Source organism: Phyllobates terribilis, unplaced genomic scaffold (genome assembly GCF_046119375.1).
Source record: "Phyllobates terribilis strain yellow unplaced genomic scaffold, ASM4611937v1 Scaffold_1__5_contigs__length_1240528914, whole genome shotgun sequence".
Taxonomy (NCBI): domain Eukaryota; kingdom Metazoa; phylum Chordata; class Amphibia; order Anura; family Dendrobatidae; genus Phyllobates; species Phyllobates terribilis.
Window position 1 is genome coordinate 321,369,016 of NW_027362761.1, and position 1,153,433 is coordinate 322,522,448.

General features: G+C 43.2%; 3 protein-coding genes and 1 pseudogene across 18 annotated transcripts; 2 read left to right on the forward strand and 2 right to left on the reverse strand.

Annotated features, from left to right (window-relative positions):
• Positions 1 to 9,421: 9,421 nt before the first annotated feature.
• On the reverse strand, positions 9,422 to 50,234 carry CHFR (checkpoint with forkhead and ring finger domains). Of its 3 annotated transcripts, none has more exons than XR_012318443.1 (19): positions 50,004 to 50,222; positions 46,381 to 46,513; positions 41,624 to 41,723; positions 40,745 to 40,854; positions 40,170 to 40,229; positions 37,327 to 37,491; positions 35,962 to 36,120; positions 31,505 to 31,646; positions 30,225 to 30,379; positions 29,967 to 30,129; positions 29,235 to 29,374; positions 28,236 to 28,355; positions 27,892 to 27,975; positions 26,897 to 26,967; positions 21,688 to 21,775; positions 20,265 to 20,372; positions 18,182 to 18,254; positions 14,007 to 14,196; positions 9,422 to 11,851 (listed from the first exon to the last, which is right to left on the reverse strand). XR_012318443.1 is itself a non-coding variant. In XM_073675891.1 (18 exons), the coding sequence occupies exons 2-18, from the start codon at positions 46,499 to 46,501 to the stop codon at positions 11,809 to 11,811; spliced, it is 1,902 nt and encodes a 633-aa protein (XP_073531992.1). In that variant the 5' UTR covers positions 46,502 to 46,513; positions 50,110 to 50,234; the 3' UTR covers positions 9,427 to 11,808. The 3 variants fall into 3 exon arrangements, 1 of the variants encoding a protein (XP_073531992.1); XR_012318442.1 differs by having other exon boundaries at positions 9,423 to 11,851; positions 50,110 to 50,234; XM_073675891.1 differs by lacking the exon at positions 14,007 to 14,196 and having other exon boundaries at positions 9,427 to 11,851; positions 50,110 to 50,234.
• Positions 50,235 to 262,080: 211,846 nt separating this feature from the next.
• FBRSL1 (fibrosin like 1) lies at positions 262,081 to 858,358 on the reverse strand. 14 transcript variants are annotated; one of them, XM_073675948.1, is made up of 20 exons: positions 858,215 to 858,358; positions 756,452 to 757,464; positions 619,319 to 619,519; positions 546,377 to 546,478; positions 526,696 to 526,731; positions 389,234 to 389,263; positions 303,151 to 303,199; positions 292,946 to 293,324; positions 292,486 to 292,745; positions 290,530 to 290,738; positions 289,784 to 289,834; positions 284,451 to 284,546; positions 284,130 to 284,201; positions 281,684 to 281,713; positions 281,262 to 281,333; positions 278,707 to 278,839; positions 272,564 to 272,647; positions 268,955 to 269,038; positions 268,024 to 268,249; positions 262,081 to 264,770 (listed from the first exon to the last, which is right to left on the reverse strand). In XM_073675948.1, the coding sequence occupies exons 2-20, from the start codon at positions 756,737 to 756,739 to the stop codon at positions 263,528 to 263,530; spliced, it is 3,645 nt and encodes a 1,214-aa protein (XP_073532049.1). In that variant the 5' UTR covers positions 756,740 to 757,464; positions 858,215 to 858,358; the 3' UTR covers positions 262,081 to 263,527. The 14 variants fall into 14 exon arrangements, with proteins under 14 accessions (XP_073532049.1, XP_073532031.1, XP_073532041.1 ...); XM_073675930.1 differs by having other exon boundaries at positions 278,707 to 278,836; positions 290,509 to 290,738; XM_073675940.1 differs by having other exon boundaries at positions 272,570 to 272,647; positions 290,509 to 290,738.
• A 226,325-nt stretch (positions 858,359 to 1,084,683) lies between these two features.
• LOC141263036 (uncharacterized) lies at positions 1,084,684 to 1,103,247 on the forward strand (annotated as a pseudogene).
• A 167-nt stretch (positions 1,103,248 to 1,103,414) lies between these two features.
• On the forward strand, positions 1,103,415 to 1,104,794 carry LOC141263194 (uncharacterized). The gene has a single exon (XM_073676359.1). It carries the CDS (start codon positions 1,103,415 to 1,103,417, stop codon positions 1,104,792 to 1,104,794), a length of 1,380 nt encoding a protein of 459 aa, XP_073532460.1.
• Positions 1,104,795 to 1,153,433: the final 48,639 nt, after the last annotated feature.

Consider the following 1,153,433-nt stretch of genomic DNA (forward strand, 5'->3'; position numbering starts at 1 on the left):
GGTGTGATAATATCGTCAGCGTGTGGATGTAGTTTGTTCAAATCTTATCCATTTTGCTGCTACTTTATTTCACCCGAAAATCCTGATGGAAAATTTTCAGCTAATTGTGGAGCTGTTTACACTACAAGAATTGTCTGTTTTTAATTTTTTCTTCTGGTGCAGTGTTCCTGTAAGTTAGGTAATTGTGGAATACCAAAGACTAGCCACAGTAGTGTCCGTGTGTCTGATATTGTCACTAGAGATCTCATACACATGGGTGGGGTGAATTATGGTTCTGTATAACCCACAGGTGTTGTAGTTCTGTACAACTCAAAATATTCACTTTTATAGATTTTGATGGGTATGTACTTTTCTTCAATATGCCTTTTGATTTCATAGGGATGTAGACACAGAAGTTTTCTTGCGATTGCTGCTTAGATAGTATATTATGTACTATAACTATAAATAAACTCCATGGCAGACTTGGACAGAAGCAGTCCAATAGCTCATGATAATGCTCAATTCCACCTGCTTTGGAGGATGAAATGGGTCCCCTGACCTCCCGGGCCTCCTTGCACAGGTTTCACCAATAGTATGTCTGCCCCTGGATAAATTACAGTGGATAAGGGGTGCCTACTCAGCCTCCCTTGTACAGGAACCCTGTGTGCCGAGGACAAATGGTGAGGGAATGGTCTGTGTCTAATGATGCCTCCCCTCACTGTTCTGCATGCCTGCCTGCATATACCGTATGTCTATAGCTACAGAGCTCAGGCTTCTGTGTTCTTAGTATTCCATTTTCAACCGAATATGCTTGCTCAGGTTATGATGTTTTAGAAAATACTGTATACAGCAATTTCTGAAATGTTTCAAGACCTCTGCTTACTATGATTAAAAAAAAATTATATTTAACCCCTTTACCCCCAAAGGTTGTTTGCACCTTAATGACCAGGCCAATTTTTTAAATTTTGACCACTGTCACTTTGAGGTAATAACTCTGGAACGCTTCAACGTATCCTACTGATTCTGAGACTGTTTGTTTTTTTCACCTACTGTACTTCATGATGGTGATAAAATTTATTTGTTTTTTTTGTGAAAAAAAATGAAATTTGGAGAAAATGTTGAACATTTTCAAACTTTGAATTCTTATGCCCTTAAAGCAGAGAGATATGTCAACAAAATATGTAATAAATAACATTTCCCACATGTCTACTTAACATCAGCACAATTTATGAAACAATTTTTTTTTGTTAGGAAGTTATAAGGGTTAAAAGTTGACCAGAGATTTCTCATTTTTCCAACAAAATTTACAAAACCATTTTTTTTAGGGACCACATCACATTTGAAGTGACTTTTACAGGCCTATGTGACAGAAAATACCCAAGAGTGACACCATTCTAAAAACTACACCCCTCAAAGTGCTCAAAACCACATTCAAGAAGTTTATTAATCCTTCAGGTACTTCACTGGAATTTTTGGAATGTGGAAGAAAACAATGAAATTTAACTTTTTTTTCACAAAAATGTTACTTTAGACCCAATTTTTCTTATTTTCGCAAGGGTATCAGGAAAAATGGGCCCCAAAATTTGTTGTGCAATTTCTCCTGAGAAAGTAGATACCCCATATGTGGGGGAAAACTACTATTTGGGCGCAAAGCAGGGCTCAGAAGGGAAGGAGCACCATTTGACTTTTTGAATGCAAAATTTTCTGGAATGATTAGCGGACACAATGTCGCATTTGGAGAGTCCCTGATGTGCCTAAATAGTGTAAAATTCACCACAAGTGACACCATTTTGGAAACTAGACCTCTCAAGGAATTTATCTAGCTGTGTGGTGAGCACCTTGAACCCACAGATGCTTCACAGAATTTTACAATGTTGATCTGTGAAAATTAAGAAAACATATTTTTCCCACAAAAATGTTGTTCTAGCCCCCCAATTTTTTCATTTTCACAAGGATAGCAGGAGAAAGTGGAACCCAAAATTTGTTGTGCATTTTCTTTTGAGTATGCCAATACCCCACATATGGTCAAAAACTACTTTTGAGGCACTGGGGAATGCTCAGAAGGGAAGGAGCGCCATATTGGAGGTCAGATTTTGCTGGACTGGTTTGACGGTGCCATGTCACATTGGCAGAGCCACTGAGGTGAAAGAACAGCAGAACCCCCCCCCCCCCCCCTCCCATATAAGACTCCATTTTCTAAACTACAACTTTCAATGAATTCATCTAGGCGTGTAGTGAGCATATTGACACCACATGTGCCTCACAGAGTTTTATACCATTGGTCGGTGAATAAAGAATAATTACATTTTTATCACCAAAGTTTTATTTTAGCCCCAGATTTTACATTTTCACACTGGGAAATGGGTAAAAATGGCACCAAAATTTGTCCCACAATTTCTGCTGAATGTAGAAATACTCATATGTGGCTGTACAGTACTGCTTAGCCACATGGCGGGACTCTGGAGGGATGGAGCGCTTTTGGTCTCCTGCAGCGCAGATTTTTCTAGAACAGTTTGCAGACTCCATATACAGAGCCCCTAAGTCCCCCGTCCCCCCCTCCCTCAAGTGACCCCATTTTGGAAATTACACTTCTTTGGGAATTTATCTACAGGTGTGGTGAGGATTTTAACTACATATGTGTTTCCCAGAAACGAGCATTAGTGGATGTTGAGGAGTGAAAATTGCAAACTGCCGTTGTACTGAACAGTATCTTGTAGAGACCAGTACATTGTGCCCAGCTCATGCTTCTGGAGACATGTACCTGTAAATAAGGTGGGCTCTCATCGCTACAGAAGTGTCAAACATGTGGATGCTAACTGCTCTTTCGGCACACTGTGGGGCTCAGAAAGAAGGAAGGCATTTGGATTTGGGAGCACAGAATTTTCTGAATTTCTTTTGAGGGGACAAGGGCCATTTTGCTTTTCCAGAGCCTTTGTGCTTCTAGTAACGTGGAAGCCCCCTATATTTCCATTAACAGGTGACGGACCTGAGTGGGGACTTGCTTTTTTGTGGATTGGGTCGAAGCCCTTATTGCAATCCAAAATATTATGTAAAATGTTCCCATTCATCCTGTGCTCTATGCGGAGCACTGATATTGGGGTTTCCATTTAAATCTGAGTGACGTAATTCAGATGAAACCCCTGAGGGATCCATTCACTATAATGAGGCAGCAGAATTACTCTGGACTCAGTCTGACCTCTGTTAAGCATTGTCCTTTTCAAAAGTGCACGAAACTGTGGCCGACAGCACTTTTATGCACCTAAAAAGACACCGCCATATCACAGGGCAAACGGCATCCACAGTGCCTCCATCTGCCTCATTATGGGGAATCTTCCGCCAGGGGTTCAGTCTGAATTGCGTATTTCAGAGATTTACACGGAAAGTTCGGTGTAAGCCTTCAGCATAGAGCGCAGGATAAATGTGAGCCGAGCCTTACTGCAATCTTTGGGAGGCAGAATGAAGAAATCAACAGCAGGTGAAGAATTGTTTTTATTTGTTTTTTATGCCGTTTCTTGTGCGGTATAAGTGATTATATGACTTTATTCTTTGGGTTGGTGTGATTACAGCAATGCCAGATTTATATCGGGTTTTTATGTTTGGCTGCTGTTACACACTAAAAGACGCTTTTTTTTCAAAATAGTGTTTGCATCACCATATTTTGAGAACTGTAATTTTTCTATATTTCTGCCGACAGAGTCATGTGAGGGCTTGTTTTTTTGCGGGACGAGTTGACTTTTTATTGTTACCATTTTTGGACACATGACATTTTTTGAACGCTTTCTATTCCGATTTTTGGGAGGCAGAATAAACAAAAAACAACAATTCAGGAATTGTTTTTTTTTTTTTTTAATGCTGTCCCGTATATGGTGAAATTGATAAGGCAGCTTTATTCTTCGGCTCAGTACGATTACAGCGATACCACAATTATATAGTTTTTTCGCTTCTACACAAACTTTTGTAGAAAAAAATAATTATTTTTGCATCGTTTTATTTTGAGAGCTATAACTTTTTTTTATTTTTCCGCTGACGGAACTGTATGGTGTCTTGTTTTTTTGTGGGACAAGATGAAGTTTTCAGTGATACCATTTTTATCGCGTTTTATTCCACTTTTTGTTCGGCGGTATGATGAAAAAGTATTTTTTTAGCATAGTTTTTTTGCTTTTTTTTTTTTTTAAGGTGTGCACTAGGGGTTAACTAGTGTGGCTGTTTTATAGGTCTGGTCGTTCCAGACGCGGCAATACCAAGTATGTGTACTGTTATTGTTTTGTTTTTTTCATATTTATTTATGAGTACAATATATATATTTATAATAATAATTTTTTTTTATTATTTTGATTTTTTTAAAAATATTTTTATAACTTTTTTTTTTTTGTCCTAATATGGGACTTTCACTTTTTGCAGTCTGATCTCAGTTATAAGGTATAGCAATGCATGATCACTGCTATAAATTATAACCTGTCGGTGCTGCAGATACAAGTTAGTTAGATCATGCACTGGGCATGATCTAACTACCTTGCTAGTGCCTGGTGACCCGGATGTCGTCATGACGACATCTGATCACCATTGCAACGATCAGGACCCCCGCGATGACTTCATGGGGTCTCCGATCCAAGAGCAGAGGGGCTTTTTGTCATTTAGGGAGTTAAAGTGCCGAAAGTCATGCCGGCATCGCTCCTGGCACCGAGAGCTGGGTGTCAGCTGTCAGAATCAATTAACACCCGATGGCGATCGCGTACTCACAGCCTCTGTTCGCGCAAAATCGCTTAGACGTCTCCAAGGTCGGTAAGTACCAGGTCACGTGGACGTATGGATACTTCTAAGGTCAGAGAGGGGTTAATATTCAGTGGATAAAAAAAACATCTTGGTCATGACCTGGACATACAAGCACTCAGCTTAGTAAAGTTATCAGAGCTTTGTTTTATGAGTTAATTACATATGTGTGTCTATTAGTGATGGGCGAGCACTAAAATGCTCGGGTGCTCGATGCTCGGGTCAAGCACATTGGAATACTCGGGTGCTCGACCCAAGCAACGCGCCCAATGTAAGTCTATGGGAAACGCGAGCATTTTTCAGACTGCTCCCCCCGGCGGTCTGTAAAGGGCCTAAAAATTGCCCAAATCGATGGGAACAGTGCTCAAATGACATGGGGACAGCATGGGGAAGACCCCTGGAAGCATTTCTGACTCCCAGGTCACTTCTGTCAACAACGTTGTCGGAGGTATTACGCCACTTTTACGGACTCACAATAAAACATACAAAACCGAAACCAAAATGGATTTTCCTGGGAAATATGTTAAGGAACATCCTTTCTAGGGTAATGACTTGCATATAATGCAAAATAAATAACCAAAAACAAAAATACTCCTCCACACCTTGGGCTATGTTCACACTTAGCGTTTTTGTTCACTTTTGCATTGTTTAACCGTGACAAATGCATTCACCAGGAAATGTCATTTTAACATTTTACAACCTTATCTGGCCATGTGGTCATCAGACACATCGTGTTTCATTTATGAAGGAGGGACTCTGAAAGTCACAGCCTACTTTTATAGGGCCATCAGGCGGCCTTTACTATTCTTAAAGGGCCAGCAGCTGGCCCCCACTATTCTTAGAGAGCCATCAGCCGGCTATGTTTTATTGTTCCCATTACTAAAGAGTGGGTCTCCTATACGGTTATTGCGTTTGCAGTGAGTGGCAGGGCTGCCCAAAATTTGGACCCACCCCAATACCCCTTTGAAGAGACTTAGAGGAGGGCCTCCTGAAAACAATGTTTCCATTATTAGGAAGTAGGTCTCCCATTGTGTTAGCCTATGCAGTGAATGCAAGGGCTGCCAAAATTGGGAGGCACTCCAATGCCCCTTGGAAAATGCCCCATTAGAAAGGAGCAGGTCTCCTATACTTGTAATGCCCAAGCACTAAATGTATGGGCTGACAAACATTTACCACTGGGGGGGTATACATGAACATACTGTATAAAAATATTTTTTTACGGGCATCATAAACACCCTTATGTGGGTGTTGCATCACGGACCACGGTCACCCTGGTGATATGGTGGTTGAGGATGAGGATGAGGAGGACAAGAGCAAATAGCCAAAATCAGGAAGCGTATACCCATGTGTGGGTGTGAAGAGGTGCATGGGAATACACCTCCCAAAAAAAGACACTGGATTTGAGTTTGTTACGCTGCTATCATTCGGTGCTGTTGAGAAGTCTGGCCCAATCCAGCCCTTGTTCATTTTTATAAGAGTCAGCCTGTCAGCATTTTCACTTGACAGGCGGATGCGCTTATCAGTTATAATTCCACCAGCAGCACTAAAAACCCGCTCTGATAAAACGCTGGCAGCAGGGCAGGCCAGGACCTCCAAGGCATAGAGAGCCAGTTCATTCCACATATCCAGCCTGGATACCCAATAATTATAAGGCACAGAGGAATCACGGAGGACGTTGGTATGGTCGGCAAGGTACTCCCTCAGCATCTTCCCAAACTTTGCACTCCTTGTGAGAGTACCCCGTGCCTCAGTGCTTGTGCGATGGGAGGGGCTGAGAAAATTCTCCCAGAACTTTGACAGTGTTCCCCTGCCTCTGCTGTATTGAAGTTGTGTCTCTCTCGCCTGTACTCCTTGGTTGTCCAACGAAGTGTGACCTCTGCCGCCAGCGTTTTCAGATGGGAATTTTTTTAATAGTTCCGCAACAAGGGCCTTCTGGTACAGCCCCATTTTTGTAGACCTATCCGCCTCCGGAATAAGAGATATGAAGTTCTCCTTGTAGCGTGGGTCTAGAAATATCACCAACCAGTAATGCCTGTCACCCAAAATTTTGAGAACGCGAGGGTCAAGGGAAAGGCAACGTAACATAAACTCAGCCATGTGTGCCAGACTGTTAATAGGCAAGACTTCCGTGTCCTCACCAAGAGGATGACTGACCATGCTCTCCTCCTCCTCCTTCTCCTCTGTCCTCTGGCCATGCACGCTGAACAGACGGTATGACAGCTGTGCAGGTAGTACCATCTATAGCGCATGAAACCGCTCCTGTTCTTCCTCCTTCTCTTACTCAGTGTCACCCAATCCACATTGAGATGAGATGAGGCTGGGCTGTGTGTAATCACCCTGTATGATTCCTTGCTCCATCTCATCGTGCTCAGCCTGCAATGCATCCTCTTTGATTGTGAGCAGACAGTGTTTCAGAAGACAGAGAAGCGGGATGGTGACGCTAATTATGGCATCATCGCTAGTGTTGAGCGAGTATGTTCTATTAACCCTTTTGCCGAGTATGCTCGGGCCGAGCTCCGAGTATTTACCGCTGCTCGGTGATATATTTGAATCGCTCCCATATGCATGATTTGCAACTGTTTGACAGCTTTATTACATGTGAGGAATGTCTATTTCTTACACCGAGCAGCTGTAAATACTCTGAGCTCGGCCCGAGGATACTCGGACCAGAACATACTCGCTCAACACTAGTCATCGCCGCTCACCATCTTGGTGGAGTCCTCAAAGTTTTGGAGGATGTTGCATATGTCTGACATCCATGTCCATTCCTGAGGTCTTATGTGTGGAGTCTGAACTGAATACCGACGGCCTTGTTGATGCTGGTACTCAACAACGGCCATCTTCTGCTCACAAATCCTTCCCAACATCTGCAGTGTAGAGTTCCAACATGTGGGGACATCACACACCTGCTGTCCTCGCTCTGCATGTCCTCCTGCCAGGTTGGGTCAGTTACTATATCATCCACCACCTCGTCTTCCACTTCCGCACCCTGATCCTCCTCCTGACTTACTGGCAATTATGTGTCATCATCGTCCACCTCTTGTGACACTTCCCCATTGTCGCCTTCGTGTGACCGTGGCTGCTCAAATATTTGGGCATCGCTACATGCGATTTCCTCTTGCCCCGCTTCAAGTGGACCGGGCGAGAGGCCCGAATCTATAAATGGAAAAGTGAACAGCTCTTCGGAGTGTCCAAGTGTGGGATCAGTTGTCTCTAGGTACTCGGCGTGGTGGGAGGAAGGAGGATCAGGGTGAGGAATATGGACCACATGGTCCAGACTCATGGCTATTGAGACTTGACTGTGTGGAAGACAGGGTGGTAATGGTGGCGGCTAAGTGACAGGAAGCATTATCTGCTATCCAACCAACAACCTTTTGACACTGCTCTGGGTTCAATAGTAGTGTGCTACGGTCCCCTTGGAATTGGGACAGGAAGGTCGGGCGAGAAGATGTGGGTGTTTGTTGTGGCACAATTTCAGCTTCCCCATGGCCTCGGCCTGCACCATCACATCCAGTTCCTTGGCTCTTGCCACGCGCCTTGCCCATTTTAAATGGAGGACAAGATCTTCCACGCTCACTACAAATGGCTGAATTTGGAGCCAAGTTATATGTAATCCGTGTGATGAGAAACCACAGTTTTAAATACCTGGTCTATAGGTAGCCATTTTGAACAGCATACCGGTGCTAAAAACTTTGCTGACACTGAAAAATATTTGAATGGAGGCCAAAAATGGCAGTATTTTCAGCGCAATTATGTGTGATCCATGTGATGGACAAACCACAGTTTTCAATAGCTGGATTTTTAGCACTGTAATATGGAAAGGACCTGGCTGTATTCTGCAGTGCCAACAAGCAAATGGCGCAGAAAAATGGTGTTCTCTGGATTGCTTTTTAAGCAAAAAATGAGGATTAAGATCCCCAAAAAATTATTCCTGGCCCGAGACCTGAGCTTTGTATAGAAATATCTAACAGCAGCAGAAGACAAACTGGAATGGAGCCTCTTGTGCTATATGCACTGCAGTCTGCTATATACAGTGCCTGCCTGATATCGCTGCAGATGGATTAGTCCTCAGAAGGACTGTTTGTTGAGATGGATATGTGTAATGTACTTGTTTTCTCCCTACACTACCTAATACACAACCAAATCTCTCCCTAGCGCAGCAGCACCTCTCCCTACCCTGCCGAGCACAGCGGCTCATTGTATACATTGTAGTGTTTGTTAATATACTCACCTACTGGAGCTTTCACCGCTGTCCAGCACAGTTTTTCTGCTCTTCTCAGTGACTTCAGCGCAAATGAGACCTGCTGGCTCACTCTATGTGTGAGACAGAAGTTGCTTTTACAATGAAAGCCTATAAAGCCTCCTTCTGATGCTCCATAGGCTTACATTGTGTCACTTCTGGGTCACGCAGAGGGCAGCGAGGGTCAGGAGTAGTCTGCAGAGAGGTGACGTCACTGAGAAGAACAGCGCTGGACAACGCAGAGAGCGGGGGTAGGCGAGTATATTAACACACTCACTACATTACATGTACATACACACATTTAAATAATAAAAAATGTTAGTGGGAGAGCTTCTATAATCAGTGCCCAATTTATGTTCTTAGAAGCACCTAACAACGGTGTACCAATCTTTACCTGTGAGCAATATTTCAATACAATACAAGCAACCCCACATATGAATTGTTTCATGTTTTATTCTTTTCTTATATAGTGCCATCATATTCCGCAGTGCTTTACATACACTAGCATCACTCACTCCTCATTAGAAGACATCCTGGTACTTTCTTGGGTACCTACCCCAAAAGCCTTTTTATTCATTGAAACACTCTCTTTGAAGCTTTTGTCTGATAAGTGGTTGATTTAGGGGCAGTCTTACAAGCAGCAAGTGCCTGTGAAGCCCCTTTGATGCAAAGCAATGATGACTGCTCCTGTTTCCTTGGAGCTAAACCATGATCAACAGAAGATGGTAGTGATTTAAAGCTGCAGTCCCCTATTTAAAGCAACCAGTCTGCTCTTATAATTTAATCAACATGAGAGCATGATAGCATCCTTGTCCTCGTTAACACTTTCTCCTAAGCTAACAAGCTGATCACTAAAATTATGATAATTTTGTGGGAAGGTTGAAAATCAGTAGAAATGGGGCTTTTGTGATTAAGTTAATTTTCACAGCCACTGATGATTCTTATGAAGAGTGATCAAATGAATTGCAAGCTAGCGTTAATGCAAATTGGCACTACAAAAACAAGAAGCAAACTGTGTGATAACCGGAATTTGTCAGTCTCAAAACTTTTGGGCATGATTGTACAGGACTTTTCTTGTCCTATCCGCTCTACTCCCCACTCCAATACTCAGCAAAGATGCTTGCACTATATTCAAGCAGGGAATTCTTCTAAGCAGCAGTTATAAGTAGCTTCTAAATATAAAATTGACATTGCATTTGGGAGAGAGGGAAGCAAAATATGGTAATAAAACATATTACAAAAATTCATAACTCTACAGTGCCTTCAGGATAAAGAATAACTAGTCATTTTTTTTATTTAATTAATAACATAAGATGATGTGGCTTGTCACAGGTGGCCAAATTTCTGCCCACCAAAACGGGCAACTGTTGCACAATTTCGTTTCACGAATGTGCGACCATTGGCCCACCATGGGTTGAGCTTTGGCCAATACCCTCTTAGTGCCTAGTCCTTATGGAAACATCCTTTTAAGAACCCAGGAATATAATTTTTTTTTATAATGCTTGGCGGAGTAGCTGGATTGCAGCGGAAGAAGAAGAAGAACAGCAACTACTACTTAGTTCCACTCAACAGCAGAGTAAAGTTTTCAGTCAAGGGTATAAATAAATATAGTGGGTGCACAGGCTGTAGTCATATCTGGGCCCTGGAGCCTGCAGGGGTTCAAGTTGGAATCCAAATTCTATTAAAAAGTCTAGTATGTTAGAAATTTTGCATCAGGGCCTACAGGCTTCAAATTACACCACTGCTGGCAGTATACTATATATTACATCAAATGCTGTTATAGCCAATGAAGACCTTTATAAGATATGAAGAACTATAAGCATTTCCAGCCCATTCACCCAAATGTACATGTAGAGATGCCCAAAAAATGTTAACACTTCCAGAGATCTATACAAACTCAAGTTTACAGAAAAAAAAGTAAAATACATGATTTATCCATTGCACCGACTACAGTAGATAAGCAACATTGTGTAATAGACAGAGAATTCAACTTTTGAGGTATAAACATTTACTAGAATGATTGCTTCAATTTCCCTGTACTATACAGTGTGTTCTTATAACATGTCGATAGTCTGTGTACAAAAAAAAAAAAAATAATATATAGTATCAGAAATGATACAGGGTACTACTATAAGACATAGCTGTTCCAGAAGTGAATATTCAGTGTTGCAGGCGTTTTCCGTCAGCAACATAAATATTCAGTTATGCAGATCACATACACAGGAACCACAGTGCAGAGCAGAATTTTCCAAGACACAATTAGATGTCAGGAAAAATTATTCGCTTCATTCTAGCCCTTATACAGAAAAGAGAAGCAGACTAGTCAAGTGCATAACAAACCAATGGCTGTAATTTTTTAACCAATTTCCCTGAATGGAAAGCACACTAGAATAGCGGGTAACCTGCAATATATTCAGTGTGAATCTTTAAATAAGTATTAAGTGATGAACAAAACAGGCCATTTACAATACTATAATGTTCATCGATAACAGCAATACAGCGATGTGCAGCCACTGACAATAGGCAGATGCTTCAAATGTTAAACCAGTCATTAACCCAAACTGGAAGAAAGGCATTTTGCATTGTATAATCAGTCGATTGACTGTCCTCAAACCATATCGCAACATATTAAACCCAACAGCAACCATCACTGTGTACCAAAATGTCTGGTACAGTGTAAGCGTTTCGACCTTCCAAGCTAGAAACAGGGCGCTGCACTCTAAGGTCACAGAAATCTTCACATCCTCCTGAATGTCTCTCCTTTTGAGAACGTCATAGCAAAGTTCTAGAGGTGGCTGTTCTTCCAGATGCTACCAGACTTAGTTCTTGAAGCGTGTTTGTTCACAGATGTGGTTGAATTTCCTGGAAAGAGAAAGAAGAAATATTTTACCTTTGATCTTTATAACATTATTGGAGCATCCATTACAAAGAAAAAAAAAACAAACATACTAATAGGAAATGCATTTACGAAAAATAACATCACGCATCAATATTATTATTAATTCATAAATTAATCTGTGATCAAGTACATTGAACCAGGCTAACACAAAGACCTATTTAGTTGGCAGATAAACTGCTTAGACTTGATACAACCCACATCCACTTCTCAGATCAAGCAGGACTATGTATGGACTAGTCTTCAGCCTCTGATTATAAACTATAGGGCCCTCATTCTCAGACACAGTTTGAAATAGAAAACCAATATCTTTGAGTTTCAGTCAAAGAACATCAAAACTGATGCTCAGAATTTTAGGTCCAGGCGTGGGAGAGCTGAAACTAAGATGAGCATTAAAGATTAGACCATCATTTTCAGGGTATGGGGGAGGGGGTTAAACACATTGGTTGAGAATGTTATTTGTATATGTGCAACTGTTATAAAATAAAAAATTGCATGATAAAAAAATAATAATAAAAGATTAGACCATTACGGGTGATGGGGGGGTCGCACTGGAGCAGAGCTCCCGATGTCCAGGCATAAAAGCTACATTTAAAACATTATTCCCCGGCTGAAACTTCTCTAAGGAGAGGGGAAGCGGCTGGACTCTGCATGAAGGTGTGGGACTCAGAGGGAAGATCCGGCATGTCTTTGGGCCCCCAGTCAGCTGAAAGTGGTGAAGAGGATGGCAGTCATCTTAAAGCAGGTATCTGGTACCGTGAGGTGAGAAACCGAGAGGAAAAGTAGCCCCAGAAGCATACTCACCTGGGCTCCCTGGTGTTCAATCGCTCCGGTGGTCCCAAGGGCTCTCTGCTCGGCGGTGATTCTTGATCTACTACCTGCTGCATGGCAGAATGGTACGGAAGCCATTGGGTGATCGCGCTGCTACACTTCTGACATTGTAGGTGGTGAAGAGGTGCAGGAGAGGTACTGCGTAGCACTCTGGGTGAAAGATTGAAGCCTGAAGAGGCCCCTGGAGGTGTCCAACACAGGAGCAGAATCTGACATTAGAAAGCAAGAAGGAGGGTGAGCGACAGCTCTTGCCTCTCCCTCCTGGAGATCAGTTTGGTGTAAATTCTCCCCAACACTACACCGCCTGCTTTACTAGAGTATACCCCCAGCAGTTACTCATCATTGGAGGACTGTGTAGTTCTCCCGGTTGCAGGGGATACTGAAAGCAAACAAGCTGGTAGGGAGGAAGGAGGGGCACAGCCAGAAACCCAAGAAGATGTCGGACTATAAGGTGTGAGGAGGCAGAGAGATTTAGGTGGGCAGGTGCCTGCCAGACAGGAGCAATTTTCCCATAAAGCCAGAAATATAACACCCAGGCCCCTAAGGTCAACAGGGAAAATGTAGGGGTTCTCAAAAAGGATCCCCTTAATCTGATCTTGCGGTGGAAACAGAGGAGGATGAAGACTGTGAAAGGACTTCAAGGGAATCCTCTGAGATAGGAGGTCCTTCGGAGGGGGGATGGGGGACGCACAAAGACTGCGAACATGAATACACCGCCTGGTAATTCTCCTTCCCTGTTGGACATCCTAAATACAGTTAATAAGTGCAACTCAACTCTCGATGCACTAACAGGCCAAGTAGGCTACATTCAGGAAACGGTCTCCATAATCCGACTAGGTGTTCAGAAAGGAGCAGAACATACCACAGCCGTTGAGGGCCGGGTAAGCGAGCTGGAAGAAGTACTTCCACCTGTCTGTAGAGATGTCCAAAATCACACACAGGCGGTGGCAGAGCTGTTGGCCAGAGCTGGGGATCTAGAAAATTGCCAGAGACATAACATAAGATTGGTGGGAGTCCCAGAGAAAGTGGAAGGAGGGGATCCCGACATCTTTTTGAAAAATGTCTCCTTGACACCTTTGTCAAAGAAGTCCTTACCTATTTGCAGTGGAAAGAACACACAGGGTCCCTACCAGACTGGGACAATTGGGCAGACCTTCTCAGCCAGTCTTGATTAAAATACTACATTATGACAAGTCTGAAATGCTCAACATATCATTATCCCCTCAGTAGACTCAATCCCTGAAGTGTAATTTTCCCTTTAGATGGCCTACCGATAACTCAATCACTTACCTGGGAGTTGGCTTCCCTTCTGACCTCACCAAACTATTTAATTTAAATTTCCACCCATTTTTGTCGAAATTGGAGAGGGAATTGGCTTCATGGAACCGTGCCGAGCAGGATCAACATTACAAAAATGAAAATCTTTCCTAGGTTGTTGAACCTTTTTCCACAAGAGAGAGGGAATATGGATTGGAATGGTCTGAAAAAGGTATAACATGTATTTAACTGCTTTGTATGGTCCTCAGGTCATCCTAGGATTAAGTTTAACACATTATCTAGATTTAAAGACACAGGTGGCACTGGTTTACCTGACTGCTGTAATTTTTTTTTTTTTTTTAGCAGCTGCTTACACACAGGTCTTGGATTTGATTCAGGGGTCGACCTCCAAGCAATGGGTTACTACTGCCCAGGACTCCTGCCCCCTTTCAAAAGGATGTTTCACTTTCTTCTAGCACAAGTCATACTCTAAAAATTTTACATTCGTCCCACCAGCAAGGTCCTCTGATTGATCCCTCTGGTCCGCTCTTCCCTATTACAGATAACCCCGGATTCCCTCTGAGTAATTCCTCTAGCTTATTTCTAAATAGTTAAAAAAAGAAGCCCCTACGCTTTTTCCAGATTGCTCCTCAGGGTCTGCTCCTACACCTCACATCCATTCTTCATGGAATCTCTGCATCATAGGTTTCAATATACCCAAATACAACACTTCTTTCGATCATTACCTAACAGGTCGGCGATAACACTACCCCTGTCCACAATTGAAAAGCTTTGTATCTCTTCAACAAGTGTGAAACATGCAATTTCAATTTTATATAAATTGCTTTCATCCTTGGACCTAGAGTTTCTTCCCCACTTTTGTGGAGGCTGGGAGTCAAAACTACAACAAGAATTCTCAAGTGACCAGTGGCATAGGTGCCTTTATCTTTCACATAGGACGCTTATTGCAACCAAAGCCCAAGAGACAAATTATAAGAATGTCTCAAGGTGGTAATGGGTCCCATCGGTTCTACACAAGTGGTTTCCAAAAACCTATAACCTATGTTGGCACTGTGAGCTATGCGAAGGCACTCTGGTCCACATCTGATGGTCCTGTGGGGCTTTAGAAACATTTTGGAAAGATGTCCTCAGGTTAATTCGGGAGGTTACTGGCATAACTATTCCTAATAAACCAGAAGCTACTCTTCTATTCATGGTCCCCATGTCGGGATCAAGTTTTAAAAAAATTCCCTCCTGAGACACCTGCTCCAAGCAGCAAAAACAATTATCTCACGACACTGGAAATCCACGGAAATTCTGTCTCTAGAGGAGTGGTTCGCAGAAATTCCAAGAACCCATCACATGGAATTACTAATCTTGAGTGAGGTTCGATAGATGCAAGATATCAGGCTTAGTGGGCAGAAGGTTTCATTTTTTTCCAGATTTTTCAGCGGCTGTCCAGCGAAAGAGAGGTATGTTTATGGACATCAGAAGGAGATTAAGATTACTGGGAGTTCAGTACCCTGTTTATCCTGCCAAATTAAAAGGGGTAGGATTAAGGTACTACGAAATTCCTTGAAACATCTAAGGATGCTCTGTGATGGCTGGACACTGATGAGCATCAGATCCAGCAGGAGAAGGGAGCCGGAAGGGCCTGGGCGGAAAGTAATCTGTGGAAGGAGAACATTGTAAGATTTAAAGATTCCGGGGGGGGGGGAGCTCCAAGTGTGTCGGGGACTGTTGTATAGGAGTCCTGGGTCTCCTTGTTTAAGATTGCACATGGAGGAAATACCGTTTCGTTATGTGAATGTACTTAAAGGGGTTGTTCACTACTTTAGATTACCCCCCAATGTATCCCCCCGGGGCCTCTAAGCCTTTTTGTAAATACCTTCCGTTGCAGCTAATGCCTGTGAGCGGCGCTATCACTGGCCGCTCACAGGCATCACGTGACACCCGGCTGCAGCCGGCTCTGACATCCGCTGATGTTACGACAAGTGCTGGCAGCAGCCGGGGGTCTTTTTCTTCCAGTTCCAGGTGGATGCCAGGCTGTGGGCGGGGTTTCCCCCCCGCGTCACACCCGGCATCCACTGCGCGCTCTGCCTCTCCCCATTCATTGGGAAAGCGCGCGGTGGTAACCCTGCCCACCACCCAGCAGCCACCATGGGGACCCCAGCGCTGAGTCACGCCTCACTTGTCGTGACGTCAGAGCGGGGTCACGTGATGCCTGTGAGCGGCCACCAATAGCACAACTCACAGGCATTACCTGCAAGGGAAGGTATTTACAAAAAGGCTTAGGGGCGCTGGCGGGATATATTGGAGCATTAACCTAAAGTAGTGCACAACTTCTTTAATTCCCTTTTTTTGTTTATCTTGTGATATGGGAGTGGGTTCTTCTCCGCAGTAGTCAGCACTTGTTAAAGTAGTTTTACTGGTAAGGGTAGGTTTAAACTGGTTACGGGGAAGTGGGGAGGGTAAAATTGGGGGTGTGGGGTAGGGGAGGGGAATGTTTTTAATGGTACACACATGTTTATTTTGAGCTCTGGGAGTGGAAAACATCTCAGCAATACACTAAGGTGGGGAGTATTTTGAAAGTTCTTTTGGTTTTTAAAAAATGGGTCCAAGGATAAAATTTGAGTCCTGTAATGTTTGTGGTCTTAAAGATAACGTCAAGAGACAGGCAATCTTTGAACAGATTAGAAGATTTAGCCCCGCTATTCTAGGATTGCAAGAAATGCATTTAACCAAGGATTCTATTTATCTGCTTCATATGTCATGGATAGGGTTTGGCCTTCATTCTGGTTATTCCAACTACGCACGGGGTGTCGGCCTTCTAAGTGCACAGAAACATTTCTTTGATCTGATTAGATTGATTTAGAGATGTGGAGGGGCAGTGCATTGGGGTTCATTGTAAACTGTCTCATTTTGAATGTGTTCTTGTAGTAATATATATTCCTCCTCCTTTTTCAAATATTCCGCTGATATTTCATCCCTCTTTAATATTACATATTCTCCTAGGTTTCTATCATACCACTTTACTCTTCAATTTCAGGTACAGGTGGACCTAACACCAAATAGACATCTTTTGAGCTGGAAGCTTAACCTATTTTGGCTCAAACTTATCAACATAGACGAAATTAGGGGAAAGCTGACAGTTTTTCGAAATAAATGAAAGAAAATATTAGACCATCAGTCATCTCTACCCCTGTGCAGCCTCCACTGGGGTACAGGAACCTTTCTTCATACATGCAGTGTATATACCCACAGTACAGATTTAGGAAAGAGGTTCCATTAAAAAAGTGATCAGATGAGCAGTTTGACATAACAGTTATAATATATATTTTTTTTAAGTAAGGCTTTAATTGTTCTTGTAAAAAAGTGTGAATGTCCTGGCAGCAAACGCCACACTGGTGGCAAGATTGTGTAATGCTATGACATACCCGCTGTTGTGTGTACAATAGTAGTTTAATCTACCAACAGCTGAAAAGCCACGTATAAGTGGGCTTTGGAGCCACATTTGGCCCCTTAAAGGGGTTGCCCCATGAATCAACTGTGATACCATGCCGTCCTGTCTGTGTATTCTCTTTTGCGTCCTCACCTGCCCAGGAGCTGTGGTATGATCAGACCATGTTCCTGCACGGTCAGATACAGCCATTACACAGTACATAGCAGGGGCACATTCATAAGATTATCTCAGCACAGGAACATTTTATTTAAACACATCCAATTGTGGAACTTATTATTATTATTACAAAATCTATTGATTAAAAATCAACTTTAAAATAAAGGGGGTTTCCCACAAAAAAAGTTTAAGTCAATAGTTGAATAACATTACCTTCGCACAATTTAAAAATGAAGGAAAAAAAATCAAAATTTGCCAGCATCAGACTTTTAAACAGCTAAACATTGTCATATTGTCATATTAAAGTCCACCAAAATGTAGAACAGCACAAAAACAATTTTCTCAAAAAGAAAGGTTTCTGTGTTTTCTGCAAAAACAAAAATCGAAACCATAAACTGCCTCACTGATAACAATCGCACTGATGGCATAGTTTACTGAAACAGAAAACAAAACTAAAGTTATGATACCAATGTGAACAGAGCCTGTATATATGTTTGATGGTTACATGAAAGGATAACAAAACTAATTTACAACTGACAAGACAGGATCCTAGAGTCATGACACATTACCAGTGATCTACAATACTCACATGGCATGGTGTGCTTTAACCTGAGTTCTGCAGTTTCTTCCCCAATAACAATTTGGTCTCGATGTCACTGCCACTGAAAGCAACACAGAAATTACTTTTCATTAATACAATATCTGCGGAGTAGCTCCAATAGGGTCATCAACTTCTTAAACTATCTCGACTCCTCTAAACCAGATAATAGTAACATTCCCCTACCTATAGACTAGAATATATACACTGATCAGTCTGCGGCCGCACGGTTTAGTATCAATATCGTGAGACGATTGACGTGGTGGGTGGACTTCCAGCCACACCATAAGGCCTCATTCAGGCATCTGTTTATTTTTTTCACATAAATACAAAAAAAACAAAACAGTTTCATCAGTATTTACATTTCTACCATCATTGTTTCATCAATGTTTTTCCTCACATGCTACCAAAAAACCTAATTAGGCCTCGCTCACGCAACCGTATTTTTGATTAGAGTGCAGTATGTGGAAAAAATGAACAGCATTCGGACCAATGTTATTCAAGGGGGCAGTGCCGATGAATGATTTTTTTTCACTTTCACTGACCAAATCGGTGTATGGGGGGGGGGGGGACAAAAAAAAAAAAAAAAAAACACAGCATGCACTAATTTCTTAATTTATTAACCAATGGAGGCCTGGATTTGGAGTCACCTCCAAAATTAAAGTGGAAAAACACACTACAGGCTGATCCAACTTTGATGTAATGTCCTTAAAACAAGTCAAAATGGCTCAGTATTGTGTGTGGCCTCCACGTGCCTGTATGACTTCCCTACAACGCCTGGACATGCGGCATGCCCCTGATGAGGTTGCGGATGGTCTCCTGTGGGATCTCCTCCCAGACCTGGACTAAAGCATCCGCCAACTCCTGGGCAGTCTGTGGTGCAACGTGACGTTGGTGGATGGAGCGAGACATGATGTCCCAGATGTGCTCAATCGGATTCAGGTCTCGGGAAGGGGCGGGCCAGTCCATAGCTTCAATGCCTTCATCTTGCAGGAACTGCTGACACACTCCAGCCACATGAGGTCTGGCATTTGTCCTGCATTAGGAAGAACCCAAGGCCAACCGCACCAGCATATGGTCTCACAAGGGGTCTGAGGATTTCATCTCAGTACCTAATGGCAGTCAGGCTAACTCTGGTGAGCACATGGAGGGCTGTGCGGCCCTCCAAAGAAATGCCACCCCACCCCATTACTGACCCACTGCCAAACCGGTCATGCTGAAGGATGTTGCAGGCAGCAGATCGCTCTCCACGGCGTCTCCAGACTCTGTCACGTCTGTCACATGTGCTCAGTGTGAACCTGCTTTCATCTGTGAAGAACACAGGGCGCCAGTGGCGACTTTGCCAATCCTGGTGTTCTGTGGCAAATGCCAAGCGTCCTGCACGGTGTTGGGCTGTGAGCACAACCCCCATCTGTGGACATCGGGTCCTCATACCACCCTCATGGAGTCGGTTTCTAACAGTTTGTGCAGACACATGCACATTTGTGGCCTGCTGGAGGTCATTTTGCAGAGCTCTGGCAGTGCTCCTCCTGTTCCTCCTTGCACAAAGGCGGAGGTAGCGGTCCTGCTGCTGGGTTGTTGCCCTCCTACGGCCCCCCTCCACGTCTCCTGGTGTACCTGCCTGTCTCCTGGTAGCGCCTCCAGACACAGCAAACCTTCTTGCCACAGCTCGCATTGATGTGCCATCCTGGATGAGCTGCCCTACCTGAGTAACTTCTGTGGGTTGTAGAGTCCGTCTCATGCTACCACGAGTGTGAAAGCACAGCCAACATTCAAAAGTGATCAAAACATCAGCCAGAAAGCATTAATACTGAGATTTGGTCTGTGGTCCCCACCTGCAGAACCACTCCTTTATTGAGGGTGTCTTGATAATTGCCAATAATTTCCATCTATTGTCTATTCCATTTGCACAACAGCATGTGAAATTGATTGTCAATCAGTGTTGCTTCCTAAGTGGACAGTTTGATTTCACAGAAGTTTGATTTACTTGGAGCTATATTCTGTTGTTTAAGTGTTCCCTTTATTTTTTTGAGCAGTGTATGAAACTATAGTAGAGGAAAAAAACTCAAGGTACCTGGTAACTCAGAAGGTGGAATGTTTTGTCTGTATTGATAGGTGAGATCTCTGAAGTTACGCAGGCCACAGAAGTAGCAAAGCACAGTATTACCGTTAATCCTGTAATCTGAAAAAAATAAATATAAGAAAAAATGAAGGGGAACCAGAACACCAATAACGTTAAGAGTTTTGGCCACTTTCCATAAAAACTGACCATAACTTCTGTCCATCTAATGGCTGCTGGTTGAGGAACAAGTAACTAGACAAGTCCATCAGCCTCTTGTAACAGAAAGGCAGTTTTCTCATGTAAGATGGTTTTACAACTGGTGGAGGCTGATGGACAGGTCTGGTCACATGCTCCTCCACCAGTAGACAATGTACAGACAGAAGTCCTGCTCAGTTTGTGAAGAAACCCACACCAGCAAGATAACGTGGCCAACTCCTTTAAGCTGACCTTTCACCAAATTGAGGGGCAGTACTGCAGAGTTGAGTCTCATTACAAACACTTCTCCCTCTCATAATGCTGCCAGCTCTGTCAATCATAAGCAGGCTTCCATACATAAGGGGAAAAAGAATATACCCCCACTATAACTTGGAACAGGCTCTGTGTGAAACATAATGACACAGTCTGCTCTCCTCACTGCAGAGTGATTACATGTAGCCCAGCAGACAAGAGTATGATTAACAGCTTTCATCTCCAGCAGTCAGTGTGGGGGGAAAGGGCAGCATATCAGAGTTGGCAGCACTACACTTGCTTTTACAATGCTAATGTGTATTTGGTCCTGCCACTAAAGCTCATTTGGAATTTGAGAGGAGTGCTGCTAGAAGTGTTTGTAATGAGACTCAACTTCTGCAGCACTGCCCCTCCCCCCATACTGACTGCTGGAGATGAAAACTGAAAACTATCAGTTAATCACATTCAGCTCTGGACTTCAGCATGTCGGAAAAATGAAGCACTACTAATACTCAAATGGGTTTAAAAGAAGGAAACAAAAAAGAACAAACAAAAAACTACTTAGATCATTAATGTCACCACAATGGAGAGGTGTAATAAAAAAAATATTTTTTACTCCATACTTGGTGAAAAGTCCACTTTAATATGAAGGATATAAAATAGCAAGCTTAGAAATAGCTTGCCTGGTGTTGATGAACAAGCGATGGACAACCCATGAAAGGGACATACCATAGTATAGAAAGCCATTCTAGCAATATTTATTAGTAAAGCAAAGGTAAAAATACAGACCTGCAGATTTAGGCAGAGTTGCAGAGGGACAGCAATATCGCTATCTAGTGGGCATAATGAGTACTGCAGTTATAGGAAGTACGCCTATTGTAATTTTGACTGATTTGAAGAGTCTTTATCATACCAACGCTAAAACATGGATTTACAGGGAAAATAGCTTACAAAAGTAAATAGATAAAATAATCTGCCGTCTACTTACCAGGAAGCATAAAAACACCTCGCTGAACGGCTGCAAGACTTTCATGCAGTAAGTCTTTCCACGTTAAACCCCTGGATGCCAGGTAATTCTAAGGAGATACAGTCCATACAGACGTGTTAACAGTACTGAAATGGCAATACAGGAACATAATCCAACTGAGCATTTCTAATCATAGCAGTTTAGACTTTTTACTATGCAGAGCTGGGTCATAAGCGCAGTTTACATGCGTTGTTTTTTTTGTACCCTTTGAAACTATCATTATAAAGTTAGTAAACAAAAAACAAACAAATTCATTAGTTCAAACTTCTATATTGATCGAGGAAAGGGGGAATTACATTTCACACTCTGGGGAGTATTTGCAGCCACAGATTTCAGATTCACTGCTCCTTTAAAGCAGATTTTTTTTTTTTAAAGCAAAAAAAAAAAAAGTTTTAGATTGCATTAGTTTTCCTACTAACCTCGAAAGGGAAGCTATAAAATTTTTGTGAAAATAATGTGGGCAATATACTATATATTGTGAATGCCAAGTATCAGTCTACCCATGCATGTACGGATGAATTACCTACTGTAAGAGTATATAACGTAAGTCTACCCATGACATTTCAACTAGCAGCTCGGCTGATGAACCAAAGTAGACCATTACCAGCGAGCTGTGGGAAGAGGCCAAAGATTTAGAAGGGGAAATTTCCTAACAAACAAGGCACTACATAAACTCTTGTTTTCGCCATTACGTCAAGTGCTCTGTAGATAATGAGTACATTGCACCATCTAGTGGTTGTACTTGTATTTGCTATGCTAAAAGTCTGAATTTCTAAAAGCCTTGGTCTATGAAAACAACCCCTGTCCATATGGTAGTGCGTATAGACATCATAAAGGAAAGCCCTTGCTCAGGACCCTCCTCCATGAGCCACAATTAACAGCACAAGGAGCTCCTGCTCTGGTGTACTCCAGTACTTATTTGAGGCCAAAATTCCTGCAAGATCAGTTGTTTGCATGGAGTGTTGAAATTAATTAGTTTCCCCCCTACCCTGGCAGCTGCATTTTTAAAAAGTTTGTGCCAGATTAGGTAATTTTTGCCTCCAAAATTATTTAGCAAATATATTACATTTACCAATATACATACAATCAAATTGTCATGAATGGTAGCTGGAATAAATGGCAATACAGTTTAAGGAGTATTTTTGCTATAATCACTGGTTCTAAATTCAGATAGCAGGAAATAGATAACATATAAAGTTGGTTTTACAGCAGCTGACTGGCAGTGTTAAGCGACCGATCGGCAGCATGTTTGCAGATTAACAATTGTTAAATAGCCTGTTAGACAGGAGGCCATGTTTCTGATATGCACAGAACACCAAGCAATAGATAACCAATGCTCACAGGAACGATCATTGCTCTCGGCAGCACAGGTCCTGAGAACACAGTACAATGTGCTGCTGAGAATAATGATTTTTAAAGAGACTGTCAGCACAGGATGACTGTTCACACCAAGTAAAGGTGTTGGGTGCACTAAGGCGGGGCCAATCATTTAACTACACCTTCCCACTTGCTTGTTTTCCCTTATTATCCACCCTCCTCTCCTTTGATTGACAGCTCTGGCTTTATAGGGCCAGAGAAGGGCAGAGATAGAGGGAAATCAAGCAGATGGGAAGGTGTATTTAAAATGATTAGCCCCGCCGTGAAGCACCGAGCGCGTGTAATTGATTTGAATAGTCATCTTGTGCCAACAGAGTTCCTTTAACCAAGCCAAAAGATCATTTTACCTAATGAAGGATCATTTTACCTAATGAAGGAACATTTTACCTAATGAAGGAACATTTTACCTAATGAAGGAACATTTTACCTAATGAAGGAACATTTTGCTCATTTGTCATATGATCAGCAGCCTGTTTAGACAGCAGGGTTATTGGTAAACTAACGTTCCTAAGAACTTATTTATAATCCTGCAGTGTGAATGCACCTTAAAAGGGAATCTATCAGGTTTTTACTAACAAATCTGACAGCAGCATAATACAGGGGCAGAGACCCAGATTCCAGTGATACATTATTTACTTGTCTGCTTAGTATAGTTTTTTTTTAAATCACAGTTTCCGTATTTTTCGGACCTTAAGACGCACTTTTTCCCCCCCAAATGTGGGAGGAAAATGGGGGGTGCGTCTTATGGTCCGAACGTTGCGTACCTGCGGTGGTGGTGGAGCGGGATCTTCCTCCTTCAAGGTGGCGGCGGCAGCAAAGGAGGAGGAGGTGAGATGCTGCGGGTGTCTGGCTGGAGGCCGTGGATGTCTGGTTGGGGGCCAGGGCGGGTTAGACTGGATGCAGGCAGTGTCTGACTGCGGGCCGGGGCGGTGAGCGGCGCAGGTTTCCGGTGTGCGCGGTCCACTTCCTGAAGCTGTGATCCACAGTAAAATGGCCGTCCGAGCCGGCGCATGCGCCGACTTGTAGCTCGGGCGGCCATTTTCCTGTAGACCACAGCTTCAGGAAGATGGCCGCACACACCGGAAACCTGCGCCGCTCACCGCCCCGGCCCGCAGTCAGACACTGCCTGCATCCAGTCTAACCCCAGCCAGACACCCACGGCCCCCAGCCAGTCACCCGCAGCACCTCATCTCCTCCTCCTTTGCTGTTGCCGCCGCCACCACCGGCGGCACGCAGCCGGATCCCGGTCCCTGCCCTCAGGCAGGCAGGCCCCTATCGCCAAACACTGGCCCCGGCCCTCAGCCAGGCCTAGGGCCCGGCCCCCAGCCAGGCACTGTCATCACCACTGAGTGGCAGCTATTTGCATATGCACATTGTACACAGAAAGCGGTCCATCAGTAGTGTGGGTGGGGGAGGGGGAGGGGTATACAGAGCGGATCATTCAGAGAACTGGTAGTTCTGCAGCAGAGAAAACATTTTTTTTTATCAAAACTGCAGCAAGTAGCCTTGCAAGGTATACAGAGCTGGAATCAGTGTCTCTTGTCCAACATCCTGATACTCTGAGATGGGGGTAGCAAAAACCTGATGACAGATTCCCTTTAAGAATGATTTGCCTGTTGCTGTTCTCTATGCCAAAATAAGAAATAAACCTCTTACTTTTAGGATATATATAAGAATAGGTTAAACACACGGTGAATATTTTATTATCAGAAGTTGAAGATCTGTTTGCAAACATAGTGCAGTTAGCACAATGGTCGGAGAATGTATTTTTCACTATGCTGCTACTCCATTATCTCAAATGTCACCAGCTGTAAACTATACATTTGTTGATACAAGACGTACTTTACAGTAGTTGGTGTTTTATAGCCCAGCTGGATCACAGTCTACAGGCCAGCAGTGATCACCTGCCACCTCGTAACTTGCACCTTTAGGCTATGTGCCCACGATGCGGAAATGCTCCGTATTTTTTCCTGAGCGTTTCTGCATCTCCCTGGCAGAAAAAATGCATGCGGATTGTACATGCGGATTGTACATGTGTTTTTCCTGCCAGGGACAAGAGGATGTGAAGTGTTCTTCACTTGCATTTCCTCATGCGGGTTGTCGAGCGCTTTCCAATCGATTTTAGCATCACTTGGAAAGTGCTTGACAACTTGTTCACACTATATAAATCCATGCAACCGGCATGGATTTATATGGTGTGACCGAAAGAATGTTAAAAATAAAAAATATATACTTACCTTCTGATGGCCCCCGGAGTCCTTGCCTCTGCTTGCCGACAGCTCGCGGTAGATTTAAGGACTTGCCGACATCAGCGGTTGCGTGACCCGTCACATGACTAAATGATGTCAGCGCAGGTCCTTGAGTCCACCGCGATCTGCCGGCAAGCCAAGACAAGCACACCGGGGGCCATCAGAAGGTAAGTATAATATTTATTTTATTCCTTTTTTTTTTTTACAGGTTCTATGGTACCCGGGTCCGGAGGAGAGTCTCCTCTTCTCCAGACCCGGGTACCATCCGCACATTGAAACGCATGGATTCCGCATGTACCGATGCAGTGATGCGGATATTATGCGTTCCAATGCAAGTCAACGTCGGCGAAGAAGCAGCGCTTCCGCAAAATAATTGGTAGTGCTGCGTTTTTTTTCCATAATGATAATCCGCAGCGGAAATTTGCACAGCACATGCAGATTATCATTGGGGAACATGGCAGACCTTCTACCAAGCGTTTTTTAAGCGGCAATTCCGCTACGGAAACGCTTAAAAACGCATCGTGGGCACACGGCCTTAGTTAGACTAATCATCATGTCATTACTAAGGTCTAAGGTCAGGTGCACACGGCAATCGATTCTCTCATCAGAAAGAATTGGGCCGATTACGCAAATTACACTCTAATCAGAGGTCGATCAGAGTGTCAGCTTAGGGTGATCCAATTCTGTCAAATTAGAGAAATGGAGCACTGTGGAGAAGGTGGTGAACAAAAGTTCTCAATTGTGTCAGTACGCAGAATTCGGACTGCACTCAGATGTCATCTGAGTGTAGTGCAATGATTTCCACACACTCATTGACTTGCATGGCCAAGTGGGATCCAAATATCGGATCAAACTCGGACATGCTGCAATTTTTTGTCGAACTGACTTGGTCCGAAGAAAAAAAAAAAAAGGAAAAATCAGACAGGTGCATAACATTGGTCCGAGCGTGATCTGATGTTTTGTTGGATCACACTTGGATGGAAAATACGGTGGTGTGCACCTGGCCTAAAACTCATCCCAGAGAAAAACAGACTTAAAAAAAAAATCAAATCTGGTCTATTTTTGTTTCACTCAAAAGGGACAATATGATGTTGAAAATGGTTTCATATGCATACAGAATTTTATAAAACAGGAAGAGCTTCTCAGATTGATGTATATATTTGTTGCAAATGTTTCAGCAAAACATGCATTTTACTCATTGAAATCCCTGGTGTTTGTATGTATGAGTCCAGTGGGCGGTCCTACTCAGTGATTCAGTGTCTTCCCTGTATGACTGTGCATGCAGAAACGAGTAGGGCCACCCATTGGACTCGTATGCATACAAATACCAGGAATTTCAATGAACAAACCAAGTTATACTGAATCTTTTCCAACAAAAAGACTAAACCAGGAGCAGTAAATCAGCAGGTACTGACATTGTAACAGTAGATGTGAGGGTTGTGGGCATGTATCGATTTTTTGCTTTACTAGTCTGAGCCCTGTATAACAGCACGTGTACTGTACGTAGAGTCTTGTGACCTTGTGCATCAGTAGTTAGTTCTTACCTTTAGAATGTCGGACTCATAGTTGTTATTGTTCAGGACAGAGTCCAAACATTTTTCTCCAAGATTTAACTCTGAAAAAAAAAAGAAAAAAGCAACTGTTTTAATTTGGCTAAAAAAACATGAACCAAGTGCTTACGTATTTAATACAAATACATCATTTTGGGAATAATACCGAAGAGAGAATTTATAATCCTTCTATGTGATACACGTACTTCTCTTTTTTCTGCACATATACTCTGCATTATTTGGTTCCTGGGGAAAGCACACTCAGCTTATGTGCAAAGGAAACCAGTTAAGAATGCTGAAATGACTATGGAGCAATACAAATAGAAAAAGTGTCATTAGATCCAGAACTACTCTTAATGTTTTCTTGCTAGAAAATCAATAAAGCTTGACTGGATTAGAGTAATCCATTCATTGATTTCACTTAAAATGTCTGGTCAGAATACACTGATGACCTAACCTATCAAGAGGTTAAGCCATTAATATCAGATTGGTGGGGGAGAGATACCTGGCATCTCCACTGATTCTGATTAACTGGTACGGACTCTAGAGGAAGCCAGATGTAAACACATTGAACAGAGATGTTACTGTGAAGCTTCCATTCAATGTGTAGTGGTTGCTGCCGAGTACTGCATAACAGTTTTCTTTCAAGAAAATAGGAGTTGATCTGCAGTAGCCAACCACTAGACATTGAATGGAGCTGCACACTGCAACTCCACACCATGTGTTTACATCCAGCTGCCACTGAATCTTGTAACAGTTGATCAGTGGGGGTGTCAGGTGACACACCCCCAACAGTCAGATAATGCTGACCTATCCTAAAGATAGGTCATTAATATAATTTAACCTGACCTCCTCTTTCAAATACTTGATATATGATGTATATTACGAGTTCTCATGACATTCAGTTATATTCTATGGTTATGGAACTGCTAGATGGAGCACTAAATGACAAGATAAATGGCAATCTGGCACAGGCGTAAGCATCTTACCACAAAATGGAGCAAGACAGCCTAAGCAGCCCATTCTGGTGCATCCCCAATACATGTGACAGAAAGACTGCAAACATACAGTGCCTGTGAAAGCAAAATAGGGTCAAGGATATGCACACACCTGAAAAAACCTGGAGGAAGTAAACTTGTCACGGGCTACAAAAGCAATTTGGCCTTTTAATTTGCAAAGCGCTTTGTGCTGTTGCCAAGACAATGTGATATTTTTTTTCAGGTAGACTATAAAAAAAATTGTCTAGAGCAATTGTAGAATCGGCTATTAGTAAGTCAAAGCAAACCAGTAAAAGAAAAAAAAAAAAAATCTCAAAACTTGGTACACTACTTACATTGCTGAGGTGCCACGTGTGCGTTCTGCTCTCGCTCGCTCCTTCTGTCTGGCATTGGCTGAAAGCAGCACGTACAGATCACATGACTTCCCTGGGAAGAACATACGTATTCCTGGGCAACTGCCAAGAGAAACAACATTCTACATGATATATGGTGATAATAAAAGACAACATTGTCCGTTGTTCTGTGTATGTACCAGGAGATCAGCCATAGACTTGTCTATCAAATGAGACCCATCTTTGGCTCTTAGGCAACTGCTGCAACACGAGCCCTTCAGCACTCTTATGTCTATAATTGGAGACCAGTATAATAAGGTCTTGCAAAGCCCCCCAGTCAAAGCAGAAAAAAAATCAAAGAGATTAGGAGAAAAACAGCTGTTCTACGCAAGACCACTTCAGGGAACCAAAAAAACAAAGGCTGACAAACACTGTAGGCAACAGTTTTCTTCTGCTTCTGTTATCCATGTAATGATTTATTATTATTTCCATATACACAACCACTCCTCAAATAGATCAATACTAAAAAGGAGCTGGCAAAGTCAATTACCACTTCCAATATAATATGACAACCCCAAAAAAGTAGGCAGCAGATAACGTTTACTATTATTTATTGAGCTGTATTAGTAAATTAATATGATATAAACAGTTAAAAAAGCAGGAGAAGTATGACAGAGACCCCACCAATCCAGGGAAGAGAGAATAGTATAAGTAAACATGCACAATCTTCGTAAAATTTGCAAGACTCCAAATATATAGGATTCAAATACAAATTTCATTGCAAATTTTACGAAGATTGTGCATGTTTACTTATACTCTTCTCTCTTCCCTGGATTGGTGGGGTCTCTGTCATACTTCTCCCGCTTTTTTAACTGTTTATATCATTAATTTACTAATAAAGTTTACTATTATTTTTTTTAGCTGTATTTGCTTCCTTTTTTGGGGTTGTTACTCCTCAAATAGATTGCAAAGAGAAGTCAATGTAGGAATTTGTATACAAACCTGCAGGAAAGTTGGCAGAGGTAGAAGGGGCATCACCTAATGTCCGCATTGCTTCAGTCTCAATTGGAAGTGGATAAGGATTTGGCTGCATATTGGGTCTACCATACCCTGGGCATTGCCGACACACTGTATAGGGCTGACTGAGGGTGAATAAGAATTACATAGAAAACTTAAAAGTATAGCTAGAAAAAATACAATTACTAATAATAAAATATGGCATTGCAATCTCCATCAATGTTATTTTTGTTAAGGCATCACTCCAGCAGTTTTTGTTTTTATCCTGACACTAGTCTTATACTTACCCATCGCCATGTTGACCTTCTACCAGCAGCGCTTTGGTCAGTCTTCAGCAGGATGTGACCTGCGGATTGCTACAGTGCTTGCTGGAGCGAGCCGGAGGTCACTTTTCAATGCAAGTCTATGAGAGCCTCATTCTGGCATCTGTGACCGTTACTTCTGACTTCCAGTCAATCAGAAGTTGCAGTCACAAGTTGGTGCCGAGGGACCGGAGCGGCGCCAATAAAAGGTGAAGTCGGCAGTGGATAAGTATAAAACTAGGGGCAGGGACCTTAGATTAGTTGCACCACTCCAACGCTGAAAAATAAAATGCTGGAGTGGTGCTTTAAGGTTTTTAGGAGAGAAGCATGATCAGAGAAAAAGAAAAATGAAACAAAACAAGTGTAACAAAGAAGACAGTTCTACAATAAATATAATAGTAACATCATGACAAACCTAATGTCTGAAGATTCACTGTCAACATCAGATAGCTCAAGCAGATCCTCAGAACTTCCTTCTTCATCAGAAAATGATCGACGCACCTTGGGCTGCAGCATATCTTGTGTGATTTTATTTCGAGCATCCATACTACGTCTGTCTTCTTCACTTCGACACTTTTCTGGATTTAGCAGGGAAAGATTTATCAGATCGAAGTGTGCGCATTTGAATCGACCTGATAATATTAAAGGACATCACTTATGGAAAGTAACTTGCCTGGGTGCTGGATCAGATACGCTTCCACAAGATTGTTAAGAATGTGGTTTTTACAAATGCGTTCTACAGGACATCTGCAGGTAGGACAAAGGGATGAGCGCTCCATCCAGCCGGAGTAACAGGCAGCACAGAAAGTGTGCATACATGGCTGCAAACTATAAAAGCAAGACGCCATTACACAGAGTAACTGCTTAATACAAACAATTGATAAAAACACTATCAAAACCTTTTACTTGAGAAGAAATTACTGCATCTATATAAAATTTCTTCACATAAGCAACAATTTGATCCAAATAAAATTACTCAATATAGAATGAGCAACTGTACAAACGCATTAAGGCACATTTACATGTTTCAATATTTCATACCTGCCGGTTGTGGACTTCTAGAATATGAGCATAATACAGACATTTGCATCAACTATTGTGCATAGTAGGTGATATTTAAAATGCAACTTCAAGCATACTAGCAGTGCTGCTTAAAAGGAGACTTTGCAGGATGACCAATTACATTGGAAAAAGTTTGATGCAATTTAGCCATGGCCTAATAGGCAGATGCAATAGCAGACCTGGGCATCTTTATCAAAAGGAGCTGTCCAGTACTTTATCTTGATGGCCTAATAGGATAGGTAATCAATATGAGATCAGTGGGTGGTGTGACACCCAGCGCCCCCAATGATCAGCTGTTCCCTATGCAGTCGCCGGCCAGAAGTGATCAGTTGCGGAGCGGTACAACACAGCTCTGTCAACTATATAGTGACTGTGGCCAGGTACCGAACATCTGCCCCTATTTGAATAAATAAAAGTGTATTAGCAGTACCGCACTGTCGGCACTATATAGTTGAAGGAGCTGCGCTGTGCAGCTCCACAACTGATCAAACCCGGCCGCTGCCGGCACCAGGTGCAGCCGATTGGTGGGGGTGCCAGGTCTGTTATTGGTGACCTATCTCAAGGATGCCCCGGCTGCCACAGTAACACACTGCATGGCAGAGAATCTATGAACTGATTGACAGAGGGTGTTTCCGTCTAAGGACTTCAATGCTGCAGTGGCTATTAATTATGCAGCAGTGGCTATTAATTATGCAATCTAGTGGGTTAAACTGCTGGAGACCAGAATTTTTGATCCTGGTAGTCGTGGCAGAAGCCCAGGTTTGTATTACAGCCGCATCCCGTTTCAATTTTTGTGGGTACACTGGACAAGATACCAGAAACTGATAACTTCTTACGGGCAAATGACGGGTTTAAAAAAAGCTAAGGCAAACTGAACATGAGTTAATATACCTAACACAATCGTGCAGCAATTCCTGGCAAATAATGCAGGTCAGGGTCTCTTCCATTTTGTCTGGCTTCACGCTAGCTGATCTAGTGTCTTCAGAAGTGCCTTTTGAGTCACTGGAAAGTGCAGAGCTTGAAGAGTCAATTTCTAAAGTAAAAGACAGAACAGACTGCATATGAGTAAATCGTATAGTTATGCTCAATGACACGCAGGCAAGTGGTGGGTTAAAAATATATAATGCATTGCACAAGTGCTAGAGCACCCTCAGATGCATTGTAGGATCTCATTTCGCTCATGGTTACAAAATGAGCCACCCTCCCTTGAGACTTTTGCAATGAGAAGGAGTTACAGATTATTTATTCTGCAGCACAGGGTGTTTCTCCAGACTTGATCTCCATTCTTCAGTCTAATTTATTTCCTAGACTTTCCTCCATGTGCCCTAGATATGTAAACTAGATTTGGGCAAAGGGGCAGAGGCTGATGTGCATCCTTGAGACGAATGCAACACAGATTAGCATTAATAACAATTTCTTTATTGCCCTTATTACCATGTGCATTGATAAACAAAAGGTCAGTTTACTGGACAAGAATAAAATGCAAGTGGAGAGAATAGTCCATAAAAGTCCACTATCAGACAAAACACATTTTCTGCAGATTTTAGTGCAGCTCCTGCTCAGAAAACTGCAACAAATTATAGTACATTGCTAATACACTGGATTTTCAAATCTCATATACAAAGAGCAAATATATCAGTGAGGATTTTGCTGCTTAATATACATATTATGTTGCCGTTTTGCCACAGCCATCCTTCTCAATACAAAAGGTATATATTTTGGAATAACCACACCACAGCAACACCTGTGTAACATACAGAATTGAAGCAATAATTCTAAACTCCCCATGGTTGTAATTACTTGAAAAATGTTTAATAAAACATTAAAGAAAAATTCTAAACTCATTTCAGACATAGGTAATTTGTTGCAGATATGTGATGTGGATACCTCACAAGAGACACTACAAAGTCCAGTAAATATAGCAGATATTTCTGCTGCAGATTTCCAAATATGATATACAGTTAGGTCCATATATATTTGGACAGACAACATTTTTCTAATTTTGGTTCTAGACATTACCACAATGAATTTTAAACAAAACAATTCAGATGCAGTTGAAGTTCAGACTTTCAGCTTTCATTTGAGGGTATCCACATTAAAATTGGAAGAAGGGTTTAGGAGTTTCAGCTCCTTAACATGTGCCACCCTGTTTTTAAAGGGACCAAAAGTAATTGGACAGATTAAATAATTGTAAATAAAATGTTCATTTCTAGTACTTGGTTGAAAACCCTTTGTTGGCAATGACTGCCTGAAGTCTTGAACTCATGGACATCACCAGACGCTGAGTTTCCTCCTTTTTGATGCTCTGCCAGGCCTTCACTGCGGTGGTTTTCAGCTGCTGTTTGTTTGTGGGCCTTTCTGTCTGAAGTTTAGTCTTTAACAAGTGAAATGCATGCTCAATTGGGTTGAGATCAGGTGACTGACTTGGCCATTCAAGAATATTCCACTTCTTTGCTTTAATAAACTCCTGGGTTGCTTTGGCTTTATGTTTTGGGTCATTGTCCATCTGTAGTATGAAACGACGACCAATCAGTTAGGCTGCATTTGGCTGGATCTGAGCACACAGTATGGCTCTGAGTACATCAGAATTCATTCGGCTGCTTCTGTCCTGTGCCACATCATCAATAAACACTAGTGACCCAGTGCCACTGGCAGCCATGCATGCCCAAGCCATCACACTGCCTCCGCCGTGTTTTACAGATGATGTGGTATACTTTGGATCATGAACTGTACCATGCCTTCGCCATACTTTTCTCTTTCCATCATTCTGGTAGCGGTTGATCTTGGTTTCATCTGTCCAAAGAATGTTCTTCCAGAACTGTGCTGGTTTTTTTTAGATGTTTTTTAGCAAAGTCCAGTCTAGCCTTTTTCTTCTTGATGCTTATGAGTGGCTTGCACCGTGCAGTGAACCCTCTGTATTTACTTTCATGCAGTCTTCTCTTTATGGTAGATTTGGATATTGATACGCCTACCTCCTGGAGAGTGTTGTTCACTTGGTTGGCTGTTGTGAAGGGGTTTCTCTTCACCATGGAGATTATTTTGCGATCATCCACCACTGTTGTCTTCCGTGGGCGCCCAGGTCTTTTTGCATTGATGAGTTCACCAGTGCTTTCTTTCTTTCTCAGTATGTACCAAACTGTAGATTTTGCCACTCCTAATATTGTAGCAATTTCTCGGATGTTTTTTTTCTGTTTTTGCAGCTTAAGGATGGCTTGTTTCACCTGCATGGAGAGCTCCTTTGACCGCATATTTACTTCACAGCAAAACCTTCCAAATGCAAGCACCACACACCTCAAATCAACTCCAGGCCTTTTATCTGCTTAAATGAGAATGACATAACGAAGGGATTGCCCACACCTGTCCATGAAATAGCCTTGGAGTCAATTGTCCAATTACTTTTGGTCCCTTTAAAAACATGGTGGCACATGTTAAGGAGCTGAAACTCCTAAACCCTTCATCCAATTTTAATGTGGATACCCTCAAATGAAAGCTGAAAGACTGAACTTCAACTGCATCTGAATTGTTTTGTTTAAAATTCATTGTGGTAATGTCTAGAACCAAAATTAGAAAAAGGTTGTCTCTGTCCAAATATATATGGACCTAACTGTAGCTTTGGCAAAGTCAAAAGGTAATGCATGAATATATTGCCAAGGATGTGGTGCAGATCTGCCATAGATTTCACCCCTTACACTTAGAGGTTTTCTGGGTACAAAAAATAAATGAATAAAAATAACCAAAATTCCTTTTGTTTAGCTCCCCTTCAACCATCCTTCTGGTCTGTTACTTTCTGATCTTCCTAACAGCTCTCTCTATGTGCCTCTAGACCAGGAGTCGGGAATCTATGGCTCGCGAGCCAGATGTGGCTCCTTTGATGGCTGCATCTGGCTTGCAGACAAATCTTTAATAAAAAAATAATAACGCTTAAAATATAAAATATTCTCATGGGAGCCTGGACCTACATGGCGCAGGATGTATAGTAAATCACCTCCGAGGAGAGAAGAAAACTGCTCACCTAAACCCTCCCTGACTTCCATAAACCATTTTAAAAGACCCCAGATGAGTGACCGCTCATCTAACTGCCACTGACATTACTCTGTGGACACGACCGGAGTAGAAGTGGCAGTGCCTGTCCCTCACGAACGGAAGCAGAATCATTAAGAGGCAAGCTCACCAGCAGGTATAGGGAGTTCCTGCGCTGTCCGCCATCGTTCCCCTCACCCCAGCGTAGCAGCAACTGAACGCCGCTCTAGCTGTCAGTAGAGCAAGCGCCTTATATCCTGGGTGACCGGTTACTGTGGTACGGATCAGAAGCGGCGGCGCCATTTTAAACTCCTCTGGCGGGAATCAGCAGCCACATCAGTCAGAGAGCGCCTAAATACAGGTTAACGCTCTTACTTCATACCACCTACATTTCTGGTAACCAGTCAATTAGGGGGACGCCAGTTACCCCTTATATACACAGTACTGTAACTTATTTTTTAGTTTTAAACATATTTTATGGCTCTCACGGAATTACATTTTAAAATATGTGGCGTTCATTGCTCTCAGCCAAGGTTCCCGACCCCTGCTCTAGACTACATTTCCCTGGATCCAGTGTGCACTGGATTCATGGCAGGACCTTTGTGTGTCCCTCAGCTCACTCCACCTACAAAGCATCATCCTGTGACTCCTATACATGCTCAAAATGGATAAATCACTGCACAGTCAGCCACTAACCCCACTTCACCTAGTCTGTACTAGCCCGAGACACTACTGCAATCAATAATGTTAAAGGTGCCAAAACTGGCAACATGGCTCAGTGTAATGTAGGCGAGCAAAGAGTCATACTGTATTCCTTTATTAAAATGGAATCTAGCAGTCTGGAAAGTCCAGCACCATCTCCTCTGGCCAAACTCACTAGTTGATAACTTTGCTCCCTCCCTGTACACATCACCAGTCACTCACGACTTGCAGATGATCACTGGCCATGCTTCTCCATGAAGTCACCATTTAGCGCTCACTGCTGCTGGCACCTCCTGCATCCAGGGCTGTTCTTGGCGGACAGGCTACATTCCACTCAATGCACAGACAGGAATTCTCTGTACTCAGTGCTACAGTCTGTTCAAAACACCAAGTTTGTTTCAGAACAAGTGGCGGTGCCACCCAAAACTGCTTCCTCATCAAGTTTAAGCTCTTGATAGTAGGGATGATAGCATGGGCTGATAAGACGACTACAAAAGCCTTTTTGTCACCTTGATACTTCTCTGCCTTCTTTTAGCAGGTTGTATTACAAAATGTGTTCTTTGAAGAAATCAGCCAAAAGGTACTAAAAAAAACAAAAAAAAAACAAATAAAAAAACACGACTCACCAACTTTCAGCTTCTTCTTGGGAGGAGGATGATTTTGCTCATCATCAGACTTAGTAGTGGTCTGATCTTGGTCACTTGTCACATCTGTGAAACTGTGACCTTCACAGCTCACCTTAGTTGTCTTGTTCTCTTGTGGTTTAGCTGCTGTAGAAGCAGCATCTATAACAAACAAAAAGAGCTCAGACTGTAGAACAGTATACACACACACACATAATATTAGGATTCATCCTTTTGTGTCCGAGTAGTAAGTTTTTCAGTCACCAACCAGTGGTGAGCATACACTCAACACTGAAACTGTAAGAAGGCAAAGTCATGGAAATATGAAAATGGCAGGATCAATAGATGTGTTAATCATATGTAAATGATGAAGGAATGGAAACAATTTTCAAAACATTTTATTAACATTTATTTAGTATTGAAAATAAGTACCATGTGCAGAAATACATGCACTTAAAGGTCTTGGCATGCCATCAATGAGTGTATTACTGGTTGTCTGAGGAATGTTCTGCCACATGAATCCACTTGGTTACATAAATCATCCACTGCTGGCAGCTCCCTTTTAAGCTGCCAACCAATGATGTCCGAAATGTGCTCGATGGAAGGCAAGTCCAGAGACACTGCAGGCCATGGTAGCGCATTTTGCCCATGTAGGCTGCCCAAAGTAGCACGAGCAACATGGGGCCTGGTGATGTTCTTTTGAAAAACAGCTCCTGTGACACTTTGGTCCAACTCCCGAGATTATTGCGTGGTATAAAGTAAAGTAGGCAGACCCCTCAAATCTCCATTTCAGGTGCACTAACAACTCGGCTTTACATTGATTCGGTGGTGGCATAAGTGGTAGGGTCATTTCTCCAAAGAGACCCAGGAGCCAGTTTTCAACATGACAATGCCAGGCTGCATGTTGCTCATGCATGGTACTGTGAGAAGCCTGCAGTGTCTCAACACTTGTCTCACATTAAGCACATCTGGGACATCTTTGGTTGGCAAATGCAATGGGAGCTGCCAGCAGCAGATCTTGATGATTTACATGTCTAATTACATTCAGCATGGGCGAATATTTATTAGACTACCATTAATAACCTCATTGATACCATGCCAAGGCAAGTAATTGTGTTTATTTCAGCATGTGGAGCGCATACTGAATAAATTGAGAAGTTTTGAAAATTTTGTTTCCAGTTTTTCATCATTTGGAAATCATTAACATGTCTATTGATTCAGTGTTTTTCCTTCTTGGTGCTGCAATTTAAATGTTGAGGTATATGTAAGGTTCAAACTGAACTGCAAAGATTAAATAAGGTGGGAAACAAATAGCTTTCACTTGCATGCTTTTTTTTTTTTTTTTTTATCTATCAAGAGTTCACAAACCTCCTGTGGATGGCTGCATCTGCATGGCAAAAAGTGGCTCTTGGCAGGAGGTAGTGGGTGTGTAGAGGTTAGATGTAGAGGTGGAGGGCTGAGGTTCCTCTGACGTCAGCAAAGTGTCTTGGAAGGGAGACAATGGCTGAGTCACATCTGCTTCACCTGAGGTATCTGTAAAAATCAGTAATAACTTAGATGCTGGACTGGAAAAATTCACACAATTGATACTGGATCATCATGGAAATGATATTGACAGCACATTTGTTTTTGCCTTCATTGAAAAGCAAAACTTTATTTCACACCAAAATCCTGAATGGGTTTTCCCAAGATTAAATATAAGGTTACTTAAAATGTTTACAACTAAAATCATCATAAAAAATGCATGCCAAGTCGTTGTCCACATACGAGGGTCAGTCAAAGAGTAATGCCTCCTATTTTTTTTTTCTCCTTAAATGAGGTAGTTATGTTAAATATTCGAATTTGGCACAATTCCTCAAACCTTCTTCTCCAATCCACAGCAATTGGAACTTCCTGCACCAACAGGTGGCAGGACTGTATCCGTTTGCAAAATGGCTGACATCGATGTTCGTATTAGACAACGTTCTGTGATTGAATTCTTGCATGCAGAAGGTGAAACGCCCATTCGAATTCATGAGAGACTGAAAAATGTGTACGGTGATGCAACAGTGGATGTAAGTACTGTTAGATGATGGGTTCGTCACTGTAACACAGCTGAAGGGTCATCACCGTTGGCTGACAAAATGCGGCGTGGCAGGCCAGTAACCGCAGTGACTCCAAGCAACATTCAGCGAGTCGATGACATCATTCGTGGTGACCGCCAGGTGACTGCAGATGAATTGTGTGGCATTATAAGCCTCAGTAAAGGCAGTGTGATGAAAATTATTGGACAACTGGGATACAGAAAAGTTTGTGCACGGTGGGTCCCAAGAATGCTTTTTACCATGCTGGAATACATGCCCTTGTTAAACGGTGGACCAAGACTGTGGAAATGGATGGAGATTATATTGAAAAGTGACAAATTAATCGTTAATGTTGTGGTTTTCAACCTATGTAATTGCATTTGAATTTCTTGCCAATTAAAAGGAGAAAAAAAATAGGAGGCATTACTTATTGACTGACCCTCGTAAAAATTGATGTGGCAACGAGAGTGAATTACTGAGCATGGGTGACTTCAAGCACTGGACACTTTAGGTTGATGTGCTGAGAGGGGATCACAAGAAAACCAGCGAGTGTCATAACTTACCAAAGCTTAGAATGGTATAATATAACAGACTAAGTTATACTTGCCTTACCAAACCCACATTGCTCCAATGCCGCTGATTACTGGGTCCTCCCGCGATGACATGTGAACAACTAACTAATGGAACAAAATCACTGACTGACACCACCTCTGTGGCCCATGCCAGTGTTGAAACATCAAGCATACAGAGCGGTGGGAGCCCAGTGAAATGAAGACTGGAGCGGTGGGTAATGAAAGGGGTTATCCACTACTTGGACAACCCCTTCTCTTTCCCCATGTTTGCCTATGTTAAAATAAAAACACCTATACTCCCCTCCAGTGCCAGCGCCGTTCCAGCAGTGTCGGCACTCGTGTTCCCAGGGCTCACATGAGGTTGTTAAGCCACATGAGCCCTGTGCCCAATCAGCACCGGCGTCACTGCCTCCACACATATAAGTAATCGAGAGGAAGGGAGAGAGCAGCCGCAGCCCTGACTTCCTCTTGATTACTAAAACATCCGAAGGCAGGGACAGCAACACCAGCGCTGATTTGGTGCAGGGCTCATGTGACGCAACAACTTCACGTGTGCTGTGGGAACACGAGTGCTGACACCGCTGAACTACGCTGGCACTGGAGGCGAGTAGAAGTGTTATTTTAATGGAGGCAAACATGGGGAGTGAGAAGGAGTTGTCTAAGTAGTGGACAACCCTAATAAAGTTAGTATTTGGTCTCATTTAGACATAAATTTTTAGCATATGTGGTTCATCTGTAGTTTTCATGGATAGGACATTTTTTTGAGGACCAGGAACCCAAAAGAAATCATAGAGACCTGTCCATTTTAGATTGGAGTCACAGACAAAAATCACCCATAGAAGCCTATGAATTTGTGAAATCACAGACCGCACATATTGTCCGCCGTGTGCGGTGCATTTTTAACATTGCGATGGGTAAAAAGCTTTGCAAATCTTTTTTTTTTTTTTCAAACGATAAGATTACGGATGGTAAAAATGGACACAAACAAAACAGATAAAAATCGGTCTTTTTGTTTCATAAGAGAAAACTCACTGATAAATTAATGACGCCTGTTTCTTATGTTATACCGTTCTATACGTTTGGTAAAAAACGTCAAATGGCTGGACACAGTTTTAAGGGGAAACCTGTTATTACGCTAGTAGGCTTGCAGATTTCAGTGATCTGTCACTTATGTGCTAACGTGCAAACATTTTGGAGAAATCACAACTAATACATTGTATCACATGGTAAAATCTGTCAACCAGTAGCTCGAGGGCAGTGCTAGAAAGAATACTTTGAACATAGGACACTGATTGCACGGCTGGCCATGCACTGCAGAGATTATGATGTCACTTTTCTAATTCTGCTGTACTTTAAAACATAAAGGAGAAGCTTGTGAAATCAGTGTCTGTCACTACTTTATCCTGTCCTTGGGGTACAACTTAATATTTTACAGGAACCATGATGTGTGCGCAAAACCATTTTGCAAGAGATGTTTGATCTCAACCATTTAATGCATCATTTAGGCTTTTCTAAAGAAAAAGAACAGATTTAAAAAGAGAGTCTAAATGGCAAGTAAAAGCATTAACACACCCACCTGCGGGCTCTTGCATATTGTCTTGTGCTGAATTCAATGATTTGTACAGAAAAGCAACATCTACAAAACAGAAGCAAAAATCATTTTACAGAATGGTAAATTTATTATAGTGTTAAAGGGAATCTGTCAATAGGTTTTTATCACCTAATCTGAGAGCAGCACATTGTAGAGATAGCGTTCCTGATTCCAGCGATGTGTCACTTACTGGGCAGCTTGCTGTAGTTTTGATATGCGGCTATGTTGCTCTCCATATTCATGGGAAAAGTATAATCCCACCCCCAGCACTGATTGTCATCTTTCTGCCTATGCACAGTGATGTGGATGGAGTTATACAGAGCTCAGCATTCAGAACACTGATAGATCTGTAGCAGATAAAGCAATGATTTTATAAATATTACATGTAGCCCATTAAGTGACACATGCAAGGAATCAAGGTCTCTGCCCCTACATTATGCTGTTCTCAGACAGGGTAGCAAAAAACTGATGACAGATTCCCTGTAAGTGCAATTCCCAGCCCCTCCAGGACCCACACTCTTCTGAAAAAAAAGCACATACACACTAGAGTCGCAACTTACTTTGTTCTGGCTCATTCTTCCTATAAACAACATAGATTACATCGCCGTTATTTAAGGTGTAGGACTGCTTCTTTACCACCTTCTGCTGGTTAATCACAGTGCCATTTGTGCTGTAAAAAACATTGTCATATGCAACATCAAACATAACATTTACAACTATAAGGAAAAAGGTTTAGCTAAATCACTAAATAATAAAACACTTAAAATGTGCTAAACTACAGTTTTCCCATGCAGCATATTGGTAAGGTTATCCAACACATACAATCTTTTTACTGTCAGTCCTGCATTTGCACAGACACTATTAAATTGTAAATAATTAATATTTATGACCATCTATAGTACAAAGAAAACCCAGTTAAAGTATAACTGCACCTTTAAAAAAAAAAAAACTGTGGTTTTTAAGGAACCACATCACATTTGAAGTGACTTTGAGGGGCCTTTATGACAGAAAATACCCCAAAATGACAACATTCTAAAACTGCACTCCTCAACGTGCTCAAAACTACATTGAATACGTTTATTAACCCTTCAGGTGCTTCACAGGAATTAAAGCAATGTGGAAGGAAAAAATTAACATTTTTCCTTTTTTCCACAAAAATTTTACTTTAGCCCCAATGGTTTTCAATTTTACAAGGGTAACAGGAGAAAGTGGACCCAAAATTTGTTGTGAAATTTGCTGACTCCCAGAGATAGAGCGCAGTGTTCGTCTAGCCCTTGGCATGCCATTAAGAATGAATGGAATGGAGATGCACATGATCGACCATCACTCCATTCACATAGGGCTTTTCAGAGTCCCAGTTCTCAAGATCAGAGGGGGATCAGAAAGTTATCCGCTAGCCAAATTTGGTACAAGCCCCTCAATAATTCTTTCCAAATTACCTGGTGTCCTCTAAGGAAACAACTCCAGAAACCTCATCCACTGTTATTTTGCAGTGTTCTCCAGACACCAATTTGTTACCAGGAAATGAAAGGTCACAACCTGTGAAGACAAAATGAATAAATAAAAATCAGTCTTCTTTGAATCTTACAGCAAGACCTGTGTCTAAGGCCACAGCCCCACTATCAGTATTCGGTCAGTATTTTTTCTCAGGAGTGGGAGCCAAAACCAGGAGTAGTGGGTGATAAATGCAGAATTGGTGACTTGTTTCTATTCTACCTTTTCTCTGATTGTTCCTCTCCTGGTTTTGGCCCCCACTCCTGAGGAAAAATACTGACCAAATACTGATAGTGGGGCCGTGGCCTAAGAACACTCCCTGCATGTTGCCTTCAGGCTGCAAATATATTAGACAAATTTCAACTTTTGTGTGTCAGATGACAAAGAATATTGCTGAGAAAACAGGATGTCTCCTACATTTTCCATTGATTGCTTACTTTCTTTCTTACAAAGGACAAATTATGGCATTAAATTTGATGAAAATGTATAATTTTAAAATTTTGTGACATGAATTACATATCTGAAGTTACAATATAGAACGCTTGTGGGGGCCTTGTTTGGATGCATTTAACCAACCATTAATGCATGTGCACACAATGTCTTAATTTGATGGTGGAGTTGCCAAGATTTTCTAGATGAAGCTGCTTTAGGCTGTGTGCCCACTAGGTGTTTTTAAAGCGTTTCTGCAGCGGCAATTCCGCCGCAGAAACGCTTAAAAAACGCTTGGTAGAAGGTCGGCCATGCTCCCCAATGATAATCTGCATGTGCTGTGCACATGCTGCGGAAATTTCCGCTGTGGATTATCATTGTGGAAAAATCCACAGCACTACCAATTATTTTGGGTAAACGCGGCGTTTTTGCCGCCATCGACTTGCATTGAATCGCTTAATATCCGCATGACTACATGTACACATGCGGATATTAAGCAATTCAATGTGCGGATGGTACCTGGGTCTGGAGAAGAGGAGAGTCTCCTCCAGATCCGGGTACCATAGTACCTGTAAAAAAAATGAATTTAAAAAAAAAAAAAAAAAAAAAAACAAAAAACTTATACTCACCTTCTGATGGCCCCCGGTCTCCTTAGTGATGCGTCCTGGCTCCCCTGCGGCTCGAGATGGTCTAAAAGGACCTTCCATGACGTCATTTAGTCATGTGACGGGTCACGAGGTCGCTGACGTCGGCGGTCGCGTGACCTGTCACATGACTAAATGACATCATGGAAGGTCATTTTACACCACCGGGGAGACCGGACGCATCGGATAAGGAGACTGGGGGCCATCGGAAGGCGAGTATAATGTTTTTGCTTGTTTTTTTTTACCATTTTTATTCTTTTTTTAACTAACTTGGTCACACTATATAAAATCCATGCTGGATGCATAGATTTATATAGTGTGATCAAGTTGTCAAGCACTTTTCCAAGTGATGCTAAAATCGCTTGGAAAGCACTTGACAACTCGCATGCGAAATCGCATATGCAAAATGAGTGACAAACGCTTGTCCCTGGATGAAAAAACGAATGTAAAATCCGCATGCGTTTTTTTCTGCCAGGGAGATGCAGGAACGCTCAGGAAAAATCCGGAGCATTTCTGCATCGTGGGCACATAGCCTTAGGATAAAGCTTGCGGTCTTATTCCTGAAGTGGCTTTGCCGTAATTTATTTTCCCATGCATTCAACTGTAAAGAGCGGATGGCTTCGCTTGTAAGAAGAGTGAACATGTTACTTTTTTGAACTGCTTCTTAGTTTCTGAAACCTGAAGCAGTTAAAGGAGGTGACAAAAGACAGCAATGTCGTTTTTACTGTGCATTATGTTAATTTTTTGGAGTGGCTTTGCAACGCTTTTTTAGGCAGAATGAAAAAGACGTCGTATGCACATATCCTTAGGGAATGTTCACACTGAGTTTCTTGAGAAGAAACTCTCCAAGGGCACTTAGACGCTGGCACAGCTGCCAAGTTTTTCCAGGTGAAGCTTCTTCAGGAAAACGCCAGCGGTCGTTTTCCTGAGGAGGCATGGACAGGGTTCACTTAGAGATTTCTGCCCTGTAATGTTAAGTATACAATGAGGGTAGCTTCCACTATGAAGCCTCCCAAAGAATGAGCTTTCTTTAACCAATTTAGGATTCAAAACCCTAGAGTGATTGAAAGAAGTGACATAGGATGGAACATGTGCACAGCAATGTCGTTTTGACATTGCTGTGCATATTGTTCGTTTTATGAGGCGCTTTTGCTGTGGTTTTTCAAGTGGATTCTGGGTGGAACCCACCTGAAAAGGCACCATGTGCACATACCTGAACTTTAAAATCAAAACATATGGTTTTTGACCGGCACCTGGTTTATGGAGAGTTTCTACTCCAAAAACTCCAGAAAAAAAATCTTCAGTGTGAACATACCCTTAACATATGCATTCTTCTTTTTCAGACAGCTCTACAAATTGCAGTCATACAGTACAGACCAAAAGTTTGGACACACCTTCTCATTTAAAGAAATTTCTGTATTTTCATGACTATGAAAATTGTACATTCACACTGAAGGAATCAAAACTATGAATTAACACATGTGGAATTATATACTTTACAAAAAAGTGTGAAACAACTGAAAATATGTCTTATATTCTAGGTTCTTCAAAGTAGCCACCTTTTGCTTTGATGACTGCTTTGCACACTCTTGGCATTCTCTTGATGAGCTTCAAGAGATAGTCACCGGAAATGGTTTTCACTTCACAGGTGTGCCCTGTCAGGTTTAATAAGTGGGATTTCTTGCCTTATAAATGGGGTTGGGACCATCAGTTGTGTTGTGCAGAAGTCATGTGGATACACAGCTGATAGTCCTACAGAATAGACTGTTAGAATTCGTATTATGGCAAGAAAAAAGCAGCTAAGTAAAGAAAAACGAGTGGCCATCATTACTTTAAGAAATGAAGTTCAGTCAGTCCGAAAAATTGGGCAAACTTTGAAAGTGTCCCCAAGTGCAGTTGCAAAAACCATCAATCGCTACAAAGAAACTGGCTCACATGAGGACCACCCCAGGAAAGGAAGATCAAGAGTCACCTCTGCTTCTGAGAATAAGTTTATCCGAGTCACCAGCCTCAGAAATCGCAGGTTAACAGCAGCTCAGATAAGAGACCAGGTCAATGCCACATAGAGTTCTAGCAGCAGACACATCTCTACAACAACTGTTAAGAGGAGACTTTGTGCAGCAGGCCTTCATGGTAAAATAGCTGATAGGAAACCAATGCTAAGGACAGGCAACAAGCAGAAGAGACTTGTTTGGGCTAAAGAACACAAGGAATGGACATTAGACCAGTGAAAATCTGTGCTTTGGTCTGATGTGTCCAAAGTTGAGATCTTTGGTTCCAACCACCGTGTCTTTGTGCGACGCAGAAAAGGTGAACGGATGGACTCTACATGCCCGGTTCCCACCGTGAAGCATGGAGGAGGAGGTGTGATGGTGTGGGGGTGCTTTTCTGGTGACACTGTTGGGGATTTATTCAAATTGAAGGCATACTGAACCAGCATGGCTACCACAGCATCTTGCAGCGGCATGCTATTCCATCCGGTTTGCGTTTAGTTGGACCATCATTTATTTTTCAACAGGACAATGACCCCAAACACACCTCCAGGCTGTGTAAGGGCTATTTGACCAAGAAGGAGAGTGATGGGGTGCTACGCCAGATGACCTGGCCTCCACAGTCACCAGACCTGAACCCAATCGAGATGGTTTGGGGTGAGCTGGACCGCAGAGTGAAGGCAAAAGGGCCAACAAGTGCTAAGCATCTTTGGGAACTCCTTCAAGATTGTTGGAAGACCATTTCCGGTGACTACCTCTTGAAGCTCATCAAGAGAATGCCAAGAGTGTGCAAAGAAGTCATCAAAGCAAAAGGTGGCTACTTTGAAGAACCTAGAATATAAGACATATTTTCAGTTGTTTCACACTTTTTTGTTAAGTATATAATTCCACATGTGTTAATTCATAGTTTTGATGCCTTCAGTGTGAATGTACAATTTTCATAGTCATGAAAAGAAGGAAAAATCTTTAAATGAGAAGGTGTGTCCAAACTTTTGGTCTGTACTGTATGTGGTACCATGTATGTGATAACTTTTATAGACCGCATCCCTCACTGGAAACCATTGCAAACTCCAGAAACATATGTAAAGAATTACAATAATAGTTTTATAATGAAATCTGTGAATGTGACAGACGTGTATACCTTTCAATAGGATAAAAAAAATGCAGGTTTTATTTCTAAACTGCTTTAATGTAGCTGTGGAAATTAGTGACATTATATAAGTGAGTAAAATAAATACTATAAATGGATGATGATGGGACAGATCTGTACAAAAGTAAACACTAGCCTCTCTTTTGGTATGTCTAGCAGGACTTGTATTAAAAAGTAATATATATTATAATATATATTTATTAATAAAGGCACTCCGTGTAGACTGGCCATTACATAACTTTAAATGAGCAGCCACTGAGCACTAGTTAGAGGTCAGCTCTGAAGTGGGGGTGGCAGGTACAGATGCTTATAGTGGATGGAGCGGTCCATGAAGCAGCCTCTCGATGGAGTGATAAGAGGTCATTCTGGAAGGAAGTCAGGAGCGCTCACAACTACTAGAAGACGTACACTGCAGAAGCAACTGTGCCAGCTGTTATGGCACTTTCATTCTTAACATGCCAGAACAATACAGCTATGCAGAGAATTACCTTTCTTCCTTCCAATCGTCCATTCCTTTTTGCAGAGAAAAAGCTCAGCGGCAGCCTCTGCCTCCGCTCCTGCCAATCGGCTCAGCTTCCCCCAGGGCTTCTTCTCCCCTAAGCCTTCCATCTCAATTCACATCTGAAACAATCGGTAGAAAACCACAATGAGTTGGGGGCAGGGAGAACCAAACTTATGCATCAGAGAGACAGGAGAGGTCCCCTCCCCGCCAACCAGACACAACAGTAGCAGCAGCTCAGACTGGAGAACAAGCTAGTATAGCACAAGCTAACATCCAAGGAACTGGATGGAGATGGGCGGAACGGCCTTAACCCTTTCACCATGTGCTAAATGTATACAAGCCCAGTATAACAATAGATATAACTTATGATCGCAAAAATGATCCTAATCAAATACAAACAAGACGTGAGAAACATGGCTGAAAGTTGTAGCCCGAATTGGCAATTTGCTTCTAGACGGGGAAAAGCAGTGTTGTAACTAGATCTGTTCTGTATGTCATCAGCAAATGAATGCACAATCCCACTCAGACAAAGGATGCCGCCATGGGGATGAAATATGGAAAAGCAACACAGTAAGCCAATAGACCGACGGCAGAGACTGTCCATGGTGAATTCCTGGTGACATAAGGGATACATTACACAGCAGATATAGAAATATATTATTGCCTGCCGTATTATTCTGGGAGGTTGGACAGCCTGAGCCGGGGAGTGGGGGTTGGAGGCAGCTGTCTGTGAGTGCGGCTTGGTGATTGGGTGATGAGGTGCCATGGAATTTCTGTCTGCTGTGGGAGGTGCGGGGGTTTGTTGTGAAGACTTCATTATGTGTGGGGGAACTGCAAAAAATAAAAGTTTACTTATTGCAGAAAAAGCCTGGGAACAAAGACAGGTACAGATAACAGAGAGGGACTGAAAAAGTGGGTAATGTACCCTCCATTGATTGGGGAGGGTGGCAGGGTTCAGAATAGTGAAAGGGAAACAGAGCCATTAGCCGGGCATGTAACCATTCCTGGTTGACAGTTACAGAAATACAAAGACTGTCACACAGTAGAGAGAATCAAAACGGGTCGTTAATTAGCCAAATAAACCACTCATAGGTTACATCTGACAACCGAACAAACCCAATATGGCAAATCAAAATAGTCACAGGTAGTCCGTTATTAGTCACTTACAAGAACATTATGTTGTGGGGTGACGATCCAGAGACTGCTCCAATGTAACAGATGGCTGCTACGTGTCCGCTCCATTACATAATACCCGCAGACCCTCAGCTTTACTGCAAAAGTGCGCAGTTATCAAAAGAGAGATAGCGTCTGTGCGGGTCCGCAGGTGTGTGTAAGCAGGTGCGACACGGCCCCCCGTGTGTGTAAGCAGGTGCAGTACAGTACAGACCAAAAGTTTGGACGCATCTTCTCATTTAAAGATTTTTCTGTATTTTCTAAACTATGAAAATTGTACATTCACACGGAAGGCATCAAAACTATGAATTAACACATGTGGAATTATATACTTAACAAAAAAGTGTGAAACAACTGAAAATATGTCTTATATTCTAGGTTCTTCAAAGTAGCCACCTTTTGCTTTGATGACTGCTTTGCACACTCTTGGCATTCTCTTGATGAGCTTCAAGAGGTAGTCACCGGAAATGGTCTTCCAACAATCTTGAAGGAGTTTCCAGAGATGCTTAGCACTTGTTGGCCTTTTTGCCTTCACTCTGCGGTCCAGCTCACCCCAAACCATCTCGATTGGGTTCAGGTCTGGTGACTGTGGAGGACAGGTCATCTGGCGTAGCACCCCATCACTCTCCTTCTTGGTCAAATAGCCCTTTCACAGCCTGGAGGTGTGTTTGGGGTCATTGTCCTGTTGAAAAATAAATGATGGTCCAACTAAACGCAAACCGGATGGAATAGCATGCCGCTGCAAGATGCTGTGGTAGCCATGCTGGTTCAGTATGCCTTCAATTTTGAATAAATCCCCAACAGTGTCACCAGATAAGCACCCCCACACCATCACACCTCCTCCTCCATGCTTCACGGTGGGAACCAGGCATGTAGAGTCCATCCGTTCACCTTTTCTGCGTCGTACAAAGACACGGTGATTGGAAACAAAGATCTCAAATTTGGACTCATCAGACCAAAGCACAGATTTCCACTGGTCTAATGTCCATTCCTTGTGTTCTTTAGCCCAAACAAGTCTCTTCTGCTTGTTGCCTGTCCTTAGCAGTGGTTTCCTAGCAGCTATTTTACCATGAAGGCCTGCTGCACAAAGTCTCCTCTTAACAGTTGTTGAAGAGATGTGTCTGCTGCTAGAACTCTGTGTGGCATTGACCTGGTCTCTAATCTGAGCTGCTGTTAACCTGCGATTTCTGAGTCTGGTGACTCGGACAAACTTATCCTCAGAAGCAGAGGTGACTCTTGGTCTTCCTTTCCTGGGGCGGTCCTCATGTGAGCCAGTTTCTTGTAGAACTTGATGGTTTTTGCAACTGCACTTGGGGACACTTTCAAAGTTTGCCCAATTTTTCGCACTGACTGAACTTCATTTCTTAAAGTAATGATGGCCAATCGTTTTTCTTTACTTAGAATTTGTATTATGGCAAGAAAAAAGCAGCTAACAGTCTAATCAGTAGGACTATCAGCTGTGTATCCACCAGACTTCTGCACAACACAACTCATGGTCCCAACCCCATTTATAAGGCAAGAAAGCCCACTTATTAAACCTGACAGGGCACACCTGTGAAGTGAAAACCATTTCCGGTGACTACCTCTTGAAGCTCATCAAGAGAATGCCAAGAGTGTGCAAAGCAGTCATCAAAGCAAAAGGTGGCTACTTTGAAGAGCCTAGAATATAAGACATATTTTCAGTTGTTTCACACTTTTTTGTTAAGTATATAATTCCACATGTGTTAATTCATAGTTTTGATTCCTTCAGTGTGAATGTACACTTTTCAGTCATGAAAATACAGAAAAATCTTTAAATGAGAAGGTGTGTCCAAACTTTTGGTCTGTACTGTATATATATCAGGGGCGACATAGACAGAAGAGGCCCCTGTGCAAGAACAGTATATGGGCCCTTGGCAGTCCAATAGATCATCATAATGCACAATTCCACCTACTTTAGTGGTCCCCTTACCTCTTGGGCCCCAGTACGGCTGCCCAGGTGGCACCAATGATATGTCCGTCCCTGACATACATACAGACATATTAATATACAGTACACAATAGGAACAGTGGTCGTGGATTCCAGCAGAGATAAAGCAAGAAATGTCATCATGAAGGCACCATGTAAACTCCGGAAAGTCGCGGACATGTCAGATGATGGGTGAGGCCGAGGAGCCGCCATCTCCAGCGCATTTCTTGCTTTTTCCTACTTTTCTCAGCTGAGAAGGGGGTGAAGTTTCCTGGCCACTCATGCAGTCTGCACACAGCGAGTCCAGGGCAGGGAAGGCATGTCTGGCTCAGTGGGTAAGAACATCCTGTTAGGTGAGATGTCACCCATCTGCCACTCCCGTGCCCGCCTGCCAGGGAGCCATGTGCAGTTACAGGGGGCATGCTGAGTGCTGGGCACCGGGCCGGGGTGGGGTGGGTGGCTGCAGAGCCAGGCCTGCCAGTGCCTACCTTTCTTTCTCTGCCAGTGCTGACTGGTGAGCAGCTTGTCGGCCTGTGCCTAGCAGTGCCCCCCAGCTGGCCGTACCCGCACACACCCAGCCCCCGGGAGCATTACCGGCTCTCCTGTCTCCGCCGTCTCATCCGCGGCCGCCTCCCTGTCACAACACAAACCAGGCAGCGTCAGCTGATCAGAGGGCGGAGCCTGCGGGGAACGTGGCGTCTCCTATGGAAACCCCCCCCCCCTTTCTGAACTCCGGCAGAGGCGCGGCCATGTGGCACCACAGCAGCCATTCTTAATTTGGGCAAAACTCTGATTCCTACAGGACCTGAGGGCAGAATACAGTGGCAGGTGCAGCTACAGAGACAGCCAATGAGCGCGCACGGCTCATACAGGCAAAACGAAAGCTGTCATCTGATTTGTTATCAGCGACTCTTTCACTTTCCTCAGTGATTTGCTGTGGCTGGGCCCGGTCTTGGGGCCCTTGGGGAGTAGTTATGTGTGGGGCCTCATACAGCGAGTCCTGGCTCAAGGCCTCCAGTACACTGTTCTGTCCTTTCTGCTACACCTACATGATGCTCCGGAAGGCGTGTACCGCCATACTTGTTAACTCTTAAAAGGAGAAAAAACTGGTTGCTATCTTCAGTCAGAGTCCCACTCGTGTCCTCCGTGGATTCTATCTACACTTGCAGCTAAGCTCCATTTAAACGGCAGAGCTGTAATACTTGACACAACCTGTGGGCAGCTGTGGCGCTGTAGTTGGAAAATGCCCATGTTTTCCTAATGCTAGAAATTGTTTCAAGAAGTATTACTGAAAAGGCCGAATAAGATAGATTTATGTTGTATGGAGTTCTAAAGGGCACGTCACAACCTAAGGCTTTTAATGACCAGCAGCGAATATGACCCTTTCACACTCTAAACTTAAAGGTTATGTGCGCACGATCAGGAATTGCAGAAATTTCTGCAGCGGTTTCTCAGGGAAATGCTGGGATAAGGATTACAATGCGTTTTTGGTATATTTCTGCATGGAAAAAAACGCACCTTGTGCACATAGCCGAAAGGGTTGTCCAATCACAAGATATAAGTCTTATAAGGATCTTGCCCCCCCACCAATCAGCTATTGACATGGCGAAAGCCGGATGTAAACATTGAACAATGGTAAACAGCACAGCGCCATTCAATATGAAACAGCTGCTGACAGGTATTACAGAGCCGCCCAACTTTTGAAGAAGAGAAAGAGGGACAGATCCTGGCCACACCCCAGTCCACGCCCATTTACAATTTTTCTCCCCTGGCAGGAGGAGTTGTCATAGGGGCACTGGTAATTAGGGGCATTAAGCAGATACCCGAGACTGCAGGGTGCAGACTCAAATCCAGGACTGTCCGTTGTATCCGGGACAGTTGAGACTAGAGATGAGCGGATGGATTCCTGGGTCTCTGGTCCAGCATCCAGGTCAGTGTTACCTGGCGGGTGGACAGTAGGTCGTGAATCTCTAATATTCCGGCGTCCCTGGCGGCTTTTGATCACCTGGGGCAGGTGATCAAAAGCTCATCTGCTCATCTCTAGTTGGGACCTGTGGATTATTTTTTGTTCCTTCATTCACAGTCTGAGGTGCCAGCACTTTCTCATCTTTATGTAGCTTCACTATACGATATCTTGCTCTTTTGTGTCTGGAAGGTCATGTTCACATGTTCCAATCCTGGTATGCATGGCCCCCTCATCCCCAATCCTGGTATGCATAGTCCCCCCATCACCAATCCTGGTATGCTTGGCCCGCCTCAACCCCAATCCTGTTATGCATGGCCCTCTCATCCCCAATCCTGGTATGCTTGGCCCCCTCATCCTCAATCCTGGTATGCTTGGCCCCCTCATCCTCAATCCTGGTATGCTTGGCCCCCTCATCCTCAATCCTGGTATGCTTGGCCCCCTCATCCTCAATCCTGGTATGCTTGGCCCCCTCATCCTCAATCCTGGTATGCTTGGCCCCCTCATCCTCAATCCTGGTATGCTTGGCCCCCTCATCCCCAATCCTGGTATACTTGGCCCCCTCATCCCCAATCCTGGTATACTTGGCCCCCTCATCCCCAATCCTGGTATGCATGGCCCCCTCATCACCAATCCTGGTATGCACGGACCCCTCATCACCAATCCTGGTATGCTTGGCCCCCTCAACCCCAATCCCGGAGAACTAAAATTAGGAAAAAAATATATTTATACACACACATATTTACAAGATTTGCCATCCACCAGAAAACTCATAAAAAGCTCTTTTAATTGATTTACATACTTTTCACTGCACCCTGTACCTGAGTTTCCCTAGGAGCTGCAGTTACAGGGAGAAGTTACAAGCAGAGCTGAAGTGGGTGTGCAGCTAGGACCCAGCAGCTCTGCGCCCCAGGTAGGTGACCATGTGACACCCGAAGTCTTTTAACAAGATCACTAGGAACACCACAGTAAGGTAATGATAACAGGAACTGAACTATTTCCGATGTATGTACTAAAATGCTGTCTGCAAAAGAGGAGACAATCCATTGTGTATTCTCCTCAGGGTCCCCCCCAGCAGCTACTGCGTGCTCTGTTGTGTGGCTGCTCTCTGAGTCCCTGTGTGTGGCTGCTTCATCAGTGCTGTGTGGCTGCTGCTGGCACATAAGGACTCAGAGAGCAGTCACAACGGAGCACACAGGAGCTGCTGCTGCTGGAGGTGATTGCGGTTTTATGTCACGCAAGGTGTGGGAAAGACTTAGTGCAACACAAAGGGAAGAGGGAAAGGGAGTCCAGACTCTAGGGAAAGGGGGGAGTGGAAACCTCCTTTGCTGATCTAATATCACCCTGTCTCCACTAACGTCCCTATATTGGTTCTTCACCAATTGCAACATGCGAACCTTGCCCTGTCTTTCCCTGGTGTTTGGCCCTGGTAGGGAAAGGGGGGGATGAGCGCTAGTCAATCCCCACTGACAACTAAAGACAACAAACAGGAACAAACAAGGGAAGATAGCTTACCTTTTAGTCAACTTCAGAGAGATGAATACCCGTCCTCATAGCTCCAGAGAGAAAGAAGTAATGCACTTGCTCCGAGCCTTCACAATGGGTAATGTGAGTATCGCCAGCACCTCCCTCTAGCAGACAGCAGGTATTTATACACCCAGGCCAGGGTGTTAATTAGCCAGAGAAAGGTAGCTGCTGGGTCCTAGAGAGACAGCCTCTAAGAAGGTGTCTGTAATGCCAAACAAAGCGATCTCCTGCAACCAACTGCAGGGAGACTGTCTGTCACTTCTGACACACCCGTGACAGTACCCCTCCCTACCCTCTACGAGTGGCCTCAGGACCGAGTTTCTCAGGATAAGAGGTGTGGAATGAACTAACCAACCTGGGAGCGTTCACCTCTGATTCTGAAACACACATCCTCTCCTCAGGACCATAACCCTTCCAGTGCACCAAGTATTGTAGAGAACAACGTTGGAGACGAGAATCTACAATCCTCGAAATCTGGAACTCCAGATTACCATCAACCATTACTGGGGGCGGTGGTAGAGGTGAGGGCTCAAGAGGTTCCACATACTTCTTGAGTAAGGACCTGTGGAACACGTTGTGGACCTTAAGGGCTTGAGGAAGTTCAAGATGAAACGCTGTTGGGTTAATGGCAGCGGTTATTTTATAGGGACCAATAAACCTAGGTCCCAGCTTCCAAGAAGGAACTTTCAATCTTATATTCCTGGTAGACAACCCCACAAAGTCATTCACATTCAGGTCCAGACCTGGCAAGCGTTTTCAGTCAACCATACATTTATACCTGTCTCCCATGATCTTTAAATTACTCTGAACACCCTGCCATACCGAGGAGAGTAACAAAGCAAACTGTTCCTCCTCAGGAACTCCCAACGCTCCTCCTCCACTAAAGGTACCAAACTGTGGGTGATAACTGTATGCACCAAAGAACGGTGACCTGCCACTGGATTCTTGACGATGATTATTAATGGCAAATTCTGCCAGTGGTAAGTAGGATCCCAAATAGGTATCCAAATTCTTATTGACACTGTTAGAACCCTCCTGTTTGTTTTTTTCCATCTTGTGTTTTGCGGTCACGTGACCACCTGCCTTTATATTCCAGCTCCGCCCTTTTGGCTGTGCTGGACTTCAATGTTGTTTGACTGTTTTTCTAGCCTGGTGCTTCTTTGCCTATCTCTGTCAGTTCGCTTGGTCCTTCTGGGACCTCTAGTACCTTTTTGTCAGTTTGTCTTTTTGTGTTCCTCAACAACTTCTCTGTTTAGGAGGTGTCCCATTTTTGTTCCAGTCCTTAGTTCTTTTAGGGACCCCTCCCCTTATGTTATAGGTCTTCGTTCAGACTAGCCGAGGACTAAGGCTGGTCTGTTCGCTAGGAACAGGCAGCCCGCTACATTGTAGGGATTCAGCTTAGTCTTACTGTAGGGACAGTTTTCCCCTTTCTTTCCTTAGTACTTGTTGCAGTTCATAACAGTAAGTCCAGCCCAAGAAACTAAAAGGAAAGAAATTCGGGGATCAGTATGGTCTCCGTCCAGGATTTGGCTCAACGCTTGCAGGGATTGTCTCTGGAGGTGGCCGAGCTCCAGCAACACATGAGTAGCTGTTCTGGAGTCCATTTTGTGGAACCCAAGGTAGGACTGCCTGATGTTTTTTATGGTAAACAGCAAGATTTTTTTTCCTTTAAAAATGCTTGTTTGTTATATTTTCTTTTGAGACCAAGGTCCTCCGGGAATTAATCACAGCGCATTGGTTTTATTATGTCACTTTTGCACAAAGAACCACAGGGGTGGGCCTTTTCTCTCCAACCTAATGATCCATGTTTAAGGTCTGTAGAAGATTTTTTTTCGGCTATTGGTCTATTATATGATGATCCTGATCGAATCTCATCTGCTGAGGCAGAACTCAGGCGTTTGAATCAGGGGTCAGGTGATGTTGAAAATTATTGCACACACTTTAGAAGATGGGCTTCAGAAGTCAAATGGAATGGTCCTGCTTTGAAATGTCTATTTCTTGCTTGTCTGAGTGAAAGGGTTAAGGATTTGCTAATTGCATTCCCCGCTCCTGAGACTCTGCAGGATGCCATGCAATTAGCTGTTTGTGTGGATAGGAGACTGAGATTTAGGGAGAATGAGGTAAAGACTCCTGTAATGCCAGGTCCTAGTCCCCAAAAAATCTGCTCTGATGGCGGAGAACCGATGGAGGTTGGGGCAAAGTCGCTCTCCTCTCAGGAAAGAGACCGGAGGTTCGCCGAGGGATTGTGTCTTTACTGTGGTAAAGCTGACCATTTGATTAAGTATTGTGAGCTTCGTTTAAGTAAAGAAAAAAAAAGGTCAGGTACGCCCGTATAGCTTGTTTACGCTCTGCAGAAGTATTTCTTTCTGGGAGTACTACTTTGCAGGAAAATTTGATTGAATTTCAGGTATTTGTGGATTGTGGGTTAACACTTATTGTGATTGATAAGGGTTTTTTGGAAAAGCTTAAATTGAGATCCAAACCTTTGTCATCACCTATTTCTGTGATTGCAATTGATAACACTCCCTTGAAATGTATTACTCACAATGTTGCTGCATTTCCCCTCACTATTAATGGAGTTCACCAAGAAATTTTGGACTTGGTGGACTTGGTTGTATTAGATCATTTACCCTCTCCGGTCGTTCTAGGTTTGCCTTGGTTAAAACTGCACAATCCTTTGCTGGACTGGTCTACTGATGTGATTAAGTCTTGGAGTCCGAAGTGCTATGATAAATGTTGTAATGGTCGCATTGCGGCTGTGGAAAAAGGGGAATTACCTGTACCTATTCAAGATTTTTGGAGGGTTTTTTCAGAGGAGGAGTGGCAAGTTTTATCTCCTCATAGGGATTATGATTGCGCCATTGAGTTTGTTCCGGGAGCTACTCTTCCCAAGAGTCGCTTGTTTAATCTGACTATCCCTGAAAGAAAGGAGTACATACAGACTAGCCTGGCTGCTGGTCACATTAGACCTTCTAAGTCGCCTGTGGCAGTTGGATTTTTCTTTGTTAAAAAAAATGGACGGTGGTTTACGTCCATGTCTGGATATTCGTGAAATTAATAAGATTACAGTACGCAACTCCTACCCATTGCCGTTAATTCCTGACTGGTTTAACCAGTTGGTGGGGGCCAAGTGGTTCTCTAAAATTGATCTCCGGGGGGCATACAATTTGTTACGAGTGAAGGAGGGTGATGAATGGAAAACTGCTTTTAACACTCCGGTAGGTCATTTTGAGAATCTGGTGATGCCTTTTGGTCTTACCAATGCACCTGCATTTTTTCAGAACCTTATTAATGACATCCTGAGACCTTTGATTGGTAAGAATGTGGTTGTGTATTTGGATGACATTTTGATTTATTCACCAGATCTAGTGTCCCATTGGCAGAGTGTACGTGAAGTTTTGCAGTTGTTGAGTGATAATTCACCCTTTGCTAAGCTGGAGAAATGTTAGTTCGCTGTGCAGAAAATTAGTTTTTTGGCTACATTGTCTCCAGCGAGGGCTTTGAGATGGACCCGGTGAAGGTTCAGGCTGTGCAGGAGTGGCCTAGGCCTATTGGTTTGAAATCTATACAGAGATTTTTGGGTTTTGCCAGTTATTACAGGAAATTCATTAAGAATTTTTCTTTAATTGTTAAGCCTCTAACCGATCTCACCAGGAAAGGTGCGAATACGGTCCAGTGGACTACTGAGGCCATTGAAGCGTTTAAGTATCTCAAAGAGAGGTTCAGTTCTGCTCCTATCCTTATGTAGCCTGATGAGACCAAGCCTTTTTTGTTCAAGGTCGATGCTTCATCGGTGGGGGTCGGAGCAGTTTTGTCTCAGGAGAACAGGGATGGAGTACATCCTTGTGCCTTCTTTTCGAAAAAAAATTTCGGAAACCGAACTTAATTATGATGTTGGAAATCGGGAGTTGCTGGCTATTAAACTTTTTTGTCATTTTTTGGAAGGCGCTAGATTTCCTATTCAGGTTTTCACAGATCATAAGAATTTGATCTATCTGGATGCTGCCAAGCGCTTGGATGCCCGTCAAGCTAGGTGGGCACTTTTTTTTTTCTCGGTTTCATTCTTCTGTTACCTATATCCCTGGTACTAAGAATGTTAAAGCCGATGCTTTATCTCGCAGCTTCTCTCCTACGGTTGGTGCCGAGGAGGAGGAGAGCATTTTACAGAAAGGAGTTGTGGTGGCGGCATTGGACTCCGTTTTGGAGAATGGGATTCTGAAAGCTCAAGATGATGCTCCATCTAACTCTCCCCATGGGAGGTTGTTCGTGCCTAGAACCTTTAGGAGAGATTTGTCTGTGGAGTGTCATGAGTCTTGATTGGCAGGTCATCCAGGAATTTCAGAGACTAAGAGACTTATCAGTCGCAGTTTTTGGTGGCCTGGATGGCAGAAGGAAGTCATCAAGTGGATGCGTCAATGTACGGTGTGTGCTAGGTCAAAGGCTTCACATACTCCTGCTGCGGGGTTGCTTTGCCTTCTGGAGGTTCCTAGTGCACCTTGGACGCATCTCACAATGGATTTTATTACTGATCTTCCTGTGTCCGAGGGTTTTACTGTCATCTGGGTGGTCGTGGACCGTTTTAGTAAGATGTGTCATTTGGTTCCATTCATTAAGTTGCCCTGCGCCAAGACACTCGCTAAGGCGTTTGTTAAGGAGATTGTCAAGCTTCATGGCGTTCCCACGGATATTGTTTCTGATAGAGGACCTCAGTTTGTGGCTCGCTTTTGACGTACTTTTTGTGAGAGGTTGGGAGTCCATTTGTCATTTTCGTCTGGGTATCATCCTGAGTCTAATGGACAGACTGAAAGAAAGAACCAGGATGTTGAACAGTTTTTGCGTTGTTTTGTGGCGGACAATCAAGAGGAGTGGTCTGAGTTTCTGCCTCTTGCTGAATTTGCTCTTAACAATCATACATCCTCCTCTGCTGGGTGTTCTCCTTTTTTTTGTTGTACTGGGAGACATCCGTCTTTTGGTTCGTTCTCCAAATTGGGGTCGGCGGTGCCGGAGGAGGAGAACTTTTCCGGTGATTTGGAGAGAGTTTGGACTAATGTACTTTGCAACCTTCAAGAGGCTAACAAGAAGTCCAAGAAGTATTTTGACAGGAAACTTAAGGAGGTTTTGTTTACTGTGGGTGACATGGTTTGGTTGTCCTCAAAGAACCTGCGGTTGAGGATTCCCTCTAAGAAACTGGGTCCTAAGTTTGTGGGTCCATTTAAAGTGCTTCAGGTTGTTAACCCGTCTGCGGTTAGGTTGGATGTCCCTACTTCCTGGAAGATTAATCCTGTGTTTTATGTTTCCTTGTTGAAAAAGGCTGATGTATCAGATAGGGATTCCACTGTCACAGTTCCTCCTGTGGTGGAAGACGGCGAATATGAAATTTCTCGTATCTTGCATTCTAGATGGCATAGAGGGAGATTACAGTATCTTGTCTCCTTGAAGGGTTTTGGTCCCCAAGATAACTCCTTTGTAAGGGCGGATGATGTCTCTGCTCCTATGCTTGTTAGAGCTTTCCACAGGAGGTTTCTGGATAGGCCTGGGCTTGGAGGATCCGGAGGATCCTCATAAAAGAGGGGGTACTGTTAGAACCCTCCTGTTTGTTTTTTCCATCTTGTGTTTTGCGGTCACGTGACCACCTGCCTTTATATTCCAGCTCCGCCCTTTTGGCTGTGCTGGACTTCAGTGTTGTTTGACTGTTTTTCTAGCCTGGTGCTTCGATGCCTATCTCTGTCAGTTCGCGCTTGGTCCTTCTGGGACCTCTAGTACCTTTTTGTCAGTTTGTGTTTTTGTGTTGTGCAACAACTTCTCTGTTTAGGAGGTGTCCCATTTTTGTTCCAGTCCTTAGTTCTTTTAGGGACCCCTCCCCTTATGCTATAGGTCTTCGTTCAGAGTAGTCGAGGACTAAGGCGGGTCTGTTCGCTAGGAACAGGCAGCCCGCTACATCGTAGGGTTTCAGCTTAGTCTTACTGTAGGGACAGTTTTCCCCTTTCTTTACTTAGTACTTGTTGCAGATCATAACAGACACGCTCTGTCTGTCCATTCGACTGAGGGTAGAAGGCAGAGAAAAAGGACAGCTACACCCCCAGTCGAGAACAGAATGCCTTCCAGAACTTGGAAACAAACTGGGTCCCCCGATCTGACACCATATTAGAAGGAACCCCGTGAAGCTTCACGATCTCATTTATGAACACTTGAGCAAGTGTCTTGGCATTTGGAAATGCAGGTAATGGGACGAAGTGAACCATTTTACTGAACCTATCTGTAACCACCAAAACCACCGTTTTGCCTGCAGAACTGGTAGGTCAGTAATAAAATCCACGGACAAGTGTGTCCATGGCCTACTAGGGATAGGTAGTGGAAGAAGAGTACCAGATGAACGGGTATACGAAACCTTAGAACGCGCTCAAATACTACAAGCAGATATGTGTTCAAGCACATCCCGGTGCAACTGCGGCCACCAAAAACAACCAGAGAGGAGTTCCGCGGTTGCCTTACCACCTGGATGCCCAGCAAGCACAGAGTTATGATGTTCCTTAATTACTTTGCGGCGCAGATTAGATGGTACAAATAACATTCCTGAAGGGCAGGAGGCAGGGACATCCCCCTGAGCCTCCAACACCTCACCCTCCAGTTCAGGATACAGTGCCGAAATGACTACCCCTTTCTGTAATATCAGGGCAGGGTTCTCACCACCACCAGGGAAAGCTCCGGGACAAAGCATCAGCCTTGATATTTTTGACCCCTGGATGAAAAAGTGACAACAAAATTGAACCTAGTACAAAACGGGGACCATCTGGCTTGCCTAAGGTTGAGACGTTTAGCTGACTGGAGATATGACAGGTTCATATGCTCAGTAATAACAGTAATAGGATGGACAGCCCCCTCCAACTACTGTCGCCATTCTTCCAACACCAATTTGATCGCCAAAAGTTCCCTATTACCCACATCATAATTTCTCTCAGCCGAAGACAATGTTTTAGAAAAGGCGCATGGACGCCATTTACCAGGGGACAGACCCTGAGACAACACAACCCCAAACCCGACATCCGACGCATGAACCTCCACAATAAAGGTTTGGCAAACATCGAGTTGACTGAGTATAGGTGCAATGGCAAAATGAATCTTTAAGGAAGAAAAGGCCTGGAGGGAGGCATAAGACCATATGGAAAAATCAGACCCCTTCTTAGTTATGTCAGTAAGAGGTTTCACAATTGCTGAGTAATTTTGGATGAATTTCCCGGAAAAATTAGTAAAGCCCAGAAAACGTTGTAGAGCCTTCAGGTTCTCGGGACGGTCCCAATCAAGGACTGCATGGATCTTCTCCGAGCCATCTGAAAACCCTAAGATGACAAGTACCCAAAAAACTGCACCTCCTGAATAGCGAAAACACATTTTTCCATTTTGGCATAAAGTTTGTTATCCCTTAATATCTGGAGCTGCTTAAATGCCCCCGATGTGTCTCAAAATCAGGTGAGTAAAGCAAAATATCGTCCAAATAGACCACCACAAACCTCCCTACCTAATGATGGAAAATGTAATTTATGAAATGCTGGAATACCGCAGGTGCATTGGTCAAACCGAAAGGCATAACCAGACTCTCGAAATGCCCTTCAAGGGTTTTGAACGCTGTTTTCAATTCGTCCCCTTCTCTGATTCTAACCAGATTGTAGGCTCCCCTTTAATCCAACTTGGAGAATACTTTAGCTCCTACAACATGGCTGAACAAATCAGGAATCAGAGGAAGAGGGTATGGATCACGGATGGTAATTTGATTTAATTCCCGGAAATCTAAACAGGGACGTAGACCGCCATCTTTTTTCTTCACAAAGAAGAACCCTGCCACCACGGGCGAAGATGAAGGTCTGATATGTCCCTTCTCCAGACTTTCCGCAATGAAATCCTTCCTGGCTTGTCTCTCAGGGCCAGAAAGATTATACAGTCTGGACTTCGGTAGCTTAGCTCCAGGGGTCAGGTTAATAGGACAGTCATATGCATGATGAGGAGTCAAATCCTGACACCCCCCTCTCAGAAAAAACTTCCTCAAAACCAGACAGAAAAGCAGGTAATATTTCCGTAGATACAGTAGCAATAATCAATAATCTCCCCGGCTTTTCAATCCACCAACGGATTATGTTTAACAAGCCAAGGAAGACCCAAAACAATAGGTGTGGGAAGACTGTCAAGGACATAGCAAGGGATTATTTCACAATGAACTGACCCCACCCTCAGTTTTACATTATGTACAATCTGAGAAAATGCTTTCTGTGCAAGTGGCGCAGAGTCGATGGCGAAGATGGAAATAGGTTTAGCTAAAGTACAGCAAGCAAGACCATGAGTTTTCACAAACTCCGCATCAACCGTGCTGACTCCGGCTCCACTGTCAACAAACACAGAAATTTTCTTGTTTTTTCTCTCTAGCACCATCTCTGCTGTCAGGACAAACCGGCAACTGCAGTTTGGCAACAAATGCACCCCTTGTTTATCCAACTCCAGACTACCAAGAGTTACTCGAGTCTCATTTTGTTTAGGAATTGAAGGACAGGTCCCAAAAAAATGTCCCTATTTCCCACAAAAAAAATACGCCTTTTATCTTGCAAATCTCCGGGGAAATGTATGATGCATAGACACCCCCTAACTGCATGGGTACATAACCCCTACAAGAAGGCCCCCGAAGAAGGTGGTCTCACCCGTCTATTCTGAAGACTTCTATCAAGACGTATGGCCAACGACATGGCAGCCTCAAAGGACCGAGGGGTTTCCTATACTGCCAAGGCATCTTTCAACCTTTCAGTAAGACCCTCACAAAATTGACTTCTAAGGGCTGACTCATTCCATTTGGAATCCGTTGCCCATCTACGGAATTCAGATCTGTACGTCTCCACTGGCCGATTCTCATGCTGGCCGATTCTCCTACATAACCTAGACTCAGCCAAGGCGACTCGGTCATGGTCATCATAGATGAAGGCCAGAGCCCCGAAAAAACCCTCCACAGACTGGAGACAAACCGAGTCCTGCGATAAAGAAGACGCCCACGACTGAGGATCTCTCTGCAGTAGAGAGATCACAATTCCAGCCGGTTGCTCCTCATTTCCGGAGGAGTAAGGACGAAGTTTAAAATACAGTTTGCACACCTCCTTGAATGCAAAATACTTGTCCCTACCTCCTGAAAACCTGTCCGGGAGCGCACCTTGGGTTCAGACTGGACAGGCGTATCTGCAGAGACCCCCACATTAGCAACCTGAAGCCGCTGATGTTGTTGCTGAACCTCACAGTGGAGGTCATTCACCTGCATAGACAGACTGCACAGCCACTCTGCGAGCTCTGCAACTGAACCCATACCAAGGGAGAAAGGAAAAAAAAAGTCCACTCCCAAAAAACACACACCCAAAAAAAACAGTGTCAGTATTTTATTTATTTATTTTTTTCCGTTTTAAAATGTGCTCGGCCGGCGACAATGTCACGCAAATTGTGGGAAAGACTTAGTGCAACACAAAGGAAAGAGGGAAAGGGGGGGGTTGAGACCTCCTAGGCTGATCTAATATCACCCTGTCTCCACTAACGTCCCTATATTGGTTCTTCACCAATCGCCGCACGAGAACCTCGCCCTGTCTTTCCCTGGCGTTTGGCCATGGCAAGAGAAGGGAGGGGGGCATGAGCGCTAGTCGATCCCCAGTGACAACTAAAGACAACAAAGGGAAACAAACAAGGGAAGATAGCTTAGCTTTTAGTCAACTTCAGAGAGATGAACACCCGTCCTCATAGCTCCAGAGAGAAAGAAGTAATGCACTTGCTCCGAGCCTTCACAAGGGGTAATGTGAGTATTGCCGGCACTTCCCTCTAGCAGACAGCAGGTATTTATACACCCATGCCAGGGTGTTACTTAGCAAGAGGAAGGTAGCTTCTGGGTCCTAGAGAGACAGCCTCTAAGAAGGTGTCTGTAATGCCTAATGAAGAGATCTCCTGCAACCAACTGCAGGGTGACTGTCTGTCACTTCTGACACACCCGTGGCATTTTTCTGCTGAAATTATTACCTCTAGTCCAGGAGAACGCCGGAATCATGATAGCCCTGATTGATGGGGTTGCAGGGTGTCGCACCATCCCCCGTACCAATCGAATATTGATTACCTATCCGACCACTTTAATGCAATTTTCCAGACCCCTAAACAAATACCCAGACCAGTAAGAGTACATGCACGAGACATTTCCCCTTGATTTCATTCACAAAATTTAGCACCCCCTGGTGGCCGGCGGTGAATGGCTCCCCAGCACTGAAATTACGCAGGGACTTCTTAAAAGAAATTGAATTTTATTTACAATCCAATATGGAAGTGTAATATTTAGAGCATTTCAACAGACTAAGCAACTTCAGAACGCTCCCTTCCTTGTGAATAGATTAGTCTCTTTCCCAGTGAAGTGTGGTGTGCCAACTTGTGTCACCGCCTTTACTCTCCCTTGTCGCATTTCCCACATACACTGTATTCTATCTCACAGCCTCCTTCACTCACTCCATGGTTACACGACAGACACTCTGTACAACACAGGTCTACTTCCTTCTTCTACACTAAAAGTCCTGGTAGGTCTACTGCTCCCCTGTCTTGATCGCTGGCTGCCCTATCCTGATTTCCTCCCGTCACGTTCTAGCCTTGTTCTCTTACAGATCCCTGGCAGTTTGACACCATCTCATGGCCCTCACCTGCCAACACTTAGTACAGTATTGCAGGTACTTAGTTCTGCAGATAAAATGACATTCCAGGAGTTTCAGCTGTCACCGATGATGCTTTTGATGTTTCTCTCATATAACTGCTCAACTGTTTTCCTGGGAGAACTGTGGGGTCACTAGTAGAGATGAGCGTTGTTCGACTCGAACTGTTCGCCAATCTCAAATTCGAGCTGTTTTGGGCGGTGTTCGAGCCGTTCGGCGAACACGAACAATTTGAAAAAAATTCGGCTGTTCGAGGTTATGTTCGATAACTGTTCGTGCACCAAAATCATAACTGGATTTTTTCTCAGTAATGCTGAAAATTAATGTTAATACGCAGTTTGAGTGTTCAGGGGGGAGGGGCAGGGGATGGATCTCTGCAGGAATAATGAAGATCTCCATTTTTTTTTGTCTTTCCCGCATTTACATTGGGGAGGTGCAATCTGTCAGCAGAGCACACACGGAGCGAACTGCTTTTTTTCACATAAGCAAAGGCATGTGTCATTGGCAGTGTATGTCACATGTCCTTGCCCTATAAGACCCAGCCATTTTCCCCGTCGCCACCATTTTCTCACTGCTGCAGCTGCGTGTTAGACGGCACCGCTGTTGCTGTGTGCGCTATACCTTGTTAATTTAAAGCCAATTTTCGCACAAATCTACAGATAGCTTGGGAGTAGGGAAGAGTTGTGATTGCTGTCCTTTTAAGGACTAGGTTACAGCATTTCCTATGACTTTTATCAGGCAGGTCTGTGCTCTTAAATAGATAGGTTGGGAGTAAAGACTAATTGTAATTGCAGTCCTTTTCAGGACTAAGTTACATCAGTTCCTATCAGTTTTTGCCAGGCAGGTCTGTGCCAGTGCTGTGCAAGTTTTTTTCACAGCATTTGGCTAAATCTAGCAAAGCTAATCCTTTTTGGCCTATTGCAGAGTGTGTTAGTCAGTGGAGTAGCCTATCTGTGTTGCAAGCTACACCACCTGTGTATAGAATACCAATTTTTTTACTGCACCTAGTGAAGTAAAACCTTTTGGGCATAGCATCATTCTATTAGTCCATCTATACTGACCTCCATAAGGTTGCAAATTGAATATAATTTTTTTCTGCATCTAGCTCTGAAAAAATATTTGGGCTTCTAACAGTGTGTGGGACTTGGTCTATTAGTCCATCTATACTGACCTCCATCAGGTTGCAAATTAAAAATAATTTTTATCTGCATCTAGCTCTGAAAAAATATTTGGGCTTCTAGCAGTGTGTGGGACTTGTTCTATTAGTCCTTCTATACTGACCTCCATCAGGTTGCGAATTCAATATAATTTTTCTCTGCATCTAACTCTGAAAAAATATTTGGGCTTCTAGCAGTGTATGGGACTTGTTCTATTAGTCCATCTATACTGACCTCCATCAGGTTGCAAATTGAATATAATTTTTTTTTGCATCTAGCTCTGAAAAAATATTTGGGCTTCTAGCAGTGTGTGGGACTTGGTCTATTAGTCCATCTATACTGACCTCCATCAGGTTGCAAATTGAATATAATTTTTTTCTGCATCTAACCCAGCCAATAGTTTTGGCCTAATACCACAGTTTGGCCACTCAGCTCTGCTCGGTTCCCATCCATTGTTTTTTTGTGCAAACAACTCCAGAGTTGTGAATTAGTTAACCACCAAAATGAGTGGAAAAAGGCCTGCTGCTGGTGGAAAGGGGAATAGGCGTGTTGGGAAGGGGAAAAAAGGTTGTGTCCGTGGGGTAGGTGTTAAAGCAACAGTAACATCTGCAGAAGAAAGACCATCTTCCAGCCAAACTAAAATGTCTACTTCTTTTAGCGGACAATGTGATAAGATCCCTTTCTTACGGCCACGCCAATCGCTACAAATTCCAGATGAGGCACAAAAACAGCAGGTGCTTCAACGGATATCAAGTGCTCCTTTAAGTGGGCTCTCCTCCACATCAACTTCAACATCACAAATACTCCAGTCCTCAAAGGTGTCACCCCAATCGCACTTGCTTCCTCACAGCTCCCAAATCTCCAGCTGCCCGTCTGAGTATGAGGTAGAACAGATGGTTGAGTCTGCAGAGCTGTTTACTCATACTATAGCCTGGGAATCAGAGGTCGGCTCCAGCGCTTCTGTGAATCCAGACGAGGAAATGATCTGCACTGATGCCCAGAATCTTTATGAGTCGGATCCAGGACCAGACGCTGAAGGTTCTGACCATAATGTAGACCCTCATTCCCAAACTGTAACTCATGTTGGTGGAGACAATGAGGAAGACGATGATGAGACTCAAATACCTGATTGGAGCGACAACTTTAGTTTTTTGTCAGGGCAGGAACAGGTTGGCTCTGAGGACGACGGGTGTGATAACGCACAGGGTGATGATGATGAGGTTGGAGATCCCACTTACTGTCAACCCACAGTCAGCCAAGAGATGAGGTCAGCAGAGGAGGTGGAGGAGAATGCTAGTGACGACGAGGTCAGGTTGCGCCTTCCTGGACAGAGACGTAGTACTGGAAGCACGTCAACAACTGCATCCTCAAACACAACTCTGCCTCTCACCACAAGTCGTGGTGGCTCTTCAGGTCGCATGGGTGCTAAGCCTTGCATAGCCTGGGCATTTTTTCAGATCGATAAAGATGACCCAACTCGTGTTATCTGTAACATTTGTCAGCAAAAGCTAAGTAGAGGCCAAAAAATACATAGTTTGAGTACTTCATGCATGAACCGGCACATGGACATGAAGCATAAGTTGCAGTGGGAAGCTCACTGTGCTACAATGCGGCCTAGCCGGCCGGGCCAACCACCGTCTGCCATATCTTGTGCATCCGCGGCCTCTTCATCCTCTGTGACTGGGGGGACAGCAGTCACACCTGTTTTGGGACACAGACCTGCCACCTCTTTACCCGCAACAGCCAGCGTGATTGGCAGGTCATCATTTTCTTTGGAGGTGGTAACACCAGCTGGTGTTGAGCGCTGTCCGACATCGATAGCACCACCTTTGGATCAAGGCAACCTAACATGTCCGCCTGCATCTTCCTCACAGACCGGCAGTTTGCCGGGGACACCCTTATCAACCCCTTCTAAGCACAATAGCCAGCCCTTGGTCCCTCAGATGTGGACAAGTAAAAGACCATTTCCTCCTAGCCATGAGAAAGCTAAGAGGTTGAATTTCACCATCTGCAAGCTCTTGGCTACAGAAATGCTGCCTTTCCGCCTGGTGGACACAGAGGATTTTCGAGACCTTATGTCCGTCGCAGTGCCCCAGTACCAGATGCCCAGTCGGCACTACTTCTCAAAGAAAGGTGTGCCTGCGCTCCACCAGCATGTCGCACACAACATCACCGCTTCTTTGAGAAACTCTGTGTGTGACAGGGTGCATTTCACCACAGACACTTGGACGAGTAGGCATGGACAGGGGCGTTACATGTCGCTGACTGGGCACTGGGTAACTATGGTGACAGCAGGACAAGGGGCTGCTGTCCAAGTCTTGCCGTCCCCACGAGTTGTGCGTCAATCCTCTTTATCTCAAAGTTCCTCCACTGCTTCTGCCTCCTCAACCTCCTCTCGGTCCTCCACCTGCACCCAAAGCCTGTCTGGTCATGCCACAAGCTTTCTAACTGCGCAGAAGGGATCCTGCACACCTCCTTACTATGCTGGCAGTAGGGCTCAACGTCATCAGGCGGTTTTTACTTTGAAATGTCTGGGAAATGTGAGTCACACAGCTGAGGAGTTGTGGTCAGCTCTGGAGAACCAATTTCATGAATGGTTGTCTCCACTGGACTTGAAACCAGGGAAGGCCGTGTGCGACAATGCTTCAAACCTGGGTGCGGCCCTTCGCCGGGGCAATGTCACACACGTGCCTTGTATGGCTCACGTGTTGAACCTGGTTGTCCAGCAATTTTTAGCCCACTATCCCGGACTAGATGGCCTTCTGCAGAGGGCACGGTCGCTGTGTGCTCACTTCCACCGTTCGCATCCCGCAGCTCGGCGACTTACATCTCTACAGAAGTCGTTGGGCCTGCCACTTCACCGGCTAAAATGCGATGTGCTTACCCGGTGGAATTCAACTCTGCACATGTTGCAGCGACTGTGGCAGCACCGACAAGCCCTGGTGCAATACGTTCTGACGTATAGCCTGGGCCAACGAGATCCAGAGGTGGGGCAAATCACGCTGGAGGCGTGGTCTCAGATCAGGGACCTATGCACCCTTCTGCACAGTTTTGAAATGGCGACGAAGATGTTTAGTGCTGACGATGCCATTATCAGCATGACTATTCCGGTGATTTACATGCTGGAGCACATGTTAAACAGAATTCGGAGTCAGGTGGTGGCACAAGAGGAGGTGGAGGAAGTAGAGGAGGAGGAGTTGTATGTGGAAGGGCTAACATCTGCAAGGTCCAGACGGTCGGCAGCACCAAGGCGGCAGGCATGTGAGGGTGGGGGAGATGGTTTTACCAGGGCGCATGGTAGCAGCCAAACTAGTGAGGAAGGTGCAGGAGCCCAGGAAGAAGTGGAGGATGAACTGATGGAAGACTCATCAGATGAGGGAGACCTTGATCACATTTCTGTTGTGCGAGGTTGGGGGGAGAGGACAGAGGAAGGAAGCATGATTGTTACCTCGCCACCAACACAACAGGGACTTGGTGCTCCTGGATGCGCAAGACACATGAGTGCCTTCTTGCTGCACTACCTGCAACATGACCCTCGAATTGTGAGAATTAGAAATAATCCTGACTACTGGGTTGCCACACTGTTAGATCCCCGGTACAAAAGTAAATTTGCAGAAATTATTCCTGCCATAGAAAGGGATGCACGCATGCAGGAGTATCAGCAGAGACTGTTGCAGAATCTTACATGTGCTTTTACACAAAACACCAGTGGTGCACGTAGTGAATCTCACAGTTCCAACTTGCCAACCGTGGGACCGTCGAGTGTTCAGCACTCAAACCGTAACAGAAACACAGTATCTGCTGGTAACATCAATTTTGCGGAATCATTTCACCACTTTTTTAGCCCATCCTTTGCAAGGCCACAGGAGACAAGAAGTCTGACACATAGTCAACGCCTAGAGACGATGGTACAGGAGTATCTCCAAGTAAACATTGAAGCCATGACTGTGTCACTGGATCCTTGCTCTTTTTGGGCTTCCAATCTGGATAAATGGCCGGAGCTAGCAACTTACGCCTTGGAGATCTTGTCATGCCCCGCAGCCAGCGTTCTGTCTGAACGTGTGTTCAGCGCTGCTGGTGGTGTGCTGACAGATAAGCGCACGCGGCTCTCCACTGATAATGTAGACAGACTCACGTTCATAAAGATGAACAAATCATGGATCCGAAACGACTTTTCTACCCCTGTGTCATCCTGGTGAGAGTAAAAGCTTGATGATTGGTTAAAATCACCTCACCAACAGTTTTAAGCTTTCAAATTACTAATCATGTTTATCTGTATCTTGGCTGGAAAATAATTTGGGCTTTGTAGCAGTGTGCAGTACTGATTCTATTAGGCCATCTATACTAAGCTCCACCAGATTTAAAATTAATAATAATTTTTAGCTGCATCTAGCCCGGAAAATAATTTTGGGGCTCCGAGATGCGCAAGACACATAAGTGCCTTCTTGCTGCACTACCTGCAACATGACCCTCAAATTGTCAGAATTCGAAGTAATCCTGACTACTGGGTTGCCACACTCTTAGATCCCCCACACTCTTCGATCAACCTTTTCATTTTAATAAAGACCAAAAAAATGGTCATTTTTGAAATTATAAGCATTAGCAGGTTATTAGAAACTGAAATCAAACAGTTTTCAACTCAAAATTTTATTCTAGGTGATGTTACATTTGCACATAGGACCCCTTGTTCGAAAGGAGCTTCTGAACTCTCTCGTCCATTGAATTTGTCAGGTTTTGGATGGTTTCTGCTTCAGTTGTTTTGCATGAGGACAGAATACCCTCCCAGAGCTGTTGCTTAGATGTGAACTGCCTCCCGCCATCATAGACACTCCTTTTGATGATGCTCCAGAGGTTCTGAATGGGGTAGAGGTCAGGGGAGCATGGGGGTCACAGCATAAGTTTGTCCCCTTTTATGCCCATATCAGCCAGAGATGCAGATGTGTTATGTGCAGCATGAGACGGTACATTATCATGCATAAAAATGATCTTGCTGTGGAATACACGGTTCTTCTTCTTGAACCATGGGAGGAAGTGCTGTTTGAGAAACTCCACATACATTATGGAGTTCATCTTTACCCCTTCAGGGATCCTAAAGGGGCCGACAATCTCTCTCCCCATGATTCCAGCCCAAAACATTACTCCACCTCCTCCTTGTTGGTGCTGTAGCCGTGTTTGCGTGGGGTGTCCATCAACCAGCCATCCTCCACTCCATCCATCTGGACCATCGAGCGTTGCACGGCACTCATCCGTGAACAAAACAGTATTGAAATCAGTCTTCATGTAATGTTTGGCCCACTGGAGCCGTTTCTGCTTGTGTGAAGTGGATAGAGGAGGTCGACAGGATGGCATACTCACAGCTGCAAACCTCTGAAGGACCCTGCATCTTGTTGTTCGGGGGACGTTGGAGGCACCAGCAGCTTCAAAAACTTGTCTGCTGCTATGACAAGGCTTTTTTGCCGCTGCTCTTTTAACCTGACGTAATTGCCTGTAGGAAAGAGTCCTCAATTTGCCCTTATCAGCACGCACACGTGTGTACTGTGAATCAGCTACATACTTCTTGATTGCCAAGGCACTTCATCCTGATCATTGCACAATGTTGATTGTAGTCATGCCTTGACCTAAACACTCCACAATTTGTTGCTTCTCAGCAGCCGACACATCCTTTTTCTTTCCCATTTTGGCAGAAAATGTAGGCTGCTTAATAATGTGGGACAGCCTTCTTAAGTAGTCTTGCCTTTCATTGGACACACCTGCCAAACTAATTAGCACAGGTGTCTGCAATTGCTTACAGTGATATAAAGAGCCCTGACACACATCACCATCAATGAGTTTAACTGACAAACAAACAAATTCTTCCCTTATCACTCCTAAACACTTTTTGCATAATAATTTGGAACACAGTGTACATGTGCTTTTCCACAAAACACCAGTGGTTCACGTAGTGAATCTTACAGTTCTAACTTGCCAACCGTGGTCTGTATGGAGTTGTTCAATAAAGGGCCCAAAATTAAGATAACATAGACGGGAGAGGTCTCTATGAATAGGAATTCCTAAGTATTTGATACCCTGTGAGGGCCAGGCAAAGGGAAAGTTGGACTGGATGGAATCCTGTATGGATTTTGGGAGGGAGACATCGAGGGCCTCAGACTTCGCTGCATTGATTTTAAAATTTGACCATGTAACAAAGTGATCTATTTCAGCCATAACAGCAGGGATGGATATATGTGATTGAGTGATATATACTAGGACATCATCAGCAAATAGAGAGCACTTGTACTCGGTGCCTCCCACCTCAATCCACCTAATATTGGGGTTATGGCGAATGATGAGAGCAGGTGCTCCATCACTAGGATGTGTAAGAGAGGGGACAGAGAACATCCCTGCCTTGTCCCATTGGTGATTATGAAAGGTGATGAAAATGTTCTGACGCGCCCCCTGGGCCTTGGGACACCCGGAGCCGGACCCTTTTTGGTGGATGCTGGTGGTTGTAGTCTCCGTGGCCGCGACCCGGTTCCGTGGCTCAGGGCGGTCAAACCAGTGGCGGAACTATTTATGTGGTTTTGATGTTTAAGTGTCCGACTACGCCACCCGTGGATTGCGGTCAGAGTGAACCGCCGCTGCAGGGCAGACCGATGAGGCTGGTGTTGTGGGTGCAGCAGAGCGTAGCATAGCTCCCCGCGGGAGGAGCATAGCCTCAGGGCAGTGTATGCGGAGGATGGGGGTGATGGTGCAGGGCAGCAGCAGTAACGACACGGAGTCAGTCATGCAGTCCAGGGCCTTTACTCACAGTTCTTATTATCCAGACCACTTCTGCAGGTAATGGCTGCCCACGTCGTACTGTGCTTACCAGGTGAGGGGCTCAGACAACTCCCAGATAACTTTGGAGCGCTTCACAGGACCCCCTTTGTGTGTCCTTTGTCTGGCCTTTCTTACCAACGCTTCTGTCCGGCTGCCTCGGGCCTCCTCTTGGTAAACTTGGCGCCAGTTTCCCTGACCCTATGTGGTGCCTTCCTAGCGGGTGTAGCGAGGGGCTGCGCCACATAAAATGTCACAGCCTCTGGTTTCTAGCTGAGGGTCGTTTTCTGCTTCCACTAGTTTCGGGGATCGGTCTCCCCCTTTGGCCTGACCCCTCCACGCAGGTGGATTCGGGCGTGCGGTGGCGACTCGCCCGTCCGCACCCCTGAGATCCCTTCTTTCCTCGTTCCTGGAGCCTTCTCCGCTCCTCTTCCTTCCTTCTCCCTCTTCCAGGCCTGGGCCTCTGTTACTAGGCCCGCCTCCGGAGCAGAGCTCATGCAGAGCCCCTGCTCCCTGTCACTTCTGCTCAGACTTCTCTGCACTGAACTAAGATGGTGCCCACCTTTTATACTTCCTTCTCAATGCACCCAGTAACTGCTTCCTCCCTGCTCCTGCACTACAGGGTTCCCCTTCCTTAGTGTTCCCTCCCCCCACTCCAGCCAGGGACAGGGACTGTCGTGCCCATCTCAGAGGCATATTGGTCGCCCTGCCCCACGGCAATGTAGTGTAATGCATGCAGGTGTCGGGGTCCTGATCCACACTCCATCCTTACCTGAGAGTGAGATATCACACCTCTGGGTGAGGTGCAATACCTCTGTAGCAACCAAGCCCTCGGGGTGCTACAGTTCCATTTATCTTCAGCCTAGGTGACGTATTGCGATACAGGGCCGTGATTTTGGCTATAAAAGGGTCCCCTAGACCCCTACCCCAAACTTTTTAAGAGAATAATATATGGCGTGCCAGGAGACTCTATGGAATGCTTTCTCAGCATCCAACGAGAGTATCTAATTACAAATTTTTAACTGCATCTAGCCCAGGAAATACTTTGTGCCTAGTAGCAGTGTCTGCTAGTCAGCGGATTATCCCAGCTGTTAAGCAAGCTACACCACCTGCAGTTTGGACACTTAATTTTTTCAAAGGAAATGCTTCGGGACCCTGGGATACTCAGTGAAGAGCATCAGGAGGTACCCCAAGGCATAGGGGCTGGGACTGGCGGTAGAACGCCTTGCGGTGGACCGCCGAGCTCGATCCTTATAAAAGCTTTTTAACTGCAGCAGCTTTAGTGGACGCTACTGGAGCTGGAATTACGCGGCTGCTGGCATGAGACTTGCCCTCCAATAGATCCTTGTAAAAGGATTTAAAGTGTATTCATTCAAATTAGAGAGACAATTTAAATTAAAAAGCTTAGACCTGCCTCCACCACAGGGGGCTCGCTCGACCCACCAGCGGACAGGCACCAGTATTGGGAGAGGGGGGCTGGCCATCAGGGTCCACCGCGGCTCTGGCACAAACCCGGCGACACGGAGGTGGCACGGGCAGGAACGGACTGGCCGTGTCGGCTTCTCACTTTTTGGATTTTAGAAGGGCATGACATGCCTATATCTTTGTCTCCCCCTCCTTTTACTCCTCCACCTCTTTTCTTTTCGCATGACTATATGTACTTGTCACTTTTCCATGTGTTAGTTATGTCTTCTGAGCAGTTTGTCAGCTTTTGGACACCTTTGAAGGTGTTTTCTATGTGTTTCTATGTGTTTTTGTTTGCCTGCCATTGGTTTTAACGGTGTTCGAAGGTGTTCGTCGAACAGTTCGACGAACAGTTCGGCGAACACAAGGGTGTTCGACGAACCAAACTCGAACACTACGGGGGTGGCTCGACACTAGTCACTAGATCTAGTCTACAGTGGCATGTAAAAGTTTGGGCACCCCCTGGTCAAAATTACTGTTATTGTGAACAGTTAAGCAAGTTGAAGATGAAATGATCTCTAAAAGGACAAAGTTAAAGATGCCACATTTCCTTTGTATTTTAGGCAAACAGATATATATTTTTTACATTTTAAAAATTACAAAAAGGAAAATGTGCCAGTTCAAAAGTTTTGGCACCTTGCATGTATAGTACCCAGCAGCACCCCCTTTTGAAAATATCACAGTTTGTAGACAAGAATTTTTCAGTTCTTGTTTGAGCGATTTTCATCCATTCTTCCTTGGAAAATTCTTTCAGTTCTGTGAAATTCCTGGGTCGTCTTGCATGCACTGCTATTTTGAGGTTTAGCCACAGATTTTCAAAGATGTTCACATCATGGGACTGTGAGGGCCATTGTAAAACATTCAGCTTGCGCCTTTTGAGGTTGTCTAGTTGTAACATCCCTGGCGGCGTGCTTGCATGGCTTACCATCTGCCACCATGCAAGACCGCAATCTTACCTATCAGGCCAGGCTGCACACTTTGCTCCAGTACCTGCTGTTTGTATGTCTCTTGTCTGCTGGCTTAGGGCGGCGGCGCTGTTGCTTCCTGATTCTTAAAGCTACAGTGTGCGCAGTCCTAATGCGTCCCCAGCCTATTGCTGTGAGTCACTGGATACTTAAACCCCCTCCACCCAGTAGGAGGGGCCTGAGCAACAATTTCCATCTGTGTGTTTCTTGCAACTGAGTTGCCAGGTCCTGTCCTGTATCTAGTCTGTTTCTGCCACCCTGGGGGCTGTATACCCAGGCCTGTTACCTGTACCTGTGACTTCTAGTCAGTTTCCACCACCCTGGGGACTGAGTTCCCAGGCTCGTTCCTGTATCTTGTTACTGGTTCAGATCTTGTCTGAACAGTGTCCTAGTCTGTTACCTGTTTGTCTCTATGTCTGTACCTTTCCCTTTTCCTGCAGTATCAGAACCTGCACCTAACTCCAACTCATTGTCTCTGTACTTCTGTTTGTGAGTTTTGTGTCCACTCGCTCCTTCATTTCAAGTACCTTGTGAGTATCTGGTTCTGCTCGTTCTGTTTCCCTGCCTCCGTATCTAACTCCTGTGTTCCAGCTATCTTCTTGTGTTTTCCAGTCTGTTCCATGTGAACAGAGCCCTGTCCTGTCTACCACATCTGCGGGTTTTGCTCTGCTCTGCTTGTCTACCGCATCTCTGGATTTTGCTCTGCTCTGCTTGTTTACCGCATCTGCGGGTTTTGCTCCGCTCTGCTTGTCTACCGCATCTGCGGGTTTTGCTCTGCTCTGCTTGTCTACCGCATCTGCAGGTTTTGCTCTGCTCTGCTTGTCTACCGCATCTGCGGGTTTTGCTCTGCTCTGCTTGTCTACCGCATCTGCAGCTTTTGCTCTGCTCTGTTTTCTACCGCATCTGCGGGTTTTGCTCTGCTCTGCTTGTCTACCGCATCTGCGGGTTTTGCTCTGCTCTGCTTGTTTACCGCATCTGCAGGTTTTGCTCTGCTCTGCTTGTCTACCACATCTGCGGGTTTTGCTCTGCTCGTCTACCGCTTCTGCGGATTTTGCTCTGCTCTGCTTGTCTACCGCATCTGCGGATTTTGCTCGGCTCTGCTTGTCTACCGCATCTGCGGATTTTGCTCGGCTCTGCTTGTCTACCGCATCTGCGGGTTTTGCTCTGCTCTGCTTGTCTACCGCATCTGCGGGTTTTGCTCTGCTCTGCTTGTCTACCGCATCTGCAGCTTTTGCTCTGCTCTGCTTGTCTACCGCATCTGCGGGTTTTGCTCTGCTCTGCTTGTCTACCGCATCTGCGGGTTTTGCTCTGCTCTGCTTGTCTACCGCATCTGCGGGTTTTGCTCTGCTCTGCTTGTCTACCGCATCTGCGGATTTTGCTCTGCTCTGCTTGTCTACCGCATCTGCGGGTTTTGCTCTGCTCTGCTTGTCTACCGCATCTGCGGGTTTTGCTCTGCTCTGCTTGTCTACCGCATCTGCTGATTTTGCTCTGCTCTGCTTGTTTACCCCATCTGCGGGTTTTGCTATGCTCTGCTTGTCTACCGCATTTGCGGGTTTTGCTCTGCTCTGCTGGTCTACCGCATCTGCGGGCTTTGCTCTGCTCTGCTTGTCTACCGCATCTGCGGGTTTTGCTCTGCTCTGCTTGTCTACCGCATCTGCGGGTTTTGCTCTGCTCTGCTTGTCTACCGCACCTGCTTCTCCGTTCCTGTGTTCCAGTCTGTACTTGTCCCTATTTTGCCTGCATTCCTACCTGCCAGTACCCGCCTGTCTGCATGCCACCCGTGCCTGCCAATGTCCACCTGTCTGCATGCCAGCCGTGCCTGCCAGCGCCCACCTGTCTGCATACCAGCCGTGCCTGCCAATACCCACCTGTTTGCATACCAGCCGTGCCTGCCAGTATCCACCTGTCTGTATGCCAGCCTAACCTGCCTGTTCCTGCATTCCCCGGTGTGTGGGTCAACAGCTGTGACCGGGGTCTGTCCTGGAGTAGCACCTGGTCCCTCTGCTCGGTTCCTCCCTGGTTCACGGAGTCGACTGAGCCGCCGTGTGACCTTGGTCAGACCGAGTTGATACTTAGTTACGCCCCTCCAGGCACTCCTCGGTTCATGATACAGTGGGATCACTAATCATGCTCACGCCAGTCAGTCCGGGCGTGTGCGTAACACTAGTGTGGATTTTGACGTGTGTTTAGGTACATTATCAATTTGTAGAAGCCATCCTCTTTTCAAATTCTGCTTTTTTATAGATGGTGTCATGTTTGTATCAAGAATTTGTTGAAATTTCATTCAATCCATTCTTCCCTCTACCCGTGAAATGTTCTTTTGCATACTTCTGACGCTGAATATTATGGGGAGGACGCTGGAGAGGTTTTCTACTGATGACTCTTTCATGAAGGCCATATTTGTGCAGGTGTCTCTGAACAGTGGAACAATGTACCACAACTCTAGAGTCTGCCAAATCTTTCTGACGGTCTTTTACAGTCAAGCGGGGGTTCTGATTTGCCTCTCTAGCAATCCTATGAACAGCTCTCACTGAAATTTTGCTTTGTTATCCAGACCTTATCTTAACCTCCACTGTTTCTGTTAACTGCCATTTCTTAACTACATTTTGAACTTGAAAACGCTTTGCTATATTCTTATAGCCTTCTCCACCATTTTCAGAGTGGTAGGCAGCTGCTTAGAAGAACCAATGGCTGCTGTTTTTTTGCCACACGGTTAGAAGAGGCTGGGTTTTTATAAAGCTGGGAAATTTGCATCACCTGAGCTTTCCTAACTATGATAGTGAACAAGCCATAATCCTAACAGGCTAATTGGTCAAACTTATCTGAGCACACAAATTTCCAAGATTGCCCAAACGTTCTTCAACTTGGTTAACTGTTCACTATAACAGTAATTTTGACCAGGGGTGCCCAAACTTCTACATGCCACTGTATGTGGCAAAGTCTGCCTCAGTGTACTTCACTTGCAGTACATACACTGCCAGCATCAAATCTGAAGTATGCCAGACCTTTCTTTGACACTCCCACAACTTCACACACAAACTGCACAAACATCCCTCAATCAACTCACTTTTACTCCTTAAAGGCACTCTGTCAGCACAGCATGACTGTTCAAACCAAGTACAGGCGCTCGGTGCATGATGGTGGGGCTAAACGTTTAACTACACCTTCCCACCTGCTTGTTTTCCCTCAATCTAACACCCCCTCTTCTTTGATTGACAGCTCTGGCTTCATAGACCCAAAGAGGGCCAGAGAAAGATGAAAACCAAGCAGGTGGGAAGGTGTAGTTAAATGATTGGCCACGTCATGATACACTGAGTGCCTGTAGTTTGTTTGAACAGTTATACTGTGCTGACAGTGTTCTTTTATGTCAAACAGCAGGTATGTTTACAAGATCAATTTGGAACAGCCCCGAACACACAAATATCAACCACATCAAAGTGGCAATAATATTTCCCCACACAGTGGTCCCAGAACATGTCCCTACATCATAGTTCTCATACAGTGGTTCTGTAACCAGCAGTTTATAGATAAATATAAGTCATCATAGCATTATGAATGCGTATGCTCTCCTACTGCCTGGGGTCATGTTACTTTCTTTCTCCATCCATGTTTCATCTGTCCACAGAACATTTTCCCAGAAGGATTGTGATTTGTCAAGGTACTCTTTGGCAAAGATCAGTCATTCTTTTTCATGTCTTTTCTTCAGCAATGGTTTCTTCCTTGGCCTTCGCCCACAAAGCTCTGCTTGGTTTAGTGTGTGGTGTATGGTACTTGTTGAAACCATGACCTCAGACTGTTCCAGGTTGGCCTTCAGGTCTTTGGATGTTTGACGTGGTGGTTTTTCCACCATTTGCACCAACCTTCAAAGACATCTCTTGTCAATTTTCCTCTTTCCCCCACGTCCAGGGAGGTTCTTGATCGTTCCATGCTTGGCAAACTTCTTAATAACATTGTGCATTGTTGAAACTGAAGTATCAAGTTCTTTGGAGATGGCTTTATACCCTTTGGAAGTCTTCTGTTTGCTAATAATAGCAGTTCTGATGTCTTCAGACAGCTCCTTTGTCTTCACCATTGTGACAAAGGAACAAGGCCTACCATGTGGCTTTTTAAAGCACTGAAGTCATCATTCATTGGCTAATTCATGTCACATGGGCACCGACAATTAACTACAGGTGAATTTCTTTTATGATTTACCACAAGTTAGTCAAAGTGTGTTTCCATACTAAATTAATATAAAGGATGGCAATACCAGTGACACAGCAAGCTTTAGGATTTTCAAATTTTTCCTGCATTTGTTTTTTGTTTTAAATTATTGTTTATCATTTGTTCTTTTGTATTTAACACGAGTGCTCAAAAAAAAAAAAACTGTTTCACTTGATTCATTTTTTTCATGAGATATTCCACATTATGTACTTAAACTTCATGAGTGCCAATAATGATGAGTAGGACTGTAACTCTAGTGGATGCAGGGGTTGCATTCGGGCCATGGAGGCATCTATGCAAGATGACCAATACTATTAAAGTTAATCGTTGAAGGTTTTGCCTTAGGGACCACGAGCTTCTAGTTACATCACTGTCACGACACATACACTATATAGTTGTATGAACGTTTTTACAGCATACTTTTGTTTTCTTTTTTATTTAAAGTGTATAGTACAGACCCAAAGTTTGGACACATCTTCTCATTTAAAGATTTTTCTGTATTTTCATGACTGTCTATCCACCTGACTTCTGCACAACACAACTGATGGTCCCAACCCCATTTATAAGGCAAGAAATCCACCTTATTAACCCTGACAGGGCACATCTGTGAAGTGAAAACCATTTCCAGTGACTACCTCTTGAAGCTCATCAAGAGAATGCCAAGAGTGTGCAAAGCAGTCATCAAAGCAAAAGGTGGCTACTTTGAAGAACCTAGAATATAAGACATATTTTCAGTTGTTTCACATTTTTTTGTTAAGTATATAATTCCACATGTGTTAATTCATAGTTTTGATGCCTTCAGTGTGAATGTACAATTTTCAAAGTCATGAAAATACAGAAAAATCTTTAAATGAGAAGGTGTGTCCAAACTTTTGGTCTGTACTGTATATACATATTTCTGTAATGCACAAACATGGTAAAACAGATTCATCTCTACACAGGTAAAAAATAATGCTATTAAGGTTATGTTCACGCATTGCTTTTTTGCTGCGTTTTTTATGCAAATTAAAAGCTGCTTTTTACAGTACCAGCAAAAGCTATGAGATTTCAGAAATCTCATTCACACATATTGTTTTTTCTTCCTGACTGAATTGGAAAACTGCTGCTTTATTTCAAACTGCTAACAAAGAAAATGACGGCACTTCCACTACAGGAAATAGGTGTGAACAGGTGCTTACTGAGAGGAGCTACCTCCATGTACAATAAACACACAAAGTAGCACACTGTAATGCTGAGTATGTAAATATGAAGAAATATGAATAGCATTACTGCTGTAGAAAATAGAAATAAATGAGAAATTTTAGCGCATGTAAATATGAAGTATGAAATATGAATAGCATTACTGCTGTAGAATATAGAAATAAATGAGAAATCTTAGCGCATAAATTGGCCAATTCATGTGTACCTGACAGCCGCGATAAGGCATTTCTCGATCTCAGGACCTAACAATGTGAATACCTCTCTAAGGGACATCCGTCTGCTTATGTGTGGGAAAGTAAGATCCTGATGCAATTAAAACCACCTGCGGCATGGGGGTGGAGTGCTCAGTCAAAGCTTAAATCTAGTAACAAAGAAAATGAGGGCACTTCCACTACAGGAAATAGGTGTGAACAGGTGCTTACTAAGAGGAGCTACCTCCATGTACAATGAACAAACAAAGTAGCACACTGTAACGCTGAGTATGTAAATATGAAGTAAGAAATATGAATAGCATTACTGCTGTAGAAAATAGAAATAAATGAGAAATTTTAGTGCATGTAAATATGAAGTATGAAATATGAATAGCGTTACTGCTGTAGAATATAGAAATAAATGAGAAATCTTAGCGCATAAATTGGCCAATTCATGTGTACCTGACAGCCGCGATAAGGCGTTTCTCGATGTCAGGACCTAACAATGTGAATACCTCTCTAAGGGACATCCGTATCCGTATCAGGTGATGAAGGTGTCCACCGAAACGTGTTGTGTGTATTAATAAATCAGTCCTTTTAATATTTTTGCCCTGTTATTGGCGCTCAGGTACCGCTATTCACATTTACTGATTGTCCCTTTCCCCCTGTTGGGATGCGGTAGAGCTGCCTTTAATTAATTGTTCATTCACCTGTGAGAGGAATTTAATTAGAATTACTACCCTGGTTTTCCAAGCTGCGCTGCCCTAACCCCTCCGGAACGCTGTTCGGGGTGTTTGTGAAGCTGGGCGTCCTTCTCGGCGTTACATGCAACTAACCTGTCACGTGATCCACCACCGTGAGATCAGGATCTGTGAACGCCGCTGGAATTAGATGACAGCCACCAACAGAGCGGAGCTTGTGGAGCTTTACACTGGGGTTGTGCAGAGGTGCACAACTTCATAAGGTTAGTAGCCATTCCCACACCCCTCTAGCAATTGCAATACTGAGTCACCCATTGCGCCTTATTCTCTCTTTTCAATATGTAAAAGTAAACAGTGTCCACCCTACGCCCTATAAAATGCACTGCCAATGTCTACCAATTCAACTTCCCCCCGCTGTTTTACATTTGCAATTGTGTATTTGTTTCATGAAGTCGCAAACTTTTTTGTTCAGAATAGTCACTATTTTTTCAGACATAAAAATCTTTTTCCACTAAATAATTTGATCAAATTTCCCTTTTCTACAAAAATGTTTTATGGTTTATATGTCTTACATTGGTGGCCTAACACCTTGCATTGTTCATGCTTGTATATGGTGGAAGCAAAGCTGAACTTTGGGATCCTGAAAAATGCAGCAAAAAAAGCCAGCAAAACCTGCTTTTTCTCTGTAGCTTTTTTACTGCCAAGAGATCAGGTTTTGGCTGCAGAAAAAGCAGCAAAAAAGCAACGTGTGAACATAGGTTTAGGTAGATTAGCAAGATAAAAGTATGCAGGCTCAGACTACACAGTTTGTAGTCAGGGACCATGGAAATGCATAGTCTGCATAGGAGTTGTAGGAACAAAGTGATCAGACAATTTCATTCAGCTCTATTTTTCCTAAATTTCACTTTTTTCTTCTATTTTTTTTATTATTGAAAATAAAATGGTTGTAAAGATGCACATAGCCTTTAACTATAAAGTACTTGGGACATTACTAGAATAGCCAGGCTTAGTAATAAATGTATGCTTGATGCTCATTAGCACATGCACATCCCGTCAGATTAACATATCAATACCTAATAGTTGCATTATGCATTCATATGGTAATGGTTAGGATGGCAAGGGGTACTAAAGTGTTATTGAGTCAATCAGACCTTCTGCCCATTCACAACAGTTGACTATTAGGCACTTTAAGCAACAAATAGAGACAGGATAGTAGAACTGTGAAAACAGAACTGCAGTAATGAAGACTTGTTACATAATGCTAGGTTGTATAGTTACAGATAATGGCCAGGAAAACAGCAAATGTTAAAACTGAGAAATGTAAAACGTTGCCAAGTCCAGTCAGTGCAGTTGTAGTTCCTTTATTTTGTAGACACCGCTCTCACTGGAGGCTGACAAGATCAAAGATTACTGTAGCTTAATGAGCGTTCCTAGGAATGCTTGCTATACGATAATCTTGCGGTGTAAACAGGCTGAAAAGTGCTTCTTCATTGGGTGAAATTATCTTTTCTGTTGTACAAAAGATCATCGCTCTCAGCAGCACATTGTTCTGTGTACACATGACTTGTGCTGCCGAGAACAATGGCAGCCTATATGCATTGAGTGATCTATTACAAATCGTTCCCTGCGGGAGTACTGTCTTCCTGTGTAAGCGGGCTATTAACCACCGATCAGCAAGCAATTTGCAGATTGGCGATCTAGAGTAAGCGCACCTTGAGTCTGTGTGCCTTCGATGAGTTTTTGATGCTGTGTATTTTTATTGTGCAATAACGCTGCATCTAACAGTTCCAACCAGCAAAGTGGCTGGGATTCATAGAAGACTCATGCACACTGTGCTTTTATTTTACTCAGTGTAAACTCACTTGCTGTGCGTGTTTCAAATCTGCAACGTGTCAATTTCTCTTGCGAGTACGCTGAATGTTATGTATGGATTTTCCCTATAGAATTGAACTAGATACAGAAAATCCGCAAGCAAAAAACACATGCAATCCACACATGACTGTATCAATGACGAAAACTGCAGCATAAAAATTTAGATAAAAACGCACGTAAAAAAAAACGCCCTCAAAAATACAAGTAACTTAATTTACTCAATAGATCAAAAACTCTCCAAAAGCTTATCATGGGAAGGTAGCTTTAAAGAAACCCTCCCATGAAGTTCTTTATTTACTACATGTATGTATATGTGTATGTAATGTAGTGTGTGTATTAATAAACTTACCTCCTTGATCCAGTGCCATTCTGCTCCTCTTCTCAGTGACGTCACCACTATGCAGTCTCTTTGGTCACACTGCACTCTGTGACCCAGAAGTGGCTTTTACAGTGTAAGTGTATGGAGCTTCAGAACAGGGCTCATAGGCTTACGTTGTAAAAGAGACTCCTGGCTCACACATAGAGCATAGAGTGACTCAGAGAGTCTGCAGAGAGGTGACGTCACTGAGAAGAGGAGTGGAACGTCACTGGATCCTGGAGAAGACGGAGGTGAGTATATTAATACACACACAATACGTTACATGCAAATGTATTATTATTATTAATTGATATAGCGCCATTGATTCCATGGCGCTGTACATAAGGAGGGGTTACATACCAAATACAGATATCACTTACAGTAAACAAACAATGATAGAAAAGTACGGAGGGAAGAGGACCCTGCCCTTGCGGGCTTACATTCTGCAGGAATGGGGCGGAGACAGTAGGTTGAGGGGTTGCATTAGCTCCGGTGTTGTTGGTTGAGGTGGCAGCAAGCAAGGTCATGGCAGGCTGTAAGCTTGTTTGAAGAGATGGGTTTTCAGGTTTCGTCTGAAGGATCCAGGTGTGGTGGATAATCGGACGTGTTGAGGCACAGAATTCCATAGGATGGGGGATATACATAGATTTAGTATAAAACAACACTTCATGGGAGTGATCCATTAATGTGCCCAAACACGATATAACACATAGGAACAGAAAAAAATAAAAAACTGACTGGCACATCCAAAACAAGAAATAGGTGTGTACAGGTGCTTACTAGGAGCAGCTACCTCCATATACAAATAAAAAACAATGTAGCACACTGCAAAGCTAAGTATGCGAACATGAAATATATGAAATTTGAATAGCATTACTACTGTAGAAAATAGAAATAAATGAGAAATCTTAGCGCATAAATTGGCCAATTCATGTGTACCTGGTAGCCACTGTTTGGCATCTATGCCACAGGCGGTTTTAATTACAGTAGGATCTTATTATCCTACACACAAGCAGACATATGTCTCTTAGAGAGGAATTCACATTGATAGGGTCCTGGTATTTTGAGAAACGCCTTAATGTGGCTACCACGTACACATGAATTGGCCAATTTATGCGCTAAGATTTCTCATTTATTTCTATTTTCTACAGTAGTAATGCTATTCAAATTTCATATACTTCATGTTCGCATACTTAGCGTTACAGTGTGCTGCTTTGTTTTTTTATTTGGAATGATATAACACAAGCAGACTATTTTATAATTTTATACATGTAGGGTCTTGCTAACAAACAATTTGGGGGAAAACAAAGATTGAACATGTTTGAATACATAAATCCTTTTGTTCTCAGGGGAGATAAGAATGTGCTGCGAAAATGTTCAGGCATTGGTTTCTTCACCTATCCCTATTTAAAATACATGCACAATCACCAAAATGAATATGCATGTGTATGGAAAAGGGTTGAGAAATAGAAAGGAGAAATAGTTGTTAGTCAAATGAGTTTTTGGCCAGCTGTCCACCCCTCACACACCCCACACCACCACATATAAAAAAGCCTGATATTTTTACTCCACCTCTTTGTGCGCAAACTATATCAGTGTTATGTGTTATGTAGCTGAATGGGTTATTTTTAGTTCATATACACATGGAAAGTAAAATACCTAAAAGGCCTAGAGCCCTCAGTTATTGTTGATTGACAGCAAATACTCTTCTAATTGAGACATAATTGTTGTTAGGAAGGGAGCCGCACACTGAGATGTTTGGTACTTTGCTGCCCTCTAGTGGATATTTATTCAAATAACAAGAATTAGCAATTACAAGTTTGTTTCTACAGCAATCGTCTGCAAGATGGCAAACTTTGGGCGGTGAGTATCTCAGTCATTGGATTTGAACTAAAATTTTATTTTTTTGTTCTTCTAAATGATGTAACTAGGAATAGTGTTTGTTAGTACTCTCCATAACACTCATGTAGTCAGAGTAAAAAGAATAATAATGCTGAGAATATTGGGTGAGTGAGTGTCAAAAACAACAAATGAACATGGTCCTAATCTCCAAGCGTGTCCTAAGAGCAGAACCCACAGAAGCAATTTGACAGTGGAATAAAAACTAATTTTCCAATGCTAGCAGTCACTAGGTAGGGCGCTCATTTAGGCCTCGTACAGACGTCAGGTTTTCATGTGTGTGTTCTATTGCCATTTTTCACTGATAGAACATGTACCTATTAAAGTCTATTCGACTGCTCATGTGTCTGTCTTTTTTTTGTGGACCAAGTGTGCACCAAAAAATCACGGAGACGTGTGTCGTTATGATCAACGGATCAAAATCATCCAAAATTTGATAATTTGTGAGATTATTATTTATGCAAAATGCCCACATCAAGTGTACACCATTAAAGAATAACATAAATCAATAAAGTAGGTTAGGGAGATAGCGGTAATGGTGATGTGATAAAATACTTTTATTCTTAACAGTATTATAATATTCCCTTTATAATAACTTGTCGTTTAGTTCATCAGTCTAAATGAAGGCTGTGCTAGAGTAAGATGTGCCTAATTAATTAATTAAGACACTTAATTGAACTAAGTACATCTTACAACTGCCGTGCATCTCTGCCAAAAATGTTACTCTAGTCAAGGACAGAAATACACTTCTGCCATAGTTTCTGCCAAAAAAGTGGCATCAATTTTGATAAACTTGCTGTGCAGACCTAGCCAGGCCCTGTCCAATCTCTGCCCACTTTGGTGGAGCTGGCAGGAACTGGTGTAAAAATACCAATAGTCGCAAAGATTCAGTGCAAAAATGTTGATACATTTCAAGGTGTTTTATGCCAAAATACCACTATGATTCAGGCCCGTTGTGCTTTATATCACACAATGATATTAGTACATTTTACCACACAATTGGTTTGTTTTATTGCTACACAGCTGCATGGTGCCCCAAGATGCTCCAGTAAGGCAGCAGTGGGAGAAACTATGTTTTATCTGTCATTGTCTGGCACAGTATTAAACATATGGCTAGCGAATGCAAAGAAAAACAAAAAAAACCCACTGTGCCCTCGATTTATCAAGACCGACGATTTTCTCGCCGTTCTTCATGAAGAGGCGTGTTGGAGTCAGATGCTCCCGATTCATGAAGAGGCGTGCGCCACACCTTACCCCAGTCCCCCCGATCATAAATTAGATGAGATCTGGTGTCCACCCCAGCTCTGCCTATTATGGTGGAGTGGGAAGAAACAGGTGTTAAAAAGCCAAAAGTCGCTAAATTTTTGCGCAGCTTTCAGATTCTAAGTGTTGATAGTTTATTTTCATCAATTAACAACAAAATGCAAAGTGAATGGACAAAAAAGAAATCTGAATCAAATCAATATTTAGTGCAATCACTCTTTGTTTCTAAACCACTTAAAATTATCAATTCTTCTAGGTACTTGTACACAGTTTTTGAAAGACATCAGTAGGGAGATTGCTACAAAGATCTTGGAGAACTAACCACAGATACTCCAGGGATCCAGGCTTGCGCAAATCCTTCTGTATTTTCATGTAATCCCAGACAAGCTCTATGTGGGGCCATGTCATTACTTCCAGGACTACTTTTTATTCTTCACACTGAAGACAGTTCTTAATTGGTTGTATGTTTGGATTTGGTGTCCTGATGCGGAATACATTTGCAGCCAATCAGAAAAAAAGCCTCCCTGATGGTATTGCATAATGGATAAGTATCTGCCTGTATTTCTCAGCATTGAGTATATCATTAAAGTGAATCAGTCAGCAGGTTTTTGCTATTTAATCATAGAGCAGCATGGTATAGGGGCAGAGACCCTGATTCCAACAATTTGTCACTTATTACCCAACTTGTTAAAGTTTCAATAAAACCAGTATTTTATCAGCAGGGTCTACGTCCATACATCATGGTGCTCTCAGATTGCACAGAAAAACCTGGTGACAGATTCACTTTAATAGTGACCAAATCCCCAACTCCATTTACAAGCAGACCCATGCTTGCAAGGAACCTCCACCATGCTTCACTAGTGCCTAAAGACACTCATTAATGTACCGCTCTGCAGCCCTTCAGCAAACAAATTGTCTTGTATTAATTATACTTAATATTTTTACATTTCGACTGATCAGTCCAAAGCGTCTGTTGTCAGTTTTTTTTCACACCAGTTCCTATGTTTTCAGAATAGTTGAGTCACTTTGCCTTGTTTCCATTTCTAATGTATGGCTTTCTGTCCCCATTTTTTCCATGAAGACCACTTCTGGCCAGACTTCTCCAAACAGAAGATGGGTATAGATGGGTCCCATTGGCTGCTGCCTGTTCCTGAGCTGATAGCACTGCTGGACATCTTCAGATTTTAAAGGGAAAAAAGCATGATTTGTCTTTCATCTGCTGCACTAAGTTTCTTTGGTTAACCACCAAGTCAGCAGTCCTCAGCATTGGCCATTTGTAGGTGTCCTCATTGCTGAGAAATACAGGCAGATATTTATTAATCATACAATACCAGTAGAGAGGCATTTGATTGGCTCCAAAATTATTCTGAAGCAGGGCAATGACCCCAAACAAACAGCTACTGTAATTTAAGGGGTATTCCCATCTCCAAGATCTTGTCCCAATATATAGTAGGTTTAAAAATATTAGCAAATACCTCCATTTAGAAATGTAATATAGTTTTTCTGATTCGCTAAGTCTCTTTCCTCATGTGCTGGCATTGCAGGACCTTAGGTATCCATGGTTACGTCCACTAGCAACTAGATAACTGTCACTATATCAGTGGTCGTAACCATGGATACCTAAGGTCCTGCAATGCCTGCACATGAGGAAAGAGACATAGCAAATCAGAAAAACTATAATGCATTTCTAATTGGAGGTATTTGCTAATACTATTATTACTACACCTACTACATATTGGGATAGGATCTTGGAGATGGGAATACCTCTTTAAGAACTATTTTCAGCATGAAGAATAATAAGGGGTCCTGGGAGTGATGATACGGCTCCCCACATAGCTCTAATCTCAGCATCAAGTCTGTCTGGGATTACATAAAGCGACAGTAGGATTTCTGCAAGCTTTCATGAAGATCAAGATCTTGGGTTAGTTTTCCAATTAGAAAAGCCAGCTTGCCGAGTTCCTTCAAAAACTGTGTGCATGTGTACCTGGAAGAATTTATACTCTTTTGAAGACAAAGGTTGGTCACATCAAATGTCGATATGAGATTTACATTTCTCTTTTCTTCATTCACTTTGCATTTTGTTAATTTATAAAATAAACTATAGAGAGGGACTTTTCACCAAATTTTTCATGATAAACTGGACACACAAAGTAATAGTGGATGCAGAGTGGAATGAAAGGTTTGTTTTTCTTGTTTTGTTTTTTTTTAATTTGGTCCCACTAGTGAGTACCGTCCCTGTTGCACAAAACATGATGGGTTTGGTTAGGAATAAGCACAGGAAAAGGAGCATGTAAACATCCTAAATGGTGATGCCGCAACAAAAATCGGAAGAAGGGAATGATAAAATAAAACAAAAGAACAACAACATTGTGGGGGTCTTTATTTGTTACAATCTAGCATAAATTTTTTTTTTATAAACTAATCTAAGTCAAGGTCTGGAAACACCTTTACTTTAACCCCTTCACGACATTTGATGTAAGTTTACGTCCTGGTGATCATGCGGGCACAGAAGCAGTGCCTGCGTGATCGCTGAGACCCCTTTGTCACTGCTAGGAGAGGTGCCCGCACTGCCTCTGGCAATTTAATCCTCTAAATACCACTATCGATATTGATCGCAACATTTGGGAGGCTGGGTCTCCCTCTCCCGTCGGATCAGAGCTCCCGCAACATCATCTCAAGGGCCCGATCGTTGCCATGGCAATCCGAGGTCATCATGACAATCTCTGGGTCTGCCAGCTACGGTGTCCTTGTTAGGCCATGCCAGGAGCATGGTCTAAGAGGTTTCTGTTAGTGCAGCACTGACAGGTATACTGCATTGCAGTGCTGATCGGAGTAATAAAAGTTAAAGGCTCATAGAGGGACTAAGTAAAGTTTTAAAAAATTGCACATTTTTTTAAAAAAAACACAAAATAAAAAAAAAAATCACAAAATGAAAAAAAATGTTATACCAATAAATACATATATTTAAGTAAAAACAAAAATAAACAAAAAAAGTACACAAATTTGGTATCGCACCGTCCATAATGACCCGAACTATAAAACTGTCACACTAGGTAACCCCTTTAGTGAACATTGTAAAAAAAAAAAAACGTCGCAAAAAAATTATGCTTTTTCATCATACCGCTTTCAGAATATAGTGATGCAAAACCAATTACTTTTTCTAAAAAATAGTTTTTATTGTGTAAAGGCACCATAGCATAAAAAAATTATATAAATGTAGTATAGCTGTAATCGTAATGATCTGAAGAATAAAGCTGCCTTATCAATTTTACCACACAGAGAACAGCATAAAAACAAAATATAATTCCTGAATTGCTGGTTTTTGTTTATTCTGCCTCCCAAAAATCGGAATAGAAAGCGATCAAAAAATGCTATGCGCCCGAAAATGGTACCAATAAAAGCGTCAACTTGTCCAGCAAAGAACAAGCCCTTACATGACTCTGAGCAGAAATATGGAATGGGGTAATGCAAAAACTTTTTTTTTGTAAAAAAAAAGCATATATTTTAGTGTGTGACAACAGCCAAACATAAAAAATAGATATACAGGTGCTTCCCACAAAATTAGAATATCATAAAAAAGTTAATTTCTTTCATTTCTTCAATCCAAAAAGTGAAACTCATATTATATAGAGTCTGTAATGCACACGCCCGGGCTGAGCGGCGTGTGCGTGTGATTCCACTGGACCGTGCCGGAGAGTGAATGCCTGGAGGGGCGTAACTAGGTATTCACCCGATCCGACCAGGGTCGCACGACGCCAGTGCACCAAGGAGGAACCGTGCAGAGGGACCAGGTGCTACTCAAGGACAGACCCCGGACACGGCTGTTGACCCACACAGGGGAATACAGGAACAGGCTGGTTAGGCTGGCGCACAGACTGGTGGGTATAGGCAGGCACGACTGGTATGCAGGCAGGCGGGTATGCAGGCAGGGGGGTACAGGCAAGCACAGCTAGAGTGCAGACAGGGAGGCACTAGCAGGTAGGAACACTGGCGGGATAGGACCCAGTACACACTGGGACTCAGGAACAGAACCACAGATGTGGCGGACAAACACAGCAGAGTGAGGCCGCCCAGAGAGGTGAGCGAGAACAGGGCAGGACAAGACCGCCTAGAGTGGTGAGCAAAAGGATAAGAGCGGAGCAGGCTAGAACCGCCGGAGCGGTGAGCAAAAGGATAAGAGCGGAGCAGGCTAGAACCGCCGGAGCGGTGAGCAAAAGGATAAGAGCAGAGCGGGCTAGAACCGCCGGAGCGGTGAGCAAAAGGATAAGAGCAGAGCGGGCTAGAACCGCCGGAGCGGTGAGCAAAAGGATAAGAGCAGAGCGGGCTAGAACCGCCGGAGCGGTGAGCAAAAGGATAAGAGCAGAGCGGGCTAGAACCGCCGGAGCGGTGAGCAAAAGGATAAGAGCAGAGCGGGCTAGAACCGCCGGAGCGGTGAGCAAAAGGATAAGAGCAGAGCGGGCTAGAACCGCCGGAGCGGTGAGCAAAAGGATAAGAGCAGAGCGGGCTAGAACCGCCGGAGCGGTGAGCAAAAGGATAAGAGCAGAGCGGGCTAGAACCGCCGGAGCGGTGAGCAAAAGGATAAGAGCAGAGCGGGCTAGAACCGCCGGAGCGGTGAGCAAAAGGATAAGAGTCAGAGCGGGCTAGAACCGCCAGAGCGGTGAGCAAAAGGATAAGAGTCAGAGCAGGCTAGAACCGCCGGAGCGGTGAGCAAAGGAGTCAGAGCAGGCTAGAACCGCCGGAGCGGTGAGCAAAGGAGTCAGAGCAGGCTAGAACCGCCGGAGCGGTGAGCAAAGGAGTCAGAGCAGGCTAGAACCGCCGGAGCGGTGAGGAAAGGAGTCAGAGCAGGCTAGAACCGCCGGAGCGGTGAGCAAAGGAGTCAGAGCAGGCTAGAACCGCCGGAGCGGTGAGCAAAGGAGTCAGAGCAGGCTAGAACCGCCGGAGCGGTGAGCAAAGGAGTCAGAGCAGGCTAGAACCGCCGGAGCGGTGAGCAAAGGAGTCAGAGCAGGCTAGAACCGCCGGAGCGGTGAGCAAAGGAGTCAGAGCAGGCTAGAACCGCCGGAGCGGTGAGCAAAGGAGTCAGAGCAGGCTAGAACCGCCGGAGCGGTGAGCAAAGGAGTCAGAGCAGGCTAGAACCGCCGGAGCGGTGAGCAAAGGAGTCAGAGCAGGCTAGAACCGCCGGAGCGGTGAGCAAAGGAGTCAGAGCAGGCTAGAACCGCCGGAGCGGTGAGCAAAGGAGTCAGAGCAGGCTAGAACCGCCGGAGCGGTGAGCAAAGGAGTCAGAGCAGGCTAGAACCGCCGGAGCGGTGAGCAAAGGAGTCAGAGCAGGCTAGAACCGCCGGAGCGGTGAGCAAAGGAGTCAGAGCAGGCTAGAACCGCCGGAGCGGTGAGCAAAAGGATAAGAGCAGAGCGGGCTAGAACCGCCGGAGCGGTGAGCAAAAGGATAAGAGCAGAGCGGGCTAGAACCGCCGGAGCGGTGAGCAAAAGGATAAGAGCAGAGCGGGCTAGAACCGCCGGAGCGGTGAGCAAAAGGATAAGAGCAGAGCGGGCTAGAACCGCCGGAGCGGTGAGCAAAAGGATAAGAGCAGAGCGGGCTAGAACCGCCGGAGCGGTGAGCAAAAGGATAAGAGCAGAGCGGGCTAGAACCGCCGGAGCGGTGAGCAAAAGGATAAGAGTCAGAGCGGGCTAGAACCGCCGGAGCGGTGAGCAAAAGGATAAGAGTCAGAGCAGGCTAGAACCGCCGGAGCGGTGAGCAAAGGAGTCAGAGCAGGCTAGAACCGCCGGAGCGGTGAGCAAAGGAGTCAGAGCAGGCTAGAACCGCCGGAGCGGTGAGCAAAGGAGTCAGAGCAGGCTAGAACCGCCGGAGCGGTGAGCAAAGGAGTCAGAGCAGGCTAGAACCGCCGGAGCGGTGAGGAAAGGAGTCAGAGCAGGCTAGAACCGCCGGAGCGGTGAGCAAAGGAGTCAGAGCAGGCTAGAACCGCCGGAGCGGTGAGCAAAGGAGTCAGAGCAGGCTAGAACCGCCGGAGCGGTGAGGAAAGGAGTCAGAGCAGGCTAGAACCGCCGGAGCGGTGAGCAAAGGAGTCAGAGCAGGCTAGAACCGCCGGAGCGGTGAGCAAAGGAGTCAGAGCAGGCTAGAACCGCCGGAGCGGTGAGCAAAGGAGTCAGAGCAGGCTAGAACCGCCGGAGCGGTGAGCAAAGGAGTCAGAGCAGGCTAGAACCGCCGGAGCGGTGAGCAAAGGAGTCAGAGCAGGCTAGAACCGCCGGAGCGGTGAGCAAAGGAGTCAGAGCAGGCTAGAACCGCCGGAGCGGTGAGCAAAGGAGTCAGAGCAGGCTAGAACCGCCGGAGCGGTGAGCAAAGGAGTCAGAGCAGGCTAGAACCGCCGGAGCGGTGAGCAAAGGAGTCAGAGCAGGCTAGAACCGCCGGAGCGGTGAGCAAAGGAGTCAGAGCAGGCTAGAACCGCCGGAGCGGTGAGCAAAGGAGTCAGAGCAGGCTAGAACCGCCGGAGCGGTGAGCAAAGGAGTCAGAGCAGGCTAGAACCGCCGGAGCGGTGAGCAAAGGAGTCAGAGCAGGCTAGAACCGCCGGAGCGGTGAGCAAAGGAGTCAGAGCAGGCTAGAACCGCCGGAGCGGTGAGCAAAGGAGTCAGAGCAGGCTAGAACCGCCGGAGCGGTGAGCAAAGGAGTCAGAGCAGGCTAGAACCGCCGGAGCGGTGAGCAAAGGAGTCAGAGCAGGCTAGAACCGCCGGAGCGGTGAGCAAAGGAGTCAGAGCAGGCTAGAACCGCCGGAGCGGTGAGCAAAGGAGTCAGAGCAGGCTAGAACCGCCGGAGCGGTGAGCAAAGGAGTCAGAGCAGGCTAGAACCGCCGGAGCGGTGAGCAAAGGAGTCAGAGCAGGCTAGAACCGCCGGAGCGGTGAGCAAAGGAGTCAGAGCAGGCTAGAACCGCCGGAGCGGTGAGCAAAGGAGTCAGAGCAGGCTAGAACCGCCGGAGCGGTGAGCAAAGGAGTCAGAGCAGGCTAGAACCGCCGGAGCGGTGAGCAAAGGAGTCAGAGCAGGCTAGAACCGCCGGAGCGGTGAGCAAAGGAGTCAGAGCAGGCTAGAACCGCCGGAGCGGTGAGCAAAGGAGTCAGAGCAGGCTAGAACCGCCGGAGCGGTGAGCAAAGGAGTCAGAGCAGGCTAGAACCGCCGGAGCGGTGAGCAAAGGAGTCAGAGCAGGCTAGAACCGCCGGAGCGGTGAGCAAAGGAGTCAGAGCAGGCTAGAACCGCCGGAGCGGTGAGCAAAGGAGTCAGAGCAGGCTAGAACCGCCGGAGCGGTGAGCAAAGGAGTCAGAGCAAGCTAGAACCGCCGGAGCGGTGAGCAAAGGAGTCAGAGCAGGCAAGGCTGAGCAGGGGGGACAGGGCTCTGTTCACACAGAACAGACAGGAAGGGAAAGGCAGAGCCAGATGCCCACAGGGTATTTGCAGTGAAGTAGCAAGTGGACCACAAACTCACAAATGGGAGTACAGAGACAACAAGCAGGAGTTAGGTACGAGTTCAGACTCTGCAGAAAAAGGAAGGGAACAGACATAGAGGCAAAACAGGTAAAGGATAGGAGAGAGTTCAGACTGGAACTGAGTGTACGGAGGAGACCGACACTGCAGCAGAATACAGGAGTGGGTCTGGGAATACGGCCCCCAGAGAGGCAGGACGAACAGGCAAGGAGCGAGTTCAGACAAGATACAGGAGCGGGTCTAGGTAATCGGCCCCTAGAAGGCAGGAGGAACAGGCTAGGAGCGTGTTCAGACAGGACAGACAAGATACAGGAGCGGGTCTAGGTAATCGGCCCCTAGAAGGCAGGAGGAACAGGCTAGGAACGTGTTCAGAGAGGCCTGGAAATACAGCCTCCAGGATAGGCAGACAAGAGAACACAGAACGGGACCTGGCACCTTCAGAGTGCAAACACACACTGAATGAAACACTATGCTCAGGCAGGGATTGATTGGAGCAGCTGAGCTATATACCAGGTGACAGACAGCAATAGGCTGAGGACGCACAAGGGGTGTGACCCACAGCAGGTACAAAAAGCAGGAAGAAATCTGGCGCCGCCCTTAAGCAGCAGAAACAGACACAAACAGACAGCATGGAGGGAAGCCAGAGAGACATTCTGGACAGGAGATCAAGTGCGCGCTCTTGCACAGTGGGAGATGGACCACTATGCAAGGACGCCGCCAGGTATGTTACAGAGTCATTACAAACATAGTCATCTATGTCAAGTGTTTATTTCTGTTAATGTTGATGATTATGGCTTACAGCCAATGAAAACACAAAAGTCATTATCTCAGTAAATCAGAATATTTTATAACAACAGCTTGAAAAATAATTTTAAAATCTGAAATGTTGGCCTACTGAAATGTATGTTCAGTAAATGCACTCAATATTTGGTCGGGGCTCCTTTTTCATCAATTACTGCATCAATGCTGTGTGGCATGGAGGCGATCAGCCTGTGGCACTGTTGAGGTGTTATGGAAACCCAGGTTTCTTTGATAGCAGCCTTCAGCTCGTCTGCATTGTTGGGTCTGGTGTCTCTCATCTTCCTCTTGACAATACCCCATAGATTCTCTATGGGGTTAAGGTCAGGCGAGTGAGAAGGGAGTGTTTGTGAGAAGACCCTGTAAATCTGGTGTTGCTGTTATCGCGCCGACCTGAAGAATAAATCTGTCTAATCACTTATACCATACGAGGAACGGAGTAAAAAATAAATAAAAACAATTCTTCACCTGCTGCTTTGTTCATTCTGCTTCCCAAAGATCGCAGTAAGCCTCGGCTCACATTTATCCTGCGCTCTGCGCTGAGCGCTTACACCAGGGTTTCTGTGTAAATCTGTGAAATACGTGATTCAGACAGAATTCCCGGTGGAAGATTCCTTATAATGGGGCAGATGGAGGCACTGTGGACGCCATCTGGCCGCTGATACAGCGGTGTCCGTCTTTTTTAGGTGTGCACAAAAGTGCGGTCGACTGAAGTTTTGTGTACATCTGAAAAGAAGAATGGATCTGTCGGGGGGTTTCATCTGAATCATGTCATTCAGAGATTTAGATGGAAACCCCGATATAAGTGCCCAGCGTAGAGCTCAGGCAGGATAAATGTGATCCAAAATGTTATGTAAAATGTTCCCAATAAAAGCTTCAACTCAATCCACAAAAAAAAGCAAGTCCCCACTCAGGTCTGTCATCTGTCAATGGAAATATAGGGGCTTCCATGTTACTAGTAGCACAAAGGCTCTGGAATAGCAATATAGCTCCTCACCCCCCAAAAGAAATCCAGCGAATTCCACACTCCCATATCCTAATGCCTCCTCCCTTCTGATTACCAGTTAAACCGCAGTTAGCATCCACGTTTGGCATTTCTGTAGTGATGAGAGCCACCTTAATTTATGGGGTCAATGTCTCCAGAAGCACGAGCTGGGCACACAATGTACGGGCACTACAATGGCAGATTTTTCAATTTTCACACAGCAACATCCATTGCTGCTTGTTTCTGGAAAACATGCATGGAGTCAAAATCGTCACTACACTTGTAGATAAAATCCCAGATGGGTGTAATTTCCAAAATGTCTCACTTGGGGGGATTCTGCTCTTCTGACACTTAGGGGCTCTGTATATGGAGTCTGTAAACTATTAGATGAAAATGTGTTCTCCAAGAGTCAAATAGCGCTCCATCACTCTAGAGTCTCACCGTATGGCTAATCAGTACTGTACAGCCACATATGGGATATTTCTACGTTCAGCAGAAATTGTGTGACAAATTTTGGTGCTAGTTTTACCCATTTCCCAATGTGAAAATGTTAAATCTGGGGCTAAAATAAAATTTTTGTGATAAAATTGTAATTATTTTTTCTTCACCGCCCAATGGTATAACATTCTGTGACACACCCGTGGTGTCAATATGATCACTGCACCCCTATATGAATTCATTGAGAGGTGTAGTTTCTAAAATGGGGTCACTTATAGGGGGGTTCTACTGTTCTGGCACCTCAGGGACCTTGCCAATGTGACATGTCACCTGCAAACAATAACAACAAAATCTGCACTAAAATTTGGCACTCCTTCCCTTCTGAGATTTCCACTGTGCCTGAAAAGTAGTTCCCGATTGCATGTAGGGTATTAGCTTACTGAGGAAAAAATTGCACAAGATACTGAGATCCATTTTTTCCTATTAGTTCTTATACAAATTAAAAACTTGGTGCTAAAACAACATTTTAGTGGTAAAAATGTACCGTATTTTTCGCACCAGACCTTAAGACGCACACCAAATTTTGGTGTTCAAAATAGGAAAAAAATATTTTTTATAAGATTGGGGTTCATCTTATAGTCTGAATAGGTCCTGTATCTTTTCTGGGGGGCGGTGGAGCGAAGGTCACAGGAGGCAGGGTCCTTCAGGAAGCCGGCGGAAGTGGAAGAATGCTGCGGACCCTGGATGCAAGAAGCCAGTGCTCCAGCAGCGGGAAGTTGTAGTGGTGGCGGAGCAGAATCGCAGGGCCCTCCGTTCCCTCCCTCAGGAACCCGGTGGCAACAGAAGAGGTGAGATACTGTGTGGCCTATGCCGGAGGCCTGTGCAGGGCAGGGGGCCCTTAGCCTGACCGGATGCATGTGCAGGGCCGGGGGCCTGTGCAGGGTTGAGGGCTCTTAGCCTGGCCAGGGGCCTGTACAGGGCTGGGGCCGGGACCTTTGCCGGACTGGGGCTGGTGTCGGGCTGTGAGCGGTGTCAGGCGGTGAGGCAGAGCGGCGTGTGCGGGTTTCTGGTGGCAACAGCCATCTTCCTAAAGCTGTGATCTACAGGAAAATGGCCGCCAGAGCTCCCAGTCTGCGCATGCGCCAGCTCGGGCAGCCATTTTCCTGTAGATCGCGGCCTCAGTAAGATGGCCACACACATGGGAAAGCCGCTCTGCTTCACCACCCGACGCAGCTCACAGCCCGACACTGGCCCCACCGCTCTGCCTCACTGCTTCACTGCCGACAGAATCTCACTGCTGCTGCTGCTGCCACCACGTTCCTGAAGGAGGGCCGTGCGATCCTGCTCCACCACCACCACAACTCTCCGGTAAAGTAACGTTTGGACCATAAGACGCACCCCCTATTTTCCTCCCAATTTTGGGGGAAAAAAGTGCATCTTATGGTCCAAAAATACGGTAATTATTCTTTCTTCACCACCCAATGGTATAAAATTCTGTGAGGCACATGCGGTGTCAATATGCCCACTGTCCCACCAGATGAATTCATTGTGAAGTGTAGTTTGTAAAATGGGGTCACTTATGGGGGTGTTCTACTGTTCTGGCAATGTGACATGGCACCCGCAAACCATAACAACAAAATCTGCACTACAATTTGGCACTCCTTGCTTTCTGAGCTTTCCACTGTGCCTGAAAAGTAGTTCCTGATTACATGTAGGGCAGGGGTCTCAAACTCGGCTGGGTATATGGGACGCACACAGAAAAAAAATAGAATTTGGGAGCCCGCAATCTTTGCAGGAAAAAAGTGACATTTTTAGTGATACAATTTTTTTTTTCTGTACACCTTTTGAACATTTTTGCCATGTTTTATTTTATTTTTTATAGCTTGGGTCGTTACAGATGTAGCGATAGGAAGGAGACTGTAGGACAGGTGCCTACAATCAGTAACTCCCTGCTGACAGTAGCACCTGCCTTGTGAGCTCCAGGACTTCCAGGAGGAGGCCCATAGTCTGCCTCTCTTCTCCCCAGGGAGAGGCAGGCTTACTGGGAGGCCGGCATGGCTTCCCAGCCTTCTGTCCCCCGGTCTATGCCGGCGGGGGGACAAGGAGCCACAACAACCGGAGGGAGTGAGGAAATCGGGAAGGGTAAGGAAGAACGTACTCACCTACTCCAACCCCGAGACGGTTCATCACCCGCCCAGAGAGGGAGACCAGGGCACCCCAGGCCCCAGGAACAAGAGCCCAGCAAGATCCTGTGGGGAGATGAGCTCCAGCGAGTCCACAAGTTCCTTCTCCTCCTGAGTGGTCACCATGCTGCGAGAATACGAGGATGCCGGCAAAGCACTAACCCAGCTGAAAGAGGAGCTGCGGGAGGCCCGGGTCCTGAACACCCGGGTGTCCAACAAGGAAAGACCCGTGACCTCCCAGAGGTTTAAAGCCCTCAGAGACGAGGTGATCCGGTTAGTGCTCCTCCGGGAGGGGATTGAGAAAAGCGCAGGTCCCTTCCTGGAGAGGTTTAAGAACCAGCGGCAGTTCTCAGAAATGAAGGGGTTAAACACCTCAGGAGAACCGCCAGCCGGCGTCCTTAGTGAAGAGGAGGGGAAGGATGAAGAGGTGACTGGAGCCAAGCGGGAAAGTGAGGGGCAGAGCTGGAGTTCAAGTGGTCCCCCTGCAAGGCAGAGGACTCAGACAGCAGAGGCTGGAGTGTCGGGGGAGGAAGAGGAGGAGAAAGGTGGATTACTGAGGGAGATCTGACTGCTGGAGTCTCCTGTGGACCTGACGAGGTTTTCCTTCGGGGAGGATGAACCAGTGGAGGAGACAAAGAAGAGGAAGAATAAGAAGACCAGAGGAGCTGTACAGGAGGTGGTGAGTTACAAGTATGTACCAATGTCTGATGTTGCGCCTGCCACCTCCTGTGTAAACCCCACCAAACCTAAAGGCACGGGCTCTGCAGTGGGTTCGAGGCAGAGGCAAGGTGGGGAGAGGAGGACATCTGGCGATGCTGCCATCTGTGCAGGGAACAGTGCAGGGAGCGAGGCTGTGGAGGCACTCACGGCGCCGGACATAGGAAGTTCTGTGGAGTTTTCCCCCCTGCCCTCTGCGGCAAAGCCGGTTATCACCGGGGCCTGGGAGGCCGGGAGGGATCTAAAAAAAACCTCTGCGAAGAATACTGGGCGAACTGCTGTGACAGGGGGGCAGTGTGCCCCAGCGCCCAAGAAGAACACTAAGGCCCCAAAGTCTGCGGGTACAGGGCGGGCAGCGGTGCCCAACAAACAGTCTACCCACCACAAGGAGTAAAATGCTGCAGTAGGGGGGCAGGGCGCTCTAGGAGAGGACCTGCACAAAGCCAGCACCAAACAAGGGAAAACGGGTGTGGTGCTGCAGGGAAAGGAGTCTCTGGAAGTGCACCCCTCCCCCGGCCCAGTAGGTGTGAGTGCAGAGACACCAGACACAAGGGAAGAAGGAATGGATGTGACTGTGCAAGGTGCAGAGAACAGCGAAGTAAATGGTGGTAATGGGGTGATAAGTAAAGGGAATGGAAGTAGTGGTTCAGTGAATGATGGGAGTAGTGGTGCAGCAAATGGTGGGAGTAGTGGTGGAGTGAATGATGGGAGTAGTGGGAATGATGGGAGTAGTGGTGCAGCAAATGGTGGGAGTAGTGGTGGAGTGAATGATGGGAGTAGTGGGAATGGTGGGAGTAGTGGTGCAGCAAATGGTGGGAGTAGTAGTGGTGCAGCAAATGGTGGGAGTAGTAGTGGTGCAGCAAATGGTGGGAGTAGTGGTGCAGAAAATGGTGAGAGTAGGAGTGGAGCGAATGATGGGAGTAGTAGTGGAGTGAATGATGGGAGCAGCACTGGTGTTGGTGGGGGGCAAGTAGGCCCTGGTCCCGCTGCCCCCCCATTGGCTGGGGTTTCAGCCCAAAGTTATTCAGGAGCTGTCAGTGCTGGGGGTAGTAGTGCATCCTTGTCTGGTGGCCCTGGGGATGGTGACTTGCAACAGCAACTCCTAGACGCCCTGAGGAGAGGGGAGAGCTCCATCACTGTAGAGGGGAGGAAGGATGATCTGTCTTTCTGGATAGAGAGACATGGTCTTTCAGCCTTCCGAGATAGAGGGGCAGAGACTGTCTGGTCTCTGCTGACAACGGGGCAGAGGAGTAACCGTAGGAATGTGGCCCGTCTCCAGTGGGTAAGCAAGGATGCCTGTCCTGATAGGTCGAAGGTGGTTGAGCTCCTGCTGGTGATGGGCTTTGCTGCATATGACATCTTTGCCTTGATCCATCCCTACGGGACCTCCTACTTCGATGTCAGCTTCGTGAGACCGGAGGGCCTTGAGCTTTTCTGGTCTCGCCATGACCTGGCTCGGAGCTAGTAACGAGTCGCTTTCCTGTATGGACATTACGACCTGGGTAAGTCGATACGGAGAGGTCACTGATATTCCCCAAAAGAATCTCGATGACCATGGTATCTGATCAGGGGCCTGGACCTTCATGGTGAAATTGAGGGTTTCAGGAAACACTGTTTCCCATATCCCCTCCTCAACCTTTTTGGGGAGGGATAGGATCTTGATTTTCTACCGGGGGCAGCCTAAGGTCTGTCACAGGTGCAGTAGCCCCACACACTTCAGTGCGCAGTGTACCACTCAGAAATGCGCACTGTGTGGGGACCTTGGTCATCTTGCTGCTGCCTGTGGCAGGATTAGGTGTAACTTGTGTGGTGACCTCGGTCACCCGTTCAGTCGCTGTCCGCGTTCCTTCGCCAATGCTGTCCTGAAAGCGGCTAGTGCGGGACAGGCGAAAGCCGGGACTAATCTTGCCGATGAAGGGACCAGCAGAGGCGGGGGAGGCAGGGAATCGGTGAGGAGCAAGCTGCCGCCATCCAACATCAGGCAGTAGGAGCAGCGCCGTGGGGACAGGGGGCAGGAAGTAATGTACCTAAACTCTGACCCAGGTACTTCACTTGCAGCTGAGGATCCTAAAGACAGCGAACTGAGTGAGGAAGTCAAGAGACTTGAAAGGGAAGAGCTAGAGGATGCCACGTCTTCCCAGGAACCCTCATCTGGTGACAGTCTTGATGAGGGAGAGGGGGAGTGGTTACAGAAAAAGAAAAAGGGTAACAGGAAAACGGCCAGAGGTAGGAGGGCGACCAGGTCTCGAGCTGCCTCTTTGGAGTGCGACCCCTCTGACTCTCTGGCCGTGATCCAGGCGCCATTGGAGGGTTCGGCCGCCCCCCCCTCTGGTAGATCTCTCCAAAGGGTTCGGGGCCCTCCAGGACCTCCCTCTGGAGGGGGGGATGGGGAACCGGGGCCGGAGGTTGCGGACAAGGTGGTTGGGGCTCAGGAGATGGCTGGGTCTTCCTCTCGGGAAACAAATACAAAGTCCTCGGAGGGGACGACTAACCCAGGACCACCAGACAAGGGCAAGAATGTATGTAAGGAGAGAATGGATGAGTCTGTTTGTCTTAAGCGCACTAAAAACCCGTCATTATCGGAGGAAGAGGTTGGAACTGTCAGTGGTGGGAAGAAAAAGGCTATCTAATCCAATCAATCATGATGGCGGCACCCACACCATTGACGCTGGCAACTATTAATGTTTGCAGCATAAAGTCAGATGCGGCAAGGTACATGGCCTTTCATTTTCTCGGCCAACTTGACGCCGACATTTTATTTTTGCAGGAGACCAGGTGGACCGATATATCAACCTTGCATAGAGCAAGGCGGGAGTGGAGGCATGGGCCCTCCTACTGGTCTCTTGCGGCCGAGCCGTATAGTGGGGTTGCGGTCCTTTTTAAGACCGCAGCGGTTGAATGCAGACGAGTGATCGTATTAGAAATGGGGAGATGCTTGATCCTAGATGTCTCCATGGGGGAACAAGAGCTTTGGCTCATTAACATCTATGGTCCCCAGTCCAAGTGGGACCGCAAATGTCTCTTCCTGAAGATCAAACCTTTTTTATTTTCGAGTCGGCAGGTGGTCTTCGGAGGGGATTTCAACAATGTCACGAGATCCTGTGATAGAGGAGGTTCCGAAGACCAGCTGGCTTATGACTGCGTCGCGTTAAACAGGATAGTAAGTGAGGCTCGCCTGGTGGATGTCCACATCCGGCACAACCCAGGTGACACGGGATTCACCTTTTTTAGAGGTAGTCAGTGCAGGTCTAGGATAGACAGGTTTTATTTGAAGGAGGAGGCCGTCTCTTCACCGTTGTCGGTTGTGGAGGTGGAGTTCTCTGATCACTGTTTGATTATGTTTTCTCTGAATGTTACAGAGATTCCTCGGATGGGAAGAGGTTATTGGAAGCTGAATTCATCACTGCTTGAGGAAGAAGCTGTAAGACGGTCTTTTGAGGAATTCCTTCAGAGCCAGGTACCATTACTGGGCCTAAGTAACACTAAGTCAGAGTGGTGGGAGATGTTCAAACATCGGGTGGCGAGATTCTTCCGGCAGCTCTCGAACCTCAGAAGCCTGAACAGGGATCGCCTGTATCAGAGCCTGAGAAGGAAACTCGAGCATCTTGTCTCGACTGGAGGTAGCCGCGAGATCTCCAGAGTGAAGTCCTTGCTGAAGAGGTGTCAGTACGATAGGCACGCATCTTTGGTTTTCGAGAGGGACTACGGGAAGTACTGCAAGCCCGATCCCTGAGAAGGTCCAGATCAGGGATCTTGGAGGTCATCAGTTCCTACTACTCGCACCTCTTGGGAAGGAGGGAGCTGGATCGTGACGGGATTTCGGCTTTCCTGGCTGAATCTGTTCCTGAGCCAGGGGCTGACCTCTCGCTGGGCGGTTTGGCAGAAGTGATCAAAGAAGAGGAAGTGAGACTGGCGATCGATGGGCTTAGGCCCAAAAAGTCGCCAGGTCCGGATGGCTTAACATCCGAGTTCTTTAGGACCTTTAGGGACTCTTTGGTCCCTCTCTTGACTCAGGTGTTTAACGAGTGTCTCTCCTCGGGCACTCTGCCGAGATCATTAAGGAGGTCAGCTTTGATCATTTTGTCAAAAGGTAAGGATCCGTCACGCATTGAGAACTTACTTCTCAATGTGGACAGGAAGATTTTGGCTAAGATACTTTTCAACAGGCTGGTGAAGTTTGCACCCCGGCTCCTTTCGGAGGTTCAGCACTGTTGCATTCCTGGCCGTAGCACTTTTAGTGCTGTTCTAGGTGTCCGAGAGGCCGTGGAGCAAGGCTTGGCGGGCCTTTGGAAGGGGTTCTTGCTGACCCTGGATCAGGCAAAAGCTTTTGATCGGGTTAACCACGAGTACCTCTGGTCCACTCTTTTGAGGTATGGTCTGCCTGGAGGGTTTGTGGACTGGCTTAAGACCTTGTATGCAGGGGCTGAGACTTTCCCTCTGATAAATGGGTGGATTGGACAACCTTTCGGGGTAGGATCCGGTGTCCGTCAGGGCTGTCCTCTTAGCCCTTTGCTTTACGCGTTTGCAATCGATCCTTCCTCAGAAGGATCGATTATGTACCGTTGGTGGGGGTGCGGATGGGCGGGGCGGCGCCGGAGGCTATCCTGAGGGTGGTGGCCTACGCGGACGATGTCACCGTCTTTGTTTCTTCGCAAGAGGAGGCAGTGGTGGTGATGTCAGAAGTGGAACGCTACTCGGAGGCATCCGGGTCCAAGGTCAACCAGGATAAGTGTGAGAGTCTCTGGCTGGGAGTTGGAGATCCTGGGTTTGATCTTCCGGACACCCTCCCCGAACCCCAAGAACATGCCAAAGTCCTGGGCATCGAATTTGGCCAGGGTGATTACCCCACGAAAAACTGGGAAGGCAGAATTAAAAGTGTCGCCCAAAGAGTGGACCAATGGAGGGGTTGGTCTTTGACCCTGAGGGAAAGGGTTGGCCTGTGCAAAGCTTTCCTGCTCCCTTTGCTAATCTACCTGGGCAGCGTCTGTGTCTTGCCAGAGCCTCTCTGGATACGGGTCTACAGTCTGTTCTTCCAGATGTTATGGGGAACAGACTGAGCCTAGTCAAGCGGGAGGTCACTTACCGCACGAGGAGACTAGGGGGTATGAATATGGTGAACACCGTGGTGTTCCTAGTGAACACCTTCTTGAAAGTGAACGTGGCAAACCTCTGGAAAGAGAGGGCTCCTCCGTGGGTATTCTCCTACAAGGGATGGTTTCAGCCTTTCTTCCAGGAATGGGAGACAGGGGGAAGATTGAAGGATCTTCGCACATCACTCGGGCATCTCCCGGCTTATGTTACCCCGGTTCTGAAAATGATCCGCCGGTAGAATCTGGGAATGTGGGAGGTGAGGTCCCTCCCGAGGAAACTCCTCGATATGAGGGTCTTGCTTTCTCATTTTCAGAGTCCATTGGTCCTCAAAGACTGCCCAAGGTTGGGTTGAGTTTGTTAAATTCTAGCAGGATCCCCAAGAAGTACTGGGACTTGACTTGGCGCTGCTTCCATGGTAAGTGGTATGTGAGGGACAATTTGAAGTACAGGAGCTCCGAGGACAGGAATTGCCCCCGTGAGGCTCGTGCTAACGTGCTGGAAAGCATGGAGCACTTCCTGCTTCATTGTCCCTTTAATACAGAGGTGTACAACAGGGTGGGGGCTTCCATTGGTTGGCTGCGGCAAGCTACTCTGTCCTATGCCGGGTGGGCCTATGGAGCGTTTGGAGACCTTGGGACAAGGGACCGAGCCACTTTATTCATAGTAAGCGCAGTGGTCAGGTATTTCAAGTGAAACGCACGAGTTTTAGTTTCGACGCAGGGTAAAATCCTCCATGTAGATGAAGTTTGTAGGAACATCCTAGGTGACCTGGTGAAGGTATGTTCTCTGGACTATGAAAGACTGGGTGCCCGGAGGGTGGCCCGTCTCTAGAGGGGCTTTTCCTTCAGGGTGCCTTAGTCCGGTAGTACTCCTATATCCTGGTGGTGGGCTGATGTCTTTCCACCCTAGATTTTTGCTTTGTATTTCTGTCTCCTGAATAGAAGGTTTGCAGGCATCGAACTTGAGCCTTGGATGGTGAGTATGTAGGTTGTGTTCTGTGATGTTGGTTTCTGTATATATATTGTATATAATGTATAATAGGGGGTTTTAGTTAGGTTGGGTGGGGGATTTGGGGGGTTTTCATCAGCGGTGATAAGAGGACTGATCTGGCCTGGTCCAGGCCCCGCCTGGGGAAAAACTTTGGGGCCTGATCCTAGCTCGGAGTATCCTGAACTTTGTGGCCAGAGCTGGATCAGGGGTGGTGGGATAGTTAGTGTAGGTGTGTGTTCTATATATATTAAAAAAAAATGAAAAAAAATAATTAGGCTGTGTGCCCACGATGCGTTTTTTAAGCGTTCCCGCAGCAGCAAAAACGCTGCAGAAAGGCTTATAAAACGCATGGTAGAAGGCCTGCCATGTTCCCCAATGATAATCCGCATGTGCTGTGCACATGCTGCGGAAATTTCCGCTGCGGATTATCATTGCGGAAAAAAACGCAGCACTACCAATTATTTTGCGGAAGTGCTGCTTTTTCGCTGCCATTGACTTGCGTAATCCATGAGGTCTAATGCATCACTGCATAAGTAGATGCGCATTCCATGCGTTCTAATGTGCGGATGGTACCCAGGTCTAGAGGAGAGGAGACTCTCCTCCGGACGCGGGTACCATTGAAAACTGTAAAAAAAAAGAATAAAATAAAAAATAAATATTATACTTACCTTCTGGCGGCCCGCGGTGCGCTCCTCCTTGCTTGGCAGCAGTTCGCGATGGAATGAAGGACCTGCGCTGACGTCAGAGTCAAGGGACGGGTCACGCGACGCTGACGTCGGCAGGTCCTTCACTCTACTGCTGCTGGCAGCAGGGACGGAGGAAATCAAGACAGCGCGGGCCATCGGAGGGTAAGTATACATTTATTTTTTTATTTTTTGAAATTCTCTCGGGTCACAGTATATAAATCCATGCCGTTTACATGGATTTATATAGTGTGACCAAGTTGTCAAGCACTTTCCAAGTGATGCTAAAATCGCTTGGAAAGCGCTTGACAACCCACATGTGGAAATGCATGTGAAGAACGCTTCACTTCCGCATGTCCCTGGCAGGAAAAACACATGTCCAATCCGCATGCGTTTTTTTCTGCCAGGGAGATGCAGAAACGCTCAGGAAAAAATCCTGAGCATTTCTGCATCGTGGGCACATAGCCTTAAAAAAAACAACAAATAAATAAAGTCCATGTCACTATTGTGTATATATTGTTATTTTTGGTTTGCTGTGGTGTGAATGAGGTGCAGTAAGGGTTTGTAACTGTAAGGTAAGGCAGTGGGACCAGTAGGTTAGTATTAGTTTCCGGTTGTATATACGTTGTGTGTTAATTATATTTAGGTTTAGTGTTTTGTGTTTATAGTGGTTTTATTTTATATAATATTGTATATAGGACGGCGTGTTTTATGTGTATATAGGACAGTGTGAACGTTGTGTGGGATTGTATATAGTAGTATGAATGAAGCTCGGCCGGTGTTTTTATAGGTTTTGTAATATTTATTTATTGTTTATAAAAAAAAAAAAAAGTCTATGTATATATTCCTGTGGTGATGGTTATTTTGTTCTTTCTCAGTAGGTCGAATCGCCTCCCCTTTCCGTTTGATTTCTTTTGCTTCTATTTTCTGTGATTTGTGTCGGGTTTTTGTCGTCTTGTTCTGCAGTTTTGTTCTTATGTTTTGTGTCATCTAATGTATTATTGTTGTGTCAGGTTTTGTATTCTTTTATAAATAAAAAAAGACCTCCGGTTGTAGCGATAACAAACGTGCACTTTTTTGTTTATATATAAAACGTCATTTTTTCATGCCTTATTTTGACTTTTTTTTATTTTTTACTATTTTGTTTCCCCCAATTGGCCACATATAGTAATATTGTCTTACAATTAGCACTATAAAGTAGTTCTGGCAAACATCTTGTAGTAATGTGTAATGCTTGAGCCTCCAATTCCAAGCTGGAAGCTGTTGTTATCAGCCATCATCAGAATACGGACCATACAGAAACCACAGTACTGATGATATGTAGTCAGGATCACAAATAAACATTTACATCCAGGTACCTTATAGGTGACATTTTCTCTGATTGTAGTCGTTCCCATCCCTTTCATCTCCATGTAGTACAGACGCAATGGTCAGATTTCATGCCCAGAGCTTGTCTCTGCAAACTTCCCTCTTCTCGGTCTTCAGCAGCTCTTCCCGACATGGTGCTCTTAGAAATAAAAGTATCATTATACTGCCCCATAAATAGAAATATCTCCCATGCTGCACCCTTCAATATATAATTGCCCCACACTGTGCTTCCACAAAATATCAATAGCACGTCCACAAAATACCCCCCCACACTGCCCCTTTACATAATGTCCCCTCACACCCTTCTCCGTAACATCCCATGTCCCCTCAACACACTGTCCCTCACCATAATAGCCGCCAAAACTGCCCCATTCCACAATATCTCACCCACACTTGCTCTCTGCACAAAGTCACCCCCATCCCACGCTATACTATGCCCCCTTTCACAATTCCCCCTAATTGCACCATAATGTGCCCCCGTTGCTCAATAATGTCCCCTGGAAAGTCACACCACTCCCGAAGCACATTTCATCTTCAACTCCTCCTGGAGCGCTTACTGGTGTCTCGCCACCTCTGCAACTTGGCGCCAGTAGCAGTGTGATGAGGTCAGTAGCATGCTGACTTCATCACGCTAGTGCACAACAGGGCTAGGGCTGACGAGCACACCTCTGCTCTGCCCCTGTCCCAGCGCCCCAGTGTTCAAGTGTATTGGCGTCTGAAAGACGCCAATACATTTGAATATAGAAACAAAGGAGCATCATCTCCCGGACAGCTCAGTGGACCGCAGCAAATCTCTTGGCGGGCCACATGTTGTGCAGGCCTGCTTTGGCCCATTTATAAAAATCATCCTTAGTCAACAAATAGCTGGGTAGACACTAAAGGATATCACTGGCCATTGGCTACTGATCACTTACTCAAATGTAGAACCATGGGAGAGTGTTCTGATATAACCTCGATTCGCCTTTCCTCGATTCTCCATGTTCTCGATTTTACTCTTCTTTTTTGAAGTATGCTAGGCAATGGGAGGAAATAATTTGTGTTGGACCAGGTTTTTTGAGCATGTAAAAGTGAGTATGGAGTTATATTCCCTCCATACATCTATCAAGTGCACGGGCCTTGAGTGTAGTAATAAAAAGTCTCCTGTTCTTTCCTGTTTTGATATCATCTTAGTCCTTTTTCTACATTCCTTGATCGTATTCCATCATGACCATGTTCGGTTTGCCCTCAAAATATTTTCACATTGATCCTACAAAATAAGAGGTTTCAGAAAAAGTCTCCCTCCATCGTCTGTCATCTGCAATACAACTTTATCATTTTTAGCCTCTTATGGAAAAGTACGAAGACTCTTGCCTTTTTAGCACATGTTGGGGAACCAGCTAACTCTCCAACTCCTAGTTTACACATTCGCTGAATATCACTATAGGGATTTTTTGTAGCATTACTATATCAGCATTCAGTATTTTGGAAACTTAAGCACCATGATTCTTTTGATTGGCTGTTTAAGCCCATTGATGTTCCAACAGGGGCATACATAGAAATCATGGGGCCCCATAGCAGAAGTTCTAATTGGGCTCCCCTCACCCTCAAAAAAAAAGAAAAAGAACAATTAAATATTTGTTGGGGTCACAGAAGAGCATATTTCACAAGTTTCCAGCCTTTTAATTTTCCTCTCGCTGAATTCCTAAATTCCTCTTTCATTGCCCCCATAAAGTATGATGTCAACAAAAGAGCCCCCCAAACACAGTATACCCCCATGGTGAATTCCTCTACATTAGCCTCCACATGCACAGTATAATGACCCTACTGTATCCCACCTCAACTCCCGAGGCAAAGTATGGTGACCCCAACACAATATGATCCCCCAACTGTGATCTCCACACAGCCCTCCATTCAGTATAATGGGCCTACATACAGTATGATGGCCCCACACTGTATAACGGCCTGCACTAGCCCACCAAACAGTAAGATGGATCCCACACAAATTTCACACTGTATAATTGCTTGCATAAAGTATAATGGCCCCACATAGCCTTCCATATAGGATAATGCACCCCCCCATGGTCCTCCATACAATTGAATGCACCCCCATGGTCTTCCATACAATATAATGCACCCCCCATGGTCCTCCACACAATATAATGCACTCCCCATAGTCCTCCATACAGTATAATGTCGCCCCCTTAGAATATAATGCTGCCCCCATAGGGTATACTGCAACCCCATAGAGCATAATGCAGCCCCCATAGAGTATAATACAGCCTCCATAGAGTATAATACAGCCCCCATAGGGTATACTGCAACCCCCATAGGGCATAGTGCAGCCTCCATAGGGTAAAATTCAGCCACAGTCCTCCAATAATATGGGCACCATGTACTCACTGATTCAAAAACATAAATAAATACAATACTCACCACTCCTCGTTCCCCCGCTGCTTCGGTCTCTGCAGCGCGCCTCCTCAGCTCCACTACCTGACCCAGCGTGGCGCGATGAAGTGACATCATAGCGCCCGCTGCGTCAGACGCAAAGGGGGAATGATGGGAGAGGCAGTGTCACATGACACTCCCTCGTCCATCACTGCTTTCCACTGTATCGGCATCTGCCGCCGCTGTCCGGAGGAAGGGGCCCAATGCGGGCACTGACACCGGCTCACGGACCCCATACCATTCGCGTGGCCTGCCGCCATTGGCAGTATTCCACTGTGTTCCAAGAAACAATTATCATGACTCTCAGACCAATGTATTGTTTTAAATTGGCAGCAGGCTTCCAATCATTAGTTTCAAGAGCAGACAAATTGTATTACCCTTCCTCTCCATCCCTCCGTTAAATGTAAAATGTAACCAAATCAAAAATATAAGTAAACATAACTGTCAAGAAAAAAAACCCTAACCAGTGGGATGGTAACACTTCATGCAGCATAAATACATAATGATTGATTGATACAATCTCAGGTCAAGAAGAGTACAGAAGAAGATGATAAAAATATATAATTTTTAATTATTCATATAAAACAGGAAAAATATATAAAATGAGGTGCCTAGTATGACATCCACAAGACAGCGCTGCATCCCTTCACCACGACGCGTGTTTCGCTCTACTTATTCCGGGGGAGGGGGGGTGTCTGGATGAGGGGAGTTGTTACTATTTAACAGACACTGAGCCAATCAAGAGCACGTCTGAATTATCATGGCCTATCATCTTTCAGCATCCATTAGCCAATCATGAGGCGATACGTCACGGTGAGCAGTGCGTATGATTATAGCAGCGCATCCAGCCCCAACGTCACCACATCACAAAGTGACTTCCGGTCGACGGGTGTGGTGGAACGAATGGGTTTAGTGACGCCCAAGTGGGCGGGAACCGAAAACCATCTTCACCAGTTATCAGAAATATGTACAACAATTATATACACAGTTTAGATCATTGGTGTGGTCTAGTCACAGATCCTCTTTTATCACCCACTTTTTTCACATGTGGCATAGCAAAGCTTCCATAATTATCAAGTTATTATTGAAATAAAACTTCTCACCAACTCTGGTTACTCTGGGTACTCCGGTTTCTTCCCACTTACAATCTTAATTCCCTATCAGTAAGCCCCAATGAGAACAGTAATGACAAGGTCAGTAAAGCGCTGTGGAATCAATAGTGCTATATAAGCGAGTAATATAAATAAACTATCCAAGGAAACTTTTTTTTTCTCTGGCCCAAGTGTAAAAGTCAAAGTGAGTCTCTGACTTTCAAAGCTTTCACAAAGCCTGAGCCCCTGTTTTCCGCGAAAACATGTAAAGCTATGCTCACATGTCCAGTAGTTATTTCCATTTTTAGATCTGTTTTGGGAAGATAAAATGTAAATAAAATTGTCAGGTACTGGATGCATTCATTTGAAAGTGGACGGAAATATACTATAATGTCTCTCATTTGACCGCAATCCATTTTTTATCTGAATCATAAAATGTAATCTGCACAACCTTTTTTTCTGGCCAAAAAAAATGGATAGCAATTGGATCTTTTTTTTTAAACTCAGAAGTCAATGGGAAGCTGATCATAACAGATAGTCATTAGTTGTGTTAACTATTAACAGATCTGTTTTTTTTAGTACTGCGCATGCGCAGAACACTAGCAGTGCTCAAATACACCTATAGTAAAAACGGATCTGTTACAAACATAACAACACGCAACAATGATTTTGCTTCCGGGAGAAAAACATGTGATTCATACTAAATTGAACGCACAGATTCCAAATATGAACTCCGAATTTGCCTGACATGTCTAGATTTTCAGTTACACATGCAAAGCCTATTCACTTATAATATTAATACATTATAAATTGGAAATATTTTAACGGACATGCCCAGACCTCTCCAGATGTGCCCAGACAGATCTATCGGCTGGTGTCAGCAGTAAGTATATAAGGCAAGCTTGACAGAATCTTATAAATTGATCTGTTGTAGTGGTATCAGATTTGAAACTTAAGATGGATAGATGCAAATGTGTTAACAATCTCAACAATTTTTTGCTACATATGATCAGCACAGAATCTAACAAAGCGAATGCGTCTTAGGTCAAGAGAAAAGCTGGGCCCCTCATGTATGTTGCACTGTATGTTACTCTAGGCTAGCGCAGTGGTTGAATGGTAAAAGGAAAGGAATGGCTTTTGCAGTGCCGATGGTTTGGCGTGAGCAGAAAAATCACCAGACTGTTATTTTTACATTACTAAAATCGCCAGATATTCAAAGAGAAACCAGTCACAAATTGTGTATCCTGACTGTGAATCTGCTCTTAAACCAGTATCACAAGATGTAGAGAACCCAGTGCCTGTCCCTCCCGCAGCAGGAATGGCAATTGAGACTGACAGGTCTGATCCTGATGAAGAAGATGTTGATTGGCATGATGTTTTTCCTGATCCAGTACAACTGAAGGGTCAGCCGCACTTGCTAAGCCAATCAGATTTAGAGGATCTGGTAAGAGATCTGTCATTATCTAAAGAAAAATCAGAACTGCTAACTTCTAGAATTCGGGAATGGAATTTGCTACAATGAGGTACCACAACTTCACACTTTCGTCATTGACACACTAAATTTACTGCATAGTATGCAATGGAAAGTGATATCTGTTTCTGTACTGATGTAAATGGTCTTATGATGAAGTTAGATGGTATACATGTTTCCGATGAATGGATGCTATTCATAGACTCTAGCTAAATGAGTTTGAAAGCTGTCTTGTTGCACAATGGTAACGAAAAAAACATCTATTCCATTGGCGCATGAGGTTGGAATGAAAGAGACTCGTGCTTCTATGGAGTTAATTTTGAAAATGGTCAAATACTCAAAACATAAATGGAAAATTTGTGCTGACCTGAAAGTGGTGGCACTACTGCTTGGCCTACACGTAGGGTACAAGAAGCCTATTTTTATTTATTTATTTGACTCACTTATATAGCGCCATTAATTCCACAGTGCTTTACAGACATTATCATCACTGTCCCCATTGGGGCTCACAATCTACATAGCATATGTGTTTCTTGTGCCTATGGAACAGTCGTGATGACAGCAATCATTACAAAATGAGACAGTGGCCTCTCAGAGTCGAGCACACAGTTGGTCGGTGCAATGTACAACACAAATCACTAGTCGATCCACTTCAAGTTTATCATCCACCTCTTCACATTAAATTTGGTTTATTAAAAATTTTTGCGGTTGCAGTTGATCGTGATGGAAATGATTTCCAGTATTTGAAGGAGAATTTTAGCACACTGAAAACCGAGGCTAAAATAAAGGCCGAAATTTTTATTGGCCCTGAAATCAACAAACTAATGCATGAAGGCACATTCAGAAAAAAACTCAACCCTCTGGAACTTGAAGCTTGGGATGCATTTGTGCTGGTAGTGCAGAACTTTCTTTGGAACAGACGAGCTGAAAACGATGCTGAACTATTAGAAAACATGCTTAAAGCATATAAACAATTTGACTTCTGAATGTCATTGAAAATGCCTTTCTTAATTTCCTATCTTGATTTTTTTTTCCACCAAATTTGGGACACGTAAGTGACGAACAAGGATAGAGGTTCCATATAGATATTTCTACAATGGAGAACAGACATCAAGGCACCTGGAAACCTAACATGGGGGACTACTGCAGGTTTTTGCAAAGGGCACATATGACCTCTCTCAAGCGCAAAAGCAGATGCCTGAATCACTTAACAGTACTGGGCCTTGCTCAAGTAAGAGTTTCAAACTGAAATACAAGACTTTTTGAAATTTTGTTATTCCATTACATTTTCATATACTGTTTACTATGAAAACTTTGATGTAAATCTGGTAATTGTTGCAAAGCACTGAACTATTTTGTACAGAACGAGTTTTACTCCAAGTGCTTAATTTATTTGGTCAAACTTATGTATAACAAAATTTCCTGACATGTTACAATTCTGACTTCGGATTTGGAATATGTACGCTTGATTTAGTATAGGATACATGTTTTTTGTCCAGTAGCAGACGGAAAATTTTTTTTTTGTTGTACTTTGATCAAACCAGATGCAAAACAGAAACCAAAGTGTGCATCTGTTCATGATCAGGTTGTAGCGGGTCAACGTTTATTTATTTTTTTTAATACTGGATCCATTACAAATGGATGACAACTGGTAATATGAACACAGCCTAAGGCATTCATTCCTGTGTTCTATTCAGTCCCCTTCTGAGCCCAAGGGACCTAAACCTTGCCTTCTGTTCTTTTCCTTAGAAGATGTGATGTGTGGCGATTCTTGTTGCATTGATTTCTGGTACTTTCCTTTGTTGTTTCAAGGGATACTGTAGATCCATTATATCCAAAGATTTTTAAGATAGCTGTATATTGCAGAAATAATTTTATTTTTCTTCACTAGTTCTAAGTATATAGAAAAAGGGAGTTTCTTTGAGACCGCTGCTGAGAAGTCACTGAAGAGTAATAATTTGCTGCCTCTTAACTGAACTGGATTTTCCGCCTTTTTGAATGTCTACAGCAGGTGGGCTTTCTCTGCGTAATTCAAGTACTTCACAATTACAGGCCTTGGTTTTTCTATGGGCGGACCTAGCTTATGAGCCCTCTCCATCTTGTACTCAGCTGTTAAGCTCAATACCGGTTGTTCTATGGCATATATCTGGATAATTGTCCAGCTGGAATGTCTTCAACTTTATCTCTTAAAGGGAACCTAACGGCTCCCTCATGCCCCTCAAACCGCCACCATGTATTTATTCTTATGGTAATATCCTTCCTAACAATCCCTTTGTACTGAAAATTTGATTGCAGTGTGTGGCAAAAAAAAACTGTTTTATAAATCTTAAAATTTGTGATATGCTATCAGACTAGACAACTAAATATTACCTGAAGGTGCAGGTGATGTGGTAAAAAAAAAAGTCCTGACTCCAGAGGAGTCTGGAGTAGTATTGAGCGAATTTGTTCGGCAGTTCAAATTCGGGTTTGTGTTCGGGGTTCCAGCTTGTTCGCGTAAAAAAAATCGGCTCCGCCCATGAACATCCCTAATTTGCCACGCTGTCACGCAGATGTTACCAAAAATCTTTCTTTCTTTATCGCTTCATTGGGGGACACAGACAGGGCCGGTTTTAGACAAAATGGGGCCCTAGGCAAAAGTTTAAAGTGTGGCCCCCAATCCTCACATATTGCACCATCACACAGAAACATTTCGGTTGCATTTACATGCGCTGAGTTCAGTCTGTTAAACCAGCGCGATCGACAGTATTGAATTCATTCGATGCTTGTTTCCCGGCCTCTTTACACCGGCTGAGGAAGAATGATGGGGACAGAACAATCACTAATAGATCAATCTGTCCCCATACATATCATGTTATCAGCAGCAGATCTGCAGTCTACACTGGCGATGTGCTGCTGAGAATAATGATTTATGTTCGGGAATAAATAATCCAATCACTCGATGGATAGGCAGCATTGTGCTCGTTTAGTATAATGCACCCCCATAGTCCTCCATACAGAATAATGGGCCCCACATAGTCCTCCATATAGTATAATGCGCCCTACAGTCCTCCATACAGTATAATGCACTACCCATAGTCCTCCATACAGTATAATTGCAGCCCCCATATAGTACATACAGTATAATACACAGCCTATAGTCCTTGATAGAGTATAGTGCATCCCCCACAGAGTATAGTGCAGCCTCCACAGAGTATAGTGCAGCCTCCACAGAGTATAGTGCAGCCCCCACAGAGTATAGTGCAGCCCCCACAGAGTATAATGCAGCCCCATACAGTATAATGTAGCCCCCATACAGTATAATGCAGCCCCCATATAGTATAATGCAGCTCCATATAATAAAATGTAGCCCCCATATAGTATAATGCATGCCCATATAGTATAATGCAGCCTCCCCATTTATTATAATGCATGCACATATAATGTAGCCCCATATAGTATATTGCAGCCCCCCATCTAGTATAATGCTTGCCCATATAATATAATGTAGCCCCATCTAGTATAATGCATGCTCATATAATATAATGCAGCCCCCCCATACAGTATAATGCAGGCCCATATAATATAATGTAGCCCCCATATAGTATAATGCAGCCACCCCCCATACAGTATTATGTAGCCCCCATATAATATAATGCAGCCGCAGCCCCATACAGTATAATGCAGGCCCATAATATAATGTAGCCCCTATATGGTATAATGCAGGTCCATATACTATAATGTAGCCCCCATATAGTATAATGCAAACACCCCCCATACAGTATAATGTAGCCCCCATATAGTATAATGCTGCCCCATATGTCCCCATACAGTATAATGCAGTCCCATATAATATAATGTAGCCCCCATATAGTATAATGCAACCACCCCCCAGACAGTATAATGTAGCCCCCATATAGTATAATGTAGCCGCAGCCCCATGCAGTATAATGCGAACCCATTTAATATAATGTAGCCCCCATATAGTATAATTCATGCCCATATAATATAATGTAGCTCCCATATAGTATAATTCAGCTTCCCATAAAGTATAATGTAGCCCCCATATAGTATAATGCAGCCCCATATGCCCCCATATGGTATAATTCAGCTCCATATGCCCTCATATAGTATAATGCAGCCCCATATGGCCCTATATGCCCAATATAGTATAATGCAGCTCCATATGCCCCCATATAGTACAATGCAGCCTCATATGCCCCCATATAGTATAATGCAGCCCCATATGCCCTCATATAGTATAATGCAGCCCCATATGCCCCCATATAGTATAATTCAGCCTCATATAGTATAATGGAGCCCCATATGCCCCCACATAGTATAATGCAGCCCCATATGCCCCCATATAGCATAATGCAGCTCCATATGCCCCCATATAGTATAATGCAGCCCCATATGCCTCCATATAGTATAATGCAGCCCCATGTGTCCCCATATAGTATAATGCAGCTCCATATGCCCCCATATAGTATAATGCAGTCCCATATGCCCCATATAGTATAATGCAGCCCTATATAGTATAATGCAGCCGCATATGCCCCCATATAGTATAATGCAGCCCCATATGCCTCCATATAGTATAATGCAGCCCCATGTGCCCCCATATAGTATAATGCAGCTCCATATGCCCCCATATAGTATAATGCAGCCCCATATGCCCCCATATAGTATGATGCAGCTCCATATGCCCCCATGTAGTATAATGACGCCCCATATGCCCCCATATAGTATAATGCAGGCCCACAGTCCTGCAGTATTATGGCCACCATTTACTCACTGATGTAAAAAATAAATAAATACATACAGTACAGACCAAAAATTTGGACACACCTTCTCATTTAAAGATTTTTCTGTATTTTTATGACTATGAAAATTGTACATTCACACTGAAGGCATCAAAACTATGAATTAACACATGTGGAATTATATACTTAACAAAAAAGTGTGAAACAACTGAAAATATGTCATATTCTAGGTTCTTCAAAGTAGCCACCTTTTGCTTTGATGACTGCTTTGCACACTCTTGGCATTCTCTTGATGAGCTTCAAGAGGTAGTCACCGGAAATGGTTTACAGGTTAGGTAAACATTCAAGTACCTGCACCAGGGACTGGGATACCCCAGTTAGATCAGTTAGTGATTTAGAAATGGCAACAGCCCGGTGGAGCGGGCTGCGGGGGGCTCCTGTGACATGATGGAAGGGCTGCAAATTTGGCAGAAGGCCGAGGCCTGGCCTATGGCCACTTCTTTTTGCAGAGGGCACAAGCGTAGTGAATGATAGTGGGAGAGGTCGGGAGGGAGGCTTCCTGGGTCTGGGCACATGTGTAGGCCTGGGGAATACTGCTGAGGAGGGCTAAGCCTAGGAAAAAGAAAATACAGCCTGGACAGAGTCTACCTGTCCTGTGTATCCCCTGGGATGTAAAGAGCCTTGTCGGCGCCGATCTGTCAGAAGCAGGTGCTGTGGACGAAGCAGTTATAGAGCCGCGGCTGGAGCTGCTAATGCCGGAGCCAGAGTGCGGGAGAAGAGAGGGGCGGTCCCAGAGAAGAGGCGCTCAAAGCCATGCTGAGAAGAAAACGGACACTCCTATAGGAGGACAGAGGCGCGCGTGAGACCACGTTCGGTGATTGGGGGGCCGCACCAGAGGGAGAGTGGAGTATTCGGCAGTGCACGGGCTGTCAGAGGAAAGTGCACAAGAGAAACCTCGCGCACTGATAGGCTGGGACGCAATAGAGAGGGCGTGGTCCAGCCAGAGGGAAAAAAGAGACGGTAGCTCTCATAGGGTGAAAAGCACGCGACGAATGGTTGGCGCGCAGGAGAAGGGGGGCATGACAAGGGATGCAGGCCTTAGGAAAGATCAAGAGCTAAATTAATGTCTGCCATGGATGGCGCATTGGAAGTAGATCCTTCTCATTTTTGAGGACGGCATCAGGAGTCCCCAGGTGAGAAGGGGGGTCACCAGCAGAAGAGTGTCCTCCTTCCCGCACCGTCATGGTCCTAGACAGTGTAGAAGATGGTATCGACCCCGGTGGGAGGTCACTATGAAGAGACCACAGTCTTCCTCCCGGCCCACTCCAATGAGAGGGCTGGGGTGGGGAACAGGCGAGGACCGATTGCCACGAAACCACCCTGAAGCACTATGATGTGACAGGGGGTAAAGGTCCTGCCCAGCAGACCACAGAGTGGATGATGTGGATGGTGCCACACTGTTTTCTCGGTGGCTCCTCTGCAGGAAAACAGGGTGAGCAATTACCCTAGTACCCTGTAGAGAAGAACCTGAAAAACAAAGGGAAAAGATTAAAAACACACAACAGGGTGACCTAAAAAGGAAAAGATGGATCTGCGATTAGATCCAGGTCTGCCTCCTACAGACACTAAGCAAAAACTGACGAGCTTTGAGCCAGTCGGTGGGTGTATACTGCTGAGGAGCTAATTCCTTTTTTTGCCTATTGTCAGCCTCCTAGCGACAGGAGCATACACCCATGGTTATCTGTGTTCAGGGCCAGCGTTAGGGGCAGGCAGAATAGGCATCTGCCTAGGGCCCCCACTCTCCCAGGGGCCCCCAGCCAGTGGCGTGCCGCTAATAGCAGGACAACACACGACAGCTACGGGGCCCATGAGTCAGCGGGGGCCGATGCCAACGTTGGCCCCCTCCCCTGCATCGCGTATTCAACTGTATCGGCATCATAGATGCCGGTAAAGTTGAAAGCACTGATGGAAGAGAGAGCGTCATGTGACTCTGAACTTTCCTCAGGATGATTTGCAGGCATCCAGCTGCCACCCTCAGAAAGGCAGATCAAGGATAAGATAAGATCCAAGAAGCAGGCTCATTCTAGTTCTTTTTCCCGTTCCCCGTCCATATCCTCCAGGATGCCCTCAGTATCCTACTCCTCCCCTCCCGTGGTGACCCTGGGGTCTGTCCTGGAGTCCGAATCAGATTCTGATCCAGTCTCGGACCGGACTTCCAAGCTACAGGATATAAAGGCCGTTAATCAGACCCTTAATATTAAGGAGGATGAGTGTGTCCCCCCCCCCCCCTCCCCCCAGGAACAGTCTTGTCTCTTTCAAAAAGGCAAAACGTCCTTACCGGTCATTTTCCAATCATAAGGAATTTGAGGGAATCTTTACTAAGCACTGGAAGCATCCGGAAAAGCAGGTAGAAAACAGTTTGAATATCTTATATCCCTTTGGTCTGGATATCATCAACAAGTGGGCAGAATCACCTGCCGTGGACCCGCCAAGACAGTTCTGTCGCTGCCTCATGGTTCCTCTCTCAAGGACTCCACGAACAGACCGATCGAAGCCTTAGCCAAATCAGCCTTTAAGGCTCCTGGCTCATCCCTCTGCCCTGCCTTTCCTTTTACGTGGATAGCCAAGTTGGTTTCTGCCTGGGCAAAGCTCCTCCGGCAGGGGATATGATCAGCCGCCTCGCCAAACGAGCTGGCTGATCTTGCGGACCAGATTGCCCATGCAGGAAAATACTTGCCGCGTACCTGGACACTGCCAGATGTTCAATCCGTGCCACTAGCAATATTGTAGCCATACGATGGATTCTCTGGCTCAAGGCTTAGAATGCGCACCTGGCTTCCAAGACATCCCTTACTAATCTCCCCTTCCAGGTATCACGGCTCTTTGAATCTAAGCTGGATCAGCTCATCTCAGACACTGCCGATGATAAGAGCACCTTTCTTCCTCAGCATAATCCAAAATGTTCATTCACCAGGAGATGTTCTTTTCAGTTTCGTCCCTTTCATCACTTCTCCTCTCCTGGGACCTGCTCTCAATGGGACCAGTTCCCCGTCCAGTGGGAGAGAAGGAAGCCGTTGTTCAAACCCGCTCCTTCTTGGCGCTGAAGGGGTCACTCTGCCAAATCCTCAGGGTCTCGTTCTAATAGATTCTCTTCTGCATGACGGGTCACCTCCAACTGGGAATCCTCTCTGGGTGGGTGGCTGTCTTCTTTTCCAAGATGCATGGCTTTCCGTAGTCAACAATGCCTGGGTCAGAGAGATCATTACCATCAGCTACAAGATAGAATTTTCTCCCTCCCCCTAAGCAGATGTTTTTTCATCTCCCATCCGCCAAGGAAACCAGCTCATGTTCTGGTTTTTTTTCAAGCCATCTCCTCTCTCCAACGAGCAGGAGTCATCATACCCGTTCCCTCCCAGGAACGCTTTTCAGGATTTTATTCCAGCCTTTTTGTTGTCCCAAAGAAGGACCTTTCCCCTCTGCCCGATCTTGGTCCTCAGACTTCTAAACCGCCGGGTGCGTCTCCGTCATTTCAGAACAGAATCCCTTTGTTCGATAATCGCCTCTATGGAATCCGAGGAGTTCCTCTGCTCGGTGGACATTCAGGATGCCTACTTTCACATTCCGATTTGCATCTCATCAGAGATTTCTCTGATTTACAATCCAGGGAGAACACTATCAGTTCACAGCCCTCCCCTTTGGCCTAGCCTCTGCCCCCGGAGTGTTTACAGAGGTGATGGCAACCATCATGGCCATTCTTCGATCCAAGGAGATAGTGATTATCCCTTATCTGGACAATCTCCTGATCAAGGGTCCGTCATTCCAAGACTGTTGCCAGAGCCTTCAGATCACCCTGGACTCTTTCCCGTCTCGGCTGGATAGTCAACACGGCAAAATCGTCCTTGATTCTAACTCGGCGCTTAGTCTTCTTAGGTATGCTGTACGATACTGCTCGTGCCAGAGTCCTCCTTCCAGAGGAGAAGGTCTCAGCTGTCTGTCTGGGGATTCGTTCTGTAAGACTCCCATCCCCACGCTCTCTTTGGCTCTACATGAGAGTACTGGGGAAGATGATTTCCGCAATGTAAGCCGTTCATTTTGCCCAGTTCCACACCTGTCCCCTCCAGCTGGCGCTCCTTTCAGCTTGGTACAAGAGGATTTCTTCCCTGGACTGTCCCATTCTCCTGCCTCTCCGAGTTGGTGGATTCTGTCCCCCTCCATTCGACTCGGAAGATCATTCTTCCCTCTCCACTGGGAAGTTGTCACGATTTACGCCAGTCTCCTCGGATGGGGAGCGGTCTTCCTTCATCACACAGTTCAGAGTCGCTGGAATTCTTGGGAAGTTTCCCTTCCCATCAATCTACTGGAAATTAGAGCCATCTACTTCTCCCTTCTCCACTGGCAGGACCTTCTAGCCGGCCAACTTGTTGGCGTTCAACCCAACAATGCCACATTCGTGGCATACATAAACCACCAGGGCTGGACTCACAGTGAGTCTGTTCTGTCCGAGGTCTCACAGATTCTGGCTCAGCCCGAACGACACGTGCCAGCAATATTAGTGGTACACATTCTGGGGGTGGGCAATTGGGCCACCGATTTCCTAAGTCCTGGAGTGGTCCCTCCACCCTGCCATGTTCGACCAGATCTGTCAGAGGTGGGGTACTCCCGATGTCAATCTAATGGCATCACGGATGAATTACAAGGTGCCTCACTTTGTAGCCAGGTCTTGCGACCGCCTGGCGGTCGGTTACGATGCCCTGGTCATTACATGGTCTCATTTTCAACTTCCTTACCTCTTTCCACCTCTCCCATTGATTCTGAGACTCGTCAAAAAGATCAAAGCGGAGGGAGTCCCAGTTATCCTGGTGGCTCCAGACTGGCCCAGAAGAACCTGGTATGCAGAGTTAGTCAAGCTGCTCTCAGACGTACCCTGGAAACTCCCAGACCTCCTCTCTAGGGTCCCCTCTTCCACCCAAATTCTAAGTCTCTCAATTTAATGGCAAGGATGTTCAAGCGACGGTTCCAAGAGAGGCAGGCTTTTCTTCCTAGGTCATACAGACCATGATCAACGCAAGAAAACCCTCGTCCGCTCATTTATCATCGGACCTGGAAGGCCTTTTTTTGATGGTGTGAAGACAGCCAATGAGCTCCCATGATTTTTTCCCTTCCATCCATCCTGGCTTTTGTCAAGTCAGACCTTGACTCAGGTTTGTCTCTCAGTACCCTCAAGGGTCAGGTCTCCGCTCTCTCATTCTGTTTCTGTATTCTGTTTCAATACAATTTGGCTTCTTCTCCCCAGGTTAAGACCTTCCTCCAGGGAGTTGCTCGCCTGGTGCCACCGTATCATCTTCCTGTAGAGCCGTGAGACCTTAACCTAGTTTTAAGTGTTATTCAGAAATCCCCCTTCAAACTCATTCAGGGCATATCGTCTTCCCTTATCTCCTGGAAGGTTGCCTTTTTCATGGCCATCACATCCATCAAAAGAGTCTCCGAGCTGGCAGCTCTCTCTTGTCGCTCCCAGTTTCTCATCCTCCATCAGCGACTTGACCACTGAGGGAATGAATGGATCAGTGGTCAAGTCGCACATGAGCTCCAGTCTAATGGGGATAAAAGCTCCACACTCTACCAATCGGTGCGGGTCCCCGCAGTCAGACCCCCACTAATCAATAATTTATCACTTATCATGTGGAGAGGTGATTACTTGTTTTCCCCGGAGAACCCCTATAAGTGCATCTTGTTCCAAGTATTTAATCACTAATGGAAATAAAGAATCTTCTCCTAATTAATATCAGAGAAAACAAATGACCGCCATACACAACAAAATCCACTATACCAATGTTGGGGGGACCTCCAGGGGGTCCTCAAGGTCATCAAAGTGGTTTCCAAATATTTTAGGCTCGAGCAGACAATAAGGAACCAGACAGAGACAGGTAGCAGTTTGGGAGGATTCCATGGAAATCTCTAACCCTTGTATTGCATAGACAGGTTATATAGGTTTACAGACATTCCTTCCTAGTTCCCATCACCCAATCACAACCCAGAGTTCAGTTCTTTGCCCATATTAGGAACAACAATGAAGCAGTTCATCTGGTTCTGGTGTTGTCTTGTCGTTGTCAAGCGTGGACACATTCCTATACGAAGTGGCATTCCTATACGAGGTGGATTCTGTATCTATTAAACCGGTTTAGGCAGAAATATATAATGCTTAAGGGGGGAGGGGGTCCTTCATAGATAAAAATATCATTATCACCATGGAAAGCCAGTCCATACTTCACAGTCCCCCCTTGATAATATATTTTTATCAATTATATTGATTATGTGGGCCCAACATTCCTGGTCAAGGGTTCTGTGGGTACTATCCCATGTTCTAGAGGCACAGGGGAGGTTGGTCTTCATTCAGACTGATTCCATGTTATCAGACTGGAGCTTTCTGCGGCACCTCCATCCCCCTACAGGCCTTGACTAGACATAAGTATGGGCCCACTTTCATATCTGTATCAATTATATCAGCTTTCTCAATTTGAATCTCCAGCTGAGTAGCTAAACCGGTTAATGCATCTCGGGAATAATTAACAAACCTTTGTTGGTTGTAATACAAATAGTTAATCCTAGCTACATTCTTATTAGCTGTAATGATGGGAAGCAGGGATTCAAAACCAGCTTTCACCTCATCCCGGGCATTGAATTCATCAGGCTCCCCCCTTGGGACTCCTATGGCATCTATGTAAACGTGGGGGTCATCAAACAGTTCTGGTTTTATGGCTGCATGTCTGTACCTGTTCCTAACTGAGCTGACTATATCAGTGAGTTCTACTTCATGGTTTACTTGGGCTATCAAAATCGGCATAATTACTTTCATGAGGGCACATTGTCCTTCCCAATTTCCTTCCAATCTGCTCCTTACTCTGAGATCACCACAAACCCAGTATATGTCTGCTAAAGATTTAGTATGGTTTTGTGCCAACCGGGTTATATTCTCATCATTGGTGATATTCTCTGCACAGTAGCCTGGAGGGAACATACCATAATTTCTAAATGTACCAGTAGTATTTTGTATTGTAATACACGTATACTTTCCAGGGTAAACAGTTATTTCTTGGCCAGGTTGGGGTGTCCCGGTTATTATAGGATATTTTTCTTTCTAATTCTGACATTCCGTACTGATATTATTATTGCTGGAGTATAAACTCAAAAAACATTCCAACACTCCGTCTCTCACGTGTAAGGGTACTGATCCTAGATGGGGCCTTGCAGAAGCACATACAAAACAGTCTGATTGATTATTGGTTTTAGCAGTATATTGAGTCCATTGAACCCTGAGATTGGTGTCTGTATACCCTGTCTCTACCAAGAAGGTTTCTGCAGTTGACAAATGAACTGATTGGCCTGGTGGTATTGGTTTACCCAGGGTTTTACTTGGGAGTAGGGGATTTGAGGGCATACCAGGGCTAATGTGGGGCTTCTGAGCGACATCTTTTAGTATCAAATGTCCTAGATACAAATTCCCTGTATTTTCAGACTGCCATAGACCCAGAACATAGGTCCCTAGATCACATTGGGTTGGATTTTCAAGGTTCAGTACTAGCGATGAGCATTTTGTTATTATCATTAGATCGGTAACATTTATTATTGGTCCTGGCCAATTCCGGATTAGTGAGGGTAAGCCGAACATGCAAACTCAGATTTTTGTTATTTCTACACTTTATACTTTCTGTTGGGCGGTATCCCCAATCTTCTCCAGTGTTCCACCCCACATCACTCCATGAATGACAGTTGTGATTATTTTCCCGGGTTACACAGAGATAGTATCTAAACTCAGCCCCCCTCCTGGACCAGGCTGTCCCTGCACAATTAACCACATTACAGTAGTCAAAGAAGAATGTTTGGGTTGGGACGGTAGTATTCACCCATAGTACATAAGGGCTGGTACCAGCATTTTTAACGGGCATCGCCAATCCAGAACTTAATATACATAAGGAAAGGATATGGGAAATCATTTCTTTTCGGGAACCAGTTTGCAGTGTGAAGCGTGTATCCATGTTGGCCGGCCTTCAACCTTCACCGAGGTAGGAGTCACGAGTAGAACTTGGTAAGGGCCGTCAAAGGATGGTTCTAGGCAGCTCTTCTTTACGTGTCTTTTGACCAATACCTGATCTCCAGGTTTTATACGGTGGCAGGCACTGCTGGCTTCAGGATCTGGAATGGAAGAAGAAACTATAGCATGGGTGTTAGTTAATTCATTAGTGAGATTGATTACAAACTGAACAACTCTATCATTGGACTGAGACAATTCTTGTGGACAGTAAGAAGCTATTGGGGGTATAGCTCCAAACAATATCTCATACGGTGACAACCCATGTCTGGACAATGGGGTTGTTCTGACATGGTAAAGAGCAATGGGGAGCAAGTCAGGCCATCCCTCAGTCGACTCCTGCATCATTTTTGTCAGTTTTCTCTTCAGGGTACCATTCATTCTCTCTACCTTGGCGTTGGCTTGTGGATGATATGGAGTATGCAGGGCCACACTTGATCCTATCATTGTCAACAGTTCCTGGTAGACTGAGGCTACGAAGGCAGGGCCCTGATCACTTTCCACTACTTCTGGGACTCCATACCGGCACACAACTTCTGAGATCAACTTCTTAGCCGTAGTCTTTGCCGTCATGTTGGGCACAGGGAATGCTTCGGGCCAATTAGAGAAAACGCCTACCACTACCAGACAGTACTCATATCTTCCTGCTTTGGGCAACTGTATATGATCAACTTGGAGTCTCTGGAAGGGGTAGTCTGGTTTAGCAAGGTGTTTTGATGGCACGACTTCTGTTCTTCCGGGGTTGCAGGTCTGGCAGACGAGACAACTTTTGTTATAGTTGGACAATGTTGTTGATATCCCTGGTGCCCAGTAAAACTTCTGAATAAGTAGCAGTGCCTGATTCTTGTCTCTGTGTGTAGGACCGTGGGCCCAGGCTGCAATGGCTGCATGCATTCTTTTGGGCAAATAGACTAGTCCATTCACTCAACATATATCGTTTTCTTTCTTTGCACCCTCTCTCTTCCATGTTCCTAATTCTTCCTTGGATACCAATCTTTGCTCAGCTATAAGCTTGTCAGTAGGTGTCCAACCAGGGACTAGAGCGTCTTGTGGCCCCCCTGGTTCAACCAGTGTCAGATCATGCAGGGCCTGTCTCCTTTGAGCTCGAGTGGTTATCATGACATACAGTGCCTACAAGTAGTATTCAACCCCCTGCAGATTTAGCTGGTTTGATAAGATGCAAATAAGTTAGAGCCTTCAAACTGCAAACGAGAGTAGGTTTTATGAACAGAAGCATAAATCTTACAAACCAAAGAGTTATGTTGCTCAGTTGAATTTTATTAAATTTTAAACATAAAAGTGTGGGTCAATTATTATACAACCCCTATGTTTAATATTTTGTGGAATAACCCTTGTTTGCAATTACAGCTAATAATCGTCTTTTATAAGACCTGATCAGGCCGGCACAGGTCTGTGGAGTTATCTTGGCCCACTCCTCCATGCAGATCTTCTCCAAGTTATCTAGGTTCTTTGGGTGTCTCATGTGGACTTTATTCTTGAGCTCCTTCCACAAGTTTTCAATTGGGTTAAGGTCAGGAGACTGACTAGGCCCCTCCAACACCTTGACTTTTTCCCTATTGAACCAGGCCTTGGTTTTCTTGGCTGTGTGCTTTGGGTCGTTGTCTTGTTGGAAGATGAAATTACGACCCATTTTAAGATCCTTGATGGTGGAGCGGAGGTTCTTGGCCAAAATCTCCAGGTAGGCCGCGCTATCCATCTTCCCATGGATGCGGACCAGATGGCCAGGCCCCTTGGCAGAGAAACAGCCCCACAGCATGATGCTGCCACCACCATGCTTGACTGTAGGGATGGTATTCTTGGGGTCGTATGCAGTGTCATCCAGTCTCCAAACGTCACGTGTGTGGTTGGCACCAAAGATCTCGATCTTGGTCTCATCAGACCATAGAACCTTGAATCAGTCTGTCTCAGAGTCCTCCAAGTGATCATGAGCAAACTGTAGACGAGCCTTGACATGACGCTTTGAAAGTAAAGGTACCTTACGGGCTCGTCTGGAACGGAGACCATTGCGGTGGAGTACGTTACTTATGGTATTGACTGAAACCAATGTCCCCACTGCCATGAGATCTTCCCGGAGCTCCTTCCTTGTTGTCCTTGGGTTAGCCTTGACTCTTCGGACAAGCCTGGCCTCGGCACGGGAGGACACTTTCAAAGGCTGTCCTGGCCGTGGAAGGCTAACAGTAGTTCCATAAGCCTTCCACTTATGGATGATGCTCCCAACAGTGGAGACAGGTAGGCCCAACTCCTTGGAAAGGGTTTTGTACCCCTTGCCAGCCTTGTGACCCTCCACGATCTTGTCTCTGATGGCCTTGGAATGCTCCTTTGTCTTTCCCATGTTGACCATGTCTGAGTGCTGTTCACAAGTTTGGGGAGGGTCTTAAATAGTCAGAAAAGGCTGGCAAAAGAGATCTTTAATCCACACATGTGAAGCTCATTATTCTTGGTGCCTGAACTACTTCTTAATACTTTAGGGGGACCAAACAGAATTCTTGTGGTTTGAGGGGTTGAATAATAAATGACACTCTGAATTAACTTTTTACGTTTAAAAAAAAAACAAAAAAAAAAAATTTGCTGCAGTGCATTTCCCACTTCCAGGCTGATCTACAGTACAAATGTCACAATGCCAAGTTAATTCCGCATGTGTCAACCAGCTAAATCTGCAGGGGGTTGAATACTACTTGTAGGCACTGTAGGTATACTCAGCTTCTTTCACTTCCACTCCATTTCTTGCATGCAGTCATGTCCAGGTGTCTCTTCACAGGATGGATCGGATCCCCCTTTGGAAGAGGAAGAAGCGTTGCTGGATTGATGGTGGTGCATCGATGGAGAGTGACATTATCTGGAAGGAGGAGGGAGCATTGGAGCCGGAGATGTCGTTGGGTAAACGAATGTTTGGGTTGAGTCAAGGTCAAGATGGCAGAGATATCATGAGGGGCGAAGATTTTGGTCGGGTGCCCAAGGATGATGTCAGCCGTCTTGTCGAGCAGTATGTGTGTGGCATGAACAGCTCTCATGCAGGTGGGGGAAGCTCTGGCTACCGGGTCAAGACGTGCAGAATAATAGCAAACTGGCCGTTGTCGTGTGCCATGACGTTGGGTGAGTACTCCGGAGGCATGTCCTGAATTTTCTGAAACATACAGGTGGAACGGTTTTTGATAGTCTGGGATTCCTAGTGCCGGGGCTGAGGCAATCTGAGACTTGAGTAAATTGAAGGCTTGACGGATGGCTGTGGTTGTTTGAGAGTTATCCTCGGTATATGAGGAGAATCCAGTTTTGAGAGCATCATACAGAGGCTGCATAGTTCTGGAGGCATCTGGAATCCATTGCTGACAGTAGGTACATAATCCGAGAAATCTCTGAAGTTCAGTTGGGTTGCTTGGAAACTTGAGTGTGATGATGGCTGTCTTCCTTTCTTCTGTGAGATGTTTGGCACCCTGAGAGATGCAGTGTCCAAGGAAGACAACTTGACTTTGGCAGAGCTGAACTTTAGAGCGTGAAACTCTACAGTTAAGATCTGCGAGATGCTTGAGGAGGGACATACTGAGGGACAAACAGAACTGCTCATCCTCCGCACAAAGGAGGAGGTCATCAACATACTGCAAGAGAACTGCATCGGTATGTTGCATTCTCCAAGCAACTGGTCATGTTGTGGGTGAATTGGTTCAGGCTGTTCTGGGTTTCTTGGGGCATAACAGTCCACGTTAATTGGGAACCTTTCAACGTAAAAGCAAAAAGATACTGGCAGTCTAGATGTAAGGGAATACTGAAGAAGGCATTTGCCAAGTCAATGACAGTGAAACAACCAGCTTCCTTCGGTACGTTAGACAACAAGGTGTGAGGATTGGGGACTACAGGGGTTTCGAGAACCGTGGCGGCATTGACAGCTCTCAAGTCTTGGACTAAGCGATAGGCTGGAGCTTGTCCTAGTACAGCCTTTTTCTTTACAGGAAACAGGGGTGAATTACATGGAGAAACACAATGTCTGAGGGCTCCGTTTCCAAGAAGGGTATTGACTTGTTGCTGTAGGCCCTGCACCTGGGCAGGTTTTAGGGGGTATTGGGGGACTCTGGGTAGTGGGACACCAGGTTTCAAATGAACCATGACAGGGTCGACTGGGAGACATCCGATATCATCGGGACCCTTGGACCATAAATGGTCTGGTAGCTGATCCAGCAGGGCTTGATATTGGGGTTTGTTAGCAGGTGATGACAGAGCCATCATCATTGTGGGTAGTGCTTTGAGCAGACTGATTTACTCATGCCCCTGTTGAGTATGAGGACAACATGCATATTACCATTATCACTGTAGGTAATTCTGGTTTTAAACTGTGACAGGAGATCGGACCCCATCAAATTAACAGGGCAGGTTTCAGAGATCACAAACTGGGATACCACATCGGGAAAGTGGCCAACAGGAATTGGGACAGTCAAAGTATGGGTGGTTGGCACTAGGGGCGGGTGCACTTTAGGGGAGGGATTTGGGCCATCAACGTCCACTAAGAGATCAGTGGGCGGATCAGTAGTAGGTACGGGCTGGGCAACAAAGCAACCTGCCTGGGGGTCTTTCTGTTCCTTCCCCGTTTCCTGCTGCACGTAGTAGTACATGAATACACCATTTTTGCCTTCTTCCTCAATCTCTACATATCCTTCTCATTTCAATGCGCGTGCTACGGCAAAGAAAGTCTTCGCAAAATCCAACAAACCCTCATCACTTAACTTTCCCTTCTTCTCATTAATGCCATTTTCCCACTCGATAGGTTGTAAGCGGCCACTCTTCGGCATGCCTAATAGTTTGAACAGTTAGTACTGTTCTTCACCGCTTTCTTCCCCTCTCTATTGGCAACTAGAGTAATTACATCCTGTAGATCCTCTCACTCGCTATCCCGCTTCTTACCCCACCTAAACATCCTGTCTATTCCTTGACTAAAATGACGATTTGACAAGAACTAAAGACTATTTTGGCGCACGCTACGATCCGGCCAGTACCGGGCGTTCCACCCCTACTCTAACTCCCTTCACTAGGTAGGCAACCACGGTGGTCCGTGAAAGGAGGAGGAGTTCCTATACAGACATCTCCTCCGGGCGCGGCTAGCTACGCCTTTTACAGCCCTTCTCAATCTTCGATCACAGACACCGCCTTGTCTCAAATACAGACAAGGAGAAACAAATCTCACTGTTGTCAAACCGTCAGCTTCAACCTATTATATTCAGAACCAACAACCACCTTATGATCCTCTGTGACATTGTTTCACGTACACCTCGGGGAGCGTGTTTGTGCTACCGGGCCCCCAGCGGGCACCACCTACCGGGTCACTTCCGGTCACCCCGACTCGGCGAGATACGGTGGGCAGCAGCGTTTCACCACCTCTCTCTAAACCCAACAAACGGCAGTGAATGTAACACTTACCGTAGTTCGGCGGGTTGATCAGTCCCGCTTTGGAGAGAGGAGGCTTCCGCTGCTCGACCGCGAGTTTCGCCGAGCTCTCGGGTTTTGGGGTGCTCCTTTTGGGGGCTCCACGTTGGGTGCCAGGCTGTTGGGGGGACCTCCAGGGGGTCCTTAAGGTCATCAAAGTGGTTTCCAAATATTTTAGGCTCGAGCAGACAATAAGGAACCAGACAGAGACAGGTCTCAGTTTGGGAGGATTCCGTGGAAATCTCTAACCCTTGTATTGCATAGACAGGTTATATAGGTTTACAGACATTCCTTCCTAGTTCACATCACCCAATCACAACCCAGAGTTCAGTCCTTTGCCCATATTAGGAACAACAATGAAGCAGTTCATCTGGTTCTGGTGTTGTCTTGTCGTTGTCAAGCGTGGACACATTCTTGGACACATTCCTATACGAAGTGGCATTCCTATACTAGGTGGATTCTGTATCTGTTATACCGGTTTAGGCAGCAATATATAATGCTTAAGGGGGGAGGGGGTCCTTCATAGATAAAAATATCATTATCACCATGGAAAGCCAGTCCATACTTCACACCAACACCAATAGTACCACATACAAGGGAGAAATACTGCCACATCATGACCAGACCACATATTACCACCACATAGTGACCGAATAATACATACAAGGGAGAAATACCACCACACCATGACCAGACCACATATTACCACCACATAGTGACCGAATACTACTACATACAAGAATAAATACCACCATACCATGACCAGACCACATATTACCACCACATAGGGACTGAATAATACTACATACAAGGGAGAAATACCACCACACCATGACCAGACCAGATATTAACAGCATATAGCGTCCAAATAATTCTCCATCATAGCTCTCCCCCATCCCCATCATTGCTCTCCCCCCACCTCCTCCATCATTGCTTCCTCAAAATCCCCATCATTGCTCTCACCCACCTTCTCCATTATTCTCTCCCCCACCTTCTCCAACGTTGTCATATCTCCCCCACCTCCTCCATCATCATTGCCATATCTCCCCCACCACCTCCTCCATCTTTGCCATATCTCCTCCCACCACCTCCTCCATCATCATTGCCATATCTTCCCCTACCTCCTCCATCATTGCCATATCTCCCCCCACCTGCTCCGTCATCATTGCCATATCTCCCCCACCTGCTCCATCACCATTGCCATATCTCCCCCACCTTCTCCATCACCAGTGCCATGTCATATCTCCCCCCACCTTCCTCCATCACCATGCCATGCATATCTCCCCCACCTCCTCCATCACCATGCATATCTCCCCCCACCTCCTCCATCGCCATGCCATGCATATCTCCTCCACCTCCTTCATCGCCATGCCATGAATATCTCCCTCCACCTCCCCCATTGCCATGCCATATCTTCCCCCACCTCCTCCATCATCATTTCCATGCCATATCTCCCCCCACCTTCTCCATCACCATGCCATATCTCCCCCCACCTTCTCAATCACCATGCCATATCTCCCCCCACCTCCTCCATCACCATTGCCATATCTCCCCCCACCTCCTCCATCACCATGCCATATTCCCCTCACCTCCCCCATTGCCATGTCATATCTCTCCCCACCTCCTCCATCACCATTGCTCTCCCTTATCCTCCCCACCTCCTCCATCACCATTGCTCTCCCACTTCTCCCCCCCGCCCCCTCCATCACCATTGCTCTTCCTCATCTCCCCCACCATCACTCCCCCTCATCTCCCCCCACCATCACCATTGCTCTCCCTCATCTCCCCCCACCATCACCATTGCTCTCCCTCATCTCCCCCCACCGTCACCATTTCTCTCCCTCATCTCCCCCCACCGTCACCATTTCTCTCCCTCATCTCCCCCCCACCGTCATCATTTCTCTCCCTCATGTCCCCCCACCATCACCATTTCTCTCCCTCATCTCCCCCACCATCACCAATGCTCTCCCTCATCTCCACCCACCTCCTCCATCACCATTGCTGTCCCCATTTTCCCCCATTTCCAGTCCAGTGTATTAGTTAAAAAATAATAATTTACCTCTCAGCACGCTCCCCCGCATCATCGTCCTCTGCTTCATGCCCGGCATCTTTCTCCCTGACACAGGTTCGTGCTGCATGATGACATCATTAAGTAGCGCGAGCCTGTGTCAGGGAGGACACGCCGGGCAGGAAGCAGAGGTGAGTACGGATCCCTCCAGCTCCGCTGCCATTTTCCTCCTGTCAGCAGCAGAGCTGGAGGGATCACTCCCAGCCCGCCGCACAGGATAAGGGCAATTTGGCCATGGGCCCTGCGGAGCCTGGGGGTCCTAGAAGCAGGCCAGATGCCCTCATCAGCCACTCCTGACCCTCCGGGCCCTTGCAGTGCAGAGCACCGGCGGCCATGTTAACCAGGGGCCCCATGCGTCCTGCTCGGGTGCCAGCTGAGGACCCGGGCCCATCTGAGAATTCTCTGGTGCCCGGTGCCCCAGTCTGACCCTGCCTGTGTCCTCTAATGAAGGCTCCAAGAAAGAGATTTTTACAGTGAGTACCAAAAATCCTTCTTTTAACCACCGGAAAACAACCAATTTCAACTGGATCCGTTTTTTAACATTGAAGTCTATGGAAAACAGATCCGTTAAATAGCCATCTGTTTTTCTTTGAAAAGGATCATTTTTTTGCTTACTTAATCAGTTTCAAATGAATGATTACTTGAAAGTTCACATGTCCAGTAGTATACAATATGTTAAATATTTATTTTTCCATCTCCAGTAAGTAAAATATGGATCCTTTTCAAATGGGAGAAAAACAGATGGCTATTTAACGGATCTGTTTTCAATATACTTCAATGTTAAAAAAATGGATCCAGCTGAAATCAGTTTTTTTCAAGGGGACAAAAAAGTTCAGTCTACACAACTTTTTTGTCAATGGATTGCTGCAGGATTCGTTTTAACGGATGATAACTGGACATGTTTTTGAGGAGTTTACCTAGGAATACTCATTTCACGATAATCGCGCAGCTAAACAGGCTGATGATCACCCATTTAATGAATAAAACCTCATATCTTGGTTGAAATGATGTTTTAGTTTGCCCAAACGATCATCTCAGCAGGGCATAATCAAATGTAAATAGGACTGCTGTGAACCCATACACACTGAACGATCTATTACAGATTGTTCAGAGCATATATAAATTGTGGTCTGCCTCTGTAATCAGGCTATTCATTTTATTAAATGATAACCGATCAAGTCGGCGGTTGTTTAGTGCTGGTCATTCCCCATAGAGACTGAAAAACACTGAAGAGTAAAGTTGGGGAAAAGCTATTTAACCTATTTGTGTTTGTAGTCCATAACTAGGGCTTGGAGTTAACCTCCTGTAGTGCTGTCAGGGAGGGTCATGAAAAGATTAATTATATGTACCCCAAACTGATTTAATTGAGAAGCACAATTGCAATATAAGTACAGAAAGCAAACCTTCTGCTATACTGATAGAAAAATAAAAAAAAAGCTATTGTTGAAACCGAACGATAAAAAAAGATTTGCAAGATCCTTAAAGGAGAATTATCATTTTATAAACTTCTGACATGTCATGGCGAAATGTTAAAAGTTTAAAAAGCTGCACTACTTTGTTACATTGCTAAGTTGAAGCTATACCACTAAGCAGGAAATCTTGATGAAGCTTTAGACAATGGATTGGGAGCACTGAATTATTGCAGAGAATGGGGTGTCATTTTGTCCCCTGGAGAGCCCAGAAAGATGCAGAAGTTTTGGTATTTCCTGTGATGCCAAGAACCTAATGTATACACAGAACCTTGGTAGGTTGCGTTTGAGGGACCATAAAGAGATAAATAAAAGTCCTCATATGTTAAATGACTCAAGTTCCACTTTTTAGAATAAATTACATTAAATCATGATATAAAATTTAAAGAAGGGTACCAGGCAGGGGACAAAAAAATAACAAAAAGAAAACTTTCCTCAAAAACTATCCATTTTTTTTCTTCAATATTTTTTACAGTTTTAATACTCAAGGTGAGCATTACAAAAACTTTACTAATCACACCTAATAAAAAAATGTAGCTTTCATCTTCGAAACATGTTATCTTTAATGGTTCTGCTGATAGTAATGTCTAATTATGGCTACAATTCTATATTTCCTTAGATAAACCAGATGAGATTAGCACTCTTATCAACTACTTTATAGCTTATTAAATCAAAGTCTATCGATACATAATAAATATGTAAAATGGATTCCAGCCATAAAATCCAGGTTTACTTGGCACGACAATGAACATTGCCTGATAAGTGATCACTTAAAACAAAGCAATGTCTGGGAACATTCAACAGGCAATTGGATTTGTTTGGCAAAGGAACTATTATTTGGAAAGAAACAGAGCATAATTGATTGAATAAGTTAATGACGTTCATGTCCACCAAACCTGGCTTGGCTTACGTTGCAATTTGGTATATGACTAGTTGTTGACCCATAATCATTGTCATTAGTGATTATCATCAAGTGCTGAGTTCTGACGAAAAATATATATATATAAAATTATATATAAACCTGCGCTAGTCTCAAAGTTTGTAACGTATAAGAATAAAAGAGGAGATGTTGGCTGTATAAAATACGAATTTATTTAGAACAATAATCGGATAAAAAATATTTTGATAAGAGCAAAGGATATGAAGCAAATGTTGAGAGTGGAAAGTAAATGGATTTTTATTTTTGACACCCTTAACCCTAAGGGTTTAAACTCCGAAACAGAGCTATATGCCTTTAACAATGACTGAGCACCACTGATTGAACACCTGTCAAGGATAAAGAGAAAGAAGGGAAAAAATAAAAAATAAAAAAAGCCATATAAAAAGGACCCTATACAGCCTAGGAACCAACTCTGAGGAAGGAATCCGTAGAATTCCGAAACGCGTCAGTTCCTGACCCTCCTAGGCTCCCGTACTGGTACCAGACATGTGACGTCACGCAGGTCCTTAACATCTGCCATGTGTACAGCGCAGGTCCTTGCGCACCACAGAACACAGGCGCCCGGAGAAGCGGCACGGAGCAGCGGTTTCCGGCCGGGACCCTGCTCCTCCCCTCTCTCCACCAAGAACATAACTCTGCCACAGGAGTAATCTCTCCTCTCTCTAGACCACGACAATCTGCAGACCTTGACCGCCAAACAGTGAGTTGCCTTACCACCACATTGGTGAAGTACATATCCTGGACTAGGCACAGCTGCGCTTTTGTATGCACCAATGAGCTTTTCTACTCGGCATACCTTATATCTTGCCCAGAGATAAACGGTTTTTAACCTTGGGCGAACCCCTATACCATTTTTATAGGGTTAACCCCGCAGTGCCCTCTAATCACATACTAACATTGGTTTTCTCATTATATATATATATATTTCTTTGGGCGAACTCCTATACTATTATCTGTAGGATTAACCCCTGAATGCCCTTCAGGCACATACTAACATTTACCTTGTATCATCTGTTCTTTCCAAGGAGCTCTATTTTACAACGGTTGATTACCGCTAACCACAACAAGTACAATCCTTTAAAAAAAAATATATAAAAATAAAGGTACCATCCATACAACTGGTATTACCGATATTCAGCCCACAAAATCCTAGCCTGAAGGGACATCTCCCCAGGTAACTACTTTGGTATACCTCAAGCGTCATATATTTACCAGCTACCACAATACAGGTACCGTTACCCCAAAATCTAACCCCCCCCTCATTTTTCATTTTCCCGCAATAATTACTGTATAAAACTCTCTACAGATTGTCTTCAGTCAACTCTATCCAACTGGTACATGCCCTCCTCTCTGCATCTCCCTGCACCCTGAAGAGGACCATAACCACAGAGGTACATCACCTATCCTCCAAGTCTGGAATATTCCTAATTCATCATTTAACCATAGACCCTAAAAAAGCTAATCCAACTATCCACAGCTCCAGGGGAACTCCAACACTAAACTGGACCAAAAACTATCCTACCACCAATTCAGGTAAATATACTCTCCATAAATTCGATAAATAAGAACCTAAATCCTAAACATCTACTTTGATTTTTAGAACAGAATCGTCCCTCAAACTGATCCTCTACTGACCTATCATATCCCTCCAACCCCAATTTTCAGGTAAAAATCTTCTTATAATTTCACCCCCAATTAGGCCACCCACTAGAATACTTTTATTTATTATATTTCTTTCCTCCCATAGGATATTTTCTCCATGTGGAACCAATAACTACAAAACTAAGAAGCACTACGCACTTTTCTTAGGATCCCATCAGGATTTGCCTATAACTCTATTTATCCTTTGCTCTATATTTTTTATCCGATTATTATTGTTCTAAATAAATTCGTATTTTATACAGCCAACATCTCCTCTTTTATTCTTATACATTACAAACTTTGAGACTAGCGCAGGTTTATATATAATTTTATATATATATTTTTCGTCTGTTATTTACCCACTAGACAACTGTGGTAGTTGTCTCCCTTGCAGCAGATCAAAGTTCTACCTATTAACGCCACCACTCCCCTTTTCTCTTTATATTAAGTGCTGAGTTCTGATTGCCATAGCAGAGCAGTTTAGAACTTTTAAACTTTGATACCAACTTGTGCAGATAAGATTACCTGTCTCCAGTATACCAATTTCTTTACCTTTGATAAAATAAAGCCTTTGCTTACCATTGTTTACTTTAATCCAAGTGAGATTACTAATAGGTGAATACCTCTGAGATACCCTGACATGGAATACACAACTCCATAACACTTTAAAATACAATAAAGGAGTTGTTTGGGACTAACGTCGGCTGAACCACCAAAATCGAGTGGTTTAGCAGACTGTCAAATGTGTATTGGGAACAGTATCTCAGGGGTGATAAGAATCTGACATGTCCAATTTTATAGTTCTTTAAGAGATAAGTATCTGCCACAGATGTCTGGCATCGGTTGTCTCATAGAGAACACAGGAGTACTTGGCAGTGTATTGGAGAGTTGGGCGAAATAACTGCTAGTCAAACCATCAATTGTTTGACAGCTATCTAAAGAATATAGTGGGCTTAAAATATTGATAGGTTATCTAGAGGATGGGTCATCAATATCAGATCAATGTGTCTGAAACCTGGCACCCCTACTGATCAGCTGTTATCTACTCCAACGGCATCCGGATGTAAATAATGTACGGAGCCTGAACAGCACAACATTATACAGTAGTCCCTCTCTAGATCACAGTTCACTTATTGCGGCCTCACTGTGTTGCGGGATTATATTTAATTATTTATCGCAGATTTTTCCCTATATCGAGGGATTTTGCGGTACTGTACATGGCACACTATTGGCTGATTGATGGAAGGCGACCAACCAGAGCATTGTCTTGTGTATCCTGGGCGCTGGGTGCATCCTGGGAACGATTAATAAGGGATTGGGAACGGTTTATAAGTGTGTGGGAAGGGTTTATAGAGCCTTAAAACATATATAAATACTAAAATAAATGTAAGGTTCCTACTTTGCGGATTTTCACCTATCACGGGGGGATCTAGAACGTAATACCTGCGACAAGTGAGGGATCACTGTATATCATTTAGTGGCCGCTCAAGGTACTGCATATCAGCTCCAATTCGCTTAAACGGTTGTTCTATTTTCAGGAATGCACAGCTCCCCTCTTTTTCAAAGCAGTACGCTCCTAAAAATTTACAGATCGGATCACCGCATGTTCATGTTGCTGGCCCGAACTGAGCACTCTCCTAGGCTGGTAACAGAGGCGTTTTGCCTCTGCAGCATGGAAGAAGCGCAGGGGGACTGAGGCTGGTTGGATCAAGTGAACTGGCCAGCTTCTGAGCACGGCAAGCAGGCCCTGAAGCATAGAGCCTGTAAGTGCCGTGCGTTCCTTACCTAGGTAATCAGCCACTCAGACTGCAGGTCTGATAACCTAGGCAACTTGTTGTATACTATAAGATTAAAGATCCCTCTATTTAAGATCCTGAGACAACCCCTTTAATTAGGTAGATATGGTGCACTACCCGGGAACACCTACTAATCAATGTAGAATTTACAGTCACCATTGTACTCATCTCCTTCTCCTGTCCTGACTTAAGTTTGTTACATTATAATAAGACATTCAAAAATGCCCTGGTTTGACATTTTTCACTCCCTTTTCAGTCCTAATGTGCAGACCCCCATCACCAACTTCAGTGCTGACAATCTGATCACTTGCAGTATGGTGCAAAAGTTTTAGGCAGCTATGGAAAAATGCTGCAAAATAAGAATGCTTCCAAATGTCGAGTTGTTAATAGTTATTTTTATCAATTAACAAAATACAAAGTGAATGAATAAAAGAGAAATCTAAATCAAATCAACATTTGGTGTTACGGGGATACTGCAACAGAGAAGGGGTAAAAAGATCTCGGCATCTGGTGTCACGAACTCCTGCACTGGTTAGAACACTGCTTGGGCACCATGTAAGCCAGGGTAAAGACCTGGTCTCTGATGGAATACCTGTCTGATTTCGGGGATGTGCTTTCTGATCAGGGATGTCAAGAACGCCCGCCTCATCGTCCTTTTGATTGCGCCGTTAATCTTATTGCTGGGGCCAAGCTACCTAAGAGCAGGTTATATAATATTTCTGGTCTGGAGAGGCAGGCCATGAAGAACTATATCAGGGTAATTCTGGCAAAGGGTCATATTAGACCTTCCTTATCTCCCGTTGCAGTGGTTTTTTTCTTTGTTAAGAAGAAAGATGGGGGTTACACCCCTGCCTAGATTTCCATAAACTCAATGAGATTACGGTCCAGGATCCATATCCTGTCCCTCTGATTCCGGACCTCTTTAACCAGATCGTCGGGCAAAATGGTTTTCTAAACTGGACCTCAGAGGGGCATATAATATCATTCGAATTAAGGAGGTGGATGAGTGGAAGACAGCCTTTAATACACCTGAAGGTCACAATGAAAACCTTGTTATGCCATTTTGGTTGACTAATGCTCCCGCAGTATTTCAGCACTATGTAAATGACATTTTTTGTCACCTGACAGGTAGATTTGTGGTTGCCTATCTTGATAACATATTGATTTATTCGCCTGACCTCAAATCACATCAGGTACATGTCAGGCAGGTCTTAGGCTATGTGCCCATGATGCAGAAATGCTGCATATTTTTTACGCTTCTCCCTGGCAGGAAAAACGCATGCGTTTTTTACATGCGTTTTTCCCGCCAGGTAGAAGCGTTTGTCAAGGGTCTTTGCATGTATTTCTGCATGCGGGTTATCAAGCGCTTTTCCAATTGATTTTAGCATCACTTGGAAAAGTGCTTGACAACTTGTTCACACTATATAAATCCATGCAACTGGCATGGATTTATATAGTGTGACCAAGTAATAGTTAAGAAGAAGAATAAGAATGGTAAAAAATTAAAAACAAAAGATTATACTCACCTTCTGGTGTCTTCCCGGTGTTATCTCTGCTGCGTCCGGTGTCTTGCAATGCTCGCGGCGGTGTGAAGGACCTGCGGTGACGTCATTGAGTCATGTGATGGGTCACATGACTCAGTGACGTCATGGCAGGTCCTTCACAACAGCACGAGCATTGCAAGAGACCAGACGGCGTGGACAAAACACCGGGAAGACACCGGAAGGTGAGTATAAACTTTATTTTTTATTTTAAATTCTTTTTTTTTTTACAGATTCTATGGTACCCAGGTCTGGATGAGAGTCTCCTCTCCTCCAGACTTGGGTACCATCCACACATTAGAACGCGCCAATTACGCAAGTACAGATGCAGTCTTGTGGAATTGGCGCGTTCTAATGCAAGTCAATGGCGGCGATTACGCTGTGTGTCTGCAAAATTAATGGACATGCTGCAGATTTTTGAGCGCAGCATAAACGCTGCGGAAAAATACGCAGCATGGGCATTGACAGTGCGGAATTGCATTGGAGACCATGGGGGAAGATTTACCAAGCGTTTCCCAAGCGTTTACGCTGCGGAAATTCCGAAGCGTAAACGCTTGAAAAACGCATCGTGGGCACACAGCCTTACAGGTACTCAAGAGACAATAAATTATTTGTCAAACCGGAGAAATGTATGCTCTCTGTCAAGGAGATCCCTTTTCTGGGTTATTATTACTTATCTTCCACCGATTTTCGCATGGATCCAGCGAAAGTCCGGGCGGTACTGGATTGGGATCGTCCTGAAGACTTAAAAGCTTTACAGAGGTTTTTGGGTTTCGCCAATTACTACCGTAAGTTCATCAAGAACTTTTCGGTAGTGGACAAACCCCTGACGGATATGACCAGGAAAGGGATGAACTTTTCCAAATGGTCCAGTCTGGCCAGTGAGGCATTCGATACTTTAAAGAAATGTTGCTTCTGTGCCAATTTTGATACAGCCTGGCGTCACACAGCTATTCATTGTAGAGGTTGATTTGTCTGCAGTGGGGGTGGGAGCTGTATTGTCGCAGGGCGAATCTCCAAGTAAATGGCATCCGTAAGCTTACTTTTCAAAGAAACTGTCATCTGCTGAGAAAAATTATGACATTGGTAATGGGGAACTCTTGGCAATAAAGTAGGCTTTTGAAGAGTGGCATCATTTTTTTGGAGGGGGCAGTACATCCGTTCATGTTAATCACCGATCATAAAAACCTTTTAGATTTGGAATCTGCTAAACCTCTGACACCCAGATAGGCAAGATGGTCATTGTTCTTCACCAGATTCAACTTTTTGTGATGTATAGGCAGGGGGGTAAGAACATTAAGGCGGACGCCTTATCTCGCTGTTTTCCTGGGGGTGGAGATAATATTGAACCGGTTCCTATATTACAGAAAGGGGTAGTTATTGCAACTATATGTTCCTATCTGGAGAGGGACCTGTCCTTCAGGTAAACTGTTCGTTCCTATGAATCTCTGTCTCAAAGTTTTAAGCGAACATCATGATTCCGTTTTGGCTGGACATCCTGTTAGTATGGCCACCACAGCTCTATTTACTCATCGTTTTTGGTGGTCTGGGGTGCATCAGTATGTTAAGGAGTATGTAGGGGCCTGCAGTATTTGTGCGCGTTCTAAGACCCCACATACTTGTCCGTCTGGGGCTCTTCAACCTTTGGCAATTTGCTCTTAATAACCATTGGCATGAGTCTACTGGCAAGTCCCCATTCTTCGGTGCATACGTTTTTTTTCCTCAATTCTGCTCTTTCCATAGGAATCTTCCTTCAGGGGTACCAGAGGAGGAACGGTTTTCTTCATCTATTACATCAGTGTGGCAAGATGTTCTTGATAATTTGAAGAAGATGGGGTCCAAATATAAGAGTGTGGTAGATTGGAGACGTTTGTTGGGAAATTGTGAGCCACGTTTATCGGTCCTTATAAGATCGAGGTAGTCGTCAATCAAGTACCATTTTACCTTTCTTTGCCACCCACTTTTAGGATCCATAATGTGTTTCACCGATCTCTACTCAAAAAATACATTCCTTCCTCCGAACCATCTACACCTCCACCTTCCCCAGTCATTTTTGATGGGAATCTGGAGTTTCAGATAGCTAAGATTATCAATTCTCGCTTTGTTCGTCGGTCTCTTGAGTATCTGGTACACTGAAAGGGTTACGGTCCTGAAGAGAGAAGGTGGGTACCAGCATTTGACATTCATGCAATCAGGTTGGTCCAGTCTTTTCACACGGCTCACCCAGATAAACTCATCCCTGAGGATCTGGAGGTCCCTCTTAGAAGGGGGGTACTGACACGGGGATACCATGACAGAGAGGGGCCAGAAGATTGCGACGTCTGGTTTCCCGATCTCCTGCACTGGTTAGAAGTATTTCACCATCTTATTAAACCGTGCAGGTTTTTTTCTTGCTAGCAGTGCAAGGGTAAATCTGTTCAGTTGTAGCTCCTGCTGCTTTCCTATCTGGATTGTTTCAGCTGTTCAGTATTGGCCACTCCCCTCTGCTATATATGCTCACCTCTGGCACTTAGGAGTGGCCAGATTCTTACTGCCTGGTGTAGAGTTGGAGGTGATGTCTGTGGTTGGAGTTGGCATTTGGAGATTTGCTCAGGAGATTGTTGCTTGAAGTTTTGTTTGCATGAACATCCTCTTCCTCTCCTATTTGATTTCTCCTTCCTTTAACTTCCCTGTGTTCCCCTGTGTTTGCTGAGTGTATTTTGTATGGTTGTTGTTTTCATTTATCCCTGTCCTTCTTCCCCTTGTTTGTCTGATTAGTGCATTCCTATACACTTCAGCTTCCACCCTCCCTGGGGGGGTGGAGGGCACAGATTAGGGTTAATTTAGGAGATTAGTAAACCATGTGAACTCAGCATCTCCACCTTCAGAAGTAATCCGGGGGACATGGATAGACCAGGGGCGGCTCTAGTTCTACGGACCTGGTTAGCACCCATAGTCCCTAGGAATTGTGTAATATTTGGTGTGACCACTCTTTTGCCTTTAAAACCGCATCGAAGCTTCAGTTCTTCTAGGTAAACTTGCACAGTTTTTGAAGGAACTTGGCTGGGAGGTTATTCCCAGCATCTTGGAGAATACGGCAAAGACCTACCAGGGGTACAAGGATTCAATCAACGTAACAAAATTCAGCAGGGATCTGATATAGGTAATAAAATGTAATTTTTAATAATAAATGGTTAAAATAAGAGCTATACCCAGAATTAGTCACAGACATACACAAAATATTACTATAAAGTGCTATAGTGAACCAGTGCAGTATTAAAAATAGATTGATCGAGATACACCCTGACATTTTCTTTAAATATTGGAAGCAACAATTGGAAGATGTTGAAATTCCCACTAAGATCAGATTAGACTGGAAGGTATTTAGAAAATACATTATAAATGAAACATGGAGAGAAACTCAATATAAAATAATACATGGGGCCATATACGCCTTTAATATACAGAAAAAAGATCCATTATCAAGTTTCAGATTTGATGAATACTATATGGGGCCCAGAGTACACCCTCTCTCCATACTTAGCCCTACTACATTATTGGAGTAACCCAGAGAATCCATACAAAATAACAAAAAGCCCCCCAAAACTGCTCCATACTCTACTCTTCCTGGCAAAAAAAACAGCTGCTCAAACATTGGCTAGACCCTAACATTCCCCCATAGCAGAGCTGATAATCCAATTGAAACACTTTACGGGAGTAGAACAACTAGATGCCCTCAGTAACATTGAAAACAGGCTGGCAAATTTTTGTTAAAATGGAGACAGTTTATTGTAACGTGTTGCTCTCTGACTGAAAAAAACAAAATTGTCGAACCATTTACTTCTACTGAATGGTATATTCTAGAGGATCTAAATAACAACTTAGGACTATTACGCGTAAACTAAAACATGGGAGATAATTAGTGCGAATTATTTATATTTACTTAATTCATTTTGTTGACAATGATGACTGTAAGTTGTTAATACTTAATCTTTGTTTATTTGTTGTGCCAGCTAATCACAATTTATTGATTATACATTGTGCCTGATCTGCGTGCGGGCTCCTGATTAATGTTCATTTTGGCATTGTTCATATGTCTTTATATGTTTTTTCTTTTCTGAAAATCCTAATAAAAATGATGTTTGAAAAAAAAAAATAGATTGATCGCACCGTTTGTGGTCTTCCGACAAGGCCGTCCATAAGCTCAGGATGGAAGGGGGCAAGTTCAGACAGGTATCATAGTTTCCCTGTCATGCCCTAAGCATGTCTCATGTCCTGACAAGGACAGTACCCAAGTGTGGTCTATCCTACCAATCGTGTCCCTACACAACCCTCGCTACACGTTTCATCCGCCTGTGACGGGGGACTCCTCAGGGAAAATGGGTGTATATGGAAAGCAACAATGAAATCAGGGTCCCAATTTAAGGGCACCCAGACTTAGTTCAAAGGGACAGTTTAAGGGTTACTTGCTCAGCAAATGCCCTTTTTAGCTGACAGAGTGCTGTGCAGCAATCAGGTCAAATAGGTGTAACATCTTGGAGAACAAAGGACAGATCTTCTATGGATATAGGCTTCCACTAATCCTCACTAATTCACTTTCCCCCTTTGATCCAGTCACAAAAGAAGTTACCAGGCTCCTCTCTTCTTCTCTCCATACTACCTACATGAGTGACCCTGTTCCCTTACACCTCAATTGCCTCTCCACATCAGTCACTGTAACGGGTCTGGGAGGTGGAACCTCTGAGCAACTATACAAAGGGGCAGTCCTTGTAAGGAAGCGGGTGGCTCCCAGGGAAGGCGGGCAGGTAGTCACGGCAAGTGACAGGGACAGTCTCTGGGTAGAAGGGGCAGGAAGTCACGGCAAGTGATGGGGACAGTCTCTTGACAGGCGGATGGTCACAGCAAGTGACAGCAGGGTAAGAGTCTCTAGACGGGCAGGTGGTCACGGCAAGTGACAGCAGGGAAAAAGACCCTAGACGGGCAGGTGGTCACGGCAAGTGACAGCAGGGAAGAGTCTCTAGATAGGCTAGCAGGCAGGTAGCAGGTGAGCGCTCCCAGGTGAGCAGGCAAGAGTCTCTGGACAGGCAGGTGGTCACGGCAGGTGGTGACGGCAGGGCCTCCAGGTAGGCTAGCAGGCAGGTAGCAGATGAGCGCTCCCAGGTGAGCGGGCAAGAGTCTCTGGACAGGCAGGTGGTCACGGAAAGTGACAGCAGAGCCTCCAGGTAGGCTAGCAGGCAGGTAGCAGGTGAGCGCTCCCAGGTGAGCGGGCAAGAGTCTCTGGACAGGCAGGTATCTGGCAGGTACTTCCTGGTCCGCAGGCGGACTGATCCATAGACAGACTGGCAGGTGCTGGTAGGCAGACTGTCGGACCACAGGATAGCAAGCAGGTAAGCAGATATCAGGCAGGCATCAGGCAGGTATCAAGCAGGAATCTGGCAGGTGACTGGCAGGTAACTGGTAACGGGACCTGAGGGCTGAAGCAGAGTTGAAAGGCTTTGCAACAACATTGCTCGGGCACCTCCATTTTGGAGGAGGTGCCTTATATATGGTGAGGTCCTCCGGCCATTGGCCGGGGACTCCTTAGGACGGCGCGCGCCCTAAGCACAGAGGCCGGGGAGCAGCGCGCGCTGCCAGCAGAGCGGGAGGAAGACGCCGGGCACGGAGCGGAGAGGTGAGGGGAACGGCGTCCCTGTCTAGCAGGAGGCAGGGATGCCGATGCTACAGTACCCCCCCCCTTTAGGCCCCCCCTTTTTTAGGCCAGACAGAAATTTATCAAGGATGAGCGGGGCATGGATGTTCTCCCGGGGCTCCCATGTTCTCTCCTCAGGACCAAACCCCTTCCAATCCACTAGAAAAAAGGTTCTTCCTCTTACCCTTTTTGTGGCCAGAATGTTCTCTAACTCAAACTCGTTTTCAGCGGAAACCGGAGCAGGAGGCGTACCTGTAGACTTGGAAAAAGAGTTAAGTATCACGGGTTTGAGTAGAGATACATGGAAGTGATGCGCCCCTGGGCCTGAGTCGCGCAGCGTTGCGCACGCGGGAGCCTACCCGGAGCCGGATCTGATAGGGGTAGTAGTCTCGTGGCGGTGACCCGGTCCGTGCCCAGGGAGTCAAGCTGAGTGGCAGAGTTTAGCAGAAGATGGTACGGTGTTCGACTACGCCACCCGTTGAATGCGGCTATGAGGCCGCCGCTGCAGGGCAGACCGCTGAGGCCGGTGGTACGATTGTGCAGCGTAGATGGTATAACCCCCAACGGGAGGGGTATGGCCTCAGGGCAGCCGACGTGTTTGAAGGGGGTAGCAGAATAGCATGCAGGTAGCAGGAACCACTCAGAGACGGTGCGGTGTAGTTCAGGGTCTTTACTGATGACCAAGGTAGACCCTCCCGGAGTACTGGCTAGCGATCGGGGCCTGGTCAGTCCGTGAGCAGATGGGATCTCCCCTGGCCAGGCGGAGTTGTAGGCCTCCCCAACTAATTGTACTCTTCTGGCTACCTTGCTAGAGGCGGGTAAAAGTAGCCCACGTCCCTGAGTGTACCGTGTGGTGCTCACCCGTATGGCCGGTGACTCGGGGCCTTCTGGTAGCTTCCGCTCCACGACGGCGGTGCTGGTCCCTTGCGTGTGACCGTTCCTTCGGGTTTCTTGGCCAGAGGACCTGAAATCCCCTGCCGGTCGGTTTCTGCTGCTGGGTAAGGATTAGTCCCCACAGCCTCGGACTCCGGGTCCGGTGAGAACTCTTCAATCAGGGCGAGCTCTACAGCTTCCAGCCCCTGACTCCTTTTAGCACTGCTCCCACTGAGCTCCTGATCTTTCTTTCCTATAGCTGCTCCTCTCCAGACCAGACTATGTCTCTGTCTGGGACTCCTCTTCTTCTCTTTCTCCTCCCTAACCCTGCCTCAGCCCCAGTTTTATATAGGGGAAGTTCTTCCCCTCCCAGGACTGGGCAGGAGGTGTGGCATGCATAGGATTCCTGACCAGGAGACCTCCCACCTGCTCTCAGACGTAATATTGCTATTACTGTGGAAACCAGACCCCTGGGGTGCCACATTCCCCCCTAGTGAAATTTAGTACTCCGGGACTAAACATACTTTTGTAAACATAACAAGTTATAAACAGAAACAGTACAATAAAGAAAAACACATTAGGATGGTCACGGCGTGTCCGCAACCGGGTGCAGTTTTTGAAGAAAACAAGGGTGTCCATTTCACCAAAGAACAGGGAGCCGTAACCAGGTAGGGGTCTGTCCTACCCCGAGTCTTTAACAGTCTTAGTCCTTTCCTGGGTTACGCTCCAAACATATATACAAAGGATTCCGGATAATCCATAAACGACACCTATAAAATAACTAGAAATACACAATTATTCACAAGCAACAATAAACAGGTAAATGCAAATAAAACAGTTGAGCACTTTAAATCCTCCAACGTACGGGCAACTGGCCTCTAGTGACCCTAGTAGACCTACGGAGCTGACTGACTGGTCCTGAGCTACAGGGTGTAGGGGCTGTCAAAGGTAAACTGGGCAGCTGTCTACGGGCTCTTTGGCTCACTATGGGCACGGCAGGCTCACTATAAGCAGAGGGTTGATCCTCCTGGTCTGCTTGTGTGGGGTCTTCTGCCTCCTGGACCGGCTGCTCTTCCAGCTCTACCTGTTTCTCCGTAGGTACTTGAGATGCTGGTTGGAGGAAGGTGAGGACGGGTACCACAACAGCGCCATTGACTTGAGTCCAAGACCGAGGGAAGTCTCCGAGCACAGTACTGACCATATCTTCCCTTTCCTCTGCGGGTCGAGGGTCTTCTTGTTCTTCTTCAGGGTTCCGTAGCTGTTCGGGACACTTCTTCAGGTGATCTCGGGATACAATGGCTGTGGTTTCTCCTCCATCCTTACTGATTGTTCAGACTTTCGGGTTCTCATGGCTTGAGGGCAGTACGGTGTACGGGTCCTTCTCCCACTGGTCGTCCAACTTGTGGAGGCGTCTCTTCCTCTTCAAGACCTGCTCTCCAGGTACCAGGGGAACAGCGGGAGCATACTGGTTGTAAGTCTTCTCCTGTCTTTCTCTAGCTTGACAGAGACTTCGCTCAACGCTCTCCTGTACTTTCCGGTACTGCTGCTGCCTCTCTGTGTCCCAGTCTGCTTCTGGTGAAGTGTCCTCGGGTGTCAGGACTCCCATATCCAGATCAACAGGCAGCTTACCAGGTCTTGCTCTCATTAGGTAAGCCGGGGTACAGTTGGTAGAACCTACCGGGATGTGGTTGTATAGGTCCACCAGATCAGGCAGTTTCTCAGGCCACAGACTGCGTTCTTCCAGGGGCAATGTTTTCAGAAGGTCTATCACCACCTGGTTCATTTTCTCACAGAGTCCATTGGTTTGTGGATGATAGGGTGTTGTTCTTATCTTCCGACAGCCATACAGAGTGCAGAACTCCTGGAAGACCTCCGCTTCAAAGGCAGGTCCCTGGTCCGTCAGCACCTGCTCTGGGTATCCGTGTGGACGGCAGAAGTGCTGCTGGAAGGCTCTAGCTGCTGTTTGAGCCGTTAAGTCCTTGACGGGGACGACAACCAAGAACCGGGAGTAGTGATCCACGATGGTTAACGCATAGACGTAGCCACTTCTGCTGGGGGTCAGTTTTACATGATCCAAGGCTACCAGTTCCAACGGCTGCTTGGTGACGATGGACTGCAGGGGAGTCTCCTGGCTAGCACGGTCCTTCCTTCTTAGGTTGCATGGGCCACAGTCTCTGCACCACCTCTCGATGGTTCCTCTCATGCCTACCCAATGGAACCGCCCGCGCAGCAGGAACTCCAGCTTCTTCCATCCGAAGTGCCCAGCTCCGTTGTGGTATGCCTCCAGTACCATAGCCGCGTCTCTTCTTGGCACCACTACTTGCCAGATCAGTTCATGCGTCCGGGAGTTAACCATTCTGCGGCACAACTTCCCCTTGTAAAGGAACAGTCGACTCTTCTCAACCCACAGTTGCTTGGCCTCCTCCGGAGCGTCTGGGTCAAGGCGGGCATCTGGCTGAGTCAGCATCTCCTTCACCAGTCGGACGGCGGGGTCACTGTCTTGCGTTTCCGCCCAGTTGTAATGAGGTAAGGGGTTGAACGTAGCAGATTGCTTACCCCTTACACGGTGGGAATACTGGATAGTCCCATGACGGTGGAACGCGGGGAGTTCAACTTCTTCCAGTTCCTCTGGATCTTCCCCTACGTCCGGTAGGTTTGGCATTCTGGACAAGGCATCCGCGTTGGTATTGGAGCGTCCTGCCCGGTATTTGATCGTGAACTCATAGTTGGACAGGCGGGCCATCCATCTCTGCTCCAGGGCACCGAGTCTTGCCGTATCCAGGTGTGTCAACGGGTTGTTATCCGTGTACACGGTGAACCGGGAAGAGGCGAGGTAGTGCCTAAAGCGTTCGGTGACTGCCCACACCACTGCCAGGAACTCTAGCTTGAATGAGCTGTAATTCTCAGGGTTTCTTTCGGTGGGTCGCAGTTTTCGGCTGGCGTAAGCAATTACCCGTTCTTTCCCCTGCTGGATCTGGGACAGTACGGCTCCTAGCCCGATGTTACTTGCGTCGGTGTAGAGGATAAAGGGCTAGCTGTAATCAGGGTACGCCAGGATTTCATCCCCCGTGAGGGCCATCTTCAGCTGGCGGAAGGACTCTTCTTCCAGCTTCTCCCATCTGAAGGGTGGCTTCTGGTTCTTGGCCTTCCTGGACTGGCCTATCAGGAGGTCCTGCATAGGAGCTGCCTTTTTGGTGAAACCGGGAATGAATCTTCGGTAGTAGCCTACCAACCCGAGGAACTGCCGCACTTCCTTTACGCTGGAGGGGCTTGGCCATTCCTTAATTGCGGTGATCTTATCAGGGTCGGGAGCCACTCCGTCAGCACTCACCACGTGTCCCAGGTACTGCACCTTTGGTTTCAGGAGGTGACACTTGGAGGGTTTCACCTTTAGGCCGTAGTTTGCCAGGGCTTCGAACACTTCTGCCAGGTGTTTCAGGTGGTCCTCGTAGGTCTTGGAGTAGACGATGACATCGTCCAGGTATAACAGGACCGTCTCGAAGTTTCGGTGTCCCAGACAGCATTCCATCAACCGTTGGAAGGTTCCTGGTGCGTTGCAGAGTCAGAACGGCATGCAGGTAAACTCGCTAAGTCCCATCGGGGTGGTGAATGCGGTCTTCTCCCGGTCCGCCTCTGCTACAGGAACCTGCCAGTACCCGCTAGTGAGATCCAAAGTAGAGAAGAAGTTAGCAGATTTTAAAGCAGCCAAAGACTCCTCTATCCTTGGTAAGGGGTACGCATCTTTGTGTGTGATACGGTTGATTTTCCGGTAATCTACACACATTCTCATGGTGTTGTCTTTCTTTTTAACCAAAACTAGTGGAGCTGCCCAGGGGCTACAGCTATCCCTGATTACCCCAGCCTCCTTCATGTCTCTAAGCATCCCCTTGGCGTGTTGGTAGTGTGCAGGGGGTACGGGTCGGTATCTCTCCTTTATGGGAGGATGGTCTCCCGTGGGGATGTGGTGTTCTACCCCCTTTACTCGCCCGAAGTCTAACGGGTGTTTACTAAACACTCTCTCGTACTCTTGAACCACCCGATAGACTCCCTGTTTCTGGTGTGAGGGAGTGGAGTCAGTACCCAAATGTAGTTGCTGACACCAGTCCTCTATTGTTTTCTTAGAGCCGTTACCTTCCTCTGGATGAGATGGCGGCAAGGGTTCCACGGACTGTACAGAATTTTGATTGATGGTATACAATTTGGCTAGCGTGGCATACCGGGGCAGGTATACTTCCCTCTTCCCGATATTTATTATGCGAACGGGCACCCTCCCATGGCGTACATCAACCACCCCCCGTGCCGTCAAAATGGTGGGCCTACTGTCTGAGTAGACTGGTTCTACCATTGCCTGGTAATCTCTACCTCTCAGACCAATAGCTGCCCGGCACCAAATCATCATTTCACTTTTCGGGGGCATGGCAATAGGGAAAGGGTCACACATTCTCACGCTTCCTATCTCACCACCGGAGAGTTCCACCTGTTGCCGCCGCATCAGTGCCCGGATCTCTTTTTGGAGCACTCGCTGCTGGCCGGAGCTGGCGTTCTTGGCAACCTGTTGTAAAATGAAAATCACCTCTGCAAGACAATTTTCAATCACATTAGTTCCTAGAGTTATCTTTGGGTGACTCTCGCGCTTGTCAATGTCTACAATGATCAGTCCCTGTGCTGCCAGTTCGACTCTACCGATTGTAATGGTCATCTCTTTAAATCCGATCTGTGGCACGGGCTGACCATTGCTGGCAATGATACTCAAGTCGTCGTCAGGGTAGCGGGTTATATCCGAGTCATTCCAGTACTGCTTGAAGAGCACGTACGGGATGGTGGTGACCTGTGACCCGGTGTCAAGTAGGGCACTCATAGGAATGCCATCCAGTACCACAGGCAAGACTGGACGTCCTCCCACGTATTTGTCACGCCAGTTCGATGGGCCTGGTGATCTTATTCCTAGGGGTTGGCCCTCTACCCCAGGTTGTGCCAGTTTAAAGGACAGTACCTTGCCATATGTCCGGGTTGATTGCAGCGGCGGCAGATGGGTTGTCCGTCCTCGTTGTATCGGTTGCTAGGTCTTCCTCTGGCCGGTGGGGTCCTCCTTGGTCGACGCCACGGGATGTCCTCCGGTCCGGATGCCAGCTGGATCTTCCCTGGAGCAGAAACCTGTAAAGACTGCACAGTTCGGGTTAGCGCAGCAACGCTTTTAGCTAGCTCTTGGACCTGATGGTGCAGGTCTGGAGCCGGGTCATTGTTCAAAGCCTGCGCGTCAGCTCCCACAGGCCCTGCCGACAAGGGCGCCGCCTCCTGGTGGTAAGCGGTAGTAGGGCGCCTGTGGGTCACAACGCCACCCGGTGCCGGTTCTCGGAGCACCCAGATGGCTCTGTCCTTGAACTGTGCAAAGTCCAGATGAGGATCCTGTAAGGCCATTGCCCGCAACTGGGTTCGGTGGGCATTGCAATATAGTCCCTCTATAAATTGTTCGGTCAACAGCCTGTCCTCGTTTCCCACGCCGTCAGGGTCGGTCTGCTTAATGGCTCTCAGGGCCTCTTGTAGGTTTAGTGCATAGTCCCTTATATTCTCATGTGCTCGCTGTTTGCACCCGTAGAATCTAAGCTTAATCTCGGCTGAGGTGCGGGTATCAAAGGTGTCCTTCAGCCGGGTTATTATCCCTGCGACAGTCCTCCTCCCAGGTGGCCAGGACTTTACCTCCCTTTGGGCTGCCCCGGTTAGTTGGGCCACCAGGATGCTCACTTTTTGCTCTTCTGTGAGGGGGTACACCTGGAAGAGGCTATCCAGCTTTTCTCTAAAGTCATTCAGGGTATGTGACTCCCCTGAGTACTGGGGTAGCCAGGCTGCCCCCGGGATATAGGGCATCGTGAAAGGCATGACCGCTGCAGCGGTGGCGCTGGCGGTGGCTGCGGCAGTGAAGCTCTCCTCCGTATCCGACATCCTCCTCCCCCCTAGTGGACCGTGGCCTACCTTGCGATGATCCTCTTCCGTAGGCCGCGGCTCCGCAGTGGATCGTCAGGGTCGAGGACCTTCCGTCGCGCTCCTGTGACGTCGGCGTCTGCTGGGCTCCTTCCAGGACCTTACGCAACGTCCGGACGTGAGGCGGAGCTTCAGTTCTCGCGCGCTTTTCGGAGTCCACGCCCCTCTTCTTCCCGCGCGGCGTCTTCAAGATGGCGTCCAACGGCGGGAAAACTCCACGGATGGCGGGAAGAAGGTAGAAGATGGCGTCGGATGGCGGGAATCTTCACCACAGGTAAGTTTAAAAGTCTCTTTTTCAGGCACGCAGTACCCGGTGGTTGCGGGCACGGAATCCTGCCGAATACGCCAAATTTGACGCGCCCCTGGGCCTGAGTCGCGCAGCGGGAGCCTACCCGGAGCCGGATCTGATAGGGGTAGTAGTCTCGTGGCGGTGACCCGGTCCGTGCCCAGGGAGTCAAGCTGAGTGGCAGGGTTTAGCAGAAGATGGTACGGTGTTCGACTACGCCACCCGTTGAATGCGGCTATGAGGCCGCCGCTGCAGGGCAGACCGCTGAGGCCGGTGGTACGATTGTGCAGCGTAGATGGTATAACCCCCAACGGGAGGGGTATGGCCTCAGGGCAGCCGACGTGTTTGAAGGGGGTAGCAGAATAGCATGCAGGTAGCAGGAACCACTCAGAGACGGTGCGGTGTAGTTCAGGGTCTTTACTGATGACCAAGGTAGACCCTCCCGGAGTACTGGCTAGCGATCGGGGCCTGGTCAGTCCGTGAGCAGATGGGATCTCCCCTGGCCAGGCGGAGTTGTAGGCCTCCCCAACTAATTGTACTCTTCTGGCTACCTTGCTAGAGGCGGGTAAAAGTAGCCCACGTCCCTGAGTGTACCGTGTGGTGCTCACCCGTATGGCCGGTGACTCGGGGCCTTCTGGTAGCTTCCGCTCCACGACGGCGGTGCTGGTCCCTTGCGTGTGACCGTTCCTTCAGGTTTCTTGGCCAGAGGACCTGAAATCCCCTGCCGGTCGGTTTCTGCTGCTGGGTAAGGATTAGTCCCCACAGCCTCGGACTCCGGGTCCGGTGAGAACTCTTCAATCAGGGCGAGCTCTACAGCTTCCAGCCCCTGACTCCTTTTAGCACTGCTCCCACTGAGCTCCTGATCTTTCTTTCCTATAGCTGCTCCTCTCCAGACCAGACTATGTCTCTGTCTGGGACTCCTCTTCTTCTCTTTCTCCTCCCTAACCCTGCCTCAGCCCCAGTTTTATATAGGGGAAGTTCTTCCCCTCCCAGGACTGGGCAGGAGGTGTGGCATGCATAGGATTCCTGACCAGGAGACCTCCCACCTGCTCTCAGACGTAATATTGCTATTACTGTGGAAACCAGACCCCTGGGGTGCCACAGAAGGAGTTAGGAATCCGCAAATTGGCCGGGAGTTTAAATTTATAGGCCACCGGGTTGATTTGTTTGATAACATCCAGTGGGCCGATGAACCGAGGCCCTAACTTGTAGGAAGGAATCTTGAGCCGGACATATTTGGACGAGAGCCAGACCTTATCTCCAGGACGGAATTGTGGTGGATCCAGACGTCTCTTGTCAGCCTGTTTTTTCATCCGCTCGAATGACTGAAGAAGTGCGGATCTGGTACTTTCCCAAATGGAAGAAAATTCGTTAACGAGAGATTCCGCAGCCGGATTGTCCACCGAGGCGGAGACGGGAAACGGGATCCGAGGATGCTGACCGAAGACTACAAAAAACGGGGATTTGGAGGAAGATTTGCTCTCGTGATTATTGTAAGAAAATTCGGCCCACGGTAAAAGGTCCACCCAGTCGGAATGGTGAGCATTAACAAAGTGCTGGAGGTAACTGGTTAAAATTTGGTTGATCCGTTCTACTTGGCCATTGGACTGTGGGTGATAAGCAGAAGAAAAGTCCAAGGTGACCCCCAGCAGTTTACACATGGCTCGCCAAAAACGAGAGGTGAACTGAACCCCTCGGTCGGATACGATGTGGAGAGGAAGACCATGAAGACGGAAGACATGATGGATAAAGTCTTTAGCTAACTCTGATGCAGACGGGAGACCCGGCAGGGGAATAAAGTGAGCCATTTTGGAAAAGCGGTCAGCGACCACCCATATGACCATACAACCGGAAGAGACAGGCAGAGTCTGTTATAAAGTCCATAGCTATATGCTGCCATGGGGCAGCAGGTACAGGAAGAGGAAGGAGACAGCCGGCTGGCAGATGTCTCGGAACCTTGTTGCGGGCGCAGGACACACAGGCTGAAACAAAGTCTATTACGTCCTTGTGCAGGGTAGGCCACCAGTAATGCCGGGAAATAAGCTGGAGGGTCTTTCTCTGACCAGCGTGGCCAGCTAGCTTGGACGAGTGTCCCCAGTGTAGAACCTTCTCATGATCAGGAACAGTTACGAACGTCTTACCGGGTGGAAGACGATTTAGATTCACGGGGGCCACCTGCATTACTTTGGCGGGATCGATGATGTGTTTAGGCTCCTCCTCAAGATCAGAGACCAAAAAGGATCGGGATAAGGCATCAGCTTTGATGTTTTTGTCAGCCGGGCGAAAATGAAGAATGAAATTAAAGCGGGCGAAGAACAAGGACCACCGGGCTTGGCGCGGGTTAAGTCTCTGGGCACTCTGGAGGTAAGCCAAGTTCTTGTGGTCCGTGTAAATTATTACCGGGTGAAGAGCCCCCTCGAGCAGGTAACGCCACTCTTCCAGTGCCAGCTTAATGGCCAACAATTCTCGGTCTCCTATAGAATAATTGCGCTCAGAAGATTAGAAGAGTTTGGAGAATAAGCCGCAAGTTACCATTCTTCCGGAAGACGACTTTCGGCTCCGGAGGAGGAAGCGTCGACTTCTAGAAAGAATTGTTTGTTGCCGTCCGGACGATGCAGCACAGGGGCGGAGGAAAAAGCTTGTTTTAAGGAAAGGAAGGCCTCCTCTGCTTCAAGCGACCATTCTCTGGGATTAGTGCCCTTACGGGTGAGCGCCGAGATAGGGGCAGTCCGGGAAGAGAAGTGCGGAATGAAGAGGCAGTAGTAGTTGGCGAAGCCCAGGAACCGCTGAATAGCCTTCAACCCCTCTGGTCGGGGCCACTTCTCGATGGCAGACAGTTTCTCAGGGTCCATTTGTAGGCCGGTCTGAGAGATTATGTAGCCCAGAAACGGAAGCGAGGTCTGCTCAAAGAGGCACTTCTCATATTTAGCGTAGAGGTGGTTCTGCCTGAGCCTGAGCAGGACCTGACGAACGTCCCTCCGGTGAGTGAGAAGATCCGGAGAGAAGACCAAGATGTCGTCCAGGTACACCACCACACAGGAGTAGAGAAGGTCACGGAAGATGTCATTGACCAACTCTTGAAAGACGGCGGGAGCGTTACAAAGACCGAAGGGCATTACAAGATATTCATAGTGGCCATCCCGGGTGTTGAATGCCGTCTTCCATTCATCCCCCTGACGGATACGGACCAGATTATACGCCCCACGGAGGTCCAGCTTGGTGAAGATTCTAGCCACCCTCAGACGGTCAAATAATTCAGGAATGAGCGGAAGGGGGTATTTATTCTTCACTGTGATCTGGTTAAGGCCTCTATAGTCTATACAGGGACGGAGTGAGCCGTCCTTCTTTTTGACGAAGAAGAAGTCTGCTCCCGCCGGGGAGGTAGATTTCCGGATAAATCCCCGGGCCAGATTCTCCTCAATATATTCAGACATGGACCGGGTCTCAGCAGCGGACAAAGGGTAAATACGTCCACGGGGAGGAGTAGCGCCGGGCATCAGGTCAATTGGGCAGTCGTATGGTCTATGAGGGGGTAATGTCTCTGCTTCTCTTTTATTAAAGACATCCGCAAAAGACCAATAGGGAGCCGGTAGGCCGGGTAGATTGGCTGGGGTAGGAGAAGGACGAGCAGGATGAACGGGAACTAAACAAGTCTTATGGCAGTCCTGTCCCCAGCGAAGAACTTCTCTGGTCTGCCAATCAAGCACGGGTGCTTGTTTCTGGAGCCAAGGTAGGCCTAGCAAGAGGGCGTGAGAGAGTCCAGGCAGAACATGGAAGCAGATGCTCTCAGAGTGCAGCATTCCCACCTGCAGAGTTATGGATTCTGTGATGAGTTGGATGGGATGTGGTAAGAGGCCCCCATCCACGGCGGCGACAGATAAGGGTACAGCCAGAGGTTTGGTGGGAATGCGGTATTTCTCTACCAGGGACTGAGAAATGAGATTTCCGGCAGCTCCAGAGTCAAGTTGAGCCAGTTCAAAATAACGGTTCTTCCCGCAGATGAAAGAGACCGACAGCATTAGAGATGGAGAGGGTTTATTTCTGTCTAGGGTGACCTCTCTGAGCGATCCTAGACACAGGCGTTTCCCGACCTCTCCGGGCAGGAACGGATCCGGTGCTCCTTACTGCCACAGTAGAAGCAGCTCCCCTCGGCACGGCGTAGTTCCTGACAGGTCTTGACCATCTTGGTCTGGTCGACCTGCATAGGCTCGGGTGAGTGCGCCGGAGGAGTAACGGAGGAAGTGACGGATCTCTGAAAGGTAGGGGCAAGGCGTGGAAACCTCCTCTCACGGGTGACCTCTTTGGTGCGCTCCTGGAACCGGATGTCAATCCGGGTGGCAAGTGTAATCAAGTCGTCGAGAGTGGTAGGAATGTCCCGACCGGCGAGTTCATCTTTAATACGGCCGGACAGACCCTCCCAGAAGACGGACACCAGGGTGTCGTTATCCCAGGCAAGCTCCGAAGCAAGGGTACGGAACCGTATGGCATATTGGCCCACGGTGAGACTTCCTTGGCGGAGGCGTAGCAGGGATGAGGCGGATGAGGTCCTCCGTCCTGGTTCGTCGAAGACCTTCCGGAAGGCCGAGAGAAAGGCTGGCAGATTGGACACCAGGGGGTCTCCTCTCTCCCATAGAGGATTTAGCCAAGCCAGCGCCTCCCCCGTGAGATGGGACATGATGAAGGCTACTTTGGCTCGGTCGGTGGAAAACTGGTGTGCCAACAGTTCGAAGTGCAGAGTGCACAGGTTAATGAAGCCCCGTGCCTGACCGGGATCTCCGCCAAAACGAGGCGGGGCGGTGAGGCGGGGACCGGGAAGAGATGCCATGGAATTGATGGGCAGCGGCGCTGCCGGGGTAGGAGTCGTGCGACTGGAAACCGGTCCCGAAGATGTAGTCAGTGTGTCCAGGCGGGAGTTAACACTACGCAGGTGGCTCAGGATGGACTCCTGTTGGGACCTCTGACGGGACAGTTCATGGCATAGGTCCGAGAGCGAGGGAGCTTGGGTGCCACCGGGTTCCATGGCCCCGAGCAAACTGTAACGGGTCTGGGAGGTGGAACCTCTGAGCAACTATACAAAGGGGCAGTCCTTGTAAGGAAGCGGGTGGCTCCCAGGGAAGGCGGGCAGGTAGTCACGGCAAGTGACAGGGACAGTCTCTGGGTAGAAGGGGCAGGAAGTCACGGCAAGTGACGGGGACAGTCTCTTGACAGGCGGATGGTCACAGCAAGTGACAGCAGGGTAAGAGTCTCTAGACGGGCAGGTGGTCACGGCAAGTGACAGCAGGGAAAGAGTCTCTAGACGGGCAGGTGGTCACGGCAAGTGACAGCAGGGAAGAGTCTCTAGATAGGCTAGCAGGCAGGTAGCAGGTGAGCGCTCCCAGGTGAGCAGGCAAGAGTCTCTGGACAGGCAGGTGGTCACGGCAAGTGACGGCAGGGCCTCCAGGTAGGCTAGCAGGCAGGTAGCAGGTGAGCGCTCCCAGGTGAGCGGGCAAGAGTCTCTGGACAGGCAGGTGGTCACAGCGAGTGACGGCTAAGCCTCCAGGTAGGCTAGCAGGTAGGTAGCAGGTAAGCGCTCCTAGGTGAGCGAGTAAGAGTCTCTGGACAGGCAGGTATCTGGCAGGTACTTCCTGGTCCACAGGCGGACTGATCCATAGACAGACTGGCAGGTGCTGGTAGGCAGACTGTCGGACCACAGGATAGCAAGCAGGTAAGCAGATATCAGGCAGGTATCAAGCAGGAATCTGGCAGGTAACTGGTAAAGGGACCTAAGGGCTGAAGCAGAGTTGAAAGGCTTTGCAACAACATTGCTTGGGCACCTCCATTTTGGAGGAGGTGCCTTATATATGGTGAGGTCCTCCGGCCATTGGCCGGGGACTCCTTAGGATGGCGCGCGCGGCCCCTTTAAGAGAGGGGGATATTTTAATTAGGTTGATAGTGACTGTAGCATCGGCGTCCCTGCCTCCTGCTAGGCAGGGACGCCGTTCCCCTCACCTCTCCGCTCAGTGCCCGGCGTCTTCCTCCCACTCTGCTGGCAGCGAGCGCTGCTTCCCGGCCTCTGTGCTTAGGGCGCGCGCTGCCAGCAGAGTGGGAGGAAGACGCCGGGCACTGAGCGGAGAGGTGAGGGGAACGGCGTCCCTGCCTAGCAGGAGGCAGGGACGCCGATGCTACAGTCACTATCAACCTAATTAAAATATTTAACCTCTCTCTTTTTTTTTCTGGTATCTTTCCTTCTTTCAAACATGCCATCAGAACGCTTTTACTAAAAAAAAAATCCTTCAACCAGAACTGCTCTGCTAATTACAGACCTGTCTCTAATATCTCCTTCATCTCTAAATTCCCATCAGTATTTAACACTGGACCACCATCTCCTGCTCACTATGCTCCACTCTATCAGCCTCAAGGATATTGCTTTCTCTTGGTTTGCCTCCTATCTATCTAACCTCTACCCCCTTGTGGGGGCTCCTCAGGTTTCAGTCCTAGGTCCTGTCCTCTTTTCTCTATACAACAGTCATATTGGACAAACCCTCAGCAGATTTGCCTTTCGGTTCAATCTATAATATAAAAACGCCTCTGTACGGACTTAAAGATACCTTCGGATCTGTTACCCGACGTCAGGGAGCTGACATCACTGAGTGACTGACAGGTCTTGGATCCTTTACATCCCTTAAAAATCGGAGTACAAAAATGCTCCCTGTGTCTGGTGATCTAACTTCAATAGACATTTTTTGTCAATATGGTCAGCAGTGAGCTATCGGGGATAGACCTAAATAATTTTAAACCAAACCTGTCTAGGGAACAAATGGAGGCTTTGATGGGTCTGGAAAAGGATGACACAATAATTTTCAAAAAATCTGACAAAGGGGGGAACATAGTGCCATAATGAACTTGCAGGACTACAGAGACATGTGCTGCAAGTTACTTGCAGATAAGGATGTTTATAGGGCGGCAACAAGTAACCCAGTCCCATTGCTTTTGGAAAAATGTAATTTCATTCTGACTGAAGCTAAGAATAATAATCTTATTAGTAAAAACAAATTTGAATTTCTGGTCCCGACACATCAAAGAATGGCAACATTTTATGCATTACCGAAGGTGCATAAAGGCCTGAACCCGATCAGGGGCAGACCAATAGTGTCGGCTATCAGGAGTCTGAGTCAGAACATTGGCATATATCTAGATCAATTGCTGAGACCCTTTGTCCTGCCCCCCCTCCCCTCATACACAAGGGATACGATGGATTTACTGAGGAAACTGGAAGGCATTCAGGTGGATGAGCAGACCTGGCTAGCGAGCATAGATGAGGAGGCACTTTATTCCTCGATACTGCACTAAAAGGGTATTGAGGCAGTGAAATAGTTTCCTTTTATCAAGGGGCACACAGTTTCAAGGTCACAGTGACCTAGTGCTCAGATTACTGGAGTACATATTAACAAGCAACTATTTCCTGTTCGACAAGAAGACCTACCACCAGCTCAGGGGCACGGCCATGGGGAATTCCTGTGCGTCCACTTACGCAAACCTGTTCCTGGGCTGGTGGGAGGAGAGAGAGGTCTTTGTCGACAGGAATGAGGATTTTGTTGCTCACAAAGAGCTTTGAACAAGGTACATCGACGATATACTGGTACTGTGGAAGGGACCCCGGGAAAAATTCCTGACCTTTGTAGAGATGCTTAACATCAATACCCTCAGATTAAAATTCACATGGGAGATGGACCAGAGATGTTTGCCATTCTTGAATGTGTTGATTACTAAATGGGACGAAGCTGTTTTGGGCATTACTGTATATCGGAAGCCAACTGCGACTAATTCCCTTCTTCGATGGGAGAGCCACAATTCTCTTCCTCTGAAGAAGGGAATCCCCAAAGGTTAGTACTTAAGGCTTAGAAGAAATTGCTCAACCCTACCAGAGTCTGTAAAAAAAGCTAGAGAGTTAAGAATTAGATTCCAGAATAGGGGCTACCCGGACTGGGTTTTAAGGAAATCATACCAATATGCATTGAAGCAGAATAGGGATACTTTGCTTGCACCTAGGGATGAAAAATCTGAGAACTCTGATGTCATTAGAATGGTGGCAATATATGACAATGGGGCATCACAAGCGAGAGGAATAATTTAGAAGTCCTGGGATATTCTGACTATGGACAAAGATCTGAAGGATGCTGTTGGACCAAAACCCCAAATTACCATCTGAAAGGATCGGTCAATTGGGGACAGGATAGTACAGAGTCACTTTGCAATAAAGCTTTGAAAAAGAACGCAGATTGGAGCGTTCGAAACGCATAACTAATCCTATGTTGACTGCAGAATCTGTTTTTATGGAGGATCTGTCTGCTGCACTTTAGAACCTGGAATCCTTCTTTTTTTTTTCTTGCAATAGGACATGGCTACCCACAAGACCTTGGGGGTGCTACAGATGCAGTGGATGTGTAGCACGCCCAAATATGACAACTGAAAAGCATTTCACAAGCAATGCGGCAGGGGAATGGTTTGAGATTAAAAGCTTAATTAACTGTAGAAGTAAATTTATAGTGTACAAGGTGACCTGAATCTGTGGCAAGGAGTATGTGGGGAAAACGGTGAGGGAACTGAGGAGGAGAGTCTGCGAGCACTTGAGTGATGTCTCAAACAATAGAGACACACTGCTAGCAAAACACGTGAATCAGGATCATGGAGGTAACCGCAAGGTTATCTCATTTCTCAGTATAGACTGTATTAAATCAAGTAGTAGAGGAGGGACCATTAACCTAACCCTTCTACAAAAAGAAGCAATGTGGATATTCCGCCTGGGGACCACCGCCCCAGGTGGACTAAATGGGCAACTGAATTTTAGCGGCTTTATATAAACTTTACCCAGATATCTAATAAAGTGAGGCTACTGTGGGGTTGAGAAATCTACCCTTTCATTCTTCTTTTCCCTTGCCTCTTAAATACCTCTAGAGGCGATTGAGTAAGGTCAATAAATCTGGTTTGGTTAGAAACACAGATGGGTGTTTCTTTTTGGATATAGACTTTGTGATTGACAACGTGAAGTAAAGGTTGGAATATATGACCTCTTCCTGAAGTGGAAGCATTACTTTCTTCCATAGGAATTAGATATATGTCTGACTTAGCTAGGGATACCTAAATCTTGGATTAATTTCATTAAGGGGGTGCGGGAACAATCTTGATTGTACATATATAAATATCTACTTGGATGCAGAAATGGAAGTTATGTACAGTTGAAACCAGAAGTTTACATACACTATATGTAGAATCTGCTGAGTTTTGGGGTGCCAGTTAATATTAATTAACAAGATCTACTGGATTTTTAAAAGGGGATTTATTACAAATAGGATATTTACAATAACATACATAAGGGAAACCTAACTAAAGGACAAGGGAACAATGTAAGGGAAAGGGTAAAAGGAGAGGATGGTAGAAGATGGGAAGAGGGAAGAAGCAGAAGAAGAATAAGAAGAAGAATACTAATGCCTAACTAGTTTGATGTGCTACCTTTATATCAGTTACACAGTCAGACATGGCCCACACATTGCCCATCCCTGTAACACCTCCAAATAATGGTACCATCCAATCAGGTCACAGTCTTTGAAGTTCTCCAGAAACATGCACATGGCTGCTGATGCAGACACTCTTCTGAAGGTAGCGCTCTTAGGTTTAGAATGGGTAAGAGTATCAGAGGTCATACATAATTGCAGTGGTCTTCATCTTCCTGCTGATGGCGTCTGGTATATAGCCAAAAGGTCTTTGTATCAAGTGGCCCGAGGACAGGTTCAACTGGATTTTGAGATAAGAGGTCAACTTGAAGAACAATGGTTTGTAATCCAAACACCACAGGGGTTATGTACCTTTGAAGAGGCCAGACAAGATGTCCATCTCCCATGTAGGTGCTCTCTTTACTCTATCACTAGAACAAAAGGCACCACACCACAGGACACACAATGTCTTCCTGCCTCACAGGTTTTATGACTCCACAGCACATGGTCAATCTCTTTGATGTCGTCCTTTGATGAACTTTAGTGCTATACAGGGTTTGTGGATCAAATTGTGAGTTCAGTCATTCATATTACACGTACGATAGATATTGTCCATGTTGGGTTCCAACATACGCCCCTTTGTGTCTGAATGACACACAAACTTATGATCATGGCATAATAAAATAGCGCTCTGCTCCAGGATCATCATCCATTTACTCCATCAGGGCACCATAAATGCGAGGTAACTAACAGGGACAAGGCATAAAAATCGCTGGACTCACAACATTCACTCTCATTCACACCTATCTGGATGCATTTTATACTTCAACAATTATACAATTTGTGACAGATGTACAGGAGCACAAATATAAATAAGGTATAGAACAATAATAAAAAATATATATAGCAATATATCAAAATGTCTACATTTAAAATGTGCATCCAAAGAACACATCATAGCTTCAACATCTATACATTTTAAAATAAAATTGGTGCTTTGAGGTAGTTTCAAGCACTCCAAATTGATAATATATTCAAGAAATAATGGTCATGATATTTACTAGTCATACGTTTAGCTAATCCCCTACTCCTTTGAGTATATCCAATAAATTCAGATTATGAATAGTTCACAAATATCACATGCAAATTACATCGCTGCACACGGTACAAGTAGATAACCTGTCCAATGCCCTATTAGAAGCATCTTCTTATTGTTTATCAGAATATATGGAGATCACACTGGCTGATAGAAATATTTGATACCCTATTGCAAAATATTAGCAAGTGCCTATACTCTCCTATAATGGGCACACTCTGTTATAGGTCCTATCATCTTGTATATTTTTCATTTAGCTTGTAAGATACGGTCTTTTCACTAATTTTCAGATACAGGTCAATTCATGTCAAGAAATCCCAAGAAAATGTTCCATAAAGGTAGTTTATCAATCCAATTGCCATCAAATCATGGCTCATCCAGGATTCAAATTTGATAAATTAGAGTATGCTCCATCACAGATCCTGGAAGTAAAGAACAAGAGCAGTATCAGATTCTTAGCAGTTTTAATCTACATATGGTTTCTTTAGAAGACAACATTTTAACTTGAGCATCTGACTTTATTTACAAGTAAAGCACTTGTAGTCAGCAAAAATAACTTGAAGAGGAGAAAGAAAAAAAATAAAAAATAAAATAACAATTACAAAAAAAAATAAAATAATAATAATTACAAAAAAATAAAAACTTTAATCTCCCTAGCTATATATATTGCATGGTAATTCTTACCCTTACGCCCCTTTGGTACTAGGACATTGTACCAAACAAAAACAAGGGGGAAAACAAAATACTGAACGTGAGGTAAAAAAAAAAAAAAAATATATATATATATATATATATAAAAATTAATATTCCTGAATAGTGGGAATATGAAAAGCAAAATATTGTGACTCAATGCATTGCATAGGATGACAAAAAAATACAAAAACAAACAAACCAGACAAACATAAAACAATTAGGGGTAACTCAACTTTATCTGTCTTATGACGAATAAAGATTGGTAAAGTGGTCAAGCGGGTGCTGCAGATCTCCCACAGAAACTACAGCTTTGCATTGGTTGACATTATCATATAAATGATCTATCCAATTCAGGTCCTGATTGAAGACTCTTATCTGTGAAACAAGATTAAGAACATACATACAAAACAAACGAACAACCATTAGGCAAACACAATACCGATTCATCACAATGGGATGATTACTTGTTTAATTGTTTGCAAACAATTATTTAAACCCTTAACTTTGAGCTCATTGTCTAAACCATGTGGATTTTAATTACATATTGGCCGTATCAATGTATACACAGAATTAATAGCTGTAGAGACAAATAACCAGTTTCATCTATGGACACAGTACTGTATATGACCTGTTGATCAAACACATTGGTTAGTCTCCTTGCTCTGATATCACGGGCTAAATGGTCTCCAGTCTAAAAAGAAACACAGACATAATTAGAACACAAATTCAAACCAAACATCATTTTATCCGGTCCATTATCCGTATGCTATTGATTCACATCTACTATGACAGCCAAAGACTCTCCATGTTTACCCAACCATATTGGCGCATTGGGTTGTGCTATTTAGCAACAGGGGTAGGGCAATTTGTGACCAACTCCAAAATAGCCAGAATGGTAGAGTTACCCTTGGATCAATCACAGGGATATTAGCACCTTCCTTTGGTTGTCTATAATACGGCGTATCCTGCTCTCTTCTTGTGTTGTCCTTATTAGCATTTGGGCTCTGCATTGTATGTGCGTCTGGTGCAGGTGTAGCAGGGTCAGCTTCTATATTACCTATCTGCTCACATGTCTCTGTGAACTCTGTGTTATTAGAGGTAGATTCTTCCTCATCAGACTCAATACTATCAATCCCCTGGTGAAACGAATGGATATTTGGTTCTGGGTACATGTAAGGTGTATTACAATACCGTTTAATATGTCCAGGCCTCCCACATCCATAACAATACCCAACATATCCTCTTCTCCTAGTTCTATGTACAGCAGATATATTTGTGGATGTCTCATACTGCTCCTTAGACTCATTACACCAGTCCCTAAGTATATTCACAAAGTTTCCATAGGAGCTGCTATTCCTTAGAGAGACCCTTGTGGTGTAATCTACATTACAATGATTTGCCATTGAATACAGGAAATTAGCATCATCCTGAGACATATCCAGACAGTTATAAACAGTCCTATACAAGGCCAGATAATTATTACAGAAGAGCAGTGGATCATCATGTCTCCTGAATCTGGTCATTGCTAGAGCATTTTCACCCCTAGTGTCCCGTCCACCTATGATGCATTGCAATTCCTTCCTTCTTAACTCTGCACCTTTACAATTATCACTCATATGTGCAGATGATAGCTGTGCTGCAAGTGGCCCTGGAAGCCAAGCTTGGAACAGAGACCAAGCATTCTTATTGTTCAGACTATACTGCTGGACCACAGCCTCAAATCTATTAGACAGAAGGACTGGAGAAATATGTGAGTCAAACTTACCAAGAAGTTGACACAGATGAAATTTTTCAGAAATGGTGAGCAATGGGGCACTATCAATCAATGGAGCACTACACCTGATATCCCTTGTATCCTCATTAGAAAGAGTACAGACATTCACTGTCTCAAGACTGCATTTCTTTGATGTAAGAGACTGTATATGTTGCTCTTTGTTATGCAGTTGACACTTAGCTTCACCCAGTTGTCTCTCCAGTGTTGCAATTAACTTCTCCATTTGACTATTTTTCAGTTCTAAAGAGAAAACCTGATTTACATGTGAAGTGACACTCCGTCTACACTCCTTCAATTGTTCTTCCAACTTCTCATTTCTCACATCTAGTTCATCCACATGTGAACGTAAACCATCCATTTTAATAGTTGTATTATCAGAAATTTCAATAACAGAATCACTAATTTTGTCTATATCCTCCTTGATTTGTAACCTTTGCTTCCACCAACTTGCTTCTTTCATTTCACTCAATTCCTTCATCTTAAGCAACACTGAAATTGCATTGCTTAACTTTTCCTTTTTTAATTTCTTACTGAGAACTTTATTATTTAGCTTATTATTATAGATCTTACATTGTGATACCAAGTCCTTGTATTGGACTTCTAAAGATTTATCTGCACTGACATGGTAAATGGCAGATGCATACTTCTTCACATACTTTTCCACCAATTCCATTTCCAGCAAACTGTAAACACTTACAAACAAAATTAAAACTGGAGCACTAGGCCTTACACTAGGAACTTCCCAAAAGTCTAAATTTTTCACTACTTCCACACTTTCCACACACACAATTCCAATCTGATTCTGATACAAACTATTCTATCAAATACAAATGATATTTCACTTTTACTAAATACATCCAACGACACACTGTTAACAAAACACAATACTTGATACACAGCAACACCAAAATCATTAGGATCAGCATACAAAAAAGTTTACAAGGAAATCCTTAACTCACCAGTGTTTCCTTTTCATCCAAGATCTAGACTCCTTAGTTCTTTGATCTCCACGCTTTTTCCAAATGTAGACTAAAGCAGATTCATTTATTGCAGATTCTCTGTGGAATTTAATCACAGTCCCATCTGGGGTGCCATTATGTAGAATCTGCTGAGTTTTGGGGTGCCAGTTAATATTAATTAACAAGATCTACTGGATTTTTAAAAGGGGATTTATTACAAATAGGATATTTACAATAACATACATAAGGGAAACCTAACTAAAGGACAAGGGAACAATGTAAGGGAAAGGGTAAAAGGAGAGGATGGTAGAAGATGGGAAGAGGGAAGAAGCAGAAGAAGAATAAGAAGAAGAATACTAATGCCTAACTAGTTTGATGTGCTACCTTTATATCAGTTACACAGTCAGACATGGCCCACACATTGCCCATCCCTGTAACACCTCCAAATAATGGTACCATCCAATCAGGTCACAGTCTTTGAAGTTCTCCAGAAACATGCACATGGCTGCTGATGCAGACACTCTTCTGAAGGTAGCGCTCTTAGGTTTAGAATGGGTAAGAGTATCAGAGGTCATACATAATTGCAGTGGTCTTCATCTTCCTGCTGATGGCGTCTGGTATATAGCCAAAAGGTCTTTGTATCAAGTGGCCCGAGGACAGGTTCAACTGGATTTTGAGATAAGAGGTCAACTTGAAGAACAATGGTTTGTAATCCAAACACCACAGGGGTTATGTACCTTTGAAGAGGCCAGACAAGATGTCCATCTCCCATGTAGGTGCTCTCTTTACTCTATCACTAGAACAAAAGGCACCACACCACAGGACACACAATGTCTTCCTGCCTCACAGGTTTTATGACTCCACAGCACATGGTCAATCTCTTTGATGTCGTCCTTTGATGAACTTTAGTGCTATACAGGGTTTGTGGATCAAATTGTGAGTTCAGTCATTCATATTACACGTACGATAGATATTGTCCATGTTGGGTTCCAACATACGCCCCTTTGTGTCTGAATGACACACAAACTTATGATCATGGCATAATAAAATAGCGCTCTGCTCCAGGATCATCATCCATTTACTCCATCAGGGCACCATAAATGCGAGGTAACTAACAGGGACAAGGCATAAAAATCGCTGGACTCACAACATTCACTCTCATTCACACCTATCTGGATGCATTTTATACTTCAACAATTATACAATTTGTGACAGATGTACAGGAGCACAAATATAAATAAGGTATAGAACAATAATAAAAAATATATATAGCAATATATCAAAATGTCTACATTTAAAATGTGCATCCAAAGAACACATCATAGCTTCAACATCTATACATTTTAAAATAAAATTGGTGCTTTGAGGTAGTTTCAAGCACTCCAAATTGATAATATATTCAAGAAATAATGGTCATGATATTTACTAGTCATACGTTTAGCTAATCCCCTACTCCTTTGAGTATATCCAATAAATTCAGATTATGAATAGTTCACAAATATCACATGCAAATTACATCGCTGCACACGGTACAAGTAGATAACCTGTCCAATGCCCTATTAGAAGCATCTTCTTATTGTTTATCAGAATATATGGAGATCACACTGGCTGATAGAAATATTTGATACCCTATTGCAAAATATTAGCAAGTGCCTATACTCTCCTATAATGGGCACACTCTGTTATAGGTCCTATCATCTTGTATATTTTTCATTTAGCTTGTAAGATACGGTCTTTTCACTAATTTTCAGATACAGGTCAATTCATGTCAAGAAATCCCAAGAAAATGTTCCATAAAGGTAGTTTATCAATCCAATTGCCATCAAATCATGGCTCATCCAGGATTCAAATTTGATAAATTAGAGTATGCTCCATCACAGATCCTGGAAGTAAAGAACAAGAGCAGTATCAGATTCTTAGCAGTTTTAATCTACATATGGTTTCTTTAGAAGACAACATTTTAACTTGAGCATCTGACTTTATTTACAAGTAAAGCACTTGTAGTCAGCAAAAATAACTTGAAGAGGAGAAAGAAAAAAAATAAAAAATAAAATAACAATTACAAAAAAAAATAAAATAATAATAATTACAAAAAAATAAAAACTTTAATCTCCCTAGCTATATATATTGCATGGTAATTCTTACCCTTACGCCCCTTTGGTACTAGGACATTGTACCAAACAAAAACAAGGGGGAAAACAAAATACTGAACGTGAGGTAAAAAAAAAAAATATATATATATATATATATAAAAATTAATATTCCTGAATAGTGGGAATATGAAAAGCAAAATATTGTGACTCAATGCATTGCATAGGATGACAAAAAAATACAAAAACAAACAAACCAGACAAACATAAAACAATTAGGGGTAACTCAACTTTATCTGTCTTATGACGAATAAAGATTGGTAAAGTGGTCAAGCGGGTGCTGCAGATCTCCCACAGAAACTACAGCTTTGCATTGGTTGACATTATCATATAAATGATCTATCCAATTCAGGTCCTGATTAGTGTTGAGCGATACCTTCCGATATCGGGAAATATCGGATCGGATTGGATCGGACCGATACCGAAAAAGTATCGGATATCGCCGATTCCGATACCGGAAACCAATGCAAGTCAATGGGACATAAATATCGGAATTAAAATAAACCCTTTCTTTCCTTGTAGGTTATTTCTACATGAAGGAAAACAACTAAGAATAATGTAGAATGTATTGGGGGAGGTGGGGGAGACAATAAAGGCATAGAGGTTTAGCCCAGTCAAATGGAATAGCAGGAATTAATATTTTTTTATTATGTTCTGAGTTACGGAAATATTAACTATGTTAAGTATTTTTATATTTTGTCAGATATTTATGTTTCACTACTTCCATGCTCTTCACCTTCTTTTTTACTTCTCCCACACTTTCTCCTTCATCATCCTCAGCATCTTTTTCATCCACTTCTTCTTCACCTTCTTCTTCTTCACCTTCTTCGTATTATTCTTTTTTTTACATTCTTCATATTCTACTTCTTCATCTTCTTCATATTCTTCTTCTTCATCATATTCTTATTTGTGACAGGCATTCCTGTAGTTGTTATCTATAAAAGGTTGGACATTACACCTTTCGTTCTGCCCGTCACAAAAGATTTACAACAGGATTTGTCCGCGTTCAGTTTGGCCTGCAGCAGCAGGTCTTTTCCAGGGGCACCACGAGGAGGAACGGACTCACCCCCATACACTGCTTAGTCATCTTCTGCTTATAATTTAGATATTATCTTTTGCTCTGATTTTTAGTCTTATGCTTAATGTTCTTCCGCTTTTTGTTCTGCAGCTTCTTGTATTTCTGCTTCTTGGTTTTCTGTCTCTTGTTTTTCTGTATCTTGGTGCTTGTCTTCTCTTCTTTGTCTTCTTGGTCAACTTCTTCAGGGTCATCTTCTTGGTCTTCTTCGGGGTGGTCTTCAGGGTCGTCGTCTTCGGGGGTCCTCGTCTTCGGGGTCCTCGTCTTCTTCGGGTTGGTCTTCTGGGTCCTCGTCTTCGGGGTCCTCGTCTTCTTCGGGGTGGTCTTCAGGGTCCTCGTCTTCTTCGGGGTGGTCTTCAGGGTCCTCGTCTTCTTCGGGGTGGTCTTCAGGGTCCTCGTCTTCAGGGTCATTGTCTTCGGGGTCCTCGTCTTCTTAGGGTTGGTCTTCAGGGTCCTCGTCTTCAGGGTCCTCGTCAGGGAGATCCAGAGTGATTACCAAGAACCATTTCAAAAAGCTTGAACTTGGAAATGTAGCAGAAGGTACAAGAAAGCTGAGGAACTACCGAGGACCAGCTGACGGTACTGGAACCCGGATGGATAGCAGAAGGTACAAGAGCCAATGGAACTACCGAGGACCAGCTGATGTTACTGGAACTCGGTTACTAAGCAGGAGGTACCTGTGCCAGAAAGCACTACCAAGGACCAGCAGACGTTGGTGGAACTTGGATACCGAGAAGGAGGCACCTAATCCAAAGGCACTGCCGAGAACCAGCTGACGGTACTGGAACCCGGATGGGTAGCAGAAGGTACAAGAGCCAATGGAACTACCGAGGACCAGCTGATGTTACTGGAACCCGGATGGGTAGCAGAAGGTACAAGAGCCAATGGAACTACCGAGGACCAGCTGATGTTACTGGAACTCGGTTACTAAGCAGGAGGTACCTGTGCCAGAAAGCACTACCAAGGACCAGCAGACGTTGGTGGAACTTGGATACCGAGAAGGAGGCACCTAATCCAAAGGCACTGCCGAGAACCAGCTGACGGTACTGGAACCCGGATGGGTAGCAGAAGGTACCCATGTAAAAAAAAAGTTCAAGGCCGCGAGCCGGCCGCAGTTACCAAAACCCACAGTCCTACAGAGGGTGCTTGTCCTATTGGCACTATGGAACCAGCCTTCATTGCCAGATCCCGCAGCCCACATAGGAGTCACCTAAACTGCAGGCACCATAGAGTCGGCTAACCCGACCGCAACACGACAGGACAACGCATTGGAGGCAAAGTGACGTTGACACTACCCGGAAACAGCTGGCATGCTGGAACCAGGCTGGGCAGGAGGGAGTACCCGTGCCAAAGACACTGCCGAGAACCAGCTGACGGTACTGGAACCCGGATGGGTAGCAGAAGGTACAAGAGCCAATGGAACTGCCGAGAACCAGCTGGCGGTGCTGGAGCCCAGGGTAAATACTAAAAACAGAAGAGCCAGAGGTGTATTTGGAGGAGGTTTTAAATCCGTACTACAGTGGATGTGGACAAAGCAGGAGAATTTGCCGGACACACAGCTGGGGATCAGCTGACGTTACTGAATCCCAATAACACTGGAGCAAGCGTTGACTGTGCAGACGGCACTTCTGAGCAGCAACTAGCGGTATTGGAGCCCAGGGTAAATACTAAAAACGGAGGAGCCAGAGGTGTAATTGGAGCAAGTTTTAAATAAGTAGCACAGTGAATATGGACAGAGCAGGAGAAATTGCCGTGAACACAGCAGGGGAACAGCTGACGTTACCGAACCCCAATAACACCGCAGCAAGTGTTGACTGTGCAGACGGCACTTCCGAGCGCCAACTGGCGGTGCTGGAGCCCAGGGATAAGAATGAAAACAGAGGAGCCAGAGGTGTAATTCGAGCAACTTTAAAATGTGTAGTACAGTGGATGTGGACAAAGCAGGAGAAATTGCCGTCCGCACAGCAGGAGAACAGCTGACGTTACTGAACCCCAATAACACGGCAGCAAGTGTTGACTGTGCAGACAGCACTTCCGAGCGCCAACTGGCGGTGTTGGAGCCCAGGGTAAATACTAAAAACGGAGGAGCCAGAGGTGTAATTGGAGCAAGTTTTAAATAAGTAGCACAGTGAATATGGACAGAGCAGGAGAAATTGCCGTGAACACAGCAGGGGAACAGCTGACGTTACCGAACCCCAATAACACCGCAGCAAGTGTTGACTGTGCAGACGGCACTTCCGAGCGCCAACTGGCGGTGCTGGAGCCCAGGGATAAGAATGAAAACAGAGGAGCCAGAGGTGTAATTGGAGCAACTTTAAAATCTGTAGTAGTGAGAATGTGGACAGAGCAGGAGAAATTGCCGTCCGCACAGCAGGAGAACAGCTGACGTTACTGAACCCCAATAACACGGCAGCAAGTGTTGACTGTGCAGACGGCACTTCCGAGCGCCAACTGGCGGTGTTGGAGCTCAGGGATTACAGTTCAGGTGGTAGAAACATGAACAGAACAGGAGACCTGGATACTGTTGCCAACCAATTATTTATTCTGGAAGAGGACTGGCAAATTCATGAGAGATCCAGGCCTTGTTCATTTTGAGAAAAGTAAGCCGGTCAACGTTATCGGAGGATAGTCGCATGCGACGGTCTGTTAGTACACCACCTGCGGCACTAAAGACGCGTTCCGATAATACACTAGCAGCAGGGCAAGCTAGCACCTCCAGTGCATACTGACTAAGCTCTGGCCATGTATCCAGCTTACAGACCCAAAACTTGAAGGGAGAAGAGCCGTCTGGGAGTACACTAAGAGGGCAAGACATGTAGTCTGTCACCATCTGACGGAAACGTTGCCTCCTGCTGACTGGAGCTGTCTGTGATGGTGTAGACATTTGTGGCGGCGGGGACACAAAACTTTGCCACATTTCGGCCATACTGGTCTTGCCTTGTGCTGAGGCGCTGCTTCTGCTCCCTCTTTGTGCAGAGCTTCCTCCACTGCCTCGACGCACTGAGCTGCTTTGTAAAGCACTAGCAGCACTGCTCTCGGTTGGAATGGAGAACATGATGGAATGCACCAGTGCGTCTTGGTACTCCCGCATTTTACGCTCCCGGTTCAATGGTGTTATGAGGCTTTGTAAGTTGTCCCGGTAGCGAGGATCTAGGAGGGTGGACACCCAATAATCAGCCGTGTTGAGAATGTGGGCGATGCGGCGGTCGTTTCTGAGGCACTGCAGCATGAAATCAACCATGTGCTGCAGACTGCCAACTGGCCAAGAAACGCTGTCCCCTGCTTGAGGCGTGATCTCTGCCTGCTCTGCATCACCCCACCCTCGCTCTAGATACTGACTACTAGAGCATTGTGTACCTCCCTCCTCTGGACAGATGTCTTCCTCATCCATTGACTCCTCCTCATCCTCCTCACAAAGTGTCCCCTGCCTAGGCCTTTGTGAGGAACCACGTTGCGCAGACTGTAGAGAAGCAGATGGCATTTGTGACTCCTCATCCTCCACCTCTTCCAAAACCTCGTCCCTTAGTGCTTGCAGTGTTTTTTCAAGCAGGCAGATAAGGGGGATAGTCATGCTGACTAGTGCATCATCTGCACTCGCCATCCGCGTGGAATAATCGAAGGCACGCAAAACGTGGCAAATGTCCTTCATAGAGGCCCACTCAGTGGTGGTGAAGTGTGAACGGCGCGCACTGCGACTTGTTTGCGCCTGCTGCAGCTGGTACTCCATTACTGCTGCCTGCTGCTCACACAACCTCTCCAACATATGTAACGTTGAATTCCACCTGGTGGGTAGGTCACATATGATGCGATGTTCCGGAAGACATAATCGGCGCTGCAGAGCTGCAATGCGTGATCTTGCATTGCTGGAACGCCGCAAGTGAGCGCACTCTATGCGGACCTTGTGAAGCAGTGCATCAAGATCCGGATAGTCCCTCAAAAAACTCTGCACGACCAAGTTGAGCACATGTGCCAGACATGGGATGTGAGTGAGGTTGCCTAGGCCCAGAGCTGCCACCAGATTTCGGCCATTGTCACACACTACCATGCCTGGCTGGAGATTCGCTGGCACAAACCACACGTCACTCTGCTGCTTGATGGCATTCCAGAGCTCCTGCGCTGTGTGGCTTCGATTCCCCAAAGAAATTAATTTTAATACGGCCTGTTGACGTTTGGCCACGGCTGTGCTCATATCGGTCATCATAACAGGTAACCGTTCACGGGTCGATGTGGAGGTAGACCGTGACGGCTCCTGCAGCGCTGATTCAGAGGAACTGGAGTATGAGGAGGAGTCAATGTGTACAGACTGGATTCCTGCAATCCTTGGAGTTGGCAGAACACGTACAGCGCCACTCTCAAGATCTGTACCCGGCTCCACAACATTTACCCAATGGGCAGTGAGGGAAAGGTATCGTCCCTGTCCATGCTTACTGGTCCACGCATCAGTGGTCAGGTGGACCTTGCTACTGACGGCGTTTTGTAGCGCATGTTTAATTTTTCCCTCCACATGATGTTGCAGGGCAGGGACGGCTTGCCTGCGGAAATAAAAGCGGCTGGGCACGTTGTATTGTGGGACTGCCAATGCCATAAAGTTACGGAATGTGTCAGTCTCCACCAGCCTGAATGATAGCATTTCAAGGGCCAGTAGTTTAGCAATGCCAGCATTCAGAGCCTGTGCTCGGGGGTGGTTTGCCGAGTATGGGCGCCTTTTCTCCCATGCCTGTGCTAACGATGGCTGTAGACTGGCCTGGGAGTGTGAGGATGACTGGGAAAGTGGTGCTGTGGGTGGAATTACACTGTGTCTCTGTACAACAGTGCCAGAGATTCTTCCATGGCGATCCTGTGAGGAAGCCGAACCAGCTGTGTGTGAGCTGGAGGAAGAGGCTACAACACGAGCTGAAGAGGTGGTAGGTGGCGCTGTAGGTTGGCCTAGGTCTTCAGTGTGTTTGTGTAACTCCACCACGTGCTTGGTCCGCACATGTTTCCACATATTTGTGGTATTGAGGTTGCTGACACTTTTCCCTCTTTTCACCTTCTGATTACACAGCTTGCATTTGACAAAGCAAATGTCATCTGCAACTGTGTCAAAAAAGGACCAGGCACTGCAAGTCTTGGGAGCGCCCGCTTTGGATTTTGGAAGAGCCATGCTCCTAATGGGTGCCGAAGTGGAGGCTACAGGCAACCAAGTCTGCCCCCTCCCTCTCCCTCCTTTTTGGGCCGTTCGGGGAATCTCTTCCTCAGAGCTGCTCCCACCACCTTCCTGTCCCTCACGCCATGATGGGTCAAGGACCTCATCATCTACACCACCCTCTTCAAACAACTGCTTCTCCTGGGTAGTCTCGACAGCACAGTACGCACCAGAAAGTGGCACCTGAGTCTCATCATCAGATGCGTACTGAGGTGTGCTGCTGACCATAGGCACTGGCCCACCCGCCTCTTCAGATTCAGAGAGACAAAACGGTTGCGCATCACTGCATACTACCTCTTCTTCAAATTCTCGAATTCTGCTTGGCTGGCCCCCTCTTTCCAAGCCAAGAGATTCAGAGAACAGAAGTAGAGATGGCTCCTGTCCAGGGCTCTCTGACTGCCTGGGCAATTTGGCAGGTGGTGAAGAGACAGATGGGTGCTCTTCAGTGCTCAGGACCTGAGAGGATCTGGAACTAATTGAAGTCGATGCGTTAGCTGCCATCCATCCGACAACGGCTTCAATTTGGTCCTCGCGCAGCAGTGGGGTACGGCTAGCTCCTACAAAGCTGCGCATAAAGGACTGTTCCCTGGTAAAACTGGGGGATGCTGAGTCACTGGTGCCCGCAGCAGGCACAGAATCCCCACGTCCTCTCCCTGCAGGCACAGAATCCTCACGTCCTCTCCCTGCAGAAACTCCACGCCCACGCCCACGACCACGACCACATGCCTTACTCCCTGCCTTCTTCATCTTGGTAGACTGATAAAGATAGGCAGAAAAGTACTAAGGGCTTAGTGTGCTTATTCCTGAACAGCTGCTAACAGGTATAAGAAACACTAATTTTATAAAGTGTGGACTAGACTTTAATATGAGCTAATGTGGCCTACACAACTGTAAAGTGGAGTGTTTGGTGAACTTTATTTAGGTTTTTTTGTCACAAAAAGACACTGGATGTGCCTAAAGATGTAATAACGATAGTATCACAAACTTTTTGTAGCTATTACAATGTAGGAAGGTAACCTACAATGCAATAGATGAGGCTGCAAAAAATAGGCTAATACTAATCTGGCTGGGGCTGCAGGGCCCAATGCTGCAGAAAGGCTCCTCTATCTACTCCTATATAGTGTGTTTGGAATCAATTTAGCTGAATATGGATGGAACCACCACACTAATAGGAGATATCAGGAAAAATTATGAATTGGCAATAAAGGACAATGTATGAGGCAGTGACACACACTGAGTGCACTACAACCAGACGGGGTTGAAGCACACACTACAGGGTGAGCTGCACTCACACACCAGACCTTGCAGACAGCGGTGAACAGTACAGATGCAGAGCACTGTGCACTAGTGCTGCAAGACGGAAAAAAATTTCTCTATCTACTCCTATATAGTGTGTTTGGAACCAATTTAGCTGAATACAGATGGAACCACCACACTAATAGGAGATATCAGGAAAAATTATGAATTGGCAAAAAAGGACAATGTATGAGGCAGTGACACACACTGAGTGCACTACAACCAGACTTGGCTGAAGCACACACTACAGGGTGAGCTGCACTCACACACACAGACCTTGCAGATAGCGGTGAACAGCACAGGGAACTGTGCACTAGCACTGCAAGGCACAGTGATTTAGAAAGTAGCTTGGGTAAAGCAGTATAGAGCAAATAGGTAGCTAAAACTGTCCCTCAGAACAACAGCGTCCTATCCCTAACTGAATTCACAGCAGAGTGAGCTCAAAATGGCGGCGGTGGCTTTTATAGTGCATCATGACATCATTTCAGCAGCCAATCACAGCCATGCCATTAGTTAAGATGCCTACATGCCTAACAGGATGTGCCCACACTTCTTAGGATCCTCATTGGCTGAATAAAATGAAAATGTCTCATTGCATTATGGGAACTTCCGATTCCGGTATACGATATTGCAATAGTATCGGAATTAAGTATCGGAATTCCGATACCGCGAATATCGGCCGATACCCGATATTTCAGTATCGGAATGCTCAACACTAGTCCTGATTGAAGACTCTTATCTGTGAAACAAGATTAAGAACATACATACAAAACAAACGAACAACCATTAGGCAAACACAATACCGATTCATCACAATGGGATGATTACTTGTTTAATTGTTTGCAAACAATTATTTAAACCCTTAACTTTGAGCTCATTGTCTAAACCATGTGGATTTTAATTACATATTGGCCGTATCAATGTATACACAGAATTAATAGCTGTAGAGACAAATAACCAGTTTCATCTATGGACACAGTACTGTATATGACCTGTTGATCAAACACATTGGTTAGTCTCCTTGCTCTGATATCACGGGCTAAATGGTCTCCAGTCTAAAAAGAAACACAGACATAATTAGAACACAAATTCAAACCAAACATCATTTTATCCGGTCCATTATCCGTATGCTATTGATTCACATCTACTATGACAGCCAAAGACTCTCCATGTTTACCCAACCATATTGGCGCATTGGGTTGTGCTATTTAGCAACAGGGGTAGGGCAATTTGTGACCAACTCCAAAATAGCCAGAATGGTAGAGTTACCCTTGGATCAATCACAGGGATATTAGCACCTTCCTTTGGTTGTCTATAATACGGCGTATCCTGCTCTCTTCTTGTGTTGTCCTTATTAGCATTTGGGCTCTGCATTGTATGTGCGTCTGGTGCAGGTGTAGCAGGGTCAGCTTCTATATTACCTATCTGCTCACATGTCTCTGTGAACTCTGTGTTATTAGAGGTAGATTCTTCCTCATCAGACTCAATACTATCAATCCCCTGGTGAAACGAATGGATATTTGGTTCTGGGTACATGTAAGGTGTATTACAATACCGTTTAATATGTCCAGGCCTCCCACATCCATAACAATACCCAACATATCCTCTTCTCCTAGTTCTATGTACAGCAGATATATTTGTGGATGTCTCATACTGCTCCTTAGACTCATTACACCAGTCCCTAAGTATATTCACAAAGTTTCCATAGGAGCTGCTATTCCTTAGAGAGACCCTTGTGGTGTAATCTACATTACAATGATTTGCCATTGAATACAGGAAATTAGCATCATCCTGAGACATATCCAGACAGTTATAAACAGTCCTATACAAGGCCAGATAATTATTACAGAAGAGCAGTGGATCATCATGTCTCCTGAATCTGGTCATTGCTAGAGCATTTTCACCCCTAGTGTCCCGTCCACCTATGATGCATTGCAATTCCTTCCTTCTTAACTCTGCACCTTTACAATTATCACTCATATGTGCAGATGATAGCTGTGCTGCAAGTGGCCCTGGAAGCCAAGCTTGGAACAGAGACCAAGCATTCTTATTGTTCAGACTATACTGCTGGACCACAGCCTCAAATCTATTAGACAGAAGGACTGGAGAAATATGTGAGTCAAACTTACCAAGAAGTTGACACAGATGAAATTTTTCAGAAATGGTGAGCAATGGGGCACTATCAATCAATGGAGCACTACACCTGATATCCCTTGTATCCTCATTAGAAAGAGTACAGACATTCACTGTCTCAAGACTGCATTTCTTTGATGTAAGAGACTGTATATGTTGCTCTTTGTTATGCAGTTGACACTTAGCTTCACCCAGTTGTCTCTCCAGTGTTGCAATTAACTTCTCCATTTGACTATTTTTCAGTTCTAAAGAGAAAACCTGATTTGCATGTGAAGTGACACTCCGTCTACACTCCTTCAATTGTTCTTCCAACTTCTCATTTCTCACATCTAGTTCATCCACATGTGAACGTAAACCATCCATTTTAATAGTTGTATTATCAGAAATTTCAATAACAGAATCACTAATTTTGTCTATATCCTCCTTGATTTGTAACCTTTGCTTCCACCAACTTGCTTCTTTCATTTCACTCAATTCCTTCATCTTAAGCAACACTGAAATTGCATTGCTTAACTTTTCCTTTTTTAATTTCTTACTGAGAACTTTATTATTTAGCTTATTATTATAGATCTTACATTGTGATACCAAGTCCTTGTATTGGACTTCTAAAGATTTATCTGCACTGACATGGTAAATGGCAGATGCATACTTCTTCACATACTTTTCCACCAATTCCATTTCCAGCAAACTGTAAACACTTACAAACAAAATTAAAACTGGAGCACTAGGCCTTACACTAGGAACTTCCCAAAAGTCTAAATTTTTCACTACTTCCACACTTTCCACACACACAATTCCAATCTGATTCTGATACAAACTATTCTATCAAATACAAATGATATTTCACTTTTACTAAATACATCCAACGACACACTGTTAACAAAACACAATACTTGATACACAGCAACACCAAAATCATTAGGATCAGCATACAAAAAAGTTTACAAGGAAATCCTTAACTCACCAGTGTTTCCTTTTCATCCAAGATCTAGACTCCTTAGTTCTTTGATCTCCACGCTTTTTCCAAATGTAGACTAAAGCAGATTCATTTATTGCAGATTCTCTGTGGAATTTAATCACAGTCCCATCTGGGGTGCCATTATGTAGAATCTGCTGAGTTTTGGGGTGCCAGTTAATATTAATTAACAAGATCTACTGGATTTTTAAAAGGGGATTTATTACAAATAGGATATTTACAATAACATACATAAGGGAAACCTAACTAAAGGACAAGGGAACAATGTAAGGGAAAGGGTAAAAGGAGAGGATGGTAGAAGATGGGAAGAGGGAAGAAGCAGAAGAAGAATAATAAGAAGAATACTAATGCCTAACTAGTTTGATGTGCTACCTTTATATCAGTTACACAGTCAGACATGGCCCACACATTGCCCATCCCTGTAACACCTCCAAATAATGGTACCATCCAATCAGGTCACAGTCTTTGAAGTTCTCCAGAAACATGCACATGGCTGCTGATGCAGACACTCTTCTGAAGGTAGCGCTCTTAGGTTTAGAATGGGTAAGAGTATCAGAGGTCATACATAATTGCAGTGGTCTTCATCTTCCTGCTGATGGCGTCTGGTATATAGCCAAAAGGTCTTTGTATCAAGTGGCCCGAGGACAGGTTCAACTGGATTTTGAGATAAGAGGTCAACTTGAAGAACAATGGTTTGTAATCCAAACACCACAGGGGTTATGTACCTTTGAAGAGGCCAGACAAGATGTCCATCTCCCATGTAGGTGCTCTCTTTACTCTATCACTAGAACAAAAGGCACCACACCACAGGACACACAATGTCTTCCTGCCTCACAGGTTTTATGACTCCACAGCACATGGTCAATCTCTTTGATGTCGTCCTTTGATGAACTTTAGTGCTATACAGGGTTTGTGGATCAAATTGTGAGTTCAGTCATTCATATTACACGTACGATAGATATTGTCCATGTTGGGTTCCAACACTATATAAAAAGACACATATGCATGTTTTTCTCAATATCTGACATGAAATCAGAATAAACATTTCCCTTTTTAGATCAATTAGGATTACCATAATTTTTAATATTTGCCAAATGCCAGAATAATGAGAGAGAGAGAATGTTTTAAGGCATTTTTATTACTTACTGCAAAGTCAAAAGTTTACATACTTTCATTAGTATTTGGTACCATTGCCCTTAGGCCTAAGGCTGAGACTGATAGGAGTGACTGGGTTGTCTATCCTGCCCCCAGATGTGACATGGATAAGGTCCAGGGTGGGCGGAGATGGTGGCACAAGCATGCCGGGGAGGCCGGGCGCTCCACCCCCAGAGATGATACTGTGGGTTTGGTAACGCTGGCAACACTGATGCTTCAGAGGTGTAACCATGTACTCCTCCCCCGGACAATATATGATGGCAAGATAACGGGATCAAAATAAGATCACTCTAGGGCAAATTCTGCCCTCAGGGGTAGACAATACCTGGGTCCAGTTGATAACTTAAAAAAGGGCCATTATAGATACTGAGTGGGCGATTTACCGCACTGAGATTGCTGATATGTGGTTATGATGATCGGGCTTGAGAACCAGAAACGGCATATTTACAGATACGTAACATATACCATGAAAGTGGAATATGAAGGATAGACATAGAAATAGCAAGTGTATAAGAGTTGATCTCACTCAATAAGCAGGATTGTCTGCTACATATTGTCGGTAAAAAAGTGTGTATACTTCACAAGTGGTACCTATAGGTCCTCTTGACCTTGAAGGTTGTGGTCCTAGTAATATTTTTTCTGTTTACTAAGACTAGTCCAGGGTCTGATATAAGTACTGTTTTTAATTAACAATTAAAGGTTATGTATTAAATGAATCTTTCAAAGCTTTAATATAACAGGAATCAGAAAGATAGAATCTGCAGCTACTAGCAGGTGAGCTATACTTTCAGTATAATCTCTATACATTTGTTTACATCAAATTACACACATTTTCTCCTGACATTACACCCGCATTACTAAAAAAATACTACCAATTGTCTGTCCGCTATCTCTAACATCATGCTCTACCTGCATCTCTTTTCTCCCTCTACTTACCTACCTAAACCTGATATTGCCATTTTTCACGTGTGCTTCTGCCATTTCTCTAAAGCAGCACATCTGATATCTTGAAGTTATTTTTGACTCAGATCTTTCCTTTACTCCCTATATCTAGTCAATTACTCGCCTGCACATCAAAAACATCTCCACACTTTTCTTAAAGGGAATCTGTCACCAGGATTTTGCTACCTCATCTGAAAGCAGCCTGATGTAGGGACAGAGAAGCTGAATCCAATGATGTATCACTTAGATTACTGGGTGCAGCCATTCTGACACAATCAAAGCTTTTAAACTTAGCAATGAAGCAGAGCTGAAAAGCTTCCACCGCCCACACCAGGATCTCTATATACAATGTCCATAGACAGTGAGCTGCCTATCACAGGAGGGGGCGTTTTGGACCTAAGTTCACATGACTAGCTAGTCATAGCAATGATAAGCTGCTGGTGCTAAAACAATCATTGTAAGCAAACAAAACCTCAGAGCTTGATAAGAGCGGCATTGCTGAAATCAGTATTTTAACCCCTACGTCATGATACCGATTACATAGCAAAAACCTGCTGAGAGATTCCCTTTAACTTAGAAACTGCAAAATCTCTTACTGGCGCTCTTATTCATTCTGATGTGGACTACTGCAACTCTATATTAATCGGTCTCCCTCTTACTAAACCTCTCCAATCTATATTGAATGCAGCAGCAAGGCTCATATTTCTGTCCAGCTGCTACACCAAAACATCCAACCTGTGCCAGTCATTGCACTGGATGCCCATTCATGACAGAATAAAAAATAAAAGTTATCACTCTTACACACGCTCTCTACAATGCTGCACCACGCTAATTTCCTTTCTCATCTACGTCTACCACTTAACTCATACCCTCTATTCTGCTAATGATTAGGGATGGGCAAACCTGAATGGTAAAGTTTGAGGTCCGTACCGGACACCTATTGTCTGTGCACGGACCTTGAACATGGACTTCTCTCTGAAGCCTGTATTACTGTTAGGGTTCAGAAGCCCAAACATCTGGTGTTTCCCATGCTGTCATCTGTGTGACAGCGCGAGAAACACAGGCTCTGATCGGTGGTAAGTTTGTTACCCCTAGTCAGAGCGCTGCGGTTCCCATGCTGTCATACAGAAAAAAAAAAATGGCATGGTGTCACCCCATTTTTGACAACCAGTCAAGCTAAAGCAGACAGCTTAGGGCTGATGTTATCAGGCTGGGAAGGGGCCAAGTATATTTGCCCTCTCCAGCCTAAAAATAGCAGCCTAAGCCGCCCCAGAAAAGGTGCACCTATTAGATGCACCAATTCTGGCACTTTGCCTGTCTCTTCCCACTTGTCCTGGTTCAAGTCCACAGGTTAGTAATGGAGAGGCATTTATAAGATGCCCCCATTACTAAACCCCATAGTGAAAATTAAATAAAGACACAAACTGAAAAAGTCCTGTTTTATGGCCGCTGACATCAAGCCCACGGGTTAGTAATGGAGAGGCGTCTATAAGACGCGCCCATTACTAACCTCAAATTCAAATGTAATAAAAACACAGCCAGAGTAAAGTCCTTTAATTGAAATAAAAACACAGACGCCTTTATTTGAAAGAAACATTCCCTACCCTCTTTCACCTACAGTCCTGCTCATCTTTATTGGCATCCATGAAGTTTAAGTACATAATGTGGAATATCTCCTGAAAAAAATGAATCAAGTGAAATAGTTTTTTTGTATAGAGAACTCGTGTTAAATACAAAAGAGCAAATGATAAACAATAATTTAAAACAAAAAACAAAGGGAGGGAAAAATAGAAAAACCTAAAGCTTGCTGTGTCACTAGTAGAGATGAGCGGTGTTCGACTCAAACTGTTCGCCAATCTCAAATTCGAGCTGTTTTGGGCGGTGTTCGAGCCGTTCGGCGAACACGAACAATTTGAAAAAAATTCGGCTGTTCGAGGTTATGTTCGAGAACTGTTCGTGCACCAAAATCATAACTGGATTTTTTCTCAGTAATGCTGAAAATTAATGTTAATACGCAGTTTGAGTGTACAGCGGGGTGGGGGGAGGGGCAGGGGATAGATCTCTGCAGGAATAATGAAGATCTCCATTTTTTTTCTCTTTCCCGCATTTGCAGTGGGGAGGTGCAATCTGTCAGCCTATCAGCAGCGCACACATGGAGCGAACTGCTTTTTTTCACACAAGCAAGGGCATGTGTCATTGGCAGTGTATGTCACATGTCCTTGCCCTATAATACCCAGCCAATTTCCCCGTCGCCACCATTTTCTCACTGCTGCAGCTGCGTGTTAGACGGCACCGCTGTTGCTGTGTGCGCTATACCTTGTTAATTTCAAGCCAATTTTCGCACAAATCTACAGATAGCTTGGGAGTAGGGAAGAGTTGTGATTGCAGTCCTTTTAAGGACTAGGTTACATCATTTCCTACGACTTTTATCAGGCAGGTCTGTGCTCTTAAATAGATAGGTTGTGGGAGTAAAGACTAACTGTAATTGCAGTCCTTTTCAGGACTAAGTTACATCAGTTCCTATCAGTTTTTGCCAGGCAGGTCTGTGCCAGTGCTGTGCAAGTTTTTTCACAGCATTAGGCTAAATCTAGCAAAGCAAATCCTTTTTGGCCTATTGCAGTGTGTGTTAGTCAGTGGAGTAGCCTATCTGTGTTGCAAGCTACACCACCTGTGTATAGAATACCAATTTTTTTACTGCACCTAGTGAAGTAAAACCTTTTGGGCATAGCATCATTCTATTAGTCCATCTATACTAACCTCCACCAGGTTGCAAATTCAATATAATATTTTTCTGCATTGAGCTCTGAAAAAATATTTCGGCTTCTAGCAGTGTGTGGGACTTGTTCTATTAGTCCATCTATACTGACCTCCATCAGGTTGCAAATTCAATATAATTTTTTTCTGCATCTAGCTCTGAAAAAATATTTTGGCTTCTAGCAGTGTGTGGGACTTGTTCTATTAGTCCATCTATACTGACCTCCATCAGGTTGCAAATTCAATATAATTTTTTTCTGCATCTAGCTCTGAAAAAATATTTCGGCTTCTAGCAGTGTGTGGGACTTGGTCTATTAGTCCATCTATACTAACCTCCACCAGGTTGCAAATTAAAAATAATTTTTATCTGCATCTAGCTCTGAAAAAATATTGGGCTTCTAGCAGTGTATGGGACTTGTTCTATTAGTCCATCTATACTGACCTCCATCAGGTTGCAAATTCAATATAATTTTTTTCTGTTCTAGCTCTGAAAAAATATTTCGGCTTCTAGCAGTGTGTGGGACTTGTTCTATTAGTCCATCTATACTGACCTCCATCAGGTTGCAAATTCAATATAAATTTTTTCTGCATCTAGCTCTGAAAAAATATTTTGGCTTCTAGCAGTGTGTGGTACTCATTGTATTAGGCCATCTATACCAAGCTCCACCAGCTTTGAAATTAATAATAATTTTTAGCTGCATCTAGCCCTGAAAATAATTTTTCTTCCCAATAGTGGTAGCAATAGAAATATGGGGCGCGCGCCTGGCTAACAAAAATATACGCTTCATAACAAAAAACACCAGCCTAGCGCATTGCATTAATAAGATGGCATCATCGTCTCTCCCAGTGCTAGGCCTACTACGCCGGCTAGCATTCTTGTGCCTAAAACACAATGTATGGGTCCGCGCTAGCCACTATGCTGAGGGGTGTAAAGCTGCTGCTAACGATTTATAACAATTCAATTGGCAGATTTTCACAGAGCTCTTCCCCAACGTCCACCCATCGGGCAGCAGTTGCCCACCCTCCCTATGGGATCTAGTGGCGAATAGTTGATGCCATTAATCAGAGCGTCAGTTGCCCTGTCGACGTGGCAAGCATACGGTAAGGCATGGGAAGAGTGGACATGACTAGTAGCAGGCAGACCGGTTGACCAATGTGAACAAGCCAGATCACAAGTCACCATAGAATTTCTCCACCAGCTAATGATGAGGGGCATATCAGCGGCGTCAGCGCAGCGGTGTCTGACCGGAGTAGCATTTCACTTCCAACTACAGAATTGGGGAGATATGACAAAGATTCATCATCAGACAATCCATAAAAGGGTGGAAAAGGGGTCAGCCAAGTCTGGAGTGTAGACGTCCCGTCCCGTGTCACTAAAACTGATTTCTCACATCATATCCCTAACACCATTAACATGACACTCACAATTTGAAGCAACACTACTGTCTACTGCATTTGTGATCGCCTTCTTCAGGGCGCTATGCATAAGCGAATTAGTCCCTCAATCCAAAATTACCACCAGTGGAGGCTTATTACACCAGGACGTAGTCATAGCCAACAATGCAATACGTCTACGCATACGCCAATCGAAAACGGTTCCAGTGGGCAGGGGCACTTGGGTACTTCTACAACCCACAAACGGTACACTGAGTCGGGTAACAATAGTAAAAACATATATAACCATCAGATCACAAAGTAATTTCTTCCTATCACACATTGATGGAATGCCATTATCAAGATACCAGTTCCAAGCTATATTTAATAAATGCATAACATCGGCAGGGAACCACCCCAAAGATTACGGGACACACTCATTCCGCATAGGCGCGGCCACGGAAGCAGCAAGAGCAGGACTGTCAGAAACGGAAGTTGAGAGGATAGGGAGATGGCGATCCACATGTTTGGCGAGATACATAAGACCGGACTTGTTATCCTAACGTGGTTTGTTTCTTTTACAGGTGACGCTAAGCCAACAGTGTGGGTGATAGGCCACTCGTACATATATTGGGCAGAAAAAAGGGCGAAAGTTCGCCCAGGCGGGAGGAAATTAGAGTTTCATAACACATATTTCAACTGGAGAGGTATTAGAGGCCTGCTATGGCCACAGATACTAATGGAGGTAATCAAGGTAGGGAGAGAGGCAAGAGGTCTGGTCATCTTAGTTATACAGGCCGGGGGAAGCAACCTAGGTCATCACAAGAGCGCATAACTAATGGCAATAATGAAACTAGACACTGAGCGCTTCAGAGAATTTTTCACAAAACTAGCTATAGTATGGTCAGAGATTGTGCCGATAGCGGTATGGCAAGGTGCGCGAGACATCACGGCCATCGAACAGACAAGGCGGGTAATAAATATTCGGATGGCAAAATTTAGAAGAGACAAAGGCGGTGTAGTGATACGACACCGACAACTGGAAGGAGATAAAGCAGGCCTCATACGGCCCGACGATGTTCACTTAATGGATATTGGACTGGACATATTCCTGTCAGGACTCCAGGACGGAGTGGAACAAGCGTTAAGAGTGATGGGTGGGGGTCAGAGTCCTGCATACGAGTACGCAGGATCCTCCGTGGCCTGGAAATAGAAAGGACATGTTGGAGAGTTACACTTGTTGGCCAACTTGCCGGAGTGGAGACCCAGGGCATGCTGCAACAAGCTGAATTATTTTAGAAATAAAATGCCTTTCTAATGGAGTGAGTATAAAGAGTTAATAAAGCTGTGACCGATCCTCACCCATCCAGTTGTAAGAGTTACATTATTGTATTGTCAAGGAAAGGGGGGCGGTAGGGGGGCTGAGCATCTGGGTTTGATTGGGGGTCCCCACAGTCTGCCTAGGCTAGATGCATTTAAAAATTCTTATTAGATACACAAGCGGTGCAGCTTGCTTCGCAGCTGGGCTACTACGCCCAAAGTATTGCCTAGGCTAGATGCAGTTAAAAATTCTACGCTGACTAGCAGACACTGAAGCTTTGGAGCAGACCTCTGAGTAAACAGCTCTTCACACTCAACCATCTGTTTTACCCCAAGCCATAGTGTATGTAGTTTCTTACAGTTAAAAGGGGGGGGGGGGAGTGACGATGCCAACGTCACGTAAGACACAGCAAGGGGACTCCAAAAAGAGTCTCCATTTTTTCCCAAAATTGTGGCACAGACACCACTTAACCCTAGAACGCATACCTGGGGCCTCGCAGGCCAGCCCTGTTAATTGTTTTCTATTTTCTGCAAGATTACTTTAGTTAGAATTTTGAAACTCTAGGTTTTCTTCATGTATATAGTTGTTTGTCATTTGAGTTTGAGTTATTCCATGTTATTTGCACACGGGCCTAAAAGGTCCCAGGTATGTGAAAGTGTAGATTTTTATGGTCATGCGTTCTAGGGTTAAGTGGCATCAATTGCCCCACAGTTGCTTAAAACGGTTGGTGAGGTGATTTTACGAAATCCTCAAGCTTTTAGTCTCCCCAGGATGACACAGGGGTAGAAAAGTCCTTGCGAATCCATGATTTGTTCATCTTTATGAACGTGAGTCTGTCTAAATTCTCAGTGGACAGCCGCGTGCGCTTATCTGTCAGCACACCACCAGCAGCGCTGAACACACGTTCAGAGAGAACGCTGGCTGCAGGGCATGACAAGATCTCCAAGGCGAGAGTGGCGAGCTCCGGCCATTTTTCCAGATTGGAATCCCAAAATGAGCAAGGGTCCAGTGACACAGTCATGGCTTCGATGTTCACTTGGAGATACTCCTGTACCATCCTCTCTAGGCGTTGACTATGTGTCACACTTCTTGTCTCCTGTGGCCTTGCAAAGGATGGTCTAAAAAAGTGGTGAAACGATTCCACAAAATTGCTGTTACGAGCAGATACTGTGTAACTGTTACGGTTTGAGTGATGAAGACTCGACAGTCCGACGGTTGGCAAGTTAGAACTGTGAGATTCACTACGTGCACCACTGGTGTTTTGTGGAGAAGCACATGTAAGATTCTGCAACAGCATCTGCAGATACTCCTGCATGAGTAAATCCCTTTTTATGGCAGGAATTATTTCGGCAAATTTACTTTTGTACCGGGGATCTAAGAGTGTGGCAACCCAGTAGTTGGGATTACTTCGAATTCTGACAATCCGAGGGTCATGTTGCAGGTAGTGCAGCAAGAAGGCACTCATGTGTCTTGCGCATCCAGGAGGACCAAGTGCTTGTTGTGTTGGTACCGTGGTAAGAATCATGCTTCCTTCCTCTGCCCTCTCCCCCCAACCTCGCACAACAGAAATGTGATCAAGGTCTCCCTCATCTAATGAGTCTTCCATGCCCATCGCCAGTTCGTCCTCCACTTCTTCCTCGGCTCCTGCACCTTCCTCAACAGTTTGGCTGCTACCATGCGCCCTGGTTAATCCCTCTCCCCCACCCTCCCATGCCTGCCGCCTTGGTGCTGCCGACCGTCTGGACCTTGGAGATGTTATCCCTTCTGCATACGACTCCTCCTCTACTTCCTCCACCTCCTCTTGTCCCACCACCTGAATCTGAATTCTGTTTAATGTGTGCTCCAGCATGTAAATCACCGGAATAGTTATGCTGATAATGGCATTGTCGTCAGCACTAAACATCTTCGTCACCATTTCAAAACTGTGCAGAAGGGTGTGTGGCGCCCCTGAGGGTTCAGTGGCCACAGAGTTACTGCATCTCACCCAGAGGTGTAGTATCTCACCCTCAGGTAAGGAAGGCGTATGGCTCGGGACCCTAACACCTGCATCCAACACATACCCGCAGTGGGGGTAGGGCGAGATTACTCCTAAGGGAGAGCACAGTCCCAGGTCCCTAGCTGGCGGGAGGGTCCTATGTAGTGGGTGCTTAGGGGAGCAGCTTAGGGGAGCACATGACAGGGAGAGTATAAGTAGGAAGCCATCTTAGAAAGAGCAAGCCAGTCAGAGGAGGAAAAGTGACAGGAGCAGAGGCTCTGCATGAGCCCTGCTCCGGAGGCGGGCCTAGCCTGGGAGGCCCAGGACTGAAGGAGAGAACAGAGGAGTGGGAGCAGGAAGGCTCCAGGAACCGAAGGGACCCTAGGGGTACGGGCCGTGCAGAAGGCCACCCGTACTCCCGCTGCTACCAGGAGGTAGAGGGGTCAGGCCAGATAAGGGGAACCGGTCCCTCAACTAGCGGAGAAACAGCAAGGCTCAACTAGAAACCGGAGACTGCAGCATTTCATGTACTGCAGGCCAAAGTCCACACCAGTCTCACTAAGAAGGTAGCCACATAGGACCCAGGGGACGGAACACACGTCGCCCGCCAAGGCCCGAGGATACCGGATAGAAGTGTCACTGGGTGTGAGGTGCAGGGAGAAGTACTCCAGAGCTATCTGGGGGTGGACTGAGCCCCTCACTGAGTACGCACAGCACGACGGGGGAGATTGCTCTGGTACCTGTAATCTGGACTGCAACAACTGTGAGCAAAGATCTTGGGACTGCATCACACGGACTCTGTGTTCATTACTGACTCCCTGCACTACAACCACCATCATCCACCCACACTGCCCTGAAGCTACACTCTTCCTGTGGGGAGTAATAATACCATTGCTGCAAAACCAACAGCTTCAGAGGACTGTTCCGCAGCGGCGGCCCCTTTTGCCGCACTCCAGAGGTGGCGTAGTCGGACATTATAAAACCCATATATACAAAATTACCCTTGGATTGACCGCCCTGGGTCACGTACCGGGTCACCGCCACAGTGACTACAACCCCCAGCGTCTACCGGCCCGGCTCCGGGTACCCCACGGCCCAGGGGGCGCGTCAACTTCATAGGTCCCTGATCTGAGACCACTCCTGCAGCGTGATTTGCCCCACCTCTGGATCTCGTTGGCCCAGGCTATACGTCAGAACGTATTGCACCAGGGCTTGTCGGTGCTGCCACAGTCGCTGCAATATGTGCAGAGTTGAATTCCACCGTGTCGGCATATCGCATTTCAGCTGGTGAACTGGCAGGCCCAACGACTTCTGTAGAGATGTAAGTCGTTGAGCTGCAGGATGCGAACGACGGAAGTGAGCACACAGCGTCTGCAGAAGGCCATCTAGTCCGGGATAGTGGGCTAAAAATTGATGGACAACCAGGTTCAACACGTGAGCCATACAAGGCACGTGTGTGACATTGCCCCGGTGAAGGGCCGCACCCAGGTTTGCAGCATTGTCGCACACGGCCTTCCCTGGTTGCAGGTCCAGTGGAGACAACCATTCATGAAACTGGGTCTCCAGAGCTGACCACAACTCCTCAGCTGTGTGACTCACATTTCCCAGACATTTCAAAGTAAAAACCGCCTGATGACGTTGAGCCCTGCTGCCAGCATAGTAAGGAGGTGTGCAGGATTCTTTCTGCGCAGTTAGAAAGCAGGTGGCATGACCAGACAGGCTTTGGGTGCAGGTGGAGGACCGAGAGGAGGTTGAGGAGGCAGAAGCAGTGGAGGAACTTCGAGATAAAGAGGATTGACGCACAACTCGTGGGGACGGTAAGACTTGGACAGCAGCCCCTTGTCCTGCTGTCACCATAGTTACCCAGTGCCCAGTCAGCGACATGTAACGCCCCTGTCCATGCCTACTCGTTCAAGTGTCTGTGGTGAAATGCACCCCGTCACACACAGAGTTTCTCAAAGAAGCGGTGATGTTGTGTGCGACATGCTGGTGGAGTGCAGACACACCTTTCTTTGAGAAGTAGTGCCGACTGGGCATCTGGTACTGGGGCACTGCGACGGACATAAGGTCTCGAAAATCCTCGGTGTCCTCCAGGCGGAAAGGCAGCATTTCTGTAGCCAACAGCTTGCAGATGGTGAAATTCAACCTCTTAGCTTTGTCATGGCTAGGAGGAAATGGTCTTTTACTTTTCCACATCTGAGGGACCGAGGGCTGGCTGTTGTGCTTAGACGGGGTTGAGTAGGGTGTCCCCGGCAAACTGCCGGTCTGTGAGGAAGATGCAGGCAGACATGTTAGGTTGCCTTGATCCAAAGGTGGTGCTCTTGATGTCGGAGAGCGCTCAACACCAGCTGGTGTTTCCACTTCCCAATGAACTGACGACCTGCCTGTTGCGGGTAAAGAGGTGGCAGGTCTGCGTCCAAAAACATGTGTGACTGCTGTCCCCCCAGTCACAGAGGATGATGAGGCTGCGGATGCACAAGATGGGGCAGACAGTGGTTGGCCCGGCCTGCTAGGCTGCATTGTAGCACAGTGAGCTTCCCACTGCAACTTATGCTTCATATCCATGTGACGGTACATGCATGAAGTACTCAAACTATGGATTTTTTGGCCTCCACTTAGCTTTTGGTGACAAATATTACAGATAACACGAGTTGGGTCATCCTTATCGATCTGAAAAAATGCCCAGGCTATGCAAGGCTTAGAGCCCATGCGACCTGAAGAGCCACTACGACTTGTGGTCAGAGGCAGAGTTGTAGTTGAGGATGCAGTTGTTGACGTGCTTCCAGTACTCCGTCTCTGTCCAGGAAGGCACAACCTAACCTCATCGTCAATAGCATCTGTGACTCCCCGCTGCGCTTGGTATCACAGATCCTAGAAGAGTGCATTGATGGAACCCTCCACAAGAGGCCCCCATAAACATTCACACATCTCCACCTTCCACCTCAGACCAGCAGAGGGAGCCCGTTAGGGATATAAATAGGGAAAGTGGAGCTAGGCAGTTCAGTTCCTCTGAAGAGTTCCTGCAGTAGAGAAGCCTAAGAGAGGTCAGTCTGCAGTGGAGCTCAGTCTAGTCTAGAGAACTCAGTTAATAGTTCAGCAGTGGAGCACGAGGCTCCTGCTAGCTAGATTCAGGGAGCCCAGTTAGAGCTTAAGGTGTGCCGGCGCCATAAGATCGGTGAAGCGCGGCAAGCTGCCGTTAGTGTGTATAGCCTAGTGAGGGCCCGAGTAGGCCGAAGGCGAGTGGCGAGTTAGTACGTAAGGGGCAGAGGAGCTTAACCAGCTCACCCCGAAGCATTTACCGGACACCGGATCCGAGCTTACCGGGATCTCTATGACCCAGTAAGGCATAACCGGAATCCCTGGAGAACTACAAGTCCCAGGACTGCTAAGGTGCTGATACGTAACAGAGCCAGGAGACGCTTAGGCCCCGCATACTGGTAGCGTGAACTCCAAGAGAAGGCCCTACCACAAGGTCAGCCAGCGCAGGACAGAGACAAAGTTAGGCCTAGCTCCAGGGAGGTCAGAAACTTACTACGCAGAGGCAAGAAACAGGAGGCCCTACACCCGCTCATTGGGGAGGATCCTGATATGCCCTCTTCACCCTACAGTGCTCCGGGATGTGCCTGAATTTCCACCAGTAAAAGGTACTGAAGTGACTACCGTGTCCGTTCCCGTTCTTGCTCTGACCCAGCTGGGTCTTGCCTGTCCTGCATTCCCCCTGCATAAGCTGCCCTGAGACCTAGCTCCACCTGTGGGGAGCTATACCATCGAGCTGCCTTATCACGGGCCTCAGTGGACTGCTGCAGTGCTTGTGCTTCTCACCAGATACCACAGGTGGCGTCACGAACTCTTATAAAATTAACAATTATCCACCCTTTTAAAGAGTGACCCCAGGGTTCCGGGCAAGGGAGCCGACCACCGCGACATCCCCAAGGCCAGGGCAAAGGCCCGGGTACCGAGTCATCCCCATCCCCTGGGCTAGTCACATCCTCCTCCACCTCCTCTGCTGACCTCATCGACTAGCTGACTGTGGGTTGACAGTAAGTGGGATCTCCAACCTCGTCATCATCACCCTGTGTGTTCTCACACCCATCGTCCTCAGAGCCAACCTCTTCCTGCCCTGACCGAAAAGTCAAGTTGTCGCTCCAATCAGGTATTTGAGTCTCATCATCGTCTTCATCATTGTCTCCACCAACAGGAGTTACAGTTTGGGAACGAGGGTCTACTTTATGCTCAGAACCTTCTTCATCTGGTCCTGGATCCGACTTATAAAGATTCTGGGCATCAGTGCAGATCATTTCCTCGTCTGGATTAACAGAAGCTCTGGAGCAGACCTCTGTTTCCCAGGCTATAGTATGAGTAAACAGCTGTGCAGACTCAACCATCTGTGTTACCCCATACTCAGACGGGCAGCTGGAGACTTGGGAGCTGTGAGGAAGCAAGTGCGATTGGGGTGACACCTCTGAGGACTGGAGTATTTGTGATGTTGAAGTTGAGGTGGAGGAGAGCCCACTTGAAAGAGCACTTGATATCCGTTGAAGCACCTGCTGTTTTTGTGCCCCATCTGGAATTTGTAGCGATGGGCGTGTCCGTAAGAAAGGGATCGTATCACATTGTCGACGAAAAGAAGTCGACATCTTAGTTTGGCTGGAAGATGGTCTTTCTTCTGCAGATGTTACTCCTCCCTCCCCCACCGTGGGGGGGCTTGACCCACCAGCGGACAGGCACCAATATTGGGAGAGGGGGGCTGGCCGTCAGGGTCCACCGCGGCTCTGGCACAAACCCGGCGACACGGAGGTGGCACTGGCTGGAACGGACTGGCCGTGTCGGCTTCGCACTTTTTTGGTTTTAGAAGGGCATGACATGCCTATATCTGTGTCTCCCCCTCCTTTTACTCCTCCACCTCTTTTCTTTTCGCATGACTATATGTACTTGTCACTTTTCCATGTGTTAGTTATGTCTTCTGAGCAGTTTGTCAGCTTTTGGACACCTTTGAAGGTGTTTTCTATGTGTTTCTATGTGTTTTTGTTTGCCTGCCATTGGTTTTAACGGTGTTCGAAGGTGTTCGACGAACAGTTTGGCGAACATACGGGTGTTCGACGAACCGAACCGAACTCGAACACTACGGAGGTGGCTCAACACTAGTCACTAGTATTGGCACCCTTTACATTAATTTAATATTGAACCACATTTTGACTCGCCTGAGGTAAATCACAAAAGAGATTCACCTGTGATTAATTGTCGGTGCCCATGTGACTTGAATTAGTCAATGAATGATGACTTCAGTGTTTTAAAAAGCCACATGGTAGGCCCTGTTCCATTGTGACAAAGTGAAGACAAAGGAGCTGTCTGAGGACATCAGAACTGCTATTATTACCAAACACAATATTTCCAAAGGGTATAAGGCCATCTCCAAGGACCTTGGTATCCCAGTTTCAACAGTGCGCAATATTATTAAGAAGTTTGCCAAACATGGAACCATCAAGAACCTCCCTGGATGTGGGGGAAAGAGGAAAATTGACAAGAGAGGTTTGAAGGTTGGTGCGAATGGTGGAAAAAACACCACGTCACATGTCCAAAAACCTGAAGGCCAACCTGGAACAGTCTGGGGTCATGGTTTCAACAAGTACGATACACCATACACTAAACAAAGCAAAGCTTTATGGGCAAAGGCCAAGGAAGAAACAGTTGCTGAAGAAAAGACATAAAAAAGGAGCAAGTGATCTTTGCCAAAGAGTACCTTGACAAACCACAATCGTTCTGGGAAAATGTTCTGTGGACCGATGAAACAAAAATAGAACTTTTTGGCAATGCAAAGCAACAGTTTGTTTACAGATGGCGCAATGAAGCTTATAAGGAAAAGAACACCTTACCAACAGTTACACACGTGGTCAAAATTGTTGGTACCCCTCGTTTAATGAGAGAAAAACCCACAATGGTCACAGAAATAACTTGGATATGACAAAAGTAATAATAAATTAAAAATCTATGAAAATAAACAAATGAAAGTCAGACATTGCTTTTCAACCCTGCTTCCACAGAATAAAAAAAATTAAACTCATGAAATGGGCCTGGACAGAAATTATGGTACCCCTGACAGTAATGTGACAAAAGGGACATGTTAAATCAAGTTGTGTCCACTAATTAGCATCACAGGTGTCTACAATCTTGTAATCAGTCAGTGGTCCCGTGTATAGGGCTACAGAAACTCACTGTGCTAGACCAGAGGAAGCAACATGGACCAGAGGAAGCAAAGGAAAGAGTTGTCTCAGGAGAGAAGAAAGAAAATTAGAGACAAGCATGTTAAAGGTAAAGGTTATCAGACCATCTCCAAGCAGCTTGATGTTCCTGTGACTAGTTGCACATATTATTCAGAAATTTAAGATCCATGAGACTGTATCCAACCTCCCTGGACGTGGCCGCAGGAGGAAAATTGATGACAAATCAAATAGACGGATAATACGAATGGTAACAAAAGAGCTCAGGAAAACTTTTAAAGAGATTAAAGGTGAACTTCAAGCTCAAGGAACATCAGTGTCAGATTGCACCATCCGTCGTTGTTTGATCCAAAGTGGACTTCATGGGAGATGACCAAGGAGAACACCATTGTTGAAAAAAATCATAAAAAAGCAAGACTGGAATTTGCTAAACTACATGCCACAAAGCCTCTGAGAGAATGTCCTATGGACAGATGAGACAAAAATGGAAGTTTTTGGCAAGGCACATCAGCTCTATGTTCACAGATGGAAAAATGAAGCATATCAAGAAAAGAACACTGTCCCTACTGTGAAATATGGAGGAGGCTCTGTTATGTTCTGGGACTGCTTTGCTGCATCTGACGCAGGGTGTCTTGAATCTGTGCAGGGTACAATGAAATCTCAAGACTATCAAGGGATTCTAGAGAGAAATGTGCTGCCCAGTGTCAGAAACCTTAGTCTCAGTCGCAGGTCATGGGTCTTGCAACAGGATAATGACCCAAAACACACAGCTAAAAACATCCAAGAATGGCTAAGAGGAAAACATTGGACTATTCTGAAGTGGCCTTCTATGAGCCCTGACCTAAATCCTATTCTGTCTGGAAAAGGCAATTTTCAAACACGAGACAACTGGAGCAGTTTGCTCATGAGGAGTGGGCCAAAATACCTGTCGAGAGGTGCAGAAGTCTCATTGACAGTTACAGGAATCGTTTGATTGCAGTGATTGCCTCAAAAGGTTGTTCAACAAAATATTAAGTTAAGGGTACCATCATTTCTGTCCAGGCCTATTTCATGAGTTTAATTTTTTTTTTAAATCTGTGGAAGCAGGGTTGAAATTCATTTGTTCATTTTCATAGATTTTTAATTTATTATTACTTTTGTCAGATTCAAGTTATTTCTCTGACCATTGTGGGTTTTTCTTTCATTAAACGAAGGGTACCAACAATTTTGACCACGTGTGTAAGCATGGTGGAGGATCCATAATGCTGTGGGGTTGCTTTGTTGCATCTGGTACTAGAGGCCTTGATCGTCTCACAGGAATCATGAAATTAGAGAATTATCAAGAGATTTTAGAGCGAAATGTCCTACCCAGTATAAAAAAAACTTGGTTTGAGTCAAAGATCATGGGTCCTCCAGCAAGACAATGACCCAAAGCACACATCCAAAAGTACACAGGCATGGTTGAAAAAAAAAAAAAATGGAATGTTTTAATATGGCCAGCAATGAGTCCTGACCTCAATCCCATTGAAAATCTTTGGGGTGTGCGGAAATCTGCCATTGGGAAAAAGGACCGTGAAAAACTCATGATTAAGAGCTAGTGTAGCTCAAAATGCGTCAACCGTTGTGCTATTATGTTTTTTTTTATTTTACTTTTTCATGTTTTAATCTACAAATAAATGTGATGTTTGAATGAATTTTGCGGTTGCTGGATTTTCCTTTTTTTTTTTAAAAAAAAAAATTTTCACTGCTCACTTGCTCAGGAAACCAGCCTGAAACCTCCGTGCATCGCACCCTTATTCCAGGCATTTCTCCATCCGGTGAGCGGATGTTTGCTTCATTGTGTTTTTCTATTGAGAAAAAGAACCCTGCAAACATTCAAGGGGTTGAACAAACTACAAAGGAAGAGTGGGAGAAAATTCCAGCTGAGAAGTGCAAGAAAGAAGCTTATAGATGGCTACAAGAAACATTTGAAGGCTGTCAGCAATGCCAAAGGGTGTGCAACCAAGTATTAATTAGGGGTGCCTATATTACTGCACAAGCTGTTTATTCATTTTTTTCTTTTAAATTGCAAAATGGAAGTTGAAAAACAATGTTTTATTGTTGTATTGCTTTGGACTACTAATTAAAAAGTCCTGAGGATAACACTTTGGTACATTTCCATTTATTTCTGAAGATATTGTACAGTTTCTGAAAAAAATGAAGGGTGCCAATAATGGTGAGTAGCACTGTATTTATTAATGTAAAATAAAAAATAATAAAACACCATATTCCTCATCTTTCCGTTGATAATCCATTAATGGCCATGTCCCATGACGATCTGGATGGTTTGGAGAGTGTCACATCAGTGATGTGACCGCTCTCCAAGCCAGCCGAAACACATTGAGCAGAGCGGGAGACGCGCTGCGTGTGACCAGTGGTAACCTTAATGACATCACCTCCGGTCACAGGCAGGCAGCGCTTCTCACACTCTGTTCAGTGTGAGCCGGCATGTGAGGTCATGGCCCTCCAGGCTCTCCTCGGTCCTCTGCACAGTGGTTCCACTACCACGTACGTTACAGAGAGGAATTTCCAATGGCTGCAGCGGCTTGTGTATTTTCCACAATTGCGTCAGATGGTGGAAGAAGTTTGTCAGAAGTGCAGGCAGTGTGAACTGACTAAGCCCCCAGAACAGAGGGCAAGTGATAAAGACGTTTGAGCCATTGGAAGTGTTAATGGTGGATTACCTCATGATCAGCCTGTCTCATAATGGTTATGAATATTGCCTGGTGATGACGGACCACTTCATGTACAGTACAGATCAAAAGTTTGGACACACCTTCTCATTTAAAGATTTTTCTGTATTTTCATGACTTTGAAAATTGTACATTCACACTGAAAGCATCAAAACTATGAATTAACACATGTGGAATTATATACTTAACAAAAAAGTGTGAAACAGCTGAAAATATGTCTTATATTCTAGGTTCTTCAAAGTAGCCACCTTTTGCTTTGATGACTGCTTTGCACACTCTTGGCATTCTCTTGATGAGCTTCAAGAGGTAGTCACCGGAAATGGTCTTCCAACAATCTTGAAGGAGTTCCCAGAGATGCTTAGCACTTGTTGGCCCTTTTGCCTTCACTTTGCGGTCCAGCTCACCCCAAACCATCTCGATTGGGTTCAGGTCTGGTGACTGTGGAGGCCAGGTCATCTGGCGTAGCACCCGATCACTCTCCTTCTCGGTCAAATAGCCCTTACACAGCCTGAAGGTGTGTTTGGGGTCATTGTCCTGTTGAAAAATAAATGATGGTCCAACTAAACGCAAACCGGATGGAATAGCATGCCGCTGCAAGATGCTGTGGTAGCCATGCTGGTTCAGTATGCCTACAATTTTGAATAAATCCCCAACAATGTCACCAGCAAAGCACCCCCACACCATCACACCTCCTCCTCCTTGCTTCATGGTAGGAACCAGGCATGTAGAGTCCATCCGTTCACCTTTTCTGCGTCGCACAAAGACACGGTGGTTGGAAGCAAAGATCTCAAATTTGGACTCATCAGACCAAAGCACAGATTTTCACTGGTGTAATGTCCATTCCTTGTGTTCTTTAGCCGAAACTTGTCTCTTCTGCTTGTTGCCTGTCCTTAGCAGTGGTTTCCTAGCAGCTATTTTACCATGAAGGCCTGCTGCACAAAGTCTCCTCTTAACAGTTGTTGCAGAGATGTGTTTGATGCTAGAACTCTGTGTGGCATTGACCTGGTCTCTAATCTGAGCTGCTGTTAACCTGCGATTTCTGAGGCTGGTGACTCGGATAAACTTATCCTCAGAAGCAGAGGTGACTCTTGGTCTTCCTTTCCTGGGGCGGTCCTCATCTGAGCCAGTTTCTTTGCAGCGCTTGATGGTTTTTGCAACTGCACTTGGGGACACTTTCAAAGTTTGCCCAATTTTTCGGACTGACTGACCTTCATTTCTTTAAGTAATGATGGCCACTCGTTTTTCTTTACTTAGAATTTGTATTATGGCAAGAAAAAAGCAGCTAACAGTTTATTCAGTAGGACTATCAGCTGTGTATCTACCAGACTTCTGCACAACACAACTGATGGCCCCAACCCCATTTATAAGGCAAGAAATCCCACTTATTAAACCTGACAGGGCACACCTGTGAAGTGAAAACCATTTCCGGTGACTATCTCTTGAAGCTCATCAAGAGAATGCCAAGAGTGTGCAAAGCAGTCATCAAAGCAAAAGGTGGCTACTTTGAAGAACCTAGAATATAAGACATATTTTCAGTTGTTTCACACTTTTTTGTTAATGTGTTAATTCATAGTTTTGATGCCTTCAGTGTGAATGTACAATTTTCAAAGTCATGAAAATACAGAAAAATCTTTAAATGAGAAGGTGTGTCCAAACTTTTGGTCTGTACTGTAGTTCGCAGTTGTGACCCCAACCCGTGATCAGACAGCTGAGTCAGTGGCACGTGCCATCTGCAGAGACCTCATCCAGTTATATGGGTATCTGCTCCGATCAAGGGGCATGCTTCCCGGTGAGAGTCATGGAAGAACTGCACCGACTCAATGGCATCGAGAAGTCCAGGAAAACACCCCATCACCCTCAGGGAAATGAAGCTTGCGAGCACATCAACCGAATGTTGCTGCAGGTGCTAAGAACGTTGGAAGAGGATTGGAAAATGAGGTGGCCTGAATTTGTTCCAGAATTAGTATGGGTGTATATCAATCGAGCTCATGCCACAACAGAGTATACGCCCTACATGTTGCTGTTTAGCTGTAATGACCGTGAACTAGCGGAGCTAGAGCTTGATCCAGAGGAAGATTGCACCAGGATGAACACGTCTAGTTGGGTGTGGGAACATCGACATCGGCTGGCGATGCTGAGACGGCTCGTTGAATAGAAATTCCAGGAGATGAGCCATCCAGACATGGCCCCGATGCAGGAGGCACCACTACAACCCAGATATCGAATGTTGATATGGGCAAAGTGCCCTAGGGGCAAATTGGACTACAGATGGGAGACAACTCCCCACTGGGTCACGAGAAGAGTACACCCTGAGAATTCAGTGTAAAAGGTTCAACCAGAGGGTGAAGAGGGGGCACCAGGAAGAGTGCTACACCGCAACATGCTTCGTCCCTCTGTGTCTGAAGGGAAGAGAGTGCTTAAACCCCTGAAAGAGCAGAAGAACTCTGCATTTTGCAGAGGATGAAGATGAATGGTGGGTGGTACCTGCAGTGCCAACAAAAGCAGTACCCACCACCCCAGGCTGACCCAGAGAACAGGTCACAGACCGAACTTGCAAGAGAAGTGTCAGAAGGCCGAAGTGCTCCTGAAGGGATAAGTTAAAAGGAGCCCCATGCTATCACTGGTGTCCCACCCACGATGTGCGCGGAACATTACTTAATCTGGCAATGCATTGTGTGAGACACGGGAGTGTGCCCAGATATTAGCTACTCTGGGCCCAGGGGTGGATTAAGAGTAGTCAGGGCCCCGGGCAGTTTAGAAGGCGTGCCCCCCCCCCCCCCCAGGTAACCAATGGATCACTTGACATGTCACATGATCCCTTTTTGATAGATCATGTGATAGGTCATGTAAATAACATACAGGTGCTCTGGTGCAGATCTGTAGATGGAAAAAGACAGAGATAGTGGCGTGCATACCACACCGCACAAATTTTTCCATTGTGTATGGCACTATGCAAAATATAGCGCTATATAAAATAGAGCAGGGATGAGAAATTAATTTTCCCACTGGGGCACAAGAGAGACCGTAACTGTTCGGGAGGCCAAACCAATAGGCTGAAATTAATTCTGCTCAATATTAATAATTATAATTATTTTTTTACATTAATTGTATGACTTAATATTGAGCACAATTAAGTACGCTGACATCCCCCTATATACAGTATGAGCCCCCAGATAGCCCCCTAGATACAGTAAGAGGCCCCAGGTAGCCCCCTAGATACAGTAAGAGGCCCCAGGTAGCCCCCTAGATACAGTAAGAGGCCGCAGGTAGCCTCCTAGATACAGTAAGAGGCCGCACGTAGCTCCCTACATACAGTATGAGGCCGCACGTAGCTCCCTACATCCAGAATGAGGCCGCACGTAGCTCCCTAGATACAGTACACACATGCAGTCAGACACCAGCAGGCACACGCACACAGTCATGCACATGCAGTCACACACACACACAAATTCAGCCAAGCACATACACATACATGCAGTCACACACCAGCAGGCATGCACATGCAATCTTGTACACACACATGCAGTCACGCACACGCAGTCATGTATACACATGCAGACTTGCACATATACGGGTCGCAGAAATGTGCACAAACAAACATATAAAGACATATACAAAGACACATACAGGCATAAACACTTGAAGACATGCAGAAAAATACATATAAACAGACATATGACACATACATAGATATACACAATCATACATGCACACAGACACACTGTCACACACGTCGCTCACCATCTCTGAGGGCTGCATCCCCAGACCTGTTATTTCTGACTTCTAGTCTGTTTCCGCCACTCTGGGGGCTGCATACCCAGACCTGTTATCTCTGACTTCTAGTCTGTTTCCGCCACTCTGGGGGCTGTATACCCAGGCTCGTTCTTGTATCTCGTTGCATTAGCAGTTCCTGTCTGAACTGTATTCTAGCTTGTTACCTGTTTGTCTCTATGTCCATACCTTCCCTTTTCCTGCAGTATCTGAACCTGCACCTAACTCCAACTCGTTGTCTCTGTACTTCTGTTTGTGAGTTTTGTGTCCACTCGCTACTTCATAGTAAGTACCTTGTGTGTATCTGGTTCTGCTGGTCCCTTTTCCCTTCCTCCGTATCTACCTCCTGTGTTCTAGCCATCTTCCTGCATTTTCCAGCCTGTTCCATGTGAACAGAGCCCTGTCCTCTCTGCTTGCACCTTCAGCCCTGTTCTGCTCTGCCTTGTCCACCGCACCTGCATTTTCGCTCCGCTCTGCTTGCTCACCGCGTTAGCGGTTTCCCTCTGCCCCGTCTTGCCCACCGCTCCGGCAGTTCCTCTCTGCTCTGCCTTGTCCATCGCACCTGCGGTTTCGCTCCGCTCTGCTTGCTCACCGCGTCAGCAGTCTCCCTCTGCTCTGTCTTGCTCACCGCTCCGGCAGTTCTGCTCTGCTCTGCCTTGTCCTCCGCTCCGGCGGTTTTGCTTTACTCTGCTTGTCTACCGCATCTGCGGCTCTGTTCCTGTCTCCCAGTCTGTACTGGACCCTATCCAGCCTGCGCTCCAACCTGCTAGTACCTCCCTGTTGCACTCCAGCCGTGTTTGCCAGTGCCCACCTGTCTGCATACCAGCTGTGCTTGCCAGTGCCCAACTGTCTGCATACCAGCCGTGCTTGCCAGTGCCCACCTGTCTGCATACCAGCCGTGCTTGCCAGTGCCCACCTGTCTGCATACCAGCCGTACTTGCCAGTACCCACCTGTATGCATACCGGCCGTGCTTACCAGTATCCACCTGTCTGCATACCAGCCGTGCCTGCCAATACCCACCTGCCTGTATGCCAGTCTAACCTGCCTGTTCCTGCATTCCCCGGTGTGGGTCAACAGCTGTGACCGGGGTCTGACCTGGAGTAGCACCTGGTCCCTCTGCTCGGTTCCTCCTTGGTTCACGGAGTCGACTGAGCCGCCGTGCGACCTTGGTCGGATCGGGATGATACTTAGTTACGTCCCTCCAGGCACTCCTCGGTTCATGGTACAGTGGGATCACTAATCACGCTCACGCCAGTCAGTCCGGGCGCGAGCGTAACAAAGTGAAAGCAAAAAGAACTTTATTAGTAGAAACCTAAGGGTGAAGTGTTTGTTCCCACAGAAAGGGTATTAGGAAGACACCTGTGGTGCAGTTAATAATTATAAAACGCAGGAAAGCAATGAAGGGGGTCAGTCAACGCCTGGACCTGTATCAGGATGGACATGCGGTCCACTATTACCATTCACTAGCTGAGAATAATTGAGTCCCCAGCTCCGGAAGAATCGAGTCACCAGATCCAGGTGACCCCAGATCAGGCTGAGGGATTCGAATTGAGTGAGGCCAAAACAGGGCCGAGGAAGACGACCAGGCAGCAGAACAGGACGTCTGTGTGAGCTGTTACTTCCATCATAGAAGTACGGTACAGGGTGGGGGAATGGGCCATGCTATAGGGAATGAAGATGGCAGTGTGAAGAGCACACTGTGTACCAAGTAACTCATCAATTTGGAACTTGCGGCCTAGCGGGAAATACCGATGACTCCCGTTTGTGTCTCCAAACATCACACAGACACTAAGAGAGAGATAATGATGGGCCCAGTAGTGAGTGACGCCCTTTGGGTTGGACACCTAGAACTAACCCGCATCTACGATAGTAGGCCCCAAGCTGTAAATATAAAGCAGAGTGTGTATATAGGTATATCGCTGCATAGATATCCTGTTTAATTGTGTTACTGTGCTCTGTGCCATATTTTACCGCACGATCATTGTTTTTTGTTACCATTTGCCATGCCTGCATATAGAAACTCGTGTTAACAAAAAACTATTTACCTGCATTGCTGCATCATCGTACTTGTTTACAACTGTGCACTATTCTACCCAGTGCATAGTGACAATGTGCTCTCTCACGAGCTTTGATCAGAAGTGACATCATTTATGGGGGAGGCGCTGGTCTCTGCTCGATTGTTCTCTCCTTATAATGTGTCTTGTCCATTCTAATCAGAGCCGGCGAGAGAGTGTATTGTCACTGTGCACTGAAAACAACAGTGTACAGTGACAGGAATCTACTGAGCATCCATTGGAGTTGACCGACGCATGCTCAGTACAGTAGGGAACAGCCCAGCCTCTAAAATGGAGGTCACTGATGATGCTTCTTTTGAGAGAGGGGGATGAGGCTGTAGCAGTGACCTCAGCCTGTGCCCCCTGATGACGCTTTGTTTCAGTATTCCAGCATGCACTGGGGATTCTCAAACGAAGTGTCATCAAACAGGATGTAGAAAACAAAATTAAGCAGTTCGGAAAGGATATGGTATTTTTAATTAAAATAGATTATAAAAAAAAATTAGATTATGAAATTAAATAGAGTTTATAATTTCATCCTAATTACATTTTGGATCACCCCTTTAAACAATACTCACTGAGTGATCTGTCCCTTATTATATAGTACCCCCAGTTGTTATATATTGTGCTGTCCTTTATTGCGTAGCTTTCCTTTTTGTTATATATAGCTCCGTCCCGTATTCTATAGCATCCTCTTGTTATATAAAGCGCCATTTCATATTACATACAATATATCACAGTGAGTACACCCCTCACATTTTTGTAAATATTTTAATATATCTTTTCATGGGACAACACTAAAGATATGACACTTTGATACAATGTAAAGTAGACAGTGTACAGCTTGTATAACAGTGTATTTTTTGTGTGCCCACTAAATAACTCAACACACAGCCATTAATGTCTAAACCGCTGGAAACAAAAGTGAGTACACCCTAAGTGAAAATGGCCAAATTGTGGCCAAAGTGTCAATATTTTTTGTAGCCACCATTATTTTTAAGCACTGCTTTATCTCTCTTGGGCATGGAGTCCACATGTTGCCACTGGAATCCTCTTCCAATCCTCCATAACCGAGCTGGTGGATGTTAGAAACCTTGCGCTCCTCCCTTGTTCCATCTGTGGATACCCCAAAGATGCTCAATAGGGTTTAAGCCTGGAGACATGCTTGGCCAGACCAGCAACCTTTACTCTGAGTTTCTTTAGCAAGGCAGTGGGCGTCTTGGAGGTGTTTGGGGTCGTTCGCTTGTTGGAATACTGCCCTGTAGCCTAGTTTCCAAAGGAAGGGGATCATGTTCTGCTTCAGTATGTCACAGTACATGTTGGCATTTATGGTTCCCTCAATGAACTGTAGCTCTCCACAGCCGGCAGCACTCATGCAGCCCCAAACCATGACGCTCCCACCACCATGCTTGACTGTAGGCAAAACACACTTGTCTTTGTACTTGTCACCTAGTTGCCACCACACGTGCTTGACACCATCTGCACCAAATAAGTTTATTTTGGTCTCATCAGACCACAGGACATGGTGCCAGTAGTCCATGTCCTTAGTCTGCTTTTCTTCAGCAAACTGAAGGCTTTCTTGTGCATCATCTTTAGAAGAGGCTTCCTTCTGGGACAACATGCAAGCAGACCAATTTGATGTGGTGTGTGGCATATGGTCTGAGCACTGAAAGGCTACTTCTTATGGTACCACAGAACAAGGGACTGTCTGTACAGCAGGTTAGTATTTTACAACATGTATATATTTTGCACATTTTAATATAGCCTTGATTTTTACGGTGCTATGAGTGTTTAAATTTTGTGAATGTATATATAATGCATTCCTCTCCCATTTTAAATATACCACTGCATATCGCTGTACTACAACTGTATCAATGCAACCATAAAAACCCCATACACATTAAAGTCATCAGAGTCTGCCAATATCTACCTGCCAACACTCCAACAGATGACGTCAGGAGAGAGAAGGAGCTGCCCTGTTGGAATTCCACAGCGGATCCTTTTGTTCTCCCCTGAGAGAACCTGCTGCTAGAAGAGTGCGCTGATGGCTCTCAGAACTCTGGAGGGCTTGGCTGAGCATTACTGTGCATGGGGGACTTGGGAGAGATAAGTGACAGCCATCTAATGTGCATGGAGTCCAGGTTTTTGGTACCCCATCTGAAATCAGCATGGTATAGGGGTAGAGACCCAAATTCCAGCAATGTGTCACTTTCTGGGCTGTGTGGTGCATTTTTTTAATAAAACCAGTTTTCTCTACAGCAGATTTACGAGTTCTCTGAATGCTGAGCCCTGTACAGCCCCGCCACCATAGGTGGATTATAATGAGGGCAATCTGGGCTACCGCCCGGGGCCCCGGGGCTCCAGGGGACCCGGGGTGTCTATGGCCAGATTGCCCTCATTATATGTGCGGTGCCGCAGCACATACCGGCAGACAGTGGCGGGGGGGCCCCCGGACCGCTCCCCCAGCAGCGGCCCATGGCCGCTACTTCTTCTTTGGCCGGGCCAGCACTGCAGCTGTTAAATTCCCTGTGCTGGCCCGGCCGCGTCACTGCTAGGAGACACGGCCCTGTGCGCTGCACTGTCTCCTAGCTGTGACATCACGCAGTGCGCGCCCGGCCTGCACTGCTGCACCGGAGAGGAGCTGAACGACTGGAGCCGGGGGATGGTGTGTGTGTGAGAGAGTGTGTGTGTGTGCAGGCAGATATCATTGTGTGATGTCTGTTTATATGTATTTTTGTGTTTCAAATGTGTTTATGCGTGTATGTATATGTCTGTATATGTTTGTGTGAGTGTGCGTGACTGCGTGCGGCCTTCCGCTGTCTCTGGGGGGGCGCCGTGCGGCCTCCCGCTGTGTATAGATGGTGCCGTGCAGCCTCCCGCTGTGTATAGATGGTGCCGTGCGGCCTCCCGCCGTGTATAGATGGCGCCGTGCGGCCTCCCGCCGTGTATAGATGGCTACGTGCGGCCTCCCGCCGTGTATAGATGGCTACGTGCGGCCTCCCGCAGTGTATAGATGGCTACGTGCTTCCTCCCGCCGTGTATAGATGGCTACGTGCGGCCTCCCGCCGTGTATAGATGGCTACGTGCGGCCTCCTGCTGTGTATAGATGGCTACGTGTGCTCAATATTGAGTCATACAATTAATGCAAGGCTATGTGCCCACGATGCAGAAATGCTCCGGATTTTTTTTGATCGTTTCTGCATCTCCCTGCAGAAAAAACGCATGCGGATTGTACATGCGTTTTTCCTGCCAGGGACAAGCGGAAGTCAAGCGTTCTTCACTTGCATTTCCGCATGCGGGTTGACAAGCGCTTTCCAAGCAGCGATTTTAGCATCACTTGGAAAGTGCTTGATAACTTCGTCACACTATATAAATCCATGCAACAAGCATGGATTTATATAGTGTGACCGTAAAAGAATGGTAAAAAATAAAAAATAAATATATAATTACCTTCTGATGGCCTGCCGACGTCAGCGGTCGCGTGACCCGTCACATGATTAAATGACGTCACCACAGGTCCTTTTCAGACCACTGCGAGCTGCCGGCAAGCCAGGACGCATCGGATAAAGACACCTGGGGCCATCAGAAGGTAAGTATAATATTTATTTTTTATTTTATTCTTTTTTTTACAGTTTCTATGGTACCCGGGTCCAGAGGAGAGTCTCCTGTTCTCCAAACCCGGGTACCATCCGCACATTGAAACGCATGGATTCCGCATGTACAGATGCAGTGATGCGGATGTCATGCGGTCCAATGCAAGTCAATGGCGGCGAAAACGCCGCGCTTCCGCAAAATAATTGGTAATGCTGCGGATTTTTCTGCAATGATAATCTGCAGCGGAAATTTCCGCAGCATGTGCACAGCACATGCGGATTATCATTGGGGAGCATGGCAGACCTTCTACCAAGCGTTTTTTAAGCGTTTCTGCAGCTTAATTGCCGCTGCGGAAACGCTTAAAAAACGCATAGTGGGCACACAGCCTAAAAAAAAATATAATTAATATTGTGCAAAATTAATTTCACGTGAACTCTCACATGATCTATCACAGGGGATCATGTGACATGTGATACATCAGGTGTGTGTGTGTGTGGGGGGGCTGCCCTTTCTAAACTGCCCGCGGCCCTTGCTACTCTTAATCCACCCCTGCCCGCCACCACAACTGATTGGCAGCATTCTGTGCACAATGTGAATTAGCAGAAAGCTGCTAATAAGTGGGGAAGGCGGGTTATACAGAGCTCATGAATATGGAGGACTTCATGGCAGCAGATTTACTAGTTCTATAGTAATGATCTCTTGCTGATGAATCATTTATTTGATCAAAACTGCAACAAGCAGGCTTGTAAGTGACCCATCGCTGGAATCAAGGTCTCTGTCTCTACATTATGCTGCTCTTAGGTTAGGTGGCAATGTTCTGACAGTCAGTGCTTGGTATTTATTATAAAACTATAATTCTTGAAAAACATTTTATAGTGCTGCGGAGAAACTGACATTAACAAGAAGCAATGCAGTGAAATCTCCCAATTATCATGATTTTTAGCCTCATTTGGTGCAAGCATAATTGGAAAACAAAATGGAAATATGTCATGAGGCAAACCACAAACAAATTGGACCGGTCCTATTTCTGGCGCATAGAAAGGATCCTCACCCTGAGTGCTTGCATTAATTTTCCTACTGGAATCCCAAAATCCCATAATCTCTCTCCTGAATGTTGCAAACACCAAAACCTGCAGAGAGATGATTTGCAAATAACAGAAGCTAAAAACATTTTATTGTTAATGGCCATGTTGTTATGCAGCAAAACATCCATTAAACTGTGCCACTTCCTTTGGAAGTGCATTGAGCTGTAGGTTGGATTGCTGCTAAAAGGGGAAAAAAAAAAAAAACCTCTTTAAATCTTCTTCCTTAGCGAGTGTGAGCGAGCTGAGTGTGTCCGGAGCATAAATGCAAATGGAAGTGTGTGACTTGTTTTTCAGTGACTTTGGATTCAGGGAGTTTGGAAGGGAGGAATTTAGACTGAATTGCTGTCTGTATTTTATTCATTCTTTACATTTCCTTTTACCTAACATTTCCGTCTAGTGAAATCCCCATTAGGAAATGAGCTCCATTATTGACAATGCTATCCAGTGTACATCTTGCCACATGTATGTAATCCTTGAACAGCCGGTCGGGGGTGCATACTGCTGTACGAGATGTGTGCACGTTGTGCGTTTGGAAGCCCAGGTACTGGATCTAAATGAGCAGCTGGCAACACTGAGATCCATTGACAATATGGAAAGGAGTCTGCTGCTCACTGAGGTAGATGTGGGGGAGGGTGGTAGTAGGGAGCTGCAGGACAGTGAGGCAGCTAGCTGGGTGACAGTTAGAAGGGGGGGTAGAGGGAAGACTGCCAGGGAGGCTAGTCCTGATTTGGCACACCCCAATAAGTATGCAAAGTTGGCAGATGAGGGGGGTGTCAGCAAGGCATGTCCTCTGAAAGCCAGAGGAGTTTCAGCTCCAGTAAGGGGGGAAATAGGAGAGCAGGGCAGGCCAGGCAGGTACTGGTAGTGGGGGACTCAATTATTAGGGGAACAGATAGGGCAATCTGTCACAAAGACAGGGATCGTCGAACAGTGTGCTGCCTACCTGGCGCTCGAGTCCGGCACATCGCTGATTAATGGGAGGGGCTGGTGAGGACCCAGCAGTCATGGCGCACATTGGCACAAATGACAAAGTTAGAGGTAGGTGGAAGGTCCTTAAAGATGATTTCAGAGAATAAGGCTGCAAGCTTAAAGCAAGGACCTCCAAGGTGGTATTCTCTGAAATACTACCTGTACCACGTGCCACGTCAGAGAGGTAACGGGAGATTAGAGAAATAAGTGGCTCAGGAACTGGTGTAGGAAGGAGGGGTTTGGGTTCCTGGAGAACTGGGCCGACTTCTCAGTTGGCTACAGATTCTATGCTAGGGACGGGCTGCACCTCAATGGGAAGGGTGCAGCTGTGCTGGGGGAGAAAATGGCTAGAAGGTTGGAGGAGTGTTTAAACTAGGGATTGGAGGGGGAGGGTATTCATTTTATAGGTGGGGAAGATAGTGCAGATAGTGACCTGGGCACAAATAAAAAAATTGGGGGTGGGGTTAGAACGGTCAATATAGTAAGGAATAGAGGTACAGGGAGATACATAAAGTGCATGTACACTAATGCCAGAAGCCTCACCAACAAAATGGAGGAATTAGAATTAATTTTGTTGGAAAATAATTATGACATGGTGGGGATATCTGAGACATGGCTGGACGAGAGCCAGGACTGGGCAGTTAATTTACAGGGCTATAGTCTATTCAGAAATGACCGTATAAACAAGCGAGGGGAGGGGTGTTTATATGTAAAATCATCCTTAAAACCCATCTTGCGTGAGAATATATGTGAATCTAATGAAAATGTAGAGTCCCTGTGGGTGGAGATAAGGGGAGGGGGAAAAAATAATAAATTACTGATAGGGACTTGTTATAAGTCTCCAAAAATAATGGAATCAGCGGAGAATATCCTCATAAAGCAAATAGATGAAGCAGCGACTCAAGGAGAAGTCATTATTATGGGGGACTTCAAGTACCCTGAAATACATTGGGGAACAGAAATCTGTAGTTCAAGCAAAGGTAATAGGCTTTTGACAACTATGAGAGACAATTACCTTTCACAACTGGTTCAGGACTACAGATGAGCGGAGTTCGACTCGAACTGTTCGCCAATCTCAAATTCGAGCTGTTTTGGGCGGTGTTCGAGCTGTTCGGCGAACACGAACGATTTGAAAAAAATTCGGCTGTTCGAGGTTATGTTCGATAACTGTTCATGCACCAAAATCATAACTGGATTTTTTTTAATGTTAATACGCAGTTTGAGTGTACAGCAGGGCGGGGGAGGGGCAGGGGATGGATCTCTGCAGGAATAATGAAGATCTCCATTTTTTTTTTCTCTTTCCCGCATTTACAGTGGGGAGGTGCAGTCTGTTAGCCTATCAGCAGCGCACACACGGAGCGAACTGCTTTTTTTCACACAAGCAAGGGCATGTGTCATTGGCAGTGTATGTCACATGTCCTTGCCCTATAAGACCCAGCCATTTTCCCCGTCGCCACCATTTTCTCACTGCTGCAGCTGCGTGTTATGCGGCACCGCTGTTGCTGTGTGCGCTATACTTTGTTCATTTCAAGCCAATTTTCGCACAAATCTACAGATAGCTTGGGAGTAGGGAAGAGTTGTGATTGCAGTCCTTTTAAGGACTAGGTTACATCATTTCCTACAACTTTTATCAGGCAGGTCTGTGCTCTTAAATAGATAGGTTGTGGGAGTAAAGACTAATTGTAATTGAAGTCCTTTTCAGGGCTAGGTTACATCATTTCCTATCACTTTTTGCCAGGCAGGTCTGTACCAGTGCTGTGCACGTTTTTTTCACAGCATTTGGCTAAATCTAGCAAAGCAAATCCTTTTTGGCCTATTGCAGAGTGTGTTAGTCAGTGGAGTAGCCTATCTGTGTTGCAAGCTACACCACGTGTGTATAGAATACTAATTTTTTTACTGCACCTAGTGAAGTTAAACCTTTTGGGCATAGCATCATTCTATTAGTCCATCTATACAAACCTCCACCAGGTTGCAAATTCAATATAATATTTTTCTGCATCGAGCTCTGAAAAAATATTTAGGCTTCTAGCAGTGTGTGGGACTTGGTCTATTAGTCCATCTATACTAACCTCCACCAGGTTGCAAATTAAAAATAATTTTATCGGCATCTAGCTCTGAAAAAATATTTCAGCTTGTAGCAGTGTGTGGGACTTGTTCTATTAGTCCATCTATACTGACCTCCATCAGGTTGCAAATTCAATATAATTTTTTTCTGCATCTAGCTCTGAAAAAATATTTCAGCTTGTAGCAGTGTGTGGGACTTGTTCTATTAGTCCATCTATACTGACCTCCATCAGGTTGCAAATTCAATCTAATTTTTTTCTGCATCTAGCTCTGAAAAAAATATTTAGGCTTCTAGCAGTGTGTGGGACTTGGTCTATTAGTCCATCTATACTAACCTCCACCAGATTGCAAATTAAAAATAATTTTTTTCTGCATCTAGCTCTGAAAAAATATTTAGGCTTCTAGCAGTGTGTGGGACTTGGTCTATTAGTCCATCTATACTGACCTCCATCAGGTTGCAAATTCAATCTAATTTTTTTCTGCATCTAGCTCTGAAAAAAATATTTAGGCTTCTAGCAGTGTGTGGGACTTGGTCTATTAGTCCATCTATACTAACCTCCACCAGATTGCAAATTAAAAATAATTTTTATCTGCATCTAGCTCTGAAAAAATATTTAGGCTTCTAGCAGTGTGTGGGACTTGGTCTATTAGTCCATCTATACTGACCTCCATCAGGTTGCAAATTCAATCTAATTTTTATCTGCATCTAACCCAGCCAATACTTTTGGCCTAATACCACAGTTTGGCCACTCAGCTCTGCTCGGTTCCCATCCATTGTTTTTTGTGCAAACAACTCCAGAGTTGTGAATCAGTTAACCACCAAAATGAGTGGAAAAAGGCCTACTGCTGGTGGAAAGGGGAATAGGCGTGTTGGGAAGGGGAAAAAAGGTTGTGTCCATGGGGTAGGTGTTAAAGCAACAGTAACATCTGCAGAAGAAAGACCATCTTCCAGCCAAACTAAAATGTCTACTTCTTTTAGCGGACAATGTGATAAGATCCCTTTCTTACGGCCACGCCAATCGCTACAAATTCCAGATGAGGCCCAAAAACAGCAGGTGCTTCAACGGATATCAAGTGCTCCTTTAAGTGGGCTCTCCTCCACCTCAACTTCAACATCACAAATACTCCAGTCCTCAGAGGTGTCTCCCCAATCGCACTTGCTTCTTCACAGCTCCCAAGTCTCCAGCTGCCCGTCTGAGTATGGGGTAGAACAGATGGTTGAGTCTGCAGAGCTGTTTACTCATACTATAGCCTGGGAATCAGAGGTCGGCTCCAGAGCTTCTGTGAATCCAGACGAGGAAATGATCTGCACTGATGCCCAGAATCTTTATGAGTCGGATCCAGGACCAGACGCAGAAGGTTCTGACCATAATGTAGACCCTCGTTCCCAAACTGTAACTCCTGTTGGTGGAGACAATGAGGAAGACGATGATGAGACTCAAATACCTGATTGGAGAGACAACTTTAGTTTTTTGTCAGGGCAGGAACAGGTTGGCTCTGAGGACGACGGGTGTGATAACACACAGGGTGATGATGATGAGGTTGGAGATCCCACTTACTGTCAACCCACTGTCAGCCAAGAGATGAGGTCAGCAGAGGAGGTGGAGGAGGATGCTAGTGACGAAAAGGTCAGGTTGCGCCTTCCTGGACAGAGACGTAGTACTGGAAGCACGTCAACAACTGCATCCTCAAACACAACTCTGCCTCTCACCACAAGTCGTGGTGGCTCTTCAGGTCGCATGGGTGCTAAGCCCTGCATAGCCTGGGCATTTTTTCAGATCGATAAAGATGACCCAACTCGTGTTATCTGTAACATTTGTCAGCAAAAGCTAAGTAGAGGCCAAAAAATACATAGTTTGAGTACTTCATGCATGAACCGGCACATGGACATGAAGCATAAGTTGCAGTGGGAAGCTCACTGTGCTACAATGCGGCCTAGCCGGCCGGGCCAACCGCCGTCTGCCCCATCTTGTGCATCTGCGGCCTCTTCATCCTCTGTGACTGGGGGGACAGCAGTCACACCTCTTTTGGGACGCAGACCTGCCACCTCTTTACCCGCAACAGCCAGCGTGATTGGCAGGTCATCATTTTCTTTGGAGGTGGTAACACCAGCTTGTGTTGAGCGCTGTCCGACATCGATAGCACCACCTTTGGATCAAGGCAACCTAACATGTCCGCCTGCATCTTCCTCACAGACTGGCAGTTTGCCGGGGACACCCTTATCAACCTCGTCTAAGCACAACAGCCAACCCTCAGTCCCTCAGATGTGGACAAGTAAAAGACCATTTCCTCCTAGCCATGAGAAAGCTAAGAGGTTGAATTTCACCATCTGCAAGCTCTTGGCTACAGAAATGCTGCCTTTCCGCCTGGTGGACACAGAGTATTTTCGAGACCTTATGTCCGTCGCAGTGCCCCAGTACCAGATGCCCAGTCGGCACTACTTCTCAAAGAAAGGTGTGCCTGCGCTCCACCAGCATGTCGCACACAACATCACCGCTTCTTTGAAAAACTCTATGTGTGACAGGGTGCATTTCACCACAGACACTTGGACGAGTAGGCATGGACAGGGGCGTTACATGTCGCTGACTGGGCACTGGGTAACTATGGTGACAGCAGGACAAGGGGCTGCTGTCCAAGTCTTGCAGTCCCCACGAGTTGTGCGTCAATCCTCTTTATCTCAAAGTTCCTCCACTGCTTCTGCCTCCTCAACCTCCTCTCGGTCCTCCACCTGCACCCAAAGCCTGTCTGGTCATGCCACAAGCTTTCTAACTGCGCAGAAGGGATCCTGCACACCTCCTTACTATGCTGGCAGCAGGGCTCAACGTCATCAGGCGGTTTTTACTTTGAAATGTCTGGGAAATGTGAGTCACACAGCTGAGGAGTTGTGGTCAGCTCTGGAGAACCTGTTTCATGAATGGCTGTCTCCACTGGAACTGAAACCAGGGAAGGCTGTGTGCGACAATGCTGCAAACCTGGGTGCGGCCCTTCGCCGGGGCAATGTCACACACGTGCCTTGTATGGCTCACGTGTTGAACCTGGGTGTCCAGCAATTTTGAGCCCACTATCCCGGACTAGATGGCCTTCTGCAGAGGGCACGGTCGCTGTGTGCTCACTTCCACCGTTCGCATCCCGCAGCTCAGCGACTTACATCTCTACAGAAGTCGTTGGGCCTGCCACTTCACCGGCTAAAATGTGATGTGCCTACCCGGTGGAATTCAACTCTGCACATGTTGCAGCGACTGTGGCAGCACCGACAAGTCCTGGTGCAATACGTTCTGACGTATAGCCTGGGCCAACGAGATCCAGAGGTGGGGCAAATCATGCTGGAGGAGTGGTCTCAGATCAGGGACCTATGCACCCTTCTGCACAGTTTTGAAATGGCGACGAAGATGTTTAGTGCTGACGATGCCATTATCAGCATGACTATTCTGGTGATTTACATGCTGGAGCACATGTTAAACAGAATTCAGAGTCAGGTGGTAGCACAAGAGGAGGTGGAGGAAGTAGAGGAGGAGGAGTTGTATGCGGAAGGGCTAACATCTGCAAGGTCCAGATGTTCGGCAGCACCAAGGCGGCAGGCATGTGAGGGTGGGGGAGATGGTTTTATCAGGGCGCATGGTAGCAGCCAAACTAGTGAGGAAGGTGCAGTAGCCCAGGAAGAAGTGGAGGACGAACTGATGGAAGACTCATCAGATGAGGGAGACCTTGATCACATTTCTGTTGTGCGAGGTTGGGGGGAGAGGACAGAGGAAGGAAGCATGATTGTTACCTCGCCACCAACACAACAGGGACTTGGTGCTCCTGGATGCGCAAGACACAGGAGTGCCTTCCTTCTGCACTACCTGCAACATGACCCTCAAATTGTGAGAATTAGAAATAATCCTGACTACTGGGTTGCCACACTGTTAGATCCCCGGTACAAAAGTAAATTTGCAGAAATTATTCCTGCCATAGAAAGGGATGCACGCATGCAGGAGTATCAGCAGAGACTGATGCAGAATCTTACATGTGCTTTTCCACAAAACACCAGTGGTGCACGTAGTGAATCTCACAGTTCCAACTTGCCAACCATGGGACCGTCGAGTGTTCAGCACTCAAACCGTAACAGAAACACAGTATCTGCTGGTAACATCAATTTTGCGGAATTATTTCACCACTTTTTTAGCCCATCCTTTGCAAGGCCACAGGAGACAAGAAGTCTGACACATAGTCAACGCCTAGAGACGATGGTACAGGAGTATCTCCAAGTAAACATTGAAGCCATGACTGTGTCACTAGACCCTTGCTCTTTTTGGGCTTCCAATCTGGATAAATGGCCGGAGCTCGCCACTTACGCCTTGGAGATCTTGTCATGCCCCGCAGCCAGCGTTCTGTCTGAACGTGTGTTCAGCGCTGCTGGTGGTGTGCTGACAGATAAGCGCACGCGGCTCTCCACTGATAATGTAGACAGACAAAGATGAACAAATCAAGGATCCGAAACGACTTTTCTACCCATGTGTCATCCTGGGGAGAGTAAAAGCTTGATGATTTGTTAAAATCACCTCACCAACCGTTTTAAGCTTTAAAATTACTAATCATGTTTATCTGTATCTTGGCTGGAAAATAATTTGGGCTTTGTAGCAGTGTGCAGTACTGATTCTATTAGGCCATCTATACTAAGCTCCACCAGATTTAAAATTACTAATCATGTTTATCTGTATCTTGGCTGGAAAATAATTTGGGCTTTGTAGCAGTGTGCAGTACTGATTCTATTAGGCCATCTATACTAAGCTCCACCAGCTTTCAAATTAATAATAATTGTTAGCTGCATCTAGCCCGAAAAATAATTTTGGGTCTCCTAGATGCGCAAGACACATGAGTGACTTCTTGTTGCACTACCTGCAACATGACCCTCAAATTCAAAGTAATCCTGACTACTGGGTTGCCACACTCTTAGATCCCCCACACTCTTCGATCAACCTTTTCATTTTAATAAAGAACAAAAAAATGGTCATTTTTGAAATTATAAGCATTAGCAGGTTATTAGAAACTGAAATTAAACAGTTTTCAACTCAAAACTTTATTCTAGGTGATGTTACATTTGCACATAGGACCCCTTGTTCGAAAGGAGCTTCTGAACTGTCTCGTCCATTGAATTTGTCAGGTTTTGGATGGTTTCTGCTTCAATTGTTTTGCATGAGCACAGAATACCCTCCCCCAGAGCTGTTGCTTAGATGTGAACTGCCTCCCGCCATCATAGACACTCCTTTTGATGATGCTCCAGAGGTTCTGAATGGGGTTGAGGTCAGGGGAGCATGGGGGTCACAGCATAAGTTTGTCCCCTTTTATGCCCATATCAGCCAGAGATGCAGATGTGTTATGTAACCAAGCAATGTGAACTGAGGTCTAAGATGGTAGACATGCAAGAATTAGGAGCATGTTCACACTAGCAAAAAGAAGCAAAACCTGCAAAAGACAAAAAAATATATCTCATACCCTACCATCATTATATATAAATGTAAAGCAAAGTTGCATAATAAATATAGGGTACTTAGTGAACTATTTTTGATCAAAAAAAGTATACAAGCCGTCCCACCAGCGGCAAGGTGACCCTAAATTGGAACGGTACCTATACTGCCTATATTAAAAACCTTACTGTATATCAAAGTTGAAGCAATGCATATAAAAGGGTAGACAGATAGGACCGGGTCCCAACTCCAGACCACCCAGGCCCGTGGTAAGCTACATATATACCAGTCAGCTCAACAAAAGGGAATGCCACACCCTTAAATTGCACAGAATGCAAACAAGATAAAAAACCAAGCAATGTGAACTGAGGTCTAAGATGGTAGACATGCAAGAATTAGGAGCATGTTCACACTAGCAAAAAGAAGCAAAACCTGCAAAAGACAAAAGACAAAAAAATATATCTCATACCCTACCATCATTATATATAAATGTAAAGCAAAGTTGCATAATAAATATAGGGTACTTAGTGAACTATTTTTGATCAAAAAAAGTATACAAGCCGTCCCACCAGCGGCAAGGTGACCCTAAATTGGGACGGTACCTATACTGCCTATATTAAAAACCTTACTGTATATCAAAGTTGAAGCAATGCATATAAAAGGGTAGACAAATAGGACCGGGTCCCAACTCCAGACCACCCAGGCCCGTGGTAAGCTACATATATACCAGTCAGCTCAACAACCCTTGTGGCATTCCCTTTTGTTGAGCTGACTGGTATATATGTAGCTTACCACGGGCCTGGGTGGTCTGGAGTTGGGACCCGGTCCTATTTGTCTACCCTTTTATATGCATTGCTTCAACTTTGATATACAGTAAGGTTTTTAATATAGGCAGTATAGGTACCGTCCCAATTTAGGGTCACCTTGCCGCTGGTGGGACGGCTTGTATACTTTTTTTGATCAAAAATAGTTCACTAAGTACCCTATATTTATTATGCAACTTTGCTTTACATTTATATATAATGATGGTAGGGTATGAGATATATTTTTTTGTCTTTTGTCTTTTGCAGGTTTTGCTTCTTTTTGCTAGTGTGAACATGCTCCTAATTCTTGCATGTCTACCATCTTAGACCTCAGTTCACATTGCTTGGTTTTTTATCTTGTTTGCATTCTGTGCAATTTAAGGGTGTGGCATTCCCTTTTGTTGAGCTGACTGGTATATATGTAGCTTACCACGGGCCTGGGTGGTCTGGAGTTGGGACCCGGTCCTATTTGTCTACCCTTTTATATGCATTGCTTCAACTTTGATATACAGTAAGGTTTTTAATATAGGCAGTATAGGTACCGTCCCAATTTAGGGTCACCTTGCCGCTGGTGGGACGGCTTGTATACTTTTTTTGATCAAAAATAGTTCACTAAGTACCCTATATTTATTATGCAACTTTGCTTTACATTTATATATAATGATGGTAGGGTATGAGATATATTTTTTTGTCTTTTGTCTTTTGCAGATGTGTTATGTGCAGCATGAGACGGTGCATTATCATGCATGAAAATGATCTTGCTGTGGAATACACGGTTCTTCTTCTTGAACCATGGCAGGAAGTGCTGTTTGAGAAACTCCACATATATTATGGAGTTCATCTTTACCCCTTCAGGGATCGACAATCCCTCTCCCCATGATTCCAGCCCAAAACATTACTCCACCTCCTCCTTGTTGGCGCTGTAGCCGTGTTTGCGTGGGGTGTCCATCAACCAGCCATCCTCCACTCCATCCATCTGGACCATCGAGCATTGCACGGCCCTCATCGGTGAACAAAACAGTTTTGAAGTCAGTCTTCATGTATTGTTTGGCCCACTTGAGCCGTTTCTTCTTGTGTGCAGTGGATAGAGGAGGTCGACAGGATGGCTTAGGCACAGCTGCAAACCTCTGAAGGACTCTGCATCTTGTTGTTCGGGGGACGTTGGAGGCACCAGCAGCTTCAAAAACTTGTCTGCTGCTATGACAAGGCTTTTTTGCCGCTGCTCTTTTAACCTGACGTAATTGCCTGTAGGAAAGAGTCCTCAATTTGCCCTTATCAGCACGCACACGTGTGTACTGTGAATCAGCTACATACTTCTTGATTGCCAAGGCACTTCATCCTGATCATTGCACAATGTTGATTGTAGTCATGCCTTGACCTAAACACTCCACAATTTGTTGCTTCTCAGCAGCCGACACATCCTTTTTCTTTCCCATTTTGGCAGAAAATGTAGGCTGCTTAATAATGTGGGACAGCCTTCTTAAGTAGTCTTGCCTTTCATTGGACACACCTGCCAAACTAATTAGCACAGGTGTCTGCAATTGCTTACAGTGATATAAAGAGCCCTGACACACATCACCATCAATGAGTTTAACTGACAAACAAACAAATTCTTCCCTTATCACTCCTAAACACTTTTTGCATAATAATTTGGAACACAGTGTACATGTGCTTTTCCACAAAACACCAGTGGTTCACGTAGTGAATCTTACAGTTCTAACTTGCCAACCGTGGTCTGTATGGAGTTGTTCAATAAAGGGCCCAAAATTAAGATAACATAGACGGGAGAAGTCTCGATGAATAGGAATTCCTAAGTATTTGATACCCTGTGAGGGCCAGGCCAATGGAAAGTTGGACTGGATGGAATCCTGTATGGATTTGGGGAGTGAGACATCGAGGGCCTCAGACTTCGCTGCATTGATTTTAAAATTTGACCATGTAACAAAGTGATCTATTTCAGCCATAACAGCAGGGATGGATATATGTGATTGAGTGATATATACTAGGACATCATCAGCAAATAGAGAGCACTTGTACTCGGTGCCTCCCACCTCAATCCACCTAATATTGGAGTTATGGCGAATTGATGAGAGCAGGTGCTCCGTCACTAGGATGTATAAGAGAGGGGACAGAGGACATCCCTGCCTTGTCCCATTGGTGATTATGAAAGGTGATGAAAATGTTCTGACGCGCCCCCTGGGCCTTGGGACACCCGGACCCTTTTTGGTGGATGCTGGTGGTTGTAGTCTCCGTGGCGGCGACCCGGTTCCGTGGCTCAGGGCGGTCAAACCAGTGGCGGAACTATTTATGTGGTTTTGAGGTTTAAATGTCCGACTACGCCACCCGTGGATTGCAGTCAGAGTGAACCGCCGCTGCAGGGCAGACCGCTGAGGCTGGTGTTGTGGGTGCAGCAGAGCGTAGTATAACTCCCCACGGGAGGAGTATAGCCTCAGGGCAGTGTATGCGGAGGATGGGGGTGATGGTGCAGGGCAGCAGCAGTAACGATAAGGAGTCAGTGATGCAGTCCAGGGCCTTTACTCATAGTTCTTAATATCCAGACCACTTCTGCAGGTAACGGCTGCCCACGTCGTACTGTGCTCACCAGGTGAGGGGCTCAGACAACTCCCAGATAACTTTGGAGCGCTTCACAGGACCCCCTTTGTGTGTCCTTTGACTGGCCTTTCTTACCAATGCTTCTGTCCAGCTGCCTCGGGCCTCCTCTTGGTAAACTTGGCGCCAGTTTCCCTGACCCTATGTGGTGCCTTCCTAGCGGGTGTAGCGAGAGGCTGCGCCACATAAAATGTCACAGCCTCCGGTTTCTAGCTGAGGGTCGTTTCCCACCTCCACTAGTTTCGGGGACCGGTCTTCCCCTTTGGCCTGACCCCTCCACGCAGGTGGATTCGGGCGTGCGGTGGCGACTCGCCCGTCCGCACCCCTGGGATCTCTTCGTTCCTGGAGCCTTCTCCGCTCCTCTTCCTTCCTTCTCCCTCTTCCAGGCCTGGGCCTCTGTTACTAGGCCCGCCTCCGGAGCAGAGCTCATGCAGAGCCCCTGCTCTCTGTCACTTCTGCTCAGACTTCTCTGCACTGAACTAAGATGGTGCCCACCTTTTATACTCCCTTCTCAATGCACCCAGGAACTGCTTCCTCCCTGCTCCTGCACTACAGGGTTCCCCTTCCTCGGTGTTCCCTCCCCCCCACTCCAGCCAGGGACAGGGACTGTCGTGCCCATCTCAGGGGCATATTGGTCGCCCTGCCCCATGGCAATGTGGTGTAATGCATGCAGGTGTCCATCCTTACCTGAGAGTGAGATATCATACCTCTGGGTGAGGTGCAATACCTCTGTAGCAACCGAGCCCTCGGGGTGCTACAGTTCCATTTATTTTCAGCCTAGGTGACGTATTGCGATACAGGGCCGTGATTTTGGCTATAAAAGGGTCCCCTAGACCCCTACCCCAAGCTTTTTAAGAGAATCATATATGGCGTGCCAGGAGACTCTATGGAATGCTTTCTCAGCATCCAACGAGAGTATCTAATTACAAATTTTTAACTGCATCTAGCCCAGGAAATACTTTGTGCCTAGTAGCAGTGTCTGCTAGTCAGCGGATTATCCCAGCTGTTAAGCAAGCTACACCACCTGCAGTTTGGACACTTAATTTTTTCAAAGGAAATGCTTCGGGACCCCGGGATACTCAGTGAAGAGCATCAGGAGGCACCCCAAGGCATAGGGGCTGGGACTGGCGGTAGGACGCCTTGCGGTGAACCGCCAAGCTCGATCCTTATAAAAGCTTTTTAACTGCAGCAGCTTTAGTGGACGCTACTGGAGCTGGAATTACGCGGCTGCTGGCATGAGACTTGCCCTCCAATAGATCCTTGTAAAAGGATTTAAAGTCTATTCATTTAAATTAAAGAGACAATTTAAATTAAAAAGCTTATACCTGCCTCCACCACAGGGGGGGCTCGCTCGACCCACCAGCGGACAGGCACCAGTACTGGGAGAGGGGGGCTGGCCGTCAGGGTCCACCGCAGCTCTGGCACAAAGCCGGCGACACGGAGGTCGCACGGGCAGGAACGGACTGGACCGTGTCGGCTTCGCACTTTTTTGGTTTTAGAAGGGCATGACATGCCTATATCTGTGTCTCCCCCTCCTCTTTTCTTTTCGCATGACTATATGTACTTGTCACTTTTCCATGTGTTAGTTGGGTCTTCTGAGCAGTTTGTCAGGTTTTGGACACCTTTGAAGGTGTTTTCTATGTGTCTCTATGTGTTTTTGTTTGCCTGCCATTGGTTTTAACGGTGTTCGAAGGTGTTCGACGAACAGTTCGGCGAACATACGGGTGTTCGATGAACCGAACCGAACTCGAACACTACAGGGGTGGCTCAACACTATTCAGGACCCAACAAGAAGGGGGGCACTGCTAGACCTAATATTAACCAACATGCCAGACCACATATCAAATATACGAGTTGGGGGTCACTTGGGTAATAGTGATCACAAAATAATAAGTTTTCATGTATCCTTTAATAAGATGTGTAGTAGAGGGGTTACAAGGACACAACTTCAGGAAGGCAAATTTCCAACGGTTGAGAGATGATCTTAGTGCAATAAACTGGGACGATATCCTGAGACATAAAACTACACAAAGTAAATGGGAGACATTTATTAGCATCTTGAATAGGACCTGTGCACAATATATACAGTCCCTGACAGAAGTTATGTCGCTTATCCATGTTATGTAAATAAAAGCTTATAACCTGACGTTAAATTTATCCATTGGTTTTATAAATTACTCTTTGAAAGCTGAAACCCTCCCAAATTTGGTTTGGGTTAAGAAAATAATTTGCCATCAATGCTGAAATATTGATCATTTCATGAACACAGAATGGTCAGATTTTGGCAAGACAAAAGTTTTGTCGCCCACAGAAAGTAATGTGATATTCAAACAAATAATTATCTTAAAATACAAATATATGTTGCATAACATTGGTGAATGAAGTTGTGCTGTTATTAGAGTCCTATTTAATATTTTGTGAGACTTCCATGAGCTTGAAGGACTGCATCCATGCGGTTCAACAATGATTCATACAATTTATTAATGAAGTCATCAGGAATAGAAGAGAATGCCGTCTTACATGCCTCCCAGAGTTCATCTAGATTCTTTGGTTTTGTCTTCCAAGCTTCCTCTTTCATCCTATCCCAAACATGCTGAATGATGTTCATGTCTGGTGACAGGGCTGGACAGTCCTTGAGCACCTTGATCTTTTTTGCCTGGAGGAACTTTGTTGTAGAGATGGATGTATGAGATGGAGCACCATCCTGCTGCAGAATTTGACCCCTTTTATGATTTGGAATGTAAGAGGTAGCTAATACTTCTTGATATTTTAGGCTATGGATATTGCCTTCCACCTTGCAAATGTTTCGCACACCCCCATACTGAATGTAACCCCAGACCATGATCTTTCCACCACCAAATGTAATTGTTTTCTGGGTGTATTTTGGATCCATACGGGCTCCAGTAGGTCTCCTGCAGTATTTGCAGCGGCTGTGGTGTAATTCTACTGAAGATTCATCAGAGAAATCCACCTTCTGCCACTTTTCCAGCGTCCATCTGTTTAGCCGGCTGTGGGACTTTGCAAATGCTTTTTATTTGCCTTTTGTTTAGTGTTGGCTTCTGGGTACTGATTCGACCATGGAGGCCATTTCGAGACAGAATCCTACAAACTGTTCTAGTTGACACAGGGACTTGAGGTGACCAGGCCTGTTGGAGCTCTGCTGCAGTGGAAGAGGGGCTTCCTTTGGATTTTCTAACCAACAAACGTTCCTCCTGAGCAGTTGTCTTGCCGGGTCTGCTGGACCTGGGCTTGTCAAACACATCTCCAGTCTCTTCAAATCTTTTTTTAATTCTTTGTACTTAAAGATAAGACACATTAAAGGTGCCAGCCACCTCTGCAGTGGATCTGGTCTTCAGCCTCTTGATATCAAGGCTTTGGTCACAGGGTGGATTTTTGGCATGTTGTCAGAGCTCAAGTTGCAGTTAAAGTGAACGTCTGGGGTGCTGGGTTTCTTTTTATACACACCCACTAATTAACCGATCATTTACTGAGCACTGGTGAGGATCTAAACTAGGAATTGGGTGCATTATATCACCAGGCGACAAAACTTTTGTCTTGCCAAAATCTGACCATTCTGTGTTCATTAAATGATCAATACTTCAGCATTGATGCCAATTTATATTCTTAACCTAAACCAAATTTGGGAGGGTTTCAGCTTTCAAAAGAGTAATTTATAAAACCAATGGATGAATTTAACGTCAGGTTATAAGCTTTTATTTACATAACATGGATAAGCGACACAACTTCTGTCAGGGAGTGTACCCTATGGGCATAAACATGCTAGAAATAGGAGGAAACCACTATGGCTAAATAGAGCTGTAAGGGGCGCAATAAGTGACAAAAAGAAAGCATTTAGAGAACTAAAGCAAGTAGGTAGTGATGAGGCATTAAATAAATACAAAAAATTAAATAAATTCTGTAAAAAAACAAATCAAGGCAGCAAAGATTGAGACAGAGAGACTCATTGCCAGAGAAAGTAAAAATAATCTCAAAATATTCTTTAACTACATAAATAGTAAAAAACAAAAAAATGATAGTGTTGGCCCCCTTAAGAATAGTCTGGGTGAAATGGTGGATGAGGATGAGGAAAAAGCCAATGCGGTAAATGATTTTTTTTCAACCATATTTAAACAAGAAAATCGCATGACAGAAAACATGATTAGTGATGACAAAAATTCTCCATTAAATGTCACTGGCTTAACCCAGCAGGAAGTACGGCAGCGTCTAAAAATCACTAAAGTTGACAAATCCCTGGGCCCGGATGGGATACACCCGCAAGTACTGCAGGAATTAAGTAATGTCATAAATAGACCATTATTTTTAATCTTTAAAGATTCCATAATAACAGAGTCTGTACCAAGGGACTGGCGTATAGCAAATATGGGGCCAATATTCAAACAGGGGACAAAAACCGAACTTGGAAATTATAGGCCAGTAAGCTTAACCTCTACTGTGGGTAAAATCCTGGTAGGTTTCCTAAGAGATGCTATACTAGACTATCTGAAGAAGAATAACCTCATGACCCAATATCAACATGGGTTTACGAGGGACCGTTCCTGTCAAACTAATCCGATCAGTTATTATGAGGAGGCAAGTTCTGGACTGGACCAAGGAAATGCAGTGGATGTTGTGTATATGGACTTTTCAAAAGCTTTTGATACGGTTCCACACAAAAGGTTGATACATAAAATGAGAACAATGGGGATAGGGGAAAATATATGTATGTGGGTTAAGAATTGGCTCAGTGATAGGAAACAAAGGGTGGTTATTAATAGAACACACTCAGACTGGGTCTCAGTTAACAGTGGGGTACCACAGGGGTCAGTATTGGGCCCGCTTCTTTTTAACATATGTATTAATGACCTTGTAGGGGGCATACAGAGTAATATTTCAATATCTGCAGATGACACTAAACTCTGCAGTGTAATCAATACAGAGGAGGACAATTTTATATTACAGGAGGATCTATGTAAACTAGAAGCTTGGGCTGATAAATGGCAAATGAGCTTTAATGGGGATAAATGTAAGGTAATGCACTTGGGCAGAGGAAATAAAATGTATAATTATATACTTAATTGTAAAACACTGGGCAAAACTGTAACTGAAAAAGACCTGGGTGTATTGGTGGACGACAAGCTCACGTTTGGTGGCCAGTGTCAGGCAGCTGCTGCAAAGGCAAATAAAATAATGGGATGCATTAAAAGAGGCATAGATGCTCATGAGAACATAATTTTACCTCTATACAAGTCACTAGTGCGACCACACTTAGAATACTGTGCACAGTTCTGGTCTCCGGTGTATAAGAAAGACATAGCTAAACTAGAGCGGGTGCAGAGAAGAGCGTCCAAGGTTATTAGAGGACTGGGGGGTCTGCAATACCAAGACAGGTTATTACAGTTGGGGCTATTTACTTTGGAAAAATGAAGGCTTAGGGGTGATCTTATTACTATGTACAAGTATATGAGGGGACAGTACAAAGACCTTTCTACTGATCTTTTTACTCTGAGGCCTGAGACGGGGACAAGGGGGCATCATCTACGTCTGGAGGAAAGAAGGTTTAGGCTATGTGCCCACGATGCAGAAATGCTCCGGATTTTTTCCTGAGCATTTCTACATCTCCCTGGCAGAAAAAATGCATGCGGATTGTACATGCATTTTTCCTGCCAGGGACATGCGGATGTGAAGCGTTCTTCACATGCATTTCCGCATGCGGGTTGACAAGCGCTTTCCAAGCGATTTTAGCATCACTTGGAAAGTGCTTGACAACTTGGTCACGCTATATAAATCCATGCAAGCGGCATGGATTTATATAGTGTGACCGCAAAGAATGTAAAAAAAAAAAAAAATCTATACTTGCCTTCTGATGGCCCCCGGAGTCTTGCTTCGCTCCGTCCTAGCGTGCCGGCAGCTCGTGGTACACTACACTGAAGGACCTGCCATCACATGACTAAATGACGTCAGCGCAGGTCCTTCAGTCCACCGCGAGCTGCCGGCAAGCGAAGACAAGGAGAGCGGGGGCCATCAGAAGGTAAATATAATATTTATTTTTTATTTTATTTATTTTTTTTTTTTTTACAGGTTCTATGGTACCTGGGTCCGGAGGAGTCTCCTGTCCTCCACATCCGGGTACTATCCGCACATTGAAATGCTTGGATTCCGCATGTACAGATGCAGTGATGCGGAATCCAAGCGCTCCAATGCAAGTCAATGGCGGTGAAAACGCAGCGCTTCCGCAAAATAATTGGTAGTGCTGCGTTTTTTTCCGCAATGATAACCCGCAGCAGAAATTTCCGCAGCATGTGCACAGCACATGCGGATTATCATTGGGGAACATGGGAGGCCTTCTACCATGCGTTTTTTAAGCGTTTCTGCAGCGTTTTTGCCAATGCCGAAAAGCTTAAAAAACGCAGCGTCGGCCCACAGCCTTAATCATAATTACAGACGCGGATTCTTTACTGTAAGAGCAGTGAGACTATGGAACTCTTTGTCGCATGATGTTGTAATGAGTGATTCACTACTAAAATTTAAGAAGGGCAAGGATGCCTTTCTTGAAAAGTATAATATTACAGGTTATATATACTAGATTCCTTGATAGGGTGTATAGAGGGGGCGAGAGTATCCTTCTATCCTGACTTCTCTGTGGAGGTTCAAAAGAGACGCGTCCAATTTCAAGATGTCAAGCGAAGATTGAGAACACTTCAAGTACCCTATGCAATGCTATAGCCTGCACGGCTGCGAGTCATAGCACTGGGTGAAACTCATTTTTTTGATTCATCAAAGGAGGCTGTAAAGTGGCTGGACTTAAAAGAGAGACAAATCGGGGCGGGCTGACGCCAATTTTGTGAAGATCCTTGACAGAATATAATATAATAATCCAGGGATTTTGAATTCTAGTGGATAATACTCCTCTGTTGCCTACTGAATTTATGTCCATAAATGTTATGATTGTTATTTTACAGTTATTATATACTGCTCATAACCTGGCTCTCATATATACCTCGGGCAGGCCAATATACTTATATAGTTGTTGAGGTGCTGGTTTCACCTACAATGTATAGGCAGGGTTAAGACACTCTGCCGTTTGAATGTTCTGGGAACGTTGTGTGGGGGGGAAATGAGGGAGTCTCTGATGCAACTCATGTTGCGGCGCCTCGTGTGCTTAAGGCCTACTAGGCTGCATGAGGCTAAACACCAGACTCTACATAGTGCGGCTGTTGGTATTCATTTGATTAAGGGGGGGGGGGGGGGATGTTAAATGAGGTAGTGAGGGGGGGGTAAAAGAACAGAATTTACTTTGTTTGGTGCAGACTGTGTATTAATACAATACTATAATCTTGATGGTCAGACGCACGAGTGGGTGCGGAGGGATGTATGCGACGGTCCATTTTCAATTGTTGAAGCATGGTCAAGCAGATTAATGTAGTATCCTGGAATGTCAGGGGTATGGGAGATCATGGCAAAAGATTTGTGGCACTTAAATATCTTAAGGAATATCGGGACTCGATAATCTGTCTGCAAGAGACTCATTGCAATATGGAGGCCGCTACAGCACTGAGCAAGCTTTGGATGGGGCCAGCATATAATTCTACACATAGTACTTACTCTAGGGGGGTTAGTATATTGATTCATCCGAATTTACCCTTTGAATGTGAAAAAAAGTATCTGTGACAGGGAGGGTAGGTATGTGTGCCTAGTGTGCAGAGTGGCTGGACTTAGAATTTGCCTAATCGCTCTATATATTCCTCCACCTTTCTCTATACAGACTTTGCGCCAAATATTCCCATGGATAACGGAATTTGCTACCATACCCCTGTTAGTCATCGGGGATTTTAATATGTACCTACATGCTGAGCTTGATAAGTATAGGGGTAATGTGAAGGGAGGGGCTGCTCAAGAGACATCATTGGCAAGGGTCCTACAGGAAATTAGCTTGGTGGATGTGTGGCGGGCTCGATTCCCAAATGTTAAGCAGTATTCATGTTATTCAGCATCCTATTCTTCTCTGTCCAGAATTGACCTGGCTCTGGGAAATAGTCATTTAGTCCCTTTAGTTACTAAAGTAGAATACTGCACAAGAATGTTATCCGATCATTCCCCATTATTGGTAGTTTTGGGGGTAGATTCTGGCATTACAAATAAAAGAGTATTGTGGAGATTTAATCCCTACTGGCTGGACGTGTTTGGGGAACAGTTGGATTTAGCAGGTAAATTAGATTATTTCTTTAAAGACAACATAGGCTCTGCTCCTTTAAATATGGTATGGGAAACCATGAAGGCGTTCTTAAGGGGGATCCTGATTAAGGAGATTTCCGTGGTTAAATCCAGAAATAGGGCTCGTACCCAGGAGTTGCGGAGAGAAGTAGACATACTGGAACAGAGGTATGTTGGGTCCCCAATTATAGAGAATAGGGAACACTGGATACGGGCACAGGATACACTGAATGATCATATATTGAAACAAGCAGAATATAAACGATTCTTTCTTAAACAACAGTTTTATGTGGAGGGAGAAAGTGCAGGACACTTGCTGGCCACTATAGCCAAGGCCCAGACTGGGGCTCCTATGATTGCAGCCATCAGGGATACTAGGGGTGCGGTAATTACTGACTCAAAAGCTATAATGGAAGAATTTTTTCAGTTTTACAGACAATTATATGCCTCCAAACAGACTAACGAGCAAAGGGACATAGATCTATACCTTCATAATATGCAAATACCATGCCTAAGAGATAGCCAAAGAGAACAATTAGATGCACCAATTACACTGGAGGAGATGCAGGAAGCTTTAAAAGATTTTCAAAATAACAAGGCCCCTGGTGCGGATGGGATCCCCGCAGAAATTTATAAGGAGGCTGGGGGGGTTTTACTTCCCAGGTTACTGGAAGTCTTTAGGGAAGCAAAGGAGAGGGGGACCTTGCCGACTTCAATGAGGGAGGCTAACATAGTTCTTTTGCTTAAAACTGGAAAGGATGCCCTAAACCCTGAATCATATAGGCCAATATCCTTACTCTCGGTAGATGTAAAAATTCTAGCTAAGATCCTGGCTACCTGATTGGGGGCGGTTATTACGCACCTGATTGCAGAAGACCAGACTGGATTTATACCAGCCAAGTCAACGGCAATTAATTTGCGTCGGCTTTTCCTTAACCTACAAATGCAGCCACACAATGTGGGTGGTAGGGCAGTGCTATCGCTTGATGCCGCTAAGGCTTTTGATAGTGTCGAGTGGGAGTACTTATGGGCTGTTTTGAGAAAGATGGGATTTGGTGCTGAATTTCGAGCCTGGGTGCAACTTCTATATAGCAATCCGGTAGCTCGGATTAGAATTAATGGCAATCTTTCCGGTAACATTGAAATGGGCAGAGGCACGCGTCAAGGCTGCCCGTTGTCCCCGCTACTATTCTCCCTGGCTGTGGAGCCGTTGGCTGTTAAGCTTCGTTCCAGCAGCGAAATACAGGGGTTCTGCTACAAAACACTGGAGGAGCGGGTGGCCTTATATGCCGACGACCTTCTGTTGTTTCTGGGTGACACGGAGCAATCTCTGATGGCGGCTATGAATCTAATAACGGAGTTTGGAGATTATTCTGGCTTGCGGATGAATTGGGACAAATCAGTCCTTATGCCGGTTGATGGTTTGTCTCAGAATACGAAGGTAGGGAGTACCAGCTTGAAGGTTGTGCGGGAATTCAAATATCTCGGAGTTAGAGTGACCGCATCTATCGGAGATTATATTCCTTTAAATTTACTTGAACTGCTTGCCAGGTTTCAACAAAAGGCCAATACTTGGAGTAAACTTCCCTGATCAGTGGTAGGTCGAACTAATCTAATTAAAATGGTGTTAATGCCCCAATTATTATATATCCTTCATAATTCACCTGTTTGGATCCCCATGAGAATATTTTATAAGTTTCAGGCATTGTTTCGGGAGCTGATCTGGAAAAAAGGGGTGGCCAGAATTAGTTTTAATACACTTCAAAGGCCCAAAGATCAGGGGGGACTAGCCGCACCTAATCCATGGATATACTTTCTGGCCTCTCAGACTCAACAGCTCGGGTTGGTTCAGGGGAACCTGGATAAACTGATAAGCCTACTTTCACACAATCTGCCAATTATCTCCTTTTTAGAAACAGGAATCTCGGGGTGGGATGCTAGGCGACACCTCCCGACCCTAACACTTATGGGGAAAACGTGGCAGAAAATCAAACTGTTGTTGGGAATGAAAGGCTTTACCCCGTTTACTCCGTTGTGGCATAATGCGGGCCTTCCAGAGATCCATAAAATGAAAGGATTCGGAATATGGGAAAAATTGGGAATAACAAATGTGGCGCAAATATTAGAGGGGGAAATACTTAAATCGTTCCAACAGATAAAAGACGAATATTGTGTCCCACAAACCAGTTTCTACTTTTATCTCCAATTGAGGCACGCATGGTTTGTACAGGCACGACATATGCAGAGTAAAATCCAACATCATATACTGTTTAATACGCTACTATGCCATAGAGGTGGGAAGGGAATGATATCCAGAATTTACGGGATACTTATGCAGCAATTTCAGTGGGACAGACCCTTAAATGTCAAGGAGAGGTGGGAATGTGACATTGGTACTATATCCTCAGAGGAGTGGGAAGATGTGGTGGAGAGTGTTCCGACATTATCTACATGTGAAGCACATAGACTTTCACAGTTGTATTTATTACATAGAGTATATAGAACCCCCAAATTTCTACTGCGCATTGGGGTAAGGAATGACAGTATGTGTCTGAAATGTGGAGAGGAAGGAGCAGATCTTTTGCATATGATGTGGATGTGTAGGAGGGTCGCTGTATTCTGGAATGAGTGTGTGCAATATATTAATATTGTGTTTGAGTGTAATTTACCCCTACATCCTAAAGTATGTGTATTAGGCCATGTGGAAATAATAGGATGTGAAGAGGATGAAATAATGGCCATTAAGAGGACTCTATACCAGGTCAGAAAGCTTATAGCCGCACATTGGCTGGATCCCTCCCCTCTCAGGTTCCAAGAATTCCTGGATAGAATACGTCTTTTATTAAGATTAGAAGAGGGAGTGTACAAAAAGCGGAAGGCTATACGTAAATTTGACAAAATCTGGGGTAAATGGAGCATGTTTCATGGTCATTATGTCATGTCTAATTTAAATATCACTTGAGATTGAAATGTTGTGGTCTCCCATACTCTGTATAACTAATTGCTGATTGTCGGATACTATGCTATATATCCTTGGATCAATTTATCAATGCCTTAACGGTCAAATAAGCTATATGATAGTACACGGTCTGTAATAACAAAATTTGCTCTTGTCATATGGTTCTTGGGGTTGTAATGGGTGGGGGGAAGGGGAATGGGTGGGTTTTGAGAGGCATTACCAGTTTGGTGATGTCTCACTGTTGTTTATTAGTAATGTTTAAAATTATTTTAATAAAAAATATCTGATTTAAAAAAAAGATTCCTTGATAGGGCATTGATCCAGGGAACTAGTCTGATTGTCGTATGGATTCAGGAAGGAATTTTTCCCCCCAATGTGGAGCTTAGTGTTTGCCACATGGTTTTTTTGCCTTCCTCTCGATCAACATGTTAGGCTATGGGTTGAACTAGATGGACTTAGTCTTCCTTCAACCTTAAAAACTATGTTACTATGTTACTTAGAATGCTGGAAGTCGTTTTTGGTTGCACCTGATTTGGAACCTGTGAACCCAGTCTTGAACAATTATTAGAGGTAAAGGTGCATTTACACTGCAAAATTATTGGGAACTCTTATTCCCGTTAATCGAATAGTGCAAAATGACCGACAGGCACCTGAAAAAAATGGTTGTTCGTAGGGTGAAATGATGGTTACGTTTGCTTAAAATTTTTGGCAGCACATTGTTCTGTGTAAACAGGACCTTTCAATCCGAGACAGCAGCATCTACAGTACACCAGGATAGGGGCATGCCTTCCACACACCCATCACCCCCGCTGCTATGCGATCATGAGGTACGGATTACCATTGCATCCAGGGGTCTACTACTGATGTAATGCTGTATATAGTATAAGCGATCAGACAATCACAGGTTAAGTCCCCTTTTTTGACAAATTACACAGATATTTGTTTTAATGGACGAATGGGGTGATTCAAACTTTTTTCGCAACTTTTTTTTTCATTACCTTTTACTGTATTTTCTAGTTTTCTTAGGGGTCTTGAACCTGCGATCGTCTGATCGCTTGTACTATACAAAGCAGTATCACAGTATTGCTGTGTATAGCAAAACTCAGGTGTGATGAACCTGTAGCCGCCATCTTGGTAATGATAAATCATATCCAGGGATGGCCACACTTCAGCAGCCCCCACCCTTGGGACCTTCTGTTAAAACGTCAACTAGATAGTTTCCCCCCATCCAGGCTCCTGTAAGATAAGAAGCCTACTTAACACTTGAATGCTAGGAGCTTCAAAGACTTCGAGAGGAAACACAGCCAGCAGGGGGGGGTGCTTCGTCTATCTGTACCTGACCATTTGTCCCATAGGACTAGTTTCTTTGTCTGTCACAAGCATGGAGGCATAAGATATAGAAACATGAATAGTACACGCATGTTGCGTGGGATGGGCCAATAAAAAAATATCACGGCGTCCCGGAGCCATTGCGCACACAAGCCTCCGCGGTAGACGTTTGTACGTGCTCTGGAAGCCAAGATATAGCGCGGAGCCATTCCTGAGGACCGTATGGTATCATAATTGATATCAAAAGGTCGGTTACGGCGGCCCGAATCCATGGGAACCCCTGGGGGTATCATGAGACCATCCCAGAAGAAGTTATTGGGTTCCATAGAATTTGGGCTTCTGATCGAAGTTAGACCTGAGGGTGGAGACTGAGCCAGCTGACCTCACCAGCAGTGGGCGGGACGGGGCAGGTAAGATAGCAGGACAGACAAGAGACAAGTCAGTTTTTGACCCAAGAGTGGTGTGCTGAACATCTGAGCACCAGCTGAGGCCACCAAGGGGAGGAGCAGTTTGACCATGCGGTGGTAGGCCTCAGCCTGTAACAAAGAACCGTGCCTGCGACCGCAGAATCCTCTCCCTGCGTCACAAGAAAATCAAGAAACCGGTAACTGATATGCTGTGGTGATTCTGTGTGTTGTATTCCATTGTTGTATAGTTTAGCCTGACCTTATACCTGTGTATATTTAGTTGTATATCGTGTATCTAGTGTATTATTATAATCAATTACCTCAAGTAATTGTGGGCCTGCCTTTTATTCTGCATAACGAACGCACGTCCGTGTGAGCTCGGCTCAAGCCAAAAACGCTACCCAGGGTTGGTTCCTGACCCGATATAGGCCCATTCACGGACTGGGCGTATATCTAAAATAGGGACTGGTGGCAGCATACCAACTGGGGATTGGGGAAGGCTGGTAGTGACGGTCGGAGGTTCAGATATATATATTCCTGGCGCGGCCAAGGAAGATATATATACCACCCTCACTACAGAGGGCCCCGATACCCAGTAGGTTACAGGACAGTCTCTCTGGCGACCGCTTATCCTAGGTGCAGTTCCTTGACTGACCTGAGGCTAAGAGGGCGCTAGCGAGTTGTGCTGTGTAGTGACGTTACGGTTTAGTGACGTTGAAGGGATAACACACTACCGTGTTCCCTGCGCTGGTTGCAGCTTCCTGGCACTACTTTCTCTAGGTGCAGTACCTTGACTGACCTGAGAGGTAAGGGGGCGCCAGAGAGCTGCACCCACCGGCCGGCTTTCATCACATCAGGTTCTCGTGTGAAAGCCAGGATGGGGTGGCTTTCATATGAGCACTGTCATGACAAGCACAGAGGTCTTTAGCCGACCCCTAGATGTCATGGCAAACCATCGACACCACATGCAGACACCTAAAGCGGAGCGCTGTAAATGCAACTGTCAGAATGGCAATGGCATCTAAAAGGTTAATGGCCGCTAAATAACACAGCCATCATCAACCGGCAAGGATGCGGGCTCAGCTAGTGAGCGTGCAACAAAATCAGGGAGCCGACATATGGCATATCATTACGTTATATGTCGATAAGGGGATATAAAATTAACTATGGTTTAAATCAAGTTTTTGTGTTACATGTATTCTTGAAAGAAAACATTTATTTTTCCCCCATAATATGATCTGTATTGAAAACCAAAATGAGTAATGTTGTAATTTTCACACTGGCCACTGGAGCTTTCTTAGGGCCCCGTCACACTTAGCGACGCTGCAACGATCCCGACAACGATATGACCTGTCAGGGATCGTTGCTGCGTCACTATGTGGTCACTGGTGAGCTGTCAAACAGGCAGGCTCACCAACGATCAGGGGAGCAGCGACATCGTGGAAAGAATCTTTCCACGATGTCCTGCTCCTGGTTACCAGCCTGCTGCTGAAGCAGGAGCAGGCTGGTAACCTTGGTAAACATCGGGTTACTAGGGGCACATGCGCACCTAGTAACCCGTTGTTTACCATGGTTACCACTCTGCTACAGTGAGCGGGAGGTTACCGCTCACTTTAGCAGGCTCGTAACCATGATAAACAACTGGTTACTAGGTGCGCGTGTGCCCCTAGTAACCCGATGTTTATCATGGTTACCAGCCTGCTAAAGTGAGCGGTAACCTCCCGCTCACTGTAGCAGAGTGGTAACCATGGTAAACAATGGGTTACTAGGTGCGCGTGTGCCCCTAGTAACCCGATGTTTACCATAGTTACCAGCCTAATCGCTGCTCCCGCTAGTCACACACAGCGATGTGTGCTGACCAGCGGGAGGGCAACGACCAAAAAATGGTCCAGGACACTTTGCAGCGATCAGCGACCTCACAGCAGGGGCCTGATCGCTGCAAAGTGTCACACATAGCGACATCGCTGGTGAGGTCGCTGTTGCGTCACCAAAACCGTGACACAGCAGCGATCTCACTAGCGATCTCGCTATGTGAGACGGGGGCTTTAGTCTCACCTAGACGTCCTTTCAGGAAGTTTTCAGCAAGGCTCATCATCAGGGTTCCAATGAGGGGGCAGGATTACCATGACCGGTAACAACTCTATACACAGCTGATAATATAGCATCTACCAATCACACTGTGATTTCACAGCTGACCCTGCGCCCCCTCCCTTCATAATGACCTTTGTACAGATGAAGATCATTCAGTACAAAAGATAAGGTCAGAGGCTTCATTATTGTGACTAATGTACATGTTTTGTGTCCTGAAACAACAGGAAGTTAGAGTCTAAAAAAGCCCCAGAGGCCAGTGTGAAAATTGCAAGTTGTTTTATTTTTAATATAGATTTTGATCTGAAAAAAAAATTGCCCCAAAAAATGTTTTAAACACAAAAAAACTGTTCAATTGTTGATTGCTTTCCTTAATCAGGAACAAATGTTTTCCAATAATTGTGCAGTGTAAACCGGATGCCAATCACCTGACAAACTAGCAAAATGCTCCTTCTTCAGGTCAATGATTTTTAAGTAAGCTTTAAAATAACAGTTCTCAGCAGCACATCATCCTGTGTAAACAAAGCATAGGATCATAGAATGTTAGAGGTGGAAGAGACCACCAGGGTCATCGTGTCCAACCTCCTGCTCAATGCAGGATTCACTAAACCATCTCAGACTGTTTGAAGACTTCCATTGAAGGAGAACTCACCACCTCTCGTGGCCGCCTGTTCCACTCATTGATCATAGTCACTGTCAAAAAGTTTTTTCTAATATGTAAGCTGTATTTTCTCCCTTTCAGTTTCATTCCATTGCTTCTCATGTTTCCATGTGCATATGGGAATAAAACTGATCCCTCGACACTGTGATATCCTTTCAGATATTTGTAGACAGCAATTAAGTCTCCTCTTAGCCTTCTTTTTTGCAAGCTAAACATTCCCAGATCCTTTAACCGTTTCTCGTAAGACATAGTTTGCAGGCCACTCACCATCCTGGTAGCTCTTCTCTGAACTTTTTCAATGTCTTTTTTAAAATGTGGTGACACAGTATCCAGGTGAGGTCTGACCAAAGAGGAACAGAGGGGGATAATTACTTCACATGATCTAGACTCTGTGCTTCTCTTAATACATCCCAGAACTGTTACCTTTTTTGCTGCTGCATCACACTGTTGCACACGTGCTGCCGAGAACAGTGACATCCTATGTACACAGAATGATCTAGTTAGGATTGTTCTGTGCTAATCGGAAGCACGGTCAGCATCTTTAAACAGGCTATTAAACAACTGCCGCTTGGCAAATATGTAGCAGATTGGTGGTTGTTTTTGGCCACAAGTCGTGCAATGTAACAATCCCTTAATTATTAACATTTCTGTTATTATTTACATAAAACAATACCCTGCTTTATCTTTTACTGATTCAGAAGTGCTACCTCCACTAAAGCTAGATTTAGAATGGCCGATTATTTTGAAGAAGTGTTATTAGCAGTGATCGATATTTGGGCAATGTAAACAGGTTGCCAATCACCTGATTAATAGCATTTTGTATGAAATTACTTAAGCAGGCTTAAATCATTGTACTCAGCAGCACATTGTTCTATGTAAGCAGGAAATAGGCTGTCATTATGCTCGGCAGCACATGTGCACAGGACGATATTACTGATTGTTCTGCGAGCACAAGAAATGCAGTTTCCCTGACTGGGCAGAGCTATTAAATGACCAATGATAAGCAAATGAGTACCTGATCGGCTGTTTAATGTCCAAAGTCAAGTTCACTTTGCTTTAAATGTTATCAATGCAGTTTTTATGCTACATCCTTAGCACTGGAAAAATGGGGTTTGTCTGCAGACAATCCTCTTGTTTGCGATAGCAACCAGCAGAATGCTCTATAGTGCAGCCCCTGGGCAGTTTCCCGGGGACCACGGTGCTCGTGCCGGTGGCCGCGTTTTACGGTCAGTGGGTCCTTTAATTGCTCCTGAGACTGCAAGCCCAATGCATTCATTAGATAAAGCTGCAGCACGTGCACTGAAGACGCAGACGTACCTTGGAGTCAGTGTGCTCTGCACTCCAGTCCCACCAACGACGATGACAGCAGCTGCAGCTCCAGCCGTCCAGTGATGTCTATATGCCCCCAGCCCGTCCTGTGATGTCTATATGCCCCCAGGCCCCCCAGTAAGGTCTATATGACCCCAGCCCCTCTTGTGAGGTCTAAATGCCCCCAGAGTCTCCTATGATGAATATATGCCCCCAGCATCTCCGGTGTTCAGAACTTACTGCTGTGAGAGAACACCTTCATTCTCCATGTAATAAAATCTGAAGTACCTTTACTAAGGAAATTTCCAGAAAGAATAATAAGGCAACTGGGTTTTACCATTCAGTTTGTTTCTATGGTGAAATCATCACCGATTGTAGGTGTGTTTCTGCATACTCTGTACGGATGACAAAGGAATGCTAACGCCCAATTGTCAATTTATTTATTCCAGGAGTATTAACAGAAGAATTGGACAGCTGGAAAGGTTCTCAAGTATAATTATTAATTTGGGAATGCAAGTACTACACTACTAAAACAGACATGTCAGGATAAATGGCAGGTCCTCCATAAGCTGTAATTCTAGTACAGTTTGCATGATTAAGAACACAAGTCTCGTTTCTGAACAATAGTGGAGACAAAAACAGTAAGCATTGCCCACAGAAACCAATTAAGTCCCAGTTTTCCCTTTTCTAATGCAGGTTAGAATACATTCAAGTGGATTTTGGCTGTCTTGTATGGGCCACATTACTATTTTTCTCCAATAGTTTCCATAAATGAGGAATAATATTCTGCCAGCTGAGACACTTTAGAATATTTATACTTTCCCCATCTTCTGTACATAACTGCAAACCGTACAAAACAGTGTAAGCCAAATCTACCACATTATTTTCTATATAATTAAAAATGACTTTTTTTTGCAGTATATATGGAAAACCCTCATTTCTAAAGCGCAAACAGACCACATCAGCATTTAGGCTGTGTGCCCAATGCGTTTCCACAGAGGCAAAAACGCTGCAGAAACGCTTAAAAAACGCTTGGTAGAAGGCCTGACATGTTCCCCAATGATAATCCGCATGTGCTGTGCACATGCTGCAGAAATTTCCGCTGCGGATTATCATTGCGGGAAAAAACGCAGCACTACCAATTATGTTGCGGAAGTGCTGCGTTTTCGCCTCCATTGACTTGCATTGAAACGCATGGATTACGCATCACTGCATCTGTAGATGCGCATTCCACGCGTTTCAATGTGCGGATGGTAACCGGGTGTGGAGGACAGGAGACTCTCCTCTTGACCCGGGTACCATAGAACCTGTGAAAAAAAGAATAAAATAAAAAATAAATGTTATATTTACCTTCTGATGGCCCGCGGTGCGCTCGTCCTCCCATGCTGGCAGATCGCGGTGGACTGGAGGACCTGCGCTGACGTCATAGTCATGTGACGGCAGGTCCTTCAGTGTACCGCGATCTGCCGGCAGCCATGACGGAGCGTATAAAGACTCCAGGGGCCATCGGAAGGTAAGTATAGATTTATTTTTTTTATTTTTAACCATTCTTTACGGTCACACTATATAAATCCATGCCGTTTGCATGGATTTATATAGTGTGACCAAGTTGACTAGCACTTTCCAAGTGATGCTAAAATCGCTTGGAAAGCGCTTGTCAACCCGCATGCAGAAATGCACGTGAAGAACGCTTCACATCCGCTTGTCCCTGGCAGGAAAAACGCATGTACAATCCGCATGTACAATCCACATGCGTTTTTTCTGCCAGGGAGATGCAGAAACGCTCAGGAAAAATCCGGAGCATTTCTGCATTGTGGGCACATAGCCTAAGGCTCTAATTCATCACTGCAGTTTCACTAGTTTTCTGCAGTAATTTGCTCCTTTTTAGTGGCTTTAGTATTTTAGTCATTATTCGCTCAACGTTTTGAGACAGTTTTTAAGTCTATTTCTCCTCGACAACTTTGCTTATCGAGATGTTTTAGACAGATTCATAAAATGCGAGTTACCAAATGTCTCACCTCACTGCAGTCCCTCATGGGCTAACGCTTCTGCAGGAGTTTTCAATTTGGTGCATCTTTTATAGGATTTGTGACTTTTTGGTGCTAAAAAGTTTCAAAAAAAAAAACCTGGTCAAAGACAAAAAAAATAAAGAGATTTTTGATTTTTTACATCAAATTCAAAAACTGTGAGCACTTCTGAATAATTTATACAAAAAATGTAAGCGAATACAAACCAAAAAAATAAGTGACTTCACTAAATCACAAATGAAAAATCAGGCTTAAAGTTTTTTGGTGGGAAATAGGATTGTAGCGTGTTTTTTTTTGTAAATTGTCCCATTTCTCCATTATTAACTACTCCATGAAAATAACTAATGTTTTTATGCATTACATCATAAGGACCACTGCTTCAATTTTTTTTTATCTCATTCCTTTTAACAAAGGGGTATGACCATTACCATTAAAGAGGGCCTTTCACCAAATTTTTCATGTTAAACTGGACACCGGATATAATAATGTGTTAACTATAGTTAAGTCCATGTGTGTTTTACCAGATAGTTTTCACTGGGGTGTGTACTTCTTCCTCCTGTATGACGCTCACCAATCATAAGCAGGCAGCAACATACAAGGGCAGTAGGACCAGTGATAATGTCATCAGGGTTACATGACTAAAGTCCACAGATCTTGCCAGCCAGAGTGTGCAGCCTAAAGAAGCACTCACATATTACACAGTAGAGAATTGTGGAGCTATTAACTGTAGATGAAAAGATCAAAATTTAAACATTGGTGGATATGAAGGTCTATTCAGTGCTCTGCACAAAAATGATTGGTCGAAATTAAATAAAGGAAACAGAATAGTGCAGAGTGCACTGATGTGCAGTGGGTATATTGAGCGAGCATTCATTCAGTGACTTCATTTCGTACTAGACTCTTGGTTACAGGATATTATGAGGTTCTTTATCAGCTAAAATGTATTATGAGTAAAGATGGGTGAACCTGAACTGTAAAGTTCGGGGTTCATGCTGGACACCAAACACAGACTTTTTTTCCCGGAAGTCGTTTGTAGTGTTGGGTTCGGATGCCGAATAAAGTTTGTTGAAAGGCTGAAGTGCAACCAATCAACAAGCTTTTAGGGTGAGAGCACTTCCGGAGCCATGACAGCCATGGTTGTGACTGGCCGGCGCACCACGTGACCTGCACTGTATAAATGCCGGATCACGGGTGTCTCCGTCATTCTATTCTGAGCCTGGTACCCTAACAGAGCTTAGTGCACAGTGCCGTAACAGAGCCTGGTGCAGATTGACCTAATTCAGCCTGGTACAGAGTACCCTAATACAACTAATACAGCCTGGTGCACAGTGACCTAATACAGCCTGGTGCAGAGTACTGTTAATACAGCCTGGTGCACATTGGCCTAACACAGCCTGGTGCACTGTGACCTATACCACCTGGTGCAGAGTACACTAAGAGTGTATTAATAGCATCAAATAGGGGACGTGGCCATGGTGCAGCTGGTTGTAGTGGTGTAGCTGCAGCAGATTGAGTGCAGTGATGCCCAACCACTTGTTCAGTTGGACGATCAGTACGTGGAAGGGCTAGTGCACACGGTCATTGGACTACTGCAGCACATCTCTGATGCTGATGACGAAACACAGGTGCCAACTACTGCATCTTTCTGCAGTATGCAGACCGTCAAGAAGGGCAGGGTTGAGGAGAGGCTGGAAGATGATGCGGAGGATGATGAGGTCCTAGATCCCACATGGAGTGAAGGCCGTCTGTGTGAAATGTGCATTTCTGAGGTCACGCTGCCCCAGCTGCACAGCAAAAGAGGGAGCAGGGTGCAAAAGCACAGCGGCCAGCTCCTAGCCAGTATGCGAGCTGCAACTGCACACCACGCCGACGAACTGAGCACACCAGGGCCAGTTCATAGAAGCTGCCTGGCATGGTATTTCTTCAGGCAATGTACTGACTACAAGACTGATGGTGCCATCAGAGCCTGAAGCAAGGTATATATGTTCTTAACCTAAGCTCCATCTGCATGACAAGGCATCAGAATTCAAAGCATAAGCTTCAGTGAAGTACACACCTGAAAACCAGGAAAGATCCGAGACTCCTCCTGCTCCCTCTTCTGCTGCGGTCTCGGCCTCTTCCTCCCGCTCCCAATCAACAGGTCCACCTGGCTCACCGCATGGAAAGGATGTGACAGCACCACCACCAGCAGTTTCACCGAGCATCTCCACACCGTTACATGTAAACGTTCAGCTATCCATCTCCCAAACACTGGAGAGTGGGAGAAAGTACCCCCCTACCCACCCACAAGCCCTTGCTCTGAATGTCAGACTTTCAAAATTCCTCGCCTTTGAAATGTTGCCATTCTGGCTGGTGGAGACACTTTTAAAAAACTGATGGCAGTGGCTGTCCCACAGTACGTGGTTTCCAGCCACCACTACTTTTCCAGGCGGGCCATCCCTGCCCTGTACAGACACTGTGGACAAAATCAGGTGTGCTCTGTGCAACTGCATCTGCTGCAAGGTTCAAATAACCACCGATACGTGGACCAGTAAGCACGGGGAAGGATGTTACATCTGCCAACTTGATAAATGTAGTGGCGTCTGGGACGGAGGCAGAAGGCGTTCTTGCGCATGTCCTACCACCACCGAGGATTGCTGAACGTTTCTCTGTCCACATTGCCTCCTCCTCCGCTTCTACCACCACCTCATCCGGTCAGCATAAAACCTGCACCACCAACGTCAGCACAGCCAGTGGGGCTGTGCTGAAACAACAGCAGACTGTTCTGAAACTCATCTGTTTTGGGAAAATATCCCATACAGCACAGGAGCTGTGGACAGAGATCAAACAACAGACCCATGATTGGTTGGTGCTGCTGAACCTCAGACCTGGCCTGGTGGTGTGCGATAAGGGGCGAAATCTTGTAGCAGCTCTGGGCCTAGCCGGTTTGACGCACATCCCTTTCCAGGTGCATGTGCTGAATTTGGTAGTGCAGAGCTTCCTTAAAAACTACCCCAATGTCAGAGCTGCTGCTGAAAGCGTGGGCAGTTTGTGCACATTCGGCATTCTTACTCAGCTGCTGCTCGCCCGTCTGCGCTGCAGCGTTACTTTTACCTTCCTGCTCACCACCTCATATGCGACATTCCCACAAGGTGGAACTCCACCTTGCATATGATGGAGAGACTGTGCAAGCAGCAGTGGAGTTTCAAACCTCCTGATACTACCTATATGTGATTTTTCTACATACAAGTGCTTCTCACTAAATAAGAATATAATCAAAAAGTTAATTTTTTCAGTTCTTCAATACAAAAAGTGAAACTCATATTATATAGAGTCATTACAAACAGAGTGATCTATTTCAAGTGTTTATTTCTGTTAATGTTGATGATTATGGCTTACAGCCAATGAAAACACAAGTGTCATTATCTCAGTAAAAACTCAACAAAAAAACACCTGCAAAGGCTTCCTAAGCATTTAAAAAGGTCCCTTAGTCTGTTTCAGTAGGCTCCACAATCATGGGGAAGACTGCTGACTTCACAGATGTCCAGAAGGCAGTCATTGACACTAAGTAAATGCAAAGTAAATTGTGCATTTCATTTGGAAATCAAGGTTCCAGAGTCTGGAGGAGGAGTGGAGAGGCATACAATCCAAGCTGCTTGAGGTCTAGTGTGAAGTTCCCACAATCAGTGATGGTTTGGGGAGCCATGTCATCTGCTGGTGTAGGTCCACTGTGTTTTATCAAGACCAAAGTCAGCGCAGCCGTCTACCAGGAAATTTTACAGCACTTCATGCTTCCCTCTGCCGACAAGGACTAGGCACCTATCCACACTGCCAAAAGTACCAATACCTGGTTTAAAAACAACAGTATCACTGTGCTTGATTGGCCAGCAAACTCGCCTGACCTTAACCACATAAGGAATCTATGGAGTATTGTCAAGAGGAAGATGTGAGACACCAGACCCAACAATGCAGACGAGCTGAAGGCTGCTATCAAAGCAACCTGGGCTTCCATAACACCTCAGCAGTGCCCAGGCTAATCGCCTCCATGGCACGCCGCATTGATGCAGTAATTAATGCAAAAGGAGCCCCGACCAAGTATTGAGTGCATTTACTGAACATACATTTCAGTAGGCCAACATTTTGGATTTTAAAAACATTTTTCAAGCTGTTGTTATAAAGTATTCTAATTTACTGAGATAATGACTTTTGTGTTTTCATTGGCTGTAAGCCATAATCATCAACATTAACAGAAATAAACACTTGAAATAGATCACTCTGTTTGTAATGACTATATAATGAGTTTCACTTTTTGTATTGAAGAACTGAAGAAATTTACTTTTTGATGATATTCTAATTTCGTGAGAAACACTTGTATATACACATATTTAATATTAATGTGGAGGATTTTTCTTTTCTCTCGGTTATGAAACCCAATGTACCTTAGCGCAATTGCTCTATGTATTGTTATTTTCTATTACACTTACCTAGATGAACATACACATGTAATGTGGTTGTATCATATATTTAGACCCTAAAAGAATGTTACAAATATTCATTCCGCTATGGGAGCTCTAATTTGGGATCTCTGGTCTCTTTTGCATGGGGTTTTTCCATATCTTTCTCCATATGGTTTTTAGCTGTTCTTCTCACCTTTCCATGTTTACTGTATGTAATTGATATATATTTATGTAATAAACTTTAGTATATATTCGCATCTCCTTACGGTCTTTTGGGGCTTTTTCCATTCATATGTCCTAGTGATAACTACATAGTGTTATTTCCATATTCGAAGATGCCTATCGTTTTGGTTATACAACAGTAGAGAGTTTCAGCTGCAGCATGCACAGGTGAGTCTCTCTGCGAAACACCACCAACGAGTGGGCCTCCATGTGGGAAGTGTGTGCTGTGTTGCGCTGCTTCGAGTACTCATCCAACATGGCCAGCACTGATTATGCAATCATCAGCATTAATATCCCACTGCTATGCCTGCTTGAAAAAATGCTTTAGGTGATGATAGATGAGGTGATGGCACAGGAGGAACAGGGACCATTCACACCATTATCAGGCCAGTCATCCACATGGAGGGTGGGTTCCTGTACCAACAGTGGCCAGGTACACAACTATCCAGCCAGGGGACAGTTTTGGAAGATGAGGAGAAACCAAGTTCACAGCAGGGTGGCACTCAAAGCAACTCACAGGCATCACCGACACCAGACAGCTTGTTGCTGCCTCTGGGCAGCCTGGCAAACATGAGCCAATACATGCTGCTGTGCCTGTGCAACGATCGCCAAGTTGCCCGAATTATTACCAGTGCTGATTACTGGGTGACCACCCAGCTAGATCCCCGCTACAAGGAAAACGTACCATACTTACTTCAGTCACTGGAGCGGAATCGGAAAACGCAGGAATACAAGCACACGCTGGTAGATGCATTACTGACGACGTTCCCACCTGACAGCGGGGAAAAACAAGGCAGAGGAGGAGGAGGAAGTCGCCAACGCAGCTGGGGCACCGACACCACAACGAAAGGGAGGGTTAGTATAGCCGATATGTGGAAAACCTTAATCAGCATGCCACAACATCCAGCACCACCATCTGATACGGTCCATATTAGCAGGAGGCAGCATTTCAACAACCTGGTGGAAGAGTACGTGTCCACAAATCTCCACGTACTAAGTAATGGGTCTGCCCATTTAACTTCTGGGTCTCCAATTTGGACACATGGCCTGAACTTGCCCTTAATGCCTTGGCAGTGCTGGCCTTGCCCTGCTGCAAGTGTACTGTTGGAACATGTGTTTAGCACGGCAGGGGGGTGTGATCACAGACAGGCGCATCCGTCTATCCACAGCCAATGTAGGCAAGCTCACATTCATTAAAATGAACTAGGCGTGGATCCCACAGGACTTGTCTGCACTTTTGGCTGACTACAGAAGTATACCAAATGCACCCTGTCAGTGTTATAATCCAATGTAGTTTGTTAGTTTTATTTGCCATTCTCAATGTTTTCGGGCGTCCTCAAATTTAAAGAGAACAAAAACAAAAAAATAAAAAACCAAACACAGTGTTGGCTACCTCCTCCTCCACCTACACTGCCACGTCACCTCCATTTGGACCTTCGTCTCCTCATTCAAGATTGAAATTTTTTAATCTGTTATTGTAAGTAATTTTAATATCCACATCAAGATTGTTATTTTTTATGCTGTTATTGTAAGTAATTTGCAGGGCAATTGTCCTGTTCGTCCTCCCATTTGTCTTCCTTTTTCAGCCCCCTAGCCCTTACTACGATCATTTTACAACATAAAAGTTCAGGTCCTCATTGGTTTCTATGGGTTTGGGGTCAAGTTCGGGTACCCGAACTGAACTTTGGACTAAAGTTCGACCAAACACGAACATCCACGGGTCCACTCAACCCTAATAATGAGGTTCAGCAGAATCTCAGGTATGTATTATGAGGCACTGCATCCACTGAGGTATGCATTATGAGGTACTGCAGCCGCTGTTATGAGGTTCTGCAGCAGCTGAAGAGTATATGGTGATATGCAGCAACTGAAATGTCCCATATGAGGTTCTGCAGCTGAGGTGCATTATGAGTTAATGTGGCAGCTGAGGGATGTTATAAGTACAATGTAGTATTTTATGTGGATTTCAAAGTTATCAACAACTTTTTCTTCATACACAGAAAACAGTGGCAAATCTACACCAATATCCATACGACTCAGTGATGATTTGATTTATAGATTCTTTCTTTAAATTGTTGAAAAATTATTCTCTGCAATTCCAGATTGTATAACCCAATGCTTATTAATATAGGGGTTATTCAGGATTGATAGTTGTTTCAAAATCAGCACCACACCAGTCCACAAGTTCTGTATGTGGTGCTGCACTGGAGCTTGTTTGGGTCAGTACCAGGTCTGTCCACAAGTTTTGTACGTGGTGCTGCACTGCTGCCTGTTCAGATCAATACCACATAACACATGAACAGCTGCAAGCTGTTTTTCTGTTTGTGCAACACCTTAAAACATCTGAATTATTTGATGAGCGAGTATAAATAGGTCCGCTCGCTACTTCATGACTTGGGGGGTAAAAGTGGTACCCCCTCTTGTACATCAATGACATTTCCACAGGCTATACTACAAATGTATAGTAAGTGTGGATCCCACAAGAGAGAATGGGGCCCCGACACAGATTAGAACCAAAATATGGTCAGAATGAATGGCAGATTCATTTGTATAGGAATTTTGATGAAAACCAAAAGGAGGGTCCTGTTTTTGAGACGGCTATGGCTACCATTGGTGGGTTACAGACACGTATATGCTGGCCCGTATTTGCCACTAGGAACCAGAGGTCCGGTGCCTAGGGCGGCAGGTTGCAAGGGGTGGCACAAAAAGAGGGAGAATTTTTTTTTCTTCTTTTTACCTCCCCTCTCCTCCATTAGACAATGTGATAAATCCACTGACTTCTCGGAGGAGGGTGGAGAGCGCAACTCCATTCATTCGTATTCGCATCTTTAAGATGCGAATACAAATAAATCATGGGAGCTGATTGACCCCAGAAGCACTTGCGTTGGCATTTCTAGGGTCAGAAGAGCACCAATCAGCTCCCTGATCCGAGGTCCTGCAGCATACAAATGCTGCTGACATATCTGCAGCGCAATGAAGTCATCTCACCATGCTGCAGAAATAACAGCAGTGCATTGCAGAGGAGAACAAACATCGGAGCCTGGAGAACAGACACTAGAGCCCGAAGGAGGACAGGAGCCAGGAGAAAGACAGACACGGGAGCAGGTAACTGCTCAAACAGCTGAAGATTCAGGGAGGTATTACTATAGACTGGGGTTTAGGGGGGCTATTACTATAGATTAGGGTTTAGTGGGGTTATTACTGTAGACTGGGGTTAGGTAGGTCTATTACTGTAGGCTGGGGTTTAGTGGGCCTATTACTGTACACTGGGGTTTTGGGGGTTATTACTGTAGACTGGGGTTTAGGTGGACTAACTGTAGACAGGAGGTTAGGGTGGCTTACAGAGTGAGGGGATAGTGCAAAGGACAAAATGGATGGTGGACAGTGTAAGGGGGGCTCAGGATGGAGAGGGGCAACATGGGGAACTCCGTATGAAAAGAGGGGCAGTGTGATGGGTCTCAGTATGGAGGAGGCAGTATGGGGGTCTCATTGTGGAGAGGGAGCAGTGTGAAGGGTTTCATTATGGAGAAGGGGCAGCATGGTGAGCCCAATATGGAGAAAAGGCAGTACAGCGGGTTCAGTATAGAGAGGGGCAGTGTGAGGGCACAGCATAATGTGGGGACAGTGTGGAGATCATAGTTGGTTATAGAGGAAGGTGTGGTGGGTGGGTATAATTTATAAGGGAGGACAGTGTGGTGTTTTATTTTAAAATGGGGTAGTGTGACGGTCATAGTACACAACTGCGTTGGTCATAGTATATAAGGTGTAATGGGAATATTTTATAGGAGAGGATAGCATGGAGGCCATGTACTGTAAGAGGGACAGTGTGGGGTAATATCTATTTTTTTTTTTGCAAGGACCACAGTGAGTAGTTATTTTTTTCAGGGGCACAGCATAGGGCTTATTTAAGGCACAGCATCTGTGGTTATTTTTATTCGGGAATATTATAATGACAATATTTTTAAAGGTACCATGTCGGGATGTGTGGTAGAACACCAGAGAAGATGGAAGACTAGCTGTGGATGTGAAGTCATCATGGAGTCAAGTACATGAGAAGACTGCTATCGGTGAGTATTTTATCACAAAGACATTACACTACACTAACATTTACACAGGTTTAAGGGGAAAACAATTACAGGAGTTCTTTAATATTTGCAGAAAAATCTTTTATTTAATATGCAAAAGAGGGCGCTCCGATACACCCTTGGCGTGGCCTATGCTTTGGCGCACCGTTACGCCCTCTTATTTGTATATTAAAGCTAGTCTTTTGTTTTTAGTGACAGCACTCTGTTGGTAAAAGGGAGTGTGGTTTAAAAACAGCTTGCAAGGCCGTGCTTGTACATGGACACTGGACGAGCGTAGTGTGGGTGCACACAATGTGGCTGCTGGCTTGTTCTGATGCTTGGTTCTTGTCGGTCTTTGGCTGCCCTTTGAATGGCTTCAGTAAAAAGGAGGGATGTTGATTGAACAGACAGCAGATGCATATCACAAGGCCATTGTAGCGTTCCCCTCACTGCCGCGGTCCCGGTCCGATGTACTCCCTGCTGCTGCTGTTGCGTGCACAGCTTCCCGGGCACTATGCTTAGGGCGCACACGCGCTCCGTCCCTCTTAAAGGGGCCGCACGTGCTGTCCTAAAGAGTCCCCGGCCAATGGCCAGAGGACTACTCCTATATAAAGCACCTCCTCCAAAATGGAGGTGCCTGTGCAAGGTTGTTGTTTGTGTGCTAACACTCTCCCCAGCCCTCAGATTCCATTGCCCGCCAGCCTGTCTGACAGCTGTGCCCGCCAGCCTGTCTACCCGGATCACCTGTCAGGCCCCCTGCTGTGCCCGCCTGTTTGCCGACCCGGATCACCCGTCAGGCTACCTGCCGTGCTCTCCCGCTGTACCTGTCAGCTTCAGCCATCTGACCCGTGGGAGTCGCCTGCTCTCACACAAGGTCGGTCCCAGAGTGGCACCTGGTCCACCTGCCCGGTCCCTCCTTGGTTCACGAAGCCGACTAAGCCGCCATGCGACCAAGGTCGGTCCAAGTAGGCACTTAGTTACGCCCCTCTGGTCCCTTCTTGCATCCCAGCACAGAGGTTCTACCTCCCGGATCCATAACAGTTTGCACAGGCCATGGAACCCGGTGGCTCCCAGGCTACTTCACTCTCTGACCTGTACCAAGAGGTCTCTCGCCAGAGATCCCAACAGGATACTATCCTGTCCTATCTGCGGACAGTCAACTCCCGCCTGGACGCGCTGTCCACCTTGACTGTGTCCGCCTCTAACCGAGCTACACCCGCTCCGGCGGCACCTCAACCCAGTGGCGCTGTGGCACCCGGCTTTGGACCCCGGCTCTCTGCGCCTCCTCGTTTTGGTGGTGACCCCGTCCTATGTCGGGGATTCATAAATCAGTGCACGCTGCAGTTTGAACTTCTGGCACACCAGTTCACCTCCGACCGGGCCAAGGTGGCGTTTATCATGTCTCACCTCACCGGAGAGGCATTGGCGTGGCTTAACCCTCTGTGGGAGAGAGGGTATCCTCTGGTGTCCAATCTTCATGCTTTCCTCGCGGCCTTCCGGAAGGTGTTCGATGAGCCGGGACGAAAATCTTCTACTGCCTCCTCACTTCTCTGACTCCACCAAGGGAGTCTCACTGTGGGCCAGTATGCCGTACGTTTCCGAACCCTCGCATCTGAACTTGCTTGGAACAATGAGGCCCTGGTGTCCACCTTTTGGGAGAGCCTTTCTGGACGGATAAAGGATGAGCTAGCCGGTCGTGACATACCTCTCTGCCTGGAAGACCTGGTGTCATTAGCTACCCGGATTGACATCCGTTTCCTGGAAAGTGCTAAGGAGATGACCCGTGAGAGGAAACGTCCGCGCCTTGCTCCCGTCCTCTAAAGTCCAGTCTCGCAACCTGCACTCACCCGGGTGTCTTCTCCAGAGCCGATGCAAATTGACCAAGTCAAGATGGTCAAGTCTCGCCAGGAGACCCATCGTGCCGAGGGGAGTTGCTTTTATTGTGGCAACATTGAGCATCAGGTCCGCTCTTCACCGGTGAGACCGGGAAACTCCAGTGTCTAGGACCGCTCGGAGAGGTCGTCCTAGGCAAGAGTTCTTCCTCTCCGCCCTTGATTCTGTCCGTTTCCGTTACCAGTGGCGAGACCCGCTTCTTCGAGACTGCCCATCTGGATTCCGGAGCCGCTGGGAATCTCATCCAACAGGCCGCTGTGGAGTGTTTTCAGATTCTTACCATACGTCTGGCGGACCCTTTAGCAGTTTCCTCTGTGGATGGAAAGCTTCTCCCGGAAATCATCTTGTTGGTCACTGAGCCGATAACTCTTCAGGTGGAAATGCTGCACTCGGAGATCTCCTTTTACGTACTGTCCGGTCTCTCTCATCCCATCTTGCTTGGCCTGCCTTGGTTACAGAGACATGAGCCCGTCCTGAATTGGAGCTCGGGAGAGGTGCTCCGTTGGGGGCAGGAATGCCATAAGACCTGTCTGGTTCCAGTTCGTCCTGCTCGACCCCGGTCTACTCAGGCTAACCTACCTGGCCTGCCAGCACCCTACTGGTCCTATGCGGACGTTTTTGATAAAAAAAAGAGGCAGACACACTACGACCTCATAGGCTGTATGATTGCCCCATCGACCTAATACCTGATGCTTCACCTCCTCGCGGGCGAATCTACCCCTTGTCGCTGGCCAAGACCCGTGCCATGTCTGAATACATTGAAGAAAATCTTGCTAGGGGATTTATCCAGTAATCCACCTCTCCAGCTGGAGCAGGATTCTTCTTCGTCAAGAAGAAGGACGGCTCTCTTCGTCCTTGTATCGACTATAGGGGCCTAAACCAGATTACCATCAAGAATAAGTACCCCCTGCCTCTCATCTCGGAGCTGTTTGACCGCCTAAAGGGCGTAAAGGTCTTCACTAAGCTCGACCTGTGTGGGGCGTAAAATCTGGTCTGGATAAGCCAGGGAGACGAGTGTAAGACGGCATTCAACACCAGGGATGGTCACTACGAGTACCGCGTGATGTCCTTCGGTCTCTGTAATGCTCCAGCCGTCTTCCAGGAGTCGGTAAACGATATCTTTCGAGATCTCCAGTGTTCCTGCGTGGTGGTGTACCTGGACGATATCTTGGTGTTCTCCCCTGATCTGCCCTCTCACCGGAGGGATGTTCGTCAGGTACTGCTGAGGCTCCGGAAGAATAGCCTGTATGCCAAGTACGAGAAATGCCTCTTTGAGCAGACCTCCTTGCCGTTTCTGGGGTATATCATCTCTGAGACCGGACTGCGGATGGATCCCGAGAAGGTGTCTGCCGTCTTAAAGCGGCCCCGACCTGAGGGGTTGAAGGCTATTCAGCGGTTTCTGGGATTCGCTAACTATTACCGCCCCTTCATTCCTCATTTCTCCTCCCGGACAGCTCCAATCTCTGCTCTTACCTGTAAGGGAGCAAATCCCAGGGAGTGGTCTCTCGAGGCAGAGAATGCCTTTATCTCTCTTAAACAAGCCTTCTCCTCCGCTCCTGTGCTACACTGTCCGGATTGCAATAATCAGTTCTTCCTGGAGGTTGATGCCTCTTCCTCCGGAGCAGTGCTCACCCAGAAATCCTCATCTGGGCAAATGGTGACCTGCGGCTTCTTCTCCAAACTCTTCTCTCCAGCCGAGCGCAATTACTCCATAGGAGATCGAGAACTGCTGGCCATCAAATTAGCGCTGGAGGAGTGGCGCTACTTGCTTGAGGGGGCTCTGCACCCGGTGGTCATCTACACCGACCATAAAAACCTTGCGTATTTGCAGACCGCCCAGAGACTAAACCCGCGTCAGGCCAGATGGTATTTGTTCTTTGCTCTATTCTGCTTCAATCTATCCCGCTCTTTTCTGTCTTCCGACCTGAAGGAAGAGCCTCTACACATCATTGATCCCTCCAGAATAATGACTGTTGTTCTGTCTCATCTACCTCCTGGTAAGACCTATGTAGCGGCTCAGGATCGGAAGAGGGTCTTACTCTGGGGCCATTCGTCCAAACTGGCTGGCCAGAGGAAGACCCTTCTGCTCATTGCCTGGCACTATTGGCGGCCCACCCTGCGCAAGGACATTGCGGATTTTGTCGCGGCTTGTTCCTCTTGTGCCCGTAACAAGATACCTAGGCACCTTCCAGCCCGTCGTCTCCTTCCTCTTCCCGTGCCTTCCGCTCTGTGGCAACATATTGCAATGGATTTCATCACGGATCTTCCTGTATCGGCCGGTTGTACTGTATTTTGGGTGGTCGCCGACCGCTTCTCCAAGATGGCTCACTTCATTCCTCTGCCTGGTCTTCCGTCTGCACCTGTGCTGGCTAATGACTTTATCTGTCATCTTCCATCTCCACGGCTTACCCCTCCACATTGCCTCGGACCAAGGAGTTCAGTTCACTTCTCGCTTTTGGAGAGTCACATGCAAGCTGCTGGATGTCTCTTTAAATTTCTCTTCTGCCTATCATCCTCGGTCCAATGGTCAAGTGGAACGTATCAATCAGATCCTTACCAGCTTTCTTCGGCACTTTGTCAACGCTCACCATAGCGATTGGGTTGAGCTCCTGCCCTGGGCTGAGTTTTCCTATAACAACCATGTGAGTGAGTCCTCTGCTAAGTCTCCGTTTTTTGTGGTCTACGGTCAACACCCCCGGATTCCGTTTCCAGTCTCCGCTTTGGGAGGACACTAGATCTAAGCTTCTTCAGTCCTTCGAGCGGATGAAGAAGCATGCTGATAAGAGACGTCTGGATCTGCTTCAATTCCGTCTGGGAGACCAGGTCTGGCTTTCCTCCAAATATGTCCGTCTCAAGATACCATCATATAAGTTGGGTCCTAGGTTCATTGGTCTGTTCGAGATTCTGAACCAAATAAATCCAGTGGCTTACAAGCTGAAACTCCCGGCCTCCTTACAGATTCCCAACTCCTTTCACGTGTCTCTCCTCAAACCTGTTGTCCTTAATTCTTTCTCCGACGATCCAGGTACCGCTCCAGCTCCAGTCTCCGCTGAGGACGTCTTTGAGGTAGAGAACATTTTGGCCATCAAGAGGGTAAGAGGAAAGACTTTCTTTCTTGTGATTGGAAGGGGTTTGGTCCTGAGGAGAGATCTTGGGAGCCCAGGGAGAACATTCATGCCCATCGACTTCTTGAAAAATTTCTTGCGGGCCTAAAGAAGAGGGGGTGTAAAGGGGGGGGGGTACTGTAGCGTCGGCGCCTCTGCCTGGCAGAGACGCCGTTCCCCTCACCGCCGTGGTCCCGGTCCGGCGTCCTCCAGCTCCCCTGCTCCTGCGCGCAGCTTACCGGGCACTGTGCTTAGGGGGCGCAGGCGCTCCCTTCCTCTTAAAGGGGCTGAGCGCGCCGTCCTAAAGAGTCCCCGGCCAATGGCCGGAGGACCACTCCTATATAAAGCACCTCCTCCAAAATGGAGGTGCCTGTGCAAGGTTGTGTGCTAACACTCTCCTGAGCCCTCAGGTTCCAGTGCCCGCCAGCCTGTCAGTCAGCCGTGCCCGCCAGCCTGTCTACCCGGATCACCTGTCAGGCCCGCTGCTGTGTCCGCCCGCTTGCCAATCCGGATCACCCGTCTGGCTACCTGCCGTGCTCTCCCGCTGTACCTGTCAGCTTCAGCCATCTGACCCGTGGGAGTCGCCTGCTCTCACACAAGGTCGGTCCCAGAGTGGCACCTGGTCCACCTGCCCGGTGCCTCCTTGGTTCACGGAGTCAACTAAGCCACCATGCGACCAGGGTCGGTCCGAGTAGGCACTTAGTTACGCCCCTCTGGTCCCTCCTTGCATCCAAGCACAGAGGTTCCACAACCCGGATCCGTAACAGCCATCTCCTCCTCACTGAAGCAATTTGCTTGCTACTCTTCTGGGGCATCAAGTGTCTGCCGCAGGCAAGCAAGAAACCGGCATCAGTACGCACCCAAAGTCCCTTTGTGCACACCCGCACTGTTGCTGTGTTTAACCAGTTTAAATTTTTATCGCAAGCGCAGAACATGAAGTGGTTTTAGACAGCTACTGCTCTTTCTGAATGCTGTCAATCAAGCCAAAGGACTGGCTTTCATATGCAAATATAAGAGCATAAGGGTGCACCAAGCTATAGGCCACGCCAAGGGTGCACCGAAGCCCCAATGTTTGTATATTAAAAAAAAAAAAGTATGTTTTTCTGCAAATATTAAAGGGGTTGCCCAGTCTAGAATGACAAGTTTTCTGTCACTCTGTGTCAAACTTGTGCGCTAATATACGCTGCAAGGATTCGGTGTCTGCGACAAGAAGGCAGTGTCTGCGTTCAGTATGCGATATGGAAACTCCCGGCCAGGACCGGTCTAGTAGGCGGCACCCACTTTAAGCTAGGGGGCATAGGATTTTTGTAGGGGCTACATCCCCTATAGAAGTGTTTACGCAGTTTAATTGGCATTTTGGTGGTAACCGACTGCCTTTAGACAAGCTGAAAAATTATTTTCACCCAACAAACGAACATTGCTTGTGCATCGGGAGATTGATAGACCAATAAGGTTTCCAATTATTGGCAGCATTGTAAGTTTTTTTATGTTTTATGCCCAATAATCGTAATAAATCAATCACAGTTGAAAAGACCTTTTAGAACAGTCACACGAAGCAGAGCGAATGCAGTAGAAAGTCATAATCCTGTCTCCTAAGCCGTGCACTTTTTATAGGTCTTTTGAGCAATCAGTAAGGATCTCAGCACCCAGACCCTCACCAATGAACTCAGAATTAATGGACTTAAAACATATCTCCCAAAAGTTAAGGTAATTTTTAAAAAGTTTTATAGTGCTACTGCCTGCACCTCATAAGTTTAGTGGTTTCTGCATGGTCAGCATTCTGATGATGGCTGGTAACAACAACTCCTAGTATCTTCTTATTGTAAAAGACATACTTTGAGCTGCAGTTTCAAGCGATACATTACAATTGATCGCTGTACTAAACTTGTTGATGTTCTGATGGTGGTTCTGGTGATGTAGTTGTGTAGACGTAGCACTATTTAATTTATTAGACTTTATAGTAGATCATTATAGGCTCAGTGTGCCAGACTAAAAATATAGCCGTTTGAATGAGGCCATATATGTCCGTTGAACAAGTAGACTAAAGCCCCCATACACTACAGAGAGCTGTCCCATCATTCGCCTGGCAGCAACCTCACCCGACTCTCACATACACATGAGCGCTCCCTTTATTAAGCGCTCGTCTCCTTTATAAGAGAACTGCTGATAGACATCTCTAGAGGTGTGTTTATCTTTTAGAGAACAAAAGGATCCGCAGTTCGAAATCGGACATGCTGGATCCTTATCTCCCTAGACTGTCGGCTGAACCTGTCTCTCTCCTGGTTCGGCCAACTTTAGTCTAATATGCGAGTGCCTTAACTGCTATCTAAAGGGTATGTGCACATGATGTCTTTTAGACATCTGCGAATCCTCTTAATTTTTCAGGCGGAAGACACTTTAGGACACACTGACTTTTTTTTTGTCCTAAAAAGTCTGTTTATTGCTTCTTTTCCAACATCTTTTGACCACTGTTTTTTTTTTATTGAAATTGTATTTAGTACTAGTGAGTGACTTCCTAGAGATAGCCGCACAAAAAATGGTTACCTATTTTAACCGCTTGAAGTCTTTGAAAACTGAAGCGGTTAAAAGAAGCTCAAAAGACTGAACATATGCGCAGAAAGTGCATGTTCATTCTTTTTTAGCGTTTAGCGCTTTTTCAGGCGGGTTACATAACAGATCTGCCTTAAATAGAGGTCATGTGAACACACTAATAGTTTGACTTATCAGTAGGGGGGGCTGAGACCACTTAAAGTGCCTAGGGCAGCATGAATGGCAAATATGGCCCTGTGAATATCTATGGCGTATCTTGTTGATATGCCATGATTGTAGGAGATGGGAATACCCATTTAATGGAGAGTTCAGAGGTCTATTTGATGTGGTTTGAGGTGCAGATTCCTGACCACAGATTTGCAGTAGTTTATAGTACAATATATGTAAAGCGTGGAAAATAAGTATTTGATACACTGACGATTTTGCAAGTTTTCCCACCTACAAAGAATGCAGAGGTCTCTATTTTTTATTGTAGGTACACCAACTGAGATAGAATCTTAAAAAAAAATCCAGAAAAATCACATTGTATGTTTTTTACAACATTAATTTGCATTTTATTGCATGAAATAAGTATTTGATAATAAAAAAACAGAACTTAATATTTGGTACAGAAACCTTTGTTTGCAATTACAGAGGTCAGACATTTCCTGTAGTTCTTGACCAAGCTTGCACACACTGCAGCAGGGATTTTGGCCCACTCCTCCATACAGTTCTTCTCCAGATCTTTCTGGTTTCAGGGCTGTCGCGGGGCAACACTTAGTTTCAGCTCCCTGCAAAGATTTTCCTATTGGGTTCAGGTCTGGAGACTAGCTAGGCCACTCCAGGACCTTGAAATGCTTCTCATGGAGCCCACTCCTTAGTTGCCCAGGCTGTGTGTTTCGGGTCAGTCATGCTGGATAACCCAGCCACGACCCATCTTCAATGCCCTTACCGAGGGATGAAGGTTGTTGGCCAAAATCTCCCGATACATAACCCGATCCAGCCTCCCTTCAATATGGTGAAGTCGTCCTACCCACTTTTAAGAAAAGCACCCCAAAAGTATTGTTTCCCCCACCATGCTTCACGGTTAGTACGGTGTTCTTGGGGTTGTACTCCTCCTTCTTCCTCCAAACACGACGAGTGGAGTTAATACCAAAAAATTCTATTTTGGCCTCATTTGACCACACGACCTTCTCCCATGCCTCCACTGGATCATCCAGATGGTCACTGGCAAACTTCAAACGGGCCTGGCCATGTGCTGACGTGAGCAGGGGCACCTTGCGTGCCCTGTAGGATTTTAATCCATGACATGTAGTTTGTTACTAACTGTAATGTTTGATACAGTGGTTCCTGCTCTCTTCAGATCAATGACCAGGGGTCTTCCCGCATAGTTCTAGGCAGATTCCTGACCTCTCTCAGAATCATCCTTATCCCACGAGGCAAGATATTGCATGAAGCCCCAGACCGAGGAAGATTGAGTCATCCTGTGTTTCTTCCATTTTCTAATAATTGTGCCAACAATTGTTGCCTTCTCACCGGGCTTCTTGCCTATTGTCCTGTAGCCCATCCCAGCCTTACGCAGGTCTACGATTTTGTCCCTGGTGTCTTAGATAGCTATTTGGTCTTGGCCATGGTGGAGAGGTTGGAGTGTGATTGTGTGGGCAGGTGTCTTTTATACAGGTAGTAAGTTTAAACAGGCACAATTAATACAGGTAATCAGTGCAGAGTAGGAGGGCTTCTTAAAGAACAGGTCTGTGAGAGCCAGAATTCTTGCTGGATGGTAGGGCAATCAAATACTTATTTCATGTAATAAAATGCAATTTAATTATTTAAAAATCATACAATGTGATATTCTAGTTTTTATGTTTAGAATCTGTCTCTCACAGTTGAAGTTTACGTTAAAAATTACAGACCTCTCCATTCTTTGTAGGTGGGAAACCTTGCAAAAATCGGCAGTGTATCAAAGACTTATTTTCCGGTCATTTCGTGGCAGTAAGGACGGATTCACATATCAGTGCTCATAGTTCATACTTGGACCACAATGCATGGATTGGCTGCATAGATGAAGCAGTCGAGTTTGGATCAAAAGACTTGTAGCTAGTCCATGCAATGCAGTTCACATATGAACACCAAAACAGTGATGTGGGAATCAGGCCTAAACCAGTTCTCCTAGAAATAAAAAAAAAAAAAAAGAAGTCTCCTTCCTACCCATGTCTTCTGGGACAGTTTTGCACAGGGATATTCAGCCTATGGGAAGAGTTAGACGGCTGTATAATTTGTACAAGGATCGCAATGCAATGCTCAGACTGGCAGGCGGCTCTCCTGACCCGACCATTACAGCTGCATAGAACTACATGTCACGCTTGGGTTGTGAGAGCAGATGGAAAGTCTGAGCATTGCATTGCAATCTTCATCAGAGTTTTACAGCCGTCTGACTCTTCCCCAAGGCGAGCATGTGTGTGAAATGTAATAATAGAGCCCTGATTTCCTGGTCTAACCTCCTGTATGATTAGAAAGTGCTGGTAGATTAGAACCCCGATTACTAACAACTTTCATAAACACCACAGCTGCTGCACAACATCATAATATCCAGTAACCAGGAGTCTATTACAAAATGATGTCAATAAATGAATGCTCGCTCATATACCCATTGCCCACTTGGCCCAAAACCAGAACCTTTGAGATCTGTCATAACGGACCTGCTGCGTGTTCTGCCCTGTGGTTTATGTATGCCTTGGCCGGGGCGTTGTCTGATTGAATACTAACTGGATGTCCTGCTAGAAGATCCTGCCAGTGGAGAATGGAGAGGAGGATCACTCGGATTTCCAATAGACTGATAGGAAGGGAGACTTCCCGAGAATTCCAATGACCCTTGACTGTGTGATGAAGGAATACCGCTGCCCATTCGAGGAGATTGGCCTCGGTAGTGACAATTTGCCAGTGGAGATGAAAGAATGATCTCCTGAGTCGAATGGAGGGAGAGAACATCTACCATGCCAAGGACTGCCTCACTTGGGAGGGTCAGTAAAGTGGGATGTTCCAGGGAAAAGATCCTCTTGTCCCAAGCTGACAGGAGGGGTCTGCTGAAGGGGGCGGGTATGGAACTGGGCAAAAAGGCATGGCTTACAGGGCGGAAATCGCCTCTCCATGAGTGTACTGGGGAAGATGAAGAGAATGTGGGGATGCGAGCCTTAGAGAACGAATCCCCAGACGGAGGAGAGCTTTTCCTCTGGAAGGACTTTGGAGCGAGCGGTGTCGTACAACATGCCCAAAAATACTAGGCACTGAGCCGGAATCAGGGAAGATTTTGTAGTGTTGACTATCCATCCGCGACGGGCAAGAGTGTCCAAGGTGATCTGAAAGCTCTGGCAACAGTCTTGGAAGTATGGACCTTTTATCAAAGGCCAAAGGGGAGAGCTGTGAACTGATAGTGTTCCCCCAGAACCGCAAATCGGAACGTGAAGGTAAACATCCTGAATATCCACCGAGCAGAGGAACTCCTCGGGTTCCATAGAGGCGATTACAAAGCAAAGAGATTCCATCCAAAAGTGACGGAGATGAATGCGTCGGTTTAGTCATCTGAGGTCCAAAATTGGACTGTGAGAACCGTCCTTTTGTGTGGAACAACAAAAACATTGGTATAGAAGCCTGAAAAGCATTCTTAAGAAGGAACAGGTACAATGACTCCTGTCTGGAGGAGCAGGCATGAAAGAAACCAGGGACTTTAGCTGGGAGCCTTGGTGGGTGGGACACGAAGAAACATTTTCCTGGGAACGGATGAAAATTCTATCTTGTAGCCAGAATTCACGATCTCTCTGGCCTAGGCGTCGTTGAATAAGGATAGCCACGCGTTCCGGAAGAGTAGAAGATGGCCGCCCACCCTGGGAGAATTCCCAGGTGGAGGGACCCGTCATGCAGAAGAATATTAGAGCGGGACCCTGAGGGTTTTAAGAACGACCACTTGCACACCAGTTTGGGACGGGCTTGAATGACGGCTTCCTTCTGTCCCGCTGGGCGGGAGAGTGGTCATGTTGGCAGGAGGTCCCAGGGGAGGAGAAGTGACGAAACTGAAGAGAACATCTCCTGGTTGAAAGGTCTTTAGGCTAAGGCTGAGGAAAGGAGGTACTCTTCCCACCGGTAGCATCTGAAATGATCTAATCCAGCTGAGACCCAAAGAGTCTTGAACCCTGGAAGGGGAGATTAGTAAGGGACTTCTTGGAAGCTGGGTCTGCATTCCAGGTCTTGAGCCAGAGAATTCTTCGCATGGCAACGATATTGCTAGTAACACGGGCTGAACAGCTGGCAGCGTCCAGGGATGCGGAGTGTAAATATTATCCTGTATGGGCGATCTGGTTCGCAAGGTCAGCCAGCTTGTCTGGGGAGGCAGCTGATGAGATGCCCTGCTGGAGGAGTTTTGCCCAGGCGGAAAGTCTCAGTCTGATTTGGCTAGAGATTCAATCTGTCTGTTGGTGGAATCCCTAAGAGAGGTACCATCTGGCAGAGACAGGACCATTTTGGCGGACAGACGGGAGATGGCAGATCGATGACTTTGTCCACTTGTTAAGGAGATCCGGACTAAAGGGATATAAGATATCCAGGGAAGCGTTTTTCCAGATGTTCCCAATGTTTTGTAAAGCTTCCCTCAAACTTTGTGATTGGAAAATGTCCGGGAAGAAAATTTTACCCTTTTGAATGAGACAGAGTGGTCCTGGTGGTTAGGGGGGGGGGCACTCATCCTCCTTAATATTAAGGGTCTGGTCAACGGCCGCTATGAGGCCGTCGACCATATCCTGGAGCTTGGGAGTTTGATCTGTGTCTGGCTCAAAATCTGACTCTGGTTCGGATCCCAGGGCTACTTCAGGGGACAAGGCGTGGGATACTGAAGGTATCCTGGAAGACAGGGATGAAGAGCTGGACCAGGAACTGGAGTGAGCCCGCTTCTTGGATCGAATCCTTGATCTGCCCTTCTGAGAGTGGTGATTCGGTGCCTGTGAATCATCCCGAGGAATGTTTGGAGCACTGGTGGTCGCAGACAAGTTAGGTAAATGTTCTAGGACCTGCACCAGGGACTGAGATACCTTGGTTAGAACAGATACTGATTGAGAAATAGCAACAGCCCACTCCGGGGGCGGTGGGGGGCTCCTGTGATGCTAGTATGGTAAAAGGGCTGCAAGGTGGCAGAAGGCCCAGGAATGGCCCACTTCTTTTTGCAGATGGCGCAGGCATAGTGAATGATAGTGGGGGAGGGGCGGGAGTGAGGCTCCCTAGGTCTGGGCATATGTATAGGCCTGGAACACTGCTGAGGGCTAAAGCGTAGGAAAAAAGACGGAACACCGCCTGGACAGAGCCTACCCGATCCTGGAGGAAGAGAGCCTTGTCAGCGCTGATCTGTCAGGGCAGGTGCTACTGGCAGAATCTGGAGCTATGGCTAGAGCCGTCAATGCTGCTCAGACGGAGCCGGAGTGTGGGAGAAGAGGTGGCGGGTCCAGACAGGGTGCGCTGTGATACCCCACTGTTTGTTCCAGGCGTTCCCATAGGTGGGTGAGAGGCGTGTGCGAGACCTCGCAAGCTGATTGGCAGGCCCATCGAAGAAGTATATGGAAGGAAGGCAGAAAGTAGTGCCGTCATTGGTCAAAAAAGCGTGCGCGAGGGCTCCCGCACGCTTATAGGCTGGCGCTCACTGGAGGGGGTGTGGAGCGGGCATAAGGAGGAGAGACACGATCGCTCTCATAGGCGGAAAAGTGCGCGAGCAGTCAGCCGCGCGCTGAATGGATGACATGCAAGGTCATCCAAAGGTGAAGGCCGTAGGAGAGGCCGGGGACTAAATTAATTGTGTAATGGCGCCTCTTGTTGTAAAGCATCGAGAGTAGCAGTACTACAAACTCCACCGATGCTACCCCGCCTTGAAAAAGGACTGTAGAGAAGGGGGACAATACCTGATTATGAGTCCCGACTCCTTCTCATATTCAAGGACGGCACCAGGAGCCCCCAGGTTAAAATGGGTCACTGGAAACAAACAGCGTCTTCCATCCCGCACTGTCATGGTCCTAGATGGTGCAGAAGACTGTCGACCCCTAAAAAAGGGGGAAGATCACAGAGAAGTGACCACAGTCTTACTCCCGGCCCGCTTCAAGGAGGGGGCTGGGGAACAGGAAGGACCGGCCAATTCGAATCACCCTAAAGCACTGTGAGGTCACAAGGGATAAGGTCCGGCCTAATAGACCGGAGAGTGGACGATATAGTCGACACATTTTTCTCTCGCTCGCTCGTGGGGGGGAAAACTCGGTAAGAACCCTGTGGGGAAGCTGAAAGAGAAAGATGAAAAGACTTTTAAAACACGACAGGGTGACCTGAAAAGGAAAAAGACGGATCTGGGATCAGATACAGGCCTGCCTCCTACTGACACTAAGCTAAAACAGACCAGCTTCGAACCAGTTGGTGGGTGTATACTGATGAAGAGCAGCTAATTATTGTTTTTGCTTAGTGTCAGACTCCTAGTGACAGCAGCATACACCCATGGTAACCTATGTCCCCCAATGAAGCGATAAAGAAATATTTTTTTTCTGATTTGCAGCCACTATTGAATCTTGTTCAACATGAAAAATTTGGTGAACGGTTCTTTAAGAAATGTGAAGGAAATTGAAACTGCTCAGTATTAAGTGCCAGTGTGTTTACCCCTTCAAAACATTAGGGTTTGGTGTATATTTAAATAACCTATGGCAAAAATCAAGGTTCTTCACTGAAAAAAAAAACTACACTTGGTAATACCGTAAATAAATCCTCTTATTACTGTTAGCGTTCATCAGATCTTTCCATCTCATAAAGCAAAATATGAGTAATAAAATGTATGTACGCTGACTGATAGGCTGCCAGGAATGCCTTCATTTAGTATCTCAGCATATCCTCTTGTACGGCGAGATCCTGATAGGAGAAGTTCTGTACTATATAAACATAGGTTAACTAGAGGTGAACCTAAATGTCAAGAATTTATTTGGGGTTGACTAATGGAACACTCAAGTGGACCAGTATCAGCTGTGAAAATCTCTCTACAGTAGAAATAAAATTTGCATATTAGAGTAACGTTATAACATTCGTTTTCTTGCTCTAAGAAGAATAAACAATAAATATATCTTAAAAAAAAAGTGTTAAAACAGAGTGAAACGAGAGACAAAGTATCCAACTGCAGGATCATGTTTGTAGAAAATAAAAAGGGACCAAAAGATTTCTGCTCATGGTTTAACATTTTTCTTTCCACCATTTTATATATATATATAGATATATTTATATATATTTGCTTTTGTGCACTCCTAAGAATCTACCGCTCTTGTATACAGATTTCAATGAAAACACTGCACAGGATTAAAGCACAAAAGGGTTCACAGGAAAATAAATCAGGTCCATTCGCTGGCTCGGCTGAGGCGGCAATTGGAGGTGGAAGCTACCTGCCACCTTTCCAATAATGATGGCAAGGGAAGAAGTTGCGTCAGTCTTTTCATTGCCCTCTCCACCAACTCAACTTGATGCATTTTGGTTCATCCAGTGTTCCAAGTCAACAAGTGCTCTTTATATTTTTTGTTTAGTAGTGGTGGGTATTTGATTGCCTGGAAATGGGGGCAGAAGGTCAAAATTGGAATAGATAATAAAATTCCCTCTTCCAGGACCCGCCTCACACTGATTGCATAGTAACATGGCGAGGTGAAAATGAAGCTGCGAGTGTGATCCTTGAAATCCGTGTATTCTGTTCGCATTTGGATGTCACAAAGTCTGTGGTGGATCCAATTCATATGAGGCGTAGTAACACAATAAATGAATATATACAATCCTGCAACAATCTTTGAATTTTTTTCCAGAAAAAAAAGCAAAAAATAACATTAAAAATTTAAGATAAAATAAGGCAAAAAAAGCAACTGTTTTGTACATTAATCTTATTATTTTAATAATAGATCTGAGTTTTCTGTTCAAAATCATAGCAAGATTGTTGATCTGTTAGCTGTAGAATAAAGAAAAACATAGTAATTTATTATGACCCTTCAGTGCTGGAGGCATCTTCAACATATCATAGGTATAAATATGCATTTCTGTGTTTCAAAGACACCTCCTGTAATGAAGGGGGGGAAAAACCCTTATGTAATTTCATGAAAATGACAGATTCACTTTTTTTTTCTCCCTCACGGGAGGCAAAATGCAACTAATATAAAATTAAAGAATTTTTTTTGTGTGTGTTTTTTTTTTACTTCTCGGAGACTAGGAACACCGTAGCGAAAAACAAAATACTGTAAAAACTACAAAAATCCATTTAAAAAGTCCCTTCCCTCGCTAAATCCTTCCCACAAGCTACTGAGCCTCCCAAGTCAAAAAAGTCACATGACCAGAGACTTTTAGAGTGGAACAGTTGGTTTTCAGGTTGGAACATTTGTCGCCCCTGAAATGTTCCCCCCCCAGCTTAAAAAAAGAAAAGAAAAAAAGTGTGCTTAGCCTACAAATTTACATTTACAAAACAGGAGAAGAAAAAAGAAGGTTTTGAGCAGTGCACTTTTCGTAAAAGATTTTATATACAAGTTTAAAATTCATGGTATTTGATTCCTGTGGGTCCTTTTTTTCTCCTTTCCTAAGGAGCAGACTATCGAGCCTCCACCTCTTTAGGGTTTCTGGAAGGTGAGAAGTCCCGTGTGTCTGAACTTGTGAGGGGATTAGTCCTTCGGGGAGAGGCAGGCCTTGTGTTGCTGGCAGGCACCAAGGGTGGGGGTGCACTTAGTGCTGCTGTGGGAGGGGTCCGGTTAAGGATCCCATTGTGCATGGCGCTTGACGGACTGAGTCTAGGATAGGGTACACTGCTTAAATGTGGCATGAAGGAGGGCATATGTGCCAGATGGCTCTCCAGTGGAGAGGGGTGAATGTGGTGCATACGTGCCCTTTCTATCTCTTCCCTTAGGTGCAGCCGTTCTCGCTCATCCGCATGACGTAACCGTTCTTGTTCTCGCCTTGCCTCTAAGAGCTGTTCATGGCTGTAGTCATGAGGTTCGCGATCTCGGTATGATCTTTCATGATCATAAAAGCTGGCAGCAGCTGTTCCTGGGTATCTGTGCATGCTGTCAGCGCGTAAGTGGAAATCCATTCTCCGCTGCAAGTCCAGGGTGCGGTAAGCATTCTGCAATTGATCTCTTACAGGGTCCCAGGCAAAACCTGCATGTGGAAGCCTTTCTCTGCCAGTAAGGGGACTCATACCCATAAGTGGGGTCATTACTCTACTCCGGTCCATCATATTCAAGTTGTTCATTTGGTGGACACTACTCATTGGGATTGGCATAGAGGCCGCCATTGAATGGTGCAAAGATAACCCATGCAGGGAAGCTGACGGGTGAGGTGGCTGATGTTCTATTGTCCTGATTGGGTGAGGAGGCTCTGAGCCAACTACTAATACATCTGAATCCTCCTTGCGTTCCTCCTTGACCTTGACATCACTTTTTATTTTCTGGAGATCTGCTGGCAGATCAGGCTTCCTTTCAGCGTCCTTCCCCAAGCTGCTCAGTTTTAAACTTTCACTTAGGATTGGTTTACCATAAGGTGATACAGATTGTATGACTGGTTTACTGCCATCTTCTATCGTCCTTTTATCATGAATTGAGGCTTCCTTTACTGGCGAACGACTTTCCTTGATCTTGTGCTCTCCGGATGGAACGTCTCGTAGCCGATCTACACTATCCCGATCAATATCTTTGGATCTGTCCCCTAGACTGCTTTGTCGCAAGGAATCACTGGGTGTCTGGCTATTGCTGCGGATGAGGTTACTTATTTGGTGGCTAACTGGGGCAGAGGCTGGAGAAGATCTGTTAGAATGATGTCTGCTCTTATCCAAGATGTCCCTAAATGAAAGAAGAAAAAATGCTTAATACCAAATAGCATTCATCAAATCAATAGTTGCACCAACTAGTTAGGTGACAATGTATGCATTCAAATAACTGTCAGATGCTCAAATGTGATACATCGCCTATTAATCCTGCTCATAAAATACAGAAAAATGTGTTTTGCTACATGCTTTCCTCTACAAGAGTAGGATATGGACTAGCGTTTGTGTAGGTAGGTCTGTCTTTTGGTACTTCATACTTCTGATAATTAGCAAAAAGAAATACTGAAAGTTAGTATACAGCAGGTGGTGATACATATGGCAATACTGTCCATGCCCCAAGTAGTGATTTACATTTTGCTGTGCAATCTGTGAATTTGTGAATAGAGAATTATTGAAAATTTTTGTTTAAAACAAATACTATGAACCACAACATTTACTAGATTATTTGCATCCTTTGAACATTGAACATGGGAGTTACAAACTGAAATAAATGTCCATGTTACCAGAGGTGGCGCTAAGTGACTTTATAACTCCTTTATGACACATGAGGTACATTTATGTCATATGCCGTGTGCCTGACTTTGATGCGGACTCACACGCCGAGCCCGCATCTTTCCTGGCAGATGATAGCTGATTTTCTCAGCCAACATGAGCCTTTAACAGCCATGGGTGGAGCGCTATCAATCTCTGAACGTGGCATTTAACAAGAGCTGGCAGGGGAAAGAATCATTCCACAATCCCACGAGAGCACCCTTGATGTGATTGCAAGGCGCCAATAGGTTGCCATGACAGCCAGAGGTCTGCTGAAGACCTCCATGCGTGTCATGACGATTCTCCTGTGAAAGACAGCCTGGAGCTGGCGTTCACAGGATATCGTGCTGTTAACTATACACGGCACAACTGATTAGACAATCGTAGCTTCAAGTCCCCGAAGAGGACTATTAAATACAGTAAACAGTTTTAATGTTTTTAAAAATGTGAAACCCCCCCCACAAAAGTTCAAATAACCCCCCTTTTGCCCCATTAAAAATAAAAATTAGATTTTACAGGATTTTGAGAGTATATTTGAAATATGAGCCCTACTCCAAAAATAAGCCATTGTTATGGTCAGGACCGGCATTTGAGGGAGGGAGGGACTGGTCAATTGTCCCCCACTCTCTTAGGGGCCCCCCAGCATTTCTATTTTAAGGTGAACACTGCTTAAGGACCTTTCTTGAAATCATGGTCATGTGACCATGATGTCACTAAAAGTCCTTTAACCGCAAAAGTCTAGAGGAACTAGAGAGGAGACAGTATGCAGGGCCGACATTAGGGGAAATGGGTGGGGAGGCGCTGAGAACTAGGCAATTTCTCAAAGTCAGTCCTCTCTTTAGGGGCCCCCAGCATTTCTATTATGAGGTTAAGACTGCTTAAGGACCTTTGGTGACGTCATTGGACCAGGACTGTAATATACTATGCTTGCTCACTGCAGAAAAGTAGGTGCTCAGAAGAGAAAAAATTGTAATAATCTTCGGCACTCTAAGGTGGTAATTTTCTCAGTCACAGAAATTATAATTAAAAATATATTTCCAAGTCGCAGATATATGCTTGAACGTACTTTATTTTTATTTGCAGAAACTGGTTTTATAAACAACGTTTCGGCCTATTAGGGCCTTTGTCAAGTATGTGGAATGTAGAATAAACGTGTCAGCGTTATGTTCCCATCTCTACATTCCACATGCAGCGCAACTAGATCCGCAACGCTGACGCCTCTATTCTATTTCTACATTACATGTGGAGATAATACTTGACAAAGGCCCTAATAGGCCGAAAAGTTGAACATAAAACCAATATCTTCAAATAAGAAATAAAGTACGATCAAGCATATTTCTGCGACACGTGACCATGATGTCACCAAAGGTCCTTTAACTGCAGGAGGGAGTCTAGAGGAACTGAAAGGGAGACAGGCTGGTATGTACCATCATATGTGCAGTGTGTGTGTGTGCAGTGTGTGTGTAGTGTGTGTGTGTGTGTGTGTGTGTGTGTGTGTGTGTGTGTGTGCAGTGTGTGTGTAGTGTGTGTATATATATGTGTGTGTAGTGTGTGTATATATATGTGTGTGTGTGTGTGTGTGTGTGTGTGTAGTGTGTGTGTGTGTGTGTGTTAATTATATTTGAATAAATGTTGATTTTTTTGTTCAAGAATAAATGTGGATTGTTAACCCATCTTTCAGAGCAAAAAATAATATAAGACATTGTTTATTTTTAGAGAAATACGGTATTTGGTATTGCTGCATTTGTAAAAGTCCGATGTATCAAATTATAAAGTAAATTAATCCGATTGGTATTCGTCGTAACGAGACAGAAATTCAAACGATTAAAACATTTTATCTACTCCAAAATGGTTTTGGTAAAAACGTCAGCTCAGGGCGCAAAGAAATAAGCCATCACTCAGAAATTTAAAGTGTCAGGTTATGTGCCCACGATGCAGAATTGAAGCAGAAAATTTCTGCAGCGTTTCAGCATGTTCTTGGCAGTAAAAAACGCTTGTGGATTTTACACACGTTTTTGCAGAGTTTTTACATGCGGATTTGACTTGCGTTTTTCAAATGCATTGGGACCTCAAATCCGCATGCAGAAATGCATAAATAATGGACATGATGCGGATTTTTCCGCAAGGAAAATCAGCTGTGGAAAATTCCGCAGCATGGGCACAAAACATGCAGATTTTCATTGGGAATCCTGGGGCACGGATTACCAAGCGTTTACGCTGCGGAAATTCCGAAGCAAAAAAACGCTTGAAAAACGCATAGTGGGCACACAGCCTCATGGGTCTCAGAAAAAACGGCGACACAAGCAAAGGTTTTATTTATTTCTTTTTTCAATACAAATTTCCGGAAAAAAAAAAAAAAAAAAAGTATACATGCTTGGTATTGGCGTAATCGTACTGACCTGGAGAATCATACTGCCAGGTCAGCTTTACCGTATACTGAACATGGTAAATCACACTGCTCCCACTCAAAAAAAATAAAATGTGATAATGCATTTTTTTCTTCTCATTTCAACGCACTTGGAAATTATTTTCCGGCTTTCCAGTGCATCACATGATAAAATTAATAATGTTATACAAAAGTACAACTTGTCCTGCAAAAACAAGCCCTCATTCAGCTCTGTGAAAAATAAAAAAATGATGGCTCTTGGAAGAAAAAAAGGGAAAATAAAGCTAAAAAAAATAAAATAAATCACTCGGGGGTGAGGGTGTTGAACAAGAATATAACAAGAGTGTCATACCTTTCTTTGTCTCTTTCATCCTTTGTGAGCGAGATTTCCCTCTTGTCTTCCCTCTCTCTCTCATGGTTATTCACAGATGAACTTCGCTCTGGGTCTCCGACCTTCGACCACTGGGGAGGGGTTGGAAAAGATGGTGGAGTCCGATGTAGTCGGTTCCATGGCTCATGGGGGCTGGTGAAGCTCTGCAGAGTTGGACTCTCTTTGTGAGTGAACAAGCTGTTGTGAGCTGTTAAGAGTATGGAAATATAACCTCCGTTATGATTGAAGAAAGAAAATCACTTTAAACAGCGTGGCCTAAAAGCAGCAGTGCCAGGGAGATTGCTCTGCAGGAAATCATATAAAAGTGCTCAAACGTGTAATCCCAATAATTGTAATAATATGTCTAAAGGCTTTTAAGATCCAGAACAAGGGTACAGTATGAGCAGTGCATGTGTGCTTTCACAGAGCCTACATGAGCTTTTTAAAAGGTATTGTGCTCATGTAGAGAAGAAACAAAAGGAGCTGCAGAGATAAATTTTAGCGGTGGACATAATGCACTCTCCATGAAGATTTTCTTTGTAGACAATGGTGCTAAGTAAAGGCACTGCTGCTTTCAATGTCACACTTTATATCCCCTGCACTGCTTAGCAGGTGATGTTCACAGTTACTTATACCTTGTGTCTTGAAATGCGTACACTATAGATCAGCATCAACACTTCTCTGGCTGCACTACTATGCAAATCACAAGCACAGCACCACTGCCACCAAAGCACATTTAGAATCGCCTTGCAGCACTTCAGCGGATATGCAAATGAAAGGCGCCCCTGTGACCCAGAAATGATTACTACTCATCTACCCTGGGACAGCAGGTGACCAATCAAAATGCAAGGATTTATACTGACGTACCCAGTCTAATTTACAATTGACTGCAAAACTCTGAGCCAGTACTTACTTAGAGCATGACTGGCTAATCCTCCAAAGGCATTGCTGCCTAAGTTCCCAAGGCCGCTGAAGCTGCTTGACCTGCTAAATGGATCTGGAAATGCAAACAGGGATTGAAGAGGCGTTTATCCAAGAGCACTAGAGAATGAAACGCGCTCCTGACCCTCTCACTATACTCTATCAATAGGGTCTGGGCTTAGTATTTCTTGCTTTCGTGATTCCCTTGTCAATGCTGCTTATTAATTTAGCAGCGATTTCTGGACAGCCAAAAAAATATATATATATATATACACATATATACAGTGGTGGCCAAAAGTATTGGCACCCCTGCAATTCTGTCAGATAATACTCAGTTTCTTCCTGAAAATGATTGCAATCACAAATTCTTTGGTATTATTCTCTTCATTTAATTTGTCTTCAATGAAAAAACACAAAAAGAATTGTCCTAAAGCCAAACTGGATACAATTCCACACCAAACCTAAAAAAGGGGGTGGACAAAAGTATTGGCACTGTTTGAAAAATCATGTGATGCTTCTCTAATTCATGTAATTAACAGCACCTGTAACTTACCCGTGGCACCTAACAGGTGTTGTCAATAACTAAATCACACTTGCAGCCAGTTAACATGGATTAAAGTTGACTCAACCTCTGTCCTTGTGTGTACCACATTGAGCATGGAGAAAAGAAAGAAGACCAAAGAACTGTCTGAGGACTTGAGAAACCAAATTGTGAGGAAGCATGAGCAATCTCAAGGCTACAAGTCCATCTCCAAAGACCTGAATGTTCCTGTGTCTTCCGTGCGCAGTGTCATCAAGAAGTTTAAAGCCCATGGCACTGTGGCTAACCTCCCTAGATGTGGACGGAAAAGAAAAATTGACGAGAGATTTCAACGCAAGATTGTGCGGATGGTGGATAAAGAACCTTGACTAACATCCAAACAAGTTCAAGCTGCCCTGCAGTCCGAGGGTACAACAGTGTCAACCCGTACTATCCGTCGGCGTCTGAATGAAAAGGGACTGTATGGTAGGATACCCAGGAAGAACCCACTTCTTACCCCGAGACATAAAAAAGCCAGGCTGGAGCTTGCCAAAACTTACCTGAGAAAGCCTAAAAAGTTTTGGAAGAATGTTCTCTGGTCAGATGAGACAAAAGTAGAGCTTTTTGGGAAAAAGCATCAACATAGAGTGTACAGGAAAAAAAAAAAGAGGCATTCAAAGAAAAGAACACAGTCCCTACAGTCAAACATGGCGGAGGTTCCCTGATGTTTTGGGGTTGCTTTGCTGCCTCTGGCACTGGACTGCTTGACTGTGTGTATGGCATTATGAAGTCTGAAGACTACCAACAAATTTTGCAGCATAATGTAGGGCCCAGTGTGAGAAAGCTGGGTCTCCCTCAGAGGTCATGGGTCTTCCAGCAGGACAATGACTCAAAACACACTTCCAAAAGCACTATAAAATGGTTTGAGAGAAAGCACTGGAGACTTCTAAGGTGGCCAGCAATGAGTCCAGACCTGAATCCCATAGAACACCTGTGGAGAGATCTCAAAATGGCAGTTTGGAGAAGGCACCCTTCAAATATCAGGGACCTGGAGCAGTTTGCCAAAGAAGAATGGTCTACAATTCCAGCAGAGCATTGTAAGAAACTCATTGATGGTTACCGGAAGCGGTTGTTCGCATTTATTTTGGCTAAAGGTTGTGCAGCCAAGTATTAAGCTGAGGGTGCCAATACTTTTGTCTGGCCCATTTTTGGAGTTTTGTGTGAAATGATCAAGGCTTTGATTTTTGCTTCATTCTCTTTTGTGTTTTTTCCTTGCAAGCAAATTAAATGAAGAGAATAATACCAAAGAATTTGTGATTGCAATCATTTTCAGGAAGAAACTGAGTATAATCTGACAGAATTGCAGGGGTGCCAATACTTTTGGCCACCACTGTGTGTGTGTGTATGTATGTATGTATATATATATATGTATATATATATATATATATATATATATATATATATGTATATATATATATATATATATATATATATATATACACACACACACACACACACACACACACACACACACATATATATGAGGCTCACTAAATTAGAATATTATCAAAAAGTTAATTTATTTCAGTTCTTCAATACAAAAAGTGAAACTCATTATATAGAGTCATTACAAACAGTGATCTATTTCAAGTGTTTATTTCTGTTAATGATTATGGCTTACAGCCAATGAAAATAAAAGTCATTTTCAGTAAATTACAATAATTAACAAGAAATACCTGCAAAGGCTTCCTAAGCGTTTAAAATAGTCCCTTAGTCTGTTTCAGTAGGCTCCACAATCATGGGGGAGACTGCTGACTTGGCAGATGTCCAGAAGGCAGTCATTGACACTAAGTAAATACAAAGTAAATTTTGCATTTCGTTTGGAAATCAAGGTCCCAGAGTCTGGAGGAGGAGTGGAGAGGCACACAATCCAAGCTGCTTGAGGTCTAGTGTGAAGTTCCCACAATCAGTGATGGTTTGGGGAGCCATGTCATCTGCTGGTGTAGGTCCACTGTGTTTTATCAAGACCAAAGTCAGCGCAGCAGTCTACCAGGAAATTTTAGAGCACTTCATGCTTCCTTCTGCTGACAAGCTTTTTGGAGATGGAAATTTCATTCTCCAGCAGGACTTGGCACCTATCCACACTGCCAAAAGTACCAATACCTGGTTTAAAAACAACAGCATCACTGTGCTTGGATTGGCCAGCAAACTCGCCTGACCCTAACCCCATAGAGAATCTATGGAGTATTGTCAAGAGGAAGATGAGAGACATCAGATCCAACAATGCAGACTAGCTGAAGGCTGCTATCAAAGCAACCTAGGCTTCCATAACACCTCAGCAGTGTCACAGGCTGATCGCCTCCATGCCACGCCACATTGATGCAGCAATTGATGCAACAGGAGCACCAACCAAGTATTGAGTGCATTTACTGAACATACATTTCAGTAAGCCAACATTTCGGATTTTAAAAACATTTTTCAAGCTGCTGTTATAAAATATTCTAATTTACTGAGATAATGACTTTTGTGTTTTCATTGGCTGTAAGCCATAATCATCAACATTAACAGAAATAAACACTTGAAATAGATCACTCTGTTTGTAATGACTCTATATAATATATGAGTTTCACTTTTTGAATTGAAGAACTGAAATAAATAAATTTTTTGACGATATTCTAATTTAGTGAGATGCACCGATATAAACAAATGGATCTTTATTTAAGGGAGGGGACAGGACAAAAGTAGTAAAGTAGCAGATAACAGCCCTGAGTATAAAATATGAAGTATAAAATGTGTCATTATGGCCAGTACTTCGGGCATCTCTCTATGACGTTATCAGATAATCAGAGTATCACCATACTGAAGATGGACCCAAAATCAATTGCATCTCCCCAACATTGTAATATTGGAAAATAAAATGACTGAAAGTCATGCAGATTTACTACTACACCTGGAAGTGAAGTATGAGATTTCACTTCTTCTAGTGCCCTGCAGTTCTCTCACCTTCCTTCCATCAACTATACCACCATAGTGACAGCACGGGCACCAAGTACGTGAAACTGAGGAGTGGATTTTACTTACACTTACCAGCCAGATGGCTTGTGGGCAGGAAACTGCTATGATGTGGAGAAGGTCCAAATGCTGTGGCTCCAGGGTGTGCTGGACCTGAGAATAAAGAAAATAATCCTCCATCAGCAACCATAAATTAATATTTCTGTGAGCTGGCTATTTCCAGCTATTTTATATCTACAATAGCTGATCAATGTAATGGCAAGTGATTAATTGTACAAGCATCTAACAAAACGTTGATGGGGCACTATTCTAGTATGAGAAGGTAGTCTAGAGAAAGGCATACATTTACCTTTAGTCTTGTGTATGTTAAATGCTATTGTGCACAAATCAGCAGAATCTCAAGATGTTTCCTTACACACATCCAAAGGAATAAATGTCTCTTTTTACAAAGCTATCCTTTTATTATAACATTTATAAAGCACTGCATCTGAATATAGTTCTGCAATATATTAAATTATTATCGGCGATATTTAAAAAGTGCAAGACTGAATGGGGCAAAAACATTCAGCTGTGTATTACTGCAATGCCATGTTGTGAAAAATTGCGTCAAAACCAAAGCATTTTACTGATGTTTCTCTAGGTGTGAACACAGTCTAAGGCAACGTTTATATGTTCAGTATTTTACATTATTATTTGTAAGCCAAAACCAGGAGTGGGTGATAAATACAGAAGTGGTAACGTGTTTCTATTATACTTTTCCTCTGATTGTTCAACTCCTGGTTTTGGCTTATACTGATGTAAAATACTGACCTAATACTGAACGTGTAATCGTGGCCTCATGATGGCTCTTACTTGGCCCACACTTAGTTTTGGCCTGACAGTCATAGGCTTTTTTCCCCCTTAAATTTGGCTTGTCAGTTTTTTGGCACCACATCTTTTCCAGGAAAACAAAAGCTTCCTACAGAAAATAACCCATCCTGTCTACTGCTTTTACCACACTGGCAATCCTTATGTTGTGCTTCACGATCACCAGAGGGAACATCCAGGATCACATGATCAGAAAACAAAATCACTGCGGTTTAACCTTTAAAATACTGCAGTCCTCAGGGAAGGAACTCCCTTTGTTACTCATCTGTGCATGCCAGGACTATCTCAAGTGTTTCCTTTGATTATGGCCTTTTGGGCATACTCTAGGCATGCCATAACAGGCATTTCTGCAGTTTATGCAAACTCTTCTGGTCTTACAGGCTAAATTTAACTTGGCTAAAATAAATTAAACTTTACCAGTGTTGAGCCTGTTCTGGAGCCATAAATGGACTCGTGCATCATGGATGGAAGTATGTCTATGGTTAGGTTCTCAAGGGCAAGGTGGCAAAAAGCAACGAGTCTGATGGGGCACGAAAAGTTTCTGTTTACATCAATTTTATGTTTTAGCCACTCCCCAAAAAAAACAAAAACATATGAAGGGGTTGTTTAGGATTAGTTTAAAATAGAGGGTGTATTTATCCAGAAATTGTATGCATTTGGTGAAGAATCACAATATCAGACATGGGATACAAGTAGGAACACCATCATTTCTGGAACAAATACACAGACCAATTATTCTAGATCTGGAAACCTCCAGATATTTTTGTAGCCATATGCGCCATTATCTTTTATATACAACAGTCAAATATTAGTGTTTGGATTTTGAAGAAAACGGCATTTCATATTTAGATGTTATTCTTTCACTTAGAACAGAAGCAGGAACTGCTCAGCTTTGCCTCAGAAATGATTTCTTCTAGGTCAAGGACAAGCAGCTCTACAAAGTCAAACCAAGCTGGTGAAGGCTTTAAACAACCATTTTCCACTTCAGAGAGCAGTGTTTGCACCAGAACCTGGCTATTCTGCTCCCTGAAGATTTCAGACTGTTAATAATGGGGATTTGCTCAGTGCAAGGAGCGCTTCTAAGCGCTGTTCACTCCAGGCTTGTAAAAAAAAATAAATAAAATAAGCCTTCTCCAAGTGAAGACGGCAGCAGAGCCCTTAGAGCTGTCTTGTGCTTATTAAATGGAACAATTCTCAAGCGGCTGCACATCCATCTTACAGGCGGCGAGTCTGGAGATAGATGGCGCACCCGTGAGTAACAAGGGAGCTCAGCCAGAGCAATGGTTCATGCAGTGACATTCCTGTCTGATAAGGAGAGAAGGATGACACAGATACTGTGCGGAAGGCATTTTATTTATTCTCTGATTGATGCTGCAACGCCTCGGCTCTGCTATCTAAATTGGGAGCCTAGCGTTTACTACCTGTAATCTGCCAATTTTACTTTCAATAGACTTTAAAAATGGTGAACAGCAAATGGTTGTTATGAAACTGATGTCCTTTCCCACAAATGTAGCTGATCTTAATAAAGCAGACATCCATGATATTTTCCCATTAGGGCGCAGTGACCGTATAAGAGTCTCCCTACCCAGTGACAGACTGCTACAAGCGTGACCAGACAAAACCATGCATTTTAACATTAGGCCTCCATTATGCAGCCAGCAGACAGGTGACACACACTGTGAATGTGAATATTTCAGAAGTTGTAATGCTGACATTACGCGCTCTGTGGGCTCTTCCTCATGGCAATGTAGTCTTAATGATAAATCAATCTGCTCCTGCGTTGACACACCATGCCTTCGGCTAGAACTTTATTGCCGTCCCTGATAATTTACAAAGTATTTCCTCTACTGTAGATAAGCACAGAAGTGAAAGTTTGGTACAGTTCAGGCTAGAATTCTTATACGAGATAAATGGCTGCCAATATGCAGGTCAAAGCTGCTCCCTCCAGATGCTGTATACAGGATTTGTTAGTATTGATATACCGGACTCTATGGAATCAAAGTCAAGATGCAACCTTGATTATTCTTTCATCTTTGTAGAATACTTTTATTACTTTATGTTTAATTTCACTTACTTTGTCCATTTTTAATAGATACTTGTAAAGATTTGCCTGCACATCCCAGAGTCACATTTTTCACAGATTTCTACAAATCACCAGTAAGTTGGTGTGAAGTTGCTAAGAGCTCATGATTTGTGTAAGACACAAAACACATTATACTCATTAAATCATGAGCATCCAAAGGCTATGTTCAGACATAGCAGAATTGGAACAAATTTGCTGAGTGGATTTCAGATCAAACTATGGATTTTGCATTTTCTTGGGAAGAACCATTTGCAGATTTTCACTGTCAAATTCACCCTTGCAATGCATACAGTGAAATCTGCTGCAAATCTGCATATAGCTTTATTAAAGTGGCACTTGCATTGGGTATTAATGAGCAGTGTAAGTAGTAGTAAGGTATAGTATGGTAGTACTATAGTTTCAGCATAAAATGCTGAAAAAGTAATCTCCTGAAATAAAAAGGAAGCCCTAACTCCGCTCGGTCAGTGGAAAAATATGGCAATACATAAACTATTTTTCTCTCCAAAATTGCTTTTAGTGTGCAAAAGTAGCAAAGCATATTTAAAAAAACAAAACACCACCACTTATTATATAAATCTGGTATTGCCACAATCGTACTGACCAGAATAATAAAGCTGCCTTATCCCTTTTCTTGCATGAACTGTGTAATAAATAAAAACAGTTTGTGAATTGCTATTTTTCATTCATTTTGTGTCCCAAAAATCAGAGTAGAAAGCGATAAAAAAAATTCAAAATGATCAAAATTTACCCTAATATGGTAGGTACTAAAACTTCAATTAATCACGTAAAAACAACTTATCCCAAGACTGTTAGCAGAAAACTAGAAGAGATATAGCTCTCAAAATATGCTGAAGCAAAAAAAAGTTACGCATTTTTACAGGTAAAATAGCAAATCATAAAAATCCTATAGAAATCTGGCATTGCTGTAATCATACTGACATGAAGAACAAAAGCTTTCTCATTTCTTCAATTACACAGCACAGTGAATGGCGTAAAAGATAGTAAACAAAAAAAACAAACATTTCTTGAGTTGCTGTTGATTTTTTCATTCTGACACCAAATATTGCAGTAAGGCTCCGTTCACATTTATCCTGCGCACTACATTGAGCACTTATGTTGACATTCCATAGAAATCGCCAAATGATAAATTCAACCGAAACCATTCACTATAATGAGGCAGATGGAGACATTTTAGACTCCCATCTGGCTTCTTTCCCAGCTGTGTCCCATATTTTTAGGCATGCACAAAAGTGCAGTCTACCACACTTTCATGTTCCTCTAAATTGACAAACATGTCTACAAAAAGGCCTAAAGGAGTCCAAAGTAACTCCATAAGCCCTATTACAGTGAATGATCCTATCTGAATCATGTATTTCAACACTTTAGACAGAAACCTGACATACCGTATTTTGCGGACTATAAGACGCACCAGACCATAACACACCCCAAATTTTGGGAACAAAAATAGAAATTTTTTAAATAAAATGGTGGTGCGTCTTGTAGTCTGATTTTACGGTAGCTTACTGGGGAAAGACGGCTGCAGTCGAGCGAAGTGGAGGCAGAGTCTTCTAAGTTCTAAATCTGCGCATGCGCCGCCTACGGCAGCCATTTTCCAGAAGCCCACAGCAGGGAAACCAATGGAAAGGGGACTCCGCTCACATCTTATGAAAGCCCAGGGCCCGCAGCCTCGTAAAGCCGGGACACCCCCTCCTCCCAGCCCGGGGCTCGTAGCATAACCCCACTCCTGCCACCACCAGCCTCCTGTCGATACGACCCTGCTCCACTGCAGCTGCCCACCCCAGTAAGCCAATTATAAGACCCACCCCCATTTTCCTCCCAAATTTAAAGGGGCGAAAGGGGGAGAGTGCGTGTTATAATCCAAAAAATATGGCAAGTGCTCAGCGTAAAGCACGGGATAAATGTGAATCTAGCAGTAAAAGCGATCCAAAATATTATGTACAAAAATGGTACAGATAAAAACTTCAACTCAATACAAAAAAACAAGCCACGACACAACTAATTTGCTAATGAAAAATAGGGATTTCCACGTTACTGGTAGCACAAAAACTATGAAAAAGTTACATGATAGAAACGGGCTCTGGTGATGTAACCTAACGTCCAGAAACCATTCCAGCAAAATCTGCACTCCAAAAAAAGAGCTTATTCCCTTATGAACTCCGTCTGTAAGATGCCCAAACAGTAGTTTCTCACCACATATGGAGTATTGGCATATTCAGAATGTACTGCCATAATTTGTTATGCAGTTTCCACTACTATACCACGTGAAAATTAAAATTTGGTGCTAAAACAACTTTTTGTGGAAAAAAAAATGTATTTTTAATTTTCACGGCTTAAGTTTATAAAATTCTGTAATGCACCTGTGTTTAAAACCGTCCTTTAGATTAATTCCATGAGATCTTCAGTTTACAAAATGGGGTCACTTGTGGTTGGTTTCTGCTTTTTTGACACCTCAGGGGCTCTGCAAATGCGACATGGTCTATGCAGTCTATTCCAGCCAAATGTGTGCTCCACGTAAAAAATGGCACTCTTGCTGTGTGCCCAGTTTTGCATCACATGAGGGGTATTGGTGTACTCAGGAGAAAATGGACCAAACTATTTATTGTGCAATTCAGCCTGTTACCATTGTGAAAGTGAAAATTTTGGGGCTAAACCAGTTTTCTGTGTACACTGTATAAAGCAGAAAGCTGCCAATCAGTGGTGTGGATGGCATAATACAGAGCTCAGTATTCAGAGCACTGCTATATCTGCAGCAGAGAAAACAGTCATTGTATCAAAATGACAGCAAGCAGCCTAGTAAGCGACACATTGCTAGAATCAATGTCTCTGTCTCTGCATTATGATGCTCATATAGGGTAGCAAAAAGCTGGCACCAGATTGCCTTTAACTATTTTTCTTTGTGGTGTGATGATTGCTTTAGGAGGATACAAATTCAAAGTTCGAAAAAGTTGTCAAATTTCTGTTATTTTCATAAATAAACGCAAAATGTATAGACCTAAATTTACTCTTAAAGTACAGTGTGTCATGAAACCGCAAACTGACAGTCACTAGGCTATGTAGAAGCGTTCCAGAGTTATCTTCACAAAGTGACACATCAGATTTGAAAAATTTGGTCTGGTCATGAAGGTGAAAACTCTGGCGATAGGATGTTAATCAAAGGTGGAGCTTATCATTTATTCTCACATAGTCCATATACAATCATGGCAGAATATAACAACTCGAGTAATGTGATTTCCTAACTTACCAGTGCTGGAAAACAAAGGTCTGGCTAAGTCATGTGGGTAAGGAAACCCAGGAAACACTCCGGGGGCAGGTGGTCTACTGAACAAATCAAGCTTGCCACAAATGTCCAGCTTATGCGGATCCATCTGCATCTGCTACAGAAAACAGAGACAACATAAGAGCTCAAAATATTATTCACACAAAGGACACTTCTAACGCTCTAAGATATGGCTCTGATTAAAAATCATCAGTGACCCCCACAACGTCTGAACATTAAGGCGACTCGAAGACATTCAACTGTTTTTAACCTTTAGAAGTATCACAGAAAAACTCATTCTGTGGAACAACTTTATTAACTTTGCTTTACTTGCAAAGAGATACGATTAATGAAAAGGCCAAGAACAGTTCAATCACTTTCCACATCCTTGCCTTCTCTTACCTCTTTTAGTCTAAGCTCAAAAACGGTGTTGGACGTGTGCTTTTTATGTTTTGCCATGTGCGCCGGTTGCTGCTCCCAGCATTTTGCTCTATTCAGACGATTTACTATACGGATAACGGCATACTACTATACGGTATACAGGTCTGGAACAATATTCTAAAAATGAGAACTTTTATTTATCTTAAGGTTTTACAAATGCATATGTCCTTGGAAAATCATTTGACCCAGAGATACTTTGATTAACACCTCCGGCACTGTCAGACTCAATTTTCTCTCTGAGCTTGTGAAAAGGTTACTGATCCACGGGAGCGGTATTAAATACTTATGCTTCGTTTCAAGCAGGCCTAGAGCACTGGGGACCCATCCCCCACCAATGCACTGAACTATGCCACGAAGGTCTAAGGCTCTGCTCCCTCATTATTTGGGTTATTCCCTGTAGGCCATCTAGTATAATTAAAATATTGGTACAGTGCTGCAATAATTCTGCACATTACAAGACAATAACTACTTGTCCTAAATTGAACAACAACAAAAAAAAAATAATCGCAGAAGACTTAAATATCTAGTCTATAAATACTGTCATAACTACGGCAAATAGTGGGACTAAAAGCTACCTATACAACAGAAATGGTAAAACTGAAGCAGAAGCACAGCAGAAGCGGAATTCTCCTACTATAAGGAAACCAAGGGTTTTTACCAATTGCTCTCGGAGCATGTTGGCAGGGGACAGCTTATCTCTATATTGTCAAACAATATGGAAGACCTATATGCGCTGGGATGAGGCATATCCAAAGAAATTCAACAATGTGTCTAGCTCATCAAGGGTTTTGTTTCATTAGGTCTAGATACACAGGACCCAAATCTATATTTTCCTGAAATGTCCTCCATTGTTGTACAGCTCCTCCTCCCCATCCAAAAAAATATAATCAAATGCAACTTTATTATTTCTAGTTTGATATGGATACATTTAAAATTCTAAAACATTTTAAAAGTTTCGAACATAAATCGACACTAAAATACATCCCATCTTATATTGTTAGTGTGGGACTATGGCTACGGCTACACATGAGTCACGCAACAGCAATTCTTTGTAAAGTCTCACAAAAAAAACATTTGTGCAACTAAAGTGTGAGCTTTATTGCAGTGCTTTAATATTGCAGTAAATAAGACAGCTAAGTTGCAGATACGTCACAAGTTATCTGCGACTTGTATATACCGTCTTTTGCAAATGTCACATATGACCAGTGACTAATATTCCAACACATTAGAAAACATCTGGAAAGCATTACATGTAATATTGCAGTGTGAGTAACCCTATCCTAACTCCCTCTACATGCAGAAACCGTTTGCTAGTCTCCACTTCTGTACGCAGCATCCCCAGGCCGGCATTCTGGGTGCCTCTGGCGCTTAGTGAGCCTCGTGGCACGGTATGTGAGGCCTCATGAGACCTGCCACCAGTGTTTAGTAAGCAGGCAGAGGCACCCAGGATGCTGGGCTGAGGATGCAGAGTGCACAAGTGAAGACCGGATACAACGGAGGACCAGATGCCAGACCAGGGGAGCGCAAATCGAACTGCTCATCTCTACTGACAGTAGATTACAAATTGCTATGATCAACTTGTAGTTTGTTAAGAGACTCTAGACTGCAGGATATGTGTGCTACATTAGAGCGCATTGCTTTAACCGGACATATATTTTACATATATTCCTCCCAGAGATCTAAGTATAGTCCATGCTGCGCTCCAAGTCTATTTTGAGAAAAGAGCAATACAAATGCTGGTTTCCACAACCACGTGGAATAAGAGCCTACATCCCTTTACATTTGTTTGCAGATTTATAGCTTAACTCAAAAGAAGTTGCCTCAACTGCACCAATCTTATGTCCAGCTCTCACAGCTTTCCTCAAATTGGGCTCTACACAACCGATGCCATTCTCTACACTAACAGTACATCATTTAAAGTTTGGTTTAAAGCTTTCTCCATAAATCCCCGAGGATTTGTTTGAAAAGCATAATACAAAGCAGATATTTGTACCACTTAGTTTGCCTTCAACCATTAGTGTTGAATAGATGAGGGTCTTAAGAAGGGTTCGCCATCAAGAATAACTTCAGAACCACAATTTCTAACACATGGCATTTACCTTCATTTTCTGCTGATGGTGGTAGATTTGCCACGCTATCTGGACATGTACTGCACACCACTTGCCTGGTTTCTGCAAAAGCAAGGAAAACGCAAGTGAGCACGGGAAAGGCTTTGTGCCAAAGATCGTTCACTGGGGCCACAAGACTTGAGTTTATTACATTAGCCTTATAGTATATGTAGCTCTTCCATTATATGCTCGGGTACATTTGGTTATGAATTACTTGATGGATGTGGGTAAGTGGGCTAACACTACCGATGTATATTGCAGAGCTGTTAAAGAACCTCGAGTAAAAGGGATACTCGTCAGGTGTCCTGGTGTATTTCATAGGACAGAGGTAAGAGAAGGAGAGTGCAGTTGTGTGTCTAATATTATAAGTACTATTCAAATAATATGGTCTGTATTAGAATAGACACACTTACTCTTACAGACGTCCTGTATGGGTCTGTTACCTGCAAGAGAAACTGATAGGTTAGTCTTTGTGTGTTTGTTGCAGTGGTTAATAGAACAGTACAAAGGAATACCAGCTAGCCAATATCTCAGTCTATATAAATAGCTGATTCAGAGCATATTCTGATCATTTGGATATGCTATAGTCTGTAAATCTACTAAACAAGAACACACGGCTCACAATCTATACCAGCCCCTTATATAAACACTGACATTTCATATGACTGGATTATGTTGACAGCAAGAAAACTGAATAATCTGTTGAGACATCTCTAAATTATATAATATTCATCAGGTCATCTATAAAATGGACCAAATTTGTGCCATGTAATGACGATGTAGCCTCAGGGGTCTCACAAGGATAGCTGACAGCACACGGGTAAAATATCAGGGCAGATTACATAACTACTTCTATTTTCACATACGTGCAAAATATTGTAATATAGTACAACTTGATGGGTGGAAATAATCATATTGCAGAGCTCTGAAAAAGTGACAATATTCCTCAATTAATCTCATCTTCGCTTTACTCATCTTGTAGTCACTATGAGTTACAAGATGTGTTTTTCACTATATACTTCTAATATGCTCATATCCAACCTGCCTGCCCTCCAACAAAGCAAGGATCAGGCATCTTGGATTTAAATATGTCAGTCAGTCAGCTATCTTATGTGTATGGCCAGCATAAAAGCCAAATTCATGGCTCTCCAGATTTCATGAATGAGAGAATAGTGAATTTTGGGTGAACAATGTCAGAGGGATTAAAAGGGGTATTCCCATTTGAAAGATCCTATCCCAATATGTAGTATGTATAATATTATTAGCAAATATCGTCAATTAGAAATGTAGTATAGTTCTTCTGATTCGCTATGTCGCTTACCCCATGTGCCGGCATTGCAGTAGCTTAGGCATTCATGGTCACAACCACTAACAACTAACTGTCACTATATGAGTGGTTGCAACCATGGATACTGAAATGGTGAAACAGACCTAGCAAATCAGAAGAACTATACTACATTTCTAACTGGAGGTATTTGCTAATATTATTATTACACCTACTACATATTGTGATAGGATATTGGAGATGGGAATACCCCTTTAAAGGGAATCTGTCAACAGGATCAGCCTTCCTAAGCAGTCTATATGGGCGTGAAGGGCATAGAAGTTGGACTAAAATGATACCTTGATATCAGCGATCCGATGTCTTATTCCAGAGATATCCACATTTTTCTTAATATGTAACGAGTTGCTCAGATCTATGGGCTGGACATAGATCTCTTAGAGAGACTGCCTTGAGAGCTTATTTTATATTAAAGGGAGCATTACCAGTGTAAGACATGTACTGGCTGACAGTTGGCTCTCCTTAACTCATTGCAGAGTTGTGTGTAATTGCAAAGTGCCAGGAGGAGAAGACATTAGTGGGATTGAATACACTTCTTTAGCTTTCACCTCAGTAGTGTGAGGCGAGAGGCAGTACAGCACTGTGAGGAGAGCTGCTAGAAGTGTTTGCTCTACTCAGTGAGCTTTGTCTCATAATAGACTGTCTGCCATTGTCTCACAAAGAGTGGGCTCTCTGTAATCTCACTACAAAGCTGTCTGATTACAACTAACACCTTCAGCTTCCATCTCACTGTCAGCCAGTGTGGGGAGAAAACAGCTGAGCTGACCTTTCTAGGAGGAGAGCTACAACTACAAATGTGTTTGTAAAGAGACAAAGTTCTACTGTATTGCTCCCTAGTTGTAGTCAGGCACAAGTCTGAAGAACTGCTGACAACACTCAGAGAGCTGCAGATGTGTTTGTAATGAGAATGTTCAGCTCTGCTGTACTGCGTTAGTTATAATCCCATACAGCTCTGCGGTCAGATCAGGAGAGCACACTGTCAGTTATTACTTGGTTCAAACTGATAACACTTCTTTTCATTTAACATACGCCCTGGAGGTAGATTCTCAGGGAGAACTGCATCTGGCCATAGATCTTAACAGATCATTTTCAGATTAAGACAGATTTCTCTGGAATAAAATATCAGATTACAGACAGAAAGTTGAATTAAAGGGGTTGTGCCATGACACACACTTTGCTGTTAAAATCTTCTAAACAGATATAAAATGTTCACAATTTTTTTTTTTTTTTTTTTTTTTTTTTTTTAACGTGAATAATTCGAATAATAAACACTTTTTTCTATGTTCTATGAGTTCCACTTTGTTGAACACATAAAATGGACTTAACGAAACACAGACCCAGACAAAACAACGGGATCCTCTGCTTCTATCTGCATTAGTAATGTCATGGATCTATTTTGCATGCAATTTCTGTTTGTCTAATGAAACACACAAAGGGAATGTGCAAACATAAATGAGAATGTAGTCTAAGGGGAGGATGGCGCATTTCATACAATGTCTATACAAAGTTGTACAGACCCCAGGAGTCTTCTGTAGGAGGGTGGGATGTACTGCCCCAGGCCTAGTTGTGACATCCATTGCGTTTGAGGTCTGTTGTGGGTAAAGGAAATAAAGATTAGCATCCTTTTGAAAATTTGTCGATCGCGATCCCTAATTTGCACATTGTCATTTTCTATAGGATATAAAAAGTTTGAAAGTCTCACCACCCTAAAAAACAAAAAAAACAAAACACAGACAACAGCACTGAAGACCAAGTATGTACAAATTCATGTAAAAATATGATGAATGTGTAATTTTAACCTTCAGGACTCCTTAAAAAAAGAGATTACATGCACTCACCTTAGGCTGAAAAGCTCCCTGCAGAGAACTAAAAGGACCTGAATGCGGAAGCATTGTAGGCATTCCGGGCATTGGAGAAGTATATGACGGAAAGAACTGGAAGAAGAACAGACAATATTTCTTAGGGACATGTATAAAACTGATACAGGGTATAATATGCATCACTAAAAGCAAACTTCTCAAACCGTATGACCACTAAACTTATTTGTACGTCAAAGTGTATTGGTTATGTATTACAATCAGCCTTCTTACTCCGAATGAGTTAAAAAAACAAACAAAAAAACAGGTTTCCACTCTTATGCTAGCAGATCTTGGACAAAGGCTTATTGAAAGATGTACACCGATTTCCAGTAACAATAAATCTTGAACTATTAAACTTTAATAATTAAAAATTTTGCATTTAAATCTTTGCAGGGACAAAGTAACTGTTACAGGGAGGGTCAGCACAAAATCCAGTTCTAAAGTATAACAACGCCATGCAGGGCAATCTGCCCATAGAAATATCACAACTATACAACCCCTGGCAAAAATTATGGAATCACCGGCCTCAGAGGATGTTCATTCAGTTGTTTAATGTTGAAAAAAATCAGATCCCAGACATGGCACAAAACTAAATGTCATTTCAAATGGCAACTTTAGGGCTTTAAGAAACACTAAAAGAAATCAAGATTAAAAATGTGGTACTCAGTAAGGGTAATTTTTTTCAGACCAAACAGAGGGAAAAAATTATGGAAACACTCAATTCTGAGAAAAAATTATGGAATCATGAAAAACAAACACACAAAAGAACACTCCAATACATCACTAGTATTTTGTTGCACCACCTCTGGCTTTAATAACAGCTTGCAGTCTCTGAGGCATGGACTTAATGAGTGACAAACCGTACTCTAGTCTTCATCAATCTGGCTCCAACTTCCTCTGATTGCTGTTGCCAGAACAGCTTTGCAGGTTGGAGCCTTGTCATGGACCATTTTCTTCAACTTCCACCAAAGATTTTCAATTGGATTGAGATCCGGACTATTTGCAGGCCATGACATTGACCTTATGTGTCTTCTTTCAAGGAATGTTTTCACAGTTTTTGCTCTATGGCAGGATGCATTATCATCTTGAAAAATGATGTCATCATCCCCAAACATCCTTTCAATTGATGGGATAAGAAAACTGTACAAAATATCAATGTAAACTTGGGCATTTATTGAAGATGTAATAACGACCATCTCCCAAGTGCCTTTACCTGACATGCAGCCCCATATCATCAATGACCGTGGAAATTTGCATGTTCTCTTCATGCAGTCATCTTTATAAATCTCATTGGAACGGCACCAAACAAAAGTTCACCTTGCCCAATGCACATCTGCGATTCATCACTGAATATGACTTTCATCCAGTGATCCACAGTCCATGATTGCTTTTCCTTAGCCCATTGTAACCTTGTTTTTTTCTGTTTAGGTGTTAATGATGGCTTATGTTTAGCTTTTCTGTATGTAAATCCCATTTCCTTTAGGTGGTTTCTTACAGTTTTGGTCACAGACATTGACTCCAGTTTCCTCCCATTCGTTCCTCTTTTGTTTTGTTGTGCATTTCCTGTTTTGGAGACATATTACTTTAAGTTTCCGGTCTTGACGCTTTGATGTCTTCCTTGGTCTACCAGTATGTTTGCCTTTAACAACCTTCCCATGTTGTTCGTATTTGGTCCAGATTTTAGACACAGCTGACTGTGAACAACCAACATCTTTCGCAACATTGCTTGATGTTTTACCTTCTTTTAAGAGTTTGATAATCCTCACCTTTGTTTCAATTGACATCTCTCGTGTCGGAGCCATGATTCATGTCAGTCCACTTGGTGCAACAGCTCTCCATGATGTGATCACTCTTTTTTAGATGCAGACTAACGAACAGATCTAATTTGACACAGGTGTTAGTTTTGGAAATGAAAATTTACAGGGTGATTCCATAATTTTTTCCTCAGAATTGAGTGATTCCATAATTTTTTCCATCTGCTTGGTCTGAAAAAAATTACCCTTACTGAGTACCACATTTTTAATCTATTTCTTTTAGTGTTTCTTAAAGCCCTAAAGTTGCCATTTGAAATGACTTTAGTTTTGTGCCATGTCTGTGATCTGCTTTTTTTCAACAACATTAAACAACTGAATGAACATCCTCTGAGGCCGGTGATTCCATAATTTTTGCTAAGGGTTGTAGTTGCCAAATCCGTGGTTGAGATTAGTAGAATTTTTTTTCTTAAAGCTTTATGTAAATTAGGGTAAATTAGGTGCTCGGTGTAACTTGGGCAGCGCTCTGCAGTCAGGTGCCCCGTCACTTTGTCAGTCAGGTCAGCTTGCTCTAACACCAACTTGATTAACAGAGCTGCCTTCATTTGTACAGCGCCATCTCAGCCAAAATCAGTACATATACATGTCCACATAGTAGTAGATTTGGGAACTAAAGGTGTGATGACTACAATTGCCCTAACATGCAATATGGTTACTTTAGATGAGAATTATGCTTTGACAGGCTCTTTTAAAGGCTCAAGATCTACACCTGCACGCTTCTTGACAAGGTAGTGGTCAACATAATGTCAACTACCCTGCTCACATCTCGATGTGGAAGTGAATGGAACAGGTCTAACCCTTTAAGTTTAAATTTGTTTTGTTTTATATATCACCTTTGTAAATGCAGATGTTTGCGCAATCACATGAAATTTCAGCATAAAAAGTGTCAAAAATGAACATGGCTTTGCCAACACCTATTATTAAACAATCAAAGATATATTTATGTAAGGAGATCTATTAGATGCCCCAAAATTTCTTAATGTGTGGTTGCAATAGCACCAACCCATCCTCTTAACTAGGGGTTATTCACACATGGCATTCTGGCAACATCCTTGACATTAAAAAACAAAAAAACCTACACAAATTGAGAACTCTTAGCGAATATTGTAATGCAGCTGTAAGCTAGCACTAGTACAAGTACGTATTGAACTCAGTCTTAACTGAAAACAAATTTTATGGATGTTCGTGTCTAATAAGTGTATCTATAGGAAAGTGGAAAATAGTTAAAGTGGAAAATAGTTAAATATTTTCCATTCTGTTGTTCCAGTATCAAATAAGAGCTTCATAAACTAAAAAGGTTATTCCAAATTTTTCCAAGTAGTCAGTCTTTAACCTCATCACGTACATGTACGTCAAAGGTGGCGTCTCTGCCTTTGATGTGGGCTCGCAGGATGAGCCCACATCTTTCCCGACACTTGATAGACACTTGATAAGCGATTTAATCAGCCATCGGGTGCCTCTAAGGCTACATTCCCACAATGAGCTCTTGGTGCGTTTCTGATGTTGCAGAATTTCTGCATCTATTAGATTACTTTTTTTATTGCGCTTTTTTAGTATCTGATGTGTCATGCTTTAAATAAAGCCGCTTTGTTTCAGATACTTCATGTTTTTTGATTTGACAACACTTTACTGATATACCTAGGTGCAAATCACATGCTTTTTCGAAGCGTTTCCGCCGTGGAGACGCACTAAAAACGTATGTGCGTTTTTTAGCTGCGGAATTTACGCACTTAATGCGAGTCTATGGGGAAGTTCAGCACAGAAAACTCTGCGTACACGCAAGAGAAATGAACATGCTGCGGATTTGAAAAACGCACAGCAGGTCAGTTTACAGTGTTAAAAAGAAGCACAGTGGGCATGAGATTTCTATAAATCCCATCCACTTTGCTAGAACATTAAGATGCTGCGTTTTTGGAGAAGCAAAATTGAAGAAGATGCAGCGTCAAAACTGCACCAAGAGCTCTTTGCGGGAACATAGCCTAACAGCCGTGGGTGGAGTGGGATTTAACAAGCGCCAGCCGAATGCATATCATTCATGCCAACCATCGGCGCCCCTGTCACGTGATCGCCGATGGGTTGTCATGACAGCCGGGGGGGTCTGCTGATGACCCCTGTGCCTGTCAATATGAACATCCTGTGAATGCCAGTCAGTGGCAGGCGTTCATAGAGGATCATGATTTCTGATATACATAGCAGTGCTGAAGCACTGCTATGTAATAGCACAGGTGATCGGACGATCACAGCTTCAAGTCCCCTAAAAATACACACTTGGTATCGTGGTGTTCAGAAATATCCGATCTACCAAAATATAAAAATATTCATCCAATCAGTAAATGACATATCTATCAAAATATAAAATAAGTTAAACCAATTGGTAAATTACGCAATGACAAAAGAAATCAAAACCGCCAGAATTACACTTTTTTGGCCACCACAATACTGCAATAAATGGCGATCAAATCATCTACTCTTCCTCCAAATGGTATCAATAAAAATGTCAGCTTGGTGTGCAAAAAAATAAGCCCTCACACAGCCCCAGATCCCGAAAAATAAAACATTACAAGTCTCAGAAAATGGTGACTTTGTTTTTAATTTACAAATTTTAGATTTTTTTTTCACCACGTGAATAAAAATACATACATGATCTGGGGAATCACACTGCCAGGTCAGTTCTACCATATAGTGAACATGGTAAATAAACCCTCCCCCCTCCAAAAAAAATAATTGTGGAATTGCACTTTTTTTTTTGCAATTTCAATGCACTGGGAATTTTGTTTGCAGTTTTCCAGTCCACTCTATGGAAAAATGAATGGGTCATTCAAAAGTGCAACTCTTCCCACAAAAAACAAGCCCTCATACGGCTATATGGGCAGAAAAATAATAAAAAAAATTATGGCTCTTGGAAGAAGAGGAGGATAAAACGAAAGAAAAAAAAAAAAAAAAAAAAGGGAAAATCGCGGGGTAGTGAAGGCATTAAGAATATCCAGTTAAACGAGAAAGTGCAAACAAATGTCATTGGATTATTCTATAAATGCACTTATGGCGTCACTGTGGGAGTTTGGAGTGGATATGCTCACCATATTTTGCATTACTCCATAAAGGCAGCAGGAAATACTCTTTAGTGAACAGTAGTGTTGAGCGAGTATGTTCTATTAACCCTTTCGCCAAGTATTTACAGCTGCTCGGTGATATGGTTGAATCACTCCCGTGTGCATGATTTGCAACTGTTTGACAGTTTTATTACATGTGAGGAATGTCTATTTCTTACACATTCCTCACATGTAATAAAACTGTCAAACAGTCGCAAATCATGCACACGGGAGCAATTCAACCATGTCACCGAGCAGCTGTAAATACTCGGAGCTCGGCCCGAGCATACTCGGAACAGAACATACTCCCTCAACCCTAGTGAACAGAAATGCTAGAAAATTGCAGATTCACTATAAGAAATAAGCTTTAGGTGCAGGATTGTAGATTTATGTGAAAAGATAATTAACTTACGCTGGTATGACGAAAATATGGGCTGTCTAACTTGGGAGCGTACTTCTCAAACTAAAACGAAAGAGAAAACAACAGCAAGTGAGTACAAGGCAGGAAAACATCGCAGTAGCATTCATGCTCAGTCTATATTCGCTGCCAAGAGTATTAGGTCTATGACATCAAGTTATGCCCACTATTAACTGTAGCCCATAGTGGATAAATCAAAGAATTTAATAAACAAAGCTTTTGAGAAGAATTATTCATTTGAGCCACTATTAAAATATATATTGTTTAAAAAAATACATGGTAGACTACAAAGTTTGACAAAACATTATATTGTATAGTTATTAAAAAAAAATCAATATTAGGCATATACAAGTTCTATAAAGTACCAAGTTGGCTGCATGGATATTATGAAAAGGAAAACAAATGTTTAAACGAAGCAACAGCCTGAAGATTAACCACTATCCTCCAACCATATCTAGTCTAGAAAGGTACTAATGACAATTATTGGGTCTATACATACAAATGTACTTTTCCAGAAATAAATACTTGCGATTTGACAGGCAAATAGATAAGACATTACAAGAATTACAGTAACAACCCTAAAAGTTAGTACACCTGCTGTGAAAAGAAGTGTTAATGTTGTGCCAATGGTAAATGTCTAGAAATAGACTACATTTCCCCAGCAATAAGTAGAGGGGGAGGGAAGGGAATTTGGACTTAGGTGCTCTACTTATCCTCACATTTCGAGCTGGGGTACGCACCATGGGGGGTGCATTTGGCGGCATAAGCTGCGCTGGGGGTAGGCTGGATGTGAAGGGGGAAAATGTGTGCTGGTGCGTGTGTTGGTGCGTGTGTTGGTGCTGGTGAAATTCCGCCCTCAGCAGTGGCACAGAGCTGAGGGGGCCACCGGCCCGGTCCGAGGTCTGAACCAGAAAACGATTATTCAGCTCCTGCCTGAGAAGTTCATGATCTGCAAGAGACAGAAAGACAAAAAAAACACAGAGGCCCATCGGCCCATCAGTTTCCCCAAAATAATAGTAGAAAAAAGCGCAGATATTCACCTGGCATTCCCTGTTTCTGCAGGTCATGCTGTGGTGGTTTTCTACGTGAGGACTCATTGGTGGAGGTAAGAGAGATGCCTGTGACAATGTACCAATCAGAATCCCCGAATGAGGCTGGCAATACATGATTGGTTGGTTGAATGATATCAACAGGCTGGTATCTAAAGACAAGAAAGAACACCATGAGTCATCTCAGGAGAAAACACATTGGGGCTTTTAATAAAGCAGTATAACAAGCCACACCCATCTAATCCCAACCCGCTTCCCAAATACTGGCCTGGACAGTGGCTAGGGAACAGAGGAATTAACCTTAAACTGGACACTGGTGTAAAAAAGATAAAAAAACACCATCTGGCATTTAACATTACATAACTTTAGGGTAATCACTCTATATGGGAAAAGGCTACAAGCTACTAGCCTTAAAACTAATATATATATATATATATATATATATATATATATATATATATATATATATATATATATATATATATATATATATATATATATATATATAAATCAAAAACCCAAAACAAAACATTTAATGAATACAGAAATAAAACATACAAACCATTCATCCAGCCATCACTCAGCCTATGATCTTATAGCGATTGGGAGGTTGTATTCATGTTTTTTTACTGACTAAGTTTGACACAGGTGAGTATCGAATTTTAATGGTCCTCTAAAGAGCCTCTTAAATATAATGTACCAGCGGATTTGAGTTAATGTGAACAGATTTAATATATTTATATTAAAAATATAATGAATTTGAAGTTTATTTTAAAGTTCAAGGCTCTGCACATTGAAATTTACTGTAGTATTACTGGACTGTGTGCAAAGCAGAGATTAATTCACAATTTCTAAGCTACTCAAACTGTACTAGCTTGTACATTAAGACCGAACATACACCCAAAAGTGACTTTTTCTGACACGTCAGAGGTCTTTATGGTGTCCCTTTACAAATGGCCATTCACAGCATTAGATTTCTACTGAAGAAAGGTTTAGAAAAATCCCAAACCCGTTTAGCCAGTCATTAAAAATCTCTGACATGACTTTTTAAAAGGGGTCAAATTAAGAATAAAGGATGATGTGTCAGATATTTACAGTAATAAAGTGGTGTCAAAAGGGTTTTAATGGCTTTGCAATGTGCTGCAACACCTTTATTCTGGAAATGAAGAGTAAATCCAAGCTCACGGACTAATGTAAACTATTACAGTATTAATGTTACATATTGGTAATCAGTTCAGATCCTCAAGTTTGTTTTCAGACATAAGTTGGTACAGTAGTAGAGAAATCCACACAAGTGCGTTCTATGTCATGGAAACATGGTAGCTGTTCAGGCCTGGGTACGCCCAGCCATGAGTAATCCTACTAATTACTGTACTGACTAGTATTTTAGCAGCTGCCATTCTTCACTTATGTATTTCACAGATATGAGAAATGCAAACAACAGGTCTCATGTATCAAAATGGTTGTCAGAGAAAGTGTGGCCTTGTTGCAAAGGATTACATTTTTCACTAGAAAAAGGACACATTTTCTATGAGACTGCTGACACGTGATGACCTAGGAGTCTCGCAGAGAACACACACCATGATAACTTATCCACTCCGTCTCACAGCATACACTACAATCACACAGTAGTACAGCTATACTTACCCGAATATCCTGCTCCAGCAGGGTGGCTGGGAATTACAAGGCCATTAGTAGGTAAAGATGGTGGTGGCAGTGAAGGAGGGGTAGCAAACATGGCCGGATGGTGCTGGGATTGAGATCTAAGAGCAAAGTGTGAGGTAGCAAGGTTGGGTATGGAGAGGGGCAGACCCGGTCCAGCAGGGTGATGAGAAGGGATCTGGGGGGAAGACGGTAGGTGCTTGGGGAGGCCGATACTTGCTGCACTGCTAGCACTACTGCTCCGGCTGCATTGTGGGTGACAAGAAAACAAATAATTCAGCATTTAGAAAAAGTATTTTGAAATATCAACATTAAATGCTATATTCTTCAAAACAAGGGTATTTTTTTCTATGATTTTCATATGTATAGGAAGATATATGAAGAATGCAAACAACAGTACTCTAGCTGTGTGTCATTGTAATTCTTTTCTTCTCCATGTCATTACCTGATGCTGGCGATGCCGTTGTGCTGCGGATGTACAGGGTAACTGAGGTGTGAAGGGATATGATTCTGAGTTCGGAGTTCTGGGGGTAACAACTGCGGTTGAGACAAAGGTCGGGACTGTGGACGAGGTTGGGGTTGTGGTGTAAGTCGTGGTGGAGCCGGAGCTACAAGGGTCGGCTCTTTCTTTACTAGAGGGCTGGCCCGGGTACTAGAGGCTGGCGTGGATGAGGCAGAAGTGACAATAGCAGCAGGAGGTGGTTGTGGACTGTGCACAGGAGGAATATAGAGAACTTCCGTGTTCAGCTCTTGGCTGCGCTCCAGCCCAGATACTTTAGGTAGACAAGTCGTTTGTGACTCCGCTTTGTCATTCAAAAGTGCCCCTAAAAAACATCAATATGGCATAGTTATTAGCATGATTGTCCTTTAAGAGAAAATTATCTATAATGCATATTAGTATCCAAGAGCAAATACAATTTGATATTACAAAGGATAAAAACACTAACTAGAACATAAACTAACAAGTTATTAATTAGTATAGATAGTCAGTCTGTCTTGCATGTACAATAAATCTCATCCCCTCCACAGCTTTTTTGAACGTCAAACTTATAATAGATGATGCTGAGATGCAACGATATAATGATCGCTCTAAAAAAAACAAAAAATACAAAAACTATGAAAAGCATTAAATTCTAGTCACAAATGAATTCCTGTATGGGATGAGGACTACTATATGGGCTACTACAAAAACTGAACATATAAGAAAAGCGTTAATAATTCAGCATGCATCATTCTAATAAAACGGCAGTCAAAACCTTTGGGGGAGGAAAAAAAAAAAAAAAAAAGATACTTTTCAGTAATCAGCTCGGTGGATAGTTTTGCATATATCAGTGAGGCTATGTGCCCACGATGCAGAAATGCTCCGGATTTTTCCTGAGCGTTTCTGCATCTCCCTGGCAGAAAAAAGCGCATGCGGATTGTACATGCGGATTGTACATGCGTTTTTCCTGCCAGGGACAAGCGGAAATGAAGCGTTCTTCACATGCATTTCCGCATGCGGGTTGACGAGAGCTTTCCAAGCGATTTTAGCATCACTTGGAAAGTGCTTGACAACTTGGTCACACTATATAAATCCATGCAACAAGCATGGATTTATATAGTGTGACCCGAGAGAATTGTTAAAAATAAAAAAATAAACCTATACTTACCTTCTGATGGCCCCCGGAGTCTTGCTGCGCTTCTGTGCTGGCTGCCGGCAGATCGCGGTACGCTGTACTGAAAGACTTGCCATCACATGACTGTGACGTCACCGCAGGTCCTTCAGTCCTGCGCGATCTATCGGCAAGCACAGGGAAGGAGACCGGGGGCCGTCGGAAGGTGAATATAATCTTTATTTTATTCTTTTTTTTTTACAGCTTTTAAGGTACCTGGGTGTGGAGGAGGGTCTCCTGTCCTCCACACCCGGGTACCATCCGCACATTAGAACGCGCCAAGTACGCAAGTAGAAACTCTGTATTATCAAATAGTCAGCTGACTATAGAACCCTATAGTGCTACAGGTACTGTTGAGTTGAAACGCAGGAGGTCTGGGCACGGTGGGCCATAAAGCTATGTTCACACATGTTGAGTTTTTCAGTGTTATTTGCTGCAGATTTTTATGCAAATTTTCAGCTGTGTTTTGCAGCACCAACAAAGTCTATGAGAAACCAGAATTCTCTGTTCACACATCATGTTTGTTTTTTTTTTTTTTTGCTTATTTTGTGCCTTGGTTGAGTTTTTGGAAAATAGAGCATGTCGCTTCTTTCAGCATTTTTTCACCCATAGGAAGTAATAGGTGGTGAAAAAAAAGCTGAAAAAACGCATCAAAATTTGAATCAGCGTTTTTCATGGCAAAATAGAATGGGGTTCTTTTTCTTCACAGAGCTTTATGTATTGTACATGCATAAATAGAGACAGAAGGACCGTGAAAAAAAAGCTGAAAAACACAAAAAACGAAGCAAAACCAGCATTTTTGAAGCAGTTGATTTCCTGCCAGAGATTAGGTTTTGCTGCAGATTTGTGATGCTGAAAAACCCAACATGTGTGAATATAGCCTAATACTGATGAGCCAATATTACAGCAGTCTTAAAGTGGCCTTAAACATTAGCTGGTGACAGATGACAAAACAATACTCATGGGGCAGCAGCCTAATGATTCTTTTGTGGCACATGATGATCAGGAATGTTAATTTTATCATGTCAAATTCTTTGGTCCTTCAGGAAGACAAATGCTGCCAAAGGCATCCGAAATTGCCCTTTATCCCTCTACAAGCTAAAATAAACATGCATGCTCTGCTGATCTAAAAGTGCATGTTTATGAGGGAGTTGGGGATGACGACAATAGACATCACCAGGATTAGACTAAAGTATCTAGCATAAAAAAAAAAAAAAAAATAGGCAACGATTCTTCAAAGTTAATACTAGAACTCTAAAATGAAAGAAAAATATAATATTATTATTAATAATAATGTCAAAGAAAATATGTACATTATGCCAGAGAAATAATAGTGTCTGGGAGAGTAAGAAATAACAGCTACTACGCCCTTATAACAGCTGTCAATGTAAATTTCCCCTTAACGGCTACTTTGACTGTCAACTATAGAAGTGAAGCAGACATTTGCCAGTTTTAATAACGTAAACGGGCCTGGTGATGTTAGCTGTAAGGCAGCCACAGGCCCAGCAAGTTCCAGAGAGGAAGTAAGGAGGTCTTTAAGCCTCTAACCCGAGGTTACTCGCTTAGAAATGCAATAGTGCCATAACTTTAACACTAAAAATGGGGTAAACTTGACTCTGCAAAATTTACATCAACACAAGCAAAATATTACAGGAATTGACTTGCATGGAATTATTCACAAATAAAACCAAAAGTACAGCTAAAACCTTTTAGAACAACTTTAGTGGCCCTGTCAGTAAACCACATCTTTAACAGGAATCTGTCAGCAGGATTTTGCTACCTCATCTGAGAACAGCCTGATGTAGGGACAGAGAAGCTGAATCCAAGGATGTATCAGGTCGATTACTGGGTACAGCTCTTCTGATACAATCAGAGCTTTTATATTTGGCATGCAGCCGAGCTGAAAAGCTTCCCCTGCCCACATCAGGCTCTGTATACACAATGTCCATAGACAGTGAGTTGCCTATCACAGGAGGGGGCATGTTGGGCCAAGGCTGACCAGCTAGTCACAGCAATGATAAGCTCCTGGTGCTAAAACAATCATTGTACACAAATAAAATCTTGAAGAGATTATGTTCACAATAGGAGTTTTTTCTGAGTTTTTTTATGCAAATTTTCAGCTGTGTTTTACAGTACCAGCAAAGTCTATGAGATTCCAGAAATCTCATGCACACACCTTGGTTTTTGTTTTATCAGTATTTTGTGCTATGTATGTTTTTTGCAGAATAGAGCATGTCACTTCTTTCTGTGTTTTTCACCTATTGAAAGTAATGGGTAGTGAAAAAAACGCTGAAAAAATGCCTAGTGTGAACATAGCTATCAAGTTTTGCTGTGTTTTTAGTAAAAAAAAAAACAAGTACAACAGTATGTGAAACTCATTTATTTGTGTGATTTTACTATCTTGTCTTGGTCACTTGGCAGCTTGGATTAGTGCAGTCTAATTAAATTAGTGATTTGTACAGTTTAAACTTTGGCTGAGCTAGGTGTGAGATTGAACAATACCTGTGGGCCCAGGGAAGTGTGAAATTGAACAAAGCCTAAGCAACTGAATGGCAGACCATAGTGAGAAAGTGAATAGTGCCCTACAAACTCAATGCGCTGCCAGTGTCTTAGGTAAACTATTGAACAATTCAACTCCCCCACTATCACATTTGTAATTCTGGTTAATATGGTTCCATATATGTCTTTGCCTTGGTGACCTGTGTTCATGCTTCTGTGGTGGAAGCAAAGCTGAACTTTGGGATCCTGAAAAACGTACCAAAAACGCTCCAAAACCTGCATTTTTTACTCAGCTTCTTTCCTGCCAAGAGATCAGGTTTTGCTGCAGAAAATCACTGAAAAAACGCCTAGTGTGAACATAGTTTAAGAGAGGCATTGCTGCAATCTGTGTTTTAACCCCTACTTCATGATGTCTACCGATTATATAGCAAAAACCTGCTGACAGATTCCCTTTAAGTAACTATCTCAGGATCAATGAAGGTCCTAATTGTGAAACCATGTAGATTTAATTGTTTTATTACTGTACATATCTTATATATCCTATAGACCCTTTAAATCATCATTAGCAGCTTGCCCTGGTTCTTAGCACAATAGGACTGACATGCTTCAGAAATAGTCGGTTCCTATCTCAAGGATACCTAACCTCCATACTCCACTAAGCCCTTGAGAAGACCACAGCCACTATTTTTTTTCCCACAGAGACATTGAAGATTCAGCACCTGCGGTGTGAGCCTGATGGCCAGGACAAGCTGCAGCTAGAGATAAATTGATAGAGGCAGCTAAGCAGCACATCAGGGGACAGGAAGGAGATGCTCTGGGGTAGCAGGAACATCTGAGCCTGTGTATATATATCTCCATACTGTGAAAGCCTGTGACAGCTTGAGCCACAGGAGGGCTCAACTGACAGCTACATACAAGGGATTTATCTCTTCCAGGGTGATGGGCATTAGATTAAATGTACTGGTGAAATTTGGCTTCTTCAATCAAATCTGATCCAAAGTAGTAAACAATTCATGAAATAGGTTCCTGCCGCTCTCAGGAGAATAAATCATTAACCTTATTTATAATAGCGGCATCTCAGCGATCCACATTGCTACTGCTAGGGAGGTTAAATGATGTGCCACTATCCACAATTTGTAGCCATCTCTGGACTGCAACCCTGGCAATCCATCCAGAATTGGAGGGGTTACAAGCTGCCTTTACGGCAGACGGGAATCAGAATAACCCACAAAGTGATGTATAGAAAGAGCAGGGCTTTCCGGCTGTCACTTACTATTCATATTGATTGTAATCTAGCCCTCTGAGTGAGTTATTAATCACAGCAATTAAATCATGAACACAGCCCTGCTGCACATATTGAGCTCCTACCAACAAATCGATAGCAGCAAACCTCCTGAAGCAATTACTGTTCACTGTAATGCGGCTGTCTATTATTTAGAGCAGAGCAAGCAGCTGCCTATAGGAATACTATAATTCAGGCCGCTGTTACAATTCATGATTGTCCTGGTAATACTGCTTAGATGCGTGGACCTAGATCTGACCTCAACAGGTGGACAGATCTTTCCAGATCACACCAGAGGAAATGCATCTCATCAGGCTGCTATCAATCAGCGGGGCTGTGTCTCTTCCAACAGATTAGACTTTCTGGGCAAAGTTAGAATGACTAATCCTGGTAAATATATATTATTTTCTACCTTTATATATTTTGTTCTTTGGGGTCAGTGAAACCTCCCCAAAATCTGAACACCAATCACTGAAATTTGATAAATTGTATATAGCTGCATACACATATCACTGTACAAGTCACATGTACCAGGATACCAAGAGGTGATCCATGTAATGTGACATGTTTGGAAACGCAAGTAGGTTGTTAGGCTGGGACAAAATGGAGATATCTAGAGTGGATGGTTTCTGGAAACACCGCATGGTTGTACATAGCCAGAACTCGTCTGAGGTCATTTTAGAAAGTAGAACTTTGAGGTCATTTTTATAATATTTTTTCTATGTGAGCTGTATAAGGTTATAAAAAACATGGCCACTTTCTTCTTCCAGAAACAGCGCTACACCCGTTCATGGCTTGTGTCTGTGTTACTGCAGCTCAACCCCATGATGTGAATGGGACAGAGCTGGACCGCCACACACAAACTGTGGCCACGTGTGGCTCTCATTTTAACCAGGGCAAACTCTTCAGACCAATTACATTTTTTATAAACTATAGATCAAGGACTTGTGGTTCTGAAAAATCACCGTCTGATGAAATTTATGTCACTATAAATATATAAAAACAAATGTAGACTTTGCATGTACGCTACCTGGGAACACCTATAAAACGTCACAGTAGCCAGTAAAAAACTAGAAGGTTGCTAGGTATCCACATTAATAGTTTGTAAGTATACCCAGTTTTCTTGTTTATCTATTGGTGCATTTACACTGGTCAGTTATCGTTACCATTGAATATATTAGAAAGATTATTGTTGTGTGTGAAGTGCCAAAAGCCACAGATTACACTCCGCATTTTATAAACTTGTACAAATGCCCCCTTTTTCTAGTTCTGGACAATCCTTTTAAACTCTTAAGATACCCATGACATACAATTCCATCAGGGACAACTTCATAGCAGGCAGAGGACGGCTGTGATACATAGTTGGCATTGGCCTGTAACTGCAGCAAACAGAGCGTGCTCCAATTTCTGCAGTTTAACCATTTAAATGTCGCTGTCAATCTCCCGCAGCACAAGCTCCCATAAGCCCCCTGCAACGTGATCACAGGGAGCCGATGGTTCACCATGGCAACAGGAGACTTACAGAAGGCTCCCGGAAGCTGACATTTTGGTCTTCTTCTGAAGCTTAGCCACAGACTAAGCTCCAGAAGAGAACAGCAATGCCACAGTACTGCAGTATATAGTACAAGGGATAGAACGATAACCTAACTAAGAAATAAAGTTTTAAAACAAAAATTCAAATCACCATTTTTTCTTAAATTGAAAAAAAAAAATGTTTGCTACTGCAGTGTCCAAAACACTCCCAAACAAAATAAATTACAACAAAATATAAAATTATTGAAAATTCTAGAATTGTCACTTTTCTGTCACTGTACTTCCAACCCCCTTCCCCCCCAAAAAACCTTCAATATAAAGTAAAAAAAAAAAAAAATCAGATCAGTGTGAAAAAAGCAAGCCCTCATCCAGGTACAAAGACTGAAAAATAAAAACGTTGAGTTTAAAAAAATGGAGTCAATTTTTTCAAATTTCTGAATTTTTTTTCACCACTAAAATAACAAAAGAAAACTGGATAAGTCCTTGGTATTGCTGTAAACCAATTTGGAGAATCATGTCAGGTCATTTTACCGAACAATGAAAGAAAAAAAAAAAAAAAAAAAAAAAAAAAAAATTGCGATTGTTTTGCAATTTCATTGCACTTGGATTTTTTTTTCAGTACATTCTATTCGAAAATTTATGTTGATCAAAACTACAACTCATCCAACAAAAATCAAGCCCTCATATGGCCAGGTTGCCTAAAAAAATATATAGATATGGCTCTTGGAATAAGGAAAAAGGAGAGGAAAAAAATTATAAAATCATGGTCGTTAAGGAGTACCGTAAATGTAAATTCAGTCTAGAAACAGTCTGTTCTCTGGAACAATTCCTATATCTATGATCTATCCCCACAATCCTCTCTCTACAAATGATCAGTGGTCTTCCCATGATGCAATAAGCTGGAGAATATGCTGTATATAAAACTGGTAGTGGCGTCTGATAAAACTGAATATCACTGTAGTATTCAAATTTATAGGTTAGAGATAGGAAAATGGCTGATTGGCAATCAATGGGAAAAGCTATATGCTTCCAACTCTGTCCATCAGTCCATACATCCCCCTCCACAATTAGGAATTACTATGACTGTAAGGATCCACAACACGCACTCAGGCACCATGTACTATTCATCTACGGGAATGGGAGGCAATTACTGGTAGTAACCGATCCCCTGACAACAATCCTAAGATCATTCTGTCTATGGGAAATATCCACAAAATACAACCTGAAAACCAAGAGATGAGTTACCAGTTGCTAATTAAGACCCCTGATTTGTATGGCAAGGGTCCCATACATCCTGTTCCCATGGCAACGCTGTCTCGCAGTGCAAGCAGTCAAGATGGTTTAACCTCTTCACTACTATGCTACACTATGTATGCATGTGGATAGCGATTATACAAGCATAAGGACATACACAAGACAGGCTTCATGCTACATGGCATACGTGGTCACCAATTTCTTTTGCGGTTTTACTTTCAAGGCCACAATTATTAATATCATTTTGTGGAGACTTGCACTAGATTGTGTTCATCACAGCACATGTAGCACCGATTTGCTTTCTGTTTGTGGCAACAGTTGCCCTCTGTAAGGGAGGCGGTATAACGGGGTGATTAGTTTTTCCAGTAGAGGTGGGTCTGGAATGGGTCCTGTCTACTGCCAAAATGGATGTCAGTTACCAAATGTCAGTAAATTTGGACATGGCAGAATATTTCAGCCTTCAGCATCCCATTCCTGCACCACCTACATGTAACATGACGCTTTGGCTGTGGATTAACTGCGAATTTCATCCCAACAAAGGCGGACGTCTGCAGGAAAAGACGAAAATCCGTCCCAATTCCAGATTTGATCATTCGCAGCACGCTCTACTTTTCACCAGGAAATGTAACACATCATGTGGATGTTGACCCCACCACTCATACTGTAGTCTGCTGTGGAAACATGGTAGACAACATGAACGTTTTTCCACAAAGACATAATGTGTAAAAACTGGGTGCCTTACGGATGTCAAAAATAGATGTCCAGATGAAAAATCTACAGTTTTTTCTGAATGAAAAACAAGGTTTCATGCAGTTGTGTGAACTTAGCCTTAATAGACACAGCCCAATAGGAACAGTGGTGTAGCCCAACCATTCATTTTTAGCCATTCTATCAATAACCATAATTGGCTTTCATTAGGTCTTGCTTTGTGAACAATAATGTAAGGAACATAGTCATATACTACTATGGCCATCAGAAACATGCAGGGTAATATTTAACTGCTGCAACGTGCTGAACTGAAGGGGCCATTATCTCCTGGGTATAGAAGCAATGTCCTTTCATAAGCAGAGCAAGGTTTGGCACTTCTGAAAACAACACTAATCTGAAAATCAATAAGGTTCCTGCTGCCGGGATACTGCAGAGCGGGATTAGCATCGCTCATCATTCTCCTATTGACTAATTCTTAGAGACAAGGAGGGAGAGGGGCTGTGGGTTTTCTTCAGTGAGGCACAGATTGTAGCGTTCGGGAAGAAGTCGCCATACATCTAAGCAACGGAGAAGAGAGGAACATTCACAACCAGAGCCCTAATAGAAATGACTTCCAATACAACGCAGGCACACATCTTTAGCATTCTGCAACAGTAAGTGGAAGATTATTAGGAGTTAATACAGACTGCCACATTCATGTGCAGTTAGCGCTGTTTTTCGTCATTTACTTGTATCGTTCCTTAGAGCACCGGCGAAGCTTGGTAAATGGTTTGCAAACGCTCGGGTGTCATTTACCAAGTGCTGATGAGCTTCGCTTTTTCATGCCATTGTACACAAGACAGATAGCAGGAACTGTGAGTTGTCTCAGACCCAGGAAGGTAGGCGCACACCGCTTGTCTGGAAATTACCACCACGGGGTTATCATATAGTAATTTACACGTTGGATAACTAGGAGCTTCAAAAAACATTGATGACCTGATTGTTCCTAAACACATTTCATCTTGCTTGATTACATGCAACATGTTATCAGAAATTGCATCACAATGTAAAAGGTAGACCAGCGTTTCCCAAATTCTGGTCCGCACAACCTCCAGCAGACCATGTTTTTTGGGTTTCCTTAGTATTACACAGGTCATTTCCTATGCCTTGATAATAATTCCATCACCTGTCAATACTAAGGAAACACTGAAAACATGATCTATTGGGGATCGTGAGGACTGGGGTTTGGGAAATGTAAAGCATAAAAAGAATCTCGTGCAAGTAATATACTGACAAAACATATGGGCATCCTTTAGTTGGATGACCTGAGGTGCGATTGCACTACCAAAGAGGGTGGATCTGCTCCTCCCATAGGCCCTGCAAGGTCTTCCATGTTTGAACTCAATAAACAGCACTGTCTGACCCCAAGATCAATGCCTGATCTGTCAAGGGAATATAAACATACTACTATCTCCTCCTGTCCGGGCTGACGCTTGCAGGACACGTTTGGTGCATTGATCATATGGACATTTATTTCACAGCTTTCCAGCAACCTTCATATTCTTATTTTATTCTTATATTCTTCGTATCTTTTGTATTTAGTTTTTTTTTTGCATCCCCAATGAGCAACTTGATCTATAACATTGGCCACTGTGCATATTAATAAAAAAAAATAGTAAAAACAAAAAAATCCTAATTTTGCACAAGAGTAATTAAAAGTGAACTGCTTTGAGACATGCTTACCTTGGGACGCAGCAGGGGAGAAGAGGATCTCAGAGCCAACATTGGAGCACTAAAAAAAAAGAAAAGCAAAATGTTACACTCAAGATCACAAACAGTCATTTCATTCAATTCATTTAATTTACAGGTTTCACATGGTTAAATTTAAGATTAGGACAAAGTCTATGCTTCAACTGTTAATGTTTCCTTAGAAAAAAAACAACAAAACAGCCAGCCTGTTCTGCGGTTGTTTTATTGTTGGCCTCAAGGGTGCAACATTGAGCTATCAAACACAAGACAATTAGCAATAGTGAAATATTAAACTGATGGGAGCTGTTTTACAACATTGTATACACTGCGCTACAGCTCCCCAACCACAACACAAGGTAAACAGATCCAGATGAATTATTGTATTCGGTCAGACAGTCCATGACAGCTGAGCATTTGCATCACCGCAATAAGACTAGTTAATAGGTACAAAGAGCACTTGTAGAGAGGTTACTAAAAATGTACTGCAATGGTTACATTGCGGACCAATAGCTACAAGTTGATGAAGTCAACAGACTCCTCAAGGACACCCTTTAGATCTACAGTAAGTGTGGATGACTACTAAAAATCCTAACCTTGCATGTCCGCTGTCTTGGCTGTATACATGATTCAGATCTTTCCTATACTCCCTAAATATCTATCACTTGCATGCTCAAGACACATCTTTTTTTTCTACTTAAATGTATGTATTTTGGGTAAAAAAAAAAAAAAAAATCAATGCAACAGAGTTTCATTACAAATTTAGCATTTTAGTTTTACAGGCTTTGTTTCTCTGCAAATATAATGTAGACTGTGGTCATAAATCAGCAGATAGACGGATTATAAAAAGGACAAATTTTGCTGTTAGGCTGTGTGCCCACGATGCATTTTTTTAATGCGTTTCCGCAGCGGCAATTCCGCTGCAGAAACGCTTAAAAAACGCATGGTAGAAGGCCTGCCATGTTCCCCAATGATAATCCGCATGTGCTGTGCACATGCTGTGGAAATTTCCGCTGCGGGTTATCATTGCGGAAAAAAAAAGCAGCACTACCAATTATTTTGCGGAAGCGCTGCGTTTTCGCCGCATTGGAACGCTTAGATTATGCATTACTGCATATGTACATGCGCATTCCATGCGTTTCAATGTACGGATGGTACCCGGGTGTGGCGGACAGGAGACTCTCCTCCGGACCCGGGTACCATAGAACCTGTAAAAAAAAATAATAAAATAAAAAAAATAAATATCATATTTACATTCTGACAGCCCCCGCTGCCCTTGTCCTCCCTTGCCGGCAGATCGCGGTGGACTGAAGGACCAGCGCTGACGTCCTAGTCATGTGACGGGTCATGCGAAGCTGACGTCGGCAGGTCCTTCAGTGTACCGCGAGCTGCCGACACGCCAGGACGGAGCGAAGCAAGACTCCGGGGGCCATCAGAAGGTAAGTATAGATTTATTTTTTTATTTTTTTCCATTCTTTCGGTCACACTATATGAATCCATGCCGGTTGCATAGATTTATATAGTGTGACCAAGTTGTCAAGCACTTTCCAAGTGATGCTAAAATCGCTTGGAAAGCGCTTGTCAACCCGCATGTGGAAATGCAAGTGAAGAACGCTTCACATACGCTTGTCCCTGGCAGGAAAACGTATGTACAATCCACATGCGTTTTTTTCTGCCAGGGAGATGCAGAAACGCTCAGGAAAAAATCCTGAGCATTTCTGCATCGTGGGCACATAGCCTTAGAGTAATGCGGGTGGAGGAACATGTGACTAGTTCTGTTCTTCAGCCTCCTCCAATTGTAAACCACCTCTCATGGAATAGCTGCTTTTGTATTGGAGGAGGCTGATGGACTGGTCACATTGCTCCTCCACTAGCAGCCATTATATGGACAGTAGTGCTGGTCAGGAAAGCTACACAAACAGGAGAAAGTGGCTAACCTCATCTCCAGAATCCGTCCTTTTCTTGCTAGGGAAACATTTAAGGTACGCGCACAGAGCTTTTTACATGGATTTTGAAATGTATACTCGTCAAAATCCACAAACTTACAAACTGTGTGAACATGTGTCTAGTCCTTATTCACACGGAAGCAATTTGTAGTGTGTTTCAGTAAAATTTGTAACCCAAAATCTGGAGTGGAACGTACAGTGAGAAAATTTATGACTGCTTCTGTATTTCGGATGCACTGACGTTTGGATAAGACTTATTCTCTGATTTATCTCTCGTCTTGATTGCTGTAACTAACGCTTAACCAGTCTTCCCCTTACTAAACCCTACTCTCTCTCATCTAACTTAGATGTCAAACCAGGCTTTAAAGGGATTCTGTCAAGTCGAGTAAGCTTGCAAAAACCACAAGAATCAGAGCTTAGCTGCACGAATACAGCCAGGTACGTTATTCTCTGAAATGCTGGACTATTAAAGTTCCGGGTGGGGAACACAGGAAGACATAAGACTAGTTCAGAGCTGCCCCTCCCCCCCCAAGCACTTCTCCTGCCCCGATCTAGTTCACCGGTCGTTTCAGAGAAAAACATACCTGGCTGGAACTATGCAAGCAGGGTTCGAGTGATGCTGCCTGTGGTATAGGCAGCGTGAATCGACTCACCGGTTCCCTTTAAACTTTCACCAAGCCACTACATCCATGGCTCTCTACTGTGCCAGAGCACTGCACTGGCCTCTCATCCCATACAAAAAAAGTAATCACTCACCCACAAAGCTCTCCACAGTGCTGAACCATGTATATATCTTCCTCATCTATGTCTGCCACCCTACATGTGTTCTCCTTCTTGTCAATGACCCAACACCAATAACATCTATTATCCAAACCTCCCGCACCCAATGCTTTTCTTGTCCTACACCAATTCTCTGGAATATTTTTACGTTTATCCAAAAAAAATAAACAAAAAAACAAAAACAAAAAAAAACAAAACAAAAACACATCTTTGTAGTCAAAAAGTCATGTGGACTATCCATTTAGACTTCATTTTTTGGGCAATTGGCCATGATATACGAATAAATACACTGCTCAAAAAAATAAAGGGAACACTCAAATAACACATCCTAGATCTGAATGAATGAAATATTCTCATTGAATACTTTGTTCTATACAAAGTTGAATGTGCGGACAACAAAATCACAGAAAAATAATCAATGGAAATCAAATTTATTAACCAATGGAGGCGTGGATTTGGGTTAACCCTTAAAATTAAAGTGGAAAAACACACTACAGGCTGATCAAACTTTGATGTAATGTCCTTAAAACAAGTCAAAATGAGGCGCAGTATTGTGTGTGGCCTCCACGTGCCTGTATGACCTCCCCTACAACGCCTGGGCATGCTCCTGATGAGGTTGCGGACGGTCTCCTGTGGGATCTCCTCCCAGACCTGGACTAAAGCATCCGCCAACTCCTGGACAGTCTGTGGTGCAACGTTGGTGGATGGAGCGAGACATGATGTCCCAGATGTGCTCAATCGGATTCAGGTCTGGGGAACGGGCGGGCCAGTCCATAGCTTCAATGCCTTCATCTTGCAGGAACTGCTGACACACTCCAGCCACATGAGGTCTGGCATTGTCCTGCATTAGGAGGAACCCAGGGCCAACCGCACCAGCATATGGTCTCACAAGGGGTCTGAAGATCTCATCTCGGTACCTAATGACAGTCAGGCTACCTCTGGCGAGCACATGGAGGGCTGCGTGGCCCTCCAAAGAAATGCCACCCCACACCATTACTGACCCACTGCCAAACCGGTCATGCTGAAGGATGTTGCAGGCAGCAGATCGCTCTCGACGGCGTCTCCAGACTCTGTTACGTCTGTCACATGTGCTCAGTATGAACCTGCTTTCATCTGTGAAGAGCACAGGGAGCCAGTGGAAACTTTGCCAATCCTGGTGTTCTGTGGCAAATGCCAAGCGTCCTGCAGGGTGTTGGGCTGTGAGCACAACCCCCATCTGTGGATGTCAGACCCTCATACCACCCTCATGGAGTCAGTTTTTAACAGTTTGTGCAGACAAATGCACATTTGTGGCCTGCTGGAGGTCATTTTGCAGGGCTCTGGCAGTGCGCCTCCTGTTCCTCCTTGCACAAAGGCTGAGGTAGAGGTCGTGCTGCTGGGTTGTTGGCCTCCTACGGCCCCCTCCACGTCTCCTGGTAGCGCCTCCAGCCTCTGGACACTACGCTGACAGACACAGCAAACCTTCTTGCCACAGCTCGCATTGATGTGCCATCCTGGATGAGCTGCACTACCTGAGTAATTTCTGTGGGTTGTAGAGTCCGTCTCATGCTACCACGAGTGTGAAAGCACAACCAACATTCAAAAGTGACCAAAACATCAGCCAGAAAGCATTGGTACTGAGAGGTGGTCTGTAGTCCCCACCTGTAGAACCACTCCTTTATTGAGGGTGTCTTGATAATTGCCAATTTCCATCTATTGTCTATTCCATTTGCTCAACAGCATGTGAAATTGATTGTCAATCAGTGTTGCTTCCTAAGTGGACAGTTTGATTTCACAGAAGTTTGATCTACTTGGAGTTATATTCTGTTGTTTAAGTGTTCCCTTTATTTTTTTGAGCAGTGTATATGTTTGCAGTTCGGATGATAGTGACTATCTTTTTAATCATAAATGTCCAAAAAGGTAAAGGCAGTCGCTAGACACTTTAGTGACTACAGAATACATATAATCCTACACCGCATAATTAATACTACAGGATAAAAGACTCTAGCTAGATAAAAACAATAATAAATTTTATTAAATACAAAAAATACATTAAAAAAGGAAATAAACCGGGTGGGACAAAAAACCTCCAATGGAGAGAGGTGATAAATGAAGCTAGGGTACATCAAATGCCTACTCATAACATCAGAATAGTTGCAGAGTTTGCAAATTGCAATAGAAATAGGTCAAGGCACCAATAAATCAGATATTATTTATTCTGAAGTCATATATATTTAGCTAGATGGCTAAATAAGGTGCCAAGAGCAAATCCAAATACAACTGTGCTTAGATAGGACATAAACATCCACTTAGTGATAGAAGCCTATAGTACATATAATATTAGAGTGCCAAGTGCCTATGTAGTAAAACCGCCAAATAGTGGAATGCACATGTCCATCCACAGCCTGGTGATAGAATGCCTATAGTTCAGCCTCAACCACAGCCGTATGTAAACAAAAACTGTGTGTGATGGTAGATTACCTGAAGTCTCAGTATATGAGGGACATGATGTGTCAGGGAGTATAGCTTCACCTCTCTGAACCCCTACGCCGTTTCGCAGTATGCTTCTTCCAGGGGTCTGACTATCTTTTTAGTCAAGTATACATTCCCTGATCTAATTCCTTGCCCACATTTACATTATTCATCAGAACCAGATACCTTCATCCAACAGTCAACGCTGTCCTCTACGCACTTCAGGTCTACATGAAGAGATATGGCTCGATGACTGGCTTATGCATTAGTCCCAAGAATTATTACTGTAAGTATCACTAGTCATCAGTGCAGTCTTATAGCTACCATTACACTTTTTTTGGTTGTCTCGGATTGACCAGTTAAATGTGAAAATCTGGATCGTTAATCCCCATGATCATTCTACCTTCTCTTCTACAAGTCTTTCCACCCATCCTTTGATGTTTAAGTGTAATAATGGTAAGCAAAATAACATTTAAAAAAAAAACTGGGTCTGTTTTTCAACAGCACGCCACTAGTCAAATTATGGTACTGCAACTCAACTGCTTTCACTTTAAGAAGGTCGAGCTATAATAATAAATATGAAGACTCCTAAATAAAATCTAAAAGTTTGTATGCATATTATACGGTGAGCATACCAAACACACTGTTCATATTCAATAGTCAACATCATCAGTGGTAGTAGGAAGCACCTAAATTTTAGGCATGTAAAGCAATGCTAGGAAACATCCACATCAACAGCTGGGCATTGTGCACAGTCATTCACATTTCCCTGAAGATTGTGGTCATTAATTTGCTCTTCAGGGTTTGGCTTCAATCAGCTCAAGTCAATAAGTAAACCCCAGCACAAACTGAGTACCAGACGGGGCTTGGTAAAGGCAAGAAACGTCCCAGTGTAGTCTTGGCAAAGTCTCTTTACTTATCAATCAGGACAAGAATCGAAAATAGAGTGAAAAACAGGAGCAGAAGTAGAAGATGGTGTACAAGATATTCAGCAAAGCATTTAGCTTTGTATTCAATGCTTCATATATAAAAATGTTTTTTGGAAGATCTAATATTTTGGATAGCCCGAAATCAAATCAGGGCAAAATGTTTCATCTGTGATTGACAATATACAGTACAGACCAAAAGTTTGGACACACCTTCTCATTTAAAGATTTTTCTGTATTTTCATGACTATGAAAATTGTACATTCACACTGAAGGCATCAAAACTATGAATTAACACATGTGGAATTATATACTTAACAAAGAAGTGTGAAACAACTGAAAATATGTCTTATATTCTAGGTTCTTCAAAGTAGCCACCTTTTGCTTTGATGACTGCTTTGCACACTCTTGGCATTCTCTTGATGAGCTTCAAGAGGTAGTCACCGGAAATGGTTTTCACTTCACAGGTGTGCCCTGTCAGGTTTAATAAGTGGGATTTCTTGCCTTATAAATGGGGTTGGGACCATCAGTTGTGTTGTGCAGAAGTCTGGTGGATACACAGCTGAAAGTCCTACTGAATAGACTGTTAGCTGCTTTTTTCTTGCCATAATACAAATTCTAAGTAAAGAAAAACGAGTGGCCATCATTACTTTAAGAAATGAAGGTCAGTCAGTGCGAAAAATTCGGCAAACTTTGAAGGTGCCCGCAAGTGCAGTTGAAAAACCATCAAGCGCTACAAAGAAACTGGCTCACATGAGGACCGCCCCAGGAAAGGAAGACCAAGAGTCACCTCTGCTTCTGAGGATAAGTTTATCAGAGTCAAAAGCCTCAGAAATCGCAGGTTAACAGCAGCTGAGATTAGAGAGCAGGTCAATGCCACAGAGTTCTAGCAGCAGACATCTCTTCAACAACTGTTAAGAGGAGACTTTGTGCAGCAGGCCTTCATGGTAAAATAGCTGCTAGGAAACCACTGCTAAGGACAGGCAACAAGCAGAAGAGACAAGTTTCGGCTAAAGAACACAAGGAATGGACATTACACCAGTGGAAATCTGTGCTTTGGTCTGATAAGTCCAAATTTGAGCTCTTTGGTTCCAACCACCGTGTCTTTGTGCGACGCAGAAAAGGTGAACGGATGGACTCTACATGCCTGGTTCCCACCGTGAAGCATGGAGGAGGAGGTATGATGGTGTGGGGGTGCTTTGCTGGTGACACTGTTGGGGATTTATTAAAAATCAAGGCATACTGAACCAGCATGGCTACCACAGCATCTTGGAGCGGCATCCGGTTTGCGTTTAGTTGGACCATCATTTATTTTTCAACAGGACAATGACCCCAAACACACCTCCAGGCTGTGTAAGGGCTATTTGACCAAGAAGGAGAATGATGGGGTGCTATGCCAGATGACCTGGCCTCCACAGTCACCAGACCTGAACCCAATCGAGATGGTTTGGGGTGAGCTGGACCGCAGAGTGAAGGCAAAAGGTCCAACAAGTGCTAAGCATCTCTGGGAACTCCTTCAAGATTGTTGGAAGACCATTTCCGGTGACTACCTCTTGAAGCTCATCAAGAGAATGCCAAGAGTGTGCAAAGCAGTCATCAAAGCAAAAGGTGGCTACTTTGAAGAACCTAGAATATAAGACATATTTTCAGTTGTTTCACACTTTTTTGTTAAGTATATAATTCCACATGTGTTAATTCATAGTTTTGATGCCTTCAGTGTGAATGTACAATTTTCATAGTCATGAAAATACAGAAAAATCTTTAAATGAGAAGGTGTGTCCAAACTTTTGGTCTGTACTGTATATGGATGGCATGATAGAATGAACACTTGAAACTCTGGTCAATCACAATGTACAGTTTATTTCTCAATTAAGTGATGAATCTGCCAGTTTAGTCTAGCATGTTGGCTGTGGGATTGTTCGTACAAACGATCCCACAGTGGCAATGTGGACAATCAATCTTACGTGTAAAGGCAGCACACCCAAGAATCATACTAAACAGAAAAAAAAAAAGAGACATGCACAAAATAAAAAATGCACACAGGTACAACAGTCTAGACCAGTGTTTACCAAACCCCGTTTTCAAGGCCCTCAACACGTCATGCTTTCAGGATCTCATTAGTATTGCACAGGTGAGAACTTGTGGCCATTTCTGATGCCTGTGCAATACTAAGGAAATCCTGAAAACATGACGCTTTGGGGACATTGAGAACGGGGTTTGGAAACACTAGTCTAGACCTTTCAGAGACTTCCCTTTAGTTCTGAGAGATCCATTATGGCAAGACACATATCTGAAAGCGAAGGACTGTGTATAGAAGGCAGCTGCAGAGCCAACAACCTAAGCTCCCAAATAAATTAGCCAATATCCTGATTTACAAAATGTTAATAGCCAAGAACCATCTCACAGGTGGAGGTGGGTTATGGACAAATGTTGTGGTGTCACTGTGGCAAAGCGGCCAAAAGCTCAGCCTACCAGCGATGGGCCAATGATTCAATGTTTCATTCATCTAAAAAGGGATTCCTTGCAGATGAGTAGCATAGTTGCAGAGCTTTCCATGAAACAATTCTGCAGGAAAAAAAAGCACAACTTCCATGCAGATTCTGCCTGGAAAATTGCCATAAGTTTCAACCTATGATTTAAAAGGGTGAAATCCAGTGTGAATGTCTCTAACAGGTTTTAAATCCTTAGTACATACAATAATGTACTTTGCTGCTTATCACTGCAGATTTTCTAAAAATTTGCAGCATATTTGGCCCCATTCGAACACACCCTTTAGGGAACCTGTCACATCCTAGATGCTATGTACACTGCCCCCATTGCTTTGTTAGTGATGCAAAATTAAAATCGGTGGTAGTATAATGATTTTATAACATTATATATATACTTTGTCCTACCTGCTCGTATTGAGTCATAGGAGTGTGATCCTACTATTCTATCATGGGCAAAGTATATATAATGTTATAATTTCATTACACTACCACCGATTTTAATATAAACAGCTAGTTAGTGATGCACATTGCATCACTAACAGAGCAATGGGGGCAGTGTAGATAGCCCCTAGGACGTGACAGGTTCCCTTTAAAAACAACACAAAAAAAATGCAGTAGTATGACGCAGTAATAATTTTTCAGATCATTTGCACCATACAGTGAAAAGGAGAATCCCATTAGCTACATGGAGCAATTATTGCTGCGCAGACATCTCTAGTGACCTTATGGCATAAAGCAGCTGTCATGTTCCATCATGGCTGTCTGTCCCCTGCGTGTACAAATTAACACTAACGGAGCCACATGGGAGCTGATTAATCACAGGGGGTAAGACTTTACTTTCAGCTGGTCCATACAGAACAGTCATGGCGCAGAGACATAGCCAAATAAAATAAGAGTACAGAGGAACAAATAGCTATATGACAAAAAGGATAACATTAGGTTTAGCAGCCTTACATGAAAAAAAAAATCTAAAATATTAGTCATCTTATTTGGTATAAAATAAGAGGATACACTATGCTGTAGTGGTGCTTGAAAGTTAGTGAACCCTTCAGAATTTTTTAGATTTCTGCACAAATTCACACCAATCCTAAAACTAGATAAAGAGAACCATATAAAAAAAAGGAGTCACAACTATTAGACTATCTTTTTTAAATTATGAAAATGATAAAATATGTCTCAATGGCAAAAGTATGAACTATAAAGATTAGCAGATAATTTGAAGGTGAAATTCTAGTGTTAAATCAATGAGATGACAATCAGGTGTGCGTGGGTGACTTGTTATATAAAAGGATAAGGTCATCAAAACCTGATCTTCACAACAGGTGTTAGTGGAAGTGCACCATGGCACAAATAAAGATTTCTCAGACCATTATCCTCCTCACCAGGAGAGGTCGACCAACAAAAATCACATGAAGAGCGCATAACAGTCTGCTAGGTCACAAAGGAACCCAGGGTAACCTCTAAGCAATACAAGACCTTTCTCACATTCGTTAATGATGTTAATGAGTCCACCATCAGGAATACACTGAACAAAAATGGCGTGCATGGCAGGATTGCAAGGAGAAAGCCACTGCTCGCCAAAAACATTGCTGCCTGTCTGCACATTGCTAAAAATCACCTGGACAAGCCAGAAGGCTACTGGAGAAAATGAAAAAAAGTGCCACTGTGCATCCAAGCAAAGAAATGAACATGTTCCAAAGACAGCTACCCTTTGTTTTATTACATCCTTATAATTTTTGGGAACATTCAGGGCTAAAGAGTTGATGAGCCAATGTTTAACTATTTATCTCACATTCCAACCCGGTCTCCTTCATAGCTGGCCATAAATTAGTTGTAACAAATTTACTGTAGTAAAACTGCATCACCACCGTATCACATTTTTTTTTTATTTTATAAATCATGGCCTTAGATTGATAGAATATAAAATATATTCTAACAAAAAATAATTTGCAAAATTCCTATAAACGCTAATTAATAATAAAAACAACAACAAAAAAATCTGGAGTTGGTAAATTTCTACCAACTTTGACTCCATAGCCCTTAAGATATTACAATCATCTACTAGCTTTGTGCCCCGTGTCATGTCAATGCTTTTGCATGGCTTGAGCAATGACCTACAGCATAGATACCTACAGGTGGCACTAAAGATTTTTCTTCTATATGGAGCACAGTACTTTACATACTTTTTACTAATTTAGCATTGCTTGCAAGACTCCATACACCTACTGAATCTCCTAAAAGAGAACCAGTAGATCCAAGAAAGCCAAGCAAGCTTTTACGCCCAAGAAAACAGAAAATCTCTTTTCAGATTTACAGCGGGATACTGTGGCACCTTCTTCTTATGTGGCTATTTAGCAAGGGATAATGCTTTTTTTAGGCTGGCTCATATAGGTCTATGAAGTAGTTAGTTTGGTGAGGACACCAGCAGTCGATTCAGTTCTTCTGATCGGAGCACGATTTGCGTTTCATGGACAAGTGAAACCGACCTAAGTTTTAAGTAAGCTACCCAATCTAAAATATGCAAATTGTGGTGAAACGTTCCCTTTAGAAGAAGTGCGCGTGCGCACACGCACACACACACACACACACACACACACACTACAATGACTAACAAAGCTGCGGAAAATAAATATATAGATGAGAAAAAAAAAAACTCATTTTAAATGGAATGCAAGAATTTTTTTTTTCTGACTGCTCAGTCCCTGGATACTCAATAAAAGGCGTCTTTTGGACGTGCAGAAGATCAGAGTTGGAAGAAAATGTGCAGGATCCATTACAGAAGGATCCAAATCCAGCACTGGCCCTTTTCCCACAGCTCATCTTAAATTCAGTTTAAGCTCTGACATCTTTCCAGCTCTTGCCCTCTGTATTTATATGCATAAGATTATCCCTTTCTTCCTTCTGCAAAATGTCACCAATTTAGTTTAGCCTGGGGGCCTATTGAAAGTTTTACCTCTAATTCGGGGAAAGGCATTTTTCAAGCTGTTACCACTTAACTGTACTGATACAGTCACTCGGGAGACTCAATATTGTTTACACATCCTGCTCAGTGGAATAAAGTAGTGTTGCCAGAACTCTGCCTGAGCTGTGAAGGAGACGTTTGCTCTCTGTTTTATGAGATTTCCTCAATTTGTGGCTGTCTCAACGGTCGTAAAAACAGCTGTAAATCAAAAGAGCTCCACAAAATTGCAATAACAAGCATAGAACTGTGCTGCGTGGAGCATAACTGCAGGCAGCAGGAGGTGGAAGGTACCGGCTGATTTAATACCAGGTGTGAAAAATTGTTGGCAGTGCTGGTCGTTGTGCAGTGTTAGTGATGGATGCCCACGGAGGAATCCTAGCCAGCTAGAAAGGATGGGGCCTTGTCTCCGCATCCAAAACACCATGTCTTTACCCTCCTCCCACCACCCTGTCTCAGTAAGGTCTTGTTTCATCGCCTATGCAAGAGCCAGTCTTAGACAAATAACTGGGAAAGTCATAACACTGTTTAAGGCATTAGCAGGAATTGTGGACTGTACATCAGAACATGATTATTGAGCAGCTCACTTGGCCTCAGACCCAATGGCATTAGCAGATTTCCATCCATGTGGCTTTAGGATTCTGTTAAAGATAAAGATCCTCACATGCTGAAATGAGATCCAGACAATTCATCCTCATTTATTATCCGGCAGCTCCTTTCTACATATCTGTATTATTTCATTAATCATCTAGGAGACAACACTGGAAAGTGCTCCAAGCACTCATTCTATTACCGATCCATGGCAGCATATGTCAGCATGCTATGTTTAACCCTGAAATACTGCAGTGTTCCAGAGAATAACCGTTAAACTGAGCCGCACAGGATATTAGTCAGACAGGCAGTCCCCAGCGGCTTCTCCCCGCCTGTCTCCTTGAGTGACAGGTCTCTCCCTCTACACGCATGCAGAAACCCGTCAGTCACTGGCAGATGAGGGGAGAAGCCGTCAGGGACCCGCCTGTCTGACTAGTTTCCAGTCAGCTTTTAAACAGGGTTGTGGAGTCGGAATCGTGGAGTCAAAATGAACCGACTCCTAAAATATATAATAAATTGGGTACAGTAGTTCAGTGCAGTTTGTGGGGAATATTTTTTCATAAGAATTTGGGAAAGTTCTGAAACGTCCTATAAATGTCTGTCCTGTTCATGATCTAAGGGTCTAGACTTTTAGCTGAGATGAATCTGTGCTACAGTAAATTTATCACTTACACATGAGCCTTGTATGAGGGAGTCGGAGTCATGGAAATTGAGGAGTCGGAGGTTCGGCTTACCGACTCCACAGCCCTGCTTTTAAAGTATGTATTTCTCTGAAATGCCGCAAAATTTCAGAGTTCCAAACATACCTGGATGAAATCATGCATCCAGCATCTGTTACATGCTGCCTGTGTATCAGGCCGCTTGTAACCGGTCAGGTTTCCTTTAATGGTTTCATAATGTAGAAAAATAATTTTAAAGGCTGGATTCACACATCCATTTTTCATGGTTCGAATATGGACCACCATGCTCAGATTGGCTGCAAGTCTTTTGACCCGAAGTCAACAGACTCCTATATGGCATATGAAGCTGTCAAGTTCAGGTCAAGAGACCCACAGCCTGTCCATGCATCAGTCTGTACTCTGCACTCGGACTACAGGCTATAAGCTTGGCTATCCCAGTGGAGCAGTTCTCATAAGTCAGGCTGCCTGGATTGAAGAAAAATATTATGCCACTAAGTAATTGAGTGTAGGGCTACATAGTAATTTATGGATTATTGTGACTTCTGATTTCCCTTCCGAGATCATACACAGGAAAAGAATTGCACACAAATTTCAATAAGTTTAGAATCCCTCTGAACAAAATAAATTGCCTGTGAAGCAAATGACAAGGACACCTTTGGAGGCATTTATTTGTGTTTTCAGCAAAAGTAAATAAAATTGTACAGCCACTGCAAATAGCTGCTGATTGGCGGTGTATGGGCTCAATAATAAGACTAATGGTTCCATACACACTCACACAGTGATGAAAGGCCCACAGACTTATTTTTTATTTATTTATTTTACTCACTTGTATAGCCCCATTAATTCCACAGCGCTTTACAGACATTATGGACACTGTCCCCATTGGGGCTCGCACTCTAAATTCCCTATCAGTATATCTTTAGAGTGTGGGAGGAAACCGGAGAACCCGGAGGAAACCCAAGCAAACACGAAGAGAACATACAAACTCCTTGCAGATGTTGTCCTTGGTGGGATTTGAACCCAGGACCCCAGTGCTGCAAGGCTGCAGTGCTAACCACTGAGCCACCGTGCTGCCCTGAACCCATGCACCGCTGTGTGTGTGCACTGCACTTCAATGTGGTGATTTGTGCGATCGTTGGGGTCTCGGGGGCTTCATTTCCATGTGAGTTTATAACTGCTAGGATATAGCACTGAAATCACTGAATAGTGCTTTTCTGGGAGCAGAGTAGGTGAGGTTTTTTTTAATATAGGGCATTTTAGTATTTTTGTATTATGAAGGGATGTCCAGTAGCGTCCAAACCCTCTAAGCTTTGCACAAGGGAAATACACAGATTTTCAATTGTCACTGTAACCATAGTATAAGAAAAACGAAAAGCAAAGAAAATCAGTGACAAAGTATTCATTTTCATGCTGGTTTTGAAACTAGTGAAACATGTCAAAACAAAAGTGCATTTCCATTCACTTATGTAATTTATGAAATATTAAAAAACTAAGACTAGACAAATCATTCAACCTTAAAGCTTTGGTATTGGGGAACTATATTGCACAAGCAACAATTCTGTTAATATTGTGTGCTTGTCCTGTAGGAGATATCAACTTAGAATTTCAGGGGCAGCTTCGGCAGGACAGTTAGGCTATGTTCACACATCATTGTTTTTTTCAGCGTTTTTTGATGCAAATTTTCAGCTGCGTTTTACAGTACCAGCAAAGTCTATGAGATTCCAGAAATCTCATGCACACCATGTTTTTTTTTTGTTCAGGATTTTGTGCTTTGCATATTTTTTGGCAAAATATAGCATGTCACTTCTTTCAGCTTTTTCTTCACCCATTGGAAGTAATAGGTGGTGGGGGAAAAAAAAAGAACCAAAAACGCAGGTATCAGGTTTTTCAGCGTTTTTTGTACCAAAACCAGAATGAGATTTATTTTTTTTTTCACTGAACTTTATGTACATGCATAAAAGACAAAAAGACAGTGAAAAAAAAAAAGCTGAAAAAAAACGCACCAAAAAAACAAGCAAAAAAGCAAGAAAAATCCTTAACCTCCTGGCAAGAGATCAGGTTTTGCTGCAGAAAACAAAACACTGAAAAAACCATGATGTGTGAATATAGCCTTAAACCTAGCAGGAAATTGTAGTACATGCCTTCTTACATTGTGGGCAGTGTACAACATTTATATGGCAATTTATGCAATTCTCTGATCTAAATCCTAAAGTGCCTTTAACCAGATCAGCCCTAAATCCCCCCCCCCCCCCCAAAAAAAAGACAAAAACGTGCATGCAGCGTGCTTGGAAGTGGTTGGCATTTTTTTGTACAGATGGCTCAGTTCCCCCTTGTTGGGCTGGCTACCTTCCCTTGCAGGAAGTGAATTCTCATCGGTGTGGGTGTCAGTGCCAATGCACCTGTGACAATAGAGCTCTGGACTGCAGGCGGCTCCGGCAATGCAAAATGCCAGCAGCATGCTTTACTCGTTCTGGATCCGTGTCCTCTAGTTTATGTCACACGTGGCTAACAGAGGAGTAAGAGAACTTAGTCACTGCAAAGTCAATTACAACTAATATGCAAAATTGCTATCATATGAGTAAATGATGTAAAACTGAAAACCACATATGGTTGTCGAATTTTCCATTAACATGGCTAAAGATAGCTTGCACAAGTCATACTTAAGCATCAGGAAGGCCTGTACAGTGCAACAGTTAGATTAAAAAGAACCCAGTCTAGACCCAATGAGAAAAGGGTTTGATAACCTTTTCGGGCTATCAGCTGGATGATATCTGGTGGCAAGGAATATAATTCTCCTTGCTACACTTAAATTTGGCAAAATCAACTATTTCCAGTTCTATCACAAACTAATCTTTCTGATGCATTTGTAATATAGCCAGCTACAAGCCAAATACCTATCAAGTATATCATGGCAGTGCCTAGGTTAAAAAAGAAAAAAAGGAGGGATATTCTTAATTTTTCGAGCAAATCTACAGCTGTGATACACAGGATTCCTGTAGGAAGCAGGACAATTGCGGCCTGTATCTCACTATCCAACTACTGAATTTTCAGAGGTCAGAATGGCACAGTATAAAAGCTGGATAATACAGGATACTAAAATCGGTCAAACCACATATTTATCAGATTTATACATCAAGTGTCTCCGCATGATTTTATACACACGTTATAACTAATTTTAGACACTTCATGACGCGCCCAAATCCTATATTTTTATCATGCTGGCGAGACATTGTGACGTACAGGAAAGCATAAAATATTTCACATGGATGAGCCCTCCAATGCAATACATTGATGATACTCAGGAAGAGAACAATTTAGGAATTGGAGTCTGGATGCAGTGTGCAGGAAGAAATCCTGCTGATGCCATGACTATAGGTATTTATACCCATAGAAGGATATATAGGGTTTGTATGGAACATGCTCACAGCTGAGACAAGTTACACATTCATCCGATACACTCTGGGCATAAAAATAGCTGTTGGCCAAAAAGTTTTATTTAGATCCCCTCTCCCTGCTTAAAGTCCTTTTATTGGACACAACCTTTCATCAAAGACCTTATTTATATGTCAGTTTTCGCCACATACGAGAAAAAACTGATAATTATTATCAGTGTTTTTCCCTCCCCAATTTTCATCAGTTTTTGTTTGGTTTCAGGTGTTGATTTTTATGAGGGTATCTGTCACGAGCCGGAGCCGCTGCGGCCCTGACGCTGCCGAACAACCTTGCGACTTCTGCTTTCTTATGCAAATGAGCGGCCATGATTTTTTTTTTTTCACATGCGGACTTTCCTCATAGATGATAGTCTATGGAAAAAGTCCATATGCGGACCCGCAAGAGAAATTGACATGCTGCGGGTCTGAAATATGCACCACATGTCAGTTTCCGCGGGTGATCCGCAGGTGCACAGAGACGCATAGTGGACATGGGATTTCTAGAAATCCCACCCACTCTGCTGTAACATCTGGACCCTGCGAGTTGACGATGCATAAATACTCAGCACCAAACCCGCAGAGGCTCCTGATCGTGGGCACATAGCCTTAAAGCAGTATTTGTTTTTTCATGGGTCCACTGACTTTTATGGGGCAATTTTAATCTAATTTTGAATGCCATAAAGGACATGGACATGTGAATGAGGCCTAACTGTATTTACTGCAGAGAAACAGTATTATGTCTGATTTTTTGACAGGTTAATTATCTCATATCTATGGTTAACTTAATGGTGCATTTTTGATGTTGGAGATTTTTTGCACATACTGGCTTGTGACAACGTTGCAGATGTGACACAGATTTGTCAAAAAACCTGAATGGTTTCCTGATGCCAGCAAAGTGAATAAGAGTCCTGAAGTCTCATGCACACCTTGCTTATTTGTGACTTGCAGATATAAATCTGCTGTATGTCAATTTTTTCTGCGTTTTTGCTGCATTTTTCACCCATACTAATGAATGGGAAAAGATCTGCACCAAAAACGCAAGTAAAAAAACGCAGAAATGGTGCGGAAACTTCTGCACCACCAAATACTTAATGTGTGTAATTAGGTTACTTGTTTCTTTTATTGTGGTTTTGATGCTGTATTTTTCATCTCTTGTTGGTACGTCATGTTTTAAACAAAGCTTTTTTTTTTTTTATACTTCCTGATATTTGGCTTTGACAAAACTTTTTTGATGTAGTCAAGTGCGGACTCCAAGTGTCTTGGCAGCAGAAACGCATTTTAACCAGCGCTTTTTACTTGTGGATTTTCTGCCTCTAATGCAAGATTATGGGAAAAATCTGCACATGAAGAGAAATTGACATGTTGCGGATTTGAAACACGCACCTGAGGTCAGTTTACACTGAGTAAAAAAAAGAATCATATTCGTATAAATTTCTATAAATCTCATCCGCTTTGCTGGAACTGGAAATTACCAAAAACTGATCGTGGGCACACAGCCTGAGGGTGCACTCTCTTATTGCATTTCTGCTGCAGACCAAAATCTACAGCAGTAACTATGACTGCGAGTTTGGTTACAAAAAAGGTACAGCTAAGTAACACACTCCATCATTTGTATTACATACCGACATCCACAGGATAAACTAACACTCAGGATTTGTGTGTGTGCGATTTCTAACAATCTCATACACATTTCTGCTACTATGGAAAGTACATTTCTGTCTGCACTCACATAGTGCTTATCCTTTACAGAACAACATTATTGGCAACTCCCCAATACTTTACTAGGGGGGAGGTATAGCATCTTGACATATTCAGCCCAGAGAGGATCAAGACACTTTACAGCAATAAGAAATGGGTACAGAACTAAACAAAAAACAAAAGCACACATCAGAACCATGGGATGGAAGGGCCTTACATAAGTAGCACTGCTTATAATGGATGGGAATGAAATGCCTTCAAACATTACAGGACAACAAATGGCAACTATTAGCAAATGAAACAGTAAAACAATTACTCCATGTGATACTGTTCACTAATATCTTCTATCTTTACTGCAGAGTATTTTCAACTCCTCTAACATTAGACATTGTGGAAATGTATTAAACATAACATGTTCACACACAGCTGTTTTTATTTTTCTTCCCACAAAAAATGCAGACTATAGTCAGGAAAATGCAATGGAAATTACATCCGTCTTTTTGCTGTTAACCCATTTGATCTCCATGGGTAAAAACTGCAGTAAAAATGCTGAAAGAATTGACATGCCTTTTTTTTTCTTTTTTTAAATGCACCATAGGTCAATAACCACAAGATAAAGGAAAATGCATAGTGGGAATACGATTTTAAATATCATTCATTCTGCTGTTACTGTAAAATGATGCATTTCTGCAGCACCCAAAAATGAATAAATAATCTGAAGTGTGAACAAGCCCTTAAAACTTAAATACACTGGAGTTAAATGCCAAACAAACTTCTTAAGGCCTCTTCACCGGTCAGTGTTTCCAGTATAAGTGGGGACAATTTCCACATGTACTGGAGACACAGACACGCAGACCAGTTCAAATCTATGGGTCTGAACACATGTCAGTGTTTTTCCACGGATCGTGTGCTCCACACGCTGACACGTCCTTTTTTTGCGGATACACTGTCGGCAAAAAGTCCCACACGGATGACATCCATGTGACACGTACCAGCGCATGGGAATCAGTGTACAGTTAGCGCTGTTCCCAAGTGTCAGGTGCTGAACACTGCCCTCATCATGGTTCCCTGCCGGCGCTGCTATCAGCACCAGCAGGGACAATGATGCGGGTAGTAGTAGTCTGCTCCCACAGTGTCCCTGTGTAAAAATAAAAAAATAAAATCCTTATACTCGCATGTCTGGAGATGTCTCCTGCTGTAATACTCTGATTGTTGAAGCCAAGGAGCAGGGGAGAATGAGCCGCTCTGGAGCTGCACTCAGTGCTCATTCTACCCGGCGTCAGCGGTCAGAGGATTACAGCGGTGGACACTTAGGACAGGTGAGTATAAGGATTTCATTATTTTATTCTTATTTTTACAAAGGGACACTGCGGGAGCAGACACTACTACCCTCATCACTGTCCCTGCTGGTGCTGATCGCAGTGCCGGCAGGAAACCACAATGAGGGCAGTGTTCAGCACCCAGCGCTAACTGTACACTGATTCCCAGGCACTGGTACGTGTGATCCTGATGCGGCACACGGTTGCCCCACGGGACATATCCGGTACCTGAAATATATGGACACATGAAACCGGCCTAAGAGGCACATGCATATTTAGAAATTTTTAACCTTTTGGTCTGTCTTTAAATCGCAAGATTAAATTTACAACAGTATTTGGGGTTTGCGACTGGCTTAGATTTACGCTGATTTTAGCACCATTTCCTTAATGAGCATCATTTCTTTGCCTGCTCTTCCTAAACCCACTAATTTTTTGCCATTTCAAGAGCGACAGGAAAGAGGAAATATCACAAATGAAGGTATAAATATGGCATGTGCCATAATTTATTACCTTTTTACGGTACGCAAGGGGCACAAATAGCTGAATACCCTTCTTTATCCTCTTATAATTTTCCCAGTTCTAGTACCATTGCAAAAGCCTTTCTAGTGCTGAATGGGTTAAGTAATGATCTGAACTGAAAACCAAGCCCATAGTGCAGGGAAATCATATCAAGGATTCCAACTGGGCTAGAAAATGAGCTTCTCAATTTTCTTTCAGCTTCAGAAGAAAGGATAAACATTTCACATAATGTAACTGCTTAAGTGCTGGACGCGCCTGGACTGAAGATTTGATATTTTCCCCCCTTATTCTTGTTACTCATACTAAATCTGGATCACCAAGGTTTACAAATGCACAAAATGATATATAGACAGCAATCTGACAGAGAAATAGGATGGAGAACACATTCATGGCTCATGTGAAATGATCATAAAAAAAAAAAAAATGGTACATGTCATTATAACACAACACAGATGACGAAGATGGTTAGCCTAGCCATGACCAGGAACCTGTTCAGCTGCAGCGCCTAATGAGCTGTACTGGATTATAAAAATTTTACTTTTTTTTTTCTCCCTCATAGCGCCACCCCTGTCCATGGATTGAGGCTGGTATTGCAGTTCAGAAATAGGTAAAAGGTAAATAGGCTGCTTCCTACACTTGCCATTCATTTCTACCCTGAAAATAACAAAAAAAGTAAACTGGGCAATTTTCAGAGCTCCTATAGAAATGAATTGACAGTCATGCATGCAAAATCCCTACAAAGCAGTGTGTGACGAGGGGGCCGTAGAAACCACATCTATAGAACATTTATGGTATATTGCATCGATATATCAAAACTGGACAACCCCTTTTACTGTGTTTGGAGAGAGTGTAGGCAATTATATAAGTGATTGCATCCTACACATCCTTCTATACAGAGATCTCGAGGACTATGCAGCAGCACAGTGTTACCTCTGCAATATGGCTCAGAGTAAGAGAATGCACATTTCGTGATGTACCGTAAGGTGTCCGACACTCAACACCAAAGAAAGAATAAGACTGTAACTTACAGTAGATTTCTGAAAAAATAAGTCTTTCACAAGCAGATAACTTGTAGTGAACAGTAAATTTCATGTGCACTATTATCTGCCATTTAAATGTTTCAAATGTATTATCTATATTTCATATGTAGCCAAGGAAGCATCAAAATGTTGGCGGAAACAATGGTGATATAGAAATTAAAAAAAATAGTCATTTCACTTTCGGAAATAACTCATTACCATCCACAGTGCTCTCTTTGAAACATTGATGGTGCTTCCAAAAAAAACACAGTATGCACAATCAATCATTAAAGCAGGATCTGTGTTAGGACTGCTGGAAGCTGCAGATTTGCAGACTGAAGAAAACTCCCTTAGAGATGAAAGAATGGAGGCCTGGGCTAATCTCTCTGATTCTGCACTGCATGGTGGCTTCCTCTGACAGGAGTAGATTGCTGCATGCTGGGAAGGGAGCAATGTCAAATGCCCTCCATCTCCACAGGCAATGGCAACCCTGCTGAAACTTTCAATGGCTGCAGCAGCTCAAGCGTGTAAAGTGGTCCTGAGCCATGCTGGGAACATGGGAATAAGGGAGAGAGGTAGAAGGAGCATCTAGAAGAGCATTACATGGAGGGAGCCATGCAGATAGGAAGAAACTGTCAATACTTCAGCGAGGTTCACAACATACACAGGTGAACAGGATGTGTGGAATAGTGTAAGGGCAGAAGATCTCAAATTCATGAGAATAGTAACCAAATAAAAGCCACAATAGCTTCCACAGCTGTTTGCTACAAGCAGCAAATATCCCTGCAGAGACCTAAACAATCACCGATAATAAGACATGATAGGTCACAGTTTGTGCTGCCCACACATTGCGGCCTTTCTTCAGCAGGCTGCGTTATCTGTCAACACGTGTCCTTTCTATCCTAGTCATTCACACAGGGACTGTTGTAAAACGGAGGAGACCTCGCCCCTGGCAGCACAAAACCGTCTAGAGAGAAGAAAATGTAAAAAGGGAGGAAGATTTGAATAGCAGGATAGGAAGTATTTCTGCGCTCTCCGGAATACATCACAAATATTGGTAATATCTACAATTCTATTACCAATATTTATGGTGTATCCCGGAAAGCGCAGAAATACTTCCTATCCTGCTATTCAAATCTACTGTTTTTTTGGAAGCTGCTGCATCTGGTAATCAGGCTCTATAAGTGTTGTGTCACACACAAACACGCAAGGTGAGCAGTTCTGCTTATAAAGACGAACCCCTTTTTAATGAGGATAAGATCCTATTGCTCTCTTACAGAGGAGCCGGGGAGAAGGACTCCTGCAGCGAGATGGCCCCGGAGCTGCGCTCAGCGAGCGATGTCCTGTCACTCACTGAGCTCAGCGCAGCGCCGGGGCTGCTTGCTGCAGGAGTCATTCTCCCCTGCTCCTCGGCGTGAGCGGTCGCATGGATTACAGCGGGGGACACTTACAACAGGTGAGTATATGGTTTTTTAAATTTTATTTTCACAGGTGGAGACACTAGAAGCAGACTACTACTCTTATCATGGTCCCCTGCAGGTGCTGATCGCAGTGCAGGCAAGGTACAATGATGAGGGCAGCATTCATTATCAGGCGCTCTGGAACAGCGCTAACTGTACCGCTGATTCCCAAACACCAGTACGTGTGCTCCTGATGCGGCACATGTGTGCCACAGAGGTGCACATGGACATCTCCGGTACGGGGTTTTCCTGTACCGGATATTTGGACTTGTGAAACCGGCCTTAGCTGCAGTGCCGATAACCTGATGCATCCACAAGCCCAGAGCAGGCAGTTAGTGGCCTCAGCTATCTCATGCAGTGTATCGCTGGGGTCAGTGATTGGCTGCCACGGTCCTGTGGGTGCAAAGGGGACATCACTGCCAGCAAGTAAAGACACAGAAGACACAACCTAGAGTGACAGCTCTGAAGCGGCAGGTGATATAACAGGCGAGTATAGGTTTGTCTTTTATGCATATATTATATATGCATGGAAATACAATTCATTCCGCTGCCTGGGCAAATTTTTTATGATTTCAGAAAATCCCTTTAAATGATAAAATTCCTAATTTAAATAAACCACTCCCTTTAACAATATATAATGACATGCATGCAGAGAATTCTAGGAGGGGACATTTAACTGAAGTCCACGGTGCAGACGGCGGAAACGAGCATTAACTGATCATGTCGGGGAAGAAAAGGATCCGCCCATTGAAACTTCAACAACTGATCTCAGAACACAGAAGAACTTGCCAAGTTCCTGTGCAGAAAGACAGGAAGGCAATCACTCAATGAATGAGCAAAACGTGCATTTGTCAAATGTGATCATAGATACCAGCAGCATATCGTCCTGTGTAAAGAGATGTGCTTGTAATTCTGTAAATATGCTGCATGCACAGAATAATCGTACTAATCTGGATAGGCCAGGAAACAACCATACATCGACTTGCATGTAGCCGATAGTTTAAAGGGAGCTGTTAGCTACAAGTCAAGCCATTCTAAGCTACTAAAGGGTCCCAGATAAATCAAAAAACACACTTCCCTCACAGACTGGCACTACTTTTTATGTCAAGTGGCCAATGCAGCGAATTAGTGGCCACTGATCGGCTGCTGCCTTCTTTATTCCGAGTGCAGGGGTCACATAACTGCCATCAATGTCATAAGACCAGGAGAGAAAGCAGCGCTATTGTAGAAGGGGTACTGGTCTTGGAGGGGAGAATGTTATTTTTTTATGTTATGTGGTGGTAGTGTACAGACCCCTTTAACGGCCACATTCTATTCATGTAAACTGGCCAATAACTAGTGTGTATGGCGCCTTTAGGGTATGTTAACATGAGGTTTTTTAAAGCCAGATTATGACCGAAATCCGAGGCTGATTGTTGCAATTCTGCTGTGTATTTGCAGCTCGAATTTCCAGGGCTCTATGCTCAGATTATCACAATGATTATTAAAGAAGTTTTGAAACCAGAAATTGAGAAATCTGCAAGTGTATAAATGTTAACACAGATTTCCCAGTGTAAAACAATGGGATTTAATTTCTGGGCTGTTTACAGCACAGAATAGCCACCTAAATCCTTGTGCAAAAAAAAAAAAAAAAAAAAAAAATCACTGAACACACTCGCTAGGTTCAAGCACACATGCAGATTTGGTACACCTAAAAACATATACAGATGTGGATTCTGAAAACCTTGTGATTTTTTTTTTAAATTGGTTACTTTTAATTTTTTGGAGTTTTTATTAGATTAGAAAAATATGGTGATGTTCTGTGTTATAATGGGGGTGCTTCCACATTAAAATCGGATTCACATACGGCAGTTTGTATTCAATTGAAAATCAATTGAATTCATCTGAATGGAGGTCTTTAGGCAGAAAGCCGCTGCTAGCCTATTCAGATGAAATTTTCATAAGAAAAATATCTACATTTAAATTCCACTCCTAGTTTTAGCTCCAAAAATAGCATAAAAAAAACACTAAAAACACGAATAATGGAAAAGCTGCATTACAAATTTAATTCTTCTTCATCAGTACCTGTTATTGCTTAATAAAACAAATCAAACTACTTTTACCACTATAATCATTTTTATTCAGACAAGAAGGAGAGGAAGAGAATCGTTCTTAGTGCTTTTGTGGTGTCTCCTGGCCCCAATTTCCTGTCATCCTCAACCCAATTTTTGCACCAATAAGGTCTTTGATAATGAGAATTCAGTGCTTTTTTGAGTCAGACAGCCCAAACAGATCGTATTTTCTATCCTCTCCTTCCCAGTGCCTCCGTCTCAAGTCACATCCCAAGAGGACAATCTGGCACCAGAATGGGCTTTGGACAATATTTTACACTAATATTACAATACCGTATATATTGAGCACTAAGCATTCAGCGGTTTCGGATATGAAATATACAATATCATCTAGCACTAGTTTGCTGAAGACAAAATATGGAAAGAGAAAATATTTTATACAGGGGGCTAAACCGATGCAAACCAAGAATGCCTGCTCATCAGCCTTCTGTGAAGGCAAACATTTTAGAAAATATGGTGCAATGTCAAATTCCACCAAGTAACTGAAGCAAACAAAAATAGAGCTCTGCTGAGCAAATGTTTTCTCCAAGGTGTAAGTAATTAAATAGCAGTTTCCTAATCTACTGTAATTAGAGAAAATGCACACTTAACAAATGGAACAATGACATATCACATCTCTACCGCCAATCTAAAAAAACGCTCAATTCTCAGTCAACTATATTTGCCGAATTGCAAAGGCATTGTGTATTTGTGCAGCAGGATGAAGTATTCTCTTAGGGTATGTGCACACGGCTTTAGAACAAAACCTTTAAGTTTTCGAGCAGTTTTGACTTTTCAAGTAGAATTTGGGAGTTTCCTCTCAGTTTATGCTCCTAAATAAAAAAAACTACGTGGGCACATGCATACCCTTACATTAAAGGGTTATTCCCCCCACACAAATCACCAAACAAATAAAACAAGTTCTGTCATATCCATGGGACCCCCAGTTATTTCAAGATCAGGTCTTTCATAACAGCGCTGTAGAGCCTTGTTCTCGAGATACTAATGGAGCAGAGGGGCTTATGTGTGACCTCCGCTCCATTCATTCGCCATGGGACTAAGCGAGCGCTGCACTCTGCAGTCCCATCGACAAACTGAATGGAGGTGCAGATGCAGAGTCCCATATCTTAGGATTGCTGGGGGTCCGACACTTAAATCCCCAGCAATTGGCATGTTATCCCCAACTTGAGGATAGCATATAACTTATTTTCTTCAAAATAAGGAGCCCATTTTTGTAGTAGCCAGTCATTAAAGCGTTCCAATAGACTCTTATGGCCTACAGTAAATATTCTACTGAAGTGAATCACAAATCTAAACTATCTAATATTACAAACCTTATTACAGTGGATAACTATTTTTTAGGAATAACCCTTTAAGTCTTGTTCACATGTCAGCAATATAGGCCAAGCTTTCCCATAGGCCTTCATTGGATGGCACACTTATTTTCTGAACAATGCGACCCTATAGGTGATGTATATCACGGTTCCCTTAAACAGGGAAATACATTAATAGGATACATACACTGTAAGGGATACACAGTATATTGTTGGCGTTATACCTCAGTAGCGTGAGACTAAGTTTATAAAAGATGAGAGACTAGAACTTGCTGAATGTCATTGTGCCTACAGCTCCTATGTGTATCCATGGTAACAGACTACAAGGAATCCCCGTGTGTACTTTGATACTGTAGTCACTGTTCCATGTGTGTTGTGTGAGCTAGCAGTATCACACCAACAGGAGTATGACCATCGAAGCAGACAAGCAGACTGTTGTAGTCTGCTACTATAGAGAATAGATTAGTATTAGAGCCGTAGACACAAAATTAGGAAAAAAAAGTAATCAAAGAACTGTATGAACAGTTGCGGCATTTTTTTTCTTCATTTTTTGCAGCATTTGGACAATAAAATCGGTTGCGGGGGTGTTTATATCCTTTACATTTATTTCTACAATGTATTCGCAAGCAAGGCTCCTTCGTCAATCACCATTAAGATGATGTCAATGGGAGATGGACAGCAAACTACAGTAAATATTTCTCAAGGACAGTCAGTTCTTCACTTGTAGTTTGGGAATACGGTCATACATAATTCAAGGGCTTTACTCAACATCACAGCAGATTTAAAATCCAGAAGCAAAAGCAGCACTTTATTCATTTAATGCTAAGCAAGCCGGTCTGTTCCCGAGATGAACAGGTGCAGGAATAATCACAGAACCCTAACATTGCAGTCAGAAGGCCTCGGAGGATCTCTCAGTGCTACATCCACTCTGGCGCTTCACCTCGCTTAATCTGCATGATACAGCCACAAAGATAAAGTACACAGATGTTCAGCAATCTGTACATGTGATAATTGCGCTAATATGGAACAGATAACGGTTATGTGCCAATAGTGAGGAATCTCCGTCACTGGGCAATGATCATTCTTATTAAGTCGCTAGTTTATCTTTTTACACGGTGAGACGAGAATGTGCTTGGATGTCTGTTCCTTGGATAATTAGAGGCACTCGCAACCAGTAGTAATGCCTGAATTTTAAAGAAAAAAAAGACATACCAAAAAAGAAGATTCACCTTAAATTAGCAAATATTTATTAGTTATTTAGGCAAAAAAGACATAACACACAGCACTAAAAACCCCAAATGGGAATCAAAAAAAAATCTTTGACCTGCTCATAATAAAGCTAGTGTCAAAATGGCAAATGCCTGCTATGGATGTGTAATACCACAAATGTCATATACACCCCTATACAAATATATAGTGCATGGCACAAAACACAATCTAAAATAGAAGTGTCCCCATGTTGTTGATATTGAATCAATGAGCACACAATGTGCAGCTAAAGGTAAAAAAGTGGTACATAAATACACAGATCAAATATCAAAACATGACCTGCCTGACCATCCAAAGAAATAAAAGACATGTACTAGAAGTCACCTTGGATAACTGCCAGCACAACATGAGGGACACAAACAGTCCTGGATGATGATCAAAATACAGGGTTATCCATGCAAAGTCCAAACAGGTAGTGGAGGTGGGAAAAATACCTGACGATAGTTAACTCTTTAAAGAGAATCTATTTGACTGACTGCTATAAAAAAACAAAAAACACCCATACACAGGCACACAGCGGTCTTGTTTTCTTTGCGAGAGCCAATCCCAGAGTAGTATTCGATTTTTTTTTCTCTTAAAAAAACATGGAAAGTTTGTGGTCCATATCCTCGCTGCCAGCTTTTGAAAAGGACACCAAAAGTATTAGAAAAATAAAAGAAACCATTATTTTATATGTGCTTCAAAGTGTAACCCACTTCTTCAGGAAATAAAAAAAATATTTGTTTTCTTTTTTTTTTTTTACTCTCCTAACAAGATCTTTGGGGAGGGGAAAGAGTTGGGAGGGCTCCATACATATAGGGTTTGGTCTTCTTTAATGTTTATGGGGCATAAGAGGCCAGCTTTCAGAACAAATCAGGCAAACCATTGGGACATTGTAGGAACAATGCACACTGGAATGTGAGGGAAATATTCCAGCACCTATAGTGCTGGTAGAATGCTAATGAAGATAACTACTCATTAAAAACATTACACTGGTATGCGTAGCAAAACATTTTTTATTCTGCACCCATTACCGAACACAAGAGCAGTGGTCTTATGCTACAGCTTTAATCAAGGCTTATGGCACAGAAATTCAACTTATCCAGACTACAGTCTTGAGGCCACAGGAGTTCTGGCAACTGGCTGTTGTTGCAGATGGTATCCACACAATAGGTAATTTATATAGACGAGACCACCACTTTAATCCTTTTATTTTCATCAAATTTTTCATAAAATCTGCTGGCAAAAAAAGCTTTAGGGTATGTGAACACGTCATCTTTTTCAAGCAGATTCTGCCTTAAAAGAAAAAGTGCTTAACAAACGTTAAAAATAATAAAGGTATACACAGTAACGTCAAAACTACTTGCTGTGTACATCTTTTGTCAGAACCAGTCTTCAAAATACGGGAAACTATTAAAAAAAGTAGTCTGCTCATTCTTTGGATGGCTCACAATGAAAGGTTTAAATAAGTATTAAAAATAAAGCACCAGAGGTTGTGTGCACATACCCTTAAGGGGAATTACCATTCAGTGAGAAGGAATAAAAAGTGTGTGTACTTTCTGCACTAAGAAAATAGCAAACTACTAAACTGTTGATCAAAATGCAACATATAAATGGTGCCTAAACCTATTTAATTTCTCACAGAGAAGCATCTAGGGAAACCTCAGATAAAAGAATAAAACTCCTCTCCGCAAGTCTGTGTCATATTTTGATTTTTAGATGGATAACGCTATACGATTCAATGCTTCTCCCTGGCAGAGAAATCTAACTAAAATAATGACAGGAATAAAAGGCATGTTTTTGTAAAACTGATAAAATCAGATGTGCTTATTTTGGAAAGTATGTCATTCCAGATGCTCCAAGCTGTTTGGATTCCGTCCCGGACTTTAACCCTCCTGGTGCAGCGAGGTGAATGATGTTCCTTTGCGAGATACCCTGGGGCTCTAGCCTGTAACTGGATAATGATCTCCATTCAATTTGAGGATCATTTGTTCCAGTAGATTTGTCCAGGACAAAGGAAGGAGAAGACAAATCAATGCACGCAATTCACTGCTGTCACTGATTTTTCTTGACACTGGAACCCCAACAGAACACAGACACTGGGAAGGCCACGTGGTTTCCTCAGGAAGCTCTTCAAAAACTAGGATTAAGGACCGATTCACACATCAGTGTTTCACAAACCCAGTACAAGCCACAATGCACGACGGACCATCGCGAGTCTTCTGACCTGAACTTGACAGCGTTGTAGGCATATCTATAGCTATTAAGTTCAGGTCAGGAGACCCGTAGTTGGTCTGTGTATCACAGTACGTGAAACACATATGTGCAGCTGGCCTAAGGCTATATTCACACACTCATGTGAAACGTCTGTGTGCTGTCCGTTTTATTTCTCAGCCTGCACGTAGAGCCAGAGTTTCATTTATCCATACACACATTCTTTTTAAAAATGTATCCATATATCTGGGCGGTGACAAACTGCAAACTGTCAAACAAAATGCTGGGGTGTGTGTGCAGTAGCCGCTCTGTGCATGCTCCCACGACTGAAAGCCGGGGGTCCCAGGAGCAAATAAGTTCATTTTCTTTTAGACACACATTCAGTAAGGCGGGAAACATTGTAACACTACTTATCTGCAGATTAAGCTTTGCAACAAGGGAACCTGTTGCATTTTCCAAGGCAACAGGTTCCCTTTTAGCCCGAAATTAGAAGTCTTACTGTTTTAAGTATGGACTGGCCGTGGTTCTCCCAACTGGAACGCAATAGCCTCATATATACTTATGAAGCGGTGAGTTCGGATTGGGAGGCCTGCGGCCAGAGCATGTTTTACAGACATCTTTATTTGGCCTTAGAATGACTTACCAGCAACACTATCGTCATGAGTCATGTCAATTCTATGCCAATGCATTTATAAGGTTCTGAAGATTTCTATTGTTTGCCATGTTACTAGATCCAGCGCCAGTGGCCAATAATTCATGGGGAGGACCCATCTTGGGCTCTCAATAACATCTATTATCAAACTTTAGCCAATAAACATTGGTATTTTCAAAAAATGAAGCCCAAAGCATAAGCTGACAAGATGCAGATTTCAAATCAATCCATAACACCATTTAAGTTACTTTGTAGATTTTCTCTGCAAAGTATGGATGACATTTTAGACAAGAAAAAAAAAGATCCGCAAAGTCGGTACTGGAATAGACATTGGATTTTCAAAGCATAAAATCTGCGTGTACTGAAGTTACATTAAGGTCAAGTGTCCTGGCCCAACCGTGAGTGGTAATAGCAAAATGACAGTATTACAATACCGTAATATGGTCTTGTGAAACTGGACTAACTTTTAGGGTATGTGCACACGATCCGGACAAGCAGCGCTTTGGACGCAGTATACTTCATGCTGTGTCCAAAGCGCTGCGTTCTATTCAACGCAGGTAAATCCGCATGTGTTCATTTAACAATGCGGATTCACCAAATTTAATACATTGTATTGATCGGATTTCACTTGCGGAGACTAGCGACTCCGCAAGAGAAATTGACATGTTGCGGTCTTGAAAGAGGTGCCGCATGTCCGTGGATGATCTGCAGCCACAGGTGCACGCATAGTAGACATGGGATTTTTAGAAATCCCATCCACTATGCTGTAACATCTGGACGCTGCGGGTTTGACGCTGAATAACACGCAGTGTCAAACCTGCAGTGGCTCCTGATCGTGTGCACATAGCCTTAGGGTTTCTATAGCTAAGGCCTAAACCAGTTTGTGAAGCCCAGGAGCGAATGCACTTAAAATGTGCTACTCGTGACTACATTTCTGGCTTGTTCTCTATTGGTTAAGAGTTCTGGTCACTGAAAAGAAAAAACAAAAACCTGGCCTAACTGATATCCACAATAACTTCTAGTCCTATAAGAAAGCTAAGAATCTAAGAATGAATGATGTCAATTTAACAGAAAAAAAAAGAAAAACTACAATGTTTAGCATCAAGCAAAAGTATAATTTTTATTGTGCATCTCATATTCTAAATAGCTAAAGATATACCAGACGACACAAGGTTCATAAATTCAGAGAAAATAAATCTGTTGTGTTTCATGCAAATATCACAAGTTTTACTGTGAATTTGACTATGCAATGCATGGGATGAAATCTGGGGTGCATTGTCAGATTGATTTCACGTACTTTGAGCTTCTGCAGAGCATTATTTCCATGTAGTCTGCAAGACTTTTTTTACGCAGTGTACTTGAGATTCGTTCGTCTCATCTACATTGCTGGTACCAAGTAATATATCTGAACAAATGTGTGCAAATTTCAAAATCTGGAAAAACCTGTATCCACTGGATGTAATGTAAACTTCATACAGCTACTTTTAATGTGTTTGGTATGTAAAAGATGTATGAAAGGATATGGAGTCTGCAGCTGAAAGCTTGTTAATCTGTGTGTCACCATACCCCATGTTTAATGGACAAACCTGTAAATGAACCTTCGGTCTGACTGCCAGAGATCAAAGTGGCATTTGTTGCCTGAACAGTTTGCGTTCTAGCACTGTACAGTACCGGCAATGTAACAGGTGTGAGAAGAATGAGCGCTCCATCCTGCTCTAGAGTTGCAGTGAACAGATTAAATGGATTGTCACCTTGTAGCACATGTGTGACTAACAGACAAAGATAGCCCTCTGGAGGTCTGACCAGATGGTTTTATCGGGAGATCAAGCAACAACACATGCTCTAAGCTACACCAAAAACTAAAAGGCTCCTGCATGTCCGCCATATGAAAACTGCATGCGTTGATCTATACAGTAATACTAATGCTAGATACCGTAATTCTATTGCGACCCATTAGGTGAATACCTGGATTAACCAAAGAAAAGTATCAAGACTACTTTGTGCTTCTGCAGTGGAAATTGATTGTTTGAGATTTTAGTTACTGGATGCTGAATTTTAGGGCACTAAATAACATCACAACAGTCAAAATCTATAGTAGATTGCTGTAATGTCATGAACTGTTCAGTACAGTGAAAGGCTAGGATGTAGAAATGGCCGCCGTACATCAATATTACATAACAGCTACATTGGAACCAATGGAAAATCTCTAGAGAATTGCAAGGTTTTATTCTGGCTGCTGGGATTTCCATTGCCAATGTTCATGTAAAAAGCTTACCAAGAGTATAGTGTAGAAGAATCTGGGCAGCAGGTGGAAGTGTGCCATCTGTGAGAGCGCCCTCTTCCACATACCATGGGGTACACCTTCAACAGGTCAGTAATACAGTGCCATAAATTAGTGAAGATGAGCAAGCTGCCTGGCAGCGCTCCAAAACAGACGGTGATAAATGAAACAAGCATCATGCTGTTGCCTTAAGCACAGCTTTTGCTTGCAAAGACAAAAAGCAGAAAAAAAAACAACCTTTTGTTAACATTTTAGCCTCTTTTTTCCGTCTCAGCAAAGAACACAGCATGAAAATACAATGACACAAATTCCGTGCAGACACTCGGCCATGGCTGGGGATAAAAAGAAGCGTTGTTCTCTAATTGCAAAGAATTCAGCAAAATGCTCTTCAGTCTAAAAAGGTCAACTGATTAAATTGAAACATACTTCACAGCCGCTACCAACACACGCTAGCTGTGCGCTCCACATACCCGGTGACAGCGCAACTGCTCCCGCTGACCAGTAATGTTCACAGCAAAACTGAGCATTCGCATTAAAGGAAAAAAGATACAACCTTCAAAACAAGCTACCGTTACTAAGTGTTCAAAGGGTTGTAGAGAAAGGACAAGAGCAGTGGCATTTACTAAAAACAGCAGTGTTTACTAAAAACTGGAAAAACCTTTATAAAAAAAAATACAGCTGGGACTATGGCTGTAAAAAGGACAAAAGGACACTGTGGATCGTCCATCAGACAATGGATCCAGCAAGGCATCGTGGCTTCTGTTAGAAATGGATGTTAGGACACCACTGAGAAGAACCTAAATGGGATTCATAGAAATCCCCCACATTAAAGATAAAAAACAGTCCATACACTCATGACAAATACATCGGACACTGTCTTCGTGGATATGATGGCGTTCACCATAGGTCACTTTTGTATCAATTGAAAAAAACAAAACCATATGCTGAGAGTTTTCCCTGGTGTGCACTTAGCCAATACAACAAAGGACTGATTGCATTAAAATAATGTGTCACAATTCAATAGAAACACAGTGGCTTGAGGCCATAATATGTACGCTGAAGTGCAGCCATATTATGGTTATCCAAATGCCACCTTCAGCTATGTGGACATCTTTGTCAGAGGCTTGTTAAAGCCTGTGATGGAAATGATAGCATAGCAAGTGGGGCAACACAACAGACCGCAGTGTAAATCAATAGGGCCCATAAGTTGCGGCTGGCGTCCACTGTAATGGATCCAGCTCAGCAGAATGGTTCCTGTGTAAAATAATTTCGGTGTAAAGAGGCAAACTAGTACTTGGCCATAAGTTATACTTGTTCCCATCAATGTGAATATTTCTGAAGACGGATGACATTTTATTCTCATTAGTGTGATTAAATAGAGTGAAGAAATGGGCTGTGCAGGACTGGTAGCAGGAAATGTTACATGGCAGATTTTCAAGTCACACACCACTATATAAGGGCTGTATCTGAGGTTTTCCAGTAGCGCATAACGTATATCTGTGTGGCAAAATGCACCTGGCACATTAATTAAAAGGCCAGCTCCTAGGAATCTACTAGGAAGATTTCATTTTACAGCACATCATTTTTAAGTGACTTTGTGGCTCTCGGAGTCTGCCAGAACACAACACTGCGCTATAAACCTGCTACACCTCAGCTCCCAAGGACATTAAATCCTTGTAAAAGTGCCTGCATTTTAAGCAGCCAATATTTCAGTGTGCCAGGCTCTCCTTCCCCCGGGAGAGGATTTAAATGATGGGAAGAGGTAAAATGCATAAACCAAACATAGTTATCGCATTATATTTTGGGAGGTGATTGGGATGTTTTAAACATGGAATGGAAAATTCAGTAGCATAAAATGTAAACCAGCATGAAGAGCACGGTCTGTCTTTCCTTGTGGCTGGGCTGGCGCACCAACCACTTCAGCATGTGAAGGGCGATAATCAGCCCTTGACAAAAGAAAAAAACATTTATATCTTTACGAATTATGTCTATTGTTCTATTGTCTTGGGCTCACTGACTAGGGGAGCATGCACACAGACTTAATTTGCAGCTTTTAGCAGTATATTTTTTGCCAAAAAGTGGGCCAGAAAAAATACAACAGACTAAAATATGTTTGCTGGATATCTGTTACAGACATCAGACTATGGACCCAGCCACCAGCTCCAGGACAGCAGGTGGTGTGCTGTATTTTGGCAACATGCTGTATTTAAGGGTAGATACATACATTAGATAATAATGAGCGGAAGGATTAGCTCGTTCTCAATGAGATTACATAAGGAGAATTTAGGTATTTAAGCGAGTGTAGGTGAGATGAGCACTGAGCAGAAAAAAATAAAAATAAATTAATATATATATATATATATATATATATATATATATATATATATATATATATATATATATATATATTTGTTCGATTTATGCAAATACCACACCAAAACCCTGTAGTGCTTTTAACAATTTAGAGGTATGACAATGGGATAGACACTAATTTACAATAATAGAAAGATCTATATTCATGAAGGCACAATAGACTTGCAACCCCAATATATATATATTTTTAATATATCAGATTCAAGGCAGACTAAGCATGGCGGCCTAGTCACAAGAGAGCCACATAAAAAAAAGTCAGTGCAAAAATAAGCCATGGTTAGAAATGTTGGGATAGTTGCAAACGATGAATCCACTTTTTTCCATAAGAGAGAACAGAAGATGCATCACAAAGCAGCATTCTTGTAGACCGCAAAATAAGCAGAGCACAACCTCAAACAGCCCTCTACAGATTGCTTACAAAATGGAGCAGTCCTGCCAAAAACGCACTGCTACATGATATAACCAAGACCCTCTGCTAAATCCAAGCCTCTCCTATTAATACTCTCGGCTTTATAAGGAATGACACTGGCATCACATATCGCCGCAATTAATGCAACCACAGCAAGGTACAGAACGTGCACGTCCATTTTAGGCTATGTGCCCACGTTGCATAAATGAAGCAGAAAATTTCTGCTTCATTTCTGCAAGTTCTCTCCCGGAAAAACGCATGCGGAATTCCGCACGCGTTTATCGCGCGTTTTCCACATGCGGAATTGCCTTGCGTTTTTATGCATTGGACAAAGGCAATTCTGCTTGCGGAAACGCAAAATTGACATGCTGCGGATTTTTGAACGCAGCATAAACGCTGCGGAAAAATCCGCAGCATGTGCATAGAACTTGCGGAATCCCATTGGGGACCATGGGGTGCGGGTTACCAAGCGTTTTACAAGCGTTTCCGCTGCGGAAATTCCGCATCAAAAACGCTTGAAAAACGCTACGTGGGCACACAGCCTAAAACAATACCCCAACACAAATCAGGTATTTCCTGCAAATGCCTAGTGTGTCAGGAACCTAGTGAAAATTAGATTTACTTTTATTTTCCCCATCGATATATAGCAGACATAAATAATCTTTTTATATAGCGCCAACATATTCTGCAGCGCTATACAATTGCCTCCATTACTTGGGAACTTCTACAGAACTGATCTTTCTCCAAAAAAGAAAGACAATTTGCACTGTATGGAAAAAATAAGACCATGTTTAGTGCAACCCTGCAGATAACAGGCGAGTCAGCTCGGGTACATGCAGTGTATGGTACCAAGACTTATCAGACACGCCAAAAGGCTGCTCATAGAAGGAAGATTACACCTTGATCAGACAACTGGTATTCTCTCTATATAATATATTTAAAAAAAAAAAACCCCAAAAAAACAGTATTACTTGAAGTGTTAAAAATTGCCAAAAATGGTAAACCCTGGATGGCAAAACCTAGCACTTGTGGCTAGCTGACACATTCAATAACCATAAGCACGATAGGATAGATCTATTTCTTAATAAGCATTTTGTTAGTCCTTCAAGTGCCCAAAGGAGCCGGTCTCTCAAAGACTTAAAAGTAATATAGGAGGGCTGGGGAAAGATGATCACCCACATGCCAGACCTGTCAGTAAATCAAGGCTGGAGTTATTGCTTGTGACAGGTGAACTGTAAGCTGCTAATTATTCCTTGCTGGGTAATCTGCACAGGAGAGGGGATATAAAGGGATTAGCAGTGCTGGCTAAAAGAGGATCAGGTTAACCCATCAAATGCCAAAGGGCAGTTACACAGCCACATTTCATGTCCCCTCAGGGATACTGCAAGCAAACAGCAAAGGACACATATTATGCACATGGGCTAGTTGATTGTAAGGAATATTCTACATGGCTGATCATGGGCTAGTTGAATGTAAGGTATATTCTACATGGCTGATCATGGGCTAGTTGAATGTAAGGAATATTCTACATGGCTGATCATGGGCTAGTTGAATGCAAGGAACACATTTTCTCAGAGTGTCCATCACTATGGTTAATGTCAATTTGTTGCAAAAAAGTGAAATTGACACCAGATGAACAATACGTAATAAAATACAGGACAAGACCAATGTGATTCCTGTTTTCCAACAGAAAATGTTACAGTAATACTATGAGAATTTCCCCATTGAGATAACAATGGTTGATAATTAACTTTCTAAGAGATAACCTGGAGTTATTTTAGATGAGTTCGAAAGATAAGAATTTACTTAAACCTGCAAACACCCGGATATGCGAGATTGCTTTAATGCATATCCTCCATATGCTGCCAGAGAGTTCAGCGTTTTCCATATTTTTGTCATTGACTCCTAAAGCTCATTATAAGCCTATTATTTCCTACTATAGGTGGTGGGATATATCCGCATGATCCGAGCAGCACCTACGCCAAAGCAAAAGTTAATGGCAGCAATTCCTGTTGATTAATTGACGGATTGATTCTATTTACCTATGCAATGTTTCAGCCAAGGGAGGAAACACAGAGCACAGCATTGCATGGATGAATAAAAGCAATCCAAGGGAGTAGCGCCATTGTTGTTTTTTGCTGTTCTAACAAGTACAGCAATTAATACTAAACTGTAGATTGCGATAAACATCCATTTAATAAAGCCAACGTTTAACTACATATCCTTTTACATGGGCACAAATACTATAAGCAAAGGATGCCAATTAGCAATATAGCTAATCAATCAGCGCTCATCACCGGCATTCATATGTTACAGTAAGTAATTTTATTTGGAAACACCATTATTCATGCGATCGTTCATTCCCCACCCCCGCACGGTTTCATTACAAGTGACAGGCAGAAGCCAGTTTACATGAGGGAAAATGCTCAGGATGGACGATGGTTTTATTGTCATAGTGAAGATGCAATCAACGACAAAAGAACAAATCATCTGTTGTCGAAATCGCTGGTCACATGTAGAGGTTTCCTGCTTCTATTTTATACATTGATACTTTGAAATATATATATATATATATATATATATATATATATATATATATATATATATATATATATATTTTATATATACCAAAAGAAACAGCTATACATTTCTTTAATATTGGAATATTTGTTAGGACAGGTTGTCCTTTGCATGGTCAACTTTAGTTTACGAGTGAAGAATAACGCCGTGCCATGAAACAAGGCAATAATCAGATTTGCAGACGCTTCGGCAGCCAGGCAGTTGAAGGATAAATTAGGTTTACATCCCTTTTCACCAACGCAGTGTTTGCAAGTAAATAAGATTCCAGGAGAGGTAAGAATATAACAGCTTACATACCACACAGACTATGTAATGCTCATATGCGGGAGACTTGGGGATTGGATTTCAGGCTCATGTAGAGGTATAACATTTTGTGCTCATGCAGCTTTTGAGCAGGAAGGTGAGAGGTGTCACTGGATTTGATATCTATCAGCTCTCACTGGCAGCTGACTGCACAAAGCACTACAAAGATGAAAAGGAACCCTGCAAACAAGAAATACATGTTTCCTCACAGGGAGGACTGAAGGTGGATGGTAACGCCACACAGGGACACAGTTTAGCAGACCTGACAACGGCGGATTACGCTTCAGATTAGCAAGGGTTAAGTCCGCAGACAATGTGCCAAAACAGTGCTGCTCTCTTCATCTGGAGTGATGACACCAGGGCTGCTTCACTTCTGCCAACCCACTAACCCCTTGGCCCTCGGCCAGGGAGTGTCTGCTCGGTCAACAGGATCATATTAAATTAGTAACATCCCTCAGGCTTTTCTTTTTTCTCTGCTTTCCCTTAAGCTCACAACTTCAAGAAACAAGAAGGTTTACACAAATTGTCCGCCTGAAAAGCTGCATGAGGACATGTCCAGTGTCTGCCATCTGTACACAGCCATACTGCCAAGCCATGAAGTATCCTACACAGAGCCCACCCTGCATGGGGGGGCACAATCACAAACTACCCGCCATACAGAAGGGGCCCAGGCAGTGCAGGTTATTAGGATGAGGGGTACAACACACACACAGGAGGCGGCTGACCACAGAGACCCCTGTGCACACAGTGACAAGTAGAATAGATGGCTGCGCCAGATCTTGTGATGCCGGTCAGGGGTCCACCTCACCCCCTGTAAAGCTCCGGGGCCCATCAGGCAGGAAAATGAGTGCAGGAAACTTCTGCTCCCCAGCAGGAGGGATCAGCGCCGCCGCTCCCCGCGGGCTCACAGCAGGTGTGCGAGGGTCTTACCGTGCGTCCGGGGTCACAGGCGGCGGCAATAATCCACAGGCGGACGGGTAATCCCAAACAGTAAATCCTGAAAAAGGAGACGGTGCCCCGGGCACAAGGGTGGCTGAGCCTGCGCCACAACACTCCTCCGGTACAATCACCGAGCCCTGTACATCCAAACCTCCGTCTCCCTACAGCAGATCCCTGGCCGGTGTAGAGGAAGGAGCGAGCCCTCCCAGGCTGCAGCCGCCGCGTCTTCTCTCAGGAGCTCCAGAAAATCCCCCACCATACATATCCCAGGGCCGTGACCGCAGAGCTCCGGAGCCGCACACACGCTCCTCCGCGTCTAGGTGACGGGGTCCATGGTCCCGACTGCAGGAGAGAAGCCGCTCCACTGACGAGCACAGGCGACTGCAAGGCGTGCGGCTCTCTGCGAGCTGCTCCCAGCAGACTGCTCCAGCCCCGACCAATCCAGCCCAGAAAACACGATTGCACTCTAGAGGCAGACATGAGCAGCCTCACCGGCGGCAGGAACCTAACCACTTGTGTGCTGGAAGCAGCCCCCACATCCACCAGCCATGTGTGCAGTGCGCTCTGTAGGGCTGTGGATAGAGCCTCGGAAGGATCACACATCAGCCACTGGAGCTCAGCTGTTCTGTTATTTTACCATTACATCTTATGGTGGGCATAACTATCATGGAATCTGCTTGGTTTCCATCAGGATGGTGGTCATTTTAATGAAATATATAGCACAGCTTGTGCTATGACGGAAAAATGACAGAACTTGAAATTACGCAAATGTGACCATAGATAAATGGTAAAATACTTTGTAAGGAAGAACCGGACGGCTCTCCTGGCATGGCTGCCCAAGGCTGGGCTCACATCACCTTTGTGCAACACCTCGATGACTGTGGGGTTCTGTCCTCAGGGTGGGGGGTGAACTGCATTTTTGTGCCTGCTTGATAACAGGTAGATACTGCCGCAAATGAAGCACAAAGTGACTCCATGTGGCACATTACCGTCAGCGGCCCCATCAGGGTATACCCTGAGCCCAGCTCTTCACATCACTGACCTGTGGCCAATGTCATCTGCATGTGACAATCATGGGGCATCTTCTCTTATCCCTAGTAGAAATGATAGTGACTCACTTCTGTCACTAGTCCGTGTCCCGTGCAGTCCGTGTCCCTTGCAGTCCGCCCCGCGTCAGACCGTGGGGACACACCCAAATTATAACACCCTATTGTCACATTTCTATTTTTAGGAGGAATAACGCTAAAAATCCCAGTCTTGTCAGAGGAAACGACAGATCTACTTTACATGCCCATTGTTTTATCAAACTGTGCAGAAATGTACCCTTGTCTCCGCAGCTAATTTTTTTCCTCCTTTCTTCCAATGGCTATTACTTTATTTTGCCATCGACAGTCTTATGAGGGCTTGTTTTTTGGGAGGCGAGTTTTAGTATTGAATGACAAATTTTATCAATGAAATGGTGAAAAAAAACAAAACGAAATTCCACCATTATTTCAAAATTTTTGGGACTTTGTTTTTACAACATATGGTAAAAAGTGACCTAGTAAAATGATTCTCCAGGTCAATACGGTTACAGTGGTACCAAACTTCATTTTTATTTTATTTAAATGGTGAACAAAAACATTGGTTTGCATCATCATTTTCCAAGACCAGTACTGTTTTTATTTTCTTGCTGCGGGATCTGAATGAGGCCTTGCTTTGTGTAACGAGCCTACGGTTTTATTTATACTAATTTGGGGTACATAAGACATTTTGATCGCTTTTTGCTGCATTTTTTTTGAAGAGTGTGGTGACCTGAACAACTGCAACCTTGGCTTTTTGATTTATTTTTTTCTTACGGCATCTTGTCTATGGGTTAACTTTATTTTATGACAGACTTATCTTTTCCCTTAGTATTGCAGTATATAGTGAAAAATGGCAGCCTTCTCTGAAGCTAAGCCTGTGGCTCTGCTTCAGAGGAGCACCAAGATGGCAGTGACTTCAATCAGGCCCTGACAGCCATGGAAACCAATCCACAATAGTGTCGCAGGTGTCCGATGGGACCTGGTGGGTTGAGCACCAGCTTCATTTAAGCACTACTGCTTGAGACTCACAGAGGCATTTAAATGATTAACAGCAGCAATGGGGGTTAAAGATATAAGGTATATTAAGGGGTTTAAATATATGGCAATATAGAAAACACTGTAAATGTCTCTTTTTTCTCTTATGAGCCAGTTCTAGCCCCATCCTTGCCACCTAAACTCATTCACTCTAAAATGCTGCTAAAATTTGAGATTGACTATCGGCTCACTTAGACATTAGATTACAGCTGCTGGCCATAGAGGTCTTTAGAGGGAGAAGAGAAGAAGTGCTGGAGTGAAACTGAAAGACTGACACACAGATGATGCTGCTGCCTATTGTCTTCCCTTACCACAGCTAAACGGCTCAGTCCTCCAGTGTAATGTTCGCCATGCTGCTCAGTCCTCCAGTGTAATGTTCGCCATGCTGCTCAGTAGGCCATGGCCCCACTATCAGTATTCAGTCAGTATTTTTTCTCAGGAGTGGGAGCCAAAACCAGGTGAGGAACAATCAGAGAAAAGGTATAATAGAAAGAAGTCACCAATTCTGCATTTATCTCCCACTCCTGAGAAAAAATACTGACCAAATACTGATAGTGGGGCCGTGGCCTTATTATGACAATCTGCTACAGAGGGAAAGGAGAGCAGGATCTCCTCTGTGCACTGTGTATGGGAGACATAGCAGCCAGTCTGCACCCTCTAACTCCAGAACAACAGACATTAAGTTTTCATTTAAAAGTTAGTGATTTTTCTGGTACACAAAAAAGGTCTGATTTTCATCAGTGTCCGTTTCACAGACCTATGAACAGCCACACATACTATAATTGGTAAATGTTCTGTTTGTAAAAAACACAGATAAAACATGCATGATTCACAGATGTCTGAATGATGCCACAGAGGGTAAAAGTGATGATAAATATCCAATACATGTACCAGCTTATTCTGAAAAGTCACCTGAAAGGACAGGTATGCTTTAAAGGTCCAGTATACACTGCATTTCAATGCAGCTATTTTACAGCCAATTCCAAAATTGTGTGCAAATGAGGTGTTCCTGACATTACTGCAGTTCACAGAATGTGCCATAAATGCTGATAGCAAAATGGCCTAAGGATTGGAACTGATAATGGGGATTTGATGACCTTCGTTTGCCAATTCTGGCTGCCCACTCTACAGAGAGGTTGCAATCTATTCATAAATGCAAAGACAAAATGGCAGGAAACTTTTGCAAGAGTCCAAAATAAAATATAGACAAGTCTGTAATTCAGCTTAAGATAGGCTATTTGTACAGCTTAGGTCTGTGCATTTTGACCCATACTACACAGTGCACATGTGGAAATGGAGACCCACAGCGTTTTCCAAGCAAGAATTCTTTTAGGAAAAAATGATGCCATGCTCCATAACTTGTCATAATGCAGAAATATACTCTCCGGGAATAAATAGTGCATTTAGATCCTTTTAAACATTCATAGGAACTCTCGTTCTGAACCACTGCCCCATGTAATTATGCCCAGCGATGCGCTGACAAACTAGCAAACACATGATTTGTCAGATCAATTACCCGTGGGCCTAACCCCTGGTTGTCAGCACATCTTTGTGTAAACAGGGGAGTGCTGCCGACAATGACAGAAGAACAAACAATCATCTGGTCAATTGTTCATGTGCACCCCTCCTGGTCATTGCCAGGTGAAAATGGGCCTTAAGCACTGATCGGCCTCCTATATGGTTGATCGTTGCTTGTTAAGGACAGCTAATCTGTCCATTTAAAAAGACCCTTAACAGGCATATAAAGTGCATAAGTTTGTCCATTACAACTAAACTGAATCAACATCTTGCCATCTATCAGCAGGGGTGGAATACCTGATGTACCCAGCTGTGAGGTTTTGGCAGCCAGATAAAGTATTCTGTGTAAAGATATAGATCAGCAGGCCTGGATTTGTTTGCTTAGGGGTTATCAAGTATTTGTACTGAACCAACAATTAGTTCTCCAGATGGTGGTTTTCCCCTTCTAATCTTTGTCTGTAGATCTGTACTTTATCACTGCACCTTGTACAGCCCCAGGCACACTTGGAAAACCACAGGTTTGGATGATTTCATAAAAGTAGAGCAATAACAGATCATGCAGTGTCCTAAACAAAAGAAATAATGATGTTTTGAAGTGTTCTGCTTAAAAACCCTGGTCAACATCACCTACCGGCACTATACAATGTAGATCCTTGTGGCTACAGGGCCACAGCCGCATTGCATATCTAAAACCAGCCATATAAACTAGATGGCTGTAGCTCAAACAGAGAGCCAGCTATTCTATTCAAAGGAGCGCTCCTGTGTTCTCTATGAGAAAGCCGCTAGGAGAGCAATGCGATGTGGAGTCCGAAATAGAACATGCCCTAACAATATATCCCCTGACGATCAGCCAATATCGGCAGGTTCAGCGGACATTAGTGTGGGGGCCTTAAAGGGAATCTGTAAGTATGATCAATACTCCTAAGCCATTTATATGGGCATGAATGTCATAGGAAGCTGAATAATATAACATGTTTTTCGCTATGGGCCGAACACAGATCTGCATGAGAATCTGCCTTAAGAGCTTATTTTTAATAAAAGAAAGCGTTACCAGTGTTAAACATGTAACCAACACATAACAGTAGAACTGAAATTTATCTCATAACAAACATGTTAGAAGCTGCAGCTCTGCTGTATTGTAACTCTGAAAAATAGGAGAACAACTGAGTGGAATGGCATAGAAAAACTTTATTACATAAATAGTTCATTAAAAGACAGTACATCACATTAGTAATTTTAACATATAGTTAAGACAAGCAGACATATGGTCCCTCATGTTGCATATAAATAGGCCTCTACAGAGGGTTCAACCCAGGGATCAGAAATATATGCTCATACTGAAACAGGGAGAGGGAACATGGTCAAAATATTTGGAGTTCACTCCCATGTGGATTATGCGGTCCAAACAATCCCAAAAGTAATATTGCACCTAACTTACCCAAGTACAAAAGGGCCCCAAACCTGCAAGAGACCACACAGGGACTGGACACTAGGTGGAATGAGCCTCATTGTGTCCCTCTCCCTGTTTCAGTATGAGCATATATTTCTGATCCCTGGGTTGAACCCTCTTTAAAGACCTATTTGTATGCAACATGAGGGACCATATGTCTGCTTGTCTTAACTATATGTTAAAATTACTAATGTGATGTACTGTCTTTTAATGAACTATTTATGTAATAAAGTTTTTCTATGCCATTCCACTCAGTTGTTCTCCTAGTTTTCATATATGGTTTTGAGTGGGCTATGTGGAGACGGGGTCTGATTTTAGGAGACCCCTTACCCACATGATGTACTATGCGGTCGCAGTCTGTTTATTAATGTATTGTAACTCTGTCTGCCTGTGAGATGGAAGCTGTAGCACTGATAGGACTTAAATGGTGACGGCAGAGCGACCGTGTGCTCTGCCGCGCATCATTTTCGGGAGTGTACGCCTACAGGAGGCAGACAGATGTAGTAGACTGCGTCTCAGTGTCAGCTTCCTGTAGGCGTACACTCCCGAAAATGATGCACGTCAGAGCACACGTTCGCTCTGTTTCCACCATTACAGTCTTTGGCCCCGTCGGCAAATACGTCTGGACCCAGTTTTGCGGGGGGTTCGGGTGTAAACTCCGACGGGGCCACTTAACAGGTGCAGAAACGCAATGTAAAAGCACCTCTATAATCACACACCGCTCTGCAGGGAGAGCAAAGAGCCGCCATTACAAATCACACTGGTAACTCCCCCTTTTAACTGCTTTGTGTCTTTGGAAACTGGAAGCTGTTGAAAGATGCTCAAAAGCCTGAATGCACGTACAGCAAGTCTTTTTGCAGTTTTCAGAGTGGAATCTGTCTGAAAAAGATGATGTACATTAAAGTGATCTTCCTAACTTGTAAAGTTATGGCATATTGGTAGAATACAAGTTTGGTAGATAGCTAAGAACCACTTATATTTGCATCCATTACTTGTCTGTATCCTTATCCTAGGCATTGGGATTTACCATTTGCTTCTTGTGTATCGTCTATTTATATTTGAATATTTAACTGGAGTGCACTATTAATAAATTGTATATGGCTCCTTCTATTTTTATCATGCAATACTGTGGGGGACTTTGTACTTTGGCGGATTTTGGCCATACCCTTGTTTGGGAGCCTATGGCCATATTCATACGATGAAATTGTGCTGCATTTTTTTACCAAAATCATGGTAAAATTACTGTGCTTTGTGATTTAAAAAAATTGCAACATGTGAATGTGGCTTAGAGCTATTTTAATTGTTGTAAACTTAGATTTTTTTTTGCATGGTATATTAAAGATTTATTTACCTCCACTCCAATGCATGCTTTTTCCTTGTACTTTCTGATATGGTTGTCTGTTCGGTGTGCATGTCAGTTGTGTTTCATATATTGGTGTCAAAGGCGGACATATCACTGGTACAACCTGTGCAGCCGTACAGTGGCCCGAGAGGTCAGAGGGCCCACTTCTACCGTCAAAGCAAATGGAATAGTGCATTGTGAGCTATTGGACTGCTAAGGGCCCAGATATTGTTCTTGCACAGGGGCCTCTTCTGTCTGTGTCCTTATAGGGTTCGATTAGCAGAGGGTTCACAACAGGAAAAGAGGGAGACAAAAAACCTGTCTGGGGTACAAATGCAGAGTCTACAAAAAATGTGAGTAAATGTAGTTCCTGTGTATAATGATTGAGGTGCTGGATGATCTACGCACACACAGCGCCTTTAATAACAAAATGTTAGCGCTCCAAACACAGTAGATAAAAGTAATCCTAAACCCGCCTATGTCAGCCAGATCGGCCGATCAGCTAATTTGCATAAGGGACTTCTGACTCTTCCCCCTAACATATGTTGGGGGACATAAGGATCGGGCAGCTTTTTTTTTTTTTGTTAACAGTATGAAGATAAGCCGCTGCCAGATGGTGAGTCACTGCCAGAATCCATACAAAACACGGGAATGCTCGGCCAAGCCAAGCATTTCTATGCATGGGGAAGTCTGGAAACTGATGTCAGCAGAAGAGTAGTTAGATTAACCAATCTAATGTGTATGATCAGTTGTAACATGCAGTAACACTGCACGATTATCGGAACCAGTGTTCCTGGGAATGCTTATTTTCCGATAATCGTGCAGTGTTAACAAGCTGCTGATTAACCAACACATAGGCAACATGCTTGTTCGTTAGGTGAAATAATCTTTTGGTTTGCCCAAGTGGAAAGACTCTAAAAGGCCAGTTTGGAATAAAAAGTTTATGGCCGAGTAAGGCAATTCTCTAAGTGATCAATTGTTCAATTATTAACCTACTTTTATCTGATGTGTAGGGCCACTTTATGGTGAATTCAAACACAGAAGTTTCTGTGACTGTCCCATTCATAGACATGGGGCTTGCAGAAAACACTGTGCTTGTTGCTTTAAAAAACAAAACACATTCTAATGAATAGAGCGGATTTTTCAAAGCTGCAAGAAATCTGCCACCCTAAGGGTATGTTCACATGGAATTTTTAAATATGGATTTTTTTAAGCAGATCTGCTTCAAAATCCACATCTAACAGTATTCAAGAGGTATTTGAAGTGGTTTTTGTGGATTCTGAACTCAGTATTGTTTTATGTGAATTGTTTAACATTCTGTTAACACACCCTTAGGCAGGAATCACACATGCAGTTTTTGTGGCAATTTTTAATAAAGCTCGGAGAGTATTGAACAGGAATGAGAAATGCAGAGGAAGGTCTTATGCTTCTCCTTCCTGCTCGCTCCACTTCTGGTTTTAAAAAAAACTGCAGAAAGTATTTCCAACCTTAGGCTTCCACAGTGCTTAAACTTCAGTTCTAGTGAGCCACGGAAGGTCCGGATGTTGCATCCGTATTATAACGTCAGTATGGAAGTGCCTCAAACAAATGATGTAAAGCGTCAGGCCAGAGTATACATGTGGTGGTCCGAAAATTCTGCATTACTATCAGTATCCATGGTGGAAGCGGCACATGCTAAAATCAGGACAGGCAAGGGTATGCACACATCAAAAGTACTACCCCGTCAAAGGTCTTTTTCAAACCAGAGAGATAATGAAGATAGGTAAACCTAATTTTCGGGCCCAGGCTTAGGAGGTAGGCTGACACCTGTATCACTTGAATGCTAAATAAAGCACATTTTTCTTTCCTGTCAAGTATGACGCTCAAGAGCAGCTGACCGAAAAGAAATAGATTCTCATGACAATCCCTCTAGAATATTTTTTTCACAGCTACCTGTACAGAGGTGTCACCATCAATAATAAAATATACTGTAGCAAACTAGTGAAAAACATAATGGTAACTGTACTGTATGAGTAAATCTAAGGCAGCGTTCCTGGTCATCAGATTTGGTATTCACACCATGCACTGCATTCACTAATGTATGTACATGCAGAAGAAGAAAAGACTGATCCTCCATCGTTCTTATATGTCGTACTGTAATAATGAATCTACACCCCTCCATCCTCCTTCAAACACTACAGAAGGGAAAAATCTAATAAAACAAGAACACAAAGGAGCGTGCTTGGCTTTGTTCTCTAGAACATTCCTCCGCAGCACACGCTGCATTTAAACACTGTCAGTTGCCTGCGGGCATCCCGGGCTGTGTCTCCAATTAAAGGGAACAAGGATCTGGGAGGGCGCTGCCTCCAGTTTGATTGCTTTTGCCTGGGGCAGCAAAATCCTTCTAAATAACAGCAGTATGTATGAATCCTGGGGAATCAAATCATGCCATTGTCTCTTGAATGCATTAACTGTGGCCTTTCTCGCCTGTCATTTCACAGCATCAGTGTTCATTTGTGTTTTTGTGCTACTGGGTGCCTGGGAAGATATCAGCATTAACTCCTTCATATCTCTTCCAGTGGAGATGTACTGTGCCAAACACAATGCAAATGTGCTGAACCTTTTCAAACCACACAGGGTGTATACTCATAAGAGCAATGTAAAAAGAATCACACCCGTTCACAGTTTTAAGTCATTAATGGCATTATACTGCGGGTCCAAAATCTTTGGCTTTGCTCCAAATTAATTACAGTATATAAAACTGTATGCCATACAATGGAAGAGAGATACTAGAAGTACAATGGTACATATGTGAAGACTATGGCAGATTTCCCTGGGAGACCTTATTTTTGCAGCAGCTTCAGTTTCCATGGCCTCACTTCTAGGCCATTATTCACTAAACGTGTACATAAAGGTCCATTAGTCATACGGAGCCAAGCTTCCTTTTAGTCTCTGTCTAGTAAATGCCATTATACTGCAAGCTATACCCATATGAAGCACCGTATGCTGCACAATATAACATACGTGCTAAATGGAGAGAAAAAAACAAGATGTGAACAGGACATGAAGAATGTACCACTTAGGCTATGTGCCCACAGTCAGGCTATAGCAGCAGTTTGGACGCAGCATATTTTCGCTGCATCCAATCGAGCATGTAAATCCGCACGTGTTCATTAAACACATGCAGAGTTACCGCACCCTATACATTCTATTGGGGAAATTTCTATTGTGGAGACTACAGAAACTGACATGCTGCGGCTCGTACAGCCGCGCCGCTGGTGAGTTTACACGGTGGCAAATAGGAGCACAGTGGGCACGGGATTTCTATACATCCCATCCACTGTGCTTCTACTGTACAATGCAGCGATTTGGATGCAGTGCAGGTGAGCCGAGTCCAAAACACTGCTAGTACAGATCGTGGGCACGTACCCTAACTCCAAGCAGCTTGCACCTTTAATTAGTGACCAATGCACAGGAATTAACCAGTTAGTTACCATTATAATATGAAATGTAATTGGGCTTTAGTAGTCTGCACTAAATGACACGAGGTGGACTATTTCTTTCCCAGTTACTGATACATATATAGTATACACTGGACAAGGTGCATTTTTCCCCACTTGTGAAGAGCCAAGGTTGACGTTACTTGGAACTTGTGAATGGTGAGTTCTGTGTCACAAAAGAACTATGGCCCTGTTTTTTGGACTGCAACCCCTCTAGCACTGCCAGTAATAACCAATTCTATTCACATAATGGAGTCCTTATTATAGGTAGTGGACAACCCTTTTAAAGGGAACCTATTTAAGAAAATAAATAGTATGTATAGTATGTACCTGCAGACATAGTGGTAATCTTCAGGTAAATGTTTCCAACACCTTTGCAAATTGTCTCTTCAGAGAGGAAGAGGACCAGAACTCTAGTGCCACCTACAGGAAGTAGCAATCCTAAAAGTCAATAGTGACCTTTTAACGAGCCTTATCATATGACTTAGAATATAAACCAGAAACTCAATTTACTGACACTGTTTCAGGGTACCGCCCCTCATCAGTGCAAAGTATGAGTGGCATCAGACAGTATCTAAGGGGTAACATTTCTCGTTGCAGAGAGCGACATGTTAAGCATGTCACGGTGAGGAGACTTTTAAAGCCGCAATGCTCCTTTGACAGTTTTATTGGAAGTGCGGCTGCCGAGAGAAAATGAGGTTGCAGGAGTTGGCTTCTAGCCATTGGGGTGACGCCAGGGCAGTGTACATTCAGCGTGCTCTAATCACTTTCCCATGTTAAACATCATGTGTGTAGAGCAGGATGTCAGTTAAGGGAAGGGGAGTGATCACAGCATGCTCATGTGTAGGGAGCGCTGACTGCTCTCTGCACCACCCTGAAGATGAAGCGAGCTGCTGCAGGCAGTATATGATCTCATTTTCTCTCTGCAGCCGCACTTCCAATTAGACTGGTGCACATTTAAAATGCTACCACTATGGCGGCAGGTAAATACAAATTCATTGAACATCACAGATAAACTTGATACAGTCCATATTCACATGGCCGTATTTTGGTGTGTATATTGAATCAGTATGTGTAAGCCAAGGCTAGAGGTGATCCAAAATGGGAAGAAGTGGAAATGATTCCCTTATACTTTGCGAAGACCTCTTTCACATACCATAATTTGTAAGCTGCATGGTTTTGGTTTACCAATACCGATTAGTTTGACTCCTGGTCAATCACTGCCTCCTCAGGCTCCCCCTAAGAATATTCCATCACAGTGCTCCTTTAAAGGGGTCTAACCAAAGATAGACACATCACCTATCCTGTGAATAGGTGCTAAATGTCTGACTGCTAGGCCACTTTTCAATCACATTAAATGGAGTCCTGAGTTTCCTGTTTGTACAGAGAGGTGGTCACGCATGTACAATGGCACTCTACTTCAAAATCTATGGGGCTAAAGGAGATTGAGTACAATTCTCTGCTATCTCCAGCAGTCCCATAAACAGTGACTGGAGCTGCAAAGCACACACTGGACAGTCATGCCAGTCAGGAAACTTAGAATCCCAATTCTCAATCAGTGGTAGTCTCAGGAGTCAGACACTTAGCATCTATCCCATAGATAGCTGATAAGTCTTGATCTTGAGCCAACCCCTTTAACTATTGGTCAAATGATTATCCTCTCAGTAGAAGACTGATGACCGGGTCACTGATCAGTGAATCAGTGGGTAAATCAGTGACCGGGTCACTGATTTACCCACTGGCAAATGTCCCTTAATCTTTATGAACAAGCTAGATTTTCACCATTTATGTAAATGTTTAAAATAATTTATTAATCCTTTGTAGTCTTTAAAGGGACATATAATGGTCTGGAATCGGAAACTCATCTCTAGTTATCAGGTCATACTCTTCATTTATATTAGACTATTATTAGAGCCCACCTAAAAATATGAGAAATCATGTAGAAAAACACTCTACAATAACAGTGTGCACAGAGCCTGCATTCAAATGTATGTTCTAACCATGAGGAAACTTGTATGGTGGCTTTACAATACTCTTTACACGTTAGGAATAGACAGGCCTCAGGCTTATCTGTGTTTCCAGTATATACTCGGTGTGTACCCCTTTGAAGCCTTATATGTTCCCTGGGGCTTACATGTCAGCAGCACTTCTCTCACTCTATCCATCAAATTTACACAAATCCCCTTGGTGGACTGCTTTCTAAATGTCTTTACCTGGTGCATTATCCCCAGGCTTAACAATCCAATATCAGTGCAGCCAAAGATAATTACTCTGCATTGATGATAAAACACCCTGAATCCTGGCAGCCGGGGTAATTTGCATCTTCCAGAGCTAGAGATCAATACAGTCGGCAAGAAGTGAAACCTGATTAGATGCTGGGAGCAAAAGAGGAGATAGAGGGGAAAGGATATTGCTTAGTAGACTTGAGGGCTTGAATACAGCAGTCAGACAAACCTCAGTGCTCAGTGGAATGATTTTCTTCCTCTAAAAATGCCAACAGCCAAACTGTCACTGATTGTACTGAAATAGCTCAAACCAAACCATTGTGGGCAATGAAGTTAAAGGGGTATTCCTATCTCCCAGATCCTATCCCAATATGTAGAAGGTGTAATAATAATAATAATAATAATAATAGCAAATACCTCCAATTAGAAATGTAGTAAAGTTCTCCAGATTTGCTATGTCTCTTTCCTCATGTGCAGGCATGGCAGGACCTTAGGTATCCATGGTTACGACCACTTATATAGTGACAGCTAGTTGCTAGTGGTCGTAACCATGGATACCTAAGGTCCTGCAATGCCTGCACATGAGGAAAGAGACATAGTGAATCAGAAAAACTATACTACATTTCTAATTGGAGGTATTTGCTAATATTATTATTACACTGATTCCATATTGGGATAGGATTTTGGAGATGGGAATACCCCTTTAAGTGCACATCCTGCCTTAAAGGGATTGTCCAGGAAACCGGTGCTCTTTACCCAGGGGTTGGATTCTGTAAAATATCAAGATGAATTATACTCAGTTGCTGTCGCCCCCTTCTTGAGCCTGCGTAGACTACTCATTGGTGTGCGGCCACAGTAATGACTGTGCTATCCAGTCACAAGAGGAACAACTATTTTTCCTGCAATAGATGGTGCTGAGAATATGTTATTACATGGCACCCTTTCAAGTTTGTCAGGCTAGAAGGTTCCTGCAGAGCTGCCCTCCGCTGTGGCACATAGAAGGTGAGCTCCTCCACATGCCATAATAGAGCAAATGAACACAGGTTGTCTTTGTGAGCCAACCCCCTTTCAGTCAGAGGATGGCATATTGGTTCTATGGTTGTTACTTTTAAATTATCCATAAATTGCTGAGGAGCTCCAGGAATCCATTCAAATGAAAGATTCCTATTACGCCAAATGTAACATTTACTATACTGTAAACGGCTTTTGGGTACAGCTGGCCGAACACTAGAGTTTTTAGGCAGCTACTCCGAAAGACTTTTCGTTCAAGGTTGGTCTGTGAAGGAATGTGCACATAGCGTCTTTTAGATGCGGACTCTCACGATAAGTTTTTTCTAGAAGCGGCTTTGATGGAAGGGTTGCCGTCGTTCTTGCAGAGGGTCTGCCGCCAGCGACTGTTACTCTATACAAGTATACAGAACGGGCAGCTTCCGCTAAGAGGAATGAGCATGTCACTTTTAACTGCTTCCAAACCGTGAAGTGGTTAAAAGACGCGACATGAGAGGGAACATGTGCACAGCAATGTCATTTATACACTGCTGTGCATTCTATCCATTTCATGGGGATCCTTTGCAGTGATTTTAAATGGATCCTTCTCTCCCCTGACATCAGGCTAATGGTGGGTCAGGACAACGGTAGTCTAATGTGTATTGGAGGGAGGGACGTATAGTCCATTTCTTTATATTTCCGATTCCTTTTAAAAGGAAATTTGTCACCAGATTTTTGCTATTTATCTGTCACCAGAATTTTGATATTTAATCTTTGAATATGATTCCAGCGATGTATCACTTACTAAGCTGCTTGTTTTAGTTTCAATAAAATCAGTGTTTTATCAGCAGGATCATCTCTACAGGACTAGGTGTCTCATGTCTTCTAGTCAATTGCTCTGTGTATCCCACCCCCACCACTGATTAGAGGTTTGCTGACAATATACAGTGTATGCACAAAGCTGCCAATCAGGGGTGTGGGCGGTGGTATACGGGGCTCAGCATTCAGGGAACTGCTTAATCTGCAGCAGAGAAAACTGTGATTTTATCAAAACTGCACCCAGCAGACCAGTAATTAATCCATCAATGGAATCAAGGTCTCTGTCTCTGCATTAAGCTACTCTCAGATCACATAGCAAAAACCTGGTGACAGATTTGTTTAAATGCATTCCTGGATTTGGTTTAAAACACTGCAACGAATATTGCAGAGGCATCTCTACAAAAAAAAATTAGGCATATGAAACCAACTTGAGGAATGCTGCTGCAGCTATTAACGACATATGCGGAAAAGAAATTGACAGGAATTGGAAGATGATTTTTTGCCATGCTCAGTGCTAATGGAGTCCTGATCCAATCAATTAGAGCACCCCCAGTCACATATTGTCATAAATGGATTTACAAATATGATAACTGCATCTGACAATGACCAAAAAATAATCAAACTTGATAGACGCGCACACACATTGTCATCTGTCACACTAGTTTGCAAAAAATAATTTCAGAATTTGTATAGGAGACATTAATGTGCTGACCACAAAATGGTAGAAAACAGGATTTAGTATGATGTAGAGCACACCAGGTCCTGGAGGGGTCAAAGGTAAGCTTACAGGTGTTGTAGCACAGACAATCCCGATATCTTTGTCCTGTTATTTTCCTAGGACCACCTCTGGGAATTATACTGGAGAGCAGTTAAAACCAACAAGGTCAGCAAAAGTTTGAAGTCTAATCGGCCAAAAGAGAGTTGTTCTCCGGGTCACATATGGAAATCACTAGAGTTATTAATAAATCTTTCACTATTTCCTTAGCTAAATAAGTGAAGGCCCTATCTCTCAGACACGTTTGGTCTGGATATGTTGTGAGACCAATTTTGTATCCTTCCTCCACTAACCAGACAGGAAGGACAAGCCTCTGGTGTTAACAATGGCAAAACAATAAATTCTTAGCATCCATATGGCTCGCATGTGATGCCTTCTGCCTTTTATGCACATCTGGAGAAGGCAGAGACTATTATAGACAATTTTAGCTCTTTGGTCCTACACATATTACAGTAAGGCTATGTGCCCACGATGCAGAAATGAAGCAGAAAATTTCTGCAGCATTTCTGCATCTCCCTGGCAGAAAAAAACGCATGCAGATTGTGCATGCGTTTTTCCTGCAGAATACATGCGGATCCACATGCGAGTTCACATGCGTTTCCGCATGCAGATTGACAAGCGCTTTCCAGGCGATAGCATCACTTGGAAAGTGCTTGACAACTAGGTCACACTATATAAATCCATGCAAACAGCATGGATTTATACAGTGTGAACCGTAAAAATTAAAACAAATAAAGCTATACTCACCCCCGAGGCCCCGGCGTGGCTGCAGCGCTCGTTCCTGTCTGGTTCCTGGATGCCGGCATATCGCGAGACAGAGCGGTGAAGGGCCTGCGGTCACATGACTGTGACGTCACCGCAGGTCCTCAAGCGATGCCGGCATTCAGAGACAAGCCGCCGGACAGGTGAGTATAAACTTTATTTGTTATTTTATTCTTTTTTTACAGGTACAATGGTACCCAGGTCTGGATGAGAGTCTCCTCTCCTCCAGAACTGGGTACCATCCGCACATAGAGACGCATAGAAGCCGCTTGTAAAAATGTACAGTCGCGGTTTCTGTGCGTCTCAATGCAAGTCAATGGCGGGAGTTCCGCTGCGCTTCCGCAAAATTAAGGCTGTGTGCCCACGTAGCGTTTTTCAAGCGGTTATGCTGCGGAATTTCCGCAGCAGAAACGCTTGTAAAACGCTAGGTAATCCGCACCCCATGGTCCCCAAGGGGATTCCGCATGTTCTATGCACATGCTGCGGATTTTTCCGCAGCGTTTATGCTGCGTACAAAAATCCGCAGCATGTCATTTAATTTTGCGGAAGTGCAGCGGAACTCCCGCCATTGACTTGCATTGAGACGCACAGAAACCGCGACTGTACATTTTTACAAGCGGCTTCTATGCGTCTCTATGTGCGGATGGTACCCAGTTCTGGAGGAGAGGAGACTCTCATCCAGACCTGGGTACCATTGTACCTGTAAAAAAAGAATAAAATAACAAATAAAGTTTATGCTCACCTGTCCGGCGTCTTCTCTCTGAATGCCAGCAGCGCTGAAGGACCTTCGGTGACACAGTCACAGTCATGTGACCGCAGGCCCTTCACCGCTCTGTCTCGCGATATGCCGGCAGCCGGGAACCAGACAGGAAGCAGCGCTGCAGCCACGCCGGGGCCTCGGGGGTTAGTATAGCTTTATTTGTTTTAATTTTTACGGTTCACACTGTATAAATCCATGCCGTTTGCATGGATTTATATAGTGTGACCTAGTTGTCAAGCACTTTCCAAGTGATGCTATCGCCTGGAAAGTGCTTGTCAATCTGCATGCGGAAACGCATGTGAACCCGCATGTGGATCCGCATGTATTCTGCAGGAAAAACGCATGCACAATCTGCATGCGTTTTTTTCTGCCAGGGAGATGCAGAAATGCTGCAGAAATTTTCTGCTTCATTTCTGCATCGTGGGCACATAGCCTAAATGACATGCTGCGGATTTTTGTATGCAGCATAAACGCTGCGGAAAAATCCGCAGCATGTGCATAGAACATGCGGAATCCCCTTGGGGACCATGGGGTGCGGATTACCTAGCGTTTAACAAGCGTTTCCGCTGCGGAAATTCCGCAGCATAAACGCTTGAAAAACGCTACGTGGGCACACAGCCTTAGTGTTGCTTCTCCTTCATTTACACAAGCGACAGAATTTTGCATCAGTTTTATGGCTTTTAGGGTATGTTCACATTGTGTTTTTCATGCTTTTTTTGCTGTTTACTTGTAGATTTGAAGCCGAGATCTGCAGCATGTCAATTCTTTCAGGATTTTTGTAGCGTTTTTCGCCCATTTTAATATGGGAAAAAAGCATAAAAAATGCATGCAAAAACTGGCGTTTTTTTATGCAGCATTTTTCCTGCGGAAATGTCTGCATCAAATAGTTAACGTGTGCACATACCCTGGTGATAAAACATCCGGACTGGAAACGGTCTCATTTTAATATGTAAACACTGTATTGCTGTATGGATCCTTCAGTGGACTGCGTTCTATATGTGAAAGCCTCAGATCTCCCGTTATGCAACATAAACTAAAATCGCTCAGTAATGTTTAGTCAATCTCAACAAGGGTTCAGTACGACAACAGGATGTTGGTAAAGTTTTTGTAATGAAAAACAGCAGAATATTGCCAGATCCATGAAGATATGTCCACCATGGAACAGTTTTTCTTCCACAAATAAGCAAATTTACAGCACATTACAGCCTTTGAATTGACAACATTTCTATCAGCAGAATAAGAATGCTGTAGGTGGGCATAAGATGCAACCTGATGCACGAGTATTGGATTACAAATGATCTTTTAAGGAGCAGCAACAATCTGCGGTGCCTCTATTAATATTAAATTAAATGTACTAAGCACCAATACATATCTAAAGAGTTATTCTTATCCAATCCACTGGCCAGGTGGTAACATAGATACCTCTAGGCCTTCTATATGTTCGCATCCACAACACCCCTGTTATAAAGTGACATTTCAACAAATACCAGCATGTGTAAACTAGAGGTTTAAGGCCATGACCGCCTTATTTAATGGAGTGTCACTTATTATGACACAGGTTACAACACGCTCCATTATTCTCCATTATTAGTGCAATGTTTTCAGCTTTGCCAAGAGCTGTGATATCAACAATCTCTTTACAATTGTAGTTGAGGTTACGACGCTGGAGAGAAGTGTTACCGTAAGTGTGAACAGGTCTCATGCACTAGTTGTACCATTGTTTTAATTTAAACAATATAACATCTTGATTCATTACACACATATTCCTTAAAGCATGTTTATCCTATTAACAAAATATATTTACAATGTGCCGACCACCCTTAGGGTAGGTTCACGAGAGTGTATTTTTAATCAGAGTGTCATCTGTGAAAAGACAGACAGCACATGGACCAATGGTATTCAATAAGGCAGTGCAGATGAGCTTTTCTTCACTGAACACATCTATGTGTGAACAAAAAACTGGAAGATACACTAGTTACTTCCGTAAATTGGATGAGATTTGGCCATTCAAGTCTATGGGTGCGCAAAAAACATCGGAGGCCAAACAGTATAGTATCGGTTTTGTTTTTACGGATACGTTGCAGTTCTTGCGCTTACATAATGACTAGAGCACATGTGAGTTTTATGGGCAGCGCGGTGGCTCAGTGGTTAGCATGGCAGCCTGGCAGCATTTGGTTCCCACCAAGGGCAACATCTGCAACGAGTTTGTATGTTCTCCCCATGTTTGCGTGGGTTTCCTCTGGGGTCTCTGATTTCCTCCAACACTTCAAAGACATACTGATAGGGAACCTAGATTGTGAGCCCCAATGGGGACAGAGCTGATATCGTCTGTAAAGAGCTGTGGAATTAATGGTGCTAGATAAGTGAGTAAAATAAATTGTTGCTGTGAAAAAAACAGATTGCATATGAACTGCACAGATGATGTGAGAAAAAATGGTCCGAGTTTTCTTTATGAAACTGACTATTTTTTATATACTTGTGTGAATTTGGCCTCAGAGAAAGGCAGGAGGCAATTCACTGACATTTTATTGTGGAATTGGGTTTTCAGAAATCCCATAATATGATATTGTTCTCCTTATACACTTTAATGAATCTTTGTCAACAGGTTTTTGCTCTCTCAGCTGAGAGCAGTATTATGTCACATAGGCCACGGCCCCACTATCAGATGTATTTGGTCAGTATTTTTTCTCAGGAGTGGGAGCCAAAACCAGGTGAGGAACAATCAGAGAAAAGGTAGAATAGAAACAAGTCACCAATTCTGCATTTATCATCCACTCCTGAAAAAAAATACTGACCGAATACTGACCAAATACTGATAGTGGGGCCGTGGCCTTACTGCGCTACTTTTTGTAGTTTTGACATTGTGTCATCAGCAGGTGATTATCCCTCAGGATTAATAAACCTGCAACGATGTAGTCCTCTTAATGATGAGCTCTATATAACCCCATCCCACCAATAATTGGTATCTTTCTGCCTATGCACAGTGTAAATAGAAACTATCAATGATTTGGGCAGGGTTATATAAACTACATCAATGAGAGAAGAAACAGAGCTGAAGCAGATAAATGACTTATCAAAACTACAGCAAGCAACCCAGTAAATGACATCTCTGGGATCAGGGTCTTTATCTCTACATTATGCTGCTCATGAGGCATTTTGTCGGTCTGTATTTTTATATAAGGCCACGGCCCCACTATCAGTATTTGGTCAGTAATTTTTCTCAGGAGTGGGAGCCAAAACCAGGAGTAGTGGGTGATAAATGCAGAATTGGTGACTTGTTTCTATTATACCTTTTCTCTGATTGTTCCTCACCTGGTTTTGTCTTCCACTCCTGAGAAAAAATACTGACCAAATACTGATAGTGGGGCCGTGGCCTAATGCTCCAAATTCCTTTTATAGACAAAGCTGGTAAGAGCTTACTGTATACTAGTTACACATTGAAGATAATGGTATGCCAGTATGCATACAGCTCTTATGCTCCCTCTAGTGGCAGATATAGTCAGCATGTTTTCATGCACAAGTACTGTATGAAAACAGGATAAATACATTTTCAAGCTCTTTTTGTTCTATTGATACACCTGTATTTTAGAGATGAAAGCTTGCAAGCACCCAGATAGTACATGTCTAGTTTTTTTTCCACAAAGATAAATGTATACATGAAAAATTTTAAGTTTCCATTGTCTTCTAGTAGAGAAATATCACAATTTATAGAGAAAATACATCAAAAATGAATGTGTAAATAAGAATGTGTTGATTCCCATAGTATTGATACAGATCCAGAATACATAGCCTACTAAAGTGATGTAAGCATATAAACATCCATTACTATATCTGGATAGCCCATAACTTTTACTAGAGCTTCTACATTCAACACTGCTGGGAAAAGTTTGTGGAAAAAGACCAAATCCCAACAGTAAAAGTCCTTGAATCTATGAGGAAATGAAGGCATTTTCCAGTTGGGAACCTCTGTAGAATTTGTAAATACAATGCTCACATTTGTGTTTATTGGCAGCAGTAAGTGCAGCTCTGTAAGCTATGAGAAAAGCTTTTTCGGACAGGGGCTTTGGGCTGTATGTGGATAAATGTGTATATGCGTTTCCTCCTGCTGCGGATTTGGCTCAGAAATAAAGCTATGCATTTTATCTTACTTCCTTCAGGAAAACAATTACTTGTTTATAGCTGGTCTTGTCGAGGGAAAGAAGACAAGCAGTAAGATTTTAGGGGAAATGAGGCCAGGAAGGCGCACGCTTTGATGTAGAAAAGCCTTCAACACATGTTATGGGCACAACCCTTCCTGTACTTTACCACTATAGATCCATGTCTGTCTGTACAAGCCACAATATACACACCCAAATATGTTTTTTTTGCATTTTGTAGTATTTTTGTGGGCATGTGTAACTGTGATACTGCTACCTTCTGGGCTGCGGTTTTACTGCACCACGGCTTATAACATATCTCCAGAATTTAACTTTATCATTTTGGGATTAATAGACAGCTAATAGGATTGAAGGCATTCTATAATGAGTAGATATTTATACGTGTGTATATGCTTCTAAATCTTTTTTTAAGGGAACATGTCACATTGAACATACAGCCATCTCTACCAGCATCCTATTATAGAGCAAACTGATGTACAGGGTTGTGGGAAAATATTCAGTATAACTTGTAATTTGTTCATTTACATTGCTACTCATTCTGAGCTTAAGAGACCCATATGTGGTCCTAATCAGTGACTGACCGATATCTCTACAATGCACGTCCATACAGGAAAAGCTGTCAATTACACACTGATACCGCTCATCAGACTCCTAGTCCCTGAAGGTTCTGGAATCATTGAATCTTTCCCTATAAAACAATGTATCAGTGTGTTCGGCGCCTCCTTCTGTATAACAAGATGTCTGTGGTTTGAACAGTACTGTCATGGTGCCAGGTTACTTGTAAGGTTATAATAAATGGAGTCAGACAGAAATTCTAAACTCTTCACCCAGTTGTATGTGTGTAAGAGTATGAGATGAAAAGATGATCTATAAGAGATATATAACCGCAATTGGGGCTATAGTTTTCAGAAAACACAATCCTGCCAAACCATGTGTGAATGTAAAAGTAATTGTTTCCAACAGATTAAAGTGCATTTGATATAATTAAAGAGATGTTCTTGAACTACAATTCTCAAGGTCTATCCTGAGGATTGTCTATAAAGATACACTTTTAGGCCTCATTCAGATGTCCAATTTTTCCACGTATAAGAAAAAAGGACAGATTATTCTGATCAGAATTTGATCTGACTTTGATCAGTGTGGTCCGAGTGTCATCTTATTTTTCTCATACATGGGAAAAAAAAGGATTTATTCAAGTTGTAGCCGCGAAAATCACAGCTAGAACTTGGATGCAAAAATCAGACGTCTGAATGAGTCCTTAAACGTTGAAATTGCAACACGAAGAAAGAAGAGTAGTGGATATATGAAAATCACAGGATTGATGGACATAATGATGGCAAGGGTAGTAGCACTGTAGCATTACAGTTCACATCCCACCACAGACAACATCTGCAAGGAGTTTGTATGTTCTCCCCGTGTTTGTGTGGGTTTCCTCCGGGTTCTCTGGTTTCCTCCCACACTCCAAAGACCTACTGATAGGGAATTTAGATTATAAATAATTATGAGCCCCATTGTGGTCAGGGATGATATATAGCACCATTATTCCACAGTGCTTTACAAGTGGGAAAAATTGCACCACCAATAAATAAATAAATGATATGCAAACAATGAAAAAAGGGAAACAATTTTCAAGACATCTCGACTTAGTAAGTATCGACCAAGAATGCCACATGCAGAAATCCCCACACTTACACCCCTTGGCTGCTATCAGTGAGGTTATTAATGGTTGTCTGAGGAATGTTCTGCCACGCTGAATGCTCTTGGGCATACGAATTATCAAATCTGGTTTTGAAAATTTTGATTCCAATTTTTCATCATTTGCAATTCATTAACATGTCTATCAATCATGTGATTTCCATAAGGCCACAAATTTACTTTCTTGGTGTTGCAATTTCAATGTTGACGGTAGGATCTGTGTGTGTCTGATTCCCAGCACCCCAGCTGAATGAAGGGGCATTCACTGGAGAACCATGTCACCGTCATCAGGCTTGGCATGGTACATGTGCTTATGGCCGATACTGCCGCTCAGTCCCATTATTCAGCTGAGGAGATATTGATGGTATATCTATGCTATGGATAAGCCAGTATAGTTCAAGAAAACCCCTGTAATCATCATGTTGTGGCCTAGCGCTGCCCATATAGTAATGATTTTGGTGCTAGCTGCTGACTGTCATTTTATTGTGAGATGCAAGAAATGTGAATATCTGTGTAAAACACAATCTAAACTCTTTTTTTTCTCTTGTCTGGTCCAGGTGTAGGCCTTGGCATAATTGTAAAGACATTCCTGACAAAAGGCAGGCCAGCATCGGTGAGCATGCTCCAACTGTTGAGAAAACATTTCCTGCCTCTGCCCTGGTCCCAGAACATCAATCTGTGCACTGCTGGCGATTTTCATGTGATGTTAGGGTTTATTGTTTAAAATGAAAACATAGCAACTATTCACTATACTGCGTGTGCAATCATCAGTGCATGGCCAGCCCTATTCTGGATGATACATCGTCTAATCTGTCTACAGAAAGACTATTCTGAATGTAAAGGGTGAATGCTCCACCCCAGCTTTGCTTCCAGATCACAGTGCTCTTCTTCCTTACAGACAAAGCCAACCCCGCCCGGCTGTGCTAATGAAGGAGATGGATTAATTTAACTGGCGGCCTTGGCTGACAGTGCTATTAATGATCTTCCCTGCCCTGCAGGCAGTAATAGGCCCCAGTGGGACTTCCTGGAGATCACCAATTTGTATAGAGGATTTAGACATCCCATACACACACAAGATGAAGGAAAGAACCCTAGGGGTAGTGGTGAATGAAGGGGGAAAAACGAGAAGCATTCACTTACACCAATCACTCCCTGTGTCATGTCAGTGACAGCTGTCAGCCTGTAGATAACTAAGGAATATAGACTTTACAGCATCACTCTGATTGACCATTCAGTAACGACCCACTTACAATAACCGCCCAACAGCTATATACGATTGTTCTGTACACATAGGACATCATAGTATTGGCAGCACATAACTTGTTTACGTGGGACAATGTGTCGCCGATAATGATGATTTTTCAGCCTGTGTACAAATCATTGCACCCGACGAATAAGCATTTTGCTCATTTGTCAGCTGATCGTTCGCCTGTTTAGATGGGACAACACTCGGTAAAAAAAGGTTGCTATGAAAGCTGGTTTTTAGATTATTGGCGCGTCTAAATAGGCCTGAACAGCCATGAACTTTTCAGATACTTTCACATGACATCGGTGATTTCACTTGCAATGAGCATTTTCTAAATCTATTTCAGAGTTATTAAAGGCTGATTCCATGCATGATATATGCCTCGTCAATGCCTGTGACACATAGAACTACTTTGAAGGTTAAGTTATGCAGAAAACCGTAATGAAATGCAGACTAAATGTCCTTTTCCACAGAGGGATGATCCTAAGGATGCATGTTTGTGAAATGTCAAGAGTCCCATTCAAGTTTTTTTTTTATCGGACAACACTTGGACCCACAGAATGTCACAGATCGATTCACACGTTCATGAAAAGCTTAGGTCTGCACAACACAACTGATAGTCCCAACCCCATTTATAAGGCAAGAAATCGCACTTGTGAACTAGCAAAGGCCAAAGACCTATTATAAAGATATCAACTAGATATAGCAAATAAGTGCATATAAAATATAACTTTTATTGATAATATATTAAAAAGAAATTATAACATAATGCCCATATCATGTATACATATATCATGAGTAAGAAGATATAAATACTTAAAATATAGCTGGACAGAGTATCAAGCCCTATTAAGTCCAGCACAGATAAAGATCAAAAAGGTACTCAAACTGTGAAGTCCAAAAAGTGAGCCTTACATAAGCACAAAACCGAGGTACACCTCACCAAATACCCATATAGCAATACATATGGTGATCATACCTATATCTGCGTATACCCATAAACATAACAAGCCATTCTTAAATGGTAGGTATGTATACAGAAATAAAACTATGAGGAGCCTTCTATTACCATCCAGGCATTAAATCCTCATAGAACATGGAAACATCTCACCCGGAGTCTTTTATGTCTACTCCCCCTTTATGTTATAGGTGATCAGTTAATCCACGGAACATCCCGACGCGTTTCAATCCTTCATCAGGGGTACATAGTTCCTTTTCATTAAGGGTATATGATTCCTCATTCCTGCATTGGTTCCTTAATCATATCCTAATGCCTCAAATGGGTGCAAGTGTTGCTCTGCTTTATATGCGTACATCAGGCCGCGCTCTTTCATAATAATCGCGCTCCCGTGACGTGTTTCCGGTCCCAGAATACCCCGGTGCCGGAAGCGAACGTCACGCGTTACCATGGGCATGGAACGCACTTCCGGTCCCAGAGTACCCAGTTACCGGAAGCCAACGTCACGCGTTCCTATGGATATGGAACGCAAGCGTGCTGCTAGGAGACACGTATCACCTTTCCAACACGTGGTCCCGCCTCACGCCATGCTGACGCGCATAGACTCCTCCCCCATGCGGTCCAGCAGTCTTATTAAATGGGGTAAGGGATATTCAACCGAGGGAAAAGCAACCCTACGTTGTCCACAACTCTATTAAAGTATATACCCCAATATTAATGATATATAAGAAGGCTCTATCTGTTACTCACCAGAAGAAATGCCTAATTGCCTAAACAGACACGTACAGTTCTCTCCATAGATTTCATTGTATACAGATAAATCATGGATTGAGAAGGTTTATATCAAGATAGAAAAGACCATACACGTGCAATGCTTCAGTATATAAAATAGGGGTTCCCATGGGACGAATGATAACATATATGCCCCATAATTAAACAAAGAGTATTATATTAATCAGTCTCCACAACCACAGCGGACCTCTCAAGAGGAGCAGAAGAAAAAAAGGGGGACCCTATTGAAACAACTAAATAACAACTCATCTGCTTACCCTACCTACGTGGGGGTTGGCACCCTACAAATCCTGCGCAAATGGCGCCCCCACTCTACGGTGGCTCTCCCTATCTACTCATCCCTATTCTGTCCCTATTCTGGAAGGAATGGGGCAAAGGATAGAATCTCATTCATACCAAGTGGGGTAGTGGTGCCCAGGGTAAAAATCCAATGAGTTTCCTTTTGTAAAATGCGTAAATCCCAGTTTCCTCCTCTTATCGATGGTGAAGAAATCCCACTTATTAAACCTGACAGGGCACACCTGTGAAGTGAAAACCATTTCCGGTGACTACCTCTTGAAGCTCATCAAGAGAATGCCAAGAGTGTGCAAAGCAGTCATCAAAGCAAAAGGTGGCTACTTTGAAGAACCTAGAATATAAGACATATTTTCAGTTGTTTCACACTTTTTTGTTAAGTATATAATTCCACATGTGTTAATTCATAGTTTTGATGCCTTCAGTGTGAATGTACAATTTTCATAGTCAAGAAAATACAGAAAAATCTTTAAATTAGGTGTGTCCAAACTTTTGGTCTATACTGTATGTATGAATTTGCTTTAGCTATAAAGGGTACAATTTCTATCATATTTTCATGGAGGTATTGTCTCTGTTTAATGCCTAAAATACTAATAGCAATAACAGAGAAGGAAGAACTTGTCCTAATGCCTGGGTGTACAATCTAACTACTTTCAGGTCACTGGCATGTATGCTACTTATCTATTTTAACGTACTAGGTCCTGAAGAACAGGCAAAAAAAAAAAAATAAAATCAGTATTTACGTATTCTGTAATCCACTGCCATAATTTGTAATATTTAGGCACAACTCCGCTGATCACCTCAACCAACATATCTCACTTCTACTTCACTGTCCTTTCACTTTGGAATTGTAAAACATTTCAATAGTTACCATGGTGACCCCAGAAGAATTAGACTCTACGTAAATGTTATCTATGCAGTCCAAGGCATTCTGAGAAAGGACATTTCACAAGAATAGAATGGCAACTCTGAAGGAGGGTTTTTTCTATTCTTTCGCCATTTATGGGGATCATCTGATTATTACGAAGGATAAAATGTTGCTATGCTAAAGTCATTCTCTGTTCTTCATTATGCAACAATGAAAGAAGTATGTGTCGCCTGGACCATCCGATTCTAGCAGGATCAGGCGACCATCTATGTGTAGGTGATAAATCCAAAATAGAAAATACAGACAAAGGTGTCTGGGCTCAGAGGGGCATTAGCGCACAGAGGGGAGATTTATGCATTCAGGGTATATCTACAGGCAGGGCACTAGCTCTACACATTTACTAAGGTACAGATTAGCTACATTTCAGAAATGTAGCTAAATAGAATACTGATAGTGTGGATTTCTCTAGGATGAGTTTGCAATAATATTGTATAACCGCTGTTCAGCATTGGAAAAATCCTAATTTCCGGCATGCAGATGGAACGGGTTAAAATATACAGTCAGATTTCTCCTCCTGCATGGTGTGGAAGCAGCCCTACCCCCAATGCCACGCTGGTGCTCCCTCTCTGAGATCCTCCTGCTCTGTCAACCCATTTCACATTCGTTCTGCCTCTCGCTGTCAAATTAAAACGCAGCCAGCAACTCATTTCTCCTGCTCTTCGAGTTACAAATTAGTCCATTAAGCTGTCTGTAGCGAAGCCTTTTCCCTCTTCCCAGTAATGGCCTCAGAGAATTCCTTCATAATCTTAGCACTCTCCTGGGATGACCGCGGTAGGCGGGAGGCGTTGTTCCTGGGTTAGAAACTGCACATTTCCATGCCATAACCTACTGTGCCTCATTCTATTTATATGGACCTGCAGTTCATCGATGACAAATGGCCAGATCTGTACATGCATTTAAAGGGTAGATAAGAGGGCACATCTAAGAAGCACTGGTACAAACCTGGGGCGTTGAAATTCTGCCAAAATGCAAAATGACTAACCACTCCTACATCTTTTCTGCTCACAACTGAGAAGATGGAAATATGAACATATAGACAAATAAAAGCAAAGATGTGCACAACCCTTTCCCTGGGAAAGGAATACCAATTGAAAAGAGAAATAAACAGTAGAATAGCCCACATAGGTCTGAAGAAGAAGGAGTACATATATCTTTGCTTCCTCACTGTGATTGGCAGGTGAAGTAAGGCGAGAAGGCACATGCGACTTAAAGGAAGACAGAAAAGCAAAAGGAAAAAAAATGTAACCAGCTCCAAGTTGTCGATTATAAGACACTGCTAAAAATGTGTGGCTGCTTGGAACAGTGCCATTCTGAACAGATTGGCAGGGCTGATCACAATCACAGCAGGCTGCCTAATGAGTCCCACACAATTTTTCACCCCATATTTTTCCAATAAAAAAGCAGTTAAATACCAACCGCAGCCCCAGCAGTGCTTGCCATCTGGCAGCTTTTATCTCCAGCCATCATTAAAAACACTTCTTGGCAGTTTACACCTCTCTTTCTCTCTACAGATGTGGAACGAATTTTCTGACAACTCTTTGGAGAGAGCAGGAACGGAAAGGAGGGGTGGAGAGAGAAATGGGGGATAGGGAGGGGGACAGAGACTGCAGCTAAGTTTTGGGGCTGTGTAATAAGCAGCTAAAGGAGATGCACTATAAATAATATGCTTCTATAAAAAGAAGCTACACTATAATAAAGAAATCTTATCAACAGAAGTCAAAAAGCAAGGCTGCAGATATCGGAGAGAATGTCTAATAGCCTGGCTCTGGACGATGTGCTGCTTAGAATAACAATTTTAAGGCCACGTTCACACGTTGAGTATTTGGTCAGTATTTTACATCAGTATTTGTAAGCCAAAACCAGGAGTGGAACAATAAGAGTAAGGCTGTGTGCCCACGATGCGTTTTTTAAGCGTTTCCGCAGCGGCAAAAACGCTGCAGAAACGCTTAAAAAAAGCATGGTAGAAGGCCTGCCATGTTCCCCAATGATAATCTGAAGGTGCTGTGCACATGCTGCGGAAATTTCCGCTGCGGATTATCATTGCGGAAAAAACCGCAGCACTACTAATTATTTTGCGGAAGTGCTGCGTTTTCGCCGTCATGGACTTGCATTAGAACGCGCCAACTCCGCAAGACTGCATCTGTAGTTGTGTAATTGGCACGTTCTAATGTGCGGATGGTACCCGGGTGTGGAGGACAGGAGAGTCTCCTCCACACCCAGGTACCCTAAAAGCTGTAAAAAAAGAATAAAATAAAAAATAAAGATTATATTCACCTTCAGACGGCCCCCGGACTCCTTCCCTGTGCTTGTCTGCAGATCGCGCAGGACTGAAGGACCTGCGGTGACGTCACAGTCATGTGACGGCAGGTTCTTCAGTACAGATTACCGCGATCTGCCGGCAGCCAGCACAGGAGCGCAGCAAGACTGCAGGGGCCATCGGAAGGTAAGTATAGGTTTATTTTTTATTTTTTGACATTCTCTCGGGTCACACTATATAAATCCATGCTGTTTGCATGGATTTATATAGTGTGACCGAGTTGTCAAGCACTTTCCAAGTGATGCTAAAATCGCTTGGAAAGCGCTTGACACCCGCATGCGGAAATGCATGTGAAGAACGCTTCACATCCGCATGTCCCTGGCAGGAAAAAGCATGTACAATCCGCATGCGTTTTTTTCTGCCAGGGAGATGCAGAAACGCTCAGGAAAAAATCCGGAGCATTTCTGCATCGTGGGCACATAGCCTAAAAGTGCAACAGAAACACGTCACCACTTCTGTATTTGTAAGCCAAAACCATGAGTAGGCACAAAATACAGAAGTAAAATACAGACCAAAAACTGAACTTGTGAACGTGGCCTAAGAGTTTTTAAAAATCATTTCACCTGACAAACAAGCATTGAAAGTAAATATTGTGAATAACCACATATACTCATCTGGGAAAACCTGGGTAAGATGGGGGCAGGATCCCCAACGCGCGTTTTGGAGCTCTTCCCCCCCGAGGAAGCTGACGCGAAAAGCGCATTGGGGATCCTGCCCCCACCTTACCCAGGTTGCACAGAGTATTATATGTGGTTATACGGATAGCTAAGCTTAGACATTGAAAGTACCAGCATTTTAATTTTTGTTTTAATTGAAACTGAAATAAAATCTGCTATTTTTTTTTTAAAAAAAAGGGATTGTTGGATATCTTCCTATTAAAGCTAGTCTGATTTACTCTAGTTTTTTGTTGTGATGATCGTTTTATCACTAGCTATAATCCATAGTGTTTCCCCATATCTGTTCTTGTCTTTGCGATTGCCGATTGCTACAACTTTGAAGAAAACCGCACAAGGCAAAGCACTGCAGGCGGATGTTAAATCATATGCCCCAAGGCAAAGCACTCAACCACTTATTAAAGGGTTCAGTGTCAATTCAGCCTGTTTACTGATAAACAACAAATCAATTAACAAATGACTTCAATGACTTTCTATCCCTGAGAGAAGAGACTGCTCTATTGTAACTGAGTGAAGACAAACACCACAAGACTATGCAGCCATGAGCAGCACTAAATGCTTCAGGATATCCTGTAGGTATGTAATGGACATCTTTGCCACGGAGTCCACACATTTATATACCGGTACATTATGGTCAACTAAATGCTGGATGCGCCTCTGCTGGATCCAACAGTCTTACATGATCGCACCACAATTACACCGAAGACAACAATCTCACTTTAAAATAAAAAAGTATAAAAACACACTTATCTTAGTGTTTTTTATTTTTACATACTAGCGGTATAAGTCTTTGGGTTCTCAGCTATTTTGTAGTAATATCTGCTTCTAGTACAGTTGGTCGATGACCAATAAGATTTCTATTACAGACCAAACAGGATTTTCATCCAGATTTTCAAGAGTCCTGAAAGCAAAGTCTGGTGAGTCAGTGATACCTCGTCTATTTCCATATTACAGAGGCAGCAACTCAAACTCTAATGAACCTCTAAATTTAGCATTAAAAATGAGATTATAGTTTATATATTACAGTCTATAAAAACTCCCTGTGTTGTATAGTACAGTAGACAAGTCAACTGGAGCAGACATGGTACTCCACATGTGAGGAGAAGGTTAACAGGGAGCCAGCCTGGCTTCTGACAGACAGGCAGCAAAAAGGTCAATGCCCAGGGTCATGTTTCACAAAGAAATGAGAACAGCACCTGCAGCTAAATTCACAGCTCCTGTCAAGGAAGCTCCCTGCAGGGGGGGTGGACACAAAATTACCAGTGGTGTGTTTTTGTTTACATATTCAATGGCGATTTGGTCATTAAAGGAGATGGCTGGGGTAAGTGCTGCTTTCATAGCCATCATTGGAAGCGCCACTGTTTAAAGCACTCTACACCTCTGCTGTGGGAGGATTACAGGAATGAAGTGTTGTAGTAATTAAAAGGATTCTCTTATTAACAGCAGCTAATTCAATTTTACACACTGCAGTTATCTTGATAGACATTGGGAAGAGTGCTGTTATTTATTTACAGCAGTGAGAAATTGTCTTTGATGTAAAGCTATAGCTTTAATGACTTCTCTCCCACACCTTTCCTTCGATTTGCCTTTATTCCAATCATTATTTTACTTTTAGTAACCTTAACAACATGTAATTAATGCGAGAATTGAAAAGATTATGTGCCAAGTATGTTATACCTGCCACATTTTTAGCACAGAAACAAATGAAATTTGAAAGTTTAACCTCAATCTCCATCTACCTAGAATGATTGACAACGACTTAGTTTCCCTCCCCACTCCGGCAGCTGAAATCTCACCCTGCTCAGAACAAGCTGCAGCTGGGTGAAAGGGGAGAGACTGAATACGTTTGGACTCTTAAGACACTCTTTCAGCTCTGTCCCCAACTATATTGAGGTTGGCTGACACAAGGTGAGATTTTTATACTAGAAGATAGGACTGTCCCCAGATTGGGTACACCTTGTCGCGGTGGGATTGCTTTTACAAATTTTTTTGCATCAAAATAGTGCATTTACATATACTATTACTATTTACTTACTACAGGGTATTTGCTCATTTTGTTTTTATCTTGGGTTTTGTCTGTTAAATTGCCACAATGTGAATGTGTTCCTATACATTGAACGTATACCAACTTATGTTCCTACTCATTTCTTTGGTTTTTCTATAGCTTTAGTTGACTTCTCTCCCACACCTTTCCTTCTATCTGTCTTTATTCCAATCATTATCATATTTTTAGTAACCTTAACGACATGTAATTAATGTGAATTAAAAAGATTATGTGCTGAGCATTTTATACATGTCATATTTTTAGTACAGAAACAAATACAATTTTAAGAGTTTAACCTCAATCTCCATCTTCCTAGCCTGACTGACTGACAGCACCTCAGTTTCCCTCCGGCAGCTGAAATCTCACCCTGCTCAGAACAAGCTACAGCTGTCAGGCTGGGTGGGTAGAGACTGAATATGATTGGATGCTTTAAAAACCTATGTGCTTTCCAGTATCATGCTAGACTCCTAAAATGCTCATTTCAATATCAGGCAAAATACTTGATGAAAGCTTATACATCCATTCTGACATGGAATTTTAAACACATGCGTCACCAAGTCTAAGAAATCTATTTATTAGTATAACATTAATAAATTCTAATATTTTTGTGACTATTTCATACATCAACATGGGTTGTAAGAGTGCATGAATTATATCTCCATCCAAGGAAAAAATGTGAAACTACAAGACATTATGAAGTGGGCCCAGCTATGTGTCTATCAGTTCTGTTTGGGAACTACTATTGGGATGACCCAGCTATACAACACAAACAAGTAGACAGCATGGATATAACCAAGCAGTATAAAATTAACAAGAGGCAATGACAATGTAGAACAACCCTGCCAGGCAACCTTTCAGGTTTCAATTAAGTTTAAAGGGTTTGCCCAATTTTCTTGAGGAGTGGACCGCTCCCACACCTCTCGTCTTCCTGGATGCTCCTGGCTGTATCACCGTTCAGGCCGACAAGAGTCACTGCAATTCTGGCCTGAACTGTGCGCTCTACTCTTATACAAGGCAGCTTTGCCTCTGCAGCATCAGAAACTGGCTAGGGTCAGGAACCAACCAATGCTCAATTTCTTTCCATCTACAGTTCACCTATTTTTACCATAAAAATTCAGAAATCAATGTCAGACACTGGTCATTACCAGTCTTTAATAAGATTTATGTTTATATTAAATGTATACATATAACAAGAGCTGTAATATCTTAAAACACTAGTTGAAAAATATTTCCATAAAACATACCACCACCATGAGGGTGGCGCTGTGATTTATGACAACAGTTTTTCTACAGTGCTAAATGAAGTTTAATGCAGTCTCAGACATACCACCCGTAGGAGGAAATCCTGAGAGGTCCAGGCAGCACTAAATTCCCTGAGCACACATGAGGGTATGTGCCCACAATCAGGAAATGCTGCGGCTTTAACGCTGCGTATTATGCAGCGTCAAGCCTGCTGCGGCCAGATGTTACAGCACATTGGATGGGATTTCTAGAAATCCCATGTCCACTATGCGGGCATCTGAGGCTGCGGACCACCCGCGGACTCTGACTTTCAGGTCCGCAGCATGTCAATATCACTTGCGGAGTCGCTAGTCTCCGCAACAGAAAATTTACCACTAGAATGTATTGAATGCGGTAAATTCGCATGGTTCAGTGAACCTATGTTCAATAGAGCACAGTGTTTTGGACGCAGCAAAAATATGCTGCGTCCAAAGCGCTGCTGCGTCCGGATCGTGAGCACATAGCCTTGTAAGACCAGTCATCAATAAACATAAAAGGTATTGTATTAATATAACCAGGTCCAAATGTACCCACTCCAAGTGATTATACTTTTAACAATTCTGGGGTTAACACCGTGCACTAGTAGGTATGGGTCGGTGGTAAATGAGAACCCTGGGCAAAAAAGAGTGCATGATTGTGGGCAGGTTGGAAGTGATAGGCATCAGACAACCTGATAATTGTTGGGATCTAGCTGTATTACTACTTCTGCATTAATGAGGTAAACACAAAATGTCATTATACAGAAACACTCATCCCACAGTAATGCACATGAAAAACACAAAAGATGCCGCCAACAGACAACTACAATACATAAAATGCCTAGGGAATCCTTCCAAAACCTGAGGAAGCAAAACATACAAATCTTGGTTTTATTGCCTCCCAGCAAACCTGCAAGCAATTACCGCTAGGACCATAATGACTGAATAAAGTGCACTTTGCTGCTGCATTTTAGAATGACTTCATCATATAAAAGCCAAGTATGAAAAATTAGAAGGGATCCCCCAATTCATGTCCCCATATGGATTACATCTGTCAGACACTGAGCTGCAGGGCGACTTTTGAGGTCTTGGTTTTTATTTAATCTATGTCTAATTAGACATTGTGGGGAAAAATGAAAACCAGAAAATATCAGAACTAAGTCACAGCAAATGCTACATTTAGGCTACACAAGCATATAATGTTCACAGTAATTAAAAAATCATTGAGTGTGTCCTGCAAATATTAGGGTTGTATTTTTCTGGTGAATTTCACACAACAGATTCTGCTAGTGTTTCAACATGGATGATAATACTTATTTGTTGCAATGGACACCATGGAAAAAATAAAAGTTTACCATGCTGCCACTGCTGTCTCATGCGGGTTTCTGAGCTCTATAATAAAAGGCCTGAGCCACTGTGCAGCAACAATACAGAAAGGCACAGGCTGACAACTGCACATGTACATAATCCTGAGTATACTGCTGTTGTCACAACGTTGATGATGTCTAATATTTACCAACCAGTTATCCAATTTGTAGGGCGAAAATTGCAAGATTTCTGTTTAGTTTTGTTTTAAATAAAGATTGTGATATGGAAAATTAGAAAAAAAAAAAAAAAAAAATTTCACAAGAACCCGACTTAAGGCTTGTGCATAGGATGCAGATTTGTCGTTTTTTTTTTTTCAGTGTAGATTTGTCACAAAACCTGAAGGGTTTCCTGATGCCAGCAAAGTGAAAGAGAAGCTTGGAGTCTCATGCACACGTTGCTTATTTGTGACTTACAGACTTGGTTCAGATTTAAATCTGCTGTATGTCAATTCTTTCAGTGTTTTTGCCGCAGATTTCACTCATACTAATGAATGGGGAAAGATCTGCACCAAAAACGCACGTAAAAAACGCATCAAACACGTGACTATTTTATGCAGTGTTTTTTTAAAAAAAAATAGGAGCTAATGAGAAGTCCACGGAAATGGAGCACTGCCGGAGTAAATGACAGTGGGGGGCACCACCAATCTCATATTGTGTACTTTCTGGTGAATAAGACATTAATATGCTGTGACCAGACAGTCTTTCAATCCTAAAGTCAAACTCAGCCCAATAAAAAAAAAAGTATTTTGTCTTTTACATAAAGGGGATTTCCATGATTAAACTGCAGTAGCAGCGGGAGCAGGTGCCAGCCAGCGAGTAAAGAATACTTATTTTTAACCTGTGCAAACCTATGGGGTAGAAATGTTTAATCATGGAAAACCCCTTTACAGGGAGTCTGCCATCCCCAAAACGCTAATTAAAACACTTTTCAGACACATTGGGGGCTCAGCCACTAAGAAAATTATACCTGTAGTGTAGATTTTAGTGGTTTAGTTGCCAGAAAAAAAAAGAAAATATTTATATTTTGGTGCACATTTGGCTCTCATTGGTGACTCTTCAGAAATATTTAATACTAGATGGTGGCCCGATTCTAATGCATCGGGTATTCTAGAATATGTATGCGGCCGACCGGGCGCAATCAGCAGAGCGGTGTTTAAATTTGGTGCCAATATCGCTGATTGGTTGCGGCCGGTGGATCGTATTAGTGAGGACCGGGGAGCAGTATCCCGACCGGCGGCGCCGCTCCCCGGTCCTCACATGTATTAAAACTGTCAAACAGTTGCAAATCATGCACACGGGAGTGATTCAAACATATCACCGAGCAGCTGTAAATACTTGGAGCTCGGCCCAAGCATACTCGCCGAAAGGGTTAACAGAACATACTCGCTCAACACTAATGCTTATCAAAGTAATATCTAGCTCATACCTATTAGACAGCAGATACTTTACATTGCTATGTCTGCATCCATATTTGGGTAGTGTCACCAAATTAGAGGCCTGTGCCCCCCAATCCTGCAGTCCATCCTGATAGGAGCCCTGTTGACCAGAGACTTTCTCTTTTATTTCAGCAGAGACACATCAGGAGGAAATACTCATAAAATGATCCCTCTGATTCTCTACAGCTCTGCAGGCACAATTAAAATCATTTTAAACAGTGATGAGATCTGGAGATGCACAGAAGCATAAATTTGGTGGCTAATCGCAGCAGCACTTAATTTCCACGGGCTGTTTCTAATTAGCATTAATGTTCCTCAATAAGCCTGCACTCTCGCTGAACTCCTGCTCTGGCACATAGCTTGCTGCTCGAGTATCTGTCCTGACGCCATTCCCCCACCCACCTTTCCCAGAGAGCTGGATAGATATGGTTCTAAGGCATCAAGGCAGATGAGTATCTGCAATGCTGCCTACTGCCTGCAACTATAATACCCACAATACCCAAACTGGTGCCATCACCGACACATCTCGGTGACTCGACACACCTCATAACCTTGCAGCTTCCTGGAACATAGTGGTGTCCTAATAAGTTGTGCTATATATCTAACGTATGAACGCAGAAAAGCTCCCAGCGACTACATAAAACATATCAATAGAGCTCCATTCTCCCCATACCTTTTCATTCAACTGTATAGAATAGCCTAGCAGACTGCGCTTCCCTATATAGAGGGCCGCCCCAAAAAATGTACAACTAGCCATGTAAGACCTAAAGGTAATGAACGCCAATAAAGCCCTATATAGTGGTACATATCAGAGGCGTACGCCGGGAGAGTATACCTCTGATGGAAGGCTGTGTATCCCCCACACTGACATAATGGTGAGCAGAATTACATCAAACACATGCACCGCTTCCATATGTTGCCTTCTTACTGTATATTCTTCACAAGATTTTGTAATCGCCATCTGTAGCCCGCACTTGTTCTCTGTAATTCACTCCCTGCTTTCAGCCCTGTGCTCACTTTTCTGCCTTTTTGTCTCTCTTCTGCTCTGCATCAGATTTTTCTCTCTCTTCACGTCTCTTTACTTCGGAGAATATTTTTCCTGCAAATTGCTTTTAAATTAAAGAAGGTGATGAAAGCAATGTGCCGTCTCAGCAATTTCCCAGGTGCGCCTAATCTAATTTCATTAAGATGATCAGAACGAATGATCGCTACGGTCCAAACATTAAGTCTGTCCGTTTCTCTATGAAAAGCCATTAAGCCTGTCATGGCGTCTGCGGGTGGGCTCTTTATTATTGCACATGAAGGCCGCGCTTTGCTTCCCCCGTCAGCTGTCGGGATCACTAGAGCACATCGCCGAGCTGCTGTCAAATGCTGAAGCAAAAAACCTTCACGGCAGGCGTTAACTCATTCCTATTCACTATGTGGTGCCAAGACTTCATTCCTTTTTAAAGAAACACTCCACCAACAATCCACATTCCTTCCAATAGTTTACTAGCCTATTTATTACAGACTGTATAGATATTTGTGGGGCACCACAGGATGGATATCAGCTCTTGTAGATACTCTCCTCAGCGACTGTCAATGTTGGTGTACCGCTATAGAAGTGCAGCGTTTAATGCTTTTTGACCAGTATTGACAATATACGGATACCAATATTGCCACAGAGGCTACAGATGCAAGGATTTATTTCTAAACTAGACTTGGCTCTTTATACAGTGGTATTAAGAACCTTTACCAAACTCTAACTCTTAAATTCTGTATTTCCTATGTTACATTCAATTTGACAGATTAATAATTTTATTCCCCCTGGTAACTCAAGGTGAAAAAAATAAAAGCGCTTGTAAAGAGGTTTTGTTTTTTCAGTGCTCAGAGCTGCTTATGGCGTTGTCCTTCAAAAGTCATCATTTCAATCCCTGACAGATGGGAACCCATAGAAACTCTATGCGGTCCTCCAACGTTTGAGTTTTTCACTGAGTCGTGGGCTACCTCAGAGGAAATAGTCTAAAAAAGGAAAAGCTCCCAGGTTTTAAGACTCTGCCAAGAAGATCTGATCATACCTGCTATAGAAGATCATGTATAATCTGCAGTCATGGGACATTATGTTTTTATTAAAGAAGCCATGAGGTTTTTTCAGCTCCAATTAGTTTCAATCTATGATAAGTAACTTATTTTCTGCTCCTTCTTAGAAACTGAAGTATTTCCAAAAAGAGGAAAAAGCCATATAACACAGTTTAAACTTGGTGCAACAGACTATAATTAAGATAAGGCACATACATGACTATCATGACCATCTCAGCTTATTTTATCCACAATATATTAAAATAGCCATCCAATTTTAAGAAAGTTGTGTTGTAAGTTTATGAAGCTTTATAAAGGCAAAGAGAGTAATCACTTAGGTCATCAACCCGGACAATATATTAAATGGCTAGGCCTTATCTTTCTATCTAAGGCGGGATTCAGACAGCCATATTTCACAGTCCATCTGAAGCCAGTACTGACTGCAGGTCTCCTGATGGCTATTTATCAAGTTCTGTAAGTTTGGGTCAGGAGACCCGTGCTCAGTCCAGGCAGTGCAGTCAATATACGGAACATGAAATACGGCCAACTAACTTCAAGCTAATTGTGAAAGCCTTATCTATGTGATATTGTACTAGTCTAAATGATGGCTGCTTGTTTATTAAAAGGACCAAGCAAAAGCATTGCTTGCATTTCTAGTGAAAACTGATGATGGCCCAATGGAGAGGGCTTCAGATAGCGTTCAACCCTGTTATATATGCTGACATATGGTGTCAAGCAGTAACAGGTGGCGGAACTGGGTTTTTATCTGTTTGACAAATTAATGTAACATTAAAGGAGGCAATAGAACATAAGGATTGCCATAGGCATAGCTCCTGTCAAGTAATTCTCAGTGTCTGATGTACAGGATCGAGGGATTGGGCACATTGGATCTGAACCAGTCAGTACACCGGAGTCCTTATGCTGGCTTGGTGAACAGAATGGGCATATTTCTGAGCAGCTAGGGAAGATCTCTGTGGAGAACATCCTATGGTCAGATAAAGGCAGGGAAGGAGAAGAGCCTTTAAACAGGGGAATACCCAGGTAATTCAGACCTCTAAGTACTTTGTACATTTGCCTAATAGTTTAAGTTGGTGTCTAAATAAAAGGCTGTGTAATTCTTACCAAAAACCATTGAAAATGATAAATGTGGGAATGCCATTATGTTTGGAAAATGATGCTAAAAATGTTCAGGCTGAACAGATTTTCCATCTTACTTTTGTACTTCTTATTTCATTGTAAATCTTTACCTGTAGACATTGCCAAGCATAGCCGATAAATAGAATAAATTTTCAGGCTGCTCTCCCCTGCCATCCTGATGCAGGTAAGAGACAATAAGTGGAAGTGTTGATGGTTTATATTACTCTATTATGTTAATGTTCACTAAAGTATGCCATAAGCTCTCTCATTACATGTGTATAACCCAATTCTCGGCGGTGTTATTTCTGAGCTAAATGCTATAACTACATAAATCTTGAATTAATGGAGACTTTATCGTTCCAGAAAATGAAGGGTAATTGCTGTCTGTTAATGCTGTTGTTGCTATTAAAGGAAGTATATATTTTCTGTAGTGATGTTTAGAACGCATGAGGCCAAAATGGCAGGATTATCAGAGTGCATTTTAGTAAGGCACTTTCTCAAACCTCCTCATTTTAAGCAGATGGACTGAACCTTGGGCACACTTAAACTGGCCATTCATTTTAGATGGCAATCGGCCGAACGATGCTTTGGCCAAACATTCGGCGGACAGCCATCTAGCAGTCTCTCACATACACAGGAACACTCCTGTGTTCTCTATGAGAAAGCCCCCGACATATCTCTGCCAGTGGCTTATTTCCGGAAGAACGGAGTGATTAGACATGCCTGACCATCGGCCCCAACAATCAGCTGGCTGGCGCCCCCATATAACTCAGGATGTCAGTCCAACCCGTCGATATCAGTGGGTCCGGCCGAAATTGGTCTAATGTGTATGAGGGTCTTTAGTGGTGTTGTCTGCAGCTGTTCATGAAGAAAAATACAGGGCATATTGAAGTTTCAGGGTCCATGCACATAGCTATGCCATGGATGTACAAATTCTTAATTTACTTCCCATACCCCGTTATCAGCCCATTTTGTAGCTACATGTGTTTTTTATACAGATTTTCCCTATGGATGTAGTCCATGGGTGAGGTACAGCTGCCTGGGATTTTTCTAAGATGTTGTATGAAAGTTTAGAGGATATTATAAAAGTCTTTTTACACACAGTGGTGGAGAACTACAGAGTTTTAGGGACGGTTGTGGGTTTTTCAACAGTAACACAGCCTAACCATGGTGATTAACATATGTGGGTTTTCTTTCCACTCATTTAGAAGATGCTTGATACTCCAATACAGAATTATTAAATTAGATTTATATTGCCATCGCCTTTTTTTTTTTTTTTTTTTACAACAGAGTACAAAATGGGAATAAGATGCAGAAAAAACACATTTACAAATACAGAAGACTTAAAGCGGAGGCAAAATACAGTAGGGGAGAGAAAGATGCCAGTTTGGACTTTCGTTGTAAAGGTCAGTGAATAAAATGAGGAGGAGGCATGTGTGACGAATGCTTAGAGTAGGGGACAGTATGTGACTTGGATGATAGGACTATGCTATAGTGGAAACCAATAAGATAGTGTATGACAGACTGTATGCCTGTCTAAAGGGGTGGGAGAATGATGGATGAACTGTAATAGTGAGGTGAAAGTCCCACTGCCAGTCTTGGATGAGACGATATGAAGAGGTGATTAAAAGAGAGAAAGTCATGTGCATACTGGAAGATGTGCTGTGGGTGGTGTAGCAGAGCCAGGTAGGACTGGGTTAAGTCTTAGCTCTGCAGGATTTGATTAGATGCATCTGCCTAGCTTTTTTCATTAGAACCAGGCCATTTGTTCACTAGGGGTGTCAGTCTCCTGGACCGAGCAGAATCCAGTGTGCTGCTGGTGAGTGACTAGCCAAAATGTGAGATATACAGTACAGACCAAAAGTTTGGACACACCTTCTCATTTAAAGATTTTTCTGTATTTTCATGACTATGAAAATTGTACATTCACACTGAAGGCATCAAAACTATGAATTAACACATGTGGAATTATATACTTAACAAAGAAGTGTGAAACAACTGAAAATATGTCTTATATTCTAGGTTCTTCAAAGTAGCCACCTTTTGCTTTGATGACTGCTTTGTACAATTTTCACAGTCATGAAAATGCAGAAAAATCTTTAAATGAGAAGGTGTGTCCAAACTTTTGGTCTGTACTGTAGCTGAGCGATGTGTTGGGGTCTCTGTCTGAATGGAAACAGACTGGGCCAGCTGGAAAAGCTGAGCAGTCTGTTTGTTGGAGCTGCAAAGAACCGTGTGAAAGCTGCAGCCTGTTCAGTGTGAACTGTGTCCGGAGTTGAACACTTCTGTTTGGAGCTGGAAGCTGCTGGAGCTTGAGCTGATAAGGATACAGAGACTGGTGGGATAAGGCCTCTTCTGTGTATGAAGTTTGCTCCAGGAAAAAGGACTGTAATCTGTACGGGTGAACCAGTACTGACATCTAAGTGCCTGCTGAATGAACTGTTTATTTGCGGTGCTACCTTTGTGCCCAGAAGAGGCTGCTTTTGGATCCCTTGGGGTTTTATAAAAGCAATACAACTGCACCTGTTTGGACCAAACCACATTGCCTGTGTGAACACTACCAAATGACTATCTGAGAGTGTGAATCCCTATAGTGGTGTAAAAAAATCAAAGGAGAAATGTATAGAAGAGGTATTTGCAGAGTAACTAGTAGCAGTGGCCATTGCAGACTTTACTATGAAATAGAGTGGTACCATCCTGTCCATAAGTGGATGCAGTCAGAAGTACAGTTTCAGCCATATTTTTGAAATGTATCACGTTTCCAAACCATGGCATATAAGAAAGCTGTGGTACACGCACAGATGATCAGGAAAGGGAGTTGAAACTTTTGTGATGCTATTCTCTATATTTTGAATCAATGGACATGTCTCAGATGATGAAGGTTGACAAGCCGCTGACTTTTGTTGCATACAAAAAAAAGGCTACTTTTCTATAAAACAAAGATTGGGCCGGTGCTAAAACACACAGGAAAGGAGAGTAAGTCTTCAATTGTAGAGCAGAAAGGCAAGGAAACAGAGTAATCACAATATGGAATTCTATTACCGTGTGCTCTGCTGGTGACACTAACTTACCAGTCACACACAATGCAGCCTCCCCTGAAGGTAACCTCCGATCTCGCATTCTGAAAGCTAATCAATGTTGTTCAGATTTCAATTTCTCCACTACAAGGTGAAGTCAAACCTAATCTAGCGGACGTCAGTCTCCAATGTAATGCAGCTGGCTGGGCCTGCCGCTGTAATTTAGACAATCATTAATAGCAGAGCTGTATTATAAAACTACATGCCACTTACAACTTCATCTCAACACTGACAGGCAGATCTTTTAAGCAGCCTTCTGAGCAATTGCTTTTAGTCCATTAGATTGTTAAAAAAAAGGTTTTAACTCCAGAAGCATAAAGCCAGTGAACAAATGTTTGAGAAGCTCTGGGATTTTCAGTACAGATGACAATGCTTGTGTATAAAGTGTCTCCTGATGATAAATGATGGAATTAATAACATGTCACAGGGGCGGAACTACCGCCCGTGCAGCCGGTTCATTGAACGGGGGCCCCGAGGGAGAGGGGGCCCCTCCAGCCTCCAGCAGGGCCGCCATCAGGGCATGACTGCCCCGACTCCAGTATGGGGCCCAGCTGGTAGGGGCCCCCTTGGAGGCCCCCCTCTTGTGAGTCTTTCTCCTCATGGGGCCCCCGGCCCCATGCTAAGCGCCGAGTCCGGGACATCAAAGCGCTGCGCTGCTGCGGAAGCACCTTCTTGATTCCCCTGATTTCCGGTCATGTGACGGCGCCGTCACATGGCCGGAAGTCAGGAGAACCTGGTGTCAGCGATTTGGACGAGCGCCAGGATTCTGCAGGGATCGCATGGGGGTAAGTATAACAAGTTTTGTTTTTTTTAAAATACAATTTACTAGGAGTGGGGGGAATGGGAGATGCACATGTGTGTGTGTGTGTGTGGGGGGGAGATGAGAGGTGCACATGTGGGGGGGTGGTGAGAGCTGCACATGTGGGGGGGGGGATGAGAGAGGGGCACATGTGGGGGAGGGGGATGAGAGATGTGCACGTGTGGGGGAGGGGATGAGAGATGTGCACATGGGGGGGTGGTGAGAGCTGCACATGTGGGGGAGGGGGATGAGAGATGTGCTTATGGGGGGGTGAGAGCTGCACATGGGGGGGATGAGAGTTGCACATGGGGGAATTGGGAGAAAATGAGCTGCACATAATGAATGTGGGGTGGGGGAGAGTAAATGATAAATGATGATGGGGTGGGGAGAGCACGGACATGATATAATGAATTGGGGCAGGGGGTGCATGTAAATAATGAATGCGGGGAGCAGGAAGTATAGAGTAGAGGTTCTAATTAAATTATATATTAAGTGCCTATTTACAGTTAATGGGGGCACCGTGGTGGATTACAATTTATATTTGGAATGGTAGGTTGCATAATAACTAACCATATATTGATGGTGGATGCACGTCTGTATTCAGCTGCGTAATGTAGAAGTTGGGGAATATGCTCTAGATAACTGTGTTATTTTATGCAGAGACGAGTCCTGGCTGGAAGACGTGATGGCGGTCTGTGCTGGATGAAGGAGAAAAGCGTAGCTGAAGGACTTCACCTAGAGACGTCACCAGTGAGTCAGTGTATTACATGTACACTTACACTATATACTATGTACCGGGCTCCTGTGTATAATGTCACTGGTGATCACTGTCCTGTACACTATATACAGAGCTCCTGTGTATAATGTCACTGGTGATCACTGTATTACCTGTACAGTGACACTATAACTGTATTACCTGTACACTGACACTATATACAGAGCTCCTGTGTATAATGTCACTGGTGATCACTAGATTACCTGGACACTTACATTATACATACCATGTATAGAGCTCCCGTGTATAATGACACTTATGGTAATATTAGTAATGTGGTGGTAATATGTGGTCTGGTCATGGTGTGGCAGTTTTTCTCCCTTCTGTGTGGTATTATTCAGTCACTATGTTGTGGTAATATGTGGTCTGGTGATGGTGTGGCGGTATTCCCTGTATGTGGTATTATTGGTCATTTTAAAAAAAAATGTATATGACACATTCCCTTAAAGAAAACTAAATAAAAATATATCTAAAAAGAGTATTGGATATTTTAAGAAAATTTTAATAGGTTAGAGTAGGGCCTGGCCAGAAGAGTCTACCTTATCGTGGTGGCGGCTTTAAAAATCTTTTGGCCAAAACAAAAGCTGATGGCTATGCATGTGGCACCGTCACATGGCCGAACGTCAGGAGAGCCTGGTGGCAGCGACGTGGACGAGCGCCAGGATTCTGCAGGGATCGCATGGGGGTAAGTATAACAAGTTTTATTTTTTTTAAATACAATTAATTAACTAGGAGTGGGGGGAATCAGAGATGCACGGGGGGATGAGAGCTGCACATGGGGGGGGATGAGAGCTGCACATGGGGGGGGGGGGTGAGAGATGCACATGGGGGGGGGTGAGAGATGCACATGGGGGGGGGGGGGATGAGAGATGCACATGGGGGGGGGGGGATGAGAGATGCACATGGGGGGGGGATGAGAGATGCACATGGGGGGGGATGAGAGATGCACATGGGGGGGGGATGAGAGATGCACATGGGGGGGGGATGAGAGATGCACATGGGGGGGGTGAGAGATGCACATGGGGGGGTGAGAGATGCACATGGGGGGGGTGAGAGATGCACATGGGGGGGGTGAGAGATGCACATGGGGGGGTGAGAGATGCACATGGGGGGATGAGAGATGCACATGGGGGGGTGAGAGATGCACATGGGGGGGTGAGAGATGCACATGGGGGGGATGAGATGCACATGGGGGGGTGAGAGATGCACGGGGGGGACAAGAGATGCTCATGGGGGGGTTATGTTTACATAACTTTGTTGCCTTATGAAGCGCAGGGGGGGGGGGCCCCCAAAAATTTCTTGCACAGGGGCCCACTACAGTCTGTGTCCGCCCCTGGTAGGTCATATGCATTCTATATAATGCATTCAGATAGCTGATGAGTGTATTTATTTCTATATACATAAGCATGCTATATTTTTTTGTAAAATTGGGAATCTGTGCCCCATCTGTTGGAGGGTTAGTTTTCACATTATCATTAGGTTACAGATTGGTCTAGAAACACATGTTCTCAGGCGTTTATTCACAGTGACAACACATAAATTAGTGAGAATGTTGTTGTGCATATCTACCAGGCTAAATAAAGAGAATGATTGTCAGTCCTCATTACATCAGCCAATAGCTGCCAGTCATTATTAGAAGCTGTTATGCATCGTCGTCAGGTAATAATCCCCCTCACACTTCGGCAGGTCTTTAAATAGCTGAATAGATAACATGGAAGTGCCATTTTATCGAAAAGAATGGTGAATACGCAAATTAAAGGGGTTCTGTACATTTATAAAATTGGCACACCGCGTTATCATACTTATAGCTATTCACAATTTGCACTTGAAGTTCCTAAGCCAAGGTGCTAGGAAAAAGCAGCTGTATGTAGGCAATGTATATAGTTACACCTGCATGTAGTTATGGCCAGTGTAGGGATAAGCTGAGCACAAAAGGGCCAATAAATTAAGACCTGCGATGTAGACGCCAGTCTTGACGAAGATGTGCCTAATTTATTGAGACGCACGTCACTTAATGAATTAGGCGTATCGATCACGGGCCGTGCACCTCGGCCATAGATGTACTCCAGTAAGGAGTGAGTGCCATGAATTAGATGGGCAAGCTTAGCCACACCCCATCCATGTTCCACCAATACTGGCAAAGCTGGCTGCGACTGGAGTGAAAATGCCAAAGGTTGCAAAATATTTGAACAACCTCCAAGTTGCGCAAAAATTTGGTGACTTTTTAATGTGTATCAGGAGTAAAGATCTGAATGAATAGGACCCAAAATCTTTTTCACACCGCATATATTTAATATTTCAGTAAAAAGAATAACAAACCAGCATGTGTGTACAAAAGAAGGAAAGGGTAACCAGTACGCTGAACACAAAAGCTCCAATCTCAATAGGCGTCACATACGACCTTGTACTGTTCTTAAAGAATATGGACACATTTTCTTAACCTAAACATATGTATTTTTGGCTAAATATTTTTTTTCAATAGGGTTTTACTAAAAATTTTTAACTGGCTTCTACAATCTTAGTATCATAGTCCACAATAGCCTACAAAATGAGTTAACAGTGAATACGGCACTGAGCGCGCTCTGACAGCAAGGTGTGCAACACTTACCGTATTTTTCGGACTGTAAGACGCATTTTTTTCCTCCTAAAGTTTGGAGGAAATGGGGGGGAGGGGGGTGTCTTATAGTCCGAATGTTGGGGGGGGGGTATATACACATATACACACTGTGTGGAGGTGGGGGGGGGGCCATATATACCAGGATGGGGGATATTGTCAGAATTGGGGGATATTACCACTATACCAGTGTCGGCAGAAGACACCCTCCCCCTTAAAAGTGCATCATGAACACATTTTTTGCTTACATTTTTTTTTTATTTTCCTCCTCTAAAACCTAGGTGCGTCTTGTGGTCGGGTGCGTCTTATAGTCCAAAAAATACGGTATCTCTCTTCTGAACAGATCTATGACCAAATCAAAGTTGAACTGGCTCAAATCAGCTTAGATGTGGTCCATACATCCCATTACTTTTTGCGCACATCATAAATTTATGGTGGACAGTTTTTTGAAGTCTAATGCCTGATCTTGGCATTCACTTGTGGTAATTGGTTAATTTAGTACATGATAGATTAGTAGATATTGTGTCTGAGGAAATATTTAAAATTGTGTTCTAATTGAATTGTAAGTCAGAGAAATTGTATGAAATTTTAGAAAATATAGGCATTAACCATATTACCATTACATGGCTTGGCGCAAATCTTTTATGACCTGATGGACTGATTACAATTTTAGAGATCTGGTGCGCTGCACTAAGGCTTAAAGGGGTTGTCCGGACTAGCGTATTGATGACCTATCCATGTAGATCTAACTCCCAGCTCCATGACTGCTGATCACCTGAAATTTGCTGTAGCTGGATAAGCAATGTATGGGCGGCCCCGTACAATGCTAAGTGGCCACTGTCAAGTACTGCATTTTATCTCCTATACTAGTGAATGGAAGATAATACACAGTTTTCAGCAGCAGCAACCAAGCAACATACAAGACTGCCGTGTTCTGCCCCATATATTGCTTAGTTCTTACCCTTACAGGAGTGTTTTTCAGCTGATCAATGGGGGGTGCTAGGTGTCAGACCGTTAATGGATATAATTTGGTCATCAATTTGTCAGTCCCCAACAACCCATTTTAACTCTTAATAAAATCAAGTAAAATGACATGGGAACGATTTACACAAGAGATAACTGCACTTTTTTTTCTTTTCTTTTAGGCTTTGTGCACATGACCATATTATAACCTTGCGCAGTAGCTGTATATGCGTAGCCATGGAAAAAATGTGACCTAGTTATCAGAGTTTAGGGACAACTTTTTCAAAGATTTTCCTAATGCCATTTCTTACCTGACAATCTTATATAGCCTGAACAGTTCAGTCCGCATTCAATGTTTGTACTGGAAAAGCTACCAACATGCAGGACAAACCTTTCCAGGAGGCCTGCATTATTTTATCGGATGGCTAGCAAATGCAGCTTGCAAGCAATGGCAGGCTCAAACATGTGAACAGAGCCTTGCCTATCTATATAACCACACCATAAAACTATTCTAGAACCAAACATATTGGCTGAGTTTCCATATGTTAAATTGAAAAGTACAAAAAATACATTGCAGTCTTACCTTATCGTCAATATCACTTTCACTGTCACACTGTAATGGAAAGAAGCAAAGCAACAATTAGAATACTGAAAATACTTCTAAAATGGTTTATACAAGCATATCCTTATCATATGTAGAAATTATTTTAACATAAGTATGATTTTGTTAGTTTGCTCTGTTTTAGTTAAGAAACGATAGCATTCTTGTACTATGACATCTTTGTCAAAGTTCTGTAATAGGGTATATGACAATGCGGTTTCTAGACGGGACAACCCTTTTAATAATGAATGCATATAATACAAGCATTATACAGAAGTTAATTATGCTGTGTTCGTAACTCGAGCATAATTAACTGGTGCTCAGACATTTCAATTCATTTTTATTCCTACAAAAGTATATGTACAAGTTTATTTTCCATTATAGAAGAAACAGTTTTCTTCAAATAGTATATCAATGATAATTTTCTCTTTTACTTTAAAGAGGTTGTCCACTACTTGTTCAATGATAACCCATCCTTATTCAAATCAATAGGAGGCGGATGTGTAGTACCAAGCCTCGGCCACTACCAGAAGACGGCCAGCTCAGCAAGTGACTACTTCCGGCCCGGCTGCCACTGCCAACACTGATAACAGTTGATCAGCAGGAGTGCCAGGTGTCTGTGACCAGAGGATAGGTCATGAATGAAAAAGTAGTGGACAACCTCTTTAACTTTACAAATTAAAAACATATTAGTAGACAATGAAAACATTATAAAACCACTATTATTTTATAGACATGCAAGACACTTATTAGATAGAAAGTAATAGTAAAACAGCAGGTCCAAAGTTTCGATATTATCTCACTAATAGCCACCACACTTTAATCAATGGCTCTGCCACTACTACATTAACAGCTGAATGCTCCCCTCTGACAAAACCCTTGCTCACTTTTTTTTTTTAATACTGTTGACAGTCAAGTAGACAGGTCACTTAATACTGAGGAAGGTAGGACACTACACACAACACCCTAATGTGACAAAGGAGGCAAAAACTCATGTGTGGACAAACCACAGTATTTACAGCTAAACAAACAAGATTTGGATGAGTGCAACTCAATGGGTTATCATGTTTCTTTATGTTTCACATCACGTTTATGGGCACAGTGTTTTCCCATCATAAAAAGTGTACCCATATTAGTCAGGGAATGGAAACAAGCAAATGACTTGTTACATATTGTGAACTGACAAAGGAAATGTGAATGTTCTACAGGATATGTTTTATTAGAGCAGTTACAATAAATTATATATATATATATATATATATATATATATATATATATATACACACCTTTCAATAATGGGTATTAGCACTGTGTATGCAGTCCAAAATTGGCCACATATTATAGACCGTTTAATGAACGATATATTGTGAATGTATCACACATAAAATTGTATGAGTTTCATTTATTTGTCATTGCATTTTTTTTGTTTTGTTTTTTTTTGGTGGCATCTTAAAATTGGTGACATTTCAAAAGTGCGTTTTTTCAGGTGTTGTCAAAATCCTATTGGGAAAAATGCCCTGAACCACAACTATCCCCCCCCCCTCCCGAAACCCTAAGTATGCAGGCTTTTGAAAAAATAGCATAAACAGCTAAAACAAAATTGCAGTAAATGTATAATTAACGTTAGCAGCGCCACCTCCCTCCCCCCCCACACACACACACATTAAAAAATGCTGCAAAATATTGTGTCTATCCAGCATGTAGAGGATCACAATTGTGACTGGAAGCATAGAAATACTCCTCTCAACCTGATTCACAGGACAAGCCATGGTTTTATTCTGGAAATTACATTACAAAGAATATAAGGGAAGTTTCCTGCATTTCATTACAGGACAAAAAAGGGTCTGAGAACACAACACAAGTTACACAACAAGTTGGCACACAAGCTTTGCCCAGAGGAATGTCAACAATGGAGAAAAAGACCTGCACAAAGGAGATGAAGAAAAGACCTTCGGCTCTGCCTCCCACGCAGCTGTTGTCACCAGGACAAAAGCCCTTGTCAAAATATCGAGGTAAAGAAATGTACAGAATAGCAACTGATGACAGCTCTGGGAGCTCTCAGTAAAAGACAAGAGCCTCAATTACCTGGAGTTTCCAAAGGGCCCTGTTAACACTCCCAGAGGAGAAACTAAACAGTAAACAGCCCAGTGGGCCTCCTTCAGAAAAGCTTGTAAAAGGATTACTTGCTTAGTTGTGCCAATTGCCTTTTAATTCCCCCAAGAATGTTTGTAAAGCACCAGCTAATTGCCCCCTCATTTTGTAAACAGAACCCTCCCTTCTGCAGGTTCAAGTTGGGACGCTTTATGCTTGGAACGTGACAGACACAAATAAAGGTAACAAGAATCCAGCAAATCATCTCTCAAGACCTCACAGGGTATGCACCTGGTATGACTTTTAGATTTTGTTCATAGTCCTCTGCCTTCACTGTACAGAAAAGTAAGGTAATAAACTGTATAGAGCATTATAACGTGTGATTTCAATGCTGAGAGGTTAATCTCCCACAGGAACAACAGGTAAGACATGCTAAAATCCAACATGGTCCAGTCCTCTCCTCCCATCTGCCGATGCTGGGAGTCTGGTGACTGCAATCAGTGGATCCGAGTGACTTTGAACCCCTGTGTTTGTCAGAGATTTTTCTTGCAACTCCGATCCCATTGTTCTTTTTTGACATATACTGCATGCTACTGACGTACCAGTGCGAACCCCGCATGCTGGTACACATGATGCTTTGACAGTGTTATCACATTGGCAATTAGGAACCTGCTACAGAAAAAAATACTATTTCCTAATATGCACACTGCTCCAGGGATATTGCACTGGCCAATATTTTAGGGAGGAGATAAGCCATGTTGTCTCCTTAGGCCAGTTTCCCACGTCGGTCAAACAAGAAGGATACCTGGCGTTTGGGCCAGGTATTGCGTTCTAGAACAGTTCATGTTACATGGGTGTGTAAAATCAGCCTCAGATTGACTGTAGACTGACTGTTAGTATGTTGATCAGTGTTTGTCACAGTTTCATCTACATGTTGCAATAGTCTTCAAATTTACGTTAACAAACTATCATTACTGGGATTGTTCATCCCTCTATATTTTACATATTTGTTGGCAGCACTTCCTTGCTTACATGAGGGAATGTGCCGCTGCGAACCAACGTGAATTTAGGCTCATGAAAAAAATGCAATCAGCAAACAAGCAAATGCGATTGCTGCCATGTTTATACGGGGCAGTGATCAGGAATGAACACTCTTTGGCCCGTGTAAAAGTGCCTCTAACTCCCTCCCCATCTACTAAAATGTCCATGGCAAGCACTCATGATTGACCTCATGTGAGGAGGCATCTAGTAGGTGACAATGCCAGATCTCTAGACTCCAGTAGAGAATGAGCTTTGCCACTAAAGTAGAATATATGAATAGGAGTCCTTGCAGCCAGGAAAAGGGGGGAAATGATGGTTGGCATCCATTGCTGGACTGTAGAGTGCTTGGTATTTAATATTATAAGTTAGTTTTAAAAGAAAATTTATCAGGGTTATAATGATAATCTGCATAGATCCAAAAAATATTCAACAGTAATACCTATTTATTAGGCATTATTTGTAGTAACATGAATTTCACCTTCTTTATTCTATAAGACCTCACACAACAAAAGTTCTGGTTGGCTCAATACCCAAGTATAGATGGCTGCATGCCCAAGAGATCTTCACATCTAGCACATGGAATCAGCCCAACAATGCCTCGACTTTCCTCTACATTAAGCTCATTTTGTAGTATATGGTTAAGGGGCTATCCAGATAATATATATATATATAAATAAACATATGTTTTAAATGTGATTATAGCACAAGGATATACAATAGCTCAATTTGTTTTACAAAGATGCCTTATCTCTAAATAATAGTGTCTGTCCCTGGTCTTGGCATCTCCCCACCTCTGGCTTGCACTTGACAGCATTAGCCATGTCAGAACATTATCAAAACTGTATAAGGGATGTGTGGCTCATTTCAATAGGTAAGCCAGCCCTCCTCATTGTCAGTGCATTGGCCGTGACAGAGAAGAGGGTGGCTCAGTCAGCCAGTCCCCTTCATACACTGCACTGTTCATGTGATAACACAAGAAACTCTTATGTGTTGAACACAGACAGGAAGCAGAAACAAGGGACAGACACTGAAATCTGGAGATTTGGCTATTTTAATCACATTGAAGACATCTTTATAAGCTTGGCAACCCATTAAAAGCAGTAAAAAAACCTGTTTTGTTTGGTTTTAAATCCATCACATTGTGATGTTTTTTTAAAGCATAAAAAGGTTCTCTGGGTATAGCAAAAAAAATAAAGAAAATGTCATTTTTATTTCTTCTCTAAAGCTTAAAGGGGTTCTCCTGGTGTATCAAAAAATAAAGAAAGAAAATGTAATTAAGAATGAATTTCTAAATACCTTTAATTAGCAAGTCACAATTGTTTTGTCACAAGAAGTAATCTCTAAAGAATTAAAATGGCTGCCGCCTTGTTACACTGGCAGAATCCTCAGCTTGAGTGTTAATAAGACAGACACCTGTGAGCATGTGCTGAGGTAAGAAGAAGCTGCTTACGCTGCTGTCCACCATCTGTTTCTGATCTAACATTGTAGATTCCAGAAGTTCTGAGGTAAAAAAGAGACTGCGCACACTTCTGTTTGCCATGACTTCATCATCTCATACTGGAGATCAGGGATGCTAAGGTAAGAAGAGGCTGCTCACACTGCTGTCTGCCATGACTTCATCATCTCATACTGGAGATCAGGGGTGCGGAGGTAAGAAGAGGCTGCTCACACTGCTGTCTGCCATGACTTCATCATCTCATACTGGAGATCAGGGGTGCGGAGGTAAGAAGAGGCTGCTCACACTGCTGTCTGCCATGACTTCATCATCTCATACTGGAGATCAGGGGTGCGGAGATAAGAAGAGGCTGCTCACACTGCTGTCTGCCATGACTTTATCATCTCATACTGGAGATCAGGGGTGCTGAGGTAATAAGAGGCTGCTCACACTGCTGTTTGCCATGACTTCATCATCTCATACTGGAGATCAGGGGTGCTGAGGTAAGAAGAGGCTGCTCACACTGCTGTCTGCCATGACTTCATCATCTCATACTGGAGATCAGGGGTGCGGAGGTAAGAAGAGGCAGCTCACAATGCTGTCTGCCATGACTTCATCATCTCATACTGGAGATCAGGGGTGCGGAGGTAAGAAGAGGCTGCTCACACTGCTGTCTGCCATGACTTCATCATCTCATACTGGAGATCAGGGGTGCGGAGGTAAGAAGAGGCTGCTCACACTGCTGTCTGCCATGACTTCATCATCTCATACTGGAGATCAGGGGTGTGGAGATAAGAAGAGGCTGCTCACACTGCTGTCTGCCATGACTTTATCATCTCATACTGGAGATCAGGGGTGCTGAGGTAATAAGAGGCTGCTCACACTGCTGTTTGCCATGACTTCATCATCTCATACTGGAGATCAGGGGTGCTGAGGTAAGAAGAGGCTGCTCACACTGCTGTCTGTCATGACTTCATCATCTCATACTGGATATCAGGGGTGCTAAGGTAAGAAGAGGCTGCTCACACTGCTGTCTGCCATGACTTTATCATCTTATACTGGAGATCAGGAGTGCTGAGCTAAGAAGAAGCTGCTTACACTGCTGTCCACCATCTGTTTCTGATCTAACATTGGAGATTCCAGAAGCTCTGAGGTAAAAAGAGACTGTTCACACCGCTGTTTGCCATGACTTTATCATCTCATACTGGAGATCAGGGGTGCGGAGGTAAGAAGAGGCTGCTCATACTGCTGTCCATCATGTTCTCGTGAATGCTCAATGGCTGCAGTGACCTGGACATAACCCTATACCATATACTATTCAGCTATCTCCAAGTCACAGAATGGAGTTTCCTACTGCATATGCTCAAAGGCACCTGTCCTATTGACATTTTAGGAATGTGAAAAAACCTGGGAGTCTGAACTGAAACGTAAATTGATGTGCATGCAAAATGTAAATGCATGTTCACATAAGGCCATTAGGCAAAAAAAACAAAGACAAAAGCAAAATACACAAATACCTAAAAGTAAATGGATAAATCGCAGTGTGCATAAAAATAATGATAAAGAATAAAGGGTATTTAGTTAACAAATTTTGATCAAAATAATGTAAAAGCCACCCCGCCACGTCACGGCAACCCTTATGGGACAGTCCTAACTCTAATATTAAAACCTTACCATTTGTCAAGTGACATACATATGGATAAGGGCAGAGAAACTGAACCCTTAGTAGAAGCATGGACCTGACAGGCAGAACCTTTCAGCTCAGACAAAGGGCAGCCACACCCTTATATGCACTAAAGCACATTAGACTACAAAGAAATTTACTTTTAGGTATTTGTGTATTTTGCTTTTGTCTTTGTTTATTTCTGTCTAATAGCCTTATGTGAACATGCATTTACATTTTGCATGCACATCAATTTACGTTTCAGTTCAGACTCCCAGGTTTTTTCTTTGTTGTCTAATGTGCTTTAGTGCATATAAGGGTGTGGCCGCCCTTTGTCTAAGCTAAAAGGTTCTGCCTCTCAGGTCCTGCCTCTCAGGTCCATGCTTCTACTAAGGGTTCAGTCTCTCTGCCCTTATCCATATGTATGTCACTTGACAAATGGTAAGGTTTTAATATTAGAGTTAGGACTGTGCCATAAGGGTTGCCGTGACGTGGCGGGATGGCTTTTACATTATTTTGATCAAAATTTATGTTAACTAAATTCCCTTTATTATTTATCATAATTTTTATGCACTGTGCGATTTATCCATTTACTTTTAGGTATTTGTGTATTTTGCTTTTGTCTTTGATTTTAGGAATGTGGTAAAGCCGTCTACTGTACGTACATGTTCACAGGCATCCCTCCGAGTTCAATCACAGCACTGGCCGTAATGCAAAGCCAGTGTCAATCAGGCAGGGTGCACGGTGACTGAACCCGCACCGGCGCCACCCCTGCGACTGAAACCGGAAAGCTGCCAGGAAGAATAAAGTTCATTTGATCTTCGCAGCATTCGGCTAAGTGTGGGCGCCGGACAGGTTAATAATGCTATCAATCTGCAGGTTAACCCCATATAATAGCGTTTTTTTTCTGGTGAGAGGTTCCCTTTAATGAATTTATAATGACATTTCCTTTACTTCTATTCCTGAAACACTTCTTTAAAATACTAACCCCCCAAAAAAAATGTAAATAGCAGCAACAACATTAAAACATATCTATGACAATTTGGGGGGGGTTTGGGAATTCGGCCTGGCGTTCATATTCCCACTGTAGCTTGTTTAATGTATTCTTCTTTGCTTTTTAATTTGGTCTTGTTACAGTACAAAATTATACAATTTTGCCATGCCACCTTATACATGGTGCTGAATGTATGAATAGTCCAAAATAGGTTTTAAAGAAAACTACCTCACTATGTGTTACTTTATGTGAGCGCTTAGACCCTTTGCTTAAAAAGAATCTGTCAGCAGGTTTTTGCTGCCCCATCTGAGAGCAGCATGATGTATGGGCAGAGACACTGATGCTAGCCATCCATCACTTACTGGGCTGCTTGCTGTTATTTTGATAATGATCATGGTTTCTCTGCTGCAGATCAAGCAGTTTTCTGAAAGCAGAGTCCTTTATAATCCCTCCCCCACTACTGATTGACAGCTTCTGTCCATATACAGTGTACACAGAAAGCTGCCAATAAGGCTGGGTGCCCACGTAGCGTTTTTCTAGCGTTTATGCTGCGGAATTTCCGCAGCGGAAACGCTTGTGAAACGCTAGGTAATCCGCACCCTATGGTCCCCAAGGGGATTCCGCATGTTCTATGCACATGCTGCGGATTTTTCCGCAGCGTTTATGCTGCGTACAAAAATCCGCAGCATGTCATTTAATTTTGCGGAAGCGCAGCGGAACTCCCGCCATTGACTTGCATTGAAACGCATAGAAACCGCGACTGTACATTTGTACAAGCGGCTTCTATGCGTCTCTATGTGCGGATGGTACCCAGTTCTGGAGGAGAGGAGACTCTCTTCCAGACCTGGGTACCATTGTACCTGTAAAAAAAAGAATAAAATAACAAAGTTTATATTCACCTGTCCGCCGGCTTCTCTCTGAATGCCGGCATCGCTTGAGGACCTGCGGTGACGTCACAGTCATGTGACCGCAGGCCCTTCACCGCTCTGTCTCGCGATATGCCGGCAGCCGGGAACCAGACAGTAACGAGCGCTGCAGCACACGCCGGGGCATCGGGGGTGAGTATAGCTTTATTTGTTTTAATTTTTACGGTTCACACTGTATAAATCCATGCCGTTTGCATGGATTTATATAGTGTGACCTAGTTGTCAAGCACTTTCCAAGTGATGCTATCGCCTGGAAAGCGCTTGTCAATCTGCATGCGGAAAAGCATGTGAATCCGCATGTGGATCCGCTTGTATTCTGCAGGAAAAACACATGCACAATCTGCATGTGTTTTTTCTGCCAGGGAGATGCAGAAATGCTGCAGAAATTTTCTGCTTAATTTCTGCATCGTGGGCACATAGCCTAAGTGACGGGGAGGGGCTAGAGAGAGCTCATGAATATGCTTGACTACCTGGGAGCAGGTTTACTAGTCTTCTAGTGATAATAATCTGCTGATAAAACAATGATTTTATCAAAACCACACTGAGCAGCTTAGTAAATGACATCTCTGGAATCAGGGTCTCTCTTTTTACATTTTGCTGCTCTCAGATTGGGTGGCAGAGTTCCTTTAATTCACAGCACTAAGAATGGAGGCTGGAAACCTAGCCAAATAGCTGTTGCTAGGTAGCTGCTCCTTCCATACAGAAAATGCAGTAGGTCATAGACTCTTATAAAGCTGTCATTTTAAACACAAACCTATAATTTTACATTTTATTAGCACACTTGTATGTCTGTAAACAAAACTTGTGTCAGAAGCTTAAAAACAATGTTATGTTTAGGATTCTCTACAGGGAACCGGTCCGGCGTGAGGCCTCTACATTATCCCAATGGGCATTTTATTTAGTTCTGTAAACTCCTGTGCAATTTTCAAAGCTCTAGTTCATTAAATTATAGAGAAAGAATGTAATTAGCAGCCTTTGTTACATATTTTCTGAATCTAGGCACTCCCCCACATTCTTCTCCTTCCTTTCCGGATCTTACCTCTCGAGTTTGGCATGGCATTGCAGAAAGGTGGAGTGACTTCTTCAGCCTGGCACAGATTTCATGCCTGCAGGGGTACTAGACGATGATAGGAGAGGAGGGTTTTATCCGGAGCCAAGCTGACAGCAAAACCTGCTAATGGGACTCAAAGCAGCCGCAGATCCACAGTGCCAGAACTTCCAGCTCTTGCCAAGTCAGGAGGGGATGCTGATTTATAGCAGCAATTTCAGCACTCTATCCTTTGGAGGGTCCCACAAGCCATTTTTGGATGGCATAGAGCCACTGAGTTCAGCTCCAAAGCTGCCCGGAAGCAACAAGGAAATGAAACGGGGCTGGAAATTGAATGCGGTCTCGATCTCGCCCCAGGCATGAGAGGGCTTCTCCTAGCTCTAGCAGCTCCTTGACAGTTTGATAAAATGAGCCTGGGCCTCCCTGTGGCCTTTCATCAGACAGGATGAAGTGAGCAAGGCTGAAGCTATGAGGAACAGATTGAGCCTTAGGCAGCCCTTATGTTTTTTTTTAATTTTTTTATTTGTATCGCGCTTTCATTGTTGGTGTCTAAAGTCATGGGTTGGACAATAAAATCAAATGTTTGGAAACATATTACATTTCTGAGTGTCCTCTCAAAACCTGTATTACAGAACTACTTATTAACAGTCACAAATACAACTCATTCATCCGTATTACATAATTGTCGTAATTTCTACTTTTGTAAGAGACTTCAGCAGAGTTAGAGTCTCCATATGGCTCAGCTTTGCACCTTAGCATTGCTTCTAATTAGATTTCTATGAGGTTTCATTTCACACAATAAGTGTCTGTGATACTGTAGATCAAAACAGACATAAAAAACCCTTGATACTATGGCTTATGAAGTGTCAAATCAATCCATATGCTTATGTCTTAGGAGAAGGAATGCCAATCATTTAATATATATCTGTGTTATAGCCGGGATGACTCCATTTATGAGGATAACAGTTCAATCATTTAGTAACACTGACAAGTACCATTAAAAAAAGCTTAATACAACTAATCACCTTACGTCATCCTTTTCCTAGAAAGCCTTCGGCATTGTTTTAATTAGGTTTTAACAGCAGCTGTTTAAGGTGAAGATTTTGGAACATTAATTTCTTCAGGGCATTGGCACAAGACTAAGGGCTCAATTCATCATTTGCGATTTTTTTTAAGTCACTTTTCTTTCTTGTTTTATTTTCTGATGTTTTTACGCCAAATTCATCAGAATGGTGGTTCATGAAGTTTGCGCAAAATAAAAAAAATGCTGGTTATTGCTGTCTTTGTCCTGTTTTGTGACTTTGAAGAACAAAAAAAAATCACACGCTCTGCTGAAACTTAAAAATTGTGCAAAACTTTCAGTCGTACATAAAATGACATCAGGGCAGAGACTATAGTATATTTGCAAAAAATTATGGAACTTTTCACAAAAAATTCGCAAATGATGAATCAGTCGAAAACGTCTGGAAATCCAACATTCTGACCATAGAGACAAACATTATAAAAAAATGGTGCAAATTGATAAATGAACATGTAACAATAGGCACAAAAACAGTAAAAACTCATTGAAAAACAGGCGCATATGCAATAATGAATCAGGCTCTAAATGATTATACATCCAGTTGTGATGACCTTGCGTGCATTTGCATAGGTGAAAACTTTCCTTTTGCTGAAATTTCCTGCTCCTTATTTATTTTATGTCACTGTCTCCATTGGAGCTCACAATCTAAATTCCTTATTGCCATTTATCTTTGGAGTGATGGAGGATACCAGAGAAGCCAGAGGAAACACACGCAAACACAGGGAGAACATAAAGACTCCTTGCAGATGTTGTCCTTAGTGGGATTTTAACCCTTGACCACAGTGCCGCAAGGCCACAGTGCTAACCACTGAGCCACCGTGCTGTGCTGCTTCTTAGCAACAGATTGAAAACTACTATGAAGTCAGCATTCAGTGATACTAAGGAAAGTCATCCTCTAGTCATCTGGCTCATCTGTCAGATTTGTAAATGTCATGTAGCAAACCTCAGAAAAGTTTTTTTTTTTTTTACAACAGTGGTTGAATTGTCCTGATAACCGTTTCCTTTCCTTGATTACAATAACTAAAAAAGATTTCCACCAAATGTCTCATTTAGTGACACTTGGACGCATAGTATTTTATTTCTCATTTTACATTTAAAATCAGCAAATTTTCATCCAGGAATGCTGAATAAAAAGCCTAAAAATACAAAAACTTGCTTCTGAAAACCCCTTAGTCCACAGCTAAGAGGATAACAAGTTGTAAAATTGCTCACATGTACCATAGAGCCAGAACACTTATCAAAAATGTACAATGTTTAATAAAATAATAAATCAGTCACAGAGCTCCTCAGTGATGGGCTATCGGGGTAAACATTAATCAATGCTTTTTAAGCCAAATATTTTTCCACTGTTAATATTTATCTACACTTGAAATCCATTATTTTTTGACATACGTTTACATCAATGTTTCCAACAGTGATTTTTCTCACTGCTTGCACTTTCCAATACCAATCATAAATTTGCCACTGAGTTTAACATAAGAGCTTTTGGGGACTAAGAAGGTATGATAGCAAGTTAGGAGGAAAACAACAGAGAAACACGCTCTGTATTACTTCTGTCAGCTGCCGATGGCCCTGAGCGACAGAGCTCATTTCGAGAGGCAATGAAGCATCTTCTGGTCTGTTTGCTATGAGCTCTCAGGAGCCCCTGTTGTGAAGTAGCAATCAAGAAGTGGATTTTTTGAGTGCCCATGAGCAGGGAATACAGAAGAGCGCACTAAGGAGTAGTAGTCTCCAATCTGCCTGTCCTACATTTGGACTAACTCAGGAGACATGAAAGGCTCACATATATCCATTTGTAAATCACTAAGACATCATGACCAAAACTTGGCACAGATCTTTCAATTTAAGATAGGGATGCTACATCACAAAGAGTTAAAAAATATAGGAAAATATATATTTTTTTATAATAACTGAAATAAATCACAATGAAATCATCCATTTTCAATTCAAATAAATAACCAAATGTAGTAAAATGCAGTTGAATCAGATCTTAAAGGGGTTTTCCGAGCTAAGAAGAAAAGTCAGCAGTCACTATGTGACTGCATACTGCCAAACTGTGAGAGTGAGCGATGTGAACACCATCACGAATCCCCTGTATTCCCTGTATGAGTGGGCGGTCATGTGAAAACATGTATTCGATTTACATACCTGTGGTCACGTAACAACTAGACTCTCCCCTGCTTCTCTCAATGTTCTAGCAGAAGAGAGTCTAGTCGGCAAGTGGCTTCAAATCGCATACATAAGGTCACTTGACTACTTGCAGGGGGTATACAGGATAAGCGTGTGGCAGAGGGTGCATTACACACAGTCACAATTCGACAGTCTATAGTCACATAAAATATCTGTAGACTTTTCTAATTAACAACAAAAACTGAATTTGAAGCCTCAACCCTGTAAACACATGTATATAAAATAAAAGGCATCTAGGAGTCTCAAAAGCAAATTAAAACCTATAAAAACTCTAGTTGCAAACACATGACATTAAAGTACCGTATATTCCGGCGTATAAGACGACTTTTGAAGACTGAAAAATCTTCTGTCTAGTCTGGGGTCGTCTTATACGCCGGTAATGCTTTTGAACTTTCAGAAATTGACATGCGGGGATACTCTGGGGGTGTTAATAAGCTGCCGTGGCCGTATCCCTGCCATGTGGGAGTTAATATAAGGTGGAGGGAGTTAAAATACGGCGGCGGTAGGTCCAGACAGTCAGCGCTTCTGTGCTGAAACTGACACATCGCTGCGTATTCCCAGCTCCGGACACAGCGCAGGGCTTCTGTGCCGACAGCTTTCACTTGTCACAGAAGCGCTGCGCTGTGTCCGGAGCAGGGAAGTTCGCATCGCTTCTGTGACAATATATGAAAAGCCGGCAATTCAGCAGCGGCATAAGCCGGCACCCGACAATTTAGAATAGAAAGAATAGAGCTTCACACATAGATTAGATAGATAGAAACATGTCAGTCACATATATATGAAGTACAGTGACAGTATTGCTTACTGTACTTGTCATTTAGTGTAAAGGATTTATTAAAACAAATAATAGTGTTTTCATGCACCGTCTCTTTAAAAAAGCCGGCCGGCAATTCAGCATCTGTACCCGACAATTTATAACAGACAGAATAGAGCTTCACACATAGATTAGATAGATAGAAACATGTCAGTCACATATATATGAAGTACAGTGATAGTGTTGGTTACTGTACTTGTCATCTAGTGTTAAAATAAAGGATTTATTTAAAAAAAAATTGGCGTGGGGTTCCCCTTAATTTTAGGCTCTAGCGGAGGTTAAGCAGACAGCTGGGGCAGATGTTTGAAGCCTGGGAAGGGGGTAATACCCACGGAGCTTCCCAGGCTACTAATATCAGCCCCCAGCTGAATACCTAGCCTTTACTAGCTATTAAAATGGGGGACCCCCCAAAAAAAATGACGTGGGGTCCCCCCTAATTTAATAGCTAGCAAAGGCTAGGCAGACAGCTGGGGGCTGATATTAATAGCCCAGGAAGGGAGCCATGAATATTGGCCCCCTCCCAGGCTAGAAACACCAGCAGTCAGCCGCCCCAGAAATGGCGCATCCTATGGATGCGCCAATTCTGGCACTTAGCCTCGCTCTTCCACGCTGCCCTGGTGCGGTGGCAGGGGGTAATAGGGTTGGGGTTGATGTCAGCTTATAATGCCAGCTGACATCAAGCCCAGGTTAGTAATGGAGAGGCGTCTATAAGACACCACCATTACTAACCCCATAGTAAAAGTTAAAAAAAACACAAACACCCAGAATAAAGTCCTTTAATTGAAATAAACACACAATTCTTTATTGTTCTAAATTAAACCATACTTACCATCACGCCCATTCCAGCTGAAGCCAACGATCTCCTGCAATAAAAGAAAAATAATAAACCAACATCATCCTTACCTTTCCATGGTTCCCACGACAGCTTCAGCTCTGCTACATCGAGATGACAGGCTGGACCGCAGCAGAACGCCGCCATCCAGCCTGTCATCCCGCAGACACTGAGAAGCACAGGCATGCTTGCGCTCTGCAGTGTCTGGCTGTGACGGCATCCAGATGAGCCGACAATGAACTCAGCTCACCTCCTGGACGTCCGTCACTGACAGCGTGGGAAACTTCTACTGCGCATGCGGGGAGCAGGAGAATTTTCCCACGCTGTCAGTGACGTGCATGAGGTGAGCCAAGTTCATTGGACATGATCTCGGCTCATCTGGATGCCGTCACAGTCAGACACTGAGGAGCACAAGCATGCCTACGCTTCTCAGTGTCTGCCGCATGGCAAGCTGAACGGCAGCGTTCTGCTGCGGTCCAGCCTGTCATCTCGATGTAGCAGAGCTGGACCGGTCCTGGGAACCATGGAAAGGTAAGGATGAGGTTGCTTTATTATTTTACTTTTATTGCAGGAGATCGTTGGCTTCAGCTGGAATGGGCGTGACGGTAAGTATGGTTTAATTTAGAACAATAAAGAATTGTGTCTTTATTTCAATTAAAGGACTTTATTCTGGGTGTTGTGTTTTTTTTAATTACTTTACTAGAAATTCATGGTGGTCAGGTCTAATATTGGCGTGACCCCATGAATTTCGGGCTTAGGGCCAGCTGATAATGCCAAGCTGGCCCTAACCCCTTTATTACCCAGTGAGCCACCGCACCAGGGCCCTGGATGAGTTGGGTACAGCGCCAGAAGATGGCGCTTCTATGAACGCGCCATTTTCCGGGGTGGCTGCGGACTGCAATTTGCAGCGGGGGGGGGCCCAGAAAGCTTGGGTCTCCCTGCGCTGCAGATTCCAGCCCCCAGCTGCCTAGTTGTACCTGGCTGGACACAAAAATAGGGCGAAGCCCCACGTCTTTTTTTTTTAATTATTTCATGAAATAATTAAAAAAAAAAGGGCTTCCCTATATTGTTGTGTCCGGCCAGGTACAAATAGGCAGCTGGTGGTTGGGGGCAGCCCGTTCCTGCCTGCTGTACCTGGCTGGACACAAAAATATGGCGAAGCCCACGTCAACATTTTTGGGAAAAATTAATTACAAAATTAATAATAATTTAGGGACTGCATCTTTATTAACCCCTCAATTGTCATTTAGTGTTAAAATAAAGGATTTTTTAAAAAGAAAATTGGCGTGGGATCCACCATCATTATAGTCTCTAGCGGAGGTTAAGCAGACGGCTGGGGCAGATGTTTGAAGTCTGGGAAGGGGGTAATACCCACGGAGCTTCCCAGGCTACTAATATCAGCCCCCAGCTGAATACCTAGCCTTTACTAGCTATTAGAATGGGGGACCCCCCCAAAAAATGACGTGGGGTCCCCCCTATTTTAATATGTTTATGAGTGACAGTTTTCCTGCTATATACCTGCATGTCATAAGAATTTAAATTAAAAAAGGACCATGTTAAATTCAAATCTGTTTTTTTTTAATTTTTACCGGTGTTTGGTATGCGTTGGAAAAGGGGTAGTCTTATACGGTGAATATATCCTAAACTCTATATTTTAACAGGAAAGTAGGGGGGTCGTCTTATACACCAGGTCGTCTTATACGCCGGAATATACGGTAGTATAAATTGAGTTCCTTTATTATTCAAATATACAAAAAACACAAGCTATCAAAAAGGGATAAAAATACCCTATTAGAAAAGTATTCGACAGTGTGGCCATCAGTTTGCAGAAAACAGGCTTTATAAAATGTGTACAATAAAGAAGTAATAGATACTACAGACCGAAACAAGTGCAAGTCAGTACAACAGGAGCACTTCATAAAATATCATATATAAAGTTATGGCCAAAAGTTTTGAGATCGCTAAAAATTTTGAGTTTTCACAAAGTTTGCTGCTTCAGTTTTTAAAGTAAGAATTTGGATTAAGTCTAGATTTTTCATGAAAAGTGATCAGATGAATTGCAAACATTTGCAGAAGTCATTTCTTACCATGAAAATTACCTTAATCACAAAAAAAAAAAAACATTCCCACTGGATGTCAGCCCTACCACTAAATGACCTGGATAGATCATTTTAGTGATCTTCTTGTTAGCCCAGGAGAAAGTTAACGAGGACAAAGCAGCCAATATCACTTTGTCATGCTGGTTAAAGGGTCACAAGGTTTGTCCCATATGAGATGAGGCCAGTACCTTTCAGCCCTGATATACAGCATGCTAATATGCTGTATATATGCCCCCAATCCGGCGTGCAAGACAAGAAAAATACCTTTTATTAAGCTCACCTATGGGGCGGTCGGGTCCGATGAGCGTCGCTGTCTTGGTCTAATGCCTCTCTTCTTCTACGTTTTGTGTGGATGACATGTCCTACATCATCCACACAGTGTCCCCGAAATCGCGCTCCTGCGCAGGTGTACTTTTTTGCCTTGACCAGACCCACTGGGTCTCTTTAACCTTTTTCGGCACATGCGCACTGCAGTACTTTGCTCTGCCCTCGACAGGGCAGGAGCGCGATGCCGGGGTAAAGTGTGTGGATGACGTAGGATGCGTCATCCACACGAAGTACAGAGGGAGGATGGCATCGTAACAAGAAGGGAGACGCGGGAACAAGACAGCGATGCCCACTGGACCCGACCGCCCCATAGGTGAGTATAAGGTGTGTTTCTTGTCTTACAGGCCGGATTGGGGGCATATATACAGCATATTAGAATGCTGTATATCAGGGCTGAAAGGTGCTAGCCTTATCTCATATGGGACAAACCTGATGACAGGTTCCCTTTAATATAATGGCAGACTGGTTGCTCTAAAAGGGGGCTGATGCTTGAAATCATTGTCTTCCTCTGATAACCTCCAAAGAAATGTGTGCAGTCATCATTGTTTTGCATCAAAAGGGTTTTACAGGAAAAAAACATGCATGCTTGTAAAATTGCCCCTGAGGGCTGAGGTAAAGTGATTTTGTTTGATAAAGCCACCATCAAGACTGTTTGGGACACCTGGAATGATGATTGTCCGAAGAAGAAAAGGTGAGCGCTACCATGAGTCCTGTGTCAGGCCAATAATAAAGCATCCCGAGAAGTTTCATTTGTAGGGTTGCTATTCATCTCAGAGAGTGGGCTCACAAAGAACATTGTCAAGAATAAAGATGGTCATCTAAACAACCTCCAAGAACAACTTTTCCCAATAATCCAGGAGAAATTTGGTGATGAACAATGTTTTTGCACCATGAGCACTATGTCAAAAAAGCCAAAGTGATAACTAAGTGGCTCGGTGAACAAAACATTGAAATTTTGGGTCCATGGCCAGAAAACGCCCCAGATCTCGATCCCATTGAGAACCTGTGGTTAATCCTCAAAGCGGGTGGACAAAAACACAGAAATTGTCAATAACTCTAAGCAATGATTAGGCAAGAATGGGTTTTCATCAGTCAGGATTTGGCTCAGAATCTGATATCTAGAATGCCAGGAAAAGTTGCCCAAGTCTTAAAAAGTAAAGATTCAACACTGTAAATATTGGGTCTTTGGATAAACTTGATGTATTTGTCAAGAATCGAGTACAAACTTATGAAATTCTTATATCCGTACTTCAGTAACCATAGAAACATCAACTAAAAGATCTAAAAACGCAGAAGCAGAAAACTATGAAAACAAAAATTTGCTTCACTCATAACTTTTGGCCACAATTTTTTAAACTAAACTTATAAATACAGAAAGCCCTCATAAACCTACTATCCATCAATGATACAGGCCCATACCAACCATAAGCCATGTCTGCCCAATACAACACTGTCCAGTACCTATCCTGACTTTTATTCTCAGACCTAAAAAATCCTTTAATATTGAGAACTGAAATTTAAAGGGAATCTGTCACAAGGTTTTTCTACCTCATCTGAGAGCAGCATAATGTAGGAAGAGAGACCCTGATTCTAGCGCTGTGTCACTTTGTGTCACAACTGCTGTACACAGTAAACTATCAGAGTTTTTAGTTGTAGCATGTAGCAGAGCTCAGAAAGCTAACCCCGCTCCCAGCAGGCACTCTATGTACATGGTCTCTGGACAGGAAGCTGCTTATAAGAGGAAGTAGCGTGGTCAGACCAGGGCTCTTGTAGTCCAGACAGTGATAATCTCCTAGTGATAAAACATTCACTGTATTGCAATAACAGCATACAGCCTAATAAGTGACACATCCTTGAAATCTGTTTCTTGGCCCCTACCATATGCTGTCTTCAGATTACATAGTTAAAACCAAATTTATTATAATTTACACCAGAAATTGGAGGAAATTTATAGCGGAAACAAATTTTGCTTCGCAAAGCAGTAGGGTCCAAGACGCACCAAATTTTATTAAGATACAGGTCGAGGTCAATCCAAACCATGGATCGATAATTTTATGTCAATGTTACTGAATTTTAACCTCTTTCCTAATATATTAGGTAGATAATCACACACACAAAGTAGTAGTGGTACTAATCTGTAGATCTGGAAAAGTATACACATAGCGTCTGATTCATCAAGGTTTTTACGTCAAAATTTAGGTGTAAAAAGCTTTGAAAAGTCACTAAATTTTGGTGCAAACTCAAGGCTGTGCTAAAATGTTGCGACTTTTGCCGTTCTCACTCCACTTTTTCCCAGCTCCGACAAAGCGGGTAGAGCTGGGGGACAGATGTATGACAAGCAGCGGCGCTTGTAACACCACAAATCTTATTCCAGAATGGATTGGAGTAGGATTTGTACCGAGGCGCACGCCACTTGCCCAACAGTCATGAATCATTAAGAGGTGTGTGACTCTTAATAAATCAGGAGCGTCTGGCTTCAGCACGCCACATCCTCAAGGCCAGCGTCAACTCCACCAGTCTAGATGAATTGGGGCCGTAGAGTGAACGGTGATCCAGAGATTCTGAATCGCTATCACGTGAAGAGAAAAGGAACGGTGCTGGATACCGGAGATCACAGCGATTTGTGAGTGTATTAACGCACCTACACTACATTAATATTTACATGGGTTTAGGGGGAAAAAAAGTTAGTAAATGGGAGTGCTTCTTTAATGTAAATTCCTCCTCCGTTCCCTAAATACGCCCTAGAATGCCTCTCTCCATCTACAGCACTTAAGGCACAATTACGCTGCCAGCTTAAACATTTAATGAAAATCCTGAACAATTACTCCGCACAAATCTTTGTTTTTAATTTCAAGTCAGCAACGCTTTAGTACCAGCAGACAGTTCCTTTAAAAGGAAAAAAAAAGCATGGCAACAGCAATTATGATGATCCGTTCATGTCAAATGAATTATATTACTGAAAATAAATCTTCCTAAGATGCACAAGACGGTTATCTGGCTCCAGTCAGACATTCGCATTACTGGTTTTATATGTTGTACTCTACTTGATTAATATAGGTAATCAAATTATATTGCTTTCCTCTGTGCTCTCACATTCAAGGCTATAATGTTTTCAATGACAAAGTTCATAGAGTTGAATAAAAAATGTACCTCATGCCGTATCAGCTCTTTATTGAAGTTGTAAAACACCCTTTTCAATTTAGTAATAAGTAATATAAAACAGAGTGCATTGATTGGCAGGGTCACTTCATTATTGAGCATAACCCAGCTGCAAGGCTAACTTCAAAAGCAAAAAAAGCTATACCATGTGTATAGGAATGCACAGGGCTCTCAAAGAAAGCTTCATTTACCATATATTTCTTGAAATAATCTTCCCATTTCTTTGGAATCCTTAAAGCAAAAATCTACCTCTTTATAAAACTTTCACAGAACCTTTGTAATATTTTTGTGGGTGGAGTACCAGTAAATCTGCAAATAAAATTGATGAATGATAAAAAAAAATCTAAATTAAGTTATGTGATTTTCTTATATTATGCATATTATACCTAAATGTTGTTCAACATCTTCATCAATGATTTACATTTAGGAATTGAGGGTAAACTGATTAAGTTTGCTGATGACACAAAGCTAGGAGGGATAGCTAATACTAGAGAAGAGAGAGAGAGGATTCAAAAAGACCTAAATAAACTGGAACAGTGGGTAGCAACCAACAGAATGGTTTTTAACAGGGAGAAATGCAAAGTCCTACACCGGGGCAAGAAAAATGAAAAAAGCATATACAGAATGGGAGGAATAGGGCTAAGCAACAGAACATGTGAAAAAGACTTGGGTATACTAATAGATCATAGACTGAACATGAGTCAACAGTGTGATGCAGAAGCAAAAAAGACAAACACAATTCTGGGTTGTATTAAGAGAAGCATAGAGTCTAGATCACGTGAAGTCATTATCCCCCTATACTCCTCTTTGGTCAGACCTCATCTGTAATACTGTGTCCAGTTCTGGGAGCCACATTTTAAAAAAGACATGAAGAAACTGGAGCAAATTCAGAGAAGAGCAACAAGAATGGTGACTGGTCTGCAAACAATGTCCTATGAGGAACGGGTAGAGGATTTGGGAATGTTTAGCTTGCAAAACACTGAGACGAGACTTAATAGCAGTCTACAAATATCTGAAAGGATGTCACGCAGATTTTAAAGGGAATCTGTCACCCCCTGGGAGATATGAGACCTCTAATATGGGCATACAGGTTATAGAAATGTAAATATATACATACCTGTATGACCCATAGCAGAGGTCTGCTTGCAGAGAAATGTGTTGTTATAAAATCTGTTTTCACATGCTTGGCGTCCAGGGAATGCCAAGAAATCCCCACCTATCAGATTAGGAAGACAAGACATCCCCGCCTATCAGTTTATTTAGGGCCCTGTGACATGCACTTGTCTCACTCACTTCCCGCACATGCGCACATCGCCGCTCTTTGCAGTGTTCTAGTGCGCAGGCGCCCGGAAGTAACAGTGATTCCCAGGCGCTTGCGCACTGGAACACTGCAGAGAAAACCTGGGCCGGGAGGAAAAAAAAGCGATCCTGATGATAGCGGCAATGTGTGCATGTGCGGAAAGTGAGACGACTGCACGTCACATGGCCCTGTGACGTGCAGGGGAGTTGGGGGGGGATATGCTAAATAAACTGATAGGCGGGGATTTCTTGGCGTTCGGGGGGACGCCAAGCACGTGAAAACAGATTTTATAAAAACACATACAGTGCTGGCCAAAAGTATTGGCACCCCTGCAATTCTGTCAGATAATACTCAGTTTCTTCCTGAAAATGATTGCAATCACAAATTCTTTGGTATTATTCTCTTCATTTAATTTGTCTTCAATGAAAAACACACAAAAAGAATTGTCCTAAAGCCAAATTGGATACAATTCCACACCAAACCTAAAAAAGGGGGTGGACAAAAGTATTGGCACCCTTTGAAAAATCATGTGATGCTTCTCTAATTCGTGTAATTAACAGCACCTGTAATTTACCTGTGGCACCTAACAGGTGTTGGCAATAACTAAATCACACTTGCAGCCAGTTAACATGGATTAAAGTTGACTCAACCTCTGTCCTGTGTCCTTGTGTGTACCACATTGAGCATGGAGAAAAGAAAGCAGACCAAAGAACTGTCTGAGGACTTGAGAAACCAAATTGTGAGGAAGCATGAGCAATCTCAAGGCTACAAATCCATCTCCAAAGACCTGAATGTTCCTGTGTCTTCCGTGCGCAGTGTCATCAAGAAGTTTAAAGCCCATGGCACTGTGGCTAAACTCCCTAGATGTGGACGGAAAAGAAAAATTGACGAGAGATTTCAACGCAAAATTGTGCGGATGGTGGATAAAGAACCTCGACTAACATCCAAACAAGTTCAAGCTGCCCTGCAGTCTGAGAGTACAACAGTGTCAACCCGTACTATCCGTCGACGTCTGAATGAAAAGGGACTGTATGGTAGGATACCCAGGAAGACCCCACTTCTTACCCCGAGACATAAAAAAGCCAGGCTGGAGTTTGCCAAAACTTACCTGAGAAAGCCTAAAACGTTTTGGAAGAATGTTCTCTGGTCAGATGAGACAAAAGTAGAGCTTTTTGGGAAAAAGCATCAACATAGAGTGTACAGGAAAAAAAAAAAAGAGGCATTCAAAGAAAAGAACACGGTCCCTACAGTCAAACATGGCGGAGGTTCCCTGATGTTTTGGGGTTGCTTTGCTGCCTCTGGCACTGGACTGCTTGACCGTGTGCATGGCATTATGAAGTCTGAAGACTACCAACAAATTTTGCAGCATAATGTAGGGCCCAGTGTGAGAAAACTGGGTCTCCCTCAGAGGTCATGGGTCTTCCAGCAGGACAATGACCCAAAACACACTTCCAAAAGCACTATAAAATGGTTTGAGAGAAAGCACTGGAGACTTCTAAGGTGGCCAGCAATGAGTCCAGACCTGAATCCCATAGAACACCTGTGGAGAGATCTCAAAATGGCAGTTTGGAGAAGGCACCCTTCAAATATCAGGGACCTGGAGCAGTTTGCCAAAGAAGAATGGTCTACAATTCCAGCAGAGCATTGTAAGAAACTCATTGATGGTTACCGGAAGCGGTTGTTCGCTGTTATTTTGGCTAAAGGTTGTGCAACCAAGTATTAGGCTGAGGGTGCCAATACTTTTGTCCGGCCCTTTTTTGGCGTTTTGTGTGAAATGATCAATGATTTGATTTTTGCTTCATTCTCTTTTGTGTTTTTCCCTTGCAAGCAAATTAAATGAAGATAATACCAAAGAATTTGTGATTGCAATCATTTTCAGGAAGAAACGGAGTATTATCTGACAGAATTGCAGGGGTGCCAATACTTTTGGCCAGCACTGTATCTCTGCAACCAGACCTCTACTATGGGCCATATAGGAATGCATAAGATTTACTTTTCTATAACCGGTATGCCCATATTAGGGGTCTGATATCTCCCAGGGGGTGACAGATTCCCTTAAAGCGCCGAGTGAAATTGGCGCAAACCTGGGAACAGAATTCACACTGCGTGGGCGGCGACAAGCTGGACTGAACACCGTGGATCACAACCCCTATTACTAAACGAGCAGGTATGATATAAGTATATAAAGTGCTTTTTACAAAAGATTATAGCGCCGATTTTAACGAAAAAAGCGTGTTAGTGATACACATTGCATCACTAACAACGCAATGGAGCAGCTTAGATAGTACAAATGACATGCCAGGTTCCCTTTAAAGAGGTTGTCCAAGGTAAAATCTTTCCCTTTAGCACGAATAGATTTATAACACATACTTCTATTGTATTTTATTTCTACAGTTAGGTCCATATATATTTGGACAGAGACAACATTTTTCTAATTTTGGTTCTAGACATTACCACAATGAATTTTAAACAAAACAATTCAGATGCAGTTGAAGTTCAGACTTTCAGCTTTCATTTGAGGGTATCCACATTAAAATTGGATGAAGGGTTTAGGAGTTTCAGCTCCTTAACATGTGCCACCCTGTTTTTAAAGGGACCAAAAGTAATTGGACAATTGACTCCAAGGCTATAATTGGACAATTAACTCCAAGGCTATTTCATGGACAGGTGTGGGCAATTCCTTCGTTATGTCATTCTCAATTAAGCACATAAAAGGCCTGGAGTTGATATGAGGTATGGTGCTTGCATTTGGAAGGTTTTGCTGTGAAGTAAACATGTGGTCAAAAGAGCTCTCCATGCAGGTGAAACAAGCCATCCTTAAGCTGCAAAAACAGAAAAAACCCATCCGAGAAATTGCTACAATATTAGGAGTGGCAAAATCTACAGTTTGGTACATCCTGAGAAAGAAAGAAAGCACTGGTGAACTCATCAATGTAAAAAGACCTGGGCGCCCACGGAAGACAACAGTGGTGGATGATCGCAGAATAATCTCCATGGTGAAGAGAAACCCCTTCACAACAGCCAACCAAGTGAACACCACTCTCCAGGACGTAGGTGTATCAATATCCAAATCTACCATGAAGAGAAGACTGCATGAAAGTAAATACAGAGGGTTCACTGCACGGTGCAAGCCACTCATAAGCATCAAGAAGAAAAAGGCTAGACTGGACTTTGCTAAAAAACATCTAAAAAAGCCAGCACAGTTCTGGAAGAACATTCTTTGGACAGATGAAACCAAGATCAACCTCTACCAGAATGAAGGAAAGAGAAAAGTATGGCGAAGGCGTGGTACAGCTCATGATCCAAAGCATACCACATCATCTGTAAAACACGGCGGAGGCAGTGTGATGGCTTGGGCATGCATGGCTGCCAGTGGCACTGGGTCACTAGTGTTTATTGATGATGTGACACAGGACAGAAGCAGCCGAATGAATTCTGATGTATTCAGAGCCATACTGTGTGCTCAGATCCAGCCAAATGCAGCCAAACTGATTGGTCGTCGTTTCATACTACAGATGGACAATGACCCAAAACATAAAGCCAAAGCAACCCAGGAGTTTATTAAAGCAAAGAAGTGGAATATTCTTGAATGGCCAAGTCAGTCACCTGATCTCAACCCAATTGAGCATGCATTTCACTTGTTAAAGACTAAACTTCAGACAGAAAGGCCCACAAACAAACAGCAACTGAAAACCACCGCAGTGAAGGCCTGGCAGAGCATCAAAAAGTAGGAAACACAGCGTCTGATGATTGGCTGAAGTCTTGAACTCATGGACGTCATTGCCAACAAAGGGTTTTCAACCAAGTACTAGAAATGAACATTTTATTTACAATTATTTAATCTGTCCAATTACTTTTGGTCCCTTTAAAAACAGGGTGGCACATGTTAAGGAGCTGAAACTCCTAAACCCTTCTTCCAATTTTAATGTGGATACCCTCAAATGAAAGCTGAAAGTCTGAACTTCAACTGCATCTGAATTGTTTTGTTTAAAATTCATTGTGGTAATGTCTAGAACCAAAATTAGAAAAATGTTGTCTCTGTCCAAATATATATGGACCTAACTCTATGTTCTGAGAGAAGTTACGCACTGCAGAAAGGTATAATATATATAGAGGTTGAGTGAAGCAAAGTACAGCAGGATGGCAAGGTATACAGAGCAGCGGAGAGAAGTAATGTACTGCAGGATGGGACTGTGTATAGAGGAGCTGAAAGGAGAGATGTACTGTATGACTGAGCTCTATATATAGAAGGGTTGAGAGAAATAATGTACTGCAGGATGGGACTGTGTATAGAGGAGCTGAGAGAAGTAAAGTACTGTAGGATGGGATTGTGCATAGAGGAGCTGAAAGGAGACCTGTACTGTATGACTGAGCTATAGAAGGGTTGAGAGGAGCAATGTCCTACAGGATGGGACTGAATATAGAAGGGCTAAGAGGTGGGATGTACTGCAGGAGGAGACTATAAATGATAAAGATGTGCTAAGAAGAGTGATACACCAGTGCACTGTCAGTAGAGCTAGTCCTCCTGCAAAGTCCATACCAGTTGACTCCATGACAGTGTCTCAGCCAGGCTACAAGACAAGACATGCGTTAATAGACAGACACTGTAAGAGCTGGAGCTAGGTTTGCCCCAATGTTCCTCTACTTTTCCCAAAAAGGCTACTAAGAACTTAGGCCCCCATATACATTAGATAGAAGTCAGTTTAACAATTATTTGGCTGCTAGCTGTCTTGCTTGACTCCCTCATACACAAAAACAAATCGGCTAGGCTGAGTGCTCCTGCTGGACAGCTCTATGCCCCACACTCCGCTACCAAGAGCTTATATTGGCACAGAACAAAAGGCTTGGTTGTTCAAAATCCAACAGATCAGATCCTTCTCTTCATAGAGGACATCTATCCAACAATAGCAGTCTTCACTTTTCCGTTGCATTTTGGGTGAATAACATCTGTCTATTTCTATCTTTATGTGTGTGTATATATAATCCTTCCATGCTCGTAGCTGCAGCCCTGAAAATATATATGGTATATTAGCTGCAGCTGGGAGCAGGGAAGGAAAGTTGCAGATCTTCACAGACAATGTACAGAGGTGAAGAGAAGCCAGAGCTGCATTTGCTTTGATAAGACAGATGATGGGTTACAAGGGTGAGGTAAGAACACTCAGATTAACAAAAGACTGACGGGAAATCTGTTTTGTGAGGATTAAAGAAACTCCCATCACCAGGAGTGTAAACCAAGGTGAGGGTTGTATTTACCTGCATAAAATTATTGTCTGGCTACATAAATGATCAAAGCTGAACTACTTATGAATATTATGAGAATGTTGGAGGTTTTAATACTCTGATACAGATTTCGGAAAACCCCTTTAAGAGGTCTATACATCTGGGTGTTCGAAATAGTGAGAAGGTAGTAAGCTGCTACTACACACCTCTGGCACCAGCTTATTCTCCCAGAGAACTAAAGTATTAAGTGTTGGAACTCAAAAGACTCGATCCTTCTGTCCCTGGACATCATCTGACAGGAGAGTTGCGAGGCCTCTCATACACATAAAATAGTCATCTAGTCCCGCCATGATTGGTAATCAGTAATTTTCAGATTTTTTTTGGGACGTCCATCTTAAGAAGTATAGTATAAATGCCAGCCATTCAAATGCGGGAAATTCTTTTATGACTTGGGTTTTGCCAAAGCAAGAGCCCTTGTTCGAAGTAGCTCTTTGTTCCTCTTACTTACAGAAGGTGATTCCTAAGCAGGAGACCTTATTCATATGCTCTATATTTACAGAACATAAACCCAGTTATACATGGAATACAGAAAATGTAATTTCTTTGATTACACTTGTCAGTTTTGTTAAATGAAGAATGTTTCATGTAGCAGCAATTCCTATTGACCTGTCAATGGGACTGTGTGTAGATAAACGTCAAAGAATAAATGGCCAAACCTCTGAAAGGTTGCATACATTATTTCACTTGTTAGTAATGATAGAGGCTTAAGTTCAAGTTGGGCACCACCTTTGCTTTTCACCTTTTTATTAAGTAACATTGCTCTACAGTTAGTCACCCAGCACATTAGTAGAAGAGAGGTGCACACTGAATTGGTCTACTTGGTTCAAATAAAAAAACATAGGAGATATAACTGGTGTCTACTTCCTGATGATGGCTGCAGGAAAGAGCCTTCAAAGGTTCAGCTGCTCTCCAAGGACTTGGGCATTATTATGTGTGAAAATACAGGGTTTTCATCTCTAACAGCACTGATGTGTTGAAAGGTGGCACTGGTACAAAGGGTGTAGGGGCTTGACATTCCTTGAACTGAAAAGGCAGCTTTCTTAAAAGCTAGGAATTTGTTCACAGGGTTTAAACAATGGTATGAAGTACTCATGGACTAGAAGCCATATTTAAGCACCAAGGAACAGACAATTAATGAAAAGAATCCAACAAAATGAAGCCACAACAAAGCAAACCTTCTAATTAGTGTGAAACGATCCACAAAGCCTCTTCTTTAATAATTGTTATTAAGTGGGTTGCACATTTTTTCAGCACAGTGATGATGTGAGGGCTTCGGGACAGATCCTATTGTTGGGGAGTAGATTTGCCAGTTGCACTGCCCTTGTTTGTTTGTGTTTCTGTTATTTCCAGGGTATTACAAATGGGTTCTCAGGAGTGTAGTGCAGGAGAAACATAGCTCAACAGTGGAAAACAGGGTAATGAACACACATCTTGAATAAATGTAATTATACGATAATATTGGAGATGCACCAAAAAAATAAATCCAATGAAATTTTATAAATACATTAATGCCAAAAAGAAGAAAAAAAATCAATAGTATCAGTCACCTAAAATATGTCAATAGGAATACAATTGTAAAGGATAAAGAGAAGGTTGAGATATTAAATACGTACTTGCAATCAAGGTTCACCACTTAATATCAATAACTTAAAGGGTTATTCCCATGTTACGAAATTGGTATAGTTAAATGGCATGAAAATAAGCAAGTTTTCAGTTGACTTGATTTTTCTATCTGTTGAAATTCTCTTATGAGAGCCTTTATCTTACATAGCTTACAGCATGTTGCCAAGGAGACCGACCACCAGAGTCTGGCCAATTATGCAGTAGCTACAGTCCAGGCTGAGGAGTTAACTCATGAGATCCCAATGACCTCCTTCCAGTCCATTCATTTCTACACAGTAGACCGATACTTACCTCTCCTTCCCTGTCAGCTCCTAATCCAGAGTTGCTGTGATCAGTCCTGCAAAATCACAAGTTCCTGTTCCCTCATTTGCTTCCTAGTCACTGCTCATTTTCCTGAGCCATGTTCTTGTTCAAAGACATTATTACCTCTATTTGCAAATAGTGATTATACAGTTGATTTCAGAAGAAGCCACTGACAGACCGGAGTATGTCAGAACAGCACAATAAGTATCACAATGATGAGAATGACAATCTATTGATTTAGAACAGATCGTTCAGTGCGCATCTGACGTGGGTCGGCTTGTGTAAACAGGCTAGCAGACCAACAAACATGTTGCCTGTCCTTTAACACTGCACAACATGCAGTATGAATATACCTTTAGGCCCAATTCTTTTTATTAATAACCTTGTGCAGGATATTGAGAGTAAAGTGTCAGTCTTTGCTGCTGACACAAAAATATGTAGGATAATAAAAACTGAGCAAGATTGTATAATATTACAGAAAGATCTAGATAAGATGTCTTCATGAGTAAAAGCATGGCAATTGAAGTTTAATGTTGACAAAAAGTAAAGTAATGCACCTAGGCTGCAGTAATAGCATTGCTGCATATACATTAGATTAAAATCTAATATGGATTATACAGAACAGGAGAAGGACATGGAAATACTGGTTACAATTAAGCTAAACAGCAGCACTCCACGTCAGGCAGCAGCTACAAAAGCAAATAAAATGTTAGAGTGTATAAAGAGATAATCCATATCCCAGTGTAATATTACATCTCTAAACATACCTTGTAAGGCCATATCTTGAATATGGCATCCAGTTTTGAGTTCCACAATTTAAAAAAGGATATTGAAAAGCTAGATTCATTTTATACATGGGTAACCTAAATCATTAAAAGGGATGGAAGGTTCCTCCCCTCTTTTAATGATTAAATCATTAGAAAAATTGGGCTTGTTTAGCTTAGAAAAAAAACACCTCAGAGGCGATCTCATGTGTGGGTAATACAAAACACTAAGGCTATGTTCACACTAGGCGTTTTTTCAATGCAAATTTTCTGCTGCGTTTTACAGTACCAGCAAAGTCAATGAGATTTCAGAAATCTCATGCACACACATTGGTTTCTGTGTCATAAGTATTTTGTGCTTTCCATGTTTTTTGCACATTAGATCATGTAACTTCTTTCAGCATTTTTTCAGCAGTTTTGCAGCGTTTTTCACCCATTGAAAGTAATGGGCAGTGACAAAAATACTGAAATATCCTGCAAAAACACAGGTATCCGGTTTTGCTGCGTTTTTTTGTGCCAAAACCTGATGAAGTTGAAGAGGTACATTTTTTTTTGTCACTGAACCTTATCAGCATGCATAAAGAGAAAATGGACAGTGAAAAAAATGCAGCAAAAAACATGCTTTTTCAAGAAACTTTACTGCCAAGAGATCAGGTTTTGCTGAAGAAAAAAAAAGAAAGATGCAAAAACACCTAGTGTGAACATAGCCTTACACATGATTTATTCCTTCCAGCAGTCTTACAAAGTTCCAGGGGACATTCATTTTATGTGGAGTAAAAGTAATTTAGGCATTGAAATAGGAAAGGGTTCTTTACAGTTAGAGCAGTCAGACTGTGAATTGCAAAAGGTAGTAATGGCAGACACTATATTAGCATTCAAAAAAGGGCTGGATGCTTTTATCACAACAAATGTCATTGTGGGGTATATATAATCTAGTGATAATGTATCACGGATGGAGAAAGGTTGAACTTTTGATAGGCCTGTGTCTTTTTTTCAACCTATATAACTATGACCTGAGCCAAGTGCTTTATAGTCATATATATCTGGCGTTTTGATCTTCTGATGGAAGAATGGTCTGTGAAACACATACTGGACTATGTGAAAGCTGTTCCCCACACCAAACAATCAGATTGCTTTTTTATAGCAGTTTAGAAAATAAAAGCCAAACAATTCATTACCAATTAAATAAATGGGTATCAAAACATGTCACCATTGTTCATCACAGAGAACAATAATGACGTATTTAACCAACTATTTACAGGTATTTATCTATATTTCTATTATCTATCTATCTTATAGCATGCATTAGACAACATCCATTAACTAGTAAGAAATCAGACATATGTGAATGAGCCTTATACAATAATCATCAGTGGGACAGCATGGCAAGAATGCCTGTGGGGACTCTTTAGTTCTGCGTTTGCAGGCAGATTTGATCAAATGTTAATGTGTGACTTGGAAGTAAATCACTTAACATCTCAATCTCACTTGAAGGTTGAGTGTAACACACATAGCATTTTTTTTTACATTTTGGATATTTTTCGGTGACTGGAATTATCACAGGCAATGAACCACCTTGTTTCTTTTCTCAGAGATATGAGTGATCATATGTAGCAATAATCACCAATGTCAGCTACAAGCAATGATTTGTGTTGGAAGACCATTGGAAGACATCACTTCTATTTTTCATACTTTCTCCCATATCTAGGAATAGTTTAGGAAAATATAATTAATTATTCGCAAAGCAAGTCCCCTCCATGACAAATGGTGTCTCTTGGTCTGTTACCATCCAGTAAACAATAACATTCGAGCAGTAGGTTTGGAGAATGCTATATTATTATTATTAATCACATACCTTTATTAAAGAAAAAAAATGACCCAGCGATGACATTAATGCAAAAGCAAGATCATAACAGAATACGTTATTAGGTCCTGCTGAATTAATGTTTAACTGCAATAAAGTCAAAACTGAATGAGGCAATTAATCAGAGGCAGAAGATAAGGGGATTTCTGTCTTTGATTTTATCCCATTCTGAATAAATGAGCATAGCGACCTTCACAAGATGTCCGACAGTCTCTCAGGTGCTGCAGTGTGAGAGGAAATACGGTATGGAGCGTTCATTTGTGAACCAGGATGAATGGACTTGCTTTTTTACTTTAGAATTTAAGTAGAAGACATTCAGTAAAAAAAAAAAAGCCTGAAAGAAGCTTTAAAAATCTAATAAGGTAAAACTGAATACCGGTATATCATTTTTGGCATATTCTTTTTTTTTACTGGATCCATCCATGTGAAGCCTGGCCCATCCACAAGTGAGTGCTACTGTCAAGGATAGAAAGGGATGGACTTTACCTATCCAATAATTCTGTCTGCATTGAAAATCGATGCCACCAATTCAAAGATCATGGACATAATGAACCGTGCTACACGTCAATGTTGGTTGTGACATCAGAATAACTGTCCAGAAACAATTAGTCTATGCTAGTAGTTACTTAGACTGATACTAATGTAGAACAGTGGAGGATACAGAACACATTACTACAGGGGAGTCATGCTTGGTAGATACTATGAGATGGTGGTGGTCTTACCCACTCTGTGGTGGCGAATGTATGGTCTAGCCTGCAGCATGGCAGAAAGGAACAACTGCATGGATACATAAAGTGTGGCTGTTGAACACGTGTAATGTGTAACTAGATGAGCCTGTGGCACCTGGGGAAATAGACAAAAGAAAAAAAAACAAAACAGCCCCATCTTTCAGGGCTCCCATTAACTTATTTTGGGGATTTGAGTTTTTTTTCCTTTTGTATCTAGGTGTAATAGAGCAGCAGGCTGTGCTATTTGGCCTACGAAGGGCAATACACAGCGGAGTCAGCAGACTCTAAACACCAGTATGGGCAGGGCCGACTTTTCTTTTTTAAGACTGAGAAATGAGATGAAAAGTTGGACTGATTTCCTTTTCTCTCTTTCACCCAAGGTGAAATCCCACAAATGAAATGACTATTTGTACCAACATCTCGGTAATCTCAGTGTGACTCACAAGCGTCTTCTGATACTGAAACTAGCGTCGGTTTGCCTGAAACAACATCAGATGGCTTCATGTGAAAAAATATGTAGAAATTACAGTAAGAGATCACAGAGAAGAGATCATAGAGGACAAGTCAAGGGATTTTTCATGTTTTTTTCCCAGGTAAAAAATATTTGTGTGTAGTTTACATTGACTCCCGCAATGCAGTAAATAATTCACCATATTCATTAATCCAGTAGTGTACAGCCCTGTTCACATCAGGCTTTTTGTTTCAGTTCACTACACATGCAGAGACAATCTCCTGTCACATAGTAAGCAAATGGAGAAGACAGATGTCCAACAGTGGCATTCGTTGCTCATTGATTATAATGGTATATGTATAACCAGACCAGGAGCGGGCCATTTTCCCCCATTCCTGAGCATACACATTTTCGGGTTTTATTGTACATGTACTTTTAACAGCTATATAATATGTTCTCACTTGGATAGCTAAGTAATTTTTACCTCGTGTTTTCATGACACATATGGGGCTTACGTTTTTTGCGGACATCAGGGAAATATGTAAAGAAAAATAGGAAATACATGTATTTTTAACAATTTTTTTTTTCTTTTTTCTACAACCACAAAGGATTTTTATATATTGGACATATTTTTTATCAATGGGGCAGGACTAAACAGCGATTTGTACTGTCTGTTTTTTCTTTAATTGCTTTATTTTACACATGTACAACTCATAACATTTTATAAGACCGTTGGCAGCATTTGAACATGTTAATACATTATTTTAATTGCTGATTTTCTCTGTGACTGGGGCTAGTACCTTCCCTACATCCAGTGACCGTATAACCGCTGGGTCCGGAGGAGGAATGACCATCAGTACCTCCTGATCCGGAAGGCACCTTCTCTGTAGGGATTTGGGCTGTGTCTGACAGCCAGATGTGAACCCCCTAGTTACACAATCTCCTGCAAGCTGCTTACTATGCAGTAACCTTTGAGAACGAATGGGCACTGCAGAGAAAAAGTGTAGCCTGCCCTGATGTTTATAGTATACGGGCAATCTGTAAGTAGTTAACATATGTCATAAACGGCTACTGAAAAGCTCATGATGTATTAGTGCATTGTATCGTGTGCAGGATGCCATGCAGTGCTGCATCCATCACCCATAAGCTGCAATGTTTAGAGAATATCCGTTTTTTTTTCTGAACTTGGTGGAATCTAATCGCATAGTCTACTACACTATTCCATACCCATGAGGGCTAAAAAAACACTCATCTGGTCTTCATCTGACAAATGAGTCCTATGGACATGTTTAGCGTGAAAATTGTGAGCTTCCCTGTCATACACACTAAATATAATAAATATAAAATCTTACAATTATAATTAACTCCTTAAAGGATTACTGTACTCCATTATCGTTCAAAAGCAAACTGTCTTATGTACACTACCGTTCAAAAGTTTGGGGTCACCCAGACAATTTTGTGTTTTCCATGAAAACTCATACTTTTATTTATCAAATGAGTTGAAAATTATTAGAAAATATAGTCCAGACATTGACAAGGTTAGAAATAATGATTTTTATTAGAAAGAATAATTTTCTCCTTCAAACTTTGCTTTCGTCAAAGAATGCTCCCTTTGCAGCAATTCCAGCATTGCAGCCCTTTGGCATTCTAGCTGTTAATTTGTTGAGGTAATCTTGAGAAATTTCACCCCATGCTTCCTGAAGCCCCTCCCAGAAGTTGGATTGGCTTGATGGGCACTTTTTGTGTACCATACGGTCAAGCTGCTCCTACAACAGCTCAATGGGGTTGAGATCTGGTGACTGCGCTGGCCACTCCATTACAGATAGAATATCAGCTGCCTGCTTCTTCCCTAAATAGTTCATGCATAATTTGGAGGTGTGCTTTGGGTCATTGTCCTGCTGTAGGATGAAATTGGCTCCAATCAAGCTCTGTCCACAGGGTATGGCATGGCGTTGCAGAATGGAGTGATCGCCTTCCTTATTCAAAATCCCATTTACCTTGTACAAATCTCCCACTTTACCAGCACCAAAGCAACCCCAGACCATCACATTACCTCCACCATGCTTGACAGATGGCGTCAGGCACCCTTCCATCATCTTTTCAGTTGTTCTGCGTCTCACAAATGTTCTTCTGAGTGATCCAAACACCTCAAACTTTGATTCGTCTGTCCATAAAACTTTTTTCCAATCTTCCTCTGTCCAATGTCTGTGTTCTTTTGCCCATATTAATCTTTTCCTTTTATTAGCCAGTCTCAGATATGGCTTTTTCTTTGCCATTTTGCCCTGATGGCCAGCATCCCGGAGTCGCCTCTTCACTGAAGACGTTGACACTGGCGTTTTGCGTGTACTATTTAAGCTGCCAGTTGAGGAGCTGTGAGGTGTCGATTTCTCAAACTAGAGACTCTAATGTACTTGTCTTGTTGCTCAGTTGTGCAGCGGGGCCTCCCACTTCTCTTTCTACTCTGGTTAGAGCCTGTTTGTGCTCTCCTCTGAAGGGAGTAGTACACACCGTTGTAAGAAATCTTCAGTTTCTTGGCAACCTCTCGCATGGAATAGCCTTCATTTCTAAGAACAAGAATAGACTGTCGAGTTTCACATGAAAGTTCTCTTTTTCTGGCCATTTTGAGAGTTTCATAGAACAAACAAATGTAATGCTACAGATTCTCAACTAGCTCAAAGGAAGGTCAATTTTATAGCTTCCCAAATCAGCCAAACTGTTTTCAGCTGGGTTAACATACTTGTGCAAGGGTTTTATAAACATCTATTAGCCTTCTTACACAGTTAGCAAACACAATGTACCATTAAAACACTGGAGTGGTGATTATTGTAAATGGGCCTCTATACACCTATGTAGATATTGCAATAAAAACAAGACGTTTCCAGCTAGAATAGTCATTTACCACATTAACAATGTATAGCGTGTATTTCTGACTCATTTAATGTTAGCTTCATTGAAAAAAAATGTGCTTTTCTTCCAAAAATAACGAAATTTCTAAATAACCCCAAACTTTTAAACGGTAGTGTATGTGCATGAGGAATATCAATTTATGGCCACTATATGACATATCTTTCATTTTCACAAGTTTTCTCCTCTGAAGGCTCTTAATTTGCAATACACTGAGCCGGTGGGAGAAGACTAGCTGCAGTGATTTCCCCTATACACAGCATAACACACCGATTTGATGAATTTCTACTCTTCATACATTTTTTTTCCCACAGACATAAGCTGCGTCTGCATGGAGGACATCATACAGCAGAGCTGAGCTGTTGGGATGTGAATTCAGCTCTGGGGTGAGGTAAAAGACTTGTTAGAAACCTCAGCATGATCTCTCTCCCTCTGCCTGTTCACTCCTACTTTGTCCAGAAAGTATAATGGGCTGTGTCAAATGACACCAGAGTAAACCGGCAGTCTGTTGTCTGAGCAAGATGATCTAAGCGGTTTCTTCTTGGAGAATGACATGTTCAGTAGGTAAAGGGGAGGAGGGGCTGATAGCATGGAAGCAAATTTCTCTGCTGAGATATATTACAAAGTTTCTTATAATCGCCTGTAGTATTGATTTATGCAGCGTTTATTGAAAGTACAGTTCTGTTTTAAGAAAGAGGTAAATTGTTGTGTCTGCAAGTGGGTCAGAAGCTGAAAACATTTCTAACTTCAAAAACTAAGTCCTCGCACTCTTAACATATCGATGGATTGAATATTGTTCGATTTCAATACTGCACGTGTACTGAATTATGAAGACAAAGTAAAAAAAAAAAAAAAAAGTTAGACAACTAATTGTTCAAGCGGTTTATTGATGAATATCCAGAAAGTATATGTAGGCCTCACCGGCAGTAGCATCTCAACTGACTAAGATAATTTAATTTTTTTATATACATTTATAAAAATAAATGTTTTCATTTATTGACTTTTTTTTCTTTGCATAACTTCGATTTTGCTGCAAGAGACCGGTGGGCCTTCTCGCTGCACAAGCATATGGCTCGGTCTATTGTAATCTATAACATTTGTTTTCTGCTTATACAATAAATTTTGTTAGAAGAGCCACTTTATTTGACCGTAATGGAAACTATGAAATTATGCCAATTAAACTACACCTACTTTTCTTCTTGCTATAACTGCACCACGGCGCTGTTCACATGAATTAGGCTGTGATGCAGCTCCTTGCACAGAAAATGGCGCCACTGTGCAGGAAAATTTCAGAGTATACCTACATTTTTACAATTTTTCTTTTTTTATATCTTGTAAATGCCAAATCATTCTGCAGATCATGATGCTTCCGCATGCTGAATTGAGTGATTATGAGAAGTCCTTTTGCTGGGGGTATGCAGAATATTTAATTGCTCACAACGTATAAAACAAAGCTTGTGAAAGCATACATACGATTTAAATTTGATGCAAAACAAACCTAAGTGATGACTCTAGCGACTTTGAGTAACGCTATAACACTAGAACTACCGGAGGGGTCATTTTGACCCTTGTGCTGTTTATTTTTCTTATAATTTCTAAAATTTTAACAAATGAGTTCTGAGTTTTTGTGACTATTATTTATTTATGGTAGTGTATATTTTAAGGAACCAAAATTAAAAGTAATTTTTTCAGGGGACCAGATTTTACAATTCATACCTATAAATACCGAAGGGGTTAATTTGAGCCCATATATAATTTTATTACTTCTCCGATCTTACAGGTCACTTTTTGCAACATATATTTGAAGCAAGAGTAAGCAGAGGGGTCGGACAAACAACGAAATTTTGAAATGTCTTCAGAATTTATCTGAAAGTGAGTCAGAAGAAGAAAATCAGGAACAAATAGACTCAGTCTGATGAAGAATATTTTCCTTATGACATTTCCGAAGAATCAGATTCAAGCAGTAACGGTGATATAATTGACGATACTGAAGATTATGGTGAGGATGATGGACATCCTACTATGTCAAAAAAATGTACAGAAAATGTTCAAATTTATTGACAAAAAAAAAGTTATTTTTACTCCAGAGTCAGTACTTTTAAATGGGGGTCAAAATAACTCCTAATGGTAGTTATAGGTATTATGAAACGTGCGGTAGTTCTAGTGATAAGCCACTGAGCTGGAAATATATATTAGCTTGAAGTCATAAACCCAGAAATATTTTATGTATTATGTATTCCAAGAATACCAGCTTTGAGTAACAAAAAGGATTATTATGCATGTCGAGTTGCAAAAGCTGATCTAAGCATTGATATTTATAGGGCAATGTTTAAGGCCAGGTTCGGCTAAGTGTATGAAAAATCGTCCAATTTTCATCCAAGAACCATAACAGCCTATGTGCATTGAAGGTCATTTAGCACCCATCTGATGTACAGTCTGTCTGCCTGTGTAAAAAGGGAACGATCACCGATCAGCAAACAGGTAGCTGATTGCAGGTGATTTAGTTCTGCCAGTTGGCTGGTGGAAATGGGACTTTAGGCTAAGGCCTATAGAAAAAAGTTAACAAGTCGCAAACTACAGAAAAAAATAAATAAAACATTTTCTTCTGTTATGTTAATTACTGCAAGCTAGAAATGGACTAGGTTGTAAAGCTAACAAATATACTACTTCAAAAGCTGCAGAGGCATTATCATTAATCGTTCATTATGGCAAGTGTTCTGGAACATGCAATTGGTCAAGAGTCCTCAGGACTACTGAAATAATTTAGTCAGAAACAAAATGATAGAAAATAAATGTGTAGGGGGAAATGTATCAAGGCTGGTGTTTCATATGTCAGTCTTGAATATGTAGCCTGTTGGAGTTAGGGGAGTTCAGTTTTCAAGAGGAGAAAACCTCTTAATAAATGTAATGCATCTTTTGAGGTCTCCTTAAAAAGGAATATGACATTGGGCATGGAAAGACACTGCTAAATGCCGGGCAGCACAGTTGTAGAGACAACTGCCTTCAACCAGGCAGGTATCATGCACACATCCTGTCAGCTAGAGCTGGATACTTGACGGATACCCACTAGTTGTTGGCAGCTAGCCTCCCAAACGGTCACATCTAGAAGGCAGCAGGGTCTTTGCACACAGGGTCCAGGAGAGCAATGCTGCAGAATGATGCTTTACCAATGTTAACCATTGAAAAGTGCATCTATTAGAAGTTTGTAATATTGACATGTGTTACGACTGCAGATGTAACTATATTTGACACTAAACACATTACAAATAGGAGAAAAGTGCAGTGCTAAGTGGTTTTACATCCTTCAACATAACTCAAAGAAACAAGTTACATTTTCACATCTAAAGAGAATGTTTAAGGAAACATCCCAAAGCATAAAAAGTATCAGCAAAACAGTAAGCCGCGACTATAACATAAATGTGCCAAAAGAACACAAAACATACAACTTACACCATGTCTTGTTTTAGGTCAGTATTTTGTATGCAATTTATACATGTGCTGGAAAAAAAAGAAATCTGTCATATGGTGTGACAAGTGCTGCCAGACTTACCACAGCCATGCTCTGCACTGACATCACTCACCAGGGGGCTCACAAGATATCCCAAGGTTAGGTTATCATACAATGAGTCCAAAACAACTACATATTGGCTATAGGCAGCAGCGTGCAGACCTCTGCCTTACACAGTGTATTATCATTTGACCGACTTCCTCCTAAACTGAAGCATTTCTGCCCTCCTCAATCACTTTCAGGCTGACTAATGTGCGGTTCTTTTGTGACCGGGGTGATATTAACCATTTCTTGGTAAAATGAAGAAGATTAGGTATTTCACATGGCAGACACAAAACGGATATTCTTACTCATTTACCAACAGTTCACCTTAGTGCCACAGATATATAAAAATCCCCTCCGCACACTGAGTCTGTATCTGATGAGATGGTTAGTAGGAAATTAAGTATAACCAGGCCGATTTATCACAAAGGATTTGCATTTTTTTAGTTTCTGACAAGGAAAAGAGCAATAGTAATCTATGATACAGGACACAGGATGTTACGGTTTTGTTCAGTCACTAGTCACATACAGCGCAATGAAGACATGGTCATAGACCGTGACATCAGAAGACAGCAGTTGTATTACGCTACGTATCTTAATTTATTTATTGTTACTGTGGAAATCTCATTAGAAAGTAACTGTTTAGGGCAAGTCCAGAATAACCTCCGGCCTGTCATACAAAGACTTTCATGAGGCTCAGAATATGGCACTGAAACAGTTTCCTTTTCTGTAGGAATCAGCCTTCTCTGTAATTATGAAACTGAAGAATAAGTCAAGGTGATTATGAAAAATCTGTAATAAAAAAGTTCTCAAATTTGGAACAGCTGGAAATATGACTTAAGAAGTCAGAAAATCATTATCACAGCATAATGAAAATCCATTTGAGAACAATGATGCTGTTACATAGGTTTCCTGTGAAATTGCTTTTTAGCAATAGATGATGGCATGTCGCTGTCAGTAACACTTTGTGGTGCAGCATAGGTGCAAATAGGTGCTCAATTTTTAGATCATCCATCTCCACCTTCAGAAGATTAAACCAGTCTCTGAGATTTTGATGCTGGCCTTTATACAAAGACCTTGGGGACTAAAAGAAATAATGTCACGGATCTGCCACCCTCTTGTGAGATCGTAGGCTTATGTCTTTACTGAGTTTTTCCAAGGTGCCAAGGCTGGGATGAAGCATTCTCCATTAATTTCTACAATCAATACAACTGACCTTTCCATCATGAAATGTTTGCTGGACTGATGTTTTATTTTCCACTCCATTCAGAGCACATGCTTACTAATTTGTGTAATTTGTACATGAGAAGATACAAACCAACTGTAAAATGAAGACCAGTAGGCTTCATACCCCAGTGGTTTCCACTTGTGGACCATCGTGAGCATTAAAGGGGTGGTGTGGTCTATAATGAAAAGTCTGCAGTCACTCTGCATGCACAGGGAGGATTCAGAAGTCTGCAGTCACACAGACTAACAGCAGACTTTTCAATCTACACCGGACAACCCCTTTAATGATACGCAAGCTAATATATATACAGGTGTGTGTGTGTGTGTGTATGCAAGCGCGCGCACACACTTGAAACCAGAAGTTTACATACACTATATAAAAAGACACATATGCATGTTTTTCTCAATATCTAACATGAAACCAGAATAAACCTTTCCCATTTTAGGTCAATTAGGATAACCATAATTTTTAATATTGGATAAATGCCAGAATAATGAGAGAGAGAATGTTTTAAGGCATTTTTATTACTGCAAAGTCAAAAGTTTACATACTTTTCATTAGTACTTGGTACCATTCCCCTTAAACTGAATGACTTGGGTCAAATGTTTGGAAGATCCTTCCGAAAACTTCTCACAATAGTTGGTTGGAATTTGGCCCCATTCCTCCTGACAAAACTGGTGTAACAGACCTAGGTTTGTAGGTCACCTTGCTCGCACTTGCCTTTTCAGCTTTGCCCATAAATTCTCAATAGGATTGAGATCAGGGCTTTGTGATGGCCACTCCAAAACATGGACTTTGTTATCCTTTAGCCACTTTGTTACCATTTTGTCAGTATGCTTCGATTATTGTCCATTTGGAAGACCCATTTCTACCAAGCTTTAACTTCCTGGCTGATGTCTTGAGATGTTACTTCATTATTGCCACATAACCTTCTTTTCTCATGATGCCATCTATTTTGTAAAGTGCACCAGTCCCTCCTGCAGCAAAACAACCCAACAACATGATTCTGCCACCCCCGTGTTTCACAGTTGGGATGGTGTTCTTAGGCTTCCAAACTTCTCCCTTTTTCCTCCAAATGTAGCGATGGTCATTATGCCCAAAAAGTTACATTTTAGTTTCATCAGACCACAGGACATATCTCCAAAACTTAAGGTCTTTGTTCCTATGTGCATTTGCTAACATTAATCCGGCTTTTTTATGTTTCTTTTGGAGTAATGGCTTCTTCCTGGCAGAGTAGCCTTTCAGCCCATGTTAATACAGTACTCATTTCACTGTGGATATTGACACAATCTTACCAGCTTCTGATATCATCTTCACAAGGTTTTTTGTTTTTGTCCTTGGGTTGATATGCACATGTCGGAACAAAGCACATTCATCTCTGGATCACAGAACCCGTCTCCTTCCTGAGCGGTATGATAGCTGGACATTCCCATCTTGTTTGTACTTGCATATAATTGTTTGCACAGATGAATGAGGTACCTTCAGATATTTTGAAATTGTACACAAGGATGAGCCAGACTTGTGCAAGTCCACAATTATATTCCAGATATCTTGGCTGATTTCTTTAGACTTTCCCATGATGCTACACAAAGAAGCAGTGTGTTTCAGGTGTGCATCAAAATACATCCACAGGTGTGTCTCTAATTAACTCAGATGTTGCCAAAAAAACTATCAGAAGCTTCCAAACACATGACATCATCATATGGGCAGTCCAGAATTGTTCAAAGGCATAGTAATCTTAATGTATGTAAACTTCTGGTTTATTAGTAATAAAAATGCACTAAACATTCTCGCTCTCTCAAAATTCTGGCATTTGGCAAATATTAAAAATGATGGTAATCCTAATTGACCTAAAACAGGAAAGGTTTATTGTTTTGTTTTTGTTTTTTTTTTCATACATCAACAGTACAAGTAAAGATAAGGAACTTTATAATCTTATTAGAGAATAATGCCCATCTTCCCACTAATCAGTCACTTTTTTTCTCCTAGAATAATCATTCACTTTCAAAACGTCTCAAATCTGTCTATGGTGAGGGGATACATCTGCTGCACATAAAAGTCTATGGACAGGGGAGAGGAAAGGAGCATGACGGAGACTAAGAGTATGTGCATATGGTCAGGAATCGCCTGCGACCCCGACACTGGGGGATGGCCGCGCAGCTTCCGCTCATTATGCATATGAGCGGCGCCACTTTTATTTATTTTTTTAATCACATGCGGACTTTCCTCATTGATGTTAAGTCTATGGGGAAAGTCCACATGCGGACCCGCAAGAGATATTGACATGCTGCGGGTCTGAAAGACGAGCCGCAAGTTAGTTTCCGCGGGTGATCCGCAGGTGCACAGAGACGCATAGTGGACATGGGATTTCTAGAAATCCCATCCACTATGCTGTAACATCTGCCCGCTACGGGTTTGACGTTGCATAACACGCAGCATCAAACCTGCAGCGTCTCCTGACCGTGTGCACATACCCTAAGGCAGAAAGACAAAAAGAAAAGTTTCTATACCATGTTTAAAAATTACTAAGAAAGCAGGATACAATTTATATAATGGAAAGAAATTGTGTAATTCCTCATATACACACACAAACAATTACTCAGAAAAGTCACCACAAAAAGCAGTTAGATTATAAATGAAATTTTCCAGTAAGAAATATCTAGAATTCTTCTAGATTTAGTTTTGACCATTGTTTTAATTAAATAAATAAGTAGATACATTTATAGATCAATTAATATCATGGAGACTAAAGGGTCAAGGTTTCTAAGGCTTTTTTTTTCTTCTTCAGACAATTGTGCTTTGGTCTGTTTACGCAAAAAAATAGCAGCATGCACTAGTCTTCTCTACGTTAAGCACCACTCCAGTGTTTTTTCTTTGTCAGTGCTGGAGTGGTGCTTCTACTGTAAGCCCTGCATGATAATCACCCTCCGACGTCTTCACCTTTTTTCGGTGCCACTCCATCTTGTGACTGAAACTTCTGAATGGCCAGAAGTTACATCATAAGCTCTCAATGCAAGTCTATGAGAGCCAGAACAAGGCATAGACTTGCATTGAGTTGTGACCTCCGGCTCGCTCCATGAAACACTGGAGCGATTTGGCAGGTCACAAGTTACCGGAGACTGAAGGGAGCGGTAGCGATAGAAGGTGAAGATGGCAGCAGGCGATTATAAGAGTAGGGTCAGAGACCTTAGATTAGAAGCACCACTCCAATACCACATTGGAGTGGTGCTTAAAGGATAAGACGGTACATATTTTAACCACACAAAGAAACAGAAATGACTGGTCTGAAAATTTTGGGGCCAGTCTAAACATAGCCTTACAGAGTATGTAAAATCTTTGAATTGTATCTCACATAATAAAGCATGGCACTAGTAGTCAATATTCATTCAGCCTCTTATGTGACCTCCAATCAGTATTTGAGAAAGCAATAACGCTTTAAAAAAGAAAAACTCAATGGTGTCCTCATCTGATCTCTACACTGTCCACAACAATATGCTAATTTTGTATTTTGCTCTTGCTGTGGCTTTAATATGATTTACAGGTGTGCTGAATTAATGGCATTTCCTGCTATGCAGTTCCTCATAGTATGCAGTACCTTGTAATCAGCCTGAAATAGGTCTCCAGAGAAGTTCCCAGGAGAACGGTAACAGAGCAGGATATTAAGCAAGGATAAAAAGAATTGAAAAGTTCTCGTCGGAATTTATGATTATCCATAAAGGGCCTAAGGGGACTGTACAGACAAGGTGAAACGGGAAGTGAAAGCAGACTTAAGAGAGGACATTTCAAATGCTCACTAAGGGAAAACTGTCAGCCAAATGGCTCTAAGCTAAACTAGATTTAATAATGGGAAATATTTGTTCTGCAAAGGACAAAATGATCCTACAATAGCTTGTTTCAGGTAGTCTGCTGTATACATAAAACATTTCATAGTACATACTGAGCATCTCAGTAACAGTGTATTTAGGCCTAGGCTTTGCATCATTTGAATGAATTTTAGTGATGATCTAGTCCCACATACAAGGCTTGGTAAGTGGGAGCATTGAGGGTCATTTTAACCGGTTCCCGACCGCCCACTGTAGATAAACGTCGGCGCTTGCCGGGCTCTGTGCAGCGCCGACGTTTAAAAACGGTGGGTGGTCTCGCAGCGCTCAGGACCCCCAGGGTCCTGCAAGCGCTGCGATTCCGGTGCAGAGCATTAGCTCTGACAGGGGACATCATCGGGACCTGATTAGATCAGGTCCCAGTGATGTTAACCCTTAGCTGTCTTCTATATGCTGTGATCTATTGTGATCGCGGCATATAGGAGACAGCAGGAGGAGAGGGGGTCGTCAACTTACCTCTCCGAAGACCTCCGAGTCCTTCCAGGACCTGGGGTTGCTATGGCAGCTGGAGGTCACATGACCGCCTCCAGCTCTGCCATATATGGTGTCCTGTCTGGCTCAGCTGCAGCTGTAGCCAGACAGGAGACTCTGACTGAAACAGTCAGGGAAGATCTCATGTAATGTAATATATGTCTATTACATTACATGAGATCAGAGATCAGAAAAATAAAAATTAATGTCCCATACAGGGACTAAGAAAAAATGTGAAAAAAAGTAAAAAAAAAGTTTTTAAACTATTAATAAAAAAATCACAAAATAAATAAAAATAAATAAATAAAATATTAAACCAATAAATCCGTATATTTTTACAAAACCAAAAAAAGTACACATATTTGGTATCGCCGCGTCCGAAACAACCCGAGCTATAAAACTGTCACACTAATTAACTCCTTCTGTGCACACCGTAATAAAAATAAATAAAAAACGGAGCAAAAAAATATGCTTTTTCATCATATTGCCAAACAAAAAGTGGAAAAAAATGCGATCAAAAAACAAAATAGAAATAAAAATGGTACCACTGAAAATGTCATCTTGTTACGCAAAAAAAAAGCCGCCATACAGCTCCATCAGCCGAAAAATAAAAAAGTTATAGCGCTCAGAATAAAGCAATGCAAAAAAAATATTTTTTTCTATAAAATAGTTTTATTGTGTAAAAGCGCCAAAACATAAAAAAAATACAGTAAGTGTAGTATCGCTGTAAACGTACTGACCCGAAGAATAACGCTGCCTGATCACTTTTACCACACGCAGAACGGCATAAAAAAAAAACTCAAAAAACAATTCCTGAATTGTTTGTTTTTGTTAATTTTACCTCCCAAAAAACGGAATAGAAAGCGATCAAAAAATGTCACGTCCCCAAAAATGGTACCAATAAAAATGTCAACTCGTCCCGCAAAAAACAAGCCGTCACATGACTCTGTCGGCCGAAATATGGAAAAATTATAGCTCTCAAAATATGGTGATGCAAAAACTAGATTTTGCAAAAAAAGCGTCTTTTAGTGTGTGACAGCTGTCAGTCATAAAAACCCGATATCAATCTGGTATCTCTGTAATCACACCGACCCGAAGAATAAAGTAATCTAATCAGTTATATCACACTAGGAACGGCGTAAAAAATAAATAAAACCAATTCTTCACCTGCTACTGATTTGTTTATTATGTCCCCAAAGATCCCAGTAAGGCTCTGCCCACATTTATCCTGTGCTCTGCGCTGAGCACTTACACCAGAGTTTCCGTGTAAATCTCTGAAATACATGATTCAGCCGGAACCCATGACGGAAGATTCCCTGTAATGAGACAGATATAGGCCACTGTGGACGCCGTCTAGCCTGGGATCCCACGGTGTCATTTGTTTTAGGCGTGCATAAAAGTGCGGTTGGCCACAGTTTTGTGCACTTCTGAAAAAAAGGACACCGCTACACAGAGGCCAGACGGTGTCCAGAGTAACTCTGCTGCCTCATTACAGTGAATGGATCCTGCAGGGGTTTCATCTGAATTACATCACTTGGAAATTTAGATGGAAACCCCGATGTAAGTGCTCAGCCTAGAGCGCCGGATAAATGTTACGTAAAATGTTCCCAATAAAAGCTTCAACTCAGTCCTCAAAAAAAGCTAGTCCCCACTCAGGTCCGTCATCTGTTAAAAATATAAGGGACTTCCAAGTTACTGGTAGCAGAAAGGCTCTGGAAAAGCAAAATGACCCTTGCCCCCCAAAAGAAATTCAGAAAATTTTGTGCTCCCAAATCCAAATGCCTATTCTACAATAATTTGTTCTCCAATTGTCAAATAGCACTCCGTCCCCCCCAGATCTCACCGTATGGCTAAGCGGTACGATACAGCCACATATGGGGTATTGACACTTTTAGAAGAAATTGTGTGACACATTTTGGCACCATTTTTACCCATTGCCCTGTTTGAAAATGTAAAATCTGAGGGTAAAACATTTTTTTGTGGTAAAAATATAATTATGATTTTTTCACTGCCCAATGGTATAAATTTAAAAATTAAAAAATACTCACTACTTCCCTAGATGAATTCCTTGAGAGGTGTAGTTTACAAAATGGGGTCATTTGTGGAGGTTTCTGCTGTTTTGGCATGTCAGCGACTCTTCAAATGTGACATGGTGTCTGCTGCCTATCCCAGCCAACATAGCGCTCCTTTCTCTTCCGAACCCTGCCGTACACCAAAGCAGTGGTTTTCCCCCACATATGGGGTATCGGCGTACTCAGGAGAAATTGTACAACAAATTTCATGGTGCAATTTCTCCGGTTATCCTTATGATAATGCAAAATTAGGGGATGAAAAACATTTTTTATGGGAAAAATGTGAAAATTTTATTTTCACGGCTCAATATTATAAACTTCTGTGAAGCAGCTGGGGGTGCAAGGTGCTCACCACACATCTAGATAAGTTCCCTAAGGGGTCTAGTTTCCAAAATGGTGGCACTTGTGGGGGGTTTCCGCTGTTTAGACACATTAGGGGCTCCACAAATGTGACATGGCGTCCGCTAATTATTCAAACAAATTTTACATTCAAAAAGTCAAATGGCGCTCCTTCCCTTTCAAACCCTGCCGTGCGCCCAAACAGTGGTTTTCCCTCACATATGGGGTATCAGCGTGTTCAGGAGAAATTGCACAACAAATTTCATGGTGCAATTTATCCTGTTGCCCTTATGATAATACAAAATTAGAGAATGAAAAAGATTTTTTGTGGGAAAAATGTGAAAATTTTATTTTCACGGCTCAATATTATAAACTTCTGTGAAGCAGCTGGGGGTGCGAGGTGCTCACCACACATCTACATAAGTTCCCTAAGGGGTCTAGTTTCCAAAATGGTGGCACTTGTGGGGGGTTTCCACTGTTTAGTCACATTAGGGGCTCCCCAAATGCGACATGGCGTCTGCTAATTATTCAAACAAATTTTACATTCAAAAAGTCAAATGGCGCTCCTTCCCTTTCAAACCCTGCCATGCGCCCAAACAGTAATTTGCCTCCACATATGGGGTATCAGCGTGTTCAGGAGAAATTGCACAACAAATTTCATGGTGCAATTTATCCTATTACCCTTATGATAATGCAAAATTAAGGGATGAAAAACGGTTTTGTGGGAAAAATGTGAAAATTTTATTTTTACGGCTCAATATTATAAACTTCTGTGAAGCAGCTGGGGGTGCGAGGTGCTCACCACACATCTAGATAAGTTCCCTAAGGGGTCTAGTTTCCAAAATGGTGGCACTTGTGGGGGGTTTCCACTGTTTAGTCACATTAGGGGCTCCCCAAATGCGACATGGCGTCTGCTAATTATTCAAACAAATTTTACATTCAAAAAGTCAAATGGCGCTCCTTCCCTTTCAAACCCTGCCATGCGCCCAAACAGTAATTTGCCTCCACATATGGGGTATCAGCGTGTTCAGGAGAAATTGCACAACAAATTTCATGGTGCAATTTATCCTATTACCCTTATGATAATGCAAAATTAAGGGATGAAAAACGGTTTTGTGGGAAAAATGTGAAAATTTTATTTTTACGGCTCAATATTATAAACTTCTGTGAAGCAGCTGGGGGTGCGAGGTGCTCACCACACATCTAGATAAGTTCCCTAAGGGGTCTAGTTTCCAAAATGGTGGCACTTGTGGGGGGTTTCCACTGTTTAGTCACATTAGGGGCTCCCCAAATGCGACATGGCGTCTGCTAATTATTCAAACAAATTTTACATTCAAAAAGTCAAATGGCGCTCCTTCCCTTTCAAACCCTGCCATGCGCCCAAACAGTAATTTGCCTCCACATATGGGGTATCAGCGTGTTCAGGAGAAATTGCACAACAAATTTCATGGTGCAATTTATCCTATTACCCTTATGATAATGCAAAATTAAGGGATGAAAAACGGTTTTGTGGGAAAAATGTGAAAATGTTATTTTTACAGCTCAATATTATAAACTTCTGTGAAGCACCTTGGGGTTCAAGGTGCTCACCACACAGCTAGATAAGTTCCCTAAGGGGTCTAGTTTCCAAAATGGTGTCACTTGTGGGGGGTTTCCACTGTTTAGGCACATCAGGAGCTCTCCAAACGCAACATGGCGTCTGCTAATTATTCAGACAAATTTTACATTCAAAAAGTCTAATGGCGCTCCTTCCCTTCCGAACCCTGCAGTGCGCCCAAACAGTGGTTTTCCCTCACATATGGGGTATCAGCACGCTCAAGAGAAATTGCACAAAAAAATTTGGGGTCCATTTTTTCCTGTTACCCCTGTGAAAATAAAAAAAATTGGGTCTAAAGTAACATTTTTGTGAAAAAAGTTAAATGTTCATTTTTTTTTTCCACATTCCAAAAATTCCTGTGAAGCACCTGAAGGGTTAATAAAGTTCTTGAATGTGGTTTTGAGCACCTTGAGGGGTGCAGTTTTTAGAATGGTGTCAATTTTGGGTATTTTCTGTCATAAAGACCCCTCAAAGTGACTTTAAATATGATGTGGTCCCTAAAAAAATGTTTTTGTAAATTTTGTTGGAAAAATGAGAAATCGCTGGTCAACTTTTAACCCTTATAGCTCCCTAACAAAAAAAAAATTTTGGTTCCAAAATTGTGCTGATGTAAAGTAGACATGTGGGAAATGTTATTTATTAACTATTTTGTGTGACATATCTCTCTGATTTAAGGGCATGAAAATTCAAAGTTTGAAAATTGCAAAATTTTCTAAATTTTCGCCAAATTTCCGATTTTTTCATAAATAAACGCAAGTTATATGGAAGAAATTTTACCACTATCATGAAGTACAATATGTCATGAAAAAACATTCTCAGAATCAGGGGAATACGTTGAAGCGTTCCAGAGTAATTACTTCATAAAGTGACAGTGGTCAGAATTGAAAAAATTGGCCCGGTCACGAAGGCAAAAACAGGCTCTGGCGCGAAGTGGTTAACTAATCTATCAACATGGTAATGTTACAAAGTAAAGATCACAGGCAGCTGTATATGTAAGGTAGAAGCCGGAGCCAGGATGAGGTTCTTTGGTACCCTTGGCAGATAAACAAATGAGGCCCTCCAAATTCCACTCCCCATAAAAGGTTCAGATACAGCCCTCCATCGCATAATTAAGCACGTATGTGAAAAAATGGTATCGGTGTCATTAGTGTTGTGTATAAGTGTGTCATCCGTGTGTCCGTTTTTACCATCAGTGTGTCATCCGTGTCCGTTTTTACCATCAGTGTGTCATTCGTGTCCGTTTTTACCATCAGTGTGTCATCCGTGTCCGCTTTTTACCATCAGTGTGTCATTCGTGTCCGTTTTTACCATCAGTGTGTCATCCGTGTGTCAGTTTTTACTATCAGTGTGTCATCAGTGTTTTCACAGATAGATAAGGCCATGTGCCCACGATGCAGAAATGCTGCGGATTTTTTCTGCATCTCCCTGGCAGGAAAAACGCATGTGGATTGTACATGCGTTTTTCCTGCCAGGGACAAGCGGATGTGAAGCGTTCTTCACATGCATTTTCGCATGCGGGTTGACAAGCGCTTTTCCAAGCGATTTTAGCATCACTTGGAAAGTGCTTGACAACTTGTTCACACTATATAAATCCATGCAACCGGCATGGATTTATATAGTGTGACCAAGTTAATAGTTAAAAAAAGAATAAAAATGGTAAAAAAAACAACAAAAAAAACATTATACTCACCTTCCGATGGCTCCCGGTCTTTCTCGGGTGCGTCCTGGCTCCCCGATGGCTCGCCATGGTGTAAAAGGACCTTCCATGACGTCATTTAGTCATGTGACAGGTCAAGCAACAGCCGACGTCAGCGGTCGCGAGAGCCATCGGTGAGAAGACCGGGGGCCATCAGAAGGTGAGTATATGTTTATTTTTTATTTTAATTATTATTTTTTTTTTAACAGGTACTATGGTACCCAGGTCCAGAGGAGAGTCTCCTCTTCTCCAGACCTGGGTACCATCCGCACATTGAATCGCTTAATATCCGAATGTGCACATGTAGTCATGAGGATTTTATGCGAATCAATGCAAGTCAATGGCGGCAATTACGCCGCGTTTCCGCAAAAATAATGGACATGCTGTGGATTTTTCTGCAATGATAATCCGCAGCGGAAATTTCCGCAGCTTGTGCACAGCACATGCGGATTGTCATTGGGGAACATGGGGCACGTATTACCAAGCGTTTTTTAAGCTTTTTCGCTGCGGAAATTATGCGGCAAAAACGCTTGAAAAACACATAGTGGGCACGCAGCCTAAAGAAATAAATAAATGACAACGCTTCTCTTATACTTTGCAATGTTAAACACAGGCAGCACACGGTTCACACATGGATGTCATCCGTGTGCTGTACATGTTCTTCACAGACCCATAGACTTTTATTGGCCCTTTTCATCCTTGCTGAATCCATGTCTCTGTGTGTTTTGCAGGGACACACAGTCGGTAAAAAACAGTGACATGTGAACGGTACCATTAATTATAATGGGTACATGTTGTGTCCGTGAAAAAACCTGATACAACACATATGTGCAATATGAACATCTGAATGGGGCCATAGGGCCATAAGTGTTACGTGTTTGGTGTGTTTACCGACTTGGTATAAGAGAATAACCTGAAAATGTCTCTGAGCCTTCTCGATCTACGGATTGAGCCAAAATGGCCAGTGCTGGCTAAATAGACATGTGGATTTCAGCACAGTTAATTTTTGTTTGTCAGAGTATCTTATAAATGACATACAATTGCAGGGTCTGTGTTGTGACAGAACACCTTACAATGAATTCTCTCCATCTCCGACAAACCTGGCATGCAGGGAGTGATCATGCCGAGCATACATGTTCATTTGAATTAATTTGCCATTGCTGTAAATAAAATACCTAATGCATAAAATTCCAGGTAGCTACTTGCAAATCATATCAACAATTCTGATAAAAATGCTGATTAAAGCTGGGTAATTCCACTCCGATGAATGAGAAATTCATTTTTAACACAGTTTGCAGTGTCTAGACTGGGGATTGTTGTGATGAGATCTCCATGGAGCCTAAAGTGCAAGCCGAGAAATAAACAAGACTTCCGGCCCTACTCGGGGCCCAGCACAATATCCCTTTCAAAATATCATCATAAGCAACAAGCACATTGCTTTTCGCCCCAGTCTTGCTATGTTTACATTTATCCACATTTGGAAGAAAGACCCCCTCTGTCTATAGCACTGACTCTGGTGGGAGTCCTCTAGTAGGGCAGGGGTTACAATGCTATTTGTTAGGCAGGATGAGAGTTGCCAAACTGATTGTAGCAGGAGCATGCAGAGCGCGAGGCGTGTTGCTCTACGGGTTGTTTACTGCCTGAACGGTTAATGTTGCAGCGCTTCCCACTGCTCGCCTCTATATTGATCGGTATAAGCAGCGTGCTACAAAGGTCAATAAAGAAGAGAATTTCTCTATTACCGCAGTGTTTCATGAAAGTGATGATTACTATAGACATGTATGTCTTCCAAGCAAAATCGGATAAATGGCAAGGGGAGGGTAGAAGTCAAAGACTACAGTAAAGAAAAACGAAGGTACATAAGCAAGAAACACATGCAAATTCACATAGACTAGTAGTGGGGCTAACTAGGAATGTTTCACATCTACTCTTATACGGAAGCAAATCTCAGCATCTGTCCTTACACGTGTCATTATAAAAGGAATGTTTCATGTATTAAAAACCACCATGACAATTTCAATTGTGATTGTCTAGTTAAGTCTGTAAATCAGATACAAGAGGATTTTGTCACAACTGTTTTAATACAGTTTTTTTCACAAAAAAATCCAATAAAAGGGATATAATATGCTTGCAAGAGGTTAAATCTCCTAAATAGTTTTTAATGTATCTTGTTGGTTCCGGCAAACCACACAACAGAACCAGTGAAGTGCAATCCTGCATGGTAAGGTGATATAAGCATGGCAGAACTGCGGCCTGCTTGCCTTATGTATTATTAGACAAACTGAACCTGTAAAGCTTCTCCATCGCATAGATCAGGGATGTCAAACTCAAACCCACAGAGGGCCAAAATGAAAAGCTTGGAGAGAGTCGCGGGCCAACCAGTATATAGTATAATGGGCCCCACATAGTTCTCCATACAGTATAATGGGCCGCACATAGTCCTCCATTCAGTATAATGGCCCTATAACCACCCTGCAGGTCAGATTTGGCCAACGGCCAGAGTTTTACATGTATGGCACAGTAAGATATCCGTGTCCCGTGTGTCACATGTCTACGTGTGGAGCACATAGACACACGGTCTGTGGAAACACACTGACATGTGCACAGACCCAGGGATTTGAATGGATCTGCGTGTCAGTGTCTCCGGTACGTGTGGAAACTGTCACCACTCGTACCGGAGATACTGATGTGTGAAACAGCCCTAAGAGAAAAATGATACACAGACATTTTCCAAAACTCCATTTCTGACTGACAGATACAACGATGGTTTATATCTAGCCTACCAGGCATATGTACTTGTGATATTATCTGTTCTACCCTCCTATCTCCTATTGCCATTGATCTGCATGAATGCAGTCCCATAAGGCCTTTGGATAACACATTAGGTACATTTTTGACAAATTCGATAAGCTTATATTGTTGAGGATCACTCGTCTATCAGTTCATGACACATACATGGTGGTACAATGTTACACTGTAGTAGTATCTGCTGCACCACAACTTTGTGTAGGCTATAATGCGATAAAATTATATGCAAATCTCTCCATATTGAGTTTAATACTACTGATCTAAAGACATGCCAAATAACCATGCCATTTGTACTGTTTTGAAATGATGTGACTACATTTACTTATTTTAAGCATTCTGTTACCCGTCTCAGCACCAGCGATGGGCCCTGCTCACTATGGCACTTTCATTCCATGATTTTCATGTAATCCAGCAAACACCTTTGGCATCACACAAGACCTTTTAGACAGACTCAGACAGCTATGTGCTATCTGAGTATTCGTCAAGCTTTGCATTAAGTCACTACATGTACTCCTGGAGATTTGCCTCAATTTCCATTTTGCTCAACAGGCACTTCCTGGCTCAGACTTGTGTATAACCATTTGTGTGCTGTAAGCAAAAAGAATTCTCCTGTTATTCTGGTGCTTTTCACACTACAACCCCGCTGCGACAGTGTGTCTTTTCTTTTCTTCAAACAAGTATCCAGTTTGCAGTTCATCACTTCTAGTTCTAGTTAATCAAATGTCTGCTAATTGCCTAAGTTTCTGCCACTGACCATCTGTCCTCTGATGGCATGAAACTGATATTAACCATTTGTTTGCTGCAAGTCCAGGACTGACTATACTTTCTTAGGTCCTGTGTACATCCACACTCCTGGATCTGTACCTTCTGATCTGCTTTTCTGCCTGCCATTATGTATACCCTGCTCTCCTGGTCCTCACTGATCCATGTGCATTTGGCAAGTCCTACCTGCTGTGTTACTGCTTTGCTCCATGTTGCTCATCCTGACTTATGGCTTAGAAAGCCCATAACAGATTTCTAGCATAAGCAATGGAATACCTCATCAGCTTTTTGTGCTAGAAAAGATTCAGTCTAATCAGTGCTAGTATCAATATGATTTTAGAAATAAAATGGTATACAGAGAGAACTGTATAAAAATATGAAATAACTTCCCATTATTTTCAAGAGTTTGTACACAATTATATCAAATATATTCTGGAAGCTTTATTTAATGGGAATGTATTGCGTGAACACCAAGTAATGCCACCACGAAGCAATGTTTGTATGTAAATGCAAGGAATGTGATCACAAAACTTGACAATAATTTTCCTAAATCTTGAACCTTATTAAGAAGCTGCAGAAGCAATAATGAGACAACCAGTGATGTAAAGCATCATGTGATAGCAAAAATGGCGCTTAAGGAACCTGATCTCCACTAACTAGACATCAATTACATATAGGCTACAGTGAAAGCCTGCCTTATGTTTTGGATATTGGGTTTTTAGGATAGACAAGAAATAATTCTGAGCTATTAATATAAACAAGTTGCATCTCCAACATAGTATGTAAAGTGGACCATAATAAGTAACCGAGATTGAAGATTTTTATATTCAGCACGTTAATAACTAACAGAAGAAAAAAACGTCAGTCCTAGGAGACATTCATGCTTCTCCTGCACTCTTGAGCTTGAATCAATTTTCTTTCAGTCGATAACTAGCGCAAAGGTTCTAACCTTCATTTGTGCTCCAAATACTCAATTGGGGATGTAGAACACATACCAATTAAGCAATTCAGCTAAAATAAGGAGGCCATGAATCAGCGGAGCTCTTCTTCCAGCCCGCGGGGATGGTGGGTTAGAAGCTTGGGGAAAAGGTAATTTATTGAGCTTAATACTTTGCGAAATGTTCTCATGATAATAAGATTGTAAGATCATTTTAATATCTGGAGTCATGTTGAAAAGGTCATTTCTCATCTTTTTACACCTACCATAGTCCTGTAAATTAGATCTATTCAAACAGAAGGAAGGGGTTTTATCTGACATCTTTCTAATACATGGATAATGAATGAAAATACATTATACACAAGACCACTATAATGTAGAAATAGGATTTCAGACTTATGGATTATGCATAAAGCTGAACCTCAGCTACAGTCCCATCTCGTGCCAGGGATGGGATCAGATCCCATCATGAGAGATCAGGAAGAATTTGGAAAAAGACTGTTCTGGTTTCCAATCCCATCATTTTTGCTAAACATACAGCCCATGTAAGGAGCAGTAATATAGCCATGTGTATAAGCTGTAATAGTGGTAAAGTGTAGAAGGTACACAGCTGAACAAGTAAAGCAGCAGCAGCTTTAATTTACAATTGTATCTTCATGTCAAAGACCTAAGAATTTATGGATAAGTGATTGCAAAACTTCAGGATTTTAATTTCTCAGAGACCAACTTTCAATATGGCAGATTTTTGTTTCCAATTTTCAGCAAGGTAGAATGAAATACTAGTCAGAATTGCTTGTTGAAATTTGTTGATATATTAGACAAATGACTGCTTTCTGGACATCTGTCGGGTCAGCAGTCTTCCCCATGATTGTGGAGCCTACTGAAACAGACTAAGGGACCTTTTTAAACGCATTGGAAGCCTTTGCAGGCGTTTTTTTTAATTATTCTAAGTTACTGAGATAACGACTTTTGTGTTTTCATTGGCTGTAAGCCATAATCATCAACATTAAGGCTATGTGCACACGATGCAGAAATGAAGCAGAAAATTTCTGCATCTCCCTGGCAGAAAAAACGCATGCAGATTGTGCATGCGTTTCTCCTGCAGAATACATGCGGATCCACATGCAGATTCACATGCGTTTCCGCATGCAGATTGACAAGCGCTTTCCAGGCGATTTTAGCATCACCTGGAAAGTGCTTGACAACTAGGTCGCACTATATAAATCCATGCAAACAGCATGGATTTATATAGTGTGACCCGAGAGAGTGTATATACTTACCTCCGATGGCCCGCGCTGTCCTGCTCACTCCGTTCTCCCGGCAACTTTGAATTGAAAGACCTGCCGACGTCAGCGTCACGTGACCCGTCACATGACTCTGACGTCACCGCAGGTCCTACAACTCACTGCAAGTGCCGGGAAGCAAGCAGGAGCGCTGCGCGGGCCGACAGATGGTAAGTATATATATATTTTTTTATTTTATTCTTGTTTTACAGCTTTTTTTAATGGTACCTGGGTGTGGATGAGACTCTCCTCTCCTCCACACTCGGGTACCATCCGCACATTAGAACGCACCAATTACGCAAGTACAGATGCAGTCTTGCGGAATTGGCGCCTTCTAATGCAAGTCAATGGCGGCGAAAACGCTGCGTTTCCGCAAAATTAAATGACATGCTGCGGATTTTTGAGCGCAGCGTTTCCGCTGCGGAAAAATCCGCATCATGGGCACAGCACATGCGGATTTCAATTGGGGAACATTGCTTCCCTTCTACCATGCGTTTTTCATGCGTTTCCGCGGAGTTTACGCAACTGCAAAAACGCCGCGGAAACGCATGAAATACGCATCGTGTGAACTCAGCCTAACAGAAATAAACACTTGAAATAGATCACTCTGTTTGTAATGACTGTATATAATATAGGAGTTTCACTTTTTGCATTGAAGAACTGAACTAAATTAACTTTTTGATGATGATATTCTAATGTAGTGAGAAGCACTTGTAGTTGACAAAGAGGCATGAGACACCTATTGCTGTAGTAATAATCTGCTGCTGCTAAAACGCTGATTTTATTGAAACAGCAACACACAGCCTAGTAAGTGACACATCATTGGTATCAAGCTAACAGCCCCTACATTATGCTGCTCTCAGATTACACAGCGGACACCTGCTGACAGATTCTCTTTAACTACATTTTTAAAAAGTATTGAGCCTTAAAGCTGTGAATGTGAAATCTGAAACATTAACATTTTTACATGTATCGGTCATTTTAAGGACAAAGCAGATGGCTATACCACCCTAAGCCTGGTATCACCCCAAACCCAAGTTACAGCATACTGAAAACAGGTAAAAGCAATTCCAGAAATTAAGCCTTCTCATTACCACATAATGCAAAAGCCACTCGAATGGTTGGATTGTTGTATTCCCACATGCAAGACAATCAAGTCACACAACATTACAAATAAATAGCCACAAGCAATGTTTCCCAAAGTTTAATCAACAAAGTCACTAAAGCAAGCAGTGCAGATAAAATACTGAAAACTTGTAATGACAGAATACCATGTATCTGTGTACTGGGATTCCTTCTGTTTCTATGTTCTCCCCTAATCAAATAAGTGAGGAGAGCAGGGGTGGGGGGTTTGGGGAAAGCTTCATAATAAAAGGTTGATTAATTATGCACTGTATCTGGGACTGCATGTCATGAAAATCCCATTCTTGTTTACTCAGCTAATTCACTTTTTATGAGTGTTTAGGCTTTAAAGCAAAACAAAGCACTAATTACCCAATTAACGAGCAATTAAGTTACTGCAGCCTAATAGCCTGTACAGTGGCTGCCTTTATGAGCTTGATGGTGAGTTAGAGACCCATTAAACAAATTTATACACAGCTGTAGCAGGAACGACATACCAAGAGATGCTACATTATGCTCTGGGTTTTTTCTTCACTCCACAGCCGGCTTCACTGGGGGAGTTGAGACTAGTTACATTCTAGTGTACGCAGAACCCCACACCTTTCATTACAGGCTCCAAGCAAGCTTATATCCGAACTTCCCAACTGGGAACAGTGCTGAAAGCAACAGAAATGTACATCCGACAGAGGCTCCGGCAATGGAAACTGAGCTGATCTAAATTATTATGTATTGGTACAACAAAGACATTTTCCTATCCAACAAGGGAGTGAAAAAGATACAACAACAAGAGGGGTGTAGTAATATGTAAATCCTCACAGCATAGTCCATTGGCAATGGCCTAATTATAGCTGGATGGAAGAACACTATTGATTAACTTTCACAGCATAGAACTTTTACTTCTAACTAACAGAAACTGACAAGACTTGTCCAGGTAAGGGTGCTTTCAATACCTGTTCAGTGGCCCTCACAAAACGAGATTTGGGCGTGTGCGCTGACGAGGCCATAGACTATAAGGCTATGTGCTAACGATGCAGAAATGCTCCAGATTTTTCCCTGAGCGTTTATGCATCTCCCTGGCAGAAACAACGTATGCGGGTTTTACATGCGTTTTTCTGCGTATGTCCCGCGTTTTTCACATGCGGGTTATCAAGCGCTTTTCAAGCGATTTTAGCATCACTTGGCAAAGTGCTTGACAACTTGGTCACACTATATAAATCCATGCAACCGGCATGGATTTATATAGTGTGACCAAGCTAATAGTTAAAAAAAGAATAAAAAATAAACATTATACTCACCTTCCAATGGCCCCCGGTCTCCTACTCCAGTCTGTCCGGTGTGTTGGGCGGCTCGCGGTGGTCTAAAAGGACCTTCCATGGCGTCATTTATTCATGTGACAGGTCACGCGAAAGCCGACGTCAGCGGTCGCGTGACCTGTCACATGACTAAATGACGTCATGGAAGGTCCTTTTAGACCACCGCGAGCCGCCCAACACACCGGACAGACTGGAGGAGGAGACCGGGGGCCATCGGAAGGTGAGTATAATGTTTATTTTTTATTTAAAATTATTATTTTTTTTTTTTACAGGTTCTATGGTACCCGGGTCTGGAGGAGAGTCTCCTCTTCTCCAGACCCGGGTACCATCCGCACATTGAATCGCTTAATATTAGCATGTGCATATGTAGTGATATGGATATTATGCGATTCAATGCAAGTCAATGGCGACAAAAACGCCGCGATTAACCAAAATTAATGGTAGTGCTGCGGATTTTTCCGCAATGATAATACGCAGTGGAAATTTCCGCAGCATGTGTACAGCACATGTGAATTATCATTGGGGAACATAGCAGACCTTCTACCAAGCGTTTTTTAAGCGTTTCCACAGCGGAAACGCTTAAAAAACGCATCGTGGGCACACAGCCTTATAGTGCAGACAGAGCAAACGTCGTAGACTGTGTCTGGGTGTCCGTCTTCAGTAAGCATAAACACCCGAATATAATGCACGGCAGAGTGCATGTTCACTGTCGGCACCATTATATAGTCTATGGCCCCCTCGGCACTTACGCCAGAATCCCGGTTTGCGTTGGATGTAATGTGCATGAACAGAGTGTGAAAGCACCTAAGCTATGTTCACATTTTGTTTTTGGCCTCAGTTTAACATATATGCCATGAAAAGTTACCATACATTACATGGAGTCCGAGAAAGATGCCTATCAGTGTCATCCATCATTCAAATACTAAAATGCCACCCATATAACAAACGGCTGCCATTGTCAACCATTCAACACAGGCATTGGTCGCCAATAAGATATAATGGCATTCTTTTATCTGATATAGCTTTAAAAAAGTTATTAAGAAGCTAATGATGCAAATGTATGAAGATTACCCATGATGGAGGTCATACAGTAGTATCCCATATTTTATAAAAAAAAAACCCGACGCTATTCTAAACTGCTTGGCCCATACAGGTACATTACTCATGAAACAACATACATAGATGGAAAATGATCAAAAAAATGGAGACAATGTCAAAGCTAAAATCAAATAAATGTTATTAATTCATGAATAAACAATTAAAAAACCCTCAAATGCTGCTGATTCACTAAGAGGTGCGTGCGCCTTTATCCGGCTCGACATAAAATTTACTTCAAAGTAACATTTGTGGTGTAAGGTACGTGACAGCTCATCATGAATTAGACAAGCTGTGGCGTCATGCGTCCATTGGGCCCCGACTCCGCCCATTTTGCTGTAGTTGGACAAAACTCTCCTAAAAATGGCAAAAGTTGCAAAAATTTTGCAACTTAAAGTTCTTTTCAAAATATTGATGACTTGGGGCCTAGAAGTCCAAGTGGAATACAGCAAAACACTTGGGGCAGAGTTTAAGTCTGGCGTTGTGTTAACCAGTCTTAATGAATAGGGCGACTGGAGTAAGATGCATACTCCAATCAGGGACTAGAGTACATTACACGTAAATTTTCATTAATTTGATGGGCGGGCATAGCTAACTCCTGTCAGACTCATATTGGCGTAGATGGCTGGGGCTGGTATGAAAACAAAAGTCACAATATTTTTGAGCAACTTCCCTGGGTTGCTTGCTGTGAAGTTAATTTTATTAATTCACCGACAACATATAACCCTAAAAAGTACTTTATTAGATTTGCATTAAAATCCCAAAAAAGGGGTCAAAATACTGGATTTGTCTATGCCTACAACAAACGGGCCCTAGTTCAACTCTGTCGCATAGACAAATCCAGTATTTTGACCCCTTTGGCTTAACACCTGTGGATAATATGGCTCCCGCTTTTTCCTTCCTCCCCTCGTTTTGTATTTTTGGGTGACAGATCGATTTACCCGGCAATTAATTGGCACTAATCGTGTGTCGTTATTGTTTTTAAAAAGATTTTTTGGGATTAATTTTAATCCAGATCTAAAAGTATTTTTTAGGGGTATAAGTTGTTGGTGAATTTATATTGATTTATAGTATACTAAGCAATGTCCTTCTCTGCGAGAAGTTCATCTTATTAATATCTTTTTTTTATACTTTTTTTTTTTTTTTTTTCTTCAGGGGTTTAAAATTTGCCCTTTCACTTGGTGATATAATTTATTTTGTATATGAAGTGTTTTGCTGTATTGCATGGTATTCCAATTGAAATACAATATTGATGTGCCTGGTTATCAGTTATTGATTCATGTAATAAAGTGTACCTGGGTCAGACCGTTCAGTTTGGGTCATATTTCCTATGATTTTTTTTATCTTTATATGTTTCTAAGTGTTATTTATAAATTAATAAAGATATTTATTTGATTTTGCATTTAGCCTTGGTATTGTCTCCGATGTGATTTTTAGTAGAAGCCATATTTGGAAAAGGTTTTGCACATTTTTGGGCTTAGCCACAAAGGATTATCCACCTGTTGTCAGTAGTGGAATTATTATGTTCAAACCCAAATACAACCTGGTGTTCTTTCTTCCACTTTTTGCCATATGGCACATATGAAAGGCATTGGGCTGGCCTAATCATTGAAGAATTTCAGAAAAGTACCTGCGAGATAATGAGAATCTGATTTTTGTTTAAGCTGTTATAGAAGCAAGTGTCAGATTCGGAATGCAATATTCTTTTCCTCATTAGCACATTTCCCATGTAGACCTTCAAATGTGCTAATAATTAATGAGTCTGTGTCAGAAAATGAATAAAAGATGCCTCTGATGCTTCACTGTACGCTGCTGACCTTTCACAGTGTCTACTGTATTAATATATTCTTGTGTTGTCAAGATTCAAAGAGCTAACTGCCTCATGAATTATTTATCTACACAAAAAGTCTTAACCAGAAACAGTGTTAACATTAATTTCTAACCCTCTGTGTCACAGCAAAGCCTGCCTGCGCCTTATAATTGAATTTTACTTTTAGACATGTAATCAGAAAAGCCAGTGGTGCAGCTTTAAGAGAGTCTGCACCAAGACAGTGCAGCAAGCAGGGGCGGTGCTGCCTCGGAGCATATACCTGGGGCGCTGGTGACAGGAGCCCAACACAGAGATTCACAGGGGAACCTAACCAAATACAATTTCACTTCATAATGACTTTAATATGGCTGTCCAGAATTCTGCCCATCTCTGGTGGTATATGTATGGGGTCATTTCCACCTAAATCCATGTGTGGTGGTCTTCTGTCAAGTTATAAAAAATGCTGTTCTGTCCTTTCTTAGTAATACCCACTAATAATGGCCATTACAGCCCTTACAGGGATTGTCACACAGCCCAGATTGCTGCATAACTAGCTAGTGTGGAAACCGAGTGACAATCAGTATAATAGCTATGACGACCATGATACTCTAAGTAAAATGTTCAACAGCTTGACTTAAGGAAACAACTCATAGACATGCATTAAAAATCTCGTAGGTTAATAGATTGGGAACATTTCTGAAACAAGACCTAAACCTAAAGAAATCCAATGAAGAATGCCCTAGTATTCATACACAGTGATGTCATCGTAACCCCTGGGTTAATCCTTAAAGGGAACCTGTCATGTAAAAAAAATGCTATTTACTTGCAGATATGGGGTCAATCTGCAGGTTAATAGCCTTCTAAAGCTGTGCGGACGCCGCACTGAAAGCCCGGCTACTGGTAGGAAATTAACTTTATTCTTCCCGGCAGCATCCGGCTTACAGTGATAGAGGCTCCGCGTATGGCTACAGTCATCGCTTAATACATAGTAAGTGGCGGCTGTATCCACGCCACGGCACTGACTGACAGCCGGCTCAGCAGTGAGTAAGTGCATAGCTGGATGTCAGTCGTGGTAACAGCAGACACTCACTAGGTACTGAGGCCATGCCTCTACGACTGAATGCAGGAGGCTGACGGGAGGAATAAAAGGAATAAAATAGCCGGGCTTTCAGTGTGGAAAATGCACAGCTTTAGAACACTATTAACCTGAAGGATAACACCATATCTGCAGGTTAATAGCATTTCAGGATATGAAATGTTCCCTTTAAATGAAATATGCCATCAAAAGTGGACCTATTGCTTTTTCATAGACAATTTTTATTTAAAATAAAAATTATAAATATTGCAATTCTCACACCAACCACTGGGGCTATTTTAGACTCTTAACTTCTTGTTGATCGAAGAAATGTACATGTACAGTGTCGGCAAAAAAAAAATCTTTACAAGTTCAACGAAACCACAAAATCTTAACATTCAAGTGTTTTATTGTGGATATTTCATTACAGTTAGTATTTCATCATTAATTAATATTTACATTTTACTAAGCCATTTTTGCTATTAAACAGTTTTCGATTATCTCACTCATTGTGTGCACTTTTAAGAAGAGAAATCATAACGCGGATATTACATGTAAAGTTGTTTTTTTTTTGCCGGCACTGTATATTAGCAGCAATGAACAAACTCTGATCCTATCTTCTGTATTGAAACATCTAATGAGCATGTGCAAATGTCATTATGAAAGGATGGGAGAATGGTCAGATGTAAAACTGCCTATTGTGATTGGTGGATCCTGTGTTATTAGCTGTGTATGGAAGTGTTATCTATCATTGTAGCCCTGCGTCTAATGAGAAAAAAAAAACTGCTGTGCATTCTTCCTAAGAGGGCAGGAAGTACGAGTCTAAAATAGCCCCAGTAGATAGTGTGAAAATTGAAAGATTGAAAATTTTGTTTTGTTTTTTAAAATAAAGATCATGATTTGGATAAAGAAAAAAAAATGCCAACATTTTTAAAAATACATAATAAAAATAACAAAAACTGATATAAAAAAAAAAAAACATTTCATTTTCTGATGAAACATCACCTTTAACATGCTCACTTAATTTCCAAATGTTAGTCAGTAAGCAGCAAGTGTGCTCTATATTTAGTGTCTTACTATGGCAGTTCTTACACAGATCTTTATATATGCAGGTGGTAGCACATTATGTAGTTTCTCCATGCTTGTATTCCATAAGTCATTGCTATAAGTGGTCGGCTATAAAGATATTTCGTATCAACTCTGGTTTATAAGTAGCTAATATTCAATAAACTGGTTAAATGATTATGGTAGCTCAAGTAATCCCAATAGCAAATTATCGATGAGCACGGTTGGACAGAAGAGGGCCCTGTGCAAGATCAATATATGGGCCCTTCGTACTCCAATAAGTCATCATAAAGCACAATTCCACCTGCTTTGGAGGTCGAAATGGGCCCCCTTACCTCTTGGGCCCTTGTGCGACTGCACATGTTGCATGATATGTCCGCCTCTGGCGATGAGCATGAATAACAAACCACACAAATCCATGATTATTATTTACAAAATCCATCCTGCCACTTGTTATTTTCTGGATCCCTAATCTCTACTAACTGGTAGACCTTAAGGTCAAACTGTATAGTTAAGGTGCAGATACAACCAACATAGCTGTTGGCCAAACGCCCGTACAACTGACAGCTATGTCTCCACACACATATTAACGCACGGCCGAGCACTCGTGTGTTCTCTATGAGTGGAGTAAGCTGCTGCCAGACGATTCTGACAGCGGTTTATTAGCCTGGAAAACAAATGGATCGAGTCCTTGAATTCACACTACCAAATCTTTATATTACCTGACATCATTGACTAGGGAGAAGCAGAAGGCCCCATACTTATCAGATATTCGGCCGGTCCTACAAACCATTACCCGTTACACACAAGGACCTCTCTCCAATAATTGTGCACTTTTGGCTGATCATGCATTTCTATAGAGGAGTCCAGAGAAATCTTGTGCAGCTATTATAAGTCAAAAAGTAAATAACAGTGCCAATGGATCACGACAGGAGGAGGAGTATATACAGAAATCCTTACAGACATTTTATAGATAACGCAGCCATGAAGCCCTTTTCCCAAAGGATGTCTGAAGTGTAAAGTGCTACACAAGATCTGCTACTTTAGCCATATAGTTATGTTTTGTAAAAAGCACATCTAATACAAAATGCATCTGACACTGCCCCTTTAAGTAGCAGACTGGAACAAATAGTAGAGATAAAAGTGAACAGCTTAAGGGGCTTAAGAAGCAGCAAACTATAGTGTTTCAAAACTAATGGCAGCGCCTTTCCTGGCTCCCTGAGTGCATATTTCAAATATGTATAATAAAAATTTGTACAGCTGCCAACTGCAGAGCAACGCACAAATCCACTAAATACATCTCTGAAAAGGTCTTAGTGGAGTCTGCAAAATATGGTTTAGGGAACAAATCCACTAGCTGCAAATTATCAGAGGGTAAATGTTACCCCTGCAAAGCCTGAGATAACCATGGCACTGGGGGGCTTTAAAAATGTCCCCACCTTCTAGTGCTAAATTCCATGAAGCAGACTTTTTCCAAGTGCTGGAAACACTTTCACATAATGACCATCTGTTCACTTAAATCTCCTGCCAAGACTGGAATTTATTAGCTGTCCTTAGCTCCTTCGCTGCTCCGGCAGGAGAGAGGTTAAGCACTTACAGGATGCTCCAGCACACTCAGAAAGGACCTGATCCCCAACTGATTTGTCCAGGGCGGCTTCACAAATGGAAAACTGGTGGCAAAGCCAACTGGAAGCTGAGAAGTTTATACTGTAGCACAGCAAATTAGGTTTTAAAATGAGTGATATGTTGGGACAGACTTCTCAGGCCAAGCAGACTCTGTTTTAATCCCCTATTACAAATCACAAGACATGGCAACTGAAATTAAAGCGCTAACTGCCATGAATCGACTTCCAGTATGTTCTGCCTAATTCTCTCATTGCTCATTGGGTAAGAAGTGAATACAGAATGAGACTTGCTTGCACTACAGGAGAATAAGGCCGCTTGATGGAAATCGTAGATGTCTGCCAAAATACATGTTGGATCAGAACTAGGATGCAAACGAGTACTGCAGCAAGCGTGTGCTCAGGTCAGAAAACACTGGGCCAAGTCTGCTTTACAGCGCTTCTAATTGTATATATTTAAGAAGCATCCATGTTACTGCTGGAAAAATAACAAAGGGATTAGGCAAAAATCCCTCAAAGGCAGTATGTCCAATATGCCCCTGCTTGGCATTCACGTAACGTGTACACCGCAAGCCTGGATCTTGTTTTATTATTATTATTTAATCTCCCTCTGCAATACATCAGACTAAGCTCGTAAAAATCACTCTGTTATGCTCTTTTAAAACAACACGACACCATCTCTGGCAGTTATGACATAACGCCGCAGACTGTTCTTGTTACTGGGCTGTTTTAAGTGCCTCCCTAAATATGAATCCAATTACCGGAGCCTTTGTTTTCGTTAACAAAGGAACTGTGTTTTGGGGTCTGTGTCATCTGGATTCAATCAGCTCTGCAGAAGGGAGCTCTGTATAAACCACCTCAGGATACCTTTTAAAACCGCTTTGGGGAAGGTGCACGAGGTGAAAGAGTAAAGGATTTGACTGCTTCTCTTCATCAAGCCGACAAGTGTAAGAGAGGCTCCAAAAGAGCCCCAGGAAAGTGGACTTGGTCCAAATTCAGAAAGGCAGTGCAATGGCTCTCAGTGGAATGAGGCTGGCAGATTGAATCAAAGCCCTCTCGAATGGCTCAGGGTTACAGCATTTTTGGATTCTTCGTTAGATCTCACGGATGGAAGCCATAAACAAATGTCATATTGTTTCAGCCAGAAAAGAAGGAAATTGCAGGATGCAAAGAATTATTTAGGCAAGGATATGTTGGGTTTCTGTTTATAACTGCATTCAATATAGAGGTGTAAATGGAACTGTTTTGGACACATTTGACACAAGTATAATATTTCTGGATTGGGGGGTGATACGGTACTACGGAAAACCTACATGACCATATTCAGGACTCCTATCAAATAGACTTCAACTAAAACATCAACAGCCTGATTAGACTTGTTCAACCTGTTTTTCTACACTGTGGATTCATTGACACAAAGCCGGGGTTGTGGACTGTAGGAGACATCTTGTATTAAATGAAAGATTTATGAGTAGACTTTTACATGTCCAAAAAGGAGAGCTTTGATGAAATACGGGAACATAGTGCAAATGAATGACTAAGGATGACAGGTAGTAGTCCCCTACTAATAAGGATGATTTTATTAAGGAAAACAAGAATCACTTCTTGTATCTTGTGCGAAACTTAGAACCAATTAATCTACTTTAATACCTACCTGCATTAGAACAAATCAATTAAATCAGAAATTTGTTCAATTACTCCATTATTTTGTATGTCCTGACAATAAAATAGTTAATGTATCTAGTGACTATTGGACTAGTTTTACATGTGCAGATAAATGACCTGCATGGAATGACGTTATTGTAACTACGTGTTGCTACTATACGGAGGGTTTCACATGATCAATTGTTGGTGTGAAACCTTGTACATTATTATGGCAGCATACAAGGAATTATCGTTAACACTGATATTCTAAGCACACAGAACGATCATATTAACAATTGTTCTGTGTCTAAACAGGCCATGAAAAGACCTCTAATCACATTGTACAGTGTATAGACGATCACATGGGCACTTTTATTTAAACCTTAAAGGGACTGTCAGCACAGAATGTCGGCTCATACTAAATACAGGCACTCGGTGCACAAAGGTGGGGCCAATCGTTAAAATCCACCTTCCCACTTGCTTGTTTTCCCTCAATCTCAATCCCCCCTCTTTGATTGACAACTCTAGCTTCATAGAGCCAGAGAAAGGTGGAAAACAAAGTTGACAATGGGATAAAGTTGCCCGGCAAACTCAATTGCTGGAATCTTAGAAGCAACCTTTCCCACCATTGTCCCTAATTTAAGACCCCGTCACACTTAGCGACGCTGCAGCGATCCCGACAACGATACGACCTGTCAGGGATCGCTGCTGCGTCGCTATGTGGTCGCTGGTGAGCTGTGAAACAGGCAGGCTCACCAACGATCAGGGGAGAATCGACATCGTGGAAAGAATCTTTCCACAATGTCTTGCTCCTGGTTACCAGCCTGCTGAAGCAGGAGCAGGCTGGTAACCATGATAAACATCGGGTTACTAGGGGCACACGCGCACCTAGTAACCCGTTGCTTATCATGGTTACCACTCTGCTACGGTGAGCGGGAGGTTACCAGTCACTTTAGCAGGCTCGTAACCATGATAAACAGCGGGTTACTAAGTGCGCGTGTGCCCCTAGTAACCCGATGTTTATCATGGTTACCAGCCTGATCGCTGCTCCCGCTTGTCACACACAGCGATGTGTGCTGACCAGCGGGAGGGCAATGACCAAAAAAAGGTCCAGAACATTCTGCAGCGATCAGCGACCTCACAGCAGGGGCCTGATCGCTGCAAAGTGTCACACATAGCGACATCGCTGGTGAGGTCGCTGTTGCGTCACCAAAACCGTGACTCAGCAGCGATCTCGCTAGTGATCTCGCTATGTGAGACGGGGGCTTTATTGTATTTGGAGATTTATCTACATTTCAAATACCATTCACAATGTTTAAATAAAAGGTCAATCTCTTAAGAAATAACTCATATAGATAACTATACATTACAATAGAGTCTAATAATTGTTGCATAGGCATAAAGTCTGCCTTTTTCTGTCACAGGCCTCAGATTCCCAGGGTACAAGGAGCAACTTGCTCAATACTCACAGGGAATGAAAGATTTCTTCTCTGTGAAACAGAGCTGTGTGCCAAATCCTTTCTAAATCCCCACAACAATGTAATTGCGGTCTCCTTGTCATTATAAGAAATGTTTCTGGTGGCTTGTTTACAAGCTAAATAAATAACTATGCAAAGCATCTGTCTGCGCCATGCATCTCGACAAGCCTGATTTTCTGTCTCTCCTTTCTTTTTTTTTCCCCTAAAGCTTAGAGGCGCGATCATCAAAACATTAAACTCTTTCTTGGTCCAGTGATCCTTTCATGTGCTCCACGGAAACATTTGTTTAAACTGTGATAAAAGCTTGTCGATTTCCATGCCGCAGACTGAAACTAGAAGACCAAGGGGACGTGAGCACTCTCATCCAAGAGAGAACATGGAAAATGTAAGGCACCTTTTGTATGACTGATGTTTTCACTTGTGATTATTCTGCTAAAGGACACACGCTTTACAGTTTGGAAACCTACAGTATTTTCATATGTTCAGCCGACAGCACATTCTTAGTGATCCTTTTTAAGTTGATGAAATGGTTTTGTAAAATAACACATTAGAAAAAAATACAAAGTAAGAACATTTACGGCTTTTTTTTTTTTTAAAGTCAAAATATGATTATTTTTTGCTGTTGCACAGTCTCCATGGGTAAGAGAACAAAGAATACAGGGGAGGTTTATAAGTACTGGCGCACAGCTTTGTAGGGACCTGTATTTCCTAACATGACCAATCCCACAGAACTACGCTAGGCTATACCAGTTTCCAAATCTAAAAACTGTAGCTTTTGTTTCCTTTTTTATATGAACTTCATACATTCAAATAATGACACCACTATTTTGTCCATTTAGAGGGTTATTCTCAAAATCAAAAATTATCCCCTATCAATAGGAAAAGGGATAACTTACTGATCACCGGAGGTCCAACCCCTGGGAAGCCTAGTGACTGGAGAACGGGACCCTGTATCTCTGGAAACAAGTTCTTTATATGGCCAGTGGTCCCAGGTCCAGCAATGATAAAGTTATCCTGTCCTACAGATATTGGTAGGTCTCTTTTGAATCTGGGAAAGAACCTTTAAAGGGACTTTCCACTTTGAATAAACTCGTGTTGTTAGAAGGGTTTCTCAATGTTAAGCTGGTCACAGGAAACATTAGTAAATCAGTCATTCTATTCCATATGGAATTCAGAAGTAACATTACTGTAAAGTGTAAGTCCTACATTGTCACAGTCTGGTTGGAGAGAGAATGTTAGTGCCGAATCACCCTTAAGTGTGTTTACAAGAAAAAAATCTTTTTATGAAGTCCCAAGCTACTGATCTTAGAATTATTACAAGGTAAAATGACACACTTGACACAATAGAACATTTGTTTTCGCCATGAATGGCTCTTACTGACCTTTACAGAGAATATGTATGTAGGTCCAACAAAAACCCAACATAAAAAAGGCAATTTGCATAAAAAGGAAACATCTATGTACTATAACTGCCTATTTAGGCTATGTGCCCACGTTGCGGAAATGAAGCAGAAAATTTCTGCTTCATTTCCGCATGTCCTCTCCCGGAAAAACGCATGCGGAATTCCACACGCGTTTATTGCGCGCTTATCGCGCGTTTTCAACATGCGGAATTGCCTTGCGTTTTTAATGCATTGCACAAGGCAATTCCGCATGCGGAAACGCAAAATTAATGGACATGCTGCGGATTTTTGAACGCAGCATAAACGCTGCGGAAAAATCCGCAGCATGTGCATAGAACTTGCGGATTCTCATTGGGGACAATGGGATGCGGATTACCAAGCGTTTTACAAGCGTTTCCGCTGCGGAAAATCCGCAGCAAAAACGCTTGTAATCCGCAACGTGGGCACGCAGCCTAAATCCCACTGTTATGAATGGTAACCACATAGGAAGATTGCTCGTTTAACTCTCCTCAGGGACTGAAAAATAAATTAATAGACAAATGTAAAAGCGATAATGATAAGGATTTTCAGTTCTGAACAGGTGTTTTTTTCATCCGTGAAATTGCCAGTTGCCAAGAGAAGACATGGGCCCAGCTCAGTTTTATTTCATTCTCAGTTCCTTCCATTAAAATAATAACAGGCTTTATGTTCCTGGAGCTGTAATTAAACAAGTGCAATGGTAGGAAGTGTGAACGATTGCATATTCAGGAGTGAAAAAAACAAAATGTCACAAGCATCATGCAATGAATCCCCTCATAGCAGATGAAGGCAAGGTCTCTTTATCAATATTCTTTAGTTTCAAATGCTTTATATTAACTTCTGCTCAGCACAGTGACAAACAATAAAGGGGTTTTCCACTTTCAAGAAAGTGGACCCCAAACATTCTTAAATAACAAACAGAGCTGTTACTCACCTCCCACAGGTCCAGCGCCTGCTCCCCACCACGGTTTAAGTCTCTGTATTTTGGCTGCAGTGGCGACATCACGTCGACAGCACACATCACCGCTGTAACCAGTCACTGAGCCCAACATCCGTGCAAGGTAGACAGCACAAGCCACCAAACTCAGTGACTGGTTGCAGCAGTGATGTGAGCAGTCAATGTGACGTCACAACTGCAGCCAAAACACCAAGACCCGGTCAGTGACGGAAAGCTGCTCCTGGGCCCAGGAGGGAGAGTACATGCTGTTTGTTATTTTAAAACGCTTTCAAGAATATTACCATGAACAAGCCCAATGACAGCTAGCCAGTACAAGAACATGGAATATATAACAATAGGTGGTTGTGACTTTTAGGAGGGCACAAAACAAATTGCTCACAAATGTATCAGCATTTCACTCATTTCGCTATGTTCTTATGTAGGCAAATTTTTTAAGACATCCATATACAGGAACAAAAAGTATGATACTATGAGATGGAAAGATACGAGAAAGGAGGGAGAAAGAGCAGATGTGTGATTTTGGATTCCAATACTTTATCAATGGTGACAAACTAAAGGTGCTCAGACACAATAAACTCTGTTTATAATCTAACTAGATGGTGGCCCGATTCTAACGCATCGGGTATTCTAGCATACGTCTCCGGACCCTCCTTTATAATGCCCCATGCAGGAAGTCACATCCCCCCTATATAATACCCCATGCAGGATGTCACTTGTTTCCCCATATAATGCCCCATGTAGGATGTCACCTCTCCCCCCATATAATGGCCCATGCAGGATGTCATCTCTACCCCCATATAATGCCCCATGCAGGCTGTCACATCCCCCCTATATAATACCCCATGCAGGATGTCACCTTTCCCCCATATAATGCCCCATGTAGGATGTCACCTCTCCCCCCATATAATGCCCCATGTAAGATGTGACCTCTCCCCCCATATAATGCCCCATGCAGGCTGTCACCTCTCCCCCATATAATGGCCCATGCAGGATGTCACCTCTCCCCCCATATAATGCCCCATGCAGGATGTCACCTCTCCCCCCCATATAATGCCCCATGCAGGCTGTCACATCCCCCCTATATAATACCCCATGCAGGATGTCCCATCCCCCCATAGTGCCCCATGCAGGTCCCCCATGGTACCATACAAAAAAAAAAATCCAATACTTACCTCACTGCTTCTCTGGACTCGAGCGCAGCCGGCATCTTCACGCTGTGCGCTGTGACCGGTCAGGAGAGAGCGCGGTGTAAAGACGTCACCGCGCCCTCTGACCTGAGACGTCACAGAGCATCAGCGGAAGACACAGGAGCTGCTGCGGAGGCACGGGGAGGGGTAAGTATGACGCCGGGTGCCGGGGTCCTGATCGAGAGGGGGGAGGGAGGGGAGGGGTAAGTATGACGCCGGGTGCCGGGGTCCTGATCGAGAGGGGGGAGGGACGGGAGGAGAGGAGAGGGGAGGAGAGGGGAGGGGTAAGTATGACGCCGGGTGCCGGGGTCCTGATGGAGGGGGAGAGGAGAGGAGGGGAAAGGAGGGGAAGGGAGGGGAAGGGAGGGGAAGGTCACACTTGTCCTCGGGAGATAAGCGGCCGCAGCCGCTGATCTCCCGACGATAGCCGCATGTAGGTCAGCGGCACCTGCGGTCGGGGGACTTATGCTGCGAGCAGCCGGCTGCATCTCCCGGCTGCATCGCCGCTGACCTCCGTGCCGCACATGAGCCGCTAACGGCCGCCATGTTTTTCTGAAATGCCGCGTCGCTGATTGGCCGCGGCCGGACCAATCAGCGACCCGGGATTTCCAGGACAGACAGAAAGACAGACAGAAAGACAGACAGACTGGATAAGACAATTATATAGATAGAAGTGTATAGAGACCTCCCGACTCTCCTCTGACTGCACATATTGGTAATGAAGGATTAGGTATATTTGATTTAAAGTGCATAATTCTTTTTTTTTTCCTAAAGGAGAAAAACACATCTGTCAGCAACCTACTGTAACTTATTCAGCTGACCCTACTGAAATAACCATGCGCTTTGGTTTGAGTATATGGGAGAGACTGGAGAATCAAAACTGGACAAACAAGCATCTGGCCAATAGTTATTTAAAGACGCACGCCCATCAAAGTTTTTATTCTCTTAATATATAGATCACAATAATCATATTATATAGCACTGTGTACTTAGAATTGCTCATTTTGCCTTTCTACCCAGTTAATTAATTTCTTTTACTCATTTATATAGCGCCATTAATTCCACAGCGCTTTACATACATTATCGGCACTGACCCCATCTACACTCCCTATCAGTATGTCTTTGGAGCGTGGGAGGAAACCGGAGAACCCGGAGGAAACCCACACAAACACGGGGAGAACATACAAACTCCTTGCAGATGTTGTCCTTGTTAATTCTTTCCTTTGCTCTATGAAGAAACAGGAACTCTCTATTCCCTGCATGAGTCATCCCCCTCTTCAACTCCTGACCCAGCTGATCCGCTTCACCCCCCTGCAAGGGACTTTTGCAGTGATGACTCATGTAGGGAAAAGAGAATTGCTGTTTCTACATAGAGCTTAGAAGGATTCAGCTAGTCTGTTTTTAATCACGTGATGTCATAGACCTAATGGAAAAGAAAAGAATTAACTGGGTAGAAAGGCAAAATGAGCAATTGTAAGTACACAGTGTTATATAATATGATGACTACACTATATTAATAGAATAAAAATTTTGATGGAAATGCTTCTTTAAATATGAATGTCCACCCTCATCCAATGGTAGGCCAAGCAATTCTTTTCTGACTCCCCCATACCATTTAAGGTTTGGCTCAGCTCAGAAGATCTGGAAAACAAAAAGTTTCAGCATTTGAACTGCTAGACCTTTATCTCCCCTGACATTATCTCTTGAGAGTATATGGAGGCCCCCCCACACAACGGTTTCAGCCAATTAACTCAGCGTATAGGTGAACTAAAGGCCCCCATACATACTAAAGTCAGTCAAACCAGACTAAGGTCAACAGTACAATTGGTATTGGAGACTACAGACATGATCAGTTTTGGAAGAAAAGGATCCAACGGCTGATCCTTTTGTCCTCGGGAAAATAAAATCCTCTCACAGAGAACACAGATCAAGCGGAGTGCTCCATTGTAAGGGTGACTTGGGGGAAATCGCTGTTGTCCATCTGATGGACGCCTAATGTGCATAGGGGTCTTTAACATAGTCTTGTTTAACCAACTTGAGGTTTTAAGAAAATCCTTTAAATCACTATAGCTTTCATTATGACAAAATGTGCTAAGCCAAAGCTAAAGGTCCATTTAAGCAGCCCAATTATTGTGAAAAAGTGTTCCTTGGAATGCTCTTTCATGATAATCATGCAGTCTAAACAGACTGCTGATAACCCGACGTACAAGAAAAACACGTTCATTGGGTGAAATGATCTTTTGGGCTGCACAAAAGATCAACATCATTCTGTTTAAACAAGCCTTGTGCTGCCAAGAACAATGGCTACCTATTCTCACTGAACAATCTACTAGAGATCGTTCAGCGTGTATCTGAAGTCAAGTCGGCCTGTGTAAACTGGCTATTAAACAACTTCCGACCTGCTGACGTTGCCAGCCGATGCTTGTTTAATACTTTGCGTCACGCAGTGCAAGTGCACATTCACCATTTCACACCATTTCAAAAAAGAAGGTAGGTGTGTAATGTATCTTACAAAAAAAAAACATTTTCAGCTTATGCATTTATTAAAGAGAAGGAAGTCAAGCATTCACTTCTGTTTACAGTCGGGATGTTTTATCCAAAGTAGTAGGGCGTAATTACATTCAAATTTAGATCAATTAAATCAATTGAATATTTACTGCTCAAAGCAGCTGCTGCAGTGTGAATACTTAATCATGACAGCTCCATATTAACCTGGCCATAACCCCAATAAATAAAGCAAGGAGGCACACAAGCATGGTACTGCACCAAAAGGGAACAATCAAATAGAGCGCTTTAAACATTAAAGTTATAAGGTTGATCATTTAGTAATAAAATAACAGCAATAGATTACCCTAAAAAATAAACTGGGGAAGACGGGCTATAAAACATAAAACCAGTAACACATTACGCTAATGCTGGTAGCTAGTACTCCACAGTCCATGGGAAACATATAGATGCACTTAGCTGCTTAGCTAGGAATGTAGGATTAAAAAGATTATACGACGCAGACAGCCTACATCTGTAATAAACCTGTATGGATGTAATACTGATAAGCACATTAATGTACACTCTGTGCCCCCTTTTTGCACATCTTTGTTTAACTTCACTGTCTTAGCAAAATGTGAGAATGGATAGACATGAAGGTCATGTTTTTATAACCTCCTGTCAGAAAAGGGAAGCATTGTGGCCCAGATATGGACCTCAATGTTAAGAAGGGGAGGAAGGTCAGAAGGTAAATAAAAAGCCCAGATAAAGAAGGAGTGTGGGGTGACCATGTCTGTAGATAACAGAATTAAAATAAATGGCTTAAAAACAGTACACATACATAAGCACCCCAGCCGTGCAAAGCTGGTGATAATTTGTCGATACCATTAAGACATCTCTCCTCCTTTTCTGAGTACAAAGTGCAGCTGTTTCATTCAGCCCTACAGACATTAAATGGATGACTGCTCCATTCCAACTCCTCGCTCATTTTGTGCTATGATGAAAAACGGGGGCTCTAGTGATTGGTGAAGGTCCCAACCTCCAAACAAGACCCAATTTTAAAAACTGGATGCCTAAAAATACTCAAAACTGTATTCAGGAAGTTTGTTAGTTCAATTGCTTTACAGGAACTAATACAAAGTGCAATGAAAGAAAAAAAATATGTTTTTCCAACAAAAATGTCAATTTAGCCCTAAATTTTTAATTTTCACAAGGGTATCAGGATAAAATGGTCCCCGCAATGTGTTGTGCAATTTCTCCTGTTGTACATTGTGTCCAGCCTGTGCTTCTGGAGATGTGGATCCCATAAACTCTTAGGTGGGATCTCAAAGCTACAATAATGCCATTTATGTGGATGCTAACGGGGGTTTAGGCACACTGTGGGACTCAGATGTAATTTGGTGCAGGGTTCGCTGCATACTGTTTTGTTTAATTCTTGGGGGGTGGGGTGGCATGTTGCATTTTCAGAGCATTAGAACAACAAACAAGCAAGGTGGAAACCCCTATTTTTAATTTACAGATGACAAAACCCAGTTGGGGCATGTTTTTGGTGGGATGAGTAGAAGTCATTATTGGTTCAATTTGGGAGAATATAATATTTTTTGATCACCATCAATTCCAAATTTTAGGAGACACATAGACAAATAAACCGCAATTCATTAATTGCTTTTATGTATTTTTTTTAGCCCAATTATTTTTACTGAAAATTTCAAATACAAATTTGAATTATCATGTATGACATAATAATTACATATTATAAAACAGACAAAACATCAAAACTTCAGGTCTCTAGCCCTCCCTTAACCCAAATACAAACAATATTTTTTTCTTTATGCCATTCACCATGTGATAAAAGTGGTAAGACAGTTTTATTGTTTGGGTCAGTATGATTTGAGAGCTGTAACTTTTTATTTTTTCTGCAGAGTTTTCATTGATACCATTGTTCTCTACATATGACTTTTTGATTGTTTTTTATTGCATTTTTTGTGAGGCGGTATGAAGAAAAAAAAACAGCGGTTTTGAGTTTGTTTTTTTAAGGTGTTCCCCACACATGTTAAATCAGGTGACAATTTTATAGTTGTTTGGGTTGTTCTGCACGCAGCAATACCAGATAAATGTACTTATTTAATGGTGAAATATTTTTCATTATTTTCCCTACTTAAAATAATTTGTAGGCTGTTTTTTTTCTTTTTACTTTCCTACTTAAACCCTCTAAGAAACTTGAATACTCAGTATTTTGATACTTGGTCTAATCCACCGCAATACATACAGTGCCTTGTGAAAGTATTTGGCCCTCTTGAACTTTTCTACCTTTTGCCACATTTCTGGCTTCAAACAAAGATATTAAATTCTAATTTTTGGGGGGAAGAATCAACAACAAGTGGGACACAATTGTGAAGTGGAACGAAATTTATTGGATATTTTAAACTTCTTAAAAAAATTAAAAACTGAAAAGTGGGGCGTGCAATATTATTCGGCCCCTTTACTTTCAGTGCAGCAAACTCACTCCAGAAGTTCAGTGAGGATCTCTGAATGATCCAATGTTGTCCTAAATGACTAGTAATGATAAATAGAATCCACCTGTGTGTAATCAACTCTCCGTATAAATGCACCTGCTCTGTGATAGTCTCAGGGTTCTGTTTCAAGTGCAGAGAGCATCATGAAGACCAAGGAACACACCAGGCTGGTCCGAAATACTGTTGTGGCGAAGTTTAAAGCCGGATTTGGATACAAAAAGATTTCCCAAGTTTTAAACATCTCAAGGAGCAGTGTGCAAGTGATCATATTGAAATGGAAGGAGTATCAGACCACTGCAAATCTACCAAGACCCGGCCGTCCCTCTAAACTTTCATCTCCAACAAGGAGAAGACTGATCAGAGATGCAGCCAAAAGGCCCATGATCACTCTGGATGAACTGCAGAGATCTACAGCTGAGGTGGGAGAGTCTGTCCATAGGACAACAATCAGTCGTACACTGCACAAATCTGGCCTTTATGGAAGAGTGGCAAGAAGAAAGCCATTTCTCAAAGATATCCATAAAAAGTCTCGTTTGAAGTTTGTCACAAGCCACCTGGGAGACACACCAAACATGTGGAATAAGGTGCTCTGGTCAGATGAAACCAAAATCAAACTTTTTGGCCACAATGCAAAATGATATGTTTGGCGTAAAAGCAGCACAGCTCATCACCCTCAAAACACCATCCCCACTATCAAACATGGTGGTGGCAGCATCATGGTTTGGGCCAGGCTTCTCTTCAGCAGGGACAGGGAAGATGGTTAAAATTGATGGGAAGATGGACAGAGCCAAATACAGGACCATTCTGGAAGAAAACCTGTTGGAGTCTGCAAAAGACCTGAGACTGGGATGGAGATTTATCTTCCAACAAGACAATGATTCCAAACAAAGAAAAATCTACACTGGGATGGTTGAAAAATAAATGTATCCAGGTGTTAGAATGGCCAATTCAAAGTCCACACCTGAATCCAATCGAGAATCTGTGGAAAGAGCTGAAAACTGCTATTCACAAACGCTCTCCATCCAACCTCAATGAGCTCAAGCTGTTTTGCAAGGAAGAATGGGCAAGAATTTCAGCCTCTCGATGTGCAAAACTGATAGAGACATACCCCAAATGACTTGCAGCAGTAATCGCAGCAAAAGGTGGCGCTACAAAGTATTAACTCAAGGGGGCCGAATAATATTGCACGCCCCACTGTTCAGTTTTTAAAAAAGTTTAAAATATCCAATAAATTTCGTTCCACTTCACAATTGTGTCCCACTTGTTGTTTATTCTTCCCAAAAAAATTAGAATTTTATATCTTTATGTTTGAAGCCAGAAATGTGGCAAAAGGTACAAAAGTTCAAGGGGGCCAAATACTTTCACAAGGCACTGTACGTATGGCAATGCATCAGATCTGTCAGTGTTATATTGACAGGAGACCTGTTAGCAGGGCTGTGGAGTCGGTAAGCCAAACCTCCGACTCCGCAATCTCCATGCCACCAACTCCCTCATACATGACTCATGTTTAAGTGATAAATCTCAGCTAAAAGTCTAGACCTTTAGATCAGGAATAGGACAGACATTTATAAGACATTTCATAACTTTTCCAAATTCTTATGAAAAAATTATCCCCACAAACTGCATTGAACTACTGTACCCAATTTATTATATATTTTAGGAGTGGGTCCATTTTATACCGACTCCATGACTCCGACGTCCTGCCTGTTAGACCCTGCTTGAGGCAGGGACAAACAGACCGCCATACCCGGCAGACTTGGAAGCTATTGTATAACCTACGGGTCGCCATGACTACCATCGGCTCGCTTTGCAGAGGGGCCGATATGGTGGGAGATGGAGCCCACTCTCTTTGACAAGCTTCTAAATGATGCAATTGCTATTGATCTTAGCAAATAAAGGTTTAAACAGCCATTTCCATTTACCTATATGGGAATTCCCCAAATAAAGTATAGAAATAGGGAGAATGGTGTAACGTTTTAACACGCCCTGTTACACATCCTACCCCACCAGGAGCAGCCAAAGTGCGCCTGCCAATATTTGTACCAATTTCTTCCCCAAAAGCATCCCTGTTACCTTTATGCTTCCTTCTTGCCAACACCTGTCAAGAACCCCTACTCTTTCCCTTATACGGGATCACATGAGTTAAACCGTTGGGTAGCAGTCCTATCATGCCAACCACTCCTCAACCCTACAAAAACTGTAGCGGTCCCTACTCTCAGGAAACTAAGTGATGCCCCCACTCCTACCCAATGGAGCACTGTCCCATGAAAAAGGTGAGGTGCTGGTTACCCTGCCACAAATTCTAAAATAATTAGTGCCCCACTCACTCACCAAGTCCAAAGCTGTGTTCACACATTGTGTTTTTTCCCCCCTATAATTTTCAAAAATCGCGGCAAAAATGATACAGCAATAAATGCACTTGAGCCACAATGAGTAAATTAAGCCCAAAGGCTCCTGAGTTGAGATCACATCCATTGACCCAATGAAATCCAAAAGATCCTTAAATGTTCTCACCCCCCATCCTCTCGCTGCCTCTTCTTTACCAATGAAATCCAAGGCTCCTGTGCTGGGCTCACCAATTATCTCTAGCAAAACTACAGATTTTGGGCTGAGCCCTTCTGCCCCTCCCCTCAAGTTCGATTTTAACACCATGTACTACTAGTGACCAGGTATACAGAATATAAATCTGAAAAAAATGGAAAAATTACAGTACATTAAAGATATAATAATCATTGTAGCTTTACTGATAATGATGATAATTTAATTCTAGAGAATTCCCTCTGGTTAACAAAACATTTAAGAATAGTAAGCAATAGCTAGGGGCTTAGCACTGGCATTTCCTTATTTTTCCACTTTACTTGTTTTCTTTGATCACTGAGTCATGAAATGTCAAAAGTCTTAAAGCCCCAGAGGATCCTCAACATTCTGCCTTTGACCTGATGAACTTGGTGCATGTAGATAGACAATACACACAACAAGGAATACATCCTCATGATCTTAAGCTTGTGCAAACACTGTACAATAGCACGGTACTGTACAATAGCACGGTACAGCCCAAATAACATGAGATGAACAAAAGGATCATCAATCTAATGGTTTTAGATGAAAGGAGAGAAAACAAGACCCAACAGTTTTATTAGATATTATTATTATTAACATGTTAGCGCTATATAAATAAATTATTATTAAAGGGGTTGTCCAGTTGAAACTAATTATGTTAAGATATGCTCTTAATAAAATACCTTACGTATTTAAAGTTTACAGCAATAGTGGAGTTCATGTATTCATTAATCACTGTGTGCTGACACATTGTGTATGTAGGTGTTTGATGAAAGGAGAGAAAACAAGACCTAACGCTTTCACTAGACCTTAGATATTAGTCTGGTTCTAGGAGATCCATTTCCAGATTGTGCCTAAAACGGGAGAGTTTAAAAGATGTCAGGCTTACTGGCTCATTATAATAGCTAAGCCAGCCCACCGCTCTTCCCTGGCGATGAACACACAAAACGGGGTTGGCTTAGCCATTAAAGGGAATGAACCCCCCTCCTGGGCGATATCAGACCTCTACTATGGGCATGCAGGTGATAGAAAAGTAAATCTATACTTACCTGTATGGCCCATAGCAGAGGTTTGATTGCAGAGAAACCTGGTTTTATAAAGTCTTTTTTCCAGAGGCTTGGCGTCCTGGTGACACCAAGCAAACATCTCCTATCTGCTTACTATTCCCGTAAATCGCCGCCTCTGAGTTAAATTACCATATTCTCCCCTCCCCTGCACATCACAGGGCCCTGTGACTGCCCTGTGACGTGCTCTGCTCTGCCTCCCCTCCCAAGCATGCGCAAAGAGCCGCTCCCATGGAGCGCGCTTTGTTTCCCTCCGGCCCAGTTTGGCTGCGTACTGTGCCGCAGTCTTGTATTGCGCAAGCGACCGTGAGTCACTGAGACTTCCGTTCCGCTGGCAGTACGCAGCCAAACGAGGCCGGAGGGAAACAAAGCGCGCTCCATGGGTGCGGCGTTTTGCGCATGCGCGGGAGGGGAGGCAGAGAAGGACACGTCACAAGGCCCTGAGACGTGCAGGGGAGGGGTGGAATAAGGTAATTTAGCACAGAGGCTGCGATTTATGGGAATAGTAAGCAGATAGGAGGGGTTTGCTTGGCGTCACCAGGACGCCAAGCCTCTGGAAACAGAGTTTATAAAACCAGATTTCTCTGCAATCAGACCTCTACTATGGGCCACACAGGTAAGTATAGATTTACTTTTCTATCACCTGTATGCCCATAGTAGAGGTCTGATATCGCCCAGGGGGGGTGACACATTCCCTTTAAACTGAGCCTATCTTGCATTGTACCCTTCTCTGCTGTGGATATTCAGTGTGTATTTTGCAGATGTATTAACATTTCTGTCAGGACCATTATAGTTACATACTAGTAGCAATTAAATGGTTGCCAATTTATTTATTTACCAAACCGCTGTACTCATTCTTCAAGGAACAAGTCAGAACAGAAAAAATATGAAGATGATAAACCGGGTGTGCCAACTGCCAACAGGTCAGTAGTGGTGGTACTGCAGTTAGGGGCCCACCAGAGCCTGCTACCATTCAACATTTGCTCTTACACTTTTGGGTGGACAGCAGGGCCTGTTTGTTTGAAAGATGAAGGTGTGAAAACTCTGCCCCCCCTTCTCTCCCTGCAAGCAAACTTATAGGGCAAGCAATGACTGCTGGCCCAACCCCCTCTCAATCTAAGAAGGCATGGAGTCCTCTGAACTGCTGTGTGAGTGAGGCCACCAACATCTGTGCTTGCCTGAGCCAGGCAAGACTAGAGGAGCAGCATCAGCAACTCTAGACACAGCGAGGTATCATCAAGTCTGTGTCAGGCTGTTGTGCTTTATAGAAAGGAGTTTTAGGGAGAGCTTCTGAAGCAACTGCCTTACTACTTATGTACAGGTGGCAAATTCAGTAGAATTAAGGGGAAGTCTCCTTTCAGAAAATCTTGGTCTCCAGGCGCAGTTTACTCACCCTCGCCGGGTCCAGTGGGCTCCCTGTGTCTGGTACCCACTTCAGCACGGACTCTGCGTCTGCAGCCAAGCAATGAGCTCAGCGGTTCTCAGTAAGGTGTTCCATCTATATGGGCAGAGGCGCAGTGCTCACCAATTGGCTCTCTCGCTGTCGACGTGCCTTCAGTGCCGCAGGCGATACTGGACACCAGGAGCAGCAGCTGAGACTCTGTGCAGGACCTGAGGATGGTGTGTAAATAGCGTTTTTTTTTGTTTTTTTTAAATAAACTGTACCAGGGAACAAATTTTCTAAAAGGTGGCAACCCCTTTAAGGCACGTTCCGATAGGATCATGAGTAAAATCAATGCTGAAAATTTACAACACAGATTTTTGCCTTTAAAGAACTGGAGGAATGTAAGGTCAAGCCTCAGATATCTGCCACAAATTTACAATTTGAAGTGACGTGGATCCTCATGCAGATTACCCACACTGAAAGTGGCTAATCCACATGCAGATATCTGCTGCGGTTTTTGCGTGGTTATTTCCACCTTGGTATTTATGGCATATACACTCTAAGCTGCAGACAATAGAATGTTCTCATTTACTTCTATGGGAGTTCCCAAAATAACGGAAAGTCTGGAAATAGGGAGATTGGAATAACGTTTTAACACACCTCCCACATACTTCTTTCACTACATAGGATCACACAAGTTATGCCCTTGGGTGCCAGTTGTTTAAAGGGGTTATCTGTGCTAAATAAAATCTATACCAAGGGTACTGATGTAGTCAAAAAATTTGGCAAATTCCCCCATCATCCCTTTGGATTCAGTGTGCAGGCACATGAAGGGGTGATTATTCTGTCCCAGGACTGCTGAGGTTTATGATTGGCTGCAGTGGTCAGGTGACTAGAACAGCACATCAGAAAAACATCTGATGGCACGCCATTCTAGTCATCTGACCATTCCAAACAAGCAAAAGCGTCTGGACTCCTGTGACAGACCAGTATAGGAATCCCTTCCAGCGCAGAAGCAGACCACCAGAGCAGCCTGCGCTGGATCCACAGCTAAAGAGTAAAGCTTGGTTTGGCTGCATGGGGCCCTGACACTCCCGGCAGACGGCAGACCTGCTTAGATTAATGTGTGAATAGTGCTTTCATTTAAAATACATGTACGATATGTAGTTTTATGGGTGATTTGTTTCCACAAATCACATGACAAGCAGCACGGTGTCAAGAGGCAAAAAGGAGGAGGCAGAAGACAACATGGTTTTTGTCAGCACTGACAAGCCTCCTTAACACAAGGCGGGCAAGGCGAGGCAGCTAATCACTACACAGTCTGTATTAAGCCTAAAACAATCTCCACAAGAAATGTGATTAATCCATGCATGACAGCTTAAAGGTCAATGCCAGAACTCAGAGTGTCTTGACTGCAAGGAACGTACTGACTTATTTTTATCTCTTCTTTAAAAATTACAGCAGCCATGAAGTGGCTCAAAGAGCAGAGTAATGAACGCCATAAACCAGCCTCATAAAAATGGCATTCATGCAGTAATATAGCAGGTCAGATGTGCAGGGAACATTTCATTAAAAATTCGCCTTCTTTTTGGCCCAAGAGAGGCTTAAAACTAATCATATAAAGTGGCTGAATGACACCATTAATAAGCATTAATATTTTAAACCTTTAATAGTACAACAGAGCTAGGCTGTTATAACAAAATTATACAACCTTATTAGGCAGTGCAGTTGGCTGTACTGAGCGTGAACTGTCAGTACCTCTCAGTGGAAATATTGAGGTGGACCAAGGTCAATGGCTGAAGCACTTCATGTGCTCGTGTCTATGGCAGGCTGATTTCATGATAGGTGACCTCTTTCTGGCCCAATCAGCAGAGCTCTGACTTACAACCTTTGAAGAATAAAGACATAAAAAGGAAGAAAGAGCACATGCTGCTTTATATTAATAGTACAAGCATGAACCATCCGCACAGTGCGGAAATAACGCTGCGAGGCCAACAGGGGGGATTTACAGGCACATATTCTGGGCTGGATATTGGGAGAGCAGTCTAGAAGACAACTATATGAACACTTACAACTTGGAACAATGTCGGGTTTTTCTTTTAGATTGTGGCATCTCTGAAACATAGATCAAATGAGATCTATGTTCACACAACCATATTTTTCGGTCCAAGTGTTGTCCGTGGCGTGGAAGAATCGGACATCACAAGGACAGCACTCGGACCAAAGTTATTCAATTGGGCTATTCAGAGTTTTTTTCACAGACCGCATGTCCATGTGAAAAAAAATAGCAGCATGCACTAGTGTCATCCGTATATTGGAGGAGACTCGCCTACTCAAGTCTATGGATACGTAAAGAAAATTGGATTCCATATGGATCAACAGTGTAGTGTTTTTTTTATGGAGTTGTGTGAATTCAGCCTTTGAAAAATAATTGACATCTGCTGCCTTTGTACTAACTTATGATGAAGGTTGCGGACTGTAGCCCTCACCCTATAATTGTACACAAAGGAAGCATTTGCCAGGTACACTGTGTACAGGGCATACGCTAGGCATGCACATATGTGGTGTGCCAGTGAATGAATATCCCAGCCCTCTCTTACGGACACCCCCTTTCCTCGCTCCCAAAAAACCCACAATTTTTTCTTACTGAATCCATGTGAAAGCATATATATATATTTTTAATTGCAGTTAATAAAAACTGATGAATAAGTGCCAATCGTTCACCAACAGAAAACTTTCTTGGTATACATTTGGCTAATGAAGTGAATAGGCCTGACAGCAGATACATTCAGCATATACTAATGGAAGCTCTCCTGTTGTAAAGCCCAGATGTATTGTGAAAAGAGCCTTATGTGTGAAACACTGCAAATGTCTGAATATGTATTAAAAAGACAATGCATGTGTGGAGGTGTACAAAGAAAACTTACAGCAAATGGGAAAATGTTCAGTAACCTTGCTGTTATAATGAGCTATTAGTGTGTATACGTGTAGAGGTGGTGGGGGCTCTGACAGTGAACAAAGACCAATAATTGGCTATTACATACCAACATTTTTGCTTTTCAAGGAATATACTTTTACTGAAAGATGCCTAGGCTGCAGAACATTTTCTTTTATGCATCTACACTATTAAAAGTTCATGTGTATCATTTATATAATTACATTTAATGAACCATGTGGGCTTGCAACATAAAAAAGGAATTTCAGTATGTGGACATGATTGGAAATCTCAAAAATGGCATACCTGCTTCAGTAGGACTAAAGACCCCTAAATGCAGAAACACAATTCACTGCACTCACAGAACTCTTGCGGGGAATAGAAGTGTACTCTGTTCAGGTCACTGCATTCTAAGGTCCTTTCAGAGGTTTGTTTGAATCCTATTTTCAGGAGGAACCCACGAAAGCATTGCAGAAAATCAGTGTGAACATAGCCTAAGAAATCCCCATAGTCCTTACTTTATATCCTAAATAGATTCTTCATAACCCATAGTAATCTGACGCTTTACTACAGATAGAAATGCATAGTAAATAGTTCTATTATCCTTATAGATATGAAATCTATTGTGGGAAAGTATAACTGAAGGCATCTTACACCACAAAACACTTTAGCATGGAACATGGAAAAAAGAATTGATTAGCTGAAAAGGGCGTCAATCCTAAAACATAAAATGCCTGCCATACTGCGTAAAGACAGCTCACCAATTGTTACTAGCTTTTCAGTCTCCACATATTCCACATAGAAATTTCTATGATGAGTGAGGCTAACCTACGTTCACTCACCAAGAAGTCTTTCACCTTATGATAGTTTAAAGTCAAAGTTTTATTCAGCTTTGCAGCCCTTCTGCAGAATGAATTCCAACGGACTAAAGGAACAGTTGTCGTTTTGATAAATGATGGATTGATATGAAAAGATTTCCACTTGCTAAGATCCAGCAATTATTTTCATCTTACGGCGCATGTGTCTGCCTCCCCACAGAACTTTATGAGACACCGGGAGATTTGCCAGTCTCATTTCAGAGGTCACCTTACGGATTCCATCTCTGAATTGATATCAAAACTACCTTTCTGCTCTATAAAAATTCAAACTGTTTGGAGCTGCCCACACTGAATCTCAATGACATGTAAATGCCTTGGAACACAGCAGTAGACCATTATGATGAGTGCAACGACGAGCAATGCAGACCTTCCTCTCAAGCAAGTATTTTCAAGACATGGCTGATAGATGTGAGCTTGAGTGTTACTATACCAACAGTAAAATGTTAAGTCGTATTTGATGTATTAGGTAATGTATTATACACTACATGGCTGGTGCAATGACACATGACACAATTAAGAGAACATCCAGAGGAGTTATTGGCTACTAAGTAGGATGTGAACCACTGAAAGGTGAGCAGCTGTTTGCATATTTCCCAGTTATCCCATTATCTAGACAGCACAGAATTCTATACATGTTGTTCACTATGATGTCAATGCACACTAAAAAACAGACTGGTTATAATGAGCAACAAACAAAGGTTTAGTGAAAGGCTGAGATAAGGTATAGTGCTGACAACAGAAGAAAAGAACACAATGCTTCCCTTTTTCACAGATAAGGAAGTTATATTCTGCATGCCGGACAGGAAGGAAAAGACATTCAAAGGAGACATAGGGGCAAATTCTCTGCAAACCTCGAGGAGGATAAAATGGCTAAATTTTCAGGTTACCCGAATGATAAAAACATTAAAACAAATTCACTCAGCACAGTGGACCTTACAGAATAGAACAAGAAAATGGGAGAAACAATGCAAAAGAAAAAAATCAATGTAGCTTGTGCAGCCTGGCAGAAAGGAAAAGTACAGATAATTAGCCCATGTGGCATACAGGTGGCAAAATGTCAGACTGGGACAATGAACTGGACATTACTGGTAGCAAAGCTCGTGATCTTATTGGTTGACATTCTACATGAATGAAGGAACTCACATCCTTACGCCCACCCCCCACCATACACATTAGACCACACATGTCAAACTTTGGCCGATGCATTGCACCTTCTACTGTATCTGCATCCTGGATGCCGATATAGATGAAGCAATGATGGAAGAGGGGACCCGTCAGCTGACATTCCCTCCTCCATCATTCTCCCTCTGCGTGTGACCTCCCAGCGTAGCAGGAATGATGATGCCAATATTTCGTGCCCGCTGTGTCGAGCAGTGAAGAGCTGCAGAAGACACCCTGCAGAGACGGGGCCATTATACTGTATGGAGGACTATGTGGGGCCCATTATACTGTATGGAGGACTATGTGGGGCCCATTATACTGTATGGAGGACTGTGTGGGGCCCATTATACTGTATGGAGGACTATGTGGGGCCCATTATACTGTATGGAGGACTATGTGGGGCCCATTATACTATATGGAGGACTATGTGGGGCCCATTATACTATATGGAGGACTATGTGGGGCCCATTATTCTGTATGGAGGACTATGTGCGGCCATTATTCTGTAAGAAATGATAAGGAAAAACGTCCTCAATTGTAGATGTGTTTTTAATAAATATCAAGGTTGGCCCACGACTTTGTCCAAGTTTTTAATTTTGTCCCTCTGTGTATTTGAGTTTGACATCTCTGCATTAGACTAATATCAACAGACGGCCTAATGTGTACGGTATGTGTTGGGAAGTTGAGGTCCAGCCGACAGCTTTCTATTATGTATGGGGGAGGCTTTAGGATATGTTCATATAACAGAAATACTGTGCATTTTCAGACATACAAAAGTGCTACAGAGGTTTTCAATGCAGAATGTGATCTGTGGCATGGATTTTTTTAAATTTGCAGTTTTGTGGATTTTCACATTGAGTTCAATGGTAAAGTCAAAATCCACAACAAATCCTAATTTTTGCAGATTTTGAGAAAGGAAAACCCAAAAGTTAAAATATATTCTCAAAGCTTAAAATAAGAAAAATCTGTATACTAATATCTCCTGGTGTTCCTACGGCTCTCCTGCTGTCACCATTAATGTCTATGGCACCGCCGGCTCATACGTTTGGACCCCGTTTTGCAGGGGATAGATAGAGAGATTGGCCGAGGACAGGTTAATACTACCATGAGTGTATAAGAAGTGAGTATACAGATATTTAAAATGTAGCTGATTGCAAAGGCAAATCAACAAGTAAACTTGCAAAAATATCTGCATGCTTAAAGAAGCACTCTTATCAAAGTTTTTAGCCTCTTAATATTTTGAAATCATCATATTATATGGCACTGTGTACTTACAATTGCTCATTTTACCTTTCTAGCCAGTTAATTCTTCTGTTTTCCAATTGGTCAATGACATCACGTGATTACAAACTGACTAAGTGAATCCTTTTAAGCTCTATGTAGAAACAGGAGATCAATTTTACCTGCATGAGTCATGAGTCACTGTCAAAGTCCCTTGCAGGGGGAGGAGCAGAGCAGCTGGGTGAAGAGTTGAAGAGGGGAATGATTTTTGAAGTTACTAGAGATTTCCTGTTTTTACATAGAGCAGATAAAAGAGAAGAATTAGCTGGGTAGAAAAGCAAAATGAGCAAGTGTAAGTACACATTGCTTCTTTAACAGCACTTTTCCTTGCAGTTTTCTTTGGAAATTTTTGCACAATAATGTGCAGTATGCGAACATACCCTAAAAGGCCCCGTCACACATAACGAGATCGCTAGTGAGATCGTTGATACGTCACGGTTTATGTGACACAATAGCGATCTTGCTAGCGATCTCGTTATGTCTGACAGGTAGCAACGATCAGGCCCCTGCTGTGAGATCGCTGATCGTTACAAAGCTTCCTGGACCATTCCTGGGTCGTTGCGCTCCCGCTGGGCAGTGTGCATCGCTGTATTTGACACCTTATCAACGACCTCGTTAGCGATTCAAAACTGAGACACGTAGGTGTGCATAAATTGGACTTTTCCGTGCCCCTCGTCCCCGATTGGTAGTCGCTACAGCGTTCTCATTTTCTGCCGTGCATAAAGAAGGCAACAGAATAGCGATTCCATCCTTTGTTTCTGACCTCGTGCTGGATTGCAGATCCTAGCAGAATTCTCCGGGCTGTTGATATGTGGAGTCACAGCCGAAGAACACTACTACAATCCACAAACCAGAACGCTTGTCAGGAACAAAGCCCAGATGAATGGATACAGAGTCACAGCCGCCAATCGGAGATGAGGGGGCGTGGAAAAGTAATTTTATGCACGCCTTTGTGACACAGTACAGTCCCTATCAAGGTGTGGATTGTTGAAATGGCTGCTGTGTGAAAGCGTCCCAACGACCGCCGAGATCGTTAGTTAGATCGCTGGGGCGGCCGAAATCGTTGGGAAGTTCTGCATGTTTGACAGCTCCCCAGCGATCACGAAATGACTCTCCAGCGATCCCAAAACTGTGATGTAATAATGATCTCGCTAGCGATCTCGTTATGTGTGACGGGGCCTTTAAGGCCCATTTAGACAAGCTGATAATCTCATGAACAATCTGTCTATGATTATCGGCTGGTGTAAACATTACCTAATGAATGAGTAAAACACTCATCCATTGGGTGATTGAATAGTTTCATGCTGACATTAAAATCATTGTAAATCGCCAGCAAATCATCCTGTGTAAACAGGAGATGTGCTGCCTATAATATGATCTTTTTGTGCACGTAGATGATTATGTTAATGATCATTCAGTGCACACAGAATTCTGGTTTGCCTGTCTAAACAAGCCATTAAACGACAGCCCATCAGCTTGTATGACCCTTTACATCATAGGTGTTGCTCAAAAAAGACAAAGGTGCATTAACAACTCAAGATTCTTGTAAACGAAAGTTCCTATGGACGCTCGTTCATGATAATCTTTTCAGTACAAACAGGCTGCCGATAACCCCCACGAGAAAAACCCTTGTTCAAGGGTTAAATTATCTTTTGCGCTGCACAAAAGATCATCATTCTTGGCAGCGCATTGTCTTGTGTAAATAGGACCTGAGCTGCCAAGAACATTATCAGCCTATGCGCACTGATCGATCAATTACAAATTGTATAGTACGCATTGTTAAGCATGGCCTGCCTGTGTAACCAGCTATTAAATGGCCACCAATCAGTAAATATTTACTGATTGGTGGGCGTTAGTGATGGGCGAGCCTACACGGCACTGTTCGATACTCGATCAAGCATCGAGCAGTGTCCGAGTATCGCGTGGTGCTCGAGTCCCAGTAAGAACCTAATTTGAATCATCTGAGCTGCGTGCCGTACTGAAGTGAGGTATTCCCTGCTGGGAGCGCTCGGACTCCTCTGTCACTGAGAGAGAAACATAGTGCTCTGGAAAAATGCTCAAGTTTCACATTCACTTCCATTATGCATGGTACTTGAGTTGAGCATGCCCAAACATCCGACGTGCTCGATTTGAGTGCCGAGCATTTCAGTGCTCGATCATCACTACTGGTCGTGTAATGCTCTACAGAAGCTCTGTACACACCATTTTCCGTGAACACAAATATAACATTCTCTCACACCAAAATGTGCCAGATAATATGCCCGTCGATGGCACATGGCATAGTTTGTATGGTATTCAATATGAATCTGATAGAACAATACCTTTGCATGCCTTCATGTGAAACTTACTGTATATGGATGTACAGCATGGCCATTCAGTGGAAACGAATTCATGTATTCTGTAGGACTGGTATCACAGATTAAGAGTAACAAGAAATACTGGATGTCCATCCAGTTTACCAAGCAACATTAAATAGAAAGCAATCTGTGCATGAAAACTTCACTTTGTCCAAACAAATTAAAGGGGTAGCTGATATGGTTTGTTATCTCTTCCTTAATTGTATCCGTTCACAGCTGTCTGATGTTGGAAAAGAAAGGTGCTAAAAGGAAGCAGGGAAACAAACATTATTTCTCATCTCTCTGTGCCAGATCTCCCCGCAGTTGGAAACATGCCTGCTGGAAGCCTTTAGCCCAACATGGCTTTGAACTTGCTTTCACTAGACTCCATTTGAGCTTGCATTATAGCACATGCTAATGAGTACTTGCCATCCTGTAGGGCTTTTTTAAGTTTGTTTCAAAATATGCATTTGTAAATTTATATTAAAAAGCCTGATTTTGTGTTATTTCATCTGCTGGAGACACATTCAGAAGTGTAAAGCAGGAATTTGCAAGTTTAGTCTCTAAAGAGAATTCCAATTTTTGAACATAGGCACATTTAAAAACAAAATATAAAAAGCAGATAAAAGTCCACAATAAATTGCTTTGAACATTTAACAACAGCTTAGAGACTGTGGATAGAAATGGCTTTTTTTTTCTTTTAGAGATCTCTGCAAGAACAAGTTATATAAACGGCAAATAAATCACCTAAAAAATTACACAAACTACTAAGAGCCAATGTCAAAAAATAAATTCTTAGGGTATAGCAAATTTAAAAGTTGTGCAGGATCCATCATTCTAAAATTCTTGGCAAAAAAGTAGTTTTGTTGTGGTTTGCATTTTCAGTTGTCCTGTAACTGCTTTTACTAGGGAAATTTCCTACTGTATTTAAAATGTAATGTAGGAAAAACACTATCAACTACATTCATTATTAAAGATAACATCTTCAGAAAGTGTGGTAGTGGTCCAAACTGTAGCGTGACAGTGCTGGCCCTGGTGGCAGGAAATAGTAACGCTGTGACACGCTTGGTACATGATATTAGCAGTAGCTTGAAACTACAGTGGAGCCACAATTAAGGGGTCTGAAAGCCACACGAGACTCCTCAATCACTGATTGTCAGCACCAAGTATTAGGCGGTCTTATACCATTTTTACCGTTTGAACAGTAAACATTTAACGAGGACCTGTCACCAAGTCAAAAGTGGACAGTTTTTGCTATTTTTTTTAATTCCTGCTGCTCCCCTGAGAATATGATTTTTACTTTTTTTAAAAATCCACCATACGGTTCCAGAGGTATGGACTTTTTGTTTCGTGCTTTTTATGGTCTTTACAAAGGGGGCACTGCTCACTGGTTACTTATGTAGAGCTGCCTAAGGACACATCTCCAGAGAATCCTGTGAGCCAAGTAAAGACCATTAAAATGTACACTAAATAAAAAGATCCATATCTCTGGAACCATAATGGTGGATTTATTAAAAAAAAACAACAAAAAAAAAAAAACCCAGCATACTCAGGGGAGCAAAACGAATAATAAAAGAGCAAAAACAGACCACTTTTGACCTGACAACAGGTTTATTTTAAACATTAGTGCCCTGATTCATCAGGTTCGGTGTTGATGAAGAAGCGTGTTGGAGTCAGTGGCGCTTTTTTTTTTTTTTATGTTTCTTTAGAAGACTTGCATGCCCATCTTGGCGTGGTTGACATTAAAGGGGTTGTCCACTACTTATTATCCCTTCCCCAATGTATCCCCCCGGGGCCCATAAGTGTCTTTGTAATTACCTTCTGTTGCAGGTTGTGCCTGTGAGTGGCGCTATCAATGGCCGCTCACAGGCAGCACGTGACCCTCGGCTGCAGCCGGCTCTGACATCCACTGATGTCACGACAAGTCCAGGCTGCAGCCGGGGGTCCCTCTTCTGCGTTCCACTGGTGGATGCTGGGTAGTGGGTGGGGTTATCCCCCGCGTCATACCCAGCATCCACACCGCGCTCTCCCTCTCCCATTCATTGGGAAAGCACGCGGAGGATGCTGGGTGTGATGCGTGGGAAACCCCGCCCACAGCCCAGCATCCACAGCGGGGATCGCGTCACTGATGTCACACCTGACTTGACGTGACATCAGTGGCGGGTCACGTGATGCCTGTGAGTGGCCCGTGATAGCGCTGCTTAAAGGCAGAACCTGCAACAGAAGGTAATTACAAAAACACTTATGGGCCCCGGGGGGATACGTTGGGGGCATAAAAAAAAGTTGTGGCCAACTTCTTTAGTGGCAGAATCCCTTTAATGGAATGGGCATTCATATAGGAACAACTTTTGCGACCATGATTCTTTGTGTATGAAGTGAAGTAAATAACAAACTTGTATAGACAGATGAGGACAGCTATTTTCATATTGAGCCATCAAATTCTCTGGACCACCACCTTTATTATACCACAAGAGGTTATTTAGTACTATGACCATCTCTAGTCTTTCTTCTGAGAATACTCTGGAATAGAAAGAAACTAATAAGGTTCTTGTCTTTCCATCCTCCTTTGAGTGAATAGATAGCGTCAAGCATATTAGCAAGCAGGCAAAAGCTTGATGAAATTATCAGACCGCCATGGTATAAACAATTTTAAGTTAATTTAGGAGCGGAGGTGAATATAAAAAGAAAAAAAATCCCACAAGGTAATCAAGTAAATCAGGTAATTATATCCTGGAAGAGCAGATTACATCATGGAAATTAACCAGACTGCGGCTCATACCTCAGAGAAAAGCAAAGCTTTCACACACCAATTACACGTTATCATTTTGTGTATACATTATATTTACTGATAAGCAAAACACTTCCTAAACTCTCCCCAGAAATAAACAATGAATTAATCTAGCATGAGCAATTTAGTCTTCTTCGCCTTTATTAAATTTGTGATTACTAGTAACTTTTCCAGCTCTAGCAAGATACATTATGCCCATGTACAGTATATAGGAAACCTGACTGTATACATCTAGTTTCCAAAGAACCTGTCACTGTGACGGAGACTAATAAAAATGCATCATCAGTGTACTTTTACAGCCGCTGTTATGGGAGAAAGATGAGTGTGTCGCTCAAAGTGCGATGCTAAAAATATATACCCTGTTACGCCTGCTTTTACAAGCCACAATACCTTTACACTCTGTTCCTTGCCCCCCAATTATATGCTAGGGTTCTGCCAGATGACGAAGGATCCCATCAGCATGCACAAACAATCTTTTGGCGGCCCTGGTTTCCAGGAGGCTCTGGCAATACTCAGGAGTTCTGCTAACTCTTCTGCAATATCTCCAATTTTTTTTAGCTACAGTACCTTACAGATGTTTTGTGAAAGTTGGCAAGCATGATCATTAGTACCATAATGTAATAAAAAGTTATTCCAAGATGCAAAATTGCATCAATTAAACAGACCCTCCCCAGAATAACACTGATTTTGTGGAATCACTTGACCACTTTTCAGCCAGTTAACACGGGGTATAGATACCATGACTTCGCGCACAGAGTCACAGAATGTAGCATACAATCCTTCTCGGAACTGCTAATTGACCGACAACGATCATTTGATTGACAACTCAAGTTCCAGAACTTAGTGGATACTGGTAATGTGGTAAATAATACAATTGTACGATTCCGCAATACAAATAAGCATTTCTGTGTGGTCTCCATAATTGCTTTTGCAGAACTGTCCAGCTGTAGGAGACATTACAATTGGGATACCATTATTTTCTGTGACAGGCTCTGCATATTGCCCCCAATGTATTATGTTCTTGAAAAGCTTGGGTGACGAAGGATGCCTTTGTGGCATTTCGTTTCAAAGGTTTCTATTAAGCGTTTTACAAAAGGAAATGAATAGAGGGGTTAGTCAAATTTAACCACGCAAGCGGCATAAAGAATGATCTCCCATCATTTTTCAACAATTTCAGAACAGAATAAGAAAAAATGGAAATTAAGTTTGCAATATCATGGAAGGAAGGGATATATATCCATGGTACCTCAGTATGTGAACAAAATTCATTCCACCTAACATTCGTTCGTTGGGTGATTGGCAGCCTGTTTACACTGACAATTATTGGGAAATGGATGTTTCTAGGGAAGCTTGTTCCCAATAATCAGACAGTGCAAATAAACCCGTCAACAAAAGATGTAATGTGCCTAGACCTTGTTATAAAGACCATTTCATATCATTTATGCCCATCTTCGGGATAACATCATTTTCTTAGTATGTATATCATAGGGAAAACTGGGGACTGGAGTTTAGGATTTAAATTTGGTAGCATTTCAAAGAATTAGGGAATGACCACATAGGGGAAATTGGCGTGTAATATCATGTAGGTAACCCTTAACCTGTATTTATTCTGCTACAGGAGAGCATTTCATTACCTTGCTCAGCATCCCATCCACGTACTGAGGATCATTTCCATGCTGAACTTCACCTGCTCTGTGGATTTTTAAATTTGCAGCCACTAAATGAATAGGGGGGAATTTGCTGCAAATCAGTACCAAAAATCAACATAGATTTTTTTGCCACATGTGGATGTACCCTTTAATGGGGAATATCTCACATTTTTGTCTTGATACATATTGCAATAAATAGAAGAAGGGACCAATTCTTCTATCTTCAAGGTCATTCCTTAACATTCTCAAGGCAATCATAAAACTTTTTACATTTTTCATTACTTCCTTGTAGGGACTGACAAAGTGCACTAGAGAGGAAGCAGGACAGCACAGGAGCCGTCTTCTGCAGATGTTTATACATTAAAATTTATGGGATCCAACATGTATTTATGATGGCACAAAGTGTAAAATACTGATAAAACTGCTGTAATTGATTAAAATTCAAAAACAAGAGACTATTAATAGAGTATTTTTAACAAAAGCATCTAATTTAGTGCAAACTTAAGGTGCATTTACGCTGGCCGATTGTAGTTTATGAGCGTTTCTAAAAACGCTCGTGTCCTGATAAATGGCCAGTGTAAATAGCCTGCCAATCACCTGAGGAACAAATGGAATACTTGTTCAAGTAAAATTATTTTTAAGTTTGATTAAAAGTCTTCATTTTTGGCAGCACATTGTCTGGGGTAAATAGGACATAGGCTGTCATTGCTTTTGGCAACACATGTACAGAGAAAACGATAAACTATTATCGCTATATGTTCACATTGGAATCATGGTCAGCCTGTCTAACAGACTATTAGATGAAAGCCAATTGGCTTCTGTTTATGGACAGTATGAAAATGTGCCATATTTATTGTAGTGATTCATGCTGTTTGATAAATCTGGTGCATCTTCACAACATCTAAACTTACTTTGTGCAGAAATTTGCACCACTTTTTTTTGGAACAAGGTGTTGAATGTTAGACCCTTTTTTCCGCCTAAGCCACAGCTTTCTGCCCCATTGTCTGACAACCGCTTCTATTTGAAATAAAGGTTTTTTCTCCTCTTTGAATCCCCATACTCCGCTCCAGATCTGAAACTAGCTGTTGATGTAAGAATAAATGGTGTTATTTTTTATTCAGACAAGGCATATGTCAGGACAAACCATTGGGAGAAAAAACGTGGCAATTTACAGTGAATTAATCTGTTCAAAATTAAACAGCTCGTAAGAGTGCCCTATAAAACCAGGTCAAAATGACAAACATCCCAAGTTCATTTCATTCAGGAAAAAAAAAAACATTGGCAGGAAGACTTCAAAGAGAATAATTACTGACTGAGCACAGAATGCAGCATTTAATTCTTTCTGCTTTCAGAGAGAAACTATGTGTAATAATGATACATTTATCCTCTCAACCCCTGATTAAGATTTCTCTGTGGATTTAGAGGAGTGCAGCAGCAGATACTCCATCATGAGCTTCCATTCTGTGTTCAAGGATGTTCTCTCCCCATTCAATGCTAGCATAAAGACATTACTCCCCCTCCGCGCACACATCCATGTCCCTGACTGAAGTCACAGGTAGAGAAGATTACATTTACATTTCAGAAATTATTGCTACATCTCCCCTGAGATATGAAGTACAACATATATTTTCAACGGCAGCTGAAGAAACCTGCATCAGAGCTAGGAATTTCATTAGCCAGGTCGAGAGGTCACAACCCCAATGCCCTTAAGGATTATCCGGATCAAAACCACATTTTGCTTGATATTTAATTGTAGACTAAATAAAGCCACAAATAGGCCAATCATGCTGTTTGATATTTGACCATTTCTGGCCAAGTCACATTAGATCTGCATGTTCATCCCTCAATGCCATCACTGATCCTCATTGGGGTGAGACTCTGTAGAGCCAAATTTGATTTTAATTGTGTGTTTACAATGAGTGGGAAACCATAGTAATAACTTTATCGTAATTATTAGCATCAACCTCTCAAACAAAAACCTCAACTGACCCAGAGTACATTGCATCTATGGAAGAAACTCTCCTCAGTTTATGATTCTTCAAAAGAGTGTTCATAGGAACTTGTGCTTTCTGGTGTGCAACCCTTCACTTCACTAACGCAGTCTTAATCACTGAAAAGCCAATGACTGGATGATAATTTCAGATCAATGTGACAAGCCCATGTCCCCACCAGGTTACACAATCAGGCACAGTAACCATTCAGGCTCTTTTGCTACCATACTGTACAGAAAATTCACTATAGATTACCAAGAGTGAGCATGCTACTAAACAGACCATAAGGGGCATCGGCCAAGCTGCTGTACTGAAAATATGTGCCGATTAAAGGGCTATTCCAGTCACTGTATCATGTCGAATCCTAAACATGTGTAATATACACACTGTTAGGATTGTGCTCTACTTGCAGATATGAGAGGTCGTCACATGGCCGGGTACATATGATTAGAATACTTGCAGGCACGTGATGACTACCTTCTCTTCCTGCTTCTCTGAAGTGAAGATAGTCATCATGTGCCCTTAAGTATCCAAATTGCATGTGAGCGGTCATATGACTACATTGTGAATCTGTAATAGAGAGGAATCCTAACAATGTGTATATTATACACCTTTAGGAATCAGCACAATACAGTGCCTGCCAAAAATTAACACTGGCAAAGAAAACTTCAAGTTGCCAGTTAAGGTTAAGAGTGTTATTTCTGGTCACACGTTCCCTTTAAGACAGAAAACTGGCATAATCATAGAAAAATAAAAAGTAAAACACAAACATTTGGTAAAAGGAGTTCCATTTTTTAATTAAAGATGCTACGAATCCTTTGTGAAATTATCTGCTAGGAAAAGTAAATTACAATGAAATAATAATTAAAACTCAAAATTGTCACTCTTTATCTTCATAGACAGGTCTGCTATAGAAGTCTGGCTGCGGAGTTGGTCACAAGATGTTAAACGTGTTCTCAATTTAATGGTTCACTGCATTTAGTCCTATTTGAAAGTCCCCTCATACACATTTACTTGCATACTATAATTTCTAAAATTATGATTTACAGAGGGCTTTACAATTTAATACAACCGCACATTTTTATTATCTAGAAATTTTACAATGTATGTGGGGTACAAAATAAAAGTGTCACCTTTCTGGGAAAAGACTCAAAGGCCTAAATGTGCCCATACACATTACAGCCGAGTCGTCCAAATTGGCTTTTTGGCGGGGTCAGACAATTATCTTATGAATATGGGGGTTTTCAGAGTATTGATGTGTTGAATTTCAACTCCTTTTCCTTTGTTCCCACAGACATAAGTCGCCACTAAAGGGGTTCAGCAGCTGCTTATTCCAGTTTCCCCATTTGAAAACACTGGAATGTTTGACCAAACCGAGCATGCATGGGTATGGGAGCTGTTGGATGACATCTGATGAAGGTGTATAGGCACCTTAAGGGTATGTTCACATATGGCATTTTTAGAGCGTTTTTCTGCATAAAAGAAGCTGATATTTACAGCACCAGCAAAAGCGATGAGATTTCAGAAATCTAATTCACATTTTTAGAACTGTGTTTTTGAAATTCTGCAATACGTAAATTCTTTCATCGTTTTCTACCCATTGAAAGTAATGAGAAACTGCAAAAATGCTGAAAAAAGCAACATATTATTTGTACTGTGTGTTTGCAGCGTTTTTTTTTTGTGTGAATATAGCTAACTGTATTGATATGTTACTAGAGAAATCACACACGTAATCTGCCTCAAAACACTGCAAAAACACAGCAATTTTTACTGCCAAGAAAAAATAAAAACTGCAAAAACGTCACGCCTGAATATACCCATAGGCTGGATTCACGTATCAGTGGAATCACAGTAAAGGATCTATATAGTTACGGTACCAACCAATCTAACAATTCACAGAGCTCGTACCTCTTCAAGACAAATTCTAAAATATAACTTTTAATATCTGTATTGAATTATTGACAGCCATAAAATAACAAACCACATCATCAGTGCACAATGAGAGGAGGGGATAGTGCCTCACCTTATTTAGGCCCTATCTCACCCTACCTTTCCGCGGAGGTTGGCACTCTATTTTCCTGCGCAATGGCGCCCCCGCTCAACGATGACTCTCCCTGGGATCCCTATAACACCCTATATTGACAGCCAATGGGGTACAGGGATTCTTAGTGGAGAACACACAGTTTCTTGTGACAAAAAGAAAATGCAAAAAAATGCTCAAAAAGTTTTTATATATCTGTAGCCCTGATCAGTACAATTTGACCACAGATACAAAAGGTGCATGAATATAATCAAAGCGCATAACATGGATCAATTTTTAAAATCTTTTTGTTTGCTTGAAATCATGCCACATAGAAAGATAAATCTTAAAATGCACTACTAAATTTCCATGACATGGATAGAGGATCCATTTCAAGATAATACTCAATGCCCAATCAGCTTATATATACAGTACAGACCAAAAGTTTGGACACACCTTCTCATTTAAAGATTTTTCTGTATTTTCATGACTTTGAAAATTGTACATTCACACTGAAGGCATCAAAACTATGAATTAACACATGTGGAATTATATACTTAACAAAAAAGTGTGAAACATCTGAAAATATGTCTTATATTCTAGGTTCTTCAAAGTAGCCACCTTTTGCTTTGATGACTGCTTTGCACACTCTTGGCATTCTCTTGATGAGCTTCAAGAGGTAGTCACCGGAAATGGTTTTCACATCACAGGTGTGCCCTGTCAGGTTTAATAAGTGGGATTTCTTGCCTTATAAATGGGGTTGGGACCATCAGTTGTGTTGTGCAGAAGTCAGGTGGATACACAGCTGATAGTCCTACTGAATAGACTGTTAGAATTTGTATTAAGGCAGGAAAAAAGCAGCTAAGTAAAAAATCCGCAGCGGATTTTACTTGCGGAAAAATCCGCAGCATGTCCATTATTTGTGTGTTTCTACATGCGGATTTGAGGTCCCAATGCATTTGAAAAAAGCAAGTCAAATCCGCATGTAAAAACGCTGCAAAAACGCGTGTAAAATCCGCAAGGGTTTTTACTGCCAAGAACATGCAGAAACGCTGCAGAAATTTTCTGCTTCATTTCTGCATCGTGGGCACATACCCTTACATCACCTTAGAAATCGGAAGATCAGCATACGCTAGCTGTTTGATAGGAGTCATGTATTTAAATCACCCTGTTTTACTGCTGCCTTTACCCCACCAATCTCTACTCCTTGAAATCCCCTACCACTTCATCAGTTCTTAATGCAGGACCAGCTGGCTTCACTACCACGTCTTTAGTGGTTCCACTTTTTCCTGTAACTCTTCTTCTAGCTCCAACTCACAATTCTCCTGTCTAATATAGACACCTAGTGCCATCCAACAATTGTTCTCCGCAATCAGCTGCTTCTCTCTAGGTAGCAGAACTCACTGTACCATAGCATTTACAGCATCAGGAGCCGGTCAGATACAACTGTGACAATTTAAAAGTCTTCTCTCAAATCAATAAGTTGTGCAACTCCCAAATTCCACCTGCTTTTCCCATCCTTCTTCTGACCCTCAATAGGTAGAGATGGCTGTAAAGTTGTCCATTCACAAAAGACAGTTACTGACCAATAAATATCTTCCTGACCCTACAAATATAAGTATGGAGGTTTACTGATCAGGCTGAAGGGTATAAACGTCTGCTATATATCTTTAGCAAGGGAATGAAGAATTAGATAAATTACACTACCTTGAACCTTCTTCACCTATCAAGGATGATGGCAGACAAATGGGGCCAATGGGGTGACCACACACATTACAAATAAACAGCTACACACAACTTGAATTGTATGATGTAATCTCAGCCAAACTGCATGGTTTTTTATTTATTTTTTTAACACAAAAGGTACACTCCTGATGCCGCTTTCCAGAGCGGCATTTTTTAGAAATCTATTTACTTGAATCCATTGTCCGACACCATAAGAAGTCCATCTAGTCTGCAGATTGTAGAACAAATGTAAAATACCAGTGACTTGTAGCAACACATGCGAAGCATTGAAGCTATTATACTAAATGGTAAAAAGAAAGCCTGAAAATCATAGCTGTGTTTACTAAGTATAGATCTCCTGTCAATTATTGTTTGTCATGGTGTACACTATGAATCTCTGTTTAAGTGGATCCCAAAGGAAAAGGCTTCATGGCGCTTCAACACATTCAGCATCAGCAGTATACACTACACATAGCATAAAGGAAACTCATTAAAGTGAGTTTTTGATACATAGGACATTATAAAAGAGGTAAGAAAACTCAGGAGTGCTTTGTTGCGAAAGGTTGTATTTCAATGAATCACAGTGGCAACATCCCTGCTACAGCGGCAATATAAGGTTTCCATGAGCAATAGCACACAGACGATTAAATATAGCATGGGGAGTCTTTCTGCCGCTATAGGTCATGTTTTTCTTCATTTCTTCATTATTCGCTAGCGTCTTTTGAAAAGCTTTCTGAGATCACAGTGAAAACTGCTAACCAAATGTGGCAATGTGAATGTCAGCCCACGTAGAGGATGAAATAAGCCTTCGAGTGAGTCGATTTTGTAGATGTGCAGCAGTTTTACTGACATGTGACTTCTGTGGTTAACCTCACGAGATACTATCAGTCAATTCCAGTAAAGAAAAATCAGGTGAGAGATTTCCAAGAGACGTGCGTGACAACAACAACTTTTCACACTATCTTCTGTGGACATACAGAGGCTACCATATCACTTGATTTCCCACTAATTCTAAAAGTACAAAAACAACCACGATAACAAGCTAGGCTTTCAGAATAACTGTTCAAACAGCATATTTTGGTTTTCCTATGTCTGCTGATGTCCATTCGCTCATCCACATTATGGCGTATATGGCTTTAAATACGACACATAATATGCTAATTAGTCCTGGGAGGGCCTGACTCCCCATGGCAAACAATGAATGAATGAACAGGCTTCTCTGTACCTAGACCAACACAAGGAGGGTTGTCAATTTAATAAAGGTTGTCAGAGCTGGATTTGGGGCTAGATGCAGGTAGTTTAGCATACTTTATGTGATGTTTGTAATTATAATTCAACTCTTAGACAAAGGCTAAATCATCTAAAGCATGGAGGGGGAAGCTATCCGGGGGATCGGACTAATCAGGTCTCTCCCTATAGTCTTAAGCCAGAGTTTCAAAGCTTGTTTCTCGGAAATGAAGAAACATTTAAGAGTTGGGGCTCATTCACACATCAGTTTTTCACGTATGGATAGCACTCGTACGTATGACAGTCAATGGGTCTGTTCACGAGTCAGATTTTTTCCCTCGGAGCGAGTGGTCCATGCAAAATATAGCAGAGACATGTCAGATATTAATCCAAGTGTCTAACCAAAATCGGCAATGCAACTCTCTGGGTAAGTGTAAAAAATATGACAGCTAGAGGATGCCATCCATAGGTTGTCCTTTTTTCACTGATAAGGCTGTGTGCCCACGATGCGGATTTAATGCGTTTCCGCGGCGGAAACAAATTAAAATCGCTTGCTAAGATGTCTGCCATGTTCCCCAATGATAATCCGCATGTGCTATGCACATGCTGCGGAAATTTAAGCTGCGGACTATCATTGCGGAAAAATCTGCAGCACAACAAATTGGGCGTGATTTTATGCGGTTCAATACGCGGATGGTACCTGGGTCTGGAGAAGAGGAGACTCTCATCCGACCCAGGTAGCATCGTACCTGCAAGTTAAAAAAGAATTATAAAGTAAAAAATCAAAAAAAATTATTCATACTCACCTCTCCGGCGGCCCCCGGTCTCCTCCCGGCGATGATCCTCTCTCTTCGATGTCCCGCGGTGTACTGGCAGGACCTGCGGTGACGTCATTTAATCAGCTGATGGTCACGGGACCATCACCTGACCATGAGCTGATTAAATGACATCACCGCAGGTCCTGCCAGTACAACACAGGCCGCAGAGGAGACAGGATCGCCGGCGGGAGGAGACCGGGGGCCGCCGGAGAGGTGAGTACAAGGTTTTTTTTTTTTCTTTTTAATTCTTTATTTTTTTAAGTATAGATGCACCATTTGAAAGCAGAACTCTCCTAATAAGTTGGTCACATAATATAAATCCATGCCAGTTGCATGGATTTATATTGTGTGACCAACTTACATTGTCAAGCTCTTTTCCAAATGCATGAGTGATGCTCAAAATCGCTTGGAAAACGCATGCATAAACGCATGTAAAATCCACATGCGTTTTTTCTGCCAGGGAGAGGAAAAAACACTCAGTAAATTTCTGCTTCAAATCTGCATCGTGGGCACATACCCTAAGAGAAGGTGGAGAAACTTTTTTTTTTCCTCATCAGTGGAAAAAAAAAGCGATGAAACTCTGACCAAACTTCGATGAAAATCTGCTAAAAATCACTGATGAAACGTGGTCCGATTTTATTGTACATAAAAAACCTTATGTGTGAATTAACCCTAAAACATATCTGGCTGCAATGCTTAGACAGGCTGCGATTCATGCTGCCCATGAATTTAATGACAGGCTCCCTCTAATATGCTATAAAATGTTGGACCATTTGACTGCTAGAAGTGCTGAAAGAATACATCGGAGACATTTCAAAGAGGTTGTTCACTACTTTTACATTGATGGCCTATCCTTAGGATAGGTAATCAATGTCAGATTGGCCGGGGTCCGATAACAGCTAATCAGCAGGGGTGCAGGGTATCGGTGGCGGAGGTTGCCTGCCGAAAGTACTTACCGTACTTGAGGAGCAGGCTGTCTACTTGTAGTGTCGGGGGCTTGTTACTGCACATCTGCTTCCTATTGTACTCAAATGTGCAGTACCCGTCGGTAGCCACTATCAGTAGACGGCCAGCTCAGTAAGCAAGTACTTCCTGCCGGTGGCCACCGCCAATTAGGACAGCTAATCAGCGAGAGTGCCGGGTGTTGGACCCCAGCCAATCAGACGTTGATTACCTATCCTAAGGATAGGCCATCAATGTAAAAGTAGTGGACAACTTGTTTAAGGGTGTGGATTTTACATGAGGAGATCTCTTCGTCTCGTCTTCCTGCAGTGACTGTTAGGCTGGTTTGTATATGTGCATATAGAAACTTGTCAGTCACCACCCTTAGGGACATGGAGAGGCAAGGGGAGCGCTATCATCATCATGAATACACTAGACTCAGAAAAGAGGCGTCCAGTGTATCCTTTCAACACTCCAAGAAGCCGAACAGCACAACTTTTACTTCTTTTGCCACATTTAGTGTTCACCTTTCAGTTACTATGCCAAGCAGCCACGTTATTTTACCCACATTCAAAGAGTAAGTCCATTCTTTCATTCCTTAGTTTACTTAAGTGCTTCCAGAACAGGGAGACACAGAGAGCCAATACTAATGAGTAAGATGTACTGCACCCTCCTTAATGAGACCAGTAAATTACAATGCTACCTAAGCAATGGTGGTCAATGTACTCTAGAATAGATTCTAACAAAAAAAAACCATTGTGCTTGATTTTACTTAGAAGAAAAAAAGACGACTGGAATAGAAAAATAAATGTCAAAAGTGTTGAGATTTTGACCAGTAGCTACATAGAAAATCAACCTATCTAAGCACGGACATGAAGCAAGGAAACTTGAGGTCATAAAGAATTATATGCTACTCAATAAATTCATCCAAACAGAAGCTTGAAGATTTTGCAGGCAAAGGAGATGTATGGTACTCTTCTCCCCCTAGTCATATTACGGTTTCAGCTGTAATACTGCAGACACGTTAACTTAATGAAGCCAGTGGTGTGAATAATGAAACTGTGATGAACAGAGAAATGGAATGCTTCTTTCGTTCCTTGTGAAAGCACACAGGAAATGTTGGCAAGTTAAACTATGAAGTGACAACCCATATACCTTAGTATAGTGAGGAAAACTGACATCTGTTTCATAAAAAAAAAAAATCTTAATAGGACAGTGGATTTATGCTCTGATAGGTCATTGTTTAAAGATGGAGGCTGCAGATAGTGGGTTAAAACCCCATCATACACAAGCTCTACTCTCCACATTTTACAGAATATATATATTGATCACGACAGCAGCAAGGTAGGATATTTTATACTTCTATGTGGGAGCTGGTAATAAGCTGCCTTCCTTTACATAAAGTTTGCATTATGCAGTCCTGTGTACATCCCATTTAGGCCTCCTTCAGACGTCCGAGTTGAATGTACGCATTCTGTGTGTGTTTTTCACGGATACAACACGTACTCATTATAATCTATGAAGCTGTTCACATACAGTGGGGAAAATAAATATCTGTTGCATTGCCAATTTTGCAAGTTTTGCCACCTAGAAAGAATGGAGAGGTCTGTAATTTTTATCGTACAGGTACACTTCACCTGTGAGAGACAGAATCTAAAGATAAAAAAACAGAAAATCACATTGTATGATTTTTAAATAATTAAATTTCATTTTATTGCATGAAATAAGTATTTGATCACCTACTAACCAACAAGAATTCTGGCTCTCACAGATCTGTTAGTTTTTCTTTAAGAAGCCCTTCCACTCTGCACGTATTCCCTGCATTAATTGCACCTGTCCAAACAATCAATCACACTCCAACCTCTCCACCGTGCTAAGACCAAAGAGCTATCTAAGGACACCAGGGACAAAATTGTAGACCTGTACAAGGCTGGGATGGGCTACAGGACAATAGGCAAGCAGCTTGTTGAGAAGGCAACAACTGTTGGCGCAATTATTAGAAAATAGAAGAAACACAAGAGGACTGTCAAATCTTCCTCAGTGTGGGGCTCCATGCAAGATCTCACCTCGTGGGGTAAAGATGATCCTGAGAAAGGTCAGGAATCAGCCCAGAACTACATGGGAGGACCTGGTCAATGACCTGAAGAGAGCTGAGAGCACAGTGTCAAACATTACTGTTAGTAAAACACTAGGCCGTCATGTATTAAAATCCTGCAGGGCACGCAAGGTCCCCCTGCTCACGTCAGCACATGTTCCAGGCCTGTTTGAAGTTCACCAATGACCATCTGGATGATCAAGAGGAGGCATGGGAGAAGGACATTTGGTCAGATGAGACCAAAATTGAACTTTTTGGCATCAACTCCACTCGCCATGTTTGGAGGAAGAAGAAGGATGAGTACAACCCCAAGAACATCGTCCTAACCGTGAAGAATGGTGAGGGAAACATCATACTTTGGGGGAGCTTTTCTGCAAAGAGGACAGGACGACTGCACCGTATTTAAGGGATGATGTATGGGGTCATGTATTGCAAAATTTTGGCCAACAACCTCCTTCTCTCAGTAAGAACATTGAAGATGGGTCGTGGCTGGGTCTTCCAGCATGACAATGACCTGAAACACACAGCCAGGACAACTAAGGAGTGGCTCCATAAGAAGCATTTCAAGGTCCTGGAGTGGCCTAACCAGTCTCCAAACCTGAACCCAATAGAAAATCTTTGGAGGGAGCAAAAATTTAATGTTGCCCAGTGACAGCCCGGAACCTGAAAGATCTGGAGAAGATCTGTATGGAGAAGTGGGTCAAAATGCCTTGTGTGCAAACTTGGTCAAGAACTACAGGAAACGTCTGACTTCTGTAATTGCAAACAAAGGTTTCGGTACCAAATACTAAGTTCTGTTTTTCTATTGTATCAAATACTTATTTCATGCAATACAATACAAATTAATTATGTAAAAATCATACAATGAGATTTTCTGGATTTTTTTTAAGAATCTGTCTCTCACAGTTGAAGTGTACCTACGACAAAAATTACAGACCTCTCCATTTTTGTAGGTGGGAAAACTTGCAAAATCATCAGTGTATCAAATACTTATTTTCCCCAATGTAAGCATGTTTTTTTTCACAGAGCAAAAATCACAGAGACATGTCCATTTTTTCCGGCAGCATGGATGCCATCTATGTGCTGTCAGTGTTTTACATTGCAAAGGATAGAAGAAGCTTTGCAATCCATTTATTTATTCATACATTAAAAACACTGATGACACACTGACCAAACACCGACGACACTGGCACCATTTTTTGCGTATGTGAAAAACACCAACGTCTGACTGAGGCCTTAGCCTGAATCACTTTTCATCATGGCACTAAGCACTTGTGTTAACCTGAATTTATTTTTCTTACTAATAACAAAAATAATCTGTAAATCGAGAAACCAAATACACCAAACAATCTTCATTGTTTAGGAACAAGCTAAAGTTAACGAGGTTGTCCACTACTTTTACAGTGATAGCCTATCTTTAGGATAGGGCAACAATGTCTGATCGGCCGGGGTCTAACACCCGGCACCCCCGCTCATCAGCTGTTATCTCTGTCAGCGGCAGTTGCCACCGGGTGCAAGTACTCACTTGCCAAGCTGCTTTGTCTTCTTGTAGTGGCTGCCGCAGGGTTCTACATATCCGCCTCCTGCTCAAATCAATAGGAGGAGAATGTGCAGTATCCTGCAGCAGCCAATACTAGACTGAGCAGCTCGGCAAGTGAGTACATCCGGCCGGAGCCACCGACAACAGCTGATTGGCGGGGGGGGTGCCAGGTGTCGAAGCCCGGCCGATCAGACATTGATAACCTATCTCAAGGATAGGCCATCAATGTAAAAGTAGTGGACGACATCTTTAAGTAACTCCAGGAACCAGTTTCATGTTTCTTCCATAGTAATAGACAAATAAGTTGGTTGATCAGATCTGCCCAATCTTAGTGACAATGCAAGAGAGATCTCCTACTTCTTACAGATGATTTTCATATACTTGCCACCCCTTATTAGCTACAGAGTAAAATGGCTGTCTACACTCAAACAAATGTTTTTCCTTCTTTCCTTTCTCCTGTAACATCAAAACAATATTAGACTATTTAAATGGTCTAAAAGATGCAGCCGTGATGCTGGGAATCCACTTGTCTGAGGTAATGATGCCTAGAGCTCTGTAATGTCACCCTGCAGGAACTGCGAGCAGAGACATGGGGGCGCAGAGACATGGGGGGAGCAGCCACTGGTCTGTAGATCAGATTTTGCAGAGGGAAGGCACGTTGACAAATATTCTGTTTGCTGAAGGATGCAGCTGAACACCAGAATTTTATAGTAACCATGATGGATTTCCAACACATAAAAAGCTCCCACTGCTCTACATCAGTACGTGAATTCATCAGTGTTATAGAGACTGCCAAAACAGGAAAAGCAGAGACCAGCACCTTTCAGCTAAGGCTTTGGCAGACAGTATGCACATTATAGATGAGAACATAAAATGTAACGCAGAAATAATAATGTGCTGGAAGAGCTGAACGTTAGTTTTAAAATTATTACAATTTGCTAAAATCAGTCACACACGTCACCCCTGTGAACTCTGATAACAAATCACAGCACAAGAACTACTACAGGCAGCTTGTGGTACTGCAGCATCATCTGCTTTACCCAATGTGAAGCAACAATCACAGAAAGGTGATGGCATGGATACAGCTCACGAGAGCTAAATTGCCAGATAGACACCAAGGAAAAGAGAGCCATAGTTCCCATTTTATATTGTTGGATTTTAATCACCAATGCTAACTAATTAATGTAGCACTCCAAGTCGAATGTCACCATGTCAGTCACCTGAACTTCCTGTATGATTAAATTATATTGACTGTACCACAAGATAGGAAAACATTTTTTATTACATATACTGATGATGATTATACAGCTCCAGTCAGGCAGTTACAATGTAGAAGATGACAGTAAAGCCTTCTGACAATTTTCTTATAATCTATTCGTTTACTTAGCGGTATAAAGAAAAGAGGGTAACCATGGTGTTACCACAGAAGTAAGAGATGGTTTTAGCCCTATATGCCCATGTGTTGCTATGCTTATGCCTCATTGGATTGAGAGCAGAGAATACAGAAATAAAATGCAGCAAGAGATCTTTCTTTTATCAAGATGATGTCTGAAGGAAAGAAAACTGGAGTCTGAACTGCAGGTAACTAATACAGTATTTATAAAAAGAAGTGCATAGACAATAAGGTTGGGGTGCAGGGATGGGAAAAAATGGAGTACTTCTATAAATATTGAGACACATCAAATAAACCCTTAATGTTTTTTCCTCTCCTCATTCCCAGAGTAATAATGGTTTTATTTTTTTGTCAACATATCCATATGAGGAGGACTATGCAGTTACAGAGGCCTTCTGCGGGCCTTGGTAGCCATGGTAACCCTTAGGGGTGGGGAGGGTGATGGCGGCTGAGTCACGTGTTCTCAATGACTGTAAGTCAATGCTATATCAATATCTGATGCTGAGGGCATTACCAATGGGGTTGGGATAAGCCAACGGCACACCAGAGGCAAAACTTGTAAATGAATGAAAGAAGGTTGCAAAAAAATTAGGATCATCAAATATAATAATACATTCTTTACTTACAAAGCATACACAAACAGAGTCATAATTATAAAATGAGTTAAAAAGCAAAGAAGCTAAGATAGTCCTAACATGGACACATCTGGTGGACTAACACTCCTCCTCCAATGTTAAAGTCAAGGTTAAACGCTAACCAAATAGAATGATGACCACAGTAAATAATATAATACCATGGGGCACGAAAATGTCCCTTTATGAAAAACCTGAAAGTGCAAAATATTTACAAATACTACCCCTGGCAAAAATTATGGAATCACCAGGATCGGAGGATGTTCATTCAGTTGTTTAATGTTGTTGAAAAAAAGCAGATCACAGAAAATGGCACAAAACTAAAGTAATTTCAAATGGCAACTTTATGGCTTTAAGAAACACTAAGAGAAATCAAGATTAAAAATGTGGTACTCAGTAAAGGTAATTTTTTTCAGACCAAGCAGAGGGAAAAAAATGATGGAATCACCCTGTAAATTTTCATTTCCAAAACTAACACCTGCATCAAATTAGATCTGCTCGTTAGTCTGCATCTAAAAAGGAGTGATCACACCTTGGAGAGCTGTTGCACCAAGTGGACGGACATGAATCATGGCTCCAACACGATAGATGTCAATTGAAACAAAGGAGAGGATTATCAAACTCTTAAAAGAAGGTAAATCATCACGCAATGTTGCAAAAGATGTTGGTTGTTCACAGTCAGCTGTGTCTAAAATCTGGACCAAACACAAACAACATGGGAAGGTTGTTAAAGGCAAACATACTGGTAGGCCAAGGAAGACATCAAAGCGTCAAGACCAGAAACTTAAAGCAATATGTCTCCAAAACAGGAAATGCACAACAAAACAAATGAGGAAAGAATGGGAGGAAACTGGAGTCAATGTCTGTGACCGAACTGTAAGAAACCGCCTAAAGGAAATGGGATTTACACACAGAAAAGCTAAACATAAGCCATCATTAACAACTAAACAGAAAAAAAACAAGGTTACAATGGGCTAAGTAAAAGCAATCGTGGACTGTGGATGACTGGATGAAAGTCATATTCAGTGATGAATCGCAAATCTGCATTGGGCAAGGTGATTATGCTGGAACTTTTGTTTGGTGCCATTCCAATGAGATTTACAAAGATGACTGCATGAAGAGAACATGCAAATTTCCACAGTCATTGAAGATATGGGGCAACATGTCAGGTAAAGGCACTGGGGAGATGGCTGCTATTACATCTTCAATAAATGCCCAAGTTTACATTGATATTTTGGACAGTTTTCTTATCCCATCAACTGAAAGAATGTTTGGGGATGATGACATAATTTTTCAAGATGATAATGTATCCTGCAATAGAGCAAAAACTGTGAAAAAGGTCAATGTCATGGCCTGCAAATAGTCCGGATCTCAATCCAATTGAAAATCTTTGGTGGAAGTTGAAGAAAATGGTCCATGACAAGGCTCCAACCTGCAAAGCTGATCTGGCAACAGCAATCAGAGAAAGTTGGAGCCAGATTGATGAAGACTAGAGTACTGTTTGTCACTCATTAAGTCCATGCCTCAGAGAATGCAAGCTGTTATTAAAGCCAGAGGTGGTGCAACAAAATACTAGTGATGTATTGGAGTGTTCTTTTGTGTGTTTGTTTTTCATGATTCCATAATTTTTTCCTCAGAATTGAGTGATTCCATAATTTTTTCCCTCTGCTTGGTCTGAAAAAAATTACCCTTACCGAGTACCACATTTTTAATCTTGATTACTTTTAGTGTTTCTTAAAGCCCTAAAGTTGCCATTTGAAATGACTTTAGTTTTGTGCCATGTCTGTGATCTGATTTTTTTCAACAACATTAAACAACTGAATGAACATCCTCCGAGCCCAGTGATTCCATAATTTTTACCAGGGGTTGTATGTACAAAAATAAAGTGAGTCATAAACTAGAGACTTAGGAGTCCTGTATATATGGCTGTTAGCGTCTTTTGTCCTTGTGTAGGACCTATCAACCATATATACATGACTCATGTGTCTCTAGTTTATGACTTACTTTATTATTGTACATATTTGCAAATACATGACTGTCTTGTAGCACTTGGATCTTATCTGATATTTATATACCTGAACTCAGTGCATTGCTAAGATTCTTTTGTCCTTGTGTAGGACCTTAGTAATGCACTCAGTTCAGGTATATAAGATCAGATAAGATCCAAGTGCTACAAGATGATCATGCAACAGCCATGTCCAATGGACACATTAAACAAAGGGGTTAGAGATGAAAAAAGCAAACATGCTCCACAAACCTTATAATATAACTGAACAGAGAGAGGAGGCAAAATGCCCATATATCAGTAAAACCTGAATGCGAGGACAAAGTATCTGTGTGCAGTGAACTAAGGGAATGTAGTAGGAACGCACTCTCAGGCTAGTGTAGTGCATAGTGTGCTTTTTTTTACCTAACAAGGACAATGCATGAAGGTAATAGACCGGTCATTGTTATAAAAGGAAACTACAACAATTCTTTGTGATGGCCAGGGACAGATAGAGAAGAAATTGTAAGTGAATGACTACAATCGGACATTGACTTTTAGTCAATTAACTTAAGTGTTCTGTATTGTAGATTAGAACTTCCTTGATCAAGACCTTATTTCTATTCCTGGTGTATAGCTTAATGATGCCCTACAGACCAAATGTGTTGGATTGTCACCGCATCATGGTATTATTCACTTACTGTCTCCTACATTTTCAATGCACACAATTTAGATTAGCTGAATGCCCAAAAATATGACCAGAGTGACATTTTGTAGAACAAAGGACACATTTAAATATACACACATATATGATATAAAGGGGAAAGGATAAAGCACATAAAGGCATCACTGGCCATTGACGGCTATCAACTTGTGTAATATGAGATAGTGGGTTTTTGGGCTGTAACTAGCAGTCTAAGGCTGTGTGCCCACTATGCGTTTTTTAAGCGTTTCCGCAGCGGCAATTCCGCTGCAGAAAAGCTTAAAAAAAGCTTGGTAGAGGGCATGCCATGTTCCCCAATGATAATCCGCATGTGCTGTGCACATGTTGTGGAAATTTCCGCTGCAGATTATCATTGCGGAAAAATCCGCAGCACTACCAATTATTTTGCAGAATCGCTGCATTTTCGCCGCCATTGACTTGCATTGGACCGCATGACATCCGCATCACTGCATCTGCAGATGCGGATACCATGCCTTTCAATGTGCGGATGGTACCCGGGTTTGGAGAGAGGAGACTCTCCTGCAGACCTGGGTACCATAGTACCTGTAAAAAAAAAAGAATAAAATAAAAAATATACATTATACTTACCTTCTGATGGCCCCCGATGTCCTTAGCGTTGCGTCCTGGCTTGCCGGCAGCTCGCGATGGTCTAAAAAGGACCTGCCATGACGTCATTTAGTCATGTGACAGGTCACGCGACCGCCGACGTCACCGGGGGCCATCAGAAGGTAAGTATATATTTATTTTTTACCATTCTTTCGGTCACACTATATAAATCCATGCCGGTTGCATGGATTTATATAGTGTGACTAAGTTGTCAAGCACTTTCCAAGTGATGCTAAAATCGCTTGGAAAGCGATTGACAACCCACATGCGGAAATGCATGTGAAGAACGCTTCACTTACGCTTGTCCTTGGCAGGAAAAATGCATGTACAATCCGCATGTACAATCCGCATGCGTTTTTTCTGCCAGGGAGATGCAGAAATGCTCAGGAAAAATCCGGAGCATTTCTGCATCGTGGGCACATAGCCTAAGGCTCTTTTAAAGTGTCCAGTAGTTATTTCTGTTTTTGGCTACCATTTCTGTCTTCTGCTACCATTTTGTAGCTGGATCGAAAAAAACACAAAAACAAAAGCAAGTGTATTTTCTTTTTTAAGCATTGAAAGTAAAACAAGTAATAACAGATGGTCTTCCAATATGTCATCCATTAACCGATACGTTTTTTTAGCACTGCGCATGCCCAGAAGATTAGAGGTGTTCAGAGACCGTTGTAGTAAAAACGACCCAAAGAGTCCATTTTTACATTTTTTTTCTTTTAAAGACAGATCTATTCAAAAAGGAAACTTTGGTTTCCATTTTGCATCCGTTTTTGCTCTATTTGTAACCAATCGTTTTGTCGTTTTATGCTAAGCAATTCTAGCACGATTACCACACCAATTTTATCATATCAGCTGTGTGGTCAAAAACAACCCACATTTTGTGTTATGTCTGATAACATACACTGCAAATGCTTTATATCCCAAACAAAATTCTATAGCATATCAGTTTCAGGCTGTGGTCACACGAGCGTATGTTCTCTCGATTATGCAAATGACACTCGGCTCATACTCTGTCAGTGTTTGATTCAAGTGTCATTGCTCTGTGCTCCGATCCTCTCGCATGACAAAATCACAGCACAGGTGTGGAGGAGACTGAGAAAGTAATTTCTCCATCTCCTCCATTACCGGTGTCCGCGGTAATCGGACTGCACTGGGATGACATCCGATTGCAGTGCGATGTTTCGCACGCACCCATAGACTTGTATGGGTACGTGCGCTCAGATTCTCTGATGCAATCGCAGCATGCTGAATCGGCATGAGAAAATAGTTGCAGATCTGCATTGCCCCATAGTATAACATTGGGCAGAGTGCTAACCGACAAAACATTGCATAGCACTCAGCCGTGTAATACGCTCATGTGACTTTTAGGATTGCTACTTCCTATAGGTGACACTAGAGTTCTAGTTCTCTTCCTCTCTGAAGAGACAATTTGCATATTTCCCAGAGGAGTTTTGTGGCTTAAAGGTCTCATCACCTTGACATGCTTAACATGTCACTCTACGCAAAGAGAAACATTACCCCTTGGATACCAGTCAGACGCCTCTCACCTAGCCAAACCATATCTCACACTTTGCACTGACGATGGGCAGTGCCCCGAAACACAGTGTCTGCAAATTGAGATTTTGGCTTTGTCTATTATCCTAAGTCATGGGACAAGGCTCGTTAAAGGGTCGATATTGACTTTTAGGATTGCTACTTCCTATAGGTGGCACTAGAGTTCTAGTCCTCTTCCTCTGTGAAGAGACAATTTGCATATTTCCCAGAGGAGCATTGTGGCTTAAAAGTCTCCTCACCTTGACATGCTTAATATGTCAACACAAGAAAGCGGGCAGGGTTGCACTACCAATATATGTATAGATATCAGATGGGCGTGCTACGTCATGTAGAGGAAGGAAACATGATATTGTGGAAGGAGAAAGCACTACATATAGACGAGCACACCTCCAAATAGAAAAATAGCAAAAAGATTTATTGAACTACACATGCTAAAATCATTTAAAAAACCATAATCATGGTATAAAAGCTGTCCCCCACATGACAGAAATCAATAACAATCAAGTGTATATACCCCAAACCATTTAACTAACAAGTAATGACAAGCAATTATCATTCCTAAATGATAATAGTATTTGAACACTCTCAGTAATACATATGCAAAAAAAAATACATACTGTATATAGTACCAAATAGCAGCTGTAAAAGAACGTCCACAGTAGCAGGAAGCAATAACAATATATATATATACACATATATATATATATATATATATATATATATATATATATATATATATACACACACACACATATATATATATATATATATATAGATAGATATAATAAATATAACCCAATAAGGAAGAGCCTCTACTAAACGGACATAAAGACAAGGTAAAGTTCATATGATGTGATAGATTACCCAAAAAGAGATATATAGGAATAACATGATTACCAAGCTGGTATACGGAGTCTGAAGATAATAAGGATATCCAAAGATGAATACAGCTAGAGAGTCACAAGCAACCTGTTAGCCTAAGGGGCTATATCAAGCACACCTCCTGACCAGACAATAAATAATGCCCATAGTGTCGTCTCATATAGAGAAGGAGGGTAATAATGTCAGGGGGGACGCTAGGAAAACCCCACGCGTATCGCCGTGACCCACACGGCCTCGTCAGGGGAATATGCTCTCCATCATTGTTCAAATCTTTTTATATCATCATTATTAGAGATAGGTGCTTACCGGTGGTGGTTTAGTGTTGCGCGATCGGCCCGGACCGGAAATCACGTGGCCGGAAGAAGGTAGTACGTCAGTTCGTACAGCTCTCAACCAGAGAAGAGAGGTGGGGCGGGACGTCACATGTTATACACGTCACTCTCCACAACGAGAAATGTTACCCCTTGGATAGGAGTGTACAGGGACACACCATCAACTCGTAACGCCCAGTTGTCAATTTATTCATACATTTTAAAGCACAAAAAAAACCCAGAGGAACAGGCCAACGCTAAGACCTAAAACAAGATTCTTCTGAAATGTTATATTATGATGGATACAAGCATTTACAAACCATACCTGTCAGTAGAGCTGCAGGTACTCATTAGGAACAAGTGCTATACATTAAATACAACTTTTATAGTACAGTATTTTTCACAAAGCTTTACCCCTCCACCTGAGTTACATCATTTTCTAGCTTGATATCTGTTATTATCAGTTTTTCACAAAACTACATTTACATTTCCTTGCTAAACACTCTTCCTTATTAGTGCTGTAAGTCAAATGTCTCCTTGCCTGTGGGAACCGGATACTACTTGACTAGCAGACAGAAGATATTTACATTGGTTTTCTCTTCCAAGGACAACTTGTCTCTGCAGTGAAAGCCAGGGACTTAACAAAACAAAAAAATAGGTGCTTTTGCCAGCTATGTAAATGCCCATAGTGAAAAATTTAGGATCTTGTTAAATGAAATGCCCATGCATTTCACTTGTTTTCTCAACTCTTAACTGTTCACATATATGAGCTTTAAAGAAGCACTCCCATGAATATTTTTTTTTCATTAAATATATGTATAAGTGTATGGTGTGTAGTGTGAGTGTATTAATATACTCACCTACCACCGATTTCTCCATCAACTGCATAGTAGCCGTGGCCAGGTGCTGCACATTCACACTCTGTTGGTTCGAATATGGGTGAATGTGCTAAGTAACCAGCTGTGGCCACTATTCCGCTGACAGAATTTACCTGTTAAGCTTCGCAACTCAGCACATCCAGCCGCTGCCGTCGTCACTGGGAAGAGCTGATCAGCGGGGGTGCTGGGTGTGGTACCCCCACCAATCAGATATTGATGACCTATCCTGAGGATGACTCTTGTCAGAACAGAATTACTGTTCAAACTAAGTCCCGCTGCTCGGTGCTTCATGATGGGGCCAATCATTTATATACACCTTCGCAACTGCTTGTTTTCCCTCAATCTCCACCCCCCTCTTCTTCGATTGACAGCTCTGGCTTCATAGGGCCAGAGTAGGGTGGAGATAGATGGAAACCAAGCAGGTGGGAAGGTGTATTAAATATTTGGCCCCACTATGAAGTGCAGAGCGCCTGTACTTGGTTTGAACAGTCATTCTGTGCTGACAGACCATCTTAAAACTACATTCAATCCAATACAGATAGCAAATTGTGAAGACACGGGGTCTTCCGTAGGCGTAATACTACTCCGACAACACAGGGTGAGGGTAAAAAAGTGTGGCAATACTTTATTGAACCACAAAGCGGACAATAAACACATAGAACAGTCCCAGCAAATACCCAAGATGGTACAACCTTACACAGTCTCACCCTTCCGTTGGCCCACCTGAGATAGAACAGCAGCGACTTTGGGACTCCCAGGGCCGACTTCCTCAACCAGTGGCCCCCCACAGAGAGAAGGTAGCGGCAAGCTTAGGAAGCTTGCAGTCCATCGGGGTACAAGGCCAGGAGACCCGAGGGTCCCACCCTGGCCTCTCCAAGAGTTTCCATGAGGCCAGATGACCGGCTGGTTCCAATCTGGCTTCTCCAAATGTCTCCATGGGTTCCAGGAAACCGGAGGGTCCCACCTGGCAACCCCAAACAACATATCTATGGGGCAAGTTGACTTCATCGTCCCCAACCTAGTCTCCCCAAATGTATCCATGGTCTCTCTGATGGTCAATGGAGCAGTTCTGAATCTTTCCAGTCAGGGGCATATACCCTTAGGCTAAAATCATGTAGAATACAAAGCTGTGTCTCTTTGGGTAAAGCCATCCTAACCAAGCTGAGCGTGTGAAGAGAGTCTGAGCTTTGATTCTCCTTGTAAAGTCTCTTTTGAATCTCTGAGAGAAGTTTCACTCCTACAGACGCACATGCCCCTTAAAATAGTTACAGTTGTCCTTGCAAGTACACATTCACAGGTAAGGGGTTAGGGAGAGCATTACTCGCAGGGCTCAAATATCATTGTTTGAGCTAATCTATTTACATAGTTGGTACAGTAGGGGGCTCCTTAAATCAACATCATTGTTTCAGAATCAAAGAGGAGACAACACTCGGCTATACAAATACTGGTCTGTTATTCTTGACCAGGCACATAAATGCAGATACATTTACAAGTCAACACAAAAATAATAGTGTATTTCTCTTGGATTAACAAATCTAAACGTCTGGCTTATTAAAATTATAGGCTGCATCGTCACACCAATGGTACAAGGCAGGGGAGTCCATTATCTCCAGTGCTATTTGTTTTATCTATTGAACCTCCAGCGGCGGCAATTAGAAAGCATTATGATATCCATGGTATAAAAATATAAGATACACACGTGGGCAAAATTGGTGGTACCCCTCGTTTAATGAAGGAAAAACCCACAATGGTCACAGAAATAACTTACATCTGACAAAACTAATAATAAATAAAAAATCTATGAAAATGAACAATTGAAAGTCAGACATTGCTTTTCAACCTGGCTTCCACAGAACTTTTTAAAAAATTATACTCATGAAATAGGCCTGGACAGAAATGATGGTACCCCTGAAAATAATGTGACAAAAAGGACATATTAAATCAAGTTGTGTCCACTAATTAGCATCACAGGTGTCTACAATCTTGCAATCAGTCAGTGGGCCTGTATATAGGGCTACAGATACTCACTGTGCTGTTTGGTGACATGGTGTGTACCACACTCAACATGGAGCAGAGGAAGTGAAGGAAAGAGTTGTCTCCGTTGTCTTTCTTAGAAAGAAAATTATAGACAAGCATGTTAAAGGTAAAGGATTATAAGACCATCTCCAAGCAGCTTGATGTTCCTGTGACTACAGTTGTACATATTATTCAGAAATTTAAGATCCATGGGACTGTAGCCAACCTCCCTGGACGTGGCCGCAGGAGGAAAACTGATGACAAATCAAAGAGATGGATAATACGAATTATAACAAAAGAGCCCAGGAAAACTTCTAAAGAGATTAAAGATGAACTTCGAGCTCAAGGAACATCAGTGTCAGATTGCACCATCCATTGCTGTTTGATCCAAAGTGGACTTCATGGGAGACGACCAAGGAGAACATCATTGTTGAAAAAAGTTTGCCAAACTACATGCTAACAAGCCACAAAGCTTCTGGGAGAATGTCCTATGGACAGATGAGACAAAAATGGAAGTTTTTGGCAAGGCACATCAGCTCTATGTTCACAGACGGACAAATGAAACATATCAAGTTCTGGGGCTGCTTTGCTGCATCTGGTACAGGAAGAGATCTGTCTTGAATGTGTGCAGGATACAATGAAATCTCAAGACTATCAAGGGATTCTAGAGAGAAATGCTCTGCCCAGAGTCAGAAAGCTTGATCTCAGTCGCAGGTCATGGGTCTTGCAACAGGATAATGACCCAAAACACACAGCTAAAAACACCCAAGAATGGCTAAGAAGAAAACATTGGATTATTCTGAAGTGGCCTTCTATGAGCCCTGACCTAAATCTTATTGAGCATCTTTGGAAAGAGCTGGAACATGCTGTCTGGAAAAGGCAACCTTCAAACACGAGACAACTGGAGCAGTTTGCTCATGAGGAGTGGGCCAAATACCTGTCGAGAGGTGCAGAAGTCTCATTGACAGTTATAGGAATCGTTTGATTGCAGTGATTGCCTCAAAAGGTTGTTCAACAAAATATTAAAGTTAAGCGCACCATCATTTCTGTCCAGGCCTATTTCATGAGTTTCATTTTTTTTTTAAATTCTGTGGAAGCAGGGTTAAAAAGCAATGACTGACTTTCATTTGTTCATTTTCAAATATTTTTAATTTATTATTACTTTTGTCTGATTCAAGTTATTTCTGTGACCATTGTGGGTTTTTCTTTCATTAAATGAGGGGTACCAACAATTTTGACCACGTGTGTACAAAATTTAATCTCTCTTAGCAGACGACATCTTACCAGCACTGACAGATCTCACATCTCACTTCCTAATCCGCATGCTTTCCTGTGATCCTTTGGGCGTCTTTCTGGATATAAAGTTAATACTACAAAGATGTAGCACTGTCACTTAATATCCCAGATAATCTTTTAAACTCCCTTAAAGGGAATCTGTCACCAGGTTATTGCTGCCTCATCTGAGAGCAGAGTAAATATATAGGCAAAGAGACCGTGATTCCAAAGATGTATCACTTACTTTACTGGGTGCAGCAGTTGTGATACAATCAGACTTTTCTCTACGGTAAATGCAGCAGTACTCAGAAAGGTGACCATGCCCACCCACTGAGAGACAGCTTTCTATGTAAATTGTGTATTGACAATCAGCTGCTAATCAGTGGTGGGGTCGTGGTTGGACCAGGAGGCACGTGGGCAGCTAGTCCGGCAGTGATAATCTCCTGCTGATAAAACACTTATAGTATTGAAAATACAGCACACAGCCTCGTAAGTGACACACCAAAATAAAGGCCTCAGCCCCTACCTCGTGGCATTCTCAGATTACATAGCAAAATCTGACAGATTCCCTTTAAAACAAATGTTCATTATCAATAGGGATACTCACCATTAAATTATCTAGGAGTTAATTTGACAACATACAACCGCTTTAAGGAGATTGGTCTTTGATTAAATAAACGCAATGCTCTACCCCTATCCTGGTTTGGATGTCTTGCAGGAGTTTAGATGATTATTCTACCCAAGTTAAATCTTTCTGAGACTTTACCAGTAGCAATCCCTTTTAATAAACTGAAGAAGCGACAGTCCTCCATTCTCCAAAGCCCACAAATGTCAGAGTTGTTAAAACAGTGATGACGGCAAGCAGACATAATGGTGGCCTATTGGTCCAAGATAAACAAATATGTTATTGGACTGCACATCTGAGAAGAATTCTGGCCTGGCCCACCCTTCCTGCATACTCTAAATCAATGGAAATAGAAAACTCTGGCTAGCTCATGTCCATCTTAAATCTTTACTATGGTCTACTGCACAGGTATAACCATCTACTCCATTACATGGCACTATAACTTTTACGAGAACTATTTGGATAAAATATTTTGGGAAATCCTCCTTTGCATCCTCTCCCTCTCCTATGACATTGTCCCTTTATGACTCATTTCATACAGATAGCACAACAAGAACTATGACTAAACCTTGGAGTAGGCATGGGTTATTACATATAGCAGACTTAACTGACCATATGGCTATGGAACTACTACGGTCAACAATACAAAAGTAATTTTATATTGTCTAATCAATATTTCTATCTTTAAATTAGGAACTATATTCAAAAATTATTTAGTTCTCTTAAAGTTTCGTCTCCTATGCCTTTCGAACGATTATGCAGTTCAGGGGTCTCTACTCAAGGATTAGTCTGTGACATTTATAAACTTCTAATAGACCCTGCTCCGACTGTGCCTCCTACACACTGTTATATGCAAAATTGGGCATCATTCATAATCTTCTCTATTGTCAATAAAACTGGGCAACTAATTTGGAAAAAAAACAGCCAAATCATCCATATGCACAATATATAAGCTATTGTTTTTCTGGTACCATACCTCATCTCTCCTCCACAAACTTAACCCAAATATTTCTAATAAGTATTTGCGATGTGGAAATACAGAGACAAAAACAATTCACATCTTCTGGTCTTTCACATCAATCCAACCTTAAAAACTTTTTTTTTGCTTAATAGATACACAGATTCCATTAAATCTTCTAGATTTTCTCCTCAATGTCCCATCATAGTGAAAAGCTGCTAGGCTGCTTCTTCACTTTCTGACAGATGTAAAATGTTTAATAGCAAAAAAAAAGGTGTCGTCACTGATGGGCCTATATTCTACACATTAAAAATATTAGGAACATGGAATACTTAACAGCCCTGCTTCAAAACAGTCGATGCCTTTTATGACACTTGGTCACTGTGGGACTATTGGCAGAACTCTATAAAGAGTCGACTACCTCCTGACACATTATTTTGTACTAATTATGAGCAATGTAGTTAAGAATGTTAATGTCTATGATCATAGGATATTTCCCCCCTATTATTCACCCCCTTATTTATGTCTTATCTTGATTTATTATTTCACCAAATTGTTTTGACTATTGTTATTTTCTTCTAACGTTATAGTTACTTAGCTCAAGTTTTAAGCTTATTTGTGTTATTTTAATAAGAACATTGTGACAATTTAACAATATTTTAGATTTTTATTTGTGGAAAGCTTCAATAACTAACCAGTAAAAAAAAAGTGTGTGGCTTATCAGGAAATAGGAAGAGGACTTTAACTCTATAGCGCCACCTATTGGAAGCAGCAATCCTATAAGTCACAATCGACCCTTTAGCCAGCCTTGCAATATGACTTAAGATAATAGCCAAATCAGAATCTCAATTTGCAGACACGGTGTTTCGGGCTATTGGCCCTCGTCAGTGCAAAGTATGAGAACTGATTTGGCTAGATGAGAGGTTCTCAATGAGAAACATTACCCCTTATCAGGAAATGGCTTGGCTTTAAGTGCAACAGCCCACGCCAAAAATGTGAAGCACAAAGTAAGCCATGTAATAAGTGGGTGTAAATGTAGACTAAACAAGTATTAAAATTCGATCAAACAGCATAAACCCGGCTGATTTTCAGACTGCCTAGTCTATGTTTACACTATCTAAGAAATAGACCGTATTAATAAATATGCCCTAATGGGTGTAATAATATTAATAATCTTATTTATATAGCACTAACATATTCTGCAACACTTTCAACTGAAGAACGTGAATCAACAGACAAATAATCCCATGCATCAAAAACTGGAATAAATCATGGGGGGCGCATATACATCAAAGAATAAATGCTAGCAATGCTGTGGAAATGATAAGTGGGGTATGGCCCCATAGAATAAGGCTGCGTGCCCACTATGCTTTTTTCAAGCGTTTTTGCGGCGGAATTTCCGCAGCGAAAATGCTTAAAAAACGCTTGGTAATACGTGCCCCATGGTCCCCAATGATAATCTGCATGTGCTGTGCACATGCTGCGGAAATTTCCGCTGCGGATTATCATTGCGGAAAAATAAGCAGCATGTCCATTAATTTTGCAGACACGCAGAGTAATCGCTGCCATTGAATCGCTTAATATCTGAATGACTACATGTGCACATGCAGATATTAAGCGATTCAATGTGCAGATGGTACCCGGGTCTGGATGAGAGGAGACTCTCCTCCAGACCCGGGTAACATAGAACCTGTTAAAAAAAGAATTTAAAATAAAAAATAAAGCTTATACTTACCCTCCGATGGCCCCCAGTCTCCTGGACGATGCGTCCGGTGTGTTGGGCAGCTCGCGATGGTCTAAAAGGACCGTCCATGACGTAATTTAGTCATGTGACAGGTCACGCAAACCGCTGACGTCGGCGGTCGCGTGACCTGTCACATGACTAAATGATGTCATGAAAGGTCCTTTCACACTACCGCGGGCCGTACGAGAGACTGGACGCAGCGGAGAAAAGACCGGGGGCCATCGGAAGGTAAGTATAATTTTTATTTTTTACATTCTTATTCTTTAGCTATTACTTGGTCACACTATATAAATCCATGCCGGTTGCATGGATTTATATAGTGTGACCAAGTTGTTAAGCACTTTTCCAAGTGATGCTAAAATCGCTTGGAAAAGCGCTTGATAACCCGCATGCAGAAATGCATGTGAAAAACGCTTGACAAACGCTTCTACCTGGCAGGAAAAACGCATGTAAAATCCGCATGCGTTTTTTCTGCCAGGGAGATGCGGAAAAAATATGCAGCATTTCTGCATCGTGGGCACTTAGCCTTATTGCACACAAATAAATATTTGCTGTTTAATAATATCAATCACATTAAATATGGCATACCTGGAATGTGACTGACGGAAAAGAATACATTTGATCACAATATATTATTATATTATGCTTTCATATATGTATGCAATAGAAAGATGCTGATATCAGAAGTAGAATAGAAATAATAAATAGCTGCAAAATAAGGAAGTAGTAGGTACGGTATATGCGGGTAGAGGAAATCATTTGTAACTCCATGTTTGGAAAGCAAGGGTCCATTGAAGTTAACATAATCTAGCATTACAAACAATATAAACGGCGCTGATTGTTGCCGTTTTATTGCTACCTCAGTAAGTATAAAGGCAAGAAGGTCTGCACCTTTCACAAAGACAATAGCTGCTTACAGCCTTTAATAAAGACCTAGAGAAGGACGCCAGCTCCCTTGCAGAGGCGGATAATTGAGGGGTTAATTACACAGGCAATAAAATAGGTTTTATGATTTACTGTGCACAGCCAGTCTCAATATTCTGGCCATAAATAAAAGACTGCAGATAAGGAGAGCTGCAGGCAAAGCAGGACCCAGCATCTTTAATGGGCAGTTATACGACCCGCTGTGCGTACACGGGCTGTAAATCAGCAGAAACATCTTTTATGGAGTTCTGGCTTTTATGATGTCATTAACTTTCCTCCTTATACTTTAGGTTTAATGAAATAAAGTCATGAGGAGGGATCAAAGGATGAGCCGATGCCTTTGGGTCCCTTGTTTTATTCTTTGTTACAGCCAAAGGGGAGGTTAATGTATCTGAGAAGGGACCTATTCTGGCACTACGCTACTTTGTGGGGGAAAAATTAGATATTGTGTCCTTGTCAGAGGTAAAAAATTGCTTTATGATTACCAGCTGCTGGCATTAATATGATTAATAGGAATGTGCTCAGGGACACTGTACATTTTTTACTCATTAAGTAAATTCAGTCTTGCATCTAGGTTTTAACCTGTTTTGAAGCCATGCTTGCTGCCAAAAAAAAAGAATTCATTTACCTATTGGGATGAAAGCATACTGAGCAATCATTATTGGCTTTACAACTGCACAAGCAAGACACGTCTGAGTGTATCCCAATCAATAGAGCAAGACATGGAGGCTATTATATTTTGGGAACAGGAAGCAGCGGGGAATCAAATACAAGTTATCTAATGTTCACAGTACCCAGAGACCCCGCAGGAGATCACTGCTCAGCAACTGTTAGAGAAACACCTCTTCTTGAGGATTTCTTTTGGTTTTAAAGGGACGCCATTAGCTCACATGCTATGAACCGTCCATACCTTCACGTAAATTAATATTTTGCGGCTCTAGAAAGTATATGTAAAATTAGCAGTATAAATCATCAGACAGTGGCAATTCCTGAATGATCTTTTAAGAAATCTGCACACTTTTACTAAGGCAGGGATCCCCAACCTGAGGCTCAGGAGCCACATATGGCTCTGGATTCTGTGATATGTGAGTCACGGTCGTCTCCCAGCTTGTTGCATTAGCACCAGATCTAGCAGACTGCTATGAAGAGCAGGTCTCCAGATGTGCCGTCTGAGTAGCCCCATACAGAAGAGCAGTCCTGGATGTGCATATATTGGCCATGTGGGTGGAGAGATGAATATCGTAAGCTGCTAATAGGATGGTGCTTCCAGGTACAGGAGGCGCTTGATGGATGCGATAGTGTAGTGGGAGTGCTTGATGCGAGAATACAAAATAGTGGGTAGGTGGGAACACCTGGATGTAAGTATACTGCCTATAACGCAGGCTGGCACAAGGTCTCGGTGTGATTTCTGGGGGAAGTTTTCATTGTCATTATACCAGGTGGCAGGGGGTTCTGGATGTCACTACTGGGGAGGGTGGGGGAATTGAATGTCACTACTTCGAAGGCTCTGGATGTGCCTCCATACAATGTTAGAGTAGTAAGTGGCTCTTAGGCCACGTCCCCACTATCAGTATTTGGTCAGTATTTTTTCTCAGGAGTGGGAGCCAAAACCAGGAGTGGGTGATAAATGCATAATTGGTGACTTGTTTCTATTATACCTTTTCTCTGATTGTTCCTCACCTGGTTTTGGCTCCCACTCCTGAGCAAAAATACTGACCAAATACTGATAGTGGGGACGTGGCCTTAGTGAAAGAGAGGTTGGGGACCACTGGTCTAAGGCTGGGTTCACATATATGCAGTGCTGTCACTGAGTACAACGGGACAGTTTCTATTGGAATCCCAGAAGCACAGGATTATGACAGAAATTCCTGACAGAGCCATTCACTTCAATGGAGCAGACTGAGGCCCTTGGACACTGTCTGGCCTCCGTCCTGGCAGTATTCATCTTTTTCAGACATGCACAAAATGTAGCAGACCACATTTTATATAACTACACATACACACTGCCGGTAGCCTAATATAACAGCCACATAATGTACATACATAATGTACGTAAACGACTAAGAATAACATCTGCACATTGAAGGATACGAGTGTGCTTCACACTTGGTCTCTCTGCTGTATCGTTTTAATCCTTTTTTGGTAGGAGTGGAGGGGAGTTGGTTATGGAGGGATATTTGGAGAAGGATGGACTGGCTAATATCTGAGGACAAAGCCTTTAGTCTGGTTAGAGGCAAGATGGGGGAGGGAACGGAATCAAAGAGTCTTCGTTAAATTAAGTCTTGTGGACTAAATTAGCCAACCTACACCATAGTATGTTCAACCAGTGGAAATTATTTGGCATAACTGAAGCTGGGCGACAGACCTCAGCGCCTTTATTCTGAGCACATGACTGATGTGTTGCCATCCCTGCAGCGGTGAACAGTGATTCTTATCTGTTGCTAGCGGCAAGTCATTCTCCCGGCATGGGGTCCAGAGGAGGGTCTACTTGCTGATGCAGGCCCGCACACCAGGACAGACAAATAGGCTTTGGAGCTGGACAGGCCTCATAGGGAGGTTTTGACATAAAGGGCCCTTTAGAAAGGCTGGAATTGTCAGCCGTTTGATGGGCTCATGCTGGGCCATTAGCTTCTGTTACTAATTTGCTGTGGATGTGAGAGGCTGAGCTGTGTGAACACCTGCAAGAGACTTTGCAATGCATTGTGGGAACAGCCAATTTTGCAGAGAGGCCAGACAGCCCATGTCCACTACTCACAAGGCAGAGATTTTTCTCGCCAGAGAAAATACTTTTTCTTACAAAAAGAATTTCAGGTTGGAATCCAGGAAACTGGCGTTGCTATAAGGAAATCATTAATACCTGGCATAGTCTCATCCCGCGTGCTAGTAACCAGTTTCTATCTCACATGGCATCTGGCGAGTCTACACAGACTCTTCTACCAATTTGTTTCTTATCCCACAGAAAATGTGACTCATATGGATTATCAGAATTTCTGTGCCGTCAGATACCCAGAATGCCCCCCTTCTTCCATAGCCATCATTATTAGCTCTCAGCCTTTAATGTTCGTAGCCAGCAAATGAAATAATGGAGAGAATACGTCTTCATTTCCCTGAGACTGATTATTCTCTGTCTGTCTGGCTCCATCCCAAGGTTTCAGAATTCTCTCAGAGCCATGATCCATCTACTCTGGTTTTCCGGTGGGGCAGACCTGTTTTCAGTTATCATTACTAAACTGTGGGGCGTAGTAGGTGAGAAGTCACAAGAAAACCATGCAAAGCTAACATTTCATGGTTTAGCCAGAGTTTTACGTACAAGAGATACAACACAAGAGGACAAAAATAATTCAGAAGAAAAACAAAAGAAAAAAAAAAAGTTTGTTTGCCCAAATCAATCCGAAACCCCTGCCCCCAAATGACTTCTTTATAGATGATTCGTTAAAATCAGGATCTAATATTATATCTGGCTTACCACATGGATATGAATATTAATGAATCATCAATAAAGAAGTGATTTTATCTTTTCGGATTGAGCCGGGCAAACAATCTCTTGTTCTCTTCAGCATTTACAAACACCAGCAACGCCAGGAATGAATATGGACAAGCACATCAACTGGGGGAGGTTCTCTATTTATAAATGTAATATGGAAAAAGTGGTAAAAATTGAGAAATCTTAGGAGTTATTTCCCCTCCCTCTGACTACTAGGACAAGAAGTCTTTTGCAGACATGTAATTGCCAGACACATGCATATTAACAGACACTGCCTGCAGGAGAATTATGGCTACTGTGCAGCATGAATAAATATTTCAGGGATTAAAATGGATGCTTCATTGCTGCATGGATTTAATATGCCCCAGCCCCTAGAGGAATACAGAATATCATCAAAAGGGAGATTTATCTTTTCAAACTTTAATTGGAAGACTGACACTATATAATGTATATATTCTTGCCGATGGCCACGGCTGCAAACGAATCAAAGAGCGAACATATGTTCTGCACATAAGATATAGGTTGCTTTCAAAATCCACAAGCAGTTTCCCAGGGAGACACCCAATTTTCACTGACCCTCACCAGTCACCCAAAGAGATTAAATGTGGAAAACATCTTTTTTTTACAAGTGACATTAAAGCTTCGTGCATACAGTGAAGGTGGATTCAGCAATGTGACTGCCAGTTTTAGGTGTAAAAAAAGAGTCACAAATTACTTCTCATGTTATATACACGCCATAACTTGCTACTTTTTTAAACTTTCACTCATGCCATATTACAAAAAAAAAAGGTAGGCAAAGCTTAGCGTAAGGGAGTGGGCCACATGTAAACCTGGGCTGGCATAGACAAATTACTGGTGAATGCATAGAACAGATTAAAAGGCATTTTAATCAGTCAGGCACATCTTATGTCAGCATGCAATTTATTAAAGGAACTCTGTCAGCACAGAATGACTATTCAAACTTAGCACTGCAGCTTGGTGCTTCACTGCAGGGCCAATCACTTAACTACACCTTCCCACCTGCTTGTTTTCCCTCTATCTTCGCCCCCTCTTCTTTGATTGACAGCTCTGGCTTGATACAGCCAGAGGACGATGGAGATAGAGGGAAAACAAGCAGGTGGGAAGGGGTAGTTAAGTGATTGGCCCTGCAGTGAAGCACTGAGCACCTGTACTTGGTTTGAACAGTCATTCTGTGCTGACAGAGTTCCCACGAGGAGTGTTTGGTGCATTTTTGACGCTGCATATTCTAGCTATGCAAAAAAAAAACCACAGTGTATTGCAGTTCCAGAAAAATGAATATGAGTTCTAGAATTGTCATGCCCACTGTTTTTTTTTTTTTGTAAAACCCTATCATATCCAGAATCACAATTTAACTGCAGATATAGGGTTAATTTGCAAGTAAATAGCAATAAAAGCGTACCTGCCTTACTGGAAAAGAGGCTACATGGAGAAAAAGAACTTATATCCTCCCTGCAGCCGCTCACTTCCAGTCATCAGGGGTGGGGGGGGTTGATCAGTCATCCCTCACTATATAGTGATCGCAGATGTAATCATTCGCCAGCTCTGAACATGTACAAATGCTGAAGATCGTGCTGTCAAAGTGTCAGTTAGTGACTACAGACGCTCTCTGTATAATTAGCGGCGACTGTAATCACACCCTGCATCACCTCGATGACTGGATGCGAGTGGCCACAGGGAAATATAACTTTAATCTCTCTCTATAGCCAAGCTTCCAGTAAGGCAAGAAGGCATGATTGTAGCGCCATTTACCAGCAAATTAACCCTGTATCTGCAGGTATATAGCATTTCTGGACATGACAAGTTCTCTTTCAATAAACAGTTTGCAAATGTATACCGGGACTGACAGAGGTCAAAAGAATACCTCTTTGACCTCCATCTGGTGTAATGGGCCTTTAAAAATGGTTTTGGCTGTTATCCTAAGTCATGTGACAAGGCTCGTTAAAGGGTCGATATTGACTTTTAGGATTTCTACTTTCTATAGGTGTCACTAGAGCTCTAGTTCTCTTTCTCTCTGAAGAGACAATTTGCATATTTCCTAGAGCAGTATTGAGGCTTAAAAGTCTCCTCACCTTGACATGCTTAACATGTCACTCTCCGAAAGGAGAAACATTGCCCCTTGGATATAGTATATGCGAGAAGCTTATTCCTACAGATACATTCAGCTAGTTGCACAAATGCAAAGTGCACCCAGCCTTATTGCTGGGTCTACACATGTCAACCCGGCCATTTAATATCCACCAATCAGCTACATGCATGCTAAAGCCACTTGTTTAATAGACAGGCAGACCACAGTTCTATGTGCGATCGGTCTGTACGCATAGAATATCATTGTTTTAGGCAGCACACAACCTATTTACACAAGACAATGTGCTGCCATCAATGCTAAATTCAACTAAAAAAAATCATTGTACCCAGCAAACAAGTGTTTAGCTTGTTTGTTGTGTGAACAGCAGCCTGGGAACGATTGTTCATAGAAACACACGTTCCCCCAATTATCTGCTCATCCAAAACCAGCATTAGTGACATTACAGGACTGTCCCCCTGCCTAGTATGTTGAACTAAAATTACGCCATTACCTTGTTAAAAAAATGCTATAGTTATGTCAACATCAGATGAAACTAAGCTGTCAGGCCTTCCTTGCAATAATTTCACTCACTGGTTTTCCAGGTAATGAAAAAACACCCGCCTAAAAGTAGAATCGTCATAAGCCAACTTATACTCCCTTAGTATAAGAGGGCGCCTCAAACTTTGTTCCTGCAGTGATTCTGTGCTGACTATGAGGATGAGACTGCAGCAGCCAGTGTCGTACATCATCACTGCAGGACAGTTATAGACAGGCGAGACCACCAGTGCGAGTACACCAAGTCATTTTAATCACATTACCTGCTTTTAGGCTTTTTTTTTAAACAAAAAAAACATGGCCAAACTCTAACAGGGTTGTGCTAAGTTTAGAACTTCTCTTCTAGCGATAGGATAGGGGAGAATATCGTGATTGCAAAGTGTATGACCGCTGGGATCACCACCAATGCTGAGAATGGGGTTCTGCATAGACCAATCTGAATGCAGCAGAGCCCGAGCATGCCTACCTCCACGTCATTCATTCTTTATGGTACGGCTGGAGATAGCAGAGTTCCGCACTTGGCAATTTCTGGCAGTCCTATAGAGAATGAAGTGAAGAGGCACCTGCTTGTCAGCCAGTGATTAATATGTTATTCCCTATCCCAATCCATAGGGGATAACTTTCATGCTTTATACAAAAACCCTTTAACATGTAAAGATCACTTTACTATTGCCTTTATACCTGGTATTTTATTATACTGGTCAACCAGTAAATGAAAAATAAATGGGAACTAAATAATTATAATTAAGCTCAACTTAAACCATTTTTTAGGTTGCAAGAACTCATACTTGTACTAAGCCACAGCTACCCAGGGCATGGCATCTTTACATTAAGTCATTACTCAATCACCTTGTACCTATCTGATCTTTACACCTCTGAAAACTGGTGGTGAAATATCAGGTAACCATTGGCACTTCAGCAGTCTCCTTACTGTTAGGTCTGGACAGAAGGGAGGATATCACCAGATATCACCCGCACATTAGAAGAACCGAAGGCACAATGAACAAAAAAAAACATAAGACCAATGAACCAATGGACAACACTATTTCCTCTTATAAAACCCCCATGAAAAAAGTGAGATTTTCCTGGTCAGATGCAACAGACAGTGAAGTGTTTTCTACAGGTTACATAAATAGTCATTTCTTCATATCTCATTTTGAGACACACATACAAAACAACCTGCTAAGCTGATTTTTATCAGAATGCATGGTGGCCATCAGATAACCAAGCGGCTTCCGTCTCAGTCAGCCTAAGCTTTTCCGCTACACTGCAAGGGGGAAACCACAGCGAGAAAGCCAGGGCTCCTCTGCCTGCCCACACAACCCCAAGCTTCAGCAGGAAGGAGAATGTATTGAGGGTTAAGTGACTCAGTGGCCGCAGACTATGGGAGTATGACCACAGCTAGCACAATGATAACCGAGCATTAGCTTTCTTGACAGTTATCTGTTCCTGTGTGAAAACAAGATATTGTCTCCTTTATAACGTGGGGAAAGCGGATATAATTAATACTCACTGACTGTGACTTACCCATGTAAGGCTATGTTTACATGCAATGTTTTTTTGCAGCATTTTTTATGCAAAACTAAAAGCAGCTTTTTACCGCAGCAGCACAAGCTATGATGTTTCAGAAATGCCATGCTTGATTTTTTTCCTGACTGAATTGAACAGTGCTGCTGATTTGAAATCTGCAAATGTCAATTCTTTCAGCATTTCAAAAGCAATGAGAAATTGAAAAAATTCTGCAAACATGCAACAATCTTTTTTGCGACGTTTTTGGCTGAATAAAACAAACTTTATTAAACATGTACTGTAAAACAAAGCTCACGTGTAATCTGCATCCATAAAATGTTGCAAAAAAAAAACAAAAACCAGGCACTTTGAAAGCAGCGTTTCTACTGCCAAGAGATTGATTGTTCTCAGTGGGTGAAACAAAATAATAATCTTATAGTTATGATACCTTTGTCAAGGATAATGGCCAAGAGATCACACAGATCCCACCAATTTGTCGGCTTACGAGCTTTCCAGCTAGCGATGGCACCTCGGGTGTATGGTTGGCCTCATAGGTATTGGCAATCTGTGCGGCCTTGGAGGCCTCCTTTGGCTCCTGGGCTGCGGCCAGAAAAACTTTTCCAGCCTCCCCTAATACCTCAGGAGCACTGCTAATCATGGGGCAGCTACCACAGGCCATGTCACATGCCAAGAGGGCAGAAAAAAATGCACCAAAAATGCTGCGTGCGAACATAGTATAACTGAAAATGATATTAGAAATGGCACTATAAATGAAGGAGCCTGGCTAAACTGGCCAGAAAAAGTTAAAATAGGGTCTACAAAAGCAAAAATCTAAACAGCTGCCAGATCTGATTTGGGGAGCAGCATCCTAAGCCTAGAAATATCAGGCAAGACACTATGCCTTTCTATGCATTTCCCATTATAAGGGAGGAAAACAAACCCTGAAGAAGCAGCATTAGTCTCATTCACGGTTTACTCTCACCTCAGGAATACAGATGAACACATTTCTCCATGTTGTTAGATTTCATGTGACGCCGGGGGCCTTACTCACAGTGTGCCCCTCTTCCACCTCCCAGTTTACATGCCACTAGCTTAAATCTCCTAAGTGTTAATGGGATAAGTAAAAATGACGATAGCTGCCAGATATTACTGACTACAATCTACACACTGAGTAAACCGGTAAACAACAAATTAAATCCCAAATCCCAAAAGGTAGTACACGGTCTGGGCCCATAAGCAGTGTATATTTTCAGGACAACGGTGTTATCTAACGTATTGCATCCATTACGTTGAATGTGTCAGCATCCATGGGAAGTAGAGGAGGGGAAAAATGTACATGGAACTTATTTAAAGGGGTTGTCCGGGGACATAATATGTTACTTGGATAATTAGTAAATACAAATAAATTGAACTTACTAAACTACTTCCCAGTCCTGAACTAGTCACAGTGGTCCCCTCTCAGTCAATGCCACTCTCCCTCAGCACACAGTTTAGTACGTTATGAAGGGGGTCGTAATGAAGAAGGGCCAATGAACTGATTGTAACAGCCAGCCCCCTTCAATATGTACCAAAAGATGAAGCTGAATCATCCAGCCTGTGAAAGTAGGGGTCTAAAATTGGGACATTGATGCAGTTTCATAGTTATTGTAAATGTTAAAGTTTTCACTTCTATGATCAAAATATCGAAAAACAACTTTTTATGTCCCAAGACAATCCCTTTTAAATAACAGAAAATACATGCTTACACCAAGTCTGTCTGACTTTGCAAGTTTTCTTTCTTGCCACCATGATGATAACATCTGTTCTCGGCCTCAGGGGACTCTAGAGGGAAATAGAACTTAAAATGGGTTGCCCAAACCTTACACCGTCCACATTTTTCTTCTTGTTTGGTTAGCATTTAGTCAAAGTTCAATGGCCACATCATCTTTAATAACTGACACATTAGCGTTCGTACCCATTTCTAACATTATGAGCCATAGAGTTTAAACACGGACACCTCTTCCATATTTTTGTACAAACCATGGCTTCAGGACACTCTACCTGACTGAACAATATAAAAAATGTAGATAAATTCACGTGAACTGCTAGAGAGTTTTTATTTTCGACAGCTGATGTTGAGTGAAAATCCTGCCACGTACATCAATGTGTCAGAGTGAAATCCAGTTATCTCTCCAGCCTGCATCCCAGCTCAGATCATAACCTCTCCTCCCTCCCCTTCCAGCATCTGCACAGAAGCCAAATCCCCCTGTACTCAATTTTCACATCTCCGTAGACAAGTGGCGGATTATTTACGGCTTTTTATTCCTTTACCGCCACAATGTGTAGATCCGGTAAGCGTGCTGATCCCATGTGACAGTGCTTCAAAGAGACAGCTTAGAGTATTTATTCTTTAAGGTATTTGTAACACACAAAGGAGATGGGATCCCACTGGATATTACTTTCACTGTGGGTTTAGCTGCTGATCACAGAAGACGCACATGTCACTTTCGCCCATCTTGGAGCTGGGACAATTTACAAGGGGAGTAAGACATGCTATAGTTATAAGACTATTATGTATACTGTATGGATTAAAATGTCCATATCGTCTCTAACCACAGAGGGTAGCTATAAGCGGCAAAGAAGGGAAAAAGAAAAATAATCAACAAATGCCATGGCCAATTCAAGGCATTATTTTGTCGATTTAAGAACCTCACTTAATAAAGACTTCAGGTTTTTCTCACACGTAAAAAAAGAAAAATGGCCCAATGTCCATCAGATTTTTAAGCGTTTGGCCAGTCAGTTTTTACCATCACCGTTTCATCATGATTTTTTTAGCTATAACTGAGAAGATTTCTGAAGCTTTCCTCATCAAACAAACATGAAAATTAGACTGCACTAGAATCAAATAAAGGGGATTAGAGTGCGGTCCGAGTATCACCCACGCCCATAGACTTTGGCGAGTTTGATCTGTGGTTATGATGAAAAATGACAAGCACGCAATATAGTCTATGTGAACAGCCACTTAAAACACATACCCATTATAGTCTGTGAAAATAGAACTCCTAAGTGAAACATGCATGTCTGAATGAGTCCTAAGAGTTAGTTCACACATGCCATTCTCAAACCGACGTAGTTCCGGGGTATGATAAATATTTTTTAGAAAATGGGTCAAGGGACACCCAATAAACAGCCCCGTAAAAAAAGGTGCTTTGTATCTCTACCAATGCCTTCATCTTGGCTAATTGTCAGAGGGATAGTTTGGTATACTGGGGCTCATTAGGAACTAGCCAGACAGCACAAAAGGTAACATGTATGGGGCAAGTAGCCTGTCACCAGATAGCTGCTGTCTAGGAAACAGTGATTGGGCACGTTGGATTTCAACATGCTCAGTCCTTACTTTCTCCCTATTCAAAAAGTACATTCAGCAAATTTAAGAGCCCACCCATGTTTATGAGGTAGTCGGGGAATATAGTGACTTGTCGAGCGATGTTTGACATATTAATGATTTATTTATTTATTTTATTCCCTTATACAGCGCCATTAATTCCACAGCGCTTTACAGACATTATTGTCGCTGTCCCCATTGGGGCACACTATCTAGTTTCCCTATCAGTATGGTTTTGGAGCGTGGGAGGAAACCGGAGAACCTGGAGGAAACCCACACAAACACGGGAAGAACATACAAACTCCTTGCAGATGTTGTCCTTGGTCTAATTCTATTAAAAATACTACCTCACTTGCACTAACTGGTTAAAGTATTTTGGGCCTGATTCATTATTGTATTTGCGCCATTTTTTGTTGATTTTTTAGCATTTTGCCACTTTTTTTCCATGCGCCACATTCATGTTTCTATTTGCGCCGTTTTATTCTATTTGACATATGTCTGCCTGTGGTTTTTTTTTCAGTGCGCCACTGTGGGCAGAGCTTAGGATTTTTTTCACCGGATTCATCACTTGCGACTTTTCAAAAAGTTGCAAAATATGTCGCATATGTATTTCAGTAACCCCCTCAGAATGATTTCATGTATGTCTGAAATGATGGCACAATTTTGCAAAACATATGACTTTTACAGCTAAAGATTTGCAAAAAAACGGCAACGAATATCACTAAACAAGACAAGAAAAGTATGGAAAAAAAAACAAACATTACCTTTGCGCCTGTTTCTTTGTCTAATTTTGTGCTTTTTTATTTTGTTTGCTCCAATTCATTATTCTATTTGCGATTTCTTATCTCTACTTCATATGTGCTCGCCTGTATTTTTCCGCTTTGTGGGCGGAGTTTAGCAATTCCAGTTGTTTTTATTCAAACCTTCGTATGTAATTTTTTAAAAAGTTGCAAAATTTGGCCCTGATTTCACTCAAGTCCCCCCCTGGTGTATTTTTGAGTATACCAGTACTTTGAAGAAATGTTTTTTTACTTTTACAAAAACTTACAAAAAAACAGTTCAAGACAGCGAAAAAGTCCATTTTTGACTGTGTGATAAATTTATGAATTGGGCACCAATAAGTGCAACTAATGCCACAAGACAAAAAACGGAATATGACTTACAAAAATCTGCAAACGATAAATCTGGGACGTAGTTTCTAAAATAAAACATCTTAATTTTGTTGAGTTTTTTTCAACTAAAAAGAGAACTGTAACCATTATAATAGGATACTTTATGTTATTATGTTGAGCTGCTCTTTTTCTATTTCCTGCTTTATCCTTTCCAATCTCTCTATTTCTTCAAGGTCTGACTCATGCTAGTCCTGTATTACTGATGAGGGGCGAGGAATACAGGTTTTTACTCTATGCCTCTTATATATAAGCAGAGGAACAATTGCCAAGGAAGGCTCTTTTATTCTGGTTCACACATCTTGATCTATCTCTGAGTTTTAGTTCCTCATTAGTTCCTGATTCGGAGACTTTCTTCTACACTACAGCCTATTAGATGTAAAGCACACTGTCAGCCATGTGAAAAGCAGAGTGATGATTCCTGCCATATGCTGCAAGAAAAATCTGATAAAGGACAAAAGGAGTCAGATAGCACTGGTTAGGAGTCAGTTTTAACCATGAAAATGTGAAACACAATAATTGGGAAAAGCAGTCGCCTGTTTTAATCAGTGACCCATTCTAAAATGCTATCCTACTCGGAGTACTCAAATTAATCGGTAAATATCCCAAAAGCAATAAAACAGATTCATAAATGACATGCCATTTAAACACTGGTTCTGATACATTTTAGAATAATTCAATGATCGCAATTAAAAATAAAAAAATTCTTGGATATCACTACGGTTTACAATCCGGGCACGTTACAGATCCAAACCTTTAAAAGTCCTGCAAGCTATGTGCATCATTTTACAGCAAACAATACATCTAACCTTGCTGCTTTTTCAAACTACAGCTCCTAAAAATGCTCGTTTCACAGAATATGCCACAAATGTCATATATATGTGGGTCCAACCTATCTAGAGCCCACACTTATCTCTAGAAAGAGGGTCCCTGACCTGCATTACATAGATGTTGTGAATAAAGAGGTACACATGCTCTGAGACAAAGATGTATTTCCACAAAAGTGTTAGGCGTAGCACTTACTTTCCTAGGGGATTCTGTCAAATTAGATGATTAAGAGGGATATTCGCATGAAATATAATACTATCAAGTAAGGCCTCATTCAGATGTCCGACTTTTCATGTAGACAAAAAACGTTCCAAGTTTCAACAATCTTTTGGATCCAATATTCATCAATGTTTGGTCAGTGTCTGTTTTTACCATCAGTGACTTTCACGTATGAAAAAAATGAATAAAAACATTTCAAATCTTCTCCTATCCATTGCAATGTCAATCACTGACAGCACAAGGATTGCATACTGATGACATCCGTGTGCTCGCCGTGATTTTCAAAGGCCCATACACTTGTACGGATAACTTTGATTGGCTACTTGGATCATGTCACCATAGATTTTAAGATGTACACATTCCATGCATGAAAATCACAGAGGAAATGTGTACGAGTTACACGGATATCTGAATGATGTCTAATATTTTGCTCAAATTCTCTAATTTACTATATCCAGTGATTCTGCAATTGGTAAGAAACTGCTCACTTGTCGTAAATCAAATCTTTTATGATCTAAAAATTAGCAATTTCAGGCACTATGGGGAAGATTTAGCAAGACTTGTGGTTTTGCCAGTATCAAAAAAAAAATAATTGGAGAAAATTGTGCCAAATATGTTAACTGGTGTAGACCAAGTAATAATAAACCTGATCAACTTTTCGAGAGCATGGTGCAAAAATGAAAAAATTTTCACACAATGTTCGACTTTTTGTTGCTTTCTCTATGACAAAAACTTGCTTGCTAAATGTAGGCATGAATCCTCTTGTGTAAACTGGCATCTGACAAGGAGTCCAAGGAGAAGAGACAAGGGATCTCAAAAGTCAGCATCGTTATGAAAAATCATATAATTATTATTACTACATAAAAACGAAGGCATGTTGAACTTGAATGACTCGCTACATCGCTGATCAGTGCTTGATATTTATGCTCACGAATAAAAAGAACGCTCACTCTTTATAGCAAATGGTCTACTCGCTACTTGATAAACAAGGAAAGGAACCACTTACTGAGTAGCCGCGTCCAGAAAGTGACTGAGCTGAGCTCTGTGGAGGAAAGAGAGTAAGGTCAGCAAAGACAAGTTGCCAAAGTCAAATTTTCTTTGTCAGTTCTTTCAAGATCAGTACACATCAGACACACCTGAAAGTAAATGTAGGTGAGGAAAATACACGGAACCAAATTTTAAGTGAATTAATAAAAATGGCTACTATTCTTGGCTACCTACACCACTCTAATACTTTGTATCTCCTGATTTTAGTTAGCCATAGCTGCAGGCGCAGGAATATTAAGATGTTCTACCACCAATTGGTATATGGAAAATATATATTTTTTACACTGCACAAATCTAAAAAGCAGAATTAGAATGATGAGAAAGCCGTACAAGTTGTGAAAAACAAAAGCAAAGCAGTTAAGCTGTAAACCCCCTCCCAATGCATGGATCGGCCTTACACGTTTACGGCTATAGGGAGAGCTAGAGATCTTTCTTTTACCGGACTACAAACATTGTGAACACAAATGACCATGAAAGCAGTCTTCATAATCAACAGATTATATGTGTGACTAGTCCACAAGTTGTATGTACAGAGAGCATTAGTCTTACTACAAACTAAAGAATGGACACACATCTCTTGCTCTAGGATGTTGAGTAATTTTGTGCCATTCTTTGCGATTCTATTCCTTGGTTTGCAGCAAGTGAATACAAACATTTAACAAAAGAGAGATATAGTAAATGATAGAAGATTATTTGCAAATGTAGAAATATGACAAATACAAGATCCAAAAAAGATGATGTAGTCTCTTAATGAAGAAACAATTTTCTGCAAAACCGCACTCCCAAAACTGACATGATCAAGCACATTACACACGGATGACATCCCTCCCTATATGCAACCAATGTAACCTCTTTCCCTACAGCAGTGAAGATGTTAAGCACAACATACGGGTGAATAATGCAGCTGCATTTCCGATTTTTCCCTGGTGAGTCAGAGGAGCACAGTGCACCTGCCAACCTTTCCTGCTAAGCCAATAATTGCCAATTTAATCTTTGCCTCTTGGTATCACTCATGTTTAGCCCTTGCTGTGCCCTGAATACATCTTCATTCATCTGGGGGGTTGCATTTGACAATTAGAGTGTTAGCTTCAGCTAAAAAGGGCAGCCAGTTTGGCAAGGCCAGGGAGACAATTATTAGTCTATTTTCCCATCATGTAGTGGGTGGTGCTAGGGAAATCTGAAATCTACCACAATTACATTAGGTTTCTTCTCTTTTCCCTTTCCGCTCCTTCCCTCCTTCGCGCCTCACACCCTCCCTTCACCTTCAGAATATTTCACATTATCACAGCTTTACAACCACATTCAAATTTTCCATGTTCACACGGACTGAGGCTTCTATTTAAATGATAATGAGGGACAATCCATTCAATTGAGCGAGGGAGAAAATCCATTAAAACACAGGCAGCTCTTAAGCTAGGTCATAACCAGATGTAAAAAAAAAAGCAAAAAACCTTTCTTTCCCCTTGTTTTACAGGCATTATGCAAGGCCATGTATGGATTTTAACACGGGTCGCAACATTTCAAAAGATTAAGAGAACAATTACACAGAGATGTGCAAATTATTTAAGTGGCGAGTAACAAAGTCTAACGTGGATAATTGGTCACATATACCGCTGAAAAACAATCATATTATTAGATGAAAATCCAGTGATACCAGATTAAACAGGCTAGTACTGGCTTCACAAGTGGAAAATAATAAGCAGATTTTGTCATACGAACACTTTGCTGCTTTGCTCACAGATAACATGATAAAGTCTCATTGGCCGCTGTGCCCAATAATATATTTTTGCCACCAATCAAAATGCCCCACATGGCAAGCTTGAGCTGAGCACATCATTACGTAGAACTCTGATAGGTTCTAGCTGTTGCCATAGTAACACTTGCGGCCTCCACAGCTCTTTATGATGTTCCATTCTTCCACCTCCTGAAGGGAAGGGGGGCTCAGCTGCTAATATTAAATAAGAATAAACTTTTATATTAGGTATACATCACGTACTATTGATCTGGGGACTGATGCCTACCAGCAAATTAGCTAAAAATGTTCTGCCTGTAGAGAACTGTGCTCCTCCCCATCCCCCAGTCTTACTTCTTTAATTAACATCCCATATCTAAATCAGAAGGACTCTGCTTCTGATCCCAGAAATCCGCACTAGAGGAAATGTGCAGCTATGGTCCCCCGCCCCTTTTCTTCCTCCCCTCCCATCACTTTCGCCTGTCAAAGCTGTCAACTCAAATACAGCTTTAATCTGCCAGGAGCACTTTTCTCCTGACATTTTTAATAAATACTTTCAGCTCTTAAACACATTTGCTGCAGATATCTCCTTTCCCGCCTTCCCCCTCTTACTCCCTCTCCTTCCCTGCAGAATAAAAGCAGGGAGACAAAAAGCAGAAAACACTATTTGGGAACCAACTTCTGCCGTTCAGCAAATGATCGTGCTGCAGTGTAAACCAATACAGAGTAACGCAATACGCTGCAAAATCTCTAGCACTGTGCACGCCATTTCAGGGTGCCACCCGTAGCATTTTATTCCAATAGTGCCAGTTTTTAAATTATATAGATATACAAGATTATAGATGGAAGAGATGCAGCAAACAGGACTTCTCCCCTTATTATCTGCTTTCAGGTGTGATTTTAATATTTCCCCACACCTGTTATTTGCCACAGGTGAGTGTGAACGAGCATCATATGCTTAAAACAAAGTTGTTTACCCACAATTTTGGAAAGGTGCCAACAAATTTGTCCGGATCATTTTGGGGGTTTTGTGTGGAATTATGTCTAATTTGCCTTTTTTTTCCGTTGTTCCAATACACACAAATGAAATAAACACGTGTATAGCAAAACGTGTGTAACTGCAATGCTATGGGAGAAAGGCTTCATTTTCTGGAACAAATATATATTATATATACACATACATATACAGTGGTGGCCAAAAGTATTGGCACCCCTGCAATTCTGTCAGATAATATTCAGTTTCTTCCTGAATCACAAATTCTTTGGTATTATTCTCTTCATTTAATTTGCTTGCAAGGAAAAAACACAAAAGAGAATGAAGCAAAAATCAAATCATTGATCATTTCACACAAAATTCCAAAAAAGGGCCGGACAAAAGTATTGGCACCCTCAGCCTAATACTTGGTTGCACAACCTTTAGCCAAAATAACTGCGAACAACCGCTTCCGGTAACCATCAATGAGTTTCTTACAATGCTCTGCTGGAATTGTAGACCATTCTTCTTTGGCAAACTGCTCCAGGTCCCTGATATTTGAAGGGTGCCTTCTCCAAACTGCCATTTTGAGATCTCTCCACAGGTGTTCTATGGGATTCAGGTCTGGACTCATTGCTGGCCACCTTAGAAGTCTCCAGTGCTTTCTCTAAAACCATTTTATAGTGCTTTTGGAAGTGTGTTTTGGGTCATTGTCCTGCTGGAAGACCCATGACCTCTGAGGGAGACCCAGCTTTCTCACACTGGGCCCTACATTATGCTGCAAAATTTGTTGGTAGTCTTCAGACTTCATAATGCTATACACACAGTCAAGCAGTCCAGTGCCAGAGGCAGCAAAGCAACCCCAAAACATCAGGGAACCTCCGCCATGTTTGACTGTAGGGACTGTGTTCTTTTCTTTGAATGCCTCTTTTTTTTTCCTGTACACTCTATGTTGATGCTTTTTCCCAAAAAGCTCTACCTTTGTCTCATCTGACCAGAGAACATTCTTCCAAAACTTTTTAGGCTTTCTCAGGTAAGTTTTGGCAAGCTCCAGCCTGGCTTTTTTATGTCTCGGGGTAAGAAGTGGGGTCTTCCTGGGTATCCTACCATACAGTCCCTTTTCATTCAGACGCCGACGGAGAGTACGGGTTGACACTGTTGTACCCTTGGACTGCAGGGCAGCTTGAACTTGTTTGGATGTTAGTCAAGGTTCTTTATCCACCATCCGCACAATCTTGCGTTGAAATCTCTCGTCAATTTTTCTTTTCCGTCCACATCTAGGGAGGTTAGCCATAGTGCCATGGGCTTTAAACTTCTTGATGACACTGCGCACAGAAGACACAGGAACATTCAGGTCTTTGGAGATGGACTTGTAGCCTTGAGATTGCTCATGCTTCCTCACAATTTGGTTTCTCAAGTCCTCAAACAGTTCTTTGGTCTTCTTTCTTTTCTCCATGCTCAATGTGGTACACACAAGGACGCAGGACAGAGGTTGAGCCAACTTTAAGCCATGTTAACTGGCTGCAAGTGTGATTTAGTTATTGCCAACACCTGTTAGGTGCCACAGGTAAGTTACATGTGCTGTTAATTACACGAATTAGAGAAGCATCACATGATTTTTCAAACAGTGCCAATACTTTTGTCCACCCCCTTTTTTTGGTTTGGTGTGGAATTGTATCCAATTTGGCTTTAGGACAATTCTTTTTGTTTTTTCATTGAAGACAAATTTAATGAAGATCATAGTACCAAAGAATTTGTGATTGCAATCATTTTCAGGAAGAAACTGAGTATTATCTGACAGAATTGCAGGGGTGCCAATATTTTTGGCCACCACTGTATATACAGTACAGACCAAAAGTTTTGACACACCTTCTCATTTAAAGATTTTTCTGTATTTTCATGACTATGAAAATTGTACATTCACACTGAAGGCATCAAAACTATGAATTAACACATGTGGAATTATATACTTAACAAAAAAGTGTGAAACAACTGAAAATATGTCTTATATTCTAGGTTCTTCAAAGTAGCCAACTTTTGCTTTGATGACTGCTTTGCACACTCTTGGCATTCTCTTGATGAGCTTCAAGAGGTAGTCACCGGAAATGGTCTTCCAACAATCTTGAAGGAGTTCCCAGAGATGCTTAGCACTTGTTGGCCCTTTTGCCTTCACTCTGCGGTCCAGCTCACCCCAAACCATCTCGATTGGGTTCAGGTCTGGTGACTGTTGAGGCCAGGTCATCTGGCGTAGCACCCCATCACTCTCCTTCTTGGTCAAATAGCCCTTACACAGCCTGGAGGTGTGTTTGGGGTCATTGTCCTGTTGAAAAATAAATGATGGTCCAACTAAACGCAAACCGGATGGAATAGCATGCCGCTGCAAGATGCTGTGGTAGCCATGCTGGTTCAGTATGCCTTCAATTTTGAATAAATCCCCAACAGTGTCACCAGCAAAGCACCCCCACACCATCACACCTCCTCCTCCATGCTTCACGGTGGGAACCAGGCATGAGAGTCCATCCGTTCACCTTTTCTGCGTCGCACAAAGACACGGTGGTTGGAACCAAAGATCTCAAATTTGGACTCATCAGACCAAAGCAAAGATTTCCACTGGTCTAATGTCCATTCCTTGTGTTCTTTAGCCCAAACAAGTCTCTTCTGCTTGTTGCCTGTCCTTAGCAGTGGTTTCCTAGCAGCTATTTTACTATGAAGGCCTGCTGCACAAAGCCTCCTCTTAACAGTTGTTGTAGAGATGTGTCTGCTGCTAGCCACCTTTAGCTTTGATGACTGCTTTGCACACTCTTGGCATTCACTTGATGAGCTTCAAGAGGTAGTCACCAGAAATGGTTTTCACTTCACAAGTGTGCCCTGTCAGGTTTAATAAGTGGGATTTCTTGCCTTATAAATGGTGTTGGGACCATCAGTTGTGTTGTGCAGAAGTCTGGTGGATACACAGCAGATAGTCCTACTGAATAGACTGTTAGAATTTGTATTATGGCAAGAAAAAAGCAGCTAAGTAAAGAAAAACGAGTGGCCATCATTACTTTAAGAAATGAAGGTCAGTCAGTTCGAAAAATTGGGAAAAATTTGAAAGTGTCCCCAAGTGCAGTTGCAAAAACCATCAAGCGCTACAAAGAAACTGGCTCACATGAGGACCGCCCCAGGAAAGGAAGACCAAGAGTCACCTCTGCTTCTGAGGATAAGTTTATCCGAGTCACCAGCCTCAGAAATCGCAGGTTAACAGCAGCTCAGATTAGAGACCAGGTTAATGCCACACAGAGTTCTAGCAGCAGACACATCTCTTCAACAACTGTTAAGAGGGGACTTTGTGCAGCAGGCCTTCATGGTAAAATGGCTGCTAGGAAACCACTGCTAAGGACAGGCAACAAGCAGAAGAGACTTGTTTGGGCTAAAGAACACAAGGAATGGACATTAGACCAGTGGAAATCTTTGCTTTGGTCTGATGAGTCCAAATTTGAGATCTTTGGTTCCAACCACCGTGTCTTTGTGCGACGCAGAAAAGGTGAACGGATGGACTCTACATGCCTGGTTCCCACTGTGAAGCATGGAGGAGGAGGTGTGATGGTGTGGGGGTGCTTTCCTGGTGACACTGTGGGGGATTTATTCAAAATTGAAGGCATACTGAACCAGCATGACTACCACAGCATCTTGCAGCGGCATGCTATTCCATCCGGTTTTGTTTAGTTGGACCATCATTTATTTTTCAACAGGACAATGACCCCAAACACACCTCCTCCAAGAAGGAGAGTGATGGGGTGCTACGCCAGATGACCTGGCCTCCACAGTCACTAGACCTGAACCCAATCGAGATGGTTTGGGGTGAGCTGGACCGCAGAGTGAAGGCAGAAGGGCCAACAAGTGCTAAGCATCTCTGGGAACTCCTTCAAGATTGTTGGAAGACCATTTCTGGTGACTACCTATTGAAGCTCATCAAGAGAATGCCAAGAGTGTGCAAAGCAGTCATCAAAACAAAAGGTGGCTACTTTGAAGAACCTAGAATAAAAGATATAATTTCAGTTGTTTCACACTTTTTTGTTAAGTACATAATTCCACACGTGTTAATTCATAGTTTTGATGCCTTCAGTGTGAATGTACAATTTTCATAGTCATGAAAATACAGAAAAATCTTTAAATGAGAAGCTTTGTCCAAACTTTTGGTCTGTACTGTACTATATATATATATATATATATATATATATATATATATATATATATATATATATATATGTATATATATATATATATATATATATATATACACACATATATATATATACACACACACACACATATATATACATACATACACACACATACATCTGACCGCTTATCTTGGCGGTGGGGAAAACGGTTGTGTGACTCTACCCTGATTTATATATAAAATACATAAATAAATTAGGGTAGGGTCACACAACCGCTTTCTCCACATTCGAGATAAATGGTCAGATTCTTCTGACCAGATTTTGAATAGACTTTGATCAGTGGCGCATCAGTTTTTCTTGGCTGTTGAGATCATAAAAAAACGTTTCTCCAACTTCTCAATTCTGTCAGTCCATGAAAACCAGGCCACACTTGGATGTCATCTGAGTATGGTCCGATTTTTTTCACAGACCCATAGTATTGCCGATTTTGATCCAACACTCGGATAAAAATAGTAAGTGTCTCTGATTTTTTCCGCGGAACATTCAGTACGAGAAAAAAAAAATCCCCATAGAATATCATAGGTACGAGTGCTATCCCTGAAACTACAGATAGCACTCGTCCAACAAAATCAGTTGTGTGCACGAGCTTTTAAAGTCAGAAAAGACTAATATACAAGTGGGTCGCATAATAGGTAATGACATGTGCACTCCTGTTATCAAACACAAAAGGAAATATGCTCCATGTCCATCATTCACCAGATTTACTGACCATATTGACATCATCAGAATCTTGTCCTCTTAAGTACAAAAAGCGTGCAAACTGCTCAAAGGAAGTATCCTATCACTCGGGATTTAAAATAGGGAAAAAGGCTAAAACACAGATTACTTCAATTAAAAAAAAAAATAGATGAAATATGGCAACTTCTATGACAAACATTAGATTGTGTGGAGCAGTAGATTTCCATCTCATCACAGCAGGCATGGAGCTGGTTAATACTAAATGTTATTGTTTTGCAAACCTCGGAGACCTCCACCTCCACCCACTGCTTTGCATTCTGGAAAAGAGGCAGTGTTTCAATTTAAAACCTAAATTAGCTGTCCAATTGAATCTAGCTGGCACAAAGCTTTCCTTGTGACAGGCTGTACTTATGAAGCATATTTTACATTAATAGAACTCAACATGAGTCCCACGTGGAGGGTGGTAGATGGAGGGGGTTACATGCAAAGCTATTGAAATGTTCAACCCAATATCTCAGAAATTCTAGACATTTTCTCTCTCAAAACCTCTGCAGAATAATGGCAGAGGCTTTCCACTCTAATTCATTAGAATAAAAGATGCTATAAAAAGATAAACCAGTTAATTTCGGATTAAAGGGATGTCTATATATCTTTCCTTTACCTCATATAGATTATACGCACAAATGCAAGCAGCACTCATATCATAACCACCTTTCTTGTATTGTACAGATACCCTTCATGCCACCAAAACATCCACTGAAGGTATTTGGCAGCAATTTGATAGCAGCAGACCAAATATATCCTGGAAGTTATGAACCAGCCTCCATGATTTGGACTCATTTTTCCAGAATATCCCACAAATGCTTCATCAGATTAGAATCTGGAAGCCAGGCCAATACCTTGAACTAATTGTCATGTTCCTCAAATCATTCCTGCCATTAGGGAACCGTGTTGCTATGAAAAACTATATTAGGCCTGCAACAATTAATTTTTATATTATTTTTGTTATAACTTTTTATAATCAAATATTTTATCAATCAAATCACAAAATATATAAACCTTAACACCCTCTACCAGACCCACCTTCGAACTAAGACAAGAAAAAAATCTAAAACCAACCACTGCAAACAAATGTTTAAAGGGAATCTGTCAGAAGAATTTCACCCCCAGACTATTTATATGCGCATGTAGCTCAAAGAAAAGTCCAACAATACCTTTACATGGTCAGTCTATTCCTTCATTCCTGAGAAACCAGTGTTTGAAATATGAAAATTAGATGTGCAGCTCTGAAGCCTCTGTCACTCCAGCTCTATTCCCTGCCCAGTGCTGCCTCCACCCGCTTGACTATCGGTTCCTTTGCCTGAAGTCACACTGCATAAAAACAGTTAGTCAAGCTGGAGGCAGAGCTGGGCAGGAATAGAGCTGGAGTGACAAATGTTTCAGATCTGAGGCCACATTTACATATTAAATCAAACACGGATTTCTCAGTAACGGGAGGAACGAACTGGCCATGTAAAGGGTATTGCTGGACTTGTCTTTCAAAGAGCTATCAGTGCATATAAATAATTTGGGGGATGAAATCCTGCTAAACAATTGCTTTTAAGTTAAAAATTCTGAATTTGCATACATAGTAGAGGTAATTTTATATGGGCAAATTTTCTGACTGTAAAGAGAACAGGTCAAAAATAATGCAAGTGCTTGCAACAGTCATGGACTGAATGAATGCTAGTGTGATTTCTCATTTGCATAAGCTTTCTTCTTTTATTCACCAACACATCCCTGTTTATATATAGAGATGTGATGCCAACAATGATTTTAAAAGTCCACATGAAAAATACTATCACATGGACAACACTTGGGGGTGAATATTCTTATGTTCATGTGCCCTTGAAAAACGTTTCCACAAATTAATGAATTTATAAAATGACATGTCAGATTTGAAATATTTGTCACGGTCACTAAGGGGAAAATATAAACTCGGGGACGGAGGAGGAATAATTGTTATCAATTCAACCCACTCTTTTCAAGAAAGACCACCTCGATCTGCAGCAATGTTTAGGTAGGTGTTAGAAGTCAAACAGCCATGCCAGGTGTCAAGGTTTCCCAGGGGAACATTGTTTCACACTCCCTTGGCCAGCTTGCTTTTTTTCCTTTTTTGGTGGCATCTCTTCATCAGGTAAGTGACATGTCTTATTCCTCCATGGTTCATTTCTGACATTTAGGTCCCTATTGTAGCCACTTTCCAGAAATTGGTCAGCATGTTATCTCAGATTGGTCCCGCAGCTATTGATTATAATCCACTATGTGTTCGGACTCCTTTCTATCAGAAGTCCGCATTAACTTTTCAACAGTAGTGTGACTGTGGTCCGCGCACATTACAATGATTGGCTAAGACCCTTTCATCAGGTAACAAACTATTGCCTATAGGAAACACCTACAATACATGACAGCTGGGTCAAAGCATTCCCAAAATGCCTAGTTATCACAATTTGGTTCTTGTGAAGGGTCACTCAGATCCTTAGGCTTTTCCTGCTTCAAAAACACCTTACCCACAAGACCTAACTGATAATCGATGTATACTTCCCTTGTTCAGAAATTGCCATGTTATGGCTGATCTGTGTGTGTTCTCCTTTGTTTATCTCTGTAAAGCTAGCTGTACATTGAGCAATATTTCTGGAATCTCAAATGCAGAAATAATCCCATAAGACTTTTATTCTATCATTCCACCAACTGGGATATAAGGATTAGTCACAAGCAAGGAATTATATACCTCCATTACTTCTGACATATTCACAATGCAAATCATGCAAAGTTCAATAACTTCTCTGATCGATGTTATCATTAAACACCATACATTCACTATCATGTTCTACATCATTGTAGGATTCGGTGCGGTCACACCATATTCTTCTGGGCTCTCAATATCCTTACCTTGAGCAAACCCTAAAGTGTTTCCTGACAGGAAGGTTCCTGCAAATTTGTTCAGAGTCATGGACAGGTCAAAATCAAACTTTTTTTTCTTTATCTCTTTCTGATGTTCTCCTGATTTGATGTGGAGGCCCTCTACAGTAGCATCCCTCATGAGGCGGCGGACACATGTGGTTGGACATTTTCTAAAGACGAGAGCAGTGGAATGTTATGACCATAATAGTCATGTTGAGGAGCTATTGCGATTCACCCTGACCCATAATTACTTCCTATTTAATGGTAAGTACTTCCACCAGCTCAGAGGCACAGCAATGGGGAGCTCTTGTGCCCCCAGTTATGCTAATCTGCTCCTGGGCTGGTGGAAGGAAACCTTCATTTTTGGGAAAGAGGAGAAATGGTGGTACCCCTGTATTGCCCTCTGGGCCAGATATATTCACGATATATTGGTGTTTGGTATGGCCCAGAGGCCGATTTCAGGCGATTTAGGGAAGCCATCAATATAAACTCCATTGGACTGAGATTCACATCTGAATTTCAGAATAGCACTGCGTTCCTGGATGTAAAAATTAACAAGGAAAAGGATGGGTCAATAAGTACATGCACATATCGTAAGCCAACTGCAACAAATAGCCTTTGAACTGGAACAGCCACCACCCTGAGTCCCTGAAGCGTGGAATTAACAAGGGTCAGTTCTTGCGAGTTAGGAGGAACTGTACTAATATTAGCACCTTCAGGAAACAAGCCAGTGATTTATATCAGAGGTTTTGTGAGCGAGGGTACCAGCCTTGGGTTCTAGACAAAGCCTATTTGGAAGCCCTGGGAAGGGAGAGACTGTCACTGTTGGCTAACCCCAACAGTCAAAAACAGGAGGAAGAGACTATGAGAAGGGACAGGGACACTATGTGAGGGACAGCTGCCGAGCAACAGGGGCGCCAAATCAGTTTTATAGTGTGCCAACCCCACATTAGGCAGTATCAGTATAGGCTACAAACAGGGAAAGTTAAGGCTTCTATCATATATAATATGCCGGTATCCATGTCCTTATTATCTTCGGTTTTGATTATATGAAGTCCCATAGGGACACTGGTTCTCGAGTACAATTGCGACTGTATGGTGTAATTTTTATTTTCTGAGTACGGAGTTTCTCTGGAGTATTTTTAAGAATATTTAAATAAAGAATAATTTTTTTTAGAGGTTTTGTATGTTTACATAAAAATGGCCTTAGACTATGAAAAATAAAAAAAACAATAGTATATATAGATTCCCACATGTATATAGATGTACTTCTCTGAGTCATAAGTATTTGTAAAGGTGCACCCACTATGCACAACACTCTTTTTTCTGTCTGGACTGTAATATTACTTTCCCGTCTCCTTTTTCATACTTATACCTCCTTTTGCTAGTGGTCTGTAATCCTTAATGGAATTTTGATCTTTTTGTCTCTATAATACCGTCCGGTAGTTTAGCCACATTTTTCTTAATCTGATTATCAAGGGGCTTAAAGGGATATTCCCATCTCCAAGATCCTATCCCAGTATGTAGTAGGTGTACTAATAATAATATTAGCAAATACCACCAATTAGAAATATAGTGTAGTTCTTCTGATTTGCTATGTCTCTTTCCTCATGTGCAGGCATTGCAGGACCTAAGGTATCCATGGTTACGACCACTAGCAACTGACTAACTGACTGTCCCTATATCAGTGGTCGTAACCATGGATACCTAAGGTCCTGCAATGCCTGCACATGGGGAAAGAGACATAGCGAATCAGAAAAACTATACTACATTTCTAATTGAAAGTATTTGCTAATATTATTATTATTACACCTACTACATATTGGGGTAGGATCTTGGAGATGGGAAAATCTCTTTAATTTGCTCTTGTGCCTTAAGTATGGACAAACTCATGTGCAACATTTTTATCTGCTTCCCTCCCTCATTGACATAATTGATCCTGTGTCAGTCAGGTGTAAGCATGGGGGGGTGGTCATTTGATCTGCCATCGTTCACTATAAGACGGCTGCAGAAAGGGACAGAATCTTGTTGTTGGCCATGACTTAGACATAACCTGCTGAAACATGTAGAGAAGTTCAAGGGCTCCTCTATTTTTGATACTATAGTATATTATTAAGTTTTTATAAAAAGCATAGCAAGCTAAATACAAGCATTAACTAGATTAAAGCCAGAATGAAAAGCCTATAGTCTAATAATTCAAGTATACCGCATTTCTAGGTGTTCAATATGTAAAGATACTAGCATCTGTCTTAATTAAATTCTATACAGCTTGCGTCTGTCAGTGCAACCTGACAGTCTCCAACAACTCAATCCGAAAAATCAGAGCACCCTGTAATCACCTTCAAAAAAGTTTTATTGACACCAGTGTAGACACAAAAAAAAAAACTAAAAAAAAACCTGACATGCAACATTTTGGCCACACAGGGCCTTTATCAAGCCAAACAAGAGGAATATGTGATATACCTTTAATAAATGTAAGTGGTTTCCAACACACTTGCGGTAAGCGGATGTTTGGTAGAGGTTCCCAATATTTCAGCAATAAAATAAATAGGTTGATGACTTGACCCTTTTATGGTGATCAGAAGACCTCACTGTCACTCAGATTTTTCAACATTTTGAAAAATCTGTCAGCGATTATGTAATTCTTTTTTCTATGATTCTGCCAACACAACATGGATTTTGAAGCAAGAATTGTCTCTTCCGCCATAGGAGTGTCGCTGTTGTGCTGCAATGGTGTAATATTTATGGAAAAATACAACACTAAGCACAAAAGTAATATATTTTGTTTATGCAATCTGGTCTGCATTTGCAGAAAAGTGTATAGATATAGACACTACAGTCATGGCCAAAAGTTTTGAGAATGACACCAAAATTATATTTTCACATGATCTGCTGGCCTCTGGTTTTTATTAGTGTTTGTCTGATGTTTATATCACATACAGAAATATAATTGCAATCATATTATGAGATCCAATTGGTTATATTGACAGTTAGAATGAGTTAATACAGCAAGTCAATATTTGCAGTGTTGCCCCTTCTTCTTCAAGACCTCTGTAATTCTCCCTGGCATGCTCTCAATCAACTTTTGGACCAAATCCTGACTGATAGCAGTCCATTCTTGCATAATCAATGCTTGCATTTTGCCAGAATTTGTTGGTTTTTGTTTGTCCACCCGTCTCTTGATGATTGACCACAAGTTCTCAATGGGATTAAGATCTGGGGAGTTTCCAGGCCATGGACCCAAAATCTCTATGTTTTGTTCCATGAGCCATTTAGTTATCACCTTTGCTTTATGGCAAGGTGCTCCATCATGCTGGAAAAGGCATTGTTGGGCGCCAAACTGCTCTTGGACGGTGGGGAGAAGTTGCTCTTGGAGGACATTCTGGTACCATTCTTTATTCATGGCTGTGTTTTTAGGCAAGACTGTGAGTGAGCCGATTCCCTTGGCTGAGAAGCAACCCCACACATGAATGGTTTCAGGATGCTTTACAGTTGGCATGAGACAAGACTGGTGGTAGCGCTCACCTCTTCTTCTCCGAATAAGCTGTTTTCCAGATGTCCCAAACAATCGAAAAGGGGATTCATCAGAGAAAATGACTTTGCCCCAGTCCTCAGCAGTCCACTCCCTGTACCTTTTGCAGAATATCAGTCGGTCCCTGATGTTTTTCCTGAAGAGAAGTGGCTTCTTTGCTGCCCTCCTTGAAACCAGCCCTTGCTCAAAGAGTCTCCGCCTCACAGTGCGTGCAGAACCACTCACACCAGCCTGCTGCCATTCCTGAGCAAGCTCGGCACTGCTGGTAGTCCGATCCCGCAGCTGAAACAGTTTTAAGATACGGTCCTGGTGCTTGCTGGTCTTTCTTGGGCGCCCTGGAGCCTTTTTGACAACAATGGAAGCTCTCTCCTTGAAATTCTTGATGATGCGATAGATTGTTGACTGAGGTGCAATCTTTGTAGCTGCGATACTCTTCCCTGTTAGGCCATTTTTGTGCAGTGCAATGACGGCTGCACGTGTTTCTTTAGAGATAACCATGGTTAACTGAAGAGAAACAATGATACCAAGAACCAGCCTCCTTATAAAGTGTCCAGTGATGTCATTCTTACTTAATCATGACTGATTGATCGCCAGCCCTGTCCTCATCAACACCCACACCTGTGTTAATGGATCAATCACTAAAATGATGTTAGCTGCTCCTTTTAAGGCAGGACTGCAATGATGTTGAAATGTGTTTTGGAGGTTAAAGCTAATTTTCTGGGCAAATATTGACTTTGCAAGTACAGTAATTGCTGTTAAGCTGATCACTCTTTGACATTCAGGAGTATATGCAAATTGCCATTACAAAAAATGAAGCTGTAAACTTTGGAAAAATTACTATTTGTCTCATTCTCAATACTTTTGGCCATGACTGTATATATGTACAAAATGGTAAGCATTCCCCCTTCTTTAAATGATGCCATCACATAAACAGAACTCTTAGAATTCCCTTCACTATTGCAGTCGCGTCACTGACGTATCAGCCCATGTGCACTGGAACGCTCAGTGAATGCAACCTCTGGGGTTAAGTTTGGCGCATGCACACATACTGTAATTGATACCACTGAGCCCTATACTAAGTGGGGGTACTACACTGACTTAAGAGTTGACTGGGAAGTATATTTGAAACCCAGACTCTGTATTGGTAGACAGACCATCACAGCTTTTGATTGCTCATCATGCACATGTAGGTGCTATTCACACTAGCTATAGATCAAGCCTCCTGATGAACCGAACGGACAGGGAAACGCGTCGAGGCAGTTGTCACAACTAATGATTAGTCGCTCTATTTATCTTCTGTGTGTTAGAGATATCTATGTAATAGCTTTGTCACTTTTTTCCTGTGTATCGCTCACTTACCAGGGCTTAACAGGGAGAGTGAGGAACAGCTGCCGACGATTGGGGGCGCCATTTCGCGATCAATAGGTTGCCAACCTACACGTTAGGCAGTATCAGATAAGCAAAAGTGAAGGGAATTATAAGAGTTTGGTTTATGTGATGATGACATCATTTAAAGAAGGGGGAAGGACGCCTGCTTACCATTGTGTACATATATACTGGGGCTGGCCTCCTCTTTGATATTATATCATTTGTATTTTATTCTGCTCACAAATCACGGTTAATGGTATTTTTTTATGAATACGATTAAAAGATTATGTTTGTAGAGGGTTTATATGTTCACATACTTTTTGTCCTCTAATCTTGGATAGATTTTTTGTACAGCATAGATGGTGAAGAGCAATGACGGCAGTGGATATGATCACTACTTGATCACCATTACTGCTCCAGCTACATTCACACATCCTTATCTGTGTGCTGTAAACTGTGAAAGGGAAGCAATAGTCAGAAAATGACCTATTGTTTAAATCAGGTTTTTGTATTACAGGTATTTTTTCTCACAAAAATTAATAATCTTGCAATAGGTCATTTTATAGTTTCTCTTTATGACTGGCAGCGCACTGACCCATAAAGTTTAATGTAAAAATTCACTTTTTTTTTGTGTTTTAAAGGTAATCTCTCACCAGGTTTTTGCTATTTAATCAGATCCGTGTGTTGTTTTGTTAAACCTAATATACAGTGCCTACAAGTAGTATTCAACCCCCTGCAGATTTAGCTGGTTGACACATGCGGAATTAACTTGGCATTGTGACATTTGTACTGTAGATCAGCCTGGAAGTGGGAAATGCACTGCAGCAAATTTTGTTTTTGTTTTTTGTTTTTTTTTAAAACGTTAAAAGTTAATTCAGAGTGTCATTTATTATTCAACCCCTCAAACCACAAGAATTCTGTTTGGTCCCCCAAAAGTATTAAGAAGTAGTTCAGGCACCAAGAATAATGAGCTTCACATGTGTGGATTAAAGATCTCTTTTGCCAGCCTTTTCTGACTATTTAAGACCCTCCCCAAACTTGTGAACAGCACTCAGACATGGTCAACATGGGAAAGACAAAGGAGCATTCCAAGGCCATCAGAGACAAGATCGTGGAGGGTCACAAGGCTGGCAAGGGGTACAAAACCCTTTCCAAGGAGTTGGGCCTACCTGTCTCCACTGTTGGGAGCATCATCCGTAAGTGGAAGGCTTATGGAACTACTGTTAGCCTTCCACGGCCAGGACAGCCTTTGAAAGTGTCCTCCCGTGCCGAGGCCAGGCTTGTCCGAAGAGTCAAGGCTAACCCAAGGACAACAAGGAAGGAGCTCCGGGAAGATCTCATGGCAGTGGGGACATTGGTTTCAGTCAATACCATAAGTAACGTACTCCACCGCAATGGTCTCCGTTCCAGACGAGCCCGTAAGGTACCTTTACTTTCAAAGCGTCATGTCAAGGCTCGTCTACAGTTTGCTCATGATCACTTGGAGGACTCTGAGACAGACTGGTTCAAGGTTCTATGGTCTGATGAGACCAAGATCGAGATCTTTGGTGCCAACCACACACGTGACGTTTGGAGACTGGATGGCACTGCATACGACCCCAAGAATACCATCCCTACAGTCAAGCATGGTGGTGGCAGCATCATGCTGTGGGGCTGTTTCTCTGCCAAGGGGCCTGGCCATCTGGTCCGCATCCATGGGAAGATGGATAGCACGGCCTACCTGGAGATTTTGGCCAAGAACCTCCGCTCCTCCATCAAGGATCTTAAGATGGGTCGTAATTTCATCTTCCAACAAGACAACGACCCAAAGCACACAGCCAAGAAAACCAAGGCCTGGTTCAAGAGGGAAAAAGTCAAGGTGTTGGAGTGGCCTAGTCAGTCTCCTGACCTTAACCCAATTGAAAACTTGTGGAAGGAGCTCAAGAATAAAGTCCACATGAGACACCCAAAGAACCTAGATAACTTGGAGAAGATCTGCATGGAGGAGTGGGCCAAGATAACTCCACAGACCGGTGCCGGCCTGATCAGGTCTTATAAAAGACGATTATTAGGTGTAATTGCAAACAAGAGTTATTCCACAAAATATTAAACATAGGGGTTGTATAATAATTGACCCACATTTTTATGTTTAAAATTTAATAAAATTCAACTGAGCAACATAACTTTTTGGATTGTAAGATTTATGCTTCTGTTCATAAAACCTACTCTCGTTTGCAGTTTGAAGGCTCTAACTTATTTGCATCTTATCAAACCAGATAAATCTGCAGGGGGTTGAATACTACTTGTAGGCACTGTAAATCCTATACTAAGGCTATGTGCCCACGATGCAGAAATGCTCAGGATTTTTTCCTGAGCGTTTCTGCATCTCCCTGGCAGAAAAAAACGCATGCGGATTGTACATGCGTTTTCCTGCCAGGGACATGCGGAAGTGAAGCGTTCTTCACTTGCATTTCCGCACGATGTGCCCACGATGCGTTTTTTAAGCGTTTCGGCAGCGGCAAAAACGCTTAAAAAACGCATGGTAGAAGGCCTGCCATGGTCCCCAATGATAATCCGCATCTGCTGTGCACATGCTGCGGAAATTTCCGCTGCGGATTATTATTGCAGAAAAAAACGCAGCATTACCAATTATTTTGCGGAAGTGCTGCGTTTTCGCCGCCATTGACTTGCATTAGAACGCATGGATTCCGCTTCACTAGATAAGGACATGCGTAATACAAGCGTTCAACGTGCGGATGGTACCCAGGTCTAGAGGAGAGGAGACTCTCCTCCGGACCCGGGTACCATAGAAACTGTGAAAAAAAAGAATAAAATAAAAAATAAAGATTATATTTACCTTCTGGCGGCCCCCGGTCTCCTTGTCTGTGCTTGCCGGCAGCTAGCGATGGACTGAAGGACCTGTGCTGACGTCATAGTCATGTGACAGGTCACGCAGCGCTGACGTCGGCAGGTCCTTCAGTGTACCGCTGCCGGCAGCCTGGACGGACGGAAACAAGACAGAGGGGGCCAACAGAGGTTAAGTATATATTTATTTTTTACCATTCTTTCGGTCACAGTATATAAATCCATGCCTTTTGCATGGATTTATATAGTGTGACCAAGTTGACAAGCACTTTCCAAGTGATGCTAAAATCGCTTGGAAAGCGCTTGTCAACCCGCATGCGGAAATGCAAGTGAAGAACGCTTCACATCCTCTTGTCCCTGGCAGGAAAACGCATGTACAATCCGCATGTACAATCCACATGCGTTTTTTCTGCCAGGGAGATGCAGAAACGCTCAAGAAAAAATCCTGAGCATTTCTGCATCGTGGGCACATAGCCTTAATGCGCTTTTGCGGTTCAGCCTCAGCCATTTAAGTCTATGGGGATCCATCAAAAATAGATGAAAAACGTAAGACATCCATTAGTAAGTGTCAATGAAAAAAAAAGCAGAGCGTCTACCTCATCTATTTTTAAAGACAATAGAGAAAATAACGGATGTAACACATGGGAGGAAAGTCGCCTGTTTTTGATGGATGTAGAAATAGAAACAAATGAGTAAATGTAGAATTAGAGGACCTGTTACCAGATCAAAAGTAGACAGTTATCCGCTGCTCCCCTGGATATTCCTTTTTTTTATTTTAAATCCACCATGTGATTAAAGAGATATGGACTTTATTATTTAGTGCTAATTTTTATGGTCTCAAGCTAGCTTTGCTCACAGGGTTATTATGCAGAACAGCCAAAAGACACATTGATAGTAAATACTGTGAGCAATGCCTCCTTGTAAACAGCAGAAAAATAAGCAATAACTAAAAAGGTCCATATCTCTGGAACAGTATAGTGGATTAAAACCAAAAAAAAAAGAAAAAAAATACTCAAGGGAGCAACAAGAATAGATTATGAACAAACCTGTCCAATTTTGACTAGGTGACAGGGCCTCTTTAATTAGATAGAGAAAACACATTAGGGAGACGAATAGGAATTTATTTTGTCACAAGGGAGTCAAGTAGTCCTGAGGGTAGAGCTCAGATAGAGACTTCCATGTAATTACCAAGGATGGTACATACATCTAAAGCTTGGGTTACAAGCATTAAAGTTATGTGTAGTGCTTTTAGGCTCCTTGCACACAAGTGTATTTATTGTTTAAAGGTGGTGAAGACAGGCAAATAGGCAGCGCAAAAATAAAATCCCCCAAAACAAAAATACTTACATCACTGAGACAGTCGTGAGAGCTGCTGCGCTGAAAACTCATGGTTTCTTTGATATTACCGTCGTCATTGCTTCTACCGTTTCGGTTCTTGGACGCCTTGACCTGAAAAAAAAAAGTACATTTAGAAAAAAAGCTTACAAAACAGCATAAGAACATGTCTGCTAGAGCTACAACTAGACTGTTTATGTGGGTATGTGCCCATGATGCAGAAATGAAACAGAAAATTTCTGCAGCGTTTCTGCATGTTCTTGGCAGTCAAAAACGCTTGCGGATTTTACACGCGTTTTTTAAGCGTTTTTACATGCGGATTTGACTTGCGTTTTTCAAATGCATTGGGACCTCAAATCCGCATGCGGAAACGCACAAATAATGGACATGCTGCGGATTTTTCCGCAAGGAAAATCCGCTGTGGAAAATTCCGCAGCATGGGCACAGAACATGCAGATTTTCATTGGGGATCATGGGGCATGGATTACCAAGAGTTTTGCAAGCGTTCCGCGTCAAAAACGCTTGAAAAACGCATAGTGGGCACACAGCCTTACTTACAGAAAATAGTGAAAAAAGCCTAAATTCAACCCATATAGTTTATTTTTAATAAATATATTGGGCCTGATTCATCTAAATGTTTTTGACAGAATTCTGGCTTAAAGGAAACGTTTGCAACGTTTTAAGGAGATTTAAAGGGAACTTGTCATATTTAAAAAACAAACAAAAAAAAAACAACACAATTAACCTGCAGACATGGGGAAAATCTGCAGGTTAATACGGCTTTGAAGCCGCCCGGCGCCCACACAGAGCCACACCAATGAACCTTATTCCTCCCAGCAGCCTTGGGCTTTCAGTCATAGAGGTAGGTGGGCCAGCGCGGCTCACTATGCACTGAGTGGTGACTGAAGCCGGCTCACTTATCCCTATAACTGAAAACCCGAGGATGTGGAGGAATAAAGTTCATTGGCGGGGCTTTCAGTGCATGCACTGGGCAGCTTGAGAACGTTATTAACCTGCACATTAATTGCTTTTTTTTCTACATGACAGATGTTTAGAAGGTGAATTCTGCGCCATATTTTCATTTTTATGCTCCTCCACCTACATTTTCTCTGCTTTTTGTTCTTCAGTTGTTGTTTATATGTGTGCACTTGAATAAAAAAAAATGTTTGAAAAACGTCTATTATAATTATTGTTATTTTCTGTAGAAAAATAAGAAAAGCAGAAAAAAAAACAATCAAAAGCATTACTGTTGGATCTCACAATAATAATACATTACAAAAAATATAATTATTAATAAATAACCACAAATGAAACTCTAAAAATAAACGAAAACAAGCAAGGAGTCAAAATGACTCATTTCAGTAGTTCTAGGCGGGGTCACGAGTCCAGTAGTCCTAGTGTTAAAACACCTTAAAACTTTGCAAAATTATTGTGCAACTCAAAGTTTTTTTGCATCTTTACACCAGACCCGGCCAGTTCCACTAACTTTTATAAGATATGACGGAGCTAGGATGGGACAGGACATGACCAAGCAAGACTGCCTAATTCATGCAATTTAGACAACTAAAGTTGGTGTAAATTTCACCAAAAATGTAGCTCCTGGCTGAGTAACATTTTTGGCTGTGGTGCACGCATTTTTCATCCTATTAAATATACCAAATGTCTGTAATTCCCAGAAGTCAATAAAAGTAGGGCTCTTGTATTTAGTGCCTGTAAAAAAAATGTACCGTATTTTTCGGACTATAAGACGCATTTTTTAACAAGACCACCTTCCCGATCACAGAGAGCGCTGCGGTCTCTCTTCCTGTCTGACGCTGATCTATGTGATCGGTACAGGGCAGGAGAGGAAGCTGCCGGGAATGAACGGAGGTTGTAGAGGCCAAGCAGCTGCAGGACCTTCTGTACCAGTGATTCCAGAACCTTTCAGGTACTTCAGCTAATCAATTGGAAGGTCCTGCTAATGCTCTGCTGCTGCAGCCTCCGTACAGGTCCAGATCAGGAACTGCAGGATGTGGCAATGTATAGTATGTGCATGTAGCAGAACTCTGTATGTCTATGTGCATGTAACAGAGCTGTGTATTTCTATGTGTATGTCTATATAGACATGGAACAGAGCTGTGTATGTCTATAGGCATGTAGCAGAGCTCTGTATGTGTATGTGATTGAATCAGAGCTGTGTATGTCTATATGCATGTAGCAGAGCTGTGTATGTCTAATGGCATGTAGCATGGCTTTGTGTGTCTATGTGGGCAAGTAGCAGAGCTGTGTGTATGGGCATGTAGCAGAGCTGTGCATGTCTATATGGGCATGTAGCAGAGCTGTGCATGTATATTTGTACATTCAGCAGTGCTGTGTATGTATATTTGTACATTCAGCAGTGCTGTGTATGTATGTACATACGCATATGTAGCAGAGCTGTGTGTCTATATATGCACATGTAGCAGAGCTGTGTGCATCCTATAGTCCAAAAAATATGATACCAGTGATTTAAGCCATAGGAGTTTGTGCAGTTTATGATGATTGTAATTATCATTACTTTACAGTTCAGAATAATTGCTGACAATATCATCATATCAGTATTCTCAGCTACAGACGTCTGTACCTTATACCTTTATGTTTCATTGTGGCTTACCATTGCGTACATAAAAAAAATAATGGCTGTCCAGTCAGATTTGCAACCATATTCTATACTTGTAGAGATAACTTGATTCATGAGATCAGAAACCTTCTGTATTCATCCTCGATCTAGTGCAGTTAGTCCGAGCACACGCGGGATTTGGAGCACTTCAAATTACACATGAACAAAGGTTTGAGCTTATCTAGTTATCAGTTTTATTAATTCCTCTGTTCTTTTCCAAATGAGATTAAGAAATCACCAGTTATGGCACAACAGTGGGACGGTTTTATAAGGGAACCTGTCAGATTTAATGATGCTGTGCAAAGGAAATCAAATTAGAGGACTGGCTGACGTTATTAACCTGCCGGAATGAATATCAATTCTTAGATGTACCATGGCTTCTAGGTCCCTATTTGTTATTGGGAATTAAGAAGCGCTGCCAGTGGCTGTGACAGATCATCTTCATTTACACCTGCCGCTTACGACTAGGGTTGACACCTGCCTAAATTCATCAGCAAATACCCTAATAATACAAGTCCGTCAGCAGCTTACACAAGTATTAATTACCACAAATCAACAAATAACACATCTTTTTGTCAACTGTTAGCACCACAGATGCTGTGCACCAGAGTGAAGAACGGTAGCAAAGCGATAAAATCTACACCTTTCAATGTTAGAGCGCTCTCGTGAAAAATAATTGAGTCACAAAAACACACCACGATCACTGTATGTAATGCAAACATATGAAGGCCGTATACTACACTGAAGTTATAGTGGTATTTTGTCTTAAATCATTTTTTGTTAACCAATGACTAAATTCTTATATTGGTAACCTTTGCATCGACCAAGAAGCAACAGTCTGAAGGAAACACGGCAACACAGCATGGTTCAAAGTAGAATGAGGGGTCAGACAAGACAGCATTTCTCTTCAATTTACATGCAGAAGCTATTTTCAGAAATGCTGGACTTGCCAATAAAGAAGAAATCAAAATTGCTAGAGAAATCATCAACAATCTTAAGTACACAGATGATACAACATTGATAGCAACAAGCGTAGATGGAATGAAGGAATTACTACAAAGTGTCAAGATGGAAAGTTCTAACGTGGGACTGCTACTCAATACAAAGAAGACACAGATATTGACTACTGCCAGGTACGACCAGGACACATTTTAGATGGATGGCGATTAACTAGAAGTTGTAAAGAACTTCAACCTATTCAAATCAATGATCACTCAAGATGCAGCAACACCACCACTAGTCAATAGGAGAATAGGTATGGGCAAATCAACAATGAAGTCACAGGACAAGGTCTTCAAACCGAAAAACATCCCACTGGTGACGAAGACACGGCTTGTACAGTTTGGTCTTCTCTGTGGTAATATGCGGATGCGAAACAATGACGATAAAGAAACAAAACAGGAGAAGAATTTGAAATGTGGTGCTGGAGAAGGATGTTATCAATACCATGGATGGCAAGAAGAACAACAAATCAATTTTGGAACAAATCAAGCCAGACATATCACTCGAAGCAAGGGTTACCAAACTACGACTTGCCTACTTTGGACACATCATACGAAGACAGCAATCACTGGAGATGGACATCATGGTCGGATGAATAGAAGGTACAAGGCGAAAAGGAAGACCAGCAACCCAATAGCTTGATTCCATCAAGATAATGGCAGAGAAGAGCCTGCTGGCCCTATCCGTGCTTGCACAAGATCAAGCCTGGATAGGGCTTGTTTATCCATCATGTCGCCATGGCTCGAGATCAAGCCAAAAGCAGTTAAAAAAAAAAAAATCTAAAAAAGGGATTGCCTGTGCTACAATTCAACTTTTCCGCCAAAGGAACAGTAAAAAGGCCAATATGCACATTCAATTATGGTATGACCTGTCAACAATATAAGACACATAACAGTCTTTCTTGAAGCAATGTACTGTAGAGCTTCTCTTATAGACTCAGTGATACAAATGATAAATGGCAGCGCTCTAAATCTATATTGGTCAATTAGACTAAGTATTAAACCCCACATGACTTACATCTACTGTTAGGAAGGCCATTAAAGGGGATATCAGGGACTTTAAAAAAAAAAAAAAAAAAAAAAAAAGTGCCTTAGCACTAACAGGCATGTGGTTGCTAACAGCTGCAACTGCCTGCTTGTTGTACCTGGCGCCAGTCATTGACCACTCAACAGAGCAGCAGTTTCTCTGAAGAGAATTTGGAAAAAAGTAATCAAATCACTGAAAACAGAAAAGGAACAGCAGGTAGCCATGGACAGCAAGACAAATCCCCAAAAATTCATCAACTCCATCCTGATCAGGCAATTTCCCATTTTGGTGATTTTGATTTTTCCTTCTCTTCTTACAACAGCCATAACTTTTTTATTTTTAAGTCAACATGGCTGTATGAGGGCTTGTTTTTTTGCAGGATGAGTTCTCCTATTAACCCTGGGTCAAGCACATCTCTGGCACTCCCGAGTTCAGGCACAGTGCACCTGACAGGTACAGGTTAGAAAACAGCCTATAATATCTAATTATCTAAATTTCTGGGCTCTAAAAGTAATCAGTGACCTTCATAGGGATGTATTAAAAGAGACTACACAAAATCAGATGGAAAAAAAAAATTTAATAACCATAAACGTAATAAAACAAAAAGTACCCAAATTTCACAACTACCACTAAATAGCCTCCAGTTTTCAGGACATAACTGTTACTAAACATTAAAATTAGGAAAAAAACATTAATTGCAAGCCACTTAGATGCTACTGGAGTCAAGTTCACAAAGATTCAGATATTAAAAGTTTAGCAGAAGAAATACTATATCAGAGATTATTATTACATGTTTGGGTGCAATGTTCCTGAGAGGCCATTTCTAAGAAAACCCTCTTGTTTGTAAGAAAACCCTATTTATTTCTATGAAATATCCATACACTTTGCATTATTCGTTCATAAAACGAGCAAAATAAACAAATGTGATGAAAAAAAAGTGAAGAAGCTTAACGCGGAATGAGCCTGAGTGGCCACGGAGGTCACACTTGCTCTCCGCAAGGATGGCAGTAAAACTGAGTGGTGGGGTTTATTTATTAATTATAAAGAAGACAGGATTAACATTGGTGTTTCCATTTTTCCAGATAACAGTGAACTATGTAGTATAGTACAGTCAATGGAAGCTGCTCACAAGTTATAGACTGACTTAGACAAACTGAGTGTTTGGACATTCACTTGACAGAGTAAGGTTCAATGTGGAGAAATATAAAGTTCTGCACAAGGGCATTAATAATATGCGTGCACCATATGTTGCAGGGGCGTAAAACTAGGAGAGTCACTTGCAGAGACGCATCTGGATATACAGTTATATGAAAAAGTTTGGGCACCCCTATTAATCTTAAGCTTAATGTTTTATACAAATTTGTGTTTTTGCAACAGCTATTTCAGTTTGATATATGTAATAACTGTTGGAAACAGTAATGTTTCTGCCTTGAAATGAGGTTTATTGTACTAACAGAAAATGTGCAATCTGCATTCAAACAAAAATTGACAGGTGCATAAGTATGGGCACCCTTATCATTTTCTTGTTTTAAATACTCCTACCTACTTTTTACTGACTTACTAAAGCACTTTTTTTGGTTTTGTAACCTCATTGAGCTTTGAACTTCATAGCCAGGTGTATGCAATCATGAGAGAAGCTACTTAAAGTGGCCACTTGCAAGTTGTTCTCCTGTTTGAATCTCCTCTGAAGAGTGGCATCATGGGCTCCTCAAAACAACTGTCAAATGATCTGAAAACAAAGATTATTCAACATAGTTGTTCAGGGGAAGGATACAAAAAGCTGTCTCAGAGATTTAACCTGTCAGTTTCCACTGTGAGGAATATTGTAAGGAAATGGAAGAACACAAGGACAGTTCTTGTTAAGGCCAGAAGTGGCAGGCCAAGAAAAACATCAGAAAGGCAGAGAAGAAGAATGGTGAGATCAGTCAAGGACATTCCTCAGACCACCTCCAGAGAGCTGCAGCATCAACTTGCTGCAAATGGTGTCACTGTGCATCGGTCAACTATACAACGCACTTTGCACAAGGAGAAGCTGTATGGGAGAGTGATGCGAAAGAAGCCATTTCTGCAAGCACGCCACAAACAGAGTCGGCTGAGGTATGCAAAAGCACATTTGGAGAAGCCAATTTCTTTTTGGAAGAAGGTCCTGTGGACTGATGAAACCAAGATTGAGTTGTTTGGTCATACAAAAAGGCGTTATGCATGGCGGCAAAAAATCACAGCATTCCAAGAAAAACACTTGCTACCCACAGTAAAATTTGGTGGAGGTTCCATCATGCTTTGGGGCTGTGTGGCCAATGCCGGCACCGGGAATCTTGTTAAAGTTGAGGGACGCATGGATTCCACTCAGTATCAGCAGATTCTTGACAATAATGTTCAAGAATCAGTGACAAAGTTGAAGTTACGCAGGGGATGGATCTTTCAGCAAGACAATGATCCAAAACACCGCTCCAAATCTACTCAGGCATTCATGCAGAGGAACAATTACAATGTTCTGGAATGGCCATCCCAGTCCCCAGACCTGAATATCATTGAACATCTGTGGGATCATTTGAAGAGGGCTGTCCATGCTCGGCGACCATCAAACTTAACTGAACTGGAATTGTTTTGTAAAGAGGAATGGTCAAAAATACCTTCATCCAGGATCCAGGAACTCATTAAAAGCTACAGGAAGCGACTAGAGGCTGTTATTTTTGCAAAAGGAGGATCTACTAAATATTAATGTCACTTTTCTGGTGAGGTGCCCATACTTATGCACCTGTCAAATTTTGTTTGAATGCAGATTGCACATTTTCTGTTAGTACAATAAACCTCATTTCAAGGCAGAAACATTACTGTGCCCAACAGTTATTACATATATCAAACTGAAATAGCTGTTGCAAAAACACCAATTTTTATAAAACAATAAGCTTAAGATTAATAGGGGTGCCCAAACTTTTTCATATAACTGTACTTGTAGGTCACAGATTACATTATAGTATGCATTGTCAATCGGCTTCTGAGGCCAACAAGATATTATCATGCATTAAAAGAGGTATGAACTCCCAGGATAGGGATGTAATACTATATCACTTTACAAAGCATTAGTGCAACCTCATATGGAATATGTAGTTCAATTCTAGGCACCAGTTTACAGAAAGAATGCTTTGGAGGTAGAAAATGTACAAAGAGGAGCCGAAAAACTGATAAGAGGCATGGAAGGTTGTGTATGGTACCCGGTGTGATACCCGGTAACCCCCACTGATCAGCTGTTCCGATGCAGGTGGATTTGATCAGTTGCGGAGCTACATAGCTCTATCAACTGTATGGTGGTCACAGCTGGGTAATGTGCATCCGACCCTATATATATGTATAGGGGTGGATCTGGAGTAAGCCTCTGCAGCCAGTATGCAATTGATGGGTGTTGCACCCACTTTGATCTGAAATTGATGACCTAGCCTAAAGATAGTCCATCAATATAAAAGTACTGGACAAGCCCTTTAAATTAATTTAGTCTTGAGAAGAGACGTCTAAGGTTGGACATGATTAATATGTACAAATATACAAACGGCCCATACAAAAAGAATGGTGAAAGGCAATTTCATGTAAAACCCCTCAAAAGACAAGGGGGAACTACCTGCTTCTGCAGAAAAAAAAAAAATCTCTGAAGGAGACAAGGCTTCTCTATCATAAGAAAAACAATCTGTGGAATAGTTTAGAGACTGTCAAAGCGGTATCACAGTTAATGGTTCAAAAGGGATTAGCTGCTTATTTAGAAGAAAATAAATAATTATGGAGTAAAGTTCTTTTTTGAATGTTTAGTCCAGTGGATCAACAAATGGTATCAGGAGGGAAAGATTAGCCCTTTTGCTGCAGATTGGATCATGCATTATGGTTGTATATATACCACAACCCTCGGTTGAACTTGATGGACTTGTGTCTTCTTTCGACCATGTCTACTATGTAACTTCACTTTCCTAGCCTCTACAGTAGACCGAGTAACAGGCAAGGCAGCAGCCAGTTATTTGACAGTCTGAAGCTGTCTATACACTCTAGATAGCCATCAGCTGAGCTGAACAGCCATTTATCCTTATTCCCCTATAAATGTGTACAGTTGAGAACACATGCACACATGGAAAATTAATAGGTAGAGGAAGATAATCAGCTGCTTGACACTTTATACAAGAACAAAAGGATAGGGCATGTTCAAATCCAAAAAGCCCCAGACGTGCCCACATTGAAGTACTGTGTGTTACCACCTTTACTAAGGTCTTACAATTACTGCATCAATGCGGCGTGAATACAATTCATGGAAGAAAGTGGTAGCATACGTACCCTATAGGGAATATAGATTATACACTATCTGTACATATATCTCAACTACCATTATAAGAACCATATCAGGGCCAAATCGTCCGTAGCAACAACAATCCAAACCAGAAAAAACGACAATTAAGAGGCCACTAGTATTTAAACAAGGAAATCCAAATTTTATTAGACAATCTTAACAGGTAAAAAAGGGAATAAAGTGCAGAGTGCAGATGGTTAGAAACCATAAAGGTTGCACCACGTACCAGCCAACATATAATTATATGTATATAACAAATTTGGGCAAGTCTACCAGGTAAACGGACAAATAGAGAGTTAGAATAAATCAATAGATACTATATAAATAAATGTACCAGAAAGTGTAATACCCGCAGGACCCTGTACATATGCCTGAATAGTTGAAAAGAAGTCATCTAACTCAAGACTGCCTCTAATATAAAAGTATATAGCACACACACACATATAGGAGTGGTCACCGAGTAACCCAAGGGTCACCATAACCCTGTATTATACATACCAGGGAATCCGAAAAGAGGCAGATACAAGGGCATATGTAGAATGGAGGCTGCACACGTGGAGCTACCGCCAAGACGCGCGTTTTGGTTTCCCTTCGTCAAGAGGCAAAGCGGTGTGGCATGGAGGCGATCAGCCTGTGGCACTGCTGAGGTGTTATGGAAGCCCAGGTTGCTTTGATAGCAGCCTTCAGCTCGTCTGCATTGTTCGGTCTGGAGTCTCTCATCTTCCTCTTAACAATACCCCATAGATTCTTTATGGGGTTAAGGTCAGGCGAGTTTGCTGGCCAATGAAGCATAGTGATAGGCTGCGTGCCCACGTAGCGTTTTTCAAGCGTTTATGCTGCGGAATTTCCGCAGCGTAAACGCTTGTGAAACACTAGGTAATCCGCACCCCATGGTCCCCAAGGGGATTTCGCATGTTCTATGCACATGCTGCGGATTTTTCCGCAGCGTTTATGCTGCGTGCAAAAATCCGCAGCATGTTCATTAATTTTGTGGAAGCGCAGCGGAATGGCCGCCATTGACTTGCATTGAGACGCATAGAATCCGCATCTGTACATTTGTACAAGCAGATTTTATGCGTCTCTATGTGCGGATGGTACCCAGTTCTGGAGGAGAGGAGACTCTCATCCAGACCTGGGTACCATTGTACCTGTAAAAAAAGAATAAAATAAAAAATAAAGTTTATACTCACCTTTCCGAAGGCTCTCTCTGCATGCCGGCAGCGCTGAAGGACCTTCGGTGACGTCACAGTCATGTGACCGCAGGCCCTTCACCGCTCTTTCTCGCGATATGCCGGCAGCCAGGAACCAGCCAGGAAGCAGCGCTGCAGCACACGCCGGGGCATCGGGGGTGAGTATAGCTTTATTTTTTTATTTTTACGGTCACACTATATAAATCCATGCCGTTTGCATGGATTTATATAGTGTGACCTAGTTGTCAATCACTTTCCAAGTGATGCTATCGCCTGGAAAGCGCTTGTCAATCTGCATGCGGAAACGCATGTGGATACGCATGTGAATCCGCATGTATTCTGCAGGAAAAACGCATGCACAATCTGCATGCGTTTTTTCTGCCAGGGAGATGCAGAAATGCTGCAGAAATTTTCTGCTTCATTTCTGCATCGTGGGCACATAGCCATACTGTTGTTTTTAAACCAGGTATTGGTACTTTGGGCAGTGTGGACAGGTGCTAAGTCCTGCTGGAGAATGCAATTTTCATCTCCAAAAAGCTTGTCGGCAGAGGAAAGCATGCAGTGCTCTAAAATTTCCTGGTAGACGGCTGCGCTGACTTTGCTCTTGATAAAACACAGTGGACCTACACCAGCAGATGACATGGCTCCCCAAACCATCACTGATTGTGGAAACTTCACACTAGACCTCAAGCAGCTTGGATTGTGGCCTCTCCACTCCTCCTCCAGACTCTGGGACCTTGATTTCAAAATTAAATGCAAAATTTACTTTGCATTTACTTAGTGTCAATGACTGCCTTCAGGACACCTGTCAAGTCAGCAGTCTTCCCCATGATTGTGGAGCCTACTGAAACAGACTAAGGGACCTTTACAATCGTTTCAGAAGCCTTTGCAGGTGTTTTTTGTTAATTATTCTAATTTACTGAGATAATGACATTTGTGTTTTCATTGGCTGTAAACCATAATCATAAACATTAACAGAAATAAACACTTGAAACAGATCACGCTGTTTGTAATGACTGTATATAATGAGTTTCACTTTTGTATTGAAGAACTGAAATAAATTAACTTTTTGGTGATATTCTAATTTAGTGAGATTCACCTGTATATTGAAGAATTTCTCTTCTTTGCTGCTTTGATTGCAATATGGAATAAGGGAGAGACAATGGGGATAAAGAAAAGATTTCTTGTATTTTTTTTTTTTTTTACATTTAGTGTTATCGTAGGATGGCATTCAAGATGACCATATTTACTAAAAAGTCAGTAGTAAAACTGGAGATAGAAGATTTAACAATGTTCCAAAGTCTGAGGCAATATGATGACTGGTGGTGAAAATGTTAATTTTTATGCTAAATATAATGCAAGTGTTGCTGGAAAAAAATAAATAAGAGACAGGGTGTTAATTGGGTGAGAGCTTTCGCCTCACTGCACTTTTACAATACCTTAAAGTGCTTGAAGCATTCAAATGCCACAGGAAAACAGTGTCTGATAAGCATCACTTTTCAGATCACAGACAGCCGGCCTCGGTTCATTATTAATAAATACACTTCCATTTATCAAAAGCTCCCTTTGAGCGCAACAGGGAGCCTGGGGCAAAAGGAGACAAATTCTTTTCTTAAGTTGTTCTGAAAGGTGGCGGGCGAAGGGACCCTCACCCCCATTAACCCAGCAGAGTTTGCTTGCCCCCACTGGGGGGAGGAGGAGATGCTTTCACAGCGGTAAACTCGCACTGATCTTGTGCCATCTCAATATATTTGTTCATTATCTTGCGCACACACAGAAGCATTTGGAAATGTACTCGGGGCACAGGCCAAATTGAATCATCTGCCTTCATTTTCCGCACGAAGCGCGGCTACAGCTGCTGCAAAGAGGCTGAACGTTTATTTATTTATCTAGACGGCTGGTTTTGCTCTCTCTTAAAGGTGCAAACTGCTAATAGATTTGAACCCTTTTCTATGCTGCCCAATCAAATATACCATATATTTTCTATAGTCCTCGTTATGGATAAGGTGAATAGAAATCCAGTATCACTGCATAACTGTAAGTATCATCACCAGTTTGGAGATAACCACATTAGAGTAGAGTCAACAGGAAGACCAAAGTCCTCGCTGTGTGCTTTCCTCATTAACAAAGTGACACTAAACAAGCAAGTAACATTCACTGCCCCTATGTAGACAGCCGGTCTCCAGCCCACACCAGCGACATCAGGATGGCACAAGGAAAATGGCACAATTTACTGATAGATCAGGGAACATGATCGCTTCTGTGGTCTCAAGCCCCGGGATTTTCAGCCTTAGGAAATAACAGAAATGCAACATCAACCCTAATTATAAACATCTTTGTGTGTCCACAATGGTAAAAATATGCTCAGGAACATGGCGATCATTTTATGGCAAAGTATGACAAATTAGAATTATGTCCTACAACAGTTTTTCTTTGCATGAATAATCAGCCATCCTCCTCTCACCAACCAGGAGGAGGTTTGAGGGGTCTGGTTGGGACCCTATAAAATCTGTCAATAAGAGACACCCAGGGACAATCTAAAATGTTGTAAGTAACCTATAAAAAGGGCCTCTTAGTAAATGGGAATATATACGCATTATGAAGTAACAGAATAACTCCAATGTTCAAATACACTTAATCTTTATTGAGAAATACATATAAAATAGAAATATTAAAAACAGTTAAAAGAAGTCAGACTGCAGAAATAAAAGGTAAGTATAAATTCTTTTGTGTTAGTCCCAAGAAATGTTTAAATGTATTTCTCAATAAAGACTGATTGTATTTGAAAATGGGAGTTGGCTTTCTAAAGTTTTATAAGTTTGTTCTTTCCTCTAAACGAACCCACAACCTCGAAGAAGAAAAGTATAGCCAGGCTGTGTAAGGGCCTATTCAGACATTAGTGATTTTTCTCGTATGTAAAAAATGGTCTGAGCTTCATCAGCGGCACTTTGTACCATCATTTTTCTTGCATTAAAAAAAAAAAAAGAAGGATGGAGGCATCCGAGTTCTATCCGAAATTTTCACGAACTCAGTCTTAAATTGGTGAGACTGATCCGAGAGTCAGACCACAATCAGGCATGCGTACGAGATTTTTTTCTGCCACTTAGTCTGCAAAAATACATGGACATGTGAGCAGGCCCACAGATTATAACAGGTAATAGAAAAACATGGGTTAAACTAGAATGTGAAAAATGTATATTTCTGAATGAGCCCCTACCGTTAAATGCCAGAGTGCTAAGAGGTTGGGGGCACTAAGCTCATTTTAGGGCATTGTGATAGGTGAGTAAGAAGCAAAGTAACCCTTTACAGTCACATCTACCCACTGGACTGGGCTTACAATAACAAAGATCCAACAAAAAAGCTATAAGGCTATGTGCCCACGATGCAGAAATGCTCAGGATTTTTCCTGAGCGTTTCTGCATCTCCCTGGCAGAAAAAAACGCATGCGGTTTGTACATGCGGATTGTACATGCGTTTTCCTGCCAGGTACATGTGGATGTGAAGCGTTCACTTGCATTTCCGCATGCTTGTGTCAAGCGCTTTCCAAGCGATTTTAGCATCACTTGGAAAGTGCTTGTCAACTTGGTCACACTATATAAATCTATGCAACCGGCATGGATTTATATAGTGTGACCGTAAGAACGGTAAAAAATAAAAAAACAAAATATATACTTACCCTCTGATGGCCCCAGGAGTCTTGTTTCCCTGAGTCCTGGCTGCCGGCAGCGGTACACTGAAGGACTATGACTATGACGTCAGCGCAGGTCCTTCAGTCCATCGCGATCTGCCGGCATGAAAGGACGAGTTCAGCGGGGGCCGCCAGAGTGTAAATATAATCTTTATTTTTTACTTTATTCTTTTTTTCCACAGTTTCTATGGTACCCGGGTCCGGAGGAGAGTCTCCTCTCCTCTAGACCCGGGTACCATCTGCACATTGGAAAGCGTGTATTCCGCATTTCCTTATCTAGTGAAGCGGAATCCATGCGTTCCAATGCAAGTCAATGGCGGCGAAAACGCAGCGCTTCCGCAAAACAATTGGTAGTGCTGCATTTTTTTTCCGCAATGATAATCCGCAGCGGAAATTTCCGCAGCATGTGCACAGCACCTGCAGATTATCATTGGGGAACATGGCAGGCCTTCTACCAAGCGTTTTTTAAGCGTTTCTGCAGCGTTTTTGCCGCTGCGGAAACGCTTGAAAAAACGCATCGTGGGCACACAGCCTAAAAAAAACATGTGCACCACAAAGCAGAAATCATGTAGTAAACAGCATCCACAGAACAAAAGGTTCCTCTTAGTATTCCATCACAAATACAGGAAGACGGCAAAATTTCGACCCCAAAAGACAGATGGGTTTTATCACAGGATAGCAGCAGCAGTGCATAACCCATAATTAACCCGCTAATCACCAGGAGCAGTGCAGCATAAATTAACCAATCAGTGAAAGTATTATATACAATATATAGATGCAAAAAAATTCTATATATACTCATTGCAGTCAGAGAATATTGGATCATAGCATCTGAAATATTAATACACACATATATATATATATATATATATATATATATACATACATACATACACAGTACAGACCAAAAGTTTGGACACACCTTCTCATTTAAATATTTTTCTGTATTTTCATGACTATGAAAATTGTACATTCACACTGAAGGCATCAAAACTATGAATTAACACATGTGGAATTATATACTTAACAAAAAAGTGTGAAACAACTGAAAATATGTCCTATATTCTAGGTTCTTCAAAGTAGCCACCTTTTGCTTTGATGACTGCTTTGCACACTCTTGGCATTCTCTTGATGAGCTTCAAGAGGTAGTCACCGGAAATGGTTTTCACTTCACAGGTGTGCCCTGTCAGGTTTAATAAGTGGGATTTCTTGCCTTATAAATGGGGTTGGGACCATCAGTTGTGTTGTGCAGAAGTCAGGTGGATACACAGCTGATAGTCCGACTGAATAGACTGTTAGAATTTGTATTATGGCAAGAAAAAAGCAGCTAAGTAAAGAAAAACGAGTGGCCATCATTACTTTAAGAAATGAAGGTCAGTCAGTGCGAAAAATTGGGAAAACTTTGAAAGTGTCCCCAAGTGTAGTTGCAAAAACCATCAAGCGCTACAAAGAAACTGGCTCACATGAGGACCGCCCCAGGAAAGGAAGACCAAGAGTCACCTCTGCTTCTGAGGATGTTTATCCAAGTCACCAGCCTCAGAAATCGCAGGTTAACAGCAGCTCAGATTAGAGACCAGGTCAATGCCACACAGAGTTCTAGCAGCAGACACATCTCTACAACAACACTGTTAAGAGGAGACTTTGTGCAGCAGGCCTTCATGGTAAAATAGCTGCTAGGAAACCACTGCTAAGGACAGGCAACAAGCAGAGGAGACTTGTTTGGGCTAAAGAACACAAGGAATGGACATTAGACCAGTGGAAATCTGTGCTTTGGTCTGATGAGTCCAAATTTGAGATCTTTGATTCCAACCACCGTGTCTTTGTGCGACGCAGAAAAGGTGAAGTGATGGACTCTACATGCCTGGTTCCCACCGTGAAGCATGGAGGAGGAGGTGTGATGGTGTGGGGGTGCTTTGCTGGTGACACTGTTGGGGATTTATTCAAAATTGAAGGCATACTGAACCAGCATGGCTACCACAGCATCTTGCAGCGGCATGCTATTCCATCCGGTTTGCGTTTAGTTGGACCATCATTTATTTTTCAACAGGACAATGACCCCAAACACACCTCCAGGCTGTGTAAGGGCTATTTGACCAAGAGGGAGAGTGATGGGGTGCTACGCGGGATGACCTGGCCTCCACAGTCACCAGACCTGAACCCAATCGAGATGGTTTGGGGTGAGCTGGACCGCAGAGTGAAGGCAAAAGGGCCAACAAGTGCTAAGCATCTCTGGGAACTCCTTCAAGATTGTTGGAAGACCATTTCCGGTGACTACCTCTTGAAGCTCATCAAGAGAATGCCAAGGGTGTGCAAAGCAGTCATCAAAGCAAAAGGTGGCTACTTAGAAGAACCTAGAATAGAAGACATATTTTCAGTTGCTTCACACTTTTTTGTTAAGTATATAATTCCACATGTGTTAATTTTGATGCCTTAGTCATGAAAATACAGAAAAATCTTTAAACTGAGAAGGTGTGTCCAAACTTTTTGTCTGTACTGTGTGTATGTATGTATGTATGTATAATATATACAGTGCCTACAAGTAGTATTCAACCCCCTGCAGATTTAGCTGGTTTGATAAGATGCAAATAAGTTAGAGCTTTCAAACTGCAAACGATAGTAGGTTTTATGAACAGAAGCATAAATCTTACAAACCAAAAAGTTATGTTGCTCAGTTGAATTTTATTAAATTTTAAACATAAAAGTGTGGGTCAATTATTATACAATCCCTATGTTTAATATTTTGTGGAATAACCCTTGTTTGCAATTACAGCTAATAATCGTCTTTTATAAGACCTGATCAGGCCGGCACAGGTCTGTGGAGTTATCTTGGCCCACTCCTCCATGCAGATCTTCTCCAAGTTATCTAGGTTCTTTGGGTGTCTCATGTGGACTTTATTCTTGAGCTCCTTCCACAAGTTTTCAATTGGGTTAAGGTCAGGAGACTGACTAGGCCACTCCAACACCTTGACTTTTTCCCTCTTGAACCAGGCCTTGGTTTTCTTGGCTGTGTGCTTTGGGTCATTGTCTTGTTGGAAGATGAAATTACGACCCATCTTAAGATCCTTGATGGAGGAGCGGAGGTTCTTGGCCAAAATCTCCAGGTAGGCCGTGCTTTCCATCTTCCCATGGATGCGGACCAGATGGCCAGGCCCCTTGGCTGAGAAACAGCCCCACAGCATGATGCTGCCACCACCATGCTTAACTGTAGGGATGGTATTCTTGGGGTCGTATGCAGTGCCATCCAGTCTCCAAACGTCACGTGTGTGGTTGGCACCAAAGATCTCGATCTTGGTCTCATCAGACCATAGAACCTTGAACCAGTCTGTCTCAGAGTCCTCCAAGTGATCATGAGCAAACTGTAGACGAGCCTTGACATGACGCTTTGAAAGTAAAGGTACCTTACGGGCTCGTCTGGAACGAAGACCATTGCGGTGGAGTACGTTACTTATGGTATTGACTGAAACCAATGTCCCCACTGCCATGAGATCTTCCCGGAGCTCCTTCCTTGTTGTCCTTGGGTTAGCCTTGACTCTTCGGACAAGCCTGGCCTCAGCACGGGAGGACACTTTCAAAGGCTGTCCTGGCCGTGGAAGGCTAACAGTAGTTCCATAAGCCTTCCACTTACGGATGATGCTCCCAACAGTGGAGACAGGTAGGCCCAACTCCTTGGAAAGGGTTTTGTACCCCTTGCCAGCCTTGTGACCCTCCACGATCTTGTCTCTGATGGCCTTGGAATGCTCCTTTGTCTTTCCCATGTTGACCATGTCTGAGTGCTGTTCACAAGTTTGGGGAGGGTCTTAAATAGTCAGAAAAGGCTGGCAAAAGAGATCTTTAATCCACACATGTGAAGCTCATTATTCTTGGTGCCTGAACTACTTCTTAATACTTTAGGGGGACCAAACAGAATTCTTGTGGTTTGAGGGGTTGAATAATAAATGACACTCTGAATTAACTTTTAACGTTTTAAAAAAAAAACAAAAACAAAATTTGCTGCAGTGCATTTCCCACTTCCAGGCTGATCTACAGTACAAATGTCACAATGCCAAGTTAATTCCGCATGTGTCAACCTGCTAAATCTGCAGGGGGTTGAATACTACTTGTAGGCACTGTGTATATATATATATATATTATATATATATATATATATATATATATATATATATATATAACAATGGGATCCTCATTCAACTTAATGAACAGGGTGTATATAAAAGATTAGGCACAGACCCTACATTTTCATCAATTAAAAACATAATGTAATATTAAATCCCTCCCCCCTTACTCAGTCTAATATCGGCCAAATCCTCCTCAATACTACATATACACATGTGGTTTCAATGAAAACTTGGTCTATTTTCAGCAGAATGTTATCCAGTATTACAGCTGCCCTTTCTTCCGTATGATTAAGTAATTTTTATATATACCTTATCCAAAGGCCCAATATACTTAAAGATGTTGTCCACTACTTTTACCCTGATGACCAATCCTTAGGATAGTCATCAATGTCTGATCAGCAGGTCCGACACCCCTGTTGATCAGCTGTTATCGCTGTCGGCTACCGCCAACTGGAAGTAGTCACTTGCTGAGCTGCTCCTCTACTTGTAGTGGCCGGGGCTTGGTATTGCACATTTCCTCCTATTCAAATCAATAGGAAGCGGATGTGTAGTACCCTGCCGCGGCCACTACAAGTAGAGGAGCAGCTCGGCACGTGACTACTTCAGTTCGGCGGCTAACATCGATAACAGTTGATCGGAGGGGGTGCCGGGTGTCGGACCCCAGCCGATCAGACATTGATGACCTACCCTAAGGATAGGTCATCAATGTAAAAGTAGTGGACAACCTCTGTAAGGATTCATTATTTGCTTTTTTTCTTTCCAAGTACCGTAATTTTTTTGGTCTTGTGATATTCATTGCTGTTTTTGAACGAACTTCTTCAAAACGGCGAGTGCAATTCATTAATTCAGCACTAAGTAAAAAATGGTCTTATTTTTGTCTAAACCTCACCCACAATGGCATGCCAAGCAAACATATAAAAAGAATTTTAAAATGGCACAAATTAAAAGAAAAGTAAGACGTAAATGAAAAACAGGTGGAAAATACCAAAAACTAGACAAAAATAGCAGGCCCAAATGCAATCATGAAATGGGCACTTAATATTGAGTCATTACTCCCTTCACCATTCGAATACCTTACATCATTGTTCAATAAAATCACTTAGGATGGCTATACAATGCATTTATGATTTAATTGATATAAGAGGCATAGAGTTATTCACCTGTGTGCCTCAATACCGATTTCCGTTTTTTGCTCCCCTTCTTCCAAGACCCATAACTTTTTTATCTTTCTGTGAATATGGCCATGTGAGGGCTTGTTTTTTGCAGGACGAGTTGTACTTTTGAATGACACCATTGATTTTACCATATAGTGTACTGGAAAACAGGAACAAAATTTCAAGTACTGTGAAATTGCAAAATAAAAGTGCAATTCCACAATTGTTTTTTGGACTTTTTAACCGGTTCCCGACCGCCCACTGTAGATAAACGTCGGCGCTTGCTGGGCTCTGTGCAGCGCCGACGTTTAAAAACGGTGGGTGGTCTCGCAGCGCTCAGGACTCCCAGGGTCCTGCAAGCGCTCCGATTCCGGTGCAGAGCGTTAGCTCTGACAGGGGACATCATCAGGACCTGATTGGATCAGGTCCCAGTGATGTTAACCCTTTGCTATGTTCTATATGCCGCGATCTATAGTGATCGCGACATACAGAAGATAGAAGGAGGAGAGGGGGTCGTCTTACTTACCTCTCCGACGACCCCTGATACCTTCCAGGACCTGGGGTTGCTATGGCAGCTGGAGGTCACATGACCGCCTCCAGATCTGCCATATATGGTGTCCTGCCTGGCTCAGCCTGCAGCTGAAGCCAGGCAGGAGACTGACTGTGAAACAGTCAGCGAAGATCTCATGTAATGTAATACATGTCTATTACATTACATGAGATCAGTGATCAGAAAAATAAAAATTAATGTCCCATACAGGGACTAAGTAAAAATAAAAAAAAAATGTAAAAAAAAAAGTTTTTAAACTGTTAAAAAAAAAAAAAAACACAAAATAAATAAAAATAAATAAAATATTAAACCAATAAATCCATATATTTTTACAAAACCAAAAAAAGTACACATATTTGGTATTGCCGCGTCCGAAACAACCCGAGCTATAAAATTGTCACACTAATTAACTCCTTCTGTGCACACCGTAATAAAAATAAATAAAAAACGGAGCAAAAAAAATATGCTTTTTCATCATATCGCCAAACAAAAAGTGGAAAAAATGCGATCAAAAAACAAAATAGAAATAAAAAATGGTACCGCTGAAAACGTCATCTTGTTCCGCAAAAAAAAGCCGCCATACAGCTCCATCAGCCGAAAAATAAAAAAGTTATAGCGCTCAGAATAAAGCAATGCAAAAAAAATTTTTTTTTCTATAAAATTGTTTTATTGTGTAAAAGCGCCAAAACATAAAAAAAAATACAGTAAGTGTAGTATCGCTGTAAACGTACTGACCCGAAGAATAACGCTGCCTGATCACTTTTACCACACGCAGAACGGCATAAAAATAAACCTCAAAAAACAATTCCTGAATTGTTTGTTTTTGTTAATTGTTTGTTATATCACGCTAGGAACGGCGTAAAAAATAAATAAAACCAATTCTTCACCTGCTACTGATTTGTTTATTATGTCTCCCAAAGATCACAGTATGGCTCTGCTCACATTCATCCTGCGCTCTGCGCTAAGCGCTAACACCAGAGTTTCCGTGTAAATCTCTGAAATATGTGATTCAGCCGGAACCCATGACGGAAGATTCCCTGTAATGAGGCAGATATAGGCCACTGTGGATGCCGTTTGGCCTGTGATCCCACGGTGTCATTTGTTTTAGGCGTGCATAAAAGTGCGGTTGGCCACAGTTTTGTGCACTTCTGAAAAAAAGGACACCACTAAACAGAGGCCAGACGGAGTCTAGAGTAACTCTGCTGCCTCATTACAGTAAATGGATCCGGCAGGGGTTTCATCTGAATTACATCACTTGGAAATTTAGATGGAAACCCCGATGTAAGTGCTCAGCCTAGAGCGCCGGATAAATGTTACGTAAAATGTTCCCAATAAAAGCTTCAACTCAGTCCTCAAAAAAAGCTAGTCCCCACTCAGGTCCGTCATCTGTTAAAAATATAAAGGACTTCCAAGTTACTGGTAGCAGAAAGGCTCTGGAAAAGAGAAATGGCCCTTGCCCCCCAAAAGAAATTCAGAAAATTTTGTGCTCCCAAATCCAAATGCCTATTCTACATTAATTTGTTCTCCAATTGTCAAATAGCACTCCGTCCCCCCGAGATCTCGCCGTATGGCTGAGCGGTACGATACAGCCACATATGGGGTATTGCCACTTTTAGAAGAAATTGTGTGACACATTTCGGCACCATTTTTACCCATTGCCCTGTGTGAAAATGTAAAATCTGAGGGTAAAACATTTTTTTGTGGTAAAAATATAATTATGCTTTTTTCACTGCCCAATGGTATAAATTTAAAAATTAAAAAATACTCACTACTTCCCTAGATGAATTCCTTGAGAGGTGTAGTTTACAAAATGGGATCACTTGTGGGGGTTTCTGCTGTTTCGGCATGTCAGCGACTCTTCAAATGTGACATGGTGTCTGCTGCCTATCCCAGCCAACATAGCGCTCCTTTCTCTTCCGAACCCTGCCGTACACCAAAGCAGTGGTTTTCCCCCACATATGGGGTATCGGCGTACTCAGGAGAAATTGTACAACAAATTTCATGGTGCAATTTATCCTGTTACCCTTATGATGATACAAAATTAGGGAATGAAAAACATTTTTTGTGGGAAAAATGTGAAAATTTTATTTTTACGGCTCAATATTATAAACTTCTGTGAAGCAGCTGGGGGTGCAAGGTGCTCACCACACATCTAGATAAGTTCCCTAAGGGGTCTAGTTTCCAAAATGGTGTCACTTGTGGGGGGTTTCCACTGTTTAGGCACATTAGGGGCTCCCCAAAAGCGACATGGCGTCTGCTAATTATTCAAACAAATTTTACATTCAAAAAGTCAAATGGCGCTCCTTCCCTTTCAAACGCTGCTGTGCGCCCAAACAGTGGTTTGCCTCCACATATGGGTATCAGCGCGCTCAAGAGAAATTGCACAAAAAAATTTGGGGTCCATTTTTTCCTGTTACCCCTGTGAAAATAAAAAAAATTGGGTCTAAAGTAACATTTTTGTGAAAAAAGTTAAATGTTCATTTTTTTGTTCCACATTCCAAAAATTCCTGTGAAGCACCTGAATGGTTAATAAAGTTCTTGAATGTGGTTTTGAGCACCTTGAGGGGTGCAGTTTTTAGAATGGTGTCACTTTTGGGTATTTTCTGTCATAAAGACCCCTCAAAGTGACTTCAAATATGATGTGGTCCCTAAAAACATGTTTTTGTAAATTTTGTTGGAAAAATGAGAAATCGCTGGTCAACTTTTAACCCTTATAGCTCCCTAACAAAAAAAAATTTTGGTTACAAAATTGTGCTGATGTAAAGTAGACATGTGGGAAATGTTATTTATTAACTATTTTGTGTGACATATCTCTCTGATTTAAGGGCATGAAAATTCAAAGTTTGAAAATTGCAAAATTTTCAAAATTTTCGCCAAATTTCCGATTTTTTCACAAATAAACGCAAGTTATATCGAAGAAATTTTACCACAATCATGAAGTACAATATGTCACGAAAAAACAATCTCAGAATCAGGGGGATCCGTTGAAGCGTTCCAGAGTAATTACTTCATAAAGTGACAGTGGTCAGAATTGAAAAAATTGGCCTGGTCACGAAGGCAAAAACAGGCTCTGGTGCGAAGTGATTAATTACCATGTTCACTATATGGTAAAACTGACCTGGCAAAATGACACCCCATGTCAGTATGAGTACGCAGATACCAAACATGTATAGCTTATTTTTTATTTAAGTGGTGAAAAAAATCAGAAATTTTTATAAAAAAAATTTTTTGCGTTTGTGGCCATTTTCCGAGACCCGTAGCGGTTTTATTTTTTGGGATTTGGGACTGTGTGACGGCTTATTTTTTGCGCCCCGAGCTGATGTTTTTAATGATACCATTTTGGGGTAGATACGATGTTTTGATCGCCTCTTATTGCATTTTAGTGCAATGTTGCAGCGGCCAAAAAAAATCATAATTCTGGTGTTTCAATTTTTTCTTGTTACACCTTTTAATGAACTGATTGATTTACTTTATATGTTGATAGATCGGACATTTCTGAATGCAGAGATACCAAATATGTGTATTTTTTTAATGGCTTTATTTTCAATGCAGCAATGCAGGGAGGTGATTTGAAGGTTTGTGTTTGTTTTGTTTTTTTTTTTTTTTTTTTTCATATTTTTAAAAATCTTTTTTTTTTTCTTCACTTTTTACTTTAATAGTCCCCTTAGGCGACTTCAGAATTTTCTGCAGGTGTCCGCACCACACGACGCAATAATCTTCTCTGGTTATTGCGTGTTTGCTGCATTTCTTTTATGCGTGTTCCCCCATATTTAATATGTTTTTGGTGCAGATGTGAAGCAAGAGTTTTTAATACTACAGAAAAGAGTTAATTCTGCACTTAAAAATTATATATTTTTTCCTTATATTTTTTTTTCAGGCTTCACATATAGCCTATAGAAATAAAAATGCTCCAAAACTGCACAGTTCAGCGGTGTTCCTATGTTTCTATGTGGGGTCTAAAAAAAAGCATGTAAAAAACTGCAGCTACTTTTATAAGCACAGAATTAAAGCTTTTCTGTACTATAAAAAGCACATTAAAAACGCGGCCTTACATCCGCACAAAAAAAGCATTAAATAAGGGGTAAAAGGCATAAAAATAGAGCAAAAATACAATAACTAGAGAAGATTGTTATTGCGTAGTTTGGTGCAGGCACCTACAGAAAAGAAAAAAAAATATTTATGCTACGTGTCAACACGGCCTTACAGGAACCAAAAAGCCAAATGTCTTATAGTGAAGCTGCATCAAGATACAAAAGTTCTGGCTGCTCTGACTGTGAATGAATGAACAAAAAATAAATCCACAGTCCCCAACTAGAGATGAGCATGATGCACAGAGGACATAGTGCCAGCCCTGGGTGATCAAAAGCCGCGCCTGGGACGCCGGGTGAAAAGAGATTTGCTGGCCTCCCGTCCAGCTTCCAGGTACCACTGACCTGCATGCTGGACCAGAGTCCAGTATATCGATCCGCTTATCTCTAGTCCCAAATGTCAGATACAGCTAACAGTTCTGGATTTGGGTCTATGCAGTGCAGTCTCAGACCTCACTTTCCCTCACTACCACCCTCTGGCATCTTCTCCTGCCAGGGTAGAAAGAAATGGTAAGTGGGTGTAATCAGGGACGTGGCCAAAATCTGAAGCATTATCTGTCCCTCCTTCCTGTTCATCAAAAGTTGTAAGGTATATAATTTATGATCTGCTACTGACAGATCAGTGATTTGAGGATGCAAAGGGTGCTCTGTTGATGCACATGGCAGAAGATAATCCTCTGCCATATGCATCAACAGAGCAGCATTTTAAGTTTCACATTGCTGATCTCTTAGCAGCAGGCAACAAACACAGCAGCGCAGATCTGCACTGCCCAGTTATTACAAGCTACATTGCAGAGGAGTGCAGGAGGTTTGAGCTCTGAGAGAATCCAGCTAAAAATGATGCGAAAACACATATACTGATGTCAATCGCCAAGCAGGGTACTGTGCAGGAGCAGAGTGCACAAAAGCCTTAAAGTAAATTTTACACATAGAGTAGCTTGTAGGGTTTGTCTGGACTACACAGGAGAGGGAAAGGTCTGCAGCACTGAGAAGCAAGTGCTGATGGGAAATGTAGTTTTAGCGGTCTTAGAATAGGATTGCCCATTGCTAAGTGAAGCTGGATGCAGAGGGGCAAATGTAGATGGGAAAAAAGCAAAAAGGTACCAGAAAAATATGTTTGGTTCAACATTAAGTACGCATTTACCGAGCTATGCGAAAAATAATGAGATTGTGGGAAAAGCCTTTTAAAAGCAAAGTCAAAGCCAGCTGAGTATGCAGTGGGACAAGTGTCACTACAACAGATGCAGGAACACTTTACTGGAGCCCTTTGGTTAAATTCAATGATTTTATTCCAGATGTTTCTCTTTCATGCAAGAGAGAAATCCAGCGGCATCAAGCTGTGAAAATTTCTTCTGATCTGTCAAAGCCTGCCATGAACCAGAAGATGGAAGAAAAAAATAACACAATCAGAGTTGGAAAAGAGAAGTCTGTTCTTACACTTGGGATTATTGGACGCCATCTGTGTTTTAAAAGCTTCAGTAGTACTTTATGTAGTCTTTGCTGAAGCTGACAATAAAGAAGGTGTAAAACATTAAAACATATTGAGAAAAAAATGGTTTGCAGTCTACGGAAATCACAATAAATTCAAAGTGAGTTCTTACTTTGATGTGCAGAACAATACTTCACTATTTCCAAACTAACTAGTAAGAAAAAATGCGGTACTTCATTCTGAAATTCATGATGAATACCGTACATCTTTGAGGAGGAAAGAACTGTCCCCAAAACTGTGACCCAGTCTGCAACCTCATTATACAAATTAAGGGTCAGGCTATGCGGGCAAATCTGCATTGTATATATATATATATATACATATATATATACACACACATATATATATATATATATATATATATATATATATATATATATATATATATATATACACACATACATACATACATATAGTACAGACCAAAAGTTTGGACACACCTTCTCATTTAAAGATTTTTCTGTATTTTCATGACTATGAAAATTGTACATTCACACTGAAGGCATCAAAACTATGAATCAACACATGTGGAATTATATGCCTAACAAAAAAGTGTGAAACAACTGAAAATATGTCTTATATTCTAGGTTCTTCAAACTAGCCACCTTTTGCTTTGATGACTGCTTTGCACACTCTTGGCATTCTCTTGATGAGCTTCAAGAGGTAGTCACCGGAAATGGTTTTCACTTCACAGGTGTGCCCTGTCAGGTTTAGTAAGTGGGATTTCTTGCCTTATAAATGGGGTTGGGACCATCAGTTGTGTTGTGCAGAAGTCAGGTGGATACACAGCTGATAGTCCTACTGAATAGACTGTTAGAATTTGTATTATGGCAAGAAAAAAGCAGCTAAGTAAAGAAAAACGAGTGGCCATCATTACTTTAAGAAATGAAGGTCAGTCAGTGCGAAAAATTAGGAAAACTTTGAAAGTGTCCCCAAGTGCAGTTGCAAAAACCATCAAGCGCTACAAAGAAACTGGCTCACATGAGGACCGCCCCAGGAAAGGAAGACCAAGAGTCACCTCTGCTTCTGAGGATGTTTATCCAAGTCACCAGCCTCAGAAATCGCAGGTTAACAGCAGCTCAGATTAGAGACCAGGTCAATGCCACACAGAGTTCTAGCAGCAGACACATCTCTACAACAACTGTTAAGAGGAGACTTTGAGCAGCAGGCCTTCATGGTAAAATAGCTGCTAGGAAACCACTGCTAAGGACAGGCAACAAGCAGAAGAGACTTGTTTGGGCTGAAGAACACAAGGAATGGACATTAGACCACTGGAAATCTGTGCTTTAGTCTGATGAGTCCAAATTTGAGATCTTTGGTTCCAACCACCGTGTCTTTGTGCGACGCAGAAAAGGTGAACGGATGGACTCTACATGCCTGGTTCCCACCGTGAAGCATGGAGGAGGAGGTGTGATGGTGTGGGGGTGCTTTGCTGGTGGGGATCTATTCAAAATTGAAGGCATACTGAACTAGCATGGCTACCACAGCATCTTGCAGCGGCATGCTATTCCATCCGGTTTGCATTTAGTTGGACCATCATTTATTTTTCAACAGGACAATGACCCCAAACACACCTCCAGGCTGTGTAAGGGCTATTTGACCAAGAAGGAGAGTGATGGGGTGCTACGCCAGATGACCTGGCCTCCACAGTCACCAGACTTGAACCCAATCGAGATGGTTTGGGGTGAGCTGGACCGCAGAGTGAAGGCAAAAGAGCCAACAAGTGCTAAGCATCTCTGGGAACTCCTTCAAGATTGTTGGAAGACCATTTCCGGTGACTACCTCTCGTAGCTCATCAAGAGAATGCCAAGAGTGTGCAAAGCAGTCATCAAAGCAAAAGGTGGCTACTTTGAAGAACCTAGAATATAAGACATATTTTCAGTTGTTTCACACTTTTTTGTGAAGTATATAATTCCACATGTGTTAATTCATAGTTTTGATGCCTTCAGTGTGAATGTACAATTTTCATAGTCATTAAAAAACAGAAAAATCTTTAAATGAGAACGTGTGTCCAAACTTTCGGTCTGTACTATATATATATATATATATATATATATATATATATACATATACAGTGCCTACAAGTAGTATTCAACCCCTGCAGATTTAGCTGGTTTGATAAGATGCAAATAAGTTAGAGCCTTCAAACTGCAAACGAGAGTAGGTTTTATGAACAGAAGCATAAATCTTACAAACCAAAAAGTTATGTTGCTCAGTTGAATTTTATTAAATTTTAAACATAAAAGTGTGGGTCAATTATTATACAACCCCTATGTTTAATATTTTGTGGAATAACCCTTGTTTGCAATTACAGCTAATAATCGTCTTTTATAAGACCTGATCAGGCCGGCACAGGTCTGTGGAGTTATCTTGGCCCACTCCTCCATGCAGATCTTCTCCAAGTTATCTAGGTTCTTTGGGTGTCTCATGTGGACTTTATTCTTGAGCTCCTTCCACAAGTTTTCAATTGCGTTAAGGTCAGGAAACTGACTAGGCCACTCCAACACCTTGACTTTTTCCCTCTTGAACCAGGCCTTGGTTTTCTTGGCTGTGTGCTTTGGGTCGTTGTCTTGTTGGAAGATGAAATTACGACCCATCTTAAGATCCTTGATGGAGGAGCGGAGGTTCTTGGCCAAAATCTCCAGGTAGGCCGTGCTATCCATCTTCCCATGGATGCGGACCAGATGGCCAGGCCCCTTGGCAGAGAAACAGCCCCACAGCATGATGCTGCCACCACCATGCTTGACTGTAGGGATGGCATTCTTGGGGTCGTATGCAGTGCCATCCAGTCTCCAAACGTCACGTGTGTGGTTGGCACCAAAGATCTCGATCTTGGTCTCATCAGACCATAGAACCTTGAACCAGTCTGTCTCGGAGTCCTCCAAGTGATCAGGAGCAAACTGTAGACGAGCCTTGACATGACGCTTTGAAAGTAAAGGTACCTTACGGGCTCGTCTGGAACGGAGACCATTGCGGTGGAGTACGTTACTTATGGTATTGACTGAAACCAATGTCCCCACTGCCATGAGATCTTCCCGGAGCTCCTTCCTTGTTGTCCTTGGGTTAGCCTTGACTCTTCGGACAAGCCTGGCCTCGGCACGGGAGGACACTTTCAAAGGCTGTCCTGGCCGTGGAAGGCTAACAGTAGTTCCATAAGCCTTCCACTTACGGATGATGCTCCCAACAGTGGAGACAGGTAGGCCCAACTCTTTGGAAAGGGTTTTGTACCCCTTGCCAGCCTTGTGACCCTCCACGATCTTGTCTCTGATGGCCTTGGAATGCTCCTTTGTCTTTCCCATGTTGACCATGTCTGAGTGCTGTTCACAAGTTTGGGGAGGGTCTTAAATAGTCAGAAAAGGCTGGCAAAAGAGATCTTTAATCCACACATGTGAAGCTCATTATTCTTGGTGCCTGAACTACTTCTTAATACTTTTGGGGGACCAAACAGAATTCTTGTGGTTTGAGGGGTTGAATAATAAATGACACTCTGAATTAACTTTTAACGTTTTTAAAAAAAACAAAAACAAAATTTGCTGCAGTGCATTTCCCACTTCCAGGCTGATCTACAGTACAAATGTCACAATGCCAAGTTATATCCGCATGTGTCAACCAGCTAAATCTGCAGGGGGTTGAATACTACTTGTAGGCACTGTATATACACACACACACACACATATATATACAGTATAAGAGTCTACTGGATGCATAGGGCCCAAGCCTAAATGAGTCAGAATGACCTTATGTGTGCAGAATTGGTCAGTCTTTCAGAAGAACCTCTATGCCAAGTTTTTCTCCCCCAGATACATAGAATGCATGGTCCTCAGAAATCCAGCACAACAACAGCAGCAAAGCCTGAATACTGCTATACTTAATTAGCTTCCAACACGGCTCAGCTTTGTAATCAGCCCGTCCTGATTAAATGACAAGAAAGGTCTTCTGATGCATACTGAGATTGGTTAATGCACTGTTTCCAAGGTGTTACATCGAAAATTGCCTGTGAATTGATTTCTTTTATTGAATTAATAAGTGTTATCGTACAGTACAGAAGGTAATATTGCCACTGGATGTGAGCGATAACGTATAATTACAGAAAATCAAAGCCTAATCGGCCCAGTCGAGCCAGGTGTCAACATTTTAATTGTAGTTTGGGAATGCACTGTAACATAGATGATTTAAAAAAAAGGCAGCAGACGGGCCCACAGCAACAGAAATATGCCGCTTTGTTTCATCCCAATGCTCCATAGTTGCTTTGATTGGAAAAGATGCTTCATTCAGCGAACCAATTAGATGTTTAGTAAATTAAAGGCGAAACGTGCAGACATTTATTCTCTGTATGTTATAGACTAGTTGTGCTTATTAGAATTTGTATTAATCATTACTTAGTACCACACATTTATAGTTCTGGTGCTGTTCTCTTTATGATGCTAGTCAGACGCCTCTCACCCAGCCAAACCAGATCTCAGACTATGCACTGATGAGAGGCAGCACCCCGAAACACAGTGTCTGCAAACTGAGATGTTGGTTAGGCTTTTATCCTACGCCATGTGCCAAGGCTCATTTAAGAGTCGATATTGACTTTTAGGCTGTGTGCCCACGTAGCGTTTTACAAGCGTTTTTGATGCGGAATTTCCGCAGCGGAAACGCTTGTAAAATGCTTGGTAACCCTCACCCCATGGTCCCCAAGGGGATTCCGCATGTTCTATGCACATGCTGCGGATTTTTCCGCAGCGTTTATGCTGTGTTCCAAAATCCGCAGCATGTCAATTAATTTTGCGTTTCCGCAAGCAGAATTGCCTTTGTCCAATGCATAAAAAACGCAAGGCAATTCCGCATGTGGAAAACGCGTGATAAACGCGCGAAAAAAGCGCGATAAACGCGTGCGGAATTCCGCATGCGTTTTTCCGGGAGAGGACTTGCATTTATGCAGCAGAAATTTTCTGCTTCATAAATGCAACGTGGGCACATAGCCTTAGGATTGCTACTTCCAATAGGTGGCACTAGAGTTCTAGTCCTCTTCCTCTCAGAAGAGATAATTTGCATATTTCCCAGAGGAGCATTGCGGCTTAAAAGTCTCCTCACCTTGGCATGTTAGGCTTGACATGTCACTCTCGCAAGGAGAAAAGCTACCCCTTAGATTGAGGTCAGCCTCCTCTCACTCAGCCAAACCAGATCTCACACTTTGCACTGACAAGGAGCAGTACACCGAAACACAGTGTCTGCCAAATTGAGATTCTGGCTTTTATCCTAGTCATGTGACAAGGCTCGTTAGAGAGTCGATATTGACTGTTAGGATTGCCTATAGGTGGCACTGAGGTTCTAGTCCTCTTTCTCTGTGAAGAGACAATTTGCTTTACATTACTGCTAACACACTTCTGCAGTGCTCAGGAGGGGGGTTCTCACAATAGCAAGCATGGTTTTGCAATGAGGTTTTTGGTTGCACAAGAGTGGTCTACAAGATAAAATAACTTTTAAAAAGAATCTGTCACCAGGTTTTTGTTACCCCATCCGAGAGCAGCATAATGTAGAGGCAGAGACTCCGATTCCAGCGATGCATCACTTACTGGTCTGCTTGCTGTCATTTCTATAAAATCATTCTTAAAAGAGGCACTTCCATCAAAGTTTTTATCCTCTTAATATATTGCAATTATATTATTATACGGCACGGTGTACTTACAATTACTCATTTTGATTTACTACCCAGTAAATTCTTCTCTTTCTCTGCTCTAGGTAGAAACAGAAAGACTCTTTTCCCTGTAAAAATCATTCCCATACTCGATTCCTGACTGTTTGGCCAGCCACTTAAACGCCTTTGTATTTTATCTCTCGTTATCGACCCGGCCCGTTTGTCGCTATGTTTGACATCACCATTCCTGATTCTGGCTTTAAATAATGAACCAGCATTGCCTGTCCCGACCTCAGACCGTCTGACTATGCTTCAGTCTTGCCCTCCTGTATCTTGACTCTAACCCTTTTCTCAGCTGCTGCAGTCCCGGGGACTGCCCTGGAGTGGTACCTGGTGTTTACCGGCAGCCTAGCCTATCCTCACCATCAGAGGCCCTAGTGAAGAGCAGCTGGTAAACACTTAGTCACATCTCTCCAGAGTAAGCCCAGCCTGTGGAACAGTGGTCCACACCCACCAGCGTTACATTGACCCAGCTGCTCCCTCCTCCCCCCTGACAGGGACTTTGCAGTGACTCATGAGTCATGCGAGGAAAACTGACTTTCTGTTTCTACATAGAGACTAGAAGAATTCAGCTAGTCAGTTTTAAATCATGGGATGTCACAGACCTAATAGAAAATAGAAGAATTAACTGGATAGAAGGGCAAATGAGCAATTGTAAGTGCTCAGTGCTATATGATTATTGCAATATATTAAGATAAAAACTTTGGTGGGAGGGCTTCTTTAATCTGCTGTAGATCTACCAGTTCTCAGAATTTTCTCTACTTTGCATCAGGCCAACTAGTCCAGTAGTGATAAAAATCACAGTTTTATCATCAAGAGATTTATCAAAACTGAGTAAGTTGCGGTAATCGGGGTCTGTGTCTCTACTTCATGCTCCTCTGAGACAAGATGGCAAAAAACGGTGACAGATTCCTTTTGACTGGAGAAAAAAAACAAAGAGGAAACAAACAGACCCATGGCCATTATCAGAGTGTGCAGATTCTCTTACTGGCTAGTATGTTAATCCATATATAAAAAAGAATACATCCTTGGCTTCTCTTGAATTAGTAAAAGAAAATACTTTATTTTAAAGGGAACTTATCAGGTCATTTTGCCCTACTAAACCGCCCCCAATGCCATAGGGTGCTTTCACACTGCATTTTGGCACACGTTCACTGGTCCAGTCATGCCTTATGGCCAACAGCGTCTGGGTGTCTGTCTCTAGTAGGCGTACACGGCCAAAAATGATGCACGGCAGAGCACACGTTCACTCTGTCTGTACCATTACAATATATGGCCCAGTCGACGCATATGCCCGAATTCTGTTTTGCGGAGGGTTCGGACGTAAGCCCAACTGGACCAACTAATGGGTGCGAAAAAGCAGTGTGGAGGCACCCACAGAGTTCATGTAATCAGCATCATTAACATGTTTCTGTAAAGATAAATGCCCCAGGATGTAAGTAAAAAAAACACTTTTAACCATTAATTAAATTCTACGTAAATTCCTGGCTTCCAGTTAGTTATAGGTGTAGCACTGGATATCGGCTCAGTCACAATCACTGCATTTTGAATAATGGGTTGAAATTCCCTAACATCACAACACTCTCCAAAGAAATCCCACACGTGCATGGACAACCAGCATCCTGCGCATGCACACTGAAGATGGGTATGCGTCCTCAGCTTCATTTTCTATCTGCACATGCTCTGGAAGACACTGGTCTTCGTGCTTGCCGTGAGCAAGCGACGTTCCACGTCCTCAAGCTATGCACAAAGCCTCAGTACTAAAGAGACAAATTTTGGTTTTCACAAACTTTGCCGCTTCAGTGTTTTTAGATCTCTTAGTCAGATGTTTATATGGTTACTGAAGTACAATTAGGCTATGTTCACAAGTTGCTTTTTTTCTGCAGCCAAAACCTGATCTCTTTGCAGGAAAAAAAAAAGCTCCAGACAAAAAGGTTTTGCTGGCTTTCTTTGCTGCTTTTCTTGTTGCGTTTTTCAGGATTCCAAAGTTCAGCTTTGCTTCCATCAGACAAGCATGAACAAGGCAAGGTGTTATGGTTTACATATGTCTTGCATTGGTGGCCTAAGGCCACGTGCACAAAATGAGTATCTGGTGAGTTTTTGAGTTTGTTTACCTCAGCATTTGTAAGCCAAAACCAGGAGTGGACCAATCAGAGGAAAAGTATAACAAAAACACATCACCACCTCTACTTTTTTTTTTACCCACTCCTGGTTTTAACTTACAAATACTGATGTAAAAAACTCATCAAATACTTAACGTGTGCACGTGGCCTAAGGCTACGTTCATATAATGAGCTTTTGGTGAGTTTTTGATGCTGCAGATTTTCTGCACCCATTAAGTAATATAATTTTTGAAAATGCGCAGCGTCAAAAACTCATCGTGGGAATGTAGCCTAAAACATTTTTGGAAAAAATGGAAATTATTTAGTGGAATAAGTTTTTTATGTCTGGAAAAATAGTAACTATTCTGAACAAAAAAGTTCATGAGTTCGTGAAAAAATACACAATTGCAAATGTAAAAAAAACAGGGGGAGTTGAATTGGTCAGGCATAGTTTACCTAAAACATTGGCAATGCATTGAGTTGGTAGGGCAATGTTTACTTTTACAAATTGGTAGGGAATTCAGTTGGTCGGGCTTAGCTTACTTTAACACATATGATTAATATAATTAATACGTACTAATCCGAACAGCCATGCTCAGGTGAGGACACCAAGAAATTTTAGTTTAAACTTGGGAAAATCACAAAAATAAATGAGCTTCACAAACTGCTGTACAGGCTTTTTTTTTTACTGAAAACGCTGCAAAACCTAAATTTCAAGGTTTTTGCATTTAATTGTTTTCTATGGGTGAAAAAAACTGAAATTCAATGAAAATTGTGATTTTTTGATTACGTTAATTTTTATGGCAAGGAATGACTTTGCAAAAAAAAAAATCCGCTATTATCTAGTCATCGCTATAAAATACCACATTGGCAAAAAAATGCTGACCATACACCTGTTACCTCTCCTGACTCTCCCAGACACATAAATGCTCATCTGAAAGAGTAATGCTAATGGGGAGAGAGGAGTAGGCCACTATGAGACAGCTCTGGCAGCAGCTTATCTGCCTTATATCTCCAGTGAACTTTTGAGTTTCATATTACAAATACTGAGGGCAACGTCTAGACTGGACAACTGGTCTCACTCGAACTCAGCCCCAAAGGCACACACGAGGCTTGTTGAGTTCAGGTCAGGAGACTTGCAGCTGGTCCATACATTGTGGTTAATACTTGTACCATGGAAGTTGGAAGTGTAAACTGACCGAGTAGAAATAATTGCATGCATCATTGTTAAAGACATATATATATCTTATAAGGATTCACGACACCTACTAGTTACTGTCTGGATCTGCATGCAGTCATTTGCGATCGCATCTTTATTCAATTAAATACATGTTGTCCCAGGTGCTGGAAACATCAGGGAGTAGAGGGAAGACAAATGACTTTACAAGCCCTACAAAAACATTTCTCATACTATAGCGTGCAGCCACAGTAATGCATATGGAAGTATTTACGCTACGGTTCATGGAGGGTCACACATTTATGCATACCTGCTCACTGCCGGAAGACAAGCATTAAGGCCCCGTCACACATAACGAGATCGCTAGTGAGATCGCTGATGAGTCACGGTTTGGTGACGCAATAGCGATCTCGTTAGCGATCTCGTTATGTCTGACAGGTAGCAACGATCAGGCCCCTGCTGTGAGATCGCTGATCGTTACAAAGCTTCCTGGACCATTCCTGGGTCGTTGCGCTCCCGCTGGGCAGGGTGCATCGCTGTATTTGACACCTTGTCAACGACCTCGCTAGCGATTCAGAACTGAGACACGTAGAGGTGCATAAATTGGACTTTTCTGCGTTCATCGTCCCCGATTGGTGGTCGCTACTGCGTCCTTGTTTTTTCAGATCCCACCAGCGTTCTCCGGCTGTGACTCCACTTTGAACAAATCAGACATCTTTAGCGAAGTAGGTATTGTTTGGGGTCTCAAATGAGTTTCCATTTTTAATTCATTTATAGGACATCTACCAATTATCTGCTATCATTGCTCTTCAGGGAGGGAGGGCTTGGCTTCTATCTGTATATATATGCTTTTGCATGGGCAGATATTTTAGGGGTCTCGTGCACACACACCCACACAGCACGTTTTCTGACACGCTGTCGTGGCCAACCGCTTCAGAGTTTTTCATACGCCAATTAACATGAAGCTTAAATCAATAGACTCTGTTCTTTTGGCCTGTTGCACGCTTCAAAACTTTCTTCGTCGACGTGATGCAATTACGTACTGTCCGCCTGGCTTTGTGGACTCTGTGGACCGAGCCAATGGGGAAGTGGAGCTCGGTGAATAGCGTGCAAACGATCCTGCAATTGCAGGCCTTCAACCAGTGGGACATGGCAGAAACACCCATGATGCGAAGACCTGCCGCGACAACTGCTGCCAGTATTTTAACGGTCCTGGTGCCCTGACACACATAACGAGATCGCTAACGAGATCGCTATTGAAGCCAAGCCCTCCCTCCTGAAGAGCAATGATAGCAGATAATTGGTAGATGTCCTATAAATGAATTAAAAATGGAAACTCATTTGAGACCTCAAACAATACCTACTTCACTAAAGATGTCTGATTTGTTCAAAGTGGAGTCACAGCCGGAGAACGCTGGTGGGATCTGAAAAAAACAAGGACGCAGTAGCGACCACCAATCGGGGACGATGAACGCAGAAAAGTCCAATTTATGCACCTCTACATGTCTCAGTTCTGAATCGCTAGCGAGGTCGTTAACAAGGTGTCAAATACAGCGATGCACACTGCCCAGCGGGAGCACAACGACCCAGGAATGGTCCAGGAAGCTTTGTAACGATCAGCGATCTCACAGCAGGGGCCTGATCGTTGCTACCTGTCAGACATAACGAGATCGCTAGCGAGATCGCTATTGCGTCACCAAAACGTGACTCATCAGCGATCTCGCTAGCGATCTCGTTATGTGTGACGGGGCCTTTACTATGAAAGAAGAGATCAACTTATCTAATTCAGCAGGAGCAGAGCTGGGTTTGTCATATTGTAATATAAAATGTTAATGTTGTCTGCAGTTAACTATTGCTTTACAAACAATAACAATTGTTTGTGAGATTATTCACTCCCCACATTGTTTCCGTTACAAGTTTACATGAGATGTGTGGATGTCAAGCAGTGGTTTTATGTCAAAATAAAAGATGTGGCACAGGAGTAAATTTTTGTTTTTACATGCCCATTAATTTTTATAATCAATTAATGGGCATGATTACAATCGGCAAAGATTGTGAACGATCATTTGTATGAACAATTGTTCAAGAGATTATAGCCTGCTGTAAAAGGCCTTGAAAGGAGTAATAACAAAAGTATCCCTTTTGATAGGATTGGTTTCACCACTGACCCCCAGCGACCATGAGAACAGGGCGCAGTAGAGCCCTATGTGAATGGCGTGGAGGACGAGCACATGCACCTCCGCTCCATTCATTCTTAATGGGAGTGCTGGAGATCGCAGAGAGCTGTACTTGGCTATCTTCGGTATTTAACTCGGACAGGACTTGACTGCACTGCGGAGCCTCATTTTTTGGATTTCTGGGTTTCCCAAATGTGATACACCTAGGGATCAGTAAGTCATCCCTTATCCTATTAATAGTGGATAACTTAAAAACTTGTAAAACCCTTTAAGGCAATGAATAGGAGAGTTGGTTACAGTTGATCACAATTTGGTGCAGTTAGGCTAGGGATTGTAAGCTGCTTGCACATACAAAGTACTATTTTACAAAGTTTGCAATAAACTAAAGTTGCAGATGCAAGCACCGACTACTTACGCCCTCTAAATTAAAAGCAAAATTCCTATCCCGACCAATCCTTTTATCTTTATCCTCAAACTAAAGCACACTATGTGCATGTGTACATGCAACTTACGGGACAAAATATTTAAGTGTAATAACATACATATGTGAATCAGAGATTCCAGTGATGTCTGCCGGCTCTTCCTCTATATAAAGCCATGGACATCACATCTCCTTGATGCTGAGCCTGGCTTTAGACACAGACAGAAGGATTGGAAGTCTGATGTCACCCCAGACACCAGTTACATTCCTGACCTCCCTCATGGGAAACCCTCATGTCTTGTTCCTGACTCCGCTGTCCAGACACGGCTCACATATTGCTGTTGGGCTGCTGCCATGTGAGCAGAGTTCTGACACTGTGTGAAATGTTGTTTTAGTACTAAAGCGTAAGACAAGGCTGGCAGCCGGAATAAGGGGAGCGTCTCGAACCTCTAATAAAAATAAATGGAAGCCTGTTACACATGATCAAGCAACTCTGTTATTCCTAATGGCTGTAGTCACTAATTGTATGCAGAGTCTATGATAATCAGCTTTCTCACATAATAGATGGCTCTGAAATTGTAAACCCTTCCCTCCAATACATAGGATACTTGTGCCATGTCATTCGATTACCAAACAATTACTTTTAACATAAGCATTTGGGGGAAATAATATTTCTAAGAGGTACTTCTTAATTACATTGAAATAATGAAGACTAAGTATTGACTAGATTATCTGGACCCAGTGTATGTGTCAAATTTAGAGTCATTGCCTACTGAATTGTTCTACACTTTCCCCACAGTGTGGCACCAATGCACCACCATGAAAACCAGCTCATAAATATACATCCTACATTTCGCTTGTGACCACCTACAGCATGCAGAAAAAGCAATGCGGTGAAATATACGCCGAGGTGCTCAGACACCTAGCTGCTTCTCGTCCATCAGTGAGGCAGGGGTTAATCAAATAGGGATTTCTTCTTCATCTGCTCTGTCAAGCCAGGCTGTGAGACTAGCTCTTTCATCAAACCTCTGATTATTTGGTCCCTTGAATTAGGCTACTGTAATTAAGTCTTGCCCTGGGTCCTGAGGGAGATGCACAGAAGGGTAGTGATCCTTAGACATGACACGCTGTTATTTATAGATGATTAAGACCTATTTATCTCTGTGTAAATGTTGCAGTGATAGGCGGGATCCTGCTGCACATCTGCCGCTGATTAGACTTCACCAGCTGCGGGTCCTGTCACAGGCGCTGCTTCATCCTAGGGGGTTTTTAACCCTTAGGCTGCCACCAATGGCAGCAGCTGAACCCCAGTATAAGTATCAGATGGATTGTGACTTTCACAATACAAGTTTTTTTCTGGACTCTTATCTTTAGGAGAACAGCGGCGCCTTTCCAGTCTGATGTGCAGCTAGAACGCAGGTCACTGACATGGATATCATGTATGACTTCTATTAAAGCTGGTCTTCAGTCTTCACAACAACTGCAGAAGAAAAAACAGAATCCAGGATTTGAGGCCACATGAGTAACTCCATAGGGAATGCTGTCCCTATCAGCTGCTGGCAGTTACAAAAGAGCGCTTATCTGCAGAACGTTATCGTGGTTTTATCGCTCTCCAGAGCTTATCTAAACCAAACAATCACTGAAACAGCAGCAGATAAGCCGCCTCACTGAGGAGTTTCCACAATTAAAGCTGAATAACACTTCCCAACCCATGAGAATGGTTTAAAGACCCTTCCCCTCTCACCTACCAATCCTTATGTAGTCAGTGCTTATTTTTACTAAGCAAGGAACAACTGAAATGAATCATTACGAAGACCCGTTCTCTCCAACAAGACAGGGGACTCCATCTGCAGGAATCAGACTTGGAAGTTCCAACCGCAAAGATCTTTCCAGATCATCTAAGTATATCTGTGCATCCAGATAATTATCTAAACCGCTAAATGCCATTTCCCCCAATCAGTGACAGTCTAAGTACTGTATATCTGTGCATCCAGATAATTATCTAAACAGCTAAATGCCATTTCCCCCAATCAGTGAGTTAGACGTGTCTGAGGAGACCTTAATGAAAACCAAATTCAATGACACATACCCCCAGATTAGTGCATTGGTATGACTATTTTCGAAGCAAAATTAGGGCGAACTGCTAGATGTTAAAGGGTTTGTTAAGCAATGCTCACTTTGCATTGTGTGGCCTGAGGCGCCAATGATGTCATGTCTCCACGTACCTGCACCACATGCGCAATCGGCAGGTATCAAGTCCACTTCAAAGTATAGATGCACAATACCTGCTGATCATGAACACGTTCTGACTGATGCGTTATATGCAACACTGGCACTGATGTGAAAATGACGTCAGACAAACCTTTTAATTTAAGTAAAAAGAGAATTTGTACATAAAGAATATTGTTTTTTGACACGCAGATCTCACTGCTGAGACCTAAAGTTCAGGAGAGCAGAGCTGAGCATCATTACACACATTGCTCTGCATTGTCTGTTATTACAACTGCAGGGGAGAAAGCAGAGCTGTGTGTCTGGGGTAGACGCAGAGTGGTGTGTGTAATGGCACATACCTCTGCTCTGCTCTTCTCCCCCCTAACCTCAAACGGTCAGTGAGACGAGAGCTGCAGTGTTACACCACTCTGCATCTATTCCATTATCCCCGATGCCTAGGATAGGTGCAGAGCGGTGTATGTAATGACACACATCCCTGCTCTCTTCAGTAGGTGCTGGCAGTGAGATCTGTGTGACCTGGTTGGACACAGTGCTATTACTATGTAACACAGAGATAGCCGGTTCTAAGCTTCTCTGGAGGAGTTTTTTTTCCCTGCATGGTGCTGCCTGCTTATGATTAGACCACAACCTAAAAAAAAAAAAAATGAGCTAGAGCATATGTTGGTATATGGTGAAATAAGAGTTAGGTACCGTCCCGTCTGGGGTACACAGTGTCGTGGTGGGATGGCTTTTATGTTTTGTGTTTTTTTTTTATCAAAACAATGCTAACTAAGTACTCTTTGTTATTTACATGTAGTATTAGTATTTATTTACTTACTACAGGGTATTTGTTCATTTTGTTTTTTATCTTAGGTTCTACTTATGATTAGGCAACATCATGCAGGGGAAAACGTAAACACCCTCAGTAACACCCTCTTAGTTATAGTGGAAATTACCGTATAAACTTTGCAAGCTAATATCTTTGCAACAGGGATGAAAAGTAAAAATTAAAAACTATGTTTTATTCAGATCTTCAGCCACTTTGTCATGATGTAGCCAGCTTAGCAAGTAAAAAAATGGTGAAAGATCCTCTTTTAGTTGAGTATTCTATGTCAGTATTAAGCAAATGCTGCCCTGGACCCTGAATGACAGCATTTGGCTAGGGCTACATGGCGACATATGTTGTGGTTACAACAATTCTCAGACAAGTCGCAAAAAAAAAAACATCTATGCAGTTTATGGTTGTGCAACCATTTTAAAGCTGGGATTGTGCTGTAAAACATGGTGAAGCCACATGAGAAATGGCCAAATCACAGATGAGGCGCACACACATTACAGTCGCATGTGACTTGCATTGATGTCTTTGGTAAGGGAGTTGTGTGTGACTAGCAACAGAAAATCCAACACAGTTGTAAACATTTATGACTGTCACAGTCGCAGGTCGCTATGCGACACCATAGGAAATCATTAAGATGTGACGTCACAATGCGACACTGCGATTTCAGTGTCACGAGGCATACTGGTGCTGTTGCTGTGTAGCCAAATCTTCACAAACAATTGAAAATGAGCAAGTTTGGAGGTTTAGCCAGCATATTGGGGTCTGTCTATGGTGGGACTAAAGAAGCCCCTACATTGCAGTAGCCATATTTTTACCCACATAAATGTTAACAGAAGAGACTAACACTTTTCATAGAAGCTAAATCATCTGTAAGAAATAATAGACAGTGATTCTAAACTCATGAACAAATTATAACTAACCTTTGTGAAATCTTTGTGTACTTGCTTATAGAGTATGACAAAGTCATTCTGATGGAAAGGGTTCAAGGCATCCGAGATGTACATTTGGTAACCGTGTCATGCAAACATTGCGTTGTACTAGCAGGTCCATGCAGTGCTGGTATAATTCTCTTAGGTCGTGTTTTCCATGTATGCAGGCTATCGGGCTCAGTTTTATTGTGCCTCAAACTCATGGCAAAACTGCATCAGTTGCCATCAAGCTTTTCACCAGTTTTTACTATTAAACTGATTAGCTAGAAAAAAAGAACGGAACATGTAATGTTTCTGATCCAGATCATCAACGGGTCTAGTGCTACAAATGATGCGCCTGTATGAGTGTGAATGATCCCAAGACAAAGCATGGAATCCATTTTTGCAGTTTCTCTTCCTTAGGTGTGAACAACCATGTATACCCCCTTTCACATGTAAAGCGCCATGGAATTAACATCGCTATAATAATAATAAATATTAATAATAATATTGTCAGAGGGGAAAAAAAGCCAGAGGCCCAGATTGGTGGAAGACACACCCATTGGTGCATTTACAGTGGTCTTTTTTGCAGGGCTGTGGAGTCGGTAAGCCAAACCTCCGACTCCTCAATTTCCATGACACCGTCTCCACGACTCCGACTCCCTCATACATGGCTCATGTGTAAGTGATAAATTTACTGTAGCACAGATTCATCTCAGCTAAAAGTCTAGACCCTTAGATCAGGAATAGGACAGACATTTATAGGACATTTCAGAACTTTCCCAAATTCTTATGAAAAAATATTCCCCACAAACTGCATTGAACTTTTGTATCAAATTTATTATATATTTTAGGAGTTGGAGTCGGTCCAATTTATACCGACTCAGACTCCACAGCCCTGCTTTTTTGACCGATCGCCTACATGCAAGCTGACTGGCGTTCATTTAATAGCCAGTTTAGAATGATTTTGGTGTGCACACAGAATATCACTGTTCTTGGAAACACTTGTCCTATTTACACAGGACGATGTGCTGCCGAGGAGGATTATTTTTAAGCAAAATATAAAATTATTTCACCCAATGAACCCGGGTATTGCCACAGGTAATTGGCAGGCTGTTTAGTCGCTACCAGGAAACGAGCATTCATAGGAAAGCTCGTTTCCAATCATCGGCCAGTGTAAATGCATCCTTAATGTGTGAAGCTCAGATAACTTATAGTTGGTTGTTTTAGCAGTTGTAGAAGCTTAGATAAAAGATAAACAGTACAAGTGACTGCAATGATAGAGTAATAAAGTTTTAAAGAAAGCAATAAACTTTAGTCATTAGCCACTCAGCACAACATCCTCCATACTAATCACTGCAGTCAGCTGCAGAGAGAACACCATCTGGTCAAAGGTCTGAAACCACAGAGCTACTCCAGCAGCCTACGGTCTATGAGCAAATATCAGCACTAAATAACTGTAAGGCTATGGCCCCACTATCAGTATTTGGTCAGTATTTTTCCTTAGTATTTGTAAGCATAAACCAGGAGTGGGTCAAAAATGTAGAATTGGTGCTCTTGTTTCTATAAGGCCGCGACCCCACTATTCGTATTCAGTCAGTATTTTTTCTCAGGAGTGAGAGCCAAAACCAGGTGAGGAACAATCAGGCTACGTTTCCACCATCCGGAACCTGCTGCAGCCCCGACACTGCAGAGAAGCCGCCGGCGGCTTCCGCTCAATATCTTAATGAGTGGCACCATTTTTTTTTTTCCACATGCGGACTTTCCACATAGAGGTTAGGTCTATGGGGAAAGCCCACATGCGGACCCGCCAGAGAAATTGACATGCTGCGGTCTGGAAAGACGCGCCACATGTCAGTTTCCGCGGGTGTGCCACAGACGCATAGTGGACATGGGGATTTCTACAAATCCCATCCACTATGCTGTAACATCTGGACGCTGGGGTTTGCACGCAGTGCAAGCGTGCTGCGTCCAATCCGCAGCAAATACTGATCGTGTGCACATACCCTTAGAGAAAAGTTATAATAGAAACAAGTAACCAATTCTGCATTTATCACCCACTCCTGGTTTTGGCTCCCACTCCTGAGGAAAAATACTGATCAAATACTGATAGTGGGGCCGTGGCCTTAAATTGTCACATCTTCGCAAAACAAGGTAAAGATTTTTAGGTTTTCGTACAGTTCAATCTAATTGGGGCATATTTATCAATCATATTTAATTATCAGACAGTGCAAACAAACTAAGCAATCTTAAATTGCAGGAAATTTACCAATGTGCTTTATGCTGCTTGATAAATCTGACAAATGTAATACTCTCTAGCCAGTTTACATCACCTATTAATTAGTTTACATTGTGCCAGAAGTGTGCTCCACAATTTTAACACATTGTGTCGCACATTAAGCCACGCCCCTTACCAGCGAGACCACGCCTCCTAGACAGACAAGTTGTAAAAATGTTTAACACACATAAGTATGGCATAAGGCATTTGATTTTAGCTTTTTGGTGTAAATTACAAGAGAATTGGGATAAATATGCCCCATTTTTTTCTGAAACGCTGCAGTGTTTCAGTGAAGAAAACCCGTACAATTCTAATAGCCGCCGGAGAACGAGTCCACACTACAGGCTAGTGATCCTGGCGGCTTCTCCCTGTCGGATGGCTGTGACTGACGGGTTTCTGCCTACACGTGCACATAGGCAGAGACCTGTCAATCCAAGGCAGTGGGCAGGGAGAAGCCACCAGAGATCCGCCTGTCTGACTAGGCTATAGCATGGACTCGGTCCCCGGCAGCTATTAAGTAAGTTTTTCTTTGAAACTCTGCAGCGTTTCAGAGTCAGACATACCTGCCTGAGATCGCACAACCAGTGCCTGGTACTTGCTGCCCGGGGATTGGGCAGCATGCATCAGATTCACTTTAAAGGAACAGCTGTAAGAAAAGTTCAAGGCTCAAGTTCCACATGTGACAAATGCATGAATTTAAGGCTTGGGCAACACTGCAACTTTTTGTACAGCTAATGATTGATTTTAACGATTTACCTACAGCTGCAATCAAAAGTAATATATTGAGTTGTATGTAATTGGTTAGACTGGCGTTGTCACTTAATATTTAAAATGATTAAGTAGCGCTACACTAAGTGGCAGTGTAGCCCAGGCTTTTGTGTATCTGACCGGTTTGAAGGTACCATAAGAATTTCCAAGACTAAATATTTGATTGATTTTCCAATATCAGAATAGTGAATCTGATTTTCCAAAATCTTATCCAAGTGCTGTGGAGAAAATCCATAGTGTAAATTGAGTGGCTACAAGTCTTTACAGTGGATTTTACCCTTGGCAATAGAAATGGTGAAATCTTCTGTAAGACCAAAACTTTTCTACAAGGTTTTCCCCACTTCTAGCTGCCTTGAGGGGGTTGTTAAGGCTTGGGATGAAAGCCTGCAGTCACTCTGTGTGACTGCAGGCTGCTGAATTGTGACAGACACCTTCTGTCAGTCAATTCACTTCTATTGAGAGATCCACATGAGTCTAGTCTGCACGTGACCCCAAGTACGTGACTCACATAGAAGCGGTTATGTGATTGTGCACTCTCTCCAGCAATACAGCATCACTCACAATTCAGCAGGCTGAGGTCACAATGTGACTGCAGACTTTTGTCCTAAGACTGGACAACCCTCTTAAATATGTAAAAAGGCAAAACTACACTCCACTCTCAGACATGGTGTTCAATAAGGTAGTAAATATATTGCCAATATTGTGCACGTCATCAGTGGTATCAGACATGACTATGTTGCAGATCTACACGATGATCTAATCACATTCGCTCTCAAAGTAACAGGACAAGAATGGGAGAACATGTGCTTGCGCCAAGCGTTTACTAACGCTACTAGGTTCTGAAAATCCATCTTTATTAGCTATACAGTAAGGGGTTTTTTAATTCGTTACTAGTGATGAGGGAGTATGTTTTGTTAACCCTTTCGCCGAGTATACTCTGGCAAGCACCGAGTATTTAAAGCTGCTCGGTGATATGTTTGAATCGCTCCCGTGTGCTTTAATACATGTGAGGAATATGTAAGAAGCAGACATTCCTCACATGTATTAAAGCTGTCAGTCACAAATCATGCACACGGGAGTGATTCAAGCATATCACCGAGCAGCTATAAATACTCGGAGCTCGCCCGAGTATACTCGGCGAAAGGGTTAACAGAACATACTCGCTCATCACTATTCATTACAAGTCACTTTGCTGTGTCTTGTTATATCGAACCCTTCGCTGACGTCTTAATCTGCCCATAGTATTCATTGCAGTCTGCAGCACCGGCCATCCACAGAATCCAATCCTTTCCTCTTTTCCCATTTGTACATGTGCATTCCCCGGTATAGGTGAAATTCCATTTATCCAGGTATGATCTTTCTGGCCTGGTCATTACAGTCTCTCTAGATGCTGTTGAAACCTGTCTGATCCGTGCCATAACAATGGGATATTTGTTGGAAAATCAACAAAATGTTGGCACTGTTGTTAATCTAGATGTCTATGATGGGTTATATTTATTAATTGGTGCAAAAGTTAGCAGAGTCTGACATCAAGTATCTAAGGTCAACCACCTCATTAAAAGGTTAAATGCAACAGATGGTCCTTCGGTGCCAATGTTGTGGCTAAACGCATTCACATGAAAGAAGTCATGCATTATATAGAGGGGATATTACTAAGGACTGAGACTTCACCTTCAATGTCCTTCTCTAACCCTTGATACAAGAGGCTGCCTCTCTCCAGCCACTCAGCCACAGATTAGCATGGGATACTGTGCAGCCTTTGTATGAAGCACGTTATCTCGCTGAGCTCTAATGCAATGCTCTTGTAACTCCGTGAACTTGTAAACACATCCTTGTATGATAAGAAAGTAATAATGCCTGACTTTACTGCGGCCCTGACAGTGTACACTGCTGATAGATCTGTTATTCTTTACTCAAATGGTTTTTACTGCACTAAATTCAATTCCACCCTGGAGCAGAGCTCCGTGTGGCTGACAGCGATCACTGAAAGCTTATTTTTACTGCTCGGCTAAAAAGTCCTTACTGTATTTATAGGCGTCCGACATGGCCTTGGAGAATATTTCGTTAGCTAGAACCAAAAGTCATATTTTTGAAGGCTGAATATTCAGGAATTTTTATTTCTGATATTAAACCTATTACAATGCTAGCTTATTAAGGTAATGATTATCAATGTACAGCTTATGTAACTCAGAAATGCTTAAGATTTCATGCTTCTAATCCTTAAAAAGTACCGTCTGTGACTGCCCTTTTTATGCAAGAAAACAGACAGATGATTTTACTAAATAAAACTAACAAAAAAGCCCAAAAGAGTCCCTAATAGTAGGCTAAAGGACCGGACTTCCTAGCAAAACTCAGGTCCGAGGGGGGCTGGGATCCTACAACACTCCCCTGCCCCACTCACTGGGAAAGCGCTGCATCTTGTGCTTTGAACTAAGCCAGTGATCGGTAACCACTCTAATGATGTTCCTGATCAGGAATATCTAAAAATGTATGCAAATAAGTGTATTAAAAATATTACTGATCGCCGCCCACCCCAGTTTCTGGTGTCGCTCCAGTCCTCTTCTGTCTCAATTGACCTGAAAATCAGTCCTGAAAGTGACTTCTAATCACTTTCTCAATGTAAGTCTATGGAGCCCTGTTTTGAGCCTCATAGACTTCCAATGGAAAGGCTGCACAGCGCCCCCACAGAGTAAGCCACCAAAGCTGAAGAGTGGTCATGGCCAAAAGAGGACCGCAGCGCAATAGAAACCGAGGAAGATTGCAATTGTGGAGTACACTTATTGCATAATTAGGAGGGATTGGGGAACAAAAATGCTAAGACATCTTCATTAACTCCTAATTGAGCCGGCAATGGTTTTCATGCAGTCATTGCTATGCACTTTTAGCAGCTCTACACCAAATTCACTGACAACTATTCTTCCCTCAGATTTATACACACGCACATTGCACTTGGCTAAGTAACAAAGTGTCCTCAATGGTGAGAGGGGAGTAAGCAAGACACCTATGGTGGCAACTTATATCTGTAGGAAATCCAACATTCACAATCCTTTATCCTCACACATCCAGCCACTTTTATAATCTCAGCCTTTTGTCATGAAGTAGGTCGTGTAGCTGAGGACATCAATCAGAACTTCTCGCCTGCAACCCTGGCACTCATTGTTCTACACCTAGTTAAGAATCTGTCTACATAACTATAACCACTCTGGACATTAAGACCCCATTCACACGTCATTAAACTGATTGATTTTAATCAGTGGGTTCTCACCCCCACTTTCAGTCTGTGGGTCTGTTTTTACCATCAGCGTGGCATCTATTTTTCTTGTATCCCCTCCAGAATTTTCAAATTTCTCCTACCTATTATATAGTAAAAAATAAACAGCACTAGGGTGGCACACAAAACGACAGACGTGTGAATGAGGCCTGTGTACTGGAAGTTGACAATAACTGGAAACCAATCAGGAAAAATAACCTGGAACCTTTCAGCCTTATTATGCTTATGATTTTAAAAAAAAGGAAATCTTAAGGCTCCTTGTCCAAGTCTAACCAGCACAAATCCAATCACAGCACAGAGGGGAACAAACAGGTAACAGCAATAATATTTTCTTGACCGTTCATAAATGGTATGTGAAAAAATCCTATGACAATGTTTTAATCAAAGGGCAAAAACATGTATATACTGCCATAGGAACACTCTTAATTCCCAGTAGAGCAATGAGTTACAACACATTCACCTGCGGCACCAAGGACATTATCTGAAAACTGATTTTGCCAGTAATCTTTCACTTTTACAATCTGTGAATGCAGTAAACTTTTACATCGTTCTGCAGGGCAAACTGCCTCTAACAAAGATATCAAAGCTTTACGGCAGGACATAGACAATCTCAACACTATAAAATCAGAAACAATGAGTAAAGGGACACAAATGCCACAAATACAAACACTTGGAAGAAAACCATTGAAAGCATACACCAGCAGAGACCTGTAACAAGTAGGGACAGTGCAACACCTACTGACACCTCCAATCCCAACCACCTACCTGCTTTATACAGCCTGTGTTTGCAGAGAAGGTGTAAATGCAAATGAAGCTGGTAACTCATGAGCTGATTATTCCACATTGAGGCAAAACTTATCTCTGAATACGCAGGGTTATTAAATCGAACAAAAATTAAGTATTAATGAGCCACAAGTGATAAGGAACAAGAATTCAGGGACATTTGTATCTGCTATCTTATCTCTCTGTGTGTAACATTAACCAGAACAAATCAGGAGCCCAACCCCTTGTAATCTTTCCCAGCTAAGGGTCTGATTACAGAATGTCAGGAGGAGAACTTTGTTCATTCATATCTAGGAATGGAGCAATAATGGACTGTGTTTGTGTAAAGACAGCAGGCGCCTTGTGGCATGTACTCCATGGGACCTGTCCTGCAGGTCATACTATTAGTGTATAGCTAGTAAGCATGCAAGTGAGCAGGTAGGCATACATAATATACCGCCAGGAGAGAGATATGAATTGGAAAAGTCAAGAAAAAAATCCTTTCCCTTTATTCTGTGTATCAGTAGTGTGCTAAAAGAGTGCAAGGAAAACTATAACACTTCCAGCCTTACAACCTTAAAAGGCAACTTAGAGTTAAAAACTTACAAACTTAAGTTACAAACTTAAAGGCAACAAAAACATATCTATGGATGTCACAAACATTAAAAAGTCACATGAAATGACAGCAACTAAAGTCTGTATAGCTGCAAACGGAGGCCTCAATCAGATGTCCGGGATTTACTTGTACATAAAAACACAGACCGTTGTGTTTTGAATCAATTATCATCCGCGCTTGGTCAGTGTCAGTTTCACCATCCGCGCTTGGTCAGTGTCAGTTTCATCATCCGCGCTTGGTCAGTGTCAGTTTCACCATCCGCGCTTGGTCAGTGTCAGTGTCATCATCCGCGCTTGGTCAGTGTCAGTTTCATCATCCGCGCTTGGTCAGTGTCAGTTTCATCATCCGTGCTGGGTCAGTGTCAGTTTCACCATCCGCGCTTGGTCAGTGTCAGTTTCACCATCCGCGCTTGGTCAGTGTCAGTTTCACCATCCGCGCTTGGTCAGTGTCAGTTTCACCATCCGCGCTTGGTCAGTGTCAGTTTCACCATCCGCGCTTGGTCAGTGTCAGTTTCACCATCCGCGCTTGGTCAGTGTCAGTTTCACCATCCGCGCTTGGTCAGTGTCAGTTTCACCATCCGCGCTTGGTCAGTGTCAGTTTCACCATCCGCGCTTGGTCAGTGTCAGTTTCACCATCCGCGCTTGGTCAGTGTCAGTTTCACCATCCGCGCTTGGTCAGTGTCAGTTTCATCATCCGCGCTTGGTCAGTGTCAGTTTCATCATCCGTGCTGGGTCAATGTCAGTTTCATCATCCTTGCTTGGTCAGTGTCAGTTTCATCATCTGCGCTTGGTCAGTGTCAGTTTCATCATCTGCGCTTGGTCAGTGTCAGTTTCATCATCTGCGCTTGGTCAGTGTCAGTTTCATCATCCGTGCTGGGTCAGTGTCAGTTTCATCATCCTTGCTGGGTCAGTGTCAGTTTCATCATCTGCGCTTGGTCAGTGTCAGTTTCATCATCTGCGCTTGGTCAGTGTCAGTTTCATCATCTGCGCTTGGTCAGTGTCAGTTTCATCATCCGCGCTTGGTCAGCGTCAGTTTCGCCGAGTATCTTCAGCGTGTTCGGCAATTATGTTTTAGTCACTCCGTGCGCATGATTTGCGACTGTTTGACAGCTTTAATACATGTGAGGAATGCCTAAGAAACAAGCATTCTTCACATGTATTAAAGATGTCAAACAGTCGCAAATCATGAGCACGGCGTGACTCAAACATAACACCCGAGCACGCTGAAGATACTCGGAAAACACCCGAGCATGCTCATAAATCTCGAGTAATGAACATGCTCACTCATCACTACCAATGATATGTCTGCCCCTGTCTGAAACTTCGTAAGGAGTGCTGTCTTCAATTGGTTCTGTGATATCAGTGTACAGTCCGTATGTTGGCCATGTTTAAAGGGGCTGTCCGGTCCAAATCAACAAGTCTCCAGTCACTATGTGGGACTGCAGACTTATGAATCCCCCAAGCGATGATACACTGATGGTAAAAACGAACACAGAGACCATACACTGATGACACCAGCACCATTTTTGTCACATACGTGTAATAGAGTCCTTACCAAGTTCATCACGGCCAGCACACGGACGGCACTCTGATGCCATCCATGTGCTGTCAGTTTTCACAGATTCATAAACTTGAATAGGTCATTTTGATTAATGAGTCGGATAGACTAAAGACTATAAGGGGTCAGTGTTCTATCCATGAAAATGACTATAAGGGGTCAGTGTTCTATCCATGAAAATGACTATAGACTATAGGGGTCCGTGTTCTATCCATGAAAATTATGGATAGAACACGCATGCGACTCTTGGACGTCTGAATGAGGCCTAAGGCTGAATTTTTGCAGAGTACAAAAAAAAACAAAAAACGCATGTGTTTTTACCATGAACTGACACTATTTGCATTGTTTTGCAAAAGCCACGGTGTGAATCACGGTTTAAAGTATTCTTCTTTGTTATTCGGTCTTGTCAAAATCAGTGGAATAAGCTGTAAAAAAAGAGTCCAGCTTTTTAGGGTGAATTATACTGCTAATTGATTACATACATTTCTGTAACTGACCCATATATCTGAATGTGGTTGACAGAAATCTATATGCCCGATGAGGAAACAACCACTCCCAGAAATTTTTGCAACAAATCTGCCCTGTGTGAATGTACACACATTGTACGCCCGTGTGGGATGGAAATGCTTCAGATTTTACACAGGTATTTGCATATGGGAAACCTGCAGTGGATAACAATATCAGCCAGGAGCACAAGCTGAACAAGCCTGTTGAAAAATCTGACTGCAATGAAATAGACCTGTACGGGCGGAATCTGTAGTATGGTCATCTTTGTTGTGGATTACAATCCCTTTCAATGTAGAGGAAAAAAATTCTGTTGCAAATCTGCATATTGTACATTCAGATAAGCGGTTATTTATTGAGGTCAATGTAATACTCATTAGATAGCTGTCAGCTGAACGATTATTCTGCAGACAGCTAGATCTCCTGATTGCCCACAGCCCAGACAAGCGCTCCAGTGTTCTCTATAGGAAATCAGCAGCTAAACTCCTCTGGCAGCGGCTTAAGAGAATAGGAGGATCTGCCATTGGAAAACGACATATGGCACGAGTAGCCAGATCCCATCGATATAGTCGGATTCGTTCGACTTTAGTCTAATGTGGATGGGGTCTTAAGTTGTGGCTTACTGAAAAAAAAATTCTAATTGGCTCAAGTATTTTGTCAAGCCTTGATGCCGTTCTGCTTTACATACAGTATATGAACCGCAATAAACCAATAATTTCACGATTCAACCGAGTTAAAAATAAAAATCTTGATGTTCATAAAAATATCTCCTGAAAATAATTGTTACAAATCTGACATCACAGTAAGAGCCAAGGAAGACAACAAGACCTTCTATTTATGACTATGCAAATACATTGCTCCACACAGCAACAGAAACAAAAGGAAAATGAAGTCTGCAGATAAGTCTCCTATTTCAGCCCAAATCTGTATGTCCAGTGTCTGAATACATTCCCTTGTCTTTATTTATTACCATTTCCTACAGTTCATGGACTGTCAGGGATTGTTAACTGTGCTGAACTGACATAAATTCCTGACCGTGTAGTGACACAAGTGCCGCAGGCGGCAACAGATCTGTGTGGCAACTACTTCCACTGAATGTCTTTGCCTCGCAGAGCAGATGGAGATTGAAGCCATCATTCAGGACATCACAAGACTACAGATTTATTTAGCAGAACTTTCTCCTTACACTGGGTTTTAGAAATGTAAAAGCAAATCAAGCGGAAAGAAACAAATGAAATGTAGTCATAAAGGACAATAGGTTATATGTGTAAAATCCTTCCACTGTCAACAGCTGCAGATAGAAGAAATGTGAATGTCCAGAGTGATCTCCGCATATCGAATGGGGTTTACCCCAAGGTCAGAAGTGACTGGATTGGATTAGACCCCTGTAACATGTTCTGCAGACAGTGAAGAGACTCCTGACTGTGCGCAGACCGGGGGCTGGTGTGAACAGCAGACAATTGAACACAATAGTCTTTCACTAGCTTTAAGGCACTTGATATGTTTTGCAATGGTTAAATAGAAGGTGATCAGCTTGCACACTGCACAGATCCTGTTCCAGTCCTTAGTTTCCTTACATCACATTCCCAGCTCACCAGATAGAAGACATAGCTATTTTCCTCTGTGTGTGACCTGACCACATTTCTGTGCACTTTAAAAAAGGTTTCCAAGAAGAATAGACAAAAGTAATCAGATAAAGATAACATCACTGGCAAATATTCAACTACAGCATGTGACTTCTGGAGTTCAAAGTTGCTGTAGAGGTTTACAATTTTGTCCACTAGAGGGCACTAATGACACAGCAATCTCAGCCTACTTCAAACCAGCACAAGGCTTGGCAAGGCACAGGTGGTGCTGTTCTCCCACAAATAGCAAGATGGAGAGGTTATCCCTGTGTGATCAATAGGCGTCTGGCTTCACAGGGCAAGTTCCTAAGTAGTGACTAAAGCGTCTACAGGGTGCACCAAAATGTGGCTTTACAGCAAATCAGTGTGGTTTTCAATGTATTAAAGAGTTGTCCACTACCTTAAAACTATGTTCACATGCTGTGTTTTTTTTTTATTGCAAATTAAAAGCCGCTATTTTTTCCTCACTGAATTTTAGAACTGCAGCATTTTTTTTAAAAAATCTGTAGCATGTCAATTCTTTCAACCATCAAAAGCACTGCGAAAGTTAAAAAAAAAAAAATCTGCAAAAAAAGGCAACAGTGAAATATAAACTACTTATTAAACATATACTGCAGACAAAGCACGAATATAATCCACACCCAAAAAGCGCTGCAAAAAAAAACCACAGCAAAAATGGGCGTTTTAATGCAGCATTTTTTACTGTAAAGAGCAGGTTTTGGCAACTGAAAAAAAAGCAGCAAAAATGCTGCGTGTGAACAAAACCTAACTTAGTTTCTGCTTTTGCCATAAAAGGATACTGCCACTAAAGATATAGGCTTAAAACATGAAAGTTTGTTGAAAAGCCATTTCTACTTCGCTTCTCATCTTCTGTCACCAGTTTTGTTGTCACAGCCATCATAGAATCATAGAATCATAGAATCATAGAATGGTAGAGTTGGAAGGGACCTCCTGGGTCATCTGGTCCAACCCCCTGCTCAAAGCAGGATTCACTAAATCATCTCAGACAGATGTCTGTCCAGCCTCTGTTTGAAGACGTCCATTGAAGGGGAACTCACCACCTCTCGTGGCAGCCTGTTCCACTCATTAATCACCCTAACTGTCAAAAAGTTTTTTCTAATATCTAATCTGTGTCTCCTCCCATTTAGTTTCATCCCATTGCTTCTAGTCTTTCCTTGTGCAAATGAGAATAAAGATGATCCTTCTACAATGTGACAGCCCTTGACATATTTGTAGACAGCTATTAAGTCTCCTCTCAGTCTTCTTTTTTGCAAGCTAAACATTCCCAAATCCTGCAACCGTTCCTCATAGGACATGGTTTGCAGACCAGTCACCATTCTGGTCGCTCTTCTCTGAACTTGCTCCAGTTTGTCTATGTCTTTTTTAAAATGTGGTGCCCAAAACTGTACACAGTATTCCAGATGAGGTCTGACCAAAGAGGAGTAAAGACCGATAATGACTTCACGTGATCTAGACTGTATGCTTCTGTTAATACATCCCAGAATTGTATTTGCCTTTTTTGCTGCTGCATCACACTGTTGACTCATGTTCAGTCTATGATCTATTAGTATACCTAAATCTTTTTCACATGTACTGTTGCTTAGCTCTATTCCTCCCATTCTGTATATGCTTTTTTCATTTTTATTGCCCAGATGTAGTACTTTGCATTTTTCCCTGTTAAAAACCATTCTGTTGGTTGCCGACCCACTGCTCCAGTTTATTTAGGTCTTTTTGAATCCTCTCTCTCTCTTCTCTAGTATTAGCTATCCCTCCTAGCTTTGTGTCATCAGCAAATTTAATCAGTTTACCCTCAATTCCTTCATCTAAATCATTGATAAAGATGTTGAACAATACAGGTCCCAGGACGGAGCCCTGTGGTACCCCACTTGAGACATTCATCCAGCTGGATGTGAAGCCATTTACAATCACCCTTTGAGTCCGATCACTAAGCCAGTTATGAATCCACCTAACAGTTGCCTGGTCCATTGCATACTTGGTCATTTTTTCAATAAGGATGGTGTGAGATACTTTGTCAAATGCTTTGCTGAAGTCAAGATATACTATATCTACAGCATTTCCCTGATCCACCCAGTCAGTGATTCTGTCATAGAAGGAAATTAAGTTAGTCTGACATGACTTGTTAGTTATAAACCCATGCTGACTCTGGTTAATCACTTCATTCTTATCCAGGTACTTACATACATGTTGTTTAATAATTTGTTCAAAGATCTTTCCTGGTATAGAAGTCAGACTCACCGGCCTCACTTCCTCCTCAGATTCCTGTGCTCTCTTCTGACTACACTTCCCATCATTCCTTATGCTGGGCTGCAAGCCAGCAGTGAGTAGAGGCCCTCACACCATCCGCAGCTTCACCTTCACAATCTCAGGCTATGTGCCCATGATGCAGAAAATTTCTGCAGCGTTTCTGCATGTTCTTTGCAGTAAAAACGATTGCGGATTTTACACGCGTTTTTGCAGAGTTTTTACATGCGGATTTGACTTGCGTTTTTCAAATGCATTGGGACCTCAAATCCGCATGCAGAAACGCACAAACAATGGACATGCTGCGGATTTTTCCGCAAGGAAAATCCGCTGTGGAAAATTCCGCAGCATGGGCACAGAACATGCAGATTTTCATTGGGGATCATGGGGCATGGATTACCAAGAGTTTTGCAAGCGTTCCGCGTCAAAAACGCTTGAAAAACGCATAGTGGGCACACAGCCTTACTTACAGAAAATAGTGAAAAAAGCCTAAATTCAACCCATATAGTTTATTTTTAATAAATATATTGGGCCTGATTCATCTAAATGTTTTTGACAGAATTCTGGCTTAAAGGAAACGTTTGCAACGTTTTAAGGAGATTTAAAGGGAACTTGTCATATTTAAAAAAAAAGATTTTTCTGCAAGGAAAATCCGCTGCGGAAAATTCTGCAGCATGTGCACAGAACATGCGGATTTTCATTGGGGATCATGGGGCACGGATTACCAAGCGTTTGCGCTGCGGAAATTCCGCATAAAAAACGCTTGAAAAAAGCATAGTGGGCACGCAGTCTCACAGCCTCACCACGATCTCCAGTCCAGGACCAGGCTGCAGGCCAGTCCCTGTAAGGCTACGTTCACACAGCAGTGTTTTTGGTCCGCGTGCTGACCGTAAAATGTAATAGGACTGTAGAGATGAGTACTGATGTTTTTCACGGACTGGATCTGCATGTGGAAAAAAAAATTGCAGCTTGCACTAATCTATTTTGTATCTCAGATGAGACTTGTCTATTCAAGTCTATTAGTGTGCAAATAAAAAAAAAAAAATCTATTCCATGTGGCTCAACCATATAGCATCCATTATTTTACGAATACATTGCCATTATTAACCGTGGAAACTGTAACTGAACATGTACCTTTTAAAATGTTGGTGCACAGAAACGAATGTCACATGGATGTCAAAAATGGAATCACAGTATGCATACAGATGACAAGATGAAAGAAAATCATCCTGAAAAGTCAAATTATTTTTATATGTTCAGGTGTTCATAACTTTACTTGAAACAGAATACAAAGCACCAGAACACTAGCTCTATCAAAGATTATCCACTACTCACCCGTTACTGACTAAAAACATAGAGAATTTAGATTATGAGCCCCAATGGGGATGGTGGTGGTGGTGGTGGTGGTGGTGGTGATGATGATGATGTTTGTACTGTAAAGTACTGTGGCAATTAATGGCGCTATATAAGTGAGCAAAATAAACAAAATGGATCTCCTGTAATAGGATGGATAGAGAGCAATATATATTATAGAGGGTATATTGATTGGTGTATCTATACATTATACAGGGAATAGCAGGGCGGGTGTATGTATATATACACACACATATGTGTATATCTATATATATACACACACACACACACACACACACACACACACACATGTCTGGGTCTTCCGATCTAAGCATGGACTGTGTGAAGGTGTTATGCTGGGGCCGTATGCCAACTTTGATAGCGACCAGGGCTGTGGAGTCAGTAAGCCAAACCATCGACTCAGACTCCTCAATTTCCCTGACTCCACATCACAGCCTCACTGCTGAGCGTGTACATAAAGTGTAGCACAGATTTACAGCTAAAAGCCTAGATACTTAGATGAGGAACAGAACAGACATTTATAGAACATTTCATAACTTTCCCAAATTCTTATGAAAAAAATTACAGCACATCCTGCATTGTACTACTGAACCCAATTTATTATAGAATCATAGAATGGTAGAGTTGGAGGGGACCTCCTGGGTCATCTGGTCCAACCCCCTGCTCAAAGCAGGATTCACTAAACCATCTCAGACAGATGTCTGTCCAGCCTCTTTTTGAAGGCGTCCATTGAAGGGGAACTCACCACCTCTCGTGGCAGCCTGTTCCACTCATTGATCATCCTAACTGTCAAAAAGTTTTTTCTAATATCTAATCTGTGTCTCCTCCCATTTAGTTTCATCCCATTGCTTCTAGTCTTTCCTTGTGCAAATGTGAATAAAGATGATCCTTCTACAATGTGACAGCCCTTGAGATATTTGTAGACAGCTATTAAGTCTCCTCTCAGTCTTCTTTTTTGCAAGCTAAACATTCCCAAATCCTGCAACCGTTCCTCATAGGACATGGTTTGCAGACCAGTCACCATTCTGGTCGCTCTTCTCTGAACTTGCTCCAGTTTGTCTATGTCTTTTTTAAAATGTGGTGCCCAAAACTGTACACAGTATTCCAGATCAGGTCTGACCAAAGAGGAGTAAAGACTGATAATGACTTCACGTGATCTAGACTGTATTATATATTTTAGGCGTCGGTCCATTTTATACCGACTCCACAGCCCTGTGACACAGGTTGCCACGGCCAAAGATCACTATATGCCGCTGCTACATTGTAGCATAATGCAGCTGAATGGGGTCGCATTGTGACTGCAAGAAGCAAATCATAAAAAAAAATCGAACTGGTTCCAACTTTTTATTTCTTGCCTGTTACAGTAGCCATATCCTGCAGATCGTAATGAGACCCTATTCACGTGCATTATACTGCGATGAAGGGGTTGCATATAGCATTCATTGGCTTTGATAAGGAGAATAATCAATACATTTATTATAATCTATAATGGGCCAATATGTTATATAAATTGTTATGCCATCTTTATAAAATCATGCTTTGATAACTTTAGCTAGATAAGATGTACCAAAGAAACCAGTGTGTAGCTCCAGCCTCAACCCTATTAACCCTCAACTGGTGAGGTGGGGTTTGCCACACGCCAGGGAATTTTTGTTCAGCTGCCATTCATTGAAAAATGCTGGTATGAGGATACGTGTCTCACTAGCTTCCATCCATTTGTGGGTGTCAAAAATTTGTTATACTCATGTGTAATCAATCGCCAATAAGAAAACGATTAAAACAAGCGTGATCTTAGCATTTTCTGTAAAAATAAGAGATTTCTAAACACTGGGGTATAGGAAACCCCACATCACCAGTTGCGTGACAAAAACCCCACCTCACCAGTTGAGGGTTAAAATGGATGCATTATTTTATGTGCACAGTACAGGTTGGTGATTGGTGCTGTCCAGGAAAAAAGTCAGATGGGGTCACTAAGATTAGTGATCCCAGAATTGAGATGAGTAAATTATGGCATATTTTAATAAAATGTCATTGGTTATTGCTTGGTCTCAACAGCCAAACCATGTTGATGACTGGGTCCCACCATTCTACATCAATGCCAAAACTGAGATGTGTAGAAACCGGCCACTGTGCCCCTAATTAGCACAACTCCAGTCTTCATGATCTTAACATTTTTGCAGCAAAAAGAAAGTTAATCTGTAATCCCCAGTTCCTGTGCCAGTCTACACTGGATATTGTCTTCATGAATTCAATGGTATGATAGATAACTTCTAGGGCAGGGATCCCCAACTCCAGTCCTCAAGGCCCACCAACAGGTCATGCTTTCAGGATTTCCTTAGAATAGCACATGTGATAATTGCATCACCTGCACAAGCAATAATTCCATCACCTGTGCAATACTAAGGAAATCCTGAAAACATGACCTGTTGGTGGGCCTCGAGGACTGGAGTTGAGGAACCCGGTTCTAGGGGACAAAAATGTGTCAAGTGTCAGGAGACTAGGACTGATCTTCTAAGGCATGGACAGTAAGGAGGCACACCATGAGTTAACAAGAACTATATTGCACCTTGCTGTCGAGCCCTATCAAAAAGTTTATGACGAGCTGCTTGAGAGTTACATTACTTTTTATTTTCTTTAATGCCATTATATAGAAGGAAGTAATGCGTTTTGTGTAGTGGCTGCTGGCAAGAACTGCAGCTTAGGTCCTATTGAAGTGAATAGAAGCTGATCAGCAGTTCTCAGGAACAACCACTATACAGTGTGCGGAGCCAGGCTGCTATCGCTGTGTCGGTGCCGCATACAGCTGATCGGTAAGGGGTGGCAGGCGTCTCATCTCTACTGATCGGTATTGATGACATTCATATCAAAGCTGCACAACAACTTTAAAGTGCAACCATCATTTCACATTTTATTTCAGAAATCTATATAACATGAAAATAAGAAACCTAGTAATATATCTTATCATAGGAATCTGCTTCTTTCTCCTCTTGGATTGATCTTTCACTATGTAAACTCTGTTTTTACGTTTTTTAATCAAAATAATGTTAACTAAGTACCCTGTGTTATTTTTAAGCACTATTGCCATTTATTTATTGACTGAAGGGTACATGTTCATTATGCCATTTTCTTAAATTTTGTAATCTCTTGTTTTTTTAGTAGTAAAATCTGTATTCAGCCAAGACAGATTATCACATTACCGAGATAGGATGTTTTAAGCACCACCTGCCATTTCCTATGAAGAGGAGGGGGAAGCTAGAAGCAGACACAGGCTTTCTCCTGAAATGAGTTGGGCTACATTCCCACGTTGAGCGTTTTGGGAGTTTTTGATGTTGCACATATTCTGCACTTATTAAGTAAAATAGATTACTTGTATTTTTTTTCAAAATATGCAGTGTAAAAAAAACTCACCAAAAACTCATTGTGGAAACACAGCCATATAGTTCTCCATAGAATCTTATTAGCACCAATTGACATCTATCTTAGTAATGGAAATTCACTGAAGACAGATTGTACTCGCGAATTGAAAATAGTGAGTATGAATGATCAGCTCAGGAGAAAGAGGAGGATCTCTCAAATAAGAAAAATAAAAATCCTTGTAATACATGTATAGTACGGATTTCTGAACAAAAAAAAAAATGAAAGTAGTTACTCCTTAAAAAGCTGTTAAAAGTCTGAAGTATGCTCTAATCCTGGTAATTGCAGTGGGACAGATAGTTAACTCCAACAGATTGCTTTTATTTATATTATTATTATTTATTGGTGATGGTGGAGAAGCAATTCATGTGCCTGTGTCATAAGAGAACACTTTGCAGTGGTACTACTACAGTGTAAAGCAAGGATGGGTTAATAGGGTATACATTTTGAATGTGCATGAAGATTAATAAAGAAATATTATAGAACTTCCTAATATACGGTACTTTGTTTCATTTCACCATTACCATGTTGGAGTGCTCTAACATCCAGTGTTCAATTCACCAACAACAAGCGGAGATCTTGGTAAACAAGGATAAATGTCTTTATCCTAAGACCATTAAGAATTGACTGCATGTAGGTCTCAACACAATTAAGTGCTAAATACATATATTTGTCTGTACAGCGCTACGGTTTTTTGCCAGCACTATACAATACATTGTCATTTCATCAACACAAAAAAGACACTACCGATTGGACTTAACTGCACTAATAATGTCATAAAAATCTGCTTCCAACACAATTACAAAGATTTCCACACAGCAGGATCACCGGCAAACAAATGTCAGATCAAATTATTCCACACCTTGCAGCGCACACAGTATTATCATCAGTAAAACTGGAGAGGACATTTTTCCAAGGATCTAATTACCTATGACTGATTCCTTACATCAACAGCTGCCTAAGAATAGAGAGCTGAGGATCTCACATGGTTTTTAGCTGACAGCAGAGGTGGTGTGACTTGGCTATGTGAAGTCAGAATAACGCCGCTCTGGAAGAATGGTGTAAGCCTTTCCCAGCAGATTGTGGGCTTGCACATTCCTCACTCCTTGCTGGATGTCCTCAAGCATCAGTTCAACAGCCCTGCTGCATTCAACATGACCTAGAGCGGGCCTCCGAACAAGGGAGTCTGCCAAGATTTCCCAAGAGGTTTGTCAATTCACAGTTTTATGTTTCCAGAAGACTGCATTTCACAGAGGCCAGACATCAGGCTCCTTACCTGCGTCTGCCAATTACATAAATCACAGATCCGATTCTACAGTAAGTATAGACATAAATGAATATATATTGTGCTCAGTGGGAGGGAAAACCAAACACGTTACAATGTCTTCTACCTATAAACCAAATTCACTTTGTCTTTACTGTACTTTTGTGATGGAGAACTTGAATATTCAATGGAAATATATATTTGCTTTGAGCCTTTATCTAGTTTCTACCTTTCTGGGGTCACACAAGATGTGCTGGTGCAATAGTTTAGTGTAGAACCTAAATGCGATTGGACGAACAAATCTGATATTCCTGTTCACACACGGCTTTATTGCCTGAGATAGGAAGAAAAGTAGAATAAATTAAATCATGGACAATGTCTTGGTAATCCAATTTTCTTTCTCTTACTGCAAGAATCTTATAAAGGTTCAAAAGGAACCCATCAGATCCCCCAGGAATACACCACCACATTGATTTAGAGGCTAACCTAGTAATACAATCATGCTCCTGATGTACTATACAGTTATTTATACGTCCGCAAAAATAGCATTTATTGTCATCACTTACATATGGAAATTCTACTGAACTTGTCCGATGATTTCATGGTCTATTCTGGCTCTGCAGTCTCTAATCGTGTCCCAGGATGCGATTGACATTCACCAACCGGTAGTCACCTAGGATGATGATGTGGGCAATTTCCAGCACTCCTCCCTTGACAGACACAGTGCACCTGGGTGATCTCTGCACATTCTCATGGAGAAATTCTATCATGCCAATGCCTGCAGCCTCACTGCGTCTGACCAGGGGGGACGGAAGTTGCATAAAGGTCACAGCCCCACTATCAGTATTTGGTCAGTATTTTTTCTCAGGAGTGGGAGCCAAAACCAGGAGTGGGTGATAAATGCAGAATTTGTGACTTGTTTCTATTACACCTTTTCTCTGATTGTTCCTCACCTGGTTTTGGTGAGGGTGATGTCAGGAGAAGAAGTGTATAACTGGGTGTCGTCAGCATAAAGATGATACTGGAGGAGGGGGTCTAGGACTGAGCCCTGCGGAACCCCGATAGTAAGGGGACGAGGAGAGGAAGAGGAGCCAGCAAAAGATACAGTGAAGGAGCGGTCAGGGAGGTAGGTAGGAGGAGAACCAGGAGAGAACGGCATCCTTGAGGCCTAAAGAGCGGAGCATAGTGAGGAGGAGCTGGTGATCCACAGTGTCAAATGCTGCAGAGAGATCCAGGAGAATCAGCAGGGAGCAGTGACCTTTGGATTTAGCTGTTAGTAGATCAACAGAGACTTTAGTGAGAGCAGTTTCAGTGGAGTGTAAAGAGTGGAAACCAGATTGTAGAGAGGCGAGAAGAGAGTTATCTGAGAGATAGCGGATTAGAAGGGAGTGGACCAAGCGTTCCAGGAGTTTAGAGATGAATGGAAGATTAGAGACAGGTCTGTAGTTAGCAGCGCAGTTCTGGTTCAGGGGTGGCTTTTTAGGTAAAGGGGTTATGATGGCATGTTTAAACGAGGAGTGAAAGATAGCTGAAGAAAGAGAGAGGTTAAATATTCTGGTTAGGTGAGTGGTGACCATCGGTGAGAGAGACTGCAGGAGATGTGAGGGAATGGGGTCACTGTTGCAGGGGAAATGCTACATAAAATGCAACATCACTACAGTGTATGAATACACCCTAAGGCTGTGTGCCCACTATGCGCTTTTTAAGCGTTTCCGCAGCGGCAATTCAGCTGCAGAAACGCTTAAAAAACGCTTGGTAGAAGGTCTGCTATGTTCCCCAATGATAATCCGCATGTGCTGTGCGGATTATCATTGTGGAAAAATCCGCAGCACTAACAATTATTTTGCGTAATTGCGGCATTTTCGCAGCCATTGACTTGCATTGAATCGCTTAATATCCGCATGACTACACGTGCACATGCGGATATTGAGCGATTCAATGTGCAAATGGTACCCGGGTCTGGAGAAGAGGAGACTCTCCTCCAGATCCGGGTACCATAGTACCTGTATAAAAAAAAAAAAAAAATACATTATACTCACCTTCTGATGGCCCCTGGTCTCCATAGTGATGCGTCCTGGCTTCCCGGCGGCTCGAGATGGTCTAAAAGGACCTTCCATGACGTGATTTAGTCATGTGACAGGTCACGCGACCGCTGACGTCGGCGGTCAGTGACGTGTCAAATGACTAAATGACGTCATGGAAGGTCCTTTTAGACCACTGTGAGCCGCCCAACACACCGGATGCACTGGAGGAGACCGGGGGCCATCGGAAGGTGAGTATAATGTTTATTTTTTTACCATTCTTTTACTATAACTGGGTCACACTATGCCGGTTGCATGGATTTATATAGTGTGAACTAGTTGTCAAGCACTTTCCAAGTGATGCTAAAATCGCTTGGAAAGCGCTTGACAACCTGCATGCAGAAATGCATGTGAAAAACGCTTCACTTCCGCTTGTCCCTGGCAGGAAAAACGCATGTAAAATCCGCATGCGATTTTTCTGCCAGGGAGATGCAGAAACGCTCAGGAAAAATCCGGAGCATTTCTGCATCGTGAGCACATAGCCTTATGATGCATTGATACTGGCTGATTATTGTGATCATTCCTAGAAAGGATAGTTCACCCGATAGTTATGCGCTGTAAACAGGCTGCCAATCAACCGACAAATGAGTAAAATGAGAAAATTACTTTTAAGCTTGCTAAAAGTTATCGTTCTCCACAGCACATTGACCTTTGTAAACAAGACACTTTGCTGTCGAGAATAATGACCATATATGTGCACAGAACAATCTATTGCCAATTGTTCTGTGCACATGGGAAGTGCAGTCTATCTGTCTAAATAGGCTATTAAAACATGTAGCCGATTAGCTGTCGTTTTCAGCCTCAGGACATGCAGTGTAACAGTCCCTTAGGCATGGCTATGGTAAAATCTCATTATTGTTGATTCTATGGACACGAAACTGAACGATTTCAGATTTCAATGCACTATGTGAAATATTTGACTGTACAGACAAACCAATAAATAAGTCATTTATATACATTAATGAAGAAAACGAGGTTTAAAAGTAGGCAATTCAGTTGCATTTTGAAAATAGTGACTAGCTGATCATTGCAGGATCAGTTGCTCTAGGACCCAGGTCAAACAGCTGTAAATATAAGGGGAAAGATAGGACAGCAGCCATTCAAATGTAATGTATGAAAAGGTCAGGCTCACTATAGAGGGAACCGCTGTCCATTCTGACTCCACTTAATGGTTGAGCAGGATTCTCTGGAAATCTTATGGATGCCCATGGCGCCAACCATTTGACTTGGGTTGTTAGATGTATAGAATTTTTTTATAGCATTTTTATATATAGCATGAAGAAATTCTTACTTCACACTGACTGCTGAGAATTAATGGGTCATCACCAATCATATAAAGAACGCAATTGCTTTATAGCATGGAGATGGTAAGAAGAGTATTGATCAATACAGCTGCCTCTAGATATAAATCAAAGTAAGATTCTCAGGAAAAAGGAGATGAAAGGGTAAAATGAAAACAAAGAGAAAGGTGAATGTTCACAGTGTGTTACTGGAAACAATAGCAGCCTGCGCATCTCGACTGCATGTCCGCCGGCTGCCAGGGGCTGCGCCTGAGGCCAAAGCTCTCTCCAGTGACCTCACTTGCCAGACAGCATTTCACAGAGAAATGCTTGGTCTTTGTTTCTGGGCAGAGTCTCCCCTGCACCTGATCACTGTAAGTTACTGGTAGCGGAGCTAGCAGACGCATAAGATGCACAGAGAATTTCTCAGGGAGGCCTCATTCATACAGTTGCAGTTTTTATAACATTTTGCATCTGTTTTAAAGAAAAATCAGGAATGGACCAAAAAATAAGAGTTAGAATGGTATCCTTTACAATTTTATGCATCTCAGATTTGTAGCCTACTTTAGGCTTTGAAAACAGGTGCAAAATACTGATCAAATCTGAACTGTCTGAATGAGGCCTTATTGCAAGTGCAACGTATGACAAATTGAAGGAGAAATAATCAGATTAGTGGGGCACATAGCACTTTTACAAAAATCTTCAATTATACTCAGGTCATTTTATAGGTGAGAGCTACAGTATATGCCAACATTTCATTTAAAGTGAATCTGTCAGCAGGTTTGTGTTATGTAATCTGAGATCAGCACAATGTAAAGGCTGGAAGTCTTATTCCAGTGATGTGTCACTTACTGGGCTGTGTGTTGCTGTTTCAATAAAATCTGTGTTTTATCAGCAGGAGATCATTAGTATAAGACTAGATGTCTCATGCCTCCTGGTCCATCCACAACCCGGCAATGATTATCATCAGCTTTTATCTCTATACAGTGTACACAGAAAGCTGTCCATCAGTGATGTGGGCAGGGATACACAGGGCTCAGCATTCTGAGCACTGCTAAATCAGCAGCAGAGAAAACAGTGATTGTATCAAAATTACAGTATGCAGATCAGCCTTTGACACACCGCTAGAATAAGGGTCTCAACTCCTACATTATGCTACTCTCATATTATTATATAGCAAAAACCTGGTGACAGATTCCCTTTAAGGTTACGATCCCACGTTCAGTATTTGTCAGTATTTTACATCATCAGTAATAATAAATAATCTTTAGTTTTTATATAGCGCTAGCATATTCCGCAGCGTTTTACATACATTATCGTCGCTGTCCCCATCGGGGCTCACAATCTAGATTCCCTATCAGTATGTCTTTGGAGTGTGGGAGGAAACCGGAGAACCCGGAGGAAACCCACGCAAACACGGGGAGAACATACAAACTCCTTGCAGATGTTGTCCTTGGTGGGATTTGAACCCAGGACCCCAGCGCTGCAAGGCTGCAGTGCTAACCACTGCGCCACCGTGCCGCCCCAGTATTTGTAACACAAAATTAGGAGTGGGTGAACGTGTTTCTATTATACTTTTCATCTGATAGTTCCACTTCTGGTTTTGGCTTACAAATACTGAGGTAAAATACTGAACGTGGTCTTAGAGAGAGCGGAATGCTGCCAGATATCTGTCGACTTATCTCCCATGTTGAACTTCACCATAACAGACTTTTGTTCTCTCAACATCTCCCATAAAAAGGAAGAGTCGGGCCAATCCCCAAAATCAGTGACTTTGGCCGACATCAATCAAATGTGTATGGGCAACTTAAAGAGGTTGTCCACTACTTTAATATGTCAGATTGGTGGGGGTACAACACGTGGCGCCTCCGCCGAATAGCTGTTTGCAGTGTCAGTTAGAACTGCTCAGTTACGGAGCTGCACAGAGCAGAACCATCAACGGGATTAGTGGCCACGGCCGGGTACTGAGTATCTGCCCCCTACTGATTTAATAATGTCCACCGCCGACACCAGGAACAGCTGATCAGTGAGGGAGCCAGGTGTCGCACCCCCATCAATCAGACATTGATGACTTACCCTAAGGTTGGTTTCACACATCTGGATATTTCCGGTACCGGAAAAACCGGTACCGGAGATATCCGTGTCCCCGTGTGTGTCACACGTGTGGCAACAGTGTGTCGCATCAGGATCACACGGACGGCGCCTGGGAATCAGTGTACAGTTAGCGCTGCTCCCAAGCGCCGGTGCTGAACGCTACCCTCATCATGGTTCCCTGTCAGTGCTGTGATCAGAACCAGCAGGGATCATGATGAGGGTAGTGGTAGTCTGATCCCGTAGTGTCCCCCATCTGTAAAAATAAGATTAAAATAATAAAATCCATATACACACCTCTCCTAGGTGTCCCCTGCTGTAATCCATGCAAACGCTGCTGCAGAGGAGCCGGGGAGAATGAGCTGCTCTGGAGCTGCAGCTCAGGAGCGGTGTCCTGTCACTCACTGAGCGCAGCTCCGGAGCACATGGACACACGGTCCGTGAAAACACACTGAGATATGCACAGACCCATTAATTTGAATGGGTCTGCGTGCGTCAGTGTCTCCGGTACGTGTGGAAACTGTCACCACTCTTACCAGAGACACTGACGTATGAAAGAGCCCAAAGGATAAATCAATGTTAAAGTAGCAGACAACCTCTTTAAGGAAAAAGTCATTCAGAGTCCAATTTTCAATTGTCTACAGTAAGCTAGAAATTCCATTTAGTGATGTTTTTACCTAGAATTGCTAACACCTTTTTTTAATCTGCACTAGCTCTTGTAAATAATGCACACAGAGAAAGTCAAATTTACAAGACAACCTGAATAGCACTACCTACAAAACACAGCCCCATAAAGCACAAGTCCCGAGTCCTAGACTAGGACTGTACTGCTATAGCCTGTGAAAGTGTTTCCCAGGCAAATGTAACCAATTATGTTAATGGAAAATAATATAAATGACTATCAAATATCACAGTTCATATTAACATTTCATGATCTACTGATGCAAAATTATTTCTGACAGCAATAATTTCTGAAAAATGTCTTTTTGAAACAAAAATTGCCCATACATTTATCAAAATATCTATAGGCACATATTCATTACCCTTCACGCCTTGGAGAAAGCAGAGCAGACATAACTACACTGAAGTGGAAACAGAATTCTTTGCTGATATGGGGAAAACACTAGATTTTCACAGGCAATCACTTTTCGGGCCTATTTTTCCAGTGACCTATACATGAGTTCCCTTCCTGCTCTCACTGTCTGACTGCGCTTCCTTGATTGTACAGCTGGAACAGATATCCATCATCATCGCAAGAGAGGAAATAGAGCACATTAATAAAACCGCTGAGCTACATTTGTATCGTACAACCCTGCAAACATATAGTGAGAAGTACTCACTGTGACTGTAAGAGGAAGCGGAAAGTGCCCACAGACAGCAGCCCAGAAGTCTGTCACCTATTGCCCATAATAACAAATATCGGTTTAAAGGGAATCTGTCACCAAGTTTTTGCTTCCTCATCTAAGAGCACCATAATGTAGGAAATGAGACCCAGATTCCAGCGATGTACCACCTAGTTAACTGGGTGCAGTAGTTGTGACACAATCAGTTTTTTGATGTAGCAGAGCTCTGAAAGTTAACCCCGCCCACACCCCTGATTAGCAGCTTTTTGTCAATATACAATGTACACATAAATGTGCTAATCAGTGCTGGGGGTGGGGTTGGACCACTTGGCATATGGGAGCTAGTCTGGCAATGATAATCTCCTGCTGATAAAACACTCATTGTATTTAAACAACAGCACAAAGCCGAATAAGTAACACATCAGTGAAATCTGTTTCTTAGCTCCTACCTGATGCTGCTCTCAGAGTACATAGCAAAAAGTTCCCGAAAGATGCCGAATAAAAAACACATGACATCAATTTAATGAATACAATTAAAGTCTATGGGTGATAACTGCAGTAAAAAAAACAAGCCCCACACAATAATTCGAACAGGGTACACCGCAGAGCGATAGTCTGCAGTGTATAGGACCGTATATTGCTCTAGTACATTTATCTATATCAGATTATTAGAATGTATCTTTACTTCTTTTGTAAATAAAACAAAAATACATGTTAATGTTTTAAATATGTTCTGGCTATATGTCAATTATTCTCTACAAGGATTAGGTCAGCATGAAAAAGGAAGAAATGCAAGACATAGTTATGTGCTCTTGTGCCTCCCAATATGCTTCATCAGCCTACATAACTATGTGTGAGGAGGAAAACATTAACATCATCATGTAGAAATTCTCTCTGAATATGCAGCATAATTACATGAAACATTCATTTGCGCTTGTGTCAATTTTTTGCAATGATTTTCAAAACCGTAAAATCGGCATAAAAAATGTGACAAAAGTCAGTGTAGATAGCCCCTCCTGATCTGTCTTATTTCTTATTATCCAGATAATATCCAGATGAGGAAGACCTCATTAAGTGTTAATGATGTGTGTGCTAATGTGACTGTAGAAAGATCCCTAAATATGTTTTTGTGCAATGCTTGAAGTTTTCTTGCTAGTTCTCAACATTTGTGATACTCTTTAAATGAATCAGAAAGGAAGGCAACTTCAATGAGTTTGGCGAGTTGTTCTGCATTTCTGCACCTATTAAGTAAATTCAGTTACTTGTGTTTTTTCTCAGCTGCGGTTTTTGTCTCTTGTTGGTATGTTAAGTTTTAAATTAAGCCACTTTGTTCTTGATACTTCTTGAAATTTGGTATCAAAACACACACCGCAAGTCAGTTTGCAAAGCATGAAAAAAAGCCAAGTAGGCATGAGATTTCTATAAGCCCCATGTAATGTAATGAGCTGCGCTTTCTGTGTAACAAAAATGTACGTCAAAAACTCACCAAGAAATCATATTGGGAACTTGGCCAAAGATAGCTATGTACAAGGATACGCCCACCCATAGACTTGCCAGTATTGTGCAGTCAACACACAAGACATCATGGGGATATCAAGACTGGCATTCCACACGGGTTCCTCTCTACACAGTCACCTTTCACCTGATCACACAGCCTGCCCATAACTCTCTAAATGGAAGTAAAGGAGTCATAAATCAAAGTCTAGACTTTTGGTTTCTATGGTACATGTGGCTGCTGTAAAGCATCTCTCTGAATGCTGTTAACAGAGCAGCGCAGCAGTTTAAGCAAAAGGGCTGCCACCATAATAACATAGAGAAATAGAAAAGATTAGAAAAATACAAATATGCCTTCATTTAAATTTGAATTAGTAGATTAAAATTGTAGGCAATCCAGTACTTTTAAGAATAGCATTAGAAGACGTGTATCCCTTTTTTGCTGTTCTAGATTCATCTGTTGGCAGTAACTTCCGATACGGGCGCTGCTTTATTATAAGATCTGGCCTGAGCTGAATCAAGCGCTGTATCCGGAGCATCCCAGCTCTACACTGCGGGCTGGGGATCCCCTCGTGGATTGGGTGAGCAGCTGTGAATTTGATGCAGTCACAGATTATTGTTGCAGTAGAAGGGACAGCCATCTGTGCCCTCTTCACAGCGTGCCGCTGTTCCTTTCCTCAAGACCCTACAGCCCTGCACTAACCCCCTCTATCACAGAACTGACACAAATAATTCACCATCTTGACAGCACTGGGCCACAATGTGTTGATTTCAAGTTTGCAGGATCTACTCATTAGACGCAGAAAGTACACGTACGTTTGTTTGCGCGCAGGCAAATGGCTTGCACGACTCCCTTGTACCAAGGACGACAAAACAAACCAGTTACAGTTTCTATGGAAAACCCATTATCTTTCATCAATAATGTAGGCGCCATATGCTTGTGATCAGACAATGATATAACACTCTGAAATGAAGAAAAGATGAAAACAGAAACACAAGAAAACCACTAGCAATAAACAGCATTCTTTTCCTCTGACAAGCCTTATACAGTACGTCAAGTATGCAATGAGCACATGGGGAGAACAGACATGTTTACACACAACCGAGTGCAAATACTGGCATCAACGTCTACAAAGACAACAGAAAGGATATTGCATCACGTGAATGAGCTGCTAATATCATTCACGAGGCATCACAAATGAAACACAAGCAGTCCCTATGAACCAGGACATGCCTTCTACTCAGCTCCAGCCCTGGTTGAGTGGGGAGGGGGAAGAGTAGCTGTTTAATAGATTTAAAGGGAACATGTCACATCCAGAAACACTTCTTATATGCAGAGTGTCTGCCCGCACTCGGCGGCGTGTCTGCCCGCACTCGGCGGCGTGTCTGCCCGCACTCGGCGGCGTGTCTGCCCGCACTCGGCGGCGTGTCTGCGCAGAGCAGGCTGTCAAAATGTCAGGGAATTGTTACAGCTGCAATCACTGTGCAGTGAGTGGTGACCAACATTCCTTCACCGACCACTGACTGGAGCAAGCAGATGCATGGAGAATAAGGCTATGTGGCCACGTAGCGTTTCTGCGGTGTTTTTACAGCCGCGAAAACGCTTGTAAAACCGTCTGTCATGCAAAGCAATGTGAATTTGGATGTGCTGTGCACATGATGCGCTAATTTGCATTGCGTTGCAAAACGCAGCATGACCATTTCTACCGCGATTACGCTGCAAATTCGCGGCCATTGAGGAACATTGATACGCAGCAAACCCGCAGGTATATGTGGATTTGCTGCATTTCAATTAAATTCAATGGCCGCGAATTTGCAGCGTAATCGCGGTGCGTGTGGTACCCGGGATGAAGAGGAGACTACAACTCCTCTTCATCCTGGCTACCACGCGGTGAAAAAAAGAAATAAAGTTAAAAATAAACAAAACCTGTATATTCACCTCTCCGGGGGCCCCCGGTCTGCTCCCGGCCACGTCCTCTCTCCTTGGCGTCCCGCAGTGTACTGTCAGGACCTGCAGTGACGTCATTTAGTCACCTGATGGTCACGCGACCGCTACGTCGGCGGTCAGGTGATGGTCGCATGACCATCAGCTGACTAAATGACGTCACTGCAGGTCCTGACGGTACACTGCGGGACGGCAAGGAGAGAGAGGACGCGGCCGGGAGCAGACTGGAGGAGACCGGAGAGGTGAGTATACAGGGTTTTTTTTTTTTTTTTTTTTTACTATAGGTGCTGCATTTAAAGCATCTAAGTTGTTCACACATTATAAATCCATGCTGGTTGCATGGATTTATATTGTGTGACCAACTTGTCAAGCACTTTTCCAAGTGATGCTCAAAATCGCTTGAAAAAACGCATGCGAAAACGCATGTAAAACGCAGAAAAAATGCTTCTCTCTGACAGAAAAAATGCGTGTAAATCTGCATGCGTTTTTTTCTGCCAGAGAGAGGCAAAAACACTCTGCATCAAATCTGCTACGTGGGCACATAGCCTAAGGCTTAGTGCCCACGATGCAGAAATGAATCAGAAATTTTCCTGAGCATTTCTGCATCTCCTTGGCAGAAAAACACATGCGTTTTTTACATGCGTTTTTGACGCGTATTTGCATGCGTTTTTCCAATGCATTGTATAGGCAAATACGCATGCAGAAACGCACAAGAATTGGTCATGTCCGTATTTTTTCTGCGAGTAAAATCTGCGCAGAAAAAATACGGACCATGTGCACAGAACTTGCAGAATGTCATAGGAAGTCATGGGATAAGGTATGCAATGCTTTTCTGGAGAGTTTACGCGCTGCAAATACGCACCAAAAACGCATCATGGGCACACAGCCTAAAACTTAATTTTCTCCCTAAAGCCACTTCTCCAGTAAGCTGGCCAAATAAGAGTTAAACACTACTAACTGCAAATTACCCCTATATCTGCAGAAAAATAGCACTTCTGGATGTGACAGTTTCCCTTTAATTACACTCACTAAAATACCAATTGTATGTTCATAGTTTCTTTGTGGGTTTTTTTCTTGCAGAAACACCATGTGCAGTATAGGCTTACTTTCCCACTAATACCAATAGGTAGCCTATTCAAAGGGACATCCAATAGTTACATCACATTACACAAGACTCCGGATGGTTGGCAGGTGATTCCAGCAAGGTTCAAATATCAAATAGGAGGCCTAAGCAGGGAGGTTAGTCTTTAAACCACATTGGTGTCATCCAAGAATTACAGGGTACATAATTGTAGTCCTTAACTGCACCACCAAAGGCCTGCCATAAGAAATCCGTAAGCAAGTAAGTATTGCGGTAGCCCACTGTATAGGAAAGTGCAGTCTGCTGGGGAGAAAATGAAAAAGATATACTGACGTACACCATCCCAAGGAAACTTTTCTTATGTCCTGAGGGTGATCGGAGCCCTATGAATAAGTAGTGCACATAGAGCCTAAGGGCTTGTTCACAAGCAGTGTTTTTTCTGCGCATTTTTCAGGGGTAAAAAATTCAGCATTTTACAGTATCAACAAAGTGAATGAGATTTTTGAAATTCATGCACGTACTGCTATTTTTTCCTTGTACATTTTAACCATCAATGTGTTTTTCCAGATCTGCAGCATGTTAATTCTTTTAGATTTTTTCACACATTCAAATGAATGGTAAAAAAAAAACTGCACACATTTTAAGCAGCATCTTTCCTGCAGACCCTCTTGGTAGAAAAACGCTGCATAACTTACATGCAATTTTAATGCGTTTCTAGGTCCATTTTCTTCCCCATTTATTTGAATGGGTTAAAATGCAACAAAAACACTGAAAAAAATGGACATGCTGCAGATTTAAAAAACAAAACAAACGCATTGATGGTTAAAATCTACAAGCAAAAAATATGGAACATGAGATTTCAGAAAGGTCATTTACTTTGCTGGTACTGTAAACTGTGGCATTTTTAACCTTGAAAAACACATGGGAAAAAAAGAAAAAGGAGAAGAAAAAAAAAAAAAAAAGTGTGAACAAGACCCAAGTCATTAAAAACCCAGTGTAACGCAGACATACAATTACTGTAAAACATTCTATGAAAAAACTGTAAATGAGAAACACAAATTTTTCTGGAAAAAAACTATTTCAATTATAACTTTGCAGCAGTGTATAAATGAATATGTCACTCCCAAAGCACATGTGATAGAAGGCTTTAACAGAAATACCTGATTAAATATCTTCAGAGGGAATTTCTTCTTATCTCGCTCTTTTCCTCTCTCCATCTCCCTCTCGGAGCTACCCACATCGTGGTTGTGCCCATTCTCACTCGGCTCTGCACAAATATATTTCCCTGACTCTCTGGATTTCTTAGCTGGATGACTTTCCCATTTCTCTTTTCTTTCGGGTGGTTTCAAGGACAGGTCTTTCTGAAATGGAAAGAAAAGAATATCTGTGAGCAAAATAAATAAATCTAGCAATAACTCACACACAAAACTGTCATGATAATATAATTACTAACAAATGTGATCTTTAGCTAAAAATCAACAAATGGTATATTCAACATGTCTCACGGAGAAACCCTGCTACCAAGCCTCCGGTACACAACAAAATATCAATCAGCAGACACAAGGTAGGAAAAATAATATAGACTAGTAAAGCTGCAATTGTCTCTAACGTTCTTTGCGCCATCACCCCTTCTGGTACGCATATTGGCAGGCATTGTTGTCAGCTTCTATGGTTATGCCTCTCGCATTACTGGGAAACACACAGATTCTTTCATCTGAGAGCAGATCATGACATTAAACCATACAGTCAACTGATCAGCGTGGTGTTTTGCCACAAATTTCTGCATTTCAGGGTAATCAGGTTAAAAATGTGTTTCACCAGCGGCCAATACTCACTTTGCAACACCAATCTACGGTAAAGCAAAGGGCGTTTCTTTATGGCCATGAGGCATACTAAAGCTTGGTTCTAAAACAGCATAGGATTACGAGCTAGAGAGAGCTCGGGGATACATAGGCCCAGGTACATCAAAGCAATTTTGTCAGAATTTTGGTGTAAACTGCTTTGAAAATGGCCTGTCACAGGTTTTTGGTATCCTGAGAACACCATAACATAGGAGCCAAGACCCTGATTACAGGGATGTGTCACTTAAGGGGTTGTGTTTTGCTGTTTCAATACAACCACCAGTACTTTATCAGCAGGAAATTATCATTAGAGGACAAATGGCCTTGTGCCTCCCACCCTCACCACTAACTAGCAGCTGTCAATAAATATTGTACGCAGAAAGCTGCCAATCAGTGGTATGGGCGGCTTTATACACAGCTCAACATCTGAGCCCTGCTAGATCTGCAGCAGAGAAAACGTCGATTTTATCATAACTGCTGAACCAGTAAACTAAGTGATACATCACTGGAATCAGGGTCTCTGCCCCTACCTCATGCTGCTGTCAGTTTACATAACAAAAATCTGCTGACAGATATGGGAATCATAATCACTTTAATTAGATTTTGCTAACAGGTCATTTAGGTGAACCTTGTTAGAATACATGAAAGCAATAATATAAAGAAAAAAATAACGCAAGTAACAAAACAAGATGAAGTCGTCATTTTCCAGGTGGATATTAAAACCATCAAGAGTAGAAAGCTACAATTCTGGAGACACTGATCAAATTGTATATGCATCACTGAAACAGGAGTTTTTCTACGTGTCCGACAAAGGCAGATGTCTATAATTATCCTCATACATTATTTCACAGTATCCAGAACTTTGAAGAAAAATAATGAGAAGCAATTAGGTGGAGAGGAAAAAAAAATCAAGTACAAGGCTGTCACAAAATGAGCTGGCAGCGATTCTCCAGAGTGACGAGCTCTTATTATAAAGTAACACCAGGCTTCCCCCTCTGACACATCCATCAGGTAATTTCATTACATGCACACAGGCTCCTGAACTCTTGTTTTACCTAAGATTTTTTTTTTTAGTAAGCTTCATTAATCGGCAAATGAAATGCCTTTCTGAAACTAATTGGATTTTTAAGAAGATAATCATATAAGAATCTGCAAACAGGAGCTGGGTTCATGGTGAAAGACTGCGGTCACAAACTGAACACCGTTTTGCTGCACTGTTTGCAGTGTACTGACACCATAAGAGCAGAAAACAAATGTAGTCTTGCCAAAAATCGGATTTTTAAATAATAAAATGACCAAGTAAGATTTTGCCGGAACTGCTGGATATGACGTCACCATTAAGGCCTCATTCAGAAGTCCATGCTTCAAGTATGTGTTCTAGCCGTGATTTTCACAGATACAACACGTTCCTATATATTCTATTATAGTCAATCATTGGCCAGTGTAATACTGTGCGGAGACTAAACGATCAGTGACAATTTGCCTGTAATCAAATCTTTCTGATGGCCTAAAAATGATTAAGTGGTACATCTCCTTATGGAAAACAGGAGGAAAGACAAGGGATCTAAAAAGCCACCAGAGGTAAATTACAGACAGGTCAAATACAGGACTGGCACCCATAATATATTTGGCGCATAGCATGTACTTCACTTTTCTGGTGTAATTTCTAGGCATCTCAAACACTGAAACCTATAGAGACACACATTTTTACCCCTTCTCCTTTTCTCGGCATATTGTACAGAGTTTATGGGATTGCAATTCAGGATATTTAACAGCACGGAGTTGGCACCTTGAACTGGAACCATCTCAGTAGTCTGATTAAAAAAAACAAAACAAAAGGAAAAACATGGAAAAGATCAACTATGAGAAGGTAATACATATTTAAGCTTTTTCCAAAGGAAGGTCCTGCAAGTCATCCATGCAAGACAGAGATAAAGAAACATGTAAGTGGAACACAAAGGAAGCCTAAAAGCAGAACCCTTGTACCGGTGTAAACACAGGACACATCAGTAGCTGGCAGAAGACTAGGAGATGAGAGCCCTGGAATAATAGAGCCTTCAGCTGGGAGCAGAGTCGCTTACAGGTAATCTGCACTTAATCCCTTGGTGTCTGGGAGGTTTTTTTATTTACACTTTTTTTTGAGCGTTCATTTTTTTGACCATAAATCTTCCAAGAACCATGACTTTACTTTATTTTCCCATCAACGTAGCTGTTTTTTGCAACATGATTGGATTTGTAGAATTACACCAATCATTTTACTATATAATGAACTGAGAAATAGGAAAAAAAAAGTCCAAGTGAGGTGAAATAAAAAAAGGCAATTCAAATATGTTTCTTTTATTAGTTTTTTTTTCCTTTTTTTAAGCCATTCATCAAAAATGACAAGGAAACCTGATCAGTACGACAAATGTATAAGGCTTTTATTACATTACTAGATGGTGGCCCGATTCTAACGCATCGAGTATTCTAGCATATGTCTCCCGACCCTCCTTTATAATGCCCCATGCAGGAAGTCACATCCCCCGCATATAATGCCCCATGCAGGAAGTCACATCCCCCGCATATAATGCCCCATGCAGGAAGTCACATCCCCCGTATATAATGCCCCATGCAGGATGTGACCTCTCCCCCCATATAATGCCCCATGCAGGATGTGACCTCTCCCCCCATATAATGCCCCATGCAGGATGTGACCTCTCCCCCCATATAATGCCCCATGTAGGATGTCACCTCTACCCCCCATATAAAGCCCCATGTAGGATGTCACCTCCCCCCCCATATAAAGCCCCATGTAGGATGTCACCTCCCCCCCCATATAAAGCCCCATGCAGGATGTGACCTCTCCCCCCATATAATGCCCCATGTAGGATGTGACCTCTCCCCCCATATAATGCCCCATGCAGGATGTGACCTCCCCCCCATATAATGCCCCATGTAGGATGTCACCTCTCCCCCATATAATGGCCCATGTAGGATGTCACCTCTCCCCCCCATATAATGCCCCATGTAGGATGTCACCTCCCCCCCCCCCATATAATGCCCCATGCAGGAAGTCATATCCCCTTTATATCCATCCCCCCATAGTGCCCCATGCAGGTCCCCTATGGCCCCATCCAAAAAAAAAAAAAAATCCAATACTCACCTCCCTTCTCAGCTGCTTCTCTGGACTCCAGCGTAGCCGGCATGTTGACGCTGTGCACTGTGACCGGTCAGGAGAGAGCACGGTGTAAAGACGTCACCGCGCCCTCTGACCTGAGATGTCACAGAGCATCAGCGGAAGACACAGGAGCTGCTGCGGAGGCACGGGGAGGGGTAAGTATGACGCCGGTGCCGGGGTCCTGATCGAGCGGGGGGAGGGACGGGAGGAGAGGGGAGGGACGGGAGGAGAGGGGAGGGGAGGGGAAAGGAGGGGAGGGGTAAGTATGACGCCGGGTGCCGGGGTCCTGATCGAGCGAGGGGAGGGACGGGAGGAGAGAGGAGAGGAGAGGAGGGGAGGGGTAAGAATGACGCCGGGTGCTGGGGTCCTGATCGAGCGGGGGGAGGGACGGGAGGAGAGGGGAGGGGAGAGAAGAGGAGAGGAGGGGATGGGCGTCACACTTGTCCTCGGGAGATAAGCGGCCGTAGCCGCTGATCTCCCGACGATAGCCGCATGTAGGTCAGCGGCGCCTGCGGTCGGGGGACTTATGCTGCGAGTAGCCGGCTGCATCGCCGCTGACCTCCGTGCCGCACATGAGCCGCTAACGGCCGCCATGTTTTTCAGAAATGCCGCATCGCTGATTGGCCGCGGCTGGACCAATCAGCGACCCGGGATTTCCAGGACAGACAGACGGGATAAGACAATTATATAGTAGATAATAGCTAAAAAAAAATCTGAACTTTCTAAAAGAAAAAAAAAAAAAAGTTTATAACAAAGCTGAGTGAGGTCTTATTGATACTATCAATTCTGGAGTCTTCTTTAAAATAATTTCATAGATCAGATTTTCACAGACACTACAATAGTCACTATGTTTTAGTGTGTGTGTGTGCATGTATGTATATATATATATATTTTTTTTTTATTATATACACACACATACACAGTAACACACACACATACATACACACACACACACAGGTGCATCTCACTAAATTACAATATCAAAAAGTTAATTTATTTCAGTTATTCAATCCAATAAGTGATACTCGTATATTATATAGAGTCATTACAAACAAAGTGATCTATTTCAAGTGTTTATTTCTGCTAATGTTGATGATTATGACTTACAGCCTATGAAAACACAAAAGTCATTAGCAATCAACCACAGTATGCCTCTGACAGTGATTGACAGTGGCATCCAAATAGCAGAGATCGGAGATGGCTCCGGTTGCTGCTGTTACAGGCATCTATCTGGGATGGAATAAGCTCAGCTCCTCAGCCCCCTCCATACACAGGCTGTGCAAAGCAATTAATCCTCAGTCTTCTTCAATAGAAAAAAAAAAGTATAAGCAAAGCAATCCATGTCCTCTAGGGCCCAGTGACAACTTACATAAGCAACCAGCAGCCCAGATAGGCAAGTATCCACCAGCAAACAAGCATCCTAGAAAAACAGTGGTTGTTTACCAGAATATCAGGTATAAATCCATTAGACAAGTACACACAACAGGAAAGCCTAATTCACACATCAGCAATCAGCATTTGTAAACCAAATCAGGAAACGGAACATGAAGAGTAAGTCAGGGCTGCCGCTGATCCCGGACTTCCTCTTCATGTTCTGTTTGTCCAAAGGCGGGGACAGTGACACCAGTGCTGATTGGGCGCCGAGCATCACCTGTCATTCCATCGCATCACAGCCCCGGGACCGCGAGTGCGGATACCAATGGAACAAAGCCAGCACGGGAGGAGAGTATAGGTTTTTTTATTTTACAGGGGCCGGACATTTAGTTTCAGTAGGGGTTGTCCTAGTAGTACATTATGTCAACCCACACCATAATACCAGCGAGCAGGACTGGTTTGATAGTCATAGGTTTTGTTTTTACGCCTTTCTTTGTGTACTAAACATGACCTGACATTATAGTTCTCAAGATCGGTGCGATTACAGAAATACCCAACTTGTCCAGTTTTTTTCTTTTTTATTTACGTGGTGAAAAAACTTAAAAAAATCTGTTTTGCAAATGTCGGGTTTGTGACGCTATTTTGCAAGACCTGAAACATTTTTCATTTTTCAGTCTACTGAGCAGAGTAGGGGCTTGTTTTTTTGTGTGGCAAGCTGATACCATTTTGGGGTACATTTGACATTTTAATTACTAATTTCATTTTTTGTGTGATTGTCATAACCAAGCAAAAATTTATTTTGGAAGTTTTAATTTATTTCTCTTTATTGTGATGGTTATTTAAAGAGGTACTCCCATATCCAAGTTCCTATGCCAATATGTAATAGGAGTAATAATAATTTTAGCAAATACCTCCAATTAGAAATGTAGTATAGTTCTTCTGATTCGCTATATCGCTTACCCATCATTCAAAATGATTCTCCAGGTCAGTACAATTACAGCAATACCAAGCGTCTTCATGTACAGTATAGACCAAAAGTTTGGACACACCTTCTCATTTAAAGATTTTTCTGTATTTTCATGACTATGAAAATTGTACATTCACACTGAAGACATCAAAACTATGAATTAACACATGTGGAATTATATACTTAACAAAAAAGTGTGAAACAACTGAAAATATGTCTTATATTCTAGGTTCTTCAAAGTAGCCACCTTTTGCTTTGATGACTGCTTTGCACACTCTTGGCATTCTCTTGATGAGCTTCAAGAGGTAGTCACCAGAAATGGTCTTCCAACAATCTTGAAGGAGTTCCTGAGATGCTTAGCACTTGTTGGCCCTTTTGCCTTCACTCTGCGGTCCAGCTCACCCCAAACCATCTCGATTGGGTTCAGGTCTGGTGACTGTGGAGGCCAGGTCATCTGGCGTAGCACCCCATCACTCTACTTCTTGGTCAAATAACCCTTACACAGCCTGGAGGTGTGTTTGGGGTCATTGTCCTGTTGAAAAATAAATGATGGTCCAACTAAACACAAACCGGATGGAATAGCATGCCGCTGCAAGATGCTGTGGTAGCCATGCTGGTTCAGTAAGCCTTCAATTTTGAATAAATCCCCAACAGTGTCACCAGCAAAGCACCCCCACACCATCACACCTCCTCCTCCATGCTTCACGGTGGGAACCAGGCATGTAGAGTCCATCCATTCACCTTTTCTGTGTCGCACAAAGACACGGTGGTTGGAACCAAAGATCTCAAATTTGGACTCCTCAGACCAAAGCACAGATTTCCACTGGTCTAATGTCCATTCCTTGTGTTCTTTATCCAAAACAAGTTTCTTCTGCTTGTTGCCTGTCCTTAGCAGTGGTTTTCTAGCAGCTATTTTACCATGAAGGCCTGCTGCACAAAGTCTCCTCTTAACAGTTGCTGAAGAGATGTGTCTGCTGCTAGAACTCTGTGTGGCATTGACCTGGTCTCTAATCTGAGCTGCTGTTAACCTGCGATTTCTGAGGCTGGTGACTCGGATAAACTTATCCTCAGAAGCAGAGGTGACTCTTGGTCTTCCTTTCCTGGGGCGGTCCTCATGTGAGCCAGTTTCTTTGTAGCGCTTGATGGTTTTTGCAACTGCACTTGGGGACACATTCAAAGTTTGCCCAATTTTTCAGACTGACTGACCTTCATTTCTTAAAGTAATGATGGCCACTCGTTTTTCTTTACTTAGAATTTGTATTATGGCAAGAAAAAAGCAGCTAACAGTCTATTCAGTAGGACTATCAGCTGTGTATCCACCAGACTTCTGCACAACACAACTGATGGCCCCAACCCCATTTATAAGGCAAGAAATCCCACTTATTAAACCTGACAGGGCACACCTGTGAAGTGAAAACCATTTCCGGTGACTACCTCTTGAAGCTCATCAAGAGAATGCCAAGAGTGTGCAAAGCAGTCATCAAAACAAAAGGTGGCTACTTTGAAGAACCTAGAATATAAGACATATTTTCAGTTGTTTCACACTTCTTTGTTAAGTATATAATTCCACATGTGTTAATTCATAGTTTTGATGCCTTCAGTGTGAATGTACTATTTTCATAGTCATGAAAATACAGAAAAAAAAAAATCTTTAAATGAGAAGGTGTGTCCAAACTTTTGGTCTGTACACACACAAGTAATATTATATATATATATATATATATATATATATATATATATATATATATATATATATATATATATATATATATATATATATACACATACATACACACACACACACACACACACACTGCTCAAAAAAATAAAGGGAATACTTAAACAATAGAATATAACTCCAAGTATATCAAACTTCTGTGAAATCAAACTGTCCACTTAGGAAGCAACACTGATTGACAATCAATTTCACGTGCAGTTGTGCAAATGGAATAGACAATATATGGAATTTATTGGCAATTATCAAGACACCCTCAATAAAGAAGTGATTCTGCAGGTGGGGACCACAGACCACATCTCAGTACCAATGCTTTCTGGCTGATGTTTTGGTCACTTTTGAATGTTGATTGTGCTTTCACACTCGTGGTAGCATGAGACGGACTCTACAATCCACAGAAGTTGCTCAGGTAGTGCAGCTCATCCAGAATGGCACATCAATGCGAACTGGGCTAAAGAAGGTTTGCGGTGTCAGTCAGCGTAGTGTCCAGAGGCTGGAGGCGCTACCAGGAGACAGGCCAGTACACCAGGAGACGTGGAGGGGGCCGTAGGAGGGCAACAACCCAGCAGCAGGACCGCTATCTCTGCCTTTGTGCAAGGAGGAACAGGAGGAGCACTGCCAGAGCCCTGCAAAATGACCTCCAGCAGGCCACAAATGTGCATGTGTCTGCACAAACGGTTAGAAACCGACTCCATAAGGGTGGTATGAGGTCCCGACGTCCACAGATGGGGGTTGTGCTCACAGCCCAACACCGTGCAGGACGCTTGGCATTTGCCACAGAACACCAGGATACGCAAAGTCGCCACTGGCGCCCTGTGCTCTTCACAGATGAAAGCAGGTTCACACTGAGCACATGTGACAGACGTGATAGAGTCTGGAGACGCCGTGGAGAGCGATCTGCTGCCTGCAACATCCTTCAGCATGACCGGTTTGGCAGTGGGTCAGTAATGGTGTGGGGTGGCATTTCTTTGGAGGGCCGCACAGCCCTCCATGTGCTCGCCAGAGGTAGCCTGACTGCCATTAGGTACCGAGATGAGATCCTCAGACCCCTTGTGAGACCATATGCTGGTGCGGTTGGCCCTGGGTTCCTCCTAATGCAGGACAATGCCAGACTTCATGCGGCTGGAGAGTGTCAGCAGTGCCTGCAAGATGAAGGCATTGAAGCTATGGACTGGCCCGCCCGTTCCCCAGACCTGAATCCGATTGAGCACATCTGGGACATCATGTCTCGCTCCATCCTCCAACGTCACGTTGCACCACAGACTATCCAGGAGTTGGTGGATGCTTTAGTCCAGGTCTGGGAGGAGATCACACAGGGGACCATCCGCAACCTCATCAGGAGCATGCCCAGGCGTTGTAGGCAGATCATACAGGCACGTGGAGGCCACACACAATACTGAGCCTCATTTTGACTTGTTTTAAGGACATTACATCAAAGTTGGATCAGCCTGTAGTGTGTTTTTCCTCTTTAATTTTGGGGATGACTCCAAATCCAGGCCTCCATTGGTTAATAAATTTGATTTCCATTGATGATTTTTGTGTGATTTTGTTGTCAGCACATTCAACTTTGTACAGAACAAAGTATTCAATGAGAATATTTCATTCATTCAGATCTAGGATGTGTTATTTGAGTGTTCCCTTTATTTTTTTGAGCAGTATATATATCTATATATATATACACATATACACACACACATATATACACATGTATACATATACACACACATTTTTATTTTACCTGTGACAAAAAAAAAAAACTCAGAAAAATTTAATTTTTCTTAAGAGTGATTTTTCTAGCTGACACCTGTTTGGATGTGCTGGTCAGTCTATTCTATTCGTAGTAAACTCCTGTGACACGTGCACTCCTACTCTCATTACCCAGGTGGTTTTAATTAGCTGGTTCCTGCCTGTCCTATAAGCTTTTTAGCCCAGGAGAGGTGACATATCAGGACATGGACCCAACAATGAGGTACACCTTGACGGTGGCCGTTGGGCTCACATACATTGGCCAATTTGTGCGCCAAGTACCTTCTTTTTACTGTAATTTTTCTATAGCAATATTGAATTTTAATTTTTCTAATATTTCATATGTACACAATGTAGCGTTTCCCTATTTTATATGGCAGTAATGCAGTTCCAGTTTTCTAAATGTAGCATTAGCATTTCAGAGTGCAGCTATATTTCTTAACAGGAACACCGTCATGGCAGTCCCTCCCTGCTGCCATAGTGCTCCGTGATCCAATCACGGAGATGGAGAAGAGGTGTGTGGAACACTCAATGTAAATGCTGCTCTATTTGCCACTGTTAGAAGCAGATGACATTTGTCTATCTGATAATTAATGAGCTTGCATCAAAGGCAGGGACCTGACATATGATGCAATATGTCAATGTCAGGAAGAGGTTAAATACCCTCACATTGCTTTAAAGTAGTTAACCTTTTATCGAACAAACCATAAAGGTTTCATAAATTGGAAACGGAGCTCCAAGATAATTGGAAACAAGGTGTCCAAAATCTGTTTTTGGATGGGAAGCTAAGTACGGCTAAGCAGCCACTTTTCATGGAAATAAATAGAGCCAGCAGAAACAACCAATCAATCTTATGGAGCTCAGAGGTCATGTTTTGATGACCTGGGGATGTGACACCAATCTCCAACCTCTGCATACATATTCTGTACACATGCCATGTAACCATGCTGTTTTAGTTCTAAGATCAGAAACATTAGTCAGCACTGTATTAGTAAATCCTTGAGAAAATGCCCCTGAATAGCGCTCTATGGGAATATCTCGAGTTAGAAGCAATGTGTTAACATACCATAAGTGATACACATATAAGTCACCCGGCTGGGGGGACGGGAGCTGCTTAACTGAAGCATCTGTCAAAGGACAATATTTACTTTGTGAAGATGGAATCATTTTACCAAGTGCAGAAAACTGGATTACATCAAAACGAAAAGGAAAAGAAGAAAACAGGAAGCCTATCCACTGAGGGATAAAGAATGCTTTATGTCAAGGCCAACACAATAATGAAAAGGGACAGATCCTGTGCAACCTCTGGCGTGTCTACAAGAGCCGCAGCTTCTCTATTTCAGGAAGGAAAAGTGATTACATAGAATACCTCCACGTCCTCCGCTTTCTCTTTACACGGAGCAGAACCAGATTTTACGATGCTAACTGAATAGGTATCATAGAACTAATGACACTGGTGCATGTACTTTTAGGCTGTATGCACACGTTGAATTTTTGCTGTGGATTTTCAGTACAGATTTGTCATGAAACCTGAAGGGCATTTTGCCATAAAATAACACAGATTAATGTGGATTCCCAGCAAGCATCTATAGCTATTTAGGGTACAATACAGGTTGATGAAAAACCCTGCACTAAAAATATGCAATAATTCTACCATATCTGAATGTGGCCTTGGAGTAAAGGGTGCAAAAGGACAGCCATATGAACATCTCACAACTAATTGCAAAAAAATGGAGAAAATTAGCTTAATGCATCCCAGGAAGCCTTTACACAAAACTCTATATTGTATTTTCAATGCAAATGAAAGCATTGACAGACAGTAAATCAAATGTACAGACAAGTTTGTTTGCAAGAGCTGCTGACAAAAGCACTGTACAGAAAAGAAAGAAAAGATCTGTTGATGGTAATTCAAGCACTTTGAAATAGGCATACTCCAAGGCTCCGTTAAAGGAACACAAGTGTTTTTTATTACCCCCTCTCTTACCAATCAGTAACGTGTGTAAGCTGTGCAATAAATTCTTGCTGGTCGCCATCTTTGGCCGTTTCTAGTGCTGCTCTCTCCTGCATCACATGAACACAGTTGTGATCTCTAAGCACACACAGAATCTTGTGTGGACCAGAGGTCACTTTCTCAATGTAAGTCTATGAGATTCAAGTTATTTTTTTTATGTAAACCTTTGAGAACTTTGTTCTAACGGTCTTGTGTGTGAGCCGGTAAATCAGAGCTGTGGTCACTTGATGCAGGAGATGATCAGAAAAGTGCTGGAAAAAGCAGAATGCAGAGATGGGTAACTATTTTAAAGCACAAAACACACTAACACTACTGATTGGTAAAAGAGGGGGCAATAAAAAAAACAAAAATCGTTGGAAGCTCCTTAAAGATCATATATGCAGAATTAATACCTGAAGTATTTTGCGAAGTGATTACCCACTTCTGCTGTACAGAAGTGACCTAGAACAGGGATGTCAAACTCAAACACACAGAGGGTCAAAATGAAAAACTTGGACAAAGTCGTGGGCCAACCAGTATACAGTATAATGGGCCCCACATAGTCCTCCCTACAGAATTATGGGCCCCACATAGTCCTCCCTACAGAATTATGGGCCCCACATAGTCCTCCCTACAGAATTATGGGCCCCACATAGTCCTCCCTACAGAATTATGGGCCCCACATAGTCCTCCCTACAGAATTATGGGCCCCACATAGTCCTCCCTACAGAATTATGGGCCCCACATAGTCCTCCCTACAGAATTATGGGCCCCACATAGTCCTCCCTACAGAATTATGGGCCCCACATAGTCCTCCCTACAGAATTATGGGCCCCACATAGTCCTCCCTACAGAATTATGGGCCCCACATAGTCCTCCCTACAGAATTATGGGCCCCACATAGTCCTGCCTACAGAATTATGGGCCCCACATAGTCCTCCCTACAGAATTATGGGCCCCACATAGTCCTCCGCACAGAATAATGGGCCCCACATAGTCCTCCGCACAGAATAATGGGCCCCACATAGTCCTCCGTACAGAATAATGGGCCCCACATAGTCCTCCGTACAGAATAATGGGCCCCACATAGTCCTCCGTACAGAATAATGGAGCCCCACATAGTCCTCCGTACAGAATAATGGGGCCCCACATAGTCCTCCGTACAGAATAATGGGCCCCACATAGTCCTCCGTACAGAATAATGGAGCCCCACATAGTCCTCCGTACAGAATAATGGGGCCCCACATAGTCCTCCGTACAGAACAATGTGCCCCACATAGTCCTCCGTACAGAACAATGGGCCCCACATAGTCCTCCGTACAGAACAATGGGCCCCACATAGTCCTCCGTACAGAATGGGGCCCCACATAGTCCTCCATACACAATAATGGGCCCCACATAGTCCTCCATACACAATAATGGACCCCACATAGTCCTCCATCTAATATATATAATCGTCTTATCCCGTCTGTCGGTCTGTCCAGGAAATCCCGCGTCACTGATTGGTCCGGCCGCGGCCAATCAGCGACGCGGGATTTCAGAAAAAGATGGCGGCCGTTAGCGGCTCATCTGCCGGACGGAGGTCAGCGGCGATGCAGCCGATGAGCGGCGCTAGCCGCTCATCTCCCGGTTGCTGGCAGCACAAGTACCCCGACGGGCGGCGCCGCTGACCTCCTGACGGCAAGTGTGAAGGGAGGGACGGCGCCGCTACCCGGTCCTCAGTAATACGGTTCGCTGATTGGTCGCGGAGATCAGTAAAATCTAGTGTAATCTGCTGTGGATTCTTCCTGTATAAATCCACAGGTAAAATCTGCAAAAAGTCCAACCTGTGTGAGCTAAACCCGAATTCAGACATCCATGGATCAGTGTCCAAAAACATACAGTGGTGTCTGGACTGATCTCCTGACCCAAACTCAACAGACTATATGCCTATGAGACTGAGGAGTTAAAAGTTAGGAGATAGGCGGCAGATATCCTTTCCAGAAGAGTGGGTGCACAAATATTGTGTGCGTGTTCTGGCAATTATGGTAAATCAATGATGATCCATCTGTGTTACTAGGATTGATAAAAAAAAAAAAAAAAAATCAATTTATATATATATATATATTTTTTTTTTTTTTATAAAACAGCGGAATTTACTGTTTTCACCAATCTTGCCCATTTTTTAACTACAATGAGAAAAATGGAGAGAGAAAAAGATGCAAATAGAATTTTCCATATACGCCGCTCCAGGAATACTAATAGGTGCATCATTATGAAGAAGAATGGAAAAATGAAAGTGAAGCAGCATGCATGTTGGTGGCGGTGCAGAATGTTATGTGACTACACCCCAAAATCACTAATAAGACCTTGTCACTTTCAGATCTGGGAACGGTTATCTGCATGTAGGGAGCAGACATACTATACACCCACAATAGCAATACGAGGAGAAAAAACAATGCCTTTGAATGGTATGAGAATCGCTAAGCACCCTTTTATGGTAGCGTCAGATGTGATGAGAAATTCTTAAAGAAAGTGAAGCGAAGACCAGATAAACAAGACTGAGGGCAAAGCACACTTAAGTCTGTCCAGAAATAGAGCACAGCTATATTTAGCGATTTACACTTAGCTAAAATGTAGGAAAGACAGGTGACTTGTAACTTGAATTTCACAGCCAGGCCAACATATATCATCACCAGGTTACAGCAACCAGCAGCACTAGAGCGGTTGTGAAACTACAACTCCCAACATGCTCTTATTGCCACCTGAACGCTGGAGCTGGAGTGTCACAGGCAGCTGACCCCTGGTAGACTGTAGTAAAAATTAAATGTGTCAATGTTTCTTAATAAAAAATAATTTGTTGACCGAACATGAAAGTTGCAACCCATTTAGTTCCTATGGGGGGAGAGACATCATTTTTTTAATGCAACATGTGTTATTGCTTAAAGTACAGTTAGGTCCATAAATATTTGGACAGAGACAATATTTTTCTAATTTTGGTTCTAGACATTACCACAATGAATTTTAAACAAAACAATTCAGATGCAGTTGAAGTTCAGACTTTCAGCTTTCATTTGAGGGTATCCACATTAAAATTGGATGAAGGGTTTAGGAGTTTCAGCTCCTTAACATGTGCCACCCTGTTTTTAAAGGGACCAAAAGTAATTGGACAAAAGATTCCAAGGCTATTTCATGGACAGGTGTGGGCAATCCCTTCGTTATGTCATTCTCAATTAAGCAGATAAAAGGCCTGGAGTTGATTTGAGGTGTGGTGCTTGCATTTGTAAGGTTTTGCTGTGAAGTAAACATGCGGTCAAAGGAGCTCTCCATGCAGGTGAAACAAGCCATCCTTAAGCTGCAAAAACAGAAAAAAAAAAACATCCGAGAAATTGCTACAATATTAGGAGTGGCAAAATCTACAGTTTGGTACATCCTAAAAAAGAAAGAAAGCACTGGTGAACTCATCAATGCAAAAAGACCTGGGCGCCCACGGAAGACAACAGTGGTGGATGATCGCAGAATAATCTCCATGGTGAAGAGAAACCCCTTCAGCAACAGCCAACCAAGTGAACCACACTCTCCAGGAGGTAGGCGTATCAATATCCAAATCTACCATAAAGAGAAGACTGCATGAAAGTAAATACAGAGGGTTCACTGCACGGTGCAAGCCACTCATAAGCATCAAGAATAAAAAGCCTAGACTGGACTTTGCTAAAAAACATCTAAAAAAGCCAGCACAGTTCTGGAAGAACATTCTTTGGACAGATGAAACCAAGATCAACCTCTACCAGAATGATGGAAAGAGAAAAGTATGGTGAAGTCGTGGTACAGCTCATGATCCAAAGCCTACCACATCATCTGTAAAACACGGCGGAGGCAGTGTTATGGCTTGGGCATGCATGGCTCCCAGTGGCACTGGGTCACTAGTGTTTATTGATGATGTGACACAGGACAGAAGCAGCCGAATGAATTCTGATGTATTCAGAGCCATACTGTGTGCTCAGATCCAGCCAAATGCAGCCAAACTGATTGGTCGTCGTTTCAGGCTATGTGTGGAAATGAAGCGGAAAATTTGCGCTTCATTTCCGCATGTCTTTTCCCGGAAAAACGCATGCGGAATTTCGCAAGCGTTTATAGCGCGCTTTTCACGCATTTTCGCCATGCGGAATTGCAAAATTAATTGACATGCTGCGGATTTTTGTGCGCATCAAAAACGCTGCGGAAGAATCCGCAGCATGGGCATAGAACTTGCGGATTCTCATTGGACCATGGGGTGCGGAATAACAAGCGTTTTACAAGCGTTTCCGCTGCGGAAATTGAGCATCAATTACGCTTGTAAAAAACTACATGGGCACATACCCTCATACTACAGATGGACAATGACCCAAAACATAAAGCCAAAGCAACCCAGGAGTTTATTAAAGCAAAGAAGTGGAATATTCTTGAATGGCCAAGTCAGTCACCTGATCTCAACCCAATTGAGCATGCATTTCACTTGTTAAAGACTAAACTTCAGACAGAAAGGCCCACAAACAAACAGCAGCTGAAAACCACCGCAGTGAAGGCCTGACAGAGCATCAAAAAGGAGGAAACACAGCGTCTGGTGATGTCCATAAGTTCAAGAATTCAGGCAGTCATTACCAACAAAGGGTTTTCAACCAAGTACTAGAAATGGACATATAATTTACAATTATTTAATCTGTCCAATTACTTTTGGTCCCTTTAAAAACAGGGTGGCACATGTTAAGGAGCTGAAACTCCTAAACCCTTCATCCAATTTTAATGTGGATACCCTCAAATGAAAGCTGAAAGTCTGAACTTCAACTGCATCTGAATTGTTTTGTTTAAAATTCATTGTGGTAATGTCTAGAACCAAAATTAGAAAAATGTTGTCTCCGTCCAAATAGATATGGACCTAACTGTATGTCCACACCTTTTTAACCATTCCTTAGGCGGAATTCACATTAGTGTATGGCATCGGATGCGATATGCTGACACTCGGCTCCAGCTCTGCTGCGAGTGTGAACTGAGTGTCATCAGTGCTCTGATCTTCTCGCATGAAAGAATCCCAGCACAGGTGCGGAGGAGACCAAGAAAGTAATTTCTCCATCTCCTCCATTGCCGGTGTCCGCGGGAATCGCATTGCACTCAGGTGACATCTGAGTACAGGGCGATGTTTCACACACACTCAGACTTGTAATGGTGCGTGCGATCTGACTCTCGCAGCAAGTTGCAATTGTTTTTGAATGCCGAACCAGCATGAGAAAACAATCGCTGATGTGCACCATTGCATAGTATAATATAGGGCCGAGTGCTATCCGATTTTTGTATCTGATTGCACTTGTCTGATTTTTTGCTCATGTGAGCGAGCCCTTGCTGTGTCAATACATTGAAGATTTAAAATGAAGAGTTGGTACCAGGTTAGAAAGTTACTACCCATCCACAGCTAAGGGGATAATCCTGGGGGGTCGTATGGCTGAGCCCTGTGTGAATGGCGCACTACATGTACACTCGGACATAACAGAGTAAACAGCAGATGACTGCAGACGCAGACTACAACCCACCATGTGCAGTATAACTATGGAGACACAGAGGTCGGCACAGGAGCTGTAGGATATTTTTAACAAAAACATTAGCAAAATTACATAGTTAATTTTAGATGAAGCGAGGCAATTGTAAAATTGTTGTTAGGTTGACATTCCTGCAAGGGAGTCCAGTAATTGAAACAATCGGCATACAATCCTTTATTTCAGGGTTTCCTCAGATATTGTAGAAGGAAAATGAGAGTCATTACAATCCAGTGCAAAATTACTAACAGATGAGTTCACATCCAAGAACCCGCAGCATACATGAGATGGTGGGGTGTGTCGAATCCTGCACTTCACTCCGTGTCACGGTCACATTACTTTTAGTGGTTCCCTTCATACATGATGACATTGATTATAAATCTCATGTGCCAAGTCCCTCCATGATCACACCAGAACATGCCACTGTCAATCCAACATGGTCTTTGTTAAGCATTGCTGTGTGTCCATAACATCAGAGCTGATAGATCACATATGAACACTTGTAATGTTACAGCCATATTCACATCACTGTTGTCGTAAAGGCATATTTCATGAAACACATATATATCCCTAATTGGCATCTATAAAGAGGGTCAGTCACCAGGTCGTTAGTGGCCAGTTGTGTTAACTTTCATGAGCTTTACACCAAGCAAGCATTGCTGGCAGTATTCTCTGGGGCTGTACAGTGGGTACGGAAAGTATTCAGACCCCTTTAAATTTTTCACTCTTTGTTTCATTGCAGCTATTTGGTAAATTATAAAAAGTTCATTTTTTTCTCGTTAATGTACACTATGTGCCCCATTTTGACTGAAAAAAAACAGAAATGTAGAATTTTTTGAAAATTATTATAAAAGAAAAACTGAAATATCACACGGTCATAAGTATTCAGACCTTTTGATCAGTATTGAGTAGATGTTCCCTTTTGAGCTAGTATAGCCATGAGTCTTCTTGGGAATGATGCAACAAGTTTTTCACACCTGGATTTGGGGATCCTCTGCCATTCTTCCTTGCAGATCCTCTCCAGTTCCGTCAGGTTGGATGGTGAACGTTGGTGAACAGTCATTTTCAGGTCTCTCCAGAGATGCTCAATTGGGTTTAGGTCAGGGCTCTGGCTGGGCCAGTCAAGAATGGTCACAGAGTTGTTCTGAAGCCACTCCTTTGTTATTTTAGCTGTGTGTTTAGAGTCATTTTCTTGTTGGAAGGTGAACCTATGGCCAAGTCTGAGGTCCAGAGCACTCTGGAAGAGGTTTTCATCCAGGATATCTCTGTACTTGGCAGCATTCATGTTTCCTTCAATTGCATCCAGTCGTCTTGTCCCTGCAGCTGAAAAACACCCCAACAGCATGATGCTGCCACCACGTTTCACTGTTGGGATTGTATTGAGCAGGTGATGAGCAGTGCCTGGTTTTCTTCACACACACCACTTAGAATTTTTTGGTGATAATTCTATCTTCGTCTCATTAGACCAGAGAATCTTATTTCTCATAGTCTGGGAGTCCTTCATGTGTTTTTGAGCAAAGTCTATGTGTGCTTTCATATGTCTTGCACTGAGGAGAGGCTTCCGTCGGGCCACTCTGCCATAAAGGCCTGACTGGTGGAGGGCTGCAGTGATAGTTGACTTTGTGGAACTTTCTTCCATCTCCCTACTGCATCTCTGGAGCTCAGCCACAGTGATCTTGGGGTTCTTCTTTACCTCTTTCACCAAGGCTCTTCCCCCACGATTGCTCATTTTGGCTGGACGGCCAGGTCTATGAAGACTTCTGGTGGTCCCAAACTTCTTCCATTTAAGTATTATGGAGGCCACTGTGCTCCTAGGAACCTTGAGTAATGCAGAAATTCTTTTGTAACCATGGCCAGATCTGTGCCTTGCCACAATTCTGTCTATGAGCTCCTTGGGCAGTTCCTTTGAGCTCATGATTCTCATTTGGTCTGACATGCACTGTGAGCTGTGAGGTCTTATATAAACAGGTGTGTGCCTTTCCAAATCAAGTCCTATCAGTTTAATTAAACACAGCTGGACTCCAATGAAGGAGTAGAACCATCTCGAGGAGGATCACAAGGAAATGGACAGCATGTGACTTAAATATGAGTGTCTGAGCAAAGGGTCTGAATACTTATGACCATGTGATATTTCAGTTAAATTTGTAAACATTTCTACATTTCTGCTTTTTTTTCAGTCAAGATGGAGTGCAGAGTGTACATTAATGAGAAAATAAATGAACTTTTTAGAATTTTTAGAATTTACCAAATGGATGCAATGAAACAGAGTGAAAAATTTTCAAGGGGTCTGAATACCTTCCGTACCCACTGTATATTAAGGCTGCTCTACATAATTGCCCTGTAGAAGTAAATAAAAAGGCCCATATCTCTGGCATCGTACAGAGGATATAAAACAAACAAAAAAACAGCAGAACACTCAGGGGAGTATTGAAAATAAAACAAGAGCAAAAACTGGTCACTTTTCACCTGGTCAAAGGTCCTATTTAAAAGGGAACCTGTCACGAGCAGCATGAATCAGAGACTGGTTGTATGATTGCAGCCATAGATAATATTCTTTGAAACGCTCCAATGTTTCAGAGAAAATATAGTTAGCAGATCTGGGGGCAGAGCCAGAGTATTCTCATCGCTCTGAGACTCCTCAATTACCTGGAGCGGCGCTGGGAAAAGGTCAGATCTTTTAACTATATTTTCTACACTTCGGCATTTAAGAGAAAAAAAAATACCCGTCGTGAAGCCAGGCTCAGATTCATGCTGCCTCGGCTTTGGGACATGTTCCTTAAGTACACATATGCATGTGCCTGACATATTGAGAAAACATGGTGCTATAAAATAAATTTGACAAATAACAGGAAAATCTTAAGGCACCGTAACCTTATTTTGCAAACAGAAAGCTGGCCAGCAGCTGTATAATGAGGCTAACACAAACGCTGAAAGCTGTAATGTGATTAGGTGGAGCTACTTCTTGGAAAGGTAAATGAAGACTCTTGCCAAGGCTTCCTTGCCATCAGTTCTTCCCCTCTTGTATAATGGACTATTTGCAAAATATAGATATATTTCTGTGTGCTTATCGAATGTTAGTCAAAAACAAAAATGAACATCTGAGATGCATTATGTAGGTCCGTTCTTGGACTTTGCTCCACATAGGTCTAAATCAGTCTTCGTATAACTGTCTCCCCGTAAAAACCTTTAACATTGTATTGAAGTGCAAGTTGAAACCAAAAATATGATACAATAAATAAAGTGTATCGTATCTTATCGAATTTTTGGTATCAACTCGCACTTCAATGCAACGTAAACAGTACTTGTGGGGAGCCAATTATACTAAAGGCTGATTCAGACGTATATGGAACACAATCCAAGAACGTACCGCAATGCACGGACTGGTTGCAGGTCTCCCGACCAAAGAATAACAGCTTCATAGAAATATATGAGGCAGTCACGCTTGGGTTGGGAGAGCCAAGACCAGTCCATGCATTAAGGTCAGCGCATTGTCCACGTATAGCAGTCCATGCAATACGGTCAGCGCATTGTCTGTGCATAGCAGTCCATGCAATACTGTCAGCGCATTGTCCGTGCATAGCAGTCCATGCAATACGGTCAGCGCATTGTCCGTGCATAGCAGTCCATGCAATACGGTCAGCGCATTGTCCGTGCATAGCAGTCCATGCAATACGGTCAGCACATTGTCCGTGCATAGCAGTCCATGCAATACGGTCAGCGCATTGTCCGTGCATAGCAGTCCATGCAATACAGTCAGCGCATTGTCCGTGCATAGCAGTCCATGCAATAGGGTCAGCGCATTGTCCATGCATAGCAGTCCATGCAATACAGTCAGCGCATTGTCCGTGCATAGCAGTCCATGCAATACGGTCAGCACATTGTCCGTGCATAGCAGTCCATGCAATACGGTCAGCGCATTGTCCGTGCATAGCAGTCCATGCAATACAGTCAGCGCATTGTCCGTGCATAGCAGTCCATGCAATAGGGTCAGCGCATTGTCCATGCATAGCAGTCCATGCAATACAGTCAGCGCATTGTCCGTGCATAGCAGTCCATGCAATACGGTCAGCGCATTGTCCGTGCATAGCAGTCCATGCAATACAGTCAGCGCATTGTCCGTGCATAGCAGTCCATGCAATACGGTCAGCGCATTGTCCATGCATAGCAGTCCATGCAATACGGTCAGCGCATTGTCCGTGCATAGCAGTCCATGCAATACAGTCAGCGCATTGTCCGTGCATAGCAGTCCATGCAATACGGTCAGCGCATTGTCCATGCATAGCAGTCCATGCAATACGGTCAGCGCATTGTCCGTGCATAGCAGTCCATGCAATACAGTCAGCGCATTGTCCGTGCTTGGAAAATATTGCACGGACGTCTGAATGAGCCTTAACATATGGCTAGACATAGCAAACAGTAATTTACATTTACATTTTTGTTCCAACATTTATTGGATCTGTAGCCAAGTAGAAATATAATAGAAATTTTTATAATCGTGAAGAGATTACAATGGGTTAAGAAAAAAGGTGATATCATGCTTTTTTCCAGTAAATTACATCTCATTACCGCTTTCAAGTAAAACAAATTTATCTGCACAATCAACAAACTGCATAAAATCAATAGTACAGGCGATTATTAGAAACTTTTTATATATCTTATTAGATAATTGTGCTTTTTTCGCCACTTGTCACTTATTCCCTCCCTCCTGTGTCTCCTGAACTTTTCATCCACTTAAAAATAAAAAACACAACTCAATACAAGACATTGCCAGTACAATCAGGTATAAGGTTACACCCCTATTACACTCTATGGAGAGGGGACGGGGTGAGAAGTGAAGAATGGGGAAACAGGCAGAGGGAAACAGAGTTATGGTGATGAGCTTTCTAACAAAGCTGTTACCTCACCCCAGAGCTGGAGTCACATCTGTACAGCGCAGTGCTGCCATATAATTTCCTCCATGCTGCTGCCGCTTCCCTGTGTGCCAGGTAAGGAATGAAGAGCAGAAATCCATCCGTGTGGGCTATTTTGTGAAATAGTGTTATTCTTAATGTACACATACAGGACAGTTTATTCTGAAAAGTTACTTGAAAACACAGTTTCCCCATTAACAAACAAAAACTGAGAGAAAAATATCTATGTAGTAGAACAGACAGCAGTGCCTGCAGATTGCTTATATTGTGGAAATCAATGGCAATAAATTGAGCCAGTCAATTTCCTAGGAAGGTACAAGTGTTACAGTTGGTGAAGGGCCTTCACAACCGCTCCTTCCCTATAATTTTGCTCTTGGATTGCTAGAAATATTTATGAGCAGAAAGATACATCCAACCAGAATACAAATTGCAAAGAAGAACACTCAGTCTACAGATTGAAGAGCGAGCATAGGAATCTCACAAATAAATAGGTCTGGTTGACTTTTAGGCTGTGTGCCCATGATGCGTTTTTTAAGCGTTTCCGCAGCGGCAATTCCGCTGCAGAAACACTTAAAAAACGCTTGGTAGAAGGCCTGCCATGTTCCCCAATGATAATCCGCATGTGCTGTGGGAAAAAACGCAGCACTACCAATTATTTTGCGGAAGTGCTGCGTTTTCGCCGCCATTGACTTGCATTGAAACGCTTGGATTCCGCATCACTGCATCTGTACATGCAGAATCCATGCGTTTCAATGTGCAGATGGTACCAGGGTCTAGAGGACAGGAAACTCTCCTCAGGACCTGGGTACCACAGAACCTGTAAAAAAAAAGAATAAAATAAAAAATAAATATTATACTTACCTTCTGATGGCCCCCAGTGTGCTTGTCTTCGCTTGCCGGCAGATCGCGGTGGACTGAAGGACCTGCGCTGACGTCATTTAGTCATGTGACGGGTCACACGACCGCTGACGTCGTCAGGTTTTTCAGCGTAGCATGAGCTGCCAGCAAGCCAGGACGCATCGGATAAAGACTCCGGTGGCCATCAGAAGGTAAGTATAGATTTATTTTTTAACATTCTTTACGGTCACACTATATAAATCCATGCAGTTTGCATGGATTTATATAGTGTGACCAAGTTGACAAGCACTTTCCAAGTGATGATAAAATCGCTTGGAAAGCGCTCGTCAACCCACATGTGGAAATGCATGTGAAGAACTCTTCACTTCCGCTTGTCCCTGGCAGGAAAAACGCATGTAAAATCCGCATGTACAATCCGCATACGTTTTTTCTGCCAGGGAGATGCAGAAACGCTCAGGAAAAAATCCGGAGCATTTCTGCATCGTGGGCACATAGCCTTAAAGGGATTTTTATCTAACAGGAAATTTGCTTTAAAACAAGCACGTGAATCTAAAACGTAAAAGGTGCAATGCTGCTGTGTCAAACTTGCAGTGCCATCTGCGGCTCTTGGCTATAGACACCTGACCAGGTAGTTAGCGCCACATCGTTCCTTAGGGCTGTAAAGCTGAACACAGATGAGCACTTTTGTCACCAGAAATTACTGATTTTATTTGGATCCAGTATGTCATTGTCAGCCTGACAAAGGTATAGGCAACGATTACAGAGTTAATCAAACAAAAGGTCAAATTTACTAACTAGAAACACTAAATTTATCAAAAGTGGTTCACTCTATGATTTGGCATTTAGACACTTATCTTTTTGTGCAAAAACTCTTTCAAAGCCATGCTTACTTTCCCTCTGCCGTACCTCATTGTCTAACAATGAATAAAAAGTGTCTAAAACATCATACATTTGGGAAAAGACATGTACGTCAGATCTTTGCCACACTTCGCCTAGTAAACCGGCCCCAATGCCTGATCATACATGTGTAAAGTGTACATACAACTTCTTATCAAAGGATAAATTGTAGAATTGCATGCAATATTGATGGAATGTCTAGACATTGTAAAGCAATATATCACCATGGTTGTCTAAGCAATGGTACTAATAATGCCCACTTCTTCCTAGCTGCTCACCAAATCTTCTGTTCTAGACAGCAGACATGCTGCGATCCTCCAGGGCAGATGTGCCAAGCACTGCATACAAAGAGCGCCTGCAGGTTTGGCCATTTTCCAGATCCCGCTGTGTGACAGCAACAAAAGGCTGATCTGGGAGCCTTCAGCCACAGCAACATCCCCAGGGTGATTTACTGACCACAAAACTCGCCTCTTGGCAGGAGCAGCTGCTCTTAACCCGTCCTTAACAGTGAGGCCTGTAAGGAAGGAGGACTGTTGTGGCACTTCCCCAGTAAGTGAAGCAGGCTCTGCGGACACATTGGGCAACAAATTAGAGTAAATGAGCAGGGACCATAAAGGCAGTGTACAATGATAAGCCTGGGTTAATAATTTTAAACCGTGGATTTAGTTGTAGCTTCATTTAACATGCAGTAATGGTCAAGAACCATCTCGTTCAAAAGTAAATAGCAATGAGTTATTATACAGTTAGATATGTTTGTATCAGAATACATTTGATCATTTACACAAATCAGTCCCTATCCTCAATGTGGTAACAATCTAACCTCTTCAAGGGAATGTGTCACCCCCCTGGGCGATATCAGACCTCTAATATGGGCATACAGGTGATAGAAAAGTAAATCTATACTTACCTGTGTGGCCCATAGTAGAGGTCTGATTGCAGAGAAATCTGGTTTTATAAAGTCTGTTTTCCAGAGGCTTGGCGCCTGGGGGACATTAAGCAAACCCCTCCTATCTGCTTACTATTCCCCTAAATCTCCGCCTCTGTGATAAATTACCATATCCCCCCCCCCCGGTCCTGGTCTGCCTCCCCTCCGGCCCAGTTTGGCTGCGTACTGTGCCACAGACTTGTATTGCGCAAGTGACAGCGAGCCACTGAGACTTCCGCTCTGCTGGCAGTACGGAGCCAAACTGGCACATTCCCTTTAAATCTCACCTCCACATGCAAGGACTAATTATGATCATGCAAGAAAACTAAAGAACCAATACAAAACCTTAAAGTGCCTCTCTAGGCTCACTCTATTCACCCTCCGAACATGCCCAGAAATGAACTAATGTCCAACTTGTTCTCCCTGGTGGTTCAGTAATCTGTGCTTTATCTTTCTACCCATGCAGTGTTACAAAATCAGTTCTCTATGCACGGACTGGCTGGTGATGCTGGGATAGACATGTGTGTAATGTACAGCATGCAGCCCATCTGAGGAGATACAGTGGCAAGGGAAGAACAGAGCAGCAGCCCGGGCCAATACAGAGAAGGTGCTGGTGTCTCAGACTAGACTCTCCATAGACACCATAGCTAAGCTGCAGTTACAGATCTCAGCTCTGTCTTAATGGAGCTAAAGGCAGCTCAGACTGAGGGCAATAGATAGCAGAAGAGCATTACTATACAGACAGATGTATTCAGGCTGCTCCATCTCTGCCCACCTACCCTGATTGACCAGCTCTTCTCTAAATCCTCCTCCCTGTTCCTGAAATCTTGCATAAGGCTCAGTAGAAGCTGCAGTCTCTGTAGCTCTACAGTTATGGCCCACTTGCTAAGAAGCGTCAATTTACTATATTCAAGTCATTTAGCGCTTACTTACTGGTCCGTTTACACAAGCCAACAAGCAATGATAGGGACAAAACGATTGCTAACATGATCATTATGTCCTCATATTCAGTGCAAGTTATCGGCAGCACATCGCCTGGTTCCAGATGTGAAGTGCTGCCGATAACGATTTTATTCATGCATTACATATTCAATCATCTAACAAACAACCGTTTTCCTTGTTCTTGGAAATTGTCTCTTCAGAGAAGAAGAGGACTAGAGCTCTAGTGCCACCTACAGAAAGTAGCAATCCTAAAAGTCAATATCTCTAACGAGCCTTGTCACATGACTTAGGATCAAAACCAGAACCACAATCTCAATTTGCAGACACTGTGTTTCAGGGTACTGTCCCTCATCAGTGCAAAGTATTCTTGGAGTGACTGCCAGAATGTTTAGACCAGCAGATAATCAGGAACGCTTGTACTCCAACTATTAGCTTGTGTTAAAGGGCCTTAAAGGGGTATTGTCAAGTTTGGAAGTTATCCCAATAACTGGGGTTCGGAAGAGCCCTATGTGAATGGAGCTGTGGTCAATTATATGCACTGCCGCTCCATTAATTTTTATGGGTGCGCTGAAGACCAGTTGAGCGCCTCGCTTGACTATCTTCTGTGGTGTCACTAAGAATGAATGGAGGACTCCAGACTCTCCAGAACCAAGGTTCTCAGGATAGGCGGGAAAGGGAGGCGATGAAAGCAAATATTGATGAAGCACTCCCCTTTAAAGTGCTCTACATATTTGCCAGAAAATCTGAAATTAGTCTATTTAAAGAGCAAAAGAAGTCTAGAAATATCTATCAAGCATGGTGAGCAGTGTTTGAAGAGTTTGATACTGGTGATCAGTTACACATGGTTTTCTTGTGAAACAGTTTTAAATTATACAGTACATTAGATTATATATAGATTATGGTATATAAGGAAACATCATTTAGTACTACATTTTATAAGATTCCAAATATATTAGTGTTGCTCGATCATTTTTGTAACGAAATGGTGGATGAGCATATCCACGACATAACACCATGTAGTCACAAGACAGATTTCTTTATTTCCACTTTCTGAAGCTTTAGAGATTATTGCTCTTATTCACACTCAGAAAGCACAAACAATTCATTTGCCACTGGCATTAGTATTGAGCAAATATAAGAAAAGGAAACCACATTTCAGCCAGTGCAATCTCCTCTCAAGCTGTATCTGGATCTGTGTTTAATGCTTTCTTCCACTTTTCTAATATGCTTACATTCAGGCTTTAACTTCCATAAAAATCAGCATAGAAGGCAACAATTTATATTGTGCATGCACACACTTAGACAGCACAGTCACAGCAGAAATCACACCATGGCATTCAAGATGTGCACACAGTACGCAGGCTCAGCAGAGCAGAAAACAGTCCTTGTGCAAAACACTTCTCTTTGTTAAGTAACCATGTTTTGCCCTGAGGGAGAGTCTGAGCAGTGCAGGTTACACAATGTTGTGCCATGGAGCACCGTGTTAGCCGCACAGCAAGACAGAGCGGCTTGTGTTCTCCTCCACAGACTCCTCATTTTACAACTTGTATTGTAAGTGACAAGGCAGCAAAAGGTTATGGCCTATGTTTTTCGCATGTTTGCCATTTCTTCTGCTGAATTTTATAGTCTCAGTTTTCAGTTCTATGAACCCTTTTTTTTACCCAGGATAAAGGCAAATATTCAGATTTAAAGGAAGTTTTAATACTAGATGTGTAATTCTTAAGAGAATGAAAGACATGGTAAATTTGCAGATTGTGATGGATACAGTGACCAACACAATATTATATGAATATTTAAAATCTTTTATGTACTTTATGAAAAGCTGGGAGGCAATAAACTTTCATTCAGGCAGAAAACAAATCTGCCACACAAACGGTGGTGATGGACTTCACTGGTGAAAACCAGTTGCGTTTCCGCTAATTTGTTCATGATGTTACAAGAAAAAATAGCAAGGGACTCTGTACTTTTCCTTTTAGTAAAGATGATGGTTTCTTCAACAAAGGCCTATTATGAGGTGAAACCGCAGGCGTGAGCAGAGACGCAGCTGCCATAAGGGGTCCCTCCTGAGAGGTCCTCCAGCTTTTTACAGTCCTGAACAGCAAGTCCACACAGTACAATACAAGAAAGTGCATACACCTCTGCATAGTCCGGTACAATTATCATTGCACATGTCCAACAGATCTCATGTGTATGGGAAAGTCAGGCATATATCCAGTATGTAGTCCACAATCCGGAGGACTGAACAAACATCATCAACTCATCCAACCACTTTTCCTTCCAAGGATCACTAGCCCCATGGCTTCTGTTTATTCTTTCTAATGACTCGTTAACTGTGTCCAACCGATTTCATTTAGGGTTATGGTAAACTTAAAGAGAACCTGTTAGGTCAGAGTCGCACTAGCTATATGCTAATGACACTTTGTTCAAACTCTGAGCGTGAGCTGAGCGTCCGTACACTGTGCTCCGATCCTCTTACATGACAGAATCGCAGCACAGGTGCGGGGAGGAGAGAGAGAAAGTAATTTCGCCATCTCCTCCATTGCCGGCGTCCGTGGGAATCGCACTGCACTTGGGTGACATCAGAGTGCAGTGTGATGTTTCACACGCGTCCATAGACTTGTATGGGTGTGTGCGATCCGACTCACAGCCATTCGCAGTATGTTGCGATTGTTTTCACATGCCGAAATGGCATGTGAAAATAATCCCAGATGTGAGTTGCTCCATAGTAAAACATTGGGCCGATTGTCCGACTTATTCCAAAGTGTGAGAAAGCCCTTAACGTTCATTTTATTCAATAGATCTTGGAAAGAAAATAAGGTTCATAATAGGAAGTGATCTTATAAATGTGCCCCTACTGTGTACTGGGTAATGGCTGTGTCTGACCATACAGGAACATGGTCTGATCATACCACAGCTCCTGGGCAGTGGAGGATGGAAAAGAGTATACAGACAGGACAGCAGGGGGTCACAGCTGATTGCTTAAAAACAGACAGGGAAATGTTTTTCTTCACAAAAACAATGTTTTACCTCACAGAAAGAATCAGCTGTGATCCCATGCGGTCCTGTCTGTATACTCTTTTCCATCCTCCACTGCCCAGGAGCTGTGGTATGATCAGACCCTGTTCCTGTATGGTCAGACACAGCCATTACACAGTACACAGCAGGGGAACATTTATAAGATTATCTCAGCACAGGAACATTTTTTTTTAATCACATCCAATTGTGGATCTTATTTTTATTCCAAGATCTAGTAAATAAAATGAACTTCTGTTCGTGGGAAAACCCCTATTCAGGCTATTCAATTGCAGTCAGATATTATTAGCTGAAACGCTCTAGCCTTTCAAAGAAAATCCATTCGGGCTGTGTGCACAGCGTCTTACAGTTCCAGGAAAGTGGATGGGATTTATCTCATGCCCACTGTGCTTTTTTACTCAGCATAAATTGACCTGCGTCTCAAATCCACAATATTTCAATTTCTCCTGCGAGTACGCTGATATTTATGTGCAGATTCTTGCCATAGACTTTGGTTAGATGTGGAAATACACAGGTAAAAATCGCACATACGTTTTAGTGCGTTTCCACAACTAAAATGTATCAAAAATGCATATAATTTGCACAAAACTATATTAATAAAGTTTTGTGAAAGTCAAACACCAGGAAGTATCAAAAACAAAGCAGCTTTATTTAAACCATGACACACCAACAAGAGACAAAAACCATGATAAGAAACGCAAGTAATCTAATTGACTTAGTAGGTGCAGAAAACCTGCAGTATCAAAAACGCATCAAAAGCTCATTGTGGGAACATAATCTAACGAGCAAGGAACTTTAGGGAGAGATAATCATCATTTTTATATAGCGCCAACATATTCCGCAGCGCTCTACATACATTATCATCGCTGTCCCCATTGGGGCTCACAATCTAAATTCCTTATCAGTATATGCCTTTGGAGTGTAGGAGGAAACCGGAGAACCCGGAGGAAACCCACATGTTGTCCTTGGTAGGATTTGAACCCAGGACCCCAGCGCTGCATGGCTGCAGTGCTAACCGCTGAGCCACCAAAATCGGACTATTCTATTCCCACCCTTAGCCATGTTCTCCTCCAAACTGCTCCAGGTGATTGACAGGTGTCTCCCGACATACCTGGCTGCAATCACGTAGCTAACTTGATTCATGGTGCCCATGGTTTGAGTAGCTTGAATGGACTGACCGCTTCCCTTTAGCACGAGAAAACTGGAACTCCTGACGGAAAGCATATAACACGAATGTGAACAAAGCCTTACCTGTCACTCACTAAACACTTCACTAAATTACATGTAACATGTAATCTTGAAATATGAAAGTTTCAATTCACATGACTATACTCACACGTTTGGAAACAAATAGAAAGATACCATTTTGACAGCACATTTTTTTACCCACCTAAAAAATAGTGACCAAAAATGTTATTTTATAATAAAGCTATTAGATTAAAGTTCAGAGAACAGAAACACATCCAGAAATCTCATATCCTAAGCATCTGATTACAGTTCAGCAATTTGCAGAAATCAAAGTTGGCTTTAAGTGCTGTGACACACTTTCTTAATCCTTTTCAAACAATGGGCGGCAGTCACAGTCAACAGCCATGAGAAGCAGATCAAAGGTTACACATTAATCCAGGGGACAGCGCTCTTGGCACCATTAGTGCAACTAGTTTATGTCCAACATACTCCTCCATACGACAGAGGTAATGTAGCTCCGCACCACTATTGAGGTTATTCTGAAATATCCTTATAAGAAAGTCGGTTACTAAACGTGTAGGTAGAAAGTGGATTATAGAAAAGAAATACCAGGAGAACAGAGCTGTATGCAATTCTCAGATTAAAGCTATGTTCACATGTCAATTAGTGATCAGTTAGAACAGATCCAGAAGTACATTGGCAAAAGTTGTGCAGACACAACTTTTTAGTTCGTTTTTACACAACACATCTCTGCTGGATCCGTTTTTTTTAACATTGAAGTCTATGGAACTTAATTAGCCATCAGTGGTTCTTTCATTTGTAACGGATCCGTTTTTTGCTTACTGGATTCAGCAGAGATCAGTTATTTAAAAACTGACTAAAAAGTTGTGTCTGCACAACTTTTTTGCCAACGGATTGCTGCTGGATCCATTCTAAGGCTGTGTGCCCACGATGCGGATTTAATGCGTTTCCGCAGCGCTGTATGGGTCGCAGTGTTGTGAAGGACCAGCCATGAAGTCATTGAGTCATGTGACCTGTCACATGACTCAATGACGTCACCGCAGGTCCTTCACACCACCGCGAGCCGCCCAAGACACAGGACGCAGCAGAGAAAACACCGGGAGGACATCGGAAGGTGAGTACAATCTTTATTTTTTACCATTCTTATTCTATTTTTTTTTAACTAACTTGGTCACACTACTATAAATCCATGCCGGTTTCATGGATTTATATAGTGTGAACAAGTTGTCAAGCACTTTCCAAGTGATGCTAAAATCGTTTGGAAAAGCGCTTGATAACCCACATGCAGAAATACATGCAAAAACGCTTGACAAACGCTTCTACCTGGCGGGAAAAAAACATGTAAAATCCGCATGCGTTTTTCTTGCCAGGGAGAAGCGGAAAAAAATATGCAGCATTTCTGCATCGTGGGCACATAGCCTAAACCACATTGCTAACTACTGAGCCATATTGATGCCTACATATGCTTGACCGTAACGAGGCAGTGCGATTTGATGCAACCTCAATATTGTGATGGTGCCTTTTATCACAAAACATTACTATTCCTCATCTCATAGGCTATTTCATAGAAAGCTGCATGTGATTTACCACATACAACTTTATAAATTCCTACAATGCATGTAAACACAATGTAGATACACGTCCGATTCCACACTGTAATTTAATTAAGTCTGTAAATGCTCCATTTTCTATGGGCCGTGACAGGGCTGGTAATAAAAGCCCCCATGATAGCGCAGATTTCATATAGTGGCATACAGCGTTTTATTCCTGCCAGAAACCTACAGAGAAATCAAAATCTTTATGACTCTCCCCTGTTTTGGCTCTATGTAATACATGGCATTTTTTTGCAGACAAAACCAAGTGTGAAATGGACTCCGAGTCACCTAACTACGGTCCTGTAGAAAGAGTCTCTAAAAAGTTCACGCTTGTCCATACAGCTTTTCTTGTTAGCTGTAGGGAGTTATAATGGACGTTTCCTGTACATTCATTCTTTGCCCATGAAGGTTGTCGTTTATGAAGACTACAAGTTAAAATGAATGAATGTGATAAGTTAAAATGGCAATTCACCGATCAATCTTTGCCATAATGTTTGGTTTAGTCTTAGGGGACCCGAACACAATAGACAGCGGTTATCTCATTGAAATCAAAAGGATTAGCAGCTCGAAATCGGACATGCTGGATCCTCTTCTCCCCCGACATCGTTAGTTGGAGGAAAGTCAGTAGACTTTATTCATATTACTGTTGGCCGAGCCAACTATCAGTGGGTTGGTTTGATGTTAGTCTAATGTGTATGGATGTCTTTTATTCAATTAATAGGATGCAGATCTATGTATGGTTCAAGATGAACAACTAACACCAGCACCTGACAACACTTGAAAAAAAAAAAAAGATCCCGTAGATCAAATCTTAAACATTTATCTGCCTTCAGTCACCAACTGTCAAGCTTGCCATGTGACCAAGAAGGCACCGCCAGTCAGCGGATAATGGTCCAAATCCATGCAAAGTCTCAATGGTATGGCCAGCTTTGTATGCATAGATTAGTTGCTCATCCAAGAAACCGGAGGCTGCACTACACCTCTGTCCTCATGACAACACTTTCTGCAAATAAAGATGTGGACGTTGAAGATCGTGATTTGTGTCCAGTGTTCCGATGAGAGATGCAATTAGTCTGTACAAGAATTATTGTCATAGGGATTACAGAGCAGAGATGCAGCATGGATTCAGGACTGTAAGGTTATATACCAGTAGAAAATCCGTACAAATACTTTCCGAAATCTTACATACAGGGGTGGACATACCATTGGTGCAACCTGTGCAGCCGCACAAGGGCCCAAGTAGTAAGGAAGCCCATTTCCACCTCCACAGAGGGTGGAATTGTGCATTATGACAAGATATTGAACTGCAAAGGGCCCATATAATGTTCTTGCACAGGGACCCTTATCCATCTGTATCCACCAGTGCTTACATATACATGTATGGATCTTAATAAAACAATTTGCATAAAATTAGGATCATCAAAGAATCCCATATTGCAATTTGGCTTTCCTCTGTGTTCTGCTTACCTCTGTGTGGGTGACATTTCTGTTGAGGGATGCAGGGTAGGAGACAAGGACTGCTCATTCACACTCTGCTCACTGGCTGACCTGCTGCTCGCATGGGAGTTAGAAGCACAAAGAGGCCTCTCCATGTCAAGTGTGCTGACGGCAGCGACAAGCTCTGTACACTGCATATCAATGCATGGCCTGTTAACCATCAAGTGCCAACAGCCAGGGGGAACAACACCGCACTCTGCCAGCAAAAATCAAGCTCTACGGACTGAAAGCCAAAAGGTCAACTCTCCAAGTTAACTAAATGGTTACTTCACATCCCAACATGATGGCTCAGAGCAGTGTTTCAACAGAAGTTACTATCATAGATCCTAATTAACAGCTAATTGTTGCTAATTAAAGCAGAGTAGGGTTATGTAAGGCTACATACTCACTATTGATCCCAGTTAATAGGGTGCTTATCACTGCACTGACCCGGGATCGGGGACAGAACCAAATAACAACATTGCTCCCATGTAATGCCAACATAAAAACGGATATTAGACTAATTAGTACTGTGTTAAGCAGTGCTCTGATGTCATCCATTTAAATCCCTGAAAAACAGCATCAGAATTGCCCCTGATGGAGCCATTCATTACAGAGAGACAGACAGAGTTAAAATGGACAATTTGTGCTGCTTTGTGGCAGAGTCCATCTTTTCAGAAAGGCACAAGTAGTCGAATAAGCTCCTAGGCCCACCTGAAAGGGTGGGGAAACAAAGTAGATTTCAACTCTGCAAGAACCAAGGGGTGTGCCCAGCCTAAGGGTTTGTGCATGTCATAGAAAATATTAAAATCTCTGCCGCCACCCCCCTCCCTCTCACTCTCTTTTGCAGTAGGACAAGAGCTGACAATCTAGCGGACACTCTTATATCCAATTAGAATAATGGACATAAAGAAGTAGGAAGCTATCCTAATTAACATGCAAAAGCTCATTTTAGGACAAAAGACCCCGTATTTACTAAAGAGGATGTCTATTGTGCATGCACAAAGATTTAGAATAGAGCTATAATTGGGATAGGAAAAGTCTTGTCAGAGGGTTAAATAATAAAGGTACTTGTGTTTACACATAGACAGAGCAGTGAAAGAGGTCTCATTTGTCCCCAGGAAATGCATTTTGAATTCAAATGACACTGTGGTTTCCTACAATGGAAATGTTATATATTTACAATAGACAGATGTCTCCGAAAGAAAATATTGAATATCGAAGTTTGTATAAATCCAATTGTGATTGGACATACCTTTTCGGCTTCAGGACTAATAGGGGAAGAATATGCATAGTTTTTCCTAACTGTAACCCCTGCCTATAAGCAATAAAAATTAATGATGGGAAAATAGCTGACAGCAGCCATGTCATGTTTGGTCTCTGGGTAAAGGTAAAATCCAGACAAAAAATATGGCGGCGATCTCGAACGTCTGCGATCATCCGAAGAGAAGTTATTGCATAAGTTGAGAATTTCATAAAATCTTGAAGGGCTGAGAACAACCCACAACCCGACCCATGTGAGGTCATCATGGAGGAGGGGTGTGGATGTAACTCAGGCGCTGATAAAAGGTCAAGCCGAATTATGATTTTGGTTCCTATAGGGATACACGTCGTATATGCATGAATCCCGTTCACTGAACGTTCCCAAGCAAAGCGCTCTCCTTCGGCTAAGTTAAGTTGGCTCATCTCTGTGAGTGGCGTTGTGAGTGGCGTAGTAAGTTCTTTTGTTAATCCCTTTTTATTTTCTCTAATTGTAATGCTGAATTGTTTTGTTTCTTTTGTATATTTTGTATAAGCACTGCCTACTGTTTGGATTAAATATAAAATTTAACAGTTCTGTTCTTTTTTTTTCTGTAACCAGCACCCCGAAGCCATATGCTACCAGAGTCAAGGCCTTCAGTCAGCATGTATATAAAAAAAGACTAGTGGTGGCAGCTAATAATCTTTCTGGGGTTATCGTGGAGTTAGCAGTGAACGTACGGGGGTATATATTCCATGCATTGGAATCTAGAGTTGTATATACCATACGCTCACTGTTACTTTCCTGATAGCAGGCTTATTAGTGGAAACATCCTGCGGCGGCCTCTGTTAATCGGCCAATAGCGTAATTGTCCGAACGATAGGGGGCAGCAGAGAGCTGTTCGCTCCAAAGAGAAACAGCGGGAGGGTTAAATGACAAATCCCTCCTGGTTGCGATCTTTGACCGTGCACAAGGCGTCATCTAGACGCTGGTGTAGCCACCATGTTTTTCCAGGTGAAGCAGCTGTAGGAAAATACCACAGGGCAACTTCACAAGTGGCTTGGCAGTCATTCATGCAGCGGATTTAACAGGGGCCACTTTCAGTCTACGCTGTTAAGTTTAGAGAGACGGCAGAAGAATGAGAATGTAATTTCTTTTCACCACTTCACAGTTCCCAAACCCTGAAGCAGTTAAAAGAAGTGACATAAGACGAAAACAAGTGCACAGCAATGTTGTTTTGACGCGGCTGTACATTAAAGAAGTTGTCCACTACTATATATGAGCCCCCCAATGTATTCCCCCGGGGCCCAGAAGTGTTTTTGTAAATACCTTGCGGTACCTTTTCTGCCTCTGAGTGGCGCTATCGCTGGCCGCTCAGAGGCATCACGTGACCCGTCACTGATGTCACGTCAAGTGAGGCGTGATATCAGTGACACGCTCCCCGCGGTGGACGCTGGGCTGTGGGCGGGGTTACCCCGTGTGTCACACTTAGCATCCACCGCGCGTTTTCTTAGTGAATGAGGAGAGGGAGAGGGCGCGGTGGATGCCGTGTGTGACGCGTGGGAAAACCCCGCCCACAGCCCAGCAGCCACCGGTGGAACGCGGAAGAGGGACCCTAGGCTGCAGCCTGGACTTGTCGTGACGTCAGTGGATGTCAGCAATGGCTGCAGCCGAGGGTCACGTGATGCCCATGAGCGGCCAGTGATAGCGCAGCTCACAGGCAGAAAAGGCACCACAACACTTATGGGCCCTGGGGAAATACATTGGGGGATCATATCAAGTAGTGGACAACCCCTTTAAGTTAATTTTATGGAGTGCTTTAGCTGTGTGCATATATGCGAAGGGAAGAATTATACGTCCGAGTTCTACGGCCAGGGATCGCAACACAATACTCGGACTGGTCGACTCTCCTAATCCAAGCGTGACAGCATGTATTTCTATGCAGCAGTCAGGTAGGTTTGGGAGAGCTATCGGCCAGTCTGAGCATTGTGTTGCGATGCCCCTGCGAGTTATATGGCCGTATGACTCTTCCTTTAGACTGAAAATCCCATTTTAGGACACGTTTAAAATGGAATTCTATTCTATTTTTTGCTGCTTTTTTGAGTGAATCCGCACCAAAAATGCTGTAAAAAGAATTTACAAAATGCTCAAAAAAATATTTCTATTAATTTTTAAAATGAATTTTTAAAAAAAATGCCAAGCTATTACCATACTTTACTATTGTTGCCTGCAAAAATACTTGAAACCCTGCTATACAGAATAAAACAATAATGCAAACAAATCTAAATAAAATGCTAGCAAAAAAAGAAAAACAAAGAAGAGTGCCCTAGCAGCTGTCTTATGCCACTGTGCCAATGTTGTAACTCCTAATTGATTGTAGATGTTAATCTTTCTTGACTCTTGTTCTAGCAGTGTGATTTATTATCTGAATTAATGACAGATTACTTCAAACAGTGAATACTGCTGCTTTACACAATAGCTGAAAATGTACGGGGCAAAGGATTCAAGGGGAAAAACTGAGTGGGGAATATATACAAGCCACAATCAGGATTGCAAAGAAAACTATTAGACTACCTGAGATCATTTATCATGTGAAGTCTGCGAAAGTGAACGCTAATTGCTCATTAATTGACCCCTTCAATGGAAGTGCACAAGTTCATTGCCAGTGGCATGTTAGATGATTATGGAAGAAAAGAAATCTATGAATTTACACTATAAAGACCACATACTTTGCAAACAAAAACTGTACAGTTTAAAATGTAAACCATTTTGGAATGACTGAAAGAGAGTACCGGTAGCAAACACAATGGGTGAGAGAAGTAAAAACTAGTGCAACTAAGGCCAGGTACACACCACTGGCTTTTCTGTCCAAATGTGCATCAGATTGTGCTGGAACCAATGTTATTCTACTTGGCCGCGCACATGTCCGATTTTTTCCTCATACAGAGTCTGTCCAAGGGGAAAAAAAATCCCCCCCCCCCCCCCCCCAAAAAAAAATCACCGCATGTCTGATTTTGATCCGATTATCAAATTGCACTCGGCCATACAAGTCAATGAGTGTGTGCAAATCATCGGACTGCACTCGGAAAACATCTGAGTGCAGTCTGATTTTTGCGCACTAACAAAATGGAGAAATTTTGCTCTCCATCTTCTCTTCACAGTGTGTGCTCCAATTTTCTAATCTGAGAGAATCTGATCACACTATGCTGGCATTCTGAGAAAACTCTGCCAGAGTGCGATCAGAGTGTCATTTCCATAATCGGCCTGATTCTCTTGGAGGAGAGACTCTTCGGCCGTTTCATCCTAGCCCTAAGAGGCCAAGAGAGTGTCCTTTTAGTCTCTCTTGTGTCAGCATAAAAAAATATCCTGTGTATATTTTCAAGGTGGCCTTCAATATATTAAAGTGAAGTCTGTTGAACTTTCCTATAAAAGTATAAAATAAAAAGTATACTCGTCAGAGAAAACGTAAGGCCCCATCAGGTCAATAAATTAGGGATATATTTGACATACATGCCTGGACTTTTCCCCGGTAAATATGGCAAACATAAGTTTCTGATGCAGAGTCAATTTTTGGATGACCCAGAAACACACATTTTCCAGAAAACCGTTGAACTGTATGATTTAATATAACCATATCCTAGATTGCGCTGTGCTTTTTGATGTCAAGAATACCAAACCCAGCAATGATATTCTTAGTGGTTGTTGGGATGTTGTAAACAGATTAGTATAAGCCATCGTGGCTCAGGTCAGAACAGAAGCCATGATCTGCAGTCAGCTATTTAGGATGGTTTTCTTTGTGGGTAAATGCTGGTATTCACTTCATCACAAACGTTTCATGACTGTCTGGCAGCATTTTAAGCATATGTATATTGTAATCATCTTATCTGTTACAGTGCATGTTTGGACATTTTAATTCATTTTATATAAATGTTCAAATGGCTCCTAATGCAAGACGTCCATTGATCTCCACGTCCGAACATTTGCCTTTCTTCCCAACAAACAACCAGATGGTTAATGATGCTTGTGACTATTTCTATTATGTAGCCATATCTACAGTAACATAGTCTGGCCACTGTCTTGTGACATAGTGAGAATGAGACAAGACATGCTGTAACATTCCTATAGACTTCTTTGAACTAGCCATGTGCCAAGAGTGTCCATTTGGAGTATGTTTTACGAGTAGTGTTGAGCGATACCTTCCGATATCAGGAAATATCGTATCGGATTGGATCGGGCCGATACCCAAAAAGTATCGGATATCGCCGATTCCGATACCGGAAACCAATGCAAGTCAATGGGACACAAATATCGGAATGAAAATAAACCCTTTCTTTCCTTGTAGGTTAATTCTACATGAAGTAAAACAACTAAGAATAATGTAGAATGACATGAAAAGCCGGCAATTCATCAGCGGCATTCACCGGTACCCGACAATTTACAACAGAAAGAATAGAGCTTCACACATAGATTAGATAGATAGAAACATGTCAGTCACATATATATGAAGTACTGTGACAGTGTTGCTTACTGTACTTGTCATTTAGTGTAAATGATTTATTAAAAAAAATATTAGTGTTTTCGTGCACCGTCTCTTTAAAAAAGCCGGCCGGCAATTCAGCAGCGGCACCCGACAATTTATAACAGACAGAATAGAGCTTCACACATAGATTAGATAGATAGAAACATGTCAGCCACATATATAAGAAGTACAGTGACAGTGTTGCTTACTGTACTTGTCATTTAGTGTAAAGGATTTATTAAAAAAAATAATAGTGTTTTCATGCACCGTCTCTTTAAGAAAGCCGGCCGGCAATTCAGCATCTGTACCCGACAATTTAGAATAGAAAGAATAGAGAATCACACATAGATTAGATAGATAGAAACATGTCAGTCACATATATATGAAGTACAGTGACAGTGTTGCTTACTGTACTTGTCATTTAGTGTTAAAATAAAGGATTTATTTAAAAAAAAATTGGCGTGGGGTTCCCCTTAATTTTAGGCTCTAGCGGAGGTTAAGCAGACAGCTGGGGCAAATGTTTGAAGCCTGGGAAGGGGGTAATACCCACGGAGCTTCCCAGGCTACTAATATCAGCCCCCAGCTGAATACCTAGCCTTTACTAGCTATTAAAATGGGGGAACCCCCCCAAAAAAATGATGTGGGGTCCCCCCTAATTTAATAGCTAGCAAAGGCTAGGCAGACAGCTGGGGGCTGATATTAATAGCCCAGGAAGGGTACCATGAATATTGGCCCCCTCCCAGGCTAGAAACACCAGCCGTCAGCCGCCCCAGAAATGGCGCATCCATAGGATGCGCCAATTCTGGCACTTAGCCTCGCTCTTCCACGCTGCCCTGGTGCGGTGGCAGGGGGTAATAAGGTTGGGGTTGATGTCAGCTTATAATGCCAGCTGACATCAAGCCCAGGTTAGTAATGGAGAGGCGTCTATAAGACACCCCCATTACTAACCCCATAGTCAAAGTTAAAAGAAAACACAAACACCCAGAATAAAGTCCTTTAATTGAAATAAAGACACAATTCTTTATTGTTCTAAATTAAACCATACTTACCATCACGCCCATTCCAGCTGAAGCCAACGATCTCCTGCAATAAAAGTAAAATAATAAGCAACCTCATCCTTACCTTTCCATGGTTCCCACGACAGCTTCAGCTCTGCTACATCGAGATGACAGGCTGGACCGCAGCAGAACGCTGCCATCCAGCCTGTCATCCCGCAGACACTGAGAAGCGCAGGCATGCTTGCGCTCCTCAGTGTCTCTCTGTGACGTCATCCAGATGAGCCGAGTTCATGTCCAATGAACTCAGCTCACCTCATGCACGTCACTGACAGCGTGGGAAAATTCTCCTGCACTCAGCGCTTCAGCGTGAGAATTCTCCCACGCTGTCAGTGACATACATGAGGTGAGGTCATGTCCAATGAACTCAGCTCACCTCATGCACGTCACTGACAGCGTGGGAAAATTCTCACGCTGAAGTGCTGAGTGCAGGAGAATTTTCCCACGCTGTCAGTGACGTACATGAGGTGAGCAGAGTTCATTGGACATGACCTCGGCTCATCTGGATGCCGTCACAGCCAGACACTGAGGAGTGGAAGTATGCCTGCGCTTCTCAGTGTCTGCGGGATGACAGGATGGATGGCAGCGTTCTGCTGCGGTCCAGCCTGTCATCTCGATGTAGCAGAGCTGAAGCTGTCGTGGGAGCCATGGAAAGGTAAGGATGATGTTGCTTTATTATTTTACTTTTATTGCAGGAGATCGTTGGCTTCAGCTGGAATGGGCGTGACTGTAAGTATGGTTTAATTTAGAACAATAAAGATTTGTGTCTTTATTTCAATTAAAGGACTTTTTTCTGGGTGTTTGTGTTTTTTTTAAATACTTTACTAGAAATTCATGGTGGTCATGTCTAATATTGGCGTGACCCCATGAATTTCGGGCTTAGGGCCAGCTGATAGTGCCAAGCTGGCCTTAACCCCTTTATTACCCAGTGAGCCACCGCACCAGGGCCCTGGATGAGTTGGGTACAGCGCCAGAAGATGGCGCTTCTATGAACGCGCCATTTTCCGGGGCGGCTGCGGACTGCAATTTGCAGCGGGTGGGGCCCAGAAAGCTTGGGCCTCCCTGCGCTGCGGATTCCAGCCCCCAGCTGCCTTGTTGTACCTGGCTGGACACAAAAATAGGGCGAAGCCCCACGTATTTTTTTTTTTAATTATTTCATGAAATTCATGGAATAATTAAGAAAAAAAGGGCTTCCCTATATTGTTGTGTCCAACCAGGTACAAATAGGCAGCTGGTGGTTGGGGGCAGCCCGTTCCTGCCTGCTGTACCTGACTGGACACAAATATAGGGCGAAGCCCCACATAATTTTTTTTTAATTATTTCATGAATTTCCTGAAATAATTAAAAAAAAATTGACGTGGGGCTTTGCACTATATTTGGGTCCAGCCAGGTACAGCAGGCAGGAACGGGCTGCCCCCAACCACCAGCTGCCTATTTGTACCTGGCCGGACACAACAATATAGGGAAGCCCTTTTTTTCTTAATTATTCCATGAATTTCATGAAATAATTAAAAAAAAAAAACGTGGAGCTTCTCCCTATTTTTGTGTCCAGCCAGGTACAACTAGGCAGCTGGGGGATGGAATCTGCAGCGCAGGGAGGCCCAAGCTTTCTGCCCCCCCGCTGAAAATTGCAGTCCGCAGCCGCCCCGGAAAATGGCGCGTTCATAGAAGCTGGATGCTGTACCTGGCTGGCATACAAAAATATGGCGAAGCCCACGTCAAAAGTTTTGGGAAAAATTAATTAAAAAATAAATAATAATTTAGGGACTGCATCTTTATTAACTCCTCAAATGTCATTTAGTGTTAAAATAATGGATTTATTTAAAAAAAAAATAGCGTTGGATCCCCCATAATTTTAGTCTCTAGCGGAGGTTAAGCAGACGGCTGGGGCAGATGTTTGAAGCCTGGGAAGGGGGTAAAACCCACGGAGCTTCCCAGGCTACTAATATCAGCCCCCAGCTGAATACCTAGCCTTTACTAGCTATTAAAATGGGGGATCCCCCAAAAAAAATGACGTGGGGTCCCCCCTATTTTAATAGCTAGCAAAGGCTAGGCAGACAGCTGGGGGCTGATATTAATAGCCCAGGAAGGGTGCCATGAATATTAGCCCCCTCCCAGGCTAGAAACACCAGTCGTCAGCCGCCCCAGAAATGGCGCATCCATAGGATGCGCCAACTCTGGCACTTAGCCTCGCTCTTCCACGCTGCCCTGGTGCGGTGGCAGGGGGTAATAGTGGTGGGGTTCATGTCAGCGCCAGCTGCCATGATGCCCAGGTTAGTAATGATGGGCGTCTATAAGACACCCCCATTGCTAACCTACAAAGTGTTAAAAAGAAAAAACACACTACACCCAGAAAAAAATAATTTATTTGAAATAAAACACACAATTTTATTTAATTCTTAGTTTACTAAAAATAATAGTTACCTGTCCACGTTCCTGCGCTGATCTCCCATGCACAGCTGTCACATCTGGAGATGGTGACAGCTGTGCATGGCTGCTGTAAGCTCACGCTGCCGGGAACACATCCGCTCCCGGCAGCGGGAGCCCCTGACTGAGGTCACCGGAGTGCATTCAGTCAGCGCAGCTCCGGAGACCTCGTTTACGGCAGTGCTGTACCGTGGGAATTTCTCACGATACAGCAGGGCCGTAAAGCAGCTAACCGGAGCACCGCTGCCTTAACTCTGGTGAACCCTTACGGCCCCGTCATTCTAGCGGCGGCAGCGGTTCAGAGCGGTCACATTCTATGTGGCTGCTCTGAACTGGAGATCTTCGTGGGACACTCGTGGACTGCTACGGAGGGGTAAGGATAAGGTTGTGGTTTATTATTTTATATTTTATTACAGGAGATCGATGGCTTCGGGGAATTAGGTGTCTAGGTGAGTATAGGTGTAGTTTTTTATTTTTTACTTTATTTTAGGTGGCGATCGGCGGGGACAGGTAATGTATAAACTAATTTCTTTTAGGTAACCACTGGCCACCAATGACATGTATTTAACATTTATTGGGGACACAGTAGGGCAATTTAAATAGCAGGATCAGTCTGATGAGAACTACTGCTCCCATCGAGCTGATCCTGCTGGCAGGAGTGGACGGGGGACAGACATAGGCCGATGGGAGTAGTAGTGTCACATCGGCCTATGTCTGCCTGCACGCACAGACACCGCGCACACATCGCACAGACACCGCGCACACCCGCACAAACATCGCGCACACACCCCGCACACACACTAATCATGACGGGTCTGGGAGGTGAGGCTGACCTGTGCGGCCGTGGGAAAGTTCATGTGAGTTCATGCAGTCAAGCATGAACTCACATGAACCCTCTGAGGGCACCGCGGCGACTTCAAATGAACAGCTGATCGGCATCACCTGATACCTCAGCTGTTCATTTGAAATAACCGGCGGGAAAGCGCAGCACAGAACGGGAAAGCCGGCGGTGAAGTCTTTTCACTGCCGGCTTCCCCGCCCGGGTCCTTCACTCCCCGCTCCTTGGAGCTGCGCTCCCCGCCCGGTCCTAACTTACTATCGGGATGGGAGGTGGCGAGGGGAGCGGAGGATCGGGGTGGGAGGCTGCGGGGAAGCAGTATGGGGCTGTGTGATTGTTTAAAAGCCGGCGGCTTTATACCGCCCGCCGGCTTTTAAACAATCAGGAGAATTCTCCCCCGCTGGGATGGCATTCTGATGACAGGCTGGATCGCGCTACCATCCAACTTGTCATCCTTCACAGACACTGCAGAGCGCAGGCATTATGGGAACTTCCGATTCCGGTATCCGATATTGTAAAAGTATCGGAATTAAGTATCGGAATTCCGATACCGCGAATATCGGCCGATACCCGATATTACAGTATCGGAATGCTCAACACTATTTACGAGTCATGTGAACACAGCCTTTTGAGTAATTTCTCAGATGTATTTTTCATTTGTTACATATACTCTGCAGCCATAAAAAGTGTTATTGTAGACTGCGGCCCATGAATGATATAGTAGGTCCATTTACATCACAATACATACAGCATTCCTGAATACACACTAACAAACAGGAATCACATCAAATACTTTCCTATTGAACACTAACACAGTATGAGACTTTTCTTCGTATGCAGACAAAACCCTTCTATGGCTACCTATGCAAATAAAAAAAACAAACACTCTGTGGCTGCAATGGTCACATTCTTATGAAGGCATCCACGCTACTGCCATCAAAACACCCACGAGCAGATGAATGAAGCCGATCTTCAGTCACAGAAATTGCCACATATAAATGGATCCTAATCTTGCACCCTACCCTACAATAAATAGCAAGACCTTACGATTTCTTTAGAAGGGCAGATCAGGTTGCAGCTATACAGTGAATGAAAAGTCTGACCCTCTCTTTATGTGGCAAGAACTCGGTTTTATATTAGTTAACAGCAGGTTAGCCACTCCAATCCTGCGCCTAGAAACAGACATTATCTTGATACTTTCTCCTGGTGTGGACAGATCTGTCCTCAGACACCTAGACGTCTCAGGTCGGCAGCTGAGAACTCGGAAATCATTTCTTAACAAAACAAAGGAGTCTGTTGAAAAAAATAACATTTTGACAGCTGCTCGCAGAGCTACTGATGGGTGACGCTGTGGGCAGAGCTGCAATTTCTGGGCCGCTCACTATGCATAAGAAGGAAATCAGCTTTGACTCATTCACTGATACTTATGCCAAGTAGCTTCTTGATAAGCTCAACCCAGCTTACAAACACATAAAAAAAAACGTCTTGCGCAAATGTCTGTGACACACTGGATTGTGGAGAGAAACAGGAGGCTTGTCTGTAAGCTGGGTTATTTTCTGACACAAAGCATCAAACCAAACTGATTTTTAAGAGCATATTTTCACATACTGTTAAGGCGGGTTTCACACAGCCATGTTTTGCGATCCATATTTGGACAATGTTGCATGAACTGGCTGAGGGTCTCCTGATCTGAAATAGGCAACCTCATGAATGCTTGTGAGGCTGCAATGTGCAGGTCACAGACCACTGGCCAGCCCGTGCATTGGGGTCCGAGCACAGACCACAAAAAATAAATGTCTAAGGGGTAATTCACACATCAGTATTTTGAATAAGTGTTTGTATGCCAAAACCAGGAGTGCAACTTACAGATAAAAACTAGAACTGAAAGATTGATACCTGTTCTGTGTTTTGGAGACACTCCTGGTTTTGGCATACAAATAATGATGAAATACTGATCAAAAATACTGATGTGTGAATAAAGCCTATGGCTAAAGTCAGACGATCATTGAGTGTGACTTGACTGACTGGGTGCAGCTCTAGATGGTGGACGAGCGCAGCAGCAGCATGTTACATGCCGTGGTATCGTCCAGAAATCGGACCAGACTGGTGCTTGATGTGATTTTTCTTTCACATGGACCTGAAAAATAGCCCATGAGCATCAGCACAAAGGCTATCCTTGGGCTATCCCAGTGTACTGTCCCTTTTTCCACATGGAGAGGCCATGAAACTAAAAAAAATTGTGTGAATGTACCTTAAAATACCTATAAAAGATTGCTTGAATAGTCCGCTTCTGACAAATTATTGATAATTTTTTTTCAGCCTTTCAAACACACACGAAAACTGTGATGGCGGTCAAACTACATAAAGGTTTAACCTATAGGTTTTTTTTACTGGATCCTGCAGGGTCAAATAGCGCCATCTACTATTTTATTCCATACTTGTATAATGATGTACTGAAGAACAAAGAACACTCATTGGCTTTCGTCAGACATTGGAGTCTATGGATACTTCTATTAGTCAGGCATACACGCTAAGTGTAAATTATAGAAATGTTATGTGGCATTCAATAGAGCAGTTATTACAGCTTCACAGATGAATAATGCCAGTATAGTTGGGATTTGCATTCTTTTGGAAAAAAAATTCTGTGAAATTCCCTAAAATACTTTTATGAGAAGAAAGTTTCTGCTGCAGTCAGGAGAGATCCGAACACTGACTTGGCTGCCATATTGAATTCCCAATCCTCACTGTACTCCTCGGGCCATCAACGCATACACTGCCATTTACTATAGTCCAACCTGAAATCTCAGCTTCGGTTAACAGACTATGAAACATGGAAGAAGGCTCTGCTCACTTTATGTTAAAGAAATCCTGCCAGCCATCTCATGCTGCCCGAACCACAAAAAAATAGCCAGGTGCCGTTTTTTTCTTTTAAATTTCATATATTCATATATAAAGATAGTGCCAGAGGAATGGATGGCTAAAAGTGACAAAAGACAAGCACATGCACAGTAAGTCATTTTTATACTGCTGTGCATATGTTTTTTTTGCGCTTTAGCAGTCAGGTTCTAGGCAAATTCCGCTTGGAAAAGAAAAAAAACAACAACTATGCGCACATATCCTTAAAGTAGTTGAATTTCAGGAGTTTTCTGGCTCAGGGTTGATCTCCTCTTCCCAATGAAAGCACAAGCACTTCTTCTACTGTCTAAAATGTATTTCTTATTGGGGCAAAACCCTGATAAGAGAGCTCAAAAATCTTTAAATAAAATATACCGCAATGTCCTTTTATTGAATTTCCGGTGTCACATGGCTGATGATGTCTGATCAGTCTTTTGATTCGGCCTCTGAGAACAAGATAATCGTGCAGTTCTGTGTCGTATTTTTAAAATTTCTGATTAATTAGAAGCCAGGTTAAAGAAAACTGCATTGCATAGCATTCCCTTATATTTCAACTTAGGTTCTTACAAAAAAATACAAATATATCTGAATAAATTGTCTGTGTTCCTGACTTGTCTGACGGTGCGTGATTATTCTTAAATAAATGAGAAGTATTATATACAACTTAAAATCGGATATCTTACTATTTGCATTTCATATTAATATCGCAGTTAAGAAACAAGTCTCGAGTCTCTAAAGGCTTAAAAAGACCCCTGTTTCCAATACTGATGAGTGTCTTATACATGTATGTGAGGGTGAAAAAGAAAAAGCTTTATACTTGGAGAGCATTTACCTTTCTCTATACACTTGATTAAACTCTAGAAAACTCCCCGTAGAGATTAACAGGAATCAGCTCGATAAAGATCTATGAGGGCATTAGAGAGTTGGCTACCACTGAATTACACATCTCCAAGAAGTTGATTTGTAACTAAAGGGAAGCGCCTGACATCATGGCAAAGCCCTCGCCTGAGGGATGAATTACATATAGCTGCTGCAGAAGTCAAGTTTGTTCCAACATCATCTGAGAAATGTCCTTGTATCTTTTTCCATGTCAACACTTGACAGTCCTCTATTTTAATATATTATACAGATGCTATGTTTGGGAATGGGACTTGTCAACCTGTTTACTCACTCCAGAACATGGATATTTTTTTTTTCTTAGTTCTTGCCATTTTTTAAGGTGTGGAAGAGGTGAAGCTTTGTCCACCCAGGCTAATCTGGCCCCAAGCATTGGTTACTGATGTGGTCTGAGGAGGAGTATTAAGACAATAGTTGGGAATTTGGCATACATGTGAATATATATGCAACAAAAATTCTTAGGAAAAATCTGTAACATTCTGGTATACAGGACTTACTTTAGGCCATTCACTTAGCAGTATATAGAACAAGCAAATCTATAATGGAAAGATGCGCCCATCTCTCAGGTTTTTGATCCATTCTACTTTTAAGGTTTACAAATACTGGCTTGGGACATTGTTAATAATGTGTGCTCTGTTTTCATAATTCGAGCAAAGTAAAAAACTGGAAAGACAAATAGCACAATAGGGTCTTATCCAAGTAGAAAATAGGGAGATAAACTGCGATTTTATGCTCACCTGGGGGGGTTGTAACCCATATGTAAAACTTAGAAATAAGCTGCTGCTGCAGCTGCAGATCCACAATGTAGAGAAACTGAGGAAGCTGGAGATAAGTGGGTAAAATCCGGCTGCCAGTGGTCCAGAGATGAGCAGGAGACAGGAATAATGGAAATGTGGTTTATTAGCCACCACGTTTTGAAGTGAACAAACTTCTTCATCAGAACAAACCGCAATGAGCAATGATGATTGTGGTTTCTTCTGATGAAGAAGTTTGTTCACTTCGAAAAGTGGTGGCTAATAAACCACATTCCCACTATTCCTGTCTCCTGCTCATCTCTGGACCATTGGCAGCCGGATTTTACCCAATTATTGCCAGCCTCCTGTTTTCATAATTATAAAGTAAGCATTTTGATGTCAGCATAGATGAAGAAAAACGTAAAAACTTGTAAAAATAACTGTTCTGGCAGTCTCCAGAAGGAGAAAGCCAATCGCCATGAAAAGCCTCTCACCCACTGAAGCCAGATGAGACTGGTTTTGGCAAATCAAGTGGCATTAGGGGCAGACATTAACTTCAGCTACCCTATATTGGTGACACTCGAAAGCCAGCTTTCATCCTCCTACAGCTAGCAGTCTCCTACTGTGCCGATAAGTCCACGGCCCCACTATCAGTATTCGGTCAGTATTTTTTCTCAGGAGTAGGAGCCAAAACCAGGAGTGGGTGATAAGAGAAAAGGTATAATAGAAACAAGTCACCAATTCTGCATTTATCACCCACTCCTGGTTTTGGCTCCCACTTCTGAGAAAAAATACTGACCGAATACTGACCAAATACTGATAGTGGGGCTGTGGCCTAACTTCAACTAACAACTGACATTAAGAGTCAATCAACTATAGTCTCAAGAGGGAAAAAAAAGTCTGGCACATTCAAAAGTAATTAAAAGAAAATCATCTTTATTGATTAATCCATTAAATAGTTACTAATGTTGTGTGAATGTGAATATCAGAGTGTGTTTAACGTCAGAAATGCATCAGATGTTTACATTCGGACATGAGTAACATTTTAATGGAGCAATAAAGAAGAAGATTTGGTTTTAATTACCTGTGGATATGCCAGCCTTTTTTTTCTCTTTAGCCTACAATATACTGCAATCCAGCAGTGACGCAGCACCCACAATAACCAGCAACGGAGGACTTTCATATACTGTACATGGGGAGACTAGCAATTGTTTATTTTTTACCATCAACTGTGGTCTCCATGCCCATCACCACTTTAATTCCTAAGGGCCCATTTAGACAAGACAATAATTGGGAATGAGTGTTCCTAGGACTACATGTTATCTAATCATCAGCCTTTCGGTGGCTATGTTCACACTGTGGAGGTCAAATACATTTTTTTTTTTTTTTTTTTTTTTGCTACAATAGTGACAAAATTGTACATTTTCCTACACTTTTCGAAAATTCATGGCAAAAATGAAGCAGTTTTACAGTGGGAATAGTTGCATCACAGCAGCAGTGTGAAATCAGAAATGATCCAACAAGCTTGTACGCCAGGTTGAGAAGTTTTTAAGCAGCACATCATCCTGTGTAAACAAGGACTTATGATCAGAGAACACAATGGTCTAGGAGCACAGAACCAATTAACGATTGTATTGTGGGCATACACGTGTGGTTGGCCATTGAATGATCACCAACTGGCCGTAGACAGCCTGTCTAACTGGGCCCTAATAAACTTGACATTAAAGAGTGATGAAAGGGTAGTTATCCAGCAACTCGTGAAAGTGACTTATAAAATAGCCTTTATTTTGAAAAAATTAAAACCATGAGACCATAGTGCAAATAAAAGCGTACAGTTTTCTGAGACTCTGGACTCATGTGTAATTGAGCATCTGAACAGGTGATGTCGGAGGGCGGCTACTTTCTCCATATGCCTTAAAAGTTTTTCCATTTCAACATTGTATTATGCTATGAATAAGGATCTACGTATCCGAAACGCGTAAGCCTCTGAACGCTTTTATTTGCACTATGGTCTCATGGTTTTAATTTTTTCAAAATAAAGGCTATTTTTTAAGTCACTTTCACAAGTTGCTGGTATCTACCCTTTCATCACTGCCTAATGTCTCCCAGACGGGGATCTTTACAATCAGAGCACCGTGCCTCATGAGAAAGTGGACCGAGCAGGCTGACCCAGGTGAGCTGAAATATTTTTTCTACATTATTGACATTAAAGAGGTATTCCCATCTCCAAGATCATATCCCGATATATAGTAGGTGTAATATTAATAATGTTACCAAGTACCTCCAATTAGGAATGTAGTATAGTTCTTCAGATTTGCTATGTTGCTTACCTCATGTATGGCATTGCAATAGCTTAGGTATCTGTATCTATGGTTACAACTGCTAAGAGCTGTCTAACTAAATGTCACTCTATGAATGGTTGTAACCATGGATACCTAAACTTCTGAAATGCCCTACATGAAGTAAGCGACAGCGAATCAGAAGAACTATACTACATTTCTAATTGGAGGTATTTGCTAACATTATTAATATTACACCTACTACATATTGGGATAGGATCTTGGAGATAGGAATACCCCTTTAATTTCTACCCCCATTATGTGTTGACTCGTGGCATGGAACAGACAGAGCTAAATATAACCACATTCATACTAACATTTTTTTTTCTTTTATTACCATTAGGAATCTGACAGTAACAGGATATTCAAATGTAAAAAGTGACTGTGCTCATTTAACAGCAAAGCTGACAAAATCCAGCAGGGACCCGAAATTCATCAGAGCCCCGTGTGTTTCTTGTCCTCTTTGTTGTGAAAGGACTGTGCTGAGGGGAGAATCTATACCTAGTGGAAGTGTGATCCATGTAATGCTTTATGTCAGCGTAAGGGATTTGCAGCAACCGCCGATAAATGATATGAAAATGAGCAGGGGAAAGGAAGCCTGGAGTGAAACATACACAAGGGAAGGGAGAAGGAATATGATTTACATCATAATGAGGAACACAAACTTGGAGCAGGGGACATGCAGTTTAACTATATAGTGATTAAGAATGACCTGAAACTGGAGGCCAGCAAAGACAATGAGAACAACCCATTTATTATTATGCAAGTGCTATTGTTGAAACTATTACTTATATTCTTTAATATATCCTGTGTGCCATAGTACTAGTTCTATTCATATTGTCAGATATTCACCATCAATAGAACTGCTGCAAATGAAGAATAAGAGCTTCACACTGGCCAATAATTGGGAACGAAAGTATCCTATGTGCACAGAACAATTGTATTAATAATCGTTCTGGAAGTATGAGTGTGGTCAGACTGTCAAACGGGTTACGAAATGGCCGCTGATTGACTTACTGTACATGTAGGTTTCATTTAACGGCCACAGTCAGCCAGTGTATCATTGCTCTCACCAGAATATACAGTTTGCACAGGACGGTGTGCAGCTGACAATTATTCGTTTTAAGTAAGCTTAACCCCTTAATGAACCATTTTCAGCTTTTGTCTTTTTTCTTCCCAGAGCCATAACTTTTTATTTTTATGTCAATATTGCCATGTGAGGGCTTATTTTTTGTGGGACAAGTTGGACTTTCGAACGACATCACTGGTTTTACCATATCATGTACTGGAAAACAGGAAAAAATTCCAACGGCGGTGAAATTGCAAAAAAAAGCGCAATTCCACAGGTTGTTGTTTTTTTTTTTTACCATGTTCACTGAATGCTAAAACTGACCTGCCATTATTATTCTCCAGGTCATTACGAGTTTGTAGACACCAAACATGTATAGGTTCTTTTTTTTATTTAAGTGGTGAAAAAAAAATCCAATGTTTGCTATAATGGCGCCATTTTCTAAGATCTGTAGCGTCTCCATTTTTGAGATCTGGGGCCGGGTGAGGGCTTATTTTTTGCAGGCTGAACTGATGTTTTTATTGATACCATTTTGAGGTACATCCGATGTTTTGATCCGCCGTTATTGCATTTTATTCCAATGTTGCAGTGACCATAAAAACGTAATTCTGGCATTTAGAATTTTTTTCTCGTTACGCCGTTTACCGATCGGATTCATTCTTTTTTTACATTGATAGATCGGACGATCCTGAACGCGGTGATACCAAATATGTGTGCTTTTTTTTTATAGTTTTAATTCTGAATGGGGCTACAGAGGGGGTGATTTAAACTTAGTTTTTTATACATTTTTATTATTTATTTATTTTTTTACTTTTGCATGCTTCAATAGTCTTCATGGGAGACTAGAAGCTGCACTTATCTGATCGCCTCTGTTACACACAATGGATAATCAGATCGCCTGAGTGTAGCAGATTTGCTCACTTGCTATGAGCGCCAACCGCTGGGCGGCGCTCAGCAATCTGGCAGTGACAACCACAGGGGTCTCCTACAGACCGTGGGTTGTCGTGCCAACCCATCGGTGACCCGCGATCATGTGACGGTGGGTGGGGCCAATGACGCGCTTCCCAGAAGAGCGGGTTAAATGCTGCTGTCAGAGATTGACAGCGGCATTTAACTAGTTAACAGCCGAGGGTGGATCGCGATTCCACCTGCAGCTGTTGCGGGCACATGTCAGCTGTATAGATCAGCTGTCATGTGCCCAGAAAGGTGCAGGCTCAGCGTCAGAGACCGCACAACACAGGGGGTTATGACGTATGTCGTACTATTACGGCACACGTCATAAAGGGGTTAAAAATATATTTTCACCAAACCAGCATTTTGCTTGTTCATTGGGTGATTGGTGGCTTGTTTAGTCAGACTGATAATCGGGAAACGAGTGTTCCTAAGAATGCTCATTACTGTTCGGCAGCCAGTGTAAATGCATCCTTACTCATATGGCATGGTATCCCCCACATCACCACACTGTACAGACAAGTGTCTGGCGTGCAGAAATGAGCCCTTTGTATACTTTACTCTTCATCTGATACAGATTGTAAGCTCCTATATGTGCTGTATATTTTTCAGTATTATTGTTACTAATGTCCATGTACAGCCCTTACTGTACTGTGTGATAGAGCATGTTCCTTCTGTACTTTTTATGCACTGAATCAATGAGGGGGAATTTTAGTAATGGCTACATGCCAGTTTTCCAGCAAAGAAAATTGGCTATTTATGGCACATGCCCTATTTGCAAATAATTAGGAATTGTAGACCGTTTGTACTGCTCACACAAATTTGGTGAAAATGGGTTGGACTGCGGGCCTTTCAATTTACTATAATTAATGCTAAAAATGTGTAAATTTTAGTAGAGATCTATTCCACCTCCTACTAAAAAATCAGGCCCATCTTATTCCAGCTAACCTCATGTGAACTGAAAAAAAGTCTCAAATTCCTCCCCATTGGGAGAAATCTGAGACTGGCTTGATTGGGGTTGATTTATGATCACTCCACAGGAGCGCACAGCTTCCCTGCATCCCAAATTCTTGCTTGCCAGGGGCAATGCGCTCTTGAAAACTGACATTTTGGACTGGTGGTATGGTTGTGTTGCCTGGCCAGAACAGTCGCTCTCCCATGCTGCAAGCAAAAGCAGGTTTTCCTCTTCAGCATCAGACTAGAGCTGGAGCACTGAAATTGGATGGATCTGGGGATAAAGCCAGCCTCGGGTGTTGAGCTTCTTACCTAAGAGATCAGCCACCTCTAATAGACTGCAGAAATGATCAGTTACCTAGACAATGAGCAGTAAACTGTAGAATTAAAACTCCCGTCTTGAGAATGGAGAGTGGTATTCATAAGTGGCAGGTTGGACGGTTACTCATATTTTTTAAGAACTTTGCAATTTTACCCATTTAAACAAGATGAGAATAAGCCTTTAAAGGATTAGTTCACACCGAGGCAATAGAGATATGTACCACTGGCACACTCTAAACATGGAGCTGTTGCTATGACCTAGGAGGCATTTAATGAAGCATGACAGTGTTTTCTGTTGGATATCCACTTCTGTATGGAATAAGAGCCATACGAAGGCAGAGAAGAGGCCTCATGCACATGTGCCCTATTATGGCCATATACAAAATGAAGCTGTAATACAGTTGTGATAAAAAGCCTTGAACATCTCTGTTACTTGATACAGCAGAAAGTGGATATCAAGCCACAATTACAAAAAAAGAAAACAAAATATCAGTAGTTCTTTTTTTTTTCTTCCTTATGTTCACGCTACAAAAAGATACTGAAAATAAATCTTACCGAGGACATTAGGAAATGAAAAAGTATGCGCTCGACTGTACCGGTTTCAGTTATCAATGGTCAGGAAATGTCAGTGTGAATCAAAGCCAATTTAGTTTCTGACACCTCCTTTATCACAACAATCAAGCTGACAGGTCAGGTTTCTGCTAACTGGGTAGGATATAATGATGTAAGTGAGGCTTCTACACCTCTACACTGCACTCTGGATACTCTAGATCTGGTCTATGCAGCTACTTCCTGGCTACGTTACTTCCCTAAGGTGGTGTTCACACTAGAGGTCAGTGTGACATTCTCCTGCTTCACATTTTCAAATGTAAAAGAAAAAAAAAACCTTTGCAGTGACCAGATGTTACATGTACTGCAGACAGAACGATAAACCAGCTTGTAGTGGCCGCACGTGCAGAGCCGATGTGATGCCAGGTGAGAATTTACAGCATGATATCAGTGGGGTTTTTTCTGCTCCAGTTTTGCTTGCAGATGTTGCTTCGCATGTGCCAAATGAGAGCCATTGCAATGTAATTTTAATCACAAACAGAGCATGTCCTGTACGCAAGTGCAATGGAAAACATTATTGTTTTCCAGGAGGCAGAAAGGCAAGAACGTTCCGAGTGTAATGGGACAGAGAGAAGAGTAATGGAATCCAGGTGAGGAGGCGCGCGCCTCTGATTCCATCCATGATAACAGAGTAGTGGAAAACCACACTGCGCTCACAGGGCTGTGAAAATGATCCTTGTTAGGCAAGTGAAATACTTAAGAAGCCAGGAGCTCCTGCATTCCTCAGTGTTATTAATTGTTCACTTTCTCAGGCAGCCTGGAAGGCTCCTCAGTGGGACTTCTAATGTTATAGTCACAGGATACTCTAGTGGGGGCTGTGGAGAGCAGCAATGCACAAGTCCAGGGCTTGTAACCACCACTCTGATTAATGTATCAGCGTTAGCAAATGGAGGAATTGTGGATGGAATAAATGGCTCTGGCTGTAATAGGAGGTATGTGGTGGAAAGGCCAAGGGTTTGGGCTGTAAACTTTGAAGAGGCCTTAATGTGAGCTGAAAAAGACTAGAAAAATGTACAATCCAAAGATACATCAACTTGGAGTTAATAGGGGGACGCCAAGAAATGGCCGCCTACTAGCTTAGTTTCCATACTCACCCCACCTCCCCAGCACGTCACAGGGCCCTTTGATGTGCAGTTCCCAGCCGGATCCCGAGCCTGCGCTGTTTCCTTTGTACGGACGGTGCTCTTCTTCCTAATATTTAATGGCTACCTTAAATATTACAATTCTGGCTGATTTGTCTGAGATGAGACAACTTTGACTGACAGCCTGCTCTGCATAAGGGCCGAGGAGTAATTACAGCGTGCTCACGGTGTTGAGAGCGGTGACTAACAGCTCCCTGCACCACCCCCCTTTAAAGTGATTACTTATGAGGGCAATGACAAATTATATATTTTCCGATGGCGGGGTAATCCAATTGTTAGTAAATTGTTTTGCTGTTTTATGCATATAACTATAAAAGATTTGTCAAATTTATATAAAATATCCCTAAATGTGATTAAAAGAACAAGTCATACAATCAAGTAATGGAATTCATTTATGCAATGTGCAGCCGCCAGGGTCCCGAGGGGGCCACTTCCAGTTTGTGCCCTTCTCTTTCTATGCATTGGATGTGATAACTTAGCAGCCCAGGAAACTCTTCTATGTCAAGCACAGGCCAGAAGTTCATTTATTTATATTTACTCCCTTATACAGCGCCATTAATTCCACAGCGCTTTACAAACATCAGCATCTCTGTCCCCAATGGGACTCCCTATCAGTATGGTTTTGGAGTGTGGAAGAAAACCGGAGAACCCAGAGGAAACCACGCAAACACGAGGAGAACATACAAACTCCTTGTAAACGTTGTCCTTGGTGGGATTTTAACCTAGGACCCTAGCACTGCAAAGTGCTAATCAATGAGCCACCATGCTGCCCCGTGGTGCATGTCCTATGAATATGCCATGAGTGTATGAGATGGATATAGCCCTTTAAGGAAAAAATGTTGGCATGGTTGAAACTGCACACTTTTACCACAATTTGCTGTGGTTTCCTTTGTGTTTTTTACAGTCATGACATGTAAAATAAATATAACTGCATCGAAAATCACATGCATTCCTTACTGGCAATGCAATCTTTTAATGCATACCAAGTCTCTTCAGAGAAAGTGAGGATACTAACTCTATTGCCACCAATTGGAAGTAGCAATCTAAAAGTCAATATTTAACCTTTTAAAGGGTTTACCACATGACTTATGATAAGAAACCAAGCCAGGAACTCAATTTGCAGACACGCGTTTCGGGGTGTTTGCCGCTCATCAATGCAAAGCAGGAGAGAACTGGTTTGGTTGGGTGGGAGACCTAAGCATACACTTCTTGGCGCCTCTCTCACAGGAAAACATGTTTATTATATCTACAGTCACAACCCTGTGATCATAACCTTAAATGAGACAGCTATTAAAATTTGGTAAAAAGGAAAAGAAAAAAAAAGAGCCTATCCTAAATATAGGCGTTCAATACTTTGATTTCAGTCGTAGGGGTGTGATCCTCGCATTCATTCAGGGCTGGCGCCGCCCATGCATTTGGATTCTGCTCCTGGCTTGCGCTCTAAGTATGGGGCGCTTGTGCAGTATGTCATGGCCAGCCAGAAGCTTGCAGCACAGGGAGCCGCGCATGCGCTGTGACGAGCGGCACGCAGGAATGCTTGCGCTCTTCAGTGTCTCTGAAGGATGGCATGCTGGATGGCAGCGTTCTGCTACCATCCAGCCTGCCATCTCAATGCCGTTCCAGCGTGGGAGAATTCTCCTGCTCAAGCAGTGACTTCATTTGCCGGCACCGCATGCGCAGGAGAATTCTCCCACGCTGTCAGTGACGTGCATGAGGTGAGCTGAATTCATTGGACATGAACGCGGCTCATCTGGATGCCGTCACAGCCAGACACTGAGGAGCTTCTCAGTGTCTGCGGCATGGCAAGCTGGATGGCAGCGTTCTGCTGCGATCCAGCCTGTCATGTGAATGTAGCAGAGCTGGAGAATTCGTCGGAACCATGGAAAGGTAAGGATGATGTTGCTTTATTATTTTACTTTTATTGCAGGAGATCGTTGGCTTCAGCTGGAATGGGCGTGACGGTAAGTAGAGTTTAATTTAGAAAATTAAAGAATTGTGTCTATTTCAATTAAAGGACTTTATTCTGGGTGTCTTTTTTTAAACTTTCACTATGGGGTTAGTAATGGGGGGTGTCGTATAGACGCCTCTCCATTACTAACCTGGGCTTGATGTCAGCTGGCATTATAAGCTGACATCAACCCCAACCCTATTACCCCACTGCCACCGCTACAGGGCAGTGGGAAGAGCGAGGCTAAGTGCCAGAATTGGCGCATCCTATGGATGCTCCATTTCTGGGGCGGCTGACGGCTGGTGTTTCTAGCCTGGGAGGGGCCAATATTCATGGCACCCTTCCTGGGCTATTAATATCAGCCCCCAGCTGTCTGCCTAGCCTTTGCTAGCTATTAAAATAGGAGGGATCCCAAGTCATTTTTTTTGGAGTCCCCCATTTTAATAGCTAGTAAAGGCTAGGTATTCAGCTGGGGGCTGATATTAGTAGCATGGGAAGCTCCGTGGGTATTACCCCCTTCCCAGGCTACAAACATCTGCCCCAGCCGTCTTCTTAACCTCCGCTAGAGACTAAAATTACGTGGAACCCCACGCCAATTTTTTTTTTTAATAAATCCTTTATTTTAACACTAAATGACAAGTACAGTAACCAACACTGTCACTGTACTTATTATATATGTGGCTGACATGTTTATATCTATCTAATCTATGTGTGATGCTCTATTCTTTCTGTTCTAAATTGTCGGGTACCAGTGTATGCCGCTGATGAATTGCCGGCCAGCTTTTTTAAAGAGATGGGTGCATGAAAATCGGAGGGCACTAGTGTGTTCCAAGTGCCCTGCTATGTTTTTCATGCACCCTCCTATATACCCTGCCTGCCTGTCTGCCTATATATTCTGCCTGCTTGACGTTTAATTGAGCACTGTTCCCATCGATTTGAGCAATTTTTGACCTTCTGCAGACCGCCAGAAAAATGCTCGAGTTTCCCATAGACTTACATTGGGCTCGTTGCTCGGGACGAGCACCCGAGTATTCCAATGTGCTCGACCCGAGCTTCGAGCACCCGAGCATTTTAGTGCTCGCTCATAACTACTTATTATACAATGAGGACGGCTGTAATCACTAACCGATACTTTGTCGGACAGCCTGCTCTGCACACACAAGGGCTGAGGAGTAATTACAGCGTGCTCACGGTGTTGAGAGCCGTGACTGTAACAGCTCCCTGCACCGCCCCGATGGCATTTTCTCTGTACTTCCTAACTCTGCCAGACACGATTTGCATGCTATTTACCTGCAGATTAACCCTGGTGGTGAATGGCTAAATAAAGGTCTTAGGTTATGCTATATGTTTTCTGGCTCCCATTATAATACAAGTAAAGGGATGTGAAGCTCTTTATTTAACTAGCAGCTACAGAACAATCTCCAGACAATTCATAAAAGAAGAGCGATTGTGTGTTCAGCCAGACTTGAAAGCTTACAGCTTTTGCTGTTTAGTTAGCTGCTATTAAATGTATTACTTTTAAATCACTTGTATTCCTTTTCTCATTAAAAGAGCTTCTTATAGGCAATACCCAGTATGTGATGGGCAAATGACAGTGAGAATTACGGCTCTATTTACCCCAGCTTGTCATGTGTGCTGTACCTTCCACTTTGATTAATAACGCGATAAGTATCACTTTATACCATATTGCACACTTGCTTCTAGATGTAACAAGCTATAATGATGACAAAGAAGAGGAAAACTGCTGCTTTCATCTATTATTTTTATTCACAAAGTGAGCTTTTGTGTTTGACTTCTCTAGTTTGAGGTGCTAAGCCACTGATCTCTGTGCTAGGATTACAGTTTGGAGAGGAGCCATGAGAATGGCCTCAAGTGAACTGCGCCCGGGGTCCTGTTGTGATCACCGCCTTTCCCTTGAGTTAGTAGATATAATTGAAACGTCTGGGGTTTTTATTGGCAGGACAGACACATACGAATGTCCTCCTGTAATTGTGCAAAACATCACTACTTTTATTCCAAAGCAGCAGAAAAGTGGTGAAAAAGACACAAGCAAACAGACTTTCTATTAAAGGCCGTGGACCCGATTCATGAAGGTGTTTGCCAGTTGTCTGGCATAAGACATTCAAACCCCACAAAATTTTTGCCATTTTTACAACAGTCCCAGCCAGTTTAGCCAAAATAGGTGGAGCATGGGCAGGACGGGGCGCGGCTAAGTCTGGCCTTTTAATTCATTACTTTACGCACTACATCTTTCCAGAAATAATAATAATAATATTTATACAGCGCCAACATGTTCTGCAGCACTTTACAATTAAGCGGGAACATGTACAGACAATAAAAACTATACAAAGTAAAACATAGCTCAATAGTTAAAGGAGGAGCCGAGGGCCCTGCTCACAAGCAAACAGTCTATAAGGAAAATACTCCTGACTGGGGTAATTTTTCTGGGTGAGGCGCATGCAAATTGTAAGATGTGTTTAATTCATTATGTGAGTGCATCTCTTAGTGAATTAGGCACACCTTACTCAAATGATCCTGTTTCTTTAGAATGGCATGTACAATGCTAGTCTTAAAGGGAATCTGTCTGCAGGTTTTCACTATTTAATCTGAGAACTGCATGATATAGGGGCAGAGACCCCGATTCCAGAAATGTGTCACTTACTGGGCTGTGTGTTGCAGTTTCAATAAAATCAGTGTTTTATCAGCAGCAGATTATTACTACAGGACTAGGTGTCTTGTGCTTCTTAGTCAACTGCTCTGTCTAACTCCAACCAGACCACTGATTAGCAGCTTTCTGGCAATGTACAAGGTACACCCAAAGCTGCCAATCAGTAGTGTGGGCAGGTTATACAGGGCTCAGCATTGTGAGCACTGCTACATCTGCAGCAGAGAAAATAGCGATATTATCAAAATGACAGCACGCAGACCAGTAAGCGACACGTTGCTGAAGACTTGGTGACAGATTCCCTTTAATTATTTGGGCCCCAAGTGTGTACACCAGGAAAGTGCTATTTTTTTTTTATTTTAGAAGAAGTAAAACAAAAGCCTTTTAATTGATCTGTGCAACCTACTCTAGTTAATCTATACCAAATCTTGCTTTCATGGACCTTGATATCAGCACAGGTGCTGTCATACTGAAAAGAGAAAATGCCTTCCCCCATGTATTAATACAAAGTTGTATAGTTGTCTACAATATCTTTGCATGAAAAATAGCGCCATAACATTAATTCAATCCTATTTTACAGTAGGCAACATGCATTCTGGCAGGTAGCGTGGTCTGGGAATCCGCGAATCCCTATAGATGACATGCTCCACCTTCCTGAGCCTAGTGGTAGGCAGCTTTGCACCACTTTAATGGAGGCCTGGCATTGCACATTGTGATCTTAGGATTTGTCTGCAATAGCTCGACCACGGAAATTTTATGAAGTACTGTTTTCAATTTCAGGAAAAAAAAAAATCTATTCATAGTTGACCGAGGCAGATCAGAAATTTCCCAACCTGACTTGAGGCTAAGGTTGAATCCTATTGAAGTGCCATGTTAAAGTCACTAAGTTTTGCAGTACGTCTCTGTAGATCTATGTAGATTACATGGCTGTGTGCTGGATTTTATGTACTTGTTTGCAATGTGAATGAAACTCCTGAATCTCAAAAAATAGGAGAGATGTTCACATACTTTAAGCCATACAGTGTATGGAAAGGGGTAACCTTAGGTCTTTTTATTATGCATGGTTTAACAACAAAATCAATATTCACATTAATACACAAAAGGGCATAGACATATTATGCGGTACAAGTCATAATTAGAAAGCAGGACATGTGTGCGTACAGAGTCTATGAAAGCTCAGTAGGGTCACCCAGAGATGCCGGGGTTAAGTTTTTGATTCCACACCTGTTCAGAGAAGCACAAAGCCTTTTATGGATGATTAAAGAGAAACATATGGCCGACTGGAAAGTGAACGCTGTGCCAATTTGTCGGTTTAATCAATCAAAATAGTAACAATGAGTGCTTTGTCTGTAACCTTGTCCTTTCCGGTGTACATGCAAATCCCTGTCACTCTGTATAGTCTTTGCCTAATTCTCAAGCTAAGCTAATTACATAAGAACACGATGACAAGGAAACTTATTTTGAGTGACAAAACCATTAGATGACGGTGGCTATTTTCTTATCAAGTAACAAACTCCTGTCAAAGTGATGATTTAAAAGCCTTCAATATGTTTCAGTATTGAAACTAAAGTAAGTCTCCAGCGAGCTGCTCCATCTGTAGGCAAATTACTAGTGGTAGGTTCAGTATCTAAGTACCACATACAGGACGGGGAAGCCACAGGTGAACGTCCGTCACAGGTTTGGCTTATTAGCATGTCAGTACTTCAGCCTGATCTTACATGTTTCCTTTTTGGACATAACCAAAGGGAAAAAAAAAAAAAAGACGACCTGTGGCCTAGACTACAGTGTGGCACATGATCGCATACAAACACTACCACCACCACCATCATCATCAGCAGCAGCTACTATGGTCTTCTACAGAGAGGAGGAAACTAGTGTTATTTTCAAACAGCAAGGAAAATGATATCTGCATGAGTTCTGTGCCTTCGTTAATAGCAAGAGTTATGTACTGCATCCACTTGGCCACTACATCTGAATTTACCATGAATGGTATAGTTTTCTTACACTACGTAAACGACACATGCATGGGGTTCTCCAGGGTTATGGATTTGGTAAGCCAAACCACCGACTCCACAGCACGACCTCACTACTGAGCGTGTACATAAAGTGCAGCACAGATTCATCTCAACTAAAAGCCAAGACCCTTAGATCAGGAACAGAACAGACATTTATAGGACATTTCATAACTTTCCCAAATTCTTATGAAAAAATATTCCTCACAAACTGCATTGAACTACTGTACCCAATTTATTAGATATTTTGGGAGTCGGTCCATTAACACAGTCTCCAAATCCACCAAAATGGACACAGACTCAGACTCCAAAGCCCTGGTTCTTTCTGGGCTCCTCTTTAAAGAATGATCGCAGAACGTATCAGTTGAACATATGATTTTATTCTTCACAATAAATGCACGCAAATTTGATGGTTGCAAAAACACACAGGCACAAATCGCTGCGGAGTACATTTTATGGTAGCGAAAACTGAAAAACTTATTACTATACACACTCTTTGCCCAACTAGAACATTGTGAGTTACTCCACAAGTCCTCTGATGGTCAAGTTGTACCTGAGGTGACAGATGGCAAATGTTGCCCCTTCAAATAGTGCAGCTGTGGGTCTCAGCGCTAACGCCCTGCCACAACTATACTCTTATTGTAGTGTTGAACAAGATACCTTGCTTAATTTTTCCTAGCACTTCTGTGGGTCCTTGTGACTCCAATATCACAAGGTTTAACAGAATATGCTTCCATCCAGTCACAAGAGTGAAAAAGAACACTTCAACTAATGCTTTTCACAACAGTAATATGGCGACACATGCTCAGTCCAAGTCTTTGCCACACAAGGGTATATTCTCTTTCGAGATCACTCATCACTATCCTACAACAGAAGCAATATAGTAGATTTGTCACGTCGCTGTGATAGGACCACTATGTTATGGCACTCTTGCTGCGGTATATGTTGATGCTATATGAATAATTATTAAATTAAGATGAATTTCTTGGCAGCACTCGACTAAGCCCCCTGCCCATTTTTCTTAAAAGTTGGCAAAACTATTGGAAAAACTTCAAAAGCCACAAAACTTTTGCACAACTAAAAGTTTTGCAAAAACGTTGTTACATTTCAAAACGGTTTTACATCAGAATTCCGGTGCAAACTGATGAATGGGGGCCCAGGACTGCAAGGCAAATATACTAACAAATATACTAAACATTTTGAAAGAATGTTCAATATTTCAGGCTAATTAATTTTTTTTCTAGATAAAATATTACAGACTTACCTGCACGTGTCACTTTAGTCAGTGCAAAAGCAACAAGACTATGAATGATGATGAAAGTATATGATCACACGGTATATATTTACAACTGAAACAAGGAGACCCCACCTCTGGTGTAATGCATCAAGCACACATCGGGAAGAGGTTGTCACACTCCGCACCGCACTCAATATTGGCTCTGCATGACACATTTATTGTTTCATCATTAAATACATGTTGCCTGGCTCCTCATCCCCTAAGGAGGCCAGACTAGTAATAAATTTACACTATGTATTATTAGGAGTTAGAACAGCTTTCAGAGGCATATTTTGACTGCTATTATTCGATTGTCTGCCTCTCGAGCTGCCTGAGCATTCGACTCAACTCCCCTGCGGATGAAAACTGTTCCCCTTCTCCATAAACGACATCAATATGGTTAGAAATTTCTGCTATTTGGAAGGGATTAGTACAAAAGCGGTTTAATCCTGTTACTTACATCAATGTGTAAACACCTACAGGCATGTTCAACAGTAGCAATAAAAGGCAAGTTTTAGGGGAGGGAAGTGTGACAGAGTAAACCCCTTCATCACGAGATGTGCCTGTTGGTCTGTGCTGCTATTGTGTTGATGTATTAGCTGGGTTGTGTCTTTTCAGCTGAAATCATTCTCCCAAGAGATGCTGAAAAGCAATATGTCAGCCAATGTACCTCTGAGAAAAAAAGCTGAAGCCAAAGAAAACACACTCCATTATCACATCTTCAGCTAACCAAAATAGAAATCCATTTCATGAACATCCTCACTTTTCTTGTGGCGTTCAGACACACCAGTTGACCATTCAGAAGAGTGGGGGAGCCCTATTTTTCTATTTAAAGGCTACCTATCATTTTATTTATCTAAATAAATCTCGCTCCTTCCTAACAGGTGTAGGATATTGGTGGGGATCTGGGTCCCGAGGGCCCCACCAACTGCTTAGTTCTGCAAAGCGCTGCTCAGCAGGCAGAAATGCTGAACTCCTCGTCCTTAACCATTCTAGTTTTAGGATGTGTGCCCACGATGCGTTTTTGGTGCGTATTTGCAGCGCGTAAACGCTCCAGAAACGCATTGCATACCTTATCCCATGATTTCCTATGACATTCTGCAAGTTCTGTGCATATGGTCCATATTTTTTCTGCGCAGATTGTACTCGCAGAAAAAATACGGACATGACCAATTCTTGTGCATTTCTGCATGCGTATTTGCCTATACAATGCATTGGAAAAACGCATGGCAAATACGCATGCAAATACGCATAAAAAAACGCATGTAAAAACCGCATGCGTTTTTCTGCCAAGGAGATGCAGAAATGCTCAGGAAAATTTCTGCTTCATTTCTGCATCGTGGGCACTAAGCCTTAATGCTACAGAAATCAGCGCTCCATGCACGGACCTCCTGGTGAGCCTGTGATCTACTTGTCTGAGGACACTGCAGCCAAGCCGAGGAGGCAGAACTGTAGGGAAAGGAGTGTGGCAGTCTGGACCAATGATGAAACAAGAGGCGTGTCTCACAGGGCTGTGGAGTAGGTTAAGCCAAGCCTGACTCCTCAATTTCCATGACACCGACTCCACGACTCCCACTCCCTCATACATGGCTCATGTTTAAGTGATAAATTAACTGTAGCACAGATTCATCTCAACTAAAAATCTAGACCCTTAGATCAGGAATAGGACAGACTTTTATAGGACATTTCAGAACTTTCACAAATTCTTATGAAAAAATATTCCCCACAAACTGCATTGAACTACTGTACGCAATTTATTATATATTTTAGGAGTCTGGAGTCGGTCCATTTTATACCGACTCCACCAAAATGGGCTCCGACTCGATTCCACAGCCCTGGTGTCTCAGACTACCGCAGACTCCCTGTTGGCATTGTAGCCAAGTTGCAGTCCGAGTGCACAGCTCAGGCTTATTGGAGCTGAAAAGCCGCCAAGGAGCATGTAGGAAAACAATAAATAAGTGGAGACTTCAAAATAGTTTTCCGCTCTTGTTTGGACTGTTGCACAAAATATACAGACTCTGACTCCAGCTTTACACAAATTATTAGGTTATTAATATTGTGCAATTCATTTATTGATTTTCATAGGGATTAAGAAGTTTAGAAACATGAATATAAAAATAATTTTTCATTTTTCAATCTAAGAGCCCTATAAAAAATACACAGGGATAACAAGTTAATTTACACAGTAAATTTGTTATTGCTTATTATTGCCAATTTATAAAGGGAACGGGGGTCTAAATTTTGGCTCACCAACTACGCAACCCTACAATTTTTAAAGGAATCAAAAATGTACTTAAAATTTAGAAATAAATTGAACACCAGGCTTTACCATTATCCTTGTCAGATGGGTGTATTCCTACACTGTCGGCACTGATTGTACAGTATTAGGGCAGGTGCAGACAGCCGAAGAAGATTCTCTCATCCGAGAGAATAGGGCCAATTATGCAAATCACACTGATCAAATGTTGATCTGAATCTGATCAGAGTGTGAGCATAGTGTGCCATGATTCTCTCAGGTGAGGAGAAGATGGAGATAAAAATTCTCCATCTTCTTTATTCCGTCAGTGCACGGAAATCGGACAGCACTCAGATGTCATTCAAGTATAGTCAGATGTTTTCAACACACTCAATGACTTGCATGGTCAACTTGAATGACAATACGAATATCCAATTAAACTCAAGCCTGAAGCAATTTTTCCTCAGACGCTGTCCAACGAAAAAAATTGAACATGTGCATGACCCCATACACTAATATTGGTCTGAACACAATCTGATGTTTTGTCGGATCACACTCGGACCGAAAATACGGTCGCTTGCACAAGCCTTAAGAGTGTATCGAGACAACCCCAACTGGCAACATCCAGTAAATTTCTAGTAAGGATAACAGAGGAATAGCAAAGCTGAGTTCTCAGAAATGATTATCCAGAATTGTCATATTAATGGGAATGAAAGTATTTACTAAAACAGACATGACAGAGGTGGTGACAGATTCTTTGTAATGCACTTTTAAATGAGCAAAAATCAGGCATGTCAGAGCACTAATGACCAAGGATACAGACTAATAGCTTTATGTAAATAGGTGAAGTGACTGATTAGCTGGAGACCAAACCATGAATTTAGAAGGGTTATTTAAACTATAAAGTATAAGGTCTATAATAATCCCATGAAGTCACGTACAGCGGTCATATCAACAATCACCAGATACAACTTTATGCTCGTGTAAATGGGCATTTAGACAAAGGAGAATGTGTCTGAACTGCTGCTCGGCATGACATTTCCACATTGGCTTTATCATCACAATATGATAAAACATTACTTCTACTAATAATGATACATATTGGATAGAGTAATAGAGCTTTAAATTTAATAAGGTCACTAATTACAGTAAAAAAAAAATTAAGGGGATTATCCATCTGATCAAAATTATTCTAGAAAGCTTTCATTGTTCTACAAGAATAAAATAAACCGTACTGAACTACTGCTGCCCAGCCATCTCTACCCCCACTAGTATTACCGACACATGACCACTGCAGCCAATCAATAGGAATACTACTAGCATCACCACAAGGAAATTGTGATGCCTGTCTGCATGTAAACAAAAATAATCAGTGCTGCAGATATTAGAGACAGAACAGTATGCAAGTTATTTTACACTTATTATTTTAAGCCAGATAATATGGTACAACAGCTAAAAGCTACAGTATTACACATAGAAATACAGATTGAAAATACTGCTAAGCCAAAGCAAGCAGCAGGTCCAAAGCATGGAAGAAGTGCAAATCTTTCCACTATACTTTCTCTGCGTATGTTTCATTGCTGGTTTTGACTTACAAATAGTGATGCAAAATATTGATAAAACTGCTACTGTGAGAAAGTGGCCTCGGTCTACTGACACGCAACCATTCACATAATAGATAAACCGCCAAAACAAAACGGCTATGCTTCTACTATGCGTGCCCTGCAGGTTACGCAGAGCCCATCTCACCTTCTCAAATATGCAGAGGTCTGCCTTTCTTTCAGGATTTCTTTCAGAGCCAAGGAAAAATAAGGCAAAGCAATTTCCTGATTGGAAATAGGAAATTAGCTTTGGAACAAATTCAGGAGCTGCGCTGCACATAGCTCAACATAAAATTAGAAACAGAAGTTTAATTGAAAGATCGTGAATATTTTGAGAGTCTGATAGGTTGCACTTGGTATGAGGAAAGAATGTGAATTCCTCCGGGACTAAGAGAATTATAGAGCTTAGCCACACTAAATCCAGCAGGGTTAAATCTATCAGATGGCTGCACTAACTTGGCTTGTCAGATAACTAAAGAAACAAAAAAGCCCAATACGACAATTGTTTCCTCATTAATTTCTTTTTAGAACAATAGTAATATGATAATATAAGTATGGAAATTACCCAATAATAGCACCAATTGCATATAATAAGCCATGAGCATATCAACATCACATGTGCACCAGTGATCAAGTCCAAGAGTTTAGGGAGCAATCTGAAGATCAGAAGTGTAAGCATATAAAGGATTGCTGAGATTAGAAAACCCCAGTTGCTTCCTATGTACTGTATCTGGTACTGCTGCTCAGCCCCATTCACATACAAGCAGTTGCGGTTTCCTAATGTTACATAAACCCTTTTAATTGAGTTAAAGTAGCCAATACTAAATTAATGCACAATCCTAGACATTAACGTTTGGGTCAGAAAAAAACTCATTAAAAAAAGCAACACTGATGACATGTTCTCAAATTCTGTTAAGAAGGATCCGATATTAGATTTCTTAATATCAACTGTATACATTTTTAGGCTATGTGCCCACGTTGCGGAAATGCTGCATATTTTTTACGCTTCTCCCTGGCAGGAAAAACGCATGCGGTTTTTACATGCGTTTTTCCCGCCAGGTAGAAGCGTTTGTCAAGCGTTTTTGCATGTATTTCCGCATGCGGGTTATCAAGCGCTTTTCCGAGCGATTTTAGCATCACTTGGAAAAGTGCTTGACAACTTGTTCACACTATATAAATCCATGCAAGCCGCATGGATTTATAGTAGTGTGACCAAGTTACTTAAAAAAAAAGAATAAGAATGGTAAAAATTAATAAAAATAAAGTTTATACTCACCTTCCGATGTCTTCCCGGTGTTTTGTCTGCTCCATTCGGTGTCTTGCACTGCTTGCGATGGTGTGAAGGACCTGCGGTGACGTCATTGAGCCATGTGATGGGTCACATGACTCGGTGACGTCATGGCAGGTCCTTCACATCAACGCGAACATTGCAAGACACTGGACGGAGCAGACAAAACACCGGGAAGACATCGGAAGGTGAGTGTAAACTTTATTTTTTATTATAAATTATTTTTTTTACAGTTTCTATGGTACCCAGGTCTGGATGAGAGTCTCCCCTCCTCCAGACTTGGGTACCATCCGCACATAGAAACGCATAATATCCGTGTGTACAAATGTACTGACACGGATATTATGCGTTTCAATGCAAGTCAACGGCAGCGATTACGCTGCGTGTCCGCAAAATTAATGGACATGCTGCGGATTTTTGAGCGCAGCATAAACGCTGCGGAAAAATCCGCAACATGGGCATTGACATTGCGGCTTGTCATTGGGGACCATGGGGGGCGGATTACCAAGCGTTTCCCAAGCGTTTATGCTGCGGAAATTAAGCAGCATAAACGTTTGTAAAACGCTACGTGGGCACTCAGCCTTAAATAGATCTCTAAACCTGATGAAGCTGGTGAATTTACTTAAAAATCCATGGCAGAATGGTTGTGTAATCCTAATATTAAAATTAGCATTTTATGTTTCGGCCTGATGAGCTCTTGATATCAAGTGTATTCTATCTCCACCAAGCAAACCTGACTGACAGCTGCATCTTGTACTGAGCAGTGCGACATTTCATCAACAGCAGGAGGATGAAGGGACGCTGAGCGGCTGTCACTCAGGCCAGGTGGGTGCAGACTGAGCTACACTTTCATGAAAAATTATACAGTAAATCTGACATTGATATTTCAACTAATTCATAAGAGGATGTGAATCTGGTGAGTGACTACTTTTACTGGTGGGGAAGAAAATAAAGAAGTCTTTAGACCATTGCTCCTACATGTCAGTCCTGGAGTCACCCTTCCCCAAAGGTCACATTGTCAGGATTTCCTTACTACTACACAGGTGATGTAATAATGGTCAGTGAATCAGAAATTGCCATGGGTTATCTGCAGGAAGGTCTATTGTAGGACATGATCGATGGGTCTCTGTCCGTCATAGCAGAGCTACTGGGTCATAGACTCCGGTGTGCTATGCCAAGTGACTTCTGTCACTACAAGTAGCGGTTTTCCCCTGTAACTGGGGCTCCTATGGATGTCCCAATTACAGTGGAAAAAATGAGAGATAAATACAAGTAAATTATATTCCTTCATATCTTTTATGATCTCTTGGGGATATATTGTATTGTGCAAAAGTTTTAGGCAAGTGTGAAAAAAATGCTGTAAGGGTATGTGCACACGATGCAGAAATGAAGCAGAAAATTTCTGCATCATTTCTGCATCTCCCTGGCAGAAAAAACGCATGCAGATTGTGCATGCGTTTTTCCTGCAGAATACATGCGGATCCACATGCAGATTCACATGCGTTTCCGCATGCAGATTGACAAGCGCTTTCCAGGCGATTTTAGCATCACCTGGAAAGTGCTTGACAACTAGGTCACACTGTATAAATCCATGCAAACGGCATGGATTTATATAGTGTGACCCGAGAGAGTGTATATACTTACCTCCGATGGCCCGCGCTGTCCTGCATTACAAAGTTCCCGGCTGCCGGCAACTTTGAATTGAAAGACCTGCCGACGTCAGCGTCACGTGACCCGTCACATGACTCTGACGTCAGCGCAGGTCCTACAACTCACTGCAAGTGCCGGGAACCAAGCGGGAGCGCTGCGCGGGCCGACAGAAGGTAAGTATACATTTATTTTTTATTTTATTCTTTTTTTACAACTTTTTTAATGGTACCTGGGTGTGGATGAGACTCTCCTCCACACTCGGGTACCATCCGCATATTAGAACGCGCCAATAGCGCAAGTACAGATGCTGTCTTGCGGAATTGGCGCGTTCTAACGCAAGTCAATGGCGGCGAAATCGCCGCGTTTCTGCAAAATTAATTGACATGCTGCGGATTTTTGACCGCAGCGTTCACGCTGCGGAAAAATCCGCATCATGGGCACAGCACATGCGGATTTCCATTGGGTAACATTGCTGCCCTTCTACCATGCGTTTTTCATGCGTTTCCGCGGCGTTTACGCAACTGCAAAAACGCCGCGGAAACGCATGAAATACGCATCGTGTGAACTCAGCCTAAGGCTGTGTGCCCACGTAGCATTTTTCAAGCGTATATGCTGCGGAATTTCCGCAGCGTAAACGCTTGAAAAACGCATGTATATCCGCACCCCATGGTCCCCAATGGGATTCCGCAAGTTCTATGCACATGCTGCGGATTTTTCCGCAGCGTTTAGGCCGCGTTCAAAAATCCGCAGCATGTCATTTAATTTTGCGTTTCCGCAAGCGGAATTGCCTTTGTCCAATGCATAAAAAACGCAAGGCAATTCTGCATGTGGAAAACGCGTGATAAACGCGCGAAAAATGCGCGATAAACGCGTGCGGAATTCCGCATGCGTTTTTCCGGGAGAGGACTTGCATTTATGCAGCAGAAATTTTCTGCTTCATAAATGCAACGTGGGCACATAGCCTAAAAGTAAGAATTCTTTCCAAAATAGAAGTGTAAGGCTATGTGCCCACGTTGCGGACCTGAAGCATATTTTTTACGCTTCTCCCTGGCGGGAAAATCGCATGCGGATATTACATGCGGTTTTCCCGCCAGGTAGAAGCGTTTGTGAGGCGTCTTTGCATGCATTTCCGCATGCGGGTTATCAAGCACTTCTCCAAGCATCACTTGGAAAAGTGCTTGACAACTTGTTCAGAATGGTAAAAAATAAAAAAATAAACTTTATACTCACCTTCTGATGCATTCTCTGCCCCGTCCGGAGGCTTGAGCGGCTCACGCTGTTGTGTGCAGGACCTGCGGTGACGTCATTGAGTCATGTGGTGGGTCACATGACTCAATGACGTGGCAGGTCCTTCAGACAACAGCGCGACGGAGGGAAAACATCAGAAGATAAGTATAAACTTTATTTTATTCTTTTTTTTACAGGTTCTTTGGTACCCAGGTCTGGATGAGAGTCTCCTCTCATCCAGACTTGGGTACCATCCGCACATTGATTCCGCTGCGTTTCCGCAAAATTAATGAACATGCTGCGGATTTTTGACCGCAGCATATACGCTGCGGAAAAATCCGCAGCATGGGCATTGACATTGCGGAATGCCATTGGGCACCATGGGGTGCGGATATACATGCATTTTTCAAGCGTTTACGCTGCGGAAATTCCGCAGCATATACGCTTGAAAAACGCTACGTGGGCACACAGCCTTAGGCTGAGTTCACACGATGCGTATTTCATGCGATTCCGCGGCGTTTTTGCAGTTGCGTAAACGCCGCGGAAACGCATGAAAAACGCATGGTAGAAGGGCAGCAATGTTACCCAATGGAAATCCGCATGTGCTGTGCCCATGATGCGGATTTTTCCGCAGCGTGAACGCTGCGGTCAAAAATCCGCAGCATGTCAATTAATTTTGCGGAAACGCGGCGATTTCGCCGCCATTGACTTGCATTAGAACGCGCCAATTCCGCAAGACAGCATCTGTACTTGCGCTATTGGCGCGTTCTAATATGCGGATGGTACCCGGGTGTGGAGGAGAGGAGAGTCTCCTCCACACCCAGGTACCATTAAAAAAGCTGTAAAAAAAGAATAAAATAAAAAATAAATGTATTCTTACCATCTGTCGGCCCGCGCAGCGCTCCCGCTTGGTTCCCGGCACTTGCAGTGAGTTGTAGGACCTGCGCTGACGTCAGAGTCATGTGACGGGTCACGTGACGCTGACGTCGGCAGGTCTTTCAATTCAAAGTTGCCGGCAGCCGGGAACTTTGTAAAGCAGGACAGCGCGGGCCATCGGAGGTAAGTATATACACTCTCTCGGGTCACACTATATAAATCCATGCTATTTGCATGGATTTATATAGTGTGACCTAGTTGTCAAGCACTTTCCAGGTGATGCTAAAATCGCCTGGAAAGCGCTTGTCAATCTGCATGCGGAAACGCATGTGAATCTGCATGTGGATCCGCATGTATTCTGCAGGAAAAACGCATGCACAATCTGCATGCGTTTTTTCTGCCAGGGAGATGCAGAAATGATGCAGAAATTTTCTGCTTCATTTCTGCATCGTGTGCACATACCCTTAATAGGCTATGAATTAATAGAATGCAAAGTGAATGAAAAACAAAGAAATTAAATCAAATCAATATTTGCATGAACTCAGAACAGCCAGCAACCAGTGGCACCCAGATACACCCATCCACTGTTTGGAGAAGTTTGGACAGAAGTGGTCTTCATGGAAGAAGCCAGAAAGCCAGACCTTTAATATAGAAACAAGGCCATGTGACTCCTCTATACACAAAAACTTAGGAACTGGGGTGCAGAAAATGGAAACAGGTGCACTGGATTAATGAGTCTAAATATCAAATATTTGCCTGTAACAGAAGGAATTTTATTCCAGGGCTGTGGAGTTGGAGTCGGTGTCCATTTTGGTAGAATAGGTATAAAATGGACCGACTCCGAAATTATATAATAAATAGGGTACAGTAGTTCAAAGCAGTATGTGCGGTAAATTTTTTCATAAGAATTTGGGAAAGTTAAGAAATGTCCTATAAATTTCCGTTCTGTTCCTGATCCAAGGATCTCACCTTTTAGTTGAGATTAATCTGTGCTGCACTTTATTTACATGCTCAGTAGTGAGGGAGTGCTGTGGAGTCGTGGTCGGAGTCAGGGAAATTAAGGAGTCGGAGGTTTTGACTCCACAGCCCTGATTTATTCTCCGAATAGCTGGAGTGTGGTCTAATGATGAGTGTTTGTAGATAACAGTGAAACAGGGTGGATAATCCCTGCAAGTGTATGGCAGCATTTCAAAAACCTGAGTTGGGGATTTCAGAAGGATTAATGGTGTCTTCAATACTGAGAAATACAAGTAGATACTTAGCCATCATGAAATACAAATCAGAGGCATCTGATTTATTCCAAATGTATTCTGCAGCAGGATAATGACCTCAAACTTACAGCCAATTTTTTTTTTTTTTTTAAACAGCCTCTGGCTTGATCTCGAGCCATGACAACTTTATGGATGAATAATCTGTAGGAAGATCAATCTTGTGCAGCCTAGATAGGTCCACGAGGGTCTTCTTCACCATTATCTTGATTGTTTAATACTATCGAGTTGCTGGTCTTCCTCTTCGCCATGTTCCTTCTATTCTGCCGGCCATGATGTCCTTCTCCAGTGATTGCCCTAATCGTATGTGTCCAAATTAGCTTTGTGACCCTTGCTTTGAGGGACATGTCTGGCTTCATTTGTTCCAAAATTGATTTGTTTGTTCTTCTTATCATCCATGATATTGATAACATCCTTCTCCAGCACCACATTTCAAAAGGCGTTGATTATTCTTCTGTCTTGTTTCTTCATCGTCCAGGTTTAGAATCCATAGGTTACCACAGAAAAGACCAAACTATGTATGAGCAGTGTCTTAGGTGCCAGTGAAATATTCCTCGATTAAGACCCATCTTCAGTGTAAAGAAGAACAAAGATTCCTGGAACTGATAATATGGTCCCCACAGATCCCTGATCTCAACATTATCGAGTCTGTCTGAGATTACATGAAGAGACAGAATGATTTGCGCAAGCCTAGCTCCACAGAAGATTTGTGTTTAGCTATCCAAAATATTTGGAAAATATTTGGAACAACCTCGCGGGAGAGTTCCTTCAAAAACTGTTTTCAATGACGAGCAGAGACCTTAATCTGCGCATGCGCCACCTCCGGCACCATTTTCCTGAAGCCCACTGCCAGGAGATCAATGTGCGTAGTGGGGACTCCTGCCTCGCACCACCAACATTTTCCTGAAGCCCACCACTGGAAGATCAATGGATCCTACCTTGCACCAACGGGACACCCCCCTCCTCCCAGTCTAGGGCCCGCAGCCGCTGGCTTCCTGTAGCGATGACCCTGCTCCTGCCTCCCGTGACCCCGCTCCACCACAGCGGTCCCCCTAAGTAAGCTAAATTTAGACTATAATATAGACCCCCATTTTCACATTAAAAATTATTCTTTATTCCCTACTTTCCTCCTCTAAATTTGGGGTGCGTCTTATTATCCGGTGCGTCTTCTAGTCCGAAAAACACGATAACACAAAACGCATCCACATAACCATTGAAACCTTGAGAATTCATTCAACAGTATATAAAAACTGCACAGTAATTTTTTCGTAACCCAAAACATCATCTCTAAAAATCAATACAATTTGTCCCACATAAAACATAGCCACATTAATGAAAAAGAGGAGAGGTAAAAAACTAAAATAAACATGGCTTGTCATTCAAGCCCATTCAGTTCTGGTCACTATGGGGTTAAATACAAATTTATATTATATACAAATTGGATCAAATTAAACATATCTTTATAAATAATTGCATACTAAATTATAGAATCAGGCCAGTAATTCAGCATGATCAAAATGGTTGACATTTCACCATATTGATTGCAAATATGTCCCAACATGAGAACCACAGAACGGCACAGAGATAGGTTAGAGAAGCATAATTCATGACCGAGAATAGAGATGAATTATAATTTTTCAATGATAGGAGCGTACAATGGTTATTACTAAAGAAACGGCAGATCGTAAGTGCTACAGGTCAAATATAGAATTAAACCCTTGCTTTTTTTTGGAGGGGGGGTGGGAATTTTAGTCCATGCAGGCTAGTTAGTACTTTTGAGTGAAACACACATGCTAGCTGTATCTAATTCCGATCCATACAATCTATGTAATACTGTACAGAATCACCACCGGAGATGGCCACAGCTATATCAACCTGCGAACACGAAGGCATCCTGCAGGAAGTGAAGTGTGTGCGCTTCTACTGTTTTCAATGGAGTCTGCACTATTGAACAATGAATAACACGGGAAATCACTTCATAAACCGCTATAGTGATCAGAAATGGAGGAAACTGTTGTAGACAGAAACAGTAGATTATAGATGAGGGGATGATGATCGGCAAAATAATCTGTTTGTTTATCCATCATCTGGACAAGTAGGTGTGAGAGTCAATCAAAACGACAGTATAAAATGCACTATTCAAAAAAGGCACAATGGAGAATGACAATACATAACATGTAGATACAATACATAACATGTTCACAAGCAAAGTGCATTCGCCTGTAACATACTCAGCCCCTCCTCACATGTGTGCCCCTTATTTTGCCTCAGCAGCGGTGCTTATATTAGCAGCAGTGAAAGAAGTCTACAGTTGTCAGCCTGAGCCTGGGACTGGGACCTACTCCAGACAAGAACTGAAAAATGAGCTTCTGGGCCTGAAGTCAGAAACTCAGAAAAGTCCTTCTGTCCTGGAAATGCCTAAAATTTTGTTTATTTTCCTTTACAGGTCACAAATCAAATCCTTTTTTTTATCTGTCTGGCAGCAAGTTAGTGGCTAGCACCATTAAAGGATTTCAAAGTGAATGAGTCTATAGGCACAGGCTAATTAAATCCTAATTGTAAATTAACACTAAAAACATTACTTCAATAAGTGCCCTTGAAATATATCATATCATGAAAGAACTAAAACTCAAGCTCAGGGACAAACTTATTAAATCAAATAGAAAAGCTATAATCTAATTTATCTTTAAGATTTTATCGATCTACATAAAGAACTAATCATTACACATCCAATTATGTATGTGAGATTGGGATATTGTGTGACTGGCTGTATCATATACAGACAGGATTCAGAAACTTATCTGATGGGAAATAAAACAGAGCTATGGAAGTGAAGGGGTGAGGTGATATTCCTAAACAGAATAAACTTTCCATTGAGTAATCTGGCGGAAGCCCCAACCTCATCCATATAACATCATTCAGCTAATGTAAATAGTATGGGGAATATTTCAAGTTCTTTCAAGTGCATCTGTAAATATTATCATTCACTTCTTTACGTCAGACCGCTTTCATTTTAGTATAACTGGCACGTTATGAAAGATACAACTATTTATGTTCCTAGTACAAATAAAGCAGGCATTAAAGTGCCTGAGGTGATCTTTTAAGGGATACAGTTGGTCATAGATATTAGATTTACTATCTGGTCCCTCCAGATTTAGAATATCCTTGGCATCTGACAAATTACTAACCAGGAGAATTAAAGGGTAACTAAACGTTCAAGTACATTTTCAGAATATGTGGTCATATAGGAATAACAGCATTCCTTGCCATTATCTGACTTGTATCCTGCACGGTTACCATTTTTCATATCTGCTGCCTCGGTCTGTTAATTTGCAATTGACTCTAAGCTGGTGGGAGCAACTAGCTGCTGTGCCCTCTCACATTTACATAGAAATGGATTCCTGCTCTTCATTCATATTTTAGCACACAGAGAGAAGAAGCAGCATGGACGACAATATATAGCAGTACTGAACAGTGTAGCTGAGAAACCATCTCTGTAATAAAATATTTATTACAAAGCTCATCACAAACGGTTTCTCCCTCTACTTTTTTTTTTTTTCCACTTTGCTCCTTGCTCCTTAAGAGTGCTTTCACATTGCGCTTAGTGACACGTTCGTGGGTCCCATTGAGGCTCGCGTCCAACCCCCCCCCCACAAAACGGGATTCTGACTTATGCGCCGAAGGACCCATAGACTATAATGGTGCCGGCAGAGCAAACACGCCCTTTGCCATGCATCATTTTTGGGCGTAAATGCATACTAGAGGCAGACACATTCTACTACGCCCGAGTGTCCGTCTCCAGAAAGTGTACACGCCCAAAAATGATGCACGGCAGAGCGCACGCTCACTCTGCCGGCACCACTATAGTCTATGTCCCCATCGGCATACAAGTCAGAATCCTGTTTTGCAGGATGGGGGTTTGTACGTATGGCCCCACGGGGCCACCAAGAGCATAGCTAAAAGCAATGTGCAAGAATAGAAGGAAAGGCAGCACACACCCAGTCTTCGTTAAAACGTTCCTTTATTTTTGTGTGCAGGACAAGTTGAAGCGCCGGAAGGCAGCGAAACGGCCATTGTCCCTTTTTACCTCTCCCCCGCATACCCTTCGGGGTCTCAGTCCAATGCTGCACGCTGAAATGCTCCGCACACAAAAATAAAGGAACGTTTTAACGAAGACTGGGTGAGTGCTGCCTTTCCTTCTATTCTTGCTTGTGATTGAAATATTTCTTGGATGTGCACCACCGTTTAAGTCTTGAAGCACACAGTCTGAATTATGCCCTGGTGATTGATCTTCTGAAAAAACAGCATGGTGCCAGAATGTTTCTCTTGCATTTAAAAGCAATGTGCAACCACCCTTATCTCCTCCCCTTGCAATAGAGTATAATAGGAAGTGTAGCATGATACCTCACTGTGGTTGACTATATTATCTTGAACATGATGAAGTTGAGCTGTTATTAGAGTGGATGGTGAGCTCAGGGAGCAATGGAAAATAATGTAAGTAGCTAATAAGCAGAGTTTAAAAAGAGACAAAAAGAGAAAAAGCAGATTTCTCTGAAAAGATGCATTACAACTTTCGCATTTACCAATAGAGGTCTTATTACAGAAATATTCTTCTCTAGTAGTATTGTGTCCTGTAGAGAATATGTTTCTGCATGGAGGACCCTACAGGCATGGCTTTGTGCATGAGATTTACGGCTTGGCAAACACTGGGAATAGCCAACAGACCGGGTGCCAGAACCGCGGGGAAGTGCCGGGGCCCTGAGTAGGCGGGGGGGGCCCACTTGCCATCGGGCACCCCACCGTGCTATGGGACCCATAAGCGGAGGAGAGCGGTGTCAGCGCCTGCTCCCACCAGCTTGCTCAGGGCCCCGGCAGCCGGCACAATACTTACCTCTCCCTGTGCCTCTGCAGCAGGTCCGGTCTCTTCTGCATCCTCCGACTGTGACGTCTTTCCAAAGCGCCCTCTGCTGAGCCGTCACAGCGGGGCATTATGGGGGGGGGGGGGTGACATCCTGCATGGGGCATTATATGGGGGGGAAGTGACATCCTGCATGGGCATTAGAAGGGGGGGCATCATAAGGGAGGAACAGCTTGCATGGGGCATTATAAGGGGGGACAACAGCCTGCATGGGGCATTATGAAGAGGCCAGTATTCTGTATGGAGCGTTATATGGGGGGCCAGTATCCTGCATGGAGCATTTTATGGGGGCCAGTATTCTGTCTGGAGCGATTCGCCGGTGATGTAATGTAAGAAGTGAAATCTTTGGCCTTATATATTTCTCTGCTGTATCTGTGCATCATTAATCGTGGTATGTGTTAACGGGGCCCACTGAGACTCTTTCGCCCTGGGCCCACAAAATCCTGGAGCCGGCCCTGATAGACAAGTCCAAGAATTACTCCCAGGCACATGTTTATTAGTAAATGTGGCACATGTGGGGATTTTTTACTAATTTGATCATCTTCTTTCTACCTTTTCTGACCAGTCATATATTTTGGGTCTTTTTTTAAAAAAAATAATAATTTTTGATACATAATACATGTCAGATGTATCTATTAGAAGAAACCGTACTAAAAAATATTAGTTAAAAAAAATAGTTCAAAATCATTATTGCTCTTGTTTGCAAAGTTTGTTAGTTTTATGTTTGTCAGATGGAAAAGATAACCCAAGGACTCATGAGGAAACTAGATAAAGATAATCAGAAATTGTACATAATTAATGTTTCTAAGATTATTCAGAGATTGTACCAAGAGCAAAGTATTTTCTGGCATCATAAAGACATTAAAACAGCATTGCAATAGTTATGGTAAAGACCAGTCGTAGTTATAAAGTTAATGATAATGGGCGAAATCAGAGTTGGATAATCAGGTCCTGTGCCAAAAATAGGTTGTAAACCTATGACTGCTACTGCCCTTGTATAAATAATGGCCAGCCTGGAAAAGCATGAGTCATCCGCTGCTGTTTAAATGAAAAAAAAAAAAAGCTGCTAAAACATTTAAAGGGTTTTTTTTAGTGATTTTGTTTAAAATGTGGCAATATCTATATTAAATAACAAAAAAAAAACATGACATTTTGTGGTTTTTACTCTGATCACTGAGCTTTATAATAGACTGACACTTCGTTTTCTATAGAGATCACTTTTCAGATGTTGTTCTCTCGTATCAGTCACTGGGCATGTCCAGAAAATTCCTCCATAGCAGTCAATAAGCATCCCCATTTCACATGGTCCATAAAGTTGCTGAGACTAGGTCAATTTAGTGTTGAGTTTAGAAATGTACTAACATCAAAATAAAATGGTTACATATTAATTATTAGCCATGTATATATAATTCATATATTAAATGCATAGCTTGCTGTATATTTACTTTCACAGGAATTTTAAAAAGTTTGGAAATTTAATTATATACATAGCTTTGTTTTATCAATTTAATGCCTTAACCACTTCGCGCCAGAGCCTGTTTTTGCCTTCGTGACCGGGCCAATTTTTTCAATTCTGACCACTGTCACTTTATGAAGTAGTTACTCTGGAACGCTTCAACGGATCCCCCTGATCAGGAGAATGTTTTTTCGTGACATATTGTACTTCATGATAGTGGTAAAATTTCTTCGATATCATTTGCGTTTATTTGTGAAAAAAAATCGGAAATTTGGCGAAAATTTTGCAATTTTCAAACTTTGAATTTTCATGCCCTTAAATCAGAGAGATATGTCACACAAAATAATTAATAAATAACATTTCCCACATGTCTACTTTACATCAGCACAATTTTGGAAACAAAATTTTTTTGTTAGGAAGCTATAAGGGTTAAAAGTTGACCAACGATTTCTCATTTTTCCAACAAAATTTACAAAAACATTTTTTTTAGGGACCACATCTTATTTGAAGTGACTTTGAGGGGCCTTTATGACAGAAAATACCCAAAAGTGACACCATTCTAAAAACTGCACCGCTCAAGGTGCTCAAAACCACATTCAAGAAGTTTATTAACCCTTCAGGTGTTTCAAGGGAATTTTTGGAATATGGAAAAATTAAATGAACATTTAACTTTTTTTCACAAAAATGTTACTTTAGACACAATTTTTTTTATTTTCACATAGGTAACAGGAAAAAATGGAATACACAATTTGTAGTGCAATTTCTCATGAGCGCGCTGATACCCCATATGTGAGGGAAAACCACTGTTTGGGCGCACGGCACGGTTCAGAAGGGAAGGAGCGCCATTTGACTTTTTGAATGTAAAATTTGTTTGAATAATTAGCAGACGCCATGTTGCGTTTGGAGAGCTCCTGATGTGCCTAAACAGTGGAAACCCCCCACAAGTGACACCATTTTGGAAACTAGACCCCTTAGGGAACTTATCTAGATGTGTGGTGAGCACCTTGCACCCCCAGGTGCTTCACAGAAGTTTATAATATTGAGCCGTAAAAATAAAATTTTCACATTTTTCCCACAAAAAAATTTTTTCATCCCTTAATTTTGCATTATCATAAGGGTAACAGGAGAAATTGCACCAAGAAATTTGTGGTGCAATTTCTCCTGAGTACGCCGATACCCCATATGTGGGGGAAAACCACTGCTTTGGTGTACGGCAGGGTTCGGAAGAGAAAGGAGCGCTATGTTGGCTGGGATAGGTTGCAGACACCATGTCACATTTGAAGAGTCGCTGACATGCCGAAACAGCAGAAACCCCCACATGTGACCCCATTTTGTAAACTACACCTCTCAAGGAATTCATCTAGGGAAGTAGTGAGTATTTTTTAATTTTTAAATTTATACCATTGGGCAGTGAAGAAAACAATTATATTTTTGCCACAAAAAAATGTTTTACCCTCAGATTTTACATTTTCACACAGGGCAATGGGTAAAAATGGTGCCGAAATGTGTCACACAATTTCTTCTAAAAGTGGCAATACCCCATATGTGGCTGTATCGTACTGCTTAGCCATACGGCGAGATCGGGGAGGAACGGAGCGCTATTTGACAATTGGAGAACAAATTATTGCAGAATAGGCATTTGGATTTGGGAGCACAAAATTTTCTGAATTTCTTTTGGGGGGCAAGGGCCATTTCGCTTTTCCAGAGCCTTTCTGCTACCAGTAACTTGGAAGTCCCTTATATTTTTAACAGATGACGGACCTGAGTGGGGACTAGCTTTTTTTGAGGACTGAGTTGAAGCTTTTATTGGGAACATTTTACGTAACTTTTATCCGGCGCTCTAGGCTGAGCACTTACATCGGGGTTTCCATCTAAATTTCCAAGTGATGTAATTCAGATGAAACCCCTGCGGGATCCATTCACTGTAATGAGGCAGCAGAATTACTCTGGACTCCGTCTGGCCTCTGTTTAGCGGTGTCCTTTTTTTCCAGAAGTGCACAAAACTGTGGCCAACCGCACTTTTATGCACGCCTAAAAAAACTGACACCGTGGGATCACAGGCCAGATGGCATCCACAGTGGCCTATATCTGCCTCATTACAGGGAATCTTCCGCCATGGGTTCCGTCTGAATCACGTATTTCAGAGATTTACACGGAAACTCTGGTGTAAGTGCTCAGCGCAGAGCGCAGGATAAATGTGAGCAGAGCCTTACTGCGATCTTTGGGAGACATAATAAATCAGTAGCAGGTGAAGAATTGGTTTTATTTATTTTTTACGCGGTTCCTCGTGCGGTAAAAGTGATGAGATTACTTTATTCTTCGGGTCAGTACGTTTACAGCGATACTACACTTACTGTATATTTTTTTTATGTTTTGCCGCTTTTACACAATAAAACAATTTTATAGAAAAAATATTTTTTGTATCGCTTTATTCTGAGAGCTATAACTTTTTTATTTTTCGGCTGATGGAGCTGTATGGCGGCTTTTTTTTTGCGGAACAAGATGACGTTTTCAGGGGTACCATTTTTATTTCCATTTTGCTTTTTGATCGCATTTTTTTCCACTTTTTGTTTGGCGATATGATGAAAAAGCATAGTTTTTTGCTCCGTTTTTTATTACGGTGTGCACAGAAAGTTAATTAGTGTGACAGTTTTATAGATTGGGTTGTTTCGGACGCGGCGATACCAAATGTGTGTATTTTTTTTGTTTTTGCATAAATATACGGATTTATTGGTTTAATATTTTAAATTTATTTATTTTGTGATTTTTTTTTTTGAACAGTTTGAAAAAAATTTTTTGACTTTTTTTTTTACATTTTTACTTAGTCCCTGTATGGGACATTAATTTTCATTTTTCTTATCACTGTTCTCATGCAATGCAATAGACATGTATTGCATTGCATGAGAGCTTTGCTGACTGTTTCACAGTCAGTGTCTCCTGCTAGAGTTCAGCTGGAGGCTGAGCCTAGCAGGACACCATATAGGGCAGATCCGGAGGTGGTCATGTGACCTCCGACTGCCATAACAACAGCAGGTCCTGGAAGACATCAGGGGGCCGTCGGAGAGGTAAGTGGACGACCCCCTCTCCTCTCACTATCTTCTAAATGCCGCGATCACTATAGATCGCAACATATAGAAGATAGCAAAGGGTTAACATCATTGGGACCTGATCCAATCAGGTTCCGATGATGTCCCCTGTCAGAGCTGTCGCTCTGCACCTCACCCGCAGCACTTGCAGGATCCTGGGGGTCCTGAGGGCTGCGGGACCACCAACCGTTCATAAACGTCGGCGCTGCACAGAGCCCAGGCAGCGCCGACGTTTATGTATAGTGGGCGGTCGGGAAGCGGTTAAATCAACATTTCACTCCACTAAATTTGCTAGAACTCATTAAATTGGGGTTGTAAGGTCCAAACCAATGAGTCTGCAGTCACTTTGTATAACTGCAGACTTATGAATTCCCCTATATTCCCGTATGAACTGTGCGCTGTGAGGATTCGCATGTACAAGTTATACATACTCCCAGCCAGTGGGCGTGGCCAACTAGAGGGTGTGGCCTCACTTAATATAAGTGTATGGAGCAAGGCTGCGCCCACTAGTTGGGCTCTGGCTATAACTCATACATACCCTCCAGTCCCAACTCAGAAACCGGCAAATCCCCGCAGGGCACATCGCGTGTGCTGGGGGGGATTCAGAAGTCTGCAGTCTGTGTGACTGCAGATTTATTGGTTTGGACCGGACAACAACTTTAATAAAAATAAGAGAATTCTGAATGAGTTGGAATCAGAGGGTGAGAAAATATTGAAAATAAAAACAATTTAAAAAGATACTGATCAGTAACTGGTCTTAAGGGGAATTATTAATTACAGAGCAGCATTTGTCATATAATGTGGATTTCTAGAACCCCAAATTGTTAAACAAAGTTCCTAGCAGAACAGTGAAAACAACTTTTTACTATCATAGCACCACATAATATAATTAGCTAGACTACTTCAGAAAGGCATGTGCTAAGTGCGAACAAGTCCCATCCAATATCAAGTTCATAGAGGCCTGATTGAAATGTCTGTTGTCCCCTCACAGCACCCTTAATCCTGCAAAAAAGCAGTTACACGCATGTCTTCGAGCGTGTAAAGTGAACTTCTGCCTTCATTACGAGCCACTACCTTGCCAGCTTAGCACTATAACAGCAGCGCAGCGGGCCTGGAAGCGCTCAGCTGGTTACACTTCTGGGGCATGAAGTTCACTGTGCATGCCCAAAGTCATGGCTGAAACTGTGGGTGTAAGGGATTTAGGGCGTAGGTGAGGAGGCAGAGAGGACACTGCAGACATGTCAATCACCCCTGAGTGTCATTGGCTGGTTGGACTGGTCCACATTTCATGCAGGCCTTTTGGACTAGTCCAGTTAATTATAATATGTGTCACCACAATATTAAAGAGCTGATGATTTTACTGAGAACTTTGCCTAAATATTTGGGTTTCTAGCAATCAATGATAAATGACAAATGTGGGACTGTAATTACAATAGTTGAAGGGAGTAAATCCTGCTGTCAGGTTTAATTTAATTAGTGAAAAAAGCAACACATGAAACAAAATATGTTGGAACACCTCGACATTGCTATATTACTTATGAAGATACAAGCAATGGAATCAGTTCTGTGGAGTTGGAGTTGTGGAGTCATAGTCTGTGTCCATTTTGGTGGAGTCGGAGTCTGAGTCGGTATAAAATGGAGCGATCCAACTCCTAAATTATATAATAAATTGGGTACAGTAGTTCAATGCAGTATGTGCTGAATATTTTTTCATAAAAATGTGAAGTTGTATTCCAATAAATATATTTTATGTTCTATCTAAATAGCTTGATTATTGTATCATAATGGTGATGAAAAGCCTGATGCTACCATTTTACTACAGTAAATTTACCACTTAAACATGAGCCATGTATGAGGGAGTCAGAGTCAGGGAAATTGAGGTTTGGCTTACCAGCTCCACAACTCTGAATGGCACAAACGGTTAATTCTGGTTGCAGGATGAAGGACAGGTCACTTAATAAGGTTAACGTTACACAAGTGTATATATTTAATCCAGAAAACAATCAGAAGATTTGTCTTATGTATGCTGTGTGTCCATATTTTTACATCCGTACGGCATTTGTCCAAATACAGTTTCCTACGTTAATAATTGAGGTGCATCTGCAAAAATCATATACTATATACATGGATCCATATGACATCTGATTTTTTTTTTTAGCACCTATAGACTTAAATAGGCAACTCTCATCTGAAATGCGAGAGCTAACAGAATATACTGCAATTTTTTTCACATGCACATTTGATCAATGTGAAAAATAAAGTAATCTGAACAGTCCTAATAAATAACATTGGTCTGAATGCTGTCCGTGTGAAATCAGTTATTTTCATGGATAGCACTCTGACCAAAAATACAGTGGGGTGAATGTACTCTAATTTGAAGAACTTGGACCGAGAGTTCTCACCTTTAAATTTAGTAGGCAATACACACAACATTTATTAATAAAGAGGTTTGGTCATCTGTGAGTTCTCCATTTTCTACTTGTGTGGGCACCTAGATTCTCACAGTAATTGCATCTTTTCTGCAATTTTCTATGCTATAGCTGTTGCTTTTAGAGGTTTCTTGATGTTCACCTCCTTTGAGCCTGCTCTGTTCCAGCGTGTTTGCAAGAAGAATTTCTTTGCTCTCTGATTCAGATGGCTTTGAAGAGGGTTTGAAAAAAGAAAGGTTTCGCTTTTGCTTTACAAACACTTAGGCAGCCCTCGAGACCTTGTGGCACTTCATGTTCAACGTCAAGACTTATATCAATGCCTATACTTACTCAGGAGACTCCTGCTATATTACTCAACAACTTTTTCCAGGGATTCTTAAGACATAAATGGGTTAAATGCAGCTAAATAGTGTTATTATACAACCCAATGTACTGGCAGAGACAAAATAGTAGAATATAAACATTCAGCAGGCTTCAGAAATGCTTAGCTGCAAAGATTATATAGGTATAGCCAAAAGGTATTAAAGGGAATCTGTCACCCCCTGGTACTTTTCAGACCACTAATATGGGCATACAGATGACAGAAATGTGAATCTATACCTACCTGTATCGGCCATAATAGCGGTCTGGCTGGTTGCTGTGTAATAGCAGAAATTAATAAAAAAAACTAAGCTTCGCATCCCCCGGACGCCAAGAAATCCCCGCCTACTAGCCCTATTTCCATACTCACCCCACCTCCCCTGCACATCACAGGGCCCTGTGATGTGCAGTTCCCGCGCCTGCGCAGTTTCCTCTGTTCGGACGGCACTCTTCTCCCTGCCGTCAGTGTAGTGTTTTGCAGCAGGGAACTTGTGCGCAGGCGCTGGGAAGGCAGAGTGACTCACCGGCGCCTGCACACAAGTTCCCTGCTGCACGACACTACACTGATGGAAGGAAGAAGAGCGCCGTCCGTACAGATGAAACAGCGCAGGCGAGGGATCTTCCCAGGAACTGCACGTCACAGGGTCCTGTGATGTGCAGGGGAGGTGGGGTGAGTATGGAAATAGGGCTAGTAGGCGGGCATTTCTTGGCATCCGGGGGACGCGAAGCTTAGCAGAAATAATTTAATAAAAAAGCTATTACACAGCAACCAGACTGCTAATATGGGCCATACAGGTATGTATAGATTCACATTTCTATCACCTGTATGCCCATATTAGAGGTCTGAGAAGTCCCAGGAGGTGACAGATTCATGCAGCAGTGGCTGCAATCACGTAGGAATAAGTGACATGAACATATAACTGCTTAGAGAGGTTATAATTTACATTTTCTTGTAGGAAGAGAACGCTAGGGCACTTAATATGCCTTTCATCTTCCTGGTGTATTAGAGATGTGCTATTATGACATGTTTGACTTTACAGCAATCCTTCCATACCCAACAGGCCATAGAGTAATGGTATACCAAGTGCATTAGTGGGCGAAGCTGAGTTATATTATAACAAAGTAGCTGGCAAAAGCTTCAAGACATGTGAGCTGCACAAACAAAACCCTGTAATTTACTTGGGTTTCACAATCTCCGCTAATGTGGGTTTTTGGTGCAGACTGCGCAATGCAATTGTATTTTCTCCTGGATATCTTCTTGCATTACACACTCTGAATTTGTGGCACGTCATCAATGTTCTAGTGTACAGGAGGCCGAGTAAGCTATTGCCTCACCTGACTATGATAGATACAAAAAACACTTTAAGGTTAAGTGCACATGATGCCTTTGAGACGCTGATGTACGCTTCAAGTTTTTCCAAGGTATAGCAGCTTTAGGAAAGAGCCACCTGTCTTTTTCTCCTGAAGCGGCTTCACTGGTGGTTCTGCCAAAGTTTTTGCAGATGCACAGCAGTCATCCTCTTATATCTATGATTTTAAAGGGAAATCATAAGCCATCTACATGGGCATGCAGGTTATAGAAAGTTTAACAAAATGATATCTTGGTATCTGCAATCCAATGTTTTATTCCAGAGAAGTCCATGATTTTCAGGATAAGTAAATGAGCTGTTAAGATCTATGGGCCGGACACAGATCTCCCTGAGAATCTGCCTCCAGAGATTATTTTAAATTAAAGGAACATAACCAGTGTGAGACATGTAGATCAGGAAAAAACTGACAGCCATAATGTCTCACAGTAGTAACACCCCCTTTCATGTAAAACAAGCTCTGGAGGCAGGAGAGCTGTGTCCGGCCCATCGATCTTAACAGCTCATTTATGTATTTAGAAAAATATGATTTCTCTGGAATAAGACATTGGATCGCAGATTTCAAAGTGTTATTTTATTCAGCTTTCTATGACCTACATGCCCATATACATGGCTTAGGAGGATCGATCCAACTGACAGATTCCCTTTAACTATAACTAGCAGAAGCCACTCAAAGGATGAATATGTTACTTCTTTTAACCGTGTCACAGTTTCTGAAGCCTTAAAGGGGTTGTCCAGTCCAAACCGACAAGTCTGAAGTCACTCTGTGGGACCGCAAACTTATGAATCCCCCCAGAAGCACGCACTGTGCGCTGCAGGTATTCACTGGTTTCAGACCGGAGAACAGAGGGTTTGTATGAGTTCTACATACCCCCCGGCCAGTGGGCGCAGCCTCGCTCCATACCCTTGTATTATATATAGAGAGCGAGACTGCACCCACGGGCCGGGAGTATGTATAACTCATACATACCCTCCGTTCCCAGGTCTGAAACCGGCGAATCCTCGCAGTGCACAGGGCGTGCGTGGGGGGATTCATAAGACTGCAGTCTCACCGGTTTGGACCGAACAACCCCTTTAAGTGTTTGAAAGAAGTGAAAGAGCATGCAGGTTAGTAAGCTTCATACATTTAAAACGATTCACTTTTTTTTATATATTATTCCACAGATTACCGCTTTAGCTTATAATAACCAAAAGGGAGAAGAAACCCTGGGTGCATTAAGCAATTTGTGACAGTTTTTGGGCAAAAAAAGGTCAGAAATTTTGCCAAACATGCAAATGTAAAGGACATATTGATATTCATGCTATAGCAACTCCATTTTGTCTGCTTGTTTCAAAATCATGTTATTATCACTCCTTGCATAACATACTTCTTGCCTTCTTTTCTCATGCTTTACATGGAACTTTCTCACACTAACTTTTTCTCACAAGAAGATTTTGTCAGACACCCTGCTCCTGTTATCTGACTAGTCTAGGCCAGGATTGACCTTGCAAAATTTCCATCGTGCATCGAGCTAAAGATGATAATATGGCCATATATGTGTTTCCGTAATAATTGCACTAACGTTGGCTCAAGCCTGTAGTACTGTAGTATGGCTGTAAGTGATTGGACATTAATAAACTCAAAACAATATAAAATGGTAAGTAGAAATAAACAGGGTTAGAGATTCTTTGAATCCTCCCATACAGAGCACTGCCTCCGTTTGGTTTTCTGTGGATTGCAATCAACATAATAATTTGACACTCACTTGGTCAACCGTGAAGGGTTATTGCCCTCCCTCAACAGCTTGGAGCCGTGACTCGGATCCCTAACCAGGGACGTCCTACCACCTCTGGACGTCCACAAAGAGAGACTTTCTTTCAGCCTCCCCCACTGGAATTGGGACTGATCATCCCCCACAAAAAGCCACGGTAAGTGCACGAGTTCTTTACTAGTGATACTGACCGTTTGGCGTGGTTTCCACGTGGTGCGTGGTTGTTTTCAGTATCTCCGGATGTCTTGGTTGGATATAGTCAAAGGTGAGACTATAAGGGGTGTAGTCCCATTAGGGGTCTGATATTGATAACTTTCAAAGCAGTATCACCTCGGATTGACAAGTGCATATTATGTGAATCTTCCTTAACTTCTGACAAAGATCCTTAGGAGACTGAACACTGTTAGGTTCAGTCACGGCAGGTGATCGAAGATTGGGTAGGACACGCACACAGATATACACATATATCTATTGTCCGGAGAGCTGCGGACGAGAGTTCTCCTCCTTTCATCTGGGCGTTCGAGACTCCCCCCAACTGGAGGGGGTGAAATAAAGTCAGTGGAACAGCTGGGAGGTCCTGCCGAACTCGTGCTGTGCACAAAATTAAGGATCTTTGTTGGTTGAGAGGTGGCAGTAGTGATTAATCAATGTTTCCGTGGAGCAGAAAGAAATTGTCTCCCCTACACGAGGGAGAGGATGTGATGAATATCATGATCGGTCGAGAAGGGAAAAGATCATTTAAGAATGCACCAAAAGTGTTTAAGGTGTTAAATTTTCCTGTGGGAGGGAGACTTCAGCCTGTGTTGTGGGACGAAGGTATCCGGCAGAAAAGGGGTAGATTAGTTGACTGTGGATTGCTGGAAGACGCTGAAAAGTTTAGGAAAGTTGCACATGAGATTTGTGATGAAGGGTATGTTGAAATAGAAGGAAGGAAATATGTAGCGAAAACTAAAAAAGAGTAATGTCATTGTGTGGGTCGTACCCGGGTGGGTAGATTACAGTACGAGATAGATAAATGGCTTGTTGGAAAGTGCATACATGTGAAAAAAAGGCTGCGCTGAGTTTGTTGAAAGAAGGGAAAAAGTATGTGCAGAAACTTAAACAGTTAACTAAAATACGCGAGCTACCAGATAAGGGCCGGTTAATTATGAAGAAAAAGGGCAAGTTAGAGGATAAAGGATTGTTACAAATAGCTTTGGCTTGGTATAGAAGAGCAGAGAATTTGTCAAAGAAGGGTGGATGGAGGAAGAAAATACAGCCAATAAGGGAAAGATGCCATGTTATGTGTATTACAAAGATACTGCTCTCCAGCCACCGCCCGATAATGGCAGATGGGGGGGGGGGGAATGGACCTGTACTAATTGCAGTCAGCAGAATATTGTGTTGCATGTCACGTGCCCCGTCCAGGAGGCGCACCCCTTGCTACTACCCAAGCCACTCCTAGTGCCCCATCCTCATCTGTTATACCTATGTCCGCCCAATGTTCCAACCCTTCCTGCAGCCATGTTGCTACACCCATTGCATCACCTCCAGCCTCTGACCACGTGTCTCTTTGGTGGCGGCTATGTTGGCGCACCCTTCCTGTAGTGTGTTTCCTTCTGGTGGAAGCCAACTTGGCACACCCGGAATGTGTATGATGAAGATCATCATGTCAGTATGTTATACAAACGGTGGGACCAAAATATGATCCCCTGGATGTACCCAGGTCACAACACCTGCTTACAAAAACAATTCAAAACACCATAGCATACTCATCACAGCTTCATGCGGTCCCAACCCTAGCCCTGCCATTTATTTCCATCTGTATCTTTGCCTAATCAGTTTGCAAAGAACATGTCTAGCTGTCTGCTGCCGTGGCAGCTGGACAACTCTGAGGTAGTACTCTTACAATACGTGGATGATCTTCTTTTGTGCCCCCACGGAGCAAGTGTCCATCAGGGCCAGTGTTAGCCTCCTCAAGCATCTAGCAAAACTGAATTGTCGAGTCTCAGCCTCGAAACTTCAGTTTTGCCTCGGTCAAGTGGTTTTCTTAGGCCCACTGCCCTACTCAGGGTGCCAGACATCTCACAGAAGAAAGAAAGACGGTCATCTACCAGCTACCATTCCCAAAAGATCCCATAGAGCTGCAACGGTTCCTTGGACTATGTACATATTGCAGACAATGGATCCCAGACGCCTCACGTCTGATGCAGCCCCTATATGATGCATTAAAAGAAGACACTCTGGCTGATGTAAACAACAAGGACCACCAAGAACTGCTGCAACAAGCCTTTTGAGCAACTAAAGTCAAGGATAATGACAGCCCCTGCCCTTGGAAACCCAGACTAAGCTCAACCTTTCCATTTGTACGTCTCTGAGACGGGAGGGCATGCAGCCGGAGTACTCACGCAGAGACACTGTACAAAGCAGCGCCCAGTCGGTTATTACTCAGCGCATCTGGACCCAGTAGCCAGGGCCTCCCCCCCCTGTCACGCCACACAGCAGTTACTTGAGAAGACGACGGACATCATCCTTGGACATGAGACTCACATTTACGCTCCACACGATATAGCGGCTGTTCTGGCTTTACAGCAACCTAAACATCTGTCCACACAGAGACATCTGCGGCTGCAGTGTTCGTTGATTTTGCCAGAAAATGTGAAATTACACCGGTGCACCACCATCAACCCAGCCACCCTGCTACCAGCACCTGAAGGAGAGGGGAAAGAGTCTCCACCACATGATTGTCTGGAACAAATTACTGCGGAGTCAACTCCACTTGTTTTAGTGGGGGAAATACCCTTGGATGACCCAGAACTTACGTTATATACGGATGGATCAAGATATGCTGACAGCTCTGGCAGGTTTCATACTGGATATGCTGTCACAACTGAAGATACATTGGTAGAGGCTGCAGCCTTACCCCCCCAGTATGTCAGCACAGGAAGCCAAGCTCAAAGCTCTGATTGCTGCTTGTCAACAGGCCGAAGGAAAACATGTGAATATATTTACTGACTCGAGATAAGCCTTCGGGATTGCACATGATTTTAAAGGAAATCTGGGCATGCAGAGGCTTTGTCACAACTGCAGGTTCTCCTGTGAAAAATGCTGAAAGCGTCAGACAATTGATGGAAGCGGTGCAACTACCAAGACAGTTGGCTGTCGTAAAGGTAAAAGCTCATACCCGGCCAGATGCCCCTGAAGCAAGAGGTAATGCACTTGCTGATCTCCAGGCTAAGCGAGCAGCTCTTCTTCCGACATCCATGTCCATGGCTGTTACGCGGCAACAGGCCAAACAACTAAATTCCGTGCCAACCCAGGATCAATCTGCAGAAGAGCATCAACTGGTCCCTCCAATCACAAAGCTACGCTTCACACAGCAAAAAGTCTCTAAAGAAGAACGCCAGTCATGGAAGGAGGCAGGTGCTAAATTGATAGATGGCCTATGGAAAAAGGAACAACTGTATTGTTTACCTCGACTCCTATATCCAGCCGTTGGAGCCTGGGCCCATACACCGGTACATCGAGGGAAGAATCAAGCTTTGCTACTGGTACAGAAACTCTATTGGGCTCCAGGAATTTCCACCGTGTTGAGTGCACTGAACAAAGGTTGCACAATATGCCAAACCTGCAACCCAGGTAGATTACAGAATGTACCGACAAAACACCTTGCCAAACCAGAGTATCCGTTCCAACGATTGCAAGTTGATCACATCACTCTCCCTAAAGCAGGACGATATGAATACTGCTTAGTGGTAGTGGATATGTTTTCCAGTTGGCCAGAAGCATTCGCCGTTCCAAACATGACTGCTAAGACTACCGCCAAGAAGCTGGTCTCTGAAGTTGTTTGCCGGTATGGAGTCCCAGAAGTCGTCGAAAGTGATCAAGGACCAGCCTTTTCCTCATGCGTATATCAAGAAATACTTACCATGATCGGATCAACAGTAGCGTTACATACTCCTTACCATCCACAGTCAAGTGGCAAGGTGGAGAGATTGAATGGCATACTGAAAAGGCAATTAACCAAAATGATGCAGGAGACTACGGCCCAGTGGCCTGAGCTCCTTCCCATTGCACTATATCACATACGCACCACCCCCAAAGGGAAACACAAACTGTCACCCTATGAGATACTATTTGGGTCACAACCAGCTATAGCTCGATTTACCCCACAACAATTATCAGAAGAAACAGATCATGTTGTGCAATATGTGACTCACCTTGCCAAAGCCTTAACTAACACCCATGCGTTAGTATCATCTTCTATTCCAGATCCAGCTGATGCAGAAGGTTGTCATACCCTCAAACCTGGAGATTATGTGTATGTAAAGAAGCATTTTCGGAAACACGGACTAGAACCACTGTATGACGGACCATACCAAGTGTTCCTGACAACCCCAACAGCAGTAAAACATGAATTTTCTGAATAAAAGTCTAGGGATCCAACATGTGGCAATAAGGATGTTGGATATTGTAGCCCCTGGGACAAATGTCTTCATGGTGTATGTTATCAAATAACACCGTTTTTATCGATTTGGTACATAAATTAGTATTACAGCACTCTGCTTTATGGGACCTGCCATCAGCCACATATTGGGTCTGTGGGAATAATGCATATAAATGGCTGCTCCCAGTCGGAGTAGGGGGGACTTGTACGCTGGCCCAGCTAACTCCAGCCACTTATCTTATTCCGCATAGTAAAGTAGATATGAGAGCCATCCCTCTCCATACCCTCTATAAACGTGCTAAGGACAACCACCCCACACCCATCAGGAAGACCTCATTTAGTACAAATGAGTATACCCAATAAGATAGCCAGTACGGTCTTCCTCTACCCCTATGGTTACACAAATGTGGGACAAATTAGTGGAAGTCACTGATTACTTAGATGACCAGATTTGGAGTGTATTGGAATTAATACTACTGTTGCAGTGCAGAATCAACTTATTATAGTGGCCAATCAACATACTTTAGTGCTGGACTATTTGACAGCAGCTCAAGGAGGGATGTGTCAGGTTATAGGCCCAGCCTGTTGTCACTATATGGACCCCGACTCTACCATACGGTTAAAGACTAAAATGGAAGACATTAGGAAAATCAGGGAAAAGTATAACAAACATAATAAATTGACCAAAGACAGTTGGTGGTCTGATACATTTTCCTTTTTAAATCCTGCTAATTGGTTTAAAGGGATTGGTGGATGGATTGCTGGAATATTACAAGGAGTGTTGCATATTGTTGCTTGCATCTTGTTAATATATGTCTTACTAAAACTAGTCTTTTATTGTATCCCATTTTGCATGAGGAAAACGTGCCAGTCATCAGAGAGGAGCAAGGAGGACACTGTTAATCGACATCCAGTGCTACTATACACGGACCTCCCAGATGTAACCAGCATTGAGGACCTGGATGACAAAGAAATGATGATCTTTACCCGCACGCCCCGATCAACCTCACGTCTGAAGATCAGAGCTTTATGATTATATCAACTAACAAGGGGGGATGGACATGCCGCGACAGCCTCAATTGGTAACAAGGGCACTAATTGAGTGAAGACCAATGTCCCTCAGGCTCAAAGCATGACCCTGGGATAGCACCTCTATTGTTGATAATAACATAATTTTTAGGGGGGAAATGTAAAGGACATATTGATATTCATGCTATAGCAACTCCATTTTGTCTGCTTGTTTCAAAATCATGTTATCACTCCTTGCATAACATACTTCTTTCCTTCTTTTCTCATGCTTTACATGGAACTTTCTCACACTAACTTTTTCTCACAAGAAGATTTTGTCAGACACCCTGCTCCTGTTATCTGACTAGTCTAGGCCAGGATTGACCTTGTAAATTTCCATCGTGCTTCGAACTAACGATGATAATATGACCATATATGCGTTTCCGTAATAATTGCACTAACATTGGCTCAAACCTGTAGTACTGTACAGTCATGGCCAAAAGTTTTGAGAATGACACCAAAATTATATTTTCATATGATCTGCTGGCCTCTGGTTTTTATTAGTGTTTGTCTGATGTTTATATCACATACAGAAATATAATTGCAATCATATTATGAGTACCAATAGGTTATATTTACAGTTAGAATGAGTTAATGCAGCAAGTCAATATTTGCAGTGTTGCCCCTTCTTCTTCAAGACCTTTGTAATTCTCCCTGGCATGCTCTCAATCAACTTTTGGACCAAATCCTGACTGATAGCAGTCCATTCTTGCATAATCAATGCTTGCATTTTGCCAGAATTTGTTGGTTTTTGTTTGTCCACCCGTCTCTTGATGATTGACCACAAGTTCTCAATGGGATTAAGATCTGGCGAGTTTCCAGGCCATGGACCCAAAATCTCTATGTTTTGCTCCATGAGCCATTTAGTTATCACCTTTGCTTTATGGCAAGGTGCTCCATCCTGGAAAAGGCATTGTTGGGCGCCAAACTGCTCTTGGACGGTTGGGAGAAGTTGCTCATGGAGGACATTCTGGTACCATTCTTTATTCATGGCTGTGTTTTTAGGCAAGACTGTGAGTGAGCCGATTCCCTTGGCTGAGAAGCAACCCCACACATGAATGGTTTCAGGATGCTTTACAGTTGGCATGAGACAAGACTGGTGGTAGCGCTCACCTCTTCTTCTCCGAATAAGCTGTTTCCAGATGTCCCAAACAATCGAAAAGGGGATTCATCAGAGAAAATGACTTTGCCCCAGTCCTCAGCAGTCCACTCCCTGTACGTTTTGCAGAATATCAGTTGGTCCCTGATGTTTTTTCTGGAGAGAAGTGGCTTCTTTGCTGCCCTCCTTGAAACCAGCCCTTGCTCAAAGAGTCTCCGCCTCACAGTGCGTGCAGAAGCACTCACACCAGCCTGCTGCCATTCCTGAGCAAGCTCGGCACTGCTGGTAGTCCGATCCCGCAGCTGAAACAGTTTTAAGATACGGTCCTGGCGCTTGCTGGTCTTTCTTGGGTGCCCTGGAGCTTTTTTGACAACAATGGAAGCTCTCTCCTTGAAGTTCTTGATGATGCGATAGATTGTTGACTGAGGTGCAATCTTTGTAGCTGAGATACTCTTCCCTGTTAGGCCATTTTTGTGCAGTGCAGAGATGGCTGCACGTGTTTCTTTAGCGATAACCATGGTTAACTGAAGAGAAACAATGATACCAAGAACCAGCCTCCTTTTAAAGTGTCCAGTGATGTCATTCTTACTTAATCATGACTGATTGATCGCCAGCCCTGTCCTCATCAACACCCACACCTGTGTTAATGGATCAATCACTAAAACGATGTTAGCTGCTCCTTTTAAGGCAGGACTGCAATGATGTTGAAATGTGTTTTGGGGGTTAAAGTTCATTTTCTGGGCAAATATTGACTTTGCAAGTACAGTAATTGCTGTTAAGCTGATCACTCTTTGACATTCAGGAGTATATGCAAATTGCCATTACAAAAAATGAAGCAGTAAACTGGAAAAATTACTATTTGTCTCATTCTCAATACTTTTGGCCATGACTGTAGTATGGCGGTAAGTGATTGGCCATTAACCCCTTTACCCCCGAGGGTGGTTTGCACGTTAATGACCAGGCCAATTTTTACAATTCTGACCACTGTCACTTTATGAGGTAATTACTCTGGAACGCTTCAATGGATCCCCCTGATTCTGAGATTGTTTTCTCGTGACATATTGTACTTCACGATAGTGGTAAAATTTCTTCGATATCACTTGCGTTTATTTGTGAAAAAAATGGAAATTTGGCGAAAATTTTGCAATTTTCAAAATTTGAATTTTTATGCCCTTAAATCAGAGAGATATGTCACACAAAAAAGTTAATAAATAACATTTCCCACATGTTTACTTTACATCAGCACAATTTTGGAACCCAAATTTTTTTTTTTGCTAGGAAGCTATAAGGGTTAAAAGTTGATCAGCGATTTCTAATTTTTCCAACAAAATTTACAAAACCATTTTTTTTTAGTGACCACATCACATTTGAAGTAACTTTGAGGGGTCTTTATGACTGAAAATACCCAAAAGTGACACCATTCTAAAAACTGCACCCCTCAAGGTGCTCAAAACCACATTCAAGAACTTTATTAACCCTTCAGGTGCTTTACAGGAATTTTTGGAATGTGGAAGAAAAAAATGAACATTTAACTTTTTTCACAAAAATGTTACTTTAGACCCAATTTTTTTTATTTTCGCAGGGGTAACAGGAAAAAATGGACCCTAAAATTTGTTGTGCGATTTCCCCTGGGCACGCAGATACACCATATGTGGGGAAAAACCACTGTTTGGGCGCACAGCAGGGCTCGGAAGGGAAGGAGCACCATTTGACTTTTTGATTGTAAAATTTGCTTGAATAATTAGCAGACGCCATGTTGTGTTTGGAGAGCCCCTGATACGCCTAAACATTGGAAACCCCCCACAAGTGACCCCATTTTGGAAACTAGACCCCCCTGGGAACTTATCTAGATGCGTGGTGAGCATTTTGAACCCCCAGGTGCTTCACAAATTAATCCGTAAAAATGAAAAAGTATTTTTTTTTCACTTTTACGAATCAATTTGTGGTGCACCTGGGGGTTCCAAGTGCTCACTATGCATCTAGATATGAGCCTTGGGGGAAAATCCGCTCAAATTGTTAGCGGACACCATGTTGCGTTTGGAGAGCCCCTGTGTGCCTAAACATTGGAGCTCCCCCACAAGTTACCCTATTTTGGAAACTAGACCCCCCAAGGCACCTATCTAGATGCATAGTGAGCACTTGGAATCCCCAGGTGCTTCACAAATTGATTCGTAAAAAAGGAAAAAGTGGGAAAAAAAATAATTTTTCAATTTTACGAATCAATTTGTGAAGCACCTGGGGGTTCCAAGTGCTCACTATGCAACTAGATAGGTGCCTTGGGGGGTCTAGTTTCCAAAATGGGGTCACTTGTGGGGGAGCTCCAATGTTTAGGCACACAGGGGCTCTCCAAACTCGACATGGTTCCAATTTGTTAGCGGACACCATGTCGAGTTTGGAGAGCCCCTGTGTGCCTAAACATTGGAGCTCCCCCACAAGTGACCCCATTTTGGAAACTAGACCCCTCAATGATTTTATCAAGGGGTATAGTGAACATTTTAAACCCAGAGGTACGACACAGAATTTGATAACATTAGGTCATCATATTGAATAAGTTGTCATTAGTCTTGAGCGCAAGTACTCGCTACTTGAGTTTGCATCGGGTACTTGGGTATGCACCATGTACTGCGTGTGCTCGAGTGACATGCTCGAGTCCCTGCCCCGCATGTTTCACGGTTATTAGACACCCAAAAAAAAACATGCGGGGATCGCTCGTGCTTGGCAGGCAATACCCGCAAAGTTTTTTTGGCCGCGAAGCATATGGGGCGGAGACTCGAGCATGTCACTCAAATACCCACGATCCTCAAAGCATACCAGAGCACCCGATGCAAACTCAAGTAGCGAGAGCTTGCGCTCAACACTAGTCGCCATATTGCCATCTTTTTTTCTTACTTTTGAAAAAAATCCCAACCCCATGACAACCCTAACCCCAACCCCAGCCCAACACTAACACTAGCCCTAGGCCTAACCCTAACCCGAGAGTTTATTTTTTACGCCGTTCCTCGTGCGGTATAAGTGATTAGACGACTTTATTCTTCGGGTCGGTGCGATTACAACGATACCAGAATCATATGGGGTTTTTATAATTGACAGCTGTCACACACTAAAAGACGCATTTTTTTTTGTAAAATCTAGTTTTTGCATCGCCATATTTTGAGAGCTATAATTTTTCCAGATTTTGGCAGACAGTCATGTGATGGCTTGCTTTTTGCGGGATGAGTTGATGTTTTTATTGGTGCCATTTTCAGGCACGTGACATTTTTTGATTGCTTTTTATTCCGATTTTTGGGAGGCAGAATAAACAAAAACCAACAATTCAGGAACTGTTTTTTTTTATTTTTTTATTCTGTTCCACGTGTGGTAAAATTGATAAGGGAGCTTTATTCTTCGGGTCAGTACGTTTACAGCGGTACCACATTTATATAGTTTTTCTATGTTTTGGCGCTTTTACACAATAAAAGCTATTTTATAGAAAAAATTATTTTTCAGCATCGTTTTATTCTGAGAGCTATAACTTTATTTTTCGGCTGATGGAGCTGTATGGCGGCTTGTTTTTTGCGGGACGAGATGACGTTTTCAGCAGTAGTATTTTTATTTATATTCGTCTTTTTGATCGCGTGTTATTCCATTTTTTGTTTGGCGGTATGGTGATAAAGCATTGTTTTTTGCTTCGTTTTTTTTTTTTTTTTTTTTTTTTTTTTTACCGTGTTCACTGAAGGGGTTAACTAGTGGGACAGTTTTATAGGTCAGGTCGTTTCGGACGCGGCGATACCAAATATGTGTACTTTTATTGTTTTTTTTTCATAATATTTATTGATGGGTACATTATATTTTTATTTTTGGTGGATTATTTTTTTTATTTTTAATAGTTTTACAATTTTATTTTTATTTTCACTTTCTGACAGTTTTTTAACTTGTTTACTTTGTCCCACTCTGGGACTTTAACTTTTTTTTCTCTGATCGCCTGCATGGCACAGGAATGAAGCACCATCCCTGTGCAGTGCAGGCTGTCAGCGCTGGACAGGGAGAAGATAATTTGGAAATGCACTGCGCATGTCCAAAAAATCTTCCTGCTGTCTGGTGACCCGGATGTTGTCATGACGACATCGGGTCGTCATGGCAACATCCTGGAAGCCGCGGCAGACAGCGCTGGAGGCCGGAAGAGGAGGTGATTATACCGATCACCTCCCCTTAGCCACCGCAATCATTGCAGGGGTTAATGTGCTGGGAGCGGTGCGGGACCGCTCCCTGCACATAGCACCGGGTGTCAGCTGTGACAATCAGCTGACACCCGGCGGCGATCGCGCCCGCACAGCCTGTGTGCGGGCGCGATCGCAATGACGTACTAATATGGCACAGGCTTTTAACGCCCAGTGCACAAACGCATATTAGTACGTCATAGGTTGTAAAGGGGTTAATAAACTCAAAACTATATAAAATGCTAAGTAGAAATAAACGGGGTTAGAGATTCTTTGAATCCTCCCATACAGAGAACTGCCTCCGTTTGGTTTTCTGTGGATTGCAATCAACATAATTTGACACTCACTTGGTCAACCGTGAAGGGTTATTGCCCTCTCTCAACACAAGTATTTACAACTTTTTCATCCTGATCATCACTTTTCTAAAAGCTGTGTAGGGGGCATGCTACCAACAGCTTAGCAGACATTATATAAACAGGAACGTAATTTTTTACGGCAAAAACTGGCATAAAATTTAGAACAAATTCTATGTCTGCTCATTGCAAATGTAAAATGTCTTTTTTTTTTTTTTACAGGAAAAAGATCTGACTAATATATTAGAAGGCCTTTGCTTTACTCCAGTGTACTCTGAACTAAGGTTGACGTTTCAATTCCCTTCACTGTGAAGTGTTTCTTCTGCCAAGGGCCATATAAAATCGCTCTCATGCTGTGCATGTAGGCTATAAACATGAGTCCACTGAACCCAGGGCAATCCATTTTATTTGCATTATGCCTTTTGAAAACTTTTGAATGGTGTCTAATAAAAAACAGACAATGGGAAGGGGAGAAACTTACAATTAATGTGTTCATAACGAGATAAACAGTTACATCACAGGAAATCTCTGCTGTAGACATGAAAGATTATGGCATTACTGCCCACTCAGTGAAAGGCTTACAGTGTAATGATAATAGGGAAGAGGAAAAATCAGCAGCACAGATCAGGGAGGGATAAAACCAGAGTCACAGCTTAATAACCGTTTTGATGGCAGGGAATCTGTCAGCAGGTTTTGCTATGTAATCTGAAGACAGCATGCTGTAGGGGTTAAAACACAAATTTCAGTGGTTTTAAAAGCTTGCAATGATTGTTTTAGTACCAGTTACTTATCATTGCTCGGACACAGCAGCCCTGCCTCCTGGTCCAGCAATGTCCCCTCCTGTGATGGGCAGCTCACTGTCTATGGATATTGTATATAGAGAGCCTGGTGTGGGCGAGGCCTGCTGTCTCAGCTCGGCTGCATTGCTAAATTTGAAAACGTATTCAGAATGACTGCACCCAGTAATCTAAGTGATATATAGTTGGATTCAGCTTCTCTTTGCCTACATTACGCTGCTTTCATATGAGGTAGTAGAAACCTGGTGACAGATTCCCTTTAAGCAGAGAGAAGAGAAAAGGTGGGGGCAGCACAGGAAAAAGAAAACATTAACAAATGGCACCATTAGAAACCACTCTACCTAAAGAGATTGTTGGATTAAATTGAAAAGTTCATGTCATGTCTTGACAAATGACACCATTTCATCAAGCTGGCAATAAGTTATCAGTTTGTGTTACACAGTACAGGCAGTGCAAAGTACATGAATTCACACTTCCTTCTGTAAGACAGCAGGAGGGAGAAATCACCCAAGTATTCTGTATCAAGAGAGGCGATAAAAGGGCTCCCTATACATAGCAAGCATCACTGGACAACCCCATCTTTATAGCACCGCAGTTCAAGAAAAAAAAAAAAAAACCCGTAATACTTGCCACCTGGACCAGCCCCGTTTCTCCAAGGTTTGTCTAAACAATGTCAAGTGACTAGTGCTGCCAATCTGCAGCCCACACCCATTTTATGATGTAATTGTGATACATGAAGTGTGAAGGGGTGAAATTAAGTATTTAGTGTCTCCAGCTCTGGCTGGACTCAAAATGTTCATTTTAATTTGAGGATTATATGGCTATTCTAACAGATTTTTAAAAATAACTACACCAGCTTCATCTTTTCTAAGAGATCTTTTTTTTTTTTACAATTTATGCAATTTATAAAAACTGGTGACAGACAGGCCGTACAAGGTAAATGCCATTTTGTAAAAGTTTTACATTATAGGCTTCATGCAGTTTCCAATTGGTGGCAGTCCTGGTCCAGAGTCCCCCACGATTGGTCAAAACACTATTGCGAAGTCCTCATGCGGGCACAGAGCAATATAAGGGCGCAATAGTAAGTCTACGGGTCTGCACGCTCACTCTCACAGAGCAGTGTACAGACCCATAGAATTACTATTGAACCCATATACCACTCTGTGCGTGAAGCTCATGTAGGTGGTGGTCTCCGGCTGCAGACCCCCATTGATCAGAAACACTATGCAGAGCCTATGGTATATGATAACTTTTAAAAAATGACCATTACACTTTAAAGGGAACCTGTCATGTAAAATAATGCTATTAACATGCAGGTTAATAGTGTTCTGACACTGTGCGGCCACCGCGCTGAGAACCCCGCTGCCAGGATGAAATTTATTTTATTTTACCCCGGCAGCCTTGCTCTTTCAGTAATAAGGGTGACACCGGCACGATTTGGCTAAGTGCTCACGATGCAGAAATGCTGCATATTTTTTCCGCATCTCCCTGGCAGGAAAAACGCATGCGGATTTTACATGCGTTTTTCCTGCCAGGTAGAAGCGTTTGTCAAGCATTTTTGCATGCATTTTTTAATGAGGGTTATCAAGCGCTTTCCCAAGCGATCTGAGAATCACTTGGAAAAGTGCTTGACAACTTGGTCACACTATATAAATCCATGCAAACGGCATGGATTTATATAGTGTGACCAAGTAATAGTTAAAAAAAAGAATAAAAATGGTAAAAAATAAAAAAATAAACATTATACTCACCTTCTGATGGCCCGCGGTCTTCTCTCCGATGCGTCCGGTTGCTCGTACGACTCACGGTGATGTAAAAGGACCTTCCAGGACGTCATTTAGTCATGTGACAGGTACGTGACCGCCGACGTCAGCGGTCGCGTGACCTGTCACATGACTAAGTGACGTCATAGAAGGTCCTTTTACGCCATCGCGAGCCACCGGGGAGCCAGGACGCACCACAGAGGAGACCGGGGGACATCGGAAGGTGAGTATAATGTATATTTTTTATTTATTTTAAATTCTTTTTTTTAACAGGTACTATGGTACCCGGGTCTGGAGGAGAGTCTCCTATTCTCCAGACCCGGGTACAATCCGCACATTGAATCGCTTAATATCCGTATGTGCACATGTACTCATGCGGATATTAAGCTATTCAATGCAAGTCAATGGCAGCAATTACGCTGCATGTCCACAAAATCAATGGATATGCTGTGGATTTTTCCGCAATGATAATCCGCAGCGGAAATTTCCGCAGCATGTGCACAGCACATGCAGATTATCATTGGGGACCATGGGGCACATATTACCAAGCGTTTTTAAAGCATTTTCGCTGTGGAAATTCCGCGGCAAAAACGCTTGAAAAGCGCATAGTGGGAATGCAGCCTTTCAGTCACAGCCCAATGAATAGAGATAGGCAAGCTCATTATTAGGACCACTGTCAGAAGTGTCAGGTGTGATTACAGCGGCCACTCACTATGCACTGAGCAATGATTTAAACTGTGAAGGCGCCACCCCTATGAATGAAAAGAGTGAAGTTGCCAGAGGGAGTAAAGTTTATTTCCTCCCAGCAGCGAGGCTCTCAGTGCGGTCACACAGTGTCAGAAAACTATTAACCTGCAGATTAACCCCATATCTGTAGGATAATAGTGTTCTTTTACATGACAAGTTCCCTTTAAAACTGCTGACTCCTGGGTGTCTCACAAAAGCATTTCGATATAATACATAGCCCCCAATACCACCATGGGATGTGGAGTTTGTAAGCCAAACCTCTGACTCCAGACTCTTCAATTTCCATGACACAGACTCCAACTCCCTCATACATGGCTCATGTGATAAATTTACTGTAGCACAGATTCATCTCAGCTAAAAGTCTAGACCCTTAGATCATGAATAGGACATCTCATAACTTTCCCAAATTCTTATGAAAAAAATATTCCCCATAAACTGCATTGAACTACTGTACCCAATTTATTATATATTTTAGGAATTGAAGTCGGTCCATTTCATTCCGACTCCACCAAAATGGACAGACTCCACAGCCCTGAATACCACTCTATATAAATCTATGAATGAAGAGTAAGGATAAATACAGTTCCTTAGTAGAAATACAAGAAATCAAGCCCATTTAAAGCTTTTTTGCCCCATTAACCGCTTTCCGACCGCCCACTGTACATAAACGTCAGCGATTGCTGGGCTCTGTTCAGCGCCGCCGTTTATAAACAGTCAGTGGTCCCTCAGCCCTCAGGACCCCCAGGGTCCTGCAAGCGCTGCGGGTGCGGTGCAGAGCGACAGCTAAGACAGGGGACATCATCGGAACCTGATTGGATCAGGTCCCAATGATGTTAACCCTTTGCCATCTTCCATATGCCGCGATCTATAGTGATCGCGGCATTTAGAAGATAGTGAGAGGAGAGGGGGTCGTCCACTTACCTCTCCGACGGCCCCCTGATGTCTGACAGGACCTGCCGCTGTCATGGCAGCCGGAGGTCACATGACCGCCTCCGGGTATGCCATGTACGGTGTCCTGCTAGACTCAGCCTGCAGCTGAAGTCTAGCAGGAGATCTGACAGTGTAAAACTGTCAGCAGAGCTCTCATGCAATGCATTACATGTCTATTACATTGCATGAGAACAGTGATTAGAAAAATAAAAATTAATGTCCCATACAGGACTAAGTAAAAATGTAAGAAAAAAAGTCTAAAAAATGTTTTCAAATTGTTAAAAAAAAAATCACAAAATAAATAAAAATAAATAAATAAAATATTAAACCAATAAATCAGTATATTTATGCAAAAACAAAAAAAGGACACATATTTGGTATCGCCGCGTCCAAAACAAACCGATCTATAAAACGGTCACACTAATTAACTCCTTCTGTGCACACCGTAATAAAAATAAATAAAAAAAGGAGCAAAAAAAAACTATGTTTTTTCATTATATCGCCAAACAAAAAGTGGAAAAAAATGCGATCAAAAAGCAAATTGGAAATAAAAATGGTACCGCTGAAAACGTCATCTTGTTCCGCAAAAAAAAAGCCGCCATACAGCTCCATCAGCCGAAAAATAAAAAAGTTATAGCTTTCGGAATAAAGCGATGCAAAAAAAATATTTTTTTCTATAAAATTGTTTTATTGTGTAAACGTACTGACCCGAAGAATAATGCTGCCTTATCACTTTTACCACACGCAGAACGGCATAAAAAAAAACTCAAAAAAACAATTCCTGAATTGTTGGATTTTGTTAATTTTACCTCCCAAAAAATGGAATAGAAAGCGATCCAAAAATGTCACGTACCCAAAAATGGTACCAATAACAGCTGTCAGTCATAAAAACCCGATATAAATCTGGTATCTCTGTAATCGCATCGACCTGAAGAATGAAGTAATCTCATCACTTATACCGCATGAGGAACGGCGTAAAAAATAAATAAAACCAATTCTTCACCTGCTACTGATTTGTTTATTATGTCTCCCAGTAAGGCTCTGCTCACATTTATCCTGCGCTCTGCGCTGAGCACTTACACCAGAGTTTCCGTGTAAATCTCTGAAATACGTGATTCAGACGGAACCCATGACGGAAGATTCCCTGTAATGAGGCAGACATAGGCCACTGTGGATGCAGTCTGGCCTGTGATCCCACGGTGTCAGTTTTTTAGGCGTGCATAAAAGTGCGGTTGGCCACAGTTTTGTGCACTTCTGAAAAAAAGGACACCGCTAAACAGAGGCCAGACGGAGTCCAGAGTAATTCTGCTGCCTCATTACAGTGAATGGATCCCGCAGGGGTTTCATCTGAACTACATCACTTGGAAATTTAGATGGAAACCCCGATGTAAGTGCTCAGCATAGAGCGCCGGATAAACGTTACGTAAAATGTTCCCAATAAAAGCTTCAATTCAAAAAGCTAGTCCCCACTCAGGTCCGTTATCTGTTAAAAATATAAGGGACTTCCAAGTTACTGGTAGCAGAAAGGCTCTGGAAAAGCGAAATGGCCCTTGCCCCCCAAAAGAAATTCAGAAAATTTTGTGCTCCCAAATCCAAATGCCTATTCTACAATAATTTGTTCTCCAATTGTCAAATAGCGCTCCGTCCCTCCAAAGATCTCGCCGTATGGCTAAGCGGTACGATACAGCCACATATGGGGTATTGCCACTTTTAGAAGAAATTGTGTGACACATTTCGGCACCATTTTTACCCATTGCCCTGTGTGAAAATGTAAAATCTGAGGGTACAACATTTTTAGTGGTAAAAATATAATTATGTTTTCTTCACTGCCCAATGGTAGAAATTTTAAAATTAAAAAATACTCACTATGTCAGCGCCTCTTTAAATGTGACATGGTGTCTGCAACCTATCCCAGCCAACATAGCGCTCCTTTCTCTTCCGAACCCTGCCGTACACCAAAGCAGTGGTTTTCCCCCACATATGGGGTATCGGCGTACTCAGGAGAAATTGCACCACAAATTTCATGGTGCAATTTCTCCTGTTATCCTTATGATAATGCAAAATTAGGGGATGAAAAACATTTTTGTGGGAAAAATGTGAAAATGTTATTTTTACGGCTCAATATTATAAACTTCTGCAAAGCACCTGGGGGTGCAAGGTGCTCACCACACATCTAGATAAGTTCCCTAAGGGGTCTAGTTTCCAAAATGGTGTCACTTGTGGGGGGTTTCCACTGTTTAGGCACATCAGGAGCTCTCCAAACGCAACATGGCTTCCGCTAATTATTCAAACAAATTTTACATTCAAAAAGTCTAATGGCGCTCCTTCCCTTCTGAACCCTGCAGTGCGCCCAAACAGTGGTTTTCCCTCACATATGGGGTATCAGCGCGCTCATGAGAAATTGCACTACAAATTGTGTATTCCATTTTTTCCTGTTACCCCTGTGAAAATAAAAAAAATTGGGTCTAAAGTAACATTTTTGTGAAAAAAAAGGAAAATGTTTATTGTTTTCTTCCACATTCCAAAACTTCCCGTGAAACACCTGAAGGGGTAAAAACTTCTTGAATGTGGTTTTGAGCACCTTGAGGGGTGCAGTTTTTAGAATGGTGTCACTTTTGGGTATTTTCGGTCATAAAGGCCCCTCAAAGTCACTTCAAATAAGATGTGGTCCCTAAAAAAATGTTTTTGTAAATTTTGTTGGAAAAATGAGAAATCGCTGGTCAACTTTTAACCCTTATAGCTTCCTAACAAAAAAAAAAATTTTGCTTCCAAAATTGTGCTGATGTAAAGCAGACATGTGGGAAATGTTATTTATTAACTATTTTGTGTGACATATCTCTCTGATTTAAGGGCATGAAAATTCAAAGTTTGAAAATTGCAAAATTTTCACCAAATTTCCGATTTTTTCACAAATAAACGCAAATGATAAAAAAGAAATGTTACCACTATCATGAAGTACAATATGTCACGAAAAAACAACCTCAGAATCAGGGGAATCCGTTGAAGCGTTCCAGAGTAATTACTTCATAAAATGACAGTGGTCAGAATTGAAAAAATTGGCCTGGTCACAAAGGCAAAAACAGGCTCTGGCGCGAAGTGGTTAATAACACACGAGTCCATTGTAAAGGACAAGGTTGGCAGATGCCATAAAAGGGTTTTACTGGCAGCACAACGGCAATGCAAGTATAGTAAAATGTGAAATAGTGCTTTAAAAATAAAGGGTCAATTGCATAAAAAAACTCAACAGTTTATTATTTTTCTAATAGTATTACATGTCAGGGAGTGACACCTCACTTGAAAGCAATGAAATACAGATGCATGGGGGGAGTCACGCTCTGAGCAGAGCTGGGAGCATTTCTGAGCAAAAACCTCTCTGAATCTCAGAAAAGCAAGCTGAATTTCATTTCTCTTATTCACTTTCTATCTGATATGTAATCACAGGACTGGGAGTCTTTCAATGCTCTGCCTCCCCTCTGCAGGACATAATCACTTTGTGAGAACTATCTAACAGAAACCTGACATAGGTGCATATTTAAAAATAAAATCGCTATTTTTCCGTCCATGGTATTCCTAGGTGGTAATTCACTCCACGGCATGTGGTGACAAAACAGTAGCAGCTAAACTATAGCTCAACTTTCAAGTAAATATGGCAGGGTTGCTGGTGAAATAGGAAGACCACATATACAGGTCATTCTTCTCTTACAAAAGAGATATTTCTATTACATAAAAAATGGCTCCTATCTGGGGTGTCATTTCTTTGCGTTTTAGGGTGTTAAAACATCTGCAGCAGACAACACTGCTGGAGATTTACCTAAAGCAATGATAAAGAAAATGGCTGACCATCTAATGTGTATGGATGAGGGCCTCCAGATTCTTCCGCGATGGCAGATGTCAGGGTACAGAAAGATCTGCCAGTTAGACTTTAACATTAATGAACCTTTTGTTTTTCAGATGGCTCTGTATCGGCGGTTTACTCCTCCCTGTCCATACAAAAAGAATGCGCTCTCGTCCAAGCCGAACGTGCATGTGTATGAGGGCAGGCTCGGGCTGACCCTCAAGGGAACAGGAGAATCCCATTGTGCAGGATAGGGCTCTCCACTCCCTATAAGGGCAATAGTTGGCAGAATACACTTGATTCTCTATGTACAGACAAAAGCAGCATCTCCTCATTAATTTAACAAACTACCCAGTTCATTATTATATAGAAGCAGCACTTCACTTGTGAATATGGGTAGTGTAGTATTTGCATGTAGCTGAACAAGGGACCCCAGAGTCAATGGAACTGGAGGACCTTTGGCATCCCAGTCCAAACACTGTATTGGGTGGGGAGAGACCGGTATATAATGTGTATGACTAGCATTGGACAACTTATCCCCCCTCTCTCACACTAAGGCCACAGCCCCACTATCAGTATTTGGTCAGTATTTGTTCTTAGGAGTGGGAGCCAAAACCAGGAGTGGGTGATAAATGCAGAATTGGTGACTTGTTTCTATTATACCTTTTCTCTGATTGTTCCTCACCTGGTTTTGGCTCCCACTCCTGAGAAAAAATACTGACCAAATACATCTGATAGTGGGGCCGTGGCCTAACAGCAAATTCAGGTAGTGTGGCACAGATATCAACTTTCTACCGCAGTGACAAGCATTACAACATTTTTAAAGCGCACCTGTCAGCAGGATTGTGCTCAGTAAACTACATACACTGTCAGGTGGGCGCCGTTACACTGATTAAAATGATACCTTGGTTAATGAAATCTGTCTTGTGGTTCTTGTGTAATCTTTACTTTCACTTTGGAGATAATGATATGCTCGTGCTTCGGGCAGCCTGTGGGGGGCGCTCTATCTGGTGCTCTGCTTACATATTCATCTGTATGCTCTTATGACAGCTCACTGTGCCTTCACTGACCTGCCTCCTATTTTCATAATGCATATAGTAGTGTGTGGTTATGTAAAATAGCAGGCATGTTAGTGAAGGCACAGTGAGCGGTCATAAGAGCATACAGATGAATAAGTAGGTAGAGCACAAGATAGAGCCCCCTCCACAGGTCGCTCCGAAGCACGAGTATATCATTATCTCCAAACTGAAAGTAAAGATTACACAAGAACCACAGGACGGATTACATCAACCAAGGCATCATTTTAATCAGTGTAAGGTCGCCCACCTGATAGTGTATGTAGTTTACTGAGTAGAATCCTGCTGACAGGTGCGCTTTAAAGAGACTTGTTAAGAGAGAACTTGTATCCAGAATCCATGTAATATGAATCTTAAATGGAAACGGTCATGTGCAAAAATGCTATTTACCTGCATATATTTGGTTAATCTAGAGATAATGTTAAAATGCTGCGTGGCTGCCTTTCTGAACATACAGCTACCGGAAGGAAATTAATGTGTACCTTCTCGAGAGCTGCTCACTTTTATTCATGGGGGCGTGCACGGAGCAGTTACAGTAACCGCTCATGATATGGTCAGCTGCGGAAGTAATCAACTCCCCGCCACTTTAATCGACAGTTTGCTCTGAACATACACGCTGCTGGACGAGTGATCAATAACACTGCTGGGGAGTGATTACAGCCGCCATTCATAGTAGTGAGGAATGACTGCACGCCCCTATGACTGAAAGCGAGAGGCTCCTAAGATGATACAAGTTTGTTTCCTTCCAATAGCTGTGCTTTCAATAAGGCGGCCAGGCACCAATGTAACACCAGTGCTTTCCCAAAGCTGTATACAGCATCAAAATATATTGCATGGTCGTAATAGCACAGTGGATACGTATGTCTACATTAATATTTATAAAACTGTGCGGAAGCAACTACTTCACGTATATTAACTTACAATCATGATTTTAATAGTTTCGCAATATTTTCACAATTTCAGACATTCTACAAACACTAACGATACATGACATTTATTTAAATAATTTTCGACAATCTATAATAAAAAAAAAATTAAAAAAAAATCGGGTGGTCTTCTTCACTCTTTTCTCTGATGAACTTCAAGTTAATGGTGTTGGTAGAAGAATGAGCAAGGAACAGTCAAAGGCTGCAATAACTATGGATATAACAGAGACCCAGTAGTGACATTATTATTTGCATAATTCCAACTGCTCATTAATCTTTTATGCTGCTAAAAAGGGCAGCCTAGAAGTGCTCAGCAACGTCAAGGGTTACTTACTTCATGCTTTGTCTTCCTCTCTTTGAACTAACCATAAAAAGAGGTTAATGATCAACCACAAAGTGGCAGAGAAAGTCAGCAGCACCTTGTCTATCAGATGAAGGACCGTGTGCAGCGTGAGGATCCTGGTGTTTTTACATGCCTGTCCCTCCGCAGCTCATGTATAATACAATTCATTCCACACAGGTTGGCTTGTAGCAGCAAGATAAAATACACGCTTGTGACCAACCTGTTTGATTTTTACAGGACTTGGACAATATCTGAATCGAATATGTTCTTGTAAATATAGAAGCCCATGAATTATGAAGGTGGAGAGGACACATTCAGTTTTCTGATTGCATCCACTTAAGTGCAGCATATTTATCCCGGGCAGGGAACATCCAAGCAATTAGCGGTGTTAAAAATATAAGTAAAAATTAAACCACCAGAGCCACGTCAGGGGAGTCTATTGTATTACACCAAACCGGGCTGTGCTGTAGGACTAGTGAAAAAATTGGCCACTTTGCTTACAAATCAGTGCAGACCTGTGCCATAACTTGGAGAGGATAACCACCAACAGCTGCTACAACATAGAAACCAAACTTTCATACGTAACACATACAGCCCAAAGACTTAAGTGTGCATGCGATTACACATTAGAATACAATCGGAAAAATATGGACAAATTGTCTGGGGAAAAAAGTAAAGCTTCGCAATTAACAATAAAGCCAGTCCAATATTTTTTTTTTCCTCTGGTATCACTTACCATCCTACAATATTACGAGTGCTACTGTACTAAATAGAATGTAAAGAAAATGGAGAAACTATTAAAGGGAATCTGTCAGTAGGATCAACCCTCCCATGCAGTCTATATGGTATTTAGGTCATAAGCTGAATAAAATGATACCTTGATATCTGTGATCCAAAGTCTTATTCCAAAGAAATCCACGTTTTTCTTATATGTAAATGGGCTGGACATAGAGCTCTCTAAGAATCTGTCTCCAGGGCTTATTTTAAATAAAAGGGGGCGTTACCAGTGTGAGACATGATCTAAGATATTGGATCGCAGATATCAAGGTATCATTTTATTCGGCTTCCTAGGACCTACATGTCCATATAGACATCTTAGAATGGTTTCTCCTACTGACAGATTCCATTTAAATAACATTCACACTAATGACTGTGAAACAAAAAGCTTGCTGGGAGTCTTTCCACAGCAACATCCCCGGCCTCTTCCCCCACACACGTCCTGCTTCTCCTGGATACAGCGCTGGGCACACTTCCCAGTTGTCTCAGCTGCTGAGCTGTGTGCTGCCATGCAGAAGAGCGATTATGGGGCAGGACGGAGCTGGTGCACATGGATTTCCAGAGCTGTCCACAATGGTTCGGGTATAGCTGCCAGCAAAGGCCTAGATCCACTTCAATAGCAGCTAAAAGATTATTCTGCACAATGGATACTGGAGACGCATCTTTGATATGAACAGTTTCGAAAACACGACTTCACAATGAAATGAAAAATGCATACGGACAGAATACAATGTAGTTGGGGCTGGAGTAAGATTTTTGGAGTAAGGGCTCATACTCATCTGCGAGAAAAATGGCCGATAAAAAAAAAAAATCGGACTGAACTCTGACCAATGTTATTCTATGAGTTACAGATCATCTGCGTATTTTCTCACAGATTAAATCGGATTGAGAAAAAAAATCACTGCAAGCTGTGATTTGCTGCGTATATCAGACGAGCCTCGCCAATGCAAGTCAATGGGTGAGAGAGAAAAAATGGCCAGCATACGGACCATCCGTATTGCCTTCCGATTTTTATGAATACATCCTGTAAATGATTGTAGAATAATCGTTGCAGAGAGAAAAAACGCATTGCACACAGATGACATACGGATGCTAGGTGTGAAAAATCGCATTGTCCTCACATGAAAATCACATGACACTAGTCCAATTTTTCGGTGCAGATATAAAGAACGTTTTTTTTTTTCCACACATAAGGGTATGAGCCCTAAGGAACACTGCCACTCGTAATGATCCATTTTGTTGGATGTATGCAAAAATAGAGTTGGTCTATTAAAAGTCGCAAAGTTGCAATGGGCAACTAGTTTTAATACATTGCTCTCTAGATGTTACTTTTTGATGCCTCCACAAATTTCCTGAGGGTTGATCCTGTAAAATTGTAAGAACAGAATCAATTCTTGCGTATCAACTTATTTCAGTTGATCATCTACTTATAAATGATGCTTTATGCCTTAAAGGCTTAAAGTCCATTTATGCCACAAGAGTATCATAAATAAGTATTCCTAGGAATGCTCATTTCAAGATACTTGGTGCAGTGTAAACAGGCTGCCGACCACCCGACGAATAACCAAAACGCTCCATCGTAAGACAAAATGATCTCCTGGTCTGCAGAAAAGACCATCGGACCATCGTTCTTTGTAAGAAGGACATGGGCTGCTGAGAACAATGGCAGCCTATGAGTACTGAACGATCTATTACAGATCATTCATTGTGCATCTGAAGAACGGTCTACCTTGATCTGTGTAAATAAGCTATTAAATGACCGCCCATAAGCAAACAAGAAGCTGATCTGCGGCTGTTTAATGCCACTGATCGGGTAATGTAAATGGACCTTTAGGCTACCTAAGCAAAGCACATTTCATCGTAGGGATAAAAGTCATTTACAGAAAATATATTGCAGCCCTCACATTACAGCCTCCCCTGATAAAAGGAAACACAAGAAGCCTCTTTGCTGGGATACCGCTTTGGTAATGACACACACATAATTTAGAGTGAAGGAACTGTAAATATTTGTGATAACCCTGCAGACTGTGAATTACGCTTCTGACTACAGGGTGAAGACGTTCACAGACACAGCCGAGAGGTTACAAGTTGTTTGGATAAATGAGTTATCTGAAAAACAATAATAATGCTGGGATCCGTTCAACATCCTCTGGGATCCTACCAGAAAACTTTGCATGTCTGGAGGCTGCTGGGAGAGACTTCGCTTGTGCTGCATCTTCTGAGCAACAGAAAATACCATCACAGCAGAGGAAGCTTTATGCTTCAGTTACAGGAATTAAGGCCTTTTTCCCTGTAAACCTAATTGTAGATATCTTAAAAAGTGTAACCGCCGTTTTCATTTTAATTTCATAAATCAATAGTACATGTGAAAATAAGCAACTTTGTAATTTATCTCATCAGAAAAATCTACTTCTTTCTCTGCCAGAATTGATCAGTCATTATCAAAATTCTCAATTCTGAGGTAAAATCTGTATTCAGTGAAGACAGCCTTTCCCATTACGGAGATAGGAGATGGCAGCTGCTACGGATACAATTCTATGTAGATTGGTAAGGAGGCGCTAGAGGCAGAGCTCCTCCCCCTTCTATCTAGATAGAGCCACTGAATGTAATGGAAAACGTTATGCGAGTATTGCCTTAGGATATGTGCACACGTCTTTTTCAGGCGGATTCCACCTGAAATCTACCTAAAAGTGCTTAAAAGAAAAAAAGAACTCCAAAAAGAATGAACATGTGCACAGCAGTGTAAAAAAGACTTGCTATGCAAATGTTCAGCGTTTTTGACATTTTAACTGCTTCAAGCTTTCAAAACCGCAAAGTAGGTAGAAAGAAGTTTCTGCCCATTTTTCTGGTGGCTTCTGCTTGGAAATCACTCAATATTAATACATACAATTTAAAAATAAATAAAAAAAGCCAACATCAAAGCCACAGCAATTCAACTCACATGAAATTGCAAAAACTGAACCGTTTTGTCATCTCTGTCTCACACCAAATGCCCTTCCCCCATAGTCCAATACAAGCAAAACATGCAATAAAACTGTTGACCATTTCAAAGGGGTTTAGTCTTACAAAATTAATCATTGGATGCCAAATATATACCTCTGCTAATGGAAAGGCCGTTCGGGTACAACGTGGAGATACAGGACACAGAATCCAGAGGTAATGTATGAGGTTCCTGAACATTCATGGAAATGATTGTGGAAAGCTAGCTTTACACTGCACAATTACGGTAAGAATGCTTCTAGGAATACTCATTGTATTAAGCTTGTCGCTTAAAATTATTTTTAAGCTTGATTAAAAATAATCAGTCTTGGTAGCACATCGTTCTGTGTAAACAAGCCATGTGCTGCAGAGAACAATGGCAGTCTCTGCACACTAGACGCTCTACTGCTGATCACACTGTGCGCATAGGTATTGCGGTCTGCCAGTCTAAATAGCCCAAACATGTAGCTGATCAGCATTCATTTGCTACTTTGGATCTAATCCTTATAAAGAGGGAGGAAATGGTTGAGGAGGTAAAAGTGGCTGGGACGCTAGGAGGCAGCGATCATGCTATTATAGAATTTTGGATAACTAGAGGAGGAAGACATGTGAAGACTCAAACTTCAAGGTTAGATTTCAGAAAGGCTGATTTTAAGCGACTCAGAAAGAGAATAGGAGGGATCCAAGGGCTGGATGTCCTTAAGGACAAAAATGTCCAGGAAGGATGGGACATTTTTAAAAATTAGATTCTCAAAGCACAATCGTTAACAATCCCAAAAAGTAGGAAGAATGGGAAGCATTTAGGGAAACCAGGATGGATGAACACAGAACTTAAACACATGCTAAAAAGAAAGAAAGAAATGTTTATCAAATGGAAAGAGGGAGGTATATCTAAAGATTATAATGCAGTCTGCAGAACCTGCAGGGCACGTATCAGGTTAGCTAAAGCTGACAATGAATTAAGGCTTGCAAGAGATGTCAAAAGCAATAAACAAGGATTTTGGGGGTATGTCAAAAGTAAAAGAAAAATCAAAGATGCTATAGGATTTTTACAGGATGAAAATGGAGAAATGGTAAGCAAGGATGTTGAGAACTTTTTAATTCCTATTTTGCATCAGTTTTCTCTCAGAAAGAAAATGTAACATCAACTGATCTTCACTGTCTTATTAAAGGAATAGAAGAATCCAGGTTATCTGTAAACAGAAAGATTGTGAGGGAATATTTAGCTAACATAAATGAGTTCAAGTCTCAAGGTCCAGATGAATTACACCCCAGAGTACTGAAGGAGATCGTAGAAGAAATTTTAGAACCACTCTCCATAATCTTTGAAAATTCTTGGAGAACAGGAGAAGTCCCAGAAGACTGGAGAAGAGCAAATGTTGTTCCTATCTTCAAGAAGGGGAAGAAGGTGGACCCAGGGAACTATAGGCCGGTGAGTCTGACTTCTATACCAGGAAAGATCTTTGAACAAATTATTAAACAACATGTATGTAAGTACCTGGATAAGAATGAAGTGATTAACCAGAGTCAGCATGGGTTTGTAACTAACAAGTCATGTCAGACTAACTTAATTTCCTTCTATGACAGAATCACTGACTGGGTGGATCAGGGAAATGCTGTAGATATAGTATATCTTGACTTCAGCAAAGCATTTGACAAAGTATCTCACACCATCCTTATTGAAAAAATTACCAAATATGGAATGGACAAGGCAACTGTTAGGTGGATTTATAACTGGCTTAGTGATCGGACTCAAAGAGTGGTCGTAAATGGCTTCACATCAAGTTGGATGAATGTCTCAAGTGGGGTACCACAGGGCTCTGTCCTGGGACCGGTATTGTTCAACATCTTTATCAATGATTTAGATGAAGGAATTGAGGGTAAACTGATTAAATTTGCTGATGACACAAAGCTAGGAGGGATAGCTAACACTAGAGAAGAGAGAGAGAGAAGATTCAAAAAGACCTAAATAAACTGGAACAGTGGGTAGCAACAGAATGGTTTTTAACAGGGAAAAATGCAAAGTACTACATCTTGGCAATAAAAATGAAAAAAGCATATACAGAATGGGAGGAATAGAGCTAAGCAACAGTACATGTGAAAAAGACTTGGGTATACTAATAGATCATAGACTGAACATGAGTCAACAGTGTGATGCAGCAGCAAAAAAAGGCAAATACAATTCTGGGATGCTTTAACAGAAGCATACAGTCTAGATCACGTGAAGTCATTATCGTACTTTACTCCTCTTTGGTCAGACCTGATCTGGAATACTGTGTTCAGTTTTGGGCACCACATTTTAAAAAAGACATTGACAAACTGGAGCAAGTTCAGAGAAGAGCGACCAGAATGGTGACCGGTCTGCAAACCATGCCCTATGAGGAACGGTTACAGGATTTGGGAATGTTTAGCTTGCAAAAAAGAAGACTGAGAGGAGACGTAATAGCTGTCTACAAATATCTCAAGGGCTGTCACATTGTAGAAGGATCATCTTTATTCTCATTTGCACAAGGAAAGACTAGAAGCAATGGGATGAAACTGAATGGGAGGAGACACAGATTAGATATTAGAAAAAACTTTTTGACAGTTAGGGTGATCAATGAGTGGAACAGGCTGCCACGAGAGGTGGTGAGTTCCCCTTCAATGGACGTCTTCAAACAGAGGCTGGACAGATATCTGTCTGAGATGATTTAGTGAATCCAGCTTTGAGCAGGGGGTTTGACCAGATGACCCAGGAGGTCCCCTCCAACTCTACCATTCTATGATTCTATGATTTAACTCCGCAATTTGGGAAGTGTAAACCCACCTTAATCAAAGGTTTGGTTCATTCATTCAGTTGAAAGGTAAATAATATGTGCTTCTATTGGTTTGGTTTGATTGTTATCACAAGGACAAAGTGCTTGTTGATTTAAAGGTGTTGTTCACTACTGTAGATACCCTGCTTAATCACTTCAGGGCACTATAGAAAAGAAAAACAATCTATATTCACCTGCCACAGCAGTGCCATTCCTCTGATGTGGGTGCTGCTTTTCTCCGCATTGTGTCATGTGACCCATGCGGCCAATCAGAGGCCTCTGATCAGATCCGCTCTGCCAAAACATTAAATGGTAAGCAGAGTAAAGGACGCTGATAGGCTGCAGCAGTCGCAAGACGGCCTTGAAGGGATTAAGCAGAGGTTGACCAGTTGTGGACAACCCTTTTAAAATGTCATGTTTTGTTTTATGAACTGTGCTCAATTATTAGGGCAGCAAACCTGTAAATTCATGAATGAGGAATAGATGCAAACCCTTCTTCAAGTCCTCGAGCCAATCAAAAAGGCTAATTCGATGATTATAATTAACCACACAATGGAAAAAAAGCAGAAAAAGTGCAGCAAAAATCAAAGCTACACAGATTAGTAGTAAAGTCACACATGACTGCGGTTACTGATCATGGCAGTCCCTGTTGCTTTATGTGGTCTTGAGGCTACCTTTAAGGCCAGCTTGTCATACTTTGCTCACTTATGAAGATTAAAAACTGGGAGGTGGTATTTTTTGTTCACCCTTCCTATATAATTTTTCCTTTAGGTTCCTATTGAATTTGAAAAGCCTTGAAGGGATTTCCCACGAATAAAAGTACACTTTAATCAATAGATCTTGGAATGAAAATAAGTTTCACAATTACGGATGAATGCGTTAAAGAAAAAAATGTTCCTATGCTGAGATAATCTTATAAATGTGCCCCTGCTATGTACTGTGTAATGGCTGTGTCTGACCGTACAGGAACAGGGTCAGATTAAACCACAGCTCCTGAGCAGGGGAGGAAGCAAAAGTATGCAGACATTACAGCATGGGATCACAGCTGCTGGTTTCTGTGAGGTAAAACATTTTCCTGCTTCCTATTTAAAAACTCATTTTACATCACACAAAGAATCAGCTGTGATCCCGTGCTGTAATGTCTGTATACTCTTTTGCTTCTTCCCCTGCCCAGGAGCTGTGGTATGATCGGACCATGTTCCTGCGTGGTCAGACACAGCAGGGGCACATTAATAAGATTATTTCATCACAGGAACATTTGTTTAACACATCAAATTGTGGAAATTATTTGTATGCTAAGATCTATTAATTAAAATGTTCTTTGTTAGTGGAACGACCCCTTTAAAGGACCTCTCCAGTGATTTTTTTTTTTTCCCCTTTGTTGGCAATCATGTGAGAATGTGTAATGAGTGCAGTGACATACTCACTGGTCATCGTCTTCTGCCATTTTCAGTGGGCACTCCAGTGTCACAATCATATCTGTGACTATGTTCTGCAAAATCACACAGTGTTAGTCTGTGGAGCGGAGGTCACTTTCTCAATGAACGGTAACGTTCACAAATTCAGTATTTGATCAGTATTTTACATCAGTATTTATAAGCCAAACCCAGGAGTGGGTGAAAAATACAGAAGTGGTGACGTGTTTCTATTATACTTTTTCTCTGATTGCTCCAGTCTTTATTTTGGCTTACAAATATGGTACCAATGTAAAATACTGATCAAATATTAAACGTGTGAATATGGGCCTAAGTCTATGAGACTCAAAACTCTGAATCTCATAAACTTACACTGAGAATATTCAAAAAGTGACCTCCGCAAATGAGGTCACGTGACGCCAGAGGGTAGTGCCGCTGAAAATGACAGACGACGGCGAGTGTGTTTCTGCGCTTATTATACATACACACAATTGATAACAAAGGGGCAAATAAAGAACTGTTTGCGATGGCTGTTTGTCACTGATAACACTCCTGGTGCATATACCAAAACACATCCATGCCATTCACCTGTCGAATAAATAGCAAAAAAAATGTGCCCTTTTGTCATCCAAAGGGGGTGATATATGTGGGTATATGGAACAAAATAGATTACTGCGTTATTTTATACAAAATGTAAAAAAAAAAAAAAAAAAATACTGCATGGTGTACACCACAAGCAATCAGATTCCAGTAGCGGTGTAGGAATCTGGTGCACACTTGCTTTGTAGAGAAGGCCCCTATCCATAAAAAAGTAACACTTTTTCTATGCCGTATTCAGAATAATTCTGACAAGGCGTTAAGCAGCTATAGTAATGCGCTACGAAGCGCTTAGCTACATAGATCATACATAACTGTTATAGTAGCTAATGACAAACCGTTATAAATTACCACTATTTATTGATATTTTTATACCATGGAATGCAATTATTCAATTATATTTACACTATGCAATATTATACTACTAATATACTGTCTCCAGAGAAAACGTAGCACTTTCCAACACACCAAAAGCTGGTAGTGTTGCAAAAAAATTTTTTTAGCTATTATTTTTATTGGTTCCCAAATGGCCCCATTCATTTATCTGGCATATACCAGTGTGAGCCTATTAGTGAACCTTTCTAGGAGAGCCCTGCATGTGTTTCCATTTGCAGAACTGGCATTCTGACCAGAACATTTTCACACCACACACACAGCAATAACAGAACACAGATTCTTTACAGGCTCACAACACACAGTGATTTAAAGCCATCAGGATGTTATGACTAGGACTGCTACGAAGAAAGTCTCTAGCGGTGTCAGTAGTCCCAGGCTGTGACAGGCTATGGTAATATCAATGAAATGTCAAGAAAAATAAATCAGAAGGAAAATTTGACAATGTTTGTAAGCACAATCCAGTGTTCCGGCTTAAAAATAAAATAAAAACTAAATCTTTAACACTGATTAAAGGGGAAAGGCAGCGGTAATAATAGGTGCGAGAACTCCTGCTAAATAGTCCACACAGCAAGTGCTTAGTGGGCAGGTCTGAGGCAGAGAGGCTTTGCGGGAAGCTAATGTTACACTGTTTTGCGTAGCAACAACTTTTAACCAAGCTCTGCTAATTGCTGGTGAGTGGAGGAGCTTTCAGCACCACACAACACAAAATGCTGTTTTCTTTAGATAAGCACAGCATGGCTGCAATGAATCACAAGGCACTTATATAACCCTGCTAAAGAGAGGCTACGCTTCTGACAGTGGTGTTTTTATTGGAATTCTCAAGTATGGGAGCGCTTTACAACTTCAATTACATTAGTAAATCATTTTAGATGTTATGCCTGATGCAACATTAAAAGACTCCAGTGCTTAATTAAGTTAGATGCTACTACATGGCAGTTTTGCAGTGCCCATAATAAATGGACAGCCTCGATGTCTACGGGTGGAATACATGGACAGATGGTAAAAGTGGATAATACAGCGATTTCTTGGGTTATAAGATCTTAGTTCACATAGTAAGGCTGAACTGATCTACGGTACTTTCAATTGGCAGGAAAACCTGGTCAATGGGCATGCACATTTCTCTGGCAAAACACTTGTGACTGGACAGTTCATTTCTGTCTCATATTCACGGCAACTGACTGTCTAGCAATGACTGTGGTATGTGGTGGTGCTGCTTGCATATTATTGCAGTATATAGTGAAATTGCGGTTCTCCTATGAAGCTCAGCCTGTAGCGGAGCTTCACAGGAGGATTAGGAACAGGTAACAGGAAAAAACATAATCTTCATGGGAAAACTTTCTATGCACAGATGAAACCAGACTAGAGCGCTTTGGCAATGCATACCACGGATGCACCGCGTGGCGGGTTTGGACTCGAAGAGATTGAGGTAATATAATACAATGGTTATACTGCTATGGTTATAGGGTATAATATAATTTATGTAAACCAATGATATACAGCCACATAGCCTATGGACAGCACGTGATTTATCACATTTTGCACTGTATACTGTGTATACCCATTGCATGTCCCTATATTTAATAATGTAATATATTAATCCAGCACCTTAGGTGTTGTTTTTATGGGGGAGGTGCACTAAATGGCTGGTTTGGACTCTAAGTGATTGAGGTAATATGATGCAAAGGTGATACTACTATGGTTATATGGTATAATACAATTTATGTAAACCAATGATATGTAGCCACATAGCCTATGGATAGCACGTGATTTACCATATTGTGTACTGTGTATACCCTTTGCATGTTCCTATATTTAATATATTAATCAAGTACCTGCCATTATGAGAACCTTAGGTGTTGTTTTTATTTATTTGTCTGACGCACTTTATTCTACCTGCCTGTAATCATGATATTAATAAAGGTATTTATACATTTTTTCACTCATAGATGACCCAGTATCGTTAATTTTTTTGACCTTCGGGTCACCCTCCTTCATTATATTGCTAAAACCTGCCCGTAATGATTGCTAACTGGTGTTATTGTATGAATACATCAGCGTACAGTGTACCGACATCTTGAAGGGTCTATCTAGTTTTCAATAACTGGTGAAGGAGTTCATTCCTGTCCTAGATGAATGGAAAAGTATTAAAATACATATAAAACTTGGAATAAAAAAAAAATAATTAAAATCAACAATGATTTAACCTACAGCAACACGATAAAAAAATTGCTTAGGTGAATTTACACTATGGTGACAGCAATATCAGATGGGTTGCTGAGTTATATTATTTTCAGTCCATTTCCAGTAGGTTATTAAATAAGCCCAGGGACTAGTTAGACAAGCGAGTCCTACACAAGTTAAAGGGAAGCCAACATCCGAAAACCACCTATTATTTAAATCATATTTTTGTGTTAAATGCACTTTTTTTGTTTTCTGTCACTCTCTGCATTAAAAAAAAAAAGTAGCAATTTTCACACTGGCCACTGGGGCTTTTTTAGACTCTGACGTCCTGTTTCTGGAAACACATGTACATTACCCACAATGAACAGACTCCCACCCTTATCTTTGTTTGGAAGCATCTAATGCCTGTGTGAAAAGGCCACTGTGACATCGCCTGCTGTGATTGGTGGATCCTTTGTTATTCCCTGTGTATAGGAGTTACCTGTCATTATAATCATTCCTCTGCTGACAAGGAGCCTGAATCCCTGTGGCTAGTTTGAAAATTGTAAGAATATTAATTTAGTTCTTTAATAAAGATATGGGAAAAAACTTTGATTGCTTTAAAAATTAAATTAACACAGAGACCTGATTTAAACAATAGGTAATTTTCTGATAATAACTGCTCATTAAATATCCCTGCAATGACACAAGATACCAAAAGGAAAAAAGGCTTTGACTTGTACTTACATAATCAGAAAAAAAAAAACAACTACATATAAACTTTAATAGTAATACTAAAAAAAACCTTCACATTCACGTCTGGATGCAAAATAATTTCCACTGCAAATTCGACCTAATCATGCAGAGATTTTTTTAGTTCTGAATCCATTTTGGGATCAAAAATGGAAAATGAATACATTTGTTTTTGCTACATTTGTCACGGATCAGTGTTTAGAATACTAGATCCGGTACAAATGGATGTGAACTGGACATGTAAACAGAGTAAAAAAAGGTACGTTTCCAGGAACGCTGGTTTCATGGTAATCATGCAGTCTATAGAGGTATTTTTGCTCATTCGTTGGGTGAAAAGACCTTTATGTTTGCACAAAAGATAATAGTTCTCGGCCGCGCATCATCCTGTGTAAACATGTGTGCACTAAATGATCTATTACAGATCTTTAAGTGCCATCTGAAGCACAGTGGACCTGGGTAAACCGGCTATTAAAGGGAATCTGTCACCACTTTGGAGCTATCAGACCTCTAATATGGGCATACAGAGTATAGAAAAGTAAATCTATACATACATATATGGCCCATAGTAGAGGTCTAAATGCAGAGAAATATAGTTTTATCTTCTCGGCTTTTCACAGGCTTGGCGTCTACCGGACGCCAAGCTATCCCTGCCAATCTGCTTATTATTCCACCAATTCCCCGCCTATGTCCACGTTTACAATATCCCCCCACCCCCCCCTCCCGGCACGTCACAGGTCACTGTGACGTGCACTTTTTTCCCCTCACCTCCCCGCGCATGCGCAAAGCGGGTCTCACAGGAATCGCGCTTTGTTTCTTCCTGGGCCTGTTTGGCTTGGCACAGTGCAGCAGTGCTCTATTGCGCAGGCGCCAGGAAGTCACTGTGGACTGTGCTCAGCCAAACAGGCCGGGGAAGAAACAAAGTGCGCTCCCTGTGAGCCGCGCTTTGATCATGCGCCAGGAGGAGAGGGGAAAAAAGTGCATGTCACAGGGACCTCCATATAAATCACATCAAGGCAGTATACCATCCAGGGGTTCCCACCTTACCCCCATTTGGTATTCTCGCATCAGGCAATCCCATCACACTATTGTATTCTGCTTCAAGCAACTATCGCTAACTGGCAAATTCATCATATCTCAAGCTTAGCAAATCTCTCCGCCCCTATGACAAGTACATTGTACATGCGTATCCATATCTGCCCTTCTGTGCGAGGTTTTCACAAAAGTCACCATCTAGATAACCTGATCTTCATAACTGTTTGTTATACCTGGTGCTAATGCATCAAGCTAACAAACAGCTGTGAGCCACAAATACACACAATGCACTTGAAATGTTTTTTTCATGTTTTCGCCAAAAATGCAGTGATTTTACAGTTTTTAGAAAATTACAGAACAAACAAAAAATGCCTCAAACATTAGGAACACATCAAGTGAACATGGCCTAACAGAGAAAGCTGTGGATATGAAATGACTTTGAAAGTGACCACTTTAAACAGCAAGCAGAGGTGGTAAGGCCTGCTAATATGTGTGGAACTCTCACACCCTCATTGAGCAAGCACTTATGTGTAAAATGTGGCTACCTTCGTTTTATTTATGGTAGCAGTGATTCATGTTGTGCATCCCTTCTATAGGTGAGGGTCCCAGAGGTGTGCCCCCTCTTGTAATGCATCTTTGATATGCAAGTAATAGTCAGTTAACATATCTGATATGGGAAACAGAAATGTTTTTGTTTACATAAAGTTCAGTGGAAAAAAAAGAACCCATTCTATTTTTGGCATCAAAAACACTGAAAAAACGTTACCTGCGGTTTTGGTACGTTTTTTCGGCTTTTTTTTTACCACCCATTACTTCCTATGGGTGAAAAAACACTGAAAAAATGCTGAAAGAAGTGACCTGCTCTATTTTCCAAAAATCCATGCAAGGCACAAAATCCTGAACAAAAAAAAAAATCCATGATGTGTGAACTAAGAATTCTGGAATCTCAGACTTTTCTGGTACTGCAAAACATAGCCGAAAATTAGCATAAAAAAACGCATCAAAAAACGCTGAAAAAACCAAGATGTGTGAACATAACCTAAAGTATAATGTGTTACGAAAAAAATCTAAAAATCAAATGGGATATTTTGAAGCATTCTAGAGTTATTACTACATAGTGACACGTCAGATTTCAAAATTTGGCCTGGTCATTGAAGACAAAAAAAAAAGCACATCATACTGCATATTTTGCATCCTGTTAAAAAAAGGATAGGAATGGATACGTGCAGAAATATAAGTCAAACGGATACCAATTTAACGTAAGTTTTCCTCTTTATATTCTATGTAAATATAAAGGTAACATTTAGATTATTTTACAGTACAAAAAGGATCATGGTCGAGAACAGTCACAAAGAGCGCCTCGCATAATGGTGGACCTGTCCTGCATTACACTGACAGCTCATTAATTTAAAGAGCATGGATCATAAATGAAAGTGCTTAAATATCCAGAGGATAGGTGTCTACTCTCTGATTGTTGGGGGTGCTCTAGATTACTCCATTTAAATGGAAGTGATGGTCTGCTACGAATACAATGATCGGGTATCTCCAACAGTCCCAAAGAATGGAGTAGTGATGCATATGCGGGGCCATCATTCCATTCAAACGGAGAACTCCAGGGCCATGTTCTCGGAATCAGTAAAAGTGATGGGCGACTTACATTGATGGTCCAAATCCTTTAAATGGACTGGGTGTAATAATTATTTTCCATGTTGTGGTACTGCATGCAAACACTAGAGCGTCCTCCATAGACATTAGATAGCTGTTGGCAATTTGGCCAATAACCATCTTCCCCAACTGCCCTACATACAGCAGTGCTAGGCCGAGTGCTCCCGTGCGCTCTCTGAGAATGCTGCTGCAAGAGAACAAAAGTATCGGTCATTAGAAAGCTAATGTGCTGGATTCTTCTCTCCTCTCCCGATTATATATATTTCTGTAGTTTTCAAGACTATATCAAATCTCTAGAATACAATACTTCAAGAAACATAATGGGGTTTTCCGCTGCAGCCCACATACCCCACCAACACATAACATCATAGTGGAAAACTGCAATTGTTCAACTGTTAAAAACACCTTTGGTCAGAAGCAGCAGTAGTGAAGTGACTGACAATGGAATTCTTGTAGAGTAAGATGAATTGCTAAATAATAATTATATCACCTTCTCTGCTCTTGTAGATTTAGCTGAACAGCCCCATTTAGGGGAACCACTTTGGCCATATACAGAGCAATCATGGCATCTTCAGACTGGGAAGTCATACAAGTTCGTAACAGTCTAGTCACTACACAAACAGAAGCCAGCATCAAACAGATGCAAGCGCTGACAAAGCCCCAAGCTGTTCTCATCTGTGGCTGGCCTCAGGTTATCCAGATCTTGCCACAGATAAAGAGAATCATTCTCATTAGATACACATCTTCATATGCACCAACGGCCTGATACAGATAATAAAGCACTGAAGCAGAAGTAACCTGCGATTTGTAGGTGAAATGAATTAACAATATTGTTTTCCTAACTTACCTATGACAATGATTTGATCTGGAAAATCTGATTCACTGCTGTTCATGGTCAGCCCTGATGTACCAGCAACATCAGCGATACGCAGGATCAAACGAGTTTAATGTCAACACGAGTTCATTTCAGTGGGGATCCCGTTGACTCACCAAATATTGTCACAAGAGATTAGAAATGTTATCTGAATAGAAAGGATATGGAGCTTGTGTAAAACTTGCACTTGTAGTATGGCTCATCAGCTCTCAGATGTGGTTGTTAGTGAAGATGTCATTTAGGATTCGTCATTTAGGGCTGCTGAAGTTAGTGTTTTATTGTCGTACTCCATGCATTACTAACCTAACACTTATCCCTCCTGACATCATCCTTCCAGGTATCACACACAAAACCAAATGAACACAAAAAGTACCACTATGTATAATCAAAAGTCTAAGCCAAGGGGTGTTCTTCTACCAGTCACACTTTAAAGAGGAGCCATCAGCATTTGTTTAGTTAATACTGGCATTGCATTTACTGAGTTAGAAGTTTTGATGTTCCTTTGTTATTCCTCCTGGAAATACACTTGATAATTGTGTGTCACAGTTTCCTTGTCAAATAAGCATTGCCTAGTCAGTGCTGACAGTGTCAGACTGTGTGACCCTATTGACAAAGGAAAGGCCCTTGCACACATTATATTCCTCTCCCCACTCCCTCATACACAAAAATGCTAAAATTCAGCAGGGTGGCTTCTTCTGTACTGGCAGGAGGCCAGCATCTACCGCGCGCTTGCGGCCAATGAAAGCAGAGGGAAAGCGCACGATGGATGCTGGGCTGTGACGTGCGGTGAAACCCCACCCAAAGTCCAACAATCAGGGGGGTGCCTGCGAATGGGTCACGTCTGCATGAATCCGGAACTTGATGTGACATCAGAGGATGTCAGCCGAGGCTGCAGCTGGGGTCAGCGGTCAGCTCACAGGCACAATTGGCAGAAGTAAGCATTTAAATTGATGGGGGCAGTATACCATGTAGTGGACAACCTCTAAGAATAAAAACAGAAAAGTAAAAAAAACTCTGGAAGTAGAAGAAAATTCTCCATCCACTCACCCATATCATAATGGGGAACCCATTTTGATTCTCCCAAGGAGTAAATCTAAGCCATTGAGGAACTTTAGCTGGACTCCTGGCCACCACACATTTTGCTGAAACCAGACTAAAATATCATTACATCGAAGTAGTCCTAAATGACTGAAAGTCGGGTGTCGCAGATCACAGAGGATAATGGTGACCCTTAGTTGCCATGTAACAGAAATGGTAAATTCCAGCAGATGTCTTATACTGCAGCATTGACTTCAGACACCATGATGACAGGTAAATATTCACAGAAATTACGCTGAACTCTGAAATATAAATAACTCAAGACTCTAGAGAATTTCTTCTGCGCTCCTATTTCCTTCTGAGAAAGGAACCATCTCCACAGCCAATAAACACGCCCAAGAACATTTCAGATCTCTTTAATGGCAGGTGAACAACCAACATCTGCTTCAGACAGAACAATTTCAGGTTGAGCAGACCTACACTATGTTTTCTACAAGAACATGAAGCTTTAATTCTCAACAGTTGCTGCATCTTAAAGAGTTGTTCCCAAAATAAAAAGTTATCCCTTATCCAAATGGGAATGGGGCTCTGCAGAGCCTTGTTTTAAATGGAGCAGAGGTGCGCATGCTCAACTTATGATCCATTTACTGTCTATTGGATTGACAGAGAAAGCAGATTACAGCATTTGTCCATTTACAAAAGTGGCGACACTTCTCTGGATTTCACAATTCTATGTTGTCAACATGAGCAGGAAAACATTGGCAGGTAGAAGAGAGATGGATGATCACACAGCACAAGTGGAAGGTATTATTATGGCCTATTATTTACATTTCTTTTCAGTACTGGTACAAGAGACTTACTAGAGGATAATACACTCCTGCCTTTGAAATGCCTTTGTTTTCCACAATCCCACTTTAAATAAAAAAAAAAAAAATTACAAAAAACAAAAGGCACTCTAATTACTGCAAGAAAGAGATCCGAGAAAGGCCAATCTCTCCTAATCATTGACTGCTGGAAAAGTGAATGGAAAACAAAAGGAGAACTACTTGAAGCACAGAAACAAAACTCAGTGGTTACAGCGTCAAACTAGATGTTTTTCTCAAGTCTGCAATTAAAAATAAAAATAGAAGGCAGAACGGGAACTCTGAAATGGGCCAGGAAAACAAGGCTGGCTCTTCAAACACTTTTAATGAGTACATTAACAATGCCAACCCTTGCCAATGCCCCTTTCATACAGCAGATTTAGTTCATAAATTGCATCAGAAACGACACATTACACTATACTAGCTTATTGTGTCACGGCACCACAAATGACATATTTCTTATAGGTTAGTATAAATGCTGCTGTACAGCTGCCCTTCCTCACGTCTATACGCATTATTTATGGACCAGGAAAAATGAGCAGAGGACACTCTAGGTTTACTAAGCCTCGAGGTAGAATGTATATACACTGCTCAAAAAAATAAAGGGAACACTTAAACAACAGAATATAACACCAAGTAAAACAAACTTCTGTGAAATCAAACTGTCCACTTAGGAAGCACCACTGATTGACAATCAATTTCACATGCTGTTGTGCAAATGGAATAGACAATAGATGGAAATTATTGGCAATTATCAAGACACACTCAATAAAGGAGTGGTTCTGCAGGTGGGGACCACAGACCACATCTCAGTACCAATGCTTTCTGGCTCATGTTTTGGTCACTTTTGAATGTTGGTTGTGCTTTCACATTCGTGGTAGCATGAGACGGACTCTACAACCCACAGAGGTTGCTCAGGTAGTGCAGCTCATCCAGGATGGCACATCAATGCGAGCTGTGGCAAGAAGGTTTGCTGTGTCTGTCAGCGTAGTGTCCAGAGGCTGGAGGCGCTACCAGGAGACAGGCCAGTACACCAGGAGACATGGAGGGGGCCGTAGGAGGGCAACAACCCAGCAGCAGGACTGCTACCTCAGCCTTTGTGCAAGGAGAAACAGGAGGAGCACTGCCAGAGCCCTGCAAAATGACCTCCAGCAGGCTACAAATGTGCATGTGTCAGCACAAACTGTTAGAAACCAACTCCATGAGGGTGGTATGAGGGCCCGAAGTCCACAGATGGGGGTTGTGCTCACAGCCCAACACCGTGCAGGATGCTTTGTATTTGCCACAGAACACCAGGATTGGCAAAGTCGCCATTGGCGCCCTGGGCTCTTCACATATGAAAGCAGGTTCACACTGAGCACATGTGACAGAGTCTGGAGACGCCGTGGAGAGCGATCTGCTGCCTGCAACATCCTTCAGCATGACCGGTTGGGCAGTGGGTCAGTAATGGTGTGGGGTGGTATTTCTTTGGAGGGCCGCACAGCCCTCCATGTGCTCGCCAGAGGTAGCCTGATTGCCATTAGGTACCGAGATGAGATCCTCAGACCCCTTGTGAGACCATATTCTGGTGCGATTGGCCCTGGGTTCCTCCTAATGCAGGACAATGCCAGACCTCGTGTGGCTGGAGTGTGTCAGCAGTTCCGGCAAGATGTAGGCATTGAAGCTATGGACTGGCCCGCCCCTTCCCTAGACCTGAATCCGATTGAGCACATCTGGGACATCATGTCTCGCTCCATCCACCAACGTCACGTTGCACCACAGACTGTCCAGGAGTTGGCGGATGCTTTAGTCCAGGTCTGGGAGGAGATCCCACAGGAGACCATCCGCAACCTCATCAGGAGCATGCCCAGGCGTTGTAGGGAGGTCATACAGGCACGTGGAGGCCACACACAATACTGAGCCTCATTTTGACTTGTTTTAAGGACATTACATCAAAGTTGGATCAGCCTGTAGTGTGTTTTTCCACTTTAATTTTAAGGGTTAACCCAAATCCAGGCCTCCATTGGTTAATAAATTTGATTTCCATTGATGATTTTTGTGTGATTCTGTTGTCAGCACATTCAACTTTGTTCTGTACAAAGTATTCAATGAGAATATTTCATTCATTCAGATCTAAGATATGTTATTTGAGTGTTCCCTTTATTTTTTTGAGCAGTGTACAAAACAGCATAGAATCCTCTACAATCACTCACTCTGCTGATATTCTGCCACTTACAGCAAGAATGGATGCTAAGCATCACCAGATCCAAAACAGCATCACTTTATTCAGCAGAAGTACCCTAACTGCCGAAAGCAAAGATGATCAGAAAACACACATATTAGTAATGTGTGTGTAGAGAGTGTATGCAAATACTTACTGGTCGCTATTTTCTGCCATTTGCAAAGGCGCTCTCCTCCACTCCATCATCACGTGACCAAGATTGTGACTAGTTGGGGAACACAGCGTCAACGGTGTGCACTGGAAGTCACTTTCTCAATGTAAGTCTAGGAGACTTAGAACCAGGCTCTTCTAGCCAAAATATTTACGTCCAGTTTTATGATTTTTGCATTGAGTAAAATGTTTCCATTCACTTTGTAAGTATTTGGAGCATGGCTTTTTAACTGCTGAACTCGATCCAAGAATTTCACAAGCTTCTCACATTTTACTGAAATTTTAGACTACAGATTAGTGATGCTCATTGCTTGGCAACATTTTTTTTTTTCAGTTCCAATGGAATTTAGATCAGACCAACCTGATGTCTACACCAATACTTTCAACAGCGCTTACCAGTAAGAACAAGAACAAACTATCACATTGTTAGCTTTATTCGACCAGAGAAGACTCCTTCAAATGGTCAGGATTTTGTCCTGTTGATCACCAATTAACTTCAGCCTTTTCTGCCGGTCTGAGAGTAGAGACTTTTTTCTTACACTAAATCCTAGAATGACAATGTAGGACTTTATTATTCAAGGATATAGATACTTATTTGCAGGATGCATCCAGCGCTATCACCATTCTCCTCTCTTGATGTCCTGAGGTTCAGCTGAATAATTTGAACCGAAGTTCACTCAAATTAAAAGTTTCCTTCTTGAATAATCGGATGTCTGTGTCATGTCAATATTTTTATTTGCAAGCATTTCTTTTTATAAAATAGTCTTTTTTGTGGGGCATGCTAGCAGTTAAGAGTTTTCCAGTAGTGGACAACCCCTTTAAGAACTGATGATACAGTGTGACCTGCTGTTGTGTAACCATGTATTCCTGTCTCAAAGCTAAGAGCGCCCATAGTCTAAAGCAAGGACCAGGCATCTGACTAATAATGAAAATGTGTGTGTCCCCTCTTCTAGGTAATAAAAATAAATTAATTTTTAAATTCCTATCATCACTTTCCCCTCCATAGAGAATGAATTGTAATTCCAGTACACCTTTACAACTGCAAACGTTCAGGAACTGTTGGGAACTTTAGCTTGGTCAACAGATTGTATTAGACAAAAACGATCTTGAGGGCGCGTTAACACGTAGCAGCCAAAAATTGTAAAAATGGCATAGGTTTCAAATCGATTCTTTTCAAATCTGATGCAGTGTGTGTAAAACGGTTATTTACCTAATGAAACATGCAGCCACTAACAAGGAATTTGAAATCTGCAACATTTTGTGGTAATACTGTAAGCCACGCAGCCAGCTTTCCATTCAACAGTAAGGAGAATGTTTTTGCTGTGAATTTATGCACAAGAGTCAGGGAACATTTGAATTAGAAATAGCAGCAGGGTGAAGTAAACTGTACAATGAAGATTAGAGTGTGGAGAGGCAGGAAAGCACCTCTATTTTCTGTGAGGCCAGAAAAACAGGCTGCAGAAAGGGAGGAAAGCACATAAAGTCACTATTGGAATAAAGGAATCACTACTGGAATAAAGCTGTGAGTTGCTGAAGACAGCAGCTTCCTATACACACAAATTACATATCAGGGAGTCCAAATAAAAGAATGGAAATTGCAGACTAAAACTAAGTCCAAATGTTATATTAGTAATCAAAATCACATGTAGAATTATTTTTTCTATGTCAAATCTGTCTTCAGCCAACTTCTCTGTTCTCTGTAGGATTTCTATACAATTGTTTCGGAATCACCAGCAAATTTCTTTACTTTTATCATCCATTTCTGAGTTTAATAAGGTCTAAGAGGTAACGTTTCTCCTTGTGGAGAGTGACATACCGGCTCTGGCATGCCAAGGTAAGGAGGCTTATTCGCTGTGCAATGCTCCTCTGGGAAATTTAATATGCAAATTGCCTCTTCAGAGAAAAAGAGGACTTGAACTCTATAGCGCCACCTATTGGAAGCAGCAATCCTACAAGTCAAAATCAACCCTTTAACGAGTCGTGCAGTATGACTTAGGATAAAATCCAAATCAGAATCTCAATTTGCAGACAGTGTTTCGGGCTGTTGGCCCTCGTCAGTGCAAAGTATGAGAACTGATTTGGCAGAATGAGAGGCTCTGGACTGAGGTCTAAGGGGTAACGTTTCCCAGAGGAGCATTGCACGGCGAATAAGCCTCCTTACCTTGACATGCCAGAGCCGGTATGTCACTCTCCACAAGGAGAAACGTTACCCCTTAGACCTCAGTCCAGAGCCTCTCATGCAGCCAAATCAGTTCTCATACTTTGCACTGACGAGGGCCAACAGCCCGAAACACTGTCTGCAAATTGATATTCTGATTTAGCTTTTATCCTAAGTCATATTGCACGACTCGTTAAAGGGTTGATTTTTACTTATAGGATTGCTGCTTCCAATAGGTGGTGCTACAGAGTTGAAGTCCTCTTTTTCTCTGAAGAGGCAATTTGCATATTGAGTTTAACAAGGGAATCTGTCAGTTGGCTCAACGCCCCTAAGCCACATATTGCCATGCAGGTCATAGGAAGCTGAAAAAAATGATATCTTGATATCTGCGATCTGATGTCTTATTCCAGAGAAATCTGTGTGCTTCTAAGGCTGCGTGCCCACTAAGCATTTTTCAAGCGTTTTTGCAGCTTAATTTCCGCAGCGAAAACGCTTGGTAATACGTGCCTCATGGTCCCCAATGATAATCCGCATGTGCTGTGCACATGCTGCGGAAATTTCTGCTGCGGGTTATCATAGATCTTGGAATAATAATGACTTCCATAATTTGATGTGTTTAAATTAAATGTCTGGTCTGATCATACCACATCTCCTGGGCAGGGGAGGAGAGGAAAAAAAAAAAAAAGAGTATACAGATATTTACAGCAGAGGATCACAGCCAATTCTTTCTGTGAGGTAAAACATTGTTTAAAAACAGGCAGAGAAATGTTTTACCTCACAAAAAGAATCAGCTGTGATCCCCTGCTGTAATGTCTGTATACTCTTTTGCTTCCTCTCCTGCCCAGGAGCTGTGGTGTGATCAGACCCTGTCCCTGTACAGTCAGACACAGACATTACACAGTACACAGCAGGGGAACATTTATAAGATTATCTCAGCACAGGAACACATTGTATTTAAACACATCCAGCTGTAGAAGTTATTATTATTCCAAAAACTATTGATTAAAATGAACTTTTGTTCGTGGGAAACCCACTTTAAACATCTTTACCCTAAATGTAGATGAGCTTTCAGCCTCAACTACAAATGAACAAAACATATAAATAGAAGTTTAAGGCTATGTGCCCACGATGCGGAAATGCTCAGGATTTTTCATGAGCGTTTCTGCATCTCCCTGGCAGAAAAAACGCATGCGGATTGTACATGCGTTTTCCTGCCAGGGACAAGAGGATGTGAAGCGTTTTTCACATGCATTTCCGCATGCGGGTTGTCAAGCGCTTTCCAAGCGATTTTAGCATCACTTGGAAAGTGCTTGACCACTTGGTCACACTATATAAATCCATGCAACCGGCATGGATTTATAGTGTGTGACCGTAAAAGAATGGTAAAAAAAATAAATATTATACTTACCTTCTGATGGCCCCCAGTGTCCTTGTCTCGGCATGCCGGCAGCTTGCGGTAGAGGTAGACTAAAGGACCTGCCAACGTCAGCGGTAGCGTGACCCGTCACATGACTAAATGACGTCATGAAAGGTCCTTTCACACCACCGCGAGCTGTACAACAGACCGGACGTAGCGGAGAAAAGACAGGGGGCCATCGGAAGGCAAGTATAATCTTTATTTTTTATTTTAAATTCTTTTTTTTTTTTTTTTTTTTTTTTACAGGTTCTATGGTACCTGGGTCTGGAGGAGAGTCTCCTCTTCTCCAGACCCGGGTACCATCCGCACATTGAATTGCTTAATATCCACATGTGCTCATGCGAATGTTATGCGATTCAATGCAAGTCAATGGCGGCAATTACGCTACGTGTCTGCAAAATTAATGGACATGCTGTGGATTTTTCTGCAATGATAATCCGAAGCGGAAATTTCCACAGCATGTGCACAGCACATGCAGATTATCATTGGGGACCATGGGGCATGTATTACCAAGTGTTTTTTAAGCGTTTTCGCTGCGGAAATTGCGCGGTAAAAACGCTTGAAAAACGAATAGTGGGCACGTAGCCTTACAGGATTCATGTCATGCTGCAAAAATGATACAAACCACTTTTCTTATGCTTTCACACCTTAGAAAAGCCACACAAAAAAAAAATAATAATAATGGTTCTGTTAAAACCAACAGAATATATGCACACAAGCCTGCATGTACAGAATAATATAGCTTTATTCCCAACAAACGTTAAAGGGGTTGTTTCACCTGAGACAATCCTTTTCAAAATGGGAGCGCCCGATGCCCCAGGCTAACAGCTGGTTTAGCTGGAGAGACCACAGCCAGCCAGTCATTTTCCCTGCAGCAGTCGCTGCAGAGGAAACATAGCATTATATGGCATTCATTAGGATGACTGGCCGTTCATGTACTGTGAAAATCAAGGATGGCTCAAATTTGTCTGAACAGGAGCATGACCACACAATTTACTTTTGTGCAGTAACAAAGTCACAAGTTTTGGTGCAATTTTACATGCAACTTTGTAACCTTTGTAATTTCTATTCTAATCTGATGCAGGCAGAATCATAAATTCGGGCCATCATTAGAGAAGCTGCTAAACAAACCAAAAATAATGTCTCTGCAAAACCAAGAGAAAAAAAAATGGAACAGAAAAAAAAGAGGCAAATTACACCAACATAATTTGTGTATATTAGGGAGAATACTTGGGAGGAAACAGAAGGATTAATGTGAGAGAGAGAAATCTGGAGCCATTTGCCGTCTGAGAAGAAATTGCTTTAATAAAAATAAACATTCCCCTCTACTTTGTAGAGACAAGTACTGTTTACTTAGCAAAGGCAGTTTACTTAAGAAATGGTGACTTAAAGTACTGGAGAGTCAGGTGTGCGCTGTACAGCAGAAGACCAACTTCCAGTAAAGTGTATCCAACTTTACTAATCAGAAAGAATATTGGACATGAAGGATACAAATATACAGTGTCCCTTATACTCCTGTCCGATCTGACACCGTACGCACTAGCAAGTGTCGTGCACGCGTCCTATACACTATAACAAGAACTGTGCACGAGACTGACATAACCTGCGGTTGCATCTCTCCATTTCCAATGTCAAATCGGGCAGGAGAGTATCCCTGGAGGTGCACTTAAAGGCACAGGGATAACAGGCTGCACAGATTTCGCTCTTCATTTCCATCAGCGTTGGAGAATTATTGCAGACTCCATACTATTTTAATTCAAGTAATTAATGTGCCATGCCCTAGCCTAACTTTTTAGTCTGTTCTATAAAATTGTATGAAAAATCTTATTTACGTGCTATCAAAAGGAAAAAAAAAATCAGATCAGACTCATTAGTATACATTGTTTCAGCGACATTTTGCTCATATGTGCAGTTATCGGCCAGTGTCATGAAATACACCTTGGCAATTACTACTGATGACACCATTGCTTTTAAATCCATAGAGCATGCACTGCAGGATAATCAGAATAGGAAGATTTTGTATTGAGAAGGCAATAGCCACATTTTTTATTTTATTTTTTAATATAAATGCAGCGTCCTCAATCACCTTCACCAAAAATCATTAAACTAAAAAGTATCACTGAAATAACTAAAATAAAAACAAAACAGCGAGACCTGTCAAGGTGACAATTTGTAACCTGTTGCTAAGCAACATCTGAAGACACAAACCATTTAAGACCCAATTTAAAGGTGCACAATACAAGTAAATGATGTAAGAAACACATTTCAGAGAAGGGTTGACATAAATGGCAGGCATATCATATCCATAGCCCTATCCTAGATTGGTTATCAATCTACATGGCGGACATTTGCATTGCCAGAGGTATGGAATTGAATGTTATAACAGGTCATGAAAATAAATATGTACTTAAAAGAGTTTTTTCTCCCAACCTCTATTTTTTAAACCATTTAATTCTAGTTAGCAAGCCCTCTTTAGACTGCTTCTATTTGTGGTCAAATGATCATGCCCATCCTTCTATCTTCCAGTGACAGCACATACACCAGTCACATGGGCTTCTCTATACACCCCCAATGTATAGCATATCCTCAGTCACAAGCCACACATTGGTCTGGGTTACTGTACTGAGTCTGGTCCTTGCACATTGCCTGTGACATCACTGGATCTGTAGTTTTTGATGAAACGACTAACAGTGCCCTTCCAGGATGTAACCATAATTACATGTATGACTGATAATAACATCTATGTCCCCATGGTCTATACTCAGACCATGATACAGGGACTGGCTGCGGATCTCCTGACCAGAACTTGCCAGCCTCATGTATTCCAATGAGGCTGTTGAATTAGGCCACGTGCACACGTTCAATATTTTACATCAGTGTTTATAAGCCAAATCCAGGAGTGGGTGAAAAATGCACAAGAGGTGCACGTGTCTCTATTATACTTTTCTTCTGTTCATTCCACTCCTGATTTTGGCTTACAAATACTGATGTAAAATACTGACCAAATACTGAACGTGTGAAAGAGGCCTTAGGGTCAGGAGACTGAAGGGCAGTATATGCATTGTGATCCTAGTCTAACACCTGCAACACGGATATGTGAACCCGGCCTAGGGATACGAGCACACCTGCAGTTAGATAAATTAAATTTATGGAAGAAATAATGTATCACATTACAAAGATAAACAAAGCCAGATAGACCCACCTTTGGGTGTCCAGTATTTTACCACAAAAAAAATGTAAGAAAAGCATGCTGTAGTTTTTCTTCTAGTGAAAAAAACGGTACATGTGAGAGTGCCTCCTATCATAGGTTAAAAAGGAGGTGTGACTTTAGCCTCCAAAAAAAATGGGAATAATAATGCATACTCTACATTTGTTAAAAACATATAGGTGTATGACATCTGTATTTCATATAACATATTATTGTTGTTCCTAAACATAACCATCACCTGAAAAGAATGCTTGAAAATGCCTTTGCATCTGTTATTCCAAGCCAGTAAGGGTATAATAATAAACTATTATGTGCAGTAACAAACAGAGGCCGACAGTGCCAGTTGACACCTACCTATTGGTAAAGCCAAGAGCAGGGAAACCTCTAATTACTGTACAGGTGACAGAATGACATCAGTTACCATCTAGAGAAAACTAGTATTAAGTGTCAGTCCACATAAAAGCAGTGCCCATCACACAACGAGAGCAGAGATACGGTTCTGGGCACAATGATGCGCTAACACAAGACAAAGAACAGTTGCATTTGCCAACATACACAAGGATTAATGTGAGATATGAAGGACAGATAAACAGGGCATCAAGTATAATAAGGTGACATGACCCGTCCTTACCTCTAAGGCTTCCAGGGTATTGAAGCTGGCAATTGCAAAACCATCAATTATATCCTCCTCCTGAGAACTGGATTCTCTCCGCTTACGTCTGGGCGGTCTGGCATTTCTGGCTGAAGCAGCTGGATTTTTACCATTCTGATTTGAATTCTCCTTTCCCAGGCCCCTTTCGGCTTCTGAGCCAGAGGAGGGGCTCTGGTTTCGGGGATCCCTGACAGATGGGTCTCTTCTCCTCACCCTGTCCCTTTGAGACCTGGATCTCCTGCTCTGCTGTTTTATTTTGACATCCATCTTCCTTCAATAACAAATAAGCTAATTATAAATCCACAGGGAAATTCCAACGAGTGACCTTGAATCCACAAATCCAATTACTAAGCACAACTGATACAGAAAACTGGATGCAATGGCTACTTACATGAAGGAAATATTTAATGTAATATCCATGTATAAATAGAGAATAATCCAGTGAGGAATTGTACTCTTTCCCACAGATCCCTCCAAGCAATGCAGGCTTACTGTTTATTTATTAATATTTCCTGCACACAAATCCAATTCTGCTTAGTATCCACTTGTATTGCAACTTTCCCGTGCCATTAAATTACCACAATATTTCCCATTTGCATGGCTGAGACACAGCCCAAGAACCTTTAAAGGCAGCAGCATCCTGGTGAAGAAGGAGGGAGTCACAAATCCCTCATGTTGTGGTGCTGCTAGGAGGGAGGGAAGGAGGGGAGAAGGACACCCCCTCCACCAATGTAAGCCCTAGTCCTCTCCTTTCTCCGGCCGGGTGTATGGATCTCGGCAGATAAACACAGAGAGCGGAGGAAGCCCGAGATCCGAATCACAGACACCGAGTGCCGAGCCTGTGCTGCCGAGCCTGAGCTGCCGCTGCTGCTGGGGCCATTCTCTCGCTCTTCTCTCTCTCTCTTTAAATCCCCTCCATTCTCGCTCCGGATGGGGTGCTGGACGGAACCCCCTGGCCTCCCCGGCTCCACCGGGTCACCGATCGTCCAATCCTGAAAGCAGACACAAATAGGGGAGATGTTAGATCAGCGATCGGAGCTCTTAAAGAGACAGGAGGAGGGGGAGGAAATGTTCTCCTCACTGAATTGTACAGTGCAGCAGAAAAAACCCCAAAGCAGATAAGTGACGTACTTCCGGCAGTCTGTAATTACCAGAGGAAGTCAGCCACTTTATTAGAGTTTAGATCTGGCTTCAGGCTTAACCCGTTGTGCGCAGATGGAGAGTAAGCAGGTAGTGAGCCAGCAGGCGGCCGCAGCCCGGTGCTAGAGGCGGGATCACTGGTCACATAGTAACAGCCAGTAATCGCGATACTGGGGGCACACGCGATCACAGGCTGCTGATACAGGCCAGGGACACCACATGGGGACCATACACAGGGGCCATACGCGGCTGCTCTGCCTCCTGTGCAATCCAGTACACACCCAGGGAGTGCTGCCAGTGATCAGCAGATCTCAAACATACACCTTTTTGTTACAACGCTGGCATCATTACTATGAGGTCTACACCTTATACTTTCCCATATGAGCAGCCCAAAGCCCTATCTGCCACATAAAGACACTGGTTTTCTCAGAACTCAATATTGTGAGATTCCTCTAGAAATATATGAATATATGGACTGACTGCACAGTATGTAGGAATATGCCTGTGACAAGTGGACTGGTAACAGCCAGCGAGCAATATAGCCATACATACAGAAGTGGTGTGTGGTACAAGGGAATCTCTTGCATCCTCAATTGGACACGATAATGGTTAAATCAGTATGGCTGCTGGGACCCCTGCCAATCACCTACATTGATGGCCTTGGTCCATTGTTCTTGGTCACAAAGTTGTGGCCAGGAGGAGCTGAATGGAGTGGCCGATCATGTATGTACAAGTCTATGCCCCTGACTAATAGTCCAGCACAGTGCTCAGCCATCTTCGCTATGCAACTCCTTCCTACTGCAGTTTGCCACCAAAGGAGAACTAGGGGCACAAATCACCAGTTCTGGTACCCACTGTCTAACATACACTGCTCAAAAAAATAAAGGGAACACTGAAATAACACATCCTAGATCTGAATGAATGAAATATTCTCATTGAATACTTTGTTCTGTACAAAGTTGAATGTGCGGACAACAAAATCACACAAAAATCATCAATGGAAATCAAATGTATTAACCAATGGAGGCCTGGATTTGGAGTCACCCCCAAAATTAAAGTGGAAAACACACTACAGGCAGATCCAACTTTGATGTAATGTCCTTAAAACAAGTCAAAATGAGGCTCAGTATTGTGTATGACCTCCCTACAATGCCTGGGCATGCTCCTGATGAGGTTACCAGTGTTGTGTGTAATGGTTACCAGTGTGATGTGTAATGGCCGCCCTCTGCTCTCCTGGTCTCACTGCAGAGCTGTGTGTGATTATACCTGACACATCTGCAGGCTCCTCTTAGCCTCCAGCTCACAGGCAGACAGGGCTGTAATATTGTTACAATACAGAAGAGCTCAAGAGCTGCAAAAAATGTGTTTGCGAGAAGCAAAATTTCAGTTCTCCCGTTCTGGGTTCGTTACTTGTCTCACTGGTAACTCCTCCTTCATGTATAATAAGCTCTGGAGGCAGCGTTATCTTCCAGGCAGCCTCCTCCCCAGAGCCTGGAAGAGGTCATTTACATAAAGTGATAAAAGATGATTTATCATCAACAAGGCATCTGATATGAGGCATACAGGTGTCACTCTCCCAAGCAGTATATAACCAGTATGTAACACCAGTGGTGTTTTAAGAGCGCTTATCTGTCCTTGCCTGACCCATCTATGCAGTCCAATTTTGCTGAAACAGGAACCATGTTTATACTGATGACTGCTACCAAAAAAATTAACCACAATGAGGTTTTCCATTCGAAGCACCATTTACATACGCTGCAGTTCAAGAAATAACAGTGGTCATCTTGGATATTTCTTGGATATTTTGTGAAATTGTTTAAAGTGGTTGTCCACTACACGGACAACCCTTTCTGAGTCTGAAATTTTTGTGTCACGCAATCCTAGCAACCAAACAGCGGCCACTTCACTCTCCCTTCCTTCAGATAAATCAGAATGGCAGAGAAAGTGAGAGAGCAGCTGTGGCTCTGACTTCCTCCGAATATCTGTTACATCTAAAGCAGGGAATACCAATGTCATGAAAGCCCAGGGAGATCTAGTTCTGATACCACTGGAACGGCACCCACACCATAGGGGAGTATAAGGCCACGTCCCCACTATCAGTATTTGGTCAGTATTTTTTCTCAGGAGCGGGAACCAAAACTAGGAGTGGGTGATAAATGCAGAAGTGGTGACGTGTTTCTATTATACTTTTCCTCTGATTGTTCCACTCCTGGTTTTGGCTTATAAATGCTGATGTAAAATACTGACCAAATACTGAACGTGTTCTAATTGTGAAAATCTGCACATAAAACTCAGCGTACCCGCAAGAGAAATTGACATGTTGTGGATTTAAAACACGCACTGCAGGTCAGTTTACGCTGTGTAAAAAAAAAAAGGAAGCACAAAGGGCATGAGATTTCTATAACTCCCATCCACATTGCTAGATCGGTAAGACCATGCGAATTTTGTGCTGCGAAAATATGCGAAGTCAAAAACTCATCGCGGGAACTTAACCATAGGCAGCAGATTTTCCACTCAAAAATCCGCACTTTGTGAATTTAGAATAAGGCTAAGTTACTACAATAAACTTTTAGTGAGTGTTTGATATTGCAGATTTTCTGCACCTATTATGTAAACTAAGTTACTTGTGTTTTTCATTGAGTTTTTGAGTGCGTTTTTATTGCATTTTTGAAGCTGCGTTTCTCTGGTTGGTGTGCAATGTTTTAAATAAAGCTGCTTTGTCTTTGATACTTCCCAGTATTTGGCTTTGATAAAACTTTACTGATGTAGTCTAGTGTGGATTACATGTGTTTTTAATGTTTTCCACTGCTAAAAAAAAAAAAAAAAGCATGTGTTTTTTCACAAGTAGATTTTAGACATCTAATGTAAGTCTATGGGGAAAATCTGCAAATAAAACTTAGGGTACTCGCAAATTAATTGACATGCTGCAGATTTGAAACACGCACCGCAGGTCAGGTTACACGTAGTACAAAAATAAGCACAGTGGGCATGAGATTCCTATAAGCCCCATCCACTTTGATGGAACTGTAAACGAAGGCAGCTTCGAAAACGCACTGTGGCTACACAGTCTGAATCCGGCTACCTGGTATGCATTGCACTGTTTCCCACCCAAGGACTGCGGCTTTTGTTTATTTTGATCAAATTTGTAGTTAAAATCAGGACGTAGTCAGACACAAGAATATTGGGGGCTTTTTTTGGTTCTGTTTAAAAACAGGATCAAGATTAATCCTATTTTATTGGTAAGAAACTAGCTTTTCAGCTAGCTGAAATATTCCCATACATAAAAGTTAGCCGACCAAGCTAAAATCGGTGAGCTCAGCCAACGATCTAATATGTATGGGAGTCACAGGACTCTTTTCTGACAGTAGACAATGGGGAAAAGAAAGATAAGACCGGGGATGTTGAAATCCATTAATGCCATTTTTTTTATTTATTTTTTTTTACTGCAGGACGGGTAATCGGTTCATCTAAAATGTCACCTTCAGTGACACAAAGGTGTAAGATTTGCTGAACATCCAAACAGTTGGAGAAAAGTCTGGAGATCTGCAGCATCTTCAGGAAAGAGAACCAAGGACAACAACTGGAAGGAGTTTGTATGTTCTCCCTGTGTTTGCGTGGGTTTCCTCCGGGAAATCCAGTGATTACCCACACTCCAAATACATACTGCTAGAGAATTTAGATTGTGAACCGCAATGGGGACAGTGATTATGTCTGTAAAACACTGCAGAATTCATGGTGGTATATAAGCGAGTAGAAAAAATAAATAAAACGACAGAGAATACAAGCAAGACACTTCAGGTTTACAAAACTCCAAAGAAAAGGAGAGTTTCCTTAAAGGCAGCCTGTCATGTCCAATAATGCTATTAACCTGCAGATATAGGGTTAATATGCAGGTTAATAGCGCTGTGAAGAAAATGAACTCTATTTCTCCTGGGAGCCGCTGGCTTTCAGTCATGCAGGCGTAGCGGAGCAGCTACAGTCACAGCACTGAGAGCGACGGCTATAAGCACGTCCTGGCACTTTGACTGACAGCTGGCTGTGCAGTGCATCAGTACAGAGCCCACTGTCACTTACAGTACCCGGGCATGCTTACAGCGGCTGCTTACAATGCCACAAGCTATGACTGAAGCCGCGCCTGCATGACTAAAAGCCAGTGGGCCTCGGGAGAAATTAGGTTAATTTTCTTCGGGGTGCCGCATTTTTAGTACAGTGAGCAAGCACCTTCATAATAATATTAACCTGCAGATTAACCCTATATCTGACGCAGTGTGAACATACCTGTAAACTAGTACCTAAAGCAGCTCAAGCACAACAACCAATTGGGAAAATTAATTGTTCTCCATTTTTTTTTATTTGTAACCTACACCCACCCCTCATCAATGCCACTTGTATATCACTACAACATCAAGTGCATTCCGCAATTTTCCAACAGCAAACATCCCATCCACAAAAACACAAATTTCCGTTCAGTAATGTTACACATGCACTTCTGTTCCAAGAACATCCAGTAACATACCATTAACCCCTTTTATTGTTGTATTTCAGGTCAGGTCCAATATATTCATATATTTGATTTTAAATACTCCTACTTCCGTTTTTTTGCTATTGGCACTAGACTGCTGTCTGTAAAACATAACTGAACGTTCTGTGAAATGCTGGTAGATGTGTCACATTCTCACCTATTATGTCTAAAGGATTGAAACGTGTAATTGAAACACATAAATAATAAGCAATTTGCAAAGGACACCGAAGAAACAATAATAGTCTATTAGACATTGATAGTATGAATGAAATGTACATTCTCCCTTGCCAAATCAGTCCCACATTTCACAACAGAAAGTACATCTGGGGTTATATGCTGAAACCAATGGCTTTCCACAGTCATGTTCATTATGCATTACAATTCTAAGCAAATGCCAAGTGATCAGAGGCTGTAAAATGAGATGCATGATAAGAGATGCAAGCCTCTATCACAGAAAAGTACTGAGATTACTAGTGATGCCAAGGGAACCGTTAGCAATGCAATTTGTGCGGGTTTACAATGCATTACACATCCACAAGTTATAAACGTGCCTTTCTTCTGACCTGAGATTTCTAATAATTTCTTTCATTCTTGAAGTAGACTTATAAAATTTCCTATTCTGAAAACAGTGGATAAAGTGGAAAGTAATAAATTCAGGTCACTACAAGAAAGCAAAAATATGCTCCAAGCTAGTCAGCAAAGGCTGGACTATGAACTGATGTGGCAGCCCAGGCTCCTTCACATCTGCAACCAGACAAAGTGATCCACATATTATAAGAATTTACAATTACTAGATTAACCCAAATGTGTCATATTAAACTACGTTTTCTTTCTAAATTGACTTTAAAACATGTATTTATTTCTCAATGTATACAACATTCAAGTGAAAATATGCCAATTGGCACCAGGTAGCCTGAATATAAAGCACTACCTGTTGTGCCAGGCGGTATTGGCTACAATAGTGCAGAGAATTCCAGCTGGGATGTGCCCCACCGCAATCACTCCATCATCACATTACTGTGTAGCAAAGGCCTAGAAAGGTCATTTAACAAAATATTTCTATACATATATTAACGTTCAAGAGCATTTATCTCTAGAAGATAAAAAAGCACCAACACATTTTAAATCCATATAATTTTTTTTGCTATGTAAAGTTATATATTTTAACATAATTTATAACTCCAAGTATCTTTTCATGGCAATCATAGTACAACATAGTACCAAATGACTGGCTTACTCAATGAAATAAATTAGTCTAGGTGACAATACCTGGCAGTGATTTTCAGGGAGTCCATGTATAACATTACAATCAGGAACTTTAATTTCATGTCAGGAAAGCCCCGTAATTTTGTCTTGTGACTTGTATAATTAAAAGTGTAGAGAGCTCTATGTGGAATATGTATCAGCAATAAGAAGCCAAGAAACATAGCAAATCAGCAAGGATGTACCAACAAAGGATTTTTTTTATCACCTTAGTAAAGGTAAAATAATAAAGCTATGATTGCTATTCTGTACATGAAAAGTTGCTCTTCATATGAAGCAGAGGGACAAATAGAGTCTTTAAATGAGGGGAGTTAATGATCTACTGAGACAAGTGTATGTCAGCTGACATTTGATTATGCGTGCTTCATCTCTCAATGACCCGGCAATCGTCCCGGAAAATGACACCGTCTGAATCTTGAAGTAAACCAACTAGGCTTGTTTACAGTTTCTCCAGTTACAGTGCAATGCTGTGCTCTGTGCTCCATTCCTCAAGTGCTACAATTCTCTGTGCTAAACACAAATAATATTCTTATAATAAACAGGAACGACAGTTGTCTACAAAACATTTAATCCTAATTATTAGAGCAGTTTCAGCTGGTACAGTATCACTTCTACACAAATGGAAATTCAGACAAATCACTGGGAGGAACCTAGTGTGTTTCTCAAATAAACGCAGCTTTATTCACAAGATGGTTTCTTTTTCACATACATTTAGGGAAAGCTACAAAAGCTTCCTCGAAACCTACCGTATATTCCGGACTATAAGACGACTGGGTGTATAACACGACCCCCAACTTTTCCAGTTAAAATATAGAGTTTGGGATATACCCGCCGTATAAGACTACCCCTCTTCTAACGCACATACGGTAAAAATTAAAAAAAATAAATAATCAGATTTGATTTCAATATGGTAATTTTAAAGTGATGAACCTTACCGGCGATTGGCTGGTTGTTGTATACAAATCCTGCTTGGATTGGTCAGCTCTCCCTGCCTGCCCAGCCCTCCCTGTCTCCAAGACTATCAGAGCGGTAGCACATCCCTCTGGCCCAACCTTGTATCCTATTACCGGTACCTCCTTCTCGGCCTATCTGATCTCGCTCCTGAGGACTGCAGTGTCGAGGTGAGGGATCGCCCCACCGGGAAAGTGTAAGTGAAGCAAGCTGCAGGCGTCCGGGACGCCCGGGGTATGGAAAAAAGAGAAAGAGCGGTGCTGTGCTGTGCTGTGCTCAGAAAAACACGCCTCTTTCACTCGTCTGGCCCGCCCTTGTATTACCTCCTTCTCTGCCTCTCAGATCTCGCACATGCACACCTGCGCCGCTTCACTGCAGTCCTCAGGAGCGAGAACAGAGAGGCAGAGAGGCAGAGAAGGAGGTACCGGTAATAGGATACAAGGGCGGGCCAGAGGGATGTGCTACCGTTCTGATAGTCTTGGAGACAGGGAGGGCTTATAAATTACCATAAATACCTTATTTTTCAGACTATAAGGCGCACCTAGGTTTTAGAGGAAGAAAATAGAAAAAAATATTTAAACAAAAAATGTGTTCACAATGTACTTTTAAAGGGGAGGGGGGTCTTCTGCCGACACTGGTATGGGGGTAATGTCCCCCAATTCTGACAATAATCCCCCATCCTGGTATATAAGCCCCCCTTCCTTTTATACGTGGCCCCCATCCCCATCCTGGTATGAATGGCACCCCTCATCCCTATCCTGGTAAGCATGGCACCCCTCATCCCTATCCTGGTATGCATGGCACCCCTCATCCCTATCCTGGTATGCATGGCACCCCTCATCCCTGTCCTGGTATGCATAGCACCCCTCATCTTTATCCTGCTATGTATGCCCCCTCATCCTTATCCTGGTATGCATGGTCCCCCTAATCCCCATCATGCTGCACATAAAAAAAATAAAAACTCCTACTCACCTTTCTTCTTTCCTCCAGCGCTGCGTCCTGTCTGCCTGCACTTATCTCGCCATGTGAGCCGCGCATGGCGTCACTATCTTGAACGGCTCACAAGGAGAGATCAGCTGCCGGAAGTCACTGCTCCCCACGCCGGGACTGTGTGCTCGGGGAGCAGTGACTTCATGCTCCTTAATAGCCGGCACACAGCGGGCTCCAACAGCTGCCAGGCGATCGCATGTGCCCGCTATTAAAGGGCGTGGAGGGAGGTTGAATATTCATGCCCTTTAACAGCGGGCACAGGAGATTCCAGCAGCAGCAGGAGCCACAGCGCGGCTACACTGTGTGCTGCTATTAAGGAGCATGAATATTCAGTGCTCCCCATGCCCAATGGAGCAGTGAATATTCATTTTCTTTAGCAGCGGGGACAGTGTAGGCTGCCTCCTGTGCCCCGCTCCTCCGCGGCTACCGCTCCCTCCACACATCATATATATATATACCCCCTCCCCCCCAACATTCAGACTATAAGGGTATATGCCCTATAAGATGACACCCGGAGTATAAGACGACTCCTGACTTTTGAGAAGATTTTCAGGGGTTAAAAAGTCATCTTATACGCCGGAAAATACGGTAATAACTTATTTTATGGAGACCACTATTTGCCACAGAAGCATGCAACTCTACATGAAATGTAGTCAACAGCATGTACTCACTGCACTACATACTCCTTCCTATGTATGCCTCCCTGCACACAGGGACTAACGGCCCTCATACACAATAGATTAACATCTTTACCACCATGGGTTTTTGCGTTTTCGTTTTTTGCCCCTCTTCTTCCCAGAGCCATAATTTTTTTTTATTTTTCTGGCAACATGGCCATGTGAGGGCTTGTTTTTTGCGGGACGAGTTGTACTTTTAAACGACATCATTGATTTTACCATATCGTGTACTGGAAAACAGGAAAAAAATTCAAAGTACGGTAAAATTGCAAAAAAAGTGCAATTTCACAATTTTTTTTTTACCATGTTCACTAAATGCTAAAACTGACCAGCCATTATGAATCTCCAGGTCATTACAAGTTCGTAGATACTAAACATGTATAGGTTCTTTTTTTTTTAATTTAAAGAGGTTGTCCACTACTACACTGTGTTCCAACTTATTATGCAAATAATATTTTCTCAGATTTTCCCAAATTACCTATATGAATTGCAGTCATTGTAATTTTCCAGTCAAATAACTATTAGAGTACAATTGAAAGGTTTTTGTACAAACTGCCTATGATAACAATATAAGGCTGCCATGGTTCTCGCCAATGAGAGTTCTGTTTACACAGGATGATGCACTGCCCAGAATGATGGGGGTTTTTTTGTGCTGCGCAAAACATCATTTTAACTGATGAACAAGCGTGTTGCTTGTTCATCAGGTTATCAGCAATCCGTTTATACTGAAGCATAATTGTGAAATCAGCGTTTTGTTCATGATTACCTGTCAGTGTAAATGCAGCTTAAGGTACATGGGCACCTTAAACTATTTAATCGTTGTCTGTGCTCTAATTTTTAAAATTTGTCCCTGCTCATTCTTTCACTGTTTAAATGGACAACAGAGATTATATACTAATTCTGATAGCAGGAAGAGACGAGGATGGAATTTGACAAACCATAATATTGTTGCAATGAGAACTGCATCACTAGCCTTATGCTGTTGATTTTTTGGGGGAAAGTATCAGACTTATTGACACAGTGGACAAACAATAGCCACAAAAGCATATTATAAGAGGTGATAGTAACTATAATCAACTGCTTTTTATAAAGCGATAAAATTAATATTGTGCAGAATTAAAGGGGCAGCCCAAAACCAAAGATGAATTTCATACTAAATGTCTATTTAATGCAATCTAATCACTTTTCTTGCACACTTCAATTAAAAATGCCCTATTGTTTTTTTTCTAACTTCCTGTCTGCTTGTTTTGTTTTTTTACTTCCAATGACGTTTCGTTGAGAATTCCAGTTCATTTTGAGATACTCACACTGGACGTCATCAGGGGGTAGAGGCTGCGGTCACTGCCACAATTGCTTTCCCTACCTTTTAAACGAAGCGTAATCAGTGACTTCTGTTTCAGGGACTGGACTAGTCACTGCTCACTGCTTTGTCTCCTTACGATTTCCACTGACAGTGCACTCGCTGGCTCGTCACTTCTCTTTAAAGCCAGCAAGCGAGCGCACTGTCACTGTGCATTCAGAGGAATAAAGTGCAGGGGAGCTCATAGTGAGTATGTCTCAGAATTTACAACAGACACTATCAGTAGAGCAGGGACTAACCCAACCCCTAAAACAGACGTCGCTGATGCTGCTTTGTTTCAGTGAGGGTGCAGAGGCTGCAGCAGTGACCACAACCTCGGCCCTCTGACTGACAATGTCCTGTGTGAGTATTCCAAAATGCACTGGAAATTCTCAAACAAAATGCCGTTGGAGGTTAAAAAAAAGACAGGAAGTCAGACTGGCGAGGGTATATTAGGGAATTTTTAATTGAAGTATATTAAAAAAAAAAAAAAAAAAAAAAGAGATTAGATTATTACATCAATTAGATAGCCATTTAGTATGAAATTCACCTTTGGTTTTGAACCGCCCCTTTAAGTTCAACCAACTGCTTCAGTCCTCCACAGCAGTGCCAGTTTCTCATGTGGCCCCTTGAGAAAATTAATTGCTCACCCCTGCTATAGACTATAACAGGTATATGTGCTATCTGTGAAAAAAATGGATAGCACCCATACAAAAAAACTGATGTCTGCTGATGTCACATTCTTAGTATGACAAGTTAGAATTCATTCAGAGACCCTCCTGCAGAGACCCTCATTTTACACTGCAGATATTCTCTGCAGCGTGTGGATTAGATTTAGAAACAGACGAGAAATCTGTTGCATATAAACCAATGTGAACATACCGTAAAACCAAAGATGTGGAGTCAGGAGTCAATAGCATTATACCAACTCCAGCTCTAAAAAAAAATATTCAAAAATATCTATTTATTAATATAGGTTACGGTAATTAATTTATTATCCTTCATCTGATATTAAACAAGTTTACAAATGTTAATAATGCCAATACATTTTATAGTCAACCTAAGGCCCCCATGAATCAAAATACAGTGATAGTGAGGTTACCCTTTCTTACAGTAAATTTGTCATTGGAGTGTGGCAAGATGGAGGAGTTGGAAGCTTGGCTTAGCGACAACACAGCAACTGTAAAGCTGTACTTTTTCTACCAGGAAATCAATACAGCATTTTTCTTTTATCAAATACTCTTAAGGCTAAAATTAAAATAAAGGAAAAAGGATAATTGTGTAATTTAGAAGTTAGTAAAATGTAACTTCTTGTGGTCAGATAATCAGATCGCAATTCTATTACAGCAGTGGTCCTCAACCTTTCTTACCTTGAGATCCACAATCAGCTCTCCCACTCCACCCAATAGTGATACCCAGAGCCCCCATTGCCAGTATAATGACAGCCAAAGCTTCTGCTTAGAAAGCACAGAGACCTTGTGCCCACTTCTCTTATAGGCAGTATACTTACATCCATAGTTACATTGGCTACGTGTTGTTTGCTTTTTCTTAATATCCAGCATATGCCACAATAAAGAAGAATTGTTTTATCCGGTGAGTACAGCAGTTTCAATATTCTTACTGAAGTATACTTACATCCAGCAGTTCCCACTTTAACTCCATTTGGTATTCCCACATCAATCACAATATTGTATCAAGCTTCAAGCATACCGTCCATCTGGCAGTATCATAGACCATGTCTCAGAACCCGCCTTCACTAGGTGAATAAGGCCAAAAATGATGTCTGACAGATCACACAGTGACCCCATCTGCATCACTACAGTCAATGGCCCCATAAGCCCGAATTCTGTTTTTCAGAGCTTCAGATTCAAGCACCGAAGAAGTCACTGACGTGAGGGTAAAACGCAAAGTGAACATAGCCTAAATCAATTCTCTTACACCCAACACCAGTATTTTCACATCCAAAACTGCTCTTCTGTGCAGGGCTACTCACAAAAGTCACAATTTGGAGACCTGCTCTTCATTGCGGTTTGCTAGACCTGGCGCTAATGCACTAAGCTGGCATACAGCCACAAGTCAAACATTGTAGGCCCGTGAGCCACATTTGGCTACAGAAACACAGGTTTGGGACCAATATACTATAGTATAGCAAAACTATGTTATTATTGTACAGATTATGAGAAAGCAGGCTGTTAAGAGTCAGCGAGCAAGCTAAAAGAGCTGTCAAGAGCTATGTGGGCAGGCAAGTGTAAAATCTACATTCAATATAACTGAAAAAAAAAGCTGGCGTCTCCAGTAAAATCTTGGCAACTTTATTACATTTACATTAATATCAGGTCATAAACAGGACAATATGCTTTAACACTAGAGCACTGCCTATTTGTGACCTGATTTTAATGTAAATGTAATAAAGTTGCCAAGATTTTACTGGAGACGCCAGCTTTTTTCCTGATATGTTGAATTCATTTGCCCAGGCTGAGGGGCTTTCTGGTTCTCCTATGCGATGGTGGATGCCTACAAAGGTGAGCTCATTCAGTTTTCTGCTTTTGAAAAATCTACATTAACTATACAGGCTGTCTCGGAAGAGATAAATCAATAGGTACATTGATAACCATAAATAAAAGGTTATTAAGTATGTGTTACTACTAAAATCTGTGAGGTTCAACCAGATAGGCTAGTCATCGCTCCCTTCATGTATCAATGACCTACTCTTGGTAAGTACTAACGACTAAAAACCATTAACAGCCCACAATGTCTTTTGTAAAATCTTTAACCCAACCATCTAGCAATCACAATTTGGCCCTTGTTGTACTTGCTCAGATAGTCACTCTTGTCCAAACCAAACTACATCCCTTCTTATTATTCACAGCAAGATTTCCTACCTAGAACCAACTTGCCCCTTTGTATTCACAGCAAAGGCCACTCCTAGCTGCCCACAAACACTAGTCACAGGAGGAAAGTCCCTCCTTCCCTTACAATAGTCACAACTGGATTTCCCCTAAGAAGTTTCGTCTCTCAGTAGTCACAAAAGGAGGCACCATTCCTTCCCCAGTTCTGTACTCCTATTGGGTGGTGCGCCTACTGGAGGCAGGAAGCTACATGCAAATTGACTTATGGTGGCTGCTATATGTAGCTTCCTCCATGCGTCTTTGCAAATTTTCTAGACTACTGGTCTATTAGGGCATATAGATTGCATAGGGGGCATCCTTCATTTATCACTTATCATCTGAATGGTCATCATGTAATACTAAAAAACTATCTTCATGGAAAATGCATGGCATGACAACTAACAGCTCATTCTCTGGTATTTCATGTTCTAAATCACACGTCAAACTCTGGCCCACAGGGTGATTATATTTGGCCCGCAACACCAGAACCACCACCCCTATGTGGGGCCCATTATTCTGTATGGAGGACTATGTGGGGCCCATTATTCTGTATGGAGGACTATGTGGGGCCCATTATTCTGTATGGAGGACTATGTGGGGCCCATTATTCTGTATGGAGGACTATGTGGGGCCCATTATTCTGTATGGAGGACTATGTGGGGCCCATTATTCTGTATGGAGGACTATGTGGGGCCCATTATTCTGTATGGAGGACTATGTGGGGCCCATTATTCTGTATGGAGGACTATGTGGGGCCCATTATTCTGTATGGAGGACTATGTGGGGCCCATTATTCTGTATGGAGGACTATGTGGGGCCCATTATTCTGTATGGAGGACTATGTGGGGCCCATTATTCTGTATGGAGGACTATGTGGGGCCCATTATTCTGTATGGAGGACTATGTGGGGCCCATTATTCTGTATGGAGCACTGTGTGGGGCCCATTATACTGCATGGAGGACTGTGTGGGGCCCATTGTACTGTATGGAGGACTGTGTGGGGCCCATTATAGTGTATGGAGGACTGTGTGGGGCCCATTATAGTGTATGGAGGACGGTGTGGGGCCCATTATTCTGTATGGAGGACTATGTGGGGCCCATTATTCTGTATGGAGGACTATGTGGGGCCCATTATTCTGTATGGAGGACTATGTGGGGCCCATTATTCTGTATGGAGCACTGTGTGGGGCCCATTATACTGCATGGAGGACTGTGTGGGGCCCATTATAGTGTATGGAGGACTGTGTGGGGCCCATTATACTGTATGAAGGACTATGTAGGGCCCATTATTCTGTATGGAGCGCTATGTGGGGCCCATTATTCTGTATGGAGGACTGTGTGGGGCCCATTATACTGTATGGAGGACTGTGTGGGGCCCATTATACTGTATGGAGGACTGCGTGGGGCCCATTATACTGTATGGAGGACTGCGTGGGGCCCATTATACTCTATGGAGGACTGTGTGGGGCCCATTATACTCTATGGAGGACTGTGTGGGGCCCATTATTCTGTATGGAGGACTATGTGGGGCCCATTATTCTGTATGGAGGACTATGTGGGGCCCATTATTCTGTATGGAGGATTTTGTGGGGCCCATTATTCTGTATGGGAGGGACTATGGGGGCCCATTATTCTGTATGGAGGACTATGTGGGGCCCATTATTCTGTATGGAGGACTATGTGGGGCCCATTATTCTGTATGGAGGACTATGTGGGGCCCATTATTCTGTATGGAGGACTATGTGGGGCCCATTATTCTGTATGGAGGACTATGTGGGGCCCATTATTCTGTATGGAGGACTATGTGGGGCCCATTATTCTGTATGGAGGACTATGTGGGGCCCATTATTCTGTATGGAGGACTATGTGGGCCCATTATTCTGTATGGAGGACTATGTGGGGCCCATTATTCTGTATGGAGGACTATGTGGGGCCCATTATTCTGTATGGAGGACTATGTGGGGCCCATTATTCTGTATGGAGCACTGTGTGGGGCCCATTATTCTGTATGGAGCACTGTGTGGGGCCCATTATACTGTATGGAGGACTGTGTGGGGCCCATTATAGTGTATGGAGGACTGTGTGGGGCCCATTATAGTGTATGGAGGACGGTGTGTGGCCCATTATTCTGTATGGAGGACTATGTGAGGCCCATTATTCTGTATGGAGGACTATGTGGGGCCCATTATTCTGTATGGAGGACTATGTGGGGCCCATTATTCTGTATGGAGGACTGTGTGGGGCCCATTATACTGTATGGAGGACTGTGTGGGGCCCATTATACTGTATGGAGGACTGCGTGGGGCCCATTATACTGTATGGAGGACTGTGTGTTGCCCATTATACTGTATGGAGGACTATGTAGGGCCCATTATTCTGTATGGAGGACTATGTAGGGCCCATTATTCTGTATGGAGGACTATGTGGTACCCATTCTGTATGGAGCGCTATGTGAGGCCCATTATACTGTATGGAGGACTGTGTGGGGCCCATTATACTGTATGGAGGACTGTGTGGGGCCCATTATACTGTATGGAGGACTGTGTGGGGCCCATTATACTGTATGGAGGACTGTGTGGGGCCCATTATACTGTATGGAGGACTGTGTGGGGCCCATTATACTGTATGAAGGACTATGTAGGGCCCATTATTCTGTATGGAGGACTATGTGGTACCCATTCTGTATGGAGCGCTATGCGGGGCCCATTATTCTGTATGGAGGACTGTGTGGGGCCCATTATACTGTATGGAGTACTGTGTGGGGCCCATTATACTGTATGGAGGACTGTGTGGGGGCCCATTATACTGTATGAAGGACTATTGGGGCCCATAATTCTGTATGGAGGACTATTGGGACCCATTATTCTGTATGGAGGACTATGTGGGACCCATTATTCTGTATGGAGGACTATGTGGGACCCATTATTCTGTATGGAGGACTATGTGGGGACCCATTATTCTGTATGGAGGACTATGTGGGGCCCATTATTCTGTATGGAGGACTATGTGGGGCCCATTATACTGTATGGAGGACTATGTGGGGCCCATTATACTGTATGGAGGACTATGTGGGGCCCATTATACTGTATGGAGGACTATGTGGGGCCCATTATACTGTATGGAGGACTATGTGGGGCCCATTATACTGTATGGAGGACTATGTGGGGCCCATTATACTGTATGGAGGACTATGTGGGGCCCATTATACTGTATGGAGGACTATGTGGAGCCCACTATACTGTATGGAGGACTATGTGGGGCCCATTATACTGTATGGAGGACTGTGTGGGGCCCATTATACTGTATACTGATTGGTCCACAACTTTGTTTAAGTTTTTCATTTCGACCCTCTGTGTGTTTTGACTTTGACATCCCTGCTTTAAATAGATCATGGGCATTTCTAGCAAGACTAAAAAAAATCTCCCTGTAGCTTAGTCCCATATTGGATTTATTAATTGCGTTACAGAATATGTGTTACATAGTTGGGGTCAGTGCACCTAATACATCAACTTATATACTCAATTGGCTAAATGCAGACATGGTCTAGCTATGCATAATCTTTAGAGACTCTCTAATGGCTGGTAAGTCAGTGCCAAGTAACTAGCACTATATTACTGTCTCATCCATTTTCTAAAGCTTCCTCAGGTAACTATAGACTAGTGAGCTTTAAGGGTTATTCCCAAAACATAAGGTGGCCTTATAATAATGTACATATATATTTATTATTTACATAGATTCATGAACCTGGGCACTAATATGTAGGCAGCAAAATTTCTAAAAGGAGTAAAAATAGGTGAATCACTTGTTGAGAAGGATCTAGGTGTACTTGTAGACCTAAACTTAAAATACATAAGATTTTTCATCCGTATTGTCATCTGTTTTATACATCAACGATATATAATAGAAAACTGTATTTGTTTTATTATATGATAATAAATGCATTGGTTCAGTAAAAAAAGATGCCATGCTGATCATGTTTTCATGACATCCATTTTTATATTGCACCCATTTACTTACCTGGGTAGGTCTGATCCAAAAATACAGATCAGACTAATGCATGCAGCTATTTTTTTTTTTTACAAGCAGACCATAGGTCCATATGTACAAATGTTTATGTCTACAACACCATTGATTTGAACCTGTGTTTGTGCTATCCGGTTTTGTATACTGACAGCACATGGACATGCTCGTCTGAATAAGCCCTAAATCCTAAATAACGGCATGTAATGTCAATCAGCTGCATATAAGGCCATCAAAATATTATCATGTATTAAAAGAGGCATTGATAGTATCAATACCATACCATGCATCTCAGAAAACTAGTCCAAGAAAGGTCCCCCTGCAGCTTATCCCCACCCCACTCCCCATCATTGTATACACCAAGAGACGGAGAGACCAGGCAGTTATTGGAAGTGGGCAAAGGAGAAGACGCCTAGTACTAGTCGTCCAATATGAATAGGATGAGAGTCAACATTTCCAGGTTTTTTTCAATTAAACTTAATTTTTTATTTTTTTTTGTCTTGTGAAATTCGCTGGGTTTTTTTTGCGGAAAATTCTTCAAAATTACACATGTTGTTCATGAATTTTACAAAAAAATAAGAATGCTATTTGTCTTTACCCTTTTTGGGGGCTTTTAGCACAATAAGTTACATTTCTGCTAAAATATCCCAAAAGAAAATTTATTTTAGACATATTAAACCACTCCTAGGTGGGGAAGGGGGGGGGGATGTGTTATGAGTACAGTCATGGCCAAAAGTATTGAGAATGAGACAAATAGTAATTTTTCCAAAGTTTACTGCTTCATTTTCGTAATGGAAATTTGCATATACTCCTAAATGTCAAAGAGTGATCAGCTTAACAGCAATTACTGTACATGCAAAGTCAATATTTGCCCAGAAAATGAACTTTAACCCCCAAAACACATTTCAACATCATTGCAGTCCTGCCTTAAAAGGAGCAGCTAACATCGTTTCAGTGATTGATCCATTAACACAGGTGTGGGTGTTGATGAGGACAGGGCTGGCGATCAATCAGTCATGATTAAGTAAGAATGACATCACTGGACACTTTAAAAGGAGGCTGGTTCTTGGTATCATTGTTTCTCTTCAGTTAACCATGGTTATCTCTAAAGAAACACGTGCAGCCATCATTGCACTGCACAAAAATGGCCTAACAGGGAAGAGTATCGCAGCTACAAAGATTGAACCTAAGTCAACAATCTATCGCATCATCAAGAACTTCAAGGAGAGAGCTTCCATTGTTGTCAAAAAGGCTCCAGGGCGCCCAAGAAAGACCAGCAAGCGCCAGGACCGTATCTTAAAACTGTTTCAGCTGCGGGATCGGACTACCAGCAGTGCCGAGCTTGCTCAGGAATGGCAGCAGGCTGGTGTGAGTGCTTCTGCACGCACTGTGAGGCGGAGACTCTTTGAGCAAGGGCTGGTTTCAAGGAGGGCAGCAAAGAAGCCACTTCTCTCCAGAAAAAACATCAGGGACCAACTGATATTCTGCAAAAGGTACAGGGAGTGGACTGCTGAGGACTGGGGCAAAGTCATTTTCTCTGATGAATCCCCTTTTCGATTGTTTGGGACATCTGGAAAACAGCTTTTTCGGAGAAGAGGTGAGCGCTACCACCAGTCTTGTCTCATGCCAACTGTAAAGCATCCTGAAACCATTCATGTGTGGGGTTGCTTCTCAGCCAAGGGAATCGGCTCACTCACAGTCTTGCCTAAAAACACAGCCATGAATAAAGAATGGTACCAGAATGTCCTCCAAGAGCAGCTTCTCCCAACCGTCCAAGAGCAGTTTGGCACCCAACAATGCCTTTTCCAGCATGATGGAGCACCTTGCCATAAAGCAAAGGTGATAACTAAATGGCTCATGGAACAAAACATAGAGATTTTGGGTCCATGGCCTGGAAACTCCCCAGATCTTAATCCCATTGAGAACTTGTGGTCAATCATCAAGAGACGGGTGGACAAACAAAAACCAACAAATTCTGGCAAAATGCAAGCATTGATTATGCAAGAATGGACTGCTATCAGTCAGGATTTGGTCCAAAAGTTGATTGAGAGCATGCCAGGGAGATTTACAGAGGTCTTGAAGAAGAAGGGGCAACACTGCAAATATTGACTTGCTGCATTAACTCATTCTAACTGTCAATATAACCCATTGGTACTCATAATATGATTGCAATTATATTTCTGTATGTGATATAAACATCAGACAAACACTAATAAAAACCAGAGGCCAGCAGATCATGTGAAAATATAATTTTGGTGTCATTCTCAAAACTTTTGGCCATGACTGTACATTAAAAAAAAAAAGTCTCACTTTTTTTTGCAGTAAAGTTGTAACTGATGAATCAGCTGGAGACCCAATAACGCATCCACAATGCTGAACATGAAAACAAAACAGGCAAACACACACAAAATTGAAAGATACAAATTAAAAGAACAAGATGCAAATGAATGGCAGGCAAAAAAAAACTAGACAGAAAAAAGGTGCAAATCCAATAATGAATTGGGCTCATTGTCCCGGGCCAACTTTCCAAAGAATGTTTTCTCTGACATGCGACGTCTCAGAATAAAACATACAAGGCTGTAATAACGCAGCCAGTGTACGATTCATGCTGCCCTTGTTTCCGGCAGCATAAATCACCTGACAGGTTCCCTTTAACTTGTACTAGTATATACACGGCAGATAAAAAAAAAAACTATGGTCGTAAGCTGTTCATTTTGAACACCCTTCCCTTCTTTCTGGAGGTAAAAAAAGGTTAAAATCTTCCAAAGTGACAAGGCTTCTTTACCATGAGTGTTATTAATCTGAGGAACAGTTTACTGCAGCAGTTGGTCATAGAGGGAACCATCACAATGGTTTGAAGCAAGGCATGGAAGATTTTTTAGAAGAAAATAAATACTTTATGTATGTATACAACTTTTAGTCAGAATTTTGATCAAGTCCATCGACATTTAGACTGAGGAGGGAACATTTCCTCTTTTAAGGGTATCCCTTCATTCAGTTGAACTTGACGGAAGTATGTCTTTTTTCCACCATATTATATAAACTATATAATTGTTTGTTGAACAATGGTCAAAAAGGCAAATTCTGCTGTTCTAAAATGTAAGTTCCATCGCTGATATTATTAAAGTATATCACCCTATCCACACTGCATTTCCTATTCAGTATATATTGCTGTTAGTGGACATATTAGAAGATGTGTAGAAGCCAGAAATCAGAACAAAACACCCTGCTGTCTGTGGGAGGGTTACTGAAAGTTACAACCACCGTCACTTCTCAATTGAAATGTTATAAGGTACTTTCTGCTTCTTCCAGTAAAAGTTCTCAGCTAATGGTATTCAGAAAAGCTGAAAACATTGTGACTATAGCATGCAATAAACAGATTACTCATAATTAGTGATATTTCCTAAACGTGAAATAATTCTTTTGAGAGGTCATTGCTATAATCCATTTTCAATGCACCTCCTATAGCCCAGCATTCAGCTTCACATTTACAAAAATGTACTTGCAAAATATAAACATTATAGTGGTTATCATTCGCCCTTCATGGGTGTATGGGCTACGTACTGTATTTGTGCTATTTATTTAAAACAACATTTTTATATACCTTTCTGCCTAAATATTAAAATGAGCAGTATTTGGCTCATTTGGCTGATTTTGAAAATACTCTTGTAAGTCCGAGCACTAGACACGATCTATTTCACATTTTTTAATCAGACACTTCATAGTGAACATACTGTACAGGTTAGTGTATGAATGCCCTCTCGGGTAAAAGTAATAATACAAAGTATGCATATGAATAACAAACCTAAAATCCAGGGATTCTTAGGAAATCTGTAAGCTTTCTGCCATTTCCTGCCTGTCCACGCTGTATGAATTACATAAGGTGGACATATAGGCAGATAAGTTGCATGATGAATCCTAATGCATAATTTCCCTTTTCTACAAAATTACACATAAGAAACAAAAAACTGTAAAACAGGAATTAGACTGTCAGATAGTATTCATTTAAACGTCTGCTTTCATTGTCCCAGGAGTCGGAGTTGTTCATGCACTACTGTATATAATGTGCAAACAGCTAGTAGTAGTTTCAGTAGTTATCCATGATAAAAGTCGATTGCATGTAGGACATAAAAGTTTCTAAATGTTTGCACTCTTTAGTTACTTGTTAAACTATTTACAAAGTTTACAAAACCCTTAAATCGTCATGTATAAATAGTACAACTAAAGTCATATGACAGCCGATAAACAAGCCAACCTCTTCCCTTTACCTCTGGCTGTAGAGTAAAAGCTCCGCATGTGTACATTTTGGGGGAAAAGGTGAAACCAGGAGATTTTTGTCCAGTAGTTTATATTATTAGTTTTTCCTGCCATGAGATGGCAGGGATGTGACTTATGCAATGTCCACACAGTGTTTTACCTTGCGTAAAGTGGCTTCGTCAGGGCTTACGTCCGAACCCATAGCACGGTGGCTCAGTGGTTAGCACTGTTGCTTTGCAGCACTGGGGTCCTGGGTTCAAATCCCACCACGGACAATATCTGCAAGGAGTTTGTATGTTCTCCCCGTGTTTGTGTGGGTTTCCTCCCACACTCTCAAGACATACTGAGATTGTGAGCCCTAATGGGGACAGTGATGATATTTTTTGTACAGTGCTGTAGAATTAATAGCGCTATACAAGTGAGTAAAAATAAATAATAAAAACCCCACAAAACGTGATTCAAGTGTATGCATTGGTGGGGCCATTAACAGTAAAGATGCAGATGGAGTCACAATGTACATCATTTTCTGCTATATACACCTATTGGAGGTGGGCACAAAGACATAGTAGACTATGCCTTGCTGCCAGCCTTAAACCGAAAATTATGTGCCAGTAACCTGTGTGATAGTTTTATTGATTCCTTTGAACGTGCACCCATTGTTGTCCCGCAAATGTATTTAACAGAGGCCAAAAAAGTGAAGGGGTCAACAAGGGGACTCATTATAGTCACTCCCCTTTTTTGATATGGACATGGAGGTGAAAATTACATGACCCCCATGCCCAGCAAAGAAACAATCAGTGCCTCTGTTAAACACATTTATGGGAAAACAATGGGTTCACGTGCAAAGGAATCAATAAAACTATCACACAGATTACTGGCACACCGAAGGAGCCAGGGAAATGCAGAGGAAAGTGACGAGGGTGGAAGAAAATACACTGCTAATAAAACGAATGTCAGTGATGACGTTTCGTTTCATGGGCTGGGAGCGCAACTACAGTAAAGGGGCAATAAAGGTGGTGGTGAAGGAGCGCTCTGAATGTCAGCGATGAAGGGAGCACGTACTGAGCATGAGTCGGGCTTTACAACCGACACATGCGCAGTAGAAAATACACAGCCCAGCCTATGAGATGGACATCAGTGGCAATGTCTAGTTTCAGGGGCCAAGAGAACAAATGTGTTACTGCACCCTGACGGCGCTTCGTTTCAGGGCGGCAAACGAAGCAAGGGGAGTGTCGGGACGCCCCAGCGTGCCCCCCTCCCAACCATGGTGCTTCTTTTCAGGGTGGAAAGGGGACTGACAGCAGTTTCAGCCAGCAGATGACAATTTGTTTGAGTATCCCATCATGCACTGGGGATTCTCAAATGAATCTTCATAGGAAGGGGGTAATATAAACAGAACCTGAGTTGCAGTACAGAGTGAATGGTAGAGAATTTGACCATGACTTAAATTACAAAAGTTATTAGTTTTTCAAGGTTAATTGAAATTTAATTTGGGTTTCGGATTAACCCTTTAAAAGTATCATAGTATAAAGCCCATATTCAACTGAATAGAAGCTAAGCTGCAGTCCTCGGCGGAGGCTAATACACAATGAATACAGCTGTGCAGATCAAGCTCCATTCACTGTTAACACATGATTGCTGCTGGAGCTGAAAAGCAGCTGTGTTGGGTGTTGGACCTCCACCAATCTGAAGTTAATTATCTATTCTAAAGCACCCCACATACACATTAGATAGCTGTCAGACTCCACTATAAACAGGAACGGAGCACGCCTGTGTTCTCTATGAGAGGAGCTAGACTCCTCTGGTAGTGGCTTATCTCCCAGATAAGAAAAGGATAGGCTGTTGGAAAGCCAATGTGTTGGTTCCTTCGGTCCCCCGACAATCTGTTGGGGGACTGTCAGGGAAACCCCCATACACAATAGACTGTTTGTCATGCACAGAGAGGGGTTCAGCCTACTTTGATTGAATGTCTCTCCCATACAGTAATGTTGCAAAAAGTTTTCAGAAATTTGAATGTGCCACAAAATGTTCCCAGTATAAACTAGAATTTGTCACACCAGCTCCCTCTACCCCCCTAGATAAAGTCCTCACACAGCTGTTAGCTGAAAAATGAAATTGTAAGATTTCTCAAAATATCAGAATATGACTAAAAAAGAAATATTCTTTAAGGGTGTGTGCACACTTTTTTGGTACAAAAATGTCTGCAGCAAATCGGTGTGCTGCCCAATTTTTAATTGGACACAACATGGACCGTTGAGTAAAATGTATTTATCGGAAGCCATCTTCTGAACTTCTGGTCATGCGCAGTGAGTCTCTGAAGCCGGGAAGCGTACACCCGACTTCAGAGATGCATTGACACTGCCGAAATGAGCAGCACACATGCGCTAGATTTGCATGAGCTGGCGATGAGGCCGCCTCGCGCAAATTATGTTATCACACCCACAGGAGCGTGATAACATGGAAAAAGGGCTGACTAGTCTGGGGCAACTAACGCTCCTGAGTGTGGCAATATCCCATATGTGGTCAAAAACTGCAGTTGGGGCGTACAGCAGGGCTCGAAATTGAAAAAGCCCCATTTGATTTTTGGAGAGGAAATTTGGCTGAAATAGATTGTAGCCATCATATCGCATTTGCAATGTTGCTGAAGTGTTAAAATATGTAACCCTCATAAGTGACCCGATTTTGGAAAATAGACCCCTTGAGGAATTCATCTAGGGGTGTGGTGAACATTTTGAACCCACAGGTGCTTCAGAGAACTTTATAACATTCGAAATATGAAAACACAAAAAATTTTTATTTTTTTTTCAACAAAATGTGGTTTTATCCCAAATTTTCATTTTCACAAGGGGTAACTTCATGAACATTGACTTCACAATTTGCTATGCAATTTCTCACGAATGCATTGATATCCCTTATGTGACCATATGTGTCTAAAACTAATGTTTCGACACACACAGCAGCAAAGAGTGCTATTTGATTTTTTGAGGAAAAAATTTGGCTGGAATAGACGGAGGATGACTGTTGCATTTGCACAGCGCCTGAGGTGCTGAAAAAGCAGAAACCCCACAAGTGACTCTATTCTGGAGACTAAACATCTCAAAAATATTCATTCAGGGATGTAGTGATAATTTTTAACCCACAATTCTGCATCAAAGAATTTTAAAGGATTGAGCAGTGAAAATGAAAAAAATCCTTTTTTTTTTTCAACTAAATATTACTTTAGCCACACATTTTTTATGCTCCCAAGGGTTAATAGTAGGAAATGTATAATTTGTTATACAATTTCTACCGAACATGGCAATACCCCATATCTGGTTGTACACCACTGTTTGAGCACAAGGTAGTCCTCAGAAAGGAATGAGAGCCATATGGCTTTTGGAATGCAGATTTATTTAATTAGATTGTGGGCGCCATTTGAAGAGCTCCTAAGGTGCCAGATCAGCAAAAAATAACTACAAGTAACCAAATTTTGGAAACTACACTACTCAAGAAATTAATCTAGGGTTTGTAGCAAGTATTTTGAACCCTCAGGTGCCTCATAGAATTTTCTAAAATGTGGGCATTGGAGGAAAAACAAAACATCTTTACCAATAAAATGTTATTTTATCTGCAATTTTTTCATTTTCACAAGGGTTAGAGGAATACTGACCCAAAATTTGTTACGCAATTTCTCCTGATCCCCATTATATCAGATAAGCCTTTGGAGACTACTCTTTGACCACATGGCAGGCACAGAAAAAAGGAGCGTCATTGCACTCTAGCAACATAGATTTTCTGGAATAGTTTGTAGGCACAATTTGCAGAGCCCCTAAAGGTGCCAGAACAGCAGAAAAATCCCAAAAGTGACACCATTTTGGAAACTAGACCCCTCAATTAATTAATCTATTGGTTTGGCCCCAAAGGTGTTTCCCAGAAAAAAGTAGGCAAATAAGCCAGCTTAGACTCTGTGGCCATGATGAGTTTTTGGTACGTTTTTGACAATGAGTATTCTCACTGTAAAAAAAAAAAAAAAAAATATGCAGCGTATTAGTGTCCCAGCAAAGTGGATGGGCTTATAGAAATCTCATGCTCACTGTGCTTGTTAGTGTAAAATGACCTGCTGTGTGTGTTTCAAATCTGCAGCATGTCAATGTCTCTTGCGGGTACGCGGAGTTTTATGAGAAGATCTTTTCCCATAGACTTACATTAGATGCGGAAAATCCGCAGGTAAAAAAACGCACGTGTTTTTAGTGTGTTTCTGTGGTGAAAAAGCATTAAAAACACATGTAATCTGAACATGACTATATCAATAATGTTTTGTCAAAGCCAAATAGCAGGAAACATAACATACCAACAAGAGACATAAACCGCAGAGTCAAAAACACAATAAAAACTCATGTTAAACAGCTATGTGTGATTACAAAAAAGATGGGAGTATAGCAGAGATGAGTGCAATAACCAAGACCTTTCAGCTTTCTTCTCATGGCAGCCAGTTTGGGGGGAGGGGATACAGCAGAGCTGAGCTTTGACTTATTGCAAACACCAATTTACCTGGGTTCGCATGTCCTTGCTCAGACGAATGTGGGACAAATAGAAGTGAGAGTGCAGCAGTCCAATAGAAACTGCTGATTGTGGCTGCAAGACTCACATGGCATAAGAATGTCACACCAGAACCGATGTAGGTAGAACCGATGCCTACATCGCTGTGCAGTAGGGAGTATTTATTTTACAAGGTGGGGAGGGCTACTTCATTTAAAAAGGGGTGGTGGACAACCTCTTTAAGCATGAACACTGGTAGGCTATGTTCACACTAAGTGTTTTTTTCATGCAAATTTCCGGCTACGTTTTACAGTACCAGTAAAGTGTGAGATTTCAGAAATCTCATGCACACACCTTGGGTTTTTTTGTCCTCAGTATTTTGTGCTTTGCATGTTTTTTGCACAATAGAGTATGTCACTTCTTTCAGTGTTTTTTGCAAAAAACACAGGTATCAGGTTTTGCAGTGTTCTTTTGTGCCAAAACCTGATAAAATAGAATCAAAATTTTTTTTTTTTGCACTAAATTTTATCAGCATGCACAAGAGACAAATATAGCATGACAAAAACGCAACAAGATAAACCAAGCAATACCTGATTTTTTCTGCAGCTTCTTTACTGCCAAGAGAGCAGGTTTTGCTGCAGAAAAAAAATGCTGAAAAAACACCTAGTGTGAACATAGCCGTAGGCTTAAATTTGACCGGTAGCTCTTGCGGTAAAAGCATAACTAAAAAAGGGGAGATCAACTGCAGTCCCCAAGTAAGATGCCAATTACTAGGGGAATATGTAAAATATAGCAGAATGGGGTAGAAGCTAACCACCACTGGCCACTGTAATCATGTGCAGTGATTGAATGATCAGCACACATTTGCTTATTTGTCACGGACTGAATCATTACGTTGGTGTAAAATTATCGTTGGTTGCTTGGATCTTATCGCTGAAACAGAATCAGTAAGGCTGTGTGCCCACGTAGCGTTTTTCAAGCGTTTATGCTGCGGAATTTCCGCAGCATAAACGCTTGTGAAACGCTAGGTAATCCGCACCCCATGGTCCCCAAGGGGATTCCGCATGTTCTATGCACATGCTGCGGATTTTTCCGCAGCGTTTATGCTACGTACAAAAATCCGCAGCATGTCATTTAATTTTGCGGAAGCGCAGCGGAACTCCCGCCATTGACTTGCATTGAGACGCATAGAAACCGCGACTGTACATTTTTACAAGCGGCTTCTATGCGTCTCTATGTGCGGATGGTACCCAGTTCTGGAGGAGAGGAGACTCTCCTCCAGACCTGGGTACCATTGTACCTGTAAAAAAAGAATAAAATAACAAATAAAGTTTATACTCACCTGTCCGGCGGCTTCTCTCTGAATGCCAGCAGCGCTGAAGGACCTTCGGTGACGTCACAGTCATGTGACCGCAGGCCCTTCACCGCTCTGTCTCGCGATATGCCGGCAGCCGGGAACCAGACAGGAACGAGCACTGCTGCACACACCGGGGCCTCGGGGGTGAGTATAGCTTTATTTGTTTTCATTTTTACGGTTCACACTATATAAATCCATGCCGGTTGCATGGATTTATACAGTGTGACCTAGTTGTCAAGCACTTTCCAAGTGATGCTATCGCCTGGAAAGCGCTTGTCAATCTGCATGCGGAAAAGCATGTGAATCCGCATGTATTCTGCAGGAAAAACGCATGCACAATCTGCATGCGTTTTTTTCTGCCAGGGAGATGCAGAAATTTTCTGCTTCATTTCTGCATCGTGGGCACATAGCCTTAGGCCAATTTCAGGCAGACATTCTTTTTCTCTTCTCAAAAGTGCAAAACAGTTCTGGAATTTTTTTTTTTTTTTTTAAGTGCATTTGCCCCATTTTTCGTCCGTGACAATTTTAACAATCCTTGTTGCATCTGCTTTTCAAGTATGAAAAGAAAAATTCTTAGTTTCTCTTCTCATTGACGAAACACGGATCAAAGTAGGATGTCTCTTGTTTTTTTTTGGGAGACAACTGGTCCGCAAAGAAGAACATGTGAAAAACATGTGTGAAACAGGCATTAGTCTTTGATAGAGAAGACAGGAAAAAGGAAAGAAAAACAATATCAAAAGTGATCGAATTTACAAAAAAAAAAAAAAATACAGTTGTTACATATAGGTCTTTTGCACGTTAACAATTTGCTACATCATCAGCGCTAGTATTTATAAAGTCACTGTCACATATAAAAGGACCTTATGGCTCATTTATGAAATACCTATTCTAAAATACTCTGTATGCTATATACAAGTTTCCAGGTAATAAGAAGTTAATTTAATAGCATGGCGTTTTAAACCCAAATAGACCTATAAAGAGGTTATTACCTGAAAGCCAGCTGTACACTTTGTCTGACTTAAAGGCAGAAAGGCACTTCTGACAGCAGGCTTAGTATCAGAGGGATGATTATCCAGGGGCTTAGAAAGCCTGCTCGTCAGACACAGTGAATTACTGCTCCGACTCTGTACATAATCTAGATAACCATCAGAACATGGTCCTACAAGTGACAGGGAACCATGAGAGCGGCAAAAAAACAACACTGCAAATATCCGACAAGAGCTTCTTTCTGATCCCTCATTTGCACCACAATCAAAAGACAAAATGCTCTGCCATGCCTTCTGTAAGGCAGAAGACAATGATGTATGTAGTTGGTTTCATGGTTTTAGATTAACACTATGGGAGTTCAATTAAATCAGACTTTAAATAGTGGCAGTTAAGAAAATTAGTATACATAGTGTTCAAGTCAACTGAGTTTTGTATATACTAATTGGGTTTTGTTAAACAGTGGTTTCAAGACCAAGAATAGTGGGCAATACAGTATTGGGAAAAACAGATAAATGGTAATCATGGGACACAGAAAAAAGTAAACACTTTGTATAAATCCGCAACTCCCATACGCAATAGATAACAGTCAGCTGAACCAATGTGTATGGCTATCTCGTTGGACCTTCCCACATACAGGAGCACCTAGCCAAGTGATCCGTTGTTCTCTATGAGAGAGCCACTGTCAGACTCATCTTGAGGCGGCTTCTCTCAGAGAGAAGAAAAGGATAGTCAGTCCTTAGTCGGATAGAGTCTGGAGGTTCCTGCAAACAGATGGGTCCAGCCAACGTTAGTCTAAAGAATATGGGGCCCTTAATGCTCTGCTCATATGTCTACTTGTGATCATTTTGACCTGGGAATCATAGACTTCAATAAAAAAAATAAAAAAAAAAAAGGATCATGCTGCTATCGTTTTTTGGCTGGACAAAAAGTTGACTCTCTGCACCAATCACTCCCAAGTCCATTGCCTCTACTCACTACTACTCTACCACACGTCTTTTTTTTTTTGGTCCCCCAGATATTAATAGGCTGGGAAGATCCATGGATATTGGCCCCTTCCCTGAATAATAACACCAGCTCACAGCTGTCTGCTTTTCCTTAGCTGGTTGTTTAAAAAAAAAAAAAAAAAAAGGGATCTCCATGCCACTTTTTTAAATTAATTATTTATTTAATAGATTAAATTAGGCTAAATACCCTTTAGTGCCACACGAAAGGCATTAAAAGGTGCTAGTTTATTATATGTGGGGGCTTGTGACATTAAACATCTACAGGACATCTATCCTATTTATTCTATCTATATATAAGATTGCTTTATCAGTTTGTAAACTAGCTTTGAATGAATTACTTTTTAATTCATTTAAATAGTATTTAATTCAAATTACCATATATAAAAGCTGATGTTAAAAATGAATTGCATAGGCATGTCATACGGAATCGCATTGTACTACTTTTCTGGATTAACATCATACCGATTTTTTTTATATGCCAGTGTTACTCCAGCCTAACCCCTTATATCGCAGGTTAGTAGTCAGTAGCCAGGACATATATCAAATATCCTTGGATACCAAGTTGCCACCCTGCAAGGATGTATAAGATAAGTCCTTGACAGTTAATGCGTGTGGAAATATTTTGGCTCCATACAACCTCCAAGTTGTGTACAGCTATTTAAACAACCAAAGATTACGTGGTTCTACCAAACCTCAGTATTCTTCCAATTTAATGTAAAGACATAAGGAAGCATTCTCCTTCATATACCACATTACAAAAGTATCCTCCCCTTCAAGAATTTCTTCTGTAAAACATGTCCACATAGTCTACCACAAATCCATGTGCACGGAATACTCATTAATACGATTGTTCTATGCCCATAGACAGTTATGTTATCAGCACCATATGTCCCATTTATACAAGACTATGTGCTGATAATAATGATTTAAGCCAGCTTAAAAATCATCGCACCCAAAGGACGTGTGTGTTTCTCATTCAAAGGTGTTTGCCCAGTAGTCAGGAACGAGCGGTCTTAATAGTCTGCTCATCTAAATACAGCATAAGACTTGTCAACCATGCTGTTGTAATATTGCTACCAAAAATATGTAAATCTAGAGAAAGCCAAATTGGCGCAAAAAGCCATGAAACATGTTTTTTTTAGTTGTGCAAACATATTAAATGTATCATATAGCTGATGCTGGGCACTGCAGGAGCCAGATATGTTACTCAGCTCTTTTGGGTTGGGAATACGTTGCAAAACAGTGGGCACTACAACTTACAATTTTGATGATTACAATCAAGGATTACATTTTTTACAAGTACACAAGTTTCTTTACGTATTAGTTGTTTCTCTTATATAGGTCATAAATTGATGTTGGCGATGACATTAAGCACAACCTAAACAGAATGTTATATGGTGAGAAAGTTGCTCTGCAAGAAAAACTAGTACTGTATATGCCTTCAGTTCAATGAAACTTATATGGGTGCAGCAAGCAAACTCAAGGTTTTTTTACGTTTGCCAAAAAATGTACTCACTCAGACATCAATATCTGAAAGTTTATAATGCTATTTTTTTCTTTTTAAGTCTGTTACATATACTGTCTTCTAAAGTGAACTTCCCTATATGTAATTAATACATAAAAAAAAAAAAGTTAGATAAAATGTAAATTATTATTTTTCAATTTCGTAGTTGCTAGTAGGCAAAGTGTACAATATACTTTACCTCTAAGCTTATACTGTAAGGCTTGCTAAAGTATAGATTCCTTCATATGGGGCTTATACCGGTAGCTTTTTACGGGCCCATTCCATAGCATACCATAGGATGGTATGCCACTAATTTCACATGATGGCACATTTTTTTTCTTTCTCCTCTTCTTCTGAGAGCCATAACTTTTTATTTTTCAAGACACATAGCTGAATTTGTTTTGTTTTTTCTGGAACGAGGTGTAGGTTTGAATTACACCATTCAATGTACTGGAGGACGGGAAAAAAATTCAAGTGCGGTGAAATCGCAAAAAAACACAATTTATTCGGCAATACTTTTTGGGGTTTTGTTTTTATGGCAGTCATTGTGCTGCAAAAATGACCTGGCAACATCATTCTCCAGGTCCATACAATTACGGCGATACCAAACTTGTATAGATTTTTTTTTTAAGTGATGGGGAAAAAAAATTGGAAATTTGTAGATTTTTTTTTTGCGAGGTGAGATTTTTGTTGATGACATTAAGAGTAGAGGTTTTAATTGCTTCTTCTTGCATTTTTTGAAGTCTTGTGGCGCACAAAAAAAACAATTCTGGTGTTTTCTTTTTACGATGTTTACCGATTAGGTAACTAAATATACATAGCTTGGACTTTTAAGGACACAGTGATACCACATGTTTATTTTTCACATTGTTTATTTCTTTATTTTTAATGGGGTAAATGGAGGACGATTTCAGTTTTTATATATTTTTTTCTACATGCTTAACTTTTTTTTCTTTATTTATCCCCGCCATGGCAACTGATCAGCACCCCACATTATCTTTTTTTCCCTATAGGCTTCTATGAGAAGCCTGAGATACGCATGTAGAAATCACAATTGTGTTTTTAAGTGCAGAATCCGAAGTGTCTTTGCATTAAAAAATGCACTAAGGGCCAGATTTATCAAAGTCAATTCACCAGAATTCTGGCATAGGTTGCTTTGAAAAGTAGCTACATTTTGGCAAAACGCGGAGTTGCTTAAGAGTTTTGAAATTTTTTCCCAGCTCCACCAAAATGGGCGGTGCTGTAGCAGGATGTTGGCAGGGTGGCCACAGCTTGTCTAATTCATGGCAAGCTATGGCGTTCCCCATGGCAGAAATTTTACTCCAGCTATGGACTGGAGTAAGATTTCTGGCTTGTATACACCACACGCTCTAGATTCAAGAGGAGTCGTGCACCGCTTCATTTAGCAAGAGCATCTGACTCCACCATGCCCCAGTCATCAATACCACTAAGAAAAATCACCTGCCTTGATGGATTGGGACTAGTGTTGAGCGAGTATGTTCTATTAACCCTTTCGCCGAGTATGCTCGGGCCGAGCTCCGAGTATTTATAGCTGCTCGGTGATAAGGTTGAATCGCTCCCGTGTGCATGATTTGCAACGGTTTGACAGTTTTATTACATGTGAGGAATGTGTAAGAAATAGACATTCATCACATGTAATAAAGCTGTCAAACAGTTGCAAATCATGCACACGGGAGCGATTCAACCTCATCACCGAGCAGCTATAAATACTCGGAGCTCGGCCCGAGCGTACTCGGACAGAACATACTCGCTCAACACTAATTGGGACCTAAAATGCTGTTTCAAACCAGTACAAAAAAAAGCAAGAAATGTGAAAAAATGAACAAAACTGCAACAATCAAAGCAGATTGCTAGGGAGTATTCAGTGGGAAAAAAAAAACACATACGAACATAACTAAGGGTCTTTTTATATGTACTCGAATAAAAACATGGTAAAATAATACATTATCTTTTCTAAAGTAGTAATTTTATCAAATGTTTCTAGACATTTTCTATTCAAAACTTGTTAGAAACATTTTAATTTACTTATATTACTCATTCATTATATATAGTCTACAACTTGGCTTTCTGGCAGAATGCACCTGTTCTCCTAAACAGTACCTGCACAGAGTATGTTTGGAATATTATGCCTTACTCACTGCTCTGAGAAATAACCAAACTGTGATCACACCTCTGCAGATAGGCTTCAAGGCAAATGAGAATAAATGAAGTGGTGAAAGCTAAAGATGAAAATGTGACAATGCTACTCTCAAGAGACACGTACCACTTACATAACAGTTCATATTAGGCATGAGAACAGTACAAGCTCTCACTGCTCAGACTTGTATCTTGCCTACAGCAGCTGATTGATTTAGCACGTCCCTAGAAAGTCAGTCCCAATCTCAAGCACATTGCCATATTTTTCTTGAACTGTAAGGGTTTATTCACATGTTGCACTTTTGCCATGGAAAAAATGCAGTGTTTTAAAGGGAACCAATAATGCCAAGTAAGCTGTTAACCTGAAGATATGGGGTTAATCTGCAGGTTAATAGAGTTCTAAAGCCCTGCAACTGCCGACTGAAATGCCGGATGCCGGGAGTAAATTAACTATTTTGCTCTCGACAGCCTCAGGCTTTCAGTCATAAGGGTGGGCCAAAGCGGTCCCAGTCACTGCTCTGCACATATTAAAAGGCGGCTGTAACCACACCCAGCACTGAATGACAGCCGTCTCAGCAGTGCATCAGTGCTGGGGCACGTGGTTACAGCTTCTACTCACTGTGCACTGAGCAGTGACTGAAACAATGCCAGCCGCGTATCCATGACTGAAAGCCCGAGGCTGCCGAGAGGAAGAGTTAGGCCACGGGCCCACTATCAGTGTTTGCTCAGTATTTTTTCTCAGGAGTGAGTGATAAATGCAGAATTGGTGACTTGTTTCTATTATACCTTTTCTCAGATTGTTCCTCGCCTGGTTTTCACTCCCACTCCTGAGAAAAAATACTGACCAAATACTGATAGTGGGGCCGTGGCCTTAATTTTATCCCGGCAGCCGGGCCTCCAGTGCAGTGGCAGCACGGCTTTAGAACACTATTAACCTGTAGATTAACCCCATATATGCAAGTAAATAGCATTTTGGGACAGAACATGTTCCCTTTAAAGTACCAGCAAAGTGAGGGAGATTTCTGAAAGTTCATCAACATGCTGCTTTTCTTTCTTTGCAGATTTGAACCTTCATGCCACATACGTACATTAGGAATTTGGTGAGCTTTTTACATCAATATTTGTAAGACAAAATCAGGAGTGGAACAGTCAGAGGAAAAAGTTTAATAGAAACACGTCACCACGTCTTTAGTTTTTACCCACTCCTGGTTTTGGTTTACAAATATAGGAGGAGAAAAATTCACCAAATACTTTAGGTGTGCATGTGGCCTCAAAGTGTTTTTTCAAATCTGAAGCATGTCAATTCTTTCAGCATTTTTCACTCAATCATGCAAGTAAAAATGTATTAAAAGTGTACGTAGCGGTTTTCCTGACAGAACTGTGGCTTTTGCAGCAAAGATATCTGCTGCAAATCGTAAAAAGTGTGCACATACACTAGTGATTGACATCTGAAATGCAAATATTCCAGTGAACTGAATGTAAATGAGAAGCACATTCATGAAATACATTAGAAAAGATCACATCAAGACATACAGTGCCTACAAGTAGTATTCAACCCCCTGCAGATTTAGCTGGTTGACACATGCGGAATTAACTTGGCATTGTGACATTTGTACTGTAGATCAGCCTGGAAGTGGGAAATGCACTGCAGCAAATTTTTTTTTTTTTTTTTAAACGTTAAAAGTTAATTCAGAGTGTCATTTATTATTCAACCCCTCAAACCACAAGAATTCTGTTTGGTCCCCCTAAAGTATTAAGAAGTAGTTCAGGCACCAAGAATAATGAGCTTCACATGTGTGGATTAAAGATCTCTTTTGCCAGCCTTTTCTGACTATTTAAGACCCTCCCCAAACTTGTGAACAGCACTCAGACATGGTCAACATGGGAAAGACAAAGGAGCATTCCAAGGCCATCAGAGACAAGATCGTGGAGGGTCACAAGGCTGGCAAGGGGTACAAAACCCTTTCCAAGGAGTTGGGCCTACCTGTCTCCACTGTTGGGAGCATCATCCGTAAGTGGAAGGCTTATGGAACTACTGTTAGCCTTCCACGGCCAGGACAGCCTTTGAAAGTGTCCTCCCGTGCCGAGGCCAGGCTTGTCCGAAGAGTCAAGGCTAACCCAAGGACAACAAGGAAGGAGCTCCGGGAAGATCTCATGGCAGTGGGGACATTGGTTTCAGTCAATACCATAAGTAACGTACTCCACCGCAATGGTCTCCGTTCCAGACGAGCCCGTAAGGTACCTTTACTTTCAAAGCGTCATGTCAAGGCTCGTCTACAGTTTGCTCATGATCACTTGGAGGACTCTGAGACAGACTGGTTCAAGGTTCTATGGTCTGATGAGACCAAGATCGAGACCTTTGGTGCCAACCACACACGTGACGTTTGGAGACTGGATGGCACTGCATACGACCCCAAGAATGCCATCCCTACAGTCAAGCATGGTGGTGGCAGCATCATGCTGTGGGGCTGTTTCTCTGCCAAGGGGCCTGGCCATCTGGTCCGCATCCATGGGAAGATGGATAGCACGGCCTAACTGGAGATTTTGGCCAAGAACCTCCGCTCCTCCATCAAGGATCTTAAGATGGGTCGTAATTTCATCTTCCAACAAGACAACGACCCAAAGCACACAGCCAAGAAAACCAAGGCCTGGTTCAATAGGGAAAAAGTCAAGGTGTTGGAGTGGCCTAGTCAGTCTCCTGACCTTAACCCAATTGAAAACTTGTGGAAGGAGCTCAAGAATAAAGTCCACATGAGACACCCAAAGAACCTAGATAACTTGGAGAAGATCTGCATGGAGGAGTGGGCCAAGATAACTCCACAGACCTGTGCCGGCCTGATCAGGTCTTATAAAAGACGATTATTAGCTGTAATTGCAAACAAGGGTTATTCCACAAAATATTAAACATAGGGGTTGAATAATAATTGACCCACACTTTTATGTTTAAAATTTAATAAAATTCAACTGAGCAACATAACTTTTTGGTTTGTAAGATTTATGCTTCTATTCATAAAACCTACTCTCGTTTGCAGTTTGAAGGCTCTAACTTATTTGCATCTTATCAAACCAGCTAAATCTGCAGGGGGTTGAATACTACTTGTAGGCACTGTATATATGAGGGTCAGTCAATAAGTAATGCCTCCTATTTTTTTCCTCCTTAAATGAGGTAGTTATGTTAAATATTCGAATTTGGCACAATTCCTCAAACCTTCTTCTCCAATCCACAGCAATTGGAACTTCCTGCACCAACAGGTGGCAGGACTGTATCCGTTTGCAAAATGGCTGACATCGATGTTCGTATTAGACAACGTTCTGTGATTGAATTCTTGCATGCAGAAGGTGAAACGCCCATTCAAATTCATGAGAGACTGAAAAATGTGTACGGTGATGCAACAGTGGATGTCAGTACTGTTAGACGATGGGTTCGTCGCTGTAACACAGCTGAAGGGTCATCACCCTTGGCTGACAAAATGCGGCGTGGCAGGCCAGTAACCGCAGTGATTCCAAGCAACATTCAGCGAGTCGATGACATCATTCGTGGTGACCGCCAGGTGACTGCAGATGAATTGTGTGGCATTATCTGCCTCAGTAAAGGCAGTGTGATGAAAATTATTGGACAACTGGGATACAGAAAAGTTTGTGCACGGTGGGTCCCAAGAATGCTTTTTCCCATGCTGGAATACATGCCCTTGTTAAACGGTGGACCAAGACTGTGGAAATGGATGGAGATTATATTGAAAAGTGACAAATTAATAGTTAATGTTGTGGTTTTCAACCTATGTAATTGCATTTGAATTTCTTGCCAATTAAAAGGAGAAAAAAAATAGGAGGCATTACTTATTGACTGACCCTCATAATACATATAACATGTCTGCAACTATATTTTTTTAAATTTAGGGGTTTTTTTATTACTCAAAAATATTTATGGTCAATATAAGGTAAATACTATATCTTATATAAATGGGGAATGTGTGTAAGGGCCGATTCCCACATCAGTTTAAAAATAAAAAAAAAATCTATCCATTCCGATAAACTCTATTTTTTTGCGTAGCAGAATCTGCCATTCAAGTATTATTTGTCGATGACCTTGTAGAGAGATGGCGCAGTAAAATATCAATTTTTGCACTTGATACTAAACTGAGTAAAGTAATATGCAATCCGTATAACATACGTTTTTATACATCAGCAGTTGTTAAAATTTACAAGACTAAATACAATTTCCTATCTTAAAGAATTACAATGTATCCATAAAATTCAGATACTATATGGTTGATTCATATGGGATCTGATTTTTTTTTTGTGACCACATATAGACAAAAATAGGCAAGTCTCATCTGAAATATGGAGAAGACTAGTAAATACTGCAATTTTTTTTACATGTGGACAATTTGGTCCATGAAAAAATAATACATTGGTTTGAGTTCTGGTTCAATACAGTTGTGCTAACATACTTTTATGGGTATAAATTGATATTTTTTGACCTTTTGATATATTCATACATGACTATAAGAGCACTCCTCAGCTTTCTTTTTTTACAAACTAAAAGGCCCTGATTTTGGTAATCTTTCTCTGTAATGTAATCAAATTATTCCATTTATTACTTTGTGCACTGGTGCCCAAAATTGAACACAATATGCCTGCGGTTTGACTAGTGATTTGTAAAGTAGTAGAGCTGTGTTTTCATGATGTGCTTATATGCCCCTTCTAATGAAACCCATTACCTTATTTACTTGGCAGAAGCTGCTTGACATTGGTTGATACTGTGGAGTCCTTTTCCGTGGTAGATTTACCCAGTGTATTCCCAATTACTAATAATGCTGGCATGTATTTTGCCTTTACATCTGCAAAATTTTACCTCTACTTGTGTTAAATTATGTCTTTGATCCTCAAAACACTGATTAAACCACCTATATGGTATGTAGGGGACATAGCCACTATAAATACTATACTGCTGTAAAGATTTTAGTGATTTATTTGGCAGAAAAAAAATATTTTGTATGCGAATTAAGGAATTTTGGTGCACCCTTGGTGTGGCCAGTGGTTCGGTGCAGAGTTTCGATCCCTTAATCTGTATAGTGAGCAGATTGACAGCACTCAAATGAACACTGCCTGAACTCAAATAGCAGCTCTACGCTTCCACAGAGACCGTGCAGGAGCCAAGCCGTGCTTAGTGTTAAGGCCCCATCACACTAAGCGAGATCGCTGCTGAGTCACAAGTTTTGTGATGCAACAGCGACTTCAGTAGCGATCTCGCTACGTTTGACACGTAGCAGCGACCAGGCCCCTGCTGTGAGATCGCTGGTCGTGTCGGAATGGCCTGGACCTTTTTTTTATCTCCCTTGCCGGCAACAGTGAATTGAAAGACCTGCCGACGTCAGCGTCGGTGACCCGGCACATGGCTCTGACGTCAGCGCAGGTCCTTCAATTCACTGCAAAGTGCCGGGAAGCAAGCAGGAGCGGTGCGCGGGCCGACAGAAGGTAAGTATACATTTATTTTTTATTTTATTCTTTTTATACAGATTTTTTAATGGTACCTGGGTGTGGAGGAGAGTCTCCTCATCTACACACGGGTACCATCCGCACATTAGAATGCTTGAATTACGCATCTACATATACAGTGATGCGTAATCCATGCGGTCTAATGCAAGTCAATGGCGGTGAAGACGCAGCACTTTCGCAAAATAATTGGTAGTGCTGCGTTTTTTTCCGCAATGATAATCCGCAGCGGAAATTTCCGCAGCATGTGCACAGCACATGCGGATTATCATTGGGGAACATTTTTAATGTGTTTCCGCAGCTGCAAAAACGCTGCAGAAAAGCATTAAAAACGCATCGTGGGCACACAGCCTTACAGAGGAATATTTCTACACCAACATGAGATAAATGAGAGGAGAAGTTGTGAGACTTCTGACAGGAAAGTTGCCCCTAGATGCAGGACCCAGGGAGGGGTAAGGAGGAAAGGCAGGGTAGCAGTAATTGAGTATATGTTGGCTTGACATTTTGTTTTTAGATCACAGTGGGAGTTATATTTTTTTTAATCAAAAGAGGGTTTGACAACTTTATCATGCTTCTCCATCTTAAATATCAGTACATTGTTACGTGCATGACTTGGAATGTGGGAACTAGTATAAGCACAATAAAGGACCCCATACACATTAGACTAGCCTTACTGGCATGATCGTCTGCCAATCTATTGTGTTTGGGGGCTGTTGGGGGAAGGCAAGAATCTGGCATGTCTGATTTCGGACAGCCTTTTGCTACCTAAGAGATAAGCCTTTGCCAGTGATGTCTGGCAGCAACACTCACACAGAGAAGACGCGAGTGCTCGGCAGAACGGTTACTCATTTGTATGGGAAAGTCGGGTGAGATGGCTGCTAGCCTAATGATTGGCTGAACCAATTGCAACATTATTACATAGGGGATTTCCCATAAACAACATGTATTATCGCTGGGGGTACGTCTGCTGGGACCTCCACTAATCCCTTACCTATCTTCATCAGTCCCATAGATCGTGATTTAAGCGGTGGTTGCACAAGCACATTAACTCTCTGTCAGAGAAAAATTAAAATCCATAAAGACATCTCCGGAGAGGGGATATATCACCCTCACATTGAACATATAGGATTAATTATAACTGGGGGATACAGAGTTGACACTTCAACCTCGATTTAAGTAAAAACCACCTGCAGTGACCAGGTAATTACAACACGAGATCTGCTCTGAGAACCAGTCACTAAGACTAGGATTCATTTACTCACAGGCAGAAAAGTACACTTCCAAGGCAAGAGCTTCCTCTGTTAAAAGGGCTTGTCCTGGATACTTTGGAGCCAGTGGTCAGTGATGAATATTGGTGTTTTCATTGATCCGATATTTTTGGTGTCGTAGCGAAGGGAGGAACATAACGCATTCACTCACATCACCGTAAGGCCATTGTAACGCCTTCTACGTAATATTGATTCGATGGATGATGCTATCCATGCCATATTTCATCGCTATAGAAAGGTAAAATAGCAACAGGAAACATGACGACGATATCTACCCTCTGAGACTCCCAGGGGCGAAGATATCCTAAAAGTTAGGGATCTCATAAAATTCTAAAAGACCTAGTATATCCCAAGACCAGCTCCCATATGAGCTTACCAAAGGGAGGTAAGTGGGAGTAACCTTGATGTAATAAAAACCAGAATTTGGGTTTCTGTCATTGTTCATCTCTGGAAGACATAGTTCACTGTGAGAGTTTCATTTTCCTAATCTGAGTGCTTCCCTCCATAAAGATAAGAGCCATTCCTGCAGCATCAGGTTTAGTACTTTTCTTTCGTTATTCCTTTTCAAGTTATGTAATTATATATACCGCATTGTTTTGTCCCCACTTTGTAACATCTCTGTATATTTTTAAAAACCCTGCTTACCTTTCTGGGTTAAATAGATAAAACTGAATAGCTCTGCTCCTCGTCCTCTGTAAATCGCACCCCTGAAGCCATACGCCACCAGTAATGGGTGTCCAATCGGCCTGTATAAACGATTTGTGGTGGCAGCTAGTAGTTCATTTTGTTATTGTGGAGTTGGCAGTGATCGAATTGGTGTATACATACACATATATCTATATTTATCTATCTATATATATTCCATGTGTTGGGATCGGAGGTGTATATACCATACGCTCACTGTCAGTTCCCAATAACCAGTCTAGTAGTGGAAGCAGCCGCGGCCTTGTCCATCACTCGTCAGTCAATTGCGTAATTGTCCTGAGTATTGGAGGCAGCAAAGCTGCCTCTCCCTGGCAAACTGGTGGCAGCGCTGGATCTGCGTGATCTCTCCAGCTGTTATCCGTTACACTCTCCATTCACTAAGTGAAAGCTGAGACCCTAGTTTTTGTGAAAACTCGGTACCCAGCAGTCTGATTTCCAGCAACCATACATTTATCTGTTGCTAGATGATAAATGTTGTTTATGGGAAACCCCCTGAAAATCCTCCTTTAGAAAAGGTCAAACTCTGTTTTTACAATTTGTTATACCAGCATAGTAAATTATTATTTAATTATTTTTAGAGCTCCATTGATTCCATGGTACTGTGCATGAGAAGGGGTTACATACAAAATACAAAAATAAAACGTACAAGCACCATCCTATTAAAGTGCTTATATACTTTATCCCAACTAATATTGTGTTAGGAAAGGTCCAAGTTAATATATTAAGAAGCTTATCCTTGGCTTTGATATGATGACAGGGGCTCCGCTCTCATGCAAGTGCACCAATTGTTTAGCATTACTTTCTCAAATATTGATATATAGGCGGATACAGTCCTTTCCTTACATTTTAAAGAACTTTGTGTTAACACTATGATCTCTTTTCCTTTTTTATGCCATTTGCAAGTCAATTAGTTTATGTCTAGTTTATTTCACTCTGATCTTTTGTTAAACAATTTATGACAAAACCCTATAAACTACAGCTAACCTCCCTACATAGTATGGCATTCAGTCATTTGTCCAGTTATTTGGGAAGGTAGATAACTGATCACTTTCAATGACTTTCATAGATCTGGCTATATCCTGGCTCCATTCACACGATAATGCTGCCTGCATGCATAGGGATTCTGATTTGCAACATGGTGTCTGTGGCATTGTACAGACATGCCACAATGTTATTTCTTATATATTCTGTAAAAGAATACTATGTATGAAATGGAAAAAATAAATAAATGTAAGACATAAATATTTGAAATCTAAACACTTCCTCTCTAAGTAGTACAAATAATTCCATTTTAATATTCCAAACATCTTTTCTTTCTAACTCGATTTACTGAAACATTTAGGCTAAAAAACAATACAGAACATGAGCAGTATGAGCAATCATAACCATGCAGGTCAAAAGAAACTTAAAGGGAATCTGTCACCCCCTGGCACTTATCTGACCTCTAATATGGGCATACAGGTGATAGAAATGTAAATCTATACCTACCTGTATGCCTCATATTAGAGGTCTTGTTGCTGTAAAATGTCTTTTTGTTCATACAAGTTTCTGATGTGTTCTAGTCCTGGGGACTAGAAGAAGTCCCCGCCTCCTGAGGTAATCATAATATTTCTCCCCTTCCCTGCATGTTACAGTGCACTGTGATGTGCAGTTGCAGCAGCCAAATCCAGGCACTGTGACATGCAGGGGAGGGGGGAAACATTGTAATTCAAACAGTAGGTGGAATTTTTCAGGAATAGGACAGACATTTATAGGACATTTCATAACTTTCCCAAATTCTTAAGAAAAAATATTCCCCACAAGCTGCACTGAACTACTGTACCCAATTTATTATATATTTTAGGAGTTGGAGTCGGTCCATTTTATACAGACTCAGATTCCGACTCCACCAAAATGGACACCGACTCCGACTCCACAGCCCTGTTCACCTTCCAACAAGACAATGACCCAAAGCATACTGTGTTCACACTTGAAGATTGCTGTTCACCAGAGGAAACCATCTAACTTGAAGGAGCCGGAACAGTTTTGCCTTGAGGAATGGGCAAAAATCCCAGTGATGTGGAAAGCTCAGAGACTTATCCAAAGAGACTTGCAGCTGTAACTGCCACAAAAGGAGGCTCTACAAAGTACTGACTTTAGTGAAGCTTTCAGTTATTTTGACCAATTTGTTGTTTGCTTCATAATAGATAGGAAACCAAATGTTCACAATTGTTGGCATGTTCTTTACATGAACTGATGCAAGCCCACAAAAAAAGTGAAATTTTAAATTGTGAGGTAGCAAAACACAAGAACTGTCGAGAGGGGGGGGTGTCAATATTTTCCCAAGCCACTGCATATGTCAGTAATTTATGTACCATAATTACCCAGCACTCACACGTCATATTATGGTTTAGGATCAATCACATTTAGACAAGGCATCTATAGCAACATCTCCATGAGAGGATCTTTGCCACAACCAGGGCTGTGGAGTCGGTAAGCCAAACCTCCGACTCCTCAATTTACATGACACAGACTCCACGACTCCCTCATACATGGCTCATGTTTAAGTGATAAATTTACTGTAGCACAGATTCATCTCAAAAAAGATAAAAGTCTAGACCCTTAGATCAGGAATAGGACAGACATTTATAGGACATTTCATAACGTTCCCAAATTCTTATGAAAAAAAATATTCCCCATAAGCTGCATTGAACTACATTACCCAATTTATTATATATTTTAGGAGATGGAGTCGGTCCATTTTATACAGACTCAGACTCCACCAAAATGGACACCGACTCCGACTCCACAGCCCTGGACAAAACACAATGCTTGAGTAGCAATGGGACAATTGACCCGCCTCTGGTGCTAATCTTTGCTCAACAACACCTTGTAGCATTAAAGCAAGTCTACTCTGCATCCTATGACTTAGGCTATGTTCACACACATTGTGTTTTTTTCTGCAGCTAAATCTGCTGACAACTTTTCTCTGGCAGGAAAACAGCTGCGTCAAAAAAGCAGATTTTCCGGTGTTTTTTTCACTGTCCTTCTGTCTCTATTTAGGCATGTACATAAAGTTCTGTGAAAAAAAGAATCCCATTCTATTTTGCCATGAAAAACGCTGCAAATACGCAGCAAAAAGCTGCGTTTTTGGTGCGTATTTGCAGCGTTTTTTTCACCACCCATTACTTCCTATGGGTGAAAAAACGCTGAAAGAACTGACATGCTCTATTTTCCAAATACGCAAGCAAGGCAGAAAATACGCAGCAAACAAAAAGCAACATGTGTGAACAGTGAATTCTGTTTTTTCACACACTTTGCTGGTACTGCCAGACACAGCTGAAAATTTGCATAAAAATCTGCGGCAAAATAAGCAGCAAAACAAAACGTGTGTGAACTTAGCCTAAGTTTTATAATATTAAATAATTAAAAACAAATGTAACCACCCAAAATATAAATTTATTCAAATTTATGAATCTAGTGCACGGATTGGCCATTTCATAGATATATTAATACTCTGAAATGCATCTCTCTGTATATCATGGAATCCCGTAGAGCTCAGCGTGTAAACCCTGGGAACACAGCTAATCAGATTTCTGGCTGTTGAAGTAGAAAAGTTCTTCATATTTTAAGCTGTTCGCTTGAAGGGATATCTTGAAAAGCATAAGGCAGGCTGTTTCCACATGAATGTCCAATATACAAAAATTAACATATTGTAAAGGTCTGAAATACACTTACTGTAAGTTGTTTAATATAACAAACCAATTGTCCCACAGAATATCTATGTAAGTTCCAGCTCTACAGTCATTTGTGACCTTATCATGTGTGTTATCAAAACAAACCTGATCTTATGTCTTCTCGGTAGAGCATATGCTGCAGACTGGTAGAATTACAAGAACGCTCCACAGATCACAGTACTGTCATAGGAACTGACACTTATTACGCTCTCCAAATGTCAAAGCCAACGCATGGCAAATTGTTTCTAGATCAACCCAAAGTCATATCATGCTAGCAATAAACTGATAAATCCTAACTCCTACCGCTATGAAGATCTGATTACCAAAAATACAGCTGTACTCTGTGCTGCTGAAGCGTAACAATTTATCCTTTTATCCATTTAACTCTCAAAGTGCATTAAAGCTTTTCTCTTCAAAGTAAGAGCACAATGCGGCAAAGCATAAGGCACAAAACATGCTAAAGTCCTTTACTACAGAAGCCTCAGGTTGATATACTGTCTAACCCCCTGCTCATGTTTAATTAATTTTGCATGCAATTCATAACATTAAAGGATATGGGCAACTTCATAGAAATCTCAGTGGCTAATGCTATGTGCCCACGATGCAGAAATGCTCCGGATTTTTCCTGAGCGTTTCTGCATCTCCCTGGCAGAAAAAACGCATGCGGATTGTACATGCGTTTTTTCTGCCAGGGACAAGCATTTGTGAAGCATTTTGCACATGCGATTTCGCATGTGGGTTGTCAATCACTTTCCAAGCGATTTTAGTATCACTTGGAAAAGTGCTTGACAACTTGGTCACACTATATAAATCCACGCAACTGGCATGGATTTTATATAGTGTGACCAAGTTAGTTAAAAAAAAAGAATAAAAATGGTAAAAAAAAAAACACATATACTCACCTTCTGATGGCCCCCGGTCTCCTTCTCCGATGCGTCCAGTCTCCCCGATGTCACATGACTGAATGACGTCATGGAAGGTCCTTTTACTCCATCGCGAGCCACCGGGGAGCCAAGACGTACCGGATAGAAAACCGCAGGCCATCAGAAGGTGAGTATAATGTGTTTTTTTTATTTTAAGTTCTTTTTTTTTTTTTTTTACAGGTACTATGGTACCTGGGTCTGGAGGAGAGTCTCCTCTCATCCAGACCCGGGTACCATCCGCACATTGAATTGCTTAATATTCGCATGTGCACATGTAGTCATGCAGATTTTTCCGCAATGATAATCCGCAGCGTAAATTTCCGCAGCATGTGCACAGCACATGCGGATTATCATTGGGGAACATAGCAGACTTTCTACCAAACGTTTTTTAAGCGTTTCTGCAGCGGAATTGCCGCTGCAGAAACGCTTAAAAAACGCATAGTGGGCACACAGCCTTAAGAAGGCAAATGGTGAAACATTTTTAATGAAACTTAGTTGCAAAGATGATTTATAGACCAAAATACACGCATTTAATTAAAAACAAAAAGTGAGCAAATGTCTATATACTTAAAGCGTACCTGTCAGGAAGATTGTGCTCCATAAACTACATACACTGTCAGGAGGGCGACATTACACTGATTAATATGATACCTTGGTTGATGAAATCCGTCCTGTGGTTCTTGCGTAATCTTTACTTTCAGTTTGGAGATAACGATATGCTCACGCTCAGGGGCAGCTTGTTGGGGGCGCTATCTGGTGCTCTGCTTATATATTCATCTGTATGCTCTTATTATCTGCCTATTTTACCTAGCCCCGCACTTCTAGATGCATTAAGAGGCAGATCCGTGAACGATCAGTGAGCTGTCATAAGAGCATATAGATGAATATGTAAGCAGAGCACCAGATAGAGCGCCACCCACAGGCCGCCCCGAAGCACGAGCATATCATTATCTCCAAACTGAAAGTAAAGATTACACAAGAAGCACAGGATGAATTTCATCAACCAAGGTATCATTTTAACCAGTGTAATGGAGCCCACCCTTGTATGAGGTTCAGAAGGTCTCCTTTTTGGCTTTCACCTTTTTTCTGTTCTCATCTATATTATTATTAATACATGTACCCTAATAATTTTGAGATACAAATATTTACAATACTAATACAATAAATGGCATGTTGCTTTTGGCAATTGTAAATCACTAAACTTATATTTATTAATTATATATTCAACTTCTGTCTAGCAAGCCCAGCTGCAGCAGCAGCCCTTAATACAGTTAGATGCCACTCAGACCTTCTATTGTATAAAACTGTGACGGCTGCAGCTGATCAATGACTGATTATTGACTGCAGCTGGGGACAGGTGACTCAGCGCTGAGATTGAAGAAACAGCACCGGTCCAAGAAGCAAGTGTATAGACTTTTTTTTCTAAGTAGCACCATGGGGCTAATCATAAGGAATTCCAACTAGCAGACAACTGTCCTAATCACTTTGGGTTATAATGGGTGCCATAAACCTCAACCAATCAATAGAAAAACGAGCCTTCTCTCTTCATCGCTCCCATATGGATGTCTCTTCCTTTACATATAGAGAAAGAACTGGAAAGAGAATCCTTTTCAATAATCAATTGGGTATCGTCATGTGGAAAAACAGAATTTAGATATACATATAGATATACATTCAACAGTGAAATGTCAACAGCAAGAAGGAAAAATTAAGGAATAATGGAAATCACAGGATCGATAGACATGTTAAGGATATGCAAATTCTAGAAAAGATACAGAAACAAAATTCTCAAAATATCTCGATTTATTCAGCATTAGGGATGAGCACCATGTGCAGAAATACACATACAAGTCTTGGCTGCTATCAGTTAGGTTATTAATGGTTGTCTGAGAAGTGTTCTGCCACGCTGAATGCACTTGGGCATACAAATCATCAAGATCCACTGCTGATAGCTTCATTTGCAATTATTGACAAATGACGTCCATGATGTACTACATGGGACACAAGTCCGGAGATGGTGCAGGCTATGGTAGCACATTTAGATCATAATTCCATATATCTTTGTTTTCGTGGTGTTGCAATTTCAAATGTTGAGGAGTGTATATTTAGACAAATATACTATTTTAGGGAACAAATTAGTGTACATGAAGACATACCGTATATTCCGGCGTATAAGACGACTTTTGAAGACTGAAAAATCTTCTGTCTAGTCTGGGGTCGTCTTATACGCCGGTAATGCTTTTGAACTTTCAGAAATTGACATGCGGGGATACTCTGGGGGTGTTAATAAGCTGCCGTGGCCGTATCCCTGCCATGTCGGAGTTAATATAAGGTGGAGGGAGTTAAAATACGGCGGCGGTAGGTCCAGACAGTCAGCGCTTCTGTGCTGAAACTGACACATCGCTGCATATTCCCAGCTCCGGACACAGCGCAGGGCTTCTGTGCCGACAGCTTTCACTTGTCACAGAAGCGCTGCGCTGTGTACGGAGCAGGGAAGTTCGCATCGCTTCTGTGACAATATATGAAAAGCCGGCAATTCAGCAGCGGCATAAGCCGGCACCCGACAATTTAGAATAGAAAGAATAGAGAATTACACATAGATTAGATAGATAGAAACATGTCAGTCACATATATATGAAGTACTGTGACAGTGTTGCTTACTGTACTTGTCATTTAGTGTAAAGGATTTATTAAAACAAATATTAGTGTTTTCATGCACCGTCTCTTTAAAAAAGCCGGCCGGCAATTCAGCATCTGTACCCGACAATTTAGAATAGAAAGAATAGAGCATCACACATAGATTAGATAGATAGAAACATGTCAGTCACATATATAATAAGTACAGTGACAGTGCTGGTTACTGTACTTGTCATCTAGTGTTAAAATAACGGATTTATTTAAAAAAAAAAATTGGCGTGGGGTTCCCCTTAATTTTAGTCTCTAGCGGAGGTTAAGCAGACGGCTGGGGCAGATGTTTGAAGTCTGGGAAGGGGGTAATACCCACGGAGCTTCCCAGGCTGCTAATATCAGCCCCCAGCTGAATACCTAGCCTTTACTAGCTATTAAAATGGGGGATCCCAAAAAATGACGTGGGGTCCCCCCTATTTTAATAGCTAGCAAAGGCTAGGCAGACAGCTGGAGGCTGATATTAATAGCCCAGGAAGGGTGCCATGAATATTGGCCCCCTCCCAGGCTAGAAACACCAGCCGTCAGCCGCCCCAGAAATGGCGCATCCATAGGATGCGCCAATTCTGGCACTTAGCCTCGCTCTTCCACGCTGCCCTGGTGCGGTGGCAGGGGGTAATAGGGTTGGGGTTGATGTCAGCTTATAATGCCAGCTGACATCAAGCCTAGGTTAGTAATGGAGAGGCGTCTATAAGACACCCCCATTACTATCCCCATAGTGAAAGTTAAAAGAAAACACAAACACCCAGAATAAAGTCCTTTAATTGAAATAAACACACAATTCTTTATTGTTCTAAATTAAACCATACTTACCATCACGCCCATTCCAGCTGAAGCCAACGATCTCCTGCAATAAAAGTAAAATAATAAAGCAACCTCATCCTTACCTCTCCATGGTTCCCAGGACGGGTCCAGCTCTGCTACATCGAGATGACAAGCGGGACCGCAGCAGAACGCTGCCATCCAGCATGTCATCCCGCAGACACTGAGAAGCGCAGGCATGCTTGCGCTCCTCAGTGTCTCGCTGTGACGGCATCCAGATGAGCCGACAATGAACTCAGCTCACCTCCTGGACGTCCGTCACTGACAGCGTGGGAAACTTCTACTGCGCATGCGGGGAGCAGGAGAATTTTCCCACGCTGTCAGTGACGTGCATGAGGTGAGCCGAGTTCATTGGACATGACCTCGGCTCATCTGGATGCCGTCACAGTCAGACACTGAGGAGCACAAGCATGCCTGCGCTTCTCAGTGTCTGCGGGATGACAGGCTGGATGGCAGCGTTCTGCTGCGGTCCAGCCTGTCATCTCGATGTAGCAGAGCTGGAGCCATCGTGGGAACCATGGAGAGGTAAGGATGAGGTTGCTTTATTATTTTACTTTTATTGCAGGAGATCGTTGGCTTCAGCTGGAATGGGCGTGACGGTAAGTATGGTTTAATTTAGAACATTAAAAAATTGTGTGTTTATTTCAATTAAAGGACTTTTTTCTGGGTGTTGTGTTTTTTTTAATTACTTTACTAGAAATTCATGGCGGTCATGTCTAATATTGGCGTGACCCCATGAATTTCAGGCTTAGGGCCAGCTGATAATGCCAAGCTGGCCCTAACCCCTTTATTACCCAGTGAGCCACCGCACCAGGGCCCTGGATGAGTTGGGTACAGCGCCAGAAGATGGCGCTTCTATGAACGCGCCATTTTCTGGGGTGGCTGCGGACTGCAATTTGCAGCGGGGGGGGGGGGGGGGGGACCCAGAAAGCTTGGGCCTCCCTGCGCTGCAGATTCCAGCCCCCAGCTGCCTAGTTGTACCTGGCTGGACACAAAAATAGGGCGAAGCCCCACGTCTTTTTTTTTTTTAATTATTTCATGAAATAATTAAAAAAAAAAAGGGCTTCCCTATATTGTTGTGTCCGGCCAGGTACAAATAGGCAGCTGGTGGTTGGGGGCAGCCCGTTCCTGCCTGCTGTACCTGGCTGGACACAAAAATATGGCGAAGCCCACGTCAACATTTTTGGGAAAAATTAATTACAAAATTAATAATAATTTAGGGACTGCATCTTTATTAACCCCTCAATTGTCATTTAGTGTTAAAATAAAGGATTTTTTAAAAAGAAAATTGGCGTGGGATCCCCCATCATTATAGTCTCTAGCGGAGGTTAAGCAGACGGCTGGGGCAGATGTTTGAAGTCTGGGAAGGGGGTAATACCCACGGAGCTTCCCAGGCTACTAATATCAGCCCCCAGCTGAATACCTAGCCTTTACTAGCTATTAGAATGGGGGACCCCCCCAAAAAATGACGTGGGGTCCCCCCTATTTTAATATGTTTATGAGTGACAGTTTTCCTGCTATATACCTGCATGTCATAAGAATTTAAATTAAAAAAGGACCATGTTAAATTCAAATCTGTTTTTTTTAATTTTTACCGGTGTTTGGTATGCGTTGGAAAAGGGGTAGTCTTATACGGTGAATATATCCTAAACTCTATATTTTAACAGGAAAGTAGGGGGGTCGTCTTATACACCAGGTCGTCTTATACGCCGGAATATACGGTACGTCAATAAATACAATTTACAGAATGTGTTTTGTAAATATCTATGTACATATATCAATTCTTCCATGAATTCGTGCAAAAGGCATATACATTGAATACTGAAATATCCACTAATGAAGTATATCCATTTAATTTCTTGTACAATTATGGATTGCAATGTGGATGGTTCACGGCATATCATTAACATGTAAACCTTGTGCTGTTAAAGGACTGAAGAGGAAACTGCTGGCAATAGAAGAAAAGGCAGCAAACAAGTGGCACTCGACCCTTACCAATAAAACAATGGTGATAAAGTATTGTGTGTGTTTTACAATGCTCCTTTGAAAAGCCTTCTTTTTCTAGCAAACTGTCTATAATATACACTTTTATTGAAAAAGAAAGGAAAAGATTGGTTTAGCACTCCTGCAGAGATTCTGGTGTGAAGAGGGTGATACAAAAAATGATCATTTAACGCATATTCACCAGTACAATGTGTGAAAGGGAGGACGTGAAGAAAAATGAAGCAACGCATCATGGCTCAATCTACACTCACCTATACAAACAAATAAAAAATAAAAAATCAAGCTGTCCTCCATGTTTTAAAGCCTCCATATACATTAGACAGCTGTCAGACAAAAGGATAGTTTCTCTCCCAACTCCCCCATACACATGAACTCACAAAAGCCAGACCTGTCTAATCTCCTGAATAACACAAGGGTTGGGCATTAAGGGTCTGGCAGTTTGAATATTATTTCCACCAACATTGACTGTCAGGAGAGAGTCAGAGACCCCCAGACACATTAGACTGTCGGTTGAACCTGTAGATATTTTCGGGTTTTGCTGACTTTAGCATAATGTATATGGGGACTTACAGTTGAGTGGGTGTGGGGAGTCTGGAAGAAAAGCTAGTGGCTAAACAAGCATTCAGCTAACAGCTACTGAATTTTTATGGCCACAATAGTAACAACCATAATGGCCATATTAATGGGGTAAATGGCATGCACTACATATCGTAGTTGGGTAAATTGTTCCACATTTATTAGGCTATAACTATAAAACTGTCATTTTTGGTTCAGTTGGACAATTCTAATCATGTTCTGTAGTTAGCCTGAGAACGCCATCATAGAATTAGCAGCTGCATGGTCTGTGATGTTTACAACACAACTCCAACTATTTCTGGAGTGTAAATAAGACCATATAATTTTACGACAGGATGCACACCATTGACCATACCAGTCATACAAATTCAGCTGTTAAAAGTAGAATAGTGATATCAGAGCAGGTCATGCAGTCACATAAGAATACATAATCAGCCAAGAGAAATTACCGTACTTTACCTATATATAGAAAGCTTTAGGAATCTCACTTAAAGGGAACCTGTCACGTCCTAGCTACCCTCTACACTGCCCCCATAGCATTGTTAGTGATGCAATGTGAATCACTAACAAGCTTTTTCCATTAAAATTGGTGCAGCTATAATAATTTTATAATCTATAATAAACTTAGATTCAACCTGTTCATTCAGTTATAGGGGTGTTCTTGTCACATTCAGTAATGGGAGGGCGCAGCATTCACTCACTGCTGGTGCTGCCCATGTATTTGAATACTGCTCCCGGCAAGCGCTGATATTGTGGGGCGCATGCGCACTTGTAGATGTCCGGCCGCCTGACAGTAAGGCTGTGTGATTACCAGCTTCAAGAGCGTGCGCCATGCAAGTGCGCAGTGAAGCTGGTAATCACACAGCCTCACTGCGCAAGCTCGGGGAATAGAGAGTCATAGCGCATGCGCAGTGAAGCTGCGAACTACACAGCTTCACTGCGCACGCGCGGGGAACATAGTGCATCATAGTGCACGCGCAGTGAAGCTGGTAATCACACAGCCTCACTGCGCAGGCAGTCGAACATCTACAAGTGCACATGCGCCCCACAATATCAGCGCTTGCCGGGAGCAGTATTCAAATACATGGGCAGCGCCAGCAGTGATTGAATGCTGCGCCCGCCCACCACTAAATATGACAAGCACACCCCTATGACTGAAAACGCAGGTAGGATCTAAATATATTAAAGATTATAAAATCATTATAGCTGAACCAATTTTAATGGAAAAGCTTGTTAGTGATGCACATTGCATCACTAACAATGATATGGGGGAAGTAGAGGGTAGCTAGGACGTGACAAGTTCCCTTTAAGAGTGTGACATAAGCAGTCCATGCCTAGGAGCTGTGAATGCAGAAATCGGAAGTACTGGTGGCTGACATGTATACATATTAATAGGTCCACATAGCATGGACAAAGGTGACTAAATATTCGGTTGCAGTATATAAAATTTCCCATTGAGACACTCAACGTTGGCTACTGGCATGGCTTAAACAGAATCTAATGTCTAAAATAGTTTCCCAACTTTAGGTTTTATAGGTAGCGATATCCATTAGGTAGCAGTCAACCGTTTATTTCAGTAGGAAAAGAAAGAAACACCAAGGTTACTTACAGGTAGCCGGTTTTTCCTGAACCCATTACAGCACACCTTGATAGAGGGATCCGCTCACCCAAGGACAGGAAACAGTCTGAAATAAAAGGGCGGTACCTCTCCCTCGCTTCAGTTGGATTACAGAGCATTGAGAGGACCTCCAGAAAAGGTTAGACACATAACTAGTGATGAGCGAGTATGTTGTGTTAACCCTTTCGGCGAGTATGCTCAGGCCGAGCACCGAGTAGTTACAGCTGCTCAGTGTTATGTTTGAATCACTCCCGTGTGCATGATTTGCGACTGTTTGACAGCTTTAGTACATGTAAGGAATGTCTATTTCTTACACATTCCTCACATGTATTAAAGTTGTAGAGATGTGTCTGCTGCTAGAACTCTGTGTGGCATTGACCTAGTCTCTAATCTGAGCTGCTGTTAACCTGCGATTTCTGAGGCTGGTGACTCGGATAAAGTTATCCTCAGAAGCAGAGGTGACTCTTGGTCTTCCTTTCCTGGGGCGGTCCTCATGTGAGCCAGTTTCTTTGTAGTGCTTGATGGTTTTTGCAACTGCACTTGGAGACACTTTCAAAGTTTGCCCAATTTTTCGGACTGACTGACCTTCATTTCTTAAAGTAATGATGGCCACTCGTTTTTCTTTACTTAGAATTTGTATTATGGCAAGAAAAACGCAGCCAACAGTCTATTCAGTAGGACTATCAGATGTGTATCCACCTGACTTCTGCACAACACAACTGATGGTCCCAACCCCATTTATAAGGCAAGAAATCCCACTTATTAAACCTGACAGGGCTCACCTGTGAAGTGAAAACCATTTCCGGTGACTACCTCTTGAAGCTCATCAAGAGAATGCAAGAGTGTGCAAAGCAGTCATCAAAGCAAAAGGTGGCTACTTTGAAGAACCTAAAATATAAGACATATTTTCAGTTGTTTCACACTTTTTTGTTAAGTATATAATTCCACATGTGTTAATTTATAGTTTTGATGCCTTCAGTGTGAATGTACAATTTTCAAAGTCATGAAAATACAGAAAAATCTTTAAATGAGAAGGTGTGTCCAAACTTTTGTTCTGTACTGTATATATACACAGTGCTGGCCAAAAGTATTCGCACCCCTGCAATTCTGTCAGATAATACTCAGTTTCTTCCTGAAAATGATTGCAATCACAAATTCTTTGGTATTATTCTCTTCATTTAATTTGCTTGCAAGGAAAAGGCACAAAAGAGAATGAAGCAAAAATCAAATCATTGATCATTTCACACAAAACTCCAAAAAAGGGCCGGACGAAAGTATTGGCACCCTCAGCCTAATACTTGGTTGCACAACCTTTAGCCAAAATAACTGCGAACAACCGCTTCCGGTAACCATCAATGTGTTTCTTACAATGCTCTGCTGGAATTGTAGACCATTCTTCTTTGGCAAACTGCTCCAAGTCCCTGATATTTGAAGGGTGCCTTCTCCAAACTGCCATTTTGAGATCTCTCCACAGGTGTTCTATGGGATTCAGGTCTGGACTCATTGCTGGCCACCTTAGAAGTCTCCAGTGCTTTCTCTAAAACCATTTTATGGTGCTTTTGGAAGTGTGTTTTGGGTCATTGTCCTGCTGGAAGACCCATGACCTCTGAGGGAGACCCAGCTTTCTCACACTGGGCCCTACATTATGCTGCAAAATTTGTTAGTAGTCTTCAGACTTCATATTGCCATGCACACGGTCAAGCAGTCCAGTGCCAGAGGCAGCAAAGCAACCCCAAAACATCAGGGAACCTCCGCCATGTTTGACTGTAGGGACAGTGTTCTTTTCTTTGAATGCCTCTTTTTTTTCCTGTACACTCTATGTTGATGCTTTTTCCCAAAAAGCTCTACTTTTGTCTCATCTGACCAGAGTACATTCTTCCAAAACTTTTTAGGCTTTCTCAGGTAAGTTTTGGCAAACTACAGCCTGGCTTTTTTATATCTCGGGGTAAGAAGTGGGGTCTTCCTGGGTATCCTACCATACAGTCCCTTTTCATTCAGACGCCGACAGATAGTATGGGTTGACACTGTTGTACCCTCGGACTGCAGGGCAGCTTGAACTTGTTTGGATGTTAGTCGAGGTTCTTTGTCCACCATCCGCACAATGTTGCGTTGAAATCTCTCAATTTTTCTTTTCCGACCACATCTGGGGAGGTTAGCCACAGTGCCATGGGCTTTAAACTTCTTGATGACACTGTGCACGGAAGACACAGGAACATTCAGGTCTTTGGAGATGTACTTGTAGCCTTGAGATTGCTCATGCTTCCTCACAATTTGGTTTCTCAAGTCCTCAGACAGTTCTTTGGTCTTCTTTCTTTTCTCCATGCTCAATGTGGTACACACAAGGACACAGGACAGAGGTTGAGTCAACTTTAATCCATGTTAACTGGCTGCAAGTGTGATTTAGTTATTGCCAACACCTGTTAGGTGCCACAGGTAAGTTACAGGTGCTGTTAATTACACGAATTAGAGAAGCATAACATGATTTTTCAAAGGGTGCCAATACTTTTGTCCACCCCCTTTTTTAGGTTTGGTGTGGAATTATATCCAATTTGGCTTTAGGACAATTCTTTTTGTGTTTTTTTCATTGAAGACAAATTAAATGAAGAGAATAATACCAAAGAATTTGTGATTGCAATCATTTTCAGGAAGAAACTGAGTATTATCTGACAGAATTGCAGGGGTGCCAATACTTTTAGCCAGCACTGTGTGTGTGTGTGTGTGTGTGTGTGTGTATGTGTGTGTGTATGTGTGTGTGTATGTGTGTGTGTGTATGTGTGTGTATATATATATATATATATATATATATATATATATATATATATATATATATATATATATATATATATATATATATATATATATATATATATATATATATATAGTACAGACCAAAAGTTTGGACGCACCTTCTCATTTAAAGATTTTTTCTGTATTTTCATGACTATGAAATTGTACATTCACACTGAAGGCATCAAAACTATGAATTAACACATGTGGAATTATATACTTAACAAAGAAGTGTGAAACAACTGAAAATATGTCTTATATTCTAGGTTCTTCAAAGTAGCCACCTTTTGCTTTGATGACGGCTTTGCACACTCTTGGCATTCTCTTGATGAGCTTCAAGAGGTAGTCACCGGAAATGGTCTTCCAACAATCTTGAAGGAGTTCCCAGAGATGCTTAGCACTTGTTGGCCCTTTTGCCTTCACTCTGCGGTCCAGCTCACCCCAAAGCATCTCGATTGGGTTCAGGTCTGGTGACTGTGGAGGCCAGGTCATCTGGCGTAGCACCCCATCACTCTCCTTCTTGGTCAAATAGCCCTTACACAGCCAGGAGGTGTGTTTGGGGTCATTGTCCTGTTGAAAAATAAATGATGGTCCCACTAAACGCAAACCGGATGGAATAGCATGCTGCTGCAAGATGCTGTGGTAGCCATGCTGGTTCAGTATGCCTTCAATTTTGAATAAATCCCCAACAGTGTCACCAGCAAAGCACCCCCACACCATCACACCTCCTCCTCCATGCTTCACAGTGGGAACCAGGCATGTAGAGTTCATTCGTTCACCTTTTCTGCGTCGCACAAAGACACGGTGGTTGGAACCAAAGATCTCAAATTTGGACTCATCAGACCAAAGCACAGATTTCCACTGGTCTAATGTCCATTCCTTGTGTTCTTTAGCCCAAACAAGTCTATTCTGCTTGTTGCCTGTCCTTAGCAGTGGTTTCCTAGCAGCTATTTTATCATGAAGGCCTTGCACAAAGTCTCCTCTTAACAGTTGTTGAAGAGATGTGTCTGCTGCTAGAACTCTGTGTGGCATTGACCTGGTCTCTAATCTGAGCTGCTGTTAACCTGCGATTTCGGAGGCGGGTGACTCGGATAAACTTATCCTCAGAAGCAGACGTGACCCTTGGTCTTCCTTTCCTGGGGCGGTCCTCATGTGAGCCAGTTTCTTTGTAGTGCTTGATGGTTTTTGCAACTGCACTTGGGGACACTTTCAAAGTTTGCCCAATTTTTCGGACTGACTGACCTTCATTTCTTAAAGTAATGATGGTGTAGCGCCGGCGTCCCTGCCCTCTGCTAGGCAGGGTCGCTGTTCCCCTCACCGCTCTGCTCCGTGCCCGGCGTCCTCCTCCCGCTCTGCTGGCAGCGCGCGCTCCTTCCCGGCCACTGTGCTTAGGGCGCGCGCGCTCTCCCTCCCTCTTAAAGGGGCCGCGCGCGCCGTCCTAAGGAGTCCCCGGCCAATGGCCGGAGGACTTCACCATATATAAGGCACCTCCTCCAAAATGGAGGTGCCCGAGCAATGTTGTTGCACTGTTCACCACTCTGCTTCAGCCCTCAGGTCCCGTTGCCAGTTACCTGCCAGATACCTGCCAGATTCCTGCCAGCTTGCTGTCTTATTCCTGCCTGATTATCTGCTACCTGCCTGCTAGTCTGAGGTCCGACGGTCTGCCTTACTACTCCTGTCAGTCTGTCTAAGGACCAGCCTGTCCGCTCACCTGGGAGCGCACTTCAGCCACCTGCCTGCTTGCCTGAGGTCCGACGGTCTGCCTTCCAACTCCTGTCAGTCTGTCTATGGACCAGCTTGCCTGCTCACCTGGGAGCACACATCTGCTACCTGCCTGCTAGCCTACCTGGAGGCTCTGCCGTCACGTGCTGTGACCACCTGCCTGTCCAGTGACTCCTGCCCGCTCACCTGGGAGCGCTCATCTGCTGCCTGTCTGCTAGCCTACCTGGAGGCTCTGCCGTCACGTGCTGTGACCACCCGCCTGTCCAGAGACTTCTGCCCGCTCACCTGGGAGCGCTCATCTGCCGCCTGTCTGTTGGTCTTCCTGGAGGCTCCGCCGTCACATGCTGTGACCACCCGTTCATCCAGAGACTCTCGCCTGCTCACCTGGGAGCTCACGTCTATCATCAGCCGCCACAGGTCGTACCAACCCTTTCATTCAGAGACTGCCCCGGTCACTTGCCGTGACCATCTGCCCGTTCATCCAGAGACTGCCCCGGTCACTTGCCGTGACCATCTGCCCGTTCATCCAGAGACTGTCCCGGTCACCTGCTGTGACTTCCTGCCCGTCTTCCCTGGTCGCCACCCGCTCCCTTACAAGGACAGCCCCCTTGTATAGTAGCTCAGAGGTTCCGCCTCCCAGACCCGTTACAGATGGCCACTCGTTTTTCTTTACTTAGCTGCTTTTTTCTTGCCATAATACAAATTCTAAGTCTATTCAGTAGGACTTTCAGCTGTGTATCCACCTGACTTCTGCACACCACAACTGATGGTCCCAACCACATTTATAAGGCAAGAAATCCCACTTATTAAATCTGACAGGGCACACCTGTGAAGTGTAAACCATTTCCGGTGACTACCTCTTAAGCTCATCAAGAGAATGCTTTGCATACTCTTGGCAGTCATCAAAGCAAAAGGTGGCTACTTTGAAGAACCTAGGATATAAGACATATTTTCAGTTGTTTCACACTTTTTTGTTAAGTATATAATTCCACATGTGTTAATTCATAGTTTTGATGCCTTCAGTGTGAATGTACAATTTTCAAAGTCATGAAAATACAGAAAAATCTTTAAATGAGAAGGTGTGTCCAAACTTTTGGTCTGTACTGTATATATATATATATATATAATCACCCAAAACGTAAAGTGCTCACCAAGGTGTGAGAAAGAGACGGGGGGGGGAACTACGGGTGCTGTCATGGGTTCAGAAAAAAACGGCTACTGTTAAGTAACCTTGGTGTTTTCCCCTCACCCATGACAGCACACCTTGAGAGAATTTTAGAGAATATGAGCACCCTAGGGAGGGACCACCGCCTGAAGTACCCTTCTCCCAAAGGTGAGGTCAGAAGAGGATAGATCCAACCTATAGTGCTTGTAGAAGGTGGATGGTGCAGACCAAGTAGCAGCTTTACATATCTGGTCAATTGAGACATCTGATCTCTCTGCCCAGGGGGTCGCTACAGCTCTGGTGGAATGAGCTTTAATACCGTCCGGTGCCGGAACACCTGTAGATATGCAAGCTAGACAAATGGCCTCCCTAAGCCATCTAGAAATAGTTCCCTTTGACACCCCGTGACCTTTCCCACTCCCCTGAAAGGCCAGAAACAAGGAGTGGTCCTTCCTCCACTGACTAGTCATGTGTATGTACTGTAGTAAAGCCCTTCTAAGATCTAGATTGTGGAATCTAACCTCCACGGGTTTTTTTGGGTTACTGCAGAATGAGGGAAGCACAATCTCTTGATTACAGTGGAATCTGGAAACTACTTTCGGAAGATAATGCTGGATCTGTACGTAAAACGACCCGGTCATCATAAATTTGGGTGTATGGGGGATCAACAGAAAGGGCCTGCAGGTCACTCACCCTACGGGCCGATGTTAGGGCCACTAGGAGAATGGTTTTAAGGGTGAGGAACTTTGGAGAGATCATCTGCAGGGGTTCAAATGGGTCGCCAGAGAGTGCGTTTAAAACCAAATTCAGGTCCCAGGGAGGAACTCAGAGCCCGAACTGGCTTAGCTCTGGAACAGGATTTAATGAATCTAGAGACCCACATGTTCCCCACAAGGTTGCAATTATAGAGCGCCCCTAGGGCGGATACCTGAACTTTAAGTGTTCCCGTAGCTAACCCCAGGTCACGTCCCTTCTGTAAAAACTCTAGGACATCTTTAATTGGAGGTTTATCCGACAACGGGGAGTCTATAAAATCAAGGAATTTTCCCCAGATTCTGCTATAAATCTTAGTTGTTATGGGCTTCCTACTACCCAATAGGGTGGAAACTCGGCCTGGTGAAAACCCCCTATTGCTCAGTAACAACCTCTCAAATTCCAAGCCGCCAGATGGAAACATTTGGCTTGTGCATGGAACATCGGCCCCTGGATGAGAAGGTCCGGCCTGTCCGGCAGGACCCAGGGATCTGAGACCGACATTAGGCGAAGCAGGGAGAACCAGGGTCTTTTTGGCCAAAAGGGGGCTATCAGAATTATCCTTGCCCCCTCCTCCCAAATTTTCCTCACAACTGCCGGGATCATTACTATCGGTGGAAAAGCGTAGGCCGTCCTGAACTTCCAGGGTATCTGGAGAGAGTCTACAGCATAGGGATTCTCTGTTGGATCTAGTGAACAGAATCTCTCCACCTTCCTGTTCGCCCTGGAGACGAACAAATCTATGTCCGGTGACCCCCATAGTTGGATAATCTGTTGGAAGACTATCGGGTTTAGAGCCCACTCTCCTTGTCTTAAAGTGTGGCGACTGAGGAAATCTGCCTTTGAATTTTCTACCTCCCCGGATGTAAAGAGCACTGAGGGATGGGAGATGCTGTTCTGCTAGTTGCAGGATTCTGTTTGCCACTACCATAAGGGAGCGTGATCTTGTTCCTCCCTGGTGATTTATATAAGCTACTGTCGTCCGATTGTCGGACCTGATCTGGACATGGCGACCCTGTATGTGGGGAAGGAAGCCTATCAGGGATTTCTCCACTGTCAAAAGCTCTTTTAGGTTCGATGATGTCCCTATTTCGTGAGAGAGCCCCTGAACCGAGAGATCTGCTAGATGACCCCCCAGCCGGAGCCACTTGCATCTGTTGTAATAGTATGGTCGACTGGTCTGGACCACTGCAAGCCTGAGGTCAGATTCTCCCTGTTTGTCCACCATGAGAGGGAGTCTACCATCTCCAAGGAAAGAGATAAGTCTTTTTTCTAAATGTCCGTTGAAGGATTTTTGCGCCGACAGGACCTCCGACTGAAGAAGCCTCACATGACCTTGGGCCCATTTGACTGCCGGGAGACAGGAAGTCATGGAGCCCAGTAGGGACATTGCTCCTCTCAGGGACATCACTGGAGACTTTATGGCCCTTGAGACCAAGCTGATTATTTTGCAAACTTTGTCTTCCGGGAGGAAGCAGGATTGGAGTTGGGAATTTAGGGTCAAGCCCAGAAAGATCTGAGTCCTTGAGGGGGATAGTTTTGATTTTTGAATATTTATCAACCATCCTAGCTGATGTAAGGCTGTCCTGACCTCTAAAGGTTGAGAGGAACAGTGGTCCTCCGATTTCCCTATTACCAGAAAGTCGTCCAAGTAGGGAACAATCACCACGTTTTTGATTCAGAGAAAAGCTTTCACCTCTGCTATAACCTTTGTAAACACTCTCGGTGCTATCGAAAGTCCAAAAGGTTGGGCAGTAAATTGGAAATGCCTCAATTCCCCTTGGATGAATAGGGCTACCCTTAGGTACTTCTCGTAGTCTGGATGGATTGGGATGTGATAATAGGCATCTTTTAGGTCGATAACTGCCATGAAACAATTGTGGTGTAGGAGTTTTACTGCCAAGTTCACTGATTCCATCTTGAAGGTCTGGTTCTCTATCAGCTGATTTAGACTTGAGGTTAAGAATGGTCCTTTAGGACCCATTTGTTTGTTTTTTTATCACAAATAGGGGGGAATAAAATCCCCTTCCCCATTGTGAATTCGGAACTTCGTGAAGGACCTGTTTGTTGACTAAATCTAGCACCTCCGACTCTAGGGCTATCTGCTCCTCCCTGGACTTCCTCCTGGAGGTGATCATGAAGGTTCGGTGAGGGACTTGACTGAAGTGTATCTTTAGGCCATTCTTTATGATACCCAACACCCAGGGATTTGAAGTAATGGCTTCCCAAGCTGGGATAAAATGAGAAAGCCTTCCCCAGACCTCTAGCCCTGCGTCATTGGGGAGATTTTTTGGTACTGGAGGATGGCCCCCCAAACATGTAACCAGAGTCTTTTTTTAGATCTGGGCTCCCATCTTTTCCTTTCTCCAGGAGGGCGACCCCGGTTAAATCTTTTCCTCTGAAAGTAGGACCTTTTTGTGTTCCCCGTGAACCCTGGGAAACCTCTCTTCCTGTCGCCAGCCTTCTCCAAAAGCTCATCCAGTTTTTGGCCAAACAAGAGTTTACCATCACAAGGAAGGGAATATAGTTTATGTTTAAACTGCAGGACTCCTGGGCAACCCTTGAGGCACAGGGCTCGTCTGGCAGCGTTAGATAAGTTAGCAGACCTTGCAGCGAGTTTAACCGAATCCGCTGAGGAGTCGGCAAGGAAAGCGGACGCTGCTTGTAGTAAAGGTAGATTGGAGAGGATTTTATCTCTGGATATCTTTTTATCCTTGAGCTGGTCTTCTAATTGTTGAAGCCACACCATGAGTGACCTAGCGACACAAGTGACTGCTACCGCTTCCCAGGTGTGACGCAGGAAGGAATCTGCCTTCTTATCTAGAGCATCTTTTAGACTGCCCGAATCTTTCAGGGGTAGGGACGATTTTTTGGATGATCGGGCGACAGACCCATCAACTTTAGGAATTTTATCCCAGGACCCAGAGACACTATCCTCGAAGGGGTACCTTCTTTTAGAGATGAGGGCAACACTCCCGATTTCTCAGGCTTCCTCCATTCCCGGTCTATAAGGGTCTGAATTTTAGGATTCACTGGAAAGGAGCGTCTCTTTTTTTCCTCCAGGCATGCGAACATAATGTCTTCCAGGGACCTGGCTGCCTTCTCCTCCCTCAACCCCATGGTAGATCTGACCGCTCTGACCAGCTTGTCAGTACCCTCAATAGGGAAACAGGGCCTACCACTGTCTGATGAAGAGGAGGATGATGAATCACTGAGGCATTGATTCATCCTCCCAGTCAGAGGATCCTAGTCTGAGGAGATATCCTTATGGGATCTCTTTTTCCCCTTAAGTAAGCCTTTCAGGGAATCTTGAACCTCTGTACGGATTACGGACCTCAAATTAGAAGCAAAATCCGGGGTGCTCTCCGCTATGGTTTGGTTAATACAGCTAGCACAAAGCTGTTCCTGTCAATCTATAGAAAGGGAGACTTGGCATAAGGCGCAAACCCTGTGCTTCTGTTTGGCGCTACTCTTCTTAGGTTCCTAAGGAATGAAGCACATAACTTTCCATTACTATTAAGTGACATTCAAGAAGATCACTCACCCCTGAAGTCACAAAAGGGTACCGGATTTGGAGGCTGTGGTGGAACACGAGATGAATCCCTTCTGGATGGCCCTGAAGCGTCAACACCTTACTTCTCCTGCTGCCGCTACGGTTGCTGGAGCGGCTGTCCGTGTGAGAGGCGTCCGACTGCTTCTTCCGCTGGCGCTGTGGAGATGGAGGGGTCAGCTGCTGCTGCTCCTGGCTGTCCAGGTCTGCCATAGCTGCTATACCACAAGCACGAGTATAGGCAGCTTTTGACCAGGACAACCCCGCCAACTTAAAATAGGGCACATCCGGAACCTCCTCCGGTTCAGGTGTCCTCCCCCCTCCTGACACCCACCGGCCGAGGTTTGAAAAGCCGTCCGGCAAGCTCTTACAGGGCGCCGCCATGATGGATCCGGGAACCGCCGGGGCCTGTGACGTGCAGTTTCGGTGGCCAAATCCCACGCCTGCGAACTTCACCTTTTACGCAAGGCGCACTTTTTCCTCCCGTCCATGTTCAGTGTACAGCAGTGATCTTGTGCGCAGGCGCCGGCGAGTCACTGTGACTTCCGCTCCAGTGACCTCCGACGTGCGCAACACTAAGGTTCGCTCCCCACTTCCTCCCGGCATTGTCATCGTTAGAAGCCATCAGAAACTTGATTGAATAAAAACAAATTTCACAGCAACAAGACCTCTAATATGAGGCATACAGGTAGGTACAGATTTAAATTTCTATCACCTGTATGCCCATATTAGTAGGTCAGATAAGTGCCAGGGGGTGACAGATTTCCTTTAATTTGCGCCTTTTTTAAAATTTATAAAATGTTCACCTCTTAAAATGTGGGAGGGCATTTTTGATTTTGTGCAAAATTCATGAAACATGTGAACCATTTTGAAGAATTTGGTGCAAAAATGTCAATGAATATCACAAAATAAAGAAAAGAGACTTAAAAACAATCACAAATGATTAATCAGGCCCAGAGTGTATTATATTTACTTGTAATTTAGTTACCACATATATAATATTCCACAGTCTCAATCTTGTAACTAATTTACTGGACATATCTTAGCATACAAGGCCCATAACTGAAGAAGCTATTGAATATATTTTAAAATCCTGAAGAACAAGAATCGGCAATAAAATATTATTTCTATGGAGGAAATGTAATTTTATGTGGGAGTGGATGCTTTGCATGAGAACACAGAGCTATACTGTTCAGAACAATTATCACTCTGTTTTATCCCATAAAACAAAATATGTTCCATATTTATGCAGCGCTAACCTGCTAGTAAATCACAAAGGAATTTTAATGTGCATTCCAAAATGACTTTTTTTTAATGGTTAAATATAACCTTATCATTTGTGTCAACAATATTGTGCACCACCCCAATGAGACACCAGAAGCTGTGTTATAACCATTTGTGTCCTCTTCTTTCCTGCCTACATCGCACACATTAAGTGCTATGGACTGAAAGGAGCAATCAACTGTGCCGCTGACTTCCACCTACTGAATTGTGTGCCAAGACCCAGCAGCTGTGCCACCCGGGGAGGGCACGTGGCAATCACATGGTCATTGTAAACTCCCTCCCCACACCCAGTATGATGAAGCTACTGAGTCTTAGCCAATCCAAATCAGTAGTGATGAGTGAGCATGCTCGTTACTCGAGATTTACGAGCATGCCCAGGTGTTTTCCGAGTATCTTCAGCAGTGCTCGGTGTTATGTTTTCGTCACTCCATGCTCATGATTTAGCTTTAATACATGTGAGGAATGCCTGTTTCTTAGGCATTCCTCACATGTATTAAAGCTGTCAAACAGTCGCAAATCATGAGCACTGAGTGACGAAAACATAACACCGGGCACCACGGAAGATACTCGGCGAGCATCCCAGCATGCTCGCCGAAAGGATTAATAGGACATACTCACTCATCACTACAAATCAGCAATGACATTAACAAGTGAGTGATGTCATTATAGAGAGCTGCTCTCCCCCGTAACTGGGTTGCCTATACATAGGGTACGTTATATACACACACACAAAAAGCAAGAATAAATAAAAAATAAAAAACACCCACATCAACAAAAACAGTCGCATTAACCACCCTTTAATCCAATGACTACCCCTATTATATATACTCCCACAAATAACAATAGGGAAGCCATTCATATACTGTACTTTAGTAGACAGAACTTTAATAAAAGAAAAATAACTTAAAACATAACACCAAAAACAGTCAATAACTCAGCCAGCAAAAATAATTTTTGTAGTTCAAGAAGAAGAAGAAAAAAGCAGGTAGAACCAGAATTAGAAGCCTTTGAACTCAACTATAAAAACTAAGGGTGTGTTTACACTGGCCAATAAACTACTGCCAATCAGCTACACAGAAGCAAATTGGCAATCGATCGTTTAAAGGGAATCTGTTCTGTCACCAGGTTTTTGCTACCCCATCTGAGAGCAGCAAGATGTAGGGTCAGGGACCCGGATTCAAGGGATGTATCACTTACTGGGCATCTTGCAGATTTGAGGTCACAGTTTTATCTGCTGCAGATCCAGTTCTCTGAATACTGAGCTCTGTATAACCCTGTCCACACCTCTGATTGGCAGCTTTTATGTACACTGTGCATAAACAGAAAGCTGCCAATCAGCAGTGGAGTTATACAGAGCTTATGAATATGGAGGACTACATAGCAGCAGGCGTAGAATGATAAACACTGATTTATCTGCAGGAGATTATCAAAACTACACAAAGCAGCCAAGTAAGTGAAACACCACTAGTATCACTGTCTCTGCCTCTACATTAAAGAGATGGTCTGAAGTCAAACTAAATATAATTTGAAATCCCTATCTATTACTTATTATATAATCTAATATCATAATCTAAACTATTTTCTAATATGCTTGTATTAAAAATTCCCCGCTGTTTCCTAACTACACTAACAGCTTTTCTATATTTTTCCTATTTCCTGTGTGATGACACTTCATTTGAGAATACCAGTGTATGCTGGGATACTCAAACGAAGCATCATTGGGGGGCAAAGGCAGCGGTCACTGCTTCAGCCTCTGCCCCCTCCCTGAAATGAAGAGTCATCGGTGATGCTAGTTTCAGGTTCTGGGCTAGTCCCTGCTGTGTCCCTTCCTGCGAGCAGTTCACTGTATGATCTGCAAAATGACCGTGTCCGCTCTGTTGTCGGCTCAGATCAGAAATAATCAGACAGCAACAAAGCGGTGTCAGAATACCCATAGTGCAGGAGACTAGCACTGCACCAGGACGTCACTAGGCTCCTACAGTGATCACAGCCTCTGCGACTTGATGTTGCTTTGTTACAGTATCCCAGCATGCACTGGGGTTCTCAAACGAAACATCATCACACAGGAAATAGGGAAAAAAATAAAATAGTTGTTAGACAGTGTAGTTAAGGAACGGTAGGGAATTTTTAATACAGGTATATTAGAAAATAGCTTAGATTATGGCACTAAATAGATAGGGATTTAGAATGAAATTTAGTTTGAATTCGAACCACCCCTTTAAGCGTTTACACAGGACGATGGGGTGTCAAGAAAGTTAATTTTTAAGTAAGCGTGAAAACCGTTTTGCCCAACAAACGAGTGTTCATAGGAATGCTCATTCCTGATAATCGGCAAGTCTAAATGCACCCTTAAAGTGCACCTGTCAGCAGGATTGTGCTCAGTAAACTACATACACTGTCAGGTCGGCGACATTACACTGATTAAAATGATACCTTAGTTGATGAAATCCGTAATGTGGTTCTTGTGTAATCTTAACTTCCAGTTTGGGGATAATGATATGCTCATGCTCCGGGGCGGCCTGTGGGTGGCGCTCTATCTGGTGCTCTGCTTACATATTCATCTGTATGCTCTTCTGACAGCTCACTGTGCCTTCACTGACCTGCCTCCTATTTTACATAATGCATGTAGTAGTGCGGGGCTAGGTAAAATAGGGGATAGGGGAAATAGCGGATTATAAGATGCAACGCATGATAAGACGCACCCCAAATTTTGGGGAGGAAAATAGGAAAAACATTATTTTAATAAAATGGTGGTGGGTCTTAAAATCCGCTTTTACAGTAGCTTACCTGGGGGGAGGCGGCGTGGGAGTGGGATCCTAGGTGGCAGGGTCACTGCTGCAGGAAGCAGGCTGGTAGGATGTGCTGTTCGGCGGTGGTAGGAGTGGGGCGATGCTGTGGGCCCCAGGCTAGTAGGAGGTGGTGCGGGGGCTCCGCCGACATTTTATGAAAGAACGGAGCCCCTGCACTTTCAATGCAGTGGACTCCGGGAAAATGGCCACCGAAGGCGGCACACGCAGTGCCAAGATCTTAATCAGCGCATGAGCCACCTCCGGTGGCTATTTTCCCGGAGTCCACGGCATTGAAAGGCATAGAAAGTGCGGGGGCTCCGGGCTTTCACAAAATATCGGCGGAGCCCCATACGTCCGAACACCCACTCCTACTAGCCTGGGAACCGCAGCACTGCCCCACTCTTGCCGCAAAAGCTTATAGCAGAAGCGACCCTGGGACCCTGCTCCATCGCAGCCGGTAACCTACATTTGGATTATAAGACGCACTCCAATTTCAATTTTCCCCCCAAATTTGGGGGTGGGGGTGGGGGAAGTGCGCCCTCAAAAAATACGGGGTATATACAGTGCAGACCAAAAGTTTGGACACACCTTCTTATTTAAAGATTTTTCTGTATTTTCATGACTATGAAAATTGTACATTCACACTGAAGGCATCAAAACTATGAATGAACACATGTGGAATTATATACTTAACAAAAAAGTGTGAAACAACTGAAAATATGTCTCATATTCTAGGTTCTTCAAAGTAGCCACCTTATGCTTTGATGACTGCTTTGCACACTCTTGGCATTCTCTTGATGAGCTTTGAGAGGTAGTCACCGGAAATGGTCTTCACTTCACAGGTGTGCCCTGTCAGGATTAATAAGTGGGATTTCTTGCCTTATAAATGGGGTTGGGACCATCAGTTGTGTTGTGCAGAAGTCTGGTGGATACACAGCTGATAGTCCTACTGAATAGACTGTTAGAATTTGTATTATGGCAAGAAAAAAGCAGCTAAGTAAAGAAAAACGAGTGGCCATCATTACTTTAAGAAATGAAGGTTAGTCAGTGCGAAAAATTGGGCAAACTTTGAAAGTGTCCCCAAGTGCAGTTGCAAAAACCATCAAGCGCTACAAAGAAACTGGCTCACATGAGGACCGCCCCAGGAAAGGAAGACCAAGAGTCACCTCTGCTTCTGAGGATAAGTTTATCCGAGTCACCAGCCTCCGAAATCGCAGGTTAACAGCAGCTCAGATTAGAGACCAGGTCAATGCCACACAGAGTTCTAGCAGCAGACACATCTCTACAACAACTGTTAAGAGGAGACTTTGTGCAGCAGGCCTTCATGGTAAAATAGCTGCTAGGAAACCACTGCTAAGGACAGGCAACAAGCAGAAGAGACAAGTTTGGGCTAAAGAACACAAGGAATGGACTTTAGACCAGTGGAAATCTGTGCTTTGGTCTGATGAGTCCAAATTTGAGATCTTTGGTTCCAACCACCGTGTCTTTGTGAGACGCAGAAAAGGTGAACGGATGGACTCTACATGCCTGGTTCCCACCGTGAAGCATGGAGGAGGAGGTGTGATGGTGCTTTGCTGGTGATACTGTTGGGGATTTATTCAAAATTGAAGGCATACTGAACCAGCATGGCTACCACAGCATCTTGCAGCGGCATGCTATTCCATCCGGTTTGCGTTTAGTTGGACCATCATTTATTTTTCAACAGGACAATAACCCCAAGCACACCTCCAGGCTGTGTAAGGGCTATTTGACCAAGAAGGAGAGTGATGGGGTGCTACGCCAGATGACCTGGCCTCCACAGTCACCAGACCTGAACCCAATCGAGATGGTTTGGGGTGAGCTGGACCGCAGGGTGAAGGCAAAAGGGCCAACAAGTGCTAAGCATCTCTGGGAACTCATTCAAGATTGTTGGAAGACCATTTCCGGTGACTACCTCTTGAAGCTCATCAAGAGAATGCCAAGAGTGTGCAAAGCAGTCATCAAAGCAAAAGGTGGCTACTTTGAAGAACCTAGAATATAAGACATATTTTCAGTTGTTTCACACTTTTTTGTTAAGTATATAATTCCACATGTGTTAATTCATAGTTTTGATGCCTTCAGTGTGAATGTACAATTTTCATAGTCATGAAAATACAGAAAAATCTTTAAATGAGGTGTGTCCAAACTTTTGGTCTGTACTAATAAATAAATATATATATATATATATATATATATATATATATATATATATATATATATATATATATATATACACACACACACACTGCTCAAAAAAATAAAGGTAACACGTAAACAACAGAATATAACTCCAAGTGAATCAAACTACTGTGAAATCAAACTGTCCACTTAGGAAGCAACACTGATTGACAATCAATTTCACATGCTGTTGTGCAAATGGAATAGACAATAGATGGAAATTATTGGCAATTATCAAGACACCCTCAATAAAGTAGTGGTTCCGCAGGTGGGGACCACTGACCACATCTCAGTACCAATGCTTTCTGGCTGATGTTTTGGTCACTTTTGAATGTTGATTGTGCTTTCACACTCGTGGTAGCATGAGACGGACTCTACAGCCCACAGAAGTTGCTCAGGTAGTGCAGCTCATCCAGGATGGCACATCAATGCGAGCTGTGGCAAGAAGGTTTGCTGTGTCTGTCAGCGTAGTGTCCAGAGGCTGAAGGCGCTACCAGGAGACAGGCCAGTACACCAGGAGACGTGGAGGGGGCCGTAGGAGGGCAACAACCCAGCAGCAGGACCGCTACCTCCGCCTTTGTGCAAAGAGGAACAGGAGGAGCACTGCCAGAGCCCTGCAAAATGACCTCTAGCAGGCCACAAATGTACATATGTCTGCACAAACGGTTAGAAACCGACTCCATGAGAGTGGTATGAGGGCCCGACGTCCACAGATGGGGGTTGTGCTCACAGCCCAACACCGTGCAGAACGCTTGGCATTTGCCACAGAACACCAGGATTGGCAAAGTCACCACTGGCGCCCTGTGCTCTTCATAGATGAAAGCAGGTTCATACTGAGCACATGTGACAGACGTGATAGAGTCTGGAAAAAAAAAAGCTTAGCTTTTTTATTAAATTATTTCTGCTATTACACAGCAACCAGACTGCTAATATGGGCCATACAGGTAAGTATAGATTCACATTTCTATCACCTACATGCCCATATTAGCGGTCTGAAAAGTCCCAGGGGGTGACAGATTCCCTTTAAGCCAGTCACCCACAGCTGGTCACAGCTCAGTCTTTACTTCCAGTATATAAGCTTCATCTCTGATGCCCATGGTTATTTGAGTATAGAGAAAGATGAAAGCAGCTACTATACATCAAGGTAGTATACATTTCCAAAAGATAGTGTGTGTTGAAACATGTCTGATCCTTCTTTCTTGCACCGGTTTGTACCCATACATATTAGGTCACTGGATGATCAGGTTTATTTGATACTAACTTGTATGGTCATCTTTTGTCATCTATATTTTCTAATAACAAGTTACAAAAATACAAAATACTAGCTAAAAAAAGCAAAAAAAAACAGCCAATAAAGCATTTATTTACATAGCAAGAGATACATTTTCCAGTGATATATTAACTAAACTAGATAATAAAATCAACAGGATGCTTAGTTAAACTCTGCTGTACCATCAGGTCTCCAACCACTGATCATTAGCGACCCCTCCCATGTGTGAAGGCTGCCAGCTGCTGCTTGCTCTGCCATCTTCACTTCCACTCCAAGCACGGCCTCTGACACTTAGGTCCAGCAATCACACTGAGGAAAACTAACTCAGATTTCCAAACTGCCAAACTCCTGGGCTATAGAGCAGGCAAAGTCCTCTGGCTCATGAGCACCAAAGTAAACCTTTTTCAGAGGCTTGAGCGAGTAGGAGGAGCAGAACACAATCTTTATTGTGAACAGATATGGGATAAAGTCCAAACGCTGATGTTACATTTATTTGTTGTCTGGAGCAGAGTCAGACATGAACTCTGCTGAGCAGGAATGCTTCAACGTCATGCAGCAGAAAGCTATGCACATAAATGAAACCTCCTGTTTAATTCACAAGGGCAGCTGCTATTGCAAATCCATCCAGATAAAAACACAACGATGACCTGCCGTATATGCCGAAATGTCAGCACATCATATCAACAAATTAAACCTCTTGTCCAGAATATGAAATCATAAAACTTTACCATAATCTTTATTGATCAGGACAGATTTTGTTTTGTAAACCAATAATCCAAAACGCCAAATTAAATGTGCATATTTTCCTCTAGTAAACTGTAAACCAGCCAGTGCATCTAGTATATATCATTCTATAAGCCACTAAATAAATATGGTCACAGTATACTTAAATAGCAAGCTTTCTAAATCACATGTCTAAAATACTTTGGTAATGAAATCAAGATTCACCATACAGATTGTCAACTGATTTGTAGAGAACTGTATTATGATGTGCAAAAAGAAATGGCATACTCTAATAGTGAGAGGAATGTCCATACTCTAATGTCCAGCAATTCAGTAGGCCAGATAAACAGATGATAAAATAAGACTCCATGGTCTATATACTGTACCTTGTGAACAATCTTCAATGGGTTAAACCTTTGGCACTCATACATACAGCTGAGCTCTATTCATGGAGCCCTTATGGCCCTTCAGTGAAGAGGGGTACAGTACAGACAGCCAACTGTTGGCCAAATGCTCATTTGGCTGATAACCATCACTCCCTACTCGCCCACACGAGCGCTTGGCTCAACTGCCTGAATACAAACCACCCGATCCTTATTTCCGTCTGGAGAAAATTGGCAAACCCTGCTGAAACTGCGTGTTTGGACAACTTTCATCTAAGCCGTATGGGGGATCCCTACTTGTAACAAAGTAGGGCGAGCCAGCCACCATCTGACATGTTTAGGGGCCTTCTGAATCTACCCTTACAGTGATATTGGTCGGGAGAAGAAACTGGTCATTGGCATTTCAATGCTAGATCCTTTTATTCCCAGGATATAAACTCCTGAGGAGAGGCTTTCTCCTCTTTCCCCACATGAACACAGGGCCAAACGGACCACTTTGGTGTATGGAGGAGTTGGGAAATATAGCTGACTGCTGAATGAATGATCGGTCGGCCGACAGTTATCTCATATATTTGGCCAGCTTAAAACAGCTGATTCAATCAGAGACAACACCTGGTATTGTTAAGGAAAGCTGATGCAGAGGCAAGTATTAATATGGCATTACATGGTGGTAATTCAGATGAATACAATTATGACTCAAGTCTACCATTATGTTAGCTGCTCTCAGAGTGACTCTAAATTCTAGCTCAGACTACCACACCCCTTTATGACATCCACATGCCCTAATATGGCACACGTACAGGGATTGTTCCAATTATTAAAACAAAAACTTCAGAAGTATTCATGCAAATTTATCTTTCAACTATTTTTTATTGAAGCAAACAGCAATTTTACCTGTTACATACACACACACACATTTTTTTGCAGCCAGGCCCATCAGTGCTGGCATTGTAAACTAGGGTATCTGTTCTCGTCGGGTGCACTTGGATAGCACTGGACAGCCCGCCTAATCTAATAGTATGGGCGTAACGAAAAGGCTGTAAGCCAGATGCTGTGCACTACCCAGGTGTGAACAGCGCCCTATACAAGTCTCTTTGTGTGAAATCACCCCCTCCATGAAAATGTAGGTTGTGAGTGATTGTCTCATCAGTATTTTGCTCCTGTATAGCCGCCATCTTTGTTATATGGGTCTGCTGCATCCTGGTAGTGCATTAGATCTGAAGATTTGCTTAGCTAAATACTGCTGCTTTTTTTTTTTTTTCCCTTCTTGAATTTTGGGGGAATGTTAATTCTTCTTATTGTGTTTAGTGATTTAACACTTGACATGAAAAAAAAACAAAACAAAAAAAAAACAAGTGTTGCATTCAACTCGCTCATGTAACATAAGCACAGGTACAACAGTGGCTACATCACTTATAAGATACTCAGGTAATTAATCAGCATTGAGAGGGTGGGGAAGAAGGTCAAATCCAAAAGACTTAGCATGGGCCTTCAACCTCTCATGTCTAAAGAAAGCTTACTAGATTGTTTCCTTGGCATCTTGCCCAGTATTCTCCATAGAAGTACCAGAACACCTTAATTTCACATCCTTTATGTCTACTGAAGAGGCTAAACCTCCAAATGGAGGATGGGATATTACACCACAATTACATTCAAAAAATAACATCTGGAAAAATACAGATGTGCCTCAAGTGGAATTTTATTATAATTCATTTAAGTTGAAGAGAATTAACTTTCCAGCAATTATTCTTCAGATCTTGACTACTTGTAGCCCTTTCTCCAGCAGTGATTATTGTTCAAATTACTTACAGTTATCAGGCAATTTAACCAGACTTCCAAATAAGTCTTAAACCTTTTCCACTGGTAAGAATAATTCAGATTTGCTTTTTGTAATAACATTCCTACAGTACCTTTTTATTATACAATTTAAGCCCCCAGGGTTTCTAACTTTAATGTCAGGTAATGTATATTTCTACTTCTACATTACACTGCTAACAATAAAGGTTATCTCCCTGTGAAGGCTAGAAGCCTTTGTACAATGAATACATTCTTAGAAATAGCTGTGCTATGTACTCCATTTTCTGGTCCAAAATCGTTATTTTTGTGCTTAACCCTTTTGCATACCAAGGAAGCATACCAGGCAAAAATCTCTCACAGACCACACTGTAGGCACAACTGTAAAGATTTATAGCTCTCATAATGGAAATAATTTTTTCCTTATAATCCCAAAATAAATATTGCATTTCCTGTTTAATGCACAACTTTAGAAATAACCCTCCCAATTCAAGCCAAAAAAAAAAAAACAAAAACCTAAATTTGACACATTTTCCCCAAAGAAAATCTTCTAAACATTAAATTTATATATTAGATACAAAACATTTTTTCACAGATAACCAAATTAAGATATTAAAGGGAACCTGTCAGCAGAAAAAGACGCTATTAACCTGCAGATATGGGGTTAATCTGCAAGTTAAAAGCGTTACTAACCTGCCTGGCGCCAGCACATAGCCAAACGCTGAGGGGAGAAAATTAACTTTCTTCTTCCCAGCAGCGGTGCCGGTTCAGTCACCACTCTGAGTATACAGAACAGCAGCTGTAACCACGGCCCCAGCCCTGACTGACACTGTCTCTGCATTAGTTCATTTTCTCCCCACAGCATCCGGCTACGTGCAGGCGTCGGGCATGTTAGTAATGCTATTAACCAGCAGATTAACCCCATATCTGCAGGTTAAAAGCGTTTTTTTTTCTTGTGATAGGTACCCTTTAAGGAATTGAGGGATCCAAGCACAATAGAGGGCATCTTTTATGGAATCCATTTTTTTTTTTTTAATATCTAGTAAAATCTTAATGGGAGTCTGTCAGCAGTTTTGACCCTGAAAAACAGTTCTTTATAGGTGTTAAAACATACCTTTCTGTACTGTTTTAACAGCATCATTAATGAGAAAACGAACTGTATGCACTGCTCCAAATGCGGCACTTAAGGCTGGGTTCACACATCTGTGATATGCGGATCTGTTCTTGGATTTCATTACCTGAGCTGAGAGGGGAGTCTCTTGACCTCAGCTATCCTCAAGGGTTAAATAAGGCAGTTCATTCAGGTCAGAAGACCCACTGGTGGGCCAGGTATTGTGGTCGAAGTACAAACATACATATGAATATGGCCTTGGACTGAATGCTCATCATTTAGAGACTCATATATCCATCACACATAAGGCTGCTAATCTTGGAATACATATAAAACTACAAAATATAGAACAGTACACCGAATTAACTAAAACTGTCTAACAGAAAACTGGACTTGATGACCACAGCAACTCACTTCAAGTCCAACTTTTATTTTTCCAGAGCAGTTTAAACTCTTAATTATCGCCAATATGAATTTTTATCGACCTGAAAAATGAGAATAGCATCCTCCGATGGGTCAAAATGCAGCGGATGTCAACTGTATATTGTAGCTTACAGCCTACTGCATAGGCCGTGATCGATTTTGGCACAGATCATTCCCCCCCCCCCCCCCCCAGATGCTGATGTCAATAGCTATAGTGGCATCTGGATGGTTATCAAAGAGAGAGGACTTCCTCTTTAAACCCATTGGCACATTGAGATTAGGATTGTGTAGTAACGGTGGTTGCCATTATTTGTCTTTGGGTATGCAAGCATTGGCAGCCCGTTAGGATATTAGCAATATTTTAGTGGAAAAAAATACCATTTTTCATTTCATCCATTCCGCTTTAATTTCTGTGAAGCACTTGAAGGATTAATAAACTACCTCACAGCAGTCGAATACATTGAGAGGTTTTGTTTATAAATTGGAATCAGTTTTGGGGGTTGTCCAATATATAGCCCCCTCAACGTCACTTCATAACTGAATAGGTCTCTAAAAAAAAAATAGGTTTTGTAAATCTCCTTGAAAAAAAATGAAAAATTGCTAATAAACTTTTAAACCTTCAAAAAAAAAATTAAAAAGGACATTTGAAAAATGATGCTGACGTAAAGAAAACATACAGCAAATGATGTTCATTAACCTTTTTGTGTAGTAAAACTATTTGATTTAAGGGTATAAGCAAAGCTTGAAAATTGTTAATTTGTTGGAATTTTCATTTTACATTTTGAATTTATGAAAATATTGACCTAAATTTACCACTAACAAAGTACAATGCATCAAAGAAAAAAAAAAATCTCAATTGGCACATTTCAGAGATATTACCACATAAAGTGACAAGGCAGACTTGAAAAATTTGGCTAGGTCATTGGTTAAGCAATGAAAGCAAAGCCAGTTTTTCTGTTAAATCTTTTGGAAAAGGGGAGCATGCTGTATACTGAACTTTTACTCTGCATATACTTCATTTACTGTAGCCAAGTATAGAACTATTCAACATTTTTGTTTTGGGGTGGTTTTACAAGGGTGCACCACATGTACATACTGTAACAAATTTACAATAAATCCATCATATGTAGTTTACAAGTGTATTTTTGTCGTGAGCCGTTTACCGATATAAACTGAAGCTCATAATAACCACCCTGGTGGCTCTTTTCTATGTAAATCATTACACAAAGAGGTTTTAGGTGAAGTGACCATGTATCTTCTCTGCTTGTAATAATTTTTCCACATATTCCATCTAAAACATACCCATTTATATCTTATTGATCACTTGATGTCGCTTACAGAATTTTGTTGGTGAATGACTCGGGGGGCCTATGCAAAGAGCACTACCAAGTGGCCAAACCCTGTACACTTGTGACCAATAGTTTAGACTGACACATTTTGGTTTGCTACTCCTGTGTTTTTAGATATGTTAGTCAGATATTTCTATGGTAACTGAAGTACAATTATAAAACAATTCATAAGTTTTTAAACTTTTATGGACAAACATCAAGTTTAGACAAAGGCTCAATATTTAAAGTGTTGACCCTTATTTTTAAGACTCATGCAATTCGACCTGGCAGCTGGGCCCAATCCTGACTGATGACAATCCATTCTTTCCTAATCAATGCTTGGAGTATATTACAATTTCTGTGTTTATATTTATCCAACCTGTTTCTGATAATTGACGACAGGTTCTCAATGGGCTTGAGACCTGGGGAGTTTCCTGGCCATGAACCCATTTCAATGTTTTGTTCACCATGCCACTTCGTTATCACTTTTGCCTTGATTTTTGACATCAGGCTGGGAAAAAGAATTGTTCATCAAATTATTCCAGGATTGTTGGGAGAAGTTGCTCTAGGTGGATGAGATACAGTTATTTATTCATGGCAGTGTTCTTAGGCAAAATTGTGAGCCAGCCCACTCCCTTGGATAAAACCCTACACCACATACGAATGGTCTCAGGATGCTTTACTATTGACATGACACACAACTAATGGTAGCGCTCACCTTTTCTTTCCCAGACAATCTTTTCTCCAGATGTCCAAAACATTCTGAAAGGGCTTCACCAGGGAAAATAACTTTGCAGGAAGTAAAGGGATTGGACTGCAAGGGTACTGGGATAAAGTTATTTTTTCTGATGGAACCCAGAAGCTGATAATCCAGCCCAGCATGCCAGGGAGAATTGCAGATATCTTGAAAATTAAGGGTGAACACTGTAAATATTGGGTTTTATTGATGTATTTGTCAATAAAAGTTTAAAACTTATGAAATTCTTATTATTATAGCTCAGTAACCATAGAAACATCTGACTAAAAGATCTAAAAATAATGAAGCAGGAAACTTTGTATGTCTCAAAACTTTTCACCCTTGACTGTACAGCAGCACCCAACTATTTTCATTCTTTACACACCTTCATATGCAGCATGCCACCTTTGTGTTTCACCACATAAAACAGCAGGTATTTGGAGGTATAGTATGGGCAATATAATTTTACAGATGCTATATTACAATAGTGCAAATAGACTGTACAAAGAATATCACATCACAATCATCCCTTTGGGGGATGGGGGATTTTTCAGAGTGGAAACATATTTGTAAAAGTGGAAACTATTTTACACATGAAAAATTATTTCCAACATATCTTCGCATATATGCCTTACAACTTATCAATGAGTATGCTTTCAAATAGCTGAAAGTATCAAATATTAAAAAGTTAGTTGGATCAGGGTAAATCAGGCCATCTCTGAGCAGCTATAGAATAAAAATCATACAAAACTGAAGCAAGAAAAATTAAAAATTAAATCTGGAAGCCGTCTGACATGACCATCTTTTTTACAGCAAACGCAGACAGAGAATTCCTTTAGTTTAGCATAATCTGGACAGAAGGACGATTATCAAAAACATTATGAGAGCCTGCTTTGCACACAAAGGCTTGTTGTCAGTCACAGTGCCATGGAGTGATTAAGTCCGGATATTTCGGGTACAGGAAAAAACAGTACCAAAGATATCTGTGTCCCGTGTGTCCGAGTGTGTCACACGTGTGGCAACCGTGTGCCGCATCAGGAGCACATGGACCAGCGCCTGGGAATCAGTGCACAGTTAGCGCTGTTCGCAAGCGCCAGGTGCTGAACACTGCCCTCATCATGGTTCCCTGCCGGCGCTGCGATCAGCACCAGCAGGGAAAATGATGAGGGTAGTAGTAGTCTGCTCCCGCAGTGTCCCCCACCTGTAAAAATAAGAAGAAAATAATAAAATCCATGTACTCACCTCTCCTAGGTGTCCCCTGCTGTAATCCATGCGACAGCTGCTGCAGAGGAGCCGGGGAGAATGAGCTGCTACGGAGCTGTAGCTCAGGAGCGGTGTCCTGTCAATCCCTGAGCACAGCTGGTAGCGCCAGGAGGGAACCATGATGAGGGCAGTGTTCAGCACCCAGTGCTTGGGAACAGGGCTACATGTAGCGCCAATTCCCAGACGCCGGTCCGTGTCACACTGATGACACACGGATGTCATCCGTGTATGTTCAGCGTGAGGCACTTTTGCGGACCGTGTATCCGCAAAAAAACGGACATGTCTCCGAGTGAAGCACATGGACACACGGTCCGTGAAAACACACTGAGATGTGCACAGACCCATTCATTTGAATGGGTCTGCTTGTGTCAGTGTCTCCGGTACGTGTGGAAACTGTCACCACTGGTACTGGAGATACTGACATGTGAAAGAGCCCTAAGGCTGGGTCACATTAGCATATAAAAAAAAATCTTATGTCATTTAAAGCCAGCTTACAAACTAATAAAGCAATCTTATATACAGATATAGATAGATGATAGACAGATATTAGATATATAATAAATAGATAAAATAGATAGATGTCCTGTAGATATATAATTTCACAAACCCCCTACATATTATTAAAGTTGCACCCTTTAGTGCCTTTCATGCAGCACCAAAGGGTGTTTAGCCTTATTTAACCGATTAAATAATGTAAAAAAAAAATGAATTGGGGGCCCCCCCCTATTTTTGATAACCAGCAAAGATAAAGCAGACAGCTGTGAGCTTATTATTATCAGGCTGGGAAGGTCCCTGGTTATTGTGCCCTTCCCAGCCTAAAAATACAAGCCTGCAGACACCCCAGAAGTGACGCATCATATTTGATGCGCCAATTCTGGTGCTTTGCCCTGCTCTTCTCGATTGCCCTGGTGCGGTGGTTATTTATTTAATAGGTTATATAAGGCTAAACACTCTTATTATATGTAGGGGGGCTTGCGACATTACTGTATATACCTGCAGGACATTATCAATTCTATAGATCTAATCTCTCTCTGTCTCTATTCCGACGGTTCGGGCTGTGAATTTACTGTACTTGGCTGATGAAATTTTATGGTTCTTTTGAGATGTGTGGGTAAAATTCGGACAGCAGACGCATGGTCCGTGTGCTGTCCGATTTTTTTCTCACACCCATTGACTTGCATTGGCGAGTGCAATCCGATTCCCGCATGCACTCACATGTTGCGATTTTATTCTCAGTAGAGTCACTACTACATTTCTAATTGGAGGTATTTGATAATATTATCATTATTATACGTACTACATATTGGGATAGGATCTTGGAAATGGGAATACCTCCCTTAAAATGCACCTGTCAGCAGGATTGTGCTCAGTAAACTACATACACTGTCAGGTGGGCGCCATTACACTGATTAAAACGATACCTTGGTTGATGAAATCCGTCCTCTGGTTCTTGTGTAATCTTTACTTTTAGTTTGGAGATAATGATATGCTCACGCTCCGGGGCGGCCTGTGAGGGGAAGGTCAGGGGGCTCTATCTGTATGCTGTTATGACAGCTCACTGTGCCTTCACTGACCTGCCTCCTATTTTACATAATGTATCTAGTAGTGCTGGGTTAGGTAAAATAGGAGTCCGAAGCTCCAGTAACCAGGCTAAACAGGATTTAAACACCATTTACTTGCAGATTCTATGCATCTACAGGTAAATGGCATTTCTGGATGATGTGACAGATTCCTTTTTAAGGGAAAGTATCATCAGAATATTTTCTATTGTTTAAATCAAGTTTTGTGCTAAAAGTATTTTTTGTACATTTTTTGCAATGTTTATTTCTCCATACCACAATCTTTATTAAAAATAAAAATTTGAAATCTTGCAATTTTCACACTGGCCACTCATCAGGCAATTCTAAATTCGTACATCCTGTTATTTTAGGAAATCCACATGTACATTAGACAGTCTCAGACACCATATTTATACTACACGTGGTTCAGGGAGCACGAATCTGATGACAGGTTCCCTTTAAACATATATTGTACAGATATATTAAATACAGGCATTCCTTAAATATTCCTTTGGTTGTTTAGAAAATATGTTCTGAATAAATTTCTATGAAAAACAAGCCAGTTTGTTTCAATAATGTTAACATTCAGTGACATGTGAGAAAGAAAATAAAAGGCAAATATCAGCTGCAGGGTCTTTTTCATTCTAATCTAAACAAAAGCCTCCTTTGAAGACTAAGCAAGCCAGCCAGAGAGAGAGGCCCGAAATTGTGTTTTCAATGCTAAAAGCTAGGATTCTCAAAAGAAAGAGTCCACTGCCTTCTCCCAGAACTCTCACCTCTGGGAATAAGAGAACGGTACTCATTTCTCTTCTCGAGTCCCCACAGTCCTGGTGCTAATAGAGAGGACCGGATTATTTATTTTAAATAGCTATTATTCACATATTGCTCAAAGCACTTGTTGTTTAAAGGAGAACACTGACTGGTTGAAATTTAACAGCAAATGGCTTTTAAACAATACATTTGTTTGTATACACTCTCTCGTATTATTTATTGTTAGACCTAATTGAGTTTCTGAACTGGCAATAATATTTCCAGAGAAGTCAAGAGGAACTCCTGCAGGAAGATACGACGTCTGACAAAAATGTGTAAATGCACAGTACCGATAATCAAAAAATGACATCTCAAGTATACTCATCGGTGCTGAGGTACAGTATACAAGTGTTTATACAATGCTTTTCAAGCGTATATTTTGTGGGGTTTTTTAGATGTATCAGTACAGACCAAAAGTTTGGACACACCTTCTCATTTAAAGATTTTTTCTGTATTTTCATGACTATGAAATTGTACATTCACACTGAAGGCATCAAAACTATGAATTAACACATGTGGAATTATATACTTAACAAAAATGTGCGAAACAACTGAAAATATGTCTTATATTCTAGGTTCTTCAAAGTAACCACCTTTTGCTTTGATGACTGCTTTGCACACTCTTGGCATTCTCTTGATGAGCTTCAAGAGGTAGTCACCGGAAATGGTCTTCCAACAATCTTGAAGGAGTTCCCAGAGTTGCTTAGCACTTGTTGGCCCTTTTGCCTTCACTCTGCGGTCCAGCTCACCCCAAACCATCTCGATTGGGTTCAGGTATGGTGACTGTGGAGGTCAGGTCATCTGGCGTAGCACCCCATCACTCTCGTTCTTGGTCAAATAGCCCTTACACAGCCTGGAGGTGTGTTTGGGGTCATTGTCCTGTTGAAAAATAAATGATGGTCCAACTAAACGCAAACCGGATGGAATAGCATGCCGCTGCAAGATGCTGTGGTAGCCATGCTGGTTCAGTATGCCTTCAATTTTGAATAAATCCCCAACAGTGTCACCAGCAAAGCACCCCCACACCATCACACCTCCTCCTTCATGCTTCACGGTGGGAACCAGGCATGTAGAGTCCATCCGTTCACCTTTTCTGCGTCGCACAAAGACACGGTGGTTGGAACCAAAGATCTCAAATTTGGACGCATCAGACCAAAGCACAGATTTCCACTGGTCTTATGTCCATTCCTTGTGTTCTTTAGCCCAAACAAGTCTCTTCTGCTTGTTGCCTGTCCTTAGCAGTGGTTTCCTAGCAGCTATTTTACCATGAAGGCCAGCTGCACAAAGTCTCCTCTTAACAGTTGTTGTAGAGATGTGTCTGCTGCTAGAACTCTGTGTGGCATTGACCTGGTCTCTAATCTGAGCTGCTGTTAACCTGCGATTTCTGAGGCTGGTGACTCGGATAAACTTATCCTCAGAAGCAGAGGTGACTCTTGGTCTTCGTTTCCTGGGGTGGTCCTCATGTGAGCCAGTTTCTTTGTAGCGCTTGATGGTTTTTGCAACTGCACTTGGGGACACTTTCAAAGTTTGCCCAATTTTTCGCACCGACTGACCTTCATTTCTTAAAGTAATGATGGCCACTCGTATTTCTTTACTTAGAATTTGTATTATGGCAAGAAAAAAGCAGCTAACAGTCTATTCAGTAGGACTATCAGCTGTGTATGCACCAGACTTCTGCACAACACAACTGATGGTCCCAACCCCATTTATAAGGCAAGAAATCTCACTTATTAAACCTAACAGGGCACACCTGTGAAGTGAAAACCATTTCCGGTGACTACCTCTTGAAGCTCATCAAGAGAATGCCAAGAGTGTGCAAAGCAGTCATCAAAGCAAAAGGTGGCTACTTTGATGAACCTAGAATATAAGACATATTTTCAGTTGTTTCACACTTTTTTGTTAAGTATATAATTCCACGTGTTAACTCAGTTTTGATGCCTTCAGTGTGAATGTACAATTTTCAGTCATGAAAATACAGAAAAATCTTTAAATGAGAAGGTGTGTCCAAACTTTTGGTCTGTACTGTATTTTTAAGCTTACATGGGTAATTGAAAACATTAACCGCTTCATGACCTTGCGATTTTTGTTTTAGAGTCCCCTTCTTTCAAGAGCCATAACTTTTTATTTTTTCTGTCAATATGACAGAAGGGCTTGTTTTTTTGCAGGACGAGTTGTACTTTTGAATGACACCATTGGTTTTACCACATAGTGTACTGGAAAATGGGAAAAAAAATCCCAAGTGCGGAGAAATTGCATAAAGAGTGCAATTCCACAATTGTTTTTAATGGGTTTCTTATTTACCATGTTCACTATATGGTAAAACTGATTCCCCAGGTCAGTATGAGTACGCAGATAACAAACCTGTATAGGTTTTTTTTATTTAAGTAGTGAAAAAAATGACAATTTGTAGAAAAAAAATTAGCTATGTAGTCATTTTCCGAGACGCGTAACGTTTTCATTCTTTGGGATCTGAGGCTGGGTGATGGCTTATTTTTTGCGGATTGAGCTGACGTTTTTATCGATACCATTTTGGGGAAGATACGATGTTTTGATCGCCTCGTATTACATTTTAATTGCAATGTTGTGGCAGCTAAAAAAACTTAATTCTGTCATTTTGATTCTTTTTCTCCTTACGTCATCTATCGATTGGACTGTTTTAATATTTTGATAGATCGGACATTTCTGAATGCAGCGATACCAAATGTGTATTTTTTATTTTTTTTTAATTGTTTTATTTTCAATGGGGAAAAAGGAGGGTGATTTGAACTTGTGTATCAAAAGGCAGGGACACGACCTTTGATGTACCAGTATGTCAAATGTCGTGAAGGGGTTAACAGAGCATTTAAAATTTGCAATGGGACCTCATTTATTTGCAGTCAAAGGAGAACTAACATTAACATAAGTGATAGCTTGGTAGATTTTGTAAAACACATGAGAATTTACATTATACCCATTCACCTGCAATACTTGGCTGCTTTAGGCTATGTGCCCACAATGCAGAAATGCTCAGGATTTTTTCCTGAGCGTTTCTGCATCTCCCTGGCAGAAAAAACGCATGCGGATTGTACATGCGTTTTCCTGCCAGGGACATGCGGATGTGAAGCGTTCTTCACATGCATTTCCGCATGCGGGTTGACAAGCGCTTTCCAAGCGATTTTAGCATCACTTGGAAAGTGCTTGACAACTTGGTCACACTATATAAATCCATTTAGAAAAAATAAACATATACTTACCTTCTGATGGCCTCCAGAGTCCTTGTCTTGGCTTGCCGGCAGATCGCGGTAGATTTAAGGACCTGCCGACGTCAGCGGTCGTGTGACCCGTCACATGACTAAATGACGTCAGCGCAGGTTCTTTAGTCTACCGCGAGCTGCCGGCAAGCACACCAGGGGCCATCAGAAGGTAAGTATAATATTTATTTTTTATTTTATTTTATTTTTTTACAGGTTCTATGGTACCCGGGTCCGGAGGAGAGTCTCCTCTTCTCCAGACCCGGGTATCATCTGCACATTGAAACGCATGGATTCCGCATGTACAGATGCAGTGATGCGGATTCCATGCGTTCCAATGCAAGTCAATGACGGCGAAAACGCAGTGCTTCCGCAAAATAATTGGTAGTGCTGCGTATTTTTCCGCAATGATAATCCGCAGCGGAAATCTCTGCAGCATGTGCACAGCACATGCGGATTATCATTGGGGAACATTGCAGACCTTCTACCAAGCGTTTCTTAAGCGGAGGAATTGCCGCTGAGGAAACGCTTAAAAAACGCATAGTGGGCACACAGACTTAATGTACATGTAAAATAACGTACTGAATGCCCTGTGTAAATACAACCTAATACTTTATTCACGCAGCCATATATAACCTGTAGATTGTAAGACTGTAAGGGCAGGGTCTTCTTTCTCTCTGTACCAGTCTGTTACTGTTAGTTTGCTCACTGTAATTTATATATTAATTACAGCCAAACCCTCTTCACATGGAATTAATGGTCATTTAAAAATAAATAATATCCTGATTCTAAATAAGAATAAAAACATACACAGCTCCCTCACTGATCCATATTGTGACAGCTCATGTATCCATCCTTTATATGACAGCGCATTTTTACCCAGAATCAGGCCTGGCGATCCGTCACTTGCTGCAGATCTGGCTCCTCTAACTAACATGTCTGTTTCAGTAAAAAAATGTATTCTTCATAAAAAGAACTATTTGAGCATATTTTTTTTTTTCTAAGAACTGCGTTGTTTTTAACTCCTATAATAAAAAAAATTCATAGGGAATACAAGTATTTGCTAAACCAGGCAAATCGCAAGAGCTGCAGGGTCATTTTTAAAGCGCACCCATCATTCAGGAGAACTTGCAGCAGAATGTCTGACTCCTCCTTCCACCCAATCAGATTTCCTTATTTAAATACATTACAAAGTTTCCTTTCTTCACTTGCACTACTGATTTATGAAGAAAAACTCCACTGAAAACGACAATCCCTAAAGCGTACCCATCACCAGTCTGGGGCTGTCCTTTCTATTTAATAAAGGAGTGGGCAGCCCCAGACCGGTGATTTTTCTAAATACAAGTTGTCAAAAATGCTCAGAAGTAACCCCAATGGCCGCTGAAATGACCTCAACGGTAACCGCTACTAAAGTACCCAGTAAACATCCACCTGGGTAACTGTATACAGCAGCTATAGTGGCAGTTTAACTATCCTATGATGTCTGCCATCCCCTATGCTCTCCTAGAAGAGGTGTCTGCTGGCACCCTTTTCTCCTCTTCCCTTTAGCCAACAGCTCTGTGATTTCTATTGTCTGCTATACTCTGAAAATCACTAGACTGACAAAGCCTTAAATACAATCGTTCCTCATCATAACAGTACTATGCAGCACAAGAGCTGTTTAGTTCATAAAAGGTCAATGGTTAGACAATGAGCCCAAGAGATCAGGTCTCAAGACAAATAGTATCCATTATAAGCAATGTATGCAAGACATGAGACCTGTAATTTTGTGTGGTCTAAATTCATCTGCTGTCCTGGATGAACTAAAACACTTCAGTGAGAGAATATGAATTGCAATAGAAAAATCTTTTGTTTCCAATTTGATTTTAAAGAGTGATTGAGACCCTCAACCCATCACTAGAATTAAAGAGCTGAATTATTAAACAGAGTGCCTTGCCCCATCAGCTCTGATGTCATGTATGTGCTTAGAGACTTGCTATTATCCCATTCATTTTACTATTCATTGATGAAAAGCAAAGCTATTGATTCCATTCCTTACAGCTTAACGTAAAATCACGTACATTTACGTGATAGGAGGGCTGATTGCATGTGGAGAGGGCTAGGGAGTTGACAGCCGTGGCTTGTGCAGAGCTTTTAACCAATCATGGATTTTATTCATTTAAATGCTGCTGTCAATCTCTGAAAGTGGCGTTTAAAGGGAACCTATCAGCAGAAAAAACGCCATTAACCTGCAGATATGGGGTTAATCTGCAGGTTAATGGCGTTATTTCGCTGCCAGGCACCTATACTTAGCCAAACACTGTGGGGAGAAAATGAACTTTATTACCCCTTCAGCATCCAGCTACCAGTCACGGGGGACGCGGGGCTGCAGGTTCAATCACCGCTCTGAGTATACAGAGTGGCAGCTGTAACCGCGCCCCCGGCCCTGATTGACACTCACTCTGCATTAGGGCCGGCTGTTACAGCAGGGGGCGCAGTTGCAGCCGCCGCTCTGACACAGCAGTGACTGAACCCGAGCCGGCGCTGCCCCCATGACTGGAAGCCGAACACTGTGGGGGGAATAAAGCTAATTTTGTTCTATATTGTTAAGCTAAGTGCGGGCAGGTTAATAACGCTATTAACCTGCAGATTAACCCCATATTTGCAGGTTAATAGCTTTCTTTCTAATGACAGGTTCCCTTAAAATGAAACATACAGTGCTTCTAAAGCTTAGCATCTCCCATTGGCACAATGTGACACAATCTTAGGTTACCGATGGGTTAACATGGCAGCCGTCTCTTATATGACTGAAAGCTTGCAGCTCCATGGTGGAATACAGTTCATTTTTTCCTGGGAGCAACACTTTCAGTTCGGTGGCCAGACACCTTTTTAATAGTGATGAGAGAGCATGTTCTGTTAACCCTTTCGGCGAGCATGCTCGGGTGCTCGCCGAGTATCTTCAGCGTGCTCGGGTGTTACAGTTATATGAAAAAGTTTGGGCACCCCTATTAATCTTAAGCTTAATGTTTTATAAAAATTGGTGTTTTTGCAACAGCTATTTCAGTTTGATATATGTAATCACTGTTGGACACAGTAATGTTTCAGCCTTGAAATGAGGTTTATTGTACTAACAGAAAATGTGCAATCTGCATTCAAACAAAATTTGACAGGTGCATAAGTATGGGCACCCTTATCATTTTCTTGTTTTAAATACTCCTACCTACTTTTTACTGACTTACTAAAGCACTTTTTTTGGTTTTGTAACCTCATTGAGCTTTGAACTTCATAGCCAGGTGTATGCAATCATGAGAAAAGCTACTTAAAGTGGCCACTTGCAAGTTGTTCTCCTGTTTGAATCTCCTCTGAAGAGTGGCATCATGGGCTCCTCAAAACAACTGTCAAATGATCTGAAAACAAAGATTATTCAACATAGTTGTTCAGGGGAAGGATACAAAAAGCTGTCTCAGAGATTTAACCTGTCAGTTTCCACTGTGAGGAACATAGTAAGGAAATGGAAGAACACAGGGACAGTTCTTGTTAACGCCAGAAGTGGCAGGCCAAGAAAAACATCAGAAAGGCAGAGAAGAAGAATGGCGAGATCAGTCAAGGACAATCCTCAGACCACCTCCAGAGAGCTGCAGCATCAACTTGCTGCAGATGGTGTCACTGTGCATCGGTCAACTATACAACGCACTTTGCACAAGGAGAAGCTGTATGGGAGAGTGATGCGAAAGAAGCCGTTTCTGCAAGCACGTCACAAACAGAGTCGGCTGAGGTATGCAAAAGCACATTTGGAGAAGCCAATTTCTTTTTGGAAGAAGGTCCTGTGGACTGATGAAACCAAGATTGAGTTGTTTGGTCATACAAAAAGGCGCTATGCATGGCGGCAAAAAAAACACAGCATTCCAAGAAAAACACTTGCTACCCACAGTAAAATTTGGTGGAGGTTCCATCATGCTTTGGGGCTGCGTGGCCAATGCCGTCACCGGGAATCTTGTTAAAGTTGAGGGACGCATAGATTCCACTCAGTATCAGCAGATTCTTGACAATAATGTTCAAGAATCAGTGATAAAGTTGAAGTTACGCAGGGGATGGATATTTCAGCAAGACAATGATCCAAAATACCGCTCCAAATCTACTCAGGCATTCATGCAGAGGACAATTACAATGTTCTGGAATGGCCATCCCAGTCCCCAGACCTGAATATCATTGAACATCTGTGGGATCATTTGAAGAGGGCTGTCCATGCTCGGCGACCATCAAACTTAACTGAACTGGAATTGTTTTGTAAAGAGGAATGGTGAAAAATATCTTCATCCAGGATCTCATTAAAAGCTACAGGAAGCGACTAGAGGCTGTTATTTTTGCAAAAGGAGGATCTACTAAATATTAATGTCACTTTTCTGGTGAGGTGCCCATACTTATGCACCTGTCAAATTTTGTTTGAATGCAGATTGCACATTTTCTGTTAGTACAATAAACCTCATTTCAAGGCAGAAACATTACTGTGTCCAACAGTTATTACATATATCAAACTGAAATAGCTGTTGCAAAAACACCAATTTTAATAAAACAATAAGCTTAAGATTAATAGGGGTGCCCAAACTTTTTCATATAACTGTATGTTTTAGTCACTCCGTGCTCATGATTTGCGACAGTTTGACAGCTTTAATACATGTGAGCAATGCCTAAGAAACAGACATTCCTCACATGTATTAAAGCTTTCAAACAGTCGCAAATCATGAGCAGGAGTGACTAAAACACCTCAGCACGCTGAAGATACTCGGAAAACATCTACGCATGCTCGTAAATCTCGAGTAACGAGCATGCTCGATCGTCACTACTTTTTAATACTATAGACCTGCAGTTTAACTCTATATCTGCAAGTAAATAGCATTATCCGACATGATAGGATCCCTTTAGCATGTGAATGCAGGCTTAGGCTGGATTCGCACATGCCATTTTGTGGCACATTTTCATGTAATTGCCACAGATATGATATACTTATATATAGGCAGCTGAATAAAATGATACTTTGATATTGATATATTTGTGATCTGATGTCTTATTCCAAAGAAATCTACATTTTTCTTATATATAAATGCACTGCTCAGGGCGATCGGACGGACACTGATCTGCATGAGAATCTAGAGTTTATTTTAAATTAAAGGAGTTACCAGTGTGATGGCTGCTCTCTGCTCTCCCTGCAGGGCTGTGTGTGATTATAAGGCCGGGGTCACACTAGTGTATAACACGGCCAAGAGCTCTGCAATGTTTTATACTATGTTATACTATGGGGCAGTACAGATCAGCGCTTATTTTCTCATGCCGATTCGGCATGAGAGAACAATCATAGAATACTGTGATTAGTAGCGAGAATAGGCTCACTCGCACCCATATAAGTCTATGGGTGCATGTGAAACATCGGACTGCACTCTGATATCCTAGTACAGTCCAATACACCAATATACGCCGAGACAGGCAATGGAGGAGATGGAGAAATTACTTTCTCTGTCTCCTCCACACCTGTGCTGCGATTCTCTCATGCAAGAGGATCGGAGCACAGTGTACGGACACTCAGCTCACGCTCGCAGCAGAGCTGGAGCCGAGTGTCATCAGCATTTCGCATTGGATGCTATACACTACTGTGATTCCAGCCTAACTGACACATCTGCAGGTTCCTCTCAGGACTTCAGCTTCATTGAACGCATGCGGAGTTACCGCGTCCTATACATTCTATTGTGGAAATTTCTGTTGCGGAGACTAGCGTCTCTGCAACAGAAATTGACATGCTGCAGCTTGTAAAGCCGCGCCGCCGGTGAGTTTACACGGCGTCAAATAGAAGCACAGTGGGCATGTGATTTCTATATATCCCATCCACTGTACAAAGCAGTTTACGACGCAACGAAGGTGAGCTGCATCCAAAACGCTGCTATTACGGATCGTGGGCACGCAGCCTCAACAGGCAGACAGGGTTGCAATATTGTTGCAATAAAGTAGACCTGTGAGAGCTGCAGCTGCTGACATGTTTGTTATGAGACAAAGTTCAGTTCTATTGTTCTGTGTTAGGCTATGTGCCCACGATATGCTCCGGATTTTTTCCTGAGCATTTCTGCATCTCCCTGGCAGAAAAAACGCATGCGGATTGTACATGCGTTTTTCCTGCCATGGACAAGCGGAAGTGAAGTGTTCTTCACATGCATTTCCGCATGCGGGTTGTCAAGCGCTTTCCAAGCGATTTTAGCATCACTTGGAAAGTGCTTGACAACTTGGTCACACTATATAAATCCATGCAACCGGCATGGATTTATATAGTGTGACCAAAAGAATGGTAAAAAAATAAAAATATACTTACCTTCTGATGGCCCCCGGTGTCTTTATCCGATGCGTCCTGGCTTGCCGGCAGCTCGCGGTAGACTAAAGGACCTGCTGAAGTCAGGTGACTAAATGACATCATGGCAGGTCCTTGAGTCCACTGTGAGCTGCCGGCAAGCCGAGACAAGGACACCGGGGACCATCAGAAGGTGAGTATATTTTTTATTTTACATGTACTATGGTACCCGGGTCCGGAGGAGAGTCTCCTCTTCTCCAAACCCGGGTACCATCCGCACATTGAAACGTATGGAATCCGCATCTACAGAGCAAATGGGAGACATTTATTAACATCCTGAATAGGACCTGTGCACAATATATACCATTTGGGAATAAACATGCTAGAAATAGGAGGAAACCACTATGGCTAAATAGAGCTGTAAGGGGCGCAATAAGTGACAAAAACAAAGCATTTAGAGAACTAAAGCAAGTAGGTAGTGATGAGGCATTAAATAAATTATGTAAAAAAACAAATCAAGGCAGCAAAGATTGAGGCAGAGAGAATCATTGCCAGAGAAAGTAAAAATAACCCCAAAATATTCTTTAACTACATAAATAGTAAAAAAAAACTAAAAAATGATAGTGTTGGCCCCCTTAAAAATAGTCTGGGTGAAATGGTGGATGAGGAAAAAGCCAATATGCTAAATGATTTTTTTTCAACCGTATTTACACAAGAAAATCGCATGACAGAAAACATGATTAGTGATAACAAAAATTCTCCATTAAAGGTCACTTGCTTAACCCAGCAGGAAGTACGGCGGCGTCTAAAAATCACTAAAGTTGACAAATCCCCGGGCCCGGATGGGATACACTCGCGAGTACTGCAGGAATTAAGTAACGTCATAGATATACCATTATTTTTAATCTTTAAAACATTCCATAATAACAGGGTCTGTACCACAGGACTGGCGTATAGCAAATGTGGTGCCAATATTCAAAAAGGGGACAAAAACTGAACTTGGAAATTATAGGCCAGTAAGCTTAACCTCTACTGCGGGTAAAATCCTGGAGGGTTTCCTAAGAGAAGCAATAATAGAGTATCTGAAGAAGAATAACCTCATGACCCAATATCAACATGGGTTTACGAGGGACCGTTCCTGTCAGACTAATCTGATCAGCTTTTATGAAGAGGTAAGTTCCGGACTAAACCAAGGAAATGCAGTGGATGTTGTGTATATGGACTTTTCAAAAGTTTTTGATACGGTTCCACACAAAAGGTTGATACATAAAATGAAAACAATGGGGATAGGGGAGAATATATGTATGTGGGTTAAAAATTGGCTCAGTGATAGGAAACAAAGGGTGGTTATTAATGGAAAACACTCAGACTGGGTCTCAGTTAACAGTGGGGTACCACAGGGGTCAGTATTGGGCCCCCTTCTTTTTAACATATTTATTAATGATCTTGTAGGGGGCATACAGAGTAATATTTCAATATTTGCAGATGACACTAAACTCTGCAGGGTAATCAATACAGAGGAGGACAATTTTATATTACAGGAGGATCTATGTAAACTAGAAGCTTGGGCTGATAAATGGCAAATGAACTTTAATGGGGATAAATGTAAGGTAATGCACTTGGGCAGAGGAAATAAAGTGTATAATTATATGCTTAATTGTAAAACACTGGGCAAAACTGTAACTGAAAAAGACCTGGGTGTATTGGTGGACGACAAGCTCACGTTTAGTGGCCAGTGTCAGGCAGCTGCTGGAAAGGCCAATAAAATAATGGGATGCATTAAAAGAGGCATAGATGCTCATGAGGAGAACATAATTTTGCCTCTATACAAGTCATTAGTGCGACCACACTTAGAATACTGTGTACAGTTCTGGTCTCCGGTGTATAAGAAAGACATAGCTGAACTAGAGCGGGTGCAGAGAAGAGCGACCAAGGTTATTAGAGGACTGGGGGGGTCTGCAATACCAAGACAGGTTATTACACTTGGGGTTATTTGCTGTGGAAAAAAGAAGGCTATGGGGTGATCTTATTACTATGTACAAGTATATGAGGGGACAGTACAAAGACCTTTCTACTGATCTTTTTACTCTGAGGCCTGAGACGGGGACAAGGGGGCATCTTCTACGTCTGGAGGAAAAAAGGTTTAAACATAATCACAGACGGGGATTCTTTACTGTAAGATCAGTGAGACTATGGAACTCTCTGCCGCATGATGTTGTAATGAGTGATTCACTGTTAAAATTTAAGAAGGGCATGGATGTCTTTCATGAAAAGTATAACATTACAGGTTATAAATACTAGATTCCTTGATAGGGCGTTGATCCAGGGAACTAGTCTGATTGTCGTATGGAGTCGGGAAGGAATTTTTTTCCCCAATGTGGAGTTTAGTGTTTGCCACATGGTTTTTTTTTGCCTTCCTCTGGATCAACATGTTAGGCTATGGGTTGAACTAGATGGACTTAGTCTTCCTTCAAACTTAAAAACTATGTTACTATGTTAGATGCAGTGATGCGGAATCCATGCGTTCCAATGCAAGTAAATGGCGGCGAAAACGCTGCGCTTCTGCAAAATAATTGGTAGTGCTGCGTATTTTTCCGCAATGATAATCCGCAGCGGAAATTTCCGCAGCATGTGCACAGCACATGCGGATTATCATTGGGGAACATGCAGGCCTTCTACCATGCGTTTTTTAAGCGTTTCTGCAGCGTTTTTGCAGCTGCGGAAACGCTTAAAAAACACATCGTGGGCACACAGCCTAAGACATGAGAAATGACACATCAACATGTCATTGATGAATTCATAAAAACAGAAACCGGCAGGAAAACAGTAATTAGTAAGCACAGTAACAGCAGAAGATTGGTGAGTAAGTATACCATTTTCATTTTTTCGCAAATATTAGATCATCAGATTTTGGAAGTTGCAGCACAAAAACTAACAAAATCTGCACCATTTTTATTTTTACAGCAAATTCAGCATGTGTGGCCACTGTCAAAAGGTGTGTTCCCAAGGTGAATTTTTGTTGCTGCATATTTTTGCTGCGTTAATAACGCAGCGTCTTACAGTTCCAGCCGAGTGGATGGAATTTATAGAAGTTTCATGCCCACTGTGCTTTTTTTTTTTTTCTCTTAAATTAGCTTAAACTGACCTGAGGTGCATGCTTCAAATCTGCAACATGCAATTTCTCTTCTGAGTACGCTGAATTTTATGTGCAGATTTTGCCATAAACTTGCATTAGATACTGAAAATCTGCAGGTAAAAAAAGCAAGTGCATTTTTGGTGCATTTCTGTGGCGGAAATGCATCAAAAGCACTTGTAAGCCGCACATGACTGTATTAATAAAGTTGTCAAAGCCAAATAGCAGGAAGTATCAAAAACAAAGCAGCTTTATTTAAAACATGACATACCAACAAGAGACAAAAAACGTATCATTAAAACGCAACAGAAAACGCAAGTAAACAAATTTACTTAATAGCTGCAGAAAATCTGCAACATCAAAAAATCACCAAAAAGCTCATCGTGGAAAGCTATATGAAAGCTATATGAATTAGAAGCATAGAAAATGTGGATTTGCCATGTGGATTTTCAGTGGCAAATTCACACTTGTCCAACTATCCCTGTTTTTCCCATACAAGATTTCCTCCCAAATCAGGACCCTCGTTTCATCTGTCCACACACCCCCATGCATTTAATAGCACTCTGTGTCTGTACTTGTACACATATTGGTTGGTGACCGGTTCATTCAGCATAATGTGAATACCTTATTTATTACATTGATGGTTGGACCATACAATACAACCAACTGTTACCATCCACCTTTCGTGTCTCCCCTATTTCCTCATAGATTGTAAGCTTGCAAGCAGGGCCCTCACTCCTCTTGGTATTGGTTGATTTATGTGATTGTTATTCTGTAATGTCTTTTATTGTCTATACAATTCACCTTTAAAATGTTAAGTTCTGAGGAATATGTTGGTGCTATAGAATAAAAATTATTATTATAAAGTACCAGCAATGTACATGAGATGTCTGTGCTTCTTAAATAGGTAAAATTATAAAGTTTTGTAAAAACAAGCAACTTTGCAATTTACCACATTAAAAATCCTGTGCATTCTCAAGATCAGAAGTATTTTTAATTCCATAGTTTACAGTTCGCTGCTTAGTTTGGGGGCCATTTCTGCATGGCATCAGAGGTGGCTGGTTTCCTAGCCAAAAAGCATAGTCTATGCTTATAGTCCAAAAGCATGGTTCTGAAGCTGTCCAGAACACTGGATCTGCCCAGCTTCAGTGTCAAAGCTTTCTCTACTGGCAGAATGGGAGAGCGCACTGTTTGGACCTCCAGCGCAAGCATGCCATTGGACCAAGCTAACAAGCTTCAGGAGTGAAGTGGTGCGCTTTTAAAGGGTGAAGGCAGCATTCACTAAACCGTACTCTTCTCATTCACTGTAACATCAGCAGCAGGGAGGCATAGCAGGCACACAGAACCAGGGCTGTGGAGTCGGTAAGCCAAACCTCCGACTCTTCAATTTCCACAACACCGACTCCACGACTCCCAACTCCCTCATACATGGCTCATATTTAAGTGACAAATTTATTGTAGCACAGATTCATCTCAGCTAAAAGTCTAGACCGAATAGGACAGATGTTTATAGGACGTTTCATAACTTTCCCAAATTCTTATGAAAAAAAATATTCCTCACAAACTGCATTAAACTACTGTATCCTATTTATTATTTATTTTAGGAGTTGGAGTCAGTCCATTTTATACCAACTCCACCAAAATTGACACCAACTCCGAATCCACAGCCCTGCATAGAACGTCGACACTCGGAAACAATAGACACTGCCTCTGGCTAAAAAAAATCTCTACACCTTGAGGATATATAAAATGGACATGCGGTGCAGATTTTAAAATCTGCTGTTTTTTCAATACTTTTTGCGGAATTCAACATGGACTTCACCTTGTACAAGATTAAGTTTGTAGCAATCGCTCAACAAAGTTTGCGGCAAAACCCACATGTAACACAGACATATTTTGCTGTGAATTTGCATAGATTTTGTAGCAAGCAAATCGACATGTGCATATAGCCTAAAGAGTAAAAAGTGGACTTTAGGATTTTTTTTTGCCAAATTCATTATGGCTTTTCTATCATATTTTTACCCGTTATTTCAGTCTTTGTCATACTTGTTGTTTGCTTAACACTGTGGGCATGGTTTTCATGATTACAAATGCAAAATCTACCAATTTTGAGTTTTTTTGCACAGCTGAAGATCAAAATGCATCATGTGAGAGGTCTAAAAAGATACAAAAGAAATGAAAAAACAAAAGCATCTTTAATTTCTCACCAAAATCCTAAAGAGAACTGTCAGAAAGATTTTGTAATGTACTGTAAAGACATGGCTTTAATGGCGCTGTAATGCTGATTAGATTGATAACTTTGGTGAAGAAATCCGCTTTGTTGTTGTTCTTTAATTACCATTTGAAATTTTCGGCTAATTATATTTTGGTCCGACTTCCTCTAGTCCTTGAATAGCAGGACACTGCTATTTCAGTGACCTGCCTCCTCTATTTGAAGTCTCCTCTTCTCTGCAAGTGGAGGGCTGGAGAATCACAGACTGAGAAGACCCAGTGTACAGTCCGGCCCCTGTGCACCCAAATCTAATTAGCAGAAAACTTCAAAGGGTGATTAAAGAAGAACAATGCAAGTTTCTTCACCAAAGGTATCACTCTCATCATTATTAGGGCTTGTGCACATGACAGATTATCTTGTACGAGTGCTATCCATAGTTTTCATGAATAGCAGTCGTACTTTTGATATTCTATGGGGCTGTGCATATGTCCGATTTTTTCCTTGGACTGAGTGGTACGCAGAAAAAAAAAAAAAACGGAGACATGTCCGATTTTGATCTGAGGTGTTGGATCAAATTCGGCAATGTACAGTTATATGAAAAAGTTTGGGCACCCCTATTAATCTTAAGCTTAATATTTTATAAAAATTGGTGTTTTTGCAACAGCTATTTCAGTTTGATATATGTAATCACTGTTGGACACAGTAATGTTTCTGCCTTGAAATGAGGTTTATTGTACTAACAGAAAATGTGCAATCTGCATTCAAACAAAATTTGACAGGTGCATAAGTATGGGCACCCTTATCATTTTCTTGTTTTAAATACGCCTACCTACTTTTTACTGACTTACTAAAGCACTTTTTTTGGTTTTGTAACCTCATTGAGCTTTGAACTTCATAGCCAGGTGTATGCAATCATGAGAAAAGCTACTTAAAGTGGCCACTTGCAAGTTGTTCTCCTGTTTGAATCTCCTCTGAAGAGTGGCATCATGGGCTCCTCAAAACAACTGTCAAATGATCTGAAAACAAAGATTATTCAACATAGTTGTTCAGGGGAAGGATACAAAAAGCTGTCTCAGAGATTTAACCTGTCAGTTTCCACTGTGAAGAACATAGTAAAGAAATGGAAGAACACAGGGACAGTTCTTGTTAAGGCCAGAAGTGGCAGGCCAAGAAAAACATCAGAAAGGCAGAGAATGGTGAGATCAGTCAAGGACAATCCTCAGACCACCTCCAGAGAGCTGCAGCATCAAATTGCTGCAGATGGTGTCACTGTGCATCGGTCAACTATACAACGCACTTTGCACAAGGAGAAGCTGTATGGGTGAGTGATATGAAAGAAGCTGTTTCTGCAAGCACGCCACAAACACAGTCGGCTGAGGTATGCAAAAGCACATTTGGAGAAGCCAATTTCTTTTTGGAAGAAGGTCCTGTGGACTGATGAAACCAAGATTGAGTTGTTTGGTCATACAGAAAGGCGTTATGCATGGCGGCAAAAAAACACAGCATTCCAAGAAAAACACTTGCTACCCACAGTAAAATTTGGTGGAGGTTCCATCATGCTTTGGGGCTGTGTGGCCAATGCTGGCACCGGGAATCTTGTTAAAGTTGAGGGACGCATGGATTCCACTCAGTATCAGCAGATTCTTGACAATAATGTTAAAGAATCAGTGACAAAGTTGAAGTTACGCAGGGGATGGATCTTTCAGCAAGACAATGATCCAAAACACCGCTCCAAATCTATTCAGGCATTCATGCAGAGGAACACTTACAATGTTCTGGAATGGCCATCCCAGTCCCCAGACCTGAATATCATTGAACATCTGTGGGATCATTTGAAGAGGGCTGTCCATGCTCGGCGACCATCAAACTTAACTGAACTGGAATTGCTTTGTAAAGAGGAATGGTCAAAAATACCTTCATCCAGGATCCAGGAAATCATTAAAAGCTACAGGAAGCGACTAAAGGCTGTTATTTTTGCAAAAGGAGGATCTACTAAACATTACTGTCACTTTTCTGGTGAGGTGCCCATACTTATGCAACTGTCAAATTTTGTTTGAATGCAGATTGCACATTTTCTGTTAGTACAATAAACCTCATTTCAAGGCAGAAACATTACTGTGTCCAACAGTTATTAGATATATCAAACTGAAATAGCTGTTGCAAAAACACCAATTTTTATAAAACATTAAGCTTAAGATTAATAGGGGTGCCCAAACTTTTTCATATAACTGTAAGTATATAGGTCAGTGAAAACAAACAGACCGCACTCGGATGACATCTAATTGCAGTCTGATTTCCATGGACTGACAGAAATGAAAAAGTGTAGAAACTATTTTTTTCTCCACGTACAAGAAAAACCGATGCTACTTAGTCTGATCAGAATAATCGATCCATTTTTCACATATGTGGAGAAAATCGGTGTGAACCTACCCTTACACTGCCATTACAGCCATGTCTTTACATTACAAAATCTTGCTGACAGGTTGTCTTTAAAGGAAACCTGTCAGCAGGATCATCCATGCTAAACTAAAGGTATGGGCAGAATGGCGCTGTCATACTGATTTAATACATACCTTTAGTGTAAAAATCTGCAGCCTATTTTTCGTTAAATCATCATTATAAATTTCGGTTTCCTCGGTGCTTCAGGGCAGGACTGTCGGTAGGTTCAGCCACAGCCCCTCCGCTGCCTCTGATGAATTCATCATTATGTAGTAATTTAAATTTTGAGCTGGCCACGTCTTAGCTGTGGGAGGCCTTCATGAAAATGGCGTATGTGCAGCTCGAACTCTGGTGGTCTTCAGGAAAATGGCGCCGGATCTCATGTTGTCATGGAGCAGAGATCTCATTCTGCGCATGCGCTACCTCCGGCGCCATTTTACTGAAGACCGCCGAAGGTTGATCTCCGCATGCGCCATTATCATGAAGATTGCCACCAGCGAAAGTGCCACCCACAGCCAAAAAGGCAGCAGCCTAAAACTTAAATGAATGTATGATGATTAATGTAAGAGAGGCTGAGCCCTCTGAGTCGAAAACCCACAGATCCGCCTTGAAGCACCAAGGAAACCAAAATTTATCATGATTGCTTCATGAAAACCAGGCTGCAGACTTTTACACTAAGGGCTTGCTCACACTTGCGATTAAATCGGACGAATGCAATCCGATAAAAAATCAGATTGCATTCGTACCAATTTAATCCTATGATGGTGTGCCCAGTGGTATTTTCCTTTCCAGCGCCGATCAGATTGTGATCGGGTTGGAAAAAAAATCGCAGCATGCTGCATTCGAATCGCACGCACCCATATAAGCCTATGGGTGCGTGTGAAACATCGCAATGCACTCAGATATCACCCGATGCCAGCAACAGAGGAGATGGAGATGATTTCTCCATCCCCTCCGCAGCTGTGCTGCGATCCTCTCTGTGAAAGAGGATCGGAGCATGGAGCACTGACATTCGGCTCCCGCTCGCAGCAGAGTGGGAGCCAAATGTCATTAGCATATTGCATCCGATGCTCTCGCATCGGATGCCATACGCTAGTGGGAACCCGGCCTAAAGGTATGTATTAAATCAGTATGACAGCGCCGTTCGGCCCACACCTTTAGTTTAACATGAATGATCCTGATGACAGGTTCTCTTTAAAGGTGTTGTCTCATCTTCAGTAAGAGCGCACCACTTCCCAGGCTTCCTGCAAAAAACGGCAGTTCAGACCAGCAGCATCATTGAGATTGCTATATGAGGCACCAAGGGAGCGCGAGGGCACTGAAGCTGACTGGGAACAGGAGCTAATAGCGCACTTCAGCAATCCGGCAAGCTTCAGAGCAGCATATACAAGCTCTATTGGAAAGAGCTCATTAGCAATGTAGTAGCTAATCTGTGACATGAAATGAGCAGTAAACAATGAAATGAAATATCCCTCTATTCTTGAGATTGAAAAGGATATTTAATAACAGGTAAATTGCAAAGATGGTTATTTTTACAAGTACTTTGTGATTTTACCCATGACCAAACATGAGAATAAGCCTTGAAACATTGTGTAACATTGCATCAGCAAAAAAAGGAAAGACCATACCGAAAAATGACAAAAAAGCAAGTAATGAATCAGGACCTTATAGTGTGTTCCCTCCTGTACTTGACCTTGAGTTACTAAATTACATTTTACTAATCCACCAACATGTAGATCCTGGTCTGTTTGGTTCTCGCTTTCATTTATGACGCTAATGTACCATTGTTGTGCGGACTCACATCATGTATAGAAGATAACAAAGGATCTTATATTTCCAATTAACACACATTAGCATCTATGGCTGTAACACAGGTTCACAGGAGTGCTGGCTGTCTGGTATTGTTCTTTTCATAAGGAGTTTTTTTTAGGTTTTCAAAAATGAGTTTTTCAAGCGGAAATCAATTCAGGAAATGCTTCTTTTTTAGGGAGCTTTCATTTTCCTGAAAAGTTTTGTTTTCCCATCAAGAGTTTTTCAAAACTTCTTCAGGAAAAAAACTTGCAAAAAACTCCGTGTGTGAACATCAAAGTAGATTTCCCATAGAAAGGAATAGTCTTCGAAGAGGTTTTTGGGTATTGGACACGTTGTCTATTTCAGGAGAGTTTAGAGCAGGTCTGGATACCATCTGACAAAAGGGCCAACAAAACGCTCAAAAGAATCAACACATGTATTTCTATGTAAAAATGATTGTTCATATGTTCAGTCTTTTTGGCGTCTTTTTACCACCTCATGTTTTTAAAGAGGTTATGGGGTTAAAAGAAATGAGGGGATCATTCTCCAGGCGTTTTCTGCTCAGAAGACACTCTGTACTTTATAATAGACGTCATCGGGAAAACTAAAAAAAAAAAAAAAAAACGCTTGGCCGTCTTTTTGAGTGGGATCTGCATTTTTGATTGAAAAACTGCTAGAGGTTTCTTCATTGTTGAATGGGCTAAAAAAAAAAAAAAAAAAAATATATATATATATATATAAATAAAAGACACCCAAAAAAATGCTCCAAAAACCAAAAGGTGGTAAATGCCAGAGAAAAAGTTTCCCGAAGAGTTTTGGGCTTGAAAAACGGATGGTTTTGACAACATGAAAAAAGTTGTGTGCACATTACCCTTTCAGCATGTTACTGGAGTGGATCCACTTAAAAAAAATAAAAATAAAGAACATAGGTAAGTAACGTATTCAGTCACAACTTGTCAGGTACAAGCACCAGTAATGGCAGGCCAGGAGGAATGCCATGTCCTCCACACAGCTGAACATTGCTATGCTCTGGGATTTCACCATACTGGGCTTTGCCATATTGGGCACAGCTGGCACAGTTGGACTTTGCCACACAGGGCACAGCTGGCACTGGTGGGACTTTGCCACACTGGGTACACCTGGCACTTTGCCACACTGGGCACACCTGGCACTGGTGGGACTTTGCCACACTGGGTACACCTGGCACTTTGCCACACTGGGCACACCTGGCACTGGTGGGACTTTGCCACACTGGGCACAGCGGGTATACAGCCCTATACCGCTGCCTGCTCTGTAATGTTTTATGAACACTCGTGTAATCCCGTCAGCACACACGTACACTCCTGTACCCACGGAGGAGCCCGTGAGGCGGTCACAGCGCCCCCCCACACTGTACAGAGCCATTCCCCTCACACAAGCCGCACGGCTGTCTATGGGTGCTGCTAATCCTACATTTGATTCCCCTCCCCCGCTCCCGTAAGCAGTGAGCCCTCGGAGGTCGCCCCCTCTCTCGCCTCCCGACCATTGTCCCCTATGCCACTATCCCGGCGGTGGCCAGGCTCCGGTAGGACAGACATAAAAGCGGTTACTTAACTGCTCGGCGGCGGTTCCGGGCGGTCTCTATGGGGACGAGCTGACAGAAAAAGCACGGGAGGGATACATCCGCGCGATACGAAGCTAACGAATTACTCCGCGGCACCAGCCTCAGAAAGAAGTCCCAGGCTCAGTCTTCTTGATTGTTCGAGGAGACTGAGGAGGAGGGACCGGGAATCACAGTGTTATCAGGCGGTGGAGAGCTGTGGCAGCCGCACGTACCCGTCCCTGTGGTCTGGGCACCACATGGCACAAGTGAGAAGAAAGTAGTTCTGTAGTCTACACTTCTCAGATGAGCAGTGATTGTCTGCAGCATGTCCATAAACTGGCGCTCCGCAGAGAGTCTGCAGCCTGCCAGATGTTGTGTCTGCAGAAACTCTTCCCTAGGAGCGTGCAGCTCTGCCCCATCACTCTGCTCTTTTCCCTGCCAGGATGTGACAGGAGGAGCTGCACAGGGGGCTTCTGACAGGAGGAGCTGCGCAGGGGGCTTCTGACAGGAGGAGCTGCGCAGGGGGCTTCTGACAGGAGGAGCTGCGCAGGGGGCTTCTGACAGGTGCTTTGTTTTTGGAAGTGTCTGGAAAGTCTAGTTCTCACCAATCTGGAACCTTTCAAGACTTCTTTGTATTTCTTGTCTGCATCCTTCACATCTGGAGTTGGTGGATGTGAAAGAGATGACTTTGTGCCCTGGAAAGCGGAGCGGAGACGTCCATGTGAAGGTAAGTGGCTCCAGAAGAGACAAGTCATTCTGGTCCTGTGCCCACACATAAGCCCCGCTTAGTCCTGGCAACCACTACACCGTCTGGGGCTCCCAGGTTACCCAGTTATTAGGCTCGGCTCCCGGGTTAGCCAGTAATTTTAGCCCCGGCTCCCGGGTTAGCCAGTAATTTTAGCCCCGGCTCCCAGGTTAGCCAGTAATTTTAGCCTCGGCTCCCGGGTTAACCAGTAATTTTAGCCCCGGCTCCCGGGTTAGCCAGTAATTTTAGCCCCGGCTCCCGGGTTAGCCAGTAATTTTAGCCCCGGCTCCCCGGTTAGCCAGTAATTTTAGCCCCGGCTCCCGGGTTAGCCAGTAATTTTAGCCTCGGCTCCCGGGTTAGCCAGTAATTTTAGCCCCGGGTTAGCCAGTAATTTTAGCCTCGGCTCCCGGGTTAGCCAGTAATTTTAGCCTCGGCTCCCGGGTTAGCCAGTAATTTTAGCCCCGGCTCCCGGGTTAGCCAGTAATTTTAGCCCCGGCTCCCGGGTTAACCAGTAATTTTAGCCCCGGCTCCCGGGTTAGCCAGTAATTTTAGCCCCGGCTCCCGGGTTAGCCAGTAATTTTAGCCCCGGCTCCCGGGTTAGCCAGTAATTTTAGCCCCGGGTTAGCCAGTAATTTTAGCCTCTGCTCCCGGGTTAGCCACTAATGTTAGCCCCGGCTCCCGGGTTAGCCAGTAATTTTAGCCCCGGCTCCCGGGTTAGCCAGTAATTTTAGCCCCGGCTCCCGGGTTAGCCAGTAATTTTAGCCCCGGCTCCCGGGTTAGCCAGTAATTTTAGCCCCGGCTCCCGGGTTAGCCAGTAATTTTAGCCGCGGCTCCCGGGTTAGCCAGTAATTTTAGCCGCGGCTCCCGGGTTAGCCAGTAATTTTAGCCGCGGCTCCCGGGTTAGCCAGTAATTTTAGCCCCGGCTCCCGCGTTAGCCAGTAATTTTAGCCCCGGCTCCCGGGTTAGCCAGTAATTTTAGCCCCGGCTCCCGGGTTAGCCAGTAATTTTAGCCCCGGCTCCCGGGTTAGCCAGTAATTTTAGCCCCGGCTCCCGGGTTAGCCAGTAATTTTAGCCCCGGCTCCCGGGTTAGCCAGTAATTTTAGCCCCGGCTCCCGGGTTAGCCAGTAATTTTAGCCCCGGCTCCCGAGTTAGCCAGTAATTTTAGCCTCGGCTCCCGGGTTAGCCAGTAATTTTAGCCCCGGCTCCCGGGTTAGCCAGTAATTTTAGCCTCGGCTCACGGGTTAACCAGTAATTTTAGCCTCGGCTCACGGATTACCCAGTAATTTTAGGCTCGGCTAACAGGTTGTGGATTTTTAATTTTTCACACTAAGGCTGTGTGCCCACGTAGCATTTTTCAAGCGTATATGCTGCGGAATTTCCGCAGCGTAAACGCTTGAAAAACGCATGTATATCCGCACCCCATGGTCCCCAATGGGATTCCGCAAGTTCTATGCACATGCTGCGGATTTTTCCGCAGCGTTTATGCTGCGTTCAAAAATCCGCAGCATGTCCTTTAATTTTGCGTTTCCGCAAGCGGAATTGCCTTTGTCCAATGCATAAAAAACGCAAGGCAATTCCGCATGTGGAAAACGCGTGATAAACGCGCGAAAAATGCGCGATAAACGCGTGCGGAATTCCGCATGCGTTTTTCCGGGAGAGGACTTGCATTTATGAAGCAGAAATTTTCTGCTTCATAAATGCAACGTGGGCACATAGCCTTAGGCTGCATTCACACAACTATATTTTTGGTCCAAGTGCCGTCCATGGCAATAACTCCCTCACACGGACAGCACTGGGACCAGCGTTATTCAGTAGGGCTGTGCTGGGTGACCATTTATTTACATGGACCGAACATCCACATGAAAACAATTGCAGCACGCACCCGTCTCTTCTGTATTTCGAATGAGATTCACCCATTCAAGTCTATGGGTGCACAAAAAAATTGTATCCCATATGGATCAGCCGTACAGCATCAGAGTTTTATGAATACATTGCCATTATTAACCTAGGAAACAGTTTTTTGTCTTGTAAATTTTACTCGGTGCTGATGTATATAAATTAACTTTATTCGGTTGCCATGCAGCTTACATTTGAATGACAATGCCGATGAAATTTTTATTTTTTTTTCCTGATTATACTCGTGTGAATTTGGCCTTATTCATGTGTTTGTGTGCTTTTTTTGTTACGGAAACACAGATAAAAAAAAATTAAAAGGGTTGTCTAGGACTTTTTTAGCCCTGGCTCCCGGGGCTAATTGATGGCCCATTCTTAGGAAAGGTCATGAACAACTGCTCAGTGGAGGTGCAACACCCCGGCCCACTGCCAATCAGCTGTTCTCGATGCCAGCGGCAGGCAGAAGTACCCAGTTGCAGATTTGCACGACTTTTGTCAACGTATAGTGGTCGCAATCTGGTACAGCAAATCCGCCTCCTATTGCCTCCTATTGCTGCTACTGTACAGTTGACGGAGCTGTGCTGTGCAGTTCTGCAACTGAGTTCTTCCACCCACCACTGGCATCGGGAACAGTTGATCAGCAGAGTTGGCAGGTCGCACCCCCATCAATCAGATATTGATGATCTATTCTAAGGGACAGGCTATTAATGTAAAAGTCCAGGACAACCCCATGTAATAATACAATATCAGACCAGCGGATTCGTTCTCAATATGTATGTTTGCACTCAGTAAAATAATAACGCTTATATTCATCTCCAGTGCTGGCACCATTCCACTGCTGTTGGCACTGGCTCTCTCGAGGTTCGCATGATCTTGTTACGTCACGCTATCCCTGCTGCCAATCAGAGGCTGCTTCGCTCTCCTCTCTTTCTTACATATCACATCTATCCAGAGGAAGTGAGGGCTCTTGCTTCCTTCGGATGTAAATTGAGAGTGAAGTGGCCACTGATTGGCTGCTGGGATAGCATAACATAACAATGTCATGCAAGCCCCGGGAGAGCCAGTGCCGACACCGCTATAACGAGGTGACTATAATTGTTATTATTTTACTGGAGCAAGCATCTGGATGGAAAATGGGTTGTCTGAGTAGTGGACGACCCCTTTAAGGTAAAACTCATACACTTTTCTGGTACTGTAAAATGCTTCGGATTTACTTGTATCAAATTCACTCATGAAATCTGCCCTGAATTCGCGAAATGCACCCTGTCAAGGTGTGTTGTCAACCTGATTTTTCTGCATTTTGGTCAACGTAAACAGAAATCATGCACAGGGAGAAGTTTTTATAGACATGTTAAGAAAATCATGATAAATCTGATAATTGAATCAGACTGCTGATATGAATAGATTAGCAGTAATGAGCAGTAAACTGTAAAATGATAATTGCAATCGTAAAAGCCTGCAAAAAAAGATCCTAAAGGTTTAAAAAAAACACTTTTTTTTTTTTTTTGGACACTGGAAAATAAAGCTCTACTTGACGGCCAGTCCGTGAATTTACTAATGATTGTTAGCACTAAGGGTATTTCCAATTGAAGTATTTTAGACGCTGGCGTACCTGTCAAGAAAATACCAGCGAATGTTTCTCCTGAGGCGTCTTTATTTACAACCTCGGTGGCAGTTTTTTTTAATATGTATCCAATAGTGAGCCGCTTCCATGCCACCTGAAGAATGGTCAGGTCATTTATTTTTTTGAACCACTAAACAATAGCAGCAAAGTGGAATAGATATTACCAAATCTCATGTATACAATGTGGAAGAAAGCAGCAGAAATGACATGCTGTGGATTTTCACTGTGGATTTGCAATGCACATGGTGAAATCTGTAGCAAATCAGCAAAATCCACAAGAGAAAATGTGTGAATAGACACAAAGAGGAGCTATCGCCAAGCTGTGGCTGCCCTTATTAGTGATTTTACTTATTAAAATCTATTCGAAAAACTGCTGGTAAGTGTCCCTAATTGCCCCACCTTTCTATCAAAAGTTGGGTCCGAATTTCAGAGTAGTGTGATTCTACAACCCTCCGCACTGTGAAATCGTGAGATCCCTCATTTTATCGCAAGGTCTTGCGCGTTGAGGTAAACAAGCTCTGCTACATCCTTTATTGAGAGGCTGCTGAATGGTAGCATCATTAGAGCGGTTCGGTAGCTACTTAGTAAAGGATGTAGCAGAGCTTGTTTAGTTCAAAATTCGAAATTTTGTGATAATATGCGAGATCTCATGCTTTTACTCCGAGAGGGACTGTGGAGTGCTGCAGGATTCCGCTCATTAGGGACACTTACCAGTGTTTTTTAATAATTAACACATCTGTCACAGATTGGTGATAGGTCCTTTATGAAATGTTTTACTTCAGTCACTCTTTTAGGCTAAGCATGATGAGTATTTGGTGAGTTTTTGATGTTGCAGACTTCCTGCACCTATTAGTAAATTAGGTTGCTAGCATTTTTTCAATCCATATAAAAAACTCGGTGTACTCGCAAGAGAAATTGATATGTTGTGGATTTCAAAAATTCACTGCAGGTCAGTTTACGCTGCATAAAAAAGCACATTGGGCAGAAGATTTCTATACATCCCATCCACTTTGCTAGAACTGTAAGATGCTGGAATAAATAATAATAGTAATAATAATTTAAATTTATATAGCGCCAACATATTCTGCAGCACTTTACAATTAGGCGGGGACATGTACAGATAATAACTTCAATACAAGATAAGACAGTTTTAACAGTTACATTAGCAGTGAGGTTCCTGCTCACAAGCTTACAATCTACAAGGAAATGGGGGGACACAAGAGGTGAAAAGTGCTTGTTATTTCAGGTCCAGCAATTATAACAAATAAGGATTTTCATATAAAGCTGCATGATCTGCTCATCTGCCATTATGTTTAAGTGCAGTTATCGTGTGCTTGGAAGGCATGGAGACAGATGAATAGTAGGGAGAAAATGCGTAATAATATTTAGAATGCGGAAACGGGAAAGTTACGTTTACTGAATAGTTGAGGTGGTAGGCTTGTTTAAAGAGAAGGGTTTTTAACCCCTTAAGCCCCGCGGGTGGTTTGCACGTTAATGACCGGGCCAATTTTTACAATTCTGACCACTGTCACTTTATGAGGTAATTACTCTCGAACGCTTCAACGGATCCCCCTGATTCTGAGATTGTTTTTTCGTGACATATTGTACTTCATGATTGTGGAAAAATTTCTTCGATATCACTTGCGTTTATTTGTGAAAAAAACGGAAATTTGGCGAAAATTTTGAAAATTTTGCAATTTTCAAAATTTGAATTTTTAAGCCCTGAAATCAGAGCGATATGTCACACAAAAGAGTTAATAAATAACATTTCCCACATGTCTACTTTACATCAGCACAATTTTGGAACCAAAATTTTTTTTTGTTAGGGAGCTATAAGGGTTAAAAGTTGACCAGCGATTTCTCATTTTTCCAACAAAATTTACAAAACCATTTTTTTAGGGACCACATCACATTTGAAGTCACTTTGAGAGGTCTTTATGACAGAAAATACCCAAAAGTGACACCATTCTAAAAACTGCACCCCTCAAGGTGCTCAAAACCACATTCAAGAACTTTATTAACCCTTCAGGTGCTTCACAGGAATTTTTTGAATGTGGAAGAAAAAAATGAACATTTAACTTTTTTCACAAAAATGTTAATTTAGACCCAATTTTTTTTATTTTCACAGGGGTAACAAGAAAAAATGGACCCCAAAATTTGTTGTGCAATTTCCCCTGGGCACGCAGATACCCAATATTTGGGGAAAAAATACTGTTTGGGCGCACGGCAGGGCTCGGAAGGGAAGGAGCGCTATTTGACTTTTTGATTGTAAAATTTGCTTGAATAATTAGCGGACGCCATGTTGTGTTTGGAGAGCCCATGTGTGCCCAAACTTTGGAGCTCCCCCACAAGTGACCCCATTTTGGAAACTAGACCCCCCAAGGCACCTTTCTAGATGCATAGTGAGCACTTGGAACCCCCAGGTGCTTCACAAATTGATTCGTAACAATGAAAAAGTGAAAAAAAAAAACACTTTTTCATTTTTATGAATCAATTTGTGAAGCACCTGAGTGTTCCAAGTGCTCACAATGCATCTAGATAGGTGCCTTGGGGGGTCTAGTTTCCAAAATGGGGTAACTTGTGGGGGAGCTCCAATGTTTGGGCACACAGCGGCTCTCCAAACGCAACATGGTGTCGCTAACAATTTGAGCCGATTTTCCGTTAAATTTGTTAGAGGACACCATGTTGCATTTAGAGAGTCCCTGTGTGCCCAAACATTGGAGCTCCCCCACAAGTGACCCCATTTTGGAAACTAGACCCCCCAAGGCACCTATCTAGATGCATAGTGAGCACTTGGAACCCCCAGGTGCTTCACAAATTGATTCGTAACAATGAAAAAGTGAAAAAAAAAACACTTTTTCATTTGTATGAATCAATTTGTGAAGCACCTGAGGGTTCCAAGTGCTCAGTATGCATCTAGATAGGTGCCTTGGGTGGTCTAGTTTCCAAAATGGGGTCACTTGTGGGGGAGCTCCAATATTTGGGCACACAGCGGCTCTCTAAATGCAACATGGTGTCCGCTAACAAATTTAACGCAAAATTGGCTCAAATTGTTAGCGACACCATGTTGCGTTTGGAGAGCTGCTGTGTGCCCAAACATTGGAGCTCCCCCACAAGTGACCCCATTTTGGAAACTAGACCCCCCAAGGCACCTATCTAGATGCATAGTGAGCACTTGGAACCCCCAGGTGCTTCACAAATTGATTCGTAACAATGAAAAAGTGAAAAAAAAAACACTTTTTCATTTTTATGAATCAATTTGTGAAGCACCTGGGGGTTCCAACTGCTCACTATGCATCTAGATAGGTGCCTTGGGGGGTCTAGTTTCCAAAATGGGGTCACTTGTGGGAGAGCTCCAATGTTTGGGCACACAGGGACTCTCTAAATGCAACATGGTATCCGCTAACAAATTGAATGGAAAATCGGCTCAAATTGTTAGCGGACACCACATTGCGTTTGGAGAGCTTCTCTGTGCCCAAACTTTGGAGCTCCCCCACAAGTGACCCCATTTTGGAAACTAGACCCCCCAAGGCACCTTTCTAGATGCATAGTGAGCACTTGGAACCCCCAGGTGCTTCACAAATTGATTCGTAATAATGAAAAAGTGAAAAAAAAAACACTTTTTCATTTTTACGAATCAATTTGTGAAGCACCTAGGGGTTCCAAGTGCTCACTATGCATCTAGATAGGTGCCTTGGGGGGTCTAGTTTCCAAAATGGGGTCACTTGTGGGGGAGCTCCAATGTTTGGGCACACAGGGACTCTCTAAATGCAACATGGTATCCGCTAACAAATTGAATGGAAAATCGGCTCAAATTGTTAGCGGACGCCACATTGCGTTTGGAGAGCCCCTCTGTGCCCAAACTTTGGAGCTCCCCCACAAGTGACCCCATTTTGGAAACTAGACCCCCCAAGGCACCTTTCTAGATGCATAGTGAGCACTTGGAACCCCCAGGTGCTTCACAAATTGATTCGTAATAATGAAAAAGTGAAAAAAAAAACACTTTTTCATTTTTACGAATTAATTTGTGAAGCACCTAGGGGTTCCAAGTGCTCACTATGCATCTAGATAGGTGCCTTGGGGGGTCTAGTTTCCAAAATGGGGTCACTTGTGGAGGAGCTCCAATGTTTGGGCACACAGGGACTCTCCAAATGCAACATGATATCCGCTAACAATTTGAGCCGACAATTTGTTAGCGGATATCATGTTGCATTTGGAGAGTCCCTGTGTGCTCAAACATTGGAGCTCCCCCACAAGTGACCCCATTTTGGAAACTAGACCCCCCAAGGCACCTATCTAGATTCATAGTGAGCACTTGGAACCCCAGGTGCTTCACAAATTGATTCATAAAAATGAAAAAGTGTTTTTTTTTTCACTTTTTCATTTTTACGAATCAATTTGTGAAGCACCTGGGGGTTCCAAGTGCTCACTATGCATCTAGAAAGGTGCCTTGGGGGGTCTAGTTTCCAAAATGGGGTCACTTGTGGGGGAGCTCCAAAGTTTGGGCACAGAGGGGCTCTCCAAACGCAATGTGGTGTCCGCTAACAATTTGAGCCGATTTTCCATTCAATTTGTTAGCGGATACCATGTTGCATTTAGAGAGTCCCTGTGTGCCCAAACATTGGAGCTCCCCCACAAGTGACCCCATTTTGGAAACTAGACCCCCCAAGGCACCTATCTAGATTCATAGTGAGCACTTGGAACCCCAGGTGCTTCACAAATTGATTCATAAAAATGAAAAAGTGTTTTATTTTCACTTTTTCATTTTTACGAATCAATTTGTGAAGCACCTGGGGGTTCTAAGTGCTCACTATGCATCTAGATAGGTGCCTTGGGGGGTCTAGTTTCCAAAATGGGGTCACTTGTGGGGGAGCTCCAATGTTTGGACACACAGGGGCTCTCCAAACGCAACATGGCGTCCGCTAACAATTTGAGCCGATTTTCCATTCAATTTGTTAGCGGACACCATGTCGCGTTTGGAGAGCCCGTGATGTGCCTAAACAGTGGAGCTCCCCCACAAGTGTCCCCATTTTGGAAACTATACCCCTCAAAGATTTTATTAAGGTGTATAGTGAACATTTTGAACCCAGAGGTACTGCACATTATTTGTTTACATTAGGTCATCATATTGAATAAGTTTTCATTATTCTTGAGCGCAAGTGCTCGCTACTTGAGTTTGCATCGGGTACTCAGGTATGCACCATGTACAGCGTGTGCTCGAGTGACATGCTCGAGTCCCTGCTCCGCATGTTTCACGGTTATTAGACACCCAAAAAAAAACATGCGGGGATCGCTCGTGCATGGCAGGCAATCCCCGTAAAGTTTTTTGGCCGCGAAGCATATGGGGCAGAGACTCGAGCATGTCACTCAAATACCCACGATACTAAATGCATACCAGAGCACCCGATGCAAACTCAAGTAGCGAGCACTTGCTCTCAACACTAGTCGCCATATCGTCATCTTTTTTTCTTACTTTTGAAAAAAATCCCAACCCCAGCCCTAACCCTAGCACAACCCTAGCCCCAGCACAACCCTAGCCCCAGCACAACCCTAGCCCCAGCACAACCCTAGCCCCAAACCCAGCCCTAACCCTAGCCCAATCCTAACTCAAGAGTTTATTTTTGACGCCGTTCCTTGTGCGGTATAAGTGATTAGACGACTTTATTCTTCGGGTCGGTGTGATTACAGCAATGCCAGAATCATATGGGGTTTTTATGACTGACAGCTGTCACACACTAAAAGACGCATTTTTTGTAAAATCTAGTTTTTGCATCGCCATATTTTGAGAGCTATAATTTTTCCAAATTTTGGCAGACAGTCATGTGACGGCTCGTTTTTTGCGGGATGACTTGACGTTGTTATTGGTGCCATTTTCAGGCACGTGACATTTTTTGATCGCTTTCTATTCCGATTTTTGGGAGGCAGAATAAACAAAAACCAACAATTCAGGAATTGTTTTTTTTTTTTTTTTTTATTCTGTTCCGCGTGTGGTAAAATTGATGAGGCAGCTTTACTCTTCGGGTCAGTACGTTTACAGCGGTACCACATTTGTATAATTTTTCTATGTTTTGGCGCTTATACACAATAAAAGCTATTTTATAGAAAAAAATATTTTTTAGTATCGCTTTATTCTGAGAGCTATAACTTTTTTATTTTTCGGCTGATGGAGCTATATGGCGGCTTGTTTTTTGCGGGACGAGATGACGTTTTCAGCGGTATCATTTTTATTTATATGCGTCTTTTTGATCGCGTGTTATTCCACTTTTTGTTTGGCGGTATGGTGATAAAGCATTGTTTTTTGCTTGTTTTTTTTTTTTTTTTTTTTACCGTGTTCACTGAAGGGGTTAACTAGTGGGACAGTTTTATAGGTCAGGTTGTTCCGGACGCGGCGATACCAAATATGTGTACTTTTATTGTTTTTTTTTTATTTTTTTTATAATAATATTTATTGATGGGTACATTATATTTTTATTTTTGGTGTATTATTTTTTTTATTTTTTTATAATATTTTTGCACATTTTTTTTTTTTTTTTTTTTCCACTTTCACACAGTTTATACACTTTATTACTTTGTCCCACTCTGGGACTTTCACTTTTTTTTTTCTGATCGCCTGCATGGCACAGGAATGGAGCACCATCCCTATGCCATGAAGGCTGTCAGAAGTGCACAGTGTGAAGATTGCTTGGAGATGCACTGCGCATGTCCAAGCAATCTTCCTGCTCTCTGGTGACCCGGATGTTGTCATGACGACATCGGGTCGTCATGGCAACACCCGGGAAGCCTTTGCAGACTGCGCTGGAAGCCGGAAGAGGAGGTGAGTATCGGCGATCACCTCCCCTTGCCCCCGCAATGCCGCGATCGACTTCGATCGACTTCGATCGCAGCATCGCGGGGGTTAATGTGCTGGGAGCGGTGCGTGACCGCTCCCTGCACATAGTACCGGGTGTCAGCTGTGACAATCAGCTGACACCCGGCGGCGATCGCGCCCGCACAGCCTGTGTGCGCGCGCGATCGCCATGACGTACTAATACGGGTCTGGCTCTTAAGTCCCAGGGCACAGACGCGTATTAGTACGTCAGATGTTATTAAGGGGTTAAAGCATGCTTGAAGTCATGGGGGCTATGGATCAGTCGGATCGTCTGGGGTAGTGCATTCCAGAGAACTGGCGCAGCACGAGAGAAGTCTTGGAGACGGAGGTGCGAGGTTCGGATTATGGAGGATGTTAGTCATAGGTCATTTGTAGAACGGAGGGCACGTGTAGGGCCATAGACAGAGATGAGGAAGGAGATATAAGGCGGTGCAGAACTGTGGAGAGCTTTGTGGGTGAGAGCGATGAGTTTATATTGGACCCTGTAGCGAATGGGTAACCAGTGTAATGGCTGGCACAAGATGGAGGCATCAGTGAAGTGGCTGGATCAAAATACGACCCTGGCCGCCGCATTCAGGATGAATTGGAGAGGAGAAAGTTTGGTTATAGGGAGACAAACCAGAAGAGAGTTGCAGTAGTTCAGACAAGAATGAATAAGAGCGACAGTAAGAGTTTTAGCAGTTCCAAAGGTGAGAAAAGTTTAGATTCTGTAGATGTTTTTAAGATGCACGTGACAAGAGTGAGTGAGTTATTGGATATAGGTTTTTGCACAGCAAAAATACAGTGTCAAAAACTCATTGTGGGAACTTAACATACGAGGGTCAGTCAATAAGTAATGCCTCCTATTTTTTTTCTCCTTTTAATTGGCAAGAAATTCAAATGCAATTACATAGTTTGAAAACCACAACATTAACGATTAATTTGTCACTTTTCAATATAATCTCCATCCATTTCCACAGTCTTGATCCACCGTTTAACAAGGGCATGTATTCCAGCATGGTAAAAAGCATTCTTGGGACCCACCGTGCACAAACTTTTCTGTATCCCAGTTGTCCAATAATTTTCATCACACTGCCTTTACTGAGGCAGATAATGCCACACAATTCATCTGCATTCACCCGGCGGTCACCACGAATGATGTCATCGACTCGCTGAATGTTGCTTGGAGTCACTGCGGTTACTGGCCTGCCACGCCGCATTTTGTCAGCCAACGGTGATGACCCTTCAGCTGTGTTACAGCGACGAACCCATCGTCTAACAGTACTGACATCCACTGTTGCATCACCGTACACATTTTTCAGTCTCTCATGAATTTGAATGGGCGTTTCACCTTCTGCATGCAAGAATTCAATCACAGAACGTTGTCTAATACGAACATCGATGTCAGCCATTTTGCAAACGGATACAGTCCTGCCACCTGTTGGTGCAGGAAGTTGCAATTGCTGTGGATTGGAGAAGAAGGTTTGAGGAATTGTGCCAAATTCGAATATTTAACATAACTACCTTATTTAAGGAGGAATTACTTATTGACTGACCCTCGTAAAAGGCATCTGACATCTCACATGTATAATTCGGGATTGTACCAGTAACTTGGCTTAGTTATTATGCCTGGTAACGTGCCCATACATACTACAGCTTAGGTGGTTGGAGCAGTCATGTGTATGGCACCCTACAGACTTTCCCTGGGTCAAACAAGGATCAGGCAGGTTGACTTCAAATGCCCTATTCTTTTACTTTTGTTTGCAGGAGAGATAAGATGCAGTCTGAGCTGTTTGGCAGTGACTTAAGGAGCATTTACACTACAAGGTAATCATGAACGAGTGTTGTTTAAAGTGCTCATTTCACAATTTTCTTGCCGTGTAAACAGGCTGCCGATCACCCGGTGACCGAGCAAAATGCTCGTTAATCGGGTGAAATTATCTTTTATGCAGCATAAAAGATAATCGTTCTTTGCAGTGCATTGTTCTGTGTAAAGGGAAACGACCACTAAGGCTATGTGCCCACGATGCAGAAATGAAGCAGAAAATTTCTGCAGCATTTCTGCATCTCCCTGGCAGAAAAAACGCATGCAGATTGTGCATGCGTTTTTCCTGCGGAATACATGCGGATTCACATGCGTACCCACATGCGTTAACGCATGTGTTTCCGCATGCGGACTGACAAGCACTTTCCAAGCGATAGCATCACTTGCAAAGTGCTTGACAACTAGGTCACACTATATAAACAGCATGGATTTATATAGTGTGACCGTAAAAATAAAAAAATAAAGCTATACTTACCCCCGATCCCCCGCCACGTGTGCTGTCGCGCTCGTCCTGGCTTCTTCCGGGTTACCGGCATCTCGCGAGACAGCCTGCGGTCACATGACCGCGACGTCATCTCAGGTCCTGGAAGGTAAGCGCTGCAGGGGCCGCCGAACAGGTGAATATAAACTTTATTATTTTATTATTTTTTTTACAGGTACAATGGTACCCAGGTCTGGATGAGAGTCTCCTCTCCTCCAGAACTGGGTGCCATCCGCACATAGAGACGCATAAAATCCGCTTGTACAAATTATACAGACACGGATTCTATGCGTCTCAATGCAAGTCAATGGCGGCGCTTCCGCAAAATTAATGAACATGCTGCGGATTTATTTGCGCTGCAGAAACGCTGCGGAAAAATCCGCAGCATGTGCATTGACATTGCGGAATGCCATTGGGGACCATGGGGTGTGGATTAACATGCGTTTTTGATGCAATTCCGAAGCATAAACGCATGAAAAATGCATCGTGTGCACGCAGCCTAACTGTTAAAAGTTTACTGATCATCGGTCGTATTATGCAATCGGTCGGTCTGTATAAACTCGCCTCTACCCTTAGAAAACACCTGCCTGCACTCTCAGCTAAGCTAAATGTGTGTATATGGGAAGGTGGGTTTGGCTTACAGCTATTAAAGGTGTCAGGGCACATCCCCAAAATCAGATGCTGAGAAAGCATAATGGTGCATGAATCGGTTAAAAGTCTATAAATTTCATGGCTCACTCATAAATCAAAACCATAGGAACCATCAAACAAGACTGAGACTATGGGTTTCAAAGAAGCCTAGGACCAGTTACCAGGGTTTTTGAGTTGTTCTCACGATCCCTATGAAAAGGGCAGACAGGTGGCACTTGTATAGAGAAGCCTCCTACTGATAAGTCTTTCCTCCCCAAACAGCTCCCAGGTGTATAGAGAGCCCTGGGGATACTAACAGCACCCCAAACTGTGGTTTTCACTGCTGTGTTTTTAATGTTGAGAAAGTTAGGGAGCATTTTACCAAGCAGACACTGTAGGTCAGAAAATAAAAAACTACAGAATTTTGGCTTAAAACTGTTTGAAATGTTGCAAAAGTCCCACTAACTTTTTGAAAAATGAGTGGAGCTTCACCTGGAGGGGTATGGGAAACCTCTGCCGGGAAAATCGTCATAAAATCTGCCACATAAGTGGCGTAAATTCCTTCGGAAATGTATGCCAGTCCCTGATTGGCACATGGCAGCTAAAAGAGGCACCAAATCCATTAAGGGGCATACGCGTCTTGATTAATTTGATATGTCTTACTCCAGTACACTTTTCATGAAGATTGACATGCAAAATTGCACTTGATGAACTGAGACCATCATGAGAATGAACTCTTGATCATTTATATTCATATTTTTGGTACAGATTTTGCAATTACTGTGATTTTTAAGCTTTTTGTAGGATTGAAAACTGGAGGAAATGCAAAGTCTGACCTTTGCCTTAGGTTCAAAATGGTTTGGTATATTTCTCATGAGTCTCTAAACACTTTCCCACATTTTTTACTGTGTATTTGACAATGACCCTAGTGTTTCTGTTATTCAGTACAGACACTGGATTGTCACCATATATTGCTAATTTTGTTGCCGTGCCGGAAGACTAGGTTAATATTGCTCATTATTAATTAGCCAAACTGGGTGATTTGTTCATCTTCAGTCAAATAAGAAGCATCGATGATCATCATCACCATCATACAACTAAAAGAAACATTCGGTAGAGGATGACAACGTGGGTATCTCAACAATGTGAAGTTTCCCATAACAGATAATTAGGATACTGCTTTCCGTCATGACAGCTGGAATGTAATTACTCGCAGTGGGCAGTTTTCTGCTTTTCCTTTGCAGCCTTGGTAGCTTCCCTAAGGTCTGGTTCACACATTCAGGATTCTGTCTGCATTTAGGCTCATACTAGGCTGACATTCAACAGTTCATGCAAGTGAATGCTGCATTTTCTACCAAATTCACATGCTTGGGATATGGAATATTTTAGGATTTCACGAGAATTACGACACAGAATTTTCTCTGAAATCAGTTTCAGGTCAGACCCAGGTGAACATAAGCCTTAAAAATTTTACGATTATTGCGTCACCTTCAATCGAATAGTCAGCCTGATGTGCTCAAAAAATTTTTAAATACGGCTACACATTTAAAGGGAACCTGTTAACTGATTCATTATGTCCAAACCGGCAGCATGAATCAGAGCCTCTATGCACGATTGCAGCCAGGCATATTTTTCTCTGAAATTCTCCAGAGAACATATAGCTAGAATGTCCGGCTGGCTTTTCACAGCTCCGCCACAGGTGATTGTCAGGTCTTGGTTGGATCTTCTAACTATATGATTTCTGAAGCCCTGGAGTGTTTCAGAGAAAATTATGGTTTGCTGCAATTGTGCAGCCAGGCTCTGATTCTTGCTGCCTGTGATTTGGGTAGCACAATAACCTGACTGGTTTCCTTTAAAACATGAAAACTTGCACTGAGACTTTTACATTGCCGCTGCTTGTGTCTGTGACACGGTTGTATCTCCATTAGACATATTTTACTACACCTGAGGATGCCTACACAGTATATAGGTTATGGACAAGTTGGAAAAATTATTGTCGGATGACAGCTTTTGAAGTTGTATGGCCATCTTTGCATTTTACCTTTGATTGCTATTCAGTGCTCAAGTCTCTGGAACTGTGCCTTGTGGGTGTATGTTCGTGTGTCAGTGTAGCATTGGTGTTTGTCTATAAACATGCACACATTAGTCTAATTTGGTGCCCGTGACCTTGACTTATGGATTGAACTGCAGTGAAATGTAAAATAGGGTCAAAGAGAACTTCTTTTATTTTCCCACTAATAGCAGTAGCAGTGGCTCCAGGTACCAGACCTCTGTGATCAGCTCATCAGTGGTTGAGCTCCCTCATCAAGAGGTGTTACCCATTTAAAGTCCAGTCCATTACCAGTTTCATCAATGCATTGGGGTTGCAAGGGTCTTACATGGGTTCTGTCACCCCCAAAACTCTACCTAAACCACTTATATGGGTATGTAAGAGACTTAGCCCCTATAAAAATCATTCCCTGTAGTATAGCTTTTATTGGTTTAGTTGGCATAAGTAAATATATACATGTACATTCAGCATGCAAATGAGGGGGCATCGGTACACCCTTGTCATAGCCAAGGGTTCAAAGGACAGTTAAACTGCCCGAAATTTGTGTGCTGAGCAGAGCAGTATTTTGATTGACAGTGCTTCATTACCTGGACTCTGCAGCCATGCTCATAGTGTTATTACCTGCTCCTGTCTGAAGTACAATACAGAGCGGCAGCTGCAGACAGGAGCCATCAATGACACTGTGCAGAGCCACTCATTGTCATATCCAGGGCCGTGGAGTCGGTATAAAATGGACCAACTCCGACTCCTAAAATATATAATAAATTGGGTACAGTAGTTCAATGCAGTTTGTGGGGAATATTTTTTCATAAGAATTTGGGAAAGTTATGAAATCTACTATATAATTGTCTTATCCTGTCTGTCTGTCTGTCTGTCCTGGAAATCCCGGGTCGCTGATTGGTCCGGCCGCGGCCAATCAGCGATGCGGCATTTCTGAAAAACATGGCGGCCGTTAGCAGCTCATGTGCAGCACGGAGGTCAGCGGCGATGCAGCCGGCTACTCGCAGCATAAGTCCCCCGACCGCAGGCGCCGCTGACCTACATGCGGCTATCGTCGGAAGATCAGCAGCTATGGCCGCTTATCTCCCGAGGACAAGTGTGACGCCCCTCCCCTCCTCCCCCCGCTCGATCAGGACCCCGGCACCCGGCGTCATACTTACCCCTCCCCTCCTCTCCCCTCCCCTCTCCTCTCCTCCCGTCCCTCCCCCCGCTCGATCAGGACCCCGGCGTCATACTTACCCCTCCCCGTGCCTCCGCAGCAGCTCCTGTGTCTTCTGCTGATGCTCTGTGACGTCTCAGGTCAGAGGGCGCGGTGACGTCTTTACACCGTGCTCTCTCCTGACCGGTCACAGCGCACAGCGTCAACATGCCGGCTACGCTGGAGTCCAGAGAAGCAGCTGAGAAGAGAGGTGAGTTGGATTTTTTTTGTTTTTTGTATGGGGCCATAGGGGACCTGCATGGGGCACTATGGGGGGATGGATATACAGGGGATATGACTTCCTGCATGGGGCATTATATGGGGGGGAGAGGTGACATCCTACATGGGGCATTATATGGGGGGAGAGGTGACATCCTGCATGGGGCATTATATGGGGGGAGAGGTGACATCCTACATGGGGCATTATATGGGGGGGAGAGGTGACTTCCTGCATGGGGCATTATATGGGGGGAGAGGTGACATCCTACATGGGGCATTATATGGGGGGGGAGGTGACTTCCTGCATGGGGCATTATATGGGGGGAGAGGTGACATCCTACATGGGGCATTATATGGGGGGGAGAGGTGACATCCTACATGGGGCATTATATAGGGGGGGGAGAGGTGACATCCTACATGGGGCATTATATGGGGGGGAGAGGTGACATCCTACATGGGGCATTATATGGGGGGAGAGGTGACTTCCTGCATGGGGCCTTATATGGGGGGGAGAGGTGACATCCTGCATGGGGCCTTATATGGGGGGGAGAGGTGACATCCTACATGGGGCATTATATGGGGGAGAGGTGACATCCTACATGGGGCATTATATGGGGGGAGAGGTCACATCCTACATGGGGCATTATATGGGGGGAGAGGTTACATCCTGCATGGGGCATTATATGGGGGGAGAAGTCACATCCTACATGGGGCATTATATGGGGGAGAGGTGACATCCTACATGGGGCATTATATGGGGGGAGAGGTCACATCCTGCATGGGGTATTATATAGGGGGGAGAGGTCACATCCTGCATGGGGCATTATATGGGGGAGAGGTGACATCCTGCATGGGGCATTATATGGGGGGAGAGGTCACATCCTGCATGGGGCATTATATGGGGGGAGAGGTCACATCCTGCATGGGGCATTATATGGGGGGAGAGGTCACATCCTGCATGGGGCATTATATGGGGGGAGAGGTCACATCCTGCATGGAGCATTATATGGGGGAGAGGTGACATCCTACATGGGGCATTATATGGGGGAGAGGTGACATCCTGCATGGGGCATTATATGGGGGGAGAGGTCACATTCTGCATGGGCCATTATATGGGGGGAGAGGTCACATCCTACATGGGGCATTATATGGGGGGAGAGGTCACATCCTACATGGGGCATTATATGGGGGAGAGGTCACATCCTACATGGGGCATTATATGGGGGAGAGGTGACATCCTGCATGGGGCATTATATGGGGGGAGAGGTCACATCCTACATGGGGCATTATATGGGGGGAGAGGTCACATCCTACATGGGGCATTATATGGGGGAGAGGTGACATCTTACATGGGGCATTATATGGGGGGAGAGGGGACATCCTACATGGGGCATTATATGGGGGAGAGGTGACATCCTGCATGGGGTATTATATAGGGGGGAGAGGTCACATCCTGCATGGGGCATTATATGGGGGGAGAGGTGACATCCTGCATGGGGCATTATATGGGGGGAGAGGTCACATCCTGCATGGGGCATTATATGGGGGAGAGGTGACATCCTACATGGGGCATTATATGGGGGAGAGGTGACATCCTGCATGGGACATTATATGGGGGGAGAGGTCACATCCTGCATGGGGCATTATATGGGGGGAGAGGTCACATCCTACATGGGGCATTATATGGGGGAGAGGTGACATCCTGCATGGGCATTATATATGGGGGATGTGACTTCCTGCATGGGCATTATATGGGGGGAGAGGTGACATCCTACATGGGGCATTATATGGGGGAGAGGTGACATGCTGCATGGGGCATTATATATGGGGGATGTGACTTCCTGCAAGGGGCATTATATGGGGGGAGAGGTGACATCCTGCATGGAGCATTATATGGGGGAGAGGTGACATCCTACATGGGGCATTATATGGGGGAGAGGTGACATCCTGCATGGGGCATTATATGGGGGGAGAGGTCACATCCTGCATGGGGCATTATATGGGGGAGAGGTGACATCCTGCATGGGACATTATATGGGGGGAGAGGTCATATCCTGCATGGGGCATTATATGGGGGGAGAGGTCACATTCTACATGGGGCATTATATGGGGGAGAGGTGACATCCTGCATGGGGCATTATATATGGGAGATGTGACTTCCTGCATGGGGCATTATATGCGGGGGATGTGACATCCTGCATTGGGTATTATATGCGGGGGATGTGACATCCTGCATTGGGTATTATATATGGGGGATGTGACTTCCTGCATGGGGCATTATAAAGGAGGGTCGGGAGACATATGCTACAATACCCGATGCGTTAGAATCGGGCCACCATCTAGTGTCCTATAAATGTCTGTCCTATTCCTGATCTAAGGGTCTAGACTTTTAGCTGGGATTATTATTGCTACAGTAAAATTATCACTTAAGCATGAGCCATGTATGAGGGAGTCAGAGTCGTGGAGTCGGTGTCATGGAAATTGAGGAGTCGGAGGTTTGGCTTACTGACTCCACAGCCCTGGTCATATCTTGATTGACAGTGCTGAACACTGTACAGCTGTCTGGTCCACAAACAGCGATTTTTCTTGATTAAAGCAGATTGTAATGAGACAAAGTTCACCTCTGCTGTACTGTTAAGTCTGCTGTACTGTGTTAGTTCTATTGTCACTGCAGAGCTGTGCGAAATTATGAGAGCAAAGTGTCAGTAATTACTTGTCTCACACTAGTAACTCCCCTTTTCATGTAAAATAATTTCTGGAGGCAGATTCTCATGTATATCCGTGTCTGGCCCATAGATTTTAACAGCTCATTTACATATAAGAAAAATGTGGATTTCACTGGAATAAAACATCGGATCGCAGATATCAGAGTATCATTTTATTCAGCTTCCTATGACCTACATGCCCATATAGACGGCTTAGGAGAGTTGATTCTACTGGCAGATTTCCTTTAAACTATATGTTCTCTAAAAAGCTGGAGTGTTTCAGCGAAAAATATGCAATCGTGCAGTCAGACTCTGATTCATACTGCTTGTGGTTTGGGCATCATGCACCAGGTGACAGGTTCCCTTGAAGTATTCACAAGAATACACAGTAATGCCATAGTAACCTTGCAGTAAAGGGAGCTCATCAGAAGGCCCTCTACTGTATTTCTCTACTTTGTGCACAAATTGTGCATCCTGTTGGCAAAGAAAAAGGAAAACGATCTGAGCATTTATTGTTTTCCAGGCAGCTTGATGTGTAGAGAAGTACAGGAAAGCGAGGGTCAAGCTGCCTGGCCTTCTGAGGTTTTTTTTTTTTGTTCTCTATTTGAGATAAACTGCTTTGTATGCAAGGCAAATACAATAAGACTAAAAAAAAATCAGTCAACCTTTATCACTGTGTCTCCTCTGTGTTAAAAAAAACAAACAAACAACATTTTCTTTTGAAATGCACTTCCTTTTCACACCATGCTGTAGGCAACATACACTACAGGTGCCGCTCCAATGCTTTTCGGCTCAGCTCTGCTTCTTTATCTTTATCTAAAATATTTTATTCTGGGATCCTCTCACAACCTGGCTACTTTCTCCAATGAAAAAACAAAGTTTTTCCACTTTTTTCTTTGAAACAGTCCATGAAAATTGGGCCGCAATCAGATGGCATCCAGGTGCTGTCTGAATTTTTCATGGATCCAGACTTGCATTGCTGATTTTGGTCCAACACTCAGATCAATATCTGACATGTCTCCACGATTTTGTGCAGAAAGCCCAGTCCACGAAAAATCATGTACATGTGAACTTTCCCACTCACTATTAGAGGTACAAGTGCTATTTGTGAAAAACACAGGTAGCACTCGTACTAAAAGAAATGGCCGTGTGAACGAGCCCTTAGTCAGTTATGTTGCTAATAGCACTATATAAGTGAGTAAAATAAATAAACCCAAAGATTACTGCAGTCATATCAAGGACTGTGAACTTTATGATCACTTCTGTAAAAATTGTCTCCTAACCAACAATTAGGCTTCATGCAAAAATCTGTGTACACAAAAAATGGTACAACTGTCATCAGTCTTTTTGATCTTCTTTTCATCAGCGTTCGGTCAGTGTCAGGTATTTACCATCAGTTTCATCAGTGATTGTCACAAATAAATAAATTACAAAACTTCTATCTATTGTAATCTTGCACATGGATTGCACACTGATGTCATTTCTGTGCTGTCCAAGATTTTCACGGACCCATAGGCTTGTATTGGTATTCTTCATCCATGATGCTGGACGTGCCTTTGTGATTTTTGCACAGACATATAGTCCGCAAAAACACAGACATATGAACAGCTCCATAAACTATAAAGGGTACATGTGCTATGCGTGAGAATCATGGATAGAACACGTACGTGAAACACGTATGACTGAGGCCTTAGAGGGCATCTAACTGGCGAGACCTACGTCACAGTTTGAGAAGCACTGGTATACACCACTGTCTACATCAGGCCCATGGACTTTCCATTGAGTGGCACCAATCATTTTATGCCCCTGTTTTATTGATCATAGGGGTTCACAGGCACCGAGATTATGCAATTATCAGCAATGCTTTTAGTAGGTGATAAATATCTATTTAAAAGACAAAAAAGCTGCCATGAAACAACAGAATCCATTTCAGGAGAATGTATATTTTTTTTTTATGATTTAAAAAACTAAGCAAGGAGGAGCTGATCGGTGTCTGTCACCATTATCATGGCACTATTCTGTCCTCCTCCTCCTCCTGGACCTGTCATCTGCCTTTGACACAGTGGACCATTCCCTCTTACTACAGACTCTCTCTTCTCTCGCATCACAGACTTGGCCCTATCTTGCATCTCCTCATACCTAACAGACAGGACATTCAGCGTCTCCCACTCACACATCACCTCCTCATCTCGCCCCCTATCTGTCGGTGTCCCCCAAGGCTCAGTTCTAGGATCCCTGCTCTTCCCCCATCTACACCTTCGGCCTGGGACAGCTCATAGAGTCCCATGGCTTTCAGTATCACCTCTATGCTGATGACACACAGATCTACCTCTCTGGACCCGATATCTCCTCCCTACTAACCAAAATCCCAGAATGTCTGTCTGCTATTTCATCCTTCTTCTCTGACAGATTTCTAAAACTTAACATGGATAAAACTGAATTCATCATCTTTCCACCGTCTCACTCAACCCCCTCCAACTAACCTATCCATCAAAGTCAATGTCTGCCCACTCTCCCCAGTCCCGCAAGCTCGCTGCCTCGGGGTAACCCTGGACTCTAATCTGTCCTTCAAACCACATATCCAAGCCCTTTCCACTTCCTGCCAACTCCAACTCAAAAATATCTCCCGGATCTGCACATTCCTCAACCACGAATTTGCAAAAACACTAGTGCATGCCCTCATCATCTCCCACCTCAACTACTGCAACCTCCTGCTCTGTGGCCTCCCTTCCAACACTCTCGCACCCCTCCAATCTATCCTAAACTCTGCTGCCCGACTAATCCACCTGTCCCCACGCTATTCCCCTCTGTCAATCCCTTCACTGGCTCCCCATTACCCAGAGACTCCAGTTCAAAACCCTAACCCTGGCATACAGAGCCATCCACAACCTGTCTGCTCCATATATCTGTGACCTAGTCTCCCGATAGTTACCTACACGCAACCTCCGATCCTCACAAGATCTCCTTCTCTACTCCTCTCTTATCTCCTCTTCCCACAATCGTATACAAGATTTCTCCTGTGCATCCCCCCTACTCTGGAACTCTCTACCCCAACACATCAGACTCTCGCCTACCGTGGAAACCTTCAAAAGGAACCTGAAGACCTACTTCTTCTGAAAAGCCTACAACCTGCAGTAACCCTCACTCCACCATACCGCTGCATGACCAGCCCTACCCTCACCTTCTGTATCCTCACCCCTCCCTTGTACATTGTGAGCCCTCGCGGGCAGGGTCCTCACTCCTCCTGTACCAGTCGCCAACTTGTATTGTTCAAGATTTACTGTAATTGTTTGTGCTATGTATACCCCTTTCACATGTAAAGCGCCATGGAATAAATGGCGCTATGATAATAATAATAATTATCATACAAAAAATTGTTACATTGAGCAAATGTTGCAAAATTAGTGAGAATTTTTTTCATTTGTCGTTAGTTTATTAGACCATCAAAGAAAAAAATATATTACTTTTGTTATAGCGTCTCCTGTAAAAAGGCATCTGCTAATTGTCAGAAAAGGAGCAAAGACAAGTGATCTCAAAACTATTGCTTCATCGGAATGCATGTCTTTCAAACATTAACAACTTGCTATATCTCCAATTCATTGAAGATTTTGTACATTTATCTTCACAAGTAAAAGGACCCTTACCTTTCATTGTAATCCTGCCTATAATTATAATAAGATGACTGCAGAAAAGTGATCTCTGGGGAACAGGAAGTGTCAGGCTATTGTGAAGGATCACTGGCAAGTGTAGGCTGCAAGATTACAGGATGTTTCACATAGATAGCAACATAGGAAGAAAAATCAATACTTGTAGTCATCTATTATTTCGCTACTTCTGACCCCTGCCTCTTCTTGACCTGCTGACTTGTAAAGGATATGGACACATTTGAGAGCATTTTTTTTTATTTTAAAGGGGTGGTCCAATATCTATAAAGCCCTTTTATAAATACCTATCTTTATACCCTAACCACTTTTGTAATTGGCTTTATTATTAAATTCCCAACTCATCTCTCTATATTGCTGTTTCATACGTGTTTTTTTTGGTTTGAGACAAGTCTCATATGGGACATCACAGGAAGCTGAGGCTGCACTCACTTCTCTTCTGTATCTATCGCCCCTCCTGGCACTGGGGTCACTTACCACAGTTTCTGTCACCACCGTCTCCTGATGACATCCTAGTTCAGTAGAGGTGATTGAGAAGTGTGCACATCTTCAGTTGTCATTGCCGCCGTCACAGTCACTGCTTCTTACACCGCAGTATCTTTCCCTGAAACAAATAGTAATCTGATGATTATTTGTTTGAAGGCAGTGATAGAAGCAGTGGGGCGGCGCTGCTGTCGGTCACATGACCGCCTGCTAGCAAGCGGAATCATGACAGCGTGCACACTGCATACTGTCACAATTCGGCAGTCTGCAGCTACATAGAGTGACTGCATACTTTTCTCCTAAGCCCGGAAAACCCCTTTAAAGCTATGTTCACTCATTGCGGCGTTTTTTTTGTATGGAAATTTTCTGCTGCATTTTACAGTACCAGCAAAGTCTGAGATTCCAGAAATCTCATGCAAACACCTGGTGTTTCATCAGTATTTTGTGCTTTGCATGTTTTTTTTGCAGAATAGAGCATGTCACTTCTTTCAGCGTTTTTCACCAATTGAAAGTAATGGGGGGTGAAAAAATGCTGAAAAAAAGCAGCAAAAAAACAAGCAAAATCAAACCTTCCTGGCAAGAGATCAGGTTTTTGTGCAGAAAAAAAACGCTGAAAAAACACAATGTGTGAACATTGCCTATAGGATATAGACTTCAAAGGTGTCCATATTGTTTATAGAGGGGCAGATGGAAAAGAATTATCTATGACCGCCGGATCAGACTACACAAAGAGTTTATTTGTAGCCTATAACCATGGAGACACATTTGTTGAAAAATGCTATTTAAATAAAACTATATTTTTAGGGAGGGATGTTTGCAAATTTGATATATTTTAATGCGTTGGATCACACGGTTGTAAAGGTGTTCTTTTAAAAAATGCTTTAATATGTGTTAAAGGGAACCTGTAACCCTGCATATACAATCCAATCTGCAGGCACTATGTTATAGAGCAGGTGGAGCAGAGCAAACTTGTATAGTTTTGTGGGGAAAAGATTCAATACAATCTGTGTTTTAAACACTAAAACCTCTGCTCTTTCTGGGATTTTCACTCCAGTGGGCGGTCCTGTCAGTGACTGACAGCTTTCTTTGTATAAGAGTGCACAGAGAGTCAGTTACTGATAGCCCCGCCCACTGGACCAAAAATCCCAGAAAGAGCAGAAGTGTAAATGATGAAGGCAAAGGTTTTATCAATCTGCTCCGCTCCCCCTTCTCTATAACATGTGGCCCGCAGATTGGTCTGAATTTTCATGGGGACAAGCTTCCTTTAAATGAAGACTACCTGTTCAACTTACTGAATTTTTATTTTTTTTTACAGAACCACAAAAACTTCTGCCTGGCTTTCAAGAAAAAAATGAGTTTCATTTTATGAATACTACTCCGCATCTCTCTAGAGACGATGGTTGCTGCACCACAAAAACTATTGCCACTAATGGAACCTTTAGACAGTACTCTGATCAAAGATTTAATGGGGTTATCTACTTTAGAAAACCTGTGTTCAAATATCGTATAATGAAATTGTGAGTTAATAGATAGAGGTACATGGTTCAGGATTCACCTAAATTGACCAGAGGGAAGAGAGGTCGCAAAAAAAAACGTCTTCTCACTCTTCGGGCTCTTTCACACGTCCGTGTTTCCAGTACTCCACACGTACTGGAGACTCTGACGCACGCAGACACATTCAAATCTATGGGTCTGCGCACATGTCATTGTATTTCCACGGACGTGTGTCCGTGTGCTCCACACACTGACATGTCCGTTTTTTTGCAGATGCACGGTCCGCAAAAGTGTCTTGCTCTGAACACACACGGGTGACATCCGTGTGTCATCAGTGTGGCACAGACCGGCGCTTGGGAATCAGCGCTACAGTTAGCGCTGTTCTCAAGCACCAGGTGCTGAACGCTGCCCTGAACATGGTTCCTGCTGGCGCTGCGATCAGCACCAGCAGGGACAATGATGAGGGTAGTAGTAGTCTTCTCTCGCAGTGTCCCTGTGTAAAAATAAGATTAAAATAATAAAATCCATATACTCACCTACCCTAAGTGTCCTCCACTAAAATCTTCTGACCGCTTACGCCGGGGAGAATGAGCCACTCCAGCGAGTGGGCCCGGGAGCTGATCTCAGGAGCGATGTCCTGTCACTCAATGAGCTCAGCTGCGGAGCCGCTCGCTGGAGCGGCTCATGCTCTCTGGCGTCAGAGGAGTACAGCGGGGGACACTTAGGAGAGGTGAGTATATGGATTTTGTTTGAATCTTATTTTTAAATAGGGACACTGAGGGAGAAGACTACTACTACCCTCATCATTGTCCCTGTTAGTGCTGATTGTAGCGCCGGCAGGAACCATGATGAGGTCAGCGTTCAGCACCTGGCGCTTGGGAATAGCGCTAACTGTACACTGATTCCCAGGCGCCAGTCCATATGATCCTGATGTGGCACACTGTTGCCACACGTGTGACACACACGGGACACTGATATCTCCGGTACCGGAAATATACGGACTTGTGAAATCGGCCTTAAGGAGATTACATTGATGTAATAGGGGACAGTGTAATGCCTCTAATGTGGTGCTGCAGGGAAAGTGATCATTTACTGCTAGGTTTTGCAACAGATTACAGCTGATTAAGGTAGGTCTAAGTATTCGTACATTGTGGACAACCCCTTTAAAGGGGTTGTCCCACAAACAAATTACATATTAATTAACAGATCTTCCACATCTTCTGGCCAGGGGGAGAGAGCAAAACTGTATACAGACATTACAGCATAGGCTCGCAGCTGATTCTTTTTGTGAGGCAAAACATTTCACTGCCTGTTTTTAAGCAACGTTTTACCTCACAGACAGAATCAGCTGTGATCCCCTGCTGTAATGTCTGTATAGTCTTTTGATTCCTCCCCTGTTCAGGTGCTGTGGAACATGGGTTCCTGCTCGGTCAGACACAGCCATTACAGAGTACATAGCAGGAGCACATTTATAAGATTATCTTGGCGCAGGGACATTTTTTAACACATCCAATTGTGGAACTTATTATTATTCCAAAATCTATTGATTAAAATGTTGATTGAAATTAACTTTGTTCATAGTAAAACCCTTTGAATCCTTTTTTTCTATTCATTAATAATAATCTTCATTTTTATATAGCACCAACATATTCCGCAGCGCTTTACATACATTATCATGGCTGTCGCCATTGGGGCTCACAATCTAAATTCCCTATCAGTATGTCTTTGGAATGTGGGAGGAAACCGGAGAACCCGGAGGAAACCCACACAAACACGGGGAGAACATACAAACTCCTTGCAGATGTTGTCCTATTTGGGATTTGAACCCAGGACCCCAGCACTACAAGGCTGCAGTGCTAACCACTGAGCCACTGTGCTGCCCTTTGTTTCGTTATGGAGACCATAGCTTGGTATATCAAGACAGGATTAATTTTTATGATCCCAGCAGGCCGTACACATTTTTTAGGATAAATATGGCCAGGCACCTCAGATAGTTGTAAGTTGGCATTTATAGCTCCCACTCTCTCCATACACATATAAGCTCGACCAAGCCTGCATGTGTCTTCAGTAGGGAGAGGGGAATAATCTGCTGCCAGCCAATGTTTTCCTTTAGCTTTTCTCCGGTGAGAAGACTGACGTGCTGCAATCCAGCATGCCTTATTCTTTTTTCTCTGGCATCTGCAGTCAGGGTAAAGTCCGGACACCCTCAAAGATATTTGATATCTGTCTAGTCCCGCCTAAATCAGTGGGTCTAGCTGTTGCTATTCTAATGTGTATGTCCACATTGAGATTTCTTATATTCTAAATTACAAAAAGCAACACCTTTTCAAGAAAGCAACAACATTTGCCTAAATGCGTTCACACAACACCTTAAAACATGTGACCGTGTCTCAGTAGAACAAAGGATAGGACGTTTTGAAATCCAAAATCCCTATTCTAATTTGCTATGATGTCTGGGGAGAGTCGGAATAACCCACCGCTAAAGTTGAGCAAAAAGATCCTCATTTCCCTAGTCCACTCTGTTACTTCATGGCCGCCTTCGTTTTTATGGCCTGAGTAATACACGTCATTACATCACATCACCTAGTGCCAAGGTCACACAATGTTATGACATTGCGGGGCTTAGTAAGCACTAGAGACGCAGAGGATGCAGATATGAAGGCTGCCCTGACCACGGGACTGGACGCCAAGGCTGCGCAAATCTCTTTGCTAAACTCTGCCCAAAACGCATTAGGTTGTCAGTGTATCCTGTCAAATTCTGCAGGATCTGATGTCCTATATTTAACTTTTATGGCCAGTTTAAACCTTGTTATAGCAGATATTTTGGGATAGGAGGGATCACTAAAAAGGCCAATATGAAGCTTTCGATTTTAAACAGGTTTGTAAATAGCAGAAAGTGATGTGATATGATTAGAATTTGCTTTCACTTTCTGAATATTGGGAGTTGACTGGACTGTATTAGTCCTGATATTGAACTGGAAGGCAGATGGATAACCCTTTTTATTAGTAAAAACATTAAAAGGAAGAGGTCAGGCCCCCTGTCTGTTCCCGACTGCTACTATGGTCGTATGCGAGTCAATTCCTTTTATTCTAATAAGGAGTTGTGTTGTATGTGATTATCCTTTGGCATCCTGCATGCTAATGAGGTAGGTCTAGTCTCTTCACCTGGGACAACTTCTGCCTTGGCTCTCCTTGGGTGAGATTGACAGCTTGCATACAATCCTGTTATGGTAGGACTGTTATACAGGGTGTCAGTCATGGCCAGGAAGGCGTGATTAGATTGTGGGAGTCATCTAGGAGAAAAGACTAGAACAGCCTCATTAGCATACGCAACTCTGCAGGATAAAAATTACTCCTTCAAAGAATACATTATTAGCATTTACGTAAAACACTATCAGTTTAAAGAAGTTTTTTGCAGACTCCGTCTTGAATGTGCAATTTAGACCCATAGCTCGATCCATGAAAGAACACGGGCACGTCAACGGCTCCATAGACCATATTGAGTACTTGTTCTCTCTGTGAAAAACACGGCTAGAACACGTAAATGGAACATGGATGTCTGAATGCTGCCCAAGGTGACTTTTAAAGAGAATCTGTCAGCAGGTTTTTGCTATGTAAGCTGAAGACAGCATGCTGTAGGGGTTAAAACATTGATTTCAGCAATGCTTCTCTTATGGTTATGGTTATGGTTATGGTCTCTTATGCTCTCCATTGTTTTGTTTGCCTGCAATAATTGTTTTAGCACCAGGAGCTTATCATTGCTGGGACTCAGCAGCTCTGCGCCCTCCTGTGATAGGCAGCTCACTGTCTATGGACAGTGTATATACAGAGCCTGGTGTGGGCAGGGGAAGGTTTTCAGCTCTGCTTCATTGCTAAATCTAAAAGCTCTGATTGTGTAAGAACGGCTGCACCCAGTAATTAAGTGATACTTCGTTGGATTCAGCTTCTCTTTGTCTACATTATGCTGCTCTCAGATGAGGTAGAAAAACCCAGTGACAGATTTCCTATGAAGGATAGGTCATCATTATCTAATTGGTGGGATTTCAACATCTGCCAACCCCTCTGATCGGTTGTTACTAGATCCCGCAGCGATTGTATGTAAAAAGTGTACGGAGCAGAACACCGGCGCTCTGCCACACTGTTTAGTGACCGCTTCTGAGTATTGTGGATGTTTACATCCAGGCCCCCGCAGGAGCTGGTAACAGCTGATTGGTGGGAGGTGTGGGTGTCAGATACCCACCAATTTGATTCTGATTATCTATCCAACAGATTGGTCATCAATATAATTTTGGTCGACAACCACTTTCAGTCTGTAACACCTTTTACACATTTCAGAATCTAGACCAAGGACATTTGTTTGGAACAATGAACAAAGAAGTTCCTGCTTCTAAAAAGCCTCTGTGATTGTGTAATAGATAAGCAAGGAGGAAGACAACTTTTTTATCAAGAATGTTAAGGCCCCGTCACACTTAGCGACGCTGCAACGATCCCGACAACGATACGACCTGTCAGGGATCGTTGCTGCGTCGCTATGTGGTCGCTGGTGAGCTGTCAAACAGGCAGGCTCACCAACGATCAGGGGAGCAGCGACATCGTGGAAAGAATCTTTCCACGATGTCCTGCTCCTGGTTACCAGCCTGCTGAAGCAGGAACAGGCTGGTAACCATGGTAAACATCGGGTTACTAGGGGCACACGCGCAACTAGTAACCCGCTGTTTATCATGGTTACCACTCTGCTACGGTGAGCGGGAGGTTACCACTCACTTTAGCAGGCTCGTAACCATGATAAACAGCGGGTTACTAGGTGCGCGTGTGCCCCTAGTAACCCGATGTTTATCATGGTTACGAGCCTGATCGCTGCTCCCGCTAGTCACTCACAGCGATGTGTGCTGACCAGCGGGAGGGCAACGACCAAAAAAAGGTCCAGGACATTCTGCAGCGATCAGCGACCTCACAGCAGGGGCCTGATCGCTGCAAAGTGTCACACATAGCGACATCGCTGGTGAGGTCGCTGTTGCGTCACCAAAACCGTGACACAGCAGCGATCTCGCTAGCGATCTCGCTATGTGAGACGGGGGCTTAAGTCCCAAGATACCAAGCTAGTGAGGACTGATTTCCAAATGTGATCCCTTTCCCCCGCACCATCCTGTTTTGCACAGTACGGAAAGTGTTCAGTGCATGTGCAGAAGAGGATGGAGCAGTTGAATCAGTACATCATAGGACTTTTGTCACCTTGATTATGTATATGGCAGCACAATTGTTCACTGTTTTACATTGCTGATCTTTAGGCAGCCAGAGGCCTTAATGTGCAGTTGAGCAATTGGAGTATTTAGGTCAAAATACAGCATTGTAGATATCGGTATGTGGCTAACCCTTTAATTATCAACATATTTTCAGGGATTTTGATTAAAAAAAAAGAAAAACTCCCATTTATAGGTTATTAGGGTCTCAGGATTTGATGATAACCTTGATAACCTTTTGGAAAATGACCCAGCATAGCTATCATGGCTCTGTTATATAAAAAAAAACCATGACGCTAGTATGAACAGAGCCTAAGGTGTATAATTATCATTAGTGAGATGTAGTTTACAAAATTCTAGATTATACAATTTATACTGTAGTCTATTTTACATTGTTTGATGACCTTTGCAAAATATGCATATTTAGCTGCAACTGTACTGTGACTGTCATTTCTGAGCCGATCTCAAGGGCCCGCTTTTCAGTATTCTGTAATGAGAACGTAGTATAGTATTCTCACTAATTATCCATTAATGCTGGCTGAGGCCCAGGTTGCCAATCTACATAAGTAGATGATGCAAGAACCCGTAAGATATATGATAAAGGGAAGCATCGCTTCTGCAATAAATTAGGGAAAACGTTTCATTTTCAAATATATTTTAAAATGGCAATAAAATGTCAGTACCCCATATTAATAAGCATAAATTTAGCATATTTGTTTCTTAATAGCGCCCCAAATGAACATATTTTATTTGGATTTACTGAGTTGTCAGAATAGAGCCAACAAAGCACACATATGTCGGGTGTGATGGACTTAAAATTAACTGGTGCAGGTACTCTGATATAGATAATTTATATATGAGAAAATCTACCTCAGTATACGCAAAATGTAAGGCCCTGCCATCTTTTACTGTGTGCCATGTTGAATCACTAATACCGCAAGCTATAATGTGGATCATCCATTGACTTTATAGGGCCATGTTGATACGTGCAACATACAAACTTGCATTAAAGTGTGAATTAGCTTTCAGCATTTTGGCCATATTAGCTTCAGTTACAAAGCAAACTCAGCCTACTGACTACACTGTAGAACTGATATGGGTCTAAGATCTCTCAGCCCCTGTACCTTTACGGCACTTGATTACTGGGATGGGAGCGGGAAGCACTACTATTGCTTCCTAAACTAAGTACACAGTGCTCATTCAGCACTGTGTATAGCGCTGTATATACAGTCATGGCCAAAAGTATTGAGAATGAGACAAATAGTAATTTTTCCAAAGTTTACTGCTTCATTTTTTGTAATGGCAATTTGCATATACTCCTGAATGTCAAAGAGTGATCAGCTTAACAGCAATTACTGTACTTGCAAAGTCAATATTTGCCCAGAAAATGAACTTTAACCCCCAAAACACATTTCAACATCATTGCAGTCCTGCCTTAAAAGGAGCAGCTAACATCGTTTTAGTGATTGATCCATTAACACAGGTGTGGGTGTTGATGAGGACAGGGCTGGCGATCAATCAGTCATGATTAAGTAAGAATGACATCACTGGACACTTTAAAAGGAGGCTGGTTCTTGGTATCATTGTTTCTCTTCAGTTAACCATGGTTATCTCTAAAGAAGCACGTGCAGCCATCATTGCACTGCACAAAAATGGCCTAACAGGGAAGAGTATCGCAGCTACAAAGATTGAACCTAAGTCAACAATCTATCGCATCATCAAGAACTTCAAGGAGAGAGCTTCCATTGTTGTCAAAAAGGCTCCAGGGCGCCCAAGAAAGACCAGCAAGTGCCAGGACCGTATCTTAAAACTGTTTCAGCTGCGGGATCGGACTACCAGCAGTGCCAAGCTTGCTCAGGAATGGCAGCAGGCTGGTGTGAGTGCTTCTGCACGCACTGTGAGGCGGAGACTCTTTGAGCAAGGGCTGGTTTCAAGGAGGGCAGCAAAGAAGCCACTTCTCTCCAGAAAAAACATCAGGGACCGACTGATATTCTGCAAAAGGTACAGGGAGTGGACTGCTGAGGACTGGGGCAAAGTCATTTTCTCTGATGAATCCCGTTTTCGATTGTTTGGGACATCTGGAAAACAGCTTTTTCGGAGAAGAAGAGGTGAGCGCTACCACCAGTCTTGTCTCATGCCAACTGTAAAGCATCCTGAAACCATTCATGTGTGGGGTTGCTTCTCAGCCAAGGGAATCGGCTCACTCACAGTCTTGCCTAAAAACACAGCCATGAATAAAGAATGGTACCAGAATGTCCTCCAAGAGCAACTTCTCCCAACCGTCCAAGAGCAGTTTGGCGCCCAACAATGCCTTTTCCAGCATGATGGAGCACCTTGCCATAAATCAAAGGTGATAACTAAATGGCTCATGGAACAAAACATAGAGATTTTGGGTCCATGGCCTGGAAACTCCCCAGATCTTAATCCCATTGAGAACTTGTGGTCAATCATCAAGAGACGGGTGGACAAACAAAAACCAACAAATTCTGGCAAAATGCAAGCATTGATTATGCAAGAATGGACTGCTATCAGTCAGGATTTGGTCCAAAAGTTGATTGAGAGCATGCCAGGGAGAATTACAGAGGTCTTGAAGAAGAAGGGGCAACACTGCAAATATTGACTTGCTGCAATTACTCATTCTAACTGTCAATATAACCTATTGGTACTCATAATATGATTGCAATTATATTTCTGTATGTGATATAAACATCAGACAAACACTAATAAAAGTCAGAGGCCAGCAGATCATGTGAAAATATAATTTTGGTGTCATTCTCAAAACTTTTGCCCATGACTGTACAGTTGTCAGCAAGGCAGAGACAGTAATAAACCATATCTGCCTTCTATATATGGAGTTCAGTTGTATCTGACAGCTATCTCCTCACTTCTACAGCTGTTGAGTCTGTGAGTCCTATGTGGAGCTGCCTGATGTCTTAATGCTACGTTCCCACAATTGGTGTTTGTTGAGTTTTTGATGCTGCAAAATTTCTGCACCTTAGTTTACTTGCGTTTTTTTTTTCATTGCGTTTTTGTTGCTTTTTTTGTCTGTTTGTTGTGTCATTCAAATATAGGTTTCCTTGTACTGAAATTCTTAGGTGCCGATACATGCATTTTTGATGCATTTATGCTGCGTAAACGCACTAAAAACAAGTGCGTTTTTTTACTTGAGGATTTTCCGCATCTAATCTAAGTCTATGGGGAAATTCCGCACAGAAAACTCAGTATACCCTCAGAAGAAATTGACATGCTGCTGATTGGAAAAACACAACGCAGGTCAGTTTATGCAGACTTAAAAAGAAGCACAGTGGACATGAGATTTCTATAAATCTAATCCACTTTGCTGGTACTGTAGAATGCTATGTTTTTGTCACAGCGAAAATACGCAGCGATAAAAGCTTATCGTGGGCACTAAGTCTTCAGGTTGCCAGTAAGTACAACATTGGGTCTACTGTGCATATTCCTTCCTAATGGAAAAACTCCCATCTTAACTAATGAAAAAGTGCTTTAAGAGTGCCTATCATTTTGACAAACTTGAGACACACCAGAAGTGTCAATTAGTGGAGGTACTGATGCTGAGACCCCGATTCTGAAGGGGAAATTTGCATATTTAATTTCCCAGAGGAGCATGCATGGTGTATAAATCTCCTCACTCTGACATGCCAGGCCTGGCTTGTCACATTCCAGAGCAACCAAGAGAATATATATATGTACGGGGAACTTATAAGTATACAGCCAAAAAAAACAAACCCCTAAAACCATATCTTTATGACATTAAAATCAGGTACACACAACATATAGATGCAAGAATAGAAATAAAAAGATATCACTCAGGTCAAGAAAAGGAGTGAGGTGGGAGCGTAAGTGCGTCATCAGATAGATTGTATTGGAATGCTAATGCTTTACACAAGTATATTAGATTCATATGGATATTTAGTGCTTGTGATATCTGTAACATACCTGGCGGCGTCCTTGCATGGTGGTCCATCTCCCACTGTGCAAGAGCGCGCACTTGATCTCCAGTCCAGAATGTCTCTCTGGCTTCCCTCCTTGCTGTCTGTTTGTCTGTTTTGGCTGCATAGGGCGACGCCCGCTGAACTTCCTGTTTCTTGTACCTGCTGCGGACACGCCCCTGTTGCACCTTCAGCCTATTGCTGTCCATCTTTGGGTATTTATACCACCTTCTTCCTCAAGATGGCGCCTGAGCATTGTGTCCTGTCAGTCGGCTTTTTGTCTCTGCGTGCCAGGTCCTATCCTGTTTTCCTGCCTGTTCTCCAGTTCTGTGTCTGAACTGTGGTCTGTTCTTGTGAACACGCTTCTAGCCTGTTCTTTCGCCTTCTAGGGGCTGTATTCCTAGATCTGCCTGTCTGTGCCTTGCGGTATCTGTTCCCGTCTGAACAGAGTCCTGTTTGTGTCCCAGCCTTGCTGTATTTGTTCCCGTTCCTCGGTTCCTAGTTGTCTGTGCCTCGTTTCTACTTTTGCCTTTTCTCCCTTTTCCCTCTTTGTCTGTTTTCTGCGTCTTTCTGCAGAGTCTGAACTTGCTCCTAAATTCCTTCTTGTCGTCTCTGTACCTCTGTTGTGAATTTATTGTACGCTCGCTACTTCTTTGTAAGTACTGTGTGTGCTTCTGGTTCTGCCTTTCCTTCTCCGTCTGTTCTTTGTGAACAGAGTCCTATCCCCCTGCCTTGTCTGCCGCTCTGCGGTTTCCGCTCTGCTCCTGCCTTGTTTGCCGCTCTGCGGTTTCCGCTCTGCTCCTGCCTTGTTTGCCGCTCTGCGGTTTCCGCTCTGCTCCTGCCTTGTTTACCGCTCTGCGGTTTCCGCTCTGCTCCTGCCTTGTTTACCGCTCTGCGGTTTCCGCTCTGCTCCTGCCTTGTTTACCGCTCTGCTCCTGCCTTGTTTACCGCTCTGCGGTTTCCGCTCTGCTCCTGCCTTGTTTACCGCTCTGCGGTTTCCGCTCTGCTCCTGCCTTGTTTGCCGCTCTGCGGTTTCCGCTCTGCTCCTGCCTTGTTTGCCACTCTGCGGTTTCCGCTCTGCTCCTGCCTTGTTTACCGCTCTGCGGTTTCCGCTCTGCTCCTGCCTTGTTTACCGCTCTGCGGTTTCCGCTCTGCTCCTGCCTTGTTTACCGCTCTGCGGTTTCCGCTCTGCTCCTGCCTTGTTTACCGCTCTGCGGTTTCCGCTCTGCTCCTGCCTTGTTTACCGCTCTGCGGTTTCCGCTCTGCTCCTGCCTTGTTTACCGCTCTGCGGTTTCCGCTCTGCTCCTGCCTTGTTTACCGCTCTGCGGTTTCCGCTCTGCTCCTGCCTTGTTTGCCACTCTGCGGTTTCCGCTCTGCTCCTGCCTTGCTTGCCGCTCCTGCGGTTTCTGCTCTGCATCTGCTCGCTGCTCCGGCAGTCCTGTCCTGCTCTGCATCTGCTCGCTGCTCCGGCAGCCCCGTCCTGCTCTGCATCTGCTCGCTGCTCCGGCAGCCCCGTCCTGCTCTGCATCTGCTCGCTGCTCCGGCAGTCCTGTCCTGCTCTGCTTGTGCTCGCTACTCCGGCAGTCCCGTCCTGCTCTGCTCTTGCCCACCGCTTCGGGCGTTCCCTCTCTGCTGTGTTTGGCTACCGCATCTGTGGTTCTGTTTCTGTGACCCAGTCTGTACTGGGTCTTGTCCTCTCTGTGCTCCAGCCCGTCCTTTCGGCCAGTACCTCCCTGCCTGCATATTCGTCTGTATCCACCCGTCTGCATACCTGCCGTGTTCGCTTATATCCACCAGTCTGTGCCAGCCTAACCTGCCTGTTCCAGTAATCCCTGTGTGGGTCAACCCCCGTGTCTGGAGTTTGACCTGGAGTAGCACCTGGTCCCTCTGCCCGGTTTCTCCCTGGTGCACTGGCGTCGTATGCCGTCGTGCCATCTTGGTCGGATCAGCCAGATACTTAGTCACGCCCCTCCAGGCACTCTCCGGTTCATGGTCCAGTGGAACCACTTCTCCCGCACACGCCAGTCAGTCCGGGCGTGTGCATAACAGCATGCTCAGGCCATGGTTCCCGTTGAGCCCCACGGCCTTCGCTCTCTGAGAAGTTTTCCAGCGAATACATGCATTAAAAATAAACAAATACATTTTTTTTTTTTTCTCAGCTGAGTTCCAGGCGAATTACGCACCCGTCCAGATGGATCTATCTGCTCTCGTTCCTGCGGATCCGCCACGTTACTATGGGGATCCAAGACAAAGTCGTGCATTTGTGGAGCAATGCATGCTACACTTCAAGTTCTACCCTCTATGTTTTCCCACCGATCGGGTTAAGGTGGCATTCATTATGTCTTACCTGGCGGGTGATGCCTTGGAATGGATCAACCCCCTATATGAAACACAGGATCCGATCCTCCTGGACCTAATGGCCTTCCTGGTGGCCTTTCTAATGGTCTTCGATGATCCTAACCCGGAGGCTCCTGCTGAAGCTTCACCTCCCAATATCCCGGAGCAGCCCCGATGGGTAATGTGTGTGGGTAGCGCAATAGTCCTCCAGCCCAATGAGACTACTGCCCACCCAGAATCCTCACAGGGTGACTACGCTTTCCGGAATACTTCTCCCAACCTCAAGAGGCAGTCCAGACGTGCTAGACATAGAGGCAAGCCGTCACGCCAGGGTCTGTCCTCCCTGAGACCTCCTGACCCCAACCTTGAAGTCCCTACTGAAGCTTCATCTCCCTGTATCCCGGAGAAGCCCCAACGGGTAATGTGCGTGGGTAGTGCTCCGGTTCTCCTGCCCGAAGAGACTTCTGCCCATCCAGACTCCACACAGGAGAACTTCCTGCACCCGGCATCAGATGCTTCACCCACTTTAACCGGTGTGCATGTCCAAGGATGCTCCAAAGCTGTGGTTACCTCTGAGTCTGTGCACCTCTACTACCTAGCGGAGGACCCCCTGTTGCCTCCTGAATCCTCCGGGATACCACTCGATGACAAATGGAGAGAGACTTCTCTACACTCGGTACTCGATACTTTGTCCGCTTCGTCCTGTGAGCCTGACAATGGGTACCCCAAAGTGGTAGTTACCCCCGAGTCTCTACACCCCTCCGACCAGGCGGAGGACCTCCAGTTGTCTCCAGAACCCTTCGGGGTGCTACCTGGTAGCGAAAGGACAGAGACTCTCCTATACTCTGTACCTGATACCTCGCTCGCTTCGTCCAGTGAGTCCAACCTAGTGTACTCCGAAGCAGAGGTTACTCCCGAGTCTCTACACCCCTCCGACCAGGCGGAGGACCTCCAGTTGTCTCCAGAACCCTTCGGGGTGCCACCTGGTGGTGAATGGACAGAGACTTTCCTATATCCTGGATCTGATACCTCGCTTGTTCGTCCAGTGAGTCCGACCTTGTGTACTCTGAAGCAGAGGTTACCCTTGAGTCTCTACACCCCTCTGACCAGGCGGAGGACCTCCAGTTGTCTCCAGAACCCTTCGGGGTGCCACCTGGTGGTGAATGGACAGAGACTTTCCTATACTCGGTACCCGATACCTCGCCTGCTTCCTCCAGTGAGTCCGACCTAGTGTACTCTGAAGCAGATGTTTTCTCTGAGCCTCTGCACTCTTCTGACCCGGCAGAGGACCTCCAGCTGTTTCCTGAATTCTCCGGGGTACCACCAGATAACAAAGAGACAGTGACTTTTCCTCATTATGTACCTGATAACCCGTCTATTTCTTCCTGTGAGCTTGACAAGATGTACCTCGAAGCAGAGATTACCCCCAAGTCTCTGTCCCCCTCCAACCCGGTGAAGGACTTCCAGTTGTCTCCTGTACCCTCTGGGGTGCCACCTGAAAATATGTGGAGAGAGACTTCCTTGTGTGCTGTTCCTGGTACTCCACCCGTTTTGTCTGTTGCTAAGGATGGCTGGATAGGAGGTAGCATCCTAGCTAACCAGATGAGATCAATTTTTCCTGTGGACAGTGGAAGTGATCTCCTTGAAGTGAACGACTGGTCCTCGAATTCCCTGCGGAAGATTCTGGCAGGCCTGAAGAAGAGGGGGCGTAAGGGGGGGGGTACTGTAACATACCTGGCGGCGTCCTTGCATGGTGGTCCATCTCCCACTGTGCAAGAGCGCGCACTTGATCTCCAGTCCAGAATGTCTCTCTGGGTTCCCTCCTTGCTGTCTGTTTGTCTGTTTTGGCTGCATAGGGCGACGCCCGCTGAACTTCCTGTTTCTTGTACCTGCTGCGGACACGCCCCTGTTGCACCTTCAGCCTATTGCTGTCCATCTTTGGGTATTTATACCACCTTCTTCCTCAAGATGGTGCCTGAGCATTGTGTCCTGTCAGTCGGCTTTTTGTCTCTGCGTGCCAGGTCCTATCCTGTTTTCCTGCCTGTTCTCCAGTTCTGTGTCTGAACTGTGGTCTGTTCTTGTGAACACGCTTCTAGCCTGTTCTTTCGCCTTCTAGGGGCTGTATTCCTAGATCTGCCTGTCTGTGCCTTGCGGTATCTGTTCCCGTCTGAACAGAGTCCTGTTTGTGTCCCAGCCTTGCTGTATTTGTTCCCGTTCCTCGGTTCCTAGTTGTCTGTGCCTCGTTTCTACTTTTGCCTTTTCTCCCTTTTCCCTCTTTGTCTGTTTTCTGCGTCTTTCTGCAGAGTCTGAACTTGCTCCTAAATTCCTTCTTGTCGTCTCTGTACCTCTGTTGTGAATTTAGTGTACGCTCGCTACTTCTTTGTAAGTACTGTGTGTGCTTCTGGTTCTGCCTTTCCTTCTCCGTCTGTTCTTTGTGAACAGAGTCCTATCCCCCTGCCTTGTCTGCCGCTCTGCGGTTTCCGCTCTGCTCCTGCCTTGTTTGCCGCTCTGCGGTTTCCGCTCTGCTCCTGCCTTGTTTGCCGCTCTGCGGTTTCCGCTCTGCTCCTGCCTTGTTTACCGCTCTGCGGTTTCCGCTCTGCTCCTGCCTTGTTTACCGCTCTGCGGTTTCCGCTCTGCTCCTGCCTTGTTTACCGCTCTGCGGTTTCCGCTCTGCTCCTGCCTTGTTTACCGCTCTGCGGTTTCCACTCTGCTCCTGCCTTGTTTACCGCTCTGCGGTTTCCGCTCTGCTCCTGCCTTGTTTGCCGCTCTGCGGTTTCCGCTCTGCTCCTGCCTTGTTTGCCACTCTGCGGTTTCTGCTCTGCTCCTGCCTTGTTTACCGCTCTGCGGTTTCCGCTCTGCTCCTGCCTTGTTTACCGCTCTGCGGTTTCCGCTCTGCTCCTGCCTTGTTTACCGCTCTGCGGTTTCCGCTCTGCTCCTGCCTTGTTTACCGCTCTGCGGTTTCCGCTCTGCTCCTGCCTTGTTTACCGCTCTGCGGTTTCCGCTCTGCTCCTGCCTTGTTTGCCGCTCTGCGGTTTCCGCTCTGCTCCTGCCTTGTTTGCCACTCTGCGGTTTCCGCTCTGCTCCTGCCTTGCTTGCCGCTCCTGCGGTTTCTGCTCTGCATCTGCTCGCTGCTCCGGCAGTCCTGTCCTGCTCTGCATCTGCTCGCTGCTCCGGCAGCCCCGTCCTGCTCTGCATCTGCTCGCTGCTCCGGCAGCCCCGTCCTGCTCTGCATCTGCTCGCTGCTCCGGCAGTCCTGTCCTGCTCTGCTTGTGCTCGCTACTCCGGCAGTCCCGTCCTGCTCTGCTCTTGCCCACCGCTTCGGGCGTTCCCTCTCTGCTGTGTTTGGCTACCGCATCTGCGGTTCTGTTTCTGTGACCCAGTCTGTACTGGGTCTTGTCCTCTCTGTGCTCCAGCCCGTCCTTTCGCCCAGTACCTCCCTGCCTGCATATTCGTCTGTATCCACCCGTCTGCATACCTGCCGTGTTCGCTTATATCCACCAGTCTGTGCCAGCCTAACCTGCCTGTTCCAGTAATCCCTGTGTGGGTCAACCCCCGTGTCTGGAGTTTGACCTGGAGTAGCACCTGGTCCCTCTGCCCGGTTTCTCCCTGGTGCACTGGCGTCGTATGCCGTCGTGCCATCTTGGTCGGATCGGCCAGATACTTAGTCACGCCCCTCCAGGCACTCTCCGGTTCATGGTCCAGTGGAACCACTTCTCCCGCACACGCCAGTCAGTCCGGGCGTGTGCATAACAATATCTCTCTGCATTGACAGCCCAAGCTCACTTTAGTACGCACCTAAAGGTTAGTTAATGGTCTATACAGCTTTCTGGTGCCCATATATCCAGTCCATAAGGATTCTATTCATTCTCTGGGTGAATTCTCCAGCCACGTGGAGCATTCCGACTGGACAGTAAGCCAGTTTTTTGGTCTTTGGGAAGGACAAATAGCGACACTCTTCATTAAGGAGGGGGAGGCACCATATCGAATTATTAGGATGCCAACCTCCACGGTTAGGAAGGGAACAGTGTAGGGCAAATCCAGGCCCCTAACCCTCTCCCACCTCCTTTTCTTGACTCAGGTGATATCTTTCTACTTCTGTTCTTGTGTCTACCATATGTGTTGTGTGTTCCTGATTTTAATTTAATAAAGATATGGTTTTAGGGTTTCTTTTTTTCAGGTGTATACCTGTTACTTTCCACAAGGAGAAGCGTTACCCCTTAGATCCCAGTCTTAAGCCTCTCACCTAGCCAAATCAGATCTCATACTTTGCACTAATGAGGGTCAACAACCTTAAACACCGTGTCTGCAAATTGAGGATTTTGATTTGGCTTTTATCCTAAGTCATGTGACAAGGCTCGTTAAAGGGTTGATATTGACTTTTAGAATTGCTACTTCTAATAGGTGGCACTAGCGTTCAAGTCCTCTTCCTCACTGAAGTGCGAATTTGCAGACATAGTTGGTCACATTATGATGACAACAATAAGCAGCTGAAGACTATGATGACCAGCTATTTAAGAATGTGATAGACAATTGTATTATATTTGTTATTAAATATGTTTTTCTAACACACAAATCTCTGATACACTGTAAGGTTATGCCCCCATGGAAAGCATTTGTTGCTGACCTCCAGCAGTGAAGCTCCCATAGTGACACCCTCAGCAGTATATACTTTATGAAAAGGTCACAGGAAGCTAAATATTTTACCCTTTGCATGACGAAGAGTGAAATTCGCACCTACATCCACAGCATAAATTGGCATGTAGATCTTAAACCTGCCATGTTTATGCTGTGGATATTTCACAGCATAGGCATGAGATTTCTTAAAATCTAAGGTACTTTGCTGGCACTGAAAAACATGGATTCTCAGTAAGCAAATATACAACGGACTGGCGTATCCTAGGAACATGCTGTCACTTTTCTGTGACGAAAAACGTTATTATGATTTTGTAATGTTTTATTAATTTGTATACCTGATGAAGTTAACGGTCTTATTTATTTGCTTGAATACTAACAAGGGTAGGGAGAACTGCTAGAATAATCTAAAATTATATATAGGAAATGTTTAATGGATTGAGGCTGCGTGCCCACGTTGCGTATTACAAGCCTATATGCTGCGGAATTTCCGCAGCGTAAACGCTTGTAAAACACATGTATATCCGCACCCCATGGTCCCCAATGGCATTCCGCAATGTCAGTGCCCATGCTGCGGATTTTTCCGCAGCGTATATGCTGCGGTCAAAAATCCGCAGCATGTTCATTAATTTTGCGTTTCCGCATGCGGCATCAATGTGCGGATGGTACCCAAGTCTGGAGGAGAGGAGACTCTCATCCAGACCTGGGTACCAAAGAACCTGTAAAAAAAAAGAATAAAATAAAGTTTATACTTATCTTCTGATGTTTTCCCTCCATCGCGCTGTTGTGTGAAGGACCTGCCACGTCATTGAGTCATGTGACCCATCACATGACTCAATGACTTCACCGCAGGTCCTGCACACAACAGCGTGAGCCGCTCAAGACTCCGGACGGGGCAGAGAATGCATCGGTAGGTGAGTATAAACTTTATTTTTTTATTTTTTACCATTCTGATTCTTTTTTTTTAACTATTACTTGGTCACACTATATAAATCCATGCCGGTTGCATGGATTTATATAGTGTGAACAAGTTGTCAAGCACTTTTCCAAGTGATGCTTAAATCACTTGGAGAAGTGCTTGATAACCCGCATGCGGAAATGCATGCAAAGACGCTGCAAAGACGCCTCACAAAGGCTTCTACCTGGTGGGAAAACCGCATGTAAAATGCGCATGCGATTTTCCCGCCAGGGAGAAGCGTAAAAAATATGCTTCATTTCCGCAACGTGGGCACATAGCCTGATACAGGAAAACACACAATGATCTATACTATTCCGGACCTCCCTGTCAGATAATGGTTTAGATCCACAATCCCACAGCTTACAAGCAATTCCACTAATACCACATCTCCTAGTGATTACTGTGGGCGCAATAGTGCACTGAGGTGGCCTTGTTTCTCCAGCAGTCCTGTCACTGAGATTAAAAGATTTTGACTATAATTATTTAATATTATTCTTTCAAATAAAAATATTTTTTTCTGTACTTATCTAATTCTCTCTTAACTTTGATCTAGTAAACCAAAAGGCGCTTTTTTTTTTAATATAGGACTTATAATGATTTTGAGATTTTCTGAGACCCTGGTTCTTCATTACTGATTTGTCTATGTTTATTCTTTGTTTAATTATTTCAAGATTTATTGATAAGGGGAATAATGAGCTACTTTGTTAAATTTTAACCTATTATTTCTTCTTTCCACCAGTAAAATAATGCCAGAAGAAGTCTAAGATTTGAGAAAATAAATTGCATGCAATTTTTACTTAAATATCTGTCATCTGCTGAACCCTTATTCTTTAAGCCACATTTTAGATGTATGTAGTAAGGGTGCATTTTAGTATCTTTATTGCAAAATCTAACTAATAAAGTAAGAGAAATCTTGAGCGGACTTCTCTCTTCATTTCTAAGACTTCAGGTCAAGTTAATGTGGTGACGATGCAAGCTAAGGAAACCCGCACCAGTATCCAGGGCAATTACTGCATATAACTTCTCAGTCACACGGCCGTATAAATCGGAGCAAGATTGGAACGCAGTGCACGGACTGGCCGGCGGCGCTCCCGACCCGAGCGTGACAACTACATAGAAATACATGAAGCTGTCATGCTCTGGTCGGGAGAGCCACCAGTCAGTCCATTCACTGCATTTTATCATGCTCTGATTTATTGTTCCGTCTGACAGCGCCCTTAAAGAAGAATCCAGCAATTGGCCCGTTTCTTCTTTAAAATCTCAATCAAGAACCGTGCAGTGTGGCAGTAGATTCCTTCTACTCCAGGATATACTGTTTTATCGAGTGATTTTTAACATGAATCAATAAAGGATTGTCATTTTAAAGAAGACGCAGTCGTAATACCTAGACTCATGTAGTTCTGAACTGGACTTAGATTTCTACAACATCTTAGTCCCAAATCCACTTTATCAAACCACTTGAACTCTAGGCATCGAGGCAGTAATACAGATGCTGACCGCACTCATTATTATGGCCTGCTGCATGCTTGGCTGATTTGAGCACACGTTTATGGAGGATTTGTGCAAAATAACTATACCTAAATAAGACACTGACGGATCACTGTAACCTCAAATAGGTTATTGGATAGCTTTTAATGAAAACTGACCACAAAAATAATAGTTTTATGTGTAATAAAGAAATCACTGCAAAAATACACTTTTTGTTCTGATCATTTGGGTCTTTATATAATCATCCTCCCAGCTGAACGGGTTAACTTGGAATGCAGCTGGGAGTGGAACAGACTGTGCTGTTGCTTTGCAGTTCTGTAATGCTTCTCTCTCTGCTAACAGCACATACATTTCCAGCTGACTAACTGCTGAATGAACTGATCTGAAAATAAGCATGCTTTACTTTAAATTTTAGCTGTCAGCTCCCATTACTTTGCTTACAGTGGTACATTTTATCCCAGCCATGTGAAAGCAATGTAAAAGCAAGAAAAGTGTAATGTCAGAACACCAGGGCTACCACGGCTATTTTCAGATCAGTCTCAAAATAATATGTAAAATCTTGTGGTCTTGTAAAGATTGCGTGCAATTGCTTTTCCCGGATGTTAAAATTTCCTCTGGCCAGCTTCAATTCATGAAGAAAAAAACAAACACTGAAAAAACTAACCATGTCATGCAGCTTCAGTGATTGACAAAATGATGTTAAGAGAACAATATGATTCGAAGTAGGAGTTTCTAAGTGTGACAGACCTGATATTTTAATCAATAGCCGCTCAGAATCCTATTACATGCAAATACACCCATTCACAGTATTCTCTGCTGGTGTTCTGGACCGATGAGTCAAAATGTGAAGTATTTGGCTCTGATAGAAGGCAATTTGCCAAAGGGCTGGAAACGGTGCAATAATGAGTAGAGTATCTGCAGGCAACATTAAAGCATGGTGGAGTTTTCTTATAATGGTGAGGCTGCATTTCAGCAAATGTAGTTGGGAACTTAGTCAAGATAGTGTCTTTACTGCTGAGATATACTAACCGATACTTATCCATCATGTAATACCATCAGGGAGGTGACCACAAACATACAGCCAATGTCATCAAGTACTATGTTCAGTGTAAAGAAGAACATAAGAGTCTGGAAGTGCCGATACGGGCCCCGATATCATTATGGAGTCTGTCTGGGATTACACGAGGAGACAGAAAGATTTGTGGACGTCTACATCCATGGAAGATCTGTGTTAAGTTCTCCAAGAAGTTTGAAACACTCTCCCTTCTGAGTTCTTTCAGAAACTGTGTCCATGTGTATACCTAGAACTTATTCTGTTTTGAAGACAAATTGTGGTTACACCAAATAATGATTTGATTCAGATTTCTCTATTCTTCATTCACTTTGCATTTTGTAAATTGATAATTTATTTTTTATCACTCCTATTTTTAAACCATCCGTACTCTGTAGCATTTTTCCACACCTGCCTAAAACTCAAATTTGCAAGCACCTAACACCAATCTGTGGCATATGGGGGGTTATGAAAGCCAAATAGAAAGCAAGTTTTTTTAGCCACATGTAATATCAGGAATCAGGTCAAGTCTTGTGGAATGATTGTCTCCTGATAGTCAACATGCCTGATATTGCCCCTTGTAGTGCTCTTAAGCCGAGATTTCAGCACTTTTCAGTGTTGTGTGTCCCAGGAGTTGGGAGAATAATGACTAACTGGAATCACAGCAAGAGGTGCACAGACGGATCATCAGATTAGAAAGATGTAGTGATCCAGTCTGTACTGCAAGTGAATTTTGAGGTAACATATTAAGCCTAAAGCGCCAAACAGTGTCTACACAAATCATAAGTAATTTACATCACATTAGGCTACGAACCAGACGTCCAGCTACAGGTGTGTCATTGACCTCATGTCACAGCTCTCAAAGGCTATCATGGTGCAAGGCAAAATGGCAATAGAGGTTGGAATGGTGGACTATCGTCTTCATCAATGAGTCCCACTTTTGCCTTGGATGCAATGATAGCAGGAGATTGGTCTAGAGACTACGTGGGAAACGCCATGAAGAGGCCTTCACTAGGCAATGTCACACTGGTCCTACTCCAGGGATTATGGCATGGGGTGGCATGTACAGTCACATCTGGAACATCGATTACAAAGGTAGTTACCAGCAGTGGATCTTGATGATTTGCATGCATTCAGCATGGCAGAACATTCCTCAGACAACCGATACACTCTTTGGCATGTTATCAATGAGGATAAGTGCATCTTTTTCTACATGTGGAGCTCATACTCGATGTTGAATAAATTGTTTCCATTTTTTATAATTTGCATGTTATTAACGGATCTACCAACCCTGTGATTTCCATGAAAATGCATATCATTAACATGTCTAACCATCCTATGAAGAACCTAGAATATAAGACATATTTTCAGTTGTTTCACACTTTTTTGTTAAGTATATAATTCCACATGTGTTAATTCATAGTTTTGATGCCTTCAGTGTGAATGTACAATTTTCAAAGTCATGAAAATACAGAAAAATCTTCAAATGACAAGGTGTGTCCAAACTTTTGGTCTGTACTGTGTGTGTGTATATGTATATATATATATATATATATATATATATATATATATATATATATGTATATACGCTGCTCAAAAAAAATAAAGGGAACACTTAACACAATGGAACTCCAAGTCAATTACACTTCTGTGAAATCTACCTGTCCAGTTATGAAGCACCACTGATTGTGAATCAATTTCTCCTGTTGTTGTGCAAATGGAACAGACAACTGGTAGAAATGATAGGCAATTAGCAAGATACCCCCTATAAAGGAGTGGTTCTGCAGGTGGTGACCACAGACCATTTCTCTGTTCTCATCCTTTTTGGCTGTTTTGGTCAATTTTTTATTTTGCCATTGCTCTCACCCCTAGAGGTACAGTAACATGAGGCGGTGTCTACAGTACAACCCACAGAAGTTGCTCAGGTAGTGCAGTTCATCCAGGATGGCACATCAGCGCGAGCTGTGGCAAGAAGGGTAGCTGTGTCTGTCGGCACAGTGTCCAGAGCATGGAGCAGATACCAGGAGATCTGGAGGGAGCCATAGGAGGGCAACAACCCAGCAGCAGGACCGTTACCTCCTCCTTTGTGCAAGGAGGAACAGGAGGAGCACTGCCAGAGCCCTGCAAAATGACCTCCAGCAGGCCACAAATGTGCATGTGTCTGCACAAACGGTTAGAAACCCACTCCATGAGGGTGGTATGAGGGCCCGACGTCCACAGATAGGGGTTGTGCTCACAGCCCAACACCGTGCAGGACACTTGGCATTTGCCACAGAACACCAGGATTGGCAAAGTCGCCACTGGCACCCTGTGCTCTTCACAGATGAAAGCAGGTTCACACTGAGCACATGTGACAGAGTCTGGAGACGCCGTGGAGAGCGATCTGCTGCCTGCGACATCCTTCAGCATGATCGGTTTGGCAGTGGGTCAGTAATGGTGTGGGGTGGCATTTCTTTGGAGGGCCGCACAGCTCTCCATGTGCTCGCCAGAGGTAGCCTGACTGCCTTTAGGTACCGAGATGAGATCCTCAGACCCCTTGTGAGACCATATGCTGGTGCGGTTGGCCCTGGTTCCTCCTAATGCAGGACAATGTCAGACCTCATGTGGCTGGAGTGTGTCAGCAGTTCCTGCAAGATGAAGGCATTGAAGCTATGGACTGGCCCGCCCGTTCCCCAGACCTGAATCCGATTGAGCACATCTGGGACATCATGTCTCGCTCCATCCACCAACGTCACGTTGCACCACAGACTGTCCAGGAGTTGGCGGATGCTTTAGTCCAGGTCTGGGAGGAGATCCCACAGGAGACCATCCGCAACCTCATCAGGAGCATGCCCAGGCGTTGTAGGGAGGTCATTCAGGCACGTGGAAGCCACACACAATACTGAGCCTCATTTTGACTTGTTTTAAGGACATTACATCAAAGTTGGATCAGCCTGTAGTGTGTTTTTCCACTTTAATTTTTGGGGTGACTCCAAATCCAGGCTTCCATTGGTTAATAAATTTGATTTCCATTGATGATTTTTGTGTGATTTTGTTGTCAGCACATTCAACTTTGTACAGAACAAAGTATTCAATGAGAATATTTCATTCATTCAGATCTAGGATGTGTTATTTGAGTATTCCCTTTATTTTTTTGACCACACATCAGTACTCCTAAGGTACAGTAATTTGCCTGGCAATATTAATACAGCTTTATGTGGAGCGCCTGAACGATATTTATAGGTAGGGTTGCCAACCGGCCATAAATTCCTGGACAGTCTGTAAAAATAGGTCTTTTTTTTCCATTGCCTGCAAGAAAAAATTCTCCAGTGATATTTTTGAAACTTTAGAAACATACAAATTATTATGGCTGCAATTCTCATCATTGTACAGCTTACAATGAATTCAGATAATTTCTTCACATCAGAATGGTCTGAAGATGTATCCCTTAAAACCTTAATGAATAGTTTTCTAATGTGTCATTAAAAAATTTTGGCTATCCGTGATTTTTTTTGATAAGCTATCCATAAAAAATTTGGTAATATGCTTATATGAATTTGCCTCTTCAGGGCAATTTTTTTATTTTAACTTAATGCATTAATGTATTATTGGCTAAAAATATTTTTTGTTGGATTTCATGAAAAATGTTCTACCCCTTCTGAATCCCTATATTATCCCCCAGTAGAAGAATAACACTTATTCTTACCTTTGGTTCCAACATTGTTGGCACTGGCTCTCTCGAGGATTGCATGACATTGTTATGTAATGCAATTTTTGCCGCCAATCTTAACTGGCTTCACTCTCTTCTCGTATGGACATAATTGGCATTCGGGGGAAGTGAGAGCTGTGGTTGTCCTTCTCACTTCCTCCGGATGTCTTTATTTACCTGAAAGAGGGGAGAGTGAAGTCAGTGCTGATTGGCCACAGGGATCATTGTTATGTCGCGAATTCCTGGGTGAACCAGTGCCGACACCGCTGGAACAGCTGCGGGGGTGAGTATAAGTGTTATTATTTTACTGGGGGGAAACATAGGGATTTAGAAGTGGTTGTCTGAGTAGTGGACATCCCCTTTAAGTACTGTGTTGCACTATTGCTGGTTGCAGAATGAGTAAACTGGGAATCCTTCAGTTAGCCCGCTATGACGGTCTGACAAGAAAATTTGTATCTCTCTTATCTGTCTATTCCTGACCTCTTATCAGCTGATTTATGACCGCAAATCATATAAAAGTTGTAGGGAAACAAAAAGCATGTAAAAGCCAAACAGTACAAATTTTTTAATGAAACCCAATTGCAAAACAATTTTTTTTCTCCCAAATACATGCATTTAAGTAAAAAAAAAAAGGGTTTATCATGAATTTTAAAAGCTAATATCTACAACGGAGAGGAGAAATGAAAAAAATAAAAGACTTTTATTCAGATCTGCAGTCATTATTTCATTATGTGGCCATTTTAACATGCCAAAACTGGGGAAAAGTCTTCTTTAATGAAAAATCATGTATGTCTGGAACTGTATGACTTGACAAAAACAACAACAGAAAATCAGAATACTTAGGGCAGCAGTGGGAATAAAATTAGAGCAAAAACTGTCCACCAAGCCCTCTGTATGGGGTTAAAGTGGTTGGATGTACCCCCTATTACAATAGGTCAGTGTCACCAGTTGGCAAATACTGAATTTACAAATTGGGTTGTTATAATAGGTAATCAGGGCTATATACTTGGCAGTGAACATCAAGTCAATGGATATAGAAGGGGCTTTAAAAAATGCCATCCACATGTGGAAAAACGAAAATGCCCCAGATTTTATCCTTTCAATGTACAAGTTCATCTCATTAATTAGAATATCATCAAAAAGTTAATTTATTTCAATTCTTCAATACAAAAAGTAAAACTCATATTATACAGAGTCATTACAAACAGAGTGATCTATTTCAAGTGTTTATTTCTGTTAATGTTGATGATTATGACTTACAGCCAATGAAAACACAAAAGTCATCATCTCAGTAAATTAGAATACTTTATAACAACAGCTTGAAAAATGTTTTTAAAATCCGAAATGTTGGCCTACTGAAATGTATGTTCAGTAAATGCACTCAATACTTGGTCGGGGCTCCTTTTGCATCAGTTACTGCATCAATGCGGCGTGGCATGGAGGCGATCAGCCTGTGGCACTGCTGAGGTGTTATCGAAGCCCAGGTTGCTTTGATAGCAGCCTTCAGCTTGTCTGCATTGTTGGGTCTGGTGTCTCTCATCTTCCTCTTGGCAATACCCCATAGATTCTCTATGGGGTTAAGGTCAGGCGAGTTTGCTGGCCAATCAAGCACAGTGATACTGTTGTTTTTAAACCAGGTATTGGCACTTTTGGCAGTGTGGACAGGTGCCAAGTCCTGCTGGAAAATGAAATTTCCATCTACTAAAAGCTTGTCGGCAGAGGGAAGCATGAAGTGCTCTAAAATTTCCTGGTAGACGGCTGCGCTGACTTTGGTCTTGATAAAACACAGTGGACCTACACCAGCAGATGACATGGCTCCCCAAACCATCACTGATTGTGGGAACTTCACACTAGACCTCAAGCAGCTTGGATTGTGTGCCTCTCCACTCTTCCTCCAGACTCTGGGACCTTGATTTCCAAATGAAATGCAAAATTTACTTTTCATTTACTTAGTGTCAATGACTGCCTTCTGGACATCTGTCAAGTCAGCAGTCTCCCCCATGATTGTGGAGCCTACTGAAACAGACTAACGGACCTTATTAAATGCTTAGGAAGCCTTTGCAGGTGTTTTTTTGTTAATTATTCTAATTTACTGAGATAATGACTTTTGTGTTTTCATTGGCTGTAAGCCATAATCATCAACATTAACAGAAATAAACAACTGAAATAGATCACTGTGTTTGTAATGACTCTATAAATATATGAGTTTCCCTTTTTGTATTGAAGAACTGAAATAAATTAACTTTTTGATGATATTCTAATTTAGTGAGATGCACCTGTAGGTGAAATCCTCGGAACACATACAGATTTGCTGGATCTGTGGCGAGATGTGTGTCAATTGAGGTCCAGTATTGTATCTTGTGTTAAGATGAAAATTTTGATTAAAATAAGCAAAAATGAACATGAGGCATACTAGAAAAGGTCATATAACATCAGGAGCTCATTGCTGATTCACAGCAGCTCACCATTTACAGCTTGCATGTGTTATTTTTTTTTGGAAATGATACACTAATCCTCATGTCAAAGTTGGTAAGTTGTTAGATTTATGGGACATAACCAGCTAATTATTGTATGTTAGTTGCTGAACCAATTATGTTGGCTGCCCTGGGTGAGATTTAGGAGAGAAACCTGACCTCTTAATTGCCTTCAACATCTACCAACGTGCAGCCTTCTTAACATGCGTGAAAAAATATTATTTCACAATATTGCTACAACTGTAATTATAATATCTCAGTACTTAACCTAGGGATACACAGGTTAAGTGTTGGACCATGCACACAATTGCCAGATTTGGGGCACACTTTCAGTGTCAATTATGCACTAAAAATCCACAGAAAAGTAGAGTGCAATGCAAATAAAGGGATTTTGCTGCAGCGTCATCTATGGCATTACTAGTACATGTCACACATCACAACTCTCAGAGAAAAAGCCTCAAAATGCATGTAACTACTTAGTGGACTAAAGGAAAAAAGAGTTGTTAAAACCAAGACTGCCTCATTAGGCAATAATAACGCTTAGTCTACATTCACACATACATTTTATTCCATTTCAGTTTTTACATCCTTCAAAAATTGACCCTTTTTTTCTTGTGTCATTTTTTGCCTCTGTTTTGTATCCATTTTACATTCATGTATTTTTATCCATTGACTCTTAGCAGCGGATAATTTGAAAATGGATGGAATGCTGAAGTGAAAGGATGTCTTCCGGCTTTCATCCATTTTTAACAGCTCTTCATAGACTTTAATGACCGAGTCTGATGTTCAAAGCAGATGAGAATAGGACATGCTCTGAGACTCATGGATCGGACACACAGATCTGTTTTTAATATGGATCTGTGTATGGATCAATGAAACTCTATCTGTCCAGGTGCTGTCCATAAAAAAAAACAGGCAGCACAAGGATGTTTGCCATAGATGTGTGAATGCATGCTTAAATGGGTAATCCAATCAAAATATATGTTTTGTCACATGGCAAGGTATAATATATCATATTATTTTTCTGTTTTTATGTTTGGCTATATGTATTTACATATTTCTGCAGGCCACGTAAATCCATTAAAGACATATGGTATATTTTCTAAAATAAATGGAAAATCACACTGGTAATATCCATAATTTTGGACCACCACTGATTCATGAAAAAAATGCTCCATGTTCCTGGTTGCTTAGCTTTAAATATGAATTCATTATCATTCTACATATGAGAGCATCCAATGTAGAAACAAACCTAGAAAAATGCATTCAAATTGTTAACTCCACACTCTTTTCTCATAATAACAATTAGGATGATTCCTTATGAAGCAATATAAAAGTGTGTATTTTCTCTCTTTTAAAGATGAGTCTGACAACAATTACAACTCAAAACTCACTCTTAAAAAGGACTCATTACCAGCTTCAGCATGTTAAACTGGCCACATCATGGAATAATAGCTGCAGAGCTGAATAAAACATAGATTTTATTTTTAAATTTCTAATTTACATTGTGGAGATATTAGCTTGTAAAGTTTAGGTTATAATTTATGATAAGCCCAACTGGGTGTTACATAGATTTTTCTCTATGGGTGTGTATTTATTCTCCTGCATGACATTGACCAATCATAAGCAGGAGGAGTCATGCAGAGGAAAAAGAACATACCCTGCTCTCAGCCTTGAGTTTGTAAGGCTCACCTGGTGAGGTGGATCCGCTAAGCCTCTGGTCTAGGGAGCACACGCAGTGGTGTAACTAGAGTCCAATGAACCCTGGGGCAAAATTTGGACCTGGGCTCCCACCTGCGTGTTGGTCAGATGTATGGGCCCTTGTAGCATTCTAGGTCCTATAAAGACATATGTGTTCACCCCCCATGTAATCATGTTTCCTGTCCTGGCTCTTTCTTGTAATAATCTCTCCCATCCAGGCCCCTTCCAATAATAATGCCCCCCATTGTATGTGTATTTCAGCTCAGGGACCCAGCGGCGTGTATTGCAGCTCAGGAATTGGCGTCGGCAGGCCCCCCTTCAGCACAGGTCCAGTAGCTGTCACACCCACTGCGACCATGATCATTATGCCGCTGGGCACACTGACTCCAGGCGTTGGTGTGGCTTCCTAGGGGAAATGTGGAATCGATGACTTAATAATAATAATAATATTTTTTTTATTTTTATAGCGCCAACATATTCCGCAGCACTTTACAAATTTTAGGGGGGACTTATACAGACAATACAGAATAAGCATATTTCATATCGAAAGGAGTGAGGGCCCTGCTCGCAAGCTTACAGTCTATGAGGAAATGGGGGAGACACAAAAGGTAGAATGAACATATATTGTATAATGCAGCCTTGATATACTAAATAGGATAAATAATACATGGACTGGTCGCCTGCCAGTATGTGTGCAGGCCTGACCGAGGCTATTATGTGCATGGTTGGTATGAACCTGAAAATGAAGAAGATTTTAATATGGGGGAAAACTGGGACGGACAGATAGTGTGTGGAGGCGATATGCCAGTCTAAAGAAATGGGTTTTTAGGGTCCGCTTGAAACTGTGGGTATTGGAAATTAATCAAACTGAATAATAATTGGACTTGGACTTTCTGGATTCTCAGGAGCAGTCAGACAGATGGAGTGGAACCCAGCAAGGATGGATGCAAGTTGAAAACACAGCAGGTACAGGAATACAAGCAAACCAAACATGTAACACTAGAGCCTCAATCCTAAGACATAGGTATGTGTCCTAATGGGCCTTAAATAGAATTAGGGAGATGATGTCACTGAGCCATGCTGGGCAACCTACCAAACTCGCCATAGAGCACAACCAAAGGCAGCGGACTGAGGTGAAGGAAGAAGAGCCTGGAATTCCCAGGATAGGTGAATAACAGATCTCTTCAGCTATTGATAGTATGGATTAGAACTGAATGTGATTGCATACACTGCCAGATCTCTTTTTAGTGCAGTCAGTGTGAGGGAAGGGAGAGTATAGCAGAGCTGAGTGTAATTACAAACACGTCTGCACCTCTCTTCTCACAGCTCTGAACTTTCCCCACAATACTGTTGTGAGAGGAGATCTGGAAGTGTTTATAATTACACTCAGCTCTGCTGTATGCCCCTCCTACCACTCTGATTACTATCAGAGGCAATTTCAAAGCTTTTGTAATCAAATTCAGCTCTGCTATATTTTATCTCCTCCCACACTGACTGCCCTGAGAGAAGATCTGGAAGTGTTTGTATGTATCAACACATAGAAAAAGAAAAAATGCTTCATTGCGCAATACTGTAAGAATACAAAAGTATGGAAACAGAGTCAAAATCTCTCACCTTATGTAGTTATGCTAGGAGCATAATATCTGAAGTAGTCTATAAGGAAATAGGCGGCTGACAGACCTTTTATTGCCGAGATCGGATGTGTGGATTTTGTAAACAGATGAGTGAGGATGATAGTGCTGGGATAATGGAAGTCGTTGGTCAGCGCTCAACCTACTACACCAATCTCAAGGTGCAATACAATGCGTTTTGAAGACGACCCATAATCTTTACCAGGTACCACCAGGTACTACTTATTGCACCTTCGACAAAGTTCTGTTTGCACCTGAAAATTTATGTAGTGGATTGAGCGCCTACACACGATTCCCGTTATCTCAGCACGATCATCCTCACTGATCTCATAGTGTTTGTAATCACACTCAAAACTCTGATCTATTCTACATAGCAGCTGAGATCAGGGCTGAGAGAAAGGCATGTTCTTATATACCCTGCATGTCGCCTCCTGCTTATGATTGGTTAGTGTTATGCAGTGAACAAAGGACACTCCTTCAGAAAAGATTCTTTGGTAATACCTAGTTAGGTTTATCATAGATGATAGCCTAAACTTTCCAGTCCATCCTTAACTCTGCTGCTTGATTAATCCATCTCTCTCCTAACTACTACTCCGCTATTCCCCTCTACAAATCTCTTCATTGGCTTCCAATTACCCAACAAATCCAATTTGAACTGATAACATTGACCTACAAGACCATTCTTAATCTCTCAATATCTACAAACACGTTCTCTCCGGTCTTCCCAAGAACTCCTTCTCTACTCCACATTTTACAAAGTATCCCCCAACCTCTGGAATTCCGTGCCACAACATGTCTGATTATTCACCACCTTCGGAACCTTCAGATGGAACTTGAAAACCCACCTCTTCAAGAAAGCTTAGAGCCTACAATGAACCCGCTGTCACCTCACCACCATCGCAGTGGCCGCGACCCCTTATCCTACTGTCTCCTTCCAAATTATCCTGTAGAATGTAAGCTCGCAAGGGCAGGGCCTTCTCTCCATCTGTACCAGTCTGTCATTGCTAGTTTATTTATTGTAATTTCTATCTGTATTTTGCATGTAAACCCCTTTTCACATGTACAGCACCATGGAATCAATGCTCTAAAGATAAATAATAATAATAATACAAGCTAATATTTCTGCAACCGAGATGAGTAATTTAAAAAATAAAACCTACCTATTACTCAGTTTTGCAGTCACTATTCCATTATGTGGCCAGTTGAACATGCCCAGGCTGGTGAAAGGTCATTTTTAACATGTGCATTTTGCGTAGTTGAAGGTGCATGTTATATCAATTAGGGCTAAGTCTGGTTTCCCAAACACCTCTTGTGCATTTTGTTTGAGTAGAAGATGGATCATAACAACACCTATGTCATTTTTTGACAAATTTAAAAAAGATTAAAGATTCGATGTCTATATCTTCTGTGAGATATTAGTGTGAATCCATAAACAGAGGTGTCAACTGAGGAAACGTCGCTCACAAGTGTTGGGAGCATAAAATTGTTTGTAGCTGCACCTATAATTCCCTAGGGGAATCAGTCTGTTAAAGTCAAAACTCGTCTATATTGGGGGAAAAACAACAAGAACAATTACTGTAGTTTTTAAAGCATTATTACAGTAATTAGCAAAAAAACAGCTCATGTAAAATATAGCATCTTGTAAAGTGTCACTATTAATTAGTTCCCTCAGTCTTACTTCTAAAACATGCTGTCTGCTGAAGCAGTCTTACTTTGCTCCACAATTACCATACCCGGCTATAAATAGGAGCATATAAAAAGAGACGTATACATAAATATGAAAAATACAAGCAAAATGCAGGATATACCTATCAGTCATTTCCACATCACATTGGTTTAACCAATAAAAATTGTGTTGAGACCAATTAAATATGCAAATCTGCACATGTAGTTATCTATCTATGGCCACATTCACACATTCAGTATTTGGTCAGTATTTTACATCAGTATTTGTAAGCTTAAACCAGAAATGGAACAGTCATAGGAAAAGTATAATAGAAACACGTCACCACTTGTGTATTTTTCACCCACTCTTGATATTGGCTTACAAATACTGATGTAAAATACTGACCAAATACTGAACGTGTGAACGTGGCCTATCTCAGATTTTCTGCCTTTGGTTTTATATAGGCGTGATTACAACTTTGCATTTGTCTGGATTTCAGCCTCCCTCCCCTTCCTCAGTTCTGCCTCCCGGGAATAAGTGCTGTTGACTTTGGCTGTCAGCTTTTTGCAGTCTAAGCCTTTGCTGAGTTCTCCTGTATAATAGAGAAAGCTCCCGCTCCCTTTCTCGCCTTGCTGACATTAGTAAACCAATCCGATCAGTAAGTGCAGGAACTTCTAATCCCTTCCTGTTACCAGATATCCTAAAGGCTCAGCTGCCGCCTTATAATATAAGGAATTTGTGTTTGAATTGGAAGCAATACTGCAATCCAGGGAGGTGTGTAATGTTCTGCCGCATAATATTAGAAATGTCTTGCGGCATTGTCAGTGTACCCAGCTAGGATCTCTTAAGGAAAATCTATCACCAAGTTTTGGCTGCTTCATCTGAGAGCGGCATAAAGTACATGCAGAGGTCCTGATTCCAGCAGTGTGTTCCTTACTGGGCTTATTTCTATAGTTTTAATAAAATGCAGTTTTATGTGTTGCAGTTCTGCTAGTCCTCTCAATGATGAGCTACTGCTATGTAGCCCACACTATTCATGAGCTCTGGCTATGCCCAGTCCCCACCATTGATTGGCAGCTTTCTGCCTATGCACAGTCTATACAAAAAGTTGTCAATCAGTGCTGCAGGTGTGGTTAGCAGCACTCATCTTTGAGAGGACTAACAAATCTGCAGCAGATAAAACAGTAATTTTATCAAAGCCACAGCATGAAGCCCATTAAAGGGAACCTGTCTCTCAATGCATGCTGCCTAAACTACAGGCAGCATGAATTAGAGGCTGACTGCATGATTGCAGCCAGGTATGCTTTTCTCTGAAATGCTCTGACGTTTCAGACAAACTATAGTTTGAGGATTCCAGCTTTTCCCAGTGTCACTCCAGGTTATTGACAGGTTTCACCAAGAGTGGTGCCAGGAGCAGTGTCGGACTAGTCTTGTCTCTGCCTATGGTCCCCATTCAGATCTTCAAACTGATAAATTAGCTTTAAGTGACAACCCACGCAAGCAAATGAGTCAGCTATGCTTTTTAAAACCTAATCTGTTATTGACCAATTCCACCTGGATAGCACACAGTGTTCATCAATGTTATCAGACTCACGCTCTAACACTAGCGTCATGCAATCACCATCTTACATAGTTACATAGTTTATAAGGCCGAAAAAAGACAAGCGTCCATCCAGTTCAGCCTATTTCTTGTGCACTGCAGCTATTCCGAAGCGTTGATGCAGGGGAAGGCAAAAAAAAACCATGCGGTATAGGCCAATTTACATCATTGACGAAAAATTCACTTCCCGACTCCAATCTGGCAGTCAGATTAAATCCCTGGATTAATTAACTATCACTAAGCATAAGATGTAATTTTATTGTTCTCAAGAAAGGCGTCCAGACCTCTCTTGAACTCATTAAGTGAGTTGGACATCACCACTTCCTCTCCCAGAGAGTTCCAGAGTCTCACGGCTCTGACCGTAAAGAATCCCCTTCTACGCTGGTGCAGGAACCTCCTTTCCTCCAGATGCATAGTGTGCCCCCTCGTCTTTGTCACCATCCTTGGTATAAACAGGTCATGGGAGAGATCTCTGTACTGCCCCCTGATGTATTTATACATGTTTATGAGGTCTCCCCTAAGCCTTCTCTTTTCCAACATAAATAGGCCTAATTTTGACAACCTCTCTGGGTATTCTAGTCCCTCCATTCCCTTTATTACCTTAGTCGCCCTCCTTTGTACCCTCTCTAGCTCCAATATGTCTTTCCTGAGCACCGGAGCCCAGAACTGTGCACAATATTCTAAGTGCGGCCTTACCAGCGCTTTATACAGAGGAAGAACAATGTTCTCATCATATGCCCCTATTCCTCTTCTGATGCATGCCATGACTCTATTTGCCTTCGCAGCTGCTGCCTGACACTGGGCACTCCAATTTAATTTGCTGTTAACCAAGACGCCCAGGTCCTTCTCCATGTCAGATTTCCCCAACGGTTTCCCATTTAATATGTATGGGTGACTGCTGTTTTTCTTTCCCATGTGCATGACCTTACATTTATCGGCATTGAACCCCATTTGCCATTTTTTGGCCCAACTCCCCAATTTATCTAAATCCTCCTGTAGCTGTGCCCTATCCTCATCTGTGTTAACTACTTTACAAAGTTTAGTATCATCTGCAAATATTGCTATTTTACTATGCAACCCTTCCACTAGATCATTAATAAATATATTAAATAATATAGGGCCCAAGACAGACCCTTGAGGCACCCCGCTAGTAACCCTGACACACCCTGAGCTTACTCCATTGATAACCACCCTCTGCTTTCTATCACTCAGCCAGCTATTTACCCACTTGCACACATTATCCCCCAGACCAAGCATTCTCATTTTATATACCAACCTTTTGTGTGGCACGGTATCAAACGCTTTGGAGAAGTCAAGGTATACAACATCCACTGACTCTCCCCGGTCCAGCTGTCAGCTCACCTCCTCGTAGAAGGCGATCAGATTTGTTTGGCAGGAGCGATCCCTCATGAATCCATGTTGATATGGAGTTAGACAGTTATTATCATTAAGATATTCTACAATAGCATCTCTAAGAAATCCTTCAAACAATTTACCCACAACATACGTTAAGCTTACTGGTCTATAGTTCCCAGGGTCACTTTTAGACCCCTTTTTGAATATTGGTACCACATTTGCTTGGCGCCAGTCTAGTGGGACAGTCCCTGTCCATAAAGAGTGCTTGAATATAACATACAGCGGTCTGTCTATCACATTACTTAATTCTTTTGGTACCCGGGGGTGTATGCCATCTGGGCCTGGTGACTTGTCTATTTTGATATTATTTAGGCGTTTCTGAACTTCCTCCTGGGTTAGGTGGGTGATATTTAGCAGAGGGTTTACTTTATCACTCTGCATTTCCTCCGATAAATTGTTTTCTTTTGTGAAAACAGTGGAGAAGAAGCTATTGAGTAGGTTTGCTTTACCCTCATCGCCCTCTATGATTTTACCCAGGTTATTTTTCAATGGGCCAACTCCATCAGTTTTAATCCTTTTACTGTTTATATAGTTAAAGAACAGTTTGGGATTCGTTTTACTTTCCTTGGCAATTAGTTTCTCTGTCTCCTCTTTTGCTATTCTTATTTGTTTCTTACAGATTTTGTTTTTTTCCCTATAAGATATTGGCGCTTCCTCGCTGCCTTCTTGTTTAAGTTTACCGAAAGCCCTTTTTTTGTTTTTCATTGCCCTCTTGACTTCCTTATTTAGCCACATTGGCTTCCTCCTATTCCTAGCCCTTTTATTCCCATAAGGTATGTACCTTCTACAGTGACTATGTAGGACTTTTTTGAACATTTCCCATTTTCTATCCGTGCTCCTATTACTGAAGATACTATCCCAGTCTATAAGGTGAAGGGCATCTCTTAGCTGATCAAACTTTGCCCTCCTGAAGTTCAGTGTTTTTGTGACTCCCTTGCTGGGCACCCTACTGAAGCACATGTGGAATTGTATAATGTTGTGGTCACTATTTCCCAGGTGCCCCCCGACCTGCACCTCAGTTATTCTGTCTGGCCTGTTAGTTAATATTAAGTCTAAAAGGGCCGTCCCTCTAGTTGGTTCCTGCACAAGTTGTGACAAATAATTGTCTTTGATAATTGACAGAAACCTGTTTCCTTTCTGAGATCTACAGCTTTCGGTTTCCCAGTCTATATCGGGGTAGTTGAAGTCCCCCATAATAATCACCTCGTTATTTTTTGCTACTTCGTCTATTTGTCTCCATTAATAGACTTTCCGTGGCTTCTGCTATATTTGGTGGTTTATAACAGACTCCTATGATAATTTTATTATTGTTTTTTGCCCCATGTATCTCCACCCATAAGGACTCGACCTCCTCATTTCCCTCCCATACATCCTCCCGTATTGTAGGCTTTAGACACGTCTTTACATATAGACAGACTCCACCCCCTTTCCGACTTCTTCGATCCCTTCTAAACAGACTGTAACCCTGTAAGTTAACTGCCCAGTCATAGCTTTCATCTAACCATGTCTCGGTTATTCCCACTATGTCATAGTTACCTGTAGATATTTCTGCTTCCAGTTCATCCATCTTGTTTGTCAGGCTTCTGGCATTTGCTAGCACGCAGTTTTCACAATTTTGTTTTGTTCCAATCTTCTCCCTGTGGATTGTATTAGAAATTTTCTTACCTCTAGCACTGATCAAGCCAAGGATGTGCATTTCCTCTGATTCAACATTACTACTGCAAAACTGAACTGAGGGGGTTTTCATCTTCACACATCATTCACCTATAGACTTGTAATTGAAGCCCTTTAGATCATTCCAAATATCTTTCAAAATGTGTATCATAAAAATCTTATTTAAATAGAATGTAAGTTTCTGATGATACATTTCCATTAAGATGTACCAATGATGGCTAGGCTGGCTAGTGAGCCTGGCTTAAATGGTTAAATGTTAACCTTTTTCCTCACTAGTTGACCTGCATTAATAACATTTTACTAATTACTCAGTATTTAGACACAGTGTTTTTCTCAATAAGACTCAAATCATTTCTGCGTGTAACTGAAAAAGACTCCTGTTTATACTTGATGATTGTCACGAGCATGTCAGATTAATTTCAATTACAATAGTAGCAATTATTGCCAAATGAAAATGGTTGCTGCGAGTCATTTCGTCACAGTGATTATTCCTAGATAAGGTTGGAATTAATCAGAATTGTACGGTGTGAACCCATCCTTCTTCCCTACCTTTGTATTAGAAGTTATCAGAGAACTTGTCTGTCATCATCCTGGCTGTTTTACATCTCTGATTCCATAATTACACCATCTTCTCCTTTTAATCACATACAAACTTGCTTGAACTTTTTTTCTCCAACATATCCAGGATTGAGCTATTTATTTTCAACTCCTGACACTTATTTATACATCAGTGAAAACAAGCCGGCAATTGTAAAAAAGCATGGAAGGAAAGGTAAAGTGTAACCACAGCATTCAATAGGCAGTATAAGGTAAAGAGTAACACAAATATTAAATATAGCTTTTGGATTTTCTTCCCTTGTAAGCTTGAACATTTTGAAAATAGAACAGTGGATTTTTAGGATGGAGTTGTAACTTGAAACTTCTGGGATCAAATGCAAAATCTGTAATGGACTATCAACTATCACGATATAATATTGTTATCTTGACTCGGACTGGCCCACTAAGAAGCCATTGATTTGTTCAGTGAGCTCCAGATCTAAAACGTACCCTTTCTTTTTGATAAAAACACCAGGCCTACACTGGCCTTCTTTGCAGAGCATTGCCACTAAATACCCAATCCCCCCTTCCTGAGCATCACACACTATCCAGGGTCTGACTCATGACAGACCCAACATATCCGCAGAAGGACACATCATAGACTTTGGTTGGGGAAGAAGAGGGGAAGTGTGGGAGAAAGAGGTGCTGGCCCATGATGTGAAACTAAACAGCACATCATATCTGCTGCAGCAGGTTGACCAAAGGAGTGGAGCGACGTCAAGGTGAGGAAAAGATGACTTAGGTGAGGTCCTGTGACTCAGGCTGGTTGCCTGTTTATTTTATTTATTTTACTCACTTATATAGCGCCATTAATTCCACAGCACTTCACAGACATTATAATCACTGTCCTTATTGGGGCTCACAATCTAAATTCCCTATCAGTATATCTTTGGAGTGTGGGAGGAAACCAGAGAACCCGGAGGAAACCCACGCAAACACAGAGAGAACATAAAAACTCCTTGCAGATGTTGTCCTTGGTGGGATTTGAACCCAGGACCCCAGCGCTGCAAGGCCACTGTGCTGCCCATGTTATTGTTTTCCATCTCTGAGCTGGTAGCAGAAATGCCAGAGGAGCCAACAACTCTCCAATGTTAAACTAAGAAGGCCAGAGGATGCCCCACCAGTTTGAAATGAACTCCCTAACTGCTTCCCCTCAGGCACCTCATCTTCTCCATTTTGCTGCTTCATGTATGAAAGTGTTATCCTATTAAATAATGTCTAGCTTAGGCAACGTTCACATCATGTTTGTCTGGCATGTACACTGAAATATACTTGTAGGGTATATGAAGGCCAAAAGACTGCCTCATCAAACTAGAATTTAATTTTTTTATTTGCATTTTGGAACAAGATACTAAACTATGCTACACAGTAAAGAAAGGTATTTTGTGTCAAGCTGATTTTTTTTACAGTAGGGACCCATGCCCAATTTACACCTCCAAATGATGGCTCTAAACATTATGGCCTCGATTCATCAAGAACAGCGATTTTCTTGCCGATCTTAATGTGGGGGCATGGTGGAGTCAGACGCTCCAGATTCATGAAGCGGTACACGCTTCTTCATGAACCAGAAATGTCTGACAAGAGGCGTGCGCCTCTTTGTGCCACGGCAAAAATCTTACATGAGTAAGGAACGACCAGTGGCGTAACTTGAAGCTCATGGGCCCCAATGCAAAAGCATCAACAAATCTTTAATAGTAATGATCTTTTCATATGGGCCAAAGCAACCTTTTGGGTCCCCTAGAATCAAGGGCTGGGTGCAATTGTAACCCCTGCACCTATTATAGTTACGCCTCTGTGAACGCCACAAATCTTCACAGATGAGCCACGAAGCCATGCCCCCGCTGCGCTTCCATAATGCCCAAGCTCCACTCATTTTGGACCAGATGGGAGAAATTGTCGTGAAAATGTCAAAAGTTGCAACACTGAGTAAAAATGTTGTGACTTTTCAAAGCAAATTGCCCCAGAATTCTGTTGAAAATGCTTTGATGAATCGGGACCTATGTGAACAGGATATAACCCTGACAATTGCTAAATATACACAGTAGTATTTGTTGGCACTTCTAAGGGAGGAACGTTGTACTGCACTTTTTGTTTGGTCCTGTTGGGGAAGTATGATGTGCACCACTACTGCAAAGAAATAAAAAAAAACAATAAAGATGAGTGTATCCTATAAATGAATAAGAATGAACACTTCTTATGTGGCAGTCATCAGGGCCCATTCATGGCTGCTACTTTTGCACGACTTTTAACAATGCTCTTGCTGTAGGAATTCAAATTTCCATATTTTGTTTTCCAGCTCATCTGATGTTCCATGTGCAAGCAAACGTAAGTATCAACCTGCAATCATATCAGGGCAGTCAAACCTAAAAAGTGATGATTAAAATAACGTAGATGTCTTAGCTAAATATCCGTTCTTTCGATGTCCTATGATGAAAATACAACACTGGCAAGATCTCACTGAAAAATCCGTATAATTCTCTGGGCAGAATCCGAGCCATGAATCTTCTCCACATATAAACATATGAGCCTAAGACATCGGAGCCAGATGTTGGTACGTGCAGGAGCACTGCGGATGTGGTGGGCTGACATTTCAGAGCTGCCTTTCCCACTGGGTTACCTGCATCAGGGAGTCTTTGTATTCTGCACAATGTTAAGCGACGGGATCATATTAGCAGCAAGCGTCTTTATCAAGGTAGTGAAAGGACTTCATTCTTTTTGTTGGGCATGCGCGGAAGTAAATAAATAAGAAATTGATGCAGCTCAGCAGGTATGTTTTCTTCATGTCCTTTATATTAGATGTACAACGTCTGCTGCTGTATAAGAAAATCACTCAACCTATTATAGAAATATCAGCTTTTACAATTGCTGTTGTGGATTTGAAGAGTAAAAATTCAATTGCTTAAGATTCTGAGTGAAGAAGTCCATTATTTTGAGCGTAGAGTGTTAACAATCTCGCTACAGGTAGTTGAATAAAATGCAGATAAATGCATAAATTCACATCTATGACAAGCTCAGAATAGACCTCAGAATTTATGCTACATAACGCATTGTAGATTATGGTCTTAATTAGAAATATACTAATTAGGATATGTTAGATTGTTTCACAAATTGGACAATCAGTAGTATTATGTAAAGATGATATACATCATGATAAACACCATAGTAACAGGATAATATATACAGTACAGATCAAAAGTTTGGACACACCTCACTTAAAGATTTTTCTGTATTTTCGTGACTTTGAAAATTGTACATTCACACTGAAGGCATCAAAACTATGAATTAACACATGTGGAATTATATACTTAAAAAAAAGTGTGAAACAACTGAAAATATGTCTTATATTCTAGGTTCTTCAAAGTAGCCACCTTTTACTTTGATGACTGCTTTGCACACTCTTGGCATTCTCTTGATGAGCTTCAAGAAGTAGTCACCGGAAATGGTCTTCCAACAATCTTGAAGGAGTTCCCAGAGATGCTTAGCACTTGTTGGCCCTTTTGCCTTCACTCTGCGGTCCAGCTCACCCCAAACCATCTCGATTAGGTTCAGGTCTGGTGACTGTGGAGGCCAGGTCATCTGGCGTAGTACCCCATCACTCTCCTTCTTGGTCAAATAGCCCTTACACAGCCTGGAGGTGTGTTTGGGCGTCATTGTCCTGTTGAAAAATAAATGATGGTCCAACTAAATGCAAACCGGATGGAATAGCATGCCGCTGCAAGATGCTGTGGTAGCCATGCTGGTTCAGTATGCCTTCAGTTTTGAATAAATCCCCAAAAGTGTCACCAGCAAAGCACCCCCACACCATCACACCTCCTCCTCCATGCTTCACGGTGGGAACCAGGCATGTAGAGTCCATCCGTTCACCTTTTCTGCGTCGCACCAAGACATGGTGGTTGGAACCAAAGATCTCAAATTTGGACTCATCAGACCAAAGCACAGATTTCCACTGGTCTAATGTCCATTCCTTGTGTTCTTTATCCCAAACAAGTCTCTTCTGCTTGTTGCCTGTCCTTAGCAGTGGTTTCCTAGCAGCTATTTTACCATGAAGGCCTGCTGCACAAAGTCTCCTCTTAACAGTTGTTGTAGAGATGTGTCTGCTGCTAGAACTCTGTGTGGCATTGACCTGGTCTCTAATCTGAGCTGCTGTTAACCTGCGATTTCTGAGGCTGGTGACTCGAATAAACTTATCCTCAGAAGTTGAGGTGACTCTTGGTCTTCCTTTTCTGGGGCGGTCCTCATGTGAACCAGTTTCTTTGTAGCGCTTGATGGTTTTTGCAACTGCACTTGGGGACACATTCAAAGTTTGCCCAATTTTTCGGACTGACTGACCTTCATTTCTTAAAGTAATGATGGCCACTCGTTTTTCTTTACTTAGCCGCTTTTTTCTTGCCATAATACAAATTCTAACAGTCTATTCAGTAGAACTATCAGCTGTGTATCCACCTGACTTCTGCACAACACAACTGATGGTCCCAATCCCATTTATAAAGCAAGAAATCCCACTTATTAAACCTGACAGGGCACACCTGTGAAGTGAAAACCATTTCCGGTGACTACCTCTTGAAGCTCATCAAGAGAATGCCAAGAGTGTGCAAAGCAGTCATCAAAGCAAAAGGTGGCTACTTTGAAGAACCTAGAATATAAAACATACTTTCAGTTGTTTCACACTTTTTTGTTAAGTATATAATTCCACATGTGTTAATTCAAAGTTTTGATGCCTTCAGTGTGAATGTGCAATTTTCAAAGTCATGAAAATACAGAAAAATCTTTAAATGAGAAGGTGTATCCAAACTTTTGGTCTGTACTGTATAAATATAAATATATATTGTAAGGTGGCTGCTGGACAGGCCGTGGACGGGAGGTATGTGTCTCCGAAGAGGAATTTAATGGGCCCGGATTACAGGGCTGGGTTTTACAAGCAGCTGAAAGAGCTGGGGGGGGGCAGCTGCTCACTTACCTCCAGTCCAGGTCTTGGAAGGCTAATTTAAGACAGCTGTTTCTGTCTCTGTCTGTCTGTGTTTGTTGGGCAAGGTGAGCAGACCTTACAGGTGCTTGCAGGTGCTTCTTAGACTCTGCAGGAGGCAGAGAAAAGCACCTTGTTTAAACGGCTGAGGCCGTGCTGCATGGACTTGTTATATTGAGCTTTCTTCTGTTATTCCTTTTTGTGCCAGGAAAAGGCTGTTACTTTTGTTTCTTAACAGGTGTATGGACACTAAGTAAACCACCAGTTTGTTTGAACCCTTGGACTGCATCACTGTGTGAACTCGTGCCTACCTCCAATGCGGCTCAGTGAGTACAAATCCCTACAATTGGTGGAGAATGCGGGCACAGATCCCAAGCGGCAGTGTGACTGCTACAAGAAGACGTATATGTCCTGGGTGAAGTCGACCTTAAGCCAACAAGTGTCGTCGGACAAAATGGAGGACCTGCTTAAACATCTGTTGCAGGCACAGCAGGCGCAACAAGCGCAGCACCAGCAGCAACTTCAGCAACAGCAGGCTCAGCAGGCGCAGTTCCAGCAGCAGTACCTGCAGAGCCAGCAGAGCATGCAGCAGATCATGCAGCAGAGCAGGTAGCAGCAACAGGAGCAGCAGCAGGAAACAAATAAACTTCTGATGCAGCAGTTCCAACAGCAGCAAAGACAAATGGAGATCTTGGCAGAGCAGATCCGTGACAGGACGACCTCCACATCCTCAGATCCAGGTGATGACTCACACGTCAGGAAGACGGTAAGAAGAGCATTACAAAAGATGACCCCAGGTGATGACGTTGAGGCATTCCTGACGGTCTTTGAGAGTGTGGAAGAGCGGGAGAAATTGCCTTCAGAGCAGTGGGCGGAGGTACTGGCGCCATATTTGACAGGCGAGCCCCAGAAGGCCTATTATGACTTGGCCTTGCAGGACGCGAAAGAGTACACTAAGTTGAAAACTGAGATTTTGGCACGCTTGGGAGTGACTCTGACTGTTAGGGCGCAACGGGTGCACCACTGGGCCTATTGCAGTGACAAACCTCCCCGGTCCCAGATGTTCGACCTCCTACACCTGGTGCAAAAGTGGTTGCAACCTGAATCTTCCTCCCCAGCACAGATGGTGGAGAAGCTAGTTATAGACAGGTTTATACACTCTCTCCCGAAGTCGGTGAAATCCTAGGTTGCCCAGGGAGATCGCCATAATGCCGATGACTTGGTGGGGTTGATGGAAAGATACCAGGCGGTTGAGAGTCCGTTGGGAAAACAAGGGGGTCGTAGCCTCTCAATACTGGAGTTCCCAAAAGGCAGCAGACAACCAAAAGAAGGGAGCTAGCGCCACACCTGGGGGGCATCCTAGAGTTCGGGAGGGGTCTGAGTTGCTGCCCAAGATCCCACCCCATAATATAGTGTGTTGGAGATGTCATACCCCTGGCCATATTGCCTCCCGGTGTCCCATAAACTCTGAGCCAATAGACTGCAACATGGGCCGGCGTTGCTCTTATTTTGCCTACCCCACCTGCAGCGCGGTTCGTCAACATGGCGAGGGCCCTCAGGCATGCTCAGTGTCAGTAAACGGGGCACAAGTCTCTGGACTATTGAACTCAGAAAGTTTGGTGACCCTGATTAGGGCCACGCTTCCTCATCGGCTGGTTCCTGGGAAGGTGGTGGGTGTCCGGTGTATCCATGGGGACGCTAAGAACTATCCTGTGGCTCAGGTGGATGTAAACACGGACTGTGGCACCACATCTCATGAAGTGGCGGTCGTTAAGAACCTATTGCATCCCAGAATAATTGGACGTGACTTTGCATTATTCTGGGAAATGTGGGGGAAAGCGGGGACACCTGGTTGCTCGGATGACAGCCAGATCGCCCCTAAGGAAACTTACCCGCAGAACATAGTAGATGAGTTTCCCATGTGTGTGCTGGTGGGCGATGAGGATGAGGCAACATCCCCTGAGGCCAATATCCCTGAGCTGGAGGTGTCCGAGGGAAACTTTGGAACTGCCCAACTCTTGGATTTAACTCTGAAAGGGGCCTTTGAAAATGTTACTGTGTTAAATGGGGTGCCTCAGGAACCGGGGGCTGACACTCGGTTCCCTCATTTTGCTGTGAATGGGGATTTGCTGTACAGAGTAACCAAGCCAAGGGGTGAGGTAATAGAACAGTTGCTGGTGCCAGGGCTCTATAGACGCAGGGTGTTAGACATGGCTCATTCTCATGTGTTGGGTGGTCACCTGGGTACAGACAAGACTCAAGAACGGATTCTCCAAAGATTCTACTGGCCAGGTTGCTATAGAGAAATAAAGAGTTATTGTCGTTCCTGCCCCACATGCCAGATAACCTCCCCAGTGGCCCATTCCGCAGTCCCCTAGTGCCCCTACCCGTCATCGAGGTTCCATTCGAACGCATAGCAATAGATCTAGTGGGGCCTCTGGTCAAGTCCGCCCGAGGGCATCAGTATATCCTGGTGGTATTAGATTATGCTACACGGTATCCGGAGGCCGTACCACTACGAAACTCCTCCGCCAGGTGTATAGCCCGGGAGTTAGTCCACATGTTTTCAAGAACGGGGTTGCCTAAGGAGATCCTAACAGACCAAGGAACTCGATTTATGTCGAAGGTCATGAGGGAATTGTGCAAGACACTGCAGATTGCACAACTGAGAACCTCCATGTACCATCCCCAGATGGTCGAGAGGTTTAACAAAACCTTGAAAGCAATGTTGAGGAAAGCAGTGGAAAAGGATGGCCGAGACAGGGACTATGTGCTTCCCTATCTGTTGTTCGCCATCAGGGAAGTTTCCCAAGCTTCCACAGGTTTCTCCCCGTTTGAACTACTCTATGGACAACACCCTCGAGGACTCCTGGATGTGGCGAAAGAGTCCTGAGAAGCTGAGACCACTCCCTATAGGAGCGTGGTGGAGCACGTTGCCCAGATGCAAGAGAGGATTGCCCACGTGATGCCCATTGTGAGGGAGCACCTCCTCAAGGCACAAGAGGCACAGTCCAGGATGTATAATAGGTCGGCCAGGGTGAGATCGTTCAACACAGGAGATCGAGTGCTTGTGCTAGTGCCCACAGTGGAGTGCAAGTTCATGGCCAAGTCTCAGGGCCCCTATGAGATGGTAGAGAAAGTGGGGGAAGTCAACTATAAAATCCACCAACCAGGGAAGAGGAAGCCCTACCAAATTTACCATGTTAACTTGATTAAGCCATGGCAAGATAGAGAGCCCGCGGAAGCTCCCTGTTTAGTGGCTGAGGCTGAGGCCGATGTGAAAGAGGTCAAGGTGGCAGAGTCACTGTCACGTGCCCAAAAGCAACAGTGCAAAGAGTTGTTACAGCGAAATAAAGACCTGTTTTCGGAGTTGCCAGGACTCACTCAGGTCATAGAGCATGAGGTTCTCACAGAGCCTCATGTTCGCGTCAATCTAAAACCATACCGGATCCCCGAAGCCCGCAGAGAGGTGATCTCAAAAGAAGTAAGGCAGATGCTTAACCTGGGAGTCATTGAAGAGTCCAAAAGTGGATGGTCCAGTCCTATAGTCTTAGTGCCGAAACCAGATGGGGAATGGCGGTTTTGCAACAACTATAGGAAGCTAAACGAGGTCTCAAAGTTCGACGCCTACCCAATGCCTAGGGTAGATGAGCTTATCGAAAAGCTAGGACCCGCTCGGTACATCACCACTCTGGACCTCACCAAAAGATATTGACAAATTCCCCTGTCCAAAGAGGCCAAGGAGAAGACAGCCTTCTCGACGCCAGACGGATGTTATCAATACGTCAGGATACCGTTTGGGTTGCAGGGAGCTCCGGCCACCTTCCAGAGAGCCATGGACCGGATCTTAGCACCCCACAAAAAGTATGCAGCGGCCTACTTAGATGACATCGTCATATTTAGCCAGGACTGGGAAAGTCATCTGGACAAAGTTCAAGCCATACTTGATGCCCTAAGGAAGGCGGGCTTTACTATCAACCCGAAGAAATGTGCCATGGGGATGGAGGAAGCCAAGTACCTAGGGTACGTGGTTGTTAGAGGGGAAATAAAACCACAAATAAATAAGGTCGAGGCGATCTTGAACTGGCCACAGCCCCTCTCGAAGAAGCAGGTCAGGGCGTTTCTAGGCATTGTGGGCTACTATCGAAAATTTGTCCCTAACTTTGCCCTGATAGCAGCCCTGCTGACGGATCTTCTGAAAGGGACGAAGTCAGCTATAGCCAAGTGATCCCCGGAAGCAGAAGCGGCCTTCCAGGAATTGAAACTGGTCCACTGTAAACAACCAGTCTTGGTGGCGCCCAATTTCTCCAAGGAGTTTGTGGTCCAGACAGATGCATCGGATGTCGGGCTGGGAGCAGTCTTGTCCCAGGAGATTAACGGAGAAGAACACCCTGTAATATACCTCAGTCGGAAGCTCTCCGCTTGTGAGAAGAACTACTCCATTGTAGAAAAAGAATGTTTGGCCATTAAATGGGCATTAGACACTCTGAGGTATTACCTGTTAGGTAGAAGGTTCAGGTTAGTGTCAGACCATGCCCCACTGCGGTGGATGCGAGAAAAGAAGGGAGGAAAAACATTCTGCTCCTGTTATCTAACTAGTCTAGGCCAGGATTGACCTTGTAAATTTCCAGCGTGCTTCGAACTAACGATAATATGACCATATATGTGTTTCCATAATAATTGTACTAACATTGGTTCAAGCCTGTAGTATGGCTGTAGATGATTGGACATTAATAAACTCAAAACTCAAAACAATATAAAATGCTAAGCAAAATAAACGGGATCAGAGATTCTTTGAATCCTCCCATACAGAGCACTGCCTCCGTTTGGTTTTCTGTGTATTGCGCAATCAACATAATAATTTGACACTCACTTGGTCAACCGTGAAGGGTTATCGCCCTCCCTCAACAGTTTAAACGGCTGAGGCTGTGCTGCATGGACTTGTTATATTGAACTTTCTTCTGTTATTCCTTTTTGTGCCAGGAAAAGGCTGTTACTTTTGTTTCTTAACTGATGTATGGACACTAAATAAACCACCAGTTTGTTTGAACCCGTGGACTGCATCACTGTGTGAACCCGTGCCTACCTCCAACGCGGCTCAGTGAGTACAAATCCCTACAATATATATATTTAGATCTTATCAAATCTTTCTTGAAAATGTGTTTTTACACAGCACATCCTCCATATATTTTTGTCCTATTGATTGTTCGCTTGTTTTTGTTATGCTTTATTATTTTCACATTTGTAAATTTCTACAGGAGATGGTAGCCCTATATAATTAATTACAATTATTTACTGATGGCAATCGGTCTTGATGAACACTGGTATACACAGTGATATTGGTGCCAACAATGTCTGAACGGTTTTATATTAAGTGTATGGTGCTGATATGACTTCATTTTTGCCAGATTGGCTCTAGTTTCTGAGATATTTAATAGTTAATTAATTACAGTAGAAATTTGGCTTAAAAAAATTGCTTTTATAGCATTGTAAGCCTACAAATTGAAATACAAAATAATTATATGGGATATTTCATTACCTAAGACACTAATAAAGAGTCAAAAGACAGACGAAAAGTTATTGCATTTGTTATCACACACAAGTCGCATTGGGGGAATGCATTATTTTCATGGATGAATTATCTCAAAAACCAGAACAAGTTCAGCAAAAGTAATGGAATTTTTGAATTCAGCACCCTCAAAATACCATGAATCCAATCAAAAAACCTTAGCATCTGACAATTTTTTTTTGTAGACCTGTGGAATTCCCAAACCTCTCCCCCATATTGTAATAATTGCTTAGCCTAAACGTACGGTTGAAAATTCTCCAGGATTACTAACAATATAGAAAGATACTTCACATGTATCTGGACACAAGTACCTCCAGACATATTTCCTCATCATGTATACATCCGGGCTAATACACAGAAAAAATACTACAGAAGGCCTCATTCAGATGTCCATGAATCAGATACGTGTTCCATCAGAGTTTTTCATGAATAGAGCATGTACCCATTATAGTTTATGGTGCTCTTCAGATGTCTGTCTTATCTTTTTTTCTTTTTTTTTTTTACTACAAAAAAATAAATCACGGAGACATGTACATTTTTGATCTGAACCATGCATCAAAATAACCCAAACAAGCCTATGGGTTATTTGCTACCCATGTGCAGCCTGTGTGCTGTCTGTATTTAACATTGCAATTTATTTATTTTATTTTTTTCATACGAGAAAATCATTGATTGGAACACTGATAGTAAAACTGAAAAATTGACCAAACACTGATGAAAATCAACTATTTTTTTACCTAACAAAAAAATCATCGATGTCTGAATGAGAATTAAGTATGTATATAAGGGAGAATCTGTAACTAATATATGTAGTACCAAGGCAGAGCTATCTGTGGGCCTACAAACTATATGTAAGTGATCTTTTAAAAAACTGTTAGAAAATATTGTGATTAATGGCTATATAATATAAATAATGTAGTTGGGTATTAATACATTTAATCTCTGTTCATTTTCAGTAGTGGTTAAGCAATTAAGGTAATGACAAAGTGAAGCTGTAGAATGTAGTTTTTTTTTTCACATTTTAGTCCGTGTGTACTGGCATCATTAAATTTTGCTGTGTGTTTTGGCAGAAAATCTGTAGCTCCAGAAAATGCTTTACAGACAAAGTTAATAGATTAGTTTAAACCCTTGCAAAGACAAGCAACAGTTTCCGACCATCATTACAATTCTTATTCTTTATAGTTAAGGTACTGACTGAGCATATACTTAGTAAGTATGACGCATTGGGTCATTAAACAACCAAAATATCTGTAGATTTCAGCTTTGTAGTTTATGGGCAGTCTCAGATGGGCCTAATTTATGGGCCACTTAATAAATGTGCCACATTTTATTGCAGCTGTTTTTTGATATACACTGGTATATGAAGTTATAATTAAGGAAACTCCAAAAGCAAAAATCTTGTGATCGGCTAAAATTTAAATCAAGACCTCTTGCTAAAAGATGCTTAGATGTCTGCAATCGCAAATTTCTGCTTTAGGCTATATTCACATTTGGATGTAGTGATGACTCCAAAGCCGCAGTACTTCTTGAGATAGAAAAAGAATAGCAAAGCATATAATAATAAGCACATGCTTCTTGTCACAGTTTTGTCAGAAAATGGTCCTACGAAAGATTTTATGGTCTTATCACTACTTCTATGGTCCTCCTATTACCTGTATAGTTGTGCAACTGCTTCTTTGGTTTTTGCACTGCTTCTGTAATCATAACACTGCTTCTATGAAAAATTTTATAAAAATGTTTTTATTTCTGTTTGTCATTAGGCAATAATAAGGAATTCCTGAAAACATGATGTAGCGCTGGCGTCCCTGCCCTCTGCTAGGCAGGGACGCTGCTCCCCTCACCGCTCTGCTCCGTGCCCGGCGTCCTCTCCCCGCTCTGCTGTCAGCGCGCGCTCCTTCCCGGCCCCTGTGCTTAGGGCGTGCGCGCGCTCCCCTCCTCTTAAAGGGGCCGCGCGCGCCGTCCTAAGGAGTCCCCGGCCAATGGCCGGAGGACTTCATCATATATAAGGCACCTCCTCCAAAATGGAGGTGCCCGAGCAATGTTGTTTGCACCTGTGTCTCACCTGTGCTTCCGCCCTCAGGTCCCGTTGCCAGTTACCTGCCAGTTACCTGCCAGTTACCTGCCAGTTTCCTGCCAGTTTCCTGCTAGTTACCTGCCTGATTCCTGCCTGAATACTTGTTACCTGCCTGCCTGCCTGAGGTCCGACGGTCTGCCTTACAACTCCGGTCAGTCTGTCTAAGGACCAACTTGTCCGCTCACCTGGGAGCGCACATCAGCTACCTGCCTGCTTGCCTGAGGTCCGACGGTCTGCCTTTCAACTCCGGTCAGTCTGTCTATGGACCAGCTTGCCCGCTCACCTGGGAGCGCTTCTCCGCTACCTGCCTGCTTGCCAGCCCGGAGGCTCCGTTGTCACGTGCTGTGACCACCAGCTATCTCAGAGACTCTTGCCCGCTCACCTGGGAGCGCATCTCCGTTACCTGCCTGCTTGCCAGCCCGGAGGTCCCGTTGTCACGTGCGGTGACCACCAGCTATTCCCGAGACTCTTGCCCGCTCACCTGGGAGCGCTTCTCCGTTACCTACCTGCCTGCCAGCCCGGAGGTTCCGCCGTCACGTGCCGTGACCACCTGCTATTCCAGAGACTCTCGCTTGCTCACCTGGGAGCACACATCTACCATCTGCCTGCTAGCCTACCCGGAGGCTCTGCCATCACAGGTCGTACCTACCCCTTACCCAGAGACTGCCCTGATCACTTGCCGTAACTCCCTGTCCGTTCACCCAGAGACTGCCACCCGCTCCCTTACAAGGGCCGCCCCCTTGTATAGTAGCTCAGAGGTTCCGCCTCCCGGACCCGTTACAGTTTGCTCGGGCCATGGAACCCGGTGGCACCCAAGCTCCCTCGCTCTCGGACCTCTGTCTTGAACTGTCCCGTCAGAGGTCCCAACAGGAGGCCATCCTGGGTCACCTGCGGAATGTTAATACTCGCCTGAACACTCTGTCTGATCCACCAACAACCTCCGCCAGTGCCATATCTTGCAATCCGGCAGCTCCGCTGCCCACTAATACTATGGTATCCTACCCCGGACCCCGGCTCTCTGCACCTCCTCGCTTCGGAGGCGACCCCGTCCAGGCTCGGGGCTTCATAAATCAGTGCACCCTGCACTTTGAACTTTTGTCCCATCAGTTTAATTCCGACCGGGCCAAAATTGCCTTTATCATGTCCCATCTCACCGGGGAGGCCCTGGCCTGGCTAAATCCTCTATGGGAGAGAGGAGACCCCCTGGTGTCCAACTTGCCTGCTTTTCTCTCGGCTTTCCGGAAAGTCTTCGACGAACCCGGACGGAAGACCTCATCCGCATCCTCTCTGCTACGCCTCCGTCAGGAGGGTCTCACCGTGGGCCAATATGCCATACGGTTCCGCACCCTTGCCTCGGAGCTGGCCTGGGATAACGACGCTCTGGTATCCGTCTTCTGGGAGGGTCTGTCCGGTCGTATTAAAGATGAACTTGCTGGTCGGGACATTCCTACCTCTCTCGATGATCTAATAACCCTTGCCACCCGGATTGACCTACGGTTCCAGGAGCGTGCCAAAGAGGTCACCCGTGAGAGAAGGATTCCACGTTTAGCTCCTACTTTCCAGAAACCCGTCATTCCCTCCATCTCTCCCCAGGTACACTCTCCTGAGCCTATGCAGGTCGACCAGACCAAGATGGTCAAAACCCGTCAGGACTCACGCCGTGCCGAGGGGAGCTGCTTCTACTGTGGCAGTAAGGAGCACCGGATCCGTGCCTGCCCGGAGAGGTCGGGAAACGCCTGTGTCTAGGTTCGCTCAGAGAGGTCCACCTAGACAAGAATAAAACCTCTCCATCCCTGCTGTTGTCAGTTTCGATCATCTACGGGGAGAACCGTTATTTCGAACTAGCCCAACTTGACTCTGGAGCAGCCGGGAACCTTATTTCACAGTCCCTGGTTGAGAAATACCGCATCCCCACCAAACCTCTGGCTGTACCCTTGTCTGTCGCTGCCGTGGATGGGGGCCTCTTACCTCGCCCCATTCAACTCATCACCGAATCCATTACCCTGCAGGTGGGAATGCTGCATTCTGAAAGTATCTCCTTTCATGTTCTGCCTGGACTCTCTCACGCCCTCTTGCTAGGTCTGCCCTGGCTCCAGAGACATGCACCCGTGCTAGACTGGCAAACCGGAGAGGTCCTTCGCTGGGGACAAGACTGTCATAAAACCTGCCTGGTTCCCGTCCATCCCGTCCGTCCCTCTCCTACCCCAGCTAATCTACCTGGACTTCCGATTCCTTATTGGTCTTATGCAGATGTCTTTAATAAAAAGGAGGCAGAGACATTACCACCACATAGACCATACGACTGTCTCATCGATCTGCTACCCGGTACTACTCCTCCCCGTGGGCGTATCTATCCTTTATCCGCTGCTGAGACCCGGTCAATGTCCGAATATATTGAGGAGAATCTGGCCAGAGGATTCATCCGGAAATCTACCTCCCCGGCGGGAGCAGGCTTCTTTTTCGTCAAAAAGAAGGACGGCTCTCTCCGTCCCTGTATAGACTATAGAGGCCTAAACCTGATCACGGTGAAGAATAAGTACCCCCTTCCGCTCATTCCAGAATTATTTGATCGCCTGAGGGGGGCTAGGATCTTCACCAAACTGGACCTTCGTGGGGCGTACAACCTGGTTCGTATTCGTCAGGGGGATGAATGGAAGACGGCATTCAACACCCGGGACGGCCACTATGAATACCTGGTAATGCCCTTTGGTCTCTGTAACGCTCCTGCCGTCTTTCAAGAGTTGGTCAATGACATCTTCCGGGACCTTCTCTACTCCTGCGTAGTGGTGTACCTGGACGACATCTTGGTCTTCTCTCCGGATCTCCAGACTCACCGGAGGGACGTTCGTCAGGTCCTGCTCAGGCTAAGGCAGAACCATCTCTACGCTAAATTTGAGAAGTGCCTCTTTGAGCAGACCTCGCTTCCGTTTCTGGGCTACATTATCTCTCAGACCGGCCTACAAATGGATCCTGAGAAACTGTCTGCCATCGAGAAATGGCCCCGACCGGAGGGGTTGAAGGCCATTCAGCGATTCCTGGGCTTCGCCAACTACTACCGCCTCTTCATACCACACTTCTCTTCCCGGACGGCCCCAATTTCTGCGCTCACCCGTAAAGGTACTAATCCCAAAGAGTGGCCACCCGAAGCAGAGGAGGCCTTTCTTTCCCTTAAACAGGCCTTCTCTTCCGCCCCGGTGCTGCATCGCCCAGATGGCAACAAACAGTTCTTCCTGGAAGTTGACGCCTCCTCCTCTGGAGCCGGAGCGGTACTTACTCAAAAATCATCTTCCGGGAGGATGGTAACTTGTGGCTTCTTCTCTAAACTCTTCTCCTCCTCTGAGCGCAACTATTCCATAGGAGACCGAGAGTTATTGGCCATCAAACTGGCATTGGAGGAGTGGCGTTACCTGCTCGAGGGGGCTCTTCACCCGGTAATAATTTACACTGACCACAAGAACTTGGCTTACCTCCAGCATGCCCAGAGACTTAACCCGCGCCAAGCCCGGTGGTCCTTGTTTTTTGCTCGTTTTGATTTTGTCCTTCATTTTCGCCCGGCTGACAAAAACGTCAAGGCGGACGCCTTGTCTCGGTCCTTTCTGGTGTCTGATCTCGAGGAGGATCCGAAACATATCATCGATCCCGCCAGAGTAATGCAGGTGGCTCCCGTGAGTCTAAATCGCCTTCCTCCTGGTAAGACGTTCGTTCCAGTATCTGATCGGGAGAAGATCCTACACTGGGGTCATTCGTCTAAACTAGCTGGCCACGCCGGTCAGAAAAAGACCCTCCAGCTTATTACCCGGCACTACTGGTGGCCTAACCTGCACAAGGATGTAATAGACTTTGTTTCTGCCTGTGTGTCCTGCGCCCGCAACAAAGTTCCGAGACACCTGCCGGCCGGCCGCCTCCTACCTCTGCCAGTACCTGCTGCCCCCTGGCAGCATATAGCGATGGACTTCATTACTGATCTACCCGTCTCTGCCGGTTGTACGGTCATTTGGGTGGTCGCTGACCGCTTCTCCAAGATGGCTCACTTCATTCCACTGCCAGGTCTTCCGTCTGCACCCGAGCTGGCTAAAGACTTTATCCGCCACATCTTCCGTCTTCATGGCCTGCCCCGTCACATCGTGTCGGATCGTGGGGTACAGTTCACTTCCCGTTTCTGGAGAGCCACTTGTAAATTGCTGGACGTCACCCTGGACTTCTCCTCCGCTTACCACCCACAGTCTAATGGTCAAGTGGAGCGGATCAATCAGAACCTGACCAGTTACCTTCGGCACTTCGTTAATGCCCACCATTCTGACTGGGTGGATCTCCTGCCATGGGCCGAATTCTCGTACAACAATCACGAGAGCGAGTCTTCCTCCAAATCCCCGTTTTTTGTAGTCTACGGTCAGCATCCTCGGATCCCGTTTCCCGTCTCCACCTCGGCGGACAATCCGGCTGCGGAATCTCTTGTTAACAAATTTTCCTCCATATGGGAGAGTACCCGGTCCGCACTCCTTCTGTCATCCGAGCGTATGAAAAGACACGCTGACAAAAAACGTCTGGACCCTCCTCAATTCCGCCCTGGGGATAAAGTCTGGCTCTCGTCCAAATATGTCCGGCTCAAGATCCCTTCCTATAAGTTAGGGCCTCGGTTCATCGGCCCACTGGAGGTCATCAGTCAGATCAACCCGGTGGCCTATAAATTGAAACTCCCGGCCAACTTACGGATCCCTAACTCCTTCCATGTGTCTCTCCTCAAACCTGTGGTGCTTAACTCTTTTTCCAAGTCTACAGGTACGCCTCCTGCTCCGGTTTCTGCTGAGGACGAGTTTGAGGTAGAGAACATTCTTGCCACCAAAAGGGTAAGAGGAAAGACCTTTTTTCTGGTAGATTGGAAGGGGTTTGGTCCTGAGGAGAGAACGTGGGAGCCCCGGGAGAACATCCATGCCCCTCTCATCCTAGCTAAATTTCTGTCTGGCCTAAAAAAGGGGGGGCCTAAAGGGGGGGGTACTGTAGCGCTGGCGTCCCTGCCCTCTGCTAGGCAGGGACGCTGCTCCCCTCACCGCTCTGCTCCGTGCCCGGCGTCCTCTCCCCGCTCTGCTGTCAGCGCGCGCTCCTTCCCGGCCCCTGTGCTTAGAGCGCGCGCGCGCGCGCTCCCCTCCTCTTAAAGGGGCCGCGCGCGCCGTCCTAAGGAGTCCCCGGCCAATGGCTGGAGGACTTCATCATATATAAGGCACCTCCTCCAAAATGGAGGTGCCCGAGCAATGTTGTTTGCACCTGTGTCTCACCTGTGCTTCAGCCCTCAGGTCCCGTTGCCAGTTACCTGCCAGTTACCTGCCAGTTACCTGCCAGTTTCCTGCCAGTTTCCTGCTAGTTACCTGCCTGATTCCTGCCTGAATACTTGTTACCTGCCTGCCTGCCTGAGGTCCGACGGTCTGCCTTACAACTCCGGTCAGTCTGTCTAAGGACCAACTTGTCCGCTCACCTGGGAGCGCACATCAGCTACCTGCCTGCTTGCCTGAGGTCCGACGGTCTGCCTTTCAACTCCGGTCAGTCTGTCTATGGACCAGCTTGCCCGCTCACCTGGGAGCGCTTCTCCGCTACCTGCCTGCTTGCCAGCCCGGAGGCTCCGTTGTCACGTGCTGTGACCACCAGCTATCTCAGAGACTCTTGCCCGCTCACCTGGGAGCGCATCTCCGTTACCTGCCTGCTTGCCAGCCCGGAGGTCCCGTTGTCACGTGCGGTGACCACCAGCTATTCCCGAGACTCTTGCCCGCTCACCTGGGAGCGCTTCTCCGTTACCTACCTGCCTGCCAGCCCGGAGGTTCCGCCGTCACGTGCCGTGACCACCTGCTATTCCAGAGACTCTCGCTTGCTCACCTGGGAGCACACATCTACCATCTGCCTGCTAGCCTACCCGGAGGCTCTGCCATCACAGGTCGTACCTACCCCTTACCCAGAGACTGCCCTGATCACTTGCCGTATCTCCCTGTCCGTTCACCCAGAGACTGCCACCCGCTCCCTTACAAGGGCCGCCCCCTTGTATAGTAGCTCAGAGGTTCCGCCTCCCGGACCCGTTACACATGATCTGTTGGTGGCTCTTGAGTAAAGCAAAAAGCAACCAGCTCACCCACACTCCTTAGCGTCCTGAGGCACGGAACTCAAGGGACCACTTGACATATGGAGAAAAAATGAATAATGTTCCAGCTCCTTTAGTATGTAAAAGTTTATTAATAAAGTTAGGATTCCACGGGAAAAATAGACATAGCAACGCATTTCAAACGAAAGCCGGCGTTCTTTGTCAAAGCTATATACAAAATGGATACACGTGATTTTATACAAGAGACCCACCAATACAATTTGAAGATAACATCATATGGTTATACCACCAATCAGAAACACCCAAATATGTAAAACTACACAGATAAATGTATACAACCACTCAATTAAAAGAACTGTACATGCGAGCAGATGAAGCTTAATGTCAATAGTGGAACCTAAGTTCCCGTCACATATTTAGGCCAGCGGGATGGCATGTATCCAAATTCATCATCCAAAATGCTTCCCGGTTCTGAAGGCGTTTTCTGATGTCTCCGCCCCTAGGATTAGGAATAATTTTCTCAATACCAACAACTTGCAGCGAGGAGGTATTTCTATTGTGGCATTTTTTAAAATGTCGAGAAGCATTATTATTATTTATTATAGCGCCATTTATTCCATGGTGCTTTACATGTGAAAGGGGTATACATAGCAAAACAATTACAATAATTTTGAACCAACACAAGTCAGTGATTGATACAGGAGGAGAGAGGACCCTGCCCGCGAGGGCTCACAATCTACAGGGCATGGGTGAGGATACAGTAGATGAGGGTAGAGCTGGTTGTGCAGCAGTATGGTGGAGGGATGGTTACTACAGGTTGTATGCTTATCGGAAGAGGTTGGTCTTCAGGTTCCTTTTGAAGATTTCCACGGTAGGCGAGAGTCTGATGTGTTGGGGTAGAGAGTTCCAGAGTAGGGGGAAGCACGGGAGAAATCTTGTATGCGATTGTGGGAAGAGGAGATAAGAGGGGAGTAGAGAAGGAGATCTTGTGAGGATCGTAGGTTGCATGCAGGTAAGTACCGGGAGACTAGGTCACAGATGTATGGAGGAGACAGGTTGTGGATGGCTTTGTATGCCATGGTTAATGTTTTGAGCTAGAGTCTCTGAGTAATGGGGAGCCAGTGAAGGGATTGACAAAGAGGATAGGAAATATTCCGATTAGTTTCTGACATACTATATATATCTGTAATGTGCTCAGAGATTCGTTATTTCAGTTTGCGTATAGTTTACCGGCATAAATTACATATTGGAACATATATGTTTTTTGTATATTCATATATATAGTTTTACAGTATAAAAAACATAATTTTAAAATTTCTACCTATTTTGCAGGATGATGGGACTCTATCCAAGATTCTCACCCTAGGTATTCGGGTAGTAGCCAAAAGAGCCCAAACTTTAGGAAACATCTTATCCCCAAGTGTACATAATCCAATGCAGAGACGTCACACTTGGTTGGATTGTCAGGGTTTCTACAAATGTGGATACAATCGATGTAATTTATGCCAGTATGTAGTAGTAACAAAAAACTTCTGCAACTCAGATAAATCGCAATTACATTACATCAATCAGTACATTAACTGTAATAGTGATCATGTGATGTATACCATCAAATGTACCATATGTGATAAAATATATGTGGGATGTACTATACGCAAGCTGAAAAAAAACAGATCTCTGAGCACATTACAGATATATATAATATGTCAGAAACTAACGGCAATATTTCCTATGCTTCTAGACATTTTATATGATGCCACAATAGAAATACCTCCTCGCTGCAAGTTGTTGGTATCTACAAAATTATTCCCAATCCTCGGGGCGGAGACATCAGGAAACGCCTTCAGAACTGGGAAGCATTTTGGATGATGAATTGGGATACATGCCATCCTGCTGACCTAAATATGCGACGGGAACTTATGTTCCACTATTGACATTGTGCTTCATTTGCTCGCATGTACAGTTCTTTTAATTGAGTGGTTGTATACATTTATCTGTGTAGTTTTATATATATATATATAGGTTTTTCTGCTTGGTGGTATAACCATGTGATGTTATCTTCAAATTGTATGGGTGGGTCTCTTGTATAAAATCACGTGGCATCCATTTTATATATAGCTTTAACAAAGAACACAGGATTGTGTTTGAAACGCGTTGCTACGTCTATTTTTCCCATGGAATCCTAATTTTATTAATAAACTTTTGCATACTAAAGAAGCTGGAACATTATTCATTTTTTCTTGGTGGCTTTAGTCAAAGTCCTGACCGTAATCCAATTGAGATGCTGTGGCATGACCTTAAAAAGGTGGTTCATGCTCAGAAACCCTCCAATGTGGCTGAATTACAACAATTATGCAAAAATGAATGGGCCAAAATTCCTCCAGAGCATTGTAAAAGACTCATTGGCAGTTATTGCAAACGCTTGACTGCAGTTGTTGCTGCTAAGGGTGGCCCAACCAGTTATTAGGTTTAGGGGGCAATCAATTTTTCACACAGGGCCCTGTAGGTTTGGATTTCGTTTTCCCTTAATAATAAACACCTTCATTGAAAACTGCATTTTGTGTTTTTTTGTGTTATATTTGTCTAATATTTAAATTTGTTTTGTGATCTGAACCATTTAAGTGTGACCAACATGCTAAAGAATAAGAAATCAGGAAGGGGGCAAACAGTTTTTCACACCACTGTATGTACTGTTTATGACTGTGTCTGACCATACAGGGACATGGTCTGATCATATCACAGATCCTGAGCAGGGGAGGAAGCAAAAGACTATACAGACATTACAGCATAGGATCACAGCTGATTCTTTTTTTTGTGAGATAAAGCATTTCCCTGCCTGTTTTTAAAAAATGTTTTACCTCAAAGAAAGAAGCATTTGTGATCCCCTGCTGTAATGTCTGTATTCTCTCTTTTGCTTCCTCCCCTGCCCAGGAGCTGTGGTATGATCCACTGGCGGACACAGACAGAAAATGGCCCCTGTGCAAGAACAATATCTGGGCCCTTTGCAGCCCAAGAGCTCCTTAAAATGCAAAATTGCACCTGCTTTGGAGGTAGAAATGGGCCCCCTTATCTCTTGGGCCCCTGCGTGGATGCACAGGCTGCACCAATGATATGTCCACCCCTGGTATGATCAGACCATGTTTCTACACGGTCAGACACAGCCATTACACAGTATATAGCAGGGACACATTTATAAGATTATCTCAGCACAGGGACATTTTTTAAACACATCCAATTGTGGATATTATTATTATTCCAAGATCTATGGATTAAAATGAACTTTGTTTGTGGGAAACCCCTTTGGTATGGCTTTATGTCTTTCATGTTTGTAGGATGCAGAGGTGTTCTATTAAGGATTAATAGTAAGTTATCATTAAATAACCAATTCAGTGGAAGTGACAACAGTAAGCGGATTCTCATGATCTGGACACTCTAAAATGAATCTATAATCTGCAAGCAACACCTGTGTATGCCAGGTACAACTGGCACACATTTGAGATGGATTGTGACAGACTGGAAGTTGTAAAGGACTTCAACCTACTAGGATTGATGATCACTATTAATGCAGCAACACCGGAAGTCAATAGGAGAATAGTTATGGGCAAATCAACAATGAAGTCACTAGACAAGGTCTTCAAATCAAGAAACACTTCACTTGCAACAAAGACACAGCTCGTACATAGTTTGGTCTTTTCTGTGGTAACATATGGATGCGAAACGTGGACAATAAAGAAACAAGACGGAAGAAAAATTGACCCCTTCAAAGTGTAGTTCAGGAAAAGGTTGTTATCAATACCATGGATGGCAAAAAGAACAAACAAATCAATTTTGGCACAAATCAAGCCAGACATGTCACTCGAAGCAAAGATGACCAAGCTACAAATTTACTACTTTGGACACATCATACAAAAATAGCAATCACTGGAGAAGGACATCATGGTCAGTAGAATAGGCGAAGAGGAAGACCAGAAACCCTATCACTTGATACTATCAAAATAATGGCGGAGAAGACCCTGGTGGGCCTATCTAGGCTTGAACAAAATTGATCTTCCTACAGATTGTTCATCCATCGAGATTGAGCCGAATGCCGTTAGAAAAAAAACATATTTTATGTATAATTGTTTATTTTCAGGTATTGTGTCTGTTTACATGCATTTTGCTGATTTTGCTTGTGGACTTTTTTTGGTTTATTTTTAAAGTATTACTAATGATTCTTAAATTAACAGTATAAAACAATAAAGATGAGATGCACAGAACGTGGGCATTGACCTGTCGAGCACATAAATGCATTTGAGCAAAATGGGCCTTTGGGGCAATTTCCTATTCATTGAAGTCTTAGAGTTTTGTGGTTCCTGTTGTGTCTTTTACATGCAATGAGGACACAAATTGCATTTCTAATATCTTCCTTCTAAAATCAGTAAAACAATCTCATAACATTTTAATTCAAGGTTTGCTTTTAAAATCAACAGTATTGAGCAATAAAGTGATGTGCAATACTAGACCAAAGTGCTGACACATGACCAAGGGGACTTTTGTGCCAGAAACCAGTGATAATTACCAATATTATTAGGTACCTACCAAGTGACCAAGATGTTACCAATATCTCAATTTTCTAGCGGCATTGGTTTTTTTGCAATCAAGGCAGGTTTTAGATAAAGTGTAGCTCTAGGCAAAATTAAAAAGCTGAACTCCAAAGCTAAACTGTTGTACCAACAAGAATTCAGCTGTACCAACAAACAAAACATATAATATACACTGCTCAAAAAAATAAAGGGAACACTTAAACAACAGAATATAACTCCAAGTAAATCAAACTTCTGTGAAATCAAACTGTCTACTTACGAAGCAACACTGATTGACAATCAATTGCACATGCTGTTGTACAAATGGAATAGACAATAGATGGAAATTATTGGCAATTATCAAGACACACTCAATAAAGGAGTGGTTCTGCAGGTGGGGACCACAGACCACATCTCAGTACCAATGCTTTCTGGCTCATGTTTTGGTCACTTTTGAATGTTGGTTGTGATTTCACACTCGTGGTAGCATGAGACGGACTCTACAACCCACAGAAGTTGCTCAGGTAGTGCAGCTCATCCAGGATGGCACATCAATGCGAGCTGTAGCAAGAAGGTTTGCTGTGTCTGTCGGCGTAGTGTCCAGAGGCTGGAAGCATTACCAGGAGACAGGCCAGTACACCAGGAGACTTGGAGGGGGCCGTAGGAGGGCAACAGCCCAGCAGCATGACCGTTATATCCGCCTTTGTGCAAGGAGGAACAGGAGGAGCACTGCCAGAGCCCTGCAAAATGACCTCCAGCAGGCCACAAATGTGCATGTGTCTGCACAAACGGTTAGAAACCGACTCCATGAGGGTGGTATGAGGGCCCGACGTCCACAGATGGGGGTTGTGCTCACAGCCCAACACCGTGCAGAATGCTTGGCATTTGCCACAGAACACCAGGATTCTCAAAGTCGCCATTGGCGCCCTGTGCTCTTCACAGATGAAAGCAGGTTCACATTGAGCACATGTGACAGACGTGACAAAGTCTGGAGACACTGCGGAGAGCGATCTGCTGCCTGCAACATCCTTCAGCATGACCGGTTTGGCAGTGGGTCAGTAATGGTGTGGGGTGGCATTTCTTTGGAGGGCCGCACAGCCCTCCATGTGCTCGCCAGAGGTAGCCTGACTGCCATTAGGTACCGAGATGAGATCCTCAGACCTCTTGTGAGACCATATGCTGGTGCAGTTATCCCTGGGTTCCTCCTAATGCAAGACAATGCCAGACTTCATGTGACTGGAGTGTGTCAGCAGTTCCTGCAAGATGAAGGCATTGAAGCTATGGACTGGCCCACCCGTTCCCCAGAACTGAAACCGATTGAGCACATCTGGGACATCATGTCTCGCTCCATCCACCAATACACACCACAGGAGTCCAGGTCCAGGAGTTGGCGAATGCTTTAGTCCAGGTCTGGGAGAAGATCCCACAGGAGACCATCCGCAACCTCATCAGGAGCATGCCCAGGCGTTGTAGGGAGGTCATACAGGCACGTGGAGGCCACACACAATACTGAGCCATTTTGACTTGTTTTAAGGACATTACATCAAAGTTGGATCAGCCTGTAGTGTGTTTTTCCACTTTAATTTTGGAGGTGACTCCAAATCCAGGCCTCCATTGGTTAATAAATTTGATTTCCATTGATGATTTTTGTGTGATTTTGATGTCAGCACATTCAACTTTGTACAGAACAAAGTATTCAATGAGAATATTTCATTCATTCAGATCTAGAATGTGTTATTTGAGTGTTCCCTTTATTTTTTTGAGCAGTGTATTCAAAAGGTTCCGGGGCAGAGAGCTGTAGTGCTGATTTACTGTACTTAGAGAGGTATTGCTGGAGTTTTTAAAGAAGCCCAAGCCCAAAAGCATATGCCCCTTTGCCCTCACAGATTCACAAAAAAATTAATTATATACCTGTAGTTAAGATATTTAAAATACCAGCATAGTGAGCCTAATTAATACCACCCCCATCATGAGCATTGTCTATAAAAAGTCTAATATTACCACCATACAGTGATTCTTCATACTAGTCTACACTGGTGCTCTGCAGACTGCACAAGTGAGTAAAGTACTGTTAAACCTATCGACTCACCTCAGATATTCTCTGTTTGCAGTTGTTCACTTTTTAATTTCATCTGGGTCAAACACCAGGATACCTTAGAGGAACCTGGGGTGGATCTTTGCTTTTCCAACGTCCATTTTACCTTTCCAACTAACATAACATTCTAATATTGCTGCTGTCCCCAATTCTGTCTACATATTTTTTTTCATTGAGGAAGTAATAAAACATATTCTCACCAATCCCCTAATTAGGAGATTTGCAGGGGCCTCTTCTGGCCTGTAAAATCGGCGTACCTGATGCTGTGATGCTGATATCTTCTGAGTAATTCCGTATCTTGTAGGATACAAATTGTCTTATTGGGGTTTTCTGGTCCAAATCGATAAGTCTGCAGTCACTCTGTGTGACTGCCGACTTATGAATCCTCCCAGCACACGCACTTCGCGCTGTGGGGATTCGCCGGTTTCTGGCCCGGGACCGGAGGGTATGTATGAGTTATGCATACTCCCGGCCAGTGGGTGTAGCCTTACTTCCATACATTTGTATGGAGCGAGACCATACCCACTAGATGAGCCCTGACTGGGAGTAAGTATAACTCATACATACCCTCCGATCCCGGGTCAAAAATAGGCGAATCCGTGCAGCGTACAGTGCATGTGCTGGGGAGATTCATAAGTCTGCAGTCACAGAGAGTGACTGCAGACTTATTGATTTGGACTGGACAACCACTCTGTGTGACTGCAGACATAATAATCCTCCCAGCACATGCACTGTGTGCTGTGAGAATTTGCAAGTGTCTGTGCCGGGAACGGTGGTCAAGTATGCGATATGCATAATCTTGGGCATAACCCGTCTATTGGGGGAGTCTTCCCTCAATACACTTGTATTGAGCGAAGCCGCACCCACTAGACGGGTTCTACCAGGGTGTATGCATATCGGATACTTGACCACCGTTCCTGGCACAACCGGCAATTTCTTGCAGTGCACAGTGCGTGCGCTGGGAGGATTCATACGAGTGGCTGCCGACTTGTCAATCTAGACCGGACAACCCCTTTAAGTATGCAGATAAAATTATTTATGGTAACTAAGATTCCAGTGGATTCCTTTTAGTGATAGGGGCTATTAGCAATTGGCCGGTCTTTATCACCTTAAGGCCGGACCTGCTTACAATTTCCAGTTTTGTCATATGAAAGAAGAAAATTTAAAAAAAATATTTTTGTACTGTAGTCTCATCATTATTTTTATTATTAAAGAACATATTGCCTGTGTTACATTACAAGTGTAATAAGTTAAAGTATATTACAAATATGTAGAGATCTAATGCAGAAATGTACATACATGGTATTTGGGAAATATCTCTATATCTGCTACATTCATCAGTGGTCAGTCCAAAAAGGTCAGATGCTAGCCCATGGAATAAAATGTACATTAACACTGCCAGTCTTCTGTACTCCTTGATGCTTCCTCTACTACAAATCATTCTTGGCCTGGGCAACACAGGCTGAAGGCTGCTTTATAACAGGGAAGATTTTATGATGCGAGCAGAGTGATTTACAGTCTTGTTTTCAGAGGGAGTCTGTGCTACTATGATGTCATTCTCTATAATGAATCCAGTGTGCGGAGCCTGTTTCCTCTTTACCTCCCATACACAAACCATCATTCACACAATGAGGCCCATTCTACTAGTTGCTGTATTTGTTTTTCTCTGATCCCAAAGTTATATGATGTGCCTGATGTATTACAACAAAAAATATCTGTCTCATAATAAGGTCCGATTCACATCTGCATTATCATTTCTAGTTTTAGTTTTCTGTTCTATCATGATGGACACTGACTGCGCATGGTGGACGCCAGAGACTTATAATGGAGTCTAACAGGTACTAACATGGTGTCAAGTGTGAACACAGCTTACTATCTACTGAATGCAATACGAGTGCTGTTAAGCACCTACTAAATACAGTCATATGAAAAAGTTTGGGCACCCCTATTAATCTTAAGCTTAATGTTTTATAAAAATTGGTGTTTTTGCAACAGCTATTTCAGTTTGATATATGTAATAACTGTTGGACACAGTAATGTTTCTGCCTTGAAATGAGGTTTATTGTGCTAACAGAAAATGTGCAATCTGCATTCAAACAAAATTTGACAGGTGCATAAGTATGGGCACCTCATCAGAAAAGTGACATTAATATTTAGTTCATATGACTGTATATTGGAGATGACGGTTGTTCACACACAGCAAATTTTGTCTTTTATGGAGTAGCTCAAAATCTCTGCCAAAAACTCAGTGCACTCCTCATTTCTGAGCGTAATATTATACTTGCCTGTATATAGCACCAAATTATTCTTCAGCACTTTACAGACAGTGTCATCACACGCTGTCCCCACAATCTGAATTTCAATCCCATCAGTATGTCTTTTGGAGGAAGCCAGAGTACCCGGAGGAAACCCACGCAAACATGGTACAACATATAAACTCCATGCAAGACCTCAGCAATACAGTGTGGGGGCACAAGGAAGGATATTATTACTTTGAGTCCACTTCTGGAAATAATATTACTGTATTGGGACAGGCATGACATGCTAGTGTAAAGAGACTTTTAGGCCAATTCAATGCTTCTCTGGTAAGAAACGCGAAACGTGCGTCGGGGCGACACCGCAAACTGACATTTTTTCATCTGGCAGAAATGGGTAAGTGTTACTCTGTAACATAAGATCAGAGATAGAGAGTGAGTTTCACACCATATTTCCTTGGCGAACCCACAGCGTTTCCCCTCTCCTTCTTGTTTTGGGTTATTTGCATAATATGATTTATCACATATTTACTGTGTACTGGTCTGTGAGGTTTAACTGCCACACAACTTAGTGGCTGGATATGGATTGATAAGTGATTGCCCTCTATGCACTTTTATTAATATCACTGGATAATATTGATATACCAAAGCTGCTTTCCTTTTGTAGATCATTGTATCCTCACCATATACTTATTTATATCCATTTACTATACTGTTTTTATTTAATTAATTTATAACAATAAAATTTACATTTTTTATACATCATGAATTATTTGGTTGTATATTCTTTTGGGGTTCAGGACTCCAAATATATATAGGTCATATATATCTTGCTACCGTTATGTTTGAAACAAGTTTTGCTTTCATATTTGTACCAGTATTTATAGCTATAGTATATACAGGTGCTTCTCACAAAATTAGAATATCCTCAAAAATTTAATTTATTTCAGTTCTTCAATACAAAAAGTGAAACTCATATATTATATAGAGTCATTACAGTGATCTATTTCAAGTGTTTATTTCTGTTAATGTTGATGATTATGGCTTACAGCCAATGAAAACACAAACGTCATTATCTCAGTAAATTAGAATACTTTATAACAATAGCTTGAAAAATGTTTTTAAAATCCGAAATGTTGGCCTACTGAAATGTATGTTCAGTAAATGCACTCAATACTTGGTCGGGGCTTCTTTTGCATCAATTACTGCATCAATGCGGCAATGTGGCATGGAGGCGATCAGCCTGTGGCACTGCTGAGGTGTTATGGAAGCCCAGGTTGTTTTGATAGCAGATTTCAACTCGTCTGCATTGTTGGGTCTGGTGTCTCATCTTCCTCTTGACAATATCCCATAGATCCTCTATGGTGTTAAGGTCAGGCGAGGTTGCTGGCCAATGAAGCACAGTGATACTGTTGTTTTTAAACCAGGTATTGGTACTTTTGGCAGTGTGGACAGGTGCCAAGTCCTGCTGGAAAATTAAATTTCCATCTCCAAAAAGTTTGTTGGCAGAGGGAAGCATGAAGTTCTCTAAAGTTTCCTGGTAGACGGATGCGCTGACTTTGGTCTTGATAAAACACAGTGGACCTACACCAGCAGATGACATGGCTCCCCAAACCATCACTGATTGTGGAAACTTCACACTAGACCTCAAGCAGCTTGGATTGTGTGCCTCTCCACTCCTCCTCCAGACTCTGGGACCTTGATTTCCAAATGAAATGCAAAAATTACTTTAATCCGAAAACAACATCTTGGACCACTGAGCAACAGTCCAGGTCTTTTTCTCCTTGGCCCAGGTAAGATGCTTCTGGCGTTGTCTATTGGTCATGAGTAGCTTGACACAAGGAATGAGACACTTGTAGCCCATGTACTGGATATGTCTGTGTGTGGTGGCTCTTGAAGCAATGACTCCAGCAGCAGTCCACTCCTTGTGAATCTACTCAAAATTTTTGAATGGCCTCTTCTTAACAATCCTTTCAAGACTCCGGTTATCCCGGTTGCTTGTGCACCTTTTGCAATGACCTTTTGTGGCTTACCCTCTTTGTGTAGTGTGTCAATGACTGCCTTCTGGACATCTGTCAAGTCAGCAGTCTTCCCCATGATTGTGAAACCCACTGAAACACACTAAGGGACATTTTTAAACGCGTAGGAAGCCTTTTCGGTTGTTTTTTTTGTTAATTATTTGAATTTACTGAGATAATGACTTTTGTGTTTTCATTGGCTGTAAGCCATAATCATCAACATTAACAGAAATAAACACTTGAAATAGATCACTCTGTTTGTAATGACTCTATATAATATATGTTTCACTTTTTGTATTGAAGAACTGAAATAAATTAATTTTTTGATGATATTCTAATTTTGTGAGAAGCACCTGTATATTTCCAACATATCTTACAGAGAAATACAGTAAGATGGTGCTATATAATTAAAATAATAATATTGTTGTATTGCAACATCTGCCAATAAAAATAATGATATTTGATAACAATGATAATTTTAACCTTCTCTTCATAAACAGTATACGCAAGTCATGCTGCCAAAATCATCCAATGAAGTAAAAGGGCCACGCATGTACAAGGTGTTTTTTTTTTAATGAGTCAATTGCCATTACACTAGAAATAAACTATTTTACAAATCTCCTATTGCTTAGAAAGTTCTCATTTCTCTGGGGAATTAGAGTGATTATTCCAGCGGGAAACGCAGTGTATTTATGTCTATGTCCACTGTTTGCAACATTTTTTTAATATTCTTTTGGTGTTTGAAATAACAAAAAAATGAAGCAACTTTGGAATAAAAGCTGCCTACCATTTATTTCTACAACTTTGTTCAGACGATGCATCACCATGGACAGAGCCAATAAGCACATTGTGCAGTTATATTGGTTGTGCAGTTATATTATGAGACTGCTATGTGCATTATAATGGCACTGATCCTACAGAACCACTCAATACCACTGATTGATCATGGTATGGTGCTATACTGACAGAAATGCTCTTTCCTTTTCTTGACATTTCATACAGATTAGACAGTTTCGAGATATATATAGAGAGAGAGAGAGCACAGTATCACCTAAATTGGCAAAAACGTAAAAGATAACATGTATGCTGTCTGCAGCCGCCTAGAGGGACCATAGGTGCTTACTGCAGATGAGTGTAGCATGTTTTGTCATTTTCATTGTATTTAGCCCAGACAATAACTTTAAAGGGAACCTGTCTTCTCTGAAAATACTTTGAACCTTGAGATTTTTGGTTAATCTGCAGGTAAATAGCATTATAATGCTGCCCTGCAGCCTTACTGAAAATGTCGTTACTGGGAGAAAATGAACTTACTTCCTCTCAGGAGCCGCTGGCTTTCAGTCATGAGGGTATACACAGAGAAACTACAGTCACTGCTCACAGCACCACTCTATCCATCTGTCAGTCAAAGTGCCTTGTCACTCACTGTATAGTGAGTGGTACTGTGAGTGGTGACTGTAGCCGCTCAGTGCATGCCCTCATGACTGAAAGCCGGCGGCTTCTGTGAGGAAGTAAGTTCATGTTCTCCAAGGAAGCCGCACTTTCAGTAAGGCGACTGGGCAGCATTTTAATGCTATTAGCCTGCAGATTAACTGTATATCTGCAGGTACATAGCGTTTTCCGAGGTGACAGGTTCCTTTTAGGAAATAACAGAATTTTTAACCTAAACACTACATGTTGATACAAGCAGGAGTGAGTACTAGACCTGAGGCATTCAACATTGATTGACATGTAACTCCTTCTCTCACTACAGCCAGGTTCACCCCGCTTATGGGAATTACACTCAGCAGGACCGTTCGCTGCTGTATTTCTGAGTATATTTATTGTGTCTGGTTGTAATGAAAAGCATAATTGACTAGACGTTTCAGTGTAGTTGAGGCAAATACACTCTTTTGGAATCCTTTGGCTCATGATAGTTTATGGGCACCTTAAACATACATTTGGAAAAATGTCATTGCATATATTGTGAATATAGAGCCTACACCTGGGGTGGGTAAATGTATGTTTACATGCAGCATGTCCTGTAGACAAAGCACACATGAAAAATGCAGGTAATAATGCAGCAAAGCCTGAGAGTGCACTGGTTTTGGCTGCAGAAAAAAACCGCAGCAAAAATGCTGCATGTGATCATAGCCTAACGGGGAGCTTTACATCGATCACTGTTTCTGTGACCTGAAACATCCCGCTCGCTCTTTAAAAATGAAGACAGGGGTCTATACCCTACAGCAATTGACAAGTTTGCTTTTGTAAAGTCATGGAACACATATGTGACTTCTATATTCTTGGAATTTAGAACAGAACAGATAATATTACATGTGGTTAAGTGATAGGGTTCATTTCATGGTTTTATTTTATTAAAGTGTGCTTCTTGCATATTTCCTCTGCTTAACTTCACTGCAATAATTATGCATTCAGTAAGTACCAGACTAGCATTTCCTATAAGACAGATTTTAAATACTCCCTAAAGTGCAACAAAATTAAGGAAATGACTTTAAAGTGACAGGCTACTGTCTGAAGGGCATAGAGTTTAATGCTAGTGCCAAAAAATAAAAGCTGATTCAGTAGTTTCCTTTGAAAAGATTTCTACGGGTGTGGAGAATGAGTGGTGGCATAAAACATGCAAAAGTGATATATATATATCTATATATATAAATATATATAGATATAATATAGATGTATATATAGGAATATATATGTATATCTATATGTTTATTTATATATAATTGAAAACTGAACAAATGAGAAATTGCCAGATAATAGTAATTTTTCTCATAAGGTAGTACCGGCATAGGTGTGTGACAGCTGAATGCAGGCACAAAGAAGACGCATGTAACAATATTGCATACCAGATTTAGGCTGCGTGCCCACGTTGCGGATTACAAGCGTTTTTAATGCGGAATTTCCGCAGCGGAAACGCTTATAAAACGCTTTATAATCCGCACCCCATGGTCCCCAAGGGGATTCCGCAAGTTCTATGCCCACGCTGCGGATTTTTCCGCAGCGTTTATGCTGTGTTCAAAAATCCGCAGCATGTTCATTAATTTTGCGTTTCCGCAAGCGGAATTGCCTTTTGCAATGCATTAAAAAACGCAAGGCAATTCCGCATGTGGAAATCGCGCGATAAACGCGTGCAGAATTCCGCATGCGTTTTTACTTGCAGAAATGAAGCAGAAATTTTCTGCTTCATTTCCGCAACGTGGGCACATAGCCTAACACACAAAATCATGATGCATTATAACACTTATGTAATCCTATAGCGATATACAATACAAATTATATTGCTGCACTGTTAGGCTGTGTGCCCACTATGCTAAAATCGCTTGGAAAGCGCTTGTCAACCCACATGCGGAAATTCATGTGAAGAACGCTTCACATCAGCAAGTCCCTGGCAGGAAAAACGCATGTACAATCCGCATGTACAATCCGCATGTACAATCCGCATGCGTTTTTTCTGCCAGGGAGATGCAGAAACGCTCAGGAAAAAATCCGGAGCATTTCTGCATCGTGGGCACATAGCCTAGAAGTATTTACATCCGTAATCGATAATCCTACAACAAAATCCTAATCCTTCACAGACTTCTAAATGTGCCCTCATTATCCAGTTATGAAAACTCAATCCCAATTCTTCAGGCTATGGCCATATTGCAACACTGAAATTGCAGCGACACATTGCAACATTGAATGTAATGATTACAAGCCATGCAGATATTCTAACTTGCATTTTCTCTCCACCATTGTTTATTTATCTGATTGTTTTGTTATAGTGCAGTGAAGCCTTATTATGGGCTTCTCTTTGTGTATGTCCTTATTGGACTTTTAAGTGTTTTTAATTAATCTTTTGCTGTGTGTTCCAATAAAATATATTTTTCTACATGGTGATGCCTGTGCTTATAGCATGTGTCTTTCTCTCTTGGCTCCCATGATTGTTTTCCACATGCTACAGTCTGATCCCTGATATAAGCTGGTGCCCTCTCTATACTTCGTTGTTTGAGACTAGTGGACAACCTATAATTCAGAGGTTAATGTGCTCCAGACGCATAAGAGGTTAACTGGGAATACACAGGGAGAATATCAGCATAGACAGCTCATCTCTAAAGGGAGGATAATTGATATCATGTGGGGGAATTATTGCTCTATGTTAACTCAATAACTCAAATCCTGCGGTTCTCAATATGAGGTCAGATAGCTTATTAACTTGCATCTAATTATTTGTGTAATTAATTTATGAATGGCTCATCAAGTTACACCAAATCATGATTAAAACAGCTGCCAGAGATCTATTTCTATGTAGTCATTCAACAAGATATTTGTAGTTATTAGAAACTCTATTTTACAGTATAATAAGATTAAAAAAAAAAAGCACCATACCTCTTCATGGGTTCAATTAAATATACCCTGAAACTGCAATACCACACACAGCCTGTGGACAAGTGTGGCACTGTATAGAAGAAATCTGACCTTTTTTTTTTATTTTGTACACTATTTTTAAGCCTAATTATTCCACAAAATTCATCTCTACTAAGTTAAAAAAAAACTTTAGTATTGTGATGAAACAGTTTGATTTCTTAGTCAGTAAGACTGCAAATAATGCAATCTGACGGGCAGATGTACACAGAAGGGCATCATTTGGCGCTTAAGGGGGCATCATATAGAAAAAAAAGTGGAATGGTTACATGACATTATGTGTCTGTTATGTAAAGAGAATCTGTCAGCTGCTTTTGATATATAATCTGAGAGTAGCATGATGTAGGGACAGAGACCCTGATTCCAGCGATGTGTCACTTACTGGGCTTCTTGTTGCAGTTTTAATAAAATCTGTGTTTTATCAGCAGGAGATTATTACTAGAGGACTAGTTGTCTTGTGCCGTGTAGTCCTCCTGCTCTGTGTAATACTGCTACCACCACAGATTAGTAGCTTTTTGTCAATTTACAATGTATATAGAAAGCTGTCAATCAATGGTGTGGGCGGGGTTATAAAGGGCTCAGCATTCAGAGAACTGCTAGATCTGCGGCAGCAAAAACAGTGATTGTATGAAAATGACAGCATGCAGCCCAGTAAATTATGCATCACTGGAATCAGGGTCTCTGTCCATATATCATGCTGCTCTCAGAAAACCCAGTGGCAGTTTCCTTTTAAGCCACATGTTTGTTTTTGTTTTTTTTTAATGGAATTTAGGCTTTAAGGATTTATAAAGTGAAATTACTTATGTCTCAGAAATATAAACCCAAGGTAAAAAGATTCCCTAAACAGGAAAACAGTCAGCTGTCATGGTTCAAGTTTTATCAGGTTGAAAGTCCATGTGTGAAAAGCTAAGCTGTATGCAATGGGATATGCAAAACTAGAGACATCAGTAAAATGACAGGATGGGGAATTGTTAGTTGTTGCAAGTCTCAAAGGAGACTGATTTACTTGACAACCATGGAAAGTTTTAAGATATGCTGCTGGAAGAAACTAGCTGAGATCTTAGCGCACTGTTCCACAGAAAGCATCTAATTTAAATAGTAGGACAGTATCTATAAGTATATATTAAACATTTGTTTTCATAGAACCAATGCACATATACAGGTGCATCTCACTAAATTAGAATATCAATAAACACCAATAAATCAAACGGGTCAAATTAACCTATGAAACACCAAAAAAAAGGAGGGCAAAGAAACAACTAAAAGACCCAAAGTTGAAAAAATGCCAATACTTTAATGAAATACATATTAAAAATTACATATAATAATCATAGAAACAAGGCACACCACAGATGAAAAAAATGTGGTGGGATACCTGGACCCATAGTATATATAAGCAAAAAGGCTATATCATTCAAGTAACCAGCATAAATATATCATTGGTAATCAATATAAAACATGATATAAAATATCACGAACAAACGGAGACAGAGATGTATATATAAATATATTTATCACAAAGAATAATAACAATCCAAAATTAATAATAGGTAGATAGCCTCTGTTGATCCATTATCCCAATACAATCACATATATAGGTATAACAATGCGTAAAGGGATTGTACATAAAGATAAGACATAACCATAATTACCAAAGAGCTCAAGTCAGAGGTCCAAGTACCCACCACGCACCCGACGCGCGTTTCGCACAGGAAATGCTTCGTCCTGGACGAAGCATTTCCTGTGCGAAACGCGCATCGGGTGCGTGGTGGGTACTTGGACCTCTGACTTGAGCTCTTTGGTAATTATGGTTATGTCTTATCTTTATGTACAATCCCTTTACGCATTGTTATACCTATATATGTGATTGTATTGGGATAATGGATCAACAGAGGCTATCTACCTATTATTAATTTTGGATTGTTATTATTCTTTGTGATAAATATATTTATATATACATCTCTGTCTCCGTTTGTTCGTGATATTTTATATCATGTTTTATATTGATTATCAATGATATATTTATGCTGGTTACTTGAATGATATAGCCTTTTTGCTTATATATACTATGGGTCCAGGTATCCCACCACATTTTTTTCATCTGTGGTGTGCCTTGTTTTTATGATTATTATATGTAATTTTTAATATGTATTTCATTAAAGTATTGGCATTTTTTCAACTTTGGGTCTTTTAGTTGTTTCTTTGCCCTCTTTTTTTTTGGTGTTTCATAAATTAGAATATCATCAAAAAGTTAATTTATTTCAGTTCTTCAATACAAAAAGTGAAACTCATATTATATAGAGTCATTACAAACAGAGTGATCTATTTCAAGTGTTTATTTCTGTTAATGTTGATGATTATGGCTTACAGCCAATGAAAACACAAAATATCTCAGTAAATTAGAATACTTTATAACAACAGCTTGAAGAATGATTTTAAAATCCGAAGTGTTGGCCTACTGAAATGTATGTCCAGTAAATGCACTCAATACTTGGTCGGGGTTCCTTTTGCATCAATTACTGCATCAATGCGGCGTGGCATGGAGGTGATCAGCCTGTGGCACTGCTGGGGTGTTATGGAAGCCCAGGTTGCTTTGATAGCAGCCTTCAACTTGTCTACATTGTTAGGTCTGGTGTCTCTCATCTTCCTGTTGACAATACCCCATAGTTTCTCTATGGGGTTAAGGTCAGGCGAGTTTGCTGGCCAATCAAGCACAGTGATACTGTTGTTTTTAAACCAGGTATTGATACTTTTGGCCGTGTGGACAGGTGCCAAGTCTTGCTGGAGAATGAAATTTCCATCTCCAAAAAGCTTGTCGGCAGAGGGAAGCATGAAGTGCTCTAAAATTTCCTGGTAGACGGCTGCGCTGACTTTGGTCTTGATAAAACACAGTGGACCTACACCAGCAGATGACATGGCTCCCCAAACCATCACTGATTGTGGAAACTTCACACTAGACCTCAAGCAGCTTGGATTGTGTGCCTCTCCACTCTTCCTCCAGACTCTGGGACCTTGATTTCCAAATGAAATGCAAAATTTACTTTGCATTTACTTAGTGTCAATGACTGCCTTCTGGACATCTGTCAAATCAGCAGTCTTCCCCGTGATTGTGGAGCCTACTGAAACAGACTAATGGACCTTTTTAAATGCTTAGGAATCTTTTGCAGATGTATTTTGTTAATTATTTTGATTTACTGAGATAATTACTTTGTGTTTTAATTGGCTGCAAGCCATAATCATCAACATTAACAGAAATAAACACTCGAAATAGATCATGTATATAATATGAGTTTCACTTTTTGTATTGAAAAACTGAAATAAATTAACTTTTTGATGATATTCTAATTTAGTGAGATGCACCTGTACGTCACATCTTCATTGCTTTCTTGAGCTAGTATATTTAGATTCAATTTCCAATAAAGTAACTGATGAATCATAAGAATGTTAATAACTATTACAAATATTAACAAAAATTACAAATATAACAATTATAATTTCTAACGTGCTTTACAGAAAATTATACATGATAATATATAAATCAGATCACCAAATGATATACAGCTAGCAGAACATTGTAACATGCGAAGAATAAAACAATTTTACTTTGGTTAGATCCAATAGTTTTGGTGCCATGGACATAACAATTACTGCCATGTCTACTCATCATTGGTCAGTAATTGTGCTGAACAATACCTCACATCTATTATCTTCTGTGACTATTAAGACTTCCATACACAAAGTAAAGTTGATGTAACTAATATCAGTGGGATTGTGGACAACAATTAGGACAACAATTAGTGCAACTTGACGGCCAGGTACCACAGGTAAGGACTGCCGGCCTGCGGCCGCCGCCAGCACCGTTAATAGCTGATCGGCGGGGGTGCCGCGTGCAGGACCCTGGCCGATCATACATTGATGCCCTATCCTAAGGATAGGGCATCAATGTGAAGGTGGTGGACAACCCCTTTAATGGCTTTGTCCTATCAGGGCAACTAGTGACCTTGTGACTCATTAGGACCTTGGGCCTCATAATGAGGGATCACCTTCTTCGACAGATCCATTTGTTCATATCTAATATTGTTGACAATTCATTTGAATGGATGCATAGATCAATAAAGAGAACCTGTTATGTCCAAAAACGCTATATGCCTGCAGATGTGGGGTCAATCTGCAGGTAAATAGTGTTAAAATCCTGTCTGGTTGCCTTACTGGAAGAGCAGCAGCAGGCTGAAAATTAACTTGTATCCTCCCTGTAGCTGCTTGTTTTCAGTCATAAGGGCGATACAGGGAGCTGTTATTGTCACCATTCACTACACTGGGAGTACGAGTGTAATCACTCCATAGCACTTTGATGGATAGCCCACTCTGAAAGTAGCCTGTCAATCAAAGAGCTGGGAAGTGATTGCAGTCACGCTCACTGTGCAGTGAGTGGTGATAATAACAGCTCCCTGCACTGTCCCATGGCTAAAGGTGAGCGGCTACAGGGAGGATAGAAGTACATTTCCTCCCTGTAGCCTCTCTCCCAGTAAGGCAGCCAGGCCGAATGTTCATGTGCAGAATAACCCTAAATCTGCAGGTCAATAGCGTTTTGGAGTCCCTTTATTCACTAGGCTGTTTTCTGTCTACTATAAGATGGTGCAGCTGAGCACCACTCCCTCGTTTTTGCCGCTCCCATAGCAGTGCCATGCTTGGACTCTAAGCTAGAATCAACTTTTACGCAATCTATTTTACAATGTTACATTGCTCCAGTGCTCTGTATTGCTTTAAATCTAAACAATGAAAATGTACTTGATACTTTGTTACATGTAATCTTAAGGATTTGGTGAACGAGAAATATATCCTTATTGTTGAATAGTTATCTTTACACCTGTTCTGCAGCAGGAAGGTTTCAATAAATAGCACCCAAAGTCCTTAAGTAGTGATTCTGATTTCAATTTACGAAGCGTCCTCTTCAAAGCGGCAAGCTTAACACCAGTTGCTGGATGTCGACAGTTTTCTTTAATATGTTGTTGTTTTTACTCGTCTTTTTTGATGGAGTGTGTCTGGATGACTCGAGCTCACTATTTATAGATTTGTGTGTTTTCTGAACGCAGTCAAAATACCTCTGAGAGATACGTTACAGAAATCTTCAAACGCGACACCAGCTGTTTGTAATTTAGCTCAGCTAGTAGGAAGAAAAAAAGCATTGTTTAGTTTGCAGCCTGCAGTATTATGACTCCTTCAGATATCCTTCTGAACAGTGACACATTGGATGTCAGCTACTAAACTTCGGGCTGTTTCATTTAATTGCTGCCTCTGCAAAGCACCACCTTTCAGGGTAAATTGACTGTGCAATCTGTCAGTGTGTACTCTTCTCTCGCTCTGTGTTTCATAAACATGGGAGGGCTAATAATCATTCCCTTGCCTAATAGATGGGGCAAGTACCAACAAAAAAAGGGTTGGGCTTTTTGGCATTCCCGTTATACTCAACAGTCTATATTCACTTCATTTTCAGGGTCTAAAAATGTAACTGTTTACAATGTGCAATAAAATTTACAACATTTACGTTTTGGAAACTGAAATATGAAGCTTGCTGACTTTTCAAACCTAAGGCAATATAAAAATGATTCCACTGGTCTAGACAAAAACATTCTGGATATGTCATAGGGTCTACAATCAAACTGATATAGTTGTCTTCATTTTAAGTTTTGTATAGCGTTTGTTTTAAGGTTTATTGGACTAAGCTTCACATAAGCGACATGGTACATTTACTTATATTTATTTATATTACTCGCTTATATTGCGTCATTAATTTCCACAGCGCTTTAAAGACATCAACATCACTGTCCCCATTGGGGATCACAATCTAAATTCTCTATCGATACTCCTTTGGAGGGTCTTACATACCCTAGAGCCTTAAAAAACAAGAACTCTTAGAGGGGTTTTCCCCACGAACAAAGTTCATTTAAATTAATAGATTTTGGAATAATAATAATTTCCACAATTGGATGTGTTTAAATAAAATGTCCCTGTGCTGAGATAATCTTATAAATGTTCCCCTGCTGTGTACTGTGTAATGGCTGTGTCTGACTGTACAGGGACATGGTCTAATCATACTACAGCTCCTGGGCAGGGGGGAAAGCAAAAGAGAGGATACAGACAGGACAGCAGGGGGTCACAGCTGATTCTTTCTCTGTGGTAAAACATTTCCCTGCCTGTTTTTCAGCAATGTTTTACCTCAAAGAAAGAATCAGCTGTGATCCCCTGCTGTAATGTCTGTATTCTCTTTTGCTTCCTCCCCTGCCCAGGAGCTGTGGTACGATCAGACCATGTTCCTGTACGGTCAGACACAGCCATTACACAGTACACAGCAGGGGCACATTTATAAGATTATCTCAGCACAGGAACATTTTATTTAAACACATCCAATTGTAGAACTTATTATTATACAAGAGCTATTGATTAAAACATTGATTAAAATTAACTTTGTTTGTGGTAAAACCCCTTTAATGCTCATTCAAACATGCATACAGATCATTCCGAGACTGGACCACAGTGCACGGACTGGCCATGGCTCGCCAACGGGATAGCCTCACAGAAATACATGAAGCTGTCACACTCAAGTCCAGAGACCCGCTGCCAGTCTGGGCATTAGCGGTCCAATCTCAGACCAATGTTTATGGAAGTCTCACTCTTCATCATGTCTCTAAATGACATTGACCACCAGACTACATTGAAATATTGTGGTGTCATGTAACTGGAGTGCTATCAATACTAGTCTTTACATTGTAAATTTACATTAGTGGAAATCCAACCAAGGACAACATCTGCAAGGAGTTTGTATGTTCTCCCCATATTTGTGTTGGTTTCCTCCGGGTTCTCTGGTTTCCTTCCAACCTCCAAAGACATACTGATAGGGAATTTAGATTGTGATCCCCAATACGGACAGTAGTGATAACATCTGTAAAGCGCTGCGGAATTAATGGCCCTATATATGTGAGTTAAATAAATAAATAATTGCACCCTCCAACTATAACAAGTCAAAACATACCATAATAGTTGGCTTTCATGGCAATTTATGGTCTAGTGGTTTCACCGCAGTTGATGAGCCACAGGTTGCTGACGTAGCATGCATATGCATTCCTATTTCTGGTAGCATGCACTATTGCACTGGGAAAAAGCACATATGCAACTCCCTATTTGGAATTCACAATTTACTCTAGGTGTAATTTAAAACATTCCATAGGCCTGGGCTCCACAACTAAAGGTTTAGATTAAAAAGTATTGTATTTCTTCTGCTATGGAGACTTCTTTTCTTTCCAATTAAGCATAAACCTTGTTGGGGGACACTATTGTATGACACTAGAATTATACAGCCACTAATTCTAACTCTCTTTGTAAAGAAAAATGACTCGATTTTGAAACAGATTTTCCCACAGGACAGAAAATCTCCTAGTGGTATATCAATCCTTTATGGTCAACAGAAACACTTAATATTCCCCCACATGTGGCATGACATGAAGCTTACTACAATAGCAATAGGTAATACAATTAGATACATTTAATTACACTTCCCATGAAGGTTATGTGCATTATCGTTCATAATGGGCAATTACGGATTGAAAACTCCCAAAATAGTAAAAGTTTGGGGTTTTAATTTGGTCTCAAGCACATAGCTTTCTACTTTTGCCCTGTCCAAAAAAATACAGAAAATGTGATCCTCTAGAATAAGCCAATATTAGTTTGAAGTGAAATTTTTCACGTTCTGTCAATTTTTTTTTTAAATATATACATATTACTGTAATTATTAGCTTGTTAGTGTAAGGCAATTAGTATTTCATGATCAGAGGCCTTTTAAATGCTCCTAATCAATACATCACAAGACATTGTATTCATTGAATAATTGCTCTGTGGAGCAAATGACTTGCTTTTTGGTGAATAAATTATTCATGCAATTGTTAGCAGAGAATTGACCTTGTAGGGACTTTTTCATCACCAAATAACAATGTAGAATTTCTACATCCATAACATTAATAAATTGAAACATCACATTAATGAATACACATGAAAAAAAGAAGGAACCATAAAACATTGGTGTTTATACAGTATCAGTCTCCTGTCGAGATGCAATGAGAAAATAAGGGCCATAGCCTAAGCATTTCTTCAGGATGATTATTATAGGACTGTACTGCGAAACATTTTGCCGCTATATAGGCAACATAATGTAAAAAAGAAGATAACTAGGGACAACTCTGTGATCATACGTCAAATGTTCTCTTTTTTGGCCATGGTACGGTACCTGGCAAATTGGGGTTTATTCAGTGTGATTATAGTAGGCTGTATTGATTACACTTTAATTCTGCTGATTTCAGCTACATTTCATTATTATACATGACTTCAAACTAAGCATGGTATCTATGGCAGAATGCTAGGCTGTAAACAAGTAGTTGATATACAGTTACTATTTATTATACAACTTGAATATTTTGCACCTTATTTTTTCAAGACCAATGCAGAAAAATATCATATTTTTAAATTGAAAATATAATAATAATATAATAATATTTTTTATTTATATAGCGCCAACATATTCCGCAGCACTTTACAATTAAGCGGGGACATATGCAGACAATAAATTCAATACAAGGTAAGACAAGGAAATGGGGGGACACAATAGGTGACAAGTGCTTGTTATTTCAGACTAGGAGATGCCGAAGCAAGGAGAACAACGATCACATGGCCCATTATGATGAAAAAACTTTATTGAAAAATATTTGCACAGAAAATTTGGGGACGAAGACAGGAGCCAAAAATATACATTAACATTTAAAACCTACGTAAAAAACAAGCAAGTACAATGTGTGATGCGGGTATAGCATCTCTCTAAAATCCTACTACACCAATCCACAGTGCAATAGAGAGAGTGCTAACAAAAGAGGAAAAGAGTTTTGGAGAGATTCAGTTTAAGATAGAGGGGGACATGATGTTAGAGACAGCAGACAAACAATCCTTGGTATTTTGTATTAGGGTAGGGGTGATGTCAGGGGAAGTAGTGTATTATAGGGTGTCGTCAGCATAGAGATGATACTGGAATAAAAGTAAAGTTTAAGGCTGAATTCAGACATCCATAAAACACAATCCCTGTATGGACTGTCCGCAGGTCTTCAGACCCGAACTCTACATACTCATATATGTGACCCGCGGCCAGTCCGTACATTGCAGTCTATACATGGACCGTGTTTCTAGGATATTTTATTTTGGCCTTAGAGTGTTTTTGAGGTAAAAAAACCCCATCTAATTGGTTTTCAAAATAAACGTGAATAAACGTGTCTTTTGGACAAAAATTTTCAGTTCGGATGTTTTTTTTGCCCGGATTTTAGGGAATGTGCACGAGGCTTCTTATACATGCCAGTATGCCCAGTTTTCCATGGTGAAGACTCTTCAGGAAAATTCCAGCAGTGTCTTTCCTAAAGTGTCTTTTGTAAAGTCTTTTTGGATGACGTTTGCCACTGTCTTCTTAATTGTAACATCTACATATAAAATAGTTGTAGCTTCCAAGCTGAAGCTGCCAGAAGAATGGACAGGTCACTTTTCTAGCTGCTTCACAGCTTTTGAAGCCGGTTAAAAAAATAACAAAAGATGGAATATATGCACAAGTCATTTTGATATTGCTGTGCATTATGCTCATTCTTTGTAGCGTATTTTTTTTTTGCGATAAAAATGTGTGCACATAGTCTTAAAAACGTATTTTCTCATGTTTTTTGCAGCTTTTTCACTTTAATGTCAAGTTTGTCCTAGATTCCATTAGGAATATCACTTTTTTTTCTCAGCTTATGTTTCAGAAATAAACTCTGCATGAACAGCAATGTAATTATCCAATGACACTCAATTGAAAACATATTCAAACATTATTAGAAGTGTTTTTTTTTTTACTTGGCTTTTGGAGCAGAATCTGTTCAAAAGTCATAAAAAAAACCTCTGTGTGAACATCCAGCACTTCAATGTCGAAAAAATATATTTTTTTTGCCTGAGAAGGTAGCTTAGGAATCTTTTTCAAGCTTAAGCATATTATTAATTTTTTTTCTACCACCATTTATGTGTGATCTCTGCCTATGGTGAATATATAAATAAATAGAATATAAATTACTATATATTAATTTTGCATGAAAAATTGCAATGCACATCTCCTAGCTTGAATGCAGGTTTTTTTTTTAGAATCTAGAAACACTTTATGATTTACTGTGATAAGGAACATTATAGACCAACTGTAAAAACCCAAGTAGGAGGTTCAGGGGTATGTTTTTGTTCCCTAGCTGAGCTAGTGTTTCCTCATTTGCACACACATCTGCAGTCTTTGTAATTCTGGGACTCATGCTATTAGGCAGTTATTTTAAGCCTCTGATGAAAACAAAGGGAATCGTTTGTGAGATGTGAATATAAAAAGATCAAACAGAGAAGTAAGTGAATAGGAAATGAGATGGTAAATGTGCTGCTTATTTGCTGCTAAAAGTGTTCTGTTTCATTGACAGCTCCGTCAGTAGCCCAAGCGTTCATTGTACTTTTCCCTTACAGTGATTCATAATATCAATATTTGGGTGTGATGTGACATGTGTTTTACCATCTATAAAAAATGGAAACAAGTCGAACAAGTGTGTTTTCCAAAAGTAGACAACACAAGCCATTGAATTGCAGGAATACATATAAACACACTTCAATTATATAATGAATGCACTGTTATTAATAAAGTGCTGGGCTTCATATTTCTAACCAATTAAGGCCTGCATCTGCTTAAGCGAAGGAAAGGAAATTCAGACAAATGTTTACTATGAAAAATCCGCTGCTAAAAGCATTTATTTATTATAACAGCTCTGGGCAATTAATGACTCTGGTAATATACTTATCCTGTACGAGCCACAACTGCATTTTACAGTAAACATTTTTTGAAATTGCAATGATTTAATTTGGCAATAAAAGACTTATTCTGAACAATGTAAAAATAACTCATATTTTAGTAGTCCTAAAGTGGGTTTGGGATTAATCACCATGAGTACATCTTTTTAACCTTTTCTGTCTTATTAGTCAAAACGTCATGTCAACACTACGATAAAACTGCAACATGTGGATTGACCTTAATGGTATCAGTGACTGACTAACCGCACTATTATTTGACATGTTGTGAAACATATTTATTTTGCCTTCATTTCTTGTTTTTAAATCAAGTAATTGTGATTGCTGCTAATTGTGATTTTCATGATTGTTATCATTTGCAGACTTTTAAAAGCCAAGTATACCACTAATCAAATAAAGTACATTAATATACTCCTAAGGCTATGATCAATGCTATAAAGGGGATTGATTTTAAAAACAATATACTGCTTTACTCTGCATTGTCTTTGACTTATATGCAGTTTAAATATAATATATATGTTATGTTCAGATGATACTGTATTATGACTGTAAAGGATATAGTATTAAGTGCTGCCACCTAGCCCTGTCACCGTAGTTGATAGTGAAAATGTTTGGTTTCTCATCTGTCAACTAACAGGTGTGGGCCCCAATGCAAGATCTCTAATAGGGCTCCCAACTTTCCCAGGGTTTTAATAGTATTTCTTCTCATATGGGCTGAAGGATGCTACTGCAACCCCTGCACCCACAGTAGCTATGCCTCTGCTGATAAGATGGGCATAGAGGAAATAATAAAAAGGGAGTTGGTCTATGTGTTTTGTTAGCCCTGGTGACTGCTCAACAAAGAAGAATTTAATTAGGCCAGAGTGTGCTTATTCATTAGAGAAGTATTATAGTATAGTGGATCAGCTTGCGTGACCTGGAGACCCATTAGATGAGAGTGACATCTTGCTACTGCCCAGCACAGCCTGCAAAATGTAACTGAAAGCGGACAAGAGACCACTTGATCACCCTCTTGCAAAACACTAATATGCACATTAAAATCTCTGCACGGGTACCCTTTATAGATCTGTCATATAACCTAATTTTGAAGGTTTCAAACCTAGTAGGTAGTGTAGTCATTCCATTAGTAATAGCAGCTAATTTGCATGCCTTTGTACTGCTGTGCTGATTCCTTTCTTAATATATCTTCATAAATATCAGAGAATTGATTTTTTTATTCTTCACATAAACACTGATAAAATTATGGCTGCATGCTGCCACCACTAGAGGGAGCTTAGGAGCTTTACTGCTAATATTATACATCCTACATGGCCTCTGGCACCCTCTGCAGGCAGCCAGCATGTTTTCTTTCAATTCTATATACATTAAGAAAATTTCAAACTCTGTATAGGAAAGAAGAGCTCATACTGCTATAAAGATGTATTAAAGGGAACTAGTCTGCATTAAACATGAGGGAATCTTAAAAAAAAAATCAAGATTGCAGAGTCACTCAAATTTCTTCAAGAAATGTGATTTGCATAAAGAATTTTGGATGCAAATTGAACGTATATTATTATGCTCTGAAGTCTGGCTGAAACCCACATAGGTTTAAAAAAAACAACTATATATATCTATCTATCTATATATATATATATATATATATATATATACAAACAGTGGGATAAATAAGTATTTGATACACTGCTGATTTTGCAAGGTTTCTCACCTACAAAGAATGGAGAGGTCTGTGATTTTTATTGTAGGTACACTTCACCTGTGAGAGACAGAATTGAAAAATAAAAAACACAAAATCACATTGTATAATTTGTAAATAATTAAATTGCATTTCATTGCATGAAATAAGTATTTGATCATCTACCAACCAGCAAGAATTCTGGCTATCACAGACCTGTTAGTTTTTCTTTAAGAAGCCCTCCTACTCTGCACTCCTTACCTGTATTAATTGCACCTGTTTGAACTCGTTACCTATATAAAAGACACCTGTCCACACACTTAATCAATCACACTCCAACCTCTCCACCATAGCCAAGACCAAAGAGCTGTCTAAGGACACCAGGAACAAAATTGTAGATTTGCACTTGGTGCAGCTTGGTGAGGATGTAACAACTGTTGACACGATTATTAGAAAATGGAAGAAGCACAAGATGACTGTCAATCTTCCTCGGTCTCGGGCTCCACGCAAGATCTCGCCTCAAGGGTTCTGAGAAAGGTCAGCAATCACCCCCAATCTACACGAGAGGACCCGGTCAATGACCTAAAGAGAGCTGGAACCACAGTCTCAAACATTACCATCAGTAACACACTATGCCGTCATGGATTAAAATCCTGCAGGGCACGCAGGGTCCCCTTGCTCACGCCAGCTCATGTCCAGGCCTGTTTGAAGTTTGAAAATGACCATCTGGATGATACAGAGGAGGCACGGGAGAAGGTCATGTGGTCAGATGAGACCAAAATAGAACTTTTTGGTATCAACTCCACTCGCCATGTTTGGAGGCAGAAGAAGGATGAGTACAACCCTAAGAACACCGTCACAACCGTGAAGCATGGTGAGGGAAACATCATACTTTGGGAGCACTTTTCTGCAAAGGGGACAGGATGACTGCACCGTATTGAAGGGAAGATGGATGGGGTCATGTATTGTGAGATTTTAGCCAACAACTTCCTTCCTTCAGTAAGAGCATTGAAGATGGGTCGTGGCTGGGTCTCCCAGCATGACAATGACCTGAAACACACAGCCAGTGCAATGAAGGAGTGGCTCCGTAAGAAGCATTTCAGTGTCCTGGAGTGTCTTAGCCAGTCTCCAGACCTGAACCCAATAGAAAATCTTTGGAGGGAGCTGAAACTCAATGTTGACCAGCGACAGCCCTGAAACCTGAAAGATCAGGAGAAGATCTGTATGGAGGAAAGGGACGAAATCCCTGCTGCAGTGTGTGCAAACTTGGTCAAGAACTATAGGAAACATCTGACCTCTGAAATTGCAAACAAAGGTTTCTGTACCAAATACTAAGTTCTGTTTTTCTAATGTATCAAATATTTATTTCATGCAATAAAATGCAAATTAATTATGTAAAAATCATACAATTTTCTGTCTCTCACAGTTGAAGTGTACCTATGATAAAAATTACAGACCTCCCCATTCTTTGTAAGTGGGAAAGCTTGCAAAATATATATAGTATATATACTCAGCTGCCCCTCACCAGTTCCACCATGCATCCTCACTTTGGTTCATTCTTCACTGGGCCTTCTCCGAATGCATTTCAGCACCACGCCATACATGGATACATGGCATCTTTAGTGCCCCTTGCACTAACTGGATGGGCCATGCACTAATTGAGCTTGATGGCATGTACCAGAAGACACAAAAGATGGTCTACTGAAGACCAACTGAAGAAGATGATCAGACCAGAGCAGGGCTGGTCGATAGGTGAGTGCCAGGGGAGAATACATATTTTTTACCCCTTCCCACCAGGAATGCAGATACAGATGAAAGTGCTATGGTGGATGGGGTGCCTCACAGACCCCTCAGACTCACAGGCCCATAGCGGCTGCATAGCCTGCCGCCATTGGCCAATGACTGCAGATAACCTTCCTGCATCTGCTTAACAAAGGGATTCATTGATATCAAAATAATTAATTCATGCAGATTGAAATGGTAAACTCAGTTCAGCTACTTCTGTATTTTTTAGTTATTTTTTTCCAATTGACCTTTTAATGTCTTTTAGGCCCCCTTCACATATCCGTGTTTCAGACACACGTGGCATCCTTTTTTTTTCACGAAAACCACACGAACTCATTATAATCTATAATCTTGTGCAAACCACAAGGAGACATGTCTGTTTTTTACCAGCAGCATGGATGACAAGGGCCAATGCAAGTCTATGAGTCCGTGTACAACATGTACAGCACACGGATGGCATCCGTGTTTCATCTGTGTGCTGTATGTGTTTAACATAGCAAAGTATAGGAGAAGTTTTGGAACTAATTTATCTAAAGCCATACCGGAAAAAAACGGATGGCACACTAATGACCAGGGGTGTAACAATTGTGGTCGCAGGGGGTATGACGGGCACAAGCCCGGCAGGTTTGGCGGCCCACCTTGCACAGAAGCAGCCGCATTCTCTCAGTGATAGAGGAGGTGGTCTGTTCCTGTACTTTCAATAGAAACGGCTGGCAGCGCTGGGCTCCACCACCTCCAGCTGAGGCTGAGCTCAGTTTTTTCTGCGTGTCTGACAGTGTGCTGTAGAAATCAGATGAGACATATATAAAAATGTGATGAGGCAGAATTGTGCCTCGTCCCAGCACTGCAGCCTCTGTCTGTACTTTCTAGCTCCCAGCTTGTGGTCAGTGACCCTGAGCTTATCTATTAATGTGTGATGTTGTTGTGGACAACACAGTAAGATATATTGCAGAAAAGTGCAGCCGGCACTCCAGGCTGTGCGGCTGGCGGCTTTTTCTGCAATATATCTTAGTGTTAACTGTTAAAAGATTGATGTCAGCTGAGCTCACCCAGCGGGAAACACTTTGGAAGCTACTAGTTAATGGAGGGGATGATGAGAGGAGGAAGATGAGGGAGGCTGGAGATTGAGTAATAGGGGGTCGCCAGCCCTCAGAATCACATACAGTGTGAGCAGGGGCGTAACGATCGCAGTCGCAGAGGGTGCAACTGTGACCGGGACCCGTGCGGTAGTGGGTCTGCCAACGTCAGCGTCTATTTTCAGCTGGCTGTGCATCCAAGGACGCACATTCAGCTGGAATGTATTGAGATACAGAGACCCACCGGGTACTTGCACTGCAATACACGCTGCCGGCAAATCAGAGGCCAGCCGCTGACAGCGTGCCCATCCAAGGCTCTGCATGGCAGTGAAGTCATGCATCACCTTTAGGAGGCAGCTGCTGGCTACAGATGAGGACCCGCGGATCATGGGAGCAGGGGAAGGTGAGTAGAATCTTTTTTTTTTTTTTTAAATGTGTTAGGGAAGAACAGGAAACATTATTGCAGCATGGGCCCAGGATGGTGGGACATTATTACCAGGATGGTGGGACACTATTACCAGGATGGTGGGACATTACCAGGGTGAGGGACATTATTACAAGCATGGAGGAACATTATTACCAGGAAGGGGCCAATATGGAGGACATAATTACTAGGAAGGGGGCAGGATAGAGGACATTATTGCCAGAAAGGGGCCCAGGATGGAGGACATTGTTACCAGAATGGGGACATTATTACAGGAAGGGGCTTAGGGTGGGTGACATTACTACAACATGTATGTCTTTATAGGATTTAGAACACTACAAGGGCCCATACATTTGACCAACATGCGTGGGGGGAGGGCAGGTCCACATTTTCCATCAGGGCCCATCAGACTCTAATTACGCCACTGCTGATGACACACTGATCCAAAACACTAATGACACAGGTACCGTTTTTTCCGTTACTGGTATTATACGGACTTGTGAAGGTGCCTCATGCTGTGAGATTTGCTTGTACTATGGACAAAGATATTTCTTTCTATTACGATATCTATAAGATTTTAGCCCATGGGCTATCCTCTGGATTCAGTCCAGCATGATTCTTAAGCTCTTTCTCCAAGCAAAGGGAAAGAAAGGCCAAAGAATCAAATCGTCAGCATGAACTGCTACCGGAATGAACCTGGCATACAAGCATTCTTCACTATGGCGATGTGCACACGAAGTGTTTTTGATGCGTTTTCGCTGCGGTTTTCCCACCGCGGAAACCCTGCGAAAACGCTTGTTAATAGGTCTGCCAGCTATAGCAATGGTAATCCTGATGTGCTGTGCACATGATGCAGACATTTCCGCTCAGGATTACCATTGCGGTAAAAGCCGCAGCATGACCATTGTGTGGGTGATTCCGTCGCAATTTCGCGCCCATTGACTTAAATTGAACCGAGCAAAACCGCAGGTATAATATTTATACCTGCAGATTTTCTGCGTTTCAATTAAAGCCAATATCCGCAAATTCGCGGCGGAAAGGTGGTGCGGGTGGTACCCGGGTCAAGAGAGGAGGACTACTACTCTCATCCGACAGCCGCTCCAGCTGATAACAGCGAGAGTGGCGTGGCTGAGGGAGCAGTAGTCTGAGTAAAAAAAAATAAAAAAATCCTTATACTCACCTGTCCGGCGCCCCCGGTGTCCTCCTAGTCCTTTTCCCTGGCGATGCTCTCTTCCCATTGGTCAGCGGTATACTGCGGGGAGCACGTTTGCTCCCCGCAGTATACTGTGCTTCCGTGACCTCACCGTGGGAGCATTCTGAAGGATATTCCCAGGGTAATGGAGGTGAGAGCTCACCAGGGCTGATCAGCTGATCTTTAGCTGATGAACGCCAGTGACCTTCTGCAACCTGTGTACTGATAGGAGTCATTTTACACTCCTGTCAGTATACACTGCTGTCTTCTACAGCAGTGACATCAGTGATTGAAGTGACCCGGATTGCCGTGGGACAATCATTGGCACTACATGGACTGCATCGTGACAGCAGATAGGTGAGGAATATGCTTGTTTGTTTTTTTTTTCAGAAGATCTATGGCTTCGCGGACCCAGTACAATAATTTTTTTTTTTTAAAAAAACGTGTTTTTTATTTCATTAAAATAATTTATTCTGGCCTTGTATTTATTGAAAAAGCAGCGATCATTTTACTACGCAGTTAGCAATGGGGGCGTCTTATAGACGCCCTCCATTACTAACCTGGGTTTCACGTCAGCCGCCAATACAAGGCTGACGTGAACCCCATCCCCATTACCCCACTTGCCAACACTACAGGACAGTAGGAAGAGCAAGGCTAAGTGCCAGATTTGGCGCATCTTATGGATACGCCATTTCTGGGACTGCTGAGGGGTGATATTAATACCCGCGGAGGAGGCTAGTATCCATGGCCCCGTCCCTGGCTATTAATATCAGCCCGCAGCTGTCTAGTTTAGCCTTTTCTGGTTAGATTTTATAGGGGGACCCCACGTCAATTTTTTCTGGGTTCCCCTTGTAATCTAGCCAGTGAAGGCTAAACAAACAGCTGTGGGCTGATATTAATAGCCAGGCAGGGGTGGATTAAGAGTAGCAAGGGCCCCGGGCAGTTTAGAAGGCGCGCCCCCCCCCACCTGATTTATCACGTGACATGTCACATGATCCCCTGTGATAGATCATGTGATAGTTCACGGGAAATTAATTTGGCACAATATTAATTGTGCTGCCCCATCTGAGACCAGCACAATATAGGGGCAGATACCCTGATTCCAGCGATGTGTCACTTTTTCAGCTGCTTGTTGTCATTTTGAGAAAATCACCGTTTTATCTGCTGCAGATCTAGCAGCTCTCTGAATGCTGCGCTCTGTATAGCCCCGCCCACACCACTGATTGGCAGCTTTCTGCCCATGCTCAGTGTACACAGAAATCTACTGATCAGTGATGGGGGTGGGGTCCTACAGAACTTACTAGTCAATTACCTTCTGACAAATCAATGATTTTATCAAAACAACACTAAGCAGCCCAGTAAGTGACACATTACTGGAATCAGTGCCTCTAACCCTACATTATGCTGCTCTCAGATTAGGTGGCAAAAACCTGATGACAGATTCCCTTTAAAGGAGCTGTAAACACAAAAAAGTTTGTATTAAAAAAAATACAAGCCATTTGTGAAATTAACTTTTTTTCATTGTTAATTCACATTAGACTGTATCTTCAACACTTTTGTCAGCAGGTCTTATTACAGACTCTGAATAGGGCAGCTCTCTCCCTCTCCCTCAGCAGAAAGTCACAGCATGGTTAAAAAACGGGATCTTTTATGATTTTCTCATAATAAATAAAAAAGGACATGCAAGTCCTCCAAACTATTTTCCGTTTCTGTATAGGGGAGGTCCTAAATCTTTCTTGTTCTTTAGTTGATCACATGTCAAAAAGGCAAAGCATTTACTATGAACTCGCCTAAAAAAATATACACTTGGAGAGTAATATCATCTGCATATAAATATTCCTTGACTCTAAGGGCTCGCTCACACTGTCGTATAACACGGCCGAATGCTATGTGATGTTTTATCGGATAGGACTCTGCCCTATGTTATACTATGGGACAGTGCAGATCTGCGATTATTGGCATGAGAAAATAATCTCATTCGATATTCGGACCATGTGCACCCATACAAGTCACGGGTGCATGTAAAACATTGGACTGCACTCGGATGTCATCCAAGTGCAGTCCGATGAACACTCACAGAGACTATGGAGAAGATGGAGAAATTAAGTTCTCCATCTTCTCCATATCTGTGCTGCGAGAGAATCGGATCACACTCAGTTGAAGCTCTGACAGAGTTTGAGCCGAGTGTCATTAGCATAATTGGCCCTATTCTTTTGCATGAGAGAATATATGGCTTAGTGAGTGGACCCTAAAACTGAATAGTAGTGACGGACAGGCACCTCACAAGCGGGATCCATGTAGCTCTCAGATGTCATGTAGGTAGGGCTTAATTTCAAGGTATATAAAAAAAATGGACTTCAAATAAAAATTAAATGAACACAAAAAGCACTAATTGAATTATTTTTTTCGTATTTATGTTTGCAGCCCCTTTAAAAACCCTTTGAGGACCAAGGCACATATATGTCCCATAGTTTTAAACTGGAAAAAAATTTGATTGAATAAAATTTAAGGTCCTCCAAGGTTTAAGTAGGTCATAAATTCATATGAATACTTGCTCATACAATTGCACATGCCAAAAGATGAAGAACAGAATCAAAAATATGACATTAAGTGGAGCACTTATGTGGCACCCCAGGGGTCTGGTTTCCACAGTAACGGCAATGTTATGTCTGAGAGCAGGTGGGAGGTCTCTTGGTCAGGAATCCTATGCATGCCACACCTCCTGCCCAGTCCTGGGAGGGGAAGAACTTCCCCTATATAAACCTGGGGCTGAGGCAGGGTTAGAGAGTTCAGAGGGAGAGTTCAGCCAGGAGGGCTGACAGGGAGCTGTGGCTCTGGCTGGGCCCAGCTCCTGGGCCATGCCAGAAGTAGAGACAGAGAAGAGAAGCAGCTGTGGGAAGAAACAACAGGAGCTCTGTGGGAGCAGTGTTACAAGGAGTCAGGGGCTGGCAGCTGCAGAGCTCGCCCTGACTGAGAAGATTTCTTACCGGACCCGGAGTCCGAGGCTGTGGGGACTAACTCCTACCCAGCAGCAGAATCCGTCAGGCAGGGGATTTCAGGTCCTCTGGCCAAGAAACCCGAAGGCACGGTCACACGCATGGGACCAGCACCGCCGTCGTGGAGCGGAAGCTACTAGAAGGCCCCGAGTCACCGGCCACACGGGTGAGCACCACACGGTACACTCAGGGACGTGAGCTACTTTTACCCGCCTCTAGCAAGGTAGCCAGAAGAATACAATTAGTTGGGGAGGCCTACAACTCTGCCTGGCCAGGGGAAATGCCATCTGCTCAAAGACTGACCAGGCCCCGATCGCTAGCCAGTACTCCGGGAGGGTCTATCTTTATCACCAGTAAAGACCCTGAATCACACCGCATCGTCTCTGAGTGATTCCTGCTACCCCCATCATCCACGTCGGCTGCCCTGAGGCCATACCCCTCCCGTTGGGGGTTATAATATCACGCTGCACAATCCTACCACCGGCCTCAGCGGTCTGCCCTGCAGCAGCAGCTCCTTAGCTGTACTCAACGGGTGGCGTAGTCGTCCAACATCTACCGCTGATACAGCGCCACTTAGTCTGACTCCCTGGGCACGGACCGGATCACCGCCACGAGACTACAACCCTCAAAAGATCCGGCTCCGAGTAAGCTCCCGCGTGCGCAACGCAGCGCGACACAGGCCCAGGGGCGCGTCAACTTTTGGCGTAGTCGGCAGGATCTCGTGCCCGCAACCACCGGGTACTGCGTCCCTGAAAAAGACTGTTCAAACTTACCAGTGGTGAAGATTCCCGCCATCCGTGAAGTTTTCCCGCCATCCGGCGCCATCTTCTGCCTTTTCCCGCCATCCGTGGAGTTTTCCCGCCGTTGGACGCCATCTTGAAGACGCCGCGCGGGAAGAAGAGGGGCGTGGACTCCGAAAGCGCGCGAGAACTGAAGCCCCGCCTCACATCCGGACGTTGCGTAAGGTCCTGGAAGGAGCCCAGCAGACGCCGACGTCACAGGAGCGCGACGGAAGGTCCTCAACCCTGACGATCCACTGCGGAGCCGCGGCCTACGGAAGAGGATCATCGCAAGGTAGGCCACGGTCCACTAGGGGGGAGGAAGATGTCGGATACGGAGGAGAGCTTCACCGCTTCAACCCCCGCCAGCGCCACCGCTGTTGCGGTCATGCCTTTCACCATGCCCTATATCCCGGGGGCAGCCAGGCTACCCCAGTACTCAGGGGAGTCACATACCCTGCATGACTTTAGAGAAAAGCTGGATAGCCTCTTCCAGGTGTACCCCCTCACAGAGGAGCAAAAAGTGAGCATCCTGGTGGCCCAATTAACCGGGGAAGCCCAAAGGGAGGTAAAGTCCTGGCCACCTGGGAGGAGGACTGTCGCAGAGATACTAACCCAGCTAACCGAGGAGGAGCTGCAGTACTACCAATACGAGGAAAGCCAAGAGGACCCGGACGGGTCTGAGGACTACCCTCAGGAGGGAGCACAAAGAGGACATAGCTACTGAAGGGAAGTAGCGTGAATAAAGAGCTGTAAATAGTTACCCGTAAGGGTACAAGGACTGCTGCTAATTAAAATATGGTCCCCGTTGGGATTAGTGAATTGTTCCCCATGTGCCCCTATCCCTTACCAGGCTGAGGACTGTGAGCAGCCATCCCCTATCCCTTACCAGGCTGAGGACTGTGAGCAGCCATTCCTTATCCCCACTGGCCGAGGACTGAGAGCGGCCATATCCTGTAAATAATTATGTGTTTCTAGTAATTTATAGGAGTCCTTGGTGGATTTACCGGGAATCCTTTGTACAGTTAGTGGAGCGTAACCCAGGAATGGACTAAAGACTGTTAAGGACTCGGGGCAGGACAGACCCCTACCTGGTTACGTCTCCCTGTTTTGGTGAAATGGACACCTTGCTTTTCTTCAAAACTGCACCCGGTTGCGGACACGCCGTAACCATCTTTATGTGTTTTTCTTATTGTATTATTATTGTTTATACCTTGTTATGTTTTTCTAAAAATATGTTTAGTCCCGGAGTACTAAATTTCACTAGGGGGGAATGTGGCACCCCAGGGGTCTGGTTTCCACAGTAACGGCAATGTTATGTCTGAGAGCAGGTGGGAGGTCTCTTGGTCAGGAATCCTATGCATGCCACACCTCCTGCCCGGTCCTGGGAGGGGAAGAACTTCCCCTATATAAACCTGGGGCTGAGGCAGGGTTAGAGAGTTCAGAGGGAGAGTTCAGCCAGGAGGGCTGACAGGGAGCTGTGGCTCCGGCTGGGCCCAGCTCCTGGGCCATGCCAGAAGTAGAGACAGAGAAGAGAAGCAGCTGTGGGAAGAAACAACAGGAGCTCTGTGGGAGCAGTGTTACAAGGAGTCAGGGGCTGGCAGCTGCAGAGCTCGCCCTGACTGAGAAGATTTCTTACCGGACCCGGAGTCCGAGGCTGTGGGGACTAACTCCTACCCAGCAGCAGAATCCGTCAGGCAGGGGATTTCAGGTCCTCTGGCCAAGAAACCCGAAGGCACGGTCACACGCATGGGACCAGCACCGCCGTCGTGGAGCGGAAGCTACTAGAAGGCCCCGAGTCACCGGCCACACGGGTGAGCACCACACGGTACACTCAGGGACGTGGGCTACTTTTACCCGCCTCTAGCAAGGTAGCCAGAAGAATACAATTAGTTGGGGAGGCCTACAACTCCGCCTGGCCAGGGGAAATCCCATCTGCTCAAAGACTGACCAGGCCCCGATCGCTAGCCAGTACTCCGGGAGGGTCTATCTTTATCACCAGTAAAGACCCTGAACTACACCGCATCGTCTCTGAGTGGTTCCTGCTACCCCCATCATTCACATCTGCTGCCCTGAGGCCATACCCCTCCCGTTGGGGGTTCTACCAGCTACGCTGCACAACCTTACCACCGGCCTCAGCGGTCTGCCCTGCAGCGGCGGCTTCATAGCCGCATTCAACGGGTGGCGTAGTCGAACATTCTAACATCTACTGCTAAAGACTGCCGCTCAGTTTGACTCCCTGGGCACGGACCGGGTCACCGCCACGAGACTACTACTCCCATCTGATCCGGATCCGGGTAAGCTTCCCTGTGCGCGTGATGCCGCGCGACGCAGCAGGCCCAGGGGCGCGTCACTTACAGGTATTCAAGGTGAAAGAGACCAGCAAAGGCATCGTCTCGAATGACAGTAAATGAGTTAGAATTCAGCAAGCTGAAAATGAAGACAGCAGGTTAGAAGTGAACCAGACTTTATGGTGCTCAGAATTAATCAAGCAGAATTTATTGACTGCTGTTGGAAAGCACTGAGACTCCCGCAGTGTATAGATGGCGCCGTGCGGCCTCCCGCTGTGTATAGATGGCGCCGTGCGGCCTCCCGCTGTGTATAGATGGCGCCGTGCGGCCTCCCGCTGTGTATAGATGGCGCCGTATAGATGGCTACGTGCGGCCTACTGCTGAGTATACGTGTATAGATGGCTACGTGCGGCCTCCTGCTGAGTATAGATGAAGCACGGCGCTCCCCCCAGAGACAGCAGGAGGCCGCACAGCGCCATCTATACTCAGCGGGAGACCGCACGTAGCCATCTATACACAGCAGGAGGCCACACGGCGACATCTATACTCAGCGGGGGGCCGCACGTAGCCATCTATACACAGCGAGGGGCGCACGTAGCCATCTATACACAGCGGGGGGCCGCACGTAGCCATCTATACACAGCGGGAGGCCGCACGGCGCCCCCCCAGAGACATCAGGAGGCCACACGGCGCCAACTATACTCACCAGGAGGCCGCATGCAGTCATACACACACACAAACATATACAGACACGCATAAACACATTTGAAACACAAAAATACATACAAACAGACATCACACAATGACATCTGCCCACACACACACACACAAACAGACAGACATCACACACACACACACCTGCCCACACACACACACCTGCCCACACACACACACACCTGCCCACACACACCTGCCCACACACACATCTGTGTGTGTGTATGTATAGTGTGTGTGTGTGTGTACAATGTGTGTGTGTGTATAGTGTGTGTGTATGTATAGTGTGTGTGTATGTATAGTGTGTGTGTGTATAATTTGTGTGTGTGTATTTTTTTTAAGTTAAAAACAAGTAAAATGCATGTGGCATCAATATTTAAGACTCCAGATATAAGGGCCTATTCACACTGAATTTTGCAATGCATTCATCTCCTCTTTCCAGGCTTCTATCTAAATCCCTGAAAAATGGCATTCAGATGGGCCTTGACATAGCCATTGATTTGAACAAAGGCAAACCGAGGCTAAAGTCTGAATCTTTAGGCTCCATTTGCTCTGCTTTCAGATGTCTCATTTCAGACAGCACAATCCTGAATTTCAGGGATTCAGTTGTAAGCCTTGTGTAAAGACCTGAATGCAGCGCTGAATGTAGTGTGAATAGGTCCTTACATCCTACACCACCTCAGGGGATTGTTGTTATGGAGTATTGCCCCTGGGTGGCCACAGTTATGACCACCACCAGGGCTCGCGGTCACCCACCCTAGCTTTGGTATTCTGGGATGCTGGTATAATGAATATCTGAGAAGAGCCCTAGAGAAGCAAGAACATTGGACAACCAAGAGGTGGTGGCCTCAAGTCAGGTGTAGTGTTCAACAGGGCAAGACTTTCTAACCTGCCCACACACACACACACACACACACACACACACACACACACACACACACATATACACACACACACCTGCCCACACACACACACACATATACACACACACACCTGCCCACACACACCTACACACCTGCCCACACACACACACCTACACACCTGCCCACACACACACACCTACACACCTGCCCACACACACACACCTACACACCTGCCCACACACACACACACACACCTGCCCACACACACACACACCTGCCCACACACACACACTTGCCCACACACACACACACACACCTGCCCACACACCTGCCCACACACACCTGCCCACACACACACACCTGCCCACACACACACCTGCCCACACACACACACACCTGCCCACACACACACACACACACCTGCCCACACACACACACACACCTGCACACACACACACACACACACCTGCACACACACACCTGCCCCCCCACACATACCTGCCCACACACACACCTGCCCACACACATAAACACACACCTGCCCACACACACACACACACACACCTGCCCACACACACACCTGCCCACACACACATATACACACACCTGCCCACACACACACACACACATATACACACACCTGCCCACACACACACCTGCCCACAAACACATACACACATATACACACACATATATACACACACACACCTGCCCACAAACACACACACACACCTGCCCACACACACACACCTGCCCACACACACATATACACACACACACACACCTGCCCACAAACACACGCCTGCCCACACACACACCTGCCCACCAACACACACACATATACACACACACATATACACACACACACACCTGCCCACACAGACACCTGCCCACAAACACACACACACCTATACACACACACACACACATATACACACACACACACACACCTGCCCACACAGACACCTGCCCACAAACACACACACCTGCCCACACACACACCTGCCCACACACACACACTCACCATCCCCCGGCTCCATTCCTCCTGCCTGCTCTGTCTCTTTTCCGGTGCAGCACTGCAGGCCGGGGCGCACTGCGTGACGTCACAGCTAGGAGACACAGCCGCGCACAGGACCGTGTCTCCTAGCAGTGACGCGGCCGGGCCAGCACAGGGAAGTTAACTGCTGCAGTGCTGGCCCGGCCGATGAAGAAGTAGCGGCGGCCGCAGCTGGGGGAGCGGTCCGGGCCCCCCCCCCTCCCGCCACTGCTACCGCTATGTGCCGCGGCGGCCCGCACATATAATGAGGGCAATCCGGCATTTGACACCCCGCCTGGAGCCGCGGGCCCCCTGCCGGCTCGGGGCCCCGGGCTGTCGCCCGGATTGCCCTCATTATAATCCGCCTTTGTAGCCAGGGAACATTTTTGACTAATGGACCCTTCCCCGGCTACTGATATCAGCCCCCAGCGGTCGACTTTCCCTCTGCTGGTTATAAAAATGACACGGGAGCCCAAGCCATTTTTTTTTTACATTTTAGCCTCTGTGCCCACGATCCGGATGTAGCAGCGCTTTGGATGCATATTTTTGCTGCGTCAAAAACATTGCATTCTTTTGAACGCAGGTAAATCCACATGTGTTCACTGAACCATGCGTATTTACCACATTCAATACATTCTAGTGGTCAAATTCTCTGTTGCGGAGACTAGCGACTCAAGAGAATTTGACATGCTGTGGTCCTGAAAGACACGCCGCATGTCAGTGTCCACGGGTGATCCGCAGCCTCAGAAGCACGCATAGTGGATATGGGATTTTTAGAGATCCCATCCACGATGCTGTAACATCTGGACGCTGCGGGTTTGACGCTGTATAAATACGCAGCTTCAAACCTGCAGTGGCTCCTGATCGTGGCCACGTACCCAAACTCACCTGCAGCATGTAAATTTTTGGAGCGGACACACTAGTCTCGGCTGCAGATTTTGACCGATTGAAGTGTTATTATATGCGGTGGATTCACATTTACCAACAACAAAAGTGCGGCATTAGAACACCATGTTTTGGACACAACAAAAATGCGCTGCATCCAAAGCGCTGCTGAGTGCTGATCGGGGGCACCTAGCGGCTAACAAAACAGCTGTGAGCTGTTAATTATAGCCAGGGACCATGTTTGCAAATGGCACCTTCCAGGCTAAAAATAGCAGCCCACAGCTGCTGCATAAATTACATGAATAGAAATGCTAATGAGATTGGGAGAATGGGACTAGCCGACACCCAGCTCTTTTGTTTGGTGATGACAAGGTGTCAATGAGACCTTTTAATGACCAAGTCTAATTAAGGTAAAAAGTTAAATAAACACACAGACAGGAAGCAAACACTATTTTTGAAATACAACCGACACATTCTTTAATCATTTAAATAAACCAATTTACTCACCCCAGTTCTGATGGTAATCCAAAGGTTTAAGCAATGTCCCACCAAATAACTTTATTTAGCTTCAAAAAGCATTCATTGATGTACAAAAACGCTTCAAAAAACGCATAAAAAAACCACGTCAAAAATGTGTCAAAAACACGTGAAATTTCCTGCCAAGGAGATACAGAAACGCTCAGGAAATTTTTGCTTCAAATCCTGATCGTGCGCACATAGCCTATGAGGAGAATTCAGTACAAGAGAGAATAAACACAAGCACCAGGCAAGAACTGAATTGATGAGATTGAATATTACAACACAAACACGTGTGCTAGCATCCTGACACGTGTGCTAGCATCCTGACCACGGTGCTGGCCTTAATACAGTCTACAGTAGTTGTGCCTGGTGTATAGGTGGGAGGCGGTAATGTGCCTCAATTCTCTACTATTTACCTCATATTAATTATTTAGCATACAAAGTGTATACAGCTATACATTATACAAATTTCACTTTCTGTACTTACTGCTCTTTTATAAACCGCACGTATAAGCGTCTGCTTTCTTCTGCTTTGTTGTGCATACCAGTGTATTAGCTATAGAGTAATTTTCATATAATCACTAGAATTCAAACACTTTTAGAAAATTATTATTACATGTTATTACATACAGTACAGACCAAAAGTTTGGACACATCTTCTCATTTAAAGATTTTTCTGTATTTTCTTGACTATGAAAATTGTACATTCACACTGAAGGCATCAAAACTATGAATTAACACATGTGGAATTATATACTTAACAAAAAACTGTGAAACAACTGAAAATGTCTTATATTCTAGGTTCTTCAAAGTAGCCACCTTTTGCTTTGATGACTGCTTTGCACACTCTTGGCATTCTCTTGATGAGCTTCAAGGGGTAGTCACCAGAAATGGTCTTCCAACAATCTTGAAGGAGTTCCCAGAGATGCTTAGCACTTGTTGGCCCTTTTGCCTTCACTCTGCGGTCCAGCTCACCCAAAACCATCTCGATTGGGTTCTGGTCTGGTGACTGTGGAGGCCAGGTCATCTGGCGTAGCACCCCATCACTCTCCTTCTTGGTCAAATAGCCCTTACACAGTCTGGAGGTGTGTTTGGGGTCAGTGTCCTATTGAAAAATAAATGATGGTCCAACTAAACGCAAACCGGATGGAATAGCATGCCGCTGCAAGATGCTGTGGTAGCCATGCTGGTTCAGTATGCCTTCAATTTTGAGTAAATCCCCAACAGTGTCACCAGCAAAGCACCCCCACACCATCACACCTCCTCCTCCATGCTTCACGGTGGGAACCAGGCATGTAGAGTCCGTCCGTTCACCTTTTCTGCATCGCACAAAGACACGGTGGTTGGAACCAAAGATCTCAAATTTGGACTCATCAGACCAAAGCACAGATTTCCACTGCTCTAATGTCCATTCCTTGTGTTCTTTAGCCCAAACAAGTCTCTTCTGCTTGTTGCCTGTCCTTAGCAGTGGTTTCCTAGCAGCTATTTTACCATGAAGGCCTGCTGCACAAAGTCTCCTCTTAACAGTTGTTGAAGAGATGTGTCTGCTGCTAGAACTCTGTGTGGCATTGACCTGGTCTCTAATCTGAGCTGCTGTTAACCTGCGATTTCTGAGGCTGGTGACTCGGATAAACTGACCCTCAGAAGCAGAGGTGACTCTTGGTCTTCCTTTCCTGGGGCGGTCCTCATGTGAGCCAGTTTCTTTGTAGCGCTTGATGGTTTTTGCAACTGCACTTGGGGACACTTTCAAAGTTTTCCCAATTTTTCACACTGACTGACCTTCATTTCTTAAAGTAATGATGGCAACTCGTTTTTCTTTACTTAGAATTTGTATTATGGCAAGAAAAAAGCAGCTAACAGTCAATTCAGTAGGACTATCAGCTGTGTATCCACCAGACTTCTGCACAACACAACTGATGATTTCCAACCCCATTTATAAGGCAAGAAATCCCACTTATTAAACCTGACAGGGCACACCTGTGAAGTGAAAACCATTTCCGGTGACTACCTCTTGAAGCTCATCAAGAGAATGCCAAGAGTGTGCAAAGCAGTCATCAAAGCAAAAGGTGGCTACTTTGAAGAACCTAGAATATAAGACATATTTTCAGTTGTTTCATACTTTTTTGTTAAGTATATAATTCCACATGTGTTAATTCATAATTTTGATGCCTTCAGTGTGAAGGCATTATTAAATAAATAAATGTCAAGGGACAAAGAAAAAGGTGTATCTAGATAGTGCCTAGGGTTTATTGCACAATGCTAGGTAGTGAAAACCCTAAATGGCTGAATTTAAAGACATAAGGTTAAGTACATGAAGACTCCCTGATGAAGCAGCAGCGAAACGTGTTGGAGTGGTATGAGGGTTTCAGTGGTGTGCCCTATATTGTCAGTATCATGTACTTATCCACTGTGACGTCATTGATGCGGTAGCCTCACCGGTGGATTCATCAGGATCCTGGATTAGGTTTTCTGATGAGGAACCCGACATGGTTTATGCCGTATAATAAACCCGCAGGAAGTTAATTTGAGACGTGTGTCCCGTGTCTGCCTCTGTGAGAGCCGAGCAAGTCGTTTTACCACAGTGAGTATATAATTTGTTTTGAAATGTGAAAGAGCAAGCCTGTACCACCCAAAGAGAAAATTCTGACCGCACCTGTTGTTGTGGGTTCAGTGTACACAATATATGAAATAAAGGTGCTAGCTTTATAAATACAAAACAATAGCAAAAAATGGGAGAAAAGAGAAAAAAAAGCTGCACTCACCAATTCATAAAATTCAAGCTTCTTTATTAAGTCTTGCAGTAAAAACAGTGGGATGCAGGGAGAATGGGGAGGAACAACGTACTGCAGCTGTTTCACGCACAAACTTGGCGCTTATACAGGTCCATACCTGTAGAAGTGCCAAGTGTATGGACCTGTAGAAGAGCCAAGAATGTGCGTGAAACAGCTGTAGTCCGTTGTTCCTCCCCGCTCTCCCTTCATCCCACCGTTTTTACCGCATGACTCAATAAAGGATCTTGAATTTTATGAATTGGTGAGTGCAGCTTTTCTCTTTTCTCCCATTTTTTGATAGAATTTGTTTAATTTGACTGGAAACTTTTAGTATAACTATGGAGGTCATCAAAGAATGGAGAGGGGTCCCAAAAACATTGTAGGGGCTACTGTGGGGGCCCTCAAAGTGTGAGGGTCATTATAAAGTATGGGGGATAATGTGGGGCCATCACACAGTATGGGGGCTAAAGGGGGTCATCATACAATATAAGGGCTAATGTGGGTTACATAGTACAGTATGGAGGGTAATGTGGGGGCAATCATACAGTATGGGGCTAATGTGGGTGCCATCATACAGTGTTGAGACTACTGGGGGCCTTCATACAGTGAGGGAGCTAATGTAGAGTCTATTATACAGTGTTTTGACTAGTGTGGGGGCCATTATACTGTGTGTGAGCTAATGTGGGGGCCTTCATTCAGTGTGGGAGCTAATATGGGGGCGCTCATACAGTGTGGGGACCCCAGAATCTGGGGGACTCCTGTGGGGGCCATAATACAGTGTGGGAGCTAATGAGGGGGCCATTATAGAGTTTGGAAGCTAATGTGAGGGCCATTATACAGTTTGGGGGCTAATATGGTCATCATTATACTGTGTTTTGGGGAGTAGTGAGGACATTATATTGTGTATAGGGGAGCTGTGGTTCTATCATTCTATGTTGTGGACCCATCATACTGTGTATAGGGGAGTTATGGTTTCACCATACTGTGTATAGGGGAGCTGTGTGTTCACCATACTGTGGATAGGGGAAGTGTGAGCCCACTATACTGGGAATAGGGGAGCTGTGGGCCCATCATACTATATATAGAGGAGCTGTGGGCCCAACATACTGTGTATAGAGGAGGTGTACATAGGGGGACTCAGTGGAGGCACAATTAAATGTTAAATGGGCACTTAAGCATTGTTGTTATAGGGACACTCAGAGTATTGTGATCATCAAAGGGTGCAATGGGGGCATTATTACTTCCTATGGGCAAAATGTGGACACTTGTACAGGGAATTCATATTTTCTAGGGGGCAATTTTTTCCATCTAGAGGGCACAAAGGGGGCATTTTACTTTGTAAGGGGCACAGTGGTGGGTATTACTATATGTGGCATTAAAAGGAGCCCTGTTTTTGCGCCACACATCCGTTGGAGTAATAGGGACACATACGGCAGCAGTGGCTCAGCATTGGAGTGACAGCAGGATGAGGAGTTTATACAGGTGCTGGATAATTGAGAATTCAAATGTGTCTTTTGTGTCTGTAGACGAGTCCTGGCTGGAAGAAGTTGTCATGTCGGTCTACAGCAGATGGAAAAGACGGGAAAAGTGGACAACTCCATCAGAAAGAACATCAGCTGTAAGTCACTATATATAACTGTACTGTAATCTCTTATATGTTCTACAGGACTGGTATTTACTACTATATGTCACAATATGGCGGTAATATTGGTGTTGGTCTTTGTATAGAGATTTATTCTCACTCAAGGCCTGGCCATTTGCTGAGATTCCCCAATACCCATTATTAGGTTGCACCACTGTAGTTGTAAACAGGGTTACCTGGTTAGGGGCCCACTCAGATACTTTGCCCCCCCCCCCCCCCCCCCCCATGAACCCCATAGCTAATCCACTGACACTGATCAAATACTACAAACAGAAAAAACTGCCAGCACAACCAAACTAGTGTGTATAGATGCAAGCTAAGACAATAAATCCAGTAGGAAATATATCTGCACTCTAAAATGCTAAGAATAATACATTTAGAAAATTGGAACTGCATAACTGCCATAGAAAATAGGTAAACGCTATATAGTGTACATATGGAATATTGGAAAAATGGAACTGCAATATTGCGATAGAAAAATTACAGAGAAAAGAAGGTACTTAGGCCATAAATTGGCCAATATATGACAGCCCAATAGCCATCGACAAGGCGAACCTTATTGTTGGGTCCCTAACCCGAAAAGTCACCTTTCCTACAATTTATAGGACAGGAGGGCTCCAGCTAATTAAAACCACCTTAGGCTGACCAAATACTGAACATGTGAATGTGGCCTTATTATTTCATCTCAAGCAAGAAAAATCAGGTGGGCAGAGTACAGGCAAAAAACAGCAGGTTATGGCCATATCATGCCTACTGACGTGCAGACCGGCCACACATGCAGCGGGTGGTTTAGCATTGTTTTAGGATTGTAGATAGAATGTGCTGGCAAAATTACAGTTTTAACATAAATTTGGTAATTGTTTTGCACCAAAAAATGTATGTCAGGCCATGTCTAAATATTGCAGCATTGGCTCTTTTATAATATCCTGTATTAGTTTTTTTATATTGACAAGTAAATCTTCACAAGGGTTTGGTATTTAGCTTACAAAGCGAGCCAAAGGATTAAGTAAAATTGCTTAATAAGCACTTTCACTAATCTTATATCCATCTTGTGGAGGTACGTAATAAGAATGGAGATTATTGAAGGAAGGCAATGTCATGTGCATAACAGCATCTGCACTATGCATTAACTGAAAATGACAGTCAGAAATGAGAAATTGACTCATAGACCTCATTGTATTTATTATCTCCACACAGGAAAGGCTTTGTGATCCACTCTGAAAGCATGACTCCTATATTGTAGGGTCTAATCACTGTTATCTCCATGACACATTTTTTTCACATGCCAGAAATGATGTCAGATTCTACACACTATTTTTAAGGTCGGATTAAGGCAATTTTTTTTCATTTACATTTACAGAAGCATTTGCATAAATGTGTGAAGCTTGCAGTGGGTATTCATTTTTTTTTTATCTTTGTATGTTGTGTATTTAGTGTATTTTTTATTTTGAAGCTTTTTGTAGCGAGAGACACTTTTCCTTGCTTTTTTATTTATATCAAAACCTATGAAGAAAAATGGTTGAAATACCTGCAGTATAACGTGTTTTGATAAATGTCACTGACTCCAAAAGGTCACAAGTCACACTGTTTATAGGGACCTTTCTCTTTTTATATTTTAGCATGAATGCTCAACTAATATTGGGCCACAGCTTTTTAGCTAGAAAAAAAGTAGCCAATAAAAATCAGGAAAAATGCTCTATGTGAACTGTAATGTCAGATTTGGTAAAACAGAAAAAACTTATGATGTCGCTTCACTATATGACATTACAATTTAGAATTGTTTATATACATATTATATACTTTTATGTTTTAAAATTACACTATTTATCTAATATCATGATTTATTTATATAACGTCGCTCACAAGGAAACACCTGTGGCCATTGTTCTCCTATAAAAAGCTCTAGCTTAAAATAAACTGGCTAAAGTGAACTTTTGACATGCTTATAAAAACTTTTCCATTGCTACTATATAGTTAGTCAGTTAAAAACAAAAGTACAAGCAACAAATGTGAATCTGTGCACCACATCTTACTGGATGTCATGGTCTTCTGATGATTTGAATAAAGAAGTTTTTAATCTAAAGTTCTGATATCCCTCTCTTTATTTGGATGCATAACAGGACACAGCGGAACTGCTTTTTTTGTGGACCGAGAGAAAATATACAGGGAGCCAGCTATGCTGTATTAATAACATACCTAGTTTATGAAACAACAAACCAACTGTGACAAGTTCCTATTCACTAATAATTACAAAAATACTGATTTTCTAGAATATTCCAGATGCCATCCTAAGGCCGGAGTCACACTACCGTATAACACGGCCGAGTGCTACACGATAAAACATGGGGCAGCTCAGATCTGCAAATATTTTCTCATGCCGATTCGGCATGAGAGAACAATCACAGAATACTGTGAGCCTATGGGTGCGAGTGAATCATCGGACTGCACTCGGATGTCAGCCCAGTGCAGTCCGATATACGCCGAGTCATGCCATGGAGGAGATGATGAAATGACTTTCTCCGTCTCTTCCGCAGCTGTGCTGAGATTCTGTCATGTGAGAGGATCAGAGCACTGACACTCGCAGCAGAGCTGGAGCCAAGGGTCATTAGCATGTCACAACTGATGCTCTCACATCGGATATGATACGCTGCTATGATTCTTGCCTAAATCTCTGACTTTTTAATGCAAATTTTTACTTACGTAAATACGAAAGTAGCCACTACAACTGTGACATAGGGGGTTGAAATTCCAGCTGCAATCCTTTTAATTTTGGATTTTTTTTCCAATTAAAAATACAGATTAGTCATCTGTGGTACATTGGTTGGCTGGGAAAATCGTCAGATCTAATGTGCCAATAGACTTTAAAGCAACACTCTCGTCAAAGATTTTATCCTCTTAAAGGGGTTGTGCCACGAACAAAAGTATATTTTAGTCAACAAATCTTGGAATAAAAATAAACTCCACAATTGGATGTGTTTTAAAAAAAATGTTCCTGTGCTGAGAGAATCTTATACATGTGCCCCTGCTGTGTACTGTGTAATGGCTGTGTCTGACCGTACAGGGACATCATACCACATCTCCTGGACAGGGGATGAAGCAAAGGAGTATACAGAGATTACAGCAGAGGATCACAGCTGATTCTTTCTTTGAGGTAAAATATTGTTTAAAAACAGGCAGAGAAATGTTTTACCTCTCAAAAAGAATCAGCTCTGATCCCCTGCTGTAATGTCTGTATACTCTTTGGCGTCCTCCCCTGCCTAGGAGACGTGGTATGATCAGACTATGTTCCTGCACAGTCAGACACAGCCATTACACAGTACACAGCAGGGGAACATTTATAAGATTATCTCAGCACAGGAACATTATTTTTAAACACATCTAATTGTGGAAATTATTATTATTCCAAGATTTATTAATTAAAATATACTTTTGTTCGTGGGACTACCCCTTTAATATATTGCAGTTGTAGCACCCTGAGGATTCGGCTGCTACAGGGGTATTGCACCTCAACCCAGAGGTGTGATATTCCACTCCCGGGTAAGGATGGAGTGTGGGACTGAGCTCGGTAGGCTGCATGCACTACATACATCCCATTTCCGAGGAACAGACCGACGGTACTCCCACTTAGAAATGTGGAGGTACGACCGAGTCTGTTCCTGGCTGGAGTGGGAGGGGGGTGGAACATCCCATGTAGTGTAGGGGCAGATAGGGGGAGCAGTCTGGGTAGTGATAGGAGCTCATTGGGTGCTGGTCACCTGAGCTCACACATAGAGGGATATATAAGGTGGGCACCAACTAGAATCAGGGTCAGTTGTAGAGAACAAGTCAGATGCAGAGAACAAGTCAGTTGGAGACAGCAAGACAGCTGCAGAGGAGCAGACAGCAAGCAGAGAGAGGAAGTCAGCCTGCAGCAAGGGAGAAGAGAGACCCTGAGTGAGAGAGGAGCAGAGAAGGAGTACCCAGAGGGGAAAACAGAGAGGACCCAAGAACCCAAATTAAAGCACCGGGTGAGGAGTCGGCACAGGGTACCGGAACCCAAGCTGGTGGGGGTAAAAACATTCCCCAGCCAGAGACCGGAGACCGTGGGCAGCGTTTGCCACGGTCACCCATCACATCCACCCCGAAGGCACACCACATGAAGGGTCAGGGAACCCAGGGCCAAGGGTGTCCCAACAGAAGGCCCGAGGGAGCTGGACCTAGGTGGATTACTGGTGGGGACGGCCAGAGAACGGGACAGAAAGAGAGCTCAGGGCCACGCTCCGGACTTGTTTGGGGGTTGGCTGGATCCAGGACCTGGTGGACGCAGCACGGCTCGGGTGGTCACTAGCAGCTGGAGTGACCAGTACAACACCTGCAGTAAGTAAACACCCTTAACTGCACAACCCGACTCTGTCTTCACTGCCGTCTGCACTACACCACCACAACCCCCATCCTCTGCGCCTGTCCCCTCTGAGGCTATACCCCTCCCGTTGGGGGTTATCCCACCAAGCTGCGCACCCACCATCAGCCTCGGCGGACCCTGCTGCAGCGGCGGCCCCAGTGACCGCATCACAACGGGTGGCGTAGTCGACACAAAAGAACTCTTAATAACATCTGTAGGACTGCCACATAACACTGAGCTTGACGCCCTGGGCACGGGGCCGGGTCACAGCCGCTCGGAGACTACAACCCCCATCTGATCCGGTGCCGGGTATTCCCCTCAAAAAGGAATATGTCCCAGGGGGCGCGTCACAGTCACCATATTATATGGCACTATGCACTTACAATTGCTCATTTTGCCTTTCTATAAAGTAAATTAATTGTATAATTGTATGCACTGTACAGCTGCAAACCTATGCCAAAACCTGGCATGCGTATCCTACGTCATCCACACAGTGTTCCCCTTCACGCTTCTGCACATGCGCACTTTTCTCTGCCCTGCCGAGGGTAGAGCAAAGCACTGTAGTGCGCAGGTGCCAGGACAGGTCAAAAGAGCACCGGCGCATGCGCACTGCAGTATTTTACTCTACCCTTGGCGGGGTAGAGTGAAGTGCACCTGCGCAGGAGCATGAAGAGGAACACTGTGTGGATGACGTAGGATGCATCATCCACACAAAGCACAGAAGGAGGACGGCATCATAAGAAGAGAGGAGGACCTGGACCAAGACCAGTTATGCCCATTGGACCAGACCGCCCCATAGGTGAGTATGATAAAAGGTCTTTGTTTTGCCTTGCAGGGCGAATTTGAGTCACATATGCAGCATTATAGAATGCTGTCACATGGGACTGAAAGGTGGTGGCCCTAGGTTATATTGGAAAAAACTGGTGAGAGGTTCCCTTTAAGAGGATAACATTTTTGATGGGAGTGCTTCTTTAATGGGCAATTACTTTCCAAAGGAGTGCCCATTTAGTATACTGTACATTCGCCAGGTTTTGGGATAGGTTTGCAGCTGTACAGTGCATACAATTCTAAGAAAACAATTGCTGAATTTGATGTGAATATGGTCTAAACTGTCTGAAATTATAAATAACAAGGAGAAGGAAATGGACTGGACTCAATTGCAGTATGTTTAAAAATACGCTCATGGCAATGTTTGCATAGTAACTTGCAAAATTTACTGTAGCAGATATTTAATTCTGCTAATATGAGTGGTTATTTTTCTTGGGTCATATGTTTTTATTACCAAATGTATACTTATACTTAATTAACTTATATTTGCTTTTATTACTTACACTAAACAAAGCAGTGATTCACTAACTGCATCATTATAGCAGATGTGTCTAGTCTGGATCTGATCACTGACATTGCAGAGGTTGTCTTGTCGGAAATGAAGTTTAGAAGCTCTGTGATTTGGCAGCACTTTGCAGACCTCTCAACACACAGAAGACATGCAGCAGACCCCTGCCTGCATTTATGTAATGTGCAAGAAACATATACAGTTTGCAGAGTTCCTTTGGACCTCAGCTCATTCCCCTGAAGTGATGGCTTCATTTCCTGCCCCACTTAGATGCATCCTGTCAAGGTACAAAGTAAGGCTTTGTGAATGAGATTTTGGCAGGCGTCCATTACAGAAGGCAGTCAGAGAACAGACTTTTCCTGAATGTGATCTAAAAAAACAACAAAGCCAAAGCTTTGAGCTGGTAACTATCTGTCCAATTCGTAACATTTTAATAATGCAATGCAACTTTTGTCAAATAAATTGTATCTAAGCATTAACTTGCTAATTAATTCTAGTATATACTTTTTCTGGGATTGAAGCTCCATTTTACTACTAAGGTACAAATCCCCAAATTTCCCTTTAAAGAGATAAATGATAGAATTCTTGTGATCTGCAGCTGCCAATAGGGGGAGCTGAATTTTTATAGATTTTAGAATTTGGTCATATTTATGCTTGAAGATTTTGTATTTAATTACATGTCAGATGTTTTAGCTATTTATTAAAAAAAATAACACACTATAAGTTATCAAATAATCATTGTACAAATGTGTCATTATCTTTAAGACAAATCTACACCTTTTTTTGCTCATTCCGTTTCTTTTACATGCACTTTTATTGCTTTTTTTTATGTTGCGTTTTTTGTCTCTTGTTGGTGTTTCATGCTTTATTTGTGATACTTCCTGGCATTCCCTTCGACAAAACTTTAATGATACAGTCATGAGCTGATTACATGCATTTTTAGAGCGTCTCCACATGTTCCGGATTTGAAATACGCTCCGCAGGTCAGTTTACTTTGCCTAAAAAGCACAGTGGGCATGAGATTTCTATAAATCCCACCCACTTTGCTGGAACTGTAAGACGTTGTGTTTTTGATGCAGCAAAACTATATAGCGTCAAAAACTCATTGTGGAATCACAGCCTTAGGTAAGCTTTTCATGCTGTGTATTTTCGAAAAAAAAATGCAAGTAACCTAATTTACTTAATAGGTGCAGAAAGAGTGCAGAAATTCTGCAACATCAAAAACTCACCAAAAGCTCATCGAGGTAAATTCGATTACCTGTTTTTTTTCATTGTGTTTTCTTTAAATGCATTTTTATCATGTTTTTGATGCTGTATTTTGTCTCTTCTTGGTATGTCATGCTTTAATTAAAGTTGCTTTGATTATGATACTTCCTGGTATTTGGTTTTAACAAAATTTTCTTGATACAGTTCGGCTGTGTGCCCACGTAGCATTTTTCAAGCGTATGGCTGTGTGCCCACGTAGCATTTTTCAAGCGTATATGCTGCGGAATTTCCGCAGCGTAAACGCTTGAAAAACGCATGTATATCCGCACCCCATGGTCCCCAATGGGATTCCGCAAGTTCTATGCACATGCTGCGGATTTTTCCGCAGCGTTTATGCCGCGTTCAAAAATCCGCAGCATGTCATTTAATTTTGCGTTTCCGCAAGCGGAATTGCCTTTGTCCAATGCATAAAAAACGCAAGGCAATTCCGCATGTGGAAAACGCGTGATAAACGCGCGAAAAATGCGCGATAAACGCGTGCGGAATTCCGCATGCGTTTTTCCGGGAGAGGACTTGCATTTATGCAGCAGAAATTTTCTGCTTCATAAATGCAACGTGGGCACATAGCCTTATGTGTGGATTACATGCATATTTTACCTGTGGATTTCCCGCATCTAATCGGAGTCTATAGGGGAAATCTGCACTCAATATACTCACAAAAAACTCAATATACTCGCAAGAGAAATTGACATGTTGCGGAATTGAAACCCGCACCGCAGGTCAGTTTATGCTGAGTATAAAAAAAAAGCACAGTGGGCAGGAGATTTTTATAAATCCCATCCACTTTTCTGGAACTGAAAGACGCTGTGTTTTTGACAAAGCGAAAATGTGAAGCATGAAAAATTGATCAAAACTCGTTGTGTGAACATAGCTTAAAACCTTGTATTTGTTTTAGGAAATAAAACACCAATCTCTAGCATTAAAAGCCAATGCGTTTTGACCTTACAATCCTAATCATGGCAATACATATAATATTACAAAAAAGACCTTTATGCTCACTACGTACCACACACTGGGCTGAAACACTTAAAGAGAATTGAACACAAGTTAAAAACATTAAAAATATACACCTTAGGGAGGAGTATATAGATATCATTTTTTTTCACTTAATAATCATATATCAAATCATGCCTATGATTTAAACCTACAATTAGTATTTATAGAGAAGATCCAAAAGGCTTCAAGGTTCAATAATAGCCGCCTTCTGTCTCCACCTCTGCTAGGCAAATTAACCCTCTCAGTGCCAATGAAATGAGAACACTGAGTGTCACCTTTATTTTGTTGCAAAAAATGTTTTGAGACTGCTGAGGGATTTGTGGCATTGGACTTGTGACTGTCTAATTGGTACTTACTCATTCTCACCTTTAAGGCTCGCTCACACAAGCGTATACATCGGACAAGTGTTATCCAATGTTTTATCGGGTAGCACTTAGACCAATGTTATACTATGGGGCACTGCATTCAGAATGAGAAAGAAAAATCGCTGCGGGTGCATCCGAATTTGATTACTCACACCCATTCAAGTCCATGGGTTCAGGTAAAACATAGGACTGCACTCAAATGTCATCCGAATGCAGTCCGATTTCCACTGAGGCAGTTTAGAAGATGGAGAAATTAAGTTCTCCGTCTTCTCCTCACCTGTGATACGATTTTCTCATGCAAGAGAATTGGATCACAATAAACTGACACTCAGATCAAACTCGGAACAAAGTTTGAGCAGAGTGTCTTTAACATAATCCATCCGATTCTCTAGCAGAGAGGATATACAATCGTGTGACCCAAACGTTAAGCGACAAATAGTACACCCTAAATCTTGAAATGACTTATCATGGGTTACAGCGAAACATGGATCCGAATTTATGTAGTGAACCATTTGAAATAGATTTGAATGTGTCTCCAGTCTGGAATAAATTGCATGCTGTGCATATCCTATGGCCACATTGAAAAACCCCTTTTGTATATAGCCAGGTGTTTTTTTGTTAATCACTTTCAAACAAACTAGGAGAATTCATTCGTTCTATGTTTTATTTGCTTTTTTTCAAAATTATTTTAACACCTTCTTGGATGAAGTTTGTTTAAAATCCTATCATGCTGGAAAATTGGAAAGCAATGTATAATAATATTTTTTATGCGATTGAATTCAGTACTGAAAGGAGTTGGTAAAACATCTGATGTCTCACTGCTACATTTTTTTGTTAAGCATACTATACCCAATCAAATCTGTTCACTTTAGTTGCGGTTGCATTAATCATCCATTCCAGATAACGGTGTTGTTGTGATCTCCTCCTCACCTGCATTTGTTCCTGTTCCTATTCTGAGTCAGCAGAACAGTTTCTCTCTCATTAACTCACCAATGGGGGCATCTATGTTGCCATGCATAGCTTGGCTTGAATATCCGTGTAATAATGTATTCCCACCTATGAGTTTACTGTTAGTTGTTGTAGATATTGTTCCTACATCATTGTTTGTTTTAATAAGTAACTACAGAAAACTTACATCAGTGTCATATACATGAGAAGCAACTTTTAGGATTGCTATTGAGGTATCATATGAAATATGATATGGCCACTACATGACTGCCCCAGACCATGGTCAGGTCATCAATGAAGCGGCCATACTAGATCAATGACCATCCAAATTTTTGACCAAACTGGAGAGAAAATGAATTCTCTGTCCCAGAGTGCCATATAAAAAATAGCCAGAGATAATGAAAGTTTAGAGTCCATATTCGGTCCAACAACCTGGAGATAGTATTTCCGCATAACAAAAAAATAGTATGGGACAAAGGATATTCAACTGAGTCCAGGATAACATTTATCCAGGTGATAGAATAATTGCTATATTCCTTTAAAAACAAATAAAGAGCCTGCAATGCATAATCAGGAAGAATAGATGTATATAGGGTAGATAAATCACTATGGTGACCATTTTATCTGGGGTAATAATTAGAAAATATTTTTAGTGTCCTTAAGACCGGTTTCACACGTCCGTATATCTCCGGTACTGGAAAAACTGGTACCGGAGATATCCGTGTCCCTTGTGTCCGTCTGTCCGAGTGTGTCACACATGTGGCAACCGTGTGCCGCCCGGGTGCCGCATCAGGGTCGCTGCAGTGGCACATTCTCCCCATCTCCTCTGCTGATCGGTCGCATGGATTACAGAGGGGGACACTTAGGACAGGTGAGTATAAGGATTTTTTATTTTATTCTTATTTTTACAGGTGGACACTGTGGGAGCAGACTACTACTACCCTCATCACTGTCCCTGCTGGTGCTGATTGCAGCGCCGGCAGGGAACCATGATGAGGGCAGTGTTCAGCACCGGCGCTTGGGAACAGCGCTAACTGTACACTGATTTCCAAGTGCCGGTCCGTGTCACATGGATGGCATCCATGTGCTGTACGTGTTTACACGGACACATTGACTTGAATGAGTGTATGTGATCCATGCTGTCTTCCAAAAACGGACATATCTCCGTGTGGAGCACACGGACACACGGTCTGTGAAAACACACTGAGTTGTGCACAGACCCATTCATTTGAATGGGTCTACGTGTGTCAATGTCTCCGGTACGTGTGGAAACTGTCACCACACGTACCGGAGATACTGATGTGTGAAAAAGCCCTAAAGAGGTTGTTCTCTACTTTATCATTGGTGACATATCTTGATCCGCCAATAAGCTGTTCTCAATGTTGGCAGTCGCGGGCCAGAAGTGCTCAATTGCGTACCTGCTCCATCTTCTGATAGTGGCTACGGCTGGGTACTGCAAATCCGCCTCCTGTTGATTTGAATAGGAGGCGAATGTGCAGTACCCAGCCAAGGTCACTATGAGAAGACGGAGCAGGTCCACGATTGAGCATTTCCAGCCCGCGGCCGCCGTCGCCACCGAGAACAACTGATTGGTGGGGGTGCCGGGTGTTTGACCCCGACCGATCAGTCATTGATGACCTATCCAAGTATAGGTCATCAATGATAAACTAGTGGAGAACTTCTTTACTGTATCCAGGAATATGACTGACTAACGTTTGCAATAAACATCATTCGGTCATTCAAAGATTCAAAACCGGCAACTGTAGGACGCATATGCCGTGGGTACGTAGACCAGTTTGTACAGTTTTGGAAGAGAATGGAATATTGGGACTATAGGATACTGAGGTACCATGAACACACCTTGATTGTTAGTTAGGACTCCATTTTCAATCCCTTTTTTTGTCAAATCAGATTTCCAGACATTTTACATTAAATTGTTTGATCAGGCAGCATAATCATATTCTGCTTTCTGTAAATACCTTCAACCAAAATGACCACAGTACTGTCTTTATCAGCTTGTCGAATGACAACATAGCTATTATTTTTCAACTCTTTTACAGCCTGATTTTGCTATCTGGCCAGATTAACTCTGGGATTTGTTTGGCATTGACTTTCCTGGTGCAATACTGTTAAATCGTGTTAAAGAATATCCTGGAACACATTCAGGGCTTCCACTTTATACTGCACGGATAAAAATATGGATTACCAATTTTATTTCCCTTTCTTAGATTAATAAAATCTTCCTGCACTAAGGAGTAGCTCCCAAGATGTTGTAAATTGTATAAAAGTGTCTCATCATAATACAATGAAATATGTTGATCTTGTAAAGGTTCAATTTCATCATCAAAATGACCATTATAATCTTTCATTTTCTGCACTCTCACGCTACTTATTTTTTCCTTGCAGCTTTCAATCATCAAAGTGTCTTTTTAAATCTGCAGTGTGTCAATTCTTTCAGCGTTTTTGAAGTGTTCTTTACTCCTTCAAATGAATGGAAAACCAAAGTAAAAACGCATCAGATGCACGTTAAAATGTGCCAAAATTGTGTCAGAAATGCGCATATTTTATGAAGCATTTTTCCTGCTAACATTGTGCTTTTTGGTGCAGAAAAATCTGCTGCAAACACTCAAGGTGTGAACATATCCTTAGTGCTCCACAAAATCTACTGACATCCAAAATAGTGTTAAAAAAAATCAAAAATGTCTAGTTACAGAAAAAGAAAGTTCTTTTGTTAACATTTCAGGTTGTTATTTGGATGTGACACAGACAGACAAGTTAACCACTTGCAGACAATTTATCTCCTCCTGTGTTGTACCATATGAGAATTTTTCAAGATGCTTTGTTGACATATTTGTCACCGAAAACCTCAGAATATTTATCTCTTAAGCTGAATTATTTCCATTGGAAATTTCTGATATTGGCTCAGATGTGTCACACTCACTTTCCATTGCGCTGAAGCTGAGTCATATCTGAGTTCTTATGTTTCTTGTATTTCTCCTCTTTAGGCTTCGTTCACATGTCGATGTCGTATCCGTTTTTTTATGGATGCAACACATACTTATTATAATCTATGATGCTATTTACATGTCCGTGTTTTTTCACGGACCATTTTTCTGGGCAATACTCAGAGACATGTCCGTTTTTTTTCTGATATCACAGATGAAAAGTCCAACACAAATCTATGGCTCTGCGAAAAACACATAAAGAACATGGATGGCAGCAGTGTACAGTCCATGTGCTCTCCGTATTTAACACTGAAAAGGATAGGAGAAGCTTTGTAATTTATTTATTTATCCATCCGTGAAAAACACTGATGACACACTGATGATAAAAACGGACACACGGACCATACACTTGTGGTAAAAACGTACACACACCGATGACACATTGACCCAAAACACTTATGACACCAGTACCATTTTTTCACATAAGTGTTTAAAAAGGTACGTGTGAATGGGGCCTTAGGCTATGTGCGCATGATGCGTATTTGAAGCAGAAAATTCCTGAGTGTTTCTGCATCTGCTTGGCAGAAAAAACGCATGCAGATTTCACATGCGTTTTTGAAGCATTTTTTTCATGCGTTTTTGAAGCATTTTTTGAAGCGTTTTTGTACATCAATGAATGATTTTTGGAGCTAAATAAAGTTATTTGGTGGGACATTGCTTAAACTCTTGGATTACCATAAGAACTGTGGTGAGTATATTGGTTCATTTAAATAATTAAAGAATGTGTCTGTTGTATTTCAAATAAAGTGTTTATTCTGTGTTTATTTAACTCTTTACTTTACTTTACTTTAATTAAGTTTGGTCATGAAAAGGTCTGATTGACACCTTGACATAACCAAACAAAAGAGCTAGGTGTCAGGTGATCCCATACACCCAATCTTCATTAGCATTTCTATTCATGTAATTTATGAGGCTGCTGTGAGCTGCTAATTTTAGCCTGGGAAGGTGCCATTAGACAAACGTCCCTGGTCATAATTAACATCTCACAGTTGGTTTGTTAGCCTTTATGTCCCAAGGAACAGCACTCAGCAGCGCTTTGGACACAACGGATTTTTGTTGTGTCCAAAACGCGGTGTTCTAATGCCGCACATTTGTTGTCGGTACATGTGAATCCACAGCATATAATGACACTTCAATCAGTCAAAAACTGCAGCGGAGACAGGCATGTCTGCTACAGAAATTGACATGCTGTGGGTGAGTTTGGGTACATGGCCACGATCAGGAGCAGCTGCAGGTTTGACAATGCATGTTTATACAGCGTCAAGATGGTACAGCATAGTGGATGGGATCTTTAGAAATCCCATGTCCTCTGTGCGTGCATCTGAGGATCACCCATTAACACTGACATGCGGCGTGTCTTTCAGGACCGCAGCATGTCAAATTCTCTTGCGGACCACTAGAAAGTATATAATGCGGTGAACACATGTGGATTTACCTTCGTTCAATAGAATGCAACGTTTTGGACGCAGAAAATATTTGCGTCCAAAGCGCTGCAACGTCTGAATTATGGGCACAGAGCCTAAAATTAAAAAAGAAAAAAATGGTGTGGGCTCCCGCATCATTTTTATAACCAGCAGAGGGAAAGCTGACCATTGGGGGCTGATATTAGTAGCCGCGGAAGGGGCCATCAGCCAACAATGTTCCCTGGCTATTAATATCAGCCCACAGCTGTTTGTTTAGCCTTTACTGGCTAGATTACAGGGGGACCCCAGAAAAAAATTGACGTGGGGTCCCCCTATAAAAATCTAATCAGCAAAGGCTAAACTAGACAGCTGCGGGCTGATATTAATAGCCATGGATACTAGCCCCCTCCATGGGTATTAACACCACCCCTCAGCAGTCCCAGAAATGGCGCATCCATAAGATGCGCCAAATCTCGCACTTAGCCTTGCTCTTCCTACTGTCCTGTAGCGTTGGCGAGTGGGGTAATGGGGTTGGGGTTCACGTCAGCCTTGTATTGGTGGCTGACGTGAAGCCCAGGTTAGTAATGGAGGGCGTCTATAAGACACCCCCATTACTAACTGCGTAGTAAAATAGTCGCCGACTTTTCAATAAAAACACGGCCGGAATAAATTATTTTAATGGAATAAAAAACACACGGTTTTTAATTTTTTTTTATTGCATGCCTCCGCGAAGCCCTCGATCTCCTGAAAAAAGCGTATAATGACAAACAACCATATTCCTCATCTGTGAACCGTCAGCTACGCAGTCCACGTACTGCCAGCGAGTGTCCCACGACGATCTGGGTCACTTCTACAGCTGTGACATCAGCAATTACTGATGTCACAGCTGTAGAATACAGCACTGTATACTGACACGGTTGTAAAATCACCCCTGTCAGTATACATGCTGCAGGAGGTCACTGGGGTTCATCATCTGAAGATCAGCTGATCAGTCCTGGCGAGCTCATCACCATGGGAACCTTCTTTTGAAGGTTCCCATGGTGAGGTCACGTGAGCATCAGCTGATCAGTCACGTGACCGCAGGTATCAACTGATCGGTCACGTGACTGATCAGCTGATACCTGACGTCACCGCAGGTCCTGGCAGCTCAGTATACTGTGGGCCGCGAGCCCGCGCCCCACAATATATCGCCGGCCGGCGGGAGCAGCGCATTGCCGCCCGGGTCCAGGAGGACACTGGGGGCCGCCAGACAGGTGAGTATGAGGATTTCTTAAAAATGTTTACTGTTTTTTCCTTTTTTACTACCACGGGCACACAGGCTGGGCAGTGCAGGCTACAGCTCCTCACAGGCACGCCACTCCCGCTGTTATCAGCCAGAGCTGCGGTCGGATGAGAGAAGTAGTAGCCTCCTCTCCTGACCCGGGTACCACCCGCAGAGTGTTTTCGGCGCGAATTTGCGTCCATTGGCTTTCAATGAAACCCAGCAAATCCACAGGTTACCTGTCGGTTTGCTGCGTTTCAATTCAAGTCAATGGGCGCAAATTTGCTGCGGAAACGCCCGAACAATGGTCCTGGTGCATTTTTTAACGCAATGCAAATCCGGAACGGAAATTTCCGCATCATGTGCACAGCACATCCTGATTCGCATTGCTATGCATGGCAGACCTATTAACAAGCGTTTTCGCAGTGTTTCCGCAGCGGGAAAACCGCCGCAAAAACGCATCAAAAACGCTACGTGTGCACATAAATTTGGATTTTGCGGTGCCTATTTCTTTTTTTTCTAATAGTAAACTAAATCAGTGCAATAATCTTCCAAGTCCCTTTTAAATTTATTGCATCTCCATAGAAGATTTTTTTTAGCTTGGAAATACTTTTTTTCATGCCATTATATGATTAATAAAATCTGGTGTATGTAAATGTTTGATAGAATCTTGCATAGTTTTTATTTCAAAATGTACAGTGCTTTGGAAAAGTATAGAGTCAATACTTTGTAGGACCACCTTTCGCTGCCATTACTACTTCAAGTTTTTTGGGTATGTCTCTACCAGCTTTCCACATCTAGAGGCTGAAAATTTTGTCCATTCTGCTCTGCAAACTAGCTCTATCTCAATGAGATTGGATGGAAAGCATCTGTGAACAAGAATTTTCAAGTCTTGCCACAGATTTTGAATCAGATTTAGGTCTGGACTGTGACTGGGCTATTCAAACACATGAATATGCTTTGACCTAAACCATTCCATTGTGGCTCTGACAATATGGTGAAGGTCATTGTCCTGCTGAAATGAGAACATATGCTCCAGTCTCAATTCTTTTGCAACCTCTAATAGGTTTTCCTCCAGGATTTCCCTGTATTTAGCTCTGTCCATATTCCCATCAACTCTGACTTGCGTGCCTGTCCCTGTTGAAGAAAAGCATCCCCACAACATGATCCTGCCACTACCATGTTTGACGGTGGGGATGGTGTTTTCAGGGAGATATGCAGTGTTAGTTTTCTGCCACACGTACTGTAGCGTCTTGCATTTAACCCAAAAAGTTCAAATTTGGTCTCATTTGACCAGAGCACCTTCTTCCACATGCTAGCTTTGTCCCTTACATGGGTTTTTGCAAACTGCAAATGGGACTTCTTATGGATTGCTTTAAAAAATGTGAAGTATGCGACTAATAGTTGTCTTGTGGACAGATACTCCCACCTGAGCTGTGGATGTCTGCAGCTCCTCCACAGTGACCATGGGCCTCTTCGCTGCTTCTCTAATTAGTGCTTTACTTGCTTGGGATGTCAGTTTATGTGGACGGCCAGGTCTTGGTAGGTTTCCAGTTCTGCCATACGGCTTCCATTTTGGATGATAGATTGAACAGTGCTCAGTGAGATGTTCAGAGCTTAGGCTATCTTTTTTTTTATAGCCTAACCCTGCATTACTCTTCTTCAGAGATTTATCCCTGACTTGTCTGGTGTGTTCCTTTGGTTTTCATGATGCTGTTTGATCTCCAATGTTCTCAAACAAACATCTGAGGCCTTCACAGAACAGCTGGAGTTATACTGAGAATAAATTACACACAAATGGACTCAATTTACTAATTCTGTGACGTCTGGAGGCAATTGATCACTCAGGATTTTATCAAGGGGTATCAGACTACAGGGGACTGTATACAAATGCAAGTCACAACTTTCGGATTTATATTTTTAAAATAATTAGAAAACCATGTATCATACTTGCTACTTTGTGTTAGTATATCACATAAATGCAAGTAAAAGAGAAAAAGAACCACATGCACGGAGCAGCACACTTCTATATATAAAAGGTATAATTTTATTCCAGAAACTTCATAGACAAAACATTTAAAAACATTTAAAAAGTATATAGACACAAAGGGGTCTGGCCGTCATGACTGCTCAAGTTAATAGATGGTCACCAATACAGTGCAATAAATAGACAATGCTCTGTATATCATGCAATAAATACATGCATATATAACATATCAAAATACACAAAATTTACAGAAGAGAGTCCATGAACACTGTGAAGGATAAACCAGAAAAAACAATAGCCACAACGTGATTTTTTTTTTTGCCACCTAATCATCAAGGTTTGTGCAATATAAGAGCCCAATGTCTAATATAAATAAACGGGTAATATGAAATCCTTAATGCAGAATAGCACAATAGTCTTACAAGGTATTCTTATATAAAATCCCAATAATGCAAAAGGTCTCTTATTATCAATATACAGGGATAAATATCCAAAATAAATACTATCTATAGCCTATATTCAGCGTAAGGTAAGTATATCACTTGATCTGACCCATCTGCATATATCTAGATATAGCACATCCGCCTATACAGGATATAATGCCCGGCAGAAAGAGATGTAGACGGGTGTACCCCATCAGTGTGGCTAGTGCTAAAGTATACCAGTCATGTGGAAAGGATGAAAGACCAGAGCCCCATGCCCCACGCGTATCGCTGCGTCTCCGCGCAGCTTCGTCAGGTGAATGACTTCCACTGGTTCCTGGCTTATCTTTATATCATGGTTAAATAAGCTAATAGTATACTGGTGTGTTTCCTCTGTCGACATCATCTTGACCGGACCGGAAATGACATCATCGGCTGGAGGGCGGAAGTGATGAAGTCAGCCAGGAGAGTCTGAGTGTGGGCAAACACCTTGCCCTTACTATGCTGTTGCACAACCGCAAAAAAAACCCTCCCCCTGTCTGTGCAGCTATGCTGCTTCCTACGGGGAGCCTATAACCACGTTAGCCACCTTATTCACATGACAGGCTGACATGTAATTGAAGGTAATGCCCAAAAAGTATCAGATCAACACAAGCACTAATATATAGATGAGGATAGGGAAAATATATACAACACCGGACATATTGAACCCATTTACACATCTGAATATATCCAGCATCAAGATGAACTTTTGCTTTTTAGTTCATGCTATTCACTCTCAATCGGACCATCAGATGTGAATCAATCTCGTGGGGGCCCAAAGGTGGAGACCAATATGATGCCTATCAGAGCCCCACATTAGATTGAGGGTTTGAGAGGGAATGCATGTACATGTTTTATCACATAAAATCCCAACAAAATACATTTAAGTTTGTGGTTGTAAGGTGAAAAAATGTGGAAAAGTTCACAGGGTATGAATACTTTTTCAAGGCTGTGTACCTTGATTAAAGCTTTCTCTTCATATACCGTGACTTGCCAAAGTATTCACCTCCTTTGGTTTTTACCTATTTTGTTAAATTACAATCTGTGATTAAATATTTTGGTAATCTGATTTGTGCACGGTGCACCAGAACTAAATAGTCTAAGTTAGTGAAGGGAGAAAAATATAGGCATAAATTAAATTTATAGGATCAAATAACTAAAAATTGGCATGGGCATATGCATTCACCCCTTTTGCTATGAAGGCCCTAAAAATTTCTGGTGCAATCAACCTTCATAAGTCACATGCTTAGCGAAAGGAAGTCCACCTGTGTGCAATCTACGTGTCACATGGTCTGTCAATATATACACACCTTTTCTGAAAGGCCACAGAGGCCTTACCATGAAGTAAGAGGCACCACTAACCAAACAACATCATGAAGACCAGGGAGATCTCCAAACAAGTCAGAGACAAAGTTGTTGAGAAGTACAAGTCAGGGTTGGATTATAAAAAAAAAAATCCCAATCTCTGATGATCCCCCCGAGCAACATCAAATCCATTATCATCAAATATAAAGTACATTGTATCACAACAAGCCTGCCAAGAGAGGGCCACCCCCAAAACTCAGTTTCAGTCTGCCAGCAATTTGAGACTGGGCGGGAGGTTCACCTTCCAACAAGACAATGACCCCAAGCATACTTCTAAAGCAACACTTGGTTTCAGGGGAAATGTGTAAGTGTTTTGGAGCGGCCTAATGAAAGCCCAGACCTTACTCCCATTGAGAATCTGTTGTCAGCAGGGGTGGATTAAGAGTAGCAAGGGCCCCGGGCAGTTTAGAAGGCGCGGGCCCCCCCCCCCAACACACACCTGATTTATCACGTGACATGTCACTGTTAGAACTCTCCTGTTAGGTTTTTTCTAGTTTGCTGGTCACATGACCATTTTTGCCTATTTAATCCGGCTCCGCCCTCCTGGCCTTGCTGAACTTCATTGTATTTTCTACTCTTGAGCTAGCTTGGTACTCTGTTACCTTTCTCTGTTAGTTTTGCTAGGTCTTCTGACCTCTATGTTCTATGTTGTTTGTTTGTCTTTTACTGCTACAATTTCTGCTAGGAGGTGTCCAACTTTATCCCAGTCCCTAGTTCTTGTAGGGATCCCTCCCTTGCATCTATAGGTCCTCGTACAGACTAGCCGAGGACTTTAGCGGGTCTGATCGCAGGATCAGGTTCCCCGTTACATCGTAGGGATCCAGTTTAGTTCTATTGTAGGGACAGATCTCCTGTCTTTCCTTAGTGCTTGTAGCAGATCATAACAGTAAGTCCAGCCCAAAAAATTTCTCTAAGGAAAGACCTCCAGTTTCCATCATGGTCTCGGTTCAAGATTTGGCTCAACGCTTGCAGGGACTCTCTCTGGAGGTGGCCGAGCTCCAACAACACGTGAGTAGCTGTTCTGGAGCACATTTTGTGGAGCCAAAGGTACGTCTGCCTGATCTATTTTTTGGTGAACAACAAGATTTTTTTTCTTTTAAAAATGCTTGTTTATTGTATTTTCGTTTAAGACCCGGATCCTCTGGTGATGAATCACAACGCATAGGGTTCATAATGTCACTTTTGCGCAAGGATCCTCAGGGATGGGCTTTTTCTCTCCAACCTAGTGATCCGTGCTTTAGATCAGTGGATAGTTTTTTTTCTGCTTTGGGTTTGTTGTACGATGAGCCTGATCGTGTCTCATCTGCTGAGTCTGAATTGAGACGTTTGAGGCAGGGATCAGGTAATGTGGAAAAATATTGTTCTCACTTCCGTCGGTGGTCTGCCCAGGTGGGGTGGAACGATTCAGCTTTGAAAAGTTTGTTTCTTGCAGGGCTAGGTGAAAGGGTTAAAGATTTGCTGATTGCTTATCCCACACCTGGAAACTTGCAGGAGGCTATGCAATTAGCTATACGGGTGGACAGGAGACTGCGTGCAAGGGTTAATGAGAGCAAATCCTCTGCTATGTCAGCTCCAAGTCTTGAGAGGGTCTGTGCTGACAAAGGAGAGCCGATGGAGATTGGGGCGATGACACCCCGCTCTCAGGAAAAAGACCGCAGGCTTTCTGAAGGTTTGTGCTTCTATTGCAGAAATTCTGGTCATTTTATTAAGAACTGTGTGCTTCGTATGAACAAAGAAAAAAAAAAGGTCAGTTATGCACGTATAGCCTGTTTAAATACTAAGGGAGTATTCCTATCTGCTACTACCGCTGCTCAGGAAGAATTAATTGAATTTCGGGTATTTGTGGATTGTGGTTCTACTCTGAATGTGATTGATGGGGGATTCTTGTAAAAACTTACATTAATACCTAAACCTTTGTCATCCCCTATTGCTGTGGTTTCTGTTGATGGCTCTCCCTTGAAGAGTGTTACTCACAAGGTCTGTGAGTTTCCCCTCACTATTAATGGTGTTCATCAAGAGAATTTGGATTTGGTAGTATTGAATAATTTGCCTTCTCCAGTAATATTGGGGTTGCCCTGGTTAAAATTGCATAATCCTGTACTGGATTGGTCTACCAATGAAATTAAGTCCTGGAGCCCTAAATGTTATGACAAGTGTTGTAACGGACGTATTGCTGCGGTGGAAAAAGGGGAATTACCTGTACCTATTCAGGATTTTTGGAGAGTTTTTTCTGAGGAGGAGTCACAAATTTTGCCTCCCCATAGAGACTATGATTGTACCATTGAATTTGTCCCTGGAGCGACTCTTCCTAAAAGTCGTTTATTTAATCTTACTATTCCTGAGAGAAAGGCTTTGGAGGAATACATACAGACAAGCTTGGCCGCCGGTCACATTAGGCCTTCCAAGTCTCCTGTGGCTGTTGGATTTTTTTTTGTTAAAAAAAAAGATGGCGGTTTACGTCCTTGTCTGGACTTTCTTGAGATTAATAAAATTACTGTACACAATCCTTACCCACTGCCATTGATTCCTGATTTGTTTAACCAGTTAGTGGGGGCCAAGTGGTTCTCTAAAATTGATCTCCGGGGGGCATACAGTTTGTTGCGCATGAAGGAGGGTGATGAATGGAAGACTGCTTTTAACACTCCTGTGGGTCATTTTGAGAATCTGGTTATGCCTTTTGGTGTTACCAATGCTCCAGCATTTTTTCAGAATCTAATTAATGACATCCTTAGACCTTTGATCGGCAAAAATGTGGTTGTGTATTTGGATGACATTCTGATTTATTCGCCTGATCTGGAGTCTCATTGGCGGAGCGTACGTGAGGTTTTACAGTTATTAATGGACAATTCACTTTTTGCCAAGCTGGAGAAATGTGAGTTCGCTGTACAGAGAATTAGTTTTTTGGGTTACATTATCTCTAGTGAAGGTTTTGAGATGGACCCGGTTAAAGTTCAAGCTGTGCAGGAATGGCCTAGGCCTATTGGTTTGAAATCGATACAGAGGTTTTTGGGTTTCGCCAATTATTACAGAAAATTCATAAAAAAAATTTCTATTATTGTCAAACCGCTGACCAATCTCACTAGGAAAGGTGCTAATGCGGTTCAGTGGACTTCTGAGGCCATTGAAGCTTTTGTGTTTCTAAAGGAGAGGTTCACCTCTGCTCCCATCCTTATGCAGCCTGATGTGACTAAGCCGTTTTTGGTTGAGGTTGATGCTTCTTCTGTGGGGATTGGTGCGGTGTTGTCTCAGGAAAGCAAGGATGGAGTACATCCCTGTGCCTTTTTTTCAAAAAAAATTTCTGAGACTGAACTTAATTACGATATTGGTAATCGGGAATTGCTGGCTATTAAACTCGCATTTGAGCACTGGCATCATCTCTTGGAAGGTGCTGAATTTCCCATTCAGGTTTTCACTGATCATAAAAATCTGATCTATCTTGATGCTGCCAAGCGCTTGAATGCCCGTCAGGCTAGGTGGGCACTTTTTTTCTCGCGGTTTAATTTTTCCGTTACTTACATCCCGGGTACCAAGAATGTTAAAGTGAATGCTTTGTCTCGCAGCTTTTCTCCCATGGTCAGTGCTGAGGAGGAGGAGAGCATTTTACAAGAAGGTGTTGTGATTGCTGCTTTGGACTCCGTTTTGGAGGATGAGATTCTTAAAGCTCAGGAGAATGCCCCATCTAACACTCCCCATGGGAGGTTGTTTGTGCCTAGGACCTTTAGGAGAGATTTGTTTGTTGAGTGTCATGAGTCTCGGTTGGCAGGTCATCCCGGAATTTCTGAGACCAAGAGACTTGTGGGTCGCAGTTTTTAGTGGCCTGGATGGCAGAAGGAAGTCATTAAGTGGGTGCGTCAATGTACTGTGTGTGCTAGATCTAAGTCTTCGCATGCTCCTGCTGCGGGGTTGCTTTGCCCTCTGGAGGTTCCTAGTGCACCTTGGACACATCTGGCTATGGACTTTATTACTGACATTCCCCCCTTTGAAGGTTTCACGGTCATCTGGGTGGTCGTGGACCGTTTTAGCAAGATGTGTCACTTGGTTCCCTTCATCAAACTGCCTTGCGCTAAGACACTCGCTGAGGCCTTTGTCAAGGAAATTGTCAGACTACATGGCGTTCCTACTGACATTGCTTCTGATAGGGGACCTCAGTTCGTGGCTCGTTTTTGGCGTGCCTTTTGTGACAGGTTGGGAGTTCATTTGTCGTTTTCATCCGGATATCATCCTGAGTCTAATGGCCAGACAGAAAGAAAGAATCAGGATGTTGAGCAGTTCTTGCGTTGCTTTGTGGCAGACAATCAAGAGGGGTGGTCTGAGTTTCTGCCACTTGCTGAATTTGCTCTTAACAACCATACATCCTCTTCTGCTGGGTGTTCGCCTTTTTTTTGTTGTTCTGGGAGACATCCGTCTTTTGGGTCATTCTCCAAATTGGTATCGGCTGTGCCTGAGGAGGAGAGTTTTTCCGGTGATTTAGAGAGAGTTTGGACGGATGTGCGTGATAATCTTCAGGAGGCTAACAAAAAATCTAAGAGGTACTTTGATAGGAAACGGCAAGAGGTTTCGTTTGCTATTGATGACATGGTTTGGTTGTCCTCTAAGAATCTGCGATTGAGGATTCCTTAGAAAAAATTGGGTCCCAAGTTTGTAGGGCCCTTTAAGGTGCTTCAGATAGTTAACCAATCTGCTGTTAGGTTGGAGGTTCCTACCTCCTGGAAGATTAATCCGGTGTTTCATGCTTCTCTGTTGAAAAAAGCTGATGTGTCGGTTGGTGACGCCTCTGCCACTGTTCCTCCGGTGGTGGAGGACGGGGAATAGGAAATTTCCCGCATCCTAAATTCTAGATGGTATAGAGGGAGTTTGCAGTATCTCGTCGCTTGGAAGGGTTTCGGACCCGAGGATAACTCATGGGTGAGTGCGGATGATGTTTCTGCTTCCAGACTTGTCAGAGCGTTTCACAGGAGGTTTCTTGATAAGCCCGGTCCTAGGGGATCCGGAGGATCCTCTTAGAAGAGGGGGTACTGTTAGAACTCTCCTGTTAGGTTTTTTCTAGTTTGCTGGTCACATGACCATTTTTGCCTATTTAATCCGGCTCCGCCCTCCTGGCCTTGCTGAACTTCATTGTATTTTCTACTCTTGAGCTAGCTTGGTACTCTGTTACCTTTCTCTGTTAGTTTTGCTAGGTCTTCTGACCTCTATGTTCTATGTTGTTTGTTTGTCTTTTACTGCTACAATTTCTGCTAGGAGGTGTCCAACTTTATCCCAGTCCCTAGTTCTTGTAGGGATCCCTCCCTTGCATCTATAGGTCTTCGTACAGACTAGCCGAGGACTTTAGCGGGTCTGATCGCAGGATCAGGTTCCCCGTTACATCGTAGGGATCCACTTTAGTTCTATTGTAGGGACAGATCTCCTGTCTTTCCTTAGTGCTTGTAGCAGATCATAACAGTCACATGATCCCCTGTGATAGATCATGTGATAGTTCACGTGAAATTAATTTGGCACAATATTAATTATAATATTTTTTTTAGGCTGTGTGCCCACTATGCGTTTTTTAAGCGTTTCTGCAGCGGCAATTCCGCTGCAGAAACGCTTAAAAAACGCTTGGTAGAAGGTCTGCCATGTTCCCCAATGATAATCCGCATGTGCTGTGCACATGCTGCGTAAATTTCCGCTGCGGATCATCATTGGCGAAAAATCCGCAGCATTACCAATTATTTTGCGGAAGCGCGGCATTTTCGCCGCCATTGACTTGCATTAGAACGCATGGAATCCGCATCCCTGCATCTGTAGATGCGGAATCCATGCGTTTCAATGTGCGGATGGTACCCGGGTGTGGAGGACAGGAGACTCTCCTCCGGACCCGGGTACCATAGAACCTGTAAAAAAAGAATAAAATAAAAAATAAATATTATACTTACCTTCTGATGGCCCCCGGTGTCTTTATCCGATGCGTCCTGGCTTGCCGGCAGCTCGCGATGGTCTGAAAAGGACCTACCGTGACGTCATTTAGTCATGTGACGGGTCACGCGACCGCTGACGTCGGCAGGCCATCGGAAGGTAAGTATATATTTTTTATTTTTTACCATTCTTTTACGGTCACACTATATAAATCCATGCTGGTTGCATGGATTTATATAGTGTAACCAAGTTGTCAAGCACTTTCCAAGTGATGCTAAAATCGCTTGGAAAGCGCTTGTCAACCCGCATGCGGAAATGCAAGTGAAGAACGCTTCACATCCGCATGTCCCTGGCAGGAAAACGCATGTACAATCCGCATGTAAAATCCGCATGCGTTTTTTCTGCCAAGGAGATGCAGAAACACTAAAAAAAAATCCGGAACATTTCTGTATCGTGGGCACATAGCCTTAAATTAATTGTATGACGCAATATTGAGCACACGTAGCCATCTATACACAGCGGGAGGCTGCACGGTGCCATCTATACACAGCGGGAGGCCGCACGGAGCCATCTATACACAGCGGGAGGCCGCACGGAGCCATCTATACACAGCAGGAGGCCGCACGGCGCCATCTATACACAGCGGGAGGCCGCACGGCGCCCCCCCAGAGACAGCAGGAGGCCGCACGGCGCCATCTATACACAGCGGGAGGCCGCACGGCGCCATCTATACACAGCGGGAGGCCGCACGGCGCCCCCTCCAGAAACAGTAGGAGGCCGAACGGCGCCATCTATACTCAGCAGGAGGCCGCATGTAGCCATCTATACACAGCAGGGGGCCGCACGGCGCCATCTATACACAGCAGGGGGCCGCACGGCGCCATCTATACACGGCGGGGGGCCGCACGGCGCCATCTATACACAGCTGGGGGCCGCACGGCGCCATCTATGCTTAGCGGGGGGGCGCACGGCGCCATCTATACACAGCGGGGGGCCGCACGGCGCCATCTATACACAGCGGTGGGCCGCACGGCGCCATCTATACATAGTGGGAGGCCGCACGGCGCCCCCCCCAGAGACAGCAGGAGGCTGCACGGCACCAACTATACTCAGCAGGAGGCCGCACGCAGTCACGCACACACACAAACATATACAGACATATACATACACGCATAAACACATTTGAAACACAAAAATACATATAAACAGACATCACACAATGATATCTGCCTGCACAGCAGGGCAGGCCCGGTGCGCACTGCGTGACGTCACAGCTAGGAGACACGGCCGCGCACAGGGCCGTGTCTCCTAGAAGTGACGCGGCCGGGCCAGCACAAGGAAGTTAACTGCTGCAGTGCTGGCCCGGCCGATGAAGAAGTAGCGGCAGCCGCTGCTGGGGAAGTGGTCCGCGCTTCCCGCCACTGCTACCGGTATGTGCAGCGGCGGCCCGCACATATAATGAGGGCAATCCGGCATTAGACACCCCGCCCGGAGCCGCGGGCCCCCTGCAGGCTCGGGGCCCCGGGCAGTAGCCCAGATTGCCCTCATTATAATCCGCCTATGGTGGTCAGACTTGACGATTGCTGTTCACCTGAGGAAACCATCTAACCTTCAGGAATCGGCAAAAATCCCAGTGGCAAGATGTGGCAAAACTTATCCAAAGCAACTTGCAGCTGTAATTGCTGCAAAAGGAGGATCTACAAAGTACTGACTTTAGGGGGTGAATAGTTATGCACACTGAAGTTTTCAGTTACTTTGTGATATTTGTTGTTTGCTGTACAATAAAATGAAAACCAAATGTTCACAGTTGTAGACATGTTCTTTACATGAACTGACGCAAACCCTCTAAAAAACTGTGAAATTTCAGGTTGCGAGGTAGCAAAACTCGAAAAATGCCAATGGTGGTGAAAACTTTCAAAAACCACTGTAAGATAATAAGTTCCACTCATTTAAAAAGCTGACAATACTATTCCAAGATTTTGGGCTTTCTCACACTAGTGTATAAATCGGATGAGTGCAATAAAAAAAAAAAAAAAAAAAAATCGGATTGCACTCAGACCAATATTATTCAATGAGGCTGTGCAGATCTGCCTATTTTTTCTCAGCTGTATTCGGCATGAGAAAAAAAAATTGCAGCATGTTGCGCTTTGACTCTGAAATCTGATGGGTGTGAGAAAAAAAAAAAAAAAAATCGCATGGCATAATGACCGCCAGTACGGCATCCGATTTTTACGGACACATTACAATTCTGTAGCATAGGAAACTGTAAATGGACCTGTAAAAGATTAGTAGCTGCGGAGTAAAAAAGCGGATTGCATACGGACAGCACACGGATGACATGTGAGAAAAAAATGCCCTTCTCACCTGGATGAGAATGGGACCGATTTTTTTCAATGACCGCATTGAATCATGGCTCTGTTCACATAGTTTTTCAGTCCTTTTAGGTCCCATTATTGCTTGGTCTTATTAAGTAACAGCTTTTCCAAGTCTTTCATGACTTGCAATGTGTTAGGTTTTTTGATTCATGCTCTCCTGATTGTTTAAACCAAAATATAAGATTTTTTTTCCATTTAACATGTCATTTACCATTTACATTACCTGTCACATTGTCATTGGCTTTGTCACAGCATTTGTATTGTATTTATTGTGCATTGTGTTCACCAGTATTCTTGTTTCATGTGTGAATGACCGAGGAAAATAAGTATATGATGAATAATGATGGAGTCAACCTGTTCTGGCTTTAGGGCATGTCGAGCATGTTTGTTTTACACCTGCTAATGTAGGACAATAGCATTAACTCACATCACGGACCCTTGTATTTCCAATTTTCACTATAAACTTTACGTAATTTAGCACTAAACACTTCTAGTTGGATAGAGGGTGAGCATTAATTGGGTGACAGCATACTGTAACCCGATTACAGATGTTAGGACAATTTTTGATCCATTCACATATTTATTGTATCAGTATCTCCCTGTCCATCTACTACATTTGTGGGTCAATATTCATCAGGTCAATATATCCTATTGGAGCAAATAGAGGGGCCCCTGCTCAGGAATCCCCCTTATTAGTCAAACCAGAGAGTCTCTACAATAAGCAACTACATCACTCCCAGGTCTTAGGCTAAGTTCCCATGATGAGTGTTTGGTTACTTGCGTTTTTCATTGTGTTTGTGAGTGTTTTTTATGAGTTTTTTTTCAGCTATGGTTTCTGTCTCCTTTTGGTATGTCGTGCTCTAAACAAAGCAGCTTTGTTTTGGATACTTCCTTTTACTTAACTTTATTAATGAAGCTTTATCAAATCTATGTGCGGATTATACCCATTTTTATTGCGTTTCCCCTGCAGAAGCGGTCTAATACACACTTGTCTGTTATCTGTGAATTTTCATCACCTCATTCCAGTCTATGGAGAAAATCAGCAAATAAAACGCATATTTTCCGTTACCGAGAAAATGACATGCTGTGGGCTTTAAACACGCACTGCAGGTCAGTATGCATAGCGTTAAAAAAAAAAGCCCAGTTTGCATTAGATTTACAGAAATCCCATCTACTTTGCTGAAACTGAAATACGCTGTGCATTTTGCGCAACAAGAATACACAGAATCAAAAACTCATCGTGGGAACTTGGGTTTAGTGATAACTTCTACTGCAACATGTGTCCAGTCATCAGCCTCGAGCATGTCAAGATGGGACATTACTTTGAGTAAAGAATATGCCATCTTCAATCATACTTTCATTTGAAGACATAACATTATAATAAACGTGCTGCTATAATGACCATTATAATTGATAGGTAAACTATATTATAAAACAGTGGTGGACAAAGAGAAAAGATAGCCCTGCGGAAGAACAATATATGGGCCATTTGCAGTCCAATAACTCATCATAAGGCTGTGTGCCCACGATGCGTTTTTTAAGCGTTTCCACAGCTGCAAAAACGCTGCATAAACGCTTAAAAAACGCATAGTAGAAGGCCCACCATGTTCCCCAATGATAATCCGAATGTGCTGTGCACATGCTGCGGAAATTTACGCTGCGGGTTATCATTGCGGAAAAAAACGCAGCACTACCATTTATTTTGCCTAAGCGCTGCGTTTTCGCTGCCATTGACATGCATTGAATCGCTTGGATTCCGCATCACTGTATCTGTAGATACGGAATCGAAGCGTTTCAGTGTGCGGATGGTACCTGGGTGTGGAGGACAGGAGATTCTCCTCCGGACCCGGGTACCATAGAGCCTGTAAAAAAAAGAATAAAATACAAAATAAATATTATATTTACCTTCTGATGGCCCCCGCTGCGCTTGTCCTCCCTTGCCGGCAGATTGCGGTGGACTGAAGGACCTGCGCTGACGTCATAGTCATGTGACGGCAAGTCCTTCAGTGTACCGCGAGCTGCCAGCAAGCCAGGACAGAGAGAAGCAAGACTCCGGGGGCCATCGAAAGGTAAGTATAGATTTTTATTTTTTATTTTTTACCATTCTTTAAGGTCACACTATATAAATCCATGCCGTTTGCATGGCTTTATATAGTGTGACCAAGTTGACAAGCACTTTCCAAGTGATGCTAAAATCGCTTGGAAAGCGCTTGTCAACCCGCATGCGGAAATGCATGTGAAGAACGCTTCACATCCGCATGTCCCTGGCAGGAAAAACGCATGTACAATCAGCATGTACAATCCACATGCGATTTTTCTGCTAGGGAGATGCAGAAACGCTCAGGAAAAAATCCTGAGCATTTCTGCATCGTGGGCACATAGCCTAAAGCACAATTCCATTAGTTTTGTAGGCAGAAGTGGCCCCTTACCTCTTGGGCCCCTGAGAGACTGCACGGGTTGCTATAATGAAATATAGATATCTGAAAGTGTAAATCCAGAAAAAGGCAAAAACAAAGTTAAATGTGCTGACAACAAAATCACACAAAAATCATCAATGGAAATCAAATGCATTAACCAATGGAAGCCTGGATTTGGAGTCACCCCCAAAATTAAAGTGGAAAACACACTACAGGCTGATCCAACTTTGATATAATGTCCTTAAAACAAGTCAAAATGAGGCTCAGTATTGTGTGTGGCCTCCTCATGAGGTTGCGGATGGTCTCCTGTGGATCTCCTCCCAGACCTGGACTAAAGCATCTGCCAACTCCTGGACAGTCTGTGGTGCAACGTGACATTGGTGGATGGAATGAGACATGATGTCCCAGATGTGCTCAATCGGATTCAGGTCTGGGGAAGGGGCGGGCCAGTCCATAGCTTCAATGCCTTCATCTTGTAGTAACTGCTGACACACTCCAGCCACATGAGGTCTGGCATTGTCCTGCATTAGGAGGAACCCAGAGCCAACCGCACCAGAATATGGTCTCACAAGGGGTCTGAGGATCTCATCTCGGTACCTAATGGCAGTCAGGCTACATGGAGGGCTGTGCAGCCCTCCAAAGAAATGTCACCCCACACCATTACTGACCCACTGCCAAACTGGTCATGCTGAAGGATGTTGCAGGCAGCAGATCACTCTCCACGGCGTCTCCAGACTTTGTCACGTCTGTCACATGTCCTCAGTGTGAACCTGCTTTTATCTGTGAAGAGCACAGGGCGCCAGTGGCGACTTTGCCAATCCTGGTGTTCTGTGGCAAATGCCAAGCGTCCTGCACGGTGTTGGGTTGTGAGCACAACCCCCATCTGCGCACGTCGGGCCCTCATACCACCCTCATGGAGTCGGTTTCTAACCATTTGTGCGGACACATGCACATTTGTGGCCTGCTGGAGGTCATTTTGCAGGGCTCTGGCAGTGCTCCTCCTGTTCCTCTTTGCACAAAGGCGGAGATAGCAGTCCAGATTCTGGGTTGTTGCCCTCCTACGGCCCCCTCCACGTCTCCTGGTGTACTAGCCTGTCTGCTGGTAGCGCCTCCAGCCTCTGGCCACTACTCTGACAGACACAGAAAACCTTCTTGCCACAGCTCGCATTGATGTGCTATCCTGGATGAGCTGCACTACCTGAGCAACTTCTGTGGGTTGTAGAGTCCGTCTCATGCTACCACAAGTGTGAAAGCACAACCAACATTCAACTGTGACCAAAACATCAGCCAGAGAGCATTGGTACTGAGATGTGGTCTATGGTCCCCACCTGCAGATCCACTCCTTTATTGAGTGTGTCTTGAGAATTGCCAATAATTTCCATCTATTGTCTATTTCATTTGCACAACAGCATGTGAAATTGATTGTCAATAAGTGTTGCTTCCTAAGTGGACAGCTTGATTTCACAGAAGTTTGATTCACTTGGAGTTGTATTCTATTGTTTAAGTGTTCCCTTTATTTTTTTGGGCAGTGTATTTATTCATTGATCCTTAGCTATCAATCTCAGCAGTATAAGACAAATGTCCTGTATTATCACAGTTTTCAGGTAAAACATATTTTTGGACTAATGCCATAGTTCTTTGTCTTATTACCATAAACAAACCAATTATGGCAAGTGCCACTAATGTTTGTTATCAGTTCAGCAAATATTGGTTACAGCAAGACCAAAGCAAAACCATCTTGCAGGATACTGTTACTACTTCACAACAGGATCTTTTCTAGTCAAAAAATCCATTGCAAAAATTTGTTGATTAACTATTGGACATTGGGATAAAAGATAGATGGCACTATTAGTAATTGATATCAATTAAGCATGGCTCATTTCTGTAATCAATAAACAAGTCTTATGCTTTATATCAGGCAATCAGTAATGGCGAGGTTAGGAATGGTAACAGTTTAATGTTCTGCTAATTTGGAATCTATAACAAATAATTCCATTTTAAAATGAGAAATGGATAATGAAGCTGACGTCAGCAGCTGTGCCTGGCAGTGCCGGGCTGCCCTAGCAACATCACTGATAGCAGCCGACTACCAGGAGCTATTATGGGGATGCTATTAATGTCTTACATCAAATCATGGTTTAATGATTGAGCAAAGCTGCCCTGATCTATTCATTGCCTAATCACAGGAGGTGTGCAATCTAAGAATCCCCAATGTCCTCTGCTACTTTGCGCACATATTCCTGTAAGCCGCGTTATTATGTGCACAGATATTTAACATTATTACAGGGCACCTAAGGTAAAGCTTCAGCAAACATCCGAAATAAAAGACATTTACACAGCATGTGCATAACAAAAAAGCAGACAAGATTTTTCGACAAGAATTATAAAAATAGGGCCCACGTGTTTACGTGTGAAAAAGCTATGTGTACACGAAGCGATTTTAATGCGTTTTTGCGGTGTATTTTCGCTGAGAAAACGCATTAAAATCGCTTGTAATAGGTCTGCCATTTACTGCAATGCAAATCCGCATGTGCTGTCCACATCATGCGTAAATTTCCGCTACAAATTTGCATTGTGGTAAAACCCGCAGCAAGACCAAATCCAGTGCGATTTTGCTGCGAAATCGCTCCCATTGACTTGCATTGGATCGCATAAGATCCGCATGACTACATGTAGTCAAGCGGATCTTATGCGATTAATGAGCGGATGGTACCCGTGTCTGGAGAAGAGGAGACTCTCCTCCAGACCCGGGTTCCATAGTACCTGTAAGTAAAAAAAGAATTAAAATAAAACAGCGACGCCGGGAGCAGAGCGGGGGCCATCAGAAGGTTAGTATAAGGATATTTTTTACGTTCTAATTCTTTTTTTTTTAATATTAAGTTGGTCACACAATATAAATCCATGCCGGTTGCATGGATTTATATTGTGTGACCAACTTTCAAGAACTTTTCCAAGTGATGCTAAAATCGCCTGGGAAAGCGCTTGACAAAAGCATGCGAAATTGCATGCTAAAAACGCTTGACAAACGCTTATCCCTGGCAGAAAAAACGCATGTAAAATGCGCATGTGTTTTTTCTGCCAGGGAGATGCAGAAATGCTCAGGAACAATCCGGAGCATTTCTGCATCGTGGGCAATGCACCAGCATTGCAATGCATTATACCTGTCAGTGCTACAATGACAGAAGCATCTTAGACCATGCTGCTACCATGGTCTAAGCAGGCCACCGTATCTGGCAGACCCATGACGACTTTGGGTTGTCATTGCAATGATCGAGCCCCTCGCGATGGCGTCGCAGGGGTGTTGATCTAAAGGAAAAGGGACTTGCCTCTCTTTTCCTGCCTTCTAAATACTGCGATTGCTATTGATCACAGCATTTAGGGAGTGAAATGGCCCTGGGCGGTGCGGGCACCGCTCCTGGCTGTGGTAGCCGGGGCTCAGCTTTCACTTAAACCGAGCTCCTTGCGTTGAATCTGTGCCCGCATGATCGCCATGACATAGGTATACATCATTTTATGGGAATGCCCTTCCAATCATGATGTAAACTTACGTGAATTATCGTCCCACTGGGACTTGAAGCTGAGATTGTCTGACTGCTTGTGCTATACAAAGCAGAGCATCAGCACTGCTATATATAGAGAAAATCTCGATCTCCTATAAATGCTAGCCACAGGCTAATTTTCACAGAAGGATATTAATAATAGGTACGGGGGTCATCAGCATGCCATGGAAACCCATTGGTGTCCCGCAATCACGTCTCGCGTGCTGATGGGAGCATGGACTGACGTGCCCCCTGCTGGCGCATTTTAAATTTAGCTGTCAGAGATTAACAGCGGCATTTAACAGGTTAACAACTGCGGGCAGAGCACCGCTCCACTATCGACTGTTAAAGGCAGATGATGGCTGATTAAATCATGTGAACTGTTACTAAAAAAGAAAAAACTCATGATAATAGTAAAAATAACAAAAAAAAATAGAAGTTTAATTTTTTTTCAACACCCTTCATCAATAACTTTGATCAGATAAAAATGTATTTTTTTAGAAATATTTCCCAGTTTTCGTGCAAGGCAATGTATTATCAGAAATTTTATAACACTGTGAAACAAGCAGAGGTAGAACTGTTTAGGTTCTACCTCACAAGTTGTCACCATCCAAAACCTGGTTGTCACTAAAAGGTTTCCTTAAATGCATAGACCGCAGATGGAGCATGTGGACTTGGGCCAAAAAAACAGACCACTTTAGCATCGGTGATATGAAACATTTTTTAAAATAAAAACATTTTGGAATTGTGACAGGCACCACATTGTGTACATCATTCACTGTATTCTGTGATATTTTTATGCAGGTTGTACAATTAGGAAGTTAAGGGTACAATTTTCTGAACTCATTAATAACATAAATAATAAAGCAGTGAAAGCATCAGGAGCTGCTAGACATTTTATTCAAATGAATAACGGTAAATTAATAGATTTGTTTTTTTTTGCTATTGGACAAGTGCATAAATCAACTGGATGAGGTTATTGGATCAGAAAAGTTTTTTGATAGAAAGGTTTTTTGGATTTTGCAACTTGCAATCGGAGCGTCCTGTAGCATAAATTACAAGAATGATTTACAATAATAATAATAATCTTTATTTTTATATAGTGCTAACATATTCTGCAGTGCTTTACAGACATTATCAATCATCACTGTCCCCACTGGGGCTCACAATTTAGGTTCCCTATCAGTATGTCTTTGGTGTGTGGGAGGAAACTGGAGAACCCCAAGTAAACCCACCCAAACACAGGGAGAACATACAAACTCCTTGCAGATGTTGTCCTTAGTTGCATTTGAACCCAGGACTCCAGTGCTGCAATGCTAACCACTGAGCCACCGTGCTGCCCAATATTTTTGATTATCTATATTCTTATTAATTTACATATCAAATTAATTCTATAAGAATCTAATAGGTAATGATTTTTCATTGACTGTTTAGGTCCGTTTTTCTTTAACACATATTTGGAGGATGGGGTTCTTTGCAGCGATGACTGGTTTTAAAAGGACATGTTTAGTACATTAATATTATGCCATGAGCAAGAATGTTTAGTTCGAAATGCGCAGGTTTTTTTTCTACCTTTACTTCGAATCAAATGTTTGTGAGTTTTACTTGGAATGAAATTAAAAAATTATTTTGGATTTTCTAGAAATGCTGGATCATGTGGTGGATCTAGCTTTATAAGTTGGACTGAGCTTGGAAATAATGCTTGTTGTAACATGAAAGTCAAGAGCAGCAGAGAAGATGACAACACCTGGATGGAATTCGGCCAAGCGAAGTAGACAACACCTTCTGACCAACTTGAGTATACTGTGGACAATGCTACCTAATACCCAAACACCTGAGCTGGGCCAGAACTGGCCTTAAAAGGCTTGGGCTGAAGATATCAGAGAATGAAATAGTAAAGAATAATATAACGCCAACGCTTCTCTTTGAAAGAAGAGGGAGCAGGAGGAAAAGCATCAGATGGTAATGTACACACCTATCAGTCGAGTACTAAAAAGGTAACGCATAAAAGTATCCTACTGAGCTAAACGCACCTAGTGACAGATTACACAGGACATAAACTGCTAAAGCAGGAGGAGGTGGCCATAACAGAAGAGAGCCAGGCCAGGCGCTTGTGCTGGGGCAGATGAGGAACACTTTGGTTTTTACTGACCAGTGAATAATACCAATAATGTAGAATACATCATCTGTATCTTTTTATAATGATCAGTAAATGCAATTCCTAAACTAAGTTATTCATCATATCTTTGCTAAAGCGCCACTTTCAAGCATTCCTGCACAAAGTAATTGACTCGTACAGGGTGGGTAGCCATGTTATTATCTTTCTTTTTGAGTGTTATTTGCCTCAACAGAATGAAAAGAGAGGCAGGCAAGACTTTCTTCTGAAGTAAAGGAAATATTTTTTTTATGACACAATTAAAAGCTTAGGAATTCCAAACATGCTGAGTGCTGAAATAAAAATAAAATTTGCATACTTTTTATGGTATGTCACTCTCCAAAAGGAGAAACGTTACCCCTTAGTCCTCAGCCCAGAGCCTCTCATTCAGCCAAATCAGTTCTCATACTTTGCACTGACGAGGGCCAACAGCCCGAAACACTGTCTGCAAATTGAGACTCTGATTTGGCTTTTGTCCTAAGTCATATTGCACGACTCGTTAAAGGGTTGATTGTGACTTGTAGGATTGCTGCTTCCAATAGGTGGCGCTATAGAGTTCAAGTCCTCTTTTTCTCTGAAGAGGCAATTTGCATACTTTTTATGAGTTTATTTTTATTTATTTAGCTTACTTATGTAGCCCCATTATTTCTATAGCACTTTACAGTTATTATCATCATCACTGTCCCCATTGGGGCTCACAATCTAAATTCTCTAACAGTATGTCTTAGAAGTGTGGTAGGAAATCAGGGAACCCGGGAGAAACTCACACAAACATATAAGCTCCTCACAAATGTTGTCTTTAGTGGGACTTGAACCCAGGACCTCAGCGCTGCAAGGCTGCAGTGCTAGTCAATGTGTGGGTTTCCTCTGGGTTCTACAGTTTCCTTCCACATGCCAAAGACATACATATAGGAAATTTAGATTGTAAGCCCCAAAGGGGACAGCAATGATAAGATCTGTAAAGCTCTGTGGAATATGATGGCACTATAGATATATCAGTCACCAGAGCACAAACTCTGAGGGACGACATACAGTAAATGATATAAAGTGACACCACAGTAATAAGCAGTTCTCTTAAAGGCACATACATCTAACAAAATTTCTGTAAGGGGACAAGTGTAGGTTACCAGTTGTCCAACTCCTTATCGTGTCACCAATGTAACCTATATGTTTTATCAATATTGATGGATTAAACTGTGATGACACAGGGGTGGTGGGTAATTAATTTTCCCAAATCAAATGAGAAACTGTGACTGTTATATAAATCAATAATATATTAATTATATATATTATAATTATATATTCATTTTATATTAATATTTATTACTGAATATTGAGCAGAATTTAGTATGTTGACTAGCTACTAATGCGAAGACATAGTGTTATGGCTTATTGTACAATGCATTCCTAGTATCAGCAAATCTAAATCATATAATTTACTGATTTTTATAAAGTTGATAAAAAGCAGTAAAAATATACTGCTCCTGTTATTCAGCCATTGTATTATGATCATCAGCTTCTTCCATACAGTATAATGCCCCCACACTTCCTCCACACAGTATGATGTCCTCATATTCTCTTACTCATGGTATGATGCTCTTACAACCCACTCCACACTGAATGATGGTCGTCACAACTTTACATATACAGTGTGATGCACCCACAATCCACCACACAAAGTATGGTGCTCCCTAAACAGTATGAATGCCTCATAATCTTCTATGTAGACAGTATAATGGACCTCACACTCACCCAAACGCAGTATGGTGGCCCCCACATTCACCGTAGGATGATGCCCCCATAGCCTTCATGAACACAGTATGAAGGATTCCACAGCCTCCCTGTACACAGTATGTCAGACCCTACAGACTCCCACACACAGTATGATTACCCTGACAGCCCCCATTACACAATATGATGTATGTAACAGCCCCCAAAACACAGTATGATGGCCAGTCCCCTACACAGTATGATGGCCCCACACAGTTTGATTACCCAGCAGCCTCCCCACACACTGTATGTTGTCTCCCAAAGACACCTATGCAGTATGATGGCCCCTACAGTTTCCCTTAACTACTGAAAAAAATGGATTACTCACCTTGCTCTGTTCCTATTGCACTAATCCAGTCTGTACGGCATGTACTGAGGCTCCGCACAACAGGTACGATCTAGCTACCTCATCGCGCGTGCTGCATTGATACACTCAGTCACACAGGTTGAATGATCCAGCAGGTAACTACCCGCTACTTTTTTTCCCCATTGTATTCATATCTGATGTTGATGAAATCGGGATGCCAGTTTTGTGGAGTGAACAGCCCTATTTCTAACCCTTTGGCTGTCCTGGTTCACAGGCTGGATAGCAACAGCCAAAAAGCCAGACGTGGCCTGTGGGTCATGTTATGCCCCAGTTTGCCTTAGTGTGATGCAGAGTCACTACTCATAGACAAGCCATGAGACAGGGTAGTCAGGAGGTCAGATATAAGGAGGGCACGTAGTACAGAGGGGCAAGACAAAAGCATGGTGAGGTAACTGTCCAGGGTCCAAAGCCAGCATTGTACGTCAAGACAAGGGAGTGAAACAAAGGGGTAGTCAGAAGCTAAGTCCGGGGTTAGGTAAACGGATAATTCACATCAATAGTGACTACAAATCGTAGGGTCGGCAACAAGATCACAGAAACAGACACATTGCTAAGCACTCACACCAAAGCTAAGCTACAGCTGACACTGGACTGCTCACAACTAGCCAGCTAAATAGCCAGCAAATCACTAAGGACGGGAGGCACCTGGGGAAACGCCCACAGGTTTAACCAGATTGAGCAGCAGGGCTGTTAATCAAAGTGCTGACAGCCCAGTACGCCCCAGCATCAGATTGGATGACTGGACTGTCACTCATAATACTGACAGTCCAGCACACTCCAGATCCCATAGGGTGGCTGAGCTGTCACTCCCAGGCCACAATGATGAAACCGTGGCACTTAGACATATCTATAATATAACCCTACATGAGTCCCTCTGTCTGAAGCGTCTATAGACGCGCAGTCTGGCTCCAGACAGAAGCACGCATGGAGCCGTTACACGTTAGAGGAGTGTATGGCGCCGGAGATCGCGGTATTCATAGACACTGAACGCATACCGCGATCTCTGGCGCCATACTTACATACTTACCTGACCGGCTACCACACATCCCCCAGCATCTCAGGACACGCTGCCTAAAACTTTAATCATATGGCACAAGGTAATGGAAATTCCATAGAGCTGATGCTCTTGTCTTGACAGTGACGATATTTCCATAGCGCCATCTATGAATTTGTGACACCCCAGGGGTCTGGTTGCCACAGTGATAGAGATGTTATGTCTGAGAGCAGGTGGGAGGTCCTTTGGTCAGGGATCCTGTGCATGCCACACCTCCTGCCCAGTCTTGGGAGGGGAAGAACTTCCCCTATATAAACCCGGGGCTGAAGCAGGGTTAGGAGTCAAGGAGAGTAGAGACAAGAAACAGTCATAGGAAGAAACAGCAGGAGCTCAGTGGGAGCAATACTACTACGAGTCAGGGGCTGGCAGCTGCAGAGCTCGCCCTGACTGAGAAGCTTTCTTACCGGACCCGGCGTCCGAGGCTGTGGGGACTAACTCTTACCCAGCAGCAGAAGCCGACCGGCAGGGGATTTCAGGTCCTCAGGCCCAGAAACCCGAAGGCACGGTCACACGCGTGGGACCAGCACCGCCATCGTGGAGTGGAAGCCAATAGAAGGCCCCGAGTCACCGGCCATACGGGTGAGCACCACACGGTACACTCAGGGACGTGGGCTACTTATATCCGCTTCTAGCAAGGTAGCCAGAAGAGTACAGTCAGTTTGGGAGGCCTACAACTCCGCCTGGCCAGGGGAGATCCCATCTGCTCAAGGACTGACCAGGCCCCGTTCGCTAGCAAGTACTCCGGGAGGGTCTATCGTTGTTACCAGTAAAGACCCTGAATTACACCGCACTGTCTCTGAGTGGTTCCTGCTACCCCCATCTTCCACGTCGGCTGCCCTGAGGCCATACCCCTCCCGTTGGGGGTTATACTATCACGCTGCACAATTCTACACCGGCCTCAGCGGTCTGCCCTGCAGCGGCAGCTCCATAGCTGCAAATCAACGGGTGGCGTAGTCAACACTCAAATAACATCTATCAAGACTGCCACACACTGAGTCTGACTCCCTGGGCACGGACCGGGTCCCCGCCACTCGGAGACTACAACCCTCATCTGATCCGGTTCCGGGTAAGCCCCCGTGCGCGAGACGCTGCGCGACACAGCAGGCCCAGGGGCGCGTCAACTTTGGCGTAGTCGGCAGGATTTCGTGCCCGCAACCACCGGGTACTGCGTGCCTGAAAAGCAAAGACTGTTCAAACTTACCAGTGGTGAGGTTTCCCGCCATCCGGCGCCATCTTCTGCCTTCTTCCCGCCATCCGCGAAGTTTTCCCGCCATCCGGCGCCATCTTCGGCTTTCTTCCCGCCATCCGTGGAGTTTTCCCGCCATTGGACGCCATCTTGAGGACGCCGCGCGGGAAGAAGAGGGGCGTGGACTTCGAAAGCGCGCGAGAACTGAAGCCCCGCCTCACGTCTGGACGTTGCGTAAGGTCCTGGAAGGAGCCCAGCAGACGCCGACGTCACCGGAGCGCGACGGAAGGTCCTCAACCCTGACGATCTACTGCGGAGCCGCGGCCTACGGAACAGGATCATCGCAAGGTAGGCCACGGTCCACTAGGGGGGAGGAAGATGTCGGATACGGAGGAGAGCTTCACTGCCTCAACCCCCGCCAGCGCCACCGCTGCTGCAGTTATGCCCTTCACTATGCCCTATATCCCGGGAGCAGCTTGGCTACCCCAGTACTCAGGGGAGTCACATACCCTGCATGACTTTAGAGAAAAGCTGGATAGCCTCTTCCAGGTGTACCCCCTCACAGAAGAGCAAAAAGTGAGCATCCTGGTGGCCCAACTAACCGGGGCAGCTAAAAGGGAAGTAAAATCCTGGCCACCTGGGAGGAAGACTGTCACAGGGATACTAACCCGGCTGAAGGATACCTTTGATACCCGCACCTCAGCCGAGATTAAGCTTAGATTCTACGGGTGCAAGCAGCGAGCGCAGGAGAGTATAAGGGACTATGCACTAAACCTACAAGAGGCCCTGAGGGCCATTAAACAGACCGACCCTGATGGAGTGGGAAACGAGGACAGGCTGTTGACTGAACAATTTATAGAGGGACTGTATTGTAATGCCCACCGAACCCAGTTGCGGGCGATGGCCTTACAGGATCCCCATCTGGGCTTTGCACAGTTCAAGGACAGAGCCATCCGGGTGCTCCGAGAACCGGCACCGGGTGGCGTTATGACCCACAGGCGCCCAGCTATTACTTACCACCAGGAGGCGTCGCCCTTGTCGGCAGGGCCTGTGGGAGCTGATGCGCAGGCTTTGGACAATGACCCGGCTCCAGACCTACACCATCAGGTCCAAGAGCTAGCTAAGAGCGTTGCTGCGCTAACCCGAACTGTGCAGTCTTTACAGGTTTCCACCCCAGGGAAGATCCAGCTGGCATCCGGACCGGAGTACATCCCGTGGCGTCGACCAAGGAGGACCCCACCGGCCAGAGGAAGACCCAGTGACCGATACAGCGAGGACGGACGACCCATCTGCCGCCGCTGCAATCAACCCGGACATATGGCAAGGTACTGTTCTTTAAACGGGCACAACCTGGGGTAGAGGGCCAACCCCCAGGAAAAAGATCACCAGGCCCATCGAACTGGCGCGACAGATATGTGGGAGGACGTCCAGTCTTGCCTGTGGTACTGGATGGCATTCCCATGAGTGCCCTACTGGACACCGGGTCGCAGGTCACCACCATCCCGTACGTGCTCTTTAAGCAGTACTGGAATGACTCGGATATTACCCGCTACCCTGACGACGACTTGAGTATCATCGCCAGCAATGGCCAGCCCGTGCCACAGATCGGATTTAAAGAGGTGACCATCAAAATCGGTAGAGTCGAACTGGCAGCACAGGGACTGATCATTGTAGATATTGACAAACATGAGAGTCACCCAAAAATAACTCTAGGAACTAATGTAATTGAAAATTGTCTTGCAGAGGTGATTTTCCTTTTACAGCAGGTTGCCAAGAACGCCAGCTCCGGCGAGCAGCGAGTGCTCCAAAAAGAGATCCGGGCACTGATGCGACGGCAACAGGTGGAACTCTCCGGCGGTGAGATTGGTAGCGTGAGAATATGTGACCCTTTCCCTATTGCCATGCCCCCAAAAAGTGAAATGATGATTTGGTGCCGGGCAGCTATTGGTCTGAGAGGTAGAGATTACCAGGCAATGGTAGAACCAGTTTACTCAGACAGTAGGCCCACCATCTTGACAGCACGGGGGGTGGTTAATGTACGCCATGGGAGGGTGCCCGTTCGCATAATCAATATCGGGAAGAGGGAAGTGTACCTGCCCCGGTATGCCACGCTAGCCAAATTATATACCATTAACCAAAATTCTATACAATCTGTGGAACCCTTGCCTCCATCTCACCCGGAGGAAGGTAACGGCTGTAAGAAAAACATGGAGGACTGGTGTCAGCAACTACATCTGGGTACTGACTCCACTCCCTCACACCAGAAACAAGGAGTCTATCGGGTGGTTCAGGAGTACGAGAGAGTGTTCAGTAAACACCCGTTAGACTTCGGGCGAGTCAAGGGGGTAGAACACCACATCCCCACGGGAGACCATCCTCCTATAAAAGAGAGGTATCGACCCGTACCCCCTGCCCACTACCAACACGCCAAGGGGATGCTTAGAGACATGAAGGAGGCTGGGGTGATCAGGGATAGCTGTAGCCCCTGGGCAGCTCCACTAGTCTTAGTCAGAAAAAAAGACAACACCATGAGGATGTGTGTAGATTACCGAAAAATCAACCGTATCACACACAAGGATGCGTACCCCTTACCAAGGATAGAGGAGTCATTGGCTGCTTTAAGATCTGCTAACTTCTTCTCTACCTTGGATCTCACTAGCGGGTACTGGCAGGTTCCTGTAGCAGAGGCGGACCGGGAGAAGACCGCGTTCACCACCCCGATGGGACTTAGCGAGTTCACCTGCATGCCGTTCGGACTCTGCAACGCACCAGGAACCTTCCAACGACTAATGGAGTGTTGTCTGGGCCACAGAAACTTCGAGACGGTCCTGTTGTACCTGGACGATGTCATCGTATATTCCAAGACGTATGAGGACCACCTGAAGCACCTGGCGGAAGTGTTCGAAGCTCTGGCGAGTTACGGCCTAAAGGTGAAACCCTCCAAGTGTCACCTCCTGAAACCAAAGGTGCAGTACCTGGGACACGTGGTGAGCGCTGACGGAGTGGCTCCCGACCCTGATAAGATCACCGCAATTAAGGAATGGCCAAGCCCCTCCAGCGTAAAAGAAGTGCGGCAGTTCCTCGGGTTGGTAGGCTACTACCGAAGGTTTATTCCCGGCTTCACCAAAAAGGCAGCACCTATGCAGGACCTCCTGATAGGCCAGTCCCGGAAGGCCAAGAACCAGAAGCCGCCCTTCAAATGGGAGGAGCTGGAAGAAGAGTCCTTCCGCCAGCTGAAGATGGCCCTCACGGGGGGACGAAATCCTGGCGTACCCGGATTATAGCCAGCCCTTTATCCTCTACACCGACGCCAGTAACATCGGGCTAGGAGCCGTACTGTCCCAGATCCAGCAGGGGAAGGAACGAGTAATCGCCTACGCCAGCCGAAAACTGCGACCCACCGAAAGGAACCCCGAGAATTACAGCTCATTTAAGCTAGAGTTCCTGGCCGTAGTATGGGCAGTCACCGAGCGCTTTAAGCATTACCTCGCTTCTTCCCGGTTCACCGTGTACACGGATAACAACCCGTTGACACACCTGGACACGGCAAGACTCGGTGCCCTGGAGCAGAGGTGGATGGCCCGTCTGTCCAACTACGAGTTCACAATCAAATACCGGGCCGGACGCTCCAATACCAACGCGGATGCCCTGTCCAGGATGCCCAACCTGCCGGACGAAGGAGAAGATCCGGAGGGACTGGAAGAAGTTGAACTCCCTGCGTTCCACCGTCATGGGACTATCCAGTATTCCCACCGGGTAAGGAGTAAGCAGGCTGCTACGTTGAACCCCTTACCTCACTACAACTGGGCGGAAACGCAAGACAGCGACCCTGCCGTCCGACTGGTGAAGGAGATGCTGACTCGCCCGGAGGCTTGCCTTGAACCAGACGCTCCGGAGGAAGCCAAACAACTATGGGCAGAGAAGAGTCGACTGTTCCTTTACAAGGGGAAGTTGTGCCGCAGAATGGTTAACTCCCGGACGCATGAACTACTCTGGCAAGTAGTGGTGCCACGAAGAGACGCAGCCATGGTGATGGAGGCATACCAAGACGGAGCTGGACACTTCGGGTGGAAGAAGCTGGAGTTCCTGCTGCGCGAGCGATTCCACTGGGTAGGCATGAGGGGAACCATTGAGAAGTGGTGCAGAGACTGTGGCCCGTGCAACCTGAGAAGGAAGGACCGTGCCAGCCAGAAGACTCCCCTGCAGTCCATCGTCACCCGGCAACCGTTGGAACTGGTAGCCTTGGATCATGTAAAACTGACCCCAAGCAGAAGTGGCTACGTCTACGCGTTAACCATCGTGGATCATTACTCCCGGTTCTTGGTTGTCGTCCCCGTCAAGGACTTAACGGCTCAAACAGCAGCTAGAGCCTTCCAGCAGCACTTTTGCCGTCCACACGGGTACCCGGACCAAGTGCTGACGGACCAGGGACCTGCCTTTGAAGCGGAGGTCTTCCAGGAATTCTGCAATCTGTATGGCTGCCGGAAGATAAGGACGACACCCTACCATCCGCAAACTAATGGACTTTGTGAGAAAATGAACCAGGTGGTAATGGATCTTTTAAAAACGTTGCCCCTGGAAGAACGCAGTCTGTGGCCTGAGAAGTTGCCCGATCTGGTGGACCTATACAACCACATCCCGGTAGGTTCCACCAACTGTACCCCGGCTTACCTAATGAGGGCGAGACCTGGTAAGTTACCTGTTGACCTGGAAATGGGAGTCCTGACACCCGAGGACACTTCACCAGAAACAGACTGGGACACAGAGAGGCAGCAGCAGTACCGGAGAGTACAGGAGAGCGTGGAGCGAAGTCTCTGTCAGGCTAGGGAAAGACAAGAGAAAACTTACAACCAGTATGCTCCCGCTGTTCCCCTGGTACCCGGAGAGCAGGTCTTGAAGAGGAAGAGACGGCTCCACAAGTTGGACGACCAGTGGGAAAAGGACCCGTACACCGTACTGCCCTCAAGCCACGAGAACCCGAAGGTTTGTACCATCAGTAAAGACGGAGGGGAAACCACAGCTATTGTATCCCGGGACCACCTGAAGAAGTGTCCCGAACAACTGAGGAACTCTGAAGAGGAACAAGAAGACCATCGATCCGTAGAGGAAAGGGAAGATATGGTTAGTACTGTGCTCGGGGACTTCCCTCGGTCTTGGACTCAAGTCAATGGTGCAGTTGTGGTACCCGTACTCACCTTCCTCCAACCAGCATCCCAAGCACCTACGGAGCAACAGGTAGAGCTGGAAGAACAGCCGGTCCAGGAGGCAGAAGACCCCACACCCGCAGACCAGGAGGATCAACCCTCTGCTTGCAGTGAGCCTGCCATATCCCTAGTGAGCCAAAGAGCCGGTAGACAGCTGCCCAGTTTACCCTTGACAGCTCCTACACCCTGTAGTTCAGGGCTAGGCAGTCAGCTCCGTAGGTCCACTAGGTCCACTAGAGGCCAGTTACCCGCACGGTGGAGGATTTGAAGTGTATAAATTGTTTTATTTATGTTTACCTGTGTATTGTTGCTTGTGTATAATTTTGTGTTTCTAGTTATTTGTAGGAGTCCTTGGCGGATTTACCGGGAATCCTTGTACATAGTTGGAGCGTAACCCAGGACGGACTAAAGACTGTTAAGGACTCGGGGTAGGACAAACCCCTACCTGGTTACGTCTCCCTGTTTTGGTGAAATGGACACCTTGCTTTTCTTCAAAGACTGCACCCGGTTACGGACATGCCGTAACCATCTTTATATGTTTTTCTTATTGTATTATTATTGTTTTTATCTTGTTATGTTTTTCTAAAATATGTTTAGTCCCGGAGTACTAAATTTCACTAGGGGGGAATGTGACACCCCAGGGGTCTGGTTGCCACAGTGATAGAGATGTTATGTCTGAGAGCAGGTGGGAGGTCCTTTGGTCAGGGATCCTGTGCATGCCACACCTCCTGCCCAGTCTTGGGAGGGGAAGAACTTCCCCTATATAAACCCGGGGCTGAAGCAGGGTTAGGAGTCAAGGAGAGTAGAGACAAGAAACAGTCATAGGAAGAAACAGCAGGAGCTCAGTGGGAGCAATACTACTATGAGTCAGGGGCTGGCAGCTGCAGAGCTCGCCCTGACTGAGAAGCTTTCTTACCGGACCCGGCGTCCGAGGCTGTGGGGACTAACTCTTACCCAGCAGCAGAAGCCGACCGGCAGGGGATTTCAGGTCCTCAGGCCCAGAAACCCGAAGGCACGGTCACACGTGTGGGACCAGCACCGCCATCGTGGAGTGGAAGCCAATAGAAGGCCCCGAGTCACCGGCCATACGGGTGAGCACCACACGGTACACTCAGGGACGTGGGCTACTTATATCCGCTTCTAGCAAGGTAGCCAGAAGAGTACAGTCAGTTTGGGAGGCCTACAACTCCGCCTGGCCAGGGGAGATCCCATCTGCTCAAGGACTGACCAGGCCCCGTTCGCTAGCAAGTACTCCGGGAGGGTCTATCGTTGTTACCAGTAAAGACCCTGAATTACACCGCACTGTCTCTGAGTGGTTCCTGCTACCCCCATCTTCCACGTCGGCTGCCCTGAGGCCATACCCCTCCCGTTGGGGCTTATACTATCACGCTGCACAATTCTACACCGGCCTCAGCGGTCTGCCCTGCAGCGGCAGCTCCATAGCTGCAAATCAACGGGTGGCGTAGTCAACACTCAAATAACATCTATCAAGACTGCCACACACTGAGTCTGACTCCCTGGGCACGGACCGGGTCCCCGCCACTCGGAGACTACAACCCTCATCTGATCCGGTTCCGGGTAAGCCCCCGTGCGCGAGACGCTGCGCGACACAGCAGGCCCAGGGGCGCGTCAAATTCATAGCGCATCACTGCTTTTTTCTGTGCCCTATGTTATATTACTCTGTCACTGGCTTACCTTATAAGGTTACTACCTTGAATGCTGTATGTTACATTCAACTGTTTGCCATTGATGTTATTTAAAGTGAAGGTATTATTTTATGCTAGTCTTTGCATCATTATACTTCTTGGCTGGCAGCTTATATTTACATCTGTTTTATTCCTTATGCTGGTTCAGGGATGTTAGTCTCCTTGCAGGGTCTTTTCCATCTAATCCTGCCTTCATAGCTGTCCTACCTCCACCTCCCCCTCCCCCTCCCCTTATTCTATTCAATGTTTCTGTGTAATTTAATATTATCTAATAAAATGTATATTTCTTGATATAAAATCCCTCTCATGTCATTTTGGGGTCTACCAACAGGCGGATTGAGATATAATTAGTAAATAGGGGAGACTATAAGTCAGTTTTTTAAGAGTCCCTCTGTCTGAAGCCTCTATAGACTGCATGCACGATGCGCAGTCTGGCTCCAGACTGAAGCATGGAGCCGTTACAGGTTAGAGGAGTGTATGGCGTCGGAGATCGCGGTATTCATAGACACTGAACGCATACCGCGATCTCTGGCGCCATACTTACATACTTACCTGACCGGGAGGAGCGCTGCCGCGGCACCTCTCTTTGCCGGAGACCGGAGCAGGAGTGAGGGCGTCGGAATAGGCGCATGCGCATAGTGCTATCTGGCGCCATTTTACTGAAGAGAAATTTGCAATGTGTCTTCAGCAAAATGGCGCCAGACAGTGCGGTATGGGCATGTGGGTACTCCGGTGCTGCACTCCTCCCCCGGCCTCTGGCAGAACATGACACATAAGTGTTTTTTTTTTGCATGTGTGCAACGTGAAAGGGATGAGTGGGCCACACATACCAGGATTAGGTGGTGAGGGGGCCACACATACCAGGATTGGGGGATGAGGGGTACTAAGCATACCAGGATTGGGGGGATGAGGGATACCAAGCATACCAGAACTGGGGGATGAGGGGTACCATGTATACCAGGATTGGGGGATGAGGGGGCCACACATACCAGGATTGGGGGATGAGGGGGCCACACACACCAGGATTGGGGAATGAGGGGTACCATGCATTCCAGGATTGAGGGGCGAGGGGTACCATGCATACCAGAATTGGGGATGAGGGGCCACACATACCAGGATTGGGGGAAGAGGGGTACCATATATACCAGAATTGAGGGGCGAGGAGTACCATGCATACCAGGATTGGGGGGTGAGGGGACCATGCATACCAGGATTGAGGGGCGAAGGGGTACCAATCATACCAGGATTGAGGGGTGAGGGGACCATGCATACCAGGATTGGGGGGTGAGGGGACCATGCATACCAGGATTGGGGGGTGAGGGGACCATGCATACCAGGATTGGGGGTGAGGGGACCATGCATACCAGGATTGGGGATGATGGGTGCCATGCATACCAGGATTGTGGGTGAGGGGACCATGCATACCAGGATTGGGGTTGAGGGGTACCATTCATACCAGGATTGGGGGATGAGGGGTACCATGCATGCCAGGATTGGGGGGTGAGGGGACCATGCATACCAGGATTGGGGGATGAGGGGGGCCATGCATACCAGCATTGGGGATGAGGGGTGCCATGCATACCAGCATTGGGGATGAGGAGTACCATGCATACCAGAATAGGAATATGTGGTGCCATGCATACCTGGATTGGGGGATGAGGAGGCCATACATACCAGGATGAGGGGTTGGGTGCCATGCATATCAGGATTGGGGGAAGAGGAGACCATACATAGGAGGATTTGGGGATGAGGGGTGCCATACATACCAGAATTGGGATGAGTGGTGCCATGTATACCCGGATGAGGGGTACCATACATACCAGAATAGGGATGTGGGGTACCATGCATACCAGGATGAGGGATGGGGTGCCATGCATACCAGGATGAGGGATGGGGTGCCATGCATACCGGGATGAGGGGTACCATGCATACCAGAATAGGGATGTGGGGTACCATGCATACCAGGATGAGGGATGGAGTGCCATGCATACCAGGATGAGGGATGGGGTGCCATGCATACCAGAATAGGGATGAGGGGTGCCATGTATACCAGATTTGGAATGAGAGGTGCCATGCATACCAGGATTGGGGATGAGGGGTCCATGCATACCAGGATTGGGGATGAGGGGTGCCATGAATACCAGGATGAGGAATGAGGAGGTCATACATACCAAAATTGGGATGAGGGGTGCCATGTATACCATATTTGGAATGAGGGGTGCCATGCATACCAGAATAGGGATGAGGGGTGCCATGTATACCAGATTTGGAATGAGAGGTGCCATGCATACCAGGATTGGGGATGAGGGGTCCATGCATACCAGGATTGGGGATGAGGGGTGCCATGAATACCAGGATGAGGAATGAGGAGGCCATACATACCAAAATTGGGATGAGGAGTGCCATGTATACCATATTTGGAATGAGGGGTGCCATGCATACCAGGATTGGGGATGAAGGGTGCCATGCAAACCAGGATTGGGGATGAGGAGTGCCATGCATACCAGGATTGGGGATGAGGAGCGCCATGCATACCAGGATGGGGATTAGGGGTACCATGCATACCAGGATGAGGGATGGAGTGCCATGCATACCAGGATGAGGGATGGGGTGCCATGCATACCAGAATAGGGATGAGGGGTGCCATGTATACCAGATTTGGAATGAGAGGTGCCATGCATACCAGGATTGGGGATGAGGGGTCCATGCATACCAGGATTGGGGATGAGGGGTGCCATGAATACCAGGATGAGGAATGAGGAGGCCATACATACCAAAATTGGGATGAGGGGTGCCATGTATACCATATTTGGAATGAGGGGTGCCATGCATACCAGAATAGGGATGAGGGGTGCCATGTATACCAGATTTGAAATGAGAGGTGCCATGCATACCAGGATTTGGGATGAGGGGTCCATGCATACCAGGATTGGGGATGAGGGGTGCCATGAATACCAGGATGAGGAATGAGGAGGCCATACATACCAAAATTGGGATGAGGAGTGCCATGTATACCATATTTGGAATGAGGGGTGCCGTGCATACCAGGATTGGGGATGAGGGGTGCCATGCAAACCAGGATTGGGGATGAGGAGTGCCATGCATGCCAGGAATGGGGATGAGGGGCGCCATGCATACCAGGATGGGGATGAGGGGTACCATGCATACCATGATTGGGGATGAGAGGTGCCATGCATACCAGGATTGGGGATGAAGGGCGTAATGCATACCAGGATTGGGGATGAGGGGAGCCATGCATACCAGGATTGGGGAAGAGGGGTACCATGCATGCCATGATTGGGGATGAGGGGTGCCATGCAAACCAGGATTGGGGATGAGGGGTGCCATGCAAACCAGGATTGGGGATGAGGGTGCCATGCATACCAGGATTGGGGATGATGGGTGCCATGCATACCAGGATTGGGGATGAGGGGTGCCATACATACCAGGATTGGGGATGAGGGGTGCCATACATACCAGGATTGGGGATGAGGGGTGCCATGCATACCAAGATTGGGGATGAGGGGTGCCATGCATACCAGGATTTGGGATGAGGGGTGCCATGCATACCAGGTTTGGGGATGAGGGGTGCCATGCAAACCAGGATTGGGGATGAGGAGTGCCATGCATACCAGGATTGGGGATGAGGGGTCCATGCATACCAGGATTGGGGATGAGGGGTGCCATGAATACCAGGATGAGGAATGAGGAGGCCATACATACCAAAATTGGGATGAGGGGCGTCATGCATACCAGGATTGGGGATGGGGTGCCATGCATGCCAGGATGAGGGATGAGGGGGCCATGCATATCAGGATAGGGATGAGGGGTACCATGCATACCAGGATGAGGGATGGGGTGCCATGCATATCTGGATAGGGATAAGGGGTACCATGCATACCAGGATGAGGGGTACCATACATACCAGGATAGGGATGAGGGATGGGGTACCATGCATACCAGGATTGGGTATGAGGGAGCCATGCATACCAGGATGAGGGGCGCCATGCATACCAGGATTGGGGATGAGGGGTTCCATGTATACCAGGATTGGGGATGAGGGGTGCCATGCATACCAGGACTGGGGGTGAGGGGTGCCATGCAAACCAGGATAGGGATGAGGGGTGCCATGCAAACCAGGATAGGGATGAGGGGTGCCACACATACCAGGATAGGGATGAGGGCAGCACATAACAGGATGGAAGAACAGGATTGGGGAGCACAAATACCAGGATGGGGGCAGCACAGATACCAAGATGGGGGCAGCACATACCAGCATGGGAGACCATATACCAATAAAAATGCTCGCCACGTGGGCGCAAAACGGGCTCAATAGCTAGTAAGTATAGAACCAGCTATGTGGTGACTTTGGATTGAATGAGAAAGCAAAGCAAATATTATGTGATTTGGAAAAACTGTGGATTTTTTTTTAATTAACACTTTGAAGAAAAGTGCCTTCAATTTGACAAAAGAAATACTGAATATATTGATGCCAAGTCTAGTAAGGAAACTGGATACTATAAATAAACATAAGAAATAGAAAAATCCATTATCAAGGATGCGGCATCAATGGGTTGTAGAGAGCAGCTACTGCTACTTCTCTTGTATGGAAACTGAAAGAACATCTCTGGCACACTGCCAAGTCTTTCTCCCTCTTCAGCCTAATCGCTGATAAAACAGGAAGACCTTGATCATCCCTCTTGACATGAATAATGATGTATTTTGTGTGATGTACGACCCGGAGTCAGATAGTGTCCTCGGAAAGGCCCTTTTATTTTTTTTCTCCGGAGATGTAAAATACAATGATTATATTACGAGGTAGAAAGGAAGGAGGGGGATATCGAGGCTCTGGCTCAATCTTACCTAGTTCAAATAACTAATTGAACTGAGACTAGTGCAAATGGAGCCTTTATTCTCAGGCTATTGTTACAAGGAGAGAGCTATGTAGAAAGCAGAGCCAGCTGCTTGTCTTCATAAAATAATCCAGGGACAATAGCGGGTGATCATGTACCTGTACTTAATCCATTCCCTACTTTATAGGGTGTAAACTGGTTGTAAATATTAGATTGTCTTTCGGAGATCCCACCAGTTTTAGTGGTATCATCTGACAACGACCTTTCGTTTTTTAGAACACTCTTGTCAGGGGAATACGACTGTTCTCCTATGTAGATGCAAATTAATGTGCATGTTAGTAGAAGTGCGGTGGTGCTAATTTCCACTATCCGATGTCTAAAGCTATAGTTATTTGGTTTCACTGCTGATAAAACTGTCAAGGCACGCATGTTTACGCAAGGACTAGGAATATTGAAAAGTTGGTATTAAAAATGACACTTGGGGCAAAATGAGACATTGCTAGAAGTGACCCACCAACATACCAGGACCCTTACCTGTTGTCAAGTGTTACCTAATATATTGCTTTTCAGGTGTCCCTGAGTGTTGTCATAATAAGGGCAGAGATGACAAGTCCAGACACTGTCATAACTCTGGAAATTTACACTATTAATATTTTATTTTTTCTGAAACACATAGAACAAAGTAGGTAAAAAAGTCTTTGTGCAGTTTCCTGGTGGCAGATAATGCTGTTTAGATTAAAAGTTGAAATACAGCTCAGCACTAAAATCATGTCTTTGACCACAATCTGACACCTTATTCCAAAATAATTTGATATACCGTAATTCTTTCTCATTATTAGTTCTTGTTAGATGATTCAAAGATCCTTTATCTTTTTAAATAAATAAAATATTGCTAGACATACCCCTTAAAACTTAAGAACATTGGTCCCCAGATTGATCATTGTTGTTTCTCTGTTTTCTGGAGTTATTTGCTCTTTTTTATTGGTTTTAGTAAATGCGCTTTATTCTGTATACGTTATTCATCATTTTTTAAGTTGATTTTGCCTCAAAAAGTTTGCTTATCTAGATGTTCTAGATAAATGTATGAAATATTTTCTAAATGTTGCATTTTTTTGGTGCATCTCACTCCAGTCTTTGTCTGAATTAAGGTATACAATTTGGCACATGTTAAAACAAACGTGCAACTTTTTAAAGCATTTGCTACTTTTGGCACTGGAAAGTTGCAAAAAGATAGTTAAAGACAAAAATAAAGTACAATTTTGGGGCAATTTCAGGAGTCACATGCACCATTCATGAGCCAAGTGCACAAATAATTTGGCTCAAAAAATGTCAGCGAATATTATAAATGATAACTCATGTGCCATTGTCCTTCTGCACCCTAGGGAATATTTGGTTCCATTGAACTTCACCGTGCAAAAGTATAGTAGCTTTGTATATATTCTGTAAGATGGCCGCTGGACAGGTCCTCAAGGGGAGACATGTATCATCAAGGCTGGTAACCTCAGTGATGTAAGCCCGGAAAAGCAGGCTTCAGCATGTATAATGTTAAGAGAGTCAATAAGAAGGGTCAAGGACCAAGTTTAAAATCTGTCAAAGAGATGGGTGTGACTGACTGCTCACATATCCCCACCCCACTGCGTGATACGGCAGATAAGGATTGTGTGTGCAAGGTGAAAATACCTTGCTTGTGTGGCTCAGTCTCTGCTAGTGGCTGAGTGAAGGTCTGACGTTTAAACGTGTTAGTCCGTGCTATATATGGACTGTTTATGCTCCGTTTTGGTTCTGTTATACCTGTTGTACTCAGAAGAGGCTGTTTTGTTTTGTTAAGCTGAATGGTTTATGCACATTTAATAAACTGCACGTTTGTTTTGAACCAACGAACTGGATCCTGGTTTATGCACCAGCGTCTACCCGAGAGCCGATCCCTTACAATATATATACAGTGAAAAAAAAAGAAGTATTTGATACATTGCGATTTTGCAAGTTTTCCAACCTACAAAGAATAGAGATGTCTGTAATTTTTTATCATGGGTACATTTCAACTGTGAGAGACAGAATCTTAAAAAAAAATAACAGAAAATCACATTGTATGATTTTTACATAATTAATTTGCATTTTATTGCATGAAATAAGTATTTGATACAATAGAAAAACAGAACTTAATATTTTGTATTGAAACTTTTGGTTGCGATTACAGAGGTCAGACGTTTCCTGTAGTTCTTGACCAAATTTGCACACAATGCAGCAGGGATTTTGGCCCACTCCTCCATAGAAATCTTCAGGTTTCTGGGCTGTCGTTGAGCAACATTGAGTTTCTGTTGGGTTCAGGTCTGGAGACTGGCTAGGCAACTCCACCACATTGAAATGCTTCTTACGGAGCCACTTCTTAGTTGCCCTGGCTGTGTGTTTTGGGTCATTGTCATGCTGGAAGACCCAGCCATGACCCATCTTCAATGCTCTTACTGACGGAAGGAGGTTGTCGGTCAAAATCTCGCAATACATGACCCCATCCATTCTCGCTTCAATACGGTGCAGTCGTCTTGTCCCCTTTGCTTAAAAGCACCCTTAAAGTATGATGTTTCCCCCACCATGCTTCACGGTTTGGAAGGTGTTCTTAGGCTTGAACTCATCCTTCTTCTTCCCCCAAACACGGCGAGTGGAGTTGATACCAAAAATTTCTATTTTGGTCTCATCTGACCACATGACCTTCTCCCATGGCTCCTCTGGATCATCCTGATGGTCATTGATGAACTTCAAACGGGTCTGGACATGTGCTGGCGTGAGCAGTGGGACCTTGCGTGCCCTATAAGATTTTAATCCATGACGGTGTAATGTGTTACTAATGGTAATGTTTGAGACTGTAATCTCAGCTCTCATCAGGTTATTGACCAGGTCCTCCCATGTAGTTCTGGGCAGATTCCTGACCTTTCTCAGACTCATTCTTACCCCACAAGGTGAAAGTTTGCACACAGGGATTTTGGTCTACTCCTCCATACAGATCTTTCAGGTTTCAGGCCTCTCGCTGGGCAACATTGAGTTTCTGCTCCCTCAAAGGATTTTCTATTTTGTCCAGGTCTGGAGACTGGCTAGGCCACTCCAGGACCTTGAAATGCCTCTTACGGAGCCACTCTTTAGCTGCCCTGGCTGTTGTTTTGGGTCATTGTCATGCTGGAAGACCCAGCCATGACCCATCTTCAATGCTCTTACTGAGGGAAGGAGGTTGTTGGCCAAAATCTCGCAATGCATGACCCTATCCATCCTCCCTTCAATATGGTGCAGTCAACCTGTCCCCTTTGCAGAAAATCACACCCAAAGTATGAGGTTTCCCCCACCATGCTTTACGATTGGGATGGTGTTCTTGGGTTTGTGCGTATCCTTCTTCCTCCAAACAGGGCGACTGGAGTTGATACCAAAAAGTTCTATTTTGGTCTCATCTGACCACATGACCTTCTCCCATGCCTCCTCTGGATCATCCAGATTGTCATTGGTGAACTTCAAACAGGCTTGTACATTGGACAGTCATCTTGTTTTTCTTCTATTTTCTAATAATTGTGCCAACAGTTGTTGCCTTCTCACCAAGCTGCTTGCCTATTGTCCTGTAGCCCATCCCAGCCTTGTGCAGGTCTACAATTTTGTCCCTGGTGTCCTTAGATAGCTCTTTGGTCTTGACCATGGTGGAGAGGTTGTAGTGTGATTGATTATGTGGACAGATGTCTTTTATACAGGTAACGAGTTCAAACAGGTGCAATTAATACAGGTAATGAGTGCAGAGTAGGAGGGCTTCTTAAAGAAAAACTAACAGGTCTGTGAGAGCCAGAATTCTTTCTGGTTAGTAGGTGATCAAATACTTATTTCATGCAATAAAATGCAATTATATCATTTAAAAATCATACAATGTGATTTTCTGGATTCTTTTTAGATTCTGTCTCTCACAGTTGAATTGTACCTACAATAAAAATTACCGACCTCTCCATTCTTTGTAGGCCGGAAAACTTTCAAAATCAGCAGTATATCAAATACTTATTTTCCTGACTGTACAGTGGGGGAAAAAAGTATTTAGTCAGCCACCAATTGTGCAAGTTCTCCCACTTAAAAAGATGAGAGAGGTCTGTAATTGACATCATAGGTAGACCTCAACTATGAGAGATCAAATGAGAAAACAAATCCTGAAAATCACATTGGCTGATTTGGAAAGAATTTTTTTTCAAATTTTGGTGGAAAATAAGTATTTGGTCAATTACAAAAGTTCATCTCAATACTTTATTATATATCCTTTGTTGGTAATGACAGAGGTCAAACATCTTCTGTAAGTCTTCACAAGGTTGGCACACACTGTTGCTGGTATGTTGGCCTATTCCTCCATGCAGATCCCCTCTAGAGCAGTGATGTTTTGGGGCTGTCACTGGGCAACACGGACTTTCAACTCATTCCAAAGGTTTTCTTTAGGGTTTAGATCTGGACACTGGCTAGGCTACTCCAGGACCTTGAAATGCTTCTTACAAAGCCACTCCTTTGTTGCCCTGGTGGTGTGCTTGGGATCATTGTCATGCTGAAAGACTCAGCCACGTTTCATCTTCAATGCCCTTGCTGATGGAAGGAGGTTTGCACTCAAAATCTCACAATACATGGCCCCATTCATTCTTTCATGTACACTGATCAGTCGTCCTGGTCACTTGGCAGAAAAACAGCCCCAAAGCATGACGTGCCAACGCCATGCTTCACAGTAGGTATGGTGTTCTTTGGATGCAACTCAGCATTCTTTCTCCTCCAAACATGACGAGTTGTGTTTCTACCAAACAGTTCTACTTTGGTTTTGTAGCATCAGCGTCTCTGCCCTCTGCCAGGCAGAGACGCCATCCCTCTCACCGCCGCGCTCCCTGCCCGGCGTCCTCCAGCGCTCCTCTTCCTGCTTCTGCTGCCGGCACACGCAGCTTCCCGGGCACTGTGCTTAGGGCGCACGCACGCGCTCCCTTCCTCTTAAAGGAGTCCCCGGCCAATTGCCGGAGGTCCTCCAAAATATAAGGCACCTCCTCCAAAATGGAGGTGCCCGAGCAATAGTTGATGCACAGTGTACTTACCTCTGCTTCAGCCCTCAGGTCCTGCTGCTAGCCTGACTACTAGTCCTGCCCGCCAGCCTGACTATCAGTCCAGTCCGCCAGCCTGACTACTCTCCAGTCCGACAGTCTGTCTTCCGTTCAGTCCGCCAGTCTGTCTATGGGCTTCGCCCGCCTGCTTACCTGGGAGCACCTGCCTGTTACCTGTCTGCCTACCTGGAGGCTCCTGCCTGTCACTTGCCATGACCACCTGACAGCCTACCTAGAGGCTCCCGCCTGTCACTTGCCGTGACCACCTGACAGCCTACCTAGAGACTTCCGCCTGTCACCTGCTGTCTCTGCCAGTTCATCTACCCGGATCTCTCGTCAGCCTGCCTGCTGTGCCCATCTGCAGTATCGGTCAGTCTCAGCCATCTGACCCGTGAGAGTCACCTGCTCTCTTACAAGGTCGTCCCCAGAGTAGCACCTGGTCCCTCTGCTCGGTCCCTGCCTGGTCACGGAGTCGTTAGCCGCCATACAACCAGGGTTGGTCCGAGTTGATACTTAGTTACACCCCTCTGGGTCCCTCCTTGCACCGCAGCACAGAGGTTCCACCACCCGGATCTGTAACAGGTTTCATCTGACCATATGACATTCTCCCAATACTCTTCTGGATCATCCAAATGCTTTCTAGCAAACTTCAGAGGGCCCGAACATATAATGGCTTAAGCAGGGGGACACGTTTGGCACTGCAGGATCTGAGTTCTTGGCGGTGTAGTGTGTTACTGATGGTAGCCTGTGTAACGTTGGTCCTAGGTCTCTGCAGGTCGTTCACTAGGTCCCCCCGTGTGGTTCTGGGATTTTTGCTCACCGTTCTTGAGATCATTTTGACCCCACGGGGTGAGATCTTGCGTACAGCACCAGATCGATGGAGATTATCAGTGGTCTTGTATGTCTTCCATTTTCTAATTATTGCTCCCACAGTTGATTTCTTCACACCAAGCTGCTTGCCTATTGCAGATTCAGTCTTCCCAGCCTGGTGCAGGGCAGCAATTTTGTTTCTGGTGTCCTTCGACAGCTCTTTGGTCTACACCATAGTGGAGTTTGGAGTGTGACTGTTTGAGGTTGCAGACAGGTGTCTTTTATACTGACTACAAGTTCAAACAGGTGCCAGTACTACAGGTAATGAGTGGAGGACAGAGGAGTCTCTTAAAGAAGAAGTTACGAGTCTGTGAGAGACGGAAATCTTCTTGTTTGTAATTGACCAAATACTTATTTTCCACCAAAATTTGAAAAAAATTTATTTTCAAATCAGACGATGTGATTTTCCGGATTTGTTTTCTCATTTTGTCTCTCATAGTTGAGGTCTACCTATGATGCCAATTACAGGCCTCTCTCATCTTTTTAAGTGGGAGAACTTGCACAATTGGTGGCTGCCGAAATACTTTTTTTCCCCAATGTATATACACTGCTCAAAAAAATAAAGGGAACACTTAAACAACACAATGTAACTTCAAGTCAGTAACACTTCTGTGAAATCTACCTGTCCAGTTATGACAGTGATTGTGAATCAATTTCTCCTGCTGTTGTGCAAATGGAACAGACAACTGGTAGAAATGATAGGCAATTAGCAAGATACCCCCTATAAAGGAGTGGTTCTCCAGGTGGTGACCACAGACCATTTCTCTGTTCTCATCCTTTTTGGCTGTTTTGGTCACTTTTTCATTTTGCCATTGCTCTCACCCCTAGCGGTACAGTAGCATGAGGCGGTGTCTACAGTACAACCCACAGAAGTTGCTCAGGTAGTGCAGTTCATCCAGGATGGCACATCAGTGCGAGCTGTGGCAAGAAGGGTAGCTGTGTCTGTCAGCACAGTGTCAAGAGCATGGAGCAGATACCAGGAGATGTAGAGGGAGCCATAGGAGGGCAACAACCCAGCAGCAGGACCGTTACTTCCTCCTTTGTGCAAGGGGGAACAGGAGGAGCACTGCCAGAGCCCTGCAAAATGACCCCCAGCAGGCCAGAAATGTGCATGTGTCTGCACAAACGGTTAGAAACCGACTCCATGAGCGTGGTCTGAGGTCCCGACGTCCACAGATGGTGGTTGTGCTCACAGCCCAGCACCGTGCAGGATGCTTGGCATTTGCCACAGAACACCAGGATTGGCAAAGTCACCACTGGCTCCCTGTGCTCTTCACAGATGAAGGCAGGTTCACACTGAGCACATGTGACAGACGTGACAGAGTCTGGAGACGCCATGGAGAGCGATCTGCTGCCTGCAACATCCTTTAGCATGACCGGTTTGGCAGTGGGTCAGTAATGGTGTGGGGTGGCATTTTTTTGGAGGGCCGCACAGCCCTCCATGTGCTCGCCAGAGGTAGCCTGACTGCCATTAGATACCGAGATGAGATCCTCAGACCCCTTGTGAGACAATATGCTGGTGCGGTTGGCCCTGGGTTCCTTCTAATGCAGGACATGTCAGACCTCATGTGGCTGGAGTGTGTCAGCAGTTCCTGCAAGATGAAGGCATTGAAGCTATGGACTGGCCTGCCCGATCCCCAGACCTGAATCCGATTGAGCACATTTGGGACACCATGTCTCGCTCCATCCACCAACGTCACGTCGCACCACAGGCTGTCCAGGAGTTGGCTGATGCTTTAGTCCAGGTCTGGGAGGAGATCCCACAGGAGACCATCCGCAACCTCATCAGGAGCATGCCCAGGTGTTGTAGGGAGGTCATATAGGCACGTGGAGGCCACACACAATACTGAGCCTCATTTTGACTTGTTTTAAGGACATTACATCAAAGTTGGATCAGCCTGTAGTGTGTTTTTCCACTTTAATTTTGGGGGTGACTCCAAATGCAGGTCTCCATTGGTTAATAAATTTGATTTCCATTGATGATTTTTGTGTGATCTTGTTGTCAGCACATTCAACTTTGTACAGAACAAAGTATTCAATGAGAATATTTCATTCATTCAGATCTAGGATGTGTTATTTGAGTGTTCCCTTTTTGAGCAGTGTACAGTACACCGAATGCATTGCATACCAATATACAGTACAGACCAAAAGTTTGGACACACCTTCTCATTTAAAGATTTTTCTGTATTTTCTTGACTATGAAAATTGTACATTCACACTGAAGGCATCAAAACTATGAATTAACACATGTGGAATTATATACTTAACAAAAAAGTGTGAAACAACTGAAAATATGTCTTATATTCTAGGTTCTTCAAAGTAGCCACCTTTTGCTTTGATGACTGCTTTGCACACTCTTGGCATTCTCTTGATGAGCTTCAAGAAGTAGTCACCTGAAATGGTCTTCCAACAATCTTGAATGAGTTCCCAGAGATGCTTAGCACTTGTTGGCCCTTTTTCCTTCACTCTGCGGTCCAGCTCACCCTAAACCATCTCGATTGGGTTCAGGTCTGGTGACTGTGGAGGCCAGGTCATCTGGCGTAGCACTCCATCACTCTCCTTCTTGGTCAAATAGCCCTTACACAGCCTGGAGGTGTGTTTGGGGTCATTGTCCTGTTGAAAAATAAATGATGGTTCAACTAAACGCAAACCGGATGAAATAGCATGCCGCTGCAAGATGCTGTGGTAGCCATGCTGGTTCAGTATGCCTTCAATTTTGAATAAAACCCCAACAGTGTCACCAGCAAAGCACCCCCACACCATCACACCTCCTCCTCCATGCTTCACGGTGGGAACCAGGCATGTAGAGTCCATCCGTTCACCTGTTCTGCGTCGCACAAAGACACGGTGGGTGGAGCCAAAGATCTCAAATTTGGACTCATCAGACCAAAGCACAGATTTCCACTGGTCTAATGTCCATTCCTTGTGTTCTTTAGCCCAAACAAGTCTCTTCTGCTTGTTGACTGTCCTTAGCAGTGGTTTTCTAGCAGCTATTTTACCATGAAGGCCTGCTGCACAAAGTCTCCTCTTAACAGTTGTTGAAGAGATTTGTCTGTTGCCAGAACTCTGTGTGGCAATGACCTGGTCTCTAATCTGAGCTGCTGTTAACCTGCGATTTCTGAGGCTGGTGACTCGGATAAACTTATCCTCAGAAGCAGAGGTGACTCTTGGTCTTCCTTTCCTGGGGCGGTCCTCATGTGAGCCAGTTTCTTTGTAGCGCTTGATGGTTTTTGCAACTGCACTTGGGTACACTTTCAAAGTTTCCCAATTTTTCGGACTGACTGACCTTCATTTCTTAAAGTAATGATGGCCACTCATTTTTCTTTACTTAGAATTTGTATTATGGCAAGAAAAAAGCAGCTAACAGTCTATTCAGTAAGACTATCAGCTGTGTATCCACCAAACTTCTACACATCACAACTGATGGTCCCAACCCCATTTATAAGGTAAGAAATCCCACTTATTAAACCTGACAGGGCACACCTGTGAAGTGAAAACCATTTCCGGTGACTACCTCTTGATGGTCATCAAGAGAATGCCAAGAGTGTGCAAAGCAGTCATCAAAGCAAAAGGTGGCTACTTTGAAGAACCTAGAATATAAGACATATTTTCAGTTATTTCACACTTTTTTGTTAAGTATATAATTCCACATGTGTTAATATATAGTTTTGATGCCTTCAGTGTGAATGTACAATTTTCATAGTCATGAAAATACAGAAAAGTCTTTAAATGAGAAGGTGTGTCCAAAGTTTTGGTCTGTACTGTACATTTTTCTCTACAAAATGGTTTGGTTGTATTTTACGATTCGGACCTTAGTACCTACCATATTTTTCGAACTATAAGAAGCACTTTTTTCCTTCAAAATTTTGGAGGAAAGTGGATGTTGCGTCTTATAGTCCCGATGTACTGTTATGATCTGCATCATTTATTAAGGAAAGATAGGGGAAAGCTGTCCCTAGAGTAAGACTAAGCTGAATCCCTATGATGTAGCGGGCTGTCTGTTCCTAGCGAACAGACCCGCCATAGTCCTCGGCTAGTCTGAACGAAGACCTATAGCATAAGGGGAGGGGTCCCTAAAAGAACTAAGGACTGGAACAAAAATTGGACACCTCCTAAACAGAGAAGTTGTTGCAGAACACAAAAAGACAAACAGACAAAAAGGTACTAGAGGTCCCAGAAGGACCAAGCGAACTGACAGAGATAGGCACCAAAGCAACTGGCTAGAAAAACAGTCAACAACACTGAAGTCCAGCACAGCCAGAAGGGCGGAGCTGGAATATAAAGGCAAGTGGGACTCTAGATCTGGTGAATAAATCAAAATGTCATCCAAATACACAACCACACTCTTACCAATCAAAGGTCTCAGGATGTCATTAATAAGGTTCTGAAAAAATGCAGGTGCATTGGTAAGACCAAAATGCATCACCAGATTCTCAAAATGACCTACCGGAGTGCTAAAAGCAGTTTTCCATTCATCACCCTCCTTCACCCGTAACAAATTGTATGCCCCCCGGAGATCAATTTAAGAGAACCACTTGGCCCCCACCAACTGGTTAAACAAGTCAGGAATTAACGGCAATGGGTAGGAATTACGTACGGTAATCTTATTAATTTCACGAAAATCCAGACATGGACGTAAACCCCCGTCCTTTTTTTTAACAAAGAAAAATCCAACTGCCACAGGTGACTTAGAAGGTCTAATGTGACCAGCAGCCAGGCTAGTCAGTACATACTCCTCCAAGGCCTTTTTTTCAGGGATAGTCAGATTAAACAAGCGACTCTTGGGAAGAGTAGCTCCCGGAACAAACTCAATGGTGCAATCATAATCCCTATGAGGAGGTAAAACTTTCGACTCCTCCTCCGAAAAAACCCTCCAAAAATCTTGAATAGGTACCTGTAATTCCCCTTTTTCCACAGCCGCAATGCGACCATTACAACATTTATCATAGCACTTTGGACTCCAAGACTTAATCACATTAGTAGAGCAGTCCAGTAAAGGATTGTGCAGTTTTAACCAAGGCAAACCTAGAACGACCGGAGAGGGTAAATTATCTAATACAACCAAGTCCAAAATTTCTTGGTGAACTCCATTGATAGTGAGGGGAAATTCAACAACCTTGTGAGTAATACATTTCAAGGGAGTGTTATCAATTGCAATCACAGAAATAGGTGATGACAAAGGTTTGGATCTCAATTTAAGTTTTTCCAAAAACCCTTTATCAATCACATTAAGTGTTGAACCACAATCCACAAATACCTGAAATTCAATCAAATTTTCCAGCAAAGTAGTACTCCCAGAAAGAAATACTCCTGCAGAGCGTAAACAAGCTATACGGGCGTACCTGACCTCTTTTTTTTTTTTTACTTAAACGAAGCTCACAATTTTTAATCAAATGGTCAGCTTTACCACAATAAAGACACAATCCCTCAGCGAACCTCCGGTCTCTTTCCTGAGAGGAGAGCGACTTCGCCCCCACCTCCATCGGTTCTCCTCCGTCAGAGCAGATTTTCTGGGGACTAGGACCTGGCATTACAGGAGTCTTTACCTCATTCTGCCTAAATCTCAGCCTCCTGTCCAGATGAACAGCTAATTGCATGGCATCCTGCAGAGTCTCAGGTGCGGGGAATGCAATTAGCAAATCCTTAACCTTTCACTCAGACCAGTAAGAAATAGACATTTCAGAGCAGGATCATTCCATTTGACTTCTGAAGCTCATCTAAAGTGTGTGCAATAATTTTCAACATCACCTGACCCCTGATTCAAACATATAATAGACCCTTAGCCGAAAAAAAATTCTTCTACAGACCTTAAGCATGGATCATTAGGTTGGAGAGAAAAGGCCCACCCCTGTGGTTCTTTGCACAAAAGTGACATAATAAAACCAATGCGCTGTGATTCATTCCCAGAGGACCTTGGTCTCAAACGAAAATATAACAAACAAGCATTTTTAAAGGAAAAAAAATCTTGCTGTTTACCATAAAAAACATCAGGCAGTCCTACCTTGGGTTCCACAAAATGCGCTCCAGAACAGCTACTCACGTGTTGCTGGAGCTCGGCCACCTCCAGAGAGAATCCCTGCAAACGTTGAGCCAAATCCTGGACGGAAACCATATTGATACCAGAATTTCTGTCCTTTTAGTTTTTTGGGCTGGACTTACTATGATCTGCAACATGTACTAAGGAAAGATGAGGGAAAGCTGGCCCTACAGTAAGATTAAGCTGAATCCCTACGATGTAGCGGGCAGCCTGTTCCTAGCGAACAGACCCGCCATAGTCCTCGGCTAGTCTGAACGAAGACCTATAGCATAAGGGGAGGGGTCCCTAAAAGAACAAAGGACTGAAAAAAATGGGACACCTCCTAAACAGAGAAGTTGTTGCAGAACACAAAAAGACAAACAGACAAAAAGGTACTAGAGGTCCCAGAAGGACCAAGCGAACTGACAGAGATAGACACCAAAGCACCTGGCTAGAAAAACAGTCAACAACACTGAAGTCCAGCACAGTCAAAAGGGCGGAGCTGGAATATAAAGGCAAGTGGTCACGTGACCGCAAAACAGAAGAAGGAAAAAACAAACAGGAGGGTTCTAACATGTACCTGCTGTGGCTGTGGACAGCGGGATGGGTGGGGCGGCAGTGGTGGATCACAGGAGGCAGGAAAAAATTAATATTCACTGCTTCTCACGCCCATAGTCCCTCCCACCTCTATGCACTGAATCAGGTGTGGAGAGGTGGGAGGGACTATGGGAGAGGAGAGCAGTGAATATTCATTTTCTTTAATAGCAGGCACAGTGTGAGCTACAGCCTTCGGCTTCCTGCAGCGGCTGGGCGATCACATGTGCCACGCCCATGAGAGTGGAGAGCAGTGAATATTCATTGTCTTTAATATCGGGCACATGTGATCACCCAGCTGCTGCAGGAAGCCGGCGGCCGCGGCTAACACTGTGCCTGCTATTATAGAAAATGAATATTCACTGCTCTCCTCTCCCATAGTCCCGGGCGTGGGGAGCAGTGAATATTCTGGCAGCTGACCTCAGCATGTGAGAACGCATACACGCTGAAATCAGCTGCTGGCATCAGAACAGGATGCAGCACTGCGAAGGAGTGGAGGGAAGGTAAGTAGAATCCTTTATTTAGTTATGTGTGCAGAATGATGGGGGGCCATACAGAGGCGGACACACCATTGGTGCAGCAGGGAAGCTGTACAGGAGCACAGGAGGTAAGGGGACCACTACAACCTCCTAAAGCAGGTGCAATTGGGCATTATGATGAGCTATTGGACTATAAAGGGCCCGCATACTCTTCTTGCACAGGGGCCCTCTTCTGTCTGTGTCTCCCCCTGGGGCCATATATACCAGAATGGGGATGGGGGCCATGTATACCTTGATAGGGGGACCATGTATACCAGGATGGGGGCCATGTATACCTGGATGGGGGGCCATGTATACCTGGATGGGGAGGCCATGTATACTAGAATAGGGGGCCATGTATACCAGGTTGGGAACCAAGTACACCAGGAAGGGGGGCCATGTATACCTGGATGGGGGGGCCATGTATTTCTAGATTGGGAGCCTTGCATACCTGGTTTAGTGCAATATATACCTGGATGGGGACATATATATACCTCGGTGGGGGATATTAGTAAAGAATTAGGGAACATTGCCCTTATAACAATGTCAGCAGCAGATCCACCCCCCCCCCATAACTGTGCATCACGACCACATTTTTTGGTTCAATGTTTTTTTTTATTTTCCTCGTCTAAAACCTAGGTGCATCTTATGGTCCGGTGCTTCTTATAGTCTGAAAAATACAGTATATCTTAAGATCAAGGATGTATTTATTGGGTCTTGTTTACTGAAATAAATAAAATAAAATAAGCTATCATGTTAAAAGGCAACTGCTATTAGCATCAACACTACTAAACTGTCTATCTGAGCATGTAGCTCATAGAAAGTTGTAATCCACATTTTTCTTAATATATGAACTGTTAAGATCTATGAGCCAGGTATAAATCCCCTTGAGAATCTGCCTCCAGAGCATATTTTAAATGTAAGGAGGCATTACCAGTGTGAAACATGTAATAGCTGACTGTCTGCTTTCCTTATTTACATGTTTCACACTGTTAATGTCTCCTTTCATTTAAAATGTCCGGCCCATAGATCTTAACAGCTCATTTACATAAAAAAAATGTGGATTTCTTGGGAAAAGGACATTGGATTACAAATATTAATGTATAATTTTATTCAACTTATATAACCGTATAAACAGTTTATGAGGGTTGATCCTACTGACAAATTCCCTTTAATTATTATTATTTATTATTATAGCGCCATTTATTCCATGGCGCTTTACATGTGAAAGGGGTATACATAATGAAAAAGTACAATAATCCTGAACAATACAAGTCACTGACTGGTACAGGAGGAGAGAGGACCCTGCCCGAGAGGACTCACAGTTTACAAGGACTGGGTGAGGATACAGTAGGTGGTCGTGCAGCGGTATAGTGGAACGATGGTTGCTGCTGGTTGTAGGCTTGTTGGAAGAGGTAGATCTTCAGGTTCCTTTTGAAGGTTTTCATTGTAGATGACAGTCTGATATGTTGAGGTAGAGAGTTCCAGAGTTGTGGTGGATGCACAGGAGAAATCTTGCATGCGATTCTGGGAAGAGGCGATAAGAGGGGAGTAGAGAAGGAGGTGTTGTGAGGATTGGAGGTTGCGTGTGTAGCACCCTGAGGACTCGGCTGCTACAGGGGTATTACACCTCAAGCCAGAGGTGTGGTATTCCACTCCCGGGTAAGGATGGAGTGTGGAACTGAGCTCAGTAGGCTGCATGCACTACATACATCCCATTTCCGGGGGACAGATCAACGGTACTCCCACCAGTTTATGTGCAGGTACGACAGCGTCTGTCCCTGGCTGGAGTGGGAGGGGGGTGGAACATCCCAGTAGTGTAGGGGCAGATAGGGGGAGTAGTCTGGGTAAAGCTAGGAGCTCATTGGGTGCTGGTCACCTGGGCTCACACATAGAGGGAGTATATAAGGTGGGCACCATCTTAGATCAGGTGGAGAACAGTTGAGTTCAGAGGAGCAGAGCAGAGGAGCTCAGCCAGAAGGGCTGACAGGGAGCTGTGGCTCCGGCTGGTCCCAGCTCCAGAGCAGAGCCTGCAGAGAGAGAGAGAGAGAGAGAGAGAGGAGTCAGAAGGACCCAGAGAGGAAACAAGAAGGAACCCCAAGATCCCAGAATAAGGACAGAAGGGTGAAGGGTTGGCGGACAAGGGTACCGGATCCCAAGCTGGCAGAGGCCAAAACCAACCTTAGCCAGGAACCGGAGGTCGTGGTCAGGACCTGCCACGACCCTCACCAAATCCACTAGAAAGGCACACCGAGTATAGGGTCAGGGAGCCCAGAGGAGGCTTGACCACCAAGAGACCCGAGGGAGCCGGCCAAAAGTGGATCCCTGGTGGGAACGGCCAGAGGAAGGGAGAGTCAGAAAGGAGCTCAGGACCACGCTCCGGAATTGCCTGGGGGTTGGCCGAGTCCAGGACCTGGTGGACGCAGCACGGCTCGGGTGGTCACTCAAGGCCAGAGTGACCAAGAGAACACCAGTAAGTAAAAACCCTGAACTGCATCTCCTGACTCTGAATCTTCTTTCTGCATCATCACAACCCCCATCATCTACACCTGCTGCCCTGAGGCCATACCCCTCCCGTTGGGGGTTATACCATCACTGCTGCACATATACCACCGGCCTCAGTGGACTGCTCTGCAGCGGCGGCTTCAAAGCCGCACTCAACGGGTGGCGTAGTCGACATCCAAGTTAACATCTACTGCCATAGACTGCCACTTAGTTTGACACCCTGGGCACGGACCGGGTCACCGCCACAAGGACTACTACCTACATACAGATCCGGCTCCGGGTATCCCCTACAGCACTGGCCCAGGGGGCGCGTCACGTGTAGGTAAGTACTGGGAGACTAGGTCACAGATGTATTGAGGATACAGGTTGTAGATTGCTTTGTATGTTATGGTTAGGGTTTTGAGGCCGGAGAATAGCGGGGAGACAGGTGGGTTCGTCGGACAGCTGACCTTTGGATAGATTGGAGGGGTGCGAGAGTGTTAGAAGGGAGGCCACAGAGCAAGAGGTTGCAGTAGTCGAAGCAGGAGATGATGATGGTATGCACTAGTGTTTTTGCAAATTCTTGGTTATGGAATGTACGTATCCGGGAAATATTTTTAAGTTGGAGTCGACAGGAGGTTAAAAGGGATTGGATATGTGGTTTGAAGGTGAGATCAGAGTTAAGGGTTACTCTGAGGCAGTGAGCTTGCAGGACTGGGGTGAGTGAGCAGCCATTGACTTTGATGGATAGATCTGTTGGGAGGGTTGAGTGAGATGGGGGAAAGATGATGAATTCTGTTGTGTCCATGTTAAGTTTTAGAAATCAAGCAGAGAAGAAGGATGAGATAGCGGAGTGACATCATGGGATTTTGGATAGTAAGGAGGAGATATCGGGTCCAGAGAGGTAGATCTGTGTCATCAGCATAGAGGTGATATTCAAATCTGTGTGACCCTATGAGCTTTCCCAGGCCGAAGGTGTAAATGGAGAAGAACAGGGCCTCTAGAACTGAGCCTTGGTGGACACTGACATATAGGGGGCGAGATGAGGAGGTGGTGTGTGAGTGGGAGACGCTGAATATCCAGTCTGTTAGGTATGAAGAGATCCAAGATAGGGCCAAGTCTGTGATGCCAAGAGATGACAGAATCTGTAGTAAGAGGGAATGGTTAGTGTTGAGCGAACATGCTCGACACTGCTCGGTACTTGCCCGAGCATCACGCTACTCGGGATGTTCGGCGAGCACCGAGCATTTCCGGGTTACTCGGGCGGGAGCTCGGGTCTCCGCCCTGCATGTTTGGCGCTCTTTACAGAGCCAATGAACATGCAGGGATTGCCAGCCAGTCACTGTAATGCTGCAGCCATGTTGGTTGTGGGTATTACAGTGATTGGCTGGCCGCACAGCGTCACCTCGAGTATTTAAAACGGGGCGCCGCCATCTTGGACACAGTCGCTCCAGATTAGACAGTGTAGGGACAGCGCTGCTGATTTAGGGAGAGATATAAACTGCAAAATAGTTAGTGTAGGGTCTGTAAAGGCTGCCAGAACAAACAAACAGTCCTTTTCAAGACTAATATCCATCCCAGATACCAGGCAGGCAGGCTGTATAGGAGACACAGTGGTTATACCAGCAAACGCTGCATTACAGTCCTGTGTGCTCCTGTTGCTGAAATTGCTGGACTTAGCACCAGGTGTCGGGGGCCAGGAAAAATCCTTTTTTTTTCATCTAAATCCTCCTTTTTTTTTCCCCCTTCACACTGTACAAATACCCGTCTTATTAACCTTTTGGTGTGTCCCCCCCCCAAAAAAAAAGCGTGTCTCTGATTTTTCAGACACAAATATAACTGTTGAAAATAGTCTGGTGTAGGCTAGAGAAACAGAAGTGTTGTTTTGCACTTCCACGGTTCAAACCTCTGTATTATCCATTTTGGGCCATTTGTATCTAAAAAAAAAACAGTTTGAGTGTGTCGCTCACTGTTCAGCCGCAAATATCTCTATTTTAAAAAGTGTGGTATACCCCAGTAAACAATAACTGTGGTTTTGCCATCCCACGGTAAAAAATCTCTATTATTCAGCTTTTGGTAGTTTTTTCCGTAAAGAAAAACAGTAGTGTCTCCTGACTGTTGTGACACAAAAATATATCTGTTGAAAATAGTCTTGTGTAGGCCCGACATCCCAGTGTGGTTTCACAGTTCCACGGGTCAAATCGCTGTACTATCCAGTTTTGGGCCTTTGGTATCTAAAAAAAAAGCAGTTTGAGTGTGTCGCTCACTGTTCAGCCGCAAATATCTGTATTTAAAAAAGTGTGGTATACCCCAGTAAACAATAACTGTGGTTTTGCCATCCCACGGTAAAAAATCTCTATTATTCAGGTTTTGGTAGTTTTTTCCGTAAAGAAAAACAGTAGTGTCTCCTGACTGTTGTGACACAAAAATATATCTGTTGAAAATAGTCTTGTGTAGGCCCGACATCCCAGTGTGGTTTCGCAGTTCCACGGGTCAAATCGCTGTACTATCCAGTTTTGGGCCTTTGGTATCTAAAAAAAAAGCTGTTTGAGTGTGTCGCTCACTGTTCAGCCGCAAATATCTCTATTTAAAAAAGTGTGGTATACCCCAGTAAACAATAACTGTGGTTTTCCTCTTCCACGGTTCTAATCTACTCTTTATTACCCTTTTTCCATTGATAGTGCAAGTGTAAGCTATTTTACTTCATTTACAATGGGCAAGGCGCATGGCAAGGGACGTGGAAGTGGACGTTCTGGTGATGGTTCGTGCAGAGGACGGGGCCGTGGCCAAGGTGAAAATGTGCCACAACCAACAGCCACATCTTCTCGCTCCCACTTCTTGACCGAATTACTAGGGAAGCACAGAACAACACCAGTATTGAGAACTGATCAGTGTGAACAGGTTATTAATTGGATAGCAGATAATACTTCCAGTTACCTGGGCACCACCACCTCCGGTCTGTCTTCCACACGGTCAACTCTTAGTAGCCGTGAGTCTCGACCGCATACTCCTCCTCACCCTGATGCTCCTTCCTCCCACTATGCCGAGTGTCGTCAGACAGCAAGTGATCCCACACTTGGACACTCTGAAGAGCTGTTCACTGGTCCATTTCCATATTTGGGCCCCTCGCCTGATAGGCTTGAAGTGGTGGAAGAGGAGATCCCATGTTGCGATGCCCAAATATTTGAACAGCCACGGCCACAGGAAGTCGACGTTGGCAATCTGTCACAAGAGGTGGACGATGACGAGACACAATTGCCAGGAAGTGAGGAGGAGGATCGTGGTGCGCAAGTGGAAGAGGAGGAGGTGGTGGATGATCTAGTAACTGACCCAACGTGGAAGGAGGACATGCAGAGTGAGGCCAGCAGCACACAGGGGGAGGGAGGCAGAGTACCCCAACAGGCAGGAAGAAGCAGTGTGGTGGCCGCAGACAGAAGGCAGGCAACCGTTCCCCGTAGCACCAACATGAGGGACGTTGCCAGTACAAGCGGTAGGTCTTCCAGAGTCTGGAATTTTTTTAAAGACTCTGCTGATAACCCCAAAAAGGCCATATGTTCCACCTGCCATGCCAGCATCAGCAGGGGTGACAAAACTACCAGCCTGACCACCACCAGCATGATCAAGCACATGGCAGCAAAGCACCCGACGTGTCAGCGGGAGTCACCACTGCTTCTTCCACTGTTGTGCGTGCAATAGAACCCCCTGTTATGTGTGCAAGGCAATCCCCTGTCCATACTGCATGTAAAGATGCCCCCTCCTCTCAGTCTTCACTTGTTATGGCAGTTTCTCAAGAAACAGCATCAACGTCCACGTCCACGTCCCACCGCAGCGTTCAATTGTCCATATCCCAGACATTTGAACGAAAGCGGAAATTCGCAGCTAACGCCCCACAGGCCACAGTCCTAAATTCGCACATTTCACGACTGCTTGCATTGGAAATGCTGCCTTTTAGGCTGGTGGAGACGGAATCCTTCCGCAATCTTATGGCGGTGGCCGTCCCTCGGTACTCGGTCCCAAGCCGACACTATTTTGCCCGGTGTGCCATCCCCGCACTACACAAGCACGTGTCCCAAAGCATCTGCCGTGCCCTCAACAACGCAGTTACTGGGAGAGTCCACCTGACAACGGACACGTGGACAAGTGCTTGTGGCCAGGGACGGTACATCTCTCTGACGGCACACTGGGTAAGCATAGTGGAAGCCGGGACCCAGTCGGACCTTGGGACGGAACACATCCTCCCCACACCGATGATTGTGGGCCCTATGTCAGTCAGAGTTGCCCCCACAGTGTACAGCTCCTGCGCATCATCCTCCTCCTCCTTTCTTGCGGTGTCATTTGTCCCCACATGTATTAGCAGGAATGGGTAGTGATCTGTAGGTCTGAAGAGTCTTGATATCCTGTCAGACACATCTTTAATTTTTGCTCCAGGAAGACAGCACATTTCTCTTGAGGTTATGTCTGGTCTGCAGATAGCGGCCTCTGTTCCTCTTAACAGGGAATCCCCCATGACCACCACTCTCCGTTTTTTCTTCACAACATTCTTCTTTCTCCATCCAGGAGGATTCTGAGGGCTTACAAGGTTATTCATTGCTGGCAAAGTCTTATTTTGCTGTATTTCTTCATGGTTCTCCTGCGAGAGAGCCTGGTACTGGTTCCTGAGCAGTATGGGTGCTGACTGCCTCTCGATCCTCCTGCTTCTCTGGCTCACAAGCTTCCATTCCTCTATTTCGTCAGGTGCAGTTCGAATTTCTTCTCTTTCTGAATCATGAAGAGATAATTCTGCTCTGTCTAAGAACTCTTCACCTTCCTTAATGATTTTCAAGGTAGTTAACCTCTCTTCTAGATTTCGCAACTTTTCCTCCAACACGGACACAAGCTTGCATTTCTGGCATGTGAAGTTTGGCTTTTCCACTGGCAAGTCTGTGAACATGTAGCAGGATATGCAGCTCACCAAATGGCTCCTGGACTCTTCCATGTTCTTACTGTTAATGTTCTGAAAACAGTGAAAAAAGCTTCAATATGAGCGCGCCGGCAGGCGCGCGGTTTACCGATGTCATCTTTTCAGCTCCAACAGCCAAAATCCAGTGTTCTTTGAGCTCGCGGAGACTCTTTACTTCCCAAAATGCAGTGGGAATATGCAAATTATCTCCTCAGGACTCCTCCCCTGATAGTCCGGTGGGCTCGGCCAATGCTGCCCTAAAGCAGGCCAGGCTAAGAAAAGTGTGGGAAAGGTTACCGGGACAAATAGGGGTGGCTGGGGACCGAGTATGGACACCCAGCCACCCCCTGGAGGCTGGGGAGCAAGCGGGGACACCCGGCCACCAGGCGGCAGGGGACTGAGTATGGATACCAGGTCGCCGACACAGCCATGGCGTGGTGGCCAGATTCCGCCTCCACATGCCTAAAAGGCCCAATTTAAAGTGCAAGCAAGCAAGCAGTATGGTATTGCAGCCTGGGGGTGGGTGGGTGGCAGGCTGCATACTTGCGCTTGCATTGCAAGGAATGGGAGAGGTACAATTGAACACTGCCCTGGGACAAGGGATTGAATGGGGATAGTTGCAAGTCTGCAACGACAGGTGCAAGGTGGGAGGCATCTTCGCATGTACCATGAACAGGGGTTTCAATTGCAAAAAGAACTTCGGCACTCCATACATGAAAATATAAGAAATATTGTATCTGGACTAATGTCACTTTGAAAAATGAAGGTTTTTTGCGCATAATTTGGCCAATTTATGTGTGCCCATCAACCACGACAAGGTCACCTTCGTATGATGGGAAACTACGCTACACTACCACTGGATATGCCACTCTTGGGCTGTAAGCCTGTATGGACAATATGTCTCTGCTTGGGCTTTTAACCTACAATGTATGGGCTGGTAGAGCTAGTTAAAACCACCTGTGACTGAATGGGAGGGACACATGGTCAGAAAAAAGGCTGTCAAACTTCTAAAAGGGTGAACACGTACCTGCTGCAATGCTACAGGAGCGGGATCCCAAAAATGATTAATAGAAAAAAGAGAGGGGTCGCTCACTGGTCTATTCGGGTGCTCTGAAGAAAAAAGTAATCTCAATTGCAAAAAGAACTTCGGCACTCCATACATGAAAATATAAGAAATATTGTATCTGGACTAATGTCACTTTGAAAAATGAAGGTTTTTTGCGCATAATTTGGCCAATTTATGTGTGCCCATCAACCACGACAAGGTCACCTTCGTATGATGGGAAACTACGCTACACTACCACTGGATATGCCACTCTTGGGCTGTAAGCCTGTATGGACAATATGTCTCTGCTTGGGCTTTTAACCTACAATGTATGGGCTGGTAGAGCTAGTTAAAACCACCTGTGACTGAATGGGAGGGACACATGGTCAGAAAAAAGGCTGTCAAACTTCTAAAAGGGTGAACACGTACCTGCTGCAATGCTACAGGAGCGGGATCCCAAAAATGATTAATAGAAAAAAGAGAGGGGTCGCTCACTGGTCTATTCGGGTGCTTTAGTTTCCCATCATACGAAGGTGACCTTGTCGTGGTTGATGGGCACACATAAATTGGCCAAATTATGCGCAAAAAACCTTCATTTTTCAAAGTGACATTAGTCCAGATACAATATTTCTTATATTTTCATGTATGGAGTGCCGAAGTTCTTTTTGCAATTGAGATTACTTTTTTCTTCAGAGCACCCGAATAGACCAGTGAGCGACCCCTCTCTTTTTTCTATGAACAGGGGTTTGGCATGCACACACTACAGCGGAATAGGCTCTCCTTCCCACTAAATGCACTGGGTAGGGCACAGGTAATGTTTTGGTATACGCGCTTAGTCTTATGTATAAGGCACACCAGGACAAATATGGGCGGCTGGGGACTGAGTATGGATACCTCGCTGCCGAAGCAGCCATGAGGTAGTGGCCAGCTTCGGCCTCCTCCAAACTAAAAGGCCCCATTTCAAGTGCAAGCTAGCAGTATGGAATTGCAGTCTGGGGGTGGGTGGGTGGCAGGCTGCACACTTACACTTGCATTAAAAGAAAACATAGCAGATGCTAACTTCTGTCATCATCATCATGCTCCTCACCTTGGCACTCTCAACTCCACCGATGGAGAAGTCAGGGCCCACCGGAGGAGTCTGGTTCTCTGGTGGGCTTGTCCAATGCTGCCTAAAGCAGGCCGGGCTAAGAAAAGTGTGTGGGGGGATGTTCCAAGGAGAAATAGGGGCGGCTGGGGACCGTTTATGGACACCCGGCTGCCCCCAGGCGGCTGGGGACCGTGTGTGGACACCCGGCCGCGGGGCGGCTGGGGACCAAGTATGGACACCCGGCCACCGGGCGGCTGGGGACTGAGTATGGATTCCAGGCCGCCAACACAGCCATGACGTGGTGGCCAGATTCCGCCTCCACATGCCTAAAAGGCCCAATTTCAAGTTCAAGCAAGCAAGCAGTATGGTATTGCAGCCTGGGGGTGGGTGGGTGGCAGGCTGCATACTTGAGCTTGTATTGCAAGGAATGGGGGAGGTACAATTGAACACTGCCCTGGGACTAGAACTTGCATGGGGATAGTTGCAAGTCTGCATCTTCTGATGCGGTAAGGATCACTTATGATGGGCACATTTTTAGACAGTGACCTGGGAGTCAGAGATGCTTCCAGGGGTCTTCCCCATGCTGTTCCCTTGTCTTTTCAGCACTTTATGCATGTGTCACACAGCACATGGCCAGATAAGGTTGTAAAATGTTAAAATGACATTTCAAGGTGAATGCATTTGTCATAGTTGAAAGCAATACAAAAGTGCAAAAATGCATAAAAAATGCTACTTGTGAACATAGCCGAAGGTGTGGAGGAGTATTTTTGTTTTTGGTCATTTATTTTAACTTATACACAAGTCTTTACCCTGGAAAGGATGTTCCTTAACATATTTCACAGGAAAAAAGTTTCACTTTCGTTTTTGAACGTTTTATTGTGAGCCTGTAAAAGTGGCTTAATACCTCTGACCACGTTGTTGACAGCAGTGACCTGGGGGTCACAAATGCTTCCTGGGGCGATCCCCATGCTGTCCCCATGTCATTTGAGCACTGTCACTATCGTTTTTGGCACTTGTTAGGCTTTTAAAAGACTGCCGGGGGTGCCACCGCAAAAATGCTCGAGTCTCCCATAGACTAACATTGGGCTCGTTGCTCGGGTCGAGCACCCGAGTATCACGGCGAGCTCGGCCCGAGCTTCGAGCACCCGAGCATTTTAGTGCTCGCTCAACACTAGGAATGGTCCATTGTGTCGAAGGCAGAGGACAGATCCAGGAGGAGGGCAGAGTTATGTTTCTTGGTTTTGGCGGTTAGTAGGTCATTGGTGACTTTAGTTAGGGCATTTTCAGTTGAATGATGCGGTTGGAAGCCAGAATGTAACCGGTCAAAGAGGGAGCAGGAGGAGAGGTGGGAGGACAGTTCGAGATGGACATGCTGTTCCAGTAGTTTTGAGGCACAGGGGAGAAGTGATATGGGGCGATAGTTAGACACATAGGATGGGTGAAGGGAGGGTTTTTTGAGGATGGGTGTGATCGAGGCATGTTTAAAGCATGAGGGGAATTCACCAGTTGTTAGGGTTAGGTTAAAGAGATGGGTTAGGGTTGGGATGAAGGCTGTGGTGAGGTTTAGGATGAGGTGGGATGGCTGTGGAGGACCATTGAGCGAGACCAAAGGAGGAAGTGAGTGTTAGAAGCTTGGAGACAGCTGAGTGGAAAGTGTCAATAAGGATGTTGAAGTCACCCATGATGATAATGGGGATGTCAGCAGAAAGGAAATGAAGTAGCCAGGTGGTGAAGTGGTCAAAAAAGTTGGTGGCTGGTCCAGTGGGGTGGTAAATGATAGCCAGTTGGTGGTTGGAGGGGCAGTAGATGCGACAGAGTTCTAGCTTATTGTTTTTGTTCTTTTACATTTTTATATATAACTCTTTCTGAATCATTTTCATTTTGACAGATTAGTCTGAAAAAGGATTATCTTGGACCGAAATATGGCTTATTATTTTGGTTGATTGTTTTGATAAACAGCTCTCAAAGTAGTGCCATGGTGCTTTCAAACAAGCAGAATTTAATATTCCTAAAATAACATCACTACATTTCACCCCATTCAGAATTTCTTATTAGTATTGCTACATACTATGATTTTATATGAGGCACTATCTGTTTCGTTCTGCCATTTTCCTACAGCTACATTGTACCACATCTTTTATAAACACATTGCAGCCTAAAAGTATATTACATAAAATACAGACACTTATACTAGAAAGATTAAATGGCTACAAAATAGATTGACTTCAGAGCTGCTAATTGGTTGCTTTAATTTTTCATTTATTTCGGGGAACATGTAAGCTTTTAGAAAATGTGTTTAATCTACTGGTTGTGAATAAAATATGTCTTTAAATAAAGACAAAAGCAGTTTCTTATAGGGCTTTAATGAAGTAAAATCACTAATATCATCCAAAGAGCATATACAGACTTTGATTTTTCTTTTAAGTTGTTGAGACCTCTAGGCTATGTTCCCACGATCAGTGTTTGTTGAGTTTTTGACGCTGCAGAATTTTTGCACCTTTGCTTATGTGTTTTTTTTATTGTGCTTTTGTGTGCGTTTTTTGACACTGCATTTTTTGTCTCTGGTGTGTCATGATTTAAATAATGCTGCTTTGTTTTTGAAACTTCTTGGTAATGACATTCTTAAGTGCTGATTACATGCGTTTTTGATGCGTTTACGCTGTGTAAATGCTCTAAAAACACATATGCGCTGTTTTACCTGTGGATTTTCCACATCTAATCACGGCTGGCATTAGGGGCAGGCAAACTAGGCATTTGCCTAGGGTCCTCACTCCTCTAGGGACCGCCAGCCAGTGGTGTGCCGCTAATAGCGGCCCACCACGCGGCCGCTATGAGGCTCGTGAGTCAGGTGAGCCCGGTGTCAGCGTCGACTCTGCCCCCCCCCCCCGCATCGCGCATTCAACTGTATCAACATCATCGATGCTGATACAGTTGAAAGCAATGATGGAGGATGGAGCTTCAGTTGATACTACCGCTCCCATCATTCCCTTTTTGCATGTGACGTCTGATGCAGCAGGCGCGATAACATTACTTCATCGTACGCCACGCTGGGCTGGGCAGTAGAGCTGCTGAGCAGATGTGCTGCAGAGAACGGAGCAGTGGGGGAATGGGGAGAGGTGAGTATTGTATTTATTTTTTAAAATCAGTGAGTACGTGGTGGCCATTATACTGGAGGACTATGCGGAGTTCATTATTCTGTTTGAAGGACTATGGGGAATGCATTATACTGTATGGGGAAATATGGGGTGTGCATTATACTATATGGAGGACTATGGGGTGCATTATACTATGTGGAGGACTATGTTTATGGTAGAACAAAAATCATTGTTCTCAACAGCACATCGCCCGGTGTAAAGTGCAGATATGCTGCTGGTAATATGATACTGGACAGATTGATCTACTAGTGATCGCTCTGCGCCCATCATTCTTCCTCAGACGGTTTAAAGAGGCCGGGAAACAAGCGTCAAACTGGGCGCATGTAAATACAACTGAAATGTTTCTGTGTGATGGTGCAGTATGTTAGAATTTGGGGCCCCACTTTAAACTTTTGCTCAGGGCCCACTTTGTCTAAAACCGGGCCTGCGTCTAATGCATGTATGGGGAAATTTCGCACAGAAGCCTCAGCGAAAATATGCAGCATCAAAAACGTAATAAAAGCTCATCATGGGCACGTAGCCTTAAAGTATGTATGACATACCCTGTGTAACTGATTTATTCATTCAATGATACAATATAAATGGGTGTATGATGTGTTGCTTCTAACAAGTGAATTAAGCTTTGTTCACACTGGTTTAAATACTTTTATGCCCAAAAATGACAAAAGTATTCTTGGAGTGATATCTTTATTGGCTAACCAGAAAAAAATATATATATGCAAGCTTCAGAGCACAGAGGCTCCTTCTTCAGGCCATATCACACTGGTTTATAATAGATGCAATGACACTAAAGTTTAAATATATTCAACAATCCAGACTACTTATATTTTGGATAGAAAGTAAACTTTACCCTTTGGCTCCATATAACACACTTAAAAAAAAGATATTTAGCTATGTTTTTCCATCTAAAAGGAAAAAGGTGGGCGTTTTATTCACATGTAGTAGATGAAAAGCCCTTCCCCATAATTACATAATACATTTCCAGATCCACCCTTAGTTTACATAAAAAAAACAGTTTAAAATTCTATTTAATTATAGCTTGTAACATGGGTGGATTGAATGGATTCGATGATTCTGTTAGAACCTTGCTCTTAGTTTTTTTTCCTTTGCTGGTCACATGACCTTGTTGGCCTATTTAATCCTGCTCCGCCCTTCTGGCTTTGCTGGACTTCATTGTATATCTACTTTCTAGCTAGCCTGTGCTCTGTGTCTTGCTCTGTTAGTTTGCTTGGTCTACTGACCTCTATGTTCTATATATTTTGTTTGTTCGTCTGTCTGCTACTATTTCTGTTAGGAGGTGTCCCATATTCCTCCCAGTCCTTAGTACTTGTAGGGATTCCTTCCTCACATCTATAGGTCTCTGTACAGACTAGCTTAGGACTTTAGCAGGTCTGATCGCAGGATCAGGTTCCCTGTTACATCGTAGGGATTAAGCTAAGTTCTATCGTAGGGACAGATCTCCTCTCTTTCCTTAGCTCTGGTAGCAGAACATAACAGTAAGTCCAGCCAGCAAATTCTCTAAGGAAAGATTTTTCTGTTCCATCATGGTGTCGGTTCAGGATTTGGTTCATCGCCTGCAGGGACTCTCTCTGGAGGTGGCCGAGCTCCGTCAGCACGTGAGTAACTGTCCTGGAGCACATTTCTTGGAGCCTAAGGTATGTTTGCCGGATTTATTTTTTGGTGAACACCGAGAATTTTTTTCATTCAAAAATGCTTGCTTATTGTATTTTCGTTTGAGACCTAAGTCCTCTGGGGATGAATCCCAGCGCGTAGGGTTCATAATGTCACTTTTGCACAAAGAGCCTCAGGAGTGGGCCTTTTCTTTGCAACCTAGTGATACATGCTTCAGATCAGTGGATAGTTTTTTTTCTGCTTTGGGACTATTATATGATGATCCTGACCGTGTCGCATCAGCTGAGACTGAGTTGAGACGTTTAAAACAAGGATCAGGTAATGTGGAAAAATATTGTACTCATTTCCGTCGTTGGTCTACTCAAACAGGGTGGAACGATTCTGCTCTGAAAAGTCTATTTCTTGCTGGGCTCAGTGAAAGGGTTAAAGACCTGCTAATTGCTTATCCTACACCTGAAGATTTGCAACAGGCTATGCAATTAGCTATACGGGTGGATAGAAGACTGCGTGCAAGGGTTAATGAGAGCAAATCCTCTGCTATGTCAGTTTCTGGTTATGAGAATGTGTGTACTAACAGTGGTGAACCGATGGAGATTGGATCGGTGGCACCTCGCTCTCAAGAAAAAGACCGTCGATTTTTTGAAGGCTTGTGTTTCTATTGCGGAAAATCTGGTCATTTGATTAAAGGCTGTGAGCTTCGTATGAAGAAAGAAAAAAAAATGGTCAGTCATGCCCGTATTGCCTGTTTAAATTCCAAGGGTGTATTTTTAGCTGCTTCCACGATTGCTCAGGAAAAATTAATGGAATTTCGGGTGTTTGTCGATTGTGGGTCTACTCTGAATGTTATTGATGGGGGATTCGTGGAAAGACTCAATTTAAAACCTGAACCTTTATCATCCCCCATTGCTGTGGTTTCTGTGGATGGTTCCCCTTTGAAGAATATTACTCTCAAGGTCTGTGAATTTCCTCTCACTATTAATGGTGTTCACCATGAGAAATTGGATTTGGTAGTGTTGAATAACTTGCCTTCTCCAGTAATATTGGGATTGCCCTGGTTAAAATTTCACAATCCTGTACTGGATTGGTCTACCAGTGAAATTAAATCCTGGAGCCATAAATGTTATGACAAGTGTTGTAATGGGCGTATTGCAGCTTTGGATAGGGGAGAATTGCCTGTTCCTATTCAGGATTTTTGGAGAGTTTTTTCTGAGAAGGAATCGCAGGTTTTGCCTCCCCATAGAGACTATGATTGTTCTATTGAATTTGTCCCTGGAGCGACTCTTCCTAAAAGTCGTTTATTTAACCTTACTATTCCTGAGAGGAAGGCTTTGGAGGAATACATACAGACAAGTTTGGCCGCCGGTCACATTAGGCCCTCTAAGTCTCCTGTGGCGGTTGGATTTTTTTTTGTAAAAAAAAAGGACGGCGGTTTACGTCCTTGTCTGGATTTTCGTGAGATTAACAAAATTACTGTACGCAATCCTTACCCACTGCCATTGATTCCTGATCTGTTTAACCAGTTAATGGGGGCCAAGTGGTTCTCTAAAATTGACCTTAAGGGGGCATACAATCTGTTGCGCATGAAGGAGGGTGACGAATGGAAGACTGCTTTTAACACTCCTGTGGGTCATTTTGAGAATCTGGTTATGCCTTTTGGTCTTACTAATGCTCCTGCATTTTTTCAGAATCTGATTAATGACATCCTTAGACCTTTGATCGGTAAAAATGTGGTTGTGTATTTGGATGACATTTTGATTTATTCGCCGGATCTGGAGTCTCATTGGCGGAGCGTGCGTGAGGTATTACAGTTATTAATGGACAATTCGCTTTTTGCTAAGCTGGAGAAATGTGAGTTCGCTGTACAGAGAATTAGTTTTTTGGGCTACATTATCTCCAGCAAAGGTTTTGAGATGGATCCGGTTAAGGTTCAGGCTGTGCAGGAATGGCCTAGGCCTATTGGTTTGAAATCGATACAGAAGTTTTTGGGTTTCGCCAATTACTATAGAAAATTCATAAAAAATTTTTCTAGTATTGTCAAACCTCTGACTGATCTCACCAGGAAAGGTGCTGATGCGGTTCAGTGGTCTTCTGAGGCCATTGAAGCTTTTGTGTATCTCAAGGAGAGGTTCACCTCTGCTCCCATCCTTATGCAGCCTGATGTTACTAGGCCGTTTTTGGTTGAGGTTGATGCTTCCTCTGTGGGGGTTGGCGCAGTATTGTCTCAGGATAACGGGGATGGATTACATCCCTGTGCCTTTTTTTCAAAAAAATTTTCGGAGACTGAACTGAATTACGATATTGGTAATCGGGAATTATTGGCTATTAAACTCGCATTTGAACACTGGCGCCACTTCTTGGAAGGTGCGGAATTTCCCGTTCAGGTTCTTACGGATCATAAAAATCTGATATATCTTGATGCTGCCAAGCGCCTGAATGCCCGTCAGGCTAGGTGGGCACTGTTTTTCTCGCGGTTTAATTTCTCCGTTACTTACATCCCTGGTACTAAGAATGTTAAGGCAGATGCCTTGTCTCGCAGTTTTTCTCCCATAGTCGGTGCTGAGAAAGAGGAGAACATTTTACAAGAAGGTGTTGTGATAGCTGCTTTGGACTCCGTTTTGGAAAATGAGATTCTTAAAGCACAGGAGAATGCCCCTTCTAACACTCCTCATGGGAGGTTGTTTGTGCCTGGGACCTTTAGGAGAGATTTGTTTGTTGAGTGTCACGAATCTCGGTTGGCAGGTCATCCCGGAATCTCTGAGACCAAGAGACTGGTGGGTCGCAGTTTTTGGTGGCCTGGATGGCAGAAGGAAGTCATTAAGTGGGTGCGTCAATGTACTATATGTGCTAGATCTAAGTCCTCACATACTCCTGCTGCGGGGTTGCTTTGTCCTTTGGAGGTTCCCAGTGCTCCTTGGACACATTTGGCTATGGACTTTATAACTGACCTTCCCCCCTCTGAGGGTTTTACTGTCATCTGGGTGGTCGTGGACCGTTTTAGCAAGATGTGTCACTTGGTTCCTTTCGTCAAACTGCCCTGCGCTAAAACTCTCGCTAAGGCCTTTGTCAAGGAAATTGTCAGACTTCATGGCGTTCCTACTGACATTGTTTCTGATAGGGGTCCTCAGTTCGTGGCTCGTTTTTGGCGTGCCTTTTGTGATAGGTTGGGAGTTCATTTGTCGTTCTCGTCCGGATATCATCCTGAATCTAATGGCCAGACAGAAAGGAAAAACCAGGATGTTGAGCAGTTCTTGCGTTGTTTTGTGGCAGACAATCAAGAGGGGTGGTCTGAGTTTCTGCCACTTGCTGAATTTGCTCTGAACAATCATACATCTTCTTCTGCTGGTTGTTCGCCTTTTTTTTTGTTGTTCTGGGAGACATCCGTCGTTTGGGTCGTTCTCCAAGTTGGGATCTGCCGTGCCTGAGGAGGAGAATTTTTCCGGTGATTTGGAGAGAGTTTGGACGGATGTGCGTGGTAATCTTCAGGAGGCCAACAGAAAATCTAAAGACTACTTTGATAGGAAACGACAGGAGGTTTTGTTCGCTGTTGGTGACATGGTTTGGTTGTCCTCTAGGAATCTGCGGTTGAGGATTCCTTCAAAGAAATTGGGTCCCAAGTTTGTAGGGCCCTTTAAGGTGCTTCAGGTTGTCAACCAATCTGCTGTTAGGTTGGAGGTTCCTACCTCCTGGAGAATTAATCCGGTATTTCATGTCTCTCTGTTGAAAAAAGCTGTTGTATCGGATTGTGACGCCTCTGCCTCTGTTCCTCCGGTGGTGGAGGACGGGGAATATGAAATTTCTCGCATCCTTAACTCTAGACGGTATAGAGGTAGTTTGCAGTATCTTGTGGCCTGGAAAGGTTTCGGTCCCGAGGATAACTCTTGGGTGAGGTCGGATGATGTTTCCGCGTCCAGACTTATCAGAGCGTTTCACAGGAGATTTCCTGATAAGCCTGGTCCTAGGGGATCCGGAGGATCCTCTTAGAAGGGCGGGTACTGTTAGAACCTTGCTCTTAGTTTTTTTTCCTTTGCTGGTCACATGACCCTGTTGGCCTATTTAATCCTGCTCCGCCCTTCTGGCTTTGCTGGACTTCATTGTATATCTACTTTCTAGCTAGCCTGTGCTCTGTGTCTTGCTCTGTTAGTTTGCTTGGTCTACTGACCTCTATGTTCTATATATTTTGTTTGTTCGTCTGTCTGCTACTATTTCTGTTAGGAGGTGTCCCATATTCCTCCCAGTCCTTAGTACTTGTAGGGATTCCTTCCTCACATCTATAGGTCTCCGTACAGACTAGCTTAGGACTTTAGCAGGTCTGATCGCAGGATCAGGTTCCCTGTTACATCGCAGGGATTAAGCTGAGTTCTATCGTAGGGACAGATCTCCTCTCTTTCCTTAGCTCTGGTAGCAGAACATAACAGATTCTGCTTGGATACATACAGTGACATGTAAAAGTTTGGGCACCCGCGGTCAAAATTACTGTTATTGTGAACAGTTAAGCAAGTTGAAATGATCTCTAAAAGGCCTAAAGTTAAAGATGACACATTTCCTTTGTATTTTAGGCAACAAAAGAAAATATGTTGTAATTTTTTTCATTTTAAAACTTACAAAATGGAAAATTGGCAGATGTAAAAGTTTGGGCACCCTTGGAGATTTATGTGCTCAGATAACTTTGACCAAGGTTTCAGACCAAAATTAGCCTGTTAGGGTTAGGGTTCACTAGCATCGTTAGGAAAGACCAGATGATACAATTTTCCCAGCTTTACAAAAACCCAGCGTCCTCTAACCTAGTGCCAAAAACAGCAGCCATGGGTTCTTTTAGGCAACTGTCTAGCACTCTGAAAATGAAATGATGTCGGCCCACAAAGCAGGAAAAGGCTATAAGAAGATAGCAAAGGATTTTCAAGTTGCCCTTTTTTCAGTTCGAAAAGCAATTAAGAAATGGCAGTTAACAGGAAAAATGGAGGTCAAGATAAGATCTGGAAGGCCAAGCAAAATTTCAGTCAGAGCAGCTTGTATGATTGCTAGAGAGGCAAATCAGCCACCCCTCCCCCCCGCCGCCTGACTGTAAAAGACCTTCAGAAAGATTTAGCAGACTCTGGAGTTGAGGTACATTGTTCTACTGTTCAGAGACACCTGCACAAATTTGGCTTTCATGGAAGAGTCATCAGAAGATACCTCTCTGGCATCCTCGCCATAAAATTCAGCTTCAGAAGTATGGAAAAGAACATCTAAACAAGGCTGATGCATTTTGGAAACAAGTCCTGTGGGCCAATGAGGTTAAAATATAACTTTTTGGTCACAAGATCAAAGGTATGCATGGAGAAAAAAGGGAACAAAATTTCAGGAAAAAAATCATCTCGCCAACCATTAAGCATGGAAGGGGATCAATCATGTCTTTGGGGTTTTGTTGCATCCAATAGCACTGGGAACATTTCATGGATAGAGGGATGAATGGATTCAATTAAATTTCAACAAATTCTTGATGCCAACCATCTGTAAATAGCTGAAGTTGAAAAGAGGATGGCTTATACAAATGGATAATGAATGATCCTAAACACACTTCAAAATCCACAATAGATTACCTCAAAAATGCAAGCTGAATGTTTTACAATGTCCCTCACAGTCCCCTGATCTGAGCATCATTCAAAATCTGTGGCGAGACCTCAAAATAGCAGTTCATGCAAGACGACTCAAGAATCTCACAGTACTGCAAAAATTTTCCAAGGAAGAATGGATGAAAATCCATCAAACAAGAATTGAAAGACTTTTGGCTGGATACAAAAAGCATTTACAAACTGTGATACTTTCAAAAGGGGGTGCTACTACATACTAACCAACCAGGGTGGCCAAACTTTTCCATCCCTAAAATGTAAAAGATGAAAATACATACAGTGGAGAAAATAAGTATTTGATACACTGCTGATTTTGCAAGTTTTCCCATCTACAAAGAATGGAGAGGTCTGTAATTTTTATCATAGGTACACTTCAACTGTGAGAGACAGAATCTTAAAAAAAATCCAGAAAATCACATTGTATGATTTTTACATAATTAATTTGCATTTTATTGCATAAAATAAATATTTGATACAATAGAAAAACAGAACTTAATATTTGGTACAGAAACATTTGTTTGCAATTACAGAGGTCAGACGTTTCCTGTAGTTCTTGATCAAGTTTGCACACAGGGATTTTGGTCTACTCCTCCATACAGATCTTTTCCAGGTTCTTTCAGGTTTCAGGGCTGTCGCTGGGCAACATTGAGTTTCTGCTCCCTCAAAGGATTGGGTCCAGGTCTGGAGACTGGCTAGGCCACTCCAGGACCTTGAAATGTTTCTTACGGAGCCACTCCTTAGCTGCCTTGGCTGTGTATTTCGGGTCATTGTCATGCTGGAAGACCCAGCCACGACCCATCTTCAATGCTCTTACTGAGGGAAGGAGGTTGTTGGCCAAAATCTCGCAATGCATGACCCTATCCATCCTCCCTTCAATTGGTGTAGTCGACCTGTCCCCTTTGCAGAAAATCACATCCAAAGTATGATGTTTCCCCTACCATGCTTTACGATTGGGATGGTGTTCTTGGGTTCATGTGCATCCTTCTTCCTCCAAACACGGCGGCTGGAGTTGATACCAAAAAGTTCTATTTTGGTCTCATCTGACCACATGACCTTCTCCCATGCCTCCTCTGGATCATCCAGATGGTCATTGGTGAACTTCAAATGGGCTTGGACATGTGCCGATGTGAGCAGGGGACCTTGTGTGCCCTGCAGGATTTTAATCCATGATGGCGTCGTGTGTTACTAACGGTAATGTTTGAGACTGTGGTCCCAGCTCTCTTCAAGTCATTAACCAGATCCTCCCATGTAGTTCTGGGCTGATTCCTGACCTTTCTCAGAATCATCCTTATTCCACGAGGCGAGATCTTGCATGGAGCCCAAGACCAAGGAAGATTGACAGTCATCTTGTTTTTCTTCTATTTTCTAATAATTACACCAACAGTTGCTTGCCTATTGTCCTGTAGCCCATCCCAGCCTTGTGCAGGTCTACAATTTTGTCCCTGGTGTCCTTACACAGCTCTTTGGTCTTGGCCATGGTGGAGAGGTTGTTACTGAGGCTGCTACTGAGAAATATCACTACGAAGACCAAGGCCTATCTTACCACCATACAGTGACCATATCGTGATTGATACCAGTTATACAGACAGTACAGTTATAGATAGTGTTACACGCACGCCGCTAAGTTCAGATAGGGGCGAGACAGGTTACATGAATTCTTTGGAATCCTGAGGGAACCGTTACTCAGGGTGACCATAGACCATGTGCTGCAGCTTCTCTCAGGCACACAGGGGTATTGACCCTCAGGCACAGACACGTAGGTTGTTTCACTTGCTGACCAGACACACATGACAAGACTCCTCATAAACGGTAGAACAGTAGCATTTAATAAGAAGTTGCACAGCCAGTGCAAGTTAAGTCTTATGAGCAGCAGGCTCTAGTGACAAACAGTACAGTTTCCTTAGCAGCACAGCAGTTCATAGTCTTCCCAGTAGTACAGGACAGCACAGTTCTAATGCAAAGGCACATTAATGAACGCAGCATTCTTTACAGCATAGTGAGATGGAGGAGGGGGGGAGGGTTTGCTGAGGGAGATGATCCCTGTGACACCATTTCTTACAGTCCTTATCTTTCTGCTTGACAATACTCTGCACTGCTAGTTCAGGAACTCTACCTGACCTGTGCTTAGCTTCACTCCTGACTTCAATCCTTTTCAGTTGCAGGGGCGCTTCTGTCAGATGCAGAACACACACACCACCTTTCTCCTTGGCTCCTGCCACACAGTAAACAACTTCCTCACAATCCCCCTGGGGCTCTGCTAAAACACCCCCCTTCTTCTGTGACTGTGTTAACCCCTCTAGTTGCTGGATGCTTCTGGAGCACAAAACTTCCTGTCTCATGTGCTTGTGTTACTGCTAATAGTTGGTGAATGCTTTTAAAGCAACAGCACTACTTCTGCATGTCACAATAATGACTTAAAGATGATGTCCTATCCGATGAAGTCATTCACTTTTCATGTGCTTTCTAGCATGACAACTTCTTCCACCCATGACTCGCTTCAGTGTTAACAACAAAGACACATCTGATTGCGCACATTTCCAGCATCCTCCTTTATTCCCAACCTGCTAAAACTCTCCATCTTGCTGATACTCCAATACTGAGTCTGCGAGCCTGCTGCTGCCATATTTGTCCCTATTACTGCCCCTTCTGTGTTGCATGGTAACAGTGCTAATCTTAGTGCCCCACATAGTAATTATGTCCACTACTATGTCCCTTACATAGTAAAATGCCTTTTTTGCCTTCTAGATGTTAAATATTGTCCGCTAAGAAATATCAATGCCCTCTGTTCAGGGCCGGCTCCAGGTTTTCTTGGGCCCCGGGCGAAAGAGTCTCAGTGGGCCCCTTTAACAATTAGTGATGCACAGATACAGCTGAGAAATATAGGTATAATACAATGGCAAAGATTTCACTTACTTCTTACATTACATGAGTGATATGTATAGTAAATTCTACAATAGCTCAGAAACCAGCAAATCCTCGCAGTGCACAGTGTGTGCCCATGGGGGATTCAAAAACTGTCATTTTAGACCGGACAGTATAGTCTTCCATACAGTATTATGGGCACCTCATAGTCCTTCATACAGTATTATGGGCACCACATAGTCCTCCATGCAGTATTATGGGTAGCACATAGTCCTCCATTTAGTATAATGGGCCTCATATATTGCTCCATACAGAATAATAGGCCTTATATAATGCTCCATACAGTATAATGGGCCCCATATAATTCTCCATACAGAATAATGGACCCCATATATTGCTCCATACAGAATAATAGACCCCATATAATTCTCCATACAGAATAATGGACCCCATATAATGCTCCATAAAGAATTATGGACCCCATATAATGCTCCATACAAAATAATGGACCCCATATAATGCTCCATACAGAATAATGGACCCCATTTAATGCTCCATACAGAATAATGGACCCCATATAATGCTCCACACAGAATAATGGATTCCATATAATGCTCCATACAGAATAATGGACCCTATATAACGCTCCATACAGAATGGTCCCCATATAATGCTCCATGCAGAATGGGCCCTTTTAATGCTCCATGCATAAAAACAAAACAAAAACAAATACTTACCTCTCCTCATTCCCCTCTGGCCGCTGTTCTGGTCTCATCAGCATCTTCTGACTCTCTGCATTGCTTAGCGGAGGGTGCTCTGTAATGACGTCATTGCGCCCTCTGACCTTAGATGTCACAGAGAGTCAGAAGACGCGGAAGAGACCAGAGCAGCGGGGAACAAAGAGAGGTAAGTATTTCAAACAGTTTAAGGTGTGGGGAGCCAGGCCTCCCCCCGACTCACAGGCTCTATAGCGTGCCGGTGTTCCCAACGGCGAGTGGGCCCCCCCGCTTGCTCAGGGCCCCGGCACTTGCTCGGGTGCGCCGGGTGGTAACGCCGGCCCTGTCTCTGTGAGTGCCATAGAAACTAAAAGTGCCCACATTTTGCTCCCTAGAAAGTAAGTAATGCCCGTCTGCCCCTTTGATAGTTATAACACTGAGTGCCCCTTAACATTTAATATTGTCCCCGAATGCCCCTAAAAAGTAATATTGTCCCCTGAGTGTCTTTTTAGCAATTAAATATGCCTCCATTGCTTCAACATAAGTAATAATGCCCCCCTGAGTTCCCTACATATAATTATGCCTCCCTTAAATCCAACCATGTATAGTAATAATGACTGAAGAGTCCCCTCATACAGTAATGATGGCTCCTGAGTCCCCCTACATACAATAGTAATGTCCCGAGTTCCTGCACATATACAGTGATGAGCAAAAGGGTAACAATGCTTTGAACTTCTGATTTTCAGGCTTCATATCTCACCATCCGCTACAGCTTTGAACGTGAGACTACCATCATTTTATAGACAATCATCTTGGCTATCTCCTACATAAATTTGACTTGCAACTATTTAGCATATGATTAGTTATGCAGATTCTTTTCATGTCACTGCATTATTACTGTTTTGCTCTTGGAGGTGGAAAAATCTTTTTCTTCCTGTTTACTACAGTGTGTTATTAGGTTGATTTCCAAGTGAAAAGTCACTGGTTCGAAACGAGGAACAGCAATGAAGAAGATTTTCCAAGAAAAGAGAAACAGCATCATCCAGCTCATTGATAGCGGTCTCTCGGCCAAGAAAATTGCCAAACTGCATCATATGAGTGTCATAACAGTTGGGAGAATACGAAATGAAGTCCGTCCATCCAGTCAAATCCAGGAGATGGACGTCCAGGCAAAATATCGGAGTCAACAAGTTGGCTCATCACAAGGTCTACCGGTTCTGGAACGACATACATGACAGTGGAGGTGGTTCGTATGCTTCGCAATAGTGAGATCACAGGCATCCATGACGCACGTTACACAAGTCTGGAATGGTGGGTCAAAAAAAGGTGAAGAAGCCTCGACTTCAATATCATCATAAGAAGCGTTTGCTCGGGTATGCAAAAAAGTGCGAAAAGTGGACTGTAGAAGATTGGAAACGAGTGATTTGGAGCGATGAGACGAAAGTCTATAAGTTTATAGACTAGGCTATAATGATGCAAATGGGTCTGGAACAAATAAGGGAAAAAAGGGCTAACGGATTGAGAAATTGAAGGAGAAATTGAAGGAACTGCCAAGTTCGGTGGAGGATGCCTGATGCAGGGCCGTACATAGAAGTCATGGGGCCCCATAGCAGAAGCTCTAATTGGGCCCCCCCCCTACAAAAAATAAATATTTGTCTGTGTCACAGAAGAGCAGTTCTCATAACTTTCCAGCCTTTACATAGTAATTTACCTCCTTCTGAAGTCGTAGATTCCTCCTTCATTGCCCCCATAAAGTATGATGCCAACAAAAGTGCCCCCCAAACAGTATGATACCCCTATGGTGCATTCCTCCACATTAGCCTCCACATGCACAGTATAATGACCCTATTGTACCCCACATCAACTCCCACGGCAAAGTATGATGAACCTAACACAGTACAATCCCCCAACTGTGAACCCCACAGAGCCCTCCATACACTCTCATGGCCCCCACACAGCCCTCCAAACAGTATAATGGCCCCCACACAGCCCTCAAAATATTACAATGGCCCCACATAGCCTTCCATATAGTATAATGCACCACCAATAATCTTCCATATAGTATAATGCGCCCCCATAATCCTCCATATAGTATAATGCTCCCCCCATAAACCTCCATATAGTATAATGCGCCCCCCATAATCCTCCATATAGTATAATGAACTTCCCATGGTCCTCCATAGAATATAATGCACTCCCCATAGTCCTCCATACAGTATATTACACACCCCATAGGGTAAAATGCAGCCCCCATATAGTATAATGCACGTCACAGTCCTGCAGTATTATGGGCACCACGCACTTACTGATTTTAAAATACCGTATATTTTAAATAAGCCGACTCAAGTATAAGCCGAGGCCCCTAAGTTTACCACATAAAAATGGGAAAACCTATTGACTTGAGTATAAGCCTAGGGTGGGAAATGCAGCAGCTACTGGTAAATTTCCCCATCCTCGTATGTGTGGCCCCCTCAATCCCCCAATCCCTGGTATGTGTGGCCCCCTCAATCCCACAATCCCTGGCATGTGTGGCCCCCTCAATCCCACAATCCCTGGCATGTGTGGCCCCCTCAATCCCACAATCCCTGATATGTGTAGCCTCCTCAATCCCCCAATCCTGGCATGTGTGGCCTCCTCAATCCCCCAATCCTGGCATGTGTGGCTTCCTCAATCCAAGTATCCTGGCATGTGTGGCCCCCTCATCCCCCAATCACTGCACACAAAACAATAAACACTTATACTCACCTTCCTTCTTCACCTCTGCTCCAGCGCTGCGTCCTGTCTGCAGCAGCTCATGTTGGCATCTGAGCTGCGCGCGCTCTCAGAAGCCGAGGTGAGCTGCTGCCGGCACATTCACTCCTCTCGCGTGAATATGCATTCTCTTTAGCGGCGGCCACTGACAGCAGGAGCCGGGGCTCAGCGCTCCTCCGTGGCCACTACTAAAGAGAATGAATATTCCGTCTTCTCCACGCCCATGGGAGTGGAGAAGAGGGAATATTCATGTCCCTTTAGCAGCGGGCACACGTGATAGCTGCAGCAGCGGCTACTGTGTGTGCTCCGCTCCTCCACTGCCGCAACCTCCTACTCACCTATCCTCCTCGTTCCCACGCTGCTTCGGGCCCTCCCGGCTCACGGGCCCCCTCCGGCCACGGGCCCCATAGCAGTGGCGTGGTCTGCCGCCTTTGGCGGTACACCACTGGCCTGATGATATGGGGTTGTTTCACAGCCAAAGGCGTTGGATACTTGACCAGGATCGATGGTGATCTCAATGCTGAGCTATATGTGAGTATCCTACAAGACGAGTTACTTCGTACAGTGGCAACCAAAAGTTTTGCATTTTTTTTAAAAGTGTGATTACTTCTGTCTGGTTGTGGTGATACCATTTCCCTGGTGATGAATTGAAAGTGCATGAAGCTGTCATCATGCAAGACCTTAATTTTAACCAAAATGTTTCTGAATATACAGTTGTGCTCAAAAGTGTACATACCCCAGCAGAATCTTTCCTTTCTTCTCCTTGTTTCAGAGAATATGAATGATAACAAAAAACCTTTTTCTCCACTCATGGTTATTGGTTGGGTGAAGCCATTTATTGTCAAACTACTGTGTTTTTTCTTTTTAAATCTTAATGACAACCAAAAACATCCAAATGACCCTGATCAAAAGTTCACATACTCCAGTTCTTAATACCGTGCATTGCCCTCTCTAACCTCTAAGTTCAATGACGGCTTGAAGTCTTTTGTGGTAGTTGTTCTTGCGTGGATGAGGTTCTTTAATTTCTCAGATGGTAAAGCTGCCCATTCTTCTTGGCAAAAAGCCTCCAATTCCTGTAATTTCCTGGGCTGTCTAGCATGAACTTCGCTCTTGAGATCTACCCAGAGTGGCTCAATGATATTGAGGTCAGGAGACTGAGATGGCCACTCCAGAACCTTCACTTTGTTCTGCTGTAGCCAATGACAGGTCGACTTGTCCTTCTGTTTTGGATCGTTCTCATGTTGGAACGTCCAAGTACATCCCATGCGCAGCTTCCGTGCTGATGAATGCAAATTTGCCTCCCGTATTTGCTGATAATGTGCTGCATTAATCTTTCCTTCAACTTCTACCAAGTTTCCTGTGCCTTTGTAGCTCACACATCCCCAAAATATCAGCCATCCACCTCCATGCTTTACTGTAGGAATGGTGTTCCTTTCATCATAGACCTTGTTGACCTCTCTCCAAATGTAACGTTTATGGTTGTGGCCAAAAAGTTCAATTTTGGTCTCATCACTCCAAATTATCTTGTTCCAGAAGTTTTGAGGCTTGTCTCTGTGCTGTTTGGCGTATTGTAGGCGAGATACTTTGTGGCATTTGCGCAGTAATGGCTTTCTTCTGGTGACTCGACCATGCAGCCCATTTTTCTTCAAGTGCCTCCTTATTGTGAATCTTGAAACAGCCACACCACTAGTTTTTAGAGAATCCTGAATTTCAGCTGATGCTATTTGTGGGTTTTTCTTTGCATCCCGAAAATTTTCCAGGCAGTTGTGGCCGAAATTTTTGTTGGTCTACCTGACCGTGGTTTGATTTTGACAGAGACCCTGATTTTCCATTGGTTAATCACAGTTTGAACGCTGCTGACTGGCATTATCAATTCCTTGGATATTTTTTTGTATCCCTTTCCTGTGTTAGACAGTTCAACTACCTTTTCCCGTAGATCCTTTGACAATTCTTTCGATTTCCCCATGACTCACAATCCAGAAACGTCAGTGGTTGGATGAAAGATGCAAGAGTCTGTCTGGATCCCAGAAACCCACTCAGCTTTTATGTACACACACTGATTACAAGCAAACAGGTCACAGGTGAAGATGTTACCTTTAGTAGCCATTCAAACCCATTTGTGTCAAATTCTGTGCATGTTATTAGGCCAAAATCACCAGGCTATGTGAACTTTTGATCAGGGTCATTTGGATGTTTTTAGTTGTCATTAAGATTTAAAAAGAGAAAACACAGTAGTTTGACAATTAATGGCTTCACCTAACCAGTTGTGCTAAAAAGTTTACATTCCCTGGCAGAATTTTTCCTTTCTTGGCCTTGTTTCAGAGAGTATGAATGGTAACAAAAATCCTTTTTCTCCGCTCATGGTTATTGGTTAGGTGAAGCCATCAAATAATAATGCCACTTGAGTTCTGCACATACTGTAATAATGGCCCCTGAGTCCTCATCACATGCAGTAATAACAGCCTCTAAGCCCCCCCACATATATTAACATATGGCCCCTGAGACTCCCCCACATAGGATAATTATAGCCTGAGTCTCACCTACATACATTAATAATGACCACTGAGTTCCCCCTATTTAGTAATAATGGACACTGAGTCCCTCCATATATAGTAATAATTCTCCATGCGTTTTCCATGCTTTCGTCACTTGCATCACATGGTACATTCTCTAAATGGGATATAGTTAGCAGTGGGGTGCTGCAGGGATCTGTGCTAGGACCAATTCTTTTTAATTTCTTTATTAATGACCTTCTGGATGGGATTGAGAATAAAGTGTCAGCCTTTGCTTATGACACCAAACTATACAGAATATTGAAAACTGACCTTGTCAGTACAATATTACAAAACAATCTGGGTAAGATGTCTGAATGGACAAACACTTGGCAAATTAGATTTAATGTTAATAAATGTAGAGCAATTCACCTAGGATGGAGTAATCCTATTGCTGTATATACATTAAATGGAAGTATACTCGGGACCACTGGCAGACACAGACAGAAGAGGGCCAATGTGCAGAAGCACTATATGGGCCCTTTACAGTCCAGTAGCTCATCATAGTGCATAATTCCAAATATTTTGGAGGTGGAAATGGGCCCCCTTACCTCTTGGTCCCCTGTTCGACTGCACATGTTGCACAAATGGTATGTCCGCCTCTGCTCGGGACTACAGAACAGGAGAAGGACTTGGGCATTCTGGTTACAAGTATGCTGAGCAGCAGTACTCCATGTCAAGCAGCAGCCGCCAAAGCAAACAAGATTTTAGGGTGTCTAAAAAGAGAGATAAAATCACGCGATCCCAACGTATTATTACCCCTTTATAAATCACTTGTGAGGCCACATCTGGAATGTGGGATCCAGTTTTGGGCTTCACATTTTAAAAAAGATATTCAGAAGTTAAAGTCAGTTCAAAAGCGGGCAACCAGATTATTACAAGGGATGGAAAGTCTCTCATATGATGAGAGGTTGGAAAAGTTGAGCTTGTTCAGTTTCGAAAAAAAGATGTTTCAAAGGAGATCTCATTTACATGTATAAATATATGTGTGGTCATTACAATGGACTGGCACACGACTTATTCCTTCCCAAGACTATACTAAGGACCAGGGGGCACTCAATGGAAGACAGGCAATTCCGGCAGCTAAATAGGAAAGAGTTCTTTACAGTCAGAGCAGTCAGACTGTGGAATGCTCTATCACAAGAGGTAGTATTGGCAGATACTATATCAGCTTTTAAAAAAGGGCTGGATGATTTCCTCAGTACAGATAACATTATGGGTTATAGATAATTTAGTGATAAAATGTATAATTGGTGGAGAATGGTTGAACTTGATGGACCTAGGTCTTTTTTCAACCTATGTAATTATGTACCTATGTAACTATCACATTAATATGTCACACAATCCCTGCTTACAATCAGCTCTAGCTTCATTCTCCCTGCCTTCGGATGAATCAGACATCAAGAGGAAGTCAGAGCTGTAGCTGGCCACTCACTTCCTCTTGATGTCTGATATATCTGAAGGCGTAGAGAGTGAAGCTAGAGCTGATTGGGTGCAGGGATTGTGTGACATAACAATGTAACACGATCCCCAGGAGCGCGAGGACTGACACCGCTGGAATGGCGCCCGCACCCGAGATGCGTGTAAGCGTTGTTATTTTACAGCGGGCAAATATGATGACTGAGAAGAGTTTGTCCAAGTAGGGGAAAACCCCTTTAATGAAACATACATTAATGGATACATAAGTAAACCCTAATCTACAAGAAATTTGATTTTTTTTATTTGAAATTTGAAATTTTCATATGTATAATGTATGGAATTAACTCTTTTTATATGGATTCTCCCTGGTGTCAGACTTGAAAACAGGCAGGAAAATCAGAGGGACTTCTGATTTCAGCTGTGTTTCCCCTTTATTTTTCAGCTGGTGAAACAAACTGTGGCTGCAAAATGAGCTCTAGAGAGAGAAAGCACATTGCTCAAAGGCTATCTGGACAAGCAGATAAGTAATCCTTCTAATGACACCCTTGTAGAGTAATTTCTGTCATGCTAATCTCCTTCTTTCCAATCACATACTGCTGTAACTGTAATAGTGAAGTCACTTTTCCCATTTAATGACAGATTTATTTCTCTTGGGAATGCAAGTCACAATATGTAATTATAGTAATGAATAGATAGATATGTAAAACAATACACGTTCAAACAAGTTTATGGTGAAACTGAAATACATAGAAAATTGTAACATTACAATGAATTAAATAATAGTAATAACACAATATAATATATTCTTTTTTTGATGTCTGAGATTACCGTTATACTGATTTACCTTTCATGTGCTTTATGTTAAAGGGAATCTGTCTCCAGGTTTTTTCCACCTAATCTGAGAACAACATAATGTAGAGAGAGAGAGAGAGAGAGACCTTGATTTCAGCAATGTGTCACTTACTGGGCTTATTGCTGTTGTTTTGATAAATTCACTGTTTTCACAGCAGGAGATTATCATTAGTGGACTTGTAAACCTGCTATAATGTAGTCCTGCATATTCATGAGCGCTGTATAATCCCATCCCACCCCCCCATTGACTGGGCTGCTTTCTGCCTATGCACAGTGTACACAAAAACCTGCTAATCAGTTGTGTTATATAGAGCACACATTTAGAAAAATCGGTAGATCTGTAGCAGAAAAAGCAGTGATATTGTCAAAAGTGCAGTAAGCAGCCCAGTAAGTGATACATTGCTGGAATCAGGGTGTCTGTCCCTGCATCATACTGCTCTCAGATGGGGTAGAAAAACCTGGTGAAAAATTCCCCTTAACTACAAGTACGGGACTTCTGTTTTTAGATAGAATACACATTTTTTGAAGGTATCATGTGAAATGACATAATGCCTTTTGAAAGAAAATGACATAGTAATACATGGTATCATCTTAGCGATGTTAAAATACAAAAAGCAAATAGATTATTTCATGAGGTTGCAAACATGGTGTTAGCACAAGTGTTCTTTTCTTTTATGTAATTGATATATTGGGTGGATCATCAAGACTGAAGAACCATTTAACAGTCTTGAACATATTGCCCACTGGAGTAAGGTACTTAAAATTTTTGAAGAGGTAGACTTTGGGCTGTCCGTACACCAGAAGATCAAACCCATACTAGTCACATGCTGGCATAACTTTGTTGTCCTGTAGTAGATAAGGCCCATTTTGCTAAAAAGTGTTGGGCCAGTGCACATCCTTTTTGAAAAAGTGTCGGGCCAGTGCAAAAAATCACAATAATTTTTTTTTGTAGTTTTTTCTGCTATAGAGGAAATACAAACAACCAAGAACACAATGTGGAGAATTATTCAAGGACTGAGCAGAGAATATAGGAAACTACTCTGAAAGCTTAGGCAGAGAACATGATGAGGAAATTGGCAGCAATCAGTAAAATGCCAGCCCAATGCTAAAATTTGGATTAAACAGTTTAAATGAATATTTCAGCTCTCAAAACACTCACTTTTGTTGCAAATTATTATTTACATGACATTATTCAACATTCATGTTCTTTTTGTACAAATGGAGTACTTACTCCATTTATTAACTGATTCATGAGATGGTGTCATGTCAGATCCGTTAGTATTTGTGTGATTTAATAATTTAGTGTTTGACATTTTGCCATTGTTGTAGCTCTCTTTTTTTTTACCTTCAACTAAAGGAAAAAAAGAAAATTGTTTCATCAATGTAAAGTCTCCGCACTGTGTTCCTTAAAAGAGGAACGTGTCAGGACACTTTTTTCCCCTAAACCACAACCTGTAGTTTATGTTGATGTGTAATAGGGCAGGCTACATATTCAAGTGTTTCCTGGGGTGCAGGGTTGTAAATTTGATTTTTTATTTTTTCTGGACTGCCTATCAAAAAAAAATCACACACAGCCAACATTACTTACAGGCACATTAGAACGCCATAATAAATCATTAGAATTGTAATTGATAATGTCTACAGTCCATAATTCTGATAGGAAGCCATTAGCGGCATTAACTATGAACTGAATAATGAAGATAATTGCATTTGTAATAATCAGTACAAGTTTCTCCAGCTTCAAAAAAATCATGGATGCATCACACTTTTTTTTTTTTTTTTACAGACAATGGAAAAAACTACCTTATTTTCACAGACAGTCCAGGAATTTCTGGATGGTTGGAAACCCTGCTGGGGGATCCAGAGTTTGAGACTTGGCCTTGGTCTGGTAAAGGAAGAAGCAGAATAACAGAGTAATTAGAATGGAGCCGCTTAACCCAATGTCTTGTGTCAGAGGTGAATGTACAAGGCATGGTCAGTAGTTTCTCTTACTGGCCTGTGTAAGAGGAATTACATTTAAGATATAATTCCCAATCGGCTCTGTCACAGCTTCCGGCGATTGTGTCGCTATCCCACAATCCACTGCGGCAGACGAACTGCGCCTCCACAAGTGACAAAAACGGCACCGCTATTCCGTCGGGAGATCAGCGGCACTAGCCACTGATCTCCTGACGGTAGCCACGGCTCATCTCCCGCCGTAGGGAGGTCAGCAGCGACGCAGCAGGGAGATGAGCGGCGCCAGCCGCTCATCTCCTTGCTGTTCGCATCGGAACTACGCCGACCGCCATATTGGAACACCCAAGTTCTGGGTATTCCGATATGGCGGCCGGGGTTCATATCGCCTGCCAAGCCGCGCGGCATCGCTCATTGGCTGAGCCACCCCTGGCCGCGTGGCTATGGCAGGGCATTCAAATCCTGCACGGCACCACTCATTGGCTCAGCCGGCGGGGCAGGGGATTTGAATCCCGCGCCGATCATTGGCTGAGCGCCGGGGGCTCTCAGCCAATGAGCGGTGCCGCGCGGCTTTGGCGGGGGATTTGAATCCCGCGCCGCTCAAAGCCGCGCGGCACCGCCCATTGGCTGAGCTGCCGCCGGCTGAGCCAATGAGCGGCACATAGAAATAGCCGCTAAATAGTAGAGTCCTCTCTCCAAAAAGTACTGTGTACCTCAGGGAGTATACAGGTGCCATAGAAATAGCCGCTGAATACTACAGTCCTCTCTCCAGAAAGTACTGTGCACCTCAGAGAGTATACAGGTATACAGGAGCCTCAAACTGCGTCACCGTGAGGTAATGAGAAAGTGTTTATTGCTGTGATGTCGCCGCTATTGCTGTTGCGGTGACGTCACCGCTTGTCACCATGGCAGCCGTGTCCGGCGGGCGCCGCTGATCTCCCGACGGTGAGGCCGCAGGAGATGTAAACACAGCCATGTTTAAATCTCCCACGCCGACACCGCCGGGAGATCGGCAATACCGCTAACAGCTGACAGATCGGCAACCTGGTGGCGGGCGACCAATCACATCAGCTACTAGCGGTATTCAAATCTGGTGCCAATACCGCTAGCAGCTGATTGGTCGCCAGCCTTGGTGGGACGCTCATTGGCTCAGCCGGCGGACGGCTTAGCCAATGAGCGGTGCTGCGCGGGATTGAAATTCCCCCCCAAAGCCACGCGGCACCGCTCATTGGCTGAGTTGCCGGCGGCTGAGCCAATGAGTGGCGCAGGATTCAAATCCCCCACCAGAGATGCGCGGCACTGCTCAGCCAATGAGCGGTGCCGCGCGGCTTTGGCGGGGAATTCAAATCCCGCTCGGCACCGCTCATTGGCTCAGCTGGCGGGTGATTTGAACACCACACCACAGATTGTACTACTTCAAGGTGTATGACCTCTCGGTAACTATCTCCACTAGCCACATCAATGCCACTGTTACACAATCCTGAACCATACCAGAAGCTGAAACACAAACCCTCACACTACTCCAACTACCAAACATGGCTTCTCATAAAAAATACAAAAATCAAGATGAAATAAAAAAGGCCCAGGCACTACGTCAACAACAACACCGTGCTAATGAGACTCCTGAGCAAAAACGTCATCGTATGGACAGAGACAATGCATATCAACGTAGACGTCTCGCTCAGGAGTCGCCTCATTCTAAAGCTAATAGATTGGCTATTTGCCCAAAAAAATGCTGCAAAAATACACATTTTGTCTCTACATTTCTACCACTATCACAAGATGATGCATCACAATCCAAACACCAAACCACAGATTCTACCTCTGTAAGGTCTATGACCTCTCGGCAACTATCTCCACTAGCCATATCAATGCCAGTGTTACACAATACAGCACCTTACTCTGTGCAGCCACAAGCTGAAACACAAACGCTTACAGTACTGCAACTACAAAAAAAAACGACTAATCAACATTTGGCGACAAACAAGATCTATTGACTCTTTAAGTACTCCACTACTACTACAACAACAACAACAACAATATTTTATAGTATTAAAGAACACAGCTGCGGTGAAATGACCCATGTATGTGAAAATTGCCAAGCTTTGCATTTTGCAAATGAGATGCCTCTGGATAAAAAAGTTTACCCAGTGCTGTCAGAAGGGTAAAGTACATTTACCCATAATACAGTATCCCCATGTGTTGACAATGTTGACGACAGGAGAACATGAATACAGCAAAAATTTTATGGACAATATTCGGTCTATCAACAGTTCTTTTGCTTTTGTGTCCATGGGAGCAAGTGTTTCACCACCTCCTGGATATGGCCCATACTGTTTTCAAATTCATGGACAGATCTATCATCAACAGCCACACTGCATCCAGTTGATGAAGAACCACCTAAAGTTGCATACTAGACCACCCACGCTAATGAACAAAGACTGCAATGTAAAGAAAATGAAAAATGTCATCCTACTTTAATGACCATTATTGCTGAGCTAATGCAAACACAAAATCCTTTCACTGCTGCCTATAGAATGCTACATGATGTGGAAGAACAAGACACGATCAAAGCTCTACAAAATGGAACTGTCATGCCAAACATCACAATGGCTATTAAACAAGATCGGACTCAAGATCCCAGATGATACAATAAACCAACTGTGAGTGAAGCGGCAGTCGTCTTTCAGAATGATGATGGTGAGCCTCCCTTCCATAGAGACATCTTAATTCATTTAAAACCTGATCCACAAAACCCTCTGGCTCCAAAAACACAAAGAATCAGTATTCTGCATAGTAATTTAGATGCTCTGATGCATCCTATCTTTTTCCCTTATGGAGAACAAGGCTGGCATGATGCTCTAAAACAGGGGTCTCAAACACGCGGCCCGCGGGCCGCATGCGGCCCCTGAGGCTGCTTTATGCGGCCCGCAGGCACAGACCCCTTGACGATCCCGACCTGGTCCAGGAGGAGCCGCCGACAGCAGCGCTGAATTGCCACACAGAGACTGTTTCCCAGCACTGCATTTCCAATGCCAGCCGCTGGCCAATCAGAGGCCAGCAGCTGATATCTGCGTGTCGGCGCAGCGAGTATGACGTCATTGCCATATGCAGATGTCAGCTGCTGGCCTCTGATTGGCCGGCGGCTGACATTGAAAATGCTGTGCTGGGAGACAGTCTCTGTGCGGCAATGCAGCGCTGCTGTCGACGGCTCCTCCTGGACCAGGTCGGGATCGTCAAGGGGTCGGACTCTGTGGTGCCTGCGGGCCACATCTGCAGGAAGGCCGCCGAGGGAACGGAGGACAGATGAGAATCATCTTTTTTTTTTCTATTTTATGTGTGTGAAGAACAGCACAGGGGGCACAGAGCCACAACATGGGGACCGGGATGGGGCACAGAGCCACAAGAGGGGACCTGGATGGGGCACATAGCCACAAGAGGGGACCTGGATGGGGCACATAGCCACAGGATGGGGACCTGGATGGGGCACATAGCCACAGGATGGGGACCTGGATGGGGCACAGAGCCTCAAGATGTGGACCTGGATGGGGCACATAGCCACAAGAGGGGACCTGGATGGGGCACATAGCCACAAGATGGGGACCTGGATGAGGCACATTAGTACAAGATGGGCGCCAGGATGGGGAACGTTGCCACAGGATGGGGACCTGGATGGGGCACATAGCCACAGGATGGGGACCTGGATGGGGCACATTAGTACAAGATGGGGACTTGGATGGGGAACATTACTACAAGATGTTTTCCATTATTACTATATGATGCTAATTGTAAGACAATATTACTGTATGTGGCCAATTGGGGGAAATAAAATTGTAAAAAAAATAAAAAATAAAATAAAGCATGAAAAAATATTGGGCACTAAAAATGCTGTTTTATATGTAAACTAAAGTAAACAGAAAAAAGTGCACGTTTATTATCGCCACATCCATAACGACCCAAGCCATAAAAAAATAAACACGGCAAAAATGTTCAAAAGGTGTATACAAAAAAAATGGTATCACTAAAAATGTCACATTGAACAAAGAATGCGGCCCCCCAAATTCAAATTTTTTCCATGTGCGGCCCATATACCCAGCCGAGTTTAAGACCCCTGCTCTAAAACATCAAGGAGACAGTAAACAAAGGATTACCCAACTACAGTTTTACAGCTATGTTTTATCAGTAAAAAAGGATTTTAATCCACTACTAAATGGAGGTAAACTAACACAACAATATTTGGTTAATGCATATGTAGCACCCTGAGGATTCGGCTGCTACAGGGGTATTGCACCTCAACCCAGAGGTGTGATATTCCACTCCCGGGTAAGGATGGAGTGTGGAACTGAGCTCGGTAGGCTGCATGCACTACACACATCCCATTTCCGGGGAACAGGCCGACGGTACTCCCACTTAGAAATGTGCAGGTACGACCGAGTCTGTTCCTGGCTGGAGTGGGAGGGGGGTGGTACATCCCATGTAGTGTAGGGGCAGATAGGGGGAGCAGCCTGGGTAAAGTTAGGAGCTCATTGGGTGCTGGTCACCTGAGCTCACACATAGAGGGTGTATATAAGGTGGGCACCAACTAAGATCAGGGTCAGATGCAGAGGATCAGATGCAGAGAGTCAGTCAGCTGCAGAGAACAAGTCAGGAGCAGAGGAGAGAAGAAAGACCAAGACCCAGAGTGAGAGAGGAGAAAAGAGAGAGACCCAGAGCACAGAAGAGAAGGACTCTGAGATCCCAACTAAAAGCACCGGGTGAAGAGTCGGCATCAGGGTACCGGAACCCAAGCTGGTGGGGGTAAAAACATTCCCCAGCCAGAGACCGGAGACCGTGGGCAGCGTCTGCCACGGTCACCCATCACATCCACCCCGAAGGCACACCACATGAAGGGTCAGGGAACCCAGGGCCAAGGGTGTCCCAACAGAAGGCCCGAGGGAGCTGGACCTAGGTGGATTACTGGTGGGGACGGCCAGAGAACGGGACAGAAAGAGAGCTCAGGGCCACGCTCCGGACTTGTTTGGGGGTTGGCTGGATCCAGGACCTGGTGGACGCAGCACGGCTCGGGTGGTCACTAGCAGCTGGAGTGACCAGTACAACATCTGCAGTAAGTAAACACCCTTAACTGCACAACCCGACTCTGTCTTCACTGCCGTCTGCACTACACCACCACAACCCCCATCCTCTGCGCCTGTCCCCTCTGAGGCTATACCCCTCCCGTTGGGGGTTATCCCACCAAGCTGCGCACCCACCATCAGCCTCAGCGGACCCTGCTGCAGCGGCGGCCACAGTGACCGCATCACAACGGGTGGCGTAGTCGACACAAAAGAACTCTTAATAACATCTGTAGGACTGCCACATAACACTGAGCTTGACGCCCTGGGCACGGGGCCGGGTCACAGCCGCTCGGAGACTACAAACCCCCATCTGATCCGGTGCCGGGTATTCCCCTCAAAAAGGAATATGTCCCAGGGGGCGCGTCAACTTTGGCGTAGTCGGCAGGATTACGTGCCCGCAACACCCGGGTACTGCGTGCCTGAAGAAAAGTGCAAGTTTACCTCAGAAAGAAGTCTCCCGCCAGTTCCGGAGGGTCCACGCCATCGGACTCCATCACCAGTCGTTTCCCGCCGATTGTCCGCCATTTCCAACTTGTTCCCGCCATCTGCAGAGTTTCCCGCCACTGGGCGACGCTTCCCGCCAAAACCGCAGATTTCCCGCCTTGGAAGAGCAGCGGACGCCATTATGGGCGTGCCAGAGGGTGGCGAGAGGCCACCTCCCATCGTGGGCCAGGACAGAAAATGGCGCCAAAAGTGGAAACCGCCCCCACCAACAGAGACTGTGATGCTAGAGGTGTCTGTCAGCGTGAAAGAACAGCCCCTGGAGCTGACAGTCACCGAGTTGCCCCGGGACCACCCTCGAAGTGGGGGGAGACGAAAGAAAAGAGCAAAGATGGGTGCCGCCTGGAGCAGTCTGGAGCGAGCGCACCCGGAGGCAAGAAGCCTGGAGAGGAGTAGCAGAGAAGCTCACCCGGAGATGGCCAGAGAGCAGAGCAGCACCGGCCCGCTGGCCAGGAGCCTGCTGGAAGAAGAGCAGAGCAGCACCGACCCGTTGGTCAGGAGCCTGCTGGAAACCACGACCCCACTAGGCCTAGTGGAGGTCCTCGCACAGCTCCCCCGAGACCGGGAGTGTGCACAGACTGCCCTGGAGGGCCTCGCACGGAGGATGGCCCGGGTACAGCGAGAGACATTGGCGGAGTGGAGCCGGGAGATGGCCCAGCAAGCTGAGACCTGTCAGCGGAGCACGCCACCCAAGATGAGGAAACAGACCGCCTCTGAGGATGGCGCGGGAGGACCAAAGGCCGGAGACGGCGCCGAGAAGGGAGCCGAACGCATGGAGGCAGGTAAAGGGGACGTCTATACCCCAAGCCGGGACACCGCTTACCTGCCCCAGCTCCCCGTCGCAGAGCCCGAAAGTCCCCCTGCTGTGCCCGAAAACGCCATGTCACCGACGCAGACTAGGCCCCAACCGGAAGCCGCCGCCGCGACCCCTGTGACGTCACACGCCTCGACCCCGAGCGTGACCAAGCAGGAAGTACCACCAGCCTGGTCGCAAGGCCTAGTACCCCCGGGCGCCGCATCACCAACAGCGCCCCCTACCTCCGCGGAGCCTCCGGCCTGGCCGCAAGGCCAGGTAGCCCAGGGTGCCGCCGTATTAACGGTGCCCTTCACCTTCCAGGTGCCCCAGGCCTGGCCGCAAGGCCTGGGCAACCCGGGCGCCACCACCACCGCGCCCATAAAACCAAGAGTGCCGCATCTGGGAGAAGATCTGTTTGCCCAGCATACGTGCCCGAACGGGTCTGAAGTTACCACCAGCTGTAAGCAAAGAGCAGGAGGAAGACGCCGTTGAGTGCGGCAGAGAAGTGATGTAAATAGTTACCCGACCGGGTACCAAAGAAACTGTTGATACTTATATATAGTCCCCGTTGGGACCAGCTGAGTGAACTGTTTACCCGTTAACCCCTTAATCCCACAGGCTGAGGACTGTGAGCAGCCATTCCCTTCCCTCTACCTGGCCGAGGACTGAGAGCGGCCATATCCCCTGTATATAGTTGCGCGTCCTAAAGCGCCCCCTACCGGTTTTATAGGAAAACCAGTTTTTCTAAGAGACTGTCGCACTTTTCCCGGACACACGTTGCACAGTGTCCGGAGGAGGAACCTGAAACAAGAGACAACGAGAATGTTTATATGAAAAGTTTTATATATATAATGTTTTATATGTTTTATTATGTTTATATGAAAATTTTGTATGTTTTGGTGTTTTTGTCCTTACAGCCCGAGGACGTGCTGTGGTTTACCAGGGGGGAATGTAGCACCCTGAGGATTCGGCTGCTACAGGGGTATTGCACCTCAACCCAGAGGTGTGATATTCCACTCCCGGGTAAGGATGGAGTGTGGAACTGAGCTCGGTAGGCTGCATGCACTACACACATCCCATTTCCGGGGAACAGGCCGACGGTACTCCCACTTAGAAATGTGCAGGTACGACCGAGTCTGTTCCTGGCTGGAGTGGGAGGGGGGTGGTACATCCCATGTAGTGTAGGGGCAGATAGGGGGAGCAGCCTGGGTAAAGTTAGGAGCTCATTGGGTGCTGGTCACCTGAGCTCACACATAGAGGGTGTATATAAGGTGGGCACCAACTAAGATCAGGGTCAGATGCAGAGGATCAGATGCAGAGAGTCAGTCAGCTGCAGAGAACAAGTCAGGAGCAGAGGAGAGAAGAAAGACCAAGACCCAGAGTGAGAGAGGAGAAAAGAGAGAGACCCAGAGCACAGAAGAGAAGGACTCTGAGATCCCAACTAAAAGCACCGGGTGAAGAGTCGGCATCAGGGTACCGGAACCCAAGCTGGTGGGGGTAAAAACATTCCCCAGCCAGAGACCGGAGACCGTGGGCAGCGTCTGCCACGGTCACCCATCACATCCACCCCGAAGGCACACCACATGAAGGGTCAGGGAACCCAGGGCCAAGGGTGTCCCAACAGAAGGCCCGAGGGAGCTGGACCTAGGTGGATTACTGGTGGGGACGGCCAGAGAACGGGACAGAAAGAGAGCTCAGGGCCACGCTCCGGACTTGTTTGGGGGTTGGCTGGATCCAGGACCTGGTGGACGCAGCACGGCTCGGGTGGTCACTAGCAGCTGGAGTGACCAGTACAACATCTGCAGTAAGTAAACACCCTTAACTGCACAACCCGACTCTGTCTTCACTGCCGTCTGCACTACACCACCACAACCCCCATCCTCTGCGCCTGTCCCCTCTGAGGCTATACCCCTCCCGTTGGGGGTTATCCCACCAAGCTGCGCACCCACCATCAGCCTCAGCGGACCCTGCTGCAGCGGCGGCCACAGTGACCGCATCACAACGGGTGGCGTAGTCGACACAAAAGAACTCTTAATAACATCTGTAGGACTGCCACATAACACTGAGCTTGACGCCCTGGGCACGGGGCCGGGTCACAGCCGCTCGGAGACTACAAACCCCCATCTGATCCGGTGCCGGGTATTCCCCTCAAAAAGGAATATGTCCCAGGGGGCGCGTCACATACAGTACAGACCAAAAGTTTGGACACACCTTCTCATTTAAAGATTTTTCTGTATTTTCATGACGAACTGGTTCATGGAGAACTGGGCCGACTTCGCGGTCGGCTACAGGCTCTACCGTAGGGACGGGCTGCACCTCAATGGGGAGGGTGCAGCCGTGCTGGGGAAGAAGATGGCTAATTGGTTGGAGGAGTATTTATACTAGAGACGGGGAGGGGGGGAACCAAGGAAATAGGTGGGATGTGAGGCAAGCAAGGGGGAAGGGGATAAGTGAATATAATGAGGGTGGAGAGGGGGGTGGGGATAGCACAGTTAGATCATTAGAGAAGAGTAGGATGCTAAATAACCCCAAAATTTTATCTTGCATGCTGACCAACGCAAGAAGCCTGACCAATAAGGCGGATGAGCTACCGGAGCTTATATCGGAGGAGAGGTATGACATCGTCGGTATAACAGAGACTTGGCTAGACGATAGCTACGACTGGGCGGTAAATTTATTAGATTATAGTTTATTTAGAAGGGACCGGAAACAGGGGAAAGGCGGAGGAGTCTGCTTATATGTAAAGTCATGTCTAAAGCCCAGACTAAGGGAAGATATAGGAGAGGGAGAAGAGGGGGTCGACTCCATGTGGGTAGAGATAGAGGGAACTAAAAATAATAATAAAATATTACTGGGGTCTGCTATAAGCCACCAAATATAACAGAGGAGAATGAGAAACTGCTATTAGGACAAATAGACAAAGTAGCAAAAAATAATGAAGTGATTGTAATGGAGGATTTCAACTACCCGGATATTGACTGGGAAACTGAAACCTGTAGATCTCAGAAAGGAAAAAGGTTCTTGACAAATATTAAGGATAATTATCTCTCCCAACTAGTGCAGGAACCAACGAGAGGGAAGGCCGTGTTGGACTTAATATTGACTAATAGGCCTGATAGAATAACTGAGGTACAGATAGGGGGGCACCTAGGTAATAGCGATCATAATATTATCAATTTCAAAATGCCCTTCAGTAGGGTTATCAATAAGGGAACAACTAAAACATTGAACTTTAGGAGGGCGAAGTTTGATCAGCTGAAAGAAAGCCTTCAACTTATAGACTGGGACAAAGTTCTTAATCAAGGGAATACGAATAGTAAATGGGAAAACTTCAAAATAATTCTGAATACTCAGTGCGAGAGGTATATACCGTATGTGAATAAAAGGGCCAGAAACAAGAGGAAACCAATATGGTTGAATAAGAACGTAAAAGGGGCGTTAAATAGCAAAAAAGAGGCATTTAAGAGATTAAAAAAGGAAAACAGCAAGGAGGCACTAATGTGTTACAAGGAAAAAACGAGAACCTGCAAAAAACAAATAAAAATAGCGAAGGAGGAAACAGAGAGACGTATTGCTAGGGAAAGTAGATCAAATCCCAAACTGTTCTTTACGTATATAAATAGTAAAAGGGTTAAATCGGATAATATTGGACCGATAAAAAGTGATGAAGGCAAAATCATAGAGAAAGATGAGGATAAAGCTAATCTATTAAATAAATTTTTTTCGTCAACTTTCACAAAGGAAAAAGAACTAACAGGCGAAATGAGAAGGGACAAGCTTAATCCTCCACTAAGTATGACAAATCTAACCCAAGTTGGGGTACAGAAACGCCTCAGTAACATTAAAATAAACAAATCACCAGAACCTGATGGCATACACCCACGGGTACTAAGGGAACTAAGTAATGTGATAGACAGACCGTTATATCTTATATTTAAGGACTCTGTTGAGACTGGGTCTGTACCACTTGATTGGCGACAGGCGAATGTAGTGCCAATATTCAAAAAGGGAGCAAAAAGTGACGCCGGAAACTATCGGCCGGTGAGTCTGACGTCCGTTGTGGGCAAAATTTTTGAAGGCTTTATTAATGAGGCAATTATGGAGCATTTTGATGCTAATAATCTATTAACCCCGAACCAACATGGATTCATGAGGAATCGCTCCTGCCAAACAAACCTGATTGACTTCTACGAGGAGGTTAGCTCTCGATTAGATCAGGGGGAACCTGTGGATGTCGTGTATCTCGACTTCTCAAAAGCGTTCGATAGTGTGCCACATAATAGGTTGGTATACAAAATGAGAATGATGGGGCTGGGGGAAAATGTTTGCAAGTGGATAGCTAACTGGCTAAAGGATAGAAGGCAGAGGGTGGTTATAAATGGAATATGCTCAGAATGGGTAAGCGTCACTAGTGGGGTACCACACGGGTCTGTACTAGGCCCAATGTTATTTAATATCTTTATTAACGACATAGTCAACGGGATAAATAGTAAAATATCAATATTTGCAGATGACACAAAGTTATGTAAAACAATTAATACAAAAGAGGACAGTGCAGACCTACAGAGGGATTTGGATAAGCTGGGTAGGTGGAGCATTAAATGGCAAATGAGGTTTAACGAGGAGAAATGTAAGGTCATACATATGGGAAGGAAAAATGGAAGTCACCAGTGCTCACTGAATGGGAAATCATTGGGGAATTCAGAGATGGAGAAGGACTTGGGCATCTTAATTGATAGTAAACTAAATTGGAGTGCCCAAAGTCAGGCCGCCGCTGTAAGGGCAAACAGGGTAATGGGATGTATCAGAAGAGGTATAGCTGGTCAGACCACACTTGGAATACTGTGCTCAGTTATGGGCCCCAATATATAGAAAGGATATAAATGAGCTTGAAAAGGTACAAAGGAGGGCAACAAAATTAATAAGGGGAATGGAGGGACTGCAATACCCAGAGAGGTTGGCAAAACTAGGACTATTCAGCCTGGAAAAAAGAAGGTTGAGGGGGGATATAATAAATGTGTACAAATATGTTAGGGGACAGTATAGAGACCTTGCCAGGGATTTGTTCAAAAGGAGGGATATTACGGTAGCAAGAGGGCACTCACTAAGACTGGAAAAAAAAAGGTTCAAGCACCAGCATAGGAAGGGGTTCTTTACGGTAAGAGCAGTGAGAATATGGAATTCACTGAGTGAGGAGACGGTAATGTCGGATTCACTAAACCAGTTCAAGCGGGGACTGGATGCATTTCTAGATACCAGGCAGATTTCAGCATATACTTAAAAATAGAATAAAATAGTAAGTTGATACAGGGATTTATTCTGACTGCTGGTTCCAGAGTCGGGAGGGAATTTTTCCTCAGGTGAAGATTGGCCAAATCATTTGGGGTTTTTGCCCTCCTCTGGATCAACTTTAGCAACCACATAACTTACAGGTCGAACTTGATGGACGCAAGTCTTTATTCGGCTTTACTAACTATGTAACTATGTAAAATTGTACATTCTCGCTGAAGGCATCAAAACTATGAATTAACACATGTGGAATTATATACTTAACAAAAAAGTGTGAAACAACTGAAAATATGTCTTATATTCTAGGTTCTTCAAAGTAGCCACCTTTTGCTTTGATGACTGCTTTGCACACTCTTGGCATTCTCTTGATGAGCTTCAAGAGGTAGTCACCGGAAATGGTTTTCACTTCACAGGTGTGCCCTGTCAGGTTTAATAAGTGGTATTTCTTGCCTTATAAATGGGGTTGGGACCATCAGTTGTGTTGTGCAGAAGTCTGGTGGATACACAGCTGATAGTCCTACTGAATAGACTGTTAGAATTTGTATTATGGAAAGAAAAAAGCAACTAAGTAAAGAAAAACGAGTGGCCATCATTACTTTAAGAAATGAAGGTCAGTCAGTCTGAAAAATTGGGAAAACTTTGAAAGTGTCCCCAAGTACAGTTGCAAAAACCATCAAGCGCTTGTCACGCTGTCTCAGAATACTGGAGGTAGGGGGCCTAAGCTGACCCTAAGCTGGGGCCCTGACTAATCCCTCAACCTGGAGGTACTGTTAAAGGTACAGAGGTCCAGGCCGCCAGCGTAACCCCTACCTCCTGATGATCCCTGCACCTAAGTAATCTAGTCCTGAGAAGGACCCCGATCACAACAAAAGGGGACAAGAAATAATATGCCCACACACAGTACTTAGACGAACGAGACAGTACAAGGGAAAAACCAAAACCACCTTGCATACAACAACTACACAACTACAACAGAGGGAACACCAACGGGAAAGGAGATAAATGATAAAGCGAGGAAGGGAAAATACACTCCAAGTACACTTATCTCAGAAACTCCAAACACCACGATCCGCTCTGTAAGTCTGAATGAAATGCTTTCACCGACACTTCCCAAACAGACCAGCAGGCATTTGAAGGAGTCTCACTACAGAAGTATTGATTGCAGCTGGGCGAGGCTGGACCTCGTCTAGCACAGAGAGAGAGAGAATTAACTCCCTCACTGCCGAAAAACACAAAGCACCAACAAGTCAGCTGCGAGAAGTCAGGCTGTGTACTCGTGACGATCTTCGTGGCGACACACCCGTGACAGTACCCCCCCCTTCTACGAGGGGCCTCCGGACCCTCAGGGCCAGGTTTATCCGGGTGAGTCGTGTGGAAGGCCCGAACTAATCGGTCTGCGTTAATATCCGACGCAGGAACCCACATCCTCTCCTCAGGACCATACCCTTTCCAATGAACCAGGTACTGAAGGGACCGGCGATTAAAGCGTGAATCGATGACCCTCGATACCTGGAACTCCAAGTTACCATTGACCACCACTGGAGGGGGAGGTAAAGGTGACGGTACCACCGGCGCCACATACCTCTTAAGCAATGATCTGTGGAACACGTTGTGAATTTTAAACGTAGGGGGGAGGTCAAGACGGAATGCCACCGGATTAATAATAGAACTGATTCTGTACGGCCCGATGAACCTGGGACCCAGTTTCCAGGAGGGAACCTTAAGTTTAATATTCCTGGTAGACAACCATACCCGATCGTTCACACTTAGGTCCGGACCAGACACTCTCCTCCTATCAGCCATACGTTTGTATCGGTTCCCCATAGTATTCAGATTCTTCAGCACCCCTCTCCATACTGAAGCGAGTGATGAGGAAAATCGTTCCTCCTCAGGAACCCCCGAAGAGCCCCCCCTACTGAAAGTACAAAACTGGGGGTGAAAACCATATGCCCCAAAAAAAGGGGACTTACCAGTGGACTCGCTCCGCCTATTATTAAGAGCAAACTCTGCCAGAGGTAAGAAAGAAGCCCAGTCCTCCTGGTTCTCTGACACAAAACACCGGAGATATGTCTCCAAGCTCTGGTTCAGCCGATGAGAATGACAAATGCATCCCCCGCCGTGCACAAAACGCCTTCCAGAACTTGGACACAAACTGAGACCCCCGATCAGACACCACCTCGGAGGGTACCCCGTGAAGCCTCACAATCTCCCCAATGAACACCTGCGCAAGAGTTTTAGCATTAGGGAGAGCCGGAAGAGCGATAAAATGTGCCATCTTGTTGAACCTGTCCACTACAACGAGTATGACCGTTTTACCCGAAGACGGAGGGAGGTCCGTAATAAAGTCCATAGACAGATGAGTCCAAGGACGCTCCGGGATCTTCAAAGGTAAGAGGGCCCCAGACGGACGGGTATGTGAGGTCTTAGAGCGCGCACAAACCCCACAGGACGCGACAAAAGTTACCACCTCCTTATGTAAGTTAGGCCACCAAAACCGACGCGAGAGGAGATCCACAGTTGCTTTACTCCCCGGGTGTCCTGCAAAAACTGAGTTATGGTGTGCCTCGATCACCTTTTGTCGCAACTGATCTGGAACAAACAGTCTCCCCGGAGGTCCAACAGGGGCGTCCCCCTGAGCCTCCAATACCTCCTCCTCCAGCTCAGAGCATACTGCCGAAACCACCACCCCCTCCTGAAGGATAGGAATCGGGTCGTCCGTATTCCCGGCCCCAGGGAAACTACGAGATAAGGCATCCGCCTTTACATTTTTTGACCCAGGACGATATGTAACGACAAAATTAAACCTGGTAAAAAACAATGACCACCTAGCTTGTCTGGGATTCAGACGTTTCGCGGACTCCAGATATAGCAGGTTCTTGTGATCGGTGATGACGGTGACCGGATGGACTGCCCCCTCCAAAAAATGGCGCCACTCCTCAAAAGCTAACTTAATGGCCAAGAGTTCCCTATTGCCGACATCGTAATTCCTCTCAGCGGACGACAATTTTTTAGAGAAAAAGGCGCACGGATGCCACTTACCAGGGGACGAACCCTGTGACAATACTGCTCCCACCCCTACCTCGGAAGCGTCTACCTCTACAATGAATGGCTGTGACGCATCAGGTTGAATGAGTATGGGTGCCGAGGCAAAACATTTTTTCAAGGAGGAGAATGCTTGACAAGCCTTGTCAGACCACCTAGAAAAATCCGTCCCCTTTTTAGTCATGTCTGTGAGAGGCTTAACCATGGACGAGAAATTACGAATGAACTTCCGGTAATAATTAGCAAACCCCAGGAAACGTTGTAGTGCCTTAAGATTCTCTGGCCGATCCCACTCAAGAACTGCCCGCACTTTCCCAGGGTCCATACGAAAACCGGACGCTGAAACCAGGAAGCCTAAAAACTGGAGTTCCTGTACGGCGAACACACACTTTTCCCATTTGGCATACAGTTTATTATCCCGCAAGATCTGTAACACCTGCCTAACGTGCTCCTGATGAGACACCAGATCCGGCGAGTAAATTAAGATATCATCCAGATATATGACAACAAACTGTCCCACCAGGCGGCGAAAAATGTCATTAACAAAGTGTTGGAACACCGCCGGGGCATTAGTCAGACCGAATGGCATGACAAGGTTCTCATAATGCCCCTCCGGAGTGTTAAACGCCGTCTTCCACTCATCCCCCTCCTTCATCCTAATCAGATTGTACGCCCCCCTGAGATCCAACTTAGAGAACCATTTGGCGCCCACGATCTGATTAAAGAGATCGGGAATAAGTGGGAGCGGATACGGATCTCGGACCGTAATCCGATTAAGTTCACGGAAATCCAGGCAAGGGCGTAGGCCTCCATCTTTCTTCTTAACAAAGAAGAACCCCGCAGCCACCGGTGAAGATGAAGGTCTAATATGCCCCTTAGCCAGACTTTCTGAAATATAATCCTTCATGGCCTGCCTCTCAGGACCAGAAAGGTTATACAACCTAGCTTTAGGTAACTTGGCCTCAGGGAGCAGTTTTACAGAACAGTCATACTCGCGATGAGGAGGTAGTTCCTGACACCCTTTCTCCGAGAATACATCCTCAAAGTCCGCCAGAAATGGAGGTAAGACCCAAGGAGTAACCGCACCGATGACCGTGTTCATGCAGTTTTTATTACAGAATTTACTCCATTGGCTTATCTCTCTGGTTTGCCAATTAATAACCGGGTTATGCTTAGCTAACCAGGGAAGGCCCAACACTATAGGAGTGGGAAGACCCTCCAACACGTAGCAAGACAACAGTTCTTTATGTATCGCCCCCACTTGAAGTTTTACGTCATGCACAGCTTGCAAAAAACTTCCCTGACCGAGAGGCCTGGCATCGATCGAGAATATGGGGATGGGTTTAGCCAACTCACTCAATCGCATACCTTGAACCCGGGCAAACCGAGCATCAACCAGATTAGCCCCGGCTCCACTATCCAGAAGAACAGATATCCTCTCAGTTCTCGTACCCACCACCACCTCCGCCGGTACGAGAAACTGAGACGAACCTAGGGACGAAATACCTACTCCCAGATTGCCGTCCACCACACAACCTGGGATCAACAGTTTTCCGACGACTCTTCACTCTGCAAGGGACGGGATGGACACCCCCCAATAAAATGTCCCTTTCTCCCGCAGAAGAAACACCTTCCTGTCTTATGGCGCACCACCGGTCCCCTCCCCCGAAATGATGTCCCTCCTAATTGCATAGGCTCCTCTGGACTGACCAGGGGAACCACCATATGAGGGGACCTTGTAGGAGGTGGAGTCATCACAGGGGGTAGAGTTATCCCGCACCTCTCCCGAAGCCGTCTGTCAACGCGAATAGCAAGGGCCATAGCGGCTTCCAGTGACGCGGGAGAGTCATACTGTGCCAACACATCCTGTAATTTGTCGGATAAACCATGACAAAACTGGCTCCTAAGAGCCGGGTCATTCCACTGGGTGTCCGTGGCCCACCTACGGAATTCCGAACAGAATTCCTCCGCCGGACGATCTCCCTGCTGGATCCTACGTAACTTAGACTCAGCAAGGGAGATCCGATCTGGGTCATCATATACGAGTCCCAGAGCAGCGAAAAACCTATCCACTGACTGGAGAGCCGGGGAGCCCGGGGGAAGAGAGAACGCCCAAGATTGTGGGTCCCCTAGTAGGAGCGAGATGACAATTCCCACCCTTTGTTCTTCACTCCCCGATGACCGAGGCCGCAGCCGAAAGTACAACTTGCATGCCTCCCGGAAAACAAAAAACTTGTCCCGCCCCCCAGTGAACCTGTCAGGAAGAGCTAATTTAGGTTCTGGTCCGGCTTGCTCCTGAGGATGCAAAACCTTGGACCTAACGTCCGCCAGCTCCATGGACAAACTCTGCAACTGCCGAGCTAGACCGGCTACTGGATCCATGGTAGCTGGAGAAAAACTAAGTGGGTCGGTGAAAATGTCACGCTGTCTCAGAATACTGGAGGTAGGGGGCCTAAGCTGACCCTAAGCTGGGGCCCTGACTAATCCCTCAACCTGGAGGTACTGTTAAAGGTACAGAGGTCCAGGCCGCCAGCGTAACCCCTACCTCCTGAGGATCCCTGCACCTAAGTAATCTAGTCCTGAGAAGGACCCCGATCACAACAAAAGGGGACAAGAAATAATATGCCCACACACAGTACTTAGACGAACGAGACAGTACAAGGGAAAAACCAAAACCACCTTGCATACAACAACTACACAACTACAACAGAGGGAACACCAATGGGAAAGGAGATAAATGATAAAGCGAGGAAGGGAAAATACACTCCAAGTACACTTATCTCAGAAACTCCAAACACCACGATCCGCTCTGTAAGTCTGAATGAAATGCTTTCACCGACACTTCCCAAACAGACCAGCAGGCATTTGAAGGAGTCTCACTACAGAAGTATTGATTGCAGCTGGGCGAGGCTGGACCTCGTCTAGCACAGAGAGAGAGAGAATTAACTCCCTCACTGCCGAAAAACACAAAGCACCAACAAGTCAGCTGCGAGAAGTCAGGCTGTGTACTCGTGACGATCTTCGTGGCGACACACCCGTGACAGCGCTACAAAGAAACTGGCTCACATGAGGACCGCCCCAGGAAAGGAAGACCAAGAGTCACCTCTGCTTCTGAGGATAAGTTTATCCGAGTCACCAGCCTCAGAAATCGCAGGTTAACAGCAGCTCAAATTAGAGACCAGGTCAATGCCACACAGTGTTCTAGCAGCAGACACATCTCTTCAACAACTGTTAAGAGGAGACTTTGTGCAGCAGGCCTTCATGGTAAAATAGCTGCTAGGAAACCACTGCTAAGGACAGGCAACAAGCAGAAGAGACTTGTTTGGGCTAAAGAACATAAGGAATGGACATAAGACCAGTGGAAATCTGTGCTTTGGTCTGACGAGTCCAAATTTGAGATCTTTGGTTCCAAACACCGTGTCTTTGTGCGACACAGAAAAGGTGAACAGATGGACTCTACATGCCTTGTTCCCACCGTGAAGCATGGAGGAGGTGTGATGGTGTGGGGGTGCTTTGCTGGTGACACTGTTGGGGATTTATTCAAAATTGAAGGCATACTGAACCAGCATGGCTACCACAGCATCTTGCAGCGGCATACTATTCCATCCGGTTTGCGTTTAGTTGGACCATCATTTATTTTTCAACAGGACAATGACCCCAAACACACCTCCAGGCTGTGTAAGGGCTATTTGACTAAGACGGAGAGTGATGGGGTGCTACGCCAGATGACCTGGCCTCCACAGTCACCAGACCTGAACCCAATCGAGATGGTTTGGGGTGAGCTGGACCGCAGAGTGAAGGCAAAAGGGCCAACAAGTGCTAAGCATCTCTGGGAACTCCTTCAAAATTGTTGGAAGACCATTTCCAGTGACTACCTCTTGAAGCTCATCAAGAGAATGCCAAGAGTGTGCAAAGCAGTCATCAAAGTAAAAGGTGGCTACTTTGAAGAACCTAGAATATAAGACATATTTTTAGTTGTTTCACACTTTTTTTAAGTATATAATTCCACATGTGTTAATTCATAGTTTTGATGCCTTCAGTGTGAATGTACAATTTTCATAGTCAAGAAAATACAGAAAAATCTTTAAATGAGAAGGTGTGTCCAAACTTTTGGTCTGTACTGTATGTCAAAATCGAAGCTAATAGACTACATTACATTCGAATGCATCAAAAAGATCTAAAAGTAGAAGATTATTGCTTGCTACAAGAACAAATCTATTGAAAAGGGCATCCCCATTGGAAAAACTGTCATTTTACCATCATCCTTCGAAGGCAGTGCACGAAATATTCAGCAGCAGTATCAGGATGCTATGGCTATCGTTACCAAATATGGTCGCCCTGATCTCTTTGTCACCATAACGTGTAATCCAAAGTGGAGGGAAATTACTGAAAATTTACAACAGTGGCAACGTGTTGAACATCGCCCAGACTTAGTTGCACGGGTCTTTAAAATTAAACTTGAATCCCTGTTATCTGACATCAACAATGGATTATTTGGACACGTCTGTGCTATTGTGCATGTCATCAAGTTTCAAAAGCGTGGCCTGCCACATGCACATATTTTAATCATACTTGACAAAAATTCGAAAATCAGAACTGAAGAAGACACAGACAATATTGTGTGGGCTGAAATTCCTGACAAGACAACATACCCTCAGCTCCACAACATTGTTCTGACAAACATGATTCACGGTCCCTGTGGTGAAGCTAATCCTGACTGTCCATGTATGGATCATGGACACTGCACCAAAGGATTTCCCAAAAAAATTCAACAAAATACCTCTAAAGAAATGGATGGCTATCCAATTTACCGCAGAAACATTGGCACTACAATATAAACATAATTCTAAAACAATTGACAATTCATGGGTTGTCCCATATAACCATATAACCCATATTTGCTAAAAAAATACAACTGCCATATTAATGTGGAAATATGTGCTAGCATCCAAAGTGTCAAATATTTGTTTAAATATGTATATAAAGGACATGACAAGGCTAATATTGAAATAGCTCAAACACAACTCCAATATGATGAAACAAATCAATTTGTTGATTCACGATATATGCACCCGAAGCTGAATGGAGAATCTTTGCTTTTTCTATGCATAGACAATCTCATGCAATTATTCGCCTTGCAGTACATCTACCTAACTCTCAGGCACTATATTTTCATCAAGATGAGCCCATTGACAACATACAACAAAAACTATTTCAAAATTCAACACTCATGGCGTACTTTAACCTTAATAAGATCGACCCTAATGCACATCAATATTATTACAGAGACATTCCAGAACACTACATTTGGAAACATGGCATATGGGAACACAGAAAGAAAAGAGGCCACACTGTAATAGGAAGAATGTATACAGTTAGTGTGAAACACCAAGAACGCTATTATTTATGTTTGTTGTTATTACATGTAAAAGGAGCAACAAGTTTTCAGGACCTTAAATCTGTCAATGGTATTACACATGATAATTTCTGGAGAAATACTATACTAGATGCAACTGTTCTGAACATGCCTACACAACTTCGGGAGATGTTCGCTTACATTTTTGGAACACCTACAAATCCAATAGAATTGTGGAAGGAATTTAAGCAACATTTCATACAAGATTACTGTTACCGATACCACAACAACAGTGAACTGTGTATCAATTGTGAAAGCTATGCTATGAAAGATGTTCAAGATGTGCTAATAATACATGGCAAGTCTTATTTGGATTTTAATTTACCACGCCCTGCAACAAACATACGCCAGCCTCAAGAAGACAATGATAAAGACTATGAATTAGCTACAGCTACTGAGATGAAAAAAACTCTTAATCCTGAGCAACTGTTGGCTTTCAATGCCATTGTGGATGCTCTACAAGACAACACATCGACACCTAGGGGTTTCTTTATTGATGGTCCAGGTGGCAGTGGAAAAACCTACTTATACCATCTACTTATACATTATGTCAGAGGACAAGGACATGTGGTCTCACCTGCCGCCACTACAGGAATAGCTGCAAACTTGCTACCAGGAGGACGAACTATGCACTCTCTGTATGGCATTCCAATTCCAATTAATGAAACATCAGTTTACAGTATTAAAACTGACACTAACGCTGCCAACAAGTTAAAAAATACTACACTTTTTATGCTTGATGAGTGTACAATGGCTCAAAACCATTCTTTGAATGTCATTGATAGACTTCTACGTGATGTCATGACAATACATGTTGATGACAAAAATAATGTTCCCTTTGGTGGTAAAGTTTTCATACTTGGAGGAGATTTCCGCCAATGCCTTCCTGTACTTACACATGCCACCAGAACTGAAATTGTGGATTGTTGTCTTAAATATTGTCAACTCTGCAAACACTTCACAAGACTCCCGCTATTCAACAACATGAGTTCCAGGGATCCAGAATACAGCACTTGGTTACTTAAACTAGGCGATGGTCAACTCTCAAACGAATACAATCTTGGAGAGGACGTTATTGAAATTCCTCCAGACATGCTGTCCTCTGCCTGTTTAATCACAGACATATTTGGCACAAACATTCATATTAATGTTAATGACACTGAATGTGTTTTGTATGCTGCATCACATGCAATATTGTGTCCAAAAAATGAAGATGTTGAATTTCTCAATTCTCAAATTATGAACCGATTGAGTGGCCAATATGTCTTATATACAAGTGATGATTCTGTGGATGCGGATGATGCTTATGAAAGTGAAAACTACCCAGTCGAATTTTTACATTCTCTGACACCATCTGGAATGCCACCACATCCCCTACAACTAAAAATAGGAACAATTGTCATGTTACTGCGAAACCTGAATACAAAAAAACGATTATGTAACGGAACTCGGCGCATTGTAACATCCTTAAATCCACATATCATATAGGCAAAAGTCATCACAGGATCAGCTGAAGGAGACTTTGTTTTTATTCCACGCATTGATTTGTGTCCATCTGAAACTGGGTTACCATTCAAACTACAAAGACGACAGTTTCCTGTTAAGCCAGCTTTCGCAATGACAATTAACAAGGCACAAGGACAGACCCTAAATCGAGTGGGTATTTATCTACCTCAACCAGCCTTTGGCCATGGGCAGCCATATGTTGCTTTCTCCAGAGTCAAGCAACAGTCCCATGTCAAAGTCAAGGTTTTAGATACACCACTACAAGGACAGTTGTTACATGGTAGTGATAAAGTGTTCACTAAAAATGTAGTTTATAAAAATGTTTTAAATTAATTTAGGTCTTTAGTAATCTGAATAACATGTACATAGTATTATATCACATCAATAGTGATTTACTTTTTGAACACATATTAATATGCCTTAGATACATACATATGTATAGATACATATTAGATCCATTTCTATGTACAGTACAGACCAAAAGTTTGGACACACCTTCTCATTTAAAGATTTTTCTGTATTTTCATGACTATGAAAATTGTACATTCACACTTAAGGCATCAAAACTATGAATTAACACATGTGGAATTATATACTTAACAAAAAAGTGTGAAACCACTGAAAATATGTCTTATATTCTAGGTTCTTCAAAGTAGCCACCTTTTGCTTTGATGACTGCTTTACACACTCTTGGCATTCTCTTGATGAGCTTCAAGAGGTAGTCACTGGAAATGGTCTTCCAACAATCTTGAAGGAGTTCCCAGAGATGCTTAGCACTTGTTGGCCCTCTTGCCTTCACTCTGTGGTCCAGCTCACCCCAAACCATCTCGATTGGGTTCAGGTCTGGTGACTGTGGAGACCAGGTCATCTGGCGTAGCACCCCATCACTCTCCTTCTTGGTCAAATAGCCCTTACACAGCCTGGAGGTGTGTTTGGGGTCATTGTCCTGTTGAAAAATAAATGATGGTCCAACTAAACGCAAACCGGATGGAATAGCATGCCGCTGCAAGATGCTGTGGTAGCCATGCTGGTTCAGTATGCCTTCAATTTTGACTATCAGCTGTGTATCCACCAGACTTCTGCACAACACAACTGATGGTCCCAACCCCATTTATAAGGCAAGAAATCCCACTTATTAAACCTGGCAGGGCACACCTGTGAAGTGAAAACCATTTCCGGTGACTACCTCTTGAAGCTCATCAAGAGAATGCCAAGAGTGTGCAAAGCAGTCATCAAAGCAAAAGGTGGCTACTTTGAAGAACCTAGAATATAAGACATATTTTCAGTTGCTTCACACTTTTTTGTTAAGTATATAATTCCCCATGTGTTAATTCATAGTTTTGATGCCTTCAGTGTGAACGTACAATTTTCATAGTCATGAAAAATCTTTAAATGAGAAGGTGTGTCCAAACTTTTGGTCTGTACTGTATGTATATACATATATAAATACATAGTAGAACATACACATTGTTATATGATATATATCGATAACATATATTTTGCACCATTAATTTTGTTGTAAATGCATATATAGAAGTATTTAAGGTCATCACAGGGGAGATATGTATCATCAACTTTTAAACAGTTGGTGAAGGAAACCCATATTTGTAACTACAGTGTCAAAGATGCTGAGAGACTTATTTGTCTTTTCACTGAGCTGGGTTTTTTGTGAACAGCTGAAGAGATGGGTGGGACGGCTGTTCACCATATCTCCTCCTCTGGCTCTAACCCATGTGGATAGAGACCTCGCTACATAGATATATATTCATATACATCTCTATTTATAACTTAACAAATTGTAGATTTTAGACATATATTATACATAGATATATGATAGATATTATATACTTTAAATAATTCTATATTTTTAGTACATGTATACATCATAGCTAAACACATACATATATTAGTTTGTTAATATGATAAACACAGATTATATATATATATATATATATATATATATATATATATATATATAGACACATATAGATTTAGGAGACATTATAGATGCATACTTACATAGTTTAACCATATACAGTATATATAAATAATATATTTATATAATATAATAATGTATATAATAATATTTATTCATGTACAGTACAGACCAAAAGTTTGGACACACCTTCTCATTTAAAGATTTTTCTGTTTTTTCACAACTATAAAAATTGTACATTCACACTGAAGGCATCAAAACTATGAATTAACACATGTGGAATTATATACTTAACAAAAAAGTGTGAAACAACTGAAAATATGTCTTATATTCTAGGTTCTTAAAAGTAGCCACCTTTTGCTTTGATGACTGCTTTGAACACTCTTGGCATTCTCTTGATGAGCTTCAAGTGGTAGTCACCGGAAATGGTCTTCCAACAATCTTGAAGGAGTTCCCAGAGATGCTTAGCACTTGTTGGCCCTTTTGCCTTCACTCTGCGCTCCAGCTCACCCCAAACCATCTCGATTGGGTTCAGGTCTGGTGACTGTGGAGGCCAGGTCATCTGGCGTAGCACCCCATCACTCTCGTTCTTGGTCAAATAGCCCTTACACAGCCTGGAGGTGTGTTTGGGGTCATTGTCGTGTTGAAAAATAAATGATGGTCCAACTAAACGCAAACCGGATGGAATATCATGTCGCTGCAAGATGCTGTGGTAGCTAGAGATGAGCGTTGTTCTACTCGAACTGTTCGCCAATCTCAAATTCGAGCTGTTTTGGGCGGTGTTCGAGACGGTCGGCGAACACGAACAATTTGAGAAAAATTCGGCTGTTCGAGGTTATGTTCGATAACTGTTCGTGCACCAAAATCATAACTGGATTTTTTCTCAGTAATGATGAAAATTAATGTTAATACGCAGTTTGAGTGTACAGCGGGGCGGGGGGAGGGGCAGGGGATGGATCTCTGCAGGAACAATGAAGATCTCCATTTTTTTTTCTCTTTCCCGCATTTGCAGTGGGGAGGTGCAATCTGTCAGCCTATCAGCAGCGCACACACGGAGCGAAGTGCTTTTTTTCACACAAGCAAGGGCATGTGTGATTGGCAGTGTATGTCACATGTCCTTGCCCTATAAGACCAAGCCATTTTCCCCGTCGCCACCATTTTCTCACTGCTGCAGCTGCGTGTTAGACGGCACCGCTGTTGCTGTGTGCGCTATACCTTGTTAATTTCAAGCCAATTTTCGCACAAATATACAGATAGCTTGGGAGTAGGGAATAGTTGTGATTGCAGTCCTTTTAAGGACTAGGTTACAGCATTTCCTACGACTTTTATCAGGCAGGTCTGTGCTCTTAAATAGATAGATTGTGGGAGTAAAGACTAATTGTAATTGGAGTCCTTTTCAGGACTAGGTTACATCAGTTCCTATCAGTTTTTGCCAGGCAGGTCTGTGCCAGTGCTGTGCAAGTTTTTTTCACAGCATTTGGCTGAATCTAGCAAAGCTAATCCTTTTTGGCCTATTGCAGAGTGTGTTAGTCAGTGGAGTAGCCTATCTGTGTTGCAAGATATACCACCTGTGTATAGAATACCAATTTTTTTACTGCACCTAGTGAAGTAAAATCTTTTGGGCATAGCATCATTCTATTAGTCCATCTATACTGACCTCCATCAGGTTGCAAACTGAATATAATTTTTTTCTGCATCTAGCTCTGAAAAAATATTTGGGCTTCTAGCAGTGTGTGGGACTTGGTCTATTAGTCCATCTATACTGACCTCCATCAGGTTGCAAATTAAAAATAATTTTTTTCTTCATTTAGCTCTGAAAAAATATTTGGGCTTCTAGCAGTGTGTGGGACTTGTTCTATTAGTCCTTCTATACTGACCTCCAGCAGGTTGCAAATTGAATATAATTTTTTTCTGCATCTAGCTCTGAAAAAATATTTGGGCTTCTAGCGGTGTGTGGGACTTGGTCTATTAGTCCATCTATACTGACCTCCATCAGGTTGCAAATTAAAAATAATTTTTTTCTGCATCTAGCTCTGAAAAAATATTTGGGCTTCTAGCAGTGTGTGGGACTTGGTCTATTAGTCCATCTATACTGACCTCCATCAGGTTGCAAATTAAAAATAATTTTTTTCTTCATTTATCTCTGAAAAAATATTTGGGCTTCTAGCAGCGTGTGGGACTTGTTCTATTAGTCCATCTATACTGACCTCCATCAGGTTGCAAATTAAAAATAATTTTTTTCTGCATCTAGCTCTGAAAAAATATTTGGGCTTCTAGCAGTGTGTGGGACTTGGTCTATTAGTCCATCTATACTGACCTCCATCAGGTTGCAAATTAAAAATAATTTTTTTCTGCATCTAGCTCTGAAAAAATATTTGGGCTTCTAGCAGTGTGTGGGACTTGGTCTATTAGTCCATCTATACTGACCTCCATCAGGTTGCAAATTGAATAAAAAAATTTTCTGCATCTAGCTCTGAAAAAATATTTGGGCTTCTAGCAGTGTGTGGGACTTGGTCTATTAGTCCATCTATACTGACCTCCATCAGGTTGCAAATTAAAAATAATTTTTTTCTTCATTTAGCTCTGAAAAAATATTTGGGCTTCTAGCAGTGTGTGGGACTTGTTCTATTAGTCCTTCTATACTGACGTCCAGCAGGTTGCAAATTGAATATAATTTTTTTCTGCATCTAGCTCTGAAAAAATATTTGGGCTTCTAGCGGTGTGTGGGACTTGGTCTATTAGTCCATCTATACTGACCTCCATCAGGTTGCAAATTAAAAATAATTTTTTTCTGCATCTAGCTCTGAAAAAATATTTGGGCTTCTAGCAGTGTGTGGGACTTGGTCTATTAGTCCATCTATACTGACCTCCATCAGGTTGCAAATTAAAAATAATTTTTTTCTGCATCTAGCTCTGAAAAAATATTTGGGCTTCTAGCAGTGTGTGGGACTTGGTCTATTAGTCCATCTATACTGACCTCCATCAGGTTGCAAATTGAATAAAAAAATTTTCTGCATCTAGCTCTGAAAAAATATTTGGGCTTCTAGCGGTGTGTGGGACTTGGTCTATTAGTCCATCTATACTGACCTCCATCAGGTTGCAAATTAAAAATAATTTTTTTCTGCATCTAACCCAGCCAATAGTTTTGGCCTAATACCACAGTTTGGCCACTCAGCTCTGCTCGGTTACCATCCATTGTTTTTTTGTGCAAACAACTCCAGAGTTGTGAATTAGTTAACCACCAAAATGAGTGGAAAAAGGCCTGCTGCTGGTGGAAAGGGGAATAGGCGTGTTGGGAAGGGGAAAAAAGGTTGTGTCCGTGGGGTAGGTGCAGAAGAAAGACCATCTTCCAGCCAAACTAAAATGTCTACTTCTTTTAGCGGACAATGTGATAAGATCCCTTTCTTACGGCCACGCCAATCGCTACAAATTCCAGATGAGGCACAAAAACAGCAGGTGCTTCAACGGATATCAAGTGCTCCTTTAAGTGGGCTCTCCTCCACATCAACTTCAACATCACAAATACTCCAGTCCTCAAAGGTGTCACCCAAATCGCACTTGCTTCCTCACAGCTCCCAAATCTCCAGCTGCCCGTCTGAGTATGAGGTAGAACAGATGGTTGAGTCTGCAGAGCTGTTTACTCATACTATAGCCTGGGAATCAGAGGTCGACTCCAGCGCTTCTGTGAATCCAGACGAGGAAATGATCTGCACTGATGCCCAGAATCTTTATGAGTCGGATCCAGGACCAGACGCAGAAGGTTCTGACCATAATGTAGACCCTCATTCCCAAACTGTAACTCCTGTTGGTGGAGACAATGAGGAAGACGATGATAAGACTCAAATACCTGATTGGAGCGACAACTTTAGTTTTTTGTCAGGGCAGGAACAGGTTGGCTCTGAGGACGACGGGTGTGATAACGCACAGGGTGATGATGATGAGGTCGGAGATCCCACTTACTGTCAACCCACAGTCAGCCAAGAGATGAGGTCAGCAGAGGAGGTGGAGGAAGATGCTAGTGACGACGAGGTCAGGTTGCGCCTTCCTGGACAGAGACGTAGTACTGGAAGCACGTCAACAACTGCATCCTCAAACACAACTCTGCCTCTCACCACAAGTCGTGGTGGCTCTTCAGGTCGCATGGGTGCTAAGCCTTGCATAGCCTGGGCATTTTTTCAGATCGATAAAGATGACCCAACTCGTGTTATCTGTAACATTTGTCAGCAAAAGCTAAGTAGAGGCCAAAAAATACATAGTTTGAGTACTTCATGCATGAACCGGCACATGGACATGAAGCATAAGTTGCAGTGGGAAGCTCAGTGTGCTACAATGCGGTCTAGCCGGCCGGGCCAACCACCGTCTGCCATATCTTGTGCATCCGCGGCCTCTTCATCCTCTGTGACTGGGGGGACAGCAGTCACACCTGTTTTGGGGCGCAGACCTGCCACCTCTTTACCCGCAACAGCCAGCGTGATTGGCAGGTCATCATTTTCTTTGGAGGTGGTAACACCAGCTGGTCTTGAGCGCTGTCCGACATCGATAGCACCACCTTTGGATCAAGGCAACCTAACATGTCCGCCTGCATCTTCCTCACAGACCGGCAGTTTGCCGGGGACACCCTTATCAACCCCGTCTAAGCACAATAGCCAGCCCTCGGTCCCTCAGATGTGGACAAGTAAAAGACCATTTCCTCCTAGCCATGAGAAAGCTAAGAGGTTGAATTTCACCATCTGCAAGCTCTTGGCTACAGAAATGCTGCCTTTCCGCCTGGTGGACACAGAGGATTTTCGAGACCTTATGTCCGTCGCAGTGCCCCAGTACCAGATGCCCAGTCGGCACTACTTCTCAAAGAAAGGTGTGCCTGCGCTCCACCAGCATGTCGCACACAACATCACCGCTTCTTTGAGAAACTCTGTGTGTGACAGGGTGCATTTCACCACAGACACTTGGACGAGTAGGCATGGACAGGGGCGTTACATGTCGCTGACTGGGCACTGGGTAACTATGGTGACAGCAGGACAAGGGGCTGCTGTCCAAGTCTTGCCGTCCCCACGAGTTGTGCGTCAATCCTCTTTATGTCATTTTTCCTCCACTGCTTCTGCCTCCTCAACCTCCTCTCGGTCTTCCACCTGCACCCAAAGCCTGTCTGGTCATGCCACAAGCTTTCTAACTGCGCAGAAGGGATCCTGCACACCTCCTTACTATGCTGGCAGTAGGGCTCAACGTCATCAGGCGGTTTTTACATTGAAATGTCTGGGAAATGTGAGTCACACAGCTGAGGAGTTGTGGTCAGCTCTGGAGAACCAATTTCATGAATGGTTGTCTCCACTGGACCTGAAACCAGGGAAGGCCGTGTGCGACAATGCTGCAAACCTGGGTGCGGCCCTTCGCCGGGGCAATGTCACACACGTGCCTTGTATGGCTCACGTGTTGAACCTGGTTGTCCAGCAATTTTTAGCCCACTATCCCAGACTAGATGGCCTTCTGCAGAGGGCACGGTCGCTGTGTGCTCACTTCCGCCGTTCGCATCCCGCAGCTCAGCGACTTACATCTCTACAGAAGTCGTTGGGCCTGCCACTTCACCGGCTAAAATGCGATGTGCCTACCCAGTGGAATTCAACTCTGCACATGTTGCAGCGACTGTGGCAGCACCGACAAGCCCTGGTGCAATACGTTCTGACGTATAGCCTGGGCCAACGAGATTCAGAGGTGGGGCAAATCACGCTGGAGGAGTGGTCTCAGATCAGGGACCTATGCACCCTTCTGCACAGTTTTGAAATGGCGACGAAGATGTTTAGTGCTGACGATGCCATTATCAGCATGACTATTCCGGTGATTTACATGCTGGAGCACATGTTAAACAGAATTCGGAGTCAGGTGGTGGGACAAGAGGAGGTGGAGGAAGTAGAGGAGGAGGAGTTGTATGCGGAAGGGCTAACATCTGCAAGGTCCAGACGGTCGGCAGCACCAAGGCGGCAGGCATGTGAGGGTGGGGGAGATGATTTTACCAGGGCGCATGGTAGCAGCCAAACTAGTGAGGAAGGTGCAGGAGCCCAGGAAGAAGTGGAGGACGAACTGATGGAAGACTCATCAGATGAGGGAGACCTTGATCACATTTCTGTTGTGCGAGGTTGGGGGGAGAGGACAGAGGAAGGAAGCATGATTGCTACCTCGCCACCAACACAACAGGGACTTGGTGCTCCTGGATGCGCAACACACATGAGTGCCTTCTTGCTGCACTACCTGCAACATGACCCTCGAATTGTGAGAATTAGAAATAATCCTGACTACTGGGTTGCCACACTGTTAGATCCCCGGTACAAAAGTAAATTTGCAGAAATTATTCCTGCCATAGAAAGGGATGCACGCATGCAGGAGTATCAGCAGAGACTGTTGCAGAATCTTACATGTGCTTTTCCACAAAATACCAGTGGTGCACGTAGTGAATCTCACAGTTCCAACTTGCCAACCGTGGGACCGTCAAGTGTTCAGCACTCAAACCGTAACAGAACCACAGTATCTGCTGGTAACATCAATTTTGCGGAATCATTTCACCACTTTTTTAGCCCATCCTTTGCAAGGCCACAGGAGACAAGAAGTCTGACACATAGTCAACGCCTAGAGACGATGGTACAGGAGTATCTCCAAGTAAACATTGAAGCCACGACTGTGTCACTGGACCCTTGCTCTTTTTGGGCTTCCAATCTGGATAAATGGCCGGAGCTAGCCACTTACGCCTTGGAGATCTTGTCATGCCCCGCAGCCAGCGTTCTGTCTGAACGTGTGTTCAGCGCTGCTGGTGGTGTGCTGACAGATAAGCGCACGCGGCTCTCCACTGATAATGTAGACAGACTCACGTTCATAAAGATGAACAAATCATGGATTCCAAACGACTTTTCTACCCCTGTGTCATCCTGGGGAGAGTAAAAGCTTGATGATTGGTTAAAATCACCCTACCAACCGTTTTAAGCTTTCAAATTACTAATCATGTTTATCTGTATCTTGACTGGAAAATAATTTGGGCTTTGTAGCAGTGTGCAGCACTGATCCTATTAGGCCATCTATAATAAGCTTCACCAGATTTAAAATTAAAAATAATTTTTAGCTGCATCTAGCCCGGAAAATAATTTTGGGGCTCCGAGATGCGCAAGACACATAAGTGCCTTCTTGCTGCACTACCTGCAGCATGACCCTCATATTGTCAGAATTCGAAGTAATCATGACTACTGGGTTGCCACACTCTTAGATCCCCCAAACTTTTCGATCAACCTTTTCATTTTAATAAAGACCAAAAAAATGGTCATTTTTGAAATTATAAGCATTAGCAGGTTGTTAGAAACTGAAATCAAACAGTTTTCAACTCAAAACTTTATTCTAGGTGATGTTACATTTTCACATAGGACCCCTTGTTCGAAAGGAGCTTCTGAACTCTCTCGTCCATTGAATTTGTCAGGTTTTGGATGGTTTCTGCTTCAATTGTTTTGCATGAGGACAGAATACCCTCCCAGAGCTGTTGCTTAGATGTGAACTGCCTCCCGCCATCATAGACACTCCTTTTAATGATGCTCCAAAGGTTCTGAATGGGGTAGAGGTCAGGGGAGCATGGGGGTCACACCATAAGTTTGTCCCCTTTTATGCCCATATCAGCCAGAGATGCAGATGTTTTATGTGCAGCATGAGATGGTGCATTATCATGCAGAAAAATGATCTTGCTGTGAAATACACGGTTCTTCTTCTTGAACCATGGCAGGAAGTGCTGTTTGAGAAAATCCACATACATTATGGAGTTCATCTTTAGCGCCTTCAGGGATCCTAAAGGGGCCGACAATCTCTCTCCCCATGATTCCAGCCCAAAACATTACTCCACCTCCTCCTTGTTGGCACTGTAGCCGTGTTTGCGTGGGGTGTCCATCAACCAGCCATCCTCCACTCCATTCATCTGGACCATCGAGCGCTGCACGGCACTCATCCGTGAACAAAACAGTTTTGAAATCAGTCTTCATGTAATGTTTGGCCCACTGGAGCCGTTTCTGCTTGTGTGAAGTGGATAGAGGAGGTCGACAGGATGGCATATGCACAGCTGCAAACCTCTGAAGGACCCTGCATCTTGTTGTTCGGGGGACGTTGGAGGCACAAGCAGCTTCAAAAACTTGTCTGCTGCTATGACAAGGCTTTTTTGCCGCTGCTGTTTCAACCTGACGTAATTGCCTGTAGGAAAGAGTCCTCAATTTGCCCTTATCAGCACGCACACGTGTGTACTGTGAATCAGCTACATACTTCTTGATTGCCAAGACACTTCATCCTGATCATCGCACAATGTTGATTGTAGTCATGCCTTGACCTAAACACTCCACAATTTGTTGCTTCTCAGCAGCCGACACATCCTTTTTCTTTCCTATTTTGGCAGAAAATGTAGGCTGCTTAATAATGTGAGAGAGCCTTCTTAAGTAGTCTTGCCTTTCATTGGACACACCTGCCAAACTAATTAGCACAGGTGTCTGCAATTGCTTACAGTGATATAAAGAGCCCTGACACACATCACCATCAATGAGTTTAACTGACAAACAAACAAATTCTTCCCTTATCACTCCTAAACACTTTTTGCATAATAATTTGGAACGCGGTGTACATGTGCTTTTCCACAAAACACCAGTGGTTCACGTAGTGAATCTTACAGTTCTAACTTGCCAACCGTGGTCTGTATGGAATTGTTCAATAAAGGGCCCAAAATTAAGATAACATAGATGGGAGAGGTCTCTATGAATAGGAATTCCTAAGTATTTGATACCCTGTGAGGGCCAGGCAAAGGGAAAGTTGGACTGGATGGAATCCTATATGGATTTAGGGAGGGAGACATCGAGGGCCTCAGACTTCGCTGCATTGATTTTAAAATTTTACCATGTAACAAAGTGATCTATTTCAGCCAAAACAGCATGGATGGATATATGTGATTGAGTGATATATACTAGGACATCATCAGCAAATAGAGAGCACTTGTACTCGGTGCCTCCCACCTCAATCCACCTAATATTGGGGTTATGGCGAATTGATGAGAGCAGGTGCTCCGTCACTAGGATGTATAAGAGAGGGGACAGAGGACATCCCTGCCTTGTCCCATTGGTGATTGTGAAAGGTGATGAAAATGTTCTGACGCACCCCCTGGGCCTTGGGACACCCGGAGCCGGACCCTTTTTGGTGGATGCTGGTGGTTGTAGTCTTCGTGGCGGCGATCCGGTTCCGTGGCTCAGGGCGGTCAAACCAGTGGCGGAACTATTTATGTGGTTTTGATGTTTAAATGTCCGACTACGCCACCCGTGGATTGCGGTCAGAGTGAACCGCCGCTACAGGGCAGACCGCTAAGGCTGGTGTTGTGGGTGCAGCAGAGCGTAGCATAACTCCCCACGGGAGGAGTATAGCCTCAGGGCAGTGTATGCGGAGGATGGGGGTGATGGTGCAGGGCAGCAGCAGTAACGACACGGAGTCAGTGATGCAGTTCAGAGCCTTTACTCACAGTTCTTATTATCCAGACCACGTCTGCAGGTAACGGCTGCCCACGTCGTACTGTGCTCACCAGGTGAGGGGCTCAGACAACTCCCAGATAACTTTGGAGCGCTTCACAGGACCCCCTTTGTGTGTCCTTTGTCTGGCCTTTCTTACCAACACTTCTGTCCGGCTGCCTCGGGCCTCCTCTTGGTAAACTTGGCGCCAGTTTCCCTGACCCTATGTGGTGCCTTCCTAGCGGGTGGAGCAAGGGGCTGCGCCACATAAAATGTCAGAGCCTCCGGTTTCTAGCTGAGGGTCGTTTCCTGCCTCCACTAGTTCGGGGACCGGTCTCCCCCTTTGGCCTGACCCCTCCACGCAGGTGGATTCGGGCGTGCGGTGGCGACTCGCCCGTCCGCACCCCTGGGATCCCTTCATTCCTCGTTCCTGGAGCCTTCTCCGCTCCTCTTCCTTCCTTCTCCCTCTTGCAGGCCTGGGCCTCTGTTACTAGGCCCGCCTCCGGAGCAGAGCTCATGCAGAGCCCCTGCTCCCTGCCACTTCTGCTCAGACTTCTCTGCACTGAACTAAGATGGTGCCCACCTTTTATACTCCCTTCTCAATGCACCCAGGAACTGCTTCCTCCCTGCTCCTGCACTGCAGGGTTCCCCTTCCTCAGTGTTCCCTCCCCCCACTCCAGCCAGGGACAGGGACTGTCGTGCCCATCTCAGGGGCATATTGGTCGCCCTGCCCCACGGCAATGTGGTGTAATGCATGCAGGTGTCGGGTCCTGATCCACACTCCATCCTTATCTGAGAGTGAGATATCACACCTCTGGGTGAGGTGCAATACGTCTGTAGCAACCGAGCCCTCGGTGCTACAGTTCCATTTATCTTCAGCCTAGGTGACGTATTGTGATACAGGGCCGTGATTTTGGCTATAAAAGGGTCCCCTAGACCCCTACCCCAAGCTTTTTAAGAGAATCATATATGGCGTGCCAGGAGACTCTATGGAATGCTTTCTCAGCATCCAACGAGAGTATCTACTTACAAATTTTTAACTGCATCTAGCCCAGGAAATACTTTGTGCCTAGTAGCAGTGTCTGCTAGTCAGCGGATTATCCCGGCTGTTAAGCAAGCTACACCACCTGTAGTTTGGACACTTAATTTTTTCAAAGGAAATGCTTCGGGACCACGGGATACTTAGTGAAGAGCATCAGGAGGCACCCCAAGGCATAGGGGCTGGGACTGGCACTAGGATGCCTTGCGGTGGACAGCCGAGCTCGATCCTTATAAAAGCTTTTTAACTGCAGCAGCTTTAGTGGACGCTACTGGAGCTGGAATTACGCGGCTGCTGGCATGAGACTTGCCCTCCAATAGATCCTTGTAAATGGATTTAAAGTGTATTCATTCAAATTAGAGGGACAATTTAAATTAAAAAGCTTAGAGCTGCCTCCACCACAGGGGGGCTCTCTCGACCCACCAGCGGACAGGCACCAGTATTGGGAGAGGGGGGCTGGCCGTCAGGGTTCACCGCGGCTCTGGCACAAACCCGGCGACACGGAGGTGGCACGGGCAGGAGCGGACTGGCCGTCTCGGCTTCTCACTTTTTGGATTTTAGAAGGGCATGACATGCCTATATCTGTGTCTCCCCCTCCTTTTACTCCTCCACCTCTTTTCTTTTCGCATGACTATATGTACTTGTCACTTTTCCATGTGTTAGTTGTGTCTTCTGAGCAGTTTGTCAGCTTTTGGACACCTTTGAAGGTGTTTTCTATGTGTTTCTATGTGTTTTTGTTTGCCTGCCATTGGTTTTAACGGTGTTCGAAGGTGTTCGACGAACAGTTCGACGAACAGTTCGGCGAACACACGGGTGTTCGACGAACCGAACCGAACTCGAACACTACGGGGGTGGCTCAACACTAGTGGTAGCCATGCTGGTTCAGTATGCCTTCAATTTTGAATAAATCCCCAACAGTGTCACCAGCAAAGCACCCCCACACCATCACACCTCCTCCTCCATGCTTCACGGTGGGAACCAGGCATGTAGATTCCATCCGTTCACCTTTTCTGCGTCACACAAAGACACGGTGGTTGGAAACAAAGATCTCAAATTTGGACTCATCAGACCAAAGCACAGATTTCCACTAGTCTAATATCCATTCCTTGTGTTTTTTAGTTGCCTGTCCTTAGCAGTGGTTTCCTAGCAGCTATTTTACCATGAAGGCCTGCTGCACAAAGTCTCCTCTTAACAGTTGTTGAAGAAATGTGTCTGCTGCTAGAACTCTGTGTGGCATTGACCTGGTCTCTAATCTGAGCTGCTGTTAACCTGCAATTTCTGAGGCTGGTGACTCGGATAAACTTATCGTCAGAAGCAGAGGTGACTCTTGGTCTTCCTTTCTAGGGCAGTCCTCATGTGAGCCAGTTTCTTTGTAGCGCTTGATGGTTTTTGCAACTGCACTTGGGGACACTTTCAAAGTTTTCCCAATTTTTCGCACTGACTGACCTTCATTTCTTAAAGTGATGATGGCCACTCGTTTTTCTTTTTTTCTTCAGCTGTGTATCCACCAGACTTCTGCACAACACAACTGATGGTCCCAACCCCATTTATAAGGCAAGAAATCCCACTTAATAAACCTGACAGGTCACACTTGTGAAGTGAAAACCATTTCCGGTGACTACCACTTGAAGCTCATCAAGAGAATGCCAAGAGTGTGCAAAGCAGTCATCAAAGCAAAAGGTGGCTACTTTGAAGAACCTAGGATATAATACATATTTTCTGTTGTTTCACACTTTTTTGTTAAGTATATAATTCCACATGTGTTAATTCATAGTTTTGATGCCTTCAGTGTGAATGTACAATTTTCATAGTCATGAAAATACAGAAAAATCTTTAAATTAGGTGTGTCCAAACTTTTGGTCTGTACTGTATATAGTACTATTAAGTCCATAGTGCTTTACATACATTTGCAACACTGTCCCCATTGGGGCTCACAATCTAAACATCCTATCAGTATGTCTTTCAAGTTTCATAGTTACATCTATCTATCTAATATATAAAAATAGAATATAATAACATTTCTATGGATTGTCTTTCTGTTACTATTATATAAAAGTATGAAGCTTTGCCATTATCTTTGACATGTTAATAAATTGGATCCTTTCACTTCCTTTCTGTTTTTTTGCTCCACCTTGGAAACGGACAATCACATACACATCAAACTACACAAAGCAATGTACCACATCCAATTATAGTCACAACAGCTTCCAAGAGACCATATAGTGTATACACACACACTGCACACAGGGGAGACACCACATAGTGAACATCACTCAAGAAACACAACACCAGAAACCAAAATACAGCCTACAACAAGGAAGAGATAGTGCACAGGTGTGAAAGAAGTCAAATGATGCAACAAATACAATACACAAGAAGGAAGGATGACATGGCACAGGTATGTTGGAAAGCGCAAATGGTGTGACACATGTCCACTGCTCCTGTTAGCACCACTAAGGATACACAGATGTTCATTTCACCGCACTCCCAATGCAATAGCACTGGGCCTATTTTCTAGTAGAATATAAATTAAGAGCAGAGAGCAGCAGCAAACCATTGTCGGGTCCTGCTCTGCCTTTAAAAGCGCCTTTTTACTTTCAGCACTTGAGTGGTGTTTCTAATCTAAGGTACCTGACCATAGTCTTATACTTTTATACTTACCCACCTCGTCTTCACCTTCTATTGCCGCCGCTCCGGTCCCACTCCGCCATCTTGTGACCACAACTTCTGACTGTCCGGAAGTCAGAATTAAAGGGAATCTGTCAGGTCATTTTTGCATGCGCTACTAAAAGTATCCTGAAATAGGGCTTGGGAAGCCCCTTTAGGACATGTTAGTTTTATTGCTGTACATTGCCCCATTGTGTTGCTGTAAGCTCCGGAAAATTTATTGTCGTGCCGGCAAGTCCAGCGTATGTAAATGCGAAATTAATATTTACCCTTTTCCCCCATATCCTCACCCACACCTCTGCAAAAGTGTCAGTGATTCAGTCAGATTGCCGTATTACTCGCCTGAGGATTGCAACACAATCCTCGGACTGGCCGTCTGCTCTCCTGACTAGAGATGAGCGTTGTTCTACTCGAACTGTTCGCCAATCTCAAATTCGAGCTGTTTTGGGCGGTGTTCGAGCCGGTCGGCGAACACGAACAATTTGAGAAAAATTCGGCTGTTCGAGGTTATGTTCGATAACTGTTCGTGCACCAAAATCATAACTGGATTTTTTCTCAGTAATGATGAAAATTAATGTTAATACGCAGTTTGAGTGTACAGCGGGGTGGGGGGAGGGGCAGGGGATGGATCTCTGCAGGAACAATGAAGATCTCCATTTTTTTTTCTCTTTCCCGCATTTGCAGTGGGGAGGTGCAATCTGTCAGCCTATCAGCAGCGCACACACGGAGCGAAGTGCTTTTTTTCACACAAGCAAGGGCATGTGTGATTGGCAGTGTATGTCACATGTCCTTGCCCTATAAGACCAAGCCATTTTCCCCGTCGCCACCATTTTCTCACTGCTGCAGCTGCGTGTTAGACGGCACCGCTGTTGCTGTGTGTGCTATACCTTGTTAATTTCAAGCCAATTTTCGCACAAATATACAGATAGCGTGGGAGTAGGGAATAGTTGTGATTGCAGTCCTTTTAAGGACTAGGTTACAGCATTTCCTACGACTTTTATCAGGCAGGTCTGTGCTCTTAAATAGATAGATTGTGGGAGTAAAGACTAATTGTAATTGGAGTCCTTTTCAGGACTAGGTTACATGAGTTCCTATCAGTTTTTGCCAGGCAGGTCTGTGCCAGTGCTGTGCAAGTTTTTTTCACAGCATTTGGCTGAATCTAGCAAAGCTAATCCTTTTTGGCCTATTGCAGAGTGTGTTAGTCAGTGGAGTAGCCTATCTGTGTTGCAAGATATACCACCTGTGTATAAAATACCAATTTTTTTACTGCACCTAGTGAAGTAAAATCTTTTGGGCATAGCATCATTCTATTAGTCCATCTATACTGACCTCCATCAGGTTGCAAACTGAATATAATTTTTTTCTGCATCTAGCTCTGAAAAAATATTTGGGCTTCTAGCAGTGTGTGGGACTTAAATATTTGGGCTTCTAGCAGTGTGTGGGACTTGTTCTATTAGTCCTTCTATACTGACCTCCAGCAGGTTGCAAATTGAATATAATTTTTTTCTGCATCTAGCTCTGAAAAAATATTTGGGCTTCTAGCGGTGTGTGGGACTTGGTCTATTAGTCTATCTATACTGACCTCCATCAGGTTGCAAATTAAAAATAATTTTTTTCTGCATCTAGCTCTGAAAAAATATTTGGGCTTCTAGCAGTGTGTGGGACTTGGTCTATTAGTCCATCTATACTGACCTCCATCAGGTTGCAAATTAAAAATAATTTTTTTCTTCATTTATCTCTGAAAAAATATTTGGGCTTCTAGCAGCGTGTGGGACTTGGTCTATTAGTCCATCTATACTGACCTCCATCAGGTTGCAAATTAAAAATAATTTTTTTCTGCATCTAGCTCTGAAAAAATATTTGGGCTTCTAGCAGTGTGTGGGACTTGGTCTATTAGTCCATCTATACTGACCTCCATCAGGTTGCAAATTAAAAATATTTTTTTTCTGCATCTAGCTCTGAAAAAATATTTGGGCTTCTAGCAGTGTGTGGGACTTGGTCTATTAGTCCATCTATACTGACCTCCATCAGGTTGCAAATTAAAAATAATTTTTTTCTGCATCTAGCTCTGAAAAAATATTTGGGCTTCTAGCAGTGTGTGGGACTTGGTCTATTAGTCCATCTATACTGACCTCCATCAGGTTGCAAATTGAATAAAAAAATTTTCTGCATCTAGCTCTGAAAAAATATTTGGGCTTCTAGCGGTGTGTGGGACTTGGTCTATTAGTCCATCTATACTGACCTCCATCAGGTTGCAAATTAAAAATAATTTTTTTCTGCATCTAACCCAGCCAATAGTTTTGGCCTAATACCACAGTTTGGCCACTCAGCTCTGCTCGGTTACCATCCATTGTTTTTTTGTGCAAACAACTCCAGAGTTGTGAATTAGTTAACCACCAAAATGAGTGGAAAAAGGCCTGCTGCTGGTGGAAAGGGGAATAGGCGTGTTGGGAAGGGGAAAAAAGGTTGTGTCCGTGGGGTAGGTGCAGAAGAAAGACCATCTTCCAGCCAAACTAAAATGTCTACTTCTTTTAGCGGACAATGTGATAAGATCCCTTTCTTACGGCCACGCCAATCGCTACAAATTCCAGATGAGGCACAAAAACAGCAGGTGCTTCAACGGATATCAAGTGCTCCTTTAAGTGGGCTCTCCTCCACATCAACTTCAACATCACAAATACTCCAGTCCTCAAAGGTGTCACCCAAATCGCACTTGCTTCCTCACAGCTCCCAAATCTCCAGCTGCCCGTCTGAGTATGAGGTAGAACAGATGGTTGAGTCTGCAGAGCTGTTTACTCATACTATAGCCTGGGAATCAGAGGTCGACTCCAGCGCTTCTGTGAATCCAGACGAGGAAATGATCTGCACTGATGCCCAGAATCTTTATGAGTCGGATCCAGGACCAGACGCAGAAGGTTCTGACCATAATGTAGACCCTCATTCCCAAACTGTAACTCCTGTTGGTGGAGACAATGAGGAAGACGATGATAAGACTCAAATACCTGATTGGAGCGACAACTTTAGTTTTTTGTCAGGGCAGGAACAGGTTGGCTCTGAGGACGACGGGTGTGATAACGCACAGGGTGATGATGATGAGGTCGGAGATCCCACTTACTGTCAACCCACAGTCAGCCAAGAGATGAGGTCAGCAGAGGAGGTGGAGGAAGATGCTAGTGACGACGAGGTCAGGTTGCGCCTTCCTGGACAGAGACGTAGTACTGGAAGCACGTCAACAACTGCATCCTCAAACACAACTCTGCCTCTCACCACAAGTCGTGGTGGCTCTTCAGGTCGCATGGGTGCTAAGCCTTGCATAGCCTGGGCATTTTTTCAGATCGATAAAGATGACCCAACTCGTGTTATCTGTAACATTTGTCAGCAAAAGCTAAGTAGAGGCCAAAAAATACATAGTTTGAGTACTTCATGCATGAACCGGCACATGGACATGAAGCATAAGTTGCAGTGGGAAGCTCAGTGTGCTACAATGCGGTCTAGCCGGCCGGGCCAACCACCGTCTGCCATATCTTGTGCATCCGCGGCCTCTTCATCCTCTGTGACTGGGGGGACAGCAGTCACACCTGTTTTGGGGCGCAGACCTGCCACCTCTTTACCCGCAACAGCCAGCGTGATTGGCAGGTCATCATTTTCTTTGGAGGTGGTAACACCAGCTGGTCTTGAGCGCTGTCCGACATCGATAGCACCACCTTTGGATCAAGGCAACCTAACATGTCCGCCTGCATCTTCCTCACAGACCGGCAGTTTGCCGGGGACACCCTTATCAACCCCGTCTAAGCACAATAGCCAGCCCTCGGTCCCTCAGATGTGGACAAGTAAAAGACCATTTCCTCCTAGCCATGAGAAAGCTAAGAGGTTGAATTTCACCATCTGCAAGCTCTTGGCTACAGAAATGCTGCCTTTCCGCCTGGTGGACACAGAGGATTTTCGAGACCTTATGTCCGTCGCAGTGCCCCAGTACCAGATGCCCAGTCGGCACTACTTCTCAAAGAAAGGTGTGCCTGCGCTCCACCAGCATGTCGCACACAACATCACCGCTTCTTTGAGAAACTCTGTGTGTGACAGGGTGCATTTCACCACAGACACTTGGACGAGTAGGCATGGACAGGGGCGTTACATGTCGCTGACTGGGCACTGGGTAACTATGGTGACAGCAGGACAAGGGGCTGCTGTCCAAGTCTTGCCGTCCCCACGAGTTGTGCGTCAATCCTCTTTATGTCAAAGTTCCTCCACTGCTTCTGCCTCCTCAACCTCCTCTCGGTCTTCCACCTGCACCCAAAGCCTGTCTGGTCATGCCACAAGCTTTCTAACTGCGCAGAAGGGATCCTGCACACCTCCTTACTATGCTGGCAGTAGGGCTCAACGTCATCAGGCGGTTTTTACATTGAAATGTCTGGGAAATGTGAGTCACACAGCTGAGGAGTTGTGGTCAGCTCTGGAGAACCAATTTCATGAATGGTTGTCTCCACTGGACCTGAAACCAGGGAAGGCCGTGTGCGACAATGCTGAAAACCTGGGTGCGGCCCTTCGCCGGGGCAATGTCACACACGTGCCTTGTATGGCTCACGTGTTGAACCTGGTTGTCCAGCAATTTTTAGCCCACTATCCCAGACTAGATGGCCTTCTGCAGAGGGCACGGTCGCTGTGTGCTCACTTCCGCCGTTCGCATCCCGCAGCTCAGCGACTTACATCTCTACAGAAGTCGTTGGGCCTGCCACTTCACCGGCTAAAATGCGATGTGCCTACCCGGTGGAATTCAACTCTGCACATGTTGCAGCGACTGTGGCAGCACCGACAAGCCCTGGTGCAATACGTTCTGACGTATAGCCTGGGCCAACGAGATTCAGAGGTGGGGCAAATCACGCTGGAGGAGTGGTCTCAGATCAGGGACCTATGCACCCTTCTGCACAGTTTTGAAATGGCGACGAAGATGTTTAGTGCTGACGATGCCATTATCAGCATGACTATTCCGGTGATTTACATGCTGGAGCACATGTTAAACAGAATTCGGAGTCAGGTGGTGGCACAAGAGGAGGTGGAGGAAGTAGAGGAGGAGGAGTTGTATGCGGAAGGGCTAACATCTGCAAGGTCCAGACGGTCGGCAGCACCAAGGCGGCAGGCATGTGAGGGTGGGGGAGATGGTTTTACCAGGGCGCATGGTAGCAGCCAAACTAGTGAGGAAGGTGCAGGAGCCCAGGAAGAAGTGGAGGACGAACTGATGGAAGACTCATCAGATGAGGGAGACCTTGATCACATTTCTGTTGTGCGAGGTTGGGGGGAGAGGACAGAGGAAGGAAGCATGATTGTTACCTCGCCACCAACACAACAGGGACTTGGTGCTCCTGGATGCGCAACACACATGAGTGCCTTCTTGCTGCACTACCTGCAACATGACCCTCGAATTGTGAGAATTAGAAATAATCCTGACTACTGGGTTGCCACACTGTTAGATCCCCGGTACAAAAGTAAATTTGCAGAAATTATTCCTGCCATAGAAAGGGATGCACGCATGCAGGAGTATCAGCAGAGACTGTTGCAGAATCTTACATGTGCTTTTCCACAAAATACCAGTGGTGCACGTAGTGAATCTCACAGTTCCAACTTGCCAACCGTGGGACCGTCAAGTGTTCAGCACTCAAACCGTGACAGAACCACAGTATCTGCTGGTAACATCAATTTTGCGGAATCATTTCACCACTTTTTTAGCCCATCCTTTGCAAGGCCACAGGAGACAAGAAGTCTGACACATAGTCAACGCCTAGAGACGATGGTACAGGAGTATCTCCAAGTAAACATTGAAGCCACGACTGTGTCACTGGACCCTTGCTCTTTTTGGGCTTCCAATCTGGATAAATGGCCGGAGCTAGCCACTTACGCCTTGGAGATCTTGTCATGCCCCGCAGCCAGCGTTCTGTCTGAACGTGTGTTCAGCGCTGCTGGTGGTGTGCTGACAGATAAGCGCACGCGGCTCTCCACTGATAATGTAGACAGACTCACGTTCATAAAGATGAACAAATCATGGATCCGAAACGACTTTTCTACCCCTGTGTCATCCTGGGGAGAGTAAAAGCTTGATGATTGGTTAAAATCACCCTACCAACCGTTTTAAGCTTTCAAATTACTAATCATGTTTATCTGTATCTTGACTGGAAAATAATTTGGGCTTTGTAGCAGTGTGCAGCACTGATCCTATTAGGCCATCTATACTAAAGCTTCACCAGATTTAAAATTAAAAATAATTTTTAGCTGCATCTAGCCCGGAAAATAATTTTGGGGCTCCGAGATGCGCAAGGCACATAAGTGCCTTCTTCCTGCACTACCTGCAGCATGACCCTCATATTGTCAGAATTCGAAGTAATCATGACTACTGGGTTGCCACACTCTTAGATCCCCCAAACTTTTCGATCAACCTTTTCATTTTAATAAAGACCAAAAAAATGGTCATTTTTGAAATTATAAGCATTAGCAGGTTGTTAGAAACTGAAATCAAACAGTTTTCAACTCAAAACTTTATTCTAGGTGATGTTACATTTTCACATAGGACCCCTTGTTCGAAAGGAGCTTCTGAACTCTCTCGTCCATTGAATTTGTCAGGTTTTGGATGGTTTCTGCTTCAATTGTTTTGCATGAGGACAGAATGCCCTCCCAGAGCTGTTGCTTAGATGTGAACTGCCTCCCGCCATCATAGACACTCCTTTTAATGATGCTCCAAAGGTTCTGAATGGGGTAGAGGTCAGGGGAGCATGGGGGTCACACCATAAGTTTGTCCCCTTTTATGCCCATATCAGCCAGAGATGCAGATGTTTTATGTGCAGCATGAGATGGTGCATTATCATGCAGAAAAATGATCTTGCTGTAAAATACACGGTTCTTCTTCTTGAACCATGGCAGGAAGTGCTGTTTGAGAAAATCCACATACATTATGGAGTTCATCTTTAGCGCCTTCAGGGATCCTAAAGGGGCCGACAATCTCTCTCCCCATGATTCCAGCCCAAAACATTACTCCACCTCCTCCTTGTTGGCGCTGTAGCCGTGTTTGCGTGGGTGTCCATCAACCAGCCATCCTCCACTCCATCCATCTGGACCATCGAGCGCTGCACGGCACTCATCCGTGAACAAAACAGTTTTGAAATCAGTCTTCATGTAATGTTTGGCCCACTGGAGCCGTTTCTGCTTGTGTGAAGTGGATAGAGGAGGTCGACAGGATGGCGTATGCACAGCTGCAAACCTCTGAAGGACCCTGCATCTTGTTGTTCGGGGGACGTTGGAGGCACAAGCAGCTTCAAAAACTTGTCTGCTGCTATGACAAGGCTTTTTTGCCGCTGCTCTTTCAACCTGACGTAATTGCCTGTAGGAAAGAGTCCTCAATTTGCCCTTATCAGCACGCACACGTGTGTACTGTGAATCAGCTACATACTTCTTGATTGCCAAGACACTTCATCCTGATCATCGCACAATGTTGATTGTAGTCATGCCTTGACCTAAACACTCCACAATTTGTTGCTTCTCAGCAGCCGACACATCCTTTTTCTTTCCCATTTTGGCAGAAAATGTAGGCTGCTTAATAATGTGAGAGAGCCTTCTTAAGTAGTCTTGCCTTTCATTGGACACACCTGCCAAACTAATTAGCACAGGTGTCTGCAATTGCTTACAGTGATATAAAGAGCCCTGACACACATCACCATCAATGAGTTTAACTGACAAACAAACAAATTCTTCCCTTATCACTCCTAAACACTTTTTGCATAATAATTTGGAACGCGGTGTACATGTGCTTTTCCACAAAACACCAGCGGTTCACGTAGTGAATCTTACAGTTCTAACTTGCCAACCGTGGTCTGTATGGAATTGTTCAATAAAGGGCCCAAAATTAAGATAACATAGATGGGAGAGGTCTCTATGAATAGGAATTCCTAAGTATTTGATACCCTGTGAGGGCCAGGCAAAGGGAAAGTTGGACTGGATGGAATCCTATATGGATTTGGGGAGGGAGACATCGAGGGCCTCAGACTTCGCTGCATTGATTTTAAAATTTTACCATGTAACAAAGTGATCTATTTCAGCCATAACAGCATGGATGGATATATGTGATTGAGTGATATATACTAGGACATCATCAGCAAATAGAGAGCACTTGTACTCGGTGCCTCCCACCTCAATCCACCTAATATTGGGGTTATGGCGAATTGATGAGAGCAGGTGCTCCGTCACTAGGATGTATAAGAGAGGGGACAGAGGACATCCCTGCCTTGTCCCATTGGTGATTGTGAAAGGTGATGAAAATGTTCTGACGCACCCCCTGGGCCTTGGGACACCCGGAGCCGGACCCTTTTTGGTGGATGCTGGTGGTTGTAGTCTTCGTGGCGGCGACCCAGTTCCGTGGCTCAGGGCGGTCAAACCAGTGGCGGAACTATTTATGTGGTTTTCATGTTTAAATGTCCGACTACACCACCCGTGGATTGCGGTCAGAGTGAACCGCCGCTACAGGGCAGACCACTGAGGCTGGTGTTGTGGGTGCAGCAGAGCGTAGCATAACTCCCCACGGGAGGAGTATAGCCTCAGGGCAGTGTATGCGGAGGATGGGGGTGATGGTGCAGGGCAGCAGCAGTAACGACACGGAGTCAGTGATGCAGTTCAGGGCCTTTACTCACAGTTCTTATTATCCAGACCACGTCTGCAGGTAACGGCTGCCCACGTCGTACTGTGCTCACCAGGTGAGGGGCTCAGACAACTCCCAGATAACTTTGGAGCACTTCACAGGACCCCCTTTGTGTGTCCTTTGTCTGGCCTTTCTTACCAACACTTCTGTCCGGTTGCCTCGGGCCTCCTCTTGGTAAACTTGGCGCCAGTTTCCCTGACCCTATGTGGTGCCTTCCTAGCGGGTGTAGCGAGGGGCTGCGCCACATAAAATGTCAGAGCCTCCGGTTTCTAGCTGAGGGTCGTTTCCTGCCTCCACTAGTTCGGGGACCGGTCTCCCCCTTTGGCCTGACCCCTCCACGCAGGTGGATTCGGGCGTGCGGTGGCGACTCGCCCGTCCGCACCCCTGGGATCCCTTCATTCCTCGTTCCTGGAGCCTTCTCCGCTCCTCTTCCTTCCTTCTCCCTCTTCCAGGCCTGGGCCTCTGTTACTAGGCCCGCCTCCGGAGCAGAGCTCATGCAGAGCCCCTGCTCCCTGCCACTTCTGCTCAGACTTCTCTGCACTGAACTAAGATGGTGCCCACCTTTTATACTCCCTTCTCAATGCACCCAGGAACTGCTTCCTCCCTGCTCCTGCACTACAGGGTTCCCCTTCCTCAGTGTTCCCTCCCCCCACTCCAGCCAGGGACAGGGACTGTCGTGCCCATCTCAGGGGCATATTGGTCGCCCTGCCCCACGGCAATGTGGTGTAATGCATGCAGGTGTCGGGTCCTGATCCACACTCCATCCTTACCTGAGAGTGAGATATCACACCTCTGGGTGAGGTGCAATACGTCTTTAGCAACCGAGCCCTCAGGGTGCTACAGTTCCATTTATCTTCAGCCTAGGTGACGTATTGCGATACAGGGCCGTGATTTTGGCTATAAAAGGGTCCCCTAGACCCCTACCCCAAGCTTTTTAAGAGAATCATATATGGCGTGCCAGGAGACTCTATGGAATGCTTTCTCAGCATCCAACGAGAGTATCTAATTACAAATTTTTAACTGCATCTAGCCCAGGAAATACTTTGTGCCTAGTAGCAGTGTCTGCTAGTAAGCGGATTATCCCGGCTGTTAAGCAAGCTGCACCACCTGTAGTTTAGACACTTAATTTTTTCAAAGGAAATGCTTCGGGACCATGGGATACTTAGTGAAGAGCATCAGGAGGCACCCCAAGGCATAGGGGCTGGGACTGGCAGTAGGATGCCTTGCGGTGGACAGCCGAGCTCGATCCTTATAAAAGCTTTTTAACTGCAGCAGCTTTAGTGGACGCTACTGGAGCTGGAATTACCGCGGCTGCTGGCATGAGACTTGCCCTCCAATAGATCCTTGTAAATGGATTTAAAGTGTATTCATTCAAATTAGAGAGACAATTTAAATTAAAAAGCTTAGAGCTGCCTCCACCACAGGGGGGCTCGCTCGACCCACCAGCGGACAGGCACCAGTATTGGGAGAGGGGGGCTGGCCGTCAGGGTTCACCGCGGCTCTCGCACAAACCCGGCGACACGGAGGTGGCACGGGCAGGAGCGGACTGGCCGTGTCGGCTTCTCACTTTTTGGATTTTAGAAGGGCATGACATGCCTATATCTGTGTCTCCCCCTCCTTTTACTCCTCCACCTCTTTTATTTTCGCATGACTATATGTACTTGTCACTTTTCCATGTGTTAGTTATGTCTTCTGAGCAGTTTGTCAGCTTTTGGACACCTTTGAAGGTGTTTTCTATGTGTTTCTATGTGTTTTTGTTTGCCTGCCATTGGTTTTAACGGTGTTCGAAGGTGTTCGACGAACAGTTCGGCGAACACACGGGTGTTCGACGAACCGAACCGAACTCGAACACTACGGGGGTGGCTCAACACTACTCCTGACCTGAGTATGACAGCATATGTTTCTATGCAGCTGTGAATGCAGTGAAAACTACTAAACTTCTTGTCTTGCCTTTGGCCTCAACTGAGCAGTTCACATGTGCCATATGCCACTGCAGGTGCTTTGTAATGTTGTATCCTGGCTTGATGGACTGAAGTCCAGTCAGTAGGGGCATGTCTAGTTTGTCCAACTTGACTCTTAGTGCGGCACGACCCCCATGATTCTTCAGTTGTCATTTGCATGCAGCGTGTGCTATATAATGCGGCAACAGAAGATATTTAGAAAGATGTGAGAGTATGTTTAAAAACCTATTACTCTTCATTATTAGGCATTGGTAGCAGTTTAAGGGAAGGAAATGTCCTGACAAGTTCCCTCTGAAATTACTTTATCATGTACTGTATATTACTATAACCTGTTAGACAGGATCATATAATATACCGTTCTGGTCTGTAGTTAAGACAGCTACACACCAATTTTAATGAGGCTGTAAAGACTGTATTAAACCATTTTCTGCTTACTTTAGTGTCGTTTTATGACACAAAAGAATGAGACAAAAACAGAACACAGGTAGATATATATGTAAAATTTGTTCTCTTGCCTTGAATTTTCTTTAATTTTTTTTAAAGAAAATCATTTTGACATTTGTTGTAGCTGTTTTTGTTCTGACCCAAAGACAGATATACCGGATCACCAGTGAGGCCGATTTATGAGATTAGGCCCTCAAATGACGAGCGCTCGGAGAAAGGACTGCCCACTTGCCGTGAGCAAATCAATTTCTGTTTATTCACACAAAGAATACTATCTCTTATATCATTTACAAGCAATGCAACTCAATGTAGCCCATGTAGTCCCCCCTCATTACCCAGGTCATGATGACTTTATTCACCCTGTACCCATAAAATGTCACGTACAGTGGACCATGCCTAATGAAACCTCTCATCAATCAAGGACTTATTTATTTGTCCCGTACACTCAGTTACTCATCTGTTAGCCCAGCTGAAAATGATTTGGCTGATTTGAGAAGCTATAAAATTGACCTTCCTTTTGAGCTAGTTGAGAATCTGGAGCATTACATTTGTTTGTTCTATGAAACTCTCAAAATGGTCAGACAAAGAGAACTTTCATGTGAAACTCGACAATCTATTCTTGTTCTTAGAAATGAAGGCTATTCCATGCGAGAAATTGCAAAGAAACTGAAGATTTCCTACAATGGTGTGTAGTACTCCCTTCAGAGGAGAGCACAAACAGGCTCTAACCAGAGTAGAAAGAGAAGTGGGAGGCCCCGCTGCACAACTGAGCAACAAGACAAGTACATTAGAGTCTCTAGTTTGAGAAATCGACACCTCACAGCTCCTCAACTGGCAGCTTCATTAAATAGTACACGCAAAACACCAGTGTCAACGTCTACCGTGAAAAGGTGACTCCGGGATGCTGGCTTTCAGGGTAAAATGGCAAAGAAAAAGCCATATCTGAGACTGGCTAATAAAAGGAAAAGATTAATATGGGCAAAAGAACACAGACATTGGACAGAGGAAGATTGGAAAAAAGTTTTATGGACAGACGAATCAAAGTTTGAGGTGTTTGGATCACACAGAAGAACATTTGTGAGACGCAGAACAACTGAAAAGTCTGGACTATATTTTCTATTCATTTTGCAACTCATTTGATAAATAAAAGTATGAGTTTTCATGGAAAACACAAAATTGTCTGGGTAACCCCAAACTTTTGAACGGTAGTGTATATACAAAAATTCACCAAAAACTCACAGCCTGCCTATTGAACCAAGGAATAAGTACAAATTTATAAGGACTGTAGTGCTCACTGACACTCCGGGAACACCCGAAGTCACTTATATAAACATAAACACAGCCTTAAACAATCTACTACGAATCCGTGATGGTCACAGCAATAGAATCACACAGAGACTGCCCAAACTCTGCAGCTCTGCACTACGCAACCAGTTAGTAGAAAGACAAATAAAACAGATAATCCTTATAATCTTATTATTCTATTATTCAACTCTCATAGAGACATGAAATCACAAAACAAAAAAGTCGGCTCTTGAACCGAGCTTTTTAACAGCCTCTAATCAGAGATATCGCAAGAGTCCAAAGAGATTGAAAGCGCAAAGACAAAGTGTAAGAATAATGGCTTCTTACCTTGCTGCAGCTGGAATTTGAATTTTCAATCAGCAAACTCCCACATATGGCTTCCGAATAGGCTGGTTACCACGACCCCATGCTGGGCTTCAAAACTGTTGCAGCTGTTTTTGTTCTGACCCAAAGTCAGATATGCCGGATCACCAGTGAGGCTGAATTATGAGATTAGACCCTTAAATGGCGAGTGCTCGTTGAAAGGACTGCACACTTGTCGTGAGCAAATCAATTTCTGTTTATTTACACAAAGAATACTATCTCTTATACCATTTACAAGCAATGCCAATGTAGCCCCCCCTCATTACCCAGGTTATGATGACTTTATTCACCATGTACCCATAACATGTTTTTGCAGAAATCTCAAGAATATTGCATATGAGATAAGAAGCATATAAGCCTTGACTGCGAGACTATGAGGCTGAATAATTTTAAACAAAATATAAAACAGAGAACAGAAGAAAGAAATGTAGACATGTAGAGAAATGTAAAAATGTAGAGCAGAGAGGAAAAACATTAACCCTTCTATATCAATTTCCCCCTTTTGTAAATGGTATAAACTCTACCACAGGGTTAGTTGGTGTCCACAACGGAGCTACTGTATCATGGATCTACCTGTTTCGCCCATCCACCCTCATTGTGGACCCCCACTTCCCCCATCAGTAGTGGTTATCATCATTCTATGATACACTATCACAGTGCTTTTACAGTTACATAGCGCAATAAGTAAAACAATAAAATCTGCATGCAAATCTGTACAATACCAGAAATCCAACCTGCTAGGCCACTAAACCAGTTGACTAGATTAAAAAAAATGTATTCCCCCACCAGGAGTGTCTGTTTGCACTGTGTTGTTTTAACCAATTGTTTCGAAGTTCACTTATTTTATTTATATTTGCTTTGATTTGAAGATTGCCAGCAGGGTCAATATAATTACAACAGGTGGGGCCAATTATTTCACAAATTCCCCCTTTTTTTGCTGTCAGGTAATCTAGTACTATAGTATGTTGGTTAGTAACAATAATTAATTGTCTCTGTATTGTATTAGTCTCATTGAGAATCTCAAGAACCTGGAAAAATTTGATCATCTAAGTAGTCGGCAGCTTCCACTAACTTATCCCACATTATTATTATTTATTATTATAGCGCCATTTGTTCCATGGCGCTTTACATGTGAAGCAAATACACTTACAATAATCTTGAACAAAACAAGTCAGCGACTGGTACAGGAGGAGAGACGACCCTGCGCTCAAGGGCTCACAATCTACAAGGGATGGGTGAGGACACAGTAGGTGAGGGTAGAGCTGGTCATGCAGCGGTATGGTGGAGCAGTGGTTGCTGCAGGTTGTATGCTTGTCGGAAGAGGTGGGTCTTCAGGTTTCTTTTGAAGGTTTCCACGGTAGGCGAGAGTCTGATATGTTGGGGTAGAGAGTTCCAGAATAGGGGGGAAGCATGGGAGAACTCATGTATGCGATTGTGGGAAGAGGATATAAGAGGGGAGTAGAGAAGGAGATCTTGTGAGGATCGGAGGTTGCATGTAGGTAAGTACCGAGAGACTAGGTCACAGATGTATGGAGGAGACAGGTTGTGGATGGCTTTGTATGCCATAGTTAGGGTCTTGAACTCAAGTCTCTGGGTAATGGGGAGCCAGTGAAGGGATTGACAGAGGGGTGAGGCCGGGGAGCAGCGGGGGGACAGGTGGATTAGTCGGGCAGCAGAGTTTAGGATAGATTGGAGGGGTGCGAGAGTGTTAGAAGGGAGGCCACAGAGCAGGAGGTTGCAGTAGTCGAGGCGGGAGATGATGAGGGCGTGCACTAGTGTTTTTGTAGAGTCTTTGCTGAGGAATGCGCGGATCCGGGAGATATTTCTTAGTTGGAGTCGGCAGGAAGTGGAAAGGGTTTGGATATGTGGATGAAGGAGAGATCAGAGTCTAGAGTTACACCGAGGCAGCGAGCTTGTGTTACTGGGGAGAGTGGGCAGTCATTAACTTTGATGGCTAAGTCAGATGGAGGGGTTGAGTGAGGTGAGGGAAAGATGATGAATTCAGTTTTATCCATGTTAAATTTTAGAAATTTAGCAGAGAAGAAGGTTGAGATAGCAGACAGATATTGTGGGATTCTGGTTAGTAGGGAGGAGATATCTGGACCAGGCAGGTAGATCTGTTTGTCATCAGCATAGAGGTGAGACTATGAGCTGTCCCAGGCCAAAGGTATAGATGGAGAAGAGCAAGGGCCCCAGAACAGAACCTTGGGGGACACCGATAGATAGGGGGTGGTGTGTGAGTGGTAGACGCTGAATGTCCTGTCTGTTAGCTATGAAGAGATCCAACATAGGGCCAAGTCTTTGATGCCAAGAGAAGAGAGAGTCTGTAGTAAGAGGGAATGGGCCACTGTGTCGAAGGCAGATGGCAGGTCCAGGAGGAGGAGGACAGAGTAGTGTCACTTGGATTTGGCGGTTAGTAGGTCATTGGTGACTTTAGTGAGGGCAGTTTCAGTGAAATGGTGCAGTTGGAAACCAGATTGTAATCGGTCGAAGAGGGAGCAGAAAGAGAGGTGGGAGGACAGTTCAAGGTGGATGTGTTGTTCCAGTAGTTTTGAGGCATAGGGGAGAAGTGATATGGGGCGATAGCCAGACAGAGAGGATGGGTCAAGGGAGGGCTTTTTGAGGATGAGTGTGATTGAGGCATGTTTGAAACATGAGGGGAGGACTTGTTCTTCTGTAATGGTGATTGGTTGGTTTGGGAGGAGGAAGGTTGGGTAGATATGAGGAGGGGCTGTGGAGACTTAAGACAAAAGCTTTGTCTGATGTTGTCAATCTTCTGCTTCATAACATCTGTGTATTAACATACTACTGAATATTTTATTTGTTATCCCCATTTCTACTAAGTGAGGCTTACCATTTGGCCGGGGCTTATTGTCTGCTGCCCTTTTACATAAGGTGTGAATTGGAATCGCTGCTGCATCTATTTTTCTATGAGGGACTATGAAAGTGGCTGGTGTTAGTTTAGCTAGAGTGCAAACTCCCCTTATATCTGGGCTCACCCACCTTTAAGCATGGTGTCCGCAAACCAAGAATACTCCTTCTTCGAGAACACAAATGTGGGAAGGTGTCTGTATGCATTGGTATAAATTCAAAAGGCACAACATGGCTTTATAGGCGCACCAAGTATTATTCATTTATTTTCCGTCTATTCCAAATGTACATTTACCTCTCTCCTTTCTTACTATTTTACCGATAGATGATGTTTTATAGCCTTATTATCATTATTATTTATTTATATAGCGCCATTGATTCCATGGTGCTGTACATAAGAAAGGGTTACATACCAAATACCAAATACAGATATCACACACAGTAAACATACTAACAATGATAGACTGGTACAGAGGGAAGAAGACCCTGCCCTTGTGGGCTTACATTCTACAGGCATGGGGAAGAAGACAGTAGGTTGGGGGGTTTTGGTAGCTCTGGTGTTGAGGTGGCAGCAGGCAAGGTCATGGCTGTAAGCTTGTTTGAAGAGATGGGTTTTCAGTTTCCGTCTGAAGGATCCAAATGTGGAGGCTAATCGGACTTGTTGAGGCACAGAATTCCATAGAATGGGGGATATTCGCGAGAAATCTTGGAGGCGATTAGGTGAAGAACGAATAATTGTGGAAGAGAGAAGGAGATCTTGGGAGGACCGGAGATTACGGAATGTATCGGGAGATTAGTTCAGAGATGTACGGAGGAGAGAGGTTATGGATGGCTTTGTAGGTCAGTGTAGTAGTTTGAACTGGATACGCTGGGCAACTGGGAGCCAGTGAAGGGATTTGCAAAGGGGTGTAGCAGAGGAGTAGAGAGGCGAGAGATGAACTAGTCGCGCAGCAGAGTTAAGGATTGGAGGGATGTGACTGGAGGGGTGCGAGAGTGTTAGCAGGTAGGTCACAGAGGAGGATGTTGCAGTAGTCGAGGTGGGAGATGATGAGGGCATGCACAAGCAGTTTAGTAGATTGAGGGTTTGATGAAAGCACGGATTCTGGAAATATTTTTGAACTGGAGGTTACGGGAGGTGGCGAAAGCTTGGATGTGGGGTTTGAAGGACAGGGCAGAGTCAAGGGTTAATCCGAGGCAGCGGATTGCCACTACAGTGGAAAATGTTATGCCATTTATAGAAAGATCAGGTGGGGAAGATACACAAGATGGGGGAAAGATGATGAGTTCAGTTTTGTCCACATTGAGCTTGAGGTAGCGGGAGGAGAAGAAGGAGGATATGGCTGCTAGACATGCTGGGATTCTGGACAGCAGAGAGGTGACATCTGGGCCAGAGAGGTAGATCTGGGTTTTGTCAGCGTACAGATGGTACTGGAAGTCATGGGATTTTATGAGCTGTCTCAAGCCAAGGGTATAGATCGAGAAGAGTAGGGGTCCTAGGACAGAGCTTTGAGGGACTCCAACAGAGAGGGGGTGGGGTGAGGAGGTAGTGCGGGTGTGGGAGATGCTAAAAGTACGGTTGGAAAGGTATGAGGAGATCCAGGATAGGGCAAGCTTTTTGACACCGAATGAAGAAAGTATCTGTAGTAGGAGGCAGTGGTCAACTGTGTCGAAAGCAGAGGACAGGTCAAGAAGAAGGAGTACAGAGAATTGTCTGTTAGCTTTGGCTGTAAGAAAGTCATAGGTGATTTTTTGTAAGGGCTGTTTCAGTGCAATGGTGGGGGCGGAAGCCGGATTGTCGGTTGTCAAAGAGAGAGTTAGATGAGAAGTGAGAGGAAAGTTCAGTGTGAACGTGTTGCTCGAGGAGTTTGGAGGCAAATGGTAGCAGTGATATGGGGCGGTAGCTGGACAAGGCGGTTGGCCTTTAACACCATTTTGATACACTGTCTCATTAACCTGGGTTCGATCATGCATATATATATGGAAGCAATTATTGTCCTCACCACAGGTATTTGCTCCAGTATGTTGAAGACTGAACCATAATCAATCATTAGGAATGGGGCCTAAATAAGGGACCTCAGTCCTCCTCTTGGTGACTATACCTCCAACTTCTGAATCATACTCCCGCCACCACATCTGTACCTTAGGTCGCATCATATTTAACTGGAACCAGGGATTGATGACCCATCCGACTATAGTCAATGAAGCAGATACGTCACGAGGCATATTCTTTCCCCAAAACTTAGATTGAGTCCAGTTCTCATTGTGTATGCAGTGTGGTGTTAATACCTCCCGTGGCTCCAGAAGTAAGGCTAAATATGGCATAGTCCTTGCAGATACTGGGCTGTGTGTACAGATCCAACAGTCCTTTGACTTTTCTCCTTCCATGTCCTTTATAAGAAAAGCATGATGTCGAATACGTTTGTTGTCCCAGTCCATATTTAAAAGTTTTTCCAGTTTCTCTGTAGGGTGCAATAATCCTGCTACTTCCAGCAGGGTGATTAGTAGGACACTCATTCTGCCGGTGAAGTGACCTTTTTGCAGTTACTTGCGTAGATCCAGGTGGGCTTTCCCTCAAATGTCACTGAGTTGGATGTGGTCAAATAGACTTGGAATGGGCCATCAAATCGTGGATCTAGGCTCCTTCTCACGTGTCTGCATATGACCACCCAATAACCTGGATTCTACTGAATGTCTGAGATCCTCTGATAACTAGGTCTAATTGTGGTGACTAGTAAGCTATTGGTCTTTGTCTGTCACCATGTTGTTGTGTCAGTACTGCTGTAGCATGACCTCCTTGTTCTGTACAGAACGAGAAAAATGGCTGATCATAGTTTGGAATGCCTAGGGCCGGGCTGACACAATGAGCAGTTTGAGAGAATGGAAGGAATCAATGGCTTCTTGAGTAAGATCAAAGGGGTCTGATGACAGACAGTCATACAGTGGTTGCATAATTGGGGAAGCAGACCTTATCCAAGGCCTACAATAGGACACCAAGCCTAAAAAGGTACGCAACTGTCGGTGCAACCTGGGTAAAGAGAGATTTTGAACTGCCTGTTTTCTCTCTTCAGTCAGGTGCCTTGTATCTTCAGCAATACAGTGGCCTAAAAATGTCACCTTTTGTTTGCAAAATTGTTATTTGTCATGTGAGACTTTGCAACCCTTCTTTGCTAAGAAACACTGTAGCTTCCTTGCAGGACGTCTGGTCCGGGAAGCAGAGCAAAAGGTCAGCCACGTACCGTAATAGCACAATCTGTGGATGAGGCGGTTGCCACTGCTCCACGATCCCTGCCATTGCTATTGAATAAATGGTAGAGGAGTCCATTCCTCCTTGTGGGAGGACCGTCCAGCAGTACTGCTTCCCTTCATGTGTGAAGGTGAAAAGGTACTGACAGTCAGCGTGAAGGGGCCAAGTCAATTACTGTGAAACATTTGGAGGTTGCTGGGATCTGTGACAGTAAGGTGCGTGTGGTAGGAACAATTGAAGTCACACTCTCTGTAACATCATTAACAGCTCTCAAATCATGAACCATTCTGTAAGTGTCAGGGGAACCTTTGGGTCCTTTTTTCTTAATGGGATATAAGGGGTTGTTACAGGGGGAGGATTTTTGCACCAGTGCCCCGCCTGATCATATTCTTTTATATCCCTGGTTAGGGCCATCGATTTGGCTAGGCTTAAGGGATATTGTTTTAAACAAGAGGGAGTGTTTCCTTCTTTTAATTTAATCATGACCGGAGGGATAGGGAGCCGACCCACATCTTTGCCCATATGGTGTTTGGCTCCTGACTCATTTCCCTGTCCTCAGATATTCTGGTATTAGGTGCCACTTTCACTGGTTTTGACTTATACACCATTGCTGCAAGCTTCCACGAGTGCTTGTCTGAGAGGGGACTTGTGACTGTAATACCCTCAGGAGAGTATTGTATGGTAGTCTGGATAGCACTCAACACATCTGCTCCTAGCATATTCATAGGAGTATAGGAGTATTTTCATTAATAATGAGCTTTGCAAGTACATCTTAGCTATCTAATAATTTTTATTTCATTTGTTTAGTCAGATTAGCTTCAGTCACCCGTTCTTCCACACCCACACATTCCACGATCTCGTTAGTAATCATGTCTGGCGTTATCAAATCTTCGTGCACCACAGTCCCGGCTGCCCCAGCGTCAATCAAAACTTCTGCCTCTTTTCTCCCTGGTTATTGTCGTCATCAAGGTAGGACTAGGTCCTGAGGGGAAAAGAACAGGGTACACATTTGTCATTGGGTTGCCAGTTTCCTAGGCCAAAGGCAAAGGAGGTGGAAAAACAGTCTGTTCCGTCTCCTTTTTAGGGTTTTTGCAGTTTTTTTTAGTAATGTCCGTTTTCCCCACAATTCCAGCACAGCACTATTGCCATGTCATTAGGTTCCCTACTGTGTCTCCACTATTTTCCTTGTACTCTAGCGTACATGACTGGTCACTTGGTTCTAGTCTGTTCAACTCCCTTAGCGACTTGTAAGAGTTCTTTTGGGCTCATATTTCTCCATTTAGGTCTGGCTGTCTGTACTGCCTCCCCTATGCATTTGTTCATACCGTCAATGAATGCATTTATCAGTATTTTAACATCAAGAGGGTTCCTGGCACTGCTCTCCATGTCTGCCCACTTCAGCTGTAACCGCCTCTATACTCTCGCCTTTTTTGCAGTGTCAAGTCAGTCAGGAGTACAAACTGCTCTGATTGTTTCAGTGTAGCCCATTCTTTCAGTGCTTCACAGTACATCTCCCCAGACCGTACAGATTGATCACTCATGATGACCCATGCTTGATACTTAGTCACATCTGTATGAGTGAGTCTTAATTATGTGTCCTAGTATGTCACCTGCCTTTTCCGTCACTAAACTCTCTAGGACTGCCCAGGTGAACTTATACGTCCGTTGAATTGTCTGTATCTGTCTGTGACGCGCCCCCTGGGCTGTGGGGTACTCGGTAGCCGGGCCGGTCGGTGCTGGGGTGGCAGTGACCCGGTCCGTGACCCAGTGTGGTCAATAAAAGGGGAATAAAATAAAAGGAATAAAGTTTTTATATATAATGTTCGTGACGCCAACTGTGGTATGCGGCTATATGGGGCCGCCGCTGCGGTGCAGATCTTCTGGAGCTGATGGTGACGCAGCAGAGTTGGTTCAGCTCTCCACAGGCAGAGCTAAGCTCCAGGGCAGTATATAATGATGTTGTGAGGTAGATGTGGTTGGTGCTCTGTAGTGCAGGTGATGGCGCAGATAATGACCAGTCCACAACTTAATGGCGGTTTCCTCTCATCTTTACTTGCGGTTGTTAAGCAGACCGGGGCAGGGGAACTAGCTGGTAGTAGAGGTCTGAGCGGCCTGGGAGCAAGTTGCGGATCCACCTCGCCAGGTGAATTTGTGGGCCTTCCCTCTGCGCTAATCTCTTTTGGCCCTGCTGCTTGTAGCTATGCTGCGGCCCTCGTCCCTGAGTAAAACGTCTGTTTGGCAGGCAGCTTGAGCCTTCCTTATGTGTCGCTCCCACGTGGAGGTGCTGGGCCCTATGGTGCTGCTGTGTCGCCGGGCGTCTGATGGGGCCAGGAGACCTGCAGTCTCCTTCCCTCCAGTTTCTGCTGCTGGGCCTTCAGTGCCCCACAACCTCGGACTCCGGTGTCCGGTTCTTCTGCGCTTCTCTCCTCTGGGGTGAGCTGGCTTACAGCTCCACTCCCCAGGTCCTTCCTCATCGCTGTCCTGTCTTCAACTCCTCTCAACTCACTCTTACTAACCCCGCCTCCAGATTCCAGTTGCTAAGGGGAGGAGCTCCCCTTTCTTGTCTGGAGCCAGGAATGTGTTGTACGCTGGTATACCTGATTAGGGGACCCCTCCTTGCTTCCAGGCATGGCATCACACCTTGTAAGGGAGGCAATGCCACTGTGGCAACCGGACCCCTGGGGTGCCACATTCCCCCCTAGTTAAATTCAGTACTCCCGGACTGAGGACACCGTTTTGAATTAACAATTAACAACAATAACAATTCACATTACAAATAGTTTACAAAGTCTCAAAAAGCAAAAATCGCAAAAAACCCAACTAAAATTGGTAGCAGTCATTGCGGCGCTTAGTCTTCACGCCACAATCCGGGAATTGTCTTTTTCCGGATAACTGAAGTTTGGTTGGTGGGAACCGCCTCAACCCACTTTGTCTATCGTCCCTGGGCGTGGCTTCAGGGCACTCTGTTGGTGGGTCTGGTTTTCGGCCACACCTGCGGTTTATTTTCAAGGCCAATTATTAACTATTTTCAACATTGTCCTGACCACACCTAGTCCTGTGGTCCATTTGTCCATAAGTTTAACAACTATATACTTTACATTTTTATTCTCTTACACTTTAGTTCTTCCAGTGGGCAGGGAGCTGACCTCTAGTACTATGGGTTGATCTACGCAGTACATTTGTTGCCACTGACCTACCCTGGTCTCTAGTGTCTACCGCTGGTTTGGTGTGCTCAATGTGGACTACACTACGGTTAGTCTGAGGTAACACCGGTAAGCTTGGTAGTCTTCTACGAACTCTTTGACTCACCATGGGTATGACAGATTCACCGCTAGCAGAGGGTAGATTCTCCTGATCTGCAGCTGATGAAGCATCTGTTTCTGGGGCCGACTGGTCTCTCTGCTGTTCTGGAGCCTCTGCAGGTTCCGGTGAGGCTACTTGGGGAAAGGTCAGGACAGGTACCACGATTGCTTGGTTCACCTGCATCCAAGACAGAGGAAATTCTCCAAGGATGGTTTGAACCGTCTCTTCCACCTTTTCTGTGTGCTGGGGGCTGTTTTGGTCTTCTTCTTTGTGTCTCAACTGATCAGGGCATATCTTCAGGTGGTCTCTTGAGACTGCTGCTGAAGTCTGTCCTCCATCTTTACTGATGAGACATACCTTGGTGTCGAAATTTGAAGGTAAGACGGTGTATGGCTCAACCTCCCACTGATCATCTAATTTGTGAACTCGTCTTTTCCTTTTGAGTACCTGTTCTCCAGGTGACAAGGGAACTGCAGATGCGTGCTGATTATAAGTTCTCTCCTGCCTCTGTCTCGCCTGGGGCAAACTTCTCTCTACACATTCTTGCACCTTGCGGTATTGTTGCTGCCACTTCATATCCCAATCTGCATCTGGTGATGTCGTCTCAGGTGTTTAAACTCCCATGTCTAAGTCAGTGGGTAGCTTGCCAGGTCTTACCCTCATCAGGTAGGCGGGTGTACAGTTGGTGGAATTCACCGGGATGTGGTTATATAGGTCCTCCAAATCTGGTAACTTCTCTGGCCACAGGCTACGTTCTTCAAGGGGCAACGTCTTCAACAGGTCCATTACCACCTGGTTCATTTTCTCGCACAACCCGTTGGTCTGGGGATGATACGGCGTCGTCCTTATTTTCTTGCAGCCATACAAATTACAGAATTCCTGAAACACTTCTGCTTCAAAGGCTGGGCCTTGGTTGGTAAGCACTCTTTCAGTATAACCGTGTGGGCGACAAAAGTGTTGTTGAATTGCTTTGGCTGCCGTCTTTGCCGTCTGATCTTTCACTGGCACTACTACCAGGAATCGGGAGTAGTGGTCTACTATGGTGAGAGCGTAGACATAGCCTGACCGGCTTGGAGCTAGCTTCACGTGGTCCAAGGCTACCAGTTCAAGTGGTTGTTTGGTGATTATGGGCTGCAGGGGAGCCCTCTGGCTATCATGGTCTTTCCATCACAGGTTGCATGGACCACATTCTCGACACCATCTCTCGATTGCTTTCCTCATGCCAGCCCAGTAGAATCGCTCACATAGCAGGGCTTCCAACTTCTTCCACCTGAAGTGGTACACTTCTAAGACCATTGGCGCATCCCGCCTCGGACTCCCGACTACCACCTGCCAGACCAGTTTGTGTGTCCGGGAGTTGATGCTTCTCCTACACAGCTTTCCCTCATAGATGAACAGCTTGCCCTTCTCCTTCCACAACTGTTGGGTCTCCGGTGGAGCATCTGGATCAGGGTGAGAGTCAGCTTGTGTCAGCAACTCCTTAACTAGGTGGACACCTGGGTCACTATCCTGCATCTCTGCCCTTCCATGGTGGGGCAATGGGTTAAACGTGGCCTCTCTGTTGGCGGAGCGCTTGTTCCTCACACAGTGGGACCACTGTGTCACCCCGTGACTATGGAAAGTGGGTATCTCTATCTCCTCTAGCTCTTCCGGGTCTTCTCCCCCATCTGGCAAGTTGGGCATCCTGGACAGCGCATCAGCATTAGTGTTTTTATGCCCCGCCCGATACTTGATGGTAAACTCGTAGTTGGACAGTCGAGCCATCCATCGTTGTTCTAGGGCACCAAGCTTCGCAGTCTCCAGGTGCGTCAGCCGGTTGTTATCCGTGAAGACTGTAAATCTGGAGGAGGCGAGGTAGTGTTTGAAGCGCTCTGTTACAGCCCAGACTATGGCTAAAAACTCCAACTTGAAGGAACTATAGGCGTCGGGGTTTCTTTCCATAGGACGAAGCTTCCTGCTGGTGTAGGCAATCACTCTCTCTCTGCCCTGCTGTACCTTGGACAGCACCGCTCCCAATCCCACGTTGCTGGCATCCGTATGGAGTATAAAGGGTTGGCCATAGTCGGGGTAGGCCAGGACTTTGTCTCCCGTAAGAGCCACTTTCAGTCGAGTGAAGGATTCTTCTTCTGTTTAACTCCACTTGAACGGAGGATTCGGGTTCTTGGCCTTCTTGGACTGGCCCACTAAGAGGTCCTGCATGGGTACCGCTATCTTGGTGAAACCCTTGATGAATCTCCTGTAGTAGCCTACCAGCCCGAGGAACTGCCGCACTTCCTTGATAGAGGAGGGTCTTGGCCAGTCCTTGATCACGGTGATTTTTTCAGGGTCTGGTGCTACACCTTCGGCGCTTACCACATGACCTAGGTACTGCACCTTGGGCTTCAACAGGTGGCACTTGGACGGCTTTACCTTCAGGCCATAACCAGATAGGGCTTCGAACACCTCGTCCAGGTGCTCCAGGTGGTCTTCATATGTCTTTGAGTAGACGATTACGTTGTCTAGGTACAGCAGGACGGTTTCGAAGTTTTTGTGTCCCAGGCAACACTCCATTAACCGCTGGAAGGTTCCTGGGGAGTTGCAGAGCAGTTGAACTCGCTGAGGCACCGGGCACAGCTGGCAGGGGGGCGCTGTTGGGCCGCCTAACGCTGCGGTCCGATGTGTCTGCCCTGGTGGCAGCGTTCTGCCGCCCCCGGACCGGGATTTGGCTGTTCTCTGTGCGGGTGTCAAGCTTACTGCCCGCTCAGAAAAGCTGCGGCGTGCCGGCTCCCAGTGATTGTACTTGCGTCTCGCAGATGCAAGTACAATTGAAGCTCTGACCGTCGGCTTAGAGCGACATCAACAGCATGATCAAGTCGTGTGATCATGCTGCTGACGTCACTCGCCGGCGCCCACAGGAGGGAAGAGCAACGGTGGTAAGTGCTCCTGTGAAGCTGAAGACATCGAAGATTCAGACTGGGAAGCATATTTATTAATTGTGCAGGGGGGGTATTTATTGTGCAGGATGGGTATTAATTGTGCAGGGGGGTATTTATTGTGCAGGGGGCATAGTTATTAATTGTGCAGGGGGTAATTATTGTGCAAGGGGGGTATTTATTGTGCAAGGGGGTATTTATTGTGTAGGGGGGTATTTTATTGTGCGGGGGGATATTTATTGTGCGGGGGGGTATTTATTGTGCAGGGGGCATAGTTATTAATTGTGCAGGGGGGTATTAATTGTGCAGGGGGATATTTATTGTGCTGGGGGCATAGTTATTAATTGTGCTGGGGGTATTAATTGTGCAGGGAGGCATATTTATTAATTGTGCAGGGGGGGGGGGTATTGTCCAGGGGGGCATATTTATTAATTGTGCAGGGGGGCTATAAATTGTGCAGGGGGGCATATTAATTGTGCAGGGGGGCTATTTATTAATTGTGCAGGCGGGTTATTATTGTGCAGGGGGGCATATTTATTAATTGTGCAGGAGGGGTATAATTTGTGCAGTGTGGCATATTTATTTACATTAATTGTGCTGGGGGGGTATTTATTGTGCAGGGGGGTATTAATTGTGCTGGGGGCATATTTATTAATTGTGCAGGGGGGTATTAATTGTGCAGGTGGGCATATTTATTAATTGAGCAGGGGGGGCATATTTTTTAATTGTGCAGGGGCTATTCTGCAGGGGGGCTATTTATTAATTGTGCAGGTGGGCATATTTATTCATTGTGCAGGGGGGCTATTAATTGTGCAGGGGGCATATTTATTAATTGTGCAGGTGGGCATATTTATTAATTGTGCTATTAATTGTGCAGGGGCATGTTTATTAATTGTGCAGGGGGGCATATTTATTCATTGTTCAGGGGGCTATTTTTTTATTGTGCAGGGGCCATATTTATTCAGTGTGGAGGGGAGATTTAATCTGTGGGGAGCGAGTGGGGCGTGGGTGCAGACACATTATTTGTAGCGAGAGGGAAAATGTGTGCGGACACAGCATGGGAAGCGAGGGTGATGGGATGTGTGCAGACACAGTATGGGGAGTTGGGGGGATATGTGAGGAGGAAATATTAGAAGGTATGGGGAAACGTTTGGGAGACTATTGAGGGGAATAGCGTGAGGAGACAGTATGGGGGAAGAAAAGTGTGAATGGGCACAGAATAGAGACTGAGTAGTGGGTGGGGGATAGCATGGGGGGACAGTGTAAGGTCACAGAAAGGAGGGAAAAGTATGCTAAGGAGGGGGAGTGTGATGAGGGGGCACAGTATAGAGACTGAGCCCTATAGGTGGGACACAGTGTGAGGATAGTGTGAAGAGGGGGCCAAGTATGGAAAGAAGAGTGCAGTGTGGAGAGCCTTTAACCATAAGAGGGACAGTGTGGGGTGATATTTTGTGCAGGGAATATAGTGAGGGGTAATTGTATATTCAGGGGCTCAGCATAGGGCAGATATTTTTATTCAGGAGCATTATAATGACACTGCTATCTTTAAGGGCACCGTGTGGGGATGTGCTGCAGGAGACTGGAGAAGATGGAAGTCTGCAGAGATGAGACGTGGATGAGAAAAGTCATCATGGCATCTGGGCAAGAGGAAGAAAAGAAAGAGAACGACTCCAGAGACAACGTCATCTATAAGGTACCTGGATGTAAATGTTTTTTATGATGCTGATTTTTTTTTTTAAATTTATGTTAGGAGCATTAAAGATGTTGTCCACGTTTATGATGAGTCTGCAGTCATTCTATGTGACTGCAGGCTTCTGAATTCTCACAGTGCGCACTGCACACTGTCAGGATTCTCTCATGCCGGCGATTGAGGGAGACCGGACACGTCTAGTCAGAATGTGGCCAGAAGTATACAAATTGCATACTTGTGGTGACATGACCGTCCACTGTTGCCAAGGCAAGGGAGAATCCTAAAAGTGTGCAGTGCGTGCACTGTGAGAATTCAGAAGCCTGCAGTCACACACAGTGACTGAAGACTTTCATCTCAAACCTGGATAAGTCCATTAATTATAAAATGAAGCCATGTAGCCAATCCTGACAGCGTGTAATATACTCACTGTCAGGAATCAGCTCTGCTTGCAGGTTCCATTAGTCATCACATGGCCACTTCACTGATATCAGACTTTCATACTTACATTCAAGTGACAACGAGCTTTTCTTCCTGCTTCTCTCAGAAAGAATTAGGAAGAGCAGCTCGCTGGCATGTGACTAAGGCCACGGCCCTACTAATATTTGGTCAGTATTCGGTCAGTATTTTTTCTCAGGTGTGGTAGCCAAAACCGGGTGAGGAACAATCAGAGAAAAGGTATAATAGAAACAAGTCACCAATTCTGCATTTATCACCCACTCCTGGTTTTGGGTCCCACTCCTGAGAAAAAATACTGACCAAATACTGATAATGGGGCTGTGGCAAATCGCATATGTGCTGGGGAAGGAGTGGGGGAAGGGGTGGACGCCAAACTGAATTCTTGCCCCGGGTGTTAGAAGACCTAGATACACTTCTGCTGATGTGGATTGTTGTCTGGTGGTGAAGGTGACAGGATGTTGGGTGGAGGTGACATGATGTTCCACACTTTCCTCCCCCTCAGCGATACTGTCCCCAAAAGTCAAAGCCCCCACTGCTATGTCAGCTTCTTCTGTCACTACATGTGATCTTGTCCGGACAGGATTCAGTATAACTCTGTTAGGTCGGTTGGCAGCACATGTCACACAAGTATCTTTCCAGTCTGGGTGTGGCTGACCAGGGTCGGACTGGGGTGCCTAGGGCCCACCAGGGGAACTGACTCTAGGGGCCCACACTATAACCCACCATAAACGGTTTTATTACTTGTTATGTTTTTCTATAATGTACTATAATTACATGATTGGCCGCGCTGTGGAGCACCAAGCGGCAGGACTTTGTTCGAACAGTCATTCCGTACTGCCAGAGTCCCTTTAATGGTATCTTGTCACCTTGAAAAACGCTATTTATCTGCAGATATAGGGGTAATCTGCAGGTAAATAGGGTTTAAAGCCTGGTTAGATGGCTTAATGGAAAAGTGTTGGCTACACGAAGAAAATTACGCTTTATTCTCCCTGTCGCCACTCGCTTCCTGTTATAGGGCCGGTGCAAGGAGGGAGACATTACATTCACAACTACAAAGTGAGCGTGCTGCAATAACGTCCGGCACCTTGATTGTGACATCTTCCATGGAGGCCAACCTCAGGCTGAGCTTCATTGAATGACTAACATGGCAGCAGCACCTGGCAACTAGTGCTGAGCGAGAGTGGTCTGATAAGGTGTTATCCCAGCATGCTCGGGTGTTATCCGAGTATCTTGTAGTGCTCTGCTAGTATGCTCGAGTCCCTGGGGTAGCATGTTTTGTGGCGGTAGACAGACACAACACATGCAGGAATTGCCTGTTTGTTAGGTAATCCCTGCATGTGTTGCTTCTGTCTACCGCCGCAAAACATGCTACCCCGGGGACTTGAGCATATTAGCAGAGCACTACAAGATACTCGGATAACATCCGAGCATGCTGAGATAACACATTATCAGACCATGCTCACTCAGCACTACTGGCAACCCATCAGCAACCTGCAACTGTGTCACAGGGGACTGAAGGGAGCTGATGACTGCATGCACCGGCCATCATGCTATCTAAATGCCGCTGTCAGTGATTGACAAGGGCACTTAAATGCTCAAAACAGCAGCAATCTAGGCGAGCTCTGAACACTGCTGTTACATGCAGACGCTGGCTATGTAACACAGCCGACATCTGCCCGGTATGGAGCAGGCTCAGCTCCTGAACCCGCTCCATACAAGCACATCCCAATGGTGACAATTATGACAAGGTTAGCAAATTTCACTTGTCTGTTGCTAAATGTGGAAAGACAAATGGAATTCCCTAACACATGTGAAAAAGTCCTAATAGATTTAGTAAAGGTGCCCCAAGCATATGAATGTTATTACACGCCACAATGGACTCTTACATACATGCATCTTACAAAAATACATATTATTCAAGACGTAGACGCGCACAAACACATCAGTACATGAATACATCATCTGAACCACCATCATTTGTAATGTCAGGTCAGCCCCATATATCTTTGTATCGCATAAACCTACAACGCCCAGTATGTAATTAACAATAGATATTGGGAGTTGTTATCAGTAATAATCAGACTGCGGACCATACAGGAACCACAGTGCTAATGAGATGCAGGCAGGATCACAAATGAACATTAATCCAGGTATCTTATCTGAGGTGTCTTTTCTGATTAGAGCCGTTCTCTTTCTTTTCTTCATATTGTCCAGACGCCATGATGAGTTTTCTCATCCACAGCTCGTCTCTGCAGACTTCCATCTTCTCTGGTCTTCTGCAGCACATCCCCACACGATGCCCTTAAAGATAGCAGAATTATTATACAGTAATGCTCCTGAATAAAAATATCTACACTGAGCCCCTGAATAAACCTAACTCTTACAATGCTCCCTGCACAAAATATGACATACACTCTACCCCTCTTATGGTACCTGCTCTCCACACTGTCCTCTCCTTACCATACTGGACCCCTGTTCACACTGTCCTCTCACACTGTGTTCCCCCTATAGGGCCCAGTCTCTATACTGTGCCCCATCATCACACTCCCCCTCCTCAGCATACTGTTCCCTCCTTGCTGTGCCCTCTCACTGTTCCCCCCATACTGCCGCATCTCCATACCTTCCCCCACACTACCTAGTCTCTGTGCTGTGTCACCTCACACTTTTCTCTCTCCATACTGTCTCCTCACACTACTCCCCCACTCTCCATACTGTTTCCTCATACATCCCCCTTCCCCATTCTGTTCCCGCACCCATTCCCACCCCTTCCCTAGTTCACCATACTGTTTCTTCACACATCTCCCCATTCTCTCTCTTAAAATTTCTCTCCCATCTCTCCCCAAATACACTGCTCAAAAAAATAAAGGGAACACTGAAATAACACATCCTAGATCAAAATGAATGAAATATTCTCATTGAATACTTTGTTCTGTACAAAGTTGAATGTGCTGACAACAAAATCACACCAAAATCATCAATGGAAATCAAATTTATTAACCAATGGAGGCCTGGATTTGGAGTAACCCCCAAAATTAAAGTGGAAAAACACACTACAGGCTGATCCAACTTTGATGTAATGTCCTTAAAACAAGTCAAAATGAGGCTCAGTATTGTGTGTGGCCTTCACGTGCCTGTATTGTGTCACCCTGGCCTGGATGCCACAAATGTATAATAAAGCTGTGTCTGAGAGCAAGGGGAGGTTCTCTGGTCAGGGACCATTAGCATGCAGCACCTCCTGTCCTAGGCCAGTAGGGGGAGCAGGCTGCCCCTATAAAAGCTGGAACTGGGGGCAGCGTTAGAGAGTTCTGGACGACCTGTCTCTGGAATGAGAGGTGTCCCAGAGAAGGGAGAGCCAGTTCAGCTGAGGCTGAGGAGGACGAGTGGCAGCAGAGGAGCCACGAGCCAGGAACGGAAGGCGAGGGAAGCCTGTCCTGGCTGAGAGAGAAACTGAACTACCGGACTTTGGTGTCCGAGGCTGTTAGGATTCCAAGTCCTACAGCAAATAACCAGTCCGCAGGGGATTGTATGTTCCTTGGCCTAAGAAGCCCGGAGGTTCCGCCACAGCAGAAGGGACCAGCAGAGCCAAGCCAAGAATAGAAAGGAACCCAAGTTGCAAGCCATACGGGCGAGAAGACACGGTGAGCTCAGGAACGTGGGCTGTTACACCACAAGGAGGGAAATAGCCAGAAAGAGCGCAGAGAGTATGGTAGGCCTTCACCCTCACCCTGACCAGGGCCAGCTTCCCACTTGTTCTCAGACATCCAGGCCCCCTCCTAGCCGGGACTGTTTTTGGGTCGTCTCACCTGTTCTAATAAAGACCCTGTTTCCTGGCTATTGCGGTCGGAATCATCCCCTCAATCATCCATCTATATACTGCCCTGGGGCCATACTCCTCCCGTGGGGAGTTGTACTATATTCAGTGCTGCACATTCACATCTGCCCCAGCGGTCTGCACTGCAGCGGCGGTTAACCCTGACTGCAATCCACGGGTGGCGTAGTCGGACATTGCAAAACATATAGAAGACTGCAACTGGTCTGACCACCCTGAGCCACGGGATCGGGTTGCCACTACTACTCCCAGCATTGCCCTGAAGCCCGGTTCTGAGTGACCCACGGCCCAGGGGGCGAGTCAGCTTTGGCGTAGTCGGCAGGATTGTGACCAACCCGCCACAAACGGGTATTGCGTGCCTGAAAAAGACTGTACACGTACCTTAAAAAGAGGTTTCCCGCCATCCGGAGCCATTTCCCGCCATCTTCAGCTGTTTCTCGCCATCTTCAGTCGGTTCCCGCCATCTTCAGCTGTTTTCCCACCATTGGACGCCATCTGCAGGACGCCGCGCGGGAAGAAGAGGGGCGTGGACGTCCAAACTGCGCGAGACCTGAAGCTCCGCCCTACGCACTGACGCTGCGCAAGGTCCTGGAAGGGAGAGAGAGAGCGACGCTGACATCACCAGGACGCGACGCAAGGTCCTCGCACAGAGCAGCACCAGCAGAGCCGCGGCCTACAGAAGAGGATCGTCGGAAGGTAGGCCACGCTTAACTAGGGGGGAGGAAGATGACGGACGCGGAGGGACCTTCTACCACCAGTGTGGCTGCAGCAGCGGTGATGCCCTTCTCCATGCCCTACATCCCCGGAGCAGCCTGGCTGCCCCAGTACTCAGGGGAATCCCATACATTAACTGACATTAAAGAAAGACTACACAGTTTATTTAAAGTTTACCCCCTGACAGAAGAACAGAAAGTGAGCATTCTGATGGGGCAGCTAACCGGTGCAGCCCAGCGGGAAGTGAAATCATGGTCAGATGAAGAGAAAAGGACTGTAAAGGACAATCTGACCGGGCTGCGGAGTACCTTTGATACCCGTACCTCGGCAGAAATTAAAATGCGGTTCTATGGCTGTAAGCAGAGAGCCCAGGATAGTATCAGAGACTATGCCTTGAACCTGCAAGAAGCCCTGAGAGCTATCAAACAAGCTGACCCTGGTAGCGTGCAGGACACCGATAAGCTGTTAACTGACCAGTTCATAGAAGGTCTGCTGTCCAGCGCCCACAGGACCCACTCATGGCCCTACAGAACCCCAATTTGACTTTTGCGCAGTTCAAGGATAGGGCCATCCGGGTGTTCCGAGAACCCCCACCAAGTGGCGCTGTATCTTCCCGGCGCCCTGCCATTACTTACCACCAGGGGGCGGCGCCCTACCCTGCAGACCTTGTGGGGGCTGATGCGCAGGTCTCAAGCCCATCCCCGCCTGCAGACCTGCACCATCAGGTCCAGGAACTAACCAGAAGTGTTGCTGCATTGACCAGGACCGTACAGTCGTTACAGGTGGACCCGTCAGGACCCATCAAGCTGGCTTCCAGTCCGGAGGATGTCCCGTGGCGTCGACAAAGGAGGATCCCGCCGTTCAGAGGGAGGCCCGCTGACCACTACACTGAGGATGGACAGCCGATTTGCCGCCGTTGCAGTCAGCCAGGACACATAGCAAGGTACTGTACTTTAAATGGGCCCGACCTGGGGCAGAGGGCCAACCCCCAGGCATAAGGTCACCAGGCCCGTCTAATTGGCGTGATAAGTACCAGGGGGGACGCCCGGTCTTACCCGTAGTGCTGGACGGTATCCCCATGAGTGCACTCCCAAAAGTGAAATGATGATCTGGTGTCGGACTGCAATTGGGTTGAGAGGCAGAGACTACCAAGCCATGGTAGAACCCGTGTACTCAGACAGCAGGCCCACCATTTTGACAGCCCGGGGGTGGTTGATGTCCGTCATGGGAGGGTGCCCGTTCGCATTCTCAACATTGGGGAGAGGGAGGTACACTTACCCAGATACGTTACACTTGCCAAACTGTTTGCTGTTGAACACAAAGCTATCAGGGCCGTGGAACCTTTGCCTCCATCTCCACAGGCGGAGGGTAATGACTCCCAGAAACAAAAGGAGGACTGGTGCCAGGAACTCCATGTGGGTGCTGACTCCACTCCCCTGCACCAAAAACAAGGAGTCTACCGGGTGCTACAGGAGTACGAGAGAATCTTTAGTAAGCACCCGCTAGACTTCGGCAGAGTAAGAGGGATAGAACACCACATCCCCATGGGGAGCCACCCACCAATAAAAGAGAGACACAGACCTGTACCCCTGCACATTATCAGAATGCAAAGGGCATGCTGAGAGAAATGAAAGAAGCTGGGGTCATTAGAGATAGCTGTAGCCCCTGGGCAGCTCCCTTAGTTTTGGTAAAAAAGAAAGACGGTACCATGAGAAT

Coding starts and splice junctions, on each gene's coding strand:
- CHFR (XM_073675891.1), bottom strand. CDS start 46,501: ATGGAAGGCTTAGGGGAGAAGAAGCCCTGGGGGAAGCTGAGCCGATTG. Junction 30,130..30,224: donor GTATCTGATCCAGCACCCAG/GCAAGTTACTTT, acceptor TGCTAAATCCAG/AAAAGTGTCGAAGTGAAGAA. Junction 26,968..27,891: donor CTGTCTTGCTCCATTTTGTG/GTAAGATGCTTA, acceptor TTTTTTTTTCAG/AGTTAAATCTTGGAGAAAAA.
- LOC141263194 (XM_073676359.1), top strand. CDS start 1,103,415: ATGCCTACACAACTTCGGGAGATGTTCGCTTACATTTTTGGAACACCT.
- FBRSL1 (XM_073675903.1), bottom strand. CDS start 756,739: ATGGATGTCAAAATAAAACAGCAGAGCAGGAGATCCAGGTCTCAAAGG. Junction 546,479..619,318: donor CTCTGAAGATATTTAATCAG/GTATTTCTGTTA, acceptor TTTTTTTTTCAG/GTCAAGGCGTCCAAGAACCG. Junction 389,264..526,695: donor TTTCTGGACGCGGCTACTCA/GTAAGTGGTTCC, acceptor TTTCCATTACAG/TGTGACAGTGAAAGTGATAT.